Source organism: Dermochelys coriacea, chromosome 7 (genome assembly GCF_009764565.3).
Source record: "Dermochelys coriacea isolate rDerCor1 chromosome 7, rDerCor1.pri.v4, whole genome shotgun sequence".
Lineage (NCBI taxonomy): Eukaryota > Metazoa > Chordata > Testudines > Dermochelyidae > Dermochelys > Dermochelys coriacea.
The window spans coordinates 6,270,295-7,137,007 of record NC_050074.1 but is presented as its reverse complement, the minus strand read 5'-3'; the positions used below and the strand labels follow the sequence as shown (position 1 = coordinate 7,137,007).

At 42.5% G+C, this 866,713-nt stretch overlaps 2 protein-coding genes and 2 long non-coding RNA genes across 4 annotated transcripts; 3 read left to right on the top strand and 1 right to left on the bottom strand.

Annotated features, from left to right (window-relative positions):
• Positions 1 to 15,900: 15,900 nt before the first annotated feature.
• Positions 15,901 to 27,734, top strand: LOC122461185. The gene is made up of 3 exons (XR_006282972.1): positions 15,901 to 16,111; positions 22,917 to 22,921; positions 27,701 to 27,734. It is a non-coding gene; the product is annotated as an uncharacterized LOC122461185 (long non-coding RNA).
• Positions 27,735 to 68,489: 40,755 nt separating this feature from the next.
• Positions 68,490 to 72,637, top strand: LOC119859156. The gene is made up of 3 exons (XR_005294116.2): positions 68,490 to 68,655; positions 70,074 to 70,172; positions 72,201 to 72,637. It is a non-coding gene; the product is annotated as an uncharacterized LOC119859156 (long non-coding RNA).
• Positions 72,638 to 151,508: 78,871 nt separating this feature from the next.
• On the bottom strand, positions 151,509 to 153,181 carry LOC122461143. Its single transcript, XM_043519430.1, has 2 exons — positions 152,735 to 153,181; positions 151,509 to 152,155 (listed from the first exon to the last, which is right to left on the bottom strand). The coding sequence occupies exons 1-2, from the start codon at positions 153,132 to 153,134 to the stop codon at positions 151,830 to 151,832; spliced, it is 726 nt and encodes a 241-aa protein (XP_043375365.1). The 5' UTR covers positions 153,135 to 153,181; the 3' UTR covers positions 151,509 to 151,829.
• Positions 153,182 to 186,642: 33,461 nt separating this feature from the next.
• Positions 186,643 to 697,054, top strand: MAGI1 (membrane associated guanylate kinase, WW and PDZ domain containing 1). Its single transcript, XM_043518268.1, is given in 29 exon segments — positions 186,643 to 187,189; positions 460,113 to 460,229; positions 585,122 to 585,241; positions 600,161 to 600,173; positions 600,175 to 600,207; positions 600,209 to 600,287; positions 600,289 to 600,309; positions 600,311 to 600,365; positions 608,029 to 608,103; positions 608,106 to 608,165; positions 608,168 to 608,237; positions 612,252 to 612,334; positions 614,647 to 614,682; positions 620,010 to 620,067; positions 624,393 to 624,481; positions 625,311 to 625,403; positions 630,770 to 630,952; positions 632,227 to 632,847; positions 651,472 to 651,503; positions 662,068 to 662,284; positions 670,845 to 670,936; positions 671,964 to 672,156; positions 674,471 to 674,764; positions 678,089 to 678,289; positions 687,139 to 687,229; positions 687,357 to 687,417; positions 688,359 to 688,502; positions 690,612 to 690,750; positions 694,285 to 697,054. Coding segments are annotated over 29 exon segments (4,305 nt in total). The 5' UTR covers positions 186,643 to 186,879; the 3' UTR covers positions 695,010 to 697,054.
• Positions 697,055 to 866,713: the final 169,659 nt, after the last annotated feature.

The window sequence follows — 866,713 nt, the reverse complement described above, 5'->3', positions numbered from 1 at the left end:
GAAGGGACCATTGTGATCATCTAGTCTGGCCTCCTGTAGAACACAGGCCAGAGAACTGTCCCCAAAATAATTCCTAGAGCAGAGCTTTTAGAAAAACAGCCAACCTTGATTTAAAACTTGTCAGTGATGGAGAATCCACCACCATCCTTGGGAAATTGTTCCAGTGGTTATTTACTCTCACTGTTAAAAATTGTATGTCTTATTTCTAGTCTGAATTTGTCTAGTTTCAACTTCCAGCTACTGGAATGCAAATAATAATAATACTCCCTGATTCTGAGCCCTCTGTCTAGCCAACTACACCCCTGGGTTTCTCCAAGGAGGATTATCTTAGTTTCCCATATGAAATACGCCAAGGAGAAAAGTTCCTTAACTCTTCAGTATATGCCAGTGTGACGTACATTCACCATTCTTGGAATTCATATGCTCACCATGGAGAAAATGTTATTATGTGGAAAAAGATATTACCTAAGGAAAATAAGAACATAAGAACGGCCATACTGGGTCAGGCCAAAGATCCATCTAGCCCGGTATCCTGTGTTCCGACAGTGGCCAATGCCAGGTGCCCCAGAGGGAATGAACAGAACAGGTAATCATCAAGTGATCCATCCCTGGGTACCTGATCCATTGTGAGATGATGTGGGAAGGGGTTGCCTCACAATGACGGTGAAGTCGACAGATATTACTATTCTGTGACTTATTAAAACATACCTAGTGCTGACCACTTACATGTCATCAATAGCCGGTGCTAACATGGAAGGAGTCCCAAGTTAGGAAGGAACTTTACTGACAGTGTTATATAATGGCCTGATCATGCAGCCCTCATTCCTGTAAGGAGTCCAGTGATTTAATCTCGGTTACTTGCAGGACTTGAGCTATTTAGACAAATAAGGATTTTATTCCATATTGGATCAGACTGTTGCTTTATCTGACCTGGTAGCCTCTCTCCAGGTGAACCTGCTCCTTCATTGGATGGAGACCATTTCCCAGAAAAATAACACAGAGATCCAGGGTTTGCAGGTCTGTATAAAAGTGGAGACCTGGCTTTGGCCAAACCCAGCCGATGCCACAAGGCATATTTTAATACTCTTCTAATATTGTCTTCAGCTTGTCTAGCTGAAAATATTATGGATGGTTCTAAAATTATGGACACTTCTTCCAATTCTAGCCTCTCTCTTTGCCTCCAGGCGCTTTAGCTTCAGGTGAGGCTGGATGTGTTTTATTTCTCCCACTCCCATTGGCACTGAACTCAAAGGGAGTTTTGCCAAACACTCTTGCCTGGAAGGAGTTACTGACAAAAGCCCTGATTCTAAGCCCTTTTGGAGTCAATAGAAAGACTGCCATTGATCTCAATGGGCTTTTGATCAGGCCCCAACAGAGAATTTTACAACTTCTAGTTCTACTTACAAGTTGCAAGCCTAATTCTTACTTTTATGGTCTTATTCTTGCAAGGGACCAATCCAAAAATTCAGATATTGTATTTAGTATATTTTTGTTATGAGTAAATACAAGAGCTGTTATTTTAAAGCCAACTCAGTCTTGTACTGTCATAAATCAATTTTGAAGTTCACACTCCAAATGAGTCATAATTTTGTTAATACTCATATTTTTTTGCCCATGCCCCTCATAGATATAGGGTCATTTAATGAGTTCTAACCACCTACCATAGTTAGAAGTTGATATGGGCATAATAATCAAACTGGAGTTGCTCTGTGCTTAAGATGATTTGTATCAATCTACACCCCCTCTCTTTCAGTCTAATTAACCTCTCTAATAGAATTAATCAGCACCCTAAATATGGGACTCTCTAGCGATTAAAAAAAACCCTGAACTATCTGTTCCAAAATACAATTACACTGACAAACTCAATTACATGCCTCAGTCACTTCTTAAATTACTAGCTGATATTCATTGTAGACAGAAATCATAAACACTTTCTAAATCATACAGTGTTTTACCAAAATACACAGAAATGCTCTTTTATTACCCGGCTGCAAAATTAATTTGACACGTTGAAAGCCAATGAGTGAGCTGGAGAAATCTATTCATGCTGCATCCTTTCCACTGATACCATTTGCAGTAGAGAAACATTTAACTTATTAACCTCATTAGAATCTTAAGTTAGTAAATAGCTTTTCAAAGTAAGAGAGGTTATATGAGTCAAAATTCTATCTGCATTTGAATGACAGCATCGATTACTGTATGCAGTGTTGTTGTAGCTGTGTTGGTCCCAGGATATTAGAAAGACAAGGTGGGTGAGGTAACAGCTTTTACTGGAACAACTTCTGTGGGTGAAAGAGACAAGCTCTTGAGCTACACAGCTCTTCTTCAGGTCACCCGTATAAGGTTGAAAGGTTGGGTCTGTCACCAGCAGAAGTTGGTCCAATGAAAGATATCACCTCACCCACCTTGTCTCTCTAGCATCAATTACTGCATTCTAACCATTCATTTCTTCCAAAAAGACTTTTCACTAAGGAGATTTTTGCCCCAGAGTCAGTGAAATGTTTACAGCATGTGCAATTTATACTACTGTAACTATGAACTTGGGTTTAGGGTGAGGTCTGCAAGGAGTTTGGTGAATCTTTCAGCTGACAATAAACGCCAGTCAAATTTGATAATGGGAGTTGATTTAATTTGTACTTCTGCTATGATCTAGCTGCAGCAAGACAGAAAAGATTAAGTTGGTCATAAAAGATTAGGCTTCTTGTGTGTGGGGGAGGCAGTGTATATTAACCCTTGTCTCTCAATTCCCTGTGCTAATTCTGAATACATCTTCCTCAGAGCAAGAATTATATCGGCTGTACTGAAAAACTCCTGATGCAGTTGCTTCACCTGAAGGACCTGAGACTGACTATGCATCAGTATATTCAGCGCACACACTAACTTCCTGATTAACCAGTTTTCTCAGTGTATGATCATAGGTCCTAATCCCTGCAGTGAGCTCCATGTGCATAGACCCCTGAGTCTGCGCAGAGCTCTGTTATGTTCAACGGGGCTCCCCGCAGGAGTTGGGGTCTCCATGCACGGAGTTCATGGCAGGAGTGAGGTCAAAGGCAGTACTATGTAAATGGCTTTAAAAAGAGAGTGAGTCATGCCACCTCTCAAATCATGAATTGTTCTGGAGACGGGCACAAGCAGTGAAATTTGGATCTCAGGATCCAGATTTCTAGCCCAGATGAAGTTCTGAATCACTTGGATCCAGGGCTTTGGTTCAGACCCACTTCTGCTTTATGCATACTCCAGACCTGTCTCCTTCTGTCAAAACTAAAATTTCAGCCTGTTTCTCTGACATCTCCTCTAGCCATCAGCTCAGAAGCAACATGGCTAAAACAGAACTCTTAATCTTCCCCCAGTCAACCCAGCTACCTCTCTCTTGATAATTGCAGAGACCACCACCATCTTGCTTTCATTCAGGCCCAGAGCCCTGCGCATCATTTTTGACTTGGACCTCTCTGTAGGGTCTAAATCTTGCCAATTTTTTTCTACTGAACATCTCTAAAATATGGCCTTTCCTATCCTCCTTTCAGGTAAAACTCTTTACCAGGCACCTCGATGACCTTAACATCCTTCCCTCTAGCCTTGAAAAATGCAACCTTCCGCCTTTCATATCCCTTTAGAATACACTGCAAAGATCATGTCCCTAGCCCATTGCTCTGACCATGTCACCCCTTGCTTTGCATCCCTCCTATCTCCTCCCCTTCTCTATCCCATCAACATAATTGCTGTGGGTCTTCACTTTCAGGCCTGCATGACGTATCCCAACCCTCGCTGTCCTCTCTATCCACAACTGGGATGTTGACTCCTGCCTCCAATCTGCCCATGATGCCAGCCTCTCTTGCCCACTTGTTAAATTTTCAAACAAGCATCTTCATGCTTTCTGCCATCCTGCCCCACACCCATGGGAGGAGCTGCCTGCAAACATCCACAAAGCCAACTTATCATTTATCTTCAAAACCCTCCTTAAAACTTTCCTTGCCAGGATGCCTATTGGTGCATTGAGACAACTGCCTGTCGTGCCGAGCAATATTGTCTCCTTGCTTCCTTGTACTATGCCAGTAGTCAGTATCCACCTGTTGTTTTTTTTTTATATACTTAGATTGTAAGAGGTTTCAGAGTAGCAGCCATGTTAGTCTGTATTCGCAAAAAAGAAAAGGAGTACTTGTGGCACCTTAGAGACTAACAAATTTATTTGAGCATAAGCTTTCGTGAGCTACAGCTCACTTCTTTGGATGCATTCAGTGGAAAATACAGTGGGGAGATTTATATACACACACAGAGAACATGAAACAATGCGTTTTATCATACACACTGTAAGGAGAGTGATCACTTAAGATAAGCTATTACCAGCAAGAAGGAGGGGAGAAAGGAGGAAAACCTTTTGTGGTGATAATCAAGGTGGGCCATTTCCAGCAGTTAACAAGAACATCTGAGGAACTGTGGGGGGTGGGGGGAGAAATAACATGGGGAAATAGTTTTATGTTATATAATGACTCATCCACTCCCAGTCTCTATTCAAGCCTAAGTTATTTGTATCCAGTTTGCAAATTAATTCCAATTCAGCAGTCTCTCCTTGGAGTCTGTTTTTGAAGCTTTTTTGTTGAAGGATAGCCACTCTCAGGTCTGTAATCGTGTAACTGGAGAGATTGAAGTGTTCTCCGACTGGTTTTTGAATGTTACAATTCTTGACATCTGATTTGTGTCCATTTATTCTTTTACGTGGAGACTGTCCAGTTTGACCAATGTACATGGCAGAGAGGCATTGCTGGCACATGATGGCATATATCACATTGGTAGATGCACAGGTGAATGAGTCTCTGATAGTGTGGCTGATGTGATTAGGCCCTATGATGGTGTGCCCTGAGTAGATATGTGGACAGAGTTGGCAACGGGCTTTGTTGCAAGGATAGGTTCTTGGGTTAGTGGTTCTGTTGTGTGGTGTGTGGTTGCTGGTGAGTATTTGCTTCAGGTTGGGGGGCTGTCTGTAAGCAAGGACTGGCCTGTCTCCCAAGATCTGTGAGAGTGATGGGTCATCCTTCAGGATAGGTTTCAGGGTGGTTGCAGATCCCTGATGATGCGTTGGAGAGGTTTTAGTTGGGGGCTGAAGGTGATGGCTAGTGGCGTTCTGTTGTTTTCTTTGTTGGGCCTGTCCTGTTGTAGGTGACTTCTGGCTACCCTTCTGGCTCTGTCAATCTGTTTCTTCACTTCAGCAGGTGGGTATTGTAGTTGTAAGAATGCATGATAGAGATCTTGTAGGTGTTTATCTCTGTTTGAGGGGTTGGAGCAAATGCGGTTATATCGTATAGCTTGGCTGTAGACAATGGATCGTGTGGTGTGATCTGGATGAAAGCTAGAGGCATGTAGGTAGGAATAGCGGTCAGTAGGTTTCCGATATAGATTGAGACTGGGAGTGGAGAGTCATTACATAAAGTAAAACTATTTCCCCATGTTATTCTCCCCCCACCCCACCCCCCACTGTTCCTCAGACGTTCTTGTCTGGAGATGGCCCACCTTGATTATCACCACAAAAGGTTTTCCTCCTTTCCCCCTCCTTCCTGCTGGTAATAGCTCATCTTAAGTGATCACTCTCCTTACAGGTGTATGATAAAACCCATTGTTTCATGTTCTCTGTGTGTGTATATAAATCTCCCCACTGTATTTTCCACCAAATGCATCCGATGAAGTGAGCTGTAGCTCATGAAAGCTTATGCTCAAATAAATTTGTTAGTCTCTAAGGTGCCACAAGTACTCCTTTTCTTTTTTAGATTGTAAGCTGTCTGGGACAGGTACTTCCTTTTTTTATTCTGTTTTTGTACGCCTAGCACAATGGGATCCTGGTCAACGACTGGGAGTCCTCAATGTGACATTAATATAAATGATAATGAGTCAAATGTGCATGATAAATGCAATTAATCACATGGATATCCTCATCAGGGATGTGGTTTGTAGACAGATTATGCACACACTTTACGTGCTATTAATTATTTGCCTGGCAGGTAGGATAATGCCAGCATTCACATTCATTCAGTCTCACTTAATATAGGTTGCCCAATGCAATGTATGAAGTTATTGAGGTATAGCAGGGTTCATTTGTGTAGGTAGTCACTTCACTCTAACGCAGAATTCGGAAGTGTATTAAAATTAGATTCCATTCTATTCAGACTTCGCATTCAATTTACCTATAAAATACTCCATGGCTGAAGCTATATTTTAGGATAAAGGCAAATTTGAAGATGCTAATGGAGGACTAGTGCAAAAGAGTTACTCTGCTGAAATTCTAGGATAAGACTCATTTCATGAAACAACTAATACTTTTGATACTTTCCTCGGAGTTCAGCAAAATAAAATCATACATCAAGCTGATAGCTTTCTTCAAAGCTGGATTTGCGTGGGTGTTCCATGCAGAGGCACCATCCTTTATTAATTCTACACGTTTCTCCGGTCAGCAATGATGCATTAGATGACACTTGCAAAGGGTTACAGAGCTGATACAATATTAGATAAAAATTACAAGTGAGAAGCTATTTTACTGCTATTTATTTTCATCAGCTAAGTATCGCTCTCCTAAATGTCATTCTAGGTTAGTCGATATTGGCTTTTCAGTCTTCTGAAAAGTTTTGTAATTCTTTGTTTCACAGCTTATGTATAGAAATCAATACTATTCTGCAATTGGTTGAAACTGTGAAACCAAGTTAGTGCTAATGTATTCCTGATTTCTCTTCGCATTATATTCCCATTCACTCTCAGAATGCAAATATGATTTTTTTTTAAAGTCAACCCATGTTATCTTAAAATTGGAAAAAAACCCATTACTTCCATGTTCATTAACATTTCCATTTTGGTCTAATTCTAGAAATTATAATTAATAAAAGAAGCGATAACATGATGATTGGTCTTGCCCAAGTCCCACTGAAGTCAATGTTAGTCTCTCCATTGATGTCAGTATAAGTTGGATGGAACTTTTTTCTAAGCAGTACCGATGAAATTGCATGAATATTGGTCATTTGGGGATACAGTCAAATTAGACTTTCTTTGCTGCTTCAGAATTACTATTAAATTTGCCTGTTACTACAAGTTTAATTGTGTGCCTGATTTTTATTTTTTTTTAAATACATCAGCAATAATTGTAATTCATGGCTTAAAAATTCTGACACCGTTAACTTTGTTTCCTTCCTGGGACCAAGCGTTGTTGTTTTGGAAGAAGAAAGATTTGCTGTAGTTGTCCTCTCCAGCTGCACTAATGGTTCAAAGATAGAAAAGCAGGGCTGGACATAAAACAAGAATTCCACTGCATGAAAAATGTCAAGATTTTGAAAGTTCTTTTCATTCCACATTGAAATAAATGAGGGACCTTTCAAAAATTTTCACAAAAAACTCATACACGCTAGGACCCCACCCAGTCCAGTTCAGTTCAGTGTTTAGGATATTCATGTGGGAAGTGAGAAATCCAGGTTCAAATATCTGCTGTGGCTGGGTTCAGACCAGGAAGTTGAACCTGAGTCACTCCCATCCCAGGTGAGTATCCAAACTCCCTGGCTAGAGAACCTGTTTCTTGGCCTGATGAATATTTACTTATTTATACAAAGTAGAACCACTCCAATAGAGAGAAAAGGACCCTCTATAGCAAGGGCTCTCAAATTGGGGGTCACAAGGTTATTACCTGTGGGGAGTCACAAGCTGTCAGCCTCCACCCCAAACCCCGCTTCGTTTTCAGCATTTATAGTGTTAAATATAAAAAATGTGTCTTTAATTTATAAGAGGGGTTGCATTCATTGGCTTGCTGTTTGAAAAGGGTGACCAATACAAAAATTTGAGAACCACTGCTCTATAGACTGGGAGTTAGTACTGTAGGAAACCCAGGTTCCAATTCCTCCCTTGAGTCATGCAGAGCAGGGACTTGAACTTAGGTTTCCACATCCCCAAAGCCCCAGCCTGTGGGCTATTCTGGGATGATGGTCTCGCTCTCTGGTTTGGAGCAGAAATTCCAGCCTGGCCCTGAGAAATCTTCCTGCCCAGCCAGTTCTAGTTGTAAGCTTAACTCAGGAATAGCTTCCCCGATAAACAGTTCTTGGAAAACTTATTAAGACCTCAATTCTGCTCTCATAGAAATCTACTAGAGCTTTGTCGTGGGCGTCATATTTATGGCCTCATTCTGCTCTGACTGAAGAGTTCACTTGTTTGAAATAATGTTTCTACATGAAAGCTGACTTATCTCAAATCTAGCTGGTGTGGCCAGCTCACAGGGGGGAAAAGCTCATTTAAAAATAGATTTACTGTGACTGTGTGCAATCTCATATAGCCCATAGAAACTTCTCTGGACTGAGACTACCATCTAGTGTTCTAATGACAGACTGCTGCTTTGGATGGGGGCAATGCCCAGCACTATAGCTTGATTACTATTTCAGAGTAGCAGCCGTGTTAGTCTGTATTCGTAAAAAGAAAAGGAGTACTTGTGGCACCTTAGAGACTAACACATTTATTGAGCATAAGCTTTCGTGAGCTACAGCTAACTTCATCGGATGCATTTGGTGGAAAATACAGTGGGGAGATTGATATACACACACAGAGAACATGAAACAATGGGTTTTATCATACACATTGTAAGGAGAGTGATCACTTAAGATGAGCCATCACCAGCAGCGGGGGGGGGGGGGGGGGAAGGAGGAAAACCTTTCATGGTGACAAGCAAGGTAGGCCATTTCCAGCAGTTAACAAGAACATCTGAGGAGCAGTGGGGGGTTGGGTGGGGGGGAGTAATAACATGGGGAAATAGTTTTACTTTGTGTAATGACTCATCCATTCCCAGTCTCTATTCAAACCTAAATTAATTGTATCCAGTTTGCAAATTAATTCCAATTCAGCAGTCTCTCCTTGGAGTCTGTCTTTGAAGTTTTTTTGTTGAAGGATAGACACCCTCGGGTCTGTGATCGAGTGACCGGAGAGATTGAAGTGTTCTCCGATTGGTTTTTGAATGTTATAATTCAATCTATAATTCAATCTATAATGCTATCCTTGCAACAAAGCCCGTTGCCAACTGTGTCCACATATCTATTCAGGAGACACCATCATAGGGCCTAATCACATCAGCCACACTATCAGAGGCTCGTTCACCTGCGCATCTACCAATGTGATATATGTCATCATGTTCCAGCAATGCCCCTCTGCCATGTACATTGGTCAAACTGGACAGTCTCTACATAAAAGAATAAATGGACACAAATCAGACGTCAAGAATTATAACATTCAAAAACCAATCGGAGAACACTTCAATCTCTCCAGACACTCGATTACAGATCTGACAGAGGCTATCCTTCAACAAAAAAACTTCAGAAACAGACTCCAACGAGAGACTGCGGAATTGGAATTAATTTGCAAACTGGATACAATTAACTTAGGCTTGAATAGAGACTGGGAATGGATGAGTCATTACACAAAGTAAAACTATTTCCCCATGTTATTTCTCCCCCCCACCCCACCCTCCACTGCTCCTCAGATGTTCTTGTTAACTGCTGGAAATGGCCCACCTTGCTTGTTACCATGAAAGGTTTTCCTCCTTTCCCCACCCTGCTGCTGGTGATGGCTCATCTTAAGTGATCACTCTCCTTACAGTTACCAGCACTCCCAGCTATCTTCGAGACACCACCGATTTCCTGAGGAAACTACAGTCCATTGGTGATCTTCCTAAAAACAGCATCCTAGCCACTATGGATGTAGAAGCCCTCTACACCAACATTCCACACAAAGATGGACTACAAGCCGTCAGGAACAGTATCCCCGATACTGTCACGGCTAACCTGGTGGCAGAACTTTGTGGCTTTGTCCTGACCCATAACTATTTCACATTTGGTGACAATGTATACCTTCAAATCAGCGGCACTGCGATGGGTACCCGCATGGCCCCACAGTATGCCAACATTTTTATGGCTGACTTAGAACAACGCTTCCTCAGCTCTCGTCCCCTAATGCCCCTACTCTACTTGCGCTACATTGATGACATCTTCATCATCTGGACCCATGGAAAAGAAGCTCTTGAGGAATTCCACCATGATTTCAACAATTTCCATCCCACCATCAACCTCAGCCTGGACCAGTCCACACAAGAGATCCACTTCCTGGACACTACGGTGCTAATAAGCGATGGTCACATAAACACCACCCTATATCGGAAACCTACTGACCGCTATTCCTACCTACATGCCTCTAGCTTTCATCCAGATCATACCACTCGATCCATTGTCTACAGCCAAGCGCTACGATATAACCGCATTTGCTCCAACCCCTCAGACAGAGACAAACACCTACAAGATCTCTACCATGCATTCCTACAACTACAATACCTACCTGCTGAAGTGAAGAAACAGATTGACAGAGCCAGAAGAGTACCCAGAAGTCACCTACTACAGGACAGGCCCAACAAAGAAAACAACAGAACGCCACTAGCCATCACCTTCAGCCCCCAACTAAAACCTCTCCAACGCATCATCAAGGATCTACAACCTATCCTGAAGGACGAGCCATCGCTCTCTCAGATCTTGGGAGATAGACCAGTCCTTGCTTACAGACAGCCCCCCAATCTGAAGCAAATACTCACCAGCAACCACACACCACACAACAGAACCACTAACCCAGGAACCTATCCTTGCAACAAAGCCCGTTGCCAACTCTGTCCACATATCTATTCAGGGGATACCATCATAGGGCCTAATCACATCAGCCACACTATCAGAGGCTCCTTCACCTGCGCATCTACCAATGTGATATATGCCATCATGTGCCAGCAATGCCCCTCTGCCATGTACATTGGCCAAACTGGACAGTCTCTACGTAAAAGAATGAATGGACACAAATCAGACGTCAAGAATTATAACATTCAAAAACCAGTTGGAGAACACTTCATAGAATCATAGAATCATAGAATATCAGGGTTGGAAGGGACCCCAGAAGGTCATCTAGTCCAACCCCCTGCTCAAAGCAGGACCAAGTCCCAGTTAAATCATCCCAGCCAGGGCTTTGTCAAGCCTGACCTTAAAAACCTCTAAGGAAGGAGATTCTACCACCTCCCTAGGTAACGCATTCCAGTGTTTCACCACCCTCTTAGTGAAAAAGTTTTTCCTAATATCCAATCTAAACCTCCCCCATTGCAACTTGAGACCATTACTCCTCGTTCTGTCATCTGCTACCATTGAGAACAGTCTAGAGCCATCCTCTTTGAAACCCCCTTTCAGGTAGTTGAAAGCAGCTATCAAATCCCCCCTCATTCTTCTCTTCTGCAGACTAAACAATCCCAGCTCCCTCAGCCTCTCCTCATAAGTCATGTGCTCTAGACCCCTAATCATTTTTGTTGCCCTTCGTTGTACTCTTTCCAATTTATCCACATCCTTCCTGTAGTGTGGGGCCCAAAACTGGACACAGTACTCCAGATGAGGCCTCACCAGTGTCGAATAGAGGGGAACGATCACGTCCCTCGATCTGCTCGCTATGCCCCTACTTATACAACCCAAAATGCCATTGGCCTTCTTGGCAACAAGGGCACACTGCTGACTCATATCCAGCTTCTCGTCCACTGTCACCCCTAGGTCCTTTTCCGCAGAACTGCTGCCGAGCCATTCGGTCCCTAGTCTGTAGCGGTGCATTGGATTCTTCCATCCTAAGTGCAGGACCCTGCATTTATCCTTATTGAACCTCATTAGATTTCTTTTGGCCCAATCCTCCAATTTGTCTAGGTCCTTCTGTATCCTATCCCTCCCCTCCAGCGTATCTACCACTCCTCCCAGTTTAGTATCATCCGCAAATTTGCTGAGAGTGCAATCCACACCATCCTCCAGATCATTTATGAAGATATTGAACAAAACGGGCCCCAGGACCGACCCCTGGGGCACTCCACTTGACACCGGCTGCCAACTAGACATGGAGCCATTGATCACTACCCGTTGAGCCCGACAATCTAGCCAGCTTTCTACCCACCTTATAGTGCATTCATCCAGCCCATACTTCCTTAACTTGCTGACAAGAATGCTGTGGGAGACCGTGTCAAAAGCTTTGCTAAAGTCAAGAAACAATACATCCACTGCTTTCCCTTCATCCACAGAACCAGTAATCTCATCATAAAAGGCGATTAGATTAGTCAGGCATGACCTTCCCTTGGTAAATCCATGCTGACTGTTCCTGATCACTTTCCTCTCCTCTAAGTGCTTCAGGATTGATTCTTTGAGGACCTGCTCCATGATTTTTCCAGGGACTGAGGTGAGGCTGACCGGCCTGTAGTTCCCAGGATCCTCCTTCTTCCCTTTTTTAAAGATGGGCACTACATTAGCCTTTTTCCAGTCATCCGGGACTTCCCCCGTTCGCCACGAGTTTTCAAAGATAATGGCCAAGGGCTCTGCAATCACAGCCGCCAATTCCTTCAGCACTCTCGGATGCAATTCATCCGGCCCCATGGACTTGTGCACGTCCAGCTTTTCTAAATAGTCCCTAACCACCTCTATCTCTACAGAGGGCTGGCCATCTCTTCCCCATTTTGTGTTGCCCGGCACAGCAGTCTGGGAGCTGACCTTGTTAGTGAAAACAGAGGCAAAAAAAGCATTGAGTACATTAGCTTTTTCCACATCCTCTGTCACTAGCTTGCCTCCCTCATTCAGTAAGGGGCCCACACTTTCCTTGGCTTTCTTCTTGTTGCCAACATACCTGAAGAAACCCTTCTTGTTACTCTTGACATCTCTTGCTAGCTGCAGCTCCAGCTCCACTTCAATCTCTCTGGTCACTCGATCACAGACCTAAGAGTGGCTATACTTCAACAAAAAAGCTTCAAAAACAGACTCCAACGAGAGACTGCTGAATTGGAATTAATTTGCAAACTGGATACAATTAACTTAGGCTTGAATAGAGACTGGGAATGGATGAGTCATTACACAAAGTAAAACTATTTCCCCATGGTATTTCTCCCCCCCACCCCACCCCCCACTGTTCCTCTGATATTCTTGTTAACTGCTGGAATTAGCCTACCTGCTTGTCCCCATGGAAGGTTTTCCTCCTTTCCCCCCCCTGCTGTGGGTGATGGCTTATCTTAAGTGATCACTCTCCTTACAGTGTGTATGATAAACCCATTGTTTCATGTTCTCTGTGTGTGTGTATATAAATCTCTCCTCTGTTTTTTCCACCAAATGCATCCGATGAAGTGAGCTGTAGCTCACGAAAGCTTATGCTCTAATAAATTTGTTAGTCTCTAAGGTGCCACAAGTACTCCTTTTCTTTTTGCGAATACAGACTAACACGGCTGCTACTCTGAAGTGTGTATGATAAAACCCATTGTTTCATGTTCTCAGTGTGTGTATATAAATCTCCCCACTGTATTTTCCACCAAATGCATCCGATGCAGTGAGCTGTAGCTCACGAAAGCTTATGCTCAAATAAATTTGTTAGTCGCTAAGGTGCCACAAGTACTCCTTTTCTTTTTGCGGATACAGACTAACATGGCTGCTACTCTGAAACTTAGGATTTATGGGGCCCTATGCAGTATTATTAAACTGGTGCCCCTATATCTGATGGCAGCCCGGGCCCACATGTGTATTTTAGATAAGGGTGGTCTTTTGAAGAATTTATTTAAAAAACTATATGTCTGAGGATCCAAGCATTTAAGGCTAAAGATGAATACTCAGATTGTACATCTAAAAATCTATGCAAGGATTTTTTAGAGATGTGATTTTATAATCTTCAGCAACACACTAATGAAATATTTTTAAAGCAAATTTTAAACTAAGGTCCTGTAGACTTACATGTTCTGAATAAATATTACAGTAATGCACAACTGTTTTTGTCAGTAAATTCAGAAACGGACAGTATATACTTGTTTCAGAGTAGCAGCCGTGTTAGTCTGTATTCGCAAAAAGAAAAGGAGTACTTGTGGCACCTTAGAGACTAACAAATTTATTAGAGCATAAGCTTATGAAGTGAGCTGTAGCTCACGAAAGCTTATGCTCTAATAAATTTGTTAGTCTCTAAGGTGCCACAAGTACTCCTTTTCTTTTTGAGTATATACTTGGGGATTGGCAAATGCCTGTTAAATGGCTTCATTACCACTTGAATGGCTCTTTAACAGTTTCAATGTTGCACTAATAGGTCTGGCAGGCTGGAGGCTTTTTTCACTTTCAAGTACTAGATCCCCTCCTGAGGAAGATTCACCAGGCTGCAGCAGCCAGCTGTTGGAGCCTGCAGGAAGGGTCAGAATAGGGATAGAAAGAGGCAGAAAGGTGGACACTAAGACCCCAGGGTGCCCCAAATTTTTGGGTTTCAGAGTAGCAGCCGTGTTAGTCTGTATTCGCAAAAAGAAAAGGAGTACCCGTGGCACCTTAGAGACTAACAAATTTATTAGAGCATAAGCTTTCGTGAGCTACAGCTCACTTCATCGAATGCATCCGATGAAGTGAGCTGTAGCTCACGAAAGCTTATGCTCTAATAAATTTGTTAGTCTCTAAGGTGCCACGGGTACTCCTTTTCTTTTTTCCAAATTTTTGGGTGCCCTATGCAGCCTCGTATGCTGGGTATGCATAAGGACAGCCCTGCATGCAGCCTCATAGGTCCCAGGGAGTTGTAATTAACTGCTATCCTATGCCATTAGTAAATTGCTACCCTTGATGCACCAGTACATGGTGCTGGCCAGTACATTGTGGAGGCGGAGCCAAGGAATAACCCATTCCCTGCCTGCTATTTGAGAAAAGAGGAGTAAGCAGGTTGTCACACACATTGCTTCAGCTGGCCCAACTCCCACGGTCTTACTCCCACATCTCATTGTGGGAGGTGTGCACCTGGCCAAGCAGACTAGCCCCATATGAAAACAGGATCTCAGATTGGACGAGACTCTTGTTTTAAAACCACTCCAAGTTATTAAAAGAACAATCACTCAGGTTAATTGTCCTCTTGGAGAAGAATTCTGATGGAGACACTGGAGCGGAAGCAGGAAGCCAGGTGTGTATTAGCACTGACTTTTCAGATCCGCTGCAATATGGAACTGATTCCAAGCCCATCAAAGCCAATGGAAAGATGCCCATTGGTTTTATTTGGGTTTGGATCCGGACTTAGCTATGCCGTGTTTCTGATACCGCCCACCCACCTCTTTGAAGTCCTGCACAAGACTCAGCTTGGGTGCTGGGATGAAATGCCCCCAAATAAAGGGTGTCAGTCAACAGAGATGCTGCTCTCCGTGGTACAATTCCCTGGAGAGCCCAGGAATTGCTGCACAGAAACCCAGGGTGGAGATAATACTGTATTACCTCACTCTGGTCTCCTCCATGGTCTCCATGAAGCAGCTAGGGGGAGACCCAGCTAATGACAGCCTGGCTCTTTCCAGTTCCCTAGTGCCCTGAGATAGGGGAGGCAGAGGACAAGTACCCTTCCCTGCAGTTGGGATGGTAAGGTTTTGGCTTCCAAAACTCACGCTTATCTTCCCCCACACCATTACATTACACCTCTGCATTACAAAACATTGTGATGCTGAATTCTCCTGCCCCCAAAACTGGTCATTTTGCAACCCAGGAAAGGATTCAAATGAATATTGTCTAAAGGTGACATTCACCTGCCCGTTCCCACCATCCCCATCAAAAATAGGGTGATTCCAAAAGCACAAGTAGGGAAGCCCCTACCTCCGGGAAAGCAATTGGATGCATCCCCGCTATTCTCAGCAAGGGAGATGGCCAATCAGCTGCAACTGTTGAGAGATACAGGGGCATGTGCAAACACAGAACAAAAAGACAGTCCCTTCCCCAAAGAGGTTACAATCCACTCACAGAGCTGTTACCTGTGTCTTGAGTTTTTTTATATAAAAAGCACCAGTGAAATCAATACAAACTAACATTTCATACAATGACTTGATTATACTGCTCTATATACTATACACTGAGATGGAAGTACAATATTTATATTCCAAGTGATTTATTTTATAATGATATGGTAAAAATGAGATAGGAAGCAATTTTTCAGTAATAGTATGCCATGACACTTTTGTATTTTTATGTTTGATTTTGTATACAAGTAGTTTTTTAGTGAGGTGAAACATGGGGGTATGCAAGACAAATCAGACTCCTGGAAGGGGGACTGTAGGCTGGAAAGGTTGAGCGCCACTGCTGTAGCCTGCGGTTAGGGCACGGTGACACACCTGAGAGGTAGCAGATCCTAGTTCAAATCCCTTCTCCTCAGGCAGAGAGAGAACTTGAACTGGGTGCTATCCATATCCCAGGTGAGCATCCTAGCCACTGGACTGAAAGTTACAAGGAAGCTGCTCCTCCACCTCTGCTTTGTGTAAGCTTATCTATGGGGGCCCAATCCAGTAGGTGAAGTCTGAGCATGCTTATTCAATGGGGCCCTGTAGGTGAATCAGGCAGCAGAACACCCATCTTTCCCCATTTTGTGCACTGCAGCACTGGGGTTTAGGCATCTGGGTACCTGGCGTGGAGATGCAGTGTGCATGTGTAGAAGCAGAAACAGGTGCCTATAGAACCTTTACTGCAAAACATAGGTGCCAAGTGCTTTTTTTTGTTAGGCACCTACAGAGTTCAGGGGCAGCTGAGAGGGGGGTTGTGTGAATCCCACTGGAGCCTGATTCTGGGATTTAGGCACCAAAGTCCTTTTGTGAATCTAGCCAGGGGGACATTTTCAGTCACTCTGAGGCTCTCTCATGGCTTTGTCATGGCATCTAAACACTGCAAGTGCTATCCTCCTGGATCTTATTGCTCACAAGTGCTTTTTTGAATGAGCTGTTAGGCCACTGACTGTCACTAAGCAGATTGGTCACAGTGAACTGAATCTCAGCATACAATACTCAAAGGAGCCTAACTGAGTTAGGATTTTTTTCAGTTGATATACAAGCATCTAATGCCCTAGGCCTCTGGAGAAAAAAATCCCAGCCTCAGCAGAAAGGTCATCTGTGTGAAGGTGTTAAGTCTAGCAAGGTGGTATAGTCTAGTGCAGCAAGTCGTGAATTAGGTCTCATATAACACAGGCCAGACAATGTTCCAAAATAATTCCTAGATCAGACCTTTTTGAAAAACATCTGTCATAAATTTGAGGAGACAAGATACTTTCAAAGTTGGGGCGGGGGAGAAACAAAGCGTCTGGGGCTGTCTGTGTGATGCTTTCATGGGGACAGAACAGGAATGGAGTCTTAGAACTTAGAAAGTCATCTAGCTAGAGATGCGTTAGATTCTGATTTCTTTAAATGGCTGAGAAAATAAGCTGTGCTGAATGGAATAGATATTCCTGTCTTTGTGTCTTTTTGTAATTTAAGGTTTTGCCTAGAGGGATTCTCTATGTTTTGAATCTAATTACCCTGTAAGGTATTTACCATCCTGATTTTACAGAGATGATTCTTTTTACTTTTTCTTCTATTAAAATTCTTCTTGTAAGAAACTGAATGTTTTTTTCATTGTTCTTAAGATCCAAGGGTTTGGGTCCTATGCAAATTGGTGAGGATTTTTATCAAACCTTCCCCAGGAATGGGGGTGCAAGGTTTTGGTGATGATTTTGGGGAGAAAGACATTTCCAAATGACTCTTTCCCAATAATAAACCCAGTTAGATGTTTAGTGATGGCAGCGAAAGTCCAAGGGCAAAAGGTAAAATAGTTTGTACCTTGGGGAAGTTTTAACCTAAGCTGGTAAAAGTAAGCTTAGGAGGTTTTCATGCAGGTCCCCACATCTGTACCCTAGAGTACAGAGTGGGGAAGGAACCTTGACAACATCCAATCCTGATTTTAAAACAGTTAGTGATGGAGATTCCATCTCAACCCTTGGTAAATTGTTCCAATGGTTAATGACCCTCACTTTTAAAAATGTACACTTTATTTCCGGTCAGAATTTGTCTAGCTTCAACTTCCAGCCATTGGATCATGTTATACCTTTCGCTGCCAGATGGAAGAGCCCATTATTTAAATATTTGTTCTCCTTGCAGATACTTATAGACTGTAATCAAGTTATTCTTTAATCTTCTCTTTATTAAGCTAAATAGATTGAGCTCTTTCAGTCTATTACTATAAGGCAGGTTTTCTAATCCTTCAATCTAATCGTGGTTCTTCTCTGAATCCTCTCCAATTTATCAACATCCTTCTTGAATTGTGAGCACCATTAGTGGATACAGTAATTCACCAGCGGTCACATTAGTGCCAATAACCTCTCTACTCCTACTTGAGATTCCCCTGTTTATGCATCCCAGGATCGCATTAGCCCTTTTGACCACAGTATCACACTGGGGGCCCATGTTCAGCTGCCCCCCAAATCTTTTTCTGAGTCATTTCTTCCAACGATAGAGTCCTCCATCCTGTAAGCATGGCCTATATTCTTTGTTCCTAGCTATATGCACTTAGTTGTATTAAAACACATATTGTTTTCTTGCACCCAGTGATGGATGGACCCTCTCTACCAGCGGAGAATTTCACTCTCAGGGATTTGCTGAGACCAGAAAAGAAATCTGTGTCAAAGCAGGCATGACATCTCAAGAGATCCCAGCTCCAGTGCTGTGGTCAGACCAGGTTTTACAAGAAGAAACATTCTTGACTTGTTTTCATTTGTGCTTTGTTAATGATTGTCAATCACCTGATTTTAAAGGTGCCGTTTGTAATTCAAATACTTTGAATGGGTTTCCCCTTCCACTCCACAAAACCTCTGGCTAGTAAGCCCTTTTGGTGAATTAAGCAGCACACTGGTCCACCAAGGTACCTTTACCACGTGTTTTTGTTTGTCTCCTCATTAAGCTCCAGGTATGGTGCAACCATATAGCAGCAGTTGTGAGGAGACCCTTTCTGCTCCGTGGGTTAGCCTTTTATACTGCCCACTTCCTGGGTTCTCCAGCTGGTGAGCTAATGACCTCATTACCTTGTCAGGCTACCAACAGATGGCCTGGCCATGATCCATGGAACTCCACAGGAGTTTCCCAACGACTGCACTGGGAGCAGAATCATGCCCTAGACATGTTAACAACAATGTGTAGGTATCAAGCCCACTGAAGCCAATAGCAAAGCTCCCATTAACTTCAATGGAAACAGGATGAGTCCCTGGATTTTTCCACTCAAAGACTTTTGTCTGGGTTAGAAGACCAGGTCCACATTCTAAGGTCAGAGTTTGGTATTTTGACACCTTGTTTCTCCTATCACCTTATTTAATAATCCATTGCCTCCTAGTTATTTGCTTTCTCCTTTATTAGCCTGTACAAATCAAACTTGCATGGTTTTATCCTCAACACACCATCTATTTTGAAGCTAGAATAATGAATTGTGCTCCTGTTTTGGAAAAATTCCTGTGTCAAGGGATCACCTTTGTTTTAGAATTCAGATGTCAGGATTTAGAGGGGAAACACTGAGAAGCATAATAAAGTGCAGCCAATGATAACTTAGCCCTGCACAGAATGCAGAGAGATGAACAGGCAGTTGCAAAATACCAAGGACAAGGAAACAGCACTGCCTGCTCTCTCTTTTCATTGGGTAAGAGCCCGACATTGCTTCTACTGGATGCCCGGCAGTGGAGTGATTGATGAAAAACATTCTTCTTTTTCATGATAGTAAACATTTTCTTGAGGTGCAGAATGAATTTCAGGATCAACATCCCAAGTATCTTAACCTGCCAAGATGTTCTGGACAGGAAGTTGGTTTCATGCTGTGAAAGTGAGGCTTTTTTTTAAAACACAGTAAGGCTATTGTCCCCAGGAAGACCCCAGGGAGGGAGGGCGTCCAAGGTCCCCAAAGGCCGTGAGGAGCAAAACTCACAGAGGAACTGCCATTTTCCCTCATTTTATTTGCTTTTCCATCACTGACTCACTGTGTGGCAAGTCACTTCATCTTCTCTTGCCTCCATTTCCATCAGGCTGCTCTTATTTACACCCAGAGCACAACCTGCCCAGGACCACAGGAGATGACTCAAAGGCACCTTTGCCCACCCCACCACAGCCCTGGATGCACTGTGTGCTCCTCATCCAAAGCCAAGGTTGTAGGCTGCAAAGCCTTCTTTAAGTGCTAGCAGTATGGAGTCTACTGGTTTCTGTATATAGTCTGCCCTTTCTAGGAACTGGATCGTGCTATAATTGAAATGCCCTCCTATTATAATCTCCATAGCAAAATTTGTGCCATACAGTAACACTGCTGTCCTTGAAACTCCAAACTAGTTGATCGTGCTGTCCTCAACAGCTGCCTTATGTTCTTCTCATCCAACTCTATTCTTGACCCATTCCAATATAGCTTCTGTTCTCTCCACTCCAATGAAACTGCTTTCCCTAAAGTCTCTAATGACTTCCTCCTGCCCAAGTCTCATTGTTGCTACTTCATCCTCTTCCTTCTCGACATCTTTTGAAACAGTCAGCCATTCCCTAATTGAAACATCTTCCATGAGGCTGCCCTGTCAATGTTGTGTGGATGTCCCCCAGGGCTACATAACTGACACCCTTTTCTTCCCCCTATCTGTAGGTGATCTTACCTGCTTGCATGACTTTGACTGCCACCTTACTGCCAATGAGTCACATCTACCTCTCCATCCTGACCTGCCTTCTTCCATCCCATCCAACATCTTGGCCTGGCTCTGACATCTGTTTCTAGGCATCCTGCCACTCCTTGAATGAAACATGGCTAAAATGAGCTTCTCATTTACCCTCCCCCTTCCTTCTTCCTCTGTCGCTTGTTTTGTCAACACTGCTTTCCTTTCTGTGAGGATTTGAAGGGGGGGTATCTACATATAATTTATGAGTTCTGGCTGATTTTACAAAATTGCTGTACTACTGAATGCCTCAGTGGAATCAGCCATCTACTGTCAGGGCTTCTATCACATCCCTCCCAGACCAGGGACAATGGAGAATCATTCACATGAACAGTTCTCATTCAAATGGGAACACCTTAGGACAATGGGATGGCCCCATCCTAAGTGAAATCAGTTTTCTCCAACTTCTCTGCAGAGGGCTGGGGTTTGAAGCAGTTGAATTTCCCCAGGAAGGGAAAACAAAGGAACTAGGTATTAGTGCTAGCCTTTAAAACCACAACAGCTGACAAAGAAGAATGCTTTCACAAGGGACAGGCCTTGTTTGACTGCAGGACCAGTCAAGAAAGAAGGAAGCTGACTTCAGGAGAGAGAAAGAAAGAGATGGAGATTCAATGATGTGGAAGAGAAGCCATGGCAGGAAGGGGATCTTGGATTCCCTAGAAGACTCTGACCACGAACGGTGAGAAAACTGTGAGAATGTCCACGAACGGAGAGAAAACTGAGGCAGGGATGGTGTACAGGTGTTTTATTTTTGTCTAGATCTGTGTATTTCTTGTGCTAGCTAAAATAAAGAGTAATTGTGTTAGAAACCTTTGCAAATCCTGTGTGTTATGTGCTTCTACAATCACTTGCCCCTGGAGAGATGCACTGTAACCCAGGAGCTCTTGGACAGGGTGTGTTTAAGCTGTTGGAGAGCCTGGGGTGGGGGTCAGCACTAGTCCTGGAGACCTCAGGCAGCTGGACTGTAAAAGGTCCCATTTCCATGAAGGGGTGACAGACAGACAAGGGAAGCTTAAGAGCCAATATCATAGAATCAGAGACATTGCCAGGCCTGTGAATGGCCCCTTTGCTTCGTGACTAGGACCTCCTCTGACTACGTCACTCTTGAGTCTCACCTCTTTCAAGGTAATTCAGAGTCCAGTCCAAAAGCCAGGAAAAACCCAAAGTCTAGTAGTCTCCATGCCGGTCCCTCGGCCTGGATCTGGGGCTTGTTGTTCTTGACCTCTATCAAGAACAAGTCAAGAACAAGCCCTTCTTCTTTTGGACTGGGGGAGAAGTAGGGAAACCCAGGCCCACCCTCTCCCCTGAGTTTCAGTCCAGGGATCCCGTTTTAGGCAGCTAAGGATTGTTCCTTCAGTTCCCCGCCACTCCCCTGGGCTTCTCCTACACTTCCTTGCTTGTCAGCATCTTCCCCAGGCCTGTGAATGCTGATATTCCCACAAAGCTTTGTGGCTTCTTCCCAGTTGGTTATTGAGGAGCTTCTGCCAAGCTGCTCCCAGCCTCTCCAGCTGTAGCTGGACTGTGTTTCAAACACTCCTTCTGGCATCCCCAGTCCTCCTCCTGGAGCTGGGGTTGTGGTTCAGGCCTCTCTCCATCTCTTCTCCCCAAGACAGGAGAGTCACAGCTCCCTTCCATGCAGCTGGACTTGTAATGTGGACCAGCTGTTGGGCCTCAGTTTGCTGCTCCTTCAACCGATTCCTTTTTCCCCAATTAGTCCCCAGGTTCAGGAGGTTCAGCAAGCCAGCCTCCTCCTACTGGAGTCTCCTTCCTAGTAGCAAGTGGGGAGAGGTCTGTCCACCTCTCAGGGATGGGCCCCTAACTGGAGCTTCTCCCTTTCAAGGCTCCTCTTACAAGACTGGCAGATGCCATGCAGATGTGATGGGGCAGGACTGCCTGCACCCACAGTTGCTCCTTAACCCCTTCTTGCCTGGGGCGGGGATTGTACACCCCGTCACAGGGGAACAGGCTGGTGAGTTGCTTCTGTGCATGTGGGGCTGACTCTGGGGCAGGGCTCTATAGCAGGATGCCTCTCACTCATGTTTTGCACAGCACAATGGGATTCTGATCCTCACTGACGCAGAGCTACTGAAAAATCAACCAATAACATGGCCACGTATTATGTAAAAACATGTTCTGTGATGCACAATGTTGACCTAATGATGATTAATGAAAGGCCCAAAATGGTTCTGTTGTGATTTCCATGGTCGGAGAGAATGGTTATATAGCTTGAGATGAGAACTAGCTTCAAGAGGAAGAAATCTAATTTCAACTCTAAATGCTGTGGCCTTCCTGCTGCTGGAAAATACAAGTGGAAGTGCTTCCTAGGAGGGGAAAACTCCAAACACTACTCTGTTTTGCCACTAGATGAAGCTCATGCTGCATTCTAAATGACCCTGCGATGGATGCATCATTTCTTCCAGCTAGAGTTTGCTGTTATAACACAAATTCCCCAACCCAGGGTCTACGTCTGAGGAATAAAAGAATCTTTATCTTATAACCTCCTGTTCTTCTGCCTACTACACCTCTTCTGAATTTCCACCAGGCTCTGTAAGTTGCACCCATTTGGAATACCAAATCAGTGCTCTATATGTATTCAATCCTGATTTTTATTTTTTTCAAAAAAAACAGGAGTACTTGTGGCACCTTAGAGATTAATAAATTTATTTGACCATAAGCTTTCGTGGGTTACAGCCCACTTCATCGGATGCATGCTTATGCTCAAATATATTTGTTAGTCTCTAAGGTGCCACAAGTACTCCTGTTCTTTTTGCGGACACAGACTAACATGGCTGCTACTCTGAAACCTTTATTTTTTCAGTGACCCTCCTCAGTGCTGATGGTGGAAGTGTTGGAAGGAAGCAAACCAGGTGGGTGAGGAACAAATAGCTTTTCAGCATCAAGTTGAATGCAATCATTTGCAATGAGGTTCCTCTTATTTTTATTTTTTTTTTAAATAGGTTTAACACCATTTGCAGTGTGTTGCGTTGTTTGGAAATACTGGCTAGTGCGTCCAACAACATCAGTCCAGGGAATAGAGCCTTCAAGGGGCCATAGATGCAGGAAGGAAATCTCAGTGTAAGCCCCTCTGTTACGTAGCAATTTCAACAGGGAGCAGCACCAGCGGGTTTTCTGGATCTCTACCCTTGATTTTAGCATCCCATGTATTTTCAGGAGATAAATTCTGTCTAACAAAGCAGAATTAGGAGCAACAAGAAAATAAGTCTCTGGAAGAATGAGAGGCAAAATCTACATCTGCTACATGTAAAGACAGTGCCAATCCTGTATCTCCTCTAGTTTAATGTCTGAGAAGAAACAGACGTGATCAACATCAGGCTGCTGTTGCATGGATTGAAGGATGCAGCTGAAGGTAGATGGGGGGGAAAGTAGCACCAAGATAGCGCTATGCCTCAGTGTGCAGTTAGAATTCCCTAGACAAGAGCTGCTGTGGACTTTGGCAGATGATTGGTCAAAAAATCCTGCCCTTATGTTTTGGAGTTTTTTTGCTGTGAATAAATAACATGAGTCATTCAGAGTTAGCTCTCAGTAGAGAGAAGCATTTGGGGGTTGATAGCATTTCCCAGGCACGTGCAAAAGGCAGACCGATTTACGAGGGCTCCAAAGCAGAGCTGCACATCTTGGGAAAATGCGAGTGCTCAAAGTCCAGGAAACCATCTTGCCTCTGTCACAACTTGCCCCTTCCTGGACGCACACCATGTTCAACACCAATGTCTCTCGGTTACTAACACTGCCTTTTTACCCTCACTGATTGGTCTGTGTCCCCTCGAAACTTAAGGGACCTGAATTTTCTATTGGCTGGGTAAATTCCCTTTATTCTCATTAGCATTGATGCACAACCTGTAATTTGTGGTTATGACACATGTCGGAGATAGATGCACCTTTACAGTATTTTTATGATCTAATACTAATCTTCTGAGTAATTTTTGCAATTTTACCACTTGGTACCTCTTTTCCCATAATCTCAGGGCATCGGGTTATTTTCTGATGACTTATGTCATCATTTCTTGTATCCAAGGCCTAAAATAGCTAAGCTAAAGTCTTTCAGGTCTCAACCTATAGGTTCTTTCATTTCAGCTGGTCTTACTCATGTCTAATACTTGGTTCCTCTAACTACTGATCAATCCTATACTTTTATAATCCTACAAATTAACTCTAATTAACATACAACAGATATATGTAATAACATTGATTAATCATAACATCACACAATAAATGGATACTAAACTAAAATCATTGGTTACAGAAGGCATATAAACAGATGTGACACTAGACATTATTGGCAGCATCTGTATGTATTTCTGCTGAGAAACTCCCATAGCATTAGGCCTGCCGTTTTAGTACCTTTATTTTTATTTGACGACAGTGTGATGCTCGTATTAAACAACTACCTCTTGGGTTGAACAGCAGGATATCTACTTTATTAGCTTTTTTAAAAAAAGAAACCTGTAACAATCTCTTCATCATGCAGTAGATGATAAAAGATTGCTCAGCCTTGCTGTGAAGGAAACATTAAGTAGTGCTTGCAATTTGTAATATTACTTTGAGCTTCTACTTTTGAAATAGGCTGAAAAGGGTGCTTATCCCTATAAAAGCCTTTTAAATGTCAGATTCACACACTCTCATTCTCTATGGCTCCTTTCAAGTACATAAGCTTAAACTGGTCACCATGGCAACCCTTGGCTGTCCAACCTGTCCACTTCTTTATGAATGGCACCAGGAATCATGTGTGAAGTATGATTATAAATAAAGAAATCAGATATAATTCGGTCTTCTTCCCCACAACAGCCATTCATTTTATCATCATGATTCTAGTTTTTCCATTAATATCACCTTAGTTTAAACTACAATTGGATCTGACCCAAACCATGTATTCAAACACGGAACTTTGCGGGATGTTCAGATCTGCATCCCAAAGGTGTGGCTCAGGCCCATGTTTCTATAGAAATGTGTTCAGAGCTAAGGATTAGCATGCAAAGTGCCAGTCACTTTTAAAATGACTTGTGTAGCCCATAGGGCTAGCTTGCCATTATTATGCTCACTGCTTTGCATTATATTCAGCAGTAATGCAATGAACCTAGAGGCCCGTTATTAGCCATTGAGGAAAGAGAGAGGAAGCAGACTCCCCCACACCCCCCTGCCCCCATCTGCTTTTTCTTGGGACTTCTTTATGTAATTGTTGAAACTGGTTAAGGGGTTAATTATTTGCGGAGGGACACCTGTACATATGTATAGTGTTACGTGCTAATTGTATAGTGTTAGAAATTTGGTATTAGGCTAGCTAGTAGAATTTAATTAAGCTCATTCAGAGTAGAAGCTGAAGGTGAGTAAAGTCAAGTTAGTCAAAATTTCTGCAAACCCAGTTGTGGTCGACCAAAACTCAGCATAAGTAGACTTAGACACAAACTCTCTCTCTCACACACACACATATACACACACACACACAAAGGAGTGCTCTTGGTCCTGACCATCAGACTTGGCCTCGTGGGTGACTACCTGTCTCCCACCATTAGGTCTCCATGGAAATTGTAACTGGGTAAGGATCCCTCAGTCCATTCCAAGGGCATCCTCACTGGGTAATATTTACTAGTCATTGGGGTTTAGAATCTTTATACAAGTATCAGAGGAGTGTGAGGATTGCAACTGTGCACACCTGTGACAACTACATAATAATTTGAATAATATTGGGCCTGATCTTGGGACAAGAACCTGACTACCCTCAAAGTGATAACTGGGGATTCTTAAGTAATCAATATAGTTAATACATAATCCGTAGATCAGGCTACTGATGTCTTTAAATATACAGGCCCCATCACCACAATAGCGGAAGGCCTTTCAGGTGTTTATTGATTGCTCCTTGCAATACCCCTGCAAGATAGGGAAGTATTATCATTATCCAGAGATTTCAAGATTTTTCAAAGTATTTAGTAAAGTTGGGTGACTTGTTTCTTGGGTTCCCAGCTTGGCATTCACTGGTCTTGGTTTTCAGAAGCCCTCACCCTGACATCAGAGGGAGCTATAGGTGCTAAGCACTTCTGAAAGTCCTGCCCAAGCGTCTGCAGGTCAGTGCCCAAACGCAAATAACCCAAAACCAGAGGAGACTCTTGAAAATTTGACCTTTACTGACCTGCCCAAGGGGCTAGGGGAAGTCTATGGCAGAACTGAGCATTCATCCCAGTTCTCCTGAATGGCAGTCCAGTGTTTGCATCACAAGATCATCCTTCCTCCCCTCTTTAACGAAAATTTGGTTGGTTTTGTTCAGAGCAGTGAAAAACATCGGAGAAAAATAGAAGCAGATGTTTTTAGACAATTTCTCAGGCTCCTGCAGCTTCAAAGAGCTTTTGGTTACATTGGTTTTAAAAAACATAAAGGTTGACCTAGAGCTTAGTGCTGCACTCATCACTCGGGCAAAACTCCCATTGAAAATTGCCTTTGCAAGGATTGTAGGACTGAGCCAACCCAGAAAACTTGCTACTAGATTAAACTAGATTTAAAACCTTTGTAACTGGTTGGGTTTGGTTTTTTTCTTCATCTTTAACATGCTTCATTAGGAGCATATTTATGCCTGCATTAACCATTAAGGTTAATGAAAGCTGGGTATACTCATGAGAAAGAAATGCATACACGCCAGCGCATTGCAGTCTGTTGTGGCAACAGTTCTACTCCTGCTAAACCTTGAACTAGGTTTAGACCAGATATGTGCACAGTTGAGGAAAGTAGTGAATAAGGTGACGTGAAAGCATAGAACTGGCAGCTCTAATTGTTGTTTGTCTTGATATTTCTACCTGTTCCTGTTTAATCAGTTCCAGCAGCCCACAGAGAAACTACACAGGCTGGGTGGGAGTCCAGAGTCTTTGGAATCTGGTGGTATCTCCCATCTGAGTTACTTAGATGCTATTTCTATTATTGCTCCTTTGAGCAGCTTTTCTGACTTTTCTGGGTTTCATTGGCAGAACGCCAGTGCAGCAACACTCCTATTGCCTGAATAAAGGCTGCAGGATTTGGCCTCTTGCTATTAGTGCAAAGGTTAGGGTCATGCAGAACGCGGAGGCATGCAGAGTGTACATAAAGAGTGTAGAGTTCTGGGTAAACTCAGAAACCATAAAGCTATCACATCCTTGAACATTTTTCTCATAAAGGAATTATTTAAACCTGCAGTTACAAAGTGCCTTTCTATAACAATTCTCAGGTTTCAGAGTAGCAGCCGTGTTAGTCTGTATTCGCAAAAAGAAAAGGAGTACTTGTGGCACCTTAGAGACTAACAAATTTATTTGAGCATAAGCTTTTGTGAGCTACAGCTCACTTCATCGGATGCATTCAGTGGAAAATACAGTGGGGAGATTGATATACACACACAGAGAACATGAAACATGTTTTTTATCATACACATGGGTTTTATCATACGCACTATAAGGAGAGTGATCACTTAAGATGAGCCATCACCAGCAGCAGGGGGGGAGGGAGGAAAACCTTTCATGGTGACAAGCAAGGTAGGCTATTTCCAGCAGTTAACAAGAACATCTGAGGAACAGTGGGGGGCGAGGTGGGGGGAAGAAATACCATGGAGAAATAGTTTTACTTTGTGTAATGACTCATCCATTCCCAGTCTCTATTCAAGCCTAAGTTAATTGTATCCAGTTTGCAAATTAATTCCAATTCCGCAGTCTCTCGTTGGAGTCTGTTTTTGAAATTTTTTTGTTGAAGGATAGCCACCCTCAGGTCTGTAATCGAGTGACCGGAGAGATTGAAGTGTTCTCCAATTGGTTTTTGAATGTTATAATTTTTGACGTCTGATTTGTGTCCATTCATTCTTTTACGTAGATACTGTCCAGTTTGACCAATGTACATGGCGGAGGGGCATTGCTGGCACATGATGGCATATATCACATTGGTAGATGCGCAGGTGAAGGAGCCTCTGATAGTGTGGCTGATGTGATTAGGCCCTATGATGGTGTCCCTTGAATAGATATGTGGACACAGTTGGCAATGGGCTTTGTTGCAAGGACAGGTTATTGGGTTAGTGGTTCTGTTGTGGGGTGTGTGGTTGCTGGTGAGTATTTGCTTCAGGTTGGGGGACTGTCTGTAAGCAAGGACTGGCCTGTCTCCCAAGATCTGTGAGTGATGGGTCGTCCTTCAGGATAGGTTGTAGATCCTTGATGATGCATTGGAGAGGTTTAAGTTGAGGGCTGAAGGTGATGGCTAGTGGCGTTCTGTTCTTTTCTTTGTTGGGCCTGTCCTGTAGTAGGTGACTTCTGGGTACTCTTCTGGCTCTGTCAATCTGTTTCTTCACTTCAGCAGGTGGGTATTGTAGTTGTAAGAATGCATGATAGAGATCTTGTAGGTGTTTGTCTCTGTCTGAGGGGATGGAGCAAATGCAGTTATATCATAGAGCTTGGCTGTAGACAATGGATCATGTGGTGTGATCTGGATGAAAGGTAGAGGCATGTAGGTAGGAATAGCGGTCAGTAGGTTTCCGATATAGGGTGGTGTTTATGTGACCATCGCTTATTAGCACCATAGTATCCAGGAAGTGGATCTCTTGTGTGGACTGGTCCAGGCTGAGGTTGATGGTGGGATGGAAATTGTTGAAATCATGGTGGAATTCCTCAAGAGCTTCTTTTCCATGGGTCCAGATGATGAAGATATCATCAATGTAGCGCAAGTAGAGTAGGGGCATCAGGGGACAAGAGCTGAGAAAGTGTTGTTCTAAGTCAGCCATAAAAATGTTGGCATACTGTGGGGCCATGCGGGTACCCATCGCAGTGCCGCTGATTTGAAGGTATACATTGTCCCCAAATGTGAAATAGTTATGGGTGAGGACAAAGTCACAAAGTTCAGTCACCAGGTTAGCCGTGACATTATCGGGGATACTGTTCCTGACGGCTTGTAGTCCATCTTTGTGTGGAATGTTGGTGTAGAGGCTTCTACATCCATAGTGGCTAGGATGGTGTTTTTAGGAAGAGCACCGATGGATCGTAGCTTCCTCAGGAAGTCAGTGGTGTCTTGAAGATAGGTGGGAGTGCTGGTAACGTAGGGCCTGAGGAGGGAGTCTACATAGCCAGACAATCCTGCTGTCAGGGTGCCAATGCCTGAGATGATGGGGCGTCCAGGATTTCCAGGTTTATGGATCTTGGGTAGCAGATAGAATACCCCAGGTCGGGGCCCCAGGGGTGTGTCTGTGCGGATTTGTTCTTGTGCTTTTTGAGGGAGTTTCTTGAGCAAATGCTGTAGTTTCTTTTGGTAACTCTCAGTGGGATCAGAGGGTAATGGCTTGTAGAAAGTGGTGTTGGAGAGCTGCCTAGTAGCCTCTTGTTCATAATCCAACCTATTCATGACGACGACAGCACCTCCTTTGTCAGCCTTTTTGATTATGATGTCAGAGTTGTTTCTGAGGCTGTGGATGGCATTGTGTTCTGCACCGCTGAGGTTAAGGGGCAAGTGATGCTGCTTTTCCACAATTTCAGCTCGTGCACGTCAGCGGAAGCACTCTATGTAGAAGTCCAGTCTGCTGTTTCGACCTTCAGGAGAAGTCCACCCAGAATCCTTCTTTTTGTAGTCTTGGTAGGAAGGCCTCTGTGGGTTAATATGTTGGTCAGAGGTGTGTTGGAAATATTCCTTGAATCAGAGACATCGAAAATAGGATTCTAGGTCACCACAGAACTGTATCATGTTTGTGGGGGTGGAGGGGCAAAAGGAGAGGCCCCGAGATAGGACAGATTCTTCTGCTGGGTTAAGAGTATAGTTGGATAGATTAACAATATTGCTGGGTGGATTACGGGAACCACTGTTGTGGCCCCTTGTGGCATGTAGTAGTTTAGCTAGTTAGGTGTCCTTTTTCTTTTGTAGAGAAGCAAAGTGTGTGTTGTAGATGGCTTGTCTAGTTTTTGTGAAGTCCAGCCACTAGGAAGTTTGTGTGGAAGGTTGATTCTTTATGAGAATATCCAGTTTTGAGAGCTCATTCTTAATCTTTCCCTGTTTGCTGTAGAGGATGTTGATCAGGTGGTTCCACGGTTTCTTTGAGAGTGTGTGGCACAAGCTGTCAGCATAGTCTGTGTGGTATGTACATTGTAATGGATTTTTTACCTTCAGTCCTTTTGGTATGATGTCCATCTGTTTGCATTTGGAGAGGAAGATGATGTCTGTCTGTATCTGTACGAGTTTTTTCATGAAGTTGATAGATTTCCACTCTATACGGCTAAATTCAGTGCCTTGCATAATGATAGGTTTCAGAGTAGCAGCCGTGTTAGTCTGTATTCGCAAAAAGAAAAGGAGTACTTGTGGCACCTTAGAGACTAACAAATTTATTTGAGCATAAGCTTTCGTGAGCTACAGCTCACTTCATCAGAAATAGTTTTACTTTGTGTAATGACTCATCCACTCCCAGTCTCTATTCAAGCCTAAATTCATTGTATCCAGTTTGCAAATTAATTCCAATCAATTCTGAGTACTTCCCCCCCTCTCCCCCCCCCCCCGTACCCAAAAAGATGACTGTGGATTCCTACATGCATGTGAAATTCCCCTGATTGAAGGGTACAGGCAAACTATAGCATACTAAAGGCTCTATCTTGACACCCCTATTGACGGACACGGAATCCCAAGTCCATTGAAGTACATGGGAATCCTTCCATTGATTTCAATGCATTCCAGATCAGGCCCATTGTTCTGCATATAGCCCCATTGAAATGCCACATGCATGAATAAGGGTTGGAGAATTTGCTTTGTAAATTCCTGCTTTTCTGTTCTGGTAAAAGAGGGACATTTCTACTTTAACTGCCATAAGCCTGGGCTTCTTCCGAAGTTCAAGGAAACGGTATCTCTGCAAAGTTACCTTCAAAGAGTGAATTTTTTATTTTCTTTGTGATTAGGCTTGGAAGGTATCAGTAAATGTCAGTAAACCTGAATTTCAGGGCACACACACAAACTGACAACATATTTCCATCGCTAATAATACAAACTTACAGCTAGGAAAAGTAAGTAAAATGCTGCTTGAATAGGCACCGACTCCGTGAGTGCTCCAGCCCTGGAGCACCCATGGAGAAAAATTAGTGGGTGCTTAGCACCCACCAGCAGCTAAGTCCTCCTCCCCATTCCCGCCCATTGGCAGTACCCGCTGATCAACTCCTCCCCCTTCCTCCCAGCACCTCCTGCACGCTCAGGGAGTGGGTGGGAAGAGGCGGGGTAGGGATGGGGTCTTGGGGGAAGGGATGGAGTGCGGGCGGGGGCAGGAGCTGAGTGGGGGTTGAGCACCCCCTGGGAAAATTAGAAGCCGGAGCCTGTGGCTGCTTGAGAACTTAGTAACTGTGTTCGATTTTACTGTGTATATTTTGCCATGTGATGTTGACAATAAAGCTATACTTTATAAAGCTTTAACTTTTTGAATCACAACATCTACAGTCATTAAATGATAATTGTCTGACCCCCCCCCATTGTCTGACTCCCCCCAGCAACTGTGAAAACTAAAAATGGAAAGTATACTTAAAAATGAACTGATCTGATATGTCAAAATCACAACAAATATAAAAATCAAATTTTGCCAAGCCTATTTGTGACACAAGTTCTATCAAAATGAAGCGTGTTTCTTTCTTTCACTGTCCTTTTCAGAGGCCTTGGAATTCTTATCTGCTCCTTTTTGAAAAAAACTTTTGTGAAGCGTTGTGAGCACAGGAAAAATGTCTTTTCATGAAAAATATTGCTAGCTTTGAGATACCAGTAGTAAGCCTGTACTCCTGTTAAAGAACTGATTGTTTTTCTTTGTTCTGCTAGGGGAAAGTAAACCTAGACGGTATGGTTCTTATCTAAAGTCTGGAAGGAAGCAAGTTAGTCTGGCAGTTTTCTCTGGAGTACCATATTTCTCCACTGATAGATCCACTGGTGATATTTTAAGTGTTAAGATTGTCATGATGAGACCCGTTATTTAATGAATATAGTCACACCCTATAGTCAACTCTTGCCTCTGTGCACACATAGTAAAATGGCAGTAAATGGATGTATGCAGTGTTGTTGTAGCTGTGTTGATCCCAGGAGATTAGAGCGACCAGGTGATTGAGTTAATATCTTTTATTGGACCAACTTCTGTTGGTGAGAGAGACAAGCTTTCAAGAGTACACAGAGCTCTTCTTCAGGAATGGGAAACATAGGCCAGGGACTGGAAAGACATGCCGGCAGCTCCTCCGGCTCATCTCTACCACCCCCAGCCCCTTCCCCAGCCCCATCCTCCAGCTGTACAGATGGAGGAGACCCTGCGTGGAAGGGCTGGGATGGTAGAACTGCAGTGGGGGAGCTGCGGGCATGGAGCCGCCCAGCGGCCCCACATTCTGCTCCTTTCGCCGCTGCGCTTCCGAAGGCTCCAGAGCAGCGGGAGGAGGACAGAGCCCCCGCTCCCCAGGTAAGGGGAAGGATCATAGAATCACAGAACTGGAAGCGACCTTGAGAGGTCATCTAGTCCAGTGCCTTGCACTCGTGGCAGGACTAGACCATATGGGGAGAAGAAGGGGAGAGCATAGGGGCCCCAGGCTGGGGGCAGGGTGGGGAGAAATCAAGTGGAGGGTCGCGTGAGGAGGTCATGTGCCCCCCGTTAGCTGCTGCTGCCCGCCCCCGTACTGGTAAGAAATGGATTCCACTTGCACCACTGCCTACAGTGCTTAAATCAAACCAAAACCAAATCAGATTATTTGTTTGGAGAATTAGATGTAATTTCCCTCTCTCTATTGGGAAGGCTCTGGGGGCAGAGAGAAGCATCGTGATGAAATGAGAAAGAAGCGCATTGTTCAATCAGCGTATTGATGCGCTAATGAATAATTCATGGGAACCCCCAGTTGAAAGTACTTTGGTCTTAATAAACAAACTTGATATTCAAAGTTGAAAAGGTCAGTTCCAGGTAGGGTGACCAGATAGCAACTGTGAAAAAACGGGACGGGGGTGGGTGGCAATAGTTGCCTATACAAGAAAAAGTCCAAAAAACCAGGACAGTCCCTTTAAAAACGGGACATCTGGTCACCCTAGTTCCAGGTGACTTATCCATTCCTCAGCCATCTGACCAGTATGCTCCTGTAGTTGGCAGTGTTTCAAGATGTGTGTTAAGGGGCTGAGTCTCCATTCACTCGCATTGGTTTTACAGCCGTGTAATTTAAATTCAGTGGCATTATTCTAGATTGACATTGGTGTGAGTGTCACATCAAGCCCCACTCCTGCAAACACTGAGGCTATGTCTACACTACACTTTTGTCAGTAAAACTTTTGTCGGTCGGGGTGTGTTTTACCGACAAACAGTGCCAGTGTGGACAGCTCTGTGTCAGTGGGAGATGCTCTTCCACCGACATAGCTACTGCCCCTCATTGGGAGTGGTTTTATTTTGCCGTCAGGAGAGTTCTCTCCTGCCAGCAAAGAGTGGCTACACAGAAGACCTTATAGCAGCACAGCCTCCTTCCCACCCTCCAAATCCATTGGTCCCAGCCCAGAGCACCCTCCTGCACCCCAAATCCACATCCCTGGCCCCACCCCAGAGCCCACACCCTCAGCCAGAGCCCTCACACCCCTCCCCCATACCCCAATCCCCTGCCCCAGCCCTGATCCCCCTCCCACCCTCCAAACTCCTTGGTCCCAGCCTGGAGAACCCTGCTGCACCCCAAAACCCTCATCCCCAGCCCCACCCCAGAGCCCTCACACACACACCCCCCCGTTCCTCAACCCAGAGTCCCCTCCTGCACCCTGAACTCCTCATTTCTGGCCCCACCCCAGAGTCCGCACCCCCAGCCAGAGCCCTCACCCCCTTCTGCACCCTTCACCCTAATTTTGTGAGCATTAATGGTCCGCCATACAATTTCCATACCTGCACTGTAAGGTATGCAGTGTAGACATAACCTTAGCCGTGTGAGTAACTTGATGAATGGGAAAAAGAAAAGGAGTACTTGTGGCACCTTAGAGACTAACAAATTTATTAGAGCATAAGCTTTCGTGAGCTACAGCTCACTTCATCGGATGCATTTGGTGGAAAAAACAGAGGAGAGATTTATATGCACACACACAGAGAACATGAAACAATGTGTGTGTGTATATAAATCTCTCCTCTGTTTTTTCCACCAAATGCATCCGATGAAGTGAGCTGTAGCTCACGAAAGCTTATGCTCTAATAAATTTGTTAGTCTCTAAGGTGCCACAAGTACTCCTTTTCTTTTTGCGAATACAGACTAACACGGCTGCTACTCTGAAACTTGATGAATGGGAGCGGTCCTGTTGAGCTCAATGGAGTTACTCAAGCACCTAAGTGTTTTTGGGATCTGGGTCTTAATCTCTAAGGGCCAAAACCTGTTCCTAATACAGTCTATGGGAGTCTTGCCCTTCAGCAGGACTGAGCCCCAGCTGAGAACAAAGTGATGCAGTGTCACTCAGCCTGTGAATAAGATAACTAAAGGCAGGTATTCCATGAACGCTCCCTGGAGTCTCGTTCCTCCTCGCAGTTAAGGTTCTATCTCTAGCCCTCTCAGGTGGCCTGACCGTTTCAGACTCTCCCACTGTTAGACTGATCCACATAAGACCACAAGGTAAAATTTTAACATTGGTAGAGAAAATTATAGCTGGGCCACTTTTTCATTCTGCAAGCAATTTCTCACAAGTGTAGTTTAATTTGCCTTCCTGCTGGGCTTCCTTCAGTGCAGTATAGAACAGGTGCAAACATTGAGTCCCCAGGACTTCATTTCTGATTCCCCGCCCCCAGCCTTCCATGCGCATGCCCTGGCTTTGGGGAGGGTGGGGGGTATATGTGTTTGTGAATAGAACAGCCCTTTATGAACCAGCTGTGAAGCCCAACCGTCAAGCCCAAAACTGAGCAGTGCAGAACTTGGGGGGCAATTTGAATCCTGGTCACACTGTGGCCAGTTGTGCAGATGGTAGCCCCTGCTAGAGTCAGATTCGTGAAGATGCTATGAATTTCATCCTCCATGCAATTTTTTTTAGCCCTGCCCGGGAGAAACCCCCTTGGATTGGCTGCCTTCCCCGTTTTTCCCACTTCCTGAGGAAGATCAGCCAATTATAACTGAAACAGGCGGCAGAACTTTCCTGTGCCCCTCACTCTGAGAGGAGTTTTAGGGTACAGGTGAGTGGGTAGCCCGTTGTGAGATTATCTGATTAAAATATGACCATGTAGATCATTGTTACTACCACTGTTATATCACTGCAACAAATCTTATAAAAGTGTGTCAATAGAAAAGTTATGATTTGCTGAATGCTTGTGCTATTTGTATGTATGTATCATTTTTGTATTTGAAGTTATAAGTATTAGCTCTATAGCTTATGCTCAAATAAATTTGTTAGTCTCTAAAGTGCCACAAGTACTCCTTTTCTTTTTGCGAATACAGACTTACAGGGCTGCTACTCTAAAACGGATCTATACCTGCATTTCAAATGTTTGCTCCTGTGAAAACACCAACAAGGCGTTTAGCCAGCACATTGTGAAGGAACTATTCAAGTTAAATGGCCCATCAAAGAACACCTAATTCACAATGGACCATGGAAGACGCCTATCTGCACTTAATGGACTATCCTGTGGTGGCTTCTGCTATGACTAAGCGAAATCATGCATGGACATGTGACTTGCCCATGTGACTCCAAACACCATCTTGTTACCTGTAATTTTCCACAGTGAGAACAATGGATTCCCTTCACTTGGCAGAAGCTATAAAAGGCCCTGGAGACATCTCCATTTTGCCTCTTTCCTGCTCAAACCTTTGGACTATGAATTGGTACTAATGGGAGCATTCTAACCAAGGGACTGAGGATCTTCCAGTGATTTGGAAGCAACTAGAGACTTAACAAGCCAGCAGTATATTCCATCACAGCTACAAGCCTGAACCAAGAACTTTGCAATTATTATATGTATTTGGTTCCTTTAACTGATTTTAACTCTCACCTTTCTCTTTCTTTCTTTCTTTCTTTCTTTCTTTCTTTCTTTCTTTCTTTCTTTCTTTCTTTCTTTTATAAATAAACCATAAGATTTTAGATACTTAAGGATTGTCAATAACATGATTATTGGGTCAGTTCTAAATTATAAATTTACCTGGGTGTGTGGCTGGTCCTTTGGGATCAGAAGAACCCTTTTGTCTGATGAAATTGGTTTTAAATAACCACTCATCTTTAAGTCTAGTGCCTGGGTGTTGAATTCAGGACTGGAATGCCTAAGGAGACTGCTTTTCTGACTTCTTGTTAGCCCATGTGATGAAACAGAAGTTTACCCTTGTTGCTGGTTTGGTACATCTTATAGGGAGAATAACCACCAGTTTGGGGGTGTATCTGCCCTATTTCTCAGCAGTTTGTCTTGAATTTGGCATTCTCAGTTGTGACCCCCGGGAGCATGGTGACACCCCTACCATTTTCATAAGAGCGGAGGAGGGAGCAGAAAGAGCCCAGCAGGAGTAGCTCAGGCCAGCTCTGCTCCCTTTTCTCCCTGTGAACAATGGGTCAGGCCCTGTTTGCTTAGGCCAGCTCTGCTCCCTCCTGTTCTCACCATCCCTGCAGCACCCAGGCCTGGGAAAGGGGGAGAGGTGATGAAGAACCCTGGGAGCTGCCCCTCTCCCACACAGCTGGGGCGAAGGAGATGAGGACCCTGTTGCAACTGCCCTCCCAATCCTGGGAGGGTGGTGACGTGCCCCCCACAGCAGCAAGAGCAACTAGAGGTGCAAAGGCAGATGTGGGGGTTGTGGGGCGGGGGAAGCTGATGGGAGGGCTGGGGAGGTATAGAATGAATTGCTGAGATGGGCAGAGGTGGGGCTGGAAAGGTGCGTCATTAATTAGACTGTTTGGAGAGCAGGTGGAAGCCTTGGACCACCAGGCAGCTCTTTATAGAAATGAGTGTAATTTAATCTTAGTTGGGTCCTCTCGCCAGAGGTCCTGCATGGAGGATCAAAACCGTCTCACTCTGTACAAGCGAGAGAGTTGGCATAACTGTGTAATTGTCGCAGGCAGCAGGAGTTCCAAAATAAAAGGGCAGACCAAAAAACCCACTTGATCATCTTAATTTTAAAAGCTCCTGATCGGGGGGGGGGGGCATTGTTGCATGTTTTGGTGTCTGTCTCATAATTTTGGACCTTTTGGGGGTTGTCAAAGAGGGGTTGGAACTTGCATGACTTGCCCATAATGTCCCTGCTCTGATTTTCCATACACACATAGAGTTAGTTAACCAAACGCTTGTCAGAGAAGAAAAACAAAACAAGAAAGAACAAAAGAAAAGTCTCCATGACAGAGTAAAAGCCCAGCATGCATGTGCACCTTCTGCAGAAGGCAACACAAAAGCATCTGCCACTGAGGCAGGGAGGGAGGGGCTGCTCTGCACTTAAAGGAGCAGTATGAACAAACCAAAGCACCTCTGAGCCGCGTGAGAACCCCCAGCTCTAAGTATTCCTGAATTCTGGGGCTAGTTAGATCATAGAATCATAGAATATCAGGGTTGGAAGGGACCCCAGAAGGTCATCTAGTCCAACCCCCTGCTCAAAGCAGGACCAAGTCCCAGTTAAATCATCCTAGCCAGGGCTTCAGATCTGAACTCTGCTGCTGGGACTGACCTCAACTCCTCACCAGGCCTACGCACCTAGCAGTTGCTCCCTGTCAATGCATTCAATTACTTTTAGACCAGTCTGTTTGCAGTCATGGGATTCTCCTTCTGTATCTCTGTTTTTTTCCCTTTTCCTATTTCCTTCATAGCAGTTGCATGCACAGTACTTTTTGTGCCACTGACAGAAGGTGGGGGCAGGAATCCTTTTGCAGGTCCGTAAAGCCACCACTGGCTGCAGAGGAGTTATTCTGCTGGGGCAGACTAGGAACCTGAGGTGAAGCATTACTGGAAGAAGACAGATGTGATCTCTGCAGTGTCAGTTTAGCCTGAATTACTTTATATTTCTGAGCAGGGCGATTAGCCCCGTGGCTGTGTGAAATAGTAGCAAAAGAACCTGAAACCCATTTTGATGTGAAGCCAAAACACAGCCCAAACCAGTGTCCAGCTTCTAGTATTTGTCCCACACCTACCCCTTCTCTCCAACAGGTCTTAAGTATTCCCTATTTACAGCAGTCTCCCTAGAGTTGTGGGTTGGCCAGTGACTTCCAGGGCCAAGGTTTTGCTGTGATCGCTCTGGGTAGCCCGCTCCGAATTCTGGGATGAGTAGGTAGATCTGGTACCTACCATTCTACTTCCACTACCACCCCCGAACACATACATCCACCCTACTGCTGAACTTATGGAGGGCAGGAGGCTGCTCACTCCCAGATGGGTACGAATGAGGCATTAGGGACACCTTAGAATGGCAAAGAATATATACATCCACCAGCTACTAACTCCCACAGAGAAGGAATGCAGGGAGGGCAGCCACTGCCACATCCCCAGAATAAAGGACATTCTGGTACTTCTGGGAATAGGGTGGGGTGAGCCCAGGCCAGCCCACCCATTCTTGCCCCCACTGGTGTGACCTCACATGCAAAATAATGTCTGGTTTTGTCTCAGAACCGGACCGGGGACAAACCACAGAAAAAGAGGACTAGCTGGTTTAAAACCAGATGCATGGCCTGCCTACATGCAGGGATCTCAGCCTGGAGTATGCACTGACTACAGCCCCATGGCCTGGGTGGCAGGACATAGGCATGACCCTATGGTATCAGACCAGTGCTCCTTCTAGCCTACTATAGGGTGTATGACAGGGGTTAGTACCAGGAACATGCATAAAACCCTGCATCAACCTTGTAGGGGTTAAGGTGCCCTAGCGAAATTTTCATCTTAATCAATATTAATTAGAGATTGGCCAGTGTCCTGAGGTAATTCCTGAAGGGGTGGGGATTCTCTCCTACACCCTGTGGGCAGAGAATGCCTGTGCAAGGCCTTTATCCACAGGCTTTGTTCAGGGGTCCAGATTTGGCCCTAACACCATGATTTCTGTGCATCATTTCATTTGTTTCACACAGCAGCCCCATGTGTCCCATAGACTGTCAAGCTTCCTGCACATATTCACACTGAAGGGCTGGAGTTCCCTTTTAGTCCCTTTGGCCTGCAGTCAGACACAATCCGTGCCCAGAGAAACACGCTCTTCCTCAAGGGCGCTTGGCAGAGCTCTCCAAAAGACTGGGGGAGTACAATGAGATATATTTATAGTGACTGACAGCCAGTACAGGATGTACACAAGGTGGTAAAAAAAAACAACAAAAAAACAACCCTCCCTGCTTTCTATCTTTGCTTAACAAGCTGGAAAAATCTGGCACATTCTCATGGACTGCGCACTTTAATATCAGGCTGATGATGCTAATTTAATTATGTGCCAGCAAGTGGTGCACAAGGAGGAAAGGGAAACGATTTAACATTGTCCACTTGCCTAACGTTCAGTTACATTTTCAGATCAGAACTGAGTCACGCTTCAGCCATTCTGCCTCAGCGATACCATTTATAATCCATAATAACTCAGATGCTGGCCTTTTTTCCTTGTTCCCTAAACCAACCCCAATGCCATTAACGCGGTTCAAAAAGTGGGAAAGGGAAAGGCTAAAAATCATGACGCAAAGAAGCTAGATATTCTTATCTTCATGCTACGTAGCCCTCTGGCTTTCCTCACTGCCAGAGCCCGTGCAAGCCCATTGGGGGCTCTGAGCAGGGATATTTTTGCCCTGCCCAATACTAAAACAGGCACTTTCTTATAATAAAAATTGAATAGGGAGCCCCTTGAGCTGCTCAGGGCCCTAAGCAATTGTTTATTCATAGATTCATAGATACTAAGGTCAGAAGGGACCATTCTGATCATCTAGTCTGACCTCCTGCACAACGCAGGCCACAGAATCTCACCCACCCACTCTTGCGAAAAACCTCACCTATGTCTGAGCTATTGAAGTCCTCAAATCGTGGTTTAAAGACTTCAAGGAGCAGAAAGAAAAGGAGTACTTGTGGCACCTTAGAGACTAACAAATTTATTAGAGCATAAGCTTTCGTGAGCTACAGCTCATAGTACTTGTGGCACCTTAGAGACTAACAAATTTATTAGAGCATAAGCTTTCGTGAGCTACAGCTCACTTCATGAAGTGAGCTGTAGCTCACGAAAGCTTATGCTCTAATAAATTTGTTAGTCTCTAAGGTGCCACAAGTACTCCTTTTCTTTTTGCGAATACAGACTAACATGGCTGCTACTCTGAAACCTTTCAAGGAGCAGAGAATCCTCCAGCAAGTGACCCGTGCCCCATGCTACAGAGGAAGGTGAAAAACCTCCAGGGCCTCTTCCAATCTGCCCTGGAAGAAAATTCCTTCCCGACCCCAAATATGGAGATCAGCTAAAACCCTGAGCATATGGGCAAAATTCACCAGCCAGATACTACAGAAAATTCTTTCCTGGGTAACTCAGATCCCACCCCATCTAACATCCCATCACAGGCCATTAGGCCTATTTACCATGAATATTTAAAGATCAATTAATTACCAAAATCATGTTATCCCATCATACCATCTCCTCCATAAACTTATCGAGTTTAATTTTAAAGCCAGATAGATCTTTTTCCCCCACTGCTTCTCTTGGAAGGCTATTCCAAAACTTTACTCCTCTGATGGTTAGAAACCTTCATCTAATTTCAAGTCTAAACTTCCTGGTGGCCAGTTTATATCCATTTGTTTTTGTGTCCACATTGGTACTGAGCTTAAATAATTCCTCTCCTTCTCCAGTATTTATCCCTCTGATATATTTAGAGAGAGCAATCATATCTCCCCTCAACCTTCTTTTAGTTAGGCTAAACAAGCCACGCTCCTTAAGTCTCCTTTCATAAGACAAGTTTTCCATTCCTCGGATCATCCTAGTAGCCCTTCTCTGTACCTGCTCCAGCTTGAATTCATCCTTCTTAAACATGGGAGACCAGAACTGCACACAGTATTCTAGGTGAGGTCTTACCAGTGCCTTGTATAACGGTACTAAAACCTCCTTATCTCTACTGGAATTAACTCGCCTGATGCATCCCAAGACTGCATTAGCTTTTTTCACAGCCATATAACATTGGCGGCTCATAGTCATCCTATGATCAACCAATACTCCAAGGTCCTTCTCCTCCTCCATTACTTCTAATTGATGTGTCCCCAGCTTATAACTAAAATTCTTGTTATTAATCCCTAAATGCATAACCATACACTTCTCATTATTAAATTTCATCCTATTACTATTACTCCAGTTTACAAGGTCATCCAGATCCTCCTGTATGATATCCCGGTCCTTCTCTAAATTGGCAATACCTCCCAGCTTTGTATCATCCGCAGACTTTATTAGCACACTCCCACTTTTTGTGCCGAGGTCAGTAATAAAAAGATTAAATAAGACTGGTCCCAAAACTGATTCTTGAGGAACTCCATTGGTAACCTCACTCCAGCCTGACAGTTCACCTTTCAGTAGGACCCATTGTAGTCTCCCCTTTAACTAATTCCTTATCTAACTTTCAGTGTTCATATTGATCCCCATCTTTTCCAATTTAACTAATAATTCCCCATGTGGCACTGTATCAAACGCCTTACAGAAATCTAGGTAAATTAGATCCACTGCGTTTCCTTTGTCTAAAAAATCTGTTACTTTCTCAAAGAAGGAGATCAGGTTGGTTTGGCACGATCTACCTTTTGTAAATCCATGTTGTATTTTGTCCCATTTACCATTGACTTCAATGTCCTTAACTACTTTCTCCTTCAAAATTTTTTCCAAGTCCTTGCATACTACAAATGTCAAACTAACAGGTCTGTAGTTACCCAGATCACTTTTTTCCCCTTTCTTAAAAATAGGAACTATGTTAGCAATTCTCCAATCATACGGTACAACTCCTGAGTTTACAGATTCATTAAAAATTCTTGCTAATGGGCTTGCAATTTCGGGTGCCAATTCCTTTAATATTCTTGGATGAAGATTATCTGGGCCCCCCGATTTTAGTTCCATTAAGCTGTTTGAGTTTCGCTTCTACCTCAGATATGGTAATATCTATTTCCATATCCTCATTCCCAGTTGTCATGCTACCATTATCCCTAAGATCCTCTTTAGCTTTATTAAAGACTGAGGCAAAGTATTTGTTTAGATATTGAGCCATGCCTAGATTATCCTTAACCTCCACTCCATCCTCAGTGTTTAGCGGCCCCACTTCTTCTTTCTTTGTTTTCTTCTTATTTATATGGCAGTAGAATCTTTTACTATTGGTTTTAATTCCCTTTGCAAGGTCCAACTCTACTCGACTTTTAGCCTGTCTCACTTTATCTCTACATGTTCTAACTTCAAAAAGGTAGCTTTCCTTGCTGATCTCTCCCATCTTCCACTCCCTGTATTCTTTCTGCTTTTTCTTAATCACCTCTCTGAGATGCTTGCTCACCCAGCTCGGTCTACAACTCCTGCTTATGAATTTTTTCCCATTCTTGGGATGCAGCCTTCCGATAGCTTCTGCAGCTTTGATTTAAAGTAATCCCAGGCCTCCTCTGCCTTTAGATCCATAAGTTCTTCAGTCCAATCCACTTCCCTAACTAATTTCCTTAATTTTTGAAATCAAAAGCCCTAGTTGCAGATTTATTTTTGTTAATCCTTCCATTCAGTTTGAACTGAATTAGCTCATGATCACTTGAACCAAGATTATCCTCTACAACCATTTCTTCTATGAGGTCCTCACTACTCACCAAAACCAAATCTAAAATGGCATCCCCTCTAGTTGGTTCAGCAACTACTTGATGAAGGAATCCATCAGCTATCGCTAGTTTAGTCAGTTTATGCCTAGCACCGGTCTGCACACTGCCCTAGCCAACTTATCTAATGGTTTCCCTAGGAAAGTTTCCCTGGCTGAGAGAAATACCCATAGGAAATGACAGCATGTGTAATGTGAAGGAGGGAATGATGGGGGAGCTACAGCAGTGGGAGTGAACTGGTGAAGCAGCACTCGCTGAGTAACAAACAGAGCCAAAACACTCCAGGGCCAATTGTCATCTGGCGTCAGGTGTCACAGCTCCATGAGTGGTCCAGATGGAGCTACGACAGTTTATAACAGCTGAGCATCTGCCCCGGAAGGATTATCATAGGAGGGATCCTGCAGCAGGGCTGTTTGTTCCCTGGTTCCAAAGTGCTGAAGTACAAAGGCCAGCTTCATGTCTGTGTAAGGGGGCTGCTGGTCCCTTATGGAAACTTTCTCTTGACACCCAGAGAAAGGGGAAGAGCCAAAGAGGAACCAGGAGCCAGGGACTGATATCTCCACAGCCAATGGGGAGAGGCCAGCATTCCAAGTCAGTGGATTGACAGGGTGGGCAGGCCAGTGAAAGAATTGAGAATCCAGGGCCTGCCCTTCATGGGAGCTGGGGCTGCCGGGGCTGCCAGGGCTGAGGAGAGGAGAGCCGGGAAGAGAGCAGCAGCCCAGAGCAGACCCGGAGAAGCAGCCCAGCGCTGGATACTGGAGCAGCACAGACCAGCCACAATGATGGTGACCCAGGACCAAGCTACAGTGGGGAGCCGCAGGACCAGAACCGGAATAGCAGACTGCCGGCCATGGTGCAAGTCAACTTGAGCGAGCAAGGTGAGCAGCTACGGAGAATGAGGTGGGGAACCTGGACAGAGAGGTGCCCAGTGCAGGGAGGTGTCACCAAACAAGAGGGCCTTGGAGCCCAGACTCACGGGAGATGCAAACCCAGTGGGAGGGCTGATGATGAGGAGAAGGGTCATGCCATCTAGAACCTGAAGGCATGTAGCCACCACAGAGATATCAGCACAGTGCATCCTGGTCCTGGGAAGGAGGACTGGGATGTGTAAGGAATAGGCTGTGAATTTTATTGCATTCCAGAGATTATTGTTTATGGTGTCCCCATGCCCAGACTGCGGGACTCCCAGATCCTTTAAACCTTTTCTGTTTTTCCCTTATTTTATTCCCATTTTAATAAATGATGTGTGGTTTAAACTCAATGTAGTGATCAGTGGGCCAGGGAAGTGGCTGGTGAAGAGAGAGAACCTCAGAGTGAGGTTCCTAGCCCCTGAGCGACCCACAAGGAGATCCTGGGCCCAGCCTTATCGGGGTTACAAGGACTTCACTGCACGGGGGATCTGGCTAAAGGGAGTTGGGATGGGGACTCAGATCATTTTGCCACCTGATTCCACTCAGGTAGTACAGAAGCCAGGAAAATTCCCCGCAATAACGGGACCATTCCCTGCTGACACCTGCTATAACTTTATTGAAGTCGATTAAGTTACATCAAGTGTTAATTTGGCCCTTAGGAACACAACTGAGAGAAGAGCTCTAAGAACCAGGCTAACAGTGTGTGTATCCCTCTAGCAGAATACTCCAGCATTCCCAAATGAGAGTCCTAAATGTTAGTAGGAACGTTACAGAAGTGCAGACCAGTGTGTGTATTTTATACGAATGAACAATGAATTACTGATGGGACAACAGACACAGAGAAGTTAAAGGACTTGTTTGAAATGACAAGTCAGTAGCGGAAGTTGGGACTAAGACCCAGGAGTCCTGACTGCGGCCCCTTCTCACTTTCCACTTGATCATATTCCCTCCACGTGATCTGTATAAAGTGAAGAAGAGTTCCATTTGTGGTAAAAGAGCAGACACAGGCATTTCCCCCTCTGCAGTCTATAGCAGCAGCTATTACTGTAACAGGTGGCTTAGAAATGCTGATAGATAGGAGTCAATATCCTTCCAGCCAGCAGAACATAAAGAAGATCAAAGGAGCTATGAAACGACTGAACTGAAGTCTGTTAAGTGGACAAAATAGTGACTACTATGGGAGGAAGCAGAGGAACACTGGATTTGGTACACTGTCGGGAACCACTGGTCAGGTAAGTCTAGTGTTGTGCTTTGAGAGGTGGCCAATACCAGATTCATCAGCCTGATCGTTCAGTACTGCACTGTCCTGGGAGAAAAATCTTCTCCCAGACCCCTGGAGTCAGCTTGCATTTCCAAATGTGATGCTGATCTTTATCTGAGTCTGCATTTGTATCTACCAAAGAGCGTAAGGAAAGTGATCTAAATATATTATATATTTATATTATATATTATATTATATTATATTATATTATATATATATAAATTGGACTAACAGGTGACTGTCTGGGAATTAGCAGAGGCAGGACAAGTTAGCTGAGGAAGCTCTAAAATGCAGGGGCAGCATATTACAGGGTGGGAGAGAACAGGGAAGATTTGAAAAGACTGTTACCAAAATAGATTGAGCTGATTTGGGGGTTAAAACCAGTGATTTAGAACAAATAAATCAGTACTTTGCACCTGAGGAGCTCAAAGCACGTCACGCATCTTAAATAGTTTGCTTCATAGTTCCCCTATCAAATGGGCATTAAAATGCCACCCTATTTTATCTGTCTGCCACCATAGAAACCAATACGTAATTTGGGTAAGCTGAAACACAGAATGGCTAAGTGACTTTGCCCAAGGCCAGGGACAGAGCCAGGAATAGGCAGGATATGTCCTGAACCCCAGTCCCATGGACTAACTACTTCACAATGCTCCTGTCCTGCAAACATAACTAAACACTTAACAGATAAGAGCAGAACCCATCCACGCCCATGGTGGCGCTTCCTGTGGAATAGGCTAACCACTCCTCTTCCTTCTCACATCACAGCTGTCTCAGTGAGGTCAACAGCATTCTCGCTTCTGGCAAGCTAAGTCAGTCGAATGTGAATAGAGGAAGGAGGGAGAATCAGAGGGAAAATAAACAATGAGCTGGATACTGGTAGTAAATGGCTTCCTACTGACCACAGTGGTTCATTACTGCTCAGCAGGGTTCACAGACCGACCAGGCTGCAATGGAGTCCATTCCTTTTAGGAGTTTTCTTTCAGAAGGTTCTGCTGCTTTATGCATCAGACTTCGGCCCAGAACTTAGAAAATGTATAAGTCTGTGAGGGGGATGTACTCCCCACACTGGCCCAGAGAGGGTAAATTAGGCCCTGTTAACTGCCCTGGCTGCACTTGGTGTGTAGACAAACACTCAAAGGTCATGAACATCCACTTTCCCTCTGCATCCGGACTGGTGTTTGGGGTGGAGTATGACCCTAAGCTAGTTTTTCATGGTGAAGCTTCACATAGCTCTGCTCACCACTTCCGGATACTTGGAGCAAGGCTGTTCAAAATAATGAGCTTGATTCCTACTGAGTATTTTATACAGCAAGAAAGAGTCTTTGCTTAATCTCCTGCTTAAAATATAAGGAAAGTGACTATCTCTTTCTCTTTACGCAGCCCCATAGGTACTACTGCTTTGGCTGGTGTCTAGGGGCTGCCAAAAACAGAGCACAGGGAGCACTGTTAGAGGACTCACAGACTATTTAAAGGGGCTGTCCATTACAGGCTGTCCATTAAAGGCCCTGTCCATTACAGGAATTGATTGGTTTGATGTAAAAGAATTGACCTAAAGACAGAGGAGGCATCACTGGATATGTCTACCTTTGAGCTGGGAGATGTGATTCTCAGCTTGCATAGACATACCAGCGCTAGCTCTGCTGGAACTATGACCTAAAAACAGCAGTGATGGCACACGTTGTCACTTGTACTAGCCACCCCAAGTACAATCCCACCCACCCCGCGGTACATACTTGAGCAGCTAGCCCTAGCCACCATCCATACTGCCTTAGACACACTACTGTCTCAAGCGGAGCTAGGATAAGTATGTCTACACCCACCGGGAATCGCATCTCCCAGCTCCAATGCAGACATACCTATAGAGGACTGAATGAGTGAGGAGTATGTGGAATAAGAACTTGCGAGCAGAACTTTTTATTAAAAAGAAAAGGAGTACTTGTGGCACCTTAGAGACTAACAAATTTATTAGAGCATAAGCTTTCACTTCATCGGATGCATTTTGCTCACGAAAGCTTATGCTCTAATAAATTTGTTAGTCTCTAAGGTGCCACAAGTACTCCTTTTCTTTTTGCGAATACAGACTAACACGGCTGCTACTTGGGAACTTTTTATTGTCATCCTCTCATGAATTTAAATTATGAAAATGAACCTTGGCAGTTTAGCTCTATACTGTTGCAGTCTATAAACATGATGTTACAATTAAGCTAACTAGATAGTGCCTAGAAGCAAGTTTTTCCTCTGATCTATGAGGGTAAAGGATTTGTACTGTCAGGGAAGAATCTATGCAAGAATGAGATTTTCCTGAATGGAGAAGGCAGAGTCTCTGCTCTCTGGTCTGGTTGAAATGCCCAACACGAACAGACAAGCCTTATTAGAATCTATATATACTGTTCCTTTAGGAGTAGAGAAGACAGGAAAGACTGTCAGGGAAGAAATTGCTTCCACTGGTAATTCAGGCAGTTACTCTCAATTTCCCCCCCCTTGGTGAACATAAAATACTCTTGCTAGGGAAGAGATGAACCATTCCAATCAGCTTCAGAGACCACTGAACACTGATTACTCAGATGCCTTAAAGTAGGTGGAAAACTTTGGTAGCTATGCCATTACCTGCGTATTAGTGATGAACAAATCATTTCGCTAGGGATACCAGCCATTCCACCCCCTAGACCTGACTCTGGGCAGGAGACTTGAATAAAATATAAACCCAATTTCATTGTTTCCAAATTCTCATCCAGAGAAGAGTGGGGGGAGAATACAGATGTTAGATGACATGCCTTCCCCCCCTTCTTAGTAAGCTGGTTTCCTGACTCTAATTGAAAACGTGCAGTGGTCTCAGGGGCCAGAAATGGTTCACTTTAGTGATTCTAGTAGTGATGCTCCTTCTCCATGTGAGCTCATGCTGGCTGCCATCGAGCATTAAAGGACACAGGGAGAAAACCCCAGCTCTAATCTCGGATGCTGTTCTGTGTCCTCCTATGTATCCGGGAACCAGTCTAGGAGCAACAGAGAAAGATGGCGAGAGAAGAGTCAATGAGCCATGCTTTGTGAAGTTTGTAGATATGCAGAGTTAGCATCCTTGCAAATTAGTCTCTAAGCATGCTAGTTCTGTGACCACCTGTTACTCTTTTATTTTGTAAATTGTTAGGAAACCAATACTAGCTATAGAAACAATATACAGGTATTAACAGAAAGGAATAACCAAGGGAAATTGATTACCTCTCTCCAAACAGTTTATGCCTAATCTAGGCTCTCTTACATCAGAGGTTCCAGCTGGTGGAACTAGAGAGCCAGAACAACGAGTTCATTGTCTCTTCTGCAGTAGAACAAGCATATTCCTGCAGCTCCTAGTGTCATTCTCCCACCAAAAGCCACATAAAGGGCACCTTTCTAATTTACAGATAGAGTGGATCTACACTGAAGTGTTTAAGAGGATGGGGAAGAGAGGATTTTAGGGAGGGCCCATGTCTTTAGACTGGAAAGGGAAGTTTGGTTTGGTATTTTTTATAAATTGTCTTGGCAAAACAGCAATATAACAATACTATGTACAAAACCCATCACTTGGACTCTCCAGCGATGAGTCAACTCCCACTGAAGTAAATAGGAGTTTTTCTCATAACAATGGAAATGATAACCCTTTTAGCCCACTTTTCAGAGAGGGCTTGCGGGTGTTTCCACTGAAGTCAATGATGGGACTCCAGTTAACATGAGTGAGATCAAGACTAGGCCTTAACTGATGGCCATTATTTTAGGGGCAGACTCCTGTGGCACCTTATAGACTAACAGACGTATTGGAGCAGAAGCTTTCATGGGTGAATACCCACTTCTTCAGATTTTATTTTCTGGGCTGATCTACCCCTCCTGCCAGTGTTTAAATAGATAGTAACAAGAACAGGAGAAGGGAAGGTTTGGGAAGCATTGCTTACCCAAGCCAGGGAAGGGAGGGTCACTTGAACTCCCCCTTAGCACCTTACTAAACAAGAGTTTAGGATCTTCTCATACAACATTTTCCCTTGTATTGCATTATTACAGGTTATCCGGTTCTCCCCATGCCAATAAAGTGCTTTAGTGAGGCTCCTTCTGGCAGAGAGGGGATATGCAATTCCTTTTGCCTCTTATCTTGCTTCTGCCTTCTATGTGGTCAATTTCAATTTCTCTCTGAGGTACATAGGCGTGGAAACTAGGGGTGTGGGGCAGCACCCCCAGATTTTGTGCAGGGTCCCAGCCACCGGCCCCTCACCCAGGGCTCTGCACCCACCCCCCACAGCTGTGGTCCCAGCCTCAGCTCCCTTTATCCCTGCCTGCAACTGCCCCCTCCCCCGGAGCCACACCCCCATCCTGGTCCCAGCTCTGGGGAGAGGGAGCACAGACAGGGGTAAGGGGGAGGCAAGGTAAAATGTTTGGGGACCACTGGTTTTCAGCATCCGCACTGTAAAAAGTATTCCAGCACCGCTGCTGAAGTACCCCAAAGCTGTTATCCCCAACTCAAGTCTTCACATGCAATGTAGGTTGCTTTAAAGAAAAGCAGGTTTTAATGGGCAATTATTGCAATTTAAAAAAGAATCCCAGAACAGATCTTAATGCCTTTAACCAGATTCCACAAAAAGCACTGCTTGGCAGGCCCAAAGCTTGGATTGCAAAGTGTGACCCTGAACATCTAACATGTCACAAGGATAAAAGCTATGTCCCTGATGCAGGGTGGGTCTGTGTTTTATATTACGATTTTCCTCGTCTTCCCTAAAGTCCACTCCTTCATAACCCAGGCACAGAGTAAACATCATGTTGCCTCCCCGAAACTAGTTGTCTGACTTATGTGCATTCTTTTCTTCTCCAGTCTTGTATCATTTGCATGACAGTTCAACTCTTCCTTAGCTCCTCCTATCGAAATCAAATGCATGGTCAACATTAGCTTTGTTCCACTTGATTTGATTCTCAACCCAGTAAAGCCACCTGAACTTCGCTGGCTGCTTCAGAATTCTTTGTAGTGTAATCTGCTCTCCCATGTGTTAGATGGCAACACTTGTTTTGAATATAGTAAAGGGCTTGATATCTGCCAGATGATCGTCTTCAAATCTTCTCTCAGATGCTATTGAGCACTGTGATGACACTCAAATAATAGACACAAAGAAATAATTTAATCATATTAGATATTGTCCTTTCCAGTTTATATTGTTTCCCATAGAAACAGTGGCCTGTGGTTATTGCACAAGTCAAGACAACAGTACAGCGTGTTCTGCATATCTGAAAGCTAACTTATCAACATGCGAAGAGCTGCTTGTAATGAGACACAGAATAGAGAAAACTGAGTCTGTGGATGGTACATGCCCTCTTTACAAATGCTGATGGGATTTACTTGAGGCGGGGAAAAGTATGAGAAATCTGACCAACAGGTTGGGTAATAACATTGAGTTAGTGTAAAGAACTAAATAATGCCAACTATACAGCTAGTCTATTCTAGTTCTAGTCTATTCTTAACAGACCCCACACAAGTAGCCACTATGTGTTTAGCAATAGTTTGCATGCATGCTCAATCATTAGAACCTCTGTCAATGAAAGAAGAAATTTTGGCGAGGACGTTGGCATTTCCTTGCTTTGTTTCCAACAAGTGTCTGGAACCTTTAACTTTCACCTGGACAGTCAGAAACTAGATCCTAGTTTGCTGTCGCCTCTGACCCAAAGGAGAACTGTCAGCTGTCCCAAGAGGAATTCCTGCCTTGTAGGCTTTTATTATGAGCCCAGATGGTATGAGTTAACGAATGCTGACTAGACTTCTTGCTTATGAAATTATTAAAGAGGGACAAATGCTGAGCCCATTCTAATAAAGTCAAATCAATTGCTGATCCAACTGATGCAAGAGAAATAAGAAGTCGTCTTAAAATGAGGGCAGTTTCAGAGGAGGGACCCTAACCAAACACTGACTACTAAGTGCATAAATGTGCAACCTTGATATCAACTTTTTACAAATAAGGCTTGTGGGAATAAGAGCCCTAATGATGAACTCCTTTTCTATTTTCGTTAAGAAGGAAATTATTTTCATTTATTACCATTGACTAAACTTAAAACCGTGCTTCATTACAGCCTCCCGTTCCTCACAAAGAAATAAAGTTGAGCATTAGCCATTATTTAACAAACAGTCTATTGCTGTAAATTGGAGTCCTGAAGGCAATTATTCCACAAAAACTAGTCAATTTCTCCACCACACCTTCCTGCAGCAATATTAGTCATTGTGTAGATGACCAATGGCTTCAGAAACTTTGAAAGCTGAACTGCACCAGGAGTCTCTGGATTTCATGTTCCCAATATATGTGCTCTGTAGATGTTTCACTTCAACTTTAAAGCAGTGCAGCCGCCTTTGTGAAAGGAGAGTTGTATATCTTTTCAAACCACTTTTTACCTTGCCAGTGACTGCAACGCTAACATTGTCTGCCTTCCAAGCCTTTTCAACTTTCCAATTGTGACGCTGGAATGAAAGGTTGCTACTATAATTCTTTCTGGATCACCCCATTTGATTACAGGTTAGGTGGAATGACTGCTCAACTCACTGCTCCCTCACCTCTGACGAGCTGGGGTCACATTTTCTAAAGAGCCAAACCAAACTTCTGTACAATGATTTGCTTCTGGGTTGAGAACTTTGTGAAGAAAAATACTTTGTCATATGACCCACAATTAGTCTGTGGAGTGTCTTGCCACAAGACATTGAGGTCAAGAATTTATCAGGATTCAAAAGAAAAAAAAATGGACCTTTCTATAGATCACAAGAATATCAAGAGTTAAATAATACCTAGCACTTTTTGTCAGTAGCTGGTCAGTATCATTATCCCCATTTTACAGATACGTAAGTTGAGGCACAGACAAGGTAAGTGAAATAAGCCAGTTACAGAGCTGGGGGGGAAAAACAGATCTCTGCGCTAATGCATTTGCCACTAGATCAAATGGCCTCCCCAATGAAACCAAGAATTCTGGAAAGGACGAACTCTTATGTTTCAGTTGCTATTACTAAAACAGTAAGTTAGTTTCAGTATTAACGCCCATTGACTTCAGTGGGGCCAGTGCTACTGTCCTGCTATAAATACTAACAGGGCTTAAGAATGCGTCTGTGGGGGCAGCACCGTATGTGGCAATTATTGTATTCTTTTTTTTTAAAAAAGAAGATCTTTTCTGTTAGAAGTTGCGCTACTACTGTATATTTAAAGTTTTCAGGTGAACTCCTAGCCCCGCTGAAGTCAATGGGAGTTTTGCCTTTGATTTCAGAGGAGGCAGATTTTCACTCCTCTTTTCTGACAGTTGAAGCAGGATTGCTATGTCCTACCACTGTCCCCAGCACTCATTTTTCAGCAAGATGGAAGCTGCCAGCAGGAGGTTCAGAATTACCAATCACTGGGGGAAAGTTTTTAATTCAAGTGTCGTTTAAAGTGTCTCTCACCGTGGGTGATTTCAAGGTGCTGCAGTAGGCTAGAATGGAGTCCTGACTCCTTTTACATAATTGTCGGTATTCTAGTATTAGAGAGACAAGGTGGGCGAGGTAATATCTTTTACTGGACCAACTTCTGTGGGTGAAAGAGACAAGCTTTCGAGCTACAGCAGCTCTGCTTCAGCATTGCAACATCACCCTCAGGCCGCAGTGCTCTGAAATACGTCAGGGACCACTGCCTGAAACCGACGGCACTCACACAGGGTGAAGCGGTTTGTCACGAAGCAAAACATCTGAAAAATGAAAATCCTGTTTTTAAAATGGAGCTTGAGAGGGAAAAATGAATAGCCAAAGCCAAGCTGTAGATTTCCAGAATGGACCACGGCTTTCTTGGTTTGCACACGTTAATTGCAGCTAGTGACTGGAAAAGTCAGGTCAAGGATCCGAGTGCTAGAGAGGAGAGTTCTAATGTCAGGTGTTGTCCTTCAGTTAAGATCCCAGCAGAAATAAGGAGACAGGTGGTGAATGAATGCAGAAAAAAGTGCTTTTGACCTGCTGGGACACCAACAGCTGCTGTGCTGAGAACTGCAAAGCCAAAGACACCTCATAATTAAGCTTTAAAATCAGTTCTAGGGGAGGAACTTTGTCATACATTTCGCTCAGCCCAGCAGCTCCTAGTTGTGTAGGGAGCATGTGCTTCGTTTGCTTCCCGAGCAGCCGGCACAGCTGTATGATTCCCTAGTAGATGGTACCACACTAACCTGATGTCATGTCTGAAACTCGCAAGGAAAAGGGATGGATTGACAGCACTTGTCATTTTTCTCCATGGGGGGGGAGGAGGAAATCTGGCAATTGAGGTTTTGGTTTTTTTTGTTTACACACCCCTCCCAGCACAGAAAGTGGGGTGGGAAGCTGCAGACCTGCCTCTCCACCTTTGCGTGGCTTTGTAGGGGCCACTCACAATCTGGATTGTTAGTGATACAGCACATATCTTTTCTTCTTGTGCTAAAGGAGTAAGGGCCAGGCATCTAACACAAACTGATTTCAGTGGGGGTTAGGTGACTAAATACCTTTAAAGATCAGGTCCTACCTAGAAGCAGTAGTAGGTTTTTATCCTCTAGTGGTTCAGCCACAAGATGAGAATGTGAAGCATTTTGCCAGTGTTTTACATATGCACCACTTAAAACCTACAAGAGACAGGCTGCATAGACCTTGTGCCCAGGAGTGGGTTTCACCCTAAGGGAACAATGTCCCGCACAATAGGCTCAATCATAAACCAGCAGTGTCTGTGCCAGGAAATAAGGGGGGCATAAAGAGACTCCCTTATACAGGCTAACCTCATCACTGAACCCTGTGTGGTGTGGAGAGCAGCTGCCACCAAGTTTCTACTCCATATTCCCCATGCAGGTGGGTGAGCAGCAGAGGGAGTGGGTGGAGTCTTGTCTCTGCTCCTCCCCCCATTCACTAGTAAGTGCAGCTGACCTAGTGCAGGTTGAAATAAGTTGCAACACCATCAGGACTAGACCTGGGCAAACTTTTCTGGCCAAAATTTTTTTTTCTTTCTCTTCTTTTTTTGGTGGTGAAAGATTCAGATTCAGCGTTTGTGAAATGTTTGTGTCAATTTCACAGAATTGTTTTGACCAAAAACAGACAAAATTTCCCCAAAGTCAAAATGTTGTTTTGACATTTTCTACCAAAATGCTTTGATTTTTTTATTTGAAATGACACTTTGCTTCAGAATTTCCATCAATGGTATAAAAAATGAAAAAAGCGGAAAAAACCCTAGAAGTCTAAATGAAACGTTTCATTCAACCCAAAATAGCTTCCTTCAATTTGGGGGGGAATTGCCAGTGAAGCAAAAAATCAGTTATTTGCTCATCTCCGGGCCCCCTGGAGCAATGGTGACGAAGGGACCAGATTATGACTCTAGGAATGGCTGGAGCTTTAGAGTTATAATTTCCAGCTCAGGTAGACATTCCCCCACTAGCTCTGATTGACACAGTGCACTAAAAATAGCAGCGTGGCTGTGGCTGCACAACAGTGCTTAATTCGTAATGAAAGGGGCTCAAGCAATTAGGTGCCGGGACTCAAGCAAATCTTTTCCATTCATAACTGATGCAGCAAGTCCAGAGGTGCCGGGGCTTTGTACTGCCAAGCCCAGAGGTGCTGGGGCTCAGCCCTGGCACAAATTAAACACTGCTGCATAGATTAGCCACCCTGAGTGCAATCCCATCGAAGACCCTCAACCCATACTTGAGGCAGTCCATCCTGCCATGGCTTCTCTGCTCTTTTTAGTGTGCTAGCTCAATAAGAGCTAGCATGGGTCTGTCTACCCAAGCTGGAAATTACACCTCTAGAGCTCCAGCAGAGAACTAGCATGAGGATCTGCAGGATGAGACCATGGGTTTGCTGGTCCCCAGTTGACTGCTACATCCATGCCACAACCACAGTTCTGTCAGAGTAGTGATTGATAGGCTGTGAGCCTTATGGCACCCAGCACGTGGCACTCCCTGATTTGTCCAGTCACACGACTTAAGCGTGGAGGAGACACCAGCAAGTTGTCTGCGCAGATAGGCGGATCCCTGCTTGCTGTTACAAACGGACCCTGCTTTGCCACCTGATACCTTGCTTTGCTCCTGGTTCTGGCCCTGGCCCCAGTCCCGGTCCTGATACCTGGCCTCACTTCTGGTTCCTGGTCCTCTGCTCCATTCCTGACACCTCACACTGCCTGTGTTCCACTAATCCTGCTTTGGCTGGCACAGCTGGCTCTGACCCGCTGTGGTTCATCAACCTTGTTTTGACCTGATTCCATTGCGTGACTCTAGCATGAACTGCTGCTTCTGGCCTTGACCCTATTGAACTCAGACCAAGTCCCCTCCAGTCCTGGCCCTGGCCTCAACCCATAGTCCTGCGGTGGCGTCCTGGCATGTGCCCTCTGAGTCACAGGCTGATTCCTGTTGCAGCACAGCCCTGTCCTCTCCTCAGGCTGGGTTGTAAATTACAATCCAGGCCAGTGAGCGTTTTCATTCTCAGCCGTGAAAGGATTAAATCTATCTTGTAACCTTCCTGTAGGTCATTAACCCAAAATAAATGCCATATAATTACGAACACATTTGATATGTATTATAATAGTGCTGATGGTAAGGAATGAAGTCTGTATTCAGGTGAGTTATTTCCATAGATAATTTAGTGCAAGTTAAATTTTCCTTTACAAAATCTGTTTTAAACTTGATCTTTACTATAACTTTATCTTTAATGCCTGATGTATCACTTAATGACATGTTTTGGCTGTGCATTAATGAACTCTAGTAAAGACAATATTTCTTCCAGCTAATTTTCCTGGAAAAGGAAATATAACATTTCTACTGTGTTCCATGCCAGCTCTGAGGGGCTGAGAAGTTAGAAATGTATATAATGGGGAGAATATAACTCTCCATAGGTGAAGGATTAAGAGGGCCTTGGGAGCTCTTCCTTCTCTTTAGACAGTCCTTTCAGTTCCCTTTCCTCAATGCCCTTGCCCATCAGTCTCTGTCTAGGCTATCAGCAGGTACATTAGTGCTATTTCTCGTCCAATGTTGGGCCTGTTTCACTGTTGACATAAGCTAGCACAGCTCCAGTGAAGTCTGCTGGTGCCTGGGGTGTGGGGGGGGGAGTGGATCTAGGCCTCCTGCAAAGTCTCAGGACTTTGTTGCAGCAGCGAAAACCTTGACCAGCAAGCAGAAAAATGAGCTAAGGCCCAAGCTCTGAACGCCATGGGTCAGATCCTCAACTGGTGTAAATCTGCATTGACCTGGCCCATTCATATTTTTTAACCTTATTAACATGGATCTTGTGCCACCCCTGGGTCTTACCCTGCCCTTCTCAAGCTTCCAAAGCCATGGGTGATCTGCCCAAAGTGGATTCACTGTAGCTTGCATGTCTCCTTCTCACTTCCAACCAATGCCAGCCCAATCGCAATCTTGCACTTCAGGAGGCACTGATCCATGTATCTCCCATGGTCATGACGACACTCTGTCCCATCTACGTTTGAGTTCTAAGCTTCCACAACTGACAATCTGTTTCTTACATCCATTTCTACCTCTATTATATTATAGGCAGCTGTCTATTCTGTGGTGCCTATTGTATTTGTCGTATCTTTTTACTCTGGTCTACAAATATACCCTTTCCTTCTTCCAAAGTCAAATCCAACTTCCATCTGCTACTGCACCATATGCATCTGTCATTGCACCATATGCACTGCTCCATATGTAGGAGCAGGATTTTATATTTGTACTATAAGAATTACTGTATGTCTTGATTTCATCCTGCTAGCCCTCTGCATTTGTATAGCAGAAAGGAATGACCCTCTGGGACTATGAGATTCTGTTTTCCCTATGCATTACAATTAGGACCTGTTACAAAGTTTAGTTAATAAGAGACAGGATTTTGTATTGTGTCTATGTTAATTAGATTAAAGGAATGTTGAAGGCCTGAGCACAATGTAAACTGTTTTTGACCACAAGGTTTAGTGAAGTTTAATTTCTGTCTTCTCTGTGAGAGACTGTGTGAATGAGGAATGCATGCATCAGGAAAAGATAAGGTGTGAAGGCCATTGTTATAGCCAGTTGGTCCAGGAAGAAGGAATGAAGAAACTTAATGGGACACCAGAAAATAATCGGTTTCAGAGTAGTAGCCGTGTTAGTCTGTATTCGCAAAAAGAAAAGGAGTACTTGTGGCACCTTAGAGACTAACAAATTTATTAGAGCATAAGCTTTCGTGAGCTACAGCATCCGATGAAGTGAGCTTTAGCTCACGAAAGCTTATGCTCTAATAAATTTGTTAGTCTCTAAGGTGCCACAAGTACTCCTTTTCTTTTTTCAGAAAATCATCAATGCACATCCATAATGAAGGAAGGGCAGATTGACAACCCTGAGGGGAAGGCTGGCACCCCTAAAGACAATTGATTAAATCGAAACCAGGACAAGATGACCCTCTCAAAGGTGTTTCAAAATGTTAACACCAATCAAGGAGTAACCGATCAGAAACTGACACAGCAAAATCCATAGACTTCAACAGAGAAAAAAAGACTATAAGAACAGGGTGCTTGGCCATGAGACTTTGGGTTCATCTTGCCACACCCCAGGATCATTGGATCGCGACCAACAGAGCCCTGCTCCCCTCTATGACCAATCTGGCTGGCCACTAGATTGATCCAGACTCTGGACTGGTAACTATAAAAATCAACTTGCAGGACTGTGTGCATGGGGTGTGTGTGTGCGTCCGATGAAGTGAGCTGTAGCTCATGAAAGCTTATGCTCTAATAAATTTGTTAGTCTCTAAGGTGCCACAAGTACTCCTTTTCTTTTTGTGTGTGTGAGACTGAAAAGCATATGGTAACTGTTGTATTTACAATAAACATGGCATTTTGCCTTATCCCTCTTATAAGATCCTATTGGTATTATTTTATTAGTATAACACATATGCACATATGAATCCTGCAGACAGCTTTTTCTCCGCTGGCATGTAATCAGGGACCCACTAGATTCAAGAGCAGTAGCTGTACTTCTTGTGCGAAAGATGAATCCCTCTCAGTGCCACTTGTAATAGGGCTTATATTCTCTTTGCTGTCTGGTATCTTCTGGAGGATGACACCCTTACCAAGGCTTTGGTCGAGAAATGTTTATGAGAGCACAAGAGAAGAAGCAGGTTAGAGGAATAATGTGACCTTCCAGTGACAGAACTGGTTCAAGGTTAATCACCATATTCACAGCCATCTCAAGAGTAATGGGACTCCGTCAAAAGCGAAACCCAGAAGTGATACGTCACTTAAAATATATGGTTAAAATAATCTGACCTCCATTGCTGAACTTGGTAAGACAGGGACAAGCACCATGTCAGCCCTAGCCACTGTACAGAAATAGAAATGAAAAGGTAAAGCTGAGTATCGTCATAGCAGTAATAAAGAAGGGTAAAGTGATTACAGTAAAAAGCAGCAGCATTACATACAAAGTACAAAGCAAGTGTCCCAGTATAAAGTCCTGGAAGGCCCCACACCATGGGATAATCTCTCTAACTTGTACTATAATATGACACGATGATTTATTTTTGCAAAATAGAGCAGGAAAAAGGCATCTTTGTTGCCTTCTGCAGTTCATTTTTAAAGAATGCTGATTTTGCATTACATTTTATCCACTATTCACCAGTTTCTTTGTATAAAAAGGGAATTTAGTTAAAATAAGCTGTTATATTGCAATTGTCTCTATTAAAAGTTTTAAAATCCAGTCTTTCTGGGAGAAAATCGTCAAACTTTGGAGCCCTTGAAACTCAAAGGCTATCTTTTCTAAATCAGATTGCTGGACATGGGAATGAAGCTAGCGGCATTTAGACTGGCACTTGCCATTGAAGAGAAATCAGTAAACACCATAATGGGTAACATATTTTGTTAGGACTCATGATAAGGATAATTTCTTTGAAAACCTGGGAAGTTCAAACATGACATCATGAAACTCCCTGTCCTCTGAATGCAGGCAAATTGCTCTTTTCTGCCTCTGCCCTGAGGATCAGATACACTTTCACATTGCCCTGGGGGGCATAGCATTCTTGTAATATATTCTGGGATGGTATCGGCCCATTTAGATTCCATAGGGAACCACTGTGCATTCAGTCAGTCTTCTTTTCAACTGTATCTAATGTGTCATAAATACTATGAAAGATGCGTTTCAGAAATAGCTCATGATTCTAATACTTTGCACTTATCATAGAATCATAGAATCATAGAATATCAGGGTTGGAAGGGACCTCAGGAGATCATCTAGTCCAACCCCCTGCTCAAAGCAGGACCAATCCCCAATTTTTGCCCCAGATCCCTAAATGGCCCCCTCAAGGATTGAACTCACAACCCTGGGTTCAGCAGGCCAATGCTCAAACCACTGTGTTGCTTGCCCATTTGCGGCTTCTAATCAGCTGTTGTCCTTGTTCAGCGCAGGAGGTAATTTCAAGTAGCATACTAGCAGTAGGGGGTCTCTCTCTCCCCCTCCTCACTGAGCTGGTAGGGGGCTGCAGCTGAGTTTCATGTCTATAGGCGCTCTTCTTCCTCCCTATCTGGGCTTCTCTACCCACTCTAGGTGTCTCTTGGTATGTCTACACCTCAATAAAGAACCCACGGCACAACCATGGCTGGCATGAGTCAGCTGACTTGGGTTCACTGGACTTGGGCAGAGAGGCTAAAAATTGCAGTGTAGTTATTTGGGCTCAGGCTGAAGCCTGGGGTCTGAAACCCATTGTGGGGGGTGCGTCTCCCCCGGATCCAGCCCAAGCTTGAACATCTACACTGCTATTTTTAGCCTCACAGCCCAAGCCAACTGATTGACCCAAGTTCTGAGACAGGCTTTTTATTGCAGTGCAGACATACCCTCTGAGAGTCTGCAGTGGAGGAGCTAAAAATATCTCACCAATGAAATATTTCATAGTTCATAGAAAGCTCTGCCCTGTTTGTAGTATGTGGAATCACAGGCCCTCTGAGGCATTTAAAAACAAAAACAGCTATGGACACAAACAGCTGTCCACAGAGCTCAAGTTCCTGCTTTTTTTCCCTGGTTTGTTTGCTTTTTTTTAAACCAGGGATCACACCAGGTATGAAACAGCACACAGCAACATCTAGTGCCTGAGCAATATACTACAAGCAAATATGCCATTGCACACCCTCCCTTTTATTTTGGGGCCTAAACTAGCCCCCTGAAAGCAAAAGCAAACAGCAGTGCAAAGGGGCACACCTGCATTACCATTGTTTATTTGACATTAATGTTTCTAAGCAGAGTATAGGTCATGTTTAAATGTATACGGATCTCAGGGCTTTCTGCCAGTCATTGCAGTCTGAAGTGTTTATGGTCAAATCAGTGCATGAGTGAATTGTCACAGGTTTCAGAGTAGCAGCCGTGTTAGTCTGTATTCGCAAAAAGAAAAGGAGTACTTGTGGCACCTTAGAGACTAACAAATTTATTAGAGCATAAGCTTTCGTGAGCTACAGCTCACTTCATCGGATGCATTTGGCATCCGATGAAGTGAGCTGTAGCTCACGAAAGCTTATGCTCTAATAAATTTGTTAGTCTCTAAGGTGCCACAAGTACTCCTTTTCTTTTTGAGTGAATTGTATTTCCCTAAAGGAAACAATCAGTTATTTCTGACCTAGAACATTAGTTTATTAGCAAACTAACAGATTTAAAATAATCTTGTCAGTAGTTTTCCTGCTGTGCTTTGTGGGTAAAAATAAAGAGGGCTGGCTAGGGAAACAAATGATCAATTTTTAGGAGTGTAAAACATTTTGATTTTGCTACCAGAAAGAGCTCAGTGTGTTTAATGAAGGGGTGTGAGCTGGAAGAAGGCTAATCTTTCCTGTTCTATTAGATAACATGGCAAAAGATAGATGAAGTTTTTGTTTGTTTGTTTGCTTGCTTGCTTGCTTGCTTGCTTTCTTGTCACCAGTGGTAGGTAGAAAGCAAGTCCCTTCTTAGGGAATCAACTTAATGAAGGACCAGAACTAGATACAATTAACTGAAGACACAGTTGCATGCACTGCTGCATATGTTGATGTTCCAATCTACATTTCCCCAGCGAGAATATTTACAGAATGACTGCTTGTGCTAAAGTTCATAATTAAAGCTGTAAATCTTGTCTTCCCATTAAATTTTCCTGCATGGGAAGAGCGGGTAGGAGGGAAAGGGAGAGGAAGGAAATTCTCTCTCCCCCCAGGGAAACTTTGTTTACTAGTTTTTTGTACGTTTTATTATGCTGGTGGCATTTGTCAGGCTTGCAAAATATGGGGATTGATATCAACCCAGAGCTTCTTTTTTATAAGATTGTTCTGGACCTGATAGCATCACAAGCACTGATCAGCTTTCCTATTGAAGCTGGGGCTTGCAGTATATAGCTAATGATGTAAGCAACTGTCTCTTAATGTATGTTTGCATTTAGGTTTCCATCATGGCATGATATTTTGGGGCACACAATTAGGACCTCAATAAATAGGACCTCTTACTTTCATGAAAAACAGCTGAAAGGTTGACAAACTAAAATATTCACTGTGAAATTAACTAATTACAATTAATGGTAGTAGTAGTCTTACAGTAGTGCCATGGAAACCACTAGTTAACAACCTGTCTCCTGTAAAGATTGTTAGGATATCAATGAATTCATCCATTCTTGTGAACTACTGCAGTTTAGTTCTGAACTGTAACTTGCCTCCCATAGTGAGATTCACAGGTTGATTTTCAGTTCAAATCAGGGATGTAAGGCCATATTCTCTTAATTTTCCATCCAGTGGTATCTTATAGCATGAGTAGCCTGTCTCCTTGATTTCTGCAGGACTATTTGCAGAGTGAGATACAATTGTGAGCCCTTAACTCCCAGTGGCTAACAATTACTGAAGTGAGCTGTAGCTCACGAAAGCTTATGCTCTAATAAATTTGTTAGTCTCTAAGGTGCCACAAGTACTCCTTTTCTTCTCACAAGTAGGTAGCCCTGTTGATACCAATGAGACTATCATATGCAAATAACTTCCCCCCAGTGGGTACAATCCTGCCCAATATGACTAAAGGTAGCAGAACTGGGCTCTAACTTATTCTGCCCACATTGTGGAGTTAACTGAGTCACTGCTTGTAATATACAATGCAACAGGAAAGTATATTACAGTCGTGTAAATAGACAGATGACAAAATCAATGTTTTATGATTAAGGATTCCACTGGTGCTCGGTGAGGAGATGAGTCTTTTCTGCAATGGTGACCATTTATTACTATTAAACTAAGATAATTAGTGAAGTTTGGAAAGCAGTCCCAGTCATTCGAAAGCCTGCCTACCCATGTAATGAGTTTCACCAAGCATACACATTCAGTAATATCTTACGAAAACAAAGCTCCCACGGGACAACATCAAATTCCGAGGTCATGTCCTGAGGGACGCTGCTGCATATGCCCAGTGGCAAAATTGATGCATGTAATCTAATGGTGTTTAAATGTGAAATACAATAGGGTTTACCAAAAAAACCATTTAAATAACCAAGAAGGATGCTGCGATCAAATAGAATTATATGGCTTCAATTAGCCATCTGCTGCACTGGGGTTTATAATGACCAAGATGAAAACTTTGGCATGCTATAAAAGGGGGGAATTACAATGTCATTTCTAGCTGACCATAAGTACTCAAACATGGGCAATGTCAGTAACACAAATAAGAAAAAATGGCATATGTCCTATTCTGAACAGGTCTCCGCGTTTGGCATGAGTGCTAGAGCTTTGTATCAGGTGACGTTATAATGGAAGAGTTGGTCACGGTTCCCTAGCTAAGGTTCCGTTGAGTTTTGCTCTTGAAGCAAGAATTCCCCTATTTAGTTATATCTGAAGAACATACCATATCCTCTTCACCACTACAGCGCTTACGCTTGGAACATTGAACTAATTTTCTGCACATTTTTAAGTAAACGGATTAAGGAGTTTAGGAGTTATTTGAAAAAGCTTCCTTTAAGAAAACTGGCACCAATTTTAGACCCAAAAGTATCTTAATAAGAGAAGAATGCAGACTCATCCAACTCCCTGTGTAGTTAAAAACTCACTAAAATCTCACTCATTGGCTTCAAAGACATTTTTTGTAGGATCAAGTCTTTTTGTTTGTTGCCATTTTTTTTTCGTAACAGAAAATTTCTTCATCAGCCAGGGCCACCTCAGTGGCTGACAAACAATGTTCTTCTGGAAAATTCCACAGTTCAAAATGGCTGACAGCTCCTATTATTCTCACTGAGATTGAGGCCCCAGGCACCTGCCATTAAGATGCCCACTTTCAAAATGGCCACTGCCTCCAATGATTCCTAAAGGGAATGAAGCCACATGGACTTCAGCAAAAATGGTGGCCCCTGACTGTGGCACTATGCAATAACTGTACACGGATGATTAATGGATAATAGGGTTTATAATCCCAGATTAAATTAGCCTGATTTTTAAAGACATACTACATTTTTTTCCCCTCACTATGGCACTAGAGATTGGAGTAAAAGCCATTTGGGTGCCTTAACTGTACAGTTTTTTACCATACAGTGTCCTGGATTTCCATTAAGTTTCTATACTGACAATTCCCTAGGTTTGAATGCTTGTTTGGGGGATACTTACAACATCCCTGTAACGTTTTTGCCCTTAAATAACTGATATATGCTCTCATCCTTGCCTCCAGTTTAACATAGCTGTTGTCTCTGAATAAATCATGGTGAATGTATTGCATTCCAAAGGGAAATTTTTCTTCATTTTAACAAATTATATCCATGGACATAACGGATCATGAATTTACGTGAAGGCTCAGGCTAATTTTGAAGAACAGTCTTTTCCTTTTTCATATTCACTTTTAAAGGCACACTGACAACTAGTCTGGTAACGGGTCACACAACCTAACATGAGCAAAAGGGTTTTTGTTATTGTAAACCAGTGGAACGACTCGGGGAGGGGATTCAGAGTAGCAGCCGTGTTAGTCTGTATTCGCAAAAAGAAAAGGAGTACTTGTGGCACCTTAGAGACTAACAAATTTATTAGAGCATAAGCTTTCGTGAGCTACAGCTCACTTCATCGGATGAATTCACGGCAGTTAGCAATGGGATTTCCTTAGGGTAGCTTGTGCCCAGAGGCACAGCCCTGATCAAGGGGCAGCACACCACCCAAGATGCACCATCCAAGCTGCACCACTTAAGGAGCAGCACTGGGAGGCACCGGGGGCAGAGACACCCCTCTGAGATACCATTTTAACCCAGCTCCCTTTCGGAGGGGGATGTACGGTGTTCCAGTCCCGTGCAGCTTCTGTCCCATTTCCCTCACAGCCAGTGAGTGTGTGTGCGGGGGGGGAGGCTGGGGAATATAGAACCAGGCCTCTGCTCACTCCCCACCCCTCTGAACCCTGTCTCTACATCAGACCCAAGGCCCCGGTAGGCTGAGCAAGAGGATTGGGGAAGGCCTGCTTAGCCATCAAAGAAGGGCATAATCCAGCATTTCTTACAAGAAGTCAACGTAGCTGTAAGTAAAGGAGGCTAAAGGGAGAATTACAAAGCATAGAGGCTGGCCATGTCCTTCGAGCCCGGTTGCAGAACCCTGCCTTCCTATGGGTATTTATTATCCCCCCTGCAGCTGAGCTGGAGTGAACCCTTTTGCTCCCCACGGATTAGACACTGCCCTGCACCCATTTACAATGATCACTTGAAAATAACTGAACTGAAAACATTTTTACTGTTAACTTTACTGCCAATCCTTCCAGCTGATGCACTTTTCCCCACCGTGCCTGGGTCCCAGAGGCATTAGAGAGAAAAAAGACTGATTAGGTTGGTTTCCCCCAGCTCCAATATATCTGTGGAGCAAAGATGGAGGAGGAGGAGGAGGAGTAATTTATTTATTTACTACTTTATTTACCAGCTGGACAGACTGAGCAGAGTAGGGGATTTCAGTAGCAAGCAGCTGCGAGAGCTGGTGAAAGGGCTATTCTGTAGCTAGTTCTGCAAGGGTGAGCAAGAATGTCCCTCTCTGAAAGTCTGAAGCCACTTATGGCTCTCGGTAGCTAAGAGTAAGTTTTTAGGGATTCAAAAGTATGAAACTTCAGAAGGAATCAGTGACGTGCTTTCAGGAGCTAGGGAAGAAGCAGGCGGCCTATTGCCTTAGAGACACAAATATTTCCATAGGCTTCTTCGGCCGAGTGAACCTTTGCCATTTTCTGACGTGCCCCCAAAATACAAAGTGAATAGGTTTCTGCACACTGAATGAATTGAGAACATCAAGATGAATTTGATGAAGGGTTCAGCTGACTTTCAAAGGGACAATGAAAAATCTGCAGCCCCGTGTTCAGGTTCATCTGAAGCTCAATCCAACATCTGATTGGGACAAGTTTTATGAAGCAATCTTATTAAAATCCTGCCAAGCAACAGCTGGAGTCCTAGAAGAGGACTGCTGTTTGCGCCAACCTCTCTGAGAGTGCTTTGTTATGAATGAATCTGAGCAAAATGCAGCAAACATCGAAAGCGCAACCCACCATCTTGTAGGGTTTGGTTCCAATCAACGGGAGTTTTTGACACTGATTTTGGTGGGTGTTTGTGTTGAGCCCATCATGGGAGTGAGTATCTGACAGGGGAAACCAGACAGCAAGAAGTTGATTTTGGAGAAGCAGTGCCATTGATGAGTCTTGTCTAAAGTCCTGAAAATATAACTGAAGTGCTGGGTACAAACTCATTCCGCTTTGTCAATAAAAAAAGATAATAATCGCTCCGTGCATTTCACCCTGATTAAAACCCTATGTAAATATATATATATTGTGATGGGTTGGACCCCGCCTTCTGGGGTGCCACCTGATGTGCTGGGGGTCTCACTAAGCCTGCCCTTTCCACCAGCCTGGTTTTCCTCATTCTCTTCTTGCTGTGCTATGCTCTCAAGCCTTCTCCAGCACACACACACAGGGAAGGCCATACCCAGTTGCAGACACAGATGGAAATCAGCTCTGTGTGGGAGGACTTAGCTAGGAGAATGGCCAGCACTCATTTGCACATCTCCTTTGGGGTATAAACCCAAAATAATATTGTCTTGCACTGTATAGAAAGATCTGCACAGTACAAGCTCATAAAAATCACCCGCTCCCTCAATGTGAAGAGAGATTTGCCCTCCCCTCCCTGATATGAATTGCACAAACTGGGTTTTGAAATAAACATGAAATAAGTTTATTAACTACAAAAGGTAAATTTTAAGTAATTATAAGGGATAGCAAACAGAACAAAGCAGATAACTGAGCAAATAAAACAAAACACACAAACTAAGCTTAATACATTCAAGAAACAGGTTGCAAAATGTAATTTCTCACCCTAAACGTTGTTTTAGGCAGGTTGCAGAGTTTCCATAGCTTAGGGTTCCAGTTATTTCTCTTCACAGACTGGACCCCTGGCTCAGCCTGGAGTCAGCCCCTGCCTTTCCCTTCAGGTGTTTTTAGCAATCTTCTTTCTTGGATAGGAAAGCAATGGAGAAGAGTCCTGATTGACTTACTTCCCAGCCTTAAATAGAATTTACATAAGGTGGGAATCTTTTGTTTCCCAGTCTGACCCCTCACCTCCTCTTAATGGAAAATACACTGAAAGCCCAAGATGGGGGTCCAGTACCAAGTGACCCGATCACCTGATCCTGTAGTGTCAAAGCAGCAACCCTGGAGCTTCTCAGGAAGGCGGGAGATTATCATCTTCCAATTCTTATTGTTCTTCCTAATGGCCCTTTGAGGCTGATTGCCTACTGGCTGGTAGGCCTTCCCTCAAATACACACATAGTTGTAATTGTTACATTGTCAGTATTTCTAACCTCAGTCAGATACATAATAGATACATGCATACAAACTGGATAAACACATTCAGTAGATCATAACCTTTCCAATGATACCTCACATGACTCATCTTGCATAAAACATCTTAGTTATGCCATATTCATATCACTATTTCTATGAAAATATGGGGCACCATGTCACATATATATGCAAAAAAAATGAAAATCTTGGGCTACTGGTAAGATGCCAATACAGCCTACAATTCTGCAAAGGTTATGCACTTTGGGGCTAAACCATTCCTGTAAGGAGGAACTCTTATCCCTTGCTCATGAAGCTACTTTAGAAAAGGAAATATTTTGCTTTAGATTGCACCAAGGCGTGGATTTTCAAAGCACATACCACAGTCCCTCCTGAATAGGGTTTAGTCCCCTTTCTTCTGCAAATCACTCATACTGGATGCTGTGCAATGTACACCATTTGCAGGAAGGGAGATACACGACAGGCGAATAATGCTGTACTGGACAATGGGGAGACACACTGGTATTTTGAAGAAGGGTTATGACAGATAAGCTCTAGAGGCCTGATTCTGATCTCACCGGTGATTTCAGTGGTGCATCTCCTGATTTATACCAACGCTCATGAAATCAAAATGAGGCCATATACCAGGAACTCACACAGGCCAGGGTTTAACTGTCACTCCAATGAGACATACAAATTTAGCACTTTTAACCCTTCCTCAGCCATCCCTCCAACACCCCTGATCATTTTTATTGTGAGCCTCTGAGCCCCCTTCTATTTCTCAATACTTTTCCAGTCATATGACGCTAGAAATGGAGGGCCAGTGCCTCAGAGGCGTTTATTTAGGTTCCTAATTCCCACTTAAATTAATGGGAACCAGGTGCCTAAATACCATTAAAGATCTAGGCCTGGTTCAATACCCATTCAAATCAACAAGAGCCTCTCCCTTTGCAGCAGCAGGTGCTGGAACAAGCTCTGAATGCAGTACCCCAGGAAGTTGGCTACTATGATGACAGACACTTTTTAAAAAGCCTGATACTGAGTAAATTAAAGGCAGATGCCCCAAAAACAGAGAGAGGGTCTGTTACCTCCATTAAAGGCGTTAGGCTTCCCAAATGAGACTAATTAGCTGACTTCCAGATGATGGATCTGATTTCTTTTATTGGTACACATACAACCATTCCAGTACAAGGCACTGACAGCATGCCCCAGAGTCTGTGCAACTGGAGAGGAAAAGGAGCCCCCAACCCCGATGTTTACAGCCTAACTGCAAAACACAAAGCTCACAAAACAGAGTACCTGCAATGCAAAGATGAGTGTGGCAAAGAACATTGATTCTGCACAGCTGCAGCCAATGGGATGCCTGTATCCTGATGGGTGCGCCAAGCAAGGCAGGCTCAGGCTTACCTGTGTATAATTAGCTACCTCCCAGGTCTGAGTCTGGGCATCAGGTTCTTAAATAAAAAGACTGGATAGGGGCACTGTGCTTATCTCTTCTGATCTCCTATACATCCTAGGTCATTTAATTTGTTCCTGTTATTAATTATTGTCTGAACTAGAGTGTCTTGTTTTAAACCTTTCTAGGAATAGATCATCCCCAGTTGCTCTTGGTAAGTTGGCCCAATGACCATTAACACTTCCTGTTAAAAAATATATGCCTTGTTTCTAGTCTGAATTTGTCTAACTTCAACCTCTAGCCATGGGTATTTATACTCTTATCTGCTAGAGCCATGGGTCAGAGCCTGCAGACCCCTTGGTGCTCAGATAAAAGCTCAATGAGCACCTGGGGGGATGGGGGCTGTAAGATGTGTAGGAAGTAGACAGGTTACTGCAGGACACAGGAGCTGGTTCATCTCTTGGCTTTATTTGGAATGGTTTTGGGGTGGAGAAATAAAACTCAATGAAGCAAAGGGATTGAAATCCTGGTATTGATGGGAGTGCTATTTGATGTGAGTTGGCCTAAGAATGGCTGGCTTCATATTTCTGGGACACCATGCCTTTGCATAGGAAATCTGGGTAAACTCCTTTAACAAGTTGTCCATGCAACCCCCTCAGCTGTGTGGCTTTGCAGAACAAGCCTCTGCTTAGCCTCATGTAAAAATAACCCTATGAGCAATCTCCTAGCCCCAAGCTTTAATGACAGAGCTAGGTTTTTTTTTTAATGATCCCCAGTACAGCAGTTACTCCTTAAAGTGGATTTACATTACAGCCAGTTGCTATGAGGCTATTTTATTAGTATAGTAAATACAGAGAGGAAAGGACAGCTTTATTCCTGTGGTTGTGTGTGCTTTGCTCCACTCTAATTCACAACTTGATTGGTGTCAAAGCCAGGGGGACTCGGCTCTTTCCTGGCTAGAGTCCCTGGGTGTCAGTCCTGGTCCCCTTTATTGCTCATCTTAAAACAGGCCTCACTGCTTAGGGGAAAACTGGTGTGTGAAGAACCAGAGTCTGTGATGTGGGAGAGTGTGGATTAGAGCAGTATGAGAGAACTCGTGTGGGCCTCGGGGTGGGATGGGAATATTCACAGCCATACCTGTGCAATGGTTACTGTGGAGATTGAGGGATGGTAGCATCTGCCTCTTTCACACACACCTCCTACGTTGTCCCCCATGTGTGCACACTCCACAAGGGCTGGCTTAAACTCCATTCCTTGCTGCCCTAATCTCGAGGGATCTGTTTACATGCCAATTAGACATCCGTGGCTGGCCCATGCCACCTGACTTAGGCTCATGGTGTTGGCCCGAGATAGTTGGAACTAGGTTTTACTTTACAAAAGATGGGCCTATCTGCAGTGTTCTACCCTATCCGCATCTATCATTGGTAATTGTGTGATTAAGACAAAGGCAGACTGAGTTTGCAAACCGGTGATAATTATTTAAGAACAGGCTAGGACTCCCTGCAAACTAAGAACACAGTAACAGCTTGGTTGTTAACACAAATGATGTAAATGGGGATGACCTAGAGCCCCAAACCTTGTACACAGTGGGGTACAGAGGACTAAACAAGAAGGACTATCCATATCTTGCAGACACTGGACAGGAGAACAGGAACACAGATGGGAACCAGGGTCTCAGGGAGAGGTGCCAGGAACTAAAACAGAAACCGGACCTCAGGAACTTCAGTGACAGTAAGTAGATCTTCAGAATGGTGTCTTCTGTCTTCTATTCTTGATCTCGTCGTCCTGTGTGCTGACTGCGAACGCTAGCTCACGTGATGATGGAACCAGTGAGTGGAGGTAAGTCAAGGGAACCTTGGTGTAGATGTTACTGGTGCACCTCAAGTCCTAATCTCTCAGGGCTCTAGCTGGTATTCTATGGGAGGGCTTCTACGCCTCACTGGGATGACCTGCTGTCACAGCATCCAGAGACACAGAGCGCCCCTCAGAGAGTGACACTCCCTTGTAGGCGTTCTCTGTTGCTAGGTGGATTCTACTGCCACGAGACGCCTTTCTTGTTTTGGCGCTAAAAGTTGAAGGAGAACGGATGCCAAGATGGAGGACAGGTTGCCCTTTTACCAATCCGAAAGGGTGACTGTAACTTAGCCTGAGCCCTGTTGTTGGGTAGGAAAAGAGGCTGTTTAACTGGAAAGTAGAGGCTCGCCCAAGCCTTTGGACCCTCACACAGTCCTAGAGTCCAGGCTGCGGTCTAGCCTAAATGTGTACACTGCAATTGAACAGCCCCTTAGCCCAGGCCCTGGAAGCCCAAGTCAGCTGGCATGGACGAGCCATGGGTGCCTAACTGCAGTATAGACATACTCTATGGTCAGGGCCGGTGCAACAACTAGGCGGTCGCCTAGGGCGTCAAGTGGTTGGGGGCACCAAAAAGCGGTGCCCTGGTGCACCAGGAGGAGATGCCTTCTGGAGGCACCGGAGAGCCAGAGCATCGGCTTGCGTGAGCGGTGAGCCCCAGCCATGGAGGAGCCGGCGCGGCACAGGGGGGCAGTCAGGACAGGGAGCAGGGGGGGTTAGATGGATTGGGAGTTCTGGGGGGGGGGGGGTGTTGGATGGGGCGTGGGAGTCCTGGGCGTCTGTCTGAGGGTGGGGGTGTGGATAAGGGTTGGGGCAGTCAGGGGATGGGTAGGATCCTAGGGGGGCAGTTAGAGTTGGGGGGGTCTCGGGAGGGGGCAGCCAGGGGACAAGGAACAGGGAGGCGTAGGTAGGGGGTGGGGTTCTGGGGGAGAGTTGGGGCAGGGGTCCCAGGAGGGGGCAGTCAGAGGACAAGGAGCGGGGGAGTGGACTGTGGATTCTGAGGGGGGCAGACGGGGTGGGAAGTGGGAGGGAGTGGATGGGGGCAGGGCTAGGGAGGGCTCTCCCCCGTCCTCTTTTTTGATTGTTGAAATATGGTAACCCTAGGTGAGGGGGAAGCTGGGGGGCGCACGGGGGCTAGTGCCCACATGCATCCACTGCAGGAGCCCCCGGGGGGGGTGCCAGGCCTCAGCCAGGGCAGGGAGTGTGGCTGCTCCCCGCTAGCAGCGCCACCGCCTTTGCAGGGCTGCTGCCCCTCTGTGCCATGCCGGCGGCTCTATGGCTGGAGCTCACTGCCCCACAAGCCGACGCTCTGGCTCTCCTGTGCCTCCAGAAGGCGGCTCCTCCCTGCCGAGCTGCTGCAGTGGCCCAAGCCCGGCAAAGCCAGTGAGTGGACTTAGGGCAGGGGCCGCCGGGGTGGAGTGGGGAGGGCTCGCGGGGGGGCTGTGCACCCTCCAGGGGAGTTCAGGGGGTAGGGAGGGGGGAACCTGGTCTGGGGAGCAACCCCAGGCACATGTGGGCAGGCTGGCCCTAGGGCCTATAAAGGCTCATTGGGATTTACCCCTCAATGAACCAATGGGCGGGGGGGGGCAAGGTGGAAGTTTCGCCTAGGGTGCAAAATATCCTTGCACCGGCCCTGCCTCTGGGGCTTGCAGCCGTGGTGAATGGGTAAGGCACAGTGCCCCAACGATGCTTCCTCATCTGGCCTCCATTGTACCCCTGAATACGACCAGCTCCTGTGGAGATAGTGCAGAACAGAATTTATGCCTGGTGTATAAGGACTGTTAAGTGGGTGAGTGGGAGTTTATGGCCCTGGCATAACAGGGCTGTAGGGCAACTGTAAATTTGACCCAGCGCTTCAAGGAGCAATGGGTAGATGGGCCCATTAAACATCCTTCTGTGTTTGTCTAGGGAGGACATGTTAAAATCGCAGACATGAGGGAGTGACAGTCAAGCTGTCTGGCCCCAAGGAATTCCTTCTGAGAGGCAGTGCTCCTTTTCTGCAGTACCAAGCAGCGTGTGGTGTGTGTACACAAAATGCTATAAAACCCCACTCGAGAGAAAAATAAAGTTTTTTAATGAAACGGGGGGGAAAGGAAGAGATCTCAGTGGACTGGGATGTACTGAGAGCAAACCCCATTGCATTGGTATAGGTACCACACCAAGTACCATTAGTCCCATCAACCCGACTAGTAACTCCAATGGTAACAGTACTGACAGTGAAGCAATATAGCATGGGCCTAATTCTCTACTAGCTTAACACTATTGAAATCTGCAGTCACAAGCAGATAACTTGGGCTGGCGTATTTAGTGGAGAATGGTAGGGGAATCAGAACCAGCGTAGGTAATCAAGTAGTGTCATGGAGCATCTACATTTTATGTGGTCAGTGCCAAGGTGCAAAATCTGGTAACTTGCACAGGCAAGTTACACAAACACGTGAGGCTGCATCTACACTATGAGCTAGGAAGATGATTTCCCCTGCTCACGGAAGGTCTCATCAAGCTAGCACAAGCGGTATAGCCAGGGCAGGATTAACCTTTTCCGGGCCCAGTGCCAAACATATTTTTGGGCCCCCCGTGGAGGTCATGGATGGGTCAGCCCCTTGAGTGAGGGCAGCCCCTCTCTGCCTAATGCGAGGGCACTATTTACAAACCAGCAATTGTCAGATGCACAGGGTCCTGTGCTGCCAGCAGACCCATTCCCCTTGGGGACAGGCTCATGGCATGCTGCCCAACGCCCCCCCCAACTCCTTATGGCCAGAGCCCCCCTGGACCCACTATGCCCAGTGGCCCTACCCCCAAAATGCACAGCACCCTGCACAATACCACCCCTGCCCACAGCCCCATCACAACTGCCCAGCACCCCCCCTCCCTAGTGGCCCAACACACACACCCCTTCCCCGCCTGCTGGGAGGTGACTGTGTCTGCCGGATTGAGCTGGCAGTGCAGCTAGGGCTGGGAATCATGCTTGTCCCCTTGGGAGTGATGGAGGAGCCCAGTCAAGCCCCCCACACTGTATCCCACCTGTACATGGCTGAGACTGGCCAGGCTTCTTCACCAATCCCAGGAGGCTCAGCTCCGGGGAGACAGGCGGGGCCCCACAGGTAGTAGGAAGCAGAGAGCTGGAGGTGCACTGGGGTCCAGCCAGGGGGCTGAGAGGAGCAGCGGGTGGGGCCACGGAGCCGAGAGGAGCAAGTGGTGGGCAGGGGGGTCTTGGGGTACAGTGCAAGCGGAGCAGGTCAGGGCCCCTTCTGAGCATAGGCCTCGCTCCATGGAGCCACTGGAGCCATTGTAAACCTGGCACTGGGTATAGCCACCCTAGTGTGTGTCGTGACACTGGGGGTGAAGCTTAGCCATGCCAAGTACGTATTCACCAGTTTCAGGCTGATTTGATCTCAGCATGGCTAAGCTATGCCTCCACTGCTGCTATTCGTGCTATTGTGGCTATGCTGCCATTTGTACTTGCGCTACCTCAATGAGAGCTAGTGGAAGTATGGCTACACAAGCAGGGCAATTTCATGGTGCTGGTGGAGCCTTAGGGTCACGTGCACCCATTGGAGAATCTGGTCCTAGATGTTTTGACAGTTTGGATGCTTATCCAAACTGATTGTTTGTTTATCTAAAGCCAAACTTTTAGAGGGTCACCTCTTGCTAATTTCAAGTGAGGTTCGAGTCTGAAAAGTGACTGTATTAAAATAGCAATTTCTTGTTCCTCAGTTCTGCTATTTTATGTATTCACAAAAAGAAAAGGAGGACTTGTGGCACCTTAGAGACTAACAAATTTATTTGAGCATAAGCTTTCGTGAGCTACAGCTCACTTCATCGGATGCATTTGGTGGAAAAAACAGAGGAGAGATTTATATACACACACACAGAGAACATGAAACAATGGGTTTATCATACACACTGTAAGGAGAGTGATCACTTAAGATAAGCCATCAACAGCAGCAGGGGGGGGAAAGGAGGAAAACCTTTCATGGTGACAAGCAAGGTAGGCTAATTCCAGCAGTTAACAAGAATATCAGAGGAACAGTGGGGGGTAGGAGGGAGAAATAACGTGGGGAAATAGTTTTACTTTGTGTAATGACTCATCCATTCCCAGTCTCTATTCAAGCCTAAGTTAATTGTATCCAGTTTGCAAATTAATTCCAATTCAGCAGTCTCTCGTTGGAGTCTGTTTTTGAAGCTTTTTTGTTGAAGGATAGCCACTCTAAGATCTGTGATCGAGTGACCAGAGAGATTGAAGTGTTCTCCAACTGGTTTTTGAATGTTATAATTCTTGACGTCTGATTTGTGTCCATTCATTCTTTTACGTAGAGACTGTCCAGTTTGGCCAATGTACATGGCAGAGGGGCATTGCTGGCACATGATGGCATATATCACATTGGTAGATGCGCAGGTGAACGAGCCTCTGATAGTGTGGCTTATGTGATTAGACCCTATGATGGTATCCCCTGAATAGATATGTGGACAGAGTTGGCAACGGGCTTTGTTGCAAGGATAGGTTCCTGGGTTAGTGGTTCTGTTGTGTGGTGTGTGGTTGCTGGTGAGTATTTGCTTCAGATTGGGGGGCTGTCTGTAAGCAAGGACTGGTCTGTCTCCCAAGATCTGTGAGAGTGATGGCTCGTCCTTCAGGATAGGTTGTAGATCCTTGATGATGCGTTGGAGAGGTTTTAGTTGGGGGCTGAAGGTGATGGCTAGTGGCGTTCTGTTGTTTTCTTTGTTGGGCCTGTCCTGTAGTAGGTGACGTCTGGGTACTCTTCTGGCTCTGTCAATCTGTTTCTTCACTTCAGCAGGTGGGTATTGTAGTTGTAGGAATGCATGATAGAGATCTTGTAGGTGTTTGTCTCTGTCTGAGGGGTTGGAGCAAATGCGGTTATATCGTAGCGCTTGGCTGTAGACAATGGATCGAGTGGTATGATCTGGATGAAAGCTAGAGGCATGTAGGTAGGAATAGCGGTCAGTAGGTTTCCGATATAGGGTGGTGGTTATGTGACCATCGCTTATTAGCACCGTAGTGTCCAGGAAGTGGATCTCTTGTGTGGACTGGTCCAGGCTGAGGTTGATGGTGGGATGGAAATTGTTGAAATCATGGTGGAATTCCTCAAGAGCTTCTTTTCCATGGGTCCAGATGATGAAGATGTCATCAATGTAGCGCAAGTAGAGTAGGGGCATTAGGGGACGAGAGCTGAGGAAGCGTTGTTCTAAGTCAGCCATAAAAATGTTGGCATACTGTGGGGCCATGCGGGTACCCATCGCAGTGCTGCTGATTTGAAGGTATACATTGTCACCAAATGTGAAATAGTTATGGGTCAGGACAAAGTCACAAAGTTCAGCCACCAGGTTAGCCGTGACAGTATCGGGGATACTGTTCCTGACGGCTTGTAGTCCATCTTTGTGTGGAGTGTTGGTTTAGAGGCTTCTACATCCATAGTGGCTAGGATGGTGTTTTTAGGAAGATCACCAATGGACTGTAGTTTCCTCAGGAAATCGGTGGTGTCTCGAAGATAGCTGGGAGTGCTGGTAACGAAGGGCCTGAGGAGGGAGTCTACATAGCCAGACAATCCTGCTGTCAGGGTTCCAATGCCTGAGATGATGGGGCGTCCAGGATTTCCAGGTTTATGGATCTTTTAGAATTGTTTTTCAGGGGATAACTGCACTTTAACCCAAATTAAGCTTTGGCGAATCCTCTCAAGCAAGCTGGATTTTCCTTTGTGGTGCTTGCAAGGCTAAGGAAACCTTGTTACTTGCTGTCACTTTAAATTTTCCTTTTCATAGTCCCGTCCCGTCCCTTTGACCCTCAGCGTGCTGATTTTCTGGGACACAATGTCTGTACCTGCTCACAATGAAGTCAACTGGAAGATACCCATGCACTCCACAGGGAGCAGGATCAAACTCATAGTCGCAATTGACTCTGCACCATCCTCCTGTGAAAGATATGGCCATTTTCTGCAATATACCTCACTGAATTATCTTTGCGGTTCAGCGTATTAAATTCCGAGTTTATGTATTATTGTGGGCTGGGATTGTATGTAGCCTCTCAAGGGAGGCCACATCCTAGGAGTTCAAAGGACTATACTGAAAATGTACAAGACAAGAATGGGGCCTTTTGGAATAATTAAGCGTGAAGTGGATTTCCTGGGGCGAGGGAGAGGTGAATGCAAATTCCCCATCCCCGGTTATGCAAAAACCCAGCCTTTTGAAGCTACTGCCTGAGAAGAGGGTCCACCTCTGCTGATTACAGAATGCTAAAATCAAAGACCCAGGCTGCCTAAAGAAAGGGGCTGATGTACCCAATCTTTGTTTTGGTTTTGAATAGAATCCGGGACTCCTGACTCTCAATCTCCTGTTCGTTAAATTACAACACCAAGCTTATGCTCAAATAAATTTGTTAGTCTCTAAGGTGCCACAAGTACTCCTTTTCTTAACACCAATACACTGAAACTAGGCACCAGGATGATGATTCTCTAAATTCAGCACTCTGTCCTCAGCCCCTGGGGGCATAGAACGACCTTTGTCAATTAACCTTTTGCAAAATGTGTATATACAAAAATATTCTACAAACAAATGATCTTCTCTCTGCACATGTGACAGTGAAGAGGTTCACGGGAGGTACAAATCTGCGGTCTTACAGTTTTTGAGTTTCCCTGGCTCTCTGCAAACTGTTGCTGAGCTATGCTGCTGCTTGCCTCCAATAGTAACAAACAAGGCAGCTTAGAAATATTGAGCAATCAGACTTCCCCACTCATTTCTCCTTGTCCTCTAGGTGTTTCAGATAAGTGAATGAATGAGAGAAGTGAGACTCAAATTATCATGTAAATTATCGGAAGCAAGCAACAGTCAAGTGGGGATTAAGAAGCCTGCTCTGCTGAAAGGTTAGGCCGTATCCCTTACATAGGTACCTGAACTTATGCCAAATCCTTCTTCATACTGGAGAGAGAGCGAGTAATAAATATGTTGAACACCCTATTAGTGCCTCTGGATTTTTGGTGGGGTCATATCACTTTTGATAAAGGTGGAGGAGAAGGCCTGTCTGGCCAGATTCCTCCCTGCTATAGCCCCACAGACTTCTGGAGAGCTATGGCGGAAATGGATTTTCCTTTTCCTGACATAAGCCTCTTTAAAATAGAGTAAAATCTCTGACCAGAATCTCTAGATTTGTATTATCCCCCTCCACCTCCCTCAGAACCCTATGTCGGGATTGGCATGGCCCCAACTGTCACCATCATATCAGGTCCCCTACAAACAGTAATACAGGTCCTCGTGTCACCTCGTATCATCCTCTTCATTTTACTAACAGGAAACTGATGGTTGGAGACATCAGACTTGATCCAGAGACTTCAAAGTCAATGGAAAGACTCCCATTGACTTAATGGCTTTGGATCAGGACCAAAGTGACTTGCTCAAAAAGTCTCTGCACCAGTCAAGGCTTGAACCCAAATCTCCTGAAATAATGAATACGGCCTCATTATTAGCCCTATCAAAGTTCAAAAAAGATTTTGGTGTGATTAAAGGGGAGGGATAGCTCAGTGGTTTGAGCATTGGCTTGCTAAACCCAGGGTTGTGAGTTCAATCCTTGAGGGGGCCATTTTGGGATCTGGGACAAAATTGGGGATTGGTCCTATTTTGAGCAGGGGGTTGGACTAGATGGACTCCTGAGGTCCTATCCAACCCTGATATTCTATGAAAATATGAAGCAGATCAGAGGCTGCCGAGCCTGGAAATGCACTGAACGATGACAATAAGCATGTCTGTATTAATTTAATTTTGCTACACCATTGTAGCAACTAGTGTCTAGTGGGTACCAGTTTTAAAATTATACATATAAAATGCAGTCTGCTACAGTAGTGACCCCATCGAATAGCCACACCACATTAGCTGTTAGATAACAGACTACATTGCACCTTGTCTGGTGTTACAGGCTTGAAATTTCATCAAGGTGATCTCAAGATGCAATAAATTGTGCAAGTGAAGATCATGCATTTTAAACACACATACCCGCAGTCAGACTGCCAACTACCTATAGTGCCAATGTCAGGCAATGAAATTACAGCCCTACCACTGAAATAAGATGCTATTCTAGTATGTTGCTGTTCTCATTATAATCTATGTTATGAGAATGGATGAATGTGCTTTGTTCCGTTCTTGGTATTAAAATAAAAAGGAGGGTTTTTTCTTTCATCTTCTGTTCTCATCCCCAGCATTAGCTATCAAAATGAGTTATCACTCTGCTGGCAGGGCCTTGATAGATCTTCATTTTCACTGTATGCTCTCACTCACTTTTGTGACTAAGATTACTAGAGTAGAAAATAGCATGCCATTAATCCATTCCTCAGGCGCTAGGAGTACTAAAATGGAATTAGGTTAATGGGGGGGGGGGGGAGGCACAAAATGTGCCTGTCCCATGATCAAAGATAGTAACAAAAGGGAAGGAGATGGTACCAAATTAAGCAAGGCTGGGGCTGAAAGGTAGAACTCAAAGGTCAGCTGACATCTCTGCTTAGCTGTACACCAGGATTTTTCTGTACTCCAGATCCTTTGGGGGGAGCCCAAAGGCCAATTACAACAAAACATATAAAAAAATTGTACCCGGCACCACCATGTTTGTTTGACTGTATGTTCTATCCCCATCCCTAGCTGAGATCAGACCCATTTTGTGCCCTGTGTCTGCTTTTGCAATGCTCAGGACAATGGGGGCTCCGGTCATGATTTGGCCTTTGGGTGCTACATAACATAAATGTTAACAATAAACATGGGACTAATATTTCTATGCAGATATTTCTTGCCCCCTACTAAGGCTCTTCCAACAGGCTCTATTGCCATTGGACAATTGCGTCCTCCCACAAGCAACCCCACTCTACTAGTGCCACCAAATCAAGTGATCCAGTGCTCCCAGTTCTTGTCTTGTTATAAATGAGTCCGGTGATCTGTTACCACAGTATTTCCCACTGCCCTTACCACTTCCACAGCTAGACTCTTAGGGTATGTCGACACTGCAATCGAAAACCCATGGCTGGCTGGCCTGTGCTGGCTGACTGGGGCTCGCAGGGCTTGGGCTAAGGGGATGTTTAATTGTCCTGTAGACATTTGGGCTCAGGTTGCAGCCTGGGCTCTTGGACCTTGCAAGGTGGGAGGGTCCCAGAACTTGGGTTGCAGCCCCAGCCTGAACATCTATACCACAATTAAACAGCCCCTTAGCCTGTGCCCTGAGAGCCTGAGTCAGCTGGGATGGGCCAGCTGCAGGTTTTTAATTGACGTGCAGTAGACAGACCCTTAAAGGGCAGGAGGGGGGCATCCCAAAACCTGGGACCTCTGACCCCTTATACTATGTGGCTAGCTGGTCTGTTCTTCTACCAGTGTCCGTGGGAAGCTGCAGAGGGCACTGAAGCAGCATAGCACATGCGGCTTCAGACAAGTCACTTCATCTCTCCACTAAAGCTGGTTGAACATTTTCTGTGGAAACACTTTTTGACAAACGGCTTTTGACCAAACGGAAAATGTCTGACAAATGTTGAGTTTTCATTTAATTTTTATCAGCATGAAACTGAATTTTTTAAAACGGAAAATGTTTGATTTTAAAAAACAGGGAAACATTTCACTTTCACTGATTTTTTTTTTTGTGGCAAGAAAATATAATTTCCCACCCAGTTGTACTCCCAATACCTCAGTTTACTTGTCTGTAAAATTGGGGGAAAGACCTACTGCAGAGGTGGACCTTGCTTGTCTTGGAGAAAATATGAGAAGAGCCTCTTCAATTTCTTTCTACCCGCTATTTCACCGGGGGGGGGGCACCCACATCATTCTCAGCCCTTCCATCTTCCTGTTTAGAATAGGAACCTCGTTATTAGGGTCATGGATGCCCCTGCACTTCGACCTCTGTCAGGGCCCCATAAGGTACAGAGGCATCACATGGAAGTGTGATGTTTTGGACCAGCTCTGAGTGGTGAGTTGCATATGGAGCTAGTTGAAATATTTCTTATTTTGATTTAACAAAATAAAATAAGTTTGGGGTTTTTATTTAGGAAAATGTTCCTAAAAACATCCTTCATTCCCAACCAGCTTTAAGTGTGAGAATTGTTGCAAAGAACTTTGCAACTATAAAATGTCATAAGTGTTAAGTACTGAATTACGTTATCATCAGGCTGGTAGCTAACACTGCCATTGTCTTCAAGATCTTCCAGCCTTCCTCTCCTAAGGCATTCCATGCTCGCTCAACATATTTAGAAAACTGGGAACTTTGTTTATGGGGAAGAGATTTGCCTAAGCTATTAAGTTCACAACAAACTCCAAACATCACCAAGATCAGGGGAGTGTTTGGAGCTAGGGATGTGGTTTGGGCCCAATCTCTGTTACAGAGTGCAGAATTGCATAGCTCTGCAGCTTCAGTTCAGTTTTGAAGGCATCCCTGAGCTCTGCCCATTCAAGTCAATAGGCAACAACATATTTAAATGGCCAGGTCTCCCTCCTGCTGTCTTATAAATGGTAATGAGGAGATAACGTGGCTGTCAGCTAATAGATCATTACTCTCTTAGTCTATACATTTATAGAAAACTGACCTTTAACAATTTAACAAGTCACTTAGTTCCATGAAAATGTAGTGTCTGGACCAGATCTCCAGATCTGAGCAGCTCTAAACTATGGGGACTCTCAGAGGTGGATCCAAACTTCAGAGGAGACTCCTGTCTCTGAATGGACCAAATCTAACCCTCAGCCCCAAATGACCTCAAACACTGGGAACCTGGGTGTGAGTCCAGATCCACCTCCAAACTGTAGAAGTCTGATCCCCAGCTGCTTTTAACAGGTCTTGGGCTGGAGTCTGGTCCAGACACTAGATTTTCATTTTCATGGGCTGGAGTCTGAGTTGGTGTCGCTCCAACGAGGTCAGTGGATTCACCCTGACTTGCACCATCTTGAGGATCTGCTCCCTGCTGCTTACATCTGCCATTCCTGTAAGATAACCCCATTGCAGAATGAAAGACAGTGAGGCAGAGTCAACAGAGAAAATGTATTACTTGGACAAATCTCTTCATTGAATACATGAGCTCTACCTTCTCTTTTGCCTTTTGCTTGAGCGGGATCATGAGGGATGTACAACTTATGCCATGGGAGGGGACAGGCTATAACCTCATGAAGTCATTCCATTGTGGAGGAGTGTCTTCCCAGTAACCTCATGCATCTCCTAGCATTCAAAAGTGGGCCAGGGCCATCTGTGCCTCTAAGACCACTCTCGGCCCCAGCACCACCCCCTTGCCACTCCACTTCCTGGTAGCAAGCCCCCAACTGAGCCACAATACCAAGGACTTCCTGGCCTTGGCACCACCCCAGTCATGGAAGGGGCTCCATGTAAACAGTAATACAACTGGAGGACTCTAACCCCACATAATTTCTAAGGAAATGATCTTATTGTCGGGGGAATGGGGGAGGAGATGTGTAGTTTCCTGGCCACACCCCATGCATACCCAGTCTTCACCCCCTCCCACCATGCTCGTTCCAACCTCACAGCTAGGCCTCTGTGCCCCTCTGCCACAGTTCTTTTTGGGATAACACCTCCCTCTCCATGTTTGGTTTGATGCCCATAGGGTATTCTTCCATTATGGGTCTGATGCAAAGCCTATTGACGTCAATAGGAATATTTCCCTAGACTGCAAGGGGCTTTGGCTCAAACACCATAATGGTACAGTCTCTTCATAGAGAAGCAAAGTTGAGTTGAACCCTTTGTTCTAACAGCAAAGCTCTAAAATTTGAATATTTCACACATTAAAATGATCAGAAATGTTTATATTGGACCAGTACTTGCAGTCGTTGCTCAGAAAAAAACTCCCATTAAAGTGAGTGAGAATTTTACCAGAGTGAGAATTAGAGAATTTGACCTTACGTCATTTTTTTTCTGTTTTGCAAGATTTCTTGTGGCCTTCAGCATAGAGAACCTTGAAATATATGTAAACATATGTAACCCTTCTGCCCGTAAGAGTTGGCAGCAACAAGGGCCAGGTTCAGTATCTAGGGGTTCCATTCCAATAACACAATGCAAAACCAGCTCGAGCCCCCACCCAGTGACCTGGGACAAATATATACCATCCCCACTGGGCGCCTCTAAGAGGCAATGCTTCCCCTCTTGCAAGCACAGAGTCTGAGTGTAGCAAACGCCTTTTAATAACAGAGAGAAACAATGTGGCATTATGTTGGGGAAACACCACCAACAGGATTCATAACACAACCCATGATAAAAAAACCCACCCCAAGCAAATTGGGCCTTTGGTTCTTGAGTCCAGCAACCCAAAAGTCACCCAAAGTCCCAAAACCCAAAAGTCTCTGTCCCTGGTCAGTGCAGTCCCAGAGTTCAAAAGTTTATCTGCAGAGTTTTACCTCCCAACCTGGGTGGAAATGGGAGCTTAAGGGGCACCTTACGTGGTCTGAAGCCAATTGCCCCACCTCTCTGTGGGGGCTCTGCTCTGCTCCACCAGCCATCCCACGAGTCGCTCTGCTCTAGCAGCCACTCCACTCCAGCCACCCCGCAAACTGTTCCGCTCCACCAGCCGCCCCATGAGCTCCTGCGAACTGCTCCGCAATATAGCCCCCCCCACTACTTAACACAACACCCAGAGTAATTTTAGCTCTTTGGTGATTTCAGCTTGTAGTAGGGGAGCCTCAGTGCTGTTGCACCATTGGCCCAAAGTGATTTCAGCTTAGCAGCCTGTAACTGGACTCCTATTGCAACTCACTTCATCGGATGCAGTGAGCTGTAGCTCACGAAAGCTTATGCTCAAATAAATTTGTTAGTCTCTAAGGTGCCACAAGTACTCCTTTTCTTTTTAAGAGTTACTTAAATCACTGAATCCTCACAAGAAAACCAAACCAAAAATGTGGCAATTCTGACTGGGTATGCTATCCCTAACAGGCTTTATCAATGCATGAGATAAAATGTATGTAATAGTCTGAATGCTGACAGCAGATCTGTCATAGAGAAATGGATTTAAAAGTTTGAAGGCACCTCTTCTGTATGGAAAACTCTCTCAGACCCTATCCACGTTACAGAGCAATTGTTTTAATCATTTATTTTATTTGGTCACCTTGTTTATTTCTGTCACTCTGTTCATTAGAACTGTTGGTAATGAATTCCAACTAGAGCCAACTTGGCTCTGTTAAGTCCTGCCTCCAACCTTTGTTACAGGTACACATATTGAACTTCATTTTAGTAATCTATTAAAAGGACGTTGCTCACTGTAGTCTCCCCAATTAATGTGCCAGAAAATGAATGGTTTTCACAGACACTATGAATAAAAAAGGGTAAGTGAATCAAAAAAGCAGGGGACAGTAGAGCCACTTACTATGATTCAAATCCTTAAAGGAAACCAGAGTTCCTTACATTAAACTGCCCCAAAGTAGTGCCAATGGGCTATGCATCTGTTCTTAACCAAAGGTGGGCAGTCCTGACACCTAATTGAGATGCAGAAGGGAACAGCAATGCAGACTTTTCTCAACCAAAGCTGAGAATCACCAGAGACTGCATTAAAAAAGTCTTTCCACTGCCGGCAACTCTGTTAAATAAACAGTGATCGCTTAGAGGCTTTTTCGGTGAAATCACAAGTCAGGCTTGTTTGTTCACCCCACACTCATCCCAGCCAGTGGAGCAGCCATCTGTCTTTCAGGTCACTGGTGAGATGTGAGGAGTAAATCACAAATCCAAGGAGTACTTGTGGCACCTTAGAGACTAAATTTGTTAGTCTCTAAGGTGCCACAAGTACTCCTTTTTCTTTTTGCAAATACAGACTAACACGGCTGCTACTCTAAAACCTGTCACAAATCCAAGGTCTCTCATGCAGAGACACAGCAGCCCTTTCAGTTGCAAACACGCAGACGTGGTTTGGGGTGAGCACAGCACTAGGATAATAAAGCTGAGAGCTTCCACTGCCATCCACAAAGCTACTCTTCTTTCATTAGCTGCATCAGACTCATTCTGGTTCTTTTCACCCTGGTGTACAAATGCATGCTGCCCTTTTCGCTATGTGTTTGTGAGAGGTGGTCCTAGCTACAAGTAGGCAGCAAGGCCATGAGACTGCATTTGTTTTAATGTTCCCTGCAGACAGTTGTTGTCCCCTCTCATCCCTACACGGCTACCATCACCTCTTGTCCTGTAAGAGGAAGAGAGAAATTCAATGACAAAAAGTGAGATTTGGGAAATGCGGAGGAACAGAACAGGTGGCAGGTGGGGAAGGGAATGGATATTGGGAAATATCAGAAGATGGAAATGCCGGTAGAGAAGTTAGAGAGGCAGTCAGAGTGCAGGGGAATGGGGCAGAAGAAATATGTTAAATCTCACATCTTGGTACCTTTTAGGAGCTATATGCCACTAGAAAGCTTTCTAATGAGAAATGCAGCACCTGCTTCCAGCCTTGGATTTTTCCAAAACATTAGACCTTTAAATCAGCACATTTATTCTAATAATCTATTTAATATCAGTTTTAGAGGTTTCTAAATGTTCTTAGTTCATTTTTTTTCCTCTCTGAGCCCTGTCCAGCTGGACCCAAAACTAAGGGAGCCTGGCTCTTCGGTAGGACTGACAGAAAAAACTTCCAACAATCACTTTAAAAACTCTCTAAAAGGGGGAGGATATATACACATGCCATATACATAGCCCCCCCCCCCCAGGAGATGGGAGTGTGGAGGTGAGAGATAAATACTGTATTGGCTCTTATTTGGGATGATCATCCATAGCCAGCAGTACAAAGGAAGGGGCTTCAGTTCAAGTCACTTCTTTCCAAAAGAACAATGGTCTTCATCTCACCACCCAGGTGTGGGGTTGGAACAGTTACATCGTCATTATTTTTTGTATTACAGTAGAACCTAGGGCCTCCAATATACAGTCACATAGTGAGAGATCGACCCCACTCTGGAGGGCTTACCATTTAATAGAGAAGACCGGATGGGAAGGGGAGCAGAAGCACAGAGAACAGAAGTGACTTACCCAAGTTCACACAGCAGGTTAACGGAATAGTTGGGAATAGGACCCGGGGTGAAATTCTTTGCTGTACCTCTAAGAGATGAAGTCCAAAATTCACAGCCCAGCTGGGAGTGGGAGCTAACGTGGGTTTCAGCCACTTTTCATCCTCTCAATCCAGGGCTGCCCCAGGGATGGCGAGGGCCCCACAGCAACTTAGAAGCCCCCAGGGCTGTTACCCATGCAACATTCTCTGTTACACACTCTCGGGGCACCCACCTTTACCCAGTTCCTACACCTCAAGGCATAACCCTCTTAATTTAGTCACCCCCACCCTTACCCCGTTCCTAGGGCTCAGATGTAACCCTGCGGATTTGCAGGACCTTTTACCAGTGAAAGAGCCTTACACAGTAGTACCCTTATCCTCTATTTATTAACAATCACCAAAAACAGACTGCAGACGCTACACATACAGTGCTCGCCATTCCCAATAAGACACATGAACTTTTCTTGATGGCCAGTCACGATCAGGTCTATCTGGGGGACACCAATTTCTGCATGATGTCATTGGCAGAGTGTTGAGGTCTGGCAGCTCTGATCTTTGGGGCTGTGTCCTGGAGTTGGTTCCCAAAGAACTTCCTTTTGGACCCAGTTTATATAGTGAAATTTGAGTCCTTTTTAGCTATACCTTAACCAATCGTTATACTAAAATTTTACTAACCAATCCTAGCGTAGTGTAACAAAATTCTCTAACCAATCCTACCCCACGACCTTAATTAATTTACACCTAACAAAATTAATTATGTAACAGACAGAAACAATTAAAGAGCCAGACAGAGACCATACAGATAAACAATAGGGAAGTGGGGACAATAATAACAAAACAATAAAGAAATGGGGATTTCACAACCACAACTATTGATGAGTTTCAGAGTAGCAGCCGTGTTAGCCTGTATCCACAAAAAGAAAAGGAGTACTTGTGGCACCTTAGAGACTAACAAATTTATTTGAGCATAAGCTTTCGTGAGCTACAGCTCCCTTCATCGGATGCGTTCAGTGGAAAATACAGTGGAGAGATTTATATACACAGAGAACATGAAACAATGAGTGTTACTGTACGCACTGTAAGGAGAGTGATCAGGTAAGGTGAGCTAATAGCTCACTCTCCTTACAGTGTGTATGGTAACACCCATAGCTCATCTTACCTGATCGCTCTCATTACAGTGTGTACGGTAACACCCATTGTTTCATGTTCTCTGTGTATATAAATCTCCCCACTGTATTTTCCACTGAATGCATCTAATGAAGGGAGCTGTAGCTCACAAAAGCTTATGCTCAAATAAATTTGTTAGTCTCTAAGGTGCCACAAGTACTCCTTTTCTTTTAACTGTTGATGAGTGATTTCTTGACAGACAAAATGCTGTCAAACTAAGTTTTCATGCACCATCTTAAGAACTGATTCTTTATCTGGTGATAGGCGGTGCCATTTGGACAGGGTCTCCTTCTTAACAGCCAGATATGACATGGTTTTAATGTAGATTAGATGGAATGTGAGGATGTGACTTCCGGCTTCTCAACTAATGGCTGCTGCTTGGCTGCTCTTTTAATCTAGCTGCAGATGAAGGCCTTACGCTTACAGGGCTGTATAACTGACAACAGTCTCCGTCAAGCATGAAGATGTGAGGGGAACAATGGCTCTGCAGAAGTCGGGTCCATTGTGCCCTGCATCTGGCCCTGGGAAGAAAGAAACGGAAGTAACTGGAGTGATGGGGCACTGCTTTCGAGAAGGCATCTGATGTTCAGTGGCAGTAGAAGAGTGAGGGAAGAGAGACGATTCCTCCGGCAAATGCCAATATACAGAGGCCACCTGGAAGAAGATGGCTAGAGATCCAAGCTTTTCAAGTCGGACACTCTAGCTTTAAAAGCTATGATTATCTCATAATCTTTGTATCTGGCACTCAGCAGAATGTTTCACTTAGTGTTTTTCTGCAGCTCAGTGAGAGCTCTGGCTCAGGCAACTTTCCCTGCATTGCTCTCCTCTTTGCCTTTTTGTTACTGCAGGAGATGTTTTCCTTCGGGGTGGCAACATAACTCTCAGGTGGTCCACAGATACCCAGCCTCCCTCCCTCAACTAATGGTTCAGATAACATGGCATGTATTTTTAGAGTTAAAAACCCCTGGACTATTAACAGGGTTTTCCTTGTTATTTCCTGTGACCTTGATAGATGCTTTAGGGGGCTGAGATGCTACCCGAATATTTCACAGCAACATTTTGTATCTCTTTGACAGGTTCTCATTCAGCAGCAGCTTTCCTAGCGAGAGTCTCAGCTCTCTGCCTCCTTTGTTCTCGTTTGGTTTCGTTTGATAAATTGCACTTTCCCACACTGTTGGCCTGTACTCCAGACTCCTTGGAAGGTGTATTGGAATGGCTATTCATTATTCCCTTTTACTCTTTCCCAATTACTCCCCAAACTCCTTCAATGATGGGATTTTAAGATTGCAACAAGTGAGCCCTATCCTGTTGCTAATGCAGTGAATAGGAATTTTGCTTATGTCTTCAGTGAGAGCAGTTCTGGACCACTGGTCACATTTCTGCTTCTTGTTGCATCAACCACAAGTTAGCCCATACATGGTAGGCCACTGTCCTTAATGACCAGGGGCTGAATCCTGCAGGATTGTCTGCCCAGTAAACGCTACAAGATATGGCATAATATTAGAGACGTTTGCTGTTACTCCTCAGAGATAGTTGCAAATCTTGCATTTCCTTCAGCATCTGAGCCAGACTGTCAGCTGCTCTAGAGAATCTCTGGAGCTCCCAACCTTTTTTCCTGTACACTAGGTAATGCAAAAAATGTTTTAAGACACCAATGAGATTTGGATCTGGCACTAAAGGCCTAAATTCCAAAACCATTGTAATTAATGGGAGTCTTTCCACTGGTTTCAAGGGATGTTAGATCAGGCTACCTGTCCACACAAGCTCTCAACACACTGCCTACTTATATTTATCCACACACACAAAACACTTCAGCCATCAGTTTAATATTTGAGATATGGCCAGAATATCTGCATCCTTTTTTTTTGTAGCCACAAAAATATGATGACTATTCAAAAAAAGAAAAGCCAGCCAGCGTGCCACATGCCATGAGAGACTGGCTGAGGAAACTGGGCAGTATTGCTTCCGAATTTCCTGGGAAACGTATTGAATTATTATAGGATTTAACGTCTGAAAGACTAAATTACCCTTGTAAGTGACCTCAAATGTAATAAAGAACTGATAATAGTCAGTGTTATGGTTTTATTGCAGAAAATCACAAAGTGATGTACTAAAGCAGCACAAACATGTTGTAAATTACTGAGAGTAATAGACCATCCAAAATACTGGAGGAACATAGACTGTATATCTATCTGTGGGTATATATAATAGATATGTGAGCTGTATAGGGAAACCATCTATGGACATAATTAGGACTGGTGAGTTAATGACTATTGTGATTTAAAATATATTGGGTGAAATCCTAGACTCATGGAAGTCCATGGCAAAATGCCCATAGACTTCAGTGGGACCAAGATTTCATCCATTATGCATAGGTATATATGACCTGTCTATTTCAATGAAAAAGGAAGAGCGCTGACAAGAATTAAACAACTTTCAGTCCAAGCTATTTGGACCACGACTTTGCATGTTTACACAGCACCTAGTACAATGGGGCCCTGATCTGTATTGGGTCCTTTCTCCAGAAGACAGAACTATGCTCACAGAAACAATGTGTCCTTTAGACAGCTGTGGAAAACATATAAGGCCATATCCTCAGATGATATAAATATGCATAGTTCCAATGAGTTCAATGGAGCTGTGGTGACTGACACTAGCTAGGGACTTAGCTGACATAGCTTACCATATCTTAGAAGGTAATGCCATTTGTTCCAATTCTTCACTGTTGTGCATCATGTATAAACAATGCTGCCATTCTGATATTCTATTTGCTTTGCCCAGGGGTAAATGTCAATGTAGGTGCAAGTATGCAGTGTTCTTGTAGCTGTTTTGGTCCGAGGACATATGAGAGAGAGAGAGAGATGAGAATCAGATCCTTGAGCTATCCAGTCTCTGACCTCTGACCCTATCATCCCTCTTCATATATACTGCACAAGCAGTAGTACAAGCTGTGTTTGACAGCTCTCACTGCTTTCTCACAAATCTCATGATGTATAGGGATTTTCTTAAAGCCTCAGCTCCTGGAGTCAGCTGATTTCATCACACTCTTTCATTTAAAAAAAAAAAGTTTCTATCCTTCATGGCTTTGGAGAAAAGCTTGAAAACGCAACTGCCTAAAGGCTCAAAAACTAAAGAGCAACTAAAAATAACCCCACATTTTCCCCCAAAATCATGATTTTTCAACCAATCTCATGAGCCCAGATCTTGGTTTTTGAATGCCAGGGGTTGGCAGTACTATGGAAGCTTATACCTTTACTGCGACTAGCCCTGCACCCGGTCCATTCAAACATTCTGTTCAGACCAAAAGCAGAAATAAAGGGTGAAACCCTGACCCCAGTGAAGTCAATGGGAGTTTTGTCAGTGATATTGGTGGGCCCAGGATTTCACCCAAAGTCTGTGGCAGGGCTGGGAAGTGAACTCAGATATTAAAGCTCAATAACATCAGCGAACTGAGCAAAGCTCAGGCAAGATTCACACTTTTCACAGTGAAGGCAATTGGCCATTGAAATAGCTTATTAAGGGTTGTGGTAAATTCTCTGGCACTTGCTGTCTTTAGATACTGATTGGATGCCTTTCTAAAAGATATGATCTAGTTCATCCACAAACTATTGGATTATATGTGGGAATCACTGGGTAAAGTTTCGTGGTGTTATACAGAAGGCCAGATTAGATAATCATAAAGGTCCCTTTTGGCTTTAAAAACCTCTGAATCTTCTAAGTCCCTATGCAGTACCTTAACCCAACTGAACTTTGCCACAGTTGAAGGGTGTTTCGATCTTGGGTTTCGAGTCAGGGCTGCCCCTAACAATAACCTGAGATAAAGAAATGAGTCCCATTTCCCCTGTTCCCAACAACAAAAGGAGAAAGAACCTGTTAACATTTGCAGTTTATGGATGAAGCCTCATCTCTAGGATGACCATATATCCTGTTTTGGTTGGGACAATTCCCTTTTTAAGCCCTGTTCTGGACATCCTGACTTTTTTGCAAAACTGGGTATTTGTCCCATTGCCAATTGATCGGGAATGTTGGGACGGTGTGAGCAACCACACCAGACCCGAGCCAGCCCCATGCCGGGAGGAGGATCTCAGGTGAGCCCCACGCGGGGGCAGGAGGGAACTCGAGCTGTCAGCCCCAGGCCTGGGCGACAGAGCTCAGGCGAGCCCTGTGTGGTTTCCCATTTTCCCTTTGGGAAATACAGTCACCCGACTCATCTCTTTTGGGAAAGATGTGCAAGGAAAAAAGCCTCAGCTCCACCAATGCAGTGTTTATGTTTCATTGGCTTCCACCCATGCCAAGTGATTACTGCACACTGCCGCAAATGCAGAATAAAGTTATGGATTTATCTTTTCTTTGAACTTTACTCCATAAAGTTGAGCATGAACTATGGGGCCAGGGGGAAGGGCACCAGGCACCGCAATGCTGATTGCATTCCAGAAAGCCATATAAGTATTCTTATTCATCTATCTAATCCCTGCAGCACATGACAAATTGCCAGCATTCATCTATCTAGCCTTAGCAGGCTTCAGAACTCATGAGTCATATGTTCACGCCACCGCCTTTTGTAAACAAGAATTCTAAATATGCATTGATCTGGCAAACATCATTATTATTTATCAAAATGTTTTCTTGTCTCCTAACACTTAATAACAATAATGAAGAATAATGCTAAGTTCCAATGCTGCAAAAAAAAAAAAAATCCAGATCTGTATATTTATTTTGCAAGTTTAATTGAGGCTGTTTGTTGCCATAAAAATGAGCAGATTTGTTTTCCTATGTATTACGTGGCTAACAAAATTATCAGGATTCATACTGTAGCTTTTTTAAGTGAAATTGGACTAAATATTAGTCATTGTAAGATGCATTTGTGTTTACAATTTTCAGTCCCTTATGAATTATTCAGCAACAAGCAACCATAGCTTTTACAGATTTGTATGGGGACTGAAAATCTGGTCTCCTGGGTTCTAGTCTTCACTCTGCCATTGATTCTTAGAAAAATCATTTATCCTCTCTATGCCTCAGTTTACCTGTTTGTAACACAGCTATAATAATAACTCAACATTGATTCAAGGATTAATTAATATTGTAAAGGGCTTTTAGATTGTGAGATGAAAGACCATTTGCATGTAAATTAATTTCCTGTCGTTACACAAAAGAGAAATCTTGGCTCAGGAGTGGCTGAAAACAGCCATGTGATGATTCAATATATTTATACAATATTACCTTACCAATGCTGTGGTCAAGAGCAATGTTAACCAATCTGATTATTTATGCAAATAAGTGCATCTTGACTAGCTACTGTTGAGACAAATGAAAAACATTCATCTGAGTCAATCCAGTACTGCATGCAAAAAGAAAAGGAGTACTTGTGGCACCTTAGAGACTAACAAATTTATTTGAGCATAAACTTTCGTGAGCTACAGCTTACTTCATCGAATGCATTCAGTGGAAAATGCATCCGATGAAGTGAGCTGTAGCTCACGAAAGCGTATGCTCAAATACATTTGTTAGTCTCTAAGGAGCCACAAGTCCTCCTTTTCTTTTTGTGAATACAGACTAACACGGCTGCTACTCTGAAACCTGCAGTACCCCTTGAGCTGCAATATATAGGCACAACTCCATGCTGTTGATTAGGGCGTCCATGATTCCTTATTTCTCCCCCCCCACCCCACCCCCCACTGTCCCTCTGATATTCTTGTTAACTGCTGGAATTAGCCTACCTTGCTTGTCACCATGAAAGGTTTTCCTCCTTCCTGCTGCTGGTGATGGCTTATCTTAAGTGATCACTCTCCTTACAGTGTGTATGATAAACCCATTGTTTCATGTTCTCTGTGTGTGTGTGTATATAAATCTCTCCTCTGTTTTTTCCACCAAATGCATCCGATGAAGTGAGCTGTAGCTCACGAAAGCTTATGCTCTAATAAATTTGTTAGTCTCTAAGGTGCCACAAGTACTCCTTTTCTTTTTTCATGATTCCTTGCTATCAGTAACATCCTTGTATTTATTGCCTGGTGTTTGAGCCTTAACATTATTTTTAGGTAATGCTCTATATCTAATTTTGCAGACTATAGATCACAATAAGTATGAAAGCCAGTATATTTTTCAGCATGTCATTGGAACTGAATTCTTGTTTGGGTTTTATTCTGCAAGAAGCATATGGGCATATCCTGTTACTGCAAATGGGATTCCAAGTAAGATAGCACTAGCATGTATTTTTGATTTACTATCACAACACACTCACTTCAAACTGATATTAGTGTATCGGGTTGTAAAGAAGCAAGGACAGTCACATTTAGAGGACACCAGACACTGCCTGCTTCAATTTTTTAAAGCAGAAAAACTTTCATCTCTCTATCCTTTAGTTTTCTATACTTTTTTACAAGATTTTATTCCAGTGCTACAACTTAATCTTTTGCTCCTCCTCAAATCTGTATTTGTTTACATTGCAGAATATTTTGGAGATGTCTTATGGAGAATCCTGTAGGTTGTTTTTTTTTATAGTATTGGTATTAAATAGGGTTAGTTTTTTACAAAGATTCCTAGGACCTGCCACTAGAGACTGACTTAATCAGAAACATTTAAGCAGCTCTGATTTCATCCAGCAGAGGGCAAAAGGTACACACCAGCAGCTAGTAATGTATTGATAGCAAAGAGAGACTGATTTCAGAGTAGCAGTTGTATTCGCAAAAAGAAAAGGAGGACTTGTGGCACCTTAGAGACTAACAAATTTATTTGAGCATAAGCTTTCGTGAGCTACAGCTTTCATTGCATGACGTGATTGCCTTCCCTTTCCCCGCCCTGCGCCCCAAAAAACCCAAAGCTTTGAAATGTTGAGCCACTTAAGTTACTTGTTCGGTTTAACAATTCTTTATAATTGTTTATGTAATTCTTATTTTAAAAAAATCAATGAAGAGAATATATTAAAATGTCTTAATGAAGTTTAGAATGTCTCCTGTGGTATAATGATAGATCAGTTCCTCTGAACATATGGGATGAGACAGCATTGTTCCTAACTCTGAAGATTTTTTTTCATATATCATTTTTAGTGGGGGGGGGGCGTTTTTTAGTCTTTGTTTTTTCTTTATTACAGTAACCAAACCAAGATTGAGGCCCCACTGTGCTCGGCGCCCTACAAACACCATGAGAGTTTGGCCCTGCCCCCAAAGAGCTTGCAATCTATATAAAACAAAGGGTAAGAGGAGAAAGAGAGCTTGAAGTGACTTGCCCACGTTCACACAGCAGCTCAGTGGCTGAGTCAGTTTCCTGACTCCCAATCCAGTGCCCTACCTCAGGCTCCACCTCCGTATAAGAATAATTAAAGCTACAACAAACAATGACCTCTCCCTCACCCACGTTGTCTCCGACACTACAAGCAGATCCTACAAGGTACTATTCACATTCATTTCCCAGCAGCCCTTCCTGTCCCTTCACACTGCTCCTCATCTCAGGCTCCTTAGGAGCAGGCTGTCATCACACGCTGTCCACCGTCCAGGTCATGGGTATAAATTAGTCTCCCTTCCATGCCAGAGGGCGCTGGTGGAATGCAGCTCTTTAAGGGCTAGAGTGTACCATTTAGTTACTGCCCTAGTTGGTGCACCAGAGATACTTTGAGCGATGCACTGCTTGCCATAAGGAATTGCCAGACTGGATCAGACCTATGGCCTATCTGCTCCAGGACTCTGTCACTTACAGTGCCCGATGCCAGATGCTTTGGAGGAAGGTGTGATAAACCTGCAATAGGCAAATAAATGGTGGGATAATTAGCCCCCATGAAAATCTCATCCTTATGGTTAGAAATTGTCTTCAGGTTTTGATCCTTTCTAAAATTCTTTGTTTGCATTAACTGTTCTAACTGGATACTCTTGCCATGCAGACCCATGCTTTTGAGTCTTACTGAATCTTTGAATCATCCTGTAGCAGTGAGTTCCACAGTATTATTATGCACTGAGTGAAGAAGTACTTCCTTTAATCAGGTCTGAATCTGCTACTTCTTTGAATGTCTCATTCTTGTGTAGTGAGACAGGGAGGATAGAAGCTCCTAATCTATTTCTCTGTCCCATTTACTATTTTATACACTACTTATTTATCTCCTTTCTAAGGTAAATAATCAGAATCTTGCCAATCTCTCTTCATAAGTCTTTTTCTAGGCCATTAATTAGTCTCATCCACCCTCTCTGAATTCCTAATTCTACAGTATGCTTTCTGAAATGGGGTGACCAGAACTGCACTCAGAATCCAGACAAGGTCACACCAATGATTTATATAATGGCATTATGAGATTCCCCATAATATTCTCCATCCAATTCCTTATACATCCTAACATTTTGTTCGCTATTAGACCACAACTGCAGGTGAGCTGAGGACTCCACTGACCTGTGTGCAGTGATGCCCAGCTCCCTTTGTTCAGTTGTATTAGTAGTGTCCAGTGTATTAGTAGTCTGGTGTTTGAGTAATTCAGATTTTTCTCTCCAATGTAAATTTGCTTTGCATGTATCAATTTTGAACTTCATCTGTCATCATGTTGTCCATTCGCTTAGCTTAGTTAAGTTCCTCGGAGTCTTCTCTAGACTTGAGTAATCTACATCAGTAGTGCTCAACCTTTTTGGGCTCAGGACGCATTTGTAAATGTTTATGGCCTATCGCAACCCAGTAAATAATCTGGGGGCAGAGGCCCTGGGTGGTTTCAGTTGGGTCTTGGGTCCATCCCTGCACCCATCCCACAGTGGCAGCTCCTATGCTGTGGGGCTGGCTGGGATTGTCTCTCCGCTCCGGACATTGCAACCTCTGCAGTTGCAGCACTGTTCAGGTTGGGCCCCACTTCCATGACTGAACCAAATCTGTGTGAGTGGAGCTGTGACCTGGGTCATGGGGTTGCAGTGCCACTCACTCAGATTTGGCCTACCAAACTCCCGTCACCGTGACGGCTGGGCCAAACCTGAGGGGTGCTCAGACCCCGGAGGTTGTAGTGCCTGGAGCAGGGGGGGTGAGCTCAGCCAGCCCCATGGGACCAGTGGTGTATTAACAAGGCCTAGGCCTAGGGTGGGAAATTTGCAGGGGCTGCAAATTTATAATAGCAGTCAGAGGCTGCTTCCCCTGGTGCCGGTTCGCACCTTCCACCCCTGGCCCTGGCCCAACTCCACCCCTTCCCTGCACCCATTTCCTGCCCCCTCCCTGCCCCTTTTGGTCCCCTTCCTCAAATCCCCGCCCCAGCCCTGCCTCCCCTCCTGAGTGCACTGCGTTCCCCCTCTTCTTCCCTCCTTCGCAAAGCTGTTTCGCGCACAAGCACTGGCAGGGAGCGAGGAGAAGCAGGACCCGGCGGCACGCTCAGGGGAGGATGCGGAGTTGGAGTGGAGGTGAGCTGGGGGTGAGGGCAGCAATTATTTCTGGGCCTAGGGGTGGCAAAATCATTAATCCGCCACTGCATGGGACAGTAGCTGCAGGAGCTGCCATACAACCCTTTGAAACATTCTGGGGACCCAATTTTGGGTCCCAACCCACGGGTTGAAAGATAAATAACCCCACCTCCCCTGTGAATGGGGAGCATGGACACGTGTCTCCCCTTCAAGGGGTGCCACACACTAATTCTGCCCTAGGCAGGCAGCCAGCTCCACTTGCCAGTATGGAGGGGATGGGGAGAAGGCGAAGCCAAGGTTCCACATGCCAGAGGAGAAAGCGGAGCCAGGCCAGGGCCTATGCTTCAACTCTCCTTGCCCTCTTTGAAGCATCAACCTGAGGAGGCAGTGGAGTTCGGCTCCCTTACACTCAGGGACCGAAATGCCACCTAATCATTTTTGACAGGTTTCAGAGTAGCAGCCGTGTTAGTCTGTATTCGCAAAAAGAAAAGGAGTACTTGTGGCACCTTAGAGACTAACAAATTTATTAGAGCATAAGCTTTCGTGAGCTACAGCTCACTTCATTTTTGTTGCCTTTTTCTGAACCTTTTCCAAGTCCAATATCTCTTTTTTGAGATGGGTGACCACATCTGCACACAGTATTCAAGATGTGGGCGTACCCTGGATTTATACAGAGGCATTATGATATTTTCTGTCTTATTACCTATCCCTTTCTTAATGATTCCCAACATTCTGTTCGCTTTTTTGACTGCCGCAGCACATTGAGAACGATCCACAATGACTCCAAGATCTTTCTTGAGTGGTAACAGCTAATTTAGACCCCATCATTTTATACATTAGGTTGCCTTACAGCCACTGCACTAATTACTGCAGTGGCTGATTCCACATTATCCTCCTTCTGTCGGTGGTGCACGTCCTCACCAGGACCGCTTTCACCGACTGAAGAGGGGCAGCGCGTGGGGAAGAGGGGCTCTCAGCTCCGCACGCAGCTCCCCGCTGGGAGTCCAGCTGCCCGCAAGCTTCTCACATCCCCGTTCTCTGATGGGAGCAGGGACCAGCTGCCCAGGCTTCTCGCCTCCCCATTCTCTGTCAGGAGCAAGAGGCAGCCGCCCTGGCTTCGCGGCTCCCTGAGTGGAGAGCCGGGCACGGGCAGCCCAGCTCGGAGGGGGGAGCCAGGTAGGCACAGCCTGGCTGGGAGTGGGGAGCCGGGGACAGACTGGCTCTAGCAGCCCGGCTTTCTTGTCAATTTCACAGCTCCAGCATGTAGCCCTGAAACTGCCAAGACAGCCAATGTAAGTAACACAGCATCTGCCCAGATACTGCGTTTCCCTAACTTCACCGATGCCTGAGGTGGAGTTGTTATGTCAGTGTAGTAGGGCACTTAGGGCATGTCTACACTTACCAATAGATCAGCATTGCTGCGATCGATGCAGCAAGTGTCGATTTAGCAGGTCTGGTGAACTCTCCCATTGATTTGAGTACTCTGCCTCCCCAAGAAGCGTAAGGGACACTCTCCCATTCACACAGCACAGTTTAGCCACTACAGTAAGTGGATCTAACTACATCGACTTCAGTTACATTATTCACATCACTGAAGTTGCATAAGTTAGATTGATTTACCACGGTAGTGTTGACCAGCCCTTACATCGGCGGGACAAGGTTGTAGTGTGAACACTGACCTAATTAGATCAATGTAAGGCAGCTTACATCGACCTAACTGGGTAGTGTAGACCAGGCCTTAGAGAGTGGAGACTTCTGAAAAAGCCAAGGAAGAGAAGGAGAAAACAATTAAACCAAGGAAACATCTGCAAAAGGTTTTCACCTAGTTCAGAATTTCATGAATGCCTGTATAATGGAGGGGCTCTCAAACTTTTTTCATAGTGCAGACCACATCTTAGGAAAGAGATTGTCCCATAGATGCCTTGTGTCCCGATCATGATGAGATAACCTCCCTGTGGCAACTCTAGCAACTGCTGACATGGAAAAGTAGTGGGAATGTATTAATGTAGCAGAGCTACCTTTTAACAGGCTTGAACAACTGGAAATGAGAAGGAAGTACAGCACAATGTGACTAGGCCATCCTCCATGTACCACCAGCAGCTGCTTTGCTGATCACAGTTTGAGAGCCCCAATATAACTAACTGCTCTCAAAAAGAAAAGGAGTACTTGTGGCACCTTAGAGACTAACAAATTTATTAGAGCATAAGCTCTCAGTTCATTTGAATTCAAGTGCACTGAATTATGTAGTGCTCAATAACCTAAAATTAAAACCCTTTAGGTACCTTTTAGGAAAACACCCATGGAACTGTGGTAACCTTATGTTTCTTGTTATAAAGTAATGCAAAAGGTTGGTCTCATTAAACTTTTAGCAGAAGTGCATTTTAGCTCCGTACATAAAGAATGCTGAGTACTAATCTGATTCTTGAATTTGTTCAAATCTTGCTGAAAATGTTATAGGTGAAGTGCATTACATTTTAGGATAAATGGCAGAAATTCAGTGGGATTGTTCTGGTGCCATCATAAATGAATCATAACTTTGCTATTAAAATCCATACCACATCAAATAAAATAAATATAAAATATAAATATAAAATAAAATAAAATAAAGCCAAAATAAAAAATGTCACTAGGTTTCAATGTAATATCTTTGATGGTGCACGGCCCTGGGTGCATTTTGGTGGTGGGACTGGAAAAGCCTGTCTGTTGGGCATACAGGGCATGACTGTAAAGGTGGAAGTTTGACACATGGAGGAAAAGAATGCAGCGAGTGTAAGTAAGAACTATCTCTTCTTTAAGCCCCAATTTGGAGAAGCATGTGAGCACTTGCTTAGCCCTGCCTTACACAGGCAAATACTTCATACACATACTTAAATCCCATTGAGCTCAATGGGACTTAAGATCTTTAAGTACTGATCTTGCACCACCAAAGTCAATGAGACTTTTATCACTGATTTCAGGAGGACCACTGGAGCAGGATTAGGCTCATGGCTTGTTGAATAGGGAGGACTGTCAGCCCAGAGCTAAGGCTAAGCACATGTTTAAATGCTGTCCTGAATTGGCCCCATATGTTATTTAAAAAAGCAATTCTGAACCGTCAAGAGAGGCTCTGTGTCCCAGATAGTCCAGGACCCCATTGTGCTACAAACACAGAACAAAAAGACTGTCCCTGCCCCAGGGAGGCCAGAGGGCCATGGCCGCATCACTTTTTACCCACAGTATAGTGTGGCCAACTTTCTCATTTGTGAAAACCGGTCGCTGAGCGCCGGAACCTCCTCCACACCCTGCTCCACCTCTTCTCTGAGGCCCTGCCCCTTGTTCCACCTTTTCCCCTTGAGGCCCTGCCCTCCTACCTCCCCCAAACTGTCACCCTCTGCTCTCTCCATCACCCTCCCCCTGCCAGCTGAGCAGGGCTCTAGGGGTGGAGGGGTGACTGGGGCAAGACAGGGGAGGAAGAGTTGTGCTCCGGGGATGGGGGTGGGGGACTGGGGCAGGGAGAGCCACGCTTGGGGCAGGATGGGGGAGCCACTGGTACCTCTCTCTGCTGAAGCTCTTCCTGAGTGCCCCACGGCTCCTTCAGGCTTCAGCAGCAGCTGCTGCTCTTCCCACCCCCCAAGTGGTAGAGGCTGGTTACTGCCAGTAACTGGACTTTGTGTCCAGTCAGCAGTGCTCATCAGACATTGCCAGGTTCCCTTTTCGACCAAACTTTCAGGTCAAAAACTGGACACCTGGAAACCCTCCTGCCATAAGGGTAAGTGACGGGGGGGGAGGGACAGAGAGGAGTGAGCAGGAGGGTGGGATCCTGAGGGGAAGAAGTGGCGTGGGAGCTGGGCCTCGGGAGAAGGGGCAGCACAATGGTGGGGTCTTGGGGAGAAGGGGCAGTGGGGGAGGCAGAGACATGTTTGGGGGCACTGGCAGCCTTCACACTTTTAGGGAGCTTCTGTCGCCCCTGCCCCAGCCAGCTTCGCTAATGTGTAAAGAAGATAATGTCTGCAACAGCATTAATACATTAAGACCTTATAATACCCTTAATAACGTACACATAAACACCTAGCAGCTTGTAGCTAGGGTCATTTTCAACAGGAGGTATGATTATTTTTGGTGCTTATGAAAGGCGGTAGACTCAGAGCTCTGGAGCTTGAGGTCTGCTCTGTTTGGTGGATAAACAGGAAGGACGCTGGCAATGCAAGCTTCCCCACATCATTAATGAGCCTCAGCCATCATGGGGCGAGACTGCCCCTAGCAGCGATTCAGTATGTCAGCTCAGTCGACCTCTCCATTAATGCTGACCTTGCTGTCACTCATGGTGTGAACTCAGACAGAGAATACCAACTCATTTCAGACAGTTCACTGAACAGCTTTCAGTCACTGCTGCTCCAAGCTGGATTTGAACCAGCGACCCACAGAGGACAGGGTCTGAGTCCTGTTACCCATCCCCTTAGAATCACAGAGTTTAAGGCCAGAAGCAACAAGTAGAGCATTCTGATCAGATCTTTTGTATATCACAAGCCACCAAAACCACCCACACACTAACCCCAACAACCCATCTTCGACTACTGGAGTATTACAGCCCACAGGAGACTAAGCTATTATGTATCACAGGAAGAGAACAGAAGGGGCCAAGGTGCACCAGTGCCCTAGGCCTTCACAATGGCAGGAAAGTGATTAAGTGAGATATACCCGGAGAGACTCCTGCCTACACGCTGCAGAGGAAGGCGAAAACCCCTCCAGGATACTGCCAATGTGACTGGGGGGAAAATTCCGTTCTGACTCCACATATGGCAATCAGTCAGACCCTGCTAGACCCCCATCACCCTCAAGCCTATAATATATGTAATAAAACCCATCTTTTAACTAAAGATTTTTTTCTGGTTCAATCAAAAACATACGGTATTAACCTTCGGGGGGAAATACATCAAGATTTATTTTCTGTCTTCAAGGAACGTAAGGAATTGATTTTAGGGAAGAATATACCGTACACTACAGTAAGGGTAGATATCAAGTTACTAGTAGGGCAATCATTGCTTAGGTACCATACTAGCAGGCACGGTAGGAAAACCTAAAACAGACAGTGACTATGTAAGCGAGAGCATATACATTTAGCATGGGAGTGGCTAAACTAACTAACACCTGGATTAAGCCTAGGAGCATGCACAGTGTGAACTAAAGGTTTCCTGAAGTCTGATTTTAATAAAGAGCATTGTACCATCTCACTAGAAAGCCTGTCTCCTTGCTACACGTGACAGCTGCCGAGAAAGTCACGCAGTTCCTTCTTCTGAAAGGCTAAGGACTGAATCAGAGAGTTTACTGAACAAACAGTACTCACAACGGGCAGCATTCTGGCCTGCTTGTCTTCCAGACAAGCGCAAAGTAACACAGTGGATTCCTGGCCAAGGGCCTACCCTACAACTCAGCTCTACAATCAGAGCTAAGAGGCAGGCTACTGGCACTGGGCTTTCTGAGTGAGTGGGTTTTTCTATATTTTCTCTTCTCTCTGAAGCAGGCCAGTCACCGTATGTCTCTTTCCTTCTCCTCCCGGGAGGCAGGTTGCTCCTTCTATAGGATGCTAGGCCAAGATGTTTTAAAGTGACTAGCAATTCTGGGTACTTCCATTTCTCAATGCCAAGCTAGAGACACCTGACACGGGGCCACCTCTTCACATTTAGGGTTGCCAACTGTCTAATCACCACAAACACCCTTGCCCTGCTCCTGCCCCTTCCCTGAGGCCCTGCCCTTGCCCCACCCCTTCTCCAAGGCCCCACCCTGCTCACTCCTGGGCTGGGGCAGGGGGTTGGGTTGTGGTGCAGGCTCTGGGCTGGAACCGAGGGGTTTGGGGTGTAGGAGGTGGCTCTGGGCTGAGCCTGGAGCAGGGGGTTGGGATGCAAGAGGGGTTATGGGGTGCAAGCTCTGGGAGGGAGTTTGGCAGGAGAGAGAGCTCAGGGCTGGGGCAGGGGATTAGGGTGCAGGAAGGGGTTCAGGATCTGGGAGGGAGTCTGGATGTGGGAAGGATCTCAGGGCTGGGGCCTGTGGTACGTGGTCTGGGAGAGAGTTTGGGTGCAGGAGGGGTTCCAGTCTGGGGTCAGTGTGCAGGAGGCGGTGAGGGCTCTGGCCAGGCATCGCTTACCTCGGGCGACGCCCAGTCGGCAGTGCAGTGGGGCTAAGGCAGGCTCCCTACTGCCCTGGCACCATGCTGCTCCCAGAAGAAGCTGGCACATCCCTGCGAGGAAAGGGGACAGGGGTCTCTGCGCACTGCCTCTCCCTGCAAGCACTGCCCCCGCAGCTCCATTGGCCTCAGTTCCCAGCCAATGAGAACTGAGGGGGCGGTGCTTTCAGGCAGGGGCAGTGCGCAGAGACCGTTTCCTGGAGCAGCACTGGGCCAGGGCAGGCAGGGAGCCTGCCTTAGCCCAGCTGTGCTGGCGGACTTTACGCAGACTAAAATCTCTTGGATTGGCTTGAGTAGCCACCAGGAGATAGAGCCCGATTCTAGGAGACTTCCAGAAAAGCCAAAAGGGTTGGCAACCCTATTCATATTAGGAAAATCCAGCCCTTTTAAGGTATCTCCATTTATACACGCAAAATCTCTAGCCACTTTTGCAATTCTTCACCCTAGTTCAGACCCCATCCTGGGATCATTGTTAAAGGGAACAAGAAAGGGTGGCCGTTGCCATACATAATCCAGAACATGTGTATTAAGTTTGACAAAACTAAACAGGATTGAAACCCTGGGGGCTTATGTGTTTCAAAGCAGGGCCCTGATCCTGCATTCAGATCTGCATGGGCAAACATTTGTACCTCCACTGTACCCCTTTGCCTGCAGCTGCAGGACTGGGGGTGTAGTCTGCAGAAGGAAACATGCCTTGGTGGATGAGGGGAAGTGCGCTTGGCTCCTTCTATTGCAAAGCAGCCCCCTCATAGAATTGTGCATGAAAATTAGGAAGTGAAAACAACTAGTCTCCTTTTATTGCCCACGGTGACCGAAATAAAGCGGTAAGTTTCGGTGTTATTGTTGCTGTGTTGATCCCAGGGTATTAGAGACAAGGTGGGTGAGGTAATATCTTTTATTGGACCAACTTCTGTTGGAGAGAGAGACAAGCTTTCAAGCACACAGAGCTGTTCTTCCTGAAGAATAAATGTCTTACTAAAGACCCTAGGTGTATGGCTTATTACAACAATCTGTAACCCACTAACTCTTTTGTCCTATGACTGCAGGTGTGTTAATGGGCCACTTCACCTTGTATAGCCGCCTAGAATATATGCTAACTACTTATGCTAAACTATCTGTTCAATCTTGTGTTTCGCTGGGACATTCTAAGTACCTTTCCCAGCCCTGAAGAAGAGCTCTGTGTGGCTCAGAAGCTTGTCTCTCTCCCCAACAGAAGTTGGTCCAATACCTCACCCACCTTGTCTGTGGGTGTCTCTCAACCCCTCTGCCACACAGCTCAGATTCCTGACCACATGGCCTGTGTTTTAGGCCATGGTTCCCATTGTTTCCGCTATCTAGTCCTGAATATAGGGCAGTTGTCACACCCACCAGCTTCAGTGAGGTGTCACCCAGCCCCCAGACTAACCCTCTATTAACTATGACAGGTTTCAGAGTAGCAGCTGTGTTAGTCTGTATTCGCAAAAAGAAAAGGAGTACTTGTGGCACCTTAGAGACTAACAAATTTATTTGAGCATAAGCTTTTGTGAGCTACAGCATCCGATGCATCCGATGAAGTGAGCTGTAGCTCATGAAAGCTTATGCTCAAATAAATTCGTTAGTCTCTAAGGTGCCACAAGTCCTCCTTTTCTTTCTATTAACTATAGTTCTTATACCACATTCATCACTATTATGTCTGAGCGCCTTCAAGTAACCCATTAAGCAACATGACTAACATCTGTCTCTTATTGCCTTCCTGGGGGAAATGTGTTTTGATTTTGGAATTTTTCTATAATATCTAGGTTAGAATAGCTGATTTTTCAGCTCGTTGATCAAACCAAAAGGCTCAGAGGTTGGGGAGGAAAAGGGAACTGTTTTGGGTCAGCTCAAAATGATTTTAAAAAAAAGCTTTGGTGAATGGAAAAAACCTCAAAAAACTGCGGTCAAATGAAATATGTTTGCCCCATAATGAAACATTTTGTTTAGTTTTAGAGTTTAATCTTTTAAAAAAAATAAATTTCAACAAAATGTATCAATCCACTCAAATGTGCATTTCTCAGCAAAGAAAAGTTTTGTAGGAGAAATGCTGCCAGTTCTTGTGTACACACACACGTAGTTGCATGTTTATGCAAGAGAAGTATGCAGTGTAATTGGTGACGTGTCTGTCCAAGGCTAGGTAAGAGAAGGTAAGGTCAAAGAAATGTGAATAGAATAGAATATAGTAACAAAGTGGTTACTTAGGTCTATTGGATGAAATCCTGGACCTATTGAACTTAATGGGAATTTTGTCATTAACTTCTAGAGTGCCAGGATTTCAACCATTGTATTAATCTTGACAATGCTCCTTTTAAAATCAAAGCATATGCTAGGCTTGAGGAACAACTAGAAAGCATAAAAGAATACAAGTCTTACCTCTATGAAACATTACCTTGTATTTACTGGTCCCACACCCTAGCAGTCTTTACAAACGTTCTGCTTTATATCAGAAAAAAATACATAACCCACATTTCCGCTTTCCTCTTTAAAAAGAAGGTTTGTGTGAGAAATGGATCAGAGAACATGCAGAGTCCTCTGATCAGTTCACCACTGAGGTTTGCTTGTGCTGGTTCTGAGCTCAAGCATCTTATTGGCATTTTTCTGATATCAGAGAAGAAATATCTATTGGAGCCTGCAGGGCACTTGGAGGTTTATGGCCAAATTTCTGCAGCACCTGTGGTCTTTTCAACAGAGGGAAATTCTTAAGCAAATATCTGGGTCCTGCTCTATTTAATATCCACCAAAATGTCATCTTTAGGTCCTTGATCCTACAGCCCTGCATACATATTGGTTTCAATGAGGGAGTCATATGCAGCATTAGTCAGAATGTAGTTTAGGCTGTTATTTAAATACACTTGGGTTATTTATTATTTTCCTTTGAGAATCTATTTGAGTTCCAGTCTAAGGGTGGGGGCGAGACTGGGAAACAGGCCACAAAATGGCACTGTGGCTCCACATAAATGAGCAGAGAGTGCATTTAACTGGGCAACTAAAAAAATCTCTTGCAAAACAAATTCAAAGGAGGGTAATGTAAAGCTTTGGGATTGTAAGAGTAGCCTCCAAATGTGCTCCAGAGAGGCAGCCAGGAAGCCAAGCAATATGATAACAGTTTGTTATCTGCATATACCATATATAGACTATGGGTTTTATCACTAACCTGTATAGTCACGTTCAGTAACAGCACAGTGAGAGACAGGGCTGTATATTTAGACTTGAATGAGCTCTTAGACCAAACAAGAGATGTAAGAGATCAAGAATGAATTTAACATGTAACATTATACCAACTGTTTAAACTTGGACCTCCCTTAATTATTATTGACTGATATTTCACTAGACCAGGATGGAAATTCAAGTTTGATCATAAACAGGTGTATTCAAACTAACATAATAATTAATTTTACCCTTGAAACTTTACAAACACTTTTTGAATGGGAGTGATCAAGACTGCATGCAATATTATTGAACTAGCTAATCTAGCATATTCTGCTAAGGATAGAAATCGTTAATTGTGTGAACCTGAGTTTCCAAGTTCAAGTAATGGCAGGTGTTCCCCCCCCCCCCCCCGATGACTATTTAGACATTTTGTGGTGTTCATCAATAATATAGCAAATAGAAAGCAATTAAAGGTAGAAAGAAATAGATGGCCTGATTTGCAAGATGGGTGAATTACCCGAATTGCAATTAAAGATATTAGAATGATGCAGGTGCTCTGGACCTGTGAAAAATTTCACCACAATCCCTGGGAAAAAAGAATCTAACTAATTATGAATTAAGATATTCTTCTGGACATTAAAATATAAAGTGGGCTCGTTTGATGGATGAGTTCATAAATTGATCCATTAATCCACAGGTTAAAGAACCAGTAAAATACACACTCAAAGCGTCTAACAGTTATCATTGCTATGGCATTTAAAACAGAATTTAATTTGACTTTTAAATCATTGAAATAAGTTGGTTTGTTTTGGATATAAACACTGAGTCCTGTCCATTGCTCATGGGATGACCATAGGATTTGGGAAACACAAGTCAATTTTTTGAGATTTTTCCCCCATCCCAAAAACTTCCCTAGTTCCATTTTTAATTCACACTGTGCTGGCACTTTTCATAATGAGATGAGTGAAGTTCAGAGATGGGGTCTTGGTCTTAAACTTTGAATTTTCTGTCTTTTGTTGCTTTGAGTTCCTTAACATTATCTAATCCCTTCATTTCCACCTGCCATCACGTCTCCCTATGCAGTGGCAATGTTCTATTTCTAGTACTTCAGAGAGGATGTACCTCCTCTGTGGTTCAGCATTGAAGGATTAAAGTCTCACTCTCTTTACATTGTGGACATGAAGTAGCTGCTTTCTCATTCCAATAAAATTGGAAGGTTAAATACAACAAAGGTCAGATTGTCTAGTCTGACCAAGCTGAGCTTGGCACAAGACTGCAGGCCGAGGGGCAAAGATGGCTTTAGGTCACTGTTGTGTCACCCCTTATTCTGGCTGGCTCATCACTAGGCTAGTCTCTCAACAGAGATTAGAGCACCCTGAAGACTGCTCTACACTACACTGGCTTGTAACAGGCCCAGTGAACCTTTTGATAGCTAGGGATCTCAAAGGTGTTTGGACTATGCCCCCTTTTCCCAAGATATGACTCCTCCGCTGAGGCAGGGGGTGCTGTTGTGACAGCCACTTTGGCAGGTCTGCACTACCCAAGGATTTTCTTACCTGGGAGGATCTTCTGCTGGCTGGATCCACACCAGAGAATCTGGCCCAGCAATTATACAACCAAATAAATTGACATTTGGTAAATTAGTGTCCTACTCTTCATCAGAGCATGTGAGAATTCTCTGTAATTAGAAACTGTGAGGACAGTTCTCAGTGACCCAAACCTTGACATCAATAGTTAGATTTTACAAACCATAATAATAATGCCCAGCTCTTATATAGCATTTTTCAACAGTACATTTCAAAGTGCTTTACAAAGGAATGAAGTATTATTATCCTAGTTTTACAGATGGGGAAACTGAGGCACAGGGTAGTGAAGTGACTTGCCCAACATCACCCAGTAGGCAAGTAGCAGAACTGGGACTAGAACTCAGTCTTTTGAGTCCCACTCTAGTGTTTTTGTGCCATAAAACCACACACAAATTGCCATATAAGAGCAGATCCACGGACTATCTGACAGTGGCCAACACCAGATGCTTCGGAGGAAGGTGTGAGAAACCTCCTAAACCCTTGTGGTGAGAGACTGGTTTACATGAGGTTTAATATCTCTTCCAGTATTTGTTAACCTTACTCAGTAATGCAGGATATACTTGCTATCCATATTAAGCGTCCAATCCCTCTTTGAAACTTGCTGAGTTTTTGGCTGAAATAATATGCAGTGGCAATGAGTTCCACAGTCTAATTACACATTTTGTGGAGAAGTATTTCCTTTTATCAGTTTTCAATTTGCTACATTTTAAACTGAGTTCATTGCTCTTAAGTTATGGGATAGAGAATAGAAGCTCCCCATCTATCTTCAGATTTTATATGTGACTTTGAGTATGTAGGACTGAGTAAAACTTGACAAAGGTACTCAAGCCTCTATGGAAGTTTTGTTTGAATAAGGAGTGAAAAATTAGGCCCTGTTATCAACATATAGGGGCACAAAATATTGGGTAAAATTGTGTTTTTCTTCTTTTTGGTGCTATTAATGAACAAGATTGAATTTTGCAATCTGCCATTAGTCCATAGTGAACATTAGGTTGCCTTAATAGTTGTATTATGATCACTTTAAAATCAGCTTTTCTTTCTGTGTGGGAAGCAACTTTTTCTGAAACTGGAGGGTTTTTTAACTCTTACGCAATACAGATGGGATTTTCAAAAACCTTCCAGGCTGGCTTAATTCCCCGTTGAAATCCATAGGTGTTTTCCCATTGACTTTAATGGGAACAGTTAGGCCAGTGCTGTGCATGTCTGAAACCACATGAGAAACATTCAAATAGCTGTGTGACACAAAATAATTGATGCTTATTGCTTCATACAAGGTATGTCAAAAATATACTTCAAAACCATTTCATACAGCCATAAGCCTTTTTAAAAGTGAAGCTCAAAATGCAAAATTCTCCTCTCAATGCAGCTTTCCATCCCTTAAATTCCAGGGTTGTACAGAGCTGGGATTTTTGGGCTAGCCCATGATATAAGCAGGGTGCGGTTTCAGAATTTGAATCTTGGTTTGGATTTGGGACATCCCCAGAGTGGAAGATGCTCAGATCTGGGGTTCTGGTTTGAACCAATCTTTAAGTGAAATGTTAGGCTTCCCTAAGAGAGCCAGTACAACCCATCCAGAAAATTATAGCCTTCACTTTGAGCTTCTTTGGTTTGGTGGGTCTAAGCCAGACCATTGTTGTTACATGAATTTTATCTTCTGTGACTTAATATTCATCTCGGAATTAGCAAGTTGGCAACCATAAGGCTTTCCAGTTTTAAATGCCGCTCTTGGGTAATAAAATGCTTCCTGCCTGTATCAGGAGCAGCATTACTTCTAGAGTATCTATATCATTCATCCGTAATGGACCACAGGAGACAGAAGTATTTGGTTAAATATTATTGGGAAGGGAATCATTGCCTAGGCTCCAGAGCCAGGCTCCCTTCCTCCAAAGCTAATGCCCTAAGAAACAACTAAATGCACTGCTGCACTAGCTCAAAACCAGAGTTCCTACAGTTAATACAGAAATTCTCATACTGATGAATGATGTCACTATTGGTCATTGGTCTCTCTGAAAGAATGAGATGGAACAAGGCTAAAAATAATAATTCGATGGGACCAACCATGGACTCCTTATTTGGGCAAAATTGCCATTGTCTTGCGACCCCATTTCAACAAACTGGGAGGGACTATGGGGATGAACAAAGGATCAGACCCTCAGCTGGTGTGAATTGATGTAACTCTACTAAAGTCAATAGCAATACTCAGATTTGCATCAACTGAGGATCTGGCCCATAATGTGCAGTAGAAAATATATCTTAAAGAAACGTCCAGACATGGCTGGCTACGTAGGGGTGAAACAGGCTAATGTTTGCTACTGTCAAGTTCTTACAAATGTGAAGTTCAGGCTGAATTTGGCAAAAAGTTCACTGACCTTGGGCTGCTTAATTAAGCTCAAAATCCAGCTTCTGGAAGTGTGACCCTCTCCTCCTGCAGCGTTTGCATGATTCCCTGTGAACCAAGACAATTAACTTCCATAAGACTCCATTCACAAGTGAAAATTAGTTCAGTAACATCCGGATCCCCTAAAGCTAATTGCCTTGGCATTGGAGAGGAAAGATAAAAATCAAAGTGAATGTTGTAACTAGCATCATTTTAAAGGTAATTTAGATATTTTAATTTTTCATAGAATCATAGAATATCAGGGTTGGAAGGGACCTCAGGAGGTCATCTAGTCCAACCCCCTCCTCAAAGCAGGACCCAACTAAATCCTCCCAGCCAGGGCTTTGTCAAGGCTGACCTTAAAAACTTCAAAGGAAGGAGATTACACCATCTCCCTAGGTAACACATTCCAGTGTTTCACCGCCCTCCTAGTGAAAAAGTTTTTCCTAATATCCAACCTAAACCTCCCCCAATGCAACTTGAGACCATTACTCCTCGTTCTGTTATCTGCTATCACTGAGAACAGTCTAGATCCATCCTTTTCGGAACCCCCCTTTCAGGTAGTTGAAAGCAGCTATCAAATCCCCCCTCATTCTTCTCTTCAGCAGACTAAACAACCCCAGTTCCCTCAGCCTCTTCTCATAAGTCATGTTTTCCAGTCCACTAATAATTTTTGTGGCCCTCTGCTGGATGTTTTCCAATTTTTCCACATCCTTCTTGTAGTGTTGGGTCCAAAACTGGACACAGTACACCAGATGAGGCATCACCAATGTTGAATAGAGGGGAATGATCACGTCCCTTGATCTGCTGGCAATGCCCCTACTTATAAATCCCAAAATGCCATTGGCCTTCTTGGCAACAAGGGCACACTGTTGACTCATATCCAGCTTCTCATCCACTGTAACCCCTAGGTCCTTTTCTGCAGAACTGCTGCCTAGCCATTCGGTCCCTAGTCTGTAGCGGTGCATGGGATTCTTCCGTCCTAAGTGCAGGACTCTGCACTTGTCCTTGTTGAACCTCATCAGATTTCTAACCTCAACAGATTTTCTCCTTGTTATCACATGTCTTAAGAAAACCAGGTGGCCTCATAGCAGGGTATGATGATAATTTACATGTCTTATTTCTGAACTAAGAGCATAGCTCCCTTTTGTCCAGCTGCTGCAGACTTCTGACTAATGTGATATTTTCTTCTTAATGCTTCCATAGATTAGGATCAAAAATATTGTCCATAGAAGGGTGGTTCTCCTTTTGTCTGCAAACAGAAATAATAGTTTGAGGCTTTAGTACAAACAACTTATTTTGAGATCACGGATGAAAGTTGGATTGCGTCTGTCCGTTGACTGTCAAGCAAAAAGTCATAGTGCTCTCTATCAGGCAGAGGAACTGGCTTGGAATTAGGCTCTTCCCTACAGAAGACGTCTTTTGGCCTTGCTTGTTTACCCAGAAATGTCTTACTCTGAAGTGTAGCAGATTTATTCTTGTGTTGTATTAGGAAGAACAAAATAGCCCTTTTCAGATGTTAGTACAATGGGATAATTTACAGACAAAAATCATCCATCACTGTCAGATGATGCAGTGAAGCTAATTTGCTCTTATGAGCAGAGGAAATAAATGCAGCTCAGTAAATAACAATTTCATAACCAGTTTTCTGAGGACTTGAGTCAATGCCCATGTTATTTCTCCTGAATACTAAACCCAATTAGTTGCATGTGTACACTAGCATTTTGTTTTAGCAGCCTGGGTCAGTGCCCAGAGAGGCCTGTATTTGCTTATGTAAAACCATCTGTGCAAAACTGTATATTTATGTATGCATGTATTTAGATACATGTATATCACGAATGGGCCTGGTCCTACAGCCCTTTCTTACCTGGAGGATCAGAAAATAAATTGGAGGTGGGGGTGAGGATTTCTGCATGCATCTGATTGTGTGCACAAAGTATGTGTGCATTGCTGAGCAGTTGTGGATCTAGCTGAACTGTCAGGCTGTCTATTAGAGGTTTAGGGGGTTGTTTCCCTAGTTTGCATATGACTTCTTCCCTGCAAGAAACCCCTTTAGGTAGCTGTGAAAAATCTCATCCAAGATCTTGAGAGTCCCTCTCTGAGCTGTCCTTTTCAGGCAAATGATAGGCTGGCATGACTGAAATACCATAACACTTTCCTTATCTGGTAATAACCATGGTTAGTTACTGGGCATTTCCTAGGCCTAAGTGGCAATTTGAATGCAAGAGAATGTCAATAGCCCTCCTTAAAGAAGGATTATCACATAGATCTCTACTGGGTTTTCCCTTCCTACTGTGAGTTACACTCAGGGAGGGCAATATCTACAGGCAAAGCAAAGGGAATCCGAGGTGGATATTATTCATCTCAAAACCCTGGAGAGGAGCTCTGTTCCGGGAGATATAGAGAGACATTTTCAGGGCAGGCCTTGGAGAAAGGGAGGGTGTGTGTGTGTGTGTGAATTTCTGTTGTTTTGACCTGCAGTACAGCACAATGTTGAAGTTGCAACATCATAGCCATCCCCATTGCAAGTAGCCCCCCCTGTTGCATTAAAGTGGCCTGGATGGAAGAAGACACTCATTAAAATCTTGACTGGTTTCAGAGTAGCCCGATGCTCTCTGTCCACATATCTAGTCAAGTGACACTATCATAGGACCTAATCACATCAGCCACGCCATCAGGGGCACGTTCACCTGCACATCTACCAATGTGATATATGCCCTCATGTTCCAGCAATACCCCTCTGCCATGTACATTGGCCAAACTGGACAGTCTTTGTGCAAAAGAATAAATGGACACAAATCTGACATCAGGAATCATAACATTCAAAAACCAATAGGAGAACACTTCAACCCCTCTGTTCACTCAGTAAGAGACTTAAAGGTGGCAATTTTGCAACAGAAAAACTTCAAAAACAGACTCCAAGGAGAAACTGCTGAACTTGAATTGATTTGCAAACTAGATACCATTAACTCAGGCTTGAATAGAGACTGGGAGTGGTTGGGTCATTACACTAATTTAATCTATTTCCCCATGTTAAGCACCTTCACACCTCTTGTCAACTGTCTGAAATGGCAGGTTTCAGAGTAGCAGCCGTGTTAGTATCCGCAAAAAGAAAAGGAGTACTTGTGGCACCTTAGAGACTAACAAACTCACGAAAGCTTATGCTCAGATAAGTTTGTTAGTCTCTAAGGTGCCACAAGTACTACATTTCTTTTTGTCTGAAATGGGCCATCTTGATTATCACTACAAAAAAAAAAATTCTCCTGATAATAATAGCTCATCTTAATGAATTAGCCTCTTAGATTTGGTCTGGCAACTTCCACCTTTTCATATTTTCTGTATGTATATATATTCTCTTACTATATGTTTCATTCTATGCATCTGATGAAGTGGGCTGTAGCCCAAGAAAGCTTATGCTCAGATAAATGTGTTAGTCTGTAAGGTGCCACAAGTACTCCTGTTCTTTTTATTAAAATCTTGGTCCAGTCCAGGAAATGCACCATTATTATTGTTATTACTTATGCTATTTGTTTCCAATTATACAGCTACCTGTGCCACATTATTATCCCCATTTTACAGATGAGGCAACTAAGGTCAAAAGATTAAGGGCCACATTTTTCAAGGAATTGGATTTTAATGGGAGTTAGGCACCTATGTACCTTTAAAAAACTGTTCCTAAGTGACTTGACCAAGGCAAGTAGGATGTCAGTGTCAGAACCAGGATTAAAATGCAGGAATCCCATGTCATTAATCCTGTGCATTGTCCATGCTGCTGGAATTAGCTGCAGCAGCCCAATGCCTCCTAGGTAGGAGCTTGCAGAAATCCTAGCAACATTAGTAGCATCCACAGGCTTTACAACCCCTAACACAATTGTATGGGGGACTCTAAATAACTCATGGGATTTAGGAGGAACCACTGAGAGAAACATCTCATCCCAGTGATTGATTTATGTTTCCAACATCATCTCTGCAAAAATTGCTAAGGATTCACTGATATTTAATGAATGTAAGTCTAGATTATCCATGACAGTCTCAAAATTCAGGTCATCCTGAAGGTGCAGCCTCTGTGGACCCACAAAATCAACTCTAACAAGCGAAAACCATTCCCAGTATTTATCTGATGGGCTATTGAGCCCCCATCTCATTCAGGATCCACACTTCCTTCATCAATGGGTTCTTACCCTGAGTATCACTAAACAGATCAGCTAGTTAAAACAACCAGTATGAGATTGTTGTGGCAACCCAAGTTTTTAATGCAGGAGTGCCTTTGCGTGTCAATGTCTGCCATTCTTGCAGTTTCTAATTACTATTAGGATATACACCTGACATAACAGTAGACACCCCGATTTGCCCCTCCTGGCCTTGAGCCATAAATTCTTAGATTTACTTGCCACGCATAAGTATAATATATGTGGGTACTTTACACAAGCGAATGTTTTCAGTATCTCTTTTTGTGTCCTATTCCGTACCCAGTCATTTGCTTTGACCTCATGCTCCCATGTCTCACGTAAAACATAAATCAGCTGGGCAAATTAATGATGCTGAGAGTGCACTAATGCTTCCAAGCCTTTAAATGTCTTCTTTAAATAGGTATTATATGAGTAACATCATGGCCAGCCATGTGAAATGCTTATTTAAGTCCTTTAATGAAATGGTCATGGGGCTCATTGTTTATTTATGTGATGGCAGGAGTCTGCCTTTAAATTCTAACTTTGTCTCCAGCCAGCCATTCATTGTAGGCCAGCAGCTTTAATGACTAGCAAAGAAATTTGCACTGTTTCAGACAGAGCTATTAAAAGAAAATTATTCTAAAGTAATTCTTATCTTCTGATGGGGTGGCTGAATTACTCTATATTATGGGAAAGGAAAGGACAAACATGCCTGGCTTTTCTTTTGATTGGAACTATTGTTTTATCGCAACTCTCATGTAAAATATACACCTATTTTTAAAGCTTTTATTTAACTGCTCTGCATTACGAGCAATGGGAAGATAAAAAACAGCAAAACTAAAGAGAGGTTTCAGAGTAGCAGCAGTGTTAGTCTGTATTCGCAAAAAGAAAAGGAGTACTTGTGGCACCTTAGAGACTAAATTTGTTAGTCTCTAAGGTGCCACAAGTACTCCTTTTCTTTTTGCAAAACTAAAGAGTAAACGTCATTGACACCTCTGCAGGGGAAAGGCAAGCTCCTGATTTCCCCCTCTGTCCATGGACACAGGTCTTCAGAGAAATAAGTAATGAAAGGACACAGAGAGGGGTAAAAACCACCCCAAAATTCTGCAAATATGAGCTCTAGGGTGTGGCGGAGAGGATAATTTTACCCTTAAGAAATATGATTCATACTTCAGGATATAATCCAAAACCGGTAAAGACTCCTCATAACAGTAGTCAGCTATCTTCTAATGAAGATTAGTCACTAGAAGGGAAGTCACACACCCAGTACATGTTTTTACTCTGTCACAGTGGCAAAAGTTCTTCTTGTTCTAAGGAAAATCAGGATCTTTACAAAGAGAAGAACAGCTGATCTCTCCCCAAAGTAGATTCTCAGATGCTAAATTCTCCCCTTGGACTCAACCTTAAAACTCAGAAGGTCAGATCTCTCATTCTGGTTTGGGCTCACCTTTGTTTTTTTCTGACTCACCACCAGTCTGCTGCAGTTGGGACTGAATTAACAACAGCTCTGTTAATGGTGTGTGTAACTCAGGTAACAATCAGCTGGCTCTCCCTCACCTGCGTTGGCTCTGTGGCGCTAACAAGAGTGAGAACTTGCAGACATGACTGAATACACAGGGGGAGCAGCTCTGCTTAATAACAAGCCATTTTCACATCTCTGGGTTTCTCATCAAAACACATTTACGTTTCAAAGCACCAAGAAGCTGGTGAGAATTTTTTTTTTAAATTAAGAAAAATATCATCTAGTGACTCTTAGCTCTTATGGGATATTGTTCCAGTAATACCTGCCTGCAGAAGGTCATTGCATTAGGGTTTCAGTATCCTTCTCCATTTTTATATCAGCCATCCAGAATTTCATTGGTAGACTACTGCCTAAGAAAAGGAGTACTTGTGGCACCTTAGAGACTAACAAATTTATTTGAGCATAAGCTTTCGTGAGCTACAGCTCACTTCATCGGATGTATTCAGTGGAAAATATAGTGGGGAGTGCCTAAGAAGTAAGGTTGTTGTTAATTCAGTTAGTGAGGGCCCAGTTTAAGCCAATTTCTGTGTTGTCATCCCTTGTGGCATGGGCACCAGGGCCTGAGACAAAGGATGTGGCAGTCTGAGAGCTGGAGTAAGCCATGCTTCGAACTGATACTGCAAAACCCTTCCTGTTGGCTGACTGCAGTGTATAGTCTCTTCCAGTGTTTTCCCCAGGTATTGAAATTGGGGGGAGTGTTCTAATTTGGGGGGGGGCAGGGCCAATGAGGGGTGAGACCGATGAAGGGCAGGGCCGATGAGGGGTGAGGTGGCTCTATGGCACCATAGTAAAAACTGAAAAATGTTTCATGACCATTTAATTAGATTTAACTCATGTTTTAAAATCATCACAAAAATTAAAGTTGGCTACTCAAGCCTTCTATGAAACACTACATCTTCATCCTTCTTGATTTCTTGTTATAATTTTGCACAACTCTGTTAATGAACTTCTTGAATGCAATGTGTTCATCTTTGGTGGCTTCTCGTGTGTCCGGTACTTTCATTCCTTCAATTGATATGCTCATTAGATCATTCACATGATCAGGCGACTTCTTTCAGAACACAAAATTCTATTCAGTGAGGCAAAAGAACTCTCAACTGTAGCTGTTGTGACTGGGAGTAACAAGAAATGAATTCATAGTTCTTTCAGCCCAGGAAACATAGCACAAAGATCCAGTTGAGCCACTAGTGATGATAAAAAAGAAGTTGAAGTCAAATCTTCATTCCTTTGTCGTATGATATTCCACTGAGTGTGCAAATTCTCTATTCTGTCCTGAGCACATGGCAGCCCCATGGCTGATAGTGCCTCACTCCACTCAACTGTCAGTGTTTTATAGGACAGGGGTCTGTAAAAACTACATAGAGTTTGAGTAGAATCTGTAAGTTGCTGTTGTAGATTTTTAAGAATCAAGTCTGTGTACTTTTTCAGTTGTCTTAACAAACACTTCTTGTCCTCTTCACTTAAGGATTCAATATAAATGCCTTCATTACTCAACTTATGGACTGAAGTCTTTGCTTTTTCCAGTACTTTTTCAATGGATAGCTCTCTGATTGATCCAAATGTAGCTTCTATTACTGGACAAAGATCTACTGCTGTTGTAGCAGATGCCTGGATGGCATTGTTTAATGACCCAAGTGGTTTCAACAGTAGGCTTACAAGGGAGAGAATGGCAATAGTCTTCTCTGAACATAGTAGCAAAAGCAATCCACCAGCCTCACTACTTAGATGCATCCCATCTTGGTAGATACTTTCCAAAGCCAGTAATAATGGATGGCATAATTTTAAGACAACAGACAAGGATCACTCATGAGAAACCCAGAGGGTTTTCCAGGTTGGACTAATTTGAACTTCAGTCCCAGTGTATCTTCTATATTTTCCAAGATATTCAGTCTTTTTGGACTCTTGCTGAAAAAAGAATATAATGAAGACATTAAACTTATCATTTTTTTAATGTCTTTTGAAGAGTCTGCAGCTTGTACTAGCACTAGTTGGAGTAGATGGCCTCTGCAGTGTGTATAGGAGAGATTAGGGTTACACTTTTCTCTGAGCAAAGCTTGTGCTCTACCATGTCTTCCAGAGAAGTTTGCAGCTCCAACAAACGCACAACCAGCCATCTGTTTGGGGTACAACTGACAAGCATTTAACTTTTCTAAGATATGGGTTGTCACAGATGCAACCAATGTGTCTTCTATAACTTGAACATCTAGGTTTCAGAGTAGCAGCCGTGTTAGTCTGTATTCTCAAAAAGAAAAGGAGTACTTGTGGCACCTTAGAGACTAACAAATTTATTAGAGCATAAGCTTTCGTGAGCTACAGCTCACTTCATCGGATGCATTTGGTGGAAAAAACAGAGTAGAGATTTATATACACACACACAGAGAACATGAAACAATGGGTTTATCATACACACTGTAAGGAGAGTGATCACTTAAGATAAGCCATCACCAACAGCAGGGGGGGAAGGAGGAAAACCTTTCATGGTGACAAGCAGGTAGGCTAATTCCAGCAGTTAACAAGAATATCAGAGGAACAGTGGGGGGTGGGGTGGGAGGGAGAAATACCATGGGGAAATAGTTTTACTTTGTGTAATGACTCATCCATTCCCAGTCTCTATTCAAGCCTAAGTTAATTGTATCCAGTTTGCAAATTAATTCCAATTCAGCAGTCTCTCGTTGGAGTCTGTTTTTGAAGCTTTTTTGTTGAAGTATAGCCACTCTTAGGTCTGTGATCGAGTGACCAGAGAGATTGAAGTGTTCTCCAACTGGTTTTTGAATGTTATAATTCTTGACGTCTGATTTGTGTCCATTCATTCTTTTACGTAGAGACTGTCCAGTTTGGCCAATGTACATGGCAGAGGGGCATTGCTGGCACATGATGGCATATATCACATTGGTAGATGCGCAGGTGAAGGAGCCTCTGATAGTGTGGCTGATGTGATTAGGCCCTATGATGGTATCCCCTGAATAGATATGTGGACAGAGTTGGCAACGGGCTTTGTTGCAAGGATAGGTTCCTGGGTTAGTGGTTCTGTTGTGTGGTGTGTGGTTGCTGGTGAGTATTTGCTTCAGATTGGGGGGCTGTCTGTAAGCAAGGACTGGTCTATCTCCCAAGATCTGAGAGAGCGATGGCTCGTCCTTCAGGATAGGTTGTAGATCCTTGATGATGCGTTGGAGGGGTTTTTGTTGGGGGCTGAAGGTGATGGCTAGTGGCGTTCTGTTGTTTTCTTTGTTGGGCCTGTCCTGTAGTAGGTGACTTCTGGGTACTCTTCTGGCTCTGTCAATCTGTTTCTTCACTTCAGCAGGTGGGTACTGTAGTTGTAGGAATGCATGATAGAGATCTTGTAGGTGTTTGTCTCTGTCTGAGGGGTTGGAGCAAATGCGGTTATATCGTAGCGCTTGGCTGTAGACAATGGATCGAGTGGTATGATCTGGATGAAAGCTAGAGGCATGTAGGTAGGAATAGCGGTCAGTAGGTTTCCGATATAGGGTGGTGTTTATGTGACCATCGCTTATTAGCACCGTAGTGTCCAGGAAGTGGATCTCTTGTGTGGACTGGTCCAGGCTGAGGTTGATGGTGGGATGGAAATTGTTGAAATCATGGTGGAATTCCTCAAGAGCTTCTTTTCCATGGGTCCAGATGATGAAGATGTCATCAATGTAGCGCAAGTAGAGTAGGGGCATTAGGGAACGAGAGCTGAGGAAGCGTTGTTCTAAGTCAGCCATAAAAATGTTGGCATACTGTGGGGCCATGCGGGTACCCATCGCAGTGCCGCTGATTTGAAGGTATACATTGTCACCAAATGTGAAATAGTTATGGGTCAGGACAAAGTCACAAAGTTCTGCCACCAGGTTAGCCGTGACAGTATCGGGGATACTGTTCCTGACGGCTTGTAGTCCATCTTTGTGTGGAATATTGGTGTAGAGGGCTTCTACATCCATAGTGGCTAGGATGGTGTTTTTAGGAAGATCACCAATGGACTGTAGTTTCCTCAGGAAATCGGTGGTGTCTCGAAGATAGCTGGGAGTGCTGGTAACGAAGGGCCTGAGGAGGGAGTCTACATAGCCAGACAATCCTGCTGTCAGGGTGCCAATGCCTGAGATGATGGGGCGTCCAGGATTTCCAGGTTTATGGATCTTGGGTAGCAGATAGAATACCCCAGGTCCTGGCTCCAGGGGTGTGTCTGTGCTGATTTGTTCTTGTGCTTTTTCAGGGAGTTTCTTGAGCAAATGCTGTAGTTTCTTTTGGTAACTCTCACTGGGATCAGAGGGTAATGGCTTGTAGAAAGTGGTGTTGGAGAGCTGCCTAGTAGCCTCTTGTTCATACTCTGACCTATTCATGATGACGACAGCACCTCCTTTGTCAGCCTTTTTGATTATGATGTCAGAGTTGTTTCTGAGGCTGTGGATGGCACTGTGTTCTGCATGGCGGAGGTTATGGGGTAAGCGATGCTGCTTTTCCACAATTTCAGCTCGTGCACGTCGGCGGAAGCAGTCTATGTAGAAATCCAGGCTGCTGTTTCGACCTTCAGGAGGAGTCCACCTAGAATCCTTCTTTTTGTAGTGTTGGCAGGAAGGTCTCTGTGGGTTAATATGTTGGTCAGAGGTGTGTTGGAAATATTCCTTGAGTCTGAGACGTCGAAAATAGGATTCTAGGTCACCACAGAACTGTATCATGTTCGTGGGGGTGGAGGGGCAAAAGGAGAGGCCCCGAGATAGGACAGATTCTTCCGCTGGGCTAAGAGTATAGTTGGATAGATTAACAATATTGCTGGGTGGGTTACGGGAACCATTGTTGTGGCCCCTTGTGGCATATAGTAGTTTAGATAGCTTAGTGTCCTTTTTCTTTTGTAGAGAATCAAAGTGTGTTTTGTAAATGGCTTGTCTAGTTTTTGTAAAGTCCAGCCACGAGGAAGTTTGTGTGGAAGGTTGGTTCTTTATGAGAGTATCCAGTTTTGAGAGCTCATTCTTAATCTTTCCCTGTTTGCTGTAGAGGATGTTGATCAGGTGGTTCCGCAGTTTCCTTGAGAGTGTGTGGCACAAGCTGTCAGCATAGTCTGTGTGGTATGTAGATTGTAATGGATTTTTTACCTTCAGTCCTTTCGGTATGATGTCCATCTGTTTGCATTTGGAGAGGAAGATGATGTCTGTCTGTATCTGTGCGAGTTTTTTCATGAAGTTGACAGATTTCCACTCTATACGGCTAAATTCAGTGCCTTGCATAATCACAGGTTTCAGAGTAGCAGCCGTGTTAGTCTGTATTCTCAAAAAGAAAAGGAGTACTTGTGGCACCTTAGAGACTAACAAATTTATTAGAGCATAAGCTTTCGTGAGCTACAGCTCACTTCATCGGATGCATTTGGTGGAAAAAACAGAGTAGAGATTTATATACACACACACAGAGAACATGAAACAATGGGTTTATCATACACACTGTAAGGAGAGTGATCACTTAAGATAAGCCATCACCAACAGCAGGGGGGGGAAGGAGGAAAACCTTTCATGGTGACAAGCAGGTAGGCTAATTCCAGCAGTTAACAAGAATATCAGAGGAACAGTGGGGGGTGGGGTGGGAGGGAGAAATACCATGGGGAAATAGTTTTACTTTGTGTAATGACTCATCCATTCCCAGTCTCTATTCAAGCCTAAGTTAATTGTATCCAGTTTGCAAATTAATTCCAATTCAGCAGTCTCTCGTTGGAGTCTGTTTTTGAAGCTTTTTTGTTGAAGTATAGCCACTCTTAGGTCTGTGATCGAGTGACCAGAGAGATTGAAGTGTTCTCCAACTGGTTTTTGAATGTTATAATTCTTGACGTCTGATTTGTGTCCATTCATTCTTTTACGTAGAGACTGTCCAGTTTGGCCAATGTACATGGCAGAGGGGCATTGCTGGCACATGATGGCATATATCACATTGGTAGATGCGCAGGTGAAGGAGCCTCTGATAGTGTGGCTGATGTGATTAGGCCCTATGATGGTATCCCCTGAATAGATATGTGGACAGAGTTGGCAACGGGCTTTGTTGCAAGGATAGGTTCCTGGGTTAGTGGTTCTGTTGTGTGGTGTGTGGTTGCTGGTGAGTATTTGCTTCAGATTGGGGGGCTGTCTGTAAGCAAGGACTGGTCTATCTCCCAAGATCTGAGAGAGCGATGGCTCGTCCTTCAGGATAGGTTGTAGATCCTTGATGATGCGTTGGAGGGGTTTTAGTTGGGGGCTGAAGGTGATGGCTAGTGGCGTTCTGTTGTTTTCTTTGTTGGGCCTGTCCTGTAGTAGGTGACTTCTGGGTACTCTTCTGGCTCTGTCAATCTGTTTCTTCACTTCAGCAGGTGGGTACTGTAGTTGTAGGAATGCATGATAGAGATCTTGTAGGTGTTTGTCTCTGTCTGAGGGGTTGGAGCAAATGCGGTTATATCGTAGCGCTTGGCTGTAGACAATGGATCGAGTGGTATGATCTGGATGAAAGCTAGAGGCATGTAGGTAGGAATAGCGGTCAGTAGGTTTCCGATATAGGGTGGTGTTTATGTGACCATCGCTTATTAGCACCGTAGTGTCCAGGAAGTGGATCTCTTGTGTGGACTGGTCCAGGCTGAGGTTGATGGTGGGATGGAAATTGTTGAAATCATGGTGGAATTCCTCAAGAGCTTCTTTTCCATGGGTCCAGATGATGAAGATGTCATCAATGTAGCGCAAGTAGAGTAGGGGCATTAGGGAACGAGAGCTGAGGAAGCGTTGTTCTAAGTCAGCCATAAAAATGTTGGCATACTGTGGGGCCATGCGGGTACCCATCGCAGTGCCGCTGATTTGAAGGTATACATTGTCACCAAATGTGAAATAGTTATGGGTCAGGACAAAGTCACAAAGTTCTGCCACCAGGTTAGCCGTGACAGTATCGGGGATACTGTTCCTGACGGCTTGTAGTCCATCTTTGTGTGGAATATTGGTGTAGAGGGCTTCTACATCCATAGTGGCTAGGATGGTGTTTTTAGGAAGATCACCAATGGACTGTAGTTTCCTCAGGAAATCGGTGGTGTCTCGAAGATAGCTGGGAGTGCTGGTAACGAAGGGCCTGAGGAGGGAGTCTACATAGCCAGACAATCCTGCTGTCAGGGTGCCAATGCCTGAGATGATGGGGCGTCCAGGATTTCCAGGTTTATGGATCTTGGGTAGCAGATAGAATACCCCAGGTCCTGGCTCCAGGGGTGTGTCTGTGCGGATTTGTTCTTGTGCTTTTTCAGGGAGTTTCTTGAGCAAATGCTGTAGTTTCTTTTGGTAACTCTCACTGGGATCAGAGGGTAATGGCTTGTAGAAAGTGGTGTTGGAGAGCTGCCTAGTAGCCTCTTGTTCATACTCTGACCTATTCATGATGACGACAGCACCTCCTTTGTCAGCCTTTTTGATTATGATGTCAGAGTTGTTTCTGAGGCTGTGGATGGCACTGTGTTCTGCATGGCTGAGGTTATGGGGTAAGCGATGCTGCTTTTCCACAATTTCAGCTCGTGCACGTCGGCGGAAGCAGTCTATGTAGAAATCCAGGCTGCTGTTTCGACCTTCAGGAGGAGTCCACCTAGAATCCTTCTTTTTGTAGTGTTGGCAGGAAGGTCTCTGTGGGTTAATATGTTGGTCAGAGGTGTGTTGGAAATATTCCTTGAGTCTGAGACGTCGAAAATAGGATTCTAGGTCACCACAGAACTGTATCATGTTCGTGGGGGTGGAGGGGCAAAAGGAGAGGCCCCGAGATAGGACAGATTCTTCCGCTGGGCTAAGAGTATAGTTGGATAGATTAACAATATTGCTGGGTGGGTTACGGGAACCATTGTTGTGGCCCCTTGTGGCATATAGTAGTTTAGATAGCTTAGTGTCCTTTTTCTTTTGTAGAGAATCAAAGTGTGTTTTGTAAATGGCTTGTCTAGTTTTTGTAAAGTCCAGCCACGAGGAAGTTTGTGTGGAAGGTTGGTTCTTTATGAGAGTATCCAGTTTTGAGAGCTCATTCTTAATCTTTCCCTGTTTGCTGTAGAGGATGTTGATCAGGTGGTTCTGCAGTTTCCTTGAGAGTGTGTGGCACAAGCTGTCAGCATAGTCTGTGTGGTATGTAGATTGTAATGGATTTTTTACCTTCAGTCCTTTCGGTATGATGTCCATCTGTTTGCATTTGGAGAGGAAGATGATGTCTGTCTGTATCTGTGCGAGTTTTTTCATGAAGTTGACAGATTTCCACTCTATACGGCTAAATTCAGTGCCTTGCATAATCACAGGTTTCAGAGTAGCAGCCGTGTTAGTCTGTATTCTCAAAAAGAAAAGGAGTACTTGTGGCACCTTAGAGACTAACAAATTTATTAGAGCATAAGCTTTCGTGAGCTACAGCTCACTTCATCGGATGCATTTGGTGGAAAAAACAGAGTAGAGATTTATATACACACACACAGAGAACATGAAACAATGGGTTTATCATACACACTGTAAGGAGAGTGATCACTTAAGATAAGCCATCACCAACAGCAGGGGGGGGAAGGAGGAAAACCTTTCATGGTGACAAGCAGGTAGGCTAATTCCAGCAGTTAACAAGAATATCAGAGGAACAGTGGGGGGTGGGGTGGGAGGGAGAAATACCATGGGGAAATAGTTTTACTTTGTGTAATGACTCATCCATTCCCAGTCTCTATTCAAGCCTAAGTTAATTGTATCCAGTGTGCAAATTAATTCCAATTCAGCAGTCTCTCGTTGGAGTCTGTTTTTGAAGCTTTTTTGTTGAAGTATAGCCACTCTTAGGTCTGTGATCGAGTGACCAGAGAGATTGAAGTGTTCTCCAACTGGTTTTTGAATGTTATAATTCTTGACGTCTGATTTGCTCAAGAAACTCCCTGAAAAAGCACAAGAACAAATCCGCACAGACACACCCCTGGAGCCAGGACCTGGGGTATTCTATCTGCTACCCAAGATCCATAAACCTGGAAATCCTGGACGCCCCATCATCTCAGGCATTGGCACCCTGACAGCAGGATTGTCTGGCTATGTAGACTCCCTCCTCAGGCCCTTCGTTACCAGCACTCCCAGCTATCTTCGAGACACCACCGATTTCCTGAGGAAACTACAGTCCATTGGTGATCTTCCTAAAAACACCATCCTAGCCACTATGGATGTAGAAGCCCTCTACACCAATATTCCACACAAAGATGGACTACAAGCCGTCAGGAACAGTATCCCCGATACTGTCACGGCTAACCTGGTGGCAGAACTTTGTGACTTTGTCCTGACCCATAACTATTTCACATTTGGTGACAATGTATACCTTCAAATCAGCGGCACTGCGATGGGTACCCGCATGGCCCCACAGTATGCCAACATTTTTATGGCTGACTTAGAACAACGCTTCCTCAGCTCTCGTTCCCTAATGCCCCTACTCTACTTGCGCTACATTGATGACATCTTCATCATCTGGACCCATGGAAAAGAAGCTCTTGAGGAATTCCACCATGATTTCAACAATTTCCATCCCACCATCAACCTCAGCCTGGACCAGTCCACACAAGAGATCCACTTCCTGGACACTACGGTGCTAATAAGCGATGGTCACATAAACACCACCCTATATCGGAAACCTACTGACCGCTATTCCTACCTACATGCCTCTAGCTTTCATCCAGATCATACCACTCGATCCATTGTCTACAGCCAAGCGCTACGATATAACCGCATTTGCTCCAACCCCTCAGACAGAGACAAACACCTACAAGATCTCTATCATGCATTCCTACAACTACAGTACCCACCTGCTGAAGTGAAGAAACAGATTGACAGAGCCAGAAGAGTACCCAGAAGTCACCTACTACAGGACAGGCCCAACAAAGAAAACAACAGAACGCCACTAGCCATCACCTTCAGCCCCCAACTAAAACCCCTCCAACGCATCATCAAGGATCTACAACCTATCCTGAAGGACGAGCCATCGCTCTCTCAGATCTTGGGAGATAGACCAGTCCTTGCTTACAGACAGCCCCCCAATCTGAAGCAAATACTCACCAGCAACCACACACCACACAACAGAACCACTAACCCAGGAACCTATCCTTGCAACAAAGCCCGTTGCCAACTCTGTCCACATATCTATTCAGGGGATACCATCATAGGGCCTAATCACATCAGCCACACTATCAGAGGCTCCTTCACCTGCGCATCTACCAATGTGATATATGCCATCATGTGCCAGCAATGCCCCTCTGCCATGTACATTGGCCAAACTGGACAGTCTCTACGTAAAAGAATGAATGGACACAAATCAGACGTCAAGAATTATAACATTCAAAAACCAGTTGGAGAACACTTCAATCTCTCTGGTCACTCGATCACAGACCTAAGAGTGGCTATACTTCAACAAAAAAGCTTCAAAAACAGACTCCAACGAGAGACTGCTGAATTGGAATTAATTTGCAAACTGGATACAATTAACTTAGGCTTGAATAGAGACTGGGAATGGATGAGTCATTACACAAAGTAAAACTATTTCCCCATGGTATTTCTCCCTCCCACCCCACCCCCCACTGTTCCTCTGATATTCTTGTTAACTGCTGGAATTAGCCTACCTGCTTGTCACCATGAAAGGTTTTCCTCCTTCCCCCCCCTGCTGTTGGTGATGGCTTATCTTAAGTGATCACTCTCCTTACAGTGTGTATGATAAACCCATTGTTTCATGTTCTCTGTGTGTGTGTATATAAATCTCTACTCTGTTTTTTCCACCAAATGCATCCGATGAAGTGAGCTGTAGCTCACGAAAGCTTATGCTCTAATAAATTTGTTAGTCTCTAAGGTGCCACAAGTACTCCTTTTCTTTTTGAGAATACAGACTAACACGGCTGCTACTCTGAAACCTGTGATTATGCAAGGCACTGAATTTAGCCGTATAGAGTGGAAATCTGTCAACTTCATGAAAAAACTCGCACAGATACAGACAGACATCATCTTCCTCTCCAAATGCAAACAGATGGACATCATACCGAAAGGACTGAAGGTAAAAAATCCATTACAATCTACATACCACACAGACTATGCTGACAGCTTGTGCCACACACTCTCAAGGAAACTGCGGAACCACCTGATCAACATCCTCTACAGCAAACAGGGAAAGATTAAGAATGAGCTCTCAAAACTGGATACTCTCATAAAGAACCAACCTTCCACACAAACTTCCTCGTGGCTGGACTTTACAAAAACTAGACAAGCCATTTACAAAACACACTTTGATTCTCTACAAAAGAAAAAGGACACTAAGCTATCTAAACTACTATATGCCACAAGGGGCCACAACAATGGTTCCCGTAACCCACCCAGCAATATTGTTAATCTATCCAACTATACTCTTAGCCCAGCGGAAGAATCTGTCCTATCTCGGGGCCTCTCCTTTTGCCCCTCCACCCCCACGAACATGATACAGTTCTGTGGTGACCTAGAATCCTATTTTCGACGTCTCAGACTCAAGGAATATTTCCAACACACCTCTGACCAACATATTAACCCACAGAGACCTTCCTGCCAACACTACAAAAAGAAGGATTCTAGGTGGACTCCTCCTGAAGGTCGAAACAGCAGCCTGGATTTCTACATAGACTGCTTCCGCCGACGTGCACGAGCTGAAATTGTGGAAAAGCAGCATCGCTTACCCCATAACCTCAGCCATGCAGAACACAGTGCCATCCACAGCCTCAGAAACAACTCTGACATCATAATCAAAAAGGCTGACAAAGGAGGTGCTGTCGTCATCATGAATAGGTCAGAGTATGAACAAGAGGCTACTAGGCAGCTCTCCAACACCACTTTCTACAAGCCATTACCCTCTGATCCCAGTGAGAGTTACCAAAAGAAACTACAGCATTTGCTCAAGAAACTCCCTGAAAAAGCACAAGAACAAATCCGCACAGACACACCCCTGGAGCCAGGACCTGGGGTATTCTATCTGCTACCCAAGATCCATAAACCTGGAAATCCTGGACGCCCCATCATCTCAGGCATTGGCACCCTGACAGCAGGATTGTCTGGCTATGTAGACTCCCTCCTCAGGCCCTTCGTTACCAGCACTCCCAGCTATCTTCGAGACACCACCGATTTCCTGAGGAAACTACAGTCCATTGGTGATCTTCCTAAAAACACCATCCTAGCCACTATGGATGTAGAAGCCCTCTACACCAATATTCCACACAAAGATGGACTACAAGCCGTCAGGAACAGTATCCCCGATACTGTCACGGCTAACCTGGTGGCAGAACTTTGTGACTTTGTCCTGACCCATAACTATTTCACATTTGGTGACAATGTATACCTTCAAATCAGCGGCACTGCGATGGGTACCCGCATGGCCCCACAGTATGCCAACATTTTTATGGCTGACTTAGAACAACGCTTCCTCAGCTCTCGTTCCCTAATGCCCCTACTCTACTTGCGCTACATTGATGACATCTTCATCATCTGGACCCATGGAAAAGAAGCTCTTGAGGAATTCCACCATGATTTCAACAATTTCCATCCCACCATCAACCTCAGCCTGGACCAGTCCACACAAGAGATCCACTTCCTGGACACTACGGTGCTAATAAGCGATGGTCACATAAACACCACCCTATATCGGAAACCTACTGACCGCTATTCCTACCTACATGCCTCTAGCTTTCATCCAGATCATACCACTCGATCCATTGTCTACAGCCAAGCGCTACGATATAACCGCATTTGCTCCAACCCCTCAGACAGAGACAAACACCTACAAGATCTCTATCATGCATTCCTACAACTACAGTACCCACCTGCTGAAGTGAAGAAACAGATTGACAGAGCCAGAAGAGTACCCAGAAGTCACCTACTACAGGACAGGCCCAACAAAGAAAACAACAGAACGCCACTAGCCATCACCTTCAGCCCCCAACTAAAACCCCTCCAACGCATCATCAAGGATCTACAACCTATCCTGAAGGACGAGCCATCGCTCTCTCAGATCTTGGGAGATAGACCAGTCCTTGCTTACAGACAGCCCCCCAATCTGAAGCAAATACTCACCAGCAACCACACACCACACAACAGAACCACTAACCCAGGAACCTATCCTTGCAACAAAGCCCGTTGCCAACTCTGTCCACATATCTATTCAGGGGATACCATCATAGGGCCTAATCACATCAGCCACACTATCAGAGGCTCCTTCACCTGCGCATCTACCAATGTGATATATGCCATCATGTGCCAGCAATGCCCCTCTGCCATGTACATTGGCCAAACTGGACAGTCTCTACGTAAAAGAATGAAAGGACACAAATCAGACGTCAAGAATTATAACATTCAAAAACCAGTTGGAGAACACTTCAATCTCTCTGGTCACTCGATCACAGACCTAAGAGTGGCTATACTTCAACAAAAAAGCTTCAAAAACAGACTCCAACGAGAGACTGCTGAATTGGAATTAATTTGCAAACTGGATACAATTAACTTAGGCTTGAATAGAGACTGGGAATGGATGAGTCATTACACAAAGTAAAACTATTTCCCCATGGTATTTCTCCCTCCCACCCCACCCCCCACTGTTCCTCTGATATTCTTGTTAACTGCTGGAATTAGCCTACCTGCTTGTCACCATGAAAGGTTTTCCTCCTTCCCCCCCCTGCTGTTGGTGATGGCTTATCTTAAGTGATCACTCTCCTTACAGTGTGTATGATAAACCCATTGTTTCATGTTCTCTGTGTGTGTGTATATAAATCTCTACTCTGTTTTTTCCACCAAATGCATCCGATGAAGTGAGCTGTAGCTCACGAAAGCTTATGCTCTAATAAATTTGTTAGTCTCTAAGGTGCCACAAGTACTCCTTTTCTTTTTGAACATCTAGAAATGCATCTACTGGCCTACCACTGACATCAAGCAAACACACACAATGACTTGATGCCCATTTGCATTGATGCATTCATCAGCCATGTATGCAAAAAAATTTTGTGGTGAGAGAGTTCTTCACTTTTTCAACTGTTGAGTCTTTCACTGTTGCACCACATGCGTCTAGCCAGTCAGTTGAGTTTTTTGCAGAAAGATAGGGAGTATTTGCTGGTCTTGTTTGGAACCAGTGTTCAACTTCAGGATGAACAAGTGACAATGCACTTAACATTGGCCTCCAGTTTGTAGTGTGTGGTATCTCTTGCTTAAAAAGAAAGTCTCATGCCACAGCCATGTTTGTTCACATGAACTGTGTTGTGTCTCCAGCATTCTTAACAGCCTCATTAACACTCACTGATGTTGTCCGTGGTCAGTGGAGACTCAGAGTTCAGAGGTGCTTTCACATGAGTTCACCTCCCAGGTGGGGGGCAAGAAGGCACCTTGCTCGTTCCTCCAGCTGCTCACTGTTTGCTCTGGACACTGTTGTTCGTTGTGCCACCCTTCACTCCATCGCTCTGTTGCCAGTGGCCCTGCGCGGTCACCTTCTGCTGCCACCTGCCACTGTGACCTCTGGGAGTTGGTCTCTTGAGGTTCCACCCAGCTCTCCGTGATTTCAGCTAAGCTCTCAGTGGGGGAGCCTCACTGCTGGTGCAGACTGGGCTGTCTCTTCCATAGAAACACTGTCCCACAGCAGGTCTAAGCACTTAGACTCGATTTCAGCTGTAGTGGTCACTTAAGAAAACAAAAGACTATCTATGGAGCCTAATCAGCTCTGTCTTTAAACAGTAGAGAGGGGCAGGTCAAATAGTACTTGTGACTCAGACAGACCATCAAGCAAAATACCTGTCCCCACCCTCTCTCTTGATGCCCTCAATCAGCACAGGCTAAGCACAGTTCTACTGCCCTTTACTCATACAATAAGAATAACGACATTTCATTACTCCTCCCCCTCCCCCCGCATTCAAGTGATTTGTAACCCAACCTCAGCCAAAATCTATCACTTGGGCAACACAGCTCTGTTTGCTGGATACCTACGTAGATTAGGTATGAATGTAAATACAGTCTGGTCCTGAAGCCTTCCCCCCCCAGCCCCAGCTCATCACTAGGTGTCCGGGACAGCTCATTTAGACTTTGCTTACAAATCATAATTTGAAATTATTAGGTTGGCCAACATCACCAAAATGAATGCACTGACATTGTCATAAAAAACAACAGCTGTATAAGGAAGCTAGTCTATGTTTATACGTTTCAAATCTATTATACTTTTTCAGATACCCGTATTTTATCATACACTGTATATGCTTTTAGAGTGTGTATTCAATTTTAATTCACATTTCCAAACAATCACTAAACACGCAACACTGCAGGTAACTAGTTCACAAAACTGGGCGGGGGGTGGAGAAATTCAGGAGGGGTGTGGGAAATCCCGGTCTCTTCCTCCACCATTAAATTCCCTCTGCTGAATACTTCCTGATGACAGCAGTTTTGAAGCTGGGCAGGACATGTGTCTGAGATCAGGAAACTGACCAATGTGCCCCAGCTGACCAATTAATCAGCGGTCCCCATGGCCACTTTGGTGCCACTAACCCTTTCTCTTCCTCTTGTCTATCTCTTCCAAAATCCTCTCATTTGTGGGCTCATTGTTTGGGCCATAACTCTGAGTTCCTCCACTGGCCATTACCCTGCAACCCCTGATGGTGAGTCAGAACAAGGAAGCAATTCTCCATTGATACCTGCAAATGGGTGTGCCATGGGAAATTGTGCTGCCTGGAAACAAACAGGAAAAGAAAAGCTAAGGACCACATTCTCAGCTGGCACAACTCCCATGGCTTCAGTGGAGTTACTCCAGCTGAGAATTTAGCTTCAAGTGTCGTTCAGATAGATCCCCTGCTTATAAGCAGTCCTAAATAAAGGCAGAACCGGTTACTGGACCATACAAAATCCATAGCAGCAGAAGAAAATCCCCTTGAGTTGTGGGTCAGTCTTGAATACAATGTGAGCCTCCGGGTCTGTTGTTGTCTAAGCACGTTGATGAGGGAGCAGGAAAGGAGAGCTTGTGGGATTAGTACGGGAAGCATTAGGGGAGACTGAAGTCATTCGTGGGAGGAAAAGGTGGCTGAGGGAATGGAAGCCTGCAACAATAACCTCCCCAGTGGCCACAATACCTTGAATTGGGCCTTGGCCACGGGTATGTGGCATGTACGACAAATGAAGATTGTGCTCATGTGTCCGCTGAATAAAGCGCCGGGAGCCCAATCCTGCAAGGTGCTGACTGTCCTCAGCTCCCACAGAGGTCAGTATTGTCAACTCCGTACATTCAGAAATCATGAGCCACGCCCGCAGAATCATTATCTCTCTATATATAACATGGGTTCTTTCTCTTTGCCTTTTGGTTTCTCAGATTTTGTGACTCAGGTCACATTTTCAAGCTTTTTTCCACAATCACAAGGGCTAGAAACTTGTTTTTCCTTTTTAAAAATGAAAGCTGAGATTGTGCAACATTTATATGACTCCAGGAGCTGGGGCTTTAAGAAAACCCTTCAAGATTGCCAGACTTGTCATAATTACCAGAGTTCCTGCAATAACCATGCCCTTAGAAAGCACATTCCCATAATTAAGATAGAGATTCTGTCACTGATATTTTTAGTAAAAGTCAGGGACAGATCATGAGCGATAAACAAAAATTCACAGAAGCCTGCAACCTGTCCCTGGGTGGGGGACAGACAGAGTGCTGCTGTGGCTTACAGCTGCTCCAGCCCCACCACTGCTCCCGCGACAGGGTCTGACTGCTGCTGCTCCAGCCTCAGATGGGCTGACCCAACACCAGTTGCTGCTCTGGCAGGCCAGGGACAGGGGCTTTGGCAGAAGACCGCCGGTCAGCTGTTTCGCAGCCTCAGGCTGACCGCTGGCCTGCTGTTCCAACGGTTCCATGGTTGGCCTCTGGTCAGCTATTCTGGTGGCCCCTGCTCCGGCAGCCCCAGAGCTGGCCGCTGGTCTGCTGTTCCAGTGGCCACTGCTCTTGGGTTGGCGGATGGTCAACTGTTCCAGAGGCCCCAGGGCTGACCACCAGTCAGCTGTTCCTATGGCTGCTGCTCTGGCAGCCCGGGGCAGACAGCTGCTCCAGCCATGCCCCAGAAGAAGTCACAGAGAATCCGTGACCTCTCTGACAGAATCGTATCCTTACCCATAATTAAGAGTACATTAGCACTCTGATTCCACAGCAGTCCATCTTGTGACTGGACACAATCCTGCAAAATAATCTGCATCTGTAGCCACTTCCTATTGCATGGGAATAACTGGATGCTAAGTGCCTGATTCTCAGGTACTCTTTTCCTGTCCTGGAATAAGGATGGCACATGGGGTACCTTCAAGACAACTTCATGCTCCCTGTATTCTGGGGCCACGCAGGGACCCATCCAGCACCAAGGTTAAGCTAGAGCAGCATCAGGGCCACTCTGGTTTACGCTCTGCTTTCCTACTGGCCAGGGAAAGCAGAAGATAGCTGTAGTGCAGTGCATGCTAGCCAAACAATACACCTCCTGATCTGCGTAGGGCCAATGTGGAATCCTTTGACCGGCTTGACAGCTGCCACGGTGATGAGAACAGATAGGGAGCCATTTGCACCACTTGAAGAGCTTATTGTAATAGAAAATCAAGTTCTATGCAGCTCAGAGCACTTTGGTAATGTCTGGTAAGTAATTACTGCATGTGTTGTTGTTAATAATATTTATTAGTGCTGACAATATAATACTTTAGAATGGCTGAAATGCATACCACAAAGCACTGAGGGACTAAACTAGTCTTTTGAATTCACTCATTTATTCTTCAATTATATAGCCACCTCCCACTGTCATATTTTTAACCATGCTTTTGTCTCTTCGTGGTTTAAGTTACATAAGACAGCTAATGATTTTAATTTAAAGTATGCTGTGGAAGAATACAAATAATATTTCTGCCCAGTCAAGGGCAAATGTGAACTTTTTATTGTAAAGTAATTAATCATTGTGTTCTGCAGGAAGAGCAATGACTTAGAGAATGGGGTTTTTTTCTGTTATTTACCGTGGTCATGTAGGAACAGCATGCCAAAGGTTATCAAGCCAGGATCTCAATGTTTAAATAGGAGCTGATGAGACTAAATTACTTTAGACATCTGGGTTTTTTCCCCTAAATTGAGGGAAGTCAGCTAAAGTCATTTTCAAAAGTGAGCTGCAACCACAGCAAAACATGTCAGTATAACGTGTCTTGCTCCCCTTACGTTAGCCTGGAAGGTTAGAATAGCTAACCCAAACCAGATTTTCTACTAAATTTTTCCTCAAAGTGAATTTTTCATAATTAATCAAGTCAGATGTAGATTTCTCACCTAGATTTCAAGTTCTCTGGAACTGTGACTCTCTTTTGTGGCTTGTTTGTCTAGTGCCTAGCCCATGGGATTTTTCTAGACTAGTGTTTGCTGTCCTGTCTTAGCTCCAATTGGTTGCCAATTAACTAAAACAAGGGTAGATGTGAGTCTAGAGTCAGACACTCCCCCCAAATGTTTCTTCCAGGACACAGATAAATCACAAACATGTATATCCTGGAACAAACAGGGAGTGTCTAGACTTGCATTTACAATTGCATTTGTTAATGTCAGTTAACTGGCTATCAATAAATTGGAGTTAAAACAGGACCAAAAACTCTAGTCTCCACAAAACTACTTTGGTTGAGACACTGTAATATTAATACATGTACATTGAGACAGCTTTGGTGTTTGAAAATGCTGAGAACCTCCCAGACCACAGAAAATCAATAATTAACAGGTAAAAGTCTCCTGACTTCCATGTTTCTCACCATAGTGACCTCAGTGGAACCCTTGCCTGCATGCAGTTGCCGGATTGAGCCGCCTGGTATTGGCTAGCACTATTTTGGCTTTTGTCTTCATTTCTAGATTATTAATTGGCAATAGAGATGAGATGTCTTAATGGAACGCAATGGGATGAGTGTGAAGGCACATTAATAGGATACCATTACTCTTCATAAAAACAAGGAGTCCGGTGGCATTTTAAAGACTAACAGATTTATTTGAGCATAAATGTCATAGACACATAACAAAGCCTTTCAGAATCTATGTAAGTGGTGTATATGAGATGCATTATTACAGATAATTTAGTTGACAAAGTCCCACAACTCCTGAACATAAAGAGCTAGGTGTTCCCTGTTGCTACATGAGTGTGCAAGAAGCATTCCCGCACATGGATTGAGCACAGTCATGATCCTTGTACTAGCAAGGCTAGGAAATATGGCTAATTAGAAGATGTTACTGCCCTTGTTGGATTTACCTGAAATTGTAAAGCAATGTAAAGGTTTGATTAAATGTGAATATGGCCTGGGATGATCAGGATATTTTGAAGTAGTTCTGTGGGGTGTGTTCCATCTCTTGGAACAGAGGGAAACGTAGCTGGTTCAAACCTAAACACATTGGTAAATCCAGGACCTGCTTTTTCTCCATTGGCTACACAAGGGGAAGGTATTTATACAAATTATAAGTGCAAAGTGAGTAGACAGAGGATGAAAAGTACTACTAACTACCCTAGTACAGGGCAGCTGGGAATCGGGGCCCTTAATCCACTTTCCACTCTCTTGATTAGCCTTATATGCTATTTCACCTGTCATGTGGATCAGAGCAGCTGTTGTATCTATTACCAGCCAATCCTTTTATCCGTATAGAGCAACACTCGAAGCTCGGCTGCAATAGGGTTGCCTGCATAGTTGTGTTATTATGGCAATTCAAATATAATAAAAGGTAGCAGGGGTCAGGACAAGTTTCTTAAGTCCAAAAACCCCCAAAACCTCTGAAGAGATGGGATTTTGTAGGGGTTTTGCATAGTACATTGGCAGAAAATGAACCAATCTTAGTTCCATGAAAAGACAATGTCAGACCCAGTTTATAACAGTGCAACATTTGAAACTAATTTCTTTGACAAGATCTGTGGGTCAGAGCAGGCTCAGGGTCCCTTTCTGAAGTTATATGCTACCACAATTTCTGCCTGTAACATCCAGACTGATCAAGTTCTGATTATGGGTTGGCAAGACGTAGTTTGAAATCACTGTTTCTTCCCAGCCTTCACTCTTCCTGTCCCCCAAGACTCTCTCGGCCAGATATTCTGCCTCTTTGTGCTCTGTCTCCTTGAAGCTATGGCAGAAAACCACAGAAGGATTACCCCAGTGTAGGAGATCTTCCAGTCATATGGACCTCACTGATCTACATCCCTCTGTCCTGCCATCATAAGGGGGCATGGTCAAGGTTTTCCTACTGATCCATGGCTACCATACCATCTCCTTTGGGTCACTGGCAGCCAGCGGAACTTAAAGTGGCTTTTTGGTTACACCAGGAGTCTGTCACAAAACTCAGCCCACTCAGGATGGGGACGGGGGGATGCGCAAAGGACTCGCCCATGAGTGAGCCGCGCTATATGCTCAACCTCAGCCAAGCATCTGAACTGTCATTTTTCTTTTTCTCTTTCTGGGTAAGATCCTCAGCTGGTGTGATGTCAATGCAGCTGCTGAGGATCTGGCTCTTTCTGCTGCAAGGTTATGTTATGCTTTTAAATGTAATTGTGACATAGTTACTGCACTAAGGAATGCACCAAAACGTATAATGACATCTCACTACCTACGGTACAGTCTGTATCACTATAGTGTCTGAGCCGCTTGCAATCATGAATGGATTTTACTGTGACTGAATGGCTTTCCACAGCCATGTGCAGTTGGGAAACGTTGGCCTCATTTAGAGATGGGGGACTAAGGCATAGGGTAGATTAAGTATCTTGCGCAAGCTCAAACAGGATATTTGTGGCTTTGCTGGGAATTGAACCCAGGTTGCCAGTACCCCAATCGCCCCACGACTATCCTTCCTCACACGCTACTAGTAACATTCTGGTATTTTCATGCAAACATTTCAAATACACAAGAAGGCATGTGTGACATTACACCCCATATTCTTCATAGAAATAGTGTTATGATGTGATTATGGCATAATGGCATGTTTTATGCAAGATGGGTCATGTGAGGTATCATCAAAATCATTATGAGTTACTGAATGTGATTATCCAATCTGTATGCATGCATCATTCCTGTATCTGAAGTTAGGAATAGTGACTATGTAACAACTACAACTGTGTGTGTACTTGGGGAACTCCCCCCAGAAAATATGCAATGAGCCTGGATGGGCCATTAGGAAGGACAATGGGACTAATCTTCCTCCTTCCTGAGCAGCTTCCTAGGATGCTGCTTTGACACTACAAGGTCATGTGATCATGGCACCTAGTACGGGACATTATCTTGAGCTGGGATTTTTCCACTGGAAGCGGGTGGGGGTCAAACTAGGAAACAAAAGATTCCCATCAAATGTAAATCTTATTTAAGCCTGGGGAGTGAGTTAATGTAGGCACTTCTCCACTGCCTCCCACCCGAGAAGGAAGACTGCTGAAAAAACCTAAAGGAACAAAGGAACTAAGCTGGGGGAGGCAGGGGCTGAGTCCAGCCGAGAAAAATCAGCCTGTAAGAGGAATCCCTGCAGATCTAAACTGCAAGCAGTGCAGTTTTACCTTCAAGAAACTCTGCAACCTGCTTGAAACAACATTTAGGGTGAGAAATCATTATTTGTAGCCATTATTCCTTAGTGTATTAAGCTTAGTTTGCGAGTTTTTTTTTTATTTGCTCAATAAGAGGTATTTCCAGTAAGGATAAGGAGGTTTAGTACCGTTATACAAGGCACTGGTGAGACCTCACCTGAAATACTGTGTGCAGTTATGGTCTCCCATTTTAAAAGGATGAATTCAACTGGAACAGGTACAGAGAAGGCTACTAGGATGATCCGAGGAATGGAAAACTTGTCTTATTAAAGGAGACTCAAGGAGCTTGGCTTGTTTAGCCTACTAAAGAAGGTTGAGGGGAGATATGATTGCTCTCTATAAATATATCAGAGGGATAATACCGGAGAGGAAGAGGAATTATTTAAGCTCAGTACCAATGTGGACACAAAACAAATGGATATAAACTGGCCACCAGGAAGTTTAGACTTGAAATTAGTCTAAGGTTTCTAACCATCAGAGAAGTGAAGTTTTGGAATAGCCTTCCAAGGGAAGCAGTGGGGGCCAAAGATCTATCTGGCTTTAAGATTAAACTCGATAAATTTATGGAGGAGGTGGTATGATGGGATAATGTGATTTGGTAATTAATTGATCTTTAAATATTCATGGTAAATAGGCCTAATGGCCTGTGATAGGATGTTAGATGGGGTGGGATCTGAGTTACCCAGGAAGAATTTTCTGTAGTATCTGGCTGGTGAATCTTGCCCATATGCTCAGGGTTTAGCTGATTGCCATATTTGGGATCGGGAAGGAATTTTCTTCCAGGGCAAATTGGAAGAGGCCCTGGAGGTTTTTTCTCGCCTTCCTCTGTAGCATGGGGCACGAGTCACTTGAGGGAGGCTTCTCTGCTCCTTGAAGTCTTTTAACCACGATTTGAGGACTTCAATAGCTCAGACATAGGTGAGGTTTTTTGCAGGAGTGGGTGGGTGAGATTCTGTGGCCTGCGTTGTGCAGGAGGTCAGACCAGGTGATCAGAATGGTCCCTTCTCACCTTAGTATCTATAATCTGCTTTGATCTGTTTTCTATCCCTTAAAATCACTTAAAATTCACCTTTTTAGTTAATAAACTTGTTCCTTGTTTATTCCAAAACCCAGTTTGCATAATTCGTAACAGGAGGGAGCGAGCAAAAGCTGTGCATATCTTCCTCCACATTGAGGGAGGAAGCAAATTTCATGAGCTTATGCTGTATAAATCTCTATACAGTGCAAGACAATATAATTTTGGATTTACCCTAGAGGGTGTGTGCACCAAAGTGCTGGGCAATAACCCGGGCTGAGTCTTCCTACACAGAGCTGATTGCAGACTGTGTGTGATTCTGCAGTTGGGTGTGTCCCTACCTGTGTGTGTGCTAGAAGGGGGCTTGAAAGCCTGTTACAGTAGCACAGAGTGGGGGGAACCCAGGCTGGTAGAACAGGTGGGCTCAGTGGGACCGCAGTGCAATTGGTGGCACCCCAGAGAGGGAGTCCAAGCTGTCACAGCATGGATAGCTTAGAAAATTGTGACCGGGTCCTGCAGACCTGATCTTTGGATGTAGCCCTATTATACTCGGTAACTGTGACAGGATGGACTAGGCCTGGAGGTGCCCTACTGGAAGCCTCATGGCCCTGCCACACCCCGCCCCAGAAAAGGGCAATAGAGAGGTCCTCCATGCTGCCTAGAGCGGCTGTGGGGGACACAGCCAATCAGGGCCCAGCAGGCTAGTACAAGAAGACCTGCAGGGGCCAGCATGAGAGCAGTTGCTTGCTGGAGCTGGAAGAGAGTGGAGGGTGCGTTCAGGCTGAGGGAGCTGCAGGACCTCGGGACAAAACAGTCCTTAGGGAATGGAACTTAAATGCTGCTGGGACTCCACCAGGACAAGGCCCTGAGGTAAGGGTGAAGAAGGTGCTGGAGCCATGGAGAAGACACGACACAGCCTGCCACAGGAGGTTGCTCTGGATGGGGTCACCCCCTATGACAGAGTTTTATACCATAACTCCTAAGTCTGTTCCCTCTCCAGAATGTTACATCACTTTGTATTCTGCTCACGTGCGCCCACACACCTTATTTTGTATCTGTTATTCTGTGTCTGGCAGCATATCTCTCTCCTTATGATTTCCTCCCATTTAGGGCACAGTCTTCCTCAGAAGTAGTGTATGCCCATGGCTCCTGTTGCCTACAGTGGGAATTGAGGCTGCTCAGCAGCCCCCAGGATCAGCCCCTAAGTAGCTCTGAAAACTTTTAAAAACCATCCCACCAATCATTCATATAAGACATGACTTGGTGCTGATTTCTCTGGCTCTCTGTTGCAGTGTTCTAAGGGACTTGGCCGAGGCATAAAAGATCAGGAGGACTTATTAAAAACTCATCAGTTTCTCATTCTTATCCAGTCCTGTAAGGTGAGAGGGGTCACTTGATTAAATTTAGAGGAATAAAAAGTCACAATCCCTTCATATAAGGCCTGATCCTGATTTGATGTCAGGGCAAAGATAGTCATTCATTTGGGCTTTGTAGGTGACCCATTGCCTCTAATGGGACTTAAAGGAGATCTCTCTTTTTATGTCCACTATAGCATCTGAGTTTTAAAAACTATGACAAACAGCTAACTCTCTTCATACTGTTATTTATTTTGTGGTGTTATATTTTACTATGGATTACTTGATATCTTAAATTTAAAAGGGTCTGATGAAATTTCATGAACAATTTCTAGATCTGCAATTAGCTGAGATATTCAAATATTGTGCTTTAGGGTAGAAGAGGATATCAGCAGGATTCATGAAGGAATTGCCTTCTATACCATCACGTCAGCGCAAAACAATTAGCTACATGCATTATAGGGATTTCCCCTTTCTAGAGTACAGTACCAGTTTTTGGCCACTGCTCAAGGCAGAACAGTGGATAAGACAGGATAATGATCTAATTTGGGATAGCAAATCCTGTGTTCTTACTAATGACTGTTTCTTTTGTACCATTTGCAACAAACCTCCCCCCAAAACCACATCAAGAAAACATAATAATCAACATGTGACAATTCATTCCTACCGCAGCCCCAGGTTTGTATTAAGATTGCATGTTCCTGTAATGTACAGCACACAAAGGAAAAGTCCTTATATTTTTGAGCTCTGTGGTTGTTACTTTTATTTGATAAATAAACAGTGGCTGTTGTAAACCAGTGAACAGAGTTAATGATAGCACTAACACCCTGAGCTGCTTGCAAACAAATTGCTTAATGAAAATGGCTGGTAATGAGGGATTTTTTTCAGGGATTATTGCTTAATTAACTCTCTGTTGAAATATGGCAGTTGAGGTTTTTAGAGTCCAAGACAGAGCAGTAGAGAAGAACGTGCATTCTTGATGCAGACTGCGGTATGTTAATGGGAACGCTACATCATGTATCACTGCTAATTCCAAGCCAGGAAACAGGGTTGCTACTGATGTGCTTTGAGAGTCCCAAGGCACCATTTACAGCAGGATGCAATGTGATGGACGGAAATAAGGTAAAACAAGCCATCCGCGTGGAAGGGAAGTAAAGTAAAGTTTTAATCATGGAGAAAAAGAGAATCGTGCCGTTTAACAAATGCGATGACTCAAGGCTGGTTTCGGCTGGGACAGTCCACAGCAAGAGTTTTGGCTCTTTTGTGTTTGTCAGTATTGAGTTTGCTGGGGTGTTTATTGTTGCCCTTACTTTAAACATGCCAAGCAGTTCAGCTTCTCACTAAAGCATTCCCCGTTCACAGAGGAGCTGAAGAGTGGTAAGTGCCTGAATAGCCTGTTGTACCAGGCCATCTTATAGTATCCCACTCAATGGGATTTCTCTGTACCCATAATGCCCCATGGTGCATCTGGGTGTCCTAGATGTCCATGTAGCAAGGTCTGCCGGAACTAAAGGAAAGTCTGTTTGTGGTTTCGCTTCTGTGTTCCTCCTTTTTTTTCGGGCAGTGTCATCATTTTCGGGCACATCTGTTCCCATGACGCCTTTCTGCTGCTAAATGATGGAAGTAGTGCACAAGAACAAAATCTACCCACAACGCTGAAACACTTATCAGCTTGCTAGGTGAGTACAGAAGATAGACAACCTACAGCATGGTTGTGGTGGTAGTTCTTCCCCATATGTGTCTGCTGCCTAGATCCTTTCACTGAATAAAGATCAATAGCATGCAGATAAAATCCACAGTGGGAAAACATGGAATAAAAGTGTTAAGTTGTAAATGCTTAAGTTTCAGCTGAGGCTTTCAATCTAAGTCTTGATATGTGGATTTTAATATCTCACCCATTTTGGCTTGCACTGGGTGACATTTAAAATGGCTACCAGCTTGAATGTGAATGGGAGTTTTGTTGATAAAATAGCTTTTTTAAAACGTGATTATTATTTTTTTTCCTGGTTAAGGACATATAAAATGTCATGGTGGTCTTCCTTTTTTGCTGAGCTAAGGTCATTTTAGAGCAAATGTCTGAGCAGTTAGGCCATGTTGTAGCAGTATCTTTAGCTACGGCAAGGAAAAAAGATTTGAAATACTGACTCTGAGTATGAACTATTGTAGGGGTTCTCATCCTGGAGGTATTGACCCCCTTGCCCTCCCATAATGCTAAATAAGATGGAGGGTCCCAGCTAGAAGGGAGCGGAAGAGGTGTTGGGAAGCCCAGTATGGAAAAAGTTGAGAACCACTGCAAACTAGATACCATTAACTTGGGTTTGAACAGAGACTGGGAGTGGCTGGGTCATTTCACACATTGAATCTATTTCCCTATGTTAAGTATCCTCACTCCTTCTTGTCAACTGTCTAAATGGGCCATCTTGATTATCACTACAAAAGTTTTTTTTTTTTCTCCTGCTAATAATAGCTCATCTTAATTAATTAGCCTCTTACAGTTTGAATGGCAACTTCCACCTTGTGTGTGTGTGTGTGTGTGTGTGTGTGTGTGTGTGTGTATATATATAAATAATAATAATAATTAATATCTTCTTACTGTATGTTGCATTCTGTGCATCCAGTGAAGTGGGCGGCACAAAAGCTTATGCACTAATAAATGTGTTAGTCTTTAAGGTGCCACAAGTACTCCTTTCAGAGTAGCAGCTGTGTTAGTCTGTATTCGCAAAAAGAAAAGGAGTACTTGTGGCACCTTAGAGACTAACAAATTTATTAGAGCATAAGCTTTTGTAAGCTACAGCTCACTTCATTGGATGCATTTGGTGGAAAAAACAGAGGGGAGATTGATATAGACACACAGAGAACATGAAACAATGGGTTTATCATACACACTGAGCTGTAGCTCACGAAAGCTTATGCACTAATAAATTTGTTAGTCTCTAAGCTGCCACAAGTACTCCTTTTCTTTTTACAAGTACTCCTATTCTTTTTGCATTATTTAATAACTCTTCTACTTCACTTTGCTAGTTGTTCATTCAAATTGAAGTGGGCCGATGTCTGCGGTGTTATGCCAGTGTAAAGGAGCAGAATTTGACCCCAAGCTGCTGAAGCAATTGATTACAAATGTAATCACAAGTCTTAGGAGACCATTCTTTGATCTTAGGATCCCAAAACACTGTACAGACCTAAATTTAGTAACCCTGTGAGGTAGGAGAGTGTGGCTATCCTTATGTTACACAAGAATAAACTGAGACAGAGTAACCCACAGGACTGCAAGTCTTGTGCTTTAATTACACAACCATCCTTCCCTTGCCCTGGTGATGTCAGTGTCACCCCAAGGTTAAACTGCAATGAGAAAATAGTCCAGAAAACAAGTGCCTTGAGACTAAACATGTACCAGAGGTTTTTACCAAGGTCCTCAATGGAACTACACAGATTGATACCAGCTGAAGTCAATTTACACCAGTTGAGGATTTGGACATTGGTATGAGGCCTGTTATGAGAGAATTGTTAAAGGGATATTAATAAGTTGAAATATTTTATTGTTAACAACCCAGATCTCAAATGTAGTTGGTCAAATTGAAAGCCCAAGTCTGGTGTTTAGGCTGGTCTGCTAGTTGAGGCTGAGCGTTGTCATGGAAGATCAAGGAGAGCTTCAGTTCATTCTGCAGTCTACTTCTAAGGCTTGGCATTGGTGTTTCTCTAATGTATGTGTGAGTGGGATAGTTATTAGAGATGGGCATGGCCAAAGGTGGTTAGGATCTACCTGTGTATTTATTCTGGGCTCATAGGCGCTGACTCTGTGGGTGCTCTAGGGCTGGAGCATCCATGGAAAAAAATTAGTGGGTGCTCAGCACCCACTGGCAGCCAGCTTCTCCATTTCCCCCAGTGCCTCCCACCCGCCGTGATCAGCTGTTCCGTGGCGTGCAGGAGGCGCTGGGGGAGAGGGGTGGAGCACGGACAAAGCGCACTCAGGGGAGGGGGTAGAACTTGGCTGGAAGAGACAGTGCGGAGATGGGGTCTTTGGGGAAGGGATGAAGTAGGGACAGGGCCCGGGGCTGAGCGGGGGTTGAGTACTCCCAGGGAAAGGAGGAAACTCGTGCCTGTGACAGGGCTTATTACTTTTTTACTGAAACCCCTAAAAGTAAGGAGGTCTAAGGGTCGAATTAATGGATCTTTTCTCTGTTTCAAACCCCGATGGCAAAAGCTAGGTTTTTGCAGCTGTGTTGGCCCCATGATATTAAAGAGAGAGAGGCTGGGTGAGGTAATATCTTTAACTGGACCAACTTCTGCTGGTGAAAGAGACACGCTTCTGAGCTACACAGAGTTCTTCTTCAGGACCTAAAGCTCAAAAGCGTGTCTCTCTCATCAACAGAAGTTGGGTCCAACTAAAGATATTACCTCCCCCCCCCACCCCTACCCTCACCCCCTTGTCTCTCTAATATCCTTGGCAGGAGCCAACGGAAGCTCTTTAAAGCAAGGTTCACGGCACCCGAACTATAGCCCCACCCTCACACCACCTCTTCTCCCCAAGACCATGCCCCTACTCACTCCTCTCTGCCCCCTCCCCCTGTCGTTCGCCCTTTATAGCTGGTAAAAGTGGTGCTGGCCCCCCCCCCCCGTTTCAGGGCCCCTCAACCTGGGACCAACATGGCTACAATACTACAAACAGATTTCAGACTGGTCACTTTCAGTTATTCATCTAACGTCAACACATGCGCACACACGCCCCTTCTGCGACTGGTCCTTGCAGTCTGGGACTGAAGTTGGTCCAACTAAAGATCTTACCTCACCCACCTTGCCAATCTGGTCATTGCGACTCTGTCCCTGTCTCAGATTGCACAGCTCTTCCCAGATAATAGAAAATGCTGTTGAGATCTATTACATTAAAGACATCAATAAATGAGATTCTTGTGATGTTTAAAACTTTCTGCACAATGGAATACCCAGACACCGAAAAGCCAGTAACGTAATGAAAAACATAATTAAAGTTTGAGTCACATTGAATCCATTATAACTCAACCATGTACCCAGCATTGATTTCACTCCTGACTCAAAGAATGTGTAGTTTGATACCTCCTGAATCCCATTAACAGAGGCCTATGCATGCATGCATGCCATTTGTGAGGTTTAAAAACAAGAGTACCCTTTTAATCAACTTTAAATTCACAGGATTCATATTTTATTGAGTCTGAGTAAATGATAGTGAGCGAAAACTGTATCTGCCACAAGGCAGATGGCTTTTTAAATGCAATCTCTAAATACAGTGGAAAAGGACATTTTGGCTATACTTCTGAACTGGCAGGAAACTTCAGTAGATTACTTTATTCAGTGGGTAATTTAATGTTCATACAGCCTGATAGCTAGAGGAAGAGAACCTCCAGTTTAATCATTTAGTAATACACTTACATTGCCCATTATAGATTTGTCAATGGTCATAAATGAACTGCAGTTTTATCCGTGAACTACATGTAGAATAACGATACTTATATTTTTTCATCTACACCTTAAGCAATTTTAGATGGGACACAAATGAAGACCTATCACAATTCCAGAGAATTCCTGAATGACTTTATGTAGTAGGATGCAACTTCTACTTAATGGGCTTTAAGAAAAGGAGTACTTGTGGCAGCTTAGAGACTAACAAATTATTTGAGCATAAGCTTTCGTGAGCTACAGCTCACTTCATCAGATGCATTCAGTGGAAAATACAGTGGGGATATTTATATACACACGCAGAGAACATGGGCTTTAAGTAGTGAACATATTCAATACTACAATGGCTGTTTTCAGAAAGCCACTTAAAGTAGCATCGGTAAAAGCAAGGAAAGTTACATTTTAAAATATATATATATATAAAGGCAAGGAAATATATATAAAGACACACACTTTGTCTTTTTATATACAAATTCTAGCACTTCTCAAACAGAATATTATTTCTTACTGCCAAGTCACATTGCTTTCTCAGCTGTGTCTCCTACCAATGTCACTCTAAATGATGCCCTGCACTAGAAAATGGATCACTGATTAATGTCGTTGCTGTGCCTTTTTTTTTTTGTCAAACTGATTTGCTGCTACTATGATCTTGAAGAAAGATTTTAATTTGTTTTCCTTTTTGAGGCTTGCACTTGAAAGAATTTGACTTAATAGGAACCTGAAGAAATACAAGTGGTGATGGTGGCTATAAGTTTCAAGTATTCTTACTGTCCCATCTTGTAACTAAACTCTTAGTTTATTTGGGGAACCTCCAGGGGGCTTTTTGACCATCTCTCCATTGTTGCACCTCCAAAATGATGATCAATGATTTTGAGAAGACCAACCATGTTTTCATCTGCAGCATTTACTTCCAGAGTGAACGCTAATTTATAGAGAACATGCAGTCTATCCTTACTTCAGGATATGCTGATTTATAGACTGTGCATCTGTTTCACATAAAGTGCCCTGAGTGCAACAAAAACCTACATTCTAGCAAAACCCAGGGCATTCTTTAATTTTTAATAAATCACGTTCCACTCGTGGGATATTTGCTAATGAACATATAATGAATCCAGAGAGATTTCTCTACCTATCACTGTATATTCTGAGTTTCTGAGCCCTATTCAGCACCCTTATTACTCATGCAAAACTCCCACTCGTTTCAAAGCCTTCATAAGGACTGCAGCTTCAGAAAGCTCATTGTTAAAATATACGTGTACCTACACACAACAGCTATTCAGGCCACAGTGACCGAGACTAACAAGCGAGCCCTGTAAGACCCTAAATGAAAATCCTCAATTTTCTTTGTAGTTACCATTTTTACCTTCATCTAGTAAATCTATACCATTTGGGATCTCATTTCTAGATTGGCTATGCCAAACTGATCCCTGGCATGAATCCACTGATTTGTTTCATTTGTTGTATGTACTAAAGGAACAATACATCTTGTAGACATGTACATTAGGGCAAGATTCCGGTACTCTACTCTGGGAGAAATCCTACTGAAATCTGAGGAGGGTGATACTCGGGGTGAGGGTTTCAGAATCCATCCCTGTATACCTGTGGATGTGATAGGGTAGTTAACTTCTAAGTAGTCTATTTCTCAGACTTAGTTGAAGAGAGACTTGTGTTGAAGCAAGAATGTTGTCTTTCCCAGCAAGAGAACACTGTGCAGCTTTCTTCACAGAGAACGTGAATGTTTAAACAGGAAAGGGTTTCTCAGAGGAGCCACCTGACGTGACTGAGTGACTGGGGATACTGGGTAATCACTATATAGTCATCATACAATACAATAAATTACCTTGTTTTAACATCTTGAGCATATGACACCAGGCACATGGAGCTTCTGACAGTGAGGCCTAGTCCTGGAGCCATGTTTCATCTTTGCTCAGCTAAACATTGGTGTGATGCTACACCCCATATTCTTCAAAGAAATATGGTTATGATGTGAATATGGCATAACGAAGATGTTTTATGCAAGATGGGCCTTGTGAGATATCATTGGAAAGGTTATGATTTACTGAACATAATTATCCAATTTGTATTGTGATGGGGTCAGGCCAAACGGCTATAGGAGAGTGATAAAAGGCAAGTGTATTAGTCCCAGGATAAGCAGCTCCCTTTTCCCCTGATAAGTGAACAGGGGTTACTCCAGGTTAATTAGGACACCAAACCTAATAATGTTATGGAAAGTTCACAACTAGAATAAATTAACCCCTTGACATTAGGTATCCGTAATGCAAAAAGCCAAGTGTAGGTGCTCCTTGCTGCCATGAATTTCACCTGCTCCAATCAGGAGAGTTACACTCACAACTCCCCATCAGTAGGACGTGAGCTCTTTGTCTCTGTTGCCATCCTGTAATAGCATTGTCATACTTAACTGTTTGCTAAATCAACTGCTTTCCTTTTATCAGAAATGTTCTTTCTTAATGATAACCCCTTTTCCTAGCAGGATCCTTTTCTGTGTTTAGGCCTTTAATTAGTACACTGCTAGGCTTCTTTATAAAACGGCACCTACTGTGTTAGCAATCCGGCTATCTGTCTTGGCAGGTCTGCCCTGGGATGTGACAGAAGGCTGTGCCACAGGAAGAGAGGAAGGGCTTGCATGGCATGCTGGTACATGTTTTAAATTGTTAGCTGTACCCAGGGGGCTGTCGGAGTGCAGGGATCAAGTCTCGAGATCAGCCATGCAACCTGCTCATGAGATTCCCCTCCCAAAATCAGCTTTCTTCCTCAGAAGACTTGGCTGAGATGAAAATAATTCCGCTTGTATTTCCCCCGTACATTTACATAGCCATAGGGCCAAATCCGGCATTGAGTTACACCTTGGGTCATCCCAGTTAAGTGACTGGAGCCAAGGACAAGTCACTCAACTGTTCTTTGACCCTGAGTCATCTCCAGTTCGGCCCTAACTTGCTCCCCTGTTATAAGAGCCCCTCTGGGGCTTTGGAGTGGTACAGAATTGCCAGGGTACAAGGCCACCCTGGCCATGCCCTTCTTTCCTCGTGTCCACACATGGCCTACCTCAGCCTTTTGCAGAATGCCCCTTGTGGCTGGCACTACTGCAGAGGTAGCATACAGTTGGCAGAGCCTGCTCGATACGAGCCACAGGGCCCCTCCACGGGGCCATTCTCCAGGGGAGATTAAATCTGCCTTATGCCCCAGCCTACCTGGCACAAAGAGGCTTCAGGGTAACAATGAATTTGGCCCTTTGTCACAGCTTACACATCTTCTCCAGTGATGGAATACTTGTCTCCATTGCAGAGTTATTCAGAGACCTAATTAAATTAATAGCTTCTAATTAAAGTGCTTTTGAGATCTTGGAATGAAAAGTGCTTTGAAAGAAGGAAATATTATCCTTTCTTTAAAATGTTATGTTTTTTCCAACAACAACTTTTTGTGGTAGGCTAATTTTAGCATGTTGAAAGCAATAAAGTATGATTCACCCTTTCAAAGGCTTTCGTGACATTAGTTAAAGCATTTCCTAATTTACCTTAATCAAAGAAGCAATCAAAAATTGCTAATCACCTTTATCAAGCCACTTATGCCGGAGCAAGCTAGATAGTAATCAGGCATACAATAAAAAAAGAAAAAGGAGTACTTGTGGCACCTTAGCGACTAACAAATTTATTTGAGCATAAGCTTTCGTGAGCTACAGCTCACTTCACCGGATGCATTTGGTGGAAAATACAGATCTCCCCTCTGTACAAGGACAAGTACTCCTTTTCTTTTTGCGAATACAGACTAACACGGCTGCTACTCTGAAACCTGTCATAATAAAAAAAAAGTATATATTAGAAGGAAATAAAGGTGTTGGGCCCAGAAGACCTAGATTTGAATCCCAGCTTCCTATGGTAAAATTTTGGGTGAGGATGGAATGCTGCTAACAGCAGTGACCCTCTGGATAATTAGCAGGTGGTGCTGATGTGCTCCGAAAGAGACTTTATTCAGACCTCTTCACCTGGGATGTTTGTAGGCTCTCTGGGGGAGGAAGGTATTAAAATAGACAACATGGAGGAGGGGAAAATTATACACAAGAATCAGGGTGAGGTAAGAATTATTCTGATTCTGACCCTTACTCATGTTGAGCTGGACCGTGCTCCATGAGTACTTTTACTGAAGTCAATGAGGTTGCTTCTCGGTGTAAGGTAGTCCCTTCTGACCCTAAGGGCAGCTACATTCAAAGAAATGGCCATTAAGAGCTGTACAACCGTGTATCTTTGCTCAGATGAAGTCTGCACTTTTCCATTTTGAAATGCTAAAAAACAATTCAGACATAATCAACAAAATCAAAATGCTTCCCAGAGCAGAGTCAATGAGATGTCTTTGGTGTTTCTCTGCTATTCCTATACCCTTCACATGATCCAAAATGACCAGTATTTTCCCTTTGCACAGCAAAGTCAATGTCAACATTAATAAATTCTAACCATTGTTTATTTTATGATTATATGCACAAGCGGACATTTATGGCTCTTCCATTGGATATGTCCTGATTTCTGGTCAAATTAGTTCCTGATTCTCCTTCATTGTGTCATATGGTCCTCACCTCCAGGGTTAACTGTTCACTCAGTTCACATGAAATTTTTGGGGTTAGGGAATCTTCTCATTTTATGAATCCTGCTTGTGTTACTCAGTGCCTTTTGTAATCAGAAACTGAGTCACTCAATACCAGTTTTTAGAGTTGACTGAAATCCTATCTTCTCAGTCTGCCATTGCATGAATACTTTTTCAGTCTTTTCTATTACTGTTATTTCACTTAGGGTATGTCTACACTACAGAATTAGGTCGAATTTATAGAAGTCGTTTTTTTAGAAATCGTTTTTATATAGTCGATTGTGTGTGTGTCCCCACACAAAATGCTCTAACTGCATTAAATGCATTAACTCGGCAGAGTGCTTCCACAGTACGAAGGCTTGCGTCAACTTCCAGAGTGTTGCACTGTGGGTAGCTATCCCACAGTTCCTGCAGTCTCCACCACCCATTGGAATTCTGGGTTGAGATCCCAATGCCTGATGGGGCAAAAAACATTGTTGCAGGCGGTTCTGGGTACATGTAGTCAGGCCCTCCCTCTCTCCCTCCGTGAAAGCAACGGCAGACAATTGTTTCACGCCTTTTTTCCTGAGTTACCTGTGCAGATGCCATACCACGGCAAGCATGGAGCCAGCTCAGCTCACTGTCACCGTACGTCTCCTGGGTGCTGGCAGATGCGGTACTGCATTGCTACACAGCAGCAGCAACTCATTGACTTGTGGCAGCAGACTGTGCAATAGGCCTGAAAACCATCGTCATCGTGTCCGAGGTGCTCCTTGCCACCTCGGTAAGGTCGGTCAGGAGCGCCTGGGCAGACATGGGTGCAGGGACTAAATTAGGAGTGACTCGACCACGTCAGTCTCTTTAGTCCTACAGGCAGTCCTATTGTACCATCTTATGGTGAGCAGGCAGGACATGAGGATGGCTAGCAGTCCTATTGCACCGTCTTCTGCCGAGCAGCCAGGAGATGTGGACGGCTTGCAGTCCTACTGCACCATCTGCTGCCAGCCAAAGATGTAAAAGATAGATGGAGTGGATCAAAACAAGAAATAGACCAGATTTGTTTTGTATTCATTTGCTCCCCCATCCCTCCCTCCCTCCGTGAAATCAATGGCCGACAATCATTTTGGTGAAGTCTGTCAGGGGCACCTTGAAAACTTTAATGGAGATTCAGACCTGCCTGAAATACCAGAGGGAGGGATAGCTTAGTGGGTTGAGCATTGGCCTGCTAAACCCAGGGGTTTGAGTTCAATCCTTGAGGGTGCCTTTTGACACAACACTGTGACAGTTGTTTTTGTTTCTCCTTGATGTAAAGCCACCCCCTTTGTTGAATTTAATTCCCTATAAGCCAACCCTGTAAGCCATGTTGTCAATCGCCCCTCTCTCTGTCAGAGCAACGGCAGACAATCATTCCCCGCCTTTTTTCTGTGCAGACGCCATACCACGGAAAACATGGAGCCCGCTCAGATCATTTTGGGAATTAGGAGCACGTTAAACACCATGTGCATTATCCAGCAGTATATGCGGCACCAGAACCTGGCAAAGCGAAATTGGGCGAGTAGGCGACGTCAGCACGGTGACGAGAGTGATGAGGACATGGACACAGACTTCTCTCAAAGCACAGGCCCTGGCAATGTGGGCATCATGGTGCTAATGGGGCAGGTTCATGCGGTGGAACACTGATTCTGAGCCCGGGAAACAAGCACAGACTGGTGGGACCACATAGTGTTGCAGGTTTAAGATGATTCCCAGTGGCTGTGAAACTTTCGCATGCGTAAGGGCACTTTCATGGAACTTTGTGACTTGCTTTCCCCTGTCCTGAAGCGCATGAATACCAAGATGAGAGCAGTCCTCACAATAAAGAAGTGAGTGGCAATAGCCCTGTGGAAGCTTGCAACGCCAGACAGCTACCGGTCAGTCGGGAATCAATTTGGAGTGGGCAAATCTACTGTGGGGACTGCAGTGATGCAAGTAATCAACACAATCAAAGATCTGGTGATATCATGGGTAGTGACCCTAGGAAATGTGCAGGTCATAGTAGATGGCTTTGCTGCAATGGGATTCCCTAACTGTGGTGGGGCCATAGATGGAACCCATATCCCTATCTTGGCACCAGAGCACCAAGCCAGCGAGTACATAAACCGCAAGGGGTACTTTTCAGTAGTGCTACAAGCACCGGTGGATCACAAGGGACGTTTCACCAACATCAACGTGGGATGGCCGGGAAAGGTACATGACGCTTGCATCTTCAGGAACTCTGGTCTGTTTCAAAAGCTGCAGGAAGGGACTTATTCCCAGACCAGAAAATAACCATTGGGGATGTTGAAATGCCTAGAGTTATCCTTGGGGACCCAGCCTACCCCTTAATGCCATGGCTCATGAAGCCATACACAGGCAGCCTGGACAATAGTCAGGAGCTGTTCAACTACAGGCTGAGAAAGTGCAGAATGGTGGTAGAATGTGCATTTGGACTTTTAAAAGCGCGCTGGCGCACTTTATTGACTCAGTTAGACCTCAGCAAAACCAATATTCCCACTGTTATTACTGCTTGCTGTGTGCTGCACAAAATCTGTGAGAGTAAGGGGGAGACGTTTATGGTGGGGTGGGAGATTGAGGCAAATCGCCTGGCTGCTGGTTACACGCAGCCAGACACCAGGATGGTTAGAAGAGCACAAGAGGGTGCGGTGCGCATCAGAGAAGCTTTGAAAACCAGTTTCATGGCTGGCAAGGCTACGGTGTGAAAGTTCTGTTTGTTTCTCCTTGATGAAATCCCCCACCCCTTGGTTCACTCTACTTCCCTGTAAGCTAACCACCTCCCCTCCTCCCTTCGATCACCGCTTGCAGAGGCAATAAAGTCATTGTTGCTTCACATTCATGCATTCTTTATTAATTCATCACACAAATAGGGGATAACTGCCAAGGTAGCCCGGGAGGGGTGGTGGAGGAGAGAAGCACCAAGAGGGGTGGTGGAGAAGGGAAGGACAAGGCCACACAGCACTTTAAAAGTTTAAAACTTTAAAAGCTATTGAATGCCAGCCTTCTGTTGCTTAGGCAATCCTCTGGGGTGGAGTGGCTGGGTGGCCGGAGGCTCCCCCACTGCGTCCTTGGGCGTCTGGGTGAGGAGGCTATGGAACTTGGGGAGGAGGGCAGTTGGTTACACAGGGGCTGTAGTGGCAGTCTGAGCTCCAGCTACCTTTCCTGCAGCTCAACGATATGCTGGAGCATATTAGTTTGATCCTCCAGCAGCCTCAGCTTTGAATCCTGCCTCCTCTCATCATGCTGCCGCCACCTTTCAGCTTCAGCCCTCTCTTCAGCCCGCCACCTCTCCTCCCGGTCATTTTGTGCTTTTCTGCACTCGGACATTGTCTGCCTCCACGCATTCGTCTGTGCTCTGTCAGTGTGGGAGGACAGCATGAGCTCAGAGAACATTTCATCATGAGTGCGTTTTTTTCGCCTTCTAATCTTCAGTAGCCTCTGGGAAGGAGAAGATCCTGTGATCCTTGAAACACATGCAGCTGGTGGAGAAAAAAAAAGGGACAGTGGTATTTTAAAAGACACATTTTATAGAACAATGGGTACACTCTTTCACGGTAAACCTTGCTGTTAACATTACATACATAGCACATGTGCTTTCATTCCAAGGTCGTATTTTGCCTCCCCCCACCACGTGGCTAGCCCCTTCCCCTTCCCCGTGGCTAACAGCAGGGAACATTTCTGTTCAGCCACAGTCAAACAGCCCAGCAGGAACAGGCACCTCTGAATGTCCCCTTAAGAAAAGCACCCTATTTCAACCAGGTGACCATGAATGATATCACTCTCCTGTGGATAACACAGAGAGATAAAGAACGGATGTTGTTTGAACGCCAGCAAACATACACTGCAATGCTCTGTTCTACAATGATTCCTGAGTATGTGCTACTGGCCTGGAGTGGTAAAGTGTCCTACCATGGTGGATGGAATAAGACTGCCCTCCCCAGAAACTTTTTGCAAAGGGTTTGGGAGTACATCCACGAGAGCCGCGAATGCCAGGGCAAATTAATCATTAAACATGCTTGCTTTTAAACCATGTATAGTGTTTTAAAAGGTACACTCACCAGGGGTCCCTTCTCCACCTGGCGGGTCTGGGGGCAGCCTTGGGTGGGTTCGGGGGGTACTGGCTCCAGGTCCGGGTGAGAAACAGTTCCTGGCTGTCAGGAAACCGGTTTCTCCACTTGCTTGCTGTGAGCTATCTACAACTTCATCATCATCATCTTTCTCGTCCCCAAAACCTGCTTCCATGTTGCCTCCATCTCCATTGAAGGAGTCAATCAACACGGCTGGGGTAGTGGTGGCTGAACCCCCTAAAATGGCATGCTGCTCATCATAGAAGCGGCATGTTTGGGGCTCTAACCTGGAGCAGCTGTTTGCCTCTCTGGTTTTCTGGTAGGCTTGCCTCAGCTCCTTAAGTTTCATGCGACACTGCTTTGGGTCCCTGTTATGGCCTCTGTCCTTCATGGTCTGGGATATTTTGACAAATGTTTTGGCATTTCAAAAACTGGAACGTAGTTCTGATAGCACGGATTTCTCTCCCCATACAGCAATCAGATCCCGTACCTCCTATTTGGTCCATGCTGGAGCTCTTTTGCAATTCTGGGACTCCATCATAGTCACCTCTGCTGATGAGCTCTGCACTTACGTGCAGCTTGCCACGTTGGCCAAACAGGAAATTGAAATTAAAAGTTTGCGGGCCTTTTCCTGTCTACCTGGCCAGTTCATCTGAATTGAGAGTGCTGTCCAGAGCGGTCACAATGGAGCACTCTGGGATAGCTCCCGGAGGCCAATACCGTCTAATTGCATCCACAGTACCCCAAATTTGACCTGGCAAGGCCGATTTCAGAGCTAATCCCTTTGTTGGGGTGGAGTAAGGAAATTGATTTTAAGATCCCTTTAAGTCAAAAAAAAGGGCTTTGTCGTGTGGATGGGTGCAGAGTTAAATCGATTTAATGCTGCTAAATTCGACCACAACTCCTAGTGTAGACCAGGACTTAATGTAACTGAAAGAGCTGTAACATCTCCCAAAGGAGAACAGTCTTAGAACTGGGCAATTTGTAATGCATAAGTTATTCCAAGAGTTGGTCAGGAATTTTTGACAAAACTATTTTTTCATCAAGAAGTGCTGAATCATTGAAACCAAAACATTTCATGGGAAAGGGTAAGTTCTAACAAATTTCTTAACTAAAAATACTGTTTTCGAAAAAAAGTTTAGAATTGTGGAAATGTCCCGTTTTTGTCAAAACAAAACATTTTGGTTTTCTGGTTCAAAACAACTCTAGTTGTGAGTAAATTTGCCCCTTTCCCAAGTTACAAACAGACTGTGATGATCTCAAATGTAATAATTCTTCCCATAATTCTTGGTCCGTAGTTCATTCACAAACAGTTTGGCTTTGCTATTCAAATTTTTATGCTTGAGCTTTTTTACCTGGACATGTAAGTCACAACATCATATCTTCCTGTTCCCTAATTGGACAAACTCTTACAATCAGGTTTCCTGCATAAATACTCATATTTGAAAGTTCAAAATTTGCCAAAATTCATTTCTGCCACTGAACTCCTGTGCCTGCGTATCTATGGACAGCAAACATAATAGGGGTCTGAACCAGCTGGAGTGAATTGTTTAAAAATCTGAAAGAAAATTCACCAAAGCCTGTTGGCCACATTAACCCAGTTCAAAATGCTTTACACTTCTAACAGGCCCGATTCTGGCCCTGGTGTGCTGCTCTGGTAGTGTATCGAGGTCATTCAGGAATAGGGTTGCCAACTTTCTAATCACACAAAACCGAACACCCTGCCCCCTTCCCCGCTCCTTCCACAAGACCTTGCCCCTGTCCCTGCCCCACCACTTTTCCAAGGCCCCGCCCCCGCTTGCTCCATCCCTCCTCCCTCCATCACTTGCTCTCCCCCACCATCACTCACTTTCATCAGGCTGGGGCAGGGGGTTGGAGTGCAAGAGAGGTGTGCAGCGGTGAGGGCTCCGGCTGGAGTTGTGGGCTCTGGGGTAAGGCTAGGGATGAGGGCTCTGGGCTGCGTGAGGATGTTGGGGGTCGGGGTGGGAGGGAGCTTGGGTATGGGGGGGGCTCTGGGCTAGGGCAGGGGTTTGGGGTGCGTGTTCCCAGCAGCGCTTACTGCAGCTCCCAGGAAGTGGCCGTCAGGTCCCTGCGGCCCCTAGATGCATGGGCAGCCGGTGAGGCTCCACACACTGCCCTTGCATCTGCAGGTGCTGCCCCTGCAACTCCCATTGGTTGTGGTTCCCAGCCAATGAGAGCTGCAGAGCTGGCGCTTGGTGAAGGGGCAGTATGCAGAGCCTCCCTGGCCATCCATGTGCCTAGGGGCCACAGGGACCCAATGGCCACTTCCAGGAGCCGCATGGAACTAGGGCAGCCCTGGGCCCCTACTGCACTGCTGATTGGACTTTTAATGGCCTTGTCGGCAGTGCCGACCGGAGCCATCAGGGTCCCTTTTCGACCGGGTGTTCGAGTCAAAATTCTAGTCCTGGCAACCCTTGGGAACTGGAAGGGGCCAAGGAGTATTCCACCAGCACAGAAACAGTGTAGGGCTGATGTAATGACCCTATGCAGCTACCGAGGCTGGGGTTGGGGTGGGACGGCACCGGGTATATCGGGAGTCTGAAGGCGATTAGCATGCCACTGCGTGGTATGGGGAGTCTGAGCTGCAGCATAGTCCATAGGCATGGGTGGCAGGTATAACAGGCCAGGGGAAGCTAAATCTCCCCAAACAGGATGCACTGCACCTCCCGTTGGAGGTGCACCACTGGCCTGCTGCCTTTGGAACCCTGCCAAAAGGGTGCCCAGCCCGTGGCCCCGCTACACTCCTCCCAGAGGCCCCACTCTCACGTCTTGCTCTTCCCCCGGCCCTGCCCACGCTGCTCCTCTTCCCGTCCCCGCTCTGCCTCTTCCCCCAAAGCCCCCCACCCGCCACTCCCACTTCTCCGCCCCTTTCCCCTGCAGTCCCCCACCCCCACCTCGCCTGCTTCTCCACCACTTCCACTGTGGACCCCTCCGCCTGCCTCTTGCACCCCTTCGCAGCAGAGATGCAAGCGGTGGGGGGCCCTCTTTGGGGGAGGGGGCAGAGAGGTGCGGGTGGGGGAGCCCCTCAGGGGAAGGGGCCACGCAGATGGAGTGGGGGTGAAAGGTGGGTGGAGCCTCGGAGGGAAGAGCCTTAGTGGGGGCGGGCCTTAGGGTGGAGCCACGGTAGGGCCACAGTCCAGGTGACAGTGGCCCCTCACACTTCTAGGAGCTTCCCACGCTCAGGCCCAGCTTCCCCAAATGTGGGAGTCACGCCCCACCCTTGTCCCTGGGCAGCCCTTGTGAGGTTGCCATAAATCAGAGCAGTCCCTGGCACTTCTCTAATCTTTGCTGGCAGTTGCACTGGCCCCATCCAGCAGCCAAGAAGGCATATGGCACAAAATTGGTAGAAAGCCACTTTTGCTCACCCCCTCTTTCCCGGGGGGAGACAGCACAGAATGTGTCCATTCCTATTTATCATCATTTGAACATTCTGAATTTACAATTGATTGATAGCTTCCCAGGCCAGAAGGGGCCAATGTGATCAATTCTAGTCGGACCTCCTGTGTAACACAGGGAACAGAAGCTCCCTGAAAAAAATTCCTACAGCATATCTTTTGGAAGAACATCCAATCTTGATTTAAAAAACTTAAAAATGAATGAAGACCAAAGTTAGCACCAACTGTCTTATTTGAGCATAAGCTTTCGTGAGCCTCAGCTCACTTCATCAGATGAAGTGAGCTGTAGCTTACGAAAGCTTATGCTCAAATAAATTTGTTAGTTTCTAAGGTGCCACAAGTACTCCTTTTCTTTTTGCAAATACAGACTAACACGGCTGCTACTCTGAAACCCACCGTCTGACACTTAAAACCTTATGAAAAACAATTTCAAAATGTCCTTTCTTAAACTGAAAATGTTACCATGTACATCAAACATTTTGGTATTACTTCACTCCCCTACCACAGATGGCAAGCACACATTAGATAAACTTCTGATACATAATAAGAGAGTCTTTCATAGTTATGCCATGCCATTCCAAAGTACAGAGTGACAGACTGACTTGTTGTAGATCCTCCTTATGTAGATCCAGGTTAAGATTTTTAAAAATTAGTCCTGATTTGGGGTGGCTCAGTTGACGAACCTGAAAGGTGCCTCATTTATAGAGGATGGGAAATCAACACACACTGAAAATCAGGCACCAAAAAGATGGATATCCCCATCATCACAAACACTTGTGAAATTCTTAGCCCTAGCTACTTTGTTGATTTTGGTTCTGGATCAGGGTGATTTCCTCTCCATGATAGTGATTGGTACCTAGATAGATTTAGTTGAAGTCCATTGCTTGCCATGTCTTGATTCCTTTGTTTTACCACTGGTAGCTGTGGGGATTCCTGCATCTAGGTACATCTGTGTGTTGCAAGCAGAAGTACCATCTGGAGAAATGTTTGACAATGTCCTCTGACAAGGTGAGGATGAAAGAACTTAAAGACTGCTTTTTGTGTGTCCAAAAGTGTTCATTTTATTCTGTAAAATCCAGATCTAAGAGAAGGAAGTATTAATCCTTACCATTTCATACGTTCTAATACCAACTCAGCCAAATTCCCATTGCAGCTACTTCATTTCAACTGCGAAATTGGCAAGTACACTTGTGCACATTCAAAAATCTGCTTTTTGTGCATTCAGAATGGGTGATGCTATATGCAGAGATGGTGCAGGAAAAGGATAAGATAGCATGGGCAAAGAGAGGTTTTTGTGTGCAATAAGTGAGACCTCCTGGAGATTTGACCCCAAAATACATCAATAAATAGATATGCAAAAGGTATTTTAAATAAATAGTTGAAACACAAAGTGCTGATTTACATCGCACTGAAATCAATAAGGTCACAGGGGATGTAAGCCAGCCCACAATTTGACTCATTTTCTGTAGCTAACTTTCACTACTGACCCACTATTCCAGACAGAGAGGACCAACTCTTCAGCTGGTTAAAATCAGCATAGCTCTATTGAACTCGCTGGAACTATATGGCTGAAGGCCAAATTTAAACTCCACTTTTCTAGATTCTTTTGTGCTCAATTCTCAGTTACTGTAAATAAAGCCAGACCATCCAAATTCAGTTCAGGGAATCTAAGCTTTATTTAAAACTACAAACCAATAGGGTGGTCTTACAAGAAACTGTGTTGATATGAATCTACTCAAAGAGCAGAGTATATTACAATACATCAGCAGGATGTCCAGTCAATGACCAAACTAGAGCAGTCTGAGAAGTAAACAGCCCCAACTATAATTCCGTATGTCACTGAAACAGCAATAAAACCTTATCAAGAAGGAATTGCAAGTGCCTAATGAGAATCAGAAGCAATGTAATAAAGGCTACAGGCCATATTTTTATCCAGATGTACAGGGAATTATGTACATCAACAGAATATAATTTGGTTTCTTATTGTATTTTTCATACTCAGTGGCTCCAAAAGAGCTTTCGAAAGAAATGAGTTAATTATTGGCTGCAGCAGGTAGGAAAACATAGCCATTATGTACTCAGCGCTCATTCACACACAGCTTTGGATGGTAGAGAGTCTTGAGAGCCGGTCACTTATTCCCGAATCCTGGCTCCTTGCAAAAAGTACAGTGGGTCCTGTAACTTTTACCTGGAGAGTCATTAGATGGGTGAAAGGAACTTAATCTTAATGATAATCTGTAAAGGGGGGGGGAATGGGGTTGTGCCCTCTTTTGTGTCTTTCTGATCTAGGGCATGTCTTCAGCACCGCTGGGAGGGGTAATGCCCAGCTTGGGTAGATGTACATGTGCTGGCTCTTCTTGAGCTAGTGCGCTAAAAATAGCCGCATATGCAGAGGCTTAGGCTAGCAGCCTGAATAGGTGCCTAGGACCTCAGGCAGGGTTATACTTGGGCAACCAGCCTAAGCTACTACCTGTGCCCTCGTTCTATTTTTAGTATGTGCACGTCTACCGAAGCCAGTAATTACACCTCCCAGTTGCTGCATAAACAGAGCCGTATACAGAAGGCCTGGAAGAGGGAACTAGGTGGGTGAGTAGTTGTTTAAAGCGGTTCTTTTCTCAGGGGATCTCGTTTTTCTACTATGAGCTTTTCCCACATTTAGTTTGAAAGGGAGATGGCAGGTCAAACACCCATTTCCAGCTATTGGAGTTAACCTGGGGTGTGGCTGACAGTCTAAGGCCTATTAATAGCTCATTATTGCATGGCAAGGGAAAACTGAGACAAAAGATTTTTAAAATCTTTTTAAAAACTGGATCCCCCACTGTTCCTCTGATATTCTTGTTAACTGCTGGAATTAGCCTACCTTGCTTGTCACCATGAAAGGTTTTCCTCCTTCCCCCCCTCCACCCCCCCTGCTGTTGGTGATGGCTTATCTTAAGTGATCACTCTCCTTACAGTGTGTATGATAAACCCATTGTTTCATGTCTCTGTGTTTGTATATAAATCTCTCCTCTGTTTTTTCCACCAAATGCATCCGATGAAGTGAGCTGTAGCTCACGAAAGCTTATGCTCTAATAAATTTGTTAGTCTCTAAGGTGCCACAAGTACTCCTTTTCTTTTTGCGAATACAGACTAACACGGCTGCTAGTCTGAAACCTGTCAAAAGATTTTTAAGCGGAGGCCAATACAAACTGGGCCCAGCCAGACCAAATGATCTGTGAAGGCCTGCATTTGAATTTGGCATTTGAAAGATGGTCATTCTGCATCTGTAAAGAACTTTTTATCTCCTCACTAGACCAACTCCTGGGGAAGGCTCCAACCCCTATGGGGTATTTTAGCTTCTGAGAACTCTTTGGGGAAAATGAGGGATTCTGCAGTGCCCTGGATTGAAGGGGGTTCTTAGACTGTGAACTCTGTGGGGCAGGGATTGTCTTTTTTGTTCTGGGTTTATATAGCACTTGGCCCTAGGAGCTCCTGGTCCAAGACAGGGGCTCTTAGGCACCCCTTCTTCCCCCCCCAATACACAAAATAAGTTTTGTGTGGGTGTTTCACACAGACCACCTCTAAAGAGAGGCAGAGAAGGCAAAAGGAATTCTGGTGCCTAACCCTTACCCAGTCTTGGTCAAAGGAACATGGACAGAGATGTGCAGTGAAGAGCTATGGCGGGCATGCACAAGGGCCGAAGACGACTCTGAACTGCTTGGCAAGTGGGTGGGATGATGATAACAAAATCAGAGAGTTTTAAAGAGTCATAATAATAGGAGTCAGCCCCTTCTCAGCTTGGGCCGGACCCAGCTCCCATCACAAGAAGGGGCATGTTTCTCAAGGACTGCAGTGGAAGTTGGATCAAACCCTTAATTAGCTTTTACTTGCTTGATCTGTACTATCTCAATCCTGCTCATTCTCCAAGACAGACTTCCAGGAAAGGAAACAAGGTACACAGGGCATGGATTCATCATATATAAAGAGGTGCAAAAGGGAAGGTTCCCAGTATTATGCCAGTGTCTCTCTATACCTTGTAATATAAATAATGAGCTGTGAAGGTGAAATTCACCTATGTGCAGAGGGACCTGCCCAAAATCCAAAGAATGCTCAAGTTCTGCTTGAGCTCATTTTGACGGTTTTAGTGGTGCAGAGGCCTGATGCTAGGCCTTTATAGAGGGGTGATTTGCTCTCTGAGGTTGGCGGATCTTGCGAAGACTGACACAGGTGCTGCGAGACATCTCACTGACTTCACTGCTAAAGGGAGGTGAATGAGAATTGAGCCTAAAATGCCTAACATGAGGCATGTGTTTAAGTCTGTGCAGGACTGGAGCCTTCACCCTAACATCAAGGCTAGGGTGGCCACCTTTATAATTGCAGGTAACCAGACCCCTGAGGCCCTGCCCTCTGTCCTACCTCTTACCTTGAGGCCCCACCCCTTCTCCACCTCTTCCTAAGGCCCCGCCCCTGCTCTGCCTCTTGCCCCTAAGGCCTTGTCCCTGTCGCTTGTTCCTCTCCCCCACACCCACCCCCGTCACTTGCTGGATCGTCTCCACCTCTCTCGCTCCCCAAGCTGGGCTCTGTCTGCTCCAAGGAGCCGCTGCAGCCTGAGAAGGAGGCTGCCTGCAGGTAGGAGGCAGCCCCGGCTGAGCAGAGGCTGGCGCAGGTTAATGTCCCAGCACCTCCCCCCCGCCCCACAGTAAGTGGACTTTTGGTGTCCAGTCAGTACATCTGACTGGACACTGACTGGTCCCCTTTTAAACCAGATTTTTATCAAAAACCGGGCACAAGGCAACGCTAATTGGCACCCGGACACAGAAGCCAAAAAGCAGACTGTCGGGGTAAAATCCAGATGGGTGGCATCCCTGTCAAAGCCCTTAGCCAAAATCAATTCAATCTCACAAAGCCCTGGTGAGTTAAGAATCATTCTCCCCATTTTACAGGTGGCCAAACTTTAAGAGATGCTAAGTGACTTGCTCAAGGCCACCATGAGAGTGAGGGTACATCTCCACAGCAGCTGGGCGCTATAATTCTCAGTCCGGATAGACAAACACTCTACTCAAGCTAGTGCCTACAAATAGCAATGTAGCTGTGGTGGCACAGGGAGAGACTTGGGCTGGCCACCTGGGTACCATCCCACGCAGCGCCTCTGGGTATGTAGTTGGGTGTCTAGCCTGAGCTGCCGCCGATGCCACCCCAGCCACACTGCTCTTTTTAGGCGCTAGCTGGAGCAGAGTTAGGGCATATCTGTCTGCCCACACCGGGAATTGCACCTCCCAGCTGCCATGCAGACATAGCCCATGGGTGAGAACCTTGCACCTGACAATGAAAGTGTACTTCCTTGCTTGCACTATTTATCGATAATCCAAAGCTAGCCTGGCTCAAATGTATGCACATTTAAAGTACACCATTGTTTTATGCTAACGTGCAGAACTGGGAATCAGGAGAGCTGGGTTCTGTTCTCTGTTCAGCCACAGACTTTCTGCGCAGTCCTGGGCACCTTGCCTCTCACCTCTATGCCTCCAATTCTTCACTCATTGGGGATGGGAGGAGACTTCACGGGAGAGTTGTAAGTGTCTGTTCAGCAAATGAAAAGTGCCTTGAGATGCTCAGACACAAGTGCAAATATCCACATTTCCCACGAATGAGAACCATGCTTCTTTCTCATTTACCACAAACTGGAGTTCAATGACCTTTTTTGTTTTGTTTTTTTTAAACAAGTAATGCACGTTTCTGTCACAGTTTAGGATAATATGTATTGTTCAGCATCTTACCTTGAACTACCAATGCCTATTTTAGAGCTGTGCTGATTTACATTAGCGGGCAGTTCAGCCCTTTGAGTGCCCTGCATTTTTCATAAGAGGCTGCCCTGGTATGCTTGATCAGAATCTCCCCTTCCTTCGCCAGCCTTCACCTCCTTATTTTGCTCCCCCCTTCAGCTCAGTGGTGAAGCAATTCATGTGTGAGCTCCTGCACTAAGGCCCCCTCCCCTCTTTGCTCACTTGAACGGGAAGTGAGGGTACATTGGCAACTTGCAGCTTCAGGCCCCCATACAGCCAGCCCTTTAAAACAGTAGGGGCTATAAAAATGTCAGAGATTAAGATTAAATAACCATTCACCTGTGAAGATCCTGAGGCATAGAATTGAGAAGTTTGAAACAACACCCAGGGGACCTTTTCAGGAGCAGAAAACTGGATAGTTTGTCTCCAAAGTCACTCTTTGCATTTAAAGTTCCCTGGTTTTGTCACTGGAAGTGTAAGGTTTTGTGAACTTCAGTTCAGCAACTGTAGGAAAGATGGTCATTGCTTTATTTATCTTTGTAATCAACACTTGAGCTTTTCTTCAATGGCAAATAACATAGCACTGATGTCCACTCTGCTTCCCAAGGGAAGGCTAAACCTATGGGGAACCTTCTGATAATCTTCAGGTGTTCAGCTGGTTGGAGCCCCAGAACTAACAGGAATATTTGTCTTGCCATTCAGAAAGGGCAGAGGCGAGCATACCAGGAGAAGATTGTCTCAGCTTCACTCTGTTGCATCTGCAATCAAAGGGGCAGATGCTTTGGCTTGTTTTGTTCCCTTTGTGCTGCAAAAGGAGGGGCATGTTGTGGGCACAAAGGAGTACTGGCCAGAGTATGCAACTTCACAGCAAGCCCCAGTTGGTGGATGCTCTCTAGGGACTGTTGCCAGCTGGCGCAAGTAAGAGCAGACCCTACACTGGTCTTGCCTGTGCTGGGGCAGAGAATCAGGAGGCTATTAGAAGTGAGCACTGGGCCCAGCAGAGACTGTCTCAAACAGAAAGAATGTATCTTACACTGGAAGCTGTTCAGGGCACACACTATGCCTCCATGTGTATATAGAGGTAGGATTGTCCTATGGTTAGAGCACTTAGCCTGCACTGTGGGAGACCGGGATTCAGTTCCTGCTCTGCCACAAACATCCTGTGTGACCCTGGGAAAGTCACTTAGTCTCTGTGCCCTGGTTCCCCATCTGTAACATGGGGATAAGAGGGCTTCCCTACCTCAGAGGGGTGTTGTGAGTATAAATACACTCAAGGTTGTGGGGCTCTAGGGTGATAAGGTCCCAGAAGTTCCTAAGATAGATAGATATACAGACAGCTACTACAAGGAATTCACATATGAAAGAATAGAGGGACATGATTTAGATTCAATTACTTTCCACTTACTATTGCTGTTGCCTTCAACTCAAACATGGGTTCTAAGCTCTCAGACTGAGGCAGGTATTATTGCTACCTGTAATGCTAATTTGTTGAAAGAGAGAAAGGTGAGTTGGCTTTGTACTCTGCTATTGCTACATGCTGTTTCCGCATCTCAGCTCCTCAGGAGCATGCTGTTACCGTTAGAGACCCTGAAGGCAATAGGATTTCAGTTATTGCAGAACTTCATACAGACTCTTCTTAAGGATGCCTATTAACTGTGCACAGTGTAATATCTACAGCAATAACCAAAGACACACAAATGATGCTATTTGAATGTGTGACGTGCCTCGCTTAAAGTAGATGCTTGTTTTATAGTGAAGTTTGTCACACATGAAAATAGCATCATTTGTTGCAAAATAACATTACTTACAGGTGTCTTTCTTACCCAGAGAAGAGCCGTAAGGAAGCTGGATAAGAAATTAAGAGCATTTGGTGGAGTGGATGGGTACAAACAGATCAACCAATAAGCCATTTGTGGGCAGTGAATATATCTGTTGGTCACACTCAGCAGAGCTGAATTACTCAAGCATAGATCCGCCCCTCGCTTCTGATCAGTTCAGAAAAAAATGTTGTTTAATCCTAAAAAGAAAAGGAGTACTTGTGGCACCTTAGAGACTAACAAATTTATTTGAGCATAAGCTTTCATGAGCTACAGCTCACTTACCTTGGGTAAAATGTATTTTTCAGGGGAGCCGAACTCAAGGGAACAAACGTGGAGTCAGCGGGAACTTGGCAATTTGGGGGTGAGAGGAGCATTCCCAATGTGGAAAGAATGTGAGCTCATCTAGCGTGTAACTTGTATTAGCGCGCTCGTGAACAACACAGGAGCAGAGGGGATGGCAGGGGGGGTGGGAAAGAAGTTCTGAGACTTCTTTAATCTGCCCTGATCTTGGGATCTGCTTTCAGCTGCTCTAATTTATGCTGGAACAATAGCCCCTAGGGGTGTCCTACTAGCAAAGGATTGCCAGAGCACAGCATGCTCTGACCATACTCCTTCCCACCTCACCATGCCCTGTATGCCAAGGGACCAGGAAGGGGCGGGGCTAAGTAGCTAGGCTGGCTTTATGCCACCCTATGCAAAAGGAATCCCCAGGTGTCACAAAAGACACCTTTCTGGCTGTCCGGGAGAGTGGTCTCTAGTATCTCTGGCCCATGCAATCCAAATATAACTGAAATTTGGATGCATCCAGAATGCAAGCAGACAATGAGGGTCAGAGAGAAACAGCCAAAATGAAGATGTCTTTTTTAAATTTCACAAAGCTGGATCTGAACCCAGATTCTGTCCTTGCCCCCCTCCTGTGTTTTTTTGTATTACCACTCAGGAGAGACTTTGCAAACTAGAGATAAATCATATCAGTAAAATGTCAACCTAATGCATTCATTCTGTAATAACATCATGGAAAAACATATGTATGATGGGAAAGATTTTTTTCTCTCATCATCCACATTCTGAGGATTCATTCTATGATGCATATGAATTTGCAGCATTTTAGATTTGAGGAAACTAAATAATGACTAGAAAGTTTGTCTTTATTGCATCCATCTGCTTGGTTAGGATAAGGAGTAGTTCATTATGACATATGTGTAATAACACATCTGCCGCTGGGAGTCCCAGTAGAGAGTGTTGGCCCTCTCTAGTTCCTTTCTATTAGGCAATAGAACAAAAAAACAATAACTGGTTGCCTCAAGTTCTCAATGCTGCAGGCTAGATGAAAAATTCACACAATCATGGCACCATACAATATGTATTTAAAAATATTACAATATTTATAATGGAGAGGTCACCGCTCGCTACCCAGAGGTTCCAGGGAGAAGACAGCATCGAGCTATAGTACGAGCACACCTGACACAAAAGAAAAAGGAAGCAGAGAAACAGAATTTAAAATGCTGAGCAGCAATTAAAACCATGAAGACTTTGATGCAGGGAATTTCAATAGACTGAGTCTGAGGGCCTGCACCGACTGCCATTGAAATCAGTGGCAAAACTCCCTCGCCTTCTGGAATACACAAATTGGGCCCATTTTGTGCTATGATACACACCTGGTTTTCTCTCAGAAGGGGATGAAATGACTGTTTCTGAAGAGGAATGTAGGAGATGCAGTAGCATGAATACTGCATTGTAGGAAAGATAAAGGATGCAGGGATCTGATCCTGTTGGGGCCAAGCAGCAGGGCCACCCAGAGGTGGGGGGGCAAGTGGGGCAATTTGCCCCAGGCCCCTGGGCCCCGCAGAATACTATAGTATTGCAACTTTTTTTTATGGAAGGGGCCCCCAAAATTGCTTTGCCCCAAACCCCCTAAATCCTCTGGGTGGCACTGCCAAGCAGCCCCTATAAATTGTGCTGTGAAAATTAGTTCCTTGCCAGACACCAACTGGGAAACTAAAGAGATTGGGAAGGCAGGAAATTGGACTACCGAGCCAGGTGGGTATTATGGCCCCTCCTGGTCTTAAAGTCTATGCATCTAAATCTATGAAATGGTCAGTTCAAATCACCAGGTTCGCTCAGACCAGAGAGCAGAAGTGGGCATTGTGAGACTCAAATGACAAAAGATTGGGAGTGGGGAACATGCTGTCCCATGGAAAGTGCTTCCAGAAGAACCGAATCTTGACCAATAACAACACTCCCTGCAAGTTCATACTGGTGCACTGCTTTTCTGATCATTCAAGCATTTTGCTGTTAGTCCCTCTTCATAGCCATCCTCTCTTTGAAATCCATTCAGAAAACCATTTATTATCCTGCAAGAATGTTGACTTGTCTCTGCTGAACTTGCACAGAGGAAACAGCTCGATGTGGTGCCGAAACCAACATTTAGAGTAATGACTTGCAGGAGGTCAGGATGAATGAACAGATGAATATTCCATCTTTGGGCTACCAAGAAATTAACTCATGTCGGATACGGGCGTGGAATTGATACTTTTCTTCCTTTTACACAGTTTGGCCCCCATCCAACATGTGAGTGAGGCTGTATTGACTTGGGTTGGGGTTCGGGCCTTGGCTTTTTTCACTTTCAGCTGGGGACCAGCAGGTTGAACTCACTGCCATCTCTCTCATCACCCGCCGTCTATTTTGGGCCCTTTTAAACTAACTTTCCCATCTTTTTAAAATAATTATGGGCCTGATCCAGAACCAGTGAAGAATTTCCATTCACTTCAGTGGACTTTGGATCAGGCCCTGGGTTACTAGCACTTCTCATTGCACAGGTCACCTTCGCAAAAGATGTTTAAGTGTTTCTTACTATGATTTTTCTGAAAACCAAATGGTTTTCAAGTTCCCCACCTTAATACCCCAAAGCCAAGCAGTGGGGCCCCATAAGCCCACAACCACTAGTCCCCTGATTTTTGTGTCTCCCATCCACACCAATTCTTGCCGGTAGAGGCTGTATTGGTTTTCCCACTACTGGAACTAGATCTGCTGTAAACTCCACCCTGACAGCCACTGCAAGAGGAACAACAGTGTTGGGCTGCCAGTATTTTAACAAGGGGTTTCCTCAAAGGTATTCCACCCCGGTCACTGACATCAGACTCCTTCATCCCCTGCAAAAGGAATACTTCCCCACCCCTCTGTAAAAAAATAAAAGAAAAGAAGACCCATTAAGGCCTCCCCTAAATGCACAAATTCCACATTTTCCCCTGCCTTCCAAATTCACCCTTCTATTCCTCACCCCAGACCCCCATCCTCTAACCTCTCATGCTTTCCCCTACCCCCATATGCTCAAACTCCTCTAGGAACAGCTCTAAGTGGGCACTGGCAGCAGCCGCAGAGTTCCCGTTATGCTCCCACACAGGCTTGCAGTCGGAGGCACAGCCTAGCCCATAAAAATGACATAATGTCCGCGGCTTCGATCTATGAAGGCTCTGAAGCGAGGATCAAAACTCCAAGCACAAGAGCATGCAGCTGGGTAACATTAAAGATGATGTCCTGTGGTGACTAGATATTAAAGGCTTGTTCCTTAACTCTGAATTTCCATCCTTTCTTGGGCTCAGGCCTTTCTTTTAATGTAGAATTTTACTGGAACTTCCAGGGGGATTTTTCTGTTTATGTTTTATTTTTGTGCTGATACGGAATCATCTAGGAACTGAGGCTTGGTTTGGGTATCAATGTGCTTTTATAAATTCTCCACATGCTGAGATTGGATTCAGTTCAAAGTGAACCTTATACCTATTTTTAAATTATTATTATTTTTGGTTAATGTTCCTTCACTCCTATCCCAGTCATATTCAGTGGAACTGAAAGTATCTGGCACATCACGATTCTGAGCCATTCAGAGTTCCTTATTCTCTGTACCTCCTGATCTCCCTGCCACAGAAAGGTCCTTGTGGCTGATGTTCTTCATTTTACAGAGAGTCATACATCAGTTTGCCTTAATTTACCATTACATGCTATGGTGTCTGGAACTGATAAAAGTTGCCATGCAAGGCAAATGGCTCCTGGTGAGCAGCTCGCCTCTGGATCCTTTCCCATGTCTCTCCATCCTTTCTATACATTCGTGACCAAAACTGGATACAGTACTAGCTGAGGGCTAACCAGCACCAAGTTGAGTGGTACTAGCATCTCCTACAATTTGCAAGCTATGCCTCTGGTAATGCAACACAAAATTGCATTTGTTTTTTGGGGGGTTTTGCAACATCATCACATGGCTGATGTTGAGGTGGTGATGCATCACAACTCCCCTATCCTTCTCAGCTGTGCTGCTGCCAAGCCAGTTATCCCTCAGTCCATATTTGTGCACTTGGTTTTTCTTCCCTAAGTGTAGCACCTTACATTTGTCTTTGATGAATTTCATTTTGTTGTCTGTAGCCCACTTCTCCAATGTATCAAGATCCTTTTGAAGTTTATCTCTATCCTCCCCTCTAGCTTTGTGTCATCTGCAAATTTGATCAGTGGGCTCTCTATTCTTACATCCAGGTCCTTACTAGAGATGTTAAATAACACCGGATCTGGAATAGATCCCTGTGGAACCCCACCTGAGACCTCCCGCCAATCCGACATCATTCCATTAATAGTTACCGTTGGCTTACAATATAAACCATAAGACAAGAGACAACAGGCCGGGGGGCACAAGGAAACAATGGGACAAAACTGGACAGCATGAAAAGCAGTGGTCACAGTACACCAGCTGCCTAATGACAAGGCAACAAAGTTGAGGAGAGCTTATAAATATTTCTTCACAGCAAGTAGACCAGTGGTCCCTTGTGGAGGAATGTTTGTGGGGGCCGGGTAGGGCTTGGGCCAGCCCTAACAGGGAGTGGGGGCAGGGAGGGAGTGCCACTGAGCCCCACTCTGCCCCCAGCTCCGCTCCAGCCCTGACCCCAGCTCCTGGCCCTGCCTGCGGCTCAGCCCCCACCCCGGGGCATCAGCCCCCGGCTCCTGACCACAGCCCAGCTACTGGCCCAGCTGCTCCCAGCCCTAACTGCAGCCCCACTCCCCAGCTCCCAGCTGCAGCTCCCAGGAGGACACAGGCAAATTACATTATGGACAAGGGGGGCGTGACTTAAAAAATTTGGGGACCACTGAAATAAACTCTGCTTTGCTTGTGCTGTAATCCTTGAGTGCTCTGTTGCTACCACTTATGTTTAATGCTCTTGTAACACCTCACTCTAGTCCATTCATTAATGTCTCTTCTTGACAATCAAACTTAACTGCCTGTAAATGCAGTGGTAGGGGCCAGAATACATCATGTTCACTTTGATACCTGCGTAACCTTGAATTGAGATCCTCAGGTGCTGTAAATCAGTGTGATTCTAGGATCTGGCCAATAATATTGTTCTTGATGCCAGGAAACTGAAACAAGCAATGCTGCGGCAATAAATTAGCTCACGTACAACGTACAAGCCCTATAACTGTTCCCATGATGTTTCCTTAAGTCTTCATTTAATTTAGAACACAGGATAGTCTGGCTGATTATGCAGAGAGAGACTTTATTTTGGGGTTATTTCTCATGGGGAAGAATTAAAAAACAGTGATGGAGACAACGTGATCTGCTGGCTAGGGCACTGGGCTGGGAAGCAAGAGCTCTGGAGCACATAACTTTGGGTTTCAGACAGGACTGTCCTCGGCATGGGTAACTCATTCCTTTCCCTGTGCAGCTGTGACTCCACTGCTATTTTTAGCACCCTAGCTCTACCAAAGCTGGCACAGATATGTCTACCTGAGCTGGATATTACACCTTCAGCTCCAGTGTAGACATGCTCTTACGCTGCCAGCTTTTGGGGCAAGGACTGTCTCTCAATGTGTGTTTGAACAGTGCTAGCACGATAAGCCACTGATCTCAGCCGGGGCATCTAGGCATTAACATGTACTACTAGCATATGTCAGTGATGCGGCTTTTGTTTGATCAAGATTATATTTCCTGAAGAATTCTGTGGAAACTAGGAAGATAATTTTCTTTTCCACTGGATTAAGTTTGAGTGTGAAGGTTCTCCTATTCTGGGCCTGCAGTGGAAACAAGGCCAAATCAGAAATGTGTTGATCAAGTAAATTTTCCATGAGGACAGTAGCATCAGACAGTGGGATATGTTTCTTCATTTCAGTGAATTAAAAAACAAACCCACATTAGTATAATTTCCAGATCGCAGAATGGTTTCTCAAGCTTTCCAAGGGTCTAAATAGGCCCCATCCTGCAAACGCTTTTGTATGTGCTTAACTTCACGCACATGAGTAATCTCACTGAACTCAATGGCTCTGCTCATGTGTGTCAAGTTAAGCAGGTGAAGGAACGTTTTCAAGAACAGGACCCTGATGCATAGTGCTGTTGTAGTTGGAGAGACCCCTCCCAAGAGCTTATCAGTGTTGTACAAAGAATGATAATACTTTAGGGAATTCCTTTCTGATCTTTGTGCTTTGACCCTTTGTTCTCTCATCATTGCTTTTTTTTTAATGTTACTTCTTTGTAATCAGGCCAGTGGTGCTGGGGCAAATTTTACTTATTGGGCATGCATTCATTCTTTAAGGGAACACAAAACATCTTCCCTCCGCCCATAGTTCTTGGGTGGTGGAGGGAGGGAAGGGATTCCCATTCTTCATTCTCCATGATGTTTACCATTAATGTTCAAAACAGCCATGGTACTAATGTACATAGTAATACACCACTGACTGCCAAAAAATGTATAATGGAGATAGCGGACAAAGTACAGTGCTGTGCATTGTCCCAGAGGAGACGCTCTGAATCCAAGCTATCATTCTGATTTTACCCTTGAGAAGCCTAGCGTCTCTCCGGTCCATTTTATTTTCAATCAAAAACCATGAGGCCAAAGATCCTCAGCTGGCAGAAATCAGAGTAGCTCCTCAGAAGTCAATAGAACGGCACTGAGTTACACCCACTGACGATTCGCACAATCATAGCAATGCAGGGCTGGAAGAGACCTGAAGAAGCCATCAAGTCCAGCCCCCCTGAGCTGAGGCAGGACCAAGTCAACTTAGATCATCCTGACAGGTGTTTGTCCAACCTGTTCTTAAAAACCTCCAGTGATGGTAATTCCACAACTTTCCTTGGATGCCTGTTCCAGTGCTTAACTCCCCTTGGAGTTAGATTTTCCTAGTACCTACCCTCAATCTCCTTTGCTGCAGATTAAGCCCATTACTTCTTATTGTACCTTCACTGGACATGGAGAACAATTGATCCTCCTCCTCTTTATACCAGCCCTTAACAGATTTGAATCAGGTCCCCCCTCAGTCTTCTTTTCTCAAGACTAAATATGCCCAGTTTTTTAACCTTTTGTCACAGGTCAGGTTTTCTAAACCTTTGATCATTTTTGTCGCTCTCCTCTGGACTCTCTCCAATTTGTCCACATCTTTCCTAAAGTGTGGTGCCCAGAACTGGACACAGGACTCCAGCTGAGGCGTCACCAAAGCCAAGCAGACCAGGACAGTTACATCCTGTGTCTTACGTAGAATCATAGGACTGGAGGACCTCGAGAGGTCATCTAGTTCAGTCCTCTGCACTCATGGCAGGACTAAGTATTATCTAGATCATCCCTGACAGGTGTTTGTCCCACCTGCTCTTAAAAATCTCCAGTGATGCAGACACCACAACCTCCCTGGGCTATTTATTCCAGCGCTTAACCACCCTGACAGTTAGGAATTTTTTCCTAATGTCCAAACTAAACCACCCTTGCTGCAATTTAAGCCCATTGCTTCTTGTCCTGTCCTCAAAGGTTAAGAAGAACAAATTTCCTCCCTCCTCCTTGTAACAACCTTTTATGTACTTGCAAAATGGTTATCATCTCCCTCCCCCTGTCTTCTCTTCTCAGACTAAACAAACCCAGTTTTTTCAATCTTCCCTCACAGATCAGGTTTTCTAAACCTTTGATCATTTTTATTGCTCTTTGCTGGACTTTCTCCAATTTGTCCACATCTTTCCTGAAAGGTGGCGCACAGAACTGGACACAATACTCCAATTGAGGCCTAATCAGCATGGAGTAGAGCGGAAGAATTACTTCTCGTGTCTTGCTTACAATACTCCTGCTAATACATCCCACAATGATGTTCACTTTTCTTTTACTGATGTTACGCTGTTGGCTTTTATTTAGCTCATGATACACTATGACCCCCAGATCCCTTTCTGCAGTACTCGTTCCTAGGTAGTCATTTCCCATTTTGTATGGGTGCAACTGATTGTTCCTTCCTAAGTGGAGTATATTGCATTTGTCCTTATTGAATTTCATCCTATTTACTTCAGAGCATTTTGCCCAGATCATTTTGAAATTTAATCCTATCCTCCAAAGCATTTGCAACCCCTCCCAGCTTGGTATCATCTGCAAACTTTATAAGTGTACTCTCTATGCCATTACCAAAATCACTGATGAAGAGAATTGGACCCAGAACTGATCCCTGCAGGACCCCACTTGTTATGTCCTTCCAATATGACTGTGAACCACTAATAGCTACTCTCTGGGAATGGTTTTCCAACCATTATGCACCCACTTTATAGTAGCTCCATCTAGGTTGTATTTCCCTAGTTTGTTTATGAGAAGGTCATGTGAGACAGTATCAAAAGCTTTACTAAAGTCAAGATATACCACATCTACTGCTTCCCCACTATGCACAAGGCTTGTTACCCTGTCAAAGAAAGCTATTGTCCACATCTTTCCTGAAAGATGGCGCACAGAACTGGACACAATACTCCAATTGAGGCCTAATCAGCATGGAGTAGAGCGGAAAAATTACTTCTCGTGTCTTGCTTACAATACTCCTGCTAATACATCCCACAATGACCCAATTTGTTCTTGACAAATCCATACTGTTACTTATCACCTTATTATCTTCTAGGTGCTTGCAAATTGATTGATTGAATTGCAAATTGCTTAATTATTTGCTCCATTATCTTTCCAGCACTGAAGTTAAGGTGACTGGTCTGTAATTCCCCGGGTTATCCTTATTTCCCTTTTTATAGATGGGCACTGTATTTGCCCTTTTCCAGTCCTCTGGAATCTCTCCCATCTTCCATGACTTTTCAAAGATAATCGCTAATGGCCTCAGTCAACAATTTGAGCATTCTAGAATGTATTTCATCAGGCCCTGCTGAATTGAAAACATCTAACTTGTCTAGGTAATTTTTAACTTGTTCTTTTTCCTATTTTAGCCTCTGATCCTGCCTCATTTTCACTGGTGTTCACTATGTTAGACATCTAATCTCTACTAACCTTTTTGGTGACATCTGAAACAAAAAAGTCGTTTAGCATGTCGCCATTTTCATATTTTTTGTTATTGTTGTGTGTGTCTCCCCTCCCCCCCATTGAGTAACAGGTGTACCATAGCTTTGGTCTTCCTCTTGCTTCTAATGTATTTACTGTTAATATACCCCAGAATTATATTAACCTTTCATGTAACTGCATCACATTGTTGTATCGTATTCTATTTGTGATCCACTATAACTCACAGATCCTTTTCAGTGGTAGCACCTCCTAGCTAGTTAGTCCCCATTTTGTAGTTGTGCATCTTTTTCCTTCCAAAGTGAAATATTTTGCATTTGCCTTTATTTTGCAGAGGAACATTCTATTGCAAAACAGTATTTCCTCTAACCCTACCTATCGAAGAGGCCAGGGCTTCAGTGCTCTCAATCCAATGTCCCCAGTCAGTCAGGGTGGATCTTTAGTAATCCACTGGAAGACAGGGCCTTGCCTTTATGCGGCTGCCTGGCTTCCCTCTGCTCGCTCCTTGCATCCCTTGACAGCACATCTGGACTGTCATGATGTTCTTCAGCTGCCTCTAGAGCCGCAACAAGAGGAGCCTCGCGCTGTACAGACCCAGATCCTCAGCTGGAATAAATGGACATAGGTCCCGTGATATCAGTAGAGTTATGCTCATTTACGTCTTCAGTCTGCAGTATTTTGTACTGTGGAGATCTATGGTTGAAGGGGGCCAGGGACATACAGTGAAGCACAGCTTGCTTCCCACATTATCCCAATGTCGGCAACCTGTGCAGCTCTCAGCCCCTGCTGCCTCTACCATCAGGGGTGATTGCAAGCCCCCCCGCCGCCTCAGGAAGTAGAAGGCAGCGTTTGGCTCTATAGTTAGCCGCCCATAATTGATCAGCATTCAGGGACAGGGTTGTTTTACTCCAGCACAATAATATAAAAGGGGTCTCCTGCTCATATCTGCTGCTTCCAATCCAGGCAGCACATTAGAAGCGCACCTAGTGCAGCCAGGACTTCTACTCCCTTCAACACATGGTGGCTCAGTTCAGTCATTTTTATTTGCATTTCCTCCTTCCACCATTCCCCCCCCCCCAGAACTCCCAGAAGCTATTCCTTGCATGCTGGCTGGGGTGTCATTTTTATGCAGAGGTTAGTGAAGCCCAGTCGCAGCTAAGGCTTGGGCCCATAGATCCTCTCTGAGCATAGCCCAGCCAACTTTCTATATGGAAGACAGGCATCTGTCACATTCCAGAAAAGGCTTTTGAAAGGATCAAACTTTGCATCTTCTTTATGGCATGATTCTGGCTACTTGACAGCAAAAATACCCCAGGTTGACAATAATCCGTCTCCCACAGCTGATGTGCAGTGAAAATTATCTAGTTCAGCAGGCTTGCATGGTTTGTGGGATTTTATTAGGGAGCAAATGGTGGGTAGAAAAAGAGAGAAATGGCAGCAGGGCCAGAGAAAGAGGAAACAGCATTAATGTTCTCTTACCGAGATGCAGCAGAAGACAGAGGAGGCAAGGGTGAGACATGAGCCTGACCCTCCATAACTGTTGTATGCCCATGTAATTCCACTGAGTTCAGTGGAGTTGCATCGGGATAGACCTAGTGAAACACAGTAGAGAGTCAGGCCCAGAGACTTGGGTGGCAAAGCTGTACGGGCTAATGCTTACTGATAATGAGTAGTCCAGAGGAACCTTTATTATGGCAGCAGCACAGCTAATGTCCATCTCATAGGTTTGGAAGAAACAGCCTTCCTCTTCCTACCACTTGCAACCTGATGCACCGCTCACTGCAGTGGCAGGTGATGCAGCAAGCATGGGAGACCTCTAGCCTCCTGGCTGGCCGTATCAGTTCTGTTCCCTAAACCCACTGAGAGCATTTGCTGCCAAGGTGGAACGTCTCACCCAAATGCTAATAGCTCTCCTCTGGGGAAGGGAAGTGGCTGGTTATAGGTGGGAAGACCCACAGGCAACCCCATTGTGCTCCATGCAGGATGATGTGCCATTAAAAAAAACAAACAAAACAGGGATGGTATTAATGGAGGCTGCTCGCCCAGTCCCCAGGGGGTGAGATGGAGAAGGAGTATCCAGCATGGCTCTCTGGTCACAGTGTCCTATATGTGTGTATGTGAGAGAAACAGACACACACACACATACTGACTGACTGACTACAAGGGGTGAGGCTTTGGGACTGGATGAGTGTGAGGCCCATGGACAGTTGGCCCAGACGTCACTTTTCCCTGTCAGGTCTGCAGGGAACCAGACAGGCAGGAGTCAAGTAACTCTGGTGGAGATGCAGCTGGGGCATCTTACCCTAGCAGGCACAGCTTATAATGTATACAAGAAGGAAGGTCCAAAGAGCTAGATGTGCTCAGATTGAAGGGAGGAGATGAGCGTGTTAGCTAGTGTGGACCCAGAAAAACAAAGAGAGGAGAGTTACATGCTCACCTGGAAAGGGTATTTATTTATATCACAAGAAAGGGAGGAATTTGAACTTTGGGCTTTTCTCCTCTTTTGCGTGACTCCTCCTGACCCCGCTGATGATGGAACAGAACGTTCCGGGGTAGAAATGTCAAAATTATTTTTTTTTAATTTAAAAATGTATTTAAAAAAATAAGGTGGAAATGCTCTGAAGTGCTCCAGAGCCTCACTCGCATTCATAGTAGAACCAAGTAAACTTGAGTAGAAACCTACTGAGTGAAGCGCTCAGAGCCAGGCTGTCGTGAGAGAGCTGTAATGCGAGGCACATTTGCAAACTAAATCCAATCTTTACTGCAACCAATTGGAAGTGCCCTATCTCCACAATAGCTAAAATGTTAGAAACAGACCGAATTTTGTGGTTGCCACTAAGGCCACACCCATGGCAATAATAAAGTCACACAGTTATAAGGAGGAGACTAGTCAACTAGTCAAAGTCAATGGACTTATGCTCCTAAATTCCTTAGGGATATTTAAAAATCTGTTCCTTAATAATAATAATAAAAATATAATAATTTATATTTCACAAAGGCTGTAAGACTTTTCAGGCACAGCATTCCTAGCAGATTATATCTGTTGCCAGCTGGCTACAACTCTTTGTTCTGTCACCTTATATTTGCATGACGCACTCAAGAATGACCCCAAAATACACTGCATATTGTGTGTTATTTAAGCCATAAGACATGACAGGGTATGTTTTATGGAGCCATTAATTCATGCTGCCAATGACTTTAACCACCAAAGAAGTGTATTATTGGCCCCATAAAACACATCCTGGAGTGTCTTCATATGATTATGAGATTGATCTTCAACTTTAAATTCTGTTGTATACTTAAGCACGGTCTGAAGGAACTCTCCCCTGACATCTAAGACACTGGGGGAGAAGACTTCAGGAACAGACTGTATTTGCATAGACACACCTCCTCTGCCTAGGTATTCAGCAAACAGCTGCATTGTTCACATGATCAGTTTTTGACTGGTTTGGGGTTACAATTCACATTGGTGTTGAATGCCGGGGTACTAGTGAAATGTTGTTATCCTTATTGTATTGATAAAGAGCAGCAGAACTGTACTTAGCCTGTCCTGATTGAGGGTGGCACCTCAACCTCACTTGCTAAGCAGTGGGGAGGGATGCAAAATCCCACTGATCACGCTAGGGGGTGTAGATGCTGTGTAAAAAGTTTTACATACCACGGGACCCTCTTCTTTCTAGTGTATAAAGACAGAGCTGGTTGGACTCACTTGAGCATCTGTGACAGATTTCAGAATAACAGCTGTGTTTAGTCTGTATTCACAAAAAGAAAATGAGTACTTGTGGAACCTTAGAGACTAACAAATTTATTTGAGCATATTTTGTGAGCTACAGCTCACTTCATCGGATGCATTCAGTGGAAAATACAGTGGGGAGATTTATATACATAGAGAATATGAAACAATGGATGTTACCATACACACTGTAACCAGAGTGATCACTTAAGGTGAGCTATTACCAGCAGGAGAGCCGGGGGGGAAGAAACCTTTTTTAGTGATAATCAAGGTGGGCCATTTCCAGCAGTTGACAAGAACGTCTCAGGAACAGACCTGAAGCAAATACTCACCAGCAACCACACACCAGAACCACTAACCCAGGAACCTATCCTTGCAACAAAGCCCGTTGCCAGCTTTGTCCACATATCTATTTGGGGACACCATCACAGGGCCTAATCACATCAGCCACACTATCAGAGGCTCGTTCACCTGCACATCTACCAATGTGATATATGCCATCGTGTGCCAACAATGCTCCTCTGCCATGTACATTGGTCAAACTGGACAGTCTCTATGTAAAAGAATAAATGGACACAAATGAGACGTCAAGAATTATAACATTCAAAAACCAGTTGGAGAACACTTCAATCTCTCCGGTCACTCGATTACAGACCTGAGAGTGGCTATCCTTCTTCAACAAAAAAACTCTAAAAACAGACTCCAACAAGAGACTGCTGAATTGGAATTAATTTGCAAATTGGATACAATTAACTTAGGCTTGAATAAAGACTGGAAGTGGATGGGTCATTACACAAAATAAAAATATTTCCCCATGTTTATTCCCCCCCTACCCCCCACTGTTCCTCTGATGTTCTTGTCAACTGCTGGAAATGGCCCACCTTGATTATCACTACAAAAGGTTCCGCCCCCCCTCCTGCTGGTAATAGCTCACCTTAAGTGATCACTCTCCTTACAGCGTGTATGGTAACACCCATTGTTTCATGTTCTCTCTATATATAAATCTCCCCACTGTATTTTCCACCGAATGCATCCGATGAAGTGAGCTGTAGCTCACGAAAGCTTATGCTCAAATAAATTTGTTAGTCTCTAAGGTGCCACAAGTACTCCTTTTCTTTGAGCATCTGTGTTTCTGTTCAGTGATTACTAGAACTGAAATCCCTGAAGAGCAGAACTAAGCCTTAGGCCTCGTATGGGGTCAATGTTGGAATGAATGCCAGTGTAGAAGCAGAAAGAAATTTGTTAGTCTCTAAGGTGCCACAAGTACTCCTTTTCTTTTTGTGAATACAGACTAACACGGCTGCTACTCTGAAACCAGTGTAGAAGCAGCAATGCAGAGGTTCCGTTACATAGTGAAATCACTGGCAGAAAGGTTACATATGAATTATTGTTGAAATAAATTGAAGGGGAAGGTGATCCAGTGGGTCCTTTCACTAAGTAGCCGGTTTCTTATTACGGTCCCCAGAGTCCCCAATGACTCTGTTAGTCTCCAGGCTACATGACACAAAATGATGCAATTTTGCTTGAGAAAGACCTTTGGAATAACAGGGGTATTGCAAGTTGGGATGGAGGTTCACTGGCAGATTTCTGTGTGCCAGTTTTGGCAGTGCCTGCTTGTAGCAGCCTGTCCTTGGCTTAAGTCCTGAGATTTTACATTATAAACAAACAGCCGTGTTTGTCAGAATAAAAGTTTTAGGCCAGAATCCAGCAATTTACCCATGCTGGCACTGAAGCTGATGGGGCTCTGCACAGGGGGTCAGCACAATTGGAACAAGCTGAGGCCATAGTTGGTTTGAGTCCTTATGTAGCAAATTTGTTGTTATTACTATAAAGCTATATTGCTTCTGTACATGTTTGGATGTAGGTAACTGTATGACTTTCTGACACCACTAAGATTCTGCTCTCTAATACAAGTTAGACGGGTTTCTATGATAATGACTTTTGATTGGGAAGCATAAAGGTAAAATGATGTTCTATTGGCTACTAGTAGCACCAATGGAACAGAAATCATTGTATGAATGGCTCTGATGTGATGGCTGGACCTGCTAGAGATCTTGGAAATCTCCCTTCACCCACTTTCCATAAGGACCAGCTTCTGAAGACTCCAAACGTGATGATAAGAGGGGAAATTAAAAATGGATCATGCTGGTACTAAGTATCCTATATTTTGTTCATATAAATGATCACCGCTAAGCTTCTCCTTGATCTCCATTAACCTCTGTCCTGGTTAGAACATGAAACAAAGCCTTTGGGATTAATAGTATAGGTAGAAACCATGAAAAATTCATCAGCTGAACACAGTTTTCACCCCGACACAAGCAAAGCGCAGTGGTTTTCTATCATTTTACTTTCAAAACCAGGGGGGGAAATGATGAGGTTTTGGCTGAGTTTTGACTCTTTGGGTTCATTTAGACCCAAGATACACAGTGGAAATTCACGGGGTGCTGATGTAGCCTGGACAACATTTGCTAAAACGCCTGACCATAGCCTGTTCAAGAGAACTGCTGTTTATTTCCAGAGAAGAAAGCACAATCCCCGCCCCACACAGATCACAGACTAAGGCCAGGCGGACAGACAAGCAATGGGGAAAGGTACATGGGGCAATAAGTAAATATAAAGTTGGGTTAAACATATCAAAATGGGATGTGAAAATCATAACCTAGTTTGACAATGTTTGGGGGAATACCTGGCTAGGAGGTCCAAGACTAACTATGCGACCTTCTCCCAAACATCTGCCTGAAACCCCTGGGCAATACCACCACTGCAGGGAGGGAAAGGGCTGTGTACAGAGCTGATGCACATATAGTTGGGGAAGAAAAGGAGTACTTGTGGCACCTTAGAGACTAACAAATTTATTTGAGCATAAGCTTTCGTGAGCTACAGCTTTTTAGCTCACGAAAGCTTATGCTCAAATAAATTTGTTAGTCTCTAAGGTGCCACAAGTGCTCCTTTTCTTTTTGCGAATACAGACTAACACGGCTGCTACTCTGAAACCTGTCATTACAGCTGGCAGTTCACTCAAGAAATGAGGAGTGGGCAGGAGCCTCCCTAGCTATCTGGCTGGGGTGCTGAGAGACCCAGTTCAGATCTGTAAAGCTCTTTGAGAGCCTGTGCTGGAAGGAGCTACTGCAGTGCAACACAGTATTGCTACTCCATCCTAATTCCCCAAGCTAATCAGGCTCCAATGATCACTGGCGAGCCCTGAGCCAGCATGCAGCAGCTTGCACACCACACCATGGGGCTCTTGAGCTTGTAAACAGTCCGCGAGCATGTCAACTTGTCCCTGCTGGGGTGAGGCCTCAGTAGCTGCAGGTTTGGTAGCACGTTGGCACCAACCCTGAGACAAGAAACTGCTGAGCACCTCGCTGCCCCAGTGACATCATTCAGCTATCCCATGGGGACTGTGAAGCTTCACTAATTAATGTTTATTAAGGGCTTAATGTCCCTTGCAAGAAATAAAGTAGTATTAGAATTGCAGTAGTTAGACATGGCAAAGGCCTATTAGATCACCAGGTCCGGTCTCCTGCAAAGGCAGCTGATGGTTTCTGTCATCAGGCAAATCCGGCTGGAGCATCCTCCTGCAGCAGGCCCTGGCATGGCAGGCCTACCTGCCTCAGTTTCCCTCCTCCTCAATCATTTCACTTCAGGCTCTCTTGACACAATAATACCTTCCTTTGGGCTGGACTATTTTAAAACATTATGCAAATGGTCCTAGACATAAGCCCCAAACATGTAGTTCATTTCTCTCCCCAGTGCCAGCAGTCATTAAAACTCAAGACATCTTGTTCCTTTGATACCCCACATATCACATGCTGGCACCTTCAACCACACCCAGACTCTGTCAGTCCTCCCGTGTCCTTGTACTAGGACAGCCGCCCCGGCCCTTCCAAGTAGAGTGAAACCCCGCGCTGCCCAGCAGGACCCCTCATGGCTTCCTCCTCCTTCTCCGCTTTCAGCCCTCTCTGGCTGTCTGGCCCTGGCTGTCCAGCTTGGGATGCCAGTCAGCGAACCCCTCTTACTGCTCTCCTGGCCGTCCACCAGGAAATACCTTGTACTTCCTTCTGGGAGCCTCTCCAATCCTCCTGATATCTGCTCCTCACCTGCCTGACAGCCAGGCTCTGCTCTGACTCACTGGGATTCTCTCCACTGGGTGTCTCCCTGATCCTTTACAGCCCCTGGGTGCTGCCCTGCCCTCTTAAAGGGCCAAATGGGAGCACCTGTCCTGGTGCAGGAGCGTGGGACCTATTTCATTCACGGGAGCTAGCCACCCTTTGACAGTCTCCTGAAAGGGCATACTGAATATTTCAGTTCCACTTGCTCTTAGCCACACTGCTAAGAAGGGTTCTCATGCAACAGAGCAAACTGGATATTGTTTAAGTGATTTTGTTGGACAACTTCAAAACTGCTCTACTGTGTGTCACAGCTCCACACTGTTAATAGCTGACAGAGATTTTCCTTCTGCTTAAATAGTAGGGGCTGACCATTTGGAGGGCCCCTTCTTGCTGCAACAATAGATTTCTGAGTGTCTAGAATGAGAACAACATTAAAATCCTATTGGCTACAATGGATTAGTTACACCTGATGTCAGCATTTAGGACTCGGCAGAGAGATCTATAACTAGTCTCCTGACTCATGCCGAGAGTCAGACCAAGTGAGCCTTATTGGTTCCAGCTAAGGAGGATAAAAGGCTTGGAAGTCACTCTGCAGCAGAGTGAACAGAGAAAGCTGAAGCTTATGTCTACTCTATTGTTCTTTAAGTTAACAGTAAGTGCAGCCCTGAGAAAAGAGGGAATCCAATGCACAAGTGTACTGTGTGAGGAGCAGAATGGGAACACCACCTGTTTCCTCACAGTATTATAGCACTAGTAGGAAAACAACCCCCGCCCCCAACTATCTGTCCTTGTGTCCTATACTATATAATATAGTAGCAGAATTGTTTCTTCACAGTTTTTCAAAAATTTTCCAGGAGACATCAGTGGTTCTCTCAGAACCAGGCACTAACCGAGGGAAGAGCAGCCACAACTCATGTGATATTCACATGGAGCCCAGATGAGTTTTGCTGGGGCAGGGCTGTCACAAAGCAAATCATGCGAACCAATGCTGGGAATAATCTACACCCTGTTCCCAGCAGAAACACAGTCTCTTCCCACTTGCAGACTCAGACTTGTTGCATGAATTCTATCAGTTGGATCTTATTTCTGATTAACAGCCATACAGAAAATTCCACAATAAACTATAAACCCTTCTCTCCTAGCTATGCTGCTGTGTCTCATGTTTAGCAGACCGACTGAGCGTTCGATCCCTGGGGAATTTAGTCAGCTTGGTCACTGATTCAGCTGTACTGCACAACTCACAAGACAGAGAGGCATGTCATGGCCCTCTGACTGGCAGGTTGGACAGCCAATTGGAGGGACAGAGACAGCAGATTAGCAGATGCTAGGCAGTTGTTCTTGGAAGGCTAAGACACTGCAGCGTCACCAGCTTTCAGGTCAAACACAGAGCAGCAGCAGATCTTTGTAATAAAAATTCCAAGTTAGAAGAAGCAGGGAGAAAGCTTAAAGAGCTGGAAATGGACAAACAAAAAAGTACTGGACTGATAAGCCTTTGTGGTGATTTGAGGTTCTTTTTGGAAATTTGCTCACAACATTGACTGGCCCTCTGAACATTTCCACTCACCTGTTCCCATCTTCAGTTCATAGCAGGCCCAGTCAGAGGTGCTATACATCCCGTATTTTGGTCTGGATCCCCAGTCCTCAGGAGAGGGTGAATATTGGCATTGAAAGGCCACTGGACCGGGACTCAGGAGTCCTGGGTTTTATTCCTGGCCTTTCTACTGTCTTGTCTCAGGCAAGTTGTTTGGCCTCTTTCTTCTCCTACCCTTTGTCTGTCTGGTCTATTTAGATTATTATGCTACTCAGTACAGATCGTTTTTTATTTATGTGTCTGTACATCACCTAGCACAACGGGGGCCCCACCTCAACAAGGGATTTAAACACTACTGTTATACAAATAACAGTAATCATGCTCCAAAGCGCATTTTACCCCTTTTACAAAATGGCCATACTCTAGGTCTTTATTTGGGGGAAAGGAGCAGAGGCAATACCTTTTACCCAGACCAACTACAGCCTCCTTCACTTTGATACTAGAACACAAACATCATGTTGAAGCAGAGCCCCTAATTCATTGGGCTGTCTTTGGAGGTTAGTGAAACAAGTTTGGGTTCAGCTATCTCTAAGCAATTGCAGCCAGCCAACAGACAACTCTGCCATAGGCATGGTCATGATCTTCTGTCCATACCTATCAGAACACTGGTTCCCACAGACCTTCTTATAGTTCAGCTTCACAGGTCACCTTGGTATAGAAATAGCCAGAGGGAGATGAAGTGTGAGGAGGAGATAGCTAGAGGGTGGTGGCAAACGTATGGCAGACTGTAATGTGGCATCTGACAGCTGTCTGTGCAGGAAGCAAAGAAGGGCTTATTTGTTTCAATCCCAGGATCCCAATCAGCAGCAATGTTGTGGGTGGTGTGTACTCATGGTCTCAATTTAGGAACCAAATTGAGCATTTCTTGCTATTCCGGCTTCACTCATGGGTAAGACTGCTTGGATTGCTGAGGAAAAACTAGGTGTAGCTCGAAAGCTTGTCTCTCTCACCCAACAGAAGCTGGTCCAATAAAATATATTGTCTCACCCACTACATCTCTCTGAATTCAAATAGGACTTTTGGCTTCAGGGAGCGTGGAGCTCGTCTGGGAAGGGACAACTGCCTTTTTTTTTTCTGCTCAAGTTTCAGCCTGGGTCAGTTAATGACGTTCTGGAGATCCTTGCAGAACTTTGGCCCATAGAAAGCATGTTAGGCCCATGTCCTTTTTAGTGGGAAAAATCTAGTAGGGAGATGTTGGTGTGGGATTGTCAACGCCTTTCTGTGGAAGGGCAGGGTGCAGGCTTCTCTTTAAAGGAATTGGTTCAAGAAGCCATTTTTCATAATCTCTCAATCAATAAAAGTACATTGAAAAAACTATGTCTAAAGAACATTATTAAGGTTGTAAAGTCAGAAATGCCAGAATTAAGGATTCCTGTGCAACCTTAATTTGCCCCCCCCCGCGTGTGCGCACCTTATGAAACAGTCTTTAATTACATGACTACATTGTATTTTTTCCGTAGGACTCCTGCCTCATTTAGTGCCAGCCTTCAACAAACCTCTACCACACAGGTGTGAACTGTAATTTTCAGAGGCCACCAACGTAGCTTAATTTTGGTGGGTTTTCTCTAGGGCAGTAAAAGGCACACTTGTGACACCAGGGCAAGAACCCTACCAAATTTCAGCTCTATAGCATGGACATGTTTTAGCTTTGGTTAAAACATTTTAAATTTTTCCCTAAACTCATTCTGTGAAACAGCTGAGCTGTTTCTGCTGGAACTAAAATAAATCAATAAACCAGCCAGAGGCACACACCCAGCCTGGAAAACTTCAGCTTGAACAGTTAAAGTTTGGAAAAGTTATAAACAACTGAAAACAGGGTCTTATAATGGAAAGAGTTAGGCAACCTTCCTACCAGCTCCACCTATTGTAACTAATGAAGGAAAGTATGAAATAGTTGCATTTGAGCAACTCAAAAAGGGAAAGACTTGGATCAGCTGTGGAAAAGATGGACATTGCCAAAAATATTGTCAGGCACCCAAAAGGGATTTGCTCAGTTTCTCCCCCTGGCTGCCAGGTACTCTTGGGACAGTGGATAGCCAAGCTGTCTCTTCTTCCACTAAAAGAAAAGGAGTACTTGTGGCACCTTAGAGACTAACAAATTTATTTGAGCATAAGCTTTCGTGAGCTACAGCTCACTTCATCGGACGAAAGCTTATTCTCAAATAAATTTGTTAGTCTCTAAGGTGCCACAAATACTCCTTTTCTTTTTGCGAATACAGACTAACACGGCTGCTACTCTGAAACCTGTCTTCTTCCACTGTGGCTGATCCCCTGGCTGGATCCAAGTCAGTCTGGAGCAGTCAGGAGGGGAAGGTAGATGTGGCCAGCTGCCTCAATGCCCAAGAAAGGAAGGACAGGCAGTGGCAGAGTGGGGATGAGTTGATTGGTGAATAGCAATGGGAAAAGAATAGGAGATAGGGCCAGAAGAAGGGAGGCTAATGGAGATGAAGAATAGAGGAGGCTGCTCTAGAAGCTTTTGTCTTAACCGCCCATGGATCAGCTGAACAACGTACTCTCAAGTTCTCTCCACCAGCTCCTCTCCACACAGCAACCCCCCAGGCTCCCTCCAGCTTCTCAGTTCCCACCCTAGCACCCCCAGACTCTTGTTGCACTTGGAAGTATCATCAACATGAACGCTATAATCCAGGGATTCTCAAACTGTGGGTCGGGATCCCAAGGTGGGTCATGACCCCACTTTAATGGGGTCACCAGGGCTGGTGTTAGACTTGCTGGGGCCCAGGACAAAAGCTGAAGCCCGAGCCTCACTGCCCTCACTGGGCTGCGGGGCTCAGGCTTCGGCTTCAGCTCTGGGCAGTGGGGCTCAGGTTACAGGCCCCTGCCTGGAGCTGAAGTCCTTGAGGTTCGGCTTTGCCCCCCCCCTCCACAGGGCAGTGGGGCTCAGGCTTTGGTCCCCCCCTTCTAGGGTCATGTAGTAATTTTTGTTGTCTGAAGGGGGTCGGGATGCAATGAAGTTTGAGAACTGCTGCAAATCAGTGTGTGTGTGTGTGTGTGTGTGTGCTTCACGCCTGCATTTCTGGGACGTCTTTCCCCTGTCCCTTTCCACCCAACACACAGGCAGCATCTCTCTCTAGCTCCCTCCCTCCGTACCCCCCCCCCCACAGCAATTTGTTCCCCAGCACCCAGACACCAGCAACGTGGACAGGATGTTTTCCCTCCCTCTACCTCACCCCGGCAAAAGTACCAAGCAGCTTTTTCTCTCCATCCTCCTGGCTCCGTGTTTCTTCCTCGCCCTCTGCTCCCCCATCCCAGCTCATGCCCATCCCCCACCCCCCAGAGCCGTTCCTTGACACTGCTCCCTCAGCCCCCAATCCAGCTCCTTTCATCTCCTTGCACCCCATCTTGGCTCCTTCCCCTCTATCGCAGCTCCTCACCATCCCCATCCTCCATCCCTCAGTGCAGCTCCTTGCCCCCTGCTCCCCACTGTAACGCTGGTCCTCTTCCTCCTGCACCCCCACTCCTTGCCCTCCTTTGCTCCCCCATCCCTCCCTCCAACCCTGGTCCTCTTCCCCCTGCACCTCCGCTCCCAACCCAGCTCCTTGCCCTTTGCTCCCCCATCCCTCTTACTACCCCAACCCCTACTCCCCCATTCTCCCTGCAACCCTGATTCTCTTCCCCCTGCACCCCCACTCCCAACCCAGCTCCTTGTCCTTTGCTCCCCCTTTCCCCCCCTGCAACCCTGGTCCTCTTCCCTCTGCACTCCAGATCCCAACCCAGCTCCTTGCCCTTTGCTTCCCCAATCCCCCCTTGCAACTCTGGTCCTTTCCCCTCTGCACCCCCACTCCTTGCCCTTTGCTCCCCCATCCAACCCTGGGTCCTCTTCTCCCTGCACCCCCGCTCCCAACCCAGCTCCTTGCCCCCCCCCCCAGCTCCCCCCCTCCACCCTGCAACTCTGGTCCTGTTCCCCCCCTGCACCCCCGCTCCCAACCCAGCTCCCGCCGCCCCGCAACTCAGCTCCCCCGCACCCTATCCCCCAGCCCAGCTCCTCCTTCCCTCCTCCCCCCTTACACCCCACTCCGTCCCGCCCCAGCCTGGCGGGCCGGCGCGCGCGCTCCGCGAGCCGGGGCCGGCGCCTGGGCGCTCCCGGCCCGGGAGGGGAGGGGGGGGGAGCGAGCGCAGCGCGCCTGCGCCGGCGGCTGCTCGGGCTCGCGGCTGGCACGGGACGGGCTGAAATGTAGCCCGACAAGCGGCGCCTTCCTAGCGGCTTAAAGGGGCCGCGGCCGCTTCCTGCCGAGCGGGCTCCGCGCAGCCCGGGGTGGGGGGGGGGAGCCGAGCCGAGCCGAGCCGGGGCCAGCGGGGAGGCGGAGCCGGAGGATGGCTTGAGCGGCGGGGGAAAGTTGTGCGCCAAGCCAGGCTCGCCCCGCCGGGCCACCTGCTTTGCATCCGCTGGGTTGGCGGGGCGAGGGGGGGGGCCCACCATGTCCAAAGCGATCCAGAAGAAGCCCCCCTGGAGCAGCCGGGCGCGCCAGTGCTCGGCCCGCCGGGCGGCCGGCGGCCGGCCGGGGCTGCCCCTGCTCGGGGGCGCGGAGCACGGGCAGTTCCCCTACGTGGGGACGGCGGAGGAGGGCGGCCCGCCGGTGCTGGCCGGGGGCGAAGACGGGGGGCTCAGCCCCGGGGAGCTGCTGCTGGAGGTGCAGGGGGTCCGCGTGTCCGGCTTGCCCCGCTGCGACGTGCTGGAAGTGATCCGGAGCTGCCGGGAGCCCATCGCGGTCAAAGCCGTGAGACAAGGTAAAGGGGGCGGCAAGGGAGAGCCGGGGTGCGGGGGAGGGGGGCACTTGGGGTGCAAGGCCCCCCCCCCTCCCGTCCCCGCGCGGGTGTCATTGCTCCGGCTGGGCCCCTAACTCCCCCTGGGTTTGCTGGGGGAGGCGGGGGGGGGGGTGAAGTTTTTTCCAAGCGGGACCTAACTCCTGGGCTTGCCACCTGCCGGCTGAGCGGCCCCCTCTCCGGGCGCGCAGGGGCCGGGGGGGGGGCTCCCGCGTGGGCCGGTTCTCTCCGCCTTGGCCAGCGCAGACCCCCGCCCCCCCCCCCCCGCGCTAACCCTGCCAGGCTCGCCGAGGGGCGGTGATGAAACGTTGGCCCCGGAGTTGGGCTTCCCCCCCCCCCATCCCTTTCCATGATCAGAACATGCAACAAAGGTGACCAGCCCCCCCCCCCCTTTTCCTTCTTTGGGCGACGCATCCGATGCAGCGAGCTGTAGCTCAGGAAAGCTTAGGCTCTAATAAATTTGTTCGTCTCTAAGGTGCCACAAGTCCTCCTCTCCTTCTTTTGGGCAGTGTTTGATCACAGAGATCAAATGGAAAACGCCGGGGCAGGGGCAGCTTAGTGGTGTGCTTAAAGGCATACAAATGGTTCATTTTTTATCTGTCATCAAGGGTCAGAGCATGGCCTTTGAAACACCTTGCTCCCTTGGATGCAAAGCCTGTAATTGGGCATCATTTAGGTTCCCCTGTGCATTCAGAGCCCTGTTTTCCTGGGGAAATACATCTTTTAAGTTTTACTGCCTTCAAGTCTGGCCTGCCTTAAGCACAATGAGCACAATTCCCTTAAGACCTTCTTTAAAGTGTACCGAAACCTCTAGCTACAGGCAGTTCTGGAGAGTTAGCCCTTGTGGAGTGAAATGCTTGGATCTGCCCCCTAATTCTATTAGGGAGCAAAACAAATATTTCGTTTCACTGGACCCGGAGGAATTTCCTGAAACGTTTACTCCTGCAGCAGGGATGCATCCCATAGACTTGTAGCATTTGGTTGCACTGCTGGATTATGACTAGAGTCTTGTTAAAAAGTATAGGCATGTGATTGCCAGCTGCCTTCCTTAGCTTGTCAAAGGGTTGGCATGGAGTGCCCTCAAGGAAGGGAAAAGATGTAACTGTCCTCCCCCTTGGAATAGTGATTTTAGCCTTGCTTTCACGCTTAGCAGTAGGTCATTTCTGCATCACTCGGAGCCGTGCGCAAGGGAGGTGAAGGGATTGTATGAGATGTAGCTCTCAAATGAGGCTATGGAAGACAAAAGCCAAGAGTCTTCCCATGTGAAAAGGCAGCTTCACATTTAACAGGTCAGCACAGCAGGTCTAGATATTAGGGTTGTAGGTTTCCAGTGTGGGACTTGTGGCAGCAGCTAAGATTATTTGAATACCCGGGATTTTGAAATAAACAGGATTATATTGGAACACCTGTAGGTTTGCATGGTGGCCTAGAACACCAGAGTTATCTATAAATGGAAGAAGGAAGGGAAGTTCTGTTAGGATAATTCAGTAGACTCTTTAGGGGAAAGTTTATTACTGCACAAACACATACACATCCCAAAGTGGAGGGATTTGCTGTGTTTGGCAAATGCAGCGATGTTTTGTGTAGTTGATGTGTAGGCAACCACCTATTTACTTGACCCAAAAGAGAATTAATCTTGTTTTTGTTGTTTGCCTGATGCCCTTCTTGTAAATCAGCAGAGCTCTCCTCTGAACTTCTGTCTGCTAGCCCTGTTAAAAGCTAGTTTTGTAGGTTCTATGCACTTGTTCTATGGACATTATTCAAACTTCCATTGTCGGAGGACGTTATAGGAAGGGTAGTGTTCTGTTCCATGTGGTACCTTATGTAATAATGTGTAATCTTGAGTTGTCACTGTAATAAACGTCTGCTTCCTTTTAAAAATGGCATGTCAGTTCAAAATTGCCCACATGTTACATAAAGAAGTATCCGAGTAAGATAACTTATAAAACCTAAAATCAATAGAAATGGCCCCCTTCCCTCCCCCCCCCCGTTTTTTTTTTCAACTGTAGTGGGAGCAATTGTCTTCTTTCTCCTGCTGTATTTGTAACACACAGACCTCAGCACTGAAAACCTGGAAGTGAAATTGACTATGAACTAAGTGAAACTGATTTTCATTTTCCTGGCTGAGTAAAATGCACAGAATAAATAAACATAAACAAATATAAATGGGGTTTTAAGATTTTACATAAGAACTACTTACTTTGATAATCACAATAATAATTTGAGATTTTCACAGTTGTGCAGAATTATGGGTTTTAAGCATTATTTTTTACCAAATTTTATTTATTTAAATTTTCACAGTTTCAAGAAAATATGGGGGAGTGTCAAGCAATGGGGCGGAGGGGACTGAGACAATAGTTAATGACTGTAGACACTGAGATGCAAAAAGTTAAAGCTTTATAACCATTAAAACACAAATTATCAACATCATGTCAAAATATACAAAGTAAATATCCCTACATCAAACTCCAGTAAATTCTCAAGCAGCATTTTCCTTTCTATGCCTTTCTGTAAATTTCTGTTATTGATGGAAATATAATTTCTTTGGTTTGTGTATGTATGGTGAAATGGATGTTTACAACCTTGACCGATAAAAATCTAATCCTTCCAAGCCTATTTAAAATACATGATTTCTATGTCAGTTTCCAGTAGCAGTTTCCCTTTTAATGTAATTTTAAGTGATCAGATTCAGCAAGAGTTGCATGTTACTAAGACATGCTGCAAAATAAAGTGTTAAGTGAATGAGTGTAAACACATTTTTAATTGTCTGATTCCATTTCCCCTCCCCTCTCCCCAGTGCCTGCCGAACTGATGCTGAAGTTTTGTGACAAACTTAAACTGGAAACTTACATACTTTATTGGCTTGTCTGCTTTGTATGACATTTACAAGGCTGGAAAAACAGGAAGTTTACTATAAATAAGTCAGTCATCTGCAGGCTTGAACAGAGAAAATAACTGATTTGATCTTGCAGTTAAAACAAACACACAAACAAAAAACAACTGTGACATCAAGATTTTATAGGTTAAACACACTCCATCATTAAAACCAAGCTTTATAGGATAACAATTCAAAATGCAAATGCTTTCTTTCTTTAGCTATATTTCTTTTCTGTAGTGAGTATTCAGTTTGAATGGGCACTTGGATACTATGGTGATTGGGGGGGGGAGAACATGAGAGTACAGCTAATTGGAGTAACTGTTTATAGGGGTTAATAGATGTAACTGCTCATATGGGATTTATGTGTGCTTTAATTTCCCTTGTCCCTTTAATATGGAATAAGTGAACAGCTTTACCCCATAGGTGCTCTTTTTTTTTTTTTTTTTTTTTTTTTTTTGTTAAAAGCATAAGTTTATAATCTTTTGCTTTGGGAGAAAAAGGGCCCCTGAAACTTGACTTAATACCTTTCAGTGCTGTCAGAGTTAAGCCAGTAAAGGTAAAAGTGAAGAATCAAAACAATGGAAAATATTTTAAGTCTGAGGTGTAATGTTTTTAAAACTGACCACTTTTCCTTCCTGTTGTTGTTTCAGTTTCAAACAAATTGTTGATCAGTTCTACTTGAATTAATAAATATAGTTGTATGGACCACATCATTTGATCTAAGTAAAGAGTGCAAACCTGATGCTACCTCTCCTGAAGACGAGCTTTGTGTGAGCTCGAAAGATTGTCTCTTACCAACAGAAGTTGATCCAATAAAAGATATTGCCTCACCCACCTTGTCGCTCCTTCTCCCAGGGCCAGCTCTAGGCACAAGCAAAACAAGCGGGTGCTTGGGGTGGCACGTTTCTAGGGGCAGCATTCCAGCGCCGGCCATGCCGCCTCTAGAAATGTTCCCCCGCTGCCCCAGCTCACCTCCGCCCGCTCCCCTGAGTGCTCCGCCACCGCTCGGCTTCTCTCTCCTCTGTCCCAGGCTTGCCGCACACGAAACAGCTGTTTCGCGCAGCAAGCCTGGGAGGGAGGGAGGGAGGGAAGAGAAGCCGAGCGGCAGCGCGCTTGTGGGAGGCCGTGGTGGCGGAGCGGAGGTGAGCTGGGGCGGGAAGCGGTTCCTCTACCCCCCCCCCCCCGTTACTTCCTGCACTCCCTCCCTCGCTCACCTCCGCTCCACCTTCTCCCCTGAACGCGCTGCCTCTCCCTCTCCTGAGAAGGAGGGGGGAAAAGTGGAGCAGCGGCGTGTTCAGGGGAGCAGGCGGAGCAGAGTTGAGCTAGGGTGGGCGGTTGCGGGGGGGGAGGGAAGCCGCAGGAAGCAATGTGGGGGGGGGGGATGCGGCACGCCCGGGGGAGGAGGCCGGGCTGGGGATTTGGGGAAGAGGTTGGGAAGGGGCGGAGTTAGGGCAGAGCTGGGGGTGGGGGGACACAGAAAAAGTGGGGGCAGCCAAAATTTTTTTTGCTTGGGGCAGCAAAAATCCTAGAGCCAGCTCTGCTGTCTCCCATTGGTTTTAATATCACATATTTGATAGTTTTAAGAGTAGCAGCCGTGTTAGTCTGTATTCGCAAAAAGAAAAGGAGTACTTGTGGCACCTTAGAGACTAACAAATTTATTAGAACATAAGCTTTCGTCCGATGAAGTGAGCTGTAGCTCACGAAAGCTTATGCTCAAATAAATTTGTTAGTCTCTAAGGTGCCACAAGTACTCCTTTTCTTTTTTCGTCTTTGTTTTCTCATGAAATACAGAGATGGGGGATAGTTCAAGATTAGTCAGATTTTTTTTTTAAACTCTTTGATTAGATGGCATATGACAAGTTGTACAAGTTCTCCTAGTCACTATAAATGAAAAGGTTGTTGAAGAAAACTTAAGACCTCTGTGCACTTTTTTAACAAAAAAAAAATTGTTTTTAATTTTTTTTCTTAACTACTACCGGCTGAAGTTATGGTACATGAGGGTCAGTTTACATGAGATGTTTTTGGGTTACTCTGAAGTCAGTATGGAGGGGGAGGGGAATTTTTTTTTTTTTAAAGTCAAGTATAAGGTAAACAAGGGCAGACATTCATTCCCAAATGGTAGTGACTATGGTTTATCATCTGCTGTCATGTATGTTTGTTTCTCTTAAAACCTTATCTTGACCCTGGGAGAAATTCTAAAACGTGGTGAGTTGACAGTCCGTTTCTATGGAGCACTGGCATTAATTACATCTGACCCACCATGAAGTACTGAAATCTATTCATGTGAATAAAACAGCCCCTTTAAAAGTTTTCTGCATGAGCTTATATTCTAACATCATTTCCCCGAAAGGGACCCGTGGGGAATGTGATATCTTCCAATTATTTTTCATGTAAAACATCAACAAATATATAAAAATAATTGATGCCTCTATGAATTCGTGTCCAGTAGTTTTACATAGGCTGGGAAAGCAGGGTGTCAGGTTGGCTAATAGGTAGTGTTAAAAATGTGATAAGTAGGTTACAGAACCAATGGCTGTCACTAAAAGTGATCAAATACGGACACTGATGCACAATTCTGTGAAATGTAAAAATATTTGCATCTCATATTTATTTTGGACTCCCATCTTCCTGTTTTAGGTACATGCAAATGAGTTTATAAAACTCTCTTGCCGCTATTAAGAATTTACTTCCTTGATATATCATAATCTCTCTTTTTGGTTCTAATAAAGGATTGTGTTTTTTGTTTTGTTTCAACACTTACCAAAAATGTCAAACAAAACCACGTTGACAATTCCCTGTGCGTTTCCAGTTTGACCCACATCCTTAACGTTTAGATAATAGAATCTGAAGTACGGATAACAACATAAATGTGTACTGATCAAAAATTTCATACTGGCATTTTTGAGGTCTGCATCTATTTTGGACTTCAGCGGTTATGTTCACCATTTATACTGCAATAACACCCACAATGCGCTATCTGCTATCCAAGCATCAAATCAGTGAAGATGCAGTCCCTGTCCGTGAGTTGATCAGAAATTCTGTGCATCTAAAATATTACTGCTCTTAGCACAAATGAAACGTAGACTGTTGTGTATTAAAGTATCATTGTGGTAAAAACCTGATCTTCACGACAATCAAGCTTATACACTATAAGCATTTGTTAGGATTTAGAATGTGAAAATTGACCCTGCTTGTGGCAAAATGATTAGCTATGCAGCCATGCACATACCTTTATGCCCTCCTCTAACAAGAGTGGGTTAACATCTCAGAGTTATTCATAGTCTTAATTTAACAGCCCTGCCATTATTAACATTTTAAAGAGTTAATATGAACCTTTAATGTAAAAAAAAAAAATTGGATTGTTTTTCACAGTAAATTAAATCTTTCAACCCATTATGTGATGAGACTCTAGGCTCTCTATATGGGCTGTCGTATTGCAGCACATTTAAACCACAATTATAGCATAATTACAAGCAATGTTTCAAAATTATTGCAATGATAAGATATTAACACAGTTCTAGTGGATTTTTTTAAACTGAATTTTTACTTTATGGCAAAGTGCTTCAGGTCTGAGTTGCTAATCTGCTAAATATGAAACATGAAATTCACCTGCTGTATAACTCTTTAATAACTTTAAGGACTACCTTCAGCAAATTTGATGGCCAAAACATGAGTGTCTTATTGCTAAAGGGATAAAATGAAGGGATACATGTGATTGGGTTGCTAATCTTGTCATACTTGAAGTTGCATCCGTTCTCAGACCTGGTTTGATCACATCCATACACACTTCTCCACCCAGTTCCTCAAAAAAAGTCTTTAGGGCACACGTACCAAATATGAAGCACTTCTGCTGAAGGATAACTTTTTGGCCAAATTTAAGGTACGTTTGTCAAGCCATTCCCAAGTTGTGGCACTCATAACGAAGTTTGAAAAACACTTCCTTCTTTTTTCAGTGCTAGACTGTAGATCTCGGAAATCTTGGTTTACAAAGTCCATATTTATTTTGATAGAGGCTGTGAATAGACCCCGTGCGTAGGATTAGCTTGGGAAAGGATAGGGTGGTGGTTACTTGGAGTTTTGGTAACGTTTGGGGCCTGCTTCAGTTTCCAGCAGATTTTGCAAACTATTGGTTAGACTTCAGCCCAGCAAACTTGGAAGGTCGTTCGCTGGCCAAGAACGTGCTCCGTCAGAGTCCCGACGGAATTTACCGGCTGTGAGCTGGCAGACAGAGTGCACAGGCCTGAAAACCTATGCTGGGGAGGGCAGTGTAGTTTACTGGGCTGAGCAGAACACTGGAATCAGGATCTCCTCAGGTCTTCTTCCAACTCTGTAACACTGAGGATATAGCTGCACTGCAATTAGACACCTGCGGCTGGCCCATGCCAGCTGGCTTGGGCTAAAGGAGTGCTTAATCGTAGTGTATGTGCTTGGTCTGGAGCTGCCATTAAGCAGTGTGAGTCCGAGTCAGCAGGCGTGGGTCAGCTGGGGGTGTCTAATTGCAAGTGTAGACATATCCAGTGTAGCCTTAATAATGCTGCCGTGCCCTTAGGGTACCTTTTTTCCAAGGATCACATAGTGTTTTACATGAATTAAGCTTCACAAACTCCTTGAGAGTTAGGCTTGTCTTAACTCCATTCTACAGGTGGGAAAATTTTGAGGATTAGAGTTTATCAGGTGTCCGAGGTTATACTGTGAATCAGTGGCAGAGCAAGGGCTACGGCCTCGTTTTTTCACAGCTTGATACTAGACTCCCATTCAAGTCCCTTTAAACTCTCTCTCTGACTGCTTTTCCAGCTGTGAAACAGGGTTAATATTTACCTGTGTCACAGGGAGCCAGTGACGTCTTGTGTAAATATTATGATTAGATACTATCGTCTGCCCCTGCTCTTGGCTCTGTTGCCTTTCACAGAGATAGGAGCAGCTAGAGAAAGCACTTCAAGCAGGGACCAAAGAACACTACTGGGTCCTCAAAAAGAAAAGGAGTACTTGTGGCACCTTAGAGACTAAGAAATTTATTAGAGCATAAGCTTTCGTGAGCTACAGCTCACAGACTCCTTTCTGTAGTTCTCACTTCTTGCCCTTGTACAGATTGGCTGTATGCTCCAGTCCCTCTCACCCCTCTCCTCCTGGTCTCCACCTCTCTCTCTCTCTCTCTCTCTCTCTCTCTCCCCCTTTGTTTGTCTCTTCATCTAGCTAATCCTTTTAACATAACCCTGTTTAAATGATTTAAATTACTAACTTGCCACCACTGCATTGATTTTTCTGCTTGTATGTTCCCCCTCCCCGTATGTCTGCTTGTCTCTTTGGAATGATTGTCAGCTCTTTGTGGCAGGGATTGTCTCATACTGCGTTTGTACAGTGCCTACCATGGTGGGGTTGGATTCTCGTCCCCTATGCAGTACTGTAATAGACATGACTAATGATAGACTATTTGCTTGAAGTAATGTCTCTTATTGGACGAAATTCTGTTGGGAAAAGAAGTTTTTGAGCTCTTCTTTACGGTTGGGAAAGGTGCTAAGATGGGACAGATTGTTGAGCATAAGTAGTTAGCAGGTATTATAGAAAGAAAAGGAGTACTTGTGGCACCTTAGAGACTAACAAATTTATTTGAGCATAAGCTTTCCTGAGCTACAGCTCACTTCATTGGATGCATACAGTAGAAAATACAGTGGGGAGATTTTATATACACAGACAACATGAAACAATGGGTGTTGCCATACACACTGTAATGAGAGTGATCAGATAAGGTGAGCTATTACCAGCAGGAGGGGGGGGGGGAACCTTTTGCAGTGATAATCAAGGTGGGCCATTTCCAGCAGTTGACAAGAATGTGTGAGGAACAGTGGCAGGGGATGGTGGAAATAAACGTGGGGAAATAGTTTTACTTTGTGTAATGACACATCCACTCCCAGTCTTTATTCAAGCCTAAGTTAATGGTGTCCAGTTTGCAAATTGATTCCAATTCAGCAATCTCTTGTTGGAGTCTGGTTTTTTGAAGTTTTTTTTGTTGAAGTATAGCCACTCTTAGGTCTGTGATCGAGTGACCAGAGAGATTGAAGTGTTCTCCGACTGGTTTTTGAATGTTATCATTCTTGACGTCTGATTTGTGTCCATTCATTCTTTTACGTAGAGACTGTCCAGTTTGGCCAATGTACATGGCAGAGGGGCATTGCTGGCACATGATGGCATATATCACATTGGTAGATGTGCAGGTGACTGAGCCTCTGATAGTGTGGCTGATGTGATTAGGCCCTATGATGGTATCCCCTGAATAGATATGTGGACAGAGTTGGCAACGGGCTTTGTTGCAAGGATAGGTTCCTGGGTTAGTGGTACTGTTGTGTGGTGTGTGGTTGCTGGTGAGTATTTGCTTCAGATTGGGGGGCTGTCTGTAAGCAAGGACTGGTCTGTCTCCCAAGATCTGTGAGAGTGATGGCTCGTCCTTCAGGATAGGTTGTAGATCCTTGATGATGCGTTGGACAGGTTTTAGTTGGGGGCTGAAGGTGATGAAGGTGAACTATTCCTACCTACATGCATCCAGCTTTAATCCAGACCACACCACACGATCCAGAGTCTACAGCCAAGCTCTGCTATACAATTGGATTTGCTCCAACCCCTCAGACAGAGGCAAACACCTACAAGATCTCTATCATGCATTCCTACAACTACAATACCCACCTGCTGAAGTGAAGAAACAGATTGACAGAGCCAGAAGAGTACCCAGAAGTCACCTACTACAGGACAGGCCCAACAAAGAAAACAACAGAACGCCACTAGCCATCACCTTCAGCCCCCAACTAAAACCTGTCCAACGCATCATCAAGGATCTACAACCTATCCTGAAGGACGAGCCATCACTCTCACAGATCTTGGGAGACAGACCAGTCCTTGCTTACAGACAGCCCCCCAATCTGAAGCAAATACTCACCAGCAACCACACACCACACAACAGAACCACTAACCCAGGAACCTATCCTTGCAACAAAGCCCGTTGCCAACTCTGTCCACATATCTATTCAGGGGATACCATCATAGGGCCTAATCACATCAGCCACACTATCAGAGGCTCAGTCACCTGCGCATCTACCAATGTGATATATGCCATCATGTGCCAGCAATGCCCCTCTGCCATGTACATTGGCCAAACTGGACAGTCTCTACGTAAAAGAATGAATGGACACAAATCAGACGTCAAGAATGATAACATTCAAAAACCAGTCGGAGAACACTTCAATCTCTCTGGTCACTCGATCACAGATCTTAGAGTGGCTATACTTCAACAAAAAAGCTTCAAAAACAGACTCCAACGAGAGACTGCTGAATTGGAATTAATTTGCAAACTGGATACAATGAATTTAGGCTTGAATAGAGACTGGGAATGGATGAGTCATTACACAAAGTAAAACTATTTCCCCATGGTATTTCTCCCTCCCACCCCACCCCCCACTGTTCCTCTGATATTCTTGTTAACTGCTGGAATTAGCCTACCTGCTTGTCACCATGAAAGGTTTTCCTCCTTTCCCCCCCTGCTGCTGGTGATGGCTTATCTTAAGTGATCACTCTCCTTACAGTGTGTATGATAAACCCATTGTTTCATGTTCTCTGTGTGTGTGTGTGTGTGTGTGTGTGTGTGTGTGTGTGTGTGTGTGTGTGTGTGTGTGTGTATCAATCTCCCCTCTGTTTTTTCCACCAAATGCATCCGATGAAGTGAGCTGTAGCTCACGAAAGCTTATGCTCAAATAAATTTGTTAGTCTCTAAGGTGCTACAAGTACTCCTTTTCTTTTCACCTATCTACATCACTCAGGGCTGTGACAAATGTCATGTCCTGTGCCATGTAGTTAGGTTGACCTAACTTCCACTGTAGAGGTGGCTATTCTTCCATTGACTTAGCTACCTCCTCTTGGAGAGGTGTATTAATTACATCAATGGAAAACCCTACCTATATGTGAGGATGTGAGGAGTTTCTGCGGCTGTTGCAGCATGGAAATACTGCTCAGCTCTTCACCCTTGGCGACTAGTCCCTAGTATGTGAAGGAAATCCTGTGCCAGCTCTTTCAGGTGTTGTGTGCTGGGTTAGGCTGTCCCGTCCCAAGAATGGAGAAACTGGATCAGCTGTTAGTGGCTTTTTTTTTTTTTTTTTTCTTTTTGGGAAGGTCATTAGATGCTTCTCTAAGCTTCGGGAGTTTCTCGCTATCCAAACATGGCATTTTAGCAGCACTTGGTGTCTGGAGTTCCCCTGCAGGGCTCCACTGATCTAGTGGAGGAAGCAGTGCTGTTTCTAAATACGCCTGGTCTAAATACCAACACACAGATTTTGTCTTTACTTCATTAACCCATGGCCACAAATGAGCGAAGACAATCCAAGCTCTGCAGTGGCGCCTATTTGATTGGCAGCCTCCTACCAGGAGGGGAAGAAACAACCTTCCTTGAGAATGGTGGAAGGTTGGGGGGGATGGGCATGAGTTCTCCACTTCTAAATGACCTTGGTAGTTGTCTGCTACTGAGCTGGTATGGTTTTCTATTGATGGGCAGGCTAGGGTGGGTAACATCCTTCACAGACTTCTGGGAGTTGCATGGCTCGGGGCAGGGCTGGGATATTTTCAGCCAGATCCATCCTTCAGTCTCTAAAGGTCAGACACGCCATCTATCCTCTATGCATTGACACTTTAAATGGCTTCCTGAATTTTTCAGCCACTGGAAGCTGGAATATCGGCAACATTCTCTGTGTTAGTTCCTGACTCTGCCTTTGTCAGCTTCTACTCTGAAACTACTTCTTTCTTCTGTTTTGTGTTTAGTAATAATGTAAATATTCTTAACCACCAGTCTTTGAAAGTTGCTTTTAGGTTTTTTTTGTTTTGTTTTCTTTTGTTTTTAAAAGAAACCAAATCAGTTTTTCCTGCAGATCCTGGCTTTTTTGGTTACATTTTCAGACTTGTTGTTTGACTCAAAACAGTTCCTAGTTTGAGGTCACTTGCGTCACAATTTTTAAAAAGCTCCGTAGTTAAAATTTTTGTTAGTGATGGAGGCTAGTCCATTAAACCAAGTAATACAGCTCACTGTAAGATGAGAAGATCAATGTAAATGTATGGTCTTCATACACTTTGACACACACATTCATGCCAGCCCTTTTATTTGAAACCTGGCTTTAGTCAGAACAAACAGCAGAACAAAGGCACATACAGTTGCAATGTATAGCAAGAAATTATCAGTTTTCCATGGTTTTCTAGCACTTGACAAAAGCATACAGTGCTTTGGATTATTCTCCCACAATTTTGGAATCTTCAGCTTAGCATTTTAGTATTACTTTTGAAGTTTCTTTATTTCCTTAATGCAAGTGACTCTCTCTTTTTAAAATCAGCTCTGGATATTTAACTTAGACATTTATGAAAAGAAAATATTATTTAAAATAAATCCCTTTCTTCCCCTCCCAAAATCCCCTACCTCCCCAACAAATAGTGACTTGTACTTTAAATGACATTGCTTTTCAACTTCTGCTTCTACATTAGTATAGTTGCTTGCATTAAACGGTCACAGGTGCAAATTTACGAGTATTAAAATATCCAACATCTAAACCTTTGTGTGTAAGTATACCCCCAATCAAGTGAGAGACAGATGAGTGCCCAGATTTCAGAACGCCCTCTCCACTGAGATCCTTCTTGAGATGATTGTGAGTAGCAGGGATTGAGGGGAGAAGAGTGAGCGTATGTGTAACTTTCAGTGATGGGGTTAAGGAACTTGGGATGGCTTTGGGGGATGGTGAAGGACATTGCAGCAGGTCATAACTGGAGAGGAGCAATTAACTGGGAGCGTAGTGGTAGGAAAGGGATGGCTAGTGGAAGGACATATGGCTGGGTGGCAGGTAATATAGTAAGTTTCCTAGAAGCATTGGAGTGGAGGAGAGGGATATATCTTCCAGACTCTTGAAATCCCTGACTCACTTACCTAGCTTTCCTGCTGCTACTTTTTGTCTGATATGGAGATGGAATCAGAAGTTGCTGGAGGTTCTCATTTCTGGCTCTACGGGAAACAAGGACACAATTCTAATGAATAATGACTAGGACAGTCCCTCTGAACCCTAACAATCCAGGCGAACTGGGCTTATTGCTCAATGCAGGCATGCTAAATGAGTGTGTATGTATTTCTATAGATAAACTGTAAATCTGATTATTTCGCTAAAATATCATGCTTTATACTGTGTGTAAAATGAAACTGTTGCCATATATGCTGTTACAGAATGAGCTCTCCTACTTATCCACACGCGCTGTTAGGATTTGGCAAGAAGAGTTATTGTACGGTAGAGCAGGATTGGGGCTGTGACTGCTGAAGTGCTATTTTGCAGCAGGGCACACTTTACAGCAGAATGGGCCAAATGTAACTAAAAAGGATGGCTTTGCAGAAGCAGAGATGCATATGAAGACAGCCCACATGTGACATCGAGAAGGGAATGTCCACAGCTCTCCTTTTCTGCATACTGTATGTGCAGCCAGGGGGATTTTCAGCACTATGCCGCTGTAAAATAGCACGTCAGTAGCTGTGTTAGATAAATAGATGGCTTGTCCATATTTGGAGCTGTTGTCAGCCTCAGCAGAAACTCCTCTTGGTAATGTGGTGTTGAGAATTCCTATTTGCTGGGTTGGGAGAATGCTACTTGTGTGACAGCTCTGTTACAAGTTTATCAGTATGCTATATAATCCAAGACGTGTGAGTTCCTCATTTTTGTTTTCCTCCACCCTTTTCCTTTCCCAAAGAACTTTTTGGAGATCTGGGGATATCGGTCAAATATATATGCTTCTCTTTTCTAGACTAGAGATTTTATTTTCCTCTTCAGCTTGAACACTGAAGAGACTAATATGAAATACCTTGTTAATTTGCACTGATTCTTTGCAGGAGGACAGCAGTGTAATTCTTAAAGTACAAGAGATTAAAAGCTACGTGTTTGGTTTGCGAATGCCTAATTGTTTTACTTTTAAAATTGAATTAGTTCTTTTTATTTTTCCATGTCAAGTTGACTCTTACCCATGCTAAAAAAAAAAAAACTTGCGAGGACTACAAATTAGATTTTTGTGCAGAGACGTCAAACTTGTATAATAGCGCATACAAATCTATTGATTAGCAATTCCCCCCCCCCCACCTTCTCCCCAACACCTCCCAAGTGCTATATTATTAACGGAACTCTCTAAAAGCCTGAACTTTTTTTCTTCTCCTGTGGATAATGATCATTTACTTGCCTAATTTAGGGATTATTGGAGCGGATATAAAATATGAGCTTTGTGAACCTCTTGTGACACTGTAGAATCTTTCCATAATAGATATAGAGCTTGGAAGGCTAAATCCTAGTAACTTTCTCCCTTTGTTTGGTTTCTGTAAGTATGTGTGTGAGAGGCACAGAACTGCTCTGAGCAGGGTTACAAGATGTGGTTTTAAGACTCCCGGTGCTCATGGTAGCCTTGCCTATGCTAGGGCTCCCTTAGTAGTGCTGCAAAGGTCTTGGTAGTGCAGGTAGTCCTATAGTATGGACTAAAGTATGGACCGTACGTAGAATCCAGGAGTAGAAGTGCTTATTCCAAATGTTCAGAAATCATGAGTCTAACCCTTCCCCCTCCCCCCCCCCCCAACCTTCCCCATGAGATTATAAAAATAATAATAAATTGAGTTCTTTTTATTCAGTGTTTGAGCCTTTAGGATTCAGGTTTTCAAACTTTTTTTTTTCTGCAGCAATGAGTGCTAGAAACTTTTGGAAGGAAGGGTGAGATGTTGATATGACTCCAAGAGTTGGGGGTTCTGAGAGAGACTAAATATCACGAGGTTCACAATCAATGGCAGAAGTTGGCCACCCTGAAGTTGAAGCATTATTTAAAAAATGCAAGGAAATCAAAAACACTTACGAACAAGCAAGAGTTTATACCGGTGGTTCTCAACCCGCAGCCCAATCAGCACACAGCTGTGGCCTGTGAGACATCCTTGGGGCCAGACAGGTTGTGTGTGTGTGTGTGTGTGTGTGTGTGTATACATTGTGTGGATGCGGCCGTGGCCCACAATGGAAAATAGGTTGAGACCACTGGTTTACACCCATATTACTTCGTATTGAGACTTGGGTGGTCCCTGGTCCTTTAAAGATATTTCAATACTGTACTTGAATGTGGGATTCTCTTGGCAAAACAGCTTTAATAACACTTGGCCTGTGAGTAATCTAAAGGAACACATGACTTGTGAAAGGCTGCACACACGTTAGACTTCCATCGCTTTAAATGGACCTGACATTGTAAGCAGAGTTACGTGGCATGGTGCTGCTTGGTGATTAAAACGAGTTTCAGATTCTTTCTTTTTCTCACTGGTGCTATCAGGCAACTGCTAGTGAGACCTTTTTTATGATTCTTGTGAGTCATTACTGGTAAGAGAGCACACTTATAAACACCATCTTTTGACAGGTAACTAACTTCACTATGCACACAAGTCTCTGGAATTTTAGAGGCCATAAAGTTAAAGGTAGTTATGTAATGGCAAACTTAGATGAAAGTTAAATTGTAACAGCTGTGTGTGGTGGGTGTGTTGTGTTTTTATGGTTGTGGTGTGGGAATGAAGAGGGGGTGAAATCATACTGGATGTTCTACGACTGGCAGGGGTTAAATTTGTCTTACAGTAGCAGCGAGACCCCCTTGTGTGCACGCACACACAGTAAGAATCAATCCTTGACCTGAGAGCTCACTACGGTAGAACCTCAGTTACAAACCCCTCGAGAATGGAGATTGTTCGTAGCTCTGAAATGTTTGTACATCTGAACAAAACATTGTGTGTGTTCTTTCAAAAGTTTACAACTGGACAGTAAAGTTTCAAAGCTGTACGAAGCCAATGTTCAGAAGAAAAATGCTGCTTTCCCTTTATATTTTTTTAGTAGTTTAACAGTGCTGTACTGTATTTACTTTGTGTGTGTCTCTGCTACTGCCTGATTGCAAATGAGGTGTGTGGTTGACTGGTGAGTTCATAACTCTTGTGCTCGTAATTCTGAGGTTCTGTGGGATGTAAATAGACAACGAAGACAATGGCTGAAAGAAGGGAGGTGATGTTATCCCTGTCTTTTAGATGGGGGGGGGGGAAATGAGGCAAAGAGGTTAAGTGACTTGACCAAGAAGCCTGTGGCCGAGCTAGGAATCCACATGTCCTGACTCCCAGTCCGGTGCCTTAACCATGGGACATGTTGTCCAGTGTACTTGAATATGCTTAAAATACATAAAGCGGTGACCTAAGTGGACTCTGCTCCTCCCCATCCTCACGCTCCCCTATTCAGTTAGATGTTTCCCACTTGATCTTTGTCATTTTAAACATAACATTTTTCACTGCATGTTTGTACTATTTACTGGGAAAATGTTCCAGTTCTAGGATCTTATTTGTAGAAGAGTCTTTCAAGGATGCTGCAATTTTTTATTTTATTATTTTTATTTAATTTTTAATTATTTGTTCTCTGGAATTTAGTAGATCTTGTCGTATGCGCTGATTGGTACATCTATAAATTTGATTAATGGATAGATGTAAAGATATCTTAAGTTCTAAACTCTGTCCTTTATGTACCTAGTTCTGATCCTAGCTATATTACGTGGACATCTTGGTCATGTCATAAATTAGTAAACAGAGAATACATGAAGTCTGATCCTGCAAAGATGTTAAGAATGAGGATAGTCCTATTGAACTCAATGGGGTTACTTGTGTTTAAAATTAAGCATGTGCTAATATATTTATAGAGTCTCTTTGGGTGGAAGAGGTGCTTTAAGCACTGTGCAGGAATGGATCATTTTTATGAGAGCGTTGCTGTTTGCAGAATAATTGAGCAAGATTTCACAACTGCTAAGACCTTGTTTACGTGGAAAAAGTGGCACTGGTTTGACTTAAAGTAAATCGGTTTTAAAGAGATTTAACTGGTGCAGAACCCTGCATAGAGACATGTAGATTGGCTTAAGCTAAAGTGAAATGAGCCACTCTTATGTCTGCTGAACAAAAAGTGGATATAGATCACAGCAAAGTAACGGAGAGAAATACAGATATCCAGGGTTAGTCTAAGGACTGCGGAACAGGTGCTATTACATCAGGAAATATGACACACCATAACCATTGTTTGCTCCATAACAATTCAATAACTATGACAATAGTGACTCTTGTACATTAGTCCCTTTTTGTTCCCAGAGGAAGCCGTCGAAACATAACAAAATGTTGGCTACTTGACTAGCTTGTCACTGTGAGCGATTCTTCGTTCTCCTTCTGTATCTCTGTGCTTGATGTTTTTTTTCTCTCATTTGTTATAACCTCATCTGTATTGGTGGCGGCCATCATAGTGTCTTTCCTCGGGCTGGGAATATAGTATTTATTTTTCCAGCGTTAACTGCAGTGGTGTATCAACTGTATGGTTAGAATCTTGTTCTTGGAAGATGCTTAGTTCCATTTTATAAAGCAATCTTTCAGCTATCTGCAGATTCTTCCCTCTGCCCCACACACCCCACTCTCCCCCCCGCCCCCCTTTATGGAAAGTTCCTGTGGAATGTAATAGGAATTGAAAACTTTTCCATAAGGTTTTTGAACAGACCTACTGAACTTAATAGGAAATTCTGTTCCTGCAGTAGAATTCTATGGGCTATTTCCAAAACCCTGCAGAGTACTGCCACCTGACAACGGCTAGGTAGGCGGAGAACTGAGGCTTCTGTTTTGGTGTGCAAAAATACACTTGTTTTATTGTAAATTTTATGCTGCCCTTTTCTGTTTTAGGCACCTGCTATGACTTGTCATAAGCCTACATTGTAGGCTCTCTTGTGTAGAGACTGCACAAGACCCATGGGTCCCTGGTCCTGGGTTGGGTTCTCTAGGTATTAAAATAATAAATAAAGAAGTGCGATGGAACCATCACGCATTAATCTGGTGGATCCCTGCTTTGGAGTTTCTAAGATGCATGTTTTGAACGCGTTAGAAAACCAATGTATCTGATAAATCCTTAGGGTGAAATTCTGGCCCCATTGCAGCTGATGTGAGTTTTGCCATTGATTTCATTAGGGCCAGGATTTTACCATAACATCTAACCTGTGTGTGCAACATGGTAGTCTGTTCTTGGGGCCCTGTTGTCGGCTTTTATTTGTTCAGTTTTTGAATCTCGCCTTTCTAGATCTTGAGTAAACATCTCACTTGTCAGAATAACATTTCCTTTCTTCAACTTCTCAAGTAGATAGTCAATCCAAAGCCCCTAAACCCTGACTTGCTCACCAGTCCTGCTGCCTGTGACAGTTGTAACCCATTGTGATGGGATCACAGAACAACCTTATTTAACAGGGAGAGATGAGACTGACCTTTCCTCTCCCGCCCCCCAGTTTATTAAGAACTCATGAAATAAAATATTATAGCTGCCCATGTAGTTGATCTTACTGCGTCAAGGGAACCAGTTGCAATACAGCAATCTTCTTAGAACATAGTTTAGCCTGCAGTGAAGCTGGGAATGAACCACGTTTTAACAGTACCTGAAAGCATGCGGCAGACTTAATGACCCCCTTCCCCAAGGATGTAGAATAGCTTATGTGAAACTCACGGCCATATTTTTCTGAGGTAGAATGCGGCTTTTTGCATTTAGCTGAGATTTAGGATCCGCTTAAGTTCATTAAACCCCTAAACCTCAGGGGAGCTTTGAAAATGCCAAGTCTGGGAGCATATCTGTACTCTTACTTATCTGGAGTTAAAAACCTCTTTTTAAATGCTAATTTATATACTCTACAAACAGTCTGTATTGCCAAGCCCAAGCATTCAGAAATCATGAGACTGATTTAAAAGCCAGGAGATTTTAAATAAATAAATGTGTTCTTTTTAATTGCCTTTTGGTTTTTAAGCCTTTAAAGTACCCTTAAATTGTTTTCAAACTTTTGTCCACTACCAAGAGGGTAAGAAACTTTTTAAATTTTAAATGAAGGATGAGATTCATATAATTTACCTCCTGGATTTGGGGATTTAAGGAAGATGCCAGATGTCATGAGGCTTATAATAAAGTTGCAATAGTTGACAGTAATGGCCTTGCAAGCCTTATGCATGCAGAGCACATATAACCCTTATCAGCGGAGAACTTACCACAGGGTCAATAAGTGCACATGAAGGAATATCTGAAGATGGGCTACTGTGAATTTTTTCTTCAAGGATCATTCATAACCCGTCAAAACCCAGACAAATTTGGTGATTAAAAAGCTATAAGTGTCTACGTATTATTGGGATTCCTGGACGTTTTGTGCAGAGATCAAGTTAGGTGATTAAAAATTTGAGATATTCAAGCTTCACCTACACTACTGGAGTAGTTAGTGGCTCTGCTAAAATGACCAGCAGTTGAGTAGTTACCACTGTTGATCTGTTTAAATTGTCATCCATCATTTGGTTGAGCAGCACTCTGAGATGAATGAGTCCAGTTCACTTCACTTTCAGGCCCTGTCTGTGCTAGGGAATTTGAGTAAGAACTTCCCACTGGCATTAGCAATTGGCAGGAGGCCTAGCATAGAAAAGTCTCCTGTGGCTTAAATCTGCCAGGCTCCTTCTGGCTTAAATGTGCTCTGACAATGCTGGACATTGCCAGAAACTTGTCTATACTAGGGCTTACAATGTGCAATTGAACCAGTACTAGCAGCAATGGGGAGTGTTTTTGCTCTATTTCACTAGTGTAAACAAGACCTTAGAATTATTGTGAATGCAGCTAGCCAGCTTGAGACAAGCACTGCACCAATTTACATTCAGTTGACTTTCTTTGCAATCATAAGAACTGGAAACATTTGTTTGAAAGCTCAAATTCTGCAGAAGAGGAAGTGCTCAGTCATTAACCTGTTGCTGGATGATCTTTCATATGCCATGTCTGCTAATATCTTCTAGGCACAATGGGTTGTATTAAGTTCTAACTTTTGGGCCTTTGGAGAAAACGACAACATTTCTAAAGGATTTTTCTGTCACTAAGTAAATGATAAATATTTGCACCTTTTAATTTGAGTTTGTCCAACTCTTTTGCCTGGAATTTAGCTTAAAAATGGAGTAGGGTGTTGGGGGGGGGGAGGGGATGTCCTTTTCCATCTTCAAACTTGGCACTTCCTCCTAATAGGTTATGTCAGACTTTGAACAACATTTCAAAGTCTTGCCTTATGGCTTAAATATAAATATCCTTTTATATAAAGGGCCATGAGTGGTATTTGAGTATTGCATGCAGCAACTCTAGCAGGAAGTTGTTTAACTTGTCTAAATCTCTCTCTAGCTCCAGAGCTGCTATTGAAAATGACAAATTGCTCAAAGCAGTTTCCATGTTTGTCTTTAAAAAATTCAGCTTCTTTCCATCCAGAACACGTGAAAGGCATTTGTGCACTTGACTTAGTGTTTCTCTGTCCTCAGGCTCACACTTAGTGGTTTCTGACTTCGTGTAATTTTCACACACAGCTGCTCCTGTTTGTTTCCTTGAATTTTTCTATTGGACTTTTTAAAAAATGTGTGTAGTGTAGACATTTAAAAGTCAAATTTCTATATGGTTCATTCTTCAGGAACCATAGGGAAAAAACAGCATAGAATGTCAAGGTCCTCCGTGTTGAGATGTGATGCTCAAAGTGATATGAAATCTAAAATTTAAACTGAAAAATCTGTGTATATGCCCGAATAGTCATAATGTCCCTTTAAAACATTTAAGTGATAAATGGCGTTAATGTTTCTGAAAATGGCAACGATTCGTTTGCCTAAATGTTTTCAATTATTACCTGAAAGTTATCACTTACCAGAACTATATTTATTTGGACAGATACAATATGCAAAGCAATATCGGTTGCCATGATGATTATTATAATGATAAAAACTACTGTTTAAAGAAAAATAAAAAAATTCCAGACATCCAGTTACCCTGCTGTCTGATCTTCAGCAACCCACTTCCCTTTCTTGAGCCTGTTTCCTCTCTCACTCTTGTCTTGTCTTGTCTCTACATTTTCAAGCTTTCTGGGACTCTCTATCACTATACGTATGTACAGTACCTAACACTATGGTTCTTGAAAGGCAGTAGTGGTGGGTGGAGAGGATTTAGTGCGGCCTAGTGGATAGATCAGTGGACTGGGACTCAAGACACCAGGGTTCCATTCTTGGCTCTGCCACTGGTCTGCCGGGCAAGTCATTGTCTTTCTGCCTCAGTTTCCCCTTTCGTACAACAGGGATAATGATGCTGACCTCTTTGTACAGGGCTTTGAGCTCTATGGATGAAAAGGGTTATATAAGTGTTAAGCATTAATTAAAGCAGCATATTATGTGATCTGCATCCACTTAGGGATGGATTATAAAGCCCACCTTTCTAGGCTCACTGAAAGAGCCATGCCATGGTGTTAGTGAGAATAAGGTGATAAATTGGGTATAAATTACACTTCTATGGTGAAAGGAGCCTGATTGTAATGGGGGAATCGGGCTGCTAGAGTCATTAATTTCAGGCGGTATGAATTTTGCTTGTATATTCCCTTTGCATAAGTGCCACATGGGTTATTTTTTAAGGGAATTCCTTCACTGTGGACAAGCAGAGGTTGATGTTACTTGTGTGCAGTGTCTTACATTTTCACACTTCTGGACAAATGATATTTAATTTGCACAACACACCTGTGAGGATGCAAAGTAGCAGTATCTTCCTTTTACATTGGGGAGAACAGCCCAATTCACCATTGCCCTGTATCTTTGTGCTCAGGGAGGTGTAAATGTTCCCTTGTGATTTGGCAGCATATTTTAGATCCACTGTGTACTCACGGTACAAGTGCTTGCACGAGGTACAGGACAGTGATGAATTGGGCACCGGGTATCTCGGCCAAAAGAATGCCCAGCAAGCTGGGAATGGAAGGCTGGATTACAATTTGAGAGCTGCAGTTTCCAATCCTAGTGTAGATTACTGGGAAACTATTCGCAAAAAGAAAAGGAGTACTTGTTGCACCTTAGAGACTAACAAATTTATTAGAGCATAAGCTTTCGTGAGCTACAGCTCACTTCATCGGATGCATTTGGTGGAAAAAAACTGTTTTTTTCCACCAAATGCATCCGATGAAGTGAGCTGTAGCTCACGAAAGCTTATGCTCTAATAAATTTGTTAGTCTCTAAGGTGCCACAAGTACTCCTTTTCTTTTTGCGAATACAGACTAACACGGCTGCTACTCTGAAACCTGGGAAACTATTCTAACGCTAGTAGCATAGCGCTCCTGTCAATCTTCCAATGTGCCAGATGCCTATTGCTAAGTGTAAATCTTCAAATCCCTGCTCATGCAGGCAAGTCTATGCTTTGTTTCAGGATCAAGACCTGAGTTCTATCCATGTTAATTGCAGGCACGAGGCCACGTGCTGTTCCGAGCTTGCTGGCTACAAACTTGGTTAAAAGTTGTACTTTGGGCAGGGAGGGCCTACATCTGAGAAGATAAGGATTTAGATTTGTTCTTTTTTCTGACCTTCCAAATGGCATGAGATTAAAATGAGTAGGCCGTACCTTCTTGTTCTACTTGAAAATGCTTTTGTTCAAGAAGAATGAATACTCAGATAGTCAGCAGTCAAGAGGGAATTTGAGAATGTTCCAGATGCCCCTTCTACAACTCGAAGGCTTGTTGTGTCCTGGCACGTCTGTTTTTACCCATTTCCCTCTCAATATAGTTCTGTGCCTTTAGTGTGCTATGAGTCCTTTATTTTTGGCAAGATTGTTCAAAATAGCACATCAGAATTTCCTTTTTGCAGCTACTACTGTACTGTTTTTAAATGTTTTTTCACTTTTTTTATTTTTTATTTTTAAATTGAATCGTGTTTAAACTCTTCTTAATGTTAATGAGTAATCCTGGAATCTAAATCACACCAGAATAATAATATTGCTTTCCATGATGTAGGAATTGTCTTATCAGATCAGCAGTCTGTCTAGTTCAGTAACCTGTCACAGTCCCTGGCTTTTAGGAAGGTGTAAAGGAATCCTGAATAAGGTTGGTATGAGAGAACCTATTCTAGGGAAAGTTTCCTCCTGATCCCTCCACTTGTTGAAGGCTGGCTTATGCCCTGAAGCATGAGGGTTTGTTTTTTAATATGCTATTATGGCTCTGGATATTCTGGTTATCCATATAAATGCCTAATCCTCTTTTGAATGCTGTGAAGCTCAATGATACCCGACATAAAATATTTTTAATGGATATTAAACCTGTCTTGCTGTCTGTGTGTCTGGCTAATACAGTTAGCGCATGCTGAATATCCTGCAGTTACCTATTATGAAACCAACTTCCCCTTTTTATATAACAAACCAATAATTGCTTTTTCTTTCTCCGTGGACCTTATTTGTGCCTCTCTCTGCTAATACGATGTCCAGCAGCATATGATCAGAAATGGATTGTTTTTGTTGCCCTTCATTTTCACTCTTGTGATTGAAGATGGAAACTGTCTTGCTGTAATGCAGTATTTACTCTGAAAGCACTTCTCATTTTTCCCCCTCCTTAATTGCATTCCAGACAAAATTACAGTACTCTGCTCCCGAGCAAAGCACTGAAGTTAATGTTCTACTCGAGGTACAAATTCCTCTTTCCTGATACGAAGGGAACCCAGCACAGTGCATTTGTTTTAATTTTTTTAGGCCAGGCGAAAGCACTGAATTGTAGGAGAAGTGCCTATAAAATGTGCAAGCAGCAAGCCGTAGCTGAGGCTGGAATAGGTTCCTAAGCAGCACAGTTGATGATAATGGGAAGAAGCCGTTAGAGCTGTGCTTGCAGTCGACATTTGATTGACAGCACGAAGATTTTTGTCTTGCTGAGTCCTCCACAAGGTGGTATCTCCTTTTTGTATCTGCAGCCATCGTTGCCTGCAGGGGCAGCTCTACCAATTTTGCCGCCCCAAGCAGCCGCCGCTGAATTGCCGCCGCTGCCGAATTGCCACCACACCTGGAAGAGCGGTGGAGCTGCCACCGATTTGCCGCCGCGGGGCACAGGCTGCCGCCCCATTCTCCATGCCGCCCCAAGCACCTGCTTGGAAAGTTGGTGCCTGGAGCCAGCCCTGGTTCCCTGTGCTCCATAGAAAGACTGAGCATACTGGCCTCCGAATTAAAACCAGAATTTTCAAAGGAGCTCTGAGCCTATAGTGAAGGACAGACTTTCGGAAGAGTTCAGCTCCCATTTAGGCCAAAACAAGTGGCTGGATGTTTCTGAAGATCTCAAGATATTGGGTGCTGTTCTCTCTTGAGAAGCTGGTCGCTAGTGTCACAAAGTGCACTTTGGAAACTCCAGCTCCAGTTATGGGGGTTGAGAACCCGGCCTTGAGTTACCTTGCAAATCTGTCCCCAAAGGCCTGCCCCGAAACCCAGTGAAATGAATCGACATCCTCCCATTCATTTCAGTGGGCTTTGGGTCAGCCTTTAAGTGAGGGATACCTTTTAGATTCCTTGCTACTGTCACTTCAGGTCCCAGTAGACAGAATATATACTCCGCAGGCCTATCTGGAGCCTACTTCTAGGCAGATTGCAATTGGTGCCTAAGTGACTGGAATAGTCTACACTGATGACGTGTGGGGGATGTGTGTTTGATTATAAGGCAGGGTTCAGAGTGGTGGTCCCAGGCATGTAGCTGGTAGCATTTAAGTTTAAGGAAAACGCTCATAAAATTTTAAGTAGAATGAAAATTATAGCAAAATGAAAATCTTGGCTAACACCAAACACAAATTTCCTTTGGGGGAAATGTTCATGGAGCCATTAGGATCCCAGCCCCCACTGCTGTGCCTCCTTCAGAGATCCCATGTTTTGATTTACCTTTGCCCCATTTTCCACCCCTTATCAGAACTTTTCTGAGTCTTTTCGTAAGGGATCATTACAGTGTTGTGTGTTCCTACCTCATCTCCATTGGTCTGTTACCATTGCATCTTAGCAGCTGCAAAGAGATGGGGCTAGATTCTCAGCTGGTGTAAAAGCAAAGCTTCATCCAAGTCTGTGGTGCTACGCTAGCTGAGGATCCAGCCGCAAGCATGCAAAACCTCTAGCTCTGGTTAATTGTATTGGCAGTTGTCACAGAGTGATGCTGGCCTTCTAAAAGAGAAGAGGCCGGTACGCTTGTGACTGACCAGTTAATCCCCAGTTGCGCATGCGTGGGCACCTGGGCCCTAGAGGGAAGGAAGACAGGGAGAGTCAGAGCCTGAGAGGAGTTAGATGCAGGGTGCAGGAGAGCTTCCCAAGATTCAGGGAGCAGCAAGGAAGAGGCAGCGGAGTTGCATGGGAGAGCTTCAAGAGACCCAGCAGAGAGAGCTGCATTCAGATGGAAGCTGGAGCAGGACTGTTGGTGAGATTGACCAGAGTTGGGGCTCTGTGATGAGCAGGAGTCTTGGGCTTTGGCCTCTAGGAAAAAGAGGAAGATCCAGCTTGGTTGGGAATATGAGCCTGGAATCAAGAGGGCTGTTGCAGGGGAGTGGATCCCCTGAGCAGTGGCAGGACTCTTAGGCAGAGAGGCCTTGAGGAGCAGAGCGCTGCTGGAGGGGGGAACTTACTGGGCAAAGAGCTGAATGAAGGGCAGTGGGTAGGCTGGGCACGCAGGCTGGAGAGTGGGGCCCTGAATCATGGCAAAAAGAGCTGGGAACCAAGTGCTGCTATTGACTCTGGAGTGGGTGATTTTGTAGGTGATCTCCCTGCAGAGGGAGATGGAAACCTGTTGTATCGCTATATGTTTTTCTGTGGAAATTGGAGAATTGTTCTACTACAAGGTTTTTGGGGAAGTACTGCGCTGGCATATGCAAATCAATGACACCCAGAGGTTGGCACTGTATCAGACACTGAGAGACTACATTCCTTTCACAGGCAAACTGAAAGGGAAACTGAAGCTGAGTGTATCTGTTGTGCTCTGACCTCATGCTGGAGGGTGCTCGAGGCAGACTTGCCCTACAGCAGTAGTGCTTTTAGGTAGACCGCTGGTCTAGTCCCACACTTCACTGGGTTAAGCTGATTGATATGTTTGATACCTGCACCTTGTTCTTCAGCTCGAAAGCATGAGTGTCTATAACTTGGCTCTGGAGGTTCCCATTTCGGTCCCTGGTGTTGACCAAGATGGCAGCATGTGAGTTCAATATGGTGTCCAAAATTTGAAAATGTGACCTATTGGATAACCTAGATCTTTCATCTGACTCCACAAGGGAAGTGTTTTAAGTGGATGGAAGTAGTGAGTGTCTAAGTATTGCCTTCAGAATTAACTAACAACCTTTATTTAGGTCAGCCTGAACTACACTCCTGAATTGAAAGATGCATATAAAATTTATAATGGGTTTTTACTCTGTACTATACATTTTTTGTTTTGTTTTGTTTTTTTTACTCCGGAACATGGTAGTTCTAAGTACAGTATGTAAGTGAACTGTAAAACTTCTATTAACTATATCAAGTAATGGCAATGCACGAGTTGTAACCTTGTGAAATACAACATCTTTAAAGTTTACTGCCTCTGCTTTGTGAGCCACAAAGCTTTTTGCACTAGGTGAAAGGAAGGCTTTGCTGTAACAGTCCTGTGTCTTACTAGTCTAAGGCTGTCCCCCAAATGCTTAGGACAGGTAGAAGTAAGCCATAAAATATCTAGATATTAAATATGAGAGAAGTTTGCTCTGTGTCTGGGTGGGTATGAGAAAGATGTGAATTCCGTACAACTCTCATAAATGAAAACAACAAAGTGACTAATAGACAGTGACTAATAGAGACGGTTCAAGTAATTTAAGCTGGAATTTTCAAAAGGCCTCAGGACCTGCAGTTGGGAGTCAGATTTTTCAAGCAGGGGTGCTGAGCTTTTTTTCTCCAACTTGGCCACTGGGTCGCCAGTGTCAGTCTACCTGAAATTTACAATTGCAATTTACAATTGCAATTTACGTATTATTTATGTGCATTTCCATAGCACCTAGAAGCCCTAGTCATGGACTCCACTGTGCTAGGAGCTGTACAAACACAGAATACTTATTCAGGATGTAGCGTGCTCCTAAGCAATGAAGTCATTGATGCAAGAGAAGACAGAAGCTAGAGTGACTTGTCACATCCTGTTTAGTTATCTTTCATATTGAAAGTGACCACGATAGAATTCTGAAACAGGATAAAAGCAAGCAAAAGATGACTTTAAGTCAACCCCGTTGTAATATTGCCTTGCATGACCGGGCAAACCCAAGTTAATTCAGAAAGATTCAAACTTGTTAAGGAAAAGTTTGCAAGTAATGGTACTAATACAGCAGGGTTTTCTCCCCACATGTAATGTTGAAGGATAAATGAAATATTTTAACCAAGTATGATGAGATTTTTTTTTTCTTTTCTAAATTTCAAAATGAATTTTATTGGCACCTGTAGAACTAAATGTTGAATAAAATGAAGAAATAGAACTTACTCTTACTGTTTCAGTAAACAGGGTTGGAAATGGTCTTAAGAGGGCTAAGAACTTGAGGCCTGATCCTGTATTTCACGCTGTACAACTGGAAATTTATTGCAAAGGCTTAATATCTACTACCTATGTGCAGTGCCAGTAACTCGCTCTATTGGTTTCCAGTGTCTAATATATATTTCTTTCGTGCTTCTGTAACTTGTGCAGGTATTGGACTGGTTTTGTGGTTTGATTGCACAACATAGGTCAAAATTTCTGAGTATAGATGGAGATGAGCCAATCTTGCTGTCAATTTTATGACTTTTAACTGAATATTTTTTGGACCAGCTAATTCAAATCCATGCTTATTGTAGCCTTTGTGGTTTGGAAGTGAAGTGTTCCTGTGTTTTAAATCATATAGTTTTACAGGATGTTGGTTTAGGCTAGAGCTTTGCAAAACTGAAACCTTATATTTTCCTCTTGTGTATGTGTGTGTTCGAGGGGGTAAGTAGGTGTGCAAAGAAATGTGCAAAATAAAAAGGCAAATAAATCGTACACCTCTTTTCTCAAGGATACTGTAGCATCCTGCAGTCACCTTCTTTAAGATTGCATGAAATACAGTGGAAACTAACATGCCCACCTGATGGCAAATGGGAATAGTTCGTTCCAGCTGAAGTGTAAACTCTCAAATGAAATAAATGAGTACAACTGTGTGAAGCGATCACCCTTCATTCATGGCGAGCACAGTCTTTTAATTCTTCAAACCCTTGATGTGCAAATAGATTGCACTTTGCCACTGTTAGACCATCTGAGGGAAGCTTTTGAGAAAAGAGAGGAGAATTCCAAAGGGAGGAAAGATACAGAAGAATGTGATCCTCTGGTTGCCTGGTGTTGACTGCTATTTTAAAACTAACCTGAATTTTTAGCTCTTTGTAAACAAATAGCTCATGCCAACTTTTCAAGTAGCTTCAAAGCCTACTGTCATGGCACTTCAGCTGTGGACTGCTATAGTTAGAAGTAATGTGACAGTCTAGCAATAGAAAGACAAGATGGGAGAAGTAATATATTTTATTGGACCAGTATTGCCTCACCTATCTTGTATCTCTGATATTCTGGGACCAACACAGCTACAACTACACCAGGGATTTTCAAACTGGGGGTCAGGATCCCTCAGGGGGTGGCGAGGTTATTTACATGGGGTGTCACGAGCTGTCAGCCTCCACCCCAAACCCCGCTTTGCCTCCAGTATTTATAATGGTGTTAAATGCATTTAAAAAGTCTCTTTAATTGATAAGGGGGGGGTGCACTCAGAGGCTTGCTGTGTGAAAGGGGTCACCAGTACAAAAGTTTGAGAACCCCTGAACTACACAGTCTACCAGGAGATGCATCCCAGGAAACAATAACAGGATTGATCCTTTGATCAGCGCTTTCCAAATTATAACAGGTAGATCAGGACTGAAAAGTCCAATAACCATGTGATCTTGGCTACTGGTCCGTTAATAACTGCTGAAAATGACACAATCATTATAATATCTAGTGTTGAGACAGACCACGTAAGGCTTCTCTGATACTGGGCTTTCTGCAGTCGCCAGTGGGATCTGCTTCCCCCCCATGTTCCTGCCAGTCAAATCTTCATATTTGACCTGGAATTGCAGAGGTCCGATTTTTGACAGGCAAGCAGCTGAAGCACTTAACTGTATTTTTCAAGAGAGGCTTGGGGATTTAGTCAGACTAAGTCCCATTTTGGCAATTTAGTTCTGTTTAGCTTTAATGGGAGTCATACAGCTTCAAACCCTACGCAGTGCTGTGAAAATGTACAGATTGTTTGAAAAAATCATAGATGATAGATCTGGAGGGAGGCTACTGGGTCATTTTTAGACCACTCTATCAAAGTGAAGGGGCTTTGCATTGTTCAGGCCCGCAGGCTTATCTCTAATCTTGCCTTGAACATCTCTAATAGTGCTATAATTGTCTCAAAGGTGAAAACCCCAGCTTACGGAGGGTGAGGGAAGGGCATGATGAGATGAAGCCAAAGTGCCAGGGCTTTGTAATTATTCCACACTACAAGTAATGAAATTATTCCATTATTTGTATGCCTCTGTTAAAGCTTAGTGCCACAGGTCAGCAGAAATCTTTTATTATACTGTGCATCTTATTATCTCAGTCAGTGTCATAATAAATGTCTCTCTCCTTATGACTTAGATTGCGGTGTCTCATGTTAGAATTTTGGCTGCTCTGGCTCGCTTTTAGGCCAGCCTTCGCTGATTTAATCTTAACCTAGCTTTGCTCAGAGCAGGGCTATGTGGCATTTTAAAATGGTGGCTGTCGCTAGGCTCCCTGTTTCTGCTAGAGCTCCCACCCTTGCCAGCAAGCACCCAGTGGAGCTGCACCAGAGATAGTAATGTTGGGAAAGTTTTTTGAGAACATTTTCCTGCTGGTGACTGGGCCCCACAATTAATGTAACACACAAACCTGTCGGATTGAATTGAATGCTATTCAGCTAACCACCTTTTAAAAAGACTGATTTACTCTGAAGTAGCTGAATCAGTCCTGGTCCTTACTGAAGTGTTTATGTCTTAAAGTCAAATGGGATTCCAGAAAAGAAAAGATAATACAGACTCACCAGCAGATGGGAGAGGAGAGGGAGATGACGTGGTTTGGGGATGTCTGATGCTCAAAGATGCTATGAGAAATGGTCCTCTTAACAGATAGCATCTGTTTAACCTGGGGCCATGTTATGTGTGTTTCCAAGGAAATGACTTTACTGGGAATGGGTGCATCTAAGGAAATCTTTCTCTTCTGCACTTCTGTAGCAAGATCTCAAGCCTCTAAATATTAATGAATTGAATCTCGGAAGCCCTCAAAGATATTGCCCCATTTTACAGATGGGGGTGGATAATGGGTAAGGCTGCGATATAGTCACAGATGTTACGGAAGTCACGGGATCTGTGACTTCCAAAGACCTCTGACTTCAGCCAGTGCCAGCTGGGAGCTGCAAGGTCCCCTGTCGCCTCTGGAGGCAGGGAGCTGTGGGGTACCCCCGCTACTCCAGGTGGGTGTGGCAGCAGGAGGGACCCCCACAGCTCCCAGTGGGTGGCAGGGGGGACTCCTGCTGCTCCCGGCTGCTGTGGGTGGCAAGGGGAACCCCTGCAGCAGTGGGGGGGACCCCTGCAGCTCCCAGCTGCCATGGGCAGAGGGGGACCCTGGAGCTTCCAGCCTGCCCGCCGCTGCCCAGGCTCCCTGTTTTGTCATGAATGTTTTTAGTAAGTCGGGGACAGGTCACGGGCTTCTGTGAATTTTTCACTATTGCCTGTAACCTGTCCGTGACTCTTACTAAAAATAGCCACGACACAAATCTTAGCCTTAATAATGCGGAATAAGTGACTCTCTAAGGTCACGCAGGAAGCCTGTGGCAAAGTGGGGAATATGAAGAACTCCACTCTCCAAGTCCTGTGCCGTAACCCCAAGGCCGTCCTTCCTCCCCATTGCCTTCTCAAGAACTTCAGGGAAGTTGTCTGCATTCCAGGGAATGCTGTTTCTGGGAGGCACCATGTGCACAGGGTCTGAGGGGAGGTGGTATCTTGAATCCCATCTCCTAGAGCTAGCATGCTTTGTTTTGTAGCGATGTTTAATACATCAGCTCCTAGACCCTTTTGTTTAGGGAAATATTGTGTATTCTTAGTTCTACTCCACTTGTTGCTGTTTCGTTTCTTCCTGCTGAACTTGCTCTTAAAAGCCCTTTATTTCCAGCATGAGCTAAATAAAACACCGAAAGAGATGACTATTGACATGAACCTATTTGTCTATTGAGGGGCAGGTGAAAGTGCTGTGGGTCACAGCCAGATGTGGGGTTGTCGTCTGGACTCCAATGAGGTGTTAAAGGGCAAAATGACTTGGAGGGAACTGGCAATGTTTTACTGACTAATGTACCTCCCATTAAAATGTTAATGACCATCAGGCAGAATTTATAAGTGGTTCCAAAGTGTGAAATAATTTAAGATGCCCTGCTCTGTTGGCTTAATGAGTAGTGGAAGTAGACGAGCTCAGATTCTGTGGATGTGTGTGGGTTTTTTTTTTTTTTGTGCTAAGGGTCTAAAATTTGAGATAAACGGATGTGGAGACTAGGGAGCATTTTTAGAGTGGGTTCTGCAAACAGCTGTAGTAATGATTCCTGTAAATGTAAGCTTGTGACAGTCTTGTTGACTTCAAACTACGGGTTAAGCAGTGGATCTCTAGGTTTTAGGAGTAGGTGTGTATGTATGAAAAAGTGGACAAGATTCTTCCTCAGATGGAAAGAGTTGCCATGCCTCTGTTATCCAGGAACTCCAGAGAGGTGAACAGAGCACTCTTTTCTTGAAGATGTTCCCAACCATCAGGTGCCACTTGGGACCCTTTATTGTGGGAGGAGCCAGGTGGAGGAGATAAGAATGGGAGGCAATTCTGTGCTCAGGTGCATCTTTGCCACAACAATTCATTAAAAGAAAAGGAGTACTTGTGGCACCTTAGAGACTAACAAATTTATTAGAGCATAAGCTTTCGTGAGCTACAGCTCACTTCATTGGATGCAACTCTGTCCCCCAACTCTGTCCACATATCTATTCAGGGGATACCATCATAGGGCCTAATCACATCAGCCACACTATCAGAGGCTCGTTCACCTGCGCATCTACCAATGTGATATATGTCATCATGTTCCAGCAATGCCCCTCTGCCATGTACATTGGCCAAACTGGACAGTCTCTACGTAAAAGAATGAATGGACACAAATCAGACGTCAAGAATGATAACATTCAAAAACCAGTCGGAGAACACTTCAATCTCTCTGGTCACTCGATCACAGACCTAAGAGTGGCTATCCTTCAACAAAAAAGCTTCAAAAACAGACTCCAAGGAGAGACTGCTGAATTGGAATTAATTTGCAAACTGGATACAATTAACTTAGGCTTGAATAGAGACTGGGAATGGATGAGTCATTACACAAAGTAAAACTATTTCCCCATGGTATTTCTCCCTCCCACCCCACCCCCCACCGTTCCTCTGATATTCTTGTTAACTGCTGGAATTAGCCTACCTGCTTGTCACCATGAAAGGTTTTTCTCCTTTCCCCCCCCCTGCTGCTGGTGATGGCTTATCTTAAGTGATCACTCTCCTTACAGTGTGTATGATAAACCCATTGTTTCATGTTCTCTGTGTGTGTGTATATCAATCTCCCCTCTGTTTTTTTCCACCAAATGCATCCAATGAAGTGAGCTGTAGCTCACGAAAGCTTATGCTCTAATAAATTCGTTAGTCTCTAAGGTGCCACAAGTACTCCTTTTCTTTTTGCAAATACAGACTAACACGGCTGCTACTCTGAAACAATTCATTAAGAGACCAAACCAGATATTGTGTCTCAGATCTCCTCTCTTGTTGGGTTTAAGGAAACGGCTCTAACATTTGAAACTTGTACAATGTATTTGAGGATAAGACCGACTGCCTTGTTCTCTGGGTTTTTATAGATTTCTGCCAAATATGGATGTTACAGAGTAGCTTTTTGGCAAGCCACCACGTTCCGGACTTATTGGCCTATTTATAATCGAAAACTTTTTGACAGGACCAGCTTTCACCAGTTGAGCTGGCTGATGGTTTTGGTTTACTTTTTTTTATTTTTAAACAAAACAATCTCTGATGGGGCTGGTGTCCCTTCCTGTCTCTGTGACTGTGTGGAAAGGTTCTCACTTAAACTGCAGCTGAAGAATAATTTAAACACAACAGTTTGAACAGAGGTGGTTGCAAAAATCTCAAAGATCTGTTTTCTGTATTTGGGAATCTTGGATTTAAGTGTGTTATAAAAAAAAAAATCCAGATGACAAATTTTATTTAGACTCGATGATTTATGCAGCGAATTACCTTTTAAGGCTCTGCAGAAATACGCCCCTTTTGTAGACTTGCAATGAATAAACAAACACTACATGTTTATATCAAACACTTGAGGATTTACAGATGACTTTCATGTGGTTTGAAGAAATAATATATACAAAATACTGTAAATTGTACCCTTTTTTGTATGTTGCCATTAAGTGTGAGGTTTAATACAAGAGTTTATGGGCTAAAATTTTCTTCGTGCATTTCAGCACTTGAATAACCTATAATAAGGCTTTTACAGTGTATAGTATTTTTAAAGCAAATTTTTATTTCCCTAATATACTTCCAATCTAAAAGCGCATGTCCTGTGTTTTATTCGGTGTGCTGTTAGCTGCATTAACTAGCAAACAGCTGCAGGGTTCTAATGCTGAAACCATGCAGCAGCTGCTAATTAAAAATATATAATACTGCTCTGATTAGTTTATAATGATTATAATCCCGTTTAATTTGATTAGTACAGCAGCGTGTTAACCTCAGCCACCCTCTGTTTCACTGTGGGGCCTGTAAGTCACAAAACTAGTCATTAAGTGCTGATAACTGGTTCCTAAAGGATTATTTCTCAAATGGAATAGTGTGGATGAATAAAGATGTCCGTTTCCCATCTGCCATTGGACTCTTCAGAGCTGCACGGTTTTGTTTTTTCTTCTGCGCCGCTGCTGTTGGTTTTGGAAAAAACAATTGTGCCTTTTTATAGTCGTGTGCCCTGTTGATGGGGCTTTCCTTCTTCCCCCACTCTTCCCCCCCCAGCCTCTTTAAACAGGACACCTTCCACTGTCAGGGTGACTAAGAGAATAAGAGGGAAACATAAATCTAGGAAAAAGAAAGGGAGTACTTGTGGCACCTTAGAGACTAACAAATTTATTTGAGCATAAGCTTTCGTGAGCTACAGCTCACTGCATCGGATGCATTCTAGGATTTCCGTTATGTATAATATTAAGATTCCTTACCTAACATTCAGGAATTGTGTGTGGGGAGGGGGGTTGTTTGTTTAAACCTGTCCCTCCCCGCGCCCCACCTCCGCCTCTTGCAAAGAATCTTTTAAAAACATGTGAGGAGACTTTCAAAAGCGCCTGACTTTCAATTGGACTTTTGCTCCTAAAAGCCTTAAGCTACATTTAAAAAATCTCCCCTCATAGTGCCCATAGTTAAATAAATGTTGAGCCAGCTAGAGAAAATGGCTGGAGTTTATCTCATCACCCCCTCCCAACCCAAAGTACTAGCACTCAGCGGCTCCTGTTGATTTCACTGGGGGCAGTTCTTTCACCATTGCCGCCATCAGGGGAACTCTCAGAAACTACGGATTCTCAGAACAGGGCCCCAGGAAGGGAAGGCTTTTGGGTGGGTGGGGTTTGGATGGGAGAGTTCAGCTGGCAGCCCTGTGTCTGAAGCATGCATGTGGATGGAGGTAAAACAATCCAAACAAAGAGCCAAATGTTTCCTTTAAATATAAGGGGGAATAATAATCAAATAAATAAAACAGTCTCTTTCCCTGCCCCCCCTCCCCTCCCATAACCCTTGAATAACGAGCCACACCTATTATCACGCTGCTTGCATGTCTTAACCTTTTACCCCTCCCTTCGTCTGCTTGTCTTGGAGGGTTAGCTCTCCAAGACAGGGGCTGACTCTTCTTTCGTGATTGTGCAGCACCCAGCACGTTGGGGCCAAAGCTGAGAGGGGCCTCTGAGTGCTATTGCCATGTAAATCATGCCGCTTCCTGCCATGGAGCAGTTGAGAAGCTCTGAGTCCAGCACTGCAGGAGTCAGGTTGCCGGAAGATTTAGAAGGGGGCTGTTTAAGACGCCTTGTCAAATAGTGCCCTGCTCTGACAGCATCGTTCCTGACTAGCACGCAGAGTTCATCTAAGACCTGGGGACCTCATGTTAATGGAAGCTCTGCAGTAGGGATTTTAATAAATGCATGAGATAACAAAACCAGCAATTTAAAAAATCTACCAGAGATTAAAATAAGCACCTGCACGTCCAGGCTGTGGTTATTATTCATTTATTAAACATCTGTTCAAAGGAAAGCTGAAATTGTCCCAGAACAATAAGTTTATGCAAACCCTGGCAGCTTGGCAAAAACTAGCAAAAAAGAGCAGGCGATGATTACAAACTATCAGGTGGTGATTACAGATCCCTGCTGCTGTATTTCAATTAACCTCCTGCTTACCAGCCAGCTGAAGAATCCAGGTGCTCTTAAAACAAGATCTACTTCCAAAACCTGGGGATGGTTCTTGCCCAAAGGTGCTTGGTTCAGAATGATGTAGCCCAGCCACATCTAGCACCGGGTTCTTAAATGGCATGCGCTAGAGTCACATCAGTTTACACCAGCTGAGGATCTGGTCCATTGTCTCATTGGTACAGTAACTGGTTATAATTTTTCAAGGTACACAGGCATGAATTGCCATGTATCTCTGAACTGAACAGAGCCCAGTTTCTTACAGTGTGTAACTGTTATGCTAAAAGAAAAGGTGTACTTGTGGCACCTTTAGAGACTAACAAATTTATTTGAGCATTAGCTTTAGTGAGCTACAGCTCACTTCATTGGATGCATTCAGTCTCCACTCCATACAGCTAAATTCAGTGCCTTGCATAATGACAGGTTTAAGAGATGCAGCCATGTTAGTCTGTATTCGCTTAAGTGAGCTGTAGCTCACGAAAGCTTATGCTCAAATAAATTTTAGTCTCTAAGGTGCCACAAGTACTCCTTTTCTTTTTGTGAATATAGACTAACACGGCTGCTACTCTGAAACCTGTTATGCTAAAGGGATCCTGTCAAGGCTGGGAGGTGTAAAATTAGATCTACCAGCTCTGCTTTGGGTCACAGGTGCCAGCAAGCGTGTCTTGCCATTCTTCTGGGAGGGAGGCTTCTTGTAAATTTCAATACCCTGCTGACTGCCAGGAACTTAGTATGCAGAAAAGATGGTGTGCTGTGCTTATATCACATCCACATGCCCTCAAGTGCCTTGGGTTTGTTTCTGAGAGGTTGCCTGGCTGAGAAGCTGGGTGTTCACCTCTTTTTACAGCCCTTGTGTTTTTTAGAGTGCTGATAAGATACTGGAAAAATAACTTTATTTTTAGTAGAGTTTCTGTCAGTATTGTCACTGACTTGATTTCATGGATTTTATTTTTAAGCGAATGTATCATTTTTATTTAAAATCTAGACACGTACAGAGATTTCTTCCCTTCTGAAGTGATAGGCTTCTGTGTTTTCAGACAATTGACACTTTTTTGTAGTTGCTGTATCAGTTCATTAGGAAAAGCCAGCTAATAAGGTGTGTGTTCAATTAAGATACTTCTGTGAGTGTCAAGGAAAAGGGATAATTGATGAGGCTCTGAGAAGTGTGCCATTTCTTGTCGCTTCTAACTCTGGTCTCCAATCTGAGAGTTCCAAGCCTACAACCAAACTGTTCTTTAGGGATGGGGAAGGAAAGTGAATTTCAGTGTATGTGACTTTCACTTAGACCCCTTCTGGTGCTGTGAGATGGCAGTGTAATAAAGACTGAGCAACTGAGATTTATGATTCTCTTCAGGGAAGAGCCGGCTTGCATTGCTATGACATCCTGTATCTCCAAAGAAGTTAATCACAGCTTCTTCTGGGTTGCTGGGTTACGCTGCTTGGAGGAAAAACAGAAACTGCAATGAACAATAAGAATAGCTAAAACCACAAGTCCCAAAGAGATTACAGCGAGCTCCTCCTAAAGGAAACTGATTTCAACCACCAGCACCGTTTTTCATTAGATGATGTTTTGATTAAACAAAATGCTCCTTTTATAGCATAATCTTTCCCTCTGAGACAAAGGGCTGAGTTGCAACTGAACTGGCAGAAAACACAACTGTTGAGTCAAAACACTGAGGTCATGAAGCATAAGCAAAATATGGCCAAGGGCTGTTTCTTGTGTCTGTTACATTATGGCAGGATAATCGGGCGGGTTTTAATTTCAAAGTTTCTATGGGGTGGGTGGTGTGTATGCGTATGCCTGTTTTTGCATTTCAGAACAAATGGAAATCAAGTGGGCAAAAGTTTGGGCTTGTTGGTCAAGCCTTGTAGTGGAGATTGAATTTTAGGTCTCGTGCATTTACCATGTAAAGCAACTGGTTGATTTGTGCTCTGACATGACGTTATTGTATCATTTTAAATAAATCTACTTATGGTGAATATAAAATTGTCTGTCTGTTTCTTTTTAAAAATAGCATTGGAACATTAAATCTAGAAAATGTAAAAATCCATTTGCAGGTAGCAAACATTATAGTGAATTTGATTACTATTTGATTTCACTTATTTAAAAGAACTGTTTTAAGCATGTTCCAGCGCTGACCATTATGCTTCACCAACGAGGTTAAACCTGCCTATCAGTGACTCAAGGCAGGCAAACCAGTGGCACAGCAAAGTTTTTCTTGCTAATAAAACTAACTAGCAAATTGCCGAGTAAGCTGCAGTGTTAGGATATTAACACTTGTTGATAGGAGTTACAGCACTCTGCCCCAGTGAGTATTGCCATGATGGTTCCATAATGACTTCAGTAGTTTTGCTATTGACAGAATGTAGCAGTAACAAAAGAAATTTAATCCTGCTGACTCTCCAAGATGAACTAACCAGAGGCCACAGAAGAGTTGATAGAAAGCGTACAGCCAAAGTGTTCCGAAGTGACTAGTGATTTCCAGGGTCTTAGTTTTTGACTGTTTGATGTGAAAAACTTTTTTTTAAAAGGGGCCTGATTTTCAGAGGGCTGAACTGAAAACCAGACCTATTAAGGTGTCGGGTTGGGGCCCCAGAACCGCCAGTCACTCTCTTCAAAATCTTGGCCAGACTTGCTCCCCAACACCCCCCCATTCCCAGCAATAGTGAAGAGCCCTGAAGAAGAGCTCTGTCTCCATCACCAACAGAAGCTGGTCCAGTAAAAGATATCGCCTTACCTACCTTGTCTCTCTAATAGTGATATTTAGGAATTTCTAAGACAATAAAGTGGTGACTTGTCAGATATAGCCAGGCACTATTCTCATAGGATCTTTCTGTGCAGCTAAGCAGTAACTGTGAAGTGTCATAACCTGTATTTTCCTCCACTTCATCTGCCTCTCCTACTTGGCGTAAACGTGGTTCTTCGGTTAGTTCTTGTAACTTATTCTTCCCTGGACACTAAGGAAAGGGTGTTCAGACCTGCTGGTAAAGAACACTTACTGATAAATATCCCAATCCATTCTGAAAGCCATCTAGTGAAGACGTATGCCTTGCATACATTGCATAGCTGTTTTCAAAACCATCTTGGAGGCGAGTCTGAACTGTATCCGATGAAGTGAGCTGTAGCTCACGAAAGCTTGTGCTCAAATAAATTTGTTAGTCTCTAAGGTGCCACAAGTACTCCTTTTTCTTTTTTTTCTGAACTGTGAGTTACAGTAAAATCATGATATAAGGCCAGGACTTTCAAAAATGGGTGATTTAAAGTGAAGTTTCTAAGCCCATATTTAGGCATCCCGGGAAGTGGCTTGGCTTTTGAAATGTTTGAGCTCCCATCAGCTCCCATTGACTAACTTGAGTTGAAACTCACTGATATTCAACTGCTCCTGTTTGGCTTCAGTGGATACTGAGTGCCCTCCATTCTTCAAAATCAGGCCTCTGACAAGCCACCCATCACTGAGAACTGTGACCCTGCATTCAAAAGGAAAGTGGGTCCAAAATGGAATCGGTATTGCACCGGTCGCTTTAAGTATTTTAAACTAGTTGCTTAAAAGGCCAGATGCAACATCCTCCTCTCTAGCCCCACACACGCACAACACTCCTCTTGAGGCCATACGCAGTGCTGATGCTAAATTCTTCTTCCATGCACATTGGTTAGATCATGCATCTCCCCTTTTTGAATTCCTCCATTTGGCTTCTCATCCAGTAATATAACAAATCTTAATGCTCCTGTCACCACCTTCAAAGATCTTACATAATTCTGCACCTTCCTACTTATCCTCCCATGTCATGCTGTTTTGTTTGTCTTCCCGTGCTGTCTACTCGGCCAGCCTGCCAAACTCATCTACCCATTTGCCAGTTTTTCATACAGTTGTCTGTGCCTCTGTCATTGCAGCATGAATGCATGGTATGATCACCCTGAACTCCTCTGCAAGGCCCCTAAACTGTCCACATTTAAGTCCCTTTTAAAGACCCGCTTCTGCCTTACTAATTTGTATGGAAACTGTCTATTGTCTCCCTTCCCGACCTCTATCTTTTAGATTGTGGACTCCAGGGAGCAGGTGCTGTCCTCCTAAGAGCTTGGAAAGCACCTGGCATGCAGTGGATGCTGCAGCAAAAAATAATTCTGCATTAATGCAACCAGAGCCAAAATGTTTTAAGTCACTTGGTTTTATCCCCAGTGTCTTAGATCGGTTTTCAGTGCATCCAGGATTCAGCCATGAAACAAATTTAGCCTGTACATTTTGCATTGCTGAATGGGTGATGGTAGGAAAGCACCCAAACTGCTCCTACACATGCGTTCCTTTGCTGAGGGCTTGATCAGGAGTGGGAGTTTTGCCCGCCATCGGAGTGACGTTACTCCCTTGAAAGGTAGTGCGGAAGGTAAAACTCCAAAAGAGGTATAAACCATCCAGATACCACATGCACTTCAAAGGGAATACAATCTAATTAACATCATCCATCATGAGGAAATGAATATGTTTTGAGCCTAACTCAGCAGAGGGAGTATAGCCCACGATACTGATTTTTAAATAAACATAGTCTAAATTGTCCAGGAAATTAATACAGAAATAGAATTAAAAACATGAGAGAGCGCGAGTTTTTCAAATACAAGGCTTAATACAATTGTATATAAAACTTCTCACACACGTAAGTAAAGAAATAGCTGTGAAAAACCAAACCAAAATGTAAACCAAGTACCAAAAGAGAGTTTCTTTCTTCTCAAAGTCTCCTGGCCCGATTTTCAAAAGTGTGTAGGGTCCACAGATGGGGCTAAATTTGAAAAGTAGCCTGCTCCCATCGCTCTCCACGGGAGGGAGCTGCTGGATGCTGACTGTTTTAGAAAATCTGACCCCTGGGTTGCTTAGCGATAAATGGCCCAAAGAAGATGATTGGAGAAAAGCCAGCATCTTCAGGCTTCTGGCTGTGATTCAGTTTGGGTTGGTAGTGTGTATTCTTTCACACAACTTCCTTTAGCGTCATGGAGCTTAAATGGAGAATATGCCCCCTCTGAGTCCTCTTAGCAGTGTCCAAATGACGGTGAGTTTGATATTTTGCCTTTTTCCTCCACTGTAGTCCTATTGGGATGCAGGCATCCAGAATCCAGGCTTAGTTAGATTTAAAAATTCTAGTTTTAGGGGCATCTTTTGAACTTCAGCCTTGTCCACTCTTGCCTCAAGTAGGGAAACCATGTCACAATTTGAAGTAGCACAAGCTGGCAAGCTGTCTCTCAAGGACAGAAAAAGATAAAGGAGATAATTCTTATATACATGGTTGCAATGGAAACAATGTGTGTGTTTATATAAATAGAGCTCGCTGCAACTATGCAAAAACCGATAACACTCCCTTCGACACTGTTCCCAGTCTGCAGACTTCTGGGCTTTGTTACGGCGAGGAGGAACACACTTAATTTATTTGTTTTTAACTAATGTAATAATGTGGTGTGGTGGGTATATTAACTACTGCAAAGCAACCACATAGGTCTAATCAGCTATCTAGCCGGCTTACCAATAGAGGTGTGTGTTTCTCTTTAAAAACAAAACAAAAATTTAAACTCTCCAACTTTTGATAGTGTTGTCAAAGGGTTACAGATGTGCCCAAAAGGAGTTCCCTAGCAAGATACCCACTGCAGGGTTGGAGATCATTTCATTTCCACCTGGGTATCACTTAGTGGCAGGATGCCTTCAGAGAAGGAAAGCAGATCTGGCATGCAAATAAACACTCTCTGTGAGAATAAAGGAATTGGTATGACTGAGCCACCATTTTGGTTTGGCCATCAGATGATTGAGCATTCAGGAATAGCATCAGTTTACAAAAACATGTCAAACCGGGCAGGCAAAGGGGCGAGTTACAGACCTAGTGATGTCAGATGACATAAGGAACACAAAACGTGAGTGTGTGTCTGTCTGTATATTTTATATTTGTATTCCGGGTATCGCCAAGATGTTTATTACATCATATGGCTCCAGGAAATGAGAGAGCTGACTGATTTGCATCAATAAGGAAATGTTAGAGCTCAGCGTATATATTCTGGATTATATTCATACACTCCTTGGCGGCCAAATGCTTCTCTGCTTTCCTTTACAGGGAGGTATTTGTCCAAGTGAAGGTAACTACTATGTAGGTCCTGAAAGCCGTAAAAGTTGGGTCGGTGTGCTGGACTGCTCAGAATGTAATAAGACATATATCAGGATTGCAGGTGTTGGGTTCATTTTGGTTTTGTTTTTAGTTCTTCCTTGGTTGCATGTGACATGGTCTAGTATGGATGGTAGTCAAGACATAATGGTTTTGTAACTGTGCACTCTAGAAATGGGATGGACGGTACCTTGTAAAATCTGTATATGGCCTTTCAAGTCGTGAAGGAGGTTTAAAGGAGTCCATGTGGCTAGTGCCAAGTCAGAACCCATCAGACAGCCATGTGAGGAACCAAATGCAAGTTGGATACCTCCTATTCCCCAGGAGTAGAGAGATCTATGGGAGAATGCAGATTGCCCTGTTGTCAGATAGCTGAGTGGCCGTGACAGCAATCTCTGAGAAGGTGAATGATTGGAAAAAGCTTATAGCTACAACGTATTATATTAAAATCACTGTGTTCCTCCTAGGATGAATTTACTTGGTGCCACTTCTAGTACTTGGCAGCCCACTTCGGATGCTCCTAATCATTGCCCTACAGCCTCAGACCCATGGTCTATCTAGTCCGGTATTCTATCCCTGAGTGTGGCTAGCTCTGGAAGTCTCAGGGGACCCTCAGATTCAAGAGCCCTGCAGTAGGGAAATGTGGGGTGACCTGCCCCAATGAATTGCCCATCTTGGCCTCTAACAGTTAAAGGTTAGCTTAAGCACTGAAGCAGGAACATTTGACCCTTTCTAAAGTTATGATGCTGTGCTATTGGAGAACTCTATTTGCTCCAGCGGAGTTGGATACAGTACTTACTCACTGTATGCATCTGATGAAGTGAGCTGTAGCTCACGAAAGCTTATGCTCAAATAAATGTTAGTCTCTAAGGTGCCACAAGTACTCCTTTTCTTTTTGTGAATACAGACTAACACAGCAGTTACTCTGAAACCTGTTCTTTGCCATGTATCCTGGCTTGCAGTACTTTTTTCCTATTGGTGGATTGGATTTTTACAAGGTGATATTCATCTGCCTTGCCTCTGAGAGAGAAGTACATTAATTTTGGGTACCTGCCAGTATTTAAGATAGCTGGATTAGTTCAAAGCCGTCCTTTGTAATTTGCATACTGATGAAGTTGTGGTACCATCTCTCATTTAACATTGGGAAGTGAAGTAATTGTTTTCTAGCCCAGTGACCTGACATGACATTTTCATTAGTTTCGTAATTGGTGAAACACACACTTCCTAATAACCGGTCTAGTCTCTCGGCTAGAACAAAGCAATGTATTTACTGCCTGAGGGCTGCCTTTGACTGGAATAGACTATTCCACCAGTTGAACATTGGCTAACCCCCTGGCACCCTGGAGCCTGCATGGTGAAATAATATTTAATGAGTTTGCAGTTTACCCTAAAGTTGTTGACTATCTTCTTAACTACCTTATACCTGAAAAACTGTTGGCAATAGCTAAAATTTAGATGACGATTAGAAGCTAATCTTTTTCTTTGTGAGTACATTTTTATTCTTTTTTAGTTTGCAAACATTTCCTCCCCTTCCAGCTTTCTAATGGAGTTGTCTGTAGAATGGATGGCACTTTTTATCTTCCTGTATCACAGGATACACTCACTGCTAGTACTCCTCCTTCTGGCTGCTCTGGGAATTGGCTCCTTTCACGTCCAAAGCCCTCTTCTGTTGCTCGTTCACACGCTCTGCAGCCTTTCTCTCGCTGAGACTCTGGGTGTCTCTCCTCCTGCCTTGACCCTCTGGCCGGGTCACTGTTCTCCCCCTTCTGGGATATCAGTCTTGCGGGACTTCAAATCCATGGCCTGGTCTGTGCCACATCCCCAGTGGATGGTTGGGGAACATAGGCCCGCCCTCTACTCCATCTTCAAGCTGAGGGACCTCTTCTAATCAGTGTCCAAGGTCTGCAAGGTCCCACCTTGCTGCTGTTTTTTGGAGCCTTTTCTTATGCCGCTTCTTTCAGGCTTCCACTCCACCACCCTTCTGAATAAACTCTTCCTGCCTTCATAACTTAGACAATTTTCTCTATTATGCCCCTGAAAAATTGAAGAATCTGTTCCTCCTCTTCTGGAAGGCAGCAGAGAAGTTGTTGGTTGGAGCGTAACATAATTCAGTGATGGATGGCCTCTACAACAGATGAACAGAATGTTATATTAAGAGTTTCCGGGTTAAGATAACAGCTGATAAATGCTTCGCTTTTCTGCCCATTCTAACAGTTTATTGAAAAGAATGTACTTTATTTGCTAGTTAAACAATCTGGTGGAGAAAGTGGCACAGCTGATATCTCGGGTGGTTTCCAAATTTTCAGCTTCACTGACAGCTTCTGCTTGAAACTGTTCTTCTCTGCAGCGTTCTTTCTCTTTCCCAAGAGGGAAAGCACGGTCTATATTTAGAAGGAGGCTAAGGTGAAAGCACTGATTATTAAAATGCTGATTTTGAACCATTTTGTTGCAAAGCTGACCATGTTGCTGCAGTACTGAAATCCAGCATCGCTTCGTGCTACAAACTGCATTGGTTTACCATGCAACAATGTTTCCTTCTAGTACATCTCTTAAACGGTGTGGAAGAGCTGTCAGTCATGTGACTGACTGTAGCAGTGTTTAGGGAAGGAGTTGTCTGGATTAACAACAATAGACTTGCTGTGTGCAGTGTAAGCAAAGATCAAAAACAGCTGTAGAACCAGTCAGCACAGCCAAAATATCAGAGTTCAAAAACTGTATTCCTTTTGTGACTGTTCCAGCCCAAACCAGTGTTATCGTCTGCTTAAGAAGCTGCACTTCAGCGCGGGTCTGTATCTGGGCTAAAACATGGTTCCTTAACATGGAGGTGCAGACAATGTGGCAGTAAAAGCACCTGTGCCCTGACCAGGCTAGTTCTCCCGATGCTGGTGCCCGAGCTGCTGAAAGGCTCCTGCAGACAAGTCTTTCAGCCAGGTCACTCTCAGGCACGTAGTCATCAGGTGTCAGTCATGAGCCACATCAGGTTGTTTTGTGAACCTGCTTGGCCCTGATCTAGGAAAGCATGTGGAAATGCATCCGATGAAGTGAGCTGTAGCTCACGAAAGCTTATGCTCAAATAAATGTGTTAGTCTCTAAGGTGCCACAAGTCCTCCTTTTGTTTTTGCGAAAACAGACTAACACGGCTGCTACTCTGAAACGTGGTAAAGGGCTTTGTTAGATTTATGGCTCCAGGGCTTTCTTAGCTTGCAATCTTTTTTATTCTCAAGATCTGCTTTCAAGTGACTTAAATATGGAGCCATTTGGCCTGTCATGATCTGTTGTCACTGCAGAGTTAGCCTAGCCCCGCTGTGAGCATCCACACTGAAAAGCCCTACCCGAGTCACTGCGTCTTCACTGCTCCCCTGTGTGTCTCATTAAAACTCCTTGGTTCATCCCATGATTCTTAGTGCTATGGTAAGCTCAGCCTCTCTGCTTCTTTCCCAGTGAATTGTGGGAGAATTTGTCTGATTCTGGGCATGTGAGATCTGTGGTAAGGCATTGGAGAATTATCCAACACTGAAGTCCGCCTCTTCACTGCAAAGGGGCAGTCTGGCCTAGCGGTCATGGCCAGGCTGATGTCTTCAAGTGAAGGGTGGCCACGAGTTGGTGGTCAGCGAGCAGGGATCGGAGTAATGGCTAGAGCAGAGACCGATAAGCAAGAATCGGGCTGGGGTCAGAGACCAGAGGTCATATCGGGCTGGAATCAGGAAGCAAGAATCAGGGCCAGAGTCAAGCTGGGGTAAGAGATTGGAGGTGAGAAAGCAAGGTGAAGACCAGCGTCACAGCAGGACAAAAGTTGGTGTAGTTGCCCTTGCAACTTGCCGGGGCACCCTCCCAGGGTTAAATAGCATGCATGGGCCGATCAGAGGGCCACAGGGTGCTCTTGCTTTGGTCCCTTTGGTTTGTACTTCCTGTGGCAGCTGCGGACCTGCGGGATCGGTCGAAGGTACACACTGCTCATGCGGCGCCTCATGGTCTCGGACACAATCCGATAGTCCGGGGACATCTACATCGAACACATCACCGGCCACCGACAGTACCAGGAGGTGTGAGCTAGTACAACATCGTGCATCAACCATGGGAAAGGGACTGAGAGACTTCTTCTTTTTTTTTTTTTTTTTTTTTTTTTTTTTTCCACTGGACCATATGAACTGGAACCATAAACTCACTGAACATTAAATCCCACCAAATGAGGGTAGATCCATCCTCATCATTGTACCCGCTCATTATACTCCACACCTGAACATGTCCATTATATGGACAACATACCCCCATATCTCAATGTCTGTACTTTGACCCGTTAAACTTTTACCCCCAATCGGGGAGATTGCAGATTATGTATTCCTTACGCCACCCGCTCCTAAACTGAACTTCGCACCCCTTGATAATATTCCCTGATAACCAGAAACTTCTAGGCCTAAACTCTGTACCGTTTTCTTTTTACTTCAACATTATCTTAATAAAATTATGAAATCTAATCTCCACAGCGCTCTTTGGAAGTGGCTCTGTATGGCCTTCGCGGGGGCAATTTGGGAACATCTGCTGTCCCAAGCTTCACAGACCCAGGCTCTAGTCCCAGGGAGCCTTACAATAGATAGGTTACCAGCCCCAGTGAAAGCAGAACCCTATATCTAGTGATGGGCCAGCTAGCCTGGGTTGAAAGCAGCACTAAACTAGCATGAGAGGGTTGGTGTGTGGATGGAAAGTCCACACACCATAGTTAATACAGACCCTAACTGAAGCATTGATGCTTTATGGAGGTCTGACTTAAATTATTTAATGACCAAGTGTATGCAACCAGCACTGTGATGCACCAGAATTGTGTGGGTGTGGAGAGAGAACATTCAAAGCCACCAGCAGGAATATCTTGTATTTCTGGCCAAAGTGTGGGGAAATTCTTATGTGATCATATGCTAATTTTTCAGTTGTGATCAGATGAATGTGAACCTGATGTGAGTGGAGAATATAGCATGCAGCTCTCTCATTGCATGTATTTATTACTAACGCAGTTTCAACCACATGCCGGGGGGGTTATTGTTAACATCCTTAGGTGCTGAGACTTTGCAGAGGTCTTCTAACGTTGGGTCCCATGTGTGTTTCAAAATCTAGGCTCGGGGGGAAAAGAAGTAGGCGATTCACTGACAATGCAGAATTTTTTTGTCTTTGAAGCGGGAAGTTAGATGTTTTGTTTCTTTGACTAGTGTTTGTGGCTTTATTTATAAAACTAAAATACCCCCAGTGTTATCCTTGAAGCCTTTTGAGGTCTTAAAAATAAATAAATAAAAAGCTAGAACTCACTACTTCAATTTTCACTTGCACTTAAAAGTTTCATTTGCAGAATGGATTGAAGAAAAGTTGCATTGCTAAATTATTGGGGGGGGGGGAGGGTTAATGGTAATACTGGTTACAGGTTTGGTTAGCTCTTTCTCTCCCAAACAAAACACCTTCTTTCAGTGTAAATAGCAAGAAACTGAAGAGTGACCTGGCACTTTTATTGATGAATAAATGTAGAATACAAGCAGCTTTTGTGTACTGAGATTCCAGTAAGCCCAGTCATTCCAGACTTCACTTCTAAAGAGCCACTCAAGAAATATGTTGAGGAAAAAAAACAAATCTGCTGTCTTTCACTGAGGCATGGCTATGCGCTGTGGCATTTTTGGGAGCAATCCATGAAATGTGTGTGAATGTAGCATGAGTTTTTCCAGAGGAATTAACATTAAAGGAGTGGGTTGCAAGCTGTCTTTAACAAGTTGATGCAGAGGACATCTTTCCATTGCTTGGGAAACGGGTAGGCATGCTTGTGAAAACTGAGTCTAGCTTGTGTATCTTGTTCAGAATTTGCCCAAGATTATTCGTTCGGTGCACGAATTACAAAACTCTCATACCTGGCTGAAAAAGGCAAATATTCTCCAAAATATTGAAATATTATATGCAAGTCTAATGAATGTACTGTCCAGCTTTATTATTATGTGCATTGTTGTAGCCATGTCAGTCCCAGGATATTAGAGAGACAAAGTGTGTGAGGTATTTTATTTATTTGTTTGTTTGTTTATATATTTTTTTTTGACCAACTTCTGTGGGTGGGCAAGACACTTTTCAGCTACACAGAGCTCTTCTTCAGGTCACCCAAAGAAGTTGGAAATGTGAAGGTTAGTTTCTGCTGCTTTGTTAGCCCAGCTGTTAAACATTGTATGTGAAATTTATTGGCTGAGCATTCTCTCTCTCTCTTTTTGTATAATCTATTAAGGTACCAGTTTAGCCAGATTAAAGAACATTAGTGGAAAATACTGTGTGCGCCCAATGCAGCTGCTTTAATGTTTCTGCTTAACCATAATACTTGCGTTCTTTGATTTTTGGTGCAATTGTGCAACCTTAATGTTTTTCAATGAGAGGGAGTAAATTTGAAAATAACAAGGAATGCTTTTTCACATAGTAGTCTGTGGAACTCACTGCCACATGGTGACATTGAGCAGGATTCAAGAAGGGATTTGGATGCTTCCATGGCTAACAAGGATGTCCAGAATTACAATAATAAAGATTTAAAAAACAAAACTACCTGCTGAAGATTATGTCAAAGCCAGAGGACTACTGCTGGAGCTGTACTGAGCCTTCTCTAGAGTGGCTGCTGTCAAGCAAACCTTAGTGCAGGGAACACTCAAACTGTGTCACCTTGAAGACCCTGCTGGTAACGTGCCAAGAGCCCAAAGGATGCATCTACATTGTACAGGTTTATCTCATTTAAAAAAAAAAAAACAAAAAACCATGAAAAGGTTCTTTAATTTAGACTAATAGCAGAACAGTAAACAAGCAATTCCTAGTAATAAAAACCTGATGTCTCTTAGCACTGGCTCAAACCTTTGTTGTGGAACCTGTATCTTACTCGATCCAGGGGATACATTGGTGAATTTTCAGTGTGCCCCGGGTGGCTTGGGAGGCACTGATGTTTAAACTTTTGGTTTTTGGTTGACGTTTTGCTTGGCGTTTTGGGTTCCTTCGAATGTAAAAGGTAGAGAAGGGGGGAGGAGAGGTGAAAATCCAAGTAAATGAAAAATAAGGTTTGACTCTACCACTGAATAGCACAGTTGGGGCTTTCGCATATGTTCTCTGCTACTGGCTTGTTCTAACCTTGCTGCTTTAGGGATGGTTGTGGCCTGCTGGATTCTCAGAGTACATCTACACCACGAATGAAGGTGTGATTGAAGGTAGGCATACTCCTGATCGCTTTAACCTAGCTAAAAAGGGTAACAATAAGGGTGAATATGTGTCAGAGTAGCAGCCGTGTTAGTCTGTATTCGCAAAAAAGAAAAGGAGGACTTGTGGCACCTTAGAGACTAACAAATTTTATTTGAGCATAAGCTTTCGTGAGCTACAGCATGGTGGCACAGACTTCAGCATAGGCTGGATGCCAGAATACAAATCTGCCGGGACATGGTGAAGGCTGCGCTGCCATGTCTTCGCTATTAATTATCTGTGTTAGCTAGATTAAAGCTAGTGTTTTGTTATATTTACCTGCACCACAGTCAACCTTTTATTTGCTGTGTAGACACAGCCTAGTCTTCCTGGGCTCCATTTGGCCCTGGTGCCTTTCTTACTCTGCAGTAGTCCTTTTTGGTGGTTCTGATTTCCAAGAACACAATGGACTCTTTTCTTGCCGGGAGGGAGGCGGGGGGAAGCTGAAGATGTCAATTAAAATGGTACGTTACTTCTCTGAAATCTTCACAGCAGAGGTGTTACCTAAAATGGGGTTTTTTTAACAGCCTAGGTGCTCCCTTTATAATATTTGAGGTAGAAATTTATCATCTGCAGAATCAGGAAAGTTAGGGAAGAAAACCAGCTAACATAAAAATTGATTTGTATTGGGGAGAAAATAAATGTGAATATTAAATGTATAGATGATTTAAATGAGTTTCTTTTGGAAGCTCTAGGATTTATCGCACAATAGCGACAAAATCTTGGGATAAACTTTCTATTCGTGAAAATGACATTCAGCTAAATCAGGATCTTTTATACATTTTGCTTTGAATGTACATTTATTTTTCCTCCTTGCACAAACTGTGGATTTGAACCAAGGCATGAGTAATTCCAGAAAGTTAGGTGATGTTGTAAACCTCCAGTGTCAGTGCAATAATAGCTTGTCTAAAGTAGGTATTTAACTACACTTCTGTGTATAGTAACTGGTCAGCATGCAATATCTAAGCAATCGCCTCAGTCTACCATTTAGTTATGTTGGCTTCTTTTATGTGAAATCTCCCCTTTCCCACAATACCGTCTCTGAAAACAGCTTTGGGAAACAGAGTACTTGTGGCACCTTAGAGACTAACAAATTTGTTAGTCTCTAAGGTGCCACAAGTACTCTTTTTCTTTTTGCGAATACAGACTAACACGGCTGCTACTCTGAAATCTGGGAAACAGATGACTTCAGAGGTTGAAAAAACAAAAATGAAACTTTAACAAATTTGGTCTTTGCCAAAAGCATTTAATACCAAGAATATTGCAAATGTTTTCTGTTGGGATTATTCCCTGAAGGCTGCTAATCTGGGAGAAATCCAGGCATTTTCTCCTGACTTTATCCCTCTCCTGGCAATTTCAGTGGGGGGTGTGTGTGGGGGGGGAGGGGGAGGGAGGGGGGGCTGAGGTAGCAGTTGTTTCCCAGAGGAAATGAACTGTCAGTTTTTATAGGAATTATTATAGGACTAAAACGCTGCTTCAGAAAAGGTGATGGTGCTCAGAAAGCAATAGCTGCCGACAGAATGAGAGATCTTAAAGGAGCATGGGACGTTTACATGCATTATTGTGGCTCAGCAATTCAGGCATTTTGTTCTTGCTGCTCTCTTCTCTGTTAGTTAGGAGTTTTAACTGGTGCTACTTTATTAATTCTTGTGGCTCTGAAGTCCTGATCCTGCAAGTGGCTGGACTCTCCTTCCCCCAGTGAATTCACTGAGCTGTGATTGTGGGATCAGGACTACCTTTCTGTTTATCTGTACAGCGAAGAACAATGGAGCTCCTATTTTGATTGGGGCCTTTTGTGCTATCTATTGTAATATAAATACCAAATACTGATTTTTTTTTTAAATTTTTGTTATTTTTAGTATTATTGCATTGGACCCCAGCTGTGATCAGGGCTCCATTGTTCTATGCGCTGTGTAAACTCACTTGTCTCCCTTTCTCCTATACAATATTTTTCCATTCCAGGCCCAGGCTCTGTAGTTGCTTGCTTTTGAAATTGAACAAAGCAGTAAACTGTCCATTTTAAAAGCTGCTCCAAGGCCTGATTCATAGCTCCTAACCTGAGTGGGGGCCAGGGGTGCTCAGCTGAAAGCAAGAGGCACCGGACACCTCGCAAGATCGAGCCCTCAGGAAGCTATTGTTCTAGCAGGCTTATCTTATACCTGTGCAAAATTTAGCCTCTCACTCATAACACTAAGGCTAGCCATGAAAATCTGCTCTGGCTCTCTCGCTCTTCCTCCTGCCCCCTCCCCCAGGCCTGTTTGACTAGTTTTCACCTGTGGAGCCCTATTGCTTCAGAGCTGTTTAAATAGGCAGAGTATTTAAAAAGCTTCCAGCCTTGGCAACCACATGTAAACAGTGCGTAAGCCAAAGAATGGCCTCCTAGAAGGACAGCTTGGGGAGTTGTCGGCCTTTGATATGTACAGCAGGTCTGCTTCATCTGCTGAGGGAACTTCTTATTTAAGGCTGGAATTTGAAACTTGCATGGGAGCCCTTTTGTTCTACTATAGATGGCTTAGTTAGATAAGCGGGGAGAAATGCCAGCAGGGCTGCCAGCTGCCTTTTAATGCACTTAAAGCTTCGATACCCAGTCTGTTTGTTAAACTAGCCAGTGGTGGTGTCCCCATTACTCGCTCCCAGTGCAAATTTAACACATCCACATGCAGAAATGCAGCTATGTAGCCAAAATGGTCACTGGGACACAGAATGGAAGTGATTTAGAAAGTTGTGTTCACGGCATACAAGGTCTTTTGCTGTTCTCTTTTAAAACCTTTGCTCTGAATCAATAAAGTAAATGCATCCGATGAAGTGAGCTGTAGCTCACGAAAGCTTATGCTCAAATAAATTTGTTAGTCTCTAAGGTGCCACAAGTACTCCTTTTCTTTTTGCGAATATAGACTAACACGGCTGCTACTCTGAAATAAAGGTTCAGTAATGGTTTAGCTGAACACTTGAATTCTCTACTGTTTTAGAGTGGTGTGTGTCCTGTAACCTATGAAACATGGATATCCTGAAATATATCATTCTGAAATAATCGTACAAAGGTTAACAGAATTGTTAGTTTCAGTTTTGTTTAATTTTTTACCTCTTCCTGTCCTTCCTGTTCTCATCCTACAGCAAAGCTATAGGGAAAAAAAACACAAGTTTCCTTGCAATATTGGTTTGAATGTGGTGGAAAACAGGAATCGTGAGTCATAGGTTCCAAATTAACACTAATGTGTAAGGTTAAAATGACATGTAAAAGACGGGTCATCAATAGAGACAGGAAGGTGTGCTATCGTGCTCATAAATCTCAAGGCTACAGATCAACTTGCTCTGGAAGTTCTCTTATAAACTTCTCACTAGTGGGGCTTGTAAACATGTCTGTGTGCGTTAGCCCTATGCTGTAACTGATGGCGTTAGCCTGGGAATAGTTGTCAAACACAAACAGCCCATTCTTGTTGCTCTGATGTTTAATTTTAAGAGAGTGTAAATGTGTTTTTTCTTTAACTATATTTAGAGCTTTCAGAGATCAGCACTTTCTGGAAGAATTAATTTTGATGGATTCTTTTGAGAAAAGAAAAGCAGTACTTGTGGCACCTTAGAGACTAAGAAATTTATTAGAGCATAAGCTTTCGTGAGCTACAGCTCACTTCATCGGATGCAGTGAGCTGTAGCTCACGAAAGCTTATGCTCTAATAAATTTGTTAGTCTCTAAGGTGCCACAAGTACTCCTTTTCTTTTTGCGAATACAGACTAACACGGCTGCTACTCTGAAACCTGTCTTTTGAGAAACTGATCCAAGTCCCAACTTACAGATCAGGATCTAGGTTTCAGTTTGTGACTGTTTGGATCTAGGGGGCACGGGTGTAGCACATTTTTTATTTTTGCATTAAGAGCTGGTGGCTTTTTGTGTTTGCAAATTCAATCAGATTTGTTCTTTTTATTAATACAGGACCTTCTTAGTCCACTTGCTCAACTCCAGTAGAGAAGAGGAAGAACTCCAGGTTACATAACATGCTATTATTAACAAGGATGTCAGTTTCAATTTTGTGTTTTAGTGATGTAGGAATGTGACATGATATACAGACCATTTCTGGTTTTCCTCTGTTGGTATCCATGACCAGATCTATTTGAGCATAAGCTTTCGTGAGCAATAGCTCACTTCATCGGATACATTCCACCGAATGCATCGGATGAAGTGAGCTGTAGCTCACGAAAGCTTATGCTCAAATAAATTTGTTTGTCTCTAAGGTGCCACAAGTACTCTTTTTTTGTGAATACAGACTAACACAGCTACTACTCTGAAACATGACCAGATCGTCGTTTTCTATAACCTCATCAGAGGTGAACTTCTGCATTGTGGCTTCCTTTGCTTTCATTTTTGGCAGCCCTAAATGATTGAGGAGAAAGTCTGTATTCGCAAAAAGAAAAGGAGTACTTGTGGCACCTTAGAGACTAACAAATTTATTGGAGCATAAGCTTTCGTGAGCTACAGCTCACTTAAGGTGCCACAAGTACTCCTTTTCTTTCTAGAACTTCAAGACAATCTAAAAGGAAACTAACACGGCTATTACTCTGAAACTTGAAGTTCTAGGTGTGTGTGGGTTTTTTATTTAAAAGGGATGGGTGGCGGGGGGAGGATGACCACCTAGTTTTAAATAAAAAGTACCCAGAGTGAAGGTGAAATTCCTTTTTTGCCTGAAAGGGTTTGGATAAATGTTCTAGTGCAGGGGTTCTCAACCTTTTTTCTTACTGAGGCCCCCCACAACATACTATAAAAACTCCAGGGCCCATCAGGGGAGGGGGGGCCTCTGGGTAGGGAGGGAGCTTGGGCATAGACTTAGTTTGACTTCTATTTTGGGTGGATAGGGGCCAGCAGAGCTCCAGCCAGCTCTGCATGGCGGGATCCGGGGAGGGAGCGCCACCTCCACCCACCCCGACTCACCTCAGCAGGCCACCCAGCCTGTCTGGGTGGTGGTTGGGGGTGGGGGAGCACAACCAATAATTATAACTCAAAGGTAGGGGGCTTAGCTCACCCACGGAGTAGCTCAGGGTGCAGGGAAGGGGTAGCTAGGGGTTGTATGTGGGCAGGACGTAGTGATATACCAATAAAATAAAAACCAGCAGAATCTTATTAAAGGGGAAAAGGCAAAATACCACATTTATTGTGAATACAGAAAGAATCACAGTAAGCAGTTATAGAAAAGGAGGACTTGTAGCACCTTAGAGACTTACACATTTATTTGAGCATAAATACATTTCATGAGCTCACTTCATCGGATGTTTATGCTCAAATAAATTTGTTAGTCTCTAAGGTGCCACAAGTACTCCTTTTCTTTTAGCAAATACAGACTAACACGGCTGCTACTCTGAAACCAGTTAGTTATAGCTATAACATTCCATTCAATCTCCTATTTATTCACACATTCATTCATACATGCGTGCGCACACAGGTTCTGCAAGGTTGTTTTCATGGTTACCAGCCTTAGCCGCTATGGATGTAGAAGCCCTCTACACCAACATTCCACACAAAGATGGACTACAAGCCGTCAGGAACAGTATCCCCGATACTGTCACGGCTAACCTGGTGGCTGAACTTTGTGACTTTGTCCTGACCCATAACTATTCCACATTTGGTGACAATGTATACCTTCAAATCAGCGGCACTGTGATGGGTACCCGCATGGTCCCACAGTATGCCAACATTTTTATGGCTGACTTAGAACAGCGCTTCCTCAGCTCTCGTCCCCTAATGCCCCTACTCTACTTGCGCTACATTGATGACATCTTCATCATCTGGACCCATGGAAAAGAAGCTCTTGAGGAATTCCACCATGATTTCAACAATTTCCATCCCACCATCAAGCTCAGCCTGGACCAGTCCACACAAGAGATCCACTTCCTGGACACTACGGTGCTAATAAGCGATGGTCACATAACCACCACCCTATATCGGAAACCTACTGACCGCTATTCCTACCTACATGCCTCTAGCTTTCATCCAGATCACACCACATGATCCATTGTCTACAGCCAAGCGCTACGATATAACCGCATTTGCTCCAACCCCTCAGACAGAGACAAACACCTACAAGATCTCTATCATGCATTCCTACAACTACAATACCCACCTGCTGAAGTGAAGAAACAGATTGACAGAGCCAGAAGAGTACCCAGAAGTCACCTACTACAGGACAGGCCCAACAAAGAAAACAACAGAACGCCACTAGCCATCACCTTCAGCCCCCAACTAAAACCTCTCCAACGCATCATCAAGGATCTACAACCTATCCTGAAGGACGAGCCATCGCTCTCACAGATCTTGGGAGACAGACCAGTCCTTGCTTACAGACAGCCCCCCAATCTGAAGCAAATACTCACCAGCAACCACACACCACACAACAGAACCACTAACCCAGGAACCTATCCTTGCAACAAAGCCCGTTGCCAACTCTGTCCACATATCTATTCAGGGGACACCATCATAGGGCCTAATCACATCAGCCACACTATCAGAGGCTCGTTCACCTGCGCATCTACCAATGTGATATATGCCATCATGTGCCAGCAATGCCCCTCTGCCATGTACATTGGCCAAACTGGACAGTCTCTACGTAAAAGAATGAATGGACACAAATCAGACGTCAAGAATTATAACATTCAAAAACCAGTTGGAGAACACTTCAATCTCTCTGGTCACTCGATCACAGACCTAAGAGTGGCTATACTTCAACAAAAAAGCTTCAAAAACAGACTCCAACGAGAGACTGCTGAATTGGAATTAATTTGCAAACTGGATACAATTTAACTTAGGCTTGAATAGAGACTGGGAATGGATGAGTCATTACACAAAGTAAAACTATTTCCCCATGGTATTTCTCCCTCCCACCCCACCCCCCACTGTTCCTCTGATATTCTTGTTAACTGCTGGAATTAGCCTACCTTGCTTGTCACGGTGAAAGGTTTTCCTCCTTTCCGCCCCCTGCTGCTGGTGATGGCTTATCTTAAGTGATCACTCTCCTTACAGTGTGTATGATAAACCCATTGTTTCATGTTCTCTGTGTGTGTGTGTGTGTGTGTGTGTGTGTGTGTGTGTGTGTGTATATAAATCTCTCCTCTGTTTTTTCCACCAAATGCATCCGATGAAGTGAGCTGTAGCTCACGAAAGCTTATGCTCTAATAAATTTGTTAGTCTCTAAGGTGCCACAAGTACTCCTTTTCTTTTTGCGAATACAGACTAACACGGCTGCTACTCTGAAACCAGCCTTAGAGTTGCTCATGCCAAGCCACTGGCCAGGTGGCCTGGACATGAGGAGGGAGCAGGGCCTCGTCAGATGGTCATCTGATGCTCCTGGAAGTTGGTTTGCAGAATCAGATCCCAAAGTTCTCACTTTCTAGAGTCAATTTTTATAGGAATTTCTTCCTATGCCAGTCTGTGGGAATTGCTTCATCATGCTGTTGCTGAATCAATCAGCAGATGGCACTTTCCAGATGACTCCGTGCTGTCAGATGTTATCTTGTTCTTTGGTTCTCCCATTGTTGAGGCTGTTGGGTGTATTCCAGTCTGCCCTCCGGGGGTCCTCTGGTTTATTTCCACTTGATGCCTTCTTCAGCCGATGGACACTGGATTCTTAGGCTGGCACCTCCCTGATCATTCAGTTATTATCCACACCAAGCATCCATCCACATACATCCTCTATCTCTATTTTAATCACAATTGTTAACAAAGCCAGATGAATACAACAAAAGGACGGGGAGTGTCTGGGTGCTGTTTCTTTTGTTACAGAGTATTGCTTTACCGGTGGCACCTTAGAGACTAACAAATTTTTTTTACTTTCAGTCCTTCAGTCCTAAAATTTGTTAGTCTCTAAGGTGCCACCGGTACTCCTTTTCTTTTTGCGAATACAGACTAACACGGCTGCTACTCTGAAACCTGAGAGTATTGCTTTGAGTCTCTTTCTGTGTGAGTAGTTGTCGTTACAAAGAATTGCTTTGAGAACAGACTCTGTCTTGGAATGTACGAACACAATTAGCAGCTTGCAAGTTTCACACACAGAGGGAGAGAAACAGTACCAAAAACCAAGAGACCTCTTAATTAGGAATACCCTGGAGTTTAAGCTATGGGGAATCAAATTCATTTGTGATTTTAATACAGAAATTCTTTAATATGATCCAACAGTAGCTCAGGGTGCAGGGAAAGGGTAGCTAGGGGCTGTGCTGGGGGGGGGGGTTCCCCTGCGGTCCCTGTTCCCCCAGGGCTCTGCCAGCCACGGAGCCAGGTCCCCCTGCCCAGGTGGGTCTTACCCGCTGACCTCTGTGGGAGCAAAGGGGGCTGGGAATTGAGGAGCAGCTTCAACCCCCTGGCACCAGCCAGAGAGCAGCAGCTGTCCCACAGTCCCTGGCGGGCTTCCCGCCTCTGACCTGGCGACCCAGCCCCCATGAAAGGTTCGCAGACCCCCTGTTGAGAGGGCTGTTCTAGGGAACATCCCCTTTCCAAATGTGCGCTTGGGTGTTAGGAAGTGGGTGGAGGCTGCCAAGCAACTTCTTAATGAACTTTAAAAGTTCTAAAGCTTTGTCAAGTTCTAGTCTTTAATTCCTTTGCAACCAGCACCCTTGCTGAAACCAGAATCGAGGTTTTTCTGAAATCAGAGCTACAAGAGCGAGTGCCTCCGATTTTAATTTGTTGTTTTTTAAACTTGTGCAAACCCTGTCTGGATGTCCTTGTTTCAGTCTGAGTGGTTTATTTGAATGTGACTGACTTAAATCTGTTCCCAATAGTGGATGAAGCATTGGCCTGAAACTTGGGAGACCTGGGTTCATTTCCGAGCTCTGCCACTGGCATGCCATGGATAAGCCACTTCCCCTTTCTGTGCCTCAGTTTCCCCATCTGGAAAAGGGGATGATTATACTGACCTCCTTTGTAAAGTGCTTTGAGATCTTCTGATGAAAAGTGCTATCTAAGAGCTAGGTATTATGAAATAAGAGCATCCACACTGGACTTTGCACCAGCTTAATTAAAAAAATCAGTTTAAACTCATACCTTATGTTAACTGGTACAATTTTATCATGTAGGGAAGGGCTAAGAGTGCCTGTTCTACATGCCTCAAATGCTCAACATAAAGTAAGAAGCTTGGAATTTGCTGCTCTCTCTTCTTGGGTCAATTGCACTGTTTCTTCCTTTGCTTTTCTACCCTTCTCAGTCATAGTCATCATTTTGAAATCAGGAGGCATTGTCTTGTCTAATATTTCTGGCTATTGCTATTTGCTCTCCCTTCCTCTCCACTTTGAAACAGCACCTCCTGTCAATCACGCTGGAGTTGCCTCTTGTCCAAAGCAGTTCAACAGGCTATTGGCAATGGTAGGATGCTACCAGAAGAGGATATTGTGAACTTGTGTGACCACAAAAGGACCAGCAAAAATTATTTGGCTGCTAGAGACTGTTTTTTAAAGGTCAAACAGAATTCTAGTTGAAGCCGTATGTGCGGACATTTAAGTGGTCACTTGGGGTGTGCCTACAACAAGCTGTTTCCAGAGCAAATTTGGGTTTAAACAGCTGTGAGTGATTTTCACCTTGCAAAGAAAAACAATGGCTAGACTGGCTGCAATCCAGCCAGTAGTTTGGTGAGCCCTGCCCTGCCTCTTTCTTGGCAGGTCCACCACTGGCCCATTGTCCTTTGCTCTTGCCAGTACAAACCCAAAGTCATCTCTCTCTCATTATTCCAACTGGTTTCAGCAATCTGTTTTTCCCAACCACAATTATCTCTCATTGTTTGTTCCCTCTGGGCACAGCCCGCTTTCCGAAGGCAAGGGAGCCGTTAGGAAAGCGTACAACCAGGTGGCCTATGCTTTTAAATAAAGATGCCATCACAAACAGGACATGGGGAAATTGGAATACATTAAACACAGGAAGCAAACAGAGAAATGTAGATGAGAAAAAATAAACAAGTTGGAAGGAGGAAGGTGGCTGGCAGATAAACATAGCACCTTTCCCCCCCCCCCTCCCCCGCCCCAGCATGAGGCTTAAATGAAACAAACAGCTTTCATTCTCTGGGATTGTTGCACATCAAGGAGGATAAAGATGTATAATTTCTATCCCTCCTAGTGGGACAGCGGTGGATTTTGCTGCTGTCTGCCAAATGCAGGGTTGAAAGTAAATGGAGTGCCAGCAAGGTACTTTATATGCAGAAGTGCTGCAATCCAGCCACTGAGAATGGGTGGCTTAGGTCTCCTAAGGTGCCACAAAGTACTCCTTTTCTTTTTGCGAATACAGACTAACGCGACTGCTACTCTGAAACCTGTCTGCAGCTTGTTCACTGTCCAATTCCTAGCCTGACCACTGGGGTGAAAATGAGTGTGATCTTTTGTTTGTTCTCCTAAATAGAGGAACCATGCTAGCTGAAAGCAGACACAACTTGGATTTGCTGTGAAATTTGTAGTTTCCTTACATTAAAACTGACCTAAAAGGGGTCTGGTGCAAAGAGATATCTTTAATATTTGTAAAGAATTGTGTTCCATGCAAATGGCTGCATTTTATTACCATAAACAAGTTAGTGTGGAAAAGTAAGAGATGGTGCAGAAATTCTGAATTTCTTGAGGGAGGAGTGGGTAGGCAGGCAGGCAATGAAATGAGGCAATAGTATCTCCTTCCTTAGGTCTGGATGAGATGGAAGAAAATCCCAGGACCACACACAAATCTCCCCAATATAAATATCTGAGTCTGTGACTGACTGATTTAACTCCTCCTGCTCTTGGATAATGGGGGTTCAGATCTGTGACAATGAAGGAGGAAGAGGAGTGTGTGCGAACTGGCGCCAAAGAGAAGGAAGATTTGCCACATTCTATGTGTTTGCATTTGTATCTGCACAGGCATGGTGGAGAACCCTCAAGTGCTGGTGAAACCAATGGCCTAAATTTCAAGTTCAAACTGGTTAGTGATATTGATGTCCAGACATGAGATGCTTTTTAGAAGGGTCTGTTTTTTCAGAGGATGGGTGATCAGCCACTTTATGAAGAGTAGGCCTCTTTAAAGGTGTCTTTAATTAGGGACCCAAGTCGCTCGTCACACCTGAAAACTTGGGCCGATAGGCTTTCCTGACTGAAAGTATTTGATCTGCAGCTGAATTTTAGACTTTGAGGTGCATTTTAGGTACAACTGAGCTACATTTACCGTGGAAGATGTATACTTCAGTTGAGTCCAGGGACTTATGAAATATGGTATTTGCAATCTACTGTCAATGCAAACATGTTCTATGACCTATACATTACCTCGTTGGGAAAATATTCCTCTCATATCTGACAAATTCTCTGTCAAGGTGTAATGGAGAGAAAACCATATGAACTTTAAAAAGGCTTGTTGAGAAGGAGGAATGTTGTTTATTTCAGAAACTCACTCCTTAGCTGCCTTTGTTGAGGGGGAAAATATAAATTTATATTAACAACATTGGGCCCATTGGATTATACTTGGTTTAAAATGCAACAAAATAAGTAATCCTATGAATTAAAAGAAGAAATATAAGCTTTATGTGCCCTAGTTTTTTTTATCTCTGATGCTGTTTCTGATCTATCCTGACTTTTCATTTTGTTTGATTTCATGTTGAGTGGGGAATGAAAATAGAGTAAAGATGTCCCCATTTACATCTATATTGACAAAACTCTATAGTGCCAAACATGATGTGTGTGACAATTGCTCTCCAGTTATTTATCTTCTAAGAACTGTGACAGTCAAGAGAAAATACTCAATGCTCTAAGATGCATAAAATGAACAAATATATTCAATTTAAAATAAGGATATCGAGGCTATAAAATTTCAAGTCAATAAGAAAGAAGAGATGGTGCCATATCCTACATGTATGAAAAACGGAGAAACTATCCCAGGAAATGTGCGAGATATTTTATTTTATTTAATATGAATATATCCAGAATTGAAGCCACCGTGATACCTTCTATGCACCAGAATAATATTTACAAAGGCTGCTATCCTATTTCCAGTATGTTTCAGGGCATAAATGGATGGCTACTTGGGGAGCGGAGATGAAACACACACACATGCATGCACATTACTCCTGGGGGAATTTGGCGCCACTGCGCAATGCAGAATTTTGCAGAAATTTTTTTAGCGCAACATTTCCTTTCCCCCACAGAAATGGGCTGCAGTGCTGCTGGCCGCCACTTGGGGCTGCTGGATTCAGCAGCACCCAGCTTGCACATAGAAGACACTGGGGGGGGGGGGGAAGAGGAGGAGCTAGAGGGTTCCCAGCAGCGGCAGTTCCCAGCACGCCTGGAGGGGAGGAGGCAGCGGTGTGTAGGAAACCCTGTGCAAGCCTGGAACCCAGCATCAGGCTGTTTCTCCCTCTGGATTCCTGGGCTCTGGGGGACGGAGGGGGTGGGGGTCTGGGCTGGGGCAGGGGGCCTGCGGCTGGGCTCCTGGAGGGGAGGGGGGTGCAGGTTTCTGGCCCCCTGTCTGGACCTGGGGAGGAGGGGCAGAGAAACGGGAACTAGGTTGGCATAGGGTTTTCTTTAACTCTCTACTCCTGGGGGAATTTTTGTGTGCGTCTGTATTGTTACAGACAAACTTGCTGACAGGTATTTGGAAATAAATTACCCAAATAATTGAAACGGGGGTGATTCTGTAGTGTTATTTTGACAAATAAAATTTGCAGAATTTTTATTTTTTTGGAGCAGAATCCCCCCGCAGGAGTACACATGCAGTACTTTCCCCTAATGCCATAGTTGATCAGGTGTGTTATGTGAGAGTGGAAGTAAGAGTTGAGCTACCTCCTGAAGCTTCTCCATTAGTGTTGGCCATTGCTGGAAGAAGGACATTGGCAGTGTCCCATTTGGCCATTTAAGCACGGCAGTTCCTTTATTGTACCTTAAATAAATTGTATTCAAATTATATTTTATAATGTACAGAGGTTTCTTTTCTAATTTCTAAGAAAATGTTGGAGACTGTTTTTGATGTATTAATATTCATACTCATTTTGCTTTAAAAACTATTTGTGCTTTGTAATCTATAAACCCTCTATCTATAGATCCCCCAAGCACTCTGCAAATACTAATGAACTAAGATGAACAACTACCTTGTGAAATTAGTATCGGCCCCATTTTACAGTTGAAGAAACTGGGTCATGGAGAGGTTTAGGCTGAGATTTTGGCTTTCCAGGCTTAGGCGCCTAATTCCCTTAGATCCGTAGGGACTTTTCTGGGGTCAGTGTGAGAGCCAGGAATAAAACTTGATTCTCCTGTGTACTGGTCTAATGCATTAATCACTAATTTATGCACCGATTCCTTTCTTTGCAGGTGGGGAGAATAGATTTTTTTCTAGAATCTTACAAAGTAACCTCTCTTGATTGTTGTGTGACAAACTGTTGAATGAGGTGCAAACTAAGTTGTGGTGATTCTAATTCAGCTTTAAAGCTACCCAGAGCTTTCGTTCATTATCATTGCCACTAGTGCTTAGACTCCAGTGGTGTTGGCCACAGGTTCCCCTGTGACTAAAACATTTTCAGTCTTTCTCCTGATGAGACCACATACAGCTGATTTCAGACAGGCAGATGTTTCAGACACTCGGTATATTTAAAAACGTGCTCTTTGGTGGGCAGCGTGTCATTCAGACAAGCACAGTGTTTTGCTTCAGTTATTCAACTTCTTTGTAAGAAGAGAGCTTGTGCAGAGTCTTTCTCGTTGGTTTGCAGGGTTTTATGTACTAAGAGGAGAGTGCCATGAAAGGACTAAAACACTAAGCCTTTGCTGGGCGGGTGTTACTAATCTGCTAGCTTCTCTGGCAGACTCTCTGCTATGCTTGTTATAAGGCGATCTGCTTGGAGATCTCCTGTTAAACAAAGCCTGCACTTTCTCCTGCCTTGTCACTTAGGGCAGTGTGTACCTGCAAAGCCATGTGTAGCATACCTGAGTACCAGGCTTGTGAGGAAGGTGGAAGAAACCGTTGAGTTTGACTAAAGTTTTTGCACCTCCACAGACATCAGCCTTGATGATTTAGCTCAGGACAAAACTGAGTAGGAGTTGTGGGTGTACTGCGTGATTGGCCTCTGAGGTCTGGTCTACACTAGTAAGGTTATATTCATGTGGCTATGATTTTTGCTACCTGTTATAGCTATACCGGAGTAAGCTGTAGTGACGATGCAGTTATACTGGTATATCTTAGCCATATACTGGTATGCAACTTATGCCAGTTCCCAAATTTACATAAACTGGTATAAGTACTTCCATACAGATACAAATATGCCAACGCTAGGAATTTGGTATTACAGAAGTGCTAATGAGAACATGAGGGCTTATAATTATGGGGCAACAATTTTTTTTAAATAGGCAACTTTATTTCCATAATAAACAGGAAAAAATTAAAAACAATGCTGGTTAAAATTGGAAAAGTATATAGTATGTGTTAAGAGAATGGGTACAAATTAGGAAAGTGTCCTCAAGCACAATAAACTAACTCATTGTTTGCATTTTTTTTCTCCCTTTTTTGTCTGTCTTGTTTCTGTGCAGTCCCAAGTTCTGCAAATAGGTTTGTGCAGGTTGGTCTCTGAGTGCACATGGGGCCCCATTACAGTTAGGGAGTGTCTGTGTAGGCATAGAGGTCTGATTTTAATGGAGTCACTTGCAAGATCAGACTCTTGCATGCCAAGATGACCAGTAGACCATAGAAATTAAAATCCATCTAAAGAACCTAGCATATCTTGGATGCTACTTTATATTTTCATATATATAATTGCTTGCCTCCCTCATGTTAATGTGCATTTTTAAAGTGGATTGAGGTCTTTGGAAGATAGGGTTTTATAAACATGCAAATTCAGTCATTTTATTAGATGTGTATAGAAAATATGTAATTCTGCATGTCCTCTATCTTGAAAGCAAAGAGCAAAACATGACTGGCCATTACAACACAGCATGAGAGCAAGTTGTAATTAGCTACTGTTTCCTTATTAGTACTATTCCTTGGCACACTTGCGCAGATGTCTTCTGCTTATGATCAGTCTGTGGGCGACGGAGGACTCTGGCTTTGTTATCCTGTATGGCTTGCCTATTATATGCATCTTTAAGTCGCGAGAAAATTGTGAAGTGCTTTGGTCATTCATTTATGACTGCATGTAATGAGTTTATCAAAAGAGAACTAGAAATAAATTGTCTGTCTCTCTCTCACACACAAAGAGATGCTTCCACAGGCCTCTGATAATTAGGATGTCCCACCTAAGCTAATTACAAGCTGTCTCTCTGTTCAAAACACCCTGCGGGTAACTCTTACATTTTTTTCAGAGACCCGAGCAGACTCTTACCAGGTTAATGGATTTTCTGTACTCTCTGTGCCAGGCTGACCTTTATGATCCTGACGCAAAATGTACTGCCTGGCACGCTGCAGTGGTTCTCAGCCCCACCAGTTTGCCGTTAGGCGTCCAGTCTTTCCCCTTGCTCTTCAGAGTGACACTTTCCACTGCAGTCTCTGCTCTGCTCCACTTCAGCGTAGACGAGAGAGCCAGTGTTTTCTGTCATGACATGAGCTACAATGGCTGGAATGGCAGGAACGCACTGTCTGCGCGAGGTTTGCTCTGTGTGCTGTTGCTTGTAGTTGAACCAAGCGCGTGGCCTGCAAGCTCGAGGCAGGGTGTCTCCACTTTTACGCTTATTCTTTTCCCCTTCTCCTCTCTCTTGGGAAGTGCTTGTGAGCTGTGCTGAAGCAGCTCAGCTTAGCGCTAAGTGCACTGAAGGTGGTGCTGTCTCTTACTCACTGAGGAAGGGCCTGGTGAAAAACAAAGGAGTGGGGGGGGGGAGAGTGGTGACATCTAGTAACTGAAGGGAAGGTGGAAGCGATGGGAGCCCCTCTGGTGTGTGGGACGGCTTGGGCGATAGGGTATGAATGTGATGGGGCAGTGGTTGGAAGAAAATGCAAGAGGTATGTGAGGGGAAGCTATAAGAAGGAGGAGAAAATGGTGTGTGTGTGTGTGTGTGTGTGTGTGTGTGTGTGGTGGGGGGGCGGGCGACGGGGACAAGAAAACAATATTCAGGAAGCTGCCTGTCTGTCGGGGCTTGTCTACACTACAGAGCCTGGAGGCCGGTATAGCTATGCCAGCCAAAGCCCCCTTGTGGAGAGATAGCATATGCCGACAGGAGCCCTTCTGCAGGGAAAGCTACGCCACCTCCTGGAACGACATGAGCTAAGATGACAAAAGCACTCTTCTGTTGGCATAGTTGCATCTACACCAGGGATTTTGCTGGGGTGTGTGTGTGTGTGTGTGTGCCTTTTCACACTCCTCGCCAGCATGGCCATGCCAGCAATGCTTTGTAGAGTAGATCAGACCTTAGTTTTGTGGGAACATCTGCAGACCCTCTCTCCGCCAGGGACTTAAACAACATTAAGCCCCCACTTAAGCCTATTCTATAGACAGATTTGTACCAGTTTAATTATGTCAGTTAAGGGTGTGATTCATTACCACTCCCCTCAGGCAATATAGTCACACTAGGGAGTTGTACCAGTGTCAACATAGTTACAGTCATGTGAAGGTGCCTTATACCAGTGTAACTTATACCGTTATAGCTATTCCCTAAGAGGGGAATAACAGGGTGTAAATTAGTACACCTGCAGCCACTCCAAGGTTTTGTGCTGCTTTTGTATACATGTAAGGGGAGGGAGTCCATATCACTGTCAGGGTGGGACTACTCCTTACCGTATATTTTGTAGTGGTGGTCTTAAATAAATGGAGACTTTTCTCAGCAGAGTCAAAAGATCAGGAGACCATATTCTCCTTCCCACTTTGCTGGTGTTCAGTTCATATTTCTGCTCTATAGCTTAACCTTAGCTTTGCTGAATACTTATGATGTAGATTTATCAATCCTCATGCTCTGGCTGTACTGTATTACAGCAGACGTGTATTGTCTGAGATAGTAGCTACAAAAAAATCACAATGCTAGGGAGAATTACGTTCCGACTTAAACCATCAAGTGCTCCCCTTCAGAGATGCCAAATTCCTAGAGTTCCTTATGCTGCAGAGCTAACAGAGTAAATGTTGTTTGGCTGATGAGAAGTCAGTGGCATTGCCCAGAGCTCAACCTGCATTCTCACTCTAAGAAGCTTCCGTGAAGCGTTGCCAACTTTGGGGGAAAACTGCCTTCCAAATAATGCCTAGCTGGTACAGAAAGGGATTTCCTTAGCTCAGCACGTTATATGGGATGGACATATGGTGCAGGCTCAGGTGATATAGATAGAACTCTTCCTAAATGGAATTAGCTCAGAGGGAAGGGGTGAAACCTGTAAGAGAACTTGTGGGGTGCAAATACTTTGGAGCCTGTTGGCAAGCAAAACAGGAGCTGTGTAAATTTTTCGACATCTCTTTTCAATGTGAGGTGGAAAGGAGCCCCTATCTATGTTTAAAGAAAAGGAGCTCATGAAAGCTTATCCTCAAATAAATTTTAGTCTCTAAGGTGCCACAAGTCCTCCTTTTCTTTTTGCGGATACAGAACAACACAGCTGCTACTCTGAAACCTATCTATGTTTAGGTTCTTTGCTAAATTAGGTACTTCCCTGATATCTTCTTAAAGTATATCCAGTGTGCCATCTGGCAACTATACCTACCTGGTTATCCTCCAGGAAAAAAAGTGTACCAGTTGTTGCTTAATAGAAACTTTCACTCAAGCTGGTTTCCCCCCCCCCCATCCCCTCCGAGGTTTTCTTGCATTTTTTTCTCTTGACAGATTGCGTTGTTTCACTTGGCTTTCATTTTTCACCCTGTCAGATGAATTTTACAGGTTTTTCCCTGGCTGTCTCTGTGGATCAGTGCACATGAGTAGTGATCCTCATAGTCTCTGGATTGCATATTTGTAGCCTATCGTTGCCGCAGAAGTTTTGAAGCCTGTGGTTAACTTTCAAGATGGAAAGCTCAGGTCAAGCCTTGATGATCTTAGTGGAGAGAACTCGCTGCTGTGGAATGGCATTGTAACTGGATGGCTAAGAATGCTGAGAGTGATTGTGATGCTTTATAGGGACAAGGCTCTCTCCACAGGGAAACTTCATAAAGAATATGAAAATGCAGGTTTAAAATGATCTTATTCAAACTTCACCTGAACCTTTTTTTTTCCAAACTCTCCCTGGGAAATCTTTTGGCCGGGATGCATGCTGATCTGTCATATCCAAAATGTTCACTCTCCTATGTGTGCCCCATCTGTAGAGGATCTGAGTTTGTTCTAGCCCTGCTATATTGTAGCCTGGCTCTTTGACTCAAGTTGTAGAAGCTAATGCTTTTTGCTCTGGAGGTACCCACTTCAATCCCTGTGTTAGCCAAAGATGGCAGCTGTAACATAAACCAGATATGGATTTACTTTACTCGCCTGAGTAGCCTTTAATGCAATGGCACTTGAACATTGTCTGCACTAGTAAAGTTTACATCAATTTAAAAATTGCTCTAGCTAAGCTGGTACAAACCCTCATGCAGACTCATTTAAACTGGTTTAACTCTTGCTTATGTTGGTTTAACTTGCATTGGTAAGTTGCTGTCTTGAGCTAAATTAAGTGCATCTACATTATGGGTTTGCTCTAGCTTATTTAAATCAATGTTTAAATCAATTTTATTTTTTGAGTGTGCTAGGCATTGTAGTTTTTTTTTTTTTTAAAAAAAGACGACCTGATTCCTGCCTCGGAGTTTATACTCTTAAAAAGACCAAAGACAGAGAGAGGATGATGTACTCATTTGATGATGATTGGTCGCATCCCATATGTGGACATCCATTATAAAGAGGCAAAGACAATAAGTTGGAACTGCTAGAACACTAAGCAGAAACAGCTAGCCTCGTATGTAAGTTGATGGGTGGGTTAAAATACACATCTGTGTTCATTTATCAAGTGTCAGTTTATAAAAGGATTTTTCTAAAGCTGGTTGAAACTTGGAATTTCAAAGTTCCATGGGAAATTATGATATTCTGAAATTTTGGGGGTGGTTCCAAATCAGAAGCATTTTTTTGTTAATTTTGTGTGAAAAAGACATTTTCGGGGGGGAGGAGGCGAAATAATTTCAGGTTAATTGAAACATTCCATTTTGATAAACCGAAAATGTTTCATTCCAATTTTGACTTTATTATAATTTTACAACATAACATTTCAAAATAACAAATAGAAACATTGCATTCTGAGATGGCAAAATGGGATGTTTCAACCTTGTAGAAATGCTTTGTTTCCATTTTTTGTGCCCCCTAAATTAAATGTTGTCAGAATGGATATGTTCCTGCAGGAACAGTTTTACTGGAAAATGTCTGACCAGCTGTAGATTTTTACATGCAAAATACCCTTTATGAGGAGCCTGCTGCAGGTTGCCGTGCTTAACTGCAAGGGTTATTGTTCTAGTTGGGTGCCCTCTTCAGTGGGGTGCACTCCATCTGCTTTATTAGGTTCCTATTTTGAAAATGAAAACCTGCTGGTGCTTAGTCTGTGTGCTTTTACTCCAGTGCTCACATGAGAGCTGTCTAAAGCTCCTCTGGTTCTAAGTCTTAAGTCATTGAAGTGATCGCAACTCTATATTAAAACACGACATACACTTTTCACATGGCATGAAATTATTTCTGCTGATTCCGTTTGCTTTTAGGAGGAAGTACATGCATCATTCCTGAGTGGTGGGGAGCGGAGGAAAAGACTGTCTGAGTATAGGACCTTTTGAAAATTAAGCAGTTTGAGCTCAATAAAGTGCTTTAAGTACGTTCTGGTTAATCTGTAATCTTTTTTAAAAGCTGCTGTAGTTAATGAACTGTAAATATGGCAACCATTTACATAACTGGTCAACTCCAGATTAGAGTGTGACATAAATTTAAACACAGTACACGATACTCCCCTGGGTCACTTATCTTGCTCTTTTCGTTGCAAGATTCCATCTTCAGCCCAGGCTCTAGTCTCGTTAGCTGGACAATCCATCTTCTTATCCTTAGTTAAGTTTGGGGATTTTTTGGAGAATTTCCTGAGCAAGACTATAGGTCAGCTCCTGAAAAATGCATCCGATGAAGTGAGCTGTAGCTCACGAAAGCTTATGCTCTAATAAATTTGTTAGTCTCTAAGGTGCCACAAGTACTCCTTTTCTTTTTGCGAATACAGACTAACACGGCTGCTACTATGAAACCTGAAAAATTATGGTGTCCTATAAAACATTGCTGGTTTGTAGTTCTGACACTCAAAAATATGCCTTTCATTGAGGCTTGAATCATTGAAGCAGGAACAGGTGTATTTTCACAGTGACAAGTCTAATTGCTAGAGTAAGCTTGCAGTGCCCCAGATGACATCGAGGGGGAATGGTAGAATGGGGGGAGAGGATCGGGAGGAGTGCACAAAACAGATGCTTGAAGTGGAGAAGAGGAAGGGGAAAAAGTGGTGGGGCTATTTCTGACACAGAAATCCCTCCTCAAATGGTGACTTTTCCACGGGTATCACTTAAAGGAGTGGTTTTTTTCCTTTTATAACTAGGTAAGAGCCCAACTCTTCACAAGAATGCATGCTAAAGTGAACACACCCTGTCCTGTTTGCCCAGGAAGCTTGCCAGTGGGGATTTGGTCATGCATATGTCGGGCAGTATTTGTGTGTATCCAAGACTTGTGCATGACTTTTGAAAATGTGGGATACGGTGGTTGCTTTCCCTTCCCCTTCAATTAATAAACCAGGAAATCCACCAATATAACTCCAGGAACTCCACTGTGGTAATAGCAGTGTGGTACTCACTCAGCAGTATTCAGAGTAGCTGAAAAGTACCTTTTTCTTTGTTGAATTAAAATGTGACATTGTGCCCAGCCTTTAATTACTCTGCGTGTAAAATGTTTGTGGAGGCCTAAAGGGATTTGTATTGCCACTATAAAGGCAGTGACGTGAGACAGCAAGATGATAGAGAAAGAGCTAATGGAGCAACTGACACATTTATTACAGCCTTGAGAGAGAGAAATACACCAGTGGACAAAATTCCTATAATGTTTATATAAGCCTGTCAGGAATTGATTAAAGTTCAAATATGTTTTGTTGCACACGGCTGGTAAAAATAATAAATTTAACGCAGCAAAGTTTTGAACATCATGTTTTTGACAGTCTGGTTTTGAAGGCCTCATTTGCCACAGTGGAAGGCTTAGATTTGTTATTCTTACTAGTGTGTCAGGATTTTCTTTATCATTGCATGTTGCTTTTCCTTCCTGGGTTCAGTTCATTCTGGGAGCAGTTGTTTGGGGGATCCTCATCCTTTTTTCCTCATTAGACTTTATGAAAGGAATAGAATATGCACACATTTAAAAAAAAATTCCCAACGTATGAGGGTAAAGACTAGAGGCTAAAACTGAGATGGAGGGCCCCCATAGTGAGTGGTGTTATAAATCCCCATGGTAAGAGACTGCCTGAGAGGAAGGATGACGACATAAGGGCACTAGCCTTGGATCCGAGAGATCCTGGTTCAGGGGTATGCAGGGATTTGGGTCTGTTTTCCCTCAACCCTATTCTGTCCCCGGGCAGCCCTCGGTTGATATCAGTATTATGGGAATGTGGGGGAGTTCCAATGACAGCCTTAGCAACATCAACTCCTTAAAATGACCCATTCTTGCGGACTCGGCACAAGTGGAGGTAATGGAGCTCTTAAAGACTCATTTGGGTTTCAGAATTTCAGGCAAGACAGTTTAGAGCCAAAAATTCCTCTTCTCTTTCCCCGATGGTCTCCCATGCCTCCAAGGCAATATGTAATAACTCTGTGTCTCTAAGGCCTGGTCTACACCCAAAATTTAGGTTGATCTAGCTACGTTGCTAAGGGGTGTGAAAAATTAAGCCGCCCTAATCCTTGGCATAGGCGCTACGGAAGAATTATTCTGTGGTGCTAGCTACTGCATCTCATGGGAGTGGATTTGCTACAGTGATGGGAAAAACCTCTTCCATTGCTGTAGCATATGTCTGTGTTGCAGCTAAGTTGCTACAGCACTTGTAGTGTAGACCTGGCCTTAGTAGCCACAAACTACTGCTAGATTTTGCAGTTATAGGCCTGGTCTATGCTAGAAAATTATATAGGCATAACTACATCGCTCGGGGGCCTGAAAAATCCATACCCCCCTGAGTAGAGTAATTAAGCCACCCTAAGTCCCCGTGTAGACAGCACAAGGTTGATGGAAGAAATCTGATATTTCACTCGTGTGCTGGAGAAAACCTGTAATAATCCATTTGGAACTAGCAATGGCCAGTTCTTTTGGAGGTTGATTTACGCCCTCATCCCCCAAACACCTTTGTTATTGTAGAGTCGAGTTCTTGCTCCAATAGGCTGAGACTTTTATGAGAACTTTTTGGAATATTTACAAGAGAGGATAGTTTAATGGTTACTCATGATCACTCCAGCTCCTTGAAAAGATGCTAATGAATTTACGGAATGTGCTGGAGTTGAAACTAAGCATGCTGAGATTGGGAGCTTTTTGGGGTAGGCACTCTATTTCATATGCATCCAGTGTCTAGTGCTGATCCCTGACTGGGGCCTCTATGAGCTGCTATAACACACATCAATTCCGGTAGTAAGTCTCTAAATTGGTGCCAGTCAGGCAATTAGGAGCCAGAAAGTAGATGACTGTCTTCATTCTAATGAAAAGGAGTACTTGTGGCACCTTAGAGACTAACAAATTTATTGGAGCATAAGCTTTTGTGAGCTACAGCTTAAGTGAGCTGTAGCTCACGAAAGCTTATGCTCCAATAAATTTGTTAGTCTCTAAGGTGCCACAAGTACTCCTTTTCTTTTTGCGAATACAGACTAACATGGCTGCTACTCTGAAACCTGTCATTCTAATGGAAACCTTAGACTGGGGTGGGCAAACTACGGCCCGTAGGCTGGATCTGGCCCACCAGCCATTTTAAGCTGGCCCTCGAGCTCCTGCTGGGGAGTGGGGTCTGAGGTTTGCCCCGCTGCAGCAAGGAAGAAGGGCCGGGGGCCGCTCCATGCGGCTTGCAGAAGCAGCTGTGTGGCCCCACTCCATCTCCTACACGCTCCAATGGCTCCCTCCAGCGCTCCAATGGGAGCTGTAGGGGCGGTGCCTGTGGACGGAGCAGCATGCAGAGCCACCTGGCCATACCTCCGCCTAGGAGCCAGAGAAGGGACGTGGTGCCGCCTTCAGGAGCGGCTTGAAGTAAGCACCACCCAGAGCCTGCTCCCCAGAGCCTCTCCCCACGCCCCAACCCCTTGACCCAGCCTTGATCCTCCTCTCACCCTCCAAACCCCTCAGTCCCAGCCCAGAGTACCCTTCTATACCCCCCAAACTCCTCATCCCCATCCCAGAGCCTGAACCCGCTCCCACATGCCAACCCCAATTTTGTGAGCTTTCATGGCCCGCCGTACAATTTCTATTCCCAGATGTGGCCCTTGGGCCAAAAGGTTTGCCCACCCCTGCCTTAGACTGAGAACAGCAGAGAGCTTCACTTACTGTCATGCTGCTAGTCTCATGGCTTGGGAACTCGAGTAGAAACTTTTGCTGGTATAGTAATGTTGGTTAGGAGGGTGATTTTTCTATACCGGGAAAACCCCTAGCATGGACCCAAGTATGTCACCATACCAGGGCTTTGGGTGGTCTAGCTTATCTTGTCTGGGAAACCAGCATAAGCTACTGCACCAGGAGGGTTTGCTGGCAAATCTTGCTGTGTAGACTAGGTCTTAGTAGCACAGTGCTGTAGTGAGGGCTTCACATCACTAAGACTTCAATACATATAGTATTACTCCCCTGAAGGGAAGCCTGTGAAACTGACAGAGCACCAAGAACCTGTTAAATACCCTCGAACTAATGTCTGACATATTATCCAGCTTTAAGCCCTCTTCCTTGTTCCTGGTAAACACAGCTGCTCTTGGAGGGAGTTGATATTTTGGAAGAGAACTTGTTCTAGGTCAGTTCCCATTAGTGGTTTCCATCAGTATTACTTGTTTAGCTGTACAGAGCGGGGGATCCGATAATTATTAACTTGCTGATTTTGGGCATGTTGCATTCCCTTGTTCTTTGTCTCGGTGTAAGTGCGCTTTAGATTTTACCATGTAGTTGTGATTGGGCAATACCACAGAGAAAGATTTGGATGTCATTCTTAGTTTTGTTGACTGGGGAGAGGGATGGAAGTTATTTGGAATTGACATTCCTTTAAATCTAATCATCTGAAGATACCAGGGAGAGAGAGAGAGCAAAGTGCTGGATTCCATTTGTTTTGTTCCAAATGAAGAATGAAAGAAATCAATGGAAGCAAATTTAAAATAAGGAAGGGTAGAGGAAGCTCTGTAAAGAACAGAGCATGTGGGCGAAAAGGCTCCATCCTATTTATTTTGAAGTAGGTGAAGCAGAGCTGAATGGGAGCGTGTGACCTGCCTTTCAAAGTGGAAACAACTCCAACTTTTTTTTTTTTTTTTCATGGTTTGTAGCCATTAAGAATTAACGGACTTCTGACTTTATTTTCCATGTGACATTCTGGGACGTGGCACGTAACAGATTTTTTAGATAAAGGAAATGCAGTGGATCTAATTTACCTAGATTTCAGTAAGGCATTTGATACCGTGCCACATGGGGAATTATTAGTTAAATTGGAGAAGATGGGGATCAATATGAACATCAAAAGGTGGATAAGGAATTGGTTAAAAGGGAGACTGCAACGGGTCCTACTGAAAGGCGAACTGTCAGGTTGGAGGGAGGTTACCAGTGGAGTTCCTCAGGGATCGGTTTTGGGACCAAGCTTATTTAATCTTTTTATTACTGACCTTGGCACAAAAAGTGGGAGTGTGCTAATAAAGTTTGCAGATGATACAAAGCTGGGAGGTATTGCCAATTCGGAGAAGGATCGGGATATTATACAGGAGGATCTGGATTACCTTGTAAACTGGAGTAATAGTAATAGGATGAAATTTAATAGTGAGAAGTGTAAGGTTATGCATTTAGGGATTAATAACAAGAATTTTAGTTATAAGTTGGGGACGCATCAATTAGAAGTAACGGAAGAGGAGAAGGACCTTGGAGTATTGGTTGATCATAGGATGACTATGAGCTGCCAATGTGATATGGCTGTGAAAAAAGCTAATGCGGTTTTGGGATGCATCAGGAGAGGCATTTCCAGTAGGGATAAGGAGGTTTTAGTACCATTATACAAGGCACTGGTGAGACCTCACCTAGAATACTGTGTGCAGTTCTGGTCTCCCATGTTTAAAAAGGATGAATTCAAACTGGAGCAGGTACAGAGAAGGGCTACTAGGATGATCCGAGGAATGGAAAACTTGTCTTATGAAAGGAGACTTAAGGAGCTTGGCTTGTTTAGCCTAACTAAAGAAGGTTGAGGGGAGATATGATTGCTCTCTATAAATATATCAGAGGGATAAATATAGGAGAGGGAGAGGAATTATTTCAGCTCAGCACCAACGTGGACACAAGAACAAATGGGTATAAACTGGCCACCAGGAAGTTTAGACTTGAAATCAGACGAAGGTTTTTAACCATCAGAGGAGTGAAGTTTTGGAATAGCCTTCCAAGGGAAGCAGTGGGGGCAAAAGATCTATCTGGCTTTAAGATTCTACTCGATAAGTTTATGGAGGAGATGGTATGATGGGATAATGGGATTTTGGTAAGTAATTGATCTTTAAATATTCAGGGTAAATAGGCCAAATCCCCTGAGATGGGATATTAGATGGATGGGATCTGAGTTACTATAGAAAATTCTTTCCTGGGTATCTGGCTGGTCAATCTTGCCCATATGCTCAGGGTTTAGCTGATTGCCATATTTGGGGTCGGGAAGGAATTTTCCTCCAGGGCAGATTGGAGAGGCCCTGGAGGTTTTTCGCCTTCCTCTGTAGCATGGGGCATGGTTGACTTGAGGGAGGCTTCTCTGCTCCTTGAAGTCTTTGAACCATGATTTAAGGACTTCAATAGCTCAGACATGGGTGAGGTTTTTCATAGGAGTGGGTGGGTGAGATTCTGTGGCCTGCTCTGTGCAGGAGGTCGGACTAGATGATCAGAATGGTCCCTTCTGACCTTAGTATTTATGAATCTATGAGGACACTTCAAATGAAACTCAGGTTGCTAGAAGATTGTTGCTAGAACTCAGGTTGTCACAGGGCCTACGGCTAGGACCAAGATTTTAACATGGGTGCCTACGAGTTTGGCTCTTAAATCCATATTTAGAAACTGAATGAAGGGTTTGATTTTCAATGGTTCTCCACACCAATGAATTCCCATCAGTTTTAGTGAGAGTGTCTGGACGCTCAGCACTTCTGAAAACCAGGCTACTTACTTGGGTGCCTAAATAGGGACATAGGAGCCTTGGTGCCTGTTCTGAATACCTTGACTTCTATAATGGAGACTCTGTAGAGAAGCTAGGGATGATAAACACACATTTGCTCATCTGCTCCCACTACTGCTTTTGTTCCGAGCCAAGGGGTATCATGGAAGATGATTGCGTCACCTTTCCCCTCTTACCCAACCCTGTCCAAATAGATCTTGTCCCTCTCTGGTGTTCTCATCCTTCAGATGCCTTAATTGCGGCTTAGCCAAACCACACACATTTGGCTCTAACACTTCCTCCTAACCCTGTTGATCTTGTTTTTGCTGGCGCCATTATGTCAATATGTCTCTGGTAACAGGGTCCCTGTGATGAGCTATGTGCAGTCTCAGAGCTTGTCTACATTGCGCTGCAGTTCGGACTACAGGGGTGTGATGAGCAGTGCGCACCAAAGTACTGCGCCGTACTCCCCCAGGCGGATGCTGTGAGTGTGACTTAAAGGGTCCCCAGTTTGCATTAATGTAGTCCTGTGTGGATATAACCTTGGTGGTGGTCTATAGAGAGGTACCATCTTCTACATGTCCTGCGCTGCACACGCCATCGGCAGCCTCCAATGTATGCTCAGCTTGTCATTTTCTGCTGTATCATGTATCGTTTCCAGAGACTTGAGCTTCTTGTATTTTAGGGTTGGAAAAACCCTCTTAACCAGTGCTGATAGAGGGGAGGGGAGAAAAGAAGCAGCAGCCCCAAAACAACAACAACCCATTTGTTAAAATGCATTCAATGCTGGAGACTAGATACGAAACAACAGTCCTGGGTTTCTCTTGTTACATTCTACCTTTTGAACTCCATTTAATAGCCTAAAGATCTGATTCATAACAATATAGCTGCGTTAATCTACAGAAGTAAACACTTGCTAATGGGAGGAAACACCTGCATGGAACTATTTCATTGTCTTTCTTCTCCCGCTAGCAAAAAATCTTGGCTCTGTTTATGCCAGGTCTCCCAGTTAGTGTACAAATGTTGTGTAAGAGACAGCCAACTCAGTGATTGGGGGCCCAAACAAAACTCCGAGAGGTGGTAGATTGGGTCTGAATTTTGAAGGTTTCAGGACAGCACTGGGTGGGGTTGTCTGTGTTTAAATTAATGTGAACTTTGCATGTACTGGAGAGCATTGACCCAAAAAGCAGTGATTTAATAAAATTACAGAAATTGGCAAGGGAAACTTGGGCAAAACTGTAATATTTAAAACTTATGTTTTTTTTAAAGGGTTAGACTACAAGCTGATGGTGTCTCCTTAAACGGTGCATCATGCAGTTGCATGCTTTGTAAAATTATTACCTTCAATGATCAGATACAAGGCACTTGGCTAAGATGGGCTTGTGCAACTATATGTTTGCTGCTATAGACTCACTGTGAAGGTAGTAATACTTTCTAATGACCAAAAACTGTTTCTCAGTAAGTAATTTGCTAAGGAGTCACCTGACCTAGTTTTAGTCAATCTTGTATTGATATAAAAGATTCTATAAAGAACTACAAGAGTGATTTGAGGTCTGGAAAAGCTGCTTTAGAACAAGAGATTTCAGAAGCTCAATCTATTTAATTTACCAAGCCAGAAGGTCAAGAGGTAACTTGATTACAGTCTAAAAGTATCTCCTGGGGAGAAGCTTTCTGATAGTGGAGGGCTCCTTTATGCTAGCAGACAAAGGCATGAGGAGATCAGTGACTTGAAACTGAAGCTAGACCAATTCACAGTGGAAATAAGGTGCACTTTTTGCACTGGGAGCGATTAGCAACTGGGACATCTAACTGTGGGATATGATGGATTCTCTGTCGCTCTGGGTGTCTTTCTAAAACCTGTGTTTTCACCCTTTTATGGTTATGGGCTTGATGCAAGAATTATTGGGTGAAATACTCTGGCCTGTGGTAAAATAATAGCTCACCCTAGATGACTATAGTGGTCCCTTCTACCCTTAAAATCTATGAATCTGTGTGTGTCAAAGGCATCTGATAGCAGCATGGCACCTGAGGAGTTTGAACCCATGTCTAATGTAGGTTTATTTTGATTTTGTTCCTCTAAGCTTATTTAATGGGGGTTGATAAAATTGTAATGTTCATACTAGTCATCCTTACATTTGGATTTTCACTTTTGGAGAAATTGTCTCTGTGCCCCCTAGTGGAGAAATAATTTATTTGAAGACTTCAGAGTTGCAGAACTAGTTGCAGGAACCCCTGTGAGTAGGATCCAGACCGTGTCGGGCTCATAAAGGGGCCCAATTCTGAACTGGGAAGTTGTCTGTTAAGTCAGCTGTACTTCACAGGTGGCATTATTGGTTAGGTTTTATCCAGACTCCTGAGAAATACAGCGCTGTAAAAGCACAGCTGTGAAGAACAAAGGGATTGATTTTTTGTTTCTGTTCTTGTTTAAATGTTACTAAGCTTTTAACAGTGCACTGGCATGGAGAGATGGCATTGCATATAAATGAGCTGCTGAGCAGTGATTATCAATCAGGGGATATAACAGTAAGGTTGAGAACCCGTCTGGAGGGGCTTGTGATTCCACAGCAAGCCTAAGCCGCGTAGCCATGTTTTGATGGCGGGTTAGTTTCTGTCGGCTGGGGACACGCGTGCTGATGTCCCCTGGGGTTCCCTGTGTAGCAGTGCAAGAGCTGAAATCCTTTGATTCCGTTGTTCAAATGAGGATGTAAAGGGGGCTCCCTATGCTTCTGCTTTTGGACATCCGGATGAAGTGAGCTGTAGCTCACGAAAGCTTATGCTCAAATAAATTTGTTAGTCTCTAAGGTGCCACAAGTACTCCTTTTCTTTTTGCGAATACAGACTAACATGGCTGCTACTCTGAAACCTAGATTTTTTTAGAGCTTTTTTTTTTTTTTGTCAGGAGAGCGCCACAGGGTGACACTGTCTATGTTGGCTGGGTTTAGCCGCTGCAGGTGCACTCGTTACGTTCGGAGGCGGTGAGCCAACCACCTTGCTTCAGGCCAAGGGATAGCACCATAAATAATACTGACCTTCATATGGTGCTTGACACCTCCAGAGAGCTTCCCTGAGAATATCTGTTCCCCTGCTGCTCTTATGAGGTGCAGCCTTATGCTCATTGCATAGATGGGGAAACACGGATAGAGTGCCCAGGCCAACTGCAGGGGCCCCTTCCTTTGCTATCCCCTATCTACTCTTCTTACTCAGGAGTGGCCATAACGTGGTGGTTGTGCCCCTGAGTAGGGAGGGGTGTTAATGCTGCTGGCAGCAATGAGTGTTCATCAGGGCAGAGGGGTGACTGGACTGCTGTGTACTGGGGATTTTTGTGCTGGGATGAGCACGACATTCTTCTGAAAGGTGTAGGAAGTCCGCTCCAGAGAATGCTCCCCTGAACCCAGGCAGGTGTCACGCCTCCAGACAGGGCTGCTTGGGCAATGCCCCTCCTGCACTCCACCAGCGTGGCTGCCTCTAGCAGCCTTCGGTGACTTAGAGCAGCTTGGTATCAGCCTTCAGTCCTGTGCGTAGCCCCTGCCGAATTGTGCTTAGTTTGATCTGGTGGCCAGGGCCCCGGTTTGTTCTTGGACAACAGAATCACTGCTTTCTGCCTTGACCGTAGCAATCTATGTGGGATTTAACATGTCACTGGCAGAGACCCTGTACCCCCTGAGTGTGCGGGAGCCACAGACAGGGTCACAGTGGTACCATCCCCTGCTGTGTGAAATGGAGGGAAGAAGAGCTGCTTGGAGACACAGCAGAGAGAGCAGTGCCTGGGCGTGGAGGCACTTGTGACCTCCCGCCACGTTTGCTTTTTTAATTGCAACCTGATGTGTCCCAAGCTTTGCATGCAAGAGTCTCTAATGCAACCAGTTTTGATGCCTTATCAGACCTTTCATCTCTTGAGACAGTGCCTGAGAAACATGCAGGTAGCTACGCCTTTCAGTGTGTAAGGAAAGGCAAACCCATTCAGACGCCAAATCTGTTTTTAAGATGGCCCATTCCAACTCTTACAGAAAGGACGATGGCCTCCCTGGGAGGTACCTTGGAACAGCTGGATGGTCACTGGGCTGGGACTCAGGGCATGTTGGTTCTACCCCTGGCTCTGCCACTGGGCAACTTTGAACAAGTCACTGTGCCTCAGTTTTCCCCTGTAAGAAGGACGCGATGGTGCCTCAACCCTGGCCAATCTGCCCCCTGCTGGAAACTTACTCAGTTGCTGTGTTAGGATCCCAACACTGGACCCATATGCTTCTGGCTTGTTGAGTTCAGGCATTTCCTCTGGCTTTGGGTCTCTAGGCGCACTCTGGGGATGCAGCATTTTCCGTCTAGTTACCCCCTTCTGATGGCTGTGACTTTGCAGCCCAGCTGCCTAGGCCCTGAGGCTAGCGCTGGGCTCCTCCAGTAACTTAAGGGCACCCTTCCCGGAGCTCCAAACTGGTTTACTGTTTATGCCTTCCGGGATATGTGATAGGTGACGCAGACAGACGCAGGCCTTGCATCCTTGCCTCAGTTTGTCACCGGCACTCTTGAGCACTCGTTGGGGTTTGGGTCAGTGCCCTTTTGGGATTCTGCTCCCTCATGCTAGGCAGCTCTTCTGAGCCAGGGCGCTCTCTCTGACTTCTGCAGTCAGCTTCCGCTAGCCTTGGCTGGTTGGCAGACCAAAGGCTCCTCCCGTGCTGTGAAAGCATGCACTTGTGTTCCTCTCCTCCACCATGTGGGAGTTGTTAAACTGCTAGCATTAATACCTGGTTCCTTTGTTCCCCTTCTGGGGGAATTTCCACTGTTCCAACCCCCCTCCCCCCGCCCCCACAGACAAGCTTGGTGTAACTAGGCTTCCGCCATTTCACTGTTGTTGGTTTTGTGTTTATCATAGTACCTCGCAGCCTCAGCCATGGACTAGGACTCTGTTGTGCTAGGTGCTGTACATACATAGGACAAAGAGGATCCCTGCCCCTGTAGAGAGGAGCTGGCCCAGCCTTCTTCCGACAGGCTTCACAAGGGGGAATGAGGCAGCTCTGGTTCCCTTGGACGTAGTTAACTTGCTGACACTGCAAGATGGAGGTTCCTAGGGTTGTCTCTGGGACTGAAGATATTGGCTAGTGTCATTTGGTTGCACAATCCAAGCAGCGGCTGGCCAAAAGTGTTCGCTCACGTAGCTGTGCGTGAATAGCCCAGGAGAGGGGGTTTTCACAGCAGAGCAGGGTAAGGCTGGCTCCCAGAGTCGAGGTTGGAGTGTCCTAGCAGATCACGGGTCCAGATAACACCAGGAGAACTTCACAGTGGGCCTGAGTTCCCCTATCTACCCCAGCCAGGGCCTTTGTAGAGGAAGTTCCTAAATCTGGGAGACGTAGGGCTGAGTAGCCCTTTTTAGAGCCACAGTCGGCCACCAGGCGTGCCTGGGAGGCACTGTTGCTCCTCCTGCAGCCCCCACAAGCATTTCAATGTACAGCGAGGGATATAAACTGGTGCAGGACAAAGCTCTGTGCTCCATTTGCATTAGCTAGCAAAGCCAGTGCAGTTTCTGCCCTCTACTCACACCTATAGCTTGATATCCTGTGTTGGGATAATCTGTGGTCTAAAGGCCACCACAGCTGTTTCGCCATAGCCACAGCTTGGAAATGTTGATGATCAGCCCCATATCATGTCTGTGAAAATGGGATATGCAAGATTTGCATGTGGGACCAAGCACGCTGTAAGGCCAGTGGGTGGGCTACGATTGGAAGTGGCGCATTCTGTGCCTGTGATCTTGGGCACCTCTGTGCCTTGCTCTCCTCATCTGCAAAATGGGCGACAAAACTCACCCCTCTGGTAAAATGCCTTGACAGCTCTCCAGGAGATGTGCTCTGTCCAGCTACCCATCTTTGAAATCTGAAAGGCAGCCGCTTAGAAGTCACTGCATATTATTTATCAAGGAAAGATAGATTAGATATTCATGTGTCAGCTAATGCAGCCCTTGGATGCAGAGCCCTGTGTAGCATAATTAACTAGAAGTCTCTAGATTGTCTCAAGCCATCTACTGAAAAACCAGTCGACACTGACTATGCTTCCCACTTAGTGGATAGATTGGTGGATCTAAAACAAAGCAAATGCATTTCCAGGTAAGGACCATCCCCCTTGGCTCCTTGTTAAATATTTTCAGAAATAACTGGTGAACATGTTTTTTGTTTGTTTGTTTGGTTTTTTTGTTTTTAACTGTATTTATAACTTAAACCTTCTGATTTACACATCTTTAGTTTTGGATTTGAGTACCTTCAAGAAAATGCTCTGCTAATCGTTTAGTGGCAAGTAATCAGTGTCAAAGAGAAAATGGATAACGGACAGCATATTTTAAATAGTTTAGCTTTCAGCATGTGGAATGTGTAATTTACGTCACTTATATTTAATTATCCTCTAGACCTTGAATTTCAGTCTCGGCTTGACTCTCTGGAAGGTTGACGGCTTTTTAATGCTGCCCCTTTAAAGGAAATTTCGATATTACCTTTAAACTGCCCTGACCTTGTGATGTGGTTATTTATCAATCTGATTGTTCCATTCTTCTGCTTTGGTGTTGCTCAAGCAATCAGTTGCATTAGCCTTTGAACAGGGGACACTATAACTGAATTTACTGTTCAGGCTCCACTTGGCATATTCCCCCTGTACTTTCTGAAGTCTTGAGTGTTTTATGTAGAGTTAGGGAGCCATAGATAAGTCACCTCTCTAATTTGCACAAAAACGGGGACAGCTAGAGAGGGTGAGATGGTAGATCTCAGTTTTGTGTATAACAAGTAGGTGTATTTTAGCAATTTGACCCGTTAAAACCTAAAGAGTAAATAATTCTCCTCTAATATTATGCATGTTGTATCCTGACCATAGGACTGTGCATAGTATATACATAGCAACAAACTTAGTTTTCATATGTTCTGGTTGAGAAAACTGTAAAACTTAAGGTTCCTGGTTTTAACACAAACAAAGGCAATAGTCAGTAACTCTCTCCCGTGGCATGTCTAAGGCACCAATACTGAGTGGGGGATCAGACAGCATGGGATTCTTGCACCTGTGAGGAGTCCCACTGGCTTCAAGAGAGTCACTAATGCTTATTCAGGTCTTCTGAAATTCTTACAAGTCCCAGGGGAGTCTTGAGTCATTCTTCATATCTTGGGTACAAAAAGTAAACATAGGGGCATAGAAATGTAGGGCTGGAAGGGACCTGACCAGGTCATCTAGTCCTGCCTCATCACAGGGGGAGAATAGACCACGTCAACCTAGACCATCCCTGACAGGTGTTTGTTCTACCTGTTCTCACAAAACCTTCCATGATGAGGATTCTGCAACCTTCCTTTGAAGCCTGTTCCATTCTCTAACCATCCAAGAGAAATTATCATGGGCTCTTTTGTATAGAGCTCTGCTGTTTTAAACAGAGAAATAAATTAAAAAGGGGAAAACTCCCATATGTGTTTAGGATTAGCTGTGATGTTGTTTCCCTTCCCTTCCTCCTCCCTCCTGAGGTATAGCCTGGCTGTACAAAATAATCCATTTTGATACTTGCTCTGGGCAACTGGTTGATGGTGTCAGCGCAGGGAGTGGAATTTCATACATGTAAATGCAACTTGATGGAATTCCATGGGGCATGAGTCCAAGCAGAAAGGATTAGCAATGAAGAGAACCCATGTGCCACACTGGGAAACAGAGGAATCCTGTGACTTCTTTATTCCAAGTTGTACATTGAGTTGGCATTGTAATGGACTATGTTCCTACATAGGCAATAGGTAATTTTTATTGTGACGAGAAGTCAAATGATATACCGTTACATCAGAAGCTGCTAGTGTTATTTAAAGCAAGATCTGCTTCAGTGTGTGTTAATGCATGTCTGTCCCTATGTAGATGTGCGCTGGATTTGCAAGTAGACCATTAGTGTTTGCTGTGGTTAACAACAAGAAGGGGAACATCTTAATGAGACTGGGTGAAGAATTGACATGAGGACACTGACTGCTTGAAGCTATGTTACCTTGCAGAAGGAGTAGAATCATGTATTCACTGGAGGAGGAGTAGCAAACCCATGTAATGGGGAAGAGAGCTAGATGGAATCCACAGGTTTCAGAGTAGCAGCCGTGTTAGTCTGTATTCGCAAAAAGAAAAGGAGGACTTGTGGCACCTTAGAGACTAACAAATTTATTAGAGCATAAGCTTTCGTGAGCTACAGCTCACTTCATCGGATGCATTCAGTGGAAAATAGTGGGGAGATTTATATACATATGAAACAATGGGTTTTATCATACACACTGTAAAGAGAGTGACCACTTAAGATGAGCTATTACCAGTGGGAAGGAGGGGGGGGGAAGGGGACTGACAAAAGAGGTGTTGTCGTCATCATGAATAGGTCGGAATATGAACAAGAGGCTACTAGGCAGCTCTCCAACACCACTTTCTACAAGCCATTACCCTCTGATCCCACTGAGGGTTATCAAAAGAAACTACAGCATTTGCTCAAGAAACTCCCTGAAAAAGCACAAGAACAAATGCGCACAGACACACCCCTGAAACCTTGACCTGGGGTATTCTATCTGCTATCCAAGATCCATAAACCTGGAAATCCTGGACGCCCCATCATCTCAGGCATTGACACCCTGACTGCAGGACTGTCTGGCTATGTAGACTCCCTCCTCAGGCCCTAGGCGACCAGCACTCCCAGCTATCTTCGAGACACCACTGATTTCTTGAGGAAACTACAATCCATCGGTGATCTTCCTGAAAACACCATCCTAGCCGCTATGGATGTAGAAGCCCTCTACACCAACACTGCACACAAAGATGGACTACAAGCCGTCAGGAACAGTATCCCCAATAATGTCACGGCTAACCTGGTGGCTGAGCTTTGTGACTTTGTCTTCACCCATAACTATTTCACATTTGGGGACAATGTATACCTTCAAATCAATGGCATTGCGATGGGTACCCGCATGGCCCCACAGTATGCCAACATTTTTATGGCTGACTTAGAACAACGCTTCCTCAGCTCTCGTCCCCAATGCCCCTACTCCTACTTGCACTACATTGATGACATCTTCATCATCTGGACCCATGGAAAAGAAGCTCTTGAGGAATTCCACCATGATTTCAACAATTTCCATCCCACCATCAACCTCAGCCTGGACCAGTCCACACAAGAGATCCACTTCCTGGACACTACGGCGCTAATAAGCGATGTCACATAACCACCACCCTATATCGGAAACCTACTGACCGCTATTCCTACCTACATGCCTCTAGCTTTCATCCAGATCACATCACACGATCCATTGTCTACAGCCAAGCTCTATGATATAACTGCATTTGCTCCAACCCTTCAGACAGAGACAAACACCTACAAGATCTCTATCATGCATTCCTACAACTACAATACCCACCTGCTGAAGTGAAGAAACAGATTGACAGAGCCAGAAGAGTACCCAGAAGTCACCTACTACAGGACAGGCCCAACAAAGAAAATAACAGAACGCCACTAGCCATCACCTTCAGCCCCCAACTAAAACCTCTCCAACGCATCATCAGGATCTACAACCTATCCTGAAAGATGACCCATCACGCTCACAGGTATTGGGAGACAGGCCAGTCCTGGCTTACAGACAGCCCCCCAGCCTGAAGTAAATACTCACCAGCAACCACACAACAGAACCACTAACCCAGGAACCTATCCTTGCAACAAAGCCCGTTGCCAACTCTGTCCACATATCTATTCAGGGGACACCATCATAGGGCCTAATCACATCAGCCACACTATCAGAGGCTCGTTCACCTGCGCATCTACCAATGTGATATATGCCATCATGTGCCAGCAATGCCCCTCTGCCATGTACATTGGCCAAACTGGACAGTCTCTACGTAAAAGAATGAATGGACACAAATCAGACGTCAAGAATTATAACATTCAAAAACCAGTTGGAGAACACTTCAATCTCTCTGGTCACTCGATCACAGACCTAAGAGTGGCTATACTTCAACAAAAAAGCTTCAAAAACAGACTCCAACGAGAGACTGCTGAATTGGAATTAATTTGCAAACTGGATACAATTAACTTAGGCTTGAATAGAGACTGGGAATGGATGAGTCATTACACAAAGTTAAAACTATTTCCTCATGTTATTTCTCCCCCCCCCACCCCACCCCCCACCGTTCCTCAGATATTCTTGTTAACTGCTGGAAATAGCCTACCTTGCTTGTCTCCATGAAAGGTCCCCCCCCCCAGCTGCTGGTGATGGCTCATCTTAAGTGATCACTCTCCTTACAGTATGTATGATAAAACCCATTGTTTCATGTTCTCTGTGTGTGTGTATCAATCTCCCCACTGTATTTTCCACCGAATGCATCCGATGAAGTGAGCTGTAGCTCACGAAAGCTTATGCTCAGATAAATTTGTTAGTCTTTAAGGTGCCATAGAATCCACAGTTCATCCCTAGAGCTGGGATGTCCATCCTGTGGCTCTTGAGTCTCTAAATTTGGGGCCCTCACAAAAAAGTGTGTGGTTTAAGAATTGGAAATGTGCTCTCCCAGCTGTGAGATTGATATATATTTAAACTGAAGGGGTTGTAGTATCAATCCTGTCACTATGGGGAGGCAGTAGGGGGTGCTGTTTTCCGAACTGCTTCCTGTCACTTCTCTTGCAGTCCCAGGGGCAGCTCTGATGTGGGTTGGGAAGCATTCTGAAAGCTGCTAAGCAGCACCTGCACTGGCTGTGTGCTGTATTGCAGGGGAGGGAGGCAAGAGTAGTTCTGCTTTGGTCCCATGTCCTTCTTGCTTGCCAGGCTGTGGGAGACCCATGGGAAGCAGGATAGGAGATTGAGTGGCTCTGCCTGGGCTAAGGGGAGCTCTGATCCACGGTAGCCCAGGAAAGGGAAGGACAAAAGAGGAGAAGACAAGAGCCAACAACCAGTTACAGTTCGCAAGTTCTTTGCCCCAGCCAGATTAGAGCAGCCTGGGAGCTGTTCTAATTTGCACCACTTGGCAACGGTCCCATTGGACAACGTGTTCCAGCAACTCTGCCTTCCTGCTGCTGATGTGCCTCTCGTGCCTGGACCTATGAGAGGAGGGAGATGTAGGGGATTGCTATGCTGGCTCTCTGCCTCCCATGGATTTCCTCATGCCAGGAGAATCCGCAGTAGGGGACTTGTGGGAGGTTGCTAGCATGTCTGGTCCCTGAGCAGTGCCAAGGGAGCAGAATGGAGCAGAGATTGTGGCTCCTTGGCCTTTTGGAAATGACATGTCTGGTCATCCTGGCTGAAGAAGCTGCCCTGGTGCTAAGCAGGATTGCAAGGGGTTGGCTGCAGATCTGAGGACTAGTAGTGAGGTAAAGTAGCCAAATCTGTTTTATTTGAGGTTAATTATGTTGCTGAGTATTTTTAATAGTGGTTCAGTTCATGAGTGGGGCTCTGAAGTGGCAGCCATGTGCAGGCATAACTCCTGGGGTCTTCGCTCAGGCAAAACTGCTACTGAAAGTTGCAGAATTGGGCATTTGGGACTTGCTTTTGGGGTGTTTGTGTTGGTAAATCCTATAGGCAGGAGCCAGCAAAGATGTCTTAAGGTGAAACATCGATTCTTTCCCCTCTGAACTTGTAGCTATCTGGCTTGTGTTCTGGGATGAACACTTCGTGGTGACAGGAGAAGCCTGGGGAATAATTTGTAACAAACAATTTATTCTGTGAATTTCTCATTTTATGTTAGCAAATTTGGAAGTGGAGTGATTAGTTTGCTTGAATTTATTCACTTCTTTCATTTCTGCAAAAAGTTCTTAGCCTCAGGTATTCAGAAATCATGAGTTGGATCTGCAGAAATTGTGAGATTGTCTTTAAAGTCATGAAATTTTAATAAAACACTCCCTCCCCCCCCTTTTTTGGTTTCTGGGCTGTTAGTGACCAGGGCAACTAAACTTTTTTTTTTTTTTTTTAAATGAAAGCATGACTCCAAGAGCTGGTGCTTTAAGAAGCAGCCTGCGGTTTGTAGCTCATTGGGGAGAAGCTCATTTGTTGCTCTGAATTGTAAGTATTTGGAGTGGACACTGTCACACAGCTCTCGTCCCTTGAGTACGTGTCGGTTAAAGGCTTCTGCACTAATAAGCATGATTATGGATTTGAAATTTGCTGTCTGCAACACTTGCAAAAACTTTATTCAATGTTACGGTTAAGATTTTAAAGGCAAAATCCTGGAGAGTTCAAAGTTGTTTCTTCCTGTAACTGTGCAATCTCTGTTCCTTTGCATGTTGCTAATATTTTTGTCTTCGTGGGTGGTTTTTCTAAGTCCAGTTTCTCTGTCTGATCTAGTGAGGCACTGAGTATGTTTGCCTCGTGTGCTCTCGGTCTCCCAGGAGGCTCATCATTTCTCTCCAACGGCCTTTCCAACAAAGATGTGCAGTTATAATCACAGTACTATATTTCCTGTCTTGTAAGATCTAAATATCAACACTATAAACATGTTAACATAGCACACGTAGTTCAGACCCTTCATGTCTTGTGAGCTGGTGCTCCAGAGTTCATCAGTCCCTAGAAAGTTGCAAAAAATGTGGAACTGTAGGTTCTAGGAGACTTGCTGAGTTCTGGTGTGGGGCAATTTTTAAGGCAGATGGAGGAACTGGAGTTAAGGACAGTGTAAGGGGGAATGGCTGGGAGCAGAGAATGGTGAATAAGTTTGTACTTATTCAGGCCTCAATTCAGCAAGGCACTTTAGTTCCAGACTACTGTACTGCTTATCATGTACTTAAAATTTGGAACATGCCTAATTGAGCCATCAAGGTCTGGTGTACGCTTGAAAATTTACCAGGATAACTATTTTCGAAGTGAGATATTTTTATCAAAATAGTTATCCTGGTAAAATCCCTAATATGGACATAATTATATCTGTATAAAGGTGCATTATACCAGCATTGCTGATTTCCCTTCCTATAACCACTAACCCAGGAACCTATCCTTGCAACAAAGCCCGTTGCCAACTCTGTCCACATATCTATTCAGGGGATACCATCGTAGGGCCTAATCACATCAGCCACACTATCAGAGGCTCGTTCACCTGCGCATCTACCAATGTGATATATGCCATCATGTGCCAGCAATGCCCCTCTGCCATGTACATTGGCCAAACTGGACAGTCTCTACGTAAAAGAATGAATGGACACAAATCAGACGTCAAGAATTATAACATTCAAAAACCAGTTGGAGAACACTTCAATCTCTCTGGTCACTCGATCACAGACCTAAGAGTGGCTATCCTTCAACAAAAAAGCTTCAAAAACAGACTCCAACGAGAGACTGCTGAATTGGAATTAATTTGCAAACTGGATACAATTAACTTAGGCTTGAATAGAGACTGGGAATGGATGAGTCATTACACAAAGTAAAACTATTTCCCCATGGTATTTCTCCCCCCCACCCCACCCCCCACTGTTCCTCTGATATTCTTGTTAACTGCTGGAATTAGCCTACCTTGCTTGTCACCATGAAAGGTTTTCCTCCTTCCCCCCCCCTGCTGCTGGTGATGGCTTATCTTAAGTGATCACTCTCCTTACAGTGTGTATGATAAACCCATTGTTTCATGTTCTCTGTGTGTGTGTGTGTATATAAATCTCTCCTCTGTTTTTTCCACCTAATGCATCCGATGAAGTGAGCTGTAGCTCACGAAAGCTTATGCTCTAATAAATTTGTTAGTCTCTAAGGTGCCACGGGTACTCCTTTTTCTTTTTGCGAATACAGACTAACACGGCTGCTACTCTGAAACCTTCCTATATGGGAATAGCTATACTGGGAAAAAGCACCTTTACCCTGACATAACTGTGTCAGTAACAGAGAAGTTGTACTGCTTAACTACACCAGTGTAGTGAAAGCAGTACAGCTTTCTAGTGTAGACCCTTAGACTGTGGTTTCCCATTAAAATCAATGGGTACCGTATGCCAAGTCAGAGCCTTAATCAGGGAATTGGTACCCTGGGCCTGCACGGTGTGGTGTTTTTCATTTGTTTACAACAAAGCTTCCTTCTCTTACTGGTTTTAAAATCAAACTCTGCACACCATGCAGTCCTCTTTGGAAAGGGGTGTGTGCAAAGTCTGAAATTTTAAACTCCCCCAACATTTTTGGTTAGCGGAGTGTCAAAGGTAAGTGTCTGAATAACAACATTCTCAAACTGGAGAAGTCTATAGTTTTCCTTTCCTTCTCCGATAATCCAAACGGCTGAATGGATTTTCTTCAGACTTTGTCCAAGAATTTACCTTGTGGCTGAAACTATCTGATAGAAATTTTTCAAGCAAAAGGTAGCTTTTGCTGAAAAAATTATAGGCCATTGAAAATAGGAGCTTAGGATGAAAAGGCCTTTTCAACCATGTCCTAGTGTGAGTTTGTAATAAAGAATAGTTGGCTCCTAATCCTTTTTAATCTAGCAGTCTGAAAACTCAGCCCTGGCAAGCTGCTTGTTTTATTGAGTAAAGAGCAGTGGCAGAAACCTATTGCCCCATATGCTGTACAGTATTTAGAATTTATATCCAAACATTTTCAGGCTATTGACTCTGAAAAGATATTGGTCAATAACTTTTTTTTTTCAAAGGTTTATGTGAGTCCTGTTTCAGTCTAGTGAGCAGGCCTGATGTTTCTGCTACAGTTATTACTGGTAAGAAGTTTTCAGCGTTAACCCCGTGATGCTGGGAGGCAGGCCTCCGTAATGCACTTGCTTTTCCTGGCACTGCCCGTGCAGTGCTCCGTAAGTGCTACGGGTTTATCAGATGTATGTTATCCACAGTAGCACATACTTCAATGTGCAGCTAGCTGGGGTAGGGTTTGGTTAGTGTTAGGGTTGCCCATTTGCTAATTGCACAAAACTGAACACCCTAGCCCCACCCCTTCCCCGAGGCCCCACCCCCACTCACTACATTCCCCCTCCCCCAGTGGCTCGCTCTCCCCCATCCTCACTCACTTTCATGGGGCTGGGGCAGGTGGTTGGTGTGCAGGAGGGGCTGAGGGATCTGGCTGGGGATGCAGGCTGGGGATGAGGGCTTTGGGGTGCAGGAGGGGGCTCAGGGCTGGGGCAGGGGGTTGGGGCGCAGGATTACCTTTGGCAGCTCCTAGGCAGTGGGGCTAAGACAGGCTCCCTTCCTGTCCTGGATCCACGCTGCACCCCGGAAGCGGCCACCAGGTCTGGCTCCTAGGTGGGGTGCGGGGGGGGGGAGGGGACAGGAGGCTCCGCGCGCTGCTCTCACCTGCAGGCATTACCCCAGCTTTCATTGGCTACGGTTCCTGGCCAATGGGAGTTCAGAGCCGGTGCTCGGGGTGGGGGCAGTGCACAGAGCCCCAGGGCCTCCCCTCCACACCTAGGAGACAGACCTGGTGGCCACTTCCAGGGCGCAGTGCGGTGCCAGGTCAGGCAGGGACTAGCTCCCTTAGACCCACAGCACCGCCGACCGGACTTTTAACGGCTGGTCGGTGGTGCTGACCGGAGCTGCCAGGGTCCCTTTTTGACCTGGCTTTCCGGTTGAAAACCGGACGCCTGGTAACCCTAGATAGTGTTGATAGCAGCTTACATTCAAAACTGATGCAGTGTGATCCAATAGGGAGGGCAGTAGTCTGGGACTCAGGTTCTAGTCCTGGCTCCACCAATGGCCTGCAGTGTGAGCAACTCATCTCACTCTGCCTGTCTCCCCCCCATCCTGTATGTCTTGTCTCTAGATTGCAAGCTTTTCAGGGCAAGGACACTCTTGCTGTGTTTATACAGTGCTTGGCACAATGAGACCTGGAAGGCAGTATGGCCTAGTGGACAGAGCACTGGAGAAGAGTTAAAGGAAACTTGTATTTTATTCCCAGCTCTGTCACTGGCCTGCTGGGTGACCCTGAACAAGTCACTTCACCCTCTGTGCCTTAGTTTCCCCATCTATAAAATGGGGGTAATGACACTGACCTTTTGTAAAGTGCTTTGAGATCTACTGATGGTAAGGGCTATGTGTGAATATTATTAATCATTATTTTATTATCTCTGTTGCGGACTCCAGCTGCTACTGTAGATACAATAGCTAATATGGCTTTCGTCAAGCAATGTGTCGTCCTCCAGTTTAACAAACACTAAAATCTTAACAAACTGACCCAGCTCACAGAGCCTGGGGCTGCAACTCTGCTGCGCACGAGGGGAGTCCTGAAGCTAACGGGTGTATCATGAGTACTGGGGCACATGCTGGCTAGAGTGACAATGGACCCTGGCTATAAATTTGCCGTGCCCTTCCCCCTGGAAATATAGTGCTCATTTTGGTCTGGAGAGCCGCATGTTTTTATGTGATTCCTGCTATAGTATAATCGGGATCCAGACTAACAATGCTGTTGTTCTGTTTTGCATCGCTTCTTTCATGCACATCGTATCTCACCATGCCTTCTGCAGTTAAATGGTGCCATTAAAGATTTAAATGATAGGAGAAGAGAGAATTATGGTTATGATATGGACAATGTGGAGAAGAGAGATTTCTTTAGCCAGGATATGAACTGGGATTGAGTGTCAATGAGCCATAAACTTATGTAAGATGCCAACTCCTAGAGAGGAGGGTGTGCTTGAACCTACAAAAATCTTGGTCTGGTTCCTAAATGTCTGTCCCAGTTGGCACCAGGGCTGTAAATGAGTAAACAGAATGATTTTGAGAAATAAATTGATTTATTAGTTCACTCCAGTATATGACTTAGAAATGTCCCAGTGCCTCTGATGTCCTGGCAAAGCATGCCGATTGGTGCTCTGTTGCTTTGGGTAGGAGTACAAAGAACGGAATACTCTGTTGACTTGGGAAGGCATATGGAACACAATCGGGTTCAGCTGCGAGCATTCTTACACCACCATGGGAGTGGCTCTGAGAACCAATGGCTCCTGACAAAACGTATGCTGACAGCTGGGTGAAAGCACCACATGGCTATGTGTGAAATATAATGGGAAAATTTTCATCATTCTGTCCTGTCATTTCCCTACCAGGAAATTTTATTTCCTGTATCCAACTTCTTTGGTTCTGTTCCTTTGTATCTGATAGGGATGGCAGTCTCTTGACAACCTCTTGAGCATTCATCTTTATTCTTTATGTAGTTTTTCTAGGTTCTGTTTACTATAATATAATGAAATATCACCTCAACATCTTAACTGGGGTCATGTCCCCCTTGTACTCTGTGCTGTACGTACACCTAGCAAGAGACAGAACCGGCCACCAAAAGTTTAGATGAGACAGGCGAAGGGAGGGATAAAACAAGTATCATTCTCCCCATGAGGCACAGAGCAATTAAATGACTCCTAGGAGGTCAGGCAGGGAATTTATGGCACACTGGAAATTGAACCCGGATCTCCCGAGTCTTGCTTTGCAACACAGGACCATCATTCTTTACATCAGCTTATTTCCCACCAGTCATTTTAAATTAGATGTTGCTATATGCAGTTTACATGCTTTTTGGTTTGGAGTGTAACTCAGAAGTTCCCAAGCTTTTCTTATTGTGTACCCCCTTGCAGATCTACCACCTCCCTGCGTACCCCTACTCTTCTCATCCCTGATACTTTGTGTGTTCTTCTTAACACTACCTGTCTTTAGCCATCTGCCCATATTTCACTATTATATACAGATATAGTGATAGTGTGATGTATACAACTGAAAAAAACACCCTGCCTAAGTTCTGAGCTCAGTTAGACTGGATAGTTACGGGGCGACTAAACCCACGCTGTACAGTGATTGGAGGTGAGGGATCCATACATCAGCATCTCTGTGTATCTGTTGTCATTGGTACATCTTGAAGTAAATGAACTACCATAAATTCCCACAGAGTTTTAAAGCTTCGTCTGTGTAGCCTATTATGAAAATGCAATAAATAAAATAACTAATAAAATCCACCATTATGCAATTTCTCCCATGTACCCCCTTAGAGATGTCTCGCATAGCATTGTTTGGGAAGCCCTGGTGTAAGCACTTTGAAATGGATAATGTGCACAGAATATCCAGTAGAGTGCCATCTCTAATCTATTTTCAAGGAAGGGATTTTTTTCCCCCCTCTTTACTTTACTTTAAAAGCTGGCCAGTAAGCAACTTTTTGAGCATGCTCAGTGTCCCTCACACAGGTATGAAACAGATAGTTTTGTGATCACGCCCTCTTTCAGTAGTTTGTGTGCACTCTGTCTGTGGATCTCAAAATGGAAAAGGGGATGAGAAAACGAAACAGGTAAGAAACGTTCAGGATTGCCTCTCAAATTGTAACTAAGTAAAGGAGTAAGAACTTTGTTCCCCTATGTAAGAAAAAATAAAAACCTTGCCTAGAATGAATGAATCTAACATTATTAAAGGTGTATTTCACTCTTTTTTTGAAGTGATTGTCATTCTCGGCTGAAAACTCTTCTGGGGCTGCTCTTTGTTCACTCTGTTAGGGCCCAATTGTTAGGGAGCCATCTTGGGCAGTCAGTTTGTATATTTTGTAGTATTTGAAATTAAATTCTTAATCTAGCCAGTTGTCAGGCTATAGACTTCCAATCAATCAGCCAGGCTTCAGAGCATGCCAGCCACGCGTGGGTCTAGTGTCAGCCTTAGCTTTAACTTGTTCTCTGTAAATGAAATTTACAGGGAGCAGATCTTGCCATGAGATGCTGTTTTCTTTTCCAGTCTCTTCAGTTTTTTGTGTTTTTCTGGGAGCAGTAAAATTGTAACTTTGTTCTTGCTATGTAATCATTTGAAAGGGAGGCACACTGGGCTTTTGTTATATGGCAAATAAGGGGGGTGTGTGTGTGTGTGTGTGTGTGTGTGATTGCATCAAGTACATTGATATTTAGAATACAGTTTTGTTTCCTCGCTATGACTTTCACGCTTACTATAGACGATTATTGTTTGTGGCTCTTGAACTTTAAATACTGCCAGATAAAATGGAGTATGTGACTCCATAACAATAAAAAAAAAACTTTTTGGAGTATAAAGCCATTTTATTACTTAAGATAATGTTTGCTTCTACCATTAGAGTTGTTTACAAGGCTTGGCTTTCTATATTTCATGCGTTTGTGTATCTTGAAGGAATAGCAATAAAATGTTAGTTGTGTATGTATCCAATTTTCCTTTAAAATGCAAATTAACCCACTGGCCATATATACTATAAATATTTTAAGGAGTACTTGTGGCACCTTAGAGACTAACAAATTTATTAGAGCATAAGCTTTCGTGAAGTGAGCTACAGCTCACTTCACGAAAGCTTATGCTCAAATAAATTTGTTAGTCTCTAAGGTGCCACAAGTACTCCTTTTCTTTTTGCGAATACAGACTAACACGGCTGCTACTCTGAAACCTGTCATAAATATTTTAGTTAGTTTCTTCTCTTTTCTTTAGGAGTGGATCATTTTGTTTTCTTGATGTAGTTTTTAAAGAGTCTGAGCAACTGTTGTTTTAAGCAGTATGTTATGATGATCTTTTAGCATTTTTGTGAAGATGACTATAACTAGATTCTAAGGTTTCTTTTTAATCATCTATCACTTAGTGAATATTGACAGGTTTCAGAGTAGCAGCTGTGTTAGTCTGTATTCGCAAAAGTAAAAGGAGTACTTGTGGCACCTTAGAGACTAACAAAAATTTATTTGAGCATAAGCTTTTGTGAGCTACAGGAATGCATCCGATGAAGATGAATGCATCGCTTTTCTTTTAAAAAAAGAAAAGGAGTACTTGTGGCACCTTAGAGACGATCAAATTTATTTGAGTCTCTAAGGTGCCACAAGTACTCCTTTTCTTTTTGCGAATACAGACTAACACGGCTGCTACTCTGAAACTTTTCTTTTAGTGAATATTCAAATTAGTGGATACTGTGTGGTTTGTTTTTTTTTAGACTTGATTATGCCATGATCATATTTAAAAGCACTTGTGATACCTATATAATTTTAAAACAGATTTTTTGATGCAATATGGATTAACTGAAGATAAGATTTTTGTATCAAGGATTTTGATGGCATAGAAGTTAAAGGGAAGATTTGATAGGCCACATGTGTTAAGAATTCCTGAATTCTACTCCTGGTTCTGATGTTAAACCTTTCCATCTTCATGGGTCATTTCAATATTTTGCTGAATGAAGCCATAAATACCTGCCTAATTTTAAGCAGATGAGTAAATTCCACTGAAGTTAATAGAATTACTTGTGCTTAAACAGGTTGCTGAACTGAGAGACGGAGGCAGGTGAGGTAATACCTTTTATTGAACCAACTTCTGTTGGTGAAAGACAAGTTTTCAAGCTACATAGCTCTTCTTGCTGAACTGTGACCTTAATCTCTCTCTCCCCCACATTTGTTTGTGTTATGTTTTTTTTTTTTTTCCCCTGAACAGGCAGGAATGAATGACCTACTGGGAGGTGGTGTTTGATTATATTTTGCATAGCCTTGGAAGAGTGGTTTATAAATGCTGGGGGGGGGGGGAAAGGGGGAATAAAGCTATCATCTTGTAAAGTGTTGCTAACGATTCTCAAGTGACTAATGAGGAGAAGCTGTGCGTTCATAGTTTTGAATATAGCTGAAATTGTTGTCTTAACAAACAAACAAACAAACAAAAAAATACCTCACGAAAATGACTGTAACACCAGTGAATTTCGGTCACTTCCTTCATGATAGCCTCCAGACCTGGGGCAATCTGAAAACAAGAGCATCTGGCTCATGTGAGCAGAGCGGGCATTTTGATGCAGCCATGCCTGACTGGGATAGAAATGTAATGAGGTCAGAGTGAAATAATGAGAGCTGTAGATCTTCCAGAATAAATGCTGATGCTGCAAGCCTTCCCTGTGATAAGGGTAGAATACAGCACCTTTGTGTAGGGAAGGGAATGCAAAGGAAGATCATTCTTGTGCACCAGCTACTTTCTGCTAGGTGGCCTCTTCGTGGACCCTCCCACCACAGGAAGGAATGCAGGCTGGAAAGTTAGTCCCTAAGTGAGATTGAAGTGGTTGATCTGCATGTGTGTTCAGACAATGCTGCCAAACCTGTCCCTAGGTCATGGAGGCTTTACCCCACCCTGGAAAGGTAGTCTGTTGTTAACTGTTCATGCCCCAGAGTCATCTTCAAGGGCTCTTGGGTAACCGTAACTTAAGCTGAATATAGCGACTTGTTTTCCAGTATTCTACAATTCGTCCAGCATTGCTGGGCCTACTCGCACTGAAAGCGGCACTGGTACGGGAGAAGTCAAGAAAATTCTGAGTGCAGCACAGAATTATGAATATAAAAAAACCCCTCTTTGTAGCCATGTCTTTGTACAGGTTCATGCAGCACCCAGCACGAGTTGCTGAAGAGTTGGGCACTTGTGTCCATTTATTATTATTGTATTTTGTCTTGTGGTAGTGCCTAGAGGCCACAGTCCTATTGTGCCAGGCGCTGTACAAATGCACAACACAGACGGGTCCCTGCCCAGTCCCTGTAAGGAGAGCTTGCAGTCAAGCAGTACAAATAAGTGTTGAATGAATCCTCCCGACACCTGAGTGAGAGAATCCTTTTTACCTATAAAGAAAAGGAGTACTTGTGGCACCTTAGAGACCAACAAATTTATTTGAGCATAAGCTTTCGTGAGCTACAGCTCACTTCATCGAATGCATCCGATGAAGTGAGCTGTAGCTCACGAAAGCTTATGCGCAAAAAAATTGGTGCCACAAGTACTCCTTTTCTTTTTGCGAATACAGACTAACACGGCTGCTACTCTGAAACCTTCTTACTTATCTCACAGTTTACCTCTGACTTGGCTTGTACAATGCAGATTTGTTCCCCCTTCTCCTGATTAAAAGGAAACCTCTTTCAAATTCTCTCTGCAAATACACAGTCTAGTTCTGGATATGTTTTCTGTGGGACATACAGCTCCCCACCATCTCCGTTGCCTGGTCTAGGAATCTGATGCAATTGGGTGGGGAGACGGTTACACACCGATGCCAAGGCCTCGCTGGTAGGTAGGTTAAGTACATTACTTTGCAAAATTCTGTATTGTGCTGATCCCCAGATTTTCTTTTATGTGATCTTCAGACAACAAAGCAACACAACTGTAGGGATGGGCCCCTATTCCGCAATGCTCAGTGCAGCTCCCCCAGTAACCTGAAACCACCCCAGTATATTGGCACGCAGGCAGAAGAGGAAAGGTTCTTTTTTTTGTTTTGTTTTTCCAAGACCCATGTCGCATGCTGCCCATCTATGAATCTGGGCGTCGTTACTATCCAGAGAGAGCAGTAGAAAGCACAAAGCTTCTTTCCCTTTACACAGTAAATTGCTTCTCCTCTTGTGCTGTTAGCCATCCCCCAAACTCTGCTCTATAAATGAGTTTAACCGTAAAAAAAACCCTCTGTCCTCAAATTGTCTCCAAAAGTGTGTGTGACAGGGTTTCTACTTTTCTGCTGTTGCTGCCTATGTCTCTGTGCTGTTCTGGCCTATTCATGTCTGGAAGGCAGAGACTATACTAAAGATATGATGCATTTGTACATTCCTCATATAGTATAGTTATATTTAATATTTATATTTAATTAATCTAATTTGATGTGACACTTACTAATCTGACATGACGTCCAGAAATTTGTTTTATATTAAGTTAAGTCTTATTTGCAATAGAACATGCTTCAAATATATCAATGACGGAAGCCTAGACTATTCAGCTTCGCGTTCCACTGATTTTTTTAAACAAACTTGAGATGATTCCCCTTTTGCCTGCTGGAAAGTTGCTAGTCTCACTCGCATTGCAAAACGGGGAACAGTTTCAAGCTTGCTTTTTACTAATTATATTGGCTAATTAGCTTTTTTATTTTAAAAATTGGCATTGTACTAATATTTCCTTGATACAGCATTGCCTTAGCCCACCAGTTAGAACAACAGTTTGATTCTATGAATCATCCTTGTATATCCAACCATTCATACTCCTTCATTCCTGGGACAGTTTTTAAAGCAACTTCTGTAGAGCACAGATTCTCTTAAATTCGGTTGTGTGTTCATAATGCCTCATGTACTGTGCTGAAAATATCCATTGATCATTGGAGGGAGTGTGTGTGTGTGTGTGTGTGTGTGTGAGAGAGAGAGAGAGAGAGAGAGAGAGAGAGAGAGAGAGGAGGAGATGATGATGATGCTATGGTCTCCTTGTTACTAAAGAAATGGGTCCAAAAGACACTCCACTTCAAGTAACACTAAATATTAGGGTTTAGAATCTAAACCTGGATCCAGAACCAAATTCTGCAGCTGCCTTTGTATTATGGACTAAATTGAAGTCCTGGATCTGAAAATCCCTGATTTTAAGGGGGCATTTGAAATCTAAATGCCATGGATCCTTTCTAGTCAACCCATCTTTAGTATGGTGCAGTAATCACAATAGTGCAAGGTGCAGTTAGGAAGTAATCACAATAGTGCAAGCTGCAGTTAAGCACTAAGCACATGCCAGGTTTTTTTTAAAAATATACTAAAAATAAGGAGATTTAAATTTATGTGCACTAGGTGCCGTAAAAGATGCAGAATAGGGCATGCCCGCTTTCCTGAGGAGGCGGGAATACAAATAAACCATTAGACACACATGCACAGTGATCCCAAGTGACGGTGCTAACTTGCAGCAACCCGTTTGTTTGTTTTTGTTGTAATAACAGGTTGAGGGGAAGGATGGTCTTGTGGTTGCAGCATTGATCTAGGATTAATGGGTTCCCACATCTGCCAAAGACCTTGTGCAAGTTGCTCTGTGCCTCATTTCCCCATCTGTAAAATGGGGCTGATAATTCCTGTGTTTGGCTGTAAGCTGTTCAGGGCAGGGGCTGTCTCTTGCTATGTATATGGACAACAGCGAGCACAGCAGGGTCGCTAGGTGTTCCTGTAATAATAATAATGGGTCTGTGAAGGCATGTTTAGTTTTCATTGGCTCATGGAAGAAATAACCACAGCAAGGTAGACATGTTATCGGAGTTATGTTTGTGAGAACGTAAAGTTGCGGAGGCAGCTTAGCTGGCTTCATGGCAGAGTCCTCTGTTTGTTATGTTTTGTTTCTCTAGCTTGTACTGTATTAACCTTTTACCCCCATTTACATCCAGCAGACTAATTTCTGAATAAGCAACACTTGCAAGAGCGAGCTCTAGGTTTTTAGCCTTCTGATGCACAACCAATTCAGACTTGACCTTTGAAATGAATGCCCGTGTGCTGCCTAACAAAGCCTTTGTAAGGTCATGCTTTCCCCCACCTGCTGCTTGTGCAGTCCATTGCTGACAAACTCTGTACCTTCAACATTTCTATCTGGGGCCAGAGAAGCGTTTTTTAAAGCGATACAGTACATTTTATGGCCCTGTAATCGGACAAGGATCAGTAAGGAATGTCTCTGAAGTTAGTGAAGCATTAGTTGGCTGCTGGTGATTTGTTTTGGCCTGAAGTCAAGTACAATTACAGTATGTGTTCTCCGGTTTGACTGGCAAAAAGTATTTAGAAGAAAATGTATCTGACTCAAAGCTGAGTAGCAAATTTTTGTTTTTAATGGTGAACGTGGACGGTAATTTGGCGGAAGTCTTGATGAGATGTTCGCTAGCTAAATTACTCAATTTTGGTTTCGGCTATTAACTGCCTGCATTTTACAGTCCCAACAAATTTGGATTAAGCAGGTCCTCTGATAATAGCAAGAGGGACTCTGAGGGAAGAGAGAGCATTTGTATCTAGATTCTTTGTTGGGATTTAAAAAAAACTGCTGTTATTGGAGACAAAAAGCTTTCTTCAGGCTCAGCCTCCTTCTTGGAGGAAATTTTAATAACTAACACAGTATTGGCCTCCTAAAATTGTGCAGAAGCTCTGAGCCTCCTGTCTGATCCTTAACTCCTTCTGTGCCATTGCAGCTTGTGATGAGTGCTCACCAACGCCCATATTAAGGACACTCCTGTTAAACTGCATATGAAAAACATGGTTTTGGTTGATTTGTTTGGGGTTTTTTTGCTTTGGATAGAACACCCAGCTTTTAAGGTTTTCCCTGGATCACCCTGCTGATGTTTGTTTACATGTACATATTCTGATAAGACAACCATACCTTTGGCTAAATACTGCATAATTCATTGCCGTGCCTCCACTGGGTGTCATGTGGTAAGTTTTTAGCAGATGCTGAAAAGTTAGGGGAGGCCAGCTGTCTGGGGGATGACATGCTAAGTGTACGTCCACAGCGTAGTCTCAACAAACATCGTTAGATACAGAAATTTGAAAATAGTTCAGTGATTTTTATTTGTTGGGCTGTTCGGACTTTTTTTGGGGGGGGGGGGTTAATTTCAGTCACTTCTGATAGGTGGACAGACAGACCAAAAAAAAAAAGGGGGGGGGGTCAGTTAATGCTTCAGAGCTTAAGCCAGTCTAAGGGTTAGAAATTGTCCCACATAGTAGGTCTCACCCCAACGTGCTCCCTGGAGTCTAGGGCTATTACACCTTCCTCTGAGGCAGACTGGACTATGGACCATGAGTCTGATCCAGTCTGGAAATTCCTGTGTTTAAAAAAAAAAAAAAAATGGACACGCTTGCTATCTATCCTGGGTTCTCTTAAGGAGTTTATCCCCTTATAGGGAAAGCATGTTAGAGCAGGAATCTGAAATGATGCAAGTTGCGGAAGCATGCAGTGGAGATGCCTTGTGAAACTGCAAAGGCTGCTCACCTATTGAGTTCCCCCCATCCCCCGCATCCCTTTTAAGGGACTAGATCATGAAATAGATTCATAGATTCATAGATACTAAGGTCAGAAGGGACCACTCTGATCATCTAGTCCGACCTCCTGCACAGCGCAGGCCACAGAATGTCACCCACCACTCCTATGAAAAACCTCACCCATGTCTGAGCTATTGAAGTCCTCAAATCATGGTTCAAAACTTCAAGGAGCAGAGAAGCCTCCCTCCAGTCAACCATGCCCCATGCTACAGAGGAAGGCGAAAAACCTCCAGGGCCTCTCCAATCTGCCCTGGAGGAAAACTCCCTCCCGACCCCAAACATGGCAATCAGCCAAACCCTGAGCACATGGGCAAGATTCACCAGCCAGATACCCAGGAAAGAGTTTTCTATAGTAAATCAGATCCCATCCATCTAATATCCCATCTCAGGGGATTTGGCCTATTTACCCTGAATATTTAAAGATCAATGAAATCTTTAATGCAGTTGCCTCAGGCCCAGACATCTTTATTTGCCAAGATTAAGGAGAATGAGTTTTTCATAAGTGACAACAGAAGCTCATATACCCGTGGCTTGCTTTATTTGCATCTCCTTCCAAAATATCAGAGATGCGAATAAAAATGAGCAAACTCTTCCTGCACTCGGATGGTTTGCCTGGAGGCCAATACTGAGCTTGTTTCAACTTCCTTTGGGACAGTCCCCGAAGACCGACTTCTGCAATTGGCAAAGTGGGAGAAGGACTGCGTTATCGGGCCCAGTTCAAACCCTTCTTTTGGTGAATGGGAGCTCTTCCATCTTCTTAGGATAAGGCCTCCTGGGAAGAACTTAAAACAAACAAAAAGTGAAAGTGTTTAGGGTCTACAGTTTGCCAGACTGTTGCATTTGTGCTAACTGGCACCTCTTGGGAAATGAGTTAACTTGGCCAACAGAATTATACGACTGCTTGACCATAAGGTCACTATGCTCAATGCTGGACTTGATCACCCTCTAACACTGTATTCTGTGCCTATGTTTAGCTTAGATGTCTTGTGTGCCTAGCTGGCTAGAGGCCACTCGGCCCCCATTTGACAGAAAGTTTTGTGCCTTCTCGTAGATTTTTAGGTTAATTTTCCTGCGGTTAAATTTTTCAAAAGTGCTTAAGTGACTTGCATGCCCAAGACGGGATGTAAGTGGTATGTAAGTGCTCTGGAAAATTTTACCCTGACTTTTTTCCAGTTTCATAGTTGTGGGAGCTGCATTATTAAAGAGCCACACCATCTCTGGCTGAAATGTATAGAGAGAGTCTGCCAGAGGAATGCAATAAAAGAGGAATGCTGATAATGTCCACAAGCCTTCAAAGTTGTGTGAACCTCTTTCTCTTTACATCCATCCCTGGTTCATTCTTGCTGCTTCCGACCACAGCTCCTTTCTCACCTTGCTCTTCCAGCTTCGTTGTCTGACAAGCAGGATTTCCTTTCCTGTCTGTCCACATCCCCGAAGGCTGACTCACCCCGTTCTTTGTTGTCTGCTTTTTTGGCTTTCTAGTGTTATGTTGCCTCTTTCCCTTCCCCTTTCTCTGTAACATATTCTCTCCTTCCTCCTCTTAAAAGCGCACCACTCCGCACCGTTGGTGCAGCCTTCTTTTCTAGGCTTGAAAGAGGGGAGAGACTGGGGTGTTGCTTTTAATCCGATCCCCATGTGGCCTCCATTCTCTCTCTCCTAACTGTGCCGCTGATGGTGAGAGAAGGCGAATCGCTCTCTCTGCATTCATCGGAATGCATCCGATGAAGTGAGCTGTAACTCACGAAAGCTTATGCTCTAATAAATTTGTTAGTCTCTAAGGTGCCACAAGTACTCCTTTTCTTTTTGCAAATACAGACTCACAAGGCTGCTACTCTGAAATCTCTCTGCAGTGTAACAGATGAACCAGCTCCTTTTGTTTCTCTGCCCTTCTTGTGGCCAGCGGCCAAACTGGCAGCTCAGTAGTGGAGTTGGTACTACTACCAGCAGGCAGGAGGCAGCTTGCGGTCAGTGCTCCACAGCTGAAGATAGATTTGAGGGTGAGGGCAGAGATTCCCCACAACGCTCCAGGTTTCACTGGCCTCACTGGGGTATATATGCCAGGACCCAGATTTGCCATTGTAACAGGCACTCAGCCATAGCGACCTGTTCACATTTTGAACATGGCAATGGAAAAGGCTAAAATGGTTATTAAAGGGAGAGGGAAACAATGAGATGGGCATGGGGGTTACTGCCTCCCTCTTTATTCAATATTGGGAGGCGGGGGGATGCAAGCGATCAGATGTTCTCTGCAGCCTTTTCTCTCTGCACTTTTCCAGAAAAAATCAAGTATTGTCCCAGCTTTCTGTTGATCCAAGATGGCCAGATCTGATAGTTTTCTGGTTTTTTAGTCTGTAGATTCCAATCGGATACAAATCCCTCTATACCCTTAAACACCTGTCCATGCTCAGGTGGATTAAATGAGACTGGATATGCAACATATGGCAACCCCAGCTTTTGTTGTTTGGGTTTTTGTTGTTGTTTTGCATCCCTTTCTCAGACTCTCTGTGGGTAGAAAATACAGATATCCCAGAGGTTTTGTTATTCAAGGGGTAATTTGGAATGAAAACACTTCAGCTTTGTCTGGTTATGGGGGCAATATGAAAAACTTCAGCTGAGATGGCTTTAATTGTTCCTGGAGTACGTAGCTGACCACTTCAAGGAGACATGTGCTTGTCTTTCTTCAGAGCAGTCTTTGTGATAGCATAGTTCACGTTTATATATCAATCCATACAATATTTAAGGAAAGACTGGATTCATAACACGAAGAATCACTGTTAGTCTCTAAAATAAAAGGAGTACTTGTGGCACCTTAGAGACTAACGAATTTATTTGAGCTTAAGCTTTCGTGAGCTACAGCTCACTTCATCCGATGCATTTGGTGGATTTTCCACCAAATGCATCCGATGAAGTGAGCGGTAGCTCACGAAAGCTTATGCTCAAATTCATTAATCTCTAAGGTGCCACAATTACTCCTTTTCTTTTTACGAATACAGACTAACACGGCTGCTACTCTAAAATCCAACTTGAAAATTAGATGCCTCTGTCAAATTATGTGATTAGAGGCAAGGAAAAAACTTCCATACAGGAGAGATTTGTTTAGAGAGGGAAACAAAGGGGCAAGGTAGAAGTTTACAATAGAATTTAATGGTAGGGAAGTTGTATGCTCGTATTTGCCCTTTCTCCTAATACAAAGTGGACATTTGACAAAAGTGAAGGACAACAAATTTAAACCTAAAGAAAGGAAGCACTTCTTTACCCGATGCCTAATCAGCCAGGGGAACTCATTGCCACAGGCTATATCAGAGGCTAAGCGCATAGTAGGATCCTATATTACCACATCCCCTTCTCCGTTGGTCACTTGTCTTAAACATTTTTTTTTAAAGCCTTTGCTTGAGTAAGGTGAAACTGATACAATATTTTAAAATAGCCATCTTTTATAATGGGCACGTACGGAAGAAGCTGGTGCGTGGAACGATATAGATGACCATTCCTCAATGGGTATTAATCTTTTTTTAACGTTTTTCCCCATCACTTCAGGAAGCTAGCATTTCATCTTCATGGTCCCCTTGATCAAATATATAAATAGAATTCTTATTACCAAGTTCTTCTATAACTAATGATTAAAAATGACTTTAATAGAAAAGTACTGTTTATTAATTGTATGAGTAATAGTGTGTCTGGAAATAGAACACAATTTCTTAGGAGTGAAGGTAATTAACCATCAAAACAATTTACAAAGAAATGTGTTGCATTCTGTCACTTGAAGTCTTTAAATCAAGAAAGGATGTCTTTCTGCAAAATGATGCTCTAGCCCAACCAGATGTTATGGATTTCATGCAGGAATTATTGAGTGAAATTCTATGGCCTGTGTTACATAGGGGGAGGCCAGACTAGATTACTGCATTGCCCTTAGATCTATATGAATCTGAGCTATAAATATTGGGAGAAGACTTAAACTGGAACATCCAAAACGGTCTTTAATGTCTTGGAAATGTATTGGAGTGGTCAAAGACCTAAGGTTTTACATTTCCTCCTCCTTCTACTCAATGCGTTGCTGGAACATTGCTCGGGTACTGAATCTGACTGTCACCTTACAATTCAGTGGACACCTGTGTATCTATCCCCACCACCATATATCTGTACTGACCAGCCCTGATTTGGCTTAGCTTGCCAGAACTGACAAGTAGAGCCCTGCAAATCCATGGATATCCGCTTCATATCAGTGGGCCATTTTTGCGGATAGTGGATCGGGTGCAGATACAGCCACACAGGGCTCTATTCACCAGCAGTGCCTGGCCTGCGGTGTTGGGCTTGGGCAGGCCTGGAGGGTGCAATGTGCTCGAGCCCGGCGGCTAACAGCCAGTCCAGCTGCTTTCTGGCCAGCAACTCGGGCCCCTCGGACCCACCCTGGCTACGCTCCCATTCCTGGCCTGGCCTGCCGGCTCCTGGGCAGCAGGTCCACGCCCGACCACAGGGATTGGAGCGCAATGGGCTGCTCCCTTCCGTGATGCATCCTGCACTGCTGCTGCCATGTGTTGTCACTTGTGAGCCCCCGGGAGCAGCACGTGATGCGCCACCCCTTCCCCCACCTCTGCGCTGCCCCTTCTCCTCAAGGCCCCTCCCCTATGCTGTTCCTTCTCCTCGAGACCCTGCCCATGTGCTGTCCCTTACCCCTGGTCCCCACTCTTGCGCTACCTCTTCCCTGCAAGACCCTGCCTCCCCTTTCTCCTCCCCATCCCCTCCCCCTCAGTAACTAGCCCTTGTGAGATGGTTTGCTGCTGCGGGTGCAGATACAGGTAAAAGATGGCTAGCAGATCGGGGGTCGGATCATGGGTTGATCCTGGCAGATGCAGATCCACATTTTTGTATCCATGCAGGGCCCTGCTGGGAAGATCACAACCCTAGAGGTTGGAATATGTTGGTATGTCTACCCAGCAGCTGGGAGAGAGTCTCTCAGCCCGGGTAGACAGACACAGGCTAGCTCTGCTTGAGCTAGCACTCAAAAATAGTAGCACGGGCATTGTGAGCACGTGCATGTTGGTCCACTTGGGATAGAAGGCTGGTTTCCAGCTGCAATGTAAACATGCCCTCTGAGGAAAGACCAGAGTAAGAAAATCCATATTAGCTAAACGGAGAAGACTGAAGTAGTTGGGAAACATCTTATTTTCTAGCTTCTTAAGAACAACTCTCAAAGGAGGAGAGGATTATTAATAATCTATATACTAAAAAAAGAAGCTGTGGCAGTATGCTTTAAACATAAAGTAAAATAAACTTTAAATTTTCCTCCTTCTCAAGGGAAATGGGTAGTCTTTTAGTCTTTAATAACCCATTATATTTGAATTCTGCTCAATTTTGATTATAAAACTAATCCTCTGGGCATTGTATAATTGGATAACACTGGGAGGTATCGAAAAACTGCCGTTCTCGGGACTCCCGCTTTTAATTTGGGGGATATTACAGAGTCTACATCGGAAAATCATCTTCTTTGTAGCACTACTGAATATCTATTTAAGCAAATATTTCTCTGGTTGTGTTTCTCTATTAAAAATGCCATTAGATTCATTCTAGAGGGTTTTTTTTCTTCTCCTTTAGTAGTAGTTTATTAGCTCACAAGTTTATTTGCGCTAAAGCCCATATTAGAAAGTGATTACCCATTGAAAGTGACCAAGTCTCCATTGTTCACGCTATGGGCACCAGACACTGAACATTACAGATACTTTCCTCTACTTATAATGCAAGGTATTTACAGTTCCATAGTTATAACTACATAGATGGATAGTGATATTTGCTGCCCATCAAAATAGTATTGGTGCGCCTCATAAACTTGAATGCCTTTTTATTTGTAGGATCCCTGTGAGGTAGGGAAGTATTAGTCCTGTTTTACAGGTGAGAAAACTTAGTCATAGGGATGTAGGTTTTCCAGAAATGAGTGCCTAGAGTTAAGTGCCTAAATATGAACTTGTAAGCCTGTCATAATTTTTTGGTATTCTCATAGTGCCTAGGAGCTCTAGTCATGGACCAGAGCCTCACTGTGCTAGGTGCACTACAAACACAGGACAAAAATACAGTCCCTGCCCGGAGGGCTTAGAATTTAGTAAATGGCTTGATTTTTTTCAAAAGGTGTGAGCACACAACAGCTACCTCTGTAGCAGTGGAAATGCTGTGTGCCAAGTCCTCTTGAAAATCTGGCTGCTTAGCTAGGTGCCTAAATATGGACTTAAGAGCATAACTTGAGGTACACACATTAAAAAAAAAAAATCTTAGCCAGAGAAATTGTGACTTCTATTCTAGCTCATACAGCAGGTCAGTGACTGAGTTTGAGAATAGAACCCAGGGCTTCAGAGTCCCAGCTCATTGCCCTGTCTGCTAGGTCATGCTTCCTCTCTAAATGATGACAGGTTTCAGAGTAGCAGCCGTGTTAGTCTGTATTCGCAAAAAGAAAAGGAGAACTTGTTCGTCTCTAAGGTGCCACAAGTTCTCTAAATAATGTAGCTATTGAAATGCCGCTCGTGGTGGTGGTTGTTGGGTTTTTTCCCCTGGTAATACCAGTTTATGGAGTGCAGAAGGTTCTGAGCTTACATAGCCCTTGTATAGGAGATGAAGTAGATGGTATAGTGGGCCACCTTGCCAAAACCATGTGGAAGTCTGACACCAATTGTACATTTAAATAAGGCCAAAAGAAAAGTAGGTTTAACCTGACTGTATTAGAGATGATTGAAAGTCTCCTTTTTTTTGTGGCTTGATCAGCTGTGTCGCCATATACTGAATCATAGTCTCTCTTTGTGTGTTTGTCAGTCTGTTCTGCTCATTTACGATTAGGATGAGGAGGTCCAGTAAAGGAAATTGAGGAAGGGGAGAAGGAGTAGAAGAATACAGTATTATCTTAGCTTTAATATCTGTACAGTTGCTGGATCAGGTAAATAACTAGACCCAAACACTGTCTGCTAGCCTGCAAATTACTTGATCAATGAAATTGGAAGTCTGTCTCTGCTTTACTTTGAGAATGTATTTCCCTAGTATTTGTTTGACAATAAGATTTTGTCTTTTAATACCAGCTCAGCAGTCTACAGACAGGAAATTTAGAACCTGAGAGAGAGAGACTTCAGAGATTCTAGCAGAATTCTTGTTTTTCCTGGTGCGGAGTTACAATGTCACAAGCTTTTATTTGTTCTTATTATGTCATGGGCATTTGCAGATAGCTGAAGAGCACTGGACTCCACATTTTATGTGTAAATACATCTCTGTTATCATGAAAAGAAATTGCTCAGTACTTCTACTATCTGCAATTTGAAGAAAAATCCCAGAAAAGGGGCCCTGGGAAAAAATCTGAAGTCAGTCCTGCCAAAAGTGGTGGCTGCAAAATGCAGAATATTTGGATGCCAGTGTGAAAATGCCTGTCTAAAATATTTGACCAAATCTAGAATATTCATAATTCAATCCTTGATAAGGCTTAGTCTGTTAGAGTGGATAGCAGTTTTGCATTTCCACTGACAGCACAGTTCAGTGGCATATTGCCAGAGCTGCAGTGGAAATCCAGAAAGACTTAATTATAGTTGCACTGAATTAAACAGTTATTACACTCTGACTCTCCTGATACATTTGCATGCCTTCTTGCCTTGAGATTACTTCGTAAACTGTGATTTTTCAGGTTGATTTTAAAGGTCATAATATACAAGAATTAAAGTTTGGTTCCTTTGCCTGTAAATGACTTGTGAATTCTCTGAGTCAGAGCATATTGTTTCAGCTAAGTTCCGACTGTTTTTAAGAAAATGTTTATTGCTGCCTATGCTGTTGTGAATTCTAATAACTACCAAATGTAACAAAATAACTCTATTCATTTTTTCTGAATGTTTCATTAGGGATCGACCCTCTTTTTTCCTTTCATAACCAGAAAGGAAAGCAAAAATTGCCTTTAAAAATGGTAAAAATATATTGCCAGCAGGGGATCTAAAATACTCTTTCCAGACACTGGTGATATCTCTGATAGCCTAGTCACTGATGAATGACTGAAAATGGAAAAGAAATTCTAGGATTTGGGCCTGTAATAGTCCAAAGCTTTGTGGGTGTGTGTTGGGGTACAACTAACAGGTCAGCTGGTGAATTGCCTAGTTACCACACATTCAAGAATACATACAGTCATAACTTTACCGGATCATTGTATTTACTGTTGATGACTTTTTATAGTTGCTGTTTTAAGGATATGGTGGTATCCAAATCTAATCCATTTGGTTGCCATTTAATAATGAAAGGTATGCTACCAAGTTCAGACAACTGAATGACAGAAATCCAGTTGTATTTTTCTTGCAAAACGCGAAAGGTGTTTCAAACCTGCATTCTTAGATAGCTATTAATGCTTATTGATGCGTCTCAGTTGATTGTAGCCTGTATAAGTTGTAATGAGAGCTTGCGTGGAAGAAAGGACTCTTGCAAGGAATACAATTGTTTGAACTGACTATATTGTCTGACTAGTATCACCACAATAAAGGTGTATATGATTCATGACTCCAGTTTTGACAACTCGGAGTTGCAGCTTATGCAAGCACTGGCAATGTATCATTGTCTGTCTGTCTCTCCACCCATCATTTTACAAGTATGAGTTTTTCTAAATCAGTGTTGAAAGGAGAAATTTGTGAGAGACATTCATACGGGATCAGGCACTAGGCACTGTAGAGACATGTAACAAACAGAAAAGGAGTACTTGTGGCACCTTAGAGACTAACAAATTTATTAGAGCATAGCTTAGTGAGCTGTAGCTCACGAAAGCTTATGCTCTAATAAATTTGTTAGTCTCTAAGGTGCCACAAGTACTCCTTTTCTTTTTGCGAATACAGACTAACACGGCTGCTACTCTGAAACATGTAAACAAACAGCGAGGCTTGGAAGGATTTGATTTTTGTCTGTAAATGTCAGGAAACATCAGTTTTGCTGGGCACACACAAACAGATGAAAAAATATTTCTGATCATGAAAACTGAAATTTATACAGGCAAAGTGAGAAAATACGCTTGTTAGAGTTTGATTTAAGGATATTTACTTTGCATATATTGACCTGTGATGTTGACAATTTATATTTCAACGGTTATAAATCTCTAGCTTCCCTGAATCTCAATGTTGTATTAAATAATTGTCTGATTTCCCTCCCCTCCCCCATAATTTCTTGTAGCTCTGAACATTTCAATCCATATAAAGTAGAAAAAACTTCTTATAAATATATTGATATTTTGGTCAAAAGATGAAAAATCAAATTCTTCCAAGCCTGCAAACAGTCCTTGGCCCAGAAAGTTGACAGCGTACGTTTTTTGTGTGTGTGTGTGTGTGTGTGTGTGTGTGTGTGTGTGTGATATATATAGATATAGTGTGCATTCATACTTGTTAGAGGGCTTTCCCTTCACCCTGTCCCTTGATTCTTGTCACATAGACTGAAAGCAGAAGACTAGAAGTCTGAAGTGCAAACAATGCAATGTTATTGGGGTTGGTTTCCAAGCAAGCATATTCCAAGCCCTTCACACCAGTCGGGCTTATCTCTATAGGCTGATAGAATCTGTTCCCCGGTTTCCCCCTTCCCAGCTCTGAAGCCGCAGAGCGTTTACCTGGTGTCCCCCTTCCCTGTTCTCTATTCTCTACTCTTAACAAACATGATTCCAATTTCCCTTCCATTTCCTGTTTGACCCCAGTTTAATAGTAATATTCTCAGCTATAATTTAACCAATCATTTTACTGAAATTTAACTAACCAGTCCTAACACTGTTTACATAATTCTCTAACCAATTATTTCCCACTACCCTAATTAACTTACACCTAGCCAAATTAATTATCAGCAGTCAGAGACGATTAGAAAACCAGACAGATTAACCATTGAAAAGTTGCGGCCGTAAAGATAAAACAATACAGAAGCGAGGGTTTCACAACCACAACTATGGATAAGTGATTTCTTGCCAGACAGGATGCTATCAAGCTAAGTTTTCTTGACTCGTCTTAAGATCTGTTTCTTTATCTGGTGGTGATGGGCACTGTCAGGACAGGATCGTCTTCGTACCAGCCCAATACTGCATTATTTCAATGTGACTGGTTTGGAATATGAGGATGTGACCATAGACTTCCCGGCTTATGGCTGCCCCTGCTGCTTAGCCAAAGACCTTAGCCTAAGAACAAGGCCTCCGGTGATCCTAGTGAGAGAAGACCCGCACACAGGTGGACTGTGATTTTGATTTTTTGTTTTTTATACCCGTGTAACTAGCTAACTGATAAAAATACACTTAAGTTCTCAAGGGCAGGCCTGAATATCTATATTCTAACCGTACTGCTTTATGCTGTGATCCCATCAGCTCTCAAGCTAACTAGGGTGGGGATGGATGGGAAACACCCAATGAACTCGTACAGCAGTATACTGACGGAAATTGTGTGGTGATTCATTAAGGAGTGCTCTGAGTCAGTTCCAGACTGTTGCACCTGCACTAGAAGGTCTGTTTTGGATGTGCTTTTTTGGATGCACGGTTGCCATTGCCAAGTGTTTTGAAAATTATGGATCAGGGCCATGAAAACAGAGATTTAAATTCAAAAAATGTTGAGGGTTTTGAGCTTTTAGGATTTCACATATGGAAAAAGCTTAACAACCAGGAGAGCTAGGCATGTACTCTCGCTCTATATAATATAATGAAAGGAGGCAATTATCATGGAATCACCTGATTCCATGATCTGAGGGTTTTTGTTCTTTTAAAAAGGGGAATACTTGTGCATGAGTTTGCAGCACTGTGGATGGGACATAAAAACAATGTCCAGGCCATTAGTGGAATAGGGTTGTTAATATAAATGTCCTGTTCATTTTCCAACTGGATTGTTGTTACATTCCCCCTGCAGTTTCAGCAGGATATTCTTTTTCACCTCCTGCCTAGAATGGTTGCCTAAATTGCTGTATGCTGTTGAACCTTTGCACGTTTCAACTTGGAGGAAGTGGCTGCTCATCAGTGATGGGTGAAGTGATTTTTACAGCCTGTATTTCAGTTTAAGAAGCTGATTCTATATAAAACATTTCCGAGAGAAGTTTCATTGAAGTCCATGGGATTGCTGAGTAGAGTTTACCATGTATGTAATAATTTTCAGGGACTGGGCTATAACTTTGTAAAGGGTTTGTGGATTCTTCAGGGTGGAGGAGGTAGGGAAGTAGTGTTGCCTAGTAGATAGCGCACTAGCCTGGGACTTGGAAGACCTAGATTTTCCTTCTGGATTGGCACTGACCTGCCGGTTGACCTTGGGAATGTCTCTGCCCCTCTCTGCCTCAGTTTTCCCATCTGTGAAATGGCAATAATACTGTGATCTCCTTTGTAAAGTGCTTAGAGATCTGCTGAAATGTGCTATGAGAGAGCTAGGTATTGTAATATATGTAATTTGCATGATATTGTTTGTTTGTTTACAGCAGAGCCCTTTGTTTCTGAAAGAGAAATTTGTTTTATTTTAGGCAATGTCTCCTAACATGCTCACCTACATTAAAAAACTCTCCCTCCTCTCCACATAAATATATTGTACCTCCCAGCCTTCACCAATAAACTGGTTCTGCATCACAGAGGACTGTGCTCAAAATCAAGGCCTAACAAAAAAAACAAAAATACAGTTTTATTATTTATGCTTTTACTCCGAAGTCTTCTGCTTCTTATTATTCATTTTGGAATTAAAACTAGTACAAAATGACCAGAACAGAGGAGGGGAAAAAAAAATAATCCCCAGCCCAGAGCTTGATTTTCATGTCCCAAGTCTTATCCCCTGGTGGGGTACAATAGCCATGATGCATTCCTTGGCAGTTGTCATAGATGGAAAAAGCCGTCTTGGAAGTCCAAGGCTAACTGTATCCCATCAAATCCCTCCTTCCCCCTCCAATAAAATCTAGACTTAATATTTTTGAAGGTTTAGTGTAAAAAAAAAAAAAAGACTATTTTTCTGGAATTGAGACCCTCGTAGAGCCATTCATTATCTTTTCATTTCCTTTTCAGACTGGCTAATAGCTGCTTAGTGATTTACATTTAATGGTGTTTAAGCTTTTTAGTTTTGATACCCTGTTTCTCCTGTCCTGTTTCCTTGATGCTTTCTATATGTTTACATGTTGGACAGAGCTACAATTGGTCTCCTGTGTAATTTGTGCAGAAAGCTAAATAGTTCCTATTCCTAGATCGCCATCCTTAATTCCTTTTGGTACTGCTGCAGTTTGATACATTCCCTCACACTCAGTCCATGCTATTAAACTATTGATTGGTTTAGCAAATTGTGGACCCATTAGATTTATTTCTTGCTAGCTTAAGCAGTACAGTCATTCTCTCTGCTTGGTGCTTCTGAGCATTTTATATTTTCTTTGAGGACAGATTAGATGGGGTGAGGTGATGGAGAAAACCTGAATAGGGAAAATAATTCACCATGGCCTAGTCTACATTAGACAAAGTTTGCCAGGACAGCTTATGTTGGCAAGAGGGAATTTTTTGCATAACTTAAATCAGTTCCCTGAGCCAAATAAGCTATACTGGTGAAAGCCTTAGAACAGATGCACTTATATTGGCATAAACGTACATCTGCATCCACTCTAGAGCATTTGCCATAAAAATGCCATAAAAAGACATATATCCCTAACTGAGATTACTACTTCTAAGGGTGCAACTTCTCAGTGTAGACCTAGCCCCAGTTGGAGAGAGTGATCACTGCATACGCTTACAAAGGAGGTAGTGCTGATTTGTGGGTGTAGGCCTGGTCAGTTCAGTGAGATGGTTCCCAGTAATGTTTGCAGGATAGACCTGAAGTGGTTACATAATAACAGTAATAGAAGTTGGTGTGTGTTGTCTCTTTTGTTTTGTTTTTAAAAAAGTATACAGAACATTTTATCTTGAAGAGTTAAAGGTTCATGAACCCCTCAGTTTTGTTTTTGTTTTGAGATTGCGAAACTGGTTTGAATACCCATGTCCTCCTTTTGTTTTAAAGGGGATTCAAGTAGAAAAACTCTCTCTCCAAAAGGGTTTCCAGTCATTTGTGGCTGTAGGCTAGCAGAGCTCCCCATAAGCTAAGATGGCCCAATGGGGAGTTACCACAGGACTGAAAACCACCACAAACTATTCCATGCTGAGTTCAGAGTGCACACCATGTTTATTCCACTTCCCTTTGCAAAGCAAAGCATATGTAAAGAACACCTTTGTGGGTTTTTAATAAATTCATATTGGCAAGAAGGAAGAGGGCTGGAAGGAAAGAACCATGTGGGAGAGGTGCCAAAGTCATGTCCAGAGCTACTGGACAGTGCTCAGATACCATGGTGATGTGTGTAGCGTAAATACCTGAATAGAACAGAATAAGTGTGTGCCCTAAGTAGAGTTTACATGTTGTATTGTTTTAATTGTACCTATTCTCCCCTTGCTTCTCCTTCCCCCAGCCCCTCTGCATATGGTCCCCTTCATTTTACATGGAGAAAAACGGAGCCAGGAGAAGAATATCCCCTGCTCTGAAGTAGGATGGGAACCCAGTGATGCTAGATTTTGTCAACCTTCTCTTCTATGATAGCTGATGTTTGGGCCCTGGCCTTTTGAGTGAAGGCCAATGGTCTGTTCTTTGATTTACAGCATCTGGGCTAGTTTAGAGCTTGCATCATTTCAATGCAAAAAGTTTACACAGTCTTAACAGAGCCACTTCTACGAAATAGCTATTTTGCACTTACTGATAGCACAGTAGGATAGTCTCGCAAAGCAATCATGAAAACTGAATAGCGTAGGTACAAAATATATTTGCCTGCCCTTTGACGGGTTGATGAGAATGGGAAAAGCTAATTTACTCATCTAGTGAAAATATAAAATGATTTGTTCTGAGCAAATGAGCAATTATAGTACAATGGTACTGATGCGGGCATTTAAAAATGAGCAATAATTTTCTGTGCTAAGTAAGGTATATGTACTGTAGAGTTAATGAGGATGATCAGCATCTGGCTTAGCCTAATCCAGGTGTGATCAGTGACACTGCAAAACCACACTCCAGTGATTGTGTGTACACTGGTGCTGCACTCCCCCATGTGTGTCTCTAGGGCTTCTGGCACATATTCATGGTTGCTTTTCTGTAAGCTGAGCTGCTCTGTTTTCTTTCCCAGTGAAGTATGGAATAAATTGTCTGCTCTTCTGGGCACATGGAATTGTGGGAAGGCATTGGAGAACTATTACCACTGGAGTGATTTAGCCTGTATCCTCACCACGAAGTGAGCGGGTTACCAGCCTGAGTGAAAGCCTCGTTCAGGGTTTAGCCTTTGCCTCGGGGGGGCCAGCTAGCCTAGGTTGGTAGCATCCCCAAACTTGGGTCAGAGCGTTTTGTGTGCGGATGGGAGTGGGGGTTAGGGGCAACTCGTGAATAAGAGCCCAGGTTAAATGTGCAGTGAAGACAGACCCTAATGTACCAGAGGCCTCTTATTTAAAGGCGAGATGTATTGAAAATCCATTACAGAAAGTATGAGTGAACAATACTGCTTAAAAATGTTCTAGAATCACATTTACTTGAAAGCTTTTCTCTGCCTGTTCACATTTTCAGTTCTTGCACCAACAAGTTTGGAAACTTTAAAGAGGAATTCCAGTCTTGCTGTCCCTGGCGAATAGATATCGCTGACTCATCGCCAATTAAACACTGTTCTGTTGGGGATAAAGCCTAGTTTCTAGAGGTGATGACTTTTTAAAAAGGTTTTAGAAAAGGCAAAGCAATGTGTGCTTTCATCATCACAGTTGCAATCCCAGCGATAGGAACCAAAGAAAATAAAAACTATGAAAGGTACTGATGGGAGTGAATAATGATTTGGTATGAGGCCTCTGTGGGGTGAAAAATGTACAACTAGCATCTATGCCGGTGTTGGGTTTGGTAGATAAATTCACTAGCAAGGAGAAGTATTTTAAATGCTGCTGCTGATAGGAACAGGCTATTAAATTGCTAAAGCCAACAACATTCCTCTGGGCTCTCGTCATAAGAGGAGCTGGCAACTCTCTTTGTAAACTTTCTGACAGCCAATAAGCAGAATGTAATAATGAAACTGTCAGAAAACTAATATGCACTTATTTTAGGAAAACACATTATTTTCTGCTTCTCTTGGCTTCGAGACTTTTTTCGTTTGCTCACTGTGTTATTTTCTGTCTTTAAATACTATTGGTGTAGCACGTGTGATAATGAAGGACAAACGTGGCTGGTTGCAGTGGGTCAGTGTGCTCCAATTTTCCTCACACTGCTCTGCTGCTGACCCGTGATCAATAGGCCCACAATACAAGTTTTTGGAATGTATTGGAAGCAATTTTTTTATTTCAGAAGGTGGAGAAAGCTACTAGGGGAGAGGTTGTTCTAGATTTGATTTTGACAAAGAGGGAGAAGCTGGTTGAGAATTTGAAAGTGGAAGGCAGCTTGGGTGAAAGTGATCATGGAATGAGAGAGTTCATGATTTTAAGGAATGGTAGGAGGGAGAACAGCACAATAAAGGCAATGGATTTCAAGAAGGCAGACTTTACCAAACTCAGGGAGTTGGAAGGTAAGATCTCATGGGAAGCAAGTCTAAGGGGAAAAACCATTGAAGATAGTTAGCCATTTTTCAAACAGACATTATTCAGGGCACAAAAGTAAACTATCCCACTGTGTAGGAAAGATAGGAAGTATGGCCAGAGATCACCCTGGCTGAACCAGGAGATCTTTAATCATCTAAAAATCAAGAGAATCCTACAAAAACACAGACTATAGAAAGAAAAAAGAAAAGGAGTACTTGTGGCACCTTAGAGACTAACAAATTTATTAGAGCATAAGCTTTCGTGAGCTACAGCTCACTTTGAAGTGAGCTGTAGCTCACGAAAGCTTATGCTCTAATAAATTTGTTAGTCTCTAAGGTGCCACAAGTACTCCTTTTCTTTTTGCGAATACAGACTAACACGGCTGCTACTCTGAAACCTATAGAAAGAAAAGGAGTACTTGTGGCACCTTAGAGACCAACGAATTTGAGCATAAGCTTTCGTGAGCTACAGCTCCCTTCATCGGATGCATTCAGTGGAAAATACAGTGGGGAGATTTAAAAACACAGAGAACATGAAACAATGGTGTTACCATACACACTGTAAGGAGGGTGATCAGGTAAGGTGAGCTATTACCAGCAAGAGGGGGTGGGAGAAACTTTAGTAGGGATAATCAAGGTGAGCCATTTCCAGCAGTTGACAAGAATGTCTGAGGAACGGTGGGGGCGGGGGGGGGGAAGAATAAACATGGGGAAATAGTTTTTACTTTGTGTAATGACACATCCACTCCCAATCTTTATTCAAGCTTAAGTTAATTGTATCCAGTTTGGAAATTAATTCCAATTCAGCAATCTCTCGTTGAAGTCTGTTTTTGAAGTTTTTTTTTTTTTTTTGGTTTAAATATTGCCACTTTTAGGTCTGTAATTGAGTGACCAAAGAGGTTGAAATGTTCTCCGACTGGTAATATATGCCATCATGTGCCAGCAATGCCCCTCTGCCATGTACATTGGCCAAATTGGACAGTCTCTACGTAAAAGAATAAATGGACACAAATCAGACATCAAGAATTATAACATTCAAAAACCAGTCGGAGAACGCTTCTGTCTCTCTGATCACTCGATTTATAGACCTAAAAGTTGCAATTCTTCGAAAGATTGGGAGTGGATGTGTCATTATACAAAGTAAAACTATTTCCCCATGTTTATTCTCCCCCCCACCCCCCCATACCGTTGCTCAGACATTCTTGTCAACTACTAGAAATGGCCCACCTTGATTTCACTTACAAAAGTTTCTCTCCCCCCCTCCCCCCCCCCCCCCCCCCGCTGGTAATAGCTCACCTTACCTGATCACTCTCCTTACAGTGAAAATGGCCCACCTGATTATCACTACAAAAGTTTCTTGGGCCCCCCCTCCCCGCTCTCCTGCTGGTAATAGCTCACCTTACCTGATCGCTCTCGTTACAATGTATATGGTAACACCCATTGTTTCATGTTCTCTGTGTGTATATAAATCTCCCCACTGTATTTTCCACTGAATGCATCCGATGGAAGTGAGCTGTAGCTCACGAAAGCTTATTGCTCAAATAAATTTGTTTGTCTCTAAGGTGCCACAAGTACTCCTTTTCTTTTTGCGGATAAAGACTAACAGGACTGCTACTCTGAAACAGACCATAGAATTTCCCCAAAATAATTTGCAGAGTACATCTTTTTAAAACAGTACAGTCTTGATTTTAAATGGTCCATGATGGAGAATCCACCATGACCCTTGGTAGATTGTTCCAGTGGTTATAGTTTAAAAAATTATGCCTTATTTCCAGTCTGAATTTTTCTAGTTTCAACTTCCAGCCATTGGCTCATTTTATACCTCTCTCTGCTGATGGAAGAGTCCTTCAATAAATATTTGTTCCCCAGAAAATACTAATCCAGTATTTTTTTTTTTTTCTTCAAATTCAGAGAAGGCCACTAAGACCCCTCGGGGCAGTGGAGCACTGCCGATCCCTTGAGACAAGGCAGTGCTCTCCACCTCCGTGCCGCAGATCTCCAGAGTCACAGCCCAGATCCTCTGGGGCTCACCCTCTGTCACTGGCACCGCAATTGTGGTACCCGCCATCTTGATGCGGATTGCCTAGCGGGAGGTGCTGGTCTCCGTACTACTGGCACTGTTTGCACTCCTACTGGTCATCCTCTCAGCACAGGTCTCGGTCACCTGCCCCATAGGAGTGCTCCTTGTCACTACTTTGGTCCCCCCTCGTCCCCCACGACCCCTTCGATACTGGCACTGATCCTCTCACTCCAGGCACCGGTCTCCGATGGCAATGGTCAGCAGGCAGATGCAGGCGTCGATGGCACCACCGTGGACACTGGAAGAGGATTTCTCCAGCCTGGAAGGGCAGTTCAGCCCCTCGCCCAGACTCCACTGGCACGATTGGGCACCCGAAGCCGTGTCGACTTCTATGGCGGCACGAACAGTGGCCTTATTGGAGTCCTCTTCGCACCGCACATCTGCCGCCACCTCGGAGCAACAGTTGGCAGCACCGCTTGCACCAGGCTTGGTGCATGAGTTGTGCTCGGAGGCCTGGGTAGAGGGGACTGCACCCACCCCTAAATCTCCCTCCCCCATGGGGGACGATGCCTTGGGGCCTCCCCCGGTGGTACAGTAGTCTTCATCCCCGGATGAGGCAGTTGCTGTACCTCGAGGGCCAGCCCTCTGAACAATTCGAAAGAACACAGGCCCTGCTTTGACAGGTGGCGGGGAACTTGGGCCTAGAGGTGGAGGAGATGGCCGACCAGGCGGCTGCCTTGTTCAACATCCTCTCAGTCTCTACCCCTGCCTGTGTTGCGCTACCAGTCTGCACAGAAGCAGTTCCGGCCACACCCCCGCCAAGGCCTTGGCAGCCTCATGAGGGGTCTCCAAGGAGAAGAGATAGAGACACAAGTTTTAGTCGTTCTCACCCTTCCTCCTCCCTCTTACCCACCCGCACAGTCTGTCCTGGCTAAGCATCCTGTGGGCCAGAAGCGTTCATTTTGAAGGTGCACTCTAGAGCAACATCCCAGTCAATTTCCTGGATCCACCTTGTTTGTTCTTCGACCATCTTCATCCTACCATTCGGCCTGGTTGTGGATCACCTTGGACTGCTGGGTGCTGGACAGTGTATCTCTGTCAGGTGCTATACCCTGCAATTTTCGGCCTCTCCTCTCTCCCACCCTTCATCTCTGGCTTCCTGCTTCTCTCCTGTAAGGTTTTGTTCCTGGTCGTGTTAACGTCTGCCTGCAGGCTGTCCGAAATCGGGTGCTTATTTTAGAGCTGCCCTATATGGTCTTCTACAAGGTCCAGCTGTGACCTCACCTGGCATTTCTGCCCAAAGTCATTTCCCAGTTCATACTGGCCAGGACATATGCTTACCCGTCTTCTTTCCAAAGTCTCATGTGTCAGATGAGGAACGCAGGTTACACACCTTGGACATCAGGACGGCGCTGGCCTTCTACATAGGTAGAACAAAGCTGTTCCAGGAGTCAAGACCGTTTGTTGCAGTGGCAAACGGAATGAAAGGTGGCCCAATGTCTGCTCAGAAGACGTTGTCCTGGATCATGGCTTGAATCTGCTACTGCTGTGAGCTGGTGAAGGTGCCTCCAGGCGATCGTGATGGCATACTCGACTAGGGCATAAGCGTCATCAGCGGCTTTCCCTGGCACAGGTACCAATCCAAGAGATCTGTAGAGTCGCTACCTGGTCGTCTGTCCATACGTTCTCATCTTGTTATGCACTTACCCAGCAAGCTCGAGCTAACACTGGCTTTGGCAGAGCAGTGCTGCAAGCTGCAAGACCTTGAACTCTGAGCCAGCCTCCATTGACGCTGCTTGTGAGTCACCTAGAATGGAATCAACATGAGCAGGCACTCGAAGAAAAATGGTTACCTACCTTTTGCAACTGTTGTTCTTTTGAGATGCGTTGCTCATGTCCATTTCATTACCCACCCTCGGTTGGAGTTGCTGGCAGGAAGGAACTGACAGGGCTTAAGGCCGGTGGTGCCTAATCTACTGATGCACGAGTGTGGCACTCAAGGGAGCGCCACAGCTGGCCCTACGGATACGTGAGGACAAAACCGCAAACGTGGGTGTGCTCACACCTAGAAAGAATGGACATGAGCAACACATCTCAAAGAAGAACAGTTACGAAAGGTAGGTAACTGTTAATTTTTTTTTTTCCATCTAGAGCTACAACTTGTGTTAGCTGGAGGCCACTGAATAACGTGCATAATTGCCGCTCAAGTGTGGAGGAATATTTTATTCATCACGGTGCCATGTCAGCATGTTAGAAATTAAACCCAAAGCCTGAAATACCAATAAGTGTTTTACCGATCATTATAGACATTCGTCAACATTATAGTTTGCTGTCTGTTGCTAGTAATAAATGCCTGACATTCCTGCTAGAATAAATGGCTTTTTCCAAGAAGAGGTGTATTTAATGAAGAATGAATAGCACAAGCTGTAAAAGTGGCATGATCAGTTCTTTTTATAAAATGGTAGTAAATGATGTAGAGCGAAGTGGCATGGACCATAGAAAGATGCATCATAGCCCAACTTGACAGGATGTTCTGTTCAGAATGAAAATGAACCTGGCTGGACAGTTCTGGTTTCTGGCAGTTGTCTTAGAGGATGCATTTTTAAAAATAATTGTTCGCTATATAAACCAGGCTTCTAAGGTTCTACTTGGATACCTGGTGTGCAGAATAAGCTGTGTGTCAGGCTACAGAGTGGGAAAGGGAGCGTGAGTTGGAGTTTAGTCAGCATGGTTAGAATTAATGGCACCCAGGAGACTAGGTTTGGTCATAAGACAAAACGCGTATGCTTCCACTCATACTTATGCCCTTTTTTATGTGAATGTATGGGAGTGAGAGAGACAGAGCATCTGCGAGTGATGATCAGCTGCTATTATGTAAACGGTTAAGATGTAATTGAAAAAGCAAGCACATTAAAAGATGTCCATTAGATCAAAATGTTGCTAGAAATAAAGACCGGTCTGACTGATGTTCTGTTGTATTTCCACCTGGAAATTACTGATTATTTTCTTTATTAAAGGACAATTTTGGTGGTTATCAGCAGGTTGTCAGGTGTTACTGTTGTACACTGTATCCCATGCAACATCCTGTACCCATTGTTCACCTCGTTGTGTGATTGTGATATATTGTGTATGAACTGTGCTTTGTGAGAGATCATTTGAAAACTCATAATCTGCTGAACATTACTATCCTGGTAAAATGTGTGTGGCAACTTTGTAAAGTTATGAGGCTCTATAGTATATATCAGTGATTTTACTGTGGCATGTTACAAGGTTAGAAGAGCAGGTCCAATTCTATAAATTTGCCTGAAGCATCTGGTGTGGTGAGAATGATGGCTTCAAATCTTATTTAGTTTGATCAAGTTTAGGAATTATTTTGCAGTTTTATCTTTTTACTTCTTTTCTAATTGATTCCAACATTTATGCCTTAACATTTATAATCACTTAAAACCTATCTTTTTAGTTATTAAACTGGTTTGTTGTTTTATCTAAACCAACGTATTTCATTAAAGTGTGTGGGAAGCCTCAACTTGAGACAACAAGGCCAGTGCATATTCGTGCCCTTTGTTGGAATGACAAACTAATTATGAGCTTGTCTGATCCTGTGGGCTACTGAACAGTTCAAAATGCACATTTCTGCGGGGCAAGGCTGGGACTGAGGGATATGCAGGTGTTGTCCTGTGTCTATTCCTGGATGACTGGGCATAGCATTCATGTAATCAGCTGGGCGTGACTTTGCACGCTGGTGGCTGTGAGCAGCAGAGCCTGGCGGGGTTGCTGTTCTGACAGTAAAGCAGTGTAAAAGGCATCCCAGGCTGGAGAGCTAAGGGGACACAGCAGTTCAGATTGTACCCTGTGGAATGTCAGTTACATAAGGAAAAGTCTGAAAGTGGGGAAGAAAATAGAAGTTGGTGGACCACACCATGTAAATACTGTAGTGTAGGCCCAAACTCTGATCTTGTCTTTATAAATTACTATCATCTGCTGGAGGATGTCTTCTGGATTCTAAAATTGTGGGGTTTTGGTAGTCCCTTTCTCTTTTTCTTTTCCAGCAGAGTTGATCATATTGAACGTTAGCTATTCTGTGGATGACAGATGGTATTTGATTTGAAAAATGGCACTGGTCAAAGGGCATGAGGTTGTCTAGTCAGTCTACGCCTGCTAGCCAATTTGAAAAAGTGATGCAGTGCATCTATTTTATTTAAACTATCCTCAATGGTATACGTCTCCTTTCTGATATTTGGCATGCATCTTGGAAAGCTTGGCAGGTATGCAGGAGATGCATTGAGAATCAGAGGAAATTGGCAAGAGACATAAAGCTGAGATTCGACATAACCATACAATGTATGAAGTGCTATTATTATTTGTATTATAGCACCTTACAGCCCTACTCATGGACCAGGAACCCGTTGTATTAGGTGCTGTACAAACCCAGGACAAAGAGTCCCTGTCTCAAGGAATTTACAATCTGCGTATAAGTCAAGAGACTATAGATGGACTCAGACCAATGGGGGAGTACAAGAAAACAATGAGATTATACTGGTCAGCATGATAGGTACTGGTCTCGGCCCACCAGCAGTCTGACCATTGTCAAGTTTCATTGCAAAGGAGACAGTCAGAAAAATACTAGTTATTATGAGAGTTGGTAACACTGAGGCACCTAGCACCCATCGAGCTTTTGGAAATCTCCCTTATATTGACCAGCAAAATAAATACTGATTGAGGCACAACCGAAGTCCATATTTTCCTTGAGGGATGAACAAATCTTGATTGCTGAAACAAGAAAACAACTGAATGTATTATTATTTTATTATTATTTTATTATATTATTTATTATGTTTCTGGGCAGCTCTCCATCATCATAACCATGAATTTCAAAAAATGTGTTTGAAAACAACACAAAATGGACTATTAACTTGAGGTCTCTAAAACAGTATTGTTTACCTCAGTATGCACATGTTCTGTCTATGAAATCTTGACTGGTTAACGTGTTTCATTGATTTTTTTTTTTTTTTTTTTTTAGGCCTGCTTGCACCATTAGATCATCTTGTGTGACTTCTTGCATAACACAAGCTGGATAGTTTCATCCAGTTTTTCCGGGTTTTCAGACATTTGTATTGACTTCTGAATTTAAAAAACAAACCTGCCCGTGTAATTGTCCACATCTCACCATGAGTCAGGATTTTTCTCATGTGTAACAAAATAACTTGTTCGGAGTTCAGTGTTTGTAAATGCCTTGAGATCTCTGAAAATGCTCCAGAAGTGAAAATTATTACTTTATTCAGTGGTATTGAGTTGCGTCATTACTTTCGGATAAAACAGTGCTTGATTGATGGAGGTTATGCCCAGTACAAGATAGTCTGTTACATTGATCTGTCTTTATGCTCCATTTTGAAGGTGACCTTGCCAAACTCTGCCGCTGGGTGGTTCTGTACTGGGATAGCTATGTCAGACAGCACAGTTTTGTTTGAAATTAGCTTACACATCCAAGTTCACCAGCTCAGTGCACTTGTGCATTCTACATAATAGGGCCTATAGTGGTAATCAAGATACCACCATCTGCCATAAATTAAAATTTCCAGAACTTTGCAGTGAATTTCACAAAGCGGCAGGCTCAGGATATGTTGATGGTCAGTTTAAGGACTAAAAAGGAAAGATCAAAGAACCCAAAAGATCGGTGTTGGGTTTTCTTACTATGATAATTGCGTCAGTTTTTAGAGCTCACGATGTTGAGCTTGTTCAGTTTTGTTAGCTGAATTGAAAAAATTGAGGTAATTGTGAAATTTTACCTTACTTTGAAAACTGAACAGGCTAAAGGAAGATCTTCTGCAATTGAAAATGTGCCTTCATGTATCAGGTTTGGGTTTCAAAGGATAGTAGGAGAGTTGCAGCCTGTATTTTGCCCATCTCCCAAAGCCTTTGAATAAGAGTTTAGTGTGTACCTGCCCATTACACCTTTGAAAATCTCCCCCTTTTTCACTAGCGAGAAAAATTCAGGGCTGGTCAGGAGATTAACTAATTTGAGCTAGTCTGTGGTGGTGTGTTCAAATGGGGGCCGAACAAGAGTGTGCAGAGTCCCTTTGTGGTCTCTGTCATTTGGAAAGTCAGGGGTGTGCCATAAATCAGCCTCTCTTGAAAAATTTCCTAGATGAAGAAGCCGTAACCAAATTTCATTCAGTCTCATCAGTGAGTTAGAATCTGGCAAAGCTGAACTCAAAAGAACTGACGCACTGTACCATCCAATTAGATTATGATTTCTGAGCAATACCACTTTCGCCTGGCAAAGTACAAATGAAATTCCATACTCTTTGGGTGCTAATTTAAACTCTGAGCTTTAAAAATAGACAACCCGTATCAGTTAATAGAAAAGCTGGCTAGATTTATTAAGGAAAAACACCAATTTTCTTGTGTGGTCAACTGTGCCACTTTATGTATATTTTCAATTCATTTTAATTAGAGGGTGGCTTTCAGACTTTTTGAAGTGTTCTATTATCATAAGCTGCACAGTGATGGGTCCCTGGGGAGAGGAGTAAATGTGTTTCCTTGCTAACGTAGATTTGCAGTGCGTAGGAGATCAACTGAAGCATCCTAAGACTGCCTAGATTGCAGTAGTGACAGTAAAACCCAGGTAGGCTAGGGACTTGAATCAGTTTGTTTTTCCCATTTAGTCCTTTCTCTTTTTTTTTTTCTTAAGAAAAGCAAAGCGTTGACATTGAATTTGGTACAGTGTTTAGTCATCACAAACTCAGGATTTTAGTATATTATGCCCACGTGGCACTGCACTGAAAAAAGAGGTGAAGAAATCAGTTTTTGTAATGGATAACATGCAGTTGATTGCCACATATTTCACTGTGAGTGAATACTAAAAGTTTGGTTTTCTTTTTACTCTCGCTTTCAGCCGTATATTCAGCACTTTTAATCGAATACTCATTACTTCAAGTGTTCTAGAAGAGGGCTATGCCACATTTTTAAAAATGTGCACACAGAGGTGTGTACTTTTGTGTGTGCGCCTCACTGTGTGACAGATTCCCACGGCAGCTCACAACACTGCAGTTCTGTAGTGTAGATAGGATTTCGGCATGCTGTTGCCCATCTCTTTGTTGCAATGTACAAATATCTGCCTCAGATTTATTGTGCCGTTAGCCTGACTGGGATAAGAGAGCCGCAAATCCTCCTCCTCCTTCTCACTGCGATTGCAAGTTTTGTGATATAGTACGTGATAGAAGCATTTGTTCCCTGGCTAGGGTGTGGTATTTGTTACTGTTGAAACAGTTCATTACTGCATAATAATACTTATCAACAAGATCAAAGCCTATAATTCTAATATCTTGGGATTTAAAAATCAGGAAGTAGTTGGTGTATTTTATCACTAGGATAATGTGATCAAGTAACTGTGTGTTTTCACTAATAAACTGTTCAGTTCTGCAAATGCACATTACCTTTAAGGTTTCAGAGTAGCAGCCGTGTTAGTCTGTATCCGCAAAAAGAACAGGAGTACTTGTGGCACCTTTAATTTAAAGTTGCCATTTGGACCTCCCAGAACAAAAGCTTTTTAGTCAAGTATTTTAAATGTACTCTGAGTGATGATGGCTTGCATATGTAGTTAGGAAGCATGATGTGTGTTCAGTATCGGAGATGCTGAAAGTAACTTGAGTTTTGCTGTCATGGTCTGAGTTTCCTTTGACCCAAACCCAGTGTTGGAGGATGGGAGTTAACAGGACAGAGTATTTAATTTTAAATGACTCACCTTGTGTATTATTATTATTTATTACTATGAAAATGAAAATCATTTTCATGGATTTCAGTTAAACCTCCTGAGCACAGTCATAGAAACTTTTCTTTTAATAATATTGATTTATATTGGTCATTTAATAGCTGGGTCATAGGAACCCGCACATACAAATACATTATTTTTTTTAAAGGTCAGGTTAGCGTGTCTGTTGGCAGGTGTCTTGCTTATTGTTCTTTCCGTAGTCTATCCCAAATCTCTGAAATCTGGGCGTGGAAAATCCACTAGCTGCTGTTCTCTTGGAAGCATCCACTGGAGAACGTGGGGGTGGGGAGACCTAAGCCATTCATTTCTGGAGAATTGAAGCTTTTGTTTTAACAACTGAGAGAGGCTTCTGTCCCTTATGGTGACGAAGATCATTCAGTTCACGCTTGGAACATTTAGGTGGATAGTGTACCTTCCCAGGCAGACAGGACGCTCCACTGTTGGGGCTGCTGCTCATAGCTTTATCAGCAGAGTAAACAGTGGCCAACATTGAAATTGTCAAGAATCCAAGTTAGTTTCACATTATAGCTCCTTGGGAAATCTCTGAGCAGCACCCAAGGCACTGGAGTTACTCGTAGAGAAGAAGGACCGACCGGATGGAGGCTGTTGGAGAGGCAGCGCAGAGGGTAGATCTCTTCTGTCCTCCTCATGACTGGAGTGGATGGTTAGCCTTCTGGATACCTCCCAACCCCGTCCAGGATATCAACTGAGGAGTCTCTGAAGCTCCAGAAATGCTGTCTCAGCTAGGGGAATTATGTAACCCATGGCCTGCTTGGTGAGGCACTTTACCCCCCTGTAGTGGCACCGCACCTAGCCAGAGATTGATGAGTCTGCTACAACCTTGGTTAAGAGTCGCATGGCTTTTAGCTCCTGCAGTAGAGAGGCTCATACACTAAGCTTCAGAGGTTCCCAGGTTCGATCCCATCCACTGATGACGGGGTCTGTGGGCATTACAGTTTCACACCTGAGAATGGGAGAAGTGAAAACAGAGAATGCTTTGGCTGAAAATAAGGAGGAACAGCTGGTCATTATGTGTCTTGGCCTGTTGCGAAGAAGGGAATGTAAAGGGAGCACTTCCCACTGTGACCTGAATATTTCTTGCAGTGAGCATCCTTGCTGCTTGAAGCTAAATGTTCAGGTCTCATCTACAATGAGTGTTTGAAATGCGTTTGCATCTTTCTATGGGGCACAGAAGCTGCTCAGAATGCTTCAAAAAACTAGTGTAGGCCATGGGGCCTCATACAATAAGGTAAGAGATACAAGAGTGAGTGTGAATTGTCCATTTGATTAAGCCTGTACCCTGCCTCTCCTGTAGCAGAGTTAAGGCTACTATAAAATGCACAAACTACTAAATGTTGCCTTTGCAGAGGAATTTGCTATTTTCCTGAACATACTTTTTGCCCTGTATTGAGCACCTCCTCCATAAATCAGTGTATAATAAGTTGTTTTCCTGTCAGACTGTGTATTTTCATTTTGGCAGAGGCTGAGATGCAACAAACAGTCCTGCCATGGTAAAACCACTGAGTGAAAGTGGCAGCCCTTCTCTGGAAATGTACCAGTACCATCTATTGATCGTTATATGCCACCTCTGCCCTTCCTCCTGCCCTGCTAGTTTGGTTTTGAATATTCAAAAATCAAATAATCAACTTTGATCTTTGAAAAGAGATGAGATTTCAGCTGAAAATTTCTAATTGGTACCTCAGTGAAGACAGTATTGCTCAGTGTGTTAATAAACATCTTGGCCTGTCTTTAATTGCCCTTTATTTATGTCTTTGTCAGCGTCCTCTCCTCAGTATCACTTGAGGTTACCTGTGATACTGTGTCTTTAAGCTATTCCAATTCTTCACCAGATTCAATTGCCTGTACGCTGGGAGGCATTTTGTCTCAGATTTGCCTCTCCTGGGGTTGTATAGCTTACATTTCACCCCTTACTCAGGTCTGTGCTTAAGTTCAAAATAGAACACTTAGACTTGATGCAGACAATTTATTCAAATGCATGTATAGTTCCACCGAAAAGCCTAGTGGGGAAAGATTACAATTTGAAAAATGTAGCGAAACCTGGTTCTGTGTTTGTCATTGTCAACTTTCTTTTCATTGCAGCAACAAAGCGAAGATTGCTTTGTATTAGGAGGCAAATGGAGCAACTTTTTGAATTTCAGAATCATTTCAAAAAGGTATAGATGTAACTGGGGGCACATGTAAGCAACCACCACATCATTAGTTTGGGAATAAGTGTGGATTAATATTACTAAATTTACCTTTCTAAGAAATTAAGCAAAACAAACCAACATAAAATTTACTCCACTGACCATTCTTCTGTTTCGTTGCTCCTGCCACATAATTACTGTTGAATTACTTGTCTGCAAAAGCAAGACTACAGATTAAATACTTTCTGCAAAAATTGAAATAAACTCTAACAGTAAATCTTAATGCATAGATCCCTGCTTCAGTGGGATTTCTTTGCACATCCTGAATATAAAATGGAAAGGACTTTTCACTGTGTTTTATGTGTGCAATTTAAGATGCTGACTTTTTGTGATGCAAAGGTAAAACTTCCTGCAGGAGTTGATGAATCTGAGTACCAGCTGTTCAGTGATAAGTGGTGGATTTCTCCCATTAGCCATAGGATGCTTCCTTTAGTGGAAGAGGGCCTTCGCTGAGGGCTGATTTAACTCTCTTCCTGCATCATAATAAGATGGACTGTGCTGCCCAGTGCTTCAGAAATTAAGATTTCGGTCCTTCTCTGCCCATATTATTGTCAACCACCACATGAAACATGCATTTAAAACTGATACAAACTGCATGCTGAAAATCAGAACACTACAAACCAGCGTCTTGAGTTTCATGTGTCTAGCTTATATCTGTGTTTATGGGTGGGAAATATAGCGTGTGTTCTGTATGTATGTCACTGTATTAACAAGTGCTACAAATATAGCTGCATCTGGGTGATATTTTAATATGACATTGTGTGATATGCAGTTTATTTAGGGTAACAATTAGCCTGTGGATTTAGCCAGTCCTTAGTAATCACTGTCAATGGATGCAGTTTTGTTATCAGATTTGTTTCCTTGAGGATTAAGCACATTTGCAGCACATCAGCTTATTAAACTGACACTTAGTGGGCTTTATTAGTAATGTGCATTAGATGAAATGGTGTGGTTCTGGATGAGGAACAGATGTGATGGCTAATTATGTGTAGAAAACAAAGAGGTTTGGCTATTTTAAATATGTGAAGGAAAACAACAATAATATACATTGTTCCATCAAAGTAACATCTGTACATTTAAGGCTGCTGCAAAAAGCAATAGATTAAAGAAATATGGGTTTGGAAGGGATTTATTTTGTGCTTGCAATTGGCTTGTGCCTTGACTGCCTATGCTAGGGAGTGGTTTGTTGAGCCAGCTGGAGGAGACAAAGCACATGTTGGGCTTTTGAAGGCTGCTTTGAAATTCTAGACCAAGGGATGGGAATGTTCTTTCAACAAGAGGGGAAGATTGGAGCAAAGTGAGAGAGAATACAGAACCGTAAACACTTTTTTTAAAAGGGGAAAGTTAAAGCATAGCTACAAAATCTCGTCTTCTCTTTGACCTCCTTTTAGATGAGTGATGCCTTTGGTAAGCAACCTGTTGCAGATTCTGCTCCAATGGTGGTGAATCTTGTGAAATTTACCACTTCCAAATAAGTGACCAGCTGCTGAAATCAACAAGGCCTACATTCTTATTCCAGTAGCTGAGCATGTTTAAACGTAAATGGCCTATATATAATTTCATTGCTAGCATATGCACCCTTTGTCTGGTTTATCAGTGTTTTAATTCATAAGCTTTACATTTTTAAAGGGATGCCATCAACTTAGAAATCACATGATATGAAATTTTTTTTTAAGTACCTGCTCTCTTACCTGTAAGAACATGAAGCATTATTGTTACAGGTAGCACCTACGATGCATATAGGTGAAATTTTTTCTGTTTCTTCTTTTTGATTGAAGAATTGCCAGTGTGTTTCATTGTTTCTCTACAATATGATTAGGTATTGTTTTACTGTAGCACCTCGGAGCCCTAGTCCTGGACCAGGACACCATTGTGCTAGGTGCTGTATGAACACAGAATGAAAAGACCGTCATCTTCCCTGATGGTTTGTGTGGGTCTTCCACACAGCATCAGGAGGGAAAAAACATTCTGAAAAAACAGGGAAATGTGATTGTAAAACCACCACAACTGGCTGGGAGATGTCTCAGGTGCTACACCTGCTACTACTTGTGTAAATGGTTGAATTTAGGTGTCTAATCTCCCTCTTATAAAAGGCCATAATATTAGGGAGCTTAAACAAAATTGCATTTTCAAATCTTATATTTAACAGGCATACAGGATTTAATATAAAGCCAACCTGCTTGCTTCCAGAAGGTGCTGTCCTAGGCATGATGCAAAAATGCTAAGCGTTTAGAAAAAATGTTGGCCTAATTCTGAAAATCCTATCCTTAAACATTGTCACGTGTTGTGCCTTTTCCTTGTGTCCAAGTTAAATTTTACTATGTTTATTTACTTATCACCTGTTTCATCTGTTTTTTTTTGCCTACAAAACTGAATTTGTGAGTCTTAAGAGGTTTTGCCTGTTACCAGAACAATAACCTCAGGACAGATTGATGGCCACACTATTTCTTGCAAATAAATGCTAATCAATCAATTGGTTTCTTAAACTGAAAAGACCTTATGATTGCCTTGGGACATTGACTAACATCTGATGGTTGAACTGTTGCAAGTGACTGGTTTCTCGAGGATTTTAATGTAATTAATCATGTCTTAAAAGAAGGACAGAAAACAGAAATTACGAAGAGTTGTTCATTACAGTTTTCCGGATAATGCATCAAAATCCATCAAGGCCTTTTTAAGTACCTATCAACATCTTCCAAGGTTATGGGTATGATTCTCCACTCAGGCTAGCGTAAAGTCCACTGACTTCAAAACAATTGCCTCTGATTTACACTGCTATACAAAAAAAAAAAGTGAAATAGGCCCTTATATTAAATTCCAATATAAAATCTAACATATAATTAGGAAATGGGAAGGTGCAGACCTAGTGTATGCTATATGATTGTATAGTATACCCTCTCCACCCCTAAAATGGTCTTTATAAGGGGCCCCAAAGTATTGCTATATGTACAGTGGAAACACCTTAATTAGAGCTCCTGGAAAAAATTTGCCATCGCATCCATCATACTTCTGAATGAGAGAATCTTATTGAAAAGCCCTATACAATTTAGTATATATGAAGCATGGTGTTTCCATAGGAAAATACTCTAAAACCTATAGAACTGAACAGGAAATGATGAGCTTGGGTTTATTTTTTCAACCATTCTCTTGAGTTCTATAGTCTTATTCTATATTACATGCTACAAAATGGTTCAAGGGAACTTGCAGAAAAGCTTGTTTGTTTTTCTGTTTAATTCTAAAGGACTTTTCCATGAGGGTCGTCCTCAATTATTGGTTGGTAGGTTTGTGTTAGTGATCAGAATAAAAACTCTGATACATAAACACAAAATATAGTATTTCAGTGTTGCGTGCTGGCTTAATTTTTCCTATCCCTAGATTTTTGTGAGCTTTTTGTGTTCCAATGATAAATTTGGAGGAGGTGCGATAGTGGGAGAGAATGAAAACCAGATAGCAAACTGGAACTTTAATCTGTAGTCGGTAAAGGCATAGCTTTCCCCTAAACTGTCTGAGCACTGTTCTAGTAGAACAAACCTAAGAGAAATTTATTTTGACTTTTTTAAAAATTAGCGACAAGGACCTTCCTTGGATATCCCTTCATATAGCATTAAGTGGTGCTATTTCATCTTTATTTGTTGTTTGGTGTGCATGTGTACATCTTTTCCATATTACAAGAATTCCAGCAGTAACCAAGGTCAGGGCTCTATTGTACTAGATGCTGAACAAAATAACAGTAAGAGAGTCACTGCCTTGAGCTTTAAATCGATAGACAAGACAGGCAAAAGGGGAGAAGTGGCAGATGTTTCCTTCTTTAGAATAGCATTTGACAACGTTCTTGAGTCTGATCTGCCAACTCTGATATATTTAACTAGTTTACCTTGCCCGTAAGTGCGGTGTGTTTTGAATACACAACGTATGCTTACTTTAGATCCCCAAGTCCTTAGAGAGGCTTTTTCCTTTTGTTGTTAAAGTAAAGGGAAGGTGAGGTTGAAGACCTGGGTCTTGCATCTTGCACCGAGCTGCAGTACGTGTTCATTCTGATCTTTTTCTGAAGTGGATTTGCATGGTCTTGGGCCAGCTGCTGAGAAACCACTGTCTCCTGTTCTCACAAGTCTCCTGTGAATGGTCATGATTGCGGAGCAAGATGATCATTTGGGACAGTCCCATGGAGGGCTTAGAAGAGGAGTACTGAAACCTCCAGCATGACACCTGTATTCAAGTAGGAGCCACCTCTGAGAGAGGTGCACTGGGATGATGTGCTCTTGGAAGTTTCTGTTCAGCAGATGGGCTGCTGAACCATTTGGAACTCCACTAAGGTTGTAGGTGTCGTTCCCAGGAACAATAAGTTATAGTAATGAAACCTGAAAGTTAAGAGCAATGGATGTAATCTCCTGACCAGCTGGAAGTAAAAAAAAGTAGGTTATTTTTTTTTATAGCCATGTCTCTTTAGGTATTGAGAATCAGTGAGGAGTTCAGAAGGACACAGGGGCTTGGAAGATGCATTTCCACATGAAATACAGAGTAGATCACTTCTTTATCACTTCCAACTTTGAGTGGCTTTCTCCCCCCCTCCCCCGCCCCCCGGGACACATCAGTTGTCATGCTGTGTCACACTCATCCTGTCCCATATCCTATCTCAGTCAGTTGTCACTATCGGAGGGGCTGGGGATGCCCTGGCTGCCCAGGGATGTTAGTCTCAGCCGGGCGGGGCGGGAAGGGGGGAAGGAGAAGAGGACTGAGATGGAGTTCCCCCTCCCCTCCTTCCCTTCCCTGCACCAAGCCCCCTGAGCCCCCACCCCACCGAGTCTCACCCCCCTGCATCAGGAGCCCCCTACGCCTGGACCCCCATCCCACTGAGCCCCAACCAGCTGCACCCTGAATTCCCCCCGCACTGAGCCATAACCACCTTCACCTGGACTCCCCTGCAGCGTCCCATTCCCCCGAATCCCACACCGAGCCCCCGTACATCCATATTCACCTAGACCCCCCCACCAAGCTGTCTGCACCCAGGTTGTGCCCCTCAGAACCCTGGTACTCTTGAGGGAATTCTGCACCTAAAAATTTTAAAATTCTGCAAAGTTCTGCATATTTTGTTTGTCAAAATAACAAAGTAACACACCATTTTCAATTATTTTGGTAATTTATTTCAAAATACTTGTCAGCAAATAATTGAAAATGAAAATACTGTTTTATTTTGACAAAATATTCAGAATTTTAAAAAATTGTGAGCAGAATTTTATTTATTGCTGCAGAATTCCCTCCGGAATACCTGATGCATGAGTGTGAAAACAGTCTGTACAGAATTAGTGAAATATAATATATATAACATTAGTAAGTACATGTAGTGCAACATCTGTAATTGGTGAGGATATTAATGAAACTAAATATTAATGAAACTAAATTGTGCAGTTGTTGAAGATGGAAGAAGTGTGAATAAACGAATACTCTTCATCAACAAGATGAGAATGACCAAATTGCTTGTTGTTTTTTTAATGTATGGGTTACCCTGTGATATGAACCAGTTTCATTTATTGGTGGGCTTACCTACTCTCTAATTAAACTTTGGGTCTGATTTTCAGTTTTAAAAACTTGAGTTGGCTGAAAAATTCCAAGCCATAGATTTATCTTTGTGATGTTAAATAATTTGGGGTTGGGTTTTGGAGTTATTTGAATGCTATTTATTATGGTACAGAGTATTCTTCTGAGTGGAGTTTTCCTTAAATCAGTTTTATCTGCTGATATCTATGCACTAGAGTGACTGAAAGATGGTATCATTTAATTAAAGCAGGAAGAAACGAGGGGAGGGAAATGTCATCGGGGGAGGGGAAAAAGCAGTTGGATGCTAGAGGATAGCGTATGCATTCTGCATGAATGCCTGGTGAAATATATATATATATATGGTTCAATGGTTGCAAAAATGGGAAATAGAAGTCTTTTAAATCATCTGCCAGACACTGGACTATAAATACCTAATATCAAATGTGAATGTTCTCATTTACATTTAAATGGTTGAGGTTTACTTGATAATATGTCTCATGCAACATAAAAATGTCCTGTTGCAAATATTTCTTTTAATGAAAGTAAATACCATAGTCAAAGATATTAATGTGCTTCATCCAGTGGTCTGTTTCCAGGTACTGAGTTTCTATAAATGATCTTTATCATAGTTATAAGCTTTTATTTGTAAAGTGTTTTGGCATTGGAGAGTAGAGACTTTCACTGTTGGTCTGGGTTGTATTTGTCATTAATAACCATTCAATAACATGGTCAGTTTACTCAGGGCTTGACTACATGGCACATTCCTCTCCTTCAAGAATTTACATTCTGTGATGAGTCAAAGGTGTAAGATGAGACAAGGGGCAAAAGTTCAGGGGAAGGAGGATTTAGGAAGTGGGAGCTCAAAACCAGGAATGAAAAGCTGCAAGACAAGTAGATGCGGTGCACTTCTTGGAACACAGATGTGGTCTTTAGCACAGTGATCACTAACCTATCTCTTTATAAAAACCCGTGAATCTCTGGTTTCAGAGTAGTAGCTGTGCTAGTCTGTATCCACAAAAAGAAAAGGAATACTTGTGGCACCTTGGCATATGCTCAAATAAATTTGTTAGTCTCTAAGGTGCCACAAGTACTCCTTTTCTTTTTACTTGAATCTCTGCAGTCAGTTAACACACATGATCCTGCACAGCAGAACAGAATGAAATTCCTGCACTGTGCTTGTACCAGCTGGAAGGGTTTAACAGCTATCTGTTCAGCACTTGCTGCATATGTGTTTTTGTGCTGCCCAGAACAAGTTGCTTATAACTGGCAGAAATTATTTGGAATACTGTGTGGCCTTCTGCTGCTATATGCCTCATGTCTTTTCTCCTTTCAGCTTAATATAGCAGTGTATGTCTTCACTGAGAGGTTGCAAGTTGTTTTGTTCTCCCTCCATGCAGCTCTCTTACTCTTTTTGTCTAACTATCCCTGTAACACTTGGCTTCATGCAGAAGGCATTCATGCAGTCAGGCAGTAGGGGATGCTATAGGGACAGGGTGTCCTCCACTCTTCTTGCTGGGTAGTTGAATTTCATAAACACAAAGTATGGCAATGAGAGTATTAATTGTTCATTCATCTCAGTGAGTAGCATGACCTTAGGTATCCAGAAAGGCTCATCTGGAAGCACTGAGGTAGTAGCAGATTAATATGCTCCCAGCAAGATGTAGAGGTGATGTAAGCCATTTTATATTAAGTTGGTTACTTCATTATATCTGACTTAACTACTTTAAGCCAAAATATACACTCTCTTGCAATGAAGATTTCAATAGTTTGATCACAAAACATTTGCTTGGTGGTGGTGGTTTTCACTGCTATGTGTGAGACCTGGTCTTGGTTCCTTGTCCTGGGAACTTGTCTTGAGTGTAGACTCAGCCTCGGGGGTGGAGGAGGAATGCCCCTCTCTCTGTGCTAAAATTATTTTCTGATGAATTTAAGAGCAGCCTCCCCCATTCTCTGAGAAGCACAGAGGCCCTTTAGCATTGCTCAGAGTCATGTGAGCATGTTTTGTCTGATATATGCCCTGCTCTAACACAGTGTATTCAAAATTGGGAAGAGAGCTTCAACTTGTCAGGATTCTGTGTTTGTAAAACACCGGAGACTTGTCTATATTTCTTCTGTGAATACCCGAAGAGCCTTTCCCAGCTAATTGACCTATCCCTTATAATACAGCAGAGGAAACTGCCACTTAGCTGTCAGGTCATGCCTTGTCCAGAGCTAGCACAGTCAGTCAGTTATTTTTCCAGTTCATTTAGTAAAGGTTCTCCCTCGCCAAGACCTCGGATATCAGGTTTCAGTTATAAACAACTTTCTTCATTTTAGTTATAAATATCAGACAATGTGTGTTGATAATTCAGAACTGTCTGAGAGTAATATTAAAACATTCCATGTAAATTCCTTGCATTCTCCTCCACCTAAACCAGGTTTTTTCTGCAACCTTGGGAACAGTCATGACTGGCAGAAAGGACTTTCTATGTGCCCATGTACCTTCTTGAGCAAATGAAATGTATATGTTTAAACCATCATTTGAGTTTACAGAAAGATGCTCAAGGCATGAAGCTAAAACCAAGTGCTTTATTTGTAAGTTTAAGTAAAAGAAACACTAAATTTGCTTAAATCAGATGCTAAAACCATGAAGCTAAAACCAAGTGCTTTATTTGTAAGTTTAAGTAAAAGAAACACTAAATTTGCTTAAATCAGTCAAGAACTTTTAATAGACTTCAGTTCCTGGCATTTTTGGTTCAGTAAAATGAAGGCAAATGCTATGTACTGCAGTGCTCTTTAAAAAAGTGAAACCTAAGGCCCAGAACAATTTAATTATATGCGCACGCTTGCTTTCTGTCTTATGTTGAGGTCTTTGGCATGTTTGTATCTTGGTTGAGTTCCAATTTTACAGCATTTGTGGTGTGCCAAAGTACGCAGCATTTTTATGGGTGAAATGACTCATTTTGCTATGTGTTGGAAGAGGTCTTCAAAGACAGGTTTCAGAGTAGCAGCCGTGTTAGTCGGTATCTGTAAAAAGAAAAGGAGTACTTGTGGCACCTTAGAGACTAACAAATTTATTAAAGCATAAGCTTTTGTGAGCTGTAGCTGTAGCTCACGAATGCTTATGCTCTAATAAATTTGTTAGTCTCTAAGGTGCCACAAGTCCTCCTTTTCTTTCTTCAAAGACAATGTCTTAGATTGGTGAGATACCTACTTCTTTCTTTTAAGTATAGAATTCAAGGCTATTTTTTCTACCTTCCAACGGAAAGTGTGAGGTTTTTCACCTTCTTCAGTAGTGAGAATCTTACACTGAGAAGTTGTTCAAACAGATCTAGCTCTAGGGGTTCTGTCCCCTAGGCAAATGAGCGAATGTATCACTGCCAGCCCACAATAACCCACACAGTTTCATGTCTTGGAGTGGTATTAGCTCTTCAGCCTGTGTGGCAAAGCTGGCCCCATATTCCAATAATGGAATGAGGAATTCTAAAATTCATTTCTAACTAGTTCTCTCCATATTGTTAGATAATAATCCGAGTACATGAGACCTTCGTCCGTCATATTGACAGAATTCAATAGTGCATGTTTGTGAACTTGTATCTTAAGGCTTGAAGAAAACTATCTGCATAAGTCTTCTCAATGGAATTTTATGACAGAAGAGCATATGATAGTTAGAATGTTATTCTGGAGCCAATGTGCTGGCCAGTGTTCTAGGGTTTGACTCATATTGGCAAGGAATTATTACCAAAGAGGTGGGTTGCATGCATTCTGGATTCCAGTTTTTTCAATGAATGCTTTGATTGGGCATTGGTGATGCAGTGTATTAGCCCGTGTACACTTGTGGTTGTTTTTTAAAGCCATATAGTTATTCACAATGGACTTCCATTGAAATTTCCAACTGGAGTGTGGGTTAGCTCAGCACCTTTTTGAATTTCAGAAGATAAAACCCCATAGATGGGTTCACTGTCAAGGCAGGTTCACATCTGTGGTCTGGGCTGGCAACCTTAATGTTATCCCTTTTAAATTAATGAGTGGATGTTCATTAAAGTTTATGGTGTAATAATTAACTCTCATTGTCTTGCAGAGAAGCTGGCGTGGGGAGCGGGGGCTTTGTGTGTGTGTGGGGGGGACAGGACGCAAGGCCTTCGTTTAGGGTGTATAGGCCTGTGTTTATGGCTTGCAGCCAGAACAGTGTGTATATGGTACTCCAGAGATTTAGGCCTGTGCGTTTCAAACCTCTCTTGCTTTAAAAGAGCAGACCAGTCTGGCGCACCAAGGAGTCAAAGCAAAACCAGAGCTCGGGGTTTGTTGCTTTTTAGATAATTAAGCAGCCAAGATTTTAAAATGTTGTTGCCCCCTTTTATAAACGAGGTACTTGATACAACCAAAACCACATCAGGTGGTTCATAGGGAGTACGGCGTCAACAATTAAAAGTTTGTTAGCTGTCTGCCAGGCAGTGCTTATCAAAAATGATGAGGAACTCTACAGCTTGATTTTCAGATGCAAACCAACCATGCAGAACAAGAATTGGCTTAAATTGACTTGAAACTCCTAGATTCTCCTGATTCATAAGGTCATATTATCATAGTATCATAAGATACTAAGGTCAGAAGTTTCAGAGTAGCAGCCGTGTTAGTCTGTATTCGCAAAAAGAAAAGGAGTACCGGTGGCACCTTAGAGACTAACAAATTTATTAGAGCATAAGCTTTCGTGAGCTACAGCTCACTTCATCGGATGCATTTGGTGGAAAAAACAGAGGAGAGATTTATATATACACACACAGAGAACATGAAACAATGGGTTTATCAAGGGACCATTCTGATCATCTAGTCCGACCTCCTGCACAGCGTAGGCCACAGAATCTCACCCACCCACTCCTATGAAAAACCTCACCCATGTCTGAGCTATTGAAGTCCTTAAATCATGGTTCAAAGACTTCAAGGAGCAGAGAAGCCTCCCTCAAGTCAACCATGCCCCATGCTACAGAGGAAGGCGAAAAACCTCCAGGGCCTCTCCAATCTGCCCTGGAGGAAAATTCCTTCCCGACCCCAAATATGGCAATCAGCTAAACCCTGAGCATATGGGCAAGATTCACCAGCCAGATACTACAGAAAATTCTTTCCTGGGTAACTCAGAACCCATCCATCTAATATCCCATCTCAGGGGATTTGGCCTATTTACCCTGAATATTTAAAGATCAATTACTTACCAAAATCCCATTATCCCATCATACCATCTCCTCCATAAACTTATCAAGTAGAATCTTAAAGCCAGATAGATCTTTTGCCCCCACTGCTTCCCTTGGAAGGCTATTCCAAAACTTCACTTCTCTGATGGTTAAAAACCTTCGTCTGATTTCAGGTCTAAACTTCCTGGTGGCCAGTTTATACCCATTTGTTCTTGTGTCCACATCGGTGCTGAGCTGAAATAATTCCTCTCCCTCTCCTGTATTTATCCCTCTGATATATTTATAGAGAGCAATCGTATCTCCCCTCAACCTTCTTTTAGTTAGGCTAAACAAGCCAAGCTCCTTAAGTCTCCTTTCATAAGACAAGTTTTCCATTCCTCGGATCATCCTAGTAGCCCTTCTCTGTACCTGCTCCAGTTTGAATTCATCCTTTTTAAACATGGGAGACCAGAACTGCACACAGTATTCTAGGTGAGGTCTCACCAGTGCCTTGTATAACGGTACTAAAACCTCCTTATCCCTACTGGAAACGCCTCTCCTGATGCATCCCAAAACTGCATTAGCTTTTTTCACAGCCATATCACATTGGCAGCTCATAGTCATCCTATGATCAACCAATACTCCAAGGTCCTTCTCCTCTTCCGTTACTTCTAATTGATGTGTCCCCAATTTATAACTAAAATTCTTATTAATCCCTAAATGCATAACCTTACACTTCTCACTATTAAATTTCATCCTATTACTATTACTCCAGTTTACAAGGTCATCCAGATCCTCCTGTATAATATCCCGATCCTTCTCCGAATTGGCAATACCTCCCAGCTTTGTATCATCTGCAAACTTTATTAGCACACTCCCACTTTTTGTGCCAAGGTCAGTAATAAAAAGACTAAATAAGATTGGTCCCAAAACCAATCCCTGAGGAACTCGACTGGTAACCTCCCTCCAACCTGACAGTTCGCCTTTCAGTAGGAGCCGTTGCAGTCTCCCCTTTAACCAATTCCTTATCCACCTTTTGATGTTCATATTGATCCCCATCTTCTCCAATTTAACTAATAATTCCCCATGTGGCACGGTATCAAATGCCTTACTGAAATCTAGGTAAATTAGATCCACTGCATTTCCTTTATCTAAAAAATCTGTTACTTTTTCAAAAAAGGAGATTAGGTTGGTTTGGCACGATCTACCTTTTGTAAAACCATGTTGTATTTTGTCCCATTTACCATTGACTTCAATGTCCTTAACTAATTTCTCCTTCAAAATTTTTTCCAGGACCTTGCATACTACAGATGTCAAACTAACTGGCCTGTAGTTACCCGGATCACTTTTTTTTCCTTTCTTAAAAATAGGAACTATATTAGTAATTCTCCAATCATTCGGTACTACTCCTGAGTTTACAGATTCATTAAAAATTCTTGCTAATGGGCTTAGAATTTCAGGTGCCAATTCCTTTAATATTCTTGGATGAAGATTATCTGGGCCCCCCGATTTAGTCCCATTAAGCCGTTTCAGTTTTGCTTCTACCTCTGATATGGTAACATATACCTCTATATCCTCCTTCCCATTTGTCATGCTACCATTATCCCCAAGATCCCCTCTTTAGCCTTATTAAAGACTGAGGCAAAGTATTTGTTTAGCTATTGGGCCATGCCTAGATTATCTTTAACCTCCACTCCATCCTCAGTGTTAAGCGGCCCCACTTCTTCTTTTTTAGTTTTCTTCTTATTTATATGGCTATAGAACCTTTTACTATTGGTTTTAATTCCCTTTGCAAGGTCCAACTCTACTCGACTTTTAGCCTGTCTCACTTTATCCCTACATGTTCTGACCTCAATTAGGTAGCTTTCCTTGCTGATCCCTCCCATCTTCCACTCCCGGTATGCTTTCTACTTCTTCTTAATCACCTCTCTAAGATGCTTGCTCATCCAGCTTGGTCTACAACTCCTTCCTATGAATTTTTTCCCCTTTCTTGGGATACAGGCTTCTGATAGCTTCTGCAGTTTTGATTTAAAGTAATCCCAGGCCTCCTCTACCTTTAGATCCATAAGTTCTTCAGTCCAATCCACTTCCCTAACTAATTTCCTTAATTTTTGAAAGTCAGCCCTTTTGAAATCAAAAACCCTAGTTGCAGATTTATTTTTGTTAATCCTTCCATTTAGTTTGAACTGAATAGTTTGATCACTTGAACCAAGATTGTCCGCTACAACCATTTCTTCTATGAGGTCCTCGCTACTCACCAAAATTAAATCTAAAATGGCATCCCCTCTAGTCGGTTCAGCAACTACTTGATGAAGGAATCCATCAGCTATCGCATCTAGGAAAATCTGAGCCCTATTATTATTACTAGCACTGGTCCTCCAGTCTATATCTGGGAAGTTAAAGTCTCCCATGATCATGCAGTTTCCATTAGTATTTACTTTATTAAAGACATTAAAAAGGACTCTATCCATATCCAAATTAGATCCTGGAGGTCTATAGCACACCCCAAGCACTATCGTAGGAGAGGCTTTACTAGTTTTCTTCCCCAATGTAATTTTTGCCCTGCCAGAGTAGCAGATGGCCTGTTCTCACTGCAGACAAAAATTATGTTAATATATTACAAAACTGACTCTAGTTGAACATTTTTTTTTTTAATGAGCATGTGATTATCAGCTTTTTTGGAAGATGAAATTTTGGAATATTTGGACTGATTTATTTCTAACAGTAGAGAGACTCTCAAATAGCTTTATGAATATTTAATATGCTGTTTTTTTATGCAGTAGTAATTAAAAATGGTTCTAATTCATCCAGTTGGCAGGGTCACAGTTAAAGAACCTTGCATAAATTAATTTGAAGAGTTTGTAAATACATTGCCTAACTCTGTAGTGTTGTGTATATATAAGAGGGTGCCAATAATAAAGGACCAGAGACCCTGTAGGATTGATGGACCCCAAGCATTAAGCACATCAACTCACTTTTCCTAGAAGTATGAATATATTTAATGATTAGTTTAGTTACCCCTTTAAATAGCTGGCGATCCTGGGTTCTACTCATTCAGCAGTATGAATTCTTGTAGACTACATTCTCTCCTTGTGTCAATTGGAGTTACCCATCCACATCTGGGATGCTTTTAGTTAGTTGTCTAAAGTCAGTAGGGTGTATCTTAAAAAATGTAATCCTTCTAACTGATGTTATGTAGCAGATTTTCAACATGGGGATTTAGTCGCACAACTCCCTAGTACAAGCTCCAACAAATGGCTAAATTCTGGTGTTGCATGTTCAAAAATTTAATATTTGAAAAGCATAGAATCATAGATTTTTAAGGTTAGAAGGGACCATTATAATCATCTAGTCTGAACTCCTGCACAACGCAGGCCACGGAATCTCACCACCAACTCCTGTAACAAACCCCTAATTTATGTCTGAGCTACTGAAGTTCTCAAATCATGGTTTAAAGCCTTCTTCAAGGTGCAGAGAATCCTCCAGCAAGTGACCCGTGCCCCATGCTGCAGAGGAAGGTGAAAAACCCCCAGGGCCTCTGCCAATCTGCCCTGGGGGAAAAATCCCTTCTCAACCCCAAATATGGCGATAAGCTAAACCCTGAGCATGTGGGCAAGACTCACCAACCAGACACCCAAGAAAGAATTCTCTGTTGTTAACTCAGATCCCACCCCAATCTAACATTCTATCACAGGCCATTGGGCATATCTACTGCTAAAAGTGGAAGATCAATTAATTGCCAAAATTAAGCCATCCCATCATATCATCTCCTCCATAAACTTATCAAGCTTTGTCTTGAAGCCAGATTTGTCTTTTGCCCCCACTGCTTCCCTTGGAAGGCTGTTCTAGAACTTGACTCCTCTGATGGTTAGAAACCTTCGTCTAATTTCAAGTCCTGATGGCCAGTTTATGTCCATTTGTTCTTGTGTCCACGTTGGTAATGAGCTTAAATAATTCTTCTCCCTCTGTGGTATTTTTCGTTCTGATATATTTATAGATAGCAATCATATCTCCTCTCAGCCTTCTTTTAGTTAGGCGAAACAAGCCAAGCTCTTTGAGTCTCCTTTCATAAGGCAGGATTTCCATTTCTCAGATCATCCTAGTAGCCCTTCTCTGTACCTGTTCCAGTTTGAATTCATCCTTCTAAAAGGAAGAGCCATGTTTCAGTTCACTCATGTTGAATAATTAAGTCCTAGATTTTTCCCTTCCTACATGCAGGGGTCCTTTTGTACCCAGTTCCAGAGACCTGTTTTCCCACTCCTGGGAACAAAGTGGATCAGACTCAAGGTCTGTCTGGTTCAGTCTGACAGCGGCCAGTATCATTTGCTTCACAGGAAGGTGCAAGATCCCTATGATGGGGAGATGTGGGATAATCTGCCCTCCGCTCCCCCTCCCCGCACATTAGCTCTCATCCTGATCTCTAATAGTTAGAGATTGGTTTAAACCCTGAAGCATGAGGTATAATATCCCTTCCAACATTCCAATCCTCATACTGGAGGCAACATCACAATTGCATCATATTTTTTTTTCTTGCGTATTTGTTGGTGTTTGGACATGAGGTTATTGCTTGCCTTCCAAAAGGCAAACTAATGTCTTTTGGAGCATCCTAAGGACTCTCTAAGAGTAATTTTTCCTTCCTTACTTGTGTGGTTCTACTAGCTTCCCTTTAAGCACTTCTGCCAGCTGCTGGTTTTGTGTAGTGGGCTTTGTTGATTTTCAACTGTTCCTTCACTTTGTAATGCTGATAACATCCCCTTCTTGAGTTTAGACAAGTTTTGAATAGTACCCCTCACCCATCTTACAGTCAGCAATATGTAGAACCACACTATCCACCCCTTTTTCTCACTTACTAACTTCACGAGACTTTAATTTTTGTGGAGCATGTTTATTGGGTAGAGTAATGCACAGAGCTTTCCTTTCTTTTATAGCCAAACCAACTTTAGTTGGCTGAAATCACTTTTCCTTCTTGGAGAGACACATTTCACTCTACTGTAAACCAGCCCAGCACAAGTTAACAATGGACCTTGAAAGAATCTGTAGTTCAGAAAATTATCTTGATTGTAAATGTTTATGGTAACACCCAAGTTCCCACAGGGGTTTGGGGCCTTGTCATGATGGATGCAGTAGTTATGAAAGTTAAACCTTGCTGACATGCTGAGGTCGCTGAATCAGCATCTGAATGGGGGAGTGAGACTGATCTCCATCTGATGGGGAAGATTGTGAGTAAGTTTCATACTATAAAAGCGGTGTGAAGTCTCGTGATCAGCTCCCAGAGTAGGAGGTGTCATCTCAAAATGCACTGCCGTATTTGGGAACTTTTGTTTATCCAGTCTCAGCAAAGAGGCCAGCCATTGATTGGATATGGAGACTGTAGTGCCCTTTCATCTTCCATGAGTTTTTCCCACATGCTGTCAGTGTGACTTTGGGCAAATCCGATGAAGTGAGCTGTAGCTCACGAAAGCTTATGCTCTAATAAATTTGTTAGTCTCTAAGGTGCCACAAGTACTCCTTTTCTTTTTGCGAATACAGACTAACACGGCTGCTACTCTGAAACCTGAAATTAATCTACTCTGTGTCTTGTTTCCTTCTGTAAAATGGGATTGATGCTTTGCTACCTCACAGGGCTATTTTGTGGATAAAAACCGTTACTTATTGATTGTGCCATGCTTAGGTACCACAGCAATGAGGGCCATATAGCTAGATACCTTTACAGACAGAAGGATAATAGCCTCCAGGTGTACTGAGACGTAATTCATGAGTATTTGCAAAGTGCTTTGAGATCCTGGATGAAATTTGTTAGTCTCTAAGGTGCCACAAATACTCCTTTTCTTTTTGCGAATACAGACTAACACGGCTGCTACTCTGAAACCTGTGGATGGAACGTGCTATTCAAGCCATCTTTTTTTATTTGCATTCTATTTATCTTGTGGATTGAAAGCAAACTAGGAATTGTATGAAATGTGGTGCTCATTTTAGAAAATCCTGAAGGGAGCAGTGAATTTATGCCGAAGGTTTTGAAGTTTTCAAGGAAATTGATTTGTTTTGAGTAAACTGTGAGGGACTATGAATGTCTGTGAGTTCTTTTAAATGGTCTACAGCTGTTGCTATTTTTCTTCATGCTCTTGCTATTAACTTACTCTCCACTATTTCCCAATTTAGCTGCTACTCTTGGTGCAAATTGGATCATGCATCTGCCTTGTGCATTGGAAAATTAAAATAAATCAAAGTGCTTTCTGCCTAATACACGTCTATTCTTGAGAAAAACTGTTGACTTGGGCAATAGCGGGTGGCCGGTACAGGGGGATTATTTTAAGGACTGAGCAGGTTTACATTGTGTCCTATTTTCTCCCCCATCCTTACAAACACACTGAATTGGAAATTAAATTGTTACTTAGGCTGGTAACAAATACTATAGTGTTAAGTTCATGGTGATGCTTTGATTATAAACCTTTTGATCTCACTTGTTCATGACTTTCCGGGGGGAAAAATGCGCTCCTATCTTTGGCTGAAAATGCCCTTGCTTGGGATCAGTCCACAGATTAATTATTTTGGAGAGAAAGTCTGGACACGATCTGTTCACTCTGTTTTGAATTGTGTTGAAATATGCCATCAGGCTTACTACTCAAGCTGTGGAGGTTAGATTTGGTGTTGACCTCTATGCATCACTGGATGGCAGGCCAGAACAATTTGGGATAGTAACATTTTGTAATGGTTTAAGTTACTGTGTGACACAATAGTTTTAGATCAGGGATTGGCAAACTTTGGCTCGCGGCCCATCAGGGAAAGCTGCGGGCGGGCCGGGATGGTTTTTTTACCTGCAGGGTCCACAGGTTCAGCCGATCACAGCTCCCACTGGCCGCAGTTCGCCATTCCAGGCCAATGGAGGCTGCGGGAAGGGCGTCCAGCACGTCCCTCGGCCCGCGCTGCTTCCCGCAGCCCCCATTGGCCTGGAACAGTGAACTGCGGCCAGTGGGAGCTATAATCCGCCGAACCTGTGGATGCTGCAGGTAAACAAACTGTCCCAGCCAGCCAGCGGCTTTCCCTGAGAGGCCGAGTGCCAAAGGTTGCCGAACCCTGTTTTAGATGGTGATGTAGTTTACCTAACTTATCTTTGGCTTTTAGTCCTCTTCCCATAGTACAGCAGTTGGGTATAATACCAGTATGATTGGACTAGAGAGTATTTTCTTAGCAATATGAAACAGCACGGACTGAGCAAGAAGACAGTTGGACAGCAGGTCCGAATCACCATCTGAGCATTGCTCTGTTTGTGTACAAGATTGCTCTGCAGCCGGAGTGCTGGAACAATTTTTATAGTGGGAATGCTGAGAGACATTGAATCAAACCGTAAACCTTGTATATGATGTAAACCACTTCAAGCCAGCGAGCATCTCTAGTTCCAGCACCTATGTTTGCAGCTGAGAAGAGTTGAAGGATTCTGGGACGGAGAGATTTCAGACTGAAACTAAAGGGAATTAAGGACGCATTAATGAAATGGGGAAATGAAACTGGAGTGGGTCAAAAAATTGTGGACTTTATGGAAAACTCACTGGAATTTCTGTACTTTTGAAAGGAATGAATTTGTTTGCAATGTTTGGTTTTGGAAATTTGGGGATTGTATTTCTTCTCCTTTCTCCCTCCCCCCTTTCTCATTCGGCCATTGAAAAGGGAGGCAAAGCATAACTGGAGGGGAAGAAAGAACGGGCCAGGAGAGTGTAAAATGTTTCATTCTGGGGTATTGTAGAAAAAGGGAATTTTTTTAAAATGTTTTTTGTTTTTTGTTTTTTTAAATTAATGGAACAGGTTTTTGACCAGCTGTAATGTGGCTGTTTTTTCTTCCTCAGAGTGTTTGCTCTGTCTCTCGAGGCCATATGTCTGTCGACCATAGGTCTGTTCATCTCAAATGATGCTTACTCTTTTCTAGTGTGTCCGAAAACCCCCATTGTGTGTGTGCCCCTGAGTGTGTTTGCTGCCTGGGTGCGGGTGGGGGCATTTTTCCTGCTGCTTGGTTACTTTTGTGACTCAGCTCAGCCTGGTAAGCCTGCTAACTGACCTGCAAGCTATGTTTTACATCCCAGTTGTTTGAGATGCATAGGTGAGATGCATACAGCGGATGCTGTTCAAAGGCAGCACTTGCACAGCTCATTGTCAGTGGTGTCTGATGTTAACATATCTTGTCCCCTCTGCCCTTAGAATAGCAGAGAACTGTGATAAATGTATGGGATCAATTGGTAAATATTGACGTGTAGTAACTTGTGTTGTGTGATGTAGCACTTTCCTCTGATACAATTAATTACATGAGCTGGCGGTGTAATGAAGCGGACAAGAATCCTGCGGTGTGCACTCCAGCATTTTACTACAGTCCCGACGAAACTAATTGCTGAGTTAACATTTCCTAGATTTTGCCCTCCATTTTTATTGCTATTTAAGACTGGGATTCAACAGAGTGCTTAAGCAAATGCTTGAATTCTATTGAAATCCTTAAAGAAAAGGAGTACTTGTGGCACCCTAGAGACTAACAAATTTTTGTAAAGTCCAGCCATGAGGAAGTTTGTGTGGAAGGTTGGTTCTTTATGAGAGTATCCAGTTTTGAGAGCTCATTCTTAATCTTTCCCTGTTTGCTGTAGAGGATGTTGATCAGGTGGTTCCGCAGTTTCTTGGAGAGTGTGTGGCACAAGCTGTCAGCATAGTCTGTGTGGTATGTAGATTGTAATGGATTTTTTACCTTCAGTCCTTTTGGTAAGATGTCCATCTGTTTGCATTTGGAGAGGACGATGATGTCTGTCTGTATCTGTACGAGTTTTTTCATGAAGTTGACAGATTTCCACTCTATATGGCTAAATTCAGTGCCTTACATAACGACAGGTTTCAGAGTAGCAGCCGTGTTAGTCTGTATTCGCAAAAAGAAAAGGAGTACCACAAGTACTTTTTTTGCGAATACAGACTAACACGGCTGCTACTCTGAAACCTGTCATTGAAATCCTTGTGACTACTCCCATCCTTAAAATGAGGCACTTGTTTGTGCTTTTCTGAATCAAGGGCTGAACGTGCATGCACAAGCACAATAAATACCACGTGTGGCCTCATGATCATGGTGTGAAAGGCCTACTTGTCGTGTTTGGTCCTGACATGTCACAGTAACAGGGAGGTGTTGGGAAATCCAGAGTGAGGGTTTTGATTAAGGAGCAGTTGTTTATGTATCTTTGTTTCGATTTTCACTATCTGGTGGTTTAAACTAAATGTCTAATTTTCAATATAGTTTACACAGCTGATGAATCCTTGTATTTCTCTGTGCTGCACTTTATAAGTGAGACACTACCCTTTTAGAGGTAGAGGCATGAACTAGTGATCTGAGCGTGTGAACACAGAATTACTGGATTGTAATTTGAATTCTAATAGGGAGTCCCCTAACTTTCCCACCTGAAATGGGGATGGTCCTGTGTACTCTTCAGTCTCCAGGACTCTAGTTTGAGCTTTTCTCCAATAACCATTTTTCATAGTGCCTGTGTCTATGCTACTTCCCGAAGTTCTTAAAAAGTGGCAAAGAGAATATGGGGCGACAGTTGAGGCGGATGTGTAAGGATGTAAAAACAAACACATACGTTGGCAGAGTGGTGCATTTGCTCAGAATGGCAGATGGATGTGCCCTTGCTAACAGGCATATTCATATGCAAGTCGGTTGTCAATTTTCTCTTTTTTTCCTATGGCCATTTCTGTGAGTGTCTGTTTTCCTTTTAGTGCTAGTCCTGAATGTGTGCTGGCTTTACTGTTGTAGGATCATAACCAACGGTAACTTTCCTGCGTTAACCTGACAGAACTGGCAACTTGCCCTAATTAATGTGTTTATTGAATTTTTAGTGGTGTATCTTCTATAGTGCACTCCATTCGTTTTAACGAGGAAGACAGTAGTAAAATACTACAATTATTTGCTTTGGACCTCGATAAGACCACATAAGCCCCAGATGAAATTTAAATGACATCAGCCCCAAAGTAAGAGTGGACTTGGCTCATGCTGGAAGTTCTCAGATGCAGTGAGAGAACTGCTTTCGTTCTGCCATGATTGTGCTCTATCAAGTCCTCATGCCATCTCAAAGTGCTCCAGTCGTAAGCTGCAAAAAGATACTACTATTAATTTAAAGCCACTTCTTTTGCTTTCAGGGTATTATGTTACCAGACTCTTGGCACTCCCTGAATTCTGGACAGTGGCCCAAAATGATGAAGGGAGAGAGTTTAGTATATTAACTATCTTCTAGTTTTTTCCTTTTTAGAAACAAAAGTCGATTAATGTGGTATGTCCCCCACCCTGTGTACTTTTCTGACTGAAAAGTTTTGAGTTGGGTTTAGTTGGGTGGGTTTTTTTTTTAAGGGGGGGTAGACGTATGTGAGACGTTTCAATGGTTTTCATTTGCATTTTGTGTCCGTATCTATGCATATCAAGTTCCAAGCTGTAAGTGCTGCAGAAGGACCAAGGGCAAGATACTACAGCAGTGACAGTGAGGGGAATGAAGAGATGTCGCTGATGACAGCAGGAGGGTGAAATGTGCCGTTAGGAGGCTATTCTGTGGTCTCTGTGTTGTTCTGCAATGACCTTGAGCCTGCTGCTTCCAGTCTTGGAGAAGAATAGCAATTAATGAGAAAGTTAGTCTCTCCTGCTATTCTTTTCCCTCCAATAACTTAGGTGAGGGGAGTTAGGTAGCTTTGAGCATCAAAAAGGGTCATAAATCTAAACAGATTGTATGACTTACGGCAGTGACTCCCAACCTTTTCAAACGACTATCCCCCTTTCAACAGTCTGATTTGTTTTGTGTACCCCCAAGTTTCACCTCACTTAAAAATGACTTGCTTACATAATCATACATAAAAGTATAAGTGTCACAGCACGCTATTACTGACAGATTGCTTCCTGTCTCATTTTTACTATATAATTATAAAATAGATCAATTGGAATATAAACATTGTACTTCCATTTCAGCATATAGTATAAACAAGTCATTGTATGACATTTTAGTTTGTACTGACTTTGCTAGTGCTTTTTAGGTAGCCCTGTTGCAAAAGTAGGCAAATATCTAGATGAGTTGATGTACCCCCGGAAGACCTCTGTGTACCCCAGGGGTACACTTGAGAACCACTGACTTACAGTACTGAGCCCTTTTACCCTTCCACCCCTCTTCCCCCCAAAGAGGCTAGTTTGGACCCTGTTCATATTTGCATGTCTGTGAATCTCATAGATGGACTTAATAACTTCATGCTTATGGATGAGGAGTTTAAGGATCTATCTGTATTTTGTGGTTTCTTCTGCTTCTCCATGTTGGAAACAATGTAGGTATTTAGCAAAGTACCTGTCATTCTTGGGCAGGCTGTGACTTCTAGTTCTTCTTAAACATTATTCTTTACCCTCTTCATTTTGTTTGTAATCGTGGGGCCAAGCTTGTGTGGACTCTTGATCCAGGTTTCTCCTCTATTGCCCAGGAGGCAGTGGGGAGTAACTTTTGTTTGCCCATTTTTATTTTCATCTTGTTGTTGACTTCCCCCTTTTTGTCAAAGAAACTTTTGAAGAGGCAGAACACATGGCTTCCTCCAAAACCACCCTCTCTTGCTCTCCATCTGTTGGCTGGTTGGAAGCGTTCAACAGTAGAATTACAAGTTCCTTCCGAGTGCTCATTTTAACATCTAATGAGCATCTTGCAGAACCAGCTAGGTGAACTGGATTCTCAAGATCATTCATAAATCAAGGTCAACTAAACAAAGACATTACAGAGGAAGTGGACCAATGGGGAAACAAAAGTAAATGTCCAGATCTAAAAAGAAAAGGAGTACTTGTGGCACCTTAGAGACTAACAAATTTATTTGAGCATAAGCTTTCGTGAGCTACAGCTCACTTCATCCAATGAAAGCTTATGCTCAAATAAATTTGTTAGTCTCTAAGGTGCCACAAGTACTCCTTTTCTTTTTGCGAATACAGACTAACACAGCTGCTACTCTGAAACCTGTCCAGATCTAGAAACTCTAGAAGTTTTTTGGTTACTTTTGTAGATCTTATCCTACAAAGTGTAGCACTTACTTACAATAGTTGTATAGAAAAATGCATTCTTCCCTCTACCATGTCACATGAGTAATAAAAATAAAAACCATGTTTTGAGAAGTGGCATGGGCAGATTATCCAAGAAGAACAGCTTGGTTTTCACATAACTTTATTAGACAGTCTCCTATGCAAAGAAGGAATAAAGGGGCACTGCGCAAACACATGTGAGTATGTATGAGAGTCACACATTAAGTCTTATGGTCACTTATGCAAACAATTAAGAAGAGAGCAAATGTAATAACTCTCACAGACAGCTAGGTTCCCATCATAAATATTTGTTTGGTGGAAGAGTCATTAAAGGTGAATTTGGTCTAGCTAAGAAATTGCATTCTTCCATGGTGGTAAACCATACTTGTATCCTGGGTCCTGGGGGGAGGTGGGATGGTTGGAGTTGGAAGCATACAGTGCATGGATACAAAAATGTTCAGTACTGAAAAAGCACATCCTATAACTAATTATGGGGTAGGGTGCAAAATAAGTATGAAAACTGGATAGATGTCAGAGAAGAGAGAACTTTTGTGTGTAGATACTGTTCAAAACAAAGGTGATAGCTAGTGAAGGACTACAGAAATGAGTATTAGACCTGGTTTGATTTGTATATCCGTGATATGGTTGAAGAAATGCTCAGGCCAATGAAGTGAAAGGAATTGCCACTGATAACTGTTGCTGACCAGTGACAGATCTGGATCTCAGAAGTTGTATTATCTGTATTTCATCAAATTTATATTCATCACCTTTCCAAATGCTAAAACCAGCCATAAGTTGCATTGTCACAGCCAATCCGTTAAGATTTCAGGGGAGTTAGCAATGTATTGTCCAATCCAATGGCCCTTTCACTTTTGTCGTCTTATAGAGTCAAATCAAATGACTATAGCAGCAAAACATACCTATCATCACCACTGCCGCTTCGTGCAGATCAGTAAACGCTGTATGTTTGGCTTTCTTCTCATTAAAGGGCACTAAAACTCAGGGATTGCTTGAACTAGTTGTGTGCTGATGTACAGAAGATACATTGCTGTTACTATTTACTTCTACTAGACTGTCTGCAGGCATCATGGCAATAAGGGGCATGCTTACACTGTTGGTTCAGAAAGTCTAGGGTGAGAGAGCGGTGGGTCTTGGTATTGGCTTTAAAGCATTAGAAGTTCTGGGGTGAATCCAGTGCTCTGTTACAGACTTCGTGCATAACTTTGGGCAAGTCACTTCATCTCTGTCTGCCTCATCTGTAAAATAGGGAAAACTATATTTCCTTCCTCCCACCTTTGTCTGGCTTAACTGCATTGTAAGCTCTTTGATGCAGAGGCTGTGTATGTGTGTGTGTGTGTGTGTGTGTGTGTGTGTGGTGCCTAGCCCTGTGGTGCCCCAGTGTCAGGTGGGGATTCTAGGTATTGCTAGACAAAGAATGACCCAGAAGTTCTAGGTATTGTTTGTTGGATTTTCCATTAAATAATCGATAGTGGGAAGTTTTTCAAAGATGACTTCAAAAATCACTGGAAATTGAGCACCTAGCTGGCCTTTTGTATCGTTGAAAAATCTTCACTGGATGGCCCTTACTGTTCACAGCGATCAGTGGTGTTAAGATTTCCTTGCTTAAAAAAAAAAAATCTGAAAATATGAGGAGGTCTGGTTTGCATTTCGTTTTACTGATTTGAAAGCAAAAGCTTCCATATCAATAGCATCTACACTCCACCTTTCTGCTAACTTTACATAGACATTTACCACAAGGAAGAAATATGCTGGTGTTCTTTTTGCGTTACTTGCCACTTTTCGTAAGTGAGCTTCATTCAGATTGATTTTATTATACAGTTTTTTTTTTTTTTTGAGGAGGGCGGAAGAGATGTTGGAACAAATAAGTAGTACAATCATAGAAGGGTGACGATGCACTGTTATGAAGTATTTCAAAGTAAGAAGACACCTTTAATGAGTTCAGAATATTGGCTTTCCCTTAGAAGTGGCCGGATACATGAAGGGAGATAGATCCAAAGATCAGCTGCCGCATAAGTCTCTACTTTTCAAGTTTCTGTATGTACCGTAGCAGCATCTCCAATCAATAATGCGAAGGCATCAGAAATGCCAGTTTTTAATATCCGGGGCTTGATTCTAATCACACAACAGTTTAAAATAGCGTAGCTCCATTCAGCCCCTTCTGTTCCATTCCAACTTCAGGTTTCAGAGTAGCAGCCGTGTTAGTCTGTATTCACAAAAAGAAAAGGAGTATTTGTGGCACCTTAGAGACTAACACATTTATTAGAGCATAAGCTTTCGTGAGCTACAGCTCACTTCATCGGATGCATTGTTAGCTCAGTGATTGTCACCTAGGTACTCATCATCCAGAAAATATATAATTGCCCTTGGCTGGGCCTGCAGCTTTCTCCAGGCTGCAGCCATGTCAACAATCAAAGTGCTGCTGATCACGTCACACTTAGAAGAGGCATGCTCACACAATGTGAAACAGAAGCAGGAATATAATGTAAAGGTCTGGTATTCTTCACTGGTAACTTCTGATGTGTTTATGTTTAGGAGTCTTTCTTCAGCTGGAACCATGAGTTTAATTTTTATTTTCCTACGTTCGCTTAAAGAATCCAGATGGATGTTGTGGGGGCTGCAGTAGAGACGCATAGATTTTGAATTTACTGTTGTGGTATAGTTCCTGGGCTTTTAAAAAGAATGTGATGGTATTTATTTTAAAAAAACAAACAAAAAAATTGTCTGTGCTACTTCACCATGAGGAAAGAATTAAGTCATTAGGCTTATGGTATTGTTGAAGCTTTTCCTCTCAGCTGTATGAGTCTGGGTCAGACAGACTAAAATATGAGCCACGTTTATTATACTTATTTTTTTTTGTGGTGTACTGGCTCACATATCACTTACTATATATCTGTTTATACCTACATACAATATAGACCTTTTATTTTGGGTGCTCTCCAGGGTTTTAGTGGAAGACTATTATGGAACTTCCCCCCCCCCCCAATCTTTTTACGAGTCATTTCTTAGCCTGGGAAAAATGATGAGCTCTGCAAAATGCCCTAAAATTCTTGAGCTTGCACTTGTCAGATATTGCACCTTTCCTACTAGAAGTTTTGTTTTATTTTTATTATCCTGCAAGAGAAGAGGATGGTGTTACCCTCCATAAAGGCTGTAAACAGATATAAACTGTGCACATTCTACTGCATGACTTTTAACCCATAGCTGTAGCAAACAAAAATCCCACAAAGCTAAAGCTCGTTGAATCAAACGTCAAATGCCTTAGCTATTTAGGACCACTGATGGCTCTAGGTCAAAATTTTAAGTGGAGCAATGTAACTTTCCTTAGTGCTACATGCATTCATTAACTAGACACTTCTGAACCGAGCTCTTTGCTCTTCAGAGTTGACTGAGAGGCTTTGCTGCCTGTTTTGGAGCCCTTGACTGGAGTGTGTAGAGCCACAGATCCACGTGGATCCTTTGCCTGAAAGTGCTGTGAAATGCCACATCGCAACGGGCATGCAGGTGAATGTACTTCACTCTGCTTTCACCATGTTGTGTTTCTGGGTAGGATAGTGCCCCAAGAACAGAACTGCCTCTACTATGCTTCTGGAGCAGGTCCGAACCTGAGAAGGTTAGGTGTTCTTTCCATTGCAAGGAGCAAACCAGCAAAAGTGTGTAGAATATATTTAGCTTCATGCCATTTAGCTTCATGCCATAAAACTGTGTCTGAATCAGCTGCTTTAAGGTACTTATAGCACAGAGAGAGTGGAGCCCACTGTGCTGGTCTCTGTACAAAACATATAATAAGAGAAACTCCCTGCCCCAAAGACCTGACAGTCTAAAGAGACAAGAAAAGGGATGGGAGGGAACCAGAAACGCAGAGCTGGGAAGTGTTACCCTAGGTCATGTAGAATGGCAGAGGTGGGAATAGAAGCCAGGTCTCCTCATTCCCAGTCCACGTAAACTGGGCCCTTCTCTTCCAAAAGGTGAGCTGGTCTGCTACTCTTCATAAGGGAATTGGTGCCACTGCCTTCCATCTCACCGATACCGTACCTGCAAATTGGAAGAGGCAGTTAATAAGAAAATGAGTTCTAGCTGTTTTTGAGAATAGTTGGCTTGTCTGCCCTTTGAAGGGGGTTTTGCTGCAGAGAATATGGCCTGCAGTATCTGCAGCCTTTTATAAAGGGAAAACTGGAATAAAGAGATACTGTATCCAGTCAGAATGGGAGTTAGTCTAGCCCTTAGTTTGTCCTAAGGAAGTCTTATTGTTTTCTCCATATGGTGAATTTCTTCTGCTTTTATCAATCGGGAACTGCAATGGTGATGAATATGCCTTCAAATGCAAATAACCATGTTCTAAGTGGGTTGAATCTGTTCAGCCTTCAAAAACACATGACATGCATTCTGAAGTATGTTACAAATGAGAGAAATCAAACTGCCCCATGATCCTCTTCCAGATTACCCCTACAGGCTCCTCCCCCCACCCCATCTGCAAAAGATCGAATTTGGCACCTTTTCTCTGTAGACCTTACTGCAGAATCATTGCCCAAATGGTATGACTGAATGTTCTGACCTTGATGGGGCTGAAGATGGAGTATACAGCATGTGAGGGATTTCAGCAGCCTGTGTGCCAATGATCCTGGAAGTCAAAGTTGAATTGCCTTGTCAGAGCACAATCAAGACTGCATTGCAGCAGATTTAAGCTTGACTAACCTGTGTGTGACCTGCAAAGCCATGCTTGTAGGGGAAAACATTCTCACTTGGCTGCCTAAGGTTACGGCCCCATAACCTAGTTTCACACCACTAGTCCCGAAGGCTTATCGGCATTTTAATCAAAGGCATCAGGAAGTGTTCCTCATATTTATGCCTCTTGTATATGCCTCGAATTGCAGTTTGCAAACAGCCTAATGTGCAGCATAAACAAAGAGGAAAGTTTCTGTTTTTCATTTCTCTGGTACAATATAATGCAAGAGTGATCCTCTATCCAAATGAACAGACAAATGTTAATATTTAAAACAAAGAACCCATTAGTTTTTTTCTTAAGTCTCTTTCTGCCTCCCTGTGTCAACTAATTAACGATAAAGCTTTAAATAAGCAGACTACAGAGGTAGCAGTTGTCTTTACACATATTATTGTAATTTGAAAAGCTTTTCTGTAGCAGTTTTAATCCCAAATCCTTATAAAACAACATCCCGTTACCCCACTACAGGCTTTTTTCATAGCTTCATTAGTGCTAACTGTACCAGTGTTTATCTCTTCCAACTCTCTGTTCTGAAAACTTAGCAGAGGCTGTTAACATTGGGATTGTGTTGCACGGCTGTCTGCGTTCATTAGATTTTTCTAGGCTTAGTTTATGCCTCAGAGACGTGCTGCAGAGGAACAGATAAACAAAGAAAATTATTACCACCACTAGTGACTCCGTGCAGCATTGATTGTGAGGTAGGATGGGCTCGTGCCAGTAGCGCATGTCTGAGAATACGGAGATCTGGGTTCTGAAGGCGGCAGTGCCCATACTCCTGGCATGACTTTGAACAAGTCCTTTCAGTTCCGTGCCTCAGTTTCTTTTTTGTGTAAAGTGAAGATAACAGCCCTGTGCTATATCACAAGGATGTTGTGAGGCTTAATCCATTCAGGTTTGTAAAATAAATGGTTTGAGATCTTCGACACCGTAGAAGGACGAAGTTGTTAGTATGGATCGTTAGCTCTCACCCTTGAAAATGCAGTTACAGTTAGAAAAGTGGTTCTGTGGAAAAGACCTTGACTGAAACCCTATCTGTTCATCAGACTTACTGTGCTTGAAACTCAAAGGACAACTCTCTGGGGTCCCAATGCTGCAAATCTGGATGCCAACCCTGCTTTCCCAGCATATTCAAAACTCCTGTTAAGGTCCCTGAGAATTTTGAGTAAGCAAGGAATGCAGGATTGGACTCCTAACTCGAGTCTGATCAAGCTTTGTTTTTTCTGCTCCTTAAATTAATGCCCCACAACAAGAATTCCTCCGTTGGAACTCAGCTGACGGTCTGACTGATAATGCATGAGGCAGAATGCAATCCATCTTGCTCCTACACAGCTGCATTGAGTCTAGCAGGAGCGAAGACCTGTTTTGGGCACAAGGCCTGCTAGAGCTCCCTGCAGGCAGTGCTGTTCTGGCCCAGTGCAGGGTTTTGCATATCAGATCCAGCAGCGAAGCCCATCATCACTGTTTGATATACGTGGCTGAGAGCTTTCCCTTTAGGACCACGCTCCTTCATTTAAGGAGGAATGGTTGTGCCTAGCCTAGATAGCTGATTTGTCTGTCTTTGCACATTAAAACATTTTTACCCTAGGGTTAGTGTGAATCTTAATGCATTTAGACACAGGCGAGTTTTTGTCTCTCTGTCTGTCTGTCACCTAGCATTAATTATTTAAATGTATGAAAGAGGAGAATGAGTGCAAAGTTAAATATAATCCCCAAAGTGTGAACTGTCAATCGGAAGTCCGCTTTAATAAAAAGGCAGTTTTAAATGAAGGGTTGATTCAAACAGTACAGTGAGGAATCTCTCTTCTTTCTCACCCCTCCCCATCACTTTCTCCCGCCTCCCCCCAAATGCTGTCAGTCTGCCAATAAAATAACATTGTGGAAAATCACTGGCAGCCTGAAGCTCAGGCTTAGAATATTTCAGACCTCATTTGCCTGCCCTCAGAAGTATAGATGGTGAACCTCAGATGGGAGATGTTCCCTGTAGCAGCCTGTCATCTTGCAGCATCAGTAGTGAGATCTGAAACTGGATCCCTGCAGTGGAGGATTTCTCTTCTCTGTTTTGGTCCATGGGCAGCTAAGCTTGGATGTCATACATCCATTAGACTGGAGGACAGGTGATTCATAGTTTTTACGCAGCTTTTTGTGCTACCATCAAGTTAACACAGCTGATAAGATACCATCTTATCTGACTATTGAATGTGTTGTTGGCGTAACATACTGTAGTTTTGTCATACATTTAAGTTCATGCCTAATAGCTCAGAGCAGGCTGCTGTCATAATAAGGCTGTCAAGAGCATTAACCCTTGGAGTGGATAATTAATCTGGCTCTTAATCAAGGAAGCAATATACACAGTTCTATCAGAAGAAGGAGGAGACACTTAATCAGATGCTGTTTTTGTAAAAATGTTGTGCTTTGGCAGAAGTTGTGCTGTGCATGTACTCTTCAGCCAGGACACACACAGCTCTGTTGTATTCTTTTAGTTTTTTCTCTCCAAATGACGGTAAACACCATAATTAAGAAAGCAGCCAAGGTTAAAATGTCAAGTAAAGCTTTTTATATTTTTAGTCTCTGGACCACTCGATTGCCCTTAATTTTGCATATTTTATCTTTTATGGAGTGCAGGTTCTGCAGCACTTGGGTGGCAGAAGGAAAACTTGCTCTTAATCTGTATTTTGTTTCTAGAAATGCTTTTTGTTGTACTTTAATGAGGGAAAATTATCTTTGCAAGCAGCCTTTCTTCAGCCAGTAATCTTGACATAACAGGCATGTACGAGGCATTAATAAAAGTTTTTTTTTTCAAAATGACCCTCCAGCCTAGCCATAAGGATTTGAGGTTTTATAGTCACTCCTTCATTTACGTATTTTTTGCTGTCTGTAGCTAGATGGTTTATGCAAAAAATAGATATTTATTGAAACACACACATGCACGTTTTCTTGGTTTGCTCTGGTATCACATGTTAAATACATTCAGTGAGTTTTCCTTTGGTTTATCTTTTAAGAAAATTCTGCCAAAAACATTTATCATTATGTAATAAGTTTTGGTGCCCTCCCAGCCATCACCAACCAGCTGACGTTTTTATCACAGAAGTGTTTTGAAATCAAGTATAATGGAGCTGTTGACAGGTTTAAAAAAAATAGGGAACTGTGAATTGGGCTTGTACTCTTCCATGAACTTTATGCTGGCAGAAGGGACCTAAGGATGGGGGACTGCTCACGGGCACATAACGTGCGCGCGCGGGGGAATAGCTCCTAGCATGCTTTTTTTTTTGCTCCTGCAAAGACCAGAGGCCTCTGTGTGTATCTCTACCTCTGAAAAAGATAGCAGGCTGTGAGCGACTCGCACTAAACCAACACTCATGTGAAACACGAAGTTGTGGATGGAGCCTAGGGTGCAATCACTTTACATGACAGACAGGTTACAGAGAGACAAGTTGGGTGGGGAACGGAAGCCAGACCAGGGCAAGGCGTTCGAGGTGATGTGCATGTGAGACGCCCGCAACCACTTCCTCCCTGGGGGCAGCTTCATCCGATTTGCAGACTGGAGGTTCATCCACAGGGCCTGACTCAATTGCTGAACGGACAAGTGATGCGGCTACGCCAACAAGATGCTACCCCACATCCTGTATAGCTGCAAGCTCCAATCTAGAGCCTGGCATCTGCGACACAACGCCATCCAGAATCGTCCTGCCACCCATGGGGAAGGTTGCTGTCAACTCTGCCATCCCCGGAACCAACTGCAAACAGACATTGTCATCACCAACGAGGACTGGAAGATCATCATCATGGTGGAAGTCACGGTTCCCTTTGAAAACAGGACCCTGGCCGCCTTCAATGACCCATCTTGCAAGCTGGAGAAATATGCCCCTCTAGCCGACACTTTGAGAGCTAGGGTCTACAAGTCCAAACTCCTGCGCTGATCGTCTGAACCCTGGGCGCATGGGATCCCAGTAACGAGCGAGTGTTGAGGGAATGCAGAATCGGTCAATGTTACGCTTGGCTGATGCGGCACCTCATGGTGTCGGATGCCATCAGGTGGTCGAGGGACATCTACATAGAACTCATCGCTGGACATCGGCAACACCAGGAGGGATGTGCTGGAGTGCCGATGAGACACTCTGTAAGGAAAAAGAAAAGGAGTACTTGTGGCACCTTAGAGACTAACAAATTTATTAGAGCATAAGCTTTCGTGAGCTACAGCTCACTTCATCGGATGCATCTAATAAATTCGTTAGTCTCTAAGGTGCCACAAGTACTCCTTTTCTTTTTGCGAATACAGACTAACATGGCTGCTACTCTGAAATCTGTAAGGAAAGTAACTGAAATACTTCCCTGATTGTATTTTCTAAAGGAACAACCTACCCTAATTCTCAATTACTGTGGGACAATTTCCATTCATTGATATATTTTGCTTTCCACAACTGACTCTCTGTACAACTTTTCATGAGTGATGTACCAGAGTATTCAGATTCTAATATCTGAACAATATTGTTAAATTTATTCACCTGAATTTGGGTTATTGATGATTATGACTTTTAAAAGAAACTTTGTATTTGTGGATAATCTAAGCACTATACCCAGATGTACAGACACTCTTTTCTTAACCTGTGTACTATATAATTTTTTAACATTAGCTTGAATAAAAATGTTAAATCTGTTACTGGACCAGTGTCTGTTGGTGAGAGAGACAAGCTTCCACTGCCAAAGAGATAATGCTGTTTCCTTCCCCCTAAGAGAAGAGAATAGGATATGGGCATGTGTTTTGGTGGGAAAGCAGTGAGGTTGATCGGGCAAAGGGAGAACTAAATAGGGACTGGCTTCATGAAAGTGCCTTGTTTTCCTTCCCAGGCCCCGGCTGCCCACCTGAGGTGGAAGAGAAAGACCGTAAGGGGGAATTTCTGGAGTTTCCAGCTGATAATTACTTCAAGGGGGTTTCCATGGGCGGAGAATGCTGGCACCGTGGTTATCAAGTTTGCATATGTTCTCTCTGCTCCTCCACCCCACTTTTTTGTGTGTGTATTAATAAACCTCGGAAAGAAACCAAAGTCCCCTGAATTTATCCAGAGGACCAGTGCTTAATTTGTAATGAAAGGGGTACCATGGTTCAAGCCATTAGGTGCTGAGACCCAAGAATTTTTTTTTACTTTCATAACTGACGTGGCAAGCCCAGAGGTGCCGGGGTTATGTACTGCCAAGTCTAGAGGTTCCAGGGCTCAGCCCTGGCACAAATTAACCAGTATAGAGGACACTTGCAGTGATATATATATATAATTTTTAAAAAGCTTTAAATAGCAAAGGCTCATTCTGTCCTCACTTATATGGGTGCAAGGGATGACTGCAAGCCTAGTGCATAGTGGATGGTCTGCTATCAAACAATCTTCAAGAGCTGATGTCGAGAACAGCATTTGCAGTGCACAAAAAGTTTTATTGGTCCTACAAAACCCAAGAACTATGCAAAATATTCTTGAGAACCCCTTACTGCCATCTTGTTAGGTAACAATTTACATATACACAGACCTGGAGGCGTATTGGAACAATCTTGTTTATAAAATCAGATACACTTGTTAGCCATTTCACATTCATAATTTGCCTGTAACCAGTCTCTGTGAGCGTCTCATCAGAATCAACTGCAACTTAATCATGTGCGTTTAATTTTCCTTTTACAGACCAGCTAGATTTAAAGCAAAAACTCTTGCTAGCTTTCATCGTATTGCTTTATTATCCACAAAACGCGCTCTCTTGCTGCACTGAAAATTATAGGCTTTGCCCTCCTGGAAGGCCTAGCTTTGGGATTTGGATTCTACTTGCAAAGGCTGTCTGCTGCTATTCAGACAGAAAACCAAATAACTCTGATTTTATTTGGCAGCCCTCTTGGACCACTGCAATAGAGAGAAAAATATTTGTACTGTGTCTGCTTGTAAACAACCCAGGCTTCTGCGTTTGACTTGTGAGAAGGGATGAAGAGAGATGCTCCTGTCTGCTTCAGATGTTATGTTTACAAGGAGATACATTGTACCTTTTACGTGCACCCAGACCAAAGGACAATGAGCACTTTGCACCTCCTTTCTAGGGGTTCTGGAAGCTAATGTGACTTGCTCACAACTCTGGGGCACAATTCCTCCAAAGGGAGACCAGGAGGGGAAGTAACTTACTTCCCTCCTTGTGCCTGGCCACCTATTCTGTCCAGCAACTAAGTGGGCAGACCCAGGTTTCTGATCTCTCTCTCCTGTCTGCTCATTCCCTGACCACTTACCGCCCCGTGAGCATCAAGAGAGGAGGAGCTATTCGCACAGGGCCCAAGATTTGGGTAGGTCGAGCAGATGGATGATGCGGACCGTACTCCCTTACATGGCTAAATAAAATCATCCAGCCTATTACATAGAATCAACTAGTGGCTGCTCTTGTCTTTTAGCCCCAGCTGTTTGTAAGTCTCCTTTTTTTCCACTCAATTGTCTTTTGCGGGAGACGTTTCCTTTACCATTCTCTAGCCTGCTGCATCAAGAGTACGTTTACACTGCACCATACCCTGGCAGGGGTTTTTTACTGTAGGAAATTTGCAGCAAGAGTTGGCTCTGTGTATCCCTTTCTAATGCATGCTCTTTCATTTAAATCCCAGCAGAACAATACTCACACTCGCTGCTGTCAGGGAAGTAGTTGTCATTATTATTCGAAGCGAAATTAAAAACCAACCAACCTCATCATACCCCTGTGCCTTTTAATCTGCAGCTTTTTAGTGGTAGAGCTGCTGCTGTTGACCGCAGACGTGAGGCAGTGGCTCCCTCTGGAGCCAGTATCATCCTGACTCCTGGAAATGAGGCTCTGTTGCTAAATCTGTCAGTGATTTCAGCGAAGTACTTCACCCCCCCAAACATTTACTTTTTAGATGTAAGGATTCTCTGAATGACTGATCTATCTCCCTCTATGCTTCTCCTTTCCCTCCTGAGAGAGAGGAGCTGGCGGTCCTTGCATTGTAACGAATAAGGTTACAAACAGGAAACTTGCTTGGAGTTCTATAAACATTTTTAATATACGTATGTTTTAAAATCATCTAGCATCCCAAAGCACTTTGCATAGAGCCTGAGCTTTGAAAATATTTACTCCTGGTGTAGTGCTTACTACCATGATCCCATTAAAAAGAATGAAATTGTCTGCTACTAAGTATAACCGCCTGTCCCCACACCACCACCATTCGCACCCTAACATACCCTCCGTGTCTGGGCTAGAACATGGTAGCTGTTAAACAGAGCATGGTAGCACTACAGAACAATACACAAACTGTTAAAGAAAAAAAAGTGTTTGTTTATGCAATACATACAACAAATTAATTGACATGGTTATTGGCTCTGAAATGGCCAATACGTTTAGCATCTCTTTTATAAGTAAAGTAGTGGTAGCAATTGCTTGCCAAGAAATTCCTTGCAAAGTTAACAAAATACTGTTAGGGAGTTAAAAAAAGAAAAGGAAAAGATTTATAATGCACGTAACATTTTTTTAAAATGGCGTTTTATAGATGAAATAAGTGATTGCGAGACGGAATAAATCAGAATTGGGATCTGTTGAGCAGCATATGGTGAAAGCATTATTTTTGCTAGTACAAAGTTAGGCACAAGCTGTAGAGCTGGATGCAGACTTCAGCTCTTTCAGCGGTCAGTGATGTTGGGGGCAGGGGTTTTCAAATGGTAGTGGCATTATATTCAATGACAGAATTTAGTCCACACGTGTAAGTGTTCTACATGCTCACACTTGTGGTCAAACTGTAACTTTGTGCATCAGCAAGTGAATATCCATTTTGTGTAATGTTAGAGAAACAGGAAGCTATTGTCACCATTTAAAAGGGGACACGATAATTTAGAATAATTATATATAACAGTAGTGGCTACACGCCCTACCTGAGATCGGGCCTCATTGCACTAAGGACTGAAACACACATACCTGCCTGGAAGAGGTTACGTTTAAATAGACAGGGCGGACAAAGGGTGTATGAGAGAAAACAGGTTCAGAGAGATGAAATGACTTTCTCAAGTCACAGGACAGGTCTGTGGCAGAACAGGGATTTGATTGTCAGTATACTACAGTAGCCACTAGCCCATACTGCCTTTCAGTTCAAAGCCAAGAGACAATCATATAAGCCTCCGGTTCTGTTTGCAGAAGCTGATTTGGTCAAGGTACTGGTTAGATACCACCTCAAAGGGATGGTGTTAGTATAAATTAGTTCATGGCCTAAACACCTGCATTGGCAAGGAGTCTGGAGGACACTCCCTATAGAGGTAGACAGGCCATGTTGCCACTGCTTCCCTGCCCACTGGTTCTGCTGCTCAGTGGCAGCTTTTACCCTACACCTGGGCAAAATAGCCCAATAAGATGAGTCTGCAGTGAGGCTGTGGTCTGATCCACTGAAGTCAGAAAAACTCCATGACTTTGGCTTCAGTGGGCTTTGTATCAGACCACTACTTCCTACCAGGGCCGTGCAGTGCCACACACTTCTAGGGCATTTACTGGCTGAGAACATGTACTTCCACCAGGGTCTTCTGTGGCTTCAGCCATTATTGACTCGGATTGAGACTGGCCCAGTTTGAAAACGTGGAAAAGAAAAATACTACCAGTGCTAAATGCTATCTGTGCAGCAAAGCGGGGTGCGCACCCATTTGGCTGTCAACCTGACATCTGCTGACTTTACGCCGAAATAGGTTGTGGTCAGTTAAATCTGAAAGGAAAGGGAAGTGCTGGGAGTGCTTGACAGAAAATTAACAAAGGTGAGGAAGTGGGAGGAAGCCAGGGAGTTTTGAGAAACTTGCTAAGGTTCTTACCTCTGCAAATGCAATAGATCAAATTATTTGAACTGTGTAATTTTAAACGACCGGGTATGTTACTTGAATGGTTTGATGGGAAAGGATGAAACTTTATTGATATGTTCTCCTTGACTGCGCATTATTATTATTATTTATTATGCGTTTCTAATGTTCCCATTACTGTGGTATCCAGGCACAGTTAGATTAACTTTTTTTTAAAAAAAAAAAAGTACATCAACAGCCTTTCAGGAAACAGAACCAATGGACTTTTCCATTTGTCAGTTGGTTATGAGCCATTGGATCTAGAGAACATCCTCCATGAGGATATCGTCAGAACTCTTCTACAGCATAGCTATTCCGGGAATGACTGCTAAAAGAAGGAAGTCTTCCAGCGTGTGCTGTGCCTGCTGCAAGAATTGGCTTGATCTGGATCTCTTTGGATAGCACATTCCACAATCAAAGGCCTTCTACAAAGAACACACAACTCTGCCAGTCATGTTGCAATGAATGTATAGGTTATAGGTATTGTATCTGTACTTTCTTTCTGTTTGAAGGAAACTAGTTTGATTGAGCCAGTATCAGCTAGTCTTTGGTTCTCATATCTCTTGGTGGCTATATGATTTTAGCGTGAGTGGGTCAGTTATACGTATTGATTATACGTGCGTGTGAGTGAGTGACTGCACTTATGTGGATAGTCAGAGTGAATTCAGTACAGTTCCTCACATGCAGAAATGTTTGCAGGAGGGGCTCTAATCATGATTGGTTTCCTTAGTGTTTTACATACAGTACTAATATTTTGATAGAGAGAGAATGAGAGAGAGTAAGTTTTTATATTCAGCAGTCTTTGTGGGGCAAGGGGAGAATAAGAAGTCCTTGTTAATTGTTACATTATCGGAGTTCTAATGCCAGGCATGTTGAAATATGAGAGCAGCTTAGGGGGGCAAGTTATCTTTGATGAAACATTCTCACATGGTTTAACAAATTGATTGGAGAAAAACAATAGGAAGAGCCAGGAGTCAGAAATAGGATGTTTCAGTCAATATGACTGTTCTTTTCCTGAAGGATGTGTTTGCAACGGCAAAATTTCATTGTTTCTCCCTAATTAAAGTAGCACAACAGAAGCATAAGGACTGGAGCTATGTTTCAGTCATGTATGTTGTTTAAATGGCTGAAATGAAATATAGTCCCTATGCATTGGCTAAGTCTGACTTCTTGTAGTCCCGAACAGCCTTTTACAATGTGTAATTTTATGCTGCATTATAAAGAAATATACTATTTTATTAGTTTTTTTTTTTTCATAAAGCTGAGAGGAAATGCCAGTATTTACACCCTGGTGTATTAAAATAATGTGTGTAAAGGGAAAGGAAAATATTTTTTTTTATCTTTCAGTGGTTGCAGTGCAATCCAATATTTATTGAAGCAGGTGATGGGCTTATTTTTATATAAAAATTGTTTTGAGTTAAATAGGCATAAAATCAATGGGATTATATAGAACTGTTGCTCTCAGCCTTTCCGACGACTGTACCCCTTTCAGGAGTCTAATTTGTCTTGTGACTCCAAATTTCACCTCACTTAAAAACTACTTGCTTACAAAATCAGACCTAAAAATACAAAAGTGTCACAGCTGCACTATTACTGAAAAATGGCTTACTGGGAATATAAATATTGTACTTCCATTTCAGTGTATTGTATATACAGCCAGTGATGAGCTGCCAAAATCTTAATTGGTTCCCTCCTCACCCCACGAGGGGGTCGTTGCCCACCCCCGGGACACCTCCTCCATCCAACTCCTTGCGTTCCTTGACGCGTGTGTGGCCCCCCCCCCCCGGACCCCTGCCCCATCCACCCCTGTCCCCTGACTGCCCCCAGAACCGGGCAGGAGGGGCTCGTGGGCCACTGTAGTGGGTGCCTACTCCACCCCTAAGAAGCAAAGGGACCTACTGGGGACGAGGTGGGGGAGTCCCGGAGGTGCTTACCTGGGGCAGAAGGGAAAATTTGGTGGGTGCAGAGCACCCACTGGCAGTTCCTCGCCCCAGCTCACCTCCGCTCCATTTCGCCTCCGACCCTGAATACGCTGCCCCGCTCTGCTTCTCTGTGTGTCCCCCCCCCCCCCCCCGGGCTTCCCGCGAATCAGCTGTTCTGCGGGAAGCTGGGAGGGCTGAGAAGCAGGTGGCGGAGGTGAGCTGGGGTGAGGAGCGGTTCCCCTGTTCCCCCCCCCCCCATGGTTTCCTGCTGCGGCACGGGCGGCCCTCGTCGTGCCCCCCCCCCCAGCTCACCTCCACCTCCCTGGGCCTGAGTGCGAAGCTGCTGCCTGCTTCTCAGCCTGCCCCAGCTTCCCCCGTGAAGAGCTGATTCGCGGGAAGCGGCGGGGGGGGGGGGGCGAAGCGCGGAGAAGCAGAGCGGGGCAGCGTGTTCAGGGGAGGAGGCGGAGCGGAAGTGAGGTGAGCTGGGGTTGGGGGTGGGGTGGGGAGCTGCGGGTGGGGGCTCTGCACTCACCAAATTTTCCCCTGGGGTGCACCCACGGAGTCGGCACCTACGGAGCCACTTTTGGCCGGTTAAATGTAGAAGCCCTTTTAGAACCGGTTCTCCCTCGCGGAACAACCAGTTCTAAAAGGGCTTCTAAATTTAACAACCGGTTCTAGCGAATCAGTGTGAACCGGCTCCAGCTCACCACTGTATACAGCAGTATAAACAATTCATTGTATGAAACTTTAGTTTGTACTGACTTTTTGCTAGTGCTTTTTATGTAGCCTGTTGTAAAATTAGGCAAATATCTAGATGAGTTGATGTACCCCCTGGAAGACCTCTGTGTACCCCCAGGGGTACGTGTACCCCTTGTTGGGAATGACTGATACAACTGTTAATCTAAAAAGTTTAATGGAAAATATCTTGTTTCCACAATTTTTAAATCAGCCTACGGAATTTTAGAACAGAGATTTAATTCTGTATTAAAAGTAGTTGGATTTCTCGAAGGGTTAATCTTGGCTCTTTTTTGATGCTTAAATAATTCTGTATTTGATCATAAGCCAAGCAATCAAAGATCTGATATAGCCTGTTATCCACTCTACTTGTCCATGCTTTTAAAAGAAGAAAAAATCCATTTTTCTCTTGGGTGGAATAGGCTGGCTTTCTTAGTTTTGAGTGCAATTTGACCACTTATAATGCACGCCATCAAGGAGAGACAAAAATGTAGGTTTTTAAAACTGTAGCAGACCAGTCTTTTCATCATGAGTTGTTAGAAACTAATAGCACAGTTCTCAAAGATAACTAAATGCTTTGATGATACTGCATGAAATTTTGCATTTAGCCTGATATTGATTAAACAGAACGCTCAGATAAGGAAACCATAAACCCGTCAAATAAGTGTTCTGTGTTGTGTCTCTGACCTGAGTGCATATGTTTTTGTGTTTTGCCAGCTAGGTCAGCATAAATTCTTCCACATACATGTATGTCTTCACTCCCCCGTCTCTCCTTTGTACTCATAAATAGAGGCTGTTGTTATAGTACATGTTTGCAGCATTAGGCTTTTATAAAGTGCCCTCTTGTGGTAAACTGTAGCTTCTGCAAATTAATGCTGTATTCATTATTACCAGTCTTACATAATGTAGTTACTATGGCTTTTCTATGATTGCTTAAATGAGACAGATTTTGTGTTCATAATTTGAAAAAAATTAATTTCCTTTTTTATGATTTTTGTCCCATAGCTCATCAAAAATACTTTTCTGTGCTGGCTGAAACAGTACACCTCCGTCCTGATGTTATATTCTAGACTACGGTGTTTAAGGGGTAGAATTTTTGCAGGACATTGAAAGAAGTGCTAACAGCTTTGCAACTAGCAGTGTTGAAGCATATTGTTTTGCTTTGTGTTGCCAATTGTATTGTCTGAATGCCAACAAAGAATGTGCAGTATGTATATTCTGAGTGGCAGCTGAATTAATTGGACCGCAGAGAAACATTCATTTTAAGATATGAAGGGGAAAAGAAAACAATTGTGTAAACACTGAAAATGTACAGTACCCAGCAGAGATGTGTGAGAGCAGTCATGATTGAGAAGCAGCTCATATCTAAATGTAGCATGCCAGATTTTGGTGATGTGTTTTGAGACTGGATTAGACTAGCATGGCACTGTGGAATCCCTCAGAAATGTGCAAACATCATTCACAGCTTCTGCGAAAATATGATTTAACAGCAAACTGACTAAGCCGTTTGAGGTTACAACGGGTGTCAGACAAGCATGTCTCGTGTCATCCATAATCTTTTTACTGGTGGTGATTTGGATAATGAGAGATCACTCCATCACTTAGAGATTTTAAATCAAGATTGGATGTTTGAAGAAGAGCTCTGTGTAGCTCAAGAACTTTGTCTCTCTCACCAACAGAAGTTGGTTCAATGAAAGATAGTACCTCACCCACCTCATCTTTCTAAAAGGTATTTTTCTAGTTAACCAAGTTGTTGAGCTAGATGCAGGAATCAGTGGATAAAATTCTAGGGCCTTTTATGTACAGGATGATCTTTCTTTCATATACAGACTAGATGATCACAATATAGACTCTTCTGAGCTTCAAACCTATGATTCTATGACTTGCTTGCTGCAGGTATGGCCAGAGTGTTTCTTGTTTAAAATTTTCAGGAAACGAATAGAGATTTTCCTTTATGAAACTAAAGGTATTAAGCTGTGTCTCCAAAAGTCCATGTTACTTGATCCCAGAAGGGAAAGCATTCATCCTACCAGGAACATTTAATACTGAAGAAGATTCTCAAAGGTAGGAAGACAATATAGAGGGACTCTGATCTATGCTTAGAGCTTCTGGATATTACTGGAATGCAGGAAAAAAATAATTCCCCATAGCTATTGTGTAATTGTTGGTCTTGAAGACCCCAATTCAGTACAGCAAATAAGTATGTGCTTGAGTGTGGCTCATAAGTATCTGCCTAATTGCACATCCCTATTGATTAGGGATGGGATTACAAAAATCTTAAAATTAAACATGTGCTCAAGTGCTTTACTAAATTGGTTCCAACAATCAAATTTAAGTGTATAGCTTCTGAAATCAGTGAGATTGCTTTCTTGTTCACCAGGCTGAGTGTGTGTCTATCCAGCAGCGGCTGAGGTATGGAACTCCCATGCAGATGTAAGATGGGGGAAAAGCATTGATCATTTCATCTTAGGACAACTTAAAAACCCCCCCTTCCTCTGACCTTTATGCCTGGATCTAAACCTTTCCAGAGGCTAATTAGGACCTTCTTAAACCCACTTGAAATGGTGAAATGAATCAATTTGTTCATATATAGTTGGAGAACAAGACTGATTACATTAATACTGGCAACATCACTGGCTTATGATAGAAGAGGTCACATCTGCAGTAGTGTGTGCTGAAGCATAAATTTAATGGTTGAGATGCAAGAGAGGCTCAGAAACTTAGTACTCTTGTAGAATTTAAGAACTTTTATGCTGCTTAGTGAAATCCATTTAAAAGCCAGTGGCTAGAAACCAAATGACCACACATACATTCTCTGGCCTTAAAAGTACCTTTGAGTAACTTTTTATTAAGTGATTAGTTGTGGGGGAAGGTAAAAAGATTTTTGCTGCTTTTATCTTATGATCTGCACTGGAAAGGCATAATTCAACCCCAAATTCCCTTTTCAGTAGATGTAGTTTTAAATGTGGATAATGCAAATTATATAACTCTGGAATGTAAAAGCACCTCACAAACTGAGGACAGAATCGGGGGTGGGTTTTCTTTTAAACTGATGGTATGAAGATCTATTTTGAGACTCTGGTTAGTTAGCGTTTGAGGAAGGGTTTTGACAAGATTATAGTCATGAAAAATAGTACATCACATTCTAGATTTGGGATTAACCAAATCAACTACATGCTCTGAATAAAGCAAAATTTACCACAGAGTGAATTATCACCTTTTCCCTCTACTTATCATATGAAATAAGGCCCTGATGCAACAAACTTCTAAGTAAGTGCTAAAGTCCATCCCTAGTCACCAAAGCACTTTAGCGTATGCCTAACTTTAGCACATGCTTAAAAATCGTATTTTGAAGCATTTGCCGGAATAGGAATGGATTTAAGCACATGGTAAAAGCTTTAATTTGGGATAGCATGATCTTAAATCCCAGGAATGTGCTCAGATTTAGGTACATGTTTATGTTCTTTGAATTAGGGAGCCTAAATATGGTAGCTTTTGTGATATTTTGGCAAATGCTAATTATTTTTATGGTTATTATTGTGCATCCTGGTAATGTTTTGATTTGTATTTGCTGGGTCTTCTGGATGAAGTCATGGGAAATGTATGTGAATATAGATGAAGCAGCCTGAGCTTTTTCTGGGAATGCAGACTTGCATGATCCGTACAGAATGATATTCACATATAAACAAGACAAACGAACATCGTGTAAGCAAAAGAACTTGAAGTGAAAAAGGAGGGCCTGTCAGATGAGATTAAATGTCCACTTTTTAACTAATCGCACAAGTGTCTTTCATTTGCTTCTGGCCGTAAGCGGCACTGAAACATGTTTTATATTAAATGTGTGGTTACACTGAGGGGCATAGGCTTTCATTGTTATCATAATTTTTGTTCCCATTCTGATGGGCAAAAGGTGGCTTCAATTATTTTAGTGGTATGTGTGGCCAAAGCTCTGGCATCCCTGCCAGCAAAATTAAAGATTCTTGCAAAGTAATAAAATTGCCACAGATGTGGGGGTTTATATATTTATTTTTGACATCAGCCTTTTATAAAAATGCCTTTAAAATAAACCATTGTATCGAAAATAAAATCGTTTCTGTCCAGACCCTGGTGTGAAATATTTTAGTGTTGAACCAAAATGATGTTAGCTGATAAATAAGATAATGTAGGTTATGTTTTAGGCTATTCTGCTAATTTCTCTGATACATGTTTCCTATTACTAGGAGGCTGGTAGGACATTAATTTATGTATATATCATGTGGTACTGAGATTTTATTTCATGTTCATTTTGAGCTCCAAGAACAAAATGGCACACAAGTAATATTTTGATTTCCTCTCTACCCTTCAGGTTTCAGAGCTCTCGTTTCATCTGTAATGCCTTCCTTGGGGGTTTGCTTTTAGATTTATGGTTCTAGCAAAAACTATCTCCAGCTGTACCAGCTGAGCAGTTTAATGGAGAATTCAGTTCCACCAAAAAGCTTAGCTTCTTCAACAATATTATTGTACCGCTAACATTTTCAGAGGGTGAGTGAATTCCAAGGACACATCACTAAAGTGAAATGATAACCTCAAACATCCCACAGGCCATGCAAATGTGTCGTGCTGAATCACTGTATAATAAATAAGGAAAGATTCAGGGACAATCCAGTCTAAGCCTCGCTTCTCTCAGGAATGTTCTATATTTGTCACCTGACATATTCTTATTTATTTGTATTACCATAGTGCCTGGGAACTCTGATCATGGACCAAGACTTCATTGTTCAGTCCCACCCTAGTTTTCAAAAGCCATGGTAAAGAAGCAAAGTTGTTGGTGTGTCTTTAACTGTAAATTAGAAATTGTCTAATAGCTGTGAGGGAAAGAGGCACTCAGCTTTGAAAGTAGAAACCATTCTCTAAAACCTTTTTCTCTATACAGCGAATCATCCAAAGATTAGCTGTGCTCAATAGGTCTGATTACCTTGGGCTCCTGTTCAACACACCATTTGAGCAAAGCATTTAAACATGTGATTAAGTCCCACTGAAGTCCATGGTATTTAAGCATGAGCTTAAAGTTAAACATATGCTGAAGTGCGTTGTTGAATGGGGAGGGATTGTTGAATGGAGGACATGTTGTACACTTGTATCTCTTACTCAGTGAATAGAGCTGTGTGGTGTAGAAGTTCACACACAATGTAAGCATCTTGGGCTTTGTCTAAACACACAAGTTGTGCTGCTTTAACTGTAGTACTTTATGCTGGTATAGTTCCCCCAGTGATATAACAATACCCGCAAAAAAACCCACCCCGTAACCAACATCATTATATATTATTATTAAAATCGATGTGAAGGCTAGACCTTAAAATAAACTGAATACTGCAGTCACAGTGGCTTGATGTCACCGGTATTGCCAGCTCCAAATGTTAAGAAAAAAGAGACAGGCCCCTCCTCCCCAAATTAGCTTGAAAAATCTTGAGTTTTAAAAATGAATATATATTTTGGGTACTTTTTATTTGCCTTCTGGTTCTTAACCCCTTCAGCTACACTCCAAGCACATTTTCAAGCTTTTCTCCATCATCACTAAAGGCTAAAATCTTTCATTTAAAGAAAATAAAAAAGCAAGCTGAGATTCACACAACTCCAGCAAATTGGGCCTTTAAGATCAGCATTAATTATAAAAAATTGTGAGAGTTGGCAATACTACTGAAGCCAAGCTGGAGTTTCAGCATTTGAATAAGTTCTCTTTTAAAAGCCTGTTTGTTATCTTGAGGGTTGTGATTACAACTGGTCAAAACATTTCCATTCTGTGGGAAGTTCCAACATTTCAAAATTTGTTTTCATTCCAAATTGAAACGAAAAAAGTCAAAATTTCCCACAAAATGAAATTTTCTTAAAAAGAAAAACTTGGGGCTTAACCCAAATGGTTCATTCAGTTTTTTCCTTTTTAAATTTTATATTTAAAATGTAATTGTTTTGAAACAAAAACATTCTGATAAGGTTGAAACATTGAGTTTTGACCTTATCAAAGCACTGTTGAAATCAACAAGTTTACATGTAAAGTTTCAGTTTCTATTAAATGACATTTTCCAATGGAAAAACTTTATTGTAAATTTTTTTTAACTAGCTCTAATTGTGGCCTGCTTTGAAGTCTGAGTATCATTGAAACAGGTTACTCACCGTACGGTTCACTCATACAATTTCCTTCTCAAATTTCTACCTTCTAGTTTTGCAGGAAGTGTAAGTTGAGTTTGCACCCACTTTATGGTAGGTGGGGGAATTGAAATGTACTTAATAGCTGTTGAGGTTTTTTCAGGAAGAGAGCTTACTGTCTTGGGAGACACAGTTGTAGCATTATTTTCTCAGCATAGTTTAATGAAATAAATTCACATTTCTCCTCAGCCTTCCTATTCGAAGGGGGTCTTGCATCTACAGCAGCAAGGCAGACCAAACGAAAATAGAACAACCAAACTCTAGCGAGTGTTCCCTGTGTAGAATTCGCTTGCAAGTCTCGACTAGTGAGGAACTCTGTTCCTTCTGCTTATAAGAAATCAGCACCAGAAAGGAGCTGCCTGGCGTCCATCCTGAGCAAAAACAACCTCTTAGAAGGGAGCTTGAGGAGTTCAGGGCTGTAACCAAAGCCTGTGCACCTCTTTTGTGGGAAGTAATGTGAAGGCAATGGGCTGCACACTTCCATAACATCTATCGGGGAGGAGGAAATCTAAGTCCTTCAATATTCCATCCCCTAGTATGAAAATAGTCAAGAGGAAATGTGAAAGTACATAAAGAGGATAAGACTCAATCCCCCTCATCCCCTGATAGAATAGTCCAGATAAAAACTGAATCTCTTGCACTCTGAACCTAGTACTCATTATCCCCATAATTTAAAATGATAAAAGTCCTCTGTGTTTCAGTAATTCTGACGAGAGATTTCAGAGTGGCAGGCATTATTGATTTATCTTCAAACCTGTCTCTTGTGAAGAGGAAGCAATGCAGAGAAATTCACCAGTGTTTGTCTAAAGGTAAACTTTCATTTCCACAGGCATGAGAGAACTGATATTTACCTTCACTCTGCCCTGATCCTTCCCACAAAAGAGAAGTAGCTTGGCGACATCTAGGTGTCTTGCATATTGCAAAAATTTTCATGATTAGAACAAAAGCTTTTAGAAAATCCTTGATGCTGCTTGCCATTTTTCTTCCAAAGCAAGGTCTTGAAAGGAGCTTAATTTGTGAATAATAATGGAGCCAAAGAGGATTAAGGCCACAAGAATCATGGCTGCCTTGTGCGGAGGGGGGAAAAAAGGTGACACACTGGATTGCTGTTATGTATAACAGCTTATTAATCATCTTCATAACTTTCACAAGTTACTCTTAGATGGGCTTAAACATCCTCTGTCACTCTCCGTAGAAGGGTCTCTAAGTAATAGTAGAATGCTGAAATAGTGCAAACTATTTGTTTAGAGAGCACGTCCCATCTTTAAGACTCACATTTGCTTCTTTCCCACTCCAGTCTGGAGGAATACCTTTCCTTTACCGCATGCATTTTTGCAGTCATATCTTGGACAATGAAACAAATTATAGGTAATGATTTCTGTCTTCCACCCTGGATTTTATGGTGGTAATGTTGGTAGGTCAAATAAAAAGCAAGTAGGTAGGATGGTCAGTAAATAAGAATATAAGAATGGCCATATTGGGTCAGACCAATGGTCCATCAAGCCCAGCATCCTGTCTTCTGATAGTGGCCAATGCCAGGTGCTTCAGAGGGGATGGACACCACAGGTAATCATCAAATGATCCATCCCCTGTCACCCTTCTCAGCTTCTGGCAAACCAAGGCTAGTGATGCACAGAGCATGGGGTTGCATTCCTGACCACCTTGACTAATAGCCATTGATGGACCTATCCTCCATCAACTTCCCTAGTTCTTTTTTGAACCCTGTTATAAACTTGGCCTTCACAACATCCCCAGTAATGATTATCCTAATAGTTAATTGGAGTTAAAGTTGCAAATGATTTGTGATCATTAGCAGTGACCAGCTTCAAAATAAGCCATGCCAGATGGAAACTCATGGATGGCCCTTATGGTAAGTCTGAGAGCTTTTGTTTCCCTTTCCCTTGGAGACTGAGAGGGAAGTCTGATTCCTCAGTCAGTAAGAACACACTTTACTTTTTTGGTTGCTTAAAGATAATTCAAGAGTTTCTTTTAAATTAAATTACTTTAAAGAATTGAACCATCATGCACTTGTCACTGGAGTGGGGAAAGTTACTAGAGGTGCAGAATGATACTTCATTGAATTTCAGATGACTATTGCTCAGGATTTGAAATCCTAAATGCAAAGCTCTTAAGTCTCTGATGCAGCAAGGTTTGTAAGCATGTACCAAACTGTTGACTTGAATGGGATTACTCAGGTACTTAAAATTAGACATGTGCTTAAGTGCCTTGCTAAATTGGGACCTTCCCTCATGCATGTCCAACATTCTTTAGTGGAGACGAATAAAACAATATAGCTCATTATGTGTAACTCCAGGAGTGAGTCATTTTTCCAGAAACTGCTTTCACTCACTGCAATTTGAATAGGATGGGTGGTTTTATGTACAAATAGAGCAAACGCTACAACTTTATTAAGGCAAATAGGCTCATTACTGATGCTTTTCATGTGTCATGGCAGGCCTGCTGGAGTTAGTGACTACCTTGCATCTTCTTTTAAAAGGATCTCTTTATGTGAAGGTGGTCACCTTGTCCCTCATTTCCACTTCATGTGACAGAAGGTTATTGGGTAATTGTGTCTGCCCTTGAAGCAGTGACAGTTACAGTAGAAATTTGACAGTTAACAGCTTTCTAAACACCATGATCTTTGCAAGATGAATGTTGAGCTGGCAGAAAGATAATGCTGAAGATTTTGGGAGAACAGAGATTTTTGTTACTCTTATTCACTGCCTTTTACAATTTTTTATTTATTTGGAGGGGAGATGGTGACTAGCATAGTATTGTAATGAACTGGACTGTATGGACAGAACTGCCAGCGGCCCTGAACAGATAGCAGTGTCTTGAGATTTCCTGTTAGGTCAGGTGACAGCTGCTTGTAATTTGGAGGAAGAGGTGCAGTACAGTACAGTAAAAGGTGTTGTAGTCTGTTACATTTAATGCGGATTAGATGCTACTGTTGGATGGATGCAACTCCGTTAACAACGTTGAAGGCACCCCAGCACTGGTACTGTAGTTAGAGTGAATTAAAGGCATTGTAACATTTCAGGTCTTTGTGGCATTTGTATTAGTGAAGTTTTTACCCTTATGTAGCTCTGAAAATATTCCTTTTTCTAAAATGATGGCTTCTTCCTCTGAATTCAGCACTTTCCTCTCCTAGTATCTACAGCACTCTCATTTTCACCTGCCTTTTGTGCTGTTCTTGCACCGTAATGAGATTTGTGAGTGAAGCTAGTTAGTAGAGAATGAATGAGCCGCCACAGAGGTCACTTGCTGGTAAATGGGATGTCTTGACTTCAGTGTTTCTTAGTAGCTATTTTGAATTTCAGATTCCAAGGGTATGGGGAGGAGGGGAAGAGAGAGAAGAAATTCAGAGAGACTGCCAGTGCAAACCACCCACAGAGAGATGCATGATTTCTGTCTTAAAAGTAAAGTGAAATACTTTAGCACTGAGCTGTGATCGAACCATGCATTGCTAGCCTAACCCAGAGCACTGTGAAATGCTGCTTACCCAACAATGCTATTAGACTGCATTGATAAATAATGACATTTGGTACTTAGGTGTAAACTGTATAATTATGGTTAAAAATTCCTACATGGCTTTCATATTGACCTGTTAGGGATAGCATTCTAAATCCTGCTGGAAATCCAGTCGCTTGAGGAATACGGTGATGGGAGGCCATCAAGAAGATGATAACTCCGTGACCAATTTTTTGGAGGTGGTTTTGGTCATCTTGCAAATGTTAAAGGAGAAAGGGCAGTTTCCATTCATGTCCAGCCCATTGTTTATATGTTGCTTCTCCCTTTGGGTACACCTGAGTTGTATTCAGAAGTGGTTTTGAAGACTAATAATCCATGAAGGGTGATGAAATAGAGCAAACAGATTGCAAATCCTACCTACTGCTATTTTGAGAAGGCAAAAGGCAACATCATCTTCAGTTATTGCTAGCCTCTTGGTTATTTCCATGTTGTTGTGCATTCTGGACTCATGTCCATCTAGTTAATGAGGGGACTGGCCAGTTGGTGAGAGAGAAGGGAAGATTGTCTTGACACTATATTTCTTGGGCTGTTTTTTAAATATATAACCTGATGCTACGTGGTGGAGAGTGCTTTCTGTGAGGCGCTGAGAATGCTCATCAGTGCCCACCAAGCCTGCAACTTCTTTTAGTTAACTAAAACTCGCTGGGCTTGGTTAAAAATTAGTCCACCTAATTGGAAGTATATATATCCCCATATCAGTTCCTGGAGAGTGACCAGGTAAGAAGCGTCCTTTCTTAATGAGATAAGTTCTCCTGCCTCTAAGGAACATGCCGTGTGCTTAATGTAGTGAAACTTAAGCTAAGTTAGCACCCGAGGGACTATTGGAAATTAGATACTTAGCAGAGATGATCTTTTGTGAACATTGGAGAGGCTCCTTTATGGAAGCAAGGTAAGCTTTGCCTGCCTGTTTGGAATTGGGAGTCAGTAAAGCTTGCATCTTTTTTGTTCTATTCAGATTCTTCCTGTCCTCATCACCATGGATTCTGAGCACTACCTGTCTACTAAATAGTTCTCAATATGCCCAAGTGTCAGTTTTGTGTATCCTCTCTCAGATGTAACCTCCCAGCCCTAACAATTGCTCTCAACTGCAGCATATGTTGAGTGACAGCCATGTTTTCCCAACGAGGAAACCCGACAGCTCGCTGCTGTGGATCCATACTTTGATAAGTTAGAATCTCAGAAATGATTTTCTATCAGGCAAGAGGAGACTAGTGATGCCTGTTCAAACTGTAAGAGCCTGTAAGTGAAGTTTTCTGGCATCTCCAGGCACAGAACTATATAAATTCTATTGACTACGATTTCCCTTTATGAGAGGAAAGTTGGAGTTTCCCAGTGACTAAGATGAGGACCGTATACCCTCTCTTATTGTGGTTCTTAATATGTTCAAATGAAGCTGAATTTAGTCTGAACTTTTGTTGCATTTTACTAATGGGCCATTTCTTTAGTATGTAATTGTCAGGCTAAAGATTTTATGTGGGCTGGGCTTCCTTTGAACTGTTTCTTATTGTATAGATGGATTGTGTGTGTTAGATGACACGCAGGCTTTTTATATAGGCTGAGATAAGTAGGAAAAAAAATGTTGCCTTCCCATATGCATCACGCTGTCCATTGTGTCTTGGACAGCTAGCTTCTGAAAGCAGAGCCATTGATCCTTGATGTACAGTACAAGGCAGTAATCCCCCAGCAAGTATGTGTTCCAGTTCCCCTGTGTCGATCTACAGAGGCTATAAGTTGTTACAACCATCGTTGCAGAGCCTTGTCTGTTTTTAACTCAAGCTGTAGCAGCTCATGCTTTTAGCTCTGGAGGTCCCCAGTTCAATCCCCATGTGGCCCCAGAGATGGCAATCATCACATAAACCTTAGATTTTTGTCTGCACTCTTTCATCAAATTGCCAGAGGTTTTTCACCTTCTTTTGCTTTATTCTACTTACACCTCTTGGAATAGGAGTCTGAAGTGTTATGCAAGCACTTTTCATTAAAAGCATAAGATGCTGAAGTTTTTAGTTAGATGAATTTTAACAAATGTTGCGTTAATGTTGCTCTTGTACAAATTGTTCTGCTGATAGCTGTTTCATAAATACCATATTGTGCAGTGGTTTTCAGACGTTTTGTATTGGTGACCTCTTTCATACAGCATGCCTCTGAGTGTGACACCGCCCCCCCATTAAAAACAGGAGGTGGTGGTTTAATTTCATTTAATGGGGGATCGGGGCTGTCAGCCCCACAGAGCTGACAACTCATGACTCCCATGTAACCACCTTTCGACCCCCTGAGGGGTCATGACTCCCAGTTTGAGAACCCCCAGTATTGTGCCATTATCAACATAATGTTCTCTATTGCAACCATTGGGTAACAGTTAGTGCAGTGTCGTTATTTTGTCAGAATTAAAAAAAAATACAAGCCCCCCCATTTTAAATCAGACCCCAAAAATGCAGTGGCTGGGAGAACATCTAAGTCAGGAAGAGAATCAACAAGAACAGAACGTGGTATTGTTGTTTGCATTATTGTTGTGCCTCTGGGCGCCAATCGTGCACCAAGACCCCGTTGAGGTAGTTGCTGTGTAAATACAGAACAAAAAGATGGTCCCTCCCCCCCCCCCCCCCAACTTGCAATCTAAGTATAAAATGAGACTAGCCAAGCCTGGGACAGCAGCCTTCATTGCTGAGAGTGCAGAGTTTAGTTTACGTTTTGTGCTCTACTTGAAAAATATACTCCACGAGGTTAAGGGTTAGATCAGAAGGCCTGACTAGGTGTCAAACATTCTGAGAGCTTTGTTTGATGTAATCAATGAGTGAATAAAGCATGTATAAGCAGGATTAGTTGCTCTTTGCTCCCTTCCCAGGAAAAGCAGAGAGTAATTCCACAGGGTTGTGTTTAACATCTGTTCTCTTTCGAAGCTCTTCTTTGGTTTTGTTCTGTGGGCAGAAATTGCTGTAGAGTTTTTGTCCTGGAGAATTTTTTCCCAGTGCTTTTTTCAAAAGAGATGCAAACAGGGCTGAAAAAATTATCCTCTCCATAAAAGATGTAATAAACTCAGTGAGTCCCCAGAATGAGTGAGATTGTTTTTCATTCAGAAAGTGTAAGCCATTTAATTAGGTGCTAGGGTAACAGAGTCTTCAAAACTTACTTTACTTGTTTGAGGATCGGGATAGTAAAATGTCAGAAGAATTGGTCCTTTAACTTGGTGCCTCAGTCCTCAGAGAAGATGGTTGCACAGAAGTGACAAGGTAAGTTTTAGGATCAGAGGTCATCAATGGAATAAAGAATTCACACTGGTATGAGATCAAAATCTGTGTCAGCATCTGCACTATAGATGTTGCTTTTGAGAAACTTTTTTTGTTTTCTGAAGGGGCTGCATTGGCGTATCTGTCCCTTGCTGTGAAGTTTAATAAACAGGAGAATCCAAATATCTCTGGAATTTGAGTGAACAGAAATGGAGAACAAAAATTCTGCTATGGGACTGCATGCTAGTGATTGGCCTAGCCACCAACTGGCACACCTTTGTCTTCTGAGCCTTCCTCTTTCCAACAGACCTATATCCCCCCTTCCCTTACGTAACCGTATTCCTGGTGAAGGTAGTGCCTTTGACTCCATGCTGCTTGACTTCTTCAGGGGATGGCCAGATAGTTAGTTAGATTCCATTCCTGGACAATTGGAGGTGGTAGAAGAAATGGTCAGTGAAAAGTTGCTTTTTCCAATGGGGTGGGCAGCCTGTCTTACTTTCAGTAAATGAGGGTTTGAAAACTTGCTGACACTAGTCTACTGCTAGGGCTTGTTTATACTTGAAAATTTATTAAAATAGCTATTCATGACTAGTGATGTGAACACTTACTCTAGAGTACCTTTTTTCCAATTTTAGCTTAATCCATTTTGTATGTGGATTGTCCAAAGGGGGATTTTATACCAAAATATTTAGTCCAGTAAATTCCCAAGAGTAGACAAACCTTTATTTCTTAATCCCAGGGGATGACAGATGCACTAGAAAGAAATAGACCCAAACTATGTAAATATCTCTTTAATAATGGAGCGACAACAAATCATGTTATAATTTTATACCTACTATTTATATCCCTTATATTTTTGGACTCTGGACAAAAAAGTGTGATGATAAGTGGTGCCTGTTTAAATGAGGCCAGGTGGTAATCACGGACTCTGAAATAATTGATTGTGTCCTTCATGTATGTTGCAGATATATTCTCTGAAAGGTTATGCTGGTGCTTTAACTAGACAAGGATATTTTAGTATCTTCACATCCATAATTTCTCTGGTGCTATTTTCTCTATATTAATATAATTATTATAGATTAACACTGCTATCATTTTCTCTTTTTCATGGCTCTGTAACATGCCATTATTTTGCGATGGCAAAAAGTGGATGTCTTTAATAATACCGCTACTGTTCTTCAGACTTTAAATTTCCTATAAAAACTGGTTAAAGGGCATGATCGTTGTGTTACAATTACTCTGTGCAGAATGCAATAAAAACATTTATAATGTAAATATAAACCCTTAATGGGTACCCAGAATGGCAACCCTCAGAGATTTACTAGCGCCAGGACTTTGTTCTTGCTCGCTTTGACAATATATTCTTAGATATTTTTTTTTTTTGTAGTGAAGGGGATTTTTATTCCACTAGCAGTGAATCTGAAGGCCTTGATTTGCTCATTCATATGTTGCTTCCTTAATTATGCATGCTAACTAGTTTGTTGATAGAATGGAGATCCCCAGTTCTTTTTGCCTTTGGGTACTGGGTGCTTGGGTGCGGGTGGTAGTTCTAGAATTTTTTGTGTTGTCAGTGAGAATCCATACCAGGTCAGAAGTGACCACAAGCTTGATTTAACATTGGATGGCTGAGCTGGGCTGTCTTATTGGACAGTAGTAGTCCACATTACTACAGCCCTGCAGAACTACAGCCCGGATATCCATTTTATATCCGTGGACCATTTTTGCGGACAGCAGCGTGGCTGTGGATACAAATTTTGTATTTGCGCAGGGCTCTGACGGTAAGAGCTGGGTGGGCAGCTGTGAGGAACCGTGGCACGGATCCTCCACCTGCTCTGGCCAGGGGGTAGGGATTGGGAGGGGACAGGGACATGGACCGGGGGCTGCTTGGACCCCCGCCCAAGGCAGGTGGAGGGACCCAGACTCCCCACAGCTCCCAGCGTGGCTCTCCCCAACCTGACTCTCGTTGGAGTGGGGGCGGGTGGGCTCGGCACCTCAGCCCAGCCACAGTAAGTAGAGTTCTGCAAATCCACAGACAATTTTTGCGGCTCACGGATCAGATGCAGTTACATTTTTGTATCTGCACAGGGCTCTATCCATCACAAAGCCCATCACCGTAGGTGGCATAAATGGGCAGCTTAGCAAAGAGGCTTCGAGTAGAAAGGTCCTGGAGGCTGAATTCTACTCTCAGCCCCAGAGATGGGTGATCCCTCCATGTTAGAGATGAAGGCCTTGGCTGATTCCTTTTGGTTGATTCGCAGTTGGCATGAATCTTCAGGGCTGTCACTTGGGCATCTTTCACTAGCCTTGAAAGTCGCATGTAGTTTTTATTGCTTTGTCAAAACTTGGCTTAGTGCTGAGAAATTCCATTCCTGGCATCTTAACATTCCACGCAGGACGGGGTGGGATTCGAAGGTGCTGTGTATTGTGCCAGATGATTCTTCTGTCTCAGTATCTCTTTTTCTTTGCAATTTATGTCCATAGAAAGATACTGCTGGCTGAATGGTGCTTAGGAGGGGTTACATAATTATCTGTTAGACTGGTCCCATCATTGCAGCGACAGACATTGCTATAATGCTGGCTTTGCACTTCCACTGCTGCGACCCAGTGGCCACTCTGCTTCCTGCTTTCCCATCCTCCTCTCTTCTCCTGTTAAAGGAGCAGTGCTTGAGCTATTCTGTTCCTTTCATCCTCCCGGCAGCTCCCTTCCCTTCAGGAAAAGAGGCAATGGTCTCATAGGCTTGTCTTGAATGCTCACCTGGTCAACATTTCTCCTCTCTCTGGGCAAGGGATTTCCCCCCAAGTCCTGCCATGGGTGGTAAATTAACCGTTGTGCACATACCGAACACACGTGAGCATTTCCCAACAGAGAGAGAAGCATTTGCTATACCTTATACATTTTTCAAGTCCTAATTTCCTAAGGGACTGAGCATCTCCTGTTGTGGTGGGGACAGGAGCAAGGATTACACCAAGGGGCTTGCGGTTGAAACTATTTCATTTGTAGCCACCTGAAAGTGACAAGTGTCTGGGCTGTTTTCTGCTCTGGTGAGATATCCAGTAATTGACTCTTTAAGTGCCTTCCAGCATGGCCTCCCTAGACTTTGACCAGAGCTGTAGGTGCTCAGCAGATCCGAATGTTGCCCATCTTGGACAATACTCAATTACCTCGTTAAACATCCAAGAGTTATTTGGAGCTGCAAGGGTGCTACTTGCTCTGCACAGTCTGGGCCTGAATGCTGAGGTCTGGATGGAAGGGCAGGATGCATGGCACAGCATAGCCATCTGGTGGCAATGAAACAAAGCGTGATTTCGCCAAACATTTGGAACCACTTAGTGTGGAAATTATCAGTGCAAAATGTTTTCAGAGTTCATAGGAAAACCCAGGTAATTGAAATCATTTGCTGGTCAATGTTGCAATCAAACAGCTGAACAAACACTTGCTATCCAAAATGCCTGGTGAATAATTTGAAATGCATGTATGTGAAATTTGCTGCTCTCCTTGGACCTTTCTACATTTGTTTCCAGCCTGAGTATGTTATTGGTCTAAGATTTTGGCATCCTCTGCTGAGGCGTAGTATTTTATCAGCACTAGTCTGCAGCTAAAGTTGCGATCAAGATTTATTTGGTCATGATATTTTTTGGCCTTGGGAAGAACTGGATGTTAGGAAACTCATTTCCTCCCTATGAGACTTTGTTCATAGAGCTGCTAGTATCAAGCTACTGCTGCTAAAATAACATGAGATTTTTAAATAAGTCTGGATACTGGTACACACTGTAGGTGTGGGGTGGGGAAGGTAAGATTTTGGAAAGATTGAAAGGTTTTTTTTTCATCTTCTATTACATTATATACCATTAATTCATAGAGATTTATAATTTTTGGTTGTGGCAATAGTACTGTATCTAATTAGGGTGACAGTTACATAGAGAAACGATGGTGGCTATTGTCCTGTGAACCTCTGAATACAAAAATACTGCTGTTTAATAATTTCGTTTTGGATCCCATTGATATTACTAATGCTCATTTTTATCCTCCTGTCATGAATGTATCACAGTATTTTATGTTCTTTTTATTGCTGAGTTTGTGGTATAAACACTAAATTCATCAGCAGGTTGGTTTTTGTACCTTGTCACTCACCAAGGAACTAAAAAGGGCCTGGGAAAACCTTAAGCATTCAAATATACCTTTTGAATGATTTCTTTAATTTGATTTTTTGCAGTTTAAGCCAATGTGTGTGGTGGTTTAAAAAAAAAATCTAGTATGTGAGTGTTGTTTTGATTATTCAATTCAAAACTACCAGGAAGCATTCTTTTTTTAAAAAAGAGCCACCATTTTTAACAGCTAAAAAGAGCCATATTAATGATTCGTATTATAGTAGCGCTCCGGGTCCGAGAGAGATTAGGACTCTGCTAGGCAAAATGAAAGACGGTCCCTATCTCAGAGACCTAACAATGTAATCGGACAACACAGACAAAGATTTGGAGGCAAAACAGAGGAATGCCGTGATTTGCCCAAGTTCACGCAGCAGGTCAGTGGCAAAACTGAGAATAGAAGCTAGGTTTTGGGACACCCAATCCAATGCCTTGCCTACTAGCCCTGTTACCACCCTGCTTTGTCCTCATCACCACCACTGCGACTCGTTGGAGCCCTAGTCATGGACCAGGATCCACTGTACAAACCCAGAATAAGAAAAGATCCCTGCCCCAAGGAGTTTGCAGTCTGAATAGAAATGTTTTCCTCTTTTTCAGCAAATGTGGATTTTCCCTTCATATCAAAATTAGTGGCCTGAGATGCGTTATCGGTAATGTTTAGTACCAGAATACCACCCTGGGTGACTAGTAATGGGTCATTAGTAGAAACAGATTTCTATATTTCTCTTTGCTTCTTCCCTGAAAAGATCAGATCTTAAATTCCTACATGCTGTAGGAGCATGAAAGTGTGCGCGTGCGTTTGTGTGTGTATGCGCGCGCATTAGTGCCAATTTTCTAGTTGCAGAAAACCGAACACCTTTGCCTCGCCCCTGCCACACCCGTTATCTGAGGCCCCACCCACACTCACTCCTCCCTCTGTCACTCGCTCTCCCCCACCCTCACTCACGCGGGGCAGGGGGTTGGTGTGTGGGAGGGGGTTTAGGATGCAAGCTCCAGGCAGCTGAGTTGGCGCAGGGGGTTGGGGAGTGTGAGGGGGTACAGGCTCTGTGCTGGGGATGCAGGCTCCAGAGTGGGGGCCATAAATGAGGTGTTCAGGCTGTGGGAGGGAGTTTCAGACTTGGGCAGGGGGTTGGGGTGCAGGAGGGGGTGAGGGCTCCAATTGGGGGTGCAGACTGCAGGGTGGGACAAGAAATTAGGAGTTCAGGGTGCAGGAGGGGGCTAATGGCTGAGGTGCCTCTCGGGAAGCGGTGACATGTCCCTTTAGCTCCTAGGCAGAGGCATGGCCAAGGGGTGCGTGCACTGCCCGCAGTACCTGGCCAATGGGAGCTGTGGAGCTGGCGTTTGGGTGCGGCGCTCAGGGCACACTCGGAGTCCCCCTGGCTGCACCTCTGCCTAGGAGTCACAGGGAGATGTCACCGCTTTTTGGGAGGCGCCTGAGGTGAGCGCCACTCAGAGCCCGCACCTTGAACCCCCTCCCATGTCCCAAACCTCCGCCCCAGTTCAGCTGCCCAGCACCCGCACCCCCTTCACTCCCAGTGCCCCAGCGTGCCTGGGGCCAACTGGACTTTTAATGGATTGATCAGCGGAGCTGACCAGAGCCGCGAGAGTCCTCTTTCAACCTGATGTTCCAGTTCAAAACTGGATGCCTGGCAACCCTGGTGTGCTTGTGTGCACAAATGTAAATATAATTTTTGTGGTTCTATACTTTTACAATTAATTTTTTTTCTCTTCTCAGATCAGTGCACTTTGGACTTGTAGTCAGAGGAATATGAAAAAACAGTATTCAGAAAAATTTCAAAGCTCTCTAAAATACTCTTTCTGCAAAATATGTGGCATACGCAGACTACATGCTGGTCTGTTGAGGTATTAAAATTTTATTAGTAGTACTCCTTGGAAAGGACCCCCTTAATTCTCTTGTGGCTTCACTGCTATGGGTAATGCTCCTGTCCAAAGCTCACATAGATCAATCCCACATAAAATGTGTTCGCTATCCTATAACTTTACTGAAGCAATCACAAAGACTTTCAGTGAATTTGTAGTGGAGTTGACACATTCATGCATTGCTATGTGTCTCCAAACTGCATTAGATGGGCTGCCCGTGATATTCTAATGGTGCAGTATGAAGTCCCGCATTTCATCATCATGTGTTAGCAACACCTTTAATGGTGTCTGTGAAAACAGACAAATATGCTGCATTCCATATAGGTTACCAGACTTTCTTTGAGAAGGAATTTGTTTTCTTAAACTGGGGGAGGGCTGGGAGAGGCGAAAGGCCCCAATCTACACTAATGGCTAAAGGTATGATCTTGAGAGGTTCTGAGCATATTTAGTTCCCATCAAGAGCTCAACATCTCACGGTCCAGCTCCATTGTTGTATGCCTGCCAGACCTCAGATTTTAAGTTCCTTCAGAAATCACCTGCAAACAGGAGGCCGGGATGGATGGTGGTTGTTTTGCTCTTCATTTAACCCAGGGTCAAGTTAAACTTTGGGCTGACAGCCGTGTTGGTCTATATTCCCAAAAAGAAACGGAGTACTTGTGGCACCTTAGAGGCTAACAAATTTATTTGAGCATAAGCTTTCGTGAGCTACAGCTTGCTTCATCGGATGCATTTGGTGGAAATTTTTTCCACCAAATGCATCCGATGAAGCGAGCTGTAGCTCACGAAAGCTTATGCTCAAATAAATTTGTTAGTCTCTAAGGTGCCACAAGTACTTCGTTTCTTTTTGGGCTGACAGCGTGTCTGCCAAGATCCAGACATACTGTGGTTAAAACCCACCAATTTACACACATAATAGAAACCAGCACTTAAACGTGAGTGAGAGCAGCCAAGCAGCAGTGATCTGTCATAATACTTTAATGAACTGAATAAAGAATGGACTTTCTGCCATGACAATGCTCGATAGTTTGTCGGATAATCTATTTCTCTAGTCGTTTTGCTAACTGTGTGGTATTTTGATGATCAGTAGCAAGCATCTGGCAGGGATGCGTCAGGGCCAGCCCACCCCGAACTGGAGACTTGGTTGTCTGCTTCGTAAGATTAAGAACTTCAGCAGCTCTTGAGGGAATTATGCAAGGTGGTATATAAAAAAGAATATCTTGCAATGTGGAGCAGGAGGAGTATTTCACGATGGCATCTGAGGGAATTGCTGAGGAGTGTGCAGCATTTGTATATATAAAATAGAGTAATTGTAGGTTGTAAGATTAGCAGGTGGGGAGAAGCAGCAGTTGCTCAGCAAACCAGTACAGCCCAGTATAAGTATTGCCAGCATGCAGCACAGCTGTGAATGCAGATGCTCATATTCCTTGTGGCCATGGTAGCAATGTTTTGTCATCTGTCCAAGCTCATAAATGCTGCAGTCCCTGGCTTGAAGTGGTTTCCATTATATACAGGGTTTACAGTTTGGTTCAATGGCTCTCCACACCCCCCACTATAAAAATAGTTCCAGCATCCCTGTCTCAGACTGAACTGTAAAAATTTAGTATGGCGTATCTCTCCTGCTGAACGCAGTTTTGATAGCCTTGATCTTGGAATGCATTTTAGAAACATATTGTCCAATCCCTTTCTCCTTGAATGATTCTTACAGCGGGCATTAAGAACAATTTAGAACTGTGCCAATTCTTCTGTTAAGGTCAGTGCGGAATCTTAAGCTGTGTCTTTGTTTGGAGCCTTGCACTGAAAGGCAGCGCATCCAAGCAGGGCTGTGAGATGTTTTTTCTGAAGCCAACACCTTCCTACAGTGATAGCCCTGCCCAAAGTCTGCAAATGTTCTTTCCTCTCCATCTGCTTATGCTCTCGTTGCCCAGCAGGGAGCACAACTGGTTTGTCTCAGCCATGAGCAACTGCGTGTTTGACAAATACAACTGCTTTTCATCACCCTACTTCAGGCAACCACCAAAGGCAGTATGTGTGACCTAACGTAAGTCAGCGCCGAAGATTGTGGTGTCATTTTTATACAGTTTATTATATTCCAGCATTGTATTGTGCTGCAAACCTGCTGTGAAAATGAAAAGACCAGACCTCAGGATGTGCAATTGGCTTGAGCTTGATAGAAACGTTTAAGATCCAGGCATATGTGATATAATATAAGATTTGGTTGAAATGCCTTGTTTAATAAAGGCTCTTCCCCTGCTCCCAAGTATAACAGGGAAAATTTGTCTTAAAAATGATCACCAAGGAGGAGACATCTAGTTAATTTCTTGCAGAGATACATGCGTCACCACTTACAAAGCTATCTAAAAACTGTCTCCAGTTTCATTTGCATTGTAGCTGAGTATTGTTAGTTTAATTAATAAATATGGGAAAGCTGCTGCACAAAGAGAAGGAAGATTAGATTCTACAGTGATAGGAGCCTTAGACGTACCTTGGATAGGTTGATAAGATCCATTTTTTTTTTTCAGTTTAAAGCAAAGCTCCTCGCCAGGAAGCCTGGCCACCATGCATAATTAAAAGACAAAATCCATATTTAAAAAATTAAAGACAGGAGATTGCACAGAGTTGAGGAGATAGGACACATTGTATGAAATACTTTCCAAGGAGAGAGTCCTACATATACTCATGTACTTCTTGTTTCACGATTTCCCATCTTTGGCATCTCCATTTATGGTGCAAACCATGAGATTTGTTACATGCCCATGGCTAAACTGTCGTTTTAAGCATCACCACAACAGTGTCTGAGGTGCAAGGTAGTATCTCCCATGCTGTGTCCTTTGCAGCGTGTGCATCAGCTCTCATGCACGGAGTGTACTCTATTGGCTTGTTAATAGAGTGGTGTTCCTTGTCCCTTTCAGGTGACTAGTGCTTCCAAGTTATCTAAAGCCTCCTGATCCTTGCACTAAGAACCTGATTCACAGCTCATTGAAGTTAATAAAGAGTTTTGCCTACAGGTTTCCATAGGCTGTGCTTCAGGCCTAATTGTCAGGTGCAAGTCAGGTGGCAACGGCTCGTGTGGACCTGTGTACAGGCAGACACCACCTGAACTTGTCGATTTAATATTTCACCAGTTGCTCCTATTTAATTTGGTTTTGCATTGCGTTATTTCTTGAAGGTCTTTCAGTGAAATGCCTTCGTGTTGTATTGATTCTTCCTTTCTTTATGGCATTTATGGGTTATGGATAAGTCCTTGTTGACATTTTACAAGATGAGTAAAAAATGTATTAATTTAACCACTCTATCTGCTCCTTTAGCTGTGGACTTTGTGGCAAGTTTGTAGACTCCTGCTCCTCTCCCCCTGTGCCTCAAATCATTCCAGACTCATCAGCTTGCCCCGATTTATACTGAAAACTTTTTCACAGGTAGATCTTCAGTGGAGTTCATCTACAGCAGTTGATTGATCAGCCAAAGTTGCATTCATTCAAGCAGTTATACTGAGGAACTGCCAGAAGTGGGGAAAAGCAGATGCTATGTATTTCATGTTAATGATGGCCTGTGATTTGGACCAGCTAGGTTGGCGTGGTTGGGTGGGCTGGGGCATGGGCTGTACAAGTATATCCCATTTTCTGGTGGCTTCTAATGGAAATGCATAATTGTAGCCTCATTATTCACAGGGAATTATGGGGAAAATGTTTTGCTATGAGTTCATATCTTCAGTGAAAATGTTAATCATGACTCCCCATTTGATATAAATATTTACATCTGAAACGGTTTTAATTAGAAACTACATGTTTAGAATGTTTTTTAAAATCAACAAGTGACACAGCCATCCCTGCATGCTTAGTAGAAAGAACTTATTCACATGTGGTTTAAGCTGCTAAATAAGATATTAATATATGCACAATAAAATGTAAATGTATGTTGCTTATTTATGTTTTTCAGGTAAGAAATTGCATTCCGTTAAGCAAGACTGCCTAAGGGACTTGATGTGATGCTATCTCCTTGCATTCATTTGTAAGCTGCCAAATCATGCAAAGTATTCTAGCCTCCAAAATTAGGGGCTCTGATTGTAAGTAAGGTACTTTATTCCTTCTTAATGTGGTGAAGAATGTTTAGAAGACAGTAGGGCTGTGTTAGATGATTTGGCGAATTTCAAATGGACTCAAACCCTTTTTCAGAAGCACTCAGAGTTGGGATTAATTTTGCCAAATTCTTTGCCGAGTCCTTTAAGATTCTCCAAATGAGAACAGCGGTGTCACTGAGGGCTTGTCTACACTACCGCGCAGGGTAGATCTAAGTTACGCAACTTCAGCTCTGTGAATAGCGTAGCTGAAGTCGACTTACCGGGGTGTCTTCACTGTGGTAAGTCAACAGCTGACGCTATCGCGTTGACTCTGTTTGCGCTTCTGTGTTGCTGCTGCCGATCTGGTGGGTAATGTAGACAAGCCCTGAGTGTGGGTGTAACACCTCCTTGTTTCAAGCAGTAATACATTATGTTGCATCCAAGATGTATCTTTGTTAATTACCATTGATGACATCACCTCATTCTAAATGCCAGGTTATGAGCCATCTCGTGTTTGTCTCAGGCATTGCTAACAAAGTCAAGAAAAACTCCTTTGTAATTTTTTTTTAAACCCTATAGTATTAAGGTGTGACCGCGGGAAGGACAGAAAACCATCTGGGTTACTGTATTTGATCCCTAATTGTGCACTGGACATAATGCACATGGAAGTAAAACAATAGGACAATAATCTTTTTGGTAAAACATAAAATTGAAAGAAGTCAAATAAATCGGAGTGGAACAGAGTGGTTTGCTTTGTTTTATTAGGCATACTTCATGATCTGTTATAGACTGGGAAAATCTAAATCTTTTAAAAAAATATATCAATAATGTGCAGTTATTAATAAAACATTTCCTGTGTAGGTTTGTTAAATGGGAGAATACATGTCCCAGAAAACAGAGAAGAATACCCCTGAAAAATTAGTCTGAAATCCTGGCCCTTTTGAAATCAGTGACAGAATTCCCATTGACTTCAGCAAGGCCAGGAAGAAGTTTACATGGGGCAGTTGTACCTTTTCATTTTCCTTTGGTTCTGATAATTTAGTAGCATTGTTAAAAAATAAGAAAGGAGAACCAGGAGAAAGAGATGAGTAGGAGCATTGTAGTAAAGCAAAGCACGCGTTAGTCAGGGCAGGTTGATTGTGTTTGTTCCCTTTATCCCAAGAGAGCATATTATTCTGCTTCAGCATTAGGAATTTGGCTTCCTTGTCAGTATTACACTGATGGGATGTGCGTAGGTTACAGAAGCAAAAGCAGCCGTGAGCCTTCAATTCTTCTTGTTGTGCAAATCGACCACTAGGTTATAAATTTACTCTTAAAAGGCAATTAGATGCATTTTTTAAAAAATGTATTTTGGCTGCTAGCAAAAAACTTAGCTGACAGCAGGAATATTTACAGTGGTTTGTGCCTTTTTGATTAAACTCCTGTTCTGGCAGGTGACAGGATCCAGGAAGAAATGAGTAAACAATACATTTTTCCTGTAGCATTTTTCAGATGAAGAAACACACATGCCCTGAAAATATTCTCCTGCCTTCCACTGACCAATAACCACCTAGGCACCTCAAATTTCTACATGTTCTGTGTTGCATGATGATGATGATCTGAATTCATCTGAATTGTGAGCCATAAGCTCTCTCCATTCATGTGCATCTGTTTCTGTGTCTTTATACCTGCATGATGTAAAAATGATCTACCAGAGGGAACCTACTTTGAAACTGACATTTTTCCTAATCTAAAATTAACATAGCTTTGTGGGGGGGGGGGTTTGTGCAAATTACACAAAAGCCAAGCATTTTCAGTGTTCCCAACTCTTGCATTATTTAGTGTGTTTTTTTCTTAAAGCTGCAGCTCTTGGAGTCATGTGATTATGTGAGACTCTTACCTTGCATTTAATAAAAGGTTGTTTCTAGCCCTCATATGTGCAGAAAAAAATCTTGAAAGCGTGAGCCTTAAAGGACTCCAAAACCATAAAGCAGATTAAAAGGTCACTACATATATTTTAAATCTCATCATTTTTAGGCCAATCTCATGATTTTTTGGAGGATTGACCTGCAATTTTTGAATGCTTATGGTTGGCAATAGTTTGTTAAAAAGGAATACAAAATGTGTGTCACTTTCTTGAGTTAGCCATTGTTTTCTAAAACCAAGTTCAGAAATGCTGCTAAGTGTATGAAAAATACTGCAGCATTCTAGTCTTTCAAGAACACAGTCATTGGTGCTTTGTATAAACCACCTAATGATTTCTCTCTACTTGTGATTCCCCTTGGAACTCAAAACCAGCACATACTGGCACAGCCTGGGGGCAGAAAAATGCCTTTCAATTCTGAAAACTACATCTTGATAGCAGAGAAGAAAGGATGAACTTTTTAAGTCCTCTTCAATCTATATTTAAATGGAGGACAAGCTTTTCTGTGACAGCTAGAATGATATTTCTTTTGAACCTAGCATAACCCGGACTACATACATGCGTTGGAATAGAATTGTTAGGGCAAAAGTGTTCCTGATCTGTGTAGTATTTTGAGCCTGGAGTGCAAGGTTGAAGTAGCTTAACACAGAGAGATGAAATCATGGCACCATAGAAATCAATGTGAGTTTTGCCATTGACTTCAGTGGGGCCAGGATCAGTAGATTGAAGATCAGTACAGGAACAAAAAGATTTGGGTTGGGAGCATGACTGTTTCCAAATAAAGAGAGGAACAGCAGGCATCCCCATCAACTGAGAAGCTTCTGGAAGTCCTGCTATGTCCCAGAAAGAGGCGGGCATGGACTGTGAGAACTGTTGGCTACACTCTAGTTGTGTGCAGGAAGTATTGAGGGAGGAGTCTGCAGTACTATTCTGACTGCTCCTGTTTGAAAAGAGACCAGAAAGGGGCTGTGGTACTGAGGGATCTGAAGTGGAAAAAGCTGGTGGCTAGGGTGTATCAATAGAACCAGTTCCTCAAAACTTTCAAGGACGGGACAGACGGTCACCTCAGATGTGCCCTGGAATTCACCCAGGGGTTAGAGGGCCAGAAGCAGGTGATAAAGAGCCAGCTTTGTACCTCTGGAGGATTCTCCTGTTGTGCAAACAGGACAGTGTGTGGGGCTGAGGATCTACACTTGTATGTTCTGGAGTTTTTCAGAGTTAATATTGATCTTGTCTTACAGCATTAGGCATTTGAATTTGAAATGCTGTCCCACAACATAGCAGTTGGGTGTAGCTCACTCTCGTGTGTGTGGGGCTGAAGGTGGAAAGAAGAGAACATAGTTTTATGAAAAACTGATTCTGTCACAGCTGTTATAAATGATACTTCTGATACTGTGATTCACATTTTATAGATTTGTTATTTAGCATACAAGTGGTTACGTGACTGTTTCTCCAACTTCAGTACAACATACCTCCGAGGTCTCATTGTGTAACATCTAGGAAAACCCACCAACCTTGATGTTGCATAGCATTCTACTCTCTTTTTTCACTTTACAGCTTCTTTCTATCCATCTGTGTGGTAAGTGACTCAAAAAAGAGTAAATGCTGCTTCCAGTTTCGTATTAGGAAGTCTACAGGCTACAATCGATAAGACTGAATTTCTAGGCTAAATTAAATGAAGGCAATCTACATGATTCCCATTCATTACTCAGGAGAGGAATTGAATGCTCGAAATGTGATCTGGTTCTTGTAGCTATGCGATGGAAAAGTAATAATCCTTTGTAGCACGGCAGCTACTAGGAGTCTAAAACCAAGTCTTTTCATTGCGGCTCCTAGAGGAAGGGCTTGTATAATGGGAGATTGACATTTCCCCCCAAAAGTAGTTAAATGTTGGTAAAACAAGAAAATATTTTTTTGCCAGAAACAAATAAGCAAAAAATCTTACTTCAGTAAATTCTAGGTTACCTCTTTTCTTCCTCCCTCTGTCTGTTGCTATGGTTACAGTGGGGCACAGATGCAGCAGAACTGATATCAGTATACAGTAGCAATAGTAATACCTAGCACTTTTTATCAGTAACTCTCATAGCACTTCACAAAGGAGGTTTGTATCAATATCCCCATTTTATGGATGGGGGAAAATGAGGCACGAAAAGGTGAGGTGACCTGCCCAATGTCCCCAGTAGGCCAGTGGCAGAGCAGGGATTAGAACCCAGTCCAGTGCTCCATCTACTGTGGGAGTACACCTGGTTGAGAACCACTGCTGTAAAGGTTGCAGAGATAAACTAATGCTAATGATGAAGAGAGAAACCCACCTTCTCTCCTAAACTTAAAGCTCACGTGCAGGTTATGTTTCTCTTATTTTCTGGCCTAGGACATGGGAGACCTGTGTTCAATCCTTTGTTCACTAAGGATTTCCTTCATTTAATCTCACTGGGCCTCAGTTCTCCATCTGTAAAATAGGGATAATGGCTCTGCCCTCACAGGTTGAGGAGGGTAAATATCATTTAAAAGATTGTGAAGTGCTTCAGGATCTACTGATGAAAAGTGCAGAAACAGGCATCATCGTTATTATGATCATTAATCATATTATTAGTGCCCCCCTCATCTCCACGTCCCTGTCTCCTCACCCAGGCCCCTGTTTCCACTCCCCAGCCCCACCCCCAGGCATTTCATCTCTGTTCCAGTCTCCTTACCCAGCTAGTCCCAGTCTTTCCACTGGCCTCCTCACTGAATCCCAGTCTTCCCCTCATGCCAGCTGCCAGTCCTGTTCTATCCTTATATGCTCCTTGTGCCAGTCTCCTTGTTGACTGGTTCCAAATTGCCCTCAGCCCCTTCCCCATTCCAGTTTCTTCCACTGGCTCCCAATCCAAGCCAGTCCCACTTCCCCTGCCTGGCTCCTCACCCCCTGCATTTCTGGCATGCCGTTTCCTCCTTCTTCTCCAGCTGGAGGAGAATGGAGAGTTTCTGGGGTCTTGGTTCCAGTGCCAGGTGATGCAGCAGCCTATAGAAGCCGGGAGCAGCAATTGCAGGGAAAAACCTGCTTAACCTCTGCAGCCTTGGAGCGGAGTATGCTCAGTTGTGTTGTGGGGATGCCTCAGTGCCATCCAGCCGGCTTGTGGGAGCTATTGGAGGCTGAGCGTGCTCAGTGCAGACAGAAAGTTCTGAGAATTTAGCAGCAAAACAACAACTCTTAATAGGTCTGTCTAATGAGCATGTGCAAACTGAGATTTTTCCAGTGGCTTATAAACTGGCCAAATTTGGGCTATTTTTCATGAAAACAGCACCTCTCTGGCACCATGGCACCTCTCTGGCACCATGGCAGCTGCCCCCCCGCCACCAAATTTAAAGCCCTGCCTCCTACACATGGAGGTAGTAGTGCTTCTCAATGAGATGGTTGTAAGAATTGTATTTAACGTGAGCAAAGTGTATTTTTCCCAAATCTCATTCTCTGTTTTTTTCCTCCCCCTAAATTGACATTTTGAGACTTTTTTTTCATGGTGACATTCCTGTACTGTTCTAATGTACTGCCTGTCTAATCTACCTACTCCATTTTAACTAATCTAAAAAATGGAAAATATAATGTGATGGTGTCCTGCTATCAAGGACATAACTTCCCATCTAGAATTTTTCTGCCCCAACTGTAGTTCCTTAACCATTTTTGTTTTGAGACCACACAAGTTATTCCTAAGTAATGATTCATGTTTAATGCATTATTTGCACTGCATCTCCACTAGGGCTGGAATGAGTGTAGGCTGCTAAAAAGGTCATTTTATCCAAACAAAAGAAAAAGCTTTTCTCTTGGTGCCTTTGCTTTCTTAATTACTACCTGCTAAAGAGGTGAAGCTCAGCTGTTTGCTAACACCTACCTTTTCTGAAAGCAATTAGGAGTTTAGCTATAAACCAGCTTTTTTTTTAAAAAAAGTCCCAGACTAGCAGATATACTGAGGGTTGAAGGTAGCCAAATTTTTCATTCATCTTTGGCAACTCTACAACAAAAACAGAACATTTTTAATAGCACCTTTCTGTAGTCAAGGTACTCTAAAGCAGATACTTTCTAGAAAGCAATGAGTTCGTCAGCGTTTGGTGGCGTTGTGGGCAAAAGCTAACAGCTGTCTCGTCCGATCAATTGTTCACACGCAACCTTGGATGTTAGAACTTTGTGTGTAGTGAAGAGGGACTATTGGCTAGGACACCAGGGTGTTCTCTTCCTCTTTTCAAAAAAGTGGGACCTTAAATTTTTTCACTTGAGCAGTAAGATGAGACCGCTGTATAGAATAAATAAATAAATCTGAATAAAAGGGGAGAGCTTTGTTATCCTAAAGTGTTTTGCACCTCTGTAGCATCTTCCACATAATGATTTCTGAGCACTTCACAAAAGTTTGAGCTAATCCCATCAGCACTCTTACAAGTAGGAGAGTATTGCCTGCATTTCACAGAGGGGGAACCTGAAACTGCATGTTGGCCCCTGGTTAAATCCCTTCACCTCTGTTCAGGTCTCGGTATAGAATGCAAGACAGTAATAGAATCTAGATGCGACTCCCACATGGTGCTTGAGTCATAAGGCCATCTTGTGATAGTTTGGAATATAATCTTGGCTGGGGGGAAGCCCAAAGGCTTCAACCCTAGTTGGGTGCCCTGTAACCTGAGCCCCACCGCCCAAGTCTGAAGCCTGTTTTCTGCCGCCCAGGTCTGAAGGGGCTTGGGTTTCGGCCCCAGGCCCCAGAAGGTCGAATGCCAGCTCTGGTGACCCCATTAAAACGGGGTCCTGACCCACTTTGGGGTCCAGACCCACAGTTAGAGAACCACTGCTGTAGGCCATCCCTGTAGTCCATCAGACAGCACTGTAAAGGTTATTGCAAGCAGGAGTTGTGATATGTGGCTCATGCCCTGTGTAATGCTTAGAAAATACCCCGGAAGTTAGATTCTGCATACAAGCCAAAGTGAGAACCACATTTAATGAGAGGGACTCTGGATTTAGGGAGAAATAACTACTCTGGAAGCTTCAATGCAGTGGTGGTGGTTGTTGCTAAGGAAACCACCTCTCCTGGCTATCTGTTCAGGACTTGCATTGATTTGCAGTGCGTTGTGTGTGTAATTAACACCTCGTCCATAGCTTTTTTGTTTTAAAATGAGTTTGCTGTTGTGAGTAGGGGGGAGGTGTTTGGCCTGGCCTGTGTATTGTATATAGGCAGCTGCCTAAAACAATAATTTGTGTGATTCAACCTCAGCCAAAATCTCTCTCCTGGAGATTTCACAGCCTCAGAGTGAGAGAATGCTCACAAGGCTGGGAGCTAGCAAGATCAGTAGCAGGAATTCCAGAATTGTAACCCCCGGCTGTACCACGGGCTTGTGTGGCCTTGGGCAAGGTGTTCAGACTATTTGTCACGTCCTCAGCTCAGGATCTGATCTTCTGGGTCCATTTTCCCCATCTGTATAGTGGGTATAAGTTTTCCTTCTACATGAGATATTGAGGATTGATTGAATGTTTGTGAAAGGCATTGAGCATGTAAAATGCTATTTAAGTGCTAATCATAATTCTATATAGATTTTGTGTGTGTGTGTGTGTGTATGTATGTATGTATGTATGTATGTATGTATAATATATATAGATTTGCATTTGTCCCCTTTCAAAACTTATATACATTTTGTTCCTGGGTTTTAGATTCCCATACTACCTTTGTTAACTTAGTCCTATTATGAAGATTGCATTAACCTCTTTACTTTTAATTGGTTTATATATTGCAGACAGGGGGCACACGTAAAATTCATTCTGCCTTTAGAGATAGGTTTCAGAGTAGCAGCCGTGTTAGTCTGTATTCGCAAAAAGAAAAGCAGTACTTGTGGCACCTTAGAGACTAACAAATTTATTAGAGCATAAGCTTTCGTGAGCTACAGCTCACTTCATCGGATGCGTCCGATGAAGTGAGCTGTAGCTCACGAAAGCTTATGCTCTAATAAATTTGTTAGTCTCTAAGGTGCCACAAGTACTGCTTTTCCTTTAGAGATAGTATCTGTTCCAGAAATATCCCTGGGGAATAACAGTAGAACCATTAAGATCTGTAGAACTGGAAGGAACTCTAATTCACATGTGCAGTTTTTTCCAGAGATGTATCATTTGTGGAAGTTTGTTTTGATATCTCTAAAGATGGTGGCTCATAAATATATTTTAGTAGGGATATTATTGTACTGAATTTGTTAGCAAGGGGATGATAAAGAAATTGTAACTAAAAGGTATTCAGATTTTATGCAACTTTTTTCAGGTGTACAAAAATACTACAGTGTTAGACTCTTAAACGCTTGGTTCACTAACTCCAGAGTGCTGCTTGCAGATTTGTGAAATATTGTAATATAATCAGAAGTAATTTTTTTAATCTCTTGTTTGGAGGACTAGTCATTACGAAGTGATGAAAAGGCTGCATTTTTGCTCTTAAAAAAAAAAGAGAGGCTATTTATTTTAGAACACTTGCAGGTTTGCTTATGTTTATGGTGTTTTTTATGGGTTAATTTGCAGTTTTTGCTTTTATTTTTAACCCTGGTTTTCTCAGTCATATAGTGCTGTGACTATCAGCTGCATTCTGTGGAATGTGAGGGAATTTGTGATCTAATCCTATCAGCTTCTGCCCCAGTGCTAAGTTTTCTAAGTCTTACTGATCTTTCAAAGGCAATTTCTTTCATCTAAATCAAGGTGCCAAAAATGACTCAGCTGAGCCCACCGCAATGAGGACCTGAGATGTAATCACAGCTATCCCACTGCTTATTTATTACATCCCTTCAAAAAAATAAACAACAACAAATTCTTCATCAGATCCACCTCAATGACTTGGTATTGGCCTTTGTTCTTAGACACAGCAATTGATCAGATGCCAAATATGTGGACCTTTTGACGGAAGCCAGACGTGATGGAGAAGCCTTTTGTGTACAAATTAAAAGGACTGTCAGATAACCAGAGCAGATGGGACCAGTAAATGTCTGCACTATGGATGGAGATACAGTGGATTTGTTCTTCTCTCATGTGCGTGGGTGATTGTCGTGATCTTCTTTTCCCAACGCCATGGTTGGGTAAGGCCTGGATGGTTTTATATACTGTGTTGTACCACCGTTTCTTTGGACGTCCATGGCCTCTCTCACCATGCACTCTCCCTTCGAGAACGATTTTAGGCAGTTAGTGTGGGGGCTTTCTAGCAACATGGCCAAACTGTCATCGTTGAGGCCTTTTGAGGACTGTAGTCACATGTTGCAGTTTCAGGCTTCTATAGATGTTGTCATTTCTTGGTCTGCCTCACCTTGCCATGCCCAGGATATGGTGAAGGAACCTCATTTCAAATGATTGCCGATTTTGCCCCAGGTGCTTTTTCAGTACCCATGATTTGCAACTCTACAGTGAACATTCCATATAATCTGGTTTTCATAGATTCTAAGGCAGTGGTCCCCAAACTTTTTCCATTGCACACACCACCTGTTCCCCAATGAAATCTGTCTGCTCTTCCTCGCTCTCCCCTCCGAGCCGTCAGGGGCTGTAGGCGGGACTCGGGCTGAGCGCAGTGAGTAGAAGGCTGCTCTTCCTCCCTCTCTCCTCCGAGCCGTCAGGGGCTGTAGGGCTCGGGGCTGGGTGGTGCTCCGTCCCCGCTGGCCCCTGTGGGGGGCTGGCCTGGGCACTGCCCCTCCCCTTCTCGAATGTTCCTCCACGCCCTCCCTATCATGGTGCTCCCCATAGTTGGGGACCACTTTTCTGAGGCCAGAAGGGACCATTGTGATCATCTAGTCTGGCCTCCCTGGATAACACAGGCCATAGAACTTCCCCAAAATAATTCCTAGAGCAGATTTTATAGATAAACATCCAATTTTGATTTAAAATTTGTCAGTGATGGAGAATCCACCACAACCCTTGGTAAAATGTTCCAGTGGTTAATCACTCTCTCTCTATTAAAAAGTACGCTTTATTTCCTGTCTGAATTTGTCTACCTTCAAATTCCAGGACCATGTTAAACCTTTTGCTGCTCGATTGAAGAGCCCATTATTAAATATTTGTTCCCCCGTAGATATTTACAGACTTACTAAACTTCTCTTTGTTAAGCTGAATAGATTGAGCTCCTTGAGTCTATCACTGTTAGGCACCTTTTCGAATCCCTTTTATCATTCCTGTGGCTCTTCTATGAACCCTCTCCAGTTCCTTATCATCCTTCTTGAATGTCGTGCTGCTATCATGGCCTCTGATTTAAGGATCCAAATGTTTTTATTCAGGCATGTGAATGTTCTGGACACAGCTGTCTACTTTGCTGTCATCTTCATAGCGGTTCTCATGTGTTCTGATGGTACCCAAATTGTAGAAGCTTTCTTCAGTGTCTACTCTGTTAATGACTAGTTTAGCCTGTTTGATATATTTACAGATATATGGGAGGGGAGTGATTGCATTTTAACAGGATTGGGGGTGGGGATAAAGAACTGCTGTTAGCGAAGGATGAACTTCATCTCTGGTACAGAACGCAAGGACAAGGCCCTCCATAGCACTTAAGCCGCTTGGGTGTTGTATGGGGTGGCGGTGGAGGGAGTAAACTCGTACACTTCATACCTCACAGAGGAAAGCAGTAAGTTATTGGCATGACCAGGGATGAAAATCCATCAGCAAATTCCCTCTGATTCCTCATCCACTGCGTATCATTAGAGGACCTCCTCGTGTCGGTTGGTGCGAAAGACGCCCTGGGTAGGCGCTGCGGGCGCTGCATTTACTTTTGAAAATGTTGGCCCCAAACCCTCACAGGTGCTGCAGCACAGCTGAGGTGGTTTTTCCACTCTGCAGCCACCTTGTTCAGCTGGCCTTAGGTGGGTACAGATGTGTGTGGAGAGAATAGATTTCAGTTCCCCAAACTCTCTGCATTCTACTCACAGGAGATGATGATTACTTGGCCTCTCTGGGCATGGTTGGCATTTCTTCCCAAGCTTCTAAAGTACTGTATGTAAATGTTCATGGAGAATAGGCCCATCAGCCGCTATTAGCCAACATGGTCAGGGATGCAACCCCACGCTCTGGGTGTCTGTAAGCCTCTGACTTGCCAGAAGATGTGACTGGACACATCTTGATAAGTGCGCTATTCTGTTTTCCCTTTGAAGCATCTGGCATTAGCCAGTGTTGGAAGATGGGACCGGGCTAGATGGACCATTGGGCTGACCCAATATGGCCATGCTTATGCAGAGTCCAAGCCGGTGAGAGCCTTATACTTCTCCCCTCCCACCAGTTCTGTAGTGGTGCAACTCCTGATTTACACCAGTACAAGTGAGAGGAGAATGAGGCACTGAAAATTCTCAGTTTACAAGAGGAAAGAGCCCATACAGTGTCCTATGTAACCAGTAGCAACGTTCAATGTTACGTATCTTGATTCAATTAATGAATACGCTAGTTCAATCAGAAATTAATATAGGGCAGTCCTATGGTCAGCATTATGCAGGAGGTCATGACAGATGATCCCAGTCATCTCTTCTGGCCTTATAATTCATATATCTTTATGAAAATTCACCGTTCTATGTGTATACAAACTCGGGCTGTCAGTTAATTGCAGTTATCTCAAGCGATTAATGCAAAACAAGTTAACTAGATTTAAAAAGATAGTCACGATTAATTGCAGTTTTTAATGGCACTGTATAACAATAATAGAAAACCAATTTAAATTTATGAATATTTTTAGATGTTTTTCTATATTTTCAAATATATTGATTTCAGTTACAACACAGAATACAAAGTATACACTGCTTACTTTATATTTTTATTACAAATGTTTGCACTGTAAAAATGATAAATAGTATTTTTCAGTTCACCTTGTACAAATACTGTAGTGCGATCTCTTTATCATGAAAGTGCAACTTAGAAATGTACATAATTCTACATTTGTAAGTTCAACTTTCATGATAGAGATCGCACTACAGTGCTAGTATTAGGTGAATTGAAAAATACTTTTTCTTTTGTTTTTTACAAATTAATTTACAGATTAGATTAGATTAGAACCATTAGACTGATGGTTATGATTCTGAGGTGTATTTCCACTGAGAGTGGCAGAAGTACTTGTAGCAACAACAAAATAATTATTTTAGTATCAGGTACTTACACAATGAGCCAAACTGACATTAGCATAGAAATATGTACTTACAAATGTATTTTTTATCGTATGGATTCTTGATAGAAATGATACAACACAGATGAACACTTCATTCATATACTTGATTGTGGCTTAGACTACACATCTGTGCAAGAGAGTAAGAGCCCTCACCCCATGTACACGCTTATGTGGGTTAACTGAGTCTTGGGTTCAGGTCCATAGAAGTAAGTTGGGCTGCTCACCTCTGCTTACTCCTTCTCTGGAGCAAATGGCTGGAGTCTTGAGCGAAAGCAGCGGAGTCAGTGCACAGGGCTAATATAGGCTAGCAGCAAATTATCATCTCCCAGGAGCAAAGGGTGGGGGTGGGGAGGCGGGAATTGTTCCTTGGGAAGTAGAGAATATTGGGATGTTTGAATCAAAACACTTCTTGGTGCTACACCTAGGCTACTGTGGCTAACATACTACCCTTGCAACTAGCCTTATGTGATTTAATTATTGCTGCCTGATGACAGGTTTCAGAGTAGCAGCCGTGTTAGTCTGTATTCGCAAAAAGAAAAGGAGGACTTGTGGCACCTTAGAGACTAATAAATTTATTTGAGCATAAGCTTTCGTGAGCTACAGCTCACTTCATCAGATGCATTTGGTGGAAAATACAGTGGGGAGATTTATATACACACACACACACACACACACACACACACACACACACACACACAGAGAACATGAAACAACGGGTTTTATCATACACACTGTAAGGAGAGTAATCACTTAAGATGAGCCATCACCAGCAGCGGGGGAGAGGGGGAAGGAGGAAAACCTTTCATGGTGACAAGCAAGGTAGGCCATTTCCAGCAGTTAACAAGAACATCTGAGGAGGGATGGGGGGGAGAAATAACATGGGGAAATATTTTACTTTGTGTAATGACTCATCCATTCCCAGTCTCTATTCAAGCCTAAATTAATTGTATCCAGTTTGCAAATTAATTCAAATTCAGCAGTCTCTCATTGGAGTCTGTTTTTGAAATTTTTTTGTTGAAGAATAGCCACCCTCAGGTCTGTAATCGAGTGACCGGAGAGATTGACGTGTTCTCCGACTGGTTTTTGAATGTTATAATTCTTGACGTCTGATTTGTGTCCATTTATTCTTTTACGTAGAGACTGTCCAGTTTGACCAATGTTCATGGCAGAAGGGCATTGCTGGCACATGATGGCATATATCACATTGGTAGATGCGCAGGTGAACGAGCCTCTGATAGTGTGGCTGATGTGATTAGGCCCTATGATGATGTCCCCTGAATAGATATGTGGACAGAGTTGGCAACGGGCTTTGTTGCAAGGATAGGTGCCTGGGTTAGTGGTTCTGTTGTGTGGTGTATGGTTGCTGGTGAGTATTTGCTTCAGGTTGGGGGGCTGTCTGTAAGCAAGGACTGGCCTGTCTCCCAAGATTTCTGAAGGTGGGTCGTCCTTCAGGATAGGTTGTAGATCCTTGATGATGCGTGGGAGAGGTTTTAGTTGGGGGCTGAAGGTGATGGCTAGTGGTGTTCTGTTCTTTTCTTTGTTGGGCCTGTCCTGTAGTAGGTGACTTCTGGGTACTCTTCTGGCTCTGTCAATCTGTTTCTTCACTTCAGTAGGTGGGTATTGTAGTTGTAAGAATGCACGATAGAGATCTTGTAGGTGTTTGTCTCTGAGGGGTTGGAGCAAATGCGGTTATATCGTAGAGCTTGGCTGTAGACAATAGATTGTGTGGTATGATCTGGATGAAAGCTAGAGGCATGTAGGTAGGAATAGCGGTCAGTAGGTTTCCGATATAGGATGGTGTTTGTGACCATCGCGTATTAGCACCGTAGTGTCCAGGAAGTGGATCTCTTGTGTGGACTGGTCCAGGCTGAGGTTGATGGTGGGATGGAAATTGTTGAAATCATGGTGGAATTCCTCAAGGGCTTCTTTTCCATGGGTCCAGATGATGAAGATGTCGTCATCAATGTAGCGGAAGTAGAGTAGGGGCATTAGGGGACGAGAGCTGAGGAAGCGTTGTTCTAAGTCAGCCATAAAAATGTTGGCATACTGTGGGGCTCTCACAGATCTTGGGAGACAGGCCAGTCCTTGCTTACGGACAGCCCCCCAACCTGAAGCAAATACTCACCAGCACCCACACACCACACAACAAGTTTCAGAGTAGCAGCCGTGTTAGTCTGTATTCGCAAAAAAGAAAAGGAGTACTTGTGGCACCTTAGAGACTAACAAATTTATTAGAGCATAAGCTTTCGTGAGCTACAGCTCACTTCATCGGATGCATCACACAACAAAAACACTAACCCAAGAACCTAGCCTTGCCAACTCTGTCCACATATCTATTCAGGGGACACCATCATAGGGCCTAATCACATCAGCCACATTATCAGAGGCTCGTTCACCTGCGCATCTATCAATGTGATATATGCCATCATGTGCCAGCAATGCCCTTCTGCCATGTACATTGGTCAAACTGGACAGTCTCTACATAAAAGAATAAATGGACACAAATCAGACGTCAAGAATTATAACATTCAAAAACCAATCGGAGAACACTTTCAGTCTCTCCGGTCACTTGATAGCCACCCTCAGGTCTGTAATCCTTCAACAAAAAAATTTCAAAACCAGACTCCAACGAGAGACTGCTGAATTGGAATTAATTTGCAAACTGGATACGATTAACTTAGGCTTGAACAGAGACTGGGAATGGATGAGTCATTACACAAAGTAAAACTATTTCCCCATGTTATTTCTCCACCCCTACCCCACCCCACCCCACCCTCCACTGTTCCTCAGATGTTCTTGTTAACTGCTGGAATTAGCCTACCTTGCTTGTCACCATGAAAGGTTTTCCTCCTTTCCCCCCCTGCTGCTGGTGATGGCTCATCTTAAGTGATCACTCTCCTTACAGTGTGTATGATAAACCCATTGTTTCATGTTCTCTGTGTGTGTATATAAATCTCCCCACTGTATTTTCCACCGAATGCATCCGATGAAGTGAGCTGTAGCTCACGAAAGCTTATGCTCAAATAAATTTGTTAGTCTCTAAGGTGCCACAAGTACTCCTTTTCTTTTCATGTAAATGAAAGTTATTTGTAATAGGCGGATGGAGGTTGGAGTGGGGGAAGAAGTTTCGCTCACACTCTCTTTCTGGATCCTAATTTAATAATGCCATCTCCCACCTCACCACTCTACTAGCAGTGCCAAGCCGTGCTCTGAATCTTGCTGTAAAGAAGCTGCTATTGCTCCAGGGTTCGGTCAGGGTAGTAGAGCAGGCATTGTCCCAGACGCCAAGCATGTCCTCCCCACCATAAGGAGGAAGACTCCAAAAGTTGTCACGAACTGAGGCGTGGGTTTCAACAAGAAAGGCTGCGTTCCGGTGGTTTAATTTCCTAAACGAGTAAAGCTAAACTGGAATTATAGATAAAGCCGAAACTTGATTTCTTTCTTTGTTTCATAAAATGCCCAAATTCCTGGGATAAAACCCAGTCTTTTGCCATAATGAATTTCCATAAATATTTCCCTCATGTAATTATCTACTACTTGAAAGTATTCTCCTGCATGGCTTGTGCCTGATAAAAATGCTAAATCGGATTCATTTCTGAATTGTCAATTTAAAGTGTAAGTGTGTGTGTGGTGTTTGTAAAACCCAAACAGAGGAAAAGAAATAAAACTATGAGTCATGAAGGAAACAAACATCTGATCTGTTTTCAGCACTCTAAGATGAAGCAGAAAAATGCCGGACCAAAATTGCAGAAATCTCAGCTGTTTGCTTGATTAAAATTGTATTTCAGATTGAGAGCTGCTGGAACATATAATAATAAGGAACAAATCATGTCTGCATACTTTTTTTTTTTTTTAAGAGATTTGCGCTAGAGAACTGCTATGTAATACTGCAATGGGTCTGAAAAATCTTTCTTAAACCACTACAAAAATGACCATGCTCTCTCAGAATGTAGGGATTTTTGTGTGTCTGTATGTGCGCATGTGTTAAGTACTTTACATTTTCTCAACTGTTTGTAAGTGATATATGCCGCTGTGGAAAAGTCAACATTATTCTAATGATCTTGCTAATGTGTCTCAGAGAACATATCTTCAGTGTGTGTCTATTTCAAGAGGCATGTACAAAACAACATTGTCTTAGCCACTTGCCCTCTCTCTCTCACTTTTATAAGTCTTTCCCCCTTTTATACTCTATCCCTTTTGTTTCTCGCATCCACAGGGTAAAAGGAAAAAAAAATTTCCATGGAGATGTGCATAAAGTCGAATCTGGTATTTGTGATCACTGGCCAGTAACTGGGCATCATCTATCAACAAAGCAAGCTCTATGAAATCCTAAAATTCCGCTGAAAGCATCCGATGAAATGAGCTGTAGCTCACAAAAGCTTATGCTCAAATAAATGTTAATCTCTAAGGTGCCACAAGTACTCATTTTCTTTTTGCGAATACAGACTAACACGGCTGCTACTCTGAAACCTAAAATCCTCTTGTATACTTCATACCTCACAGAGGAAAGCACTAAGTTATTAGCATGACCAGGGATGAAAATCCATCAGCAAATTTCCTCTATTTTTATATCAGTATGTTTTTCCCCAGATAGCCATCTCTGTTCTCTGGCAATGACTAAGTCTTTTCAGACTGTGAAACAATGCATATCGCATGAGTATATTGCTTATTACACTTGCATGCAAACGTGAGATGTCTTATGTGTTTTAAAGGTAGCAAAGACAGGCTACATGTGTTAACCTTGAATTCCACAAATGTGATCTCAGTAGGGAAGCGAGAATGCTGCCAAATGAAGACAGAATAATTTGGACATTATATAAAAAACTAAATGCAGCCAGCTGTAATGATGATTTGATTTGCTTGCATTGAGCATGGCCACTTTGTGTTTTGAGACTCTTTAACCAAAGTATCCAATGGGTGGCAGTGTACTAGCTTTGGGCTGGGAATGTGGATTTTTTTTTTTCATTCTCAGGCTAGTTTCCATGGTGATCCCTGCAGCTTTCTTTCATGCTTGTACAAAAGTGGAGGAGTGAGGGTGGGAAAAGGGAAGAGGGCGATATTGAATTAAAACAGTAGAACAACCCATGGAAGCCACTCTAATAAAAACAAGCAACAGGCCCTGGAAATAAGAATGTAATAGAACCAGAAATCATAGATGTCTGAAGAGCAGTCTCTAGGAGACCTTTTCTCTAAAGCAGTTGAAACAGATCTGTGAACCTGAAGAATCTTGGGAAGGAAAACAGCAAATTTATCTGTTTAAACTAGGCTTCATGCACTTTAACTCTCCTGAATTTCTAGGACTGACTTTCTTGCTTTAGATTAATAAAGTTAAGAACAGCCATAATGGGTCAGATCAGTGGTCTATCTAGCCCAGTATCCTGTGTCCAGCAGCAGCCAGTACCAGAGCTCCAGGGGAAGCGTACAGATCAGGACAGTTGGCGTGATCCACCCCGTCTTTCCCTGCTGGCTTCTGGCAGTCAGAGGTTTAGGATTCCATCCCTGACCATCTTACCTAATAGCCATTGATGGAGCTATCCTCTATGAGTTTATCCAGTTCTTTTTTGAACCCAGTTATACTTTCGACCATCACAACGTCCAATGGCAATGACACAGGTTATTTGTGTGTTTGTGTGAAAAAGTACTTCCTCTAATTTGTATTAAACCTGCTGGTATAATTTCATGAGGTGACCCCATTTCTTGTACTGAGAGAAAGGGTAAATAACACTTTGCTATTCACTTTTGCCCCACCAGCCATGATTTTATAACTTCTACCCCCTTAGTCATCTCTTTTATAAGCTGAATGGCCCTAATTGTTTTAGTCTCTTCTCATATGGAAGCCATTCTGTAGCCTTGATCATCGTTGTTGTCTGTCTTTTGAACCTTTTCTAGTTCCTCTATGTCCTTTTAGATGGGAGTGAGCAAAACTGCACTCAGTATTCAAGGTGTGGGCATACTATGGATTCATATAGTGACATTATGATATTTTCTGTCTTACCCATCCCGTTCCTAATAATTCCTATCATTCTGTCGGCTGTTGCAACATGCTGAGCTGAAATTTTCAGAGAACTATCCACAATGACTGCAAGATCTTTCTTGAGTGGTAACAGCTAATTTTGAGCCCATTATTATATATGTATAGTTGAGATTTTTTTCCCAATGTGCATTACTTTACTTTCCATTTATCAACATGGCCTTTTTGTTACCCTATTGATTGCAACTGGATGACGGGGCATCAGTACATAGCAAGACTATACCTTCTCCAGTATCAATGCTTAGAATAATAACCTCTTTGATGAATAGGTACATAATATTGCAATCTGAAATGGCAGGTAAATCATAGAATCATCCCCCACACTCATGGCAAGACTAAGTATTATCTAGACCATCTTTGACAGGTGTTTGTCTAGCCTGCTCTTAAAAATCTCCTATGATGGAGATTCCACATCCTCCCTAGGCAATTTATTCCAGTGCTTGACCACCCTGACCGTTAGGAAGTTTTTCCTAAAGTCCAACCTAAACTGCTCTTGCTGCTATTTAAGCTCATTGCTGCTTGTCCTACCCTCAGATGTTGAGAACAATTTTTTTTCTCCTCCTTATAACAACCTTTTATATACTTGAAAACTGTTACCATGTCCCCTCTTCGGTCTTCTCTTTTCAGACTAAACAAACCCAATTTTTTCCAATCTTCCCCCATAGGTCATATTTTCTAGACTTTTAGTCATTTTTGTTGCTCTTCTCTGGACTTTCTCCTATTTGTCTCCTGAATGTGGCACCCAGAATTGGACACAATACTCCAGTTGAGGCCTAATCAATATGGAATAGAGCGGAAGAATTATTTCTTGTATCTTGCTTACAACACTCCTGCTAATACATCCCAGAAGGATGTTTGCTTTTTCTTTGCAACAGTGTTACACTGTTGACTCATATTTAGCTTGTGATCCACTATCACTCCCAGATCCCTTTCTGCAGTACTCCTTCCTAGGCAGTCATTTCCCATTTCATATGCGTGCAACTCCTGTTCCTTCCTAAGTGGAGTACTTTGCATTTGTCCTTACTGAATTTCATCCTGTTTACTTCAGACCATTTCTTTTACAGATCATTTTGAATTTTAATCCTATCCTCCAAAGTACTTGCAACCCTTTCCAGCTTGGTATCTCTATGCCGTTACCTAAATTATTAAGATATGGAACAGAACTGGACCCAGAACTGATTCCTGTGGGACCCTACTTTAGTATGCCCTTGCAGCTTGACTGTGAACCACTGATAACTACTCTCTGGGAATGGTTTTCTAATCAGTTATACACCCAACTTATAGTAGCTCCATCTAGGTTGTATTTTCCTACTTTGTTTCTAAGAAGATCATGTGAGACGGCATGAAAAGCCTTGCTAAAGTCAAGATATACCACACTGAATATTTACTGTGTCTCTTTCATGAATTAATTCATGATTTTTATTGAAGGAGTGGTAAGTTTCCAATAAAGGAATGATTTATTTGGGACTTGAAACCTTCATTTATAACTCTGTCCGAAATATCTGCTTTCTCTTTTGCACACACTGCACCTAATCTGCATCAATAATCTCCAGATTGCAGCAGAGGACTCAAAATTCATACACTGCAGTAATTGTAGATATTGTTCATTTAGCAGCAGAAGCGTGACTGCTATGGAATGTTGAGTTAGTCTCATGATCGAGAGGGGCTTACCAGTGGTAGTTTGAAGCAAGTATATGTTGTGGTGAAAGTGTGTGTGTGTGTATATAAACTCTAATCCATTGGTCACTGTGTGTGTTACACATACGTCTGTGTTTGAACCTCCCACCTTAAATTTGGGGGTTTTCCTCCCACCTTAAATTTGACCAACTTTTGTCCCACTTTGCTCATGTAGAATCTGTTGATCTGAGCCAGATTGTCTGGTGCTTTTGTGATGTGAACAAATGGGGGTTAGATGCAGCCCCAGTGCACTATTTAGGGCCCCTATATTTCTATTTTGTATGAAATTCTGTATATACACTTCAAAAGCCTTTTGCACACTGTACTGTCCCTTGCATGCATTTTACATAGCAGAATGCATACAGAATACACACACTTCCATATGTTGTTCTCTGTCCACCAGCAAACTCGCTGCCCTATGTCACCGCCCCTAATGTGACACTTGCCCCTCTCCCTCACTTGTATAAGTCAATGCCCCCCTGCCCCAGTTCCTATTCTTCCATCACCCTGGCCTGCCTACTGCCATCTCCAGCCCTACCAACACCATGTCCCCTGCTATCTCCTACATATACTGATACCATCCATCCTCTAGCCCAGCCTGTATTTACTCTTCCAGTCTTCCCCCCCCATCTAACCCAACCTCCACATTCAGACCCCTCAACGGTACAACAAACTCACTCCCTTGAACATATGGCCACCCACAAAGAGCCTCTCCAGCTGTTCCAAATCATACTCAAGTACCCAATGAAAACACCATCTCAGATTTGCAAAGTAGTAATAACAGACTTTGAGTAAAAGCAACACATACACCTCGAGATTGCTGTGGCTGGAGCGAAGACTGTATGTCTGAGTTTTGGAGAACCAGATGTGTGCAGTGTGGGTGTAGTGAAAGGGAAAGTGTGGCAGTGGTAAAGTCTCTGGGGTGTTAGGATGTTGGTGTGGCAAGGCTTGTGCATTGAGATCAGCTGGGATGTTAATGTTGCCTTTGGTGGAGATTTCCTAGATTTTTAGTGTTTTTTTCTATGATAAAAACATGTGCAGTGTTAACTCTAAAACGGTGGTGTGTGTATGTGTATAATATATGCTAATATTTCAAACAGATGACCATTTAACAAGTCTCAAAAGACAATGGCCTACTTAGTCATTTCCTATTTTTCTTTCCCTTTTTAGCCTTTCTCTATGTAGGCGTGGGAGTGTTTGACCCTACTGGTTCCCCTGCACACATGCTTTTTAAAGAGCAGGCAATGAGTCATCTTGCCACCTGAGAGCAGACAGGGTAACAGTCGTACAGGAGAAGTTTCCTGAAGTGACTTGCCTGTATAGAGGAGGAATGGTTACCTGTTGCTGGCCACGGCTCCCTGAAGTACAAAGAAATTTTGTTACACCAAACAGAGGTTCACCATCCCAGAATAAATAACTTCCCTTTTACTATAGTTAATGTAAAGCAGATGAGGAGTCTATTTTGCTTCGTTAAATAAAGTTACATTTCAGGCATGCTGAGTAGTTCAGGTTAACTTCATCGGCATATGAAACCTTCCTGTCATAGCCAAAAGTATCTCATTCACATAACTTATTTTTTAGACCTGTTCAAGTTGTTACAAGCTGTTTGGGGACAGTAAAATATATTGCAGCCATGCGAAACTGTCAAGCGCCATAGTCATCAATCCTCTAATAGCAGTTGCTTGACTTTATTACCTTTCAGAAATGAAGAGGAGAAAAATATTGTTTGATTTGGCGCAACCTGCTTTTCTATGTCTCTCTCTCTCTCAGGTTGTGGCAACAATTCTTACCACAATAAATGAATAAAATTCGACAAAAATATAACCTGCTTTCAGCCAAGATTAATGTTTTGGTAACCTTCCTTAAACCTAGAATTGGTATGCTTCTTTCCTTGTTCATATACAACTCCTGTTTCCAAATAAATTAGATAGATTGAGACTCTGTTCTTGAGGATTAGCAGAGGACTTAATTCAAAATCATGCATGCCATCCCTAGGGAATCGGAAATCCTAACACTTCTGCTGCTGAGCTCTATTCAAGCCTTATCTTTAAATCAGACTTATCTTATTCTGATAAATCCATTGTTTCATGTTCTCTGTGTGTGTATATCAATCTCCCCTCTGTTTTTTCCACCAAATGCATACGATGAAGTGAGCTGTAGCTCACGAAAGCTTATGTTCTAATAAATTTGTTAGTCTCTAAGGTGCCACAAGTACTCCTTTTCTTATTCACAGTGATCATCATAATGTTTCTCCTTTTACATGCATCAATTCACATGCTGTTGCTTATCAAAATATTATTTTTCAATATTGTTGTTTTGTTTTGGCCTTAAGTATAGATTGTGACAGAATGTTGTGGCCTTAAGTATAGATTATGACAGCATTAAGAATGTTTTTATATATCAGAGTTGAAGACTAAGAGAACTAAACAGCAATAAATCATTCAAGCAAATTCCCTGGGTTTGGTAATATTTCAGGCTTTTTAGAGATTCAAATTTCCCTGAAGGTTGAAGGCATCTGGCGTTGAGATTTCAGTTTGGATAGTCTGTGAAATAAGGTATAAGAAATAAATGCCATTCTTAAATACCAAACTTCATCACGAAGTGTCCTTTTTCATTTGTTAGCATCAAGCTTTCAGTGCTGCATTTTAGGACGCTAAATGTGAAAAATACTGAGGATCCAACTGGTTCGGGCCACTGTTATGGGATGAAGAGGGTTCAGATACCAAAGTTATGGGCACAGTTCCAGTCCAGGTCCATAGAAACTGGAAGTTCTTACTATCTTATGGTTGGATGGCCCATATGAAATGAGTTTGGTGTCAGTGTAGTTCCCACTGAACATATATCCATATAAAGAAACCATCAATGCATCTGGCATGAACCCTGAGATAATCTTCTATCTCGTAGGTGATCCTTTTAGGTTTGGAGGCATGTTGTAAGGAGAGCACATTTTGCTGCTGCCTGCACTGCAGTTGCTTGACAGAGAGAAAACTAGAGTCTGCTCTACTTTGGGCATCTTTCAGTACGTAGTCAACAAGTACAGAATACAAATTGCACTTCATTCACACACAGATCTGTGTTCGTGCACTTGCACATGTTTTTAAACTGATGTTCAGTGCATTTCCAAAGCTGGTGCTATTCTGTGCACAACATTGCTCAACTGTTGCAAATTGGAAGAGTGTAGATAAATATATGAATGTAGATGCAGAAGTGAAATATCTAAAACACATATTTGCTCACCTTCCATTCTGCTTGGGCAGAAAACTCTGGCCGGGGGGGGGGAAAAACCCAACTGAATGCATGTAATCTTTGTAAAATATAGCAGAAATGTCTGTTATTACTGATATTTAGCTGCTAAGATGCCTCTAGAATCTAGAAGTCTGGATTCGTGGAATAACCCATAAGGCTTAGTAAGCATATCACACAAGGCAAATTGATATGTATGAAAACTGTAGCATTATGCATTAAATCTGCAGAGGGAAAAGGTTTAAGATAAAGGTAACATTTTGATCTCTGTAAGATGATGTGATAAGTGAAATATACAAGAATTAAAACTTGCCTTTAGTAACAAAAACCAATTTATTTAATAATGTCTTATGCCACGCGGGGATATTGAATTATTATTATTACGGGTTATTAAATACCAATCGATATAATCTAAAATTTAAGGAAAACTTGTTCTAGTTTTTCATTTTCTTTTCCATACAAGAATGATTTCTGTCTATTTTCCATAATAGCTGATGAGGATCTTCCTTTTCTAGGAGTTAGAATCAATCAAAATAGTTAACTAAACCTCAACAAGGTAACTCTGTCAAGATTTCTCCTTTACCAATCACATCTTCACTTTGTAATCTCCATGCTTTGCATGTGTGATGAATCGTTGCAAATTTTAAACTGTACCTTCATAGGTATGTTTTATTTATGCAGGCTGAAAGCTTATCTTTAAAATGTGTCAAATGCATTTATAGTATATTTTTATTTATTGTTGATTGTTCAGTGTTTTTATAAAGTACCTCAATATATGGAGCATACACGAAAGTGAGTATGTGTGAGTGAGAGAGAGAGAGAGAGAGAGAGAGAGAGAGAGAGAGAGAGAGAGAGAGACTTCTGCTGTATGCTAGGAGCTTGTGACTGAAAGATGAGACTTGACTCAGATTCCTTTAAATTTGTGTGGGAGATTCCTTACAAAACTGTGGGCTAGATTCTCCTTTCATTCAAACTTGTGTAAATTAGGATTAGCTGTATTGAAGTCGGTGGCTTTGCAGTAATGCAAATGATAGTATTAGACCCATTAGGTTCAGAGAATCCCAAGTTGATAGTACAGTAGAACCTCCGAGTTATGAACACCAGAATTACAAACTGACCAGTCAACCACACGCCTCATTTGGAACCGGAAGTACGCAATCAGGCTGCAGCGCACGCACACGCACACAGTAAGGAAATTCTTTCTGTACTTGTTTCATTTAAGACACTTCTGTACCAATGTAGCACAGTTCTTCTTGGCCACATGATTACCCTGAACATCCCAGACAAAATGACTTCCCCATGACTCTTAAGAAATTCATAAGAATAGATTCCGAGTGTCAGGTTTAAATGTTAGTATTGAAAATGTTGAATCACCTTGATTTTCTGTAATAAAAGTCTGTGTGGAAATGCATGTCGGAGCAGGTTTGCAAATCTGTTGACCAGATGAAAGAGTGGAAGAAATTTCAACTCTTGGTCACTGAAATAGTTCTTTCCTTGAAGTTAAATAAGAATTTTCTTTCAGGGAGCCATGCTGCCAATTTGATTGCGCAATTTAATTATTTACCAAGCATTCCCCTATATTTTATTTATCAGTACCAACCCTCAAGTCACCAGAACCAGGGTAATAATGTTAAGGAACAATTCAAGCCCGGATATGCAAATCAGCAATTTAGTTTGCTGATTAGCCTTCTTAATCGTGCAAATTGTACATAAAAACCATAAATTCTGCCCACATTCTGAGTCCTGGCTATGTGTGCAGGTGAAGGAGTTCCTTGTAGCCTCTACATTAATGTGCTCAAAATGGCTTAGTCGGATTTCTCATCCCCCCCCCCCCCCAACCCCGAGCTGGCAGCAGAGGCCAGTTCACTTTAATCTGCACATTAAATACACATTTTAAGGCATGTTTCTTTGGGAAAGATGCTTTGCAATTTTTCATTTATTCCAGACACATCAGTCCTGCTCCAAAGTTAATAGCATCTACTAAATTGACTGTTTCTACTGAACTTCAAGACACAAAGATTGTGGGGTTCAAGGATCTCCTATCTAAATGGGTCTAATTAAAGGCAAGGTAAAAGGAAGGGCAACTTAAAAAAAAGAAAAGGAAAAAAAAAAGGAATATTAAGAGTTCAGCTTGGCTGTTGAGCTTGGGCTAAATCCCTTCAAAATCTTTATTGTATTTCTCCCTTATTTTCGTAAATGCCACTAAGTTGTTCCATCTTACACTTTATTTAATGGCAGCATGCTCCTGCTTTACCACCCAGTTTCCTGCATAGTAAATAAAGACCATTTTATTACCATCCATTTTTCTGCTTGATAAGAACACATTTTACACTTAACCCCATTACCACTGTCATGGGGATCTCTTTGGTCCGAATGTGTAATTATTTTTAGTACTCCGTGTTTATTACAAGAATTCGTACAGCTAGGCGTTAAGTTTTTAACATAGGTTAGAAATGCACCACCTGTGTTAAAAATGTAACATGTAGCTATACGAATCCTCCTTGTCTTGTGGACATCAGAGCAGGACACAGTATTCCAGTAGCAGTTATACCATGGCCAGATAATATAACCTCTTTCCTCCCACTCTCTATTCCTCTGGGCTTTAGATGAGGCCTACAGACTGTCAGCTCCGTCTCCCTTTTGAAATCAGTTAAGATATTGCTGTTGATTTCAATGAGAGTGGGAACCAGTGGACACTGTGCGATCCATCACTGTGCAGCCAAGAGGACCAGAACGAATAACTAGCAGACACCAAAATGTCAGACAGCAAGCCCTGCAGTCAGTAGAAAACCTTTAGCTTGCTCTAAATAGGGCCAAGTTTGGGCTAAGATGTAGGTCTAGTGGAACTGGATATCTAGATGGGGGGGCCTAACTCTGAGCATTCCCTGTCTAGAGTCTCAGAGTAGCAGCCGTGTTAGTCTGTATTCGCAAAAAAAAAAAGGAGTACCCGTGGCACCTTAGAGACTAACAAATTTATTAGAGCATAAGCTTTCGTGAGCTACAGCTCACTTCATCGGATGCATTTGGTGGAAAAAGCGGAGGAGAGATTTATATACACACACACAGAGAACATGAAACAATGGGTTTATCATACACACTGTAAGGAGAGTGATCACTTAAGATAAGCCATCACCAGCAGCAGGGGGGGGAAGGAGGAAAACCTTTCATGGTGACAAGCAAGGTAGGCTAATTCCAGCAGTTAACAAGAATATCAGAGGAACAGTGGGGGGTGGGGTGGGAGGGAGAAATACCATGGGGAAATAGTTTTACTTTGTGTAATGACTCATCCATTCCCAGTCTCTATTCAAGCCTAAGTTAATTGTATCCAGTTTGCAAATTAATTCCAATTCAGCAGTCTCTCCTTGGAGTCTGTTTTTGAAGCTTTTTTGTTGAAGTATAGCCACTCTTAGGTCTGTGATCGAGTGACCAGAGAGATTGAAGTGTTCTCCAACTGGTTTTTGAATGTTATAATTCTTGATGATAATGCAGAACACAGTGCCATCCACAGCCTCAGAAACAACTCTGACATCATAATCAAAAAGGCTGACAAAGGAGGTGCTGTCGTCATCATGAATAGGTCGGAGTATGAACAAGAGGCTACTAGGCAGCTCTCCAACACCACTTTCTACAAGCCATTACCCTCTGATCCCACTGAGAGTTACCAAAAGAAACTACAGCATTTGCTCAAGAAACTCCCTGAAAAAGCACAAGAACAAATCCGCACAGACACACCCCTGGAGCCCCGACCTGGGGTATTCTATCTGCTACCCAAGATCCATAAACCTGGAAATCCTGGACGCCCCATCATCTCAGGCATTGGCACCCTGACAGCAGGATTGTCTGGCTATGTAGACTCCCTCCTCAGGCCCTTCGTTACCAGCACTCCCAGCTATCTTCGAGACACCACTGACTTCCTGAGGAAACTACAGTCCATTGGTGATCTTCCTAAAAACACCATCCTAGCCACTATGGATGTAGAAGCCTCTACACCAACATTCCACACAAAGATGGACTACAAGCCGTCAGGAACAGTATCCCCGATACTGTCACGGCTAACCTGGTGGCTAAACTTTGTGACTTTGTCCTGACCCATAACTATTTCATATTTGGTGACAATGTATACCTTCAAATCAGCGGCACTGCAATGGGTACCCGCATGGCCCCACAGTATGCCAACATTTTTATGGCTGACTTAGAACAACGCTTCCTCAGCTCTCGTCCCCTAATGCCCCTACTCTACTTGCGCTACATTGATGACATCTTCATCATCTGGACCCATGGAAAAGAAGCTCTTGAGGAATTCCACCATGATTTCAACAATTTCCATCCCACCATCAACCTCAGCCTGGACCAGTCCACCCAAGAGATCCACTTCCTGGACACTACGGTGCTAATAAGCGATGGTCACATAAACACCACCCTATATCGGAAACCTACTGACCGGTATTCCTACCTACATGCCTCTAGCTTTCACCCAGATCATACCACTCGATCCATTGTCTACAGCCAAGCGCTACGATATAACCGCATTTGCTCCAACCCCTCAGACAGAGACAAACACCTACAAGATCTCTATCATGCATTCTTACAACTACAATACCCACCTGCTGAAGTGAAGAAACAGATTGACAGAGCCAGAAGAGTACCCAGAAGTCACCTACTACAGGACAGGCCCAAGAAAGAAAACAGAACGCCACTAGCCATCACCTTCAGCTCCCAACTAAAACCTCTCCAACGCATCATCAAGGATCTACAACCCATCCTGAAGGACGAGCCATCACTCTCACAGATCTTGGGAGACAGACCAGTCCTTGCTTACAGACAGCCCCCCAATCTGAAGCAAATACTCACCAGCAACCACACACCACACAACAGAACCACTAACCCAGGAACCTATCCTTGCAACAAAGCCCGTTGCCAACTCTGTCCACATATCTATTCAGGGGATACCATCATAGGGCCTAATCACATCAGCCACACTATCAGAGGCTCGTTCACCTGCGCATCTACCAATGTGATATATGCCATCATGTGCCAGCAATGCCCCTCTGCCATGTACATTGGCCAAACTGGACAGTCTCTACGTAAAAGAATGAATGGACACAAATCAGACGTCAAGAATTATAACATTCAAAAACCAGTTGGAGAACACTTCAATCTCTCTGGTCACTCGATCACAGACCTAAGAGTGGCTATACTTCAACAAAAAAGCTTCAAAAACAGACTCCAACGAGAGACTGCTGAATTGGAATTAATTTGCAAACTGGATACAATTAACTTAGGCTTGAATAGAGACTGGGAATGGATGAGTCATTACACAAAGTAAAACTATTTCCCCATGAAGAAAAGGAGTACTTGTGGCACCTTAGAGACTAACAAATTTATTAGAACATAAGCTTTCGTGAGCTACAGCTCACTTCATTGGATGCATTCGATGAAGTGAGCTGTAGCTCACGAAAGCTTATGCTCTAATAAATTTGTTAGTCTCTAAGGTGCCACAAGTACTCCTTTTCTTTTTGCGAATACAGACTAACACGGCTGCTACTCTGAAACCTATTTCCCCATGGTATTTCTCCCTCCCACCCCACCCCCCACTGTTCCTCTGATATTCTTGTTAACTGCTGGAATTAGCCTACCTTGCTTGTCACCATGAAAGGTTTTCCTCCTTTCCCCCCCCCCTGCTGCTGGTGATGGCTTATCTTAAGTGATCACTCTCCTTACAGTGTGTATGATAAACCCATTGTTTCATGTTCTCTGTGTGTGTGTATATAAATCTCTCCTCTGCTTTTTCCACCAAATGCATCCGATGAAGTGAGCTGTAGCTCACGAAAGCTTATGCTCTAATAAATTTGTTAGTCTCTAAGGTATCACGGGTACTCCTTTTCTTTTTGTCTAGAGTCTATAGCCTTGAGGGAAATGCTGAAGCTCCAGATCATTGCAGTGCTCTAGCCCTGTGGTAGCAAAGGCTTGGATGCTCATGGTGCTGTCAGCGTCTGAGGAAAATGAGCCTAGCCCCCAAGCTGGAAGAAGAGGTTTCTTCTGTCCACTCCTATCTGGAAGTCATGGGAGTCAGTAGGCCCTTGAAATCACAAATGGCTTTAATAATAGGTGGGCAAATGATATTCAACTGGTAGAGGTGTGGTAGTGATTGCTAATTTGTCCAAATGCTTACCTGTGCCAGTCTTATGTGAGCTGAACTTAAGGTATCTGGTTTTCATCCAGATCCCTCTCGTGGCCAGGCATGTGGGAAGTACGGACACGGTTCTGCTCAGATGTGCAGAACTGTGTATCGTTAGCATATCACTATTATTGGTGTTAGTGTTGTTCATAGTAGCATTTGTATTATGCTAGTTTCTAGGGACTCCATTTATGAATCAAACCCCCTTGTGTTTGGTGATATATAAATACAGAACAAAGAGACACTCCCTGACCCAAGAAGCTGACAAGCTAAGAATAATGACATTGCAAGTGTCCACATCATATACCCCTGTCACTGGTGTCTTGGTCTCTGTATTTGAAGAGGAACCATTCCTTGTCACCTATAGGATGCCGCAGCTGGGAAGAGCATTTGCCTACCAGTAGACTCTGATCTATCTATGAGCAATAAGAGGAACTCACCTTTGCAAAATCCTGTAGTCAAGTTAGTAGCAACTATAAGAGTTAGGCATTATTAATGACTAGTTGGAGGGGGTCTCTGATAAGTCTAGCACCATTATCTGGACTACAGGCTTTCAGGGGTCCAACTAAGAAGTGGGATGGAAGCCGTATTTTTCTGTGTAATCAGCTATCTCATGGCAGTCATGGGCTTCTGATCTCTATGTGGTGTCATGGGATATTCAAAGTTCTGTTTCAGTACCACATCTTGGCCAGAACACCAAATGATTATGGTCTAAGTGCTCAGTGAGAGTCAGATGCTTCTAGAGTGACTGCTGAAGAGGTTGTATGTTGGTACCCATTGTTTAAAACGCTTCCAAGCCAAATATCCTACCTCGTTGATATTGACGTATTCCATTAGTCCTTTTTTCTTGATCTAATGACTCATGTAATTGTGATGGGTAGAACTGGTTGCAGTAGTGCATTATTAATTAATTAAATGTATACAAATGCCTCTCAGTGAGACAGTCTGTCGGCATTTTCCCATTCTGGAAATTGACTATGGCATCTATATTTCTTTAGGTATTCTGGTGGCCAACCAAGAGCTGTTAGTGTAGACCTTGCTTATTGGCGTCAGTAATAGCTGGAGTCTGTAGTCTTCTGAAAGTAAACATTTTGGGCATTTCATGTAGGACTTTCTATTTGTTGTTGTTTTTAGTCTCTTTGTATATGCAAGGTGAATGCTGAGATATCTTGTTTTGCAATCGGCTGATAGCTTTTGGAAACATTTGCAGGTACTGTTGTTTCCACTTGATTGATCAAGCGAGTTGGAGAGAACTTAAATTTCTCAGTTATTTTTCATGTTTAAAGCATTTTAACAAGAGCTGGAACATGCATTACCATAAACACAGTCCCCTTCTGTAAAAATTATCATACTTTGAACATCTGCACAATCTCAAAGGAATCTTATTTTTGTGTCAAGAAGGCAGAGTTTATTTTGTGTGTAGATTTTGGAAGAGTACAACTACCGGGTTTGATATAACCTCTGGCTTACAACATTTATTTCCTCTCCAACTGGCAATTCTTAAAGGACTGCGTACATTCACTCTATCTGATGCAGGCGCATGAAATTAGAAAGATTCATTTTTTTAAAAAAATCTTAATTTATCTCCAGCTGTTTGAGAACACTCTGGGTCATAAAAAGTGTGTGAGAAGATTTTTTTTTATATGTGCGTGATATAAAATGTAAGTTATACCCCAGGGAAATATAGTTTAGAATGATTTTGCTGATAACAGAGGGACATATCTGAGTTCAAACCAAATTTTCTTCTTCCAATTTAAAACATTTGAAGCTTGGTGCTATGCCAGACAGCATTGGATTTCAAATTCAGCCATCTTTGCACTGGTCTAAAGTTATGTCAGACTTGCTGTTTTAGGTAACTGGAAGAGCCAAAGATGAAATGAGTGCATTATGTACCAGCTGTAACTGCATCGTGGTTAGAGATTTAACAGGGCCCATCTTTTGTACCATTTTGTCTCAAGCTCAGATATGTTCTCTATTGAAATAAAATGGTCCATACTAGAATAAGCAGCGGGGGAGCTTTGAAGATTCTTGGAAGCTTATTATAGTAATTTCCAAATCACGTTTTGTTTTGTAGATGCTTTTAAAGTCCGAAATGTTAAACAGAGATTTTATGTAGTCCTCTCAGAGTGTGTGTGTGTGTGTGTGTGTGTGTGTGTGTGTTTATTTTAAGGTTTGTATGTCCGGGCCTCTGGGTGCATTTGCATCTTTTTAAACACAATTAATATCAAATGTTCATACGATCAGTTTAAGTTGTCTACAGTGATTATGGATTTGGTGCCCAGTATGAGACACCGTACAGGGAAGTGATGAGCATCTACCCTCTGAAAATCAGTCCCCATCAAGATGCCTGAAGTTCATCAGAGTGAAGCACACAAAATGACTAGTCTTTTTGGAAAATATACTGTCTACAATTGGCAGCTGACACAGTTATTCCCCGTCTGTAAATTACCAGCAGCCACCTAAAGAGGGAAAACTCCAGAACGGGTTTTGAGCCTTTAACCATCCCGTCATGAGTGCACGTCCCATCCAACCCCACACCATAGGCAAAAGGTGCGACTGGCAGATGTACCATGCCACTGAGGTCAACAAACCTGGTCAAAAAGGGGAACTAGTTTCCACACTGAGAGTACATCACCACTAGTCAGAAGGTGTGATTTGTAGCATGTGTAGAGAATCTGAGCTAGCTGTGGCAGAGGCAGATCAAAGATAGCTTGAGTAACAATGACAGTGGGTCCGCAAGCTGGAGGGCGGCAGCGTGGGCTAGCTTCCCATGTACAGGGCCTGCCCAGCAGCCTGGGCTACATACTCGGGAGGCTGCCTCATGTACAGCCCCCACACCCTGACCCCACTCCCTGGCAGGAGCACCGGGTGGGCTGAGTGGGGCAAGCCCCTGCACCCTGACCCCATTTCCGCAGCAGTGGGGGTGCACAGGGAGGGGACTGCAGGCAGAAGGGGTGGGGAGGGGCCCCCACTTTATCTGGCCCAGGGCTACATAAAAGCTTAATCCACCTCTGGGCAAACTTGTGCTGCCATCCCTGCACTGCTGCTGTCACTTGAGCTAGCTGTGATCTAGCTAGATGAGTTACCTTGGCTATGTCTACATGTGCTGCAGTCACGCCTCTTGATGGCCATGTCCCCTGCATCAGCAAGGCTTGTCCTCTGCGCCATCTCCCAAAGATTAAGAGCAAAGCTAAGCCCTGACTCTGGCTTGAAGGAAAGGATGATGTGACAAAGGCAATAAAGACTCTCCTCTCTCTTCCCGCTACCCATTTTCCATCCCCAGATAAGACTGAAAGAAAGCCAGAAAGTGTGCAGACTTCCCGTCTCATGTGGTTAAGTAGGGCACGAGACCCCCAAGCTGATTTACAAGAAAAATAGTCAGTCTATGCTGAAGTTGCCTAGGTGTTAAATAAGCTTAGGTGACTCCGTTACATAATTCGCTCCTATGGGAAACCAGAAAGGTAGAGAACTAGCGGGTGCCGTAAACCGATTCTCCATTCTCAAAACCAGGTGGACACTCCTGAGTTAAATTTGGGGGCGGGCCATCTCCATTTGCCAGAGGTCAGGTACCAAAAGCTCTCTCCACTCTGTGAGCCTGTCATACTTCTCCAGAGGAAGCTGTAAGAATATTGGGCCAGCTGAAGCAACCATATAGGTTCTGGCAGTTCAAGCAAAGTTGGGGCCTTATCTGTGCATACATCATGGATGGAGGATACCCTTATTCACCACGATACAGCCGTGACCCAGCCCAAGACCCAAAACTTGACTCGCTGCAAGAGGATGTACTTCACTCTTGGGAGAAGACTGCAAGTGAGGACCAGAAAAAGTCAACCACATGGTTGATGTCTACTCATTGGTTACCTCCTGCCTAGTCTCTAGATCTGTTACGGACAGTCCTGAGCTTCCCAAGTTGTTGATCTTCGCAAATCTTCAGCTCCTGGCAGCAGTGTTTCAATTTTGGGCTTCTACACAGTGGCCATCAAAAGACTGTCACTGCCAAATTTGGCAGCTGTAATTTGAGACCTTCAAAATAGGGAGCAAAGGACACTGGAGATGATGCAATCAAATTGAAATAATTACATAAATTTCCTAAGTGGGTCATGCTTGAGCACCAGTGATCGTTCGATATTTTTCCTGTATTAAAGCAGATCTGCTGCCAGGGATTAAGCTTCTTTTAGGGAGCCATAATATAGCCTATATTGATTTTTGTAAACCATTGCTCCTTTTTAGTGCCCTTGAAGGGACTCTGTCTTTTTAATTAAAAATACAGTAAATATCAAATGAGGGGTTTGGTGGGGAGTAAACCAACTATATGTCACTCTTCTATCTCGAGGATGAATTAATGGAAACAGTTGTATGAAAAACTCCAGGACAGGAAAACATTGTACAATCAGTGATTAGCGGAATAATAATACCTATTTCTGCTTTCATGCTTTTCATTAGTAGATTTCAAAGTGCCTACCTGTCTTTAATATATTTATCCTCACAACTTCCTCCTGAGGTAGGGAAGTGTTATGTCCATTTTACAGATGGGGAACTAAAACACAGTGAGACTTAAGGGAACTGAAACCAAGTCTCCCAAGTCATAAGCTAGTTTCCTAACGAGGGGAGCATGTTAAAAAATAGATTCTATCTGCTCTGTGGTGGCATTAAAGATCCCAGAGCACTCTCCTGTAGTGGTGTCCATCTGGCCTAGCTTTCTGCATCTCTGTTGTGCATTTGAATGGGTGCTTATTGGCTGCCATCTTCCATTTCAGTAGTGGAGTGTGTGCGTGCTGTATGTTTGTGTTTTTAGTATGCCGTGATGGTGAGCGGAGTATGAGACCCTGAATGAAATGCATCATTTGGAAGTATGCTTTGGGAACCTTCAGGATGACAGCTGATGTATAGTTAAAATTACATTTTTATTATTGCATTTTTCATCACGCCAAGTGGCTGTTTAAGTTGAAAGTCTTTTTCTTTAAAGCCACAACATACCAATGTAATGAAGTCAGATGTAGGAAATTAAAATAATAGCACATGACTATGTTGCATTATTGTGGTGTTACATACATTTCAATTGCAATAAAATCCACCTTTGATTTGTTTTGCATTGAATTTTAAATAAATGAATTGTCAGTAGTCCCTAGCATTGTGTGATGGCTCTCACGTTTTGACCATGTTGAACTCTACGGTCTCCAGTTCTGGGGGCCACATGTTTTCCTGAAAGTGGACAAATGAGAGTCTAGAGGAGAGCAACAAAAATGATAAAAGGTTTAGAAAACCTGACCTATCAGGAAAGGTTAAAACACACTGAGCATGTTTAGTCTTGAGAAAAGAAGACTCAGGGAGGACCTGATAACAATCTGCAAATATTTTAAGGGCTGTTATAAAGAGGACAGGGATAAATTGTTCTTCATGTCCATTGTAGATAAGACGACAAACATGAGGCTTAATCTGCAGCAACAAAAGGGAGATCTAGGTTAGATATTAGAGGGGAAAAAACTTCTAACAATGAGGATAGTTAAGCACAAGAACAGGCTTCCAAGGGAGGTTGTGGAATCCCCATCCTTGGAGCTTTTTAGGAACAGATTAGACAAACACCTGTCAGTGATGGTCTAGGTATACTTGGTCCTGCTTCAGTGCAGGGGACTGAATTAGACAGTCTCTCGAGGTCCCTTCCAGCTCAACAGTTCTGTTTTTTTTCTGAGAGAATGTTAATTTACAAAATACCGTTACCTATCATGGAGAAGATTCAGGGCCAGATGTTTAATTCTCTACTTCCACCCTCTCAGGTTTCAGGCCAGAGACCTTTTGGGCTGGGATGAGACAGCAAGGAGAGAAGTTTAAAATAAATAAATAAATAAATAAAAATAAAAGCTTTGTGGAATAGGATTTTGTATTTTACTGGAGGCATATCAATATTGGATGAACTCCTTTGGATCTACTGTGCCTACAGCCACTGCATATCAAGTGCTACTGCAGCCAGTCTTCAAAGAGAATATTCTGTCATCATCTGAGTTGTAGAAAGAAGCAAGGTCAATTTCAGCTGAAAACAGATTGATGTGCCAGGCTCTTGCCAAAATTCCTTGAATGCCATGCTTCATTATTTATATGTAGTTGTTGCTGTTCTGTAATCCACATCATCACAACCTTCATTAGGTAAGAGGACCGTTAGACAATAAATACCACAGTACTCCATGGAGGCATTGCACGCAACACAGAGGAGGCATATTGTCATTCAATAACAGGGCTGCGGTTGCTGATATTAGAACAGAATAGGCTTCATGCACAGAGTCTGCATTCCTCGCAAGCGGTTCTACATTATACTGTGTATGGTTGGGAAATATAATTTGTAGAAAAATATATTTACTCTAACTCTATATCGGTGTCCACTGAACCATAGATTTACAGAGAAGTAGAAAACTGCATACAGCATAGAAAACAACAAGAGTACTGAATAACACTAAGATCAGAAACTGGAATTAAGAAGGCAATTCTCATTACTAGGGCCAGTATAAAATTTCCTTCTCTAAAAAAGCTTTAAGACTTGACCATATCCCCGCCCCTCCCCTCCCCTCCCCCCCCCAAGATATCCTATGTAATCTGAGATTTCAAGTTTCCACCCCTGCAATGACAGAGGATTAAGGATGGAGATTCCTTCACCTCCCTAGGTAACCCACTCCAGTGCTTCACCACCCTCCTAGTGAAATAGTTTTTCCCTAATATCCAACCTAGACCTCCCCCATTTCAACTTCAGACCATTGCTCCTTGTTCTGTCATCTGCCACCACTGAGAACAGCTGAGCTCCATCCTCTTTGGAACCCCCCTTCAGGTAGTTGAAGACTGCTGTCAAATCCCCCCTCACTCTTCTCTTCTGCAGACTAAACAAGCCCAGTTCCCTCAGCCTTTCCTCAGAAGTCATGTGCTCCAGCCCCCTAATCATTTTCATTGCCCTCTGCTGGACTTTCTCCAATTTGTCCACATCCTTTCTGTAGTGGGGGCCAAAAACTGGATGCAGTACTCCTGATGTGGCCTCACCAGTGCTGAATAGAGGGGAATAATCACTTCCCTCGATCTGCACAAACATGTCATTTGCGGCAAGCTGGAGTGTGCATGTACCTGTGGTTAGCCTGCTGCACACTTATTGTCCATGCAGCCGCTGCTGATGGGCACAAATCATTGATAGTGTGCTTTAATCTACTTTCATTTCAAAGCAGGGTAGATTAAAGAGCACTATCCAACTGTTAGTGTGCATCAGCAGGGTCCCACATGAACAGCTTGTCTGCAGCAGGCTAGATTCACACCCCAGCTTGCACAAAGTAAATGTTCATATAAACAAGCCCAGAGATTTCCCTTGCCCTTTATTACTTAGATCAAGTCTACACAAGGGACATCTGCCAGCACAGCTATGTTGGCCAGTGCTGTGAAGCTGTGATCCCTGACCAGCACAACTGACCTCACAGAAGTCCCTGGCATAGACCCAGTTATATCAGCAGAATTGTGCTTTTACATCTTGCTTCACTCATGGCAGGTGGTTTTACTGTATCAACAGAAAGCACAGCTTTGCTGATCTAAGTTGTATCTTCACGAGGGAGGCTTTGTTGGTATAGTACACCAGATAATTTTCCATTCTCTCCGACCTTATTGTAGCAAATGCAATAATGCAACTCACCCCCTGGCTGAAAGATGGGAAAATCAGTCCATTTACTTTTAGCTAATACACAAACTTCATAATACAGGATGTAGTGAAACAGTATGCCTTGCTGCTAATCCCTGGAAAGCCTCTGGTTACTTCTGCAGTGAAAACCAATCATCAACAAAACTCTTCTGTATGAAAATCTGAAATTCTTTTCCATGAAAATGTTTGTCCAACCTGGGAACTCCGTAGGAAGGCAGCTGTAATCTGTGCAGTTGTAGCTAGAGTTCTGAATGTTTCTTCCCTCGTTAAGTCTGAAACGGTTCTTTCATGTACGTCTCAGAGTCTTGAAACTAGTCTAATATATTCTCTATGAATTAGATGGAGGACTCGTTCATAGCCCATCTTCCCCCATTTAACAACACAACACCACTGTCACCACTCTAGACACATTGCAATACAATTAAAAGACACATTCTACTCAATGTCAGAAATGTTAGTGTAATGCAATGTTGATTGTGTAATGTCACTTCCTTTTCTGTGCCTCATTTTCCCCATCTGTAAAACAGGCATGATGCTAGGGTGACCAGATGTCCCGATTTTATAGGGGAAGTCCCGTTATTTGGGGCTTTGTCTTACATAGATGCCGCTTATCCCCCCAACCCCCTTCCAATTTTTCACACTTGCTGTCTGGTCGCTCAGATCAGGGGTGGGGAACCTACGGCCCATTGCTTCATTTCATCCGGCCTGTGGCAAGCCTTCATGCCGGAGGCTGGAAGCCTCCCCTTGCCCCGTAGGGCTGGAGATGCAAGCGCCGGCTTGCCCCGCTGCGGTGGGGGAGCTGGGGTTGCCAGGCCATTAGAAGTCCAGTCGGCTTCGTGCAGCTTCCAGAAGCGACCAGCATGTCCCTGAGGCCCCTAGGAACAGAGGTGATCAGGGAAGCTCCGTGCGCTGCTCCCATTGGCTGAGAACCGCTCTCTTCTTTGGAGCTGGAGTTGTAATTTAGGCCAGCTATCAAGCCTCTGCTAGTTTTTTCTCCAACTGGCCCTTTTCTCCCCAAACCACCCTCAGGCTAGGCAGGTTCAGCGGGCAGACCATCTCCTGCTGGTGTCTCCCTTGTTTGGAGTGAAGGGACAGAATATATACAGTCGTCTTCCCAGAGCTTGTCCTGATTGGCTGTAAGGGGATGGGGGGGACCCTGCCCGCTCTAGGAAGTTCCTGGTCCCATTCCCTTAAAGGAAGAGTAGTCTGTGTTTTCCACTCACCTTAACTATATTCACCAGGGTCACCCTCCTCTCTCCCAATGCCTAGCTCCTCATTCCCTACGTCTTAAAGGGGGACACCACAGAACAGGTGTGGACTGACCATTACCCTTAGATGGACAGTCAGCTTGTTGAAGTTGGTTAGGCAGGTGATTATTTGTTTACGCTCCTAACAGGCATAATTATGCTGGCAAAACTTTTGAGTAGATGAGGCCTGAACAAAATAAGCCACACTGATAAAAGCACTTCTGTGCCAGCTAACTGTGCCTACGCTAGTGCTCTGTATACACTACAGAGCCTGTGCCAGCTGGCATGGTCCCCTAGTGCAGTGGCTCTCAACGAGGGGCACATACCCATGGGGATAATCAGAGGTCTTCCAGGGGGTACATCAACACAGCTAGATATTTGCCTAGTTTTATAACAGGCTACATAAAAAGCACTAGCGAAGTCAGGGCTCTGGGGTGGGGCCAGGGATGAGGGTGCTCTGGGCTGGGACTGAGAAGTTCGGAGGGTGGGAAGGGGATCAGGACTAGGGCTAGGGTTGGGGCCCAGGAGGGGGTCAAGGGTGCAGGCTCCAGGCAGTGCTTACCTCAAGCAGCTCCTGGAAGCAGCGACATGTCCCTCATCCGCCTCCTATGCAGAGGCGTACCCAGGCGACTCAGTGCACGACACTGCCAGGTCCCCAGGTGCCTCCCCTGCAGCTCCCATTGGCAGCGGTTTCCAGCCAATGGAAGCTGTGGGGGCAGTGCAGAGCCCCCTGACTGCCCCTATGTATAGGAGCTGGAGGGGGGACATGCTGGCTGCTTCCTGGGAGCTGCGGGGCGTGGAGATTAGCAGGGAGCCTGCCAGCCCTGCTGTGTGGCACTGCCAACTGAACAGTCAACAGCCTGGTCAGCGGTGCTGACTGGAGCCGCCAAGATCCCTTTTGACCGGGTGTTCTGGTTGAAAACAGGATGCCTGGTCACCCTAACGCTGACAGAAGGAGTTTTTTTGCAGTGTCGGAACACCCATCTCCCCTGACGTTAGCTATGTTGACAGAAGTTATGTCTGTATTGGGGCACTTGGGGGTAAGGTTGCAGATGTTTGCCTTTTTATTTCATATGTAGTTAACAAAAACATTAACTTCATTAAAACAGACAAAAAAAGTAAGAATCTTTGAGGCAAATCTGCCTCTTCCTCCCTGCCCCCGTCCGCCCTTCCCCCTGATATTTTACCTAATGACTGGAAGGCTTAGGACCAAATTCTCTGCTAACGTAACTTCACTGAATTCAACAAAAAAATCTTAATTGCGACATCTTGCATCCTTCCACAAATGTGCTACACACGTAATCCATGGATGCATATCGCTGAATATTTTTTTAATGTTGCTGATGTGGTAATTAAGGTTAGGTATTGACCTATGAGGAACATTGATGTTTTTATGTAGTGTTTCTTTATCTGTTGAAGGCAGAAGGAATTTCTTCATGAATATGCGGAGTCTCATTGGAAACATTTTAGGTGGGGGTTGGGATTTGGTAAAGAGGTGTCCGATAACTTGGCATTTGCTTGCTCGGTTTGCACTCGGGGATGTTACGCACAAACCAAACAAAATTCCTTTTTAAATTCCTCCATTTCACTCTGAGCAAGTGAAATCTGCCTGCTCCTGTAAAAATCCTTCAACACTTTTCTTCATTGAAAGCCATTTCTCCCCCTTTCATCTCTCACTTCCCTTTATATCGCCCGAGCAGAGGTCTACTAGTTGAGGTAATCTTTGCATTTGCATTCCTGAGTCCAAACTCACCCATTTCCTTTTAAAAGTAGGCAAGTCCAACCAGCACTTGGAATATGAAACCTGAAGTTGCTCCTTAAGAAGCATCCCACTTCCACTGCATTGCCAGCCACAGACATTCTGATTAAAAGTAATTGTGCTTCACAGAATTTCCTAATGAGACTCTATCAGATTTGTTTAGACCACCCAGTAAAGAACATTGTCTTTTTCTGGTATGCAGTAAAAGCTGCCTTGTCATTCAGGTTTTTTTTAAAGCTTGTAGCTGATGTTTCACATATGTGTAAGTTTTTATATATAGAACACAGCATGAAAATTTGAGATAACGAGGTTTATTCTGAAGAACTGCTGAAGCGTGTTGTTTGGTATTATAGTTTAATTTGTTGTTCATGGTTAATGCTGATCCAGAAAAGGTCCAGTAATTTTGCAGTGCAAACAAAGACAACCTGGAAATAGGAATAGAGGTTGCTCTAAAATTCTCAAGTTTGCTCTAAAATTCTCAAGGATGAGAAAAAATGATTTTTATTTTCAGTCTTTGTTATTAGATTTTCATATACAGTGTACGTAGGAATATTCTGTATTTCAATTTATTATATAGCAAAAAGCCTGCTTTCATAATTTTTCAGTGAGCTAATTCTGAATTGCAGCCTCTGATCCTGGAAGGTTATTAATTCTTAATTTAATGGTGGTAATTTACTCTTGCATGAATGTGGAGGTGATTTATTTTTGAGAGAAATATGTAGTGAAAAGTGGGTTTTTTTCCACCTCGTAGTAGCTGATTGATAAGATTGCAGGATTTATCCAGACCTGTGTTTGTGTGTGTGACAAATTAAATGTATTTTTGATGGTAGTCTCTGTTTAGGTGAATGCCTGAGAAACTGAAAGTTAAAATAACTAACGTGAGAGGGTGTCCAATCTGAGGGAATTGTAGAGAGTAAATACGTAATGGAAGTAGTGGGAAATAAATCAGTTTTTTCAAGTGATTTCAGGTTTAGCAGGAGAGGATTGGGTTTTCAAAAGGATTGGCCCAACTGTGCCTCCATTGAAAACACCCACTAACTTCAACCAGTAAATTTTTTGAAAACCACAGAGGCCTTTTTTGGACTAGGGCTTTGTTTACACTAGCACTTTGTTTGGCAAAACTTTAGTCACGCCCCGATTGACATAAGTTTCCCCAACAAAAGTACCGGTATGGACAGCGCTATGTTGGCGGGAGAGCATTTCCTGCCAATTTAGCTACTTGTTGGGGATGGTTTAATTATGCTGACAGGAGAGCTCTCTCCCACCAGCATAGTGTGGCTAGACAGAAGACCTTACACTGGTGCAGCGGTACAGCTGTGCCTCTGTGGGGTCCATAGTATAGACATAACCTATGATTTGAAGATGTGATGTTAAATGTTATTTTTCTCACGTGATCTCATCAACACCTTGGCTAAAACTCGAGCCAAGACACAGTATTGTAGTGTAACATGCCCTAAAAGTGATTGTGTTAAACCTGAAGGCTCCTCCTACAGGTTTTGGGGTATCAAGGGGCTTGTCTTCACCAGGCTTTTGTATGGTGAGTTAATTGATTGCCAGTTAACTAGAGGTAGTTTACGCATTTGTAAAAAGCTAATCCCTAGGGCCAAGAACCCCAGCATTTGTAGCCTGCCAATCAATTAACTTGATGCATTAAAATCTAGTGAACCACACTGTAAGGCAGTCTTGTACCTGCTCAGGGTGTTAAGGGCATAAGCGTCACAAATTAACATTTGCTAGATTTAAATGGCATATTACAGGCTGTTCGGGATCCACAGTCACGATATCTGGATTCTGCATTAAACAGGACAGCCTCGCCCTTTAGCTCAGGTTCGATGTTTTAAACTTGCAAGTGGCTTAATTTGCCTTTTGCATAAAATGATGTTTTCTTCTTGCTCAAATCTACCAGCCCTGATTGGCTGGCTGCGGCTCTTCCCAAGAAACCGGCAGATGCCCCAGTAGGAAAGGTTATGTTTTTCCAGCACCTGGCACTGGATATCCTGCACTCAAGCCACCTAACCTTAGTGTTCTCTACTCTTAGCTCTACTTCAGAGAGTGGTGGGCGCATTTCTGCCCCCTCAGAGGAATTGTTTGAAGCTTGTCATAAGTCTCTGCCAAGAGGCATTATTAGGGAGAGGAGAAGAAACTGCCTTAAGTACAAGGCTTTTGGGCTGGGGCTAGTGTGCCTTCCGTGTTGGATGCAATGGTGTCTAAATAATGCAGAGAGCTGGGTGCTTCTTCCTTGCAGGTGAAATTCACCCAGGCCCACTGGAGCACCTAAGTCCCATGCTGGGGATATGCAGGGGTTCCAGAACACAACAGGGAGGTCACCATGCTAGCCCTGCATAGACTGGTGTGAAGGCTGCATTGGGGGTTGTTGGGTGATTGGCCCCTTGAGATCGGAGAAGAGTCTCAAGAATGAAGTGAACCGGGGAGCTCTCAGGTGGATGGTCTGGAGAACAGAGCTCTGGATAAGGGCAGAAAGAGTCTGGGAACAGATTGGAGGTGGACTCTCAGGTGGGTGAGCTGGAGATGACGTCCCAGGAGCGGGCATGGAAAGTTCTTGAACCGGTTATGATTTGGGGAAAACGTTTTTATCATAAGGACTCTGGAGACTATTGAACATGTACAGGCCTAAATTATGCCGAGAGGCAGGCTTTCGACTCGGACATTGAGAGAGACTGTGTTCCTTTACTGGCTGGACCAAGGGGAAACTGAGGCAGATGCACTTGTAGTGCCACAGGAGGGCACTTTAGGAGGGATTGAGCAGAAGATCTGCCTTTATGTGATCCAGCGGTCCCAGTCCTCTGTGCAACAGACACTGATGGCCTGTGACCACCGTTCCCCTCAAAGGGATAAGAGAGAGGTTGCTGCATGACAGCCCCGCTCCCTAGGCTCAGAATGTGGATTTAGTCTTCCCAGCTGCCCCATACCCTGCTTTCATAGAGTCCTATCATCCAGCCTTTCTGTGGACGCAGTGAATTTTCCCCTGCACGCCTCCATTATGAAAGAGGAAGAGCTGCCTACAAACAGTTGGGTGTCTCTAGCTGTCTTTCTCAGTTTAGTGTGCAGTACAACTTAGCTGTATGTTCTTCTTCGAGTGTTTGTGCATGTACATTCTGTTGTAGGTGTATGTGCTCGCCACATGCATCGGTGCCGGAAGTTTTTCCCTCAGTGGTATCTGTAAGGGACCGGCTCTGGTGCCCCCTGGAGTGGTGTGTGTATTCACCGGCATAAAGGGCACCACCGGCTCCCCCCTCCCTCAGTTCCTTCTTACCGCCAGTGGAGTGTTTTTACTGCAGGAATGTCTCCTTGCCTCAGCTAGCTTTCCTATCTCAACTGTGCCTAGTAGCAAATTTGTTGTGTACAGTTGTTAAAAGTTGTATAGTTGTATAGACTTAGCCTAGGGATTGGACATGCCCTGGTCCCTGGGCTTCAAGCCTTGAGACTGCTGCAAAAAACCTATGCCAATCAGTGATCCCCATAGAAGGTGCCTGAAGTGTTTAGGGGAAACCCATGTGAGCACTATGTGTCACATTTGCAAAAGCTTCAGGCCGCAGACCAAAAAGGAGCGGGACATTCGTCTCTGAGCTCCCCTTATGGAGTCGGCCCTTGGAGCCGACGAAATCGGACTCTGCTCGAAGCACCGTGGCCTTGGTGCGGAACGCGCCTCCGGCACCGATCCCCAACCGGCGCTGATCCCCATCCCCGGTATTGGCTAAAAAGTAAAGAAAGGGTGGGGGAGGGCATTTTCCTACAGCCCTTAAAGGGAGGGAGAGAGCTGGAGGAGAGCAAAGAATCACCCGGGGCAGCTCCTCCCCTCCGGACAGTGGCCAGGTTCCAGCTTTTGTTGAGCTGTCAAGCCCTCTTCCTCGTTTTCTTCCTGATTTGATTTCTTTGATGGCCTTGGTGGAGCCTGCAGGCTGCTTCTCTGATCCCCCAACCACTTTCCCCAACACTGAAGCATCCTGCCACCTCATGGGATGAAGACAAAGAGCCATATAGAAAATTCAGGTCCAGAAGAAAAGGCCCCCACCAAGACAAAGTTTAATTTCGGTGACACGTAGCCTGAGACAGAGAAACTGAGTCCCAGGAAGCAGAAGACGACAGAACGGTCTGGGCAGTTTGTTAAATGGAATCTCTGCTATTGTGTACAACTTTGTCAGACTCATAACTCCTCCAGGTTCAAAAATTGTTATTGGAGTACTTCCTTTGAGAGTAAATAGAGAGAAACCAAAGAATGCATCGTGCCTCTGTCAAGTGGCCTTTCCCAACACTGTTTGGAAATGCACAGACATTACGTGTGCTTTGCCATGGCTTTCAGTACCTGCTGAAAGAGTAAAAACTGTAGAGATGCTACCAAGTGAGGCTGGAGTTGGCAGTCACTTCTTATGCAAAAGCTTCTAGCTAGTCCTCCGTCATGGCAGAGATGCCAGAAATGTTAGCCAGCCCTTGTGGTGCTGCTTCCTAGATAAGAGCTTCAGGCTGTCAGACCAGAGGGGAATGCTGCTTTCAGGTAAGCTGCCCACTCTTCTAATTTGATTTTGTGATATATGAGTTTTCTAGTTTGATGCTCAGCAGCAGCAACACCTTGCTTGTCCTAATTATGTGTCTACACACTGCAAATGAGCTGATCTAATCTGAGCAAAATATCCCTCCCATCTGCCACCTAATTATAGTGTGATCCACAACTGTGATCTGCATCATCTGGTGCATTGATTCAGGCCTGTTGGATTGCTTTATTTTAGTGAATGCGGAAGTCCAGTGATAAGCAAGGTAATAACTAAGAGCACTGTCTAAAAACCTAACACCGGAGCTGGAGCCTAAACATGGTTGAAATTTGTTTGTTAGAAGCCCATGTTGCTGGGTTTCTCAGTCTCTGAGAAGTTATTTATAAAGATGAATAATGGCAGGCTAGTTGAGAAGAAAACACTTAATCAGTTATTTCTCTTTAGCTATAGATGTTTTCTCTTCAAAGCCGTGTACTTAGCAAGTGCACAGCTAACGTAGCTGAAATACCAACAGAACAGCCAGTTAAACCTATCACAAGGTACTGAACAAAGATTCATGTGTTTCTGGAAACTGAAGAGAGTTTTCCGCTAAAACCCGATGGCAATAAATTAAAAATTGCAATGTAACTTTAAAACATGACTGGGGTCAGAGTGTTATCCCCACATCTGATCTCTGGGTGGAGAAGAGTAGAAAGTCTGTCTCTGCTGTAATTTTCCCCAAATTGGTAACAGCTAAGAAGAGTCGGTGTTATTTTGGCAATGAAGGGAATCTAACTGTGTCAATTTGGAGAACTCAATTAAAATTGTTCAAATGATTTTCTGCTTAAAAGACCAATTTTTTTTTTCCTCACTGAAGGCCTCTATCAGGGCGACTTGCCGTTTCATTTGCCTACCAGTGTTTGTCAGATGGATTTATCGGTATGAAAGAACTGGGTGGTTTTCAAAAGGGTACAATAGTTGTCTGATAGCATACAGAGTATGTTTACAAGAATCTTAAAAAAATTTGGTGCTTTAACATTTTTCAGCATTTGCCCATAACTCTTCAGGAGCCATATCTGTGTTTGTCTTTAGTCCTGTAAGGATTTGTCTTCTCCTTTTCAAATATTTGCCTTGTGCACTGTTGAGAGAACTAAGCAAGGTTTTTTTTATTGTTGATGGGAAGGTAGTGGGTGAACAATCTTTTGTGGGCTTTTTGACTGGCAGCATTATGTTACCCCTGTTGATGGAGGAAGTGATCACCTGGCACTGAGGACAGATGTCCTCAGCTGGAGGTATGTGTATATGATGATGGATTTCCTCCACTTGTGGTATCTTTTGTGCGGTTAACATATTGATTGAATCAGGGAATACTTTTGACATGAAGGGAAGAACTGCTTGTCTGCTATTGGCCAGAGGTTAGAGGTTACAAACTTTCCAGTCAATGAAAACCATATGTGCTGACATTGCACAAATTGCATTGTGTGAGTGTCTTATATTTTATAAGATTGGTAACAAAACAGAATACATTTCATGTGATGCAGGAAAAAAAGTCCTTTATATAAAGCAAAACACACACATGCAAGTGAGTGGTACAGATTACCTGAGAACAGGTTGAGGGTGGCTGATTTTAGCAGTCAAGGATTTGGATTTTGTAAAGTTTTTCGTATGTATAATTTTGTACCATTGTTCCAAAAACCCGCAACTTCATAACAGTAGTGGTAGAAAGAATAATAGAAAGAAGGGATTTAATTGGGAATGGCAGGTGAGATTGCAAGAAACCTAAGGTTTGTGACCATCTTGAAATGCTACAGGGGAAACGCATGCAGTTCTGCGGCTTCATCTCTTTGGCGCTTCAGTGTAGCCAATCTCTGCAGTGCCAGGAAGGATTCCCCCATTGCTGTAGATAATCTACCTCTCTGAGAGGTGGTAACTAGGTCGATAGAAAAATTCTCTTCCATCAACCTAGCACTGTCTGCACTGTGGGTTAGGTCAGCATAGCTACATCTCTTGGGGATGTGAATTTTTCACACCCCGAGAGATGTAGCTATTCCAGTGTAAGTTTTCCACATAGGCCAACCTGTAATGACATAGAAGCACAAATCCAACTGAAGGTCAATGCGATAGTGTGTCCAAATCACTTAAGTCCTTTTAAAACTCTGACTCCGTGAGTCCAAATCTCTTAGGCCTTGTCCTCACTTGGGGGACGGGGGGGGGGGGAAATGTTCTTAACTCGAGTTGGCCAAGTCAAGGTCAAATCCTAGTGAAGACAAGGCAGGTGTAGTTTTCACATGAGTTAACAGGTCAAGGTAAAGATTAGGAAGTCTAGGGTTCACTTGACTGGCTAACTGATGTGAAAACTACCACCTGCCTTGTCTTTACTAGGAGCTGAGCTTGAATTAAGAGTACACCTTTTTTCTAGTGAAGAGAGAGACTCAGTTAGGTTTGAAAAATCTCTGCCTAAAATACTAACACACAAAGTAGAGCCTAAAATGAGTGGACAGGCAATATCCCTTGTGCACAATGAGATTTCTTCCTATTCCAATTTAAAGCCACTGGTAATTAAAGCAAGGATTTTCAAAAGCACTTTTCGCATTGGCCCTGCTGAAGTCAACAGGCTAATACTGAGTGCTTTTTGAGAACTCTCCCTTAATGCAATAGGAGAGAAGAACTCTAACCTGGATCTTAGAAACGAAACAGAAATAAGGAAAAAACAGGAATATTTCAGTGGATTAATATTTCTGTTTGAAATGGATTAGAAGAGAAACTGTAAATTATGTCAAGTATCAGAGGAGTTGCCGTGTTAGTCTGTATCCACAAACACAACGAGGAGTCCGGTGGCACTTTAAAGACTAACAGATTTATTTGGGCATAAGCTTTCATGGGTAAAAATCCCACTTCTTCAGATGAAACTGATGAAGTGGATTTTTTACCCATGAAAGCTTATGCCCAAATAAATCTGTTAGTCTTTAAGGTGCCACCGGACTCTTCATTGTTTTTTTTATGTATGTCTATTCAAGCCATTGTTGCTTAAAAATACAATTTTGGTGTAGTTTTTAGTTACTATTATGCATTTCAAATGTTGGGTTTTTTACTGTTCTAGAGAAACTACATCTAATTGTGTTCTATGTAGATCTAAATAGATGCCATTTTTACATGTTTTTTAATACATTCATAAATGTTTAACCATTTTAGCAGCTTATTCACACATTTGCTTACACTTAACTTTCCCTTAAGCACCTCTAAACTTTTAGCAAGGTGCCACTTTTCCCTCCAACCACACAGTTATGACTTCTTAATGATTACAGATATACCCTTCAGTGAAAGCAAAACAAACTAGTTTTGTAGTCCCTATCTTCAAATTAGTTCAGACACCGGGCAAAATTTTTGACTTGCTTACAACATTTGGAGGGGTGAAGGAGAAAGAATTGATGGTTTTCACTTGTGTACTTGTATTATTATTTTTTTCATCCTTCTCAAGATGGGCCACAGATCTAGAAATGTTCTGAATGAATTGCCCTAGAAATGAACTTCCTGACACATTACGATTGATTTTACAGCCGTGCCTAAGGAGCCTGACTGAGAGCGACGCATCATCGTGCTAGATGATCAGTGGATGCATAATAAGAGTACCTGCCCCAAAGAGCTTATGGTTTAAGACAGTCCTAATCTGGAAGAGATAGTGTTGTTCCCATTTTACAGATGGGCAACTGAATCACAAAGAGATTAACTGTCCTGGCCAAGGTCATGCAAGAAGTTTCACAGAGCTGGAGATTGAATCCAGATTGACTGAGTCCCAGCCCAGTCCCTTAATCATGAGGCTACCTGTGTTGGTTCTCGGGATACCTGCAACCATGAGGTTGCCTTGTGCCCTCTGCCTCCAATGTGAGGGCGTCTTGCTTGTGGTAGATGGGTGTTAGCTCCCTAACACCACTAGCCTGTCAGCCACTCAAGCCCTCTCCTCTGGGCTATGCTAGCCCTGTCTTCACCTTGCAGGCTAACAATAGGTGCTCCCCCGTCTCCAAGTTCCTTTGAATCGTTCCCCGGTGGTATCCTGCCCCTGACTCTGGCTACTCACAGAAATGCCAGATTCTCTGCCCCCAGAAGAGCAGATACCCCAGTTTACCAGTTTTACTTTAAACCTCCACTCCTAGTATACATACAGCACTTATAATGAAACACAAAAAGGTTTTGTATAAAGAGAACAGAGATTCTACTAGAAACAAGAAAGAGTGGTGGAAACAAATGGTCTACACTGATTAGTAGTTTACTTTCCTTTCTAACAAAGTAGGATTTTCCCGCAAAATTCAGTCTGTTGCCTAGCTGGCTGGCTTCCCAGGAACCAGTTGTTCATGACAACATCCACACACTCCAAGATGTCTCCCCAGCATAGACATAATCAGTCTTTTGTCTGTATTCATAGACATAGGAGTTACTGAGCTCAGCATCTCAATGCCTAGCTGATTTAGGAGTCTAAATCTCATTTCAGAATCATTTGAGGCAGTTGGGAGTTTAAATTCCATCAGCTGTTGTTGGAATTTAGACTTCTGGGCGCCTAAATCACCTAAAATGAAATTTTGGATCCTAAATCAGCGAGGTGTTGTGACGCCGAGGGCAGCAGTGACTAAATATTTTTTAAAAATCTGGGCTTATGAAGCCAGAATAGGGGTATAAATGGTAATGTCAATTTCCTTGAAGACATTTGGTGCAAGTTAGTTTAATATCATGTGTATTCAAAAGTTGCTATATATGCAGGTGCAAAAACCACCCTAGGCTTTTCTATCCCCTTCAATGTTCTAATGGTCTCTATTAACATGAAGATCATTTAACAATATATAAAGTTTAAATTACAGTAGGTAAATTACTGTTTTTCCTATGTGCAATTCTCATTACACAGTAGATATACAGCACATTAAAATTCATATTTCCAGTTTTAAAAACCTATTCATGGAGATGAATGTGTTCTTTGTTGATTACATCTCCTAAAATTCATGCTCAACGCACACACTCATTAGAGGGAAATTGCTGTGTTAGTCCACAAGAATGTATGTAGCCAAGGAGAAATTAAACAACAAGATTAAGGTGGAAGGACTGCATGACCAGCACATAAAAATAAAGATGAGCGGTTTCATTATGACTTGAATTGGTTATTTAGAGTGAAGTTCTGCTGATCTTCAGAAATGTGTCAGTGCAGATATAAAATGGTTTTGTTGAAATTAAAAGCTGCTAAATTGAAAAGAGTGGGGGATATCTAATATGGGGTGTGAGTGTGTTAAAGCTTCAAAAACTTTATATAGTCACCTTTTAAAGGTAGAGATGAAATGATAAATTAACTTTTTCTTTAATAAGGAAAATGAGTATAATGAAGTAGAAGCTCTGAAATCTAAAAGGAATATGCATTAAAATGTTTTGTTTAAACAGCCAGTTGGATTCAGGAGAAGCATCAGAACATTTGACATTTTAGTTTGCAAGTAAGTTTTCAGGCCAACATTTTCAAACATGTCTCCAAAATCCTTATTTAGGCCTTCCGATTTTCAAAAGCATCGAACATGCAGCAGCTGAGACCTGCTGGGTGCACAGCTCTTCTGAAAACTTAAGCCACTTACTTAGAAGATCTGATGCAGTGGTCCTCAACCTGTTTACCATAGTGGGCCGCATATGCAGCTCTCTCTGCGTTATGCGGGCCGCATCCATACAATATATATACTACCTCTGTGGTCCTGAGGATGTCACATGGACTGCAGCTGTGTCCTGATTGGGCTGAGAACCACTGCTCAAAAAGATCTGAAGGGGGGAAGTGTAGGGGCTTTAGTAATGAATGAGTCCAGGAAGGTCATTCCAGGCACAGAGAGCTACTTGCAAGAAATGAAGATCCGTTTGGGAGGAGAGGGAACTGGGCATGTGTAAGCAACTGTGATTTTTGTTTCCCAAAGCAGCAGAAGAAGAGGGAGACCTGGTAGCACACGTGAAAATTTCAAAACATTATTTGGCTTAGAAAGTGCTAAGGGATTCTTTGTTGGAAGGAGGGGTTAGGGTTAGAAATACATGGACTGAAGAAGATTCAGGTATAAAAGCAGAGGCATTTTGCACTTGATACCTTTTTTGGACCAGAATATCCTCCTTGATGGCATTAACGATGCAGGGATGTTTTTCTGTCAAATATTTTCTGACAGTTCAGTTGCCAAAAACACTGAAGTGGCAGAATGCGCCTGCAATTACTAACAATATGCTTGCCATGGAGTCTGTGAACTCCCTCATGAAAGCCCTAAATGGCCCTCACGTTGTTTAGAAATAGCAGCAATAACCATGGTAATAAGCTCTTCTCTTTGCTGAAGAGGTTTGATCCCTTTTGCGGATAGGCTGCAGTATAGTCTGTTGATTTTTTGTAGCTGCTGGCATTGCAAGTGAAAATTCAGAGGAAATGGTGCTACTGCAGCCTGCCCATCACCACTTTCCACCCTGTCTAGCCTCCTTTCCCACCAAACCCCTGTACGCCATCAAGCCGTTGTCCTCCAAGCCCCACTCACCTCCCATCATCCGAGACAAGGTCAAGCCTGATTTTGTGTGGCCTGGGGCGGGATCCCACCCCCACAGTGCTCCCCAGGAACTGAGGGCATGGATGTTGCCTCAGTAGGAGACAGTTTTGCCTAGTGCAGTGGCTCTCAACCGTTCCAGACGACTGTACCCCTTTCAGGAGTCCGATCTGTCTTGTGTACTCCAAATGTCACCTCACTTAAACACTACTTTCTTACAAAGTCAGACATAAAAATGCACAAGTGTCACAAGTACGAAAAAATGGCTCACTTTCTCCTTTTTACCATATAATTATAAAATAAATACATTTGGAATATAAATATTGTACTTGTATTTCAGTGTATAGTATATAGCGGGGTGGCGAAACTTACTGATCCTCCGAGCTGCATATGATAATCTTCAGAAGTTTGAGAGCCGGGCACACCTGCTTGGGGCTTCTGCTCTGCGGCAGGTAGTGGGGCTCGGAACTTCAGCCCTGTGGGAGGTGCCTGCTGGTGCTCGGGGCTTCGGCAAGACCGGGGCTGAAGCCCCAAGCCCTGGCAGGCACCTCCTGCAGGGCTAAAGCCTGCATTTCCCTACCACACTAGGCAGAAACCCCTAGTCCCACCACCCTGCCTCAGAGCAGAAGCCCCGAGCTTCCTCCTGCCCCAGTCTGGTAGGTGGAGAATTAGCGGAGGGGGCTTCGCGTGCCACACTTTAACTGTAAAAGAGCGGCATGTGGCTCGCAAGCCACAGTTTGGCCACTCCTGGTGTATAGAGCAGTATAAAGAAGTCATTGTCTGTATGAAATTTTAGTTTGTACTGACTTCGCTAGTGCTTTTTATGTAGCCTGTTGTAAAACTAGAGAAATATCTGGATGAGTAGATTTGCCCCCTGGAAGACCTCTGCATACCCCCAGGGGTATGTCTTACCTTTGGTTGAGAACCACGGGCTTAATGGATAGAGCACTGGAGAGTGGGTCAGGAGACCTGGGTTCTATTCCTGGCTCTGTCACTGGCCTGCTGGATGATCTTGGACAATTCACTGCCGCTGTGTGCCTCAGTTTTCCCATCTTTAAAATCAGGGTAATGAGACTGACTTCCTTTGCAAAGCACTTTGAGATCTACTGATGAAAAGACCTAGCTATTATTATTTACTCACTGACCAGCCTGGCTGAGGTCTACACCTTAAAAATTAGATCGACCTACCTACATTGCTCAGGGCTGTGAAAAATTTCACCCCCCCATGTGATGTAGTTGGGTTGACCTAACCCCCGCTGAAGACATGACTAAGTCAACGGAAGAATTTTCCTTACCTAGCTACCGCCTCTCAGAGAGGTGGATTACCTACATTGATGGAAAAGCCCCTTCTTTCGATGTCGGAAGCGTCTACATTGCAGCAGCAGTGCCGCTGTAGCTGCTGTTGTGTAGGCATCCGTCTAGTGAGCCCAGAGCGCAGACAATGTCAGCCATCTAGAGTGGTAGCAACAACTCTGCAGGTATCCTAGAGACGGATGGGTTTTCCTACCTTCCACATTGCATCTATAAGGTAAACTTTTAATGACAGAGATTTTAGCCATCTGTGTTAAATGGGAAAGGCTTTATTGATTATCCATGGGTAATATGCCATATCTACTGCACGGGCATAAAAACAACTCGTCCCTTGAAGACTTTAATGTGGAGAGAAGGGATTCCCAGGGGTTTGCTCTTTCCTGCCCTTGCCATCTTTATCTCTTAGCAAGGAAGAATTATGCTGTTCCTATGATGTTGGCTTTTATTAAAGCCATCGCTTCAGCACCTTTGGCTTTTGGTGGAAAATCAAAATGTAGGGAAAGGCTTCAGAGCTGTGAGAGAGCAGAAGTTAAGTGCTGCAAGCTTTTAAAATACATTTCCCCCAAGATGGCTGCCAAAAGGTAATCCACTCACTTCCCTGAAGACTGTAAGCTCTTTGGGGAGTGGCCAAGTCTTTATGTATTTGAACCTTTTGGATGTTGCTGCAATGTAAATAATAAGAATAACAGTAGAGTATTGTTTTAAGTTTAGAAGACGAACAAAAGAGGAGACAACAGAGCACTTCTCCAAATAAGCATTTGTTTATTGGTATTAAAGTCAAGCCTAGAGACTCCAACCAAATTACATACTAAGGCCTTGGCTACACTACACAGTTCAGTTGACATAAACTACCTTGCATGGACCTAGCTGTGAAAGTGTCTTCACTTAAATTTGGCTCCTGCTGACGTAAGTGCCTCTGATTTATTAACACCACCTGCCCGAGCAGCATACGGTTGGTCCATGTAATTAGGTTGACACAGTGTCAGTGTAGGCACTGTGTTGCTTATGTCGACTGTCACTGGCTTTCAGGAGCCGCCCCGCACTGACAATACAATCGATAGAACTGCACCTAGTGAGGATGCGCACCCCCGACCCAAGGAGCCGAGTGTGCGCACACACAAAGTAATAACTGTGGTGGCTGTATGCTGACATGAGTTAGCTCAACATAATTTTGTAGTGTAGACAGGGCCTAAGAGACCACCCTTTCCCAAAAGAATTCACAGTCTAAAGGGACAAGATGAAGGTGGAAAATGACACAGAGGCACAGAGAAATGACGTGACTAGCCCCAGGTTGTGCAGCAGGTCAGTGTTCAAAGCAGACATAGAAACCCAGCTTCAGGACTCCCAGTCCAGTGTTCTATCTATTAGATCACTCTGAAGTAATTGGGACTACAGACATGCTTAGAGTTAAATGTGTTTAGCATAAGTAGTTAACAAGTGTTCCACCTTGCATTTAGCAGTGACACTCTTGAGTTAATTTCCCAGACCTGAAGAAGATGAAATCAGACGAAGGTTTTTAACCATCAGAGGAGTGAAGTTTTGGAATAGCCTTCCAAGGGAAGCAGTGGGGGCAAAAGATCTATCTGGCTTTAAGATTCTACTCGATAAGTTTATGGAGGAGATGGTATGATGGGATAATGGGATTTTGGTAAGTAATTGATCTTTAAATATTCAGGGTAAATAGGCCAAATCCCTTGAGATGGGATATTAGATGGATGGGATCTGAGTTACTATAGAAAATTCTTTCCTGGGTATCTGGCTGGTGAATCTTGCCCATGTGCTCAGGGTTTAGCTGATTGCCATATTTGGGGTCGGGAAGGAATTTTCCTCCAGGGCAGATTGGAGAGGCCCTGGAGGTTTTTCGCCTTCCTCTGTAGCATGGGGCATGGTTGACTTGAGGGAGGCTTCTCTGCTCCTTGAAGTCTTTGAACCATGATTTAAGGACTTCAATAGCTCAGACATGGGTGAGGTTTTTCATAGGAGTGGGTGGGTGAGATTCTGTGGCCTGTGCTGTGCAGGAGGTCGGACTAGATGATCAGAATGGTCCCTTCTGACCTTAGTATCTATGAATCTAAGATCTCAGTGCAAGCTCGAAAGCTTCTCCCTCTCACCAACAGAAGTTGGTCCAATAAAAGATGTTACCTCACTCACCTTGTCTCTAGTATCCTGGGAACAATATGGCTACAATAACACTGTATGCAACATTGGGTCACATTCAGCGTTGATGCTTATTAGGAGCAAGAAATTTAAATATAGATTTACTCCCCCAGTTAACAAAGATTCCTTTATCTTATAAAATTTTGTTTCATGGTATGATTCTTGAGCACTTTACAGATATTGCTTTAGAATATAAATTCTTTGTTTCTGTAAGCCTTGTGATTCAGAAGTGTTGAAGTTTTAACAGTTGTTCATACAAGATAGAATGATCCAAGTTTTTGTTTATATAACTTGCATTTCTGGGACACTCTAGGAGACAAATATTCAAAATGCAGATAATCTGCACAAACTCACAACTGATTTACAAATGAAAAAATATTATTTTTGATAAGTGGCTGGAGAAATTTTGTGGAAAGACTTTACTTTGCTGTGGCTGTTGTATTTGGAGAACACAAATGCAAACAGTGGGAGAACAATTTTATGGTTATTAAATTCTAAAATGGTGATTCTTTGCTACAGAATACTACTTCTAAAGATTTGTCTATTTTTATTGAAATGAAAATTTTCTTTATTGATTTGAAGAATATTGATGATTTTTCTCTTTGTAACCTAGAAAAATAACAATTGATTATGTTCTTATAATAAGTCACTAGCATAGCCCACCCCACCCCCCCAAAATCATTACATTGACCAAGTCCTGTAGATATATTCTTGTAAGCCTTAAATTTATTTAGTAAACAAATGCAACAAAAATGTGCTTTATCATTTAAGCTATTGATACACTGCCAGTTTTTAAAATTTCCTATTTAAGTATTTACACCATCAAATATAGATACTATAACTCCAAACTTGTGCAAGCTGTTTTGTTAATTTCCATTAGGTTTCTTACACATCATACCAGATATTTGGCAAGAATATCCTTCTTGACCGGTTTCTTAATTTCAAATTGATAAAGCCACTTATTTTCAAACACAACCAAGCCATCTCAAAATGTTGATCTTTAAGAGTCATAGATTATCAGGGTTGAAAGGGACCTCAGGAAGTCATCTAGTCCAATCCCCTGCTCAAAGCAGGACCAATCCCCAGTTTTTGCCCCAGATCCCTAGATGGCCCCTCAAGGATGGAACTCACAATCCTGGGTTTGGCAGGCCAATGCTCAAACCACTGAGCTATCCCTCTCCCCGTAGAAGCAAATGTTTTGGGCATTTATTATAATAATGTCACGTTGACTATACCAAGTTCTTTGTATTGGGATAATGATTTAAGGCCTGTCAGGATTGGGGTATTAATTATGCTCCCACCCTCACCCCCTGTTCAAGGGGGATCAAAGGGAGACTGTCTCTGAACTTCTGGGGCTGCAGTTGTGACGGGCTTATACATGGAGTCCATCTGTTTTAAAGGTGTATAATACTAAAGAAATACCAGCAGAAGTCCGAATATTGCTATGACGGTGAATGTCAATCACGAGATATACTAAATTGACAGTTACTTTCAAGTTCATGCCATACCACCAATTCCCCATTCCTCCACACCGTGTGGTTTCATAGCTGTTCTTTTGTATCCAATTTATTGCAGATGAGCTTCATTTGTTGACAGATTTTGAGATTTTCATGGTCAACCTGTGCATTGCAATATACTTTCCTGTTCTTCGGTCTTGAAATAATTTATTGCATAAATGAATCATTATCCTGTTGTCTGACAAAACCTCACCGAGCGGATGGTTTCCAAATGGAATAACATGTTCACAGAATGCTACAGTAATGGTTTCTGCCCTTAACAGTTCCTAATTTATTGTGAGACTGACTGTATGGCTAGTCATGCCATTCACTGAGTTCTCTTTTGGCACAAAGAGTGGAAGGATGTTCTTGTGGTTAAGACGTTCGACAAGACTCGAGAGATCTGAGTTCTGTTTCCAGTTCTGCTTGTGAGACCTTGGGCAAGTCGCTTAGTATGGCTTAGGTTCCCCATCTGTAAAATGGTGAGACTATTTTCCTCCTTAAGATGTATGTCAAGTACTCAGATGCCATGATGCGGAATATCATAAACCAGCCTATAAATAAAAGATTGCTGGGACTTTAAATCAGTACTGTAGCAGTTTTTTGCCAGTGTGTAGATGTGATTTACGTCCTATGGCATGAACCAATTGTTTCAAACTTGTATTAATAATTTTCTACAACATTTGGTATAGTGGTGTGTGTGTGTGTGTGTGTGTATATATATTGTTTTTTGCTTCTACTTCATCATTTTAACAGATCGCTTTAATTGTAACGGCGCAATGTGTATTGAAAACTGTATCCCTAGAAATGTGCATCTTCATATCTTTGCCGACAGAGAATAATTTTGTTCTATACTTTACACAAGGTAATAGAGGTGTCACTTGTTCTTGATTGTTATTTTAGGTTCCAGACAGTAAAGTGAATGGATTATCAATCTGGTACAAATGTGCACGTGCACAATTAAATTGTTTCTGGCTAATCATGTGAGAACACATGCAGTAGGGTGTGTTTAGATGTCTCAATTTACTTGTTCTGTTATGGATCATCTGGTTACTTTTTCAAGGGTTTATTATGATAAAGACAAATCTGTGATTTTATTTGGGCTCTAAATGCTAAAGTGGGGGTGGCACTTTGTGTATGCCTTAAACATTTATGTATTAATATTACGTGCATTGCATTAGCTCCTTAAAGCCCAAACTGAGACCAGGGTCCTACATTGCTAGTCACTTTACAAATGTTGGTGAAAGACAGATCCTGCCCCAAAGTGCTTACAACAGAAATAGACAGTATAGCGTGGGAGGGGAAACAAAGGCATGTTGAGATGAACTAATATGGCCAAGGTCACAGCAGGTCAGTTGTCAAACCAGGATTAGAACCCATGTCTTCTGAGTCTGTCTAGTGCTGAATCCATTAGGCAACACTGCCTTGAGTCTTACTTTTGTTCCGCGGTGGACTTCACCAACTGCTGGCTAGTGTGGGGAGAGCTTTGAAAAAGTATTGCATTTGAAAGGTGGTGTTTTCCCTTCCTTTTAGAGTTTAACTCGAATAAATGTCCAATTGAAGCTACTCATGTAAAGTCTTGTTTCTTAAAATACACTGCCTTTTTAAATTCTACTTAGGGTTTACAAATCTCTTAACAAATCACTTTACAAATCTCTACTCCAAGACTGCTAGACTGGATCTCAGTTCCATGTCCGGTGTATGTGTAAATTACAGTCTTTCATATTTCTAGAAGTGTTTTAATGCAGCTATCTTATAAATACATCCCTGACCCTCTCCCTTAGGGAGATTTGTTAGCTTCATTTTAGGACTGTTGAGAAAATTCTCACACATTGCTTTGCTTCTTAAGAGTGATATCACAGTATTTCTTATCTTTAAAGGTCGTGCTTTGTCATTATCATACTCCTCTGTTTCACAGTCATTCTTACCAACTCACTTTCCTTCTGATACTCGCCTTGCTCCAAAAACGGATGGTCAATGAATGCCTAAATAAACAGAATTGTTTTTCTGGGCTGCAGACCACTTTATCACATGTTAACAAGGGCACACAGTGATGGTGGCATGGCAGTACTTTCTGAAATCTACAGTTTTGGTCATAAAGACTGTAAGAACTGTAATCATTCACTTCGTAGCTCTCTTGAACCTCTAATAACACAGCATGCTACAGGGCAGGCTGCATTGCAAAAGCACCATGACATGAGTGAGATGCTGCTCGTTTCCTTTTCCTGATGATTTTGCCACTATCTTCTGTCATTCATAATATACACTGAAGTCTGTTTCTAAAAACCCATTGGTTCATTCTTACATTTCACTTAAATGGAATGATTCTGTATTCATTAGGACTGTGGATTAATTGCAGTTAACTCATGCAATTAACTAAAAAAAATTAATTGTGATTAATTGCACTGTTAAACAATAGAGAATACCAATTGAAATGTATTAAATTTTTTTGATGTTTTCCTACGTTTTCAAGTATACTGATTTCTGTTACAACACAGAATACAAAGTGTACAGTGCTCACTTTATATTATTATTTTTAATTACAAATATTTGCTCTGTAAAAATAATAAAAGATAGTATTTTTCAACTCACCTCATATAAGTACTGTAGTGCAATCTCTTTATCGTAAAAGTGTAACTTACAAATGTAGATTTTGTTTGTTACATAACAGCACTCAAAAACAAAACAATGTAAAACTTTAGAGCCTACAAGTCCGCCAGGTCCTACTTGTTCCGCCAATTGCTAAGACAAACAAGTTTGTTTACATTGATGGGAGATACTGCTGCTTGCTTCTTATTTACAATATCAATAAGTAAGAACAGTTATTCACATGGCACTTTTGTAGCTGGCATTGCAAGGTATTTATGTGCCAGAGATGCTAAACATTCCATATGCCTCTTCATGCTTTGGCCACCATTCCAGAGAACAAGCTTCTGATGCTCATTAAAAAAATGTGTTAATTAAATTTGTGACTGAGCTCTTTCAAGCAGAATTGTATGTCTTCTCTTCTGTTTTACCTGCATTCTGCCATATACTTCATGTTATAGCAGTCTCGGATGACGACCCAGCACATGTTCATTTTAAGAACACTTTCACAGCAGAAATGACAAACGCAAACAAGGTACCAATGTGAAATTTCTAAAGATAACTGCAACACTCAACCCAGGTTTAAGATTCTGAAGTGCCATCTAAAATATGAGAGGGACGAGGTGTGGAACATGCTCTCAGAAGTCTTAAAAGAGCAACACTCTGATGCGGAAACTACAGAATCTGAACCACCAAAAAAGAAAATCAACCTTCAGCTGGTGGCATCTGACTCAGATGATGAAAAAGAACATGCATTGGTCTGCTCTGCTTTGGATAGGTATCGAGCAGAACTTGGTACCAGCACGGTTGAAACATGTAGAGACGTATGAATCTTTAGCGCATCTGGCATAGGAATATCTTGCGATGCTGGCTACAACGGTGCCAGGCAAACACCTGTCCTCACTTTCAGGTGACATTGTAAACAAGAAGTGGGCAGTATTATCTCCTGCAAATTGTTACCAAACTTGTTTGTCTGAGCGATTGGCTGAACAAGAAGTAGGACTGAGTGGACTTGTAGGCTCTAAAGTTTTAAATTGTTTTATTTTTGAATGCAGTTTTTTTTGTACATAATTCTACATTTATTAGTTCAACTTTCATGATAAAGAGATTGCACTACAGTACTTGTATTAGGTGAATTGAAAAATGCTATTTCTTTGGATTTTACAGTGCAAATGTTTGTAATCAAAAATATATATAAAGTGAGCACTGTATGCTTTGTATTCTTTATTGTAATTGAAATCAGTATATTTGAAAATGTAAAATACATCCAAAATATTTACAAGACAGAAAAGCAGGGGGTGGAGTTAGAAGACTTTTCATAGTTTTAAGTTATAAAATTCAAAGGAGGGGGGAAATCCATTCTGAAGAATTGTCAGCAGAAGTTCAGGAAAGCTTTTTTTCTTACTTTATAGCTATAGCATATTTTAGTGCAGGCATCTTACACTATCTCCTCAGCTCTCCATTAGTTTATACAGAGACCATGACCAGGGCCGGCCCACAACATTTTGGCACCTGAGGCGGGGAGCTCAAATGATGCTCCTTTGCCCCCTCACTTGGGCCAAAACTTTGAAACTCTGGGTCCTAGTGGCGCCCCTCCGACCCACCCCTCTCAGTCTGGCACCTGAGGTGGCTGCCTCAGTTTGCCTCATGGTAAGGCCAGCCCTGACCATGATGTTAAGGAGTTACACTGATATAAATGAGAAGATAATCAAACTTTGCATCTTTTAGGTATCTTTTACTGTTCTCCCTTTTGTAGACTGGAATTCCCCTCACTCCCAGATCACCTCCTGAAATGTTAAAGCAAATCCTGATTGTAAATTAACAGTGGACAACTATGTGTGTGTAATATTCCAAGGTTAAATCTTTGTGATCATTAGGCAGCAGTAAAGATCTTGACTCCATCTAAGTGACTTGTGTCTAATAGGGTACATAATGTGAGCAAGGCCAAACAGCAAAAATTAAGATGTTTGTACACCAATGCGAGGAGCCTAGGTAACAAAATGGAGGAACTAGAGCTACTGGTGCAGGAAGTGAAACCAGATATTATAGGGATAACAGAAACATGGTGGAATAGTAGTCATGACTGGACTACAGGTATTGAAGGGTATGTGCTCTTTAGGAAAGACAGAAACAAAGGTAAAGGGGGTGGAGTAGCATTGTATATCAATGATGAGGTAGAATGTAAAGAAATAAGAAGTGATGCAATGGATAAGACAGAGTCCATCTGGGCACAAATTACATTGGGGAAGAAAACTAGTAAAGCCTCTCCTACGATAGTGCTTGGGGTGTGCTATAGACCTCCGGGATCTAATTTGGATATGGATAGAGTCCTTTTTAATGTCTTTAATAAAGTAAATACTAATGGAAACTGCATGATCATGGGAGACTTTAACTTCCCAGATATAGACTGGAGGACCAGTGCTAGTAATAATAAGAGGGCTCAGATTTTCCTAGATGCGATAGCTGATGGATTCCTTCATCAAGTAGTTGCTGAACCGACTAGAGGGGATGCCATTTTAGATTTAATTTTGGTGAGTAGCGAGGACCTCATAGAAGAAATGGTTGTAGGGGACAATCTTGGCTCAAGTGATCATGAGCTAATTCAGTTCAAACTAAATGGAAGGATTAACAAAAATAAATCTGCAACTAGGGTTTTTGATTTCAAAAGGGCTGACTTTCAAAAATTAAGGAAATGAGTTAGGGAAGTGGATTGGACTGAAGAACTTATGGATCTAAAGGTAGAGGAGGCCTGGGATTATTTTAAATCAAAACTGCAGAAGCTATCAGAAGCCTGTATCCCAAGAAAAGGGAAAAAATTCATAGGAAGGAGTTGTAGACCAAGCTGGATGAGCAAGCATCTTAGAGAGGTGATTAAGAAGAAGCAGAAAGCATACAGGGAGTGGAAGATGGGAGGGATCAGCAAGGAAAGCTACCTAATTGAGGTCAGAACATGTAGGGATAAAGTGAGACAGGCTAAAAGTCGAGTAGAGTTGGACCTTGCAAAGGGAATTAAAACCAATAGTAAAAGGTTCTATAGCCATATAAATAAGAAGAAAACTAAGAAAGAAGAAGTGGGGCTGCTTCACACTGAGGATGGAGTGGAGGTTAAAGATAATCTAGGCATGGCCCAATATCTAAACAAATACTTTGCCTCAGTCTTTAATAAGGCTAAAGAGGATCTTGGGGATAATGGTAGCATGACAAATGGGAAGGAGGATATAGAGGTAGATATTACCATATCTGAGGTAGAAGCAAAACTGAAACAGCTTAATGGGACTAAATCGGGGGGCCCAGATAATCTTCATCCAAGAATATTAAAGGAATTGGCACCTGAAATTCTAAGCCCATTAACAAGAATTTTTAATGAATCTGTAAACTCAGGAGTAGTACCGAATGATTGGAGAATTGCTAATATAGTTCCTATTTTTAAGAAAGGAAAAAAAAGTGATCCGGGTAACTACAGGCCAGTTAGTTTGACATCTGTAGTATGCAAGGTCCTGGAAAAAATTTTGAAGGAGAAATTAGTTAAGGACATTGAAGTCAATGGTAAATGGGACAAAATACAACATGGTTTTACAAAAGGTAGATCGTGCCAAACCAACCTAATCTCCTTTTTTGAAAAAGTAACAGATTTTTTAGATAAAGGAAATGCAGTGGATCTAATTTACCTAGATTTCAGTAAGGCATTTGATACTGTGCCACATGGGGACTTATTAGTTAAATTGGAGAAGATGGGGATCAATATGAACATCAAAAGGTGGATAAGGAATTGGTTAAAGGGGAGACTGCAACGGGTCCTACTGAAAGGCGAACTGTCAGGTTGGAGGGAGGTTACCAGTGGAGTTCCTCAGGGATCGGTTTTGGGACCAATCTTATTTAATCTTTTTATTATTGACCTTGGCACAAAAGTGGGAGTGTGCTAATAAAGTTTGCAGATGATACAAAGCTGGGAGGTATTGCCAATTCGGAGAAGGATCGGGATATTATACAGGAGGATCTGGATGACCTTGTAAACTGGAGTAATAGTAATAGGATGAAATTTAATAGTGAGAAGTGTAAGGTTATGCATTTAGGGATTAATAACAAGAATTTTAGTTATAAATTGGGGACACATCAATTAGAAGTAACGGAAGAGGAGAAGGACCTTGGAGTATTGGTTGATCATAGGATGACTATGAGCTGCCAATGTGATATGGCTGTGAAAAAAGCTAATGCAGTTTTGGGATGCATCAGGAGAGGCGTTTCCAGTAGGGATAAGGAGGTTTTAGTACCGTTATACAAGGCACTGGTGAGACCACACCTAGAGTACTGTGTGCAGTTCTGGTCTCCCATGTTTAAAAAGGATGAATTCAAACTGGAGCAGGTACAGAGAAGGGCTACTAGGATGATCCGAGGAATGGAAAACTTGTCTTATGAAAGGAGACTTAAGGAGCTTGGCTTGTTTAGCCTAACTAAAAGAAGGTTGAGGGGAGATACGATTGCTCTCTCTAAATATATCAGAGGGATAAATACAGGAGAGGGAGAGGAATTATTTCAGCTCAGCACCGATGTGGACACAAGAACAAATGGGTATAAACTGGCCACCAGGAAGTTTAGACTTGAAATCAAACGAAGGTTTTTAACCATCAGAGAAGTGAAGTTTTGGAATAGCCTTCCAAGGGAAGCAGTGGGGGCAAAAGGTCTATCTGGTTTTAAGATTCTACTCGAGAAGTTTATGGAGGAGATGGTATGATGGGATAATGGGATTTTGGTAAGTAATTGATCTTTAAATATTCAGGGTAAATAGGCCAAATCCCCTGAGATGGGATATTAGATGGATGGGATCTGAGTTACTATAGAAAATTCTTTCCTGGGTATCTGGCTGGTCAATCTTGCCCATAGGCTCAGGGTTTAGCTGATCGCCATATTTGGGGTCGGGAAGGAATTTTCCTCCAGGGCAGATTGGAGAGGCCCTGGAGGTTTTTCGCCTTCCTCTGTAGCATGGGGCATGGTTGACTTGAGGGAGGCTTCTCTGCTCCTTGAAGTCTTTGAACCATGATTTAAGGACTTCAATAGCTCAGACATGGGTGAGGTTTTTCATAGGAGTAGGTGGGTGAGATTCTGTGGCCTGCGCTGTGCAGGAGGTCGGACTAGATGATCAGAATGGTCCCTTCTGACCTTAGTATCTATGAATCTATGACTTCTTTACACAGTGTGTACTGGATTGTTCAGAGTACCAAAAGATTTTGCTCAGAGCAGTTGAGCTGAAATAAAGGGAGAACCCACAGTGCAGATCTTTGAATATAAGTTGTCCAATGTTTGTGTCAGTGTTAAAAGATCCTTCCAGCACTTAACCTGATACTTTTGTAATAAATATACCATAATCTGCCATGTCATTTGTGGAAACTGAAGTATTTCAAAAGCCAAGGTAGGTAGAAAGATGCATTTGGATCTGTTGAAGTACTTTATCTCTGCAAATTGTTGGTATGATGGACTAAGACAAATGAACTGTTTAGTATATCTTGCGTTAATTTGCATGCAGAATAAAGTAAGAGGAGAGTAATGGCATGTGCTCTGCACATTTTGATAGGTGCTCTACTTCATGTATTTCCATATAGTTTATTTAAGAATGGAGTTATTCACTTATGCAGGACAGTAAAGCTGCTGAAATCCTTTCAATATTAAATCTGATGGTTGAAATACCGGAAAGGTGAAACCTGTTAACCAAACCAGTGACATTTTAACTAAACTTCAAGCACCGTCAGCGTGGTAGTTACTTAAAGTTTTATAGAGGAAGCCGTATGGGTCTCTTTAGAAACTATTTAACATATTTAATAGATAAGTAGTAGGGTTTGGCAAGATTATTTGATGTTTAAAATGAATTGTTCCATTTTGTCAAGAAGATTTATTTCTACTGGCTACCATATGCTGAAAGATGGATACAAACAACAGTTTTTGTGTGCTGTAATTCTCAAAGACTCTTGCTATGTTGGTTAAGGTTCATATTTCTCACATCCTTTTCAGGAATGTCTGGTTCATTTTTCAGCATGTTAATGATCTCTTTAGATCTTTATTTTGATTAGAAATCATAGACATATAGGACTAGAAGGGACCTCAGTTGGACATCCTGTCCAGTCGCCTGCAAAGATAGCAATGTAGCCCTTGTGTTTAGTATTCTGTTCTCTTCTTCTGATTGTGGTCTCGTGTCAAGTAGGTCACTGTATCTACATTTTGGATAATTTCTGAACTCCACTTTTATTTAGTACAAAAGAATTGTCATGGACAAGAAGAGTTTGCATAAGTAGCTCATCATTTTATTAAGCACTGATTTAGAGCTGTTGCACTGGAGGTTGTGTTTGAGCTTTATTTGATGTCTGACTAGCAGAATTACTGATCAACCAACCAATACAGTATTGTATGATCGATTTATCAGAGACAGTCCTAGCAATACCACCATAAACATCCAAGTCGTCATTTCTCCTAGCTTGGTTCCATGAGACCTACTCTTTTTGGGGGGGCTGGGGGTTTGATTGTTTTTTGCTGGTGTTCTTTTAGGTGGAAAGATTTATTTTATGTAGCTACTGTTATGTGATGGGGGCAAACTTTATCATACACACTCTCTGTGCTTGGTGTGTATGTCTATACTACACACCACTTATGGCGTCGTATAGAGTACATACACTGCACATCCCCCGGCATGTGTATATATAGCAGTGTAGGTGTATAAAGACACACCAGAGACTTAGGTTATATACCCTACATGGTTCTCTACACACCCAAGCGATGGCCCCCTGCCATTTTTAGCAGTGTTGTATCCTGCTGGCGGAGCCTTTCCCCGCCATAGGGAAAGACTTTGGCAGCGGGGAAAGTCTGTGACAGCTCTGGGAGCTCCCCCACCTTTCCCTGCTTTCTCCCCCCACCAGAGCCTTTCGCTGCTGCATGTAGCTTTTTACTGCAGCATGCAGCTACGCGTACCCTACACACCACCTTCAGTGTGGACAAGGCGTGTGCATGCGTATGTGTGTTTGTATGTCTGGCCTACATAGCCCAATCGATGTTGGGTACTTCTAGTAGGATCAACAATGGATGTTCCTAGCACCTATCTCAAACTCGTCTGGCATCTCACAAAGTCTGATGCCTCTAAAATGCTCCCCACCCCATTTACAATTTGCAGTCTTGAAAAATGCCCATGATATTCCCTGTGGTGATTGTGCCTTAGTTACCTTTGTGATTGTTACTTGATATTTATGTTGTTATAGCATCTGAGTCCAATCAAATTGGGGGCTCCATTATGCTAGGTGCCCTACGAACATATGTAGCAAATGATGATCTGTGCCTGAAAGTTTGTCACTTGTGTGTTAATGTAGGCATATTTTTAAAAAATCTTGTTAATCTTCACTGCTCATCAGTAAACTCTCTGCAGATTTGCCTTGCCTGTTAGAGACCCTAGGCTTATAAGAGATACAGACATTCGTTGCACATGGTGAATGTTTTAATATCTTAAGCATTTCTTATGTGTGCAGAAAATTATCTGCCCTGATCAGTTTTTGAGCTGCAAATCCAAAATTGTACATTCTGTTTTATTTGGAATGCAGTTATGAAAATGATTGCTAATCTTCTGTGGGGTGGTTGTTAGAAGCATACAAATTTGGCTGTAGAATAAATGTGACAGAAAACATGGGTGCTGCCTTTGGTCTTCATGGGAAACCATACGGGTAACCTAAACAGAACAAACCCCAACCTGGAACATTGGCATCATTGGTTAAAGCAGACTTAAAATGCCTCAGAGGCAATGAAGTCTCAAAACCATAGCTGTCTGTTTCAACCTTCCTATTAAAAACAAAATATTAAATCTCTTAATACACCATTCAGTGTCCCTTTTTTGATGTCTCTAGGTAACTTGAATTTGATGCCCATTTACAGAACTGCCTTTATCTTCTGTATCGTATACTTACTTACTTGTTATAGGACAGATTGTACTGAAATTTGAAATCAAACTTCCAAAAGATGATGCCTTTTTCTGTGAGCTATGATCTCCCCATTTTATTAATTATTTTTTAAATCTTTAACCATGGCTTCTGAGCAAACCAGAAGAAAGAGAAAAGAACCACATTCTCTGTTTTAAAAGAAAGTGGAAAAAATAAAGCTCAGTTTTGTTTTTGTTTGCAGAAGGCTGTACAATCAGTACTGATACTCCAGGATGAAATAACTTGTGAATTAAAGTTCATCATTGCTGCTGAACATTAACGTTTTACAATTCCTACCGATACTTTTGAAATAACTTCTGAGTGATTAGATCTGTTTTTTATATTTGTTTTCATTAAAAATAAGTAGAATGAACACACTTATATTTTCCCCAATGCTCATTGAACTGCAGTGAAGTCACAGTTCTGTTTGCCACCATCTGGGAGACTTTTTTCTTTCTTTCTTTCTTTCTTTTTTCTTCCTAGAGACTTGCACCTTTTTCTTCCCGATCGTGGGTTCTCTTGCTGTTAGAATGCAGATGAGTTGAATCATAGTGGAGAGACTCCACTGATTGTGCTTTCATGCTGGTATGAGACTATGCTCTAGTCTAGGCAATAAAGGAGGCTTATAAAAAGCTTTAACAACAGACTTGCATGCTGTTCTAAGCAGGAGACATTTTTTACTTTTTAGCAAATGACATAAACGGAAAGAGAAAAAGAAGTTCCTATTCGAACACGGGAAATGTAGGCAAACTATGAGAGATTACTTTCTGCTGTCTTTATGGTACTTAAACACAGATTGAAAATAACTAAGCGGAATATAACCCATCAGACAGATGTATCATTTTAAAGTATATGAGCAAAAAGGAGTTTTAATGTATGTTTTGCTCTCACTTAAATAAGACATAATATTCATTTTGTGGTGTAGCACTGTCTCATGCTGCAACCTTCTGGCTGATAATTAAGACAAGTAGAGATGTAGTTTTATAGTATACATAGTTATCTTCAGGCCTTAAAGAATAGAGATTATTGTGTCCAGTAATTGTCCCATCCTTACTGACAGATCCTAAAGTAGAAAAGCTGTACTTATAGATCATGTGAATACTTCTTTCCATTATCTGTCTGTCTATATGGAAAATAAATTGTTAGTTTTAGACAGAACCTTTGCTTATATTGCTAACAAGAATATTTTCCACTGATCCTTAGAAAGTCTAGTTATTTTCAAACAGGATGGCAAACTAATAGTAGTCAACAGCTGTTGAATAGGCAATCTGACAATCATGGGGCTGATGATGTACGCACATCTGGACACGTTGCTTATAGAGCAACCTCAAAAGCACATGGCTTGTAAGAAATCAATGGAGTCTGTATAGATATGAAAGAGAGCATGTTGCCTTGAATGGAGCTGCAGAGGAACAGCGTATTGCAAAAAGAATTGAACTGTCGAGTGTACCAAGCTTCCTTTAAAAACAATGTAATTATCCCAGAAGTCTCATGTCACACTTAAGAACAATAAGAAGGCACAGTTGGCATTGATAGCCGTCAAATAGGCTCTTGTACGAAATAAGACCAAAGAAAAATACCAGACCAGTAAATTCAAAACCAAAGCAACAGACTTTACAGCTTGCAGTTCTGAAATGGATTAAAACATGTTAAATACGGCAGGCTGGCAAAGGTGTTTCTATGTGTATCTGAATGTCATGACCTATGGTTCCCACAGGGTTCATGGGAGCAGCCATGCTCCAACCCTCCACCTGGCAGCCTGCTGACAATAGCTTACCTGGGACCCATAAAGCCCAGCCCCTGTGGGAGGCTCCTCCACTTAGATCTGATGGGAGAGTCCCAGAGTGGCTGATTAGCCTGCTGGCTCTACGCTAGCCAGCTGCCAGAACAGGAAGTTGTCCAGACAACATGGCTGCACCTTGCTCTGGACTGAGTGCCCTTCTGCTTCCTGACATCCACTTTCCCTGGCTTGATTTCCTGGCATCTGATTTGTGGTTCCTGCCTCTGACCTTCTGATAGCCTGATCAAGTCTGGTTCTGGTTCTGACCTCCAGTTTGTCTCCTGCTTCTGACCTCCCAGTCTCCTGACCCCGCCGCCTCTTCACTCCTATCTCGTGACTGCAGACTCTGGCTTTGACTACTGGATCTGACCACCCATGAACACAGAGTTTACCTCTGTGATTTGGGAAGGAAGGTTTCAAAACTCAAAATGTTAGGGCTTGTTGATAAGGAGAAATTGATCGGCATAAGTATTCCAGATTAACTGTTCTTCAGTAATTATTCTGGAACTGTTCATCGTGTGGACATTCCTATAGAGATCTGTTCTGGAATAGCTACGGTACTTTAGATTCACACTTCTGTGTTAAATTGCAAGTTATCACTTCATATTCTCAGGGGATTTCTAGTCCTGCTCGAAGACTAGGGGACTCAGGGTCGGGGGGGGGGGGAGGATGCAATTTGGCTTTTCAGCAGTCAGTCTGGTCTGCAAAGAGCAAGTCTAGAACATGGTGGGTTGAGTTGTGGCTCTCTGCCTTAGGGAGCAGCCTGCTTTTTCTCTCTGTGTGTTTTTGGTTCTTTTGTGTTGGGCTTTTGGATTCTAAAAAATCAAGTAGCGTTACGTTTCAGTCTTCCACAAAGAATATTAGTTTTTATCCAACTCCTGTGTTTGCATGCTGTGAATGTAATGCCTGCCTTGCTCAAGAATAACATCTCCATATAGACAAGTTCATCTATCAAGCTTTCTGCTTTTCTGGAAAAGAAGTATTTGCTGCTTCAGTGTTCTCTACAAAGATGTTCAGAATGGAACCTTACCTGTTTGGGTGATGCCCCCTTTAAATGATAGTTGTGGCAGATGAATATGGGCAATGTGAGGATCATTGTATTATTACTGTTTGTTTTTTTTAATAAATAAGAATTCACTTTGTGCAGTACAATTAATCTGGCACTTTTTTACCAAGCACAAAGAGCCTGATCCAAACTCCATTCTGCTCAGTAGAAAAAAAAACTTCTGTTGACTCATTCAGCGATTTTTAATTTGGGGTCGAATTTTCAGCAGTGCCTAAGTGATTTAGGAGCTTGTCCAATTGACTTTAATTTTCCTTAGAACTTGAAATCTGAACGGGTCCACAATTTATTTAACACCCAGCCCAGTACTTTCGTCTATCCCCTACTAGTTCATTTTAGATTCCCTAAAACATATAAAAGTATGGGGAGGGGGCTCCAGGTGCATTTGTTACATTTAACCCCCCCCCCCACTTCCATGTGATATGTAGAGTTTAAAAATAACTCCTTTAAAAGTGAATCAGATGTTAGATGAATTTGAGCATGTGATAATGAGGGTTTTACATTTCAGAAATAATTGTATAAGTAAACACCAAATGTATTTCACTGTGGGGGGGGGGGAGGGAAATCCTTGTAAGCAAAACAAAATAAGAAAGTACACTGAGTTTCTCCCAGAATGCTCTTATGACACAGCCACTTCAAATAATGGAAGGGGGGAAGTGTGTGTGTGTGTGTGTGTGTGTAGGGTCTTTGGTGTCTGGGCAGCCCAATGGCTAGATTTCTGGTCTTCCGGTCTGTAAGGCCTGAAAGCATGATAAGGGGACCTGGGCCCTCCTTTTCTACTGGGTCCCAGCCCAGGGCCCTGGATAGATCAACCCCTTAACCAGGGAGGGATGGGTCTCCCTCCGTGTGGGGAGTTAAGTCCCATTTCCCTGGGCTACTTCCTACAAGTCTCTTCAGTTTGGGGCATGGCCCCACCTAGTCAGTTGCCCTGGATGCTGAGGATTATTTGCAACCTCCTCCTGGCAGGTGGCCCTTATTTGCTTCCCGTGGGCTGTGCTTGCTGGAAGGTTGCTGATCCATCTCTTCAGGCAGACAGACAGAGAGCTCCTGCCTCCTCGCCAGTCAGCCCCTAACTGAGCCAGGCTCCCTTCTTTTCTCCCCCGTCCAGGTCTGGCATGGGCCACAGGTATAGCGGGGTGGGGCCAGTTGAACCACAGGTTTTGTTTAACCCCCGCCATGCCAAACAGTAGATTCTCTGTTGCCTCACAGGGTGTATCATTATTAAAGCATTTATACTATTTGTCATTGTTCCATATATTATCTGTTGTTCCCTGTTGTGGTTGTCATCATAATTTTCAATTAAAAGTAAAATTGCAGCGTGTTCGTGAATGGTGGTTTTAATGTTATGAAAAGTAAAGCTGTCTTATTGCTCATGGAGAAAATATTCTGGCAGGACTGTGGATGAAATCACCTGCGTTGATGGAAAGCAACATTTAATCAATAAAAGGAGATCCATAGATATGGCCGGGTACGTTTATGGAATAATCTTTACTGCTTTGCAGCGTGTGAAGCAATAAGCAGAGCTTGATAAAATGCCTCATTTTTTGCCTTTGTTGTTAATTGTTTTCAAAAGCCGTTCTTTGTATTCATGCTAGAAAGCCATCAAGATTGCTATTACAAACCATAGCATTGTAAAGGAATCTTCCTCCTGTTTTGAAGGCTGGAAAACAGTTTCCTGACTCGGCTTGATCTTCAAGTTTCCCGGGAGGGCATCCTTGGTACCTGGCTTTGATTAACTAACTGGAGGCCTGGATAGCTGACAGCGCGTTTCAGACTTCGTGGTTTGAGTGAATGGCCCATGTGAGAAAAGTATTGTGAATGGAAACCTTGTGTGTCATGGGGTATTTCAGTGTTTGCAAGTTCTACAATATCATCCCTCTGACAAGCCAAAGGCATTCTGGAAAAGAATTAGTAGTAGTATTTCCCAAGTTAGGCTGAAAATCCCAAACTCAACATTAATAATAGAACTGGAAGTCTGCAAAATTATGCTCCATGAGCTCCCGGGAGTTCTGGGTTCACAGCAGTCCACTGGATGAGCTGCCAGGGTACTTGGGACCCTGTAAGCCCCAGTCTATCAACCAGTCTGCTGAGGATCTGGCGAGGTGGGCAAGCTGGCAGGAAAATATATAGGTTTTCATAGACGCCTGCCTGGTCTCAGCAAAAGTTTAATTGCAGTTAACACATTCCCACAAAACATTTGATTTCGACAAATCAACGTTTTTAATTTCTGACCAACCCTACTCTTGTGTCATAGCCCAGTGCCTTAACCATAAGACCAAGCTTCCTGTCCATTAATCCACTGGTATGTTTTTATCAAAAGAGGCTATATCCTTATTGAGTTATGGACTTCTCAGCTTTACATCTGAAAGAACTACTTACACTTTGGTCAGCAACCCTGTTTCTTTGTGATTGGAGTCTTTAGGCACCACAAAATATTTTACCTCTAACAATTTCTTATTCTGCACTAATAAATGCAATGTGTCCATTGTCTTTAGAAATACATTTTTGCTCACTATCGTATAGAAGCCTTTATTTCCTTTTTGGAAATGATGTGGTGGTATCATTCGTAACGTGAACATTTGTTGTGGAGGAAAGAAGTAGGATGATAGAAGCATGATACTGGGAGATCCAAAACCATTAAGAAAACAAGACCACAACACCAAGGGAAAAAGTCATTTGTGATAAAGTTTAATAAACTGTATGTGAAATGTTTTTTTCCCCACTGCCTTAAATGGCTTCTTAGATTTATGTTGCATAGTAATAGCTTAATAGATTAACTTGATTTTTTACAAATGGATTAATGTTTCAGCGCTGAAAAGAGGTTATTATATGGCTTTTAATATAGCAAAACATAGCCCTGGGTCACAATAGAGTGGAGGAATGAGAAATGGTCATAATTCAAGAGAATCTGAATGTTTTTGCTAAAATAATCAACAGTGAACTAGTTAGCAGTGATGTTTACATTGTTGTCATAAACTTTTTTTGACAATTTGTTATTCAGTTGAATACATTAATACTGTATTAAAGTCCCTACAAGCTCATCCCTCCTGAACACTTGGCAAGGATAGCAAGCTATTAATGTTTGGAGAAAAATTTAGAATTCCATTCCTATCGCCTGCAAACAGGGAGAGCTATTGTTTCATGTGTTTAGTTTCAAACTTCCTACCAGTAATACCTTCACATGGAGGCTCCTCTTGATGTAATTAGTTTCTAAAACTCTTGATCCATTGAACAATGGAAAAGATTTGCCAGGTTGATTTGTCTAGCTCAGGACTGTTCAACTTAGCATTCAGATCTCTGATTGACCATTCTTCTAGATACTGCACTTGTGCTGCCCAGGAATGTAATTTTCAGTTAGGGAGGTTGAAGTGTCCCATTACTGTATGTTTAAATTTGCACCTTTTGAAGCTAAAGGGACAGGATCAGGACTTTAAATTGTTTCCAGATTTTCATTGCAAGTCTTCTTGCTGGGTTTATTTTAATCACTAGCGCGGACCAGAACATTGTTTCCCTCTTCTCCCACTTCCACCTCTCTTTCTCCAACTTCCCACCCCCGAAAATCCTGTTTTTTGGCAAAACATCAAAAACTGAAAAATTTTCTTCTCTTGCTCTGGGGATCACCTAGTCACTGTATATAATGGGAGATATAGTCCAGCCAGAGAGCCCAGCCCTTAGAGGAGAAGGGAATCATGAAGCTCCTGAGCTGTAACTCTTCAGAAGCTCTGTGGGGACATTAGCTAATTGAAATTTTTCAGGGGTTGGATATTGTTTTTTTGGGGGGACAAAAAGTCAAAATTTCTGTGGAAAGCAGACACGTCACCTGAAAAGTTTTTGCTTAGGTAGAAACCCAGTTTTTAACCAATCATATTAATAACCATATACATTTGCTGGCCTAATTTTTCAAAAGTTCTAAATGCCTGCACTCCACTAGACTTCAGTGGGAGCTGCAGGTATCAAGCATCTCTGAAAACCAGGCGATTAATGTTGATGCATACCCATGATCCAATGAGGACAGAAGGAACTACTCTGAAGCTGTGGTTAGGCAGGCCAATCGTCTGGCTTTAAATCTGATAGCCCTCTATTTGGGTGGTCTGTCCTCCATCCAGTACTGAGACAAAACAGGATGTGGTTTTATCTGGTATTGGACAGGGGATGCCTTTTGGAAGAGCACGTCATTCCATGCTTGCCGGCACGACCATGCCGGTGGGGCTTGAGCAGCACACTCACGATAATGGTTTCCTCCACGTAGTATGACCTCATACGCACCATGCATGTGAGGTCACGCCGGTAGGGTAGGTCCATGCCATGCCCAGGAGTACCCAGAATATCCAGGTATTCTGGGAATACGTGAGTGGCCACCCTGGCTCCAATTAGCATCCTAAAATGAGGAATCCCATATTGAGAGGGGGTGGACTAGATCCCTTCCAGCCTCATGTTTCTATTAACTTAATTTTCCTGGCCAGGTTAACTCGCTCCAACCAATCAAGGAGAAGTAGTAACTAACTTATGGGAAGGGACTGATTGATGGTGCAAGGTTTGAGATGGAGCTGAAAAAAATGAAAAATGACAGCTCAGACTCCAATAATACTGGCACGTATCTCTTCCCTCCCTCCCCGCCATTTTCTGGAACAATCGTATGCTATATTTGAGGGAAGGATAACAGATTTTGAAAATATTTTTCCATCTCTGTTTTGGAAAATGAGTTCTTTGGCATATTGTTATGTTAGGGCTTGTTCTGTTAAAGCTTAATAATGCCTTCTGTCTCCGCAAGCTGATTTAGCTTTTGCAGCTCTCACATTATATCCTAGTTTTAGAACATACGGTAACTTCTGTCAGGAGACGCACAGACGTGTGTAGCTAATTCTCACAAACAGGTTGTTCATGTTAACTCAAAAACTAAAGCTATTTTTTTTCAGCCTAATTTTTTTCTCTTTTGCATCTCTTGCCTTCCAGACCCTGTCTGGAGAACAGTCTCTTTTCCAGACAAGCAAGGAAAGTAAACTGTAACTGGATCAAAACAAAGATAGTGGAACAATCCCTCCGCTGGGTTTGCTTCATGCTGAAGACTTGCTTGAGCCCTGTGAAAAACATTACAAATTAGATATCTGTGCAAAATGCTCTGCGTGCATGGCTAGCTCTGATACAGCCTGTTTTTTTCTGGAAAGGTGTTATCAGAAGCTACGGGCTCGTGGTGAAATGTTCATGTATTTGAGAATGTGTCCATCAGTGGCATGGTTAATGATGGGGTCAGAGCGAAATGCTCAGCTAGAATTCTGTACAGTCTCACAGGGAATGAGTCTGCGTACTGGACTACGATATTGAAGAGATTTCATTCTGCACTCATAGATTCATAGATACTAAGGTCAGAAGGGACCATTCTGATCATCTAGTCCGACCTCCTGCACAGCACAGGCCACAGAATCTCACTTTTGATGTGTAGGAGTTTTTATTAAACTCGCATCGCAACATCAGCAACTCTTGCCACTAATGACTATTTCATACTAATTGCTTTTTCTTGTTAGACTGTACAGTAACAAATATCCCCTCTACAGCTGTGCCTTTGTGTGTCAGACAAAATGTATTCAAATGAGAAGTAGGCCTGCATTTCAAAGTTCAAGTCTGGATATTATTTTCCTCAAAGTCTGGGAGGAGCATGGGTTTCTGAGCCAGGCTTTTGACTTGAGGATGTCTCCAGTAGGGTGTTCCTATGGATGTGACTTGATGTTGCAGCTTGATTGGCATCAAATTGATTTCAGCCTATGGCCTGATTGCAGTAGGAGCTTCTACAGTAATTGTCGGGGGTATAGCCCAATTCAAGTTGTAAACAATTCCAGAGGATCTTATAGTACTTCAGTCTCCCACAGCTGTCTCCTGAACAGGGCCCCTTTTTCTCACCTCTGCTCACCTCGCTCTTTTGTGTCAATTACAGCCAGAGTTTGAAAGCCTAGCACACTCTCTGTCACTCACTCACTCACTCACTCACTCACTCACTCACTCACACTCCCCTCCCAAGTGTTTGATATGGATTCTTCAAAGAGAGAAAGGAAAAAGAAACTGAGCCAAATGCAAGTAACCTGCAACATTTTTCAGGAATTGGTATGAGGGAGGAAAAGGTAGCTGAGTGCCACTGAAAGCCATTAAAATAAACGACATAGTTAACCTCGCAACCTTTATGATGATTTTTATGTCCAGATAATTTAAGCTATCCTCAGGGAAAACCTCCTCGCGTAGTACTGAAAACTTGGCTCCACTTTACATAGCAGTGTCTCAAGGTGTAACAAATGTAGGTTACTTCTTCTGTGATACAGGTGCCATGAGCCCATAGTATGGGTATCTCTCCATTCATGCCATTCAGGTAGGGGATGGCCAGTCCAGAGGCACCATCCCCTTGCTTGGCAGGAGATCTGACTTCAGTTTTGGGACAATTGCAGCTAGCACCATCTTTATTCACCACCACCAGACCTCCAGAGCCTATATGGATCTACAGGAGGCCCCAAATGCCCCTTCTCTTCTACCTCACTCACTCCCGCGATGTAGGATCAATTTGCATGGAAATCTCCTGCTATCTGGTGTGGTAACTTTGTAGTCAGGATGAGTGGAAACCGGACCAGAGGCAGCGCTGTACTGGATGTTTGTGCCAGTTCCAACTCAGAAGGAGAATCCCAGGGCAAGTTGTAGGAGACCATCAATCTATTCCAGACGAGTCTGTCTTTTCTTTGGGGAGGTCCTCCATCCGGGGTCCATGGCTTGGATCAGCTGCCTCCTCTCTAACAAGTGGGATCCTTTCTGTCCCCATCCCCCCCGTCCAAGAAGTTACCAATAAAGGGTCCCATCCATTTCCCATTCTCTCTCCCCGTCCCCCACCCTGGTTCCCTGGCTACTTCTACTGTTTTTGTACTGGGACCTTTTCTCAGCCTTCTGGAAGAAAAATACTCCTTCCTCTTTTCAGAGAATAACTCTGAGGAGGAGGGAGAACAGGACCCAGACTCTCATTCATCTTCTTCCCCTTGCTGCCCCTGATTGCTCTTCCAATAACCTCAGAATTCTGGGGTGAATTAGTCTCACACCCAACTTGGGGTTGGGTAAGGGGGCAATGGGGGATTTAGTCAAATGAAGTGCCTCCATGTCTGAGACCACCTGGCACTCAACTAACACATTCTCTTAGGCTCTACCACCTGGATTTGGTTGATGTGGTCTTCGAGTGGCTGATGTCCTATCTTAATGCCTATCTTATGGTCTTGATTAGTTCCACCCTTCCACCTTTTTCTCTTCTGCAGTCCCTCTGCCAACTTCTGTTCAGATCCTCGCTCTTCTCCATTTTCTCTTTTCTTGTCGCAGTGTGGTTGCCGTTAACAGACCCTCACACGTACTGTTGGAATCCACACTTCAGCGTGCCTTAGCAGATGAAAAGGCATGGCCAAATACTGAGGTTAGAGAGTGCAGGGGAGGCTAGCCGCAGTTTTTATCCAACTCTGAAAGCAGTGTAGTGGGGATGGTCCACCCAGAGATCAGAACAGGGGTTGGTTGTGAGAAGCCCGGGTTTTCGATTGGCTGACCTGTGTCTTCATACGTACTGGAATGCCTCTGAAAACAGCTGTGATTAGAAATGTGTGTATCCAGACCCCCTCAGATTGTCAAGCCAGTCATGGCAACATTTGTGCTTTTCTACTTCTTACCTTGAAAGAGTGTGTGTTTGTTTGTCTGGTGCTTTTAACTTGACTTTTTAAACTTTGGCTAGATATTGAACAAATCCTTAATGTGCATAGTATAAGGTGGGACACATTCTAAATGCAGTCCAGTGATGTAAAAGTGCATATGATGGATTTACTGTGGATTTATGAACTGTTAAAGAGTATTCTTGAAGCAGCAAATGCTGAATTACTATTCTAGTGCTGGGTCATTCACCCATACATGCCTTACAGGTTAAGAGAGATACCAAAATATACTGTGCCAAGAAAACTATTGCCTGTTCTTGATTTTGAACAGTGTTGAAAAGTTTTGAGTGAATGGGTTTCCTTCAGATTCACAAACGACACCTAAAATAATATTTATAAAAAGTTCTGTTAGTAATAAAGTAACAAGTGTTATTCATTCTCCAGTCAAAAATTATGATCTAGGCTGAAGTACTCTCTGCTGATTCAGCAGCTGTTGTGCTGTTGAAGACTTAACCATGCCTCATCAAAGTTGAGTTTTATTACTGCAGAGTTGATTCTGTTTCTTTGTGCTCTTCTAAGTAATACAGCTCTGTGGCTTATCATAGTTTTCAGTCATAACAAATGCGCCATAGGAGATCATGAGCTAAAAGGATTTTGAGGTGGATCTTTTTTAAATAAAAAGAGTAAGCATTGAAAAAAAATTGTATGATTAGTTAACTTTCCCCAGGGAAAGGTAAGTAGGTATTTTAAATTAAATTGATTTTTAGATACTATATATTTTAATACATGTATAAGGGAGTCATGTAGGCTCTGGTCCTACAGTTGTCCTGTGCCCATACAGAGCCTGCCTGAATGTTCGAGCCTTTGGGATCAAGACCTTAGTTGGCTCATGGCATTTCCAACAGCAAACCAATATGAACTCTCAGGTCAGGGCCTATGGCCAATTTACTCCAGTCCATATGGCTACTGAAGCAAACACCTGCAATGATAGGTGATGATATGGGTTTGTTTCCAGCACGACATCCATCAATCTGGGGTTTGTTCAGGATTTTGTTTGTGCATTACAACCAAGATCTCACATTAGCGCTTTAAGAAACGAACATGGATGCCATCAAATAAAATCCCTGTCAAGTTGTGTTAAATGTAAAGCCAACTCCCTCAGCAGGGTTCAGATAAATATTTCTTTAGTTATCCAAGGAATAAAAGCCTGGTTTAAGTTTTCTTGCACTAATAAAATGTAGCAGCAAACAGTTTACCAAAATACGGTGGATTTATATGATGCCTTTACTTTGTAGGTGGTTGACAGAAAGAACACAAATTATATTGACTTTAGGAAGCTATATTCAGGTGGCAGGTTTTTCGCTATGTGATCTTACTTAGGCTTTTGCAAACGGATGATGAAATGAAGTGAGCCAGTATATCAGACTCCCCTCTTACTTTGACCTCAGTGGATACTCTAAATTAGGAAAGTAGAAAGGCACTGTTAGATTTATTTGAATCTTCTTTTGCTTAAAAATAACCAGAAGTGGTATATTTCATTTCTCTTGTCTCCATCTCTCTCTTTCTCTCTGTCCTGCATGACAAATGGCTGTTAGAACAGTGTTAAGCTATGACCTTAAAGCCACATCAGTAGCAAAACTCAGGGCTGGCAGATGTGACATACTTGACTTACATAAATCACTCTCTTTTGTCATTGCTGGCATATGACCAGTGAGTGTTCTAATTATTGAATGGCTTTTATAGCCCCATTATTTATAATCACTTTTGGTTAGCAGCTGGAAGACCAGGATGGAGTAGAATGAAATGATATAGCACAAATATTATCATTGTCTAACAGCTACTGGGATTAGGAACATTTGATGATGATATGGTCAGGAGCATTCAGCCCTCATTCTGGGTCCTAAGATGGGTTGCTGCTTAGTGGAGCTTGCCATGAGAATGAGCATTCATAGGTACTGAAGCAGAATATAAATTCCTGCAGCTACTAACAAAATATTTGTGCATCACAAACAACCTTACCTCTAGAATATAGACAAAATCCACTATTAGTAGGTCCCCACCATCAATGGATGGTGATTTCCATTTATTATTTGTGTTGTGGTAATGGCCTGGGACCCTATGCATGGATCAGGATCCTATCCTGGTAGATGCTGTACAAACCCATTTATAAAAAATCGTCCCTGCCCCTCCAGGTTCTCTTCTCTCCCTCCTCCCCCCATTATAAACCAACTTGACTAATATCCTTATCCTGCAAACCCAAAATGTCAACTTTGCCTCTTGTAAAAGTTTGCTTTCCCTCTCGATATAGCCATTAGGCTGTGAGAGAGAGAGAGAGAGAGAGTCTTAATCTAGATGACTTCATTGCACTGTTATCTCTGTAGTAAGGCCTTTTAACCTCAGCTTGCTTCATGGCACTGTTACTTTGAAACTGCCTTTGTGTGACTGCAGGAAATCCTCTTGCTATAGGGCTTCTTAAAAAAGAAATCTTGCTAAATAGTGGAATTGTGTTGTGATATACAGATGAAATATGGACTTATCTAGTTCAGAGCCATTAACCAGTGTGAAACAGCAATCAGTAGTCCTTACATTCCTGCTTAAAAATAAATTGAGAATATGCACTAGCATGTAAACCTGTTTATGTGAGGTACGTAATGTAGGTCAGAGACAACTGTACCCTGGCCGTGACCTGTCCTAGCACAAATGGTATTAGGCTCTGTCAGAATACAGTTGATGACCTGGATTATCTATAGCCATCTTGTTGACTAAATGGGGAGAAAACATCTTCATACTATAAAAGTGCAAAGCTATTATAATATCATTTGGACCCCACATTGCGTGAACATAAAATAATATTAAAAAACTCACTTAAGTGTCTACAGGATATAGATCACCTGTTTGGAGTTTGGAAAGTCTAAAGGATGGTGGGAACAGGTGCTCTCTGCTCTGGAATGGTAATGGTTGAAGTTTCTTCCCAAAGACTCGAATCCTGCTTATTTCACTTCTGCAGTTTGGTCTCTTTGCTTTATTGGAACTACTCATGGGAATAAGGTGAGCAGGATTTGGCCCCAACGTAATAGCACAAATTCTCATTGAGGCTGTTTGGAGTAGATGGATATTTTTATACAAGGAAAGAGAAGCTGGGTGATCCTTTACCTATTTGCTCCTATGTAGTAGTTTGGGACTATGACTGGAATAGATCCAATGCTAATGTGAGGAAATTTATGGTTTTTGAAAGATCAATGTTTGTTAGTGACTCTGCTATTAAATAACTATTTGAGAAACACTGAGTGAGACAGGAAATCAGGATTGAAAAAAATGTGTTTAAAAGAAAGCACTATAATGAATAGATGGCAGCACAGTAAGGACGTAGACAGACACGCACACGATAATTTATTATTGCTGGGAACAAACGAGAATGAGCAATATTATTCCACCCACTGAGTTATTTTCTATTTCACTGTTTGGGTTTGTTTTTCTCATTGAAAGACTTGGCTTCCAAAGTGTAACAGCATTGGTTTTTTTTTTTTTTCCACCAAATGCATCTGATGAAGTGAGCTGTAGCTCACGAAAGCTTATGCTCTAATAAATTTGTTAGTCTCTAAGGTGCCACAAGTACTCCTTTTCTTTTTGCGAATACAGACTAACACGGCTGCTACTCTGAAACCTAGCATTGGAAAGAAAACCGTTAGAACTCTGGATGTGCAAGAACATGAGTAACCAAACAAAACCCATAATGACATGTAACCCAAGTTTCCTTTGTTTAGTCCAAAGTTTAGGAAAACCTATTTTAAATCCCAGACCCTTGAGTTGAGTAGAAACTTAAGTTTCAAAATGTATATTAGGTGACAGCTTCCTGAAAGGAAAAACAAGAATCTGCGAGATTCATAGCATGATGGAGAGCTAGTCAAAAAATGAAGGAAAAAATTGAAAATCTGCCCCCCCCCCATTTTAAAAATATTTTTTTCTCATTTTTGCAATACATTTTAAAATCTTTTTTGGTCAGTTTAGTCACATGGTAAAATTTTAAAATTCAAATAATTCATTTTTGAAAATGGCTTATTTCTGAAACGGAATACAATGTTACAAATGAAAATTTTAAATACATTTCAGTGTAATTTTTGATAAAATAGAAATTACAAAGAAGTCAACATTTGGAAAAAAGGTATTGCTGTGGAAAAAAATCATTCCAAAACTTTGACCAATTCTATCATGCATTCATTATAAGTTATATAGTTAGGAAGTCCTAGCAGAGCCTTGACTACTGCGACACAAATAACTGAATACAAAATGCATTTCAGAAGACAGCCTGTTTTTTTTTAATGCATGCAGTTCACAGCGTTAATTTCCTCAGTGGAATACTTTCTTACGTTATATGCAAAATATGTTTGGGATGTTTGTTTCTTGCTTATGCATAACCTTGTTTAACATTGGCTTGTGAGGGAAAAATAAGGACTAGCTATTGAATTAAAAGATGAAAAATTCCAGTGATTCATCCTTTCAGGTATGCCATCCTTTGACTCCTGCAAAATCTGCCTTTAGAAGTAAGAGAAGGAAATATCCCTGACTATCAAATCACAGAATTGGGAAGGTTGAATTGCCACAGTGAAAAGTTAGCCAGCTCCAAGTAAGCTATCCCACAGGAAATCACGTTTAACATCTTATTCTAACTATTTTTGTTAGACAATTGGGTGGTGAGCCACTGCTCGGCATAGTGAGGGATGTTCCCAGAACAAGTAAGGAAAGGATAATGATGCAATGTTACCTTCATTAGTTTGGGCTTATTTCAGGTGTTTCTACAATGAGCATGTTTGATCTTTCCTGACGGTGAGATGGAATTAAACAAATGAGTATATGATAAAGCAGTGTATAAAAATGTTTTAAAACAAAAACAAAAAATGGTATGAATTCAGAGTCCTGCTGGAAGCTCATTAGTGGGAACTCAACAGAATTAATAACAATGGTTGCTTTTCACTGCCCAGAGCAGTTATTAATACCACAATTCTCTGATAGAGTAGAGCTCCTTACAACTGTAGAGGAGGTGGTTGTTTCTAAATGAAGTGTTTCATAATCAGATTTAACTACAGTACGTTAAGTTCCTGCCGGTTTGTGAATGACTATATTACCAGAAAGTTTATTGATTTATAGTCATGTGTAGGCAAAAAATGCCATATCTGATTCATAGTCTTTATAAATGTGGTGTGCTGACACTACAGAATTTTCCTTGCTCTAATATCTCAGCTGCTTCCACCTTTTTAAAAACCATCAATGTTATTTGGAGAAGATCACATGAAATTGTTTTAGTGAAAGAATTCTATTTAGAGTTTTAAAAACTATTCTGATACTAACAATTCTGTTATAAAATGTTCTGGAATGGCATTATGCATATAGGATATTCCTATCCCTCCTCCCGCTCATTCAACTGTTTGGACCAATGGGGTTCCCTCTGTTGTTTCTGCTTGCTAGATAGAATCACCAGCTCCCAAGTTTTTTTTCTCCCTGCTCAACTGCAACGGGACAGTGGGGCATTTTCTAAAAGAAAAGTTCTGGGTTTTGACTCAAAATGACTTTTCTTTTAGACATTTAAATGACAGTCAAATAAAACATAGGTCTAAATTGAAACAAAATGGTTTGCTTGACCTGGACTGAATATTTTTGTTTTGAAGATCAGTCAGTCAACAGTTTCAAGATTTTAACGTTTTATGCAGATTTGGGATGGGGCACATTTTCCCATGACTGGAAAGCCGTTTCCTGCCCAGCTCTAACTGCTACTGTCTGAATGAGCACCTCTTAGCTGTGCCCAGCAAGAAATAGATTTTCTTTCTTTTCATTTCTCTGTGTAGCTGGGAATAGATCTGGTTAGGAACTTCCCATCAACTTTTTTTTTTGTTTTGAGAGAGGGTTGGTTTTTTTTCTGTCATATGTCGGTTTTTATTCCTTGTTCATCACCCTAGTATCTGAGCCCCTTCCAGAAACATATTAAACATCGTGACTTGACATCTGTCCTGTGGCATTGGTTCTCTCATCCTCTTCCCAGAGAGAGAAGCGTGTATATCGGAGTGTCTTGTTTTGGTCATGTATTGCGGGTTGTTATTATTTTTTTAAATAGCTGTTTTCTCTTTGCAGGAAGTAGACTGAACAAAGATCTGAGGCATTATCTCAACCAGAGGTTTCAGAAAGGATCTCCAGATCACGAGCTGCAGCAGACAATTAGAGATAACCTTTATCGCCATGCTGTGCCTTGTAAGTAATGAAAAATTCCCCCAGTGGAGTTCATGTGATAAAATTAAATCCTTTTGGTGGTAAACTTTAAATGGTGCTGTGTACTGCTATAGGGGAGACCTGATTTACAGCTATGGGGCTCTTGTGTTGGTGACAGCAGGGAAGATGATATGCATGGCTCCTTGCCAGCATAGTAGTGTCTGTGGATTGGCTGAGATCAGGTGCAAAGTGGATGGGTAGTTCCAGAATGGATTGCGATGGGAAAAGGTTTGAAAATAAATTTACAGTTGATGGAAAACGAAGTGAGATGGTGGGGAATGAGCGAGGGAAAGAGCGGGTTTGGTACTGAAACCACTTCATCCTGGAGTTCTGATTTGCTGGTTAGTGCTCTGAAACAGTCACACCTTGTCTTGCTGCATGTCAGAGTTCCATCATGTAGCAGCTATTTATATAGCATTTACAGGTTGGCTGATACCTTACATAAAGCTTGGACAACATTTGATGTAGAAACGGTTCTGTGTTAACATCAAATAGTCTGGTTCCTCCCCCCTTCCCTCCCCCCCGCCCCCCGTTGTTGTATTGCTCAGTACCTTTGAATAAGAACAGGATCTTTCTCCTTCAAATGGATTTGCTCCTGATGCTTATTTGACTTGTGCAATTTCAAACCTTTTTATGACATCATTGCTTGCTGCTGTAGAAATGGGATGATGCCATTAATGGGGGATCACTCTGAATTGAAGGATGAAATAAGCAACAGGAACAGACAAACTCTTTAGAAACAAACCTCCCTTTTTGTGCAATTGTCATGCTGGATAAAAAAAGAAAGTGAAGTCTTTTTTAAAAAAACCCACTCTAATTGAACACTATTTCCCCCTCAGTTCAGAAAGGTATTTTTTGCCCATTAAAGATTCAGGAGAACTGTGTAATAAATTACCTGAATCTTTGCTCCAAGTTCAAACTGAATCTGGCCTTTTTGGAATTTGGGGAATGCCCCCCCCCCATGTGTTACTGCTTTGCACTTCCTGCCTTCATGCGGGGACCATATTAGAGCCAAAAATGCTCCCCATCAATCTGAGTACACTCAGGGCACACTGGAAAAATAAAGGCAGCTCTCCTAAGGGGTGTGGTAAAAATTTAAGCAAACATTTAAATCTTGAAGTATTTAAATGAGTTGCCAAACATTTTGAGGCTTACCTATCTTTTACAGGAACAGCAGCTGATTTATTTACTGCAGAGACTTACTGAAATATTGAGAGGTAGTGGCTATCAAAAAGTCAACCCTTGCCAACAGTTCTCATGTAATGGTATACATGCCATTTCTGGGATAACATGCCCATTTCTTCCTTAAGGGCTATATATGAAATAGTTGGCTGGAGTAATGGATACCATGGTGTGGCAACTGTTTGACACACTTTGACTCCTTTCATGACAATAGCTGTGTATCATGGGTGCATTAGTCTTATTTCATCATTGGAAAGGAGGGACTGAAGTACTCTTTGAAATGCTTTGCATAGGTATAATGAATAAACACTGATTCTGTTGAACACTTCCCTTTTCCAGTTTGTCTGTCCAAAATGTGAATAGTCTTTATGCTTGTAACTTGCCTGGCTGCAGTTTTTAAAGGACTGCTGAACAAGATGCCTTCTTGGAATGTGAATGAATGCAATTCGAGGCTCAGCAGCTGCAGAGTCCTGATGCTAATATCCTTCTGCCCATGTATTTCTTTTGACTTATATTCCAATTTCAGACACAGCAAATAAAGAAAATGTGCAGAAGTTCTGTCGAAGCATTTTCTGTGTTGCCACGGTTACGTTTTGAAATGTTTTCTGTTGATTTGTTTCTCAGATTTATTGAACTTGACTGTGAGTTAAACTGCTTGAATTTAAACTTACCATGCGTTGATTTAGAATTGGGGTAGCAGGGAGGGAAGGGGCAGAGTGATTACTGCCTTTTAAAAATAACAAGGAGAGAGATGTTTTCTTCTGGTGTTAATAAGAACATATGTAATCATGTTCCAATTATGTAACAAATAGAAAAATCTGCAAAGGGGAGGTTATTTTATTACATACCCCTGTCTTTGCAGAGCTATACATTGGGTAACATTTTATTTTTCCTCTGTGTGCTGTGGAAAGGAGATCAGTCACAGCTTTTCGATATGACGTTTAACATGTACATGTGTGAATTTCAATGAACCTGCTGTAGGCATGATGGTTTGGGATGCTTTTATAGGTCTAGAGATTAATCTAGTTGCATACTCATATACTTTTATTTCTTGATACATGTGACCAGTAAATCCAGAGCTCTGGACCAATCTCTAGTGCAAATGGATTATGAAGTCTTGTATTTTGAAAATGGAATTCCCTGCTGATTATCTGGTAAACATGGTACAAGCACACAAGGTCACTCAGACTGAGCATGCTTGTACAGTTTGCTGCTTGTTGTAGCTGATATCAGGACTAAATGAAGTGATGGTAAATTAATGTACAATGGAGAAGGAGGAATAAACTGGCTTTTTCTCATAAGTTCTAGGAGGTTAATACCAAACCCTTGTAGTTCAGCTGGCTTAGGCTGCAAGTTACACTCTAAAGGAAAAATGAAGGGCTTTTATTTACCACGTTGCTTGTCAAACAACAGCTCGTAAAACTGCTGCCGACTTTTTGGGTGACAAATCACCCAGCAAAACTAAATGAAAGGCTTTGTCTTCAGTAGAAGAAAAGGGGTGGTGTTATGAGGATTGCCTATCCTTCTGACCGGTATGGTCTCATTGTTTCCTTGTACTTCCCCATCTGCCTGTATCCATCTGTTGTCTCTTGTTTTGTACTTAGATTGTCAGTTCTTTGGGGGCAGGAACTGTCTGTCTGTTCTGTGTGTATACAGTGCCTTGCACAGTGGGGTCCTGGTCCATCACTGCGGCTCCTTGGGGCTACGGTAATACAAATAATCATAGTAAGTCGAGTCAATTAATTTGAGGTAAAACCCTAGTCAAGACAAGGCAGTTTGTAGTTTCCACATAAGTTAGCAAGTTGAGCTAAATCCTATGGGGAAGACTAGTCTATAATTCCATCTGCTACTCTTGTGAAAACTACATACTGTCTCGTCTTCCCAAGGAATGTACCACGAGTTAGCTAACTCCAGGTAAGACCACACATCTTTTTCTCATGAAGACAGAGGGACAGAGGAGTGGAGAGGTGCAGCCCTCATTGCATTTTTTGGAATGTGAAATAACAATCGCACATAAAGAGTGAAGCCAGAATTCAGAGATTGGATGGCTTTGCAAATGACCCACTGAGCACAGGGGCTACTTTGTAAAGAAACCGGACCTTGAAATAGTGAAATAAACTCAAATTTACAGTGCAATGTATAAAAGCAAACAAACACACACAGAGCACATACAGTTATTTTTATTTTTAATGCTTAATAAAATAATCAGGGTGTCAACTGGGCTTTTAAAAGGAAATCTGTAAATGCATGACTGCGTGTTACCTCAGGAGCTGATGGTAATGGCCAGGTAGCCATGACCCTTCCTGAAGCTATGCCAGATTTGTGGTCAACCCTTATAACAAAGACTCTGCTCTTTACTTCCTTCCGTACCTCAGGCGTTACAAGTCTCTCTCTCACAAGACCCCTGCCTGCAATTTCTTTCTACCTACACCAGCCTATATTTTCTGCTAAGGTTATAGTGAACAGCAGATGTGATAAGCCTTCCTATGGGCCTTGGGCCTCTGAATTCAAATCTCATGAGATCTGAGCACTTTGATATTATTGGTACACCCAAATGTGAAAGATTAGCTTTCTAAAGATCCTGGGCCCAACTTAATCATCGGAGGCTAGGGCCAGACAGGATGCAGGAAACATGACACTTCACTTACTCTACACAAACCTTACCAAAAAAAAATGCAGTTTAGAGACTGAGACTGTTCTCATGTCAATTGAACCCAAGGTTCATTCATAATGCCAATCATTTATTTTTATACACCTCATTGCTGTATAGTATGACAGTTCTGAGGTGTTGCGGGGGGGGGGAGGGAGGGAGGGGTTTTCTTCACTTCTGAGAAGGCAGCACCTTATGATACTTGAGGTAGGATGCTCTCTTCACTCACTTAGATAAATAACCACACTCGTCATTTCCTAGGCATGGTATCCATTGCCAAAGCTAGACTAGAGACCCCTGTTATGTTGAGTGATTCACATGTCTAGAACACTGGCAGTCTCTGGTGGTTCCCGTAACCCTGCCTGACTCTGAGGCATTGCATCGTTTCTGGTTTCTGACCTGGTACGGGTTCATTAAGGCCATCAGAAGAAATGCAATATTTTTAGGCTAGTCAATGGCTTTATTGCTCCTGACCGTGAATACTGTTCTGGAGGCAGTTCAGCAATTTTGGGCCAGGTCTGCGCTAGGAAGCCTTTGCTATTACACCAGAGGAGTCTTTCTAGTGTGGATGCAACTTACCCCTGCAATATTGTGCTTTTGTCAGTCTAAGCTTATTCCAGGTTCATCCACCCCCAAGCAAAACTATCTATACCAGTATATAACTGCATCTACACTAGGGAATTCTGCCAGCACAGCTGCGTTCATCAGAGATTTGCACCTCCTCACATCCCTGACTGACATAGCTACGTCAGCAAAAGTCCATAGTGTAGACTTGGCTTTGGAATATCTCTGGGTTTGGAGGAGGCTAGAGGCCCTCAGGTTGGTTGGCCTCCTGTGCTATTTTTGACAGACTATTGTTCTTCCTGGAAATATCACTCTTCCCACTAAAAGTAGCATTGGGCTATGCAAATTGGTTAACATTATCATATCATTTCTGAAAGGACAGCCATAAAGAGTTATTCTGTGGAAAATATGGCTGGTTGGGAGTAAACATGAGAACCTCCCCAGAACATTGCATTCCGAATTAGTGTTTCCAAGTAGGTTCATCTGGAATATATTTGTACTATATCATTAATTGACAATAATACCCAGTAGTCACATACTTTAATGTTACAATAGGTGTGTGCAGTCCGTCGGTTTGACGCTTACATGACAATAGGACAGCATGTCTAAATACAGGAGGCTGGGCAGACAAGGTCATCTCCATCTTAAAATTATGCTAAAATGGACCGGTTTAAAATAAACAAGCTGGACTGGCCATTTGTCCTAGTTGCTTATTCACAGAGATGTGACAGCAGCTCCCTTTTCACAGTGGACCAAGAAGAATAAGAAAGATGTTATTATCTCCAGACAGGCTTTGTTTGGTATTTGTGTCCTGGTCCCATTCATTTGAATCCTTCGCTACTCCCTGGGGGTCTTCTGTATCTTGAGAGTCATTCAAGCAGTGAGATCTACATTTAGGGGGCCTGGCAGCCTGAATCTGCCTTGTTGTTGTTTTTGTTATTAGCTAGTACAACATGCCAAAGCAATGTACGTGATACAAAATTGAATAACACAGGTCAGCAATCACTTACCTCCCAGTTCATGTAAATTCTGCATTAGTTCCCATTCTGTTACCCTTGGATTTAATAATGCCTGTCTTGTCCTTTTGGCCACAGACTTTAAAAAGAAGTCAGGCTGTAGAAGTTTTTGCTGTAGATACAGAGACACCCAAGGTCAGTATCATGGCTTTCTTGGGGCAGAGATTTAGACCTAGGCTCTTTCTCTGCATAGCAAATTTTTTTCCTGAAGGCATCCTTTAAGTCCTTCTGGGTTCTTTAACTGTATTCTGTAGTTGTCAGTTTCCCAAAATAAACACGTACTGGGGGGGATAAATTGGCTGGCTCACTTAAGGTTAGATAGGTCTGTTACATCTCTTCTAGTCATGTTCCCTGCAGCAGCCAAGCTTCCCAGAGTTCAGTTTTTTCCTGTGTTTTGAATCCCAGAGCACCAGCTCCATTTGCTACAATTGACCTTGAAGGTGCCACATTGAGATGGAAAGCAATAGTTAAACAGACATTGAATAAGTGTTGGATGGAATTCTAAGGAGACTTGGAAAACCAGCACTATGTCACATCTAGTCGTCTAGTTTGTTCAAGCTCTCTTACATTTTTGTGGGAAACTTGAGAAAGAGGGCCCCCATTCCAAGAGTTCCTCACATCTGTGAAAGGAAATTTTGAAGTTTTAAAGGAAGGCCAATAACACAAAGCAAGAAATTGTGATGTCACATCATAGGAGAAAAATTATGAAATGGATATAAAGAAGCACAATCAGTTCTGGGGTAAATGCGCTCAGTGGTAGTTGAATGTACTTATTTTAATAATTGCAACTCTGTGCATGTTCTTCCTTGTATGTGGTACATATTTCACTGGTAGAAACCCCGGGTTCAAGCCTGGATTTAAAATAATTTTAGAAGTGAAAATGGGTTTGGCACATTCTAATCCCCCATGGATATTTATTCCCATCACAGAATAAATCACTACATTAGGCACCATTGGCTTTTTCTGATCAGTGGCGGGTAGGGCTAGATGGCAGTCTGTTGGTAAAGCTTGCGGAGCAGCTGCCTGGTGATGTCTCGGGGTAACTGATGAAGTCCTTTGTATTCATTAGCACCAGAGAAACCCCCAGTATTTCAGAAAAGAAGGCAAATAAAAATGAACTGGTAGAAATACATGCCTCTTGTAGGCTCTAATTAGTCTGGATTTAATGACAATTGAACTGATTTTTCTTAAAATGAATATTCATTATGATTTATATGATGCCAGTTGTGTGGATCAGCTAATTCTTGGAATCGAATGAAAAGACCCTATATAATATGAGTAGACATATTTGTTCTATACTACAGTTCTTAGAATGGCACTTTCTGATTTATTTTAGTTGCTATTTTTTTTTAAGATAAACAGAATTGCTGACAGTCCCAAGTTATTTTCTTTCATAAGCACTAAGTCACAGGTTTACATAAGCAAATGTTCTTTGAATTATCAAAAGCCTTCAAGAAGTGCGGCATTGCTTATTATCTAAATGCCTTTTGATACCTTTACTATTTTATGTATACATGTAATTCTACAGTGTTTGTAGTAAAAAAAAGTTGCAGTGTCCAGGATTATGAAAGCATTCTTTTGAAAGCAGGGATGAATGCCAGTGTGAACAAGGTGCCCTAGCACAGAAAAGATAATTAATTATTTCACAGGATTTGTCCTAGCTATGAAGCAGTTTACAAAAAAGCATAAATTTTCACTGTATCCTTATAACCTATTAATAGTCTGAAAAGTTCACTTTCATCCTATTGCACTCTCTGGAGAGTATTGTTTAGTCTGTGTTCAGAGCACTTTTTAGGTGTCCTTTAATATGTTCACTCAGCATGTATAAATTACAATGGGTTTTTCTATACTATTGCACAATAGATATACCAAAAAAACCCCAGTCCATTCAGAATACTCTTGTCACTGTATTTCTGAGAAGTGCATTGCAGGCACCCAAAATACTCTGCTGTAGACTAAAGTTTTCTGGGAGAGAACTATTGGAAATATTAACTTATAGGAAGCGCTAATGTACAATTTTGAGTAGCATGAGCAACATTTATATAGGTTAGTTTATTTGTATATGCCATTGTCTCTGTTTAATCTGAGGGCCCTCAGACATTTTTCCATCTGGACCCTACTCTTAAATCCATATACATTTTAAACCCATGGAACTGTTGGAGGTTCTTTAGGTTTGGAAATAAGTTTGTAGGATGGCTAATATTTCTCCATCTATGTGCCTTTTTGTTTAGATATAGCTTTCTTTATTTCAAAGAGACACAGGACTGAAACTGCAAGAGACATCAGAAACCAGTACAGTCCAAAGCAGAAATGCAGACTCTACGTGGTTCAGCCTCATAGACTCTTCCATGCCACTTGCCAAGCAAGATCTGGGTAAGACGTGCAGGAAGAGATCTCCTGTCTGCTTTCCTTTGTTTTCTTTATTAATACCTGGTATTCTTTGTGTTGCCTTTTTCATTTTGGGTGCTGTAGTTTCTCGGGATTGCTTTGTACATCCATAGGACGTCTGAATTGGCTGTTAGACAGTCAGAGATTATACAGGTGCTCTAAATTCTAAAAGATTTTAAAGCTGTGAACTTGCAGAAAGGCACAGAGAATCTGTAAATTCCGGCTCAGCTACCACTGTTCCTTCAAACATGGGATATAGAGAGATCTGTGGTTTATTTTAGAAGGCATCTTGGTTGTTAATGAAGGTAGTTGCATGTTTTTACCCAACTTCACAGTTTAAACAGTAGAAGAAAAGAACTGCAACATACCCAGCAAGGTACAAAGCCCAGCAATGGTAAATCTGAGCACAGTGTTGATTGGAGACATTGGGTCAGAGGTAATATAGCCAACCATTTCCTAAAGTGAACACACGTCTAGGTTTTTCGTGTCATGTCTCGATGCCCCAAGTGTGTCTTTCATGCTGGCTGACATGTCCTGGTTTTTCATTTAGTCAAACAAAATGTTTGGTTTCTCTATTTTAACTACAAAACCTGTGTTGAAAATTTATAGCTGTATTGAGTAGAATTTGCTCTGTACTTCGCCATGATAAAACAATCCAATGGAATTAGTGGTCTGTATTTAGAATAAAGGGAAAAGTCAAAAGAGGGTAGATATTCTTTAACGCTGTTCTTTAGCTCATCTTGAATGTTAGTGACAATTGAGTGGGTCATGATAAACTTGTTCCGACACAGAATTATTGGAAAAGTCCTTCACTCCAAGAAATATGAATATACAGCTGTTGAGTCAGAAGGTGGCAGAAAACCCCAGCATGCAAGTTCTCTTTTGTACAACTGACCTGAAAGATGTCACACAAAACTGTCCCATTTCTTTATTTGGAAAGTATTGTTGTAGAATACAGGAGTCACACAAACAGCTCTCTCATTTTACTTCTGAAGTCCAGTTTTGTAAATGAAATACAAAATATGTAAGAATGTTTTCCTTCAAGAGGAAGTGCCTATGTTGTTGTTATCAGCCACAGTGTTATCAGTGCTCTGGCAGAATAGAAAGGGTACGTTAGATGCAGACTCATGCTGAGTTTGAGGGTACCCCTTCAAATTGACTTAAGCAAAAAATTGAAAAACCGTTGTGAGTCTTTGGAAATGAACTGTGGCAAAACTACCAACAAAATATTACCTTTTCTTGCTTCCTTGTGAATAGCACACTATATTATTCTTGTAAAGTAGCAACATTTTATTTCAGTGCAAAGAAAGCTAGCTACATATTCGTATGAAACAACTTTCAGGTTCCAAGGTAGTTTGTTTTTGGAGCCATACTGCATACTAGAAATAATCTCTTTGTAAATTAATTCTTCTTTTTTTTTTTAATCCAAGTCAATGAATATAGCCAGCCCCCTTCTCTTCTCCCCCCCCCCCACCTTACAGGAAATATTTCTAGTTCTATTCCCGTGGAAAGGGAAATAAATCTCTTATTAATCATAATGTTCTGGCTATATCATGTCCTCCTGAATAATTAGGGCCTTGAGTTATGAAGTCGAGATTCCTGGGTGGTTGCCAGAGTAGATTTGTTTAAGGGGAACAGTAGAGTTCCCTGATATCTTTTTAAAGGGTTTTGTAATGTCCCAGACCACACCTAATTAGCAATTTAAGAGTGAACACATCTATATCACTGATGGTTGTGAAAATTACTATTTAAGTGAGAATGTATAATAAATGGCTCTTAGAAGGGATAATATGTCTTGAAAATCAGATGTGTATTATTAAATAATTGGCTGGATACTGATGTCTTGCAGGTATCTGTGCCTATATTTCAGCATGGACCTGCTGTATCTGTGCAGGCAAAAGGGGGAAAAGACAGCAGGGGATCCCTAGAGCTTCTCTGGCCATAGGATTTTGATCTGCTTTTCATTCTTTATGATCTGCACCTCAGGACGTTTTAAACTTTTAACTCTGAGGAGTCTGGTGGCACCTTAAAGACTATCAGATTTATTTGGGCATAAACCTTTGTGGGTAAAAAACCCACTTCTTCTTCATATGTTAGTCTGTAAGGTACCACCGGACTCCTCATTGTTTTTTGTGGATACAGACGAACTTGGCTGCCCCTCTGATACTTGTTTTTTAACTCTGTGTCAGAAATAAATTCACTTCAAATTTATGACTTGCAGACAAATGCTGGAGCTTTTTCCTTCACAGCCTAATAAAGAAATGTAGAATTTAGCTGTCTCGCATACCATTATGTCTAAATTGGTTGGAAAAAACTACATAATCATGCTTTGGAGTGACACGAGCTCTGATCCTGTGAAAACTTAGATGTCTACTTAACATTACACAACTAAGTGGAATAGTCACGTGCTCAAAATTATGCAGATGTTCTTTGCAGCATTTGGAGTCTGTTCTTGGTAGTATTTAAGAATCAGGGGGGAAATACTTCAAAACAAAGCAAACCCTGCCCTCTAGACTTCTTTTAAAATTCTGGAGATTGACAGAAGAGATGGATATAAATGCAGCAGTGTCAGCCCCTAGCATCCAAAGATCACGAGTCAGCCCCCAAAATCATGACATTGATTTAAAAGCCAGGATTATTTTGAAAAAAGTATTGTGGGTTCTTTTTATTTGACTGCTAGTTTGAGCCTTTAGGATGTACTAGCTTTTTTTCTGCATGGAGACTGGAAACTTAAAAAAAAATAATAATAATAATAAAAAAAATAGAAGCTGAGATTCTCATAGAATCTCCTGCTGCCAGCCGCTGCGGCTTTAAGAAAAACAGCAAATATTGTGAGTCTTGTGGTGGAATCCTGTTAATGGGAGCACTAAAATATGAATACAAGACCCACCAGTGTGGGATAATAGAATGGAATCTTTGGGGAATATATCACCCCCATAATGTTCATTAATATTTTGCCCATTTTTTCACTTCTATATTTTTTTAAATGGTTTCACTGTGGTGATTTCTAATATTAGCCTCCTCTTGTCCAACTCCCAAAATGCTCAATGTTTTGTAGAAAAACTTGCGGATAAGTTATTGTATAACTAACTGAACAAGAGAATTTGTTAGATAGACATTTTGTAATTTACCAGCATTAAAGAGCATTGATAGTGCCATTAAAATGGTAAATTCAGTATTATAACACTATTTGATTTCTCTCCCTCTTTTTAACTCTGATCTGATAAACAACTTTCAAAATGTTTTGAAGGTGATAGCCATCTTTCAGGTACTACATGCCATCCAGTGTGTCTTCACCTAGCATTTCAAGTTTCCATAGATCTGTTGTTCAAATCTTCATTTACCTCAGCTGTGCTTATATTTTGTTTCTTCTGTAAATGAACTTCTCCTTACAAGTATTATTTCCTTCCTGAGAGAGACCTTGGCTTTCAGGTAGCACTTTATAGTGAGTGGGTAAAACATTATGAATTCATCTGCTATTAATTGTGACTGCATTAATCAAACATTCATCTGGTGTTCATGTAAATACAGTCTGCAATTCCATAGGTATTCCAGTGGTTAGTGCTATATGATGCTTGGTGTGGGATGCAGCTCTTAGAGGTATAGAATCATAGAATCATAGAATATCAGGGTTGGAAGGGACCCCAGAAGGTCATCTAGTCCAACCCCCTGCTCAAAGCAGGACCAAGTCCCAGTTAAATCATCCCAGCCAGGGCTTTGTCAAGCCTGACCTTAAAAACCTCTAAGGAAGGAGATTCTACCACCTCCCTAGGTAACGCATTCCAGTGTTTCACCACCCTCCTAGTGAAAAAGTTTTTCCCAATATCCAATCTAAACCTCCCCCACTGCAACTCGAGACGATTACTCCTCGTTCTGTCATCTGCTACCATTGAGAACAGTCTAGAGCCATCCTCTTTGAAACCCCCTTTCAGGTAGTTGAAAGCAGCTATCAAATCCCCCCTCATTCTTCTCTTCTGCAGACTAAACAATCCCAGCTCCCTCAGCCTCTCCTCATAAGTCATGTGCTCTAGACCCCTAATCATTTTTGTTGCCCTTCGTTGTACTCTTTCCAATTTATCCACATCCTTCCTGTAGTGTGGGGCCCAAAACTGGACACAGTACTCCAGATGAGGCCTCACCAGTGTCGAATAGAGGGGAACGATCACATCCCTCGATCTGCTCGCTATGCCCCTACTTATACATCCCAAAATGCCATTGGCCTTCTTGGCAACAAGGGCACACTGCTGACTCATATCCAGCTTCTCGTCCACTGTCACCCCTAGGTCCTTTTCCGCAGAACTGCTGCCGAGCCATTCGGTCCCTAGTCTGTAGCGGTGCATTGGATTCTTCCATCCTAAGTGCAGGACCCTGCACTTATCCTTATTGAACCTCATTAGATTTCTTTTGGCCCAATCCTCCAATTTGTCTAGGTCCTTCTGTATCCTATCCCTCCCCTCCAGCGTATCTACCACTCCTCCCAGTTTAGTATCATCCGCAAATTTGCTGAGAGTGCAATCCACACCATCTTCCAGATCATTTATGAAGATATTGAACAAAACGGGCCCCAGGACCGACCCCTGGGGCACTCCACTTGACACCGGCTGCCAACTAGACATGGAGCCATTGATCACTACCCGTTGAGCCCGACAATCTAGCCAGCTTTCTACCCACCTTATAGTGCATTCATCCAGCCCATACTTCCTTAACTTGCTGACAAGAATGCTGTGGGAGACCGTGTCAAAAGCTTTGCTAAAGTCAAGAAACAATACATCCACTGCTTTCCCTTCATCCACAGAACCAGTAATCTCATCATAAAAGGCGATTAGATTAGTCAGGCATGACCTTCCCTTGGTGAATCCATGCTGACTGTTCCTGATCACTTTCCTCTCCACTAAGTGCTTCAGGATTGATTCTTTGAGGACCTGCTCCATGATATTTCCAGGGACTGAGGTGAGGCTGACCGGCCTGTAGTTCCCAGGATCCTCCTTCTTCCCTTTTTTAAAGATGGGCACTACATTAGCCTTTTTCCAGTCATCCGGGACTTCCCCCGTTCGCCACGAGTTTTCAAAGATAATGGCCAAGGGCTCTGCAATCACAGCCGCCAATTCCTTCAGCACTCTCGGATGCAATTCGTCCGGCCCCATGGACTTGTGCACGTCCAGCTTTTCTAAATAGTCCCAAACCACCTCTATCTCTACAGAGGGCTGGCCATCTCTTCCCCATTTTGTGTTGCCCAGCACAGCAGTCTGGGAGCTGACCTTGTTAGTGAAAACAGAGGCAAAAAAAGCATTGAGTACATTAGCTTTTTCCACATCCTCTGTCACTAGCTTGCCTCCCTCATTCAGTAAGGGGCCCACACTTTCCTTGGCTTTCTTCTTGTTGCCAACATACCTGAAGAAACCCTTCTTGTTACTCTTGACATCTCTTGCTAGCTGCAGCTCCAGGTGCGATTTGGCCCTCCTGATATCTTTCCTACATGCCCGAGCAATATTTTTATACTCTTCCCTGGTCATATGTCCAACCTTCCACTTCTTGTAAGCTTCTTTTTTATGTTTAAGATCCGCTAGGATTTCACCATTAAGCCAAGCTGGTCGCCTGCCATATTTACTATTCTTTCGACTCATCGGGATGGTTTGTCCCTGTAACCTCAACAGGGATTCCTTGAAATACAGCCAGCTCTCCTGGACTCCCTTCCCTTTCATGTTAGTCCCCCAGGGGATCCTGGCCATCTGTTCCCTGAGGGAGTCAAAGTCTGCTTTCCTGAAGTCCAGGGTCCGTATCCTGCTGCTTACCTTTCTTCCCTGCGTCAGGATCCTGAACTCCACCAACTCATGGTCACTGCCTCCCAGATTCCCATCCACTTTTGCTTCCCCCACTAATTCTACCCGGTTTGTGAGCAGCAGGTCAAGAAAAGCGCTCCCCCTAGTTGGCTCCCCTAGCACTTGCACCAGGAAATTGTCCCCTACGCTTTCCAAAAACTTCCTGGATTGTCTATGCACCGCTGTATTGCTCTCCCAGCAGATATCAGGAAAATTAAAGTCACCCATGAGAATCAGGGCATGCGATCTAGTAGCTTCCGTGAGTTGCCGGAAGAAAGCCTCATCCACCTCATCCCCCTGGTCCGGTGGTCTATAGCAGACTCCCACCATGACATCACTCTTGTTGCACACACTTCTAAACTTAATCCAGAGACACTCAGGTTTTTCCACAGTTTCATACCGGAGCTCTGAGCAGTCATACTGCTCCCTTACATACAGTGCTACTCCCCCACCTTTTCTGCCCTGCCTGTCCTTCCTGAACAGTTTATAACCATCCATGACTGTACTCCAGTCATGTGAGTTATCCCACCAAGTCTCTGTTATTCCAATCACGTCATAATTCCTTGACATCACCAGGACCTCCAGTTCTCCCTGCTTGTTTCCAAGGCTTTGTGCATTTGTATATAAGCACTTGAGATAACCTGTTGATCGCCCCTCATTCCCAGTATGAGGCAGGAGCCCTCCCCTCTCAGACATTCCTGCCTGTGTTTCCTCCCGGTATCCCGCTTTCCCACTTACCTCAGGGCTTTGGTCTCCTTCCCCCGGTGAACCTAGTTTAAAGCCCTCCTCACTAGGTTAGCCAGCCTGCTGGCAAAGATGTTCTTCCCTCTCTTCGTAAGATGGAGCCCGTCTCTGCCCAGCACTCCTCCTTCATGGAACACCATCCCATGGTCAAAGAATCCAAAGCCTTCTCTCCGACACCACCTGCGTAGCCATTCGTTGACCTCCACGATTCGACGGTCCCTACCCAGGCCTTTTCCTTCCACGGGGAGGATGGACGAGAACACCACTTGCGCCTCCAACTCCTTTATCCTTCTTCCCAGAGCCACGTAGTCCGCAGTGATCCGCTCAAGGTCATTCTTGGCAGTGTCATTGGTGCCCACGTGGAGAATCATAGAATCATAGAATCATAGAATATCAGGGTTGGAAGGGACCCCAGAAGGTCATCTAGTCCAACCCCCTGCTCAAAGCAGGACCAAGTCCCAGTTAAATCATCCCAGCTAGGGCTTTGTCAAGCCTGACCTTAAAAACCTCTAAGGAAGGAGATTCTACCACCTCCCTAGGTAACGCATTCCAGTGTTTCACCACCCTCTTAGTGAAAAAGTTTTTCCTAATATCCAATCTAAACCTCCCCCATTGCAACTTGAGACCATTACTCCTCGTTCTGTCATCTGCTACCATTGAGAACAGTCTAGAGCCATCCTCTTTGAAACCCCCTTTCAGGTAGTTGAAAGCAGCTATCAAATCCCCCCTCATTCTTCTCTTCTGCAGACTAAACAATCCCAGCTCCCTCAGCCTCTCCTCATAAGTCATGTGCTCTAGACCCCTAATCATTTTTGTTGCCCTTCGTTGTACTCTTTCCAATTTATCCACATCCTTCCTGTAGTGTGGGGCCCAAAACTGGACACAGTACTCCAGATGAGGCCTCACCAGTGTCGAATAGAGGGGAACGATCACGTCCCTCGATCTGCTCGCTATGCCCCTACTTATACAACCCAAAATGCCATTGGCCTTCTTGGCAACAAGGGCACACTGCTGACTCATATCCAGCTTCTCGTCCACTGTCACCCCTAGGTCCTTTTCCGCAGAACTGCTGCCGAGCCATTCGGTCCCTAGTCTGTAGCGGTGCATTGGATTCTTCCATCCTAAGTGCAGGACCCTGCATTTATCCTTATTGAACCTCATTAGATTTCTTTTGGCCCAATCCTCCAATTTGTCTAGGTCCTTCTGTATCCTATCCCTCCCCGCCAGCGTATCTACCACTCCTCCCAGTTTAGTATCATCCGCAAATTTGCTGAGAGTGCAATCCACACCATCCTCCAGATCATTTATGAAGATATTGAACAAAACGGGCCCCAGGACCGACCCCTGGGGCACTCCACTTGACACCGGCTGCCAACTAGACATGGAGCCATTGATCACTACCCGTTGAGCCCGACAATCTAGCCAGCTTTCTACCCACCTTATAGTGCATTCATCCAGCCCATACTTCCTTAACTTGCTGACAAGAATGCTGTGGGAGACCGTGTCAAAAGCTTTGCTAAAGTCAAGAAACAATACATCCACTGCTTTCCCTTCATCCACAGAACCAGTAATCTCATCATAAAAGGCGATTAGATTAGTCAGGCATGACCTTCCCTTGGTGAATCCATGCTGACTGTTCCTGATCACTTTCCTCTCCTCTAAGTGCTTCAGGATTGATTCTTTGAGGACCTGCTCCATGATTTTTCCAGGGACTGAGGTGAGGCTGACCGGCCTGTAGTTCCCAGGATCCTCCTTCTTCCCTTTTTTAAAGATGGGCACTACATTAGCCTTTTTCCAGTCATCCGGGACTTCCCCCGTTCGCCACGAGTTTTCAAAGATAATGGCCAAGGGCTCTGCAATCACAGCCGCCAATTCCCTCAGCACTCTCGGATGCAATTCGTCCGGCCCCATGGACTTGTGCACGTCCAGCTTTTCTAAATAGTCCCTAACCACCTCTATCTCTACAGAGGGCTGGCCATCTCTTCCCCATTTTGTGTTGCCCAGCACAGCAGTCTGGGAGCTGACCTTGTTAGTGAAAACAGAGGCAAAAAAAGCATTGAGTACATTAGCTTTTTCCACATCCTCTGTCACTAGCTTGCCTCCCTCATTCAGTAAGGGGCCCACACTTTCCTTGGCTTTCTTCTTGTTGCCAACATACCTGAAGAAACCCTTCTTGTTACTCTTGACATCTCTTGCTCGCTGCAGCTCCAGGTGCGATTTGGCCCTCCTGATATCTTTCCTACATGCCCGAGCAATATTTTTATACTCTTCCCTGGTCATATGTCCAAGCTTCCACTTCTTGTAAGCTTCTTTTTTATGTTTAAGATCCGCTAGGATTTCACCATTAAGCCAAGCTGGTCGCCTGCCATATTTACTATTCTTTCGACTCATCGGGATGGTTTGTCCCTGTAACCTCAACAGGGATTCCTTGAAATACAGCCAGCTCTCCTGGACTCCCTTCCCTTTCATGTTAGTCCCCCAGGGGATCCTGGCCATCTGTTCCCTGAGGGAGTCAAAGTCTGCTTTCCTGAAGTCCAGGGTCCGTATCCTGCTGCTTACCTTTCTTCCCTGCGTCAGGATCCTGAACTCAACCAACTCATGGTCACTGCCTCCCAGATTCCCATCCACTTTTGCTTCCCCCACTAATTCTACCCGGTTTGTGAGCAGCAGGTCAAGAAAAGCGCTCCCCCTAGTTGGCTCCCCTAGCACTTGCACCAGGAAATTGTCCCCTACGCTTTCCAAAAACTTCCTGGATTGTCTATGCACCGCTGTATTGCTCTCCCAGCAGATATCAGGAAAATTAAAGTCACCCATGAGAATCAGGGCATGCGATCTAGTAGCTTCCGTGAGTTGCCGGAAGAAAGCCTCATCCACCTCATCCCCCTGGTCCGGTGGTCTATAGCAGACTCCCACCATGACATCACTCTTGTTGCACACACTTCTAAACTTAATCCAGAGACACTCAGGTTTTTCCACAGTTTCGTACCGGAGCTCTGAGCAGTCATACTGCTCCCTTACATACAGTGCTACTCCCCCACCTTTTCTGCCCTGCCTGTCCTTCCTGAACAGTTTATAACCATCCATGACTGTACTCCAGTCATGTGAGTTATCCCACCAAGTCTCCGTTATTCCAATCACGTCATAATTCCTTGACATCACCAGGACCTCCAGTTCTCCCTGCTTGTTTCCAAGGCTTTGTGCATTTGTATATAAGCACTTGAGATAACCTGTTGATCGCCCCTCATTCCCAGTATGAGGCAGGAGCCCTCCCCTCACAGACCTTCCTGCCTGTGCTTCCTCCCGGTATCCCGCTTTCCCACTTACCTCAGGGCTTTGGTCTCCTTCCCCCGGTGAACCTAGTTTAAAGCCCTCCTCACTAGGTTAGCCAGCCTGCTGGCAAAGATGTTCTTCCCTCTCTTCGTAAGATGGAGCCCGTCTCTGCCCAGCACTCCTCCTTCATGGAACACCATCCCATGGTCAAAGAATCCAAAGCCTTCTCTCCGACACCACCTGCGTAGCCATTCGTTGACCTCCACGATTCGACGGTCCCTACCCAGGCCTTTTCCTTCCACGGGGAGGATGGACGAGAACACCACTTGCGCCTCCAACTCCTTTATCCTTCTTCCCAGAGCCACATAGTCCGCAGTGATCCGCTCAAGGTCATTCTTGGCAGTATCATTGGTGCCCACGTGGAGAAGCAGGAAGGGGTAGCGATCCGAGGGCTTGATGAGTCTCGGCAGTCTCTCCGTCACATCACGAATCTTAGCCCCTGGCAAGCAGCAGACTTCTCGGTTTTCCCGGTCAGGGCGGCAGATAGATGACTCAGTCCCCCGGAGGAGAGAGTCCCCGACCACCACCACCCGCCTTCTCCTCTTGGGAGTGGTGGTCGTGGAACCTCCAACCTCAGGACATCGCATCTCATGCCTCCCAACCAGCGGAGTCTCCTTCCGCTTTCTCCCCCCAGACATATCATCTGGTCCACTCTCCGCAATGGTACCTGTGGAGAGAACATGAAAGCGGTTAGTTACCTGTGTCTGTGTTACTGGAACCCGGACATTCCGCTTACCTCTTCTGGAGGTCACATGTTGCCAAGCTTCTTCACTGGCCTCTTGGCTCCTCTGTGCAACCTGCTCTACATCTTTAGAGCTTTGTGCCCCTAGAAGGCTATCCTGAGTTTGGTCCAGAAAATCCTCAGTCTCTCGTATACAACGCAGGGTCGTTACCTGTTGCTCCAGACCTTCAATCTTCTCTTCCAATATGGAGACCAGCTTGCACTTTGTACAGACAAAGTCGCTTCTGTCCTGTGGAAGAAAGACAAACATGGCACATCCAGTGCAGGTCACAATAGCTGAACCCCCCCCTTCCATATCACCTACCTACTATGAGCTTCCTCAGAGACGTTGGCAAGATGTAAGCCTCACTGGGCTCACTCCAGGCGAACTCCCAGGCAAACTCCTGCTGTGAGCTGCTCTGCTGTCCCCGCTGCTCCGCTGCCGCTCAGCTGGTTCGCGAGGCTCTGGCTATTTTCAAACAGCCAGGCTTCCCTGACGCAAACACACAGACACCCTAATGCCCGCCCCCTGCAGGCTAGCAGCCAATCAGACACTCACTCAGGCTCTCTCCCTGCCCTCCCAGCAAACACACGCTCGGATACTTCCTCAGCAAGCAAACACACACACTCGGATACTTACCAGTCCCAGGCAAACTCCTGCTGTGAGCTGCTCTGCTGTCCCCGCTGCTCCGCTGGTTCGCTGCCGCTCAGCTGGTTCGCGAGGTAGAGGTGTTCTTGGCTTCTGCTAGCGGATGTAAGAGGCAGAAGGCTGTGAGGTCTGTCTGCAGGAGCATGTTGGGGATTTCAGTAACATAGATGAGACCCAAAGTTGACTTTATGGAATGAAATGTATATGACAGCTGCCCATTGGATAGAGCCTGATGGAATATAACAGCAGAAGGTAACACTTTAACTGTGACCCTACACACGTAACATTTTGAATGTAGAGAAACTTTTTCAGCTGTTTCTCCCCATATAGAAACTACTTCTGTTCCCAAAATGTTAATCGTAAAGGGGCACAAACCACATGCAGAAACTTAGCACAGTAACTGTAGATTCTTGATTAGCATGGAGACTTACTTGGAGATATTGCTTGCCTGTGTGTTTTTCTTAGTGATTCATGGTTTAATTTGAGTCCTGTCTCAAGAAGGAGGTGATTGTTCTACATCACCTATCCGAATGGAAAAGTGGAAAGTGATGTTAAAACACTGACCCTTAATCTAAAGTGCACCCATCTGTGTTTTATTTCCGCATCTTGCTGAGTTTACATTTATGTGAATTCACAGTTTGTTCCCCATTTGCTATTCCCACCTGGTAAGTGAATTGGTTCCAAAACGTACTGATGAAAAGACTAAGGAGGTCTGTCAAAGACGTTTGTTCCTACCTAAAAGAATGGTCTATCTCACACTTCAAGTGCTATGTGAGTTAAAACCCAGCTGTAAAATCTCATCTCAAGATGCTCTTGTTTCATGGTGAGAAATTGGGGTTACCATAAGGACAAGATCCCTTTCCACATATTGAAATGATTTATAACTTGCCTTTGACTTTCTTCAGAAGAAAAGGTATAGAATTCTCTGGCATATGACAAAACAGTTAGTATACTATTGGTGTAAATTTGGTGCTCATTAGTTATTTTGTTGGACTTCAGAGCACCACATTTATTAAATATTCCTGTCCCCATTAGTAGGCACAAAAAAGTTTTGTTTTTTTTAAAGTTTGGTGCTGAAAATAAAACTTAGAAATAACAGAATGTACAAATATAAAGAGGCTGATGCTATGAATGTGGAATCTATACACTTCAGTAGGAGCTGAGTGCTCAGAACCTTGTTGAATTGAGCCTCAACTACTTGTTTTTGTTGTTTTTTCTCTTTCGGCAATAAACGATACATTTGTGTACGAAATAATCATACAATGCAAATGAAAAAGGAAGGATGATATCATGTATAAAGCTCATGACACGTTCTATTTAAAAGCTAACAATCAAAACACTAAGGGCCAAATAAACTTAGAAAACATTCTCCAGCTTTTGTTGGAGACCAGAGGAACGCTGAGAAATTGATTACTTTGGATCTTGCTTTCATGGCACAGAAACAAAAGTTTTCATTCGATGTGTGTGTGTGTGTAGTTTTCATTCGATTTTTGTGGGTGGGTGGTTTTGGTTGGGTGGGGAGGGGTTTAGGAGAAAAAAATTTCTTAAAACATCAGTTGAAAAATAAGCAATTCTATTGTTACGGACTCTGTTTTTTCCTAATCATATGGAAGAGTTTTCATAGATGATTAGGAAGCCGCCTTTATGAAAAAAAGTAAAATGTTCAATTTGTTGGTTTTTTTTATGAAATAACTTTTTCACTGTGTTTCCACTTCGGTGCTGCCTGATTGAAGCATGATCTGCTGAGAACATTTTAATTTGGCTTATGCAATAGTTTTCATTTTGTGTGTGTTGAGAGAGAGAAGGAATGAAAAAAGAAGTGTTGCATTTTACTGTTAAATGCAGCATAGCTAGTATTCTAAATCCAGTCTAGTTCCAGATTTTGGATTTTTCTTGCTCCCAGAAAAGCTACTGCTACTTGCAAGAGATTTAACTGGGGGCAATTGTAATTTAGTGAGGCTGTGATTGAAAGATATGAGAAATGAATCTTGAGGGAAGATTTTTTTTTTTTTTCCCAGCAAGAAACCCACAAAAGGTAAGGAAACTAGCCCAGGTGGCTTATTCAAGACTCTGAATTTTTTTTATTTTCCTGAAAACCTAAAAAGACTTGAAAAATATATTTATAATCAAACCTTTCTCTCTGTCTCACTCTCTCTCCTTTTAATGTGTTTCTTAAAGTTGAGATAGGGCTCATTCTCGCAGTCGGTGACATTTTGCACTCAACCATCCTGCTTCATATAACAGTTCAAGTGCAGCTTGCGGTCAGGATACACATCTTTCTGCAACTACCGTAAGTTAGTGGTGTTGCCTTGCTCTTGTCTGTATGTCAGTAAAACAGTGAGATGAAGGGATGCTCTGCATTTGCGCGCACACACGTGGAATAGACGTGCAGGTCTCTGACTGAAAAGGTAAATAACTGTGGCAAGTTATGTTGTGAGTAGCGGATGCCAGATGTACATGTTGTTTAAAACGTTTGCTTGCTAAAACAGCTGGTTTTCTGATTGTATGCACCGGATTTTATGGCTACATGTAATTTGTGTAGCATAGGCTCTGCTCTAGGCTAGGGGTGTAATTGTCAGCAAAATGGAATTTTCTTTAGAAGGAAGCAAGTATCCTCCTGCCTTGCTTATTTTCTTCTATCACTCTACACCCACAAAGCCCTCATATTGTAGCAGTTCTCTTAGCCAAAAGTTTGCCTGTCTATCCTTGATTAAGCACCTGTCACTGTCGTATGGCCCATGGATGCAATGCTGTGTTTGCCCAGTGGGATTGCTTGAGGACACCATGCTTCCTTCTTGGAGGGACTTTGCACCCTGTTTCCATAGTACTCCAAATTCATGCCTGGCCCAGGTGTGAGAGAGAACCTCAGCAATCCAAATTGGATCCCAGCACAGGCCAGGGGTTAGCCCTGCAAAGCAGCCTGTGAACAGGTAGCAGGTAGACTTCCTCGTGAAGCTAAAATCCACTGGGATTTTTGTGTCACCCATACAGTACTATTTCATGGGAAGTGCTGAGAGTCCCCGACATACACCTACCCGCTGGCACTGAAGCAGTCAGAACAGTATCTCATTCTCACCAAAATACCTTCTGGTCTCTACTCTTGATGTTTACTGTTTAAAATGTACTGACATATGCTTGGCTTAAAAGAGGGAAATCTTGGTGTTGCCATTGAAATTCCCTGCAGATTTCAGAGAGAGAGGAAAGTTAGTGCAGTAACAGACACTTGAGCCCACTGCAGAAAGAGAGAGACGCACTCTCTGTATTTTGTCTTAGAATGCCAGTTGAAAACAAAGTGCTATAAGGAGGTAGATAGATTAGATATAATAATTTCCCCCTATTCTGTTGCCTTGCAAAGGAGGACAGTACCATTTCTCCACTTCCCAGGGCATGGTCTAGTGAAAGTGATAGACAAATCAAAAGGGGGAGAGCGGAAATCTGTTTACTGGTATTTCAGATTTCCAACATACACAGGTGCTTTTTAATCCCCCTGGCCTACATATTCCACAGCCCCTCCGATCGAGGAGTCATGATGTAATGCTCTTTTCTCACACTCCCAGTTTAAATACAGATGGAAATTGTTGTCATGTGTTAGAAATGTCACCAGTAATATAAAAGGCAGGCTTCTGCATTTCCCCTTTTGCACTGTCACCTGCTCCTGCCAGCTTATTCTTCCCTCTTAAACCTTTTGTCATGTGGCAGAAACCCTGATGTAAGTAAGCCCTGTCTTCCCCCTGCTTCTGATCCCTGCATTTCTTTATTCCCCTCTGCTGCAGTGCTGAGGATCATTACATAGCACGACTTTAAGACAAGACCTCACAAAGGAAGGATTAATCTTGTGGTTGTGCTTGTATTTCGAAGGACTCAGGCAAGTGAGAACACTCTAATGTGTTTTTTTTTCCTGGCATAATAAATGTAAAGCGGCAAGTATGATGAGCTGTGTCAGTGTTTACTGCGCAAACCCAGAGGTTTATCAGCTTCGGGTGATGTGTATAACGGAGTGGGTTAGCGAGGTTGGGGAGGCTGGTAGAGAGGGGAGTAGCGGCACAGTCTGAACCCTGCCCAAGAGGACAGATGGCTAGTGCTGCTTTTTAATTCATCAAGTAGGCTTTACGTGAGGCCCATTCGTGAACGGGGTGTGCTATGAAAAGAGGGGTCAATGGGCACGAATAGGCTGAGATCAGGACCAGATGCTCGCCGAACAATGGGACTTTTGAAAGAAATGCAGGAGGAAGCGTGGCGCTTGCTTTGTATTGCCTCTGCATTGCAGGTTGGAATTGGGCAGCTACATTTTAATGAAGTGCATTCCAAAATGTGAGCGTCAGTCCCTGCTTTTGAAAAAAGGACATGTCGAAAAAGGGGACTTGTTGGCGGGGGAGGGAGGGAGGGATGGAAGTGAGCCACTGATGGATTGTAAAGAACAATGCAGCCTCAGTGTTCAAGGGGGAAAACAGCAATACATTCCTGTGCATATTAATGTGGTGCAGCAGGTGTTGCTAAAATGTATGTTCCAGCATTGTTCTGCCTTGCAGCTTAGCAAAAGGAGAAGGGGAAAACCTTCTGATGTGCCTATGCATGCGGTAATTGTGTTTATAAAAGCGGCTGTTCTACAGAGAGCACTGCATGTCGAAAGTAAAAAAAAAAACAAAAAAACAAAAAAAAAACAAAACAAAACACAAGAACAAAAAATTAGCACACATTTTATTTCGGCCCTGCATGTACAGACAGAATGAGAGCCTGTTTTAATAGTGGGGGGAGAGGTGGATGCTGACTGGTGCTTGCTGCCTAGGAAAAGGAGCTTGCATCTACACGGTAGACAGCTGCACGCTGCTAGGCTGAGCGCCTGTTCTGAGTGCCTGACTCTTGAGCTTTACCAGTTTGCTTGCCAAAGAGTCTGGGCACTCCTTAAAGGGGCAGCGAGGCCATGATGCACCCTTTCTTTTCAAAATGTCCATGAATACCACTAAAACAGGCACATGCTAGAACCAGGAGGGGAATAGCTTTGGGAGACACTGGGTCAGCAGCATATAGCGTGCCACAGACTGAGGATGCCAGGAGAGGAGGAGGCAGGGTCTGTTGTTGGGGAAATTTGGTGATTAGAGCCTTAAAAGGGGCATATTTTAGCCTCCCTCAGGAATGCATCACTTGTGAATGAACTGATATAACTGTACAGTCTGGACTAAACAAGACCTGCAAGGGTCTTATTAAATGGCAGATCTTTCTGTGCCTGTTTGATTCCTGTTACTATGCATTAGCTAAATACCCTGTGTTAAGGTATTTTTCTTTACTCCACCGGAAACCAAATAGCAAAATAGCATCTCTAAGTAATTACAGACATGTAATACCTGGGGACGTCAAGAGAAAAACAAAGTATGCCAAATAATTGTTGCATTATATTTTGTTTAAAGGGAAATCCATTAAAATACCCCCATTTTATTCTGTTTTCTGTCAGGTTCCGTTCCTGTTTGTGACAGGGGATACCATATTTATCAGCACAGTGAAAGGGTCTTTGTTACTTATTCATAAAATGGCACACTACTACTTTCAGGGAAAATGGAATATTTGCTTTTAGAACTAATCTAGCTGGTGACAAACACAGATTGTTAGATGCTGAAGGTTTTGTATTTCTTCTCAGGATTTGAGGCCCAGTGGAATTTGCAGGTTACGCTCCTGTTGTCTTTTTGTATTCGTGTGTAAGTATGTGGGGAGTGAAGTGCTCCGTTTGCCAACAGGATTGGTAAAGGCATGGTCAGTGGCAGCTGCCCTTTCTTCTGTCCCTGCCCTGTGGATAAATGGATGACTCAGCCATGACCTGTATGTGTGAGGATTTAGGATTCATGGCTCTTCAGTCATGTGGACAAGTGTTCATTCCTAATAGGAGGCTGGCTGAGACCACAGATTCATTTCATGCGGGCTGCTGAGCAGCCAGCCATTGGTTAGTAGCTACTTTAGGTTATTTCTACCCGTCTAGGTTATTTTCAACCAACTGATGCGGAACTGGATTGGGTTACAGAGCATCATCCCGCTCCCACCCATGTCATGTTACTATTTACTTGTTCTGCCGAGGGTTAGCTACTTGAATATCAGTTTGTATGACTTAACCGGGAGTCATTTGCAAGTTCAGTTATATATTTAACATCAAAAAAAGGATCCCAGTCTAAAGCAGCAGCGTCTCAAGAGATTAATAAACCCTTGTTACACACACATTCTGCATAAATTCAGCAAACACATGGAGCCCAGTTTAACATTGAGCTGATTTGCATCTGTTTTAAGGGTGCATACTCAGAGGAACAGCTTTATCTGCATATTGTCAAATACTGTATTTTATACCCTACAGTTGAAGAGCAATAACTGGCAAAATCCAGAATCTAAACTAATCTCAGGATTTATTTCTTCTACTGCTGTCTTCACTATTATAGTTACGTTAATAAAGGCTCAGACTGCGAACCCCTTATTCATGATGGTACACTCATGTGACTTTGAGTGGACTACTCATGTGAGTAACTATTCACTAACATGAATGAGTCAAAACCTAACTCAAAGAGTAGGGTACATTTTTCTCACTTACCAGCCACGTGCATATTCCCACTAAAAAATTGTACAGTACTCGTTCCCATGAAAAAAAGCAATGCTGACTGTGTAGATTCACATTCATTCCTTTTTAATGTGTTCTGCTTATGTAGGTAATCAGATCCATAATTTGAGACTTAGCATGTCGCTTTCACCATTACTGACAACCTCTGGCAATAGCAAAACTGTCATAGCATTCAAAGTGTCTTGGAAGGAAAAAGCAACAATGCAAGCCATTAATTCAGCAACACAAGCTGATTAACTGGTGTAGGGCTCTTGACTCCACATCTGACAGTAATAAAGCTTACATTGGATTTCAGTCATTTAAAACTTCAAATACTATAGGTAAGGCTCTTGCTTTCACTTTAAAACTCATGTGTTGATGTCTTTTTGACAGCCTTCCATCCATTCGAAGACACTACATCTGGAAAATAATTATGCATACACCCTCCTGAAAATAATGCATCTTAAGTCTTTTTTGCTGAGGTCTATCAAATGCTGCTGTGTTCAAGAAAACATGTTCAAAATATGATGCCATTTTCAGTCAAATTTCACTAACTCTCATCCTGGAATCCTCTGAATATTTTGCTCTTGAATATTCTCGTAAGCGTGATGGCTGGTTCACTGTGTTAATCCTGCATAGTCTGTCTGAAGCTAATCCTGAGCCGCTGTTGCTCTTCTGCATATATAAGCAAGATTTTTTCCCCCCTGATGTTAATATCTATTAGCATTTCATCAGACTGTCAGATTGGTGGGCCAAATAGAAAAGATTGCATGTCCTTTTTTCCTCTCTCAAATATAAGTCTTTGATTTCTTCTTCCTGGAATATAGAACATGGATGAGTAAATTGAAGATAAAAAAAATCCCCAACAACCACATTTGACTTGTTTTGCTTCATTTGAGCCTGGATCTGTCTGTGTCTGTGTGGCATATCTTCAGAACACATATACGATTTTTTCCAGGTCTTCTGTGTTGTTGTATACAGGTAACATTTTTTTTAAGGGAAACACTGACACCTACTCTCACCCTATTTGGAATTTAAAAAAAAGAAGAAATTGTAAGCATTCCAATAGAGTCCAAAAAATGTCACTTCCAATTCCCCATTAATTATAGGAGAAACTGGCAGTGGTGACTATAGATACATAATAATGGCTATATACTAGGCCCGACTAATGGTCCTTCTGTCCTGTCTTCCAAAAGTGGACAGTGCAAGATGCTTCAGAGGGAATGAACATAACAGGGAAGCTATCTAGTGATGCTGTCATCCAGTCCCAGCATGTGGTAGTCAGAGCCATAGGGACACCTAGAACATGGATTAAAGTTGCCTTAATTAAGATATAATTCAGAGTAATTATTATACTGTGACTTTTAAATGGACCAAGGAAATGATATTCTACATAATTAGATCAGAATTTGTAGGTTTGGCCCTGTGAGACTTCCTATGGAAAAGAACAACGGGAGCTATTTTTGAAAATCTGGGCCCAGTTGTGTATGCTGACTTCTTCCGAAAAAACTGGCCATAGATGATCTAAGAGAGGAAGGTTTTCATTTTTCCTTTGGGCCAGTTAATCTCACAGCCAATTCCCTATTGGATCTTATTTCAGAACTGGTGGGAAGGGTGTGGTTTTGAATCATGCTAGAAGAAGAGAGATTATGGACTCTTGGATTGATTTCTCCCATTCACCCCTTTTTCAAGGACAGTCCCTGAATCATAGAATGAGAGAATATCATACTTACACTAAACAAACCCATTTGTATATTACTTATAATATCTATGTATACTTTAATGAAAAGTTTTGAAGTTTATATACATGGACCTGATAAAAGCCACAGGGTCAGCCCAGTGTGAGCTGTATTTCACTAAATTATGTATATATATTCTCACAACTTCCAGTATTGAAATGAGAAAAGAATACTAGGTTGACAATGTATATGTCAATAATCAGAATGTTCCCTTATGTAGCCTACCTTAAATTGAGAAATTAGGTTGTTCCTTTCTCTGCTCAGACAGGAAATTACACTACTGTCGGTACCCTGTATTATGTAAACACCATCAACTATTTTCTTATTTTCCTCTCCAAATGAAAGCTTTCATAGTCATATCCCAGTGATTTCTTAAGTATCTGAATTTTATTAGATCTTTGGGGGTTTTATTAGTGCAATAGCATTGTCTATAACTGTTTAAAAGTAAGATGGGATTCAGCGAAAATGTCCCAAATCAAGACTTTGAAAGCTGATGTCACAGTTTATTGCCAATTAAAACTTTACTCTCTCTCTCTGTCTTTCATAATGAGTCTTATCAGGAGCCTTTGGTCCCTTTACAAAGGCTCAGCATTCAGGACATTTTCTGGTGCTAATCTGTTATATTAATCTCAATGCATGGTGAGCTGTATGTGGTACTAATGATAATGCAGTTTTTGTCAGCATTTCAATACTACATATTTATTAAAAGTCTGTCACTAAGTTGATAGTGTGCTAATAATACTGCACCAGAATGTAAACTCTTGGTAAATCTGGCCAGCAATGGCTGAAAAAGGTCTTATCCTTTTCCCTTTACACTTGGTCCAGTGGAATCGAGTGTTTGTGAAATGTGCAATATGGAGTATCTTGGAGACTAAAGCCCAAGTCCATGGAATAGGTAGCTGCAGTGCAAGCTTCTGCCAGTGCTGCCGTCATTGGCCATGTCTGTACTACGGGAAAGGGTGTTTTAACACGTTAGCTAATGCAAGTTGAAATCCTAGTGTAGACAAGATAAGTTGTAGTTTTAACATGTTAGCTGTTCTAGGTAAACCCTACAGAGTAAATCATGATCAGTTACATGTGTAAAAACTATAATTTGTCTTTTCTTACACTAGGATTTTAACACATGTTAAAACCACACCTTTTTTCCTAGTGAATATAAGGCCAGTGTGTTTTGACCTCTGACTAGGAGTGTCTCACCTTTACAGTTGACAAGACAGTTCAGACTCTGTTCATTAAATCCTTTTCTTCTCTCCTCAGACTGTCAACAAAAGTATCCCAAAATGCCCACTGTAGAGGTGTTTTTTGTGATAGGGCCAAATGCCCCAGGGAACTAAATTGAGCTAATCAAAACAATTGACAAGCGGGACTGAGCCCACCAAACCACAGCCTGGTTTGAAATTGAACAACTGAGCAATGATAAAAGCTCTATTACCTGTCCCTTAATCCCTTAAATTAGTTACCCAATTAGAAAGAGTTCATGATTTAAATATATCTGGGTAATTGAACATGAAACTTGAGCGTACCGTTCTAATTACTTTGAAGTTTTATATTTTCTTTTTATTACTGTGGCATGGCACAAAACTTGTAATTCCATTTTATCTTCAGACTATCTGGTAATTATTTGATTGGTAGTGCTTTTATCAGATTTCTCTTCCCACGCCCCCACCCCCCCATTTATCTCTCTAATACTGTCATATGTATCATAGTTTTATTAGTTCAGCAGTCTTTGATGTCTGCAAAGTCTAAGGGTATTCTGACTTTTTTAAAAGGTCTTGGTGAGTAAGCTTTTGTGATGTCTCTTTTATTCATCTTTCTACTTGTTTATGGTTCTTCAATACAATGCAGGCCAAAGGACACCTCCTGGCTTTCTAATCACTCTGCTTACACTCACGCACCTTGCAGTAGCAGCTGCTTGTTATCACATAACCAATTAACCGCACACTTCCCTACTGATAGATGTTTCCAGTCAATGCCTCTTGTGAGTTGCTGCTTCAACATTTTGAGGGAAATGTGGCCATTGCAAATTGGTTTCTTCTCCCTCTTCTTTGAAGAGCTGTACCATCATAAATGAAATGAAGGAATGTCACAGGACTCCATTTAAAAACAAAGGCTGACTGATCTGGAGTCCTAAGAAGGACTAATGGACTCTAAGGGTTAATTTTTTGAAATTGCTTGGTCTAGGCCTGCATTTGCTACTGTTAAAGTCAATGGGAACTTTTAGCACGGACTTCACTGAGAACAGAGGTACAACATTTCCAGGGCTGTTGAAAATCCCGTCTTAAACCATTAGGGTACTCAACAATTGGTCCAGTTCCCCTTTGTTGTGACTTCAGTTCTTTCATCCGGAATATTCCTTCACAAATCTAAATCAAAACGTTTCTCATTTACAGTTAATGGATAGTGTCTGTTTGCAACTGTATGTTTACTAATATGAGTACTGCCTCAAAGTTGAAGTAAACTTTCTTCTGTGGCAAGTAATTTTTGGATATTCCAATTAGAGAGAGAGGGGGTGTGTATATATATACATACACAGGACTGCCGAGAGAACGTTAAGGATCCAAAGTGTTGTGCACCAAAGTTAGGAAATGCCCTGCATAAGGTTGCCTCTTCAACCTCCCTCGAACATATGCATTATGATAGACTTGTCCATCGTCACATAGGAAGGCTCTATCAGAACAGAGTTAGAATCCAGTTCTCCTGAATACCCAGTCTAGTGCCTTAAACACAAGAAGAAAAGGAGTACTTGTGGCACCTTAGAGACTAACAAATTTATTTGAGCGGGCATAAATAAATAAATAAATTTGTTAGTCTCTAAGGTGCCACAAGTACTCCTTGACTTCATTTACGTTTTTTGTATGTATAGCCCTAAGGGTTTTTTTTTTGTTTTTTTTAAAAACTCCTCCTCCCTTGTGTGGAACCATATCAATCCTTTATATGAGTAATCCGCTAAACACATGCATTTGACACCTTTGTTCCAAAAGGCAGTGTGGATAAGTATATGAGGCTGAGGTCTGTCGTATCAAAGACTGGGTTCTATTTGCATTTCTGCAGGATCTCAGAGGTGACCCCACCCAGGGGAATGGTACTTGCCTGCCTTCTAAGACAGGGATAGGACTGTCGGGCTTTGCTAAATAACCCTATACCTTTGCAAAATATCTAGTCCCTACCTCAAATAATAGAGGTGTTTAAGTTCTTCAATGAAATGCTTACAATTTTTTTTTAACATTGGCAATACTATCAATGTTCTCTAACCACATTCTTGGAAATGGCTAGACTAATTTCAATTCTAGACTGTTTTCAATTAACTCCAAATAAATAAATAAATGAAGCTTGAGGCAGAGAAAAAGCATGGAGGATTTCAGCAACATGCTCGGGCATGTAGGAAAGATGTAGGAAAGATATCAGGAGGGCCAAATCGCACCTGGAGCTGCAGCTAGCAAGAGATGTCAAGAGTAACAAGAAGGGTTTCTTCAGGTATGTTGGCAACAAGAAGAAAGCCAAGGAAAGTGTGGGCCCCTTACTGAATGAGGGAGGCAAGCTAGTGACAGAGGATGTGGAAAAAGCTAATGTACTCAATGCTTTTTTTGCCTCTGTTTTCACTAACAAGGTCAGCTCCCAGACTGCTGTGCTGGGCATCACAAAATGGGGAAGAGATGGCCAGCCCTCTGTAGAGATAGAGGTGGTTAGGGACTATTTAGAAAAGCTGGACGTGCACAAGTCCATGGGGCCGGACGAATTGCATCCGAGAGTGCTGAAGGAATTGGCGGCTGTGATTGCAGAGCCCTTGGCCATTATCTTTGAAAACTCGTGGCGAACGGGGGAAGTCCCGGATGACTGGAAAAAGGCTAATGTAGTGCCCATCTTTAAAAAAGGGAAGAAGGAGGATCCTGGGAATTACAGGCCAGTCAGCCTCACCTCAGTCCCTGGAAAAATTATGGAGCAGGTCCTCAAAGAATCAATCCTGAAGCACTTAGAGGAGAGGAAAGTGATCAGGAACAGTCAGCATGGATTCACCAAGGGAAGGTCATGCCTGACTAATCTAATCGCCTTTTATGATGAGATTACTGGTTCTGTGGATGAAGGGAAAGCAGTGGATGTATTGTTTCTTGACTTTAGCAAAGCTTTTGACACGGTCTCCCACAGCATTCTTGTCAGCAAGTTAAGGAAGTATGGGCCGGATGAATGCACTATAAGGTGGGTAGAAAGCTGGCTAGATTGTCGGGCTCAACGGGTAGTGATCAATGGCTCCATGTCTAGTTGGCAGCCGGTGTCAAGTGGAGTGCCCCAGGGGTCGGTCCTGGGGCCCGTTTTGTTCAATATCTTCATAAATGATCTGGAGGATGGTGTGGATTGCACTCTCAGCAAATTTGCGGATGATACTAAACTGGGAGGAGTGGTAGATACGCTGGAGGGGAGGGATAGGATACAGAAGGACCTAGACAAATTGGAGGATTGGGCCAAAAGAAATCTAATGAGGTTCAATAAGGATAAGTGCAGGGTCCTGCACTTAGGATGGAAGAATCCAATGCACCGCTACAGACTAGGGACCGAATGGCTCGGCAGCAGTTCTGCGGAAAAGGACCTAGGGGTGACAGTGGACGAGAAGCTGGATATGAGTCAGCAGTGTGCCCTTGTTGCCAAGAAGGCCAATGGCATTTTGGGATGTATAAGTAGGGGCATAGCGAGCAGATCGAGGGACGTGATCGTTCCCCTCTATTCGACACTGGTGAGGCCTCATCTGGAGTACTGTGTCCAGTTTTGGGCCCCACACTACAAGAAGGATGTGGATAAATTGGAAAGAGTACAGCGAAGGGCAACAAAAATGATTAGGGGTCTAGAGCACATGACTTATGAGGAGAGGCTGAGGGAGCTGGGATTGTTTAGTCTGCAGAAGAGAAGAATGAGGGGGGATTTGATAGCTGCTTTCAACTACCTGAAAGGGGGTTTCAAAGAGGATGGCTCTAGACTGTTCTCAATGGTAGCAGATGACAGAACGAGGAGTAATGGTCTCAAGTTGCAATGGGGGAGGTTTAGATTGGATATTAGGAAAAACTTTTTCACTAAGAGGGTGGTGAAACACTGGAATGCGTTACCTAGGGAGGTGGTAGAATCTCCTTCCTTAGAGGTTTTTAAGGTCAGGCTTGACAAAGCCCTGGCTAGGATGATTTAACTGGGACTTGGTCCTGCTTAGAGCAGGGATTTGGACTAGATGACCTTCTGGGGTCCCTTCCAACCCTGATATTCTATGATTCTATGATTCTATGATTCAACCGTGGTTAGTTTGGCCAAGTTTTATAAGTGACTGGAAGCAGGGGCTTGTAATGGAAAGTGTTCAGGAATCTTTGCTTTAGGCATTGCTGTTAGCTGCACCTAACATACATGGGCCTTAAATATTTAAGAAAGGGAAGATTCTGATGTCATCTTGGATGCTGTTATATGTAGAGAGATCCTTGCATCTTCAACTGCAAATGTCCTGCTGTCACCGTGGGGAGATCTTTAAATTGAAGGACTTTTATTAATGAAAGGTCCTTTTCCCCTGAAAGAAGATACCCTAGCTCAGTGGCTCTCAACCTTTCCAGACTACTGTACCCCTATCCGGAGTCTGATTTATCTTGCGTACCCCAAGTTTCACCTCACTTAAAAACTACTTGCTTACAAAGTCATATATAAAATTACAAAAGTGTCACAGCACCCTGTTACTGAAAAATTTCTTATTTTTACCATATAATTATAAAATAAATCAATTAAAATATAAATATTGTACTTATCTTTCAGTGTATAGTATATAGAGCATTATAAATAATTTATTATTTGTATGAAATTTTAATTTGTACAGACTTCGCTAGTGCTTTTTATGTAGCCTCTTGTAAATCTAGGCAAATATCTAGATGAGTTGATATAGCCCCTAGCAGACCTTTTGCATAACCCCGGTTGAGAAACACTGCTCTAGCTTCTATCATCTTGAAGGGAAAACTGGTAAATGGGATATCATTTTTTCAGTGGCGTTTTCTAAGTACAATATTTAGAACTAACTCCTGGTGAATTATCTGCCGCCCTGTTTCGTTAGCAGCCGTATGATTTGCCCTTATTAAATAGCTGCCTGTTGTAACATTCTTTGTGAAGTTAACAAGTGGCCCACTGCACTAAGCCCTACTCCAGACGTCACCATTATAACAAAAACTCTTTATACACGAACACTCAAAACTGATGGCTCTCATGAGTACTTTCATAATGAGGTTTTATGGTAACTGTTCCCTAATACTTTTTCCTTCTACTGCTGCATCAGATTTGCTCTATCCTTCTCCTTAAAAGAAACAAAAAACTTCAGCAATTTGCTTTACTAACATTTACGGTATTTCAAGTGGGAAGAATTTCCACAGTAGCATGAGTTTACTGAAATAATGAGAGGGGTTTAAAAAAAAACAAACCTCCCACTTATCTTTTTGGGTCAGAACAACACTTTTTCACCAGATGGTGTTCATGTTGGTATCTTGAGCATTATCTACACCATGTAATACTGCTAGGTCAACCTTTTTGGCAAGAGGAGTAATATGAGTAAAGTCACCCATTGGAATGATAGAGGAGCTATGTATATTGGCCTTTTAAAATTTAATCCCTGATATTCTTGAATCGAGGTGGGAAGAGATTTTAAAATCAGAGTTTGATCAATTCACGTGATTTTTCCAGGCAGTGATTGATACTTCACATGCATTCATGATAATTTCAGAGTATATTAGGCTATGTTCTGTATATTATTTCCTAATCATCTCATTTTCATGCTGATGCTTACAACACAAATATTCATCTGTTTTTCATTGTTTTGCCCATATAATTCTCCTGTTTTTTTAAAAAAAAGATCTCTGACACGCATGGGCATAGTTTGGCGATGCGGGGGCAGGAAGGATGTTGCCCCAACTTCAAGCCTTAGGCAGGAGTGGAATTTACCCCTCCCCCACACGTGGCCCCGTTGGCCTGACCAGAGCTACCCCCCAAAATATAGAAGTCAGACTATGCCTATGCTTACAAGTACACATGCAAATTAATCTTAGGAGCACCATCGTATCTGAGCTCCTTCCCCATAAAATTGATAACAATAGCTAAGTCCCTAGTGTCTGTGGTATTTCTCCCCTTTTGGGTAAAATCTCTCTTTGGGGGAGGATGTGTGGTTTTGATTTTGATTTTCTTTTTACCTTTACATTCTATTAGTTTGCTTTCTTGTTTGTTTGCTTTGTTGCTTATCCATTCACGTAAATAACCAGCAAAACATACAAGAGCATTGTGGCTAGAGGGCTTTCCACCCCCAAATAGAGTTTTCACTTCCACTTCATGCTGTTTTGTGACTTTGTGCTAACATACCACCGACTACAGAGCACCTATCTATGGATGAGTGACTCTGTGTGCGTGTGTGTGTGTGTAATGCAATTTCCCTCCCCCCATCAATTTATTTTGGCTTTATCCTGAGGAAGGAGCTCAAATATATAATGTCGAGGTATTTGTGATAAGGGCCGTTTTAAAACTGTCCGTTTTGTTTATGATGGGTTTCAGCAAACATTATCAGTTTGGTTAGCTGAGTTTTGATAGCTCTGTCTGTATGCTTCGAGATTTGTTTTTATGGACCCAAAAATGCAAAGCAAAGTTGTGTGAACCTGATGAATTTCTTTATTAAATCAAAAAGAAAAGGAGGACTTGTGGCACCTTAGAGACTAACAAATTTATATGAGCATAAGTTTTCGGATCCGATGAAGTGAGCTGTAGCTCATGAAAGCTTATGCTCAAATAAATTTGTTAGTCTCTAAGGTGCCACAAGTCCTCCTTTTCTTTTTGCGGATACAGACTAACATGGCTACTACTCTGAAACCTTTACTTAAATCAACAACTTGACCAGATGCTGGTGTCTTGAAGCACCAGTGTCCTCCCTCCATATAGGCAATGTGGCCTAGTGGAAAACCCCTAGACTCCAGATACTTGGGTTCTGTTCTTAGCTCTTCCACTGGCATACTGGGTGATGTTGGGCAAGTCAGTGCACCTTTTTGTGCCTCGGTTTCCCCATCTATAAATCTATAATAGGGGGATAATGACACTGAGTTCCAGTGTGAAGTGCTTTGAGAGCGACTGATGAAAAGCGCTAAATAAGGGCTAGATTCTTAGTTAGGGTAGGCTTGCAGCCCTCATCTCAGGCTCTGGTATCGTCAGTGGGGGACATATGGACTGCCCAACCCCCTTTTTAATGCAACAGCAGAACTAGAAAAGTTCCCGTCTTCCAAACCTCACCAGTTTGGAGTTACATTAGGAAAGGTTTGCTCTCCCCTGCTTGTGAACTTGTAGGTACGATACAGGCTGACTGTGAGTTCTGAATCTTGGTAACTGAGTGCCAGCGTACTGTATCATAGTAGGTTTAATGGGTAGTCAGCAGCCTAAATACTTCCCAATATTAAATAAGGGGTATATCTTTCACAATGTGCTGCACCTGAGCCCTGCTAACAATGTTCCACTGCAATTTAAAAATAGAAAATAGCTACAGGACAGACACCTCCTGGATTTTTTAATTGCTGAGTGGTACAGATCTGCAATCTCTCCCAAAGACCCTAAGATGATAGGGTGGAGAGGGGTGGTTTATGGTTAAGGAAGGTGTTAACCATTACTCTTTAGGTCTTATCATCTGGGACTGGCAACAGTGGGGAGAGTTGTATTCTATTCCAGCTCTCCCACTGGTGTGGACAAATCATTTTAAGAGGAAGGAATATCTGGTTTGTTGGGCACTGGTATGAGTCTCAAGAGATCTGGGTTCAGTTCATGGCTCTGCCACTGACTTCCTTTGTGACTTTAAGCAGGTCATTTAATTGCTCTATCCCTTAGTTGCCCGTGTAAAAAAATTGAGAATTAACTTCCAGCCTTTCCTATTTAGGCCTCAACTAAGATCAGGTCTCCATTGTGCTAAGCACTCTACATACACACAGTAAAAGACCATCCTTGCTCCATCCAAAGAGTCTATTCTAAGGCTCCCAATGCTTCAAGCAGATCCTGTCTTCATGGAGAGCCCTGGGAAAGTCAGTGGCTCAGGGGTTCCATCCTCATTGTCAGTTACAGGATGGGGCCTTAGACTCTTTGGGGCAGGACAGTGGAGGCAATGCATTATGTAGTGCATATAATACAGTGGGGGCCTGGTCTCAGTTGGGATCTTCACGTATCACTGTAATACAAATAATACTGAGACTTCATCTTTCTCTGACGTATTGTCTCCCGCTGTAAAATGAAGATGATACTTGTCCTCTTTAAAGCTCGTTGAGATATATGGATGAAAATCACTATGTGGTTATTTGAGTGCAGCCTTTATTGGAGATTTCCTATGGGGGGGAAGGCAAAAGAAATATGGGAAAATATGTCCTTTGATGTTGACTGTATATGAGGCTTTGGAAACTTGACTTTCATTGTTGTGCATAAAATCAGAAGGCAGCTCTGTTGGGTCTTCAGGTGTTGACACTAAGCCCATGTGGGGACTGGAAAGAAGGTTATCAATGAATGCAGTATGAAATAAAAAAAAAAGCTAGTCAGAAATAAAATGAAATAAAATCAGTGATGCTTGTAAGTGCCGTTTGTCTGTCGTAGGGACTTAGAGGTGCTTCGATAGCATAATATCAAGTTCTTGGCAGTGTATATGCTTCTGGCCACATCATTTTCATGGCCATTATGTTCAAATGCTTATCTCTTTCTGAGAAGAAAGAAGTGTGAGCTTTCTGTAAAAAGAAGCCCAAAAATTATGAATAGTGCATTTCTTGACATTTGCCTTGGAACTTATCTCAAAAATACCAAACCTCAAAAAAACAACCTTCCACGCAAACTTCCTTGTGGACTTTACAAAAACTAGACAAGCCATTTACAACACACACTTTGCTTCTCTACAAAAGAAAAAGGACACTAAACTATCTAAACTACTACATGCCACAAGGGGCCACAACAGTGGTTCCCTTAACCCACCCAGCAATATTGTTAATCTATACAACTATACTCTTAGCCCAGCTGAAGAATCTGTCCTATCTTGGGGCCTGTCCTTTTGCCCCTCCACCCCCATGAACATGATACAGTTCTGTGATGACCTAGAATCCTATTTTCGATGTCTCCGACTCAAGGAATATTTCCAACACACCTCTGAACAACATACTAACCCACAGAAACCTTCCTACCAAGACTACAAAAAGAAGGATTCTGGGTGGACTTCTGAAGGTCAAAACAACAGACTGGACTTCTACATAGAGTGCTTCCGCCGACGTGCACTGGCAGAAATTGTGGAAAAGCAGCATCACTTGCCCCATAACCTCAGTGGTGCAGAACACAATGCCATCCACAGCCTCAGAAACAACTCTGACATCATAATCAAAAAGGCTAACAAAGGAGGTGCTGTCGTCATCATGAATAGGTCGGAATATGAACAAGAGGCTACTAGGCAGCTCTCCAACACCACTTTCTACGAGCCATTACCCTCTGATCCCACTGAGGGTTACCAAAAGAAGATACAGCATTTGCTCAAGAAACTCCCTGAAAAAGCACAAGAACAAATCCACACAGACACACCCCTAGAACCCCGACCTGGGGTATTCTATCTGCTACCCAAGATCCATAAACCTGGAAATCCTGAACGCCCCATCATCTCAGGCATTGGCACCCTGACAGCAGGATTGTCTGGCTATGTAGACTCTCTCCTCAGGCCCTACACTACCAGCACTACCAGCTATCTTCGAGACACCACTGACTTCCTGAGGAAACTACAATTCATCGGAAATCTTCCTGAAAACACCATCCTGGCCACTATGGATGTAGAAGCCCGCTACAACGACATTCCACACAAAGATGGACTACAAGCCATCAGGAACAGTATCCCCGATAATGTCACGGCTAACCTGGTGGCTGAACTTTGTGACTTTGTTCTCACCCATAACTATTTCACATTTGGGGACAATGTATATCTTCAAATCAATGGCATTGCGATGGGTACCCGCATGGCCCCACAGCATGCCAACATTTTCATGGCTGACTTAGAACAACGTTTCCTCAGCTCTCGTCCCCTAATGCCCCTACTCTACTTGCACTACATTGATGATATCTTCATCATCTGGACCCGTGGAAAAGAAGCCCTTGAGGTATTCCACCATAATTTCAACAATTTCCATCCCACCATTAACCTCAGCCTGGACCAGTTCACACAAGAGATCCACTTCCTGGACACTACGGTGCTAATAAGCAATGGTCACATAAACACCACCCTATACCGGAAATCTACTGACCGCTATTCCTACCTACATGCGTCCAGCTTTCACCCAGATGACACCACATGATTCATTGTCTACAGCCAAGCTCTACGATATAACCGCATTTGCTCCAACCCCTCAGACAGAGACAAACATCTACAAGAACTCTATCAAGCATTCTTACATCTACAGTACCCACCTGCTGAAGTGAAGAAACAGATTGACAGAGCCAGAAGAGTAGCCAGAAGTCACCTACTACAGGACAGGCCCAACAAAGAAAAGAACAGAACGCCACTAGCCATCACCTTCAGCCCCCAACTAAAACCTCTCCAACGCATCATCAAGGATCTACAACCTATCCTGAAGGACGACCCATCACTCTCACAGATCTTGGGAGACAGGCCAGTCCTTGCTTACAAACAGCCCCCCAACCTGAAGCAAATACTCACCAGCAACCACACACCCCACAACAGAACCACTAATCCAGGCACCTATCCTTGCAACAAAGCCTATTGCCAACTGTGTCCACATATCTATTCAGGGGACACCATCATAGGGCCTAATCACATCAGCCACAATATCAGAGGCTCGTTCACCTGTGCATCTACCAATGTGATATATGCCATCATGTGCCAGCAATGCCCCTCTGCCATGTACATTGGTCAAACTGGACAGTCTCTATGTAAAAGAATAAATGGACACAAATCAGACATCAAGAATTGTAACATTCAAAAACCTGTCGGAGAACAGTTCAATCTCTGGTCACTCGATTACAGACCCAAGAGTGGCTATTCTTCAACAAAAAAACTTCAAAAACAGACTCCAACGAGAGACTGCTGAATTGGAATTAATTTGCAAACTGGATATAATTAACTTAGGCTTGAATAGAGACTGGGAGTGGATGGGTCATTACACAAAGTAAAACTATTTCCCCATGTTATTGCCCCCCCCTCTGACCCCCCACTGTTCCTCAGACATTCTTGTCAACTGCTGGAAATGGCCCACCTTGATTATCACTGCAAAAGGTTTTCTTCCTCCCCCCACCCTCTCCCTGCTGGTAATAGCTCATCTTAAGTGATCACTCTTCTTACGGTTTGTATGATAACACCCATTGTTTCATGTTCTCTGTGTATATAAATCATCTCCCCACTGTATTTTTCACTGAATGCATCCGATGAAGTGAGCTGTAGCTCACGAAAGCTTATGCTCAAATAAATTTGTTAGTCTCTAAGGTGCCACAAGTACTCCTTTTCTTTTTGCGAATACATACTAACATGGCTGCTACTCTGAAACCTCTCAAAAATATAGTTTGCCTGCCTTCAGTAAATTGGAAGATGATCCAAAATGCTTTATTGTTTCTTCCCAATATTTTCCCCTACACAATATTTATCTGTGTGCATATAATTATATACATGGAAAATACCATGATGAGCAAATTAAGTGCCCAGATTTCAAAACAATGTAAAAGTCCACTCCGACACCCACTAAATTTAATGGAAAGGCATTGAAGTCTTTCCATTTATTTAATTGAGAATTGGGTCAAACCATGAATGAATACTGCTTCGTTATTCACTGGTTTATCAAAAACTCCTCATTCATTCATGCCACTGGCTCAGCGTGATGTGGCAGCATGTGACTGGCTTTATGAGGTATAATTGAGTACTGTATGGACATGCAAGATGATTGATTTAAGTACAAAAGGTGGACCTCATTAAAATCATGTCCAAGTGTTTTCTGCTGTTTTAGATCTGATAGTACTAACTCACTAAAGAATCCTTACTGAGTTGGCATTTTCTAATGGAGAATACCAGTATCCTTTTCCACAGTGGGGGAAGTCTAGTGATTATCTGGAAGCAAAGAACCCAAACTGACAGACTAGGGGAGTGTGCATAGTCAATTTTACAACATCATGTAAAGACTGCAACATAGTTGAGTAGGAAGAAGTGTACCCGAAACCTACCTACCTAACATCAGCATTGCTAAGCACCTGATCTCATACAGCCAATCACATGCTGCCACATCACGCTGAGCCAGTGGCATGAATGAATGAGGAGTTTTTGATAAACCAGTGAATAACGAAGCAGTATTCATTCGTGGCCTGACCCAATTCTCAATTAAATAAATGGAAAGACTTCAATGTCTTTCCATTAAATTTAGTGGGCGTGGGAGTGGACTTTTACATGGTTTTGAAATCAAGGCACTTAATTTGCTCATCATGGTATTTTCCATTTAATGGGTTTTTGGGGGGGGCAAACTGTGATGGAGAAGATTCTGCAAGATGTAGTATAACTAACTATAGACTGGCTTTTGGCTACTGCTCTTGTCTGTCTTCTCTATCTAAAGGGGAAGATTGATCCAGTGATTAAGGAACCAGTCTGGGATTTGAGAGATCCAGGCTAGATTCCCTGCTCTGCTATAAACTTGTGTGACCTTGGACAAGTCACATAGTCTGTCTAAGCCTCAGTTTCCTGCTTGTAAAGTAGGAGTAATAGCTCTTCTCTACCCCATAGAGGGGGTGTCAGGATAAACACATTGTCAGATGCTCATTTACTATGATGGTTGGGATGCAAATAAGTACCTATGATAGATGGGTATGTTCATATAAGATATAATGTAACTATGCAAAAAGAAAAGGAGTACTTGTGGCACCTTAGAGACTAACAAATTTATTAGAGCATAAGCTTTCGTGAGCTACAGCTCACTTCATCGGATGCATTTGGTGGAAAAAACAGAGGAGAGATTTATATACACACACACAGAGAACATGAAACAATGGGTTTATCATACACACTGTAAGGAGAGTGATCACTTAAGATAAGCCATCACCAACAGCAGGGGGGGGGAAAGGAGGAAACCCTTTCATGGTGACAAGCAGGTAGGCTAATTCCAGCAGTTAACAAGAATATCAGAGGAACAGTGGGGGGTGGGGTGGGAGGGAGAAATACCATGGGGAAATAGTTTTACTTTGTGTAATGACTCATCCATTCCCAGTCTCTATTCAAGCCTAAGTTAATTGTATCCAGTTTGCAAATTAATTCCAATTCAGCAGTCTCTCGTTGGAGTCTGTTTTTGAAGCTTTTTTGTTGAAGGATAGCCACTCTTAGGTCTGTGATCGAGTGACCAGAGAGATTGAAGTGTTCTCCAACTGGTTTTTGAATGTTATAATTCTTCATCCAGATGATGAAGATGTCATCAATGTAGCGCAAGTAGAGTAGGGGCATTAGGGGACGAGAGCTGAGGAAGCGTTGTTCTAAGTCAGCCATAAAAATGTTGGCATACTGTGGGGCCATGCGGGTACCCATCGCAGTGCCGCTGATTTGAAGGTATACATTGTCACCAAATGTGAAATAATTATGGGTCAGGACAAAGTCACAAAGTTCTGCCACCAGGTTAGCCGTGACAGTATCGGGGATACTGTTCCTGACGGCTTGTAGTCCATCTTTGTGTGGAATGTTGGTGTAGAGGCTTCTACATCCATAGTGGCTAGGATGGTGTTTTTAGGAAGATCACCAATGGACTGTAGTTTCCTCAGCAAATCGGTGGTGTCTCGAAGATAGCTGGGAGTGCTGGTAACGAAGGGCCTGAGGAGGGAGTCTACTTGCGCTACATTGATGACATCTTCATCATCTGGACCCATGGAAAAGAAGCTCTTGAGGAATTCCACCATGATTTCAACAATTTCCATCCCACCATCAACCTCAGCCTGGACCAGTCCACACAAGAGATCCACTTCCTGGACACTACGGTGCTAATAAGCGATGGTCACATAAACACCACCCTATATCGGAAACCTACTGACCGCTATTCCTACCTACATGCCTCTAGCTTTCACCCAGATCATACCACTCGATCCATTGTCTACAGCCAAGCGCTACGATATAACCGCATTTGCTCCAACCCCTCAGACAGAGACAAACACCTACAAGATCTCTATCATGCATTCCTACAACTACAATACCCACCTGCTGAAGTGAAGAAACAGATTGACAGAGCCAGAAGAGTACCCAGAAGTCACCTACTACAGGACAGGCCCAACAAAGAAAACAACAGAACGCCACTAGCCATCACCTTCAGCCCCCAACTAAAACCTCTCCAACGCATCATCAAGGATCTACAACCTATCCTGAAGGACGAGCCATCGCTCTCTCAGATCTTGGGAGACAGACCAGTCCTTGCTTACAGACAGCCCCCCAATCTGAAGCAAATACTCACCAGCAACCACACACCACACAACAGAACCACTAACCCAGGAACCTATCCTTGCAACAAAGCCCGTTGCCAACTCTGTCCACATATCTATTCAGGGGATACCATCATAGGGCCTAATCACATCAGCCACACTATCAGAGGCTCGTTCACCTGCGCATCTACCAATGTGATATATGCCATCATGTGCCAGCAATGCCCCTCTGCCATGTACATTGGCCAAACTGGACAGTCTCTACGTAAAAGAATGAATGGACACAAATCAGACGTCAAGAATTATAACATTCAAAAACCAGTTGGAGAACACTTCAATCTCTCTGGTCACTCGATCACAGACCTAAGAGTGGCTATCCTTCAACAAAAAAGCTTCAAAAACAGACTCCAAGGAGAGACTGCTGAATTGGAATTAATTTGCAAACTGGATACAATTAACTTAGGCTTGAATAGAGACTGGGAATGGATGAGTCATTGCACAAAGTAAAACTATTTCCCCATGGTATTTCTCCCTCCCACCCCACCCCCCACTGTTCCTCTGATATTCTTGTTAACTGCTGGAATTAGCCTACCTGCTTGTCACCATGAAAGGGTTTCCTCCTTTCCCCCCCCCTGCTGTTGGTGATGGCTTATCTTAAGTGATCACTCTCCTTACAGTGTGTATGATAAACCCATTGTTTCATGTTCTCTGTGTGTGTGTATATAAATCTCTCCTCTGTTTTTTCCACCAAATGCATCCGATGAAGTGAGCTGTAGCTCAAGAAAGCTTATGCTCTAATAAATTTGTTAGTCTCTAAGGTGCCACAAGTACTCCTTTTCTTTTTGCGAATACAGACTAACACGGCTGCTACTCTGAAATGTAACTATGGTTTTCCAGATGTACAAGTTAGAACCAGGAGAAAGTAAGTGGAATGAAGATTATTTTCCAGGTGGTTTCTTACACAACATATTTGTCATCAAAATGGTGGAAACTTGATGTTTTATAAATTTACCAGTTTTGAAAAACTTTCCAGATATACCATATTTTTTTCTGCAAAGTCACAGCAAAGTCAAATTGGAAAAAAATCTAGGAATTACAAGGGAAGCTTCCCATTATATCGTTTTTTGTTAGTGGTGGCCCCAAACTGTAAAGTATAGCTCTAAATCTAAATTTCCCTAATATGTTAGTGCATTCAGATCTTGGATTTGAGTTAAGGCCTAGCCAGTGTCTTACAAGCAAGTGCTTGGTCAGGGAAGAGAAAACTGACACACAGATATGAATCTCTTCCCAGTCCATCAAGTCATCGCAATTTGATAAGGATGCAAGGGCCCCATGCCTTCTACCGCAGCTGGTGGCAGTTTATACATAGTTAGAGAGAGTACTGCCACGAAAATTATTTATGCATGCTACAAAAACAGGACTTCTGGTGTGTCACAGTTGTGGGATCCTTCAAACCCTGAAAAGGAAAGCTATGGCAGTCAATGATTTGTATAAGATTTAAAATGAATAAAAACATCCAGGAAAAGGACCTTGCCTTTTGCTCACTGCTTCAGTTTCTCCTTACTGTTTAATCTAGCAGCATTTGATACCACCATTGAGTCTGTACATCCTGTTGAAAAACCTAATGTTCCAGGGTCTGCAACTCAGCTGGTATTCAAATGGTCAGGCCACGTGACCACTTTTGAAATGACGATAAATTGGTTCTCTTTATAAGCTGGAGAACATTAAAAGCAATAGTTACTGAATGGGGTCACTTGATGCTGAACTTTTCTTAATGATTTTGCTTTGGAACAGTTTACAATTACTTCATGATGTTTGTATTATTCATTTGTATACCCAGATGCATATATTCCACCAAATAGGTCACAGATCATTAGAGCCATTTGTAAGTTGCAGAAGTGTGGCCATAAAAAGCCATATTCCTGCCAAAAAAAGAAGACTGAGAGACACAAGGTGGGTGAGGTAATATGTTTTATTGGACCAACTTCTGTTGGTAAAAGAGACAAACTTTCAAGCTCCCAATGTTCTTCAGGTCTGGTGCAAAAAAAAAGGCGGTAATTTAAAAGAATATAATTTTACAGGCAGTTAATTTTTAATGCAGACACACGTCTTTTTGGTTTGTCACACCTGTTTTTTATTAGGCAAGAGATATTAGCGTTGGAAAGATAGCTACAGAGAACATGCAGGAAACAGTTTCACAATGATTATAACTCTGCAGTTTTACCTCGGAATATTTTTATTAGGTAGTTAACAGCTTTGATTTTGGGGATGGAGAAAATGCTGCCAGCAGTGCTATTTTGAATTTTAGAGTACAGTCCCGGTGCAAATTTGTGACCATAAATAATTTTAAATGGTGAAGATGTTTTTAATTTAGCCATGTTGGGGGACAGACATTCAGAATGTCAGGGAACCACAAATGCAAACTATGTATGTGATAGGTTTCAGAGTAGCAGCCGTGTTAGTCTGTATTCGCAAAAAGAAAAGGAGTACTTGTGGCACCTTAGAGACATTTTCCACCAAATGCATCCGATGAAGTGAGCTGTAGCTCACGAAAGCTTATGCTCTAATAAATTTGTTAGTCTCTAAGGTGCCACAAGTCCTCCTTTTCTTTTTATGTATGTGATGGAGATGTCACATACCTTTCTCTAGGTGGCTCCCATTGACTTCAAAGGACATTGGATCAGTGCCTTATTGTCTAAGGTTGAGGTTTATAGTAGAGAGGACATTCATAGTGGAAGATCCTCAGCTCTGAAGCCCCTTTACTCACAAGAGGGTGCATGTTTGTCAAATATAGAGCTTATTGCAGAACTCTCTTTTATTTACTTGGACATTTTCCAGACTGTGGGTTTTGCTTGTTGGGATGGGTTTTGTCTGTTAGCTGAGTGGAGTTGGAGCTAATTGGCCAGTTTATTAATAGTTTATTACCTGTTCCATTGATAGATACATGTTACAATATTAGAAGTTGCTTATTTTGTTTCTCTTAGCTTTGTTGGGCATTTGGAGGTATCTTATGTGGAGTTATTTGTATGAGCAACATTGACTTGTGGTGTTTGTAACAGCCAGCAAGCGATGAATAAACCACTCCACTTAATAACAAAGCGATTGTCATCTTTAAAGCACATCAGCCTCATAAATACGGAATTCTCACAACACTACTCTTTTTGGATAAAATAAAATGAGGTAAAAATTATTACATGTTCATGAACCAAATCTGAATTTGAAAAAACTCCCACAACTTTCCAAGGGGTGGGTTGGGTTCTACATCACTTGAAAAGTTTTAAATTAAGTTTAGATAGCTTTCTAAAAGATACACCATAGCTCAAACAGAGGTTATGATCTTAAAACAGGAATTACTGCATGAAATTAATGGGCTTTGTTAGACAGGAGGTCGGACTAGATGGTCATAATGATTACTTCAGTCTTTTAAATCTATACAATACATCTTAAGGATAAAAGTTTGCGTAAACTGTTAGCTTGATTTTGGCTGGAGCCAAAAAAACAAAACAAAAAAAAAACACTCTTGTGTATCATAAAAGAAGCTACTCATAGTTCCAGATCCTCAGTTGGCATAAATCAGTGTGGCTACACTGACATCAGGTTGCAAGCTTGGATAAACATACTTATACTTACCAAGCTGCTGGACAATTTCAGGTTTGCCTGTGACTAAGTGAAAAATCTTTAAAAATAGACCAAATGTTTTTGAAATGATTTGCTAGATAATATCCAATCCAAATAAATGTAATGTTCTCATTTACCCTATTGCAACTGATTCATTTTAATGGATTTTCATCCTCTTTTCTTTCTCTGAGCAAAACAAATATAGTACACCTTTACTATCAGGATATTAGGATTCTGGGTGAAATTCATCAAGCCCCTTGCATCATTTTAGTTCCACTTTAGCTGTATTTTGAGGACTTGCATGAGATTTAACTCACGTATAAGTCTTCTGCATCCAGTGCACAAACTTGTTTAGGAAAAGTTAAGGCCAGTTCTCCATCATTCAGTCACTGGGAGTTTTTGTACTGATTTCAGGGGCAGCAAGATTTGAGAGCCTCAGTGGTACATGGAGGAATGGCTGTAGTCTCATAACAGAGTAGCGGTGATAGTGGGGAACCAGGAGATGGAATCAGGACCAGCTTTCAGACCAAAGTATGGCAGATGTCCTGTTGAGCAATGCAGTTAAGCAGGTGACCAGCTGTAAGCACGTGTGTAGTCCAAGTCCCTCTGCTCAATTGGGGCTATAGTGAGGGAGATTTGACTTACGCTGGCCGCTTCAAAGCATTGCATGTGTTTTCATGAGGAGTCTTTAACCAGAATGCTCCTCGCAGAAATCTTGGCTTTGTGCCTGTTTATTGTTGATACAAACTAGCACCGATTCAAAATCTAGATAAACCAGTGTTTCCAATCAGCATTATTGCAAAACAATCCAAATTCTGTGTGAGGTGGAGACTGGGTAATCCTTAAAAAAGGAGCTTTGTTGTTCCTTTTCAATTTTGAGGAAACGCAAGGGCCACTTTTTAGTTCAGTTTAGTTTGGATCTCATTCGTGAATCTAAAATGTTTTACGGGGCTGAGATTGTTGGCCAGAAATTACATTGGTGAGAGTCATGCCATTTGAACTGTAAACTGAATTTATGCATGTCATTTAATTCTATATAGGCTGCTTGGATTTCATCAGTGCACGTGAGCTTGAAGATGTTCTATTCTTAAAATTGTATTACATAACAAGCATGAAGCCATGTGAAGACTCGGGGCCACATTCACAATTGACATAAATCAGCAGAGATCCATTGACTTCAGTGGAGTTCTGGCAATTTCCTCTAGCTGAGATTCTTGCCCTTAATCTTCCATCCATCTAATTTAATCTAGCCCTCTCTCATTACCATGGTATCTGGGTGCCTAATATCTGTTAGCAACATGTTAGTCTGAAATGATAAAGCTGAGTTCTATTCTGGAGGCCACACAAGTCAGTAAACGTAGTGTAGGATCTGCATTATACCACTTGTTTGCCCATTAAAAGTGAGGCTGTCCACAGGCAGGTTTTGTGTGGAAAGAGAGTGGGGGAGGTGAGAGGAGCAACTAAAAATATGGCTAACATGAATTCTTTCTTCATTCCAGTGTATCAGAATAAGACAGGTTGTTGGCCGAATGAGAAGATGTCCTTTAAAATACCATATTTAAAAATTAAAACCAGAGCAAATTCAGTACCAGTAAACTCACATTGCAAGGAATAAAGCTATAATAAAATGTTAAATCAAAGCGAAAAAACAGTGGCTGAAATGCTACACCAGTTTGTGTGTGGGAGAAACACACCAAAGTGTCTATAAACTGAAACCATATCAATAGTTCCAGATGCTCACTAACTTTATGAAACCATTAAGTTTAATAGTGCTGACATAATGGACTTTATTTGCATGGAGAACAGGGTCTTGCTTTTCAGAAGAAGGCTTGGGCAGCACAGAGGCAGGAAAGAAAGTCTGAATAAAATGAGTCTGAGAGGTTCTCTTGTTTTTATTGTAACCATTCTGTTTTTTTAATGCATTTTGCAGGAATGGGTGGAAGGGCTATTGATTTCTGTCTCTGACCTACTAGGTGGGCACAGAATTGAGGACTTTATCTTGATAGAAACTGCACATTCATTTTTGTTTCCACCAAAGTACATCAACATAATATTGCATTTCAAATTCAGGGTGGAATTTTCAAAGGCGCCCAGTGTTTGTTTAACTCTACTCCCTTTGACATCAATGGGAGTTGTATGAGTGGTACCAATAGGAGCAGAGGTAGCCCAATTCTGCACACTTTTGAAAGTCCCACCCTTACATTTGTGAGGATTCCAGTTGAAAGGGTTCATTAAAAGCTACTTAATGTCTCTTCTATCAGCAATAGTCGACTACTAATAACGAGAAATACTTTCCATATTGTAATTTTCACCAGTTCACATACCCTTCCTGTCTTATCTGAATGAATCCATTTCATAGTCCACTTAAACCATTAATTCAGTGTAGATAATGTAACTTATAAGTGTGACCATTTAGCATGTCTCCAGGTGCATATGTATTGCTTAATAGCATCACACCACTTTTAATAAACAAAACAAGAATCTGCCCTCCCCAGGAAAATAAGGATCTGCCCTCCCCAGACTGAGGTACCAGCCCATAGCCAGTAGTTAACACATACAGGGCTTATATCTCCTTTCCAGTTGCAGCTGGAAATTAGTAGGAAACCAGTGTGCCTGTGGAGAGCTGGCATAATATTGCTTTCTGCAAGTAATGCTGCCAAGCAATACAAGCTATGCTCTGCTTTTGAATCACCTTGAGGTTGGCCCACATGGAGTGAGTGCGTTGCAGAATCTAAAAAATGGTGCCAAAGACAAGAATGAGCCTACACATGGTCAAGAACTGACATAAATGGGCACAATTGCCTTTATGGGGTAGAAGGCCACCAATACCACCTGTGGTTCTTGGGGCAGTATGAAATTACAAGATTACTCCCTCCCCTAAATTGTGAATGTCTTGGAAGGAGAATGGAGAAACAGTCATTTTTTTTCCTGTACATACCTCCATTTTAATATAGCTCCATTTTATAGACATTGTTCTGTTGTTGCTGGAGAACATGAAGAGGCACCATGATCTGAAATTAACTGCTATTGAGCATATGAGATAAGTTGTGAACTAAAAAAACAAACAAACAACAACAAAACTACACAAATCTAATTAAATGTTTTGGAAAATGAGACGCTTACTACTATTTTGTTTGCCTACCTTTGTTGTCCAAATGATGATGATTTGGCTACTTTCTGACCCATTGAACTTAAATATTCTGCAAAGTATTTTGGGAGTTGTAGTTGAGCACATTTTCACTTACAGCCAAAAGCTGAGCATAAATATCTGGTTCATGTGCTGGCTGACAGAGCTGTGCTGTTTCATTTGGCATTACTGGAGAGTCTTCATTGCCTTTCAATGGGCTTTCAGTTTCAAATCGTGCATTTAAATACATTTTACTCCGTATTTGTTATGCTACATAGGCCTATAATGAACAGGTTTTTTAATGACAACGGTGTAGGAAATTCTGCAGTAGGGAAACATGTAGATTTTTGTGGTTATACACCCCAAGAATCCTTAGTGCAGAATTATAGAATCCATGACTGTGAAAGCAGTGACTGGTCATGGAAGATCAGTGATGCTGGAACTAGGGGTGCTGGGGACACTGCCATGCCCCCTGGTTTGAAGTAGTAATAACAAACACCAAATACATGGTTTCCATCAGCAGCATCCCCCACTATAAAAATTGTTCCAGCATCCCTGTGGAAGACTTTTATTCAACTCTCAGTTCTTGGATGTGCACGGTAGGTAGAATAAAATAAGGACTAGTAGTTATTATTTGTTCTACCATAGTCTAAGCGTGTTGTATATAGCTAGATGTATGTTGCCTTGTAGATTTCACAATGGATTCTTGAAAACAACTGAGTTTATGTTGTTACTCTTCAAGGTCTTTCAGTTGAAGTAGTTTGGCAGTGTACTTAAGGTATTTATTCTATTTCAGTACTTCTGAAACGGGTGGAACACAGCAATTGGGCAGTGGTTCCTGTGAATCTCAGAACGACCACCTCCAAAGTCAGACATCCTAAAATAATGTTATAGCATCAGGATACTCTACCTGTAGACACATGACTTCACGCCAGTTCTTTTAATCATATTTTGTTGTTATCGTGGTATTCAGAATGGTATCACTGTATGGCAGGTCCAGCCAGTTGAGAGGTCCGTTATTTTGAGGGACACACAAGGATACTTTCAAGTTCCATGTAGTTCTGTGCTATTCTTTCCATTTTTGATGTATTCTCTTTTATTTCCATTCAAAATCTTTGACTGTTTTCCATTATTATGTCACTTGGTCATTTTAGGCAGATGAGTTCATCTTCTAAAAGGTGCTTTGATTATGTTAGTTATAGCATAATTTAAAAGCCTTTTGACAGTCTTCTGTTTTAAAGCACTAAATTTTGCAATCACAATGAAAATCAAATAAAGCTTTTTGAATTGCCTGATAGTTTTTACAAAACATGAGGAATTGCCTTGCACTCATGCAGTAGTGCCCATTTAATCTCAGAATGAAGTTCAGAGAGTTAATCTCCTTGAGTAGATAGCTAGTACTCAGTTTTGAGATCCATCACTCTATTTCTCAGAGTTCTGTGGGGAGATATTTATAAGGTATTTTATGCTTTCAATTTCATTCACCATAATGTCACTTAAATTGTCTAGAATGCTCCCAGAGTCTTATTCTGAAATATCAAACTAAATGTGAAAATAAGCCCAAAATAAATGCACAGAATGGCAGTGGAAATAGAGACGTCTATGAATCACGCTTTGTTTCTTGCAGACATGCAATATCACACAGGTGCTGCATCTTCCTTGAGTTTCTCTCTTCCCTTTTTATTTCACATTTGAACATATGGGGAAAGGGGGATAAAATCTTCAGCTGGTGTGAATTGAAGTCAGTGGAGCTATGCCGATTTATGCCAGGCAAGGATCTGCCTCTGAGTGTTTTATTCTGTGCCTATAAAGCCAAAAGCACTTTTAAACTTTCCTAAAGATGTGTGTGTTTCTGTATTCATAACATGTTGGAATGTGTTTTCTGACCACAATGCACCTTTGCCTCTGTATTTTAACTCTTCCTAATTGATGGGCTAGAAACAAGTTGGAAGACCTGGGAACTGTTTCCTCTTCTGTGCATGGTTGCATTGCTTACTGACATCTGCATAAAGCCTTTAGGAGAGCAAATATGAACTAAGTGGAAACAGTGAGAAAAATGAACCCATTAATTTATAGCTTATTGGGTTGAACGCTCATCTGGCGAGTTCCAAAGCTCTGTAATGAAAACTGTGCAGTAGGCTAGGGTTTCACAGGTTAATAAAACCACCCAAGGTTTTAGCAGTAATTTGCTTTTGTGGTCTGATCACTCTGTGTTTGACGCTCCAGTCAAAATTTCCCTCTGCCGTTCTAGGTAATTGTTCTTGTGCAGTAATTAATTCTCTAATGTGCTATGACAGAAAAATGAATGATTTTATTTTAATTTTCTGGTCATATCTGTGACAAAATTTCAATGTTACATGGGATTTTTCTGTGTGCGATGGATGCTACAAACAGGCTAACCCAATAATTTATTATAACACAGGAACAATTGCCAAATATGAGTTGCCGCCTTAATTATTGCTTCAATCATGGCTATTCAGTATTGTAATGGGCAATCAATACAAGAATCAAGGCATAAGTAAGAATCCTAGAGTGTAGCAAAATTCATCACCCTTATTTAGCTGTTGTAACAAAATCTACCATTTCCAATTTCTTGTATTCATGGTACATACAGTAAAACCTCTACAAGACACATCCTATGATGAGGGTACAGGCTTTTGATGTCCTGTGGGTCCTCCCTAGGTGTGATGCCCCTTGCTGCTCTCCTTAGCCAGCCACAGTCATGGTGCTTTGGGGGGGTGGAGGTTGCATCTAAATAGGGGTACCAGGCTGAGCTTTCTGACAGCCTTAGCTCAGGTTGGCACTTCCACATGGGAAACTGGGGAAAGACTTTGGCTTCCTATTATCCCCTGAAATTACCAGGTAGAGCTGAGACTAGTTAAGCTCAAAGTCTACTAGTTAGGCTCAGAAAAGGGCCTAATTCCTTTCAGGGGAGAAGCAGATGAAGCTGCCCTGTCTAGAACCTCGGAAGGGAAGCTACTGAGAGACTAGAGGTTTTTTGTTTTGGGGTTAAGACTGTTTCTACGCATGAAGAGAATGTGGCCAAAGATTTTTCTAATCTCTTTATTTTGGTTGCACCAGATAAACTTACAAATAAACCTGGAAACCTACTTCTGTTTCACTCTGCAACTTCATGGCAACTGTACAGCCATGATCAGGAATGCTGGAACAATTTTTATAGTTGGGGTGCTGACAGCCATTGAACCAAACTGTAAACCCTGTGTATAATGGAAACCACTTCAAGCCGGGGTGCTGTAGCATCCCCTCTAACCCTAGTTCCAGCACCTTTGGTCCTGATCCAGCCACACGACTCTTACTAGACACCTGGCTTGAGAGACCACCCCAAAGTGCCCCTGGGTTCTCTCTGGGCCATGTCCTCAGCTGGTGAAAGCTGACACAGGTCCATTGACTTCATTGGTTAAGTGCCAGTTTAAACCATGTAAAGATCTGGCTTGCTACCCTCATAGTCCACTTCTATTCACACTGCAAACAATCTAAGCTTCTTGTCCTCCTTGCCCATCTGCACACATAATTATTGCAACCCGCAACCTGTCAATGATGCCACCCTGACCTTCTGTTTATTGGCACATTTGTATATTGTTCCATGCTGCCCTGTGTGCTTTGTACACCCTTTTTGAACGAGTCAGTTAAGACATAACCCTGAACTTCAGATCCCTCCTCAAGGCCTACTTCAACCATGATACCTATGTGAAATTGCCCACAGACAACACTTAGAAAGATGCCACAGGGACTGAGAACATCAATATTACTGTTTGCTTATATCTTAGAGTTATTATTTAAAATAAAGTAGAATGAGTCGAAAGCATCTATATGCGTCCCTTGCCAGTCCACGTATGTCCATGTCACTCTTAGCCTCATCCTCCTTCGCTCTGTTGGTTTGCTTCATCCACTTGTTGCATCTTCTCTTCAGTTAAATTGTAAGCTCTTTGGATCTGGGACCATCAGTAACTGGATGTTTGCATACAGTGTACATTAGAGGGAAGTCCTGATACCAGGTAGGGGCTCCGGATTCTACTGCAATACAATGAATAAGTTATGAAGAATTATTAATAGAGGCATCACTGTGTTTGACCCTGATTTTTCTGAGGACCTGGTCGGATTGAACCATGGGATTCCAAATAATGTTAAAGGAGGCAAATCACTCTTTGAAAATCTAGCCAAGACTAAAAATGAATCTTTCTGTCAGCGCGTTTCCCCTGTTGTGTTTCCTTTGCCTGTAGTAAGTTTTATGTTTCTGTCAGACAAGCTGTAACATTTCACTAGCTGTTTAATTATTATACATTACTTTACTTTTAACCCCATGATTGTTTTTGGACAATTGGAAGGTTGTTTCTTTATTGGACTTTGGGGAAAATGCTGTGTTCTCTGGAAACTATTTCAGTTCCTCTCTCTCTTTCTTTGAAGAAAATATGAAGTGATCACTCTGCTTAAAAGTTCACTTATTCATGGTGGTGGAGCTACTATAAAACTAGTTCTCTACATGGGCAATCAATATATATTAGCTTTCACTGTATGAACAGAAAAAATAAGTACAGAGATCCTCTTCTGTGGCAGGGATTTGTGCTATTTACGCGTGCTGGGTTTTTTATCCCTTCTGACCTTAGTATCTATGAATCTATGAATGAAAAGATAAAAAATACGAACACGTTTACTTCATTAATTTTAAACAGTGCTAGGAAGCATTATTTTGATTTCAATTGTCTATGCTAATTATGATCAAAGTATTGCAATTTATGAAAGTTCTCGTCGAGATTTCCCACGTCACTCCATGTTGCAAAAAGATGCTGTTAACTAAGGTTGGGATTTTCAAAGCGGCATAAGGGATTGAGACACCCGTTATTGAGCAGCATGACCTAGTGGCTAGATCACTGGGCTGGGACTCAGGAGATCTGGTTTCTGTCCAGGCTACTAGCCTGCTGGCTGACCTTGAGCAAGTTACCTCATCACTCTGTGCCTCAGTTTCCCAATGTGTAAAATGAGGAATAATCCTGTGTGTAAAGTGCTTTGAGATGTACTGCACCTTATGGAAGAGCTAAGTGGTGGTATTTATTTATTTATTGAATACTTCAAAGCAAAAATCCCTCGGACTCCTCTGGAAATGCCAACCAAAATGGTGAAGGGATTGCCAAAATGAAAACAGGTTACATTTCACGGTCCATTGTTATTAGCAAGAGTGACCAGGAACAAAGCAGGACTTCCTTATTAAGGGTATATCCATACATATAGCACTGCAGCAGCGCAGATGTACCAATACAGCTGTGCCACTGCAGCACACCTGGTGAAGACACTCTGTGCCAACAGGAGACCATGTATGCTGTTGGCATAAAAAAAACAAACCACCTCTATGGCATAAGCTATGTCGGCAGGAGAAGTTTTCCTGACGACATAGTACTGTGCACACAAACACTTATGTCGGTGTAATTTAGGTCACTCTGCTGGAATATTCACACCCCTGGCGACATAAGTTTTGATGACATAAGCGGTCATGTAGCTATAGCATATCTCCTTGTTGCACCACTTCTTCTGCGATGTGTTTTTTCTTTGTTTTAAAAGTATATGGGCTCTGAAATAGCCCTTATACTGGTGCAAAAACAGATCTCTTTGACCGTTAATTAGCCAAATAGTTTGAGAAAAACTATGAAAAGACAAGTGAAAGGTGACTAATAATACCTAGCTGTTATACAGCACTTTGTCAGTCGATCTCAAAGTGCTTTACAAAAGAGATCCATATCATGATCCCCATTTTACAGATGGGGAAACTGAGGCTTGGTGAGTTGCCTAAGGTCATTGAGTAAAGCCAGCAGCAGAGCTGGGAATAGACCCCGGGTCTCTTGAGAACTCCAGTGCTCTATTCACTAGGGCACACTGTGGAAATAAAGCATACATTTTTATCAAGGCTCGTGGTGGATTTTCTTATCACTAACCATTTTTAAATCAAGATTGGACGTTTTTCTAAAATATATGCTCTAGGAATTATTTTGGGGACATTCTATGACCTGTGTTATACAGAAGGTCAGACTAGATCACAGTGGTTCCTTCTAGGCTTTGAATCTATGCATATGACTCTATCCTCCCCCCCGTACTTCTCTTTCAAGCTGAATAGTTACTGTATTTATAGTTGGCTTAAAAATCAAATTTAACAAAGCAAAAATACATTTGCCTTATTTATGTAACCATAGATTGTTAAAACGGCAATCTTTTAAAAAACTCTAATTCACTTTTCACAATGTATATTATTTGCTTTGTTAGTTTTGCTCTCCAAGTGGAGAGAAACAAAACGAGTCAGTTTGACCTTTGGTTTTTACTCAGTTTTAACTTCTAGCTATCAAACTCTGACCAAATGCTTCAAGATGTGGGTTGCAGATACCACCCAGACTTTTCATCTTTCATAAATTTTATGATTTTAGTTCTTGGATTGCTAGCCATAGCTCCTCAAAGTTTTGGTTTTAGTAAATTAAATCATATATCACTCTGCAGGTCTGACACAACAACTTAAGAACTGTACGTAGACATTGGCTAGTTTAATCACATTGGAGGTTTATTTTACACCTCTTCAGGAAGTGCACTTGTCAATAGGTTTTTAGTGCCCTACGGGTTCTGTTCTAGGTATTCTCACAATCATAGTAGGTGAGGTAGAATTTGCTGTAACGTGTTGCCGGTGGGGTTTCTATCGCATGAATTAAGCAACTGCCTTTCTGGTTTTAATGATGACAAAATGCAACAGTTCTAAATAGATAGAGGGTGTGGATTGCTACAGGTTAGACTGTAAGCTCTTTGGAGCAGGGACCAGCTTTTTCTTTTGTGTTTGTACAGCATCTAACACAGTGGGATCCTGGTCCATGACTAAGGCTCCTAGGTGCTGCCACAGATCTAATAATAATAACATGAGCCTCGCTTTAGTTCCATGCAACCACTTTTTCTACTATATGCAAGTAATCTGTTTCTGTTACTGTACTAGAAGTGTACAGACATGCTCTAATTTTTAAAATGACCATATGAAAGAGGCAGTTTTTGTTTTAAAAAATAACCTTAGGGAAAACTTCTTGGGACTCAGTATTCGAACTCAAGTCACATTTGTTCTACTATATGACTGGCTTACTGAACCATACCTTGTAACGCGTCCTGCATTACTAAGGATGTCTGTTGTTTGATATAATCGGGTTGGACATGTTGCTGTCGACCAGCCTTCTTGTTTTTTGGTGTAGGTAGTGATAGTGTTAGCAGGCTTAACTGGTGGGAGGGTGGGATACCATCCTTTTAAAATATATTAATGGAGAGGTTCTTTCCTTAAAGGTAATGCTGCCTCAGGGTTTTATTTATTTATTTATCTAAACAAACACAAGATGGCTCAGTTTTGCTCTCCTATGCAGTTAATTGGATCTGTGATTGCCTAGCTGAGGGGAGAATTAGATCATACGCTTTTTGCCTTAGTCCTAATCTTTGTATTTTTGTATATAGTTAAGCAGGGATTATTTCATGGGTTTGTATCTTAAAAAGAGAATTTCTAGGTGCGGGAGGAAGTTTTGAGGGCCTGATTTAATTCTCATTATGCTGCATGGAAAGATTGTTGTTGGCATTATGGAGTTGAAACAGACCTTAAGCGCATCTTTATAATCCACATTTCACTTGTGCAGAATCTTCAACTCTTCAGTTTTATGCCCTCATATTACTGAAGAGAATGGCTGAGATTTTTCTGCGGAGAGGCATTGTATTTTAGTGGATAGAGCATTGAACAGAAATTCTAGAGACTGTGGGTTCAATTCCCAGTTCTGCCACTGGCCTGCTTGGACAAATCATTTAATGTTTTTTGGCACTTCTGTTTCCTTGTGAATAATATTACTGAGCTCCTTTGTCAAGTGCTTTGAGATCTATGAATTTAAATACTCTCTATAAGGGCTCAATATCAGTATTATTTCACCAAAGCTGGCTAAACCAGTGAGTAGAGCACTGCACGGATACAAAATATGTATCCTCATCCGATCCGCAAACCTGGATGCAGATATTCACAGATATAAAGCAGATATCTTCAGATTTGCAGGCTCCACCAGTGAGCTCTTTAGTACATGATGCTCAGCATAGCAAACTGAACTGAGGGTATGAAAAATGAAAGAAAAAATTTGATGTATTGAGTGATTAAACTGATCATACCTGTTCCTAATTCTGAACTTCAGACTACTCCGTTCTGTTTCACTTAATGAAAAAAGCTTTAACTCAAAAGAGTCACTTATTTTTTTTCCTAAAGAATTTCAACCAACTGTAGAGTACGTAATAATAATTAATAAAAATTGTATGACAGTAGTAGGGTTGCCAACACTTGCGGTTTGTCCAGGAGTCTCCTGGAAAAGGGCTCGATCTCCTGGAGGCTATTGAAGCCAATCCGGGAGATTTTAGGCTGCTAAAAGTCTGCTTGCACTGCAGGTCTAAAGCCGGCTCTCTACCTGCCCTGGCTCCGCACCGCTCCCAGAAGTGGCCGGCATGTCCGGCAGCGGCTTCTAGGGGTCTCTGTGCGCTGCCCCCGCCCTGAGCGCCTACTCCGCAGTTCCCATTGGCTGGGAATGGGGAACCGTGGCTAATGGGAGCTTCAGGGGCAGCACACAGAGCCACCTGGCTGCCCATGAGCCTAGGGGCTGCTGCTGGACATGCCGCCACTTCCGGGAGCCACCTGAGGTAAGCGCCACTCGGCCAGAGCCTGCACCCTCAATCCCCTCCTGCATCCCAATCCTCTGCCCCAGCCCCCTCCTGAACCCAAACTCCCTCCCAGAGCCTGCACCCCGAGCCCTCTCCCGCACTCCACCCCGCTGCCCCAGCCTGGTGACAGTGAGTGAGGGTAGGGGAGAGCAAGCAACAGAGGGACAGGAGCTGGATTGAGTGGGGGGTGGGGCATTGGAAAAGGGGTGTGGTGGGGCCATGGGGAAGGGGCGGGGCAAAGGTATTTGGGTTTGTGCGATTAGACAGTTGGCAACCCTACGTAGTAGCACTTAGAGGCCAGGACCCTATTGTGTTAGGCACCATACACCTACAACAAAGATATAGACCCTGGTCTGTAGACCTCACAATCTAAGTGTAGAATGATAGACAACAGCTGGATACACCAAACTGATGGGATAGAGAAACAAGGAAATGATACTGGTGAGCACAAAAAGCCGTGGTCACAGCAAACCAGCTACTCTAACATATTTTCAGTGAAGTATTGTGTTCTCTTCATAAATTAAGTAAAAAATCCTTGGAAAACAGAATCCCATCCATAATTGGTGAAACCAGTCAGACTTTCCCTTCCATAAAGTCCTTGTTACCAATAAAGCTTTTGAGTTTTCTGTACTTGTAGAAAGAGCGATGATAATTACCCTTCAGGGATGAGATATTCTGCTTGTCTCTGGGAATCCCACATTTCTGAAAGGCAATGACAGAATTTATTGCAATTTGGTGACTAGGATCAGATGTTGTTTTATTGTTATTAATTGAGCCTGCTGTGGATATGTAGTTTACTGCCAGATGTCCTTCATTTTCAGCAGCACTACAGTGCAAAGTGAATGGGGTTATGGCTACAGGTTTACAACCGTTCTGCACGGAAGCTCACATTCCTCCTATGAGCTTTTAAGTGGCAAATTGAATTGCAGGATGGTAGGCTTAAGTCTGGTTCTTTAGTTTTAGGTACAACTTCATGGCTGTCCTTACTTTAGTAAGAGAGCTCTTTGATTGTGATGAGTTGTAAGTCAGAGAGTGGGTTAACAGATTGAACCTGAAGGTTAAAAATGGATGGGCTAAAACGTACTGAATACTTTAATGTCTTCTTGTCATGATGGAGTTTTTGTTCAGAAAAAAATTAAATCCCATGGTTATTTCTAAAGAAACATTGCACACCATCACTCATTACCTTTTAAAAAATATGACAGTGTTTGCGGTTTGTACTTTAAAAAAAAAGAGAAAATTAACGAAGAGCTGAAGATGGAGGGGGAAAAGCCAGCTTTGTGTTCCTTTTGCATTTGTCAGTTCATGTCTTTCTGAAAAGAAAATGTCAAACCACTTGGGCTTCCGTTTAACTTATTTTTAAAGTTGCACTTTACAGCAAGAAAGTTGCACTTTATACCGCTCATTCTATTTTCTGAACCTGTGCCTTTCCCCCTACAGTTTGTCTAATTTTGGTTGAAAGTAATGCCTTTTGGTAGGGCAGCAAATAAAACCACTAGGACCAGAGCCTCAGTTGTTGTAAATCAGTGTAGCCCCGTTGATTTGCACCAGCTGAAGGTGTTGCCCTTAACATGCTTGGAGTGTACAGGCAGAGGACTAGGGTAAGTGCCACATCTTTAGAGACTCTTCGTTGTTGATCTAAAAAACTTAAAGTATAAAGCCTAAATTCTGCCCTAAGACGTGTGCATGGGACTCTCAGTGGAGGTCTCACATGACATCACAGTGCAGAGTTTGGCCCCAAGCTGGAAGAAAAGTGCACGTGGTATCATAGGATCCTCAGCTGGTGTGAGTCAGCATATCTCCACTGATCTCAATGGAGCCAGGCCAATTTTACTCATTAGATTTGAGTAATATTGGTTTGTGCATCAGCAGGACCGGATTAACTCTCCTGGGCCCAGGGCTATGAGATTTTGTGGGGCCCCTGGGGGGGGGGTTGGAGTGTGGGAATGGGCTCAGGGCTGGGGCAGGGGATTGGGGTGTGGGAGGGTTGCAGCTCCAGCTGTGGGCAGGGATGGGACAGGGGATTGGGGTGCAGCAGGAGATTCGGGGAGTGGGCTCTGGGTGTGAGTTTGGGTGCGAGAGAGGACTCAGGGCTGGGACAGGGGATTGGGATGCAGGTGGGGGTGCAGGGTCTGGGAGGGAGTTTGGGTGCAGGAGGGGGCTCCGGCCCGGGGTGCAGGGTGCAGGCTCCGGCCCGGAGGTGCTTACCTCAGGCAGCTCCTGATTGGCGGCGCAGTGGGGCTAAGGCAGGATCCCTTGCTCCACGCTTCTCTGCTCACCGAGGTAGCCGGCATGTCCAGCCCCTAGCGAAGGGGCCAGGCCGCTCTGCGCAGAGCATGCTGCCTGTCCCCGCAGGCGCTGCCCCCGCAGCTCCCATTGGCCACATTTGCTGGCCAATGGGAGCCGTGGAGCTGGTGCTGGGAGCGAGGGCAGTGCACAGAGATTCCCTGAACACCCCTCACTTAGGGTAGCAGGGGCATGCCCCACAGGTGGGGGTGGGGGGAGGCTCAGGGACCAGTGTCCGGCCCGCAGCGTGAAGACTTGCCCTGGGCTGGATGAAAAGAAGCAGCGGTCTGCATCCGGCCTGTGGGGCCCCCCTTTAGCGCAAGGCCCTGGGCTGTAGCCCCTAAGGCCCCTGCGTTAATCTGGCCCTTGCATGAGTATGCCTATCATATTCTATTGTATCAGTTTGTATGCCTTAGTGTCATGTTTCCCCAATACATTAAAGTATGAACCACTATTAACATAACCACACGCGTCACTGACGACTAATATACCTTCAAAGACATGTGATTGCTCATCAGTGCCCCAGTTTAGTGCGAAGAGAGTGGTGCCCTCCAGCTAGTCAAAAACAAAAACATACATTAATAATAATAATGTCTGTGAATCACTGATACAGATGAAATCAGGCTTACTTTTAATCACTTTTTAGGGGTTTTCATGTTCTAAGGCTGATTGTTTATAGGGAAGGCATGACTGTGCCAAAAACTACTTAACACAGGAAAACTGATGAGCCCTTTCCTGCTTTTCACCCTCTCTGATCATGTGAGAACAAGGAGACGGTCTGCAATATTAGACCAGCGCATTCAGAACAAACCAAATGATATACTTGATGCAACATAATCACAATCTGAGAGAAGCTGGACCACAGTAGTAAATACTGAGACGAGGAGCCAGGATAATTTTAGGACTATTGATTACATTTACAGCAGCAATGTGAGATCTAAAATCTATCCATTTTAATTACTGTACCACCCCAATCACCATGATATATGAACACCTAGATACTTAGGCTTCAGGGTTTAAAATGACCTATGGGAGTCAGGAAGGAATTTTTGCTTGTGTACAGTATTTCACAATCAGCCAGGTACACGCAGACACAGTTAGCATGTGGGTGGGTGAGCTGTGGATTGGGCTTGCTTTCAGATGATTTATTAGCCATTGGCCACCGGACCAAGGTAGGTAGGCCAAATGCTGTGATCCAGTATGGCAAATTCTGTGCAGATATTGGGGGAAAAAATTAAAATACGATTTTGCACCTAGGGTCATACAAAAGTGTTAAAATACACCCCCACCCCCAACACACCGAATCTTCAGGTTCATTTGAGTAATTTTCACCCTGAAATATACAAAAACGTCCAGCTTTGGGAACATTTCTGAGCAAATTCATCTCCACATGCACAAAATTTAAATTTTCTAAATTCACCATTTCAAAAAGTGTAACTCAAAAGCACTCCTGTTTTAGGCCTGCCTTCAAGCAAAACCATCTTTATTAAAAAAAAAAAAATTTTTAAAGTGTATACTTTCAGATCACTTTAGTAAAACCATGAAGTGATGTGAAAGCTTTAAATTTCCCAGTTTTCATATTTGGCTATAATTATTTTATAGTGTCCTATTTGCATGCATATATTGAAGACAAATGTCTTGTCTAGTAGACATGTTTTTAAAGCTAATATTTGAAATATTTGTTTGAGCTCAATACAGGAATAACTGGATGAAATTATCTCTCCTGTGTTATACGAAAGGTCAGACTCGGTGATCTAATTGTCTGTGTTGGCCTTAAAATCTATGAATATGAAAACTAAAGCAATATATAACAGTGAAGATGCTTGCAATTTCTAGACCACTGTGAATATTGCTATTCAGAATTTTGCTTTAATTCAGGTAGCTCAGGTAATTATCATCTGAGAAAAACAAACTTTGCCCTCCAAAGATACTTTTTTGTGCTAGAGAGAATATAGGTGCAAAAGAATAATTAGCCAGTGATCTCATAAGCTGCAGTTTTTTAGAACTGTGGATACACACTAACTTCTCCCCAAAACATAAGCTGAACAAAATGTCCAATTTTAAGTATGAGAGTAGTTTGGAGTCCTCCCTGCTGTTAGCCAGCTCAAAGGATGAGGGTTTTGTTCCTGCTTCATCAACAGAGCTCCCTGGGGATGTGGGTTCCGACTGCTCCTTCCTGAACTCACATTTCCAGAGAGGTTTAATGGGAACTTTTACATTTTGCTCCTCCTTTGTGCCTTTTCACACAAATCTTGGCCAAGTCCAGGAATATGTGGTGAATATTAGTACCTGGGTAGAAAGATACTGTGAATGCAGAGGCACATCTGGTGTTTTGTACCAGTGTATCTCCTCTAGTCATCCTTGATCTAAGAGTGCACTTCAGGGGTTCCACACTCTAGGACTTCTAACAATCCCTGTTGAGGAATGTCTCAGCGGGGATTTCTGAAGTATTGCAATGTATTCCCAGCAGCAAGTGACCAGATAGGAAAAAATTTAAAATCAGTTTGTCCTTCCTCAAGGTGTTTTTAATACATGTATTTTAACTGAGATGCAAAGGATGCTGTTAGTTATCTTTCAGTAGAATTGCAGTGAAACGAGTTAAAAATTTAGCAAATTGGATGGGTGGAAATTGATTTTTTTCTCAGAGTGCACATAGTCCTGTCCCGATTGTTATCAGTGGAGCCAGGATTTGGCCCTATATCAAGGCTAAATCCTGATTAAGCTTGAAAAACGGGTACTTGTGTGGAAATTGGTAGACTGCAATATATATCTTGAGGCTGGAAATCTGTGAGGAAATTTGAGAGCGTTTTGAATTCACCAGGAAAGGTACTCATATTGGCAAAGTGCAAAGATTATACAGAGATGATGGAAGGTGTGCACAGATTACTTATTCCAGGTTTAATTCAATGAATTTGTAAAGATAGTCGCTCGTAAAGGCTATTGTATATTCCTCGTATGACCCTTACATCTGTGCGTCATGCATACTTGACCTCTGCTCTTTTATTTCTGCTGGCTTTTGAACAGGCTTCACAAACACTGTGCGAATCCCAACTATGGGCTGCTGGAGTCCTAAGGCCAGATCCTGAGAGGTGCTGAGCACCTGGAATTTCTCTGAAGTAAATGAAAACTGTAGGTACTTAGGAGGGACCCAGTCTTGAGAGGTCTCAAGTTAAAGTCACTGGCAGTTGAGGGTATTAGCACCTAATCAGGTGCTCAGCATCTGATAGATCTGGGTATCTGTGCTTGGCATTTCAGGGTTTGGCTTCTGCTGAGCAGAAACCTCAACTCTGTCTCTGTTCAGCTTTTTAACAAATGTGTGGGTATAATGGTTTATGGAGGGAAGGAAGGAAGGTGTTTCAAGCCCCATCTCCTCCAGCCTCAGTGTCCAAGCCTCTGCTCAAAATGGTTGCCTGAGAAGTTAGTGGAGTCCTTTCCCTGTTATGTCCTGCTAATGGAGTTTGGGGTGTGGGAAGTGACTTCAGTCCTATCTTCCCCTTCCTTTTACGTCAGCATGAGGAGGGCCCTACCAAATTTGTGGTCCATTTTGGTCAATTTCACGGTCATAGCATTATAAAAATCATACATTTCATTTCAGCTCTTTAAAACTGAAATTTTACGGAATTGTCATTGTAGCGGTCCTGGCCACCAAAGAAGTTATGGGAGGATTGCAAGGTTATTGTAGGGGGGGTGGCAGTACAGCTACCCGAACTTCTGTGCTGCTGCTGGCGACGGCTCTGCCTTTAGAACTGGGCAGCTGGAGAGCGGCAGCTGCTGGCCAGGAACCCAGCTCTGAAGGCAGTGCTGCCGCCAGCAACAGCGCGGAAGTACTTATGGCATGATAAGGTATTGCCACCCTTACTTCTGCACGGCTGCTGGCAGGGCGCTGCCTTCAGAGCTGGGCGCCTGACCAACAGCTGCTGCTCTCCAGCTGCCCAGCTCTGAAGGTAGCGCAGAAGTAAGGGTGGTAATACGGCAACCCCCCTAAAATAACCTTGCGACCCCCCCCATTCCCTTTCGGGTCAGTACCCCCAATTTGAGAAACGCTGGTCTCCCATGTGAAATCTGTATAGTATTGGTGGTAACAGCACACAAAAGACCAGATTTCATAGGAGGAGACCAGATTTCACGGTGCGTGACACGTTTTTCCTGGTCATGAATTTGGTAGAGCCCTAAGCATGAGGAAAGGAGGAGTCCAGTTTGCTTAGTGAATTCCTCTTTGGCCAATGAGGCTGACAGCGGGTGGTTTGGGAGCTCAATGTGAGGCAAACAGCCACTGCTGAAAGGGAACGTATCTGAGTATCTGTCCATGTGGATCCCACTCTTGGGGCACATGTGCCCCATGCATGTGAGATCAGATCCTTTTGGCTATTAGTGTCAATTGGAGCCAGCTCCCCTTATGCTCTGTCGACATAAAGAGAGAAATAGGCCCAACTACCTTTCAGTTCCTTCTTATTGCCTGTGGTTTACTGGGGGAGTGAGGGCAGTTAATGCTCTCTCTCGCTCTCTCTCTCTCTCCCTGAAAGAAAGAAAGGGGAAGTTGATGCTAATGAATGTAAATCAGAAGCTGCAATTATAGAAAACTAATAAGGGAAACAAAGGGATGCAAGGAGAAATCTGTGGCCAGCAGAGTTACAGATAATGAGAAAGAGTTTTTGAAGTATATTGGGAACAAAAAGAATCCTGACAAGGGTATTGATCCATTACTAGATGGAATTGGTAAAAATTATCAACAATAATGCAGAGAAGGCAGAAGTGTTCAATAAATACTTCCGTTCTGTAACTGGTGAAAAAACAGATAATGTAGTGTCATCACTGGATAACACTCTTTCCATTCTGTCAGTATCTCAGGAGGATGTTAAACAACAGCTACTAAAGTAGACATTTTTAAATCAGCAGGTCTGGATAACTTTAATCCAGGAGTTTTAAAAGAACTGGCTGAGGGTCTTGGTAGGCCGTTAATGTTAATTTTCAATAAATCTTGGTACACCCAGGAAGTTCCACAAGACTGGAAGAAAGCTATTGTTGTGACAACTTTTAATAAGGGAAAACAGGATGACCCTGGTAATCAGCCTGTCCATCTGCCATCAATCCTGAGTAAATAATGTGGTAGGTAACACAGGAATCAATTAATAAAGAATTAAAGGAGGGTCATTAGTGCTAATCAACATGGGTTTTTGGAAAATAGACCTTGTCAAACTAACTTGATATATTTTTTGATGAGATTACATGTATAGTTAATAATAGTAATATTGTTGATGTAATATACTTTGCCTTCAGTAAGGCATTTGACTTGGTACTGCACAACATTTTGAATAAAATAAAAATTACAACAGTATAAAATTAACATAGCACACGTTAAATGGATTAAAAGCTGGCTAACTGGTAGGTCTCAAAATAATTATAAACAGAGAATCATTATTGAGTGGTTGTGTTTCTAGTGGGATCCCTCACAGATCAGTTCTTGGACCTATATTATTTAACATTTTCATCAATGACCTGCTAGAAAACAAAATCATCACTCATAAGGCTTGCAGATGATACAAACATTGAAGGAGTGGTAAATAACGAGGTTCATTCAGTAATACAGAGTGATGTGGATTGCTTGATAAATTGAGTGCAAGCGAATAGTATTTATTTTAATATGGTTAAATGTAAATATATGCATCTAGGGTCAAAGAATATATGCCATACTTACTATATGAGTGACTCTCAAAAAGGATTTGGGGGTCGTGGTAGATAATCATATGAACATATGAACAGTGCAATGCTGTGGCCAAAAGGGGAAATGCAATCCTTGGATGTGTGAACAGGGGAATCTCAAGTAGATGAAAGGAGGTTATTTTACCTCTGTATTCGGCACTGGTGTGACCACTGCTGAAATACTATGTCCAGTTCTAGTGTCCGCAGTTCAAGGAGGATGTTGATAAATTGGAGAGGGTTCAGAGAAGAACCAAGAGAATGATTAAGGGATTAGAAAACATGCATTATAGTGATTGAGCTCTCTGAGTCTGTCTATGTAGCTTAACAAAGAGAAGGTGAGAGCGTGACTTGATTACAGTCTATAAGTACCTACGTGGGAACAAATTAATAATGCATTCTTCAGTCTAGCAGAGAAAGGTATAACACTGTCCGGAGTCTGGAAGTTGAAGCTAGACAAATTCAGCATTTGTCCCAGATTCCAAGTGGAACCTCTCTGCACCTACCCAAAGCTCAGGGCCAGCATCACCCTCTTCCCAGAGGGAGGGAGGTGAGGTGGCCTTAGCTCATGTCGCCATGGGACCCCGCGCCTTGCTCCTCCTTTCCCCCATGAAGCCCTGGCCAGGCCAGAAACCAGCGCTTAGCAATAGTAAGAGCCGCCCAGGGAGCTCGGGCTCCTGTGAAGAGTCCGGGAACATCCACCTGCCCTGTGCAGCGTGCCCTATGGGGCAGTGACATGGGCCGGGAGCAGCTCCTGGGCACCCCACCCCGGACAGGTGGACGGTTCGGGTCTCCCCACAGCAGCCCGGGCTTCCTGGGTGGCTCCAGCCTGACCAGGAGGCAGGGCGTCGGGAGGGGAAAGAGGAGCAGCAGGGGTGGTGCCACATAAGGGTGCGGGGCTCATGCACGTGGCCTGCTTTTTGAAAACGTGATCACACTATTCTGTCAAGGCCGGGCCAAACCTGAGCAGCGTTGCAACCACATGCCTCCGGTGGCAACACTGGAGAGGGGAGCTGGCCAGGCCCAGTACCAGGGGACAAGAGCCGCAGGAACCGCTTCTGTGGAGTGAGGTTTTCGTTTTATTTTATGGGTTTTTTGCATTCACAAAAAACACAAGCTCCACTCAAAAGCTTTCCCGGAGCTGATTGTCACAAAGCATTTAGTGTAGTTATTTTTAGTGTTAACTTTTTTTCCTATGCATTTTTTTTATTTAATCCACTGGGAAAAAAAAATCAGGGCCTTTATTTTTTACCTTTACTTTTACTTTATTTTAAGTAAAATAATTTCATGTTTTCTTGAGAACGATGAAGGAAAAACCCATGGTTCAGTGCAAAGCTGCAGATACACTAAGGATGTGGTGGCTGCTGGTAAATATTTCTTACTATGTCAGATTACTCTGGCATACATCAAATTCATTGTTCACTAGGAATTCTAATTTTCTGCTTTTTTAGGAGAAGATTCCCCACAAAGTTAAAGGTGCAGAGAGTTTAGAAGAGGTTACCCTTCTCCACACCTTTGCATTTCTTTTGTGACCCAGAGAAATTTTCTTGCAAACTGGTTTCTTTCCTTATGCTTTTCCTTCCTACCCTCATTTCTGTCTCTCACTCTGGGTAACGCCTTCAGGGTCCTAGTACATATATATATATTTCCCCCAGACTGTTGATTGTCAGGATCATGTGATTTTCTCTGTGGGTGATGTGAAAGCCTTGTTTATCCAAAGGCCATGTGGAGGTGGGCGGGTGCTCACCAGGGGGACATAGGGACAGGAGAAGCTTGCCTCACACAAGAGCTGGAGTGTGAATAGCTCACATTGACTGAACTGTCTCACTGGGCAGGACAACTAATTTTCTGTGCTTGTGGGCTTGATAAAAGAAGCAGCTGCTGGTAAGTGCTTGCTCTGGTGCATGTAGATGAGACTGTGGATTGCAAAAGGGATCCAAGCAGATTTTTTTTTTCTTTCTACATTTCCTCTGGATTTTCTACCTCTTGCTCCCATGAAGTTGCACTGAATCAGGTAAACTATTTTAGTTCTTTTCCTATGTTTTGTCCTTCCTGGTCAGAATGACCGACGGATGGATGGATGGACGGATGGACGGATGGGTGAATGAATGAATGGACTATTCTGTGAGGATGTCTTCAGGATCAGCTACCTTTAGAGCAGACAAATATTTTTACTATTCTCTTCAAGCTGGCAGGCTTAATGGTTTTAAAACTGCAGCCATGTTACATGGGCACATTTTCTCCCCCTCCCTCCTCTTTAAAATTTTTTTTTCTGTGATCTAAATAAAGCTTAGTCTGGTATTTCTCGTTTGTATCTGTCGATGCACCAGCCAGCCATGTTTTTCATGTGATTATCTACACCGCGCTAGCTCTTTCTGAGAATGGTAGGGTGCTCCTTTCGGTGTCAAGCCCTTTGCAGCTTTTTCTGAAGGAAAAGAAAAATATATCAGCCATCCGCAGCTTGTATTTGGGGGGGGGGGAAAGGAGGAGCTGTTTTAAAGGATTTACTTGGAGGGGGGTGGGTGGGAAGATGAGGGTTGATTGCCCCCATCCCCCAAATTTGTCTGGTTCTGGTTTTTTCTCCCCCCCCCATTTGCCTATATTTTTTTAAAGTGTTGTTTGAATAAAGCCCTGGCTCAGCTGGAGAAAATGGAGAAGCAGAAAGGATGAAAAGGATGGCCTTTTGTATCATGCTCTATTGTGCAGCTCCCCCCCCCCCCCCCCCCGCTTCACTGGAGAGCACCAGCAGTTGTTAGTTAACTGCCCAGTGCCTGCAGAAACAGCCTCCCAGAATGGAGGGGCTAAAATGCGGCTGCTTACAATGTGAGAAAGATGTTAAATGGGATTCAGAATCTGCAGACTGGAAAATGTTGCACAATTTAACTGAATGTGTATTACCTGCAGGGATTAACCCTATTTACCGACAAGTCTCTCTTTCTCTGCCTCTCTCTTGCTTGAAATAGCTCTGAGTTTCTGTAACAAATGACAAGTTTTGCAGAATGGCAGTGATCTGATCCAGTGTCTTTTTAAGAAATACTCTGCATGCTTTACTTCTGTTTGAAGACAGTGTTAGATGTTACATGAACCTTCACTGCAAGATTTGTTAATTACCAGACTACGAATATCTTACGAATATCTGCCTGTAACTTCTGAATACAGTCACACTGAATATTTTTGCTACTTTCCAGGCCATGCTTCAAACCCAAATGCATCTTTGTTCAGCGTTTAAATTATTTGTGGAAGGATTGTTGTCGCTAGGTGCCAAGGGTAGATCACAGTTCTGGCACAGTAGAGGAATGACTGTTAATTTTGGGTCTGTTGCTGCTGGCGGTGTATCTATGGAACAACTCTTTTAACCACAAATAAGGACAAAGGTCTCATTTGGAATGAAGCTTCTTTATGAGTAGCTGTTAACTTATCAAACTAAATTCTTTGGTGTGGCTAAATTTGGGGGATTTTAAGTCAGGTCTTTGCCTATAAGAAATTGTAGGTCCTCTCTTTATGAAGTCTGATTTCTTGTGTTTCTAATGTCATACTTTGCTTTATAGATCTTTTTTCAGAGTAGCAGCCGTGTTAGCTTATGCTCTAATAAATTTTTTAGTCTCTAAGGTGCCACAAGTACTCCTTTTCTTTTATAGATCTTGTTTACTTTGGGGGGTTTTGCACCAGTGTAGCTACACCAGTATGAGCCCCTTCTGTCATTTTCTGCATGGGTATAAAACAGGGCTTTCACTGATGTTCCTTGCCTTGGTTTCAAACCCCTCATATTTAGTAGGAAGCTCACTCCTGAAAATGTAAATTATGTTTTCAGGCATTTTACAGGTTGATTGTCATCGTACAGAGTGTGAGAACTTCATCTTCTTTGGGTTTGTGACTGTCTCCAAGAGCCAGTTTTGTAATTGGTGTGTTATTAGCTGTAAAGCCCTAAATAAATGGCTGGAGATGTGGCTTCCTGAGATAATTACCACCCCTCTCTGTGTGCTACCTGCTTCACTTGTGGTCAGTGATGATGGTTCAAGTCAAAGCCCTCCATTCCAAAGAGAATGGACTGGCGCCAAATATTTTCTGGGGAAGCGGGGGATCCTTGACTGTGACAACATCTTTTCTCCCCTTCTTCCATCAGTGCCCAGATTTTTTGACCTTCAAGGATGCTGCAGGACTACTATGTTTTCCTGTGCTCTGCTGAGTGAGTTGGCTGGGGATATGGTTTAATGAGAGAGTGGAGGTTGTTATTTTGCTGGCTGACATTATTTTGTGGATTGGGGCTGATGGAGATGGGCAAGTGACTTTTTTTTTTAATCTTTAGTTTTATACATTTTAAAATATTTGTACAAGCAACTGAAATAGACTTTTTTTAAAAAAAGAAATTTAATAAATTAAAGAATGGAACTGAAAACTGGGTATGGATTGTCCAACGTACAACATTGGATTCTTAGGTATGTGTAAGCAATTTGTATTTATCTAATGCAATCTGCAGCTGAAAACACATCATTGTCTTGGTGGTTAATATAATTTTTAATAGACTATTAAAAATTCTGTGTCTAATAGTTCTTGTGTTCAATAGCAACTCTTGAGTTTTATTTCCCTTTTAAATTCCTTTAATTTTTGCACTTTTCTGCCTCCTTGTTTACCAAGGAGGAAACTAACTGGCAAGGCATGGGAAACAATGAAATTGACTATCCACAAATTCAAACGGAAAATGCCCAACAGAAAATAAAAAATTGAGAAAAATAAATAAAATGAATGAAATATTCCTCTTCGCAAACGCTTTCAGTGTTAGTAAGCGTTGCTGTAATTAAAGTAGTCACCAGACTTTCAGACAGAGCAGTGATTTCTCATTTGACAATGTTGCTTTTAAAGTATTTCTCTTTTGTTTGCCTTACACATGTCTGTGTATGGATAACATGGTATACAAACCACTCTGTAAGCTGGTGTTCTGCTGATGAGTTGGACTCGGACCCCACGTGCAAGAAACTGGCCTCCAGAAGGCATCTCTTCCTGGGTCCTGTAGGGCAACATAGTCCTGGCACCATTCACCACAATTGCATTGTAACTAAAGATTGCTTTCCAAAATGCTCTATTCAAGATTACCTGTTGATGCCTAAAAAAACAAAACAAAAAAAAAACCCCTCCGTAGATTTGCAGTTGTAATTGTACATGAAGAAGGTCTTCCATATAGCTTTCTGCTCTGCTTAAATTCCACAACTTAACCAGATAATGCGATACCATCTGTTACATTTCACTGTCTACAAAAATGAGTTCCTTTCATAGAGTAAAACTCCATTAAGAGACTGAGGTTATCGGTATCCCCCTCCCTCCAAATGCACACAGTCCTCCTCCTCCTCTTCCATTTCCTTATGGCTGACTTCATGAAAGGATATCCCTTTTATCTGTTAAAGAGTGGGAGTTTTGAATCCTGTGTTATCAAAGACATTAGAACAGAAACATGAGTGAGTCTAACCCTGCCTTGGAACAGAACATCTGAGTTTCTTTATAACTCTGGTTTTAGAGAACAATATTCTTTCCTATTGGATTTCTTTAAAGTAGCAGAGGTTGGTACTATGCTGGTATTTATATGGTATCTGGAGTATTCTTTGTATTCGATGGACACTGATAGCCCCTATACAGTATGTGGGAAAGATACACGCCTGCTGTTCTGTGGTTGCCATAACTCTTCAAGTTAGTGCCAGTCATTTCTTTTCAGTAAAGTGTTTGTTCAGAGACCTGAGTGGAAAGGCATACTGTAGAGAAAACAATTGATTGCACATTCTGGATCAAGAAAACTGTGCTTTGCTCTCATCATGGATTTTCATTGATCACACTGTGTTTTAATGTCATTATAATGTTAATGCATTGAACCAGTGCTGATGACCTGGAGATATAGATTGAGCAGAGATCCTGCTCCCTTGCTTTTATTTTAGTTGCTATAATAAAAAGACTTGATAAATAAACGTCACACAAGGGAAATCAGTTTCATTCTTCTCTAAAATGTTATTTATATGTAAATATCTGATACTGTTTTTTCTTAAAAGGCTAAGTAGAAAAGCATTTCCATTCCCTGTCTAATGGATGCTGTATTTGCATTAGGTGAAGCAATGAGAGTTCAGTCAGTCAGTGTTGTCTTGCTGGAACCAAACCATTTTTTCCTTCCATGAAGCAATTGCGAACAATATTGAGGATTCAGGGAACGTAGGGCAGTGCAAGCCATCAGAATTGCACTGCATAGCCTGCAGATCACTATCATAAAATATTAAACCAGGCCTTGCAGATCAGAGCTGCCTTCTCACATGGAACAAGCACATTTTCCCCCTTTAAAACCTCTCCAAGTTTCTTGAATTAAAATATTTGCAAGCTGTGATTAATGAAGACAACTGGCTGGACCCTTGTTGAAAGGAATGTTATCTCAGAATTTTGGATCAGGTTTCATGCTGAAAATTTAGTAATTTTGTATTCGCAGGAGCATGCTGGACACTGGTTTTCGGATGGTTTACAACATAATCAGTTTGTCCTTATATTTATGCTAACTAATGAATACAGCCCTCTTCCATCTGACCAATTTAGTGGTTTAACTAGCACAGCAATTTTGTCCCATGATATTTTAACAATTTCTCTACACTGATAAATCCTTTAGCACTCAGTATTTCTCTTTATCCAGAGTACGGATTCAAAAGAATTATCTTGGTGCATTGTAAGGTAAAGATCATTGTAAGGTAATTCAGATCTCTTGACACAGTATTTTTCAAATTGTCGTCTTGTAACCGCAGCTATTTTGCTCCAAGTTGGCAGGCTATGATAAATAACTCATCAGTATACAGAAACTTCTATTGTGATGCAGTCTCACAGAAAGATTTATTTCATAATATATGCTATATCCCTTGGGCTTTGTATTGTCATTCTGTCTTTTTATTTATGGTATGCCCATCCACTGTAGGTTTGCTAATTCCTGATTTAGGCCAATATGTCTTGCAAATGCAGTATGATAAATGTATGTAATTTATTACATACAAATAGCTACTTGGTACTTCATGATGATGCTGTGTGGGTTGTGTGTGCTATGATGCTTGATGATCATGGCTAGACAGTTAACTGTGACTATTCCTCCCCTCTTTCTGTTCTTTTCCTGTTCCCATGTTCCCTCCCTCTACCCCTAAATTAATTTAAAAACATTACAATCCGTGTAACTAACAAAGCTGGTCAAGTTCTTTACCAGGTTCATTTCCTTGTGTTTTGTTGTCCAATCCCCTATCCTTTGTGTCTTTAAATGATGATCATTCAAGGATGGGAGTTGGCTTTTCCCTGTTTGTACTGTATCTACTGTGGTGCAGCCCTGATCCCAGTTGGGGCTTTAGGGTGCTCCATCATGTATGTGTTAATTTTTTAGTTATTTATTTAAGTACAACAATTTGAGTTAAGGATGGAATTTGTGCAATTGGAATTTCATCACTTTTTCCAGTTTCTGAGTCGAATGTTATTTTAACAGTAATTTTATGTTTAATTTCCTCTCTCCTTTGTTAAGGAGAAGGCAGAAAGGCGTAGTGAAATTGAATATAAAGTTAAACTGCTTTTTAGAGGGAGGGGTACAAATGTATCTCAAACTGTTTAAAATTTGTGGGTTTTTTTAAAAAAAGAAGTGTGGCCTAAAATCTTGTCTGCCAAGTTTCATCCTGATGCAAAATAAAATGGCTAAACTTAAGTTCTCAAACTCCTGTGAGAGACCTTGACGAGAGAAGTACCGTTATAATAATGGGGGAAAGAGAGATGAAAATTCCATCATAGTCACTGATTGCACCATAAATGTCCTCTCTGCGGATCCAAGGAGCAATGGGAAACACCAGCAGTATCTTCCTGAGTCTGGGAATTGTCCCATGTAATCCTAGCTTAGGTAGAAATACAACACAAAAAGAAGCAATTGGGTACTGTAGAAGACTCCGTGCTCTCTACTTTTTCATATAAAGCAAGCATGGACTTGTTCTGTCTTGAAAATCTGTGTTGAACTCCATGAGCAATTAACACACCTCTGCAGTACATGTGGAGATAAACTAAATTAGATTCTACTCTAGGTCAGTTCTCCTTTAACAGGTCCTAGCCACACACTTATGGTTGGAAACGGTGCTGGTAGCAACCACATTTAAACACTTATTCTGTTAGCACAGTAATACCCCATTTCCCTGGTCCTAGACAGGGATTTCTTTAACAACCATGCTAGCCAAACCATGCTTGTTGGCTTCCCCACTACACAATCTGTAGCTGTTTTAAAACTTGATTCTCAGCCAAAATAATCGCTGTCCGTGACAGACAGGGATATTGCACTAAAATCCTGCAACCATGGCTATTGTTATCCTGGTTCCAAGGCGGGGCTAAGATTGACACCTCACAGCACTGACAATTTAAACTCCTGTTTATGAATAAGCCAGTGGTAACCTGAGAAACTTCGAGCTGAAATAGAGTTGGAATCATTGTGTCTGCTAGACCCAAACTTTTAATTTTCAAAGAGATCAGTAGGCTTTTGCGTTCCCTTACAAGGGGCCATCTATAGGAAAAGAGGTAATTAGAGTCAAGGACTGGAGCCCAAGTGGCATTTGAGGTAGGAGTTCAATATTTCAGTAAGCAGAGGAGAATGAGAAGGAAGGGAAGGCAGCCAAGCAGTATGTCCAGAAAAATAGGAACACAGGAGTCGAGGTGGCTGGAGAAGAATCCCCAGAGGAAAAAGGAACCAAATAGCATCTGCATGGAGAGCAGAGGACGAAACAGGAACATGGGAGGAGAGAGATGGGAGGAGGAGATGAGGTGAAAAAGCAATGGTGCATAGTGTGATTAGTATTTGTGCAATGGGAGATGGGCATTGGGACTTTGCACCTTCTACCAGAGATCCTGGGTCTGGAGAAAAGAGGAGGATGTGTACATAGTGGTGGGACAAATGTCTGGCACCTGCTGACTGCCTCCTCCAAGAATCCAGATGAGGAGGATCCAGCAGCAGGCCTTGCAATGTTGGAAAGGCAGAGCAAGCTAGTTGGCTGCCTGGAAGACACTGGAGAGGGAGTTAGAGTAGAAGGCTGCTGGAGAGGCAGAGCTTGCTGTACAGAGATTTCCAGCCTTAAGATTACAAAGGTTCATTTAACCCCAGTGAGCTTCAGATTCTAATGTTGCATAAGCATATTCCTATCTGATGGTTTCTGCCTTTAGCAATAACTGATAATCTCTTGGGTGTCGTGTGCACATTTAGGTCTCAGTTCAAAGTATTTAAGCACATGCTTAAGTATTTTGCTGAATGGGGGCCTTCGTGCTGTATACAAACATTAATAATTGTATAAGCTGATACCTAAAATTCAGTGGATAAAGATTATAAAGAGAGTGTGTGGATAGCGAAGTGAGGTGTAACTACCCACATTCAGATGAGCTTTGCATAAAATGTGTTCAAAGTAATGTTCTGCTTACACTTGTGATTTTATTTTGCCCAGAGGTTCAGTTAAAAAGTCACTTGTGTTTCCAAAAGTTTGCTTAACTTAGTTCTGAATTTTAATTTAATATTTTATTTTTCTGGCATTGCTTTGAAAAGGCAATGTTTAATTAAAAGAAAAAACTCTAAAATGCAGCCAAGTAATTTTGAAACTCAGAGAGTTGGACATAATTTACACAACACCATTGTGATACAATAAATCAAACCTAGAGAGAGAGAGAGCCAGAGAGTTCATTACTGAGTGCAGAGTTCAAGCAGACCATGTTCTATCAAAGGTATCTAGTATATCAGTCAATTTAAATGCGTTTCTAGAGCAGTGGTTTTCAAACTGGTCCGTGGACCCACAGGGGTCTGCGGACTTTGTCTAAGGGGTCTGCGAAAGGTGACTATGCAAATAAAGTTTCAGATCCCAGAAAAGGCATCCCTTTTTTCTGATCAATCAAAAGCATGTGAATACCCCCACCACCAGGTCAAACCCCGGAAGTGTTGTCGTTACCATAGAAGCCCACAGTTTAGCGCCCTTTCTCCCGCATCAAATGTCTGTCAAAGCACATGCAACATTTATAGCTGAATTCTGTTCAGTCAATTTTCAGTCTGAGGCTATGTCTACACACAGCTTATGCTGCCATAATAGATGTCACTCCGTTTGAGTAAGACACCCCTCCCCCCCAAGCGACATAGTTACACTGGCATAAGCGCTTGCGTGGCAGCACTGTATCATGGGAGAGCTTTTCCGGCCAACGTAGATTCTGCGGCTCACAGCAGTGGGTTTTTTTCATAACAGGAGCGCTCTTGTAGCACTACAGCGGTGCAGCTGTACATGTACCTGTAGCCTAAGACTTCTATGGTAGGGGTCCGTGGACCACAGGTTGAATTTCCAAAGGGGTCCACACCTCCTATTCGAAATTTTTTAGGGATCTGCAAATGTAAAAAGGTTGAAAACCGCTTTTCTAGAGCAAGGTTATCCAGGCCCAGTGCTCCAATCACTGGTTGATGGAGAGAGAAATTTCCACATTAGCAGGATTATTAGTATTTGTTTGTATTGGTGTAATGCCTAGGAAACCCAGTAATGGGCCAGCACCCCATTGTGCTAGATGCTCTACATTATTAATTTTGGATCCAAGGAAACGCCACTCTTCTTTGTTTGTTAATCCTTTGAAAAATGGATCGGTCTTCCAGTATAAATAAGTGACACTCCCTAGTATGGAGGCAGAAATGAGGTGTCACCTCTTGTTAATGCAACCACACACACACCCTTCGCAAAGTTGCTGTCCTGAACACTCCCAGAACAATGAGCTACAGCTCTAACATTTATTCATAACTGGGTCTATTTTTGTGTAAGGTATAAAAGTGCCAAAATGGAATTAGATTTTTTTTTTTTTTTAGTTCTACACTCCAGTAAATTAAGAATTTGTTATTTTGAAAATAGATTTAGCTGGTTCTTTGTCCCAGTGGGGAAAAATCCACCACTGTGCACACAGGAAGATCACTTTATATACAGATATAGATACACACACTACGAATCTCTGTAGCAGAATAGGAATAAATTATCCATGCTGTGAATCAGCATGCTTTTTAAACAGCAATTTTTAAACAGCAAATTCTAACAGTCTCAAAGAAGTCCTTGATGATTAAATGAGTCAGTAATGGGTTTTTATAGATATACTTTTTCATATATAATGGAGTCTTGGTAGTGATTTCATAGTCAAATTTATAAATTATAAAGTAGTTTTCCATTATAAGCAGGCCCCCCCCGTTCCCATCACAACTTTTTCAAAAACTGCTTTTTCACCTAATATTTCTTCCATGTATTGATGTTACAGGATTTTTCTTTCAAAGTTCAGGTTTAATTGGACAAGGTCTTAGAATCATAGAATCATAGAATATCAGGGTTGGAAGGGACCCCAGAAGGTCATCTAGTCCAACCCCCTGCTCAAAGCAGGACCAAGTCCCAGTTAAATCATCCCAGCTAGGGCTTTGTCAAGCCTGACCTTAAAAACCTCTAAGGAAGGAGATTCTACCACCTCCCTAGGTAACGCATTCCAGTGTTTCACCACCCTCTTAGTGAAAAAGTTTTTCCTAATATCCAATCTAAACCTCCCCCATTGCAACTTGAGACCATTACTCCTCGTTCTGTCATCTGCTACCATTGAGAACAGTCTAGAGCCATCCTCTTTGAAACCCCCTTTCAGGTAGTTGAAAGCAGCTATCAAATCCCCCCTCATTCTTCTCTTCTGCAGACTAAACAATCCCAGCTCCCTCAGCCTCTCCTCATAAGTCATGTGCTCTAGACCCCTAATCATTTTTGTTGCCCTTCGCTGTACTCTTTCCAATTTATCCACATCCTTCTTGTAGTGTGGGGCCCAAAACTGGACACAGTACTCCAGATGAGGCCTCACCAGTGTCGAATAGAGGGGAACGATCACGTCCCTCGATCTGCTCGCTATGCCCCTACTTATACATCCCAAAATGCCATTGGCCTTCTTGGCAACAAGGGCACACTGCTGACTCATATCCAGCTTCTCGTCTTTTCCCCCTCTTGGAGATATGTGTGTCTGTGTGCGGGGGAATCGACTTTACTTTTGAGAAAGTATTGCAACTTTATTTTAAAAAGTGTAATATGTCAAAAACAGGTTGGTAATAAAACACCATATTTGTTTATTCACTATGAAGCTTTGAAAATTTTGAGAGAGAATTCTATCAGGTCTGGATGAAAAGTGTACATTTTGGTTAATTCTTTGGACATTAGAGCATAAGTATATTTCTAGTTCCATTACTTCCAAAAATACAAACCAATTTCTAGGGATGAAAGTTTGTCCCATCATGGCCCCGCCATCCCTAGTCTACTGGACCTACTCAACCCTACATCTCAAGTATACAGCAGTCCTTTCGCACTGTGGTTCCTGAGAGATTTGCCAGCTTTCCGTGGTTGTCAATGGAAATGATATCCTGAAGCAAAGAAATCACATCTTGGCTTTCTGCTGAGTGTTCCAAAAGTGGCTTGTGCTTAATAATTGTGAGAAGGAGCGTGTGTGTTTGAGTGTGTGTGATTTTGAGTTTGTGGTGACTGGGTATTTAGCTATCTGAGTGCCAAAACCAAAACAAATGAGTCTGAGAAAAATTTCAAAAGTGACTGATTATTAGCAGTTTTCTCTGTAAATGTTAGTGACTTTTATCCATTTCAAAATAAAAGTAGTATAAAATTCAGTTTTCCCCTGAACCGTAGTTGTCTTACATTTGGAGACTAAACTCAGTTACTGAACTGTGAAATAGAGGGATTTTAAATCCTGCTGTAAGTGAAAAGCTCAGCGCAGTTGGGACTATGGAGTCCCTGACAAAAGTCTCCATAATGAACCTGGAATACGTGAGTTCTGATTCTGTCTATTGCTTTGAGCAAATTGTTGATCCTATCTGACTTAGGATTTGCCCCATCTGTAAAATGAGGATAAAAATGCTCACGGGATGTTGTGAGGGTTAATTATGTTTGTGCTTATTAACTGCATTAAAGATGAAAAATGCTCCATAAGTATTGCTGCTGCTGTCATCTAGTTCTGCTGAACGGTAATAAAGCATTCATACAGTGTCTGATTTCCAGGGGTGTTGAATATTTATCCAACTCTCTGAAGTCAGTGGACACTGGGGGTGCTCAACACTTCCGAAAATCTGTCCTATAGCACGTAGCGTGTTCAGAGCACTTTATAGTGAAGAGCCAATTAATCCTTTTAACAGCACTCTGAGATACATGGGGGAGGAGTATTATCCCCATTTTGAAGACGGGGAAACCGAGGAAGAGCAATGAAGTGACTAACCCAAGGCCACAGCAAGATGCCTAGCCCTCTGGCTGTTGGAAGTCCTGAAAAAAAAAAAAACAGAAAAAAAGAACCTTTAAACTAGAGAGTTTCTTCATGTCCAAACAACTCAGAAATTTTCTTTTGCCTCAGAGGTTCTCCCTGTCTGAGGTTATTTAAAAATACCTTTTCTGTTTAATGCCAAACCTTGAAATATTTTTCTACCTACCGGCTTAAATGAGCCCCATTGACATAGTATTTGAGCCTCCCAAAATTGAAATAAACAATAATATGACCACTCTCTACTTTGCCAGACTGTAAGAGAGATAGTGGTGTCAGAGACATTTAATGATGTAGTCTTGGAAATAATGGGATGCAACTCACCGCCCTTGCAAAAGACAAAATGCTCTGAACGTTCAAAGAGGTAAATTCAATGTCTATATATAGGTCTCAGAGTAGCAACCGTGTTAGTCTGTATTCGCAAAAGCCACAAGTACTCCTTTTCTTTTTGCGAATGTCTATATATAGAAACTCAATTTGTATATATGTTACACAGCCTTTGTTAAAGAAAATAAGGTACTTATTTACCTGCATGGTCTTTCTTTCATGTGCTAAACAGCTGTAGGTTGACTGCTAGAGATACATACATAATCTGTACCTCTGTATTAAGTAACTGTCTGGGAACACTTCCCCTGTTCTTCATATAGAGTATGTGGTTGTACATGTTTCCTTACAAGCTTTGTTATTAGCCACATAAGCATTTGATAGTGTCCCAGGGCTCATAACGTTTACACACTGGTTGCAAAAGCAGGAGGAAAGAAAATCTTTTGGTCCTGAGACCACTTGAGGTGACCCTGTGGAAACGTTACTGATGGTTTTATGTGGGCGAAAAGGCTCCATCCTATTTATTTTGAAGTAGGTGAAGCAGAGCTGAATGGGAGCGTGTGACCTGCCTTTCAAAGTGGAAACAACTCCAACTTTTTTTTTTTCATGGTTTGTAGCCATTAAGAATTAACGGACTTCTGACTTTATTTTCCATGTGACATTCTGGGACGTGGCACGTAACAGATTTTTAGATAAAGGAAATGCAGTGGATCTAATTTACCTAGATTTCAGTATGGCATTTGATACCGTGCCACATGGGGAATTATTAGTTAAATTGGAGAAGATGGGGATCAATATGAACATCAAAAGGTGGATAAGGAATTGGTTAAAGGGGAGACTGCAACGGGTCCTACTGAAAGGCGAACTGTCAGGTTGGAGGGAGGTTACCAGTGGAGTTCCTCAGGGATCGGTTTTGAGACCAATCTTATTTAATCTTTTTATTATTGACCTTGGCACAAAAAGTGGGAGTGTGCTAATAAAGTTTGCAGATGATACAAAGCTGGGAGGTATTGCCAATTCGGAGAAGGATCGGGATATTATACAGGAGGATCTGGATGACCTTGTAAACTGGAGTAATAGTAATAGGATGAAATTTAATAGTGAGAAGTGTAAGGTTATGCATTTAGGGATTAATAACAAGAATTTTAGCTATAAGTTGGAGACGCATCAATTAGAAGTAACGGAAGAGGAGAAGGACCTTGGAGTATTGGTTGATCATAGGATGACTATGAGCTGCCAATGTGATATGGCTGTGAAAAAAGCTAATGCAGTTTTGGGATGCATCAGGAGAGGCATTTCCAGTAGGGATAAGGAGGTTTTAGTACCATTATACAAGGCACTGGTGAGACCTCACCTAGAATACTGTGTGCAGTTCTGGTCTCCCATGTTTAAAAAGGATGAATTCAAACTGGAGCAGGTACAGAGAAGGGCTACTAGGATGATCCGAGGAATGGAAAACTTGTCTTATGAAAGGAGACTTAAGGAGCTTGGCTTGTTTAGCCTAACTAAAAGAAGGTTGAGGGGAGATATGATTGCTCTCTCTAAATATATCAGAGGGACAAATACAGGAGAGGGAGAGGAATTATTTAAGCTTAGCACCAATGTGGACACAAGAACAAATGGGTATAAACTGGCCACCAGGAAGTTTAGACTTGAAATCAGACGAAGGTTTTTAACCATCAGAGGAGTGAAGTTTTGGAATAGCCTTCCAAGGGAAGCAGTGGGGGCAAAAGATCTATCTGGCTTTAAGATTCTACTCGATAAGTTTATGGAGGAGATGGTATGATGGAATAATGGGATTTTGGTAAGTAATTGATCTTTAAATATTCAGGGTAAATAGGCCAAATCCCCTGAGATGGGATATTAGATGGATGGGATCTGAGTTACTATAGAAAATTCTTTCCTGGGTATCTGGCTGGTGAATCTTGCCCATATGCTCAGGGTTTAGCTGATTGCCATATTTGGGGTCGGGAAGGAATTTTCCTCCAGGGCAGATTGGAGAGGCCCTGGAGGTTTTTCGCCTTCCTCTGTAGCATGGGGCATGGTTGACTTGAGGGAGGCTTCTCTGCTCCTTGAAGTCTTTGAACCATGATTTAAGGACTTCAATAGCTCAGACATGGGTGAGGTTTTTCATAGGAGTGGGTGGGTGAGATTCTGTGGCCTGCGCTGTGCAGGAGGTCGGACTAGATGATCAGAATGGTCCCTTCTGACCTTAGTATCTATGAATGTATGAATCTATGAATGTCTGAAGGCAGACAGTAAGTAGACATGATTTGGTCCAGAAAGGAAATCATATGAATTGCACAAAGCACAATGAAAGGCAAGTGGCTGATTTATTGTGAAAATTTACAGCTTTCTGGCATTACCTCATTTTTATGTTAATCTTGTTAGGTAAAGTGTTTGTTATAGGATACTGGAGAATGATGCCAGGTTATAGTAGCTCTTTGAAGTCAAGCATTATTATCTTCATTATCTCAAGAATGTAAGTTACAATTCAGATCAACAGCATGTTTGGATTTTTTTTATGATTACCTTGTTGTCCAGAAGTCCAGTTGCTCCAAGGTGTCTAATGAATAGATGAGGCGGAGTTCAAGACAAACCTGTCTGATATGCTAGGACGCTTTTTGGCTTTTCTTGGCCTTTTGAACTCCAAGACTAATTTTCTGTGCAGAAGAAGGAAAGGGAGAGATGAGATTTAAAAACAAAAAAACAAAAGTTTCAGCAGAACCCGCTTTATATTAAGTCCCAATGTAGCGAACGCCTCTTATAATGAAGTTAGAATAAAATACAGCTGCTTCAGAACTTTGTGCTGCAGAAACTGCAGTGGGAGAACCATACATTTTAACAAAAGTTTCGTCACAAAAAACGAGTATGGGGAAGCTGTTAGAGCACAGAACTGTGTGCCACTCACCAACTTATATGAATTTGAGCAAGTCATTTTAATATGTCTTGAAATATGCAGAAATGTCTGCAAAATGGGTACAATGAGACTTACCTCACAGGAGTGTAATAAAGATTCATTACTATACTTTGAGATCCTTGACTAAATGCCCTAGAGGAGTGCAAAGTATTGTTATTAGAAGTTTACTTGCTCTTTTTTATTATTTATCTTTGTATTATGCTACTGTCTATGTGTCAGCCAGGAATGGGGTCCATTGTACTATGGGGAAACACATAGTGATAGAGAGCTCTCGCTGTGAAGAGCTCAGCACCTTAATAGAAAAGATAAAGGGTAGACAACTTTAATAGTTCTTTCCATTTCTAGCCTCTCCCAGAGAGGCTGGGATTGTCAAAGGAGTCTGAGACAATTAAATGCTCAACTGCCATGGAATTTCAGTGTATCTCTCTAATGTTGCTTTGATATGCCCTAATATGTTGGCATATTCTGAAGGTTTGCAGGTACACACAAGGGGTGGGCGTGTAGTCACCACTTGGAAGCTGTTGCCTGAAATTTGAGAGGTTCAGGTGGTACGACCTGTACAATCTTTGCATTTTTATGAAATTCACAGCATCCCTTGGTTGATTTTATTTTCCTTCCCCACTTTATCTGTTTAGTGGCAAATGAACAGTGAATCATTTGTGCTAAACAGAGCCATTGGCTTCCCTCCTGGTTCACTGACAGCTTGAAACCTTCAGAACACTGAAGTGGCTACAGTGCTTTTGAAGAGTGGATTTTTTTTTTAAGTGCTGTGGTGTGACCCAATCTATGTTCCATGCTTCTCAAAGCTAACTTTCTTCGTTAGCAAAAATTAACACTAAACATGGATAGAATATCAGTGACTCCGGTGTCAAAAGATGTGGCCTATATATACTGGCATTTGGATTCAATGGAGGAGGAAGGAACAGTATAGTATACATTGTGGTGTGTGTTGTATGCCACATAAGTAGAAAGCCAATCTGATAAATACAGTTGAGGGCCCAGAGCCTCGCGAGGGGTGAGTTTTGGTGGTTTCCATGACAAGAGAGGGCAAAAAGGACATGAAGTCCGGCCCTTGCAGACCTTCCTAGGTTGGCTGGATGTCTCATGGGATTTGGCATGAGATTAGGAATGACAATAAGAGCCCTGTGCTCAGGGCGACTTCCTGTTTGCTGGTCAGCCCACCCCACCGCCCTTATCTAGGTCGCTGCAGGCTGTGCTAGTCACTGCTTTGGGGCTAGGAAGGACTTTTTCTCCCCACCTCCAGATTGGGGGTTTTTCACCTTCCTCTCAGCCAAACCTAAGGGTTGGGTTTTGGGCAACTAGAGGATTGGAATTCTCCCCCTCCTGGAGGTCACAGTGTGGACCTATGTGAAAGGAGTTTAGTTATCACAGCTTTTGGCAGGTTCCCAGTGCAGGAACTTGCTGATTTAGGCTCCATTGCTGGCGCAGACCTGAGGGGTAATGTCCCAGTCCCTGGTTCCCATTCGTCTCCAGAGGAGAAGACACATTGCCCTCATCTCAAAAGGAGTGTCCCTAGAATGCCTACTGTGAAGGCAATGTGTCTTCTCCTCTGGAGACGAATGGGAACCGGGACTGGGACACTACCCACAGGTCTGCGCCAGCAATGCACTTGATGGCGGTATTGGATGGAGGTCAAGGTTCCCTCTCGCCTCAGCCCCCAATATGGATGCTAGCGGTACCCAGAGAACCTCTTAGTATGATTATTGGCCCCCCCCCTACAGTGCCCCCAAGAATTGGCAAAGGATCAATGGATTGCTAGTGACAGCACTGAGCTGTCCCCTGACAGGAACCTTGGAAGTAAAATTTGGCTTCTACAGCTGCATCCTCATTAAAACTCATACAACATATCCTTGCCTTCTTCTGTGCGGTAAGCACACCAAATGCACTTTTGAACTGCTCACCTACCCTCTTACCAGTGACCCATTTCCTCCAGTACTTGTTTTAATACTTGAGCCCTTGAGAGCTTTTAAGCAGCCTCCCAGTGAAATGGTTCCTCTTTCTCCCTGCACAATTACCCAGATCTGGGTTAGGTGAAATTAACCCTGCACCAGGGACAACTTTTCTAGACCTAAATATGTCAGAGGTTCAAAGTTCAGTTTCTAACAGGTCTGGAGAAACAGGAGCCTTTTCCCACTGAATGGGGAGATGCTCAGCTTCCCAACGGGAGGGCCAGGTCTTTTGCCTTGAAAGGAGCCAAACTGTCAGATTTTCAAGTTGGTTGCTCTCTTTGAGCATTTAACTCAGATGAAGGGATACAAAAACTAGTTCTGGTCTATTTTTGAAACTTGCTGAGATAATTCTAAAATATCTTTTCTGTAACACATTGGAGTATACAGAATCCATGGTGCTGGTTCAGATAAGTATTTCTCAGCACTTGCTGGGAATGACCTGTGTAATTCTGAGGCTGCTTAAGTGAATAAGGATTACCTGTGTGTGTGATGGTTGCAGGGTCAGGCACATATTTTGTATTGTTTCCATTAAAGGTGGTTTTAGCATGGTATAAATCTTAAGTAGAGCAGGACATCTGCATATTAGAGAGCAGTTTTTAAAGCCCTCTCTAACCTGTATTATTATTATGTATTACTGTCCACCTAGGTCCACAGTTATGGACAAGAACCCCATTGTGTTAGGCCCTGTACAAATGCAGAACAGAAAGTTACTACCCAAAGAATTTACAATCTAAGTATAAGACAGATGGATACCGACAAGTGAGACTGACCAAGGTAACAGTGAGATAATACTGGTAAGCATGATCAGGCAGTGATCTCAGCATGCTAGTGGTCTACCTGTTGTGATTTTTTTTTTTTTGTAGAAAAAAAAGTCCTGAGTAAAGTTGGGAAAAGGGATCATCACAGAATCTCATAAAGGTATTGCTGGAAGGAAGCTTAAAAGGTCATCTAGCCCATCCTTGCCACCCACAACCTTAAGTAGGATTAAGTATACCTTATATTCTTAACGAGGTAGTGTCTTCACAGCATAAATGCTTGATGAGAAAATCATACTTCATCAATATGCTAGAATTCTTTGAGGATGTCGTCAAGCACGTCGACAAAGGTGATCCAGTTAATATATTATATTTGGCTATCAGAAAGTCTTTGATAAGGTCCCCCACCAAAGACTCGTAAGCAAACTAAATGGTTATGGGATAAGAGGGAAGGTCCTCTCATACATCAGTAGCTGGTTAAAAGATAGGAAACAAAGGGTAGGCATAAATGGTCAGTTTCCACAAAGGGAGAGGTAAATAGCGGGATCTGTACTGGGACCTATTGTGCTATTCAACATATTCATAGATGATCTGGAAAAGGGGGTGAACCAGTGAGGTGGCAAAATTTGTAGACAATACAAAATTAGTCAAGATCGTTAAGTCCAAAGCATACTGTGAAGAGTTACAGAGGTATCTCATTAAACTGGATATTTAGGCAACAAAATGGCTGATGAAATTCAATGTTGATTAGTGCAAAGTAGTGAACATTAAAAAAAAATCCCAACTATGCATTCAAAACGTGTGATCTAAATTAGTTGTTACTACTCAAGAAAGAGATCTTGGAGTCATCTTGGATAGTTCTGCTCAATGTGTAGTAGCAGTCAAAAAAGCAAACAGAATGTTGGGAACCATTAGGAAAGGGATAGATAATATGACATAAAATATCATAATGCCACTCTATAAATCCATGGTATGCCCACACCTTGAATACTGTGCGCAGTTCTGGTTGCCCCATCTCAAAAAAGACATATTCATACAATACATAATCAACCAGTAGAACTCATTGCCAGGAGGTGTTGTGAAGGTCAACATTATAACTGGGTTCCAAAAAGGATGAATTAGATAAGTTCATGGAGGAGAGGTCCATCAATAGTTATTAGCCAAGATGGTGAGGGACGCAACCCCATGCTCTGTGTGTCCCTAAACCTCTGACTGCCAGATGCTGGGACTGGATGACGGGATGGATTGCTCAATAAATTACCCTGTTCTGTTAATTCCCTCTGAAGCATTTGGCACTGGCTGCTGTCAGAAGACAGGATATTGGTCTAGATCAGTGGCTCTCAATCTTTCAGGAGTCTGATTTGTCTTGCGTACCCTCCTCCCCCAAATTTCACCTCACTTAAAAACTACTTGCTTACAAAACCAGACATAAAAATACAAAAGTGTCACAGCAAACTATTACTGAAAAATTGCTTCCTGTCTCATTTTACCATATAATTATATAATAAATCAATTGGAATATAAATATTGTACTTTCATTTCGGTGTATAGCATATAGAGCAGTATAAATAAGGCATTGTCTGTATGAAACTTTAGTTTGTGCTGACTTTGCTAGTGCTTTTTAGGTGGCCTGTTGTAAAACTAGGCAAATATCTAGATGTTGCAGTACCCCCTAGAAGACATCTAAGTACCCCCATGGGTACATGTACCCCTGTTGAGAACCACTGGTCTGGAGGGACCATTGATCTGAACCAGTATAGCTGTTCTTATGATATCAGCACTACTAGTGGAGGGGGAAAGAATAATGTATATGTTAGAAGGGTGAAAAGCCACCAGTAGTAGATGAATGTATTAAAGTGTGAGCAGATATTACCTGATATGGAATAGAATATGTAATACAGGGTATTTCAGATAGTTAAGAGAGTGTGTTGACTCTTTTGGGTCCCAAACCAATTAGTGTTTAAAACTGCCTTACAGTTTGGTGGTAGGAATTTACAGATTCTCCTCTGGCTTCCTTGTCGTCGTGAGAGTAATGGGCACGTTCAGGTTCATGGTGAATTGAACTTATCATTGTCAGTCTGTCATCTCACAAACCGCAAAATAAAAGGTACAAAAAAATGCTGCCCCACAGCAGGGCTTTTTCTTTCTCATTTCTTGTGCTGTAGAGAGATTAGGGTTTTCCCAACCTCTTTACTCTTGGCATTTTTCCTTGTTGTTTTTTAAGTGCAATACAATATGTTGCCTCCTCTCCTGTCTAGAGAACTGGCACATGGCATACTGGTGCTATAAAAGCTGCTGCATTAATCACCTCACGCAAGGTACGGTGGAAGAGCAAAGCCTTTGCTTTCCCTCAGTAGCTAGCTTTGCACTGGGCCAACCCCTGATAGCATGAGGAGTGGATTCCCAAAACCACTTTTCTGCTTGAGCTTGCATTGTTTGAAAAGTTGACTATATTAATCTCAGCTACAATATAGTTGCTAATGTGGCATTGTTGGTAGGTACAGCTGTAGAGAAATCTCCTATTTTGCAAACTTGTAAGTAAATCCTCATTTACAGATGTTTCTGAAAAACAGGTGAACTATTGACTGCCACTGATTGTTCTAGGACAGGGATGGGCAAACTACAGCCCGCGGGACTGCCACCGCCCCCCGCAGCTCCCATTGGCTGGGAACGGGGAACTGCGGCCAATGGGAGCTACAGGGATGCGGTGCCTGCAGGCAAAGGCACTGCGTGGAGCCCTCTGCCCTCCCCTCCCGCCCCCCAGGGGTCACAGGGACGTGGTGCCGGCCGGTTCTGGGAGCAGCGCGAGGCCAGGGCAGGCAGGGAGGCTGCCCTGGCCCTGGTGCGTGCTGCTGCCACCTCGGAGCCACTCCAGGTAAGCAGCGCCAGGCTGGAGCCGACACCCCAAACCCCTCCTGTATCTGCACCCAACCCCCTGCCCTGAGCCCCGTCTCACACTCCGCACCCCTCCTGAACCCCAACCCCTGCCCTGAGCCCCCTCATACACCCCGCACCCCTCATGCACCCCAATCCTTTGCCCTGAGGCCCTTGCTGTACACTGCACCCCCTTCTGCATCCCTGCCCCAGCCCTACATTCATGGCCCTGCATGTAATTTCCCCACCCAGATGTGGCCCTCGGGCCAAAAAGTTTGCCAACCCCTGTTCTAGGATGATGTCACTTTCAATGGAATGCTGCTAGTTTCCGGTAACACAGCAAGGATGTGGGGTGACTAGCACCTGAAGGCTGAAAAGAAAACAAAATACGTGTCCCATTCTGGAAAGGCTGGGATATGAAGAGTTAAAGAGCTGCCAATCTTAGCTGAAGAGGTCAGATTTTTCTACAAATTCCTGTTTGCCCTGCAGTTGAGTGAGAGCTTTAAGCATGTGATACGAATACACTACAAATATGAAACAAAATTCTCACTTTACACGCGCCCACTTATACTCCAGCCCAGTTTTAGATGCAGACTAGCACCTTAATTTAACTTGTCGAGGTCAATTTGAGGCGGGAGCTAGATCAGGGTAAAAGGTGTTAATCTTCATCGAGATTAGGAGAAAGGTCAAGGTTAGCTACAACATGTCATCCCTAATCATTTATCCAGGTCTAAACATACTCCTAGGTCTCAGTCATATTCAACACATGCTTAATTTTAAGCAGCTGTGTAACCCCACTGATTTCCGTGGAAATTCCCAGGTGTTGAAAGCTGTGCCCTGCTGGAGCGGGGCCCGGCTGCTGCAGTGATAAAATTTACATTTGATTCGAACAATTGCTAAGCCTTTGAAAATCACACTCATTCACGCACAACTTTTTCCTCTTGTGCAGTGTGCAGCTCGGAGAAGCCAGGCTTCTGTGTATAGCTAAGTTTAGTTGCACAGACAATAACATAGAGGTCCAAATGATGCTTAGGTGCCCAGTTCCCACTGAAAGCCAATAGGAGTTGTACCTCTGAAAAATCTTCCCCTTAGTAAAGGTGGACAATGAATGATGATGAATGGCCCCTGAAGAGCCATTCCTTTATTCACTCTGCTACTTCTTCTGGAGTGTTTCATGCATCCATCATGTAAAGTTTTCAACATTTTGAAAACCATGGTATGCGCTGTCTGTGTGACGTTTTTCCATGTGAAGTAGCAGGAGATTGATACAGCTTCAACTTTTTGCACTAGATACATCAACTATTTTGTGTCCTGGAGAACTTTGTGCTCAGGATGCGTAAAGTTTTCCACGCGTACATCTGGATGTGTGGTAAGTTGCTGCTTAGCACCTACAGTCCCCAGGGAAAGAGTTCCCTATTGCAGACTTTTGAAGATGCTCAGGAACAGGGATTACTCAGGCAAAGGACTGTGTGTTCCAACAGTGTCTAATGAACTATTTCCGTATCTTTAGGGGATGAGGCTAATTCTATAAAAAATTATGTCAAGCAAAAGCTATGATTAAGCACTGAAAGTTGAGGATATGACCACGTTTGGGCCCTGATTCTGCAAAAACTTAAGCATGTGCTCAACTTTCCCACTGTGAGTACTCTCAATGTCTTCATTGGGACTGTTCATAGTGCTTAAATTGAAATGTGACCTTAGCTTGCATGCACAAGATCGAGACCTTAGCTTGCATGCACAACTTTAAGTGTGTATATATACGCTCCCATGCGTGTCTATATTACCATGTAGTTTTAATTACATAGTCATATTGTAACACCATTACAATGCAATACTTACACAACCTTATAAATATACATGTACACCATCATCTAGTATTGTGTGCACTATTCTGTACATAAGAGAAAGCCATTAAATTCATTTTTATAAAAAGTACCCAGTAAACTATTTTTACACAGCATGCCATAAGTCAAGTCTAAATAGTGAAAACTCGCTGGCTTATGTAGGCTGACTATGTTTTGAATCAGGTAAATTAGGTCTATAGTCAACTGTCTCAATCCTTGTGTTGTATCTAAGAAAGGCTACGCTGCTGATCGTAAAGAAGTTGCCTGATATGTGGCTGTTGGCATAATTATTAAACTGTGTAGCTGTTAGAGAGAAACGAAGTAATGTTGCGGCATTAGTACAATAAAAGAGTGAGTATACAAAGATGAAATGAACATTGCAGGATGCTGCACATGTATCTAAGGTTGTAGAAAAAAATCATGATGATGATAGGACCCAGTTTTCATCAGTCGATCTCAAAGCATTTTACAAAGGTGGTAAGTATCATTACCCTCACTTTTACAGATGGTGAAACTGAAGCATGGAGCGGGGAAGTGACTTGCCCCAGGTCATCCAGCAGGTCAGTAGAAGATCTAGGAATAGAGCCCAGGTCTCCTGAGTCCAATGCACTCTTGGCTAGGCCACACGGCTTCCTATTTCTAATAAACATTATCAGCTTTACATGTACTTTTCATCTGAGGATCTCAAAGCACTTTCAGAGTATTAAAGGAAGCCTCACAAAAGGCCATTGAGGGAGATGATTATTATTCTACCTAAGCTAGAGGCAAGTAGGCTGATACACTAAGTAACCTTAGTCCCGTTGGCCGCCCTTGGAATTACGGGTACTCCACAGTTCAGAAAAACAGATTAGTCCACAGCCAAATGAGTCAGGTGAGGAGCTGGTAGCAGAATCCAGGTGGCCAGATGTCCACACAGTACTGCTAGCACGTTAATTTATTTCTGAAAATCTTTCAGAACCTTTCATGATTGTTTTTCATTTCTGAAAGTAGGTGAGGTTTGCATGCAATGTAAATTTCCCTGGTCTTTTTGAACATAAGTACCTTGGATACGAAACAAGGACATAGCAGAGCAATTCTTCAGCCTAACAACCTTTGCTGTGTCCGTGTGGCTGTTTCCTTTATAGGACTCTTGCAAACAGTGCACAAATTAAGAATGCTTGAAAAGCAGAAAAAGGAATCATTTTATAGTAGAGGAGGCTGCTTTTTTCCCAGTGGGACAGGATGCCCCTCAACTAATCAGATGTTCTGCTCTTAAAAGGACACACTCAAGGTTCTCAGGCCCTAGAAATGAGGTTACCTTGATGATGGTTTCTTATGGATGGTGTTGCTTTGAGGATACTTCGATATTTAATTTTCCAATCAGTTGGTGAAACTAGAGGGAGAATAAAACAATGAGTCACTTACTCTGACTCTTGTCAAGTCTCACACTACTGAAGTGGAGCCATTGCACTCTTAGTTTGGTATTGGCTTCCATATTTTACAGTGGCTTTATTATGATGATAGTTTAATTGTGCTTTGCTCAGGGAGCGATAATGTTCCCAGTTGCTAACAAAGCTCTAACATGAGTCCCATAACCAGTGTGTCTTATAGAGTTTTTAAAACGTGGTAGCAGGGGTATTTAAGTCGTTGCATATTCCTAGCTAGTTTACTGGGCAGGGAAACTGTGTTGGAACTGCACTGGAAACTGTTTAAATATGGTTGACATCTGCATAATTTGGAGTCCAGTGTGAAGAGGGATTTAGACAGATTTGTTCTGAGAGAAGCCTGCATAGCTCTTACCCAGCCATTTGGGCAGCCCAAATGGTGACTGGATCAAAGAATGATCCTGGTTTAAACTTCTCAGTCTGTTTAACCATCATATTTGACCTAGTTTTTTAATTCTGAATAATTAATGTGTAGATGCATGAATAAGTGTTCAGAATGTGTCAGCTACAGGTGTTTGCTTCACATTCTGAAATCAGAGCACAAGAAAATTGTATACCTGTGAATTTTTATTTTTAAAAAATAATTGTACATGTGAACAAAACCCAGAAGAGAATTCTTAGCACACAGCTCCATTAATATTCCCATCTAAGAAGTCACACCTTGCAGGTGCTTTCCATGTTTCGGTTTCCAATTCATTATTGCAGTGATAGGAGATTTTTTTAAAAATATAACAACAGACAATCGCGTAATAACATGGCTGCAGAGTTATAGCAAGAGCTGTAGAGGGAGTTTTACTGGTCTGGAAGTAGAAATGGAGTGGACCATCAGTGCAGACCATTATATATGGGAAACCTTTTGGTTGGGTGGCTTCTCTGTATATTCTAGGGAGCCCCTGTGACTGCTTGTCTGACCTCTCTGAGTATTTCAACTGCAGACACCTCCAGGGATTATGTTTTCTGGAAGAACATGGCAACCTGGGGTCTGACCTATCTGAATATCTGCAGTTGTGTACTGCTGCCCATCACTATGGTATCTGAGTGCCTCCCATACAAAATAGATTGGCAATAGTGGACTTTTCATGGAGTATCTGGCGCTTCTGTCTGTTCAGGTTGTAGGGATGGAGCTATTTCTTTTAGTCGGAGGAGAGTGGTTGTTATTGTGATTTACCATTCTGTCAGTAAGGTTGGGCAACATTTCTTAAAGGTGATCAGATTCTGGGTTCCTTTGCTCCTCTCTGGAAGTTCATTCCACAGCCAGATCCCCTCCAGTGACAATGTTTTGGCTCCAGTTCTAATGTGTTTTCCCCCTCCCTCCCCCCAAGCTTTGTGATCTGTGTATTTTTGAGTAGCATTATTGTCTTGGTGGTTCAGAGAAGGACACACTGTCTCCAGTGATGCAGGGACCTGATACATCAGTTGTTTTAAAGATTGTTAGGGCCTTAAATTGCCTGTGGAAGCTGATTGAGAACCTGTGCAAGGACTAGAACGGAGGAGTGATGTGTTCACTGACCCTTAAATCGTGGAGGAAGCAGACTTTCTGCTTTTTGCATTGTTTTCACATTCAGTTTTAGATATGGGCCATTATAGAAAAACTGCAATTTTCTCACCTTACCCCAACCCCCTCTGTGTGTTATTCCTGTCCTACGGATCTCTGTTCTGTGACTCTACCAGGAACGTTATCTGTCTAAGCTAGTCATGTGAATTTCCACTTGTGCTACCATGTGTGCTATGGCTGTAGCAAAGAACCCCTTTCTACACCTAAATGTTATACTCAGAATTGACCACTGGAAATAGTTGATGCAACAAGGTTGATGCACACAGAAAAGGCAGGCTGCAATTAATGCATATTTCCAACATTCTTTAAATATCTGCAAATAAGTTATTCAATTGTTTTTCAGTAAGGTTTTTATTTAAAGCCAAAGGCAAACTTCTAGAATATCCAGAGGTTCTGTTCACATCCTCTTCTGAATGTGCCCTTTAGAAAATGTATATCAACTTCTGCAATTGGAGAATCAAACCTTTTTAAAAATAAAACCAAAAATCAGGTTTTCTTATAAGAGCCCAATACTTCCTGGTTTGGGCCATGTTGGCATTACCTTCCTGTGTTGACCTAAACCATTATTGGGGGAGGAAGAGACATTTTTAAAATGAATGCCAAATTTATATTAACCTGGGAAATACATAAGGATTAGTTGTGCAAAATGACATAGTACATGATAGGAGGGAAAGGCATTCACTTGGGAGTTTGTTTTGAACAACTAAAAAGATAGTGGTCCAAAGTCTAAGCCAAAAGTAACTAATAGTTTTTATTTTTAATGGAAGGCTTAATATACAGTGCATTATGTGACCGATATATTGGTTCAAAACTTACCATTTTTTTCCTTACATAAGTTACAAGTTTCCTTGGTAATTGTAGTATCCCTTGTAGGGGTAAGTATGGAAGATACTGCAGAAAGTGTATCTATTTATCTAAGGAAAACTCAGCAAATTGTTAAACAGCTATAAGAAAATGGCTGCCCTGAGAACTGTACTGCCTATTAAAAGGAATGGTCTCTCTGTGTGTGGTTTATATGGTACTGTAAAGGTATCAACCATAGTCTTAGGTTATCAGCTTTATGGGGTGAATATGATCAATTGGTGGAAAAAACCCTGAGGAGTAGGAAGGTTTGATCTGAGGGCATTATGTGGCTATTCTATAAAGTATTGATTGGTAATTTATTGTGAAAATATTAACAGGGAGAATCTGACATACAGCAAACATTCAGTTTGCCTATATCAGCAGTTCTCAGCTGGGGATCCAGGGGCCTTAGCTATCCCCTCACTGCATCCTGAGCTCCCCTCTGCCTGCACACTGCCCCTAGCTAATCCCTCCCTGCACCCTGAGCTCCCCTCTGCTTGCACACTGCCCCGAGCTACCCCCTCCCTGCACCCTGAGCTCCCCTCTGCCTGCACACTGCCCCTAGCTACCCCCTCCCTGCACCCTGAACAGTTTTCAAACTTTTTGAGTTGAAGGCCCCTCCACTCCTGAGTTATAATTTTTGGTCTCCTGCCCCCCAACCAGAGAGGCGGGGTGCTTGCTCCCCAAACCCCACCATGCGGAGCCAGCCCGAGCCCCATCAGACCCTGCCCTTGCCCGCCCCCCCCATAGAAGTCAAACTACACCTATGGAGGGTCCCCGTGCCCAGTGCCCTGTGGAGCAGAAACCCTGAGCCCTGGCGTCCCACAGGGCTCAAGCCCCTAGGGCCCTGCCACCAGGCCCTGGAGTTTTTGAGTTTGAAAAAGGTTGAGAGCCCTTGGCCTATGGCATTCTAAATGTGATTGGCAGGATGGATTTTTGAGGCCAGATAGCGCTGAGGGTGAATTTGGAGAGCCCTGAATAGATGAGAAACACCAGTAGTAAACTGAAGATGTCTAGCCCATGTAAAGAGAGAGAAAAAAGATGGAGAGAATGGAAGGGCAGTGGGGATGGGGCGGAGCGGTGGAATTGATGCCAAAGACCCGTAGTCACTGCGGAAAAGATGATGGCTAGGTACCTAGAACCTAATCCACACCATAGTGAAGCCAGAGGGAATTCTTCCATTGACTTCAATGATCGGTGGTCACAAGGAAATCCATGTAGAAGAAATATCTATAGGACCATGTTTTCATGTTGACAATAGGAGCTGCTCAGGAAGCTGACGGTTCTGAGCACTTTTGAAATGTGGCCACTTCAGTGGGATTTTTAAAAGCACCTGCGTGAGATAGGTGCACAATTCCCATTGCTTTCAATAGAACTTATGTGCCTAAGTTGCTTGAATGCTTTTGAAAATCCCACCCAGAAACTAAATGGGAGCTGAGCTCTTGTGAAAATCTGGTCTGTATTATCTTATCTTCACCGGATGGCGTCAGGGAATGCAGAGGGTTTTGTGGGTTGTTGTGGGTATATTCTGATATTTCTTCTTTTTCTGCAAAAGCCAAGGTTGATTTTTCCATTGTTCTGCCAAAAACCCGTCATATTTATAGGTTGTATTGGCAGAAATAAAAGAAACCATGTAAAGGGAGGAATTTAATTCCATTGCTTGCCTGATTCGCTGACTTGTTGATTCATGTGCTATGGTGTCAAGTTTTGCTTAACAATTAGTTGGTGCATCAGTGAAAGATAGCAAAATATGAAAATAAGAAGACACGCTCCTAAATCTTTTGATTGGTTTGTTATTTGGACAGCTCATGTCTGTTTCTTGAATTCTGATTCTAATTCAATTTAGCCCCTTCTTCACCTGGCATGTGGCTATTCTCAAACCTGGTTGCTTTACTGTATGATTCTGCTGTTGATAATATACATGAGGCTTACTATAAATCCTGAAATTGGGGTCATCAAAATCGGTTAAGAAAAGTTTCCAAAATTATTTTCTAAGGATGTGTGAATGGAGCTGCTATCTGAACTCTACACTTTTGGGTTTATAGCCTTGTGAGCTCTGAGAATAGAAAAAAATTCTAATTCTGGTTACAAGAAGGCAGATAGTGGGTAGTGATAGATTAACCAGTTTAGATAAGAACAAAACTTTTTCATCCAAAAAGGAGGGGATAGAGTAGGAGATTGTGATACTTAATCAGAACTCCTGGGACCTGTTGATGCCTCTGCCACTGATCTGTTTCTGTGGGAAGTCACTTTTAGCCTTTCTTGTTCTCAGTTTATCCATCTCTAGAATGGGAATAAGAATAGTTCTCACCTACCTCACAATGGCTTTGTAAGGCTATATTGTTTGTAAATGGCCTGGAGATAATTGAATGAAAGATGCTATATGCATTAAATGCAAAGTATTATTAAAACTCTAGCCAAGCCCAAACTGAACCTTTTTTTGTGATTAGAAAAACTTTCACTTTAAAAACAAAAATTGAAAATATGTTTAACTTCCACATTTCCTGGTTCCCTCTGGTATCAGAAACTAAATATACCAGATGTTTCACGGGAAAGTATGATCTTGCTTCCCGATTCCCAACCCAATTTTTGTAGACCAGTTTGGAGAAGGTTCAGTTTGGACAGAATGTCCTGCGTTCAAGTCATTGGACTGTCCTGGGAAAGTGGAAATACCGTGCAGCTTTAAAATGTGGCTGTATGAGCTGGAGTTGTTAAAACCACTTCTAAAAGCGAAGCCCTCATTTGAGAGATGAATGTAAATATTTATTTGAATGGTGAGGTCCGCCACTAGTTTTTCTTGTTTATTTGTCAAAACAGAAGTAAAACTACAGAACTATTACTGAATATGTAATGAAAAAAAACTCCGTAAAACAGGCAGGGGGAAATTAGTCAAGTCCCGTATTGATTTTATTTTTAGAGGCTAATTACTGTAAATCAGCTTTGCAGTGAGTTGCATAATTCGCTAGGAAACCAAATTGGAAAGGATCTATAACCCCAAAACAACTGTGTCCTTTATACTAACATTTCAAACGGCGCTGAGAACTGAAGGCAGATCTACCATTCATGAGGCTGATGCATTATGAAATTTTGCTACGTGTGTTACCAAAATCAGAGGATGTGACTCCCTGGATATTACAGCCCTGGAACACTACAGAGAGAGAGAGAGAGAGAGAGAGAGAAAGAGAGATATTTATGATATTGCATTCACATTCTGTCCTAGCCCATTGGGACAGCTCAGAATCTAATGATTGTGCAGGCGGGGAATGTTAGCCTTTTCAAGAAAGAAATCATAACGTTGTCGTGATTTAAATGCCCATTCACTGATTTTCTCTCCCCCCTCCTTTAAAAAATTAAATATGTTTTTACTTTTGTTTATTTGTTTTTAATGGAAGATTGCAGATCTGGTGCATTTCCCCTCCCACTCCTTTTTCTGCCGTTTGTCTGTGGTGCTCACAGTAGCTTGTCAACAGCAGTTGATGATTGATGTCAAGGCTGGGAGCAAGCAGCTGCTGATTTGATTGACTGTTTCATCTCCTAACCTTTGGAGCATTATGGGAATATTTATTCACCTAGTCACGCTTAATGGCATTTGGTGCAGTACTTTCACAGGAACAATGAAGGAATGGTATTATACAGAGGTAGTTTAGAAATTCATATTCTTGTTCATATATTTATTTAGAGATATGAGAAGAAGTGAAGTGTACAGGGTTTTGGCAATATGGAAGGATGTGAATTTTGGCTATGCCTTTTTCTGTTTGGGAGCAATTACAGGCATTGATGAGTAGATAGAGAGATATGCTTTATGTTAATAAAGTAATTGTACTATGTTGCAGTAAAAAAGGATAGCTTCATTATAAAATTCTTGTTTTAATGCTGTCATTATAGCAGACATATAGCATATGAACTATTTTGCATGCAGATAAGGAAGCCCTGACAGCTTGGTAGCATAATTACTCTAGCATACAGTACATTACTAGTAGGGGCTGAACCTTTTACTGGAGATGTGCTCATGGGACTAATTACATTGGCTTTGTTAAATTTAAAAATGGTATGCAAGCAGGCAATAATCATTTCTATGATGCTCTGTTATTTTATGTTCAAGAACTTATGGAAGACTTGAGCTTCTGCAGCCATTTTAAGCCCTGCAAATACAAAGATGTCAGCACCTCCTGCCACAGCCAGAGTAGCAGGCTTTTATGTAGCCAAGTAATCTGCATTAGGAATTTATGTGAACAAGGTGTGATCACCTTTAATGGTAAACCAAGTCATCCAAGTCATCCAATCACAGGTTAACAAAAAGAGAAGTAGGGGGGAGTGCTGGAGGAGTTTGAAATAAGATTTTAAAAATTGTGATATTGTGATTCTAGTAGTGGGTGGGAGAGGGGTTTCAGTCAGTAAACAAGACTGTAGTTATATTATCTTTTTCTCTTAGTATCTGATAAGAGTAGATGCCAAACTTTTAAACAGTTTCATTCTTAGAATGGATTCCCCCACCTTCCCATCTGCATTGCTTTTTCTTACCATGTCTGCGTTCTGCTGATTGATTGGTGTCCACTTAGTTCCAGATATATTTCTGCTATAGGAGTTTCTTCTTGCTTTGCATGAGTCTGCACTTAAAAAAATAAACAAAGTATAGAGAATCTTTTATGTATTGGGAGGAGCTTGTTTATTTCATCAACAGACCATTATAAACTGTAAACTGCTTGCTTATTTATGTATTTATTTTCCTACAGAAATCAAATCAGTACTGTGGCATATGGTTCCGGAGATAGAGTTAGAATTTGTGAATGATTGCAATTATCATGTAAGCTTGACGCTGACATACATTATAGATTTATTTTAATTTCACTAACTTTAAATATATATTGTGAATACCCTGAGGAGTTAGACAAATGGGAAGCCAACCAGCAACTATGTGTGTTTTTCTGAATTGTCACGTGGTACAGGAAGTAGTATGCAGTTATTAACTGAAAAGAGCTGGGAGGGTCATATGGTATTCCAGGGTCACAGCCCTTCAAAACTGCTGCTTGTTAAAGGTAGTCTGAAAGGAACATTGTTTGGTTTGTGCCTCTTGGGCTGACAGGTGGTTAGGGTTTCTCCAAGGGCTCTTTGTGATTGATTGCAGATGGCTGGGAAAGACAGAAAGGAACACATGCCTACATTCTACCATCCTTTCTCACGCTGAGTAGCCCTATTGAAGTGAGGGTGGTAAAATGGAAGTGAGGGTGGTAGAATCCAGCCTATAGCTAGCAGTTTGAACTTGTCGATGAAACCCTGGCTTCCCTCAAGTCAATGGGAGTTTTGCCATTGACGTCAGCGAGGCCAAGATTTCATTCCTAGACTTCACTCTGCTGTTCTGGTTAATGTATTTTCATCTATTTTCAATTCCATTAAAAGTTTCTTTACTAACGCTGAAGAAGATCGGGTTTGTATTAACATATGTGACGTCTCAGGTCCCAGCATGTAACTGTGCTCCTAGAAAACATTCTGTTTGGTATTGCTAGGGACAGCTGTGTGGAACTAAATCTGATCCATTTATCTTGTCATCTCTCCCAGTAAGTCAGTTTCATCCCTATGTCAGGTTTCAGAGTAGCAGCCGTGTTAGTCTGTATTCGCAAAAAGAAAAGGAGTACCCGTGGCACCTTAGAGACTAACAAATTTATTAGAGCATAAGCTTTCGTGAGCTACAGCTCACTTCATCGGATGCATCCGATGAAGTGAGCTGTAGCTCACGAAAGCTTATGCTCTAATAAATTTGTTAGTCTCTAAGGTGCCACGGGTACTCCTTTTCTTCATCCCTATGTGAAAGTCTGTGTGGTGTTCCCTGTCTTTGTACGTTAATTGTTTGCAGCGTATATGTTTCAGAGTCTTTGTATTTATTTCCATAATGCCCAGGAGTGTACAAATATTCACCTACACTTCTTTCTGTTGCATTAAATGTTGACTCATGTAGTTTGTTTTGACAAATTCCAAGTTCATCTGAGTGAGTTGCTTGCATTTCTCTAATCTAGGGAAAGGTATGCAAGAACAATAACCTGTTGGCAGTGCTGTCAATTTAGAGTTTACTTATTTTATGGGATGAATATGATTATGAAGTTTGAGAATGGTTTGTTAAGCTTATCAAAATCTGCTATGTATTTTTAATGGTAACTAGAGCGGGTTGGAGTTTTGCAGTTGAAACTTTTTTTCTAACCAAAAAAAAAGTCCTTTTTACACCATTTCTTTTCCCCGTTTTTACCATGGAAGAAAGGAAATTGAAAAAAAAAAAAGAGGGAGAAAAAGGAAGAAAATAAAGAGGGAGAAAAGGGAAGCGGAAAGAATTCCAAAACTTGAAAAAAAGACTTTATTTTTAGATTTTTGCTTTTCTCCTCAAAGTTCAGAAAGCTTCAAGGACAACTACATTTTTTCACAAAACATACTCACTGTTTTGCAACCAGCTCTAATGGTAACTAACAGCTCAGGTTTGGGTTGGTTTTGTTTTGGACGGCTCAGTTTTGGTGCTGAATTTGAGTAGGGTGACCAGATAGCATGTGTGAAAAATTGTAACAGTTTTTTTTCCCGAGTATGTGGGGGGGTATAGTTACTTATTATAAAACAAAGCCCCTAATATTTGCATATCTAATCACCCTAAACTTGAGACACCTTAAAGGGTCCTGATTTTCAGAGGGCAGAAAGGAGCACCGCTCTTTTGAAAATCAGATTCCTTTATGGCATCTCAGATTGGGCACCCAAACCAATTAGTCACTTCTTTTGAAAGATCTTGGCCATCATTTTTATTGTATTAGCTTCATGGACATGAATGAACTTCTAGGTATCCGGTTGAGGACACAAATCCTAATTAGATTTTCTAGGTGTACTGTAATAAAAATAACAAAAATGTACTGCAGGTTTCAGAATGTAGTAAATGTGCCAAAATATACTTTATATTTACCAATTGTAAAAACAGTAATAACTCCTATAAAGCTGCTATAGCGCATCAAGCATTTTAAAATATACAATTAACAAGCTAGTAACATTTTGTAAGAAGTCTTGCATGCGTATTTATTCAGTTATGAACGTGGTGCCCAATTTCATGTGTAGTTGGAAGATTGGCTTTTTTTCACGGTTGTTTTCCTTTATTTTTGCCCTTTCCCATCTCTTTCACTCTGCCCCCCACCTCTGTATTTTCAACACCGTGAATTGAGGGTGGGAGTTTGGCGTTAACTTAGAAATCTCTGGGATTTAGCAGTTTTGTCACCAGCCTGGTATTCTTTAAAGCATTCCTTTAATGTTTGATCCTCTCCTCTCTGGATAGCACCTACTCAGTCCCACTAAAGTCTCAGATGGTGCCAGACTATCTCCTCCCCACCCCCATCTCCCTATGGGCTCTATTGGTTATCAAACTAATGCCAATGAAGCACCAAAGTGATGAATGTAATGGACTGAATGAATTTTGACACATTGGCCTATGTTTCATTATCACCTCTGCTGCTTACAGTGGTTGCTATAATTAGAAGCAATAGATAACAGAGCCTTGAAGGGCTGATGTATTCATATTCCACCCAACTGCTCCTCATTTGTATATTTATGGAAGCTAAACTAGTGCAGTGATGTCTTGTTTATTTCCACTGAGCTGGAGAGGATAAACGTTCTGAGGAAAAAGCTCCAGGTATGAATGTAATTTCACAAAGGTAATTATATATTATCCAGCCTGCTTTCTCTCAGGGAGATGCTTGAGGAGAGGAGCCTAGGGCAGAAGGAGATTTTTACAAGACCTTAATAAAAGCTGCTGGTGCCTGGAAAATGATGACACAACTTTAGTGCTCTGCGTCCCATGATGCACTCCCTATGCTTCTGGGCTTCAGCTGTAATTGAAACGAGAGAGCCATGTAAAAGAGCCCCCCTCATTTATGTTGCACAAAATCAGCATTGTGCCACCTGAAACGCCCTGCAGATCAGGGCAGGTAGAGGAGAGCTATGTATGGGAAGCAAGAGGTTACCTGCACTTACAACGAGGCTAAAATTGCTGAAGGAGAGTCTCTTTAAAGAGTTAATTTTTGTTTGTTTGTGTGGTTTTTGAAATGATGTGCCTAATGTGTGAGTATTCTACAATGCAGTCAACACCCAAGTTTGTTAACCAACCACAGCTAGATACATGATGTGTTCTGCTGTTTAATCCTTGTAGATAACAGAGATGTTTTCAGCATACAAATCAAGTTAGCTTTCAGAGATGTGGATAACTCAGATTACATATAGCAGCCTGGGCAGAGAAATCAATCCTCTTGTGTTCTGTGTCAAACTTTGATTTGCAGATGTCTACTTTTTTCTCCCTTCATGTGTGTATATAAAGGAAAATAAACCCCTAACAAATTATATTCCTAATAATATTTAAGCATCTAGATGCCTCAGTGATGAGAGTTCTAGAAACCCCCTAAAACAGATAAGTTTCCTAGCATACGATCTCAGGTGAGGCATCTGATGAGGCCCTGCAGATCCTAGCCCTGTGTTGAGAGTGATGTAAGGTCCCTTTCTCCCAAAAGTATGTAAAACAAGTGGCACATTCGGTCTTCAGCAAAAAGCCACGTAGTTTCTACATCACTCTGAGTATGTGGGGAAAAACTGGTTCTTTCATTTGGACAAAAAGAAAAGGAGTACTTGTGGCACCTTAGAGACTAACAAATTTATTAGAGCATAAGCTTTCGTGAGCTACAGCTCACTTCATCGGATGCATCATTTGGACAATTTACTGATTCCAAGGAGAGGGTTAAAAACGAAAAACCTGCACAGAAATCAAACAAAAACAAACCAAACAATGACACTTCTCCTCCCACTGCCACCCTCCCCACCCCCCAAACTGAGGCTATTGGCTTTCAGAATTTATGTGGATCACAGGGTTAAGAATCTAAAATGTGGATCTGAACTTCCCTTCAAATTTCTGGTCACTGTAGAGCCGTTTCACAATGATCCGGGCGGGGGTAGTGCTCACGGCTGCATTGTGAAGGCTGAAGCTAGCTTCCTAGAGCCTGATTTTTCAAACATTTACTTCCTTAAATTCTCCGAAAAGAAGGCAGTACCCTGGAATTTCAGGGACAACATCTAATCTAGGGGTTCTCAAACTTCATTGCACCACGATCCCCTTTTGACAACAAAAATTACCACATGACCCCAGGACGGGGGGACTAAAGCCTGAGCCCAGTTGAGCTCTGCTGCCTGGGGATGCCAAATCCAAAAGCCAAGGGCTTCAGGCCCAGATAGAGGGCCTATAACCTGAGCCCCAAAGCCCTGAGGCTTGCTTCGGCCCCAAGCACTGGGGCTTGGGCTTCAGCCCCAGACCCCAGCAAGTCTAAAGCCAACTCTGGCAACCCCATTAAAATGGGTCACAACCCACTTTGGGGTCCCGACCCACAATTTGAGAACCACTGATCTAATCCCAAGATAGAAAGAAAAAAACAGAGCTTTAAGTTATGGCAGTGTGAATGAGGGTGGGAAGTTGTTAGTTGTAAATGTCCATATTTTTGATTTTAACTGTTTTCTAATGGTTCTTTCTTATCCTGTTTCCCACATGCCTTGACCTATGAACTCCAAATTTGGGCCTTTATCTACCAAATCCATAACTGGCAGATGAGGCTCTGTCTCCCAATACCTCGGGCCAGTTTTTGTCCATGTTGTAAATATAAAGGGAAGGGTAAACACCTTTAAAATCCCTCCTGGCCAGGAGGAAAAACCCTTTCACCTGTAAAGGGTTAAGAAGCTAGGATAACCTCGCTGGCACCTGACCACAGTGACCAACGAGGAGACAAGATACTTTCAAAGCTGGAGGGGGGGGGAGGACAAAGGGTCTGTCTCTGTCTGGGTGATGCTTTAGCCGGGGACAGAACAGGAATGGAGTCTTAGTACTTAGCAAGTCATCTAGCTAGAGATGTGTTAGATTCTGTTTTCTTTAAATGGCTGAGAAAATAAGCTGTGCTGAATGGAATGGATATTCCTGTCTTTGTGTCTTTTTGTAACTTAAGGTTTTGCCTAGAGGGATTCTCTATGTTTTGAATCTGATTACCCTGTAAGGTATTTACCATCCTGATTTTACAGAGGTGATTCTTTTTACTTTTTTTCTATTAAAATTCTTCTTTTAAGAATCTGAATGCTTTTTCATTGTTCTTAAGATCCAAGGGTTTGGGTTCACCTATGCAAATTGGTGAGGATTTTTATCAATCCTTCCCCGGGAAGGGGGGTGCAAGGTTTTGGTGAGGATTTGGGGGGGAAAGACGTTTCCAAACGGGCTCTTTCCTAATAAAAAAAATACTGGTTTGGTAGTGGCAGTGAAAGTCCAAGGGCAAAAGATAAAATAGTTTGTACCTTGGGGAAGTTTTAACCTAAGCTGGTAAAAGTAAACTTAGGAGGTTTTCATGCAGGTCCCCACATCTGTACCCTAGAGTTCAGAGTGAGGAGGATTAAAGTGTGTGGAGGTGGGGGGGAGCATTAGCAGAGTGGAAGGGGTGTGTACTGGAGGTAGGGAGCTAGGAGTCATACTGAAGTGTGTCAGACTCTGTGGAGTGGATATAAAGTCTTTAGGACAACACAGAGGGCCTCAAGATCTGTCAGAGCAGAGTCCAGTCCCGTGCACTCTTAATACCAGAATGATATTAACATCTGGTGCTCACTTTTATTTTAAGAAAAGGCGTGGGAGGAATCCCTGAACCAGCTCTTTGCTTAAACACAAAAGCTGCAAGTGTGTTTCGTTGGAGACCAGCTGACAGCTAGTCTCCATATTTTCATCTTTACCAAAATTCTACACCTTACAAATATTTCGAACTTTAACCTGTCGTGTGTGACTCACTGTGAAATCCTGCATGTATAAATTACCACATGCCATAGTTAGTACAGCTTTTTAAAAAACAGACTTGCAAGGTCTTCCTTCGCTTACATAAACCCACCATGACCTGTAATTAACACATTTCATAACTCTAAACAGATCAATCATTCCAGTTTGATTTATTATTTTTTACTACTCTACCAGCACATCATACTGTGGTAAATAAAACGCGTAGACCTCTGACGTAACACACTTTATCCTCCCTTATCAATTCCTATTACACAATTAGGATGTTATTAACTTTCATTACTTTATTGTGAGTTTCACAATATTTGGTGTTTGTTTGTATTTGGTGAGTTTCTATTCCTCATGGTTAGAGAGAAAATGTTGAAAATGTGACCCAAGTATACTCTAGTGGTTAAAACAGAAGTACCATTGAAATTGTAATTAGGGTAAAAACTGTTTGTTTTTAAAGAACATCTCATGATTTTGCGGGGAGGGGGGAAGGAGAGCTGTCTCATGATTTTTAAATGCTTAGACTTGGCAACACTGCAACTGGGGCCAGATTGAGGCACCGAAATAAGAAGTTCCCTTAGCATTTTGGTTCTCTTAACAATTTGTCCATAGGTAGATGCTGGATGCTGGGCACCACTGGAAATCTGGCCCTTACTTAGCTGTTTAAATGTAAGCCAAGTTCTTTAGAAAATGTGGCCCTTTAATAAACAATACATAAAATCAATGTTTTACAAACAACATATTTTCAGTTGCGCAATAACTGGGTATAGTTTAAGATTTGGTGGGTGGTCTGATCTAAGAAGAGAGAGAGTTTGTGCTGAAAGGTTGAGAAAACAGTTATTTAAAATCTCCCATGGTTAGCAAACAAACAAAAACAACTCACAGATTTGATCCCTTTTAGCCTGTTATGAATTTATATTAGCCCAATTTAATTACTTTTTTTCTCCTTTTCTCTTTTGTAAATTCAAATCTCAAAATTTGTAGCTAAAGCCTCAAGACAGAACAGATACATAAGGTAAAAACCATATGAAATAGTATCTTAAAACAGCCCTCAGATATTTTTCAGCACTTGAGTATTATTGGGCATCTTCTCTCATCCACACCCCAGATCCCATTGACAACAATGGAAATTACACAGATTGGGGGACGATGACAAGGCGAATAGACCACCAAGTCTTTTTTTTTGTCCTCAAGGGACAAGGTATATTTTGCCACGTGACAAGCAAGAGTCACAGCTGGCATCAACTGTGAATCCTCTTTGCTCAGTGACATTGATGCAGGCTGCATAAAATATTTGCTTGTGTTTGTGATAATAAAAGATTTTCACTAACTAGAAAAGCATATCACAAAGTTAGATGCTTAAAAGTCTGTTTTTTGAAGTATAAATTCATATATGGGCATTTTATGCTGTGTATAGTAAAGTCCTGAAACTAGATTAAATCTTTGCTGATTGTTGCATTAATTATACACTTAGACCCCAATTTTTCCAGCCTTACTCCCATTGACTACTACCATACTCCGGGAGAGACTGAATCAATTATACAGGTTGGACAAATTCACCTAAAGTCTGAATTTACACAAAATCTCAAGGGAAGATCCAGTTTCAGTTCTTTTAAATAATAAATGAGAATCCCATTAAGCAACAAAGAAGAGGTATGATCCAGGAAATCAACTCCCATTCTCTGAATAATGGTTATGTAACTTCTGATAGAGGGGCGAGGAGAATTGATGGATTTAAGGTAGTGATGGCTCTCTCTCTCAATTGCCCCTTCCACAGTCCTGAATTTTTGGGGGATGGATAAAATGAAATCCAAATCACTCCTGTTTTTTTCCTTCTTTCTGTATAATTAAAATTTTAAACATGGCTCCCTTTAATTAAAAAAAGAAAAAAGAAAAAAATCCTAGAAAACAATTAATTAGTGAATAAATTTCAAAGAAAAGAGTTAAATATATGTATCTGGAATGTGTCAACCTAGCTCAGAGAGAATCACTATATTAGTAGTATTAGGTTTCAGAGTAGCAGCCGTGTTAGTCTGTATTCGCAAAAAGAAAAGGAGTACTTGTGGCACCTTAGAGACTAACAAATTTATTAGAGCATAAGCTTTCGTGAGCTTGAGCTGTAGCTCACGAAAGCTTATGCTCTAATAAATATATTAGTAGTATTAGTATCTGTAATACCAGAGCACCTAGGGGCCCCCATCGTGGAGCAGTACTCCATTGTTGAAAACACAGAACCATAAGATGGTCTCTGCACCAAGGAGCTTGCAATCTAGAGTGTTAAAAATAAATAAATAAGAGCTACAGTGTGTGAAAGGCACTGCTTAGTATCTGAATAACAAATGTCAGGCCAAAACGTTTTCTATGACTATCAGCAAAGTCTCTCCCTCCCCTCTCCTCCCCCCCACCACAATCTACATCTATTTTTTCCAGAGCAAATGCTTAGAGGCATTAATAATTGTGTTTTCCTCTTCACCTCTAAAAGCTGCCTAATTTGGCTTAACAGTCAGAGTGAAAAATAATAATTAATGTGACTCATCCATCTAGAAAGTGTAACGCATTACACAAAATGAACTGAAATAGTGGCAAGAGAAATCCTGTAGATAATGTTTCATAGTATAATTTCCTGCGGAGGAATAAAGTGACCTGAATGAAGAGGATGCTGGTTAATCAGCTGGATTTAGAATTTCTTTCAATATTATTTCATCGGCTCTTTCTTTTTGTATTTTACTAGTTTCAATGGTAATTGTTAAAAATATAGGGAATAATGGAATATTGCTGCAAAAGGCTGTAATTTATTTTACAGGCAAATTGCTGATGTCATCAATGGTGGAAGTGTGGCTTAGCTGGTTTGTGATCTGCAATATTGTCCCAAGAGCCGGTTTAGCTGATATATTTTTCTGCGTGGTCATCTGTTGTTTAGCAGTGGGTGTTTGCTCCTGTAAGTAAAGGCTGAGTTAGCAGTTCTATTATAAATTCCTTTTCTTGTGAATCCGTGACTGTGGCATGCCTACTGGGTTGAACCCACTTCTCACAGCAAGAACTGCAGAGTCATGGGACTTGGGAGACTCAGGTTTAGTTCCCTGCTTCTTCACAAACTTCCTGTGTGACTTTGGGTTTAGACCGTGTGTCTCTGTGCCTCAATTCCCCATCTATAAAATGGACATAAGAGCACTTCCCTACCTCATGGGGAAGTGCAGATTTTGAGGTACTCGGATACTATCATAATGGGTGACAGATAGGTATCTAGGTAGGTAGGTAGATTTTTATATTTAATTACAAACACATAAGTGATACAGTAGCCCTAGGGCCTTGCACATTCTGTTGTTCTGAAACTGTGGAATCCACCCCTTGGCATGGAATTTTGTTCCAGAATCGAAATTTTCACAATTATAAAACACTTGCTTATTGAGATGCGTTTCTCAAGTAACAGAAATTTCCCAGTTATTTATCTCATGAAGTGACATTTGACCAGTCATGTTGATGAATGTTTGAGCTTTATTGTGTTTTGTTGTTGAATTCACTAAACGTAAACCAGCCTCTTGCCCAGAATTTCAAATCCTAGCAAACAGCTTTTCTGAGATGTTAGTCTGGGTACTAATTAGAGCAGAAACAAATGTGCTAACCTAGCCAAAATGTGCTTATTGCATATAGGCACTAATCCTGAAAATATTTAAGCATCTGTTTAACTTTAAGCATGTTAATAGGCCCTTGAAGTCAATGAAACTATTCATGTGCTTAAAGTTAAACAAATGTGTTCAGGATTGTGTACCTTTTAACTCTTCTTATCAGCATCCACTTGGTAAAATGACTTCACCTGCATCAGTCATTTGGAGGACCAGAAATAGCTGTTGAGGGATAAATGTCTCCCACTTTTGAAAATAAATGTCTGAGCTTAGCTTTAAAATTTATTTTGTGATGTGCCATAAGAGAGCCTAAAAACTTTATATTCCACTAATAATCTCATTTAAGTCAGATACTGTTTTGGTATTTTAAAGAAATCTCATCTTAATGGTTTCAAAAAGCACAAGTATGACTTTCTGTTTTCAGGGGAGCTTAGGTGAGGGCTGGGGAATGACTTTTAATTTACTGAGTTTTGATAGCCTTGGAAGCTGGTTTCTGTTCAGCCATCAGGCACACTGTGCTCAGGCAAGCTTTTCTCAGAATACCTCTACCAAATGTGTTTTGATTCTAATTTGGAGGGGCTGTGTCTCAGCTGAGAAAATAATGGTGTTTATGAAAATTTAATCCCTGCCTCTGTGACAGCACAGACAGCAGATAGGTCCTTAGACGGTATGTTGGGTTTTGTAATGAGTGCATCTGTTCACTAAAAATTGGACTGGTACAAGCAGCAATTCATTTAAATTGCGTCCTGAAACCATCATTGCATAGTGATGATTTTTGTTACTATCTATTTGGGCTGAATTCAAACCCGTGACTACAGATGATCCTAAGGAACCTCGTACCTATTCACAGACCATACAAGTATTGAATGCACATGCAAATGAGAACCAACCTCATCATGGCACCGGAGGGAGCTCATGTGGAATATCATGTTCATTTCTGGGCACAGAGATTGATATACTGGCAGGTATTTTGAGAATTGCATCTAATATTAAGGGATTTGAGAAGAATGTCTCATACGAAGATACTAAAAAGACTGTTTGTATGGCTTTGCCAAAGAATGATTTTGCAATGAGGGGATCATACTAAATGTCTGCAAACATTAGAAAGGTTTAATCAGAGAGAAGGGGTGTAACTAGGAGTAAAAGGATTAAATGAAGCAAAACTCTAAATATCATGTTGAATTTCCTAACGCAGAGCTAAAGGGTTTTGCTGGATTAGGACAATGCTACAGAAATGCAAGGTAAACTATTTCATGGCTATCATCAAGTGAAATTCATAAGTCTCGCTGATTGCTGTTAATGTATAACAAACAAAACTATAATAACCAGAAAACCTATATCTGTTCCATACTATGATGGTTTGCATTGACTTGAAAAGAAACCTTGGAATTATAGGCCATCTAACCAAAATGCTTCCTACATCAGAAAACTTTTCAATAAATGGAGGAAGTAGTGTAATTCAGGCTTTCTTCAGTGTCCTATTTCACACATCAGTAATAGGAAAATGAGGATTTCATCATGCTGAGGAAAAGGGATATTTAATTTACAGTTAAGGAAATGTGTCTGGTTTCAGTAACTTTTATATCAGCTGAACAGTAAATGGATGAAGGGTTCCTCTCTCTCTCTCTCTCTCTCTTTTTTTTTAAATGATTTAAAAGCTGCATGTGATAACTAGAGCTGGACCCTAAATCCAAACACCACTAAACTTCAGTGTGTTCAAAATCCAGATTCACATTTTGCATCATCTTGAATTTTAACATGATCAGGTTGCTAGGCAAAGTGAAGAAGAAGAAAATATAAAACCAACTAACATTGGAACCCATGAAGAAGTAAAACCATGCTATGCATAAAATGTACTGATAAATTATAGAAAGGGGGTAGGTAATGTCAAATGAGATTAAAGCAGATATTGAGAATAAAATCCCAAATGGGTATGTTACGGCATGTTCTAACCCTCCCCTTGAATTTTGATATAACTAACTCCAGATGGCTACATAACTGCATATGTCTGCATATAACCCTTGTTATACTTAAAATGCATAATGTCCCCCATTTGTTGCTCAGTTCCTTTAACTATTTTAAGTATGAAGCTGCAGAGCATCTAAGCCAAGCCATGATTTGTTTGTGAACAAGACTCACCTGAAGGAAGGGACTGATAGTGAGCAAACTTCTGTGTTGCTAAAAATTGGAGTGTCACAGAAGACACTTGGGTTTGTAAGAGCATGATGACATTATCACAGTTGGAAGTCCATTGAGCCTATAGTTTTTCACAGCTACAGGCTATGGGATAAAGTGTATCGGGGAGAAGATACTGCCAGCATTCACTACTCAGTAAAAGGCCTGCTTTAAATAATAGCATTGAGGCCCTATAAAGGCATATCAGGATGCTGTTGTGTAAAAAAATCTCCTCGTCAGAGAACATGAGGTTACCTAATAGTCTTTAGACAGCGTCTCAGTATTTAAGCAAACATGTTTTACATGCATCCTTCCAGTTTCAGAGTAGCAGCCGTGTTAGTCTGTATTTGCAAAAAGAAAAGGAGTAATTGTGGCACCTTAGAGACTAACAAATTTATTTGAGCATAAGCTTTCGTGAGCTCACTTCACCGGATGCATTCATCCTTCCATTTCTGATGGAACCGGACAGGGAAGAGACTCATGAATGGCTTCTGTTAGAGGTTCATACTCTTAGGTGAGCTGTTTTATGGAGACGTTTGACAGCACGTTAAGGGCCTGATACAAGCACAGTTAAAGTCGATGGGAATATTCTCTGCCATACCTGACGAAAAGTAGCCCACATTTTGCTGAATATCTGAATTTATCTGAAAGTAGAAGAAAAACAGCAAGAAGGGAGATGAGTAATGTTTGCTGAGAGGCTGAAATCATTCAATTTCCTATTTATTTACTAGATCTTTTATATCCAGAATACTTTTGTGTGTGTCTGTGTGTACATACGTGACCCAGGGAACCTTTTGCTGCCAATTGGCAGAGGACACAGGGTGTGTACAGGGTGGGGGTTCCCCTGAATCAGATACGTGCATGATAATTCACCAAAGGGTGGCATGTGACGTCCCTTCCGTGAGCCATTAGCCCACTGCATAATCACTGCAACATGTTTGTTTGGGAAATAGTTTGAGAAATGTAAAAATATTAGGTTCCAAAGCGTAAAGCTTGTCACCTGAGTTGAGGGGAACTAACTCAGGGCTAACTCAATCAGCACATAGAACGATGGACGTCTGTGGAGATAGGCTGTATTTCCTCGCTGGGCCAGGTGTGGGTCTGAGGACAAAGACAAAGGTACTCCAAGATAAGCCTCTGAAGAGGGGACTCTTGGGGCGAGAGCTAATAGACTGTAATACATAAAAAGAGGAAAGGGGACATGATTTTATCTTTCAGCGAGGAGGCAAACTGACAGCCTGGTTGTCTCATGAAAAGACAGTCACATCCAGCCTGGCTGTAAAGCGCTGGTGAGCAATGCTTTGAGACATGGGAGTATCATGTTGAGTAGGCTAGGCTCTGGAATGCATGTTATGTTTTTATTTTATATGTAACCATTGGTTTGCAATACTTGCTACTACTTTGAATCTTGATTTGTAAATAAACCTCTTCATTTCACTATGAGCATATCTAAATTCTGTGTGTTAAGCGGAGTGGTGATCGAAGGTAAGCTGGGGCGTAGTGTTTCTTTGGAAGTTGCGAGTCTGTGCATACTACAAAGGTCCAGTGAAATAGGAGCTGGACGCTATAGGGAGATGCTCATAGGGCTTGATGGTTGCGTATGCCTATAGTAACCTGTAAAGAAACAGCAGGGGTGGCAAGGTCTACAGGGGAGCTGACCCTCAGTTGTCATAGACAAGGCTTCCTCACACTAAGGACTGGTGCTGGCAAAGTGCTTCATAGCCCTAGGCACCCTTGGGAAGTGTCACCGCATATAAACCCTAAAATTGTTTTAGAATGAAATCTTAAGATAAAGTTTTCTCAGAATGCCATCAAAAGAAATACTACAGGCACTTAACCTATTTTGGATACTCTTTTAGGAGTCAGAGTAGCAGCCGTGTTAGTCTGTATTTGCAAAAAGAAAAGGAGTACTTGTGGCACCTTAGAGACTAACAAATTTATTAGAGCATAAGCTTTCGTGAGCTACAGCTCACTTCATCGGATGCATTCGATGAAGTGAGCTGTAGCTCACGAAAGCTTATGCTCTAATAAATTTGTTAGTCTCTAAGGTGCCACAAGTACTCCTTTTCTTTTAGGAGTGTGTTAAGTGCAGCATCAATTCTCAGGACATCTCTTAAGCCTTTGATTGATGTTGAGAATGAGATACCTTGTTTTTTTGGGAAACCAACATGTTTTCACACCCATTTTTCTGCAGCCTATATACATGAAGAAGGGTCTTTTTTTACTCCCCAAAATGGCATTGTCATGTGTACCTGCTCCATTTTTGACGTGCCAGTTCCTGTTAAAATTAATAGAAAGACTCCCACTGATTTAACTGGTAGATGGAGAGAGCCTTATCATGGCTATGCAGTCACGTGCTACCCAAAGGGTTTAATAATATTTATTTAATAGTTAAAATAAACCTGAGTTGTCATTCACTTGGCTTCCACCTCCAGATTCCATCTTGCATCTTCCCACAAATTGTGAAATACCTCCAGGACTTTGTCGGATGAAAAGTGTTCTTAAATAACACACAGTCCTTTAAGTACTCCTGGAAAGCTAGTCACCTCGGCTTACCTGACCGATACTTGCATTACTTTGCCTTCTATCTCTACCTTATGTCCTTGTGATTTCTTTACAAGAGTTTCCAGCACACACATCCTTCTGTTCTCTATCAAATGGAGTCTTGACAACCGTTCTGTCCTGTTTCTAGACAGAGCCTCCACACCTCTGAGGTTAAGCACAGGTTTTTTTGCTACACCATTGTCATGCTGCACTATTACCCGCTCTTACCTTAAACATGGTACCCAGCAGATAAAGATCTAATAGCTAGTGGGAAATTGGCTGGCTTCTGGTCCTATGCTCCTCAAGAGACCACTTATTTTCCTTGTTCTTTTGCTTCTGCTTACACTTAAGTTTAGTCATTCAGCACAGTGGGAACAAGAGCCGATGGATGTTTTATTTCTCACTTGTGAGATGACTCTAGTATGTATATCTAGTTTGTGGATCTCTTTCTCAATGAAACTGAGCTCATGAAACTGCCAGGCTTGATTTTTACCCTCTTTCTCTTTGGAGAGCTCTAGCATTATATGGAGGGGCAAATAGACATGTCCTTCAAATTTCTTTTGTGACTTACCTTCCTGAATAAAGCTGATAATGAAAAGAGATTCACTGCAGCTCTAGGTAATTTATTTTCTTTAATAGGAGGAAATAAAACATACATGTTGTGGTGGGGTGTGTGTAAAAAGGCAATCCCCGTAAGTGTCATAAGATTTGTCTACATGGCAACAAACACCCCCACAGCAGCGAGTCTCAGAGCCCAGGTGTATAGACTCAGGCTCACGCTATGGCACTAAAAATAGCTGTGTAGACATTCAGGCACTGGCTGGCGCTCAGGCTATGAAATCCGGGGAGATGGGTGGGTGGGTTTTAGAGCCCAAGCCGAAACATCTACGCTGCCATTTTTAGCAGGGTAGCCCAAGCCAGAGTCTGTAGACCTAGGCACTGAGACTCACTGCTGTGGGTTGTTATTTTGTCTCTGCTGTGTAGACAGACACATAGGATTGGAGGGGATCCTGGGCTATTGAGTCCAGTCCCTTGGTATCACAGGCAACCTTGTGATATAATCCCATATAGTTATAAGGTGCCTAGAGTAAGGGGCAATATGCTGCCCCAAGAGTAGCTAGGAGGGTGATTCAGTCGCAGTCTTCTGTCCGGTTCCCCCTTAAGAAGTAAATAGCTCCAGGTCTATAAATGACTCGGAGTTGGCTCTCCACTCCCCTGACACTGCTTTGCTGGCCAGTGTGCTTTTGGAGGGGAGATGGATCATAAAATCATAGAATATCAGGGTTGAAAGGGACCTCAGGATCCATGACTCCTTTCACTCCTTGCCCTTTCTCACTGCCCTTTTGCAACTGGTGGCAGGGATGTAGTAGCTCTGCAGACCCAGCATCCTTACTGCAGTTCTACACAGGATGCGAGTAGCGGTTGCGGGGGTGTAAAGGGGAATGGCCACTTCTTGGTCTTTCGTGTTTAGGTTGTATGGATGGAGGTATAAGCCCATATAATAAAATAATCAGCTTTATGTCTGTTTCTAGGAGTCAGTCCAGCCTTTTGCAGCCTATATCTGCGTGCACAGACAAGGGCTGATATGACCAATGCATGGAAGTACGTCAGGGGGAGGACCTCAGAGTCATCTGACAGAACAAGGAGTAATGGTCTCAAGTTGCAGTGGGGGAGGTTTAGGTTGTATATTAGGAAAAACTTTTTCACTATCGGGGTGGTGAAGTACTGGAATGGGTAACCTAGGAATGTGGTGAAATCTCCTTCCTTAGAGGTTTTTAGGCCAGGTTTGACAAAGTTCTGGCTGGGATGATTTAGTTGGGGATTGGTCCTGCTTTGAGCAGGGGGTTGGACTAGATGACCTCCTGAGGTCCCCTCCAACCCTGATATTCTATGATTCTATGACCTGAGAATTTTCAGTATTACAAATAACCAGATTATGAAGCATATAGAGTCAATAATATGGTGTATGCTTAGCATGCTCATACATATATCTGTCTTCTGGATTTTTCCAAAATATATAGTTCTCACTTAAAAGAAAAAGAAAAAAATGCTGCACAGAAAAGATTTATTTCTGAAGAAAGCATTTCTTTGTTGTAACTGTTGCATTGTCAGGAATGTTTGTTGTAGGTATGAGAGAATACATGAAATATTCCCACAGAGATCTAAAGAATCACCTTGTTAATTCACATTTAGCTAATCCACTCGCCCCATAATTCATGCACACGAAAACTGCAATCTCTCCTTGCTTCCTAGCAAAAGCCTTAATACAAAGCACTGTAATGAGGTCCCATTACTAAGGCTTGATTGGTTATGAAAATATCTCTAGTACATTAACTAGTGATTATGGAGAATAAGTAAATAATGACAGCTAAACTCCACTTACCAAATGAATGAACAAAGTACATTTTGTGTTGCATTGTCCTTGCTTTTTCATCAACAGTGCCTGTCATGCACCATTTAAATGAGCAGATGCCTATATTCTTGAGTTCAGTGGGCACAGGATTGGGCCCTTATTCACAAATTCATGAAAATTCAGTGATTTCCCATGGCGTCCTCATCATTAGTGTTATAACAAGATTCCCGCAAGTATTTGAGATGGCTAGTATTTACTCTCCATATTTTCCAGCAGCCAACTCAGCCACAAAAATGACTCTGTAACAAAGGTTGCTATAATGATCATTGGATGAAGGCAACATCCTGGAGTGTTTCTGTGTGAAGAGATATGAGAAATTCCTTGTCTCATGAATCATAGTCTAATCTGTTTAGAGGAGAAAGTTTATGGAGGTTCTTGTAGCAGTTCTTGTTGAGTCTACTGCAGTATTGCCATGAACATTTGCACATCACAAGTGAGACAACATTCAAGTGTTAAGGATGGGAGGAGGGATGGTTCAGAGGTTAAGAGGTCTACCTTGGAGGCGTGGGTTCAGTTCCCTGCCTATTTGGTGACTTTGGACAAGTTAGGATAGGTCTCGGTAGAGTACAGATGCTGGCATGCCCATAAGCATAGGTATAAATAGCAGCGTAGACTATGAGGCACTGCTGGGATGAGTAGAGTGCCCCACATGCCTGAATGCTGTGTGTCTATACCCTACACGGATCTCTACACACCCACATCTCTTGTGGCTACACTGCCAATATCAGCTGTCCCGCTACCAGTTCCTTTCCTCTACAGCTACCCCCTTGACAGAGCCCTTTAATGTTGGGCAGAGCTACATGCTACAGCCTGCCTTTCACTGGAGTGTGTAGCTACCCGTACCCTGCACGCTGCCACAAGTGTAGATATGGCTTTAGTCTTCCTGTGCCTCACTTTCCCATCTGTACAGTGGGAATAACAGCTCTTTCCTATCTCACAGAGGTGTAAGGCGGATAAATACATTAAAGATTGTGAGGCACTCGGATACTATGGTGATGGGGACAAATAAATACCTAAAACAGATTAAAAGGGACAAAAATAATTTCTTTCTTGTGGGTTTGAATATTCTAAGCTGTTGTGTTTTTTTATTATGGTTGATGTCACCTTGGGGATGTGCAGCTTGGCTGGATAGTTGCTCAAAGATGGATCCAAAAGGTGGTACATCCGTAAACTAGGGATAATGATGCTGACCTCCATTGTAAAACACTTCAAGAGCCACTGAGGAAAAGCACTGTACAAAAGCTCTGTGGGTGGTGGTGGTTGAGACGGGTTTGGTCCCTTTGGGGTGTCACCAGATGTGCTGGGGTGCCAATGAGTCAGCCTATTCTGCCAGCTTGGGTTCCCTTTACCTGGCCTTGCTGGGCTCGCCAGCCTCTTCCAGCCAAGCACACAGGCAGGGCCACACTCAGCTGCACACAGAGACAGAGATCCACTCTGGAAAGATTCAGCCTTTGGGGGTCACCCCAACATTCGGGTGCCCACTCCTTTAAGGGGTACAAACCCAAAGGTTTTATGAAATTTGCCCCCTCCCTCAATGGGGAGGGAGATATGCACAACTTCTTGCCCCACGCCCGTTAGAAATTACATTAACGGGGTTATATTATAAAGAAGCAATACATTTATTAACTACAGAAGATAAATGTTAAGTGAATATAAAATGGCAGACAGAACAAAGCAGATTACTGACCTAATAAAGCAAATACGCAAGCTAAGCTCAATATACTTAAGAAACACGTTACGAAATGTAAATTCTCACCCTAAATGTTATTTTAGGCAGGCTGCAAAGTTTCTGTGGTTCAGAGTTCCAGTTATATTGTTTTTCAGACTGGACCCCTGTCTCAGTCTGGAATCCCCCCCCCCCCAAGTGGTTTTCGCAATCTTTCTTCTTGGGCAGACAAGCTATGGAGAGGAGGAGTCTGGTTTGCCTTCCTCCTCCACCCTTAAATAGGATTTACATAAGGCGGGAATCCTTTGTTTCTCAAACTTGACCCCCCCCCCTTCCCTTACAGTGGAAAGTTAAAAGAAGTCCCAGGTAATGTTTTAGTATCAGGTGACAAGACCACCTGACTCTGTAGTATCACAGCATCCATGAGTCAGTGGCAGTATGGAGTGTCCACAGGAAGGCCAAACCTTTCGCAGTCCATTGTCCTCGCTGATGGGCCATCCGCCTTGTCTGACTTTTCCAATGTTGTACCTGAAGTGTTAGAAGTGGGTGTCACCCAAAGTAGCGTACTTGAAATACAGATACATAGTCAATATTCCTAACTTCAGATATGATACATGCATACAAATTGCATAATCACATTCAGTAAATTAAAACCTTTCCATGATATCTTACAAGACCCATCTTACATAAAGTACAACTCAGTTATGGCATATTCATATCATAAGCATATTTCCATAAAGAATATGGAGTGAAACATCACAGTGGTATTATTATTATTTCTTTGAGAAGAAAGAAAAGGAGTGATGCGACTGGATACTGTCAAAAAGAAATTTACTGTAGTTTGTGAGAGGCTGATGATTGGCTTCATTCCTTTTCTTGTATATAACTAACAGTTGCTAAAATAAGGTGGGCTTTGCAAAAGCGCTCAGCATTGACCTAACTCTACTCGCATTAAAGCCAAAGAGTTTTGCTGTTGACTCCAATGAGAACAAAGTTAGGCCAGTGCTGAATGCTTCTGAATATGCCAAGAGTGAGCTGGATTCTATTCCTGTTCTTGCGTCACTTACAGAACACTGAACTCATTTCTAAAATAAGCCCATATTCTTCCCTAACTTGCGCCTCTGCTACTCCATTGAACATCTGACTTGTAACGTAACTGCATATTTCATGCACCTCCGATTGGTTAGCATAATGGCTGATGATACACAAGAAGGAAAGAACTCATCTTAACTTTCAAACCTCAAAATGAGTTTACTAAGCGGAGAGTTAGAAAAAGAAATCTGTTTATAAACTGTGTAAATTTGGTCTGTAACAAACATGAACCCTACAATGCCATTTTTACAGAGTAAATTGTCGGGGTACAACCATACATTGGTGAACAAAAGAAATAGGTGAATAGTGTGAATAAGATAAGACTATCTGAGACTTAACTACAGGCAGACCTTCTTGAAGAAAATTCCAGGAGTGTCTACTTGGATAATACCTAAATTGACCATATTGAAAAGTACTGTGCCACAAAATTGCTAATGGAAGTGTTGCACTTAATTTTGTATTAATGTACTATTTATAGGTTAGGCTATTTCTAACTGTATGCCTATATGAGCAATTCTTGTTCAAGCCTGGTCATGAATTGGGTGTCTTTTCTGGAGACAAAACAGGTTGTTTCTGTCTGTTTGCTTGTCTTGTTGCCATCAGCAGGCCTGCAGAGCTTGTCCTGCCTTTCGTTTATCTGGTGACTTAAATAACAGATGCAAAAGAGACAAAATAGACGTCCCAAATTATCTAATGACCTGAGAGAAGAGGATGACCTTTAAACAACATTATTTTCCCCTGGTTGTTGAAAATTTTCCCGGGGCAATCTCCTTCTCCAAATGCTAAAAAACCTTCTGGGATGCCTCCAGAACACATACTAGAATGATGCTGCTGCTTCTAAGCAGTCTCCGAAAGATATCTCAAAAAACGCCAGCCATAAAACTTAGCTTTTTTATCTTTTCAATCTGATGCTATTGTTCATGCATCTTGCATCATAATTTTTGCTACAGACTGTTTGACAAGGTGCAAACAGCCTTTGTATAACTATGGAGAAAAAACCGTGTTGTGAAACTTAATATACAGTCTGTGAACGCAAGTCTCTAATTAGGTGTCAGCTCTGTGGTTTTAAATGAAGCCTGAGCGCAGCCTCTTCTTAGAAGGCAGTGAGTATAAAGATATTTTCCTGCAAATTATATAGTTTTAAGAAACACTGGTGTATGTCCATGTGCTCAGTTGGATTCTAAACAGCAACCAACAGGAGTGGGTGAGGAGATTACGAAAATTACAGCTGTCAATGGGAGGTGAGGGTGTTCAGCACCTTTGAAAATCAACCTCTAAATGATTTGCTGGTGACTGATTAGGTGCAATAATTGTATTACAATGCTAGAGAATTGTTTTCTTCTAATAAGAAGGTAATTGAGGTGACTGACTATGGGTTCCTTGAAGTCTTATGCTTAGATTACAATAAGAAAGATTCTGATTAATTTAGCAGCGGGGTGTCAAAGGCTTTTAACAACTTAACAGGAGGCTATGGTAGAAAGATAAGGAGATAAACAGCTTCTGAATCTCATATTAACAATTTGGCCATGCTATCCTTTAGGTTTATGTTGGATCATTGTCAGCACGGTTGTTTGATAGGCAATATAATGGCGATGTCAATTTGTCTTTAAAGTGGACACTGTTCTATTACTGAATTCAGAACCATGGTAAGCAGATTAGCGTTCTCGTATCCGTTCTCAGTACCCCTTCTTATGAGAAACTGATGGTGCAAACTGCAGTGCTGATGTAGTCTCTTTTTTATGGTTGCAGGAGAAAAGTACAAGTGGTTAGATTGTGAATGTAAGGTCACTAGCTACCTTCATACAACAGGGAGCACTTTTGCCAAATATCGTAAAAATTCATGAACCATAAAATGCACACAAGGAGTCCATAACCACCCAGCCTTTCCTTCAGTACCTTCTCGTTGCAGCATTAGCAATTCTGAGCAAGTCTCACAGCAGGGCATAGCACAAATTAATTAGCTAAATTACTATCTAATGGCAGTAACATTTGATACTGCTAAATATTTCAGTGCAAATATGGCAGCCAGGTTAACATATTTAAATATGAGTGGCTCCTGTTTTAAAGCTGAACATCTCACTCCGGCCAGGGTAGCTGACAAAACTTTGTGTTTTAATTAGTTCTGCCATTAGCCATGTTCTAATTTGCCATTAGTGCTCTGCTCTGATGAAGTGGACCATGATCCTCCAAGTCTTCTCTCAGCAAAGACCATCGTACTCTAAAGATGATGAAATGGAATTTAAAGAAAAGTCCTGTGCTGTGCACATAATTAAATCCCATTAATAACAAAGGACCTAATTACTATTTCAGATTTATCAGCAGAACATTATGGTGACAGGTTCCTGGCTGGGAAGGTGTTGGGGGTGATCTCTAACATACATGCTACAAATTAGTCATGCATTTGTGTCTAGGCCATATCCGATCTCAGAATGGAAGACACTGGTTATTTTTAGCTTTCCCTTCCTGAGACAGGGAATAGAATTTGCTTGGCTTTTTTTTTTTTTTCCTGTTGAGAAGAAACCCTTCTGGCTTTGTTGTAAGTGTGGTTTGTAATCATTGTACACATTCCAGATGGTTCATGAAAACTCTTTGAAATGCCATCTGCCAGGCGTGTGTCCAGCCAGCAAGCCTATCATTCTGCTACAAGAAAGGAGGAGGCGGGGTTTCTCTTCCTGAATCGCAGTCAGTAACACTTGCTCAGATTCAAGGCAAGATGGATAGCAGCACAAGCATCTTAGAACAATCTTCATGCTAGACAATAACATGGAAAGTTGTTGGTTGTTGTTTTTTTTTAAACCTTCCCCCAGATAGGACACCCTAACGTGTGTTGTTTTATTTCCTTACGTTCGTTATTGGAGACTGATGTGAGGTGACAAATGTTATCTAGCTGATGTAATGTTTTCCTTTTTACGCTACGGCTCAGCATTTCTAATGCATTCAATGTGTGTCACAGACAGTCCTGCTGATAACAAGCCCATCTGCAATTTTTTTTTTTGACTTGAACATTTTCAGGAAATGAAGAACACTGAAATGAAACACACAGATCCATCCAAATTGCTCAGAGGAATTATGGCAAAGATATAATTGTCATGTAAAAAAGCCAGCCAGAACAGTAAACCACTAGCTGCAGTTTTGCCATCATAAAAAACTGAAGAAGGGAAAAAAGAAAAGGAGTACTTGTGGCACCTTAGAGACTAACAAATTTATTAGAGCATAAGCTCTGAAGTGAGCTGTAGCTCACGAAAGCTTATGCTCTAATAAATTTGTTAGTCTCTAAGGTGCCACAAGTACTCCTTTTCTTTTTGCGAATACAGACTAACACGGCTGCTACTCTGAAACCTGTCATTATGAAGAAGGGAAAGAAATGGTTAATAAATAGTCTCTCCAGGAAGGTAGGAATAAAGAAATTATGGGACGGTTTGAAATGAATCTTGAAGTTCCCTGATCTTCATGTTATTAAATAATTTATTCCCCTTCTTATCTGTCTGTTGTGTTTAATTTATAAGTTACACGATAAATCATGTCCTATGCATTGTATTCATGAGTGTCTGATGGTCCCGGGTGACGATTACACTGGATGAGGAAAGACATAGGGTCTAATTCTCAGTTATATTTTAGCCCCTTTACACTGCTCCAGCAAAGTAAAAGTAAAAGGTGATGGAAACAGGTCATTAGAAATACCCAGTGTGTAAGTTGGTTTCCAGTAGGTCTGTGCCATCCGTCTCCCCTACTGTCTGTCATAGCACCTACTTTAGGTGTGCTGGGGGGTGGGGCATAGGGTATGGCTGGCGCATGCTATGTTCTGGCTATTCTTAGCTGGCAGATAGTCTGTAAGGAGGGGGTCGTTGCAGCTAGAGCATCAGCAAGAGTGGCCTGGACAGCTCAAGAATACAAGGAGTGCAAAGGTGATGTAAAGTCACCATTGCTTCCCATCCTCTTTCCCCCCTGCTTTCTCAGGAGTGACCTCTTGAACCATATTTAAGATATTTCGTCTAAACCGACTTTCCCCCTTCTCTGGCACTCGAGAAAACGTCTGCCAAGTTGTCGGTGGGACAGGAACATTATGCTCGAACAGCTTCTATGGGCTTCAGTCTCCCCTGCAAATTCCCAAGAGCCCCCACCTCTTTCCATATGCAGTCATAGAATTCAGCCTTTTCATTGAGGGCTGATGCAGATGCCTGTGTTGGGGAGGTTCTGCCTGTGGGAAGGAAGAGTGTTCCAATAAAGAGCAGTCATGCTTGGTCCTACGGCTTTCTGCTGCTTTCAGGTTCTTCCTGAACCAGCAGATTGATTGTGGCCAAAAATGTCCACACCTCTCCAAGCGTCTTACGCTACACTTTCTTCTGAGGTGGAGAGTGTTTTAATATCTGTGAATGTGTCGTCATATTTATTGTTAGAATGCGCGCATCCTGTGGCCTGAGGAGTCACTTAAAAAAAATAAATACTATTGAACATAAAACCAATCAGTATCAATTAAATGAACTGTGCCCTGTGATCTAAAACACAATGGAATATGCCACCACAATGAAAAGTTGTGAAAAGACTCATCCTACCCCACACTCGCTGAACTTAAGCTGATGGGGAGAACAGAACAGATGATGCACCAGTGAGGGAGCCCTGTTCCCAGTCTTCTCATATTCATACCAAAGGGCCATGTCCCAGTTGCTCTGTCTCTGGGATGGTGCATTGAGAAACCAGCAGCCTCAGAAATAGTAGCCAGACCCCATATCATACAGGTTTCAGAGTAGCAGCCGTGTTAGTCTGTATTCGCAAAAAGAAAAGGAGTACTTGTGGCACCTTAGAGACTAACAAATTTATTAGAGCATAAGCTTTCACATCCGATGAAGTGAGCTGTAGCTCACGAAAGCTTATTCTCTAATAAATTTGTTAGTCTCTAAGGTGCCACAAGTACTCCTTTTCTTTTTCCATATCATACAGATTTTTATTGTAGTTTGAAGTCAATACCTTGAATTGCATCCAGAAGCAAATTGGAAGCTGGAGTAGTCTCTGGGGGATCAGTAGGTGACAATTGTGAAGTCATGGGCCACCGTGTTCCACACTAGCTGAAGCTTCTGAGATGCCAGTCACAGATAAGGTTTTCAAGGAGTTACTACAATAATCTAATCTGGAGGTCACATCAACATGAATGTGGGAAGATCCAGTTCAGCGAGGAAGGGTTATATTATTCTATATCTAATATAAGTGATAAGGGCTTATCTGGCCAGCACCATTATCTGGAATCCCAGGAGCAGCCAGGAATCCTAGAGAATCACAAGGTTATGAGGAGGGCAGGTAGAAAAACAGGAAAATTTGTCTCCATTTTCCATTGAAATATTTCCAGGTTCGGGGGGTGGAGGGGGATTGTGTGTGTGTTATGGTTTTTGCCAACTCCAACTATGAGCCTCAGTGGCAAATTCTGGACATGCCTCTTGATGGAGAAAGCAATACCGCTCCCTGTCAACTACCATCAATGCCATTTTGTGTGGATTGAACTTATCCAACTCATTCAATCATGGACAGGCACACCGTTTCAAATGGTTGGGTGCTGTATTCCTGTTTCAGTTTCAATATATTCATGCTTATGTTATACATAGACTTTGTGATCCAGAGATGTTGCAGAAGGGGCAAGGAGCTGTTTACCCAGAGAACCTTAACACATGTATTTTCAAACATTTTTTGAATGTTTAAACTTGTAATCTTTCCGTTACTAGAACAAATTGTGGATATAATTTAAAAAAATCATTCTAGTTTTTAGAGGTGATACAAGTTTGAGATAATTCTCTGTACTTAAAATAAGGGATACTCAGCCATATTTCTTGAACTGCAGTGAAGTTTTTAGGTGAACCTACTGTACCAGAAGTGTGTGTGTGTGTGTGAGAGAGAGAGAAAGATTGAGATTTAACATTTTTTCTATAACAACTGTGCCCCACAACACTTTCTAGTGCTAAGTAAAAAGTAATAGCAAAAGTAGGGAGAAATTAACAGGTACATGCAAGGGAGAAAATATATCTTGAGGTGAGATGTGAAAGGAGAGAGTTTTGATGCATTGGAGACATATAAATAGAAGCTGCAAAAAAGCCTCCTTATCTAGAAACATACTTTGTGTAGCGTAAGGAATTTTCTTGCTGGCAACTCAAAGGAGAGTCAGTAAAATAAAGTGTTAAACTAGCAGCAGGCACAATTGTTGGTATGCTCCCAACACCAAATTCTGGCCGATGTCTTTTCTGCATACGCCACAAGAGATCATTTGGTATAGCCCAGCAAATACAGGAGCGTAAAACAATAGGTAATGCATGTCTGCGAAGGACAAAATTACTGCACCTATTCAGTATTTATGTTGGGCTGTAAATTCTAGAATTCGCGCTAACTGACTCTCAAGGTTTCTTTCCACATAGCTCACATGGGAGAATTAATTTCCTGATACTGTTATTTCCCTGGAAGATGTTTGAATGTCCCATTTAATTCCTGATAATATTGATGTTGCACTAACTTGTAGTTTTCTCCATTTAGGCACAACCCGTCCTCCGCGAGAAGGAGAAGTGCCTGGTGTTGACTATAACTTTCTGACTGTGCAGGAGTTTCTGGACCTTGAGCAGAGTGGAACTCTTCTTGAAGTAGGAACGTATGAAGGTATGGCATATTGGGGAACTGGTTCAGTAACATAAGATGAAGGAGACACTTATATAGTCGCTATAAAGGTGTTTTGGCCAGTGACTTCATCAGCTTTTTAGGCTTTGTCTTCACTAAGGAAAAGATGGTCTGTTCTTAACTCTAGTTAGCTAACTCAAGATAAAATCCCAGTGAAGACAAAGCAGTACACAGTTTTCACACAAATTAGCAAGTCAAGTTAGGCTGTGGGGGAAGCCTAATTTTTAACTTGACCTGATAAATTGTGTGAAAACTACAAACTGTGCTAGGATTTTGTCTCCAGTTGGTTAACTTGTGTTCACACACCTTTTATGCTAGCGAAGACACAATCCATTATCTTTGCATTAGTGACCAACCCTCATACACTTACTTTGAAATGTAGAGAATTCCTATATCACTGTGGTATTAAGTTTTTCTTCCCGCAGGTATCTACCGTACAAAATTACATTGGTAGCCATCCTCTTGTAGTGTTTGAAGTGCTTGCCGAGCCACGCAATAGCATTTTCATCACTAAGGCCACCATGAAATGTAGTCACTTGACACTGCCTATCACAAAGTAGAAGTTCAAAAGTAGACATTCAACCCATGCTAAGGGAGCTCTTGACAATTTTACCAGAAGACCAGTGTGCCATACTGTATCATAGGCTGCTGTCAGGTCCAAGAAAACAGCTCCTGTCTTCAAATTTTGTTGAAACCTGTTTTCTATATATGTAACAAGGGCTAGGACTTGATCTCATGTGCTTTGACTATTCTTGAAGCCAGCTTGATCAACACTGAGAGCTGTCTCCAGTTCTGGAGCTATATACTGGAGGATAAGATGCTCCAGATTTGAAGAAGATAGAGAGCAGAGAGATTGGTTGGTAGCTTGCGACATTGTGTGGGACCTTTCCAGGTTTTAGAAGGGCGATCACTTTTGACATCCTCCAGATCCTTGGCAGGTTACCCTCATTAACAACCCATATCAGGAATTTGGATAGCCATTGACAGGCATTGGTTCCAAAGTGTTTCAGGAACTCTGGTGAAATATTGTTGTATCCTGTCACCATTCCGGGTGTGATGTTGCTAAGTACAGTGTCTAATTCAGTGCTTGTGAATGTTCCTATACACTGATGAAGTGGATTACGTCATCTAAATTGTCGCCATTCATCGTGACTCTGCCGTTTTACGAGCTTATTGAGGGAAACTTTTGCAGTCTGAAGCAAGTGGCTCGCCACTTGGTTTGGGGTGACAGGAGGACAGGGCAGCACTGGTGGAGGTTGTGCTGTGCCAAGTCGACACAGAAGGTTCCAGGATTTCTGGCGGGAATGGGTGAAATTCATATTCCCTGTTGTTTCCTCCCATCTTGCTTGTCTCGTAGCATCTAAGGACTCTATTAAGTGGTCAGCAGTATCTGGCTCTCCAGACTGTTCATACCACTTCAATAGTTTTGAACATTTAGCATCTAAACAAGGAATCTAGACAGGCTATAACCTCATGGAATGGACACACACAGCCTTGAAGATGACTCCACAGAAAAGGTTGTAGACTTTGTTGATTGGGATGGAACGCCAGGGGATGATAATAATACTTCATTCTAGAGTTTCACTGAACTTCTCCCAGTTAGGTTTCCTAAAAGTTCGTCCTTTCTTTAAGCTTCTAACAATGGGCAGCCAAAGGCTGACATGGACACATGATGGTCTATGTTGAGTCTATGGAAAGTTGTCCAGGAGCATACACGATGCTGATTGGGGTGACTGTCTAGTGGTCACCCAGCATAGATCAGGTGAGTAATCACATGACCATCTAGCCGAGTGAAATGTACCCTGTTATTTTGGGTCATGGATGAAAATAAGGTCATTGTTTAATGCCCACTCCACCAGTCATTTGCTGTCTGGTTCTGAGTAACCCCAGTCAATATCGTGGCTGTTGAAATCGCTCACATTGGTAGCCATGAGAACACGCTGAAAATGAAACCATATGAGAAAATGAAATACTAATGGAAGATGACCAGAAAAGTTTACACACCACTGCCTTATTTTCCTAATGTCCTCTAGCCTCGTTCCTCCTTTCCATTCATTTCTCTTCCTCCTGCTGTTTCCCTTTTTCTCTTTTCCTCCCACTTGTATATCCTTCATCATCCAGCCCCTGTTTGTTTCAGTCTCTGCCCCTATCCATTTAAAGACTTGTTCCTTTTCAGGGTGGTTTTCTGGAATTGATTTTATTTCCCTTCCCCAAGGAGACATCACCCTCTCTCCAGGTCCTTTGACTAGACAAAAAAGCTGCTAAAGAGTGATGTGAGGTGCTCCCAATCCCCTGGAGTTTGAGAGTATTATTTCCAGAGTATTGGTCCACCCAGAGTTCTGTCCCACTCTTATATGTGCTGTCATAAAGTCACCGATGCACCTTACCAAACCCTTGTTTATCAGTTTCCTTCCCCTCTCATCTCCATTTATGTGTGGCTCTCCCATCAAGTTCTCCATCAGGAACATATCTGATCATGCTCCTGAGGCTGATTTTCTACAATGGGACATGGTAGGTGAAGTTGTGTGGTTCCCATGATCTTGTACTGACTTTCACTCCCAGAGTCCTGGGACTTAACTTTTACGAGACAATAGCAGTTAGGGGAAAAGCCTTCCAGATTCTACTTGTGTATGTGTTGTCTACAATATAAGCATGATTCAATCATGGAGAAATTCACAAATAAAAAATGAGAACCATTGTTTTGGCATGATGACCTAAGAATTGTGTGTAAATAACTTCTGTTTTCCAGCCGTAAGTTAGTGTTCTAAACACTGGGCCTGATTCTCATGTCCACTGCTGTGCCTTTACACCACTCTGGCCGCATAACAGAGCCTTGAAGGGGGCATGAGTTATATTTATACTTTCTGTAGTGCTCCTTTACACTTACAGAGCCATGCAAAGGGGCCTTGGGATAAATGAGATGCATGCCATTATTTTTAAAGCAGTGCTTCATCACCTTACAACACTGATGAAGGTGGTGCACCATCAAAGAAAGTAAAGCAAGAGCAACAAGGAGATAAAACCATGCTCAAGCTACATTGCCATCTGCTGGGTGGATCAACACTGCCAAATGGATCCTGATATAAGTAGAGAAGGGGGTGAAGACATGCTTATTTTCCAGCCTTTAAGGAACTAATACAAAATATGTGCAAAAGAAATCCAAAGTACAGCTAATTATCTGCTTAAAGATGGCCTGCAATGTGGGTTTTTTGCATCTTTATGATGTATAATAAAGTCCTGAATTTTTTTAAACCCAATCTTTTTATACTCCTTTGTAGCATCAACTTTAAACATTGCACTTGAATCCTCACCTACAGCTGCACCAGGTGAAATGATTGCAGTGTCAAATCTTTATGGGTTTAGCATTGCATGATGTTACTAATTTTATCGTTTGGCTTCGGTCTTCCGCTGCTATGAGTTGATTAGCATCACTGCTAATGTTCCAATAGCAAAACTACCCTGAAATGAGCGGTTTTTTTCTTTTCCTGTGTCTATCTATAATACTCAATTAGTTTTCCTTGTCATGATGCTCAAAATAGATTAGCTGAACTGTGTCCCTATCACATCCCAGTCCTCTTTTGACTTTTCCACTTTGAAAGGGAAAATGAGTACCTGTCTCTAAGCTGGCTCTTGGGACAGTCTGGAAATTAGTTTTCAGTTAATGGTGTGTTCAGCTGGGGCAATTTAAATAAGGCCATTTCACAGTACACATGTTTATGAAACTGATTAAACATATATTATTTATATTTCAGATTTTTTTCCAGTTCGAAAGAATATTGCTCTTGATTTAATCATTTTCTGATGATATAGGGAAATTTAATATTGCTTGGTATAGTAGAGGCAAGTGAAATTTTGGCTTCTGATTTTCAGGAGTTTGAACAACGTCATCTCCCATTGATGTCAACTGGATTTTCTGGTGCTTGGCACATGTGGAAATCCATTGTACTCTCCAAAGGAAAATCCATGAGAATAAAGAAATAATTATGATAATAGAGATGTATATATGTGAATCTTGATACATTCAATTTCATTGTAACATGCAATAAGTAACAGTCCAGGGAATGACTTTTCCGGCTTTGGGAGATTTGTTTAAGGGTTTGTTGTTGTTGTTGTTTGTTGTTACATATACCTTACGTTAGGTTTGACCGGTGTTGATCTTGATTATGATCCAGTCAGTGATGTAATTAAAAGTCAATGTTGTGATTGTAACAGAGTCTGTTCAAAGAAATAGAGAAGACAAAGTTAAACCCTTCTGATAGCTGGGTTATTTGTCCAGCTCTTCATTCTAAGCCAACTTTATTCTTCCTTTGCCTTTACTCCTTTTTACCTGCCCCAGTCCCGATTTGTATATATTATCAGTGTGGAGGTTAGAATTCTCCTGAAACTGCCACTAATGTTGTACTGTAAACTGGGTTCAGAGAACTCAACTGCAATAATTTCTGCTACTCCCGATGTAGCTGTTTGGCTCAATCAACTTCAGGTGAAATTGTACTTGCTCCTCTATACCATCCATACGAAAGAAGAAGGTAGAACTCAACAAAGTGAGAGTCTCACATATGTCTACTGGAGACCAACATAGTTATCACCTTGATGCTCTTCATCGTCTTAGAATAATAAGAATGTATTGCTCTAGATAGTTTTCAGACAGGAAAAAGAGACTGAGTTCCTGCCCTGGAGAGTTTTATAATCTAATTAGACAACCTAAACAATGGACGGGGAATGGTATGCAATGAAGAACTGTGTGATTGAAGTTCAATTAGCATGTTACCTCCATGATTTTGTTGGGTTTGATTAGAATCATAGAATATCAGGGTTGGAAGGGACCTCAAGAAGTCATCTAGTCCAACCCGCTGCTAACACTTCGCTCCGGGCAGGGTTTATAGGACTTTTTGAAGAAGCACACAAAGGTAGAAACATTCTAAATTAGTAAAAATGCTGTGTCTACTTGTGTTATGCATTTCCAGGTTATGTTTTGGTAGTTTCTCTGGTAGTGAATCAAAGTACAGTCTAGGAAGTATGGAGAGTGTTTTGACATTAGAAAGTGAGTTTGCCTTTTGAGGGTTTATCAAGGCACATAGTGATGTGTTTATTGCTGGATCCCACTGTAAATCCCATTTTTACTTTTACATGCACATTATGCCTCTGCCCTGCTACATCTCAGGAGTCTTTATTTCAGAAATTGATGAGAAACCACTGCCACCCTCACTCCCCTTTGATAAGTAGTACTTGGAAAGTTGACAGTGAGGGCAAGGCCAAAAGAAGCAGTGAAGCCTTGTGAAAATTGACATTTTAAAAGCTCTCTTGCACTTAGCTTATTGAGGGAAAGAATGGCAGGAAAGGAGGATTATAAAACAGGCCATGGGAGTGATCAGAGGAAGGGGAACACACAGGATATTGACTCCATCATGGATACTGTGCATTCTGCTTTAAAAAGAGAAAAGAACTGAAACTGGAGCCACAAAAGGCTGGGAGATTGGACTGGGAAACATTGTATCAGGTGCCCTAAAACTTTGATTGAAAACTGTTGCTGATTGAATTTCCTAGCATGCAGGGCAATGGATGCAACCTCTTATGAGTGTTCTGTTGGTATATATGTAAATAGTCAATAGATAATTGTCAGTAGATAACACTCAAGAATATATAGCCTCGCTCCTGTGTTGGGACCAATATAGCTTGTGGTTGTGTACTGCAAATAGCTTCCTCTTTGAAGGCAGAGTGGGTATGGCAGTTACTTCCAAATGGCTCGGCGAAGGGGGGAGGGTAAGTAAAACATCCACTACCATCAGACGCGCTTTAAAATGGTGAGAGTTGGTAGCACTGCTTTGATACTGGGAGATTCTATGGTGTGTGCATGCTGGGTGGAATGATGATCAAACGTAATGCCATCACCCCATGGGGATACGTTTAGCATGGTCCACCCCTCAGAAAGGAAAGGTCCATTTAGAGCATGCCTCATCTGAGCCCCTGTGGTAAATAGAACACAGTGATGATTGCAGTCGCAGGTTTTTGACTGATCCTGCCCTGCATTCAGTTTGTAGAGCTCCTACTGATGCCATGGAAGTAATGCTGTAGGTTACTCATTGCTTTTGCATACGAGTTGCAGTAGGAAGAGATCATGGCTCTCCCACATGCCATCTTGTTCAGCGGTTAGAACAGGATATTGAGTCACTGCTTCTTCCCCTGGCTTGCTATGTGGATTTGAGTAAATCAGATAACTGCTCTGTGCCTCGGTTTACTGATCTGGAGAAGAGAATAGTAACACCTATCGTAATCACCATTAAAAACTCAACAGATACCGCAATTATTACTACTTATTACTATTATTACTGCAGTTATTTTCTGTGACAAATAGAGAGGTAAATCTGTGGTATCTCAGATTATAATTATTAATATCATTACTTTGACCAAAGGCAGATTTAGGATCGGCACCCCATTTGAAGTAGGTGCTGTACAAACACACAGGGTGATGAAATACAGTTGCTGTGATTTTTGAGTACTGTTTGCAAATGTTGAATGGTGACTGCTGAGTGTCATTCTAGTGTTATGAGGCTCCATTAATGAATGCTTGTAAAGCACTTAGTGGTCCTCAGTTGAAAAAGTGCTGTAATGTGTAATATGTGAAGGGTTGTTAAATTATAGAGCATTATTGTCAAGGCATCATCTTTCATTCTCGGGACAGGCGTTGTGTGAGTGCCAAGAAAAATAATAAGTAATCTGCATTAGTTTCATCACTTAAAAAGTAATGGGTGACTTATTAGCATATATAATATCAACTGGCTACTGTAGTCAGGGACCCTGATTACAAGTACTTAATGACCGTAATCAGCTACCTAAACAGTCCAGCTAGAATAGCAGCAAAAGTCCCAGGGTGCATTCAGACACCAGCACTTGAATTCCAAGAAACTTCCTTTTTGCCTAATATTTCTGATGTGTTTGTTCTGCTCATATTTCTGTCCACTGGCCCTCTTCCTCCATCCATTCCTATAGAACAGCTGCTTTTTGTTCTAGTTTCATTGTTGATTTGCATTCTGTGGGTCTCGCCAACTTTGTACAGCCTTGAGTGAGTGCTGTGGCCATGGTATGCAAAACATGAGGAGAAAGATCAGAAGACTGGGGTGGCAGATGCTGTGGATGCACATGTAGCGGAACAAACACGTTCCACTTAATAAGATAAGATCCGCTTATTAACGTCTCCGTACTACAGATTGACTCAATAAATCATAATGATTCCTTTCGAGATACTACTGTGTATCATGTCAAAGATCCACTTATTAATATCTACATATTGTGGAAAGATTTCCCTCCCCCACCTTGACTTCATGCTTTTATTTTCCTTTTCTCTGGTAAAAATGGTGTGTGAGAGAGAGAGTGTTAGTTGCATTCTAAAATGGGACATCAATTCCTATTTTTCCTCAAAATATAGGTAGACAATTGGTCTGAAATTTCATAGAAGGGTAATTTTCATGCCCTTTGAATTTTCTATGGATTTTTTGACTGGTTCATATATTTTTATTAGAACAACTTTGGCTCTGGTCAAACTTTTTCCTCGGTAGCACTACGCTTCATTGTGGACAGATATCTCTTAAAATCATTGCCTGTCAACACAAAACTTGGTAGAGAAGATGATCCTGAGGACGTCTAGCACAAAGGATGGGGGAGGTCTTTTTTTGAGGGGTGCGCTTGAATGTAAGATTTAGGGTTATTTTTGGCTGTTATGGACCCAGTATGTGCTATGCACACAAACCTGATCAATGGAGGTTGGACACATACAGGAACGATTGATGATTGGAACTGGACACACTCAAGCCTTGTTGACGGGCGCTGAGCACACATGAAATATTATCAGTTGTGAGCTATGCTTTCTGTCACATTTTATCCTGCAGCAAGGAAGGGCTCCCATGCGGCTACTAACAGATGAAATATTTTCTGCTGCAGCTGTACTTCTGTGTTTCAGAGGCCTGGCCCCTACCTCCACCTCATCCAACTCCCACCTTAAACTGAAGAATTCAAAAAAACCTGTATGAAATAATACACAAAAATCTTTGTTATGAAGCCATTAGGGTTGTTATGCACACAACATACCTGACACCTAGCCCCAAGAGCAAGGCAGTGAAAGGGTAAGCCACCTAACAATGCATACCTGCTACACTTCCATCCACGAGCATGCTCCTTACCTCTTTCCACTACAACTACCACATACTACAGCCCATGTACTCTGTAACCTGCACTCTGGCCTCCTAGGACACCAGCCTTCTATCCCCTTGGAGCCGCCTGTGCTCACAATCCTTCTCCAAACTACCTCATCCAACATAACCACCTACTGCCACCAAACATGCATGACAATGTTGGGGAAATGCTAATCTCATACTGGGGTATGTGTGAAAAGGCTCAGCAGTAAGGCTGAGCGAATAGTCTGTGGTGTATGGTCTCTGTAATGCTAAGGGAAGTTTGTGGCGGAGTAGCAGAACATATGCACGGTTAATTGTCTTTACTTTTCTGTTCCTTGCTTTTTGTTCACGTTAGATTTAGCATATGGTATAAAGCAATCTTAACTACTTCACAGCACTTTTGGGTGTGTATTTATATATACCTTTATGTATGCACCTGTGTTTGTATATACGTACCAGATTGTGTGTGTAAAACAGATACTCCAATGTTTTGTTAACATTAATGGTTCCTGCCCTGACTGCAGGAAAGAGTCTTGAGTTCACAGAGTCAACCACAGCCTGTGTGCCAAAATATCCCTGCTTGCCTGTTAAGATCAGACCCCCCCACACCCACACCCACACAAATTGTGTTGCAATGCTAAAGCATAACAGGGAAGTGGAGGATATCGTAGTTGCCTTAGCTTCTGTGAATATCCATGTTTAATTATTATAAGATAGACTGTTGTGTGCATTCAGTCTGTTTGCATACAGCTGTATACAGATTGAACAATAGCCATGTGGTTGAGGTGATAGCCAATGATTTTCTGTTAGCTGCCAGTCAGCGTAATGGTGGTGATTTTGATGCATCCACTTGAGAAAAAACAATTTTGAAGTTATTTATTATGTCTAGGGTTTTCATGGGGCCTAGGGGAGTTCGGTGTCCATATCCCCATATTCATTAAGCCCAAATGAAAATCCCAGGCTATTTGGCCAATGAGATCATAATGTAAGATTCTTGGTTGTTACCCAAGAATTTAAGCCATAAATTAAAATATGCCTATTGTAATATTTTGGCTAATTCCCCCCAAAAAAAATCCAGACTGGTTCTCAGCTAGCCCATTTTGAACCACCTCAAGAGAATCAGAAATATAAAGGAGATTTGATTTACATATGTTGTAATTTAATTTCTCAGTGCTCTCTTTTATTGCCAACTGCAAAACTATGCTGTGGTTTGCTTTCTCTTCCAGATGCTAGATCCCTGGCCTCCTCTTGGTTGCCTGGATACTCTGAGTTTCCTTGAGGCATTGCTAATCAATGTGGGTTGCAGTTAGGTGATTCCTGCAGACAGCAGCCAGATCTGACATCTAAACGTAGAAATCGGTAGCCAAATTCAGTCTGGAAGTAAACAGCTAAAACACTGTAACCCTATCTCCACTTCCAGGATTCAATTCGTCTTGTGCTAATCAGACACCAGCACTCTGATTGGATTAGATGAACAGAGGCACTTCTAGTAAAATTAAAGATCAATCATTTTGGCTCTTCTGGAGAGTGGACAAAAGAGGCACGGCTCAAAAAACAATTACATTAATAATTACATTTTGATTCTGCATGTCAAGACCTTGCTTAATTTTTGTATTTATCTACATTCTTCCCCAGAATGCCATTTTGCATTAATATAGTATGCAATAGAGACTGCTTTTTAAGATGTAAGCCATTAGTGGAAAACATTGTCAAGCACAATATTGGAGCTTTGAAGATATTGTGACCTCTGTAAAAATAAACAGAAGAATTTTGAAAAGGGGAATCTCAGAGGATCAGAGAAACTACTTGATATAGATTCATATTTTTTTTTAAATGTGAGACCCGTGAGCAGATAAGAGAGAGCTACATTCAGTATTGACACGTTGGTTTTTTGCATTGTCAAAATCAAGACCAAAATGCTGCTAATTACCATCCAGGACAAAAGGCAATGTTTGTTTTTGGGTTGTTGCTTGTTGTGTTGAAGTTAAATGGTGGCAGCCCAGCTTCAATGTTTACACACTTTCAGGAGCTGACAATTATACCAAATGTTGCTGGTTTTGTTCGAAAAGAGAAAACCTGTCAGATGCCACAAAATAGCTTCCCGCCGCGCCCCCCCCCCAATCATCTGGTGTCTCCCTCTCAGTCCCTTCTGCTTAATGGTGCAGAGAGAACCCTTTCATTGACCGCCTATCTCCCCTATCTGCTTCTGTACCCATGAGTCTGGAAGCTCTAGATGCCATTTCTTGTAGAGTACATGAGTGGAAGCAAACGTAAGCATTAGTTACAGCCTTTGGCTTTTTAATAATGGATGATGTAATAGGAGCCCTGGGGCCATTCATGCTCCAAAGGCCCAGTGCTCTGTTGCAGCACCTTCCAAATGAACTGAGCAGCGAAGAGAAATATACTCATTTGTATGCAGTGAACACAAATTTTAGACACACAAGAACATTTCCATTGGGTCTAGTAGTCTCCGGTTGATGTCCTCAGAGCCAGGCTGTGGTATGGCATTTCTGCAGTTTGAGGTTTTATTCATGGTGAGTTTTTTATCTTCAGGGTGCCCTGGCAAAACACAGAAAAAGAATCAGTTCCTACCCCAAGGACCATCCATTTTAAGTTAAACAGACAGTCTAAATATATTGCCACATTGAAATACATACAGTAGAACCTTAGAGTTACAAACACCTCGGGAATGCAGGTGGTTCGTAACTCTGAAATGTGTGTATCTCTGAACAAGACGTTCTGATTGTTCTTTCAAATGGTTACACCTGAACGTGGACTTAATACAGCTTTGAAACTTTACTATGAAGAAGAAAAATGCTGCTTCCTTTTAATTTTTTTAGTAGTTTACATTTAACACAGTGCTTTTCTGTCTTTGCTTGCTTGATTGGTGGGTGGGGGAATCCGTTGCTGCCTGATGGTGTACTTGCGGTTCCAAATGAGGTGTGTGGTTGACTGGTCAATTCGTAAATCTGGTGTTTGGAACTCTGAGGTTCTGCTCTACGTACATTGAAACGTATAGCTTGACAAAAATATGAGTAGATGAGTAATCGGGCACAGTGTTCAGTTTGGATAATTGGAAGTAAGAGGGGAATTAAAGATGTTTTTAGGGAAGTTTGGTGATATTCTCCCGGGGGGGGAGGGGGGGACAAAAATGTTGATTCAATATGATATATTCCAACGCAAAAAATAATTTAAAAAATACTGACCAAGTGATAGTGATTTTGGTTGTCAACTTGAGGCATTTTTGCCTGATTTTTCAGAAAGTGATGGCCACTGCTCATGTTTTATGAACGCACTCTCTAAATCAGTGGTTTCAATCTATTTACCATTGTGGGCCTCATAAGCAGCTCTCTGTTAAGAACAGGAATACTTGTGGCACATTAGAGACTAACAAATTATCTGAGCATAAGCTTTCATGGGCTACAGCCTACTTCATTGGATGCATAGAATGGAACCATAAAGTAAGAAGACACACACACACACACACACACAACACACACACACACACACACACACACACACACACACACAGAAAACATTGAAAAAAGTGGAGTAAGAGGTAATTAATTAAGATGAGCTATTATCAGCAGGAGAAAAAAACTTTTGTAGTGATAATCAAGATGGCCCATTAGGACAGTTGACAAGAAGATGTGAGGATACTTAACATGGAGAAATAGATTCAATATGTGTACTGTGTTATGTAGCCACATCAAACCATTATATACTACCTGTGTGGCCCTGAGGATGTCACGTGGGCTGCAGCTGTGTGCTGAATGGGCTGCAGGTTGAGAACCATTTGTCTAATCATGACTGGAAGAGATGAGAGGGGGTGAACCCATCAGAGTCAGGGAGAAATCATCTACCCTTTTCTTGAATTTGGTGGTGGAATTTTAACAAAGGTTCCCGACAGACATCTTTAGCACATCTGTGTTACATAATACCACGATTATCAAATTCTGCTCCAACTCCACACCTATATACCCTTTGTCGAAAACTTTATGTGTGTTACATATTTGTAGGTCTAACAGCATATAAATCACTGAAATAAATGCTGATCAAAGTATCTGTGTTCAGTGCCACACGTACAAGCTGAATTACTACCCATGCATTTTATACGCCGTTGATCTTTGTAATCACCTGTTAGTATCCTTTTAAAATACACAGAGCTTAAAAAAGAAATAACCAAGTAATGTTGAATCTCTGAAGAAGTACAAATAGAGTAGGCTAGATTATCTTCTTTTCCTACTTCTTTTATGTTCTCCCTCCTTTCTCTCTCACACTCCTCCTCCTCCTCCTCCATAAAATACTCTTGCAGCATATAGAAAGTAAGAATCATTTCTCTGGCAGAGACTGCACCTGCTGTAAGATTCGACATCCCCATTAGGGGCTCTTTCCAGAGGAAGTCATTTCCTTCTCCTTATAATTATGCATCTGTGTACATTTAAGATTCTGAAATGAAGAATAAAGCAGAAAGGTATTGCTGAACATTGCTTGCTCTACGGAGTTGACTCCTTGATCTTTTATAGACATTTGAATGGAGCTTACTGAGAATGAAGCTCTGTGTGTTGCTGTCGTAGCATTTCTACATCGCTAATGCTCTGAGGAGGGAGTCCCTCTGATTTCCAGAAACCATGAATTTAGAATCCCAGTCCTTGTACTCTAAGACGGCAGTGTGATGGGTTAAGATCTTTGTGCAGGGTAAGTCCAGAAGGCAAACTGGGATTTGCTTAGCAACAGAAGCTGGCTTTCCTTTCGCGGGCCCTCCTCGATGAACTCACTTCATCCTTTCTCCTGGCTGGACTCTTTCTCACTCCTGTTGCCCCAATCTATCCCATGCCCTTCACAGGGTCCACAGGTGTTTGCCTGGTTTTTCACTCTCCTTTCCTGCACACAACCCTCAGACCTGCTCGGTCATGATTCCTGTCTTCATTCACCCCGAAGGCCAATGGAAATAGAGCTCAGGAATGGACTAGAGTAAAAGCTTGAAAGGAGAAGATTGATTCAACCACTCGAACGGCAGTTCAGATGAATGTTATGTTTTATGAATTAAAAGTAATAATGTATGTGATTTGCACATTAAGCTCTAGTGAGCGTAACTGGCATTGTAAAATAACTGCCTGTTCTCCTGCAAACCTAAGGCATTACTCATTTTAGCAGTGCATACAGCAGGTTTGTCTACATCTGTGTGTAACTCATTTATAAATTTTAAACACATACAACACATTCTCCTATAGTCAGGAGCGTGTGTGTGTGTGTTATAACATTTAGGCATATCTACAGGACATGATGGTTTTGGTGTGGTATATAGGTTTCATGTGTATTATTTGGAATAATCTGCATTTTGTGTGTATATATATATAAATACATTTTATACTTCTGAATGTTCTGTATAGAATGGAGAGAATATACAGTATATATAAAAATGGTATGGTGTCCTAAAAAGGTTTTACCAGCAAGAGTTGATTCTGATAAAACTTTTGTGCCAATCATTTCTCTCATTATTTCCTTATATGTAATCTAGTTAGCTGTAGATATAATGCATAATGTAATCAAATTTACCTGCGTGTTTTCTGAGTAGAATTTTGAAAAGAATATGGCTGATATAAATAATGTTTATAGGGTATATATGTGCATATATAAACATGCACATTTATATTGAGGGTGGAGAGGTAAACATGTATTTTTGAAACTGCTTTGGGATCCCTGAGAATAAAATGCTGTATTTAATGGACAATATTTTAAGTCAATTTCTGTGGCCCAAGGGCAGAAATTAAAATATGTAATAATTGTTGAATCTGGTATGAATAACTGATATTTTAAATATAGACTTGTTTGCTTATTATGTCAAATAATATAAGCTGTATTCTGAATATCATAAATTCTGTGGGACAGGGACTGTCTTTTTGCTCTGTGTTCGTACAGCACCTAGCACAATGGAGTCTAATGACTGGGGGTCATAAGTGCTACTGCAAAGTGAAGTAGATTGGAAGTGCTGAAATATTTCATTGTGAAGATTGCTATCCTGGCTAGACTGAACCTGCACTTTTAGTGAATTTGCCATAAGATGGGATTTCCATGAAAGGATCAAAATTGCCCCACAAATTGCATGTGATATTTGCCACTAAGAGTCTTGCTTTAAAGATTTGGCTAGTTCACTTCTACCCTAACTGACCCCAACAGCTGAAATTCCTCTTTAAAGAAAGCAGGTGGCACTTGGTGTTTTCCTTTGGCAAAGTGTTCCTTTAGAGAGAGATTACTTTTTCAGAAATGCAACAGCCACCCAAAAGAGCTCTTCTGTTAAAGCAGGTCATCCCAGCTTTTCATCACCTATCTGGTGATAGCAGTAATGAATTTTTTATTTTCTGCAGGGTTCACTCTAAATCTGACACAGCATTGTGTGGTGCATACATATAAAAAGGCCACTAATTGAAATTCAAATGTAATGAGATGAAGTTTTGCTATTCACCACAGCTGCCTTTGTTTTAGTCCTTGTACGCTCAGTGCACCTAAAACAATGCAACCCTCGCTTCTACTTTAAATTCAACATGAATAAATTAAAAGGAAAGAATCTTTCTCGTCTATTCCAGAAGGCACATATAGTTAGAAAAACAAGAACCATTATTTTTGTCTTTTGCGGGAGAAAGAGTTTTGATGGAATAAGAAAGAAGAATAAAAAATCTTGTGGCTTAAAATCTACTTTTTTGAACATGCAAATGGTGTTTCTATTGCCTAGGTAACTATTATGGAACCCAAGCCTCCCAGCCAACCCGTCAGTGGGAAGTGATACCACTGATGCTTTGCAAAACCTTCAGTCCAACTCCAAGCAGTCGACTCCAAAACGAACCAAGTCTTATAATGATACTGCAAAATGCTGGAATAGTGCCATACGGAGAATGAGGATGAGGATGACGTCCCTGAAATGAACAGTAGCTTTACAGGTAAATCAAAAAATATTCTTGTCCATATTATAGGACACATTGCATTCCTCCCCTTCCCCCCCCCACTCCCCGAATAGCAGCCCGCAAAGCTGCCAGTTCTGGATTGAACCACATTGTAATCTGGGTTAGAGTATTTCTACTATTAACACATTTTCCCTAGCTCACAGAATAGTTTAAAAATGTCAGGGATTAACCTAGATGTGTATCCGTTTCCCATAGAAATTATATAGCCCGTGATTCCGTTTCCCCCCTTAACCTATCACTATACTAACAAAGCTAATTTGCTAAATGAATGAGCATTACGGTTAACATAAAGCATTTCTTTCTTGAGAGTTCAGAGTAGAATTATGCCATAGACTCTCAGACTTTATCTGTGAAGGGCATATGAAATGAAGATAGATTAGAGAATTCTAAGAAAATTCAATGACTCTTTATTTTTTTGATATCTTGTGTTAATAATGATCAAAGTCTGATTAAACAGCACAGAGAGAAGTTGTATATTTTCTTCAGAACCTCCTGTAGTCACTTCATTTTACAGTCTTACATAATCTTAGATGCCTCTAAAATGGGAAGTAGCTGGGAATTCTGAGTAGACATCTCTTGCTGTGTAGAATAATTGAGAATTTCTCATCTATTGTACGGGATGGAGTGGACCAGATTTTGCCCTCAATTGCATTAGGATAGATCTAGATGACTCCATCAATTCCAAACAAGATGGAGCCCACTTGACAGGAGTGTATGTTCCGAATGATTGGACAGCACATAGTGGAAAGTAAAGAAATTATTTTAAATCCTTATAAGTATCACACTCATCATTTTGCTCTTGAGAGGTTGAAGCCGTTTTGTAAAAAGATGTGATGTAGTATTGGAGAGCATGTAAATATTCTGAACCTTTTCCTGTGGACAATTAAAAGCAGCTGCTATTGCAAAAGTTTTCATGAAATCTGAAACTCTTTGTTGTCTTGAAATATTTTGAACAATGTGTTATTTTGTTGGAAACTAAATCTGTGTTGATCCTCACTCCCATCTGTGACTTTTCCCTCTGTTGTTTTCGCTTGATTTTCAGCCAGGCCGCAAAAGTCAAGGAAGTGTAATTACCACTGACACTTCTACCCATTGTAACCAGGGGTCTGTGGAGCAAGTTGGATACATTTGAAACAAATTGTTCCCTCTTCACTCTCTCTCCCCACTGTTTTTCTTTTAATTGCTGGCCACGTATTTCTTACCTACACCAAAGCCTTCTTAGGCACGTATAGTTTACTCCTTCTGTTCCCTGTGGTACATCCCCCAGTATGCTGGTGCTGGCTCACAGAGAGGCAATGAGATGTGAAAGTAAACTCAGTCTGCTTAAGAAGTCCTTGTGTTTCACTTTCTAAAATGTCCTGTGCCTGTCGACGGGTCTCACACTGATCTCTCTGATGTTAATCTGATCTCATGCTTCAGCCTGCAGGGGTCTGAAGGAACTTTTTTTGTCTGATGCACAATCGGGGGGGGGGGGTCACCTAAAGCATCCAAGATCAGCTACAGCTGGAGATGGGATACTGCTTGGGGTGGACCAGTGCTCTGAGGTGGTACAGGCAATCCTCTGTTAGAGATGCCTGATGGATGTGTCTTGCTCACATGCTCAGAGTCTAGCTGATCGCCAGATTTTGGGTCAGGAAGGAATTTTGCCCCAAGTGAGATTGGCAGGGACTTCGGTTTTGTTCTGCCTTTCTCTGCAGCCGGGGAATGGATTGCCTAGGCATATCTCACCTTACCAATTCCCTCCCATTGCCGGCACTGCAGGGTCTCCGGTTCTCTGCCTGTGGCACCCAAGAGTTTAGTCTCCTGAGGACTAAAATCCATTAATTTTACTGAAGTGACTGGGCTCAACATGAGGATATTTGGGTGAAATTTGGCAGCTTGTGAATTGCAGGAGGTCAGACTACATGATCTAACAGTCCCTTCTGGCCTTAAACTGCATGAAACTATGGTGCTGCCCCTCTGGCCCAGAGACTAGGAGCATTGCGGGAAAGCTGTCCCCTGCCAGAAGCTGACCACCCTGCTGCTCAGTGCTGGCAGGCTCAGAGCAAGAGACTAAATGGCTCTGTCCAAATTCCACTGAGGTCAATGGGAACTGGTTCAAGCCCTTAGTCAGGATTTAAACTCTGGTCCTGTATCTTGGTAGCCCAGAACTTTCAAGTAGCATCCTTTTATATAGGGCTTCACATCTCTTCAGCTGCTGTGCAAGCATTAATTAAGCCTCACAATGCTCCCGTGAGGCATGGAAACAGTGAACGGCATTATTCTCATTTTCGAAACCAGGAAACAGAGAGAAGTAGATTGCCTCATTTCGGAGGTGGTTGAGCTCCACGTGCATTACAAGCTGTCAGTGTCTCTGAAAATCAGGTCAGAAGTGATTGGCACAGGATTATGTAGCAGGTTGGTGAAAGAGCCAGGACTAGAACTCAGAAGCCCTTGGCTCACATTCCTTTGCTTAATCAACACCACCACCTAGTTTCTTTCCAAACTATGGGCAGGCCTCTCAGTTGGTGTCAATTGGCCTCGCTCCTGTTATTTCAGTGGAGCTGTGCTGTTGATTTTCCTCTAAGGGCCAGATGTTCAAAGTTACTTAGGTGACGAAACATATTCCTGGTGGGATTTTCAAAGCTATGCGCCTAACTCTCGGTGGTGGTAGCACTTCGGGTCCAGATTTTCAAAAGTATGTAAGTCCTACTGCCAGCTCAGCACATTCTATCTACCAATGCAAGTTCCTTCCATGTGTAGAAGCCTGGTTGTCAGGTCTGCTGAAACATTTGCGCTTGCAAATAGATATCTGTGGGGGGACATGCCACTTTCTGTATGAGATAGCAAGTGGTAGTCACTGGAGAGATGCCTGTGACCATTCTTTCCTTGATCTTTATTCAGCCTAATGTTGCATTTAAAGCTGAGTCAGCAGCCACAGCGTTACTGTAACAGATCAGAAACAGAGAAGCCAACTAAGATATTTACGGGTTGCTCTTGTTTCAGAAACGCAGAAGTTAACTGAGGTTTTATAAATGCTCCTGCACTTTCTTTTCATTGTTTTCTTTTTGTTTTTAAGAGCAACCAAATATGTAGCTGTCAGTATAATCAGAAATTATAGCATTGACACACAGAACAGGAGGTTTTGCTGCTGTTATCACTCTATCCGTGTTATTGGGTCGGGTCCTGATCCCACTAAGACCAGTGCACATCATGAGTCATTCCGTTGAAGTCACTGGAGTTACACCTGTGTGAAATGTGTTTCAGACCCATCCTCCACTCTGTCTTGTAGGCATTTCCTGTACATGCATTGTATTGAAATGGCCAGCTGTTATTTCCTTGTCCTCTCTCTTCTTAAGTGTTTGGAAAGCACATGTAGTGGGCACTAGAGCAAATGAACAGGAACAATAGTACTGGGGCAGACTACAGCCCTGGAAACAGCAAGCCTTATGGAGGAGGATTCTTTGATCACGGCCCTTCTTGTTCAAGAACCCCAAGACGTAGGAGAAGTCTCCAAACATTCTTTTCCCTTAATTCTCTCTCCATTGAAGGGGTTTTCTCTTAGGCCTGGTTTACGTGAAATATCCCCAAATCAACTGTCTAAGACCATTAAACACAAGATTAATTAAAAATAGGGAAGAAAGTTCAGATTAACAAAACAAGTGATATTCACTATTGTTGTTATTTATATTTCAGTAACATCTAGGAGCCCCAGTGAAGCAGGGGTGCTGGAACCATTTTTATAGAAGGGGTGCTGAGAGCCACTAAACCAAACAGTAAACGCTGTATATAATGGAAACCACTTCAAGTCAGGGGGTGCTGCAGCACCCCCCCCCCCGCATCCCTAGTTCCAGCACCTATGCAGTGGTGGACTGTGACCCCCTTGTGCTGGGTGCTGCACAAACACAGAACAAAAAGACCCCAAGGAGCTTACAATATGTCAGGCTTGGCATTTGACAGAGGCTCGTCTGTCTAGGTACACAGGATTACTCGTAATGGACAGGAGTTCTCTGGCTTGTCAGGGGAGTTCTATGGCTCGTGTTATGTCGGGGATTAGACTAGAGGCTCACAATGGTCACTTCTGGTCATAGAGCAGATCTACACTTAAAACACTGCATCGGCTCTGCCACACGGCTGTAGTGCTTCAATGAAGACGCTCTATGCCAATGGGAGAGAGCTCTCTTATCAGCGTAGTTAATCCACCTCCCTGAGAGGCAGTAACTATGCTGACGGGAAAATTTCTCCTGCTGATCTAGCGATGTCTGCACTAAGGGTTGGGTGGGTGTAACCACATTGCTCAGGGGCATGGATTTTTCACACCCTGGAGCGACATCGTTATACCAGTGTAAGTCTGTAGTGAGACCAGATCTTAGAGTCTATGTCTCTATAATGGCTTTCTTAGGAAAAGCATATGTTGTCATCCATCTCCTTGGTCAACTTCTCAGCCTGTTAGTCAGGCAGTATCTCAGAGGCACATCCTCTTGTCTATTTTTTTCCTTAGAGTCCTGTTGATTCTCTGAGTCTCTTCCCCAGCCCATTAAGTCATATGCCTTATACCAGGCATCCCCTTGTCCCTATTCCTCCCAGGTGAAGCTCCCAGATTTTTTTCAGGATTGTGTTCAGTTTGTATGTTCCATATTTGCTTCTGACCACCCCAAAAGTTCCTTTGAAGGTAAATTCCCCTGCGGTTTGGAACCCTTATCCCAGCACTGCACCACTTTTGCAAAACTCCATACTGCTGAATATAAATCCTGAAACCTCTCATCTTGTGACTTTGCAACTCCCACCCCACCCCACCCTCACAGAACCTGTTGTTGGGAAAAGGTCATTCTGAGATCTAATTAATCTCCTTTCTAATGGGAACTGGCCCTGACAAGAACAGTTAACTGTGAAACCAACACACGGTTTTGCCTTTTACGGAAACAGGAGGTATATATTCACTATAATTCCCTCTGACTAGTGTTTTCTACTCTGTGAATTAATGAAAGATACAAATAATCTGTCACCATGAGATCAGACTTCAGCCCCTTGTCTCCACCAAATGAGCACAAAATCTAGATAGAAGAGCATTGGCCCACCCAGGTCAAAAGACTTTTTCATGCTTATTTCATGCCAGGGATAACTCTGCTAACCATATTAAAATTCTCCGTGTTCTGCAGAGGATCTGTCTGACTTGTGTTTTCAAGCTTTGGCATGTTTACACTAATGATCTGATGGGGAAGGGAGTGATGAATCATATTTTAGTTTCTTAATCTTGCCAATCTCCACTTAAAAATATTTAAAGGTGCAAATGCAGGAAGCAGACAGTGGGGGTGTTGAACTAAGCTTGATAATTTTATTATTTTTCTGGTTTAGAAAATATTATATCAGTGCCTTTCCTGTTCACAGAAACAGCAGGCAGTGGCCCCCCATGGCAAGGAGTTGGGATTTAGACTGGCCAGTAGCTCTTTGTTTGGAAGACAGTTGTGGATTTCCACCCCCTTCAAGAAGCAAAGCTCCCTTGCAGAACTGTCCCTAGGGGATGGCGAATCAGGGCAACCACTCTGGGCCCCGCACTTTGGGGGGGCCCCGCAGGTCAGCGCAATTGGCCAGTGCTGCATGGCAGCGGTGTGAACCACTGGCTGGGGGAGGCTACCCTCAGCCCCGCCCCTTCCATCCGAGAGAGAGTGCACCCAGCCCCAGGAAGGCGGGCGGCGTGGCCCCAGTCCCCTGGAGCGAGCGGCACTGCTGAAGCGGGACCTTGCGGGGGGCAGTGTCATCAGGGCCATGCCTGGCTTTTTGGGGAGGCACCGCCTCCACCAGCCTCCCCTATCCGCTCCCGGCGTAGTCGGTCCTGGAAGTGATGTCACTTCCGCCACTGGCCCCGAATCCTCTAGGGGCTGCCGTGCTCCCTTTACTGAGCTATGTCTACACTTAGCAGCCTATAGCGGCCCAGCTTCAGGGCTGCAGCAGCGCCACTGAAGCACTTCAATGTGGACCAGTGGTTCTCACCCTGCAGGCCACTTGTGGGCCAATCAGCACACAGCTGCAGCCCATGTGACATCCTCAGGGTCATACAGATAGAATATGTATTGTATCGATGCGGCCCACATAATGCATAGAGAGATGCATATGCAGCCTACCATGGTAAATAGGTTGAGAACTACTGGTGTAGACACTCACTGCAACAGGAGGGGTTCTCCTGTCACTATAGTAAATACAGCTTTCCGAGAGGTATTAACTAGGTCAGCGGTTGACTTAGCGCTGTCTACATGGGGACATAGGTCAGCTTAAGTTTGTCACTCAGGGGTGTGGATTTTTCACACCCCCGAGCATGACATAGCTGGGTTGATCTAATTTTCTAGTGTACCCCAGCCCCAAGACACAGCAGTGTTTATAACATCTGTCAACTAAGGTCTGGTCTACACTGTAAAGTTATCTCAGTGTAGCTATGTCAGCCGGGGTGTGAAAAATCTTATGCTGACCTAAACTCTCAGTGTAGATGCCAACAGAAGAGTTCCCTTGACATAGCCAACTTAGGCCTGGTCTGCACTTAAAATGTAGATTGACCTAGCTGTGTCACTCAGGCCGTGAAAATGTTTGCACCTCTGTAGATGCAGCTAAGATGACAGAGCAATTCTTTCACTGACCTAGCTACTGCCTCATGAGAGGTGTGAATTTATTACAGGAAGTGTCTCACTACAGCGGCTTAGCTGCAGTTGTGCCACTCTGTGCTTATGTGTAGACATAGCCTTGCTCAGGGAGTTAGTGTTCGTACACTCACAGGAAACCCCCTTCTGTGGGGCAGGCCGAGCCTATGCTACTGGGCTATGCCAACATAGCTATGTAATTAGAGTCTCCATCATGTAATTAGGAGCAGAGATGCAGTTTGTGTGGAGCAGCTCCTAAGGTTTAAGGATGTGAGGAGTTGCTGCAGAGACCATACACTGTTGCCATTTTGAAGGGTGGGTTAGGGTCTGCAGGGATCCAATGACTCCTATTCCCCCCCACAGCCCAAATACTGCAAGCAGAGATTTTTCCTCAAGAGAGAGGAGAACCATGCACCCGTCCTAGGGACTGTACTATTGCTATGGATTTTACATGGAAGGCACCTAAGAGGCTCTGGAGATGAGTAGCATTGTAAAACCCCATGGATGGGGACAGAACAGATTGTTGCAAGCTGCCACTTACAGCAGGATCTCATGATAAATGATAGTTTTATCTCTATTATAAAACATGGAAATAATTATTTTCATTGCTTAATATGAAATTGTTTAATATGAAAAAACTCTACGACTTCATTGGACTTTCTATGGCACTTGTGCTCCAAGGTACCTTAGGCAATTCTGAAACTCTCCCAACCAATCCTTCTGCTGAAAGGAAATTTTATTCTCTTGGGCCCCAGCCCCACAAGGTGTTCTTTGTGGGTGGGCCCTTGCACCCTTTCTGAGCTCCACTGAGCTCAGTTACTTCAGCAGGCCCCAGTTTGCAGGATGGGGTTTCAGAGGCAATAGCTACAGGAAAACTCACTATCAGTTTCCCAAGTCCTGTGCTTTGAAAGGTGAGTCGAGTCTTTGGAACCAATTCCAATGCAGGTATGGACACAAACAACTGAACAAGGAAGAAAAAGTGGTACAAATATTTGAGTGTGATAACGATAATCCTTTTTGTGATTCTACAGCAGATTCTGGTGACCAAGACGAGCACAATATACATAGTATAAGAGAAACAACGCCACCACCTGTGAATAATAGCATCACGCCGTTCCCACCACGGAACCATCTCAGAAGCTCCCTCAATACCTACCTCCTTCTGCAGAGGAAACTTAGGTCCTCTACCCGAAAACTGGGAGATGGCCTATACTGAGAATGGAGAAGTCTATTTTATAGAGTAAAGCTCATATTTTGTTGTGTGTGTGTGTGTGTGTGTGTGTGGGTGTGTGTGCAATCTCTGTCTGCAAATGTACATACAAACCATATATATTTAATGTCTACAGTTGCTTTTGAGAACTAAAAGATCTTAACCAGTTGTAAGACATTGTTGCAATGCTCCTGTGCATTTCCTGAGTGGATCAAGCAGCCAAACTCTTCCAGAGTTAAGAGGTGTTGAAAATCCAATAAATTTGCAGAGCTACTGTAGTTTTTTACAAAGATAGTTACAAGAGCTACCGGCAGTTAAAAATATTGGTTAGTTTTCTAGTTGGGATGAAGCTCCTAATGGAAAGATGTTAAGAACTCTCTTTCAGAGCCTGCCTGTGTACATCAGAAATGGTCGGGGGATTAAAGAGGAGGGTCCAATCAGATGCTGACATGCTCCAGTGGGCTCGCATAGGGCATAACTCAGAGCAGAATTTGGCACACAGTATTTGGAAGAGCCAGGAAGACATAATGCTGTGGATACTTTTTGCTTGACAGCTCTGTAGTGTCAGCTGCTTTAAAGTGGTCTTAATATTGATTTTTTTTGTACCATAAATAATAGTCTCTAATTGTACTTTAAAAGACCTTATTACGACTTGAGCAGCTGCTAAACAGGACTGGCTAAGATGAGAGATTCCTAAGACAAAGTTAGCTAGTCATCAGAAGAGTGCAAATAGTGTTTGCAGCCTGAAAACAAGCTAACAAATCTCATAGCTGTCTTTTATGAGTATGGCGCAAGGAATTCAAATTTGATCTGAAGGTTAATATACTGTAGCAATGGAAACTGAGGACCTCTATCTACAGATCAAATACAGTGCATTCAGATACAAAGCTGGCTTTTCCTTTATATAGTACTTAGACCAGAACCTCAGCTTTGACGTGTTAAAAATTCCCTACTATTTCTATGGGTGAGTTAACTGCCAAACTGACTTGATTTAAAGGAGTTATGCTACATTATTTTCTGGTGGAGTGATTGTGATCCTCTAATGTCTAGAATTGAAGTTATCGTGTCCTTTGGGAGAGATTCTTGGAGGTCACGCCACCAGCAAGGGCAGACCAGCATCCTCTGTGCAGCACGTCCTCGCATACAATGTGTGTGCAAGAGTATGCTAGTGGGGGTGGGGATAGGTCCAGACCGTTCCCAAAAGTATCAGAATACCCAGGTATTTTGAGCATGTAGCAGTAGTCACCCTGTTTGTGCTTTAATTTGAATTGAGACAGGTCCATTATACTAAACATGGTACTCTGCCCTCAGTTGTAATTGAATGGTGATTTTGTGCTATTACTTCATTCTTTGAAACAGTTTTTGGAGGCAAAGTGATTTATTATGTGTTTATGCAGTCTTTTAATGAGTTTAAAGCCCCTAAATTGCCAAATGGTCTTTAAAGACTGGTTAGCCCTTTTGGTAACAAAATTTAGGGAGGAGAAGGATGTTTCTATTATCAAATCATGTACGTGTCCACTATAACTTATTTCTGGATCTATCCTACTTCTATGTGAATACTTAATTCTTTAATATTGTTGCAAGTTATGCCACAAAGCAGGGAGGAGAGAGAGGATGGCTGTGATTCAGTTCATAAAAAATAATAATGATCTCAGCAATTGCTTGCAGTTCAACTGCATTTCAGTGTAACTTTAGAAAAAGGAAAACAAATCCCACCCAATGATTTTGTACACCTCGCTGGATACAGGGTTGGGAGCAGAACTTCCATATGAAAGGCTGCTGTTATAATATTCCCTGTCCAAACAAAACCAGGGACTATTGCAATAGCACAAAAGTTTGTTCTCATGAGTTTATCAGATGGAGGAGGCTTGGATAATTTTGTATGCTTAAGCTAACAAGACCTTATGGTGTTCTCCTGCCACTGGGAATGACCCACCGGACTGACAATTGCTAAAAATATGTAAATACTGTTAAATACTGTACCCATCCTGTCAAGGTTCTTCCCCACTCTGAACTCTAGGGTATAGATGTGGGGACCTGCATGAAAACCCCCTAAGCGTATTTTACCAGCTTAGGTTAAAACTTCCCCAAGGTATAACTATTTTACCTTTGCCCTTGTACTTTATTGCTGCCACCACCAAGCGTCTAACAGATATATAACTGGGAAAGAGCCCGCTTGGAAACGTCTTTCCCCCAAAAATCCTCCCCAAACCCTACACCCCTTTCCTGGGGAAGGCTTGATAAAAATCCTCACCAATTTGCATAGGTGAACACAGACCCAAATCCTTGGATCTTAAGAACAATGAAAAAACAATCAGATTCTTAAAAGAAGAATTTTAATTTAAAAAAAAAACTAAAAGAATCACCTCTGTAAAATCAGGATGGTAAATACCTTACAGGGTAATCACATTCAAAACATAGACAATCCCTCTAGGCAAAACCTAAGTTACAAAAAGGACACAAAAACAGGAGTATACATTCCATTCAGCACAGCTTATTTTATCAGCCATTTAAACAAAACAGAATCTAACGCATCTCTAGCTAGATGACTTACTAAGTTCTAAGACTCCATTCCTGTTCTGTCCTCGGCAAAAGCATCACACAGACAGAGAGCGCCTTTGTTTCTCCCCTCCTCCAGCTTTGAAATATCTGTCTCCTCATTGGTCTATTTTGGTCAGAAGCCAGCGAGGTTATCTTAGCTTCTTAACCCTTTACAAGTGAAAGGGTTTTTCCTCTGGCCAGGAGGGATTTTAAAGTTGTTTACCCTTCCCTTTATATTTATGACACATCCATATCACCACCATTTCCCTAGCAACCGCAAACTTTTTATACATTTGAGGAACCCCTCTGCTTTATTATTGATGATTTGTCTTGCTTTGCTAGAGTTCAATTCATTAGTCTGAGAAACCCAAACCACGACCAATGAAATTCATCAGAAACTCTCTGAAGTACACAAATGAACTGAATGTGTTCCTTCCGCACTGGGAAGGCTGACTAATGAAATGGGTGAAACCAAGGACCTTTTACTACAGCACTCAGACACAAGAATAAATCAGATGTGGAGTCTTCTCTGAGTTTGCTTGTTGGCTGTTAGTCCTGAAAGTAACATAGGCCTCATTACATTATTTCTTAGTTCACCAAGGGTGTTGTGAGTCTAGTTAAAGTTTGTTAAACCTCTTTGAGACCTTGAATGTGGAGTGAACAGTATCAATATGACATTAGAACTAAGAACTATTAAGCAGAGCCAAAGGCTAAGCTAGCTAAATGATATTTCAGTTTTAGAAGAGGTTAGTATCTTCAGGTTAGATAATATGCAGAAGAATGCATCAAGCACCAGGACTAGCTTATAGATTTAAGAGGTTATATTACCCCTTGTCCTAAGACACAAACCAAAATAAGGAGAAAAGCATCCCTACAAAGTACATTTAAAGAGGATGTACACACAATCTCCTCCTTAGGACAAAAGGCAGGAGCTGGTCCATGGACTCATGAATAGGAAGAGTTGAAAGTTGTGCTGGTCACAATTTCCATCACAGATTTGATAGAAAAGTTTTCCTGTTAATAGAAACATTTTCATTGGAAATATCTGTTCTGATTGATGTTTTCCTCTCAAAACCAAACAAATTTTGAAGAAAAATTTAGATGAAAATAAAAAAAAATTAAAATTTTCCTGAGGAAATAACCCATTTCCCAACCAGCTCTCATTGGTAGATGAGTCCACGAATTAGCTTCCACATTAAAATGTGATCCAGAATGTAAATGAAAGTTTACTGGTCCCTGCTGTAGTTATCCCTGTGCCTTATGCATGAATTTCTGACTTCTACTAGTGACTATTTTTTAAATCTCAGATTTTTTTTCCTATCAATACTGAAAGTCTCTTGACTTGGTAGCCCGTTTTATAAAACATAACGTTGTTATATTTCTTTCTGAAATAAAAATATGCTTTCAGCTCAGTTGAATAATAGAGAGGGCACGTGTTTTTCTGTCACTGGTACTTTAGCTCGGTTTTGTAACAAAGGTCATATTTCCATTTCTGGTTTGCAGCCATAATACTAAAACAACATCTTGGCTAGACCCACGGTGCCTGAACAAACAGCAGAAGCCTCTAGAAGAATGTGAAGATGATGGTAAGGGACTGAAAACAGTGAACTAAAAACTTAGTGTGTTTGCTCTAATCTAGATAAATAGATTCACCGCCACCCTCCCCCACCCCCAACAATACTATGATTGCAAAATGTAAAATAAAGAACCGAGGGTGCACAGAGATAACCAGTATGAACATGAGTTTGTTATACAACCACTACACACATGTAAGGTGAATCTTCCTGATTTTCAAATGATCTTGAGTCAAACAATCGCAAAAGTATTAGAACTAGGAGGCATCCATTTTTGCACAAAAGGATTTGAATGTTCATTGTTGCTGAATGAAACCAAGGTCCTTTGAATGCATGTGCTAGCTAGCATGCCTGTGCAGGAACAGAGTAAATGGTACTCTGCATGGCCCATTGCCTTATGCTGTGGTTAGTATCTTTTAAGTGGATCCAAAGGACATTATTATTTCCTCATTTGGGTAGAATTAAAAGGTTAATGTATTGCTTCACTTTTGAATGTTACATTCTGATAGTCTGATTAGCATTATGATTGCTAAAGAGAAATTATATTTGAAATCATGGATTTTTATCACTTAATTTGCACCAATATCATTTTGCATTCCTTGAGATGTTGAAAATGCAAGCCAATGTCCAATTTGAAGGCACATAAATAAATCAAGCATCCCAATCTGTGACTGGAAGAGAAGGTATTTCACTTAAGTTTACCTTTAAGGAGGCACCAAAATGAAAAGTTTAATACAAAAAAATTGCAAAAATAATAAGGGCCAGTAAAACATTTGTGAAAATATGCACACAAATTTTGGTCCGTTGACCTTTAACACATACACACACAAAAAACCAAAACAGGAAAACAATGGCATTTTAACTGGCACAGTGCTAGGCATGAGCATTTTAGAGTGTCTGCATTATTATTCTAAAGCTAATTTGGGGATTATGATCAATCACCCTCTCGCTCAAGCTATTTGTGAGTCAGGCTCCTATGCTTTAGGGGTATTATCTTACTTATACAAGGAATGGACCTGATTGTTTCAGAAGTCACCTCTAAAGTTGCTGTTACAATCTTGTAATTTGTCGACCTTCATTTTTTTTACATCTGAGGTTTTTTTTCACATGTAATGCCTGGATTTGACTGTACAAACCACTTTTTCATGAGAAAACCAGATAGTTGTACACCTGGCTAATGGACTTGAATGCTCACAAAATACAAGCTGTCTTGTGATTGCACAACTTTTAGACAAGACACTATGCATTCAGTTTTTAGAGGCCTACTTGAGAGCCCTTTGAAATGTTGGCCCCCTTTCTGTTGGAGACTAGATCCTGCAAAGCCTGTGGGACTCCAGGCACGGAGCTGTGTTTTATTCTTTCCATGGCAGAGTATAAATCCCTGGAAGTTTTCTGTTGTTTACTGTATATGAAGAAAATGCCTATTAGCATTTCACACACAAATATCTAACCAATTATTCTGGCATACTATAACACAAACAGCTCATGGGTAAGTTAGTGCACATAACGTATTTCTTCAGTGTCATAGTTATCAACAGCAATCTGATGGTATTGTATCTCTTATGTGTGTCATTTATTAACATAGCTAATACTTTTCTGTTACGTCCCAGCTTGTTTTACCATCTGCATTCTAGTTGTGTCATCACCTTTCATTTTCTGACTGCAGTATTATTCATAAGCTAAGCGATACCGTAATCATCCATCATTGTTAAGTGATGAAAATGAGGTCTCTTTGAAGTTAATGCAGCTACATCTGGGTGTCGGACTCTTTACTGGTGCATCTGTTTTGCAGGGTTGGAGCCTTAGGCCCCAAATGAGCAAGGCACTTAAGCACATGCTTACCTTAAGTGCATAAGGTAGTCCCAATTAAGTCAGCAGAGCTACCTATGTATTCCAGTTTGAGGTATTTAAACAAACATCTCTGAACTGGGTTCTAGTGACATCCTATTTAAGGGCAAAGAGTTCCTCTCAGATCTGCACTCAGCTTTGGTCTCTTGATCAATATATAGCCATATGCATCTGAGAGGAGTGTTTTGCCACAAAAATGATGATATGCAAATTTGTTTATCACTCAATCTAATCAAATGTTGGCATGAAAGTAACTGATCCACAATTGTTTTAACAGTGCAAGAACCTATTCTTTTATGACCCACATCAAGGTCCATAAATACTGTGATCACTAAGATGTGATAAACTGAGAGTTTGGTCTGTGCAAAATTGGTGTTGGTTCTTCTGTTTACTATAGCAATATCTTGCTTGCTGCTGGTATCTGAAATTTTCTTTTAATTTTTTCTGTCTCATTTACTGCTCTTCCTTTGGAGAAGAAGGGGTACACACGGAGGAACTGGACAGTGAACTAGGTAAATCATCCATCTCTCATTTTGCTGTATGACTGATTGTACCATTTTTAGCCTCTCATTGCTTGACTTCCCCTTTGTGTCATTTTGCATCTTTCAAGTTTTTAATTTCAACAAGACCTAATTCAGTAACAAAATGTATCAGGGTTTTTGACACTGCAAATAGATTTTTTTTCCATTATGTGGAATCTTAAGGCACGGTTCTTATGGTATTGGATCCCAAAGGAGAGAAACAAAGTAAGGCCTCAATCTTGAAAGGCTTGAGAATATGTTTACCCTTATGCACAGCGGGTTTTAATTTTCACCTTGATGAAGTCAATGGAGTTTTGCCATTGACTTCAGTGGGGCCAGGATTTCACCCAGTGAGTAGGTCCATTGACTTCCAAGTTATGTGAAGAGTAGGCACATATATAAGACTTTTCAGGATTAGTACTCAGCTTTCCAGATTAGAGAAACTGAGGGAAATTTGGAAAACTGGCTAAAAATATCCCACAGAATGTTTTTGCTGAATTTCTCAATGAAACAGCAGATATTTTGCCCCAGTAACTGTTGTTATAAATCAAGAATAAATTTATTTTAGGTGGTGTGGTCCAGTGATATTTTCTAAGTGTTTTTGAAGAATGCAATCATAATATGTTATCTCATTTAGCATTTGTTAGTTCAGTCTGTAATTATAGTGCAGAGAACTATTAGACAATTATTTCTGCTCCACATTCTAGTCCGTTTTGAGAGTTGAAAGGGATGAGTATGTTATATGTGACTGTATTTTCCTTAGGTTGTTCATTGCTTTAAAGAAATTTATAACTTTCTATGGTAGCCGATTATATTACAGTGGAATTAATCTCTGGTTTCCTTAATTACTTGAAAGTGTAGACTGAGTCCCACTTCTGTGTGATTGATATGCCAGAAGCAGCCAATAAAAATTGACTGCTTTTTAAAATGCTATTCAAGAAGCTGCTCTTGTGGTTAGTGTGGCTGGAATAATGTTAAGAACCTAACTCCTTTTAGTGCAACACTTGGAAAGAGATTACAGAAAGGAATAATTTCTCAATTCCTCATTGTAGCAGGTGTTGGCACAACCCACAGCACTAAGGTTTCCATTGTGATGGCTGGTAATCTTTCACAGACTAAAATAACATCGAGAATAAGTGCATGAAGACAGCTGAACCGAAATGTATTTTTAATTAAAATGTCTGGAAACCAGTAAAGATGAAGTAGTAGTATTATAAAATAACAAGATTATGAGTAACAACTACATTTAAATGCTTGCTCCTATCGGCTTCATATCAGATCTTTATTACCCGTCAGCACCCAGTGTAACTTTAAGGGAAGGATGGACAGAGGCAGTAGATCCAGGGAAGAGCATTGATTGATAACCATAGCCCTGATCCTGTATCAACTTGCACATGTGCTTAACTTTACTAACATGAGTAGTTTAATATCTGGGCGACTCCTCACAATAGTAGAGACAAGTGTTTGTAAAATCAGGGTCCATGTAAGTACTACAGGGGTTTACAAGTATTTGTATGTCAAGAAAGAAGTTTAACATTTGCAGTAGTTCAGTCAGTGCCAGCAAGGTCAGTGAAGTATGGTCAAAACATACCATCAAAATCTGCAGTACAATAGGAACACCAGTGGTTAGTATAAATTGGTTTGTGCCAGAGATTAACGTACTTAGTTTAACTCAAGTTAACATTTATTTCTGAATGTGAGAAAATTAAATGGAAATCAACTTGAAACTTTGACAATATTTTGTATTTATCTTATATTTTCTAAAGAAACGGATATAATAGGTAGTAATATAGATGACCTCTGTTTTAACAGAACAGTGCTATTTTAGGATAGAAATTAAACACTTAGGGAAAGATTTAACATTGTTCCACGTGGACAACTCCTACTAGTCTTGTCTACACTAGGAACACTGAGACGCGTAATTCACTTCTGTGCAGCTCAACCAGTAGTAGCAATATCGGAGACTGCAGAATAAATTGCAGGCTGGTAAAAATCGCTGTGCTCAACCTCCAAAATGGCTATGACCATTCAAGCTGTAGTGAATTTCAGGGCTTAGTTTTCTAGTGTAGGTGCAACCATTGGCATTTGAGCTATGACCGTACAAGGATGGAATGCTCCAGCAAAAGGTCTTAGGGCTAGATTCTTACATGGGTGCAGAGGGGCAAGGTAACTCTCAATCTGGGCTGGTGGTTTTCCTGATTTTCGGGGAGTTATCACTCTTGTAGGCTGGAACACTGACCAGCAGGCTCTCAGCTAGGAACGTGTGTTGACACCGTGCTTAAAAATATAAGTTGGGCACTTAAAGCCAAATGAATAGGTGGTTGATCTTGCTCTGAGCTAATATTAGATTATAATCCTCTATGGGGGTCCACATGAGTGTGCCCTCATAGAACCACATGGGACTTCAGGAATAGGGATTCCTTTCCTGGGTCAAAGCTATATTCTATGATCTAATTGCTCTGGCTCATCTTGAAGATGGGTGGGAATCATTTACAAAGGGACTTTGCAAAGTGGGTGCTACTAATGAAGAGTAACTTCTTGCTTTAGAGCATTTCAAAAGACTTTTTATTAGATTCCTGGATGTGGATCTGTATAATAGACTACTTATGGCTCCAAAGCACCAGTTCTTATCTTGTTCATTTTCAACACATGTAGAAATGTGTTTTGTTAAATTTAAAACTGCTTAAAGAAGTATTTATCCAATAGCCTGGAATGTCAGTGGAGCAATTCCAAGGTCCTTGTTTTGTGACCTTCCATAAATGTTCTTTTCTTTTACAGAAAATAAAAATGAAATGTTAATACTAAAAACATTTTAAATAAAGATAAGTCAGTGACACTGGCCAAAAACAATAGCCTGAGATTTGAAAATAAAATAAACATTATTTAAGGTTGTGACACAAAAAGCGTAGCCAACAAACTGAAGCATCACTCACCAACTTCAACTCTTGTTTTGGTGCTCTACTTCCGTCTCTCATTCCAACCTGGCCTCCACAGCCATCTGCTTCCACAGTGGAATAAGTTAAGAATGAAATATCAGCCAAAACTTTTGTCCCTTTTGATTCTTGTCTGTGTCAGATCTTTAATCGATAGAAACTTTTTGACTAAATCCCAGTCTTTTCTTCATTCAAATCAGTGAGAGTTTCAAGTGAGGAAAGACTTCCAGGATTTGGCCTTTAGTTTTGCAGTGCCATTTTAATATTGAGATTACTTTTGTGCTTTGTAGTGGAATGTCAATTTCAAACCCATTCATTCACTAAGCATGCAAATAGGAAAAGGAGTACTTGTGGCACCTTAGAGACTAACAAATTTATTAGAACATAAGCTTTCGTGAGCTACAGCTCACTTCATTGGATGCATTTGGTGGAAAAAACAGAGGGGAGATTGTGTGTATATCAATCTCCCCTCTGTTTTTCCACCAAATGCATCCGATGAAGTGAGCTGTAGCTCATGAAAGCTTATGCTCTAATAAATTCGTTAGTCTCTAAGGTGCCACAAGTACTCCTTTTCTTTTTGCAAATACAGACTAACACGGCTGCTACTCTGAAACATGCAAATAGGGTGACCAAATGTCCCGATTTTATAGGAACAGTCCTGATATTTGGGGCTTTTTCTTATATAGGCATCTCTTACCCCTCATACTCTGTCCCGATTTTTCACACATGCTATCTGATCATCCTACATGCAAAAGAGTTCTGCCCAGAAGATTGCAAAGTGGTTTCATACTCAAAGGTTAGCACTGGCTTGCATTTGGTTGCTTGTGTCTCAAGGAATCCAAAGATGCTTAAACTGATAAGTGTAAAAATAAAGAATAGAGGGAAAACATGTCTTTTATTTGTAAACAAGGGACTTGTGGAGCAAAACCCATGAAATTAATTTCTTCTGATGTTCAGCCAATTCTGAATGCAAACATAAACTCTGAGTAGTTACCCCATATGTGTTTGTGTGGCTTCTTTTCATTTTCAGTCTGGAATCGTTTGTGCCTTTATGGCAGTGTAGCTGATGTCTATAAATACTGAACTGTACAGTTACATTATTCTGATTAATGGGCCACTGTTTGATTGTTTTGGCTAAGCAACTGTTACTATTAATAAAAATAAATCTTTGCATTCCATAATGAATAAACACAGATTATTTCCCATTGGTCTTGTCAACTTGGTAATAAGTGCTGCTTTTATGAGGAATTCTTTCTCATTGGGGTATTTTAATAGTCTTCATATGCATGCTTATTATATGGCAATGGTTCTTTCTTTAAAGTAACTTATGTAGTACCTAAGGACCGAAAGCCATTGGGAGCTTTGTTTGATTCAGTGGGAGTAGGATCAGGCCCTTGAGTAATACATTCAGTTCAAATAACCCTCACTACTATGCTGAAGTGATCATAGAATCATAGAACTGGAAGGGACTTCGAGAGATCATCTAGTCCAGTCCCCTGACAGATGTTTGGAGATTTTTAAGAGCAGGTTAGACAATGATGGAGATCTCCACAACCTCCCTAGGCAATTTATTCCAGTGCTTAACCACCCTGACAGGAAGTTTTTCCTAATGTCCAACCTAAACCTCTCTTGCTGCAGTTTAAGCCCATTGCTTCTTGTCCTATTATCAGAGGTTAAGATGTTCACTACTTGTGGTGAAAGAAGTACCACATGCCTCCAGTCTAAAAATCTGCAGGCACAAAGTGGGGATAGGTTTCCAAATGCTAATTTCATCTTCAGAGCTGTTTTTAGTAATTGTTCTAATTAAAAAAAATGAAAATGACTATTACATGTGATTATGGCACTAAATGCTTTTATATCAAGTGTTCTACAGTGAAGTACATTTGTGTTTGCATAGCATCTAGCATAATGGGCCTCGGTCCTGAGGGGGACACTCGGGTGCTAATATATAAATCATGCTAAATGCTGAAATGTATTTAAGCACAGTTACTGCAAATACTTAGCAGAGGAATAAAAAAAGTGTATTTTTCGCAAACCAAAACATCTACAGAGAGGCACTTCCTAGAGACTCTCATACAAGGAATGCATGACTGTTCATTTAACCCAGGAATCTAAATAATAAACTGGAACAAAAAATTGACATGATAAAACTATAGGCAATGGGCACGGTTTGTTAACCCCACTACTGGTAAGGTAACAGTAATATCTGTGCTCATTAGACTATGCACTGATACAGAAATGATGGCTGTGGTTCTCTTTCCTGATAGTTATTCTGTAAGTGAGAGTATGAGCTGATGTGGAATTCTGTAAACCAAGTGAAACCGGGATGCTTGTCTGAAAACTATATCTTTAAGGCATTCATATACCTTTTTTTCCCGCCCCCAGAATTGCCTGCTGGTTGGGAAAAGATTGAAGATCCTGTATATGGAGTCTACTATGTAGAGTAAGTGTTGCTTGACGTTTCTGTTTTCAATGTCAAGTAGATAAGAACTTTTTTCATCTGAATTTGCTGTATCTTTGTATCATTCATTTCAACTGAATGGCTCACAGCTGGGGGCAGTGGTGTTTGCCTCCACCACCACCAAAAAAGAGTTACGAATAAGCTAAAAATGCTAGTCACGCATGATGCAAGACAGTCACCCACCCTGATTGCCTTGTTTAAAGCCTGCAGTATTATCAGAATGCACAGGCAACCTAAAGACTTATACTTCTCCAGATACTGGAAGTGAAGCGTTAATATTCTTGGTCTCAGGAAGGAAGGCACATCATACGTTGCTCTTCTGCGCAACCCCTGGTGGCTGGCTGTGGCTCCACATTACAGGATGTGACCTACACAGGAGTGCTGTACACTTAGGGCTTGCTGACACGAGCGTTTAGTTTGTGGCAAGCTATCCACCGTGTACGACCCTGCTGTGGATTAACAGTCTGTTTGGCCCTGCTGACGCTTATTAACAGTTGGTTATTGCACTTTGATTGAGTCCTCTTTGAAACAGTTCCAGATCAAAGCTCATTAATGAACTGTTCTGCACACGGAGCCGGCTTGAAGGGATATACTTCTACTAGCTATCAACAAGCTAGTCCACTCAAAATAGCAACGTGACTGCAGTAGTCCGTGGCAGCATGGGCTAGCCATCCTGAGTACAAATGCATCCAGACCTCATGGGTACGTACTCAGGCACCAAGCCCAATCTGCTGCCTATGCCATGGCAGTTTACGCTACTATTGGTTTTGCGTGAGTATGTCTCCTCGAGCTGGAAATTCCCCCGCTCCCCCCCCCCGCAGCTCCAAGTGTATGTGTACCCTTAAAGGGCTTGTCCAGCTGTATTACTGCAAGTGGCCTTATATAGTGAAAGGTCCTACTGTGGTTGGAGTGTTGGGAACCCTCAGAGTCTTAACACTCAGATGTCTGAATTCCTTAATGAATGCATAGCTAGAAGTAAAGGCAAGGAGGAGCACTCATCGCTAGATGCCTGAGACACATTCTTGGCAAAGACAGAATTCTTTTTAGCTGAGATGCCCATTCTAGCTTTGAATAAATGTATGTGATTAATTTAGCAATTTCCTTAGAATAGCAGTGTGATCAAAATGCGTGCTCATAAAGCAGATTACCAATTCAATTAAAAAAAAACTCTAAAGAATGAAACATGACAGTGCTTGCGTGATCAAATAGTAACCATAAAGGTTCCTGCATTGTATTGTAAAGAATTATGGGTTTAATGTAACTCTCTCCAGAATTAGAAGAGTTTCCTCTTTATCTAGATGACAGATCGTTCCCTTGAGAAATCAAAGAACCAAGTTTTGTTTCATCACTGACCCCATAAAATGAATTTTTAATTATGTGTACACTCCTGTCTATTAGGATGGCTTAGGATAGCCTTCAGAATAGACGTGGAATACAGATTCTATCTGCTTTGGCTCATTTTTGACCCCGCCAATTGTGCTTTGGGAAACAAGGTTTAGGAAACTGTATAATTAAGGCCTGACATTTATTTGCCAGAGATATCGGGGGTATTTTTCATCTATTAAATGTCACGCCAAGAGGTCTGTCTCCAGCATTTCCAATGCCGCTTTGCATATGCATGCCCATTAATTTCAGGCTACTCCTTAGTGTGAGATTAAATAGGACTGTAACAACAATGTGACAGATCAGATCGTTTTAATTAATAACTATCATCTACTAATACGGGTATAAAATAGATTTATCTCTCTTACACAAACACACTTACACACTTATGTTCTGTTACACTGAATGATTTTCATTTCATGAAAAACTTAAGTGATATCATTTTTTGGAAACCATTAAATTCTTCTCAGCCTTCCCCTGATACATGAAATTGGCAGTCTCTTACAGGATTCATGAATTTGTTTTCATATGCTTAATAGATTAATTAAATCAACAGTCTAGCATCAGGCTTATTTAAAAAAAATATATCCTTTTTGTGAACCCAGTGAAGACAATTCTGAGTAGAACTCTGTAGTGAATGTTTTGCAGTTATTTGCAAACAGTTGTTTTGAAGATAACTATGGAACTGTGGAAAGGACTTCCAAACAGCAAAACACACTTTCTTAATGGTAACCTTTTGTACTGGACTATAGTTGAATTTTAACCAAATACAGTTAACAGTGGCTAGGTGCTTAATGCAACTGATGTTTGCAATTCACAGATAAGCATTAGAGAAATTAGATATGAGTGTTTTGTCTCCGTATAGCAGGATTTTTAAGATGTTCATCTCAGTAAGTTTTATGCAAAGAGGTGCCATTGTGTAAAGAGTAACTGAAATCATCCTATGACTTGTGTGAAAATTGCACCTGAATCAATATGTCGATATATTGAAGTTTCTGATATAGATTTTCACTATTTTGTATTCACTCTTCAAATAGGTGTATTTTGCTAGTGCTTTACCTATCCATTTCTCAGTAGAACCAGTCAAGTGAAGCTCAAGAACCAATCAAGTGATATGTCTCCACAATTGGCTAATGTTTTCATGCCGGTCAGGCATGTTAAAAATCACCATACTTTTTCCTACCTTTGTAATCAGTTCTCCAAGTATTAAAACAACTGATGATCCAACAGAGTGCAGCTCTGCAGGCAATTTCAGCTGGGCCTGTGATTCAGAATAAACCTGAAATATTGAGTCCATACCATGCCAGCCTCTTTTGAAATAGAACTACTGAGGTTTTGCAGGATGATTGATGCCTACAGTAAGTGCAGCACATTGCAGCTCAGTGATGGATTGGTCTTTTTCACAGTTCTGTTCCCATTTTCATAAAATTGCCAATGATTGTTTGCAGTCCACACATCTTGCTAGGCTCACCTTGTGCCATCAAAGTAGAGGGCAGTTGAGAATTGCTCTAGTATAGGGAAATTATAACCTATGATAAAACTGGGGTAGCTGCTTTTCTGCCAGCCTCTCCTGGTCCCTTTCACCCTTGGCATAGATTTTAAGGCCAGAAGGGACCATTGTGATCACCTAGTCTGATCTCCTGTAAAACACAAGCCAGAAAATCACGCAGATTAATTTTTGTATCAAGCCTGTCTGTTTGAGCTAGAACAGATCTCTTTGAAAGGTATCCATCCAGTCTTGATTGAAAGACTTCAAGTGATAGAGAATCTTTCCCATCCCTAATTAAGTTGTTCCAATGGTTGAGTACCCTCCCTGTTAAATATCTGCCCCTTGTTTCTAGTCTGAATGTGTAGATGTTACATCAGATATAGCTGGGGACAGGCATGGGTGTGTTCCTGGCCTGTGGAGGAACACAGTGCACTCTAATCTGTAGAATTATGTCCCTCACATATTACAGAGGAAATTATAGCAGTTCTCTGGCTCTGCTAAATTGCATAGAAGGGGTATCTCAAGATCAGGAGTGTAATAAAGATGACTCAGTTGTAGTGTGTTTCTAAGTGAGGGAGGGAATTCAGTACCCCTGAATATTGTGTTCAACGCAATGGTTAATGCTTTTTCTACTGAATTTATGACTTCATTATGAAGCTGTCTAATTCACAAGTCATGTAAATTCCAGCAGAACTTTAACGGCTTCAACAGATTAGCAGTTCTTTTGCAATTTTGTGGCGCTGTCACTTTTTTCATGGGTTTCACAAAAGGGTTAACTCTATTCATCTGATGCAATGCGTGATGCATAGACATTAGTAGTTTCTACACACATTTATAGGTAAGTAAGCTTATTTTGTAGCAGTCTTGGATTGATTTATGTTGGTTTCAAACCAGATTATTTAATGGTTGCTAATTCAAAATACTTCTTATGCCAAGGTCACGCATTCCCCTTCATTCAATCCATCTTTCTGCCCATAACTGCAGTGCAAAGCATTGCAAGTATTTTTCATGCACCATATTAATATTGTGCATTGATTAGATAGCTGACAGATGTTACCAGTTTTTTTTTTTTTTTTAAACTTCAATGAGCCAGGGTATGACTGCACCTCTGGGAATCTGATTAAAGTAGGGATGATGTAGGTCTGTCTTTTAGCATGTAGTCAGACAGGGCATCCTTTCTGCCTTAATCTCATTTTCACAGTTAAACTGCTTCTTATTGTAGTTGAAAGAATTAGCCATTCCTGCTCAAGATGTCACAGCAGATAAGTTGTGCTTGTTTTCCTAACTGAGCATTTGGCACAAGTTGGTGAGTGTTTCGCCATATGCCTGGCAGTTTGCTTTTTTGCCCCCTTTGTCTCGGGAATTTCAAGTCTGGCTGTCATTTTTGTTTGCCACACAAAATGTTTCCTAATTTATTGCTCTCTTTCTTCTCCAGCCACGTTAACAGGAAGACACAATATGAGAATCCAGTTCTGGAAGCGAAACGGAAAAAACAGCTTGAGCAGCAGCAACAACAACCAGAAGGTTGGCACCCGTGGAGAGTATTATGCTTGAGAGATTTGTTAACAGAATATGCTCTCCCTTGAGTTTACTACCCCACATGAACATATTTGTCCTTCATTAAAATACTTACATTGTGATCCCTGTGATTTTAAGGGATGGATTATATACACAAGGAGATATAAAGGGGCATGTAGTTTGCGTTCTTACTAGAAGACTGAATAGCACGAGGCAAAGGAGAAATGATAAACTGTATTAGCACTGAATGGCTTTGAATCCCTGAAATGGGGAGAATTTAACTACTTTTAACTTAATTCTGAAACACTGATAGGTTACAAAGCAAGCTTGCTTGCTCCCCAGAAATTATAAAGATCAACTTGTGAGCCTGAACTATGATTTTTTTTTCAAGAGGTCATTTTTGTATTTGGCCTGGTACTAATAAAACTTAAAGAAAGACTAGGGAATAGTATCAAATATGAATTAAACTCCTTTTTACATTATTGCTAAGAGTAGATTCTTGGGTGTTGCAAACATGTTCCACATCAGTCAGTTGTTTCATTATTTTGACACATTTTTGGATTATTAAAAATCGTGTAATGCAGCAGTAGCACTGAAATGAAATAGTTTCAGCCATTTAGAATGCAGGTATGCTGTGGAGTTTCTGCATGACCCTTTGATTGGCTACATCCCTCGGAACTCGCAATGCAAATCCACGTAACCAACATGGCCTGCTCTACTTTTTAGTCCTCCTCCTTCTCCTCCACTCCTCCTCGCTTTTCTAGAAGGTTTAGCCTTACCCAGGTGGGTGATTTTGTTCTATTATAGTTATGTTTTGTATTTTTTCTATCTCTAGAATGGACAGAAGAGCATCCATCTCTTGGTCCACCGGCTGTTCCAAACCATGCGCCAAACACCCAAGAGCCAGTTCGAGAAGCACCAGTACAAGGTAACATCCCATAAGGTTTTTCCATTATAATGAAACTAATTTTGCCACCACATTTCTTCAGAAACAGGACCTTCAATAGTAATGTAAAGAGGACACAAAATACCAATTTCCTGAATTTGTCTGGACTTTGAGAACTGTGGGTCTTATGCAGAAGAGGACAAAAATGAAAGTGAATAGGGGTGCCTCTTAGAGAGCGGATTTCTGTAAATCTCTCTCTGTTGCATTTCAGATCTTTCAAAAGATACTGAAAATATGAATTAGACTCTTAGTAAATTAAAAGCAAATTGTTTAAAGAATGATATAATGAGGGTGTGCAAATGCATATAGAACTCGGGCCCTTCTTGCAACACTGTGTGGTCAAACTATGTTAGAACGTGTTTGGCTGTTATTTTCTTGCCTGTATGGACAGGAAACAAATCTACCCAGTATAAAGTGTGGTTCTTACAATATGTTATAATGCAAGCTAACAATATTTTATGTTATAATATGATCAGACCAGAAATGGGGTGGAGAGGGTCATTGGATATTATTGGGGCCAAAGCTAGTGTATAATTATACCCCTGTCAATCGCTAAACATGAGTGAGTAGGCTGAGAGAGTCATGCAAATTAAAATTGTTTGACACTATTGTCCTCCTAGAGCAAGTCAGTACTTTCTGGTGCCAAAACAATGCATACTGTGTTTGCCACAGTTTCACAGCACACTGTTTCTGAAGTGCTCATTAGCTCTGTGACGCTTGCCCACATTCCTTCACAAACAGCCACCCGAGTGTCTCACTTTTAGACTTGCCAGGAGTGGGTCCTGGCAGAGAGGTGACTCTGTCAGTGTTTCCTTTTACTTCTGTGTTGTGAGGCTTTCCATGCTAGAAATGTTTGGGGGAGACCATTGTAAGGTGGCTGATGAGGGAGCTGTGCTAGTCAGAGAGCAGGGCAGGGGTACTGACCTCCACATGAAAGCCCTGACACTCTAGATGTCTCGGTAACTGAGAGCTTGGAAAGAAATATCACATCCTACCTCTGAGACGATTAAGTGGAAATTCCATGAGATGAAATTCAATGAGTTCCTAGAGCTTCTATAAATTTTTCCTATGTAGGCAACTATCATAATGCCTATCGCAACTGAAGCAAAGTTCTCTCCACAAAACATACAAACATCAGCTCCACTTCTGCAAATCCTCATGCATGTGCTTCCATTTAAAATGAAGAGAACTGGTGCTGTGCTTAAAGGGAAGCAAGTGCAAAAGTGTTTGCAGCGTCAGGACCTTATTTACTGATGCCATTTCAATGCTCGCACAATATTCTGTGTATGTCCCACCACTCCTGGAAAAGTGGCTTGTCATAACCATCCCACCGGACAGGAAGATAAATGCTCGGAGCAACATAAAGGACTGCATAGAGGGGCTGCAGCATGATCTGAAACTTGCTAGAGCATAAGGCAAGAACCCCAGGTGAGAGCCTTTCCCTTACACAGCCGGCCATGGATTAACTAAGTCCAAGTATCAACAGCCAGAGTTCCCTAGCAGCCTTCACTGTGCGTAAAGAGAGAGCTGGTCTCTCCAATCACTAGAGCTCAAGCCTTGCAGGTTTGTCGCTAGCCCCGTAAATCATTCTCTAACTCGAATAAATAGGGAGTGCGGTGTGCTGCAGGTGTTAGGTACTCGTCCCTGCAGAACAGGGTGAGCCATGTGTGCTTAAGCAAAAGCAGATGCAATCCAAGAGCAGTTAGAATGTAATGCAGTCATCCAGACTGGCAGAGGGAAAGGCATTGGAGGGCTGAGGTAAGGTCTGCTGCAGCTTCCTGGTCAGTGGGAGATGGGAATCATCCTTACCTGCCCATCCAGGAGCAACAAGGGATCCAGCAGAACCACAGGCCTGCGAATCATTTTGGACAAGGGCGACCATGCCACCCAATAGAACCATCAATGTCATATGCCTTATGCTTAAGAACAAAGCAAAGGCTGTCCAAGCTGCTGCATAATGTAACGTAGGGGGACTGATCATGTGGAATGTAGTTGAGCCAACCAGGCTCCTTCATAAGAACATCCATTCTGGGTCAGACCAAGATCCATCTAGCCCAGTCTCCTGTCTTCCGACAGTGGCCAATGCCAGGTGCCCCAGAGGGAATGAACAGAGCAGGTAATCATCAAGTGATCCATCCCCTGTTGTTCATTCCCAGCTTCTGGCAAACAGAGGCTAGGGACCCCATCCCTGCCCATTTCTGAAGTTGATAGAAATCTTTCCAATGACTGCGACAGTCTGTCAATATAATTGTTTCAGTAATTAACGCTTCCTGGCAGATTTTTAATTAAAATGTTAGCTTCAAACTTATTTAAATGTGGGGAGAAAATAAACAGGCAATTTGGAGCCATTGTTTCTGTGCTCTGTGGCTTATATTATAAAACACCCTTATTTCGGCAATGAGCAATAAGAGAATCTTGAATCTATAATGAGAACTGTATTTTTGTCATGATAAGGTTGTTGTTTTTTTTTTCCCCTAAAAGACTAAATAGGCTGCATTTGTCAAAGCAAAAATATGAAGTCATGGAATGGGTAGAATGGATTCAAGTGAAAAAAGGAAACAACTCTACAACCGTTGGGATGGATTCTGTACTGCTTCTCATGGGTCGAGCCATGTGGCAGGAATTGCACCAGTTGAAGGCAGCCTTACTCTGGATCCCTATGCACCGTGCTGCAGTCTGGGATAGCCCAGAATCTCACAGTCCCTTCTGTTCTGGGGGCTGTGGTGGGGAGCAACATAGGGCCATATCCAGTAGCCTTGCCTTTCTCCTACTCCAGGGGAAGTTCTCCCCTGGCCCACAGCAGTGCCTTTACCCACTCTCTACACAGCTGGAGCGGCATAAAGTGGCCAAAATCGGATCCATTGTTTTAAAATATATATATATGTATATATATATACATATATATATATATATATATATATATATATATATATATATATATATTTTAATACAGACTTTACCTCTCATGCTCCATGCAGGAGGTGAATGCTGCGCTTTGACTCTGTACATAGTCGGGTTTTAGTTCTTATCCTCTTAAATTTACTTTTAACGTAAGGGTTTGTGGTTACTTTGGGGACCTTTTCTCAGCTGATCAGCCCCTCCTGCTCTGACCGCCTTCCCTCATGGTGACATTACGTGAAAGCTCTAGTCTCCTGTCTCCCGGTAGCTTGTCCAGATGTTCACCAGCACACTTTTCTCACAGCGTGTGCCCTCGCTTGCACTTGCCTCCTCTCTCTCACTTGCTCACACCCATGCCTCCTCTCTCACTTGCGGCAATTATTTCACTCTCACACTTGCTCACTTTCTTTGGGAGAGATCAGCTGAGTTGCCCCCTCTTTCATTTCAGGCTCTGCTGTCTGGGAGTGTTGCACAAAGCCCGGAAGAGCAGCAGCAGCCATTCGGCAACTTGGTGTGTAGCTTTGTCTTTCAGTATCGACTTTCATTTAGCGTACTTACTCATTTAAAATGGAACTCCCTCACCCTCCATTGCAACCAAGAAGTAGCATAATAATGCTGCTATTAGCATAATGTATTAGTGTACACAAGAATCATAAAAAGAAAAGGAGTACTTGTGGCCCCTTAGAGACTAACAAATTTATTTGAGCATAAGCTTTCGTGAGCTACAGCTCACTTCATTGGATACGTTCGGTGGAAAATACAGTGGGGAGATTTATATACACACACAGAGAACATGAAACAATGGGTTTTATCATGAAACAATTTTATCAAACCCATTGTTTCATGTTCTCTGTATGTGTATATAAATCTCCCCACTATATTTTCCACCGAATGCATCCGATGAAGGGAGCTGTAGCTCACGAAAGCTTATGCTCAAATAAATTTGTTAGTCTCTAAGGGGCCACAAGTCCTCCTTTTCTTTTTGCGAATACAGACTAACACGGCTGCTACTCTGACACCTGTCACAAGAATCATGTTCTTGTGTTTCAAAGAGACTGTGAGACGAGTCGTTACCTCACATCCTACTAACATTTTCTGGTGGGAAAACACTTTTTTCACACCTGAAACACTTGGGGGGGGAAGAGGGGGCAAAGCGGGATCTGCCTTTCGGAGCAGAAACTTGGCGATGAGTTTTTAGATGCGGGCCGGGCGTTCTGCTTATAATGCACATAGGGCCCCGTCAATCCTACAGTTGTCACAAAGGGTCTCAGTGGTAGTTTTTTCCCCTCTAGGGACCTGGATAAAAAAACAGTCACAGGTGCAAAGATGTTTGATCTCCTGGCAGTGGAGCAGGCAATGTGGCTAATTTTCAGAACCCATGCAGTGTCGTTTACATGGACCCTACCTCCACAGGACTTCTTTTATTTTTTTAACTTTTAGAGCCCTCTGCACTCCATAGCATGCTCCCAGGCAGCATGGATAACGCCCCTCCAGCACAGCCAGTCTGGTTCCCTGATTCCTTTTGTGGATACTGTTTCACACACTTCAGGCAGAGCGTGGAGAGGAGCACGAGTCAGAGACAATACTTTGGTTTAGCATGGCAGCATCTGCGCAGTTAATATATAGAGGAGCCAGCAGGATGAAGGAAGCAAGATCCTCTCACAAAGCTTGCTTCATTTTTGGTCCAGTTAGGGATGAAAGACTGGGGTGGGGATGGGGGCATCAGGGGCTTTATGGACAGAGTAATATGGTCAACAACTTTCTTAGCTTTCCCTTCATTCAGAAATTCCCCCAGCAGCCTGCCCTAGCAGTCGTTTGCACAGTCTCTCAAACCCATGTGTTTCAGTAGACTGCTCAAGAAATTACCAGCGCTGAAATAGCGGAGGTGTTGCAAGTCAGGTTTGGAAAGCACTGGCAGAGCCATGAAAGGCCGCTTAGCACAGAACCTGCTCCCTGAGGCAAGTGTTGCAAGTGCCTCGCTTTCACGAGTTCTCATTTCGTCCATTGTTTTTTAAAGATATGACATTTGCCATTACATGTGTTTTTGTGCTTCCTAAACTGTCTCAGGAGAAAGAGCTAGTAAATATATCCAGATTGTTTGTGTATTCCATCTCCCGCCATTGCTAGCCTATGCACATTACTGCATCTGTTTTAAAAATTAAAATATATACTCTGCCTTGAGATGGACACCCACAATCAATAAGCAGAGGGCCAGATTCTGATACCATTACTCACATATAGCACTTTACTCCATGAGTGATCCCAGTGAAGTCAATGGAGTGGAGTAAGAAGCTAGTAAACCGAAGTAAAATTGCGAATCTGTCCCATTCTCTTCTGTGCATACACACAAGTGTGTCTGTCCATTAAAATTGCTAGCATGGGCTGGGGAAAGACAAAGGGATAGAATATTTTTCTAGCATATTTATGGACTTTCAAAACTTCCTAAACAGGAAAACCATTTTTCACGCGAAACCCTTCAGAGTTGAAAGGGAAGTTCATCCACACCACGCTGAGGAAAAGCAGCCGGGGGTTCGGCTTCACTGTGGTCGGAGGGGACGAACCAGATGAATTTCTCCAAATCAAGAGTTTGGTGCTTGACGGCCCTGCTGCCCTGGATGGCAAAATGGAGACAGGTAATGACGCTCTGGGGATAAAAATTAAATAACATCCCACTTTGCGCTTAACAGCATCTGTTATCTGAGGATCTCAAAGAGTTTTAAGACTCATCATAACCCTTTGAAATAGCCAAGTAGCATTGTCCCCATTTTGTAAGTGGGGAAACTGAAACACAGACCAGCTGAGGGACTTTCTCAAGGTCTTGTAGCAAGTTATTGGTAATGCAGATACCGGATCTCAAGAGCTGCCGTAGCCAGAGGTCTGCTCTGACTGCTAAGCCATTGATGCCAAACCTTGGGAAAATGAGCAACTGCTTCAGTTTCTAGTGCAACCACAGAGAGCCACCTGACACTGCACTGCAATAGTCACTTTGGGATGCATTGACAGCTCAAAAGGAGGACAACGCCTCAAGGGTATTGTGTCGCTTATTTTGCACCTCCCTGTGATTCCTTTTCATTTTGACCCTTCTTCCTAGCTACTATCTAGCTGTTCTGCCCAATCCCTCCTGCTGCTCTTCATGTCTGGAGGCATCCTGAGCCGGGTCTGGTTTTTCAGTAGTGATATTAGTGCATTGCCTATGCCAAGCACTAGAGGAAGCAATGGGGGTGGGGTTTTCGCTCTGACTGGGATTAGGCAGAGCAGGGAGAGACCATTGTGACGTGGCCTGAGGCCCATGGCTCTGGACCCACTGGTTGAGCATCACTACTTTAAAGGCTGAGGCCCTGCCTTGCAGCTACAGTGTAAAATAAATCAGAACTTAATCTATGCTTAGGCTTGAGGACATCTACTGCTGAGACTCTACAGTGTCATATTTATGCAGTCTGTTGCTGCAATCGTTCTGTTTTTGTTCTTCATGTGATCTCCATTATGTTTCTGTCATATGTCAGCTGTATTAGAGTGTGTAATAGCAAGAGCTGAGCTTTGCAAAAACTGTTAAATGGGCCATATATTGTCATTTTACTTGATATATATATATTTTAATAAGCCAAGTTCTATTTTCCTTTCCAAAGCACTTTTGTATGTAAAAAATTATTCAGTGAATCTTTTGGATACAGATTGCTCTTGCTCACCTCAGCACAGCTACTCTTGTCCTTTGCTGAGAGGCAGGAGTATTTAGATAAAGTATCTGTGCAGATGTTTACGCCGGTACAAGTCTATCAGCATGGAAGCAGGGTGGTACCCATTGTTCAGTGCTGATAAGAGTCCATTGTTAATGTTCTGAAAAGAGATTGGTGCATTAAAGCAACAAATTCAAAGTGTATGTTTTTTTGTTTGTTTGTTTCATCCACAGGAGATGTTATAGTCAGTGTAAATGATACCTGTGTGCTGGGACATACACACGCTCAAGTTGTAAAAATCTTCCAGTCCATTCCCATCGGTGCCAGTGTGGACCTTGAACTGTGTCGAGGTTACCCTCTGCCCTTTGACCCCGATGACCCCAACACAAGCCTGGTGACTTCAGTGGCAATTCTAGATAAAGAACCGATCATTGTGAACGGGCAGGAAAATTTTGATTCTCCAGCAAGCCACAGTAGTAAAACAGGGAAAGTAAATGGCTTGAAGGAGCAAAGACCAAGTAGTCCAGCTGAAGTCTCTTCAAATGGATCCCATGGTTACCCCAACGATACTGTCTCTTTGGCTTCTTCTATAGCAACACAGCCTGAACTCATAACTGTACATATAGTGAAAGGCCCCATGGGCTTTGGTTTTACTATAGCAGACAGTCCTGGTGGTGGGGGCCAAAGAGTGAAACAAATTGTAGACAGCCCCAGGTGCCGAGGCCTAAAAGAAGGGGATCTTATCGTTGAAGTGAATAAGAAGAATGTGCAAAACCTCACTCACAACCAAGTCGTGGATATGCTGATTGAATGTCCTAAAGGAAGCGAAGTCACATTACTTGTGCAACGAGGAGGTACGTCTTAGGTTGTTGTTTTTTTTAAAAAAGTAGTTTTATCTGGAAGGGGGGAAAAATCTACATCATTAAAGGCTTGCGATCCTAAATCTTTGTAACCCACCCAAGTTATAAGATGTAGAAAATGACCATCCCTCACAATTTTCTCATATTACAGATCATATATTAAAAAAACATCATTTTAACCCATTTTGTTGCAGTGGGAAATGTATGTGTATAGGTACATTATACATAACATTTATATGTAATATTAATATCTATCTCTGTCTTTTGATAGCAAGTGTTCTGATTAAATCAGGATTTACATCATAACCTGTTTTCACATACTGGTAAAAGTTTGCCTCTGCGACTGAAACTTTCTTTGGATTTCCAAAGAAATTGTGGGCAATCCTTTGGCTGTTTTTGGAAAGTGAAGAGAGCAGAAATAATCCATATTCTACTTTTTTTTTTTAAGCTCAACAGTAACTCAAAAATATCCAGGGAAAATCACCTGCTGAACTTTGAATGTGTACAGTCCTCGTTGAAAGACCAGCCCTTCTCCAGATGTGGGATGGGCCAAAAAAAAAAAAAAATTAAAACTGAGAAAGTTTTAAGCAATTGAAAAATTACTTCTGAGCATGCTCAATTGGCATCTGTGAGGAATCTAGAAATCCTAATGAAGTTTCACCTCTTTTTTGTGGCTTTGCAAAGCACAGTGTCCCAGAAAGGCGCTGGGACAACCATGGAGCAGTAGTAAGTCACAAGCTCCTGCTGTGCTTCTTTAAAAAAAAAAAAAAAAAGGCGGAGGGGAGCAACATGCGAGAGGAGAGGGGACATGTATGGGGTTTATGGATATACAAGTACAACGCAAAGAGGTATGAGCAGAAGAAGATGACGTTGATGAGAATGCTGTTAGATCACCAATTTACCCCTGCCTATTGGAAAGAATAAAGCATGGTAAAAATGGTTCTGCGTGTAGTGAGTGTGTATGGGAGAGCGTAGACTTGATCTTCTAATTGCATAAGTGCATGGCAAAGTGTGATGAGGAGAGGTATGCTAATGAGGCATTCCCCTTGTAGGCTTCACTCCTGCTATGAGGCCAGAGTCACTTGGTGTCTGCATAGCAGCTGTTCCTGCCTTCTTAGGGGGGTTGTCTACACTGTAATCACCGGGGGCTATTGCAGCTTTTGGAGACCTACCCAAGCTAGCTTTCATCTCGCTAGCTCAGGTCCTGGAGCAGCGAAGCTGCAGCAGTCTGGGCTTCAGTGGGGACTAGCTCTGTGTGGAATTACCCAGGGGTCCAGGTAGACTTGTACAGCCCATGCTGCTGCCCTTGAGCTAGGTGCTCATAGAAAGCCAGGATCCTCTGTGCTCCCTGCCCTGCACACCACTTTTTACCGTGTGCATGTCTGTGCCACCGTTGACACCTGGTACCAGTCAGGGTCAAGCTGCCAGAGATGAGCTGCAGAGCTAAAATAAGCACAGAGTTAAGACTGTAAATATGTGCTGAATGCCGCCTCCCAGCCAAGCTGTAGGGAACATTTGGCACAGGAATACTTCTCTACTGGCTTTCCAAATGGTTTTTAGTGGAGTCAGCATCAAGCCAGCAAGGGCTATGGAATGTCAGTGGGGAACAAATAGTTTCCAGAAAGGTGTACTGGATGGCCCTGCCACCACACACACGTGGTGAGTGAGAGGTGGTGGCCAATGTGTGTTGCTATACTTGACTTCATTTGAATTTCAGCTTTCAGGTTGTTACCCTTCAGTCAGCCCCCTGATAAAAAGTGGACTTAAGATAAGGGTGTAAATTAAGGGTGTGCTAACACACACAGTCCTTTCTTCCCCTTTCAAAGTCCCATTGGCTTGCAACATTGGGTTCTTAATTTGAATGTTTTGAGGTTTTTTAGGGAAGGGGGAGGAACGGTTATTAGCTGGACCTACATTTTTCCAAGGTGATTGGTGATTTTTGGGTTGCTTGTCTTGATGCCTTATGGGAGCCAGTGTTGAGATGGTGGTGGGTGCTCATCCATCTCTGAAGATCCCGGCACCTTTCAGGTGTCTCAGACTCATCTCTCGTGAACGCAAGCCAAAGATTCTAGTGCACAGATTTAGCAATGAATGAGGGATGTAGTAAAATGAATAGTTTCCTTCCCTTCCACCTCAAACATTTTATTGAATTTTATATTTTTATAATAAATTAAAAAGTAAGGAATGGAATATATTAAGACGAGTTCTCTCATTTTATTACTGGTATCTGCAGAACCTGAGTAATTTAAAATCGCTCTAATATTGAGAGCCTTTAAAATATACCATAAGTCTCATGTTTGATTTATGTATTTGGTAGAAAGTTTCTCCAACTACAGTTGGAAAGGAAACAGCAGATGATATTAATCTTCCTGGAAAGAACATAAATATCTCTGTTACCACTGTACATTAGTTAGTCGAACTGTGGCTGACATTGAATCATCCTTCTTTTGCCACTGCCGCTGGGGTATAATGAGAAGGTTTGGTCAGGAAATCAAGGTATTGAGTTTTAATGAGAGAGTAAATGGTCAGTCTACTGCTAATATTAATGAATCTCTTATCTGCCTTATCTTTCCCAGTATGTGGATGGATTGATGAATTAAACACATGTTGTCATGGTACAGAAGCTTTGAATTTGTTGTGACCCTGGTGCCCAGTAAATAATTAAAATGAGCTTCTCTCCGCATCAAAATGAAGTTGTCCTGAGAGGTTGCTAATCATAGCTCATAAATTTAGCAAAATATATTCGCATGAGGCTAGCTACAATGTGGAAAACAGGATGTCTGGTTTAAAAGTTAGAGAATGTAGTTAGCTAGGATGTGCTGTGCCTATGGTGTTTAGATCTGATGTACTTAGACCCTCTCTGCAGTAACTTTACCTTTCATTACCTCTGCCAATTCCTTTATCGGAACTGCCTGCTCTAGACAAAGTGCCACTATTTATTTTGATCAGATTCCAGAAGTGTACTTGGCTCCATTCTGTGATAAGATTCTTCATGCCTGTTGAAGTGATTCTTCTTTTGGTCTCTCAGCTGGCTGTCCTTTCCTCCTCCTCCCTCTGGTGTCCAGTGAAGAGAGTGCTAGGAGAGCTTGCTGTCAGGCATCCTTTTATTAACGTAACATTTGCATTCAATCAGACTTTGCCGGAATCATCCCCGTCACACTGAGGCTGGTGTTCAGAACTGTCCAAAGGATTTGTCAGTAGTGATTACTAATCAGGCAGAAAAATATCAGAAAGAGATGTGTAATCTATGTGTAAAGCTTAGCCAGCTCCAAGCCACTGGTGCACTCCCGACAATTACGCTTAGTTGTTGAAATGTAAAGCGCATAGCCACTGAGAGCAGCCTGTAAAATATTTACTGTAATGTAGCTTCAGCAGAAGCTTTGACTTCCAAAAATTAGATAGGTTGTACCAATCAAGTCTGGCAGTTGTTTTGAGAGAGGAAATACAGGACGCTTCGTAAAAAAAGTACAAAATTGAAACAACTATTCCCTTAGGATTTTAGCATTGTCTTGCAGTATTTGCACATTGCAGTATTATGCATAGTGCACGAGAACCTGAAAGTGAATCTACATAGAAACAAAAGTGAAATTCACTAGTCTCTTTTCACTTTTCATGCTTCAAGGAATTCAAAAACTAGACAAACACTACTACATACCAAGTACAAAGTCAAGTGTGAGTCTTTGCAGGCTCATGGCTTACAATTGCACATATTATTTCAGTTTCAATAATCTTGAGGAATTGTTAATAATCAAAGCAGTAAGTATAGGACATTTTTATTTTAAATGTTATTTATAACCTGACATTGTCCTATTAATATTGGAGCTTTCAAACAAATGAAATTCTTACCTCATATTTGGTGCTTCAAAGTTGATTCAATACTAAAAATGGTCATTCCAGGGAATCCCTTTTCATTAAGGCCTTGTCTGTATGGGGAAATTGACTGGAATAAGGTATTCCGGAATAGCTCTCAGTGTGGACCCTCTATTCTGGAATAAAAGTGACTTTTATTTAGCATGGGGTCACACGGAAAAGTTTATGCCACAATAGCTGTTATAGTTAATTTCCTGGTGTAAATAAGACCTTATATCTGACTATGAGAGAATATTTGTCTTATTTATTATTCCTAGTTTTAGAATGACCTCAGGTTAGGGGGCTCAAAGCAAGATAACAACCTTTCACTTTCAGATCATTGGTTCTAATACAGCCAGGTGTGTAGTTACCAAAAGTTGTTGCCATCTGCCTGGTATTCCACTGACTTACTGTTGGGTGGGTTTTTTGTAGTTCTGACTGAACAGGTGTTCACCTCACACATTGATCCCAATTGGCGTTCATCTGTACCCTGGTTGGTGTAAAAGCCAATGATAACATGGGTCTGAAGTCTGATCTACATACTCCTCTCAAAGATGCATCCTTCTACCCTACTCCAAGACAAGGGTTAATGCTCAGTTTAACTTCAAGGGTAGATAAACAGAGATCTTCAGTTTCTAAAAACTTTCTACTAGCACCAAATTCTAATTGGAGACGGAGAACAGCCTGAGAAATGAAGACCAATCTTTTGAGGCGGTCTGGCTGGCATTTCAGAGCCAGCTGAGGGTAGGCAGAAGATTTAGAAGGTTACAGCAGGGAACTGTATAAACAACATGTATCTATCTATCTTTCTATCTTAGAGTTTTATACTGCCACCTACTACCATAATAGCTGAGTGCCTTCCATATAAAATCAATGGCAACAGCAAAGTCTTTGGCTAATGAATCCTCAAACAATAGTGCTACTCCTTTGGCCCGGGATTGTACAAGGTACTGAGTGCCCTCAGTTCCTGCTCACTTCCACAGGAGTTCAGGGTGTTCCACACCATTTAGTTTCAGGCTTTTAAACCAAAGGGCTGGCTGGGTACATGTTGCTTAGCAAAAGTCCCCTCACAGAAGAAGAAATCTCTTCACCTTACCCAACTTATCACTAGCACTGCAGAAAGAGCATTTAATGGAGCCAAACGAAAAGCAATATCTAATCTCACATCATTAGTATTATATCTGTGTTTTAGCTGCTTTTCCTAATGATGCAAAACCATCATAATTATAGCTGCCTGCAATTAGCTATTGCCGGAGACTTGAACTCTGTTGAACAAGCCGCTCGTTTCTGTTTGCCCTTTAGGCTTGCAATGAAGAGTGATTCGAAAGTCATGCTGCTTAAGTGTCTAGCTGTCAGAAAATTTCAAATGGTTATAGCAGCTGCTGAATCGAGAGAGAATCCAGATCGCATTCAGGACAAGATCACAACCTGGGAACTATCTGACTGTTACCATAGCATGTCTGTGCATGTGCCAGGGCTTCAGAAAGGGGAAGACAGGGTTCCTCTTTCAAACAGCATTTTCATTTATTTTTTCTTTGTTGCAGGACAAGGGTATTTCACATAGACTTTGTCCTGCAGTTGCATCCATTCAGGTGGACCTTTAGAGACAAATGGAGCCCAATTGAAGTCAATGTCAGCATAGCTTGTGCATAAATGCAAAGATCTGCCTGTGCTGGTCTGATCTTAGGATCAGGGCCTACATTATGGTTGTCTCTTAATCTGCATTCCCACTGATTTATTTTTATTTTCTGGGTGGGGAGCAGTGTGATATATCTGACTTGTTGAACTCCCTGCTTTTATTAAATGTGTGGCCCTGAATACTTTTTGAAGTGGCAGTTTCTATCTTAGTGTACCTATTTTGCTAATGGAAATAATTTTCTCCTGTGTTTTTTTATTTTTTGTTTTAAATCCTGGGTGTTCATCGCAGTCCAGTAGTAAATATCACATCCTTCAAAACTCCCTACCTCGTGTCTTCCCCCGGTCTCATCTTGAGTGTTGTAATGCCTTCATTTATAATTGGTCTCCCTTACTTCCCAACTCACCAAACTTCCATTTGCCCAAACTGCGGGAGTTTCTTCCTTCATCAGAAACGTATCTCATTCCTCGTCCTTGGAAATCAACCTTGACGTTCTTGCCATACGGCGTGCCCAACTGACTCTAGCTCTTTTCAAATCCCATCTCAGGAGTCCTCTCTTCTCCTTGGCTTCTCTCTCCTTTGTGTATTTTGAAATGTGATGTTGACAGTTTGTGTTTTAATGGTTAGAAAGCTTTAACTTTTTGAATTTCAACACCTAGTATCATTAAATAATTGTTGTCTGACTTCTCCCATCATTTCTCATAACCATGAAACTTTCAATAGATTAAAAAAAAGTTTAAAACCCATAATTTTGGCCAACTGTGAGAATTGATAAAAATAAAAAGCTTAAAAATAAACATCAGAGTATTATCCTTTGAAATTATTTTTTTAAAAAATTGAATTCTGCCAAGCCAGTTCATATTTCATATGAACATTTTGGTATGGGTGTTTTTTTTATATTCACAATGAAAGTTACCTCTTCTCTCTAAGCAGCAAGGGTGGTCAGATGCGCCTTTTTGGGTCAGTGCTCTATATTGCTATGCAGCATGATGCACTGATTTCTGGTAACTGGTTTGTAAAGCAGCCCGATAAAAACTTGTTTTCTCTTTTGTGACAAAAATAAGCCTCGCTTAACTTTTAAAATCAGTTCTTCTCATTAATAATATTTATCCATTTTGTGGCTACAGTGTGCATCCACAGAAAACAGAGAGAGTGAAATCCTGTCCCCACTGAATGGCAAAACTTCAGTTTACTTCAGGCCAGGATTTCACCCTGTCTTTGAATGCCTGCAGTGAAGTGTGTGTTCTGGTTTTAATAGTTGCGTATCAAATTCTCTTGATGTATAGTTACTAATATTTGAACTAAAAGGGCATTTGCAGGTGCAAATTAGGCCCACAGAGAGACTGGGCCTCAGTTTAGATTAAAATTGCTGCTAATTCATTAATGTGAGATAGAGGGAGAGTTTCTAAGTCATGTAATTTGACTTAGAAACTCTGTGAATGGCTAAATGAAAGTAATCCAAATCAAATAGGAATCTAGTACTAGAAACAAACGTCAGTATTGCCAGCCATTGGCATTCTAAAATCATGAGCCAGGTCCCACAAATCAAGAAATATACTTAATTCCATGAGATTTTAAAAATATTAAATGTGGGGATTCTTTTTGCTACATTTTGGAGCTTTCAGGATTCTTATTTTCAAGATTTTTTTTGCTGTAGACATGTTGGCTAGAAACTTTTTTTGGTAAAAGCTGAGAGTCTCAAATAATCACAGGTTTCAGAGTAACAGCCAGGAGCTTGAGCTTTGAGGGAATCACCAAATACCACAACACTCATGACAAAATTATGAGAACTGGCAACACTGATATGTATGCATTTTCATTGCCTGTAGGGCTCTCCAATTTCTCCTGGTATGGTATATAAAAGTATGCAAGATTAATCCATTAGTCATTTAAAACATAACATTGTTTTCATCTCCACTACCTATAATCAACTTATCTAGTGTTGCTACTATTTGAGCATGAAGTGGAATGGAGCAAACTGATAAATGCCCATATAATCTGTATTTCGGGCAAATATTAGTGTTATATCAGTTGCCGTTCATTCTTACGCTAGTGTGACACATCTCTGTTACACTGTTTGTTCCTCATAGATGTGTATGTCATCTGATGTCCACAGTCACTTCGAACATTAGGATAGGGTAAAAGGCAGTAACTGATACAGTTCATGGTGTTTCATCACAAAACTCCTTTTTTAAGGGCTAAAATGATTTCCTAAACTTATATGTAATAGTGTAGTGTATGTGAGACTCAGGAATGCAACTGTCATGGTCTATGGAAGAGTTCAGATCAGTTATAAATCATCAAGAAAAATCAAAGGATTTCCTAGTAGCAAATTGCCTGAAAGCTTCTCACTGTGTGAACTATTTTAACTTTCAGAAGGGAATAGGCCCTTATCAGACAAAAAGATGGGGCTGGCTTCAGAAAAGAATTACTAAAGCTATGTCACTTTTAAGGGTTTTTTTAAGTTTGTGGGTTTTGAAAGTTTTTTTCTTTATTGTTGAACTTGTAGCATAGGAGCAAGTCAAGCCGCACTCCGTTGATTTATATCATATGTGATGCGATGTAACACAAGGTGGCACAGCAGAACCTTATACTATGCATGAAACGATGCCGATTTAACTCGAGACGTGCATCACGGTTCCCTCAACATTTCTCGCATTCCAGCCAATCAGGCAGACTTGGAATACTGAGCGAGGGGAATGCAGCTCATTTTATTCTAGCTTCTAAAACCAAACCATTCCTCCCGCCCTTTTCATGCTGAGCTTGTGGGGCAGCTTTAGGGTCTGCATGTTTGGGGTTAACCCAGCTCTTGGCCACGTCCGGGCTGGGTGCACAGGCTGCTGTAAGACTGATTAAGCATCATAATATCAACAATAAGAGAATTAATGAGGTGCCTGGCTAAGGAAAAGGGCTCCGTTTATTGTTATAATTGATTAAATGGAGAGTACCAGTGCCTTACCAGCAGTCGTGGGTCGGTAAAAGTTGACAGGGACGGTAAGTCTCTCCTATTGGTTTGAGTTTTATTTGATGGTGTTTTTATTTTGAGACCAACTCTACAGTATAATACACCAGCACTTGGCAATTCTCTACCTCTCCATTCTGAGTTTAACTACCGATACACCTTCATGTTCTTAGTGTGATACTTTTTTCCCCCATCCAGAGCATGGTGCACCCTCTGTATATGTGTGGGCGGGGAGGGTGGTACTAACTTCTCTGAGACAGCTCTTAGTACCGTTATTTTTATTTCTTATTCTTATTCTTTATGACAGTAATGCTTAGAGGCCCCAGTTGGGATCAGCGCCCCTTTGTGCTAGGTGCTGCATAGACACACAAGCTGAATTCCCACTGCATTACTAAAGCTTCAGAGCCATTTGAGCTCCAACCCACCTCCATGACAGGTCAGCTACCTCAAGCTCAGGATCCCACCTAATTCGAGCTAGGGTTTTGGGATGTGGATGGGAGTCAGGTTAGGTGCACATTATCCCTCAAGCTAAGAATGCAGGGCAGATATACCCACAGTGAGAGCTCATTGTCTCGATAAACAAGGCCGATGAAGCATGGGAGGGGAAGCTGAGTTCCAGGGCGGAGAAGTGGCAGGCGCAAGGTCACACAAGAGGTCAGTTGCACTGGGTACATGGAGGAACCAGCATGGGTACATGGATATATTTTCAGTGATAGAATCATAGAACTGTAGGACAGGAAGACAAACAAACTCTGCTTTCTAGGACTAGTTAACTCCCCTCTGTGTCTCAAGGGTTAGGATTTTAGGGAATGCTTTGAATCAAATGATTGAAAGAGTTCAGTCTAGCCCCTCATTTATTTTAGAGTAAATGTATATTTGAATTTTAATACATTCAGCCCTCCTGAAAGTGGGTATAACTCCTCTGTGTTCGGTGACAATCTGCCTGCTTACCTTCCACTGGCTGGAATAGGCCTCTTACTTAAAATATCAACTGATTATTGAAAACATTGTTTATTAGTACTAATATCATAGTTGTGCCCAGAGGCCCATTGTGCTGGCTGCTGTACTCACACAAAACAAGAGAGCTTGTCCCAAATGGAACATTATTGGGGTGTGAATTTATACCTTGTTAATATTGCTTTTAAAGCCCCGGAGATAAAAATTGCCTGTGATCAGAACGAATGCAACACTGACAACAGAGAACATTTTCTCTGCACTCCTTCACCCATATGCCTCAATGCTTAACCCGGAGGGCATCCCTTTGAATGGTAGGACGTAGGTCAGCCTCCATGTTCACTGAGTCCTTGGCCTTTCTGTTTGACCTGCCAGCAGGTGTGCCTGTTGTTATGGTGGTGGGACTTAGAGTCGGACAACTGTGCACTGGAAATTGGGTTGAGACACTGAATTCATTGCAGTTCGTTCAGTAAAGAGCCTTCAGACAGCAACAACCTTAGGCAGCGTTGTCTGCCGCAAGTGATCAAAACATATGAGTCATGTGCCAAAAATCACAAGAACGGCCTACCAGTCATCGTTTTTATTTTTTAAAAGGGCTCTTTTAGTTTACTTCTTGTATGGGAGGCTTTAAGGTTCATGTTCTCAGGCATTTCTTCACAACCAGGGCTAGAAATACTGGGATTTTTAATGAATGCTCACGTAAACACATGAATCCAGAAGCTCAGGCTTTAAGAAAAAGACTTAATATAATGAGATTTGCAATAAAATCATAAGAATTGGTGAAACTACTTTGGTCATGACATGGTGACTATGTAATTACCAATCGCCCGAGCTATCTGATTACCGTAATGTCATCTTTATTAGTGGTTAATGACTACCTAAGTGATACATATCTTGTTACACAGTTAGGTTGATATACTTGGAGTAATCAATTTGCATTTTATTAACATATCACATCTTTCTTATTACTTCTAATATAAGTTTGTATTTGAGACATTGAAATTATGACCACAGAATCAAAATTCCAGTTATTGGTCATTTGTTTAGAATCCAAAACAGGAGCGAATAATTGAGGATGTGATTTAACTTCTTCAGGTCTACTGAGACTGAAACTCTTGTCGATGGCAATCATATACTTTGCATTGTGGTGTGGTTTTTTTGGGAACTCTGTTTGCTTGTGCCAATGGGTTAATAATATCTACGTTTGAGCTCCTAAAAAACACGTTTTTCAAGCATTAGCATTTTAGAACTGGAGCATTGTTCATTTTGTTTTCTAGTCACCAACCTTTGATTTATAGCAGGCCTACATTCCTTCGGTGCAAATTATTCTTTGGCTTTAAGCTAGTATTGAATAGCTTATCTTTATGCTAGTACAGTAGTGCTATTATAATGCAGATCACTGTGACAAGCAGAAAAGTTATACTATTGGGTCTTTTTCTTGCTGGTGCTGTTTATGGCTGTATGCAGACTTGTGCTCTCTTTTTTTTCCCAATTACTGTGTGGGTGTTTTTTTCCAATCTGGAAAAGAGCAACTCCCATCAGGTTTTAAAAATAGTATGCATCCTTTATTAAAAATCTTTTGGCAATGGATTATACAGAATTATTATTTTTCCCAACAATGTTAATGGCCATTACTGTTAATCATTTAGAGCTCCTTGTTTTGCATTCAGAAAACATAGAGATTGATGTGTGCTGCTGGGTAAGTAGGCCTTTGCCTCTGGCTCCAGTATTTCCCCGCACCTCTTGCCAAGTGTCTTGGTGGATGATATCCTTTGGTTTTTATTCAGCACAGTGTAAAAAAGCAGTATTCAGAGGGCTTATTATTTTTTTCATGCAGCTGGTTTTCCCCAGTAAATGTTAGCCCACTTCCACAATCCTTAATGTTTTCCTTGTGTTTTTATTAATTTCCTGCTAATTTTCTGCTGTCCTGCATTCTGTGCTTTAGCCAAAATAATGGCAAAACCAATTGGTGACCTTTTCAAGCCAGTTCACCTACCTTTTGCTTTGCTGCTGCTTGGAAACGTCTCTCAGGCTATTCTGATTGAAAATGAAACCCAAACAAAATGAACCAAGATCCAGGAACAGAGTAATTTACTCTGTCTTCTCCATCCCTGCTCGCTGATGCAAGGATATCTGAGGAGCTTAAGGAAATACGCTGAGCAATGGCTACAGATATTGCAATATCCTTTTCTCGCATTCAATCCAAAACTGACTGCCCGTCAATTTGCCACTTCTGGTTCGAAGACTCGATCCTGCAAAGTGCCGATGAGCACACTCGGTATCAGTTGAAATCCTCTTGGGATTGAAGTCATTCAGTGCTTTGGTTCCCCCCCGCCCCCGGCTCTTACGCATGCGACTATGAATTAGTGTATGATCTTTCTGTAATATTACTCCTGAGGGCATTCTGCGCCAAAAAGTTAAAAATTCTGCGCACAATATTTTAAGGTTCTTCAAGTTTTATCTGTCAGTAAATAAATGCAGAGGCCTCAGCACAGGCCACTGGCTGTACGAAGGTGGGGATCACCCTGCAGCCTCCCACCACCTGGGACATGGACTCAGTAATGAGGCTGCCCCCGACCCTGACACAGCACAAGGCCTGCACCTGCCCCAGAAACACCCTGGGGCCCTGCGCCAGGCGCACCAGGTGTACAGTAGGCAGGCTCAACCAGGTAGGATCCAAGTGTGTGGGGCAGAGCTCAGTGTGAGGTGAGAGGATTCTCTGTGGGACAATGTAGGTGCAGGCAGCTCAGTGGGGGGTCAGAGACTCGTTGAGGGTGTTCCAGGTGCAGGGACAATGGGACTTTTCAGGAGCTTCTACGAGAAAGTAGTTGGGGCTCAACGGAGGGGTCTGGGTGGGAGGGTCTTGGCAGGGGTGTCTGGGTGCTGGGGGAGTGGACCTTGGTGGGGGGGTTCTGAGTTCAGCTAGTTGGGGGTCAGTGGTATGGGGATCCGGATGTGGGGGTACAAGGGGGCTCATCAGGGTGGGGGTTTGGGTGCAGGGAACTCAGTGGGGGGGGGTCTGGGTGCCTGGAGGCTCTGATGCAGGGGTTGAGATTCAGTAGGGTGGGGTTCAGGTATGGAGGACTAGGGGGGTTCTGGGTGTATGGGGTGAGGCTTGTCGTGGGTGTCTGGGTATGGGAGGTCCAGATGCACGTGGGTTGGGCATGTGTGGGAGCTGCTCCCTGTACAGTGACCTCTCTGCCTGAAGCTGAGGAACAATGGGAGCAGGAAGTAGGGGAGGATGCTGAGCTTCCTACAGCTGGGGGAGGTCTCTGAGGGTGGGTCGGACACAGCCCCAGCCACTCTTTGCAGGGGAAGAGGCAGTCTCGTCCTCTCCTGCCTCCAGCACAGCTGAGATTAGCAGCTGATGCCAGTTCAGTGTAGGAGCCACAGGCTGGGGTGTCCCACCTCTCCGTCGTCTGCTCTGGCTGCCTGAAAAGATGCACCTGCACAGCTAGGGTGTGGTACATGATTGCTCTTGCAGCTTCCTTTTGCTTCCCTGTCAAAAAGCCATTTATCGGCAGGGAAACAAAGAAATCTGTGGGGAACGTGAATTCTGTGCACGCGCAGTGGCACAAAATTCCCCCAGAAGTAGTAATATACAGGAATTGGGTAGTGCCTCTTTAAATAGTTTGTGAGCCCTCTAGTGCTCTTCATTGTCTATTATGTTTCAGGGGACACCAGAACCCTGCCAGACTGCAGTGTGTATACATAGCTAATCCTAGCATTTTAAATATGTTTAGTAAACATGGATATTTGGAATTTGGATACTTTATATACTAGAAACAGCAGAATTTGGGGTTGATGTCCCACAGAGTATCCAGGTTTTTTATGGCTTGCATAACTCTTTTATCAGTGCTTTCTAGATTTGAAATATACCAGAAAGACATTTAAAATGATGCAGTTTTAAAACAGAATAAACATACCAGCTAATATTAAATTAAAACTCTGTGGCTAATCCATGAGTTACAATGCCTCCTTCACAGTGTTTTATCGGAAGGTTGCTCTAGATAGAAAGTCATTGAAATAGTGAAATTGTGGTACAAAACTTGCTGAGCAATTTACATTTTTCCCCTATGTTCCAAAATATAGTCTAGCAGATGGATGTGGCCAGCTGTACATAGAGCTTTAGGGAGTTCTGAGGAAGAAAATGAGAGCTTTTTGTTAAGATAACTGTGATAATCTCACTGATAACTGGCTTAATTTAGACCCTTGCATTTGGTTAGTTTTTTACTAACCTTGTATGTACCCATTCTTGGCGACTCTGTGAATTTAGAATATAATCCCTTTTTGTATTTAAAGATTGCACAGCGACCACTGGTATTTTGTCATTAAGCACTTGCTTGATTACATTGGCTTTTTAGAGGGCAGTAATTTGTGTTTTCTGATTGATTTAATTGGAGTCACCTTTGTAAGTAGAAAAGGAGTACTTGTGGCACCTTAGAGACTAACAAATTTATTTGAGCATAAGATTTCGTGAGCTCACGAAAGCTTATGCTCAAATAAATTTGTTAGTCTCTAAGGTGCCACAAGTACTCCTTTTCTTTTTGCGAATATAGACTAACACGGCTGCTACTCTGAAACCTTTGTAAGTATTCTCTATGAGGATTCTTGCCCATTCTTGCTCTAGGTCAATGTTTCTCAACAACCGAGCTGTGGAGCAGCATTGTTCCCTGAGATCTGCCTGACACAATTTAGGAAGGCAGCACGCCAGTCCCTGGGATCAAAAAGATTGAGAAACACTTATCTAGGTCATATGGAGAGCGCGTCGCAGGTGTGCTGTTTTGTTTTAACCACCGCTAACTCTGAGGGCAACAGCCTCTCTTTTGCTATTGGAATGCGCTTTCCCCAAAAAGATTTTCATAGTGTATTGAGCCTTTTTTGATTAAATACATTTTAGGTGAATTTAGTGGGTGTGAAAGATTTTAAAAGGGACAGATTTTAAAAGGTATTTGGTTGTCTAGTGGGCTTTGAAATCAATGGCAGTTAGACACCTAGATGCTTTAGAAAATCTCCAGAGGGGCCTAAGTACCTTTAAAAGTCTGGTCCAAAATTGCTAAATTTAACCACAGAGCTGGTACAACCTAGGCAGTGGCAGTACAGACCTGCTATGACCTCTGTAGAGAGAAATAGGTAGTTCATTCTTTGTGCCCATTAAGTCCTGGTCCTCTCTGCTGGGATTTCCAAGATGCCAGTTTTAGCGATGTGTGAAAGTGATCAGGAACAGTCAGCATGGATTCATGCCTGACTAATCTAATTACCTTCTATGACAAGATAACTGGCTCTGTGGATGAGGGGAAAGCAGTGGACATGTTATTCTTTGACTTTAGCAAAGCTTTTGATACGGTCTCCCACAGTATTCTTGCCAGCAAGTTAAAGAAGTATGGGCTGGATGAATGGACTATAAAGTGGATAGAAAGCTAGCTAGATCGTTGGGCTCAATGGCTCCATGTCTAGTTGGCAGTCGGTTCATCAAGCGGAATGCCCCAAGGGTCAGTCCTGGGGCCGGTTTTGTTCAGTATCTTCATTATTGATCTGGAGGAATGCATGGACTGCACCCTCAGCAAGTTTGCAGATGACACTAAACTGGGAGGAGGGTGGATACGCTGTGGGGTAGGGATAAGATACAGAGGGACCAAGACAAATTATAGGATTGGGCCAAAAGAAATCTGATGAGGTTCAATAAAGACAAGTGCAGAGTCCTGCACTTAGGATGGAAGAATCCCATGCACCGCTACAGACTAGGGACCGAATGGCTAGAATCTGCAGAAAAGGACCTAGGGGTTACAGTGGACGAGAAGCTGGATATGAGTCAACAGTGTGCCCTTGTTGCCAAGACGGCTAATGACATTTTGGGCTGTATAAGTAGGGGCATTGCCAGCACATTGAGGGACGTGATCGTTCCCCTCTATTTGGCATTGGTGAAGCCTCATCTGGAGTACTGTGTTCAGTTTTGGGCCCCACACTACAAGAAGGATGTGGAAAAATTGGAAAGCATCCAGCGGAGGGCAACAAAAATGATTAGGGGACTGGAACACATGACTTACGAGGAGAGGCTGAGGGAACTGGGATTGTTTAGTCTGCAGAAGAGAAGAGTGAGGGGGGATTTGATAGCTGCTTTCAACTACCTGAAAGGGAGAATGGAAGTAGGCTGTTCTCAGTGGTAGCAGATGACAGAACAAGGAGTAATGGTCTCAAGTTGCAGTTGCAGTTTGGTTGGATATTAGGAAAAACGTTTTCACTAGGAAGGCCGTGAAGCACTGGAATGTGTTACCTAGGGAGGTGGTGGAATCTCCTTCCTTTGAAGTTTTTAAGGTCACGCTTGACAAAGCTCTGTCTGGGATGATTTAGTTGGGGATTGGTCCTGCTTTGAGTAGGGGGTTGGACTAGATGACCTCCTGAGATCCCTTCCAACCCTGATATTCTATGATTCTATGTGTTTCAGAGGCAGATGTATATCTGGTAGGGGTTGGAGACTATCACCATCTTTACATAAACCAGCCAGTAGCACCTTTGGTCCTTACCATCCTGAATTTGATGAGTGGCAACTGGCCAAAAGTTTGCCGCCCATTACTTTGTGCCGTTAGTTTTCCCCTCAATGAGTGTGTTCTCACCAGTAACAGCCCCCGTAGGAGTTATCTCTGCTTGCAGATGATGTGTCTTATTGCTCTATACTGTATCCTTTCCTTCAGCTGGGAATGCATATTAGAAACTGGGGTCTATTATCTCCAAGTTTGGCCCACAACAGCAGAAACTCGGATTTTAAATTATGTCTCAATTTAAAATAAATACATTTTTACAGCAAAGTATTAATGCAAGTTATCCCCTCATTTTGTCCCAACAAAAGTTACTGACGTGTTTTGAACATGTACAGTTGCTTGTTTTGGTAAAAAGTCAATTATTGTTTGCTCTGTAGCAAAGTCTGGCACAGAGCAGTGACACAGTAAGATTCATGAGCCTTTGGAGGGCCTGTCAAACAATGGCCTTGTGTGTATTTTCCATCATTTTTCAGCCACTTTCGATCTTTTTGGATTGTAGTAGCTGCAATTAATGACAAATTTTAAAGGAAAGGTTTGTTCAGAAGTTCATATTTATTACATTTTAACATGTAATGACCCTGGTGCAATAAACTAAATATCTAGTTCACTTTAAACCTACAGCTCAGTTGCATCTACAGTTTTAGCTTTTGGAGAACAACTGGATTGCTATAGTGCCAACTCTGGGGGGTGTGTGTGTGTGTGTGATGTATCCATTTAATCAGAGGTTTCAGAGTAGCAGCCGTGTTAGTCTGTATTCGCAAAAAGAAAAGGAGTACTTGTGGCACCTTAGAGACTAACAAATTTATTAGAGCATAAGCTTTCGTGAGCTACAGCTCACTTGCATCCGATGAAGTGAGCTGTAGCTCACGAAAGCTTATGCTCTAATAAATTTGTTAGTCTCTAAGGTGCCACAAGTACTCATTTAATCAGAGAGTCTCTTGCAAAGAATGCAAATATATACTGTAATATGTGATATACTGCCTGTTACAAATGTGACTTGCTATGAAAACTGTTGGTGCTTTATTCTTTGATTAGTTACATGAATGCAGAGGCAATGTCTGCTTAAAACAAAGCTGCAATCTTTTTTGTTTCGGGTAAACAGTTTTGATGTTCCACTACCCCACAATCAATCACTGCGCTAGAGGGTCTTAGTTATTTGCTGATTATGCACCGAACAGGATAATGTCTAGAGCACTAATACTCCCCAATCGTTGAAAACAATTAATTTAAAATCAGACAACAGCATTTTGTATTATGCAGTCTTATTTACATACAAGTCTGACAGCAGGCGGTAAGCGGGTACTGTTTATCATTTGTAATTGTAGATATTCCATATTCAGAGATGATATCTTGCAAATTACCGTAAGATGAACTTCTTGCTATAACAATTCGTATTTCAGTTGCATAACTTGTTTTACTTCCTGTATAAAAGTTAGACAGGAGCATGGTTTTTAGTGCAAACAAAGTGTATAAAGTAGGAAACATAATCTGCATAAATGCCACATAAATCGCATCCTAAAGATGAAAGCAGATTTTGATTGTCCGAATTATTGAGCACTTAATGTGCAGTGTAATCTGTGTTTTGTTTTTATATTTATTTTTTTCTGGAATGCCACATAAGGAAACAGGTTTGAGGCGAGAACCCTTTTTTTTTTTAATTGAAAATAATTTATTTTTTTCTTTAATCTATCTGCTCAGAATAGCTTTTCCTATATCGTAGGTCATCTCCAACAAGTTTACATCTCATTGCCGTTGGCCATTGCACCACTGATAGAGGAAGTCAGCAAAAATCAGACTTGGGATCTCCCATGTCTATGAGCTCATCATACCAATTAAGGAGCTGGCTTCGATGGGCAAAATCACCCTTCTCTCTGCTACTGCACGCTTTAAATTGTTTCTTTCTTTGCATTTTGATCATGATTATTGTTCATCCCCAAAAATTCCCATCATCCCGAACTACCTAAACCTTTCACCTCAGCCCGCTACGTGCACATCAGGGTCAAGACATTGTTAGCATTTTATTTTCAAGTTACAGCAATCTGAAATTGATCATATTTATAACTATGTATCTAAAGTGGACTTGAAGAAAACTTGTGTGTTTTGTCAGTAATATCCATATTTGTAAATGATCCCCTTTAGGGATAAAGATTATCCCTCTTTGTGCTTTTGTTTTGCTTTGCCAGCCTGAGCCTCTCATCTAAAGCTAATACAAATTTGCTTTTAAAAATCTATTTCTAGAGAGACATTTTTTAAAAATTCAACCTGTTACTCTTCTGCGGTTCTGATTGGTCCAATAAAATTGACAAGCCGATCGCGTCAAAAGGAAATATCCTTGGCTTAATTGTAAGCTAAGTCTCTCTTAATCCAGGGGAGCATTTGAGATTCTGTCCAAGTGTTCAATTTCCCAGGCCGCTGAGGTCTGTGAATTTCTTTCCCCAGCCTCCAGGCTACTGCAGCACAAGTCAGCATAGCTAATGCAGATCTCTCTCTCTCTCTCTCTCTCTCTCTCCCTCCTCTTTGAGTCGATATGAACGGACTGGTAACTCCAATGCTAGAACAAAATCTGACATAACTCTGCAGATGGCTACATTCAGATGATACACCTAGGGATTTTTTTTCTTTAAGGAAAGTAACATTTATATGCTAACATTTATTTTTTCCTTGTTGCCTTTTTTCAGGATTGCCAGTCCCAAAGAAGAGCCCAAAGTCGGTAAGTACCTTCTCACCTGCTGTTTTTGTTTGTCTGTTTTGTGTGAGGGGGCTGGTGGTTTTGATCTGATTGATTTTTTTTTAATGTGGGGTGTTGATTGTTTTAAGTTGTCTGTCTGTTCCAATATGGATTGCCTTGCACAGCTTGTGCTGCATGGTGAATTGAGAGGAGAATTCAGAACAGAAAGGGAGCTTGTTGGCAAACAAGGCTAGAGGTTTACTGATCCTCTTCCCCGCTGAGGGAGCTCTTCCTCCCTTACCTCCCTCCCTTCCCCCCCTTCTCCAAGCCATTGTTTCCTTTTTGAAAGCTGGGACACTCCACCTTCTTTCCAGCAAACAATTCCTATCAGTGGTGTCCATAGACTCCAACCTTTTGCATTTACTCCCTGAGCTTTCTCATGCACCAGCTGCTGAATGATTTTATGAAATATTTAAGCATGTATATTTACAGAAGGACAAATCATGCATATTTACAGTTTCCAGCAGATACTGTTAGCTGCCCCAGCACTGGAAATATCTCGATTGTTGTGTAGGGCATCTTTTGTTGTTTAGCTTGGCTTTAGCAGCATTGTACTGCAGGTGTGGGATCCTTTATTTAAAGGGGGGGGGACAAGAGAAGAAAAAAAATCAATATTTCCCTGTCCTTTCTAATCTTGTTTCCCTGTAGAACGTGGTTGACGTGTTAGCTAATAGCTTAGAAGCTACGGTCTAAACTGTCATTAACGCTCAGCTCCTAGTATAGTGGAATAAAAATAATATGATGTTTATGAGCCTGGAAAAGGAATGAATATTCTCCACGAAATGAGATATTTACAAGGTGAAAGTTTCCATTTATTTGAAGGGGTAGTGAAGAAGGTAGGCTTATTTCCCAATAGTGTTGGGAAAGTCCCATGAGTGAGATCTTTGCAATACTATAAGACACTGTGAAAGTTCACTGACGGTCCGTTGTGGGTGCCGATAGTTGCAGCTGCTAACAGTCCACCTTTCTGTAAAGCTCAGTAAGAGGTTTGTTAAGAAGATGAGCAGAATCTCCTGCTTTTAATGCAAGTTCTCTGTTCATCCCAAAAGATAGCCCTCAAATAATTAATGTGATTCTGATGGCTTAGAGCAGTGCTGATTAAAGTCACATGACTTCAGGCCTATACCATTGTCAGTTTGCATTAATGTTGAGAGGGAGAAGTGCAGTTTGTGCTCTCACTCAAATCACAGAAATGTCAGACCGTATGGGTTTACTTCTGTGTCATAGTCAATGATTAATTCAGCCTTTGGTAAAATAGAAACAAGTGTGTAAAATATGTACATGCCAAGCAGATTATTTTTTGCTGCTGCATTTTTTCCCCTGTCAGAGAAGGAATAGTTGAATTGATATAAGACATTTATAATCTTTATTCATTAAACTGTCATATGATGAATGAACTTTGACTTTTAAAAACAGGTGCCCTCACAGAATCAGGAAATGTAGCATCATCTCCTTATTAATCTGATGCTGTGCTAAACACCTGCCAAGTGAACAATGATTCATTAGAAGCATTTTAAATCTGTGAGACACCTAAATCCGTTTAGGGATAATCCTCTCTGTATGAACAAAGAGACTGTTTACAAACAGGTGTAGTTCTGGAGTCTTTAATGAATTTACCAGCCCCCAGCTGTAGGGTTCCCCCCCCCCCATGGGATTTGCTTGCAGAGAAACCATTTCCTTCACTAAAAGCAACCAGATTCCTTGCATGTTACACTCCTGAAAGCTCTTACCTTTCTGCATAGTCCTTTGATATTTTTCACCACACCCCCAGGCAGTGCTGTTTCCATCCGAAGAGGAAGAATCCAATAAAAACAGCCTTCCTCCTCTGTTTAGATATAAAACGTAGTGTTTTCACCAGCAATTAGTGGATAATACTATCTTATATTGATACATTGTGGCAGCTATTTTAGAGTACATGGAAGTCAAACAGTCACACTCGTTAAAGGAAAAGGAGCAGAATGACCAGCCTATAGAATACAATCTCTTTTAGTCTAAGTGAAAAGGATAAAAAAAAATCAATATTTTACTTATATTGTTAATATAACTTCCTTTAACGCCCTTTTTATAGTTAATTAAATACAGGTTCTGTGTTGAATTGTGTGATGTGGGGGTGGAGGAGGAATGGTTTTAGAATATAACGGCATTGGCATTGAGTCCCAGCCATTCCAGTCGATACAGACCATTCCGCAACTGGGGAGGGAGGGACGGGACTTCCCTGAGATTCTGCCTTGAAACTGCCCTGCAAGATTTTCAGGGCTTCATTGTTTGGCACACCTAGAGGTTGCCGGGGCAGTGTGATGATGCAAACATCACAGCCTCGTGGTACAGATGTCAAGGCCCAAAGTCTTTTTCCCAGCTATGTGAGCTATTGCCGCTGCACCTGTGTAACATGTGGCATAGTATTCATGTAGCCCCTGTCGTTGTCTTCACCTTCACTGTTCTCCAAGAGGCCTTTGAAACAAAATTTTCTTCTTGATTAATAAGTTAGCTGCTATTAAATAAACCACATGCAGTCAGCCCTTATGTTGGTAGACGGATCTTAAACCAAGGCCACATTCTGTTTTCTGTATTGCATTACAGAGTAAACTCAAGTTCAGATCTTCAATCTCTTCCTGTTCCTCTTCGCCCAGCTCACTGCTAATCCCTTCCCTTCCTTCTCTGCAGCCTAATGAAGCCCCTCTCCCATCTCAGTTGCATTCCCCCTCCCCCACTCTCCCAGATAGCTAGTGCCCAGTGCCTGCTTCCTTCTCAGACATGCCCTGGCTTTGTAACTGGTTTTATTAACCTACTCCCATCCTGCCATATCTGCCTAACTTTGCCAGACTCAGTCTTGATAGAGAAATTTCTAGGGCCCTGGGAGTTTTGCTGTGGCCAGGACCATTGGTATTGCACATGCAGTGTCTGCAGGATTTGGCTCCAAGAGAATACACATGCAGACAGAGAAAAGCACAAATGCATTTCTGAAGGCGCACTGGAAGGCTTTTCATATCTCATTATTAGTTTTAAGTCTCACCTGAGGTGATGTAACCTGAGTTCAAGGTGCTGTGATTCTCTGCTGGAGCAGCTAATGTAATGATTAAGAGCTTGGCTACACGTGCACATTAAAGTTAGAGCACATTAAAGTAGCCCCGGGCATCCTAGCTCACTCCCCGTCCACACTAACAAGGCACATAGAGCGCTCTGACTTCACAGCTACAGCGCTGCTGGTGCTCCACCTCGGTGAGAAGATTAACGCTTGTTGCACCTTGGCTGAAACACTTGGGCCTCAGTGTGAATGAGGTGTTGCCTTACTGCACTCTGGTCAGCCTCCGGAAACGTAACATAATCCCCTTAAGTCAAGTGGCCACTCTTGTCATTGTCTTAGAATCGCTGCGGGAATGTGGATATGCCCTTTAAAAGCTCGGTTTCTGACAGCCGGCTGCTTATCTGCTCCGGGACAAAGCAACCATTAGCGTTGAATGCTGTGTGTAAGAGAGGGGGGCGAGGGAGCGGAGGTCTGCTGCTGTCTGAACATACAAGACAGCATGCTGACATGCTCTCAGCCCCCCCAAAACCACATAACACTCTCTCTCCCCCCACATACACACAACACACTCCCCACCCATTTGAAAAGCATGTTGCAGCCATTTGCATGCTGGGATAGCTACCACAATGCACTGCTCTCTGTGGCCATTGCAAGAGCTGCTAATGTGGCCATGCCAGTGCCCTTGTAGCTGTCAGTGTGGACAGATTGTAGCGCTTTCCCTACTGCGCTCTACGAAGGCTGGTTTAATTCAAAGCACTCTACATCTGCAAGTGTAGCCATGCCCTAAGACCACAACAGAAAAGGGAGATGACTTCCTTACACTCCTTTGGATGAACTAATATTATCAGCTGTAGCAAGGAGGGGAGAAGGTAGAGGGAGAGGGGAGGGGACATAGGCCTAGAGAGCCAGAACATAGGTCTTGATAGGTAAAGGAAGGAGGAAGTGACTTTGAATGATTTTATTTTAGAATATATGGCTGTGTAATGTCTAACCATATATATCATGTACGGCGATTCTGGAGTATTTTGTGTTTATTTGCCTTTTAGAGCAAGAGCTTTTCAGCTGAGCTTGAAGGGCCAAAGTTGTAAAAGCGCTGGGTGCCAGATTTAAAGTGCTATGCTCTAGGGCGAATTGAGGTTTCCAGTAAAAACTATATTTCAGCAGAATATTGGGTGTTGGAGTAAACAAAAAATATTCACAGAAAATGTTTGCTTTCTTTGCCAATTTTTTTTATTTTTTTATCCAAGCATCCAAAAGTAACATTTTCAGCCAAAAATATGACACTATTTCAGTTTTTGTCAGTTTGGGGCTGACGTTTTTCTGTTTGGGGGTTCTTGATTTTTTTTGGCTGAAAAATAAACATTTTTCCAGAAAACTTTATGAAAGCTCACATTTTTTGGTTTGTATCAAAATGTCCCACATGGGAGAAAGGATAATTCTAGGCAGCTCTTCTTAGCACCCCCAATTGGGGCCAGATTTTCCAAAGAGACTTCAGTTCCAGTCTAGGCACTGAAATATATGATCTGTCCCCAGGGCAGCTAACATTCTGGGCACTGAACTCTTTTGAAAGTGTTACCATTGTTTAGGTGCCTAAATAGTAGCTGAGCTCTTTTGAATTTCCCAGCCTTAAAATTGTTCATGTTCACAACCTCTCCCCACAAACTGCTGCTCCTTTCTGGCCCAAGCAGTTAGCCAGTATTTAGGGGCTGGCCGGCCTCTTTCTGTTAGGAGGAGAAATGGATGATATGAGTTAGGTGTTTCTTTGGCACGGTCTCGTTCGTTTACAAAGTATGACCACGAAGTCCTGTTTCCCTGAACACAGTAGGAAAAAAACAATATCAGGCTGTTTCCGTGCTCACCGTTATCAAGCCTGCTTTTCCAGCAAGTCCTGTGCCCAAAGGGCTGCCTTTGCTCGCTCTCTCTCTGTCAGGCGTAGGCACCGACTCCACTGGTGCTCCGGGGCTGCGGGCCCCACCAGTCAGCACCTCGCCCCCTCCCAGTGCCTCCCACCCGCCGCGATCAGCTGTTGCATGGCATGCAGGAGGTACTGGGGGGAGAGGGGAGGAAAAAGGGTGGGGCGTGCTTGGGAGAGGGTGTGGAATGAGATGGAGCGGGGGTGGGAGGAGGCAGGATGGGGGTGGGAAGGGGTGGAGTGGGGGCGGGGCCTGAGGAAGAGCTGGGGTTTGAGCACCCCTCCCCGGCACATCAGGACGTCAGCATTGCTGCTCTCAGGGCCATGTTCACCACCACGTCCCTCGCAGTCTGCTGGTCCCAGCCTTGCCACGTAGCTGCAGCCTTAGGTGGTGGCTTCTGTTGTTTCAGCAGTCACACTTAGCTTGAAGGAATGCTGCTTAGTACATCCAGGTCTGTGTTTGGTGGCAGTTAACATCTTCCAGCTTAACACTACTCTGTGAGATGCTTGCAATCCTATTTCCTCGCCCTAGTTTTGCAGTATAATTGCTACAACCTCCCTTGAATGTATAGTTTTCCTCTACTTCCTTTAATCATCGCACAGCCTTTTGCAAGGGAAGGTGCAGTGTACTGTATCAACACATGAGCTTCCATAGGTGACTAGCACTGTATTAACATTGCAGCCTCAATGCAGGCTGGCTCGACCCTGAGCTTCGTGAGAAAGAGAGTGATTGTGGCTGGAAATGGTGTTGCAGAAGGCTGAAAAATGAGCCCAGAATTCAGGCATGGGTTTAACTACAAGAAGCCATATTCAGAATGGCTCTGCCTACTCTCTAGTTGCTATGGTGGGAAATTAAGTAACTTCTGGTTGTTCATTTTTACCGGTGGTCTAAGTAAAAAGAGTACAGTCAAAGGCATTTGCAGCACTTATACTGCAAACATTGGGAGGGGGAAATCTGATTGTAACTGTAACTGGGATATATTCGGGCGAAGAAAGTCATGATAAAGGCCTAGGCATATTTACAGGCTGTGAGAATGTTGAGTCCATTTAATGCACTTCACCTGTGTGGGTAAGGAATTCTGGTGTTACATAAATTTGGGTTTTATGTTTGACATATACGTTTCCCTCCAAACCCTGTATTTTGCACATCAGTTGTCTAATGATGATCAAGTTCATACCCTTGGTGTAGCAACCTCTTGTCTATACTGACAGGTTTACAGACTAACACGGCTGCTACTCTGATTCGCAAAAAGAAAAGGAGTACTTGTGGCACCTTAGAGACTAACAAATTTATTTGAGCATAAGCTTTCGTGAGCTACAGCTCACTTCACCAGATGCATTTCTATACTGTATGTCTATACTGCCTCTCAACAATCTGATACTTTTATATTTGAACACCCATGTGCATTCAGAAGCTTGTCCAGAATAATCGGTCATAGTGAGGTCACTTTTAGAATCATTGAGTCACAGGGTTAGAAGGAACCGCAAGGGTCATCAAGTCTAATCCCCTGCCAAGATGCAGAATTCGTTGTGTCTAAACCATCCAAGCATGACTATCCAGCCTCTTTTTGAAAAATCTCCAGTGAAGGTGCTTCCATGACTTCCCTAGGCAGCTTGTTCCATTGTCCTACTGTCTGTAAGTCTTTGTATTTACAGTTACGAAGTTTTTTCTGAGATTTAATTTAAATCTGCGATGCTGTAATTTGAATCCATTGCCTCGTGTCCTGCCCTCTGTGGCAAGCGAGAACAACTTTTCTCCATATTCTTTGACAGCCTTTCAAGTATTTGAAGACAACTATCATGTTCCCCCCTTAATCTCCTCTTTTCTGAACTAAACGTACCCAGTTCCTTCGGACTTTGCTCATATGGCTTGCTTTCTATCCCTTTGATCATCCTTGTTGCTCAGCTCTGTGTCCTTTCCAGTTTCTCTACATCCTTTCTATATATTGATGACCAAAATTGGACACAGTGCTCCAGCCGAGGCGTAACCAGCTTGGAGTAGAGCTGTACTATCACATCCTGTGAATTGCATGCTATGCCTCTCTTAATGCAACCCAAAATTGCATTTGCTTGGCAACAGCATCACATTTTTGACTAAGGCTGAGGTTGTGATCCACCCCAACTCCCCGATCCTTCTCAACAATGCTACTGCCGTGCCAGTTGTCCCACATTCTGTATTTGTGCATTTGTTTTTGCTTCCCTTTATGAAGACACATCAAAGCTTGTTCTTTATCCAGCAACAGCAAACAGTGCTAAAGATGGCAGAAATACTTTGCTGTAGTGATTGGTGCTTCTTGGTTAAGATGTGCTACATTACACAGTTATGTCGACTAAGTTGCCTTACATCAACCTAACTCTTTAAGAGTCTACACTAAAATGTCGCTGCCACCGATATAACTCGCCCACTTTACCAACTTAATAACTCCACCTTCACGAGAGGTGTAGAATCAATGTAGATGTAGTTAATCAATGCAGTGTGAGTGACACTGCATTGCTTACATGGACTGTTGCTGCCTTGCAGAAGCGGTCCCACAATGTCCCACCCTGACAGTAAAATCAGTGCTAGCGCTGCTTGTGAGTACATGCACCACCAATACAAGGAGCAAAGCATATACACACAAGCAATGTAATTACTGCAGCAGCTGTATGCCAACGTAAGTTAAGTCGATTTAATTTTGTTGTGTAGACATGCCTCTGTTTATCAACAAGCATGAAATAGTTCAGTTAGATCTCTTCATGATTTTCAGCATCGCGGATGTGGTAAAGACCTGCGTTGTTTGAAAATAGGGTTGTCTCCAAATGTTTGTTAATCTGTCACGGCAGATTTGTGGTTGATTGGGTTACTTTAATTATGCATTTCCATACTTTTTATTTCTGTTTTATTTTAAAGAGCACTCTGAACTTAGAGATTCCTAGCTTTCTAAAGTTGTTTTGTTGTTGTTTTCCTTCTTACACAATTTGTGTACATTTACAGCAGTAACTCCAGCTTAATGAAGGGTTGGGGGGGAAGGAAGTGGCTGTTTTTGTTTTTTTGCTTGCTTGCTTGTTTTGCCTAGGACATACAGAAAGTTTCAGTTAGATCCAAAATACAGATTAGAACTCTAGAATTGAATGCTAGTTTTAAATTGTTTACATTTCTCATATAATAAGCTAAATGAGATTTATTTTTTTAACTTCCTGTCTAAAGAAAAGATTATTATCCAGGTAGATGATATTAGTGCCTTGTTCTTGTGTTTACAAGTGTTACCTAAGACTTGAATGCGATTTTCTATTGTAGTCCCTATTATCAAGATTCTCTAAATCAGCTATATTCAATCACACTGGCTTGAAACCTGGTATACTGGGCTCACGAGGTACTCTTGTTGTTTAATTATTTGCCACAAAATAAAACAACAGCAACCAAAAAAACCATGCTGCAAAAATGACATTTTTAGTTATAAAACTGTTGTTTAAGGGGTGGTCATCCACAGCTCAGAGACTGTTTGCAGAGCTCTGTCTTAAAATGGCTTACTTTAAAACCTGGGATTTTGTAGGCAAGTAAGGCTGTATGTGAATTAGCTTCTTTCGCCACGTAGAAAAAGGAAAAAATGTTTGAAATCGGTGAGGGTATTTGTGTTTGAAACCTGGTTGCTAAGCAGTCACAGCAAACATGCTCAGTTGAAAATGACTTTAAAGAACACAGTTTATTTAATATTCAGTGAAAGCCGGGGTTCTCAAACTTCATTGCACCGCGACCCCCCCCTTCTGAAAACAAAACTGACTACATGACCCCAGGAGAGGGGACCGAAGCCTGAGCCTGCCTGAGCCCCACTTCCCCGGGCAGAAGGGCCAAAACCTGAGCCCTGTCACCCAGGACCAAAGCCCTTGAGTTTCGGTCCCAGGCAGTGGGGCTCGAGCTTTGGCTTCGGCCCCGGGGCCCCAGCAAATCCGATCCCTGTGTATCTGTATACCACGGAAAGCCAGAAGGCCTTGATCTTGCTTAGGGACTCTGTGCGCTGCTGTGTTGCAAATAATGACAATATGATGGTCCCACACCCTGGACAGTATCGGTGTAATTTGGGTGGTTCTTTACAGATGTGCAACAATGCTATGCATATTGGGGGTGCTCTAAAGGTACGTCTTTGTTTTGCTTTGTAAAGTGAATTTATAGCGTCTGATCCAGTGCTTAATTTGTGCCTGAGCTGAGCCCCGGCACCTCTGGGCTTGGCAGTTCAGAGCCCCAGCACCTCTGGGCTTGGTGCATCAGTTATGAACGTAAAAAAATTACTTGAGTCCCAGCACTTCTTTCATTACAAATTAAGCACTAGTCTGATCCAAAGCCAATGTGGGTCTTTCTATTGACTTCAATGGGCTTTGGATCAGGCCCTTGGTGCCTAGAAGAGAAACCAGATAAATAGCATTAGAAATTGAAGGAGTCTGGTTAGCTATAAAAGAAGCATACAAGACAGGCAATGGCATTGCATGTTTCCTACATTGGTGCACCAATGTGCTTTAAAGTTGCACTTGTAGAAGAGAAAATAGTTCAGTTCCCATGGCCTTTTCGTCTTTGATCTCTCTGGTGAAACCTTTCATAGGAATTAAACATAGATAGGAATTAACCTTTCACAGAATTAAAAGTGAAAATTGGCTTCACTTTTTAATGTGAGATTTGACATTTGCCAATCAGTTAATAGCAACAAGGCCCTTTTGTAATGTGGAAATAAGAGACTACAGTGAGCATTGTTTTAAACATATTTACTGCCCATTCTTGGTAACTTTTTCGAAACATTTTTAGTAGCATGAATTCTTGCAATGCAAATGTGACTCTTATTAATTTGCATTCATTATTGTAGCCAATTATGTGAATGTGAGTTAAGAACAACATACTCAATGTAGCTAAATATTGACAAGACAGGTCTTTTGACATGCTGTGTAGAATAAGCCTTGAATGTAAGCCGAAATATTTTTCTTTGTTTTAATATACTTGCTTAAAACAAGGAAATCAAATTGCAAGTAAATATTTTTAGTTAATGTTAAGGATCTAATGTAGTGCTATGAGGTTCAAGTCTTGCATCTTAATTTCCTTGAACTCTGTTCCCAACCAACTCATTATGACTTGAGGATTGCAAAGATCTGTGAATGAGATGTGATTTTGCATATCAAGGTCTGAAATGCCTACATCCAGGAGCAGTTAAGAATGGCTTTTCAGTCTGATTGCCGATATTTTTTGTCCTTGCTTTTGTGGGTTTATGTTAAACTCTTAAAGTTATCTGAATACAGATATCTGTAGTTTAGCATAGAGGAAAAAAAAGTTATTGAAACTAGTATCCTATAATGAAATTTTGATTTCTTTTGTGGTGAGACATAGAAGGATGGATGTTTTTTGTGATTAATTTCTTTCCATTTTACATACTACTTCTGCCAGTCTGTCTGTCAAAGCGTGTCTCGGGGAAATTTTCTGCACTCAGCATTAACTGGAAATGATGACTGCCAAAATGAGATGTATATATTTATTTGTATGCACGCAGGAACAGTGATCAAAGAAGGGGGGGAAAGAATGATGGAAAACACTCACTCAGAGACAAATAACCTTCTGTTCTTTCTCTTCACACTTGCTTTCTTACGTCCAGCAACCACTTGAAAGGAAAGACAGCCAAAACAGTTCCCAGCATAGCGTCTCTAGCCACCGTAGCACGCACACTGCTTCACCCATCCATACCACTCAGGTGCTGCCCGACTACCCTGCCACTGAAGCAACAGCTGTGGAGCAGCCGGACAACTCTGGACAGAAAAAGCCAGATCCATTCAAAATCTGGGCCCAGTCCAGGAGCATGTATGAAAGCCGACGTGAGTATTGAACAGGTGTGGTTGCTAAGACTACAGTTCTGGTAGCCACTCTTTATGATTTTCATCTGTAGGAATTGAATCTCTTAAATTGTTATTGAAAATATTGGGCTTTCAGTTGGTTAAATTGATACATGTAAATGAAGTTCTGGGAAAAAGCTGTGAAGATCAGCAAATTATTTCTAGTTCATGTTAACAAAGAATCAATTTTGTCTTGGATGAAGAATGAGTTTTGATTGCCTCCGATAAGTGGGTTTAGACCATAACACTGTTCAAAACCCAGTAAAATATTTTAAATATTGAGGTCCTTCTTTTCATCCCTTTTTTAACTTATTTTCAAATCAGGCATTAAGGAGACTTTCAAAGACGTGAAGCAGTTGCCCAACTGCCTCTGAAAATATCTCAAAGTTCTCATAGCAAGTGAATGCTGCTTGGTTATGTAGCTTAGACAAATTCAAATTACTGTTTTACAAATAACAGGTTTATCATTCTAATGGCTACTTAAGAACATTTTATTTAAGTTGAGTTTGAGATTGGTTGGGTACACACAGAGACCTAAAAATCTTATTCAAGAACCCAAACCATCCACAAATGAAAAATACAGAGCATTAACTAGAAGTAAAATGCAAACCAATCCACAGAGTTGACATATGCACAAATCATGGACATGAAAACAGAGACAGGGTAGGTCAGTCAGTGGCGGTCACCATCAGTGGCAGTGACAGTTTTGGCTATTATGTCATTCCGATGAAGCTACCAGAAAACATACATGCATCAATTTTGATACCCCCTTTCTTTTAACATTAACATATCTGTTTTCATATGTAATTAAGCCTTTGTCTTTTACCTGTATGGGGTCTTCCAGGGATTCATAACTGGTGGTCTGATTATTCACATAGCTATTTGTATCAATACATTTGTGAATAATTCCAATGCCTCAACCTGGTTAGCCACACGGGCACATGTTGCTCAAACCCCTCCCCCACCCACACACACACCAAATTCCTTTAAGATTTCATTATTTTGTTCCCTCTGATTAACTTGTTTATGACAAAAACTCTTATTGCTTTTGCTGTAGGTCATGGAATTATGCTTAAGACTTTATGCCTTCCGTGCTAACAAACCCTATATACCTGCTAGGCCTCAACCTGATGCCAACCCTATCTTAATGTTAATTTTTTTTTGTATGTTTTCCTATTTGCATTTCAACTATATTAGCATCACTCAGAGCAAATTACACACACACGCACAAACACACACACATACGAGTAAGCTTGTCTTACAACCTTGGTAGGATCAGGTCAGGGGATCACAGGTCAACAGTTACTATAAAAGGGAGCTACAGTCAGTGAAAGAAAAATTGGTTTGCCAAAACTCAGGTGAAATGCATTCCTGTCTCACTCTTGGTGGCCGGGAACATTGCTGAGCCATTCTGTCTTTACCAGCATATACTACCCTAACAATACACAACACCAAATGCATGCAGTAAGTGCATTTATTTTAATTATTAATACATGCACTCGGCTAATAGTTGAGCAGGGCTTGACTCCACTCCAAGAGTATAAAATTAGTTTCAATTGGTTCCTTCTCTGCAATGAAAATAAACATGTTTGCCTTGTTTTAATCACAATGCCTAAGAGAGAAGAACCTCTAAAAACTTCTCAGAGCAATATTGAAGCATATTGGGCATGCTTTCAGACAATATTATTCTTTTAATTAGGGACAAGAGAGCTTGAAATAGTTTGTGCCAAAGGAGCACATTCTAGATTTTGTTTTTATTTACGTAAAGGATGATCTTCTTGCACAAAAACTTCATAGCATGCAAAATGCAAGTTTATATGGGCAAAATGTTTATACAAAGATACATTACCCCAGAACGTACAGCAGTTGGTTGGTTTTTCCAACCAATTGAATCATTTTTAAATCTTATGGCAGGAAAACCCCCCCCAAAAAACAAATCATGAGTGACAGGTTTCTTGGCTGCAGAAGTATCTCTCTGGATTCGATGTCTCAGCAATGTGTCTTCGTGAGTTTGTGCTTCTCTGTCTTTCTCTCTTTCCCTTCTAAGGGTTTGACATACTTTTTCTGGCTCTGCAGGCCTGGTTCTTTCCTTGGGCCAGAGAGCCCTCTTCTTGGCCCATTTGAACAATGGGGCCCTAGGTGATTGAGTATTCAAGAGATCATTAGGAAGGAGGGGTAAGATGGTTTTCCAATCCTTCAGGGCCACTCTGCCAGAACTGCAGAGGTAGAAGCCACCCTGTAGGGATACTAGGCCCTCCACCTGGCTGCATTGGCTCCCCTCTTCTCCCTGCAGCCTGGCTGCATTGGGAACTGTGCTGTCATTGTCTTTGACCCCCTGCAGCTATTTAGATCATTTGTAATTAACTCAGTAGCTCATACTAATTAGTCATTGTTATTAGCTCAGCAGCATTAACACCTGCCTGGATCTCCAGGCTGAAATCTGAAGCTGAGCAGGGTAAGTCCCCGCCCCTCCCTGTCCACCTGCAAATGGATGCAAGGAATTCTACCCTCATTCATTCACTCGTTCCAACATGGCCAGGGTATTTCCCAGTTTTGTTCTTCCATTTGTGTAACAGGACGGGACAACACAGGCCTTTCAGAGGCCATTCCTCAACTCTCTCCATCGGCTTGTTTCTGAGATTCCCTCCTTGTTTGTTCTATAATTCTCTCTTTTTCCCCTTTCTTCCTTCTGAGAGTCCTTTCTGTACATGCGGCCTCCTGTCCCCACATCATGCCCTTCCAGCTTTCGTGCTTAAGCTTTTCTGTCTATCACAAACACCCATCTCAATGGCTTCATGAGGTACTCTGATAAGGAGAGCCATAGAAATACTCTGTTATGTACATAAAATAATCCAGTCAGCCCAAGGTGACAGCATTCACCTAAGAATCTTAATTAGTTCCTGCTGGAGTGGGAATTGTGACTCTATTTAATACATATATGAATTAATGCTCTTATGTGAAGCCCACTTTACTCTCACTGACACTGCATATGGGTGATGAGTGCTCTGCTCCCGATTCAACAAAGCTTAACTTCAGATACTAAAGCCAATGGGGCTGTTCATATGTTTGAGGTTAAGGGTGAGCTTAAGTGCTTCGTTGCATCATGGCCTGAAGACAGGGCACTTTGGAGGATCAAGCCCTTAAAGAATGGAGAGTGAAGGAGTAAATCCTGAAACCAGATCATTTAGTGGTTGTAATAATTTACTACTTACTTTTGCTAAGTTTTAGCAGCGTGATCTCCTTTATGATTAAAACTCATTACTGCTAATGGGAGTTGTGTGTGTATCCAAGGGGAGAATGTACCCTGAGTTTGAAAAATGGATCCTTTCCAAGATCCAGACATTACATGGGTAGAGAGCACTCAGTGGAAGGAGGCGTAATAGAAGAGTTATCAGTGTCACAATTCTAACATCTTATGCCCTTTTATTGAAAATATATTTTTATAATATGCTTTTTATATTTCAATTTATTATTAAACTTCCTTGAAGATTAGCACAATCTGTTGTCACATTTTTCTCATGTGGCCTGATTGCTTTGCAAAATACCATATCCTACATATGGCCATCTGTCAAAACAGCAGTTACAAAATGAATTAATCTAAATTGCAGATGTGTTAATGACTCTCTTTGAAGGGCTTAAACATTTAATTAAAAGTAAAGCAGAACACTATAGAATAATTTTAAAGCTTTTAAAATACTCTACTTATCTTTAGTATTTGCATTTTGTTTTCAGGCACATAATGTATAGGGTTTTTTTTCGAAATCCGATTAAAAAGAAACAACAAAGCTGACACAGTAGGTAGCATTCACTCACCAGCAATTAAATAGAATAAAAAAATATTAGCACAATAATATCCAATGTTACACCTCCCCCGCTATAAAACAATACACTCAGGAAATTGCCAACTCTCTTCTGATCAGACTTGCTTTAAAGACAATAGTCTAGTAAAAGGGCCTTCTGTAGGGCTATGTTCTCTGTCATTATATTAATATGAAACAGTCACATTCATGCACTTGGACACACAGATGTGCCCAGACCCTTAGAGAATGTCTTGTTTAAAAGGATCTTAATATTTACAGCATGCTGTATGAACAGAAACGGCTTCAGAGAAGATCTATTTACAAAGCTGATTCGTGGATGCACTTTGCTAATGGTCATCTGTCACAAACGTAGTCCCTTGATAAGCAAGGTACTGAAGCACTTGACTGACTTTAAGCACATGAGTAGCAGTGTTATTGCCAACCCCAAGCATTCTAAAGTCACAAGTGTTTGGGGTTTTGTTTTTTAAAATAAACAGTCTCTTTGGGGTTCTTTTTGTCTGTCTTCTGGTTTGAGGAAGCACCCAGGTCATGTTTTCAAGCTATTTTCCTTCACCAGGAGCACTAGAAAATTAATGGAAAAAAACTCTGAGATTATAATGTGATCACTTGTTTCAGCCGCTGGGGCTTTAAGAAGAATATAAAGTATCATGAGATTTGCATCAAATCACAGTGGTTTTCAACACTGGAATAATCCTACTTACGTACTGAAAGTTAGGTATATGCTTAAGTCACCTTGCTGAATCAGGGCCTTAAAACTTTTGTGGCTAGCCGAGTACATTATCGTTACTAAGGGTGTTGACTCCTAGATGATCCAGCGACTTCTGCACAGTAAACGGATTCTGCCAGGTGTATTTGCATGTCCATCATTTTATTTAAGTTGTTGTTGCAATGGATAATAGATTTTTACCCAACGTGAAAGGACAGAGGTTAGAGCTTACAGAGTAACACTTAATTAAAATGAACTCTAATAAAGCACCAGTGTATGAAAATGTTTTCAGTGTTCATTTTCATATGTTTATAGTCTTGTCTAATGCTGGAGATGAGATTTATATACTGTAGAAATTGACTCCAGGAGCTGTCTCAGGACAGTGGACGTTGTGTTATTTGAGCTGTAAAGGTGTTTTGTAAAAATCTGTTTTTTAAAGTATTTCCAGACAGATGTGTACATTGTGACAAAAACTAGCATTCAGATATATCAAATTCAATAGACCAGCAGGTTCTACTTTAATCCATAGCAGCTATGACCTTTGCAATAATATATGTGAAAGCCTAACTGAATCCATATAAGTCAAAAGTAAATTAAAATGAATTTAACAGGAAAGGGGATACATTAAGCTTTGCAAAATTGTAAAATTAATATTGCAGCTATGTCACCTTCGCCTGCAACTGGACTGAGCAAGGGTGAGAGAGAGAGAGAAATCAATTCCACGAATTTTGGAGAATGTAAGAATGAGCTGAGAACTTTATTTCTGTCTTGTCTTTCTTCTTGTTTGGTGTTCTTGCTACTCTGTGATTGGGAACAACTCATCACCAAGGGAGGCGATGGCTTAGCTTTCCATTGGCAAGCAGCAGATCTTAGATATTTGTGTTAAAACCACACACTCTCTGGCCATACTCCATGCACCTACCCTGCTGTGTCTCGCTGGCAGAATGGAGTCACTCTAAGCTGCTGGTTCAATTCCTTCTCATAATCCCTACACAACTCTTTTTACAACTTTTTCAGTGTTACTCAAAATGGTTGCCTTTAAAAGGAGACTTTAGCCATGAGAGCTAATGCTAAGGTCATTACTTTAGAAACACACTGGGGAATGAAGGCAGGACTGTGAGACAGAAGCCTCACAAATGCGTCCCCCAGGTCCTCATTGTTAAAATTTAAGAGAGTCAAAGGCCCAAAGAAGCATTTGGTTTTGTTTTAATTTGTAAGGAAAATGGTTTCTCCTAAACCATAAGGAGAGGACTGGGGTTTGTTCTCCAAAACACAATTGCACTGTGTGTTAAAGTCATACATTAAGTATATTAAGCCATTGAGATGGACAGGTTTTTGTTAGCAGTCTGGACTATGCCAATAAGAAATTTAATTGGCAAGCTGATGCCAAAAGTTGTAAAAGGAGTTCTGTTTCTTTTGTATCCATCGTGTGTGTGTGTGTGTGTGTGTGTGTGTGTGTGTGTGTGTGTGTGTGTGTGTGTGTGTGTGTGTGTGTGTGTGGTGGTGTTTCATCTTCCTTTGGTCTTTTAAGATCTGTCACATTGAATACATTACGGAAATGTGCTAGATACACTTCAGTTTTAGACTCAATAGTTCACTGCTCTGATGTGAAGCTCTAGTTAAAGCCTAGCCTTGCATTATCCGTGCTGGCCATTAATAGTGTAGACTCTATCTGAACGAGGAGCATAAGGCAACAGTTGGTGACACTGTAGGTGAATAAATGTGAACATGTTAAGAGACGCTGAGAAAATGGGCCCATGCTGAAGATCTCTGTGGAAGCCATTTTGTTTCTGACAGGCAGGGTGTGCACTCTAATTGGCGTGGCTAGTCTCTGCCAAAAAGCTTGGGAAACATTGGAGAGAACCTTTCCTATGTGTCTGTGTTTTTCATGCCTGGATTAACAAAGACAGTGACAAACACCAATTAATTTATCATCTAAATTCTGTTGTTATACAGAATGTCCTTCATAGAGCAAATAGCCTTCAGCCAGCTATTCTTAACTAATCAAAATTACTGACTTGCTTTATTATTCTGTAATTATATTTACAGGAAAATTAGGTTATAGTTTCGAGTGAGATGATACATACAGGTCTAAAGCTTAATTTATAACCACAAAGCTGCTAAAATGAGATGATACTGTGTAAAAAGAAGGTGTAGAAATCATTGGCTGTAAAATGGTGTGAATGGAAATGTCAAATCACACGTCTGACTTATGTTCACCTATGCATTTCATTTCCACTCTTCCAGTCTCTGTATTCATATTATATTTTAAATTTATTGTTGAGTCTTTGAAAGATAATATTATAGATAATCTGAAGCCTAAGCAAAAAAGCACCATTTGATTAGAACCAACCCTTTTTGTACAACAGACACAGACAGCATAAAATGCTGTAAGGGCCCAACCCAAACCCTACTGAAGCCAAGGAAAAGATTCTCATTGACTTCAGGAGGCCTCAGCCAAGGCCCTAAATGAAGACAACAAACGGTTCCCCTACTCTTAGATATTGAATCCCGCTTTAGTATGATTATAAACGTGCATCCTGCATATATGTATATATTTATACAATTAATTTTTATATTAGATATACTTACAGACTGTTAACAAAAAGAATCATTTTTGTAGCAGTAAAGTTGAATTGCTCAAAAGAGGAAAATTGAAAGTGATTTCTTTACTTAAGATATAGACAGTTGGTCTATAAAGGAATAATATAAATTGGCAGGAATATATTACAAAATTCATCTATGTTATAGTTACTAACCAATAAATATTAAATGAACCTGAAGTTGTCTTCTGATATCGTTCAGTGATGGCAATTAATTTCACATTAAATCAAAAAGAAGGAAGAAAGCATGAATAACTTAATATAAAGCATCTTTGTTCAATTGCACTTCAAGGTTACTACTTCAGTGTATGTAATATTCATTGTAAAAGTGTCGGTGTTCCATACTAATGAGTAGTCATAGCTGGCTTCCTCTGCATTTCCACCTGTCTTTGTCTGGTTTACAGTTTTATATCATTTTAAATATAGAAGGTCAGATCTGTAGCTGCTGTAAATCAGCTACCTTACTTTTCTGATGTACACCAACTGAGGATCTGACCCAAAGTTATTTAAAGCATTGTCAGCAGATCAAATCAGGTAAGGAACTGTGCTGTAGAAAAGATAATTATGACTGCAGAAGTCATAATACAGACCTCTTGTTTATTTTTTCTCTTACAAAAACAAAAGCAGTGGTATCATGTTGCTAATGGAGTTATTCTCTATTGTAGACAATTGCTTAGCAGTGACAGAAGTGTATTTACCAATGATTTGTAAAAGAATTTGGGATTTATTACTGATGGTCATATTAATGAATTCTAATATCACAATGCTAAGCAAATAGTGATTCACAATTAGCTGCCTGCTATTAAAATAGAAGCCCTAGCAGTAATTTACAAATTAAACCTATGACGTGTTTAGTTCTACCTTGAAGTCTGGAAACATCTGATTGGATGTTCCCAAACAAGGAGCCTCATTGAAAAGCACGAATGCCAGAGCAGCACAGCTAATAAATACAGCAGGCCTAATCACCACCTCCTGCAGTCAAACCAAGAGAAGGAGGCTGAGGGAGAAAGCCCCACAAGTTGGATCAGCTTCCATAGGTGTATTATTTGAACATTGATTTGGGAACTCTTTTGGAATGAGTTTGCTTTCATCCGAAGTCTCCCGATGATGCAGGTATTGTAGATCATTGTTTAGTTCATCACTGCAAAGCGACTGCAATCTGTTTTGCCTTGCAAAGCCCACTTGTGCCATCCTTACTCATGGTGAGTTATACCTGACCACATGAGCTGTCAGTGGGACAGCATATGGAGTAGGGTGCTAGTCGCTGAGGAAGGCGCAACTGGGCCTCTTCTATCTCAAAGTTTTATAACTTCTAGTAGTACAAAACTGAGAGGTCTCGGGGGGACTTGGGTGTAAATCTTTGCTTTTCTTATTAGTAGTAACAATAATTTCCTTTCCTCCTTTTCCTTCAGTTCCAGATTATCAAGAACAGGATATCTTCCTATGGCGAAAGGAAACGGGCTTTGGGTTTAGGATTCTAGGTGGAAATGAGCCTGGAGAACCTGTAAGTGCTTTTTAAAAAGTGGATTTATGTTAACCAGTGTTACCTTCCAGAATCACTGCAAAAACACATGCAATGCTATGCAAACAGCATCTCTGTTAAAATGAGAAATGGGCCTAAGCTAACACCACGCATCCAAACACCCCTAAAATTTGAGGGGAGCTCTGAACTTCACTGTTGGTCCTTATCTGTATTCCAGGCCAAACCAACCCCCTAGATTTATCCACCCATCCCATGCGCCTAGATCGAGAGAGATCTTCCTATACAGTTTCTTTTATTGTTGTATTTGACCTTTGAGCAGTCTTCCCGCACCTGCAAACACGCACATTCTTTGAGCTTCTTAAACATGAATCTAGTACCCATGAAAGGAGCCAGACTAAGAGCACCTAATGCTCTTGTCGAGTCACTGAGCAGGTAAAGTGTAGAATGTGGCAATATAAATTTCTGTATACTGTCCTGTCACATTTCTGCCCATTTATGGAGCATGATTTTTCTCTCATGCCAGAGTAAATGCCCTGAACTCAGTAGGGCTAAACTGAAATTGGTGTGCATGAGAGAGGAATCAGGCTCAAGGACTTCACGGACAGGTCAGAGGATAATTCAGTCTCAGTTCACCTCTTGGCCTTCCTGGCTGGACTGACCATACTATTAATCATGTTTCTATTGTATTATAGAGCATTTTTTATAAAGCATATCTCTCAAAGTGCATTATCAGCAGAGGTTGAGGGATCTGATACAAAGTTATGGAATAGTAATAATAGAAACAGAATATGCCAGTAGTTTTTTGATGATTTCATGATGTGGACAGGTGTCTACTAACACCTGGACGGTTCCTTACTAGAGGCCACTGTACAGAACAGCTGACACATGTTACTGTCATTTGGATGCTGTTGATTTTCGTCACACTCAGACCGAGACTCCAGATCTCATTACTGCTCTCCTGTGATTTCCAGCTGTCGAACTGATTGTTGGGTACATGCTCATTCAACATCTCTCTCTCTCTCTCTCTCTCTGTTTTTAAATTAATCAGATTTACATTGGTCACATTGTACCAGTGGGCGCTGCTGATGCCGACGGTCGTCTGAGATCTGGAGATGAACTGATCTGTGTGGACGGAACACCTGTTGTCGGAAAATCTCACCAGCTTGTAGTCCAACTTATGCAACAGGCTGCCAAGCAAGGTCATGTCAATCTAACTGTAAGGCGCAAAGTGGTATACACAGGTATGTTGTCATGTGACCATGTGGGCACAGCTCTTATTATTTTCAATCTGGGTCCAGTGATCTGCTTGCTAACGATCAAAAGCTCCTTCTCCTAATATTCTTGCAAAAATGTGAATACCGATATGGATGCAGATATTATTTCACCCTTTGTGTTGATTTTTATTTTATTTTCTATTTTGGCTGTTCAAATATTGTTTAAATATAGGTTTCTTTCTGGTTAAAATGAATCAAGATTTTCTGTTTGTACGCAGCCAGGTTTCTGTTAAAGCCGTTCGCTAACATGAATCGTCGTTGTTGTCATTACTTATATGTATTATGGCAGCTTCATGATGCTCAGACACCCAGTAAGAGACTCTCCCTGCCCTGAGGAACTTACAATCTAAATAGACAAAACAGAATGGGGCGGAGGAGAGGGACAGAGCACAAAGAGGGAAAATCACTTGCTCAGTTCACACACAAGACTGCCATACAGGTCTCCAGAGGTCCAGTTCCCTAGCCTTTGGACCATGTTTCCTCTCAGCACATCCCTTCAGTTCTCTCCTTGAGAGACCACTGAAGACTGATGCAAAGTACAGTTGTTGAAACTCTTCTCTCCTTTTTCATTTTGTGAGCACCATGTTCAAAAGCTAGGGTGTTCCCAAATTGATCCAAGATGAAAATATAACCATTCCTGCCGGTGAACATGGCTTGGGTGAGGGAAAAAACAGAGACGTTGTTAAAGAAAATGACAATGCAGCTCATGATGAAGAGCCTTCTGAATGATAGTTGATTTATGTATCCTTCCTGTTGACTGGTAGCACTGGGATATTGCTTTATCTGCACCCAAATTTCAGGGAGTTTAGGTTTGGTATTTTGGTCTGGGGCCTTTTTTAGACAGAGACGATGTGAAATAGATCTTCAAGGTGAGGGCTCAGCAGAAGAACAGGGAGTGAGGTATTTTAAGCTTAAAGGAGCATCAAAGTAACCTTCAGATTGAGAAATAAACACATACACGTCGTTAAGGCTTTCACAGCCACTCTAAAACTGCCCCATGTTCTTACAGGTTGAACCACAGATGGGCTTCTTACAGGCAATGTGAAATAAGTGCTTATTTCTTAACTAACACTTTCAACAATGTAGCACAAGTGGAGCATAAATTATTTGCTATAACAGCCTGCAACCCTAGAGTAAATACTGTGGTGTTTGACATTACCAGAGTAGAGCCTGAAATAGAGGGTTGGTTTTATAGAGGTGGGGATTCTTTGTTAATTTTTTTTAATCCAGGCTGGAAACTGGTGTAAAAAGATTTAGATTATATTGTGTCTGAGCTTTTGGTCCTCTACTGCTCCCCTTAGCCTTGTGTCGAGAGGGTTTGAGATTGTTAGAGTCTAGGATTTGCACAGGGCGATGCTTGCATTTTTGCATTTATATCCAATATTTGTGCAGTGCCTTTGTCTTTGTCTCTTGATGGGTAACGACATTCAAAAGCGCATTCTAAGCATTTTATATCTGCATGGTCCATTGATGGCTTGACATTTTTCTATCTGGCTTTATTCATTAAGATGTTGTTTAATGACAATTTGCTTTTGTTGTAACACCACCTACAACTTCTGTTGTTCATTATCAGTACTGTTGTAGTGCCTAGACTACATCCCTGTTGTACTAGGCACTGTACAAACATACAACAGTGAGATGATCCCTTCCTATGCCTGACTAGCTAAGCCTTACTATCCCTTACTAAACGCTTACTATGGCAGATGTGCTCTGGAAATATGTGTTTGTTAGCAAGACTCTAACTCTCCCCTACCTATGGGGACAGCTTTATAATATACAAGTGGTGCAATCTAGGTAGTTAGTGGTACTTAACCCTGCATCTTCTCTTAGGCCTGGAATGTGTACAAAGGTGCTCCAATTTAACTAAATGTGTAGTGTGGTGGTATTTAACAGGGACAAGCTGAACCAATGTAAACCAGACGTGTAGAGCATCCATACACACAAAGTCGCACTGGTGTAACTCAGCGCAACATCACTCCTTCAGTTAAATCAGTGCAACTTCTCTGTGAAGACAAGGCCTTAGTTGTGCTACTGCACCCACATGCAAACATTTGCACGCCTGCTACGCGTGTGTGTTTTCCGTCTTGTTTCAAACTGGTGGCAGCTGCTAATGACTGAGTACAAGGTGCACAGAGTAAATATTTCTAGTCATCCGCTCAGAGTAAAATAGACCTGTTCTGCCATTTATCATAGGCACATGTTTCTGTCACTGAACGTTTGTAATACTAAAAACAGTGTGCTCTGCAGACAGTTCAGTGAGAATCCTGCATTTCTTCTGCAGTTCCAAAAGCAGAGAACGAAGTCCCTTCTCCAGCCTCTTCACACCACAGCAGCAACCAGCCAGCTTCCCTGACGGAGGAGAAGCGGACCCCGCAGGGAAGCCAGAACTCCTTAAACACTGTGAGCTCGGGCAGTGGCAGCACCAGCGGCATTGGCAGTGGCGGGGGCGGGGGAAGCGGTGTGGTCAGCACCGTGGTGCAGCCGTACGACGTCGAAATCCGCCGGGGAGAAAATGAAGGCTTTGGCTTTGTGATTGTGTCCTCAGTTAGCAGGCCCGAGGCAGGGACAACTTTTGGTAAGTCCTGGGAATTGTCCAAGCACCTCGAATGAGACAAGAGTTTGAATGCTGTTGGGCAGTCAAGAGTAGCTAGGATCTAAATCATTTAAAATTCATGAACAAGCCTTGATTTGTGTAATTAATAACTTCATTGAATGCTGAGCATTAGTAGGAGTGTGCCTCCTGGGTTTTTCTCAACAGTGAATTAAAAAACGCAGATGGATATTGTAAACAGCCCCACCTACCAGTGCTGATGACTGGAACTCCTTGAGTGCACTCCAGAGCTAGTTTGCAGTGGTGTGTTAACCACGTGCCCTGGATTGGATTTTGCTGTCCATCAAATAGCAGGGGGAACCTGTGAAGAAGGGGCACATGATATTGCAGGTGGGAAATAACTGAATGATTGAAATTTTGCCCCCTGTTATCAGTGGAGATACAGTTCATTTAAAAATAGCAACTGTTACACTGATTAGCTTTTCTTTTGGTTCGTAGGGATGCTCTTGGCTCACCATAAGGGGATGAGCAAGCTGATATCTGGAAACTGCTAAAATGTTAGTGGTTGCAATAAAATCAAAAAGATAGCTTATCTCCTTAAGTTCCTGCTGCCTCCCACTTCCGTCTCCCAAACACACACTTCATTTCAATAGTGGAAAATGAGCAGCTGACATGACGCTGTTGTCTGTATGCTGCTTTAATGAATTTGGTTACCTGTGCTTTCTTGAGAGAGCTCGGTGTGGTACATGTGTCCGCGTAGGTGCTCCTGCCGCATCTCCGAAGAACCCCCTCCGAGCCATTTAATTCTTGCCAGGAAGATGTAATTCTTTCTGCATAGCTAAAGAGGGGTGTTTCTGAAACAGTAATTAACTAAAGGAATGACAGATAGTGGGGGGTGGCATTTGTGCAGGGATATGGGTGTGGTAGGAATAGAAGGAAGGTTGTGATGGAAATGAATACCCTGCATGAGGCCAAGGGCAATATTGGCTTCTGTGCTCAGGAGAGTATAGAAACTACCCACCTCTGCATATGCACTCCCAGGATACACATCCTCCAAGAAGACTAGGAGGGGAAAAGAGGAGGTAGAGCAGTAGCTCTACTCCTTCCTGTGTAACAGGTTGGGCACACCAGACCAAGTAGACTGCAACATCCTATGCAACCAGCAATGTTCCTCAGGTGCGCTGGCAAGCTTGGGGAAGAAGTGCCTCTTGCTGACTTTGTCTGTACTGGCCTTTTCTCCCTAAAATTTCCCACCATTGCTGTCACTGGTGAGAGCATGAGCATAGTGATGGTGCTTTAACTACCACGTCTTCGAGAGCAGTCATTCTTAGCACTGGTAGAGCTGCTACAGTGGAAATTTTAGGGGGAAAAGAGAGTCGTGAAGACAGTGTGTCAGGTACAGTCCATCCCCAAGCTCCTTCTGGAGGAGGGCAGCCTCACGTGTCCCTCGGTACCTCAAAACTGCAATTTGGTCCGAGGCATTTTTATACTAAAGCACAATGATCTATTAAAATGTAAACTGAATATGGAGAGAGATTTTATGTACTTGAAAGTGTTTAAAATATATATGGTAAAATACATATTACAAGATGAGAGAGATACTGTGCTTTTTTCTCCATAAAGAAACTCTGTCATGATGTAAAAAGTTGTTTACTTGAACCAGAAATATTAGCTAAATGAAACTGCTGTAATATAATTTCTGTAGGGTTTTCACGGTGATATGTTTTGACCCTTGACTGTTTTTCCTCGAATTTTTGAGTATATTGAACTTTTTCCTAATATTCTGCATGAGCTGCTTGTCCTGAGCTATGCAGTGCTTGCCTCGAACCTGTAGTTTTTTGTACCTCTCACATGGGTGGTCTTTAGAGATGGGCCAAACTGATTCAAAAACTTCCCTGGTCACCTCAGCATGAGGTCAGTCATCCGTGATCAGTAAATAGGTTAGTGGAAAATGAATTTCTGATTTTGATGCCCTACAAAACATCCACTGAAATGACAATCCAATGATTGTCTGTACGAGAGAGGAATTTGCTTACTATTGAAAAATACCATCCCATTTCTAATCACCCTTTCTGCTGGTGATGAGCGCGCGTTTCCCACCTTGTCATATCCCCATTTTTTTAGCCCTTTCTTCTTTATGGTCTTTTTGGTACTGTAACCCATGTAGCAGTGTGTATCTCTAAAACTACTAATAAAATAAATGATTACAGCATATGCACAGAGCTGCCTTTTGGGGATGAATGTATTCTGGATGCAGAGTTGTCCCTGCGTGCCTCATAATCTCATGCCCCACTTATCATGTGTTGCATGTCTGGGCTTGCCTGCAGTTTCAGGAAGCTAGATGGTTTGTTTGACCCAAGTTCTGTGTCCTCTAGGCTCAGTTCTGCAAGGTGTTGAGCGTCCTCCAGTCACATTGATTTCAGTGGTGCTCAGCCAAGGTCAAGTGATTGTGTGCGGTGTGAAGACATTTCTGAGTCTGGAATGCATTCCTCACAAAATGCTCTTGCTGTGTAGCTCTCTTAGATATTTGGATTGTTCTGCCTGTGGTTTTAGAGCTATTTAAATCAGGAGTGCCTCATTTCCCCTCTCCTCCCCATCCCCCACCCGCAACCCTATGCCTTTTAAGATCATAAAATGGGAAGAGTTAACAAATGGTTATGAGGAGGTTGGTGGTACCGAACAGGTCAGGTATGTCAGTCTTGGTCCATCTCTAATGGTCCTGCGCCTTGCCTAGTGCTTCCTTTGTTCACTATGGAAGAAACAATGTCTTATTGCTTACCCATGCAGCACTGATAGAATAGATCTTTGTGGTTAAAAGGGGAGTCACGCTCCTTATTAGGCATAGAGTGATTATCTTTCTAAATTGAGAAAGAACAAAACATTGGCAGAAGCTTGAACAGCAGTTGGCTGAGATAAAGATGAGAGATGCTGACTGATGTAATCTACAAGCAGCAAGGTTGAGTTTTCTACCAGCAGTTTCAAGGTTGCAGTACAAAAATAAAACCTCATTTGGGTTATTTTTGGACTGTTGAGTGCAGTTGTAGTCTCTCAAAATCTCACCATTTGTAACCAAGTGACAGGTCAGAGTTTTGGTGGATTAGCCATCTGTAGGAAACACCTACTTGTAATGGTAGTAAGTTCAGGTGAAGCACTTTGCACTCGTATAGTTGATTGCCAATGTTTTGAACAGTGGCAGCAATGCTATCCTTTAATAACTTTTGCTTGATGCATTAATTAATTAACCCTTAACCTTCTCTTTCCCTTTTCAACCCTTTTTCTCCTTTTCCCCTTCACCGCTGTCCCATGTATATAAACAATTAAACAAAAACAAAACCAATACAAAAGCAGGAAATGCATGTGTGGCCATGCCTCACAAAATAGGTCGGATAATTGAGGGGAGCCCCGCAGACCGCTGTGGCAAGCTGAAAGTAGGAGACCGGATCTTGGCTGTTAATGGATGTTCCATCACCAACAAATCGCATTCAGATATTGTCAACTTAATTAAAGAAGCAGGAAACACAGTTACTCTGCGCATCATTCCAGGGGATGGTAAAGTATATGCTCATTTCTGTCTCATCCAAATGTTTTATTTCTCTTTGGCTTTTCACGTCACTTTGAGCTGCATAGACTTGCAGGTTTCCATTCTCAACCCACTAGGCTGGAGTAGGCATTGAGAAGTTTTGCCACTGTCACACAACCATATTTCTTCCCACTACCTTTCTCCCCGCACCCCCTCCTATAACTGGAAATCAGCTTTTAAAAAAAGAACTAGAGGCGCTAAGTCTGTTCAGAAATTAAGATCCCCTCCCTCCTGTATTCCTCCAACTGTCCCTTTAAAACTAACTTCTGTAAATATGACCCACATCTCTATGGATTTTGAAACTTTATTTGATTTTTGCGGTGATAATACTGCATTAGAATATTTGGGAGAGGATGCATGCCCTGTAAGGCATGAAGTCTCTGAGGTTTTACATATACACAAGTAGTCTATATAGCAAAAGGGATCACAGAAAGGGATAAACACATTGTCATGATTTAAGCTGTTTGAAAAGAAGCTTTGTTTTTATTCAGGGCAAGTTGCTTTAGGAATGATCTCAGTGCAGTTTGAAATGCTTTTGCTTGGTGACTTTGGTTCTTGAGGTGCTCACAACTGATTGGTTCAGGAGTTACACCTAGATGGGGTTTCACTGTCCCCAAATTTTATTGTCCCAGGAATTACTTAATATGGCTGATAGCTGGGGCCAGACCTGGTCATAGAGTGCTTAAAAACAATTAATTGGTCTGCACCGTGCCTAGGGGCTTAGCAACACAAACACTTAGTTTGTGGCAAGCTGTGGTGTAAGTGTACCCTGCTATGTGCTAAGGAACGGTTAGTGAGAGACAGCAGGGTCTACCCAAGCACTTTGTGCGTGGCAGGATAGAATGGGGTAGATTTACACCCCAGTTTGCTGCAAACTAAATGTTCATGCAGACAAGCCCTAGGATTGAATTGGGAAGAGCTCTTTTCCCAAACCTATCCCTGACCATACCATTAAGAACAAGGCATAAATGTTAGGAATATTTCTATAGTAGGATTAAATTGTTATGATTCTGAATCCCATATTTTGTATTGATTCTCTGTAAATTGTATGCTCTGAATTGGTCTGTAGTCTGAATTTGCTTCGTAGAAATTCTTTCCTGCTGTCTTGTGCATGTCAAGCTGAATCAGTGTTTATAACATTTGACGGGCCTTATTCAATCCTAATGAGCATTTTGAGAATCGTGCAATATATTATTTGCAGTCCAGAAAACTCAATTAAATGTAGAAAGAGTGCAATTAAGGAAAAATTGGCTCAAATAAGATAGCCCATTGCAATGAAAACTATTAACATGAGGTTTTTTCACCCCACAGTCTAACTGGAAACATTTTGCTGTCACTTATGCTTTGGTGTCCATCACACAAGCCATATTGTACTCTGTATCTATGAAACAGAGTTTATGGCAGTGAATATTTTTAGAGAGCTGGAGAGAAATTATGAATTGAGCCAGGGATTTTCAAAGGAGCATAAAGGAGTCACATGTCCAATTTCCCATGGAAAAATTCAGTGGTGCCTAATTCTCTAAGGGTATATCTACAGTGCAAAGAAAAACCCATAGCACTGAGTGTCACAGCTCAGGTCACAGTGCTTGGGCTGCGGGGCTAACAATAGCTGAGTAGGTGTTCCCTAGACTGGACCCTAGGTTCCAAGACCCTTCCCGCTCATCAGATCTCAGAACCGAGGCTCCCAGCTCCTGTGGGAATGTCTACGCTGCAATTTTTAGCCATACAGCCCAAGTCCTGTGAGCCTGAGTCAGTTGACCCAGCCCCTCAGACTTAGCACCACAGAGTCTTCTTTGCAGTGTAGACGTACTCTCAGACTCCTTTGAAAATCACAACCTGAACCATAAATTCATGCCTTACCCAAGAAGCTGATGGCCATGCTGTTAGTTATAAAAAATTTAAATTGATTAAGACCAGAAAGCATCTGTCTTTATAAACCACTTATATTTAGAATGAGAGTACTTGTGGCACCTTAGAGACTAACAAATTTATTAGAGCATAAGCTTTCGTGAGCTACAGCTCACTTCATCGGATGCTTATGCTCTAATAAATTTGTTAGTCTCTAAGGTGCCACAAGTACTCCTTTTCTTTTTGCGAATACAGACTAACACGGCTGCTACTCTGAAACCTGTGATTTAGAATGAGATGTTCTTTACGTTTCAGGACTTTTTCCTTATGTTGCTAAGCAGCAGGTCAAACTCTGTGTGATCCTCTGCAGCTTCCAGTGAATTGAGTATTCATGAATAATGGAATGACTATAAATCAAATAGGCCAGAATCTGAACTGGCCTGTATGTGCCAATGTTGAATAGAGACCTAGAGAAAAGTGGTTCATTACCTTGTTCCGGCAACTGAACAAAATTGAGAGACGTTGACATCTGAGTTATAAAAATCTTGAATGGTTTAAGCATCTTCACATAAGAGAGGATTTGCTCTCCCCTGCACACATACTCAGCCAGTCAGTGTGTGTGTGTGGGAAGCATGCCAGCCGTGTGCACGCAAACACACACAACAGGATTATGGGAGACACAATATACCACATTAACTATATTTAAGCTGGGAGAAAGACATGCAGGCAGTGCTCAGCTAAGGCTGTTCTGAAGGCATTTCACGCTGAAAGGAAAGAAAGGCAAAGGAGTGCCAAGTAAGAAAGGAATGATCTTTACACTGTTGTCACTCAGAATGCAGGCCTTTGTTTTCACTTGCACTTTGCAGTTCAAGGTTATTTTGTCAATTTTACTCAGCAAGCATTCAAAAGTCATGGTGCAGGCCCCCTTCCCCCACCCCCCTAAAAAAATCAGGAGAGATTTGCTTTAAAATCATGAAGTTTTAAAAAAATCCATGTTGGGTTCTTTTCATCTGCCTTCTGGATTTGGAGCCTTTTGGGGTCATATTTTCAAGTTTTTCTCCACAGCCAAATATCATGAGAAGATCACAAGTGTGGCATCTCTTACTAATGAAACGAAAAAGTTTTAAAAAAGTTATTTTAACTGTGTGATACTCCTAGGGCCTCTGAGGGAGTCCTACAGTTTAAGGCCAGAAGGGCCAATGAGCCCATCTAGTCTGACCACCTGGATATCACAGGCCACCAGCAACATCCAGCACCTGCATACTAAGCCCATCAATGGAAATGAGACCAAAGTATCACCGCACACAGGGGAGACTATACTATGCTGCACTACAAGCAGAGAATAGGAGGGACCAAGGTGTACTAGTGTCCAAGCCAGGAAATGATTAAAAAGCATCTGTATGTATGTGTATATGTAGATAAGTTCTGTCCCATAAATATTTGTATAGTGCCCATTGAGGTCCATGGGAGTTGCACATATCTATCCAAGGGCAGAATTTGGCCCATAGTGCCTTCAAATATTTTAGATAGTTATTTTGATCTTTACTAATTTAGGCCCTGATCCTGCATGCACTTAACTTTACACCTTCCTGAGTACTCCCACTGAAGCTGACCATGAAAGTAGTGGGACTGCTACAGTACATCCAGTCAGTCGCATGCATAAGTCTTTACAGGATAGGGGGAAATGGGTAGTAGGCTGGGAATTAATGTTTGGCATGGGAACAAAACTGGAAGCAATGTCTGTTTGTTTCGTCCCTGAGCCTGAACTTGAAGTGTTGGTTGGTACCCACTGAGTTAGCTTGACTTACAAAAACTTTTTCATGGTGGCAGTGGAGAGAGCCATCTCTGTTGTTAAAGGTGGTTTGAGGCGATCTAATCTAAAGTAAAACATTGCAAACAGCCTTTCAGCAAATGATATAGCGGTTCTTACAGAAGTTAGTAAATCTAGACAACCTTTAAGTCAATTAGATAGATGGCTCTTCTCATTTCAAAGCAGGGAAGACAGTAGAAATTATTCAGAGAGGCTGCTTGCCTTGTATCTTGAGCTTTTTATAAAAAGTTAGTAAAAATACTGCACATCTGTTGACAATTACTAACTCTTATGCTAGTGTGGTCTAAAGATAGATCCAGAACCGTGTCATGGAACTTCATCAGTACCTAAGATTGATATTCTTAGCATGACCTCCTAAGGAACAAGGTTATTGTATTCTGTTTGTACCCAGTCTTCATGTCATACCAAAATGGCAATGGAAGGTTTATGTGGCTTGTGTGCTGTTTGAATTCAGTACAATTTAGAAACATTTTATTTTGGGAGCAGATTGTAGCCTCAGGGATGCCCAAGTGAATTAGACAAGACCATGTTATCTTAAAATTCAACAGTTCTTTAATGCAGCCAGTGCCCACAAGCAGGAGTGCGTATTTCTGCACAAGGCTGACTGGCTCCAGACAGCATCACCCCCAACAAGCACAATTCGTTTCACTTTCCTTTCCTCAGCCTCTCTCCAACCACACCTACCCAGTTAGTGGGGAAAGGGACATTTGTTACAAGGTGTCCTGTAGTTTAAAATAAAATAAACCGATGCAATAAAATACCATCCCAGCATTAGATACGTTTCCAGAAAAGCTTCCAGCCATCATCTTCAAATCACTCTTCTTTTACTTGAGGCATATACCTTCCATTAATGCAAAATGGCATTATAGGAAACTTCCCTCAGAGTCACCAGAGAGAAATACCAGATGACAGAAGCATAATGTAAACATGGTTAGGCAGGAAAGAAGATCTTAGAGTTATTGGAGAGCCAGGTGTTTTGTTTGTGTGTTAACTTGGGCTGGAAGCAGAAGCTAGTCAATTCAGACTAGAATTTTTAACACTAACTACACATTTTTTTAAAAGTGAAGATGATTAATCATCGGAACAACATACCTAATGATGTGGTGGATTCTGTGTCACTCAAATTATTTACATCAAGTCTGAATGTCTATCTAAAGCTCTAGCTCAACCAGAAATGATGTAAGCTTGGGGAAGGAATTGCTGGATGAAATTCTCTGGCCTGTGTTTTTACAGGAGGTCAGACTAGATGATCATAATGGTCCCTTCTGGCCTTAACACTGACAAATCTATGAATGAAAGCCCACTCTTAGCAAACTAAGAGTCAGTGCAGACAAGGCTAAAGTAATCAGTAAGCTCAGCCATGTTAGACCACGGTTACTTCGGACTGTAGCCCTTCAGGGGAATGAAAATAGCCCTTAGGCCTCCCATCCAGCAGGGGAAGGTATGGCAACTTTACAAGGGCACAGGATATGTCTACACAGCAAAAGCTGCTCATGGGCTAGCTGACCTGAGCTAGTGTGAATCCAACTAGTGCAGCAACAATAGAAGTGATGACAGTGCAGCGTAGGCTTCAGAGCGGGATAGCAACTCAGTGCATTCCCAGGGTCCGTGCTCGGCCCACACTGTTCTTCACCGGTATTGTTACCCACGCCAGCTGGATTCATGCTAGTGATTTCTAAAGAATACCTCCATGGTTTTCAGTGGACTTCATCCTGCTAGCAAGGGGAGGATGTGCCTTGGATAAAAATCATGCTATAAGCAGTGTTCCCTCTAATTTTCCCCACACATGTGCGGAATGAATTTTGTTCTGTGCACCAATATGCAAGTGATATGTGACACATCACGTTCATATTGGTGCACATAACAAAATTCATGGGGTGGGGGTGGGGCCGGGGAAGAGCAGTTCATGGTGCAGGAGGGGGCTCAGGGCTGGGGCAGAGGGTTGGGGTCTGAGGGCTCCAGCTGGGGGTGTGGGCCTGGAAGAGGGGCTCAGGGCTGGGGCAGAGGGTTGAGGTGTGGGGGGTGAGGGGCTGGGGGCAGAGGGTTGGAGGGGGGAGGGCTCTGGCTGGGGATGCAGGCTCTGGGGCGAGGCCAGGAATGAGGGGCTCAGGGCTGGGGCAGAGGGTTGGGGTGCAGGAGATCTGGGCTCTGGGGTGTCCAGGGATGAGGGGTTTGGGGTGCAGGAGGTGCTCCAGGGCTATGGCAGGGAGAGAGGACTCCCCCGAGCTCTGTCTCCCCACAGCAGCACCTGAGCTGGGGGGGAAAGGTGCCCCACCCCAGCTGCAGCTGGTCCCAGCCAGGCGAGTTCCCTGAGCGACTTCGTGGTGCTAACTAGGCTGCCCTGTGGCCGCGCAGCTTACAGGGAATGTAGTATATAAGTACTGCGTATTTATTTGATTATTTATTGTTGGTAAGACACTGTAACTACCTACAGTAGGGGGGAAGTCTTTTCTAATGATCAAGATTTTCTGAAAAGGTAATCCTAGATATTACTGCTGAATTCACTGAGTCAACAGTTATCACTGCTCTTGACTGTAGAGTTCCATTTGTACCTTGAATATCATGTGTTCCCGGTGCTATTGGTGATTTCTGTTCTCAATATGTTTGTTTAGATTAGCTTCAGAAATCATAATTATCATAAAGGGTAGATGTATTTGTTTATTCTGATTTCCCAAGCAAATGTCATTGAAACTCTTAGCACTTCCTCTCACATAAACATAAATATTGAATGTCATCTTTAAGAGTGTGCAACTGGTTCCATCTATTATAACCATTTTAAAGATGACTTTTCCTCAAAAAACACTCACTTCTGAAGACTTCCAAGTGAGCACTTGTCTAAATGGTCAAGCAAGGAGGAGTTCAAAGATTTTCAAGTCCTTTATTCACTTATTGATGACTGTAATCCTGTAGATACATGGGAATTTCTCTCTGTGTACAAATGCTTTCTTGAGCTTATCCCTTAACTTTCATCAAGAGTGCATTTTGTAGTTTCCAAAGCTGTCCAGCACCACTTTCAATAAGGATCAGTATAACATACGTGTACGGAGAGTGCATAGGATCCGTGATCATGGACACTTAACGTTGCAAAGGGCCTAATTTCAATCCAGATTTCAAACACTCACAATGCTTCAAGGGTATTTGTATCTGGATATATGGTTTGGTTTCATGTGGCTCCTTTTCCTCCCCCCCCCCCCCCAGTCTTTCTTGTTCGTGCCTGGCCCAAAGCCTTTAAGAAAATCAGAAAAGCAGAGCAGAAACCAAGTCTCTCATTTTTATTACTTAGACACAAATCTATCTTTTCTCTCAGTTGCAAAATTCATATCCCAGGCCTCTTCCCAAAATGGGCTCAGGTTCCAGCCCTTGCCCCCAGAAAATTTGTGGGAATTCAGATCAGGGTATTGGTTTAGATCACAATTGGCTTAACTGCTCCTACTGAAGTAATGGTAAAACCCCCATAAAACCCAAAACACCTGTCAGGGATGGTCTAAATCAGGGATTGGCAACCTTTGACATGTGGCCCATCAGGGAAATCTGCTGGCGGGTCGAGACAGTTTGTTTACCTGCAGGTTCGGCTGATCGCAGATCCCACAGGCCGCGGTTCACTGTTCCAGGCCAATGGGAGCTGCAGGAAGCGGCGTGGGCCGAGGGATGTGCCAAAGGTTGCCGATCCCTGGTCGAAATAATACTTAGTCCTGCTATGAGTGCAGGGGACTGGACTATATGACCTCTTAAGGTCCATTCCAGTTCTATGCTCCTATGGTTCACTAGGAGCAGAGTTAGGCCAATGCTGAGGACTTTGAAAATCTCACTCTTCAGTTTTTATGTGTGTCTGGTACAAGTTATGCCACTCCAGGGGAATGTGTATTACATTGAGCATAGAAAGTGCAATAGACTGTATTTTAATGAACAATAAGAATGTGAACAGCACAATTGGTTAAATATTAAAGAGAGATGTGGAAACCCATGTGTTTTTGATCATGTCCAAAATGTTAAGTCAATAGAAAACTACCATTGCCATCAATAAGTTTTAGATTAGGCTTGTATTCAATGCATCCCATAACAAAAACTTTGAAGGTGTCTATTCAGATGGAGACAGTATTAACTACATTGTGGGTTATGGACTATTTTAGTGTTCTTATAAAAAATAACCCAAATGACCTTCTGACTTTTGAAGTAATTAAGATTTGGCATATGTGTTGTTGCTCAAGCAACAAAACAGTGCATGATCCTTAATTAGCCTATACTTTTTAAAAATTAACCTTAGTTCTCAATAGTGAAATGGATAATGGAACACATCTAACCCAAACTTCCTAAATATTTTTCTGATTTACTTGTATGCCTTTTCTCGGAATTTCCTTGAGATTAATGAAAATGCTGATGAAATTTGGTTGCTGGAGAATAAATCCAATTTACATAAAAATATAATATTTATTACTTTTGTGGGACATCTTGCTGCATACAATTTACATTTACAATGCTATGGCATTATTTCTGATTCAGGCATCCCAACCCCTAATTAATTTTTCATTGGTAATGGAGTTAGAGGTAATGTCTTGAACATTCTAGAATTTTCTTTGTTATTGAAGGAGCACAGAATACAGTAACAGCGGTGACTGGTTATCGTTTGAAAAACTTTCTGTTATAAGGATCACAGGGGCAGAAACGAGGCTGTAGCGTAATTTTCTGTATCTAATGGCAACTACTAGAAAAAGTCAAGCAAGGAGGACTATCAGCATCATGTAAAATTCCAATGTGCAACTCCTGTTTAAAACGCCCTTCCAGATGTATAGCTGCAGTGCTGTTGCATGTGGCTGCATTTATAAAAGGCTGAGAGAAATTCTATCATCTTTATTTTTCTATTTTTTTTTATCAAAGTCTTTCTATATATTTAAGGGGTTTGGGGCAATCATTGCACAGTGTGTGTTGAGATAAATACTTAATCGTTACCTAGTAACAAAATTCTCCTTTCAACTACTGGATTTATTAAAAATGAGCCAGTGCGCTTCCCTCTCAGGCACATTCTTAAAAAATGTATTTGATACTTCCCAGTGAAATCCCATTGCAAAGCATGCATTTGTCTTTGAATGAATTATCTGATTTAAGATCTTTTCTCACAAGAAGCACCATTTTGTTTTACAGAATCCTCCAATGCTACTTTATTGACCAACGCTGAAAAAATTGCTACGATTACAACCACACATACTCCTCAACAGATGCCCCAGGAACCCAGGTCTGCTAATTTTCTTTGAGGGGATCATGTTGGTGTGCTATTTCTTTGGTTATTTCTGAGTCATCTTCATTTCCCATGAGTTGTTTTTTTTCCCCTCTCTCCTCCTCTCTCTCATTCATTTCAACAGGAACAACACAAAACCAAAGCAGGAATCCCAGTTTGATTTCAAACTGCCTCAGGCACCACAGGTAAGGGATGCCTTTGATGGTTTATCATGCAAATGTGGTTCTAGTCTGCTGAAGGGTTGTGCTTAAAGTGTTCTCCCTAGAAAATTTATCTTGTGAGGCCAGATTCCCTCCTCCAGTTTGTCTGCGAAAGAGGTATCACTGATTAGAGTTTTAATATGCCTTGATGTTGTTTCATATGACAAACACTTCAAACACAGAGCTGCATCAGGATTAAAAACAAAGACAACTAAATATCTTATGACAGTAATAATTTATGTGTTTGTTTACTGGAGTGTGTTCTCTGAGGAGGCTAGCCTGAAGATGTTACTGTGTGCCAAATGACAGATTCAGAGGAGAAAAAAGAAAAGAAATCAAAGTTTGATAAGAGGGCTACAGCATGGGTTCTTTGGGTTTATCATAATATAGGCCACAACTTGATAACCGGTTTCAGAGTGGCCGTGTTAGTCTGTGAGCACGAAAGCTTATGCTCAAATAAATTTGTTAGTCTCTAAGGTGCCACAAGTACTCCTTTTCTTTTAACTTAATAACAGAGAGATTATTTCATGGATATTTCCCCTCCCACTGGCAACTGCAGTGATATAACCACTCTCATTACTGATTGCTAAGCATCTTTGTGGTAATACAGCAATTACTCTGCTGTGTAGAGAAGAATTGCATGCCTTTTTAGTAGCCTTGAATAGAATGTGCCAGCAGCTAACAAGAAGGAATAGCTACCACCATGGGACCAACCCAGCTCTTTTCAGACCATTAACAAACACTCTTTGAATCAGAGTTTGGGTCTTTAGGAGCAATGAGAAGCCTTTGTCTTTGTATGAAAACAAACCTTGTAGATATATATTTTTATTAAGATGATTTAATGTCCATTGTTAAATATTTGCCTGGCAATAGTATAGAGTTCAACTTCTTGTCCAGTTCTGTACAAATTGTCTTCCCTCTAGCAGGACCAAGATTTTTACACCGTTGAACTGGAAAGAGGAGCCAAAGGATTTGGCTTTAGCCTGCGAGGTGGCCGAGAGTATAATATGGATCTCTACGTGTTGCGGTTAGCTGAGGATGGTCCAGCTGAGAGGTGTGGAAAGATGAGGGTAAGTACAAAAAGAGAGTTGGGGAAAAAATCTATTTGCAACAAAAGTAGTGGGTTTTTGTTTTGTTTTGTTTTTTCAAAAACTTTTTCACCATTTTTGACTTGTTCCAATAATAAAAATAGATTTGAAGTGCCATTGTTGTACCAATTCCTGCTCCGAGAGTGCTGTGTTTGCCTCCCATTAAAGTCAGTAGAGATTTGCACACATGCATCCCAAAGGGGGCAGGGGAGTGAGGAGGCAATCTTAAAAAACTGCTGCACTATTCAGAATTAATTGCAAGAACTTTTTTGAAAATTGTAGGGACTCCTTCCTCACTGCCAATCCTATTGCCCTACCAAGTACCGTGAAATGAAATGACAAGAGAAAAAGGCATTTTCATAATCTCTGTTATCTTGCTTACCAACCTATCAATAGCTGGCTTCTGTCAGAAGCTGCACTTGCTCCGTATGTTGGCTTCTATTTGACCTCCGTCTTTTGAAGCTCAATCAGTTGCTGTCCACACCCCAGCCCTTATTCCAGACTTTATCCCCAAATGTTAATGTTTCAGTTTTCTTTAAATAACTTAGCAAGGTTCATGCATGAAACAAAGTGTGATAAGCTGCCATCTTGGCCAACACACTGGGGATTGAACCAGAAACCTCTAGAGCTGAAAGCATGAGCAGCTAGAGGTGGAGCTAAAATTTCCTAGCTGGGCATGTAACAGACTTATATGCTCTACAAGCAAGGTACAGAGAGGAGCTTATGTAACACACTCACTAGTGAGTTACTAAAGTATTGCATAATTTTTCACTGTTATAACCTGAGCTGTCACGTGCTACATCTACCTACCCTGTGTATGCAATACCTTGCTGTGGCAGGTTTAATTTAACTTTAGGTATGTGAGTAGTCCCATTCACGCCAACAATTAAGCACATGCAAAAGTCTTCGTGGGCTTAACCGAGAGATTCTCAGAGAAGAGGTCTACCATTGTTTTATAAATTTCAGAGTAGTAGCCGTGTTAGTCTGTATTCGCAAAAAAGAAAAGGAGGAATTGTGGCACCTTAGAGACTAACAAATTTATTTGAGTATAAGCTTTCGTGAGCTACAGCTCCTTCATCGGATGCATTCAGTGGAAAATACAGTGGGGAGATTTATATACACAGAGAACATGAAACAATGGGTGTTATCATACACACTGTAAGGAGAGTGATCACTTAAGATGAGCTATTACCAGCAGGAGTGGGGGGGCGGAGGAGGAAGAAAACCTTTTGTATTTCCCCCACCCCCACTGTTCCTCAAACTTTTTTATCAACTGCTGGAAATGGCCCACCTTGATTATCACTACAAAAGGTTTTCTCCCCCCCCCCCCCCCCCCCCCCCCCCCGCTGGTAATAGCTCATTTTAAGTGATCACTCTCCTTTTTAGTGTATATGATTACACCCATTGTTTCATGTTCTCTGTGTGGGTATATAAATCTCCCCACTGTATTTTCCACTGAATGCATCCGATGAAGTGAGCTGTAGCTCACAAAAGCTTATGCTCAAATAAACTTGTTAGTCTCTAAGGTGCCACAAGTCCTCCTTTTCTTTTTGCGAATACAGACTAACACGGCTGCTACTCTGAAACCTGTCATCTTAAGTGATCACTCTCCTTACAGTGTGTATGAGAACACCCATTGTTTCGTGTTCTCTGTGTATATAAATCTCCCCATTGTTTTATAGGTCTGCCGACAACATGCACACCTGCTGTGCTGTTTATTTAATAACTTTATAACCAGTGTATTCTCTTCTTTCAAAAAGTAATGCAAGAAATGTTAATATTTGAAAAGATTTTTTTTAAGGATAAACTTACAGCATTAGATAGCTGATGTAACTCAACATAGTTCCACTGTAGCCAGAGTGCTGATGGTCTATTCCACAACCTTTGTTTTTCTTTTCTGATCAATTCTTGAATTTCTAAACCAGGCTAACTGATTCATGCCATGCATGTACAGTCAAGTGAGAAAAGTTCCTAGACATAAACCAATATGTTAAATACTATGTTCCCTTAAGTGACATACTCAGGTTGTGGCATTCTTCTGCTGAAGGCCTGATTTTAATCCTAGATTCTGCTCTTTCATCATGTTGACAGATTGGTGATGAAATTCTAGAGATCAATGGGGAAACCACCAAGAACATGAAGCATGCTCGGGCCATAGAACTGATTAAAAATGGTGGCCGCAGAGTCCGCCTGTTTCTGAAACGTGGAGATGGCTCTGTACCAGAATATGGTGGGTCAAACTATGAAAACATTCCTTTCTTTCCTGGCATCACTCCATGAATGATTTGTCTCAAGATCTGAAGCGGGAATGCTTTTTATTTTCCTTTCTCACCAGTGTCTTGCCAACCTTTGCAACATATGGTTAGTTGCCTCACTTGTGCTGAATTTTCTACACATTTCATCCTTTCCTTGCTTCCACGGACTTGGGCACAGTGTAAGGCAAGATCATCAAAGCAGTATTTTTGATGATCAGAGAGAAAAGACCAAAAACCGCATTGTCTTGTCCAACCAAACAAGGAGTGTTACTGAGCTGTGCCAAACTGTCTCTCAGCAGTTGAATTGTTATCTCAAAATAACTCTTTTCCTCGAATCAACACCAAAAAAATGGGAATCCTGAATTATTTTCAATCAGTAGTTTATTGTTAGGCTTTTTCCTTAGTTTTTCTGTAACCTTGGGTATGAATGCCAAGGAAGCTAATGGGTTTTGCCTTCAACTAATGTGTAAATATTTATAAAGTTATTTCAAAATGTTTATGCAAAAATAGATGAATTTGGCCCTTCTGAGTCCTTTTTCCCCCTTAAAATATCTGTTGGTATCAAGTCATTAATTTGTAAATTCTGAAAAGATTAGGAGGTTATGAAAAGGTTTCTAGAGTCTGTTTTGTAGGAAAAGTGCTACTTTTCCTTTTCTGCTGAGATTTGCAGTAGAAGTCGTTTTCTACACCTGTCTGTTGGAGCTGATTAGGGAAAGTAATGAGTGGCTTAGCATAATGTTCTATTTAATAGTATTATTATTATTATTATTATGTCTTATTTATTTGAGATAATTGTTGAAAACTATGCCCTCAATGCAGGGCTACTGCCAACCAAAGGTCTTTAAAGTTTCTATAGAAACTGATGTTTGAAGGGATGCCCTTTACACTTTTTTCCCTTATCTGGGATTTTGCAGTGTGAGTAAGTTCTAAGTCTTTCACTCCATTACCTAAAAACAAAACAAGAGAACATTCCGCACAATCCATGAAACTAGGTTTTTTTAATTTACTGTACCATGTTCAAGAGTTTCCACTATCTGCTTATAAATCAGAATTGAATCTAAATGTCTGACCAAATCAGAATATAGATTTCAAACAATTAAAATATTCGATAATATAGAAAGGAAATTGTGGGTTTACAACAATAGCACTAAAATTATGTAATGTTTTTTCTACTTCTGTCTTTTCCTACTCCTTTCGACGTACAGTCCTGCTAGACATCATAAATGTCCTGTAAATTGTGTGCTTCACTTCTTAAAGCATATGTCTGCTGCACTGAGGATGAAAATCCAGTACCAGTTTTCTTTTGGCTAATAATACGTTGAACTGCTAAGCATATAGTTTTCAAGCAAGTATTTAACATGCAGGGGCTGCACTTGTTATAAATAAATATATATATTAAATAAATATATATATATATTTACACACATACACATTTGTAACATTTTGGGCTTAATTTCTTCAGTTGCAAGTGGTTTCTCGGATAATGTTAAGTTCCTGTATTTTTCAGACTTGGTTGGAATGTGCTCCTATCTGAAGCTGTATATTTTTGTAATGAGTTTTGTACTTATTTTTAATGTTGTGCTCTTTGGTGGACTTTATTTTTTTGTTGTTGTTTGATTGTTAATCGTTTTTCTATGACATTCTGTGTCGCTGTTCCAGTTGTCTTTTAAAATGGATGCATCTGTTGTCTGGGTTACTGAATCACCTTTTAGATGTCTAATTATGTCACTATAATAACAACTGCCATCTTTCCAGTCTTACCCTTTGGTGATGCCTAGACAATCATACTGGAAAAATAAACTTTCTTTATCCTAAGATAAAATATGTAGATATTTTTTCTTTCATCTTTGTTATGGGGAATCTAAATTTTCTACTTTTCTCTTTCTCTCTCTCTTACTTTTCTTGGTGCTGGGCTCTTCCTTCCTCAGCGATGATACCTCCTAATATCGCTGCATGTATGAGAAATGACAAGCTCGGGGAGCCTTGCTTCTACCTTACGGGCCATAATCAAACTACGGTTTGTAGCTAAAATCAATATTAGGTGTTTCTGTGCTGTGGCCTAATTCCCTCATATTGCTTTCCGCTTTGCTATATTTTTATATGTACAGCAATTCATTCTGAGCCCCCTGCATTCTTTGAATTGTAAGTACACTACCCGAACGTGTTTTAAGCCGCTCTTACCTTGTGCAATAGCCAGATTGCAAGAAAGCTGGGGAAAAATGGGGTGGTCCTCCCACACCTTGATTTTAAAAATCAAACCAAATAAACTCCCATGAGTTGCCACGGTGTTTTTCATCTGTAAATCACAAAAATAATGGCCCGCGCACAAAAAGAAATGATGAGAGAAGTTTAAATAAAAGAGCTTGCACACAAGAAAAATGAAAATTTTGAGTATTTAGCATGTGTGTTGTGGAAGAGTGAAAAAAAGATTCCGGATTGCAAAGTGGTTTGTTGGCTCTTCAGTCATTGTCATCAAGACCATCTACTTTACTTAAAGTAGGTGACTCTCCAAATTGGAATTCAGGACGTGTGCTAAGTACTTATTTAATGCCAGCAGAGTTCCTTTACAGAAGATACTTTAAAAAAAAAAATCTGCATCTCATGTTGTCAGTGCAGCTACTTTAATGTTTGCACATATGTAATAAATCATTCATAAGCATCAGTTACGACTGACGTGAGTAATTTTAGCTTAGCTGCAGCACAGTGACTTTGCTTTGCAGTTTGGCTCTTGAAGGTAGTTCAGATCTGTTTTATGGCAGTGACATAATTAACAGGGAATAGGCGTTAAATCAGACTCATCCTGTGTATTAGACTATCTTTCCATTTTTTTAATAAGAAAGATCATAACTTCTATTGTCATCTAAATTGTGGTGAAAGCAAAACTATCCCACTACTATTTCATAATGTAGTAGGACTAAATGAGATTTAGTAACACGTTTGAAGTTCTTGAAAAATGGAAATTACATTTTTTATAGTCTAATTAAAATATTATGCTATAGGTTCAAAACACAGAGATCAGTTATATTATTTCATACTTTTAGTCATTTAAAATGAAACATCACACAAACTATAACTCTTTCTAAGAAGGCATGTCTTTAAAAAGGATTTTAAAAGGTGATAATCATTTCCTTAAAAGCCCTACTTTTTGGGAGTTGCATCCTTTTTAAAGACCGCAAACCTTCCTTTTTTTCACTAGAAACAGCTTATTTTAATCTAAGCATTATAAATTGGACCAGGGGAAAAATATAAAATCTCCCGTGATGCGCAGAGCATAAAGATGAGAGCCACTTGGACTAAAATAGAGCTAATAAAGGGAAGCACCAATACTAATCAATAACTCATTGTTTGCAGTTACACTTAAATTAACAAAAGCTTCAGTTAGTCTTCTACTGACTGCTTTAACAGTTGTTTGCTTTTGGCACTAATGAACTCTGAAGAATCATAAATGGTGTCAGAACTGTAATAAGACATTTGTACCAAACAATATGCTGTTGTTGTTTTTCTTCCAGACCCCAGCAGTGACAGGAACAGTCCCGCCACAGGTTCACAAAATGTATCGGAAATGAAAAATATGCCATCTGACCGACGACAACACCCATCATTGGAGTCCAGTTATCCACCAGATCTTCACAAATCATCACAACATGGGGACAAGCGGACATATGTTAAAGATCCAAAAGGCAGCAGAGAGTTTAGCAGACAATCCAATGAACACCACACTTGGAATGGAACTTCTCAAAACAGTGATAGCGTAACCAGCAGAAAAAAGGACAGGTCACCAGGAAGGCGACGAGATAGACAACCAGAAAGAATGGTGGTAAATGGACAAAAAATGAAATCTCCTGAAAAAAGGAGGGAAGGGACAAGAAGTGCTGACAATACTTTGGAGAGGAGGGAGAGACACGAGAGGAGGAGAGACCTTTCTCCCGAAAGGCGAAGAGAAAGGTCACCGACTCACAGAAGGGATGGGTCACCAAGCAGGCGAAGGAGGTCACTCGAAAGACTAATGGATCAAAGAAAATCACCAGAGAAAAGAAGAGAGAGCTCACCTGAACGGAGGGCAAAGTCAACTGACAGAAGAAGGGAGAGGTCACCAGACAAAAGGATGAAGGATGAGCGAGCTGGCCACAGAGAGAGGGAAGAAAACAGTTTGAAATATGATACCAACAAAAGACACCCCCCTGAACAGAGAAGGAAACCCTACAAAGAGTGCAGCACTGATCTCAGCATCTGAGGTACTCATCCGACGCACAGAGCCATATTCCAGCCTTTATAGTGCTGAAGGCTCTAAGAAGAGGGTAATAAAGCTGAAATTATCTTAGTTTCTTAAATGATGAAATATCAGACACCTGCTGATCCTATGAATTGCAGCAAACATTTTACGCAGATGAAATCTTATAACAAAAATATATACAAAATGTTGTGCCTGATGTATAATATTAAAGAAAGTATTTTTAAGTGTATTCTTTTTTTTTAAGTTACTTGCCAAATGGTCCTAAAGGATTATAAAATTTTGTTTCTACATATTCTGTAGATTTCTTGAGAAAAATTCCTCTATCAGGCAACTTCCCCCTTCCCCCCATAATTAAATGGGGACAACCAATAATATAAGGTAGTTAGAGGATTTTTTTTTATAAAGGGTGAAGGAGGAATTAAAATGTGCATATCAATAGGAATGGAGCACTCCTGCTGAAGGAATAAAAAAAGAAAAAAGTTCCTAAAATGACAAGTACTGTTTGAAGAGACTATTGTTTCATGAAGGATATTTATACAAAAATCTACACAGCACAAGATGACTTATGATAAGGAATTTATAGTTTGTTCCATGAACAGTTTATACTTTTAGGCCCCCTCTCAAGGATGCGTGAAGGCAAAAGACTGGTAGCGGCCGTATCTGTGTAGCACACAAACGTTGACTGTCAGTCTCTCTTGCTAGTCTCAGCAACACTTACAATATTCCTTTAAGAAAGTGCCCCCGGAGCCCTACTCAACTACTAGAAGTATATGAACAGAAATGTGAGCAAATCCAGTATTGTTTGGTCAGCTTTGAAGAAGAGTAGTGCATTGGGATATTGGGATAAAGACACAGTGAAGTTTGAGGGGAATGAGTTCTCCCTTCACAGAGCAGGTATATTCCTTCTGCTCAGTCTACACCAGTGGGCTTTTCTTATTTTGCCAAATTGGAAATCTTTGTGTCTATAATAGATAGATAGAGATATTCAAATTTTATTTTACTGGTTCATTCCTACTGAGACGAAAAAAGAGAGACCTGTCAAGGGCACATAAGGACACAGGCAATCAGTAGAAGGGTCGGGTTGTGAAAGCCTAGATGCTGGTTATGCTGTAATTTTGAATCTACAAACAGCAGCAAAAGAAAAAAATGCAAGTTTCAAAGTTGTATTTTTAAATGCAAGTTGTGTGGTAAGTCTGCTGTAGTATTGGTATAAGATTTTAATGGATTACTGCCTAGCTGAGCCAAAATGTTTGCCGTTACTGTTGGACCACTAAAGTAAACTGCTGCTTTTTACAGTGCATTGGTGTATACATGTATACTGTTTCACATTTTCCATACGAACACAAAAGCATTGCAAGTCTATCACTGTTGTTGCCATGGTACTGTAAAAAAAAACAAAAACAAAAAAACAAAATGAAAAGATGGCCAATCATTGTGTGTACAGAGTTTAAATTGTAATTAATAGAGCCTGTTGGAAAAAAAATAAAACTGTTGCCTTTTTCTTGTATAAAAGAGAATTTATGATGAAATTTAGCTGTGAGGAATGTGATAAGTGTTTATATTTCTGAAAATGGAACAAATTGATTCATGGGAATATATTTTAATGTAAACTGAATCAGGTATGTAAAGCTGTTTTAAAATGGGAGACTATATAAGTAATTCTAAAGCTTTTGTTGGTTTGGATATCATTTCTTCCTTCATGGTGGGCCTGCTTGTGTATTATTAAGCACTTGTATGCAGTCTGTTCTTCAATCATCATTTCTTGCAATGTGCTAGAGACATAATGCTCTTTCCTGTATTGATGAAAAAGCAGTATGTGGGGCCAATCTTTTTTATAAAACACTATGCATATATAAATACTACATTGTTCATAGCTTTATTTGAATTATTGGGTTTATACATAACATTAGTATAAGTAGATGTGGACTTACCCAGTTCAAGCTTCTTTCCTTGGAACAGATACAATGTATATGATGTAGCAACAAAGAAGGAGAAAGTCTGTGAATGCTATTTTTATTATCAAATAAAGTTTTCCATACAAAGTATGCATATGAGTATAGTGGTAAGATTAAGAGAGCCACACCCTTGTAGTTACCCAAAATTGTCTAAATTATTTAACTGTAGATGTCCATTTCCAAGGTTAACCCATTTTGACTTGTTGGCAAAAATGAAATTATGATTCCAGTTGTACAAGATAAAATCTATTCCCCCAAATAATCAAGAGGTAAGATTTTAGATAAATGTGGCTTTGGTGTTTTCCTTGAGTTTGACGTCATCCATCATCATAATGCAGTGTCAAATGTAATACTGTAAAGTCACAAAAATACAGATGCTACTCATGCCTGTGTCTGAATAGAGTCCTCTAAAATATTAGTCAATGAGGCCATAATTCTTTCAACTCTTACTTAGTTGTGGAAATATTGTATAAAGACTGTTAAGTAAGTATTGCAAAACCAGATTTTATATTAAATACTGTATCATTAAGCCAGCCCCTTACTGTACACTTCACCGTACTTCAGCTAGCCTGCTGGTAGTGCAAATGTCTTGATCAGAGAATGACTAATGTTTTTTGTATTTTCAATCGAATCATCTTCAGGCAGGTTTTGCAGCTGCATAATTGATGTCTAAAAGAATGTTAGGGTAGAAACAAAATACCCAAATCTGTGCGTGTTTTTTTAAGTTCAGATCTTTTGTGATTTTTTATGACTTTTTACTGTATAATTATATTGTAAATGTATGCATTCCGTAATTATTGCTTCTCAATTTGTATCTTTTATTGTTTCTACTGTATGTCTACAACATTTTTATGTAATAAGAAAGCTTAAATAACCTAAACGGAGCAGGTCAATATGATTGGTTCAAAGGCTACTTAGTACAGAAGTGTTAATAAATACCAGAATAATTAATTACCCATACATTTAGTCCTTGGCATTAGCATACTCTGAAATTCAATGGACAAAAGCTGGCTCTGTATGTCTTGCTGTGGGTAGTACAGTGTGTGCCACTTCCATGAACACAGGGGGGTCAGATCCTCAGCTGCCATGTAGTGGTGTAGCTCTATTAACGCTATTTGCCACCGGTTGAGTATCTGACCTTAAAATTCCTCCTTTTTCAACAAAAACAAAGAGAAATCCTTTTTAGACTGTAAGTTATCAAAATGGGAGCAAAGACGCTAACAGTTTATTACAAGTGGCTTTTGAATCTGCTAGAAGGATTAATTGGCATGTGTTTCTTGCATGCTGAAAATCTGGAAAGTTTATGAAGCAGTGAGCAAAAAAGCACTGGAAACTGGGATTGTTATTTCTTGTGCAGTTTACCTCATTTTTTATGATGGCAGCGGTATTTTGTTGGTCTCCAGTGTCAATAATAGGTACCCCGCACTGGATTCAATTCTACTATCCTTACTCGTGTTGATTAGTGTCTAATTCCATGAGTAGTACTATTGATTTCAGTGGGACTGTTCACCAAGTTAGGTAGTACTAAGTTATTGTTGAACTTTACTTCGCCGTTGCTAGCAACTTTTAGATTAGCTAAGCTTTTTTTTTTTGTTGCTTTTGTAAGGCTTGCCTTCTGAATTCATTCTCAGCTTGAACTTCCATTCCTACAAACGTCTGTTTTATTTAATCGTGGTCTTGTGTTCAGTCCATCTGCTGTGCTTTGCTTATTTTGTTACTAAAGTGGTAATTATAGGTATTATTCCCCTCCTAACTGATATGTGTTTTGTTAAAAGCAAGCTTTCAGTACTGGCTTCTGGCTGATTGGTCTATTGAAGAGCATTTATAAATGGCTTATAATGTGTGTAATTTAATTGGCTTTCATAAATCTCATCAAGAAGAAGACACTATTTATATCTTGCTGGTACCATCTGTAAATGTGTGGCTGTTAGGTATTCTGGAGTTCCATATTCTTAAGTTTTGTAGGAAACGATCTTAGGAACTAAAACCAAACCAAAAAAAAAAAACACACACACAAACTTTATCTGTTGGACATTTGAACTGAGAAGTTGGATTTTATTTCAGTGATTTTTGACCATGGTGTTAATTCCTTCGCATTATTTCCTGTGTGCCCATTTAAGAGGCTGTGAAGTGCCATATTAAGCTATTTCATACACAAAAAACAGGACCTCTGGGAATACAGTGTAAAGTGTATTTTAGTGCAATGGCTGCTCTTTAATAGCACATGAATATTCTGTGGCTTATGCTACAGAAAGCAACACTAGCAGCAGAGACACAGGTTTTAACTGTTTTATTTTTAGTAGCCCAGGATTTGAAATTATACGATCAAGTTGCTCTGCAATTTTTTGCCTGTATTTAAACTAATTCTTTTTCTGAGATTTTTGTTTGCCTGATTTACCTGCACAGGATTTTGTATGCTTATGTGCTTTCTGCCTAAAGTTTATATACCGGGAATAATAACCAAAATACATGTTGTACTTTTGCTGCCTGTAGCTCTACAAGTGATTTTAAAGAATGCTATTGCTTATGGAAAGTATCCGTTTTGACAGTATTGGAAGATGAAGTTCTCTCTGGGAAGCATGGGATACACTGCGAGCCGAGCAAGTTTGGCTTTGAGAGAATCCTCTCTGGAGATGGCAGAATGGTTGACCTCTAGTTCCCATGCAGTCATAATCTCCCCAACTGAGATTGCAAATGAAGTTTGTATAAAATCATGACTGATGTGGAGAAATTAAATAAGGAAGAGTTATTTACTCCTTCTCATAACACAAGAACTAGGGGGCACCAAATTAATAGGCAGCAGGTTTAAAACAAACAAAAGGAAGTATTTCTTCACACAACGCACATTCAACCTGTGGAACTCCTTGCCAGAGGATGTAGTGAAGGCCAAGACTACAATAGGGTTCAAAAAAGAACTAGATACATTCATGGAGGATAGGTCCAGCAATGGCTAGTAGTCAGGATGGGCAGGGATGGTGTCCCTAGCCTCTGTTCGCCAGAAGCTCTGAATGGGCAACATGGGATGGATCACTGGATGATTACCAGTTCTGTTCATTCCCTCTGGGGCACCTGGCATTGGCCACTGTTGGAAGACAAGATACTGAGCTAGATGGACCGTAGGTCAGACCCAGTATGGCCGTTCTTATGTTTGTTTTGATGGTGGGGTTTGGGTGAGGTTCTGTGCTGCTTGTCTAAGAGGCACAGCACAGAACTGGCAGCTCAGGAGCAAGTTTATGCCCTCCCAGTCCCGGACTGTTCTGCAATCCCTAGTTTATTTTAGGTTTCAGAGTGGCAGCCGTGTTAGTCTGTATCAGCAAAAAGAACGAGGAGGACTTGTGGCACCTTAGAGACTAACAAATTTATTTGAGCATAAGCTTTCGTGGGATAAACCTACAGCCCTTAATTCCAGAATACACGCACCTCCTCCAGTGCCAGGGCTTTTGAGGAGTCCTTGGAGAATAGCCTTAGAGCTGTCTTCCTCAGTTCCTGCCCCAGAGGAACCCTACACCAGCCGGGTACAGAGCTTCTGAAACCCGTTACGCTGCTCCAGCCCATTTTATCCTGAGTAAAGGGGCTGGAACTGGGCTGAGTAGTTCATCCTTTGAGTGGTGAATATCTGTTCATGAGAAATTCGAGTCTCTTCCCTGTAGCAGTGACACGAGGGAAGAAGAATTGAAGAAAAAAATAACTATCTTTACAAATAAATGGAATCTAATCGGAGTCCATGAAACTCTTAAATGTCTTAATCATAACTGCACAATGTCACTAAAAGGCATAATCAATGTAGTTGGAGTGCCTTAACTGTGTGATTCTTAACTTGTTGGGATTTCTTTTAAGATGACCGTAACTTGGAATTTCCTGGGTTTATACTTGGGGTTTTTCTGGATAATTTACAGCAACCCTGCCTTTTTTTTTTAACCATTAAATTACTAATGTATCTATTCTCCACCTTCACAATATCTTAATTTATTTTTGTCTGCAAATAGGAACATAAGAATTGCCAGGCTGGCTCATACTGTGTCCCACTCTTCCAGTAACCTGTCTCTGACAGAGGCCAGCACCAGACGATTCAGAAGAAGGTGCAACCTTCTTCCCCCCCAAACATACACGCACACCTACACAGCTGGGAGCATGCTTTCCACTGGGTTGTCAGACACACATTAACTCAGCTCAAGCTAGCACGCTAAAAGTAGCCATGTGGCTGCCGCAGCATGACTATCCGCTCAGGCTAGCTACCCAAGTGCAAACCTGCCTACTCCCCTGGATACATGCTTGTATGGCTAGCCCAAATCACCACCCAAGCAGAGCAGCCTCCCTGCTATTTTTAACGCACTAGCTTGGGCAGAGCTAGTGCATATCTACCAGTGCAGATACAGTGGGCGGATGTGGGGTAATCTGCTTCTCGTTAAGGTTTCATTCTAATTGTGATTACCTTGAACCCTGAGACATGGCATTTTATCTCCCTTCCAATACCCTTGTTTATGACTATTGACGTTTATAACTAGATATGATCCACTAGCAGTTAAGGTCCTAATTCATCAAATCGCTTAAGCAAGTGCTTCGATCCCATTAAAGTCAATGAGGCTTAAGTATGTGCTTAGAATTTTGCTGATTAGGGATGATTTGCTGAATTGGAGACTAAAAGGGTTGGCTACTATGGCAAAGGATACTCCAGCCTAACATTCAGTCCATTTGTTATATGTGATGTGAAATTACTTCAATCAGAATATTTGCATGAGCCATAAGACATAGCTGAAATCTAAAGGGATAGCTGTCTCATCTCTTGCATAGCTACAAAGATTTTGATGGACTTGGATCATACAGTAGATGCCGGCTTCTTATAAGAACTTTTTAGGAAGTGTGATTCGTGGGAACTAGGACCAGGGACAGAGAGAGCTCTGGGGAGAAAACTGCAAACTGAAGTTTGCTGATCTTGAACAACAACAATGAAGTCAAAGCTAAACCACAGGTGGGGTAAATTTGAACTACATCCTTGAGCCACATCCTTGGCTGATGTAAATCAGATTCACTCCATTGACTTCAGTTTATACCTGCTAAGCATCTGACCTGATGTGTGTAGATTCTAGTCAATGCAGGATGGGACTCCACCTACTTACTTATTATGAACAAGTTAAAGTTATGTACCCCTGGGTCGAAGTCTTTTCCTCCTGAAATCATCTCTGGCCTAGATGCTACATTTCCCTTGCTTGCTATTCCTTTCATTTCAGTCCATCTGTGTTTTCATATCATCCTTCTTTTTGCCCTACCCCTCCCTCTAGCCTTTCATAATTAACCATGGTGTAACTGGTACCTTGTGCTGTTACCAGAGGATGTGTTGGTCCCTGCAAGCCTGCTGGTGTTGACTTGACTGTAGGTGTGAATAGGATTGCTTGAGTTGGCACTGGTCTTTCAGAGGATAAGTGAGAACAGGGATAGATGTGGGAGCAAAGTTGGCTATGGCTCATTCCAGATGAGATGGAGGAAATACTGGTTGATTGTGGAAGCAACTAGAGAGTTATTTGGGGGTCATGCTTGTCCCCATTATTGTTAATTAAGTTCTTCCACATCTCTGGGTGCTTCTGGAGTCTCCAGTTTGCATTGACGAGCAAAAAGCACCTTTCTTCTTCTCCACTTGATCCAGCAATGGTGATCATTTCTTTCTGATGTGGTCCACAATTATCCACATCTTTGTGATCTCCAAACTGCACTAGTGTAACATGCTCTGTGTGAAGTTACACTCTAAGAAAACCAGGAAGCTTCTGATGTTTTTGAAGGCAGTGGACTTAGCCATAGGACATTATCACGCTGCCCTTCTCATGTTGCTCAGTTTGCTGTGTGTGGGAGGGATCGAGGGGCGGAGGAGGGGGGAGTCCCAGATAGATTAGAGGGGAATCTTGATGGGTCCTGATAAGAAAAAGGTTAGGAACTACTGCCAGAGGATACGCTGCAGATTGTACTGGCATTCCATTAGCTTCTGGGTGTGACTCATGGTGGTGATATTGATCTATCAGTCTCTGTATGGTTTGTATCCTGTCTATATAAGAGACCAACTCTTTCCTTGTGCTCCATTGTTGAGTTGGAGGTCAGCCATCATGCTCCAGCTGGCAATCACTCGATATGAACCTGTGGGGCTTGGAGGCTGAGTGGCTTCAGCAGAATGGCCTTTATTCCTGAACGTGATGGCCTCTTTGATCAGCCCAAGTCTTATTTTAACCGTCTGAAGACTACTGTGTGTGTAATGAGGGCTTCCCCAATTACAAGAGCGGCCAAGAAGCAGCGCAGACACCCCTTCGCAGAGAGAGGAGTTGTGAGGGATTGCTCCCTCCGTGATGTAACCACAAACAGCACAGGAAGGTGTAATAATGGAAAACTAAATTGCATTATACCGTTCAGCCACTAAGTGATGCTGTATCTAAAATACCTCATTTAAACAAACCCCATACCAGGCAGGGCTTTCAAGGATCTTATGATGAACATATCTGGTTGTAGGATCTCATCAATATGGCACTTTTCAATGCCCCAGAGAACTTCAGCTTTGACAAACCTTCCCACTGGAAAGGCTGTAAACAAACTCCACAAAGGAACTTGAGATATACAGGAATCTTCTTTAATTTATGCTATGGAGAAGCAAGCAGAACATAGCTTTAAAATCCTTTGACTTTATTGAAGACTGTTTCAAAGATGACTATGAAGGAGTTTTGGCTATGTTTGAAGCGTACTTTACACCCTTGAGAAATGTGGTTTGTGAAAAGGCATGTTTTCACCAGAGAGCTCAAGAACTAGGGGAAAATGTTGAATGTTTGCTAAGACCTCTTAATACGTTGGCTGAAAATTGTGATTTTTGAAAATGCAAAACATAAACATATCAGAGACAGTCTGGTTTTTCAGTTAGCAAATACAAACATTTCACAGCAGCTACAGCTGAAGATAGATTTAACCCTAACCATAACTATACAGAGAGCAAAGCATTCTGAGTTGGTGAGACAGCAAAACTTAGAGCAACTTGACAAACCTGAAAAAATCAGAATCTATCTTAGACACTGTAAACAGACATTTGAGTATTAAAAGTCATTATCATAAAACACTTGAGGCAAAGAGAGAACTTCCCGATTAAGAGGGACAAATTCCAGCATACATGTGCAAGGTGTGGAAAAAAGTAATATCCCAAGAGATGATGCATGTCCAGCCAGAGGCACACAGTGTAACATATGCATGAAATATGGACATTTTGCAGCTGTTTGCTGCACCAAAGCTGTTAGGGAGTTGACTCATTACCGACATGCAAGAGCCATTGTCTCTTGTGATGACGTAGACTCTGCTCAGAGAGTGAAACTGACCATTTATGGTAAGAGAGACAAGCGTTCGAGCTGCACAGAGCTCCCGAAGAAGAGCTCTGTGTTTCTTCTTCAAGTGTTTGCTCCTGTGTATTCCACAATAGGTGTGTATGCTCGCCATGGGCACCAGTGTCGGAAGTTTTTCCCCTGGCAGTACTCGTAGGGGAGTGCCCCAGCGACCGCTGGAGTGGCGCTGTGCACTCCCCCCACCCTCACTTCCTTCTTGCCGCCAGTGAAGGTGCGTCGGAATTGCTTTGCTGTAGCTTGTCCCCAGAACTTTTGTTCGTTCGGTGTGTGTGACCTGTAGTCGGTTCACACTTTCACCTCGCATTATGAGATTGTCTCTCAGACAAGAGAGGATGCCGGGTTCGGCAGGGCCGTACTCCATCCCAGAAATTTGTGAACTCCTACCCACCTCCAACAGATATAGCTTGGAATCACCTATTCTGGAGTACACATGAGCGATCATTCAAAGAAGAAAAGACAATTACCTTTTCCGTACCTGGTGTTCTTTGAGATGTGTTGCTCATGTCTATTCCACATCCCGCCCTTCTTCCCCTCTGTCGGAGTTGTCTGGCAAGAAGGAGCTGAGGGTGGGGGAGCACACAGTGCCCCTTATACTGCGCCATGGAGGCGCCACTCCATGTACGCTAGGGGTACTGCTAGGGGAAAAACTTCTGACACCGATGCATGTGGCAAGCACGTACACCTATTGTGGAATAGACATGAGCAACACATCCCAAAAGGTAAAGGTTACGGAAAAGGTTACGGTCTTATGTCAAAAGCTTGTCTCTCTCACCAACAGAAGTTGGTCCAATAAAAAATATTACCTCACCCATCTTGTCTCTCTAATATCCTGGGACCGACATGGCTATAAGTACACTGAATATTCATGGCAAGACAATGACTTTAAAATTGACTCAGGAGCTAACATCACAGCCCTCTCAGAAGGGACTTAGAGTCACTTTCAACCCCTCCCAGAGTTTGTTTCCTGACAGCTCTGACTAGCCCTAGAGGTATTCTGAGCTGCCTCGGTTGGTTGACGACAAAAAGAACTTACAAGGACAAAAGCTATGCATTCAGAGTGCATGTGATCAAAGGATCAAAGACCAACAACTTTCTCAGCTGCAGCGTGGTGGCCACCAGGATGGGCCTAGTGGGAAAGGTGGAAGAACTCAAAAGAGGATTTGATGATATTGGACTCTTGAGATGAAATCCAGTACAAAACAACTTGAGACGATGCTGAGTCATACAGTGTACAAACACCTCTCTCAGAGAGACCTTGGAAGAGACTACCTGCAGATTTATGCAGATTCAGAGGACATCATTATCTGGTCACCCAGCTATATAGAAATAATGTACTTGAAAGACATAACGTTGCAGTGTTACTGAGAACCTGAAGTGCACTTTGGTCACTTTAGTATGCGATGGACAATGGACCACAATTCACTGAATCAGAATTTAAGTCCTTCTGAATGAAATATGATTTTGATCATGTTACTGGCAGCCCACATTATCCACAAGCAAATGAAGAGGGCGCGAGAGCTGTACGGACAGCTAAGAAAATCCTACAGCAGGAAAATCCATTCCTCACTCTTCTGAGTTACAGATCACTACCATTAGCGGTTACTGGATATAGTCCAGCACAACTCCTGATGGGAAGGCAACTCAGAACTACTGTTCCAAATTTGGAAAAGAACCTATTTCCAAAGTGGCCAGACATAAAGAGAGTGGCCAAATCAGATAAAAAGATAAAAAAGAGAATCTATGAACACTTTTACAACAGATATCACTCAGTTAAGGAAACTGGCAGGACTAGAACCCAGTGACCACATTCATGTCAAATTGGATGAAGAAAAAGGATGGACAACTTCACCTGTGGTGAAGAATAAGAATTCAGTGCCCAGATCATATGTGATTGAAACTGACAGTGGAGAGTTCAACGGAAACTGTTGACATCTACAGTTTGTTCTCAGCAAGAACAATCAACGGAGCAAAGTGTCCAGATGGCGGATGCAGAACAAGAAGAAGATTCAAGGATTCCAGACAGACCGCAGCCAGTCGTAATTAATGGACAGCCAGATGACCAACTTGTTACGTGTTTGGGTCGTTTTCATTAGAAAACAAGTATGATTCAGAGACACTTAACAGAGTGATACATATTGAACTTCACAGACAGTGTGATAGTTTTAAATATTGTAAAGAGTTGGACAGTAGAACTTGGAGAGGTAATGGAATGCTAAGCTGTATTATACTCTTCAGCCACTAGGTGGCACTGTGTGTAAAATACCTTATTTAAACGACTCACAGCCATACCTGGCAGAGAGTTAAAATATCTTATGATGAACACATCTGGTCTGGATAAGCACGTTCTGTGACCAGTCCGTATCTGGTGCAGAAGAGCCTGACAGAAAGTGAATTTGGGATGAAAGTAGCATCCACTCAAATATTTTTGCCCTGTACCCATGCATTTTTTTATAGATAAATAATTGTGTGATCTGTTTTAACCTTGATTTTATGCTTTTAGCTGTCTTGCGCTACTTGTGGTTTCTTGCAAAAGTTCACGGTGCTGATGTAGGACATCCATTCGCTGACCTGACTCTCCTTAGCCAAGTTATCAAGTATAACTTACCAACAGTAGATCCTTTTCCTGATGCTGCTCAGTGACATATATATATTTATAATCAAAATTACCAGTGCGTAATTCTCATAAATTTTGCCTTAATATGTCTTCTTTAAAAAAGGGGGAGGGATTCTCTATTTTAGCAAGCCAAAAAAAGACAGACACAGACATTGAATTTAGACCTCATGCTTTACTTGTCTTTCCATTTCATTTTCAAAAGAGATCTATCAAAATAAAAGTTTGGGGGAAAGCATGATTTTTTAAAATGAATTTCACAGCAAACTCATGTGGCCCTTATCACTGAGTGAACGTGAGGTTCACAGAAAACAACCGCATGTTTTGTTCTTATTTCTAGCCTGGAGAAGGGTTGGCTTTCTACATACCGTTTTATATATTTTTTTCTGCTTTGTATATTTTAGTTTGTCCGAATACTTAATCTCCCATTGCTACTAACCTTTTGTGATTTTTTTTTTTTGGTCTTCTCTTCATATCCCTTTTGATAAAGTGTCATACAGCCAATACCTTCATTAAAAACGTTCTTTGTCTTTATCATTTTTTATTGCAAGCCATGATGATTCATTCTCTCAGAACCTCTCATTTCTCCAAGGTCTCGTACTGTGGCAGCATACTGAGAGACTTCGGGCTGCATTCATCAAAACAGCATTATGTCAACAATTCTCCAGAAAAATAAACCCTGTAAAACCTAGAAAATTGTAGAAAAGCTCAACTAGTCCTATATTTCAAGTGATCAGAAACTAAAGCTAATTTCCAATTTTGTGAAAATTATGAAAAGGTTTTCATTAGCATGGAATTATGCCAAGTCTCATTAACTCTTTTATTTCGTGTGCCTGTTTGAAGACTGACAGAAAATGCATTTGGGATAACTAGAAATCAAAGTCCTTTATGCAGAGAACTCTGCTTCAGAAGTGATTCCTATTTCAGAAAGCACTTAAGCATATTCTTAAGTCCCATTGAAGCCAGTGGGAGTTAAGCATGTGCTTAAATGCATTCCTGAATTTGAATCAGAAGGAGAGCAGGAGCAGAGAATACTCTGTCTTTATGTCTCAACTCTATTCTAGTAGTACCACAACCAGGAGTTGTGATTAATGGTTTCTGTAGTTTTCCTGTCCTTGGCCCTGATCTTGGGTTGCTATATGCACACTTGCCCACTAAAAACTGAACTGAGACACACTACGTATGAGCTGTCAGATGTCAATGACTTCTGTGCACTGCTAACCCGAGCTAGATTTGAACCCTTGTTATAACTCTTAATACCATTACTAAATTCTTCAGGCCCAAGAGATGCCATTCTTGTAGTCTTTCCTGGGCTTCTTTGGCTGCATTTAACAGATTACATGTTCTGTTGGATGGGAATTAGACTAACCTGAGAGAATTTATTTCCTTGTGTAGCCTAATGTGTTGTTGAACTGACCTTCTCTTCCAGGTAGTTTCTATGTTTTGATTTTTTTCTGAATTCTGCATGTGAATTTGAATTTCCTGGCCATCTCCCGTAACTGCTATGTGTATATAAGATGTGTTAATAGCTGTCACTGGTCTGCCTTTGTCCTTGTGGCACATTCAGTAAAGGCCTTAATCCTGTTTCGCACCACTCCAGGGAAAAAAAATCACACCCACCTTGAGAAATGTTTTCAAAAAGGAAGCAGGCTGTTCCTTTCGTTGTTCGTTCTCCTGTGCTGCTGGTCTGCCCTCATGGCCACTTGGCCTCTCCGGGATGAATAATGAACTGAGAAAGAAGAACAGGATCTTGGCTCTCTCACAGCACTGAGTAGAGATTACACAAACCCTTGTTTCCCTTTAGAATGTTTCTCTTCAGAAACCTCTCGGCTTCATTAAAACGACTTTTACTGTATGTTTTCTAAACCATATGATGGATCTCCACCTTAGACTTACCAATTTAATGTAAAGAGTTGATTAATCCCTTACTCACATGACCAATGCAATGTCTTCCTTTTCCCTGCCTCTGGGGCTCATTTAAGTCTGAATTTCGTGGTTGGTGAAAGGTGCAGGGCGATACTGATCCTCAAAGCATTGGCAGCAGTGGTGCAAATTCCCCACTGCCAGCTCCCCAATGTATCTCAACCCAGACCTGGAAACATCACTTTCATGGGGTGAGAAGGTAACTTAGTTTTCATGCCTATTCAATCTCTGGCACTTTTGGCTGAGCCTGCCAAGTGCTATCTCTTTTTATAGGGTTGGCTTTGTGATATGGATGCCTTTTTACTAAAAGCCAGATTGACACTAACAAGTCCTTTCACTAAGTCCATCAAGGAACAAGCAGATGGGTAACCAGCTGTTGGGTCATTGCCATGTCAGGTACCATAATATACTATGTTACAGACGACTCAGGTCTATAGCACTCAGCAAACATTGGTGATTAGCCCATTTCCAGTTGCAGAAAGCAAAATTTCCCAGTAGAACATTGAAATTAAGGTCTCAGCAAGATGTAACAAATGTGTTCAGTGGCCCTGGAATTCTCCTTTCGCAGAGAATCAGATAATGTGTGTTCTGGCACAAAGGAAAGAAATCAGATATCTGAAAGAATATAAAATGGTAAAGGGAAAAACCAAATAATAAAATTGTGTGTAGTTCTAGTATGGAGAAAGCACTGAAATAACTCCCAAATGCTAATGGACTTGAAGATGTTGAAATGAGGGTAAAACTAATTAAGCAAGCAACTTTTTTTTCAATATCAGGGTAGCATTTGGCCCCCTAAGACTAAGGTGAGAACACAGAGACAGGTAACATTTTGAAAAACATTAACCACTCTCTAAGCTGATTGGGAAACAGCAAATATTTTTTCTCAAAATTTTGAAACATTTTGGCATGCTCTAACTGTGACTTGGACTTTCTCTACACAGGGAAAGAGGGGCTAATAATCCCATGCCCCATTCCTCCCCCATACTCGGGACTGACTGTCCTTAAATGTAGGCTACTCATTCGATTACAACCTTTGGTGGTGCAAGAGTGTGAGGAATAGGCGGAGCCATGGCTCCATCTCCACTCTCACTGGCTTGGGGATGTGAGCAATGTATTGATGGCATAAGTCAACCAGCAGCAAACCACTACCCTCTCCAAGGCAAGTGGGGAGCAGTGATCCCTTGAGTACAATTCCTTCCTTGAGCCGCCCCTGTAGGGGCACAGCCACGTACCACCCTTTTCTGCAGGTTGGGCTCTTGTGATGGCATTTTAAATGCAATAGGAAAGAAATGGCGCTAAATATTAAGCAGTGGCCCTGCTGATAAGAAGCACCATGTATGATGGAGAGAAAACTCTGAACTGTTTCTGCAATTTCTTTCTCCCACTAATTTTGTTTGTTTGCTTATTCAGCAGGATTAAAACTAGGTCAGACTCCACCAGTTGTGTGAGAACTGTGACATTAGCCTGGAGCTGGCTCTAGGCCTACTCTCAATCAGGGAAGATGTAAGAGATCTTTGGTGTCATTTAAGGGGTTAAGCCTCCTTTTGCTTACAGTGGTGTAAATCAGGAGTGATTCTATTGAAGTCAGTGGGGTTACATTGATGTAAGGAGGAGAATAATCCGCCCCCAAGCATCTTTAAACACTGGGAGAAAGAGTATGAGAATCTTGAAGGTGCTGCTAATAAGGTCCAGAAGGGTCCTTAATATACGCAACTGAACTGTTATCCTAAAGGTAGTAGCTGATGAAGCGTGGGCTGGAGCACTAATACAGGATTTTGGAAAGAGAGCTTCCATTGTTCATGTGTTAAAAAGGTTGCACGTGGCTTTGTTAAATGTAGAGATGGGGGTGAGGTCAATCATCTGAGATGCTGTATGCCTGGCAGTCACTAATTAGAAGTATCTTTGCAAAACTACAGGCAAAAAGATAGTTAGGCCCTTAAATAACATAAGAACGGCCGTACTGGGTCTGACCAAAGATCCATCTAGCCAATGCCAGGTGCCCCAGAGGGAATGAATAGAACAGGTAATCCTCAAGTGATCCATTCCATGTCACCCATTCGCAGCTTCTGGCAAACAGAGGCTAGGGATACCATACCTGCTAATAGACATGGATGTACCAATCCTCCTTTAACTTATCTAGTTCTTTTTTGAATCCTGTTGTAGTCTTGGCCTTCACAACATCCTCTGGCAAGGAGTTCCATAGGTTGACTGTGCTTTGTATGAAATATCCCCATCTCTTCTTATTGGAGTGAATAAAGAATATGACTGAAATAAACCTAGCAATTCTGCTTGATGTGAAATACTGCAGGTCAGCTTGTTGTATTTCAAGGGCAATTCTACTCTAACGATCATGGTTAAAGGTTATTTACAAACCAGAAAATCCGTTTGTTTGTTTTAATATTAGATGAGACAAAATACTGTATACTATGGGGAGGAATCCTGCACTGGCTAATACTTTTAATATCTTGTTTCAGTTATTCAGAGTTTTAGTAAAAGTACAGTCAAATGGGGTAGGAGCAAAGAGAGACTTTGATACAACATAGTGGGAAATTGTCTCTCTCTTACCATGGCTAGCACCGCATCTTTTACCATGATCCCCTGATCAAGATCCACTTGCTCAGATTCTGATTCTGAACCATATTATCTGCTCATCAGGTGGTACATTCCTCTCCATAAGTAGTTATTAATTGTTTCTATTACAGTAGTGCCTAGGTTGTGCCAAGGACTGTAGGAACAAAGCTCAGATTAGCAAGGTGCTATGCCTATGTTCCTAATCCTGTAAAGTAGTTAGGCAGGTGCTTAATTTCCATTGCAGTGAGAGTCAGGTTGCTCAGCACCTTTCAGGATAGAGCCCTTAATCAGGTTTCAGAGTAGCAGCCGTGTTAGTCTGTATTCGCAAAAAGAAAAGGAGTACTTGTGGCACCTTCATGCATCCGATGAAGTGAGCTGTAGCTCACGAAAGCTTATGCTCTAATAAATTTGTTAGTCTTTAAGGTGCCACAAGTACTCCTTTTCTTTTAGCCCTTAATCAGTAGCTCTGGTTTGGGAAGTTCACACATTTTCATGGCCAAAATGAATGAATCATCAAGTGCTGACACCAACAGATAGTTACACTGATAAATGGCCCTTAAACAAGTAGTGGGACACACTGACCAGGAGGAGAGTTTCAAAAACACAAAGTCAATGAGAGCTGGGGGTTAAACTCACGTTTGTGCCTTTGAAAGTCTCCATCCCAAATCAAAATGTGTGCCCTCATTTCAAAATTTCCAAAGATAAACAGGAGAACGCACTGACGCTGGGTACCAGGCTAGCAAAAACTCCAGCTCGACTTGTTTTTTCAAAGTGTCATGTTTTCTCATGTCCCTTTCCCTTGCGGTTAGCAGATTCCGAGTTTTTCAATACTGTCACGCTGGACAAATTACTAGTCTGAAGACAGTTATGGCAATTTACCAACTGCGTGAGCCAGGGGCACAGGGGAAGGAATTAAGCATGTGAGAGGATTTTTTTTGGCTGAGTGGAGCTGTAGAAGGAAGATAGTATATCAGTGAGTTCTGTCGTGTAAAAGAAGTAAGAATGCATCTGTTATGCTTCATAGGCTGCAAAGGCTGTTATCCTTTATGAAAGGCAAAACATTTCACTTAGAGGAAATACTTGAAACATCCATGATCTGTTGTATGCTGTTGAAATGAGCTCTTTCTCACCACCCGATCAGTCTCTTTGCACTGAACTGAATCACCTGATAGCCTGCAGATACAGTGGGGAAGTTCACACAGCAGAGTCACTTTCTGTGATATATATTTGATGTATCCAGGCTTTGTTGTGGTGTGTGTGTGTGTTGGGTAGGGAAATTAGGATGATGTGGGAGAGCTCTGAAAGTGGCATTAACTTAGAGGTGAAGCTGGTGGCAAAACAGCCCAGGGTCTCCAGCCAGGGAAGGAGAAGAAACAACAGCAGGGAAGATGGTTAGAAACACTGTCTAAATGGCGAGTCAGATAATGACTGCATAAAATCCAATGAAGCTTTACCACCCACATACTCAAAGCATTAGCACTGAAATACTCTCTATGTGGTTAGTGCAAGACAAGGTTAGTGTGACACTTGTGGTTATAGATTTTTGGATGATTTGTGCTTAGTATTACATTTTTAACAAACAGCAACCTTGCAAGTTTTTCACCGCAGTCAGTGATCTGTGATGTTTATTGGATAAAATATTCTGTGTTCCCATTCACCAGCTTCTCATCACAAATAACCCCATCTATTTCATACACACTCTTTCTTGCATTCTTTCTCCCTAGTCATTTCCCTATCGTGTCACATTCCTCCACCTTAATAAATTAATTCCACACTTTCAGCCCCTCCTCCCCCAAAACTTTGTGCAGTTCATTCAAATCAAGAGCTGAATTAATCAGCTCTTTCCTAGCCCCAGTTTATACCTGACCCACCCACCCTGCACATGAACCCTATTCTAGTCCCAAACACAAAATCCCTGGCAGCCCCTGCAGGTTTCACTTGGTATCTCTGCTTCCTGGCATCCGTTCCAGACAGTAACTTCAATGGCATCTAGCAAACATTCTGCAGGCAGTGGTGGTCCCTGGTGTTAATGAGCTGGGTGGTCCGAGCGGGAAATGCAGTGCCGTTAGGTTTTGATTGGGTGGCTTTCCTAGATAGCTGCTGGTGGTCTCCTTTAAGGTGGGGGGAGCACGTCGTCTCTGGCTGGGTAGGAGTGGGGCAGGTTTCTCTGGCGGGGGTTGGGGGTCAGAAGAAATGGTCTCCAGGCTCCCTCGGTATAGCAGCTACTAACTCCGGGCTGAGAGTGAGGAAGGGGAAGACAGATGGGCTGCAGCAGGTGCAGGTCTTATGGCAGTATCATCTTGGCCTTTTCACCTCATGCGCCACCGAAGCAGCCAGCTGATAGGGGTGTGTGTGTATAGTACATCCCTAAGCATCCCTGGGGGTGCACAGAATACATGTCAGCTACTGTGGCCTGTGTGAATGGTAGATTTGCATGCCGAAGTGTGGGGCAGCGAAGAGAAGACTGGAACCTTCAACAAGCAGAGCTGACCTTAGCGTTACGGGGCAGACCTGTGAACCAAAGTAGCTGTTTACTATTGTAGCACCACCACTGCACACACTGGAGCAGCCTAAGGTTTTGGGGAAGCATTAGCAAGGTGAATCTTTGGGATACAGCCCAAACTTAAAGGACTTGGGTGTAGAGGGCTCCTTAGGTCCCCCCCAACTTCCTGCTGCAGAATTGGAATATTCAGCTGCTTGTTCCTTCCGGCCGTTGTCACCAGTTTACATTCGTTTACGTCCATTCGAGTTTTCAAGGCTCTTTGGAAGTAATAAGTCTAGACAGGTATTTTTCCCAAATGAAAGTCGAGATTCTCCTTCATGGGGCTTCATGGCTCCGTCTGCCAACAAGGGACTCACATGTGCCAGCTCCAGCTCATCAGGGCTTACTGCTCTGACATGTAAGGGTTAAAAATTATTACTTGGAGCTAGGAGCAGTGCGGGCAGCTTCTATGCAAACTCCACCATATAACTCAGCCCATGTACCCCTGTCTGTACTGACCTGCAGCACGATGGCTACTCCCAACCTGACTGGTGTTCTGCACTTTTGTGAAATGGCCAAGCAACCAGTGTGTAGCAGGACAATATCTTGTGAAGGAAGAGACCAAAAAGCAACAGGGTGAGTGTGCTAATAGGGGCACATCGTGCCTTTAACATGGGTAATTTACAAAGGAAAGAATTCAATGTGAACTGTGCAATCACTGTGTATCAAACGTAATAGCTGCCATCCTAAGTTCTCCTGAGCCTTTGTTTGTAACGCTAGAGAGTGACGGGAGGACCATGATCTCTGTCGTGGGGTTTGACTCTACTGTCACCGAATCTGACGCTTCCCAGAATGTTATAACCGAAATCCTTAATCAAGCATCAGACTGTTTATCTTGGGGAGCTAGAAAGAGGTCTGACTCTGCCAAGTGTGCATTAGGATGAGGTGCAGACTACAAGTACAATCATCACAGTTAAGGCAGGTAATATAGCTGTCTTGCCAGTTTGAAAAGCAAGTGAGATTTCTCCTGATGTTTACCTTCACGAGAAATAAGAGTGTGTTTTGCTTGCTCAGGTGTTTTGAGTCTTTTAACTCTGTCTTTGTCTTGCTGTGCTTGGGAATTAGTTTCTAAAGGATTTGAGTATTCTTCTAACCCAAGCCTGAGGGTATTTGTGTGTTTGTTCAGAGTAAAACTGCCATATTTGCTCTCAGAGATATTACTTTGCTCTGTTGTTTGTTCTGGTGCTGTTGAAGTGGGAGAGAAAAACAGACACAAAGGGAACAGGAGGAGTATTTCTGTTGGAGGGGTACAGAGCAAAGAAGCCTCCTGTTTATTTAAGCAGCGTTTGCCGTGTTTATTAACGGGCCTGCTGATTTGTAGAAAATTCCTCTCTTACTGTAAGGGAAGAGGATGAAAAGAAGCCATTTCCGATTCTGTTTAGTGGCCCGCAGGAGAGAGGCCTCTGAGAGGAAGGTAGGATCTAGCATGTGGCAGCGTTAGGAAGGTTGTCTGGTGACAAAGTCTGGTGTTGCTTCTTGCAATAAAGTTCTGTGAATAGGTGGTAGAGGCCTGGCCCAATGTCACAGCCGGAGTAGGACCAATACAATGTCAGTGGTCTACCACAAAGAGTAGAGTATAATGCTTTACATTAGTGGTCTCTCAATATCTCCAAACCACAACCCCTCTTTCTATCCTGGAACCCTGTCCCATCTAGCTGGGACCTTGTCCCATTTACAATCTAGGGCAGGGTGTTCATGACATCATGACACCTGCTCCCATTGCCCAGCTGGAGAACCCCTGCTGGGCATCTGATAAGGCACTGGCTCTGGTGAATTGTAAGAATGGTCATTGTGGGTGGGAGCATATTTTTGACTTGGAGAGTGCGGCAAGGAGCAACTAAGAAAGCACCTCTATGGAACTAGAACTGATTCTTAGTGGGACGTTAATGCCAAAAATACAGCTGGTAATAAGTCCCTGGGGAGTGTCCCGGGGTTTTGCACTGAGTCAGGAAGGGCTTTGGAGGATGTGACTGGAATCTTCTCCTGGAGAGAGAAGGAATTGTTCCATAATAATTACCTCTAGATGTCATAAAGTATTAACTCCAGTGGGCCTGCACAGGTGCTAGTAGTTTTGTCTGTTAATTCACTGGGAATAATTTAGCAGCCGGCAGCTGTATCTGTCAAGTGACTAGGTGCAGCCCTTTGAAGCTGGTCCTGATGATCCGCTCAGCACCCAATTTGATTTCATTGCATCTGGGTGTGTGCGCTATCTGCCAGGGAACCACTGGGCAGCTGCCGGCGATCTGTGGATGTTCATTTGATTCCAGCTTCAGATGTAACAACCCACTGCCATCATTCCCACGTTACAAAAGGATGCTGGGAACAGGCGGACACCGAGGCTTACAATCTAAATAAATCAGAGAGACACAAGGTTGGGCGAGGGAGGAGGGGGAAGAGGTCTAACAGGCAGAGTGGACAGTGTCATGGCAGCAAACAGCATGTTCATTCCATGGTTTTATTTTTCTTTTTTGTTGTGGGGCTGGGTTTAGTGAGGTGGAGCGCCACTGTAGAGAAAAGGAAGGGGTTGAAGGGGACAGGGAAGAGGAGGAGCAGGGTAGGACTGGTAGGTCTGGAGTGAAGTTAAGATGAAGAGTCTGTGCAGGAGGGTCAGAGGGAGGGCTGGAGCAAACCACCAAGCAAGGCGGAGGGAGAGAATCAAAGGACGTCCCATAATTTGGACTGGAACGGCCACAGGCCTCTGCTTTGCCTGCCCTTGTTCCTACCACAAGGAGGTTCTGGCTGGATGTTCTCTTCAGTTGTATCTGAAGTCCACATGGTTGGGGAGAAGGAAGATGCACTGCCTAGGTCTTAGTGCCCCCAGAGTGTGTGGGTGTATGGGGGGGGCTTCCCCTGCACAGTTCTGGGGCAGAGGGGAGGGGTAAACCCCATTTTGAAATAGTCCCTGCTTTGGCTACTTCTGATCCTACTGGTCAGAGTCCCCCCCAGTCTATCCTGTGCACTTGGAATAGGAAATGTATCCATGGAGCATTCCCCTCAATTCCTTGTCTCTTTGCTGTTTCCTTTGTTGTTGCTGAGGATCTCTGCATCAAAGCACAGGGAGCTGAATGGAAGACAAGGGGAGCAAAAGATTTTACACATCGAAGTCCGAATCAGAGTAGTAACCTTCAACCCTTGGTGGGCTGTCCCTTTAAGGGCAGGCCAGGGCCACCACATCACTGCCCCAAATGCTGGCCCTTTAAGGGTAGGCATTCTGGGACTCGTAGTTCCCCAGAAGGATCACGTGACCAAACTGGAACAAAGCCTACTGGGAAACAGTGCAGGACTATATAAGGCAAGCTCTGTGCTACGTCCGGGAAAGACTCCAGAAGAGCCTGGGAACTGCTGCATCGTGACCCAGGGGAGATGCCTAAGATGGGCCATTGGAAAGAAGCTTGTGGAAGAGTTGGGGATAGAAAGTCTAGGCAATTGGCACTGCTGCAAGTTGCCCAGAAAAACAGAGTTGCCTGGGGCTGCAGGTACAGGTATAGGGTCCCAAGGATAAAGCCTGGAGTAAAGGCTGGGATTGGACTCACCTATGCTGCCACCTAGAGATGATGAGGGGAAAACTCTGCAGCTAAGGAAGAGGACAGGGGCAAGAAGGTGTGGCCCAATAAGAGGAAAATATTGATTCGCCCTAGAGAGGAGAGAAGACAGAGAGGCCTTCGGTGAAGGGCTGAGACCAGCAAGAGGCTAGATAGGGAAGACTGTGGTTTTTCATTTGATTTGGACTTTTATGTGCCCCAGAAAGGGAGGACTCTTTATTGGCTTGGTTGGAAGGCTAAAATCCAAATCACCAGTGCATCCCCATTGAATCTCCTGCACTAAGCTGAGGGATAAACAAGGCCCCATCTCCACGCCAGCCCTCATAAGATGATGTTGGACTGCACGTTGTGGCACATTTCAACTTCTCCTGGCTAAGTAACTTGGATCTTCTAGAAAACACAAAGGAACAAGTTCCTCCTAGGTGTAACTGCGCTGATGAATTTTGACCTGTAGTTACAAAATGGACAACTTTCTCAAAAGAACTTCTTTCTCTCCACAAATGAGGGAAAAAAAGTGTTACCCAGATTGTCATAAATATATATATATTTGGATAACTGCAGATCAAGATAATGTGTTTTTAATTTCTTATATTTATCAGGCTGCTGGTATGCAAATATGTAGAAAACTGTTTAATAGCAGAGACTCACTCAGTGTTAAAGAAGAATTGAAGAGGAGATTAGATAGAAAAGTACAATGAGATAGCATCTGTCTAGTGGTGTGTAGTTTGAATGCTCAAGGCAAGTGTTTGGTGGGTAAAGAATGCTTTTATGGTGAAGGCCCTGAATTGGGACTCAGCAGGCCAGGGTTCAATTCCTAGCTCTGCAACAGATTTCTTGTGTGACCGTGGGCAAATCACTTAATCTCCCCATCTCAATTCTGCAGCAGTTATATGAGAACACTAATGCTTCCTTTGTGTGTCTTGTCCATTGATATGGTAAGCTTTTCCAGGGCCCAGATGGTCTCTCACTATGTATATGTTCAGGCCTACCAGAGTGGAGTGGATGTTTCGCTTGGGACTGAAGAAGAGGTTGGGCTCCATAGGAACAGACCAGGAACCAAATTATGGCTAACAATTATGAGTAACAGTTTATTCCCTGGTTCCCCCTTGCCCCAGGGGGGAAATAAGCTGAATTGAACCTTTGCTTGGTGCAGTTTACTCCCCCTCAGCATGCAGGATTCCCCCACTGCCCACCATCTTCTGCCCTGGAGGAGGAGGAGAAGGTGGAGTGGTGGTCTGGGAGCAGCTGCTTCCATGATATAAGTAGCCTGCTTAAGGGAGTGAGGGGTCGCATTATGCCTGAATGGGTCTCCTTTAAAACAAGAGAGAAATGCAGCTTTATCTTAGCAGTCTTCCAACTCCCTGGCACCCCTTGGATTTCCCATATTGTCCAAAGGGTCAATATCCCCCATGGATAACATTCCCAGCCTCTCTCCTGTGCAGATATCACTGGATGGCTTGTTAGTCTTCAGCTACTTAATTCCTTATATTTCTCTTTCAGTTGATCCTGCCTTAGCGCTGTTTTCTGCACCTCTGGAAATGTTATTCAGTATGCTGAGGTCTTTGTGGAGATGTATGCAGTTCGCTAAAACAGCCTCTTTTGTGGGTAACTTTTTTTTTTAAGTTAATCACTTCTTAGAATGCACCTTCTGGGTCTAAGAGCAATGAAGGATTCTGCTTCAGCATGCTGCCTGATTAAATTTTAAAATAGCCTGTTTCCACTTACATACATTACACTATGTGCAGTAAATGCAAAGTGTGTATATTTTGCCTTCCTGGTGTTTATACTCTGATTAAACACTCGAATAGCGCAGCATCTTTCATCCTATTTCCTGGAGTCCTGACAAGTACTAATAGAAATGCTGGTTTGAGCTATTATTGGAACCTTGAGAAAGAAAGGTCCTTTATTTTTATCTGTGCCTTAAATACATAATAAAGTCCATGCTGTCCATTTAATTGGTGCTCAGCTAGAAGCAGAGCAAGCTGACTAGCAGTGGAGAATACGACATTTGACTCCAACAAATTGAAAAGTAATGATAAAAGGTGATTAATGATATAAAAATGCAATTACTGGTTGACATTAAGAGTCACAAGGAGGGGTTGGGACTTTCCCTACTGCTGGGAAATGTGTACGGTATATAAATGCTGCTTGACATTGCTGGCATTGGTTGAACTGTAAATGTTTTATGTCTCTCACCTCAGAAAAGCTCACCAGAAAGCCAGTCACAGGAGCACACTCTGTTGCTCTTTGGCTATGTTTTCATTGTCATCAGAATACACGCTGAGACCCCTTCCCCCAAAGCCCTTGACATTAAAAGCTAATGATGGGTGAGCTTGTTTTGACTAATTTTGTTTCTGCTTGAACATTATGGGTTTGAAAGTTCAACTCCAACGTAACTAGATTCATGGGCTGAAGAAACAGAGCACACTGGGAGAAGGGGGGGGGGGGGGAAATCCGGTTGAAAAAATCAGAGTGCAAGCTGAAAGTGACAGGTGAGTAGGACTAAAAAGAGAGAGGGGGACTCAAGTGGGGGTTGGTAGAAAGGGAGAGAGATGAAAATTTGTGTCAGCTTGGCTTTTGGGCATCTGATCTGTTCTAATATGGTATACAGCTACGGCTTCCCTTCTGGCTTGAAAAACATGTTTTTGTTCTTAAAAATTGAATCCTCTTTCACAGGAAAGAATATGGCTCTACATTGCAGAGGGGAATTAATGAACTTGGACTGTACTTCAGACTTCAAGACCTCACTCAAGTCCTTTTGATTTTTGCAAGATCTCAACTCCACAAGGTTCTCTCTGCCCTGCTAACCTGCTGTGCACCCAGCAACAGGACAGAGGCAACAGGACAGAGATACCACTTAGCAGTACTTGGTAAATGGGTAGTGTTCAGCCTCCAGGGTCTTGGAAAATACAACCAAACACGCACCGAATTACACTGGGTCAGAAGCTGTGCAAGATTCAGCTGATTGCAAATAAACAGTCCTATCCTGCAAGGTGCTCTGTGCACTCTGTTCAGCACCTTGCAGGATCAGGCAAGAAAGTTTTAATATTTTGTTGCACGGGTGGAGTTAAGATTACATAAAGCAATGCTGCCTTGCTTCCAGCGACTCTTCCAGCATATAACGCCTCTTTCATCACTGTTTAAAAGAATTAATACCTGCTTAATTCATGGGATCACATTTGGATGGCTGACAGCATATAATAGAGGTCAAGAAGAATTGTATAGCTTGGTCTTCACTTCAGTGGCCAGGAGTTGGCTGGTATAGATGAAGGATACTTATAAAAAGATTATAATGGTAATTTATAAGCTTTCACTTGAAGCATCACCGTTGAATCTGTTGTACCGGTAAAGCCAGTGGCTGCTATCCAAACCTTTGATAAATCACTTCATTGCTAGCCTAATGAGTTCTTCATGACCAGAAGATTTCTGCAGTGGGCCATTCAACATGCTATTTTCCATTCCAGTGGCCAGGACTGAAAAGGTGGTCCCACGCAGAACAACGGGGCAGCCAGCTTGAGACTTAAGCATAATTTGAGACACGAGTCTAGCTGTCGAACACCAGATGTTCTACCTTTTTTATAAAAGGCTTGCCAGGACATGGCTTAATTTATCTTCACCTCATTAGCTGCGGAGGTCACTACAGCACCACCTGATTTGAAATAAGTGATAAGATTAATTCCATTGCCTTTCTGCGTGAGACTTGTCAGATTTTCAGTCAATCACACACTTGGTCACCTTCTGTGAAATCTTTCACCGGCTTTGCCAGAATCTAGAATTATTTCACTGCGCCTATTTGTTTCTTTTCAAGGGGAAAAATGACATAAAAATTGAAACATTGGGGAGTTTTATAACAATAAGGTGGATTGCTAGAAGACTGGAGTCTACATATAGGAACAAATATGTCTGACTTTCTTTAAAAATCTTCTCAGGGTGAAATTCAGCCCTGTACGGAAGTCCATCACCTTGCCCCTCAAAATAGGGCTTATCTAGATCATAAATAGTGCATATGTAACCCACTGATCAATGTGCATTACAGGATTCCCTCTGTGCCGGATCCACAGAGGATAAAATTCTCTTACAGCCCCACTGAGAGCACCTTGGTTCTTCAGCTATTTATTTTTCTCAGCTATCCAGCAATGAGACTCCAGCCAAAGGATGTATCACTTTTAAAAAATGGATTGTATCAAGATGGTGTTTTATGGAAGATATGCAGAATAATCAGAACACATTGACACAACCTGGCATGAGGGTCAGTCATTGTCCAAAATGAGGCCAACACTAATAAAACGGAATCCTTTCAACATAGGAAAGGATATAGAATCAGAACACAACAAAAAATAAAAATAATACCTATCTCGTCTACAGCTCTTTAAATCCATAGATCTTAAAGTACTTTACAAAGGTGGTATCGCTAACTCCATTTTACAGAAGGGGAAACTGAGGTAGCACACATATCATGATGCTGAACTGCCATTATTCTTATAAGTACATCCTCTCCAGCTGTCTTAAATATTGGAGGCCATTTTATTTTGTTGAGTTGTTGAGGTCTTCTTTAGACCACAGGAAACAACAGTATATAGATAGTTGAGGACTTATTGGCAATATTTCTATAGCTAGGGACCTTTCCTAATGCCTTGCACTGCTAACCCAGACTGGGTACACTGTGATGTTTTTGTTTAGGGACAGAGTTGTGAATACAGTTGCTGTTGGCAGTTGTTGGCTGGGTGTGTGTGTGTTCTCTCTGTGTGCTGCACTAGCTCTGCGCAGATAGTGGATGCAGCAGACTTTGATCTAACTGCCCAAGAAGACTATAGATTCAGTTCAGTGTCAAAGGCGCCCGGCCAGGTTTATTGCCAACAAAGCATGGTCCCAGCTCCCTGGGAATGGCGGGACTTTCTACTCCCCCTAGATTGGACAAAGAGACCGTATGCGTCCCCCTTTTTTATACACTGATACAAACAAGTTACGTATTGCCCCTCTGACATGGGTAGTTACCACCCTTTACCTGGCACCTGTAGGTTTGATCAAAACATCTCTATCCATCATCCTGACCTTCTCTTTAGGAGGGGTGAGTGCGCCTTTATCATCTTCGGGGCATGTGTTTACACCATAAGCTTGCATTGGGGTGTTCTGGTACCACCCTTCTGGAGTGTGTTTACCTGAATACTTAGTGCCTAGGAGTGCTTGTGCTTTTGTAATACCAGCCCTGTTCTTGCCAAGTTCATGTTTGGGACAGTGAACCTGCAAGTAGACAGGTTTTGTAACAGATTTTTGCTCATAACTAGGGCTGCCAACTTTCTACTCGCACAAAACTAAACACTTTTGCCCCGCCCCTTGCCTGGCCCTCCTCCGAGGTCCTGCTCCTGTCCTTTCTCACTCACTCCATCCCCCGTCCCTGTGTCGCTTGCTCACCATAATAGCCATTGATGGACCCATCCTTCATGAATATATCTCATTCTTTCTTGAACCCTGTTATAGTCTTGGCCTTCACAACATCCTCTGGCAAAGAGTTCCACAGGTTGGAACTACCTGTATGGCCCTGAGGATGTCACATGGGCCACAGCCGTGAGCCGCGGGTTGAGAACCATTGATGTATACATTGTCTAGCTCAGTGGGGCCACCACGACATGTGGGCACTACCACAATATAAACACTGAATAACAACCAGGATTCTGAGCCCGATTCTCAGTGGCTGTAATTCAGCATAGCACTATTGACTTGTGGCTAACAAATCCTGTGTGTCAAAGGCAATTAATGCTGTGAAAATTATACATTCACTGGTTGTAATTTAGAGTCACTTGGGATTCAAAATATTCCCCTCTCTCCTTTCAGTAAGTATACATAGATTCTTTTTACTTCACATCCAGTAACAGGCATCCAATTGGTTATAAATGTTTTATAATAGCTGCTACTTTAGAAAGTTTCTTCCACAAACCAGTCACAGCAACACATTCATTTTTGCCTTCCCTACATTTTCATTGTTATGCAAACAATGCATTTGAAATATGTGTCTAAACAAAGGTTTATTGATGCTGCAGGCAGTGCTGGTGGGTGCTGGGATTTTTTTTTTTCACAGCAGAAGCAAAGTGTAAAGCTAAATTGGTAGATTTCACACCACTCACTCTTGCATGTGCAAAATAAAGGGGGATTTATTTTCTGGGTTTTGATGTTGTTTAGCTTGTTCTTCTGAGTTTTAACCCTCTGGTAGCTGTAGCAACGGAAGCCAACACTGTAGACTTGTGTTGGCTGACTGATAGGAGCATTGTAAGGTTTAATCTGATAGGAGAGGGAAGGTGGTTCAGATTCATGGCAGTGGCAGTTAGGCATCTAACCTGGTCCCGTTTTGAAAATCCCCAATGTCCATGCGTTTAGAAGAACCCACAATACATTTTGTCTCCCATATCAACATGCTAATGGAAAGCATCACTCAGCTGTCAGCTTATTGCAATCTTTGCCATTTATTAGCATCAAAATCTCCATAATTTTTGTGTATTTTTGTTTTGTTTAAAACGGCTTTATTAGGTACCAGGTAGAAAGGATCATCAGAATCCACTCCAAGAGTTCACAAAATTCAATACAGAATTTCACCAGGACTGAATGTCAGGTTAACACATTTTTATCTACTGGAAAAATATCTATGTTGCATTCCAGTCACAAAGGACATTAGCCACCAAACTCCTGATTTCATGGTCACCTAACCTTTATGGGCTAGATCTTCATCAAATGTAAACTGGTACAACATCAAGGACTTCAACAGAGCTATGCACATTTACACCATTTGAGGACCTGTCCCTATTTGTATTAAGTGTTCCCTCTTCTATGCAGTATTCAGTCCCCCTAAATGGGAACTGCAGTTGGTGACAACCTTTCTACATTATTCTACCCACAAAACATAGGATGATAGACACCTTCTGGTTGGTAATGTGCATGTAGTTCAATTCATACTTTCTTCCTGCTGATTCCATTTTTCTAAACAGCAGGATATTTAAATGCATTGTTTTGGGAGCTGACAGTCATTACAATAAGAAAAGGAGTACTTGTGGCACCTTAGAGACTAACAAATTTATTAGAGCATAAGCTTTCGTGAGCTACAGCTCACTTCATCGGAAAAGCATCCGATGAAGTGAGCTGTAGCTCACGAAAGCTTATGCTCTAATAAATTTGTTAGTCTCTAAGGTGCCCCAAGTACTCCTTTTCTTTTTGCGAATACAGACTAACACGGCTGCTACTCTGAAACCAGTCATTACAATGTTCCTTTAAGAGTGCAAGATGTCCAAGTCCAGACAATGGGTCAGAGCACCCTAAATTCCATAGTTAGGTATTGTGAAAATCATATTTCTGCGCCTACCTGTAAATGAGCATGGCAATATTGCTGTTGAAACCTCTTTGCATTCTAACTTTCCAAAGGATATATTTTTCTTCTGCAATATTGTGTATTGTTGCAATATTTCTCAATCAAAAGCCATCCTTTTATTGAGCCCTGTGTAGAGCACGGAATTTCATAGGAAAATTCAAATGAAAGATGGTGTTATGGTTACATTTCTTGAGTTGTAGTCCAGTGAATTCCTACCTCTGCCACAGGCTTCTGAGTGACCTTGGGCATGACACGTAATCTCTCCTTATCATTGTTCCCCAATAGGTAAAACTGGAACAATAATACTTCCTTTCTTCCACCCTCTGTCTTGTCTGTCTAGATTGGAAGCTCTTTGGGACAGGGTTATCTCTTGCCCGGTTTCATGCTAGCACAATGGGGCCTTAATCTCAGTTGTGGCCTGTAGAGCCTACTTAAGTACAAATGGTTTTAAAAAACAACAGTAATAGTGATAGCTAGTTGAAAAACAGAGAGGAAAAAAATTCAAACAATTTTGTTGTCTTTTGTTGTGAAATTTTCATTGAAATTTCCCCCTCCAAACATTTTTTCAACATTTTTCAAGTGTTTTTTCCAATAGAATTGATTTTTTAACCAATTTTTGTTGCAATTCAGGAATCTTTGACCAGCTCTACTAATAAATCACCACTTTCAAATCCACCGAGAGAACCTATAAAATTGCCTTTTGTCTTTTTTGGGGTGCCTTTTGGCGTACCATTGAGAGGTGAAAAGCAAAATCTGTCAGTCACTGGTTGCAATAATAAGGGAGTGTAAATGCAGTTTTTTAGGTAGTTCAGATGAAGATCATTTATTTCCTCCTCTATCCCTTCACTTGTCAGACAAAGTTGCTGTGGTAGAAGCTTAAGTTCTACCAATCCCAAGGGATCAGACACTTACCCCCAGGTCAATATCTATCTCAGATCTTACCCAAATATCATGCTGTCAGCCAATCCTTAGTAAATTAACTAAAGATTTATTAATAAAAGGAAAGAATGGAGTTATAAATGGTTAAGAAATTGTATACATGCAAATGATTACAAAATCATTAGGTCAGGTTTGTAGCAGTAATGGAATAGACGGCTGGCTTGCAAAAGTCTCTCTGGTAACTTCCAAAAGATTGGGCAGTCCTCAGACCTTGGTTCAAGATGCTCCTTTTAGTTGTAAATCCACTGTTCAGAGACTTGGTGCAGGAATAAGGCAAAATGGAGATGTCTCAGGTGTCTTTTATATCCTCTGCAATGTGCATGGAAAGTTACTGTCCCAAATAAAGCCCACAGCCCCTGCGTATGGAAAGCTGCTGACAAAGATGGTGTCCAAGGTCACATGTCCGCCCCACGTGCCCTTATGTGTTTTGCTGAATCACAGGGATGGCCATTGGTTCCTTGTTGTCTGAGGCATCCTCAGGAAGAGCTAACTGGAGAGTTGATTATTCTTAATAGCCAATCAAGTTTGAATAGTCCAGTCCACAATGGGCTGGCGAGACAGGATGTAAACTATCTTGTGGGTGTCACAAGAACAAACACATTTGAGATACAGATGCATAGCCAATATTCATAACTTCAGATACAGCGATGATACATGGATTTAACCAGGATAATCATACTTGATAGATTGTAACTTTTCCATTGACTCCTCACATGATATATTTTGTACAAGATTTGGTGTAACGATATAATAATGGCATAAGTAATGTTATAAATGGTCACCCCTCTTTTATGTGGTGTCACAGCATTGTTTAAATCAATGAGAGTGTTGCCATCATCTTCTATGGGACTACTTCAGAGTTTGGTGTCTTATCTGGCAACCATCTTAGTGAGTGATGGCTTCATTTCCATCCATTTCCTGTTTGCTGCAGGAAGATGTTTCACAATGGACGGTTAGCAGGTATTAAATCTCTGTAGGGATCTTCAGCTGTTGTAAATCAACATAGCTCTATTGACTACACTGGTGCTCTGTGCCTGCTGAGGATCTGACCCATTTGATGTTTAGGTTCCTATCCTGGGTTAACTTGGTTTCCCAAGTCAAAGCTCTCCTGGTTTATTGGCTTTCTTGGAGATAGAAGTAGGGACAGAAACTAATCCTAAATCTGTGTTCCTCAACTAATCTTCTGCTTTTTTCCTATCTTTATAGGAGTGAGTTGTGCAATTTCCCTGCTAAGTTGGCTCCTCTTTGCATGCCAAATATTTTGAATCAGATATCTACATAGGAAATTTTTATATTAAAAAGCTGAATGAGTCTTTCCTGTAAATTTATTGTCCATTTCCCTTGGTTCAGTAAATACTCCTCTTCATATGTTTGTTTACACATAAGATGAAAAAGTATATTTTCTAACAGGTCATCCTTTATGAAAGCTACAATAAAAATGAGGTGCATAAGCTATCAGAGACATAGCTACAGGCAAAAAAGTAAAGTGTGCTTAGTGACCTTGATGTGCATGCCATAGTTGTTATGGCAACAGGAGGCTTAAATCACTGTTGCTAAGGCACAGAGAAAGAAAGCAAGCTCCATCACTTAATGATCATTGTTCTCCAATAACTTAATTTCAAGGCTGGTGCAAGCAAAAATGAAAAATGAGTCAGCAAACAAATCTAAAGCACTCAGATAAAATGCTGATGTGTTTTGTGTTCCCTCTGTCCGCACCCCCTCCTGTAATGTTGTTGAAAGGAAACTCCGAGGGTTTACAAAAACTGGGTAGAGCTCAGTGATAATTCACAGCAAAATTTATTAAGAGCTGGAGTGCATGTGTAGGCAGAGCTCTGAGCAAGGAGTAATGTGTACTTTGCAGAGCCCCAGGAATAGCACCAGGATCAGCGTGACAAGGAGACCCAGATTTAAGGCAAAATTCCTGTTCTACTTCCTCCTTGTGCCGGGGAGGTCATTTGCTTCTGGCCCAACCGAGCAACAAAGTATGTTATCAACCCATGGTGACTCAGCTGCATTGGTCAATAAGGAGAGGGACTGAGTCATTTCCCCCTATTCCTACCCACTCACATACTCCACAAGGGAGCAAAGAGGTGCCACAACACCGTCCTGTTCCTATGTGGTCTGGGTAATCCAGGAAGAAGTAGAAAGAGAGTTGGTTGTTATTCCTGGGCACAGGCATAGAGTCCAAATCACAACCTAGCCCTAAGTGGATGTAACCTTTCTTCCAGTTCACCAGTGTCTGTGATGGTCAGATTTAGATTTTTCTCAGCTTTCTTCATTATTTGCAATTATTCACATTCTGTGAATGATCCACAGCCTGTTTATAAGTATTTGAGATGTGTTGATTTGTTCATGGACTGTATGCTGGGTGATAACATGAGAGGACTCCATCCTTGTAAAATTAAACTGGCTCTTTATTAAGAGAACTATTTACATAGATGCTGCATTTTACATGTGCACACAGACTGACTTCTTGATGCCTCCTTCAAATGCTTCCCTCTTGCAACCTGTGAGCCTCCAAGTTCCATGCAGGTTGCTACATTTGTTAGTTCCGGTGTTATATTTCTCTTCCTTGATTGAGTGAGGATAACTCTTAGAATCCATGTTTCCAGGGTGAATACTCCCATTTTGAGTTATATTTTTGCTTAAAATTATATTCAGATTTGTAATGTTAGCCTAAAATTTCTAATTTCAAGAATATTCACAGAGAGCAAATGCAGCTGAAGACAATTCCATTGTTTAAGTGACTATTTGCATCTCAGTCTCCGGGTTATTCACCCAACCACAATGTTCAGTTTCCATCTTTGGTACACTTTCATAAATCTGTGTCTTAAGTGCAACAAAACATAAAAGGAAAGCCTGGATTCCCAAACCAAATAACCTATTACACTGAGACATTGCAGTATCATTGTTGCAAACTTATCCTTCTGTTCTGTCACTGTGGAGTAACACTGGAGTTTTTCAGAAGGCTAATCGGAGATCACCTTAAATTCTAATGTAATTTCCAAAAAGGCCAGTTTTCAACATACACTGAATTCACAGCTCAAACGTTTACTATTACTCCCGAAAGAGCAGCAACACTAACAGTCAAAAGCAGTCTTCCTGAGTTTGTTCTAGTGGCAGGTGGAAGGCTCATCAAACTGAACAGCGTGTTGTACAGAGGTAAGAGGTTTTCCAGTGCTAAAAACATGTATCTCCACTTGAAAAGCAATTACCCTTGGAGAGCTGCAATAGGCGCAGATAAACATTTTATTGTCCAGCCAGACTGTTTGTTGGCTATAGATGATTAGGGCAGCTGGGTGGTGGTGGTGTTAAGATTCTGGTCTAGGACTGGCATAAATCAGGATGACTTTCAATGAAGTCAAAGGAGTGATATCAAGATACAATTGGTCTGAGATAGGATTCAAGCCTTAGGGTAAAATCCTGATGTTACTCAAGTCAATAGGAATTTTTTCCATTGGCTTCAATGGGGCCAGGATATCGCCCCTAGTAATTCAATGTGGCACTAATGGTGGGTGTAGCTGTAGATGGGATAGGTCAGTGACTGGCTGGACTGCAAACATGGTTCTCTTCTCTATAACTCTTTATATTGCAGTCTTCACCATAGTACTTGAGTGCCTTCTGGAAGTGCATTAAGCCATGTGACTACACAGAAAACAAACATGGTTTGTTATCTCTCCCCCAACCCCTGCCCAGAGGGAGAAACATGTGCATCCAGTGTCTTGTTGTGGTAGGGTAGTTTTAAAAAACTGTAAATATAACTGTTATTATGTATTTATATTAGAAAAGGTACAGTCACAGAAATGTTCCTTGCATGCTATGCAGAAGCTGGTGAGGGCCGTGAAAGTCCTTAGTTGCTTGGGGAGTTCATTCTGCAGCCCCCGGAGAAAGTTCTGTTTCCTGGACAGACAAGTTTTAGTTTTATTGTTGAGCGCTCCATTGTGCCCGAGGAGCAAAGTTGTTGATCACGGTCTTTGTCCCGGAGCTTTGGACAATCTTCTAGATATCCTGGACCCAGGCCAGGCAGGGCTTTGAAGATGGTGCCTAATTTAGATTGTTTCTGGCTGCTTGTGTGAAGTCACTGGGGCTAGCTTTGCGTGGAGTTTGCTTAATAGCAACCTGCAGGTTGACAAACTTCCAGTTAATAGCAACATTTTGCCAGGAGCCAGTCCTGCCCCATTCACTTTCATGTTAATGGCATTTGGATCTTGGCAATGGCATGCTGCTCATGAACAACATCGTGTGGGAGAAAGGTCCCAGCTACGGAGAGGTTTGTAAGGCTGCAGCCATGGAAGGAAGCGCTGGGACAAACCAGCCTATGGCTGGTGCTCAGCCCATCTGAACACTTCCTTCTGGGGCTGTACCCCACAAACCTGTTTGTGCCCAGAGACAGCACAGGAGGTAAGGGGCTGTGGGAAGGGCAGGAGCAGGGAGTGGGGCTGCAGCCTAGATGTTGGAGCTGCACGGTACCTCTGCACCCAGGGAAGGAAGTGCTGGACCAGGCTGAGCTCCTGACCCTGGGCAGCAGAGAGAGAGGTATGGTGCAGACCCACAGGGCCCCAGTGCCCCCATTCCTTGTAAAAAGACCTGGCATTTGGGCTGCAGACCCTCCCTGCTGCCGCCATCCCCCCAGGCCGGTTTGCAGCGCTGCAGGCAGGAAAGGCACTTTCCAACCTTTCCTCCCGACTGCAGCCTCACAATTCTGCCTTCTCCTTACTAACAGCTGTCGAATATTAGCAACTTTTTGCTGGTAACCGAGGGGTTGATAAAAGCGATATGTCCTGTATATGTGAGTAGCTAAGAAATAAGGTGGCGGCAGGTGTTCAAGAATATACAGCGCAGTTCCTGGGGTTTGTAGGACCAGCGAAACCTGCTGTGCCATGCAGATGCAGGCTAAAACACTCCAGTGCTGCTAGTCCTCCAATGCCTTCCCACCATTCCCACCAACGGTCTGGAAGGACAGCCAAACTTTTCCACAATTCCCTGGGAAAGAATGGCTCAGTTTACCACTAAGAACTATCTGATGTGCCCCCAGAAGTCCTAGTGAGACACCCAGGTGAATGCAGCACCAGTCAGGACACAGTAACCACAGTGTGGTTTTCCAGTGTGGCTGCTCAGAGCCAGAGTAGGCCAACCCGGGTGCCAATCGCCCGAGGTAATGCTGAAGTGAAGACGCACCCTTAATCTCCTTTGAAAAGCTCGATCTAAAGGTCTGTTCCTGAGAGCTGCTGAGCACTCACAATCGGGAGTTGTGGGTGCTCAGTACCGCTCAGGAACAGTGCACTGTATCCATAACTCTTGCACTTTCTACAGGCTACCAATGTGGTGTTTGCTTTGGGGACGTTCGAATGCCAGTCTTGGTTGCCCGATCAGTCATGTTTCTGGTCCACTTTTTTAAAAAATAATTTTGTTATGCTATCAGTCTCTTGCCCTCAGCAATCATTGTTCCTAACCATGGACTCTCTTGCATGGGCTGATCCTCCATATAAATGCATTGCTGCTACTTGTATCTAGACTGACACAATCCCTTGGTTGCTGGGATTCAAAATCCTTTTTGTGGCACCACTTCAATGAAAAATGGGGGCTTAAGGCTTCCATTGGAATGAGTAAGCACAGCCAGCAGTTAACTGATTTCATTTGCATGTCTCATGAGGAAGGAATTATCCATTGTAAATCCAAACCTGGTGGCACTTTCGCCACTGCCTTATTAGTTGTGAATGCAAAGGTAACTTACCAAAGAGCTCCCTCCCTTCCCAGATATTTGGACCACTTCTGGTTGTCAAGTTTTTTGTTGTTGACATTTCAGTATTGAAATGAATGTACATGGAGCATCCTAGCTCAGCAGCTAGCGGAACTTCAATTGTATTGGCTTAGGGACAGATTCTGCCTTCCTTACTTCAGCTGGGTAGTATCTTACTCCACAAGTAGAACCATTGATTTCAATGGGATTATTAAGACTGAGTAAAGGAGGCAAAATCAGACCCTCCGGGCTTGTCTATCCAGCGAAGCAAAGCGGTCTCTAGGGGTGTGATTTGAGAATGCGCCAATGTGTTGCATTCTAACTGCCTCGTGTAGACCCTGTTGGTGGGCTCTGAAAGGTACCTAGTTCACTTTAACAGGCCCTTTTAGAGTGCTCCAGCAGGGTCTACATGGGGCAGTTAGAACCCAATCTGTTAGAACTCTCTGCATATCACGCCCCCCATAGAGTGCTTTGCCACACTGTGTAGACAAGCCCTTAGGTGTATAACAAAAAAGATTAGTCTCTCATATATCTTGAAACTAACCAAGGACTCCAAAGAGGTAGGAAGCCACTTTGTTATGTTGAGGATGCTTTATTGCTTGGTCCTCCTAGATGTAGTTGGCTACTGTATGTTAATGCTGGAGTTTGAATGTAAACCAATCTCACAGTAGCCAATAAAAATACAAGAGCATTGAGGAGAGTCGTTGGAGACAAGTACTTACAAAAACAGAATATATGAAAGAACAATCTATTTGACCAGTGAAATGTTAGAAATAGAGCACTGGGCTCTAGGAGTTTGTATGGGAATGCCAGCCTTCCATTCAAGCATTTTTTGCGCAGGTATTTACATTCGTGTCTTTGTTGTTAGGGTGTTTGACTTTCTTGGGCTCAGCTCCAGCACTGTAATTGGTCTGGATACTGGAGCTACCCATGTGGAGCACAACGCAGGAGCAGGCCCTCAGGAGCGTTAGGGGTTTTTTAGTTTTGTTTTGCCTATAAATGAATGGACAGGAATGGTATCAGTAAGTGAGTTAGCATGTGTGTATGGGTGGAGGGTATGTATAAACACTTGTCAAACTCTTGTGTAAGGCTTTATCTTCACTGCAAAAAAAAAAAAAAAAGCAGGTGTGTTTTTACCATAGTTAACTAATGTGCATTCCCTATCCTGCTGGAAAATCCTAGTGAAGACATGGCATTTGTAGTTTTACTACAGGGTAAACTAGACCAGCTTAAACCTGGCATGATTATGGAGCTCATCAAGCCTAGCTACCTTGGAGTTAAAAACTACAGATGCTTTGTCTCTACTGAGATTTCACAGTGACATAACTAACACATGATAGTTATCTCACTGTAAAAATGCTGAATTGTTTGGCAGTGAAGACAAAGCCTAAGAGAGATATTCCAGGCTACAATATTTACAAATGCCTGGCAGATCTGTAACTTCATGTCTTTAAATCATGATTTGAGGACTTCAGTATTTCAGCCAGAAGTTAGGGGTCTAATATGGGAGTCAAGGGGCTGAGGTTCTGTGGCTGCGATGTGCAGGAGGTCAGACTAGATGATCATGCTGGTCCCTTCTGACCTGAAAGTTTATGAGATCTGTAATACACTGCCATAAAAGTATATTGAGAGTTGAATTACTGGTGTCTTCCTCCCTGTCCCCCCTCACTCCCTGGAGTGCTTTCCTGAAGAAAGGTGAGAGCAGTCCCAGTTCCATTAGGGAATCTCCTGTGTATTTGGGAATGGGAGGTTACAGGGATCTTGAAAATCATCCAGACGCTGCCTAAACAACCATCTTGCCCTTCTTCTGATATGGAGTCTTAAAAGGCAAAGGAGTAGCAGCTTTCACCAGTCAGTCTCTTGCTTCAAAACTGAATGTATTGTTGCTGAAGTCTGGAAGTTTAACAATTAAAGACATTTTTTAATTGCAAATTGAGTTGTCTACTTGAAAGGTTAGTCTAGTGTTTTATGGCTGGCTAGTATATCTTTTAATTGACTGTCCATCAAATATCTTTGATCTGAAGAACAAGAGCTCATGAGAGGCAGAGTTGCTGCTCTGTCTGGGTAATTCAGGGTAATCCAGATTGTCTCGTTTTGCAGGCTAGAGTTAATGTGAATTGAGTCTGCAGACTGCTGTTAGGCTCCTATCTCTGCTGAACTTGTTGATTTGTATTCCAGCAGGATATCAAAAGAGATAATGGGATTTGTGAGGAAAGTTGATTTTACTTTGTTATCTGGTGGGGCATAATGTCATCCTCTGAACTAGAAATAATGGAAGTTGGTAATTACTCAGCACTATGGCAGATGGGGAAAAAGGAGGATTCAAAGCTATTCAGTCTGACCAGGCTCTGGATCATCTCGTCTCTAGCAGTACCATCGTAGAGTTTCCCTAAGTTATTCCCTTGAGGCAGAGAAAGATAGCAAATCTTGTATAGCCAAACCCAGGAGCTCAAAAATCATGAATGAGGCCTTAAAAATTATAAAAAGTTTACATTAATGGAATTTTTTAAATAAAAAGTTTGGGATTCTTTTAAAACTGTCTTCTGGGCCTTTAACAGTATACTTGCAACTGTGAAGGCTAGACAATTTTTATTAGTAAAAGCTGAGACTCTTATGAATCACTGGACTCTGAATCAGGCAGAACTGGGACTTGAATGAGGGTCTCCTACATCCAAGGTGAGTGCCCTTACTATTGGGTTATTGGCTATTCTGGGAGTGGAGGGGCTCTCTTTCTCTTCTCCCCACTCCCATAAATCCTGGACCCAAGAAAGTCTCATGGAAATCTGTTTTGTCAAAAACTTCCTGACCAGCTGTAGGTGTAAAAGTCCAACCCATTGCTATAGTGTGTATAACTATCATTAACACATCCTATGCGTGTTTGCAAAATGCTTATAACCTCTATTAATCATTATCAATCAGTATCTTTATATACTACACCTCTACCCCGATATAACGCTGTCCTCGGGAGCCAAAAAATCTTACCACGTTATAGGTGAAACCGCGTTATATCAAACTTGCTTAAAATTTTGAAGAATCACCAATCCCACTTCTGTTCTGTATAGGTTCTTGTAACAACCTCATCACCATCACATGAGAGTGCCTTCCAATATGCTACTTCATCCCATAGAGTATGAATATCTAAAGTATGATCTTTCCATAACTAAACTTCTCACCATTGCCTGGTTTTAATCAAAATTAGCCCTGAACAAAACCACAAGAGGGGTGGGGGGGGGGAAACAAAAATGATCCTTTAGGAATTTTTCAAAAAGAATTTTATCTAATTTCTAAAATAATTTAATGGAGGTTGTGCTTGGACTTTTCAATCATTTCACTTCAGAGTAATGGAAATAGGGGCTTTTCAAAGTTTTCATGGTGCTCAGGGATTAGTGCTCTCTGTCATGTAGCCTTTCATCATGAGCTAATATTAAATGCTATTTATGATCATTATTGGTGTCTGAAGCTATATCAACATCTGTAATCACTTCAGCTTCATCCTGTGGATAAAAAGCTTTTAAGGTCTCGGCGTACAGTTTCAAAAAGCTCTGTGTTCAAACTTTCACCAGTTGATTATCATCAGTGCTGCAGTCCCACTGAAAGTGTTCACCATAAACAAAAGCAATCCTATTGAATTCAATATGATTACTCTATTTGAGTGGCTGCACACAGAGGAGGGGTTTAGGGGTTCACAAGCTCACCTCTAAAAAGGAGACTTCAGTACTAAAAATTGTTTAGAGTCAAGGCAGGCTAATTCAGCCTTGCAAACCCCATATAGTATAATTTTGCTGTTTAAGTATCTGCCCATCATTTGCTCATCAAATTACTATCCCATCCTGTAGAAGAGATTAGGAGCCCAGGAGAACAGCAAATTTAATTGTAGACTTCTCTATGCAAATTCTATGATAGCAAGGCTTGATCACCTGTTTGCATGAGCAAATATCCTGCACTTGTAAATGAACCTGCAAACGGATGCACTTGCAAAATATTGGCAGGCACAGTTAAGAAAATGCTCAGCATATTCTATTTCAGTAGTGAGCTCCAGGATAAGTGCCACCATCACTTGGATTTTCTCTGTGAATATCTGGCCTCCCATTACATGTGTGTATCTTTCAGACACTTCTTTAATAAATGCATGGACCAGGAGCAACCTGTACAGATTGTTACTAGACTAGGTGAATTTGTATTGAACCCTAATGCTTTTTCTCAGCTGTGGGCCTTAGGAATGGTTGGGCATCGTAACTTAGCTCCTCTCTTGGTTGAATTGGTTTGAGGATCTGGACTTTCAGTTCTTTCACAGGGGACTAGGGTGACCAGATAGCAACTGTGAAAAAACGGAACAGGATTGGGAGTAATAGGCGCCTATATAAGGAAAAAGTCTCTAAAAACAGGACTGTCCCTATAAAAATGGGACATCTGGTCACCCTACAGGGGACCAACATGGCTATCTTCTACAGATGATGCGTGAGTGGGTATACGATGACTGATTTTGTCCCTAGAGTCACCTTTCTAGGCTTGTGGCTAGTTTTGTCCCATACATTACAGCCTTGCCTTTTGTTAAATGCTAAACTTGGCCACTAGCACCCTACACCCCTCATCATAAAAAAAAAATCTTAAAACAGCTGTCACTCTTCCTATGGTGTAGCTCTTACACAGATATGTAGGAATTGTCAGACTGGGTCCATCTCATACAGACACTGGTTCCCAACAATGGCCAGTAACAGGTGCTTCTGTGGAAGATGCAGGAATCCCTGCACTAGGTGGTTTTGGGATAACTTACCCTTAGGGGACCTTTCTTCATAAATTCCATTAGTTAAGGGGGCTTGTGCTTTGAGGGGTTTCTATCTTTAGTAAAAGGTTCCTTTAGCAAGGAAAAAATGCTGGTTGTGAATGCTATACATTTCAGCTGTATAATCCTTGGAGGAGGGAAAGAGGGGTTTCTGTTAGGAAAGAGCTTGGCAAATTCAACGCAAACTCTAAAAAATAAAGGTTTCTAACCCTCTGAACTCTGCTCCCTCGTGAAGGACCCTTGAGAAGGTGAGAGACATGTTTGTTCTCCAGGCATTGATCGGCTGCTGGATTCTATTCGAGCTATGCCAAATGGAGATCCTATAGTGCAGTTTGTGATTGAAAGATACTGCTGGCAGCAGGGACAGGCGCTGTATTTGGAATGAAGCCCAGTAAGCTACGAGGCTCCTGTAGTCAAATGTTTGTCCACTTCTTCACAAATCCCATGTTATGTAAAGATATTTAGCTTAGTCTAACTCAAGGCTTCCTTCCATAATTGGGTCAGCACTGTGCCGATTCCAAATGGTCATGTTGCGGATAACGTCTGAGTTGGTATGTTACATTTCAAAGCCAGTGGCTCTAGCAGGCTGTGGGTAGTAGTGAGAAAGAACATAAGCCTTTTAGGTTCTGGTTTGATTAGCAGCAAGGTTTGATGGCAATTAGCTGGCATGATGCTGAACAGGATTTGGCCTGTTCTAAATAGATTGGCCAGCGTCATGGTAGTGAACTCAATTCTTCACCTATGATCACATTCTAGTGCAGACAAGACTTTGGTAGCCATCCCCATCATCATCGCTCCTTGCAAGCCTATAATGCAGTAGATACAATGATTATAAGTGGGGCATAAATGATTATAAATGGCTCTAGCTTTTCTAAGGTTCAAGGTACTTACAAATGTGCTATGTTCAGTCCATCTCTTCTTTCTTCTGTTTCCCTGTAATGCTAGAACACTGCAGCTGCTCGGACAGATTTTCCACAGTCCTCAGCCTCAAGCAGCCTCTGTTGAAAAGATAATGGGTTAGCTTGTCTTCAGATTCTATCTGACCCATTATTTTCCAGGGGCATTGTTGGTGTTGAGCATTTTTTAACCTCTGGGCCTCAAGTTTTTTTATATACAATCATACACTCAAACGCTGACCTAAAAACTTTCAGGATTTCTGTTTGAAAACCCAGTCTTCTGGTGACGCTGGTGGCAGGATGTATAACTTGCTTTTCATTGGCAGGCATGTCAATGAAAAGGCAAACCTACACGATTGGATAGTTGTGTTAGCTAGAGCATTTTTGGTGATTACTTCCAACTCACTCTATCATAATTTAAATTACTGTAATCTAACATGACCCTCGGCTACTCAATCCATGGAAAGAGTATCACTGAACCCACTGTGCTACTAGGATAAAGTCATCGCTCTATCTGAATTTAGAAAACAATTACATTGGCTTTCTTTTGGCCAGTAAGCATGAGCTATACATTGTTACTGCATTTTGTCTTACAATTCTGTACATAATCTTTCTCCTCCCGATCTCAGTAGTAGACTCATGCATAGGCAGATAGGACCAAATTTTTAAAGGTATTTAGGTGCCTAAAGATGTAGACAGGAGCCTATTAGGATTTTCCAATGGGAATTAGGTGGCTAAAATATCTTTAGGTACCTTCAATATCTTTAAAAAGCTGACCTTTAGTTCATACTTATGAAATGGGATTGAGCTCAGATATAGATTTATTATCTACAGTACAGGCTCTACATTTTGGCAAATCAATCACTGCCTTTCCTGCTATGAAGTTCTAGAGCAGGCAGTCAACTGATATTAATCAGTCTTTGTCATTGCCCATTTCCAAAAAGCCATTTGTATGCTTCGCCTCACATTATATTCTGCAGCAAAAAAGACCCAAACCAAACCAAAAAAACACATTGTGATGAGTTACTGTAGATCTTTGACCTTATTGATTTCACATATGTAATGTAGGGTCTGTATTTCCTGAGTATGTCAAATATATTGTATTTTTTTCCCTTTTCCCATTTTTCTGAATAGCTTTGTTTTTCTTAACAGATAAACCAGCTGTTTCCAAGTTCATTCAGATAGCTGAGAAGCTGATATAAATGTTATAAGTAACCGTAGACACCAAAGAACATTTGACTGTCGGAATGCTTGCTGTACATCAGGAAATGATTAATGATCCTTTGAAAACATAAAAGTCTGCAAGTGTATATACTTATTGCTATTGTCACGTAGCAAGACTTTAAACTGCTCCAACTGTGGTAATGGGGAGTTTGGAACATATGTGGTGTGAGTACGTCTATTTCTTTCAAAAAGAAAAGGAGTACTTGTGGCACCTGTAAAAATGCTGACATGGTCCTTTCCCATCCTGAATGAAAGTCTGTGTCTTGGATGATTCTACAAAGAATCCCATCATTGGACCAATTTCAGCACAGCATTTGAGCATGTCCCTAAATCTGCCCCGGTTCATCAAAGCAGTTAAGTACATGGAGTCAAAGGGATTTAAGGGACTTGCTTAGAGTTGAGCAGATGTTTAAGTGCTCTGCTGGATAGCGATGCACTGCTGAGCTGAGCCCTTGCATGTAGCTACAGCACCAGTTGATCTTTTTCTGCTTATCCTCTTTTCTAATCTTCATCTTTCTTTCTCTCTTCCTCTGCTTCTCCTCTTCCTCTGTTTCCTACTACTACCCACTTAAGTAATCCTGCTTAACAGCAATAACCAAGACAGAGTCAGCGTGTGTGCTAGCAAAATAATCTTTTTATTGTATTCATATCAGTTCCCTTTCTCCTATGCAGGTGGCATTCAATATTCTTCCATTGTGTGCTGGGTGCATTTCGGCTTCCATGTCATTGTTCCTTCACTCATATCCACTGATTTCTTAAAATAAGGTTTAAAACCCCACCCACCATCTCTGTTGTATAATAAACACTGTCCAACCCAATACTGGAATGAAAGCAAAACTGATGTATGACATCTCTGGGGAAAATCATTGTCATTTGTACTGTGCCAGACATATGCAGGGTGCTTCTACAAATCAAATGCCCCGGCAAAGTTTACAGTCTGAGTGCTGGATTGTGCAAATGGGGCTGCATTCACCGGCCGTTACTCTTGCGCGTTCTCATTGAATTTAGTAGCACTCAGGGAGAGTAAGAATCTGGGTCTAAAGTGCTGTACCATCTGTGCCAATCTCCAGTGGGGGAGAAGGGGCATCATGCATGTGCCAAGGGGCAGCCATAGCTTGGCTGCATGTGCTGGTGATTGCAAAGGGGCAGTGTTGTCTAGTGCTGCCTCAGCCAGCATCCTCAGAGTTTGGGCTGGTGAGGGGGGGGGTTGTTCTGCCTCCCTGCACCTTAGACAGTGTCAAGAGATGAATGCAGCTGGAAGATACTGGCTATTTTTTTCAAAGGCATAGCAGGTAGACCTGGAGGCATTATCTCTGTCAGAGGCCCTTCCTACCATGGCTTCTTTCTGCAGAAGTATAATTAAACCCTAAATATACAGATCCTCAATAGCAAGTACATATTTTTCCTATATTTTATTGAAAATGATTTACTGCATAGGGGGGAAACTCCAGACATCCTACTTCATGTAATTCCTGCCCTCGCCACAGTTATATCTAGAAACAACAGTAATCACGATGAAATAATTTCTTCTATGTGGCTAGGACATGCGGTTCCAAAGGAACTAAATTTTTAACAGAGCATTAATTAATGTCAGTTCCTGATTCTAATTCACATTAACCCGGGCTTCAAAAAACCCCAGGGAGGAAAGTATGCTTTTGATAGATCTGTTTCCCTTTCATTATCTCTTCCATTGTTTCCCACCTCGACTTCATTTCTATTTTTGTTACATTTTTTCCCTCCTGATGTTACTATTTTTGATCAGATTCTTGGTTTCAGAATAGCAGCCGTGTTAGTCTGTATTCGCAAAAAGAAAAGGAGTACTTGTGGCACCTTAGAGACTAACAAATTTATTAGAGCATAAGCTTTCGTGAGCTACAGCTCACTTCATCGGATGCATTTGGTGGAAAAAACAGAGGGGAGATTGATATACACACACAGAGAACATGAAACAATGGGTTTATCATACACACTGTAAGGAGAGTTTCAGAGTAGCAGCCGTGTTAGTCTGTATTCGCAAAAAGAAAAGGAGTACTTGTGGCACCTTAGAGACTAACAAATTTATTAGAACATAAGCTTTCGTGAATTGAGCTGTAACTCATGCAAGCTTATGTTCTAATAAATTTGTTAGTCTCTAAGGTGCCACAAGTACTCCTTTTCTTTTTGTAAGGAGAGTGATCACTTAAGATAAGCCATCACCAGCAGCGGGGGGGGGGGGGGAAAGGAGGAAAACCTGGTGATGGCTTCATGGTGACAAGCAAGGTAGGCTATTTCCAGCAGTTAACAAGAATATCTGAGGAACAGTGGGGGTGGGGGGGGGGGGGGAGAAATAACATGGGGAAATAGTTTTACTTTGTGTAATGACTCATCCATTCCCAGTCTCTATTCAAGCCTAAGTTAATTGTATCCAGTTTGCAAATTAATTCCACTTCAGCAGATCAGATTCTTGTCTACCTTTTTAAGTTCCCCCATTAAGGCTGAACTGGTTTCCTCTCCTGTAAGCCTCTCATTGACTGCAAGCGACAAGCTCAGAGAGAGAATTGGAGACTCCTCACCCCATTGGTATAAAGGATCAGGGAAACTGTTCTCTGAAAGATTTAGACAGTTGCTTTTGTAGCTTCTTCCCCCTCCCTATTAATAATAATAAAAAAATAATCTAACTGCAAAGGCCCCTTATGTGATGAGCCACAAGAGGGCAATGTTATGCTGAATTAAGCCTCATAAAGTTCTCATTAGCATGACAGCACTCTATGGCTGATTAGATTTATCTTAATATTTGCGGTCAGACAGCTATGCCAGTGCCAGGGGAAAAAGCTAGCTTCTCTCATCAGAGTGAGTAATGGAAGAGGCAGGATATCCTTTCTCATGACCTTCCTTTTCCACTGAGATTCTGTCTCTGCATTTTCGTGATATTAGCCATTGGGCAACTGTGTGTGTTTGCGCCCTGATCCCGCATGCTGCCCTACGTGGGTGGGTTCCTTCACCCACACTGAGAATCAGCTGTTACTTGTAGAAAATATGCACTTCCTAAATATCAGATTATGCTGCTCTTCCTGTTGAGTTCTCTGTAACTGTCTAGCTGTTCCTTAGAGAACTTATAATACAAAGTCCATTGTACTGGCCATTGTCTTCTACAGGGAATTCGAACATTTACCACAGGGCAACACCTCCTAGCTGTGGACCCATGCTGTAAAATCATCTGTAAAGTCCATACTAGATCTAGCCATAGACCTCCAAACCTTGTGGTAATGTCTCTGAAAGAGCCTTTCATTGGCATTAGAAGCCCGTTGTTGAGCAATAAAATATAAGAATTACAAAATACATGCTTGGAACTAGTTTAGTGAGAGTTGCATGCAATGGTCTCGAGAGAGAAATGTATTCTACCAGGGAGGAGGTCCATGTCCATAAAGAAAGAGAACCAATTAAACTGGTAATTAGCATATTTCACATAGCACATCACTGTACAGCACTTGTGCCATAACACGCATGGAAGCAGATTCCTTTTGCATTGGCGAGGTTTCTTCTCACCCACGCCCTAATGCATCTTTGAATTGAAATCTCTTCCATACATGCAGTGCTCCTAACCTGAAATGGGACCAGCTGCCAGAGAGACCTGGGCACCATTTTCTGACGCACGTAAATACTTTGTTTTGTTAGGAATGAATTAATTAGTAGCGTGAATACTTGCAGGGTAGGAAAGGCCCTCCAGGGTAAGCCCATTAAGGTTTCTTTACACATTACCTCCAGAAGGATACAGTTTGTCCCCTGCTTTGCAATGTCCGATGGTGCTTCCGCAGTGACTGCAGTAATAGTATTGCAACCGCAAAGCACGACCACTTTTAAAACATAAAACCTTCCCACAGCTCATCCGTTCCCAAGTGCTAAATAGAATGGTCATTGGCAATAATCTACCAATGAGCATGCTGCTATGGTGTGTCCTACTCATGCCTGGGTGACTCAGATCATCTGGGAGGTGATTATGTCACTATAAGCACAGACCTTATTGCATTTATACAAGACAAATTCATGTTTTAAAACGACGAAGATATTTATTTCCCATCCCGACTGAATTACCAGCATTGTATAACGTTACGTACAGGGCAGACAGAAGACATTTCCCTGTATCGTTGGCATGCTATAAGAGAATATGTAATTAAAAAAAAAAAGAAGTAACTACTTCTAGGAACATTGTATCTCTAATAATCAGACAACTCATGCAGGTTGGAAATACATTAGCTGTGATTGTAAAAGATGCCCAATCAAACTGGTAGCAAGTGGCTGGGCATAACATCCAGAGACAGGGTGCACTTATTTGTAAACATTACTGAAAGGTCCTGTAGAATGTATTTTGCATGAAACCTAGAGGGATCCGATAGGGTTCTAGATCATTGTTTCTAAAAACCTACATAATTTAACTCAATTGTATCTTCTTTAGGTGATCTTTTAACCATCCTATAGAATTCAATAGCAGGGACACACTGATTACAGTCTGTAGACCTTTTCCAGAAGGGTTATTTCTTCTCTTATGGGTGGCTAGGTGGTCACCACATTGGGCTACCATGTGAAAAACCTGAGGTTAGATTTCTGGCACCTGTATCTCTCACCAGCACAATCAGCTCTTAGAGTTTTGCAATCATATGCAAAGTCTAGAGAGGGCCAGCAAGCAGAAGAGGGTGAGAGTCCTCCATTAAGGGGTTAAATACTGTTCTGCTGAAAGGTGCTAATGGTTGGCCCTTTAGTGATCATAGAAGTACAAGCACCCAGACCCCCATTATGGAGACTGCAGGTTAAAGCGTTCTCCTTTTTCTGGCCATTAAAGATTGGAGGCTCTTTTTGATTGTGAAGGGGTGGCACGAAAGGAGGGTAGCATCAGTCGAGGAGCTTTGAGCTCGGGTGGTTTCTCAGGTGTGAAGCTCCAGGACTGGGGCAGGAGGAGATAATGGTTGATTTCGCTGTTAGAATTGCATGAGGCCAGACAGCGAGACAGAGGTCCAAGATGGCGGCTCCTTGGGAGAGGACAATGGGACAACGTTGTTTGTGTGTACTTTGGTGACACCTCTGTTCAAGGGAACTAGACTTGTGTAGATCGTGCCAATAAGTAAATTACATCGAGTAAATACTCCACAGCACACCTGATTTCTGTTCTGGGTGGGCAACTGAGCGGTGATGCCCCAAATCTGTTTGTGCTTGGCGACGGAGCCCACTATTGGGCTGTAGGTGTTCACAGAAAGGCTTTTTCACTAGGAAATGGGGCTGTTCTAGGGCTGCTGCGATTGTGAGAGCTGGTTGTTGCAGCTGCTGGTGCACAGTTCTATTCTGAGGGAAATCCTGGCCTAATAATGCTTTTAAAGAAAGGCTGGGTGTGGGAGGAGGGGCGACTGCTGATTTTGCTCCTGAAGAAGGATCACTGCCTGGCCTTTCCCCTTCAGGCGCGGAAGTTGCTGCTGCAAGGGCTGTCGCTGGGCCGAGACTTCCATGACCTGCACTCTCCACTGGAGATAGCCAGGAAGGTAAGGGCTGCTGCGCCTATATATATATATTTTTTAAGAGCCTTTGGCTCATTCAGGATGCAGAATCCTAGCCTGACTTCTCATTAAATAAATATAGTGCATACATATTTCATTTTTTTCTTGGTGTGTTACGTGACTCAAGGGTAGGTGGTCCGAGATATGGTCTACACTTACAGCTTACACTGGTAGACCTTTGTTAGCTAGAGGTGTGATATTTTACTGACATAGCTTTCCAGTATAAGCCCTAGTGTAGACACAGTTATATAAGTCAAGAAGTGCTTTTGCTGGTACAGTTTATTTTGCTTGGGAAAGTGGTGAAAGCTGTATTGGGGAAAAGCTGCATCTCCCCCGGTAGAGCTCGATTGGTATGGCTGTACTGGCAAACCTTTTCTAGTGCAGACCAGGTCTGTTCTAGTCATCACAAGGAAGCAGAGGGGAGACAAAGAAACACTCAGGTTCAAATAAATAGGAATATCCGTATCCAAACTTTTCTGGTCTCGTCACAATCAAACAGAACCTTCTCAACTGTAACCGGGCAGCACCTCCTGCTGGTTGTCCTTGGGAATTAGCTCACCGGCTCGCGCATCTCTTCTCTGCGGCCTCCCAGGCTCGGAACATCTCCCGGACCTGGGTCTCTGCCCTCTGGCAGGCCCGTTCTGTGGCCTCCAGCCATGCCCCTAGGGGTCCCCCTGGCCCTCTTCCTTCAGGGTCTGGGTCCCTGCTGTTCTCTGCTCTGCTACGGCCTGGGTTCCCATGGCCTCTCGTTCTCCCACGACCTGGGTCCTGGCCTCTTGGCGGCCCCACTCAGTCTGAGTCTCCGCATTAGCGACCGGCTCCATTTTGATCTGGGTCCCGACCTCCTTTGGGGTCCCCGCCATCTCTGCCTCGGCCTCTGTTGCCTTCTCCAGTTCAGGCCTTCCTCGGCTTACTGGCACCTCCTCTGACCACTGCTCAGTTCCCCTGAGAGACCCCCCAAATTTAATGGGTCCCTTAAGTCAGTCTTGAGTTTTGGCCTCAGATAACTTGTCTCAGGATAGTGCCTGGGACTTGAGTAGCTTATTAGATTAATTATACTTTGTATTTATATAGCAGCTTTCAGCCAACACGTTACAGATATCAGGAACTGAGGTGCAGAGGGAATGTGTTCATGACCAAGGCCACACAGGAAATGTGTGGCAGAGCAGAAAACTGATCAGACAGCTCCCGAGTCCCTGAACCACAAGACCATCCTTCCTTTCAATATGTGACTCAATTCCCTGCCTTGTTTTGAGCATCTCAACCACAGGCTCTTGGCTGCTGCAGAAGCACAGGGCTGTCCTCCCAACTTAAATCGGTGGGGCCTGATTTTCCACTAGCCCATCTCTTGTGTAATCACTGACATCTGTGCACAGTGACTTGGAGGCATTTTAAATGCTCTTCACTCTCATTTTACACAGGTATCAGTGGCTCCCCAATGTAGGGAGTCAGGCCCGTTGGTGAAGGAACAGAGGTTTTGCAACCTTGGGTCGCACTAGGGATCCTTCTTGCTCAGCATCCTGTTTCTGCCGGGGCCCAATACCAGCTGCTTCAGAGGATGATGTAAGAATCCCTGCAGTGCAAAGTACTAGGCTACAGTGTTGCCAGAACTGGAGGGGTCAGGAGGCCATGCCCCCCACTTTTTAACATGGGTGTAGTTTGGGGGGCCAGGGCCAAGGTGTCGGTGGGGGGCCCCCACTTACAAAGGTTCCAGCGCCCTTGCTGAGATAACCTGCCCCTAGGGAAAGTTTTTCTTCCTAAGCCTCATTTGTGAGAAGCTGGCTTATGCCTTTGAAGCACAAGCCCTGTGTGAGTGGGAGCTGTGCGATCTGGAATGACTTGGGTAAAAGCTGGCCTGAGGACATGCTGTCCTTCATATTATGGCAAATCTAACTTTCTTGGTGTCTCTGTTACCGTTAACTTCCTTGCACCTTGCGGAAAACTAGGGGTGGTGATTTTAATGCTGTATGCCAGTAAGATAGCAGGCTGCTGAAAAATGTAAAATACCACCAGCCCCTTGGGGCCACGTGCTGTAAGACTGCTCAGTATAAAATATCTCCTGAGCACCTACCTTTGTGATCCCCTGATGGGCATTTTGACTGGAACACCCTTTTCTTAATATGTCAGCTTGAGAATGGGTCTACAAATGTCCTGTTAGAACCTGAAAAGAACAGGAGTACCTGTGGCACATTAGAGACTAACAAATTTATTAGAGCATAAGCTTTCGTGGGCTACAGCTCACTTCATCGGATGCATAGAATGGAACATATAGTAAGAAGATATATACATACAGAGAAGGTGGAAGTTGCCATACACACTGTAAAAGGCTAACTTCATAATGTCTCTGGAGACCGTTTCAGAGCTATTTTACCCCTTTGTAGTTCATACTGCAGATGCTTACAAGACTTTCCACCTAAACCAGAAGCTTTGCATTTACAAATCACCCAGAGAAGTGGTCCCCATGGTAGCTATCATATGTACTGTGCTTCAGACATCAAATGCTACCCTCTGCCCCCTATGGTGCAACATCCATTGGCTGTTTGCTTCCACTTTCTTAGAGGCATGTAATCACTGCAGCTTTAATAGTAGGGGAATCTGAACATGACTGCTATGCCCCGACCACTTCCAGAGAATCATGTTCCCTGGCCATGTTTTTCTGATGGTCCGTTGGTGGGAATTCAGTTCCGAAGTCAGCAGCTGGCATGCCAGGGAAAAAAGTATAATTGGGGGTCACTTCCTTTATGGAATTTTCCTTCTGTGGGAAGTCCAGGACACTTTGGTGGTGGTGGTGGTGTTTTACAGGTCATGATATCATCATCCAAAGATAAAAGCTTGCTTTGTTTACAAACTGGGGTTATGTTGCTACTGCAGCTTCTGGTTCTAAGTGAGACTTGCCTTTTTCTTGGAAGAGAAAATTATTTTTCCCAGTGATTTAGTGCTTAAATTGTTGGTAATGAAACCGTGAATGAGCATCATTAACATTTATGTTTGAGCAAGGCCACCTACCACCCCCACACCCCACAAGCGTTGACAGCATCTAGACTCATTCACCATTTTTCTTCGTTCCAAACACTGTTACATTGATCGCTCATTTCGCTGGACTGTTCTCTCCCGTTAAACACAGTGCAAGTTCCACTTGGAAGAACAATGGATCAGGAGCTGACATTTGGTAGTTATATAAAAACACAAATGTTCTGCTGAATGAAATGACCCCCCTCCCCACTGGAAAACACATTTCAAATGTCAAAAGACATTCCCGAGATATCCTATGCTAAACTAGAATGTATGGTTAATATTAACCTGCGCAATATCCCTGAAAGTCAGCAGTGTTTATACTTCCCCTTTTACAAAACGGAAAACTGAGCCAGAAATGTTCAGTGATTTGCCCGGGGTGCACAGTAAATCAGTGGCAAACTGTGAGGATTAGACTCTGAGGGCTGCTAACTAGTTAAGTCTGCAAAGGAGGTCCTAAAGTTCCTTCTTTCTAGATAATCTTTTCTGCTGGCAGCAGCTGGGGATGTGGGAGGCAAGCAGCTTTGTGTGAGGCATAAGTCTGTTAACTAGCTATTATGAGTTGGCAAAGACATGTAGTGCATTGCAGACGTTCTACCAGTAGAATGACAGTGCCACAGTGATGCCCATAGACGAATCTATAGCAGGGCAATATGTCTCACTCTCCATTACTGCACAGGGTAAACTGAGACACATTTTACTGTAGGTATAAACTACTGATGGATGAATATCTAACTTCAGAGAGAGGGGCCTGGATAACTCAAGGGACTGACTTAGGAAACAAAGCTCATGAAAGCAGTTTAGTGATCTCGGTACGGTTCCCAACGGAGCAGTTTTTACTTCACAAAAGCCACTGCCTCTTCTGAATAGTCAGAGCAGAAAGGTGAAAGATTGAATGGGCATGCAAACAGACTTATCCTTCTACCTCCAAAGGAGGCTGTCCAGGTCAGTGCTGAGACCCACTGACAGAGAATCCTGGAGAAATTTACTCTGCTGTTTGAATGGACAAAGGCTTCATTTTCCAGATTTTGTCTTACTATAGCATCTCTCAACAGCAATAAAAACACTGCACATTAGAGAACGGGGCAAACAAATTAGCCAATGACCTTCTTCTGCTTGCTTCTTACTCTGTGCAAAGCCTGTGTGCCATTTGCTAGACTGGGGACTTCTAAGACCGCATCTACAGCTAATTTATTCATACACACTGGTCTCTGCTAGGCCCTTTTTATCCCATTCTCTTGCCCCAAACTCTCCCACCCCCACAGTTTGTCGGTATAGTGTTACCAACGGTCTGGATTTTACTTTGTGAACTTTTTGGGGCAAGTTTCAGAGTAGCAGCCGTGTTAGTCTGTATTCGCAAAAAGAAAAGGAGTACTTGTGGCACCTTAGAGACTAACAAATTTATTAGAGCATAAGCTTTCGTGAGCTACAGCTCACTTCATCGGATGCATTTGGTGGAAAAAAACTTTTTTTTTTCCACCAAATGCATCCGATGAAGTGAGCTGTAGCTCACGAAAGCTTATGCTCTAATAAATTTGTTAGTCTCTAAGGTGCCACAAGTACTCCTTTTCTTTTTGGGGCAAGTGTTTCTTTGTGGGTGTTTTTGGGGTGGGGATTCAGTCCCTAGTACAATGGGATTTTATCCATGATTGGGGTCTTTAGTTGCTAACGTAAGAATAGACAGACAAAAACTGGTCAAACCAATGGTCCATCCAGCTCAGCATCCTGTCTTCTGACAGTGGCCAATGTCAGGAGCTTTAGAGGGGCTGAATAGAACAAGGAAATCATTGAATGATCCATCTCCTGTCGTCCACTCCCTGCTTCTAGCAGTTAGCGGCTTAGGACACGCAGAGCATGGGTTTGCATCCCTGATCATCTTGGCTAATAGTCTTTGATGGGCCTGTCCCTCATTAACTTATCTTTTTTTTAAATCCAGTTATAATTTGGCCTTCACAACATCCCCTGGCAATGAGTTCCACAGGTTGACTGTGCATTGTGTAAAGAATTGCTTCCTTGTGTTTGTTTTAAACCTGCTGCCTATTAATTTCATGGGGTGACCCCTGGTTCTTGTGTTATGTGAAGGGGTAAACAACGCTTTTTCTCCACACCACTCAAGATTTTATAGACCTCTTTCAGATCCCAGTCTTCAAGTCCCAGTCTTTTTAATGGCTCTTCATATGGAAGCTGGTCCATATCCGGTATCATTTTTGTTGCCCTTCTCTGTACCTTTTCCAATTCTAATAAATCTTTTTTGAGATGGGGCGATGCATGCAATATTCAAGGTGTGGGTGTCCCATGGATTTATAGAGTGGCATTGTGATATTTTCTGTCTTATTAGCTATCCCTTTCCTAATAGTTCTTATCATTCTGTTGACCTTTTTTTGACTTGCATTGCACATTGAGTGGATGTTTTCAGAGAACTATCCACAGTGACTCCAAGATCTTTTTCTTGAGTGGTAACAGTTAAGTTATACCCGACATATTTTGTAGGTATAGTTAAGATTATATGCATCCAATGTGCATTACTTTGCATTTATCAACACTGAATTTCAACGCTTATGTTGTTGCCCAGTCACCCAGTTTTGTGAGATCCCGTTGTAACTCTCCTCAATCTGATTTGGACTTAACTGTCTTGAGTAATTCTGTATCATCTGCCAATTGTGCCACCTCACTGTTTACCCCTTTTTCCAGATCATTTATGAATTTCTTGAACAGCACTGGGCCCAGTACAGATTCCTGTGGACACCACTATTTACCTCTCTCCATTCTGAAAACTGACCATTTATTCCTACCCTTTGTTTTCTTGTCTTTTAATGAGTTACTGATTCATGAGAGGACCTTCCCTCTTATCCCATGACTACTTATTTTGTTTAAGAACCATTGGTTAGGGACCTTGTCAAAGGCTTTCTGAAAGTCCAAGTATGCTATATCCACTGGATCACCCTTGTCCACGTGTCTCTTGATCCTCTCAAAGAAGTCTAATAGATGAGTGAGGCATGACTTCTCTTTATGTGTTGATTCTTCTCCAACAAATCATGTTCATCTATGTGTCTGATAATTCTGTTCTTTGCTATCATTTCAACCAATTTGGCTGTGTCACGGGGCACAGACTCACCTGGCAGTGCCTCCTGCTGGTCGTCTCGGGGAATTAGCGTCTAGCCTCTGGAGCGCTTCCTTCAGGCTGGTGTCTCGCCGCCCCTGGCCCCTGTGCCCCTCTTGGACGCCGGTGCCCTTGTCTTGGGTGCTGCCCCCTAGCAGTACTCGCACAGTTCTGGGTCTCCCCCTCCCTGGGGAACCCCCATCCACTATCCCCACCTTGCCTCAGTCTTAGGCTACTGCCAGTCACCAATTAGCCCCCGCTCCCTGGGGCAGACTGCAGTATAAGCCACTCACCACAGGCGAGGGTGTTTGGACCTGCTGCCTCTGCCTACCTGTGGCTGCCCCTGCAACCCCTGTACCTAATACCCTGCAGCCTGGGGCTTTCCAGGCTGGAGCTCCCCAGCTCCCTTGGCCTTTCCCCAGCCCTGATACAAACTAGGTCCTGCTTGGCACCTTGCAGCCAAGCCCTTCTCCCTCTAGACTTCTGGCTCACAGCCTTTATAGCCAGCTGGGCCCTGATTGGGGCATGGCCTCCAGCTGAGGATGCTTCCACAATCAGCTCCACTGCCTTCCTTCTACAACAGTCCTCTCCCAGGGCTATCTTAAACCCCTCTGGGCCTGAGCGGGTGTCCACCCCGCTACAGGCTGGTACTGAAGTTAGGCTTACTGGCTTGTACTTGCCAGGATCACTTCTGGAACTTTTTTTTAAAAATCGGTATTCCCACATTAGCTATCCTCCAATGATCTGGTACAGAAGCTGATTTAAGCAGTAGGTTACCGCGATTTTGTATTTGAGTTCCTTCAGAACTCTTGGGTGAATACCAGCTGGTCTTGGTGACTTATTACTGTTTCATTTATCAAGTTATTCCAAAGCCACTTCTATTGACATCTCAATCTGGGGCAGTTCCTCAGATTTGTCACATAAAAAGAATAGCTCAGGTATGGGAATCTCCCTCACATCCTTTGCAATGAAGCCCGATACAAAGAATTAATTTAGCTTCTCTGCAATGGCCTTGTCTTCCTTTAGCACCTTGATCATCCAGTGGCCCCACTGATTGTTTGGCAGGCTTCCTGCTTCTGATGTAAGTAATAATACTACTAATCAGCTGTCCCTAATGGAAACACGTCAATCCTAAGTAGAGCTGGGTGGGAACTGGAATTTCTGGTCCATAGGCAACCTTGCATTTCTAAACAAGACTTTATTCTGATTCAGAATGAAAATTGGAAATGCAAAATTTCCCACAGAACAGATGTATTTTTTTAAAAATCCTGTTTCAGAAAAATATTAAGGGATTTATTTTTTAAAAAATTTCTGAGCCAGTTCCCTGGTTGTCCAGCCAGCAAGCCAGTCAGGCAGCCAGTGAACTGAGTAGCCCATTTGCCAGCTGGGCAGCAGCGCAAGGAGCCAGCCAGCTAGGGGAGCCAGGGAGTCTGCTAGCCGAGGAGAACAGCTGCCCGGTGGGACTTGGTAACTAGGCAAGAGCTGTGGGAGCCAAGCAGACCAGGGAGCCTGGAAAGCCAGGTGGGAGGGAGGCTGGTAGGAGATCTGATAGAAACCTACCCGGTTTCTATTAAAAGTTTTGATGGAATTGCCATGTTCCCACAAAACGTTTTGATTCTGTCTAATCAGCATTTTCTGACTGGGGATAACCTCTTCAGCATAGATGTGCGGCTCATTTCCCCTCCAATGTTTAGCTTGCCCTGTTCCATGTTCAGTCTCACTTTATCATTTGCCCCGAGTGCTGAGACAGTGAAAACTATCTTTCTACCCAAAGCAATTCTTTAGTGTCTAAGGGAGAGAACTGGAACTGAGCCCAGCTTCAGATGAGAAAGTGAAATATACATTCCACTGGAAGATTTGCTTTCTCCAATTAAGTATTTAAACACCCGGCTTCCTGCTGCTCAGATACTCTACCCCCGCTGAGAGGCATTGACACCTTTGAAAAATGTGTGTGGTGGACCAGCCGCTGAGCATGGTGGGGGAAAGGCAGCTGGAGCTAATTAAGCATTGTAACAGTAATGAGCAATCGTGGCACAGCAGGAGCTCAGGGGAGCCCAAACCATTAGTGGTTTTGACATGGTATTTTGGTACAAATTGGATACCCACCACTGCAACGGCTGACAAAGAGGGTTGCGGGGAGGAATACAAAACGTACTTCATCACACGCACACAGAACACATTAAACATAGGACGCTAACCCCTAAGGCCCTTGTTACAGCATCAAATCTTTACTTACAGTAAAATATTTTCATGGCACGTCCCTTCACGTCCTGACTTTTCTGACCCTGTGCTAAGAACCACGCTTCTGTCCTCGAAATCCAGGCTTGTCCAAGTTTACTCTGAAACTGCTCTTCAGGACAACGAGGCTAGCATGTTCACTTTGTCTTTTGGCAGTGACCTGACAATGAGCGGCTACAACTAGGTGGAATTTCAAATGGAGCTCTTGAAACTGGCAGAGGGAATGAAAATGTTAATTGGTCAACTTTCCATGAAAACCAATTGCGTTCTGGTACATCGGACTCTGTACGTTTTACCTTGCAATGGCCCAGCTGTATCTCTGTAGTGTTGTAAATGTAAACTTGCGCTAAGAGAGAGATCCTGAAGACGGGCGTATGCCATTGACATCTCCCCGCTAACTTAATTTGGAGCTGCATTTGCGTATATCCATGGTGAATGCAGCCCATTTTTAATCCTCATTACAAGTCCTGAATAACCAATGGACATTTATTGAACTCTTTTTGTGTGCTGCCAATGGGGCAATCAGAATGCAGAGCTGCTTGTAAGGATGAATTTAAAGTGAGCCTGTAAACTCCTCAGAGCAGTGACCATGGTGTTTGTTCCATATGTTCAGGAGGGAGAGGGCTAACCTGAGACCCGCCCCTCACTGGATCCCACTGGTTCTCCAGTACACTTAGGGCTTGTCTACATGGTGCATTAGTCCATGGCAGAGGGGTGTAAATTCTAGTGCCTACTCGTGTGTTGTGCACTAACTGGCCTAAGTTGGCCCTGCTATGGTGCACTAAAAATCTCCTCATGCATGTGAATGTGGTACCATTTGGAAGGGGACTACATTAACATGTGCAAGAGAACTTTTTGTGCATGCTACAGGGTTCACGCAGACCAGTTAGTGTATCGTGCGCTAACGCACACTGGAATTTACACCCGTCTGTGCAGACTAATGCACTGTGTAGATAAGCTCTGAGGCAAAAAGATGCCCAAGGAGCCTAGATTTTAAATGGGTCCTGAAGTCCACTCTTATTGCACCCTTACCATTTAACCCTCTGCTGCAACCCATAAATGTCTCAGCTGTCCCTTTCCGCCGGCTTCTTCCCCAATGTTAAGCCCCAAACACATTGAAATGAACTATAAACCCCCACCAACCAAAAAATAAACAAGCTCTGTTCTGACTTTCCATTCTGCTCCTCCAGTTCTTATACTATACCCATCACTGTGGGAATATTGCCAATCTTGGGCGCTCAAAGCTTATGAGTCAGGGCACAAAAACCCAAAAGACTGATTTCAAAATCATGAGACTTTTAAGATTCATATCCTGTCAGTCTCTTCATTTGCCTTCTGGGTTTGGCGTCGTTGTTGTTGTTGTTGTTGTTTTGAACTGTTTCTCCTTCAGCTCTTCAGTCACCGTTTAGTACAGGGGTTCTCAACCTTTTTCTTTCTGAGCCCTCCCTCAAACATGCTATAAAAACTCCACGGCCCACCTGTGCCACTACTGTTTCTCTGCATATAAAAGCCAGGGCCCGCATTAGAGGGTAGCAAGCAGGGCAATTGCCTGGGGCCCCATGCCGCAGGAGCCCCTATGAAGCCAAGTTGCTTAGGCTTCGACTTCAATTCTTGGTGGCAGGGCTCAGGGCCCCAGGCAGAGGGGGCTTCAGCTTTCTGCCGAGGGCTCCATTAAGTCTAGTGCCAGCTCTGCTTGGTGGACCCCCTGAAACCTGATCACGGCCCCCCGCCCCCGGAGCCCTGGTTGAGAACCCCTGGTCTAGCATTCAGCTGTGTTGTCAGTTTCAGGTCTCAGTATTTTCACTCAGGGAGCAAGGTCAGCTTCTGCAATTTCTTCTTTATCTATTTTCAAGCTGGATGATTGCCTTACGAACAGAGCTCCCCGTCAGTCATCACTACAATGGAAGCCTTAGTAAGTTGATTATTTTTATGTTGTTTGAATACAAATTAATCATTAGAAACGTTAATAGAGGCTGCTTGACTTTATAATTAGCCATGTGTTTATATTACAGACATGAGTTGTTAATCTTCGCCAAACACATTTGAAATAATCAATCTGCATTTAAATAAATTGACATGCAGTTGTATCTTAATCTACATTAAATTCTTATTTAGGAACCTCTAATTGCCAGCCATTATAAATGTTTCTGAGGCTAATAACAACTGGGTTTGATGGAGCACAATATTTGCCTGGAAGTTGGAGCTCAGCGTGTACTGAGTTGCAAATACACAGTAGTCAGCTCCTCCTGCAGCTTTAATTTCAGCTGAATGTTGTTGAGAAACTCAATCTCAAATTGTTACAGTGTGATGCTAGGTCCTATGGCATGGGGGTAGGTGACCCAGTTCTAGATCCTAATGAGGATCCTTAGTAAGGCTCAGCTGGTGCTAGATTAAACTTCTCAGATATGATGATTTTAAGAATGAGCTAGTTTTCATATCTTCATCCAAAGAAACTAAAAATAAACTGCTTTATGTCTAAAGCATATTTTTGCCAGCCTTAGCATTTTTCCCTAAGTTGTTTAAATATTCATTTTTTAATTTGTTTGTTAAGACAAAAGCCATCTCCTATTTTTGCCACATCTGATCACCCAAATCCCAGGAGATAGATGTGTGGATGTTAAGCTGAAAATCATGTCAGCTAACAAACTTTGTAGTGCCCAGCAAACATATGATATTATGCATATTGCTATATTTTCTTTAGCTAAGAGAAAGAGTGTTGTCGTTAGACAGCTTGAGAGTCAGGAACTCAAGGATCTGTTCTCTGAGATTATCTTCTTCTGGGCCTCTCTGGGAAGCCAAGTATCAGCGGGATAGTCGTGTTAGTCTGGAGCTGTAAAAGCAGCAATGAGTCCTGTGGCACCTTATTGACTAACAGACATATTGGAGCATAAGCTTTTGTGGGTGAATACCCACTTTCTGGGAAGTCAGTTAATCATTCTGTGCATCAGTTTCCCCATCTGTAAAATGGAGGTAATAGTAATTGCCCACCTCCCAGGGCTGCTCTGAAAATTATTTTTTGTACCTTGACATTTCTAGACTCTGCAATCCATCTTCTTGATTATTAATCAAATATTGTAAAATATTTTCTTTGCACTTGTCAATCATCTGACATTCATTAAGGGCCTTTGGACTTCTAGGAATTTAGAATTTGCAGAATTTATATATTGAGTTGGATGGACCAGCACATACCTTTCATGAAATCTGCTGTTCTGGGTAACACAGTTGTTTCATTCTCTAGTGGGAGGACAAATCCCATTTCCTGAACAAAAGTAGAAACTTACAAAAGTCATTTGCTATTTGACTGGATATTGAATTCTCTTTGAATTAACATTGTTTCCTTTCTCCTCCTTGGTAACCTCAGTGCTAGCACATTGTTTCTGTCAAGTATGGCAAACAAAGGTTTTCTTCAAATCACTGACATATACTTTGTCCACTGGCCAGGTTGTGGTGTTATCACCTCCCCTATTGATATGGGATGGCTGAATGCTTTGACTTGCTGAGAAACTGATGTTTTGTATTCTGATTTAAATGCTCTTTTCTTAGGAGCTGTATATCCTGTGGATGAAAAGAACTAAATGTAAATTTTGCCTTTAGCTTCTGTGCATAGTGGAAAATTTAGTGTTGACGTGTCTGAACCATTTTCCTATCATAAGATCCTGTGTACATAAACTTATCCACATGATTTGGCATGCTCTGTAAGTGGATCTGAACTTGGATCTGGTACTCTGATAATATTCTTTCTGTATGGTGTGAACAGAAGAGTCTCCCTGGTTTGTCACAGAATCTCTCTCTCCTTTCAGCTTTATTAACACTGCTGTCTTGTAGTGCAAACTCTTTTAAGAAATTGATGAGAAACTATGTTAAGGGTTTTTTGTTTAGGGACGTCTTAAGGAAAGCTAAATAGTAAGCATTTGCTAGCTTGTGGACAATTCATACATCAGAAGTAATAACTGAACTACAATTCTATTGACCTCCTCTGAGTAAATGTTTGGTTGTAAGTGAGTTAGGAATAGACCATTTTTGATAAAGTCGCTTCCAACAGCACTTCATCAGGAAAAGACATTGCATTATTTTTCTTTGTCCCTTTAACTTTTGTTGTTATGCATTTATTTGTGTGCTCTTGTAGTAGCAGAGTAATTTGTATTTTCCAGAGATTAAGGGCCAGATCATCAGCTGGTGTAAATTTGGTATGACTCCTTTGGAGTCTACTTACACTAGTTGAGGATCTGGCTACTTGAGTACTTTGATTTCACAGATTTTTTTTTCCCCATTGGAAAAAGAAAGCTGGCCCTTTTCTTGCTGCTGACGAGTACAACAAAAACACAGGGGAAATAGTTCTACCTTTTTTAGAGGGGAGGAGGTTGTTGTATTGTCTCCTGTGCTATAGCGAACAACAATTTCCACAAGCAGCTTGAGTCCAAAGACTGTTCCTCAAAGAAATCTAAACGGCAAATGCTGTTTTAAACAGTTTTGCTATACATTCCCCTGCCCCCCCCCAAAACATAAAATGCTCTAATGGATGCAATTAGCAGCACATCTTGGTTTATGCTGATCTTAGTTCCCTGTATCTTTTTTAAAATAAAAAATGACCAAGGATGCAAATGGAAGGTACTTAGCAATATTCGTATGAATATTCGTATGAAGTGGCTGGAGGCCCCAACAGAGATTTGGGGCACCGTTGTGGTGAGTGCTGTATGTACACATAGTAAGAGACAGTCCCTGTCCCAGTGAGCTTACAATCTAAGAAGACAAGACAAAGGAGGAAGGGTAAAGGAAGGCACCAAAAACAGAATTTAGGTCACGGAGCTAGGTCTAGAATTCAGGTCTTCTGAATCCCAGCACACTAACCACTGGATCATGCTGCCTCTCTAATGCTTATATGTTAGAGTAAGAGCTAGGCAAAGAGCTCCCTGGCACAAACTCTGTGTGTTTCACTTTTTCCTTTCCATCTCTTACATTGGATGCCATATGGGCTATCCGAGTTTCTCGCTTTCATCCCTATGCAACAAATTCAGCCCTGACTTGCACTATGCCCAACTCTACTGAAGCCAACCTCCTGACTTGCCCAGATATAATCCAACTTTCATGTCATTTCTAGCCATTCACTGCTGATTCTTTTCTTTTCTTTTCTTTTCTTTTCTTTTCTTTTCTTTTCTTTTCTTTTCTATGGATAAAGCATCTCTTTTTTTCCTTTCTGTTTGTCTTTGCCACTCAGAGGGATTTTCCTTTTCAGTGACTTATTGGTATTGCTTGAACTCTCCTGTGTGTTGTGTGCCTTTACTGCAGTGAAAATCCCATTACATTCTCTAAATGCCCAATTCACCTCCCATTAAAGTCAGTGGAAAGACTCCCATTGGGATCCAATGGGAGTTGAATTAGACCCTAAAATGTTGCTTACATTCATATTTCTCAATGTGGTATTTTCCTCTTAGTAACCATCATTTGCAGGCAGTGCTATGAAAATAATAATATGTTGCTTGTAGATAGCAGCTTCCATTCTAAAGTATCCTACAGCACCTGACAAACCTTGTACAGAATCAGTTTACTCACAACTAAAATATAGCCACTTCTGCCGTGCACTACACACACTAACAGTACACAGCTTAGGAGAGAAAGCACAGGAGGGTACTGGGTCCAACTGAAACTAAAAGGGGGAGTTTAGTTACTGCTAAGAAACCAAGGTTCATATCACTGACTTGCAAAAAGTACCAGGAAGATATCTTTGCACCACAAGCTGTCAATGGGCAATCTTAGAATTTGTCCACGTATGCAGCGTTTCATCTGAGACTCATAAATATCTACCTTTGCTCATTCCAGTTACATTCTCATCTTCCCACAGCTCATTTGGTACCTTTTTTCCTTCTTACATTGCAACAATGCATCAGACTATTTAACAGGTTCTACCTCGTATCTAATAATGGCCAGGATATAACTGAATGGCTGATATAAAACTTAGGTATTATATTATTATTATTAGTTATTGATGTGATTATTTTAGAGACAAGGTGGATGAGGTAATATCTTTTATTGGACCAGCTTCTGTTGGTGAGAGAGAGAAGCTTTCGAGCTTACACAGAACAAGACCTGAAGAAGAGCTACGTAGTTTGAAACCTTGTGTCTCTCACCAACAGAAGTTGGCCCAATAAAAGATATCACCTCACCCACCTTGTCTCTCTAATATCCTGGGATCAATATGGCTACAATACCACATACAACAATGTGATTATTTTAGGCGTTTTCAGGAGGTTTTCAGACTAAGGGCAGCGTTTAGTACTCTAATTTGATTTTAGCATTTTGCTCAGTTTCTCAATTGAGAGCTGGGGTTTTTTTTTGGCTTTCCCCCCATTTTGGGGTCTCTACTCTCTCCACAACAATAGATTTAATTCCTACAGAGACACTCTGCATTGCCTGGCATATATTTTCTCTTGGTGTGATGCTAAGTAAAGTATTTTTAAAGGCAAACTGATTTACAAAGCAGAAGTCTAAGCAGAATTGCAATCATTGCTGGTTGTCTGACCATTCTTGACTCCTGTCTCTCAACCCTAGATACAGCCTCTCCTCTAGAAAATACCATTCATTGCTCTGCTCTGCTCTTTTTTTTTTTTTAGCACTAATTCTTTTTTTTACAGGTGTTGGAATAATTATCTCCAGTCCATTCAATGCCCTCAAGTTTGTTTTCTCTCTCTGCACGATGATAATCCTGAAAAAAGATGCTACAGTCATCCATGTTTGATACACTTCAGGGCAGATCAAACTGCATCTATATGTGATTGTTTTGAAAGCAACTGTGGACTCCCTTATCTGCAGATAGCACCAGGATAAGGACTTTCTAAAGGGGTTGTACTATTCTAGCTTCTATTCTGGTATTTTCTGTTTGAAGATAACTCTTTCTTGGTAGCATGGTAACTAATATGAGATCTGAAGGACTTGTTGCTGCTCATGGTATTTGGTTCTTCAAGCCTCAGCTTTCATTTTTTTCAAAAGAAGGCATCTAGCCCTCATGTTTGCAGAGAAACATTTGAAAATATTGCTCCCTATGTGCTCCAAATCCAGAAGGGAAATAAAAAGAAACCAATATGTATTACTTCTTACATCTCATGATTTTTTTTATTGTTTTTTTAAGGCTCATGGCTTTTATAGCCAGTCTCTTGAATTTTTTGAGGCCTGACATGATTGTTTTTAACACTTAGTGTTGGCACTACAGAGGACTTATCATTTAAAGCTACAGCAACTCTTTGAAACTTTCCCAGGCATACCTGGGAGACTGAGTGTGGTAGTGACCTGCATTTTGAACTTTATCTTATCATTCTTGCTGAGGAGGTCAAGATGGGCATATGAAGGTCATGGATGCATAGGTGCTAGAACTAAGGGTACTGGGGGTAGTGCTGCACCCCCTGGCTTGAAGTGCTTTCTGTTATATAGGGTTTATAGTTTGATTCCATGGCTCTCAGCACCCCCACTATAAAAATTGTTCCAGCACCCCACATGGAAGTCTTTCCAGGAGGAAGAACAAGCAGAATGTCAATGTGTACACTGAATGTTACCAAGGATATTAACTGAAGAACCTTTAGGTCACCTATCTGCACTTTTTATGCAAGATGCACCCATGATTTCTAATGCTTGTGTTTCTTGTGTCTAAATGTTTTCTAAAGTATTGCTAAGAGCAACATTAAAATCTCATGCCATAATGAAAATACAATTTTAGTATATATACAGGACTTTTTAATCTGGGAAATACTCATAAATCTACCAAGCATTTCAGGGTTATCTTTAGAACATAAAACACTTATACAGTTGAGATTCTGGTTTCTATATTTAATTCAGTTTGTGCAGGTTTAATGTGAGATATTTCCATGGTAATTCACTAGAGCAGAAGGAATAGTTCCTAATGAATTATTTATTTACTGAGTCTTATCTCTTTCTGTTCACGGAATCGCCATGAACAAGTCACCCTTTTCTTGAATTTATTTGCCACTCAAATGAGCTGACAATTGCAATAGTGCCTAGAAGTCCCAGTCATGGACCTTGGAGATTGTTCTAGGTGCTGTACAAACACAGAAAAAATGTTTTGAGAATTTCACTCACTTTGTATGGCTAAAGTAAATTTGCTCAAAGTTCACACCCACAATGGCAGATGAATGTTTGTAGTATGTCTCCAGCTCTGACACTGGCAAGGGGCAGTTTCCATTAACAAAATGACCCTCTGATACAACAGTTATGCTGCAGATTTTATGGGAAAATGTCTTCCGTTGTGAAATTACAGACCAGCAAAGTTTAGAAGGCTTGCAACTTAATCTGAGGTTAGAAATCTTGAGCATACCCTTGTCCTCTGCGAAAAAGAACAATAAAACTTTGTGAATATCAAACTGGATGAATTGCAGTAACGTACAACAAGTTAAACCTCTTCTGGAATGTTACAATAATTTGACATGACTCTTCAGAACAACACAATACTTTACACTTCCTTCCCTCACTTCCTTGTACTGTTTTCAGAATACTTAGATAGCCTTATAATGTATGGTACAGGCTACATTGGTCCATCAAACGTAGGCAACTTTAATCTTTTGTAGCAGTAGGTCTAAGTAATGAAGAGAAACTCATAGATCTTTCAGACAAACTTCTAATGAGGAGAGAGGAACGAAGGCAGTCAGTGAGGTTGGTGACTGAGGGTTGGTGGAATGGGGTTACTGAGTAGAGCAAGGGAGACAACACAATGGTGAAAGGTGCACAGATATTACAGTGTTATAAAATCCTAAAATGGATAGAGTAGTGTGTGTGCTGGGGGGAGGGCGGGTGGCAGTGCTGGAAGAGGTAGCCAGATGGGCTTCAGAGGTCAAGACTTCACTCAATCCATATCAAGTAGTTGGGTGCCAAATCCAAGACTGATATTTGCTGAAAACCCCAGGAAATTCAAAAGGAGTTCTGATCTCTGAACTTGTGAATGAAAAGGGAATGGAATTCTGAGTACTACAGAGTGATGCTGGATTATTCTACATACAAACCATGTGGATAGCCATGGATTAATCGAGGACACATGGTGCATAATCTAGAACACTTAATAAACTGCTAAGGTTCTTCAAACCAGCTGCAGTAGATTAAGGATTCACTGCCATAACAATAGCAATTGAACTAATCACAACTTGGTGGATTGAAACTCTACTTTCAGTACTCTGCTCTTTGGACATAACTCCCAATACAAAGTTGTAGAAGCTATTTAGGCTTTTTAGGAACTTGCACCGTTATTGCTTATGAATCGTCAGCTGGGGGAATGGGTCAGCAACAGACATATTTTACCAAGCTCAGTTTTTCTTCAAGGCTTTATTCCTGACTCGGTGTGCAAGTTTTATTATTATTATTATTTTAATAATAATAATTAATAACTAATAAAAATCCAACTGGTTTCCTCCATAAGCATGGAATTAAACAGAATATACCCTGGTTGGCCTACAGCCCCAGCCCTCTAGCACCTGGATGCAAAGCTCCATATCTTTGGAGGCCTGTCTCCCACTTTGCTTACCAGAGATGTAGACATTGTTGGAGTTTTCTCGGTTCCTTTGGAGCTCCTGAATGAGTTGTAGTTCCACATAGCGCCACCTTGCTCACTTGTGTGAAGTCTCCCGCTTGCTCATAATTAGCAGGGCCTCTGAATCTTTGTCAATAGGCTGCAGCAGCACACAACATTAAGGAAGTCATGAAGACAATCTTTATAGCATCTGAAACTATTTAAAGCAATATATTCTTTATTCCCAATTTTATTTTATTTCTGCAGCCCTATAGCATATGCCTATAATAAAAGTTATTCCAGGGATTGGGTTTCTATGGCAATACCAATTATTAGTGATGAGCCCACTTCATTGCAGTTGCCAGTTTCAGCTGTTGATCCAGCTGTGTATGTGTTGACTGAATGAATGCTGCTCTATGTTATGGAGTATGCAATATATTGATGTATGCTGTAACTATAATGTTAAGCCAGTTCAGCTAGTGTGTACCATATTAGTTATCTGACTGCAAAGAACATGATATGATGATACACTGAAGTTTTTTTTTTATTTTAATGCTATCAGTGAAACGCTGTTGTGCTGACTTGGAAGTTGAAAATGGATTACCGTTGCTTGTGAGGCCATGCAATACCGTTTAGTTGAAGGGCATAGTAACTTCTTATATTTGTATGACTGGGCATTCAGCTTTGCCTTTAAGATTTAGCCTAAGATTTCCTTGAACTAAAAGTTCAAATTTTCTTCTCCTGGATGGGGAAGTGCTCCAGGAAGCCTGCAAAAATGTGGGACTTCCTGCTCATCTGATGTTGGTCTTCTGCCTTGGGCTTGATCAAAGGAAAGGGTGATTGGATGGATCTAGTTCTGAGGTGCAGAGCTAGTCTTCGTCTCAGTTGTCTCTCTGAGATCTTTCAAAGATGAGGGGTTGATGCACTAGCAGGCAGAAACTGAACTGGGGTTGGTTGAAAGAAGTCCCCTAATGTAGATGCTGCTTTCCCTTGTCTAGAAAATTAGGTAGAGCCAGAGGGAGAGCTCAAAGAGGCTTCATTTGAAGGCAGAAACAGTCTCCTCCAAGACAACACGTTGATGAGCACCATGTGAACAATTGCTGTGACCAGAATGTAAGCTCCTTTATATGTGGAGGGAGAATTCACATCTTTGCCACCAGGGACTCATCTGACATCTTAAAGGCACAGGTTTCGGAGGGGTAGCCTTGTTAGTCTGTATCAACAAAAACAATGGGGAGTCCTTGTGGCGCCTTAGAGACTAACAAGCTTTCGAAAGCTTATGCCCAAATAAATTTGTTAGTCTCTAAGGTGCCACAAGGACTCCTCATTGTTTTTGCTTAAAGGCACAGATGATTACCCTGTAATAGAAAATACTATGGCATTATTCTCTCAGCTTTGTTATGAATTTCTTTGTGAAAAAACGGGAAATATCAGACACTATCTTTCTTCCCATATATAATGTTTTAAACGATGACACGTTAATTTGACATTTAGTTTAGAGCAGGAACACTTCCTGCATTAGGGATTTTGGTTCTGCTGAAGAAATATGCTTGTGCAACACCTGAGAGCCACATCCAAGGAGTAACTTGGATGAAGTTCCATGGCGTGAGGTCAGCCTAGATGACGTAATGGTCCTTTCTGGCCTTAAAATCTATGACAAAACATGCACAAGTGCATGTGAACAATCACATCTTCCTGTTGCACTGTCATGGGATCCAGCAGGGGGTGCTGCAAGCCAACAGTTTTGCCCTGCAGGGCTCACATTTCTTTGAGCTTTTATCTCACTGTAAACAAAAGATAAGTCCTATGAATGCCAGATTCCCCATTAAAACTGCCTCTGACCAAAGGGAATTTGACTACACGAACGTGCACACATTTTATGATCAAGCTTACAAGCTGTTATGCCTGAAAATTAAATTGCTGCACAGAGCAGCTGCCTGTGTGTTTTTGGGTTGCAATGCTGTAATAGCTCTGTGCATACCCTTGCCACAGAGAAAGTTACACAATAACATGTACTGTAGTTAACTAACTTCCAAAAGTAACCTGGTTGAAGGTTTTCCTCTTTTTCAATGTCCTTTCCATTTCACAGCATTAGAAGAGGACCATTTTCCCACTTGTTTAAACCTTTTCATGAGAATTTTTACTGAACATTTTCAATGTTTTTCATTTGTTTTGCTTCTTGCCTTCTTTCCCCCCTTTTGTCATGGGAAAAGGGTGGAGGGTGCTGAGGCAACTGGGCAAAAATCACAATTTTTCATTTTTTAATGTTGTCAAATTGGAAATTTTCCAAATTTATGAAAATTTCTGCTTTCAAAATAAGACCAATCTCTGGAATGGTGGTGGGGTGGGGGTTGGATCATTCAATGAATTTCCACCAGCTCTACTGGACTTTTAAATGCCCCCTGTTAAAATCCAATCTCTGATTGGATGCCACCCTCCTTTTCTGGGAGTGGAGGGAAAAAAGCTAGGAAAAGGGAGGATGTGAAGAAAATCATGTTGGATTTTTTACTAAAGCCTATGGAAGCCGCTGTTCGGGAACGGGGGGGGGGGAGGGGCACACAGGTGGGTTTATAGTGTTGCACAGTGAGTCACCCATCCTTGAAGCTAAGCTTTCTCATGAATGTGCTGCATGTAAAAAGATGCATGACAGAAAATGTATGTATAAAAACCATAATGGATAAAACTGCAAAATGAAAGGCTGTCTTCCTATAGCTGCAGTCCAAAGTCTCCTCTTTAGTCATTCTGGGCGGTTGCATGGATCTCGTTCTAGATTCTGCTGTATTGTTTTGTATTGTAAACAATACAAAATCAGTGACATAAAAAAATTGCATAGCATTTCATGGTTCAATGCATTGAAATTGTAATTCAGTATTAGTTCCCCTCCCACCCCCCAAACCTGCAAGAGAGGACTTTGAAGTTAATGTCTGCCAGGACTCTCCTTCAAATACTGTGGTTTATTTAAAAAAAAATAGTTGATGCTTTGTTTGGTTCGGAGTGACCTGTGACCAGTTCTCAGCTCTTTAGCTTCTTTATTTGGTCAGTCTGCTAATCTAAGAAATGTTTCAGAGTAGCAGCCGTGTTAGTCTGTATTCGCAAAAAGAAAAGGAGTACTTGTGGCACCTTAGAGACTAACAAATTTATTTGAGCATAAGCTTTCGTGAGCTACAGCTTACTTCATCGGATGAAATGTTACTGTTTTACAAAAACTCTCTCTGTTCTCAGTCTACAATACACACGGCTAATTTGTAGCTAATACTCCGTTTGTGGCTTCTTTAATAAGAGTAGAGACTTTTGTTTTTCTTTTCTTCAGAATGAGATGCACCTGTGGCTGTTTAAACCAGCATTTCTCTGTTTCGGATGACAAATTACACAAGATGCCCACAGCATGCACACTTTTTTATATAATCTTTTCTATTGCGTTTTTGTGTGTGCAGCCTATACCAAATCACTGCAAATCCAGGGCCTATCTCGCACACCCACCAAGGAGATAAAAGATGGTGTGAGGTGCTTACTTGGTCTCCTGAGTTGGCTTTGGAGGTAGAAGTATGAAGGGGGCGGGAGGAAGGTAGTCCCTACCTGGGCATCTATTTCCCACCCTGGGCAGATGAGTGGGTAGAATCTTGGTTCCACCCTCCACCTTAGTCCCCAAAGCCAGGGTTGTGCACTGCACAGTGGGACAGATGCCGCGCCCGGCATGGGACTGGTGCAGGGCATGTTCCCCTACCAGAGCAGGGTGGGAACTGGGAGGCAGATTGTCACAACGGTGCAAAAACATGCTGCCTCCTGTGCTGGTTTTGTGGCAAAGCCATGAATGAGCCGTTAAAAAAAAAAAAAAGACAAACCCAAATGCGGAAGAGAAATTGGGTGACAGCTAGCACTGGCTGTACCTAACAAGTGTTCAGTGGGTCATCTCAGATAAAGATTGACGTTTTGGCTGTTCATTGACTATATTGGGATGTCTTTAGGTGAGTCTATCAGTTGATCTTAAGTCTTTCTAGGACAAGTTTGCTAGGACAAGATCATGCTAGGACAAGTTTACTAGGCCATGCTCAAGTATCTTCTGGCTTTGGCTGGGTCACAAATACTTTTTGGTGTTTGCACATTAGTACAAAAGCAGTTATGAATCAATTCATTTAGAAGGGTCATGATCTTGTACTTAATTAAGAATAATGCAAAAGTGCTCCACTAACTGATATACAAATTATACACTAGGATCCATTTCATACATCAGTGAAATGCCATCATTGCTCAGGTGAAACAACACAACTGTTCAACAGCTCAAAGCAATACTCCACGGCAATCTAGAAAAGTAAACAAAGAATAATGGATTCAATTGAAATTGCAGGGAGAATTTACTTAGGCAGCATGTAATTACCAGAACTGGAGTCTATTCAGAACACTGGAATTAAGACCCCATCTATGATAAAAGGTGCCACGGAATTGTACAATGACGCTTCCGTCACATCCTGGACATTACTAACTCGTCTCCTGTGAAAGCCCCCAGTGATTCCACCGCTATTTAGCTTGAGAGATCTGATGGAATCACAGAAAAAGATGCTAAGCAAGGGCTGAATGGATCAAGATGAAACAAAGCAAGTCAGTACTTGTAATCCATCAGTATCTGTGTCTCCATATTAAAGATGAAGGGTTCCATATGAAAGATAAAGTTGAAACACTGCTATTGTTCTGAGCTGGGTGAAACCTTGTTATGGGTTGAGTTAAAACTGCACTGAGATTGGGTGTGAAGGCAACCTTCAATTACCATAACTGTTAATGAGTTAATCAGAGGACCCCCCACTTGAGACAAAAGGGGGTTGTGAACCTGCTGAGAAGTTTGGCCTGAGTGAGCAGAAAGCTTTTGCTGAGGGGTGTGTGTGTGTGTGTGTGTGTGCGCGTGTGTGTGTATAGATATGTAGGCAGAACACACAGGAACTGAGACCAGACAGAACAGAAGGAGAGGCTGAGGCAAAAGGCAAGAAAACCAAGCGGTAGCTGGAGAGCACAGTGATCCAGGGAAAAGCTAGAGAGAGAGAGAGCTTCTGGGTCTGGTGTTGGCTAATGAGGTGTGGAGCTATAAGCTAAGAAACTGCTTCTCTCCTTTTGCTTCCTCCTGCATTCAGAGAAGCAGGAATTTGTAACTTCCTTGTAAATAGGTCTGCATGAAAGAAAATATCAGACACCATCAATTGCTACTTCTAACGGGAACAGTCCCAGGACTCCGAACTTCTTGGGATAAAAAGGCCAAAACTGGGTGGGATCCAGTTTCCAAGGAGACAGATTGTGAGCTGGTATTCCTGTTGAGCCAAGATGGAGCAAATAAAGGAGGTGCTTGCAGAAATCCAAGATGGTCAAAAGAAATTAAAGCAAAACCTAAAACAGGCGCTGGAGATTTCAGAACAGGAGTGAAGGAAAGTGTTCACACAAGAGCTGGAGGTTTTCCCAGAAAGGGCTCAAACATGACTTGCAGGCTGAGATGAGATCCCTTTCAGTACAACAACTACAAAGTGCCCAGACAGATTGGGAAGCCCTGCTGCAATACACCGAGGCTTCAATGGTAAAAGGGATGGATGAGGTGACCGACAATCTGACTGCCACAGACCAGAAGTTTTTCCACAAAACGGAGAAGACCCATCAAGTTTTAGGCATCTTGGAATTGGTAATAGAGATGAGCTATAGCAAAGAAATTAATGGGTCACAGATCACAGTGGAAGGCCGCTGCCTGGATGAGGAACCGGGCCATCCAGAGGACTTGGGTAACACCAGACATTTACAACAGTTTTCTATTCCATTTGTAACCAACTGAGGGGGAGAGGTTGGGCTGTCCCAGTTCAAATAATGCAAAAGCCATTATCTTTGAGGAACAAACTCCCTGAGAAGCTTATGTGGCTCCATAATCTCCATTCAACATTATAGATTAATGGCTGGGAAGATGGACAGAAAGAGGGTGGAGGGGTTCCTGGCCGCCTGCTTGAGTGGCCAAGCTCTGATGGTGCTGCAGAACCTACCACCAGAAAAGAGACTGAGTTGTCCAGACCTGGTACAAGACCTTGGCATGCTAGCCATCAATCCGAGGTAGCCAAGGCACATCTAAGAGCTAGAAGAAGAGGGAAAGAAGAAACCCCACCTGGTTTGGAGGAGGACCCGTGGAGACTTGTGTTGCTAGCATACCCCGACACCACTGAGGCCTTCCATGATACACTGGCAATGGATCCATTTACAGATTTTCATCTGGACTTGGACCTTCAGATCAAGATCAGTGAAAGACATTCCAAGTCTGTGGAATTTGTTACGGAACTTTAATCTTTCCCTGCAGCAGTGTGCCTGGAGAAGCAACAGCCACTAGTGGGGAAGATGGAAGCTGATCGTCATGAGTCCTGTAAGTACAGCTCTATGTCTTCTGTGAAAGAGAAGGTTCTAATCTGGTACATGACCTTATTGTACAATTAGAACAACTGATACATTTTGGTTTGTAAAACAAGGGGAATTGGCAATAATGCAACCATTAAAGGAAACAGTTCAGATAAATGCGGGTACTGTGACAAAATTGGCCACAAGAAGGATTGTTATAAATTTAAGGAAGACCAAGACAGACTATAGTTTAGGAAACTGGGGAGCACGAAGCTGAAGGGGCAATATTTCGTGATGTTGAAAGGATCTGCCCCACAGCTTTTGTTTAGATGAAGGCAGTTGAACAACAATAAATGGGCATTTGGCTATTGAATCCATAATAGGACCTGTCAAATGTACAGTGGTGATTGACCCGGGCTCAAACATAACAGTTTTTAATCCAGACATGCTAAAAAGGCAACGGAATTGGGAATCCCAAATGGCACCACTTAATGGATTTCGAATGGAGACAAAGACTTGGGGCAAGGGCACCTGTCCAGAAATTGGGTTTAAAGACTGGACCTCTGAAATTCAAGGAAGAAGTTTGGGTGTCTGAAACTGGATGAGCTAACAATTGGTCTGAACTTCATTATGATTAAGGCTAAAATATTGTCATGGGTATTTTTAGTAAATTCATGGACAGGACGTGGGCAATAAACAATAAATCACAGAAGCTTGGAGCCTAACCACCCAGGGCTGAAGTCATGGAGGTCACATAAAATCACAGAATCTGTGACCTCTGTGACTTGTAGCCTTAATTATGATCAACAACTGAGTGGTCAGTGCCTTTATAAATTCAGTCTGTGGAAATTCCCTTGAAAGATATGGCCCAGGTGAAACAAATGATTGTAGACAAGTGGTTTGCAGTGAACAAGTTGTCCTGCCCCCAAGGAACTATAACAGCTGCATGCTTTGGTACCTTTCCAGCAAGGTAGATTTGCGGAGTGACTGAAACCAGTTTGGAGACCTATGGTATGGGGGGAAGCTTAGCTGCTAATGCTCTTGTGGATCTGAAACAGGAGCTGATCCCTGTTCATTTGCTGAATATTTCTGATAAGCTGCAAATAGTAAAAGAAGGGAAATCATTTCAGCAAGGTGTGATTTAGCATTTTCAGAATTGGAAAAAAGCTCTTGGGACTGCTCCTGGCTTGGCCTATCTGTGTTTCAAAACCCCTTCCCATAACTGTCAGGATGAGTTAATCAGCAGACCTCCACCTGAGAGGTTGAAATAGGGTTGTGAAATCCCCCAGGAGTTTGGACTGAGTGGACCAAGGTGTGTGTGTGTGTGTGTGTGTGCAGGCAGAACACACAGAAACTGAGAACAGACCAAATGGAGAGAGAGGCAGAGGCAAAAATCAAGAAAGCAAAGCAGTAGCCAGTGAGCAGTGTTCCCCTGCAAAAAGCTAGAGAGCCATCAGGAGATCCCAAAAACTCTAATGAGGCTTTGAGCTACAAGCAAAGAAACTCCTTCTTTTCTTCTTGGTTCAAATTTGTTAGTCTCTAAGGTGCCACAAGTGCTCCTTTTCTTTTTGGTTCCTCCTGTGTTCAGAAAAACAGGACATTGTACCTTCCTTATAAATAAGATTGCAACAAAGAAAATACCAGACGCCATCAGTTTCCACTTCCAATATCACCAGAGCCCTGAACTTTGATTAGCCACTTGCATCAAAATGGGGCACCAGTATCTAATGTAACACCATCAACTTCAGTGGAGGTGCACCAGGAATGAGTTTGGGGTTGTGAGTACTTCAATTGCTGGGCTATTGTACAAATTAGGTGCCAACCTCAGGGTCCTGAAAAACTGACAGTATGCTTCTCTTGTGGGCTACATTTGGATACTGCTACCACAAACCATGAATGGATACATTCCTTGAGCAAGTATGCATATGCTAAGATTTTGAATGCAATTATAAATGAAAATACCTGTTACTTCTTGTTGCATTTTAGGTGGGCAATGGACTTAAGGCAGTTGATCTAACTTTCTTATTGAATAAGTGAAAATAGGTTAGCTGCAGGATAAAATAAGTTGCATCATAAAGGACTATATTCTCCATTGTTTGGCATCTGTTTAGAGCTGGCTTGGATTGAGTGAGCTCCAGAAATGTCTTTGACCTGCGGGCTTGGGCTTTCACCAGCCATTCCACTGGCTTTTACTGGTAAGCACAATCCTTACAGTTGTTTAATAGCCAGAGCCATTTTCACTGGGATGTGTAAACTCTTCCAGCAACGGAGAGAAAACACGGAGATGATGTTGTGTTGTGTTTTTTGAAGGAGAGAAGAAAATGGAAGTAAAGTTATCAAGGGAATCGGGGATCAAGCAATCAAAGGATCAAGGTGCGCTAGGAAAGAGGCAGCACTCCCCTGAGAGTACAGCAGGGACCAAATTGACACGCTGAGACCCAGTTAATCTCCGCTTCTTCTCTTGCCATAGGTGTAATAAGCAGTGCCAGCTGTGGGGTTATTTTGGGTAAAAATTTTAAATTTTTTGACCAATCCTGAAACTTTTAACCTCTTAAAAGGTAGGGTGGTCAGAATTTGAAATTGGTGCAAAGTTTCTCAAACCTACTTTAGAAATGTTTAAAATGGCTCTAATGTACAAAGCTTTATTATTTTCTCAAGGCTGCTAATAAGAGATGACTTAGTAAGTCAGGGGTCAGTGTTGAGGCCAACACCATGGTATGTATTTAACTATTTTCAGAACAGAATCTGCCTTCTCATTCACACTTTGAACACTTAGAGTTACGAGTGACATCCTAGTACGCGGTGCTTCAGCCTTGTAATTGTAAATCTTCCTAATAGAACCCAGCCATTTCACACCATACACCATAAATCAGTGCCCCTGATGAGTGGGCTTTGAATGCCTGGACAAAAAAATAATTAATCAAGATTAAATCAAAACCAGTATGCTGCATCTGAATCAGGTGTTAGTCAGGATTCATTCCTATGAGGGGGAAAAATCACCTAAAAGTAATTTATAAATCCATGGCATGGTTCAGGTTGTGAGGAAATGTGAGTGATGTGGATTTCCAGGCTTTCTAGTGTGGAGATGCTTCATATGGTTGGAACTTGCTGCTCCTTGGCACATCATCTGGTTCCAGAATACAGGTGTCATGCAGCTTGCCACAAACAGCAAGGGGCTAATCCTGATCTCAGTTACATCAGTTTTACAACCGATTTCAGTGGAGTTCTGCCTAGTTTGTGCCAGTAAATGGGAAAAGAATTGTGTGCAGTTGAGGAAACCTAGAGAGATGGAAGGGGTCAGATCAATCAGCATTTGTAACATCAGTAAAACGGTGAAGGAGAATGGGGAAAAAAACCATCCAGGGAATATAATTCTAATCTGTATAACTGCCTTTCTTCCTTTATTGTTTGCAGTGGTTTTGTAGCAATGTTGGTCCTAGGATGTTGTAGAGAGAAGGCGGGTGGAGCAGTATCTTTTATTGGTCCAACTTCTGTTGGTGAAAGAGACAAGTTTTTGAATTTACACAGAACTCTTCTTCAAGTTTAGGAACGTACTGGGAGTGTCACAGCTAAATACAAGGTGGAACAGATCGTTAAGCATTAGGAGTTAACATATTGCAGGAGACTATTCAAGGTGAAGTGGGCAGTTAACTTCTGCAGTCCTAGGACAAAAGAGAGTTAGTAGGTTACAGATTTTTGTCATGAGCCAGAAATCAAGTGTCTTTATTGAATCCATGATTTTTAGTGTCATACAAAGTTATGAATTTAAGCTCCAAAGCACATCTTTGGAAGGTGTTGTGCTGGTTTCCTTTGAGGATGAGGACTGAGAGCTCAGATATGGAGTGACTGTTTTGTGAAACGTGTTCACCCATGGGTGATGACGTGTTTTTGTCTTTATCATGTTTCTGTGCGAGTTCATTTGAGAGCTGTTGCATAGAAATGCAACATGATTTTTCATTCTTTAGCCATTTTTCCATCCCTGTAGTTTCAGCCATTAATGAATCAAATCTCATTTATAGTAGACAATTGCTTGAACCAAAGCTGTGTCTGCAATTCCGCCAGGAGAACAACTCTTGAACAGATAAGAATATATACTTGCCAGTATCAACAGATAAATTAACTATGTACCATACATGGTCTGTTTACTTAATATGAATTAATACTCTGGTGAAAATTCATTACTAATATTTTCTTAAACAATATTTTAATTTATCTTTTACATGTAACATTCCTCCCTGTCTGGAATAGTTTTGAGCATATTTTCCCCATTTCTTCTCCAGGGTATCAGCAATTTGCATAACATTAGGTCAAAAGCCCCTTGAGAATTTATTACATGACAGTTTTGTAAAACAGATTTATCCTTTTCCTATGAATGGAAGCTAGACTTGTAGGATAACTTTACAAAGGCACAAAAACGCAAAACCCCTGGCTATTGGTTATTACCAACTACTTTGCAGAAAGTTTGAAAATGTAGATGAAGGCACCAAGCAGTCAATATGTCTGTCATTGTGGCACATAAAACAGACATTGCTGAGGCAATATAAACCATAATTCTCTCCAGAAGATTGATAAAGGTGGTTATGTAAAAAGTAATTATGATAAGAAGCTCATAGAAGTGGTAAGGCTGGCACTCAATTTCTCAGCATGGCATAGTCACCTTTTATACAGCATCTATACGCCCAATACTCGGCAAAGAAACCTCATCTTTATCCTGGATTCTTGTCTCTCAGATAAAAATATTTTGTTGGTAAAGCTTTTGACTTTGAAGAGAAAGTAATATACGTAGTCTTGGAATTCTGCCTCTGAGCTAAGGAACAATAACCTTAACTTTTTAATAGGCTCTATCACTCAACGGTCATTCCGAGAAGATTAATAGTAATGGCTCTATTTCAGTATTTTTTTTATAGCGGGTTGTAACGAAAATGAATGTTAGTTTCTATGTCAGATGAAGGTCACCTTGACCCCCACTGGCGCTAGGGAGAACTTCACTGAACTGTTTTTTGTTGTAGTTCAACTTTGGTTACCAGAATTAATAAAAGAGAAAAATAACCCCCCAAAACCTCACAATGCAGAATAACTCTGCAATCTCCAAATAAAACTGCCAACAGAGCATGAAAGCTGGATGGGAAGCAAAATAACTGATCTACTGGATTATTTGGAAATGAGTTACTCTGAGCTTACATTTTAGGTAAAAGGAAGATGAGATTTTTTTGCAGCTACGGTGGTGCAAACTGATCTTTTTGGCAGATCCCATCACCCAAATCATCCTAAACTCCTGAAAGAAGTCCAACCTGCCCCATCCCTGCTGCTTCTGCTCTTCTTACCTATCTCTGTGCTTCTGCCGGCCAACCTCCCACTGCAGTTTGTAGCTGATTCCCTCACTGACCCTACCCAGCACTCCTGGCTGAACTAACAATTCCTTTGCCGGTTTCCAATCCACTGCTCAAGATGAGAACAAGTAAATGGCATTAAGGCCTACTATGGGGAAAATAGGCCAGAAATCAGTAGAGCAATGAACAGCTGGGTCATGATTTTTTGTAGGCAGTAATCTGTTGGTTTCAGACTCACCTTCCCATTGCAGGGAAGTCTTCCTGACCCCCTACAATATAGTGAGCCTACCTTTGTATCAATTACCTACTGTATCTAAGCTAGAAATTTAAGCAACAACGGGAGAATTCCTGTGGTTTCTATTCTGGGCCTAATGCTGAACATTCATGGCTGCAAGTGAAGTCAAAGGGAACCACTGGTGCTCATCATCTCTTCCAATCAGACAGACATGAGAGGCCAGACTTTTGAAAGAGCTCAGGGTCCGATTTTCCCAGAGTTCAACACCCATATCTGGTGCTAGATTTTTCAAAAGAACTCAGTTTCCAGATAGGCCCCAAAATAGGCTGGCATGTCAGAAATGTTCTGCACTCAGTAGGTCCTGGGTGTTGACTTCCTTTGAAAATCTGGGCCCAGTTGTAGGGACTTGAACTTCCTAGATACATGGTGTTTATTTAACGATAACTCAGACAATTTGGGGATCTTTAATATTCCTTACTAGATTCGGATGACAACAGCAAAATGTGACATGGACTAATACCGTTTGGGGATCACAGAGAAATGTCTTCTCAAGATTACTTTCCCCCCCCACACACACACAGTAGAAGTAAGCAAAAATCCCACAGCTGGAATTTGGGTCTCCCATTCACACGCACAATGGCAGGTCCAATTCTTATTAAATTCTCTGGTCTATTGGCAGCTTGGTTCAGCTCTTAATTGCTTTGGACGTGACCGAGAACTGGAGTGGGCTGTTCAACTGGCAATCAGGGTTGTGCTACAAAGAAGTTTGCTAGGATGTTTAAATTAGTCACACATCCCCGGGGTAGTATGCTTTGCTGCCGTTGCCATTGAGACATACGCATGCTCTCTCACAAGCGTGAGTTAACCAGCTACAAGGCTGGTTTATGCGCAAGTTTTACTGGTATAACTATGTTGGTTAGTGGTGTGGCATCGTTATCCTGATAAAAGCCAGCACGTGTAGATGCAGTTATGCCAGTATAAATATGTTGGATACCAGTATGACTTATTTTGGTTCCCAAACCAGTATAAGCACCAATATAACTGCATCCACGCTACTGCTTGAACAATAAAGTGGCAAAACCTTTCTAGTTTAGGCAAGCGCTAAGAAGGAGCATCCCACTAGTTTAGGTGATAGCAGTGCAAGCAGGGTCAGAATGAGCTCTCCCCTGACACCTAGTAATGATTTGAGGGGAAAAGATTTCAGGAACAGACCGTATTTGCATAAACACACCTACTCACATGAATGCTCCTCTGAACTCTGGGTCTTCACTGACCAAGGACAGCAACTGTGAATGGGCAGTTAAAGGAGCGTTTGTTTGTCGGACTTTCACGCTGCAAGGTGAGATACTGAGGCAAAGGAAACTGACCAACGTATTCTGGGGTGGGTATTTGCTTGTGGTCATATGCTTGCCAATCATGGGTATGGTGTTTTCACAAATAAATGCTGGGTTCTTTTTCCGTTGTTATTAAAAGTTTACTTTGCTATACACAGAGTCTGAGCTTGCGAGAGGGCAAGAAGGATGAATTCAAACTGGAACAGGTACAGAGAAGGGCTACTAGGATGATTTGAGGAATGGGAAACCTGTCTTATGAAAGGACACTCAAGGAGCTTGGCTTGTTTAGCCTAACCAAAAGAAGGTTGAGGGGAGATATGATTGCTCTCTATAAATATATCAGAGGGATAAATACTGGAGAGGAAGAGGAATTATTTAAGCTCAGTACCAGCGTGGACACAAGAACAAATGGATATAAACTGGTCATCGGGAAGTTTAGACTTGAAATTAGATGAAGGTTTCTAACCATCAGAGGAGTGAAGTTCTGGAGCAGCCTTACAAGGGGAGCGGTGGGGGGGGGGAAGGGGGAAGCAAAAGACCTATCTGGCTTTAAGATTAAACTCAATAAGTTTATGGAGGAGGTGGTATGATGGGATAACATGATTTGGGCAATGAATTGATCTTTAAATATTCATTGTAAATAGGCCCAATGGCCTGTGATGGGATGTTAGATGGGGTGGGATCTGAGTTACTACAGAGAATTCTTTCCTGAGTATCTGGCTGGTGCCAGAATCTTCCCCATATGCTCAGGGTTTAGCTGATCAGCATATATGAGGTCGGGAAGGAATTTTCCTCCAGGGCAGATTGGCAGAGGCCTTGGAGATTTTTCGCCTTTCTCTGTAGCATGGGGCATGGGTCATTTGCTGGAGGATTCTCTGCTCCTTGAAGTCTTTAAACCATGATTTGAGGACTTCAATAGCTCAGAGATAGGTGAGAGGTTTATCACAGGAGTGGGTGGGTGAGATTCTGTGGCCTGCATTATGCAGGAGGTCAGACTAGATGATCATAATGGTCCCTTCTGACCTTAATATCTATGAATCTCTGAAAAAGTATTACCTCTTAGAGGTGCCCGGGGTGGTGTTTAATTTCCCTAGATTATTGGGAGGGGGGCTTGAGCCAGTTTTGTTTTGTATTGTTAAGAGTAACCCTTAGATATTGAACCCAACCCTTGTTGCAGCCAACTCCACCTGGCAGAAGGGTTACACCAGCATAAGGGGTCTCTAGTTCAGTTCTTTATTTGCATTCAAAGGTTCTAAAGCATCCAGGATTTGGGGCTGAAGGATAGTAGAAATGGACGTTTCTAGACACAGACTGAAGTTGTGAGAGCAGTAAAGGGTCTAAGGAAACACGAATTTAGGAGCTCTGGAAGTATTGCATCCTGATTTTGGCTTCAGGGAATCAAGAGCTGATTCTTTTCCTGAGCCAGAGAGAATGGAATTCTTGAGATCAGACTGTATATTTGTCAAACAGAGGAGTTTATTAGACTATTATGAGACATGATGTATTCTACACTCATTGAAGTTCAAGCTTAAAGTTCTGGATTCGTAGATTAATTAAAAACATATGTGCAAAAGATATATGTGTGCTGTCAGAAGTGTGATACCTAACCCAGCAGAAATAGGTCATTGAACCATTTTCCAGAAAATGTCTTAAGTATTTAATTGCCCATATACAACCTATTCTTTAAGCATAGAAGCCATACATTAGATTCATGTCCAACTTGAGTAGCCAGTTTTCTATAGTGCTTTTGTCTGTGTGATTTAAAAGAAAGAAGAGCTGAATAAGTTAATGTAGCTTTCTGGCAAATAGGGTGGAAATTCTGGTGACTGCGGGAAAGGTGGCTTACCATCCCATTGGGCGCACACACATGTTGCAAAAGCAAGCTTTCTGTTGTTGTTTATTCTTTGTCTTACCGTAGCATGTAGGGATCAGGACCCCATTGTGCTAGGCAGTGTTCAAACATTAGAAAAAAGAGTCTCTGCCCTGAAGAACTCACATTGCAAGTGTGAGTAAAAGGCAAGAGACAAGAAGTGAATACAACAGACAGAGAGGAGGAGCATCAGAAAGCAATAGCACAGTATGAATTAGCATGAGCCATGGTCATAGTCCACTGGCTGCCTAATCAATGTGCATGCTTATCCTAACTTAAACCAACTCCATCATTCATCCACTTGTGCCAAAAGCAGGAATCATATAGCTGGAGAGGCCCATCCTTTGGTACAAGGAGCAACGTGTATGTCCCCGTTAGCCATCCTCTTTGGCTCCTCTCATTGAAGGCCTGTGACATGTTTTCCCTGTGACTTTTTTGAACAGCTTTTTTCCAGCGAAGGCTGAAAGGGCGGACTTTTAGGTGGTGGTTCTGGAACATGCATACTTGCAGGCATAGTCAGAATTTGGCCCCACATTTAATGTCCTCAGCTACAAAAGCAACATTTTGAATGCAGCACTTAGCTTATGGTGGCAATGGGACAGGCCACAGAAGATTTAACTATGTGCATAAAAATGTGTCTGGGCTTTTCTGGTCTTCCCTGGAAATATCAGAAGATGGAGCTTTCCCAGGAAATTTGTAGCACCTTTCCCATTTCTTCTACGCTAGAAAAACAATACCTTCCTTGCTTCATTTCCATCCTAAACCAGGAATTTCAGATGCAATGAAAAAAAACATGATACAAAATTTGGGGTCACCTTGACTTGATTCTATTTTATCAGAATCATACTACTAAGCATTTACGTGTTCAATGTGCTGGGCAAGCTATTTAGTCTTTGCAGATGGAGAAGCTCAGGTTCAGAGAGGTAATGAGCCAAATTCTTCCATCTGCTAAATCCATTTTGCAAAGCTCTTGTGGCTCAAAGTGAACTTAGGTTGGCCAGCAATGTCTAGCAGATAATTCCGCCGTGCACGGAAGCCTGCAACTGGCAGAGATCACTCTTGTATTAGCCAATATCTTCCCTTTCCACCCTCATTCAGCATAAGGGCATGCTGGTGGCAGGACTCTCCACTGGGTGAAGAATCCAGACTAACTGGGTTTGCCCAAAGCCACGCCCTGGGTAAATGCCCAAACTGGGTTTGAAACTCAGAAGTTCCTGACTGCCAGCCTCACTTTTTTTTTTTCAGAAGACCATGCTTTTATCGAGACCTGCTTTGCCCATCCTGCAGCTAACTAGTTTTATTAGTGTTACCAACATTGGTCAACCAGAGAAAGAACAGCAAAAACATTGTAAGTGAGGTACGAGAATAGAACAGAGAAAGTGCTTAAAATACATTGGCGTGTAGCAGATCAGAGCAGAAATAGATGGTAAATATCTTATCTATAGTTCTTCCCCACCCAAAATCAATCTTGAGAATCTTACTTTTTCCCCCCCAAAATGAAGATCCTCTTTCATATCCAAACCACTTGGGAGTAATTTAATCTCCTGTTCAACTCCTGCCCAATCATTTTATCTTTCATTTCCGTCCATTGTATTCCATCTGGCATGTGGCCCATCTGTTATAAGTCCCAGATATCATAAAGTAATTTTGGAGATTTATGGAACGGGAAAATAAGAATCAGGTGGGTTGAAGCAAAAGCTGCTTATGGTGCGTGGACATCTCGGGGGAATTGCACAGAGCCTGCAATGGCACAGAAGTGTCTCTGTGGAACAAAGCCAGAGAGATAAGGCAAAGAAACCCTAGTTTTCTGTAAGAACTGTATTTGTGCCAAGTCACAGGTACTTACTCCTATTAAGGTTTCAGAGTAGCAGCCATGTTAGTCTGTATTTGCAAAAAGAAAAGGAGTACTTGTGGCACCTTAGAGACTAACAAATTTATTTGAGCATAAGCTTTCATGAGCTACATCCGATGCATCCGATGACGTGAGCTGTAGCTCACAAAAGCTTATGCTCAAATAAATTTGTTAGTCTCTAAGGTGCCACAAGTACTCCTTTTCTTTTTACTCCTATTTAGGGGAATGGTGCTCTGTGGACTCGAAGGGAAGATTTTCAAAGGCTTGAATTGCAGCTAGATGACTAGTTCTCATAGGAGTTGGGCACCTTTGAAAATCTTCCTGTAATTGCAGTGCTGATAAAACTGACCAAAAAGTCACTTCAATGTGGTAAAAATTAAAGTTTTTAATCATTTGTTGGTTTTTGCCTTATGTTTGCACTTTTCTTGACAACAAAAGCAGGATCTCGTTAGCAGAAAGTCTCTTTCAAATTCTCTGCTAGTCTCTAATAGCTGAACTGGGAAGGGTATGTTTGTAGTAAGCTTGCTGTCAGTTGCCACATGTCTCAAGAGAGAGCCTGCTTCTGTCCTGCTTCTGTTCTTGCCTAGTGTAAAAAGCCTGCATTAAATTGCTTCTGGAGCCCATGGGCATGAGGCAATCTGCAAAATCTCATTGAAAAATTGCAAAATAGGTCAGAACTTCATGAAATGAAAGCAAGTGTTGTGAAATTTTGCAATCATGGGGGAATAATTGCTAAATTTTTCACTGCTACAAATTGTTGTGAATATTGATTAGTATTTAAAGTAGATGTGGATCTAGGCAGCCATGTAAAGTGTTGTCTCAAAATGTCGATCATTATATTACCTAGTCTAATGACAAAACAACCCTTCCCTCCCTCTTATCCGGGACTTTGGATCTCCAGTTGACATTAGGAAGCCAAAATAATGATGGCATTCCCACCCCTTTAAATACTTTTTGTCCTGCATCCAGATGTGCAAGAGGGATGAAATAAAAAGCATGCAAATCCCATACTCCACATTACTAATTGACATAATATAGGGACAGGCAGTAAACCAGCCAATGACATTGCCAAAAAACATAGAGGAATGGTAGGAAGCCTCCCAGAATAGCCAAAATACAGATCAAGCACATAGGAAATCAGCTTTGAGCATTAAATCCTGGTGTGACATTGAGATGAAAAAGCTCCAAGCATTGTTGGAATGTACAAAGGAAGACCAAGCACATTAGTATACATACAGGAGCACATAACAAATATCCAAGTGCCTGGCATTGCCCCGAGCATGCACAGACACATGTGATAGCTCAGCCGAGATATATGCAGGAGCAGGTAGAAAATAAGTCCCCTGCCTTGGCAAATAGTCCTTTGTGCTAGTTTGCTTCTGGTTCAATGCAGAAACGTTCAGGAAATGAGGCGCAGCACTGCCAAAAGACCTCCTTATTGTAATCAACAGGAAGCCTCCAAAGGCTCGGAGGTGGTTCGGGAGAAGGATCCAGTGGTTCACCTGTTTCCTCAAGCTCACTCGGCCTGCAGAGGGCCCCAGCAGTCATCACAAGAATCATTCACCCTCTTCCAAAAAAGTGCCAGAGCAATGGTATGGTCTGGTTTACCATGTGCTCTAGTTTGCTGTGAGCTCTCCCCAGCCCTTGCCTAAAGAATGCCTTTCATCACTTCTACCTCATGTTGCCTTCTGGCTGGAGGCCCAGTGATTCCTTACCCCTCCCTCCAACATAGTCGGCCATTGCAGTTTGGACATATACAAGAGCGGCCCTGAAAGGTGTGCTTCAAAGGAACGTGCAAGGAACATGGATAATTATGGAATTACCAATTCACTGGGGAAATTCCTTCTCAGTCCCCATCAGTGAGTGGCTGTCTTATACCCTGTAACACAAGTGTTTTTGCCTTCCCCCTTTTTTTTGTTAATCCTATTTAATGTGACAGTGGATGTTAGATACAAGGCCCTGTTCCAGCAATGCAATTAGGCATGTGCATCGTCCCAATGACTTTAGAATCCCAGTAAGAGCTTGGAATCAATATTTGTGGCAATGAGTTCCACTGTTAAAGCAATAATTTAATACACAAAACAAAAAATCCCCCCACTGCATTAAAAATTCCGTTCTATTGTACTTCATCCTAGACACGAAAATATTTACACAGCTAAAATCATGAGGAAAATAAGTTTTATGTTTCTCATGGACAAATTGTCAGTAGTGGTAGAAGAGTTTACATTTTAATCATTGCTGAAGCCTCTTCTAACATCCTTCCTAAGGCATACAGATTTCCCTTGTAATACATTGCAATCAGTTGCACAACAATAGCCATTGCTGTGTTGTATTGTACACTGTTAATGGACACGGACACATGTATTTCCAGTGAATCTTGAGGAGACATTTGGCTGTTCTTAGTCCACGTTCTTGAGGGCAAAATCACATTTCACATCCTAAAACTCCCAGTGACTTCAACAGCAGTCTTGGGTGAGCGAGAGATGCAAGACTTGCCCCTTAAGTGTTAGGTTTCCAAAATGTTAGTTTTAGGGATTGTTATACAGCCTGTAACTGTTTGAATTTTAATGAATAGCTGTGATGATAACCAGATTCTCATGTTTTATAGAAAACCGACACTTCATAATACTAAAAAGTGCTATTTTCTACATCTGTGCTGGTTTCCTACAACTCTGGAAATGAAATTATTGGCCGATGTCTTATAACTACCTATTGAATAACTATCACTAGCCTGTTCATTATATGTCCAAAATATATAAATAACAAAGAGGAATTCCATATGCTCAGGAAAATTGGAAAACCCAACAAAAATATTACTCAAATCTGGCATAGTGTTTCGTAAAGAGCAGTCAAAGAAAAAGTGTTTTTTCTCTCCCCTGTGCTAGTATTATTGCAATAATAAAATAAAAAGTTTGCTGTCATCAGCTTTTTATCAGCTATTTGATATCCAAGAGCACTGTCCGCCAGAAATGTTGGCTTTGTAGTGTGCCCATAGGCATCCATGAGATAGTAGCTACATGGGCTTATTGCTAATTATTTCCATAGCACCATATGCATAACATTTTGCAGTAGAAAATGGACACCATACTGGCTTCTAGGCACTTAGTCTAATACTCATAACCTCAGAGTTCTATGACACTGCATTGCAATCATCTATGTTCTGTGAGAATGGGGATCACCATGAGGTTACCTTAACTTCAGTCTCCCTGCTCATAAAAGGATAATGCAGGAGCGGGAAGCTAGACAACTGCACCTGGAATTTATAAATCTAGAAATATCTGTTGTCATTCCCATGTGTGGGATTGCAGAAACTCACAGGATGTAATGAGATACAGGGTACATCTGGGTATTGGTCCTTCCTAGGAGAACTTCTAGGGAGTTTCTTATTAGCCAGATCTGAATGAAAGAGTAGTTGTCTTGCTCTCAGAGAGTGATTGCAACATGTAACGCACACTTTTCTATCTGTGTCAGGTTTGATGGAGATGTTTTGGACCAAATTTTGCTAATGAGCACTGGTGTGAATTTGGAGTAATTTTCTTTATGCCAGTGGGATTACATCAAATTTACAGCCATGTAATTAACAGCTAAATCCAGTGGCCCTTAACTGAGTAGAACTGTTCAAGCTACATGAGAATGAGGACCACAGAATGGCCCTGACAGCAGTGCAGACCCAGCACAGTCCAGTTCTCTGCTTCAGTTCAAAACAAGGGAATTCTGGGAGGAGTAGTTCCCACAGCTGATGGGAGTGTTAGACCTCACAGCAAAGAATGCTGGGAAGGAGTGCTGGAGGATATAAAACAGCCCTTCCCCCCGCAAAAGAAGGAAGGCTCAAGATGTGCAGCAAGGCTTCTCTCCTGAGGGAGACATTAAGAAAGGGGCAGTAGCTTTGGTCTGGGAAGGTCTTGGAGAAGGTTTTGAAGAAACCAATGAAAGGGGCTATGAAGAGGCCTAGAGAGGCAACTAGATGTTTGGGTAAGTGACACCAAGTGTGTGTGTGTATGGGAGGGGGGATGATGGTTTGGTGAGACAGCCCAGACCTGGGAGAGGAATTCATGGCCCATAACAGAGCAAAGGAAGAAGCCTTAAGGGGAGAGAAATGGGGAGAGTTGGTGGTTGGCCCTGACACCTGTTTCTTTGTCTAGGGCACTGAGCCCCTAGCAAGGGGGGTAAGGAGAGAGCACACGGATCTCCAGCTATTCTCTGCTGTGGAAGAGCCCTCAAGCTCCTTTAACTTGTGTCAGGAGCGGGGCAGGCCCTGGGCTAGGCTCAGAATACTGGTGGCACTAAGGTAGCTTAGAGCCACCTTTCTCTCCCTCTGGTGCCACCCCGATGTCAGCTCACAGTGGTGTGCTGCTAGAATGATGTATCTCTAGACTGTCAAAGAGTTAAACCGCCCCGCCCCCAACCTCAGCAGCTGGTATTGAGCATAGTGAACGAATGTTCCCACGGGCACCGGAGTGAGCGCCTGAATTCTCTATTTCAGAACGAACACAGTGATGCAGTCCATGCTATTTTTAAGAGCAATGCTCTGCACCTAGTGTACTCATCCGTGTGTGTGTATAATCGCTATGTGCATCATTTGAAGCTCTTATAAACAAGATCCTCTCTGAGGAGTCATACATTAGGCAGCGTCCTTGAACAGTCACTAAGTCGTAAATGTTCACTGAGGTCCAAGTAGGGGCCGAATGTGCAGGGAAAACAAATTGTGTCAAGGAAGAATTATGGGACTTGGACGGTGGTGCGCATTAGTCTTGCCAGAGATGCAAAAGGAGGAGGAGGCACAAGGGAATTTAACTGCTGGAACATATCTGAAGGGCTGTGCCAATCAAAACCTGAGCAAATCCCTGACAAACACCAGCTGATAGTAATGTATTTCTTCTGTTAATTGCGTCTGAGTAAGGAAACTAGAGGAACCTCTTCTGCAGATGTCAGGAGGATGCCGTACAATGCAGAGAGGCACTTGTTAAGCCTCTGTTTGCTGGTGGCACAAGGATCATTCAAATTGACAAGGAGGAAAAGCAAAGAGCATCCGCTCTTCCTCTGCATCTGCAGGGTCGCTGCTTTTAATTTGTGAATTTGCATGATGGAAGGCCTGAGAATCTCGTTAGAGCTGCAGAGGGAGCCTCTTTTGTTTTTAAAGGGAGTTCTAACATGAATTGCCCAGGCTTTTAAAGGCTATCTTTCTTTCTCAGCATTAGAAGCAATTCAAAACCTGAGTCCAGGGGTGCTGGAACAATTTGTATAGTGGGAGTTCTGGGAGCCATTGAACCAAACTGTAAACCCTGTATATGATGGAAACCGCTTCAAGGCAGGGGGTGCGGCAGCACCCCTACTTCCAGTACCCCTAGTTCCAGCACCCGTGCCTGATCCTCCAGAGAGCAGTATATGAGCCTGATCTATGGCATTATGGGTAAAGGAGGGCTGAGGATTGGTGGTGAAGAGGGCTTGCATTTACTTGCATTCTTATGTATTATTTAAAAACAAAAATGCAAAATAAAGAATAAAAGACTTGTACAGTTGGTGTGAGAGCTTGAGTGATGGCCACAGCAATAAGTTCTGTGGATACCGTCGCTAAAAACACCTGTCAAAAACTTAACAGTCGTAGTTCTCCAAATCCGGCTATATCGTCATCATTTCTGAGCCATCAGTTCTGACCTGCTCTGTTGCTAAGTTCAGGGCAGCAGGAATATTGGAAGGGGGCAGAGAAAGCTGGCTTTAAGTCCCCTTTGTGCTCCCAGAATTCCGAGTCTCTCCAGTGCAAGTTATAGCAACCTCAAGACCGCTCTTGGTTATGTCCTGCTCACTATTGCCCCTTATAGGTCATTAGAAGCAGAGATAAGCTGGGGCACAGTGGAGAATCTGCCCCTCAACTCTAATCAAACCCTGACATAATTGCCAGGCTGGGTTTCTCTGCCCCAGTGCTATCATTATGCAGCCCCCCTCCCTCATTTCAACTTGCAGAAGAGTGAGGGTCTTGTGCAAATATAAAGCAGCTCTGCATGTTATAAAATTCACTTTCTTTGAGCAGAGATCGAGCTGCGTTGATGAGATGAAGTTCAGGCACTTTTGAACACACAGGGCCTTGCAGAGAAATGTTTGCGGGGAGAACCTGAAACTCTGGTGCAGGCAAATATAATCAGGTGTCAGGGAGGTTTCCTTCTGTATCCTCTTACTATTATCATAATTGTTTATGTTGAGCAACACCTATAGCCCCACTTGTGATGGGGCCCCATCCTGCTAGGGGCTATACAGGCGCATGAAAGAAAGCCCCTGCCCTGAATTGCCTACAATCTAAAGAGGCAAGACGGACAGAGATCAGGAGGGGATACCGAGCAGAAAGAGGGGAAGTGAGTTGCCAAGGTCACACAGCAGTTCAGTGGCTCAGCTGGGAATAGAAGCCAGGTTTTCTGACTCCCAGGCCGGTGCTCTATCTGCTGGAGACCACTGCCTTCCTAAACTCAGTCCATATTCTCCAGAACTGATGAACCTCTTCGACAAAATTTTGTTCCCTCTGTCTCACAGGCATGGCGGCAGTGGAGCCGTTCCCTGTGTTGCTTCAACCAGCAGGTTCTGGAGTCCATTGAAGGCTGGATGCCCTCCCCACTGCTTCCACCATTACTTTCTCCTCTCACAGGTTCAGCAATAGGAGAGCAGCTATAGCCACTCAGGAGAGCCCAGCAGTGCTTCCACTAGCCTAGACCCCAAAGCCTTGGAGGACGAGAATCATCTTTCTCAGGGCAGAATCCCATGACTCTTTCCCACTAGACCGTGGACTGAATCTGTGATTGTCTTACCAGGTCCAAGTTTAGTTCCACGCCTTCAGAGCTCCTCTCTTTTGGGGGCAATGACAGGGTTAACCAGTGACCAGCCAGCCTTCAGCAAGCAAAGTATTTGATATTCAGAACAAAAGCATTACAGAAAAAACAACAGATCTTAATAGTAACCAGCTTATAAGTAGGTTTTAGCTTACTGAGCAGTCACCCATCTCTCACCCAGTGATCCTGATAGGAACAAAATACTTCAATCTCTTTCCATAGGTTCTGTCCCTCTCGGTCACAGTGTCATGTCACTTCCTGGATTCCCTCCCACTGTCAGTCTGGTCACTTTATATAGTTTTCAGTTCTCTGTTAGCCTTCATAAACCAGTCTTTGCCATTTCCCCCAGGGGGAGAGGCTTCCTCAGACTTGATTACCTGCCTAGAAATTTGCATTAATTGCTGCCCCTTGCTTCAGTGATTTCCTTCAGGAAACCCCTCTAGTTCCCCTAGGGAGCTAGAATAGAATCCACAGCTCATAGCATTTAAAGGTTGATAACATAGTCTCTGAATATCCCTTGTGCCCATAAAATCTGTCTCAGACTCTGATACATAAGTGGGGTGCCCTCATGGAGGTCAGAGGTGCACTTACCTTGGGATGTGTGACAGGAGCAAACACTTTTTCATCCATATATTTCCTGATCCTCTGCCTGGTTATAATCCCAGTAACTGAGTTAATCTGTTCTCTCTTTCCCATGATGCGGTCCGAAACTTCCCATCAGCTGAAACACTGAATTTGACACATTAATCATTGGTCATTTCACAAATAGCTTTGTTTCTTTGCTGAGAAGGAAAGGGCATTCCCCACTCTAATCTATCCTTTTGGGAAAGCACATGTGCTACCAAGGTTTAGGAGCAAAGACGTAATCATTTTGATTGTTTAGTACTATATATTCTGTTGCATTTTAGGCTCCAGCGTAAGTAGACAACTGATCGGTGCCAGCTGGCATAATCTAGAGAAAACCACTGGGAAAGAGTCACGTGTGAAGGCATTTTGAAGATCTTTTAAAATTCAAAGTGCATTGTGATTTTAAACCAAGTCCCTTTATCGCTTTTAAAATTAAGAGTAAAAAGGAGTCAACTGAATGAAAATAAAATATAAAAATGTTCATATTAGGCAAGTTTTGCTCTGATTGGTGCGCTGCTTTTCTGTTGAGTATGGAATTGGGCTGCTTTAATGTTTCTTAGGTTTCTCATTTACATCTGCATGAGGCATTATGTGCCTGAGAAGTAATCATCTCCATATTGTTCTGTGTTCCCCCCCAAGTGGCTATTGCATCCACCTGTTGTCTCTTGTCATATGCTTAGACTGCAGGCTCTTTGGGGGAGGGAGAATCTATGTTATTTCATGTACAGAGCTTAGTACGCTGGGGCCATGATCTCTGAATGAACCCTTGAGGCACTATCACAGTACAAATAATGAAAAGCAGAATATGCAGCTAATCGCCAAAGTAGCATCATCCAGCACGTCTTAAATAATGCACTGATGAAACACGTACAGACTAAGGTGGGGGTGGGGGGAGGGGAAGAGAACTGTGTGAGCTCTCCTAAAAGGCCATTTAGATATGAGAGAGACTTATTAGCTCATCTAATCCACCATGTCAGTGCAGGATTGGTCTCTACGGTACATTCCCCGGTGTTTTTGTCATCATCTAGTGCATCAGTAGGGTGAGTACTTCATGGTTGTAATTCCCATGAACAGTGTGGTCGTACTGGAATTACATAGAGCCTTAAGGGACCTGGCCCTTGGTTCATCTTTTTCTCAGGATTCAGCAATGCTGTTCCCCTTTGGCAGCATGGCTTACGATGCTTGCTCGGTTCATGTGTTTGTTGAACTCTCATGTTTTGACAAACTCCGTTCCGACTCCATCAAAGCTGGCAAATCATGTTGGAAAGAATCCATGACCTGGCATTAAGCAGTATGTAGCATATGGCGAAGTTACAGTTTTGCTTTGTTTCAGAGGGGTAGCCGTGTTAGTCTGTATCTGCAAAAAAAAACCCGAGGAGTCCTTGCGGTACCTTAGAGACTAACACATTTATTTGGGCATAAGCTTTCGTGGGCTACAGCCCACTTCATCGGATGCATGCAGTGGAAAATACAGTAGGAAGATATATATACACAGAGAACATGAAAAAATGGGTGTTGCCATACCAACTGTAACAAGACCAATTAATTAAGGTGGGCTATTATCAGCAGGAGGGAAAAAAAACCTTTTGTAGTGATATTCGGATTGGCCCATTTCAAACCGTTGACAAGAAAGTGTGAGTAACAGTAGGGGGAAAAAATTAGCATGGGGAAATAGTTTTTACTTTGTGTAATGACACATCCACTTCCAGTCTTTTTTCAAGCCTAATTTAATGGTGTCCAGTTTGCAAATTAATTCCAAATCTGCATTTTAGCGTTGGAGTCTGTTTTTGCAGGGGTTTTTTTGAGAATTGCGACTTTTAGGTCTGAAATTGAGTGACCAGGGAGGTTGAAGTGTTCTCCAACTGGTTTTTGAATGTTATAATTCTTGATGTCTGATTTGTGTCCATTTATTCTTTTGCACAGAGATTGTCCGGTTTGGCCACTGTATATGACAGAGGGGCATTGTTGGCACATGATGGCATATATCACATTGGTAGATGTGCAGGTGAACGAGCCTATTATGGTATGGCTGATGTGAATAGGTTGTATGATGGTGTCCCTTGAATAGATATGTAGACAGAGTTGGCAACCGGCTTTGTTGCAAGGATAGGTTCCTGGGTTATTGTTTTTATTGTGTGGTGTGTGGTTGCTGGTGACTGGCCTGTCTCCAAAGATTTGTGAGAGTGAGGGATCGTCCTTCAGGATAGATTGTAGATCCTTGATGCTGCACTGGAGAGGTTTAAGTTGGGGGCTGAAGGTGATGGCTAGAGGCATTCTGTTATTTTTTTTGTTGGGCCTGTCCTGGAGTAGGTGACTTCTGGGTATTCTTCTGGCTCTGTCAATCTGTTTCTTCACTTGAGCAGGTGCATGTTGTAGTTTTAAGAACGCTCAATAGAGATCTTGTAGGTGTTTGTCTCTGTCTGAGGGATTGGAGCAAATGCGGTTGTATCTTAAAGCTTGGCTGTAGACAATGGATCGTGTGGTGTGGTCTGGATGAAAGCTGGAGGCATGTAGGTAAGCATAGCGGTCAGTAGGTTTCCGATATAGAGTGGTGTTTATGTGACCATCGCTTATTAGCACTGTAGTGTCCAGGAAGTGGATCTCTTGTGTGGACTGGTCCAGGCTGAGGTTGATGGTGGGATGGAAATTGTTGAAATCATGGTGGAATTCCTCAAGGGCTTCTTTTCCATGGGTCCAGATGATGAAGATGTCATCAATGTAGCATAAGTAGAGTAGGGGCATTAGGGGATGAGAGCTGAGGAAGCGTTCTAAGTCAGCTATAAAAAATGTTGGCATACTGTGGGCCATGTGGGTACCCATCACAGTGCCGCTGATTTGAAGGTATACATTGTCCCCAAATGTGAAATAGTTGTGGGTGAGGACAAAGTCACAAAGTTCAGCCACTAGGTTTGCCATGACATTATCAGGGATACTGTTCCTGATGGATCGTAGTCCATCTTTGTGTGCAATGTTGGTGTAGAGGGCTTCTACATCCATAGTGGCTAGGATGGTGTTTTCAGGAAGATCACCGATGGATTGTAGTTTCCTCAGGAAGTCAGTGGTGTCTCGAAGATAGCTGGGAATATTGGTAGCATAGGGCCTGAGGAGGGAGTCTACATAGCCAAACAATCCTGCTGTCAGGCTGCCAATGCCTGAGATGATGGAGTGTCCAGGATTTCCAGGTTTATGGATTTTGGGTAGCAGATAGAATACCCCTGGTCGTGGTTCTAGGGGTGTGTCTGTGCAGTTTTGTTCCTGTACTTTTTCTGGGAATTTCTTGAGCAAATGCTGTAGTTTCTTTTGGTAACCCTCAGTGAGATCAGAGGTTAATGGCCTGTGGAATGTGATGTTAGAGAGCTGCCTAGCAGCCGCTCCTTCATGTTCCGACCTATTCATGATGACGACAGCACCTCCTTTGTCAGCCTTTTTGATTATGTTGTTAGAGTTGTTCCTGAGGCTGTAGATGGCGTTGTGTTCTGCACGGCTGAGGTTATGAGGGAAGTGACTCAAACTGTGGGAGAAAATGCCACATTTAACCGAAAAAGTGATAAGCCCTTAAAAAGCTCACATTATAAACTAACAAATGAATGAAGACGAGTGGACTCAGGTAAAACAACACAGGAAAGTCTAAGGGGAACAGAATAGAGAAATAAAGGAAGAGGCCCATATTCTTCTCTGATTTATCCCCATGCAATCCTGTCAACATCTTTTGACATTAATGGGGCTGTAGCTGAAAGTCAGGGTTGTAACTGTAACTGTTGGCCTAGAAAATTAAAGATCAAAAGCATACCCAGAGACCAAAACTAACATTGAAAAGAAGGCAATCAAGAAAAGAATAGAAAATGGTAAATCAGTTGCAAACAGGAGGGAGAAATCAAAGCATAAAGAAAAAAGGGGACAAGAAAATGGTAAAGAACTTGATCAAAGAAAGAGCAATGAAAATAGAAAACACAGAATAGCAAGCAAAGGGACCTCACAGAAGGGCAACACAAAACTGTCAAAGAAGAAAGAAAAGAAAGATGCAGAGATGAGAAAGGGTAATCCAAAGGAGAGGGAAGGAAGGATGCCCTCAACAAAGGAAGGAAAGCTCTGAAACCCGAGTGTTCTGCTGGAGCAGGAGATAGGTTGAAAGTTTCCTGCCTTTGTTCCCTCTACATCTCCGATTCCTGAGTTGTTGCCAGGACTATGCTGAGCTGCTCTGCGTAGGTGAGTGATAGCAATAGAGAGTGGTTGAAAAATTCGCTGAAAGGTAGCCCAGCCAATATATAGCAGCCCGAAAGGCTTCAGAGATTGGGATTTGCGTAGCTAGCGGGAAATGTTTTACTGACAGAGCTTTTCAGTGGCAAATGCCATTTGTGTCAAAATTGAAACACTTTGATGAAGTTTGATTTATGAAAAAAATGAAAAAGGGGTTTCAATCATTGCATATGTCCCATTTCAATATTTTTGGAATGGAATGTTTCATTCTTTGAAGCAATTTTTCAAAAGGCAATTAATTGTTTTTGTATATAAACAAATACAAACAGGTCAAAACTGGAACAATATGGTTTGATTTAATCAAAATAAAATATCTTGATTGATGCCCAAATGATTTTTTTTTCAGAATTCCATTTCTTGAGAAATTTCAAAATGTGTTGTGTTGTATTTTGGAACAGAATTTCCTGGCAAACAGAAAATCTCTTTCCTGCCTGGCTCTTGATTTGAGACAGTTTCACTGAACCTTGGCTACTGCTGGGGCATGGCAAGAACATAATAAGGAGGATCCAGAACTCCTCCAATTACATTGGCCTTCAACCAACAAAGCTCCATCAACTTCAATGCAGTTACTCTGTGCCAGTATACAAGGGAGGGAGGATCAGACCCAAGAATTAGCTCCGGTACAGGGGAAGGAGCACACAGAGAGAGAAGGGATAGCATGAAATGGAGGAGGAGGAGTGAAAGAAAGAGACAAAATTAAACAAGTAGACGGGAAGGAGGCCCAGTATAATGCAAGTGAAGTTTCTTGCCAGGATCTGCACCATGGTTTTCATTAACCTACAACACTCTCCCTTCCTTTGCCTTCTCCACTATAGGAAATTACATTGTGTTAACCAGTAGGATGTTAAACCCTGTATGTCCTTGTCTGCACTGTTGATATGTCTACACAGCAAAAACAAACAAAAATCCATGGGAGTGTTCCTCAGAGCCTGGATCAACCCGACCCAAACACCTGGGTCCAGCCCAAGCCCAAACATCTACACCGCTATTTTTAGCCCCACAGCGTAAGCGCCGTGAGCCTGAGTCGGTTGACCCAGACTTGGAGACTTACTGCTGCGGCCTTTTCTTTGCTTGGAAGAGATGCTCTGAGTGACAAGTCACATTTTAGCATCGCGTCTGTCAACATGACTCCATAAGGCTGTGTTTTAGCATGTCCCAAATTCCCCAGTGTAGATAAGGCCCCAGGGTGCTTGTTCATCCTTTTCCATTTAGCTCCATGAGATGAAAATGATGAAAGGATGGATCCCGTTCTGCTGTGGAATAGTGATTGTGGATGTATAATGGTGGGAACCATAGTAATTCTGTAATATTGTTGTTACTGTCCTCAAGTGATAAGGGAAGGATTTTTTTCTGATTACAAACCTCAATGAAACATTGACACATACCAGCCTGAATCATTCACTGGTTTTCAAATTAATGATGGATGTTAGGTTTCATACAGCTAATCCTTACGCTCTCTGTCGTTTGCACACGTGCATCCCCTGCACCCAAATATTGAGTTTCACAAACTTTTTTTTGGCGGTTTGGCCATTGCTTCTAAAAGGAAATTTTATAAATACAAACACGGCTGTGAATTTTTAACCCAATGGAAAGCTATGCATGCAAACTGTAAAGATTTGTGTTTTCACCGCATCTGGGATTATTAATGAAATAACATTTTAAATATAAGGAGTAGCCAGGAACTTGCAAGCAAAACCTGTGTCAAGTGGAATCTCAAAAGTGACAAGTTCTGTTCAAAGTCTAGAAAGCACAGTTTTTCAATTGGTGCTAAATTTGGCAAAAAACAAAACAAAATCCAATTCCCCCCTTGCTTAGCTGAAATACCCTTCACTAAATGTGTCTTACAGGCCACTAGAAAGTGTGCAGTTATTTTGTCCCAAGTAAAAATGTCAGCATTACAAACTTTATTCGATACTTAATACTGACAGACTAGAGCTGTTATGGTAGAAGGTTTGATGATAACATTTTACATCACTAAGTTTTACTCTCCTTTCTTTCATACCTTAAACTAGGCTACTGTTCCTAGTCCTTTGGTGGGAATCTGTATTTGATGGATATCATATCCTGAGCACGTCCCAATCTGGATCTCCACATAAAACAATTCTAGTGGCAAACATAACTTGCACATATATCCTACATGCTATTAAAGGAACCATCTATCCCACTGGGGAATCTCTGAGTGGTTTCAGAGATGTTACATTGTGCTCTGTAGATGCAAAATGTGAGCTTCACTAATTTTGTGCTCCCTAGAATAATAGGCAAAAGTATTTCTGCAGACCCTGCAATGAAAGAACAGCACTGCCTGAATGTTCCTGATTCAGCTGAAATGGATCTTGCAGTGAGAGCATCAAAGCCAGGCCTGTTTTATCAGTTTACATATTTTTAAAGTGACAGTTTATTTCTTGCATAATCCCCCTTCAGGCACATTGGTAGCTGAGCAGAACCATTCCCAGAGGCATCTGCTTTCTGGCCTGTGAATGTGATTCCTTGCATCCATTTTTAGAACCTGCTTTCAGGAGCCCTTCATGTACTGAATCCTAACTGAAGTTGGTGGAAGTTGTACAACGAGGAAGGCTTGCAAGGACAGGGGCCACAATGATGGCTTCATTAAAACAAAGTCCTGAGGACCTGCTATATAGCCCAGATCAAAATCTTTGAGTCCTGTGTCATTCTGGAATTCATAAAAGCTAAATGCCTAGCCCCTAAACATTTCAGTTCATAATGCATCATACCATTTCTCCATTCTGCGCCCCCCTCCCCACCACTGATGTGTCCTGCTCTCTCTCCTAGACATCAGGAGTCTTCTGTGTCAAGTCCCAAGTTACTGGGGAGCCTCTTGACTCAAGGCACTGAGACATAACAGTGAGGTACATAAATAAACAGCATTGTTGATTATAGCCATGCTTGAAATTCACTCCAGTGCAAAGCCAAAGGCCTTGTGACCACTTCAAGCCTATCTGTGATCTATGCTAAGGCTGAACTAATGTGTTTTAAGACATGCCATTTGTCTCTTTATAGAGGGGGTAAAATCCTGACCCCACTTCAGTAGGTCTAGGATTCAATCAGTGGGGTAGTTCATCCTATGCAAGTATTCACATAGCACTAGTAGGGTCCCAGGAACCATTCTTAGCTGCATTGGAAAGTGGGTGGGGAGAGTATCTCTTCTTTGGTTGTTATGAAGTCTTAGCTGGGAATCCGAGGGGATACTGCATTATATGTTGTCATATCTCGCTGGCTCCCAAGAAAACAGGGTTAGTATGCTGAGGAATGGCATGACGACTATGCTTGTGTCTGTGGTGAATGTTCGGTAATGGGGTCAGTAAATGTTATTTTATGGATGGGGCTGTCAGGGGCGTAAAGCCTGTGTTTGGACGTGATTTAGTGATGTAACATCTGCGTACATTCTAAAGGCCCTTTTGGTTGCCAGGAGCTGCCCTGGAATATTCATTCAAATTTCAGCAGTTGGGACCGTCGCGAAGGACAGGTGAGGCTGGCTGGTGGAGGGGGTGGGGACCTGGCGGAAGGCGGCGGGAGAGGACTCTAAATGCGTTCATTCCTTTTAAGTATTCACATAAGAGTTCGCTAACGAAATCGGGAGAGAAGCTGTGGTGAGTGGGCTTTCCTGCAGTGGCCTTTGAAAAGCACTGATATTTTTCATCACTCCTGGGGCAGAGCCCTTGGAATAAGGGAGCAGAGAAAAGGGTGAAAGGAGGTAAAATTTCCAAGTGCAAAGCTTGGGGGTGGCAGCAGTTACCTGAGCCCAGGGCACAGGAACCCCAAAGTCATGACAGTGCCCATAACTATAAAGAAATACTGGGCCTGATTCCATCATTCCAGTTTAAGCATAAAACTGGAAAATAATAGAAATTGTAGAAATGTACAACTGGAAGGGACCTTAATAGATTGTCTAATCGAGTCCCCTGGGACAGGACTATGTATTACATAAAGTACTCAATGCTTTTTTTTTTTTGCCTTGATCTTTACAGACAAGGTCAGCTCCCAGACTGCTGCACTAGGCAGCACAGTATGGGGAGGAGGTGAGCAGCCCTCAGTGGTGAAAGAACAGGTTAAGGACTATTTAGAAAAGCTGGACATGCACAAGTCCATGGGTCCAAATCTAATGCATCCAAAGGTGCTGAGGGAGTTGGCTGATGTGATTGCAGAGCCATTGGTCATTATCTTTGAAAACTCATGGCAATGAGGGGAAGTCCAGACGATTGGAAAAAGGCAAATATATTGCCCATCTTTAAAAAAGGGAAGAAGGAGAATCTGGGAAACTACTGATCGGTCAGCCTCACCTCAGTCCATAGAAAAATCATGGAGCAGGTCTTTAAAGAATCCATTTTGAAGCACTTGGAAGAGAGAAAGATGATCAGGAACAATCAACATGGATTCACCAAGGGCAAGTCATGCCAGACCAACCTGATTGTCTTCTATGATGAGATAACTGGTTCTGTGGATATGGGGAAAGTGGTGGATGTGTGATACACCTTGACTTTAGCAAAGCTCTTGGTTTGGTCTCCCACAGTATTCTTGCCAGCAAGTTAAAGTAGTATGGATTGGATGAACGGACTATAAGGTAGATAGAAAGCTGGCTAGATGGTCAGGCTTAATGAGTAGTGATCAACAGCTCGATGTCTAGTTGGCAGCCGGTATCAAGGCGAGTGCCCCAAAAGTTGGTTCTGGGGCCAGTTTTATTCAACATCTTCATTAATGATTTGGATGATGGGATGGATTGCACCCTCAGCAAATTTGTGGATGACACTAAGCTGGGGGGGGGGGAAGAAGTAGATATGCTGGAGGGTAGGGATAGGGTCCAGAGTGACCTAGACAAATTGGAGGACTGGGCCAAAAGAAATCTGATGAGGTTCAACAAGGACAAGTGCAGAGTACTGCACTTGGGAAGGAAGAATCCCATGCATGGCTATAGGCTGGGGACCGACTGGCTAAACAGCAGTTCTGCAGAAAAGGACCTGGGGATTACAGTGGATGAGAAGCTGGATATGTGTCAACAGTGTGCCCTTGTTGCCAAGAAGGCTAATGGCATATTGGGCTGCATTAATAGGACCATTGCCAGCAGATGGAGGGAAGTGATTATTCTCCTCTATTCGGCACTGGCTAGGTCAGATCTGCAGTATTGCATCCAGTTTTGGGCCCCCCCCCACTACAGAAAGGATGTGGACAAATTGGAGAGTCCAGCAGAGGGCAACGAAAATGGTGAGGGGGTTGGGGCACATGACTTCCAAGAAGAGGTTGACGGAACTGGGCTTATTTAGTCTGCAGAAGTGAAGGGGGTGGGGGATTTGATAGCAGCCTTCAGCTACCTGAAGGGGGGTTCCAAAGAGGCTGGAGCTAGGCTGTTCTCAGTGGTGGCAGATGACGGAACAAGAAGCAATGGTCTCAAGTTGCAGTGGGGGAGGTCTAGGTTGGATATTAGAAAAAAAACTATTTCATTAGGAGGGTGGTGAAGCACTGGAATGGGTTACCTAGGGAGGTGGTGGAACTTCCATCCTTAGAGGTTTTTAAGGCCCGATTTGACAAAGCCCTGGCTGGGATGATTTAGTTGGGGTTGGTCCTGCTTTGAGCAGGGGGTTAGATTAGATGACCTCCTAAGGTCTCTTCTAACCCTAATTTTCTATGATTCAGTGATGGAGATTCCACAACCTCCCTAGGTAATTTTTTTGCAGCTTAACTATCTTACAGTTAGGATGCTTTTCCTAATGGCTAAGCTAAATTTCCTTTGTTACAATTTAAGCCCATTACTACTTGTCCTGTCCTCAGTAGTTAAGGAGAACAATTTATCACCCTCCTCTTTGTAACAACCTTTACATACTTGAAGACTGTTATCGTGTCCCCTCTCAGTTTTCTCTTTTCCAGACTAAACAAACCCATTTTTTTCAATCTTTCCTTTTTGGTCATGTTTTCCAGACCTTTAATCATTTTTGTTTCTCTCTTCTGGATTTTCTCCCAATTTGTCCACATTTTTCTCTAAGTGTGGTGCCTAGAATTGGACACAATACTTATCCATGCTGAGTAGAGTAGAAGAATTACTACTCATGTCTTGCTTACTGAACTCCTGCTAATACATCCTAGAATGACGTGCACTTTTTTTGCAACAGTGTTACATTGTTGACTCATTACTTCATTTGAGGTCCACTATGACCCTCAGATCCTTTTCTGCAGTACTCTTTCACAGGCAGTTATTTCCCATTTTGTATTTATTCAATTGATTGTTTCTTCCTAAGTGTAGTACTTTGCATTTGTTCCTATTGAATTTCATTCTATATATTTCAGACCATTTCTCCTGTTTGCCAAGATCATTTTGAATTCTAATTCTGTTTCCCAAAGTGTTTGCAACCCCTCTCAGCTTGGTATCATTCACAGACATTATAAGTGCACTCTTTATGCTCTTTATCTAAATCATTGATGAAGATATTGAACAGAACTGAACCTAGGACAGATCCCGGCAGGACCTCACTCCATAGGGCCTTCCAGCTTGATTGTGATAACTACACTCTGATTACGCTTTTCCAACCAGTTCTGCATCCACCTTATAGCAGGCTATATTTCTCTAGTTTTTTTTTATGAGAGGGTCACGTGAGACAGAATCAAAAGCCTTCCTAAAGTTTATATCTATCACATCTACAGCTTCCCCCCTTCCCTTAAGGCTTGTTACCCTGTCAAAGAAGGCTGTTTGGTTGGTTTAACATGATTTGGTCTTGACAAATCCATGTTGATTGTTACTTACCTTATTTTCTTCTAGATGCTTCCAAATTGATTGTTTGATTATTTGTTCCATTATCTTTCCAGGTACTGAAGTTAAGCTGACTTGCCTATAATTCCCTGAGTTGTCCTTATTCACCTTTTTATAAATAGCTACTATATTTGCCCTTTTCCAGTCCTCTGAAATCTCTCCCATCCTCCTTGAGAACTCAGTTCCTTAAGTATTCTAGGATGTATTTTATCAAGCCCTGCTGACTTGTCTAAGTATTTCTTAACTTGTTCTTTTCCTATATTAGCGCCAGATCCTACCCATTTACACTGATGATCACTTTATTAGTTGTCCAATCACTGCTAACTTTTTTTGGTGAAAACTAAAACAAAACAGGCAATAACACTTTGGCCATTGCTATGTTTTCTTTCCCTTTACATTGAGTAATGGGTCTACCCTGTCCTTGATCTTCCTCTTGCTTTTCAGGTTTTTGTAAAATATTTTCTTGTTACCTTTTATGTCCCTAGCTAATTTAATCTTGTTTGTTTTTTGTCTTTTGTCTTTTGACCTTTCTAATTTTGTCCCTACATGCTTATGTTTTTTCTATTCAAACTTTGTAACTTGACTCTTTGTATGACTCTCTTTTTTGAGTTTCAGGATGTTAAAGATCTCCTAGTTAGGCCAGGGTGGTCTCTTACCGTACTTCCTATTTTTCCTATGCATTGGTGTAGTTTGCTTTTGTGCCTGTAACAATGTCTCTTTAAAAAAACTGCCAACTTTCTTGAACTCTTTCTTCCCTTAGACTTGCTTCCCATGGGATCTTACCTACCAGTTCTCTAAAGTCTGTCTTCTTAAAGTCCATTGTCTTTATTCTGCTGTTTTCCCTCCTACGTTTCCTTAGAATCATGAACTCTTATCGCTTCATCAGCTCTTTCACCAGAGCAGTCTTCCACCATCAAACTCTCAACCAGTTCCTCCCTGTTTTTCAGAATCAAATCTAGACTAGCCATTCCTCTAGTCACTTTCTCCATCTATGTAATAAAAAGTTGTCTCCAATGCATTCCAAGAACTTGTTGGATAATCTGTGCCCTGCTGTGTTATTTCCTTGACAGATGTCTCAATAGTTGAATTCCCACCTCATCACCAAGTGCTGTGTTTTGGATGATTTTGCTAGTTGTTTAAAAAAGCCGTATCCATCTCTTCTTCTTGTTAGGTGGTAGACATCTACCATGACATCACCCTTGTTTTTTTTTTTAACCCTTGTACTTATTCCCCTTATTGTTGGCAAGGCACCCAGCAAGTAAGGTGGGATTTCATATTCCCTCATTTTGGAGGACCTGGTAGATTTATTTTCCCTAGCCTTACTGTTAGGACAGGTTCTGTTTTGGGTCTAACAGCCTTGATTGTTCTTCCTTGAAGAAAAATGGAAACACTACCTACTGCACTGCTAACATTATTTTTGTTGTTCTTATACAGTAAACATTACTGGATTGAATTATTTTAGTTTTGCTGACTAAGTACAATATGTGGCAGCACAGTTAAGAGAAATATGAACAACTAATGAAGCATTTATTTTTCAGGGCACTTTGTTCCTAAACACAGGAAGTTGTAAAATCGCTGATAACAAATTTTATTAGTTCATAGGCAATATCAGAAATGACTGTCTTCTGTTGAGTCAGGATCTTAATGAAAAAGGGCTGAGGGATTAAGTAGAACAGTAAACTGTCAATTAAATTATGGTGACTGTTATTTGGCTTTGATGTTAGATAACTTTTCTCTATTGTGTCATTCACAGGGGATACTTTGCTTCTCAACTGAGCTGTGCACACTTTTTTTTTAATTAACTTCTTTTCCCCACAGTCATCACTTTGTTATTGTTCTCACTGATCAAATGGTAAAGGTTATTTTCATAAGATTATGCTATATTTGACATTTTTACTGTACTGTTGATGTTAAACTACAACTGCTGAAAATCCCTTTTCATTTTTCTACGTTTCCAACTTGTACTGTAAATTACATCATCTACTTGCTTTTTGAATTGCAATACAGTATTTATTTGTCCACTCAAGAAAATGTCCCAGGACATTCCTTATTCCAGGAAACAATGAATTTTGTAGGATTTAATTTAAACCAAACCAGGCTGCAAGAGAGTGAATATATTTGTATTTATATTTCGACAACATCTTACTATAGTAAATGCACAAATAAAGAGAAAAATAACAGGCAATATTTATTTTCCTAAAGGGCTTCTTATTTTCCGTATTTACGACATTTGTCAAAATAATTGAGGAGTGAGTTTTGGCATTTTAACGTAATTTATATTTTATGCCTGCTGTTCCCCAAGATTATTGGAACATCAGATGTTTCACTCATGACTTCAAAGAATAATGTTCAGATTACATCTGGTGATAATAATGCAAACAATACAATATCATACGAGAAACGAACATGAACAACTCGCAACTGGGACACATTGACCCAAAGTTGTTTAGATTTTGTAATAATTTTTTGTCTTGGAGAGGTTTTTCAGAAATGGCCCCTGCTGTAAATCTTTTCATTAGTTCATTCTCCAAGCCCATTCGCTGCTTGGTTCCTCTACTGAGACTTCTAATAAAAGTGCTGATTAGAGTGGCTGAGAGGGTAAAAAAATGCCCCCATATCTTGGAAAGGTGGAGGCATAGGGCAGGGGACTACTTGCAAGGTCTTGTGTCCTGCCATTGCCATTGTATCGGATAAATGGTTACAGGATGAGAAGAAATATTATGTAAGGCATAAACACGAATCAAGATGTATAGTCTAAATTTCATTGGTTTGGCCTATAACTATATCTTGGATCATACTAATAAATGCAAGCTTTGTGGTCATTCAAGTTCCCAGCGTTCATGATTTGATGAAGTCTGATGCTCCTGGCTGCATGACACTGCAGGACGAATTCTGGCACAGTTAGTGCTGGCTGGGAATTTTGTTGAAGCATGAATCAAAGGGGTAACGTGATTGTGCTGTTGACTAGCTGGCTGTGGGCCCATCCAGATGAGACCCATGTGATGCTGCTTGGAGGAAGTGACAAGAAATAGTGAGGAAAATATCTGACCCTCTGATAAAGCATCTGTCCCCACATATTGTTTGAGTTCACAATCCAGGGATCTAGTTAGATTGTCAGCTGCTACTATACCAATAGGCAACAACAAATGACCAGAACAGCTTTTCTTCATTGATCTGTGGCCAAGAGGTTGCAGTTTCCTTTGGGGACTTGCAGACCTGGCTACCGCAACCCATGCCTTTATCATCTTGAGGTTAGTTCACTGACTTGCACTCTATATGTGGCTACTCCTTAAATCTATCCAGAAAGTGAAACTGGTGCAGAATTCGATAGCTGGCTTGTTAAGCAATATCTCTTGCCAGGAGAATATTTCACCATTACTCTCTGATCTGCTTGGGCTGTCTGTTGTTTTCTGGGTAGAATTCAAGGTGCTGGTTTTGCTCTGTAAAAAGCCCTACATGGCCTCGAACCTACTGGCCTCAGAGACCACATCTTTTCCCTGGCTATACTGACACAATAGCAGTGAGGTGGAAGATATTGTCATCCTAGTGCCTTCTGTAATAGTTAGGTTTGAAATGAGACTGAAGTTTACTCATTCCACGTATGCCAGGGTACAGCTGACAGAGGTTAAATAAAGTATGCTCATGATCAGCCTCCTCTGCATATGAGCTAGTGGCTGAAAGGTAAAATGCTATGTGTCCTGTTCCCAATCCCTGCAAGCCAGCTCTCCTCCTCCAGCTTTCTGTCTTCTGTATCGTTATGCGCAATAAGTGCCATTCTCCTCCAAGACAGGCTGCAAGATACCCTGCCAACTGAGTTAATGAAATACCATCAAAGTTCTTTTTAGTTAAAAAAATAGACACATAAAAATTAGCCTGATTACATAAAAAGAAAAGGAGTACCCGTGGCACCTTAGAGACTAACAAATTTATTAGAGCATAAGCTTTCGTGAGCTACAGCTCACTTCATCGGATGCATTTGGTGGAAAAAGCAGAGGAGAGATTTATATACACACACACAGAGAACATGAAACAATGGGTTTATCATACACATCAGTGGTTTGAGCAATGGCTTGCTAAACCCAGGGTTGTGAGTTCAATCCTTGAGGGGGCCATTTAGGGATCTGGGGCAAAAATTGGGGATTGGTCCTGCTTTGAGCAGGGGGTTGGACTAGATGACCTCCTGAGGTCCCTTCCAACCCTGATATTCTATGATTCTATGATTCTATGTGTGAGAGTGATCACTTAAGATAAGCCATCACCAGCAGCAGGGGGGGAAAGGAGGAAAACCTTTCATGGTGACAAGCAAGGTAGGCTAATTCCAGCAGTTAACAAGAATATCAGAGGAACAGTGGGGGTGGGGGGTGGGGGTGGGAGGGAGAAATACCATGGGGAAATAGTTTTACTTTGTGTAATGACTCATCCATTCCCAGTCTCTATTCAAGCCTAAGTTAATTGTATCCAGTTTGCAAATTAATTCCAATTCAGCAGTCTCTCGTTGGAGTCTGTTTTTGAAGCTTTTTTGTTGAAGTATAGCCACTCTTAGGTCTGTGATCGAGTGACCAGAGAGATTGAAGTGTTCTCCAACTGGTTTTTGAATGTTATAATTCTTGAGGTCTGATTTGTGTCCATTCATTCTTTTACGTAGAGACTGTCCAGTTTGGCCAATGTACATGGCAGAGGGGCATTGCTGGCACATGATGGCATATATCACATTGGTAGATGCGCAGGTGAACAATGTATACCTTCAAATCAGCGGCACTGCGATGGGTACCCGCATGGCCCCACAGTATGCCAACATTTTTATGGCTGACTTAGAACAACGCTTCCTCAGCTCTCGTCCCCTAATGCCCCTACTCTATTTGCGCTACATTGATGACATCTTCATCATCTGGACCCATGGAAAAGAAGCTCTTGAGGAATTCCACCATGATTTCAACAATTTCCATCCCACCATCAACCTCAGCCTGGATCAGTCCACACAAGAGATCCACTTCCTGGACCCTACGGTGCTAATAAGCGATGGTCACATAAACACCACCCTATATCGGAAACCTACTGACCGCTATTCCTACCTACATGCCTCTAGCTTTCACCCAGATCATACCTCTCGATCCATTGTCTACAGACAAGCGCTACGATATAACCGCATTTGCTCCAACCTCTCAGATAGAGACAAACACCTACAAGATCTCTATCATGCATTCCTACAACTACACTACCCACCTGCTGAAGTGAAGAAACAGATTGACAGAGCCAGAAGAGTACCCAGAAGTCACCTACTACAGGACAGGCCCAACAAAGAAAAGAACAGAACGCCACTAGCCATCACCTTCAGCCCCAACTAAAACCTCTCCAACGCATCATCAAGGATCTACAACCTATCCTGAAGGACGACCCATCACTCTCACAGATCTTGGGAGACAGACCAGTCCTTGCTTACAGACAGCCCCCCAATCTGAAGCAAATACTCACCAGCAACCACACACCACACAACAGAACCACTAACCCAGGAACCTATCCTTGCAACAAAGCCCGTTGCCAACTCTGTCCACATATCTATTCAGGGGATACCATCATAGGGCCTAATCACATCAGCCACACTATCAGAGGCTCGTTCACCTGCGCATCTACCAATGTGATATATGCCATCATGTGCCAGCAATGCCCCTCTGCCATGTACATTGGCCAAACTGGACAGTCTCTACGTAAAAGAATGAATGGACACAAATCAGACGTCAAGAATTATAACATTCAAAAACCAGTTGGAGAACACTTCAATCTCTCTGGTCACTCGATCACAGACCTAAGAGTGGCTATCCTTCAACAAAAAAGCTTCAAAAACAGACTCCAACGAGAGACTGCTGAATTGGAATTAATTTGCAAACTGGATACAATTAACTTAGGCTTGAATAGAGACTGGGAATGGATGAGTCATTACACAAAGTAAAACTATTTCCCCATGGTATTTCTCCCTCTCCCCCCCCACTGTTCCTCTGATATTCTTGTTAACTGCTGGAATTAGCCTACCTTGCTTGTCACCATGAAAGGTTTTCCTCCTTTCCCCCCCTGCTGCTGGTGATGGCTTATCTTAAGTGATCACTCTCCTTACAGTGTGTATGATAAACCCATTGTTTCATGTTCTCTGTGTGTGTGTGTATATAAATCTCTCCTCTGCTTTTTCCACCAAATGCATCCGATGAAGTGAGCTGTAGCTCACGAAAGCTTATGCTCTTATTAATTTGTTAGTCTCTAAGGTGCCACAAGTACTCCTTTTCTTTTTGCGAATGCAGACTAACACGGCTGCTACTCTGAAACCTGATTACATATGTTCCCTTTCCTTTGTGACAGTGTTATGCATTTCTACTCAAGAGAATCATAAATAATTATCAGTAGGCTTTCACACTGGGAGAGGATGATCTGAGATAGTGCTGTAGATATAGGGGTATGTTTTAAAAGGCATGAAGGGCAGTTAAATGGAGGAGGGTGCTGACTTCCTTTGAAAGTCCGTGTGAATTAGGTGCTTAACTCCCATTTGTGCCTTTGAAAATCTCCCCTTTATAGTGCAACCAAAACAACACACACTGAGTCCCCTAGGTCCTGCGCAAAATACTTTTGGAGATGGCCTTGAGCACAGATCACATAGGAAACAGCCTAGCATGGTGCTTTTCATGGGGTACCAGTGCACCTCCAGCCTGCGTACCCCTGCATTAGCACAGCTTCAGCAAGAGCAACTAGAATAATTCTACAAGAGAAACTCCAAAGATGGTTTCACCTCTCCACTTCCTTGGAATGCCATGGATACTAAGTCTAAGTCATTCTGAAGTGGTCATATGTTTAGTACTGGTCCACTGGGATGAGAGGTTAGGATCTGATCTGGGTTCTTCATTCACAGCATGTCAGAGCACTGAAGGTAGCCCAGTCAGCTATTAGGGAAGGGTGCACATGCCATCGCTCTAGCCAACTCAAGGCACAAGACTCAAAAAGGCTCCAGGTCCCCCTACAGCTCTCTTTATCTAGGTCCCTCAAGCTGGATCACACTTATAAACAGGAACACAACTACTTTGTGTGACAGAATGGTTCTGTGCCCTAACAGTGTATCTGTACAGCTAAGGTTTGTTTGCTAGACACTGCCAGAGAACCTGTTTACGAAGGAAGACACACCAGTGAATGGGATTCAGTGATGAGGACAAGACCCAGGGATTCACCTTCCCCATGAAAAATTCATCACAAGAGAGAGTGATGCACAACTGTCAACAATTCAAATCCCTCCAGCAACTGAATGACAGTGTGTCTGAGCCGCTACTGGTGAGTGGGTATAGTACATGTTTTTTTGTAGTTGGCAGTGGTAGCTTTTGTTGGAGATGAGGTGGGTAACTGTTAAGTGGCAAGCTGATAGTATAAATCATGTGCGGTGTTTTACACTGGTTGAGAAAGTGGGAGGAGGATTATTTTATTTAGCCCTTTGTAGAAGCAGCTGAAACCCTCCAGAATGTGTCTTGCATCATTACAAAAAAGCAAACAAACAGGTATTTTAGAAAGTTGATGCATGCTCACAAAGAAAATGCTAATCCATCTGCTTAAAAAAACCCCCAACTCATAATGCTTAGATCTACTATATATTTAAAGTAATTATTGAGGGTAGGGCAGTAATAAGCTTATATAAATCTTGAATTTAGTGACAGCCATGCACCCCGATTGTAGACATTGTGGTTGAATGGATGTAAATGAGAGTAGAGTTTGGCTATATATAAATATATATGCAATGAGGAGAAGTTATTACATTCATATGACAAAAGTTATTAAGTTAGGGAAATTGTTTTTGAAAGTGAAAGGTTGACATTTTCAAAGTGATGCAGGTGACAGAGGCAGACATCTTCCATTAATGGAATGTGAAAGTGAAGTTGATGAGTAGTAGCTATCCAGAGGTACTATATGATTTAGGAAATATTCCAAAGTAACTGATAAATCTGCAGCTGTGTGATCCATATATTAAAATATTTACTCTGCCAATTTACTAAATTTGTCAAGCCACTGGCATTATTTAGAGCAGGTCTAGCGTTAGGAGTCAGATTTTTCTTTTTAAAGTGTATGGATTAGCATTGTCTTTGCGATTTTGGAGATTAACTGCAAATGCATTTTTTTAAATGACGCAAGACACGTAGTGGGAGGATTTCAGAGACTTAAATGAAGAATTAAAAAAAACCCAACAACCTACTACTTTCTCATTCTGTAAAAAATACTGCACAATGATCACTTTTAAAGGAACATGTGGCTAAATCTCTTGCACTGCTTTGAAAAGTGTTCAATGCTACGTATTTGAATGTTTGCAATGCATATGTAGAGTGAAATTAAATACTGAGTGGCAAAATGTAGTGCTGAAGTTGCATTGTAGTTTGAAGTCTTGTATGGAGAAGATTAACCTGTAGATATTTCGGTCCATATGGAGTGTCAAGCTTTTCAAGTGAGAGGTTGAAACATCCACCTTTTATTTATTTATTTTATTTATTATTTTGGATCAACTGCACTGATGTCAGGTTCATCTCGGATTTATGATTTAGAGCTAAACCATAAAGGCTTTGTATGAGAGGTTACTGGGGACATAATTCATACCATCTATTTATAGTGAAACTGCAATGCATTTATCATATAGTGAAACACATACGCTGCATAATGAAATGCATACATCGTAAACGTCATAGTATAGGATGTTCCTATCACACATACTGAAATGTACCATATAAATCATATCCAGAAACACCAAGTCTCCATCAGATATTGAAGAGAGGTATGGTCCGATCATCCTAAACACAGGAATAGAAGCCATGGGCTCTGGAGTTTTAATTCCAACTCTGACACTGACACCCTCTCTGCCTTGGACAAGTCACATAATCTTCCTGCTGAATTTTCACACTTTCTTACCTAACCGTGGTGATGTAAGGATAAATCAGTTACACTTTGTAGAGTGCTTTGAAGAACAAAGGCCCTGCAAAAGACAAGCAGTATGGACTGAAATATATAACACTGGATATTTGAAACATATGCATCATTTATGATGGTGCAGCATATTTGCTGTATTGAAGTGTCGTCAATCATATGACTTCGGTTGTGCCCCCAGTACAACCTATTTAATTCTGTTTGTACTCAATCTGGCAAAATGCTAGCCTGCCTTTTGGTTGTAAACACAGTCGGCTTAAAATAAAACATATGGCTGACAGTATGGTTGTGGTTAGAAATGTGACAGTGTAAAAATGGCAATTTTTGACTCATCTGATCTGCTCCCCTCTGTTTTCAAGATTCTCTCTGGTTCTCTCTCTGACAGAGCTCTGTTTTTTGCTCCCATTACCAATGCAGAGGCAATCCAAATATGAGAGCATGAGTGAGAACATGCATCACAGTGACGGGGTGTAAACACTGTTAGGCACCGAGAAGTTTAAAGGAGGCTGGGAGTGCTAGTAATCTCCCGCTTTGCACCTGAAGATGGTGGTGTCAACTGGAGGGAATAGACTTAAAAAAGGACACCAAAGACCAGTCAAGAGAGGAGACCCAGAGGAAGGGATGTGGGGAGTTCCCTCTCTCTGAGCAGTGGCCAGGTAGAAGGCCAAGAATGCTAAAGGGGCAAAGAAGTAGATAGTGAGCCTGAAGCCTAAGGAAAGATCAGGAGCTGTTGAGGGATGACAGCCCACCTGAACTCCCGGGAAGGTAGAGAACTGTGCCAGGCCGAGACTGCAGGGTGGAATAAGGCAGAGGAGCCTGTGGACAGATGCAAAGACATTGCATTATAGCTGAGGCTTGTATGCAAGGGAAAGGGGTAGCCAGCTGGGCCTGATTGGGGCTGAAGATTTAGTTGTCTCTATATTTCTGTCGGACTTGTTAAAGGACTTTGCGGCTCAGTGTGTGTGTGGGTGGGGAGGGCAGGCTCTTGAAGAGGTCTTGGCTGGAGGATCAGGCCATTCCTACAGCTAGAATATGTTGAAGAACACGAGGGAAACTGAGACACAGCTGCTGCAGTGCCACAATAAGCCACTAAGGGATATGGTGGGGTGGCCACTTTGCCACAATCACCAACAGTTGTTACCTGAGATCTAGCCTAGGTAATGTGGTGATTATTGCATTTTAAAACCCATAGAGGGTTGGACACAGAATCTTCATGCCTGGCAATGAGCCAGAAAAACCTAGCTTGAATTTCAGATCCCAGGTTGAGCTCCCAGAGTTTCCAGTGAGGGAAAACAAATCTCCTTATTTATTAATGGAGTAAACTTGACAAGGAAGTTGCTGAGTGACAGGAAGCACAGAACCAGCAATGCATTTTTACGGTCACTTTTCAAGCTACAACACTTTTTTTAAATGATTAAATTATATCCCTTGTTTAAAGATATCTTGTTCCCTGAAATATTTGCTCCCTCTTTGCCTCACTCTTTTCTGAATAAACGGGGGAAAAATGGCGAGTGGTAGGAAAATACGAGATGACTGTCTTGTTCTTGAGCATCAGTTTTTCCAGGGGCTTATGTGGTCACAGTCATTGTAGTATCTCTCTATGGTACTTATATGGACTCATTACCACAGTATTTGAGCACCTCACAATCTTCTATTATTAATGTGTGTATCCTCACAACACCCCTGTAACGTAGGGACATGCTATTATCCCCATTTTATAGATTGGGAACCGACACACACAGAATATGTGACTTTTATGTGTTCACAAAGGAAGTGTGTGAAGGACCAGGGAATCCTGGGACCCCTCCCAAGTCCAAAGTTTGCACTCTAACCACTAGCCCATTCTTCCCTGTCTAGTAGCTGATTGTCTAAGCTTCCTCATGGTGGTAGCATAAAATTCTTTCCCCAAAGTACCCAGAACCACGAACGTGATAAAGACACAGTGGGTCTGATTCTCATTAGAGTGGACTTTAGGGGCAGTGAGAATCAGGCCCAGAGAATTTATCTTAAGCATTCAGGACCTGATCCAGAGCCAACTAAACCTATAAGTGAAATTCAGCTCATGTAAATCCATCTTCACTTTCTGGTATAAAAACGAAAGCTGAACTCCCTGGGCGAATGCGTAGTGAATATATAAACAGACCTGAGTGATATTGCAGACACGTCATCTATTTTATAAAAGAAAACCAGCTGGAGCTTTGGACTGACATTCTTGATAACCAAGAAGGAAGAAATATTAATAGAACTGGAGGTCCCCCTCAGGTGGATAAGACAGGAAAGTTGATATGTCTCAAGACAGAAAGTATGCGAGAAATAACTGGAAACAATACTGATTGTCCGTGCCCAGTGGTGAAATTCACCTGGCATATTAGGAGTTAAAAGAGCTCCCAAGACAGCAGCAGCATGGCCTGAAGGGGAGAGAGAAGAAATACCCTCCTGCATGTGAAGGAGCTGATCTCAGTGGAACAAGAAGCATAGGGGACAGGGACTTTGCCAGTCATTCTGCATTCACAGGGATTAGTGGCCACAAATCCCTGTGTAGGGAGTGCTCAATGGGTCATGGCCATTATTCCAGTTGTGGAGATGGAGCAAGTGTCAGAGAGAGACAGAGAGACTATGGGCTTGCCAGTGCTTTGTCTGGGATTAGGGTAGGTTCTATCCACTCCCCTCAATCCCCACCCAAGGCCCATTTGCTCAGTGCTGAGCAGGGAGAAAGAGAATTTCACTCAGAATGTTTTTATTTTCTAGGCATTACTACAAGAAGATGTAGAGACTCCACTGTGCATCTGCGCAACTCTGCTGATAGTGTGTGTAATGCGGAAGCTGGGGGATCTCCAAACTCATCCAGCAACAAAAAAATCTCTGTCCTCCCATTAAAGAAAAAGAGAGAGAGCTCTCATCGATTACTGAAGAGCCGAGGCTGATGAAAATTAGGTAGCATTAGCGATTCGTCTTCAACATTTATATTTTATAAATTATATGAATTTATATGAATATAATATAGGGGAACAAGGTGTTCATTTTACAGAAGAGCAATAATTAAAACAAGACTCTGCTTGCCAGCTGAACCAAGAAAAGAGAGGTGAAGAATAAGAGAAGGACATTGAAGAATATCTGCCAAAAAGATTCATTTGAAATATATGTCCCTAGATGTAATTTATTTAATTCATTTTTCTTTTCTGCATCAGGTATATGACACAAATCTGGGCCTAAATTAAAATCCAACATGCAGGCAGTCAGAGGCTCATTGCTTTAGAGCAACCTCTAACCTGATACCATGGTGTCGCTAATCTACTGGGCTTTTACCCTCAACAATGAGTCTAATGATGGGTGTTCCACTGCTATTTTCCACATTATAGGGAATGCAACCCCTGTTGCTTCTGGCCCTGCTTGGATATGCAGCAGGGAAAGGAGAGAAGGCATGGTGAGAAGATTGGTTAGAGTTCCTCTCCACGTGTGCCCCAGTTCTCAAACTTAACAAGTGCATGGGCTCTAACTGACTGGGACATATGATAAAGTTGACAGGGCTAGACAGGCCAGCCCCTAGCTCTGTGTGTCTCCATGCAGGTCAACAGAACCAGCCTTGTGAAAGGGAGATATAGTGTATGTAGAGTTAGGCCATTTTGCTTATGAAATTTTCCTTCATTAGCACAGATGCCTGTTTCAAACTCTTTTTTTTTTTAAAGTTCCTAATGATGGGGCCTGACAGATCAGTCTGTAGGGAAAGCTACTGAAAGAAGGCTTAATTTCTCCATTCAGACTGAGCCAAAATTTAAAGAGCAGGTTGGGCTTATTCTGATTGCTGAATTGGAGCCATGATTGGAGTCAGTCAGATAATAGTTTTCTCCCAACCAGTTTGCCCATCCCATGATACGAATGCCTCCCAGAGACAATTGTGTTAGCTCATTTCTGTGATATTACAGACTAGACATTTCCATTTGATTGGAAGGAGTTAAATGGTGTGGTCACACTCATGGGAATTATATTAAAGTGCTGACAGATGTCCAAGTTCACTTTCTTTATAATTAAAGCACTCTTTGAACAGCACCTGAAGGGTTGTTGCCAGATCTTTTCTTTCAGCCTTTCTTCATTACATTTGAGATTCAGGTTTGGAATAAAACTAGGCAGAAACTTGAGAACCAAGGGTAAATCCAGGCTATATTCTACAACGAGAGAAAGTAGTGTGGCTGGTATTGTGGATGAATATATGGCTGAGTTTTGTGCCTTATTCTAAGTGACATCTTACTAATTCAATCAGATTTGCAGTTTTCTTTGAAGCTTAGCAAATTAGTCATATTCACATATTTTCCACAGTAAGTGTAGGCTTTTTTCTGTTGGTGAATACACTTTTTAGAAAACTTTCATTCTTTGCAATTTTTCACCCAACTTTCATTGAAAACTTTGTCTGTTGGTTGCTTCATTTTCAGTTAGTTTTCGTTTTCCTGTTTATTGCCTCTTGTTTCTAAATGGTTGTTTTGAATTCTATTAATCATTTTGATTGTGGATTCTCACACTAACAAAATCATAGAGTCCCAAGACACTCTGTAACATGACCAAATGTGGCAAGGACCCCCAGAATCAAAGATGAAACTCATTATGGTGATAGCAGAATCCATAGCATGTTTCCTAACTGTGATGCAATAGATATCAAGATTTCTCCTATCCCAGTAAACAGTTATCAGACATTCCTTTTATGTGGCTGATGTTATTAATGTATTCACAGCCTGCGTTTTACTGCTATTGTCTTTTGTGCCATACTCTGAGAAGAATACTGAACTTGCCACAGTTTCTAGTGCTACTTTGTTAACAGTCTGGAGTTTCCATCTGTAAGTGAATGCACAAGCTTGGATTGTCATTAATGGAAAGTGTGAGTGAGGAGAAGAGATTAATTCTAGGCAGCCTTGTGATACTTCTGGGTAAAGTGGGCACATCCACTGGCAGAAAACAGTCAGATTCTTCTTCAGTCTTGAAAGACACAGCAGTTGTGCTATTGACTTCACCAGAGAGGACTAATGTCACCTCAGAAAGATGAAGAGAAAAAAGCTTGGGCCAGCACTCTGTGTTCAATAGCCATCAACTCTTCATGATCTTCTTCCCCAAGGAGATTATCAGAGTCTGTCTGAGCCAAAGTGGATGGGCCTGATATCAATTGGAAGCATTTCTACATTGTTCTTAAGGGCAGCAGCTGGTCTATTTGCTGTAGACTGGAGAAGCTAATTTAGGGGACTATCTTGCACCTGTGTTTCTACAAATGCCTTAATCTGAGGAAGGCTAAATTAGGTAGGAGGGTCAGAAGAGGATAGTTTTAATAATGTTGAATATAGTGGGAACTAGAGATAGCGAACACAACAAACATCTCAGTAGACATCTCAAAGTAGGGCTGATAGGAAATTTTCCTTCAAAAATCGTTTTGGGTGGAAAATAGGGGCTTTGACAAAATGAAAATTTTCATGGTTTCCTTGATTATTTTCCCCCCAGAAAACTGTAAACCGAAAGAATCTTGTTCTGTGGGGGTTTTTTAAAGATAGTTTTTCCTGAAAATTTTGACAGAAACAAACAAAAAAGCAAACACATATTTCAACCAGCTCTGAAATTAAGTCACTTCCCCCTTTTTCCAATTATGGATGATCAGAACAATATTTCTGTTGCTCACTGAGGGTAGAGCAAGAACTGGGAAAATCAGGAGAAATAGTGTTTTGGGGATAAAGTTGGGAAATGGAGTCACAAGTCTACCCAATTTAGGTTTAATCAATTTTTGCCTTTATTTATACTATTTCAGACAGAATTATTATCACTTATAGTGTCTGGACATACATTTATACCTGACAAATAATAATGACAAGACAGGATTATTGGTAAATGGTACCAAGTTACCACATTCTGGGGCATGAGAAAGTTCTTCCATCTTCCATGACCCCTAGATCTGGTCCTTCAGTCCTGTTCTTCAGTTTCTGGTCTGTGGTTCTCCAGTTTGGGCCTATGCTCACTTAGGTCTTTTCTATATTTCTACATTGCAGATTACTTAATTTTTATCCAAATGGCTTTTAGCACATCAACCCTCTGGATTTTAGGTAACCCAGACATTAAGCATGCATGAGCTTCAATTTCCCAACTTGTGCTAGGTTTGTAGTTTCTGGGTCATGTTGGTTTTGTCTCACCCTACCCGGGGTCTTCCCAAAAAAAGGTAGGGTTTATTCATCATTACATGCTTGTGTCTCTTTTACTTACATCTTCCAACACAATAGGTTGCCTTTGATCTATGGGCAATAACAGTTTAAGCAGATTAGCAATACTATTTAAAAGAAGAATTTGCAAAACCACACAGTAGCAAGGCAGAGTGGCTTCCCTCTGACACAGACAGGGAGGAACCACTCCCTGCCCTCTCGTGGGTGGAGCCAGGCTAGGCATGCCCTTTGTGCCTGAAGTGGAGGGGCCAATCAAGAAGTATAAAAGGTGAGACCTCCAGCTCAGTTGATGGAGAGCCAGAGAAGGAGTCATATGCTTCTGCCTTGCTGCCGGTCCCTGAACCAGGAGTTGAGCTGCCTCTGGAAGAATACCTGGAGCTGCTGCCAGATGAGTACCCAGAGGAGTTTCTGGAACTGTCATCTGGCAAACATCCCGAGGAGCTGCTGGAACTGCTGGCTGCCGAGTACCTTGAGGATTCTGCGGGCCCATGAGTGACAAAGCCCTACAACCAGGTAGGAGTAGGAAGTAGCCCAGGGAAACCAGAAATTAGTCCGAGCTGTAGCTCACGAAAGCTTATGCTCTAATAAATTTGTTAGTCTCTAAGGTGCCACAAGTACTCCTTTTCTTTTTGCGAATACAGACTAACACGGCTGCTACTCTGAAACCAGAAATTAGTCTGGTTGTGTTTGCTGAAGCCACGGTCAGCCTGTTTCGGCAGGACCCCCATTGACTCTGTGGTGGGATTCCCTGCCACTGTTAGGGCTGGGACCTGGTGGAGTAAGGTGGGCCCAGGGCCTGCTACCCCATGCTGCCAACCCCACCCCTGGGGTGGCAGCCTATCCACCTTAGGCTTCACAGCCTGTGTTTGTTTGCCTTCTGCCCCAGCCAGGGAGATATTGCTCAGATATTGCTTGATATTGCTCGGACCTGCCCAGAGGGCTAAGCCTGACTGTATTGCTACCTGCTCCAGCTAGGGGGCTGGCTACAGACTGTTATTGGTGCTAATCCCTTGTGGATTGGCTCTCAGCCGCTAGATGGCATAGAGAGGCAGAGTGGCCTTCCTCTGCCACAGACAAGGAGGAACCTCTCCAAGCCACTACACATGCTTATTCCAGCAAGGACTTGTCCCAGATTTTACCTCGTCTGTACTCCGTCATTAAATATAATTACAAATAATTAAAAATGTAGCTATCAAAGCTCTTAACCTTACCATTAGCAATTCTTCATTTTCTATTTCAATGTTGTAAATCAGTGTATGTTACTCTGTGCTAGAAAAGGGAGCGGAAGTTATGGAAAACATGAGGATTCTTTAATGTCAACATTTCTAAACTTCTCTAAACATGGGTTTCTCATTCCAAGTCCAGTTTTGTTTGTGAATCATACAAAGAAACTTCTTTAGAAATTTTCCTGTGAATGCATTTTGAGGGGTGGCTCAGTTTTAGGGCTTTGATATTTTAGTTGCTTTTAATGATGCCCCAACAAGGGCATTTCCAAGAGTCTATGGTACCAAAAGTTGGGAACTAACTTGATTAGTGCTTCCAGATGACATGACACCCCCACAAGGAGGGGTAACTGAAATTAGGGAGCAAAGTTCTGTCTGTTGAACAGAAGGACATTAGAATAATGTTAATTATGTTAAATACACTGAAATCTAGAAGTTATAGCCTGATCTAGAGATTATGTATTAATTATATTGATTACTTAAGAATTCCCAGTTATCACTTTGAGGGTAGATAGGTTCTTGTCCCAAGATCAGGCCCAATATTATTCAAATTATTGTATAGTTGGGAACCTCGATGTGCACAGCTGCAACACTCACACCATAGGAACTCTTCTATATTTACAAATAGTTTATTAATACATTTACCACAATCATAAACACTCCAATTCAGTAAGGTATCTAGAAATACGACAGAATGTCCATCTGCACATCCATATACTCACATCATCCCATACAGGACTACCTGAAATGTCAGCCATCATCTTTTTCATCGCCATCACCTTCCCCAACATCACCAGTGGCCATCATTCTGGTACCTCTCCAGGGCTACATCTCCTTCTCCTACCGCCCCTAGGCTGGGATGCAACATTTATAATATGTTACACTGATGCCACTATATCTAATGCATATTCAGTTGGGCTTTTCCCTCTTTTCCTTATTTGTATATCCTCTTCTTACTAATGTTGGAGTGTCCTGCTTCTACAGGTTAATATATCAATGATCTCAAATTATTATCACAGACATCAATTTGTTTCCATGGCCCTCTTGCAGTTAGGTATCTGTGGATGTAACTGAGGTACCTGCTATTATGTACATTGATTCATTGCCATGGCACTCTTGTGGTTGGACTCATGTTCCTATGGTTGGAAATTCCCCTTAAACACTGTTTTCAGCTCCCCAATACCTGGGGTTTTCTATTGGGCCATTTATCTGTGCCAAAGTTCATAGGTCTCAAGACTTCTGCTAAAACTGCTGACACAAATGTCTTATAGGGTACAGGTCTGTAGGTTCCTTGCATTTCAGCGTGTGACAAAGTTCCTCCTCTACCTTGGTGGGTCTTGCACTTATTGGCGGATTTGCTCGCCTTGGAGATTCACAGCAGCCCTCAGCTTGGCCGTTTTTCTGAACCCACAATCCAGGTCAACTTTTCTGGGATCTGACCAGGAGTTGGGAGGTTTGGGGGGAACCCAGGCCCGCCCTCTACTCCGGTTTCCAGCCCAGGGCCCTGTGGAATGCAGCTGTCTAGAGAGCCTCCTGGAACAGCTGTGTGACAGCTACAACTCCCTGCGCTACTTCCCCATGGCCTCCTCCCAACACCTTCTTTATCCTCACCATAGGACGTTCCTCCTGGTGTCTGATAATGCTTGTAGTCTTCAGTCCTCCAACAGTAGTCTTCTCACTCCTAGCGCCTCTTGCTCCCAGCTCCCCACACGCACACCACAAACTGAAGTGAGCTCCTTTTTAAACCCAGATGCCCTGATTAGCCTGCCTTAATTGATTCTAGCAGCTTCTTGATTGGCTGCAGGTGTTCTAATCAGCCTGTCTGTCTTAATTGTTTCCAGAAGGTTCCTGATTGTTCTGGAACCTTCCCTGTTACCTTATCCAAGGAAAAGGGACCTACTTAACCTGGGGATAATATATCTGCCTTCTATCACTCTCCTGTAGCCATCTGGCCTGACCCTGTCACAAGCTGAATATAATGAAGGCAAGCTAGCCTGATGGGCTACAAAGTATAGTTACCCTACCACAGTACTTGGTCTATTGTTAAGAAAAGCACACCTGGATATATCTGGTGTTTTCCTACTGTTCTAAAAAAATCAAGTCAATGTATTGCATTGGATATTTAAGAGCTCCTACCAAATAGGCAGAGTTGCATTGACCCTTCCCTTGCCAGACGGTTGCAGTGCATGAATACGGACTTTCTGTACATGTTTATCTAAATGTAGCCTGATGTTAAATCAGACAAGCTGTCTCCTCTTCTAGGATGAAATTCACCCCTCAGCAGAGAAATTGCACCTCTATTTTGAGGTCTTAAGTAGCCAGTGGAACTTTTACTGATCCTCGGCACAGTGGTGCATTTTGCTGCCGGAGAGCACCCTTCTGGAGATGCCATAAGGACAACCAGACCACTTTATCGCAGAAGAGGCTATTTTATGTGTGTAACATATTCCTACATTTTAGTGTCACGCCAATTAGCATTTAACTCGCATGCCACCTGAGTTGTCCAGATCATTTTCCCCATCGAGTTGCCAGTGGATGGGCGGTGGTGCACGTGCATGCTTTTATTTTTAGGGCCATCGGAGCAAAGCACAAGCCTCTTCAGAGGGGCTGAGGACATGAAGTGTCCCTTCTCCGGTTGTGATGTGGTGTACAAAGCCTCCATTGGTCAGGAAAGGTTTCATTAGCTGCTGTAGGCTCAGTCAGCCCCATCCTGTTTCACCTGCAAATACTGCCAGGCTTGGAGGTGGGGCAGAGTGGAGGGTTAAAAGGAGAGGGTCAGCACCGTTGAGAAGAGTCTGGGAGGGAGGGCAGGTCACTCATACTTGCTCCTGGAATGAAGGCATAGCAGGGGCCAGGACTCAGCTGGAGACTGCTTGATGCCAGAGCTTCCCTGAAGGAAGATAGGTCTGGTGCAGGATGATGGTGTTTGCTTTGTTACCCGGGGCTAAGGTGTTCTCTTTTCAATCCAGGGTATTGTGTGTACAGTTCTACCTGGAAACTTTATGGTCTGCATGGGACTTGTACAGACGAATGTATGTATTCAGCTTTCATCAATAAAATATTGTGTCCTCCCAGGGTTCCTAAAAATGAGATCACTTCTTTTAAGCTCAGGATGAAACTAACTGCAGAGTATTCAATGTAACATAATAAGATATTAGGTTACAAACTGTACCATATAGAAACGTAACAGGCAGGCAACATTTGCCAGTAAGACCCCTTTTGTTAGCAGGTGTTGATCCTGCAGGGAGAAGAGTAAGTGGGTTCTGCTGATGCAGTGAGAGAGGTGGCTGATGACCCAACCTGGGGAGAAGAGAAGTGGAGGGTGGCTCTCTGGAGAGAGGAACTAGGTTGTAGCCAAGCAGGTGTATGAATCCTAGGAGCAGTCAGGCTAGGGAAGGAGGTCTCAGCTGAATTTTGTTATCTTATTACTTCAGGAACAAGGTGAGTTGTATTTTTTTTATGCTGCAGTGTTTGACCTGTCATGGAGCAGCTTGGGAAAGGTACATGCTCAAAATACGCCATCATTTTTCAGCTGTTTTTCTCTCCTATGTGAACCTCCATAGTGTAATATCCTTGCAGTGCAGAATGGATTGATCATTTCCACTTCTGCAGTAACAAATCATAGGGACGGGAATTAACATAATAGATCAGACCAGTGACTTACCCAGTCCAGTACCCTGTATTTGTCAGTGGGCCATATCACCTGCTTCAGAAACAGTTACAAAAAAACACCACTGCGGCAGTTGTACAACTACCAAAGATTGTTCCGAACCCATGTCACTTAAAATTGGGCTCATGCCCTTAAGAATTACAGTTTATATCCATTGTAACATTTTATCCTGTTTTTGTTATGTAAATGTTTAGTCCTTTTTTGAATCTGGCAGTGCTCTTCTTGCATCATTATAACTTGTGGCAGTGAGTTCCATAAGCTTAATTATGTGTCAAGTAAAAAAGGATTTCTCTTTATCAGAATTTGCTGCTTTGCAATTTTATTGGATGTCCCTTTTTATTAGTATTACGAAAGAGCATTAAGAGAAGAACGTGACTGCCCTTTTCTACAGCATCATTTTATCTCTCTCTGTTCTTTCCTTATTGTTTATTGAAGTGACTATTGTGTAATGCAGGCAATAAAGAGGGGGTATATTTAAGTACAGGAACTAAAGGTTTATGACAAACCCATATTATTGTGATATATAAAGCAGTAAAATTTAGATTTTAAAAATAGCTTTTACTCTGAGTAAAAAGAAAAGGAGTACTTGTGGCACCTTAGAGACTAAAATATTTATTAGAGCATAAGCTTTCGTGAGCTACAGCTCACTTCATCGGATGCATTTGGTGGAAAAAACAGAGGAGAGATTTATATACACACACACAGAGAACATGAAACAATGGGTTTATCATACACACTGTGAGGAGAGTGATCACTTAAGATAAGCCATCACCAGCAGCAGGGGGGGAAAGGAGGAAAACCTTTCATGGTGACAAGCAAGGTAGGCTAATTCCAGCAGTTAACAAGAATATCAGAGGAACAGTGGGGGGTGGGGTGGGAGGGAGAAATACCATGGGGAAATAGTTTTACTTTGTGTAATGACTCATCCATTCCCAATCTCTATTCAAGCCTAAGTTAATTGTATCCAGTTTGCAAATTAATTCCAATTCAGCAGTCTCTCGTTGGAGTCTGTTTTTGAAGCTTTTTTGTTGAAGGATAGCCACTCTTAGGTCTGTGATCGAGTGACCAGAGAGATTGAAGTGTTCCCCAACTGGTTTTTGAATGTTATAATTCTTGACATCTGATTTGTGTCCATTCATTCTTTTACATAGAGACTGTCCAGTTTGGCCAATGTACATGGCAGAGGGGCATTGCTGGCACATGATGGCATATATCACATTGGTAGATGTGCAGGTGAACGAGCCTCTGATAGTGTGGCTGATGTGATTAGGCCCTATGATGGTATCCCCTGAATAGATATGTGGACAGAGTTGGCAACGGGCTTTGTTGCAAGGATAGGTTCCTGGGTTAGTGGTTCTGTTGTGTGGTGTGTGGTTGCTGGTGAGTATTTGCTTCAGATTGGGGGGCTGTCTGTAAGCAAGGACTGGTCTGTCTCCCAAGATCTGTGAGAGTGATGGGTCGTCCTTCAGGATAGGTTGTAGATCCTTGATGATGCGTTGGAGAGGTTTTAGTTGGGGCTGAAGGTGATGGCTAGTGGCGTTCTGTTCTTTTCTTTGTTGGGCCTGTCCTGTAGTAGGTGACTTCTGGGTACTCTTCTGGCTCTGTCAATCTGTTTCTTCACTTCAGCAGGTGGGTATTGTAGTTGTAGGAATGCATGATAGAGATCTTGTAGGTGTTTGTCTCTGTCTGAGGGATTGGAGCAAATGCGGTTATATCGTAGCGCTTGGCTGTAGACAATGGATCGAGTGGTATGATCTGGATGAAAGCTAGAGGCATGTAGGTAGGAATAGCAGTCAGTAGTTTTCCGATATAGGGTGGTGTTTATGTGACCATCGCTTATTAGCACCGTAGTGTCCAGGAAGTGGATCTCTTGTGTGGACTGGTCCAGGCTGAGGTTGATGGTGGGATGGAAATTGTTGAAATCATGGTGGAATTCCTCAAGAGCTTCTTTTCCATGGGTCCAGATGATGATGTCATCAATGTAGCGCAAGTAGAGTAGGGGCATTAGGGGACGAGAGCTGAGGAAGCGTTGCTCTAAGTCAGCCATAAAAATGTTGGCATACTGTGGGGCCATGCGGGTACCCATCGCAGTGCCGCTGATTTGAAGGTATACATTGTCCCCAAATGTGAAATAGTTATGGGTGAGAACAAAGTCACAAAGTTCAGCCACCAGGTTAGCCGTGACAGTATCGGGGATACTGTTCCTGACGGCTTGTAGTCCATCTTTGTGTGGAATGTTGGTGTAGAGGCTTCTACATCCATAGTGGCTAGGATGGTGTTTTTAGGAAGATCACCAATGGACTGTAGTTTCCTCAGGAAGTCAGTGGTGTCTCGAAGATAGCTGGGAGTGCTGGTAACGAAGGGCCTGAGGAGGGAGTCTACATAGCCAGACAATCCTGCTGTCAGGGTGCCAATGCCTGAGATGATGGGGCGTCCAGGATTTCCAGGTTTATGGATCTTGGGTAGCAGATAGAATACCCCAGGTCGGGGCTCCAGGGGTGTGTCTGTGTGGATTTGTTCTTGTGCTTTTTCAGGGAGTTTCTTGAGCAAATGCTGTAGTTTCTTTTGGTAATTCTCAGTGGGATCAGAGGGTAATGGCTTGTAGAAAGTGGTGTTGGAGAGCTGCCTAGTAGCCTCTTGTTCATACTCCGACCTATTCATGATGACGACAGCACCTCCTTTGTCAGCCTTTTTGATTATGATGTCAGAGTTGTTTCTGAGGCTGTGGATGGCACTGTGTTCTGCATGGCTGAGGTTATGGGGTAAGCGATGCTGCTTTTCCACAATTTCAGCTCGTGCACGTCGGCGGAAGCATTCTATGTAGAAATCCAGGCTGCTGTTTCGACCTTCAGGAGGAGTCCACCCAGAAGGACGACCCATCACTCTCACAGATCTTGGGAGACAGACCAGTCCTTGCTTACAGACAGCCCCCCAATCTGAAGCAAATACTCACCAGCAACCACACACCACACAACAGAACCACTAACCCAGGAACCTATCCTTGCAACAAAGCCCGTTGCCAACTCTGTCCACATATCTATTCAGGGGATACCATCATAGGGCCTAATCACATCAGCCACACTATCAGAGGCTCGTTCACCTGCGCATCTACCAATGTGATATATGCCATCATGTGCCAGCAATGCCCCTCTGCCATGTACATTGGCCAAACTGGACAGTCTCTATGTAAAAGAATGAATGGACACAAATCAGATGTCAAGAATTATAACATTCAAAAACCAGTTGGGGAACACTTCAATCTCTCTGGTCACTCGATCACAGACCTAAGAGTGGCTATCCTTCAACAAAAAAGCTTCAAAAACAGACTCCAACGAGAGACTGCTGAATTGGAATTAATTTGCAAACTGGATACAATTAACTTAGGCTTGAATAGAGACTGGGAATGGATGAGTCATTACACAAAGTAAAACTATTTCCCCATGGTATTTCTCCCTCCCACCCCACCCCCCACTGTTCCTCTGATATTCTTGTTAACTGCTGGAATTAGCCTACCTTGCTTGTCACCATGAAAGGTTTTCCTCCTTTCCTCCCCCTGCTGCTGGTGATGGCTTATCTTAAGTGATCACTCTCCTTACAGTGTGTATGATAAACCCATTGTTTCATGTTCTCTGTGTGTGTGTATATAAATCTCTCCTCTGTTTTTTCCACCAAATGCATCCGATGAAGTGAGCTGTAGCTCACGAAAGCTTATGTTCAAATAAATTTGTTAGTCTCTAAGGTGCCACAAGTACTCCTTTTCTTTTTGTGATTACAGACTAACACGGCTGCTACTCTGAAACCTGTCACTAGAGAGTGAAATTCACCCTGGTGCAGCGGCCCAGCACAAGGTCTAAGCCCTTAATTCACAATTAACCTGTGAAAACAGGGTCTCTATGGCCCTTAAGCCTAGCACTGATTGTCTGTAATGGTGGGAATTTTACCTTAGGATCTTTCATTTATTCTAAGATTTAATTTTATAACTTTAAGCCATAGCAATATGATTGCATCGGTGAAACAGTACTTGAGTTTGTGAGAGATTTAAGGCTGCTTATCTAAAGTCACAAACCAAGAGAGGTTAAAAAGAGGCTGTTGTGTATTGTTGTGTATATGTGGGCAGAGTTGGCAACGGGCTTTGTTGCAAGGATAGGTTCCTGGGTTAGTGGTTCTGTTGTGTGGTGTGTGGTTGCTGGTGAGTATTTGCTTCAGATTGGGGGGCTGTCTGTAAGCAAGGATTGGCCTGTCTCCCAAGATCTGTGAGAGTGATGGGTCGTCCTTCAGGATGGGTTGTAGATCCTTGATGATGCGTTGGAGAGGTTTTAGTTGGGGGCTGAAGGTGATGGCTAGTGGCGTTCTGTTCTTTTCTTTGTTGGGCCTGTCCTGTAGTAGGTAACTTCTGGGTAGTCTTCTGGCTCTGTCAATCTATTTCTTCACTTCAGCAGGTGGGTATTGTAGTTGTAAGAATGCATGATAGAGATCTTGTAGGTGTTTGTCTCTGTCTGAGGGGTTGGAGCAAATGCGGTTATATCGTAGAGCTTGGTTGTAGACAATGGATCGTCTGGTGTGATCTGGATGAAAGCTAGAGGCATGTAGGTAGAAATAACGGTCAATAGGTTTCCGATATAGGGTGGTGTTTATGTGACTATCGCTTATTAGCACCGTAGTGTCCAGGAAGTGGATTTCTTGTGTGGACTGGTCCAGGCTGAGGCTGATGGTGGGATGGAAATTGTTGAAATCATGATGGAATTCCTCAAGAGCTTCTTTTCCATGGGTCCAGATGATGAAGATGTCATCAATGTAGCACAAGTAGAGTAGGGCCATTAGGGGACGAGAGCTGAGGAAGCGTTGTTCTAAGTCAGCCATAAAAATGTTGGGGCCATGCGGGTACCCATCGCAGTGCCGCTGATTTGAAGGTATACATTGTCCCCAAATGTGAAATAGTTATGGGTGAGGACAAAGTCACAAAGTTCAGCCACCAGGTTAGCCGTGACATTATCGGGGATACTGTTCCTGATGGCTTGTAGTCCATCTTTGTGTGCAGTGTTGGTGTAGAGGGCTTCTACATCCATAGTGGCCAGGATGCTGTTTTTAGGAAGATCACCAATGGATTGTAGTTTCCTCAGGAAGTCAGTGGTGTCTCGAAGATAGCTGGGAGTGCTGGTAACGTAGGGCCTGAGGAGGGAGTCTACATAGCCAGATAATTGTGCTGTCAGGGTGCCAATGCCTGAGATGATGGGGCGTCCAGGATTTCCAGGTTTATGGATCTTGGGTAGCAGATAGAATACCCCAGGTCGTGGTTCTAGGGGTGTGTCTGTGCAGATTTGTTCTTGTGCTTTTTCAAGCAGTTTCTTGAGCAAATGCTGTAGTTTCTTTTGGTAACCCTCAGTGGGATCAGAGGGTAATGGCTTGTAGAAAGTGGTGTTGGAGAGCTGCCTAGTAGCCTCTTGTTCATACTCCGACCTATTCATGATGACGACAGCACTTCCTTTGTCAGCCTTTTTGATTATATGTCAGAGTTGTTTCTGAGGCTGTGGATGGCATTGTGTTCTGCATGGCTGAGGTTATGGGGCAATACCACACGATCCATTGTCTACAGCCAAGCTCTACGATATAACCTCATTTGCTCCAACCTCTCAGACAGAGACAATCACCTACAAGATCTCTATCATGCATTCCTACAACTACAATACCCACCTGCTGAAGTGAAGAAACAGATTGACAGAGCCAGAAGAATACCCAGAAGTCACCTACTACAGGACAGGCCTAACAAAGAAAATAACAGAACGCCACTAGCCATCACCTTCAGCCCCCAACTAAAACCTCTCCAACGCATCATCAAGGATCTACAACCCATCCTGAAGGACGACCCCTCACTCTCACAGATCTTGGGAGACAGACCAGTCCTTGCTTACAGACAGCCCCCCAATCTGAAGCAAATACTCACCAGCAACCACACACCACACAACAGAACCACTAACCCAGGAACCTATCCTTGCAACAAAGCCCGTTGCCAACTCTGCCCACATATCTATTCAGGGGACACCATCATAGGGCCTAATCACATCAGCCACACTATCAGAGGCTCGTTCACCTGCTCATCTACCAATGTGATATATGCCATCATGTGCCAGCAATGCCCCTCTGCCATGTACATTGGTCAACTGCTTGTCACCATGAAAGGTTTTCCTCCCTCCCCCCTTGCTGCTGGTGATGGCTCATCTTAAGTGATCACTCTCCTTACAGTGTGTATGATAAAACCCATTGTTTCATGTTCTCTGTGTGTGTATATCAATCTCCCCACTGTATTTTCCACCAAATGCATCCGATGAAGTGAGCTGTAGCTCACGAAAGCTTATGCTCAAATAAATTTGTTAGTCTCTAAGGTGCCACAACTACTTCTACTCTCTAGTGATTTATCATTGCAAATGCTAAGATATCTAAATGGCTGATTTGCTTTAAAATGACATCTTCCTTTGGACAGTTCTGTGATATCTGGGGAGAACCGTTCACAACTTGAATTTTAACATCAACATTTTGAAGAAGAGTTTCTATGTTTATTTTTCTAATGCATTATTAAATTAAAAAAAATCAAAGTTAAATTAAATGAGCTATGTGGGCTAAGAAACTGTTGATAATTCTAAAACAAGGGAAACATCTATTGATTATGGGATATACTACTACTTTCTATCTCCAACGCGTCAAGAATGCTTCAGAGAGAGACTTTTGCAAGTCATTTTCCTGTTGATCACCATTCACGTCCTTTTCATGCTGGCAGTCGAATTTGCAGTTTCAGCTCATAAGGTCCCATGAGAATATTTTGTTTATTTTTCGCTCATTTGCACCCTCATCTTGCATTTCACCCTGAGTTTTATCTGGTTGCTTCTGAGCCCTTACGAAAGCTTCTCAACATAAATATCCCATGATTTTCATGCAAAACCATAAATCGGCCCACGTTTCCCTTGAAGTAGGGCCTAGGTTTGTTTTGATGCTCCTGGTGTGAGTTTCAATTTTGTAACAAACCCAATTTGTGTAATTTCCAATTTTACTGAGAGCACTTTCCAGTTATCTGGAGCGATATCAGAGTAATTTTGTCTTTTTGGGGGATAGAAAAGGCAATGATCACCTACTGAAGGCCTCAGTTCAGCAAAGCATGTATACATGTGCTTAAAGTTAAGCACATGCTTAAGTCCAATTGAAGTTAATGGGGTGTGTGCTTAAGTGCTTTGCTGAATCAAGGTATAAATGTCTTTAAGTTGCTAGTAAGATATATGGAACAGATACATTGTGGATTGTAACTCAGTGCAACACTCATCCATAACCTTGCCAACAAATAATCAGTATAGGACATATTTCATATCAGGCCTATTTTGTATTTTACAATATACGGGTCCAACACTTAGGAGTCTGCAAATGAAAAAGTCTGAAAACCACTATATTAAAGTGATAGGCAGGGGCCCCAGTCATGGACCAGCAGCCTCCGTGGTGCTAGGAGCTGTACAAGCACAGAACAAAATAATGGCCTCTACATCAGAGAGCTTCCAATCTAAGCAATGAGTTATGAGATTGGACCCATTTCCTGAGCTCACTTCTCCATCTGCATCCTGTAAACCGAGACACTCTAACTTATATTCAGTGGGATTACACACACAGTGTGCTACGAATCAACGTGAGTAAGAGTGGCAGAATTAGACCCACAGCGTCTGATCCAATGGGAGCTTTTCCATTGATTTCAATGAGTTTTGTATTTAGCCCATAGAGAGAGGGAGATGCCTAAGGGCTAATTCAAGAGGAGTCTTGAATGTTTCTCAACACCATGGTTTAACTAAGTTAAAGGGTAGGTTTTTGATAATTGTTGATCTAGTGCAGTTCCTCCAAATTTACATTGGCATAGCTGAGAACAGAATTTGGCCCAGACTCCTCCACTGTATCTCTTTTTTGAGCAGAAGTACCATGTGATTAACAGAATTGTTTTCCTGCAATTACTGATGACGGCCAAATGCCCCTGTCTCCTGACTTGCTTCAGCAATAGCAATAGAAATGTATAGCCTCCTCATGCACTGTTGTTTCCATAACACGAGGATTGCAATCTGCTTTTCTGCTCCTGTCATTGTTGGCATTTCCCAGACCCCTTTCCAGGAACTGACTCGCATTCTGAGTCTGAACAGTCCTATTTCTTAGGAGTACTTTAAAGTGTCTGCTTTGGGTGGGAGATGATATACAGTAGTCTGCTTTATTTACAATAACCTCTTTTCCAGCGAGGAAATCTATTTTACAATTTCCCTTTAAGAATGGATCTGTCATTATTCCAACACAGATTCCATTCCCCAGGACATCTATGGCAATGACATATGGACATCTCACTTTTCCTGGTAAAATATGTTCTAGATAAATATAAATGCTCTTAAGTCCATAGGCACGTTGGAATCTCTGTCCTTTTGGAGGATTAGAGCTCTGGTCTCCCCTTTGCCTCTGAAATGGGATTTGATTTATTATAGTTCTCTGTGTAAATAGTAATATGTGATTTATGCCAGTGTTCAGTATGCAACAATGATTTCCCAAGTGATCATCTCAAAAGGGTGCAGAGAGAAGATTGAACTGCCTATTAGATTCAAGGTGATCCTAGCCATGCACAAAATTATAAGCTTTAAGTATTCGTGTAAAGATGTGAAAGGCAGAGATGAGCCTGATCTGCAAAGTTCAGTTCAGAACTATTACAAAGTTTACATGTATGCTGAGGTTCTTGTTTGGTTTTTACATATCTAGGGTCCAGCCAGGAAATTTGTATATGGTTAAAAACTTCTACCCAGTTCACAGGTTTTTTGTTTGGGCCTAACGTCAACATAAAAACCATACCATATAGACAATAAAGACAATATAAAGGTCCAGCAAGGGCAATCCTCCTAATTATTAATAAAAGCAGTGGTACATTAAATCTTCATATATTTAGAAATTCAACCTATTGCATCATCCATCCCCTACAAAAATAATTATTTATGATTTAAAAAGTGAAGCTCATGCATGGATTTTCTAAGGATTTCTAATCTCCAGTTTTTTTATTAGACCTCCCCCTGCTGCTCTTCCACCACCCTGGAGTAGTGGGGAAGAGGTTGTGGTCACCAGAACCCCAAAGTGTTCTTTAAAATCTGCAGGGTGGTGGCATTAGGCCACTGGTTTTCCTTTCCCTACATTTTTATGTGGGAGGACAGCATAAGGCAGATACAGATTTAAACAAGACAGTAGTTGTTAAATGTGGACAGGTATTTTGATCCCATTCCTCATGCCATACTGAAACCTAAATGTGATTTTAAAAAATCTGTAAACATGGAAGGGATATTTTTTGTTCAATCAGACTTGGTCTGTTATACATCCTATGCTATGGTGGTGAGCTTTGAGGCTTCTCTCGTAAGTCTAGCTTGTATCATCAATTTCATAAAAAGAAAAGGAGTACTTGTGGCACCTTAGAGACTAACAAATTTATTAGAGCATAAGCTTTCGTGAGCTACAGCTCACTTCATCGGATGCATTTGGTGGAAAAAACAGAGGAGAGCCAAATGCATCCGATGAAGTGAGCTGTAGCTCACGAAAGCTTATGCTCTAATAAATTTGTTAGTCTCTAAGGTGCCACAAGTACTCCTTTTCTTTTTGCGAATACAGACTAACACGGCTGCTATTCTGAAATCAATTTCATAGACTCCTAGAATTTAAAGTTAAAAGGGATCATCATGATCATCTAGTCTGACCTCCTGCACTTTGCAGGCCACAGACCCTCACCTCTGGCTGAGTTACCGAAGTCCTTGGATCATGGTGTAAAGACTTCAAGTTACAGAAAATCTGCCATTTACACTTATTTAAACCTGCAAGTGACCCATGTCCCATGCTGCAAAAAGCCCCCCGGTCTCTGCCAATCTGACCTGGGGGAAAATTCCTTCCTGTCCCCAAATATGGTGATCATTTAGACCCTGAGCATGTGGACAAGACCCAGCATCCAGACATCTGGGAAAGAATTCTTTGTAATAACTCAGAGCCCTCCTCATCTAGTGTCCCATCATTAGCCATTGGAATATTTGCTACCAGCAGTCACAGATCAGACATGCCATTGCAGGCAGTCTCACACTCTCCATAAATTTACCAAACATGTGGTCTTAATGTAATGTAGGCACATATAAAAGAGTGTTTGTGCACAAGTAATACTCCAAAGGGCAGTAAAGCTATAGAAACCAGAGGTGAAATTCTGACCCCATTAAAGTCAATGTCATTTTTGCCATTGACTTCAGTAGGGCCAGAATTTCACCCCAGATTATGTAAATCAGCATATCTCCCCTGATTGCAGTGGTGCTATGCTGAATTACATCAATTGGAGAGCTGGCCCAAAATGCACTGAAGATGGTCACAGGGCTACATTTTGGATAAAACAAAATCATTTCTTAATTTCACTGCTGCCAGGGATACAGTTTGAGTTCTAATTATTAGTTCAAATGGTTAGAATTACCAGCACTATACAAATTGGTTTGAGGCTGGTAAAAGTCACTGGGCTTCACTCTCGTGTCACTTACCCTATTGTAAATCAGTGGTAACTCCATCGATGCCTAGTCTATGGAGTCACACCATTATAAAACAGCTTATGAGTAAGGGGAGAATCAGGCCCCTTGCATCTTTTTAAAAACGATTTTCCCATCCAGTTATTACTCTCCTACTTGTTTACTTTCCTGCTTAGATCTTTTCCTTTTCTTTCTTCTGTTTCCTCTGAGTGAATTTTGTCCCTGTGAAGTGTGGTGTTAGAATGAAATTCACAAGTCTCTGTAATTTGGTCTCTTTCCTGCCCTCTCAGTTGACACTGGTGTGTCAGTAGATGAAAATGACCCTTTGGAGTCAATAAAAACTGTTCTAGTAAAGTGAAAAGATACTTTACAGTTCGTGGTGCCAAAAAAGCATGTTGGCTAGAGAGACCTGTTGTGACCGACTGTTTACTCTTTCCGCCAGAGCCTCTTTGCCTGCCTTTTCCTGAAGGAGACCTCTGTGAAAGCTTGTCTCTCTCACCAGCAGAAGTTGGTCCAATAAAAGATATTACCTCACCCACCTTGTTTTCCATAGCGGGTAATTTTGGCTTTGATGGTGTAAGACTTCCAGAGAGAAAGAATTGTCAGAAATGACAGTAGGCCTCACAAGTGTGTCCCATTGAAGGTTTAGCCCTGAGTTCTTTAATCAACTTTCTTGTTGTACCAATGTTCAGATGTGTCTTAAACTCATCTTCATCTATTGGCTTACTTGGCAATTTACCCTGTGTGCCTAATACCACGTTCCTGATCTGAAGGAATTATGCTTGAATGCCCAGGTCTCTCGTAATGTTCTAGCTTGTAGTCTGCCTATCCTATTTTCACTGAACCCCTCTCTAGGGTGAGCAGGTCATTTGCTTCACTTCATCAAATGTTTCACACTTTACAATGCTTTGGTTCAGTGGCAACCACATTACAATTAAACCCAACCAGCATTACCCCATAAGCACATACAGTAGCTGCAAAGTTGAAACCATCCTGGTGTTTTCTTTTGTTTTCTCCCTATCCAGAGAAGTGGTTCTCAATCTTTGACGTACTAGGGCTCCCTTTTCCCTAATGGGAAACCCTCAGCAGCCCTCTCCCATGTAGGGGGGTTAGCTGAGACCCCATCCCATCCCAATTAGCAATATGGGAAAGGCAGAGTGGTCACAACTCTCTGACATCTGTTTGTGATCCCCAAGTTAAGAGCCCTACTTCTAAGACAGTACCATCCTTCCCAGGGCAATCAGAACTGAGCCACTTATGGGTTGTAAAACAGTTGTATTACTTTGATTTGTATAACATCCCACATTAATACACCCTGCGCACTGGTTGCCTTTGTAGATTGATCTGAAGGTTTTGAACATTTTGTTTTTACCATTAAAACAATACAGCTATTGGTGGTGGTGATGATGGCTTTGTGATTCTTCCATTTTATACTGTAGAGTCTTTCCTGATGCATTGCCCACAAACACGGTTTTGCATGTGCCTACAGTACATTAAGCCCACATGTTTCCATTTATTAATCACTTTTTAGTCTTATTGCAATCCTAGGAGGTCTTTTCCTTCTTAATCATCTGTTTTATCTTCAGTTTTGAAATGATCAGCAAACTTTGGTGTCTGGTGTTTTATTTTCTTATCCTAACAAAGTACAACAGATCTTATAACAAAGTCTTATCTCTCCCTAGTCACAACCTTTAGCTACGGTTGCTCCTACTTTTAACCACTCGCTGTATCCTGTTTTTGAGACTGTTTTCTGTCTATCAGGTAATGTGACCTCTCTGCCGTGATGACTTCTTACTTTGCTGGTGATGGGAATGATCCTTCAGACTTCACTCAAATGAGCAATTGTGCACTTGATTTAGTCCAGGGGTCTCATGAAATCAGTGGGCTACTCAGGCAAGTAAGATTTAATCATGTCAGAGAGCATTTGTGCCTGGCAGCAGTTTTGAATCAAGCAGCAGCTCAGTGAATGATAAGCATGTGCCTGCTACATCCTTCCACAGTGGAGACGTGCATTTCCTGAATCCTGGTGAGTCCTGCAGTGTTAACGGATTAGCCTTACTTCTCATAAATCCATGTTTTCTGCATCTGACCCAAATTCTATGTCTCTCCAAGTGTTTCCAAATACATCCTGAATATTTTTCCTTGTTAATTTCAATCTTATTGAGTATTTAATATATTTATAAATGGAAAAAGCAACAGATAAAAGAGTACAGTAAGTGATGCAAACATTCCGATGATGACTGCAAGCATAAATCACAGCATCAAGTCCTACCTCATCCTCCCAAACAGGAAGGGAAGACATTAAAGAAAAATGATAGGCAGGAGAATTAAGGAGCTTACAGCTCCTGATTGCTTAATATATGAGAGATAAGGACCTCAGATAGTCTCAGATTTTGTTATTCTCCAGTCTGTCATTGACCATTTTGATATGAATCTGCATCCTGTTAATCATACACTCCATTTCTGCATTGCCAGTCTCCCAACTTTGGATAATTTATTACTGTCTGAATGCTGATAATGTGCAAGTAAGTATACTGTTCTTACAGAACTCATAGTTTCTGATGCATTGTATCTATACTACAGGATTGCACCATTGCTGACATCTTGGTCAGAGCAGGGAATAACCGTGCTTAGCTGAACATTTGCTAAATATGGTTTGTCCTTGTGTGTACTACTTTGACAGCTGGACCATGTTCGACCCAAATTCAGCTGCAACCAGTGTTAAAATCTGTTAACACCAATTCTGTGCTGGAGTGTAGACAAAACTGTAGAGATCAAGGGTGCAATTCTGACCTTACTGAAGTCAATGTAATTTTTGTCATTGACCTCAGTAGGGCCAGGATTTCACTCCAGATTCTCTCCAGCAGTTATAATGCTAATCAGGCTGTAATTGCTCACAATGTACCATGGGCTCCTTTGCGTCTGTCACTTCTCTCTCATGTAGTTTTGATAATCTAAGGGTTTAGCAGCCATGTGCCTTTTTAGAATGATTGTGTTCTGTTTGTCACCTTCCAATCCTCAGGGTTTCAGCCTCACTTAGACTGCTTCCAGAACTAAGGCCTGGTCTACACTTAAACATTAGATTGACCTAGCTATGTTGCTCAGGGCTGTGAAAAATTTTGTGCCCTGAGCCCCTTTGTTAGGTTGACCAAACCCTGCCCCCCCCAGCCCCCGATGCAGACACGGCTAAGTTGATGGAAGAATTCTTCTGTTGACCTAGCTCTAGCTTCTCGGAGGGGTAGAGTAATGACAGCAACAGAATAGCCCCTTTTGTCAACAAAGGAAGCGAAACCAAGTGGCTACAGTAAAATCCAGGTCACTTGAGAGGTCATGTGGTCTAATGGAATGAGCACAAAGTTGGGAGACATTCTGATTCTGATCCTGCTTCTGCCATCTGTAGCCTTGTTGAAGTCTTTTCACCTATCAGCCTTGATTTTCCTATCTGTAAAATGGGTTTAATAATACCTACTTCAGAGGAGTGTTGTGAAAATTAATTTAAATAATAATGTTTTAAAAGTGTTTCTAGCATATAGAACCTACTTATTCTGTTATGTAAACATATGTTATGCCAGCATATTATCTGTTACATAAACATAAACATAAATAATGTGCCACCCATGAAATAAATATGGCTCATAACCTTACTTAGCTCCTATATAGTGTTTTTCATTTGTACATCTCCAAGTGCTGTGCAAATGAAAGCACCATTAGCCTCATTTTACAGATGGGAAAACTGAGGCACAGAGCTCAAGACCGTGGGCTGGAAGAAGAGCTAGGAGTAGAACCCATGTCTCCTGAGACTCAGTCCAATGCCTTCTCTCTTGCACTCTACTGCTTCCCATAATAAACTGCTAAGTAACACTATTAGCTTGTCTGAATGCAATAAGAGAAAACTCAATTGTTTTCTGACCCATTCCCGTTATTACCTTCAACCTGTGCAATGCTAAGAGATTTGGGCCTCAATTCAGTAAAATATTTAAGCACCTGCTTAAAACTAAGCACCTGCTTCATGCTTTGCTGAATCAAGGCTTTGGGGCCTGATGCAAAGCCTGGGCTTTGGGTCAGGCCATTAATTCCCCTTTTAGACAGTGCTCTGTCCTTTTTCAATGGCAAAATCAAAATATCTCCATTTCTTACCTGGAGATCAAGGCATTCCCCCACTAAACACTCTTATCTGTACTTAAGAGAAATAAACAAACAAAAAAGAGCTCAGCTTTTTTTTTTATATATATTGGCAACAAAGCAGTTTGCTTGCATATGCAATCATAGCCTCTCTGATACTGCTGAGCAACACACCTCTCCCTATACCCCTTCCTGCCACCCTCTTAAAGTACCCCATTATCTAAGAATCCCAGACTGATTGAGTCCAGTTGGCCAGGCTAATGGTTATTTCAGTTCCAGACAGTCTATGTCAGCTCAGCTCTGCTACATACAAACTGGCAACATACCAGATATTGCAATTCACCTTTCCTTTCTTTCAGTTTTCAGATAAGGTACCTGGATCCTTTCTAAATACCTCTTTGGTTTTCTCTGATGCCCTTTGTTTTCATCCCGATTCTCCTGAGTAACCTCTCAGTGCTTTCTAGCCTGAATGTTTGCTCCCAATCAGCCTCTTGTAATGGCATCAGCAAAATACCACATCGTGTTTCCATCTAGCAAAATTGTCCCATTTTTTTTTGGCTCCATAGGGTCTTCACTATTGTGCTTTCCCTGTCTTGAATAGTTCCACCTCACTACAAAAATACAACCGCCTAAAATCAGGATCTGAAATTATTTTGGATTCTTAAAGGGAGAGTGTCAACTTGATTTTTTTTTAAATCTGCTATAAACAAGTCCATTTCTGTGAGTGCAAGTCCTGAATTTGTTTTTAAAAAAATCTTTTAAACATTTGTGTACCTTTTTCTGCCTCCTTTCTGTTTATGTTTAAGGGTTTTTCAGCAGGCGCAAAACTAATGTGACTTAGCAAGGGAAACCGTGAAATTGATGATAAACAGAGTGCAGTGTCTGCAAAGTGAAAAAGAATAGTTTTTCACTAATGTTTCACTTAGAGAGGCCTGAGGCATTACTTGTAGCTATAGCAGATACAAAACATACAGACAGAAATGTAATTTTCAAGTTCATAGTGTCCCTTTAAATTTCATCTTCTATTAATTTTTAAAGCTGTGCAGTCCACCTTTTCCTTCAGTTTTGTTCTGACTAGTGCTGTCCACAAATATTTCTTTTTATTTATAGCAAAACACCTGTCCTTAGCTCTAGGTGCTTCAATAGGAAATGAAATTTACAATAATCAGAAATGTCAAAGAAACCTTGTTTTGCCTCTTGCACAGCTCTGGCATCGGGATTTAGAATTTCTTTGTCACAATAGAGGCAGCTTGGAATAGAACATCTGCCACTGATGCTTCTAGCTATTGCTTCATCTGTCACGGGTCATTTGTAAACTATGCTGGCCTATGAGAACAGTCAAAGACAGCAGACGTCTCTGACCTAGATTCTGGGCTTACACAAGTGAATGACGTCACACATCTGAGCAGTCCTAATAAATTCATTGGGACTTTACTTATGTGTGCACACTTTGCAGGATTGAGGCCTAAAACTGTATCGGTACTTCACATCATCCTTACAGAGAGGTAATGGTTAATCCAAGAAATAGAAGCAGGAGCTTCTCAACTACTGTATGTTCTTCCCCAAAATGGTTCCTGAAAAGAAAATCGGATGATTCCTTTGAGCTTAGAATGGCATTACTCATTCTCTGGTTAATTCACATCTTTCTTTCAAGATTTCTTTAAAAAAAGAAACAGAAGACTTTGTTTAAATAGGTCAGAGAGACAGAGAGAGTTACAGTTTAAGATATCCCTACAAGCCGTTAGCAAGTAACACAAGTATGAGAGTGCTAAATGAAAAACATGTTTTTTCCTGTGGATTTTCTATCTGGCAGTGACAAGACAGAATAGTGCTCCAGTATTCTGTTTCAAAGTAACTTTCAGTATTAATGAAAAATGCCTAAATTATGGCAATGGAAATTGAAGCCACGTATTTAGCATGCCTTTCTTAAAGGGCAATAACAATTAATGTTTCCCCTCACTACCCTGATCTGCTGAAACCCAATCCTGGTCATCTTTAGGGAGAAGAATATAGGTGAGTTTCTGTGTCAATTCATCCTTTCCTACTGGGCTGTGAAGCATTCCTTTCTGGGGCATCTGGCATTGGCCATTGTTGGAAGACAGGATACTGGGCTAGATGGACCTTTGATCTGACCCAGTATGGCCCAGGGATAGAGCCATTTTCTTTTGGTTTTATTTACTGTTCAAATTGGTGTGGAGAGTCAGACCCTTTTCCTCTTTGTTCTCCTTCTCTTTCTCTCCCCAGCATGTGATCATTTCTTCTGTCTTAGGGCTAGGGCCAGACTAGAATGGAAATTCTGAATATATGGTTAGAGAAGGAGGTTTTCATAAGCAACCTCACCGTGATGGGAGCAACCAATTACTCTGCCTCTCCTTTAAATATGCCTTGGTCATTTTGAGGGAAAAAGGAGAGAATATGGGTTGGGTGCCTGGTATTTTCAAGTGGGTATATGTAGTGTGGGTATTTATTTCTCCACTCTGCCCCTGAGGTTGTGAGGAGCCATTCAATACTAGGTGGTGTATGGTGTTTCTTTACAAATAGCCCTTCCTCGAGCTGGAGTCATGCAGTACCCTGTCCCCACCATCTTTAAACATAGCAATGACGTGCCTAGCTCCTGACCACATCTGTCCTGCAGTATCCTTTGAAGTGCACATGACAGGCTGGGCAATTGCGATTATAGTTAAAGCTGGGACATTGTAATTTTAAGAAAAGCTACTAAGGTAGCAAAACCAGGCTGTGCAAACTGGGCTATTGAGGGTTGGCCTGAACCCCAACTCCCATTCCTTCTCTCCAGGATCTTCCCTGGCTTCATTTCCCTCCATCCCAACATCCTTCCAAGGGCCACTGAGATCTAACTCCTTCCCTTCCTACCTGCATCGTTTCCAAAAGATCCTCTCCTTTACAACTCACCCAATGGAAAAGCTAGTCCGTGCTCTGAAACAGCTGGTTATGTCATGCACACCATACCGGGGTCCAGCCCTGTACCCATTGCAGCTGGAGGGTTTTCACTACTGACTCAAAAGGAGACAAGGTCTAATGTGTGTGATCTGCAGGGCCGGCTCCAGCTTTTTTGCCGCCCCAAGCGCCAAAGAGAAAAAAAAAAAACCCAACCAAGCCTGGTTGAGCTGCCGCTGAAGTGCAGCCAAAGAGAAAGAGAAGGACTGCAGGGCCCGCTGCCAAAGTGCCACCGAAGACCCGGACGTGCTGCCCCGATGACAGACGGAGTGCCGCCCCTTTCTATTGTCTGCCCTAGGTACTTGCTTCCTTCGCTGGTGCCTGGAGCTGGCCCTGGTGATTGGAGGAAAATATTTAAATGTTAACAAAACCCACACAGATCTGAAGACTTTATATTCCACAGACAGCAACACCAAAGCTCTCAGTGGTGTCCTAGCTCTGCTCCCATTGGAGTCAGTGGCAGTTTTACCATTGACTTTCACATGAGCAGAGCTAGGCCAATGTTGAGTACTTTTGAAAGTCCTACCTGTAACACAGATGGTGTGGAAAAAGCAATAATGTGCTAATACTAATGCATGGAATAATAAGCTATAGATCTGTGTGCATCACCTCTGCTCTCTGTGGAATACAGTATTAAGTGTTTACAACCTGTTGCGTAGCGATGACTCACCGGTGCAGTGCCTCCTGCTGGTCGTCCCAGGAATTAACTCTCCAGCATATGGAGCGCCTCCTCCTGGCCGGTGTCTCGCCTGCTGCTGGCCCCCAGGTCCCTCTCAGACCCCGGTGCCCCTTTACCTTGGGGTGCTTCCCCCTGCAGTTCACTCTCTGGGTCTCCCCTCCCAGGGAACCCTCAACCCTCTAAACCCACCTTGCCTCAGTGGCTACTGCCAGTTATCATCTAGCCCCCGCTCATTGGGGCAGACTGCAGTGTAATGGCCATTCATCATTGGCAAGGGGGGGGTTGGACCTACTGCCTTTGCCTATCTTTGGGCTGCCCCCTGCAGCCCCAGTACCTTTTCATAGGTCTTTATCAAGACCTTCAGCTTGGGGGTTGCCAGGCTGGAGCTCCCCAGCTCCCTTGTCCTATTCCCCAGCACTGCTGTGCTCTAGTACTTTTTGTTCCCAAGCAGCTTGTTCCCACTCCAGGGCTAGAATGACACTCTTCCAGCTTCTGGCCCACAGTCCTCTTCTCAGGGCCGGCTGGGCCCTAATTGAGCTGGCCACAGCTGTGGCTGCTTCCTCAATCAGCCTAGCTTAGCTGCTTTTAACCCTGTTCTCCAGGAGTGGGGCAGCCACCCCACTACACAGCCCATTGCCCGATGACCACATTTTACAGAGGATGTATTGTTCTTCGCTTTCCATCCCTCCCTTTTCTCCTACCCCCTTGCATCCCTACCTTCAATGGGCATGTCTACATGAGCGCACTGTGTGGCAAGCTGGGGTGTGAATCTATGCCCGCTAACTGGCTTGTGGACCCTCAGAGTTCCCTCCATGGGTGCTCCTGTAGACGTTCCCAATGTCTCCCCTCTCCCATCCTTAGTTCTTTTCTTTTAGCTAACCTCCTAACAGACCCTCACCCGTTTAAAACAAAACAAAACAAAATACAAATTGTAGAACTAACCTGACGCGTACAAACGATCACATTGTTCAATCTACTTCTATGCTATCTATATCCTTTCCCACCCTCATCCTTGTGTCTGCCTTGTCTCTTTAGATTGTAATTTCTTCAGGGCAGGGACTGTCCCTTTCTTTGTAGAGGGGAGGTCATAGTCTCAATTGGGACTATCCTAAAACAAAAATAAACGAGAGTAACATAATAAATGATAAGCACTATTCCAATGAACTGTCACATGTGTCCTTCATCTATTTACTCCTGGTTATTCAAGCACATTTTGTGTGAAATCAAGCAGTTCACCTTCATAGAAAAGCACAGTAGAATTTAATAACAATGTCTAACTTTCCATAGAAAGACCTCCACATAGAATTTAATAGAGACATATCCCTTCTATAGCCTATAAAATCATGTTCTCAGTTAGTTTCTATATGTTTCTAGAGTGATTTCCATAGAAGCCTGTTACGTTTTATAGAATTCTGTTTGTGTCATCCCTGTAAAATTCTGCAGGTCTTCATCATGGCAAAAGATCGGGTTTCCATTGTATTAGTTCGTAACAGTGAATATTATATGAATTACTGCCAGTAGTAAAATAAAGCTACTGCAAGCTACTGTGTTCCATAAAGTTTCCCTCCAGCAGTGGAAATATGTTAAAGCCACATTTTTAAAATTGTATTTGGCCCATTCTATAACCTGTAAGAATGACTGATGCAGCTCTGGTTAGCATGAGCAAGGCTAGACAGGGAGGAATGGCTACTTCCACATTTAAACAAAGAATTAGGGGAGAGATGCATGGATACACATGGATGCAAACAAAATCTCCCTGCTCTAATAAACGATCTGGAAACAGTTTCATTGCACCTTGGTTCAAATGGTGGTCTAGGGGCAGATTAACCAGACTGACTTTGCTAAAGGTACCCTGAAGCAATCATTGTGGGTGAAACAAGCAGCCCAAATGTCAGCAGACTATTATGTAGTAGGTGATATCAGATCTGTAGTTTGGGATGAAGGGGACATCTCAAAAATTCAAACCTGCCAGACAGGAAGGATGGTGTTATAATTAAGGCACTGGACTGGAACTCTGGACATCAGCATTCAGTTCCCACCGCTGCCCGGGTGTCACCTTGGGCTAGTTTGTCACCATTGGCCCTGATTCAGTTTCCACTGAAGGTGAGTAAAACTCCCATAAATTCAATGGTGCAGGATCAAACCATTAATCTCTCTGTGCATCTGTATATATATAATCCTCCCTCTCTATCTGTCTTGTCCATTTAGGCTGTAAACCCATGCATCTGTGCAGTATTAGCACAACAGGGCCCTGAAGTCGCTTGGGACCTCTAGGTGTTACTGTAATATAAATAATTTTACGATTAGGCAAACAGTAGAAAGACTGTGTTCCTTGTTGAGACTCTCTCCTGGGCTTGGTCACAAGTCTCCATCTACATGTTTTCTGTTGCGGCAATCTTGATAGATCATTTTACACGGTTTACTTCTGGGATTCACTTAATGAATTGTTAAATTACGTTTGCAGGTTAATTGAAGAATCTACATGAGTTTATGCATTAGAATGATCTGAGTGCTAACCCGTCTGCACATTTTGAATGCTCCATTCAAAGTCAGTAAGCGTGCAATTGTATCTATTTCCCCCCCTTGGATAAGTCTTGCAAAGGCCCCAGCTTTTTTTAGGGTAGACAGAAATGCGTAGCAATGATCTCCCTTGGAGAAGGATAGGAAAAGGCTTAAATGTACCCAGTGGAAAATACTTTTACAGTGAATCAAATTAAAAACTGATCAGGTTGTAGAGAAAGCAAGCCTGTTTTTATATAATTAATTCATGTGTTTTATGGTTGACATTAGTGCAGGTAAGTGCATATTTTTAACATGTGAGAGTTAGTCCTGCCTGCCAGTTTATCCTTGTAAAAAAGAGACATTTATGCCTGAAATTGTTTTTCTCTTGGTTAGTATATCACCGGTAAACTAAATTACATTTGCTAGAGTGGTGTGATATGGGATTTCACTTAATCAGCAACTTCCACGTTAATAAAAATAATGACCTGGAACTTTGCTGTGTACTCACAGGATGTTGAGTCATTAACATCATTAGCCAAATGCTAACTTCTTTGGGAACGTTTAAGTCAGGGCTTCCTTGACCTGAAGATCAAGGTCTGTGGTTGAAGGAGAAAAAAAAAAAAGGAAGGGATAAATTCATACAATGCTCAGGCCTGGGTTGACTAGATAGCAAGTGTGAATAATCAGGAGCGGGGTGTGGAGGGGGACTAACAGTGCCTATAGAAGACAGAGCCCCTAATATTGGGACGGTCATGATTATATCAGGACATCTGGTCACCCTGCTTAGGCCTGGTCTGATCTTGGGACATGAGACAGAAAATAGTCTATGGGAAAATAGAAAGGAGAACTGCAGGGCTGGATTAATTTTTCAATTAACACACACAGACACACAGTTGCGGTGCAAGGAATGTAATCATTCTATGGTAACTGTGTATAAATAAGGTGTTCGTGATGGTCTGGGTGCAAGTAGGAAGAAATACACATTTAGACGAAATATCTTAAATTCAAACCTCTAATTTGACTAGCCCTAATTAGCTAATTAGCCCTAAAATAATGCTATGACATTAAGAATTTAGTTTCAGAAAAGAAGCAGTTTTGCAATTAGATGGCAAGTTTTTCTATTCCATATGTGATGGCAGAAATACAGTATGCATTACATAATTGCAATTTGCATGCCATTATAGTCTGTAGAATTATGATTAGAAACAAACCCACTAGAAAATGTCTTGTGAAGACTGACCCTGCATAGGTAGGGAGTTGGTCTGTATGATCTAAGGGACTCCTACACCTCTCATGTTGATAATTCATACTAAGAGCTTTGCTGAAAATGATCAAGATCCAGCAATATGTATTCAAATTGATTCAGGGGATTAGGTACTGAGTTAGGAAGAAAGATTAACTGGACCTGTTCCATGTAGCCTAGGGGAGAAAAGCAACTAAAATGGCATTTGCAGGGATGAATAAGATCAGATGTTGGACTTCTGCGTTTGTCATCTGCTGTAAACAGCCAGTAGTTTCAACTGATTTAGTTTATGGGGACACACAGAAAGTGATTAATAGTTAGAGTTCTGGCCACATTAAATTGTAACTTATTTCTTTAAGTTGTTTATTATATATTAGGAGCTATAGGCCCCAACTGAGGTGTGGGACAGAGACAGGCTTTTCTGTTCTGTTTGTACAGGACCTGGTACATGACAGAGGCCCCTAGGTGCTACTGCAATTACAAATCAGACATCATAATAACGATCTGGGGGCTCCCTTGTGCTAGGTCCTATACATACAGCAGGAAGAGGTTCTCCCTGTTCTGAATGTTTGCAGCCCAGTGGCCTGCTAGAGGATTTCCATACGTAAGTACTCTGCCCATCACTGCCCCCAGGAGTGAAAAAGGCAGCATCTTTCTATGGCAGGTCACAGGGAAAGCAGAAAAAACATTGAAATAGCACTTTTCTGACACTTCACAGACAATCGTTCTCGATGCCATTCTGTTTGCTATGACAAATCTCACTTACGTTCCTAACATAATGGAAGACTCCTTTGTAATCCAAGCGGCTGCTCTTCAGGTTTGTGCTGTAATCCAGCCTTTGAAAGTAACATGCATCAAAGGATCAGATTGTACTTGAAGCCTGCTTGCAAAGCTGGGAATAGAAAAAGCCATGGACCTGCCTCCCCTTTGGCAGATTAACGGAGCTGCAGTTTTAGATTAAAAAACTCTCCAACTCCTGTTGTTTTATAAACGGGAAAGAAATGAGATTGATGTCAACAGCCATGAAGACCAGCCTGTCCTGTCTGACTGCAGAGACTGTGTTGAAGTGAGCAATGGAAAAAGGAAGTCTTTCTTACTTCTGACAGGGGCTAAAAGGTTTTGCAAACCACGGAGCACCGTTTTATGTCTAAAGTGCAAAAAAGGTAGGCTGACAAAAAATTCATTTAGTTATTTACTCACAATGGTGCTTAATATACAGCCCATGAAAGTCAGAGGAGTAAGGCGAATAGGCAAAGGCTACACCTCAAGAAGTGTGACAAATTTAAACCTACTGATAACCACATGCCTAATAAATCAGTTGCCTGAAACATCACTACTTTGAGTGTATTAACATGTCAGGAAATCTTGTAAAAATGTAACTTCGCTCCCTGCTTATTTAACGTTGAAACCTTGTTAAAGACCATAAACGGGGCCATGGGAGGGCTGCTCAAACGAGTCAAGTCTTGCAGGTGCCACCTGCATACAACTTCCAATTAAAAACTACAGTTCACGGTAAGCTGAAAGAAGGTGGTGGCCTTTGACATGATATTTTGAGTGCTCCAAAGGTCACCCATGTATTATGCATACGTATCTCAAGCAAAAGACCATGTCAAGATCTATCCCCGGTGACCAGCTTCAATTTTGAACCCTCAAGCAATAAAATGTAACAACTGGTCATGTTCCTTTTGTGCAATTTTGATTGTCGACATTTTGTGTTAGAGGATAAAATAGTGGCTGAACTGCAAGGTGCTTTATTTAGTTACTATATTGTAAAGATAGCCAGTGGTAGAAGGGTAATTATAGGTAATGCAAGATTTTCAATTTTTATATAATGGAATTCCACCATAAGGATCAGTTTGGGCAACCTTTCTTTTGAGCCGTGTACTCTGTACTCTCTGCTGCTGTTCAGCAGTCAAGATGATCTGGGGGAGCTTTAGCTCTGTGGGTGGAGAAGGAAAGGCAGCTCTACCAGTCTGGATCTAGGTGCAGTGACCATTCAGTATAATGACCAAGGAGACTGCTCCTTTCATTGTCAAAACATGCTGGAGTTCCCCCTTTACCTGTGGTGAACTACAGGTACCAATGCTTGGACTCCAGCCATGTTGAATTCCAAAGTTCTTGCCCTTCCTCAACCAAGCTGCAAAGATATACTCTAAGAAGCACTGATCTCCAGGAATAAGCTTTGAAATTAATTAGAAAATGCAAGTGGAGATATTGAACCTGCTAGTGGTAGCAATTATCTTGCGCCAATGTTACATCCTTTGTGACAGTGGTTGCACAAACTCTGAATATCCAAGACAGGAAACTAGTTTCTAGCTGGATTTAGATTCACTGTTTACTATTTGTATTACTATTTGGTGCCTCTACGCAGTGTTGCATAGAAATACCATTGTGCTGGGCACTGTACAAACATATAAGAAAACCCCAAAGACTTTCTAATCCAAGCAATATTCTAAACATTCATAACTTTAAAAAGTTGATTAAACAGTTGCAAATTTTGCATATATCTTCTCCATTTATAATGAGCTGAACCAGCATTCCAGATCCAACCATCCTGACATTTGGAGCACTCATGGCAGATGTGGAGGTTTGAGCCAATCTCTAGTATACAGTAAACTTGATTGTTTTTGTTTCATGAATCAGCAGAAAAGAGTGCAGCACTTTCTAGCATAAGTATGTTCTTATTTTAAGCCTTACTGAACAAATGAGATATTGTTTTGCTCATGGGGTTTTTTGAGTGTGATTTGTTACTCGTAAACTCTTTGCTTTTTGTGAAGCAGGGAAACGTTGATTGAAATCCACGATGACCAGATTACCACAATGGTGCTTAAAAAAAAAAATCTGATAAGTGTTTAACATTTTGACAAAGTTTGGCACACGTTCCAACAATGCCACATCTATGTTTTCTTTAAAAAAGCATACAAAGTACTAATATAAATGCCACCTCCATGGAGAAAAGGGCAAGCATTCACTTTAATGCCTGTGAAATTATTCTGGAATTCAATCCATGGCAATGTATCTAAGTCAAGCAGTGTGGCATGTAGCCACATGCAGCTAATGCCCTATCAAAGGCAATGCTTTAAATACATACACATATATACACAAATTCTTTATTTTTGCTGTAGTAATACAGATCACCAACCTTGATTCAAAACCAAACATATGAAAAAGAGAGAGGGAGGAACTTTGTGGCTAGTGGAAAAGAATCTTTAAAAAACAACTTGGAATTTTTTCAAAACGTACATCACCACTTCTAGAACATTCTCTACAACTAAGATCTTCACTATGTTTTCTCATCCTTCTTTATATTTCTCCTTTACATATTCAGTATGTTACATGCTGTACTAACTTATCTGGAAAGCTTTTATTGCCATGCTGCAGACGGCTATCTTGTGCTCCTGGGCTTGAGGCATTGGGCTGCGATCCAGGAGAGCTGGGTTCGATTCCTGCTTCTGCCACAAGTTTCTAGTGTGGCCTTGGGTTAATCACTTAATCTCACTGCCTCTCGGTTCACCATCTGTAAAATGGGGCTGATAATCTTTCCTTTGTCTGTCCTGTCTATTTAGATTACAAGCTATTTTGGACAAAGATTGTCTCTTCTTATTTTTAACAATGCCTAGCACAAGAGGCCTTGGCTTCCAGAAAGCATTACAGTACACATAACGAGTAATAATGCTGTACAAGAATGTAGAACCAACAAGATGACAGGCAGTAGTCAGAGTGGGCTCATATTTACTGTATTGTCTCAGAGCAAGATCCAAAGCAGGGCACTAGTATCCTTATACAAAAATCAGGTTCATATCCAGCCCAGTGACAGAAAGGCACCTGAAGGCTGCTCAGTGGTCTGTGTGAAGTGAGTTGATGCTCTCAGTCCAGTTCAAAAATGATCAACATACTTGGTACCCAGCAAGGACCCATCAGAGACTCCAATCATTGAACTGGCATCCCTACTTATCCCTCCAAGTCTGAGGGAATCCACAATGACACAGCAGTGCTGGGAATCCTGTTTTGAGACTATAAAAAGGGCTTCAGTTTCCAGTAGGGTTGACGCTTGTCCAGGTTTTCCCAGGATCTTCTCTTTTTTGAGGTACCTATCCTGGGAAATCTGTAAGAGTGCTCAGTACACACTGTTCACTGTCCAGTTTTATGGGCTCAGGATTATCCCAGATGTCTTGTGTTTTGTGTTTTGTGTGCCTCTGAGGTGGCATTTCTAGTTTCCAGAATTACCCATCTTGGCATTCAAAAGCACTAGCTCCACATAAGATATATTTTTAAGAACCTTTATTATTTGTATTATGGTAGCAAGTAAAGTCCCCAACTGCGATGAAGATGCTATTGTGCTAGATGCTGTACATATACCTGTTTTGAGGCAGTGGAAGCTTGCCCAACAGTTTACAGTCTAAGTAGACAAGGCAGACAAAGGGTGTGAGAGATGAAGGATTATTTATCCCCATTTTACAGGTAGGTAACGGTGGCACCGAATAGTTAACTGACTTGCCCAAGGTTGGATGATTTCTTTGGCAGAGCTGGAAATGGAACGTGGTGCCAGGCCATAAAACCAACCCTTCCTCTCTGAGTCCAGCCACAGAATAAATAATTAAATAATAAATACTTAGGTCCTACATAGGGCAGTTCAGCTGTAGAACTCAAGGCAGCAGGTTCTCTGAGGGTTTTAGAGGAAAGAGCACTGGTGAATTGCCATGCAGCCCGATTTAGCAGTGGTTTGAACAACTGTTGTATTTGTTGGGTGCTTATTTTAAGATTTAGTATGATGTAAAATCTGCATCTGGCTTGGTTCCCTGAGGAGACCAGCAGGCTTCTGACTATCCTTCCTGCAGTACACAAGGGGCTGTGTTTCAAGCATCAGTGAGACTGAAGACTAAAGGCCAGATTCTGGGTATTTGCTCCACCGATCCCACAAGGAGCACACCTCAGACCCTGCACATGATTGTAGTCCCAGTGCTTCCTAAAGTGCTGAGTCCATCCTCTCCATGCACACCCTGTGTGCTAGACCTCCTAAGAGGGTGGATAGTAGGCAGGGCCATGCCAGAGAGGACCAGGCATATGTGGGAGGTGGGGATACTAATGCTGTGCCAGAATTCCTATCAGACATCTGGCTTGCTGCTCAAGCTCTGTACTGCCCACAGTGCACGGTGTGTGGAAATGACCCAATGAAAGTATGTGATTCGTGTGTGTGTGTGTGTTTGTGTCTAAAATCATACACATGTGCACACACTGAAGAATCATAACAACCTTTAAGCAAAGCAATATATGCCTGCATGTTATTTAAACATTATAGTAAACTGACATTCTTGTCCCTAGAAAAGCTGCTTAAGATAATGTTTAGAGAGTTCTAAAATGTATTAGTTATGTTTTCTCTCTCTCTCTGATGCCTGTGCAATCTAACTTGGGGAGCTTGGGTTTACAAAAAAGGGAATATGAAAAATAGTACTAGTACATTTTTAAATAAAAACATCTTTAAAATAGTGTTTTCTATTTAGAAAACTTTTCCCCTTGTGAAAATGTGTTGGTGTAATATAAATACACATTTTCAAATCATTTTTATAAGTTGTAAATTCTATTAGTGTGTTAGAAAATATTTGCATTAATAGCTGCAATGGCCATTTTTGTCTCTGAGAAATTCACCATGCATTAATGTGCTTCATAACACAATGCAACAATGTATTTGGAACATTTCTTTTAACTATTTCTGAACTCTACATCACTGCAATTTATGTCAAAATATAGAGGGGGTTACCTCTGTTTGTCATGCTATTTATCCTGCTGGGAGATGGTGAAACCCTGGAATGTGTTAATAAACCTGTAGCTGTAAGGATACGAGACATTCTCTTTCTGCTCCTTTGCAGGAATATTGTGTGTATTTATAGATTTGGAAAGCGTTCAGATTTTTTTTTTTTATATGCTAGAGCCAAGATGTTCTCTCTGCACTGACGCCACTTCTTGTTTTGACCTGAACACCTGGGAGTTGGAGTTGCTTTACACAGGAGAGTGAGTTTAATCAGTCATATAACTTTGGGCCAAATTCTGTTCATCATTATAATGGTGATAAATCAAGAGTAACTACACAGAAATCAGGTTTTTATCTCCATTGCACCCATTGAGCTGGATGCTCAGTTCTTCCATTCCTGCACCTGGGGCAGGAATGGCGTGTGCAGGGAGGGAAGTAGTGATGGCTTTAAGCCACCTTTGTGCTCTCCATATTCTGGGCCATTCAGGCGCCTTCCTGGCCTTGGGTGGAAGAGCGGCTTTGTGACTGCTGTAACTTATGCTCCGTTTCCCTTGGTTCCCTATGGTACTGCGAAGCAGATACAGTGCAGAGCACTCCAGCCATGCCCCAACCCACTTCTGATTCATTCCTTCCATGGAAGGGAGTGACTGGGAGCAGAGCCAGTGGAGATCCCTTACACCATTCCTACACAGAGCAGGGAGGACTCTTAACCAGTGGCAGCATTTGTCCTGTAGGGGCCCTGCAAAGCTCAGTTCTAGGACCCCTGCCTACAGTGACACCATTTTGCTATACAAAATGGCATCCTCCACGCAGTGTGACCTCACACGTACTGTCATGCTGCATGGAGGATGCCATTTTGTAGAGCAAAATGGTGCCCTCCACACAGGTAGGGCATGTTCCAGCTCCACTACAATTGACTTTGTCACCAGGGACAAGTAATGCTGTGGTGAAAATAAAGTCCTGTTGAAGCTTGTTAGTACCTTGCCTGTTTGATACAACATCAGCCCCCCTGTGATTGCATGGGTTGCAGGTGCTGAATGCCACTACTTCTCCTGACCAAGGGGTATTCTCCGTGGACTGTTTCCACACACATTAAATAGCCTTGGCATAACCAAGAGTTGGGCCCATTGATGTCCATGGCATTACTGTGGATTTGCACTGGTGTAACAGAACAGAATGTGTCCCCTCTCTTTAACAGAAGAGGAAGAGAGAGAATTTTATTAAAGGTAAAAGAATAATGATAAGAGAGAGGAGGTGTTCCTGTGAGGTTTTCTCCTATGTTTACACAGAACTGAAGTCACCTACTACAGGACAGGCCCAACAAAGAAAACAACAGAACGCCACTAGCCATCACCTTCAGCCCACAACTAAAACCTCTCCAACGCATCATCAAGGATCTACAACCTATCCTGAAGGACGAGCCATCACTCTCACAGATCTTGGGAGACAGGCCAGTCCTTGCCTACAGACAGCCCCCCAATCTGAAGCAAATACTCACCAGCAACCACACACCACACAACAGAACCACTAACCAGGAACCTATCCTTGCAACAAAGCCCGTTGCCAACTCTGTCCACATATCTATTCAGGGGATACCATCATAGGGCCTAATCACATCAGCCACACTATCAGAGGCTCCTTCACCTGCGCATCTACCAATGTGATATATGCCATCATGTGCCAGCAATGCCCCTCTGCCATGTACATTGGCCAAACTGGACAGTCTCTACGTAAAAGAATGAATGGACACAAATCAGACGTCAAGAATTATAACATTCAAAAACCAGTTGGAGAACACTTCAATCTCTCTGGTCACTCGATCACAGACCTAAGAGTGGCTATCCTTCAACAAAAAAGCTTCAAAAACAGACTCCAACGAGAGACTGCTGAATTGGAATTAATTTGCAAACTGGATACAATTAACTTAGGCTTGAATAGAGACTGGGAATGGATGAGTCATTACACAAAGTAAAACTATTTCCCCATGGTATTTCTCCCTCCCATCCCACCCCCCACTGTTCCTCTGATATTCTTGTTAACTGCTGGAATTAGCCTACCTTGCTTGTCACCATGAAAGGTTTTCCTCCTTTCCCCCCCCTGCTGCTGGTGATGGCTTATCTTAAGTGATCACTCTCCTTACAGTGTGTATGATAAACCCATTGTTTCATGTTCTCTGTGTGTGTGTATATAAATCTCTCCTCTGTTTTTTCCACCAAATGCATTCGATGAAGTGAGCTGTAGTTCACGAAAGCTTATGCTCTAATAAATTTGTTAGTCTCTAAGGTGCCACAAGTACTCCTTTTCTTTTTACAGAACTGATGGTGTTGGTAGAATCCCGTTGAAAAGCGTAGAACAAAAAAGCATATAAAAGCCTATCAGGGTCAAAAAAGCAGTGTCAGGTGCAACAAGAAACCGAGCTGGTAGAAAATTGGACCTCTTCCACCTTCTCTTACAAGGAGAACAGTGTTGGATGATACAGGGAAGAACAGAGGTCAGACAAATTGGACAATCAACAGGGAGACAGAGGTAATGAAATTTGTAGGAAGGGGAAATTTCTGTGAAGAGAGGAAAAATCCATCATGACAAAAAGAGGACAGTGTAAGTCATGAAATACAATCAATCATAGCGGGTCAGTATTGTCCGTTTGAGTCCCAGAGCTAAGACACGAACAGAACTTCTAGAACTGGGGGTGGGAGGTGGGGGGAGTAGACTATGCCCTTTAAGGAGAAAGGCAAAGTTTTAAGATATTAGAGTAAATATATAGTCTCTAGCCCATTCTTCATGTTGTTCTTTCAAACACAGTTGATATTTAAATTTAAATTAGGTTTTAATGCCCAGGTCTAACTCAGGCAAAATCCCACTGGCTTCACTGGGAATTTTGCCTGAATAAAGACTGCAGGATTGAGCCCCAAAGTTTTGTTTGTGTTCAGGAAAAAACAAATCAATAAAACATACCCAAGTGGGATGACAAATCATATAAAGCCTTCCAGACTATTAAATTTTACCTCTGTACTTTGCCTGAGGATGTTGTGTGGGTACAAAGAACTAAATGTGGCTATATCCTACTATAAATGGTCATATAACAGTTGGAAACTTATTTATTATATAATGTCCCTAATAAATTATATATGTCCTCTAGGGGAGGAAGCAAACTAATTACAAGCTGAGTATTGTTAGTTATAATGCTGGGAGAGTAGATTACAATTATTCCAATCTGCATTAAAACCAACATCTGAAAAAAGAAATGAATAAAATGTAAGAGAGAAAAATGAAAGAACATGGCTGTCATTGATCAGGTGGGGATAGCTGTGGGGCTCATCAGTGTGCATATGGGGCCAGATTTCAAATATATTTAGGCAGCTAAAGATATGCACCTAGTGGGCCATTGAAACCTCCCTAAGAAGTTATGTCCCTCCTGGGAGTTTGAAAATCTGTCCCATGGAGTTTAGCAATGCTCTAAATATGCCTTCTACTATTTATTTTTGCAATCTATTTATGTGGAAAGTCCTCTGGTACTAAGGTGCAGAAAACCCTAAGAGAGACTGGTTACAGATTTCAGAGTAGCAGCCGTGTTAGTCTGTATTCGCAAAAAGGAAAGGAGTACCTGTGGCATCTTAGAGACTAACAAATTTATTTGAGCATAAGCTTTCATGAGCTACAGCTCACTTCATTGGATGCATTCATCGGACTAACACGGCTGCTACTCTGAAAACTGAAACCACTGTGGCTACTCGCATCCTTAAAGTTAAGCACCTACTTAAGTGCTTTGTTGGCTTGGGGTCAGTGTACTCAGCATCCCATCTTGCTGTACCAGACTGTAGGGGTTAGCTAAAATAAGTGCTGGGGCTAGATTGTGGCTTTTTTGCCCCAATGTGCGTGGTTCAGAAATACATGACCCCAAAAGGAGAATCTTACACATGACCAATGTGAAACTTGATTCATGTTTACTGCTATGGTAAGGCACAGTGGACAGAGCAAAAGATTGCCGAAAAAGGGCAATAGAGTTATTCCTTTTGAGAGAGCACAAAGCAAAACTACCCTTTGTTCTCCCACAGATACTCTTTAGCCAGGCTTCCCAAAATACACAGACATGCATACACACTTTTATGTAAATTATAAATAAATAAAACAACCCTCGCATGGCAACTGTCTCATTAGGCCATTCTTCGTAGCCCTCTCTCCCTGATGTCTGGGTATGCACTGCTCTTTGCCAGAGCTTTTTGTCTTGCAAAATAATCTGGTCTCATCTTCTCCTCTAATGCTCTCTAGTGCTCAGCTGAGCCCTGCCTGATCTACTGCAGTCCTTGTTCCTATGGTAATCCCTGGGCCTAAGTGACATCTTTTTGTGTGTCAAGTTGGCTGGCCCTGACACTGTGCCTTAAAACGGTTTCTTCGTCAGTGATGGAAGTTGTGTCTCACGTCTCACTCCAATTCTCAACTCCTCCATCCCTAAGGCCCCTTTTAATGCCCGTTTCTTTTGATAGTTCAGTCTCTACCCTTGCTAATCATGGTTCAGGGCAGAGTCATAATGGGGTCAAAACAGCTTAACCCACTGTATGATAAAATGAATGTTCCTCTCTGTGTGTTGCATACCATCACATAGTCCTTAATGCTAATGTCTAGGACTCTCTGAAGTGGTTTTCCTTCATAATTCAGGCCTCGAGAACTGGTATGCACTGACCTCAGCCCTATTTACTGGTGCAGTCTCCATGGCAATGGACAAGGGTTGCTTAAACCCAGTCCTCCCTGTACCCCTTTGTTCTCTCTTGAAGCTCTTTTTTTTTCTTATGATTCTCAGGTTTGCTTCTTCACCATTGGACTGTACAACTGCCCCTTTGATGTCCAAGTTCAACCTGTTTAATGATAAGTATTTAACATTCAGCCTGAAACCCTTTCATAATTTAGCAACCAACTTCACTTAACTTTAAGAAAGTGTCAGTATAAGTAACAAATTAATCCAGATTATTTAACCATCTCCGAGCATCAGTTACATTAATAATTAGCTAAAGTAGATTCAAGATAAGAGACTGAAGTTTGCCATTCCATCCTGCAGGTTTTGGGGGATAAATATTTGATTACTAAATCATACCTTCCCCTAACAGACATGCTGTTCTATTTAGTGGCACTTAGGTACAATACATGGAAGCTTAAAGCAAATGGCTTTGCAACAGTACTGCTTAGTTGACTAATAATTAATTATGGTGTAACCTTAATGGTTTCATTAAAGAAAGGAAAAGCATTAAGGTGTTTTGTTTTGGCAATGCTTACTGCAGGTATTTAATTATTGACAAAAATGGGCAAGTACAAACACATTAATGCAGATCGTTGCTTGGGGGTTTGATTACAACATAGGACTAGAGTGTCCCTTGAGCCTTGGAAGTTGTATTGGTGACATCCTTAAAGCATATCCAAAATATTATCATCATCTTCTCCTTACCATATTTGAGGCTTTAGTCTACTTAGACTTTCTGATGCTGCCAGAAACTCTTTCCAATGGTCTCCGAAGTTCTTCCGCTGGCATTTATTTTGAAATGAGTTATCAATTTCTGTTGTAGATGTCCATGACTCTTCTCCATAAAGGAGGACAAGCATGATACTGGTGTTAAAAATGTGTATTTTTGTGTTGGTGCCAATTATACTACTTTTCCAAATTTTTTCAAGTTTGAGAAAGTTGTTTGCTGCTTTTGATATGCATTGCTTGAGATCTAACATGGTGGCACCATCATTCCACATCTCACTCCCTGGATAGGTAAAATGACTATCTTCTACTAGTTTTTTTTTGTCCACTCTAATGGTTACTTTGTGGACAAAGTAACAAAAGAGGAGGGGGAGAGGGATAGCTTAGTGGTTTGAGCACTGGACTGCTAAACGCAGCGTTGTGAGTTCAATCCTTGAGGGGGCCATTTAGGAATCTGGGGTAAAAACTGGGGATTGGTCCTGCTTTGAGCAGGGGGTTGGACTAGATGACCTCCTGACATCCCTTCCAACCCTGATATTCTATGACATCAGTAGCCATATATTTTGTCTTTCCCTTATAGATAAACCAGTTTATTTTGCTGCATCTGTGAAAAACTGGGTCTTTTATTTCCGTATTTGATGTGTTGAACCAAGCTGGACAATGTCATCAGCAAAAATGAACTAATCAGTTGTGCTTTATCATTTGTCCATAAAATTCCTTGGTTGCTTTCTGTGGTTATTTTCCTCATGACATAGTCCATGATCAGTGCAAAGAATACTGGGGGAATAATACATCTTCGCTTTAGTTCAGTTGTCACTACAAATCACTGGCTGATGTGATCATCAACTCTGAAGGTGCATTTGGCATTATCATCTAGATACTTGATTATTCTAATTAGTTTTGCTGGTATTCCATAACATTCCATAACTCTCCAAAGACTGTCTTAGTGTATGCTGCCAATAGTCTTCAGGAAATCTATAACATTTATCATGGGGGCGGAGTTTGGTACTCCACATTTTGGTCTAGAATATGTCTGAGAACAACAATATGGTCTGCACGTGATCTCAATGGCCTACCACCTGCTAGTTCTTCCCTAAAGAGGTCTATTTGTTTCTTGATAGGTCCCCGGATAATGTTGCACATGATTCTCCCAGGCTTTGAGAATAATGTGATTCCTCTTCAATTATTGCAGTAGGTGGGGTCACCTTTCTTTGGGAATTTTACTAGTAGGCTTCTCTTCCACTGCGTTGGGTTGTTCCTTTCTTCTTTCCATACTCTATCCCAAAACATGAGGAAAGTATGGAAGGCTGTTTCATCATGTGCTTGAATAATCTCTTCTGGAGCAGGGAAGGGATAGCTCAGTGGTTTGAGCATTGGTCTGCTAAACCCAGGGTTGTGAGTTCAATCCTTGAGGTGGCCATTTAGGGATCTGGGGTAAAAACTGGGGATTGGTCCTGCTTTGAGCAGGAGGTTGAACTAGATGATCTCCTGACATCCCTTCCAACCCTGATATTCTTCTGCTTTGAGCAGGGGGTTGGATTAGATGACCTCCTGAGGTCCCTTCCAACCCTGATATTCTATGATTCAGTAATATTATCCTTTCCAGCTGCCTTCACAATTTTCATCTTACAGGTTTTTCTAACTTGTTCCTAAGTCAATATACCTCTTGTGGTAGATCTTCATCACATATTTCTAGTAATTCCTTTGGATTTGATTGATTTAAAACAGCCTGAAAATGTTCCACTCATGTTTTCCTTTGTTCTTCTGCACTAAGAATCTTTTCACTTGCATCTTGAATAGGGCCTTCAGTACTTCTAAAGTTTCCTTTTAGCTGTTTGATTGTCTTATACAAGGTTGTAAAATCACCTCTTTGGTGAGCATCTTCAGCCTGTGGACATTTTCTGTCAATATATGCCCTTTATTCTCTTTTAGCACTCCTTGTTACCTTTTACCTAGAGCTCTTTATTCCTCTTTCCACTTGTTTGTCTCTTCACATCTCAGCATTCATGAGTTTTGCTTTACACTTCTCTTTTTCACTGCTGCCCAAGCAGCATCACTAATCATTCTTCCTTTTTAGATTTCTTTGTTATTGGAACTGTCTTTGCACTTTCTAGGTAGCACACTCTTACATTTTCCCATAAAGTATCAATATCTTGCTTTTCTTCAATTAACCCCATTAGAACACGGAACCTGTTCTTCAATTCAAGCTGAGAGGCACATTTTGTGTTTGGGTCTTTTAACTGTGTGCTGTTGATGCATGGTTTTCTTTTAACCTCTTTCACCCTCTTTAACTTAATCTTCGATTTAGCAATACAAAAATTATGGTCACTGCCAACATTTGCTCCCCTTTGTACATGTAGATCTGCCAATGAGTTGTGAAATGTTCTTGACAGTTTTGTTATCTATCTTGTTCTTTGTAGTACAATCTGGGAGGAGGGTGGTCCATGTCATAAGAACATAAGAATGGCCATACTGGGTCAGATCAAAGGTCCATCCAGGCCAGTATCCTGTCGACCCACAGTGGCCAATGCCAGATGCCCCAGAGGGAATGAACCTAACAGGTAATGATCAAGTGCTCTCTCCTGCCATCCATCTCCATCCTCTGACAAACAGAGGCTAGAGACACCATTCCTTACCCATTCTGGCTAATAGCCATTAATGGACCTAACCTCCATGAATTTATCCAGTTCTCTTTTAAACCCTGTTATAGTCCTAGCCTTCACAACCTCCTCAGGCAAGGAGTTCCACAGGTTGACTGTGCGCTGTGTGAAGAACTTCCTTTCATTTGTTTTAAACCTGCTGCCCATTAATTTCATTTGGTGGCCCCTAATTCTTATATTATGGGAACAAGTAAATAACTTTTTCTTATTCACTTTCTCCACACCACTCATGATTTTATATACCTCTGTCATATCCCCCCTTAGTCTCCTCTTTTCCAAGCAGAAAAGTCATAGCCTCTTTAATCTCTCCTCATATGGGACCAGTTCCAAACCCCTAATCATTTTAGTTGCCCTTTTCTGAACCTTTTCTAATGCCAGTATATCTTTTTTGAGATGAGGGGACAATATCTGTACGAAGTATTCAAGATGTGGGCGTACTATGGATTTAAATAAGGGCAATAAGATATTCTCTGTCTTATTCTCTATCCCTTTTTAAATGATTCCTAACATCCAGTTTGCTTTCTCGACTGTCGCTGCACACTGGATGTCATTTTATGGATTTCTTTATAAGGAAATATTGTTCCACTTATCACTAGGTTGTTCACACTGCAAATTTCTACTCATCGTTCACCATTTTGGTTCATGTCCAAACTCCTGCCACACTTGCTGATAGTTTTATCCAATCCATCATGATTAGGGGGCGGGGCTTTTCTGACTAGAGGTCCTATAAAGGTAGCCAGCCAGTCAGGCAGCAGCACTGACAGCTGTAGCGGCATAGGAGCTAGCAAACAGAGCTGTAAACAGGGGAGTTTGTATTGTGGTGAATGTTTGGGGTTTGCTTTTGCTGGGGGGGGGTGGTCTTTTTGGTGTGGCTTGTGTTTCCCAGATTAACAGGATGTAGGTGGGAAGGCGATGACAGATACGGAGGCAGCTGTGGGAGTGACTCGTGTAGTGGAAGACACAATGAGGATGACTGGATGTGGAAGCTGTGGTATGTACATGATCCTGGAGGGGGGACCTGGTAAGAGTTTTTTCTGCATGAAATGCCGTCTGATAGAGCTGATGGAGGAAAAGATCCGAGGTTTGGAGATGCAGGTGGAAAGTCTGGTTGAGTTTAGGAAGGGGTTTGAGCAGATGATGGAGCAAAGATATGAGGTATCTGAAGGGAAAAGCTCAGACTCTCAGATGGAAGCAGGGCTGGGGAACTTTGAGGGGAGACTGGGTGAGGAAAGTGGTCAGTTGAAGCATGTGATTAAAAGAACCAGGCAGAGGAAAAGACGGGCTAGTGAAGGAGAAATAGAGCTTAGGAACAGGTTTGCAGAGTTGGAAAATGAAGAAGGGGCTCAGCAGGTACTTGTTGAAGGTGGAAGGGTAAGGAAGAAGAGAAGAGAGGCTAGTCCTATACGAAAAGGGGAAAAGTCAAGAGAGACTACACCAAATATGAGCCCCAGGAGGATACAGGATGGGTTGAAGAGGATTATAAGGGAAAATAGGAATGGAAAGAACTTGAAGCCGGAGGGAACAGGGGAGAGACTGGAGAATAGCACTGTCACCAGGAAAAGGCAGGTCTATGTGATAGGGGACTTTTTATTGAGAAGAATAGACAGGCCTGTAACTAGAGCTGATCCAGAGAATAGAAGGGTGTGCTGCCTTCCGGGTGCTAAGATACAGAATGTAGACCTGAGGTTGAAAAGGATCCTAAAGGGAGTGGGAAAGAATCCCCTAATTATCCTTCATGTGGGAACAAATGATACAGCTAGATTCTTGCTGGAAAGTATCAAGTATCATGCTAGGCTGGGGAAGACACTTAAGGAAATTGAGGCTCAGGTGATCTTTAGTGGGATCCTTCCTGTTCCTAGAGAAGGGCAACAAAGGTGTGACAAGATTATGACTGTCAACAGATGGCTTAGGCAGTGGTGCTATAAGGAGGACTTTGGGATGTATGGCCACTGGGAGGCATTCATGGACAGAGGACAGTTCTCTCGGGATGGACTTCATCTGAGTAGGGAAGGAAATAGACTTCTAGGATGGAGGCTGGCACAACTGATAAAGAGAGCTTTAAACTAGGAATTTGGGGAAGATGGTTGGGAGATGTCCAGGTAATCTCCTCACCAGATTTTAGCATTGAGAGGGAAGAAGACGAAGTAAGAAAGGATACAGCTGTGGGTAGGAGAATGTATATAAGGAGCGAGGGCGGTGTGGATACTAGTCTAATAGGTTATACTGGCTGTAGAATGACTGTGCCTAATAGGGTACAAAATGTGAGTGAGGCCAAACAGCAAAAATTAAGATGTTTGTGCACCAATGCGAGGAACCTAGGTAACAAAATGGAGGAACTAGAGCTACTGATGCAGGAAGTGAAACCAGATATTATAGGGATAACAGAAACATGGTGGAATAGTAGTCATGACTGGACTACAGGTATTGAAGGGTATGTGCTGTTTAGGAAAGACAGAAACAAAGGTAAAGGTGGTGGAGTAGCATTGTATATCAATGATGAGGTAGAATGTAAAGAAATAATGCAATGGATAAGAGAGAGTCCGTCTGGGCAAAAATTACATTGGGGAAGATAACTAGTAAAGCCTCTCCTACGATGGTGCTTGGGGTGTGCTATAGACCTCCGGGATCTAATTTGGATATGGATAGAGCCCTTTTTAATGTTTTTAATCAAGTAAATACTAATGGAAACTGCGTGATCATGGGAGACTTTAACTTCCCAGATATAGACTGGAGGATCAGTGCTAGTAACAATAATAGGGCTCAGATTTTCCTGGATGCGATAGCTGATGGATTCCTTCATCAAGTAGTTGCTGAACCGACTAGAGGGGATGCCATTTTATATTTAATTTTGGTGAGTAGTGAGGACCTCATAGAAGAAATGGTTGTAGGGGATAATCTTGGCTCAAGTGATCATGAGCTAATTCAGTTCAAACTGAACGGAAGGATTAACAAAAATAAATCTGCAACTAGAGTTTTTTATTTCAAAAGGGCTGACTTTCAAAAATTAAGGAAATTAGTTAGGGAAGTGGATTGGACTGAAGAACTTATGGATCTAAAGGTAGAGGAGGCCTGGGATTACTTTAAATCAAAGCTGCAGAAGCTATAGGAAGCCTGTATCCCAAGAAAGGGGAAAAAATTCATAGGCAGGAGTTGTAGACCAAGCTGGATGAGCAAGCATCTTAGAGAGATGATTAAGAAGAAGCAGAAAGCATACAGGGAGCGGAAGATGGGAGGGATCAGCAAGGAAAGCTACCTTATTGAGGTCAGAACATGCAGGGATAAAGTGAGACAGGCTAAAAGTCTAGTAGAGTTGGACCTTGCAAAGGGAATTAAAACCAATAGTAAAAGGTTCTATAGCCATATAAATAAGAAGAAAACTAAGAAAGAAGAAGTGGGGCCGCTAAACACTGAGGATGGAGTGGAGGTTAAGGATAATCTAGGCATGGCCCAATAGCTAAACAAATACTTTGCCTCAGTCTTTAATAAGGCTAAAGAGGATCTTAGGGATAATGGTAGCATGACAAATGGGAATGAGGATATGGAGGTAGATATTACCATATCTGAGGTAGAAGCAAAACTGAAACAGCTTAATGGGACTAAATCGGGGGGCCCAGATAATCTTCATCCAAGAATATTAAAGGAATTGGCACCTGAAATTGCAAGCCCATTAGCAAGAATTTTTAATGAATCTGTAAACTCAGGAGTAGTACCGAATGATTGGAGAATTGCTAATATAGTTCCTATTTTTAAGAAAGGAAAAAAAAGTGATCCGGGTAACTACAGGCCAGTTAGTTTGACATCTGTAGTATGCAAGGTCCTGGAAAAAATTTTGAAGGAGAAATTAGTTAAGGACATTGAAGTCAATGGTAAATGGGACAAAATACAACATGGTTTTATAAAAGGTAGATTGTGCCAAACCAACCTAATCTCCTTTTTTGAAAAAGTAACAGATTTTTCAGATAAAGGAAATGCAGTGGATCTAATTTACCTAGATTTCAGTAAGGCATTTGATACCGTGCCACATGGGGAATTATTAGTTAAATTGGAGAAGATGGGGATCAATATGAACATCAAAAGGTGGATAAAGAATTGGTTAAAGGGGAGACTGCAACGGGTCCTACTGAAAGGCGAACTGTCAGGCTGGAGGGAGGTTACCAGTGGAGTTCCTCAGGGATCGGTTTTGGGACCAATCTTATTTAATCTTTTTATTACTGACCTCAGAACAAAAAGTGGGAGTGTGCTAATAAAGTTTGCAGATGATACAAAGCTGGGAGGTATTGCCAATTCAGAGAAGGATCGGGATATTATACAGGAGGATCTGGATGACCTTGTAAACTGGAGTAATAGTAATAGGATGAAATTTAATAGTGAGAAGTGTAAGGTTATGCATTTAGGGATTAATAACAAGAATTTTAGTTATAGGTTGGGGATGCATCAATTAGAAGTAACGGAAGAGGAGAAGGACCTTGGAGTATTGGTTGATCATAGGATGACTATGAGCTGCCAATGTGATATGGCTGTAAAAAAAGCTAATGCAGTTTTGGGATGCATCAGGAGAGGCATTTCCAGTAGGGATAAGGAGGTTTTAGTACCATTATACAAGGCACTGGTGAGACCTCACCTAGAATACTGTGTGCAGTTCTGGTTTCCCATGTTTAAAAAAGGATGAATTCAAACTGGAGCAGGTACAGAGAAGGGCTACTAGGATGATCCGAGGAATGGAAAACTTGTCTTATGAAAGGAGAGTTAAGGAGCTTGGCTTGTTTAGCCTAACTAAAAGAAGGTTGAGGGGAGATATGATTGCTCTCTCTAAATATATCAGAGGGATAAATACAGGAGAGGGAGAGGAATTATTTCAGCTCAGCACCAATGTGGACACAAGAACAAATGGGTATAAACTGGCCACCAGGAAGTTTAGACTTGAAATTAGACGAAGGTTTCTCACCATCAGAGGAGTGAAGTTTTGGAATAGCCTCCCAAGGGAAGCAGTGGGGGCAAAAGATCTATCTGGTTTTAAGATTCTACTCGATAAGTTTATGGAGGAGATGGTATGATGGGATAATGTGATTTTGGTAAGTAATTGATCTTTGAATATTCATGGTAAATAGGCCAAATCCCCTGAGATGGGATATTAGATGGATGGGATCTGAGTTACCCAGGAAAGAATTTTCTGTAGTATCTGGCTGGTGAATCTTGCCCATATGCTCAGGGTTTAGCTGATCGCCATATTTGGGGTCGGGAAGGAATTTTCCTCCAGGGCAGATTGGAGAGGCCCTGGAGGTTTTTTGCCTTCCTCTGTAGCATGGGGCACGGGTCACTTGAGGGAGGCTTCTCTGCTCCTTGAAGTCTTTAAACCACGATTTGAGGACTTCAATAGCTCAGACATAGGTGAGGTTTTTCATAAGAGTGGGTGATTCTGTGGTCTGCGCTGTGCAGGAGGTCGGACTAGATGATCAGAATGGTCCCTTCTGACCTTAGTATCTATGAATCATTGTTAATTACAGTCTTTGTGTTGAAATCATGCATAGTCACTTATGATGTCGTGTTTTGGGAACTTGGTTAACTCATCCTGAAACAAATCATAAAAAGCATCCTCATCTGGCTTTTTGTTGATTAGGGAATAGCATGGTATGACTGTTTGTTAGTTTGCAGAATCTAGTCTCACAGTGAGCACCAGTAATTTGTTTATTGACTGATTCCCACTCAAACAGTGCTCAGTTTCATTTGAAATTAGGATTGATACACCAGCTTTATGTGTACCATCCACATTCCCGGAATAGATGATGGTCTTATTTGTTTCTCTAAAGTGTAGTTTGTGTGAACCTGTCCATCTACACTCACTGATTCCAAGGACATCAGGATGGCATCTATCCATTTCTTTAAATACTTAAGCAGTTTTAGTAGCTTCATACATTGTTCTCACATTCCCCTATCCAATTTTCCTGATTAATCTGGCCTTGAGCAAAGGACTTCTCAGGACATACTCTTGGTCAAACCTGTAAGGGAGCCTATCTCCTGTTCAACCCTGCTGCATACCGACATGGCTCCTGGTGTTTTTCTGCTGTACGTTTATTTTTATGTGGTAGGGTTACCAGCTATATGTATAACCTTAAGTCCACAGCTCCTTATTCATTATTCAGAGATGCCCTCATGTGGACAATCTCCCATCCACCATCCAGGAGATGCACTTGGGAGCTTCAGATGCAAGCAGCTATACATGACTGAAAATGGTTCTGGTACCAGGATTCATACTTTTGGGCCAGTGGTAGGGTTGGTGTGTGTGTGTGTGTGTGTGTGTTTTTGTGAAATAGAAAATTTCCTTTTTTTACATATTGTTTCCCCCTATTCCTTCCCTTGTGATCAGGCTTTGATCTATTCTAGCACCGCTTCCTCAGTCTAAAGGCCAGATTTGCAAGCAACAAAGGTGAGCCTTGGCTGGTTTAAGAGAAAAAAAAATCATGCTGGTTTCTATTCCCAAGTAGAACCCAAATACCATGGCCATTGTCCGTTATGATACATGCTGTTCTGTTGAAATCAGAACTCATTATCTGCTTTTGAATGGTGATGAACTCTAAAAAAGTCCAGATGTACCCAAGCTGTAGGATACAGAGCAATACAACATTTTGAGTCTCTCCTCATATGACACACATTAATCTTGGAACCTCTTGAGTGACTTGAGCCCAAGGAAGCCATGAGAAGTAGTAAGGATTGCGTTTCATCATGGAGGGGAACTATGGGTTTGTGCGGCAGATGACGGCAGTGAAAAGATGCGAGAATCCAGACAGGAAGGTCTGGACAGGACAGTATTCTTCTTCCAGTATTTGGGGGATAGAAATAATGGACTCAGCAGGCTAGATCTTCAGCTGTCAAAGCAGTCTTGGTCTGCTGTAAATTATACGTAGCAGTCGTGGCTCCGAGGGGCTGGTCCTGCAGCTGGGGATTGCTGAGGAGTGGAGGCAAAATAGCTATACCAGAAAATGGACTGGTTTACCAGGGATTCCTCACAGCAGGGTAATCCTCAGGGAGCCAGTTACTTGGAAACAAACATTTGAATCAGGCCTAAATGAGGTGGGTGTAACTATGTCGGACAGGGGAATGAAAAATCCATATACCTGAGCAATGCAGTTAAACCTACCTAACCGCTGGTGTAGACACAGCTAGGTTGAGGGGAGAATTCTCCCATTGACCTAATTATTGCCTCTTGGGGAGGTGGAGCGCCAACGCCAATGGGAGAACCTCTCCCGTTGGCGTAGGTAGTGTCTTCACTGAAGCGCTACAGTGGTACAGCTGCAGTGTTTTACATGTAGACAAGCCCTCAGCTAAGGAGAGGAGCTGAAGGTTGATTAGGAAGAGGGGGAAAGGCAATATGGAGTTAATAACAGTGCATTTCCTGAAAGCTCCAAGTGTATACAGAATGCATAATGTGGCCAAAGGTGAATGTCCCTCCACATGTACTTAGGAAATATAAGCAAGGAACTTCCTTCATTTCATTCACTTTGTGACTGGAAGATTTGGGAATTGTGTTCAATAGACCTGCCTACTGTGTCATAAACGCCTGCTCTCCCCCAGCTCACATAAACTCAGTATTTTCAATCAAGCCACCAAATTATAATTCTAAAAAACGTGCAAAACACCTCAGTGGAATACCGAGTACCACAATACCCCGAATAATAACTTGGCTCTAACTGCCCTCTCTGTGTGTAGCAAAAGACATCTGTGGGAGTTTCTATGATGGGAGCTGTGGTGCAGTAATGCTGAGGAATGGAGTACGAAAGGTGGAAAGGATTCTGTAAAAAAACAAATGGGGTGATGCCACTGACTGAAACTAGCCCTTTATATAACCCAGTGTTTGAGCAGTGCTCAACTTGGGTATACTTTACCTGTTAAGGACATTTAGTGCTCATGCCTGGTGGCAGATTGGAAGACCTGGGGTTCGGGTCCTCTCTTCATGGGTAGCACTGAATAAGCCCCTCTCACTTCTGCACACACTCTCATGGTGTGCCTCAACCCTCTCCCAGAGGGGACCGTGTCTGGGCTGAGAGAGGCGTACATTCATGCCCATTCATTCCTCAGCCTCCCTGCTGGGGCTGAGGAGAAGGCTTCCAATTGTTCCAATCATGATGATGGTTTGTGTGAAGTTGGACACCTGGCTCTTAAGAAAGGGAATTAGCCCACTGCCTAATTAGGCCACCAACCAATCTTCAGGTGCGAATTACTTTCTGTCACTTCTAACCTGGGTCAATTTCAAATAGTAGCTAAGTGATAAAAAGCTCTTCATCTCAGTCCAGAAAGCAAGATACTGGCGAGAAGCTGTGTGTCAGTGCATGCGTGTATATCTATCTCTCTATCTATATCTATCTATTTATCTGTATATAAAATGTGTGTGTGCATATATCTATAACTCTATAGGTGTGTGTGTGTATATGTCTATGCATATGGACATTAAGATTCTACTTTGTCTAGCTTGAAGTTCTTCATTAGAAAAATACACACAGGAATTTAAACGGGTCAAATGACGGCTAAATTCACACATTTCTCCCTGGTACCTGCACACAAATGCGCGCAACCCCTTTGCCCCCCACCATATGTATGTATATTCTTTTGTCCCTCTGATCGGCTTCTCAGGGATACCTCAGACTTGCATGTAGCAAGGAGCACCAGTCCCCTTTCTTCTGCATAAGGGGTAGGGGCAAGCCAATCTGTTTTGCCTAATTTTGAACCCACGCCAATGTTGTTAGCTTCAAAGTTCAACCTGTGTGTTAGTGGGTGAATTTTCCTGTTAGTAGAAATGAGAGGGAAATGGTGTAGAGAGGCGGGAAAGTGGAAAAACGATAGAGGGACTGAGAACAGGTGTAAAATAGAGGAACTATATCAAGTGTTCATGTCATAGCCTAGCTGTGTGGGGGGGAGGGAGGGAATTCTCAACACTCCCTCTTAAGAGCAAACTGTTGATCTCCCATGGCACTATGTGGTGAGATTGTGATGCTGCTAACACTTCCTCCCGCGCATAGTCTTCACTTGCGTATCTGGGCTCAGACATTATAAATGATAGGAACCCGGGTTTGGGACATTATTGTTCTGGGAAGCCATGTGTTGTCCATGTTAATACTCCCGTGTGATGGCCTGTTGGAACGAGTGTGTCAGTTTGTCAGCAATCCGATGATAATTGGTTGCACTTTGCTTTACGTTTCAAAAAGTGCCCTACAAAAATTCCAAAAAATTTAAATTTTTGGTGGCATGACCAACTCTTACCAGCATCCCGTTGGAAATATCCTAGAATTCCTCACAACTGGTAGATGTTTTGCCATTAACAAGAGGGAGACAATAAAATATGTACTCTTGGAATGCAGTATCCTCCCCCTGCACCTCTCCCCCACCTCCTGAACTACTTTACCTGTTGGAATTGATTACTGTAATTATGGTAATTAAAACTGAGATGGGCTCATTTTAACAAGATATTCTCTTCATGTTCGAGTACTGTGCCCATTGTGATGGTATGTGAGTATCAGGATTCCCTTAGAATAGGTTCTGTGTTGTCATTTGATTTTAGCTGTTTTTCAGAGCCCTTTATCAGTCCTTCCTGGTTTCCTGCCCTCTGTTCAGATACTGTGGAACCTGCAGCCATATAAATGCTTCTGATATAGAAAGATGTGGACACGCTTCCGCCTCTCCCTCTATCCCCTTCTCTCATTGCTTCCTGCTCCAATTCTCTCTCCTTTCCTTCCTCTCTCTCTCTCTCTCTCTCTCTTAATATTCAAGCAGGGAGGAAGAATGGTCTTGGGGTTCATACACTTGCCTTGACTCCAAAGCTAAGTTCAGTTCCTACTGCATACTGCCTGTGAGAACTTGAGCATGATTTGTATTACAGTAGCACCTAAGGCACCCAAGCAACCTAGATACCCCATTGTGTGGTATGCAACAGGTAAGCAGCAGTCTGCCCCCAGAAGAGGCTTGCCGTCTAAATATTGGTTATTATTTTTATTGTCCGAGCGTGTAGGAGCCCCACTCATGGACAAGTGCCCTCTTGTGCAAAACACTACAAACACAGTCCAAAAAGACAGTGCCTACCCCACAGGTCTTACAATCTGAGTAGACAAGACAGGCAATAGGTGAGGGAATAGGCTTACTAGGCTTTTCTACCTCTGTCTATGTTGTCATATTCTGTGACTCGGTTTCCCCATCTATAAAATGGGCATAGTACTTTCCTCCCTCACAGGTTTGTTTACAGGATAAATCCGCTAAGGTCTGTGATATGCTCTGATACTCTGGTGATGGGAGTCAGATAAACAGATATCTCTTCTGGCCCAATCTTGTTTTACTTTCTTTCTCCTGCTCTATTCTTTTACATCCTCAAAACTCCTGGGTCATTTTCTCCACTCCAAGGCCACATGTCTGTCTGGGTCTCGTTCCTTTTGCTTTCTTTTCTCAATCTATTTTTCTTCCACCTTTTATTTAAACGCTAGCATAATGACAGTGACACCAACAGCTCTGATCCACCTATTATATTTTCTTTTTTCCATGAATTATCATTTACACGTGTAGAAATGTCACCAAGCTCATGAAAGTTCGTTTAGAGTATGAGCTAATGCTCTATGTGTGTTTAGATAAAACCATTTCAGCCAGCTTGCCAAGTGTTTAAATGTGTGATCAAAAACCTGTGGTTTACCTCCCCATTTTGTTTAAAGGAACCAAACTTAAACAGCATTGTTTTCTTTTCATTTTCAAGTGCTTTGTCATTAACATTGAGCAAGAATACCACAGTCTGAGACACTTTTGTTAAGTATTATTAATGTACTTACTGCAGTCTGAAGCAATGGGGATCTGGCAAAACAGATCAAATAATACATTGGAATCACAAATTATGCATTTCTACAGAAAAAGGCTTAAGACTCAGCCAGTCTGGTGGTAGAGGGTTTTCCATACCACAGAGCACAAAACCCAGTTGGTATAGCTGATCATTTTTGCTCAGAGGAGTCTTAGAGCTTAGAAAGAATCAGTAGAGAGTGATTTTAGGGTAGACTTTAACTTGCGTGATAGTCTATTAGCAGTAGACTGAGACAGGGGATTAGTGATGCAGATTAAAGGCTAGATCCAATTGGGATGCTGAGTACCTTCCAAAAAGTATTCAGCGTCCTCCACTCCCTAGAGCCCAGTTGAACAAATGCAGTATCCTGAAGAATTGGGCCCTGATATGGACAATTCACAATTCTTATGTTGGCCATCTGCGATATAGTAGTATAGGCCCACTGTGTTATATGTGGCTTTTGAAATTTAATTATAATGGAAGATGAGCACTGATTAAGAACTTTATTGTGCAAGTGGAATTCAAACATATATTGTTGTCAACTTAGTAATGACCAATCAGAGAAGAAATATGGGATCCTCCATTTCTGAAGGAATCTGCTTTGTAATAAACAAAAATCCTAGGGATTAAAATGATGTACCAAGTTAAATATTTATTAGTATGCTATAAATAAATGTGGCTAGCAGGCCAGAGAAGTCTTTAAAGAAATCAACTTAATCTTCAGTGTATTTGTATATTATCAACCAGTGCTAGTACAGGACCAACTTTCTCTGTTCAGGTCACAGTCAGAGTTTCTTGATTGTACTATGCTTGAGCGTAGCTAACATGAATCAGTGTATCTGCCTGCAATATTCACACATCTAGTGGGTTTGCTGTTACACCTAGCATCCACACTAGGGCTGCATTCAACCATGCTAACAGCAAACCCACTTGACATTGCAAGAGTGTATCATTCGGGAGCTCGGGGATGACCAGCACTAGCTGCAGAGCTTCCAGCCCGAAGTGCAATACCTCCCACGACTCTGTGATTGTATCATGGCAAGCGTGGGGTTGAAATCTGTTATTTCCCCAGAACAACTGGTTGGCACATGGGAGTATGCAACAGTCATGGCCTACTCCCCGTCCTCCCGGCCCTAAGGAGTACAACTCAGTTGAGTTGGGGCCATTCATCACCCATTCAGTGGAAATAGTATGTTGCTTTCTAGAGGAAGTTAGTACATCTGGGCACAAGGGAGTCCTAATAGAATAGGTTGCAGTTGATTCAGGTACCATGGGGATGGGTGCAATAGCAGAATATAACAGAACCTGCATTCAAGGCAGTGGGAAAGGTGTGCCTAGCAGTTAATGCTGATATGAATTTTTCTAAGATCCCAGAAAAGAGTTCCACTTTGTAGACTTACAAATCCTTTTTTAGAGAAATCATATATCCATAGTAGACCAAGTCAAAAGTCACCCAAATACTAGAAAAAATTATGGAGTCATGGACTTGTTAGGTGATAAGAAACTGCTTTGTTTTGAATGGTTTTGTACAAGCCCAATATGCAGCATTGAAAATGCTGACATATTCCTTTTTTTTTGAGTACTGAAAAAACTTACAACAGATCCAAGCAAACCAATTACCTTTCCATGTTGTTAGTGGTATTTGATTTAAAGGTTTACAAGCTGTAATTAATCAGACCTGATTTAAACAGCATGTCGTACATTCCCTGCTCTCGAACCTCAATTGATTTTTTTACCCCTCAAAACGTCACTTCACCAGGAGAACAAACACCACATAGTCCTTGTGCACAGGCATAGACAAGCCGTGTGCTGCATCTGATGCCAACCCTTAGAACTAGTTCTTTGACCTCCAAGGTGCTAATGGATCCAGTCACTTAAGTTTCCAGCCACCAAATTTACTCTGTCATGTACACAACATCTCCTGATGTCAATGACGGGAATTTCTCAAGAATGTCTGTATGCAGAATTTGGCCCTCATTGTAGTTGTTTTGTGCATTGCTGAGAACCTGAAAATATCCGCACTTAACCATATTTTTATCATTACTGACTTTTTTGCAATTTTGCAGAACACCGGGGGTTAACTCAAACGAACTCATGCAATTAGTTTGTAGGTGGGTGACTGTGACAGGGCTACTCACATGAGTAAGTGCTACTCACTGCGAATCAGGGTTACAGGATAGCAGGTGTGCTACTACATGATTCCAGTGTTTTTAGAAACTGAACTTTTCAAGATCTGTTGTGTGGTTATAAACACGCCATATTGTCTGATAACTATAATTGTCTATACTGTTTTTCTTTTGCACAGGTGTGATAAGCCCTGTTTTATTTACATTGGAGGTTTGCACAAAGACACAATAATTTAGTATGCAAATATATTGAGTCTGGCCAAGAGCTTGAATAACTCTGGTGAATAACAGATTTTTGGGGTTGCTGGCAATTTCAGGCCAAAAAACCCTGAAATTGTTAACGTTTTTCTGCCAACTGAAAAGTTGGAAAAAATTTCATTTGGGATCAAATGAAACATTTCATTTGACCTGAAGCAAAACATTTCCAGGTGATTCTGCTCATGTTTTAATTTTTAAAAATAAAATTAAAGGACATTTCTAAACCATAACAAGAGTCAACTGGACTTTTGCTTTGGACATCAATAGGAAAAGGATCAGCCATCATAACAAACATGTCCCAAGTATAAACCAGCAGGAAAATGTGAAGCCAGGTTCAGTTCCATACTCTGCCGCTTTGTGATCT

Coding starts and splice junctions, on each gene's coding strand:
- LOC122461143 (XM_043519430.1), bottom strand. CDS start 153,134: ATGAAGGACAGAGGCCATAACAGGGACCCAAAGCAGTGTCGCATGAAA. Junction 152,156..152,734: donor AGGTGGAGAAGGGACCCCTG/GTGAGTGTACCT, acceptor TTTCTCCACCAG/CTGCATGTGTTTCAAGGATC.